Below are 1,134,309 nucleotides of genomic sequence, written 5' to 3' on the forward strand. Positions count from 1 at the left end.
AAGAAATGAGGGCTAACGCGTATGAATTCACCGCTAGGGGCGCTAGTGTAGATGGTGGTCTTTTCCATAGTTCGAAATGTCAAATGTCACTTGTCACTTCAATGACTGACAGCTGTTCTTTAGTCTTTTGCTTAGAATAATTAGATTTTAATAAACCGGATGGAGTACACGGGCCAAAAAGTGTGTCCACATGAGAAGTCAAAGTGGGCGGTTGCATCTCTTTCTAATTAGGGTGACCATAAGTCATATGTATGTGGGATATTAGGATAAGTTGGAATGTATAGTTTGGCCAAGATCTTTTTTCATTCATGCATAGGAAGTCAGAGAGAATGGATATAGTTTTTTTCTCCTCTGTAAAACGCTTCTCAAAACCTTACTTAATTTAGTCGTTATAAAAGCTGTTACTGATGACAGACAGACTGACAGACGGACAGCGGAGTCTTAGTGAAAGGGTCCCGTTTTTACCCTTTGGGTATGGAACCCTAAAAATGGTCACTTTTTTCATTTGTAGTCTGCCTCTTTCGCACTCATGGTATATTCATATACGTAATGACTTCTCTTTTGCATACTTCAGCTATTCTTTAAGCGTCATCGTAGTTAATTGCACCATTTTTTTTTATTTGCCGCCTTCGTGTACTGACGGAAATGTGTGCTCAACTTATATAGAATATTATGTATACATGTGTCTGTAATATTTAAGGATTTTGGATTTAAATTTTGGCAATTATATAGCTCTCATTACGTGCACAAATAAATCATTTATTTATCTATCTATCAACCAAATAATTAAACATGCCGAAATAAAGATATACTTATTTAGGTAAACTTATTTTTACATTAAGTAAGTACGTAGGTAATAAGAACTCTGTAAGGCTGATTCACATCGTGCCGACATCATAGTCACCCTAATGAGTTTGACAATGTTTTCTTGTATTTTTATCGTAAACTTTAATAGTTGAGGCTTACCTGTGAAAAGATATACCACAATCAACAAAACTTTCACTTCTGCAACCTTTCACACAATATATTTTACCCATTTTATACTTTATTTCGCAAATAAATCTTGAGCGCCGCCATTCATGTATTTTGAAAATTTCTTTATCAAGTTGGGGATACCAATTAATATTCAAAGTTACTACAATGTCTACCATATTAAAATTAATGTATTTTTTGTTGTGCACATGCTTGGTTAAATCAGTTAATAATATTGACATGATAACTATTTACAAATTACGTAAAAGATATCAGAACCGCACTCTGAATATAGCACTTAAATATTTTTTTTTTTTTTTTACTAGCCTAATTTAGTGTCCCACTGCTGGGCAAAGGCCTCCCCTCGTTTCCTCCACTCGACCCTGTCGTTTGTAGTGTCCCGCCAATTTGGATAAAATGCGTCTAAGTCGTCCCGCCATCTCCTTTTCGGCCTGCCTGCACCCCGGCCAGCACCATCTATGGTGTTCCGTGGGTCCCACTCGGTAACCATTTTGGCCCACCTTTCAGGGTGCATGCGGCAGACATGCCCAGCCCAGTCCCACTTAAGCTTAGCGGTCTGGACACCTACATCTACAACTCGAGTTCTGGAGCGCAGTTCCGTGTTTCTGATTCTATCAGTTCTGCGAACACCTAGTATACTGCGCTCCATCGCTCGCTGGCAAACCTTGAGTTTGGACTTTAACGCCTCAGTTAATGACCATGTTTGAGCACCGTAGGTTAGGATAGGCAGGATACACATGTCGATGAGTTTGCGCTTGAGACACAGGGGAAGGTCGCCCTTCAATAGCGCCTTCATGGACCAGAAGCTCTTCCAGGCGTTGTCAATACGTCTATTGACCTCTATGGTTTGCCTGTTTTCGAAGGAGGCTATCTGGCCCAAATAAATGTACTCATCAACATACTGTATATCCTGCCCATCTACCGTGACCCTGTGTTTTGCTCCATTGGTCATCAACTGAGTTTTCGCTCTGTTTATTGTGAGTCCAACCTCAAGGCTCGCTGTGCTGAGATCTTGTAGCATGTGTTGTAGTTGAGATGCCGTGTGGGAGAAAAGGACGATGTCGTCGGCAAAACGCAGGTTAGTTAACCGTTTATTACCGACGACAATGCCCAATCCTTCCCACGAGACCGCCAGCTTTTTGAATATCTCCTCTAGGCAACTGGTGAACAGTTTAGGAGACAGCGGGTCGCCCTGTTTAACGCCTTTCTCTATTTTAAATATAGGACCAGGTGCGTGTAATTTAATGTTGGCTGTGCTGTTATTACATAGACCTAGCATTACATAGACCAGCTATACGCGTGCGCCCGTAAGGGATAGACATAGATGACGTCATAAACGTGGGGATACCATATTGGTAAAAATTACCCCAATATTTGATATCACGTTGAGGCGATTACCCTGGAGGTAAAGTTAGCTTGTTTGACGGTATTAAAAAATTGTTAAATAAAATGTCAATGGGCCGTTCTTTTTAGGCGTATAAACAATGAAATACCTCCTATAATTCGCGCAGGTGGTACAAAACTAAACATGTTTAGTAAATAAAACGTAAAATAAAATGTATTATGGGTTTTAATTTAAAGAAATCACAAATCGCAATCACACCAATTAATGTACACCACATTTAATCTTCACAACATTTGTTTATTTATTTTTTGGAATTAGAAGTACGAAAAAACTTCGAGGTCAAAATTACCCATAAAATTATGATATTTTCATCTGGTATCCCTAACATGATTGTTATGCAGCTAAATTAAGAAGAAGTTTAAAAATGGCTGACCTCAGACTCCTACCTACCTACGTAATTTGGGCGGATAATTTTACAAATAATGTTTTGTTAATTTGCGTAAATAATTGTGATATTTTTATTGAAATCGTTTGATTCTACATTGCTTTGAGTGTAACGTAATTTTACGATGTTATTCTCACATATTGCGTTAAGAGGAAGGTGTAAAATACCGTACTTACGTGTGAAAGGTTATGATCTCATATTTTTGCTCAGAGCGGCTATTACAGCCGATTACAGAACAATTCACCAGTATTTTATCAAAGTTCAAGCATTCAAAACGCTAACCATCACTATATTTCATAAGAGAAAGCACAATTTCATACAAAACAACGATAATTAAACAAGCAACAAACAAACATGACATGTCACGTACTTATTTGTTTGCCACAACCTCGTTTGTGGCAGCGGTGGAAAAGTGAAACTATGACAAGGACAAACAATAACAGCGCTTTCTCTGCTACTCCTACTGAAAGATACATAAGACTATCCCGTTCGGTCATTTTCCCCCACCCCTCATGACCGATCCAGTTATACTAGATTCATGTGTTATTATAAATTGTTCCAACGAGTCCAACGTATGTCGGGTCTACACCCTGATTCTGCATGGCGGAAAATATAGCGGAGTGTTTGACGCTGTCGAATGCTTTGCTATAATCTACAAAACCAGGGTATAGAGGCACGCTGAACTCGTTGGACTTTTCTATTAATTGATTTAAAGTATGGAGGTGGTCGGTTGTGGAGAAACTAGGCCGGAAACCGGCTTGCTCGGGTGGCTGATGTTTATCTAGCAGTGGGGCAATTCTATTTTCTATGACCTTTATAAACAGTTTGTAGATATGGGAGGTAAGACTAATGGGCCTATAATTGTTTATATCAGACTTATCGCCTTTCTTGTGCAGAAGTACTATATTTGAGTGGCATAATTTAGGAGGTATTTTACCGCTATACAAAATTGAGTTGAAAAAATTTGTTAAATATGGTAACAAGGTCGTTTTTCCTGTTTTAAGTGCTTCGGTTGTGACACCGTCGTCCCCAGGGCTCTTCTGGTACTTCATGCTCTTGAGAGCAGCATTGACTTCACCACCGGTTATAGGGGGTATATTATCTGGACAGGAATTACTATTATTGGATGGTGATAATAAAGGGTCAGAGGAATAAAGATTTTTATAATATTTAGTGCATATGTCTGTAATTTGGTCCCTACTGCTGCATTTTTTCCCGTTTTCATCTCGAAGGCTGGTTATCCAGGGTTTAACTTTATTTATACCTTGCTTGGCTGTTCTAAGAGATGAATGTGTGGTTAATGCTACTTCAACGAGTTTCGTGTTGAAATTCCGTATATCGCGCCTGATACTTCTTTTTACCTGTCTATCTATGGTATTATATTGTTCCCTGTTATGTTTGTAGTGTTCTCGGTCCTCTATCAACTGCAACGTGTCCTTTGTTAGTTTATTGTTATTTTTCCGGATTGGTTTTATTTTGTTGCTAGCTGATTTAATACTGTTTATAATGGTATCATATTGTATTTGTACATCGGGTTGAGTATTTGTGTTATTATTAAATGCATCGAAACTGTTTCGTAACTCTATGTTGAATATATCGTGATTAGAAATGAGCGTGTCTTTGTTTAATCGTCTTATCTTTTTCAGATATAGCTGTTTGCGATGAATTTTGATATTGAATTTCAATTGTGCTCTTACTGGTCTATGGTCAGAACTAAATTTGAATTTGTTGATAGTGGATACGTTTGTTATTAAAGTCCTATCGGATGAAAGAATATAATCAATTTCGTTTTTGACGTTTCCATGTGGTGCGATCCAGGTCCAGCGACGTTGAGGTTTTTTGGGAAAGAAGGTATTACTAATGCTCATGCTTTGTCCAAAGGCGGATTGAATAAGCCTAGCGCCACGATCATTTCTGCTACCAAGGCCGTGTGGTCCAAGTATGTCAGTGTTATCCAATTCAGTCCTTACTCCGACTTTGGCGTTGAAATCACCGAGGACCATAGTCCATGTTCCTCGGTTTTCATCGCAAGCTTTGTTCAGGTCGTAATACTCTTCTATCTCGTCATCGCTATGCGAACATGTCGGTGCGTAGGCCTGGATTAGAGTGAGAGTGTGATTTTGGGATATACTTAATTTCAACACAGCCACCCTTTCGGAATAGCCTAAAAATTCTACAATGTTGTTCTTCCACTTTTTCTTAACGAGAAAGCCAACCCCGTACAGTCCGCCGGCTGTTCCAAAGTGGTAGAATACATTGTCTTCGCGCTCTATTGTTTGTTCGCCGTTTCGTCGAACTTCTGACAAACCTACAACGTCCCACTTAACTTCTTTCAAAGCATGTTCTAATTCAATGAGACGCTCTTCCTTTAACAAGGTACGAACATTGTAGGTTAAAACATTAAGCGTATCGGAATCCGTTTTTCTTGCCAGGGTCGTTGTATTAATTTTGTGGGAAATCTCCGCCCGGGGATTCTTAGCACCCCTTTTGCCGGGCACTCGGGGCCGTAACGGGGAGTCGTACTTCATGAGGGGGATATGGACCGTAAGCCCACCACGCTGGTCCGGTGCGGGTTGGTGGGTCGCCAGAGCCTCGTTCGTTATTTAGCAGGGTGACCACGAGCAGGGGAGGTTGGCTTGGGATCCGTGAGATGGAATTTGGACCCCTTACACCCCACTTAAATAATATAAGAAGGTATTTAATTTTAGTAGTTATTGATATAAATACTACCAAAATGGTATTTTTTTAACATTGGCAACATGTGCGAGTGGGACACCGAGACCCACTTTTGCTATCTCATGTGGACCGTTTTCTCTAGTCTGGTACGAACACCTTTCTGGCTCGGTGATAAGGTTCAATTTAGTATGGCAAAAAAAGTGACAGCTCGCTCCTGCCTTCTACATATATCTTTATGTTTATATATGTAAGTACAACATATACTATAGGTAGACAGGCTGACAGGTATAGAATAGAAGCATTGAAATATGGCCGACAGAGATACAGCAGACTGAGTTTTAGTCAGTTTTAGTACTTGCGAGTTTTATAATTTTGATATTTAATTAGAATTCCATGTCTTTACTTTTGTTACAATTGTATTAGCGTTTAATCCAAGTTTTGTGTCACCGCGAGTAGTAGTTATCTCCAGGAAACGATGGACAATGTGCCCTAGTAACTCATTGCTCTCGCCCATTTCCTTTGTGAACTAAATTGCTCCGTTTTATGTGTCCGCGAAGTTCTTCTGAACCATGACTTACAACTAAAGTGTTAATGTTATTTAAGTGATCTTACTAGTTCTAACAATGTTTGTAAAGTGCATTTGATGACCGTTTGGTTAGGTTCAGGCGGAAGTAGTGCTAGTATTAGTAGCCGGAATCTGGTTAGATATCGAGCTTGTTGAGTGCTGTTTAGTAGTTTGAGTAATTCGGTGCTTATAATGATATAATGGTTGAAATAGGCGCCCCTCCGCAGCCACCCGAAGAATGTCTCGAAAACTGTGAATGGTACTGGGGTGACATCACAAGGTAAGCTTCCTATAAAAATCATATTAGTATGTTTTTTACTGTCATTAACTTTATGTATATTTTTAGTATACAAATTCATCTTATTAAACACAATAATCCTGTCTGACATATTCTTTGATATGATTTTTATTTAAAACCTACTGTGAAGTATTATTTCCCTTTGAATATAATTGAGAATAATTTAATATGTTTGAGTCTCACGGGAGTTTTATAGTTAAAATCATTGAGAATGTTAGTAAGTTTCTGTATAACACATTTTACTCAGCCCAGCAGTCAATAACATAAAGTTTTAACTATGAAACTAGAAGTTGTTATTACAAATAACATAGTTAAAACTTTCCATTTATCTTTGTTTTGTTATCCTTAAATTCAGTCATATGTGTGTACCATATACAGTGAGATATGCAAGATAACAACAGTACAAAAAGGCAAATTATATAAACTGAAACATAAATGCACTACTTTACCTATATTCCAATGCCATTATCAATAAATACATTTTGTTTCTTAAGATATTGGTAATTGATAATTATTTATACCTTTGAAGATAAATTGTGACCTTTTCAACCAAAAGGTACCACATTGTCGCTTGTTCATAAGGTTGATTTCTAATTGAAGCTATATGGAAATAGCGCCTCACTGACAAGCGACAATAAGTACCCTTTTGGTCGAAAATGGCACAATTAGGTTTCATGTCGTCTATCTGGAATACTAGTAGAGTCAGACCAAGCTAAGTTGGCAGCGATTTTGATAGCACATACTGTGGATTTGTGGAAGTGTTATTTTAAATACAAACTTCTATTAAATTAATACCCACTTGATATTACATTTTTGTGTCAGTGCAGATAATTTGACAAATGTTATTTTTCTAGCTTAAATAAATTTAAAATTAAATATTAATTTGTTCTGTAGGAAACTAGATCTCAACTATTGCATGGCAACAGCCAGTTGTGACCTGCTGATTAGCTAGGGTTAATTTGAAATTGCACAAGATTTCTAGCCTCATAAGTCCCATGTCAATTTATGCGCTTTTGAATTTAGAACTTTCTTTTATTTCTATATGTTCAAAACTCGAATTTAATTTGTACTTGTACATGTACACGGGGACTTACGAGGCTAGAGTTAATAATTCTATAAGAGCAGGTGATTATTTGTTAAGAATTAATTAGAATATATTTACTATGTATTTAACTAACTCAAAATATGACTTATTTATGTTATTTGGTGTTGAATAGACTATAAGGGCAATGTATTATCAATATATTCTTTATTGCATCATTTTATTATTACCCAATTTTGGGAAGGGTTGCATATTTTGAAGTCAATCTACCTTTTTTATGTTTGTGTGTATAACTTTCTGTCTTTTTCCATAGTGTCAATACTCATGAGCCAATTTTTTTTTATGCTGGTAACTTAGGCTACATTTGAATGAATTGAAAAAAGAAATATAGAAAAGAAAGTTTTTAGGGTTCCGTACCCAAAGGGACTCTATTACTAAGACTCCGCTGTCTGTCTGGCCATCTGTCCGTCTGTCTGTCACCAGGCTGTATCTCATGAACCGTGATAGCTAGACAGTTGAAATTTTCACAGATGATGTATTTCTGTTGCGGCTATAACAACAAATACTAAAAATACGGAACCCTCGGTGCGCGAGTCCGACTCGCACTTGGCCGGTTTTTATTGTATTTATTTCTTCTTCGAGTTTTACTTTTGTATGATACATAATTCAATAATGAACTTATATTATTAATTACAGAGATGAGGCAAATGAAAAACTTAGAGATACCCCTGATGGTACTTTCCTAGTTCGAAATGCATCAAATAAAGGCAGTGGATATACATTGACTGTCCGCAAAGGAGGAACCAACAAATTAATAAAGATATACTATCAAGATGGTCGCTATGGATTCTGTGAGCCATTCCAGTTTGCTTCTGTTGTGGAATTGGTCAGGTTCTACACACAGTGCTCCCTCGCACACTGCAACCGCAACCTGGACATCACTCTTATGTACCCTTTGTTACGATCCCAAGAAAATGATGGAGGTGAAAATGACAGTGAAGAAACACTCGAAGCAGAATATAAAAACATACATAAACAATACGTCCTTAAAACAAGGAACTTTGATGAATGTTCTGACAAATACATGAGATTGAGGGAGGAAGTTAAAGCTAAGAAACAAGCTCTAGATGCATTCAATGAGACTGTTAAAGTTTGTGAGGAACATCTCCGATATCAAGATGAAATGCAGTCTAAAGCACAACCACATGAGAAAACGGATCTTATACAAAATAACAAGCAGTTAATATCAAGAGTGAATAGCTTGAAACAAGCGAGTTATGATCTACACAATTTACTACGGGTTACTGTAAAAGAAAACTTGAAGCTTGAGAGAGAGATAACTCAACTGAAACCACAAATAGTAGACCTCTTCAAGAAAAAAGATCTGCACAAAATGTAAGTTGACTAGAATTTTATTTTTTCCCTAACCTTATTTTCTGTATTTGTCTAATATCCTTGATGCATCCTTCTCTTTTCCTCTTGTGTTTTTGTATATAGATTTAATTTACATAGACACAGCTGGGTTACGCCTAAATATACAAATTTTGATATTATATCTTCTTTGTAGAAATGAAGGACCTCTCTTAAAACATCCGCACATGCAGCTGCGGGTATCTACTCGCGTCCCCTCTCCCCCACCCCCAGACGAAAGACTAGTGTAATGTAATCTAATTATATTTGTTTGTCAATATACAAGTTTCTCATTAAGACATTGTTGATTTCAGATGGCTCCAAAGGCGTGGTAAAACTGATGAGTATTTAACAAATTTAGAGGAGGATAACATACATAAGTTAGAGGAGTTATATGCACATCGTGAAATGAAAAGTTGGATGGTAGAAAATTGCACTCGCGCCCATGCAGAGAAAATTCTAGATGGAAAACCTACTGGCACATTTTTAATACGCCCAAACTCTGGAGGGCAACTTGCACTATCTATATGTTGCAATAACATTGTCTACCATTGCATTATATTCAAGACTGAAAGAGGTTATGGTTTTGCAGAACCATACAATGTTTACAAGTAAGTTTATTATAGCACTAGTTAATATGTTGTCTTTATCATCATTTAACTAAAATAAAAATTGCTGCAATATAGATTAATTAGTTCAGTTGTGAAATGTAATAGTGAAAACTTATTATTTTGGTCCAAATTTCCTTTTCCTAGTCATTACATTTTATTATTTAAAAAAATACTTTATTATGAATAGTATTTTATACAATCGTGATATAATAGAGAGCTTTTCAGTCGAGCCACTGTAGCCTGTGGACACTTAACAAGCAACGCTAAGCGGTTTTCGTAGTCTATGGATGTTGCTATATGAAGGGTGTCACGTGCGCGTTTCTGACTTATGAAGCAATTGTTTCTACTATACAATATAAAATAAATAATTAATTTGAGCTATCGTTTTGTTTCGTCCTATTGACCGCGGCGACCTGTGATTGGCCAACCAATCACGAAGCAGAGGCGACGCAGCAGCGTGTTTAAGTAGACGGAAATATGACAGATGCCACGACGAAATTACGTTCCGAAACGCCATCGTTGGCTAATTTGCATTGAATCGAGTCTCCTTAAACAAGAAATATTATTTTATCGAAATGTACATATGAAGTTCTAGTTTCAAAATGTTTATAATTGACTAAACCGTATCGAAAAAATCTTATGCTTAATTTTAACTAAAAATGACAAAAACTGTCAAACTGTCAATTTTGACAGTTTTGACAGATGTGTCAAACTACATTTTCCATCCCATGACTAATGTTGAAGGTCCTATCAAAATCGGACAAACCGTTTCGATTTGGGATCCAAAAATGTCAAAATGTCACAAAATGTCAATTTTGACAGATTGTATAAATCTACACTTAACAATGTCACTTGGTGCTAAATTATATCCCAAAAAGATAATTTTCACTGAAAATGACAAAAACTGTCAATCTGTCAAATTTGACTGATATGTCAACCAAACCTTAGTTCCACTAGGTACTGCCAGGGTTCAGCATCAGCTCTATCATGGGTACTGCTCTCCTAAGTGCTCATCAAGACGAGTCGGATGACTAAAACAGCGTGTGCCTATGTTGCGCCAAACCTTAGATCCACTAGGTACTGCCAGGGTTTAGCATCAGCTCTATCATGGGTACTGCTCTCCTAAGTGCTCATCAAGACGAGTCGGATGATTAAAACAGCGTGTGCCTATGTTGCACCAAACCTAAGTTCCACTAGGTACTGCCAGGGTTCAGCATCAGCTCTATCATGGGTACTGCTCTCCTAAGTGCTCATCAAGACGAGTCGGATGACTAAAGCGTGTGCCTATGTTGCACCAAACCTTAGATCCACTAGGTACTGCCAGGGTTCAGCATCAGCTCTATCAAAGGGTACTGCTCTCCTAAGTGCTCATCAAAACCAGTCGGATGACCAAAACAGCGCGTGCCTATGCTGCACCAAACCTAAGTTCCACTAGGTACTGCCAGGGTTCATAAGGAGGATGAGTAATACATACTTAAAACTTTTACAAGTTCAGTCTTGCAGACCTTTGATCCCTTGGACGCCTTTATAAAATTATGATATTTCTTCTTGTTAATTGTTAATTATCAATCACATTTTTTATTAAAAATTGATTTAATTGTTAATGGTTTGTGAAGCCATTAACCATTAGTTCGTTTTAATTGTCAATGGTTTGAAATAAATTAATATTAATGGCCATTGATGTTAATGGCAGGGACCGGCCCGCTATCCCTTATCGGGGTTTTATAAGGGTATTGCATAAGGCTTAACTCACCATACCCTTTGCCAGACGAAACCCTTTGTTTTGCTTTTAAAAACCCTTATATAAAGCTACCACATTTGAGTAATCGGTAGCCCAAATACCCTTACAAAACCCTTATCATCCGCTCACCAACACCTTGCATATTGCTTATAAGGGTTAGCCTTATAAAGGGCTTCCCTTTTAGCATATAAGCGTGCTAATTTAAGTCGTCTACCTTGTTCATAAAACACACATTACTTCAAATCCGAGCGATCGTCGGCGGCGACGGCGGCGTTCTTTGACTAGGCACGTATTTTCTTTCCTTTTCATACACTACCGTAGATATATACTAATCCTTTCTCTTTCACGCAAAGGGAAACCTTTATAAAATGCGCTTAAAGATAAGGGTAACCCTTATTAAGAGCTATCCTTATTTTTGGTTAGCTTTTCGGTAAGGGTTAGTCAAAGGTAAGGGTATGAATGGGCTTGCAGTTCAAAAGGGAAAGTCTTTCAATGTGTTAGCCGTGTTTAAGTGTCGGTTAATGGCCATTAACCTTTTCAATGGTTAATTTTTAATGGTCAATGGCATTAACGTTCGGCCAACACTGCCTTTTAGTGTCACTTCGACCAATCAGTGATCTATTGTGGCGGCCCTTTAAATTTCATTACTAATGCCCGTTGAGTCCAGAAAATTCCAGATTCTTTAACCCGTAATGTTCTGTACTTCTTAGGGTTGCAGTACGTGCCGCCCTAAGTGGGTACTTCTTTTTGACATTACGACATTAGTTGTCCACAGGAACAGAGAATGTGCATTGCAGTCTCCTCTGACTCCTGGCAGAACCTGCATGTCTTGTTTTTTCCCAATTTGAAACATGTGTTTGTTCAACTTACAGTGCCCAGTCAGTATTCTAGTCACTGCGCAGGTTTTGTAATAATACTCGGATATAATAATACACCTAATAATTCTTATACATATATTAATTAAGATTTTTGTTTTATTTCAGGACATTAAATGAGCTTGTTCTACATTACGCCATTAACTCGCTAGATGAACACAACGACCAACTCCGAACCACACTCAAGTATCCCATCAATGCTCATCTAGTTAGCAAGCCAGAGAAGAAACAGTCACATGAAAGTGAACATATGGAAGCCCAGCAAAATCAATCAAATCATCAAATGGAGTGCCAGGCTTCACACCAGCAGAGACCTAGACAGTAGTAGTACCAAATGATACTTTATGTGAGTCTTGCTGAATCTAGTCTTCTATTTATAGATAGATGACTGGTGTGATCTTTCACTTATGTGATAAAGGTATCATCATGAGGTTCAAGTCATTCCTGTATGTATAAACAGACATACTGATCTCATGTTCCCAGAAAGATTTTGTGTTATTAGCCTGGTCGTTTTGTCTTTGAAATGATCAACAACCTGGCTATACTCTTCTATCGGATCTGAATAATGTCTGAAATGTGATGATAAGTATGTGATGGTAATAATAATTATGCATATTATCATGTCATATTTTCCATTGCTACTTCTATTAGAAGAGGTATGTAAAAATTTGAATGGCCCAATTAACAACGAAAGTATAAATTTGTATTGCGTCCAGTTTTTGATGAATTTGATTGGGAAGTCTAAGGGCGCGTGAGGGAACAGACAAAGTATTGTATGAAGTATAATATTTTAGTTGCATGCTTTCTGTAAGTAACTTTAGGGAATGTCTGTCGGCCAAATGTACAAACGCGAGTACCAAAAATGTGTCATGTAAATGTTGACGCGTGTTGCGTGAAAATCAGTGAACTCTGGAAGTTGAATGTTATTTAATACTTGATTTGTTATTTGTGTTTGCTAATGTGATATTAATTTGTTAAAAGTCATTTTTAGGGTTGGGATTTATAAAGGACATACCTACATCTGCAGGTACTATTTATACATTTATTGAATTTTTTAATTTATTCCTCAGAAATATATACAATGCTACATCCTACCGCGACACTCACCCTGCCAGGACTTAATTAAAATTTTAGAAGATATTTAAAAAGGACCTTAAATTTGATGAGTATCAGGAAAGCTAAACTAATAATTGTTCATGTATGTGTTTCGACTATTATAAAAACTCATTTGCGGTCTGATTACCGCAACTCCATAAAAAGTGGTGCAAATTAGACTCGAGTCGCAGCAACATACAATAATACATACTTTAAATGTTTTATTCTTCAATTAATCAAATCAATTAAAGCTGAAGTATGTTTTTCAATTTTGAACATTGATTTTATTGTGTAAATAAATTGATGCGTGATTAATGAACAGGGAAAAAATATTTACACCTGGATTTGTCCAAATAAATAACTGTTCATTAAGTTTTCTTGCAAAAACTGCAGTGTTGTTTCCATTTTGAGGTAGGATTACGTTTTGAAATCGTGTCCTATACTCGACTTTGAGTCTGCAGCCATAGTGCTCGTATCGATAACCTCCCATTTATGACTCATGTGATAGTAATTAATAACATTTCCTCATATAATGCATATATTTAAAACCGATTTTTAGAGGGTATCTGTATGTATAAAAGAGAATTATCATTTTATATCTGGATTGCGATCAACATTTTGTAATTTGAACAAAGGAAGAATATTGTTTTTTTTTTCTTCATATAATTAAGCTTGTTGCTATATTATATTTATAAAATTTTGCAATTTTTCAACTGTACATGCATTAACAAAAGTTTGTTTTAAGGGAAAGTGATGAAATGAATCGTACTTCTTTCTTAGTGTGACGAATTTGGTGATAATGTTGGCTCATTAATGCTCAGCATTGTGACATTTATCAATGTGTGCAACATGTCTTTCAAAGATATATAAGAATATAAGGATTTTATTACTTTTTATGTCTGGCCAATACGACTAAAGCAATGGTTAATAGGGTGAGAATAGAGAAGAGAATAGAGAAACAGCTATGAGAATAGGGTGAACTCTGGAGGTTCTGTAGCAACGCCTTGCTTAGGCACATAATTGTTTCTGATATGTGTAAACTATTCTTGTCAATTAAACATACATTGGTTATTTGGAAACTTACACCGAATTCACCATTATGGTAATTCTAAGGTTGTAATCATAAAGTAGGTTTAGTGTAGGTAGGTTTAACAAATTAATTGATGAAAGTTACGAATTGAAGTATTCTTTGAAGTTATATTAGTTACTTGGAGTTTCCAAGAGTCATCAAACTTTATATGAGGAGTATTATAAAATGAAGAGTAAATTTTGTATTGCAGTTCTGTAACAATATTGTTTATTATACCTACTATTTGAACCAGTAAATACATGGTACGGTCATCTATCAATCGATCGATTGTTCGAAATGTGTTTAGATTGTTCTATCTATGCAGTTGGGCTTATTAATGTGATAATTAAACACTATAAACATCCATATCTGGCTATGAGTGTGTTAAATATATTTGCATATACCATTACATTTTGATACAAGAAAGCAGTCGAGACATTGTTCTTCTTATAGAATGGTCACGTGTCGGGTACAGGTCGCCATCAGATTTATCTCGGAGTGAATGAGGTTTGGGCCAAGTGCGCCCACGGATTACGTCCAATGGCGTGATACTAGGAGTAAGAGCCCTTCCACCGTGACCACACTTTACCTTTGTTTTGCTTCCTGGTAAAAGTGCGGACACGGTGGAGAGGCTCTAACTCTAACCTTTACGCCTATACTTGTAACCCTTGACTAGGCGCCGTTGTCCCACGGCCGCACTTGGCCGACTGACTTTGTATATAGCACTCATAGTCTAGGCGTTATAGCGCGCTGATATATTATATCCATACTATTTAAACGATAATGGTCCAAACATTTTTAGATCGACTAAACATTTGGTTGGATATTTATGAACTTACCTCTTTTCTATTATTTCTGTCATTGCACAAGATATACACGATAATTAGTGAAAATTATGAATAAATGTAAAACATACTAAGGCCATTAAGTAAAGTTCTTAATGCTATATATTTACAGTATTTATCCAACATTTATTCTGATAATAACCTGTGTAGTTTTTTACGGACGGATTTTACCTACTTATATAAAAACACAAAATGCCTATCTACCATGTAAAAAAAACTATGTTCACAGTAATAGGTGCAATATTTTTTTTATTATACTTTATGCAATTTATCAACTTTGTGTATATATCGGGATTACTTTATTATTTATAGTTATTCTTTGTAATGGGGCGCCATCATAGCTTGCCCCTTTTTATATGAGATTTGGCTTAAAGGGCTGGCATCCAGGGCATTAAAAAAACAAAAATTTGACACAATAAGGGCTATCGTTTTTTTGCTCACCAGTTGGCGCCTCTGTTGATGGTGGTCCATAACTGTCCAAAAGACTAAAGAGGCCCACTGACTATCAGTCCGCCGGACGATATCGGCCTGTCAGTTGTTCGGAACTGTCAAATTTTTGTTCTAACTGACACACGGTGGGCTGGATGGCTCGAAAAGAGGACATTCGCACTTATTTCAGAAAATCATTTTTTGAAAAATGCTATCCAATAGAGAATTATATGAGGAACAATAAATGTGGTATACATTTTTGCGAAATAAGGCATATTGACAGCAGAAAAAAATAAAGTCTGTTTTTTTTGTATGGGACCCAAAAATAGGTATCTTGTTTCTCAGAAACTATTAGAGGTCCCGTCTTCTACCTTTCAAGACTTTGTTTTTCTACTTTTATAGAGTAAGAAACGATAAGCAGATTTTCTATTCAGGTGCTGTTTTTTTTTTTTAGTCCAGTAAAAGTTAACACATTTTCGATTTTTTCGTTTATGTCTTTTTTGGGTTTTTACATTATATTTCGATAGTTAAAAGTAAAAATGATAATAACACATAGTATATGTAACGTTTATTAAGTTATAAAAAAATCCTAAGTACATTTTTTACATTTTTCATACAACTAAAAAGAAATAATCTAATGTTTTACAATAGACACATGTCATTTAAAATAAACAATAAACAACAAAAAGTAATATGGTTATGGTATAATAATTACGATACATAAATAACATTTCTTAAAAAAATACATATACCTAAATACAAAAATTACTACACTTAGTGAAAGTTATTCATTGGTATTTTCTAACATTTCAAAAAGATTATATTCACGGTCGTCGCTCGTATTATTTTCTATAATTAGTAATTCTAAAGCTTCGGGTGAGAGTTTTTTAGCTTTCTTAGTTAGTCGTGGCCTTAGAAGAGTTATTTGTGGATCAAAAGATATAAGAAAGTTGTGCAAAATATCTTCATTCGTCATGGTTCTGCTACATTTTCTAGCATGGTGTTCTCTCACATTGCGAAAATCTTTGTTCCTCGCTTCTGATGCTTCTTCTGATAATTTTCCAATTGGTAACATGCCGAAATGCTTAATTATGTCAGCCCCATGTATTAAAAGCTTGTGTACGCTAGATGGCATATAATACCACGCGTATAACTCTTCACTTGTACACAAAACTGCAGTTTCACGACAATAGTCAGAAAATTTTGTTATATTTACATGTTCTCCAGAAGCAATCACTTGCAAAATTACATGAAATTAAATATTGTAAAATATAATTAACATTATATGATTCATTTTGTTTTTGCGAATAATAATTGTTTCAAGATAAAAGAATACTCACTATTTCGTCTTCCATAAAATGATTGAGTTGTAAATAACTAACAACAAATTTGAACCAAAATCAACTGTTTCCCAAAAAAAAAAAGTAAAAATCGTCGCATCTGTAACTTGTTATTAATATTATAGAATTAAACTATCAAAAAATATTGTGGCATCCCAAAAAAGACATAAACGAAAAAATCGAAAATGTGTTAACTTTTACTGGACTAAAAAAAAAAAACAGCACCTGAATAGAAAATCTGCTTATCGTTTCTTACTCTATAAAAGTAGAAAAACAAAGTCTTGAAAGGTAGAAGACGGGACCTCTAATAGTTTCTGAGAAACAAGATACCTATTTTTGGGTCCCATACAAAAAAAACAGACTTTATTTTTTTCTGCTGTCAATATGCCTTATTTCGCAAAAATGTATACCACATTTATTGTTCCTCATATAATTCTCTATTGGATAGCATTTTTCAAAAAATGATTTTCTGAAAAAAGTGCGAATGTCCTCTTTTCGAGCCATCCAGCCCACTGTGTGACAGGCCGATATCGTCCGGCGCATGGAGACTGTATAAAGGAGCCAAATCTCTATGTATGAAAAGTGTCCATCAAAAAACAGTAATTAGGCGGCGCCACCATACACCGAAATACTACCAAAAACAACCTACGTAATATGGTCGGGTTATTTGTTGCCTAATATGGTTCATGTTATACTCATGTCCCAGAGCCTAACTAGCGCCACCCGGAGAGATTAGGAACTATTATTTAAAGCTTAACGCGGTCACTTTTACAACAATTCTGCCATAAGAGATTGCGATCCTTTCTATACCATCCATAGTCCGGCGGACTGATAGTCAGTGGGCCCCTTAAAGAACAGCTGTCAGTCATTGAAGTGACAAGTGACATCTGGCATTTCGAACTATGGAAAAGACCACCATCTACACTAGCGCCCCTAGCGGCGAATTCATACGCGTTAGCCCTCATTCTAGGGATTGACAGGGCAAGCTATGCTGGCGCCATCTGCTAAACACTTCGACCTGCCAACCCCATTACTTATAAGGGCCTATTCTGAGTTAACTGGAAGAGCGTCAGGGCTTATTGAAGATCTGTAAAACTGCTTACAATTCACTAATATATACATGAAAATTTACAATATTGACGTATGTTTGCTATGCCGGCCATAAACCGTTATATTATTTCTCTTGACAATGTCATGATGGGGTCAGTCTGTCTCCTAGTTATTTTGAAAGCGCCCGCGTTGGACTAGTGAGTAAACTGACCATAATTAACGCATTTACTGCCAGTGCGCGCTACGAGCTTATTCGATTACGTGGTTTATCCGCTTTGTAGCGTAAAGCGGTTACGAACAGAGAACCCGCCTACTACTCGGTCTCTGGCAGTGAATGTGTTAATCATGTGATCAAATGTAGGTACAATCAGCAGCAGAAATATTGGTACCTAGTAAAATGAGAGCTTGTTCAAATAATTTTGAGAGCTTTATCAATATAGTCCTTATTTAATTTCTAGGCATCCTTTGTACCTTATCGCAATTTCATTAATTTAACACCAATAATTAATATAAAATTTTTATAATTTATAAATAAAATACAAAATTTGAGAAAATCTTAAAAAATAATAATATAGTTGTACATGTAAAAAATCCGCAACGCAGGCTTCGTCAGGTGGCTACAAATGCAAATCAGCAACATGCTTCGTCCCAAAAATACCAATGATGATATCCGCAACAGGCTTCTACATTTTTTAAATAATAATATTAATCAATTACTGAGCTAGGTATGTACTGATTTGCAAGAATATTGAGAGTATTCCTCTGCATGTTTATAGTCACTGTGACTGTGACAATGTACAAAGTGATCCAGAATACAAATAGGTGGACGTCACTTGTGTAGTATGAATTATCTGAAATGATTGTTTGGCCTCAAACCCTAAGCTGTTAAACAAAAGGCATTGTTTCTTTTGTGCAACGCGGTGGCTACCCTAATTTCTCATTAGTGAGAAGGATCAAGCCCGTTTAAAAGGCAATTTTCGCGTTCTACACATGGCTCTAATTTGTGTAACGGTTTTTTATTACCTCCGAATATTACTCTTAACTGTCGTACTACATTACTCAAACGTGTTATCTCTGAATGCTGTTACATGAATTCGAACCTACGCTTAAGTGGCTACGCTAAAACGGGCTTGATCCTTCTCACTAATGAAAGTTTAGGAAGCCTGCGCGGTGAACAAAATAAACAATGCCTTTTGTTTAATAGCAAAGGTTTGAGGCCAAAAAATCATCTCAGTTCATAATATATCTGCTTCTGACTTGTACATTATACTTGTACATGCTAGTAACGACGACCGGTTCTAAACTAATTCAGAAAAAGCGGCGTTATACGTTGTTGCACATTGAATTGTGTAATATAAATTTATTTATCATTGTAAGTTATAAAGTTAATATAATGAGATTTATTCGAGTTATTTTTGTATACCTACATGTCTAATAATTATGCATGAAGAGTCCAAAAGTAGTTTCAGGATGGATGTAATTTCTGTGAAGTACCTATTTTATGTAGATGTTTTTGATCTCAAAGGCGAATTTTAAATTTTAAGATAAGGTACCATTAAAGTTAGGGGCAGCCAAATCGGTTGCATTCAAACATAGCTATTCCTTTCAGTCGCCATTTTATGTAAAATTATAATTGTAGTATGTTTTAATAAGTGTTAATAAACAAACAAATCAACCGTGGTAGTTTCATTCGAAATTAGGTAATAATATTGACGTATTCTTTATTTATTTCGAAACTAGCTTCTGCCCGCAATTTCTTCTGCATGGAATGATGATGATGATGATGATGATGATGATGATGATGATTAATCAAAACTCATGTTTTTCCCAGGCCTTATTATCAACTACCATCTCCATACCAAATACTAGTAACCTCTACTATTAACAATCTCTATATCGAATTTCATCTAAATCGGTTCAGCGGTTAAAGCGTGAAAAATTATCAGACCGAGTTACTTTCGCTTTTATTGACAGAGCGTTAGCGAGTCTCCGTTCAAAAGATTCTCGTGAAGGGGCCCACTGATTATCAGTCCGCCGGACCGGACGATATAAGCCTGTCAGAACAAAAATTTGACAGTTCCGAACTGCGAACAATTGACAAGCTGATATCGTCCGGCGGACTGGTAATCAGTGGGCCCCTTAATAGCTCTTATATAAACCCTTCTACAGACGTTTCAACAAATGGCATGCGACTTAAAGCTCCCTCCACACTCGCGTTCGAGGCTTCGCGCCGCGTAGTCTGGAGAGGGCTTTAGATAATTGCTGGCTACATGAACCTATAGTTTGTCATAGGACTGTGTCTCATTTCAAACATAGACAGAGAGAATCATACTATCTTTGTCTTACATTAGTACTAGCACCTAAGAAAAAAGGATGAGTATAGTTTTTTCTGTTCTTATTTACTGACAATTTGGTTTGACCAACTATCTTCTTCTTCCTCTCCTGATCCCATTATTTAGGGTCGGGTCTCCTCAGCCTCACTGTCCTGCGCCAAGTCCTTACGATCTTGGGTTGTCTGTTGGGGCACCTGGGCTTTCTTGAGGTCTCTTTCTATACTTGTCCACCAGGTATATGGAGGGCGGCCGCGGCCTCTTGCGGTCTCCGGTAGATCGAGGGCTACTTGTACTACGTGATCGTTTTCCCGTCGTTTGACGTGGCCATACCAACGAAGGCGGTTTTCGGTAAGTTTGTCTGCGATTGGTGCAATTAGTGAGTATTATATTCTTTGGCAGAAAGGAAAATTAAGACTATCACCAGGACCAACAATAATAGCGCTTTCTCTGCTATTCCTACTGAAAAATCCATAAGAGCATCTCGTTCGGTCAAATGGGGGAGGGGCCATTTCCTTATATAATATTGTATCTCTATGGTTGTCAGCAGCCTGGCGCAACCAAGGCGCAACTAGGAACAAAAATACAAAATGTATGGAAAAAGGTATAATACTAATGGCGGTGTAATGGCGGATATTGCCGTCTCATTCTCTCAGTGTATCCATCATGGAGACTTTATAAAGGAGCCAAATCTCTATGTATGAAAAGTGTCCATCAAAAAACAGTAATTTGGCGGCGCCACCATAAACCGAAATACTACCAAAAGCAACCTACGTAATTTGGTCGCGTTATTTGTTGCCTTATATGGTTCATGTTATACTCATGTCCCAGAGCCTAACTAGCGCCACCGGCGAGATTAGGAACTATTATTTAAAGCTGAAAGCGGTCACTTTTGCAACAATTCTGCCATAAGAGTTTGGCATCCTTTCTCTACCATCCATAGTATCCATCTTACTTCATCTGACAGTCGCCATTTTTATCTGCTCTGTACTCTGTATCCAACGTAGTGGTTATATACTCTTTGGTTTCATCTGTCAGTCAAATGTCAATCAAACCGATATGATGAACGAAAGGAACGAGACGACATACCAGCAGCAAGAGCAAGATTTTTCAGATTTGAGATTTTTGCCACCCATGGGAGGAGAGGAGAGAAATTAAACATTTGTGTTTTATTATTTAGGAGAAAAAATTATTGAAACGTGGCATTCATGTAATCTAATATGTCAAATGTAGTTTAAAGAAATGTACGTGGAGAATATGAAATAATGAAACATAGACAGTGATCTGGTTATTATAAGAATGGTGTAAAGTGGAACCGTAAGTGAAAAAAGTGTTCAATATGTACATGAAATATGTATTTGTTTTGTCCCTCTACCTCATGCTCGACAATGCGTCGTCTTTGCACATAAAGGGTGAATTTTCTACAGATGAGTTCTTCAAATTCGTAGTCAAATTTGGCTTTCAGAAAACTGACATCCATTATCAAAAAGAAACATATGGATTCATATTCGGCAATATCACATCAAAAGAGCGTTTTATGTATCCTATCACATTTGCTGTGTTGAATAGGCATCATTTTATTCATTATTATAAAAGTCGGGATATAGAGAACAAGGAGCTGGCATGTCAAGTCATGTTCCAGAACTTGAATACATCTGCCTACCACCCTAAGTGTAATGCCGGAGGACAGGATTTTTTTCGGCGCATCCCTTGCCCAAAAAACGAAGTTTGCGTTGATGAAGACTCCCTCTGGAATGTTGTAAAGAAAAGTCAATTTACTTACGATATTGAGAACCCAGGCCAACCAAGGTATGTATAACATATAAATGTATAACATTCAATGAAAACCCTTAAAATTCCAATTACTGCCCCTTTTATTTGTCATCAGCCAACCCTTGGTGGGTTATGCTGAAAGTATGCAAGTGTCTAATAAAGCAGTTTCTGAAATTGTAAAAAAGTCTTATGGCAAGAGAAACAGTATGAGGATTCCTTACAACTGTTTCTCTTACCTCGTCTAACCTTCATGAAGTTTTCATTTCTAGGGTTCCGTACCCAAAAGGTAGAAACGGGACCCTATTACTAAGACTCCGCTGTCCAGCCGTCTGACTGTCTGTCACCAGGCTGTATCTCATGAACCGTGATAGCTAGACAACTGAAATTTTCACAGGTGCAACATTATTATATTCGAACATATATTTCTGTTGCCGCTATACCAACAAATACTAACAACAGAATAAAATCAATATTTGAATGGGGCTCCCATACAACAAACGTGATTTTTTGCCGTTTTTTGCATAATGGTACAGAACCCTTCTTGCGCAACTCCGACTTGCACTTGGCCGGTTTTATATTATATTACACTATTTTCTGCCCACCTTCATCTGCATAGAATAATGATGATGGCTTATAAAAACTAACTGCCTATCCAATGTCTTTCCCAGCTTACCCTGAGCCTCAAACTCTCCATACTAAATTTCATTTAAATTTGTTCTGCGGTTTAAGTGTCAAGAGACAGACAGACAGTTACTTTCGCATTTATAATATTAGAAGGGGTTTGTTTTTATTGTGCAGTCACCTGCAATAATTTATTGCACTATCTCTTTCTTGTTTTATGTAGTTATATTATTTATCTTATTTAATTTTATTATTGTTTATCTAAACATGGGATAGAACTGTAACCTGTATGGGCAAGTCTTTGAACATTGTTGCAAATTCTATCTGCCAAACTGGGGCTAACTATTTTTTCGATCAAGCTATATGTGTAATAATTAACTGAAAATACTTTTTCATATGTCATACCTTGTATTTATTGATATTAGCAAAGTACATTATAGTAATACTGTTTAATTTATTAACCCACAGGTTCTGGTATGTGTCCATGGTATCCTGCTATCTCAATGAGACAACATGCACATGGCATCATTACAAAGGAGCACCATCAAAGGATAATAAAACCATGACAAATATCCCACAAAAAGTCCAATATGACTTTTGGCTGGTTAATGGGAATCCTAATCAAAGTCTATACAATAGCCTGATGTACCAATTTTCGTTTGATCATCAAAACACCCTGGAATTGTATTTGGTGTTTCTGCTTTGCTATATTGTCCTTGTGCCAGTGCAGATCTATGCTGTCAGGTAAATGATGAATCCTTATCTATTTTATTGTATGATCTGTTTTAATGATCTTAAATGTAAGTATTTTAATAGTATTTGAATGTTTATATTGTTTAATTCTATAGATTTGTTATTTTATTTTTAAATTTGTAACTTAGTATGTAAGCGACTTGGACATGATCTGTAATGCTTATGTATTTTTAATCAATAAATCAAATCAAATAATCCTCATATGGACTAGATTATTTCAATGAGGGCTATCGTTTTTTTGCTCACCAGTTGGCGCCTCTGTTGATGGTAGTCCAAAAGACTAAAGAACAGCTGTCAGTCATTGAAGTGACAATTGACATTTCGTACTTTGCAAAGACCACCATCCACACCAGCGCCCCTAGCGGCGAATTCATACGCGTTAGCCCTCATTACATGTAAACATGAAGCATAGCAACTGTACTCTATTTTCCTTAAATTTAATGAGACATACATTTTAAGAAACACATATTAACCTTTCGTATGCTTAGGAGCAGATCTGCTCCATATATATTCAACTTAAACATGAAGTGTGATATTTTATTTTGTTTGACATTTAATTATAATTCTAAATAAATATTTATTTATTTGAGAAAATCTTAAAAAAATAATATAGTTACATCCAAAAAAATTCGCAACGCAGGCTTCGTCAGGTGGCTACAAATGCATGCAACATGAAGTTGTCACAATTGCTATTTATATGGCAATTTTTTGACATGCGCATAGGAAAGCTAAAAACATTGTATTGTATTCATCATTTATGTACTTATATTTTTATTGGTAAAACGGTAATCAATTTTGTAAATTTTAACAAGATTTTTGGACTATGTTATTAGGGTTGGCAATCCGGATCAGAAATATATGAAATTATCCGGATCTGGATCCCCAGATCTTGTTATATATATCTTTTTCAGGATACAAAAACATCCAGTTACAAAGTTATTCACCTGCAGTCTTATACTGGAGTTTGGTGCCATTTGCTTCAATTTCCTGCATACAGTGAAGTTTGCTGCAGATGGTGTAGGATTTACTGGACTTGATGTTGCTGGGGACATACTGGATATTATGAGCCGGGTAAGTGCAACATGTGTAAATAAAAATAAACTATGTATGAACAAAATAAAATAAATGTATATTGTTAATCAATCAGTATTACAGTGTGATTTTGAGAGTTGTACTTTATACATCTATATATGTTATCGGTTAATTATTTCCGCTAAATATTTTGTTCCCCTGTAATTTCCTGTTCCTGGCTTGGTGGCTTCCCTAATTTACGCACCCTCTTAAACACATGTTACAATTGAAATACTCTTAGTAGTATTCTGTGTTGTTATATTTTAAATCTGATAAATCTGCGAGAGTTGGTATTAGTTTCATATTAAATCATGTACACAATGTTGAAGCATATTAATGTTAAATTTCAGACCCTCTTTATGCTGTTACTACTGTTATTGGCAAAAGGTTGGGCAGTGACCAGATTGGAGCTTACATACAAGCCGTTGGTTTTTGGCGTGTGGCTGGCATATGGCATCGTACATATACTGCTGTATGTGTGGAATACAGTAAGTCCGCATTTTTTTACATTTACCTTAAAATACTTTAGGACCATATGTACAGTAAGCTGCAAACAAGTTTCTAAACAAGTGACACCTAGCCTCTGCTAAAATGTCTCGGCGGCTACGGACAACTTTGTTCATTTTCCCAATCGACATGCCGGCGGCAGATCGTAAAATCGGGCATATCGAGATATTCCTAGGCATATCATGAAACGCCGCCCTTTCACGATCTGACTAAGAATAACCCAGGCATATCACAATCTGCCTAATAAAAGAGGCGGCATATCGATCATACCAATTGCATTCGTTGATATTCCTAGCTTCATACCGGGCACATCGTAAAATAACATGAAACGCCGGCATTTCGTGATCTGACTAGCGACAACTAGCCATATCGTGCAATCTTCAAGGGTTTCAAGTGGAAAGATAAATATCAATTATAAATTAGAATTATATTGTATTAAGCGACTATATTTTACGGTTTTACAACAAAACAAAATGGAAAAACAGCTAAATCACATATGATGCCGTAGATGAACTAACAGTTAAACTCGATCAGCTGATGCTTTTCCGCCATTTTGCCGCAAACCAAATTGCGAAATTGCCGTGAAGGGGTGATATTCCTAGGCATGTCATGAAACGCCGCCATTTCATGATCTGACTAAGATTAACCCAGGCATATCACGATATGCCTTACTAAAGATGCGGCAGATCGATAGGAGCAATGTATTCGTCGAAATTCCTAGCTTCATACCGGGCGCATCGTAAAATAATTGCATTTTTTACCACTGGTGGCGCTGCATTCAATGTGGCGCTGCGTCCGCAGTGTTGCCAGATTGTACCCATTAGTGCAAAGCAAATTTAAAAAATGTAGGTGCGATGGAATATCGTAGTTCGTAGGTACGTATATTTTGTGAAAATTGTGTATTGGTAAAGCGCCCTCCAGACTATGTGCGTAAATCGCGGCGCGACTTCGCGGAGATGACGTACTATGACTCCACACTCACACAACTTCACGGCGATTTCAATGCGACGATCTTCTTAGGAATATCACACCTTGAAGTTTGCACGCGATATGGCTGGTGGTCGCTAGGCAGATCATGAAATGCCGGCGTTTCATGATCTGCCTAGGAATATCACCCCGTGAGGTTTGCACGATATGGCTGGTGATCGCTAGGCAGATCATGAAACGCCGGCGTTTCATGATCTGACTAGGAATATCACCCTGTGAGGTTTGCACGATATGGCTGGTGATCGCTAGGCAGATCACGAAATGCCGGCGTTTCATGATCTGCCTAGGAATATCCCAACTTGAAGTTTGCACGATATGGCTAGTGGTCGCTAGGCAGATCATGAAATGCCGGCGTTTCATGATCTGCCTAGGAATATCACCCCTTCGCGGCGATTTCGCAGTTTGGTTTGCGGCAAAATGGCAGAAAAGCATCAGCTGATCGAGTTTAACTGTTAGTTTATCTACGGCCTCATATGTGTTTCCATTTTGTTTTGTTGTAAAACCGTAAAATATAGTCTCTTAATACAATATAATTCTTATTTATAATTGATATTTATATTTCCACTTGAAACCCTTGAAGTTTGCACGATATGGCTAGTGGTCGCTAGGCAAATCATGAAATGCCGGCATTTCATGATCTGCCTAGGAATATCACACCCTACTTATTTGATATGCCTAAACGTCGCCGGGCAAATCGTCAAACGTTGAGGTTTGAACGATATGGCCGGTAGTCGCTAGTCAGATCGTGAAATGGCGGCGTTTCATGATATGCCTAGGAATATCTCGATATGCCCGATTGTACGATATGCCGCCGACAGACATACCACATTCCAAATTCCTTGTTTGTCTATTACCCCAAATGACCATTGTAGGAATTTCTGGTTCCTTGTTTATTATTCAGCCATTTCCCAGAATGGTAACTAGCTCAATCCCGTTAAAATCTACCTACAAAACAAACATGTCTAAGACCAAGTCTAGCTCTGACTTACGAAATTAATATTAAATATGATCATCTTACTTGTTACCTTTTGTTAGATAGAATATGATAGCAAAAAGGTGGCATATTTACGTATTACCGTATTGAGCTTTTCTCTTAGCACCATTTTTAAGTATTACTATTGGCCCTATGGTTGACTGGTAGAGAATGCCGTAGGGCTTTAAGTTAACCATTTGTACATTGTTGTATGTTGTGCGATAAATTCGAGTAAATAAATACCTATACATTATATATGTAGGTATATCGTCATCTAGTACCCATAACATAACACAAGCCTTATTGAGCTTACTGTGGGACTAGGTATTGACCTAGTCCCACAGTAAGCTCAATAAGACTATTCAATACCTACTTATTTATTTAATAGTGTCTAATGCAAATGAATAAAACTTTAATTTCAGACTGAAGTAGATATTATAGAGGAGATAGACGAATACCAAACGTGGCCGGGTTGGCTGATCCTCACCCTGCGCGTGGCCATCATGTCGTGGTTCGTGCTGGAGCTTCGCAACACGATGATGTACGAGCACAACATGGCCAAGCTGAACTTCCTCCTGCACTTCGGCGCCTCAAGCCTAGTGTGGTTCGTGTATCTGCCGGTCATCGCTTTGATAGCACTGCAGATTAGCCCCTTGTGGAGGTTTAAGTTTTTACTCGGTAAGTGCTTTTTATGTTCTATTATATTTTTTTATCTACACGGAAATGTAGGTGGGTGGACCAACAATTTCTTGTTTTATTACCTACTGTCCCATCAGCCAGGGAACAATAGTATCAGTTTGTTAAAAAAATAGGTTATACTATGAAATAAAACTATGAAAACGGATTATATCGCGTATATTGAATTTATAATACATCCCGACGTTTCGAACTCTTTACAGCGTTCGTGGTCAACGGGTGACACCCGTGAGTCACCCGTTGACCACGAACGCTGTAAAGAGTTCGAAACGTCGGGATGTATTATAAATTCAATATACGCGATATAATCCGTTTTCATAGTTTTATTTCATGAGTAACTATCGCGGTAACCGAAGACAATATTAGGTTATACTATGTTTTGCTTAGTAAATGGTCTATTATGGAAAGGGTATAGACCCTAACCTACCAGAAAACCTGGGTCACCCCAGGAGAACGTAAGCCATGGCAATGCGTGAAATGAAAAGGTGATTCATCTAGGTATTGATAAAACATGGATAAGCTGAATTTATGAATTACCTCTCTGAGCAAAAGTGGCCAAACAGCCGTTTGATAAATGAAACTTAGCCTCAAGAGAGTATATAAAAGATGTGTTGGTTTCAATTGAGAAATACAAATAACCAATTTAACTTCAATGGAATTACTGCATTGAGTTATCTGCTTCATCTTTGGGTTTAACGTTTAACAGATAATGCTGGATAATTAGTATAGTAGTATTTGCTTATTAGGTTAAATAAAGACCTTTGAGAATAAAATAAAAAATTGAAGAAACTGATATAATTTCAGGTATAACATATTCGGCGGACTGCCTGGCGTTCTGCGTGATGACACATTTGCTGTGGCCCACTCGATCGGAACAGTACTTGCTGCTGGCTCCCTCTGATTACACAGGTAAGTTCCGAAAGGTGACAAACCGAATCCTATTACTAGGCATCCACTGTCGCTTTGTCTGTGGGCTGTATCTCAAGAACCATTATAGGTAAACAGATCGAATTTTCAGTGTGAGTTTCAGAGCAAAAAATGGAAATCAAATGCAATCAATTCAGGAAAGTTGGAAAGCAGCTATGTGTCAGTTATCTAAGACTTATTTTTATCAGTAAGAGTGATGTAATAAGCTTATGTGCAAACTCCACACTCCATTTTGCGGGCACGTCAATTAGTAAGGTTTATTCGAACATTGTATATTTACGTCGTCAAGGGAGGAGCCCAAGCGATATCTTACCGTACAAATAATTCTGCCAAATTAAATCTGTAATAAAATGATACACGTCAAAGACAAATCTTGCACACCTCGATCTCTTTTTGTGTACGGACGAGTCACGACACGCACCGCCATAGGCACAGTTGTGCCTATGCTTCGGCAGAGGGGAAATAGTACGAATCCCGTCCCTTCCATGTTGCTCGAAGTCGTCATCAGTTTATCACATTACGTTTTAATTTTCAGCGGGCATCGAGGAACTAGACGAGTTCAACGAGTCGCCGCACGTGGTGCACGGCGATACGGTGGCGCTCACGGCCGACAGCGTCAACGTCGACGACGAGGACGTCATATTCACCCGCTCGCACAAGAACACCGTCTACTCATAGCGGGACTAGACACACCCAGGAGATACTTCGAGAAACATTTGTCCATGAGGCAGTCGGTTAGAACGAGCCAAGTGATCTTTGAGATTGCTGACCCGCTCTGCGTTTCAGACATTTTTAGTCTTTTTAGACGAAGGCTGATAATAGTCATTTTGAGCGGACAATGGGATATATGTATATCATGAGGTTTATTAATTCCCAAAAGTGGGATGACGCACCGCTGTCAAGTTTTCAATACCTATGAGTAAATGACGACCCGAGTGTATATTAGTCATTAAGCGTTATCTGTGAATAGACACGAGTATACAACGCGTATTATGATAAAGTACATCTATAGTAAAGCGCCCTCCACACTCGTGCGCAAATCGCGGCGCGAAGCCGCGAACGCGAGTGTGGAGCGGGCTTAATACCTACAGCGTATACAAACTACTGCACAGTACCAATAAAGAAAAATATGCTATAAACTTATGGTTCCTCGAGCATTGTTCTAAAGTTATTAGGTATAGTGTCTTTTAATGTGCAGTGTCAAATCGAAATCTTAGTCACGTAGTTATAAGTAATGAGACGATATCTGATTTCTCGCTGAGTAACATTTTTAACAAAGTATACTTTAATTCAAGACAAGGAAATGAAATATTCAAAAGAAAACCTTGAAACCTGTGGGCATAAGATCCATTATTCTAATTTAACTCGCCTATGTTTGAGACTACGTAACACTGGCGCATGTTCTAATAATTGAATACCTTACAATTTTGTAATGTATAGGTAGGGAGCGCTAGAACGGCTACATTTGAAAAATAGTTCCTCAAAATTTGGTAGAACCTCCTGACGACCAGAGTCCTACGCGTAGTATATATAAGGGATGTTGCGGATGCCGATATTTTGACATCCGCGGATGTCGAGATTAGGCACATAAAAAACGTCAAATATTACACTTTAGTAATTTTTATTTAAAAAAAAACGAAACTTAGTATTTGAACAAGAATATAGGTGCCCCACAATCGCATTACTATACTAAAGTCCAAATAAAACAAACTTTTCACTTCTTGTCGCTGTCCGTCATTTGCTCGATCCGCGAATCACAAAAACGAAACGAGATTCCTATTGGCTAATGACGAAATTACCTAGACCTTACGTCGTCGCTAAGACGTTCCTGTACCTACCTGTTCCACATCCGCATCCGCATTAAGCTCCGCATCAATTTTATGCGGATGCGGATGTTGAAAATAATGCGGAAGTTCCGCGGTTGCGGATGCGAATATTCGCAACATCCCTGGTACATATACATATGCTCCAATCAAGTTTCGACTTTGTTAACTTGACATGACAGTTTAATTTAAATTAGCAAATTTTGATACCCAGTTGTCAGGGGGTAAAAAGCCCGATAAACAGGTCAGACAATTTGTGAAACAATCTTTCATACCTATCAAAGGAAGACTTTCTCTAAAGCGCCCTCTGGACAGATTTACTTCATTGAAAAAAAATACCATCTCAAGGTTCTTGTCGTGTTAATAGATGTTGCATGTTTAATTTATACTAGTTTCAGGTAAGATGTATTAGATGACTAGTAGTGCCTATTTACGTAATAATGAATGTTCTAATGAGTGTAATTTAAATGTGCCAACCTTTAAGTCAAAAGTTGCATAACACACTAATCACTTTTGAGACTTTTTATTGAAGTATAGCAGGTACAAAATTAACAGTTTATAAACCTGTGAGTCGAAATTATCTTATTGCACAAAGCCTTAATAGTTCGTAACTTTAAAATAAAATAAAAACATCTTTATATTGAAGTTGTTATATCGAATAGCGACTTAAAAGTAGTTAAAAAATGTATCTCTAAAATAACTGCTTTGCGTACACTTTCATTCTTAGCTGAAGAAAAAAAACCAGTGTTTATAATACACTTCAAAGTATAAGATGTTAAGTTTTATTAGGAAACGAAACATTCCACAAAAAGCGTAGACAATTTAAGTGATTAAAACGACAGAAGTCAATTAGCCGTAGCAAAAAAAGTAATACACCAATATCAGCTCCTCAGATTTATCGAATTATTACAACAAACTGAAATGGAATTGTAGTTTAAATGAAACATGAATTAATACATTAATTATTCTGCTCGTCAACAGATAGCTGCGTTGCTCTCGCTCACGATAAGGTGAGTGCAATGTTATGTCTGTAGAGCGCATTGCAAATCAGTAATAATCACTCAACTAGGCATAATTATTTATAAAAATATAAATTGAATTTACTAATATTTAAGATGTTATAATAAAATATTCACTGTTTTATAAAAAGGTTATAATGTTGTATTGCTGACTGAGAAAAAGAAATTAATAAAATAACTTGCATAAATATCGTTTAGTAAGCATATAAAATTGAAAATTGAATTACGTACTTTACGTTTTTACATCATAAAAAAAACTAATCGAGTTTTGCTCGTACGTACTGCCGTTGTACGTGCCGTTGGAAACTTTCCAAAATTGCGAAATTTCCGCATGGTAAAATTTCGAAAATTCTCATATTTATGGTATGGGAATGGAAGTTTACCATTTCCAAAATGAAAGTTTCCCTTGTTTCGTGAGAAATATTGCTAAAATTTCCGCAAACTTTTCTAACTTTTGGAAACTTTACACAACTTACACGTCTGTAGTTACTCATACGACCTGCTTTTGACAACACAGCGCCGTTTATTATTCAGACTTTCCCAACAACTGAAAACAAATTACACACATTATTGTTTTACCGACAGTTTACCAATAGAAATTTCTAGATTCTGAAATGTTTCACTGTGGATACGAATACGATACATTACCTTAAGGTCGTTTGTACTGTACACATTCTTATGAAGTAAATTAGTAATACCTAGGTACATACTATAAATGTAAAAGGTAGGTATATAAAGTTTAATATTATTTTTAAGAAATATTATATATTACGAAATGCTTAAAGTACAAGTAGATCTCATAATAGAAGGTTACTATATTGTGTTACATATGATTTCCTTAATACAATGTATTATCGATTTATATTTATAAATAAATGCAGATGCAATTAAAATTGGTTCATGTTGCTTTCCATGCAGGTACTTGTTAACTTGTTATGATTGCTCATAAGGTGCGTCCAAATTAGCAAATAAATGTTTGCAAGCTCACATAAGCACGCAATCTACAGCAGACATTGCTCGCGGCGCATTGGTTTGATCTGGACACACCTTTAACTATACATATAAATAGATGGTAGTACGAGAGGAATACAATTATTTGTAGAGCAAGTAGGTGCACGATTTTTACCGTTTGCTTAAAAGTGGATATATTGTTTACGTGCCAAATTCATCATTTTTTTACAAGCATTTATTTAACTTCCAGTGTATATAATAAATGTTCGTGTCAAATCTTGCAAGCTAAATAAGACCCATTTCCCATTACATAATCGTATAATGTACCTAATACCTACTTGCTTGTCTACGGCAGAAACACGGGAAGAGGAACAACAGTTAATACTGAATTTTGTAAACGAGTTTGGCAATGTAGGTAATACTTAAACAAATACATTTATTATGTATAATCCTTTTATTTACTGAGGATGGTGTAGCCACTTTGAACGCGAATAACATAATTAAGGGGGGGGCACCAACAATTGTGCATGCCATCTTAACGATCACTGAACTGAAGATAACCAAAGCGTTAACGATAAAGCATGTGGGTTAATATATGGTAAAATGTTATTGTAATGCAGCTAAACAAAACCGGTCCTTGTTTTGAACATTGTCCTTAATTATTTGTGGAAGTATTATTTTTGATTTGATATAGCCACTCAGAAATCAAGATGTTGTAATTGTAGTAGATTTTTTTCTTCAGTATTGGATGAATCTAATTTAAACCTGAAACCGACGCGCGGATCGGACGCAGTGTGCGATGCCCCATATATATACCTATTGCGAATTTATTTATTTCATTCGAACAATATTTATGAACCTACCTTAAGTACCTAATTAGTCATGTAAATTATATTAAGCTTTCGATTTAAATATGAACCTTTGTATATAAAGTAGGTATAACTTTTTTTCTATCAAAATGATAATTGGGTCTTTGTGTACCTATTATGTACGAGGGTTGATCCGTATGCACCACCCCTAACCCTCTTACAATGAAACTACATTCAAGATTTATTTTTTATTATTCTACATAGTCTCTCTCAACACTAATACACTTATTCCATCGGTGCTCCAGCATTTCAATAGCCTCCTGAAAAAAAAAATGTCCGACCTCTGAAAACCACTCCTCCACAACAGAATCACCTCTTGATTGTCCAAAAAAAATTTTTCCACGTAAAAATTCCTTTAATTTTGGGAATAGCCTGTAGTCGCTGGGGGCCAAGTCAGGCGAATACGGTGGGTGCTCCACCAATTCGAAGCCTGCTTGGTGTATGGCAGCCTTAGCGACACAGGACGTATGGACGGTAGCATTGTCTTGGTGGAAGAGTACGCCACTTGTCAACTTGCCCCGGCGTTTCTCTTTAATAGCCTCTCGCAATTTTAGAATTAAGTTTGCATAATAGGCCCCTGTAATAGTCTCTCCCTTTTTCAAATAGTCAGCCAGGATTATTCCTTGAGCATCCCAGAATACAGACAGCATAACCTTTCCTGCAGACGATGCCACTTTAAATTTACGTGGTGGCGGAGAACCACTGTGTTTCCACTGCTTACTTTGAATTTTAGTTTCGGGATCATAGTGATGTACCCAAGACTCGTCCATGATTACGTATCTATGGAGAAAATTATCTTTATTAGCTTGGTACATATCCAACAGACGCTGGCAAATCAATACTCTATGTCTTTTCTGATCAATGGTCAACATTCGTGGCACCCATCTTGCACTGATCTTGTTCATACCCAATTCTTTAGGAAGTATCTGTTGCACTACATGATATGACAAGCCAGTCTCTTCAACAATTTGCCTGATACGTATTCGCCGGTTTTGTAACACCATATCGTGAACTTTATTAATGTTTTCGTCTGGAGTGACCGTTACAGGTGGTCCACCGCCATGTTGGTTTTCACAACTTGATCTTCCGCACTTAAACTCTCGACACCAACGTTTCACTATGTAATAGGATACTGCACACTCCCCTACAGTTGCCACAATATCTTGATGGATTTGACTTGGTGTAAAGTATTTTTTTGTAGATATTTTATTACCGCCCTCTGCTCAACAAAATCCATTTTCATACAAAAAAACCACGACTCAACAATTACAGTAAGCTGTAGCTCAATAATAGTTCGACATTTAAAAATGTTTATTTTTTATAACCTCTAAATGTCTATAATCCTACAGCAAAAAGGTTTTAATAACCAAGTGACAGCAAAGAGGTCAGGGGTGGTGCATACGGATCAACCCTCGTACGTAGATTTTTTTGGCAAATTTTCGTAACCCTCCCTGAGGCATAAATTTTTTACTCTTTCAACCTCGCTCTGATTAACCAGTTTAGTAGCGAAATAAGCCGATATTACCATTAAGAGGCCGGTGTCGATTTTAGTCGCAAAAATGTAAAATTGATAGATTTAGTCGGTGAAATTGTACACCTTTTGTTACCTAATTGAAATAACAAGTACTGGTTTCTATTAGCACGTCTTCTTATCTTGCCTTTTATCAGTTTTTTTTTAAACAGACTCACTAAATTAGTAATGATTTTTCTTCTGATGGACGTTTTGGTAAACGCGCGTAAAGCGCTGATTTTGTCGCTCTTATTTGTAAATTTCATAAGGTTTGGACTGCTAAAAATGGTAAATTTGTATTACACATATTCTGTACTTGACCTTTATCAGATTACACTTTTGTTATATGACTTAAGAGTTCGAGGAAATGAAAGTTAAACGAATTAAATTTTCTCCAGAAATTACTTCAAAACAAGTGACGATTTCTCTGAAAATCGACTTAATTTCAACGTAATTTTAATACTTAAACAATCTACAACATTTGCTAAAACTATTCTTATACATCAATTTGTATAATTTACCACCATAATTTTTTGCAATTTTTAAAAACTGCCCCTTCTCTTCATATATTACCGGTGACGCACGCTTGCGACCTCATTATTAAAAGGCAAGATGAGAAGACGTGCTAATAGAAACCAATACTTGTTATTTAGATATTACGTAACAAAACGTTTCAACGACTAAATCTATCAATTTTACATTTTTGCTCCAAAATCGACACCGGCCTCTTAACGCATAACGCATTGGCATGGCGAAAACGGCAATGACAGCTATAGAAAATTTGGCGAGATCGGAATATCACACGCAAAACCAAGGTGCAGCCCACAAGGTGCGCACGCTCGTATTCTCCATTTTTCTGTATACCTCTTGAGACCTGGACAATTTTTTTAATCGGCTGATAGGAAGCGCATCGATGCCATTGAAATGTGGTGCTGGCGGAAAATGCTAGGCATATCTTGGACCGAACACCGGACCAACGCCTCAATACGCTGGCTTAAATTAGAATGTATAATTAGAAATAGTGAAAAGTTTGTTGTATATATTTAATGAATAAAAATATGAAATACTCAAGGAGCTAAGAGTAACCACCAGGCTTTCAACCACATGCCTCCGGAGAGTACTGGAATTCTTCGGATACATAGCCAGAAAGACTGGAGACAACTGGAAAAGCTTATGGTCACGGTTCGGTGGAAGGAAAGAGAAGGGGCCGCAGTCCAACGCGATGGTCCGACCAGGTTAGCAAATCGCTATCCATCAAGGTGCATGATGCCTTAGAAGTCGCAAGGGATCGGAAAGCCTGGAAATCTGCCATCCGGAATCATATACATATATATGTGCTCCACGTAGGAAGTCACGACCCTCAGCACTAAGGAGAACGAAGCAAGGAGGAGGACCATTAAACTAATTTTGCTTATTATTCTACATTTTCGTTGGCAGACTGTACATACACGGCTTGTTCTCAATACATTTAATTAAGCATACACGATTTCTTAGCCCTTAAATCCACCATTATTAAATTTGTACCTAATTTAAAAATTTAGTTTGCAGGGAACTGCGCAATACGAGTACTCAACGTTTATTACATTATATCATCATAAATATAATACAGATAGAATGAGAATCTGGCTCACTGCCCAATTCCCTGGACAGGCGCTGAGTCTCAATTTGATCGATGTGTAAGTAAATGTACTTTTTACCCTTATGTTTATGTAAGATTTTGAAACTGTAAATAAATATTTCATATTATTTTGGAAGTATGTTTTAATTTAATCCTGGATAGTAATTCAGAGGGCCTGCCGCGAACCACGTTCGACGTGTTGCCTCTCTGTCGCACTTGTAAATTCGTACGTAAGTGTGACAGGGAGACAACAAGTCGAACGTGGTTCGCGGTAGGCCCTCAGGTAATACTTCACTGATATTCGCTCACGCACTTACCCGCAGTAGGTATTTGTGTCAATTTTCTTTTGTTGTATTTAAATAAAACAAGAGTTGCCAACAACAATAATTTATTTACCCACACATTTATGCACACAAAGATTTAAAAGCTAGCACAGCACTTATTTGAATTAATAAATTAACACCGATCACCGAATTACTACAACATTTGCGAAACTACGTAGGTACATAGGTATTAGACTAGTAAAAATATGACCATAGATGACTTACACCGGAAAAATAAATAGGTACAATAATTAACCCTTAAATGCATGATTTTTTGTATAACTTTTTAATAAATTGAAATAGATGTGTCATGCTGTATAAAAGTAATAAATGTGATTTTGGATAGCTGCATATTGAGCCACGGACCATCAAATATACGATGCATATATACATCATTATGCATTTAAGGGTTAACACTACACATGAATCACCTGACGAAAGAGATCAGCGGGCGTATGATGGACGGAGTGACGTGACGTGACGTGATAAAGCAAACATCACCTTTTTATACTGCGCGGTTGAAAGAGGCAAACACTAATTATCACGCTGTCACTTAGACAAATGCGACCATCATATCCGTACAGCGCCCTGTAACCGGCCTATAGTTGGTCAAACCAAATTGTCAGTAAATAAGAACAAAAAAAATACTCGTCCTTTTCTTTTGGGTGATAGTACTAGTGTAAGACAAAGATAGTATGATTCTTTCTGTCTAGGTTGAAATGAGACAGTCCTTTGACAAACTATACATTCGACGTAACTTGGTCTCTTTACCAGTAACTAAATAGACGAATGCTTTTCGGCGGGCCAACGTGAATCATGTTTAGAGTCTGTGCGGAAAAAGAAGAATCGTGGAATATTATAAGGGAACCCATACATTCAGAGTCATACTCTTCTTTTTCCGCACAGACTATACCTAAGACTTTAGAATAATTAATTTCGGTACATGATCGCATTTATGTTTACAGGAACTTGTCCCTTTCGGACTTACTACACTTGCCAGTTATAGGCGTAAATAAGTTGCTACTTAAGAGCCCGTTATCGATTTTAGTCGCAAAAATGTAAAATTGATAGATTTAGTCGATGAAATTGTACACCTTTTGTTACCTAATTGAAATAACAAGTACTGGTTTCTATTAGCACGTCTTCTGATCTTGCCTTTTATCAGTTTTTTTTTTTAAAACAGACTAAATTAGTAATGATTTTTTTTCTGATGGACGTTTAGGTAAACGCGCGTAAAGCACTGATTTTGTCGCTCTTATTTGTAAATTTCGTAAAGTTTGGACTGCTAAAAATGGTAAAGTATTACACATATTCTGTACTTGACCTTTATTAGATTACATTTTTGTTATATGACTTAGAGTTCGAGGAAATGAAAGTTAAATTCAATTTTCTCCAGAAATGACCTCAAAACAAGTGACAATAACTCTAAAAATCTGCTTATTTTCAACGTCATTTAGATACTTAAACAATCTACAACGTTTGCTGAAACTGTTCTTATACATCAATTTGTATAATTTACCACCATAATTTTTTGATGAATTTTTAAAAACTGCGCCTTCTCTTCATATATTACTGGTGCCGCACGCTCGCGACCTCATTTTTATAAGGCAAGATAAGAAGACGTGCTAATAGAAACAAATACTTGTTATTTAGATATTACGTAACAAAAGGTGTATAATTTCAACGACTAAATCGACGAATTTTAAATTTTTGCTCCAAAATCGTTACCGGGCTCTACTGATGAACCGGTGGAAACTTTTCAAAAATGGGACCTTAAAATTTTGAAATCCAGGATAATCGAAAATCCTCTTTCCAAAATGGAAACTTCCTTTATTTCTTGTAAAATTATCCAGAAATCCTGATCACTCCAATTTTTTTGAAACTCCACAACTTGCTCATCTGTACAATAAAACCGATCACTAGCCTCTTTGTTCAGAAGCCATTATTTATTAGGTACTAAAAGGATCGCTTTCGATGGAATCGTCGTGTGAAAATAACTAATAGCACAATCGTATTAAGTCTAACCTCGAAATCCTTCCAAAGATATGAAATTTGGTAGGTATGTTATGTTAATTAAAGGTCTCTTTTTCATTGCCACGCTATTTGACATTTGGGGACCTCGAGGAATCGCAGCTATCTTGGAAAATGTGTACCATCCTGGAGAAATTTGCGTTTTACTCTAAATATACGGTCTCTATGAAAATATGGTGTAAGGCAACATTAAAGCTTATTAAATTCTACACAAAAAAGTCCTAGATATCTTTGCGGAAAAAATACATCTTATTATAGAAAATAATAGCTGAATCCAGATTTAGCGCTTATAAATACCCTTTTAGGGGATATTCTCTTAATAGGAAACTTGTAGGAATATGAATTCCACTTTTGTCTATACATTTGTACACGTTATACCCCAATGTCAACATTTTACTCGACTGCGACTTAAACAGAAAGTAGGGTTATGGGTTTAAATGCTGATAATCAGTACACTCTGTAGCTCAGGATACTGGACGGATTTTTTAAATGAGGTATCGGTAGATTCCTCTTGCCCTTCACAACCTGTTTACACTTGTTTTATTGAAGAAAAAACAGTACAGCCGCCTTGAGAGGATGCCAAATATTAAATCATATTTTTACTACTAGCGCCTAAACTATTGAGTGGATTTCAATGAAATAGACATCAGTAGATCCATAATTTGTACACGAGTGCTATGCAATACAAATTTACTAAAATAAATGCAGGAAAAATATTAAGGACTTAAAAATGTGACTGCAAAAACAGATTTTAAATCTTAAATGGGTTTAAACAATAGTGACAATAATGAAATTTGACACCTACAATTTCAGGGATCCCTGTTCGCGTGTCATAAAATTGGAGCTTCGGGGACCAAGGGGATCAAACGCCATCTTGAAAAACAGAAAGGTGTAAGTCGCAGTCGAGTAAAATGTTGATATTGGGGTATAACGTGTACAAATGTATAGACAAAAGTGGAATTCATATTCCTACAAGTTTCCTATTAAGAGAATATCCCCTGAAAGGGTATAAGCGCTAAATCTGGATTCAGCTATTATTGTCTATAATAACATGTATTTTTTCCGCAAAGATATCTAGGACTTTTTTGTGTAGAATTTAATAAGCTTTAATGTTGCCTTACACCATATTTTCATAGAGAACGCAAATTTCTCCAGGATGGTACACATATTCCAAGATGGCTGCGATTCCTCGAGGTCCCCTAATTTCAAATAGTGTGGACATGAAAATAAGACCTTTAATTAACATACATACCAAATTTCATATCTTTGGAAGGATTTCGAGGTTAGACTTAATCCGATTGTGCTATAAAGAAACAATTACGAAACGGCAAACTCAATCCAGATGTTACGTCACAAAACGGGAAATGAAGAATCCCGGATAGTTTATCACTTTATCAGGTTTAAGCGAAACTAAAGAGCGTTAGACATTTAAACGGAGATCGAGAGGCGTGCAACATATCGTCATCCACACGGTTAATTGGCAATTGGTTTCGTAAACCTTATTGCAAAGGCACAAAAGCCTACCAATAATTAGTTAAAGATGTAACACTGTTGGTTAGGTGTAGATACATATGATACGATACGGTGAATGACTTAGGCAGGTACCTATATACTCATGTTAATAATATGAGACAAGTGAATGTCATAGAATAGATAGATCAAGGTTGGCCGTATTTGGTAGGTAGTAAGTAGGTATACCTACGTTTTTCTACGACGCAAACGGTTTATTCGAGTTTCAAGGATAATTTCATGAATAAAATTGAGGACGGCTTTTAGACTGATTGCATTGTTTGTTTACACATTATTCGGCAGGATTTACGTTTTCTGTGGATTTCTCGTGGTGAAATAGGTAGGCAGTTAGCTGCAGACATTGCTATTATATTAATAATAATAAAAACTACACGCTCTTACTCTAAAACGAGTAGTTAACAATAGTCGTGTATTAGGTACCTGTTTTTGAACTTTCCGTCCGCCTACCTTTCGTTTTACTATCGGAGGTAAATCTTTACAAAAGGGTGTAGTACCATGCCTATACTTTTCGAAATGGGATTAGGACTTTAGCATATAGGTTCTAGGAAAAACGAATAGGTATAGGTAACCAAAAAGAGAGATAAATAAAATATAAACAAAAGCCAGTTATCGGCAGGTACTTGGATAATTTTGGAGTTATGTTTACTTTATGGATTATAAACACTAAATACATCATACGATCGAGCGCCGTAGATTTAATCGCTAAATTTAGAAGGAACGGGCCGCGGCATGAAGCCATACCAATAAATTAGCGAGGTGCTTACACAGGAAGATCCACACAATCCAATTCAGTTATACCTGGCCTACAGCCCGCTGTTTATACATGATGTATACTTGTATAGTATAATAGTGCTTGATATATATACATACATATATTTTTTAGTTAACAACCCTTTATGACCCTATTGAATTCGGACATCGCAAGAAACAAAACAAACACTGCCTTTTCTTCGACACAAATCTGAATCTACAACTGGACATGTTCTCATCGTATACGGGCAAGATTTTGAACACTGGGATCAAAAATGCATTATATTACCTCCAGAAACAGATTTAAGACTATACAAGAGAGCGATAGTAATCCAGAAATGAAAATAATTATAATCATAATCATTGCTTTACAATATTGCATCAAAATATCGCCGGAGCCATAAATAAGTCAGAACTTTTAAAATATGTACTATAGCTAGCAAATCATAAAACAAAAAGTAGACGTTATTTGCCTAACTGAAAGCTTTATCGAACAAGGCTCAGAATGCCTATTAAAAATAGACAATAATTATCAAATAGCTGCGTCATTTTCACGAAAAAAAGATGAGGGGGTTCATGCCAGGGACCGGCCCGCTATCCCTTATCGGGGTTTTATAAGGGTATTTCATAAGGCTTAACTCACCATACCCTTTGCCAGACGAAACCCTTTGTTTTGGTTTTAAAAACCCGTATATAAAGCTACCACATTTGAGTAATCGGTAGCCCAAATACCCTTGCAAAACCCTTATCATCCGCTCACCAACACCTTGCATATTGCTTATAAGGGTTAGCCTTATAAAGGGCTTCCCTTTTAGCATATAAGCGTGCTAATTTAAGTCGTCTACCTTGTTCATAAAGCACACATTACTTCGAATCCGAGCGATCGTCGGCGGCGACGGCGGCGTTCTTTGACTAGGCACGTATTTTCTTTCCTTTTCATACACTACCGTAGATATATACTAATCCTGTCTCTTTCACGCAAAGGGAAACCTTTATAAAAAGCGCTTAAAAATAAGGGTAACCCTTATTAAGAGCTAGCCTTACTTTTGGTTAGCTTTTCGGCTAACCAAATAAACCAAACCAATAGGCTTGCAGTTCAAAAGGGAAAGTCTTTCAATGTGTTAGCCGTGTTTAAGTGTCACCTATTGAAAGGGTTTTATCGCGGAAAGGGTTGTCCGGTCCCTGGTTCATGCATATTAGTGAAGAATGACTTAAGGCCGTACCACACCATCGCACCGCACCAAGGTCATTGTACGACGCACCCATAAGTAAGAGCGAGAAAGAGTTGATGGTTCATTATTTTTAGTATGTGGGTATTTTTGCACTTTGTAGTTTTTCCTCAGTCATCCGTTGACACGAACGCTGTAAAGGGTTCGAAACGTCGGGATGTATTAAATTCAATATACGCGATATAATCCGTTTTCATAGTTTTATTTCATGAGTAACTATCGCGGTAACCGAAGACAATATTACTTATTAACTATTAAATTGCTTAAACTTTTTTGGAAGAAGTTTTATTTTGAGTTTGAGTTCTGGAATATAGGCTATAACGTCACGTTCGAAACGTCAGGCCATAAATAAACGTAAGTTTGTACGCAATTAAGTCCCGTGTTAGTTTTAAAATTATGAGGCTATAACTTGTTGTCTTATCTTTTCAGCGACTTACGGTGCTATGGAAACTCTGACCCTTCATCATGATACAATGCAATGTTTATTGTTAACCAACCAGCCAATTGAAAATAAACGCACGTTATATGAATCATAATGCCGATATGCGAATCATATTGCGAAGGTATGTGCTTTTGAATTTTATTGATATAGGTACATTTGCACGCCTGCATGCAGGCTAGATACACTGTTCCTTTTATAATTTATACCCACTACTGTAACAACCTTTACAAATCACAAACTGTAACATAAATGCAAGTGAAACTTCTGATTAGGAGTAGGTAATGAGTTGCTTGCCAAGTACTACATTAACATTACTAACATAAATAATATTTTCTTATCACATTACATGTCATTAAAAATGTGAGGGTAACTAACATGGCCAAGTGATTAAGTGCCAAATTACAGGCTTAATAGTAGTTTATGCAACTGATACATAACGAGAGGCCTCAAACCACAAGAGTGGTTTTATGAAACGAGCGTTAGCGAGTTTCATAATAGAATCACACGAATGTTTTAAGGCCTAATTATGTACAGTTGCATACACTACTTAATCTACATACATATCATAAGTACTCTAAGATGGGTTCAGATGCCGTAGGGAAATGACCTGCATTGCTATAAGAGCTACCTGTAAAATATCTATAGACTAGATATTAAAATAATGCAATAAAAAATAAATTTGAACAAAAACAGAAACAAACTACTCATATTTTCAACTGAAATGTAAATTACAAACAACTTTTCACAATTCTACTTTCGTAACAGCAAAAAACCAACAAATATTTGACAACAGTAATGGCGGCAATTCGATCTTCCGTCCAGCAAGACGAAAACGAATGTTTTTTTTAAATTCCCAAACCCCGTTCCGTTCCGTTTGGTGACAAACGAAAGAAGTCCCTATTCTCACGTCACTCGAGATCAAATGTCGTGCGGTTTATATTAAAAAATAACCGGCCAAGTGCGAGTCGGACTCGCGTTCCAAGGGTTCCGTACTTTACACAATTTAAACAATGTATTTTTTATGTAAAATGTCTTTAAAAAACCCGTAGGGGTCGGATTAAAGACTAAGTAATTAAGTCCGACTCACGCTTGACTCCACATTTTAAATAGGTTTTTCTGTAATCTATAGGTAAAGATCTATTTTGTATATTTTTCAAATTTTTTGACCCAGTAGTTTTGGAGATAAAGGAGGGGCGGAATGGTCATTTTTTGCCTATTTTCTTGAATAACTTCTAAACTGTTTGTCTTAAAATTATAAAAAATATATATTTGAGATTCTCACAATGAGCCCTTTCATTTGATATGTAACACCATACAGGGTGGAAATAGATTTTGGGTCAGTGAGGGCAGCTACCAGATCCCGTGTTGCTAGGCGAAAATGGTCTTAGGAGACCTTCCTTCGATTTCAAATTAATGAAGATTGGCGTTTACAGATTTTGGAAAAAACATACAGGGTGCGAGGAAATGGCCATTTTTGACAAACTTTTTTCTTGATGCCAATCGATCATATTCCTGTCCGTGTCCAGGATCAAAAGCTTGTATGGGACCAAAAAGAAATTTCCGGCTAGAAAACCCATAAATCGAGAAAAACTTTCCCCATACAATTTGTATGAAAATGAAAAAGGTTTTTTTACATGTATTTTTTATGTCAATCGATTTCATTTCTATCCAGTATCAATAGTTCCCTTGGGGTCAACTTTCGGTAATGTACAAAAAAGCCGGAAATTAAAGAAAACTGTTGTCATACATTTACTATGGAAACGTCTTTGGGTCACAAACTTACATATGTATACCAAATTTCAACTTAATCGGTCCAGTAGTTTTGGAGAAAATAGGCTGTCACAGACGGACAGACAGACAGACAGACGCACGAGTGATCCTATAAGGGTTCCGATTTTTCCTTTTAACGTACGGAACCCTAAAAAATATACTGAATTGACGTTTCGTATCCATAGCTGTTTTAATATCTATTGATGAACGCATTTTAGAGCACTAACGATATGTGCGTAGATAAAGAATAATACAATTTGGCATTTCATTTATATTCCTCTGGAGTTATAAATACAGTATAACTATAGTATAAAAAATAAAAACCTGCACCTATAACAAAACCAGGTTTTTGTGTATTACCTACACATTTCATTTATTAGTATTAAACTTGAAGACCCGTCGCCATATTTATTTAATTCGGAAAGTAGCGTAGCGATGCAATCACTAATTAATGTTTTACCACGAGTCCAGGCATAATAATTAATAAAGACTAGTCTTTAAGGACTAATTTTTCAAAACTTTAAGAATCTCTTTGACTTGGTTTAGTCTTATATAATATATCTGATTTCGGGATATATACATTTGTGGTAATTTATGCTAAGTATTTCATAAGTCAAGCAATAACCATGTAAATTATTTATCTGTGTAAATATATTTCAGAAAATCTTAACATTTATGTCAGGATCTAAATATTAGTCCTTATTTGTATCACGAACGAAAATACTTTAAACATATTGCTTCTTTACAATCTTGTTGTTATACAATATTAGAATATTATATTGATTACCACAAGTGGATGGTTATAAAATAAAATGGGTTGATTTCACAACAAATTACCTATAATTTTCTAACTTTATTACTGTAATCTGAACCGCCAATCTTTCAGTCATCACTTTTCAATATAAATAAAAAAATAATGTGACGGAATACCTCTAAGCTCTAAGCATAAGTGCCAATTGCATCAACCACAATTAGCGGACTGATCAACGTCACTGCGCTGCAAACTATGAAACTTTACATACAATAAAAGTTTGCGAACACTTTAACGGTGACAATGGGTTTGGTGCAGCTGACCCTAACTCAGCGGAATGAAGAGAAATGTACAGAAATATATGTAGGTACATATTTGTCATCTATCATTTCTTTACTAATATTGTAATGATATTGGCAGGCCAAACTACATCAGCTGGCACTTTGGAAACAATATAAACAAATTGCTTAGCATTTTTTCGCCAGTATTGCCAGTTCTAACTCGTAAATGTACAATTATTTGGCAAAATCCTCATTGTCAGATTATTTGCCTGACATATTATACGTACGTACGTAGTGCTGGCGTCCACTAGGCTCGCCGAGTCGAATCGCAATAATTCGCCTTCTATACATTTACTATGAAACTGCGTCTATTGACGAAGAGCCGCGGCGCGTCGAATCGAATTTACCATTCATAGTAAATGTATAGAAGGCGAATTATTGCGATTCGATTCGATTTGCCTCGGCGAGTCTAGTGGACGCCAGCCTACAGTGCTGTTATTCAAGTTGAAAATATAAACTAAACAACATTAATTGATACCAAAACGTCTCATAACAGTATAATTATATCAGAATCAGGAATATATTCAACTACTTAAGTTTTATGTTACAATTATAATTACTTAAAATTACTATGTAACTTAATGTTGTCTACAAAAATAAATTTGTTAGGTAATAGGTAGGTTTATTATAATATCAACAATAGAAATTGTAAATTCCAATATATTACAAATTGAGAATAATAAAAGGTTATTACAAATATACATATTTTACGACTTAGAATTTAGTATTTAAATATATGCCAAAATGTTGAGAAAATTGAATCTATCTTAAATTTTCAAATTCTAAACACAATTTTTGATAGGCAATTTGTAAAAGACTGTTCAATAAAAGTATTAAATGTCTACTAATAATAATATGTAATGGTTGCTCGGTTAATGAATAATTGGATCATTTAAAAAAAACATTATAATTATTAAATATTATATTTTAAATTTATAATATTAGATTAGATTATACCAATATCTACCGAAAGTTATATTCATAAACGTCACCCAATATAAATTATATAAATAATGTATAACAAAATACATTTAAAAAAATTAACTTTAAAGCACTTTGGTATGTGGTTACATAATTATGTCAATGTATCTATGCTCTTTTCTTTATATATTTTTTTGCGGACAATAGTAAGTATGTAATATTTTGGCACGCTTTGTTTGAAGTCCGCAACGCAAGGGTGATGGTGTCAAAATCAAAACATATAGAAATTGTTTTAGTTCACAGAATGTTTAACAAGTCTTTAATTTCGGACAAAGGAGAGTTTTATATATTAAATATCAACACGAATGAGGATTCGAGGAAATTATTCTTAGTTTAAATATGCATGATCTGTACACCACACATCCCTACTGTACTTACTCCACATCCCTAGCGCATAAGTTTATATAGTACCAAGAGCTGCAAAATACGTGTCATTTGTAATTTGTACAATAGAACATGTTGGAATTTGTAAAGTAGGTTCTCATTACAGTTAATATTGCAATACTATTTAAAGATTAGATATATAGTATAGGTATTTAATTTATTTAAACAAAATCGAACTACGAAAGCCACTAAATAATAATAGTTTGTGTCATCACTCGGCACTACTCGTCAGGGATTGTCCGGTCAGGTCTCAGGTCAGCGCTCAGCGTATCATAAAACGAGGGCACCGAGGCACTGTATATCTAGACACGTACACAAAACCTACAGGAACGATCTACGTTACGTAAATGCTCAAATGTCGAAACATAAATACTACACGTTACGTTACATACACTTATTGCAAATGTAACTTACATCAATTTTTTAACTTGCAGATACGTCTGCGAGCGATACTCCAAATTTTATATTAAAGGAAAAAATGGAAAAAGTTACACTTCCAGCAGGACTTTTTCCATTTTGTTTCCTTTAATATAAAATTTGATGTAACTTACATATAAAAACACGAACGAGAAAAACGCGTAGGTACGACTAGAACATCGACTTGTCGGTCTCAATTCTCAATGTTCGGACTTCGGAGATTCCCAACAATTATACTATTTGTAAGTACAATATATGATCTAAATAATAAAATATCTAATCAAATAGGCTTTCACCAATTTAAATCACGAGAAGTAGGTAACAAGAATTCTTACGTCTATTATATCATTAAATAGTAGTATAGGATGCGGCATCCACGATAGGTCACAAAATACTACATTGACTACATTCCCTAAACTACACTAATACCATTTGCTTATTCAATGAATACCTCTGTAAAGAATCTTTTAAATATTATAAAAAACACCTATCGTAGATAACGCATTACATACCGTTATATTATTTAAAATAGTAAGGTACATAGTGACGATAGATTGTCTAGCCTTTTCTTCACAGCACAATACACGATTGCTTCAGTTGCAACAGCTTTTCTTAAGGCCGTTCCATCGGGTTGCCGCTGTCTCTGTCACATTTCGCAAGAAAGAACGGGAAAGATCATGCGCGCCAAGTGTCAATTTTGATCGAATTTTGTCGATTTTTATTTATTTTAAAAACGTTACACTACAATATCGAAATTCGAAAGCTATGAAATTACTATTTAAGTTAAGATTGTTTTTTCTTCTTTTTTTGTTTATAGTATCACATAATAAATAACCGAGTAAAGTTGGATTAAAAGTCCGAGTTAGAGGTTACTTTGGGAATTAATTGTATCGAGCGAAGTGTCATAATTCGTGTATCGGAAGCTATGATATTAAAGATAATATAGTCAAGAACTACATATATTTTTTCCACGTCTACAAATATCAACACCTCTTAGAAAAACAGGATCATATAAGGAGATTTTTCGCCTTCTAGCTCAGGGAACCGCCTTAAGAAATACGCTAGTATATACAGGGTGGAAAGACACGACGATCCTTCTCGCAAAGGGGGGTTAGTTTAAGTGATGGAGAATCGATTCGAAATGTTTAGATTTTTGTTACGAACAATCAGTAAAAATATTAAAATTAACTAATCTTCTTCTTAGTGACAACCCTACTAATACTACGTACTATCTACCAGCGTTGGCCGAACGTTAATTGCAATTAACCATTAAACAGTACAAATTGAACCGTAAACCGTAACGGATGGTTACAGTTTGCAGTTCAATTTGTACTGGTTAATGGTTAATTGCATTAACGTTTCGGCCAACACTGCTATCTACCTACATGTAAGTGTAATGTGACACTTATGTTCACAAAAATATTTGACATAAAATTGACATACGGCTAGTTGGGTGTGGTGGAGGATATCTTTGTCTGTAGCGTAGTAACGTCTCGGCGGCATTATAATTACACTCCCCGTATAACATAAGCAAATTTAGGTAATCGCGGGCTAAAATTTAGGTAAAAGGGTATTTTGAAAATAGGTTTTTTCGCGTAATTTGCAATTTATTTGCGTCACGATTTTATCACGGGTAAAGGTGACATTCCATTTCCAACCGCAGCTGCATTACTGCTCCGACACTACTGCAGCGGCCTGAACGCTTCGGTGTTATTGTCAATTTCCATAGTAAAATGAATGACTATATCGACTGCACGTATGGTGATTTTAACGTTTTCCCGACCGCAGCTGCACTACTGCTCCGACACGTCGGTGTTATTGTCAATTTCCATAGTAAAATTAATGACAAGGCCGACTGCACGTAGCATGGCCATTTTTGCGTATTTAGTGTATTATTGCAACTGCGGCTGCAGACCGCACGTCAAATCTGTCACCTGCACTGAAATGTCTTTGGGTCACAGATATTAGTAGTTCTAAGCAAAGAGGATATAACCATATATGTTACTGAACCTAATGAGGGTTGTCACTTGCAGTATTTTGCATTAACAGTTAACTGCCTATAACTTCAAAACGGTTATGAATATGAGCCTAGTTTCATTAGAGGAAATACAGTACTAAATCCAAACAATCCCCCTTTTGCGGAAAGGATCGTCGTGCCTTTCCACCCTGTATATGATGCACAAGCATGAAAAATCTAGTAAGACTAGTACATGTTACTCAATAATACATTTTTAAAACATAATATTGAGAAGGATGATAGTTGGTAACAGCCATTAGCAGTGTAACAGCATTAAAGACGCATCAATATTTCAAATTTCAAATATCATTTTATATTGCTTACCATCTACGGAGTTACTCATTCCATCATCTAATTTACATGCAAGACCAGTGCCAAGAATGATACAGATTAGGTTTGAGTTAACGGCGGCCGCGAGTCGACACGCTAGCCACTGGAGCCAGCAATCGGCGCGGCACGAGTAAGCGCGCATTTCCTCTCGCAGGTCGAACAGCACCAGGCGACTTTAAATCGGCCAAATGAGAAGCGTAACCATCACTCAAAGTCGTAGCCATATGGTTATACTTTTTACTGATGCGTCCAATTGCATATATCTGCTTAGCGGACAGTCCACAGTTGTTATATACGCTAATATCTTTTCCAGATCCATAAGCGGCATCGAGAATAATGCCGTGCTCGCTTATGAGGCTTTTTAAATGTGCCGCTTTGTGCCCTAGGGGGTCTGTTGAGAACCCATCAGAGAAAAACACTAGTCCGTGAGGAAAGTTATGCTCTGCTAACCATGACACGACCCTCCGCTGTTGCATATCAGGTCTCCCGGTGATATATAATATAAGGTAACCCAAGTCTTGCCAGAAGCGTACTACGTCCACTGCACCTGCCCTAACCTTTGGGTCTCGGCCAGTCACAGACACACTCGCAGTAAAGGAGCCGTCAATACTGAAAACCACGCATTCTGTTTCAGGAGGAACAACAGCTAGATGGAAACTACAGCTCGTATGATCTCCTCTGACCACAAGTCTTAGCGGATATATACCACAAGCCACGCTTTGTTTTTCAGTTAATGAATAGGAGATTCTACCAGTTTTATCCGTGACGGCTGTAGACAACAGCGTCCATTCTCCTGCTGGTGGGTCTTTCATCATATGAATATCGACTTTCTCGCCCGTTAATGTAATCATGTCCAGTGGACCATACATAAATCTGGCTGTAAACATTTGCGGACACCCTTCCTTGACTATCACGTCATTAGCTCTATGATTGGCAGCAACATTCTTTAGTTTAACTGATGTCCTCTTTTTTATCCATTTTTCCCTCTCTTGACCGGGCTTGAACGACTGGTTATCCTTATCTTCTGAGTGACCGTATAGAGCCAAATCAAAATGTCCAACTTGGCGTAGAATAAACGCAATAACATCAGAACTCTCCCAGTAACTAGCGTGAAACAAATGAGGCAGGGCATTCATCGGGAAATTGCTTAATCCTTCTGGACAATACAAAGCATAGTCTAATCGTTTGGATCCCCACCACTTTTGTTGCAATGCATTAATAGTAATTAGTGGAATATTATCGACTAACCCACTGACTGTACTTTGCATCGATACTTCGGAAAGCCTTCTCAATACCGGAGTTGGCGGCATTTGCAAGTGATCTCCAAACAATTGTGGGTGACTCTGGATTAATTCCATTAAGTGGTATGGTTGACCGTTACCTAATGGATATTTAGCATATCTCGCAATGTTAATAGGTGGCAAATTTGTAAACCTAGCTGATAGTAAAGGCTCCACTCTAGCAGCCACTGGATCAGTCGGATGAAATAAGTTAAACACTTGTTGAACTGGTGGTTTGACAATGTCACGATATTTATCATCGGCTATTTTTCTCGATGCAACGATAACCGATAAAGGACTACCGAATGTAAAGAAATCACTGACTTCAAATTCCAGTTTGACCTGGTTATCGCTCGTCGAAGACGACCTTCTTCGCGGGGTGGGAGCTTGGAGATGAGATTTATTTATATAATTTTCTGTTGGATCATTAGGAATGGTTATTTCGGTATCTAAAATGCTGTTTTCACTGTCATGCCGCGACTGGTACTGCAAAGTACGACAAAGTGAGTCGTAGGCGAGAACAGCGCCCATGCTGTCACCTACTATGCAGACTTGACCACTGAATCCTTTGCCATCACTTGATTTTATAAATTCATTATAAACCGCATTGGCAGAGTTAATAGTCTTCGTTACAGACTCGGGATAATCTGGCGAATTAGTAGCAATTAAAGGAATCGCACCAATAGGAATTAAGTCGTTAGTAAGAGATGGTGTTTCAATCGTAGATGGTGAACAATCAAAACTATAAGGACTCAGTGTAGATAATATCCCTAAACTTTCCGTGCAAATAGATGGACATGGAACTAGCTTTATTACTATATGCCCTACAAGAGTCGGATAGTGTTGGCGCATGACAGATTCAAATGCACCCTTAAAAGTTGTTACATCTGATTTCTTGGCAGTCATATCAATATTAGCATCTAAAACGCTACCACCATGAAATACTAATATTAATACTGTTGTTTGACACGAGCCGTGAACTGGAGTATCAGGGCCGCCGTCAATACTCTGGTGACTTTGTAATGTGCCGATTCGGCGAGAGCCTCTCTCGGATGTAACTCTTTTGAGGAATGAGGGATTAAATATACTGTCTTCTTGGTTTTGGTCTATTTGTGTCGGTGATATATCGATGTCCCCTTCATCAAGCGAGCACATTGATGACCATTTGTTGAACGAAGATTCACAGTCGTAGAATTCATCCTCAGAACCAGTTTCCGTCTCGGATTCTCTAACGAGAGTTTCCATGCGCCAGTTAGCTGCTTGCGCTTGCAAACTTTTTATAGACCCGGAAGACGATGATCTAAGATTAGATTTAGAACTTCTGTGTTCCGATGGCGGAGTTCCCTCGGGGCTCAAATGCTTTTGCATTTTCTTTTCTAAATTATTTTTCTTTGTCACTAACGGAGTTGGCACGTCTTCATTCTTTTCCAGGCTACTCATTGTGGCAGCTAGAGATTTAGAATTATCCTCCGAGATATCCTGCTCGTCACTGGTGTCTCCAGCCATCTTTTTCTGGAGTGCTAACTGAGTCTGTCGTTCTATTTCTCGTATATCTTCCATCGTTAAGCCGTGCCACTCGTCCTGCCAGGCCCACGCCTGGCGATGAGCGCGTAACATTGTTTTCCGCAAAGCAACATCATGAATAAATTTCTCTAGTTTGGTTTGCATGCCCCAGTATCGGAATTCTACCCTACACAGTTTGTAAGCACACATTAGTGATTTTCCATTTGGCAAAGGTTGTGTTTTTCCCTTAACGTCTCTCCAATAATCCTCTAGCCAAGACTCGGTTAGGGGGCCTCTGTTACATTTCTGAGACACAAATAGTGTCGGGTCTTCTTCTTTAACATAATCAGCGCCATAAAGTTGATCTTTCACAACATCAATAACATCTACTACTCTATTTTTTAAGTCACTGCCACATAATTTGAAGACATTTTCTTGGTGACCATTATCAGCAAAGTAATAAGTTTCTATTTCTAACGAGAATTTTTCAACAAATGGACATGTATATCTTGTTTTTGTGTATGGATAAGCATTCCAAGCTTCTTCTGAAACTGTTAAAGCTGATTTTGGCAGTAGACTTTTAAACCACCCTGGCAAATGACTACCAACATGGTATATTTTTTGTGTGTACTGACCTTTACCTCCAGGCCCATCTTCATATGGCTCATTGACCAGGATCTCAACACCACTGCCTTCACCAGTGCTTTCTTCTTTACTTTTTTTTGCAATCATGTACAGCTGCGCAATCCTATATTCCTCTACTGTGAGAGGTAAAGGAATTCTATACTCTTTGATCAGCATCTTGACTGAGTTTGTATTTACTAGAGTCAAAAAATATCTGAAACAAAGATAAAAAAATGTTATTTGTATTGATAATGATGGGTATAAACATTTTATACTTCAAAATCTGGCATCTAGTTAGACCAGACTATTCCATAAAGAACTAAGATTATGATTATGAGTAAAATATTTCCCATATGTCCCAATAATGGCATATAAATTTAATAAACAATTGTCTTCGGAGAGAAAACATGATTGTAAAAATTACTAAAGTTTAAGAAGAAAAATTAATGTTGGGCCCAATAATGACAAATAATACTATGGCATATGACATGGCAAGCTGGCATATTATTTTCTCTGTTGCTAAAGGTTGCCTTTGGTAACACGCAGCAGGGAATTCACCTACATACAAGAGCCGATGGAAAGCTGTTTAATGTTAATCTCGACGCAACCGCAAGGACTTATTTCTTGACAGCATGCTCTTTGCTGACGACGCAGCTTTCGTAGCCGAAACTCCCCACGAGCTCCAAGTTCTGCTGGACAAATTTGCCTATGCTTGTGCCCTATTTTCTATGTCCATAAATACGAAGAAGACAGTAATTCTAGCGCAAGGCTACACTGTCCAGCCCTCCATCTCGCTGGAAGGTGTGCTTAGAGGTAGTCGATAAGTTCTTTTAGAATCATATTTACATATTATTATACGTAAATATGAATCTTTGTTGCTGTCATCATGCCAATTGGGCACATAAAAATGACTAAGTAAGTACAGCCAAGGGCATAAATATATATATATTCCCAGTTTCAAAAATATGTGTACACTCTTACACCTTAGACAATAATGTGTTCACATATTATTGAGCCATTTGTCTGGATCGATATTTTTGCCTTCAACTGTACTTAGGTATTTACCTAATATTCAATCTATTAAATAAAGATACTGAGTAAATCAAGTAATAAAAAAAATACAATATGTTTTTATTGGAAAAGTCCCCAACAACCCCAACTTCTGAGCTTGGTAAAAAGAGTATGTTAGGGTAAAATGCTTTCAGTTTGTTCGTAGTTTAATGACAAAAACCAATACTTAAGTTCTATCTTACACTCATGTGTAGATCAGGGACCGGCCCGCTATCCCTTATCCGGGTTTTATAAGGGTATTGCATAAGGCTTAATTCACCATACCCTTTGCCAGACGAAACGCTTTCATTTTGCTTTTAAAATATAAAGGCTAACAATATATATAATCGGTAGCCCAAATACCCTTACAAAACCCTTATCATCCGCTCACCAACACCTTGCATATTGCTTATAAGGGTTAGCCTTATAAAGGGCTTCCTTTTAGCATATAAGCGTGCTAATTTAGGTTGTCTACCTTGTTCATAAAGCACACATTACTTCGAATCCCAGCGATTGTCTGCGGCGACATATACTAATCCTGTCTCTTTCACGCAAAGGGAAACCTTTATAAAAAGCGCTTAAAGATAAGGGTAACCCTTATTAAGGGCTAGCCTTATTTTTGGTTAGCTTTTCGATAAGGGTTAGTCAAAGGTAGGGGTATGAATGGGCTTGCAGATCAAAAAGGAAAGTCTTTCAATGTGTTAGCCATGTTTAAGGGACGCTCATTGAAAGGGTTTTATAGCGGAAAGGGTTGTCCGGTCCCTGGTGTAGATAAGGCGATAAATATTTGGAGTTTAGTTAATCTTATTATATAAACAGATGCCCATAAACCTTTGTTGCCTTTTGGCAGTAGCCAGTCTGCATTTACATGGCGCAAATACATTTGTCAATGCGCACTTGTTTATTATTTTATTTAGAGCATAAGGGGAATGTGCATGCTGCTTTACTATTAACACTTAACAGTCATACATTTATATAATAGACTTAATAGTGTCATGTTAAAACATACACATGTATGTACCGTTTAATACTTGAACTAGGTCCTTTATTAATCTTATTTTAATATGTAGGTATACCATTGTATGGCCCATTAAAATTAATGGCTGTTAAGGTTTGCCTAATATCAGTCTAATTCCTTCCAGTACCCGCTGAGTAGCTGTCGACACAGGCACAAGTTCTGAATTACCTAATTAATATGTATTTCACATTAACCTTTGCACAGAGGTGAGGTCATGGTCATAAAATTGGTGCAAATACTTGTATGCATCAGTCACTCTTATGATTCTAAGAAGATCCTGCCGTTATTTTATTGAAGGGCAAAGAAAATAGATATTTAATTCTTTTAACACAAAGGTCAAATGTTATGGACGTTATGGGTGATAACATTGAATGTGATAAAAGTGATACTGTATCATAGTTTCATTCTATATCGCCTAAATACTTAAATATTATTTCTGCTTTTTGAAAATACGTTGTACAATTTACCGTTACATCTTCTATCGCTAAAAACGTATAAGCGAAGATTAATTAAAATACACAGTTATAACTAACCTGATTTCACATCCTAATTAAAGGTTTTAAAAATATCACATCACAACAATGACACATTATCACACAAACATTATTTTATTTCTTTATCACACCAAACAAACGCTCCAATGGAGAACTACCAGTGAACTTTGACATTTTCAAAGCGCAAACTCCGACTGTCAAAACGCCTTAAAACACGTTCCTACTACAGCTATGTACGTTCTTCATTGTGTAACATTACAGTACATTGTAATGATCCCTTTTGTGAATACAATGATTTAATGATACCAGCTGAAATATTTTCGTTAGAAATTACTTAAATCCTTTAGTTTCTATTTTACACTACTGTATTACTATAAAAATACATTTTCATTTAGGACGCTATACGTATAACGGAGCGTTGAATTATTACTGATTCTGCCATCCCTGCGTAGACATGGTGCGTATTCATAGTCACGTCCATATCAATGGAACAGTTCGACCGAGAGAGCGCGAAGCGTCTCCGTTTTAAATTGAGCAACAATGCTTTGGTGTGTCTGTTCAGCTGTTCTTCACTGTAGGTCGTATTTCTCAACCGATTTTCTGAGCAGAAATGATGAAGTTTCTGAGGCTGAAATTTTGTGAGCAGAAGGCCTACTGCAAGTACCTACCGCGAACCCTTCGTTCATTTATCTATTTTGCGCTCTATCGTTTGAATATGCAAAAGCGATAGAGGCAGATAACGAGATTTCGATCATTTCGATGATTATTTTCAAAATGGCCGGCTGCATGGTGTTTTTGGGTTCTTTCAACTCAGAATCACAACTAGCATATTCAATCCTGATGATAAAAAAATGTCCCAAAAATTTGTATGACAATTATATATACGTTCCACTACGTCACACACATGAAAAATTGTTTAAATAAGGTTTTCAATATTTATTTTAGAACACACCCAAGTACGGCAGGTACTAGTACATATAAACATAGATCTATTTCTAATACATCAATGTTATGTTTATACTAATTAATTAGATGCTTCCTAATAAAGTTGCAACGAAACGAAGCAACTATGAATAGCACTGGGCTAGTCCTAGATGATGGGGACACAGGACAGGGCGTAATCGATAACAGTAAGCGCCGCCGCGAGGTGCGAACTCGCCATAGAGCTGTTTAGGTTTAGTTGGTACATACTTAGCATTCATTACTTACACATACAAACCGTGTAGCCAAATCATTGTAGGTACCTATACATTGTAGGTATAAACATAAAGTACCTTTTACCCGTCCGTGCTCAATAAATATTACTCCTCTGCTTTTATACGGTGGAGTGGACAAAGGTCGGTGAAGGTTGAGTTCACTTTAGGCCATATCGGAGCGCTTAAAAATTATGTAGGTACCTAACACTGTAATATTGATCAAAGCACAAATAGTTAAATATACAAGGTGACTAGAAAATGTGAATAGAAAAAAATTAAGTTTTCCATGTATCGTCAGGTGATAGGTAAACAAAAATCACTGATAACAAAAAAAAAATTACCTAAACAAAATCAACCTTGTGTTGGTACTACTATGGTTCTGAATTTGTCATAGTAAGTAACTAGCTTTTGCCCGCGACTTCGTCTGCGCATACTTAGTAACAGCAGCTAAAGTATAGCGCCTGGAAAAATTCTCATAATAATCTAAATTTGAGCATATTATGCACACAAATTAGCAGGCACTTCGTTAATTATCTCAATTCCACCCCGCTTTTTACTTTCTTAAGGGATGATTTTCGGGATAAAAACTATCCTGTCCTTCTCAGGGACTCAACCTATCTCTATGCCAAATTTCATCTAAATCGATTCAGCGGTTTAAGCGTGAGATGGGAACACACAGACAGAAAGACAGACTCGCATTTATAATATTACTAGCTTTTGCCCGCGACTTCGTCTGCGTCTACTTAGTAACCCCAGCTAGAGTTAGAATAGCGCCTGGAGAAAGTCTTATAGCAATCATTCAATTTGAGCATAATATGCACACAAATATTAGGCAACTCATTTATTATCTCAATTCCACCCCGCTTTTCACCCTTTTTAGGGATGATTTTCGGGATAAAAACTATCCTATGTCCTTCCCCGGGACTCAAACTACGCCAAATTTCAACTAAATCGGTTCAGCGGTTTAAGCGTGAAGAGGTAACACACAGACAGACTTTCGCATTTATAATATTAGTATGGATATATAGTATACTAGCTTTTGCCCGCGACTTCGTCTGCGTGGACTTAGTAACAGCAGCTAAAGTAAGTATAGCGCCTGGAAAAATTCTTATAGCAATCTAAATTTGAGCATATTGTGCACACTAATTAGCAGGCACTTCGTTAATTATCTCAATTCCACCCCGCTTTTTACTTTCTTAAGGGATGATTTTCGGGATAAAAACTATCCTATGTCCTTCTCAGGGACTCAACCTATCTCTATGCCAAATTTCATCTAAATCGATTCAGCGGTTTAAGCGTGAAGTGGGAACACACAGACAGATAGACAGACAGACTTTCGCACTTATAATATTAGTATGGAAGTATGTATGGATGGTATAGAAAGGATGCCAATCTCTTATGGCAGAATTGTTGCAAAAGTGACCGCTTTCAGCTTTAAATAATAGTTCCTAATCTCTCCGGTGGCGCTAGTTAGGCTCTGGGACATGAGTATATAATGAACCATATAAGGCAACAAATAACCCCACCAAATTACGTAGGTTGTTTTTGGTAGTATTTCGGTGTATGGTGGCGCCGCCTAATTACTGTTTTTTGATGGACACTTTTCATACATAGAGATTTGGCTCCTTTATATAGTCTCCATGGAAGTATGGATGGATTAGTGAGTTTTGGTTGTCTTTGGTGGTGTGGTGGACTGTCTCATTTCAAACATAGACAAAGAGAATCATACTATCTTTGACATCTTTGTCTTACACTAGTACTAGCACCCAAAAGATAAGGATGAGTATAGTTTTATTTGTTCTTATTTACTGACAATTTGGTTTGACCAACGATATAAAAGTTACGTAATACCATAGTTCATTATATTTAATCCAATCAACTTAATAGAAACGTATTGACTTTCATATGCCTTTTAAATGTATTATTAATTTTATAATTACTACAAATAAAATATATTCTATTCTATTCTAAACCCGTACTCTCTACTTACAGCAACACTCTTATCATGACGTAAAGGCTGCATTTTCAGCTTAAGGGGGTTAAATTTGTGGTTTTAGTCTACTGCAGTGTTTTGAGATATTGAAACAATGGCAAATGAAATATATTTTTATTTATCAGAACCTAATATCAATATATACAAAGTACAAAACACCTTTATGCTGCGTCTTACGTACATAAGCGAACAACTCGCGAACGCGAAGCGGAGCGGCGCGGCGGGCCCACGGCGTTCGCGTTCGCAACGAGATCGCCAGGTATCGAGGCTATCGAAGGATCGATTCACCCCGCGCCGCATCGCGTTCGCGTGTCGTGCGCCTACGTAGTACGCTGCGTTAGACTGAACGCTGCGCCTAACTCCTATCGTGCGCGGCGCGTGATCGTGAACCTTCCCGGAGTGCACGAAGGTTGATATTGAGCTGCGGCGCGCGCGTCACTTGACGTCTTTGGAGGACAAAGGGTTGAATATTAAGGGACTATTCATGAACCTCACGAATATTAAAACGAAATAAGGTCAGTTAAATGTAAATACAAAATGCTTTTTCAAATATAATGCTTACTTATAAATAGTTAAAAAAATATTTATAATATATTGTTTTACTTATGTTAACAAAATGTGTAGATAAATAAATAGTAATCTTTATAAATTATCATATTCTTATACTATATGCATTATAAGGCACTGAGGTTGGCTGAACTGAACAGATTCGACTATAAAATATAGATTGTCCGGATTATCCCATGACAGGAACCATCAATCATAATCTTATATTTTAGATTCAAAATGTTCTAATACTAGTGGCTCTGTGAGCTGTAGACCTCGCGAGCATAAGATGGATGTGTAGGACTGTATAGATTAATTACCCAAAATTTTTGTTCCCCAATAGTTTTTGTTCCATTCGCGTTTTTCCCCATTCTGCTTTTTAACCAGGCGTTAATTTTTTCAGTAGTTAATTTAATCACACGCGTATGTCCCAAAGCTAGCTACGCGGGGCTCCTATTTCTGGGCGGTTTGCCCTTCGGGCATCTGAAGCTACCTAACGAACCTAACCTACCTATCTATCGACGTAATGTGACTATCGTGAAAACATTATTCTTTAGGGAAAAAAGCGACTGGGACATACGCGTGTGATTAAATTAACTACTGAAAAAATTAACGCCTGGTTAAAAAGCAGAATGGAGAAAAACGCGAATGGAACAAAAGCTATTGGGGAACAAAAATTTTGGGTAGCTAATCTAAACAGTCTTGGGCTTTACCTAACCTACAGTGAAAAAGTTGTAGGTAAGGGAAAAAGGCGCCGCAGGCGCCCTGTACGTAATCTTTACAGTGTAAAAGACGCCGCATGTGCCCTTTACGTAAGGCGCGCTTTTGATTGTCGGGCTTCGCTCGACCCTACAGTGTAAAGCCTGTGTGTAAAAGGGCGCTTCGCGCGCTTGAATGTGGGACTTCGTCCCACCCTACAGTGTGAAGCCTGTGTGAAAGAGCGCGCTTCGCACGCTTGAATGTCGGGTTATCCCGACCTTACAGTGTAAAGGGCGCCACAGGCGCCCTGTATGTAATCTTTACAATATAAAAGGCGCCCCAGGAGCCATGTATAAAAAGCGCGCTTCACGAGCATGAATATCAGGCTTTTCCCGACCCTATATTGTAAAGCCTGTAGGTAAGAGCGCATTTGAGCTTTTTATGCCTTAATTTTCGCACACGGTGGCCTCAAACAAACGCAGTCGTGATATTCCTGTAAAAATGCCACATTTTAACTCTTTTCCAGCTTTTTATAATACCGCGTATTTTATTTTTATAATATTTCAAAAATATCTATCAAATGAACTCAATTGTATCGAAATCGGTTAACGGACTGATGAGTAATTATTAAATAAACACTGCAAATAGGGGTCATTTTAATTTTTAGCTCAGAATGCGTCGTTTCTAGCGCAGAATCAGCGCCATATATGTCAGCAGCACATGCAGTTCCGAGTAATGGCTACTTTCGTTGATACACTGATATCAAAACCATTCATAATATACCGCCACCGCGCCATTACACTTTTTCGTTAATATCGGTTTTCGATCCGAGCCCCTCTACGGGTTTTTAAAGACGTGCACCTTACGTTTCACGTCAAAAAAAGTTTGTCAAAAATGACCTTTTTCTCGCATCCTGTAGGTACCTATGTTTTTTTTCAAAATCTGTAAACCCCAAAATGCATTAATTTGAGAGGGAAGGTTTTCTAATACCATTTTCGCGTGGCAGCACGGGATCTGGTAGCTGCCCTCACTGACCCAGTCCCAAACCAACCTGTATACCTGGCTGATTTTTGAATTTCTAAAAGTATTGAAATGCTTAGTAGTGGAGATATGTCGAAGGGAGCCACACGAAATCAAGCGCACGAAACTCTAAAAACCGCACAAGTGCGGGTCGGACTCACCTACCGAGGGTTCCGTACGACAGAAATACATCATTTGTGAAAATTTCGGTTTAAGATACAGCCTGGTGACAGACAGACGGACAGAGGAGTCTTAGTAATAGGGTCTCGTTTTTACCCTTGGGTACGGAACCCTAAAAATCGGCCCGTTTCGACCTGACGATGTCACCACCTGTCGAACAAATTAGGTACTACTTAGTTAGGTCACCTGTGTTAAAGTGACTTTGTTAGTTATTATTAAACAACTTGTTTGACATGTATAGTGTAAAGGTCACTTACACAAACAAGCGCCGAGTAATATTTTCTCAATTTTTTATTAAATTTTTCAATAATATTATTGAATAATTGGCTCCATACACCCGCTCAGACAAACGAATCTATACTACATAAACCTCAAAGTTTATGGTGCAAGAAATCTACGTATTTTAAAAGAAAAACTGTGATTAAAATTGTATGAAATTCGGAAAAAGGAGAGGACCACTTAAAGCTAACTAAATGTATGCCTCCGCCGTTCAAAACACTTTAGAAAATTAAAATAACAAAAATAAAACATATTTTTTAGGGCTAGTTAAATAAAAGCTTGTAAAAATGAAACGAATACGCTAAGCCCGCGCTTGATCAATTAATATCAAAATAGAAAAATAAAAAACAAATAAAAAAACAATAACACAAAATACAAAAAGTTATGTAGCAGCGTAGCAGCATACAATTACTGGGGATCGAACCAGGGACCACCCGGTGCAAACGAAAAAAGCGAATGTTTGCAAAACACGCCATGATAGTGCTTACCTAAGCTGACGAAATTCAGCTACTTATTCTCGAGTAAAAACTAAATATCTAAATACCGCCAAAGCCAGCAATACAAACTTTGTGCATTTTTCGACATTTAATCTGTAAACATATCTTAAAAAGAAAATACTGTTATGATATCGATACGACTATTTGTTTAGGCGCGAGCTATCACGACTCCGCCATTTTAAAAAAATGCCAAAAACCGGATCGACAAAAAAATTCTATTTAGTCATAGAATTTGGTCACAAAATTTCACGAGAATCGGTTGAGAATTGCGACCTGTAGAGGAGAACATCCGGACATACAAAAGCAAAATGCGCGAGTCAAACCGTAGACCTTCGCTACGCTTCGGTCAATTAAATGCATGTTTACGCGGTTATCACACTGATGCCGGACTCCGTTTCGGTGTGCGAGCGAGACAGCGATATCTCACTCTACGTTCTGCATCATGCGGATCTGCATCAAATGTGAATACTACCTTACTTGATTTTGACGGCCGATAGACGACCCAGTGTAAGCGCACTCTAAGTCCATACAATCTTAAAATATAAGGTTAGTACTTAGTACAGATACAAAATGAATCGAGTTATAACGCATCCTGTGCGGGTGGCATACACGCGTTAAAAGGGACAAAAGGATGCGTGCTTCGAGCCTATCAACGTGCTCACTAACGCCACTGCTAAATAATTGTGATTGATATTTAAAAAAAAAGTGGCCAAGTGCGAGTCGGACTCGAGCACCGAGGGTTCCTTACTTTTTATTTTTTATATTCGAGTTGATTGAATGAAAGGTAAATTGCGGTTTACGATTTACGATTTATGACGTATTAAAAAAAACTACTTACTAGATCTCGTTCAAACCAATTTTCGGTGGAAATTTGCATGGTACTGTACATCATATATATTTTTTTAGTTTTATCATTCTCTTATTTTAGAAGTTACAGGACACACACACATTTTACCACTTTGAAAGTGTATCTCCCGCAAACCATTCAGTTTAGAAAAAAATGATATTAGAAACCTCAATATCATTTTTGAAGACCTATCCATATACCCCACACGTATGGGTTTGATGATAAATTTTTTTTTTAGTTTTAGTTCTATAAGTATGGGGAACCCCCAAAATTTATTGTTTTTTTTTTTCTATTTTTGTGTGAAAATCTTAATGCGGTTCACAGAATACATCTACTTACCAAGTTTCAACAGTATAGTCTTATAGTTTCGGAAAAAAGCGGCTGTGACATACGGACGGACAGACAGACAGACAGACATGACGAATCCATAAGGGTTCCGTTTTCTGCCATTTGGCTACGGAACCCTAAAAAGGGGGCCGCTACGTACTTTATTTTGTATTTAAGTACCTTTTCAATACATCAAACTAGTTTTTACGTTGCTGGATTCGTCGATCGATGAACTGAAAACAAAAATGGCCGTTTTAATTTCGGACGCATAGATTGAAGAATCCAGTAACATAAAAACTATTATAATGTATTCAAAAGGTACTTAAATACAAAATACAGAACGCAGCGGCCCCCTTTTTTAAATATCTATCGTTAAATTTAAATAATCACAATTATTTAGCAGTGGCGCTAGTGAACACGTTGATGGGCTCTTAACATGTTAAAAACAGGCAAGTTATCACTAGTCATTTTGGATCTAGGGCCATAGAGTTCACAAATCACGTGAGGTCACCCCCCCCCCCCCCCTCCCACATAACCTCACGTGTTTTTTTAAATTCAGAATCAGAACGTTTATTGGTAAAAGCAATATTATTTTACATGTCAGGAATTGTCATTGACCTAATTTTAAGATAAATAGTATTGTATATAGTAAATCTTGTTTATTTTCTATTTTCGTTAAAGTATATATAGGTACTCATGTGGTAAATATTTTTTCTTAGTTTCGTTCACTGTAGAAAAATACACGTGAGGTCTCCTTACACCCCCCTCCCCACAACACAGCTCCCCGCTTAGCGCAGCTCTAGTCGGCATTTTTTATTGGTTCTTAACAAACACATCCCCTACGCAAAGCGTAATCATGTAGATATAATTTTAGTGATATCTTCAAAGGACTGGTGCAAGGCCTGCACGAACTCGGTGCTGTTGTTGTGAGATCTGTAGCCGGTGACCGCTGCCCCTAACTTGTCGGGGAAGGCTGAATACCTGAAGGAAGATTAAGAAAACAAATTAAAGTTTTTTGTCAAAAATTTCATTTTAGTTACAAGCTTTTATCGCTGATTGTACTTTTCTTTGCACAGGCAACTAATAACTAATCGGGACAATTCTAACAAACCCAAACACAATTAGGTTGCGTTGTTTTATCACAGAGTTCCTATGGCCACCTCCCGTCTCCATCATCAGATCAGCTCGATGGTACCATAATATTGCATTTGTCATCAAGTGAAGTTTCAGCTCAATAAAATAATGGGAAGTGGATATAATTTCGAACATACATACTTACATTGCAAGTTCAATAAAAGCTTGTAATGGTAGATTGTTAACCAAGGGATGAAAGAAACTCATTGCTGCCGTTCGAGCGCCAATAGTCCGAGGCTAAAATGATGCCTTTCACCCGAGTTAAACACTACTTTTAATTTCGAATACGAGGAAAGTAAAATGCATGTTTTTTTATAAACATGACTAAATATACATTTTTAAAGTATTTCTTGAGGGTACTTTCAATTAACAATTCAGGCAAAAGTATCGTTATTTCTTAAATATCAGAAAGGAAATTTTATAACAAATTCATTTAAACCCAAATTTCAATTGATTATTGTAAAAAAACCGTACTTGGAACGTAAAATGCTCTAGTGCAGAGACATATCATTTTCTGCACACCTTTTAGAGCAACAATGACCCACTTTCAGAGAATGAGAAATGAAAAACACTTTTTCACTTTCATGCTAAACAAGTTGTATCTTTAGATGTGAATGGACGCTGCAGAAAATGGATCCTGTTTTTGCAATAAAGCTTATAATTATCACAACACTACTAGGTAGCTGTGAGAGAATAATTTGCCCTTCTTCCTCATTCCTAAATGAGCTCAGGGAGTCGCTTCAAAAATTTATTGAATGGCGCGAGCACTGGTTTTCACCAAATCGACAGCTATCTGATCTGAGCTCCCAGTTCAGAGGGGGGAAAATACAATTTACAGGGAGTTCAGTTTCCTCACGATATTCGCCGAAAAGCGATTGGTAAATATTAAATAATATTTCGTTAGTAAATTCCATGAAACTCATTGGTACGTGCCAGCTGCCAGCCTGCCAGGGCCACTACTAATAATTCGATTAACTTACCCAATACCAAATCCTTCTGCAGCCACCGGTCCAAACCCTCCTCCCATAACTGAGGGCGACGAAAGTGTACTCGTACTTATTATGGACTTGTTCAGGAAGTTATATTCATAAGAATCAAAGAGCTCAGGCCGTGATAGGTTAAATTCTTCAGCAATCTTCATGAGCGCGAACAAATGACGGTCGAATCCTTGGCCCATCGCTGCGTCTTTCACTAGCTCGGAGTGGTATTTGGAACATTCTTGCATCATTGCGCTGAGCTCTCCTTGTGAGGTCTTGTTCAAGTGAAGGGCTTCGCAGAACGCCTGGGAGAATGATAGGAACTATTAAAATGTGTCTTAGGGTGCTATACCACCTGGGCAATATCTTTATCCAATGTGCATTGCGTCTCACTCTATCATTAAGCAAAATGTGACACGCAAATACACATTCGACAAAGATACTGGACAGATGGATTAAGTATTATTATCGTAATTTTAATACCTTTTGTAGGTTTTCTTTTGGTTAAAGCAAATAGCTATTGATATCAGTAGTTAAGATATAAGTAATACTGTGCTATGTTTTGTGATCACTGGATTGACAAACATGAGCTTTGATGATAATCAATGTTACCGCACGGAGCCGTCAAATTTGAAGCACGAATTTGTATTATAACCCAGTCAAATTAATGACTACACCTGCGTTGAAAAACGAGTTACTTTCGAGTTCATTCCACAGATTATTAACTAGTGTTCATTCTAAAGGCAAGTATACAGTCATCTCCCCCCTTGTCTTCTCTTTTTTATACTTTCTCAATTTTTAGGTAATACTTTACATCTTCATTGAGTATAGATACATAATATTTGATCTAGTATAAATTAATATTATGTTAAACTTATCAGCACAATGAGTAGAGGTTAAATTGTCAGCGTCGTGAAACAGGCGCCTGGCCGCTATGGGACATGGCTATATGCCTAATGCCTACCTTGGTTTTTTCAGTGCAAGGCCTCATCGTTTCCGTCCTGCCGTGCTTAAACGCAGAAGTGCTACATGATTCATAGGTGCCGACGAATTTACCACGGAGCAGGTGATATGCAGCCTGGAACCAAATGAAAAATATTTGTAGAGCTATTTGAGTACTCTAATGTATAAGTATTAAAAACCATCGCACCAAGGAATATCTGGTAAATTCTGGTATAGTCTGCTGGGCAACGAATTGAGATAATAAAAATGATCGCTTCCTAAATCTGTTATTTGCCACTTTGCCAGGTGTAAAAGTTATAATTTATAGAAAGAAAAGTTCTTCAAGGCCAATATCATGATTAATTACTTGACTTACTTTTATTTCTATAAGAATTTAAAACTAATTAAATTTGTACAGTCGAGTTCATAAATATGTATACATTTCTTCACTCTAATCCATTGCAATAAGGGGAAAAAATGTATACGTATTTATGAACTCGACTGTACTTGTATAAGTCCATGGGGACTTACGAGGTTATAAACTGAAAGAGAGTTCTCAAAAAACAAGGTAAATTAGCTCACAATGCAGCGCCACTACATACCTGGAAGCTGAGCTGCATTACACAATCAGGACTGACTTTATACTTTTTGCAAGCACCTTTTGTTAGCCCTTCGTACAAAATGTAGTCGATGCTTAATGATTCATACCACTCTTTGTATTCCTTCTTAGCTTTGTCAACAAACTGTTTTGATTTATCATCCAACTTGAAATCTGAAAAGTAAAAAAATATTTTTATTGACAAAAGCAAGTACAAAATAGGTTTTGAAGTCCCTGACTTCTGTGCTAGGTAAAAACCTGTGTTACAGAAGTCAGTGTCCTCTCCCAGACAATGAAAACTGTATAGAAAACAGGAAATGATATATTATAGCTTATTAACTACGTTTACATTTCAATTTCAATTTTTACTTTTTAAATTTAAAGTAAATAATTTTATTATAAGGATTGTTTCTATGCTAAAAGTGAAGAGGGAACTTATTAAAGCTGCATAAACCAAAAAAATATTACATTTAAATATCGACCACTGGCTAGGCAGGAGGGCTTAAATTGACTCATATCATGGACGAGTAAAACCAAAAGACTGACAGTGTCTATACAAAGTCGCGTTCCTCCAATATTCGGCGCCATGTAATTGCCCGAAAGCAGAGGTCTATGCGCCGAACAAAATGAATGGAACTGAGACGAGTGAGACGGTACGTGCTGCCGTCACGCCATCTGGCAATAAGCTTAATATTGGAGGAATGCGATTTTGTATAGACTAGAGATGGGCCGAATAAGAAGTTTGCCGAATACGAATATTCGACCGAATTATCAGTTCAAGTCTTCCCAACCGACTATTCGGCCCAATTATTCGGTTCATCTATAAAATTATAAGTAACCATACGGAAACATTTCAAACACCTAAATTAGCAGCTAAGGATAAACTGCTTCCCAGGTAATCCCCTAGTAACAAACAGGTCAAAAGGCCAAAAAAAAGCAAAATTGCAAGCAGGGCAAAATTGGTTTGCTGACAAAATTTTGAAACATGCCATATAATCAAAACATCTTATGGATGTAACATGTCCCATCGTGTATTTAAAATAAATGATAACGGCGGGAAAACGTAACCTAGAAGAGAAGAGAATAGGTATTTGAAAAGTTCTGGAGGAGAGTACATTTTACAGTGTTGCAACAAAATAAACAATAAAAAATATATATTTGCCGAATATGCCAAATATTGAAATATTACCGAATATTCGGCCCATCTCTAGTATAGACATACATTCTGTTCTTGTTTTGTTCTTCCAAGCTCATACCGAAGAGGATATAATAGGATAGAGCGGTACTATCATAGTAAATAGGGTATTTGACAACATTAAAAATATATAACGAATTGCTGTCATCCTGAAAGATAATAAACTAATAAAGTATATTTCACTATATTTGAATGTAAATTATGTTTAGTTTTTGGAAAATAAACGAAAGAAAATTTAATATTTTTTGAAATTTCATCAGGGACGTGAACGCTCTGTGATTGGTCAACGCTCGGATGACGTCACACGCGGGTAAACATTCTATATTGCCTTGAGTGTTTTAACTGTTTTATTTGTATTTAGTTAATTTTAGTTATTGTTCCACAGTTTTCTGATATATTCCGATTTATCCGTATATATATTTAGCACAATATTCATAAGAATCTCAAAATGGAGCCGATATATCTGAAAGCTGATAGCGGCAACCTACCAGACATAGACGCATTAATGGTTGCACTTTTCTTTAAAGATAATCCGGATTACTATGCTGCGGAACTTAGAAATGTAAAAACAGCTGTGTGAGTATACGAAGAAATTGTTTATTTACGAACATTTCGATTTCGATAATACGAATACGACGACGATATATATATATAGAATACGATGACGAGAATAGTTTCTCCATACTGCACTTTAGTTTGAAAGAAAAAGTATGCTACTAACTACCTACTAATGCTGAAAGAGCTATGTTATGGTTATGTAGTAATACATTAAATACCTAGATCTTGTTTCAGAGAAAAGTGGCTGTGACATACGGACGGACAGACAGACGAGCAAGACGAATCTATAAGGGTTCCGTTTTTTGCCATTTGGCTACGGAACCCTAAAAATGTAATCTGATAAAGGTCAAGTACAGAATATGTGTAATACAAATTTACCATTTTTAGCAGTCCAAACTTTACGAAATTTACAAATAAGAGCGACAAAATCAGTGCTTTGCGCGCGTTTACCTAAACGTCCATCAGAAAAAAAATCATTACTAATTTAGTAGGTCTGTTTTAAAAAAATTGATGTGATATAAGGCAAGATAAGAAGACGTGCTAATAGAAACAGTACTTGTTATTTCAATTAGGTAACAAAAGGTGTACAATTTCACCGACTAAATCTATCAATTTTACATTTTTGCGACTAAAATCGACACTGGCCTCTTAATTATTTTCATATTATTTTGACCCATGTTCTTTCACTGATATGCGGTAAATTTGTTAAATAACAAACGAAACCGTGAATGCCATCTATTCGAGAATAGGCCAAAGGTAGTAGCGCCATCTGATCGAGAATCAAATTTTCTTGATTTTCGAGGCACGTTTTTTCCTGAGACTGTATCCATCTATTACGGAGTTATATCTATCTTTGCTCATACCTAATTTGGTAACACTAATGTTGCTACTAGCTGGTTTCGTGTCCGGATGAACGAAAGGCTTCTTTGTGGTCTCAGCATAGATGTCTTCAAAAAATCTGAGTACTGCAACACCGTCGCCCCAGGAATGCTCGAAGTTTATGCCGGACACGCCATCGCCGGTGATGATAAGGCTGAAGGACTTGTCAAACCACCTGAATGGAAATGTTGATAATAATATTATTTTTCGTTCATTCAGGAGCACTGGCTAAAGCCCCTGCCCCAGGCTCATACCAATGAGGTTCTCGGAACATATTATGTGAGATTAATTCTATCATTTGTTTTACCAATTGCTTAGGTTATGATAGACAAAAAGCTCTTAAATTAGCACACTATAAAAACAGATTACGAGAAAATCATAAAATTCATTTCAATACTTCTTTACTCCATCTTCTTTTTTATATGTACATCTAGAGTCCAAGGCAGAATTTGGAACATTAGCAGTCTTGAAACTGAAAGTAATTTTACAGTGCATATGGTGCTAATTTACCGCCCTTGCAGTAACTATTTAGCACTATACGTGCATATGTGGAATAGAAGATTATTAACCACGGGATGAAAGGCACTCATTCCTGCTGAGGTATTTTGACGCTCGAACGCAGTGAGAGCGTCAATAGTTCGAGGCAGAAATGATGCCTTTCACCCGGGTTTAACACTACTTTTCATTTCGAATACGAGGAAAGAAAAATAAGGTGTTTTTTGAAAAAAGTGACTAAGTATACATTTTTATAGTATTTCTTGAGGGTATTTTCATTTCAATTAGCAATTTAGGCAAAAGTTTCGTTATTTATGGAACGGAGAGTCAAAAATCAGAATAGAAATTGTATAACAAATCCATTTAAACTCAAATTTCAATTGCTTATCGTAAAAAAATTAACAAAATCGTACTTCGAACGTAAAATGCTCTAGTGCAGATACATATCATTTTCTGCACATCTTTTAGAACAACAATGACCCTCTTTCAGAGCGTGAGACATGAAATTTTTTAATGCCACTTGTTGCGAATTTTCACCTTTTCGCACTTGTATTGTAATGTACTTATTTACCTATTTAGTCCATCTCCATGTAAATAACTCTTCAACAGAGCATGTTTTGAATCACCAATAATTTCATCATCCAGCACCAAGTTGAAAATGGCCGAATCAATTTTATTTAGGACTTCTTTGTTTCCAGTTTGCTCCAAGTGCGCCCTTTGTCTGGCCCACTCATCTCTGTTTTGGCAAGTAAGGACTCCTAGAGGGTGCTCTGCTGCAGGAGTACTGTCATTGATTATTTTATGCAGGTTGGCTAGTATTTCTGTTGGTGTAAGGATGTTACCTGTAATAGAAAAAAATACAGTTTGAAATTTCAATGCTTAACAATGTAATTTGGAAAACGGAGGTGGCGGGACGACCTCGATACATTCTGTGTGGAGTGGCGGGAATGTGCATTGGATAGAGCCAAGTGGCGGGAAAGAGGGGAGACATTTGCCCAGCAGTAGGACATACAGGACACACTAACAAACTAGTAAAAAATAAATAACAAAAACAATGTAATTTGTGATCTAGTTGCATTTTCATCATCATAGCATCATGCATGTACATATTAGTAGAGGTGATAGGGTGTTTTACATGCAGCAGTAGCAGCTGTCATCTACCTTTCCAATGTCTGTTTCATGGCATTTAAGGAATAGGAAAAGGAAAGGAATTGATATTTTTGATTTGACAATGCTCTTGTAGTAAAAACATAGGTATTTGATATAATAATATATCTTCAATGCCATTAGGCTTTGACCACTACTTTGCTAGTCAGAATAATTACGACTATTGAGTGCCATTCAAGGAGGATTGCTTCCACTGTCTTTCATTGAGTGCCAGAGGTTTGTTTGCATATTCCCTTATTTGTATCTAATTAAGGGGATCCCATACCCCAATGACCTTCAATCTGAATCCCTTAGTTTTCTAATGTTTTTTGTAGCTTATATTAACAGCAACGGCTTTAAGCAATATAGTATCCCATATTTCCTTCAAAGTTCATTGTTTTCGAGAAATTTGGCATCAAAGTTGAACAATTTTAGGCCCAAAAACTGGTTTTCTGGCCATAACTTTTGTGTTAATTAGTTTAAAATTAAAACCAAAAGTCAAAGACGAACCCAAATATGTAGATTTAGTATACGTAAGATCTTTCACAGCAATTGAGATACGAAAAAAGTGTTTTTTTAAACAATGTTTAAAAAAATCATTATTGAATAAGCATTAATTTTTTTGAAAATCCGGTAGACAAAAATGGAGATAAAAGATTGAAGAACCGCTACCCGTTTGTCTTGTGGTTCTATATGTAGTGCAAAAGTAGCAGATACAATTCAAAACTTAAGTTTTATATTCAAAAGAAATGTACTAATAAAACAGTTTTCCTCACCATCAGCATCCAACACATCAAAAGCATAAAAGTTTCCTCTCCGCTGCACCAGCACATGCCGGCTGTCCGTTGCCCTGAATATCTTGTCCTTAGTCTCCAAAGGGATGCGGGTCGCCCCAAACAGACCCGGAAACTGACTCATGTCAAGAGGAAACGCTTTGAAAAGGTAGGCCCCATACCTAGTAGAAAAAAAATATTAATAAAGAGAATTTAAGCAAAGTATTTCAAGAACCATATTAGTAAGCATTAGTACTGACCACAACCAGACTTCCAGATTTCAGACAACAAGTAGCTGTTAAATAGAATGCAGTTATTACAAACCATGACACCGCCTCAGGCAATAAGCCTGTAACAGTTCTAAAAAGTGGTGTATTACTTTTCTTTGGATTCATATGAAACACTTCTGGTTCCAATATCTGTGCCTTCAGAGACTCCATAAATCTCACAGCACTTATCAACAAATTTGTAGACCGGATTAACTGATTGTTGTATTCTGGTCTCGTGTCATTTTGGAATACGATTAGAGGATTGTAGTTGATTGGTAGAGGTTTGCGATCCCGAAGATAGATATCAAACCAATACTCTGAAATGTAGCTTGTGTGCTTGTTTGCCTTATCTTTCGCTACGAGTTTCTCTTGCAACGCTTTGCCCTCATTATTAATGAAGTTATTAGTTCGGCTGGTCGCAGCACTAAATTGGTCGTCCGTTAAAAGCGGTCGCAATGCCTTAAGATACCGCTCGGTGCTTTTGTTCAACTCAGGTATGGGCAGTCTCGGTAATGATTTCTGGAAGTGCATTGTAGGCACCTTACTTCTTTGTAAATAATGATAATTAACATCACGGATTGTTTTCGATTTGCTGGCGTAACTTCTTTGGGCTATGCTTTTTAAACACAGGTTTTTATGAGGACATTTGTTTAAAGCGTACATATTTAAGGCACACTTATTCTTATTTAAACACTAAAATAATTAAGTTTTAGTAGAAATATAAGTTTAATTAAATTATTAAGCGTAAAAACTATAACCCAAATCCGGTCGAAAATAATGAACTTTGACTTGACTAAATGACTTGTTGACAGTGCTGTGTTGCCATAGGAATCATAGGATGAAAACCAAAATATCTTTGTCAATGTCATTGGTGAATTAGAAGATTAGAATATCATGGAGACTATATAAAGGAGCCAAATCTCTATGTATGAAAAGTGTCCATCAAAAACATGAATCTAGTATAACTGGATCGGTCATGAGGAGTGGGGGAAAATGACCGAACGGGATAGTCTTATGTATCTTTAAGTAGGAGTAGCAGAGAAAGCGCTGTTATTGTTTGTCCTTGTCATAGTTTCACTTTTCCACCGCTGCCACAACCGAGGTTGTGGCAAACAAATAAGTACGTGACATGTCATGTTTGTTCGTTGCTTGTTTAATTATCGTTGTTTTGTATGAAATTGTGCTTTCTCTTATGAAATATAATGATGGTTAGCGTTTTGAATGCTTGAACTTTGATAAAATACTGGTGAATTGTTCTGTAATCGGCTGTAGTAGCCGCTCTGAGCAAAAATATGAGATCATAACCTTTCACACGTAAGTACGGTATTTTACACCTTCCTCTTAACGCAATATGTGAGAATAACATCGTAAAATTACGTTACACTCAAAGCAATGTAGAATCAAACTATTTCAATAAAAATATCACAATTATTTACGCAAATTAACAAAACATTATTTGTAAAATTATCCGCCCAAATTACGTAGGTAGGTAGGAGTCTGAGGTCAGCCATTTTTAAACTTCTTCTTAATTTAGCTGCATAACAATCATGTTAGGGATACCAGATGAAAATATCATAATTTTATGGGTAATTTTGACATCGAAGAAAAATAAATAAACAAATGTTGTGAAGATTAAATGTGGTGTACATTAATTGGTGTGATTGCGATTTGTGATTTCTTTAAATTAAAACCCATAATACATTTTATTTTACGTTTTATTTACTAAACATGTTTAGTTTTGTACCACCTGCGCGAATTATAGGAGGTATTTCATTGTTTATACGCCTAAAAAGAACGGCCCATTGACATTTTATTTAACATTTTTTTAATACCGTCAAACAAGCTAACTTTGCCTCCAGGGTAATCGCCCCAACGTGATATCAAATATTGGGGTAATATGGTATCCCCACGTTTTAAACGTCATCTATGTCTATCCCTTACGGGCGCACGCGTATAGCTGGTCTATGTAATGCTAGGTCTATGATCAAAAAACAGTAATTAGGCGGCGCCACCATACACCGAAATACTACCAAAAACAACCTACGTAATTTGGTCGGGTTATTTGTTGCCTTATATGGTTCATGTTATACTCATGTCCCAGAGCCTAACTAGCGCCACCGGAGAGATTAGGAACTATTATTTACAGCTGAAAGCTGGTCACTTTTGCAATAGTTCTACCATAAGAGATTGTCGTCCTTTCCATACCGTCCATAAAGAATATGTACAAAACTTAGAGGATATAACCAAACGGAGACGCCTTGTCTGTAATTTTCTGTACAAAAAAGCACAGAATAAGTAATAGAAAAAGAGTCCGATTTTTCGGGGGAGGGGAACGTCAAATGTATACATAACGTGTCGTAAATAGCCATGTCAGATAAACGTCAGTCCATAAGCCAGCTCCAGGACTTCCGGTTCGAGCGCCATCTTGATAGTTAGCATCGTGATTAATTACTTTGTTTTTTGCTCATTAATATTGTTTAAAGTGTAATATTGATAGCTTATTATACAGTAAACTAATGTGGTAGTGTGCAGTGAATGGAGAATTAATTTTGAAGCGCGTTTAACCACCATCTTGGAGTCAACGGCCGGTAGTCCACGTGCTTCTTGTAAAGTCTAGCTATCGATTACTAGCTAACAAATCACCGTACACTGTCTTGTACAACCGTACAATTTTTGTCGTTTTTAAACCTCTTAATACCTTGATACTGGCGAAATAGTCCCACTGGGCTGAAGCCATAATTTTAAAAGAAGAAAGAAAAGAAAGAAGCCAGCTCCAGACTACGCGGCGCGAAGCCGCGAACGCGAGTGTGAAGACGATTTCTCTGATTAGCGAACTAGACTCCACACTCGCGTTCACGGCTTCGCGCCGCGATTCGCGCATGAGTGTGGAGGGGCTTAAAAGTGGCTTGCTCGTACAGGCATTGAATGACATCAGACACAAAACTACACATGTACACATCATACTCTCACACACACCACACATGACACACATTTGACACACATCATGATTTTCTGGTCCGCACTTGAAATTGTAAATACAATATAATAAAATAATTTGTTAGTTAGTAAGTAATGTTAGTATTAGTTTTGCATGTATCTCATTTCACCTCATTCAATGTAAGAATTGTAAGATAAGAGACTTTAGTTTAACCCCTAAATTTGTATGTAGTAATTCTGTAAAGCGGTCACCACGATACAGGCCTAGCCTTATATGTGGGACTACTGAGCCTGTTGTGTAATTTTAATTTCTTTCTTTTAATAAACAACTTTTTATTTATTTATTATTTGTTTACCATGATATGATTAATCAAAGATTGTGGTAAATTATGAATAAGGAGTGAAAATTCCTGATAAAAAAGCTTGAAGCCGCCCAAATTTCTATGCATTTGCCATTTTGAAAGAACTCCATCTACACTAGCGCCCCTAGCGGCGAAATTAAACGCGGTAGCCCTCATTATATGTAACATGTATGAAAAGTGTCCATAAAAAAACAGTAATTAGGCGGCGCCACCATACACCGAAATAATACCAAAAACAACCTACGTAATTTGGTCGGGTTATTTGTTGCCTTCTATGGTACATGTCATACTCATGTCCCAGAGCCTACCTAGCGCCACCAATTTACAGCTGAAAGCTGGTCAGTTTTGCACATCTTTTCGTCCTTTCTATACCGTCCATAATATGTAACGCATCCATAAGTAAGAGCGAGAAAGCGATATCTCTTTCTCGCTCTTACTTATAGGTGCATCGCACAATGACCTTGGTGCGGTGCGATGATGTGTTACGCCCATAAGATGAGAAGTCTAAGAAAAAAACGTGCCTCGGAAAATCAAGAAAAATTATTTATGCTCGAATAGATGGCGCCCAGGCCTACCTTTGGCCTATAGTCTAAAGGAAAAAACGTGGCTCAAAAACACGAAAATTTGATTCTCGATCAGATGGCGCCACTACCTTTGGCCTACTCTCCTATAGAGGGCGTTGACGGTTTCGTTTGTTATTTAACAATTTTAACGCATATCAGTGAAAAAACATGGGTCAAAATCATATAAAAATAATTAATGCAAATAAAAAAAAATCATTTATCCATATTTAAATACATTTTATCATAGACATATATAGTAGTTTTAAAGTGTGTCGATAGATGGCAGTGAATTTACTGTGGTTACAAAATTTACTATGACAGTACAGAACACAAATTAATAAACTGTACAGAAAATTCACTCCTTCACAAAAGCCAGATTTAGGTATAAAATTATACCTATACTCGCCGCCTGCAAGCAAAATTGAAACTTATAACCGCGCACGAACCTTGAATCTTCTTTGCGCGCCGCAGTTTTATGACCGAGCTGCGAGTGTCGGCACGGGGTTGTCACTTGACAAGTTTTTGTTTCTATACCTACTGATTTATTATTTTTAAGATAAATATGTAGGAATTACAAACGTTGATTCTGTAAACATAAAATTTTTTGCCGGAGATAGTATGTCTGATTCTCACGGAAGTAGGTATGCCACAGAAGTACTTATTCCTTTGAAAATATGTCGGTCAATATAGTCCGGAATTTAAAAAAAATGTTTTTTCTGCTTCCTTGTTCTTCCGTTTATTCAGACATCCGTAAACAGAACATTATCTTTTATACAGATTAGATCGCGATTTAGGTTTCGAAGCCCTTGCGTATTTACAATTTTGCGCGAGCGCAACGTGACACGACTATCGTGCGAGCCGAGCGGCAGCCCACTTCCATACACCTTCCCGGGCGGTGCGCCGGCCAAATATACCTAAACTGCGCAGTGACACCCCCTGGTACTAGCACCCAAAAGAAAAGGATGAGTATAGTTTCTTTGTTCTTATTTACTGCCAATTTGGTTTGACCAACTATACAACCGAACCGAATGTTAAAAATATAGTAGGTGACCGGATCACCGGACCTTTTATTTATACTACCACGACAATGGCATACACTAAGGCGGCGTTCGCAATGGGCGCCTGCAACTCTAGTGGAGTTACACGCGCGTTGCGGAGCCGATTTAAATATTGGTCCCAGAGCCAATACATCCATACGAGCACTGGTGGTGGCCCTTGCTGACATCTTTGCTTTGGTTTAAAAATAATACAACAATTATTTTTTAAATCATTTATTTACTACACTCGCACTCCAATCTTCTGTAGCAAGTGCTAGTTTTGCTCGTTTATTACCTACTAGTGCATTTCCTTGTTTTTCTGCTTCATGTATTGCGGAAAATATTGAACCTGCGTGAACTTTCTTAAGGATTTTCTTGTCGTGGAAAGGATGAATATGTGCAGCAATCCTGTAAGAGAGAAATAAAGAATTCGCACGTCGCTCCGGTGTATGAGGATGACAGCGCTATGCGCGTATAATAGCCATATTCCGCTCGCACACCGAATGTGAAACCTATTGTGGTATCGCACCTAACATTTATGTGTAAGATTTAAACACTTTACACACTTATTTAATTCAGTTACTGACGACAGGGACGCAGCAATAGCAATACCTACGTAGAATGAGGGCTAACGCGTATGAATTCGCCGCTAGGGGCGCTAGTGTAGATGGTGGTTTTTTCCATAGTTCGAAATGTCAAATGTCACTTCAATGACTGACAGCTGTTCTTTAGTCTTTTAGACCACCATCAACAGAGGCGCCAACTGGTGAGCAAAAAAACGATAGCCCTCATTGAGATGCAGATATATCTACTTTGTCTAACGTATTGCTGCGTCCCTGTCGTCAGTTACTGAATTAAGTAAGGTGTCTGAAGCGCTTTATACCTACTGGCTCATCATGATGATCGTCACAAGAATACCTAAGTCAATGTACAAGTATTTTTAAATATAGGTAAGTTATCTACTACTACTGTAGGTATCTTAGATGTCTAGAAAATGACAGTTTTTTCACAAAAATAATGTTATGTAGGTTTTTCGTTGATTTGTCGCTTTTTTAGTGCCCATGTTGGTTTCTAAAAAACTTTGGATTCGTGATAGAAACAGGATTGATAGTGACGTTTTTATGGCTGACTATACATTTTTTTAGGGTTCCGTACCCAAAGGGTAAAAACGGGACCCTATTACTAAGGGCCCATACCGCACTAGCGGTTAACCGGGGGAGCGGCTTGCCGCTTTTCCAGTTTAATATGCAACCGCTTGTGATCGTACGCACTTAACCGCCACAAAATTTCAACCGCGGCGGTTGTATGAAGAGCTGCGGCCCGCTTCGCGGCGGCTGGCCGTCATCTTGTTTATACGCACTGGCGATTCAGTGTGTGGCGAGCCGCCAATGAGTTTGTAGCCGACGTGTCCGTCCACTACAATATTATGTTGATATAGAATAATTTATTAATAATTAAAAATAAGACGTGTAAATTAATTTTAATAGTAAAGCAAAATTTTTGTTAAGCCGTTCGGCGTCTTGGGTACCTCGCGAGCGGTCAGCCGCTATGACAACCGCGTCAGGCGGCTGGCCGTTCAAATGAATCTCCTAAGCGGCTAACCGCTAGTGCGTACGGGGCCTAAGACTCCACTGTCCGTCTGTCTGTCTGTCTGTCACCAGGCTGTATCTCGTGAACCGTGATAGCTAGACAGTTGAAATTTTCACAGATGATGTATTTCTGTTGCCGCTATAACAACAAATACTAAAAGGTACGGAATCCTCGGCGGGCGAGACCGACTCGCACTTGTCCGGTTTTCCTATACCATTTTTACCTTTGAACAACAACGTCGTCTTTAGTAACCACGTGCGCCGGACACTTCATAGACGTGACGTAGTCAACACACCGCCACTGCCTACTGTTGTTACGGTTCGTATGCTTCAGGTAGTAAACGTATCTGTTCAGAATCATCTGTAAGCTGCCCTGGTTTGACACTGTATACTGCATAACGCCGGTATCTGGAATAATATGCATTTTTGGTAACGCAGCGTACTACGTAGTCAAACAACACGCGAACGCGAAGCGAAGCGATGCGGCGCGGGGTGAATCAATCCTTTGATACCTAAAGAAGTGTCCTACGTGGCGTGGGCAACCTCGTTGCGAATGCGAACGCCGTGGGCCCGCCGCGCCGCGCCGCTTCGCATTCGCGAGTTGTTCGCTCACGTAAGACGCAGCGTAAGTGTAGTGCACAATAACACAATAGTACATTACGATACAAGTGCGAAAAATGGGAAATTCGTAACGAGTGGCGATAAATTGTAACACGACCAAAGGGAGTGTTTTAAATCGACACGAGTTGCGAATTACCTATTCGCACATGTATCGTAGAACGTTTTACTATATATGGCCCTTTAAATGTTCGACATAGTGACGTAATGTGCTAATTATCGCACTAGTGCGGTAATGTAGCACCATATGTACTGTAAAGTCATTTATAAACCCCTTTATTCATAAAACTATACGGGCCTGATGATTTTGTTAAATTACGTTTTATCCCTTTCTTACAAATAAGTACACAGTTCAAAATGCCAGATAAAGACAAACGAATTATAGCTAATTCAGGACAGTAACGCATTTATGAATAACGCCATAGCGTTATTCATAAATCCTTAATCCTTATTGGACAATTCAAGAATTTACTATTAAAGAAAGGACGCTTACCACGAGGAATTTCTAACACTAACCCGCCTGTACCTATCTCTTATGACACGTGTGCGAGCGGTACAGCAATATAATTACGCGCGTGCGATAGAGATAGGTACAGGCGAGTCAATGTACTAAATTCCTCGTGGTGGTGGTGTGGGTTTCTTTAGCGGGCTTGAGGCATTCCCTACCAGTCAACCAATTTTTTATTGCTTAACCCTTCAACATCAACAGACGCGCATAGTGTAATATCAAACTTCGTGCATTCTTATAAGGTTCACGATGGCGCGTTGTATAGGTACATATACCAAACAGGCGTGGCGTTCAAAGGGTTGAACACTGTGGTTGGTTGATGGTCCAGCGACTGTGGGGGACATGTTTTTCGGGGTGGGTTCATATAAAATAAAACAAAACACCATCCTACTGTACATTTTGCTCACAATGGGGTTGGCCGGTCGAAATATTTAGCAGATGGCGCCAGCATACGTTGCCCTGTCAATCCCTGGAATTGTGTCAAATTTTTGTTTTTTTAAAGGAATTTTCTGCACTGGATGACAGCCCTTTACGCCAAATCTCATAGAAAAAGGGGCAATCTATGATGGATAATGGCGCCATCTATGCAAACCTTTGACAGTTGCCATGGTGCCAGGAGCCTGGTGGCATGGTTCACTTACTTTTACTACCAACTGTGTCGATTTTGTGATCCGTATCTGTCATTGCCACAACATTGCTTTCCATGTCTTCTTGCAACTCCATGAAGGACTCGTCTACTGACTTCACATTATCTATTGTGCCCAAAATACATTCTTTTTCCTCATAATTCCTGTAAAGAATATCAAATTGCTACTTACACCTTAAAACCATACTTACACAAGTTACAAAACTACATTACAGAATATTCATATGAAAACTGTTTTTATTTTTGTGAAAGTTTGACAAACCACAATAATGCACAAACAATACTAGACTCGTACGGTGTTAATATTAGCAAATTAGTAATTTCAAAAAAACTGATTGTAGAGTACACCTTGAAGAACACAAATTTAAGGTACTCATCCACATAAATCATGCTCAGGACAAGCAAAAAAGATAATTTGGCTAGAAAGGTGTAGGGCAGGTTCTAAAACTATAGAAGATAGATATAACTAAGCAAAATGGTTCAGAATTTGCTCAATTAAAAACCCCGTGGCTCTAGTACCTAACACAGATTGTTGACATATAAATATAAGGTTCCAAATAAGTTTTTAGCTTATAATATTTTCTAACTAATTAGATACAACTGTTACACAAATCAACATTGCCAGGAACAAAATAAGATTTTATTACATACATTTCTAAGGAAGAAGCATAACTGCAAAATGGCAGGGAGTAAAAGCCAGAGTAAAAAAAACCAGCATAACTTGTGGTCATTATAAAATATATATTAAAAATTATGATTAGACTTGTACTTACATATTTTTAGTATATATCTGGTACTTAGAATCTTTTTCTGGTATATCACTAATCTCAAAGAAACAAACATCTTCATCTTCATTTTGTGATTGTGCATTAGATTCATAGTGAACGGAGGTCCGATTACTGGAGGCAGACTGGCTCATTTTCTGAAAATATTTATCACAAAAATTAAGAGTATGAAGCAGACAAACATTAATATAAATTAAAGACAAATCACTAACTGATATTCACACTCCGGAGTTTAGGGTGCGGGAATAAATTTACACTAGCCAAAAAATTAGTAAAAAAATTGGTAAAATCAGAAACTATTTTAATTATTCTAAGCACATTTGTAGCTAACTGCCTGTTTTTAATTCATAGTTAAGTAACTTTTTTACAATATACAAAGTTGTAAATACATGAAATAATTCTCGCACCCAAACCTTCGAGGTATGCGAATATGTAAAAAAAAATGTAAATTGAAAAGTTCATAGATTTACCATGTCTTCCAATCCCTTTATATGTAATTCATTGCCAGCTTCTATGAGTTGATTCAAGTCCTCACTGTTCACCAGCACTTCCCCCGTGTATATGTACTCAAGTATTAAGCATAATGTTGAGTAAGATATTCTCTGTAACATTTAAAGGTAAGGAACTTACTAGAAACTCGGGCACTTCAAAGGTGGGGTGCACCCAGTAATGGTGCACTAAATTAGGGATGCAAGGGATAATTCTATTTCCAAGTTTTCTATTTATTTATCACTGTCTTATCTTTATATATGGCTAAAACAATACTAATGGTCGAATTTTCATTGAATTTATTATTTTAGATCAATTATGTGCAGATTTGCTATAACTTGCAGTAATTCAAATTTTCCACTCAGGCTCTATTGTGTCAACATTAGTGACGGATTAGCAAGATTGTACTGAAACTTTTATTGACCAATAGCACTTTTTTTTAATAGTGAGAAATTGTATATAGGGTAAATTTGAAGTCAGTATGAACACCTAAAAATAGTATGCTGCTGACTGTACAACTAATGTCATCCTTAACTACTTACTAGTCTTACTACAAACAAAAAACATGCATACATTTAAGAATATGACAGGATGAGGGCACTGTGCTGATGCTATAAGATCCTTGATGTAGGGGCTAGCCAGTGCCATGACAATCTGGTGCACTTTCACCATGTGACCATCTGCAGCTAAAGTCATGTCTACAAATTCACCATTCTGTAAATCAACAAGTAATTTGTATTACACCTTGGTTACCTCTAGGTTGTGGTTGAAAAACAATGTTTTACTTTTTGTTACCTAATAAATTTCTCACAGATATTGTGTCTTTTATTTAAATAAAATTAACATTTTGTATAGATATTTTTATGAATTCAAACTTGTTGAGCAAATTAACTTTTGACCTTTAATCTACTCTACAAATATTCTGTGTAAGTACTATGAATATAATATTTGGTTAGTGGGGACCATTGTTGTTTAATAAATATCTATATATACCTCGCAAAAAAACCTGCCATCGTTACCGCGGAAGATTACCTGTGAGTATAAACGAATATAAAAGCTGTATGGCAAGTTACCTAGTAATAAATTGTGTACTGTACCTGTTGCAGTGAACTTAAACCATTGCATACATTCTTTTTGTGAGCTTCCCATGATAACGCAAACTGTGTATTCACCATAATTTAATGTATATTTTTATTTCAATTCAAGCACTTATTTATTGATTTCTATTTACATGTATTCCGCTAAAATAAATTAATTTCGGGAAGACAAGACATAATTAAAAATGACATTTGGCTTTGGTGTTACCAGTAAACGGTAAAGGGCCCTCCACACTCGTGCGCGAAGCCGCGAGTGTGGAGTCTAGTTCGCTAATGAGCGAGCGTGTAGTCTGGAGCGCCATAAAATACCAGTATTAAGGGTTTGTTCGAAAACACATTATATATATCTATTCTATTGATTTAAAGCGCCCTCCACACTCGTGCGCGAATCGCGGCACGAAGCCGCGAGTGTGTAGTGGATTTCGCAGATCTGCTTCGCGCACGAGTGTGGAGGGGACTTTACCTGGCCACAATGTTGCCAGTACTATGTAGTAAAACGTAAAATTTGTGTTTTTAGGGCCCGTAAATAAAATATGAAAATTCGTTGATATTCAGTTTTATTCTAAGACAAGATTGACAAGGCGCGCAGACTTTTTTAAAACCGCGCAGACAATCCTGCGCGGAGATGTGCGCAGCAGCTACATGTTTATTTTGTGCTACTTAACGCGGGCGATAGCGAATTCAGAGGGTCTACCCCAGGGGGGGGGGACACTAGAAATATAGTTTAAGTTAGTAAAGATGGTAGCGATTTCTGTTAATTCATTCTAGACAACCTACTATAGGGTATTTGACAACATTAAAAATATATAACGAATTGCTGTCATCCTGAAAGATAATAAACTAATAAAGTATATTTCACTATATTTGAATGTAAATTATGTTTAGTTTTTGGAAAATAAACGAAAGAAAATTTAATATTTTTTGAAATTTCATCAGGGACGTGAACGCTCTGTGATTGGTCAACGATGATACGAATACGACGACGAGAATAGTATCTCTATACTGCACTTTAGTTTGAAAGAACAAGTATGCTACTAACTACTAATGCTGAAAGAGCTATGTTATGAGGTTATGTAGTAATACATTAAATACCTATCTATCTTGTTTCGTTAAATACAACAAAATCCGCTGCTTTAATTACCATATTTATTTACAGTTAAATATTACTTACATCGAAGTGGTCTTCACACATAAAAACATTTGTATGCGCTAAAATGCTCTTTGGGTCTCTTCGCGCTAGTTTTAACCACATTTTTTGGGATTCGCTGGAATGGAAACAAACGATTTGTCTGGATTTTTTATAGTCGTACTTGAACATTGCGGCACTATATAGGTACACCATTTTACAGTTAAATAATGAACTCAATGCACACAAACCATAAGATTAACTAAGGTCATTGACTAAGTTTACTTGTGAGTGACGTCACACGTGTCACGTGATTAGCCCCTTTACAAAAACAGCGTTTAAGGCGCGTTCAAAATAAATAAACTTTAACATTGTTTTTTTTTTATATATTTAATACAGGAAATTTCACGGAAATATCAATGTAGTGTAATTATTAAGTCATGAACATTAAATTAAAACCATTTTCAAAAATTAGTCAAATAGCCTATATCTTCAATTCAAGCTCTTAATGTCACAGGACTTGAGAACCTGGCAAGTCAGTTATGCGAACGCAAATGAGTTCTAGGTCAGACTGAGATACAAGTCACAGAAGACGAGGCTGATGCAGTTTTGTTTCAAAGAAAATCAGATACTGCAAGCACTTATATACACCAGCTTTACTATCTTGCATACCAAATTGAAAGCAATAAACATATTTATTTTATTGTTAGGTTTTTTTTTTTTTTTAAACCTTTTCTACATAATATTAGGTCAACTTGGAAGGTTTACAAGTATTTTTTTGTTTGATATCTTGTAACCAATAAGATTTTTGTTACAAGAAACCAATAATTTACTTGTAAACCGACCAAGTAGTCCTAATATTATGTAGAACGAAAGTACACGTATGGATGGATGCATATGTAGTTGTGCACGCACACATACAAACTTAGTTTCAGGATGAAGTCAGAGATGGCGCTTTCAAATGAGTTTCCATAAAATGCTTCAAGAGGGCTCTCTTTACCTATATACTTACTTTACTCTTTGGTCTACCCCGAAAATAGAAATTTCGTTATTGCCTCTATAATATAATATTAAGGGCCCTCCACACTCGTGCGTGAATCGCGGCGCGAAGCCGTGAACGTGAGTGTGAAGTCTAGTTCGCTAATCAGCGAAATCGACTCGTCCATACTCGCGTTCGCGGCTTCGCGCCGCGTAGTTTGGACCGGCCTTTAGAATATGCAAGTGATGGAGCAGATAACAAAATTACAATTTTCGATTTTCGCGTTAGGCCCTCAGCCCTCTTTAAACACCGCCCCAAAATGTGTAATGTGGCAACAAATTAAAACACTTTTATTATCATTTATATTTATTTATTATATTATAGATACACCTTTTTGGGTTAAAGTGTTATCCTCATAAGTTTCTAAAACATCTGCCAAATGATCATTGTCCCTTGGTTTTTTGAATTGCCTTTTCTTTTGTGATGCCTTTTTACGTTTTGGAGCAAGCGGTTTCTTTAGCCCATGATCTTGCATTGACTTTATTCCTTGTTTCTCCAGATATTCTTCGATTTTGGCATCATCCATGGCATCAACAGCAGTAGCGCGCCAAAGTTTCACAAATTCTTCATCAACCTGAAATTTTTGGATTTATCAGTATTAACAAGCCTTGAACAGACAATTAAGAAATGCAGGAAGAGATACAATTTCGGTGATAAAATCAAGCATTAGATATTTGAATATAATAATTAAGTTATACACTGATTTAATCTTTCACGATTTTTACTCATTATTACTCATAACGACGGGACTTAATCGCGTAAGAAGAGAGACCACGGGGACAACGCCGTCCTCGAAACGTCGGAGGTAAATTTATAACTTATTTTACGCGATTAAGTCCCGTCGTTGTGAATAATAGTAGTAGTTTAAATTCAATAATAATTAAGTTATAATTAAAGATCTAAAGATCTTACATCTAGTGTTGCAGTCTTATCATTATAAAATAGAATCTTTTTCTTGTCAGTAGGTCTCGTAATGTACAAGATTTCCTGAGCCAGGTTTTTGAGTGCTCTATCACAATGTGGCAGAGATTCTTGAACATCTTCCAGCAAAATTCCCCCCAAACCTTTTAGATCTTGTTGTTTTAGTAATCTGAAAAATAAGTCAATTAATATTAAGCATTTGGTTAAAACTTTACTTTTTTTAGGGTTTCGTAGTCACCTAGAAACCCTGGTTATAATTTTGCTATGTCTGTCTGTCTGTCCGAGGCTTTGCTCTGTGATCGTTTATGCTAGAAAGCTGCAATTTAGCATGGTTAAATAAATCATGCATTGCGACAGAACGGTATGGTATGTATAGTTAGTATGCTGCAAAGGTACTCCCTTATATAGCCCCCGTTTGACAGAACCAGGCCTATTTTGACAGAATAATAACTACGAAACCCTACACTGAGCATGGCCCGACATGCTCTTGGCTGTTTTTTTTTACTTTAACTTAATCTCTCTCTCTCTCTCTTTAGCCTTTTTCTACCCTTTGGGTGTAGGCCTCCTTCATTTTGCGCCATTCGTCGCGGTTCTGTGCGACTTGGAGCCACTGTTTCCCCACAGTCTTCTTAATGTCGTCGTCCCAGCGCATCTGGGGTCTACTTTGAGGACGCTCTTCCCCCCATGGTCGCCACTCGAGTAGTCGTTTGCTCCACGAATCGGTCTTCCGTGCTATATGACCAGCCCATTCCCACTTCAAATTGGCTACGCGTTTTATAACATCATTGACTTTGCTCTGTTGTCTCAGCCATTCATTTGTTTTACGGTCTCTCAATGTGATCCCCACCAATTTTCTCTCCAACGCCCGCTGGGCAACGCTCAATTTACGTAGTATGTCTTTGGTGAAAACCCAGGTTTCAGCTCCATAAGTGAGAACAGGCAGGATACATTGGTCAAATATGCGTGCTTTTTGTTCGGCCTTAAGGTTCATTTTGAAGGCAAACTCGAGATTGGAATAGGCTGCCCAGGCTAGTCGTACGCGTCTGTTGATCTCATTGGTTTGGTTCTTTTTTCCAGTCACTATCTCTTGTCCCAAATACACGTATTTGTCGACAGTTTCGATGGCGGTATGGTTAACTGTGATATTCGCCTTGACATCTGTGTTGGTCAAAGTTATGAACTTAATCTAAAACATGCTAAACATACCTGAGTAGGGATTTCTTATCCTTTATCTTGTATACTGGTTTGAAATTGTATTTACCATCTAGAGTGCATTCTATTTTTGGATTATTTTGAAGTGCCTCTGTTTGTAACCACTAAAAATAATTTAATTTGTTACCTAATACATAAAATACTGTATTTTTTACATTAAGAACCAGAGTTTACTAGAAATATATGAAAATGTTAAACAACTTACTTGTTTAACTTTATTACCAACATCCAACTGGTTAGTCTCATCAAGTACTTCATCTAATGTCAGGGGATGGTCGTCACCCTCCTGGTGTCTAGCTCTCATGTGTCGCACAATCCGGGCCAGCACACCAAATCGGTATGATGAGCTGCCAGACATAGTTTTATAGCTGAAAATTAATGAAACACAAGTTAATTAATGATTTAATATTATTGGGAAGCCTGCAAGAATGGCTTTGTACAATGTAATTAAATAGAGCCCTGTTTAAAAAAAAATACATACTTGGAGGCATCAAGCTTCGGCGCAGAGCTGCCCGAGCTTGATGATGGTTTTGATTTCTTCTTGCTATCATCTTTGGAGTGTGATGAATCATCTCTTCTCTTCTTCTCAACACTAAAAGAATAACAATAATAGTTATAAACTTTAAAGTTTCATGATTTATATTCCAATTCTACTAAGAAACTAAATAAAGAACACAAAACTAATCTGCATTACATGTTTAAGTGCTAACCAAAATAAATTTACTTAATTTGTTAATTTCCTATTTCAGAACAATTTATCATATAATCATAACTATATATCACTACTTATTTATAAGTATGTGGTATCATCATAACTATAAAATCTATTAGCATGAAATAAACGAACTCATATTAGTAATTTCGTTACTGTTTCTGCCGAAAATTGGCCCTGAGATCTCATCAATATAAGCGAAGAGGGCCTGTGCGTGCGAGGGAGAGAACGTAAGCGACTAGCCGGCTGGCGGGCTGCCCAGTCAAGTCAGTTCCCAAGTATGTCGCGTCCGCGTACCTGGGTGTCGCAAGTGCCTTTTTCTTGAAAGCCTCCCGTTCTCGAAGCAGAGCTGGGTCCATATTTTTGAAGATTTACTACGAAACTCTATAATAAGTAAGCATCTAATCACTAAAAATTATTTTAGTTACACAATATTAAATCTTTATGTTCATGTAACTTTTATATTGTATTGACCTCTTGACAAGTTTACAATACAAATTTTGGTTATGTACTAATGACGTTAGTTTGACATTATGTGCTGTGTTGCAAGTTTAAATAATTAATTACACAACCGTGTTTTGCGTACAGCACATCCATACAGCCGCAGAGGCGGGAAAATCGCATTTAGTTCGATCCGCGCTGCTGAGCGGACGCGCACTTTTGTTTTAGTACTTGTTTGATTTTTCAAGTACAGTTTTGCAAACATAGCGGATTTCCAAGGTAAAATAAGATATGCTATCTACATTTTAAGAGCTCATAAATGTTCACAGATATTATAAAATAATATAGAATTTTAGAACATTATTGCTTTTGTTTGTGACATTTTGTGTGCTGTGTTAAAAACTGAATGATATTACTATAATATTTTCTTATTAGTAGATAGATTGTACTTTTACATCATGCTTCCAGGATATCAACCTATTTAATATCAATTGAAACCTAAGAACTAGTTGGTCAAACCAAATTGTCAGTAAATAAGAACAAAAAACTACACATCCTTACCTTTTGGGTGCTAGTACTAGTGTAAGTAGTGTAAGACAAAGATAGTATGATTATCTCTGTCTATGTTTGAATGAGACAGTCCTTTGAAAAACTATAGAAGCGAATATAGAAATATTTATCATGTTAGGTATTGTTAATTTTTTTATTGTATTAATGCAAGTACAATTAAGTCTTGTTATTTCGTTTTGAAAATAGGAACTACCTATAAATCCATATCCCAATTCAGGTAGCTAGTAGCTACATAATTATATGTAGCTATAATAAAATTATCGTTACCATAAAAACACTGACTTGAAAAAAATACAAAAGGAGGACGTTAGAGTTAGACCAAGCTAAGTTAGCATCGATTTTGATAGCTCAGGCTGTGTAAGTGTTATTTTAAACGTCAAACTTTTAGGAAATTATGACGTGTAAATACCTAACACGTGCACAGTCTAGGCTATCAAAACCGCTGCCAAATTAGCTTGGTCTGACTATTTATTTTCTTTCCATTTTGGTGATTTAATTTCTAGTAGAAGTTAGCTGAGTTTTGGGACTAAGTAAAACTAGTTTATGTTTTCCATTTTTACTTACTTAACACAATACAAACCAGCTTCATACAGCCAAGCTTTCAATCCAGATTCCAGCCCGTAGCTAACCATAGTGACATTAGTGACCTTACTAACTACTAACTTCTACGGACCGCCTCAGTTAAATTATATACCATGACCTTAATCGTTGGTTGATCTCACGTCACATTTAGATCCTATAGGAGAACAAAAGGTGTCCAATCCAACTCAAAATGTAGGTATTAAAGTGTTAAAGTCGGACTACGCTATAACCTCTGTTAGCAGGGGAGGCGACGAGGCTAAATGTGTAGTAACTCGAGCGTCGTAGATACCTATTGGAATCGAAAGATGATAGGAAGAAAAAATGTTATATAATATTTGCTTTTTTAGCGAGCAGGAAAGGGTCTACAGATATTTTAAAATGTAAAAAAAAAAACACCATGTGGAGTTAATCGAGCGCGTCAGATATTGGTAGTGTCAGTCGCGCAACATGTCTCTGATAACAGGGGTATGTTAATCTGCCGGTTTACATAGGCAGGGTGGTCATATGGAAGGGCAGAAAAACTAGAAAAAAATAATTTACTCGAGCGCGTCCGATATTCAAAGGGGTTGTTAAATGGACCCTACAAAAGTGTCTATTTTAATAATCTGACGATTTCAGCGAGCCGTAAGCAAATGGCAGAGTCACAACGTTGCAAAAAAAAAAACCGCCATCTTGAAATACTCGAGCGTGTCAGATTATTATACAGACAGGTTCAGATTTATGTCCCAGTTATGTAAAACCTTAATCTGACGGTAATGTGGAGCAGTATCCTTATTCTGACGATTTAAAAATATATTTTTTCCTTTTTAAGATATTTTTAAAAATGCCTGTTGTATTTATTTTATTTATAAACTTTTTTGTGGCTATAAAACTGAGCAGAATGCCGCTAAGTAGGCGAGTGGCAAGACTCGGGACGAGTGAAGAATGACATTTCCGCACGTGTATCGAACGACGTTTTTTAATACAGTTGCGAAAAAATAAGAAAAGCAAAGTAAGGAACGGAATTCGAAACTTTTATATTATTAATTCTGTATGACATCATTGACATTGACATTATGAAGAAGTGTTTTTTAGCTTTTATTCGACTAGAATAGATTTACAGATTATAGATTAATACGACAGGCATTTTTAAAAATATCTTGAAAAAGAAAAAAAATATATTTTTAAATCGTCAGAATAAGGATACTGCTCCACATTACCGTCAGATTAAGGTTTTACATAACTGGGACATAAATCTGAACCTGTCTTTATAATAATCTGACACGCTCGAGTATTTCAAGATGGCGGTTTTTTTTGCAACGTTGTGACTCTGCCATTTGCTTACGGCTCGCTGAAATCGTCAGATTATTAAAATAGACACTTTTGTAGGGTCCTCGTATATATCGTCCTGTATATCTCGGTACTCGTGAAGTAATGACATACTTTTCGAGTTTCCGCACTAGCATCGAAATGTACTATTTTCTCTGTCTTCTTACAAAGGAATGCTTTGACAGTTTAAATTCCTCAAAGGAGGCCAGAGGTTAATACCAAACTCAAAATAGCACCTTTAAAAAACCTTAGGGGTCACTGACCTTTTCCAGTAAATTGAGGTAGTGTGCGTAAACTGTGTTTGAGTGTGTAATGGGGTAATTTGACAGAATCTGAAAATTTACCCTCCTCTCCTAGTCTAGGGGGTAGACCTCTTAAGAACTACAAAGGCTGTGATGGCCTCGTTTGCAATAAAATAGGTACTTATAAGTAATATATCTATAGATAAGTAGGTTTTAGATAGAACGTCCGTTAGTTCCGTTACTGATAGCTTCTACATATGTTTGTATGTTGCTATGTTGACGATGAAGACCTAATTAATGCACGATAGGGTATAAATTATTGTCCCGCTTAAGCTTTTGTCCCTTAGGTACTTTTGATATAAAATTTTGCCATCCTAGTAGAATGGGAAGTATTTTGCTATGCTAGTTAGAATAAACTTAAGAGCCTCACGAACGCGAATCCTCTAATTTTAAAATGACCAGCTGAAATGACATGAAACTTGAGAATATTTAGACTTGTGAGCTGTTCGAAATTTTGTAGGTATTAATATAGGTATAGGTACTATGTAAAATGTTTACTCGCTCTATTTTCTTTTAGACCTGTACCGCTGGCTATATTTTGACCCCTAGGTTATAAAAATATTAAAGTCAATTCTGTTTTCGCTTATGAATACTTTGTTAAGATGTAAATCTTACATTTTGTTTTGTGTCATATATATAATTTGCTTTTCTAGTAATTTGTTATTTTGTGGTAATTATTTTTTATTTTGAATTATCTTGGAGAAAAAAATATTCGAGAGAAAACATGTAACTGTGTTGCATTTAGGATAGTGTTTTTAGTGTGAAAACATAGTTTGTGTCAATTACGTCCACTGCAATCTGATACTATGTCATAATATTCTAAAAGACACAAAAAAAAATTAGAGTTAAAAAAAATTACTTAGGTCGAATTTAATCGTTTAAATAGGTCCATTAAATGATTTTGTGTCTTATTAAGGCATAGCTTCATAAGATATTTGATGATTTTGTTGTAACAGGCTGTCACCGTTACAAAAGAATATTAAAGATATTAGAGTTTACATCTTATTAATTTGAAATGCGGGATAAATAAGATGTATGAATTTGTGTCACTTGCATCCACTGCATAAACAAATATTACAAAAATATTATTTGCGTTCAAACGAAGCTAGCGGGCGGTCTGAATGGGCAACGGAGGCCGTGCAGGGTGGGGCCGCGGCGTGACCTTGCCGTACGCAACGCATGTTTACTTCGCCTGTGCGCCAAATTAACGCAACTTATTCAAAGAAGTTACGCAAACAACACAACAACAAGCAACAAGCAAGCAAAGAATGCGTCGAATTATCTTTTACCTATTTAAAACTCATAGATATTGTACAATGTCACCATTATGCAAAAGAACTGTAAGTACATGTTTGATTTGCGAGCGAGCTGGCAACATTGCGAGGGGAAATCTTAAAAATATCGCGTTTACGTGAACGCCACATACATTTGTGACAGTGATAGGGAAAAGGTACCACTAAAGTAAAATTTGGTTATTAATACCGTGACTTTCTTTCATTCTTTGATAAAAAAATTGCTATTTATGCAACAAGTGCGGAAATCATCTTTACGCACGTGTATCATACAATGTTTTACTATGCATTGTGCGAGTAAATAAAAAAACATGTCATGGCAAATAAGTTTAATTATTAAAAGGAGTGTTTTAAATCGACACGAGTTGCGAATTACCTATTCGCACGTGTATCGTACGTTTTACAGTACATATGGCCCTTTAAACTTTCGACATATGCACGGTAAGTGCTCTTTTCCGCACTAGTGCGAGAAAGTAGCACCATATGTACTGTAAAAAAAAATTGAAAACAAAAAGCACTAGTGCAGAAAAGCAGTACTTTCCGCACGATATGGCTCCGTAGGAAACGCACTTTTCGAGCACATCCATTGTAAAAAAATATATAGGACTGTATCTCCTAAACCATGCGTCGTAGCGCAAAAATAATAAAATTTTCGTTCCCCTTTATGTAACCCAAAAGTAATACATGAAAAATACAATGAAAAAAAAAAGATACAAAATCTTTATAGGGCTGTATTAGCTGTATCTCCTATATCGTGCATCGTAGCGCAAAAATAATCAAATTTCGCTCCGCTTCAAGAAGCCCCTAATTAAGATTTAAAAACGCAAAAAAGAAAAAAAAAGAGGAAAAAATCTTTATAGGGCTGCATCTCCTAAACCGTGCATCGTAGCACAAAAATAATCAAATTTTCGTTCCCCTTAAGAAATCCTTAATTAAAACTTTTAAAAAAACCAGGAAAAAAACTTTATAGAGCTATTATAGCTATATATATAGATATAATATCTCCTAAACCGTGCGTGGTGGCGCAAAAATAATAAAAATTTCGTTCCCCTTTATGAAGCCCCAAAGTAATATACTAAAAACACAATGAAAAAAAAGAAAAAAATAACAAAAAAACTTTATAGGGCTGTATCTCCTACACCGTGCATCGTAGCGCAAAAATAATTAAAAAAAATCCCTTTAAGAAACCCCTAATTAAGATTGAAAAACGCAAAAAAGAAAAAGTGGAAAAAAAATCATTTTAGGGCTGTATCTCCTAAACCGTGCGTCGTAGCGCAAAAATAATAAAATTTTCGTTCCCCTTTACGGAACCCCAAAATAATATACAAAAAACACAATGAAAAAAAAAAACAACAAAAAAAATCTTTATAGGGCTGCATCTCCTAAACCGTGCATCGTAGCACAAAAATAATCAAATTTTCGTTCCCCTTTAAGAAACCCTTAATTAAAACTTTAAAAAAAACCAGGAAAAAAACTTTATAGAGCTATTATAGCTATATATTAGAGATCCACGCCGCAGCCAAAAAACCCGGCGGCGGCGCGCTGGGTTTTGAACCCGGCGCGGCGCGGCGTCGCCGGCGTGAGGACATTTTTTAGGAGGAATAATTTAAAAAAAACATAACTATGCTAGGAATAAACATTTATTTCTTATCTCCATCAATCACTGACTAAAAATTGTTTACAGTACAGCTACAGTGGTTGTAATTATCGTGAATAAAAAATATTTTGTTCACCTTTGCCGGATTTAAGCGCGATCGCTTAGCAGTCAAAACCATCCCAGCTACAGAAAACACCCTTTCACTGGGTGTACTTGTAGCTGGAATGCTTAAAAGTGACCGCGCCAACCCTGCAAGCTAAGGAAACATTTTTTTTTGTTCCCAATACAATATCGCCTACCCTGTTCGTTCTGCATATCAATGATATGTTATTTACTAACAATATTCATTGCTATGCGGATGACAGCACTGGTGATAGCTGTTATACAGGTCGTGCAAACGCCCCCCCCCCCCCCCCCCCCTGAGCAGGTGTCGGAGTGCAGGATGCGACTTGTGTCTGAGATCGAGACGTCCCTTGAATAGGTCTCCGAATGGGGTAGACGTAACCTCGTCCAGTTCAACCCTAGTAAGACACAAGTCTGCGCGTTTTCCGCCAAAAAAAAAACCCATTTGTCACGGCGCCAAAGTTTCAGGGCATTCCCCTTACCACCGCTAAAAGTATCGCGATACTTGGTGTCGACATTACGAACGAAGTCCAGTTTCGTAGTCATCTGGAACAAAAAGCCAAACTGGCCTCCAAAAAACAGAGCCAAACAGTACTTCACACCGGGTCACCGACTTTTGTTATATAAAGTGCAGGTTCGACCTCATATGGAGTACTGTTCTCATCTCATCACTGGTCTGGCGCTCCACAATACCAGCTCCTTCCCCTTGACTCCATCCAACGGCGGGCAGTTCGTATTGTCGGCGATCCCGAACTTACTGTACAATGGGGAATGTTCCGAAGAACTTTTTGATCTGGTGTCATCGTCTCGTTTCTATCACCGCACGCACCTCCCGCCAAAGGAGCAAAACTCATCCTCACTTCTTAGACACATGGCACACCAAGAATAAGCGGGCATCTCGCTCGTTTCTTCCCAGAACGTGCAAAATGTGGAATGAGTTGCCTCCTGAGGTATTTCCTTTGCGCTTCGACATGGGATTCTTCAAGAAGCGGGTATTTAGGGTTCTCAAGGGTCGGCAATGCTTAATGGCTCCTGTGTTGTTGCTTATGTCCATGGGCGACGATGACTGCTTCCCATCAGCCGGCTCGTCTGCTCGTTTGCTGACTATCACATAAAAAAACTAGTCAAGCCAAGCACTGCAATGAAGTGAGTGAGCCAGCGTTCGTTCTTTCACTTCACTCACGCGGCGTGATGGATAGATGATGCGGTGGGGATGGGGGTCAGTGGAGCGGGCGGGAGTGATGCATGCAGCGACCAGTCGCTAGCGCACGGAATGGCGACAGCGCATTGTTTGTTTTGGTCGGTTTGTTCATCATATTTATTCGAATTTCGAGGTCGGCGCGAAATTTTGAACGAATATAATATCTCCTAAACCGTACGTGGTGGCGCAAAAATAATAAAATTTTCGTTCCCCTTTATGCAACCCATAATTTATATTTAAAATAAAACGCAAAATTTAAAAAAAAAATCATTATAGGGCTGTATCTCTTAAACCATGCGTCGTAGCGCAAAAATAATTTAAAAAAACCCCTTTAAGAAACCCGTAATTAATACTTAAAAAAAAAAACAAAAAAAACCAGGAAAAAAAACTTTATAGAGCTGTATCTCCTAAACCGTGTGTGGTACCGCAAAAACAATAAAATTTTCGTTCCCCTTTATGCAACCCATAATTTATATTTAAAAAAAACGCAAAATTTAAAAAAAAAATCTTTATAGGGCTGTATCTCCTAAACCATGCGTCGTAGCGCAAAAATAATAAAATTTTCTTTCCCCTTTATGCAACCCATAATTTATATTTAAAAAAAAACGCAAAATTAAAAAAAAAAACATTATAGGGCTGTATCTCTTAAACCATGCGTCGTAGCGCAAAAATAATTTAAAAAACCCCTTTAAGAAACCCGTAATTAATACTTTAAAAAAAAAACAAAAAAAAACCAGGAAAAAAAACTTTATAGAGCTGTATCTCCTAAACCGTGCGTGGTACCGCAAAAATAATAAAATTTTCGTTCCCCTTTATGAAACTCGAAAGTAATATACAAAAAACACAATGTAAAAAAGAAAAAAAGAAAAAAAAACAATAAAAAAATGTTTATAGGGCTGTATCTCTTAAACCATGCGTCGTAGCGCAAAAATAATTTAAAAAACCTCTTTAAGAAACCCGTAATTAATACTTTAAAAAAAAAACAAAAAAAAAACCAGGAAAAAAACTTTATAGAGCTGTATCTCCTAAACCGTGCGTGGTACCGCAAAAATAATAAAATTTTCGTTCCCCTTTATGAAACCCCAAAGTAATATACAAAAAACACAATGTAAAAAAGAAAAAAAGAAAAAAAAAACAATAAAAAAATCTTTATAGGGCTGTATCTCTTAAACCATGCGTCGTAGCGCAAAAATAATTTAAAAAACCCCTTTCAGAAACCCGTAATTAATACTTAAAAAAAAAAAACAAAAAAAAACCAGGAAAAAAAACTTTATAGAGCTGTATCTCCTAAACCGTGCGTGGTACCGCAAAAACAATAAAATTTTCGTTCCCCTTTATGCAACCCATAATTTATATTTAAAAAAAACGCAAAATTTAAAAAAAAATCTTTATAGGGCTGTATCTCCTAAACCATGCGTTGTAGCGCAAAAATAATAAAATTTTCGTTCCCCTTTATGAAGCCCCTAAATAATATACAAAAACACAAGAAAAAGAAAGAAAAAAATAATAACAAAAAAACTTTATAGGGCTGTATCTCCTAAACCGTGCATCGTAGCGCAAAAATAATCAATATCCGTTCCCCTTTAAGAAGCCCCTAATTAAGATTTAAAAACGCAAAAAAGAAAGAGAAAAAAATCATTTTAGGGCTGTATCTCCTAAACCGTGCGTCGTAGCGCAAAAATAATAAAATTTTCGTTCCCTTTTATGAAACCCCAAAGTAATAACAAAAAACGCAATGACAAAAAAAAGAAAAAAAAACAACAAAAAAACTTTAGGGATGTATCTCCTAAACCGTGCATGGTAGCGAAAAATAATCAAATTTTCGTTCCCCTTAAGAAGCCCTTAATTAAGATTTAGAAACGTAAAAAAGAAAAAGAAAAAAATCTATATAGGGCTGTATCTCCTAAACCGTGCGTCGTAGCGCAAAAATAAAACCTCAAAGTAATATCCAAAAAACACAATGTAAAAAAGAAAAAAAGAAAAAAACAATAAAAAAAACTTTATAGGGCTGTATCTCCTAAACCGTGCGTCGTAGCGCAAAAATAATCAAATTTTCTTTCCTCTTTATTCAACCCTTAATTTATATTTAAAAAAAAACGCTTTTACTAAACTGCTGTAACTCGGAAACTTAGAATCCACAAAGGGGACTTTACTAAATTATGACACATATTAAAGCCTGACCAGTAATATATGATCATTGTCAAGAGGGCGCTGTTCATTCTCATGTATAGGGTGACAGTTCAGTATAGTATGAAAAAATATTGTATTTAATGAACATCATCATCAATGTAATTAATGTTGCTTGCCACGCTTAAACATAACAAAAATCACAATAAATTGCGTCTTAAAATAAACTTAAAAAGTCTACTAAAAATCGAAACAAAAGTAATTTTTAAGTCGCTGTTGTGACATTCTCAATCAAAAGGTAGGTACCACTTTGTCGTTTACCATAAAGACGAAATTGGATTATATCTTTATACAAATAACCTGTCAGAGAAAGTGGTACCTTTTGATTAGGAACGTCACAAATGTTGGTCAGTATGAGGAGTGCAGCCTATAGTTTATTTTTAATTATATTTATATACCTACTACGGTAAGATTGATAAGACAATGTAATTATGCCTCCGAATGAAATAAATACACTGTATCGCAAAACTAAGTGGCGAGACAGCTCATAATGCCATCTCTTGGTTGGTCTTAACAAGGGTAAAGGAGATAGTATTAAGATCTCAGTCGCCAGCTGATATTGCGGCAAGTATAATAAGCACCCCACCCGCGTAGGTACCCTTCCCCGCGCACGCCCTTCTTGCTCAATTGAGTTTTATTTTGCCAGATAGTAAAAAAACCGTGGATCAAAATGACCCAAATTATGAATGATGTCTCAATGTGGTATTATAATATTGTAGACGTAAACTTAATAACATGAATTTTTTTTTGTGGCAGATACAGGGTGTTAATAAGAAAAAAATTTTTTTTTAATAAAAGCGGTGGATGAATTTGACACAGATTTGTTTGAATAACATATAACAATGTTCTGTAAAGTACAACACTTCACTTACCGACTCTAATATTTTTTTAGGCGTTTTAGGATCAATATTAGGTATTTATTAAATGCCATTATACCCGTGGATGAAAATGACACAAAATGCGTGTGTACGTCGGAAGCCACTTTGCCTTTACAGGGAAACAAAGAATTTCGTCTCGAATATTTTTTTTACAGAATGCTGATTGAAAAAAGAAATACCTAAATTTCTACCTAAGCAAATACCTAGGATGACACAAAATATTATTTTTAGGTTTAGTATATGGTCTGGAAACTATATATAAAAAATAAGCAACATTAATATTCTTATAACCTCAGAAGTTATTGGTACAGGTCTATTTGTACTTATTACAATTCTTAGCAACGAACGGACATTCGTACTTGTTTGCGAAAAACGTAATAAAAAAAATACTATTAGATAGAAAATGATACTAAGAATAATAAATAAAAAAACATTTTATTACAAGAACTTTGCAAAACCATGTGTAATATGTGTATGTGTTAAAATCAGTAGAATTTTTTAATAAATAATTATATTTTATATATTTTTAGGGTTCCGTACCTCAAAAGGAAAAAACGGAACCCTTATAGGATCACTCGTGCGTCTTTCTGTCTGTCTGTCTGTCTGTCTGTATGTCTGTCTGTCAGTCTGTCTGTCCGTCTGTCTGTCTGTCCGTCTGTCACAGCCTATTTTCTCCGAAACTACTGGACCAATTAAGTTGAAATTTGGTACACATATGTAAGTTTGTGACCCAAAGATGGACATGTAACGTAAACACATTAATTTTAAACACGGGGGCCACTTTTGGGGGGTAAATAAGAAAATAAAAAAATAAAGTTTGTCAAACTATATCGTGTTACATATCAAATGAAAGGGCTCATTGTGAGAATCTCAAATATATTTATTTATAATTTTAAGGTAGATAGTTTAGAAGTTATTCAAGAAAATAGGCAAAAAATGACCATTCCCCCCTTTATCTCCGAAACTACTGGGTTAAAAAATTTGAAAAAAATACACAAAATAGATCTTACCTATAGATCACCGGAAAACCTATTAGAAATGTGCAGTCAAGCGTGAGTCGGACTTAATTACTTACTTAGTTTTTGATCCGACCCCTACGGGTTTTTTAAAGACATTTCACATAAAAAATACATTGTTTAAATTGTGTAATGTACGGAACCCTTGGAACGCGAGTCCGACTCGCTCTTGGCCGGTTTTTTATATATATTGACAGACAGCGGAAAATTTAAAAGCATGAAATGTAGCGGTTTTGTGGCAAACAAAATGACAAACGTGACTAAATCAATTCATCACCATAAGTATCAGCAGCGAACTAAATTTCAGATGTAAACTGTGCTGTGTCATCCTAAATATCCGTGCCAGAATTATAAATCAAATAGAATTTAAGGTATAGGATTACGATATCAAACTTCAAACACTCTTTATCGTAGTAGACCTAGTAACAAGCTCTTTCGAATTATCGTTTACATTATATCAAATTGTCTTAAGCCAATTATCAGAGCAATTTATTGCTGTACTTATTCTTATTATGTTACCTATATTATCTTAACAGCAAGTCATCTTAAGATACCTTAAGATTTATAGCTCGATATATTACGATAATTCGACGCTGGAAAGGAGAAATGGGATAAGCGATACGTGGCAAAATTTTCAAGAGAGCCAAAAAACTGCAATATTTTCTGAACTAAATTCATTAAAATTCGTAATGAAGTCGAATATCTTAAATGAGTAATTTTTAGAGGGCGGAGTACCGGTGGCAAATTTCACACTAAATGTATGGAGTCGCCTAAGTATTCTTATGATTAAATAAATAACGAATAAATGATTAATTTTGCATAATAATTTTTAGGAACTTATAGAAATTATCTGAAATTATCCGCAGAATTGTTGCTTCACATGGCTTATTCATCTTGATATTTTTCGGTTTTAAATATTTAGCCGACGCAATAACAATTCAGATAATATAGATGTAAAGCAGCTGTCTAAATTGACAATGTCAAATAATTAGTTTCTAAATGTCTCATAAATTTGTAAATTAGTAACTTTTTGAAAAGAAAGGTTGCATATGGTAAAAAATATTATATTGATGAATGGTGACTTGGTCTTGAAAATAATATATCGTTTGGCAGGTATAACTTCTTAGTCTAGTATTTAGTACCTAATGATAATGTTTTGATAAGAAAACATATTATTATGTATTATAGATATTAACAACATATTACATTATATTTGTATGCTCGTAAGATAATTTCTATAAGTTCCTAAAAATTATTATGCAAAATTAATCATTTATTCGTTATTTATTTAATCATAAGAATACTTAGGCGACTCCATACATTTAGTGTAAAATTTGGCACCGGTACTCCGCCCTCTAGTAATTTTATATGGTTATTGATGTGTTCTATATTATCCTAGATCATTATTTTATTAAAAGGGTTATTTTAGAATTTAGCGTCGCTTAAGCAAAATGACCGTAAAATGAATTTAGGTAAAGTTTACTTACCTACATGTTTCACAAGAAATTATTCAGGTAAAAGAGTCCAAGCTCCAAGCTAAATTTGGCATAATAATTAATCGAGTAAACATTATCTTATTGCAAAATATGCTTCTTCTAGTCAAGTAAAAATATACATAATATGTAAAAATCGACATGTATAAAGATTAACCATATTACATTAGATTAATACATATTACACACCGGCCACACCTGTTTCGTGCTAAAGCCTGACCAGTTATATGATCATTGTCATTGAGGGCCCTGTTATTCTCATGTATAGGATGACAGACTGACAGTTCAGTATAGTATGAAAAAATTAGTTCCAGTGAAATTCCGCAACATGGCGCGTGATCATATATTCCTGGTCAGGCTTTACATACGCAGGAAATGTTGAATAATGTTTGATTTATTTAAAAATAATATTGACATAAAGCTACATTGTATTTACAGAAACTGTTAAAGCATTTTAAGTTTAAACATAATTTTTAATCGAATTGTCGTTTAGTAGAAATACGCAAAAATACTTAGTAGCTAAACGGCATGTCGTAGTGTTTTTTACGGAAAATCTACGAGTATGTAGGTACCAGAAATAAAATAGTTCCAGATATTGTATTATGAAACCGTATTGGTTTGCACTACTCGCCTGCACTAAGACGTATGTAACAGCTGAACCCGATGACGGCTGTAGAACGAAAGAATAACAATATATATATTATTCGTGTAATTTTGACTGAAAAGGTCTCTTCCGCACTATGTGAAATATTGTTGAATCATTGTCAAATTAGTTTGTGGAAGCCGGCATTTTTGATCTTATAGGGTTGCGCCACGCGACTTTATCGACATTATCGACAGATCGGATTCCTTTAGGATGTAATCGGAAAAGCGCCGAGATGAGTAGGAACTTTACCAGAGTAAAGCGTGGGTAAATGGGTTAAAGCAACTGCCGTAGTGGGTTTGTGCGAGTAGCGACCTGGATTAGCATTAGCATGGGACTATTGATTTTCTACGAATGTAGCGTGCTCACCTTAGATTTACTGTGCCTAAAATGTTGCTTACTGTAGTATATGTAGGTAGCTAGTATACTTGCCAATTTATCGTAAAACCAGCTATTAAATTGGCAATAATCTTTGAAAATAGTAGAGAATACGCGTGTTAAAGTACCTACATACATGTACGTTCACCGTCGTATTCCATAAATTTATATTAATTTTACGTTGAGAATCACACGAACTTGCCGCCAAAAATCCGCTCCCATAATTACAATCCAAGTTACGCTCTTATCAAACTTGCCACGAACATTTAAGTAATACGTATATATCTAGGTCTGGAGTCCGTCCGTAGAGTCAGTGTAACCTAACTTTGCACCGAGTTGGACAGAACAAAGTGTAAGAGTATCATTATACATATATTAAAACGCCACATTTTCACAGAAATTTGCCTGTAATGATGACATTGTCACACTTTGTAATTGCAAATGCCACGCAGAGTTAGCTTGGCCCGACTCTACTAGTTTTCATTGCTAAAAATTGTTATACAAAGAAAATAGAGCGAGTGGAAGTTTTGCATGTAACACTTCTACCTACTCGCACTAATTTCTATGTTAACACAAAGAACCAATATTATAACAACGAAAACGTGGAATGTGGCAGTCTTCATTATGTAAATAGTTAAATGTGATATATATTTTTATTTGTAATTTAATGTGTGTTTACTAACATTAGCATATTAAGATTAATTTAATTGTATTACTAACAAATTATATGGGCATTTGCCTGAAATAAATAATTGAATTGAATTGAAAACTACTACAGACATTGTTACGATTTGATTACGATATATGTTATTTGAATGTTCATGTCAAAATGTTATTCGGAATGAGAGCGTTTAACTTTGTATGGCGTCGGTGGCTAGGTTCGGTCACTTCGGGCGACTCCTAAGATAGTATAAAATTGACAGCTTGTCTTTCGGCAAAGGCCTCTAAAGATTGCCATTTCTCCCTATCTCTTGCAAGTCTAATCCATCCAGAGATAGTTAACCCCCTTGTGAACAAATTTCTATGCAGGGGGGCCAGTTATCTCTGCAGCAATGTCGAGAGAATATTAATTTATGAAAATGTCTACATGTTTTTGCCCTTGACTATACAAATAAACCATTTAAACAGATGTTCTTATTATATAATGGTGGCCTTAATGATGAATAAATACAATTAGATTCTATGTAATATTTAACACGTATTTACGTAATGACGTAATGTTAATATATCAATGTTAATATATAATATATATCAATGTCCTAAGCGATGCCCAAGTAAGTAGGCGCATCCTAAATTGCTAAAACTAACGTTGTTTTTCTTTGTTTCAGATATGATGTGGCTAGATAGGTTATTAATAGTTTGCGCTATTCAAATAGCGCTTGTTATAATTTGGTAAGTTTCTAAATACATGTAACTTGTAACATAAATAACTACTAATACATAATCTTATAACTTTAAACGAGCAGTTCTTTTATATATGGATTATATGTATATATATTTATATATTTCGGGGATCTCGGAAACGGCTCTAACGATTTCGATGAAATTTGCTATATGGGGGTTTTCGGGGGCGAAAAATCGATCTAGCTAGGTCTTATCACTGGGAAAACGCGCATTTTTGAGTTTGCGAGTGTTTATTTTGAGTCCCAAGAAAGCGAAAGATTCTATAATTGAATCACGAGCGAAGCGAGTGATTCTAAGTTTAAATCATGAGCGTAGCGAGGGACCAAAATAAACAGATGAGAAACGAGATGTAAAATAACTTTTCCCCTCACTAGCTCGGAAAGTTGTCGTTTATCCTTCAATACAAGCGGGGAAAAACGCGTTTTATCCACTAGTGGGGAAAGTAATTTGACCTTGGATGGAGCGTGTTTATGTAGCTTGACAGATAACAAAACGTAAAACGCTCATGATAATGGTTCGTTCGATATTAATTATCATTAAATAAATGGTTTGAGAATCTAATAAAAAATACCAAATTTAGCTTTATTTAATGATTTTAAGTCATAAACCTTAAAATTCCATAAGAAACTTTTTTTTTTTATAATGATAATAAATATAATTCTGAACGCACAAGTTGAGTCGAAGCAATTTCAAAACGCATCGTTGACATTTCATACATCAGAAATGTCATTCATACATCAGAAATGTCAACATTGTCAACAATTTTTTTACTTAAAACCTTTTCTCACCGACTCGCGTAAAAATACACAACTTCCAGAGTTTTCTGTTATAATATCGTAAAGAAATGAGTGATTCCAGTGATGAAGATGATCTAACGCCTGTGGATGTTGCACTTTCCTCGCTATAGTGAGGTGAAAAGTTTTGTGTTACACACGGGCGCAAATGTATTTTACTTCTCGTGTGTTGAAACACTCGCTACGCTCAGGATTCTATTTTAGAACCACTCGCTTCGCTCGTGGTTCACCTATAGAATCCTTACGCTTGCTCGTGTTTCAATTCTACACTCGCGGGTAAAATACAACTTTGCACCCTTGTATAACAAATAACTATTGTTCTCGTGTTGCACACATAATTTTTCACCTCAGTAGTGAGAACATATTAAAGGGTAAAATGCATTTCGAATTACATAGAATAATACAGAAAAAAAAGTAATAAAAGTATGAAGTGGCAGTTCATGGCCTTCACTAAATTAAAAAGCTACTTTGTTTCACTCCCTGGAGTGAGGAAAGTCGCACTTTCCTCACTCCAGGGAGTGACGAAAATAGGCTTGTTCGAGCTGCCGAGGTGAGAAAAAATGATATTAGAAACCTCAATATCATTTTTGAAGACCTATCCATGGATACCTCATACGTGTGGGTTTGATAAAAAAAAATTTTTTTGACTGTCAGTTCTAAGTATGGGGATCCCCAAAATTTATTGTTTTTTTTTCTATTATTGTGTGAAAATCTTAATGCAGTTCACAGAATACATCTACTTACCAAGTTTCAACAGTATAGTTCTTATAGTTTCGGAAAAAAGTGGCTGTGACATACGGACGGACAGACAGACAGACATGACGAATCCATAAGGGTTCCGTTTTTCGCCATTCGGCTACGGAACCCTAAAAAAGTTAACCTTACTCAATATAGCCCCTGCTTGCGTCATGTCGTTAAACTGCCTCCTGACCCCACCCCTAAGTACTCCTACTCCTATTTATACTAACTTTCAACCCCCATTTTATAGAAGATTAGGATGAAAAGTATCTTATATCGATATAAATTATCTGTGTGCCAATTTTTTTTACTTTTTGCTACGGTTTTTATCATGTTTTTGCGTCTTAACACACATTCGTAATAATTAGAAGGTAAATTCGGGGGAGTAAGAAGTAACAACTTAATGAGAGCAGTGGAAAGGGAAAGTCAAAGGAAGGAGAAAGAGAGGAAAGCCAAGAAGGCATACATGGATCAAGTGAAGATGAAGTGAATGTCGTGTCATGCCTGGGGATTGCTCCACCGACAAAAGCGCAGCTCTTAAATTTATGATGATGATGAAACAGCTCCGTTGTTGTTAAGGTTGACCTAAGGCATAATCAGCACCAATTTGTCTTCATAATTAGCCTCTTAATTCCAAACGGATGATCAGATAATGCCTAATTGATCGAACGATCTTCCGATGACGTCTTGGCCGAATGATGTTGACTTGATGACTATGGACATAAATCGACGCGATTAGTTCAGTTTCATTAACTGGTTAAACACAATATAGGATGATAAACAACACTGCACCGCTATTAATGAATGACTAAAGGCTACAAAGGGTACATCATATGTTCCGCGTTCTGGGTTCCGTACCCAAAGGGTATTAAAAACGGGACCCTATTACTAAGACTCCGCTGTCCGTCTGTCTGTCTGTCTGTCACCAGGCTGTATCTCATGAGCCGTGATAGCTAGACAGTTGAAATTTTCACAGATGATGTATCTCTGTTGCCGCTATAACAACAAATACTAAAAACAGAATAATATAAATATTTAAATGGGGCTCCCATACAACAAACGTGATTTTTTTGCTGTTTTTTTCCGTAATGGTACGGAACCCTTCGTGCGCGAGTCCGACTCGCACTTGGCCGGTTTTTTTCAGTTTTATCATTCTCTTATTTTAGAAGTTACAGGGGGGGGGGTCTGTCTGTCTATCTGTCCGTTCGTATGTCACAGCCACTTTTTTCCGAAACTATAAGAACTTATACTGTTGTAACTTGGTAAGTAGATGTATTCTGTGAACCGCATTAAGATTTTCAAAAATAGAAAAAAAATTATAAATTTTGGGGGTTCTTCATACTTGGAACTGAAACTCAAAAATATTTTTTTCATCAAACCCATACGTGTGGGGTATCTATGGAGGTCTTCCGAAATGATATAGAGGTTTCTAATATCATTTTTTTCTAAACTGAATAGTTTGCGCGAGAGACACTTCCAAAGTGGTAAAATGTGTCCCCCCCACCCCTGTAACTTCTAAAATAAGAGAATGATAAAACTGAAAAAAATATATGATGTACATTACCATGCAAACTTCCACCGAAAATTGGTTTGAACGAGATCTAGTAAGTAGTTTTTTTTAATACGTCATAAATCGTAAACCGCAATTTACCTTTCACTCACGTCACGTTTCACATAAAAAATACATTGTTAAAATAATGTAATGTACGGAACCCTCGGTGAGCGAGTTCGACTCGCACTTGGCCGGTTTTTTAGGTTTCCGTAGTCAACTAGGAACCCTTATAGTTTCGCCATGTCCGTCTGTCCGGTCATCCACGGCTTTGCTCCGTGATCGTTAATAGTGGTAGAAAGCTGTAATTTGGCATGGATACATAAATCATGCATAGCAAAAGAACGGTGAAATAAACAGTAGAAAAATTTTTTTTTTTTATGGTACCTCCCATACAATGTGTTTTTTTTTTCGCTTTAACCCAATGGTGCGGGGCAACATTGGATAGGTCTTTCAAAATGACTAAGGATCTTCAACAACCACTTTTTGATAAAAGTGAGTATTTTCGGAAATAATCTTTGAGAAGATTTCTTTAAATTTAAAATATACTTTTTGTATTTCACTTAAAAAGACAAAATTGAATGCGAGTTTCGTATGGGCGGCGGTATATTTTTTCAGCATGTCGTGGCGGAATATCTAAAACTGCCACGAAATGCAGCTGTGTTGTGCCGGGGACAGATGAGTATGTCCCATAGAGAAATAAGTAAGCATAGAGTGCTCACTCCATATATCAGTTTTGTTACCAAAACGCTTATTATTTTCGTAGTCTATATCTAGCGTCAAGTAGCGGATTTAGCAGTACTGCTACATGACACTAGATGTCACGTGTGTCGCGACTGACGAAAAGTGTATTGCTCAACAATTTACAACAGTCTTCTTTTCTTAGTAAAAATACGTACAAAGCGCTGCGAAAGTACTTTCTTTTCCTTGTAATGTACTTACATGATACTTACTAATAACCCCCGTTTAGCCTATTCTGACATCAGAATGGTAACTGAGCATGACCCGACATGCTATTGGCCAATTGTTTAAAGAAAGGTATCTCCTACCGGCCCAGCATTGGCACGCTATGCAATAAAAAGTTATATGTCCTCGTGGACATATAACTCGTTATCGTTATCTTCACCACATCCATCAATTCAAGGATGACTCACGTTAGACCGGGCCGTGTCCGGGCCGGAGCTTCCGGCGCATACTTTTCTATGACATGACAGGTGATCACGTGACGCTTTCCATAGAAAACGAAGCGCCGGAAGCTCCGGCCCGGACACGGCCCGGTCTAACGTGAGTCATCCTTTATTATTTAGTATTATAATCATAATCATATTGATAATATCATATCTATAATATTGTCTTGATAAATAGCAACAAACTGAATTAAAATTTATTTATGAAATAAAACTATGAAAACGGATTATATCGCGTATATTGAATTTATAATACATCCCGACGTTTCGAACCCTTTACAGCGTTCGTGGTCAACGGGTGACTGAGGAAAAATTACAAAATGCAAAAATACCCACATACTAAAATAATGAACAATCATAGACTATAAACTTTAAGGCTGGTTGTACATGCAAAATCGGTTCATAAGGCTAGTTATACACTACAATTATTTTCAAGTAAAGATATATATATATATATACGCGATAAAAACTACGCCGGCTCCAACCCTACACCATGGACCCGAGAAGATTTAATTCCCTCCTAAATTTTAGGAGGGTATCCCAATATGGGACCGGCAACAAAAAAACGAAAAGAAAAAGAAAAGAATTTTGAAAAGATGTGTCCCGCCGAGTTTGTTGCCGGTCCCATATTGGGATACCCTCCTACAATTTAGGAGGGAATACGGGTCCGTGGTAGGGTTGGAGCCGGCGTAGTTTTTATCGCGTATATATATATATATCTTTACTTGAAAATAATTGTAGTGTGTAACTAGCCTTATGAACCGATTTTGCATGTACAATCAGCCTTAAAGTTTATAGTCTATGATTGTTCATTATTTTAGTATGTGGGTATTTTTGCACTTTGTAATTTTTCCTCAGTCACCCGTTGACCACGAACGCTGTAAAGGGTTCGAAACGTCGGGATGTATTATAAATTCAATATACGCGATATAATCCGTTTTCATAGTTTTATTTCATGAGTAACTATCGCGGTAACCGAAGACAATATTAAAATTTATTTGTTATTAAATATTAGGACCGTAATAATATCACATCCGCATCCGCTCTACCATAAAATAACCAGTCTAATAGATACGAAACAAAGCGTGATGCGATAGATCATCATCATCTTCCTCGCGTTGTCCCGGCATTTTGCCACGGCTCCATGGGAGCCTGGGGTCCGCTTGGCAACTAATCCCAAGAATTGGCGTAGGCACTAGTTTTGACGAAAGCGATGCGATGCGATAGATATTATTCATATTATACTAAAAATAATATAAGATACGATGCTAAATTAGGGGTGAGGCCGGTAAAGAGTTTTACAAATTTTAGGGTGTGATTGACTTACTCTATGGGATCAGCTACAATCTTCAATCTTAATTTAATTTTATATTTTGTATTTTTATTAATTATTGGAAATTTGAAATGTGTTGATTATTTTTATATTGTATTATTTTACTTTAATTTAATTAATGATTATTTGAATGAATTGAATATATTATGTAAATCCAATTATGACGTGTAATATGAAATATTATTATAAATAAATGAGTATGAGTATGAGTATGATCTAGAATGTACGAGTATAAAAGCGTTTTCACATTGTCGGATCCGATATCGGATGTAGGAAGGAAGTAAAATGAAAAAAATATACGCTCTAAGGGTATACGTCATGCGTCTAAGATCTGTGAGATCTACATCGAAATTGTAAAAAATATGGCTGCCCTATTTATAGAAAACTACGATACTATTTTTGCGCTTTCGTCGGGGTTGTTCTCACTTTAAAAGTCGTCGTTCGTTAAATAAAAATGGATGTTTACGGGCTTAGTGCCGAAACCGGGACCCATAACTATTGATACTATTTTGAGATATTATCTGCGCTATTTTGCACCTTTGACATTAGCGTGTTCGCAGCGACGCGGCCGACGAGTACAAATGGGTGTGCGACAGCGGCAAGTGTCTCAAGACACGCTATGACCCCAAGAACAAGGAACCCGCCCTGAGCTTGGAGGCCTGCAAAATGTTCTGCAACGAATATGGTAACCTATCCTTTTAATTCCATTACCTACTGGCAATGGCGGAATATGTAGGTCTGAAATATATCATATTAGCTTTTATCTTGCAGCTCGCGAAATCCGTCATAATACGAGTATTACTAATTACTACAGTGTGCTACAGTGTAACGGCATTCGATATATGTATATGATTTCCAATAAACTTCTTAATTTAGCCAAGTTAGGTCTGTAGACTAAACCACAAATATAGAGTCTATAATAGCACTATTTTCAGGTCTCCTCTGGCCAAGGCCCACCGGCGACACGGATCTCGGTAACTTCCTCTCCAAGATCAACCTGAACAGCATCGAGATGAAGATCGAACGGCATGGTGAGACAGACAAACTGATGCAGGCAGCTTTTCAGGTACCTACTTACCGATCATAGTTATCTGAGATTGATGAAACAAGGTGGAAAAAAATCTAATAATTACTAGTTATTATAGACAAACAAATGAAATCACCAGCGCTCCTGCCACATAATTATGTGGGCCTGCCGCGGACACCAAAAATCAGGATTATATCTACACCTCTCTATCGCTCGAATATGCAAGGGCGATAAGGAAATTTCGATTTTTAATCCGGTATGGAGACGCAAGCAATGGCAAGGGAGACATTGGTTGTTTTTATTTTTTTAAGTACGTAGGTGTCGACGACGGTACAAGTACGAGTAGGTATAATGAATGACATCTTCAGGTTCATAATTGGACCTAAGTATTACTTAATGATAAACTGATGATTGTTAATAGTGTGAATATTATCAGGTCAATGATGTATTTACCAAATGCTGTTGCTGTTGAAAACTACTAAGTACATACCTATACTACTGTCGTGTCTCTCTACACTGTCTAGAGTGCAAAAAAGGCTTGTGGGTAGATACTTAAATAACCATTCTAGTTTTCAAATGGTTTATTTTATTTGTTATTAACACAAACACTTAAAAATTAAAAAACTTATAAATAAAAAATTTGGCTTAAGTCGAATTCGCTCGGTAGGGTGCCCAGAAGGCTGGCCGCATTGCCCCGCTGGATAGCAATGCTAATCCGGCTGGGCAAAATACTTAAATGAATTAATATAAAATATGTTTTTACAGAGATTTCTCAGTATTGTGGCCCTAGCCATTCCCAAAGATGCGACACCGAAAACCAAAGGCAAGATGTTGGATGTGCATCTTATCAACCAGGATCCCAATAACGGGGGTTCGTATAGTTTACATTATCTGTATTATGAAATTTGTATTGTAAATGTTTGTTGTGAAATAAAGAAAATATAACAGTTTACTGACCCGATAAATATTCTGATTACTCGTTCGCGTATATTTACCTAAGTAGTTGCTACAAGTTACGAAGAATTCGGTTCGGTATGAGAAACTATTTCAAAGATAGGATTGCCAGTTAGAGATGTGGTTAAAAACCATTTAAAAACCCTCAGATTATGCTTCTGGTCTTACTAACATCGACTTTAATAAGCCGGTGGTCCGAAATTATCGCTATTAAGTCGTGTTCTTAATATGTATGTAGGAAATGTGTGAAAAACCGGACTAATACCAAAGAGGTCTGGTTGGCGCTATAGGTAGAAAATGTCAAATAGCAGTCGCTTTCAGTCTATTCTTAGGATAAAGTACTTAGGTTTTTTGGGATTGGGATCTAACCGGGAAAGCGTTAAATTAAGATGAGATGATGGATGGTAGGATATACGATGAAGCCATCGCATTGGGCCGTAGCCTGTAACAGCTGATAACTGACATAGTTGACTTACTGTTTATCATAAACGACTATCGAACTACAATTGCTTCCATGAAGGAAACTTGTATTTCATTTAAGGATTAATTATCTCTTGTTCAAATGAATCGGATTAGAATACCTAATAGCTATCAGATCACTTAGCGATGTTAAAATGTATACGGTCGACCGGTTCTCAAATCGCCATTGGGGATGTTGAACTCAAATAAGCAAAGCCAACGACATGAGCTGTTCAACGCGTTGTTTTGAACTTTGCATATGCAATTTTAATGCTGGGTCTTTTTATAAAGTTCATAAATTTGACGACATATTAATATAATCGATATCGGTCTTACGTTTTTTAAGGAATGACTGGAATGAGAGAAAGGACATTTTGGATGAATGTGTACCTATATATTTTCGTTTCTTTCGCCTTATACATTGAATACCCATACGCTGCAATTATGATTGTATTTCCTTATGTCGTATCTCGCTGAAATTTTATGCTTATCACATTAAATTCAAGCGTAATCGACACGGTTAAACAAAGATTAACATTAGTTATGTAAGATAAACATTAGGTCTGTATTTTAAAATGTTACAGTTAGTTTACTTATTCATTGTTTAACGACTTATTTATAGATTTTTCCTTGGACATGCGTGAAAACTACACACTAAAAATATCCGGGAACAACGATAAAGTGGAAGCCTTTATAACTGGAGGGTCGTTCTTCGGAGTGCGCCATGGCCTAGAAACACTTTCTCAGCTCATTCTTTACGATGATATCAGAGATCATCTCTTGGTAAGTTATCTTTTAGGTCCTCGTAACTGATAATATTTAGTGGGTATCTATAGGCATAAATCTATATGAAACACATTTTTTTTATCGGCAGATAGGTACGTACATGTACCTACATGATACTTATCTCATATCTGGTATAGTAATATAAGTGCAAGTGTATTTGGTTTTATCCATGAACATTCCCCCCATTTATCTCCGAAACTAACTGGTTCAAAAATTTTGAAAAAATACACAAAATAGATCTTTACCTATAGATTACAAGAAAACTTATTAGAAATCGCAGTCAAGCGTGAGTCGGACTTAATTACTTAGCTTTTGATCCGACCCCTACGGATTTTTAAATACATCTCACGGGTCACTAATACGGGTTTTATAAAGACATTTCACTCACATTTCACATAAAAATTACATTGTTTAAATTGTGTAATGTACGGAACCCTTGGAACGCGAGTCCGACTCGCACTTGGCCGGGTTTTTTAAATATTAATTAGGGGTTCCTAACGAGGAACGAAAATTTGATTATTTTTGCGCTCGACGCACGGTTTAGGAGATACAGTCTATAATAGTACATTTCGATGCTAGTGCGGAAAGTATGCCATTACATTGGACATTTCCGCACGTGCATCGAACGACGTTTTTTAATACAGTTGCGAAAAAATAAGAAAAACAATATCGAATGTTGCCTTTGGAAACTTAAAACATGCCTGCAGTAAGAAAAAAAAACCGGCCAAGTGCGAGTCGGACTCGCGCACGAAGGGTTCCGTACCATTACGAAAAAAACAGCAAAAAATCACGTTTGTTGTATGGGAGCCCCATTTAAATATTTATATTATTCTGTTTTTAGTATTTGTTGTTATAGCGGCAACAGAAATACATCATCTGTGAAAATTTCAACTATCTAGCTATCACGGTTCATGAGATACAGCCTGGTGACAGACAGACAGACAGACAGACGGACAGACGGACGGACAGACGGACAGCGGAGTCTTAGTAATAGGGTCCCGTTTTTGCCCTTTGGGTACGGAACCCTAAAAACGCCTCTTCGTTGACAGGCGTTTGGGCAGCTATTCCTACCTCTACCTTCCATAGCTATTCCATTCCATTCCATTCAGACAACTTATTAAGAACGGTTGTTCAATATTCAATATAAAAAAATAAACGTGTTATAATGATGAAGAGGTAAGTAATACAATACGAAATATGTACCTATATTTTTCGTATTTTTACATTAACAGTAGGTTTTTATGTTGATTACGACGTTTAATGGAAACTAATATTAACACTCATCAATAAGTAGTCATGAATTGGAACAAGTATAAATTTAAAAAAATTGGAAAAGTAAAAAGCACTAGTTCGCGAAAACCAACTTTCCGCACGCTAAACAGCCACGAAAAGTAGCACTTTTTGAGCATTAAAAAGATTTTTTTGTATTGTTTTTAAATATTAATTAGGGGTTTTCTAAAGGGGAACGAAAATTTGATTATTTTTGCGCTGCGACGCACGGTTTAGGAGATACAGCCCTATAGAGATAAAAATATATATATATATAAATACTTACAGTCCGCGGACCAGGAACAGATTTCCATGACCAATCGTTTCTCGGGCGAAAACTCGTATAGTGGTTAACGGCTATGTATAGTATGTATGATGAACCCTCGGTAACCTCAGCTGCCGCTCCGTTGGTGGGTTGAGGAATGGCAGCAAATAAAGTCTATAAAAACCGACCAAGTGCGAGTCGGACTCACGCACCGACGGTTCCGTACATTACACAATTTAAACATTGTATTTATTTTTATGTGAAACGTGAGTGAAAGGTAAATTGTGGTTTACGATTTATGACGTATCAAAAAAAAACTACTTACTAGATCTCGTTCAAACCAATTTTCGGTGGAAGTTTGCATGGTAATGTACATCATATATTTTTTTTGTTTTATTATTCTCTTATTTTAAAAGTAAGAGAGGGGGGGGGGGGCACACATTTTACCACTTTGGAAGTGTCTCTCGCGCAAACTATTCAGTTTAGAAAAAAAATATATTAGAAATCTCAATATCATTTTTGAAGAACCTATATCCATAGATACCCACACGTATGGGTTTGATAAAAAATTTTTTTGAGTTTCAGTTCTAAGTATGGGGAGCCCCCAAAATTTATTGTTTTTTTCTAATTTTGTGTGAAAATCTTAATGAGGTCCACAGAATACATCTACTAACCAAGTTTCAACAGTATAGTTTCGAAAAAAGTGGCTGTGACATACGGACGGACAGACAGACAGACATAACGAATCCATAAGGGTTCCGTTTTTTGCCATTTGGCTACGAAACCCTAAAAACATTTATATAGTCATCGCCTCCCGCTTGATACTTTGTCAGATGATAGTTTAGATGCTATTGTGAATAAACAAAATCGTCAGCCGATTGTATTGCTGTGGAAAAACCGTCAGCTGGTCACATGAACATGTAAAAAAGAAAATTATTTTCAGTCATCGGCGTCATCGCCTCCCGTTTTATACGAGTTTTCACCCGGGAGGCGATGACTGACGAAATCTGCGCCTGGCTCACGGTCCAATACTGTAATAAATAATAATAATCCCCTACTGCCCAGCCTCTATAGTATTTTTCAAACTGGAAGGGTACGATGATAGATTTCATCTCCATACAATTTATAACCTAATAATGCCAAATGTTGCAAAATTATATTGAATTGAGATCTATCATCGTACCCTTGCAGTTTGAAATAGTTATTTACGATACAAGTGCGGAAAAGAGAAAATTCGAAAAGAGTGGCGACAGATTAAAACACGACCGCAGAGAGTGTTTTAAATCGACACGAGTGGCGAATTACCTATTCGCACGTGTATCGTACAACGTTTTACAGTACATATGGCCCTTTAAACTTTCGACATATGCATGAAAAGTGCTCTTTACGCACTAGGGCGAGAAAGTTGCACCATATGTACTGTAAAATACTTTTTAGTACATATGGTGCTACATATACGTTACCGCCCTAGTGCGATAATTAGTACAATACGTGCATATGTCGAAAATGTAAAGGGCCATAATTATGTACTGTAAAACGTTGTACAATACACGTGCGGAAAGGTAATTCGCAATTCGTGTCGATTAAAACACTTCCTTCGGTCGTGTTTCAATTTATCGCCACTCGTTGCCAATTTCCTACTTTTCGCACTTGTATCGTAATGTACTAATAATAAAGTAGTAATTGTAAAATAAAATTAAAACTTTTTTTATATATTTTTTTTTGGATTCAAGTAGGTACAGTGAGTAACATGGCCTTCTAATTATAACTATTATAGAAAACGGGATATTTATCATGTTTATTTATATTATTTATTTCTCGATATTTTGGCCGGTCTTGCAAGACCAGTCGTTGTGGAGATCCCTGGGGAGGCCTATGTCCAGCAGTGGATGTCTTGTTGGTGTAGATGGATTCACACAACAAATGAAATAACATTTTTTCATATTTGTTATCCGTAGTTGTCCCTGTACCTGAAAGAAAAATAATATCATGATAGCACAAAATCTCTAATGTTATAGGAAGAAAGATGATGCAACAATATGGATTCTAATAAAGTTATCATTTACTTACCTAGTAATAATTGTGTTTTTCATTCATAGACAAAATTCCATAATTTTCATCCCCAGGAAATGTTTTACTTTACTTTATTGCAGTATGTCCTGATTTTTTCTGGCTAATGAAGGAAAACATTTTATTTCCAAGAATGCCTCTTCATTTTGCACAATACCTAAAAAAACCTAGAGTTAGTGACACATTGACTATTCGGCAACCAAAACAGTAATAATTACATTATATAGGTATTTTTCACTGCTTATATCTACCATTACGGAAGAAGTGAGAATTATTTTCTAAAAAGATCGGCACGAGAAAATTACAATGTACAATGAAGGAATGAAACTGTACCTACCTGACGAAACTTCACCATCATGAATTCCGCTTCAATTGAGTCTGAATTTTTCTGGATTTTCGCGGACCAGAACACCGATGATTTTTGTAACTTGATTTAGACGTTGCTATCATTTTCACTTTATACAAACAAATTGATGTCATAATAAACATGACCCTATGTGTCAGTGTCAACACTGTCAAATAAAAATGCACTAAACATGACGGCACTGCAAATCCTGCCAGGTCGGCCAGGCAACGTCGCCAACGTCATAGAGTGGCAACGCCGCACGCAACGTATTTGTACACGACATTTGTGACACACACATACGTAAAATTGATGAAAAAATTACGTTGATTTATGTATGATTTCTGTATGAAACAAAGTTTTTCTATTAATTTAGCGCAAACGAATATTCGAAAGTAGATAAATGAGCAAATATTTCTGTAGTAATAGTGTGTAGTGTCTTAATTAAAGCAGATTGAATTTTGTATGAAAATCGAACCACCTTAAAGTCCAGATTTTACCTACTACCACAGACAAGAAAGTTCTCATAGTAAAATTGGTTGAGAATTACTAGCATTATTACTATTAATAATGCTGGTCATTTCCTACGGTTTCTGAAAACGCGTTTTAGAGCACTAATTATATGTGCGTAGATAAACTTATTTTACGCGATGAAGTCCCGTCGATGTGAATAATAATTTGGTTTCTATGGCAATGAGAGCCGAATTTCAGCCACCAGTGCGACACCTGTACAAACAGGCAAGCGACCACTTATTGTTTCAGTTGTACTATTATACTTTTAAATATTCATAAATTGAGTTTTAGGAGTAAAGCTGGCCTGTTATTGTGTAAAATAGTGTAGGATATTACTCAGATGTACTCGAATTGTAGCAATTTAAGCAATCGTAGCAAGTTACAGATAAAATTGCATAAATAGTGGTCTTTGTAAACGCTTCATACATTCATAATGCAGTGTCTAGCCGTGTAAAGGATGACTCACGTTAGACCGGGCTGTGTCCGGGCCGGAGCTTCCGGCGCTTACTTTTCTATGACATGACAGGTGATCACGTGATGCTTTCCATAGAAAACGAAGCGCCGGAAGCTCCGGCACGGACACGGTCCGGTCTAACTTGAGTCGTCCTTTACTGATAAACTGCACTGGCATTATTAGTCTAATAGTCTACTACCGATATTTTTGCGTAACGTTATCTTTCATACCGATATTTTTTACGAGTAATAATATAAAATACCGGTATTTTAACCGGTATTTTTAACCGGTAAATTAAGGAAAAAATAAGGGTATTTAGCGGTATTTTGTCAAACGATATAATAACGTTATAAACCGAAATCTGCCACTATTGCGGCATGCGCTGCGTTGCCGCTCCGCTCGTGGTTCGTGGTTCTATATTCACTCGAAACTGCTCGAAAATCTCTATACTTAAAACGTTGAAAATTGAAATGCTAATTTTGAAATACGATCTATACAACGATAAATTACTGTATACTCGGCAACGTCCAAAATATTGGACGTCTTTTCATTACGCGGCGTATCTTTTTATTTACGCCGAACCTGGCAACGTCCAACATACTTTTGACATGTTTTTTTTTTCGAAACTATTATAAATGGATTTTTTTTTCATGATTTATCTACAATAAACAGCCACATAATAATCCAAAAAAACGATCCAACACAGTTTTTTTGAGATTTTTTTTTTCCTTTGTCGATTTAAGGGTTAAAATGCATCGTCTTTGTATCGCGCTCACTTTACCTATTGCACCAATCATGTATCATAACCGCAAGCGAGATACCTACACTGAGAGTAATAATATCATATCAACAATCAATCACATAGTTTTAAAATATGAATTTAGTTTGTTTATTAATAATCACGCTCGTTTTTCCAATAATAACTCTGTGTTCACCCTGTTGCAAAAGTGTACGACCACTTTATGAATGTATTTTGTATTATAAATAAATTTAAAGTTGATGAGGAATTAGAAGAATCAATGGCTCTAGGTGTCTATCAATGTCTGTAGCATTGAATAACGCGCATCTCCCGCAGGTTAAGATTTTTTTTATTATTATTGTAAGTAGGTTTTCTGTAAGTAAATGATTTAATTTCAGATTGTTCGAGATGTTAGCATTGTGGATAATCCGGTCTACCCATACCGAGGACTGCTTCTCGATACAGCAAGGAACTATTATACCGTGGACTCTATTAAGAAAACTATAGGTGAAATACCTCATATTTACATTCAGATATTTCATATCGTATCTAATAGAATACCTACCTACAAAAAAGCAAGTCGCGTACAAAGTACGCGTTGGGGGTCTTAGATTCGTTGCAAACGTGAGGCATGATGATGTCGGCTCTTGCATAAAGAGTATAATATTGATAGTGGAATACCATGTAATATATATAATACAATCTTTATACCCATGATTTGATTACCAGAAGTATATTTTACCAATAGATGCTATGGCCGCCGTGAAGTTGAACACGTTCCACTGGCACATTACGGACAGCCAGAGCTTTCCCTTCGTGTCTGAGAGGAGACCGGAGCTCTCGAAATATGGCGCTTATTCTTCTTCTAAGGTACAACATTTTATAATACTTTAGGTACATATTAGGTATTCCAATCTTAGGAGGGTAAAATACTCTTTTATAAGAATTGTTACCCAAATATCGTTGAAGGAAAAATAAAATACAAATCGAATTACAAAATATTAATAGAAAAGTTCTAATAAGAGTTAGGAGCATTTAAATCTGTTTCCGCTCCTAATTTTTACAAAAAAAAGTCAAAATTTGTTGAAATCTGTTCCGCTCCTAATTTTTACAATAAAAAAGTCAAACCGTTCGCGTTATGTACTTGTAGGTGTACACTCCAGCCGCGATGCGCGAGGTTGTGGAGTACGGGCGCGTGCGCGGCGTGCGCGTGCTGCCCGAGTTCGACGCGCCCGCGCACGTTGGCGAGGGCTGGCAGGACACGAACCTCACCGTCTGCTTCAAGGTAGGTAACTACGACCGAAGAACTACGATTTAGAATGAAAGTGGAGGACCCGTACGAAATCGCCTTTTCATAAAAACGTAGTCCTCATTTTCCTCTCTGAATATTAACATTACCTATTGAAAATATTTTGACTTTTGATACAATTTGTTGTATATCAACCACAGCTATGCCCCTACATTTTTAATTATTTTAAGAGTTAGGAGCATTTAAAAATTTGTTGAAATCTGTTTCCGCTCCTAATTTTTACAATAAAAAAGTCAACCACAGCTATGCCCCTAATAGCTATGGTTAATATGTTACATCGAATTATGTAAAAATATTCTTTATAATGTAGAGAGGAAAATGGGAACTACGTTTGTAAGAACTATTATATAATCTGTGGTTTGTATGAAGAAGCGGCCGTCCCCTAGCTTTCCTATTAAGTTACGGTTTAATTTCGTATCCGCATGTTTTTGATACTTTTGTTTACTGAGTATAAAAATAACGGTTTTTAATGAGACGAAAGGGCTGCAGTTTTTATAGATTTCTTTAAAAATCCTTTGTTGGTCTGCTTCACTGATGATGAACAGCTGCCAGACCCCCGGATAAAGTAATAGTCATATAATACAAAACTAATTAGAGGGTTTCGTTGGTCTTAAAACTGCACACCGTTTCCCAGTGCTAGTTCTTAGTCTATAGAACCGTCTTGATAAGTTTAAGACACGTTTTAGACGACTGTCTTGATAAAAGTAGGTACCTTAGGAACCTACAGTGCGCGATAAAAGTTACAAGACAATTTAGAAAAATACTTGTTTTATTTAAGATACTTACTTAAATAAAACAAGTATTTTTCTTTATTTAAGTAGGTATGGCTTAAGATTTCACACTTGACTAGAAGTCTGCTCAAAAAGCTTATGTAGAACATGGTTTTGTTGACAGGCGGAACCCTGGGCCTCATTTTGCGTTGAGCCCCCGTGTGGGCAGCTGAACCCCACGAGGAATGAGTTGTACGATGTGCTAGAAGACATTTACGCGGATATGGCAGGTAAACTATTTTCTAATTGCCCCATCGCGATAATATTATACAATATTGTACACTAAAGGAAAGTGGTTGATGAGCCCGAGAATATACCTAAGATATTAAGTAATCCAATGACATGACAAGTGGCTAGATTGAAGTACAAGTAAAATATCTTATTTTTTTCGATCTAAGCATCCATAGACGGGTGTAATTCTAATTAACGTTCACATGCTGTATAAATGAATACTACTAAGCGCCAGTTGGACCAACGACAATTAACAGACTAATTAACGTCAAGCAGCAGAGAACTATGAAACTTTCCATACAATAAAATTTAGCGAACGGTAAAGGATGACTCACGTTAGACCGGGCCGCGTCCGGGCCGGAGCTTCCGGCGCTTCGTTTTCTATGGAAAGCACTACGTGATCACCTGTCATGTCATAGAAAAGTAAGCGCCGGAAGCTCCGGCCCGGACACGGCCCGGTCTAACGGGAGTCATCCTTAAAACGGTGACAGACGGTTTGGTGCAACCGACCCTAACAATGTGACATTTTGCTGTCGCGTAAAACAACAGGGAAGTGATAAAAAAACGCATAAGCTTGAAAAGTCAACTGTGGTTGAGCAGTTCAGTTGCATAATTTTCATTACTAATTTCATAGATGGCTGCATTGTAATTCTGCATTCGTTCAACTTTAACATATACATTCTCAATTAACCCGTTTCAGTAACGGTCCGCTCATAAATAGCCTGATTTAATTAAGACTATAATAGTTAAAAGGCATTATCGTGAATTTTGTTTGACAATAATTATAATCGTAATATTTACAATTTCTGATTAGTTTGCTTTGGTTTCAAACAATTATAAAATTGATTACATCATGAAGTTGATAATTTAAGAGGGAAGAATAGCTTTGCGATCCTAACGAAATAACGATACTTTTTAGGGTTCCGTACCCAAAGGGTAAAAACGGGACCCTATTACTAAGACTCCGCTGTCCGTCTGTCTGTCTATCTCCAGGCTGTATCTCATGAACTGTGATAGCTAGACAGTTGAAATTTTCACAGATGGTGTATTTCTGTTGCCGCTATAACAACAAATACTAAATAAAAAGTACGGAACCCTCGGTGCGCGAGTCCGACTCGCACTTAGCCGGTTTTTTATTATATGAAAGTTCATTTCGGGAAAAAAGGGTTTTCTCTAACTAAATCTTTAAAAAAAACAAACATTTTTTTATTGCAAATTTTGAAAAAAAAAAAAAAAAAAAAACTTATAAACCTAGTTTTTCATTGTGTCAATAATGTATTAATGTACTAAAAGTCATGCGGAATGAAAAATATTTAGACGTGGGAAAACATTTCCTCTTTTTGTATGGACGAGTACGTAGCATAGAAAGTCTGATAGATGTATTCCTTGCCAACGTGTAAGTACAATTATACATATAATTGATCTCTAATTGTATATTGATTGTAAATAAATTAACTTGAACTTGACAAACAAACATTTCATCTCCAGAGATATTCCAGCCGGACATCTTCCACATGGGCGGAGACGAGGTCAGCGACCGCTGCTGGAATGCGTCCGAAGAAATCCAACAGTTCATGATCCAGCACCGCTGGAACCTGGACAAGGCCGGGTTTCTCGAGCTGTGGGACTACTTCCAGAAGAAAGCACAAGAGAAGGCGTACACGGTACCCTATTTATATTTATTCTGGAATATTCTATCGCTAAAAGTGTAGGGATCTAGCAATTCATAACCCAGTTCTGGAACCTGGACAAGGCCTGTGTCTTATAATATTTATTCTCGAATATACTATCGCTTAATCTAAAATATACTATCCTCGCACAACGTATCAGCATTGCGATACAACGAGGGTATGCCGCCAGCATCCTTGGTACAATGCCTCAAGGGCCTATTTTAGATCTAAGCTAGTTTTTAATTTAGTTTAGTTTACCTCTGTATATATGTGTCTAATATGTAAATAAAGAGTTAAACTATCGCTAAATGTGTAAGTAACCCAGCACACCGCTGGATCCGCTTCATAAGGCCGGCTTCCTCAAGCTACTTACATTTATTCGGGACTATTATGTAGACTAGCTTTTGCCCGCGATTTCGTCTGCGTGGAGTTAGTAATTTGGGTAGCTTATTTTTTATCCAATCTGCTTTTTATCGCTTTCCCATACAAACTAAGTGGGTGAAAAGGGGGGTGTAAGTTTGTATGGGAAAGCTATAAAAAGCAGATTGGACCTTTAAGTGGGTGAAAAGGGGGTGTAAAAGGTTGATTTCTGGGATCTCGCCAAGTCGAGCAAAACAAAGAGGCACGGCCGTACCATGCTTTTCTCGAAGCCATTCAGGCCATTTTCAACGTCCTGTAATATTGTGCTGGCTAAAGCTAGAGCCCTGAATTTTCAGTGACATATAGGGCATGATATGGCTTACATATATTCCCAAGAACATTCAATTTGAACTTGTAGTTTAAGAATTATTGCATGTCAAAGTTCCTTAGTTTTGTCACTGACACACTCACACACGATCATCATAATTCTAAGGTTCTTCTAACAGACCCACGAGCTCCAAATTTGAAACGTAATTAGTTTTTAGCGTATTAAGCCAATAAAAACTTAAAAATACTGCAATATCAGTCACGTTTTAAAGGTTTAATAACTGCACAAGTAAGTTTGTAATCCTATATAAACATATGCGATAACAAAGTTACGTTTGCAGTTCCTTAAATAAGTATGTTAAGTATGTACTACGTTGTACGATGTGAGTATGAATGAAGATGTGTATAATTATGATATGTGTATACATAGTATGAGTATGGTATGAGTATGTACACGAAAAGAAGGACTGCCTGAACAAACAAAAAGAGATGAGATCCCACCAAAAACCGGCCAAGTGCCAGTTGGACTCGCGTTCCAAGGGTTCCGTACATTACACAATTTAAACAATGTATTTTTTATGTGAACCGTGAGTGAAATGTCTTTAAAAAACCCGTAGAGGTCGGATCAAAAACTAAGTAATTAAGTCCGACTCACGCTTGACTGCACATTTCTAATAGGTTTTCCTGTAATCTATAGATAAAGATCTATTTTGTGTATTTTGTTCAAAATTTTAGATTCAGTAGTTTCGGAGATAAAGGGGAGGGAATGGTCATTTTTTGCCTATTTTCTTGAATAACTTCTAAATTGTTTATCCTAAAATTATAAAAAAAATATATTTTGGATTCTTACAATGAGCTCTTTTATTTGATATGTAACACGATGTAGTTTGAAAAACTTCATTTTTTAATTTTCTCATGTACCCCCCAAAAGTGGGCCCCCTTGTTTAAAATTCATTTGTTTACGTTACATGACCGTCTTTGGGTCACAAACTTACATATGTATACCAAATTTTAACTTAATTGGTCCAGTAGTTTCGGAGAAAATAGGCTGTGACAGACGGACAGACAGACAGACAGACAGACGCACGAGTGATCCTATAAGGGTTCCGTTTTTTTCCTTTTGAGGTACGGAACCCTAAAAACATTACATGTAAAAAGATGCCAGTCTCGCAACGCAATACTTCTACTACAAAAAAGTTTAGAGATGTAATGTGATCCCAAGTCGGTTATTTTAGTCAGCGCCAGGGGGTGTTATAACCGCATCAATATTAGATATCTTTAATTTTTAATACGTATAATGACTTGGCCATCGCACGGCTGCATAATGACATAAGGATCATCGTCAACTATTAAAAATAATTCTAATTGAAAATAACGCTAGCGTTAATCACATGCAGCTTGAGCATTACACATATTATTTATGAGTACGGTACGAGTAAAGCATTATGTGCAATTGCCAAGTCATTATATGTATTAAAAATCAAAGATATCTATAGGTAATATTGATGCGGTTTTAACACCCCCTGGCACTGACTAAAATAACCGACTTGGTATCACATTACATCTCTAAACTTTTTTGTAGTAGAAGTATTGCGTTGCGAGACTGGCATCTTTTTACATGTAATATTTTTGATGGGTAAAAACTACCCTATGTCCTTCCCCGGGACTTAAACTATTTCTATACCCAATTTCAACTAAATCGGTTCAGCGGTTTAAACGTGAAGAGGTAACAGTCAGACAGACAGACACACTTTCGCATTTATAGTACTAGTATGGATATGGCTGAAAGTGTTGCTTATAGGTACTTGTTATGTGCCGGTTCGCATAGGTAAGGCTTTCTTATGAAAATAAACAGAAATTTGCGATTTAATCGCTGTTTCTGGTTGCTAAAAATTCGTTATAATGTTCCCTTTTTTCAGGCATTCGGCAAGAAGCTGCCTCTGATCCTATGGACCAGCACGCTGACGGACTACAGCTCTGTTGACAAATATCTTAACAAGGATGATTACATCATTCAAGTGAGTCACGTGTATTCAAATTAGGCTAAGAATAAGAAGGACGTCTAAACACACCGCTATAACAATGTTCGATTGTTCGCGTGAGGAAAAAATACGGTGATTTAAATTACCGAATCATAACTGAATCATTATTAGGCCATTGAACGTTGGCTTATGTTGCATCAAAGGCATTATGTTAGTTCGTTATCGCGACATCTTAACACTATGGGTCGGTTGCACCAAACCGTCTGTCACCGTTAAAGCCTTCGCTTAAATTTTATTGTATGGAAAGTTTCATAGATCTCTGCTGCGTGAAGTTAATCAGTTAGACAACGAGACTAGCACAATCAATGCAACTGTAATGTCACAAATTCCTTCTTTCTCACTTTTATGTATTCATAATTTATATTAATAATCTTCTTCTTCTTCTTCTTTTAAAATTATGGCTTCAGCCCAGTGGGACTATTTCGCCAGTATCAAGGTATTGAGAGGTTTACAAACGACAAAAATTGTACGGTTGTACAAGACAGTGTACGGTGATTTGTTAGCTCTTGTAAATCGATAGCTAGTCTTTACAAGAAGCACGTGGACTACCGGCCGTTGACTCCAAGATGGTGGTTAAACGCGCTTCAAAATTAATTCTCCATTCACTGCACACTACCACATTAGTTTACTGTATAATAAGCTATCGATATTACACTTTAAACAATATTAATAAGCAAAAAACAAAGTAATTAATCACGATGCTAACTATCAAGATGGCGCTCGAACCGGAAGTCCTATTAATAATAACATATGTAAATGTTTACGTTATTTTATTGAATGACATTGACACGAGTGACAAGACAATTAACTCTTTCTTCAGTGGCCGTAGGTCTCATATATAACACAAAATAGGTATAACACCTCCGTCGCAAATCTCTAAGATCGGTCTTCTGCATCTTGAATTGGTATTACGGTGCACAACATCTGGTCTATGTGTCTCTTAAAAGTATCTCCAGAATCCATCCTTATCTCGTACTGGAGCCGACCTAGAGTTTTAGTTACAGTTCCAAATTGCCATTTATTACGTCCGTTAGTATAATCTCTAGCTTGAACCCTCTGGCCAACGGTAAATGAGCGCACGATGCGGTTTTCTTCAGATCTTTCGGGCCTTGCCCCCACATCTTCCCCCCTGGTCTTGAACTGCACGTGCAACATGTTTCTTATTGTTCTGCTAAACATAAGTTCATATGGGCTCTTGCCGGTTGTAGTACTCGGGGTTCTTAATAAGCGTTCCTTTACTGCTAGAATTTTGTCATGCAGATTACCTGGTTCAGCGTTCATGCAATTTAGAGTCTTTTTTATGGTCTGAACATATTTCTCGGCTTGCCCATTCGTAGCTGGATGGTACGGTGCGGATGTTTTATGTACTACTCCTTTTTCTTTAAGGTAGTTTTCGAACTCTGTTGAAATGAACTGACGTCCATTGTCAGAAACAAGTGTTAAGGGGAACCCAAACGTAAGAAAAATCTCATGTAATTTTCTGATACACCAAGAGCTGGTTGTCGTTTTGGTTGGGAAGATTTCAACCCATTTGGTGTAAGCATCGACAACTATAAGCAATGACTGTCCCTTCAGAGGTCCCGCGAAATCAATATGGAGTCGCTGCCACGGGCCTGTCGGAGGCTCCCAGTGGTGTAGTGTAACCGGTGGAGGCTCGTTTTGGTGTAGCCGACACTCACGACAGCTTCTAACCATCTCTTCTAAGTCCTTGTCCATATTTTTCCAGTAGACGTAGCCTCGTGCTAGTAATTTCATCCTCACCATACCGAGGTGTCCCGAGTGTAACTCATCTAATACCCGTTTTCTCAGCGCTACAGGTATCATGACTCGCACTCCCTTTAAGAGACATCCATCTTGAATAGTAAGTTCATTATCATTGTAGCCATATCTGCGAACAGTCGTACCCGCCATCAACGCTTGTAACAGGCTGCTGTATTCGGTATCTTTTAAGGTTTCTTCAGCAATTTTCCCCCGGTCAACCGTGATTGTATTTATTTGATTTAGTTGAAATGCAGTATGTACATCAATTATATTGGGAGCTATTGTATCTACTGGGAATCTTGACAAATAGTCAGCATTGCTGTTATCGTTCGAAGTCCGGTACTCGATTGTGTAATTGAAGCCGGATAGAAAATGCGCGTAGTGGAAAAGCCTCATTGTGCTCATTGCTGGCAAAGTCTTGTGTGGATGAAAAATAGTAGTTAGTGGCTTGTGATCAGTCACAAGTATGAATTTTCGTCCGTAGCAATAGTGGAAGAACTTTTTAAGGCCCCAGAACAGCGATGTAGCTTCCTTGTCTATTTGGCTGTACTTTTTCTCGCTACTTGTTAATGAGCGGGATGCGAATGCTATAGGTCTATCAGAACCATCGGGTAAGCGGTGCGATAGAACAGCTCCAAGTCCCGTAGGTGATGCATCTGTAGCTAAAACCAGTGGATGTTCTGGATTGAAGTGGGTCAAAACCCTATCGCTGAGTATTTCTTTTTTGATCCTATTGAAACTTTCGTTACATTGGCGAGTCCACACGAAGTGTGCGTTTTTCTTAAGCAGGTTATTCAAAGGCGTAGATATTGAAGCTAAGTTCGGTATGAATTTGTTATAATAATTAGCCATGCCTAAAAAAATCCTTAATTCATTTACGTTACTGGGTGGTTTAGTATCTGTAATAGCCTTTACTTTGTTTTTATTTTTGTGTAAACCATTTTTATCTATAATATGTCCTAAATATTCGATGCTCGCCTTCATAAAATGGCATTTTTCTTTGTTAAGTTTCAAGTTGTTTTCGTTTAGTTTTTGTAATACTTGTCGTAGTCTAGCCAGCAGTTGTTTTTCTGTAGCTCCTTGGATGATGATGTCATCGAAAAAGCATTTAACGCCAGTGATTCCTTGTAGGAGTCGATCCATGAACTTTTGCCATAAATTTGGGGCTACTTTGACCCCAAACATGAGTCTGTTTACTTTAAAAGTTCCCTTGTGTGTGCTGAGGGTCTGCATCATGGCACTTTCTTCGTCCATCATCATGTGTAAATAGGCTTGGCTAAGGTCTAATGTACAGAACAACTCTCCGCCATTCATCTCTACAAGGATGTCTTCTATGATAGGGATGGGGTACTGTTCATCTTTAATGACTTTATTTAGGGTAACTTTATAATCTGCGCATAAGCGTATGCTACCGTTAGGTTTGACAATCGGTACAACAGGTGTTCCCCATTCTGAGTTGTCAATCTTTGTAATGACTCCTTGTTTACATAATCGTTCTATTTCGTCATCTACCTTATCCTTTAGCGCATATGGAATGCGTCTAGGTTTGACAAAGATTGGCGTTGAATTTTCATTCAAGGTGAGACGACCTTTGTAGTTAGGTATACAACCTAGGGTACCATCAAATACATTGGAATATTCAGACATAAGTTTTTCGACTTCTGGATGTGTTTCTAAGTTGACTTGATTGATATTGTCCATGTCAAATAGGTTTATTACGCGTATCCATGTTCGACCAAAGACAGCGTCCAAGTCTTGCTTCATAATGTAAAGTTTTCCGTCAAAAATTTTATCCTTGTATTTGCATGTAACATAAGCTACGCCAAATGGTACGAAGACTTCCTTCGTATATGTTCTCATTGTAATTTTAGTTTTGTATATTTTACACCCTGTATTTAATTTCTTAAAATCCTTGTAAGACATGGACGACAGGGCCGCACCTGTATCTACTTCCATGACGGTGTCCCTGTTGTTGAGAGACACGTTTATCATGAACTTGTCTGTCCTACACGATTGTATCAAGTTCATATCCCAGGGTGTGTTGTCATCGACTGTTTCAGACGAGCTATCCACGTCGTGTTCTTCCGTAAGTTCATGTTCTATTTGTTTGCTGGCTTGCATAGATCGTAAACAAACTCGAGCAAGATGGCCTTTTCGTTTGCACTTGGTACATATGTCATTTATGCTTCGACACGTATTCGCTTGATGTTCTTGACTTCCGCAACGGAAACATTTCCCCTTTAAATCTTTAATCGAAAGAGGTTTGTTATCCATTTTACGTTTAAAATTATTGAATCCAGTTTTAATGAAGTGTTGATCTTTCGGTTCTTGCGTAGAGCAGTGTGCAGGCGACATGTAACTACTGTCCGATTTTGCCAGTTCGAGTGTAGTTGCATTTTTTACTACGTCTGTGAAACTTGATACTTTTACTTCCTGTAAGAGTTTTGTTCTTATATCGTTGTCGCGTAAACCTCTTATAAATTGTAGAGTAAGAAATTGATCGCAGATTGATTTCTTGCAGTGAATACACGAAAACTCGCAATCTTGACACAAACGTTTCAATTCAGAGGTATAAAGCATGACTGATTCATGTGTATCTTGTACTCGCGTAATAAATTTATGCTGGCAGGCCCAAACGCTAGGCTTTGGATCTACATAATCTTTCAACATTTTGGCAATATGATTGAAATCCATTTCACATGGATCGTCGGGTGCACATAAGTCGTAGGCTTTTTGGTGTAAGTCTGGTGGTATAGAGCTTAAAAGCATTAGCGTCCGGGTTCTTGAATCTTCACAGATATTTAATTTCATGTATGTTTCCAACCTTCGTATGAAATTTGTGAAGTCTTCGCGATCATTGTATGGTTGAAATGTGATCTTGGGTCGGTGTACAGCCACGGACGTATTATCGCGCGTGCTTTCAAGACTCCGAGCGTGCTGCGATACCGACACGTAAGTTGAGGATGCATCGACAGCGGGGGTAGGGCGTAAGCCGTGTAACTTCAATTTTAATTGCAAAATACTTTCCTCTGTTGTGTGGCGTTGCTCGATTTCGGTTTCTATACTATCTGTTCGTGACTCTATTTCATTCTGGATGTTGTCAAACTTTTTCTCGTAATTTTCAAGGCTTGTAAGCCGTTGACATATTTCAAAGTCTGATGTTATGTGTAATTGTTGTAGTTGTTGGTCTAATTTTGTAAGTTGACCACGTACCGATGCCCGCAGGCGCGTAAAGCGTTCTAATTCCTCCATCCTCGTCGCCAGTTTTATGTATTCATAATTTATATTAATAATAACATATGTAAATGTTTACGTTATTTTATTGAATGACATTGACACGAGTGACAAGACAATTAACTCTTTCTTCAGTGGCCGTAGGTCTCATATATAACACAAAATAGGTATAACACTCACACGGTATGAACTTTCTTTTATATTTTAGGTGTGGACAACAGGGGTAGACCCTCAAATCCAAGGGTTACTTTCGAAGGGGTATCGCCTCATTATGTCCAACTACGATGCGTTGTACTTAGACTGCGGCTTTGGTGCCTGGGTTGGCGCAGGTTGGTATTAAAACTTAACAGCAACATTTTTAACAGACCGATGTTAGACTTTATGTCGTTGCAATAAGGTTCACTAATGAAATGGATCTATGACCTGGCAATAAAAGATTTAAAGTTTAAAGTTAACAGTGTCTATGATACGGCATGCGATAACGACAAGATTGTGCAGTAAATAAAAAGAGATCACTGATTTAAACTTTCACGATTTTTACTCATACCATACGGGGTACTCGCACTAGCTTCCCTTAATTACCTCTTCTGGAGTCACCTACTAAGTCTTTATATTGTCAGGGAACAACTGGTGCTCTCCCTACATCGGCTGGCAGAAAGTTTACGATAACAACATAGCAGTCATGGCCTCAGAGAACAAGGATCTACTTCTAGGTAAGGGCACCTACACTGATACTGCTCTTCGCTTTATCTAAAAGGCTTATAACAAACTTGTGATTTTCAAAAACCGTTTGATATTTGTTGTATAATAGGTAATATTTTATGACATTTGTAATAACTGGTTATGAGCCTTGCAGCTTGAAATAAATGAATTTTACTTAACTAACTTAGCGGTTTCACTTAGTATAACACACACGCGCTAACATGTCACGCGGGTGACTAATGAAAATACGTGAGTGAAACCGCTAAGTTAGTTAAGTTAATATGTCTCACGATAGTTTAAATTCGATTAAATGAATTTTATTTTATTTTTTTATTTTATTTTTTATAATGAAAAGGAATCAATACCTAAAATGTTCTAGAGATACCTCATTTGATAATTTGTAATAAGGATTACCTACTTTATCTAAAAGACTTTAAAAACTTGTGATTTTCAAAAACCGTTTGATAATAAAAAAGAATCAACACCTAAAATGTTCTAGAAATACCTCATTTGATAATTTGTAATAAGACTAATATTAAGAATTACCTACGTTATCTTAAAGGCTTTAAAAAACTTGTGATTTTCAAAAACCGTTTGATAATGAAAAATAACCAATATCTAAAATATTCTAGAGATACCTCATTTGATAATTTGTAACAAGGATTCCTATTCCGTATCCTAAGGACCTATGGTCAGTTATCAGCGACAGGCATACCTAGGGTCTTTCGGACCTACTAAACAAACAAGTGTAATTTTCTGCGGATTAAGCGCCATTACAACGAAAGGGTTTTTCAGTCTCGTTACTTGTCTATTTCTGACACTGGGTATGATATACACATTATACACATTACACAGGAGGTGAGGCGGCCCTGTGGTCCGAGCAGTCGGACACGGCCACGGTGGACCAGCGCCTGTGGCCGCGCGCCGCCGCGTTCGCCGAGCGGCTCTGGACGGAGCCCCCCACCACCTGGCTGGACGCCGAGCACCGTATGCTGCACACGAGGTGAGCTCTCAAACACTGGGCATGATTACACAGGAGGTGAGGCGGCCCTGTGGTCCGAGCAGTCGGACACGGCCACGGTGGACCAGCGCCTGTGGCCGCGCGCCGCCGCGTTCGCCGAGCGGCTCTGGACGGAGCCCCCCACCACCTGGCTGGACGCCGAGCACCGTATGCTGCACACGAGGTGAGCTCTCAAACACTGGGCATGATTACACAGGAGGTGAGGCGGCCCTGTGGTTCGAGCAGTCGGACACGGCCACGGTGGACCAGCGCCTGTGGCCGCGCGCCGCCGCGTTCGCCGAGCGGCTCTGGACGGAGCCCCCCACCACCTGGCTGGACGCCGAGCACCGTATGCTGCACACGAGGTGAGCTCTCAAACACTGGGCATGATTACACAGGAGGTGAGGCGGCCCTGTGGTCCGAGCAGTCGGACACGGCCACGGTGGACCAGCGCCTGTGGCCGCGCGCCGCCGCGTTCGCCGAGCGGCTCTGGACGGAGCCCCCCACCACCTGGCTGGACGCCGAGCACCGTATGCTGCACACGAGGTGAGCTCTCAAACACTGGGCATGATTACACAGGAGGTGAGGCGGCCCTGTGGTCCGAGCAGTCGGACACGGCCACGGTGGACCAGCGCCTGTGGCCGCGCGCCGCCGCGTTCGCCGAGCGGCTCTGGACGGAGCCCCCCACCACCTGGCTGGACGCCGAGCACCGTATGCTGCACACGAGGTGAGCTCTCAAACACTGGGCATGATTACACAGGAGGTGAGGCGGCCCTGTGGTCCGAGCAGTCGGACACGGCCACGGTGGACCAGCGCCTGTGGCCGCGCGCCGCCGCGTTCGCCGAGCGGCTCTGGACGGAGCCCCCCACCACCTGGCTGGACGCCGAGCACCGTATGCTGCACACGAGGTGAGCTCTCAAACACTGGGCATGATTACACAGGAGGTGAGGCGGCCCTGTGGTCCGAGCAGTCGGACACGGCCACGGTGGACCAGCGCCTGTGGCCGCGCGCCGCCGCGTTCGCCGAGCGGCTCTGGACGGAGCCCCCCACCACCTGGCTGGACGCCGAGCACCGTATGCTGCACACGAGGTGAGCTCTCAAACACTGGGCATGATTACACAGGAGGTGAGGCGGCCCTGTGGTCCGAGCAGTCGGACACGGCCACGGTGGACCAGCGCCTGTGGCCGCGCGCCGCCGCGTTCGCCGAGCGGCTCTGGACGGAGCCCCCCACCACCTGGCTGGACGCCGAGCACCGTATGCTGCACACGAGGTGAGCTCTCAAACACTGGGCATGATTACACAGGAGGTGAGGCGGCCCTGTGGTCCGAGCAGTCGGACACGGCCACGGTGGACCAGCGCCTGTGGCCGCGCGCCGCCGCGTTCGCCGAGCGGCTCTGGACGGAGCCCCCCACCACCTGGCTGGACGCCGAGCACCGTATGCTGCACACGAGGTGAGCTCTCAAACACTGGGCATGATTACACAGGAGGTGAGGCGGCCCTGTGGTCCGAGCAGTCGGACACGGCCACGGTGGACCAGCGCCTGTGGCCGCGCGCCGCCGCGTTCGCCGAGCGGCTCTGGACGGAGCCCCCCACCACCTGGCTGGACGCCGAGCACCGTATGCTGCACACGAGGTGAGCTCTCAAATACTGGGCAGTGGGCATGATTAGTTATTACACAGGCCCTGTGGTTGTACCACAGGGCGGACACGCCATACATCAAAAATCACTTACGTTTTTATGTGTGAACGTCACGTCTGTACATGCGGCATGCGTCATAGTGTAAGTTAATTGCTTAAAAATAGTACTGAGCCCGTGAGCCCCAATCTGCTGTCGCGGGGCGAGGTAATTCGAGTCGCGGCGGTGCGTGACCGTTCTGTATGATAATACTATTTACTTATTCTGTGGTCGTACACTCGAAGAGAGCTCTTATAAACTACCAATATTATTTTATCAGAAAGTGTAAACAACTTCTTTTATTCAACAGAGAACGCCTCGTCCGCATGGGAATCCAAGCAGAGTCCATCCAGCCAGAATGGTGCTATCAGAACGAAGGCTATTGCTACAAATAAACAACAACCGTCCAAACAATACCTTACACCAGTATTTCTAATTTTGTGAAATATTTATGCTGATTATTATGAGTCGAGATTAAACAATTCAATCACACATATAACTTGTATATATAAGGTTTTTTTTTAAGAATTCTGTAAATGTACCATATCCCAGAAACTGTGAATTTGATTGAGCCATGTAAACATCTAGGTAATCTAACTTATAAGGTTGGTGCTATTCTAATTGAAAAATCCAATTGTTTATAAAATTCTGTAAGAAATACGCAAGCATGAAGCCACAATCCGCCTCTTTTATGAGTTTTTGCTATTTTAAATTTGTTAACATAAGATAGCTCGGTTTTCTTAGGTTTTCTCAGTATATCTGATTTAAGTAATGATTGTTTCACAGCAAACATTTTTTCGACATTCCATATCTTAGCTGCCTAAGTGTTTAGTTATCTTATCTCTGTCCAGTCTATCCACTTACTTGCTTTTAGAAGCTGAACTAAGGTGGTGGGCTTGTTAGATCGTAAGTAACACTTATTGAATATTGAGTCACATTAAATGGAAAAGGGCAAATTCACAGATATTGTGGTGTTTAGAATACAAATGCACGCTGTGCTAACTGTTAGTGATTCTATAGCCTTGGCACGTTTACTGGGATATAATAAAATAGAACAAATCTAATTCTTATTATTATATTATTGCACATATGGTTTTTTGTAACTATTGAACTTATTTCAATATAACTATTTATTATATATATAAAAAGTTTGTTTTATTTATTTTATTATAATCCTATACGGTGTCCCACTGCTGGGCAAAGGCCTCCCCCCTCGATTTCCATTCGTCTCGGCTCTGAGAGTCTGAGCAATCCATTCGTCTCGGCTCTGAGCAATCTTCGGCCAGTCGTTGAGATATATGCCGTCCAGGTCGTCATTGTCAAGGTATCTCCGTTTGTTTTACTTTAGTTTAATTACCTAATATTAGATCCTACCTACCTAATATATAGTTTGGCAAACCAAATTGTCAGTAAATAAGAACGAAAAACTATACTCCTCCCTTTCTTTTGGGTGCTAGTTCTAGCGTAAGATACTGCCTGTCTACTGTATTGACTGTATTGTATGGTTCTCTCTGTCTATGTTTGAAATTTTAAGACTGTTCCTGGCCAAACTATATCTCTGTTAGTTTAAAAATCAACAAAGATGCATGCAAGTTTCTACTTGGAAAGTTCCGGTTCAGTTCAAATTAGGAATTATTACCTACTCAATGTGTTGTCGACTGTTTTATTTATTATTTACGTCACAAATTAGCTTCTATTTCGTATCATACGTCATAGAGATCGAAACTAACTGTAAAGAAGGTTTGGCAATAAACGTGCAGAAAAAAGTGTGTGCGTGTAATCTTTACGCGCGATTGAAGTAAAACTTCTTTGACGTTTATCGCTATGTTGGCACTTTGCCGTGTCCTATTGTGCGTGTGTCACTACTGAGCGTTACTTCCGTCAGAAAAAATCTGAGTTTTACTTCAAAAATACCGATAACATTTCATGGAAACTTTGTATATTTTAAAAATTCTCTATGACACAGTTCTGGAGACCATGTACTGCACTATTAAGTAATTTCAAGTTTTACTGATGTTTTGGCATAACCTGGGTGAGAATCAAATTAGGAAATGTTTATTTCAGCAATATTAACAGGTCTAAAGGGGCCCACTGACTATCAGTCCGCCGGACGATATCGGCCTGTCAGTTGTTCGGAACTGTCAAATTTTTGTTCTAACTGACATAGGCCGATATCGTCCGGCGTACTAATAGATATATTATACTACTCTTTGACTAATAGTCAGCCCCTTTCATGGAGACCATATAAAGGAGCCAAATCTCTATGTATGAAAAGTGTCCATCAAAAAACAGTAATTAGGCGGCGCCACCATACACCGAAATACTACCAAAAACAACCTACGTAATTTGGTCGGGTTATTTGTTGCCTTATATGGTTCATGTTATACTCATGTCCCAGAGCCCAACTAGCGCCACCGGAGAGATTAGGAACTATTTATAGATTGGCATCCTTTCTATACCATCCATAGCCCCTTTATACAAATTTGGGTGCCTATCATAAAAATTAAGTAGGTATTGAAATACTTACCTAAAACCTACCTAACATAATTTGTTTCGATATGAGTCTTAATTTATTGTTATCAGCATCGTTACGTTATTAAAGTAAATAGACTTGTAATTGCTATTGCAACATGCATTGTATTTTATATTAAAGGAAAAAATGGAAAAAGTTACACTTCCGGCAGGATTTGAACCCGCAACCACAGAATAACTAATCCGCAACCTCCGCAATCCGTTGCAAATCTTTCCATTCCTTCCCTTATGTATACACGCCTTTGGGGTGGCGTAAAGCGAGAGAAGCGAGGAGGTTGCGGGTTCAAATCCTGCCGGAAGTGTAACTTTTTCCATTTTTTCCTTTAATATAAAATTTGGAGTATCGCTCGCAGACGTATCTGCATGTAAAAAAATTGATGCATTGTATTGCTCAGAACGATTTAATACTTATAACAGTAAAGCCGGGTACTCACTAGCGAGCTGTAACCGTAACATGTGTGATACAGTAACGAGGTTCTAGTGTGTACGCGTGTTACAGTTACGGCTCACGACGTCGCCGGAACGCTTTCACCGAGCGTACTCATTTTGCGTCTTGCGAGCTGTAACTGTAACCAAACAGATACAGTAACGAGGTTCTAGTGTGTACGGGGAGACCTGCCGGATCTATCCTCAGTTTTGGTTTGTAACTCCACGATGTCGGACGAAGTGTCTCTCGCCTGTGCAGGTAGGATAGGTATAGGTATAGATGCCAATAAATATAATAATAATCATTTTTTGTTTGCATGCTTCCCCACTTTCATTCATTATACCTCCGATTTTAGCCCAGGCATCTTCTTTCAAATGTCTTTTGTAATAATCTTTGGCCTTCCTTCTTTGGGGTTCCATAGTACAGTATTTTCCCTGTAGGCGTAACGAAGAAATAACTGGAAAATACAGCTGGTTCGCAGCGGCTAGCAACAACATCTCCTCTTGACGTCCACGAGCGCACTGCGAGCGCCCTTTGATTCGCGGCAAAAACCGACAATCGTCGGCTCGCTGCGAGTCGCTCGTGTAGCGTTCGTCGCACGCTCGGGAACCACGTACGTACGAGCGAGCACACTATGTTTTTGGTAACAGTAACGGTTATAGTTACGTGCAACGTTACAGGTTCAGAAATGAGTACGTTGTAAACATCGGCTCGCTGCCGTACCGCTCGCAGCAGGTTTGCGAACCACGTACACACTATGTTTTTTGGTTACAGGACATGCAACGGTTACAGTTACGGCTCGCTAGTGAGTACCCGGCTTTATAACAAACCAACCACCGATTTTATTGTAGGTATATGTTTTGTTATTGTTTGGTTCCGTATGGTATGGCGACTCAATAACCGGCATGGAGGACGATTTCCACATCGAACCCTGTTTTTAGTTTCACTCAAGCTCGGGGCTTCCAGTTTTGTTACCAAAGACCGCCGCTGTGTGCATCGGGACATTTGGATCCATTTGGAAAACTTCACATTTTTGCCACGTCGAGCGTTCGCCCGATCCTACGCCCGTACAATGCGACAACTCTTTTAAAACGCAGAGAGGCCTCAATATTCATATTTCCAAAAAACACCGTCTTTGTATCAGCCAAAATGATGCCGTTTTAAATTTAGACCAACCCTTTTTGACCACCCCCCTTTCTGACCAACCAAATTCCATCCCTTTCCATTCATACCTTAGCGAACTTAAAAATAATGTGCCCGTTGTTAAAAGAGTTCCGCGCGGCGCCAGGATCACAGTCGCTAATCACCTTTCAGGCCTAATTATAAAATGTGTGGAAAATAATCAAATTGATGATTGGCATAATCTTTTCCTTTTTTCATTCAAAACCCTTCATGCCAAAAAGGATAAGACAATTTCTTTAACACAAAAAATCAAAAACAATTGCGTTTCGAATACAATTCCACACATTTCTCGACCTTCTGGATGCGCCTCATCCACTTTCAATAGAACTAAATTAATTGAAAGTAAAATTAGCGACGGCGATCTTAAAGGTGCCGCTCGTCTTCTTTTCACAAATGACGTGCTATCGCCAGATACTCCTGATACCCTCTCGGCTTTACGTTCTAAACATCCCCCAGCTCCTTCAGTACCACACTTGTTTGCCCCACCTACATCTGACCGGGCCTGCCTCCAAATCGAAGACAAAGACGTTATTGACGCCATATTTTCTTTCAAAAACGGTTCGGCGGCCGGCCTGGATGGGATCTCGCCCCAACATTTGAAGGATCTAATTTCTCATTCCGTGGGCGACGCAGGTGTGCAGCTTATCAGTTCCCTTACTAAATTAGTAAATTTTATGTTTTCAGGCAAAATTAACACTGAAATCCTCCCTATTCTATACGGTGCAAACCTGATCGCCCTAACCAAAAAGGACGGAGGGGTGAGACCCATTGCTGTGGGGTCTACTTTACGACGTCTGGCATCAAAAATTGCGGTTAGACACGTTAGATCAAAATTGCAGTCCCTTTTTGAACCAATACAGCTAGGTTTCGGCACGAAAGGTGGGTGCGAGGCAGCCGTCCATGCCCTAAGGACCTACCTTTCACTCAATGATTGCGAAATTGTAGTCAAAATTGACGTTAAAAATGCTTTTAATTCGGTTAGTAGGGACACTTTGCTGACAGAAGTAAAGGACAAAATTCCAGAGCTATACAATTACCTTTTCTTTTGCTATTCAAACTCATCTAAATTAATGTACAAGTCACATGAATTATCTTCTGAGGTTGGCTGTCAGCAGGGTGACCCTCTCGGGCCAGCAATTTTTAGTTTGGCTATAAATCCAATTATTAAAAATTTAAAATCAAAATTCAATGTCTGGTATTTAGATGACGGAACTCTAGGAGGCGACGTGAATACTGTGCTCTCTGATTTGTCTTTTATTAAGAGTAGTTTCGAAAATATTGGTTTAGAACTGAATTTCAGCAAATGTGAACTCTTTATTCAAAAACCTTCTTGTTCTTTGGCAGACTTACAACCCAAATTTGACGATCTGGCTCCTGATATCAAATCAGTAGACAAGTATTCTCTTTGCCTCCTGGGATCTCCTATATTCGAAGAATCTTTTCCCGGTTATATTTCTAACTCTATAACTAAATTCAAAAGTCACACGAATCGCTTACTCGAAATTAGCCCTCATTATGCTCTTGTGATTCTTAAATTTTGTCTTTTTGTCCCTAAATTTACATATGTGCTCCGCTGCTGTCCTTTTTGGAAACATCAAAATTTATTGTCGCCTTTAGATGATTTGATCAAAATTAGTTTAGAGACTATTCTAAACATTCAGCTAAGTGAGCCTTCCTGGTCTCAAGCGTCCCTCCCTATTCGGTTTGGAGGTTTAGGAATTCGCAAAATTTCCAGTGTGGCTTCCCCAGCCTTTTTGGCGTCCACTCATAGCACGTCTGGTCTCATAGGAAATATTTTAAGGGCTTTGCCCACAAACTGTGAGATTGCGGGCTTTGAGGACGCCAAAAATGCTTTTAAAATTGCTTGCCCGGGAAAACAATTTCCAGACAACCCAAATTCACAAAGGAGTTGGGATAATGTTTACTGTGATTTAACTTACAATATTCTCCTAAACAACTGTACAGGTCCAGACCGCGCGAGGCTTTTGGCGGTCGGAGCCCGGGAAGCGGGTTACTGGCTACATGCCCATCCTTCGCCTAATACTGGTACTTTCTTGGATCCGGCCTCCCTTAGACTGGCGACTGGTTTGCGACTCGGGGTTTCGGTGTGTACGCCACACATATGCTCTTGTGGCACGGACGTGGACCGACTGGGACACCATGGATTATCTTGTCAAAAAAGTGCCGGCCGTTTTTCAAGACATGCGTCGCTTAATGACATAATCCGTCGGTCTCTTGCCACCATCAATGTACCCGCTCTTCTTGAGCCGACTGGCATTATCAGAGATGATGGCAAGAGGCCCGATGGGATGTCCTTGGTTCCTTGGAGCTTGGGACGGATGTTGGTGTGGGATGCTACCTGCGTAGACACACTGGCACCGTCCCACCTCCAACGGACTAATGTAAAAGCGGGCGGAGCGGCGGAAAGCGCCGAAATTTTAAAACGTAATAAATATAAGAGCCTCGGTAGAGAGTATCATTTCGTTCCATTTGGAGTTGAAACTCTAGGTCCATGGGGTCCCAGCGCGCATAAGTTGTTTGCAGAAATCGCGAAGCGTCTGGTTGACGTAACTGGTGACCGAAGAGCTGGCGGCTTTCTCGCACAACGTATCAGCATTGCGATACAGCGGGGAAATGCCGCCAGCATCCTTGGTACAATGCCTCAAGGGCCTATTTTAGATTTAAGCTAGTTATTAATTTCGTTTACGTAGTACCACTGTATATATCTTGTATGTAAATAAATGTATTTTTTAATTCAAAAATTAATAATATTGTTTTGCATGGGAACAATCTGCCTAGCCTAAATCTAAAATTTCCTTGTTGTATCGCGATACGTTGTGCGATTTATTATTTATTAACCTTACCTTTCGAAGCGAAATAAGATCTTGAGTATTTAGACTATTTAGCCTATGAAATTGATTAGATTAGATTAGATATATTTATTTCTTAAAGAAAAAGGCACAGTATTTTACAAAAAGGGATAAAACAAAGGCTTTCACTAAAAGATCGTCAACTTAAGATTAGAACAGAAATCAAATAATAGAATATAAAATTAATAAATAAAAAAATGTCACAAAAAAAAGAGATGTCAATGTATACATAGCTAGGGTCAACCTAGGTATTGTAGAATGTCAAGAACAAGAAAAAAATAAAAAATAAAAATAAAAATTGACGCGGAGGGAATGCGACCAGGGAAGGTTAATATACAATCAGTAGTTGATTTTCAATGAACGTTTATGGTGTTCGAACTGGAGCTAAAATGTTCCACGTGGACGCAAATAAATTTATCATTGATGAGTAAAGCTGAGTGAGTGAAACTGAGAACAATAATCAATATAAAGCAGTGATAAGAGATGAGGACTGGTTACTTACTCTGCAGCTAGGAGCTAGTGAGTTACACAAGATTCGAGATATTCTATGGGCTTGATGAGAAGGGACTCGAATACATCACAGATAACTAATATATAATCAAAGACAATAGGTTGTGCCGAAGAGCGCGAGGTGGCAGTTGTGTATTATGTTATGTCTTATTAAACTATTGTATACAGCTATGTACTTAGAGGTTTCTCTGTTGTTTCAGGTCAAGGGCGAGAACAGAATGGTTTGCACCTTGACGATGAAAATGCGAGAATTGATTGGTTTGCTAAAATTGATATGGCCATTAGGTAAACCTTGAGAATTGATTGGTTCGAGGAATACCTGATGGTAATACCGCGAGAATTGATTGGTTCGAGGTTTAGTTTAAGTCCCTCGAGAATTGATTGGTTCGAGGTTTAGTTTAAGTCCCTCGAGAAGTGATTGGTTCGAGGTTTACTTTAAGTCCCTCGAGAATTGATTGGTTCGAGGTTAAGTTTAAGTCCCTCGAGAATTGATTGGTTCGAGGTTAAGATCAAGTCCCTCGAGAATTAATTGGTTCGAGGTTTAGTTTAAGTCCCTCGAGAAGTGATTGGTTCGAGGTTTAGTTTAAGTCCCTCGAGAATTGATTGGTTCGAGGTTAAGATTAAGTCCCTCGAGAATTGAGTGATTCGAGGTTTAGTTTAAGTCCCTCGAGAAGTGATTGGTTCGAAGATAACGTTTAAAATAGTTTGATTCGAGGTTTTAGTTCAAGTTTCCTGAAAACAGATTAGGTCGAGGTTTAATAAATAATGTAAAAGTTAAATATATACGATTAGTTTGAAGTAAGTTCATACTAGCATAAACATTTAAACTCAAATTCAAATGTAAGAGGAGAAATTATTATTATTAATTTTGTGAACGGAACCCAAGAGTAGATTTAGTATATCATACTGTCAATATATCTGATAATAAGATGATTTTGTTATGCTGAACTAACTGACCGAATGTAAGGTTCCACCAGGCGCGTGTATGGGGACCATACACGACGTCAGGATGGTCGAATGTAAGGTTCGATTAATTTCAACCTAACTTTTATTACAATTTTTATATTTATTTAATATTTTTACAATTGGTAATACTGACAATATTTTTATTGAAGGTAGTTTGGGGGTTTGAAATAAAAAAAGAATACAGAAAGCGGGTAGTTATCGGGCAGTTAGTTCGGAGTCGGGAAGTGTGTGGTAATGGTAAAGAGGACGGAGAAGAAAGAAAATAAATGTTAATTATTGATTACCAGTGCAACTGTCTTTTATTGAGTAAGTGTCTAACACAATACTGGTTCTTTTGTTCTTATCAAACTATACCAGGGTTGGCATTCGGTTTGACGGCAACTTAACGCTTTTAAGATTTAGCTTAGCACCGACTTCAAACGTATCAGTTTGCTAGCGCATATAAAGAGAATGAGAATGAGAATGAGAAATTTATTGATAAAATTATGAATAATTTTACACGTCACACAGCATACACATCATTATCACAATAATACATAATAGAGTAGATTTTAGATATTATAAATATATCAAATTTATTTACATACAAGATATATACAGTGGTACTACGTAAATATTAAATTATTCAGTTATTTTACATTGTTTTAATTTATTTTTGAAATTACATCAGTTTGGGACATCAGCAGTTCTGAATATAAATTCGTTTATTGTGTAACAAGCTAAACAAATTAGCATTTTCTTAAGTTTGCTTACAAATAATTTGCTATAAAACGAGATAATATTTTATTTTTCCCGTTTGAAGTCGGTTTTACTTTTTTTTAAGATTAATTTTATTCTTTCGTATTAATACCTATTTAGGTACATATTTCAGTTTATTTCCTTATTTGGACGTATTAGCCTGCATTTGCATTTGGAATACAATAAACCTTATGTATTGTGTGTCTTATCAAGTTCCAATATGTCACGTCCAACTTTATGTTATTGCATCTGACTCTGTCATGAAACGCTTCCAAGTACGATTACGTACCTATCTTCACATAACATGCGTCAATATCTATGCAAGGCATTGTTGAGCAATAATTTATAATAAAAAGACCTATAATATTTTGAACGTGTTAGTTCTACGCAACTTTTAAGCATTCTTCTTTTCATGTGTATCAAGTCATCATGATGCACGCTAAGGGAATTATTCTGCTTTGTGCGCATTTGCTTTTAGTGCAGGTAAGTAAATAAATATCGATTACTATTAAATGTCGATATAATAGTAATCGATAAATACTTAAAACTTCGCGTTTTGAACACATATTTAATTATACGAACGGGTCTACCGCCACACAACAACTGGTGCAACTCAGCTGAAACGTCGGAATTTAAGGTAAAAACAATGAAATTAAATCGCGGTAGACCCGTTCGTATAATTAAATATATTAAATGTCGATTTATTTTATATTTAAATACCTAGGATATTTTTATGAGGAAGCAATATTGCATTAATGTGAAGTACCTAGCTTGCAATCATCTCGGCGAATCATAATTATGTTAAGTAGTAAATGATTACTAATAAATAAATAAATAATAAAATAAAAAAACATTTATTTCAGACTAAATCAAAGGTAATGATAATGACTATAAATACAAATATACATACTATTTAAAAATCATCAACTTTTCCAAATTTTCCGCCATTTTGCTTTAAAACAAATGTATTTTTTTTAACTAAATTATTGCGCTTTGAATAAAACATCGGAAAGTTTATTAATTTACGATCAAAATAATTATACAAGATCAAATCGATTTTATCTAATTATGATATGTTTTTTGTGCATTTAAAGGTTAAGGTATATAGGTTCAGAAAACGGTAAAAAGTCGTAGCGCTATTTGGATCACAATAGATACGGTACTACGGCTGCCATTAATTTATTTCGATTCGAATCCTGAGTTTTTGACTTAGGTCAATCTGAGGAAAATCACGAACAAAGGTCTAAACACTATATTATGTTTGATCGTATCGATTACTTTTTTATTTTATACAAATGTACAAAAAACAACTAAATTAAAATAAAACCATGAAAACGGATTATATCGAGTATATTGAATTTATAATACATCCCGACGTTACGAACCCTTTACAGCGTTCGTGGTCAACGGGTGACTAAGTAAAAACCACAGTGGATAAATACCCACATAAAAAAAGTACCATAATAGACCGCTCGCCAGGCGCAAATTTTTGTCAGTCATCGCCTCCCGAGCGAAAACTCGTATAGCGGTTAACGGCTATGTATGATGATCCCTCGTGAACGTTAGCTGCCGCTCCGTTGGTGGGTTGAGGAATGGCAGCCACCGAAACTCGTAACACGGTCTTTCCATCGCGATACAACCGGGTGACGATTTGTTTTATTAACTTGACTGAAAAGAATTTTCTTTTTTACATGTTGAAGATTTCATCGGCTGAAGATTTTGTTTGTTCACAATAGCATCTAAACTATCATCTGACAAAGTATCAAGCGGGAGGCGATGACTAAACTTTTTTTATAGACTTTATTTGCTGCCATTCCTCAACCCACCAACGGAGCGGCAGCTGACGTTCACGAGGGTTCATCATACATAGCCGTTAACCACTATACGAGTTTTAGCCCGGGAGGCGATTGGTCATGGAAATCTGTTCCTGGCCCGCGGTCTATAAACTATAAACTTTAACTTTACTTTCATTTTTAACGTTTTCATAGTTTTATTTTATGAGTAACTATCGCGGTAACCGAAGACAATATTAACTAAATTAATTTAAAATAAATAAAAAACCATGATATCTGCGCTCAGTGAGAGTGAGAGAAGAACACTAACTTACTGGGCCCAACAGATTGATAATGCCACTTACGGTTGTTATTGATGTGCAGGATGGAGGCGCAGGGCTCTGCGTTGAAGTGCAGCGAAGGATTGTGGAGATTGTCGACGGAAATAAAATCGTATTTGTGCTTAACAAATATGTAGTTTTAATTTGCTATAAATCACACTACATTTCGTTCTTGTCAACGATTGATTAAAATAGATTAGAAATTGTCACATATTATAATAAGTACTTTTAAAATTGGGAAAGGCTTATGCAGAGCTACATATCGAAAGAAGGGCAACGAAAGACAAACCGGATACGGTCGTAGAGCGGTAGCATAGAGAGACAAGTAGGTGTTGCCTGTATATATATATCAATAGACAATACATGTAAAGGGTATACTACACGATTTCCAACACTCCTCCTTACACTTTACATGCCAAATAAAAGCTCTATAAGTATGGCTCTACATAAGGCATTCTTATAATTAATTACATGCTGCAAGCTTAGTCTAGTAAAGAAAACACATAGACATAAATATAGTGATAAGGCATGCAGCTATAATTATGTAAGACAGGAATGAATATCACATTTAAAAAATATCACAAGTAGAGAAGTAAAGCTATTAACATTTCAAAGGCTTAACATTAAGTCCCTGAATAAATTTACAATGTTTTTCAGCACATAAGGGTTTTGTTAATACATCTGCTACCATTTTGTCAGTCTGCAAGTACTTTACATTTAAGTGTCCTTTTTGAATCAGATCTTTAATAAAGTGATACCTTAGGTCTATATGCTTGGTTCTTTTGTGGGAGTGCTCTTTAACTAACAGTAATTTTTGAGCACTTTGGCTATCATTATAAATGACAGTGTCAAAAGTTTTATCGATAATTTCTGACAAGAAATTTCGTACAAAACATATGTCTTTACAACAATCTCCAAGAGCTACGTATTCCGATTCGCAACTTGAAAGAGAAGTACATTGTTGCTTTCTTGCCTCCCAGTTAATTACATTAGATCCTAACTTAATCACAAAGCCAGTATAGGACTTGCGGTCTGAAAGGTCATTGGCCCAATCTGCGTCAGCGTATGCAGTAAGATTAAAAGTATTGCTCTTTGTGAAGCAAAGGCCATAATTTATAGTACCTTTTAGGTAACGGAGCACACGCTTCGCCATGCGCCAATGATTTTCATCAAAACATGTGTTAAACATACTAAGTTGGCTACATGCAAAAGATATGTCCGGTCTAGTACAGACTGATAAGTACATTAAACTTCCTAATAGCTGTCTGTACTGATAGACTTCATCATCTAGACATGTCTTATTTGATTTCTGTAATTTACAATTAACTGGTAAAGGTGTTGAAACAGATTTACAATCTGACATATTATATTTGAATAATAAACGCTTTATGTACTCAGTTTGATCTAAAGTTGTGATGCCTTTTTCTCTACATACATTCATTCCAAGACAATTATTTAATTTGCCCAAATGTCGGACTTCAAAATTATTTTGTAAGAGTTGTAAAATATTATTAATACAATTATTGTGAAATATATAAAAATCATCAACATACAATGCAATAATAATATATTCAGTCTTTGTCTTCTTTGTATAAATACATGGCTCACATTTGCTCTGAGTAAAATTATTTTGTGCTAAGAAATCATGTATTTTTATATTCCACATTCGGCTTGCTTGCTTAAGGCCGTATAAGCTCTTTTTAAGCAAACAAACCTTATCACAGTTTTTAAAGCCTGAAGGCTGCTCCATGTAAATCTTTTCATTTAATTCGCCATTTAAAAATGCAGTTGTTACATCAATATGGTCTATTTCTAAATTTAGTTCAGTAGCAATGGAAAACAAAATTCTCAGTGTGCTATGCCTCACTACAGGTGCAAAGGTGTCCGTATAGTCAATGCCCTCAACTTGACTAAACCCACGGGCAACCAGCCTAGCTTTAAATTTGGCAGGCTTACCTGACGTGTCGAGTTTCTTCTTGTAAACCCATTTACACTTAACGATGTTTTCATCCGCAGGTCTGTCTACCAAGATCCATACCTTGTTTTTAATTAAAGAATCATACTCACTCTGCATTGCCCTCTGCCATTCATCTTTTTCGGAAGATTTCATGGCTTCGCGGTATGATATAGGCTCATCTGGCGAATAGCCTTCTGCCATCATGGATAAATCATAGTCTGTAAGATGCTGTGGCACATTACCTCGTGTTTTACGTATGGGACGTGAACGAGACGTGTCGGAAACAGCCGGCAGCGTCGGCTCACTTGGTGCTGACTCCGGCAGAGAAGTCATGGCACCCCTTGGAGTACCAACCTCATCACCGTCGTCATTATTATCAAATGATGACTCCGGCAGAGAAGACCTGGCACCCTTTGGGGAGCAATCTTCATCACCGGGACTGTCACTTGCACCTTCATCGCCCGTACAGTAGTGTTCAGAGAGTGGCGACCACGCCGGTGACGTTGGCGTCTCTGCATCTGAAAATTGATGTAAAGAGGTTGAGCACTCAGCTGATTTATATTTTTCATTATTTTGAATGACATCATTAACATTAAAATCTTTGTTAAAATTAGAGTCATTATTAAAATTATTCAATGCATTATTTTCATTAGTGGGCATTGGAATAATAACATTGTCTTTCTCGATATAATAATTATAAAAATTGGCTCCACAAGTCTTTTTACAACTGTCATTTTTTGCAAAAAATTTATCCTCATTAAAAATAACCGATCTGGACTGTATGACTCTGTGAGGCTTAGTGGGATGAACTAAACGGTATCCTTTAAAGGTTTCACCATAACCAACGAAAATTAAAGCTTTTGCTCTTGCATCAAGTTTTTGACGCTTTTGACTAGGAACATGTGCATAAGCAGTACACCCGAAGACACGTAAATGACTGATGTCTATAGGAGACCCAGTCCATAAGCTCTCGGGAATTCCGCCTGAAAGCGCTCTGGTAGGAGACCTATTTTTCAGGTAAATGGCTGTCATAACTGCCTCTCCCCAGTAACGGTTACACAGGCCGGATTCCTGCAGCATAGCCCTAGTTTTATCAAAAATAGTTTTAAAAGCCCGTTCCGCTGTTCCATTTTGAGCAGCATTGTAAGGGACAGTGGTTTGGTGTATAATACCATGGTCTTTAAGATAATTGGCCAGTTTATTATTTGTAAACTCAAGGCCATTGTCACTGCGCAAAATCTTTATTGATAAACCAGATTGTTTCTCTATCATAGTCTTAAAATTTATAAAATGTGAACTCACCTCTGATTTGTGCTTCATAAGGTAGCCCCACGTCTTGCGGGTATGGTCGTCTGTGAAGGTCAAAAGGTAACGAGCTCCACCCCAAGTTTCGACTTGCATAGGTCCAGCCACATCTGAATGGATGAGTTCAAGAGGTTGGGTAGTGCGCTTTGTGCTGACAGCAGGATACGGTGCTCGCACCATCTTGCCTGTCAAGCACGGCTCGCAACTACCATTGATGGTGTCTTCTTTCTGAAAGAGTAAGTTCATGCATTTCTTCCCATCACCTAGAATCCTCATACCTGGTTCAGACAGATGAGCTAGACGTCTATGGATTAGGTCCATTGGCACAGTCGAAACAGCATGAGCATTCGCTGTCTCTTGCCTGGTCTGCAAGAGCTTGGAAGACTCCTCCTCAAGGATGTGTCGCACTTGAGCCTTATATTTATACAGACCATTTTCCTTAAAGGCAACTAAGACTTGATTGCCAGTGACTTTAACATCATCAAAGACTTTACAATGATCCCTATTAAAAATGACAGTATAACCCTTGTCAGTAATTTGACTAACGGACAGTAAATTGCTGGAGAGGTCAGGCACATGGAGAACGTTTGATAGGCTAATATTGGAGCACAAAGAGACCCTACCAGTACAATTGCTATGTAACTTATTACCATTAGCTATATAAATAGTAGAATTTTTACCTCTAGGTTCTTCCAGTAACTCCTTATCAGCAATCATATGCTGAGACGCACCCGAGTCTACCACAAAGTCATGGCTGCTGCTGCCGCTGCATACCATGGCTGATGCAAACATAGTGTGGTTCTCTTCATTGTTCTTCAGCTCCTTCTTGCGTTTAAAGCAACGCTTGATAGTGTGTCCGCTCCTTTTGCAGAACTGGCAAAACATAGGCGATGACTTCTTCTTTTTGTTTCCTAGGTAGGCCTTCACTCCTTCCTGATCACTCGCATTTCTCCGGTGTTCTTCTTGCAGCAATCTGGTACGCACGAGCTCCACCGTTAGTGTGCTTGCAAGACAGGCAGTTTCCAGGCCCGACACCAGGTTGTCAAATTCCTGTGGTAGTCCACTCAACAGGATTTCCGCTACCACATCATCGTCTATCTTCTTGCCTATATCGGCGAGCTGTTGAACGAGCCGCATAACCGCCTCGACATACTCCGACATGCTGCTGTACTGGCTGTATTCAATTTTATGCAGTTGACGTAACAAGAGCACTTTCCTGTATAGCCCTTTGGACTCGAAGGCATCGGCAAGCTTCGTCCAGGCATCTTTTGCCGACGTGGCATTTCGCACGTACTGGTACAACGCGGGCTTAATCGTTAAGCATATCTTTGCTAAGGCGCGGCTTTCGTGGGTCGCATCGGTATCCGTACCTTCCACACAGCCCCATAGACCATCCAGCGTAAGTAGCATTTTCATAGCAAATTTCCAATTTGAATAGTTTCCCAAACCATCCAGTTTCTCGACGGGAATGTGCCCGTTGTGTTCATTATGTGACGACATTCTTGACGACGTTATTGTGATGTTAGTTAAGCAAACGAATACTAGGTTATAATCACGAGGGCAGTGAATAAATAACCTCAAAGTGTTAATGTTTCCGACATACCTTTCTTAGGTTTTCAGTTTCCACTTCTAGTTTCCTCGCGGCACTTACATCTGGGCGCATAATCTGATGTGCAGGATGGAGGCGCAGGGCTCTGCGTTGAAGTGCAGCGAAGGATTGTGGAGATTGTCGACGGAAATAAAATCGTATTTGTGCTTAACAAATATGTAGTTTTAATTTGCTATAAATCACACTACATTTCGTTCTTGTCAACGATTGATTAAAATAGATTAGAAATTGTCACATATTATAATAAGTACTTTTAAAATTGGGAAAGGCTTATGCAGAGCTACATATCGAAAGAAGGGCAACGAAAGACAAAGCGGATACGGTCGTAGAGCGGTAGCATAGAGAGACAAGTAGGTGTTGCCTGTATATATATATCAATAGACAATACATGTAAAGGGTATACTACACGATTTCCAACAGTTATGTTACCACAGAATAAGTAATAGTATTATATATTACGTATATTTCTTCGCCTGCTATGTATGAAGTTTAAGCAAATAGCTTGTACCCTTCTGCCTTTATCAATGGTGGCGTATTTTGTGTTTAAAAAAACCTTTAAAATTAGCTAACTTCCTCCTATACAAATGTACTTTTACGATTGTTACAGCAAGTGTTCTGCCAAGCCAAGCAGCCAATTACGCTGCAGTCACTCAGCCAGGGCTGCAGCTCGTTCGTGGTCAACAGTTTAACTGACATCACGCCGAGCGGAATCTCCGTCAGTTCTGACAAGGTGACCTTGACCACTCCCGTCGATGCTCCCATCCAGAAGCTTCCTGCCCGCCTAGGCGGCTAAAATATTACATTATGAAAATGGCGTTTAATATTACGTGTTTTTGTTTTCTAATAAAATTAAAATAATTCAAAATTGGCGATGTTTGTGTATTTTTAACCGACTTAACGACGAAAAAGAAAAGCTTAAATGTTCGAATGTGTGTATTTATATTTACTTCGAGTTGCTGTTTCTGCCCCTGCCCTGATAGCCCTGTTTCTGATACGAGTATATATATTTTTTAAAGTTGAATTAGAATTACAAGAAGTTGGTAAACAATAGTTATTTGTTATACAAGGGTGCAAAGTTGTATTTTACCCGCGAGTGTGGAATTGAAACACGAGCAAGCGAAAGGATTCTATAGTTGAACCACGAGCGAAGCGAGTGGTTCTAAAATAGAATCCTGAGCGTAGCAAGTGTTTCAACACACGAGAAGTAAAATACATTTGCACCCGTGTGTAACACAAAACTTTTCCTCTCACTATAGCGAGGAAAGTGCAACATCCACAGGCGTTAGATCATCTTCATCACTGGAATCACTTATTTTGTACGATATTATAACAGAAACCACTGGAAATTCTGATTTTTACGTGTGTCGGTGAGAACTGTTTTTAAGTAAAAAATTTGTTGACAATGTTGACATTTCTGTTCTGACCTGACGTATGAAATGTCAACGATGCGTTTTGAAATTGCATCGACTCAACTTGTGCGTTCAGAATTATATTTAACATCATTATAAAAAATCTAACGTTTCTTATGGAATTTTAAGGTTTATGACTTAAAATTATTAAATAAAGCTAAATTTGGTATTTTTTATTAGATTCTCAAACCATTTATTTAATGATAATTAATATCGAACGAACCATTATTATGAGCGTTTTACGTTTTGTTATCTGTCAAAAACACGCTCCATTCAAGCTCAAATTACTTTCCCCACTAGTGGATAAAATGCGTTTTTCCCCGCTTGTTTTAAAGGATAAAAGACGGCTTTCCGAGCTAGTGAGGGGAAAAAAGTTATTCAACCCACCTTGAACTTTGGGACCAAAGCAAATTATTTTATTAAATATCGCCGTTAGTTGGTCAAAGACGCCTAATCTTTCTATGATTGCATATGCTCGTACTCGATAATATTCGAGAAATTGGGGCGAGTACCGCCGGGTAGCCTAGAGGTCCAAGGCTTTAGCCAATAGCCGCGGTAAGCTGAAGACGCGTTCGAATCCGGCCTCCACCACTTGAGGGCTTTGTCAGTTTTTCTTTAGTATGACATCTATTTCAGTTTATATATAAGGTAGCTGAATAAGAATTTGGTCCTGACCTGATGAGATCCTCCTCCTGATCAAGTCACGATAGTCATGATGAAGACCATATCTTGCACCACCTTGGATTAAATCACAAAGAATTGAGTACCTACCTTGCAGAAAGAATCGACAGTATGTAACTAGTATGTACTTAGGTTACCATGCAGGCTTTCTCCTCAAAATCTCTGTTTTCCATTCATTTCAATCTTGTCTGATTATCCGAGAATATAACCACTACGTGCAGTGATCAGTGATGCCAGAGCACTGAAAACTAAAATACGACCCCGATCTAAATAATTTTTAAGAAAAAAAAACCGTATATATATACATACAATCAAAAAATGAATTTTAAAAATCGGTCCAGAAATGACGGAGTTATGGAGTAACAAACATTAAAAAAAAAACAAAAAAAAAAACAACCGAATTGAGAACCTCCTCCTTTGAAATCTTGAAGTCGGTTAAAAAGTGGGTTAGGTGCGTGGGTGGGTTTTGAACTTCGATTCTCACAGAACAGAACTGCTATCAGAAAAGTAGGTTAGGTTAGGTTAGAGCTGGGACCCTTACAGAAACGAAAAGCTATAAGAAAAGTAGGTTAGGTTAGGTTAGAACTGCGACCCTTACAGAAACGAAATGCTACTAGAAAAGTGGGTGGTTTTACCTCCTTTTCAACATAATTAGGCAAAAGATGCTGCCTTTTTCATTTCATTGTCTGAAACCTAAGAGTGCACCATCAACAATAAGTGAACTTTCAGCGGCATCCCCCATTGAAGTCGGTTTTTTTTTCTTAAAAATTATCTAGTAGCATTTCCGAGTCCGGGTCTGGGCCCGGATCCGAGTCCGGGTCCGTTTCCGGCTGTCCGGGTCCAAGTTTGGGTCAGAGTTCGGTCCGGGTCCGGGTCCGAGTTAAGATCCATGTTCAGACCCGGGTCCGGGTCCGAGTCCAGGTCCAAGTTTAGGTCTGGGTCCATAAGGAAGAAAACAAATCGCCAAACGTGAACTATGTGTCATTTAAGAGTTCCATTCTGATCATCATCAGCAGTTCCACTTCATCAAATGTCACTTTTTTAAATGTGAATGCTGGATTTGTTGATGAAAATAGAATAATCACTATATGTATGCCTTTCACATTTGAGGAGTTCCCTCGGTTCCTCGTGGGTCTCATCATCAGAACTCGAGCTTGACAAAAATATGTCTTTAAAACTTAAGTTGCTTAAGAAACATAAAGAAGAGAACAAATCGACAAACGTAAACTATGCGTCATTAAAGAGTTCCATTCTGATCATCATCAGCAGTTCCACTTCATCAAATGTCACTTTTTAAAATGGAAATGCTGGATTTGTTGATAAAAATACAAAAATCACTATATGTATGCCTTTCACATTTGAGGAGTTCCCTCGATTCCTCATGGATCCCATCATCATAACTCGAACTTGACAAAAATGTTTCTTGAAAACCTAACTTGCTTAACAAACATAACGAAGAGGACAAATCGCCAGACGTGAACTATGCGTCATTGAAGAGTTCCGTTCTGATCATCATCAGCAGTTCCACTTCATCAAATGTCACTTTTTTAAATGTAAGTGCTTGAATTGTTGATGAAAATACTAAAATCACTATATGTATTTTATGTTATTTTGATTTGATAGGTACAATAATATAATGCAGGCAAACAACATTGTAAAATATTTCTTACATAAGCAACTTACACATTACTTACATTACGATTACAATTGTACACAACATTATGCCTTTAATATTTGAGGAGTTCCCTCGATTCCTCATGGATCCCATCATCAGAACTGCTTTTTGACAAAAACGGGACCAATCTGTATGTATATACATACAATCGAAAAATGAATTTTCAAAATCGGTCCAGAAATGACGGAGTTATGGAGTAACAAACATTAAAAAAAAAACAAAAAAAAACATACAACCGAATTGAGAACCTCCTCCTTTGAAATCTTGAAGTCGGTTAAAAAGGTACGATTTTACAAAAAAAAGTACAATTGCATTTTTTGTTCCAAAAAACAATATAAACAGCAATAGCGTTTTAGAAACGGGTGATTTTTTAAACGGATAATCCACGAAAACTACGTTAGTGCGAAAAATAGTAGGTAAGGTACAAAAATACCAAAACAAAAGTCACAAATTTTTACGCAAATTACTTTTTTGGTCTGTTACTATTATTTCTACGCCATTTTGGCCTATTTTTGAACCGTTCATACGAAAAGTACGTAAAATTGTACTAAAATGTACGGTTTAGCCAAAAAGTACGATTTTAGTACGGTTTTGGGCGGGGTACGATTTAAGTACGCATGCTGTTCAAAAAGTACGTAAAATTGTACTAAAAGGCAAGGTAGGGTACTAATCGATCTGGCAACACTGACTACGTGTGTTTATCTATAGCTACTCTAGTACTCCTTAAGTACGCCTAACACACCGTCGCACCGCACCAAGGTCATTGTGCGACGCATCCATAAGTAAGAGCGAGAAAGCGATATCTCTTTCTCGCTCTTACTTATGGGTTCGTCGCACAATGACCTTGATGCGGTGCGATGTTGTGTTACCATTAAGCTCGCTCCACACTCATGCGGGAATCGAGCGGGCGTCGCAGATCTGCAAAATTGACTCCACACTCGCGTTCGCGGCTTCGCGCCGTGATTCGCGCATGAGTGTGGAGCGCCCTCTAGATTCATGAAAAACCCGGGCAATTGCGAGTCGGACACGCCCACCGAGGGTTCCGTACTTTTTAGTATTTGTTTTTATAGCGACAACAGAAATACATAATCTGTGAATATTTCAACTGTCTAGCTATGCGGTTCATGAATCAGAGATAGAGCCTGGTGACAGACAGACAGACGGACAGACAGACAGACGGACATTGGAGTCTTAGTAATAGGATCCCGTTATTACCCTTTGGGTACGAAACCCTAAAATAGTCGTTTGATTTTTGAACCTGGCAATTTTTTAACAAACGTCACTTGCCTTGCCAGTTGCCAATGAAAAAATGCCAATTTGCCAATCAGACCAAGTTCAGGAAGAAGTTTAGATGTCATAATTTATTTACTAATTCCTGTTGCCATTATATTTCCAAATTAAAAGGACGAAAACAACAAATAATCATGAACTGCTTCGAGAACGTGACTGTGCCGAATTGCGTGTGGTTTGAAGGAGGAGAAAGGCGTAATATTTTTGCGTCGATTGTTGCAGGTTTTCTGGTAATTGTTTGCGATTTACTCGATGAATCATTGTTCCACTTAACTAAGTTAGATTACTAAGGTTTGTTTGTGATATAATATGATCAATTTACTTAATAACTGTTATTATTATCCTAACCATATTAAACTGCAGGTCATCAATGTGCTAAAAGAATCATAAGGATATTTTTTTGTCACTTTACTCAATTCTTCTTTATAATATTGTAGCAGTAGTCAGACCTATACGGTTACTATCAAGAAAACGCTATAAGTTTATAGAGAACAGCCCGCGCTCCCTGCGGCAAGTACATTTGGTGTGATAACCAAATAAATACTAATTAAAGTAGCCAAATATTATACTTACCTTATTATGCTCGTACTAACCCCTTTTGCACACCCTCAAGGGATAAACTTAGGGATAAATGTCCTTTACTAGGTAACTACCTGCCATATTTGCATAAAGGAGGAACAAACATCCAAACATCTTTCACATTTATTTCTTAACATTGAAGTGCTTATTTCAGTTTGATAATAAATGACCATGCATTTTAAACAAACAAAAAGGTATGCAGCTAATATTGTTTTGTTTAGTTCTTTACAGGATGGTGGTTTATAATTGACTCGGCATCTAAGTACCCCAGTGATCTACCGAATGCAGCACATGTCTGCGGAGTGATGGCTACCATATCTTTGGTTATGATTAACTCTGTTTCAAATGCACAAGTAAGTTGTACATGAAAAATATTATTTTCACCTGTAATCCATGCAGTATTTGTATATAAGTACACCATTCTAATGTTATTGATAATCAGAAGAACTATGGCTTAAGATACCTATGTCATTTTATAACATTGTAATTTGGTATAAAATGACCCTATCCCCCCCAAAGCTTGGGAAGGTTGGGGCCCGTTGGGGGTAACATAAGCCGCAGGAGTACTAAATAGGCCTTATCAACTTTAGTTATCTTTTAACTATCTATCTGTTCTACATCCCTAATTTATCTATATTATTAGTATTTTTGCGTGAAAATGTGGTGCTTGCAAATATGTGATTTTGATTATAATAATAGGTCTGTTTCTTTTTTCTTTCTAATATGTAACTTAAAATTATCCAGATTATTATTAAAATTAATCAATTATATTTGACTTGAATTTATGTTAATGGCAATAGAATTTTGAAATTTTTAACTACTCATTTGCGAGGCAGCATCGAGTATTTTATTAACTGAAATAAATGTCATATACTAAGAAAAAATGACCAAGGCCTCCAGTGCCCCAGGCTAGAATGGGGGGCGCCTTAGCCTTCAGTAACAAGTGCATATACTTGGAAAATTTCGACCTATGCCGCTGTGGCCCAGTGGCCGAATGGCACAGGCAACTGCCGCGATAGCAGAGGACGCTGGTTCGTTTCCAGCCTGGGGCACTGGAGGCCTTGGTCATTTTTTCTTAGTATATGACATTTATTTCAGTTTATAATTTATATAATAGTGTTTCTACTTAAAATAAAAACAAATTAAAGTATTTTCTGTAAATAATTTAATTTGTTCTAATACTTCTAAGAGTATTTTATTATTATTTAATTATTTTTAAATACATGCTAGGTTTACAGTGGAGAATAACGCCAGAACATGGGACTTATCATAATTTGCCACTTACGCAATACACTTGGACGTGCAAAATTTTAAACCATTTACAGGTGCGAGGAGAGACATACACCGGGGGCTGTATGGGCCCGCGCGGTGCGAGGCTCTGGCTCTTCATGGGCTTCGTCGTGGGCTTCGCGTCTCTCATTGCCGCCTGCTGGATACTGTTTGCCAATTATGTTAACACTGGTAAACCAGTCTCAGGTGTTACTTTTGCACTGTTTGCTTATTAACTGCATGCATACAATGCTCATAATCATGGGCATGATTTCAGAACTTTCTTTCAGTACAATAAACCCAATATGGTATGTGCACCCTTCTTTCAGCGTCCATGCTTATTATCACGGCGATTTGCTCGAAATGGCAGCTATCACGAATATCCACTTCATTTTATTCTGACATGGTACTTCATACCATGATTCATGATTCATGGTGGTTTGGTGTTATAACTTCATGTTCATGCATCAGTAGTCAATCATATCAGTTTTGCCTAAACATGAAACACTAACATAAAACATGTTTTATTTTTATCATACACAGTAACAATCATCATTCATAACATTATCCAATTTTTAATAAGGTTATTTAAGTGAGCTTTGTGTATGTGCTTTGTGTTTGTGTCAAAGATAGATATAACTCCGTAATAGATGGATACAGTCTAAGGAAAAAACGTGCCTCGAAAATCACGAAAATTTGATTCTCGATCAGATGTCGCTACTACCTTTGGCCTACTCTCGTATAGAGGGCGTTGACGGTTTCGTTTGTTATTAACCAATTTTAACGCATATCAGTGAAAGAACATGGGTCTAAATAATAAAAATAAATCATTTATCCATATTTAAATACAATATCGTATGCTTATAAATCTTCATTTTTTGTTTTAAAGTGTGTCGATAGATGGCAGTGAATTTACTGTGGTTACAAAATTTACTATGGCTGTACCACTCTATAATATTATATCCTCTTTGGCTATGTTAAACTTGTGGTAAAAAAAAACTGCTAGAATTAAATTGTGTTTTGTGCTAACGTTTAATAGTAGTTTATGCGACTGATACATAATGAGAGGCCTTAAAACACAAGTGTGGTTTTATGAAACGAGCGTCAGGAGCAGGGAGTTTTATAATAGAATCGCACGAGTGTTTTAAGGCTTAATTATGTACAGTTGCATACACTACTTTATCTACACACATATCATAAGTACTCTAAGATGGGTTCAGAAGCCGTAGGAAAATGACCTGCATTGCTACTAGTGCTAGTGCTACCTGTAAAATATGTATAGACTATAGATATTAAAATAAATTACTTACGAACAACTTTTCACAATTCTACTTTCGTAGCAGCAAAAAACCAACAAACCCATCAACAACAACAACAACTCCATCAAGACGAATGTTTATTTTATTTTATTATAGACAAACGAATGAAGTCCCTATTCTCATGTCACTCGAGATCAAATGTCGTGCGGTTTATATTAAAAAACATACTGAATAGGGAATATTACGCGAAACACTGCGTAGGGGGCGCCAGGGCGCCACTACCACAATCTGAGGGTCTATCGTGTGAAACAAGAAAATTTATTTATCTAAAATCTCTGTCACTCTTGCATATTTGAGCGATAAAGAGGCAGATAGCGAATTTTCGGATTCGCGTTTCCCGGTAGGTCCTCTGTAAGCAAACCGCCTTAATGCATCAATGTCATATTTTATTATCTCTGATAACTTGTCAAAAACCTGTTAAAGGTACAGTATGTATAAGTTACTCTATGTCTATGGTTTACTAAAAAGGCTAGTCCTGTACTCTGGTGGCAGAACATTGCAGTTTCGTATCGATAACTGTTTTAATATCTATGGATACTAGAATAGAGACCCACTTGTTTCGTAAGCTGTTCCAAATTTAAACTCATAACCTTACAAAAATCTATAATGTAATAACATTAAAGTACAGATTTTACCTACTACCACAGATAAGAAAGTTCTCATAGTAAAATTGGTTGTAATAATGCTGGTCATTTCCTACGGTTTCTGAGCGCATTTTAGAGCACTAACGATATGTGCGTAGATAAATTAATAGATCTATTAGTAAACACGAATTTAATTACAAAATTACAAATAGGGAAGAAGGGATATGGGACTTCTTTCATTTGTCATGGCTTGATGTCATGAAAATGAAATATTCTGAACGCAGAGTTGACATAACTTATCTTATTTTCTGTAATGCCAAAAGCCGATAAAACAACTATATTACAGAGAGAAATATGACTGTTGACTTGCTTTGCCGATTTTAGCTGTTCGACAGTATCGTGTTGTATATCTACTTTACAGGATAGATATGTTTTCAAAGTATAATTTTATTATATTTGTTCCCTGCAGATGCGACCAAAAACACCTGGGCCGGGGTGAGCCTGTTCCTCCAGAACGCGTTCATCTTCGCTGGCTCGCTGGTCTTCAAGTTCGGCCGCGCCGAGGACCTGTGGGGCTAAACCTAGCAAGTAACCTTGATATCTCATTTAAGTCCGCTAATAAGTATGTGTAGAATATGAATAAGTACCGTAAAATGGGGTGACCCGCAATGACTTAGAACAGTTTTCAAAGATATGTAAATAGTACATTATTGTCGAGGCTCGGAAGTAGCTACTTGCTGGCTGAGGATTCGTTTTAAACGGACGACCTTGGGAGTCCGTTTAATTGAATCCGAAGCCAGCAAGTAGCCTTCCAGCCGAGTCATATATAGTGCTTTTCTCAAAAATGGCGCAATAAATACAAATATAATAGAAATATTTTACAGAAGCAACGTTCTTATGTATATATTTTTACAGAAAAAAGTGAAATGATTTGCTTTGCCGCCCTTTTATTTTTTTAATTAAAAATAGAAGTGTATTTTTCTGCTAAAAATAATGAAATAGGTTGCTATTTGAGACACCTAAATAGTCGCGGTACCAACATTATAATAATAAGTACTGATCATCTGTTTGGCTGTTTCATGGACCTATGACTTCATTTGATATGGCCACTTCAACTTTTAAAAAGTTTGGAACTCGACAAATAATGGAATTTGTATGCAACATTGCAGTCCCGAAATCGAGACTGCAATGTTTTCAACTTTTTAATTTTTTGACTGACCATAAACTACGCACTTCGCGACCTATTTTTGAACCGGCAACGTCGACTTTGCCGTCCATTTTTGAGAAAAATACCTTTATATTATCGACTATTTTGTATCCCAAATTAATATTTGTAGCAATTTATATATAAAAAAAAACATCTAAACATCATCTATCTATCTATTCTTTAGCATCATCATCATCATCATCATCATAACTTAAGAGCCTGGCTCTTGTCGGTGGAGTAACCGCCACTCCGTTCTTCTTTCTGCCGCTGTTTTGAGCTCCTGATACGTCACTAAGTTGATTTTCTTTTTGGCTTGGTCCAAAAACGCACATTCATTGCATTCTTTAGCAATAGGGGATATTACTGCAATGTTGCAACCTTAACGCGAATCCGAAAATTCGCTATCTGCCTCTCTTTATCCCTCGAATATGCAAGAATAACAGAGATGTTAGATTAAGAAATTTTCTTGGTATAGACCCCTCAGATTGTGGTAGTGGCGCCCTGGCGCCCCTACGCAGAGTTTCGCGTAATATTATCTATTACCGGCGACACGCTCGTATCACCTCTGGCTGGAGTGGCATGCGTCTAATAGGCTAGTGTCGTATGCCATGCTTTTCACTACTGTCGTTACAAAAACATGAAAGGATCAAGCTAAGGGACTAAATGTATTTACAACTTTTTTAAACTCTGTCAGGTCACCCTATTCTATGCTACAAAGTTACGGTCATGTTGGCTTTATATTGGCATTTACTAATAGCGAATTGCCTGAAGGCATAGAAATGTGCAAGTCTTGACTTTTAGAAAATTTAATCTATTTGTGTTTTAATATTCAGTCTGGTTTGAAAGACCCTATAGTAATCTCTTGCATTTACTGCTAACTTAACAAAAAAGGTCACAAATCACAAACTATGTACATATTGCAATCAAATTATTATTCGTGTTTTTAATAATAATAAAAAATATACAACTTTTCAAAATCCGATATAGTTGTGTTTAACTATTAATTGGTTACAAATGAATGTTAAAATTCCCAAACAAGTTTCTAGTCGAATCAAATACAAGTGAGTAGGTAAATAAGATTCAAGATACTTTCATAATGGATTAAACCGAATTTAATAATTATTCGGTTTTAACATGTCTAAATAACTTTTGTGATTAGTTAATAATCACCACATAGTATAAAATAAAGTCGCTTCCTGCTGTCTGTCTGTCCCTATACTCCCTATGTATGCTTAGATCTTTAAAACTACGCAACGGATTTTGATGCGGTTTTTATAGATAGAGTGATTCAAGAGGAAGGTTTATATGTATAATACCGCATTGCACCCGTGCGAAGCCGGGGCGGGTCGCTAGTGTAATATAATATGTAAAGCCGTGGCCTGATATGATGATCATGATACGATACATGATATGATGAATACGGTACCTTCAAGATTTTTTTCACATTCTGCCTACTAGGTACTACTAAGTATGTTTTAAATGGGAAAAACATTTTGTTCCTCATTATCAAGCCAAGGCTGTACGTAAGGCAGTTATAGTGAATTTTTTATACGTTCCTACGTAACGTACGTACCTACTTACGTTGCTTCCTAGCAAGTAGTTATTGATGGATGACTTCTACCGTAGAATATATGTAAACACTAAGAAAAAACCGAGCTTTCGAGTTTGACACTTGAAGTAGATTACGCTGTACGGAGTCATAATGATATCAAGGTAGTATCACTTCTCTCTCCTAGCTCTTGTTAAAATGCCATTTGTCAAAAAAGGACAACCATACTGTTGACATGATGAACTTCGAATCAAGTCGTCGCCGTTTTGGTGGTTACAAGGCTGTGTATGTGTGCGTTTTTAGGGATGTGAGAAATCGATTTTAATCATGTTCTATATCGATAAGCATAAGCCCTATACAGCGGAACGGAATAGCGATTAATGAAGCTTCGATATCTTCGCTAAAAATAAACATAATTGAAATGCTAATGGATAATGAATATATTATAATATAATAAAATAATTCAATTATTCCGGAATACATATTTTAGTAGGTATTTATGTATTGTAATTAAAAAACTGAACTTTCCCTTCGTTCCCTGCTGTGTCGTGAGTCGTGACTATGAAAGCGTGACCTGATAACCACAATAAAGAATAAAAGCGTTTTTGTTCATTTTAGGTATAGTTGAACCTTTCTAGTAAATGAAATAAAACTATGAAAACGGATTATATCGCGTATATTGAATTTATAATACATCCCGACGTTTCGAACTCTTTACAGCGTTCGTGGTCAACGGGTGACTGAGGAAAAATTACAAAATGCAAAAATACCCACATACTAAAATAATGAACAATCATAGACTACAAACTTTAAGGCTGGTTGTACATGCAAAATCGGTTCATAAGGCTAGTTATACACTATAATTATTTTTCAAGTAAAGATATATATATATACGCGATAAAAAACTATGCCGGCTCCAACCCTACACCACTTTCTAGTAAAATTCAGTTGCAAGATATGTCGATAGTTTATCGATATGACTTTATCGACATGGCCACAACAAGGTGGTTACACATTATTAAACGTACATAAAAACAAAGTGGCGACGGTGACAGTTTGCTTAGACTCCATCTTTAGGAATATTATATGCATTATATCTATGAGTCATATAATATGATTTGTGGTGACTGAGTTGTCAAACATCAGCTTTCAAATTCGAAGCACGATTTGTTTTTAGACATCAATATTCTACAATCAATAACTCTTTGATAGGAAGAAACTTTTTCTTTGTCAACATGATTTAATGACTAACAAACATACGTTCTTAATCTTTCAGTTTATATAATTAAAGACTTAACTGTCTACAGATAATCTTACCTATTTTGTTTTAAGAATCCCAGGCAAGCTCGGCCGAATTTCACCATCCCATACAAACAGAGTTTCGTTCTCATTTTAAAACTACGTGTTGGATTGCAATTGTAACTTTACACATACAATAACATGAGGTATATCTAGGTCAGTGGGCCGAGCATATGATTGACGCGACAGTATCTCGCCACGAGATAGACTATATACCCGTCTTTTACTAACTGTATGAATTAAAGGGGGACGGGTAGTCTGTCGCGCCGAGATACTCTCGTGCCAATCAATCATATGCTAGACCGGCTGTAATTAGTTTATATAGCTCCAGTTTATAAAACAAACGAAATAACTACGGTATCTGAAGCTACATAAACTAATTACAGACATATATATACCTTATCCTATTGTAAGTACAAAGTTTCAGAGCAAACTAGCTACTAGTTTTAAAATGAGAGTGTAACTACGTTTGTATGGAGAACCGAGCTTGCCGGGGACCCTTAAGTCAAACTCCTGGAGAGTCTAAAATTAGTTTTACGTTACGATATGACCAAATGTGGATATGAAACGTTTGCTAAGCATGCTGCCGTACTAAGCTTAAGATCAGTAACTCATTTTGAAATGTCATTCATTTGTATACCTTGTACGATATGTTCTACAATAATTCAAAGAGATTTCAAAATGAGTTATTATGCTTAGTGCGGCAGCAAGTAACTTCGCTGTTTCCCTAATTGTATAGTATAGACCAAGAAGATTAAAGACATACTTACTGCATAACAAAAATGGAGTCGGAAGTTGCACGCCAATGATTGATGTTTTCTCTGCAGAGTGATTCTATTGAAATTAAATTTAATTAGGCAATAAGGTATATTGCCTTGAATGGAAGTAGCTGTCAAGTAACTTTCAAGAGACTCGTCCTAAAATGGGGACAGGTAATGCGGACGTGATGTCAGGTCATATTTTATGCCTCAACACTTTTTAACTGATTTCCTTTTATGTATTTGGAATACACGGACCTAAAAAGTCCATGGACCAAAAAATATTGTGGTCTGGTTTCTGTCCTAGTTACCATCTTATGTTATGTCTATCTCTTTGTACCTAATTAATATTCAGTATGAAATAAACACATTAATCAGAAAAAAAATACCCCGTCAGTCTTTTGGAACAGAAAACATGTCAAAGAAAATAATGTTGAACCTGATAGAGCAACAGATGTTTATTTTCAGTTAAAAAAAGTATACCTACTTACCGAACTTGTAGCCGTTAAACGTGATTATTGTGTCGGGTTTTGTTTAAATTGATTTATTTTATGTTAAATTATATGCTTAAGTAGATATAAGAACTCACCTATGAGTGAATCTATTTTATTATTTCATTAATAAAAGTCTCTCATTAACTAAAATGGCTTGTTTATAATTTAAATATATTATTATCATAAGTACATAATCAATGCAGAATAAAAACTTTCTGCTCACTAACTTTGTTTTCTAATAGCAGTTGGTTTCTGTGAAGGTCGCAGTTCTAACCTAACCCACTTTTCTAGTACCAGTTTGTTTTTGTGAAGGTCGCAGTTCTAACCTAACCTAACCCACTTTTCTGTAGGTTTCTGTAAAGGTCGCAGTTCTAACCTAACCTCACCCATTTTTCTAGTAGCAGTTTGTTTTTGTGAAGGTCGCAGTTCTAACTTTTTTTTTAGGAGGGAAAAATGCATTTCGCATACCACCCGGGTTGAGGGGGGTGACCCGAGTGGTTATGTGGGACTCCCGTGTAGGCTGTGACGGTGTACCCACTAAAAATCCCCCCATATGCCGCCTCGCCGTCCTATTGGTGGGGTTACAGGAACGCTTGCGTACTCATCCGCGATCCCACGTGCGGCTCTTTCGCGAATGCCCGAAGGCCCTTCACGCTAGGCGCGCCAGGTGGTACGACGCGCCTTCCTCCTCGGCTTCCGTTCTGCAACGTAGCGGAACCCCCCCCCCCCCCCCCCCCGTGCCCGCCACAAGGAAGCCAAGGGTGCCAGAAATTTCCCCGACGCCCGGCGACAGATCAGGTCTATGGTTCTGTCGCAATAATCAGCCGTTTTGGAAACTGATTCGCGTCTATAACTACTTGTATATACTATGTCTATGTGACCTAATAATAATTTTGCAGCTCAACTATTTTAGAACAGGAAATGAATGCCCAAAAAAAGTTATAGAGGGAAATGCTTGGAACATAATTTTTGACATCGTAGCTTTGTTTGAACTAGTTAGGAGGTGAACATATCAAAAGTCCCCGGTCGTAACCCTGGTGCTAGGGGGGATAGGGGGGTTTGAAGGTTCCATTTTTCGGTTTTTCGATTATATCTCGGAAACTATGCGTCTACGTCTGAGCGACTTGGCCACTTGTAACAAATTACAAGTTTTATTAAGTCAAGTTTTTCGATATCTTGAAAGATGATTTTGGTTATAAAAACTATCCTATGTCCAGGGACTCAAACCATCTCTATACCAAATTTCAACGAAAGCGGTTCAGCGGTTTAAGCGTAAAGAGGAGTTTAAAAAAAACTTTTTTTTTAATTTTGTTTTTACTTAGGAATGTCAATTTTTATACCATAAATGAATTCAGCACCCCCGACTCATACGAAAACGATACCAAACCTGGCCTAGCAAGTAGCAGCTTCACTTATGTAGATAATCAAGATAAAAATGAGAGCCCTAAATAAACCTTCAAGAGCGGATATCTCAAAAACTGTACAAGATATCGAAAAACTTGACTTAATAAAACTTGTAACAAATTAAATCACTTTTCATTTTGTTTTTTATCATCATCATCATCATCATGTCAGCCGATAGACGTCCACTGCTGGACATAGGCCTCCCCCAAGGCTCGGCACTCCGACCGATCCTGTGCCGCTCGCAACCACCGAATTCCCGCGACCTTCACCAGGTCGTCGCTCCATCTCGTTGGAGGCCTACCGGCAGTTCGTCTTCCGGTACGCGGACGCCACTCCAGAACCTTCCGGCCCCACCGGCCATCAGTTCTGCGAGCAATGTGCCCCGCCCACTGCCACTTAAGGTTTGCAATTCTGCGAGCTATGTCAGTGACCCTAGTTCTACTGCGGATAGTTGTTTTTTATGTATTTAATAAATCTTACAGCTATCCTTACAGTTTCCCAATGCGATATGTATAAGTGGCCATGTCGCTCAGACGCATAGTTTCCGAGATATAATCGAAAAACCGAAAAATTGAACCTTCAAACCCCCCTCTCCCCCCAGCACCAGGGTTACGGTCGGGGACTTTTGATATGTTCATCTCCTAACTAGTCCAAACAAAGCTGCGAAGTCAAAAATTTCCCTCTATCTCTATACCTTCTTATTGCTTGGCCTATTTATTAAGCAGATCGATATTGGTTATAATGTTGACAGTTTGTGAATTAATATTTATTTACCATTCGTAATTCATAATTGACTAGCCTTTATATTCCTAAATAAATACAACAACAACAAGAAATTATCATGAACTGCTTCGAGAACGTGACTATGCCGAATTTCGTATGGTTCCGAGAAAGGCGCAATATTTTTGCTTCCATGGCTGCAGGTTTTCTGGTAAGTGTTTTGTGACTTTCACTATGAATAAATAAAATTGTTACTAGATCTGTTTATCATACCATATTACTAGCATCCGCCTAGGAGTTGATATTCAAAATATCCTTTCATAGAGGAGCTCTATAACATCGAAAGCAATATTTCAAATTCATGGTCCTACTTTCAACGATTTAGGCTGTGCGCTGTCTCTATCTAACAAACTTCTAGAACGGTTTTATACACGGTGTAACGTGAGGAAACCGAATAATTTTAACGGCGTATTCCTGTTCATATTTAAAGACTAAAATGTCCTATAAACTTTTCTGTAATTCGCCTAGTTTCTGAATTATATTTGTGCTTAGTCCGAGGTAGTTATTACATGTAGTATCCCGATTCCAGCGTCTAACGTCGCGATTTCAGAGCCTAAAAAAAAAAATAACCCTACCTGGCAACACTATGGTCACCGTACTTCATTCCTGTTTTAGCGCGAAAAACTAACGTTCGCATCCCGTGAAAATAAATAGTTTTATACATTGTTATATGTAAAGAATTACATACTTTGTGAGAAAAAAGATGCTTAAAAGATTTAGTGAAGGTGAGGATGGTGATGCACGAAAGTTACGGAAGATACGTAAGATGGAAAGGAAAATACAAAGATACAAAGAAGCCATGACAGGTAAGTTTTCATCAAACAATGAATTTTGATTTGCATTACCAGTTTTTTCCACACATAGCAGGTTATTTTGAATAGTTTTTGCCTAGACATAGTAAAATCTCGTTGAGATACTATGAATATGGATGTAAAATTATCCATAACCTAAAACGGGTTGCTCGAGTTTCGAAACCCGTTTCTCTCATTGAGAGAATTTATCTGGTTCTAGTTTTCTGGTTTTACTTTACCCTCATTTTCCGGTGGAAAAGGGGAAGATCTCGTTGAGATATTATAGATACTTTAGAAGATGTCAATCGTTTACATGACCTTCATACCGGGATCTTTCGAGTTTCGAAGTCCTGATGTCCCCGTTGGGTGAAATTAACTTAGATGATAACATCTAATCATACCCCCAGATTCCGTTGGATCAAGGGGAGGATCTCGTTGAGATATTATGTGGATTTTAGAGAAAATACCATGGTTATTGGTTCTTGCTCGGTTCACTAGACAAGTTTGCTCTGAAATTTGGGTATCATAGTGTGGACTTAGGTATAAACCTAAATTACTTACCATAAGCATGTGATTGAAATCTAACACATCATGGAAAAAATTTCAGCTGCGGATCCAGAAACATTATCAATTTTGGAGCAAAATAGTGTGGATGAAAATTATAATAAGTTGGAAGAAGAAGATAATGCTCATACTGACAAACCAGAAGAAAACCAAGAACACCATCAAGAACAGGAGGAAGAGGAAGGTGATATCGAGATAGAGGAAGACCTGCCCCAAGACATCCTGGCTGCTCTCGGAGAAGGGGGACAGGATGATGATGCTAACTATGGTGCTGAAATAAAACCGGAGATTGTAAAGATAATCGATACTATACTAACAGATGGAATTAATAAAGAGATGCTTGAATCCTTATCAAAGACTAAGATCCCGAGAAACATCAAACTGTTAGATGCTCCAAAACTAAATACAGAATTTGCAGGGTTCCTCAACAACTCCATGACTAATAGAGACAACTTACTGAAAGATAGACAGCAAGACCTGGGTAGAGCAATTGCTTTAGTTACTCAAACAATTAATAATCTAACCAAGAAAGATTTTGATAAATTACAGGCAATAAAGTCCCTGAGTGACAGCATAAGACTACTCAGTAACCTGCATTTCAATTACACCCAAATTCGCAGAAAGTTGATTGCACCATTTATGGATAAGTCATTGACACAGAACTTAAGTGCAAACAAGCGATCTGAGTTTTTATACTCTAAACTAGAGGAATCGGTAAAGACATCCTCTGCAATGAAACGCACAATCAGCATTCTTAAACCCAAGAACACACCAAAAAACTATCAGAATCCCAGGCGCCAAACCGCCCCAAGTCACTACACGACAAGAGCAAACAACACGAATTACAAACCAAGACCATATCAAAGCAACCAGGCCCCAACCTACAAGCCACACCGCAGCCATCAACATCTACCACAACAAGCGAGGTCAACCCGCCGACCAACAACATCCCATCATCGAGGAGGTCGTGCGAAGTACCCATAAAGGTAAATTTTGCTGCCCGTCTTAAACATTTTTATAATTGTTGGGCGTTTTTGACAGATGATGAAACAATCCTAAAATGGATAAATGGATATTCCATTCCTTTTGATAGTGAACCATGTCAACATAATGTACCTCTTAATAATACATTTAATGCCTCTGAGCGACAGATTATTACAATGGAAATACATAAACTTATTGTAATGGGGGCTATTACCCAATGTCAACCAAGTAAAGGGCAATTTCTGTCTAGTATCTTTACTATCCCTAAAAAAGATGGGTCTCACAGATTTATTCTCAATTTAAAGTGTTTAAACAGATTTATTATAACAAAATATTTCAAGCTGGAAGACATTAGGACATTATGTAAACTAGTTACAGCAGATGATTACATGTGCACTATTGACTTAAAACATGCATATTATTTGGTGCCTATAAATGAATCACATAAGAAATATTTAAGATTTACATTCAATAAGAAATTATATGAATTTAACTGTATGCCATTTGGTTTGTCTACAGCTCCTCTAGTTTTTACTAAACTTTTAAAACCGGCTATTGAAACACTGAGAGAACAGGGTTTTAGGATTATTATCTACCTTGATGACATTATTTGTCTTGGGAGTACTCACAAGGAATGTCTAAATAACACCCAAACAACATGTAATTTATTACAATGTTTAGGTTTCATAATTAATGATGAAAAGAGCTCTATAACACCATCCCAAGTGAAAGAGTATTTAGGCTTTACTATTAATTCAAAAACCATGACTTTAAGCCCTACAGTAAAGAAACGTAATAATTTATACTCTTTAATTAAAGACTTCCTTAAAATTAAATCATGCAGTATTCGAGAATTTGCAAAATTATTAGGAAACTTAGTATCAGTCTGCATAGCAATTCCTTATGGTTTTGTATACACAAAAAACTTAGAAAGGGAAAAGTTCTTAGCTCTAGAATGCCATAATGATAATTTTGAAGGAATTATGAACATCAATAAACCAATCAAAACAGACTTAATGTGGTGGAAAGAGAACATTTTAGTAAAGAGTAATAACATTAAACAATATAACTTCTCCTTAGAAATATTCTCAGATGCTTCACTTATGGGATGGGGTGCATTTTGTAATGGCCAAAGTACACAAGGCAATTGGTCTGAGTGGGAGCGCAATCAACACATTAACTATTTAGAACTTTTAGCAGCTTTCTTTGCTCTAAGATGCTTCACAGACAAATATAACGACTGTGAAGTACTTCTCAGGATAGACAACACAACGGCCATAGCATATATTAACCGTATGGGTGGGGTGCAATACCCGTTATTAAATAACATTACTAGACAGATATGGAGGTGGTGTGAAGCGAGAAATCTATGGATCTTCGCATCTTACATTAAATCAAAAGAAAACATTGAGGCTGATTTTCAGTCTCGCAATTTTAATGTAGATACTGAGTGGGAACTTGCGCAGGATATTTTTAATATGATTGTTAATAGATTCGGCTTCCCCGAATTAGACCTGTTTGCGTCACGAATTAATCACAAATGTGACAAATATATATCATGGCACAGGGATCCTTTCGCCTGGAACATTGACGCTTTCACAGTCAAATGGAACTCTACCTTTTTCTACGCTTTCCCACCTTTTGGTATTCTACTAAAGGTTCTTCATAAAATTAAATCAGAAAAGGCCACAGGCATTTTAGTATTTCCTCTATGGCCATCTCAAGTTTGGTATCCACTTTTAAAATCTATGGTAATATCAGATATGCTAACATTCGGACCATCTGAAGATCTCCTCGTGTCTCCTTTCAGAACTGCCCACCCACTCCAGACTCAACTTATCCTGGCGGCGTGCAAATTATCAGGGAAGCGTTTAAAAGAAGATTAATTGCAGAACGTTCAATTGACATTATGATTGCTTCATTATCTAAGAACTCCATTAAACAATATAATAGTTGTTTACGCCAGTGGTGGCTTTATAGTAAACGTAATAGTATAGATACATTCAGTGCATCAGTGCCTATCATAATATCATACTTAACAAATTGCTTTGAGAATGGCCTGTCTTATCAATCACTCAATTGCTATCGCTCAGCGTTATCCCTTATAATTGGCAGTCACATAGGCACGGATGAGAGAATTAAGCGCCTATTCAAAGGGTTTTATAAGTTGCGCCCTATGAAACCCAAGTATAACGATACTTGGAATCCGGACACAGTATTAACATTCTTAGGAAATCTATATCCCTTAGAATCTTTGCAACTAGAATTACTTACAAAGAAACTAGCAATGCTACTGATTTTGGCAACAGGCCAAAGAGTACAGACTCTTTTTTATATTAAAATTAATAATATTAAGACCTCTACAGATGGTTTCACAATACAAATTACAAACCTTTTGAAGACCTCTGGGCCCAGACGTTCTCCAACAGTACTTAGCATACCATATTTAACTAACAAACCTGAGATATGTCCCGCTAAAACTTTAACTAAATATTTAGAAATTACTCAGAGTATACGACAAGAAAATAGTTCTCTAAAGAACCTTTTTCTTACTTTTAAAAGTCCTATCAGGGAAGCCTCCACTCAGACCATTAGTAGATGGCTGAAGCAAATTATGAATGATAGTGGGGTGGATATATCTAGATTTTCAGCTCATTCCACTAGACATGCGTCTTCTTCTAGAGCGCACAGAGAAGGTCTTACTATAGACAGCATAATGAAGGCTGTAGGTTGGTCATCAAGGTCGCACACATTTGCCCGACATTATAATAGACCACTAACTAATATGGTTAATGACCAAGTTCGATTTGCCCGAGCAGTGCTCGGAGATTAAAATGTTTTGTGTTTAGTATAGTTTTTATTGTAAGGGTCAAGTCCTGAGTTACGTTTTATTAAAAATTTTTAGTTGAAACTTGTACTAAGACAGTACAAACAAATAGTTATTGTTGATTAACTGTTAAGAAATTAGTTAAGGAGCTTATAAAAGTAATATAAGACTGTTACTCACTGATTAATTTTATTTATATAGATTTAATCTGTATGGTTGTTCTAATTTGATCTCATTATAACTGTTAAGAATACAGTAAGTATACCTAAGGTATAAAATGTAAGATACTTGAGATAGTAAGTCTCTTTTTTCCATTAAAACAAAAGTAAATAAATAATGTTTATTAATTTTCTCTGAACATCTACATGTAATAACTACCTCGGACTAAGCACAAATATAATTACAGGATTAAACGAACTTACCTGAAGTGAAGTTCTATCCTGATTATATGTAGTGCTTAGTCCGAGGTAGGAAGTTCCCTTCCCTCCCAAGATTAAGGTCTTAATCTCTTACCCTCTTAATTAGCTCTGAACTTAATGAAGTACGGTGACCATAGTGTTGCCAGGTAGGGTTATTTTTTTTTTTAGGCTCTGAAATCGCGACGTTAGACGCTGGAATCGGGATACTACATGTAATAACTACCTCGGACTAAGCACTACATATAATCAGGATAGAACTTCACTTCAGGTAAGTTCGTTTAATCCTGTAATTAATACCAATAAAAAAAACAAGTTTTTATTGTTTCATAGTGCAAAACACATTTTTGATAGCGATGTAGTCTAAGTCCATCCATAGTCTAAGTATCCTTATTGATAGATGTCAAAAAGTGACAAGTAACACTTTGTAAAAACTAGGTTTTACGGAAAAAAAAGTAAAAGTCCGTTATAAGATAAGTTTACCAATAATATTTACTTTTTATGTACAAATACATTTAAAAAATCTAAAAAAATAAAACAAAAAAAATTTTTTTTTTGCGAATTTGACCTAAACTCATCAAACATTTTTTCCTTCTTTTGGCCTTAGAAAAGCGTGGTTAAAATCTTTCGGTTTCCTCGTGAACACCTTGTATACTTAATTTTCTCTTCTTTTCTACGTAACTGGCATTAAATTAACTATAACTACATTAAATTGCAAATTACAAAAATGTACTTTAAAAAATAAAATTGAATTTTAAATGATTATGTTACTTTTGTCATTTCGCTTGATGACTCGCTTTATCTTGAATGCTAATTAGGCCTGCCAAATGTAGAGTTAATTCTAAAAAAAATCCATTCAATATTTAATATTGAAACTTAGATTAAGTCTATTTATTATCTATCTACAAGTACATTTTTGAGTAAAATTATGTTTGAAAGATTAATATCTGTTATTGTTTTGTTTAGTACTTTACAGGATGGTGGTTTATAATTGACTCAGCATCGAAGTACCCTAATGAACAACCAAGTGCAGCTTATGCCTGCGGAGTGATGGCTACCATTTCCCTGATTATGGTCAACTCTGTTTCAAATGGACAGGTCAGTTGTAGGTACAGGCATTATTAGTTATTTAAGTCTAATTAGGTCTTTTTATTGGTAACTTGTTTTTATGTAGTGATCTCTTGTTTATTAAACCATTCTCCATAACAAAGGTTTTCGCTACCACTATACTTTTCAAGTCAGTTCAATAAGTTCAGAAATGATTCTGTGAGCAAGTAATCTATCCAATTAGCGTATATTGTAATTTACAAACTAACAGAGATGTTAACAGTGTTCAGACTATTCTTTTGAATAGAACTATAGATTATTTTATGACACCACCCTATACTTTTCTATGATCTTCTATATATATAAACGTAAAAGCCCTGACTGACTGACTGACTCACTTAAATCAACGCCCAGCCCAAACCGTTGGACCTATTGAGCTGAATTTTTCACAATAGGTAGTTTTTATAACGTTAGTATCCACTAAGAAGCGGTTTTTCAAAATTCATCCCCTAAGGGGGTTAAAAACGGGATGAAAGTTTGTATTGGGTTAAAGTTTCATTTTAAGCTAGCAATTTGAAACTTGGTAAAAAGATATAATTATAATACAAGAAAATCAATTTCAGCGTTTTTGAAAATTCATCCCATAAGGTGGTGAAAAAAGGGTTGAAAGTTTGTATGGAGACCAAAAATGTTATCAAGTGCAGGACATGAAGCTTTGTATATGGGCCCTAAGGGGGTTAAAAAGGGGATGTAATTTTATATGTGGTACGAGTTTTCTTTTAAGCTAAGGAACTTGAAACTTGGTAAAAGGGCATTATATTAAAATAGACGAAACCTGATTCCACCGTTTTTGAAAAATTTGTATTAATAGTTTGCATCGGGAGCGAACCTTTTTTTAAATAAGTAGTGGACTTGAAAATCTTCTAAGAGGGTTGAGAGGGATTATATCGAGAACATTTTTTTCGAGACAAATTTCATGCGTTGTATAATTATTAACAAATGATTAACCGTCCCTACTGATATCTTTTGCTGCATAATGTTCTATGCTCATGTAAAATATATAACCACCAACATACAAATCCACGCGTACGAAGTCGCGGGCAACAGCTAGTATTATATATAAATGTTTCACAAACTTATTGCAGGTGCGAGGAGAGACATACACGGGGGGCTGTATGGGGCCTCGCAGTGCGAAGCTCTTTCTCTTCATCGGCTTCGTTGTAGGTTTTGCGTTGCTCATCGCAGCTTGCTTGACACTGCTTGCCAAATATGTAAAAACTGGTAAAATTTGTTCAGGTGTTTACTTTTGTACTTTTTGTTAGATAATTGCATGTATGGTCATGATCAACAGCAGACAATTTTCTAGTTATTTATTTTAGTGCGATAGTACTTTTCTTAGTATTTATGAAGTATATAGTGATTGGTAATTCTACCTATTTCTTGAAATGGCTAAGAGTTTAGGCAAAAATCATGACAAATTAGTTGAGAAATTACTTGCCTTTCTTTATTGTCTGTAATTTCCACTGGATTGTGAGGGGTAGACGCAATTGACGAAAGCCCATGAAGCCGAATCGTACTCTTTACCACAGAATAAATAATAGTACTACCATATAAAAAGAAAACTTCCTTCCGAAGTTTGACAGCGGTTCAGGGACGAATCATGCTGTCCCTTTCTAATATATGGCACTATCCCTTTCGGCTATTTAGGGTTGTCAAAATTCAAGTCATTGTCTTATCTGTGGTCGTGCACGCAAAGGTACGTCAAGTTGTGTCAACCCTAATAATTGCTCGGAACAATGCTGAGCCAAACGGAGCAGAGAATACCCGAAAGGAGGAGTTTATCTGTCTTTATCTATGTGTAGAGTGCTTAGAGATGATTGCGTTGGACAATTCTAACATAGACAGAAATATAACTTTTTCGCAGATTTTAGCTCATACCTATATATGTTCTCAATACAAAATGTTGCCTTATTTGCCTGTTCATTCCTTGCAGATGTGACCAAACACACCTGGGTGGGCGTGAACGCGTTCTGCTACTGCAGAACGCGTTCATCTTCGCCGGCTCGCTGGCCTTGAAGTTTGGCCGCGCCGAGGACCTGTGGGGCTAATCTAACAAGTAAACTTCTTATATATACCTATCTAGTAAGTCCGCAAATAAGTATTTGTGCCTTTAGGAAACGAACACCTTAAGTACCTAACGGTCCGTAAAATATGGAATGAAAATGAAATGTAGGGTGACTTTGATAATTCTAAGTGAAAATGAAAATTCCTTTATAATACCTATAGACTATGTTGTAGCTAGAATTTTTCATTCATAAAAGGTCGGCAACACGCTCTTGACAGTTCAGGAGGTGCGTGCATTTATAGGGTACAGTGACCACTTTCCATCAGGTGGATTGTTAGTTTTGCCTCCATTTTGAAATAATCAAGTCACCCCATTCGATGGCACAAGTTATGCTCAGTAAAGTTGGCTTCAAATTGTTATTTAGTAAGACTAAAGGCACATAAATCTACAAATTAAACCTTGAATTAGTAATAAGTAGTTCAAGTTTTATTATTCTGCTTCATTTGTAAGGTTCTTCAATAATAGGTATTACACAACAGAAAACGGTCACGATTATATTTTACAATCGAATTATCATTGAATTCGTATTTAAAATACTTAGACAAATTATACCAACAACCTTTGAAATTGTGTGATAATCATGTATATAAGTGTCGAATGAAGTTTGTCACCAATGGATGTTAAAATCATGTTTCTCGTCGAAACAAACTCAAGTAAGTACATAAGTATCAACATACTTTGATAATGGCTACATTTGTAGATATTTGATCAAACATACCTCAATTGATTTTGTAACAAGTTAATTATTTAATATTATCAAATATTTATCTTTGATATTATATATTATATGTAGGCATAGGTGTAGGAATAAAAACAAGGCTTCGATATTACTTTTAAGTATATTAAAACAAATAAAGTTTACAGAGGTTAACTTGAGTGTATGACGTATGTAACGACAGGGGTAGGCCAACAAGTAAACGTCAGCAATCAGGTGCGGGCGACTATTTGCCTGCACGCAAACATCAGGCGTCCAAATTCCCAACATCCTCTCCTGGACGCAGACGCTTTGGAGCCAAGCCCAGGGCCGCAGAAAAATATTCATGCTTCGCTCGTTGGAGACCCTTTGTTAGAATATCGGCAACCATGTCTCCAGTACTTTTATATTTAACGGCCACTTGTCTGCTAGCTATCTTCTCACGTACGAAGTGGTAACGGACATCAATATGTTTACTGCGAGCGTGATAGACAGCATTTCCTGAAAGACTAATCGCACTCTGATTATCACAATAAAGGGTAATAGGTATACCTTTATGTTCAGGCTGAAATTCTTCTTCTAGCTGTTTTAACCAAAGAGCTTCTTGGATTGCTGAAGCCAAAGACATATATTCAGCCTCGGTCGTGGACAATGCTATAGTTTGTTGCTTCTTTGAATTCCAGCTGATTGGACCACCCTGAAATAAAAAAATATAACCGGTGCAAGATCTACGATCTTCAACATCGTTTGCCCAATCTGAATCACAGTATCCGGAAATCATCTCACTCATATTCCTCTTGTAGGTAAGTTTCATATTAATTGTACCTTTGAGGTACCTCATGACACGTTTTAGCGCCATCCAATGTTCTGTGGTAGGTTGACTGTTGTATCGACTCAGTGAATTCACTATATAGGTTATGTCTGGTCGAGTTCCTTGTGATAGATATAACAAACAGCCAATAATCTCTTGGTATGGAACATCTGTCAATATTTCCTCTTGAGTCTCAGCTTTCTTTAACTTGACATTTGCATCCGTTGGTGTCCATACCGGCTTACAGTTATTCATCCCGAAGCGAGTGAGTATCATTTTTATATAGAGAGACTGATCTATAGAAATTTCATTTTCAACATCTTGAGATATTTTAAATCCTATACATTGTTTTGCAATTCCTAAGTCCTTCATGCAAAACTTTTCTTTTAGTTTTTCTTTCACCATATGTGAAGTCTTCTCATTATTAAAGAAACATAGCAGGTCATCTACATACACTGCTATAAAAAGCATATCATTTTTATTTATGATACGGTAGTAAACACATGGATCTATATTTGAGCGAGTCATTCCAATGTCTATTAAGGCAGTATTCAATTTTTTATTCCATTGCCTACTAGCTTGTTTTAATCCGTATATGGATTTGTTCAATCTACAAACTTTATTTTGGTCTTGATAGCCAGGAGGTAAAGACATATAAATCTCTTCTTCTATTTCTCCCTGTAAAAAAGCTGTGACTGCATCCATCTGATGTATTGCAAGTCCATATTTTGCAGCTAAACCCATTAAATATCTTATTGAACCATATCGGACCACTGGAGCATAAACTTCATGGTAATCAATGCCCTTTACTTGTTTGTAGCCTTTGATTACAAGCCTCGCTTTGTAGCGTGATACCATTCCATTGGCATCTAATTTTGTCTTATATACCCATTTGCTGGGAATCGCTGATTTTCCTTCTGGTAAGTTTACAAGTGTCCATGTATTATTTTGTAACAAAGACTGGTATTCTTCGTTCATAGCTTTCTTCCACTCATTAACTTTGTCACTGCGAAGAGCTTCTTCTAAGCTCAACGGATCACTATTTAAAAAACTCATCGGAGACTCTCCACTCATACATATGAGAGAGGTAGGTACATGGTCAGTTTTATTATCTCCTCTCCTCTCCAGTCGATGTGGAATCGGTCTTAAGTTTATCCTAGGTTGTGGTGAAGTATGAAGTGTTTCATCAGGCAAGAATGTTTCATCATGACCATCTTCAAACTGATCGGATTCATCTGAAATAGAAAATCTTTGCGAATCATCCTGTACTTCTCTTGCCTCATCTTCAGTGTTTCCGCTTGCAGATTCCAGCCCATCGTCAAATAATGGTAAGTTTATAGTCTTATTTTCTCTCTCTTTATTACAGTCTTCATTTTTCTTAGTTACAGTTTCCTTTTTACTAACATCTTCCTTTTTTTCAGGTAGATCATCAACTTTGTTTCTCTCAACAGAAGCCTCCAGGAATACAACATCTCTACTAATTATTACTTTTTTGCTTACAGGGTCAATGAAGCGGTAACCCTTTGTACAGTCGCTATATCCAACAAAAATTAACTTACGTGACTTTGGTTCAAGCTTTGTTCTTTTTTCTTTGGGTATATGCACCATCGCTTGACATCCAAAAATCCTCAAATGACTTAAATTGGGTTTCTTTCCAGTCCATATTTCATGCGGGGTCTTGTAAGATAGAACACGGGACGGTGAGCGGTTCACAATATATGCTGAGGTGCCAACCGCTTCAGCCCAGTACGTATCCTGCAATTTTGCATTTAAAATTATACATTTTGCGCGTTCTGTCAGAGTCCTGTTCATCCTTTCACTGAGACCATTATTTTCTGGTGTATATGGATTAGAAGTTTGGTGCAAAATACCATGTTTCTTCAAAAAAGTTTCAAAAATTTTGTTTTTGTATTCGGTCCCGCAGTCGCTTCTTAAGATTTTTATTTTTGTGTTCAATTCATTTTCTGCTCTATTCTTAAATTCCACAAACTTTTCAAATACTTCGCTTTTATTTTTAATAAAATATACATGTACTCTCCGAGAAAAATCATCAATAAAAGTGACATAGTACCTTGCTCCTCCCAAAGAAACATGCTTCATCGGCCCGCAGACATCACTATGCACAAGCTCTAGCAAACTGGTTGCCCGGGAGCCCTCATTAGGAAACGGTCGCCGTGTCTGTTTGCCTTCAAGACATGTTATGCAAGTTGTATCGCTGTTACTCGGTGTCAACTTTACGCCTTCAGTACAGTCCGGTATTTTATTAACGCTTGAAAAATTCAAATGGCACATTCTTTGATGCCACAAATAAGGATCATCATCAGTTATTGTCTTTGCCATCATTACTCGCAATTCCTTATTTTCACATGTAATTAACTGATATGTTTTATTTACTAACTTTGCCTTTGCAACTAATTGCTTACTCTGGTTATAAATCTCACAGCCTTGTTTATTAAAATCTATTGTGCAATCGTTTTCAACAATTTCACTGACAGAGAGCAAGTTTGTTTTCAGCTCAGGAGCATAATGAACATTTTTCACCTTTATAGTCTCAATAGTGCCATTCACCTTTACTTGGATATATACAATACCGCTGCATTCAACTTTTAATCTGTGATGGTCGGCTATTTTAATACTTGTTACAGATGGAGGAGTTATATTTGTGAGCCACTCCTTGCGCATTGTAAGGTGAATCGAAGCTCCACTGTCTACATACCAGTGTTCAGAGTCATCGGTCATGGCGGCTGAAAAAGCTGAAAATGCTGCTACATACCCGGTGCTCTTCTCTCCATTTGGCTTTTTATTCCGACAATTTCTGCTGAGATGTCCATAACGATTGCAAGAAAAACATCTTGGCCCCTTTCTAAACTTCTGTGGGTCATTTCTAGGTTGACTTTTAATGTTTGTATAAAGTGCGGTAGTGTCTGACGTTTTAACTTCCTGTAATAACTTATTTTTCACTAAGTCAGCACTAATCTTCATACCTGAACTTTCTAAACCCATAATCATAGGCTGATACTTATCGGGCAGACCTGCCAGCATCAAGGTGCCTAGCCATTCTTCGTCAACTTCAAATTTTATGTTTCTTAATTTGTGTGCCGCTGTCATTATTTTGTTTACATAGTCTTCTACGGAGGAACTATTCTCTAAATTGGTATTAATAAGTTCCTTTAACAAACCCACCTTCCGAGTTAATCCACTGTCCTCAAATGCCTTGGCTAAATTTTCCCAAACCTGTTTTGCGTTTTTAGCATCTTGAATATGTATATAAAGTATCGGGTCTACCAGTAATATTAATTTTGACTTTGCCTTGACATCTTGCTTGACTGACTTGGTATCGGTGGGCTCCGGTGTAGTTTCTATGTACTGGTACAAGTCTTCATGCTGCAAGTAAGCTTTTACAGCAAAACTCCAACTAGCCCAATTATCTCTGCCAGTAAGCTTCTCAATCGACATCAATGAATTACTGTTCGACATGTTTTTTGTACAAATTCACCCTGAAATATCTGAAAAGTAGAAATCGGTCGCGAGCGCGGTAACTAATTTGAGGTTATGCACGCGATATTTCTATTTTCACTTTTTTACAACTTTTTACTAATCGGAACGCGAAACTAACATTTAACGGCAGGAATGGGACGGCCCATAACCTGTAGGAATAAAAACAAGGCTTCGATATTACTTTTAAGTATATTAAAACAAATAAAGTTTACAGAGGTTAACTTGAGTGTATGACGTATGTAACGACAGGGGTAGGCCAACAAGTAAACGTCAGCAATCAGGTGCGGGCGACTATTTGCCTGCACGCAAACATCAGGCGTCCAAATTCCCAACAATAGGCATGGACCAAAGATAGATATAACTCCGTACTAGATGGATACAGTCTAAGGAAAAAACGTGCCTCGAAAATCACGAAAATTTGATTCTCGATCAGATGGCGCCACTAGTTTTGGCCTACTCTCGTATAGAGAGCGTTGACGGTTTTGTTTGCTATTTATAATTTAACGCATATCAGTAAAAGAACATGGGTCAACCTCATATAAAAATAATTAATGCAAATAAAAAAAGGCATGTATTTAACAGATCACTAGATTTAGTAAAATTTAACACCAAAAAATTCGTTTTTACCACCAAAAATAATGAATGATCACCAAAATAAGAACTCCTATTTAATGAGAAATGATTCCCAAATTTGTACCATATTTTTATCCTTTTAAAACAAATAACACCAAAATAATCATTTTTAACCCAAAAGTTGTAAACGATCACCAAACTTAGAACTCCATTTTAATGTGAAATTATAACTAATTTTTTTTATCTTGTTATCCTATTAAAGCAAATTACTCCAAACTAATCATTGTAAACCCAAAAATAGTAAATGATTACCAAAATTAGACCTCCATTTTAATGTGAAATTATAACCTAATTTTTTAATTTTGCTATCCTATTAAAGCAAATTGCGAACTGTCGTGTTGGAGGCCAAGACACACTTTGGGTCGCTGCGCCAGAGGAGTAAGTAAGTTATTTATCATCTTGTTATTCCATTAAATTAATTAATCCACTTCCGTCATTTTTTTCTAGTAGCATTTCGTTTCTGTAAGGCAGGGTTTCTTAAACTTTTTGCAGTCACGGACCATTTTCACAATTTAAACAATTCCACGGTTCCCGGTTAAAATATATTTTACAAAAATAATAAAAACCCTTATTTATATTTTAAATTTACTTTTATTATAAGTTTCATCATCACTTAGGTCTCGTTAGGTTTACTACAAAATTTCCTAATAAGTATGTTTACAGTAGGTATTTGACTTACTGCGGACCTCTGATAAACATGCTACGAACCCCTAAGGGGTCCGTGGACCCCACTTTAAGAAACCCTGCTGTAAGGGTCGCAGTTCTAACCTAACCTAACCTACTTTCATAAAAGCATTTCGTTTCTGTAAGGGTCGCAGTTCTAACCTAACCCTCTTTTCTTGTAGCATTTCGTTTCTGTTAGGGTCGCAGTTCTAACCTAACCCACTTTTCTTGTAGCACTTCGTTTCTGTAAGGGTCGCAGTTCTAACCTAACCCACTTTTTTGTAGCATCTCGTTTCTGTAAGGGAAGCAGTTCTAACCTAACATAACCCAATTATATAGTAGCATTTCGTTTCTGTAAGGGTCGCAGTTCTAACCTAACCTAACCCAGTTTTCTTGTAGCACTTCGTTTCTGTAAGGGTCGCAGTTCTAACCTAACCTAACCCACTTTTATAGTAGCATTTCGTTTCTGTAAGGGTCGCAGTTCTAACCTAACCTAACCCACTTATCTGGTAGCATTTCGTTTCTGTGACGATCGCAGTTTTTAATTTTTTTTTTTAATTTTAAACTGTTTATTTAAAAAAAAAGAAATTACAAAATCTACTCTCAGACAGCCTAATCTATTGTAAGTTCCAACCAAACCTTATCCACTTCTCTAGTAGCATTTCTTTTATGTAAGCGTGGCGCGTGACTGAATTGAGGATTGGGTCAGGCGAGCGCGGCGCGTGCGGTCGCAGTTCTAACCTAACCCACTTATCTGATAGCAGTTCGGTTCTGTGAGGATCGCAGTTCTAACCTTACCTAACCCACTTTTCTTGTAGGACTTCATTACTGTAAGGGTCGCAGTTCTAACCTAACCTTACCCACTTCTCTAGTAGCATTTCTTTTCTGTAAGGGTGGCGCGTAACTGAATTGAGGATTGGGTCAGGCGAGCGCGGCGCGTGCGGTGCGGTGTACGGGGGATTGAGCGGTAGGGGCTAGTAATTTTGGCATCATTTTACTTTATTTGGTAATATGTATACATTTTTTGGTAATCATAGTGGTTTATTTAAGTGAACTTTTGACTTATTGTCCTATGTCCCCTAGTTGGGGCAGAGGGCGTCCACAGTGCGCCGCCATCTGGATCGGTCTTGAGCTTCGTGCTTGACTTCGCTCCAAGTCCTCCCAATAGCCTTCGCCTCTGCAATGATAGTCCGGCGCCAGGTCTGCTTTGGACGGCAACGTTTCCTCTTTCCTTGGGGATTCCAGTCTAGGGCTTGCCTCGGTATGTGCTCAGGATCCCTTCGGAGTGTATGCCCAATCCAACTCCATTTCCGGCGCTTGATCTGCTGGTCGATCGGAGTCTCATTGCAGCATCTCCACAGGTTGATATTGGAAATTTTCTCGGGCCAGTATATACCGAGAATGCGGCGGAGGCAGCGGTTAATACAGACTTGTAGCTGGCGCGAGATGTCTTTTGTGACCTTCCACGTCTCGCACCCATACAGCAATACGGTTTTTACGTCTATTTAAGTGAAAATATCGCATTAATTTGCTCTTCAAGGTTTGGTGATCATTAATTATATTTGGTGATCATTCATGATTTTTGGTGTTTGAATACAATTTGAAGTGCAGTCGTGATTTAAAGAGGTGGTTGTTTTGTAATTTTAGACCTTATTTTTTTGGTGTTAAGTATTTTATTTTGGTGAAAGCGATTTCTTTATTTAGGGTACCAGAGTATTTTTTGGTGGTCATTATATTTGGTGCCATAAAAAATCATTTATTCATGTTTAAATACATTTTGTCGTATTTTTATAAATCTTCAATTTTAGTTTTAAAGTATGTCGATAGATGGCAGTGAATTTACAGTGGTTTCAAAATTTACTATGACAGTACCGCTCTATCTTATTATATCCTCTTTGCATGGACTAATCATAATTATTTATGACGTAGGTACCTATGGTAGTTTTAGTTAAATTCACTGGAGATCTTGTTTTTAGTTAAAATCAAGACATTTCAAAATAAATTTACTCAGATTTTACATCAAAATTGAATATGTAAAACGTACTTCCTTAATGATACAGAAAAAAGTTGCCGCCTATTAATATAAATATATATAATACTTATATATTTTTAAATTAATTTATGTAACGAATTTACGAATCACATTATACAAGGTACGAGCTCACACTCGAGGTACAAAACGTTCTGTGGATATTGGATATGTAGCAGATTTTCAGACTGATGTTTGAATATTTTAAGTATATAATATACTTAGATAATTATAAGAACTCATTTGCGAGTGAATCTGTTTTATTAATAAAAGTAATTTAGTATCTAACATGGCTTGTTAATTTAATTTGAATCGGTCACATCATCACCCCCCCATAATTTAGGTACAATTTAGAAGTCTGTGGTTGACCAGTATGACCACGTTGTTTATCTTCAGCCGAAACAGTTTTTTTTGACTCGGACCTTTCGCAGGATCGCTACTAAGTACATACCTCATCAGAATATGCCTTTCTTTTCGTTCCTCGGCAATGTTAAATTTGTATATAGTTTGTCAAAGGACTGTCTCATTTCAAACATAGACAGAAAGAATCATACTACCTTTGTCTTACACTAACACTAACACCCAAAAGAAAACTATGAGTATAGTTTTTTTTGTTCTTATTTACTGACAATTTGGTTTCACCAACTATATAGTCGTTCTAAGGGGTTGAAAAAAGAACTGAAAATTTCCACACTTTTTATTTACTTAGTGCCTGCCTATCCATTGGGCGCTATTATACTTTAAAGTAGTCGTCCATACAATCTCGCACAATTATAGGGCCCCTGTTTTATCATGGCAATAGATCTTGTTGTTGCCGCAGACGACCACGGCAAAGTATAAAAGCGCCCATTTAAGAACATGGTTTTTACAAATGTACCTACCTACCTATTATGAGTTTTATTGCTTTGTGGAAGCTATTTAATTATGACACAGTAAAATGGGGTTGGCCCGTTGAAGTATTTTACAGATGGCGTCAGCATAGGTTTTTCCTGACAGTCCTATATATAGCCTTTTTTTTTATTGTATGGCCCGGATGCTGTAGCCCTTTAAGCCAAATCTCATAGAACAGAACTAGAGACAGGTTTAACCTATGCTGGCGCCATCTATCAAAACCTTTAACAGTTGCCAACCCCATTGTAATAGTATCGGAAACATAATGTACGTGCCTACGCAATTCTATTAAAATATAAAAGTAGGTCTTGTCTTGTACCACCCACCCTACCCTAAACAACAAGCCAGAATTAGATTAGGTAACCTATAATATTAACAAAACTTACATTGTGTATTGTTTATAACCTATAATAAATATGGCTTTAAGAGTCCCCGGCAAGCTCCGCCGAATTTCACCTTCCCATACAAACGGAGTTTCGTTCTTATTTTAAAACTACGTGTTGGATTGTAATGAAATTGCACATACAATGACATGAGGTATATCTAGGTCTGAAATTATATAGCTCCAATTTATAAAACAAATGAAATAGAGCAAAAACAAGTTTTGTATGAAAAACTTAAATTCGCTGTATTTTTTTTACTATGGTATCTGAAGCTACATAAACTAATTACAGACATAGATATACCTTAGCCTATTGTAAGTACAATGTTTCAGAGCAAACTAGCTACTCATTTTAAAATGAGAGCGTAACTACGTTTGTATGGAGAACCGAGCTTGCCGGGGACCCTTAAGTACCCACCTACAATAGTACGTTACATTTACTGTATATAAAAAATAGTAGTGTGATAGGTATATTACAATAGTACTTACCTTTTTATAAAAATAAGAAATGCTGAGGTGTACGAATATTCATATAAGAGAAATCGTCGATTGTTATGTCCGACAAGAAATTGTAGAAAATTATTGAATCACATTTTTGACGTAAAATGCTTAAACATGGCAACAATTTAGTATGGAATTTTTTTAGGTCCATTTTATTTAATTTCTATTATTTTATATCCAACCAATTACCAAAAGATATATGATTTATGGAAGACAATTTTTCTTATTATCGTTCAAAGCCGGTGCCCATTTGTGGCGGAAATGTAAAATGAAACCAATGATGAATTGATCATGCATGCCCACGGCAGTAGGCCTTTTACTTCTTGATGCTACTTTCTTAGAAGGTCTTAGCGGCTTGTTATGGTTGCGTTTTTATCACATATGACACAAGCGGTATAAAAACGAGGGCCATCACAGGAGTGTGATCCGTCCAAAGACACTGCCGTAGCGTCATAGCGGGCTTCCTCAGTGTCTTACCAGCATTCACAAAGAGCAATGAACTAGCTTAACATCTAATATCCGTAAATCTGTTCTCCTGCCACGCACGTCCTCCCGCCGCGGCCGTCCGGCAGGCACAGCTGGTCAGCCTCGCAGTTGCCGTTGCGCAGCGCACACACGTTGGTGGCGCCGGGACATTCATTGGGCGCAACCGCAACGCCGTACAGCTTGTTGGCCGCTGTGGCGATTGATAGCTGACCCTTCTTCTGGGTCAGTGTGTCGATGTTTTCGATTTTAAGCCTGGAAATAAATTTAGGTATTTTTTAAGTGGATTATTTGTACGTTTGTTAAGTTTTACTTTTTTTACGACATTTTAAAGCACTTCCTACCTGTGTATGATAGCTGTTCGTCTGACCTCGTAAGAGTCGTAAGTACCATAGATAACCAAGAGGAGCCTGGTAGAAATTTGACTAATGTGCAAGTTAGTTTGAAAATATATAGGCACCTTCATACATGCTTACTGACTGACAAGTTCAACGAAAAAAAAACCTAATTTTTCTTTGCGTACCTACTTAGTGCGAGTGTAAAAAAAATCATCAAGTTTGGTTTGTGCCTCCTGCTTTTTGAGATGTAACCAAAACCCCAGCTTTCGTTACATCTTAGGCCGGTAACTGAATAGGCTCTAGGCTTTACTTGCCGAAATATCCGAACTTATCCTTTAGTATGGAAATAAACAATAGGTATAGAAATCCAGAACGACCATTGAGTTTAATTATTGGCTTTAGGGAAGCAGAAGACTTACGTTTTCCAATCTGTCCAATAGAAAGTTTCCTGATTTATTGCTAGTCCAAAAGGATGCAAGCAGTTCGTGACTATGGTTTCAGTCTCCATGGTGTCTAGGTTGACACATTTGATTAGAAACAGTCCCGCGTCGGTGTAGCACAAACGGTCTCTCAGCCAGTCAATTGCTAGAGAGTTCGGAAGTTTCACGTCTGAGTTGTCAACAAAAACTCCTCGCTGAGATCCGTCCATGTTAGCCCACTCAATTTTAGGGTTTGATCGATTCCAATCCGTCCAGAAGACTTTGCTGTAATAATACGAATAATTAAGATTTTATACTTTGAACATTACACTTCTTTCGATTTTGCATGTCTAATTGTCTATTAAATAGTTTAGTAGGTACCTATATTATTATGTGTATACATACATGTAAAACCTATTATGTTTATTTAGGCTTACCCTCTTCGTGGATGTACGGCAATGCCTCTGGGATTTCTGATGTCTGCAGAAAACAAAACTTTTCTCACTTTAGTATCAACATTAGCTACTTCAATGGTCAACTTCTTTGAATCAGTCCAGAAAATATTGCGAGATGCCCAGTCAATGGCCACTCCTTCTGGAGACTTGATTCCTGCGAAATAATGAAAAGTGTAAGTAATAGTGTGCTTGCATTTAAGTTGTATTATAGAGTGAACAATTTGTGCATTCTTCTCTGCATACCAGCTTGTTCGTTTTTGACTAACCTCTGGTATAAAATCTAAAGTAACCACTAGCTTTTTATGAATAAAATTCTTACCACTTGTGAAAAATAATTCAAATGCAGATCCATCGTAACTGGCACGCTTTATAGAGTTACTGACCACGTCACCCCAGTAAACTTTGCCTGCCTGGCAGTCTGTGTCTATGCCGACAGCGATCTGGTCGATCGCGCTGTTGATAGGTGTCGCATATTCCCAAGCGGTGGTCTTGAAGGGCACTCTGTATACAAAAACGCCATCACTAGCCACCAGGAAATTGCCAGCTTGTCTAGGGTTCAGTTCGCACCGACTTTCATTGCCGTAAGCTACTTCTGAATAACCTGAATTACACTCGCAAACGTATTCTTGGTTGCGCTTGAGACATGAAGCATGTACATCGCACATGTAAGGATCGTTCCGACAGCTCGGTTCCGGCCTGCAATCATAACCATCTCCTGTATATCCCTCTCTACATACACAGTGATATGATAAGTCTGCAGTTTGTGTGCATTGCGCGTTTTCGTTGCAATCTTGCATGACATCGCACGTTGTGATTGTGTTTTCATATGGACGTTCTTGGCCATTAACCCTAGGTATACACTCGTAGATTCCATCGCCTTCATATCCTGCATCACATGCACAGTAGCCGATCTCAAGAGTCTTATCATAGAGACAAGAAGCGTGTTCGGCACACACGCCTCCGTTACAAAGTTGGCGGTCAGGTATGCACGCTTCGTTTTCGTCCTTGATGTATCCTTCTATGCATTGGCAGAAATACTCGTTGCTAGCGCCGTCAGGCCGGCATTCGGCGTGTGATTCACACTCAGAGCTGTTTGTGCAGACGAGTTTTGGTCGACAGATGTATCCGTCCCCGTGGTATCTTACGTCGCAAACACAAGTTGGCCCATTTGCAGTCTGGTAGCAGTGAGCGTTGGGCCCACAAGCGCATACTTCGCTACGTTGTTCAACACACTCGTAGGAGTTCCCTACAAAGCCCTCGGGACAAACGCAGCGTGATACGTATTGGCCATCAATATCCAACGTAAATTTACATTCTGCATTTGGTGGACAGTTTGAATCGGTTGTACATGCAACTGAAAAAATAGAATTAAGAATAATTTTAATAAAGGATTATTAGAATTCCAAACAAAGTAAGAGCTGGATGAATCAACTTTTTAGTGACTCATTGCCATGGTTAGGTACTTTCCTTTGGACAACTTTTGAAACCCGTATTTTATGTTATTTAAATTTACCAAAAATGAATTTTTTTGGTACCTAGTTACAAAAGCCATTTCCAGAATCGGTCATCTACTAAGCACGTTGGTAGAACGTGATAAGGCCTGTGCCGAAAAAAAAAAACTGTAAATTTCAAACGGCTGTAATTTTATTTCCAAGCAAGATGACGACAGCTTTCTAACCGCAGTTAAAAGTCCTATTGTTAAATTATATATTCCAATATAAATAATTCTGGTTTTACGCCATGCGACGTTACACCGGTGAATAAAAGAGATCACTGAAATTTTATCTTTTCCAAAAGGCAAGAAAATATTCAACATTGCTTGCTTTCGCTACAATTAAAATTACCTCGAATTTCGTCTGAACGTTGAACAGAGGTCTCGAAGCGGCAGACCTCTAGGAACAAGTGACCCTAGGGCCATCAGAAAAGATTGTTAGGTAATAGAATTTGCGCCCACCCCCGCATGCCCGTCATATTTATCGTGAAAAATTGGGGTACATATGCGGCTTAAGTGAAACGAACTATAAAGAAACATAGTATATAGATTCGTACAAAAGTGCAGGCAAATATGAAAAACAACTCCGTAAAAAGCTGCCACTGAATGCGCTAGGAAAAAGCTTCTTAGCACTCCTGCAGAAAATTTAATAATAAAAAAAACTGATAATTATTTAAATTAAAAGCAGCTTCATATTCTAGTAATCCTAAATTCCAAAAATCCTTATCAATTGCATCAGTTTTTTTCGTTTGAAGTTTACAGTTTTTTTTCGGTACACCCCTACATTTCTTCTAACTAACTACCCTTTTATTCCCTTGGACTACTGGACAGAATAACAACACGAAAAGTTGATCCACCCAACTACCAACTCACTGATAGATAATATTAGCAATGTCACAAAGGTAGCTTTTTTAAATAGGTAAGTAGGTGCGTAGGTACAGTACCGGCCAATAATATATCACCTTTGAGTGTTTTGTATGAGCTTGTATAAAGTATAGATAATAATATAGGTTAGCTTGTAGATTGCATACTTTACTAGTTATTTTATAAAAATATATGATGAATATTGCAATGAAATACTGTGAATTACAATAGGATATTCAGCATATTACTAACAAAACCTCTAGTAAAAAAATGAAGTTAACAATACATTAAAAAAAAACCTATGAAAAAACCATTACACGAGACCAATTTTTCTCATCGCCCGTACTAAAGTAATACTACTAGACTACCTAAAGCAGTGAGGAGGAAGTCACTCACAAATATATAAAAAAAGTTATACCGTAAAAACATGGAGGTGATATATAATTGGCCGGTACTGTAGGTACTTAATATATACAGGTTGGGCCAATGAAAAAAGCATTTAATTTTTTTAAATTAAATAATAAATTTTTATGTTTTTAAATAAGAATTATAATTAGAATTAGGGATAAAGAAATAAAGTTTACGTTTTAAAAATTAAATCATCAAGATGTCGTCCGTAGCTGTTGCGGCACTCTTCTAGTCTTGCTTGTAAGTTTTGAAAGACTTTCGTTAGAATTTGCGGAGATATTGATTGGATTTCTTGACGAATATTCTCCTTTAATTCTGCTGTGGTTGTCGGATTATTGGAATACACTTTACTCTTCAAGTAACCCCACAAAAAGAAGTCTGCCGGAGTTAGGTCAGGGCTCCTGGGAGGCCAAGCAATATCACCTCGCCTCGATATCAATTTTTGAGGAAACATTTCACGCAATTCTTCCAGGGTCACGTTACATGTATGGCAGGTGGCCCCGTCTTGCTGAAACCATGTGTTGTTGTTGTTGTAACCATACGATTCGTGAAGTTTCGGAGCCAGGAAATCTCTTAACACGGAAGTCTTTCAAAATTTACAAGCAAAACTGGAAGAGTGCCGCAACCGCTACGGACGACATCTTGATGATTTAATTTTTAAAACGTAAAATTTATTTATTTATCCCAAATTCTAATTATAATTTTTATTTAAAAACATAAACATTGATTATTTATTAAAAAAAATTTAATGCATTTTTCATTGGGCCATCCTGTATAAAAAAAACTTAAAACTAAAAAAGGTCTTACTTGAAGTATCGTTATTTTTTTGCAATAGATGTGGATCAGCATATCCGTCTAAGCGACACAATTCGTTATTTTTCTCGTCTAAAAAGCTGGAGTACCCCTCAGGACATGTGCAGCCCAGGCCGAAGAAGCCGCAGTTTGGCAAAACGAATTGTTGCACATTTTCGGATTCGTTGTTACCCGTTTCCTGGTTGTTGCCATATTCGTTGTTGCCCGGTCCTTGATTACTGCCATATTCGTTGTTGCTCGTTTCTTGGTTATTACCATATTCATTGTTGCCCGTTTCTTGATTATTGTTATTGTTATATTCGTTGTTGTCCGTGTCTTGGTTATTGTTATGGTTGTATTTATGGGTTAAATATTCGTTATCGGGGTAGTTGGTGCTTGGTTGAGGAGTTGTAGTGATCGGTGGTAGGGTTCCGGGATGTGTTTGAGTATCTACGGAACAATAATAGCCATCACCAACGTAACCGTGATTACACTGGCAGATATGGCTGTTGCTCACTTGTGAAAAGATGCAGGATGCGTAAGGGGAGCAGTTGTGTAGAACGTCGCAAGTGTAAGCGCTGATCAACCAACATCTTTGGCCATCCCCGGTATATCCAGGATTACACACGCACGTGGGTTCTCCTCCATAGCCTTCTATGCACGAAGCAAATTGGTTGCAAGACTGCTCTCTACATTGCGATATGCGGCTGCAAGTCACTCCGTTGCCTTCAAAGCCATCACGACATCGGCACTGGAATCCTCCATCGTGATTATAACAGTCAGCGTTCGTGTCACAGTTGTGCGTGCTTACAGCACATTCGTCTATATCTTTACATACCAAAGCATCGTCTTGTATAACGTCTGAGAAGCCAGATTGGCATATACACGCAAATGAGCTGCCTTGCACTACACAAGAGCTGTGAGGCCCGCAGGTGCTTCTACCAAAAATACAAGGATCTTCTTGGCCTAATGGAACGATTTTATTGCTCATTCCGTATCTTACTATGTTATTTTTAGGTTCGTAACCTAAATAATTTTTAGAAACTTTCAAAGTCGATGATACCGTGCCTTCTGGTGGTGCATTGTGGCAAGTGTTATATTTGATTGTTTGTTGAATTCTTTGCTCATAACTCACACCTGTTAATTTGTCAATAATGTTTCGAGTGGATTCCGATCGTATTAGTCCGGCTTCTATCACCGTGTACTGTTCCTCGTATTCTGTGACTTGAAGTTTAGCGCCGACACCTACGTTCGGCAGAGATCCTCTAATGTCACAATCTAGAGTAATTTGATCAAAAACGTCGTGACCTATAAATTCCTGAGTGATTGTTACGCGATTGTTTGTAGCCGGAAAGAATATGTCTACTGTGTGGTTAAATACGCCTCCCGTAAGTTGGTAACCGTTGCTGGCGTCTCCCAGAGGCTTGGCAAACAGCCACCCTATGACTCCGCCAAGAACGTGAACCAGTTGGAGGTTGTTTCCGATTGCGGCCGGGGTTTGTGATAGAGCGGTATAGGACCTGCCATCTGCCACCACCACGTACGCTTGAATATCTACGTCATTTAATGACACATCGTTGACAACGCCATTCAGTTTGCCGTGTACTCGTAGTGGGACATCTTCTTTAACACAAGATTTCCCGTTTCCATAGTATCCTTCATTGCACTGGCAGCAAATACCAGCTTGGTAGTCGACGCATCTTGCTTTGATGTGGCATACACTCGGCCCACTTTGGGCACACGTTCTAGATTCTTCTTCAGATTCCTCTTCACTCTGATTGTATAAATCTGGTACTACGACGTTTCCATCTTGCATTACGTTTCCTACGCGATATACGTACTTCCCAGGTTCTTGTGTGTTTGACCAACTGAAATAAGATAATTAATGTTACTAGGACTTGTAAATGGTCGTTTTAATATTTGAAGCGCTTATCTGGGCCTCTAGGCCTCTTGGCCCATGCCCTTAAAAAATAATGTTTGAGTGGCATCTCACTATGCAGGTGAGCACATCTGTGATTTGAAAGTTAAGTCATTTTGCCAAGTTTTCGTTTGCAAGGCTTTTGGGCTATTTAGATATTTCAAACAGTCAAGTTGCTTGAGCCAGGTGTCAAAATAGAAGCCATAAAAGATAAGAAGTAAATTATGGATTATTACTTACGAAATTATATTCCTTATCTGATGGCTGCCAGAGCCCCTAAGTAGCAGCATCTGCCCGTCTTCAGAGACGAAGCCTGCCTGTGCCTTTGCGTCTGGCAAGTTGTCCGGCGAAGTCTCTCTTTGAATCCACTGGATGTCACCATCGGGATACAACAGCTCCACGAAGCTCTCGTTGCCGTTGCTAATAATGGCAGCTTGATAAGTATTCTTTTGGTTGCCTTGTGCACCAGTATAAGATACGTCTGCCCATGTGACAATAAATACAGAAGTGGGTTGGAAGTCATAATATTCGTGAAAATTATTTTGGACACTCTCTGTAGCTTTTGCGAGAACACGATTTTCGTTACTTTCTCTGTAATAGACCGCCCCTGATATGGAGGTGTCTACGTTCGAATAAAACGCTGCTATTGATGGATATGGGAGCGGGAACTCTGCATTCATGAACGATGATATGTCTGCTCTGAAGGAAAGTATTCCGTGGTTGTTAACCTGAGGACAATGGTAATAATATAAAGTACCTGAATAGAAAAGTTTACATATTTTTTACTTTAACATCCATCATCCTTTAAGATCACATTTGGTTGATGGAACTTTCAGGGGCAACTAGCTATTTTCTGCAGCAATTCTACGCTTTATATGACCTATTTTTCGAAGCGCTACTAGATTATGTTATTAAAACTGTAAAAGTGCTTTTTTTCCAAAGTATGTAGGTAGTAGGTATTTTGATTAATTTTATGTTGACTGTCTTTCTTCTACTACCTAAAAGCTAGCCTGGCGCACATTTTTTGCCGACATGTTCAGTGGTCGGGGATATAGAGTAGCTATATTTCTTATGCGAAGCATTTTTTTTAATAACCCTTGCAAAACAGGTGTAGGTACTTCATGCTAAGTAAACAAAGAAAATTACTAAAAAAAATAGTTTAGGTTTTCGAGATTAAAAAAGAGCAGTGACCGGCGGTCCGATAGCCACGCATTTCCGTCCTCTGCCCGCTTGTCCCCGAATGTATCTCTTATCGTGTTGCAAAAAAACATTCCAGTGCAGTCTAGAAGTTGGATAACTTTTTGTATCTGTCACATTTTGTAGCAAGTGTGTTTCAGAGAGATTTTAAGAATACACATCACCTTCATCGAAATTATATAGGTACCGTAAATGTACAGCGAGCTGCAAAATTCCATGAACCCATTATGTACGAATTCATTCATAAAGTGGCCATGCAATTTTGCCACTGGGTGTACGAATGACGGAAAATGTTCGTAGAATTCGTAGATTCGTTTCTTAGTTCGTTATTAGAACTTAAACTATCGTGAGACATATTTCAAAATGTTTAGATCCAAACATGTCGCCAAAAGCGACTAAAAATAATAGTTCGTTATTTACTGTCTTCCGTTACTTACTTTGATTATCATCATCTATTACAAAATATACAAAATTTACAGTGACGACTTTTAACTCTGAAAGACTAGATAAGACTTGACTGTGAAACCCACCCAGCTAAGCTAATTTATTAGGTTTTGTATTTGTAGTGTAAGCCAGGAAGAAAATCTTCAATGGCGAACACAATTTCGACTTAAAATCCTTTTTAATGCGTCAGGGGACTGATTTAGTTTTTTGTTATTATCGTTGTTATTCATAGAAACCGGTAGGTACTATATAGACTACCTATTCCCAGTAATAATATACTTAAGGTAGGTTTGTACCTAACTTATTGTTTTTCCCTAATACAATTGAAAACCAAATGAATTAACAAGTCAAATTCGCCGAAACTGATAGGTAATCAACTAATACTTTTATTTATTCACGCGGAAGTAATTATGCAGTTCATTTGGAAGCAAATATTTAATTGGATTTTTCTATTGTATTCCATGTTTATGAATATTTACTACACTGTCATTATGGAAAGTGCTACAACATTGTTTGTCCATTTGGCATGGTATTCTAATTGATTTGAAGTGTTTTTACGATGACCCCGCCGGTGATTAAATAGCCTTATAAATTATAAGTTTAGTTATGTAAGTACATGATTGGTATCCCGTGTCTACATGACTGATGAGTTATTGGGTACTGATTAGCTGGGGATGCGAAAAACTGGCCATGATAAAAAAGATTTATATGGTGTGAAGTACGTACCCATTAATAAGAACAAATTGCACGGAAAGGCCCGACTTTTTCAGAAGAAAATCTTATATATAAAAAGAGATAAACCATTTAAAGTGTGCGCTCCTTTACATTTTAGAAATAGTTTAAGGTCAATGTGGAGAAGACCGGCATATAACATTTTTGGTTGGGAAGACCGTCAAAGGGAAGAACTCTCGTATTTGAATATGGTAGGTATAATTTGCTCAGACACAGTTCACAGTGTTCACACAGTCTGCTCTACCGACCCTCTGTAGCTGAAGTGCGTGTGCGGACGCTAGAGTTAGAGGCGACAATAGAGCTTGTGTAATCGGTCTTACCTGAATGACGGTCTTCTATCTTATTCCTACTTATCGACTAATGGTGCTATTTATAAAAGCGTTACTGGCCTGAATTAGCTATAAATCGTTTGTCTTTATCTGTCATTATTGACTTATGTATTTGTAAGAAAGGGATAAAACATAATTTAACTAAATCAGGACCGTAAAGTTTTATGAATAAGGGGGTTAGTTTTTAACTACACTTTTGGATTGTTGTATATGATTGCTATAAATATTGCAAATACGAGTAAATATATGTAGAATTTCTCAGACAGACAGACAGACAGACCGACAGACTGACAGACAGCGGAGTCTTAGTAATAGGGTCCCGTTTTTACCCTTTGGGTACTACGGAACTCTAATATGTAGCGTTGCATCGTGGCATAAGAAAATTCGTTAACGAACGAAAGAGGACATGACTGTTGACAGAAGATAGCTTAGGGTGATCTATCTGGATTGGCCCAGTTGTGTAGTAGAGACGGGCCTATTGCATAATATAATACAAGCTAATACTATTAGTGATTTTGTATGTAAAATCACTAATAGTATTACCTTGTATTTTATTTGGGAATAGGCCCCTGTTTGTTCACTCCACAACTAGTTATATTCCAGTCACGAATTTTAACAGTCGAATAAAAAAACAACCAAAATGTATAAGGTACAAGCGATAAGAATGATCGGGTTAGAACACACACATCGGGTTTCTGAATAACTAATGATTTTAAGATTTTCCAAAAATAATTTTAATTACAAAACTGCCGTGATGTTCCGACGTATTATATTAGGTATGTTTTTTTTTCAAAACGAGATGCCACACGCGTTGGTGTACCGACGCGGACTCCTGTTGAAGCTCCTCGTTATGGAGCGAAACGTGTCGAGTAATTTTCAATCCAATAAATCAAAAACATAAATGTGAAATGAGAGCCAAGTTTAATATTAAGAATATGTGTCGTTGTTAACTTCGCCGGAAAAAGAATTGAGATCTATATGGGTGCTAAGTTCTAGTTCGCTTGGGATGTAATTAAAGTTCAGGTTCAGGATTTGACTTGGCTAGTTTTTATTTTACGTACACGCTATATTATATTTGTCTGAGATGTTACTTTTCTAAAATTTTATTTGTTGGTATAAAAACTAGCCAAGATATCTCTCTACTTATTACTCGTATTTTACAAAATCAATTTTTGTGTTCGATTCATGACATTGTTTAAATAAATTTAAAAGTGGATAAATTATTGCCTTGGGTGAGACTTGAACTCATGGCCTCTGGATCTGGTCTTTGGATTTCATTCTAAGCTTAATAGAGTTGTTAAATTTATGAAAATAATATTTAAAGGGGGCTATGGGCTCTCCATTCCATAGTCATATAACTTCTATACATGCCTCTTTTAATTTGCACTCATTAATGTGTGACACATATGCGAATATCCTATCATATCATAGGTAATACTCAGATTGTTTGTGTTTTTTTGTGTACACCCTCATAACTTAACTGGGGACTGTGGTCCAAAGAATATGCATATGATAAAACTGAATACCTATTACCACCGACGATTATTTGGATCATGATCTGTTGAGCCGTTTTTGGATATTTGTCAAAAAACTTTCCTTCGGCGCTTATGCTCTTAGGGTATTTTTTGTTGCTTTTTCGTTTCGTGTCATACTTAAACTATATAGCGACTTGCAAAGTACACCATAGCTACTCACTATTGCTTACTTATCCTATCTCTGTTTCAAGTATTTCGTTAACATTTATAAACGTTATTACCTATGTAAAAGCTATGAAAATATTTAAGAATAAAAACATTACTCCATTCCGACCCCCACCCTTGCGGTATTGCTGGACGCTCCCTGCGCTGGACGACAAGCGATAGACTTGGTAGAAGCCTGAATGGGAATTATATCTACTAATTATAATCTTACCACTGTCTCGTAAACCTTTATCAGTATTTAAATATATTAAAACCACATCTAGACAAGCGAAGCCAAGTTCAAAAGAATAGAACTGGCGAGGCAGCGGCGATGTGTTAAGTATATTACCCGAACCATTTGGAGCCACTTTTGTTTGACCCCTACGTAACTCAAAATCTATTAAACGTAAACATAAGGAATTTGGTTCATTGATTAAGACCCTTAAGGTTAACCCCAAATTTCATGATTCGACTTCAGCTCAACCGGTTATTAATTAAGATACAAACATCTAAAAATCGAGATTTTTCTCACTGACTAGGGACTGACGTACTCACCTAACATCAAAACCTTACCCACTTCCAGATAACCTAGCAAGTTGAAATTTGGCATCCAGCTAGGCAATTGTGTGATTACGAAACTAAGATAAAGAAACAGTGATTTTTTTACGATTTGTAATTTTTTCCAAAAAGCGCCTATCGAATTTAAGTTTCGAAATCACCTATGATGAATACTTATAATTTCTGTGCAAAACGTAATGATGTCCCATCAAAAACATAAATGTGAAATGATAGCCAAGTTCAATATTAAGAATATGCGTCGTTGTTGACTTCGCCGGAAAAAGAATTGAGATCTATATGAATATCTGTTGCACCTACCTAAAAAAAATATTACACAATCAAAATAACCAAAAAGTAGGTAGGTATATTTAATATTTATTTAAAATGTATTCTTGGAAAGTTTTTAAATACGAAGACCCTTTTTTGAGCATTTGTTGATTACAAAATATTTAATTTTTATCATGAGTCTGATTTAATTGACTAGCTACCTACATTCATTAATTAATTCTATTCAACAAAATATATATCTTAGCAAACGTTGTGCTTTTTTGGCGAACAGTTTTCATAATAATTGTAACTCAAAATGTCATTTTTTTTAGTCATTTATTCAATATTGCATTGTCATGTACATAATAAGGTGTTACATTTTATATAGCCAGTTCATGACACCCTGTAAGGGCACACAATAGTACAGTTTTTCTATTCTATTAATTCTAATTTACACATTGCAATTAAGGTAACATAATGTAACATACCACATGTCATAACACATGTCATGCCGAATATTCGGCGCTTCGGCCGAGAGAGGGGCCGAATATTCGGTATTCGGCCAAAACCACTATTCTGGGCATCTCTAGTAATAAGTACTTTATTGTTCAACTCGTATAATAATATAAATCTACGACTGTTTTGAGGAGATAAATATTTTTCTTCTGATTTTGCTAGTGAGTGTGACTAAATTGGATGGTACATTAATACGGTAAAAAATGGAAATACATAGGTACATAGAATTTCTCCCTATTGAGAAATTGATTTTATAATCAACATCACATGTGATACTGCTTATAATGATTATGTGAACTTAAAATTACCATGTTTAAGCAAACAAATAATTATCTTATCTTATCAAATAGGCAGTGACTACGAAAGTGGCCATATATTTAGAAATCAACAACCCATCTTAGTTACTGTATTGTATATTAGCAATAAATATTATGTGTTGTTAAAATGTGATACATTTTGTCACGTTGGAAATCACTTTTACACAAAACCTTAACAAATTATACACCTGAACTTTCCTCAAGAATCACTCTATACTCTATTGATAAGTAAAAACCGCGTGTAAATCCGTTCAGTAGTTTTTGAGTTTATCGCGAACACACAGACAAACAGACACGCGGCGGGGGACTTTGTTTTATAAAGTGTAGTGATTTCGTGCTTTTGACGTGTAAATTGGACATATACATTCATAAATAAAAAAAGAAATAGTCGAAACTCCTTTAAAAAAAAGTCCTGTCATCTTTGATGAATTGTTTTTTAACTGTTATAAGGTAAAGTGACCTGGCAATGAAATCTGTTGACCGTTCCATATAAAATTAAATGAAAGGTGATATCAAAATTCTCGTCTCGAATACAGACAGCGGGAAGATCTAAAGGGACTGGGTGGAAATTAAGAAAAAAAAACTTACGAATATTGAATCGTACGTCTCTCCGTAAAACACAACGGGTACTCTCAGGCGCACTTCCGGGCTCTCGACCACCGCACCTCTTTGCAGCTGCAGATCCAGCCCCGACCCGTTCGGGTAGAGCTGGTCCCGCGTGATGGCGCGCGCGCACGCGGCCAGCAGCACCACTCCCAACACGCACGTCCGCATTTCGTCGCGTTGTATGCGTTACTAATAGGGAATGACCCATTAAAGTTCCGAACAAAGTGAGGAGCGAGTAGCGATTTTTGGCTCGTTAAGGAGCTTCCACAGTACGCGATTTTCAGCGTTCCTTATCGATTAACCTAAAACGCCGCGCTAAAAAGATGCAAACTTATGGCGTTATTCATAAACGCTTGTCAAGTCTAACAAACCCTTGATAATCGTTTGTCCTTATTTTTTCATTTTGACATTTGTGTTTGATATCATCATCATCATATACTTAAGAGTAAGTCTATTGTCGGTGGTGCAATTTCCATGTTTCGCGGTCCTCTGCCTTCTCTTTGACAGCCTGATACGACACGACGTTGAGTTTTTCCTTTATTTGATGCATGCACGCTCTCCTTGGTATTCCCTCCTTCCTCTTTGCTTCAACTTTCCCTTCTATGATGTTTTTGATAAATTCGTCGTGTCGTATCAGGTGCCCAAGCATGTTTCCTCTTCTATTATCTATAATTCTCAACAAAGTCCTCTTTTCTCCTACTATACGTAAAACCTCTTCATTGGTTTTTTTCAGTCCAACTGATCTTTACCATTCGACGCCAACACCACATCTCAAAAGCCTCCAGCCTCTTCCTATCACGTTGCCTCATTGTCCACATTTCGCTTCCGTACAGTGCAATGCTCCAGATGTACACTTTTATGAGCCTTTTGCGTATATTGTCTGATATCCGGGCTTTAAATAGGCACTTCTTTGTGTTAAAAGCTTTTTTAGCCATCGCTATTCTAGTAGTAATATCTTGTGTACATCTGGAATCACTAGTAATTATGCTGCCTAAATATTTAAACGATTTTACCTGTTTTATTGGACTATTATTTAAGTTTATTGGTTTTTGTCTTTGCAGGTTATTGGAGGTATGTTTTGAAGCTACAAGTATTTTAGTTTTTTTAATGTTGATTTTTAGTTCGAATTCGTCAAAAACTGTATTCATTTCAGATAGTAATTCTTCTAGCTGCCCAGGCGTATTTGCCAGTGCAGCGATGTCGTCAGCAAATCGGATAAACTGTATGTTCTTTCCATTAAATGTAACTCCTCCTTTTACAGACTCTACAAGTTTCCTGATGGCACACTCTATAAAAATGTTGAAAATAAGTGGCGAAAGTGGACAGCCTTGCCTCACCCCTTGTTGGATTTTTGCTTTTCTTGTCTCTTCTCCTATTTCTATAGTAGCTTCTTGATTTTTATAAAGTTCAAAAATTACTCTACGGTCTTTATAATCTAGTCCAGTTTCTTTTAAAATTCTGAACATTATTTTCCAATTTACTTTATCAAACGCCTTTTCTAAATCTATAAATGCTATATATCTGTTTGATATAAAGGGACAAAATTTTGCAAAGGTTTGCTAAGTTTTATGAATAAGGGGTATAATAAGAGGGATAGACTGCACTTGCAAAAGTAAATATTATACGAATGCAAGTAAGACGCGTTTTCACATTTTCCGCAAGACCGTTGTGTTTTCAGTCAGAAAAAATATGCGGCATGTAACTATTTGTAGGTATAGAAGAAACTTACTCTTTAGCAATATTTACGAGTTTTGATTAAAGTAGGTAGGTAGATAGGCATCTAGATTAAAAGGCTTTATTTTATCTAACTTAATGGCATATAAAACACAATAGGTACATAGTTTGCAATTAAAGCGTTACAGTGTTTTTCGCTCCTAATTTTTACAATAATCAAAAAATCTAAAAAAGCCTAGTAGGGGCATAGCTATGGTTAATATACATCAAATTATGTACAAATATTTTCCATAATGTCAATATCTGGATATTAGAGGAAAATGGGACTACGTTTGTATGGAAAAACGGCCCTTTCCTCTTAAATCGCTTCTGCTACGCTACTTTAGCAAGCTTTCGTAGGACATCGCAGCAGGCAATAAAAGCTAACTAAAATAAACAGATGAATGTGGAAAGCGTACGCGCAGGAAAGTTGCTGCAACGCCCTGGAATGTTAACTCCGACTGTTTTATGGGTTTTAATTTAACGGCTTCGACTTCTTATCTTAAATAGCTTTGTTTATATTAAATATTTAGCAGTGTCATAATTTAATTGGGTGAGTGAAACTGGTGGTTAGTCGTGGTGTCAATGGTAAACATTTTAATTAACTGTATTTTTATATACCGTCAACCTGGGTGATGAATAGAGACAATTTTGAGCTGGAACCAAAACCACTAAACAAACAATAATTGATTGTAAAACTATTTTTTGGCAGTCATGTCCCTTTACAGTTTACACCCTTTAGCGTCACTATTTGCTATTACCAAAGGCGTCCCATTGGAGCCCTCAAGTCATCCCTATTGACCCCTTCTGCGTCCCTATAAACCTCGATTTGTTCCACATTTCCATGGCTATCTACATGTTTTACTCCTTTTACTATCGACACAAAGATAATTTTTGACTTAACATATGATTAACGGGTTTTCAATTAAATACCAACTGACTTTACCGCTATCACAAGTGCCACCAACGAGTAAAACCCTAATTTTTTTATGACGGGTTGGAGCACATAGGTATGTATAAACAATTCGTAAAGAGATCTTATTTTGAACTGTTAGCATTCTACTTTATTTTCACTCGCAGGATACAACTTGTCATAAATATTTTTTAAGAAACTGTCAGATACGTATCATTCCCACTTTTGTCCCTATTCACTTCGCCATCCCTATTTACCCCGGGTACATTTTTTTATTCATCTGTTTTTTGAGGTGCAATGCAAGTAGTCCTTAGTAACTAGTATGTATTAAGCTTAATGTAAATTCAGTTATCTAACAACTTAGCTCACAGACTCCATTGTTTGGGCAATCTTGAGAGAATGGATGAAGATCGGAACGTGAAAAGAGCATACCTGGGCCGCCCAGCAGGAAGACGTCCTATCGGACGCCTCAGGTATCGCTGGTGCGACATGGTGGAGGCGAATCTGCGCGAACTTCGAGTCACCAATTGGCGAGAGGTCACACAGGACCGAGAAAAGTGGCGCTGTCTTGTGTCGGAGGCCAAGTCCCATTTTGGGTCGCTGACCCAACGAAGTAAGTACCTAAGTAACAACTTTATACTATTAAACAGGTAACATTTGCTCATTTATATTTTTATAAATAGGTTCTTGAAATCAGTTTACAAACAGGCGAAGCAATTTACAATAGGGCGGGAACCCTCAGATATAACTCAGGATCACACTTGTAATGCTGTTACATGTATATAACTGAGTCAGATTTAACAAACATTATTAGCAGCTTAATAACGTAAATGTCCTAATAGGTTAGCTGGAACAGCTACGCGAACGATGACATGTTATCTCTCACTTTCCTATGCGTACACAAGGTCCTAACAGCCTAAATTTTAGCACTAAATAAGTACCTTCTTAATATGAGCAAGTTAGAGCTACGCTTATTTGTTTGCCCCCATTAATGACAACGTGGCTCTTGTCTGTCCATTCATTCCTTATCGCTACCGGCTGATCTTTAGAAAGCGACTTATTATTAGTTTAATATTTATAGTTTACACCTTTTGCTAACTATATATTTAGGGGAGTTAAATATTAGAATGGAAATGGTATCAAAAATCCATTTAAAACCAAATTTCAATTGCTTATCATAAAAAAATGTAAAAATTACCTACTCTCAGAGTAAAATCCTCTTCTTTTTAGAACAACAATGACCCTCTTTCAGAGCACGAGAAATGAAAAATAAGATAAGGACTTATAGTGAATCATGCAGTTACTGCAGGTAACGGTACGTTCTATTTATTTTTGATGTCATTAGGTATATATTATTGAAAATGAAAATGCTACGCAAACAACAAATACCTACTCGGCACATAACCTTAAGCGTACTTCCACCGCACGGCTACGGTACGGTATCGCTGTACAGTCGTCATCGGTATATCGGGGCGGCCAAGGTGCTCAAAAATGGTTGGACATGCTCTTAAGGTCTAGATAATAGGGGCTTTGTTCAAATATTTATGAGCGCCTTGGCCGCTCCAATATATCTCACGGCGACTGTACCATCATTGAACAGTCGACTCACATAAGCCTTATTACAAGTAAGGCCTATTAGTATACCAAAACAACTACCAAAATAAATTATAATCCGTAAAGTGTGTTTGCTGCAATTGTTAACATTTGGATATAAAAATGTACATAATTGGCGACACATGGCTTTATAACATTTAATAAAGGAAAAGAAAGTGAGTGTTTTCACTGGTCATTCCCCCTATCTAATAAAAATACAATTTCCACGAAGTGTGCTCCGCAACTATTTCGGATATAATTGCAGATTGTTGACCCGCTTGCCAGCGAAATGCATGAAAACGTCATCACAATAAAACTAATATTATCAGTATCTTGATTGTTTCTTACGTTCTATACACATGCCAATTGTCCAAATCGTTTCACACTGATAATAGCGTACTCATACTAGTTTTAAAATCAATGTCTCAATGTTTGTCACAGTTTTGCAAAATTAATTTAAAAAATAGTATAAGGGTTCACTGCCATAAATAGTCCTGTTAAATAGTTGTTTAAATATTAAAAGCCCTCTTAACGTGAAAGGTGTGTTGATATACTGATTCTCATCTACATGTTGTGTCGTCGCTTGGCAGCTTGCCCTGAAGTGAAGATAACAACATTAAACCTAACTCTTTATTATAATGTCTCAGTAGTTCTTATAGCAGTGGAAACCCCACATTTGTTAACAATTTGCCAACTTTGTTACAGAAAACTTTTAGGAGAGCTCGAGAGAAAATTAGGTCACAACCGAAATACGTATACTTATAATAAATAACGCGTAGTATGTGAATAAAGCACGGCGATACTTTACTCCGGGGCAAAGACTGCTGCTATATAAATCGCAAGTCAGACCCCATATGGAGTACTGCTGTCACCTTTGGGCAGGAGCACCTGGATGCCAGCTTGGACCCTTCGACTCAGTCCAAAGGCGCGCTGTACGAATCGTCGACGATCCCAAACTCACAAGCGGTATCGAACCTTTAAGTCTAAGGAGAGACTTCGCCTCCTTGTGTGTGTTCTACCGCTTGTACAATGGGCTGTGCTCTGAAGAATTGTTTGACATGATGCCAACGGCCGCTTTCTATCACCGCACCGCTCGCCATCGGCAGGGTGTTCATCCTCACACCCTAGCACCTAAATGGTCGCGTACTGTGCGGTTTAAGAGGAATTTCCTCCCGCGTACGCTTCGGCTGTGGAATGAGCTCCCTGCCGAGGTTTTCCCGAGGGGCTACAGTATGGGGTTCTTCAAAAAAGGAGTGTACAGGTTTTTAAAGGGTCGGCAACGCGCGTGCAATATCTCTGGTGTTGCAGGCGTTCATAGGCTACGGTAACTGCTTACCATCAGGCGGGCCGTATGCTTGATTGCCACCGACGTGGTATAAAAAAAAAAAAAAAAATATGTTCATATTCACAAGCTAAATATAAAATGATCTTGTCGTATTGTAAAGTAGTCGCATATTTTGTTATAGACATAGTTGTCACATTTATATCACATTTTAGCAGTACACCACATTTTTAAACTCTAAAACACTCTTAATTGACTTGGCTACCGCATCACAAATTTAGCCATGATTACACTTAGCGCTACTTGCACCATCCCACTAACCCGGGGTTAACCGGTTAAACCGTTAACTCAGTGTCAAATTGTACTGGTAACCATGGTAACTCCAGGTTTAACCGTTTAACCCCGGGTTAGTGAAATGGTGCAATTCAATTCAATTCAATTCAATCTTTATTTGCAACCAAGTAGATACAGTTTACACAAATACACATGCAACTTAACTACTAGGTACGGGCTTTGCAAAGTAGGTTAGTAGGGTTTTAAAATATTCCTTATCTAGATTTCTTTGGCTTTCATTCATTCTTTCTTCCAATTGGTACATAATTCATTAGTATTTTAGGTACTTTATTTAATTTTTCGTTAAAAACAAAATAACAATAAAAAAAAATTAAAAATTGAAAGCTATGTCACAAATTTAACTACTATTATGATAATAATGGTAAAACATTGTCAAGATAAGTTATTAAAGCATTTGTAAAATTGTCAAAGTAATATAATAAGAACAATATGGTTTTTATATTTGGATAGGAGGTGAACATAATATTGTCATGCTTATAGCGACTGTGTATATTTTAATGTCAGGATGAGTTTAAGTATTCATTAACGGTATAAAAAGCATTTTCGATTAAGTAATTTTTTAAACTTTTATAAATTTGTTATAATTTTCTTTACATTTCATTTCTTCGGGTAAATTATTGTAAATTCGTATTGACGTAGAGTATGGTCCATTCCTATGAAGTTGTAACTTTGATGACGTTTGGAGCAAGTTGTTTTTATAACGTGATTCGTATCGACGTGGCACATCACCAAAAGTGGAGTATAACTGGATGTTTTTTCACGAATTTACACGTTTCAAATATGTAGATACATGGCAAAGTTAGAATTCTTAAACTTTGAAAGTGAGGTTTACAGCTATCTAACTGCTTAATATTTACAATGATCCTAACGCATTTCTTCTGTAGAATGAATAGTTTTTGGACATCTGTACTATTTCCCCACAAATTTACTCCGTAAGAAAGCCATGCGTGTGCATACGAATAATATGCCACCATAGCAGTCTGGATGTTTGTTGACTTTTTAAGTATCCTTAATGCATAAATAAATTGGCTTATTTTTGTTTTTATTTTCTGGATGTGGGCTTTCCAGTCCATATTACAATCTATTGTTATGCCAAGAAGAGAAAATGTCGAAACGCAATCAATTTTGGTGTTATCAAAAATAAAATCTACATCTAAATCTGGTTTCTGATGAGACCTAAATTGCATTAATTTTGTTTTAGAAAAATTGATCTGCAAGTAGCGCTTAGTGTTAAAATATTAATAATGTAATTGCAATTTCTTTGTTTCGTATTTAATTGCTGATTTCTCAACTTTTAAAAAAGTGCCTAAACGATGTCTTGTGCCGTCATTGATATTAAAAATAGTAGTGCGATTTCTTTGGCCCTTTTGCAATCGACATTTAAAAAAATGGTTATATTAATGCACTCTCATATCGGTTAAATTGGTCTCTATTTTAATTAACTCGTAGCTCACAACTGAAAGTACTAATAAACTATTACGAGGAATATATCGTTCGCGACGCAGACGTTGAAAAAACTAACCCGCTTATTGCTGAGTAATGATGAAAAATGTGCAACCCCCGCACACTGCCCCTACCAACGTGTCTATCTCAATAGCGGTTTACTAGGTTAGTCTTAGAATATCTTAACCTATTATCGACTTATCAAAAATGGCAAATATAATTATTTAATTATGTGCATTGTTGTTGAATTCCGATACTTTGGTATATTTTTTGTTTACAGAAACGAATAAAGATTATTCAAAGTTTAAAAAGGACGTCTTGTTGGTTTATCATTATCAATTATTTCATAGCGATTCAAAATATGTATTATTATACTCTAAAAAAATGTCATAAACACTTACGTCATTGCATACTCGTATCACTACTTAAATCTGTTACTTATTTATCACCTTATATGTCAGCGATTTAGTTTTGTACTGCTAAGCTGAGAAATAATAATAATAATATAATAATAATAATATTGTTTATTTCAAGTTTTAAACTCATACAGTAAAATAAAATAAGGTAACATAAAATTTACTTAATACAATACAATACCTATACAAATACAATACCTATATAAATGTTGATTTAATAAATAAATAAATCTGGTTCAATATATTTTTCAAATGTTTCGTCGGCTATAGTCTTACACAAGTAATTTACTGTCGAATAAATACTGTACAGTCTAAAACTACTTTACTTATATACGTAACGTCGAAATCTTTCGAACGAGATAAATTTTATTATAAGGAGAACTACTATTTATAAATATTTTCATCACCACGTCAACAAGACTAATGGATACACGACACCCTTACACGGTGAGATGTCATCTATTCTTATTCTTATTAAGAGCATCGTCCTAATATTAGCAGGATAGGAATGCATCCGAACACTGACTTTCGTGCTTTCAGCCGTGGTATTTAAATTCTTACCGAGTGCTGGGGCCCTATTCGAGATGCACAACTGTCAGTTTCGGCTTCAACATCAGTTCAACAGTGGAATGAATCATTTGTTCATCAACTGTGGAAAGTATCATTAGGTTGTACACCAAAACTCATTCATTGAAAAAATTATGCAACAAAAATCAACTTTGTTTTCTTACTACTATACGGTTTAAAATGGCTCTGAACTCTGCGTGGTTCGGTTTGGTTTCGTTGTCACCTAACTGTGGATTGCTAATGTCAAATTTACCTATTTGACAACACACCATTTCTTCCATTCAACTGAAGTTCAACACGAAACGTCACTTAACGCATGTCGAATACCGCTCCTGGTGAGTTCATCCCTCAGACTTACGAGTATGAGTGCTCCATTACATAGACGACGAAAAACAGTACAATAGTGAAATTAATAATACAATTAAATCTGTAATAGAATGGCTTGAATTCAATAACTTATCCGTTAACCTTAATAAAACTCAATACATTCAGTTTCATAATACAGGAGGTAAAGGTAAAAAGTAAAACGTTAAATATAATGATACACAAATTACAGAATTACAGCTAAATTTTTAGGTATTACTGTTGATAAAAACTGTAATTGGAAAAACCAAGTGAATACTGTGTGCGACAAACTTTTAAAATTTGCATTTGTTTTGAAAAGACTGCGTAGCATCTCTACTTGGAACACAGTCCTTATGGCGTATCATGGGTATATTGCATCAAATTTAAGGTATGGCCTCCTTTTATGGGGTAATTGTAGTGATATAAACACGGCATTTATAGCACAAAAAAATGTATAAGGGCAATGTGTGGGATTGGTCCGCGGGATTCATGTAAACCTTTATTCGAAAAACATGAAATTTTGACACTACCATGCATGTACATTTCCGAGGCAGCAGTTTTTGTAAATAAATACCCAGATCTTTTTAAAAAGGCCATAGATGTTTACCATAGAAATACAAGATATCCTAACAAACTTAGACTTAGACTTAGTTCCGAACAGTTCACTTTTTATGAAAAATAGCTATTATTTATGTATGAAAATATTTAATGCCCTTCCTAAAAATATCAAACCCCTGCCTCTAAATCCATTCAAAGCCCAAAAAACAGGTGTTCTACTCTTTAAATGAGTTCCTCCAAATATAGTAATATTAAATAGAAATTATAGTTTTAAGTAAACAATGTAATAGATTAAGACGTATAGCTTTAAGATAACATTTGCATGCTTAACCAGCAAAATATGTCACTGTACGGGAAAACCTTTCCAATATCACCTTGTTGTACCATATTTTATGCAAATAAAAGAATTTTATTTTTATTTTTAGATAGGGTATAGCAGGGTCCTACTTGTGACGGATCTCTAAGTCGTTGTGCCCAGTGCTTGCGCAAGCAATGAGAATACTCGTAAATACCCTAGACCCGTTTATTGAAAGGTTTACTTGTTATTGTGATACAAGCAAAAGTCTCATTTTAACCTCTTTTATTGGAAAGAGACATTCGGTTATATTGCATTACATATATATATATATATATATATTTTTTTTTTTAATGTGATATTCAGCAAACGAGCAGACGAGCCGCCTGATGGGAAGCAGTCATCGTCGCCCATGGACGTAAGCAACATCACAGGAGCCACTTAAGCATTGCCGACCCTTGAGAACCCTAAATACCCGCTTCTTGAAGAATCCCATGTCGTAGCACAAAGGAAATACCTCAGGAGGCAACTTATTCCACATTCTGCACGTTCTGGGAAGAAACGAGCGGGATGCCCGCTTATTCATGGTGTGCCATGTGTCTAAGAAGTGAGGATGAGCTTTGCTCCTTTGGCGGGAGGTGCGGTGATAGAAACGAGACGATGGCACCAGATCAAAAAGTTCTTCGGAACATTCCCCATTGTACAGACGGTAGAACATGCAAAGAGAGCCAACGTCTCTCCGAAGACTAAGAGGTTCTAAGCCGTCAGTAAGTTCGGAATTGCCGACAATACGAACTGCCCGACGTTGGATGGAGTCAAGGGGAAGGAGCTGGTATTGTGGAGCGCCAGACCAGAGATGAGAACAGTACTCCATATGGGGCCGAACCTGCGCTTTATATAACAAAAGTCGGTGACCCGGTGTGAAGTACTGTTTGGCTCTGTTAAGCACCCCAAGCTTTTTGGAGGCCAGTTTGGCTTTTTGTTCCAGATGACTACGAAACTGGACTTCGTTCGTAATGTCGACACCAAGTATCCCGATACTTTTAGCGGTGGTAAGGGGAATGCCCTGAAACTTTGGCGCCGTGACAAATGGGTTTTTTTTGGCGGAGAACGCGCAGACTTGTGTCTTACTGGGGTTGAACTGGACGAGGTTACGTCTACCCCATTCGGAGACCTGTTCAAGGGACGTCTCGATCTCAGACACAAGTCGCATCCTGCACTCCGACACCTGCTCAGGGGGGGCGTTTGCACGACCCGTATAACAGCTATCGCCAGTGCTGTCGTCTGCATAGCAATGAATATTGTTAGTTAATAACATATCATTGATATGCAGAAGGAACAGGGTACGCGATAGTACAGATCCTTGGGGTACTCCATCGTTTATAGGCTTATAATCCGAGCATATTCCGTCAGTGACGACTGAAATGCTACGCCCAGATAGAAAGCTGGAGACCCATGTGCACAACCCCTTAGGAAGCCCGTACGAGGGAAGTTTGGAAAGAAGTGCCTTATGCCAAACCCTATCGAAGGCCTTTGCGATATCCAGGCTAACAGCCAGTGCCTCTCCCTTGCTCTCTATGGCGGTGGCCCATCGGTGAGTGAGGTAAACAAGAAGGTCTCCCGCGCCGCGACCACGGCGAAACCCGTATTGCCGGTCGCTAATTAGCTGGTGGTCTTCGAGGTACTTAAGGAGCTGGTTGTTTACCACACGCTCCATTACTTTAGAGAGCAGGGAGGTGATCGCAATAGGCCGATAGTTGGAAGGGTCGGTACGGTCACCCTTTTTTGGTATAGGGTGAACCCAGGCAATCTTCCAGGAAGACGGGAATTTCCCTGAGCGGTATGAGAGCGAGAATAGTCGCGTCAGAACCGGAGTCAACTCTGGAGCGCACGTTTTTAGCACAACAGCAGGAATACCGTCTGACCCACTGGACTTCTTGACGTCGAGGGAAAAGAGTGCACGCCTTACTGCGCTTTGCGTAAAGCGCACCTCGGGCATGGAGTACTCGCATTGCGGAATAGTGGGAGGTGAATTGCCCCCGTCGTCCAGTGTTGAATTCGACGCAAATAGAGAGCATAGAAGGTCTGCTTTCTCTTTTGCGGAATGAGCCAGTGAGTCATCGGGTTTGTGCAAAGATGGCAAGGAAACTCTGCAGAAGTTCCCCTGAACAGCTTTGGCGAGAGACCAGAAAGTTCGGGACCCAGAGGGTTGACTGACTAGTCTCTCACCAATTCTGCGGGTGTGTTCATACTTGGCTGCAGCAATTCGCTTCTTACAAGACCTAGTAGCAGCATTAAGTCGCTTCTTCAATTCGGAACAGTTACGATCGTTGACCTGACGCGCAGCAGCCCAAGCTTGGTAAGCTTCTTCCTTTGATTTACGGGCTTCAGCGCACGCTCTACCAAACCAGGGCTGAGAACGATTGCCAACACGAACTAATGTGCTAGGAACGAAGCATTCCATACCTTGCAGGATCGTGTCAGCAACGAATTTCGCACAGTTGTCAAGATCATCCAAAGAGAAGCAGAGCTGCCCCCAAGGGTAGGACGCATAAAACTCCCGCAGTCCATCCCAATCCGCCGATCCATAGTGCCAGACACGGCGCAACCCAGGAGGTCGAGATTGCCCTGTCCGCTCCGTGGTGGCAACAGAACGCACCAAGCAATGGTCTGACGAACCCAAGGGTGCGAGACGGTATACCTGGTGGCGTTCTGGATGCGAGGTCAGCAGTAGGTCCAAGAGAGCAGAGGTATGACCTTCAATGTCCGGAATTCTAGTGGGACCATCGACTAGTTGTGAGAGATCATACGCTGCAGCAAAACTGTGAACAGCTCTCCCGGCGTAGTCAGTGCGCACTGACCCTAACCACTCGCTGTGGTGCGCGTTGAAGTCGCCGAGGATTACTAACTCCGCCGAGGGAAGCCGCTCGAGAACTTCGCTAAGTCCCACTTGGATACGCTCCAGCAGACGATCGGTTTCCGAGTCTCCGCTGTGAGATCTGTATAAGCACACATAGATACGGACGTGGCCACCGTAATCTACGCGCGCCCAAATAAGTGACATCTCTATCTTCAAGACTGCCCAAACGACGACAGCAGATATCGTCCCGGACAAATATGCACACCCCAGCCCGTGACACGAACTTGTGTTCGAGGCTGTATCCAGGGTACATAAGGTAAGAGATGTCGGCCGGGGTAGATATCTGTGTCTCCGTCAAGAAAAGCAAGGCTGGCTTGTCTGTCTCAAGGTGGTGATGGACGGAATTGAGGTTGGAGTGGAGTCCTCTGACGTTACAAAAATCCGCAGTGAGTGTGGAAAACGAAGCCGCTGTATTACGGTTTTTCTTGTTTCGTCTTTTTTTCATATTTGGAATGAGCGGGTAATAAAGGGAGAAAAGAGGATCAACCAAAATACCCACAGTCACAAGGTCACAGGCAGGGCCAATCCTCACCTGGGCGCAACAGGTAGAGTGATTCCCTGGCACGGGGGACGGAAGGGCCCCCGGTCCGACCCGTGGTCAAGCGCTACGTTCCACTCCGGTTTCCCATTCCGGCGCAGCGACCAACACAGGCTTTTTTCACTGGCGGCAGGACAGCCTCCCCAGCAGGGACGGCCGGGGTTCGGGTCCTCTACGAACCAGCGGGCGGCCAGCGGACAACCGTTTCACCGGGTCTCCCTGGCCCCCGCGCCAAGGAAGCACGCCTGAAGCAGCAGTGCAAGGTAACAGGCCTCAACAGACCAAGGGGTGCCGGAACTTTAGTTGATCGGGTACGAGGGGGCTGGATTTCGCGCACTCAACCGGAACACATCAGCAGGGAAGGATGCTTTGCGGCCAACTACAACGCGAAGGTGGTTGCTATCCAGACGAACCCTTTGGACTGTAATGATCGTCCTCTTTAGGACTCTACCACCAGCTTATGTACAGTGATTTGAAATTACGTGGGGCCACTGACAAACCCCACTACCCGAAGGAATTGTGTTGACCATTTAGCACTACCCGGGGGCCACGTGTAGGGTATCTAGAGTCAAGAAGCACATGTGCTTCGCCTACGGACGCAGTCAACAATAACCCCCATTTTCCATGAGCTTTCACAAAGCTGTGTTCGCATCGCTTGCCCAGTTAAATTCAGTACTTATTTTAAATCCGTTATTGCTTTCTAGTTTCTACCTTGTTTCTTATAAATACATTCCTTAGCTTAATAAATCCCCATTCATATGTATGCTAGGTTAAGTAGTAGTAAAAGCGAACATGTTGGGACACCTGTTACGACACTATGAATTAATCAAGACCACCATAGAAGGGAAAGTCGAAGGAAATGGAAAGAGAGGGAAGCCAAGAAGGGCATACACATGGATCAAGTGAAGGAGAAAGTGAACGTCGTGTCGTATCAGGCTGTCAAGAAAAGGCAAAGGAGAGAAATAGTTGGAGATTGCTTCACCGACAAGAGCGTAGCTCTTATTACGTTTCTGATGATGATGTTACAGTAGTAGAGAAGGTCTAGATAGTTTTCAGGATTTCAGATGTTCAGTAGTAGAGTTTTAGGCTAGGTAAGACATATACAATGTCGACGAACGTGTGACTCAGATAATGAAGTATAATGATGACCATTAGATGACGTCCTCTACTTAGCGTAAAGCGTAATTATAAAAATCGCATGGAAATAAGGCCCACCATTGAATATAAATGCAAAATACTTAACAAGCTATATGTGGATGTATAAACTTCTCTGTTCAACACCAGACATGCTAGCATGAGTTGCGGTACTTGTAGTCGCGCTAGATGTATGGAGTCGCGCGCGAGAACGCAACTCATGCTAGATCGCCAGATTGAATTCAAGTACCAGAAGTAGTGGTCATTACATTAAAGATTTTAATGCCACCGTGACGCAAGCAACGTCCGGACGAGATCTAATGGCTGTCGGCGAGCGCTCTTCCGGAGAAGGTTCTGGCCGCGAGCTTTAACGCGACTAGGTTAAGATTTAATTTATCATTTATTTACTAATTTTCATTAGGCGTATGACATTATATTTTTTACCACACTAGCTCCTTACGGAGGCTATCTTTATTCTTTCAAAAACTGATCATAAAGTTGCATTTTACACAGAATGGCAAAGTAATTTAATGATAAGTCCAATTCGATAAGTCGACAAATGTTTCCGTGAGCAACCTCAAGGCAGTTTACACTTATAATTTTTTCAACTACCGTAACTAGGAAAAAATTAAGATAAGCGACTTACGAGGGTGTTTTACATTTGCAAATTCACCATAATAAGTTACTCTTAAAGTGATGATTTTGAATGATAAATATTGAATAGAGTTCATTTGGATTTCATTAAATTTTTACAGTTAGTATTTTCCTCGCTTTGGTGTCGAGAATAAAATGTGTTTCACTCGGTAGCAAAGTTTATTTAACCCTCGTGCCTTGAAACCCTCGCAACGCTCAAGATTCCACTTTCCGAACCACTCGCTACGCTCGTAGTTCAATTGTAAAGTCTTTCGCTTGCTTGGGTATCAATATGTATTAGCACGAGGGTTTAAACAACAACTTTGCCCCCTTGTAAAACAAATAACAATTTTCAACATTATGTTATAATAATGTGTTGAATGTTGACATAATGTTGACATAATTATGTATATGACGCTTACGCTCACGTTATTACTTACGCAGGTACTTAAATATCCATGTGTAAGTCTGAGTTTTATTGTAAGTAAAAATATGAATAATACATGAAACAGAAACGAACGTGAAAATAAGAATAAGTAATTAAACTTACTTTAAAAAACCATTAATGAATATTTGAGTACGAAAGTGAACTTGTAACTATGACCTTGTTTGTTAAATAATGAAATGTAAAACCTTCTTGGAAAATAATGAAATGTAGGAATGTATATATAGTTATCTACCTAAAGGGAAGAGTGGGCAAATTGCGGACACATACACAGATAAGGGAAAAACCGCTAATAAAATCCAACTGTAAGCAGTAAGTCTCATTTTTAGAGTTGCGTAGTCAACTAGGAACCCTTACAGTTTCGCCATGTCCGTCCGTCTGTCTGTCTGTCCGAGGCTATGCTCCCTGACAGCATTTATACGTCATTATGACGTCGCTGACGTCACTTTGCTACCTGCGTGATCGTTAGTGCTAGAAAGCTGAAATTTGTCATGAATATATAAATCAATAAATCCGACAGTCGTACAATAAAATCTAAAAAAAAAAATTTTTAGGTACCTCCCCTACACGTTAAGTGGGGGTGTAATTTTTTTTCGCTTCAACTACAGTGTGGGGTATTACCTCCCCTACACGTTAAGTGGGGGTGTAACTTTTTTTGCTTCAACTCTACAGTGTGGGGTATTGTTGGAAAGGTCTTCTAAAATAAATAGCGGTCTTCAACAATTTTTTTTTGACAAAGTGAATATCTTTAATAAGTATAATGTAACAGTGTCATTCTAGATCTGTGCTTAAGTATGAAAAAACTTGATTTAATAATAAAATAAACTAATACATTTTGTCTTCGGTTACCGCGATAGTTACTCATGAAATAAAACTATGAAAACGGATTATATCGCGTATATTGAATTTATAATACATCCCGACGTTTCGAACTCTTTACAGCGTTCGTGGTCAACGGGTGACTGAGGAAAAATTACAAAATGCAAAAATACCCACATACTAAAATAATGAACAATCATAGACTACAAACTTTAAGGCTGGTTGTACATGCAAAATCGGTTCATAAGGCTAGTTATACACTATAATTATTTTTCAAGTAAAGATATATATATATACGCGATAAAAATAAACTATGCCGGCTCCAACCCTACACCACGGACCCGAGAAGATTTAATTCCCTCCTAAATTGTAGGAGGGTATCCCAATATGGGACCGGCAACAAACTCGGCGGGACACATCTTTTCAAAACATCAGAATGTCCAGCATCATCCAACACTACGGTCTCACAGTCTATGTCTCGCTTGCTCCTTTATCAGGTGGACTACAGGATCCCAAGCTGGTGGTAGAGAAAAGCCATCTTCCCTATTAAAGTTTGGATATTTCTTAATCTCAATGGCCTCGCGCAGCATTCTGGGTATGTAACGCTTCTCCTTGGCAAGAACCAGAGGCTTATCAAACTTGATTGAGTGATTGGCTTTATCCATGACATGCTCACAGACAGCAGACCTAGGTCGACGGTGCTTGACATCAGCTATGTGTTCCTTCACCCGAGTGGAAATGCTCCGTTTCGTCTGCCCGACATATGATAGGCCACACTCACAGTCCAGCCTGTACACTCCTGCAGTCTGTAGAGGGGTATTGCATTTTACAGGCCTCAGGAATTGTGACATCTTCTTCATTGGCTTGAAATATGTTTTTATAGAAGCACGCTTCAAGATGTGGCTGATCCTGTCCGTGACCCCCCTGACAAAAGGCAGAATGGCAGGCCTGCGCTCGACTGTGGGGATCTTAATGTGGGACCTCTGGTTGACCCGCGGTATCCTGAGCTCGTTTGCCTGGAGCGCGCGCCTGGCATGCTGGAGCTCCGCGGCCAGATGCTGGTCATCACATATCCTCTGGGCTCTCTGAAACAAAGATTTGCCTACTGTAACAAGTTGACTGGGATGGTGATGCGATTTGCCATTTAAGTACCTATCAGTATGAGTAGGTTTCCTATACACAGTGCGACCTAGGGTGTTATCAGGATTTCTTTTTACCAATACATCTAAGAAGGGGAGAGAACAGTCTTTTTCCAACTCCATAGTAAATTTTATTTTGCTATGGATGGAATTTAGGTGATCCAAGAAAGTTGAAACACTACTTTTTGGAAGTATAGTAAAAGTGTCATCTACGTATCTTTTAAATATCTTCGGTCGCACAGGAGCCAGTGAGAGTGCCCTCTCCTCGAAGTCCTCCATAAAGATGTCAGCGACTACTGGAGACACCGGAGACCCCATGGCCACGCCGTCGACTTGAAGATAGAATTCACCATTCCTAACATTGACTGATGATGAGAAGACCTAACATTGACTGATGATGAGATCATGGTCAGTTTTGACGTCCAGTCGCTATTTACAAGCCTACCGGTACAAGACTGCATTGAAATTGTCAAGAAGAGGTTATGTGAGCAGAACATGTCAGAGGAATATGCTAAGCTGTTGGAACATTGCCTTACATCTGGCTACTTGCTATGGAATGGTGAATTCTATCTTCAAGTCGACGGCGTGGCCATGGGGTCTCCGGTGTCTCCAGTAGTCGCTGACATCTTTATGGAGGACTTCGAGGAGAGGGCACTCTCACTGGCTCCTGTGCGACCGAAGATATTTAAAAGATACGTAGATGACACTTTTACTATACTTCCAAAAAGTAGTGTTTCAACTTTCTTGGATCACCTAAATTCCATCCATAGCAAAATAAAATTTACTATGGAGTTGGAAAAAGACTGTTCTCTCCCCTTCTTAGATGTATTGGTAAAAAGAAATCCTGATAACACCCTAGGTCGCACTGTGTATAGGAAACCTACTCATACTGATAGGTACTTAAATGGCAAATCGCATCACCATCCCAGTCAACTTGTTACAGTAGGCAAATCTTTGTTTCAGAGAGCCCAGAGGATATGTGATGACCAGCATCTGGCCGCGGAGCTCCAGCATGCCAGGCGCGCGCTCCAGGCAAACGAGCTCAGGATACCGCGGGTCAACCAGAGGTCCCACATTAAGATCCCCACAGTCGAGCGCAGGCCTGCCATTCTGCCTTTTGTCAGGGGGGTCACGGACAGGATCAGCCACATCTTGAAGCGTGCTTCTATAAAAACATATTTCAAGCCAATGAAGAAGATGTCACAATTCCTGAGGCCTGTAAAATGCAATACCCCTCTACAGACTGCAGGAGTGTACAGGCTGGACTGTGAGTGTGGCCTATCATATGTCGGGCAGACGAAACGGAGCATTTCCACTCGGGTGAAGGAACACATAGCTGATGTCAAGCACCGTCGACCTAGGTCTGCTGTCTGTGAGCATGTCATGGATAAAGCCAATCACTCAATCAAGTTTGATAAGCCTCTGGTTCTTGCCAAGGAGAAGCGTTACATACCCAGAATGCTGCGCGAGGCCATTGAGATTAAGAAATATCCAAACTTTAATAGGGAAGATGGCTTTTCTCTACCACCAGCTTGGGATCCTGTAGTCCACCTGATAAAGGAGCAAGCGAGACATAGACTGTGAGACCGTAGTGTTGGATGATGCTGGACATTCTGATGTTTTGAAAAGATGTGTCCCGCCGAGTTTGTTGCCGGTCCCATATTGGGATACCCTCCTACAATTTAGGAGGGAATTAAATCTTCTCGGGTCCGTGGTGTAGGGTTGGAGCCGGCATAGTTTATTTTTATCGCGTATATATATATATCTTTACTTGAAAAATAATTATAGTGTATAACTAGCCTTATGAACCGATTTTGCATGTACAACCAGCCTTAAAGTTTGTAGTCTATGATTGTTCATTATTTTAGTATGTGGGTATTTTTGCATTTTGTAATTTTTCCTCAGTCACCCGTTGACCACGAACGCTGTAAAGAGTTCGAAACGTCGGGATGTATTATAAATTCAATATACGCGATATAATCCGTTTTCATAGTTTTATTTCATAATACATTTTGCTTACGAATAATTTTTTGTAAGTACACTTTGTTATTTTAACTCCTATGATAGGTGATGCAAAGAGAACTTGTTTCATATATAAGAAATTAAATAAAACGATCAATAGTCTTATTCGTTGGCGACGAGAAACGTAGGCTAGAAAACTTGACTTAGCAGGCTTGGCTAGAAAACTTTAAAAGTCCGGGGCGAAGCTTAATGCATTTTAAACTAGCATTACGAGTTTAAAATAGCCACCTAATTAGTTTTGCTACAGTTCTAAGCGCAGTCTAAAGTTAGAACTGGAATTCACTAAGCAACACAATAACAGACACATTCAGTTCGACGCTGCTGCCTTGTAGTCAGTCCAAGTATTGTTAGTTAGGTAATTGTAATAGTTTGTTTTAGTCGCCTTATTAGATTTGTATTGGTTGGATAATAAATAGATTTTTTAAATGGGGAAAAAATAGGTCATACATACAATGGAAATCAAAGCTTAAGGGCAAATCAGCCAAAGGCCATGCCAGGATAAGCTAAGTAAATCTGGCCCCAGCGAGTTTTGGCTTGTAATTTTTTTGATGACGTGGCTTTATGCAAAATTTCAGCCCCCCAAACTTTATAGTTTTTTGTAAAAAAAAACGAAATATGATCTTTCTTCAATATTTTTAGGGTTCCGTACCCTAAAGGTAAAAAACGGGACCCTATTAATAAGACTCCACTGTTCGTCTGTCCGTCTGTCTGTCACCAGGCTGTGTCTCTTGAACCGTGATAGCTAGACAGTTGAAATTTTTACAGATGATGTATTTCCGTTGCCGCTAAAAACAGAATAAAATAAATATTTAAATGGGGCTCCCATACAACAAAGGTAATTTTTTTGCCGTTTTTTGCGTAATACTACGGAACCCTTCGTGCGCGAGTCCGACTCGTGGTGAAAAACTTGGAGGTGTCGCTGACGTGAAAGTACTTTTAAAAAAAATGTTTATTTTTTTGTACAGCAATATATCCTAAGCTATAATTTATGTCATATAATTGTCTTTACTATATGCACAATATACGTGACGCACGTCAAAATCGGCTGGCAAGAAAAAATAAATATTGAAGAAAAATCACATTTCGTTTCTTTTTACAAAAAACTATATGGTTTGGGGAGCTGAAATTTTGCATACTTGTTACTAATAGAAAGCCACATCATCAAAAAAAAAACTACAAGCCTAAACTTGCTGGGGGCAGATTCATTTAGCTTATCCTGGCATGGCCTTTCTGTTTATTAATTAACAACATAAATCGCGGCCGACGTTTTTGCTTGTACCTTTTGGTTTTGGCCTTTTGTCAAAAGCTTCAATCCTCGCTAATTCTTAAATGTTAAGATATACTTGGATACTTTAATTATTTTAGGTAGGTATAGTTTTTAATTACTTTTATAGGTTAACTGGGAGAGATCCCTCATAGGGATAAGTTCGCCTTCGTACTACACCATTCTATTATCCGGTGTAACCAATACTTTTTCGTACAATAAAGTGTTTATTAGTTTTATTACTTACTTAGGCACACATTTTGTTTTAAAAACACAGGGTTTGTTCAACTTATCCGATTTGGTTAATTTTCCAATAAAGTCCTGTTAAAACTTAAGACTAACTGCTGTTTCTCAAAACACAACAAGTAAGTAGGTACCTAAACAAAAGTTATTTTAAGTATTTCCTGTTACACTTTACACCTTTTGGGACAATGTTACCCTCTGAAAAAAATACATGTCATTTCTGTAAAATGTATCGGTACTATCTCGTTGCAGTTTTCACAGCAGATTTAGAACGACTTAGGTGCTTTGAAGTTTCCGCTGCACATACGGCATTTTCTGTCAGCAGGGGAGCGTTAACGAAGCTCGAGGCAATTTTAGAATAATGACGAATAAAATAAATGCATGATTTTAATCTCGGCCGCTGGAGGCGAGTCGTAAAACGTTTACGAGCGCGCGACCACTTACGACGAAGTCTTGGGGATGGGAGACAGCGGAAGTGGGGATGAAATCTGAAAGGCTAATGAATAATGATAATTTTAACACTTCGTATGCGAAGCTTTTTGTATAAAGTAGGTACCTACATATAAAAAAACCGCATTGGCGAAGTTTGTGTTGGCATTTATTTATCATTCCAAGTTACTATGTCTATTCTGGAATTGAAGTAACTAACTACGAATAACGTATGTTCGTCCTGCTTCCAGCCCACACTCACAATTAAGTAAAACTTTGTTTATGATACTGTAAAGCAAATAAAACTTTTCTTTCCAGGAAAATATGCTTAAGTCACACACGCATCTCGTATCCTTTATCTAATATACTGTAAACCCTTGCGTCTTATACATATGTTATGGGTCTACAGCGAATTTATTTACTGCCCTTTATAATTTACACCAGTAGGGCTAAGATGGTTAGTTTTTTATCATCTGTCATCATGCCTGTCACGTTCTAACAAGTATGTAAGTCCGAAAGTGACGCATGACATGACAAATGACAAAAATGCGACCATGATACCGCCGCAGGTTTCACTGGCGGTGTTTTTTTATGTTAAATGTCAACAGAACTCAAGTCATCACCTACTAAACTTCCACAGGAAATCAAAAAGTGTTTCTCCCAAATCTTCGTCTTACACTTGTTGTTTGCATACCTTGAGTGTTGCAAGATTCTCGCAACACCGCTTTCCTTCCATACTTTGGACTACATCCGTGACAATGCTACTGCTCGCATCAACCTTAGTTGCCCAACCCTTTGCTAATGCGATTTGTGTTTTATGAGTTACGTAATGTGGCGGCCCAAGTGTCAGGGAATGTAGTTGGTTGATTACAAGTCCTACGTAGCACACAGATTACAAATACCCTGGAAATACATATACTTACTGCCATAGGCTTACTCCTACTTTACCCTCATAGCATAGTCTACTTCAGTTACATTTGAAATAAGCAGTTTTTAGGGTTCCGTACCCAAAGGGTAAAAACGGGACCTTATTACTATGACTCCGCTGTCCGTTTGTCCGTCTGTCTGTCACCAGGCTGTATCTCATGAACCGTGATAGCTAGACAGTTGAAATTTTCACAGATGATGTATTTATGTTGCCGCTATAACAACAAATACTAAAAAGTACGGAACCCTCGGTGCGCGAGTCCGACTTGCACTTGGCCGGTTTTTTCTTATACATTTTAGCGATATTTATTCCTTGTGACCCACGTTACTCTATCGCTAAGTTAAGTTGTGAAATCAAGGTAAAATAATGCAATTTAATCGCGTTAGACCCGGTAATGACATTAATTATGTGAGTTACAAAACGCGAGAGTTTAAAGTGTTATAGTGAAATCAATACAAATAAAATAAGTATTAACTGGGTCAATTTTCAAATGAGCATTTTTTGTTGTCCCAAGGCTATAAGAGAATTTAGAATGGTGGCGTATTGTCAGAGTAAATTTTGTAGTCACAGTAAATTTATTGCCATCTTTCGACACAGGATTATAACTTTTAGAACGCCATTTGACTTTATACTTGTTCTTTCACAGATATGTGTTAAATTTGTTAAATATCAAAAGGTCTCGCCATCTACACGAGTATAGGCCAAAGGTATGGCGCCATATCTTTGGCCTATACCATGCCACAATGCCAAATGCCACAAAAATAATAAATAGTGCCATAACAATTTTGATACTGCCATAGAATGTCGAAAAAATGCCATTTACATGTCAAAAAGCGCCTTAAGGGGCCCACTGACTATCAGTTCGCCGGACGATATCGGCCTGTCAGTTTGACTTTGACAGTTCCGAACAACTGACAGGCCGATATCGTCCGGCGGACTGATAGTCTGTGGACCCCTTTACTAATGGCTGAATAGTGCCATAGAGTAACTTATACTAGAGCGGTACTGTCATAGTAAATTTTGTAACTCCAGTAAATTCACTGCCATCTGTCGACACACTTTAAAACTAAAAATGAAGATTTATAAAATTACGATAAAATGTATTTAAATATGGATAAATGATTTTTTTATTTGCATTAATTATTTTTATGATTTTGACCCATGTTCTTTGACTGATATGCGTTTAAATTGTTAAATAACAAACGAAACCGTCAACGCTATCTATACGACAGTAAGCCAAAGCTAGTAGCGCCCTCTGAACGAGAATCAAATTTTCTTGATTTTCGAGGCACGTTTTTTCCTTAGACTGTATCCATCTATTACGGAGTTATATCTATCTTTGATAGTGCTAACTATGAAAAGAAGACTTTTGCCTCGTACTGTATATATTTTGTTGTTAATAACCCCTAAAACGGTGATTATAAAACTGAATTTTCAAAAATAAAAAATTGCCATACAAATGTCGAAAAAACACCCTCTTTAAAAATTTATCCAAATACTAATAATACTTATTGACGTGCAGTTGCTTGTAGGTGTAAGAAGTCTGAAAGCAGAGACACACCCCATTCGTTAAAGTGAAAAACCACTTCATTTCCCACTTTTCAACTTGTCGGTTGACATGTCAGTTGTAACTCATGTAAGCCTTTCCGTTACTGCTTACTGTAATCATAGAGTAACTTATACTAGAGCGGTACTATCATAGTAAATTTTGTAACCCCAGTAAATTCACTGCCATCTGTCGACATACTTTAAAACTAAAAATGAAGATTTATAAAAATACGATAAAATGTATTTAAATATGGATAAATGATTTTTTTTATTGTCATTAATTATTTTTATGATTTTGACCCATGTTCTTTCAGTGAATATGCGTTAAAATTGTTAAATAACAAACGAAACCGTCAACGCCATCTATACGACAGTAGGCCAAAGCTAGTAGCGCCCTCTGATCGAGAATCAAATTTTCTTGATTTTCGAGGCACGTTTTTTCCTTAGACTGTATCCATCTATTACGGAGTTATATCTATCTTTGCTGTAATCCTGCCAACACATCATACAACCCTACAAGACGCACGCCGCGCCGTATAGGACTGACTTTCTGTTTTCAGTAGGAACACTGCGATAGCTACAGAATAGGTTGACATGCTCTCAGGGAACCATTTTTATTGACAGTTGGTTTACGACTTTAGGTCACGTTTCACTTGCCAGATGCATTTCAGTAGCCACACGCTTATTTATTGTGAATATATATATGTATGTATTAATATGTATAATATAGGTGGAAATATGAATGCAAATATGGGAAAACGCAAAGATAAGGCGGAGTTCATGTTTCAAACAAACCGGAGCAGAATTTGCACAATCAAAATAGAAAGCGGAGGTACCGATAGCATGTCTTAGGAAATAATGCTCAAATATGTATGTATATCTTATCATATTCTTATAGTGTTGTCCACTACGCCGCTTAGAAACAGGTACAATACATTTTGTGCCTGAAAGTCACGTTTTTTAGTGTACCGTAGAAATGACAGAGTACCTATGGAGTCTAGCCAAGATCGTATATCGACAAACGTCAATCGAAAAGTAAAACTTTATCAGGATGACAGATGCGACGAACTATTCACTTATACTATTAAAACCATAGACATAGTATATACAAGTAGTTATAGACGCGCCACCGAGCGACCGGGGGTACGAGAAAGAATATTCATATAAAATTTGGGCAGCATGGGATTTTTTTTTTCTTTCACTCTTATAAATTTCGGTATTTCGCCATCGCCTCCTACCTATGATGCCACCCGGTCGGTGATAAGGACAAAGAATGGCACTATTTTCTCTTTCCTCTTATAGGAATCGCAATAAGACTCTTTCTCTATCAAAGAGTGTCAGGCCCTTGATTACATGACAACGACGCCGTTTTTGATAGTAGTTATAAATTTAAGTATACAGTTTTAACTCAACTTTGGGAACAAATCAAATTATTTTATTAAATATTTAAATTGTTTTTAGGGTTCCGTACCTCAAAAGGAAAAAACGGAACCCTTATAGGATCACTCGTGCGTCTGTCTGTCTGTCTGTCTGTCTGTCCGTCTGTCACAGCCTATTTTCTCCGAAACTACTGGACCAATTAAGTTGAAATTTGGTACACATATGTAAGTTTGTGACCCAAAGATGGACATGTAACGTAAACAAATTAATTTTACCCACGGGGGCCACTTTTGGGGGGTAAATGAGAAAATTAAAAAATAAAGTTTGTCAAACTATATCGTGTTACATATCAAATGAAAGAGCTCATTGTGAGAATCTGATTTTTTTTTAATAATTTTAAGATAAATAGCTTGGAAGTTATTCAAGAAAATAGGCAAAAAATTACCAATCCCCCCCTTTATCTCCGAAACTACTGGGTCAAAAAATTTGAAAAAATACACAAAATAGATCTTTACCTATAGATCACCGGAAAACCTATTAGAAATGTGCAGTCAAGCGTGAGTCGGACTTAATTACTTAGTTTTTGATCCGACCCCTACGGGTTTTTTAAAGACATTTCACATAAAAAATACATTGTTTAAATTGTGTAATGTACGGAACCCTTGGAACGCGAGTCCGATTCGCACTTGGCCGGCTTTTATAACTAGTCACACTACTATATATAAATTATAAACTGTAATATATGACATCTATTACTGTTTATACAGTTTTAAATTTGACTAAACAACTAGGAATAATAACATACATATATCTCATCACTTGTTCAAAACTCAACTTTAAATTCAAAAGTGCTCTTTCACAAGTCAATACCTACAACATTTTTTTTCTATTTTTTATTTAGGGACTTAAACCAGTTACATGATTATGCCAGCCCCATTGTACCTTATACTAGTATTCTTCTCTGAAAAGCACCTATATCTAATCTATTTACCTTGAGGGTAGTTAGTAACGTTGTCTATCGCTTTCATTCCGTGCACATTCTAAATTAGGAGATGTGAAAACTTTTTACTAAAATGATGCCCCTATGTCAGAGAAATTACGAATGTTACTAAGATTCGGTGGTGTAAAGTAAAGGCTCTCCAATTATCAAAATGAAATCTGTTTCAATCAAGTGTAAATTAAGCGTTGCCTTTTGTATCTTTAATCAATCTTAAATTGTAATCACAATTTGTATCTTTGTGATTAAAATTTTAAACTAACGAAGTAAGTTTTTGTGCACACGTCGCCCCGGTTCCTTTATTAAAACATATCAATTTCTGATTAATAAATACGGCGGAGCATCTACGTGACACGGGTATCTAGTAACATATTTATACCCGTACGTAGCAGAGGTGCTGTTACACTCATGCGAGTCAAACACACAGGCCGACCAGAGCGACCTTCGCATATCAAAGCTAGAGCCATTCCAATTTACTGAAGACAGTACTTACGTGTGTTATAGATACATATATAATTTTTTTATTATATTCGCAGATTTAACTGAGATAGAATTTTCTTATTTAATAATTTTGAATGGATTTATAGAAAACACAGCCTTGATGATAAATTTTTTGGACGGAGTTGTTTTCTTTCACAGACACCCCTCAGACTAGACTTATTAAGTTATTATACACACATCCTTTTTTTTTATTTGGTACCTTTAGCTTTAGGCCTCTAGGACACTCTAGGTCTTAAAGAATGTAGTAGAGGAAAAGTAGAGCCTATGGATCTCAACATCACATATAGGTAAACTATCTCGCCTGAGCGTTCGACTCGATAACGATAACTGACGATGACGGGAACTGGCGCAGTGCGAGCATTTTGCGGGTTTATATTAATTAGGTGCGATGCGAGGCGAGGTCACGTACGGCACAAACTAGATTATCTGTGTTCGCCGGGGAACCGTTCATTGTTGCTCCAAATACTTATTTACTTTGCCATTTTGTAGCGACTTTTATGAAGTGTACTAGTCTACGCGCGCGCCTTTGTCCACGTAGAAGTCTGTATTAAACTGGACTCTCCTCTGCCTTTAGTACTTAGTACTCCATAATAAGATAAGATAAAAATAAGAGGTAAGTTAAGATATCCTTTTTCCTTTATTTATTTATTTAATTAATCTGCAAAAGTTGCACAAAAGAAAAACTTAATGTACAAAAGGCGAACTTAATGCCATGAGGCATTCTCCACCAGTCAACCATAGGGCAAAGCAGAAAAAATTGAATATATACACACATTAATAAACTCGTGAGACAGATACTTAATTGATTTTTAGCGCAGGATAATAATCAGAATCCTTTATCTTAAGGTCCGGTAGGTTCGTGTTCTTCTCTCACTCTCACTAAGCGTAAGCGTGAGCAAGATAGATGTGCGTGCTCGGGACAGCGAATATAATGTTTTTGAACTTTAATGTGTTTATATAATAAAAAAAGTTATCGCTGAGTTCCAAGGGCCTGACACTCTTTGATAGAGAAAGGTAGTCTTATTGCGATTCCTATAAGAAGAAAGAGAAAATAGTGCCATGCTTTGTCCTTATCACCGACCTGGTGGCACCATATGTAGGAGGCGATGGCGAAATACCGAAATGTATAAGAGTGAAAGAGAAAAAAAATCCTATGCTGCCCAAATTTTATATGAATATTCTTTCTCTTATCCCCGGTCGCTCGGTGGCGCGTCTATAACTACTTGTATATACTATGTCTATGTAGAGTTCCCATCAAGCATAATAATGCTCATTTTTAGAAATAATTTAGCATAATTTTAGTTTTTGTGCAAAATATATTATAATTTTTTAAAGTGCGTTTTAGACCTATTTTCGTAATTTTTTTCTATCGAGCGAAAGTCAAACTCAGGATTCGAATCGCTGAATGAAGTCCCTAGAGAAAGGCCTCAAGATTGCTAATTAAAATGTTGGCAACCGTATTGTGATCTAAAACGCGCTACGACTTTTCAAAAACTCCCCAGCCTAAAAGCTATTTGCGAGATAAAATATTGGTCAATTTCAGCCGTTTTTGCGAGATAGAGTTAAAAAAAACATTAAGACATATTATAGTATCAGTATAGTTAGTATTAATAGGTAGCTAGGTATGTGTTCAGAAATCTAGTTAAGTATATTAACTAAACGTATTTAACGGTCATTGGATGAATTAATAGTACAACACTCGTTAAACATTTCACAATTCTTAACGAATAAATAGAGTGAGTTGTAAAGTTAAAAAAAGATTACTTTACCAAATTGTCACTTACAAAACAGAAAGAAATTTTTAAAAGTTTTGTAGGCATTGATCGTTTTCTCCAGACGTAATAAATAAGGGTCGGTGTACAAAGGTACATCACAAAGCGTATCGTTAAACGTTAGTCCGTAGAAAACAGGAAGCGGCAAATCATTCGCGGGCCAGACCGGAAGAGCCCGGAGACGCTGCGTGCCGCCGAAAAACTACCCGCGATTCAATTCATTACAACACAATGTTTCAAAAAACCGGACAAGTGCGAGTCGGACTCGGCCACCGAGGGTTCCATACAAATTGAATTTTTAGTATTTGTTGTTATAGCGGCAATAGAAATACATCATCTGTGAAAATTTCAACTGTCTAGCTAGCGGTTCATGAGATAAAGCATGGTGACAGACAGACAGACAGTGGAGCCTTAGTAATAGGGTCCCGTTTTTACCCTTTGGGTGCGGAACCCTAAAAACGCCCAAGCGCGAGTTACGTAGAGTTCCGCAGCTTTTCGTAAATGAAGACATTTATGTCGTATACTAAATCAAATTATAGATATACAAGGTGTAACAAAAAAGTGGTATATATTTTTTTCTTTTATCTTTACTTTTTCCTAATCAGAACACGATACCGAATATGCCCTTAAACGGGATCCGATCACTATTTTTGTTACACCTTGTATATTACACTTACAGTAGGTTCAACTTCTACATTTGGATATGCTCAGAAAATGCTTTTTACATAATATGACAATATTGATAATATTTTCGATTTATAATTTGCCAAATATTCCATTTAAATGGCAACTTTTCACCATGAACGCCATTTGGTACATTTTCCTTTATAGTACTATGCCTTATGGAAAACGGTCGAAGAGATAGTTCAGATTCGGAAACCGCTCCCAAATTTTAGTATGTTGTTGGGCATGGTACTGGGTCTCCAAAACTGCCAGGAGACAGCGGCGCCGACCATCTACTTCAGCGGAATGACGTCATCAAAATGACTCCCGCCTCGTTGCGAATATTGCATTTTGCACCCAAACTATGCATTGCACATACACGTGTGGGGTATTAAACGAAAGCTAATAAAATATTATATATTTTACTAATACACTGTGTACCAAAATATACAATACTTTAAGAGAAATTTAAAAATAAATAAAAATTTCGATTATTTGGGTTTTACAACCAAACCAAAAGTCGGACGTTAAAGCAATGTACTACAAAATTAAAGCTGATGTCTGAAACCATACAATGATATCAAAATAATCAAAATCAGACCAAAAATGTGAAAATTATGCATCAAAATGTAGGTATTTGCTCCTTTTTATAATTATAATTCCACTCCAAAATCCAAAATATCGTTTTCATGTGTTTTATGTAATGTTCTTTCATTTAATACCCGTTAATTAGGACTATTCTTTGCATAATATGAACGTATTAAGGTAGAATTGTTGGCGCGCTTTAGTTTTGTTTTGTACAACTTCCACAGTTTTTATCAGAAATTAAAAATTTAAGCTGTGATGTATAGTTGAATAACTGGTTTCTTTTATATTAGACGCAACATTGTTATAACGTTTTTAGTTGAGCTATAAAATATATATACACGAACTTTTCTCAAAAAAAGTGGTTTTTCTTTGTTTGTAGCTCCTAAAATATACATTGTTTTTATAAATAATGTATTTAATAACCTTTTGTTTGATATAGCACACGTGTATGTATGACTCATGGTATGGTTATAATTTAGATTTTGCAAATTTCGGCAGCGGTCACATGTATGACGCCATTATTTGTTACTCAGGCAGTATAGAGATTGTCTCCCAGCAGTTTTATGATCCTTTTTATATTGCTAATAACATACTAGAAGCTTATGCGGATTATCCTGAAAATGACCAATTTCGATTTTTTTAACTTTAATGCATTGTTCTAGCAAATACCTACATTTTGATGCATAATATTCACATTTTTGGTCTGATTTTGATTATTTCGATATCATTGTATGGCTTGAGGTATTTAACGTCCGACTTTTGGTTTGGTTGAAAAACCCAAATAATCAAATTTTTTTTCATTTTTTTTTTTAATTTCTCTTAAACTATTGTATATTTTGGTACACAGTGTATTAGTGAAATATATAATATTTTATTGGCTTTCGTTTAATACCCCACACGTGTATGTGCAATGCATAGTTTGGGTGCAAAATGCAATATTCGCAACGAGGCGGGAGTCATTTTTATGACGTCATTCCGCTGAAGTAGATGGCCGGCGCCGCTGTCTTCCGGCCGTTTTTTAGACCCAATACCATGGAGAAGAGGTGGGAATATGCCCAGGGTTTGCATATCCTCTTTGTGGACTTCAAGAAGGCCTACGATAGCATTGATCGCGAGTCGCTATACAACATCCTCAGAATATTTGGAGTACCCGACAAACTGGTGAGGATGATAAGAGTCGCAACCAGCACGAGCAAAATGACTGTCAACACGGGAGTCGGACTTACGGACCAGTTTGACGTCATCACAGGGCTTAAGCAAGGAGATGCACTGTCCCCGATGCTGTTTAACTTAGGGCTCGAGTATGTCATTAGGAAGTCTACAATCCCCGATGGCGGAGTGGAGTTGAATGGCAGACACTGGTGTGTTGGGTATGCCAATGACCTGGCCCTTCTAGGAGAAAGTGAAGAGGATGTCCGCAGAGCTGTCCAGAATTTAGAGGGGGAAGCTGTGAAGGTTGGCCTACGAGTGAATCACGACAAAACTGAGTACCTTCACATGAAGAGATACAAAGACACAAGGATTCGTAGGAAAGGCCTCACAGTGGGAGATACCTCATACAATGGCGTGGAGAGGTTCAAGTATCTTAGATGCATCGTCACAGATACCAACCAGAGAGAGGGCGAGATACAAGTCCGGATCCAGAATGCTCTACGCTGTGCTGCTGCCCTGCACAAAGTGTTAGTGTCCAAGCTAATGACCAGGAACACGAAGCTTCGAATATACAAAACGGTCATACGGCCAATTCTTATGTACGGATGCGAAGCCTGGACACTAACACAAAAAGAGGAGCGCGCGCTGCTGGTAGCCGAGCGGAAGATCTACCGCAAGACATTGGGACCCACACGTCGAGAGGATGGAACCTGGAGACTCCGCAAGAACCAGGAGATTGAAGATCTGGTGTCCGAGCCGAACATCATCGGAGAAACGAAAGCCGCCAGGCTCCGATGGCTCGGGCACGTAGTCCGGATGGGGGAAGATCGCGCAGTCTAGAGGGCGTACTCTGGAGTACCAAGTGGCCGAAGTCCGTCTGGACGCCCTAGGTACCGTTGGAGAGACGAAGTGCAGAAAGACCTCAGCGAACTCGGCGCCGTCGACTGGACAGAAACGGCTTTGGACAGAGTAGCATGGCGGTCTTTGGTGTCGGAGGCCAAGATCCACTTCGGGTCGTCGCGCCACAGCAGTAAGTAAGTAAGTAAGTAAGTACCATGTCCAACAACATACTTAAATTTGGTAGCGGTTTCCGGATCTGAACTACATTCCCATAAGGCAGTGCACTATTAATATTTGAAATTCGTTCGATGACATAGCTAATGATAATTATTTCAATAATTGTCATTGCGAATTTGCCTCCGAAATATTGTAATATAAACCTGGATCCCTAAAGCCTCGATGGAATGAATCCTTTCAGCTCAGATTCGGAGATTGAAGATTTTTTCCATTGAATATTTTGGGAATAATGAGACGACGTCGCTTTGTCTTAATTAATTCAATAGAACTTGAAACTTTTTGAAATTTAATAGTTTAAAGAATTTCGAGCTTATTTGTTAATGGAATAAGGTTTAGTAATAAATTACCTCTTTCTTACTCAAATAGGTAATTTCATCAAACAAAAATAAACTTTTTTCTATAAGAAAACAGTCAAATCCGTCTTACGGGCAATTCCGTCAACAAGCGTTTTTTAGGGTTCCGTACCCAAAGGGTAAAAACGGGACCCTATTACTAAGACTCCACTGTCCGTCTGTCCGTCTGTCTGTCTGTCACCAGGCTGTATCTCATGAACCGTGATAGTTAGACAGTTGAAATTTTCACAGATGATGTATTACGTGTGTATTTCTGTTGCCGCTACAACAACAAATACTAAAAAGTACGGAACCCTCGGTGGGCGAGTCCGACTCGCACTTGTTCGGTTTTTTCTAAAATAGTATCTACACAATTGGTAATTTCCTCGACAAAGCAGCGATTGCTTTTAGTTTCAGTAATGCAAATTTCCCGTATGACGGAATTGGCCGCATTGACCTTACCTTATAAATTACTACGTAAGTAGGTAATACAAATTGTTGTCAAAACAAATGCTATCCTGTCCTGTAATCAACAAATTGTACTAGTGGTGGCGACGAAGTACCTAAACGTGGTATGGTTGACAAAAACAAACAAAAACATTGAATGAAATCACTGACATACAACAAATCGCATTTACTCACTTAATCTTGTTATTTACCATGTAATGTAACATGGTATTGTGGGTCAGGTAAACTTTGTCGGTGTACCTATATATACCTAAGTAGGTAAATAATGTAATGTGGGTCTGTTGTTTCGAGTTTTTCCTCACAAAGGCTCGCACTGTTTGCTTAGGACGGAACTTCATCAATTTTATCAGTTCACTCTTTAGGGTAGATTTTGGGTACAGGCGAGGCAGCTTAGAAATTAATTGTACAAATTATTACACTTATATCATCAATCATAAAAAACTACATACCCTGTTAGTACCTACTTCTATGATGAAATGCTACATATATTACAATATCATGTTAGGCCTTAAAGATTGAGGATAAAAATATCAAGTTTATATTTTTATGGAAAAAACCATCGCAATAAAACTTTAATTAAGCTTTAGCACTCTAATAATATAGACCCTGGCATTAACTTTGACATTTTTTATATTTATAATATTACCTAATGCCACTTTTTATTTAGACGAATTATATAAATGTAATAGCTGTCTTAAAATAATATATATATATAGGGCTAAATCCGGCTGACTGTATCATGAAAAACAAATGAGTTCGTTTTATTCGTTCAGTTCATTAGAGCCGGTTTAAAGGTCCAATCCGTTTGTGTCTTTTGCCTTATGTTTACTTGCAAAGCCGCGGCTTTGCAAGTAACATAATTATGGGAACCATCGTTTTATCAAAGATAACTTACTCTATGGTTTTATTTAGGCCAGTAAATTTTCAACTTTTTGTAACAACAACTAAATGAGGAAATTAATTTATTCAAAAGCCTTGAGTGTCGTGTGAATTTAAGTTGGCACATTTCATTTCAAAATTTAGAAAACAAGAGTAATGTATTGGCAAAAAAAATTGTCATTACCTATACATAGTCCTCGTCCACATAAAGACTGTAGACGATGAATCCCGGCCACGCATGATGTAAATCTTGTAAAGGAATGTACATTTTCAAGCAGCATGGTTATCGAACTACATAATAAAATTAGAAACATAATATAAAATAAACATTTATTTACATACAAGATATATACCGTGGTACTACGTAAACGAAATTAATAACTAGCTTAAATCTAAAATTAGGTTGTCTGTGACTTTGAGCGTTACATATTCCACAGTAAAGACTGTACATAACAGGACAAAATCCGGGCATGCATGATCTGGTATACCTATCTTTTTACCGGATGCACATATTTAAGCGGGTCTTTTATTTTAATAATTTCTAATTATAGTACTATCTACTGAAAATATCGCTCGCTTCCTGCTACAATGCCACAGATTTATTTATATTTTTATAAGTTGTTTTATGCTCATTAGAATGTCATTATACCAAAAACATAGTTTTTAAACCTCTTTTCTACTTAAGGTAGCCAGGAAGACTTTCGACTCCAAGCACTGAAAGACATTTTTATAAGGGAGGCATTTTATTGTCAAAGTCAAATTCACTAAAGTTAAAACACCGCAGGACTATCTCAATCTGAATACAATTAGAATTTTTTTAACTATTATGAAATAGTTATTTGTTATACAAGGGTGCAAAGTTGTATTTTACCCGCGAGTGTGGAATTGAAACACGAGAAGTAAAATACATTTGCACCCGTGTGTAACACAAAACTTTTCCTCTCACTATAGCGAGGAAAGTGCAACATCCACAGGCGTTAGATCATCTTCATCAACTGGAATCACTCATTTTTGTACGATATTATAACAAAAAACTCTGGAAATTCTGTACTTTTACGTGAGAAGTTTTTAAGTAAAATTTTTGTTGACAATGTTGACATTTCTGACGTATGAAATGTCAATGATGCGTTTTGAAATTGCATCGACTTAACTTGTGCGTTCAGAATTATATTTAACATAATTATTAAAAAACAAACGTTTATTATGGAATTTTAAGGTTTATGACTTCAAAACATTAAATAAAGCTAAATCTGATATTTTTATTAGATTCTCAAACCATTTATTTAATGATAATTAATATCGAACGAACCATTATTATGAGCGTTTTACGTTTTGTTATCTGTCAAGCTACTTAAACACGCTCCATCCAAGGTCAATTTACTTTCCCCACTAGTGGATAAAATGCGTTTTTCCCCGCTTGTTTTAAAGGATAAAAGACGGCTTTCCGAGCTAGTGAAGAGAAAAGATAATGTAATGCGGTTTAATTTGGCTTGTATTAAAAATTCTAATGTTTTTATTAGGAGAATTTGGTAAAGACTGTCAGAAGACCGTGTACAAAAAACTTATGCTGCTTATGAAAATATAAATACAACTGTGGCATTGTAGGTAGTATGATTTTCATTGATATGTATAAATTCAATTATCATTAAAATCTATATGTTCAATTTTCAATATTTAACTATGGCAATTTTGTATTTAAAACTTTGACAGTTAGAGCTTTCAAAAACTTACCATTCATCTCGATTCCTAACGACAATTCACTTTGCCACTTTTTGTATTTGTTCGTAATTTAGAAAGTAAACCAGCATTTAGTACTACAGTCCACTCTTATTTCACCACCTAAACAACACCTGAGACCAGCGAAGATTTTACATGATGATTTTTTATGAAGAGAGTGAAGATTATCAGAAAACGTTGGACAAAATATTTAAGGTACGATTGAATGTATTTGGCAAAAACTCACAGAAGCCCATTTTTATTATAAATTACAATAATTACAGATTATTAAAATAAAAGTACTGCTTGAATGCATTCGGTAATATGTGCATTCGGTAAAAAGTTATACCACTTATACAAGATCATGCATGGCCGGGTTTCATCGTGTACAGTCTTTAACGTATCATCATTGACGTTTGTTTCGTTTAATTAAATATTTAGCGTATAGGTACAGTTTATTACTTGTTTAACAAAATTGTATGTTTACATTAAGTCGAAGTAAGTTTCAAAATATTTAATATCTTACCTATTTCTAGATCAGGGGCCTATTGTTGATCAGATTTAACATACAAAATTACTAATAGTATTAGCTCGTATTTTATTATTATGCAAAAGGCCCCATGACGCTTGTTGCTTATTCTGATTGTAATAAAAGGTTATGAATTTGCTTTAAATACATATAACTAAAATAGTGTCAATCAGATCTTTTGATTGCTGACTGATAATATCAAAAACAAATCCAGATCAAATTCATAACCTGCGATTACAATCAGAATAAGCCTCGAGGACACCGTTTGACAAATTTAATTAACAGCATTTACAGCGGATATTTACAGGTATCTAGTGTAAGGTTTTTGGTATTTAACATAGTTTAACTGAATTTGTTTTAAAGTTAAGGGTAGTTTTGAAATGGAAAAGACGGTTATTGGTTGTAGACGGAGAGTAGTTGGAGTAGGTCCTTGAGGCAAGCTGAAAATTTGCCTGATGCTTCTCCTATCTTACCCTACCTCAGCACTACAAGTCTGGCTGCAGGGTAGCGGGTCTAAACCAACCTATAATTTTTTTAAGATTTTTTTTTGTTGCCCAAAAAAGGTTCTTGAGGCAATCTGTAATTTCTACAAGTGAAAATTGAATATCTAAATAGTCATAAAAAATTATGCCAGACGATTTGGCCGGGCCAGCCAGCCAGGAGCGGGGGACCTTGCCAGACGAGTGAAAAATATTTTTTCAAAAAATTCAAAAAAGGTTCTTGAGGCAATCTGTAATTTTTACAGGTTAAAGTTAAGTATCTAAATAGTCATAAAAAAATAAGCCAGACGATTAGGTCGGGGCCTTCTACCTGCCAGACGATCTAGAAAGTTACGTATGGCACTTACTCGCACGCAAAATTAAGTTTGTTATCCTGTATAAATGTATGCTAATACAAAGTTATTTTTGTAGTGCAGAAAATTAAAGATAGGTACAAATTTGGATGTACGATGTGATTGTGAGTATGAAGATGTGTATATTTATGATAATTATGTGTATAAAATTATGGGTAAAATAATCAGATTTCTTTCCCCCGTAAGCAATCCTTAACTTATATTTAAAAAAAAATCGCAAAAAAAAACAACAAAATATTTATAGGACTGTATCTCCTAAACCATGCGTCGTAGCGCAAAAATAATAAAATTTTCGTTCCCCTTTATAAAAGCTCAAAGTAATATACAAAGAACACAATGAAAATCAAAAGAAAAAAAAAACAAAATCTTTATAGGGCTGTATCTCCTAAACCATGCATCGTAGCGCAAAAATAATAAAATTTTCGTTCCCTTCTAGGTAACCCTTAATTTATATTTAAAAAAAGAAAAAAGAAGAAAAAAAATCTTTATAGGGCTGCATCTCCTAAACCATGCGTCGTAGCGCAAAAATAATAAAATTTTTGTTCCCCTCTAGGTATCCCTTAATTCATATTTAAAAAAAAACCCAAAAAAAACAAAAAAAATCTTTATAGGGCTGTATTTCCTAAACCGTGCGTCGTAGCGCAAAAATAATCAAATTTTCGTTCCCCTATAAGGAACCCATAAGTGATAAATAAAAAACAATAAAAAAATAAATAAATAAAACAACAAAAAAACCTTATAGGGCTGTATCTGTTAAACCGCGCATCATAGCGCAAAAATAATCAAAATTTTGCTCCCCTTTTGGAATCAATATAAAAAATTAACAAAAAAGAAAAAAATTAAACTTTATAGGGCTGTATCTCCAAAACCGTGCATCGTAGTGCAAAAATAATAAAATTTTTGTTCCTTGTCAAGAAACCCATAAGTGATATATAAAAAACACAATGAAAAAAATAAAATAAAAAATAAACAAAAAACGTTATAGGGCTGTATCTCCTAAACCGTGCGTCGTAGCGCAAAAGTTATCAAATTTTTGCTCCTCACCAGGAAACCCCTAATTACTATTTAAAAAATTCACAAATATGAAAAAAAGCTTTATAGGGCTTTTTCATCCCTTAAACTGTGCGTATTAGCGTAAAAATAACCAAATTTTTAAAAACAATGAAAAAAAAAATAGCTGTACCTTTTAAACCGTGCGTTGTAGCGCAAAAATAATAAAATTCGCCCCCTTTTAACACCCTACGTACTGAATAACCTATCACATCAGGACATGAAACAATCATCATCATATTTGTATTATTAATTCATTATTATTTGTATTATTCAATCATTTATTAATAAAATAACAAATTCACACATTATAATAATTACAACACATTACTATTCTGTATTTAAATTGTATTATTTTACATATACATGTATTTTTTTAAATTACAATACATTATTATAAATTCGGTCATATTACGTTAACCATATCCCTACTAATACTTATACTGTAGATAATTGCTAATGGTTGCTGTGACAAGGCGGATATGCACTGTGACCCACTAAATAAATTTATAACATCTGTCCGAAAATATTTCTTAAAACACAAATAATTAGAAAATAAGTTTAAATTTAGGTATTTCTATAGTTGTTTACTTATATTTGTTATGCATGCGGTGTTTACCTGTAAGTAATTGTGACACCACTCCTTACATGTAGTAGTAGTAGTAAAACTATTTATTGTACAAAAATAAACTTAAAACACGAGAAAAACGCATCATTTGTACAAAGGCGAACTTATTCCTTAAGGGATCTACATGTATTAGCTTAGTACGTTTTTAATATATTGATGTCAACAATTGTTGGTAAACCTTAAATAAATAAAATAAAAATAAAATAAAAAATAAATATACACATATTCATAATCATAATCACATCGTACGTCCTAATTTGTACCTTTTACCTTTAATTTACTGCACTACAAAAATATCTTTGTATTAGCATACATTTATACAGGATAACAAACTTAATTTTGCGTGCGAGTAAGTGCCATACGTAACTTTCTAGATCGTCTGGCAGGTAGAAAGCCCCGACCAAATCGTCTGGCTTATTTTTTTATGACTATTTAGATACTTAACTTTAACCTGTAAAAATTACAGATTGCCTCAAGAACCTTTTTTTATTTTATTTTTTAAATATTTTGCACGCGTCTGGCAAGGTTAAAGACCCGGCCAAATCGTCTGGCATAATTTTTTTATGACTGTTTAGATATTCAATTTTCACTTGTAGAAATTACAGATTGCCTCAAGAACCTTATTTGGGCACCAAAAAAAAAACTTTTAAAATATATAGGTTGGTTTAGATCCGCTACCCTGCAGCCAGACTTGTAGTGCTGAGGTAGGGTAAGATAGGAGAAGCATCAGGCAAATGTTCAGCCTGCCTCAAGGACCTACTCCAAATTTCTACCAGTTCTCGGACCATTGGGTACAGTAAGAAACGACACTCGACCGACGCCCTCAGTTGATTACGCCCTCAGGTAACAAACGGTTGTACTAAGTCGAGATTATTGTGATTGTGAACACTATTATAAGTTCGAATGAAGACAAGAAAATAAATTAATAAGTATCTGCAAGAGCGATTGTTATTTACACTAGTAAATTAGTAAGTAAGTATGTATTTATAAGCAATCAAGAGGAAGGTATTTGTTCAGCAATTATACATATATGCTATGCACTGCAAAGTGCCTATATTTCAGACATTTCAGTATGTACATACCTATATCAAACCCTCCTTTTCTATATGAAACCGTACCGGCTACTGTACCGTACCTTTTGCCGTAGTGGCAGAGTTAGTTGATGCGTCCTAATGCAACCCAACGCTAAGATGTAAGTTAATTGAAAACTCACCAAGGTGACATTAAGTTTCATGGCGGTCAGGCCGTGCCCCTGCGCCGACTGAGGGCTGAGGTGGCCTAATGGTAATGCCAATGACCTCCTCGTTATGGCAAAGTTTATTTTCACTATTAATTATCGCCAAAGGGCTTGCAAGGGTGTATGTGGTTTGATATACCTGTTTTGTTAGTGATTGGATGGATAGCGAAGATGCTTAAGAGCTACAGAGTATGATCTACCTCCATACATAATATACATATATTATAGGTATTACTATACTCAGAAACTGATAGGTATCTATTTACTTAAAACATCAAATTGGTAGGTAGATATCATATTTCACATGAACGCGAGCGCGAGGCACTGATATTGAATTGGTATATTTACGTTTCGGAAATTAACACAGACTGAAAGAATTTTTTCCCCTTTGTAAGAAAAATGCCTACGAACTGAGAACCCGCCCAGCAGCTTGCTGACAGTGAATGTGTTAAGGCTGTTTTCAATAGAATATTTGGATATATGAAGTTCATTATGTGGAATATACTAGTACCTATCCAGGTTTCTACTTCATTAATTACAATGTAATTCTCGTAGCGTTTTTTCTCTTTACGGAACCCTTGAGCACCAAAACGTGAAGGGTAAAAAGCCGGTAAATCTGAATGGGATTCATAAAACTAAGCGTACATGATACCTCTCGGGTAACTTTTATGATAAGATTGATGGCCCTCAAAGTGTATTACACACTTGTGTAAAAAACGCCCCTTGCTCTCGTAAACCTCTAGTAATCAAAGTCAAGCGGAATCCAATTTATTTATCACGGTTTTCATCCCTTCAATGATTTTATCTTCTCTTTTATTAGTGTTACTTGAAAGATGCCTGCGCCCTTTGATGTGATATTGCAGTGGGCTAAACTGATACCTATTCTATTTACATATCGTCAGGTGACAACCAAAACTCACTAATTACCACCACAAGTTTATAGCCATAGTGAACCGTATTAGTACCATGATAAGGTTAATTTTTATTTAGATATTTTTTAGTAAATAGTGAGTTTTGGTTGTTACCTGACGATATAGACCTACCTATACAATTATAACTCAGAGCAACAATACTAAGTATAGAGATGGCAAGGGGAAGCGCGAGCGGGAGATGACCGAACGAGACGGTCTCATGGAACTTTCAGTAGGAGTAGCAGTAAAAGCGCTATTATTTTTTCTCCTTGTTACAGTCTCACTTTTCATTTGTGCCTACTTCTGAAAAGTCCTAAGTCAAAACGGTTGACTTAGTGTATTTCCCCACCAAAGCTTGGCGGCAACAATGAACCCGACTAAATTACGTAGGCTGTGTTTGGTATATTATCAGGTATTTGAAAACGTGTTTTTAATTTCGTCGCATTTACAATAATAATAATGTCGTATTTCACTCACGGGTGCATATTGGGAAATCTATAGTATACTCGCTTAGTGTACATATACTTAGTGTTTTCACATCGTCCGATTCGAAATAAGAATGTCGGGTGACCGGTGGCGTAGGAGACGAAGCAGTGTGGCCCCCAGACCTCCAACTAAATCCAAATTTGCTCAGAGACAATTCGCTGCCCAATCAGCCTATTTATACAACAAAATTAATAAAATCATCGATATATATCCGCTACAACTATTTGACTGCAAATCTGCAACCATAGACTGGCTAAAAACACAAACCTATGAAAATACTGAGGCGTTACTTACCTATATTACATAGTTGTCCACAACTAAATAATAATTATGACAACCTATTTAATTACAAATTGCATTTAGACTTTTACTTACACACACATACCTTCAGACACACACACACACACACACACACACACACACACACACACGCTAGTACTACTTTTTAGTATAAAAGAAGTATTTAATTTTAGATTTAAGTGTTAAATACTAGAATTAAACACACAAACATAATTGTTTATACCCTAGCAATTTCGGAAGAGCGGGGTTTTCTGCCACAAGCATATCTAATGCTTAAAAGAAGATCCCATCCCATGCTGTAAACTACTTGTAAGGAACCAATAAACATTTTTTCATTTTCATTTTTCATTTTCATTTTCACCTTTGGAGAAAAACTTAGTTCTTATTAAAAGTATCAAAAAAATAATTAAAAGGCACTTTTTACTTTTTGATTCTTTGTAGTCGTATCCGAGATCTGATATCGGATCTGACAATGTGAAAACGCTCCTAGACTTATTGTGTACGCAGGTTTGTTAATGATCGTGTGGCGATACTATAAACTCTTAATGTTCTTCTAGTACCATCCGATTTCTAGGTTTTGAAGGTTCTCAATTTGTCGGGATTAAAAAAAAATTGTATCCGATTTCTCGAACTAGGCTAGAAATGATTTTTTGGTCTCATTGTCATCAAGTGAGGATTTGATGACGGGATCCGGAAGAAACCGAAAACACTCTTTAGACACTGTAGGTACGGTCGCCATCAGATATATCGGAGCGGCCGAGGTGCTCAAAAATATCTGAACACGCACCTAGCGCCTTGACAATAGAGGCGTGTTCAGATATTTGTGCGCACCTTGGCCGCTCCGATATATCTGATGGCGACTGTACATCTATGTTTTATAGTAGGTATCTAATTTGTGCATTTGCTCTCAGAAAACAACATTCAGCAGACCAATAAATGGTGCCATCTTGTATTGTTTTATGGAGTCGGTGCTTTTTTTAACCCTTAAATGCATAGTGATGTAGTATGTACACAACAAAAAACATATAATTTTATGCATAGTTAGATAAAATATATTTGGTCCTGTATAATTATATTGATCGTAAATCTTTATTCGGGGTTTAACTTATAAACTTTGAATCATAATGTTGTAGGAAAATAATCAAATATACAATTATACATCACAATAACAAATTACTCTTACTATCGTAAATTAATCGTAAATTAATACACTTTGTTTTATTCAAATTGGCGCAGTATTTAACTTTAATTTAAGACGAAATCGCGGAAAATTTGGAAAAGTTGGTGATTTTTAGTATGTAATTTAGGCGGTTTTGTCGGGGTTAGCAATTTATTTATTTTGATTTAGCCTATGTAAATTCTAAAACTGATTTAGCAGTGAAAAGCGATGTTTGAATTTTTTCCCAGAATCAGTAAACAATCATGTAACATATATTAATGTCAGGCAAAAAGAAAAAAATCATGCATTGCATGCATGCATGCGGGTTAAGTTTTGATACGTGTCTGTAGCTATTCTATTACTACTAATAGTGCGTCGTTATATAGGGACACTCGCTATAGCGCCACCTCAGCTCACAGGAGCTTCAATGTCTGATGATCAAATGTCAAAGTAAGTTTACATGCACCGAATTCACACTGAGTAGTAAATTAGGTATACAACTAAGTAATTAATATGAATGATACGTTTTGTGAGGTCTGCGATTTAGTCTGTCTATTTAGCCATAAAACATTAAGTACCTACCCGTTCGTGATTGTTTCTAAAGTGTATTTTTATTCTGAACGAAATATATAATTTTATTATTTAAATGGTGCATCTAGATTGAATAGATTTTATTTATTTTATATGTTATTGTATTTTATTCTATAATTTATTGTACCTATGTGTGTGTTTTGTAAATTGTAATTGTATGTCACTAACCTTAATTAATTTTAAGTTTTGTTGTACTTACTAACACTATATGGATCAAAATGATTCGAAATAAATAATTGAATTGAATTATCAATTTATCATACGGTCAGACTAAAATATTTAAGTATGACGCACAGTCGGTAAGTCATGAAGTTTTGCGATAGAAAGCATCGAGCAGGATAGTTATAAATATTAGATGATATACGCGATCACAATCACATTTGATATTAATATTACCCACTGTATACATTAACAGGTAAATACCTTATATAATTATAAAAAATCAATAATTTCAACAGGTGACATAAATGACCGATGCAGGAATTTATTTTTCCGGCATCGCAACTCTTATTGACTTAGCAATAAAGTCCAAAACCTCATCAAACACAAAGTAAACGTTTTCAATACATTACATATATTTTAAAGCAATTATTTTGTTTACCTATACATCCATACAGAAAAACATTTCATTGAATGAAGTTTGAGTAAACTGAGCAAAATATCGGTATTCGTAACAAACAGATCAACTGGTGAAGCGCTGCAGTCATTGAGAGCCTGGAGTGTCCTTCTGTTAGGGATATTTTGATGTCAAAGTAAACTCAGTGTCGCTTCATGTGACTGTGTGAGGGTGCATGTTCTTGCAACAGCACTGAAGCTGGCGATCAAATACATTTCAAAACGCGTTTGTTTGCAAGCCTTCATTTAGGTATCTTGTAGCTGGAAATTTTTGAGTAAGTACCTATCGATTTTACGTTGACGTTCATCGATAATATTCTATAATATGGCGACAGCACTTACATACATATTATTATGTAATCATGTCATCATGACATGTAATGTTGTGTAAAAATATTTTTATTAGCAATTAATACTATTCAAACATATATAATAGATAAGTAGGTACCTCAGAAGTATATTTCCTTTTGATTCGTGATCAATAAATTAGAATGAATAGCGATCGAATGTAATTGACTGATAAAAATGTCCGTAAAAATACATGAATCTAAAATATTAAAATACTTGCACTTACCTTTCCAATTTCCCAATGAATGGTGTAGGCGGCACTCGCCTCAGGCGGATAGAAATTAAGCCAGCCTCATGAGATGACGCGAAACCTAACTGGTCTCCTCACCCTGTCTCTCGTAGACGATTGAGCATTCGGCAAAAAGAGACGGTGATAATAAAATCTTCAGCTAGGGTAAAATGAAAGGATTGTGGAGTAATTGGAAAATACCTTTGCATTGAGTGGCGCCGAGGTTTCGTTTTCAAATGGAGATCGTCGCGGTATTTCACTATGTAATGGAATCTAAGGTAACTAATTTAACCATCTTCCAAGGATCGTAGCGTCATGAAAATTGGCAGCTGTATGTAGTTCTGATGACAATACAATAATAAATTTATTAACAGATAATTCAGTGATGATATATAATTCAGCAATTTAATAGATAATTCAGCAAACTATCACCACATTTGTATAATAGAATAAATAAAAAAATAAACATATATGCTTTTTACAACAATATAAGTGCAACAAAGTAGTATCTGAATGGATAAGAACCTAACCTAAATTACAATGACGTAGAAGGACGCCTTTATTCAATATAACTCCACACACACACGCACGCACGAACGCACGCACGCACGCACGCACGCACGCATACACGCACACACACACCAATAAGTATGTACTTACACAAAATCATGCAATTTCCACTTTTGTTATTTTTAAGCTTCTAATCTTAAGTACTTTTTGTTCACTTATTTTTATTATCTAGGTAACTACTCGTAACATAACGGATGAGCAGGATCTCCTGCCACAGGTATTGTATACCTACTAGGAGATCTTTACCATTGTAAAATAACCTGTATGTTTTAACAGAAATAAACATTTTTTAGTTTTTTTCATATTTGGAAGTTTATTATAAAATCTAGAGTACTAACTTTATTATAAAATGTAGAGAATACCGCAAAAAAGTTAGAGTTTGTCGTGTCACCTCGTTTTGAGAGCACTCCCCTGACTGCCGCAGCCAGCATCGGAATCCTCGGCGTCGACATTTCGAGTGAAGTCCAGTTCCGCGGCCATTTAGAGGGTAAGGCCAGTTTATTATAAAATCTAGAGTACTAAGTTTATTATAAAATCTAGAGAATACCGCAAAAAAGTTAGAGTTTATCGTGTCACCTCGTTTTGAGAGCAATCCCCTGACTGCCGCAGCCAGCATCGGAATCCTCGGCGTCGACATTTCGAGTGAAGTCCAGTTCCGCAGCCATTTAGAGGGTAAGGCCAAATTAGCCTCAAAAAAGCTCGGTGTGCTCAACAGATCGAGACAGTATTTCACGCCGGCCCACCGCCTACAGCTGTATAAAGCGCAGGTTCGCCCACACATGGAATACTGCTCTCATCTATGGGCAGGGGCACCCCAATACCAGTTTCTCCCTCTGGACCGCATCCAACGAAGAGCGACTCGAATAATCGACTGCCAGCGTATTTCGGAACGGCTTGACTTCTTGGCGCTGCGTAGAGATGTGGCCTCGCTCTGCATTTTCTATCGCGTGTATAACGGGGAGTGCTCCGAGGAATTGTTCGAATTAATCCCTGCCGCTTCTTTTCGCCATCGCCCTACGCGACAATATTACCATCCTCACCACTTAGATGGTTGGCAGTCCTCAACTGTGCGTTTCTCTAGAAACTTCCTGCCTCGCACAGCTAAACTGTGGAATGAACTGTCGCCTGCGGTATTTCCGGACCGATATGACCTTCAAACCTTCAAGAAAAGAGCGTACTCCCATCTTAAAGGCCGCCAACGCACTTACAACCCCTCTGGTGTTGCGGGTGTTCATGGGCGGCGGTAATCGCTTCGCATCGGGTGATCCGTCTGCTCGTTTGCTTCCTATTTCATAAAATAAAAAACTTACACAATTACCAATGATTTTTTAATTTTATGGAGCCGAGTGAAGGGCACTGCGAGCTTATGCTTATTTCTAGTATTAATCTTATGTATGTCACAGTTTTTCTTAAAACTGGCAATGCTTTTATGTAGATACAGAATATTCTCATAAATATATTGACAGTGCACTGTCATTATGTCAATTTCCTTAAATTTATCCCTAAGTTAGTCTCTATGGTTCATTTTATATATTGCTCGAATAGCCCTCTTCTTCAGAGCAAAAATGGCATTTATTTCTGAAGCACCACCCCACACTAAAATACCATATGACATAACGCTATGGAAGTAACTAAAATATACTAATCCAGCTGTTTTCACATCAGTTAACTGACGGATTTTGCTTGCTGCAAAAGCTGCAGAACAGTCTATTCGAAAGAGTATCAATATATAATATGGGGACCCCACTGGAGTTTAGAATCTAAAGTTATACCAAGAAAAACTGTACTATCAACCAATTCCAATTCCTCGTCCTTCACAATGACACTTGTTTGCACATGCCTTACGTTACTACTAGTGACAACTTTAATACATTTAGTCTTTTTCTCATTTAACAATAAGTTATTAACATTGAACCAATTTACTACTTCTGAAATAGCATCGTTTACATCATTGTAAGCTTGTTGCTGTCTGCAAACAATACTATATCATGGTGGGTCTTTACAAGGTATGGCAGGTCATTAATGTAGATAAGGAACAGGAACGGCCCCAATATTGATCCCTGCGTGTACCCATAGAGAATTAACTTATTTAACCATCTTCCCGGTTTCAAATGAAGCTGAAAATTTGCATACGCATGTACGTCGGGTGACAATGCAATATTATGGTACCATCGAGCTGATCTGATGATGAAGACAGGAGGTGGTCATAGGAACTCTGTGATAAAACAACGCAACCTAATTGTGTTTGGGGTTTTTAGAATTGTCTCGATGATTATTAGTTGCCTGTGGAAAAAAAGTACAGTCAGCGATAAAAGCTTGTACGAAAAATTTAATTTTTGCCAAAAACATTATTATTATTGAAGATTTTAGGTGTTATTAAATTTGCAGCACAACAACTTTTGCTTAACTGTAACTATAAAGACGGTTGCGTTATAGCCTGTTATAGATATTCTCTCACCCAGGGAGATCTTACTTTATCCTTAAACTCTTGAGAGAGATATATATAGGTATATTCAAACAGAACATCTCAATACACCCTTTTATTGCTAACTATCAATTGTGAGGCCTTTGGTCTGAATTATTTAGCAAGTTCGTCCCTCCGGTTCCCTTGGGCAGGCCGAGCCACGCGGAATGCTAACCGCTGCGGTCAACGGTTCGGTACTTTTCTCACAGCTAAGCGTTATCTACAGACGGGTTTATTGATTTCTGTATGCCCTTTTTGATTTAGGTATTTTTTTGTGGTAGTGTCCAAAAAGCTACCGGGTAACTTCAATTTAATCAAAGAAACTAGATAAAATTATTAAAATCGGGCTTGTCCTTGTTCAATTAATACTTCATTACAACTAGATTACAACGCTTAACGCAAATATATCATTGTATATGTTCCTACTACTAGACACTAACAAACGTTCAGATCGACAATATTGCTCTACCATATAACTTAGGCACTGATATATTAGTTGTCTCCACTACCAGAGGATCACACTAGCAGCTCATCATCAACATTTAACGAAATGCCAAAATTACTAAGTAGTAGGTAATATAAATACAGTTTTATATTGTTATCATTTATCAATCTTCATTTTAATTTTAATACTATATGGACATGTTTCTGGAATAAAGTAATTTAAATTCCTTTCAATTGCAATAATCTATTCTAAATTTAAAAATTCGATTTAATTAATTATTCATTGAGATAAGAGATATGAAGATACAAACAACATATCCACAAACACAATAAATTCCCGTGAAATGATCCCTCAATCCTAAAGCGACCCGCATTTGGTTCTACACAACCCAGATCCACAGCAAATTAAAATCGTTACAAAGCTCATAAGGGTCCGGCAAAGTTCGCGGATGCAAATAGAAAGGTTTGGGTAAGTGCCAAGGTGGGCTTACGGTTATGCCCTTAGGGTCCATTGATAATTATTACACGGCGCGTCTTGGCTGAGGGCCCCTTGGGGACCGAGGATTTTGCCCCGTATTAATTAGTGCTACGAGTTTCTTTGACGTGACTTACATTTATTTTATTTCGGTACAGCTATTTTTGCAATTCTAATATTTTGTGTACCTTCCTAATGATACCTACTTATAATTAATTGCAATACCTTCATTAAATTAACCATTATAAAAATAAAAACAGCCAAATATGTATTTACACTTATTAATTAATTGATACTCGGAGCGGTGTTAAACGTGGAAGCTGTTGGAAAATAAAAGAAAAATTGAAGGAGTAAATGACATTTGTTGGCGAGGAATATAATTATAAGAAAATTGTTGTGTTGTACTTTGTGATAAATAAAAAAAAAACATTTGGTCACAAGTGATGATTTCGTTCAGAAACAACCTATCGTTATCGTCATATAAGGTTACAATAAAAATAATAAGTATCTATCTTACTTGTGTTTTGTTATTGAAACTAGAAGTAACTGGCCCAACGGTATGTATAGTCTGTCAAACAACTTTGTCAGTAGAAAAAGGCGCGAAATTCAATTTTTCTATCCTTTCGCGCCTACATTTTTTAAATTTGCCGCTTTTTTCTACTGACGGAAATGGCTTAACCGACTATAGATACTTAGAACTCCAAGAAAGTAGAATCCAATCTCCTCAATTGTTAATTTAGTTCATTACGTTTTATTATAGGAAACAATGTGTTGGGTATACCTACTTAAAAATAAATAAATAATGGGGGACATCTTACACAGATCAACCTAGCCCCAAACTAAGCAAAGCTTGTACTATAGGTGCTACGCGATACGCGACGATATACATACTTATACATATAGATAAATACATACTTATATACATAGAAAACATCCATGACTCAGGAACAAATATCTGTTTTCATCACACAAATAAATGCTTAAAGATTCAAACTTAAATCAATTCTATCTTATTTAATGAAATTAAACCCCAATTAGCTACGATATTCAAGTTCAAGTATTCATTCAATTCCTTTGTCCCAACAAAAACTTAGAAACTGCGTAAGTGAGCAAGAAATTAATTTCCTTTTACATTGGTCAGATCGGTTTCCGAACGAAATGAAAACGCCCTCTTCGAAGCCCTCGAGGCTTTTCGTATTCATAAAAGATGAAATTTCATTAGGTACTCATTTTTCAGGATCGCTTAACTAGGTTGACCCGAATTTTATCTGTTAGAATCCCGCAGTTTTCTTCTTATATTGAGATGAGCTCTTTAAAACACTGGCAATAACGATACTCACTACAAATTTACGTTTACGTCACTATAAATTTACGTTTTTTTAGGGTTCCGTACCTCAAAAGGAAAAAACGGAACCCTTATAGGATCACTCGTGCGTCTGTATGTCTGTCCGTCTGTCACAGCCCATTTTCTCCAAAACTACTAGACCAATTAAGTTGAAATTTGGTACACATATGTAAGTTTGTAACCCAAAGACGGACATGTAACTTAAACAAATGAACTTTCAACATGGGGGCCAGTTTTGGGGGGTAAATGGGAAAATTAAAAAATAAAGTTTTTCAAACTATATCGTGTTACATATCAAATAAAAGAGCTTATTTTGAGAATCTCAAATATTTTTTTGTGTAATTTTAAAATAAATAGTTTAGAAGTTTTTAAGAAAATAGCTAAAAAATGACCATTTTTCTCCGAAACTACTGGGTCTAAAATTTGGAAAAAAATACACAAAATAGTTCTTTACCTATAGATGACAGGAAAACTTATTAGAAATGTGCAGTCAAGCGTGAGTCGGACTTAATTACTTAGTTTTTGATCCGACCCTACGGGTTTTAAAAAACTCACGTTTCACCTAAAAAAATACATTGTTAAAAATTGTGTAATGTACGGAACCCTTGGAACGCGAGTCCGACTCGCACTTGGCCGGTTTTTTATTCATAATCCATCCATACAAAGTTTTTTCTTCGATTTCTAAGAAAGGCAAGTTAAAGGGTTAAGGTAAGGCAAGGCTCCGAGAAGTATTGGTTGTTGTATTTATAATTGTTGCTATGTATTTTTCATGTCACTAGTACATATATGATGTCACTGTAATGTTGTATTGACTTCTAAAAGAGCCACTGAGGCCTACTTGCAGAACTTTTTTTTTAATGTTACATATTGTGTAGGAACATTACCGCGCAGCTTCCCAAAGACGTGTAATAGTAGTGTGCAAAGTAGTAGTATCTACTATCTAGAAAGTAGACTATTCAAAATTGATTTTTTGGACATACGCGCTTTTGATGAGGACGGCAGTTAAGTACTACTCTGTGAGTTAGGGGTCCCGCTTACCATCACTTCCTTACACCAGTACTCAAGAACATGTCATTAACTTAGTGAGCCGGGACCTAACTGCGGTATCAAACTGTTTTATTGCCCAGCATGATTTAATGAAATATTTAATACGAGATAAGGTTCCGCGTCGCTTTCATAAATTGCCTGCAGCAATATTCTCGTCTTAATGTTTGAAATAATACGACCCTCGACTTTCCTTCGTCTTATATGAATGCTTTGTTATAAATTGTTGCCTGTTTGTGTGGGTTTCGTTTCGGTTATGAAGGCCAATGCAAACAAGATACATTTAACGAGTAATGGAGTTGTTTGATAATATTGTTGAATTATCTGTACGAGTATCTGTACATATTATTCTGTCTAAAAAACTAGTCGATCAAAAGTCAGTCAAAACGAAATCACTGAAACTAGGTATCCATATTATTTTGTTGTTGTACAACCGTTTATTGCAAAATCGATTAGTCGCACTAGAGTTATGTTGTTCAAGCGCGATTCCGATCTTACGAACAAACGTTAATCGCAAATCCCACGTTTGTAATTCGTAGTTCAACAACGCTCTCCCGCTACCTAATGGTTGCCTGAAACAGATCGCTATTTAGCGATGAGACCGCCTATTGTCTGTCTCTAATTTTTCGTTTTATATTATTATGCTGTATAACGAATAGTGTATATTTGTAATAGTAATCTGGTATGATTTTCGCCAAGTAATTTCACCGATTTCTATAAATTAATGTATTTGCCCATTAGGACAGAGCCACCGCTTCTTACACATTCATCATCCACCCCACCAACACGGATCAGATCGTGCCCGAAATCCCTTGGCATCAATAGCTACTAATTATGAATCAAGTCGAGTTACATTTATGACGGATCGCAATCGTAGTTCCGTCGACGGTCGTAAAGTGCGTGAACTGGAGACCGGCTTTGGGAATCTCCGTACCGGAGTTTACTGGGGTAAGGCACAGGCTACCGACGTATTAGGTAACGTCCGTATTTCGATCTTAAAATTCGATCATAAAGTACCTATTTTACGAGAGAGGCGGCTGTGAACTGCCCAACCGCCACGCCAGTAAGCTGATTGTGAAGCGACCCGAAGAACCTAAACGGACGGAGTCTGCCCTTGCAAACATAGTCTAGTTTCCGTGCGATTTTTTTCATAGCCTTTGCCCTTGATAAAAACGTCAAAGTTCAATATAAAAACTACAATTTTACGTTAGCCACCTCTTAAATAATACTGATGCGTTTCCTTCAAAATGAAAGTTGGAGTTGGTTACGATAAAACTAAATTAGGTATTTGACAACTTTTTATGATTGGAATCAGTCGATTAGGTTGGTTTTGAGGATCAAATGTCTATACTGGTGCCATTGCCTTAAAGCAATACCAAAGTCACAAATCATAATCAGTCTGACAATTGCGCAAATCGCACTACACTGACGAAACGGTCCTAACATAATTTTTGAGAAAAAAAAAACCGACTTCAATGGGGGATGCCGTTGAAAGGTTACTTATTGTTGATGGTGTACTCCAGACAATAAAATGAAAAAGACAGCATCTTTTGCCTAACTAAAAGGAGGTAAAACCACCCACTTTTCTAGTAGCATTTCGTTTCTATAAGGGTCACAGTTCTAACCTAACCTAACCCAATGTTCTGATAGCATTTCGTTTCTGTAAGGGTCACAGTTCTAACCTAACCTAACCCACTTTTTTGATAGCAGTTCGGTACTGTGAGGATCGCAGTTCAAAAAAAGGTCCAGGCCCAAGTTTGGGTCTGGGTCCATAACGAAGAGAATAAATCGCCAAACGTGAACTATGTGTCGTTGAAGAGTTCCATTCTGATCATCATCAGCAGCTCCACTTCATCAAATGTCACTTTTTTAAATGGAAATGCTGAATTGTTGATGAAAACAAAAATCACTATATGTATGCCTTTCACATTTGAGGAGTTCCCTCGATTCCTCATGGATCCCATCATCAGAACTCAAGCTTGACAAAAATGTGTCTTGAAAACCTAACTTGCTTAACAAACATAACGAAGAGGACAAATCTCCAAACGTGAACTATGCGTCATTGAAGAGTTCCGTTCTGATCATCATCAGCAGTTCCAATTCATCAAACGTCACTTTTTCAAATGTAAATGGTGATTTGTTGATGAAAATACTAAAAATCACTACATGTATGCCTTTAACATTTAAAGAGTTCCCTCGATTCCTCATGGATCCTATCATCAGAATTGCGTTTTTACAATCAAAAAAAGAATTTTCTAAATCGGTCTAGGAATGACGGAGTTATGGAGTAACAAACATAAAAAAAAAACATACAACCGAATTGAGAACCTCCTCCTTTTGAAATCTTGAAGTCGGTTAAAAATGGCAATACATCGTGACATTAGCATGTAACAGGAGCCGTTTCGATGTATGGAAAACAAGGAAATTGCTATTTTGTCGGTGAAATATTGCGTTCATGTATAACATATAGTTGCCATACAATATTTTTATAAATAATAAGTTTTTGGCAAATTTCATTTTTGGTACAAGCTTTTATCGCTGACTGTACTTTTCTTTTCACAGGCAACTAATACTCATTGAGACAATTCTAAAAACCTCAAACACAATTAGATTGCGTTGTTTCAGAGTTCCTATGGCCACGACCTCCTGTCTCCATCATCAGATCAGCTCGATGGTACCATAATATAGAATTGTCACCCGACTTACATATGTGTGGAAATTTTCGGCTTCATCGGAAACCGGAAAGTTGGGTCAAATCTAGCTTGCAAAATTTGACCCGTACAAACATAGTTACTTACATAACTACATACATATTTACTTACATAAGTACATTGCAAGTTAAATAAAGGCTTGTAAAATGTAAGGAATCGAATGGTACCATTATTTTTTTCCTTTTTGGATGTTTAAAAAAAACGTACATTTTGAAACTTCGAGGTACTGTATTTCTTTATTATTCCAATGTATTTATTAAGTTTATAATTTATTGTGATAAATTGCTAATTTTCTATCTATATAACTAGGTTTAGGTTTAAAATTAAACATGTGTCAACAACCCTATTACGAACAGATAACTGAGGGCCTACCGCGAACACCGAAGGTCGCAAATTGCGGGTATCTTTCTCTTTTACTCCAGTAAAGGCGTAATTAGAGTGACAGATAAAGATGCCCGCAATTTGCGAACATCGGTGTTCGCGGTCCGAGGCCCTCTGACAGATAAAACATAATGAAAGCTAGCAACAGCAAGCCTGAGCGATCACTTAAGTAACGTATGGATATGGTAGCCACATTACCTTCTGTTACTCGAGTCAAATTAAGCTCCTGTAAACTCAATTATTTTTATGCTCAGTTGTAAAATGGCGAGTCCCTTCTTCCGGTCATCACTTGCGCCGCTCCAGTACATTTGCATAGCGTACATACTGCAAACCCACCCTTCCTCGGGTTGAACCTCAGCCAAATGTCGTCGTACCTGGATTCAAAACATAGCACCACATTAGCTAGATCTACGCAACCCCAGTGAAACTACGCATTAAATCGACCCTTGAACGCCATTACGTGGGTTCAAGTGTCAAGTTATATTGGTGGTGTTATAGCAAATAATAATCTTGGGATTTGAGATGGCAGAGGCTGGCCGTTTCCGTGTCAGCGTTTACAAAATGGAAACGTTTTAATAATTGACTTAAAAACTGATGCTTAATAAATAGAAAATGATACAATGTTTTGCTAAAATGTTTTGGAAAATGTACCTATTATTGCAGTTTTTCTTATCTCCAAAACTTTCCATGTTGTTCCTAAGAACATAATTTAGCTACTATAGTATACCAAATTATACTACAGTTGCTCTTCGTATAACGGCTAAGTAGAATCAGTCGAGTTGGCTGCAGCACGTGCGTGGCAGCACTGCGCTACATCGATCCGACTATTCTCGCTGCAATCTATTTTTATCAGTCAGCGGAACTTAAATCCTCGCAAATTTGCCATTTCACCAGACATGTCCTCGTAATTTCAACCAGAGTTTCAATTCAAAAATAGAGGACTGAATTTAAAACTATTTGTGGCTTTCCACAGAGAAGGGTCCTTAATTATGGTTCCTGTGCAATAAGGACCATTGTATTAGAATAGGGTCGTTGACACAATATGTTGAATTTTGTAACTAAATCTAGTTAAATACATAGATAATGAGCAATTTATAACAATAAATTGGAAACTTAAATAATAAATGGGTATAAATAAAATACAACCTGTTCAAAAAAAAAACTTCCAAACAGAAAAAAAATATGGTTCTATTCGATTGTTGTAGAGCAACAATATACATAAACGCAATATTTCAGACAAAATCGCTATTTCCTTGTTTTTCATACATCGACTATTAAGGCTCGGCCAAACACAAGGCGCGACGCAGCGCCGCGTCCGCGCCGCGTTCGCGCCGCGTGATGCCTGTTCAAACAGGTCGCGCGCGGATCGCGCTGGCCTCGCGCTCTCAACACGCCCTCATCGCGCGCGCGATGCGGGCGTGACTTGCGTCGCGCCCGATACAGCACCATGCGCGCGCGGAAGGTTTCTCATTCACGTCCGACTGATGTGACCAAGCGTGCCGCTGCGTTCGCGTCGCGTGGACGCGCGCGACGGGGCGCGACAGAAGCGGGGCGCGATGCCGGCGGGACGCAGTCTGTTTGACGTCGCTAACCTGTTAGCATGGGCGGTTGTGTTTGGCCGACCCTTTATACGGCTATACTTACTGCTTAAGCAATAGCGACGTTACCTGGTGACGTCACGATGTATTGGCACTTTGTTAAAAGCGTTTCGTCAGTAAAGTGCAGGTGCCAGACTTACCATCATTTGTGACTTTTGTATTACTTTAAGACAATAGGTCCCATACAGACATTTGATCCTCAAATAGGTTTGTTTTGATCGACTGATACCATTAATAAAAATTTGTCAAATACCCTATTTCTGTTGGAATTTCAGATAAAAAGATCCTTATTACACTTGAAGCATAAGAACCCTTCTATTATGGAAAGTCACATTTGTGTCAGTAATGCCTAGATCTTGAACATTATTGAACTAATCCAAACGTGTCTACTATTAAGTCTCTTCCTTTTTAGGGTATTTGGGTGACTTTAAATATACCTAAATCGCATGCAAACCAATAAAAAGCACGGATAGTTGGCAACGATTGTTAGCACATTAATAGTTGATACAGTTTGTAGACTTACCCTGCATTGTCGCGAACTCACTAAATAATTCCACTGAATAAGGGAATTGTTACCAATGCAACGGGGAATGGATTTAGAGAGTGCATTATATATGAGCGCCCAATACGCCTGGAATATGGGTTAGCTGTGCGAGACTGACTGTTAGAAACTTGAATGGATATTATATCTCGTATATTGAATTTATAATACATTCCGGCGTTTCGAACCCTTTACGGCGTTCGTGGTTAACGGGTGACTGAGGAAAAACTACAAAGTGCAAAAATACCCACATAAAAAAATAATGAACCATCATAGACTAAACTTTAAGGCTGGTTGTACATGCAAAATAGGTTCATAAGGCTAGTTATACAATACAACTATTTTCAATTAAATATATACATATACGCGATGAAGCTATGCTATTTATGGGATGTATATAAATTCAATATACGCGATATAATCCGTTTTCATAGTTTTATTACAAAAACATCATTAGGTGTTGCTCATTGTATGACATCTGTCATGTGTATTATCAAAGATAGATATAACTCCGTAATAGATGGATACAGTCTAAGGAAAAAACGTGCCTCGAAAATCAAGAAAATTTGATTCTCGATCAGAGGGCGCTACTAGCTTTGGCCTACTGTCGTATAGATGGCGTTGACGGTTTCGTTTGTTATTTAACAATTTTAACGCATATTAGTGAAACAACATGGGTCAAAAACATAAAAATAATTAATGCAAATAAAAAAAAATATTTATCCATATTTATATACATTTTATCGTATTTTTATAAATCTTCATTTTTAGTTTTAAAGTGTGTCGACAGATGGCAGTGAATTTACTGGGGTTACAAAATTTACTATGACAGTACCGCTCTAGTATAAGTTACTCTATGGTATTATTAACACATCTGAATCTGAACCCAGAGTTGACTACGATGTCTACGATACGACAATAAGACGAATAAATAAGCTTTTACACTACTACATACATTTCAAGTTATATTATGCGCTCCGGTAGGCAACCATTCTCGTGCTGTTTGAATACAGATTGCCCTCCTCTTCAAACACCTATTTCATAAGTAGGTACATTTTCATAAATGTTCGTCATGCCGCCGAACACCAGTAGATCAAAAATCACGTGCAACCGAAATCTTTCTCAAGTCCTCCGTCATTTTATCCAAACCGTATGTGTTTGTGACGCAAAAAACTCCTCATGCAAGCACGAATGGGGCTTCAAATACTCTCTATCAAAAAGTTGGACGTAACGATGGACGTCCAAATTAGATTTGTTAGTGGGGAGCACCACGTATGGAAATGTCTGAGTTATTTCAAACGTGGTAAAAAGAAATATCAAGTAATAGTCGGAATGTGTTTTCTGCGATGTGCATGTATTGTTATACAATTAAAAATGCAATAGGGGTTGCGTTGGGTGGTTCTCTTGATCTATAATCACTCGACACATATAAGGATTTTTATAACCAGCTTAACCTAATAATGGTTAAGGTTATTCGATCTGCAAGACTTCACTACTCAGTAGGTCAATGTGGTGACAATAGCCCTAATGAAGGAGGCATGTTCCCAGCAGTTAATTATTGATCTCAGCTACTACATGCTTAGATTTGCCTACTTAGTAAATAAATATATCAATCGCAATGTTTATCGTCTCGTTAGGAATTGTACTTATGTACTAATTGGTTAGAGCAAAGATATATATAACTCCGCAATAGATGGATACAGTCGGAGGAAAAAACGTGCCTAGAAAATCAAGAAAATTTGATGCTCGATCAGATGGCGCCACTACCTTTGGCCTACTCTCGTATAAATGGCGTTGACGGTTTCGTTTGTTATTTAACAATTTTAACGCATAATATCAGTGAAAGAACATGGGTCAAAATAATATAAAAATAATTAATGCAAATATTGCAAATAAAAAAAAAACATTTATCCATATATAAATACATTTACTGATAATTTTATTTTTTGTTTTAATCGTGTGTCGATAGATGGCAGTGAATTTACTGAGGCTACAAAATTTACTATGACAGTACCGCTCTATCCTATTATATCCTCTTCGGTGAGAGTCAGGTGTGCTGCGAATGGAACCAAAATTATATCAAATACTTATCAACCTATGAATTGCCATAGGCCATCTTGTCCCTAACATTATAGAGACCGTATGACTATAGTTTATTACTAAAACCCTTTTATCGATGTAAATAGATTAAAGTGAGTTTATATATATTCTAGTCAAGTTTTTGCAATTGTATCAGCCATCGTAGCGATGTCGTCAATAGGCCAAATATATTTGATATCAGTGTCTTGCAACTATGTAGGCACATCGTTAAATCAATACTGATAAGCATGCACAAGACCGATAACAATAGAATGTATTAGACAGGAAACTGACGTGACACCGCCATTACGAACTAGTTCGAACCGGATATTGCCATGCATTTGCAATTCTGTTGATGGCGTTAACTTGCTAATGTACCGTATATTGAAAATATTACTTATATGACTATTGCAATATACCTATACTTACGCAGATACTACATACAACAAACATACATACACGTACTACATACATATTTGTATAGTTTAAATTTAAAATAATAAACAATTGTGCTACGAGTGCTACGCCGTAGCCGATGGTATGACTTTCATTGCGTATAATTATGGTTGCTTGAGTATACTCGTATGCAATTTTTTAAAATCTGTTACTTGTTAATTTGCTATTGATATTTTAAACTAGCAGCCCATACTAGCTGTTGCCCGCGACTTCGTACGCGTGGATTTGTAACATTATGCAGCAAAAAATATCAGTAGGGACGGTTAATCATTTGTTAATAATTATACAACGCATGAAATTTGTCTTTCACAAAGTTCGAAGTTTCAAGCCCCTAACTGAAAAAAATTGTTCTCGATATAATCCTTCTCAACACTTAGATTTCCAAGTCCACTATTAAAATAAAATGTTCGCTCCCGATGCAAACTTTATTAATACAAACTTTTCAAACACGGTGCAATCAGTTTTCGTCTATTTTAATATAATGCCCAAGTTTCATGTTCCTAGCTTAAACGAAAACTTGTACTACATATAAACTTACATCCCCTTTTTAACCCCCTTCGGGGTTGAATTATTAAGAACGTTGAAATAACTTTTTTTGTAATATTATACAATGCCCTTCTAAGAAGTTTCAAAGCATTTGTAATGGATTCAAACTTTTAACCCCTTTTTAACCCTTTTAGGGGATGAATTTTGAAAAAAGCTTAAATTACTTTTATGTATTCTAATAATATGCCTTTATACAAAGACTGAAATCCTGTACTCAAAAAAAGGTTTGATCTCCATACAAACTTCCAACCTCTTTTTTACCACCTTGGGGGATGAATTTTCAAAAATGCTAAAATAAGTTTTCTTCCCTTTTAATTAAATATCTTTCTACGAAGTTTCAAGTACCTAGCTTAAAATACAATTAGGACCCCTACAAATTTTCAACCCCTTTTTAACCACTTTACGGGATGAATTTTTAAAAACGCTGAAATTACTTTTCTTGTACTCTAATACAACCTATATATATATATATATATATATATATATATGCCTTTAAACAAAGATTCAAGTCCCGCACTCAAAGAAATGTTTGATCTCCATACAAACTTTCAACCCCTTTTTCACCACCTTGGAGGATGAATTTTCATAAACGCTAAAATCGCATTCCTACTTTTTTTTACGAAATTTCTAATTTCTAGCTTAAACTAAAATTTGAACCCTATGTAAACTTTCAACCCCTTTAAGGGGTGATTTTTTAAAATCGCTGAAATTACTTTTCTTCTATGCTAATATTCACCTTTATACAAATATTCAAGTCCCGTACTAAATAAAATGTTTGATCTCCATACAAACTTTCAACCCTCTTTTCAGCACCTTGGGAGATGAATTTTTAGAAACGCTGAAATTAGTTTTTTTGTTTTTATAATATGAACCTTTGTGAAAAGTTTCAAGTTCCTAGCTCATAATAAAATTTGAACCCCAAGACACTTTTATCCCCTGTTGTAGGGGTTAAATTTCCAAAAACGTCGAAATCTTTCTTTTGTAAGCGGCTATTATGCCTTTCTAAGAAGTTTCTAAGCATTTGTAATGGTTTCAAATTTTCAACTTCTTTTTAACCCTTTTAGGGGATGAATTATTAAAAACGCTGAAATTACTTTTCCTGTATTCTTTTAATATGCCTGCTGTATACAAAGTTTTGTGTCCCGCATTTGATAAAATTTTTGATCTCCATACAAACTTTCAACCCCTTTTTCACCACCTTAGGGGATGAATTTTTAAAAACGCTGAAAGTAGTTTTCTTGTTTTTTAATAATATATCTTTTACCCAAGGTTCGAATTCAAAGCTTAAAATAAAACTTGAACCCCATACAAACTTTGGACCCTCATTTCACCACCTTAGGGGATGAATTTTGAAAAACCCCTTCTTAGTGGATACATTCAGCTCTCTAGGTCCAACGGTTTGGGCTGGGCGTTGATTTAAGTGAGTCAGGACTTTTACGTTTATATATAAGCACACACGATGTCAAAGTGACATAAATTTACATCATTTTGTCAGTTCGGATAGAATTGTCTGCTTGGTGCAACATATTAATATTTATTGAAATACTTTTGATATAATAGTTTAACGATTCTAAATAGGTACGCCGTACGCCCCATATATGTAGCGCTTTGACGCGAGATTTACGTCTTGCGCAGTGTAAGGATTATGCTGATTGCAAAATATACCAGTCACATGAAATGATGTAAAAAGCTGATTTTATGCGCGCTAGCAACTCTATAGATATCCCATAAATACGTGCTGCCCTCTGACATTTATTCAGCGAGTGGAAACAATCATCTTTACTCGTACCTAGTAATTTTTAATAAAATCAAAATGTGGGGAGACATAATACAATACCTATCGTCAAATGTTGAATGCAGCCTGCAGTTAGTTCTAAAAAAAAAATACTGAATGCACAGTTTGTATGTCGCGCCGCGGTAATTAGTGAGGGTAATTAGGCGCCGCGCCAGCAGCGGTGCGTTTTTCACCAATCAATAAACTAATAAAGCCTGTGCTATTTATTGATGCCTGGTCACAGGGCTAGCGGTTGTTATACAGTGTATAGTTTGTATATAGGCACAGTCAGAAATTATAGTAGCGGATGCCTCCAAAAGTACCTAACTGCCATTCACTAATAGCTTTAATAAAACCGTCAGCGCAACAGCGACATGTGCAGACACTTTTGAGCTACCTCAAAATTGTAGTTTTTATATTGAAGTTTTACACGATTTAATCAAGGACAAATGCCATGGAAAAAATCACACGGAAAATAGACTTTATTTTCAAGGGCTCTGCCCAAACCCTTAGAATGTTAGTTGGCTTGACAGGAAAAAATCACGAAAACATGTCTAGCACAATTTTATACGGATGGAGACTTATACTTTTAAATTATTGAGGTAAAACGTTAAAACCCGCACGATTGCCAAATTTTCCGTCGCAAGTTGCACGGCGCGCCGTATCTTCTGTTCCTTTCTAATTTCTTGACTTTAGCCCTTTCATTAATTATTAGAGGATCGCAGATACTTTTATTGGCGCGTTGTGCTATCCACTACTATTGATGTTGAGCGTACCATATATCTGGCAACGGGACGCGCTGCGTACCTACTTTACATGATACCTTATTATTTTATTAAAATCTATTTTGGCCACACTCATCGTGTTGTTTCATATTAAACTTAAAAAAAATGTTGTTTTTTTTAACAATTTAAAGTACCTAATAATTATCCGGACCCACAAGATAGCTTTAATTAAATGAAGTTAAAAATCTATAAAACATTTTATGAATGTGGTTTTTGAAAACATTTTTCATTACACCACACCGCACTAAAGCTCTCGCAGATAATATTTCAGTTTTTAATCAAGCATCACTACGTAGGAAAGTTTAATATGCTCGCGGGTAAGCGCTGTCTTTAGCTGCACCTAGATGGCTGACTCTCATTAAATATCTAAGGGCTTAAGTTATGTGCACATCGGGTAAAAATAAGAACACCTTTTTATATACCTTTGCAGTAAATGAAAACTAGGTATTTACCTACAACTTGCAACGACCATGCTTGCCGATAAATTTACGTATATGTTTTTGCGTGTGTTTTGTTTGGTGAAGTAATGCCGAGCTCAGTATACGTTTTTTACGCCACTGCAATTTTCTTTATATTAAAGAATTTTCACGTTCTTTTTAATAATTATATATGGCTTTATACATTTTCAATGCCTTCCTAGCTTAATCGGTAATGACCATACTTACGAAACAGGAGGTCCCGGGTTCGAATCTCGGTAAAGGTTAAAATTTATGTGTTTATCACGAATATTTGCTCCTGGGTTATGGATATTAAATAAAAATAAAATAAAATAATAAATAAAAAGTTGTTTATTAAAAGAAAGATTTTAAAATTACAACAGGCTCAGTGGTCCCACACTAGGCTAGGCCTGTATCGTGGTGACCGCTCTACAGATTTACTACATAACAAGTTTAGGGGTATCCTCTAAAAGTCTAAACTAAACTAAAGTAAGTCTCTTATCTTACAGTTCTTACATTGAATGAAATGAAATGAGATACATGCAAAACTAATACTAACATTACTTACTTACTTATCTAACTACCTATGTATTTTATCTATATAAGATTGTATATCGTCGCCTAGTACCCATAGTCGATCTGTGTAAGATTGTCCCCAAATATTTATTTATGATTTGCGTGAAAATTAGGGAAAACGAATTAATAACTAGATATAATAGACACGGATTATAATATATAAACAAGCCCAAATAATTATTTGCGGCCCGTAATGCTTTGTTTTGTCTGTTATTTAAGGTCGGAAACATACATATTCCATAAAGTGAATATATTATTATGTATTTGTCTATCAGTGTCTAGTGTCTACCTTTGCCACTACATACTCGTATGTAGGTAATATGCATTTAAAAGTATATAAGGTATAAAATGGAGTCATCGCACGTACGAGAGTAAAGTAGCTTGGACTGACTTCGTATTCACCTTACGAGTGAGAGTCATGGAAAATCGCCTTTAGAAGTGATCTCGTTTTACGGGCAAACTTGCTTAGGATTAATAGTTAGTCGATGAACTCAGGTGGCTCGGGTTTCAAAGGAAAACTTCCATAAAATGCTAATCTGTGTCCAACTTGCTCTTCTTTTCGTGCGGTTTAATTTCATCTTAAAGTTGCTCAACTCGATTTTGTACAGTAGTTTTGAATTTATTTCTTGGTTAAATTTCGGATCTTAAAATAAAATATAAATAAACGTAGGAAAAGATGTTTAAATTTGAATATTTTGAATAGATGACACCATAGATATATAGTCGTAGATGTAGTGAACAATTATATCGTGTGATACTTTTTTTATTATTTAGAATTGGTAACACACAGATCGAAATTGATACTTGTAGTTTGTAATTTGTATGTAAGTACTTAGTTATAACATTTTGTTTTAAATCTGACCTCTCACTGTAAATACTTAGGTAAGGGCAATAGGAAGGGTAACGTATTGAAGCGATGCATTTTTCTCCAACAGTTTGAGTGACGTTTTAATGTAGTCGAACGGATTTATTCACAGGCTTCCGTGCGCTGCTGACAGATAACGGATGCGGAACGGCAGAGGAGTTGACTGGCCTACGCGGAATTTTATAATTATTTGTAAAAAAGTAAAAAAACATTTTATTTATGACATTTTTAAATTGAATTAATTAGTTACCAGCGTAGGCACTAGTTCCAAAGGGAATGGCCTTACGCTGTACGAGCTCTGCTAGGCTTATTAAATATATTAAACCGGGTCACTCACGTTTATAAAGTCGATGATTGCTCGACATGTTTCGCTTCATAACGAGGACATTTTCACAGAGCGCACGCGTTGGTAGTCCGGTCGGGGAGAAGAGAAACTACCCTCGTTTTCGGCATTATTGTCAATTATTGGGTTGCACGTGGGTTGCACACAACACTCACTCACTAGTAGTGAGTCACTACGTCATTAGCTAAAGGTTCGCTGCTAGGCTATTTCAATTGTGATCATCTAGATTCTAGAACATACAGTCTGGCAAAAAAAAGTAGACGTCGTCCCGTTTTTCTAAGATTGATTTGAAAGGGACGACACTACAGTGTTGCCACTTTTTAATTTCTACTCTTTTTTGCCAGACTATACACGCACACATTTACCGGCACTACCGCCAGAGGCACCAAGATCGGCAAGTCATATGATATGGACTAATATGATGTATTTAGTTCTTGATTGCTTATAATGAAAATTCAAACCACTACATGAAGCGTTTTTAGTGAGGGCTCTTGAAAGACACTAATGGTCGGTGGATGAGGCGTGTCTGAATGATTCACAACCGATTTTGGTCCATTTCCCGGCTCCGGAACCTCAGTGACCGGTATAGATATTTTAGAAAATACGACAATGTGAGTATATCGGATTGTAGTTAGAAACTTGGGTATAGTGACCCTCAGTACCTACTTGTAAAGCTGGTTTCTAGTATGCAGATAGGTAATTATGTACTCGTATTCATTACGTACGTAGTAAAATAAAATATCATAGGTTAGGTACGTCCTATTTTGCATTCTTGTATTCTACGTTATTGCCTTATTGGTGTTTTTTTTTAACCTTTAATTTCTTATGTCAATTCTTAAGTGTCTTTCATAAATTTACTTACTAGTATATTTAAACTTGTAGTCTCCAAGCATGACTATGTCATAAAAAGACATAAGTTTCCGCAAGAGTGCGCCGATAAAACCGGACCCACACTTGAGTAGGGTCAGCGCATCAAAGGGATAGACAAGTCACTCGCTTTGATAACTCAAGCCATTGTTATTAAAATATGAGGTTAACTTGTAGTTTAGGAACACTGATATGTGCAGAATGATGAGAGAATAAGCATTAAAGTAGGGTTTGCACTTCTGTCAGGGGAGTGTGTATTACCAACTTCTGTGTTCAGTGTACAAACAAATACAAAATACAAATACAAATATATTTATTTTCCAAATTGACATGACATGAAACCTTAGTAATTAAATTGAAATTAACTATAGAATATGTAAATACAACAGCTTCTAAGAGCAAACAGTAGCAAACAATGTTTAGGTTTTAGTTAAAATATAGTAATAAGGGGAATATCAAAAGCAAATGCTTATTGCTTAACTGCAAAGTACTTACTAGCTTATGTAATGTTTATAAATGGTCAGTCATTGTTTTAAGTTAACGTGTTTTTCGTATTCCGAATTGTTTTCTTATTTAAGTACCCTTAGTTTCTACGGATTAGATTCACTACTTAAGCTCGCCTGGAAGAGATCGCTATTAAGCGATAAGGCCGCCTGTGTTTACCTCTGTCTTTATGTATTATGTGTGTTTCTTTGTAAATTCATTTTGAGGTTGTGCAATAAAGAGGATTTGTATTTTATTGCATCAGGCAAAAATAATACACTTTCAGTAACTTTCACAAATATTTGTCAAATAAAACGATCGAAGGATTTATGCGATCCTGCAGACTTATAAAAGACTTATTAAATACCTATAAAGTGCTTGTAAAGAGAACAATATCCAGTTGTAATCTAACATTTCTCTAAACCGGCCGGTACGTGGAAGTCTGCTCAACTTGTTTTATTTCCGGCCAGTACTTTAAAATGCAAAGGTTCAATCGCAGATTCAATTCCACACATTGGCTCGAGCGTGCTGACTCTCAACCGAGGCACAGAGGGCTGAGGGCATGTCTGCAGCTCGGGAGCTGGCGCCGGGAGTAAGCGGAGCGACTTGCATTCCTTCATTCAAGGGTACGCCTTTATAATGAAAAGGTTTGATCGCCTCTATACCACATTTTGGCTCAAGCACACAAGTCAGCACACTTACCCGAGGCACAGATACCTATCTGAGGGCATGTCTGCAGATCAGGAGCTGGTTCCGTGAGTGAGCGGAGCGAGCTTCATTCCGTCATTGGCTTAAGCGCACTGACTCTTAACAGTCTTAACTGAGGCAGATACGGCTGAGGAGAAGCTAATTCCATGATTCAAAGATTAAGAAGAGCGTGTTCCACTTCATCATTCAGGGCTAAATTTTTAACCCTTTATAATAAAAGTGTTGCATCGACTTTTAAACTTTTCGCTTGTCGATTAAGTATTTAACGCAATCTTACGACAGAATCGCTTCAACCAAGACGTGCCATTACTCGGTCGTTATCTAAATCAAGAGTTCGCCGTCGCTCCTAGTTTTTAAAGGATTTGCGCTAAATGGAAAGAAGGGTCAAGTTATTGGGTCCCCCATTTTAATGTAGGCTTATGGCGACTTTAGTCAGTTGAAGGCACTTACATTTTTCGTTTACTGCTCCAAATGTGGTTATGAAAAATGTTAAGAATATGGGCCCGGTTTGCATAAGAAATTTGCATATTATTGAGTACTTAAAATGGAAATTCTTATTTGGGATATTTGGGATTATATTGAGTAAATGAGTCACTTGTTGTACAGGTATTAGTCATGTCAATACAGTTGTGTGATAATTAAAACCGTGTTTCCAATGAGCACATTGTACCTACTGTAATATATCGGACTACGCGATCTACTCTGGTTCTGCAGTTTGGCGTTGGAAAGTTGAGTAAGTACTCGCAATTTTTAGTAATAAATAATACAATACAAATATTTTTTATTCACATAACTTAAACTATGGCACTTAAATAATTATAATACGCAGGGCAGCTATAGGCGAGCTGTTGGGGAGTAGCGACCCCACGTACCCGAGTGCTCCTGGGGAGTTCTGTCACCCAAAGTTGGGTAGGCGGGACAGGATTCTCTGCCTCTGGCTTGCCTTGGCCGGCCGTCCAGAGTGGAGTTGCGAGAGCTGCGTTCTTTATTTTTTTATATAATATAAACATACATTCTATACGTTTAAAGACACCTTCCTGCCCGCCGCGACGGAGTTGCCCTTGGGCCATATTAGATGTCGCTTTTTGTGGGGGCCCATCTTGTGGGGGCGAGTCTCCGTTTGCCGGAAATAAAATTGTATACCATTTTATTAGGATGGCGTCCGGGTTTTTAAACCTGGCCTAGTTCATTTTTAAATTGCATCAACTCCCAATAGTCCTTACATCCTGGTGGGTCCTGCCTCCGCGTGCGTCCCATGACATGGGCAAGGGCAGCATCCGCTCGGTGCACCCCTTACATTATCCTCATTAAAGTGTCAAAAGGGGCTCTACGTGTTGGCTTCGGCTCTGCGCACGCCTCCCAAATATCCGGAACACCATTGTTCCGTATTGGGAAATACATATAATACATACCAATCAATACATCCATGTTCTTACTTGCGAATGATCATGTTCGATTTAAAGAAGATTTTGTTACGAACTATGAACGTAACCATTCATTCATCGTATCGTAAATGGAATAAATACATAACATTTTTTTCCGTTAACTATCGATAATAATAATAAAATACTTTATTGTGCACTACAAAGAAAAATACATGTTACAAACAAAGACAGGACATAAGTGAGTAGGTAACAATAGGCGGACTTATCGCTAAAAAGCGATCTCGCGATGATGGTAAAAGCAAAATAAAACTTATATGTATGTACAGTAAGCATCAAAATGAACGAATCTTATGGATCAGACTACGCATCAAACGTAGATACTTTACAGAAAGATATTTATGTATAATATATTTAGAACAATTAGAGCGCTGGTGGCCTAGCGGTAAGAGCTTGCAATCCTTAGATCGCGGGTAAACCCCGGCTCGTACCATTACCAATGAGTTTTTCGGAACTTACTTTCTTTTCATTTGATATTTAACAGTCGCTTTTCGGTGAAGGAAAACATCGTGAGGAAACCGGACTAATCTGAACAAGGCCTAGTTTCCCTTCTGGGTTGAAAGGTAAGATGGCAGTCGCTTTCGTAAAAACTAGTGCCTACGCCAATTCTTGGGATTAGTTGCCAAGCGGACCCCAGGCTGAGCCAGAGCCGTGGCAATAATGCCGGCATAACGCAAGGAAGATGATGATGATATTTAGAACAATTCGAATGTGAAAGATAGATACTTTTGAACATGAACTGTAGGGACATACTAGTATCTCTGGCAGATACTTTTGTTATTTCATCCGCTATCATTGATGCTGATTGTACTACCCACTACTGTATTGTGTAGGAACCTATGAAATCGATGTAAACCCTTACCCTTTATACCTACAGCAAATGTCTAGATGTGGTAACTTACGAAATCATTAAGTAGGTATTAGGCTAAATTCCGCCTATAAACTGTTTGATTTGTCGCATTCAGTACGTAATTACACCAAATAGATTCACTGTGTGTGCGTTTTAGTATGTGTGTGTGTGTAGACAACCGCTTGGCGGGAGATTTCCACGACCACATAATGCACTCGTCCGGGATAACCGCCGTAATGTGAATGGAGACTTATTGCAGTACACATTCAAACAGTAGTTGAAGCCTTTTGTAACTACGAGTAGGTATACCTATATTGATTTGAAATAATAATTTGTTATTTGACTGAGTTTGTTAGAGACAATTAAATCACTATATAATATAGCTAGTTAGTAGTAAGATAGTTTAGTTTAGTTTAGTTTATTTCTTTCATAATGATAAATTACAATATAAATTATTCTAACACTAATCTATATGAATTTATATTATGATCGTCAATTATTCGGCATGCAAACATATAATTATAAAATGTCAACAATGATAAATCAATAACAATACAACTTATGAAAAACTAACAATTATAAGTTAAAAGGTATTGGAAAATTACCGTCAAATTAAAACTAAATAAATAATGGACTACATGTCAAACAAAAAAGGTATCTCGTAATAATCGTCATACTAAAACTAAGAGCAGTAATAATAGGTAACAGTTAAGAACTAATGTCAAATGAAATCCAATTTACAAAAACTATAATGTCAAACAGTTATTTAAATTTTAACTCCATGTATTCATCTACTGAATATAATAAGTTATTCAATAAAATAGTCCATATAAAATATTATAGGTATGATATTAGATATTACTATTATTAAATACATAAAAAACACGCACAGCATAGTAAAACTGAGACAAATAAATAAAAAAATCTAAATAATAAAATAAAATCTAAATCTAAATTCGTAGAAATTAGGTAGGTACATAGTCTACTTTTGTAACCATAGTTTTAGGTATCACCCTAAATCTAAGTGATTAGTATAAATGTGTACTGATGCTATATTGCTTTCTTGCACACAAATGCATCTCCAGACTATTTTTAAATTGGCTTCGGCCTAAAAATAATAAATGGAACTGGTGTTGTGTTGGTGTAAGACTGTATTTGTTTATTATTTTGTTTCAATTAAAAAACACTACATAAACACCACAAAAAAGCAAAATGTCTGTATCAGTCTCGATTAAAAACAACCAGTTTTATAAAATAATTACCGCTACTGCATCACATTGTTTTATGTGTTTATCGCACATCGTTCACCCGATACATCGCACTTGTGTCACGTGTGCAATCGCCCTAACTTCGAGCTTTCAGCGGACGTTACGTGCTCTAAGAACCTAGTTTAGAGATACTTCTTACTTTTTGTTTTATTTAGAGAGGGTGCCAAACCGCTTTGTGGCTTAAATAAATTCGAACCGCTTGGGATTCTCAGGGGACGCAGTAGGTGTCTACGGCATTTTTCAGGTTTCAATAAGTTCCAAGAGACATTAAAAATAGTGGAAGAAAATGAAATACACTAACGCATATGATTTGCAATGTATTACCTGAGCCATGCTAATTACATGACTCACTTAATGCACAGAATATATAATAGTACTAGGTACAGAAGATTCACTCCCTAACAAAACGCGTCTACTACGCGCAAGGAAGCGCAAGCGCGTGCAGGCGTCCGTTCTATAGCGGTGTGGTGTGCGGCAATTACTATGGCAAAACCTCAAAATTGAGGCAGCCGCAGGTACTTGTAGCGACGCGACGAAATCGCGGAGTGAGACACGCCTGCTTAAGGCCACTTGCACCATCCCACTAACCGAGGTTAAGCGGTTCTGCAAATTCATTTGCCGAGTCTGCAAATTCATTCGCTTTTATTTGATGTAAATAGAGTCCACTTCAGATTTGAGCTTTTTAAAATAGGTACCAATAAATTAAAATAAAAACTAAAATAATATAAAAAAGGGTCAGTCAAAAATCAAAGTAATATTTTGTACCTATGCATAAATAAAGTTGTGACGTAGGCTGTGACGAAAAAGAAATATTTAGGACCGATTATATGAAACAATTCCTTCTGAATTTAAAAATAAGCTTAAAAAATGGTGACACAGGTCCCACTCGCACACGCAGCCAATAAAACAGAAAAAGGAAAAGGTTAATGTAGATAAAATATAAGGCAAGGGGTCGAGCACAGCCGCCACCTCGCAAGACGGGCATTTAAATTGTTCCCGCAACACAAGAAAACTACAAACATAATATATTTACTTATGTAAATATCCAAATATGTCGTTTAGTTGCACGGATCATAATGGAGCAAAAATATACGTTTTAGTATATCTAAAGTTTCATAATAATCATAATGTCTTCATCTCGGCGCTTTAATCGATACGTTTCAGCACAGTTGAAAAATGATGTATTAAAGTATAATGGACAAAATTACGAGTAAGTAGTAAGAAAATAAACAACACGGTCTACTCGTACCTACCTACTACCTACCTACGCACAGATAGATACTAAGTTTGGTGTTACGTTACACTCACACTAATATACGAGTCGAGTGTAATTAAATATATACTATATTATGCATTAATATCATATCAACAACTGATTAAAATAAAAATTTCAAGTCCGGATTGGCTATCAGGAAAAATGCGTATCAATCAGTGGGTAAACTCAAGGAGGTAGCTGTAGGATACGCTACGACGCAGAGTCGTAGCAACATAGCGGACATTGAGAGGCTTTTTACTCGGGCTACTTGTCGCTACAAGTCGAATACAAATTAGGGCGCCATGAGAGCTCCGCAGCGTGTGACATCGAGGGAGATAGGACGAGATCGCGGATAGGACGGCTGCTGGCATTGCTGGCAAGAAGGGTGTCCATCACTCTCGTTAATCGTCGAAAATCACGATTGTTTCTAGCTTAGGAATTAACGTTAGGCACCTTTAGTGCTTTTGATTGTCTACCTTTTGACACCAACGTACAGTCAGTTCTCAAACGTAAGTAGAGTCTCTTCGGAAAGAGACGAGTCGTGGAATGTATTGGGCTCAATACATTCCACGACTCTTCTCTTTCCGCACAGACTCTATCGGTTTTTATTTAGAGCCTAAGTTGGGGTACTTACTGTACCAGCGAATTACCTTTGTATATCGCGTCACTATTTGCAAAACAAAATAGGTAGTACTTTATGTGACTGGTAAATAATGCCTAATTATTAGAGTCCGTTCTAAGTTTTGGTTTCGGCAGGTTTCTGCATAAAAATAATGTTTCGGCCGAAGGTTCGGTTTTGGCCAAAAACTGCAGAACCTTTCAGCGGCGCTCACTTAATTTTGATCTTAGTTCACTTAATTTTCTTAAAACATGCTACGGTTGCGCGGAAAAGTCTCTACTTAAGGTACTGATGGTCACACTAGTTTCGAGGTAGCCGCTTTTCTTCCCATTTGACGAGGGGCACCTCCGAACCTTTTTTAAAGATATAAACCCACTCAAGGGCTCTTTCATTTTGTTACATTGATATTTATCAACTTCACTGCACAATACGACACTATACTCCTACATTCACTATTTTGCTCAACTGCTCTTTCAAACTGACCTAGAATCATTAAAATTAATTAGGTATGTATAATAATAAATAATAAAATACCTAATAGTGAACGTCCTATGTCTTCATTTTCAAATTACTACGTCTTCGCTTTAGTGGGCTGTAGGTAAATACATACTACTGAAATTAATTACGGATTAAAATGAAATGTTTTGCTATAAATGTCAGAAGTCTACAAGTGATTGCCTGCAAGTGAGCACTTGCTTGGTGATCACCTGATCAACATATCCCCCGTGCTCTATAATAGAGTTCACCAGATGATTTGTCGGATCGATCCCTATTTTAGGAAATTGGATTTGTAGATCGCAGGCGATAAGGCGGGGTGGGATAGAGGGGGGAACGGAAATAAACGGTAAAAAGTTTCCTGAGACCCGCCTGTTATCACTGATTTGCGTATATCGATTTTGTGTACTCGAGACGGGGATTTATTTCTTCTTTTAATGGGATAAGAGAGGATCTCGGGTGTGTCAAGTGAACGTTTTAGTATATCTGTAGGTTTTAAATAGTATTTAATTTCACTTTATTATTTACATTTAAAAAAATTAGCAAATAAAGCTTGTCCCTGAAAAAAATGACGCATTTTAAATTTCACAAAATCTTACGCAACAGTTAAAAACCAACTGTTTTATGTTAAATTCTTGTTACAAATTTAATGAACAACATGTATGTATGCATGTTTTGAGTTTATAAATCCAGATTTTTCGTAATTTTTACCTTAAAAGGAAAAAACGGAACCCTTATAGGATCACTCGTGCATCTGTCTGTCTGTCCGTCTGTCACAGCCTATTTTCTCCGAAACTACTGGACCAATTAAGTTGAAATTTGGTATACATATGTAAGTTTGTGACCCAAAGATGGACATGTAACGTAAACAAATAAAATTTAAACATGGGGACCACTTTTGGGGGGTAAATGAGAAAATTAAAAAATAAAGTTTTTCAAACTATAACGCATTACATATCAAATGAAAGAGCTCATTTTGAGAAACTCAAATATATTTTTTTTATAATTTTAGGACAAACAGTTTAGAAGTTATTCAAGAAAATATACAAAAAATGACCATTCCCTCCCCTTTATCTCCGAAACTACTGGGTCTAAAATTTTTAAAAAAATACACAAAATAATAGTAATTAGTAGTAGTAACCTATTAGAAATGTTTAGTCAAGCGTGAGTCGGACTTAATTACTAAGTTTTTGATACCGGGTTTTTTAAAGACACTTACATTTCACATAAAAATACATTGTTTAAATTGTATTGTGTAATGTACGGAACCCTTGAATCGCGAGTCCGACTCGCGCTTGGCCGGTTTTTTTCAATGGATAGTAAGGTGTTTTTCCACAAATTCGATATTGTTGACTTAGTACCACTTTATCGCTTTCTTGGATAATGGTAGATGTGGTTTCCACTTGTTTACTATTTTGCATTTTTGTTATGTACTTTAGTTTATTTGTAGGTCTTTATAGAGCTGTTCATTTGTACTTACGTTTTGCAGTTTTGGCTGAATATAGTATACAGACAGGGTAATAGTTTTTTGCAACGCAGCTATGATGTTCTTTCCTGTATTTATTAGAAAACCCGGGCTTATGACCATTTCCAGTCCGCCATCGTCTACCATTAGTTTCTTAGAGTTGTTTTAACACCCTTTGAACAGGTCTTACTAACTACATATATTAACTTCACTGCTAGTTTTTCGCGGAAATAAATGCCTAGATTTTGGAAGTGTTTGTAGAAAATTTTTTCATGTAGTCTTTCTTTTCTTTGATGGCGATATCTTCAAAAATGTAAACGAAAGAGATTTATTTTTATAAAGAATAAGAAAGCAGGTATTTTTTACATAATAATATCACAGTCTCCTTAAGCCTTTTGGTCAAAAGTCTGATGTGCAACCAGTGCGAATACAAACGACATTTTTTCTGGGACAAGCTTTAGTTTCAGTTTTTTTTTGATGCCTAAAACTTTTTGCAATTTACACAATACACAACACAAGATACAATATTCTCTGTAAAGAAACTATAACACGAAGAGAGTAGATAGGTTATAAAATTAGGCTGATAATAACACACAACGTACCTATAAGGTACCGATTTATCTATGCCCCATGGAATAAATAAAATTGGAATAAATTTGACAACTTCAACGATTGGTAAGTAGTAATATTTACTTAACAGTGTTCCCACACGTCAGTTATTATGTGTAGTACGGCTACCATCAGTTTGGCAGTGACATAAACGCCATCGAGAACGTAATTTACTTTCTATGCATCTCGCTCGCACCAATATGCGAGTACGAGCGAGATGCATAGAAAGTAAATTACGTTCTCGATGGCGTTTATGTCACTGCCAAACTGATGGTAGTCGTGCTTGTATAACGTGCATGCAGTGTAATAACACAAATAACCCAAATCATTAGTTTGGCGCTATTAAGAAAAAATCTCAGTATTGAATGTTAATATGAATAACAAAACCTTTTTTTTAGTATTCAGTTTACAAACAAATTAATTGTTAACACTGATACTCTAGCATTTTATTTTCATTATTGTTATTATTATTTTTGTTCTTGTTTACACAAATAGCTCTGTTTTACTCTGTAGAAACTTTATTAAACATGATGTTTAAATATTTTCATAAAGGAAACTGTAAGTCTAGCTTTAAGAAAATTTCCAGTGTTATGTATCACTATAAAATACTGTTTGTTTCTTAAATAAAAATAATAAAATTAATGTTATATGAAAAGGTGTAACAATTATGAAATCAAAATAAATAATGGTTTAACCTTTAAAACTATGGCCCAAAAGAAAAATAGAGAAAGGTTTAGAGTTCGCATCTCCTTGGCGCTCAAAATAAGAAGGTATTTTGTTCGTTGCCAGATTAAATAATCTGTGAGTATTTATTCGAGGATGGTGACCCTTTCGATTACGGAAATACATCGGTGGGTCTTAGCAATTGATTAAAAACATCGGAAAATAAACCGTTATCGTTTTTTCCCATTGCAAAATTATCGGAAGAATACGAAATTGTAAATAAACTGTACATGCGTAAACTTACAATTATTATCGAGTGATTTGGCAGATGCCCGAAAGGGGAGTATTCACATTATCTAAATCTAAAGTGCTCGACATTAACCATTATGGTGCGACATAAGGAATCGCGCACGCCTTCGGCAATCGATTTGTATTCATGTGTTTACTAATTTTGTAACGCAGTTTCGATTAGTGTGTACACTTACGTCGATATCTACCATTTAAGTGGATTTGGAACTATTACAAAGTGGGTGAGATATGATCTTGTCAGAATTACTATATTTTAGCTGTAGTACCTACTTTAAATGTGACAGATTATTAAATATAGCTGTAAAGACTAAGTAAAGATATAAATAGGCTAGTAAGATAATTATAATAGGTACTAAGATTTATAATAAAAGTCCAAAACCAATAGTTGTGTAGTAGTTTTTAAATTGTTAATTTATTACATCCAGTAAACGGCCTTCTGGCCTGGTCGGTAGTGACCCTGCCTACCAAGCAGGAGGTCCCGGGTGCAAATCTTGTTAGAGGCATTAAGGTTACTGTGGGACTAGGTCGATTTGTGTAAGATTGTCCCATAATATTTACTAGTGGCTCTGTGAGCTGTAGACCTCGCAATAAGCTTAACATGTAAAATATACTGACTTTGTTGAATCTCTATCACGCGTACCTACTCACAATAGTATTAAGTGGTATAGACCCTTTTGGCGCTTACGTTCTTCGGCTCAATTTCCTCCATTTTGAACATTTTTCAAGAAACAAAACGACAATCTAAATACCGAACCTGCTAACAAAATTTCACGAGAATCGGTTAAGAAATGCGACCTGCAGAGGAGCTTCGCTAACGCCCAGTTAGTTATTTACCAAGGTAATTAGGAACATTTTTACATTCCCTCACAGGGTGGAAATAAAAGCGTCAACACACTGTTGAACCGAATACCGACCCTGGTGTGGTTCGATAAAAAAGAGAGTGACTAATTCGCATGGCACCGACCAACTGACTCTTTATCATCCTACCGACTGCGCCATGTTAACGTAAAGGGATGCGACAATAAAAGTACGTGGTCGGATCAAGACTGACTCATTGCTCTTACCTACATGCATATCAAGAATACCTAATAACAATCGACCCACAGACTTCAACATGTCAGTTGCTAGCGCATATAAAAAGTATAATATTTTGTTTAATCCTTTTTGAAGTCGGTTTTTCCTTCTTTTAAAAGGTTTTATTTTTCCATTTTTAGTTTTAAGTTTTTGTTATGAGTTCTGTAGCACCCGTTCACTTAAAAGATTCACACTTTACTTACGTTTCAAGTTTCAAGGTCTTTCTGATCTGAATCCATTAAAATTGGGACTTCCACAAAATTGTTTATAATAACCTAGTTCATTTAGATTCCATCAACTCTCAATAGTTCATACTCGTACACCCGAGCGGGTGCTGCCTCTGCGTGCGTTCATGACACGGGCACGGGCAGCATCCCCTTACATCTCATTAAAGTGTCAAAAGGGACTCTACGTGTTGGCTTCGGATGCGCGCACTCCTCTCAAATGTCCGGAACACCAGCATTGTTCTGTGATAGGTAACGACTTATTAATATCATTCATCTAACCACAGGTTCAATCGTGCTCGACTGGCGATTGGAATGGAAACACAGTATCGGCCCGCAATGTAACAGGCCATTAGTTATTCATTCCTACAAGCGTATGCGGTGCTGCCGGGCTAGCACATGATTGGCGCGAGAGTATCTCGCCGCGACATAGACTACCCGTCCCCCTTTAATTTATACAGTAAGTAAAAGACGGGTAGTCTATCTCGCGGCGAGATATTGTCGCGTCAATCATGTGCTCGGCCTACTGAGCGCTGTGCCGTAAGAATGACTGCTGAGTAAGTCAGTCAGTCTTTGATTTTTAGGGTTCCGTACCCAAAGCGTAAAAACGGGACCCATTATTAAGACTCCGCCCGTCTGTCTGTCACCAGGCTGTATCTCATGAACCGTGATAGCTAGACAGTTGAAAATTTCATAGATGATGTATTTCTGTTGCCTATAACAACAAATACAAAAAAACAGAATAAAATAAATATTTTAGGGCTCCCATACATCAAACGTGATTTTTTTGTCCGTTTTTTTGCGTAATGGTACGGAACTTGCACTTGGCCGGTTTTTTGATTGCTTACTTTTTATCTGTATGTTCGGTGTTACTAAATATTTCAGAAAGTTTAGCACAAAATGAAGCGTATTAAATTAAATCTATGAATGAGCTAATAAGGCAATATAGGCAATATTTCGATGTAATGAAGAGTTCTACGAAAAATATGTACCATTTCAACGTGATGATACAAGGAGCGCTGGTATATTATGTCATGTGACAAAATACCCGCGCGCTGTTCTAATATCATTGGATACCCAATATTTTGATGACCACCGTACGCTAACAGTTGTACTCCCTGAACAGCTCCAATAGTTTATCAATGACTTAACTAGTCTTAAGGTGAGCGGCATTGTATTGTGTCTGCGCCGGCAAATCGTCGTCGAGCGCACTAACGGCCCGCAATAGGCCATTACCCGCCGAGCAGTGCCAATGCCGCGGTTAACCCTGCCCTGCCGCTGACTGATGATGCGTATCGACGGGTGTTTTCGGTGCGTTTGAAGCAGTTCATACAAGGACTTTAATAATGATTTATAAGTTTTATAGGAAATGCGATATCAAAGCGTACAAAGTGTGTAAAACCCCATCCGAGTAAGGCCATCTATATTATTGTTGGTAATTATCGCAAGTAGGAAATTTCTTATTGTTTCTTTGGTAAATGGTAAGGGGGGAAGGAAGACTGTGTTTTTTTCATTTTCCTTCATAAATCAATTGTTTTTCGCTGTAAAAATGTTTTGGAATGCACAACTCGAGCTTTTTCAAATGATACCCCCCACTTGACTTAAGTAGTAAGTAGACTTCTAAATTCCCCCCGCGTATTGGGAATTTTCCAGTGTTTTTTTTTTACTTTCAATGTGTCTGTGTTTGCTTTATTCATAACTGTTCGAAATTTACAATCTATAGCGTAATTAGTTCCCGAGCTATTAAGCGATGTGACAGACCGACAGACGGTCAGGGTCGGACCAAAATGATTCATTTTACCTTTTGGTACGGAACCTTAAAAAGGGAGATCGTGACATGTAACATATTTTTAAGAGCTATATTTTCTTTAAATACGTTTGTTTTCCTTATCGTACTATATCGGACAAGTTTCTCTGTCAAAACGTATTGCGTCCCAATCCAATATTTCCAAAACATTGCAGTTCAAGAAAAACCATTAAGCTATAACTGACGGTTGGGTTTCTAGTCACGTCCGTAAGTAATTTTAAAGGATATAGGGGGCCAACCACGGATTTCAAGTCTATTACAATATAATTCGGTTCAGCAGCAGATGCTATCATTTACCTACCGAGATTTTACGTGCAATTGAAGCGTTTTGATTTTGCTTGAAGTGTTTGTAAAGGGTGGTCCAATGACTAAAGTCATTACACTGTGTCCAAAGCTTTATAATTGTACTTACAAGAGCATTTTGTGATTTCAAACAATAGTTTTTATATATTTCCAAATAGTGCTACACAAAAATATTTTTATTTCTCATGCTCTGAAAGTGGGTCGTGTTCTAAAAAGTGTGCAGAAAATGATACGTTTCTGCTCTAGAGCACTGTACTTTCTAAGTACATTTTTTTGCTTTTTTTTATGTTCAGCAATTAAAATTTTGGTTTTAAATGGATTTGATGATGATAATTAACTTCCCATTCCATAAATAACGATATTTTAACCTAAATTGTTAATTGAAAGTACCCTCAAGTAATACTACTGAATTTATACGGCTAAGTATGTTTTTTTTTAAAGCACATGTATTTTACTTTCCTCGTGTTCGAAGTGAAAAGTAGAGGACCTCGACAGTAATGGGTGCCTTGCCTTTCATCCCTTGGTTAATGATCTACTATTTTTGTATGCTAATAAAGTCAGCACCAATACTACCGAATGAAACAACGCGCAAAAAGTACCTGCCACCCTTAATACTTTATCAAATACAGATATATCTCTGCAGTTCGCGTTCATAATCATAAGTATCTGTCATAATCTAATTGTTCTTCATATATAGAGACATATGTCTTTTTGATAAACTGAGAATTAAGAGAATGGTAGACTTTTGACGCGAAGTCTGATCCACTACTTTCACAAAACAAAAGCTTCTGGGATTCAGGATGGTATACAGCTGTGACATACATTTCAAAACTGTGTCTAACAACAAAGCTACATTTAATTTTAAAAAGAGCATAGTCAACTCCTTAGGGCCACGTAAAGTTGACTTTTGTTTCGTATTAATTGCACCCTGGCGGAGGGGAAAGTTAAAAAGTTAATTAGCTTTAATTTTAACTGCTGGGGGCGAAATGTTTGAATCTAGATGGACCATAACGGCTTGACGTTTTACTTTTTTTGGGTAAAATGCTGAGCCATTTTGGGTTGCCCTGTTGGGAAGAAGTTGGAAACTCGAGCGGGCATCAAAATGTTTATGAGGTGTTTATCAACGAAATACCAAGTGCATGATGTTTTCACATAGTAGATTAACTAAGTCTAACCCATTAGCCAGTTTAGCTACAATCCTACATAAATTGCTCTTGCCTGTAAGAACTAAGATGTTTTTCAATTTCAACATATTATATTTTAACACATGCATTGCATTACGCAAGTCATTGCATATTTTACCCATTTGCGTTATTGCTTTTAACATTGGGCAGAGTTTTTGCATAAAAATGCCTTGTATTTTCATTCCTTTTTTAATATTTTTTCGCGCAGTTTTTAATTAATATGCAAAAGTGTATTCGAATGTTGTCTTATCTTCGCAGTGCGCAGCAGGAGTCGTCTGTTCATTTGAATTTGACTCTTGCGCAAAAAAAATCGTTTTAATTATTAATAAAATTTACAGTGGTGGTGGTTGGTGAAATACATCTGCGATACTAAAGATGATATAAAATAGTTTGAAGCACTTAAGTTTCTGTGAGGAAGGAATTCAAGAACTTTTGCTGTTGCTTCGGCACTGTTTTCACAGGTACAGCTTTATCCAAATTAACTGCCTCATAACAGCTCATATTAGCTTCTTGACAGAATGACAGAACTACTTGCAGTTTATATACCTATTTAAGCATTATACCTATATGTATCTGCTTAGGTATGTAGTTTATAAGTTTTGTTATTGTTTTTTATTTATTTAGGTATATTACCGGACAAGTGCGAGTTGGACTCGCCCACCGAGGGTTCCATAATTTTTAGTATTTGTTGTTATAACGGCAACAGAAATACATCATCTGTGAAAATTTCAACTGCCTAGCTATAACGGTTCATGAGATACATCCTGATGACAGACAGGCGGACAGACGGACAGTGGAGTCTTAGTAATAGGGTCCCGTGTTTACCCTTTGGGTACGGATCCCTAAATATGTTGTTGATAAATATCCAAAAACATGTGTAACTTAAAATTAGGTTTTTATTATTTTCCTCTCCCATGGGTTATGAGTGCGTTGAGTGTAGAATAGTGATACTCCCACAAAAAAGTCCCTTTCTGCGCCCCCTAGAATGGTAGGTAATTCTTTGCGTAGATAAGTAAACTTCCATGTACACAATGAAATTGTGAAGGTTTTATTCTTCTGAATATTGAGTAGGTACCCAGAAACAGCTTGCGCTCCTCTTTCCAATGGCAAATTAAGATGCAAGCTGTAGCGAGCGACAAAAACAGTTTACTGACCGGTGAACCGCATCATTCGCTACACCTCTACCTATACATTGCGCGACGTACTACAAATGCTGTAGTACTACTTAGCTTGAGTCTATTTATCGATAGGCGTTAATATTTTAGTTGTCTATTTAGGCATCAACAAGAAACCTTACACTGTGAAACATCACCGAATAAACGCTGTTAATTATGATACATCTAAATAATTGGTAAGACCATATAAAATGATTATTGTTTTTCTTTAATGTGAGCTTTGAACGAAGGTCATTGTCCGGTTATTATTATTTTGTACCTCAATTTCTGTAAATTTTATGTGAACTTGTGAATACTACTACTACTAGCATTAAAAGTAGCGGATCAGACTGCGTGAAAAGTATCTAACTACTTACCATTAACAAAGAGATATATGTACATATATGTCACCTATCATTTCTGTTAGTTTTATAACAATTGAAATGTTCAAGAAAGCCGTTGTAGTCAAGTTTTGGGATAGAAAGTATCTAGTTGAAGAACATGAAGAAGAAATACTATAAGTAGGTAGGCACTTGATTGTTTCCTTGCCGGATTGCTTATTTTCGAAATCGCGATCGCTTGTGCTTTAAGTCGTAGTTGCAGAGGGTGGCACCAGATGTCGCGCGAGTGACGATAAATTTTATCGCTGTTCAGTGCGTATTCTCAACTACAACCTTGCTCCGATCTCTAAGCGTATATTTTATTTAAATTGTCCTTATTTACGATACTATTATATAGGTTTCCGTTTCCCATTTCAGATTCGACTACGTTGTAGCGTTTCAGCGATAAATAAGTGACTTTTGTAATGCATATTTACGTGAGTATTAAGGTGTGTGAGAAACTTGTAAGTAAATACGTAAAGGAAGATAATTTATTTTACATAATTTTATCTTTCATGATTTAAATTTGAGTTCCTGTTGACTGGTAGAAAATGGGTTAAGGTAAGGCATGAATGACCTTCTTTAAATGTGAACTGATTTTTAATTGCTGGCCTAGTATGTGTAACTGCTTAGCGCCACTTGCACCATCCCACTGACCCGGGGTTAACCGGAAAACCGTTAACCCAGTGTCAAATTGTACTGGTAACCATGGTAACTGCAGGTTTAACCGGTTAACCAAGTCAAATTGTACTGGTAACCATGGTAACTCCAGGTTTAACCGGTTAACCCCGGGTTAGTGGTATGGGGCAAGTGGCGCTAAGACTATTCACTAAAAGTATTTAGCAATCTGCTTTGTTTTTAACTTCCTCATAAATATTTATTAACATATCTTCGAACTGATTACAGTGTTGTATTACGGTAATAATTTTTACAGCAAAAATGCCTACAATAAACTTTATAGGCTATCTTCTAGACTTTTTATTGGGGACAATAAGGGAGGGTAATAAAAGTGGAATGATGAGCTTTGCCGAAATAACGAGGTCTATCCGAATACCACCCGTAAATTTTATGCACGCCCAAGTCGACTGTTTTAACCAGTCTCTGTAATTTACTTGAATTGAACCCTGGTTTAAATAAGAATAAACCTTTTATGTGAATAGCATAGCATAGATTTAGCTATAAACAAATTATCTAATAGCATTGATTTGATTGTTATTGTATCCTTGTTTCACAGGATGTGTCCATTACCGTGCTCACCGCTTAGCATAAGGCACCGTCTGCCATAGTGCCGCCATTGTCGTAGGGTTTTAGAAAATGATTATACTACCCTAATTGTAGATTTAAAAAAACGATTACATGCGTAAACATATCATTTACGTGATTTCTTGGCTCTTTGATGATATGCCTGTATCTAATAGGAAAAATCTTAAATATCTACTTATCATAATTTATTATACATATTTGTTTGCTTTACATTTCATTATATGTACCTTTGATGTACCTTAATAATATAATAAGTAACTAGGCAATCATTAACTACATACAAGACGGAGATTGCATACGTAAATGCGTGTGATGTGTGATATATGTCTACTTGTCACTATGGATATAAATAATAGGCTTTAGATATATCCATAGCACGCGTTCCGAGCCTACATTTATTTTGAGCAATCGATAGAGTAGTGACCAGTGGAGCCGCAGTCTCTCGACAAACGTCACTGCACTGATATAATGGCTGCAATACATTAGTCTACCAGTTTACATGCGAAAACATTTTACTTTTTTAATAAATCAAATAAATTTTTGGATCAATTTTACACAAATCGACCGAGCCCTATAGATATAGAATGCTGAAATTGCCGATCCTTAAAAATCCCTGCTCTGTTTTTTTGAAGAATCTCACACTGTAGTCAGCTTCTCGTAAAACCTCGGTTAGATTTTACATAATGTCATAGTGGTGGCTTTATTCTTTTAAATACAACACAGACAAACCATGGCATTTCGCAATCTCGAATGCATCATACTTACTTACTAATAAGTAGTTATTATTTGAACGCGATGTAGTTTGCTATAAACATAAAATAAATAATCATCGCGATATATACTTAATACCTAAAACATTTATAATATTCAATACCTCCAATCATTATAAGGCTTACACAGTAATCTTATCTTATGAGCTATTAGCTGGTATTATCGCCAATAGTAAGTAATAGAGAATATATGCCGATTATAATAATAAAATACTAGATATCCTAATAAAGTAAGGATAACAATAAAAGTGTTGCTAATACTAACAAAGAGCGGCTTCTGCGTGCGTAACCACGGTTACGTATGGAAATAAACCTTTGATTCTGTAATCTGTTTGTTGTTAAGAGGTCTAATTACTACCATTTCATCTTCATAGTATCCTATCGTGTCTATGTAATCGTCTGGTGCCTGATGGTAGTGGTGTGGATTGAAACTCGAGTCATCGTCATCACTTACGCCATCTACGGACTACTTATCGTACGGACTAGCGAGATAAAATGTTTAATGGATGTTGTGAGTATTGCGTGTCGGACTATTGAAAATAATTAACATTTATGTGTAGTGGGTGGTTTGAAAATGTGTTGTCTACCCCAAACTTTATCATACACTTTTCGTCGGGTAGTCCATAAATCTCTGTTTTGACATTTTGCTGGGACGTCGGTTAGCCGCGACAACGACCAGTGAAACCTGTCGAACAAAATAAATTCGCGATAGACCCAATTGTAAATGTGATTTAATATAAAATGTTTAATCGAAATTGTTATGTGATATGTCGTATAATTTCAAGCAATGAAGTAGTTATGATGCAGTACGGACTCCAAAACCAGCTTATTCGATTTTTTTCTCGTAGTGTTCTAGTAAAAAAAACTTGGAATCAAGATATTTTTTATCTGGTTAGGCCAAATATTCGCTCTGGCTAGAATCAAAGAGGATATAATAAGATAGAGCGGTACTGTCATAGTAAATTTTGTAACCACTGTAAATTCACTGCCATCTATCGACATACTTTAAAAATAAAAATGAAGATTTATAAAAATACGTTAAAATGTATTTAAATGTGGATAAATGTTTTTTTTATTTGCATTAATTATTTTTATATGATTTTGACCCATGTTCTTTCACTGATATGCGTTAAAATTATAAATAACAAACGAAACCATCAACGCCCTCTATACGAGAGTAGGCTAAAACTAGTGGCGCCATCTGATCGAGAATCAAATTTTCGTGATTTTCGAGGCACGTTTTTTCTTAGACTGTATCCATCTATTACGGAGTTATATCTATCTTTGCTAGAATAAACGAACGTAGAGAATGAGTGAGCTTAAAGGTGACATCTGAAAGCAAGTAGCGTTCTTGCGAGCGTGCGTAGTACCGCAGCAGGTTAATTCTTATCAACGACGCGCGTGCGGCATTACGCGCGCGTCGCTGATCCGTACAGATTGCCCGTCGCCTACACTCGTGCTCATCGGAAAATACTTACATTTTGCACGCCCCCGTTGAAGTTAGTGCGAAGAAAATATTATCTTGTAGGATTACGCGACGCAAGGTCGAGATGGGATGGGATGAATGAGTCTAGCTATGTGTTCTGATGTGTCTGTACTGTTTCATACAATTATTAGCAATAAATAACATCTTCTATGTAGACTAATAAAACTAAGTTAAGACGCGCTACTACTAATAAAACTAACTTAATATGGAAATAATTATACCTCACACTTAATAATTTATTATAACGATTTAGAACCTCTGGACGTAGAATTTATACCAACAGACATTTTAATAAAATGTAGGTACCTATTGTTATTTGTTGCTGGCAATTTACAAATTTGTAAAATTAGGACTAGATAATTTATGTAACAGCAACCCATAAATTCTGCTATTTGTCAGCATCTTGTTTCCGGAAAACTTGTAACCTCTATAGAAATCGAGCGAACCCTCCAAGCCTCAGGCCAAGTGCGTCCGCTTACAGTTTGAGTGCGCGCTAAATCCTGAGAAATCGCGGCTCCTGTCGCCTTTCGACACTTGCTGAGTGGTGCAAGTTACGAGTGTCCACTGTATCTACACCTAAAAATACCTACAAAATCAACTAACTTCATTTATTGGTACTGTTATAAAATACAAAATAAAACAGTGTATGTAACTGTACATAGGCATTAAAACACACTTCGTTCGTTTCTTAAACCCACACTCGTATTTTAATGCCTTTCATTGTGTAGCAGTCACATAAACTACTATAATGTTATTGATGTCTAGGGATGAAAATTCCGGAAAAAATCAAATGTTATTTTCGGGAATTTTACAAAATTTCGTTTTTTTCGTTTTTTTCCAGTTCTATTCAGAAAAATTAAATACGTCACACACAATGCCACTGATGAGTGATGACAGTGCAATGCCATAAACAAACACATTAGACATGTAACCTTAACCTATCTGTTTAAATTCCTAATTAAGTGTATTGAAAAATACATTGTTTTTTTCGAAAGAAACTTGAAAGAAAACGGGCCGTTTTGAAATTTTCCCATAATTTTCCCGGTTTTTTTCCACGCTATTGATGTCAGATACAAAAATCATATTAATTTCTTCAGCTCCATCAGATATATCGGTCACAAATATCTGAACAGGCCTATAATGTCAAGGCGTTAGAGTGCGAGTTCAGATATTTTTAAGCACCTCGGCCGCTACTAAATAAAATAAAAACACTTAAATTAAACGCTTGTGAACAAATCGCCGCTTTCCTATAACTTGGTCCATTTGTTGAACGGATAATGCAGATTGATTCGGCTCAGGCCTAAGAAATTCGATTTGCGGCCGACGCCGACGAGCACGGATTTGACGAAATATGTCACACCTCGTCGCTCCACCCTGCTTCCAAAACGACAACCAGCAGCCGTATTCCGGTACGAAAACTCAATAACAGTAAGTAATTTTAATGCAAATATACTGATCACCGCCATGCGTTCGAACATACTTTTGCGTTATAAAGCGAATGCATGACCGCATTTTAGCATTGTACCTATACGTTTTTCGTTAGTAGTCGAGCTACTAGCTAAAAACAGGTACTATGCATTTGTAAAAAATGTCCTGTTTACATACTTGGATCTGAGCCGCTGTTCTAGATACGACTACTATAAAAATTAAACATATTTCTGTAAATGAACCTTTCTAAAAAAAATCACTTCAAAAAGGATAAAATTACATAAATAAATAAGCACTAGCAACTGATATGTTTGAAGTCGGTGCCAAGCCAAGTCTACTAAGCGTCAACATACTGTCCATAAAAAAGACAGAAAGCTGTCCATTCGTTCTTTGGGGGCATATTATTGACCGGTGACCGGTATTGCAACTCTTTGGCTTGGCATCGACTTCAAACATATCAGATGCATATAAAAGGGATAATATTTTACTTTATCCATTTTGAAGTCTGTTTTCTTTTTTTCGATTTTTAGTTTTGAGTTTTTGTTCAGTATTCTGCAGGACGCGGTCCTGTATAGCTAAACAGTCACGTCACTAAAAAGTTTCGCGCTTCGGGTACGTTTAAAAATTTAATCTGAATCCTGAATTTGAGGAGTTTTATCCATTTTTAAAATGTTCCTTACAAAGCATACTTCCTTAACAAACTTACCTAAAATAAGACATACCTACCTATCGCCAAACGTGAAATATGCGTCGTTGAAGAGTTCCGTTCTCGTCTTCATCAGCAGTTCCACTTCATCAAATGGTATTTTTGAATGCAAATGCTTGGTTTGTTGCTGAAAATATTAATAATATTTGAGAAGTTACTTTAATTCCTCATGGGCACCATAATTTAAATTGGATTTTGACGAAAATGAGACCAACTTGGAATTATATTCTATTCAAAAAAAAATCGTAACGTACATACAGAAACATTAAGATAGAGCAGCTTCGCATCTCAGTTGGCAGTAGCGATGGGACCGGTATTCCAATGGTCACAAGTTCGAGTCTTGCCGGTTTTCCCTTTTTCCCTTTAATATAAAAATATACATACAAAACAAAAATACGGTCGATTTGATAACCTCTTCCCTTTATGAATTGGGTTAAAAATAGAAATGAACTCCAATTTGACACCTAATACTAGTTCTAAATTTCCGGAGGCCAATTCAAACTTACATTGTGACATTAAAATGATGTCAGACGTACGCAAAGACGTGGCGCAAGCGAGAATGCGTCTCGCTTGCGCCAATACATGTACGGACAAGTACGAGCGAAATGCACACGCGACTGGCATTATTTATATTTTATTTTTATTTTTTTATATATCAATTTGATGTCACAATGTAAATTTGAATTAGCCTCCAGTCCATAAAGCCTAACCAGCCAATTTATACGGACAGCAGGGCGCGTATCGGTTACATTACAACAGGAACTAGAGAGGCGCAATAAAATGAAACCAAACAGGGCCTGTTGGGAGTTGTCAGTGGAGAGAAAAGTATTACTTGTCGGGCCGCTGCAATATTAGGTTAGGCATAGATAGGTACCTGGCACATTCTTAGCTATTTATTTGTCCTTCCCCTACTACATACAACCGAATACTTAACTCCGAAAGTTAACGAGGTAACTGCATCGTAAGTACCTACTTCGGTGCCTAGCCAAGGTAACAGTCGTTTGCGCTACGATAACGAAACGCTTTATGTTTCTCTATTACTCTTCCATATTAAGGCGATAGTGACAGTTGCGTTTCGTTCGCTATGCAGCGTAAACGATTGGCATATTGTCTACGCACCCAGCAGTAAACTAATTTCGTTTGGAACTAATTGGAACTATGTAGTTTTTACTTTTTATATGATATTATAAGAGGCAAACGAGCATACAAATGGCCTGATGGTAAGCAATTATGCCCATGGACACCCGCAACGCCAGAGCTGTGCGAGGCAGGAAATTTCTGGAGAAACGCACAGTTGAGGACTGCCAACCATATGTGGTGAAGATGGAAATGTAGAGCGATGGCGGAAAGAAGCGGCAGGGATTAATCCGAACAATTCTTTGGAGCACTCCCCGTTATAATGTTAAACCAAGACAATCTGCAACGATTTTTAGCAGTGCGTTATTTAGACGTAATTTCATAGAAGTTTGACATTTAAAATAACACTTGCACTGCGTGTGCTATCAAAACCGTTGCAGAATTATCTTGGTCTAATTTTTCTTACTTTTTAATTAAAAATTAAATGCAAATCTCTCACACGCAGCCAAACAATGAGTAATATTTCTACAACCGTCGAAGTTAAGCATAAAGTCCTCATGTGAATCATCTTATAGGACCATATAGAAACCAGATAAAGGAAAGCCAGTAGTGCAACACTATCGCGACAACCCTTGAGTATACATGCCACGTGCGACGTCGCCTTAATGTTTCCCGGATGGCCTTTTTAAACAACAAAACTTGAACAATACAACTTAGCCCACTCCGTTACACCGCCTTATGTGTTTTCTATTTCAAGGTTAGTTTATTTTATTGCTTGACAATGTTTTCTTTTGGAAGAAAGTGCACCGTTCGCAGTACACAAAATATGCAAAAACATGGAACTTACCTTACAATGTACTAACCTGCCGGCCTAGCCAAAGTGACAATCGCTATCGCTACGATAACGAAACGCTTTGTGTCTCTGTATCACGACACGACTGTATCAAATGTGCGACATTAACAGTTGCGTTTCGATCGGTACGAAGCGTAAGCGATTGGCATGTTGACTACGCGGCCTGGTTATAAATATAACATTTTTTTTTAATACAAGCATACGGGCCGCCTGATGGTAAGCAGCCACCGCAGCTTATGGACGCCTGCAACTCCAGAGGTGTTACATGCGCGTTGCCGACCGTAACACACCGCACCCTCGTTGAGCTCTGGCAGCCTTACTCACCGGCAGGAACACAACACTATGAGTAGGGTCTAGTGGTATTTAGCTGCGGTTTTCTGTAAGGTACTTCCCTATAGTTGGGATCTGCTCTATATAGATCTGGAATGACATTCGTTGTGCTGTGTCCTACCTCACAAAGGGAGACATAACGGTTTGGAAAATGCCTCGGCTAATTTCGGCTTCGTAGAGCGTTGTCACATGGTTGTCACACAACACCTATGTGATGTTTGTTGTCATTATTTAAAGTTTAGGAACATGTCATCGATTTGACGTAAACTAATTAAGTCCATAAAGTGCAATATTTATTTCATTATTTTCATTCTCATTCATTCAAACGACACTTAGGGCATATCTCACCGGGACACTACCACGCACCGCAACGCAATCAGTCGCCGCCTCGCCGGCCACCAAAAAAAGGTGTGCGCTTGGTTGTATGGAAAACACAATGTAAAAGTTTGTATGTAAATCGTCGTATACGCCAATTGTTTCTTTCCAAAAACCGATGTGCAATATTTATAACCGGGTACTGTTATTGCTGTGTCAGAGGCTTCAAAGATAAATTTATGTGTCTCTATATTAATAATTAGGTAATAGGGTAGGGTGTGTTAGATTTCGTCCAATTATAGTTGTCAACATTGATATGCGAAAAAAAATTCTTAAAGTACATTTATATACTTAATTGTATTTGTTTGGATTGCTTATTTTAGGTTAATATTACATGATCATCACATGACCAAAATGTATTTTGGACATATATTTAAATAAAATCACCATACTAAATATTCGCCTAGCTATTTGGGTTTCCATCCGTTCGTGGACGAAAACTAAATATTACATAAAATTTTATTGGTTTGTTCGCTTTCGTCGACTAAATTTATCTAAGATTTCTTTACAACGTTCATTAAACCGATATGTTTTGGTTTAATATACTTCTAAGTATACATACGTGCTAAAAACTTATCTTATACCTTTAAACGAGCAATCCTTGTATAAGAGTGTGTAAGAGTGGTATATATATTTCGGGGATTTCGGAAACGGCTTTAACGATTTCGATGAAATTTGCTATATGGGGATTTTCGTGGGCGTCTTATCTCTGGGAAAACGCGCATCTTTGAGTTTTTATGTTTTCCGAGCAAAGCTCGGTCTCTCAGATATTATACTTAAAATAGCTAGAATAGTTAAAATAGCTAGAATAGTAATTAAACTTTCGATGAACATTTCCAGTCTGTACTTATTTTTTATTTTTTTATGACCTCTGAAAGGTACGGATGCGAAGCTGCAGCTAATATATTTTATTTTTAATTCGCTACTTGCGAAATATTATTTTTATGTTAGACATTAAGGATTGCAATAAGTAAGTCCAAAATTGTGCGGTATGGTAGGTTTATACTCAATTTATACGCAATTCTTTGTAGCAAATCCGTCAAGTGGACGGAAACTAGAGCTCGTCGGTAACTAGCTCACTAACCCTACATTTGTATGAAAATTTGTTCAAACGACACAGGCACAGGGGGCTTTCGTGTGGCTCCCTTCAATACTATATTCACTAGTAGAATCTAATACAATTGAAAACGAGTGGTCAATACCACTAAATGCCCAATTTGCTCGTATTTCAAAAATAGCATTCCTCGGTTTTCCACAGATTTTCGAGTGGCGAAATCGAGCGTTCGAAATTCAAAAATCGGGCCCCAGGGCAACTCAAATAAGATAATAAATCCAAGGTGTCACTCGTTAATCCTTCATTTTCGCCTAGCCATAATACATAAAGCCATGAAATATTACATAGTTATTATTTCTTTGTACTTTTCTGTGTTCTGCGCGTGCTATTGTTTCAGTCTGCAGTTACTCTTTTCCGTACATTTTAAAATAAACTCTAGTCGATCTGACTATACGTTTCATTCTCGCTTACCGTTCACTATTTTCCACAATTGTTACAAATTATTAAGCAAAATGCTTTATTGCGTTGTGATAAGGTTGGTTTTGGAACGCTGTTAGTCAGTATCGGTATTCGATATGTCGCGTCTGGTGGCTTGGCGTGCTCGTCACGTAGTGCGTTGGGTCCCGGTGGTGCTCGGTTTGTTGGTGGTATTATTTCTCCGCCTGTTTGATGGGTGTAACGTTGCGGCTAGCGATAAGTCGATGAAGTTTATATTTAAAATTAAGTAAGACGAAAGTGGAGGACCCGCGCGAAAACGTCTTTTCATACAAACGTAGTCCTCATTTTCCTCCCTGGATATTAACATTATTAAAAATATTTTGACACAATTTGTTGTATATTGTATATCACCCACAGCTATGCCCCCTACGTTATATTTTTTTCTATTTTTATTTTATTTTATTAGTATAATTATGTTTTAGTTTTATTTTATTTAATATTAAGTATATTAGTTCAGTTTTTAAGTTATTTTAATGCTAGTATAGTTTTGGTTTAGTTTATAGATAGTTTTAATGTTTTTTGTATTAGTTTTTAGCGTTAATATATTGTTAAATTTTGAATAGGTCCCTGTTAATTATTGTGCTAAGCTAATAGTTTTGCTGACCATACGTTCGAATTGGCCTGACAGTCGTAGAATGGCCACTGAGGGCCACTTGCACTATCCCGCTAACCCTGGGTTAAGCGGTTAACCTGTTAACCCAGTGTCAAATTGTACTGCCCTAGAGAGCATTGGCAAATTCGAGGAAGGCGCGCTTTCATTTCCATACTAACATTATTTACATTTAGATTGACGTATTCATAAATAGTCCCCTTGTATTTTTCCTTTATCGCACTTATCCCTGAAATCCAAAAGCCTGTACGAAACGTTGAGGTCGAAGTAGCGGTTATTAACTCTTAATAATAATAATAATTTATGTAGACATTTTTTTCTGTTTTTGTTTGGGACAGCTTACACAGATCAACCTAGCCCCAAACTAAGAAAAGCTTGTATTATGGTTGCTAAGGCGACGATATACATAGTTATATAGATAAATACATACTTATATACATAGAAAACACCCATGACTCAGGAACAAATGTTTGTGTTCGTAACAAAAATAAATGCCCTTACCGGGATTCCAATCACGGACCATCGGCTTTACAGGCAGGGTCACTACCCACTAGGCCAGACCTGTCGTCGATACATAGGTAGATATGGTATGAAAAGTGGGTTTATTTATCACAACACAATAATAGTCTATTAGAAACTGCCATTTATCTAAATAAACAAAAAGATTAATAGTAAATAACCTCTGTAATTTCTGTCCTCTTGGCTTGTGATCTCTCTGTCTGACCTTCATATATCATGCACTCCCCTCGCGGTGAGCCTGCGGCTTCACCTACATCTGCGTGAACAGCTCTTGATACTGCACGTTAACGAACATTAATAGTAAAACGTTGCAAAATAAACCTTAAACACGAAGCGCAAGGTTGCGTTATCATAAAACAGTGAAGAAGGACCTAATAGCAAAATAGTCCGTCTGTGGACTGGCTCGTAATTAACTGAATCTTTATTGCTTTATCATGCCTTAAAATTGAGCAGGTTATTTTTCAATTCTACTAAGGGCCACTTGCACCATTCCACTAACCCGGGGTTAAGCGGTTGAGTGTCAAATTGTACTGGTAACCATGGTAACTCCAGGTTTAACCGGTTAACCCCGGGCTAGTGGAATCGTGCAAGTGGCCCTAAGAATTTTGGATAGGCACTTTATTATGGAAAAACATTTTTACTTAGTATGAATATTATGTGCATCGCACCCGAAACGGAACTTATAACCAATAGGTTTTCAATCTAGTCTTAATATGCGTGTTATCTTGTTCTCGAATGAGGACCCAGGATCCAAACGTTGAATACTCTGAAGTGGCGAGGTGCTATAACATAAAGTGATCAAGAGTTTCTGTATTTATATGCCGGATAGGCCTATGGTGTAGAATAAGCGCTCAGAAAGCGTTTGTAAGTAGAGTTAATGTTTTAATTCCATATACAAACATACATACAAGAATAATATTCTCACTCAGAATTTACATAAATTATCGTAGCCCACAAATTGCCTTTCTGGGTAATATTTCTCTTCCCTTTCCAATTTCCTAAAGATTACCTTCTAAAACATAAAAAGGGAAATCTTTTTTAGCATCCGATAAGCGTTATGGGCTAAGCAGCTGCCACTTTAACAAATTATTGGGAGATTTATAAAAAAAAGTTGTCACCCCTAAAAGAGGGTAAACGTCTTATTTGATAGCATGATTTTGTCGGGGCGCACAGAGAATGTTAAATTACTGGCGAAATGAAAGATAATAGCGGCCCCTTACGGCGGGGGAAACTTGTTCCACTTTCGAGGAAAAAGTTTTTGCCCCAAAAGATTTTGAAATTCAACCCCTGGGGTGGTGGGAAGTTTTGAGTTTCATGTTATTTATTCATAGGTTCGCTATAAGTACTTATTGCATTAAGAGATTTTGGGAGACCTTCTGTTAGCCTATTATCTATTTAGCTGCTTGACAAAAAGGGAAATCTTACTTAGCTTAACCGTTTTGATTGTTTAATATTAAGGGATTTAAAATAAAGCTCAAACATCAGTTGAAATTGAACAATTTATTGTGAACTAATACGAACGCATAGTAAAATTTTTAGGATAAATATTTGTAATATTAATCGTATCATAACAAAACATTGACGATATAAGGGATAACTAAGTTCACCAACAATTGATAAAGCCACAGTAATTAGAATTAAGTGTAATCAAGTCTTATTTACACACGGACATGCCGACAGTGAACGTTAATAATTACATTATCAAAAAATATTAAAGCTATACAAAACATGGCAAATGACAACAGTCTTAGTACTAGAACATTTCATTTCTGTGCATACGTTGTGCCTTGTAATCCTGATTTACACAAAAGTTTAATAAACAGTTTTCAATGACCGGTTTTGAATAAGAACCGAACAAATCATAAGTAAGCATTTATTTAATGAGGTTAGTGCACATGAAGGAAGAGAGAACAAGACTCACGATATGATTGTCTAGGAGGAAGACGGAGGAAGACTTTTGATCTTGCTTCAATTTTACAATCGAGTTAGTACAAAAGCTACATTTAACATTTCTCAGATAAAGTTACACAATAAGTGATTCCAGTTCTGACAGTATAAAAGTACAAAAATCAGCTGAAGTATAACAATGTTATCAAGAGTCATTCAAAGTAGAATTAATTTCAATATGTCTGTATTTACAGTGATACAACGTTAATTTAATAAGTAACTGAGCACATAAGAAGCAACGGTTAGAAAAATACAACGGTAACCTCATTGGTTTAGTTAGTGCAAAAGCCTTAACTATATAAGAACGAGTATATCTAGAGTACAAAAACAGTCTCCAGATTAAATTCGGTTAAGGGTAAGTAAATGCTATTTAGTAATTTTACTCTATTCGTTGGATCGACCCATTCAATCATCACGTTAAAAATCACTAATTTCAGGGTCTGTATCAGCATATTTGCATGCAAAGGGATTTCGGAGCCACGAACAAAAAGAACGGTCACTATGTTGTTTGTATTTGGCCGTTGTGTGTTTCTTGGCGTGCGCTCGGGCCACAGCCGCTCTCCGCGTCGGATATGAGTCTAAAGATGATGCATCTGAATCTCTCGGGACAGAGTCGTAGCCAGACTCGGCTCGTCTCGAGGTAGCTGCGGGGCTATGTTTTCCTGTTCTCGGTGTAGATTCGTGGCCGCTATCGTAACCATCCGGTTTAGAACTGCCAACAATTCTTGCTACACTTTTATCTCCCTTTTCATTCTTCTCCGAACGGGGTTCCTTTGTCACTACTGGAGGTGTAACTTCTAGGTGAAGATTTGACTTCAACTCTCGAAAATTATTTGACGGCGCACCATTACCTGGTATTCGTTTCTCTTCACGTAAATTTGGATCAGATGCTCCATCTGGATGCCTCAATGATGCTATTCTAGCGTCTGTTATGTCGTTTCCTATGTATCTTTCGAAAGGGCCATAGCTGTTCTGTGCACATTCTATATCTTGAAAAGCACCGCACTCTCCAACTGCACTACCCGGTCGAGACATACTTCTCTTGCAACTATCACATATTTTATCACTGGGTCGATACGCGGGTTCACTGTAAACTGAACCGTCACCGTGAAATTCTTCTGTATCTCTGACATTGCAAAGAGACAGTGACTGAAACTGGGGAGCGATCCTTGTGTTGGGTAAATCATTATTGTCCAACATTTTTCTAGAACCGTACAGTTCAGCAAGCCCTAGCATGTCGTCTATTCTCGAACGAGACGAAGGTAAACTTTCGTGAGGATTCACATCACCGCCTAAGGCATATTCGTAACAAAAATTTTCTGTATAAAACCCGAGAGTTTGTCTAAGATATGCTTCGTTTCTAATTTGTCGTTCGACTTCACTATATAATGATAATGTATCTGTAAATGTTGATGCTACGGTTAAGTTTTCTTGACTAAGAATCCTCAGCGGGTGATCTTCTGCGTCTTCCTGGTCCGCATCTAGGAAATGATTATCCGTGTAACCCATACAAAGTGCGATGTCTTCTTCGGTTACTTGTAAGCAACAATCTTGCATAGGTACCGGTTCTAACGGTTCCTCTATTTCTATAATTTCTAAGATTTCGTCATCATCTTCTGCTAGCCTACTTAAACCATGAGCGTCAATATCTCTGCTATGGTTAGACATTAATTCATCATCCATTCTCATTCGTTCTTTATATTTATTATCTAAGCTCTCCATAGATACTTCTCTACTACTTAGACTACTTGGCTGTATTATAGGCAGAGCGGGTGGAATTTCTGCTAGTTCCTCACTATCGTCATCGTCATCTATGTCATTCTTTGCAATAATTTTACTATTAGACTTCTTAGGTGTTTGAGTGTCACTAACTGGTGGACCTATGCTCTCTTCTTCTATTGCGTTGCCCTTTGAAGCAGCTTTTAGGCCAGTTCTTACTGTAGACTCTTCAACGTGAATGCGCTTTGCTGAGTCTTTCAATGGTTCCATTTTGTGTGTTGCCTCTGGATCCTCTGAAACCTTTTGTGTTAGAGTTTTGTGACTTGGCTGGCTTTTATGACTGGGAGAATTGTGTCGAGATTTATGGATTTGTGAAGTTTGATTTTCAACCCACTTCCTAATCATATTCTTTTTATGATTATCCATGTAACCGTATCCAATATTTTCGCTACCATGCGAACCAAGTATGCCAATTTGCAAGGGTAATTGGTTGGATTGAATCGGAACTGATTCAAATTGTAATGGCAATTTCGTTTCTTGCATTGGTCCATCGATCCAAGTTTCACGTTGTTTTTCTTGAGTTTCTTTTATGATATGCCTAACTTCTACTAATTTTGATTTAGATATTCGAGGACCATCTATCCATTGTTCATCGCTAGTACTTTTAACATCTTCTGTATGTTTTGAACATACTTTTTTAACGGGAGTTAGTTTGGAAGTAGCGGAATGAACTGGTGAAGACTTTGGAGTGTGATTTGACGATTGTAGGGCAGTCTTCATGGGAGAAGCTTTAGGAGAAGAGTGTAATTTATGAACAGGGCTTTTTTCTTCAATAACTTTACATAAAGATGATTTATGTTTATGTTCTAACGCTGACCCTCTCAGTGCTTTACTTATTACACCTCTATTGTCGCCAGAGTTCATGTGTGGAATATACACTGGTGGATGTTCTCCATCAGTTGCATCATCTAATGGTCCGACGTATATAACAGTGTCTGCGGACAGGTCACTGCTGGAAGGATCTGGTTCACTGCTACTAGGTTTTGATGCATCTTCTCCTGAACTGCCTCCAGATCCCGCGTTATTATTAGAAGAATATTTAATTTTTCTTCTTCTGAGCCTGTGTATCCTCGATGCTAATTGTAAAGTAGTCAAAGTATCAGAGTAATTTTGTACGGTAGGCGACACATGGACTATCATGGCAGTATGACAAGTGAGCGACCCGAGGCATTCCTTAAGTACATGTGTGAGATTATGATCTCTGTACGGTAGATGCCTTTGCCCGTTAAATATTGCCAGTAAAATATTTCCTAGACCAGAAAGCGGGATTCCTCCGCTAGCTTTACCTCGTTCAGAGTTTCCTAAGTCAATTAAATGCAGGCGACTCCGACCTCCGGCGACTGTGAACAAAAAACTTCATTAGTTTACTCATTTAATCAGTCTGAACTTTGATCTGTACATACAGATTTTTTGTGAAACCAAGTTTTATTTTTCCTAGTTAAATTAATCGATGAGACTAAATAAAAACTAAAATTATGCCAATTTTATTTTTCATTTTCATAAAGCAGTTAATGAGTATATGACGTCGTTGCGCAATTATGTAAATAAAAAATTCAATCTTGTTAATTACATTTTAAGTTAAGTAAAAAACCCTTGAGCAATGGTAGAGAAAGCGATTTCGTAATATTTTTTGAAATACGATATTGATTTGGACAACTTACCTGCCCCTTTTCCACCAACACTGTACTGGTACACATGCAGAGTGTACAGAAGATGGCTGTCCTTGCCCTCCTCCCTCGCTCCCCGCGTGGCTAGGGCGGCATCTAGGTAGAAGGCTGCTTTCTCCGCGCTGTGTACGCGCAATTCTGACTGGTTCTGGAGGTGCGTCCCGAAGAGAGGGTCGTCTCGAAGGTAGACGCCGGGTGATTGTTCTGTATCTGTTGATAAGAATTTTTGGAGGTTTAGGTTGATTGTTAGAAGCTTTTATTAACTTGAATTTATAGGTTAGGTACGAATTGCTGGTGGCTCCGCGTCAAAACATTGTGTTCCGCAGTTAACCCAGAGCCTCTTGCTTAAAAAATAAAAATAAATATATCTACAGTCTTCAAATAAAAATCTATATTTGTTTCATTACAATGATGCTACACTGGTAGTGCCAACTGATACACAACTGATGCGAAATGGAAGCATTGTTTTTCTCTCACAAACACTGTTTTACTTTGTTGCACTTACCATTTTGATAGGGCGTCAGCAAATCTCTGATTTGGTTGGTGTTGGTGCAGAGCTCAACGGCAGACACTCGTACGGAGAACCTTGTTCCGCACTTGTGGCGCTGCTCAGCGATGCCCCGGAACAGCCAGGCGATGGCGCACGGGATGGCGCCCAGCGACGCCGCCGACTCCGGTCGCCCCAACATTGTGTACGACTTACCTGGAGAGTTTAAGTGGATTATCAGATAATGAAAAAAGGTGTTTGGGTACTTCCTCCGATAAACTTGCCTGTCTGGAATATGATTGGACGAATCATATTGTTAGAAAGACTAACATTAAATTTAAAATAGGTAAAACTGTTCTGCCCAAGCAGAAAATTAACTAGAAACATTTTGACACCATTACTTCAGTTGGACATCATTCCATTAAATAAATTGTTAGATTTCCATTTCGGAAAAACTTTTAGTATTCAAAGCTGGTGACGACAAAGCAGACCGCAAGTTATTTCGCTATTTATCAAGTGAACTATAAAGTGCGGCGCGAAGTTCCGCCCGCCTCGCCTCGTCGCCTCCGAATTTGCATCGAAATGGGAAAGAGTCTGAGTCTTAATTGAAAGTTTGATAAACGCAAAAGGTGAGAAAGCGGCTTTCTCCTAAATAGCCATAACTTATATTACTTGAACTTGAAGGTAAGTCAGAGACTAAAATAAAATGAGACCCTATACAACATACGAGTACAATTTATATATATGTATATATCAATATCAAAATATCAATAAATATCAATCCCTATTTCACTTGGTCACGTCATCACGCGTGAACGGGTGGACCAATTTTACTAGTTCTTTTTTGTTGTGTTTCTTTCATAAGAAGGTTCTTATGAAAGAAAAAAATAAGACTGCAAAAAAAAAGATATAGGTGAAACGAAGTTCGCGCGGGTCATCTTGTGTAAGATATTTAAATATTTGGGGACAATATTACATAGTTAGATCGACCTAGCCCCAAACTAAGCATATACAGTCACCTGCCATAATATGTTACTCTTCGAAGGCTCTTGAAATTAGATCGTGTCAGATATTTATGCGGCCTTCGTTGTGTAACATATTATTGCAGGTGACTACTACTACGTGCATGTCACTATCGGGCATTCTTGACGCCAAATTAAAGAATCTCATTGGTTCCTTACTAAACTAGTGACTCTGTGAGTTGTACCGACCTTGTGCACCCCATTCAAATCAATGATATTGTATCTCACAGCAAATTTATCAATTTCATCATTATCATCTGAAAATATTTTTTTATAAAAGAGAGCATATTATTAATTTAAACAGATATTCTACTTTTACTCCGTTTAATTTTTTACCGATTTTATAAAGATAAATAGTGTTCCATTATAACAGACAGTCGTCGATGTACATAAAAAAAGGCGAGCACCATTGTACATTCTATAGGTATATGGAAATAGTCTACCAATTGAAATAGCGTCAGGGTTTTTAAAAATATCCTTCAGTAATAATATGCGGTATATAATCACTTAATAGAAAATGTGCATCGTCAAGAGATTTCATCGAGATAATTAGGTCATGATTTGAATGGTCTGCAAATCGTTTTTGCAAGTTATTCCGAGTAATCCCGCTCAGGATAATAATCCGTAAGAACAATAAGGAGGCTTATATTTTCATTACGGCGATAATTCAGAACGAGGTAAAGTAACAAGCCTCTTCTTACCCCTACCTCGAGGATTATGGTTTTAAATGCAAATTGAATGAAAGCTCGCCAAATGAAACTTCACCGGGAGCCAGATCCCACTAAAACCGAGCTTAGAGAACATGCCGCTTATTTTGGGGATTCTCAAACTGAGTGAATAATTTCCTATCTTGTTTTAATTACCGCCACGTATATGAGTGCGCAGGCACTGATCAAGTTTGTCTCGGATTAGCTTTAAATATAAGTTATGTGGGGTTCATTTCCTTTTATGACTTGCAACGATAAGATCGAATGAGTGGAATTCACTTCCTGCAAATATATTCCCAGTCCACTATAACTTGGATCTTTTTAAATCAAGAGTGAATAGACATCTTTTAGGTAAGCATGATCCATCCTAGACTGCATCGGCACTTACCATCAGGTGAGATTGCGGTCAAGTGCTTGCCTTTTTTTAATAAAAAAAAAAAAAAAGATCGGAATCAAGAAATAGGTAGAGTTAGAACAAGCTACCTCTGCATGGCATTTGCATGGACAAAGTGTGCCAATGTCGTCATTAATGTCAAACTTTGTTCTATTCAAGTCGGTTCAAAGTTAGTTTAGGCAGACCCTAGGAACCAATTTAACATACATTTTGGATACTTATTTATTTAAGAAAAATACCTAGGTAACAAAAGACAGGCATTCCCCTGTTTATTTAAAAACAGTGAATAAAAGAGAGTACAGTTAGCAAGATAACTTAATCAAGTTCGACTCATAAATTAATTGGGATTTCCTATTTTTTTAACGTTTGAACGTTTTTTATTTCGATGAAGTCGTTAGTCGCAGCCAGAGGCTATTTACCTAACTACGGTACGAAGAAAGTATTGCGTATAGTTTCAGCACTCCTATTAATCGCAAACGGTAGAATGCGAGTTTTACCGATTGGTCAAAACAACAGAATTGACATTGATGAATGGATTGCCAATCAACTCGTTATGGGCCGTAAGCCCTGGCGTCATACGAGTAGGTTGCATTATTATCCGATTTAAAAAGAAGTGAATTTATTTTTTAGAGACTCATTTTGTAGTTTTGCTCTATATTCATTTAGCTCCTGAAAGTAGTTATCACAAACGCAGTACATGTACGTACAATACATACATATGTATTTAGTATAAGTAATGTATTTACCTAGTCCTGCGTGACCAAAACAGAAGAGGCAACCGTCCGTCCCGTTGATCACCGCGTGGATAACGTCCGTGAGAGCGCTCGAACATATCTCAGTCTGTAACAAAAATTATCACGTCTGAATGTTTTCTATAAAATTAAACGATTTTTTAATACCTGAATATTAGATACTTAATAACATTACTTAAATCGTAATCGTATTGTTCTTATTCTATTGGGAGATATTAAACTAAACTCATATTTTTGAAATATAGAATACACATACATACTTACACAAACCTGTAAAGTCAAATCTACTCGTATGACATACTGCGTGGGGGGATGAAATAATACATTGCTTATAAAAAAAATGTATATATTTTTTTAGAAATACTTGTAAAACTACCCAATTAAAACGGGTTGAAACCATTAAAAACTAAACTTAATTAAACGTTTTGTTTGTGTTGACCTTGTTTCATAAGGGATTTAGAAGGGAAAACTTCGCTACGCCAGCGTTAGAAGTAATGCATTGAATAATTTAAGCAAATCTGCCATTTACATCATGTTTACGTTGCAAAGCCGGACTGAGCCGCGGCACACCTCGGGATCTGTCGGCAGACCTCGGTAGCCTTCGGCGGATCCCGGGCACGTGTTTTTTTTATCATACACAGATAATTAAAAGGGCTTAAGGTTTGCCCCCAGATTATGTTAGAATGCTGTTTACTCGTATTTGTTTTTTTATGTGATATTAATGTTTTACCATGTTTCCTCAGATAGTTTGTATGTTGACGAAGTTAAAAATAGGTTAAGTACCACTGTTTACATTTTTGGACGATGCGATGCGAAAATGCTAAAGCCGTTACAAAAGCCGCAAGTTGATATGAGGTTTTAAATATATCTACTGGCTTTTTGTTCAAAGTACATTTTAATCAGTCAGGTCAGGTGTAAATGCCGTTACATAACTGTTTATGAGGGATAGATATATCGGCCCTTTGTGACTGTAGCTAACTGGCAATAGGCAGCCAATTCTCCATTCAAACGTAATGCACTTTTTTCTCCCTGAACAATTCACTAGGAATTATATTAACGTGTATAATCACCAGAGTCCGTTTAAGATAACTCTAGAACCCTACATCGACGACTCTATTAACACATTCACTGCTGAGCGACAATCGTAGCTTCGTTGAGGCAAAACGACAACGTGTCGTGATTAGCGCTAAATGGCTACCTATGTTAATTCAACACATCTACTTATGCCTTTTTGTGCTATTATTTTAATATATTAATAAGTACAAGGGCATCCCGACACTGCGAGAATTGATTTCTGTAGGTACCTACATATTCTAATATTTTTTTACATAATTATGTGCTACGGATAGGAAAATACCATAGCATATCGATATATATTTTTTTCACATTATATCAAAATCGCTCTAAGTAATAATAAGGCGCGAGGGTACAGTAAATACATGTAAATAACATCTTTAGTACATGTGTATATGTATATATGTACGTTTCTGTATTGGTATCTAATCTACCTTTACTCACTTAAATACCTACTTACTTCGTATCGTACCTATATACACAAATTTACAGAAAAGGTATTTTGTGTTTATATCACATAGTTATATACCATAGGAAAAAGTAGTAATCGTTTCCAACTATTACTTACACAGTAAGTATGTTGTTGTTTGATACTATATGTAGAACATATGTACCATGTGTGTATGTTGTACGATGGTCCCGGGTTCGAAACCCGGTAAGGGCATTTATTTGTGTGATGAGCACAGATATTTGTTCCTGAGTCTTGGGTGTTTTCTATGTATTTTATGTATTTGTATATTATATATATCGTTGTCTGAGTACCCGCAACACAAGCCTTCTTGAGCTTACTGTGGGACTTACTCAATCTGTGTAAAAATGTCCTATAATATTTATTATTATTTATTTATTTATTTATATGTGCAGGAAAATATGCAATTTAAAATTAATAACGATCATAAATACACACTTACTTAACCTAAAAATGTAGTAATTAATTTTTAAATTCCGTCTTAGCAACCCCACTCGAACAAATTCATTTGGCGGGAATATTGAAATTGTTGTGAATGAAAATTTTAATGGCCCCTCGTCGCTAATTGAAAGCGTTTAGATCCGGAGCAAGGGGGCAGTTAATTATTAAAAAAACATCGCAATTTGTTATGAGAGGTGTTTTATCCAGTTAACGAATTGAGAGAATTTTAAGGTTTATTTGTTAAATGATTGTGCGTAAGAATTTTGAAATAATTTTTGTTTGGTTTATTAAAGGTTCATTAATAATCCATGATTAGATGATTACAAATTACAAGATCAAACCCCGGTTTTCACAATGTAACCGTCATTTTAAGAATTAAGAAAAGTCAGATTCATTATTAAGAAAATGCGTACAAATAATTGTCAGATTAAGCACAATTATAGTATTAACTTGGACCAAAATGACCAAATCCCCAATCTACTCAACGATTTTTTTAACCAATATAGACGTTAAAAGTGGTTAAGGTCGATCTCCACGGAGAGCAATATATCACTCATAACTTAATCAGACACGCCCGAGTAACTACGAAAAATCCCCTCTTGGGCTCCCTTACTAAGTACTATTAACAAATTTTACCTGGGGCCCATTTCTCGAACGGTATTAGACTAATAGTATTAGTCCACGAACTGTCAAATCTTTTGGGTTACCATGGCAACACACTAATAATATTAGACTAATATCGTTCGAGAAATGGGCCCCTGGGCGGAGTCACGTTCAGAGGCTAGTTTGGGGTACCTATGCAATGATGCATGTAATAATTAGGTAGGTGTCTGTACCTAAATGATACCTACTATGTAAATCCATTATAACACGAAGTGACCGTCCGCTAAGCTGGGCGGAGGTTCGTAAGCCGCTGTCAGCCCACTGTCAGGCTGTCAGCTGAATTATTGCACGCCACTGTACATGTACAGTCCAAGCGACAACTCAAACTACAATCATGTCGTGAAATTTAATTAAGTTATAACTTCTATAGGCAGGTACCTATATAGTAGGTATTCAATTACGCTACTTTTCGATTTAAAAGGTACCTTGGCGACAATAGATCAGGGTGCGTAGCCAGCATGCCAATCGTTTACACTCTGTAGCGAATGAAACGCAACGCAACTGTCACCGTCGCACTAATATGGAAGATTGATAGAGATACAAAGGCGTTTCGTTATTATAGCGCAAACGATTGTCACCTTGGCTAGGCACCCAGGGGGCCCAGCAAAGATGACAATCATTGATAGAAAAAGCCAATATGGAAATAATAGTCATCCCGATATATTTTCTTTTCGTTTAGCGTTTGTCGATGTACGATTGTCAGGCTAGGCCTCCAGCAAAGATGTGATAGAATATCCAGAGGCTTACGAGAATTGGCATAAAACGCCTTAAGCCTAAAACCTAGAAAACGGTTTTTTAATCGTTACCACATCTAGAGTAGTATAAAAATGTTCCCAGTTATTTGTCTGATATTTTATAATTGGTAATTAGGTATATGCTATAGAATAGATAGTAGCTTAAACTACCTACGTAGGTACTTATATCATAGACAAAACAAACATTATAGAAATGGCGTCGCACCACATAACTAAATGACTTACGCACAGTGCCATAATAATTTCATTAATGTTCGGTTAATACCCAATCGTTAACTGCCGTATTTTCGTGTAAATGTACTATTAGGAAACACGTACGAATGTAATTCCGATGCGCATTTAAGCCAGTGCCTAACGCGCTAGATAAAGGGGATTACACACTATTAATGACTGCGGAATGCAGAGTTACGGCGAAATTTATGAGGATATTGTGGAATAGTCTGATTAGGCTCAGGTAGGCTGTCATTTCATAGTGTTTTAAAACCAATCTTACCTGTTCCCTGTTCGTATGATTACGATAGTAATTTATTTCGCAAGTTAATCGAGAAATTTTTTTATAACTTAGGTAACTATTAAATAGTAAAACTAAAGTTAAGCATGTAAGTTGTGCGATAAAATAGCTGCAGTAAAATTGAGGAATATTATAGAAAATGCCTGACATTTTTATACAATGATGGAATTTTGTAAGAACGCAAAACTTGCTAATATCCGAACGATGTACGCTTTACAATGCAGGCATTTCGTTTTCCACGGAGCGATGCGAAATATTGTAGCCAGTTTTTTTTTAAATTACTAATTCTAATAAGATATTTATAGATATTATATGCAGGCATCCTACAAATATTCTACCCGGAAGCAGGTACGAGTGAATAGAAAAAAAAAACTCCATTTTTATTTTAAACAATTACTACAATTATTATATCTACAAGCATAACGATATGTTTGCCTAAAATCAGTTATAAATGAATACATGCAAAGAAAATATATCATGTAAAGCTAATCAAATATCAATTCGAAAGTGTAGCGCTAGTACAGGATGGCCCAAAAATACGTTGACAAAGTTTGTTCTAATTGTTGTATTAAGTATTTACGTAACTAGTAAAAAATAAGTTAAAAATTAAAACTACAGTCTTTTTTATGCCACAAATATTAATTGTCTTCAAAATAGCCCCTTTCGCTTTGATACACAAACGCAAACGTTTGGTAAAATTTTCAACTGTATGCCGCAGCTCCTCCAAGGATATTCTTTCCCATTCTTCGGTAAGTGTTGCTTTTACTCTTTACTCTTCTTCTTTACTATTTTGTGTTTAGTAGCACAGGCCCTTGTTTCTACGATCACAAACTATAATCCATTTGATTTAGATCAGGCGAGTAGGGTGGCCACTCTTTTCAACTTATGAATCCGGGAAAATTATCTTTGCACCACTGCTGCACACTACTGCAAATACCTACCACCCCAAACCATAACTGAATCCGGCTTTTGGCGATGAGGATTGACTGCGGCTTCTCCAAGGCGACTAGAAGAGTAAATTCTGTCATTTTGGTGATTATGGGTCTGTTCAATACAATATCATATCATCATATCAATATAATCAGTAAAAAGTACATTTTCCCACTTTTCAGTTGCTTAATCAACCGACATCTCTCCAAGCGAACTTCTTTATCTTTATCCTCAAGAAGTTATGCTTTACGTAGCTTGTTTGCTTTCAAAAATACTAGTTTTAATTATTAACTTATTTTGTACTAGTTACGTAAGTACTTAATAAAATAATTAGAAAAAGCTTTGTCAACGTATTTTTGGGTCACTGTATTTAAGAAAGTCGAAATAAAATTAATAAAAATTGTAAAGCCAATATATCTACAAATGCACGGCGCGTGTGATACATGTCTTAATTTGCTAGAAATATTTTGTTTAGATGCTTATTAAACGATCTAGAAAATGTATTTTCATAAGAATTCTACAGATAAGACATTTTTAATACATACTTGTACCGGAAAGCGTATAAAATATTTTGTTGGATTCTAGTTTGTATAACCGGTAAAAGTTGCTGAACAAATGTTGGTCAGTTTGAGGCGTACAGCCTCCAGTTTAATTTATTGCTCCTGTTACAGGAAACACCGTGTATATTTAATACTAGATAAGAATTATGATATATCCGTTAAACTATAAACATCAGCTATTATAAATTATTTCCAATTCGCTATATATTTACTTCCGGTCCGTAAAATGACTTGAGTAGGTACTACATATGTAACACTATACCTTATCTATATAACTATACACTATAGTAGTGTAACATGTTAATGTGTTAGTTTTCTGCTGCCAACATTCCGAATAAGATAACAAAAATGCAGGAGCTAGTATAAGAAGTTGCATAAATACTTCATGACATTTTCTTCATCCTCGAGCAACGGAATACCTAATTTCATTTTATCTCCAAATAGCTGAACAGACACTTACCTCATAACGTAGACGCCGGGCGCGAAACGTTGAGAGATAAAATTTTAAAAAGGTCGTGAAACTAAATGTCGACACTTGCAGTTAAATTTAGTTTGCGGAAAGTAAACTAGCGCCATCGCACGGGATCAATTGCCAATTCTCGGTTAAATTGGGGATTGAGGGGGAAATGTGCTGGATATATACGTAATCATAGACATTTTAATAATTTAGTTTTAGAAGGCCACTTCAAACGCTGCATGGCAGATGCGACCACGCCGATCTTCCTCTCCTCGGGAGCGGCGGTGGCGCCGGTGGTGTTCTCGCAGAGACGTACTTATTTCTTGGTCTTGTCCACCAAGGTTAGATTTTACCTGAGAGTCATCCTGGGAGAAGATTGCGTCAAACGCAAACATCTTCGGCGCGGCCACGCCGACCTTCCTGTCCTCGGGGGCGGCGGCGGCGCCGGTGGTGTTCTCGCAGAGGCTCACTTGTTTCTTGCGTTTGTCCAAGGAGAACGTTTGGGTGCCACTTGTGAAGGGACCTTCACCCGAGGCGCCGACGCGAAGCATCACTTTCACCTGAAACAATGTAAATATAAATAAATAATAATATTTACATTTAACTATGTAGGTACCTATTTAGTCTTTTTTGTATATTAATATTATAACTATCGACTTATTATTAACTTAAAGACGGACGATGGACAGACGGACAGACAGACAGACAGCGGAGTCTTAGTAATAGGGTCCTGTTTTTACCCTTTGGGTACTGAACCCTAATAAGCATAAATAATACTACACTGTTACATACTTAGCTGTAAACCATCAAATTATTTTCTGCTACATAGCAAGCTCAAAAGTAGTATGGAGACATTACTTTTAATAAATTTAAGAGGCATTTATTTTTCTTTTATTGCCTTTTTACGCGGACTAAAAGTATTTTATCTAGTATTGTAAACTAATAAATGGAGTCTCGTGACCCACATAGGGCTGACAAGCGTGCGTGAGCCCTACGGAACCAATATTTGAACGCGTTGGCAAATATTTCCCTAAGGTCTGCGTGCCTTTGCACCCTCCGTCTTATAACAAAGAATAATCATTCCTTTTACACACTGAGTTATACCCGCTGGTGTAGCGGTGGGTGCTACTGGGTATTGTATGTATGATTGCGCCGAATGATGCTGTAGATGCAGAGAGGACCTATGACCTAAACATTTGTGCAAGTCCTTTATGTTTGCGATTGATCGGCTTAACTTAACGAGTTTCAGTAATACCTGAAACGTTTACCTGTCTCAAATAGTGTTTATATCATAATAAGTAAATAATGTGCGAGTCGGAACGCAGCTTCTCTTCAAAGCAATCTTATTTGAATACGGTTCGTTTAACGCCATCAAAATGCTTTGAATTGCTGTGGAAAGATAAATATAAAACTGCAACATAAAAATAAAATAGTTTAAGCTAACTTATAAAGATTTGTTTCTATTCACCTGTTTGACGACTTGAGCACCCACGTTACATTGTACAACTTTACTGTTGTTTGAAAGCGGTGAATCAAAAAACTGTTATTTTCAATAAATACATCATCACTCATTTATTGACCGTAGCGTTAGCGAAGGTCTCCGTTTTGACTGGCGTTTTGCATTCGTATGTCCGGATGTTCCCCTCTACAGGTTGCAATTCTTAACAGATTCTCGTGAAATTTTGTGACCAGATTCTAAAATTAAAACGTTTTTCTATCAATCTCGTTTTTGGAATTTTTTCAAAATGCGGACTTCGGCATCAATGATTTAAGGGCCAATAGCGTCTATGGCGCTTAAGGCCATTGTGAGTTCACTGTGATAACGACTCAACGAATGCATTTTATAAGCTTAACGCGAGGTCTACAGCTCACGGAGCCACTAGTCAATTTCAAAGTTACATAATCTATGCCTCATATTATATAAAAAAAAAAAAATTGGTGCAGCGTAGGTTTTTTTTATGGACAACTTGTAAGTGGCAAAGCGACGGGCTGGGGCCATTGAAGTGAAAGTTTTATAAACAAAAAATATCACTACAACATTTTTCCATCTTTGACGGTATTCAAGTGTTGACTTTGGCTTTTTTTACCAAGCAAGTATGGTCACGCGCAACGAGGTAAGCTAACTAAACCGACAATGAATTTACGAGCCTTGGTTAAGGGTTATTTATATGTATCTGGATATACTACGCCAACATGTAATCGAAGGCGCCACTAATCCACTAAGTCACTTAGCGATTCAAGTCAAAATCGTGTCGTAATTAATTTGATAGTAATTACTCAACGCGTGATTCGCGGGTCGCGTCGCTACTGTGCTAACTGGCAACTAACTAATAAGTTGAGTTGAATTACTTGAACAAGTTGGCAGCATTGTGCGAGTGTAAACTTATCTTTTATCAAGGTAGGTAGGTACATACCTGTTTTAATTGCATTTCACATACAATTTGGATTTAAGTAATTCATGATTTGATCGAACCTAATATGCTTTCAAATAAGTGTGAACATTTTTTTTTCTGTACAGTACTCTTATAACTTCTTATATAAATAAATAAATATTGCAATTAGCACAACGTATCAGCATTGCGATACAGCGAGGAAATGCCGCCAGCATCCTTGGTACAATGCCTCAAGGGCTGGCCTATTTAAGATTTAAGCTAGTTATTAATTTCGTTTACGTAGTACAACTGTATATATCTTGTATGTAAATAAATATTTCCGAATATTACAGTATCATTTTTGATTCTTAACACAATGGCTAAATAAATTACAAACCAAAACGGCAATTGTTTATAGTGGTCTTAATTGTTAGTTTGGTAAGAGATTACTCAGATTACCGACAGATTGAACAGATCAATGTATATTGACTGTAGATATGGATGCCGATTGCCAGTGTGATCTCAAATAATGGCACGAGCTGTCAATGTAAAGCTGCAACCACACGGGCGGCGTCAGTGGCTTAGAGGCGTCCCACATACATAGATTTGAGCAATCTAGGCGGCCAAAAGTCGAATTATCAAAAATCAACATGCTGATAAGCCCTTAATTACATTATCTAGTAGATCTAGTATCTAGTATCCCCCACCCCTTTAACCTCATTTGATAACGTTAGTGCCGATCAACAGGTAATTGAAATTCGGTCTTCACTCAGCGTACGAATCAATTCTCGGCGCCTTCAATTTTGCTTATGCTTAAAACAGGTTAAAAAAAACTTCGTATTTTAGTGTAGTAAAAGTGATGGATTATGATAATTCAGGTATGAATCTTTTAACCTAGAAACCTAGTATATATTGAAAATAATTTACCTTAGTTTATTATATTTAATTAGAGCTCAAACGTAACACCTTTTTTGAAGCAATTTTTTGTAGATTTTAGAATTCAAAAGCTATTTTGAAATATTTCTAAGTCCGTCCAAGCCTTTATTTTAATTTTAATCATTTAATTTCATGTTTAGCATTCTATAACTTATAACGGTTTTTGCCAAGATCTGCCTAATGCCAAAAAAGGTCGATCGAAATTTATACAGTTTCAGTGAATAAAGTATACAAAATGTTCATTATTTTCTACTTGGGTAATAATTAGTTTTATTTTACAGAATCGTCCAGTGCCTCTAATGTACATATAAACAGGTACTCGGTTACTACAGAATCGTCCAGTGCCTCTAATGTACATATAAACAGGTACTCGGTTACTACAGAATCGTCCAGTGCCTCTAATGTACATATAAACAGGTACTCGGTTACAGTGATTTTAAATAAAAGCTTTAAAAAAAGCTATATGTCGCGAAACAGTGGAATTATTGCTGCCTGGCGGTAGCTAAAAAAAACAGACAGTATCTCTAATTTTCAAAAACATCATTTTTATGTTTTTATTCATTAATTTTGTTTTTATAGTTAAATACACGATTTTAAAGAAGATAGACGCAAAAATGTTATTGGCCGACTAGATGGCTCAAATCTACGTATGTGCGTCCGCTCCCTACCCGGCCGACGGCGAATCAAACGCTCTATTGAATTTAAATCCTCTTGCTAATTGAAAGCGATTTTTTGACGGCTCAGTTTTTTATTGCAATAAGACCCTTTATTTTTATTTATCATACAGTTGTTTTTAAGTTGCTATTGTAATTTTTGTTTTAGGTATAGTTGCTTAAATAAATGTAACGACATCCTGCAACAACGTTACTGCTGCAGCGTTGACGCAGGCGATATTACTGTCAATCTCTTTGCTGTATCGATAAGGACGTTCAATCTGTCACTCATTCTGCCAAGGAGATTGACAATGACAACGCCTGCGGCAATGCTGCAGCAGTAACGCTAAAACAAAAAATAAGCTACAATTATAACACCACGACGAAAACAATAGACTGAAACAAATTAAATTTTTCTCGTTACCACATTAACTTCCCTGTTCCACCGTCTGCCTATGTATCAGCCGTTGATGAGTAAATCCATAAATCCTGACTGACGCACGGACCGCACGGTCGTCTGCCTGATATCGCTTGGTCGCACGCGCCCCGCTGCTCGTGTTTAACTTTATACCGACAGGCGAACTTGTATTCTAACACCATTAAATACAAACTAAATCTTGCTAGCAAAGCACAATAGGATAGTAACTATCCAGTAGGATCTAGGGTACACTTCAGCTCAAACAAAGTCTGGCGCTTAGTCCGAGAAAGATATTTGACAAAGTGCCTTTCAGTACTAACCGCCACTTACACCATCCCACTAACTCGGGGTTAACCGGTTAAACCTGGAGTTACCAGTACAATTTGACACTCGGTTAACAGTTTAACCGCTTAACCCCGGGTTAGTGGGATGGATGGTGCAAGTGGCGCTAAGTGACTAGCTTTAATTTAACAACTTCAATTCATTTTATCGTCGGTATTTTGAAGGTGTGAAGAGATTGGATTTTCGACAGTTAGTAACTATTAATGTGTCGTTTTCAAGCAAAAGGTACCACTTTGTCGCTTGCCATAAGGACGCTCGTACAGGTTATTCGTATAAAGATACTAGCAAATTTCGTCCTTATGGTAAGCGATAATGTGGTACCTTTTACTTAAAATCGTCACATTTGATGTAATACCATTTCAGGATACCTGTTTGAAAGCCTGTTTCTTTAAAACAAGGTGACCTACTGCACTTTTTTACTGTATCATATTTACCTGACTCAGTTTGGTCATATTATACAATAAAGCAAACTAAGAAAAGCTCTTCAGTAAATAGGTTTGGGGGTTATACTTATACTTACTTACACTTGCTACCTAAATTTTTGCTGACTCTTTTGGAGCTTACCAAATGGGCTATTATTAAAAGGTCTTGAAATTCTAATAAACTTTAATATTCCTTCTCCTTTGTCCTTCTCTATTCTAAGAAAACCCTCAACTTAAAAATTGAATACATGTATATTTCATTACATGCTATGTAGATATTAAATTATTCCATAAAAAATGACAAACTGCCAAGGGAGTTGAGGAAAACACAAAAATAAAAACACATCTCGTGGCCAACAAGCTAAATGGCGCGTCAAGCAGCCATGTTCCTTTTTTTAACAATAAGATTTGTAATGACGTATCTATCTTTGGCTTTTGACTACGAATTTTGGACGTACAATAAATGTATTGATACTGCCTGTTCACTGATAATACTATAGTGATTTTAGTTTTATCAAAGCTGTAAAGTATAGAGTCTGTGCAGAAAGAGAAGAGTCGTAGAAAGTATAGGATCCCATATATTTCACGACTATTCTCTTTCTGCATACTATCGTTTGCTACATGCGTTTTTAAAGCCTTAATTAACAAGTTTATTGAATAAGTACGGCTTTTTTGCTATCTACAGGCTGTAACAAAAAATAGTGGGGATCCATTTAAGGGCATATTCGGTATCTTTTTTTATGGGGCAAGTCGTCCAAGTCGGCCAACCCTCCGTACGAGTCAAAAAAATTTTAGTCAAAAAAAAATCCTTCTTTTTCCTAATCTGCACCGGTATCATGGTCGCGTTTTTGTCACTTGTAATATCATGCGCCACTTTCGCACTTACGTACTTGTTAGAGCGTGACAGCTATGGTGACAAATGATAGACAGCCGTCCATCTTAGCCCCGCTGAACACGATACCGAATATATATGCCCTTAAACGGATCCCCACTATTTTTGTTACACCTTGTAGGTGTAACAAAAACCATATTGACCTATACTCTTGACTCAATCACTTTATCTCTTCGAATACCTAACGCAAACAAGTGGTTTGGCTGCATCGGTATCCTTACACTCTCTACATTCCCATTTGTTTCTTCACCCCTATAATAATTCCGGTTACCACAGAAGATCTTTTACAGCATATCTACGATTTGAAATTACAATAACCAGACTCCCAAACGTAAGGGGAACTCGCGCCCTTGTTCAGTTATGCTCGAATCCGCCGAAGCGGAGTGGAGGCAAAATTTAAATTTCCGGAAAATTGGGCCAAAGCCGAAGGTGCAGCGGAGATGCGCGGGCGACGAAGTGGAAAATTAAACAAGATAATGAACCGTTCGGCGCCTCAAATGTGCTAAACTGAGAAATTTATATAGGTAACAAACTTGGAGAGTCAATGATACAGATTATGACGCGGTTGTTTTCATTACCATCATTCAATTTAAGAGCTGGGCTCTTGTCGGTGCAGCGTGATGAAGTTGTCTCCACGTTGGTCGTTAAAATACTATATTTTTGATGCGTAAAGTCATACCTATTTACTAGTATAAGTATAACGGTTTAACTCAACAAAACATTTCATACAACAAAATATCTTTAGCCGTGTATTTATCATTTGTAATTGTATTACTTACTCCTCAAATCAGCATTTAATAGTATTTAACATTAAGAAGCTGTAATATCATACTGTGAAGATATAAATAGGTAATAATCTATTAAACCGGACGAACGATTTCCATAAAATTCGAAAAATATAATTTTGAAAGCAAAATCTTATAAATGCTGATTAATTTTACAGTAAGGAAAGTATGAAACCAGATGATCCCTGATATAAATCCTGGGTTTGTTTGTCAGGTTATCCTTCAAAATATCGAAAACGTGCCCTAGCTTCTTGAGTTCCCATAAATATTCCTTTTTTATGATAGATTCGAGACGAGTTTGTTGACGAAATGAGTTTTTCGGCGTGAAGTTTATCGGCCAGGCGCAGTTTGCGTCGCTTTACCGACAGCCCCGACATATTTACCTATAAGTAAACCTTACGGTCTTCGTTTTGTGAAAAGGCTTTCAAGGCCTGTTTATGCGTTGTTTTACGGCTTGTACTTTTTGCGTCGTAAAATCAGTCGTTGAGAGTCCATTTAAGTATTGTATTCTTTAGCACGCCGGCATAAAATGGTCTGCTGATGGGACAACTTACTAAGATATAGGTACATCAACGTTAGAAATCTACTTAGTTAAAATAACGTCTAGTGATGGACGCATCTGTACCATAATTTTTTTCGTTTATGTTCATTATTGTCACCTACCCCGAACATTTCGCAAGCCGAATTGAATATATTTGCAGTATATTACATATCAAATTAAATCTATCTACGACATAAGGATTTAAATCACAAAAGTAAATTCTAGGACAATGTTATGAAATCTCAGCATTACGCAGTTTAGGAGTATACGAGCAATAAAGGAGTGTCACCTGCGGACACAGGGGTAGGCGGAATGAGCTGCGAAATATCACTTGCGCCGCCTATATAGCACCATTTATGAGTTTTGCCAAATTTATGACGTACATACACAGCACGCGAGTTGGTTTTATTATTTCTTAACTGTTTTGATTTTTACTTCAGGTTTCTAGTAAAACACAGGTTGTTTTAACTGTTATGAACATAACAAAAATAAGTACATAATAATCGAAATAATAAACTGGCATACTCGTTAGTTACGTAGGTCATTTGCTAGAACGTGTAAAAAAATGTGTTAGTATAAAAGTTTGTTAATAATACAACAAGAAAGGTACAATAATATGTAATAAATAGAAATATAAACATTAATTGAAATCTAATTTAAACAGAATATAGAACTAGAGTTGTAAAGGGGTCCACTGATTATCAATCAGTCCGCCAGACGATATCGACCTGTAAGTTGGAACAAAAATTTGACAGTCCCGAACAACTGACAAGCCGATATCGTCCGACGGACTGGTAATCAGTGGGCCCCTTAAGATTAGAATTACAAATGTACTATGTATCACCTTCTATTTGAAACGGTAGATTTTATGGTTCTCAAAATGAACCACCGCTTCATACAAACGAGTGACTTACGTTCTTCCGTCCCACGAGAGGGGACGAGATTATCCTGGTATGAATAATGTATGCTCTGTCACTGCGTCATTGTTATGTGTGACGCCACTGGAAGATATTGCAAGGCATTAGATACTTTTTGCAAGTTGTCTTACGTTATTTTTGTAAAATAATTCGGTGGTTTGGTTGGTCTTCATTTGAACGGCTCAAAATGAGTATGTATAGGTTTCTATCAACCTTGCGTACAAATGAAAAAAACAATTTTTTTTAATAATTTGCTTTAATTATTAACGTATAGATGATATACATATATATGTTTGCTTTACATAAAGCTGTTATAATGAGCAATTGAGCAGTTAATATAGTTATGTAAAAAGTTAAACTGTTAATTGTTCGTATGATTCTTTGCTATTTACTTACGTGCAATACAAGCTCAAATTGTTCATTAAATTAACGTAATTAATGTAAATGTATTCGTATATGAAGGTTTTGTTGGTTGCCTACATTTTACCATTACTATGAATTAAGTTTATAACCATGAAATATCTCCGGAAACGCCTTTTAAGTCTCACTGGCTGAACAAACATTTGCCTATTACTACGCCGTAGCTTGTAGCATGTATTTTCTGCCACGTAGCGAAGGTTTCTATTCAACAAAACAAGCGTGGCAAAATTTACGTGGTGAATATTTTTGTCAATCGACCTTGTTTTTTGTAATGGTCAGGTGTCGTATGGGACCAACCATTAAACACATCCAAAGTTACAATTTATATCTAGTGTACATATTTTACATACATATTTCCTTTTCATACAATTCCTACTTTGTCGTAAAATAAGGCTATTATAAAATTATATAAATTAATTTCATGATAGAAATTCGTATATTTGTTTCGTCGATGCAACCTTTACTTAATTATGTAATTGTCTTTCATGAAATAAATAATCTTATTTTATCTTGTAAATAAGTGTAAAATTAATCATATATAATCCTTAATTTTGTCAGTAGCGCTGAATGACGCCTTTGAACATTAACATTAACATTAACTGATTCAAAAAACCGTGTTCCGTCATCATAATTAATAGCTATCACGTGATAGCCATATTCATTTCATAATACCATTGCATACAATATTTAATTATCAAAATTAAACGCGCTCTGCGAGAAAGCTTCCGTTCTTAGACGACCAATTGAGGTTAGATATTAAATCAGAGCATACGTTTAATAGAGGGCAGGATGAAATATGTAAATCGCCGTAAGCGGTTAACATCGTAATATTGTAAACGACACTTCTCCCCTATAGGTATAGGGGCGCACGATGTTCAGATACTGGAAGGAGTAGCGAATGATCTCTATTTATTATCTAATAATATATACAGTACCGGCCTGTCACTTTTGAGTATATATCACCTTTGAGTGTTTTTGTATGAGCTTGAATAGAGTAAACAATATAGGTTAATTTGTAGATTGCATATTTTACTAGTCATTTTATACAAATATATGATGAATATTGCAATGAAATACTGTGAATTACAATAGGATACTCAGCATATTATTAAAAAACCTCTATTAAAAAAAATGAAGGTAAACAATACAAGAAAAAACCACAATGAAAAAACCATTATATGAGACCAATTTTTCTCATCACCCGTACAAAGGAATACTACTAGACTACCTAAAGCAGTGAGGTTGAAGTCACTCACAAACATATAAAAAAAAGTTATACCGTAAAAACATGGAGGTGATATATTATTGGCCGGTACTGTAAACTGAATGGAGGCTACTTGAGTTGCACTGAACTGAATATAAAGAAAAAAACTTAAAAAATCACAATTATCAACATCATCAATCAATTAAAATAAGTTCTGGCAAAAAATTAAATTCGGTACAAGCTTTGATCGCTGACTGTACTTTTTTTCCACAGGCAACTAATACTCATCGAGACAATCATTATCTCTATTATCTTAAGAATTATTCTAAAAACCCCAAACACAATTAGGTTTCGTTGTTTTATCACAGAGTTCCTATAGCCACCTCCATCAGATCAGCTCGATGGTAGTATCATAATATTGCATTGTCACCCGACTTACATATGTATGGAAATTTTCTGCTTCGGTCGGGAAGTGGGTCAAATTTAACTTGTAAGATTTGACCCGTACATACATACATACATAGCAAGGTAATAAAAAAGCTTGTAAAAAGTGATCTCCATACAAAAATGTTGCCTATTATTAATTTCATTTAAAAATTTAAATCAGGCCCATATTACAAATTTAATACCTTACAGACTAACATATATATTATATATGCATTTAATAAACTTAAAAACTAAACACTAGTTAGGCGATAAAATGGCGTGGCTCCTTTGAATCGTCTGGTCTATAGTATTATAGTATAATTATTATATTTAACTTTTTTGGAACCACGATTGTAAAGGTTATTTAATATACTCGTAAATGTGTGCATCAAAAATGGATATATGAAGTCTTCGTAACACGGAATAAATTACGAACATAACTATTAACTATTTATGCCGTTCTATTTCAACGATGTCTTATGATTATGATAATATTCAAACATAAATATTTGGCGCTTCTAGCAGCATATAGGTCCTTTAAATCAAACCCCGAATTCTTCCGGCAGAGATGCTATCTCAGCCGGTATAAATTCGTGAGGGGGCAGGTGAAAATTATCAAAGGGGAGGCAGACTCAAACCAAACACAAGTCTCGGCGCGGGCGTTTATCTCCGCTAATGCGAACTCGAAATAAAACATGGATATCCTGAGAGGAAGTTGCGTATTTTAAATTTGACAACCAGTTTTGCTGCCTTGCCTACGCAGCCGATGGTCCCAGGTTCGATTTCTGGTATGTGAGTAGGTATCATAATCATAGCTGAGTTTTGGGACATTTTTAGGGTTCCGTACCTCAAAAGGAAAAAACGGAACCCTTATAGGATCACTCGTGCGTCTGTCAGTCTGTCCGTCTGTCACAGCCTATTTTCTCCAAAACTACTGGACCAATTAAGTTGAAATTTGGTACACATGTGTAAGTTTGTGACCAAAAAACGGACATGTAACGTAAACAAATTAATTTTAAACATAGGGGCCACTTTTGGGGGGTAAATGAGAAAATTAAAAAAAATAGTTTTTCAAACTATATCGTGTTACATATCAAATGAAAAAGGTCATTATGTGGATCTCAAATATATTTTTTAAATAATTTTAGGATAAACAGCTTAGAAGTTATTCAAGAAAATAGGCAAAAAATGACCATTCCCCCCTTTATGTCCGAAACTACTGGGTCTACAATTTTGAAAAAAATACACAAAATAGTTCTTTACCTATATATCATAGGAAAACCTATTAGAAATGTGCAGTCAAGCGTGAACCGGACTTAATTACTTAGTTTTTCATGAAACCCCTACGGGATATTTCACTCACGTTTCACATTAATAATACATTGTTTAAATTGTGTAATGTACGGAACCCTTGGAACGCGAGTCCGACTCGCACTTGGCCGATTTTTTTAGTTACATTACATTATTGCTTACTTAAAAAAATACTAATAAGATTCTTACAGCCGCGAGCCCTCGACCAGTCTGTAGCTCCGTCCGCTAAAAAAAGTAGACCTACAGTACTCATTTTATGAGTCTTATTGATCTTACTGTCGGACTTAATAAAGGTATACTTATTATACTCGACCAGTCTGTAGCTCCGTCCGCTAAAAAAAGTAGACCTACAGTACTCATTTTATGAGTCTTATTGAGCTTACTGTCGGACTTAATAAAGGTATACTTATTATACTCGACCAGTCTGTAGCTCCGTCCGCTAAAAAAGTAGACCTACAGTACTCATTTTATGAGTCTTATTGAGCTTACTGTCGGACTTAATAAAGGTATACTTATTATACTCGACCAGTCTGTAGCTCCGTCCGCTAAAAAAGTAGACCTACAGTACTCATTTTATGAGTCTTATTGAGCTTACTGTCGGACTTAATAAAGGTATACTTATTATACTCGACCAGTCTGTAGCTCCGTCCGCTAAAAAAGTAGACCTACAGTACTCATTTTATGAGTCTTATTGATCTTACTGTCGGACTTAATTTAATAAAGGTATACTTATATAAATTCTCGTAGGTATTTACAGTGAAATAAGTAATGTCCCATTTTTCTCGATTTAGGATCAGTGTGACGGGACGGGCTAATTGACGTCGTCGGTTATAAAGACGATTCCAAAATTGTTGTTAAAGCATACGAGTATTACCCTACGATATACACTTTGCATCTCGAGTTCAAACACGCGAAACGTGAGCCCGATTACACAACGAATAAGCTTAAGTCGACACTGCGACCATGGTAACAGCCGGTGAGATTCGTGTTGCTACAGATACAATTAAAACAAACTTGTAGAACTTGGCATAACAGCAACGTACTCATATTATAATTCAGTAAGTAAGGTACACATTGTTGTAGCGCAAGGATGTTATAAATTATGAAATATTTCTGTTCAATTAAGGGTCAAGTTTCTTAATAATTATTGTACCTATATTTTAACGTCTTGTTAGTTAACACTGGTTCGGTTTATAGTTAATTGTTTTAACAAAAAAAAAAACTCGGTAACAAAAGTTCTTAACTGCAGAAAAATGCGGATGATACAAACTTAATTATGTCTCAGAAGGGGTAAAATTCAATTAAAATTTTATTCAGCCGCCGACTCGAACTCTAAAGCAATTGTAGAAAATTAAGTCCAATAGGACATTGCGAAATGTCGGCTGTTTAGCCGTGCAGTGGAATTGATAGTGGCGGTAAATCCAGGGAGGAATCGCCGCAAACGATCTCATAAACTGCGAAATAAAAACGACTCGACTGAATTGTTGCTGATGGGTGAGACGCATCGTTGCCGTGCGAGCCACGTTCAAGTATTGCAGGTACGAAGGCAACTAAGAAGGCAATGGCTTTCAGCTGCAAAAAGTTTAACAAACTTTATACACACGAACATTGTAACAATTTTATATGGACGTAACAAGTTATTGAATTTGAAGGAGTAATCAAGCGTAAAAGATATTGTGGCCCACCATATGTAGTGTGTGACCAACGATTGACGGTGTGTTTTATTAAACACCTAGTACCAACTTAGGTTAGTACCTAAAGTATATATATGTATATATATATATATATTTATTCCACTAGGTTCATATATATATATTTAAATACACTTATACACACACACAGTTACAGTGGCTCATATACACTTGTATATGATAGACCGCATGCCGACATTTAAAAAAGGGTTCGTGTTAATTTATTTAGACATAAAATATGAATAAACGAACTCGAATATGTAGTTACGTTTTAAAAGCAACTTAGGTACGGGTTCGTCCACATTACAAATAAAATGCCACGATTCGAGATAAATTTAAAAGTGAAAAAGGCAAAACATTTGAGCGGGCAGGGGAGTAAAGTGCCTCATTATGGCTCGATGGTGCTCGAAGGGCGTTCGGCAAAAAGTTAGCAAAGCCAGCTAGACAACGGCGGATCATTAAGCGAACGACTAAACTGACGGAAACATTGATCCTGGAATGGAAACAATTTTTTGGCAACACTTTTTAATTACAAGTAAAGTGTATAAATAATGAAAAGAAAAACTAATTAAAATATCAACGTCTGCATTATATGTTTTGCGTCACAAACACAAAATATTGAATAGGGACCTGTATCATTATCATTATCATTCATTCATTCATATAGTACGAGTACTTAGGTAACAGTCAATCTAGTTCCTTTTATGATTATATTGTCAAATATTCATAAGAAGTATAAGAACATCTCGATCGGAAAGGGTCCATAAAAATTCGTTTAAACACAGCACACTGAAGACGCATTGTAACATTGGAGAAACATTTGTAAAAGTGTAGTATCATGCAGCAGGTTAGAGGGCCCCTAACTGTCACACAATAAGTTTGAGAGCGATTACGTGACTAAGCGGGGCTTCTTCAACGCCACAAATTAAACAAGTTTTGAATTTCAACTCACTGTCGAGTTGCAAAAGTTAATTATTAGTTAAACGTTGTTTTGTCTAACGTTTGGTGTGTTTTTGTTAAAGTCTGTGTTGGTTGCAACTTTTAAACATTGAATAACCAATGAGAAAAACGCAAACATGACGAGAAAGCATTGATCTCCAAAGATATTAAGGCGTTGATATGTACATTAATAGTAATATAATTTTATTACATTTAATGGTTATGATTCTTGCAAACAATTTGCGTTTTGAAGTAAGTAAAACGATTTTTACTAGAGGACACAAATTAAATTAATTTTAATCAAATACTTTAACTTGTGTGATTTTAAGTAGAAACACTACTTAATTAAAAACTGAAATAAATGTCATATATGAAAGAAAAGGTGACCAAGTTTTCTTGCATATATGACATTTATTTCGGTTATTAAAACAATTTTTATTTATTTTCATATCACAATTTCAGGGAATCCTTTCACCGCTTTTCAATCGTTACATACGTTACGTACTATGTTTACATGTATTAATTACTTCCAATTACTCTAATCAGCCTCCCATTAACACTAAACATTTATCATCGCTTTTACTAAGTATAGTAACATAAATCACAATTTTAAGTTTAGAAAATTCGAATACACCTGACGACCATAAATATTTAAAAGCAAAATCTTCTTTAAAGTTGGCTCGATCACTAAAATCGCAAGTGTAGGAGATATGGAGTAAGTTGTAAATTTAAATCACTAAGTCTAGCGAGTTGGGGAAGTTCGGGAACTTACTGCAAATTGGATTACTGTGGCGGGCTAGTTTGACAAGGCGCAAACTGCGCGCAGCTGCACGCGAGCTTAGATTCTGAAGTGTACGCAAACAAACTGGATATTTTCTTTTCAGCTCGTTTGCGAGAGCACCGAGTCTCTCCCAATACTATAAAGTGGAAAACGTCTTAACTAGGCTAACTTTAATTCTGACCCAGTTATAAACTGAATTTAGCTTCTCAATCATTCAAAGCCAGGAAGTTTTTCTTATGGTTTAGTGGCAATAATTAGTAGAATATACCTTAGTATTAAGTGTTCAAAACTGATATTCGTGCATTTATTAATTTTATATTTACTGCAAATAAAAACATGGAGGTTTCTCCTAGTTTGGCCGTCAAAGTACTTGGGAATAAGCTTTCCTCGGGAATAATTCGAAAAGATTCTGAGACTGGAGCCCTCTAATACGAGATCGTGAACTCGGGTTATAACAAAGGCTAGCAAAAAGTTAGCTATTTTCTAGAACTTGGGAGAATAGCATGTATTTGGTACAAGGATTGTGGCTCTGAACTTTTGGCAATCCACAGAATTTCTTTACGTACAAGCTTATGCTGGCAAATGCCACAGGATTTAAAAATATGACTGAAATAAACAATTTCAAAAATTGTATATTTTGAGAAACTTATCTATTTGTAGAGAAATTTCCCAAAACATACAATTACTTTTTGAGAAAGTAAAATTGCAGTTTTTTTACAAGAATATGGTTTCATTCTCCAACTTCTCACACTCTGCGTGCGAAAATCCATCCATTCATAGCGAACTTCAAAAAATTGTGTAATTTCAGAGAAAAATAACATTAAGTTTTTGGTCTACTTTAGTAGAATAACATATAATTCTAATTAGAATCAGTTGCAAAATCAGCGCTTAGAATAAATATAATTACGTTGGTTTCGTGGTAAACTTCAGTTGGGAGCTCAAGGAGATTCGTAAGACAAATTAGTTCCGCGAACTAGCGTATCGCTTGCATACCTGATGCAACTGAACTAAGCTCCCAAATCCGAAAGCTTGAAGAAACTTCACCATTAGGTGTTACGTAGAAAGGAAGTGTAAATCCACTCTAGTTTATGCCGTTACAATTTTTTTAAACGATTTTAAAATAGATTTGTAAGAAGACGATTTAGTTTGATCACGCAATAAACTTTTTTGCTTTAAAAGTGAACTTCTTTATGGAAGCAAATTTAGTATTTTTTTCTCAATTATGATTAACTACGACATCTAGTTAGAACACAAATGAACAAAGAAATACAATATCTGACACAAAGTGAACATGTCGCCAAGTTTTTCTTCTGCAAAAATTATTTCACCCTTACTTGCTACTTTGACAACTTCGCTGCACACGTTGAGAAAAATACGTGACGCGAGTCGGGAAGGACCTAAACTTCGGCAAAGGGCCTAATTGGGTGAGATGTACCAATGGTGGAAAAGAAAGTTATTGTTGGCAAATTCGTCACGTCAAAGGGAGGATACAAAGTAAGTCGACTTTTGTTTTATATCATAACTAAGTTGCGTGTTTTATGTAGATATCTAGACGCTCGCATTCATAGGTTCTTAAGAATAATTTTAAACCTGAGCGAGTAATATGTGTAAGGACTTGCTGATTAAAACAACGACATATTGGAAGTGTTCTTTATTCTCTAAAGCGCTATCCTACTCTAACATTATTGTTTTTACATATATCTATCCTTATCACTCTTACGGGGTTATCACATATCGATTGTGTGGTTCGACCTGAATATCGACTTTGCCCTTACATGCCCTTTGAAATTTAATTTGAAAAGAATATTTATATTATTTTAATTTTAAATTTCACATCTCTATTACCCTTACATATGCAATGCTATAGGTAGTATGAGTACAACCAAACACACATACATCCAAATTTAGGATTCTACAAAATATGATCTCTAAATTGTTTGAACAATATTGCAATTGCTTTTGCATAGTAATTTGCGCAGAGCCCTTATACGTTTCTATTATTAGCAACAGTCGTTCTAATATGTCGTTGTTGTTGTTTATCAGTCAACATTTTTACGGGCTTTTGCAGAAGGGTGACATATGTCAATTACTACTGTGCATCCCTAAATACTGCCTGTGGTCTGAGCGGAGACAAACACCCGGCTAGTACATAAAACATTCACGTTTGGTAATTCTGTACAGACGCGCACAACAACGTTCAGCTCTTAAATCAATTACGTTTTTTTCTCATAGGTACCTTATTACTCGATACGATACTGGCGATATAAAGTATATGACAAACACCAAAAAACAATGTTTATTTCAGTTTAGAAAAGACGTCACGAATGTCGCACGGATGGTAAACTTGCTCAACATCAACAAGCCAAGCATTTGCCTAGCAGAGAAACATTAATTCTCTAACAAATTCATGTCTATACTACTAATGGGAGAAAGGTATTTTTAGGATAGTTTACGGTACAGATATTGTTATGAAAAGCAATTGAGTGTTACAGAGTGAGTACAATTTTACGCCCTACCTACATACAGGTCAATATAAGGTCTTGGTCTCCCGGTAAAACTTTAGAAGGCCACGTTGTACAAAAATTAAGGAAAAATGTAAGTAGGCCAAGATCGCTGTACGCAGAACACGAGCCTTAACCACTTTTGTCTACAAGTATACAAGCAACCTCGTTACGCGACAGGCGCGTCAACGCATCACGCGACGATATACGGCCCAACTTAATAACGGGCCAAGTTTTTAGCGTAAATCTTCCGCACGTGTGTGCTGCGTCGTGTGCGAACCGCTTAATGATTGTTCTAGTTTTCGATTGCTTTTATTTGTAAATAGGCCGTGTGTGGTAAGGGCAGCATGGAATTAGTTTGACTATTACAGCAATAGTTTAAGATGTAGTTAAGAAGTGTTCTGTATAGTTAAGTTGAGCACCTGTAAGAAACTATGTGAACCGTGGTTGTATTAAGTACATGTTAAAACCTTTAATGTTGTTATTAGTAATGTTTCCTCTTATATGTAATAACTAGAACCTCCTTAATACTATTCTAAATAACATAATTTTTCATATACATACATTAAATACGCCAGAAGAGGGGCGCGGACCCGGCAGGCCCAGACGGAGATGGCGGGACGACCTAGACACCTTTCTCAACAACTGGCCGGAGGAGGCACTATATCGGGAGTCGTGGAAAACAAGGGGAGAGGCCTTTGCCCAGCAGTGGGACACCATAACGGGCTAGTAAAAAAAAAATACATTAAATTATTATAAATACAAATATTACAATGCATTCAATGACTATTCATTTACTAATTTTTTTAAATATATATTTATACCTCTTATTATTCTTATTTATATTTATATGTCACTCCCTAAGGCCTTGGCAGAATAACAGCGTTGGAATTTGCCTCGTTTGAAAATTGCAACAATATGCTGAGACAGGGCCTCTTCCCTACTGCACACATTGCTGGACCCGTGTAATTTTTGTTTTTAATGTGTTAATAATTTTATTTTTGTTTTTGTTTTTGCTATTATTTTTATATTCCCTTTTTTAAGCATCTTATTTCTTTCATCGTATTGTCCTGTGTATGTGTGCTTTATGGAATAAAGGTCTTTCTTCTTCTTCTTCTTAAGACAGATCTGCCTAACTCATCCCCCGCTAGCACTCTGTTACTAACTAGCCCTCTTTCCACGATTATTTTCGTAATAAAAATCTTATATTTTCATATCTACAAACATCCAAACTTATATACTTATACAGACATAGTAATACCTTTTGCATTGATAATACCTATATAATGAGTAGGATAATCTGTAGGTGTTTATTAAATATTATTTTTGTTTACATATATGTAATTTTCATACCAGGTCAAATAGACATAAAACTATAATAAATAATTACGAAATCATAATAAGGCTACCCCATACAATTTCAAAAGGTAACGTTTCCCGATACGCATTCATATTTTAAGTCTCCTGGGCATACTTGGCCGCCACCAAGTAATTACCTTATACTTCAAATCGCAAGCTCATTTCAAATTGCGACTGATATTTTTCAGCTTCATGAAGATAGGATTTTCTGCATTCTGATTTAATTTCTTTCATGGAATAGACTTTGAATTTATTAATAAAGGAACCGATGAGGTAGTAGAGTAATTTAACATTTAAAATAGCGTTTTTTTTTAAATAGTACGTCGGTGGCAAACAAGCATACGGCCCGCCTGATGTTAAGCCGTCTCCGTAGTCTATGTACGCCTGCAACTCCAGAGGAGTTACATGCGCGTTGCCGACCCTAACACTCCTCTCCCTCGAGCTCTGGCAACCTTACTCACCGGCAGGAACACAACACTATTAGTAGGGTCTAGTGTTATTTGAATAAATAAAAAAAAGCTTTTAAACCTGACTGTGGTACAAAAAGCTCTAAATTAATTATTCAAAATTAGGTACTTGCTTAATTCATCGACTACACTTGGCAATGACACTCATGAATATAAAAAAAAACCATGAATATAAACGCATGCAAGATGAAGGATATATAAACTTAGAACAGTTAAAAATAAATCACATGTTATCAAAGAATGTATTTCTAACTGATATAAAATGATTGTAATACAAAGCAAATTGCAAATGTGTGTGTATCACACATTTGCACCATTTGCCATGAAAATAGTAAACAATAAGAGAAACACGCCTGCCGTTACGAGTCGAGCATTATTAGTTTCGCTCGTGAACTCCGCCACAAAGTTCACAGGCCCTGGAGAGCGGCTATATTAAAGTGCAGAACAATAAATTTAAATAAAGCATAGTTATGGCGTTTTCGTGTCCGCCACTGTTTTAATGTAACTAATAGCGAGCGTGTAATTCGGTGCTTGAGAGTCGGTTTGGTGTCTCACCTGCAGTCAGGGTTTTAGTTTATTTCAAAGTAAATGAAAGGTAGATTTACCAGCTACTATTTGAAACAGGCGAATAGTTGTTAATGAATTACATTGAGTCCAAGGCCCTATCACAAAAAACGTTACAAGTGTACAAGTCGACAATATTGTTACGTTGTAGATAATGTGTTACATGAACAATTATTACATATACAATTACAAAAGCGGAAAATAATATCATATTTTTTCAGATGCATTTTTATTTAGGTAATATCCCAAAAATGGGTCTAACGATTTCGATGAAATTTACAGTATAGGGGCGTATGAAAAGGGCAATTCGATCAAACTAGGGTACATTTTAAAAATAATTAGTTTGCCCGAGTTTTCGCGGTAGCCCAGTGGTTTGTAAAGTAATGATTCGATTTAATTTTCAAACCAGAGGCTAACGAGGGTGAAAAAGCGATCCAGCAAGGTTTTATTGTTAGTAAGATTCGCTTTCGAGTGTTTTCAAATGAGAAAATTTAATATTTATAACATACATTATTTGGTGTGTGTGAAGTCCCCAATTCGCATTGTGCTAACGTGGCTGCCTAAGTTGCCACGTGGAGTGGGATGTAAGTATATACTATATATATACGTTCGGGATGATAATAAAATCATTGTTCATATGATGTAGTCTAATTTCACGGATTTTCGAATGAATGCCCGCATGAAAATAGGAATATGACAGATCGCTACTGTATCAGATCTACAAGTATAATATTTACAAAATAATCACACAACTTGTAACACAAAACATGGTGCGTATGTCAAATGTAGATTTATTCCTACAATTTCCATATTTGTAAAAATAAATAATACAATTTTGTTGCTTATTATGTTTTCTGGTAAACAAACTTGTTAAATCTACAATCTTGTAACTTGTCACTTGTAAATTGTAATTGTAAGTTTTTTGATATAGGGCCCTGATGTCTAACGTTCAAGTTAAATAATGTTCAAGCGATGCAATTTGCGCATAAATACTAGCATGTGGCCTAACAGACTATCTCTCTCACATTCTAATTCGATCTGTTCGTGTGATTAGTTGATGAGATCTGATTGAAAGCTTGGTCACTTTTTATTTAGTATATCAATTTCAGATTTTAATTTAATAAAATATTTTAAGCTTTATTGAACATCTGCAGATGCGTTTAATCATTAGTAGTAGGTACCTACACGCGAAGTCAATAGAAAAACCTGTTTTGTTTTTTCCATCAACAACCCGTTATTCCCATTGTAAATTAAAACAACAATGTTAGTGAATCAAACCTAAGGCCTCCACAATAGGACTTTGCTCCACTTCCACAGCCTCCAAGAGAATTGGTCTGTCTCAAAAAGAGGGCAGCTTTTGACAAACAGTTTCCTCCCATTGTGTTGGAAAACTGCGAATTTGCTTACATTTCAATGTATATTTGGGTCAAGTTATACAAATAATATAAGAGTGATAGCAAATTGTGCACAATGCAACCAGATAAACACAGTAGCCATTACCATAATTTAGAAATTAGAGGTCCTAGGTCTGAAGTTAGAAAATTATGCGTATTATATTCATATGCTCAAAGATCTAGCCTCAAAGGTCTGAGGCCCAGTTCGATAGTTATAGGTACTATAGATAGAATAATAAATAAATCTAACTAAGTAGATTATGATTTTAACTTACTCACTTACTTGGCTGGCGCGATGACCCAAAATGAGTCTTGGCCTCCAACACAAGAGTACGCCACTTTGCCCGGTCCAGACTCCAGAGCGATATCACGCCAGCTTTCGCCGACGCCGAGCTTACGGAGATCCGCCTCCACTACATCAGCCCAACGATATCTAGGACGACCAACAGGACGGCGTCCAGGGTTTAATATTTTAGAATGTTATTTATTTTATTGATTATCACTAAGATTGTTACTAAATCTTAGGTGTTAAAATCGACGTTTTATTAATGTTTACATACTCAAATCAACATCACGTTCAATTTCAGAATAAAGCTCACAAATTGTCCAGAAATCCCGTTTAATCGACTGTGAACCACTAACGGCGGTTTCGCGTTCAGAAATATTGTATATCAGCTACTATACGGTTATTGTAATGCTTATTAGGTACTCGCGGTGACTGAAGGTATTTATAGCATTAATTGGACAAACGTCGCGTAGTCACGGCATCACCGCACCCGCACCAATGGGTTATAAATATGTTTCTTAATGGGTCACGGGGTACGCTTTTGTCTTTCTTTGGTTAGTGTAATTACGGAATCGGCAAAATATTATTCGGGATAACTGGTTTATTTACTTAGTTATCTAACATTTTACTCATTTTTATTTTACTTATAGGTGAAAAAAAAATGCTTATTTATTGTTTGAAAAAACGTTTTTAATCGTTAAATTTTAAAAATTTACAATGGTCGGATTCAGAAAGATTTTTCATAGCTAGGGACGATATACTACCACGCGACAATAATTGTGTATACCTATTGACTATATTTGTGTATGTGTATTTTTATATTATTTATACCTATTAAAAACCACTTAATATACATTCAAAATACCCAAGACTCAAGAAGCAATATTCTGGCTATACATGCCATACTACCTTACGTGGTTTCAAACCCGGACTTCCATCCATCGCTAGGTTCGCTACCATACAGTTAGTACCAAACAAACTAACTGTATCCACTTTTCTGTACAATTAGTATGGCAACTTGGTTACTTAAGTTGGGGCACCGATCGTACCTATCTATCAGCGACGTCATATATTTTTATTTTATTGTATGCAGGTACGTTTACTTGCGCTATTACGAGTTAAACTGTAACTTTAATCTTTTATGCATAAGAAACCAGAAAAAAAGCTTGAGTATGGTATACATGGTTGCCATGTCATACTGCCGTTATATACAATTTACGATTATGACTATCATGAGCTTGCATGAAACGCCTATTATTAAAATGTATATTACGTAACAATATACGACCTTGCAATTATTATTTAAGAACTGAGTGCTAGAAGATAATACCTAAAGTTTTAACTCCAAAATAACTGCCATACTGTAGCTTATCCAGTACTTACTTATACAACTTTAATTCCAAGTAAAGCTTCATCTACATTAGCATTAGCACCCGTCGTGAAAAGATACTACTATCAGTGTAGTAAATAAAGATGTGGCCACACTACTACGCCATTAGCGAGAGCTTATCTTCTTCTTTATTATGTGCATATGTGAATGTCGTTGGAATTGTTCCTAAACTGATTTTGTACTGAGCTTAGAACAAGCTGAATACATTATCTAACAGAAGTAATGGACAGATTTAACGGTTGGTGACCCGACTACCGTGTTAGACGTGCATAATTGGAGGTCTTTGGCATACCTGGAACTCGGATCGGATTTCGGAGGCATATATAAAAAAAGATAGTAGTTAGACCAAAAAAAGTCTTCAACGATTTTAATAGCATAGTTACGCAGTGCAAGTGTTATTATTTATACGTCATAATTTCATAGAAGTGTGACGTTTATTTAAAATAACACTTGCACTGCGTGTGCTATCAAAATTGTTGCAGACTTATCATGGTCTAACTCTACTTACCTATTTAATTTAAAATTTTAACGTCTATTCTCATAAATGCCGGAACTCGTGTTTATTTAAGTAAATATATCAAATGTTAAATACTTTAACTTGAGACTGCGAATCCCACAATCAAACCGTTTATAGTAAATATATAGTAAATAAATAAATATATAATAATAAAACTTGGCACTCGAGATTTCCGCCATGTGGGATGTTAAATCGACGATCATTATTCCGATAGTTGTGTCAGCGAATGGTCTCATAGCGAAGTCTCGACCAACACCTAGAGAGACTCGCTGGGTGGTTGTATCAAGGGTCAGATGCAGAAGGCGGTAATTTTGGACACTGCGCGTATAGTACGTCGGTTCCTCATTCTGCGGCTCTGACCACCCTGCTGGCGGCACCCTCGGACTCAGGGCTGTATAGAGGCCCCACTATCCACTAAACCCCATGGTGTCCTCTCGCCGCTTTGGTTGCTGGGTTACGGGGAAGCTCGCGCAATGCGTCCGCGACCCCGCAGCGGCTCATCCTGACTAGGATCCATACACTTTTCTTTTTTTTTTGTCCCTGACCTACCCAGTGGAAGCGCTTCCGGGACACTAAGTCGCGCTTACCATCTCGGGAGCCAGCGTCATGGGCGGGGACGCCTCCGTGTCCGCCGCCCGCGGGCTCTCGTTAGGGCGGCAGGTTCCGCTCATGAGCGGCCCTTCAGCGGCCTATGCGGCGGCGGCGCATTGGGTCAGCCTAGGCCTAGACTTCCTGTATTATAAATAACCTAATCTAAGATGGAAAATAAATAAAAAGAAAAATAGTATATAATTATTTCTTTTTGTTTCATTATTCATATTGTTTTTTTTTAAATGAAAATACGTACAAAAATTATAAGAAAAATTACTTGGTACCTGCCGCTTAACTTTCCTTCAGACTGGTGGAACTCTAGCCAACCTTCAAGGTAGGTAGTCCCCATGCAATATGCAGCAAATTGGCCATTCCCCCTCAAAATTGGTTTCCGTGTGGCCGCCGATAACCCCTAAACAAAGCACCTTTTTATCAACAACACATTGATTTAAAAGCCAAATAACTGCGGCTCACAAATTTTACCTGTAGCCATTATGACTTCATATCTAAGTTGTGGTGCAAATAGAAAACGTTAGCGGTATATTTTTTTAATACGTTTACATTAAAGTAAGCAAGCGTAGTTTGTATTGGTTATTTATACAGAATGTATGTTGCATTTTTATTATTCTTTATTGCACCATTCCACTAACCCGGGGTTAACCGATTAAACCTGGAGTTACTATGGTTACCGGTACAATTTGACACTAGGTTAACGGTTTAACCGCTTAACCCCGGTTTAATGGGACGATGCAAGTGGTGCTTAAGTCTCTGTATAGCACAATTTCTTAGCGACCAACGGTTGCTTTGAACGGTCGGTTTATCCATACGCCTAAATAATAGATATAGCTAGTTTAAAAGTACGTACATGATAGGATCAGGGAGAAGTGTGTCACTTCTCGAAAACAGTTCTTCATGTTTCGACGAAATTTATTACGATTATTACAAATACGATAAATGGATGAATGTAGTCGTAGGTGAGACATACCTTTAAATGTACCTATCAAATAACAATATCCCTCGTCTCTCACCGCCACCACGGGCGGACGGCGGAAAATAGACCATTTGATGGGACTAATTAATTTCGTGGACGTTTGCGGCAGTAATAAGCTTATCAAATGGGCATTGGAACAACACCGCGGTTTGTAGAACCTGTTTCCAACTCGAATGTCATCATGCTAAGCAAAACTGACTTATTGCATTGCGCGTTTCATAATGACGTACGCCTTTTTTACTTAGAACGGCAGTACATTGTTTTCGCATTGCATTTCAAATTTTGCACCTGATTATCGTTATGCAAAATGTACTTTAATCTCTAAATCGATTGTAATAGCATGATCTAGGATAGCCGATTGATTGTTGGAAATAATATTTAAGCTGGTCAATAATTCGTAACTGAACTTACTAACTGGATAACCTAAATACAAAGAAAAAGAAAATATAGAATATACATTGCGACATTGCCTTGTCAGAAGCATGTGCGGATAAAATCCTTTTATATTAAACTAGGAATAGTTGTATCTAAATCACCAATCACATATTATGATTGTATTGGCCTTGTGTGCAAGTTTTTTTTTTACTTCAATAACAAAACAAGTAGAACACAATTTGTATCTCCTTAATTATTCATTCAAAGCATCTAAGAAACATCAAACGTATTAAAGATTATTTTTCTACTCGTCGAGTATAATCTGTGTATTACAACTTCACATGCAACACTACAACCTTACTCTCTTCAACGTTGGATAGTCTATGGCACTTTCGACTCAAGCATAAGAATTTTATCGATACGGTTTAGTCAATTATAAAAATTTTGAAAATGGAACTTCAGCAAGCTTCGTTGCTTAAACACGGTACTCGACTGAAAAGCTGTCTATTATATCACGATTGTATAAAATACTATTGATAAATCATCTGATCAAAGGCATTTGATTATGTAATTGGATTTGAATTATTCAACTACTTACTCTACTTTGGTGTGAACGTTATGGTTTTTTAGTGGATTAAATATATTCGTATCGCATTTCAATAAAATATTTTATGTTTATTGTTAAGGTGCAGTAGGCTCAGAGAACGGAGTTTTAGAAAAGTCGTAGCAATTTTTTAGATCACAATTCGGTTGACAAAAAAATAATTACCAATCTTGAGGCCTTTCTGTAGGGACTGCAGCGATTCGAATCCTGAGTTATTGATATCGATCGATAGAAAAAAAACACGAACATAGGTCTAAAATGAACTTTAAAATTATAATAAATTTTTCACAAAAACTAAAAATATAAAAATTATTTCTTATAGTAAAACAGTGTGTTATTGAATTTATAGAATAATAACAAAAAGCGGGAAAAGCCGACTCGGCAAAGTGGCGGTGACAATCAGGAATGGAAAAGCGGAATCAATCAAGCTGAAACCGGAATAAAAATAAAAGCGTTTTGTGTTTGAGGACCGTGATTTGGAAAAGTGGGGGCATGAAACAGGCGAGTTATTTTATGTGTGTATTCGCTGGGCATGTTGTTAAATAGTAATGGTTTGCGATCGTAAGAGTTGACGTGTTATTACGAATCGACAGTAACGTGAATTTAGATTCTGACAATTAAGTAAATATGTGTAAGAATAAAAAAATGACATTTAACACTCCCTAAAAATAAACGTACTTATCGCTATCAAATAAATAAGTGCGTGACGGAGAATTCATTAATATTTATTTAAATGAAAGGTCTAAATTCGCAGAAATCGTAAAACTTGCATCGATAAAAGATGCTAAAAAATACACACAAGGTTCATTATAAACTATACTGTTAGAGATTTAGTGGTGGCCATATGTGACGATTTTAATCAAAAGGTACCATTGTCGGTTGTCGATAAGGTTGATTTCAAATTAAAACTGTATGGAAATAGCGTCTTATTGTTAACCGACAATAAGTACCCTTTTGGATGAAAATGGCACGTATTGGAACAGTCTTGCCACACTGTTAAGTAGGCGAAGTGAAATTGAGTAAGGATTTGTAAATAATGCGATTTTCAGCTAATTTAATGGCCCAATCTTGGAAGGGAAGTGGGCGTTAATTCGCGTGAAAACAACCGGGTAATTGATTAACGAGCGACGCGGCCATCGTCGCGCACTCGTCCGCGACCGATCTACTCACTCACTCGAGCTCGAGCCCTGCTACGAGTATGACAATGTATGCTGAATAGGTATATGAGAGATTTTGGATAGAAATGAGTAATGACAATAACTTTTTATGAATAGGAATAAGAAATTACAGTAATTAAGGTGCAGTAGTTTCAAAAAATGGAGTTTTTTTTTAAATTGTAGCGCTTATTTGGATCATAATACGGTTGCCAAAAATTTAATTAGCAAACTTGAGGCCTATCTCGAGGGACTTCATCGATTCGAATCCCGAGTTTTTGACTTTCGCTCGATATAAAAAAATCACGAACATACATAGGTCTAAAATGCACTTTAAAAAATTCTAACAATTTTTGCACACAGGCGAACATTATGAAAATTGCTTTTTAAAAATTGGCAATACCATGTTTAAGGGAATTTATGTATAGCAAATCTTGTCAGAAGAAAAAGGCGCGAAAATCATATTTTCTATGGGACAATAATTCTTCGCGCCTACATTTTTTAAATTTGCCGCTCTTTTCTACTGACAAGATTTACTTGACCAAATATATTACTTTTTTATTATTTAAACGTACAAAAAAATTAAACTCAATATCAGCATACCGCGGTCCCGAGCACGCACATCCATCTCGCTCACGCTTACGCTCAGTGAGCCCAACTGGGGAAGTACCTCCACCTTACTGAAAACCGCAGCCAAATAACACTAGACCCTACTCATAGTGTTGTGTTCCTGCCGGTGAGTAAGGTTAATGCCAGAGCTCAACGAGGGAGAGGAGTGTTAGGGTCGGCAACGCGCATGTAACTCCTCTGGAGTTGCAGGCGTACATAGGCTACGGAGACTGTTTAACATCAGGCGGGCTTGTTTGCCACCGACGTAGTATAAAAAAAAAATACAATGAATCTGTATTACATCATAAAACAGGTAAAACCACTGCTTAATTCAACAGCTATCTGCAAAGAAAAAAAAAACAAAATAATATGCATTTGATGGTTCTTCAAAATGGAAACAAAGTACATGATTCTCCGAAGAACAATTTTCCAGGCTGAAATAATTGATGCTAGTTTTTATTTTGTTTTGTAACTATATGAAAACATGTTGCGGTTTTGTTTGCATTGTTCGAGTATATTCAATGCGTAGTGTTCTCTAAAAGAGGTTAAATTGATATAAATAATGTAGATCAGGTATATTTTAAAGGTTTTGATACTACATTGAGATTATTTATTGTTTGTGTAAATTATTTGGTTCTTCGATTTCGCACAGGATCTGCAATATCTCTCAATATTACTCGTAGTCAACCAGCTCGTAATCCTATCAAAGAGCGTATTGGTTATGAGTTACCGCTTACTGTCAATGAATATACACTTGTGGTCAAAGTCACAGTGATATAAATTATAATGAATGTTGTAATAGCGAGCGTACGTTTATACGATTTTATGCTTTTATGAAGAAGCTTTATTCGATAATTTAGTAAACGTATCATTGGGTTGATAGTTGATAGCCAAAATTGATATTAAACATTTTTAACCAAAACGAAAAGGAGTCCTGTTTTACTGGCAGAAGAAAACTTCAGTACCTATCAATATACTATTATATCAAAATTCTTATTGGAATATGGCTAATTAATTGTATTAATCCTTCCAACTTATTAAATTAAATCATGTGCGCTCTTCGCGTGTGAACTTATGGTAGGAGGGGTTCTATTTCATGTGTATAAATTGATACATTTGTTTGCATAATATCGAGTTCACGTGTCTTTTGATCCCGCATCCGCTTATCAAAATTACTTATTTACACACGAACTGCTCACCTATTGCCGAATAAAAAATGTGAACGTTAGATGGTCTTGTATTATGAAAACAACTCCAAAGTCATAGCAGCTTGTAAGCTGGTTCTATTGCATCGTGCCGCAGCCATTGTTTACATTTAACGGTAGCTAAAACCGAGTGAAACAAGCGGTGTAATAGCTTACATTAGTTCGCTGTGAACTAGACTGTACTGTCGCGGACGCAACTGTTTTACGGTTTAATTAAACTCTAACAAGACATTATTATTATTGTAGGAGGATACATGTTTAAGTGAGTGGTGCTACGAAACAGTGTACCACTGAGGTAAAATTTGCACATTATACAAAATATGGTTTAGGGATGATCAGATACACTTAACAATTATATGTATAATATATATATTATATGATTAAATGTATATCTACGTAGACCTTGAATAAGGTACAATATTAACCTGCATATTCAATAGCAAATTATTTACATACATACATACATTTACATTTATAAAGATGGTAACCTAAAAGAGTCACATTGGTAACAATCATATTTAATACCTGTATGTATCTCTTACTTTCACCTAGTGCGACTAGTTTTCGTGTGCGACTGTCCAGCTGGACGACCGCCAAGCGCGAATAATTTGATAAAACGCCCGCCGGCCGCTTATTGCCGGATTTTATGCACTTCATTAGGTTTTTTTTGTGGACACAGAGTCTGTAATGTCTGATGCGTGGATGAAAGTTATGCTTTGTTGTGATCATTGTGTAAGTAACGTTTTACGTCTTCAAAGCTCATAACAATACTTTACACTGAATGCCTGGGTACTGGGTGCATAATGCTACGAATCAACTAGCTGGTAAGAAATAACTCCAGCAGACTAGGGTGATGAGATGATGCTTATAATGGGGCCCACTGACTATCAGTCCGCCGGACGACATCGGCCTGTCAGTTATTCGGAACTGTCAAATTTTTGTTCTAACTGACAGGCCGATATCGTCCGGCGGACTGATAGTCAGTGGGCCCCTTAACAATGAGCGTTCACGAACATAATACAGTATAGTATGTTTGTGTTTCTTCTATTGATAAAATGATTTACAGAAAATATTAGGCGTTTACGTTTGGTTGAATCTTTAGGTAAACCAGAGGAAGTTTTATTACAGAAGTACCTCAAAATTACTAAAACTTTTCTAGATCTTTTCGATATTAGGTCTTAAGGGGCCCACTGACTATCAGTCCGTCGGACGATTTCGGCCTGTCAGTTAGAACAAAAATTTGACAGTTCCGAACAACAGACAGGCCGATATCGTCCGGCGGACTGATAGTCAGTGGGCCTCTTTATAGTAAAACTAGTTCAGTATACATGCATTGAAAAATCACCCAATTGATAATGAAAAATTGCATCATGTTTTATAATGTTAATATTTGCCCAGTACCGCAACGTTAATAGAATGCCGTGTGAATTTGCGCTTCGCGGTTCCCAACTTGATGTTGGCGAATAACTGAATTTTGTTAACAAGTCAACTACATACATATTAGTTTGCAAAAATATAACAGAAAATGAGTTGCAATTTGGAAGTGTGCATTTTTGTTATCTAAATTAAAACCAAATTATTGACTATGATTGCTTAGCAGACGAATAATCAATTTTTAAACTAAAAATTGAGATTTCCGTTTCACAGCTATGATACCGGTTTCACAATTATAGTACACATCACGCTATTATAGGCCACACATCTGGTTACATTACTTTACATTGAAAATATGTATAACTAGTCGTCTCGTTTCTGTTAGGAACAATAATTAGGTTATATGATGGAAGCCCCTTTGGACTCTATTGATGTGTTTCCTCCCATCAAGAGGACATCAAAGGAAGTAGGTCTGTAGTATCAATATCGCGTATTGTATAAATCATCTATACGCGAATTGCGGGATGTGTGGTTGCTTGTCACAAGCGGTAAGATGGCACAAGCGGTAGCGGCGAGTTCAGAGAATATTAATATTCGGATGAAGATACTTATGGGTTACAAATTACTGACTATGTCATATAATTCAAGAGGATTATTTATTAGGTCCGAAAAAAAGACTTCTTCAACAATTTTATAGATTTAATCTAACAGTAAGAAAGTTGAGACTTCTCTGAAAAAAACTCAAATCTTTACGAAAGACTCCCGAGTTAAAAATAACGCGAGTTTAGACATAATTATCTCTGAAAGTCTGAAAAACTGAGTCGAGCCTTAAAGTAGAAGACTCAGAAAACTCGAGTCTTACCTAACATTAGGTACTATCCCTACCTCACGTGACACCATAGTAGTTTAAAAATTTAACCGGTCTTGTGCACAATAATATACATACATTACAGTTGCAGAAGTTATGAAAAAATGTATTCACTTAGTTGTCAATGTCATACTAATTAGAGTGCTTGCTACATACCTATACATCTAGTTAACAATCTATGGTCTATGACGCTTGAAGTCAGTCACTTACGGCTCGTACAATAAAAAAGGGTCCAATAATCAATAAGGAGTTTAATCCCGCGGGTGGCAGCCGGCCTTTTCATTGGACGTTACAAATTGACGGAGGAATAGTGGGGAAGATTACACTGACTATTACTATTATCGGTTACTCTTACAGGTTTTTTAAGTATAGTATAATGATGTGTTTTAGAAACATGCTTAGAGCTGCCAATGCTACTTAAGCTTAGTGCTCATCTGACACTTAAATGTATTATTTATTATATTTCTTAGAAAATTAACAATTTTTTAAGAAAATTGGTTTTTTCTTTACTTAATTTTCATCATAAAGTGTAAGCAATTAATTTTCTACAAAAATTATTTTCAGTTTGCTGTTACTTTGGTATTCTTTACGGTGAAATAATACAATCTATTCTATTTGAAGCCCACTACACTCTTGTGAGCTCCCTCGAGACGCTACCAATAGTATTAGATCCTAATAACATAGGAGATTGTTTTGACACACACAAGTGGCCAAAGCGTTTATTTTTCTCAAAGTGGTTGTTGTGTGTTTTTCAAGGGTTTTCCTGTTGATCAACTTTTCGGAAATGTCTTATTTCATTTTGTTTTGGCGTTCATGGCTTGTTTTTAGATGATGACCTGTCGAATGGATCTATTTGAAGTTACAAAGCAACGGAAAGATAAATAAATACATGTATAGGGAAATGCACTCTACTTCCCGTACAATATGTTTTTAGTATGACTACTGTATGTACTACGAATACAGATAAAATATTGTTATATCCAAACTTAAGCTTAAGCTTACGTATAAGAGTGTACCTATTAGTACGATTTTATATTTACGGGTATATTGTGTTTTGTATCTCTGTGGCAGTCCCTCGCAGTAGTTTTTTAAAGGAATATGTATAAAACTGAACGGGTGCAAGGTTTCGTTAGCGTCGCCAAAAGTTTTTGTCACAAGTGCTCTGTACTATCTAGCCTCTTGAATTGCAAATGCCTTGCTTCGAGGAGTTAATTTTTTATTCTGGATGTTGTATAATGGCTGTGTAGGGAAAACGACTTTGTGGAAAAATGCTAAAACAATGTGCTTTATACAGAGGTATGTACATTGTACCTGTACTTTTATAAGACATTAGGTAACAAGTAGTCCTAATATAAATAGACAATACCAGCAATTAATATATATTTTGTAGCTACTAATTTTATTCCGCAAAAAAAAAAAAATTTCTTCAGGTCAGACATGGAGCCTACAAGTTTAACGACACATAAAATAGATGTCCTTACTTTATATGGTATATTAAAATATAACATAATATTATTGGCCGCTAATATATGAACTTTGCTTGACATATGAAACTTAGTTTTTTAGAAGAAAGCATAAAACTGACTCTTGTAAGTACGTTTTAACTAAATGATCTCATTGCAAATGTGAACAGGAATACTTGTGACTGTACCTATATTTATCATAATTCGTAACTTTTGACACAGGATTAAAACTGCACACTTTTAAAGTAATAGAAATTGCGTACTTTAACGGGATACCTCAACCCTCTCGTTGCCTCGCTTAATCAAATTAGGGGGATAGAATTTTATCCCCCAAGCGTGAAAATCTTTTTAAATCTCTACTTGTAAAAAATCTTAGCCACGTTGCACCTGGAGCTTGTTAGCGCGTCACTTATCACATTAACCCTGCCACTGCCACTGGCGTAATTGCTCGTGTAACCGAGCAAGGGAGAACTATTAACGGGTTACTATTTTCGTGCTGTGAAATAGGTATGCCATTTTTTCCAATATGTAACTGTATCTCTATTTTTTTATTCCTGTAAAAATGAAATTTAAAATAAAATTAGTATGTAATATTTAGTAATTGTACTAGTATAAGTGTATGTTATAAATGTAAGTCAATAAAGTAATACAAGTGAGGGCTCAGTTAATTGCATGTACAGATTGGTAACTGTCGTCTACATCCGCAAATGAATCAATTACATTCGACTCACGCAAGCGTACAAGTTAAAAACAATAAAAAATATGAAAGTCACAGAATCGACTAAATCCTCCTAAAATAACGAAACGAATTTCATATCTCGTAGTCTAGATTAATTGTAAAAACGATCAGATCCAATGACAAATAGAGTAGAATTATCGAATGTATGTATCAATTACGGTCTTGTGATAATAATTTGTTTTATAAAGCCAGTAAAATAGAGAAGAAAACTCTTTGATACGGTCATATCTTTTGAGCGGGGCTTGGCAAGACTTAAGATCGCTTAAAGAAGCTTATTGTCTGACCTCTGTCCAGCAATAAGTAAAAGAAATACAGACAGGCAGACGTATTTCCGTCGTAGCTGTGCGCCTAGATAAAGCAAGGGCATTGCGATGGAAAATAATCAGACCGTTGGATAAGTTTCAGAAATAATACTCATTTCTAAAATTTTCGTTATTATTGTTGGTTCTATTAGATAGACGTTTTAACAGTGACACTTAGGGCCACTTGCACCATCCCACTAACTCAAGGTTAAGCGGTTAAACCGTTAACCCAGTTTCAAATTGTACTTATAACTCCAGGTTTAACCGGTTAACCCCGGGTTAGGGAATGGTGCAAGTGGCCCTTAGAGGAAAAAGCGTTAGACAATACATCGTAGATATTTCGAACCCACAGCTAGGAGTAAACTTAGGTCGATAATTCCCAAGAGCTATTGATCATAATCACGCTGATTTGACTGTAATATACATATTCATACACGATGAATGTAATTGCAACTAATTACTTTACCTTGTCGTCTTACGCGGTGTCGTTACATCACGTCCTTGGAAGCAAATAAATGCCGGTTACCAATAGTAAGGTTTCGACATAAGAATATATTCGGGAGTGAAGCAAGTGGCCCGGCACGACAAGATCGCAGATGGATATCAATCGTTATGTACGATCGAAATAAAATGAGTTGTAATGTAAAACTAGAGGTATATCTAGTACCTATTACCTACCTAGGTTTTCTCTACCGAGCTAAGTTCATTCAATTGTGTAACGGATATCCCGAGGTGTCCTTAAGACTAGCGTAATTAAATAACGTAAAGCATTTAACAGTTCCGATTCGTGAACGTTTTAACGTACGTTTTAAATAAAGTTATCAATGTTTTTCAGACCTATTAAATTTGAGTTATATCGAATTCAGTTCACGTCTCGTCATTGGCAGCTTAGTCCAGACTTGGTATAGCTCTAATCTAGTTACCTAACTGGCCGGAGCACTGGGAACTGGCAAACTCCTGCCAATACCCGCTTGAAGCGAGTAATGGCCTGCAATAATTGGACAACTGTATAATAAATAATGGCTGTGAGAAGCTTTGGTTTATGCACGTTACTTTGGCAGTGACATTGATTATTAAATAATCTCTAGGTAGATATTAAAAAACCGGCCAAGTGCGAGTCAGACTCGCGCACGAAGTACATTACGCAAAAAACGGCAAAAAAAACATGTTTGTTGTATGGGAGCCCCACTTAATTATTCTATTTTTAGTATTTATTGTTATAGCGGCAACAGAAATCTGTGAAAATTCACACTGTCTAGCTACCACGGATATACAGACAGACGGACGGACAGCGGAGTCCCGCTTCTACCCTTTGGGTACGGAACCCTAAAAATGATAAGCGTTTACACTAATTCAAGCAGTCTTTAGGTACGTTTCGCTCATAACTACAAACTTAGGTAGGGTAGACTGGGGACTATTTTATTTTTACAGTTACAAAGGGTATGCGCCTATATTACTAAATCTTTTATTTCTTAAGTTCTTAAATAAAAATTGTTTGAAAGCCCTACCTAAAATCTAACTACCAAATATATTAAGCCTACATAACTTGGTTGTTCCACAAAATTTACTTTATTCGGAATAACATTTTAATTGAATAAACGATTCCACTTACGTTTCACCTAAAAAAAAAACATTGTTAAAATTTCTGTGATGTACGGAACCCTTGAAACATAACTCCGACTCGCACTTGGCCGGTTTTTATTGTTACGTGATCAACAAAATGGCGATTGTGCCGTAAAAGATTCAAGCACTTTCATCTGACTATAAAGCTGTATAATAGCCGTCAAACAACGTTTTCTCAACTTCAATATTCAAGTCGGAAGAAAATCTTGCAGACAACTGTTATATGACTATTTTTAGAAGCAATTGTGCTGTAATAACTGAATGTCGAAAGATGGTGCTATAAAAGCTAATTTGACGACAAATTAGCAATTTGGTTACTTTTATACAACCTTTAATAGGACATACGGTCGTAAGAAGGCGATTGAGAGATACCTTTAGATATTATCGAGTAAAAGCGATATGAGTTTGTCAAGAGCACGTTTACTAGACAAGTTTATGCGGCAAAAAAGCGTTCAATGCTAAACAGTAGAGCTGCTTTCATACGCCTTTTTGATAACGATAAATCTTTTACACGACTGTTTTTCGACTTGCAGTCGTAAGAGTAAAGCTTATACGATTTAATTGATTGCAGCAGTTTAATTGGTAGCGCCATCTCTCTCGCTAGCTTGGAATCACATGGATGATTCAGTTAGAAGGTCGAACCATACTGCCGCCATAAGCCTTCAATAAAGTGCATATATTTGGAAAAATTTTACCTATGCCGCCGTGGCCTGGCGGCCGAATGGCACGGCACCTGCCGCGATAGCAGAGGACGCTGGTTCGATTCCAGCCTGGGGCACTGAAGGCCTTGGTTACTTTTTCTTAGTACATATATGACATTTATTTCAGTTTATAATTTATATAGTAGTGTTTCTACTTGAAATAAAAACAAAATAAAATATTTTCTAAAAATAATTTTATTTGTTCTAATACTTCTAATAGTTATACGATTTAGTTTGCTAGTTGTGCAGGTACTTCACTTTATACTGCAAAAGTTTTGAACGGCTTCTCAACACTGCCGCGTCGCTTGCGCGCTTGAACATTTTTTGCCCAGGATTCAAAAATGGCTGACCGCGAGGCCCGAGTATTGCGTCATATGCATAGTTATTGTTTGTTTCAATCATGACGTGTTTCAATAGTCCCCAGTCTACCCTATGTCAAAACCAAAACCGAAGCTGGGGGGCCGCCCATCGCTGTCAGCTAGGGTAATCTATAATTCACTAATTACACTAATCTAGATTTATAATAACCAAAATCTGAGCAATACTTATCCGCTTTAACATTTTTGTACTTACATTACGTATTACTTTAGGTAGGTAACATGTAAGAATAATAGCAACATCTTCCCTCACCCAGCCATTTTGTTCAATCTTCCTGAAGTTGTTTTCTTTGTATTCCTTATACTGCGAAATGGCACAGGTTTCAATAACGGACGCGAGTCACGCTTCCCAATGATTTAAGGGGCCGCCTTCCGGCCACACTAATTGGTTCCCTCTAATGAGACAACTGATGATCTTGCGCTAATGAACTCGCCCTTAACTCCAGAGATATCAATCGGGTTATTAGCGATTTCTGGGGTTAATTGCTGCGGTTTTAAATGAGTTTCCTTTTAAAATGTGGCTCGGACAGATCAGAATGATTGAGTGTCTTTTGAGTTAGGTACACCACCTTTGATACTTTACGGTACATTACGGAACAATAAAGTAATTTATTTTTTAACACACTTGCTCGTAACATGCAAGTTGATGGAATGCTTTTAGGCTCATAGTCCTAGATATTAAACACGCGTGCTTTTTCATTACATTATATAGCTTGTTAGGTAATTAATGATAATCCGACTGACTTAAGAAGGTAATTGATTGCTAATAAGATGTATGGAAACAGAGCCTTCTTAAATTTGTCGAGTAGATTTTACAACACGGACTGGCGGGCGCCGGCGCCCCGCCGACCGCGTGCCGGGGCCCGGCCGGCCCGCTAGCGGCAGGCGAGAGGCGCGGCAGTCAGTATGACAGATTTTAGACTTTTACTAACTGTTTTAATTTGGTCATTACACACATCGGCTTTCTTATTCGCACAAAATCGCCTCGTGTGTAATGACCAAGGTAGAACACTTGTATCACAACAGAAAAATTTAAGGGGTAAATAGGTACTGCTGAGACAAAACATATGTTTTTGAATGAGTATAATTATAATGTGCGTAAATACTATAAATGTTTAATGTTTAAGTTGCAATTGCCATAGTTAGTAATATTATAGGAACATGTATTTCGATGTAGTGTGGTTGAATTGCATGTTGATTACCCGGCTTTTGATTTACATGTTTACCGCATTGTTCTGTTGTATTTAAAGCATCGCTGCGGTTTCAGCCCGTTATTCACCATCTCATTTACTTTGCACTGTTCCATGGACTAAAATAATTCGCCGAAGCTTGCTTTGGTTTCATGTATTATATTAGTAATTTTTATTGATAGATTTACTGTCAGCTATAGTGTAAAATATCTCCACCAAAATATACACACCGCGCTTTTTTACATTATAATATCAAGACCAGATTTAAGCAAACATACTGTGTGACATCGCAAAAGTATGTACTTATATATAGTATGAGAATGGTAAGGCAATAGTGCAACTAATGTGAAATGACTCAGATAAACGAATCGACTAAATATGGTGGCTAAACGCATAAAATGAAGAGCATACAGTGCTTGGTAACATTATACTTAGTTTGCTTCAGGCAATTACCTATTCTAAAGTCTGGTGATACTTGAGTATCTGTTATATTTACGCAAAATTAATGTCCATGTCTTTCAGGCGTGGTGCATTGCATGGTGTGTAATATCTTATTACTTATTTGTCTCCAGTTACAAAAATCGCTACATTGTCTCCTTGCGCCGTTGAAGCGAAGAGCCCCTGTAGTTTGTCTATGTACTTACACCACAGTTGCATATTCGTGCGACTGACGAGATGCATGACCAGACGAATAGCGAGCGTACTGTTAATTATGCGTAAATACGTTGTTGTACGCTATATAAACCTTAGCACTCGAGCGCACAATAAGCGAAAGCGCATAATAAATGTCGACCAGAATGGAATTACCTCGCCGCGCGACGACAGATTCTGTTTGATTAGCAACGCGATGACGGAAAGTTCAAAATGCCAGTGTACTGTGCCAGGAATGGGTGCTTGTCAATTTGTGTAAAAACTTTTTCTTGTACCGCGTTGCCGTGGTTACGCCAAAAAAATTCAACTGACTGCCCTAAAGAACTTACAGACACATTGACACAGAAATGTCGTGCGAATTGGAAGTAAGTAGAGTTAGACCAACAAAAGTCTGCAACGATTTTGTTACCATACGCAGTGCAAGTGGTATTTAAACGTCAATCGTGTATGAAATTATGACACTTGCACTGAGTGTGCTATCAAAATCGTTGCAGACTTGGATTAACTCTATGTATGTATCTACCTATATATACTATAACGATTTCCGTACTGAACTCGAGTTAGATAGAAGTAGTGTAATGTTACCTTCCCGACGCCAGTGGGCTCCTTGACGCCGAGCCGGCGCAGCAGAGCCGGCGGCGGCGCGGGCGGCGTCTTGTGCAGCGCCGCACTGAACCCGGCGGGGCTCGCGTCCTCCTCTCGCCGCCGCTGTCGGTGTGGCGAGCTGCTGCATTTTGCTGTCGATGTCCTGCTGTAACAAACACGGATTTTTAGAATATAGTAAAAAAATAGAAATCGTCTTTTGGTCTAACTAAGCCACTCTTTTTAAACGATGTAGTGCATAATTATTTTCGTTTGTATTTTCACGGAAACGTACGAACGTGTCTAGCTATTTCAGTGAGTCTTGGTACAAAAAGTACTGAGGTTGATTGAAGTAGCATGACAAATTACTAACGTTTCCGAGAAAATACGAAGGAAAACAATAGGGTATTTGACTGTATTTAAAATAAATTATTTAACTCCAATTACACCATGCATGAAATAAAGCATCAGATAATTATTAGAAAAACATAGATAGCATTTATTTTTAAGCACAAGTTCTATTTATAAATCGTATAGAAATATAAAAAGTAGTTGAGTTGACCGTGACGTCATTGTGTAATGTTTCATATAAATTCCATATTAGCAAATCGTTTTGACAGTTCTAAAAAAGAAACTGATTTGACTAGTAGGAGAATACCCTATTATGCACTACATCTGTAAAGTGCTTTTGATTAAATAAGTATATAAAGTAACATTGTGTTTTGACATACAATAAATCAATCCAAAAATAATTTCTGTGCAATAAAGATGATTGAAAATGAAACCATTCACATTTTTCTTTAAGTGTTTTTTAACAGTCCGATAAGTAAAGAGGGTTCTGTGTTAAAAATATAAGCAGATTTACTGCAAGTACAGAAATACCTAAGAATTGTATTTCAATTATACAACAAGCATTTATTTTCACGTCACAATAAATAAAACAGTAAATAACATCCATGCATAGATCGTGATCGGTAACGCAGGCTTCGTCAAGTGGACACAAAAGCAAATCAGCAACAGGCTTCGTCATCGACTTACAAATGATGTAATCCGCAACAGGCTTTGTCTAGCTTAACCACTAAATTAAACTATTTAGGCTATGGTGCCACCCCGGACCGTAGCCGGCCCAAACGTCCCCATGACACTGGCAGCGTTGCCCCGTTGAATTGCCAAGGAGATCTGTTGGACCAGGTACGATCCGGAGCGAGGATCGCAACCCCTATCTCTCAGTCGCCGACCCAATTCCCACACAAACTCCTTAGCCTCCGCACCCCAAGGTCCTGCAGTCTCCACCGCAACTGGTATAAAATCATACATTGGTTCCATGGCAGAGTACTTCGTATGCTTCTGTTTAGCCGCATACTCCGCAGCTGAACCAGCAGCACCGATGGTGTGACTCAGATGGGACGGGGCAAAGGTGCTAACACACGTTGCGTCCCATAAGAGGCACCGACCCTTCTGCCAAGGAACCAATGTAAGACCATCTGGCCTTTTGCCATCAGCCCGGCACAATCCAAAGCCCTGCGAACTATCTCATTTATCGCATGGTGACGCGAAAAACGCCCAGCGCACCTCTGACAACTAAGGCCATGGTGACCGTCCTCCTGAACCATGGCTCCACATATACACCTATGTACCTCACAAACCTTCGAACCCAATCGTAAGGCAACCGCAATCCTCAAAGAATCGTTATCTAGTAACGTGCCTAACTGAGGGGAAGGCAACGCATGAAGCCATGCTCCTGATTCGCACCTAGATGCGGCCTTGGGCTTTTCAATAATTAATGTGTTGTGAAATGTAAAAAGCTTTAATAAGATTAGGTACATATTTTACCTTTAAATTTGGAATTATACATATGATCAAATATAAATATGGAAGTGTATACAATTTCAATAAGTAACAAAGATATTACCTATACTGAAAATAGATAATATTGCCTAGTAAAAGTCCGAGTTGTCCAAGGTTTTAAATGAGTTTCCTACGATACCCTAAAATAGCCACTACCTAACACAATAAATGAGCGAAACGTGCCGTCTAGCAGTGACCTTTTTACATTTTTCAAAAATTCGTTTCGCGTCGATACCCCGCATAAAGGGGCTTGCACACTTGATGGATGGCGTTTACGTGATGTCAGCCAGTCGGGTTTTATTTTAATAGCACAGCGCCTCAAGAGACACTCAAAATTGAAAATTCTTAACGTACGGAACGCGGTACATGAGCTGTTTATGAATTAACTGAAATGATAGATTATTGTTTTTATGTCAAAGCCAAGAAGGTATACGTACAAGAAAATTGGGAAGGATATTACTTAACCTTCATGTTTAAACAGACTAATAAAAAAAAGTAAATTGTAAAAGTATGGCATTCTGGTATCGACATAATCTTATCTTATACACTCGTGCTCACATAGCGTGGCTACCATCAGTAAGAAGGCTATTAAATAGTAGTAGGTATATAGTAGCCAAGTTACCAAATTGTCACTCATTTTCACATCGGGCAAACTGTTAATTTACTTTTGGGCAATGAAAATTTGAAGATGTTTATTACATACGCTTTTAGCGAATAAATGTAATCTTACGTTTCCAAACTACTTAACCCGATTTGAAATTTCACCTTAGCGGCCGTCGCGTGCAAAGCTGACATGAGGTGCCCCATACTTCCCCATACTTCATACTGATTACAACTATTAACATTCCTCAGCGGGAATTCTCAGATAACTTCAGTACATTGGCTTTTGGCCCGGGCTTCTGTTGGGTGAAACTTTTAGTTGATGCTTCAACTTGTAGAGACTTCGTGGAGCACCCTACCGCTCGGGGCTATTTGACAAGGTCGTTTGATAGATCATGCACATAGTAATAAAACGGAAAATTGGATGTGTGAGCAACGTACAATTTTAACGAAACTATTTATCTCAACCCTTTTTGTGAGTAACTAAATAAATTCTTGCAAGAGTACCTAGTTTTATGTCGGATACGGTGACATACATATTTACGTATAAACACAACGTATATAAATAAGTATTTGAAATAAATCCACCTCTCATATAAACAAAAGTATATTTTTGAAACTAATATACCTACAATAATATATAGGTACCAATACTATATGGTCACGATTCAAAATAAAATCACATGATTTTATTCACAAGTCGTACTTATTGTTTAATTATTTTATCATGAAGTTATTTCTCAAACTTAAGTTTATTAGTTTCAGGCCCTTATACCTTATCAGGCCAATATACTTAAATTTATAATAGTCACACCGATTTTTCGCGGTTTAGTAGTAGGTAAATCAAAATGCCGCTTTGGAACTGTTTCCCCGTAGAAGAGAATCACTCGAAGGAACGGTTATCTACTAGTTATTCTCTGCAATAAATAGTGGACGAAAAAATGCATATTTGTAAAACTAACTGCATGAAACGATTACAATACATATACATAATAATAAGTCTTGATTACAATAAGATTATATTACAATAAGTCTTGATTTCCACAAAAATAAAGGTTTTTAGTAATGTTAACATACCTATATTCGCATCCCTAATGCTTCTCGGAGGCCGTTGATTTCACGGACCGCTGGACGCGATGAAAACAATCCGGAAAGGTCTCCACTTGACATTTGATAGAATACGCCTTCGGGCATGAGAGCCGCTTGTATCGAGGATCAGATTTATTTTATTAAAATATCCGCTCGCTTTTATAAAGATATTGATTTTGTTTGCGCAAGGTAGATTACACGATCATATATTTTTAGACGGCTGAGAGTTTAAGTACTTACGTTGGATAGGTAAGGTTTGTAAACCTTCAGTGCTGAAATCTTTTAAATACCAAAGATGAATAATACCCTGCAAGTATTAGCTTCAATATAGGGCGCTGATACAGCACTGCACCATACATTTGTAGTGTTACGGTAGATATCACTTCGCACGTACGTGTTGATTATATACCTATAGGTTAGATCAGAATATAGGTACATAATATGTAAGTACAATATCTATTGTTCTATTAATCCTTGTTAAAATAATAATAAACGATTAATCCTTTCCTTTATCATCATCGTACAAAGCGATGAAGTGAAACACACCTATCGACTTAAAGTAAAACTTCCCTCATTACTATTAACCCATGCGTGCGTGAACTCATTGTGTCCCAATTACACGTAACAATTAATACTCGTAAAACATTAACTCACTCATTTACTCGTTCATACGGAATGAACTTTTTTAATTCATTACCCTTTTTACGGCTTTAAATGGCAGTATAAACGGTTTATTAATTTGTGATTTGAATTTTATTACAGTCAGTAGGCGAAGCTCACGACGCATTTTATAGCGTAGGTATTGTAAACTTTATTAAGGTTTAAGGCGGTTCCCTGAGCCTGAAGGTGAAAAATCTCCTAATATGATCATATTTTTCGAAGAGACGTTGATATTAGTAGAAGTGGAAAAATATATGTAGTTCTTAATTATATTATCTTTAATTTATAAGCTTCCGACACACGAATTATGACACTTCGATCGATACAATTAATTCCCAAAATAACCTCTAACCTTTCCTTTTGGACTTTTAATCCAACTTTACTCGGTTATTTATTATGTGACACTAGTATAAACAGAAAAAAGAACAAAAAACAATCTAAACTTAAATAGTAATTTATCCGCTTTGGAATTTTGATATTGTAAGGCAACGTTTTCAAAATAAATAAAAATCGACAAAATTCGATCAAAATGGACACTTGGCGCGCATGGTCTTTCCCGTTCTTTCTTGCGAAATGTGACAGTGATAGCGGCAACCCGATGGAACGGCCTTAAGCAAAAAGGGCGCATGCAATTTTTTCCGTGTAAGAGTAAGTTATGTACATATAGTCTGACAAAAAAAAGTAGAAATTAAAAAGTGGCAATACTGTAGTGTCGTCTCGTTTTTCATAAGGTCCCTCCACACTCGTGCGCGAATCGCGGCGCGAAGCCGCGAACGCAAGTGTGGAGTCTAGTTCGCTAATCGGCGACATCGACTCCACACTCGCGTTCGCAGCTTCGCGCCGCGTAGTCTGGAGCGGGCTAAAGATCTAAAGATTGATTTGAAAGGGACGACACTACAGTGTTGCCACTTTTTAATTTCTACTCTTTTTTGCCAGACTGTAGTTGAGTATTATGTTAATATTTAAGCAGAATCGATTCTTAGTTAGCTTTAGCCGAAACAAAGTGACCTCCAGTGACAGACTGTCTGTCATGTGTTGTATTTTGTAAACCGTAAGACAGTTGAAATTTTCACAGTGTGTATTTCTTCTGCCGATGAAACGATAAATAAATCTAGCTCTTGAAGTGGCAGGAACTGGCTCCCGGACAATTTACGTCATTTAAATTTGGAATTTGATTAATTAAAATAAAATCGATACGATATTCCTTCAACTCAAAAATGACGTATGCCACTTGAAAGGTTAAGTAAAATGTTATATTGTATTTACTTAGTTTCAAAACGCGCAGGCGTTATTTTATTTTGTTGCCTTTATAGTTATTCTGTTACGTGCTTTTAGTAAAATTATAATCAAAATAATACTGGAGGCCACGAACCGTCGTTGTTTACTCGTAGATCTTTGCACGTGAATCGATCTTTACATGGCTCGGTTTCATGTGACCAAACTGATGTACGTATGTTATAGATAGATAGATAGATTTTAGTATTTGTGTGAGTATGTGCGACTGTGCGTATAGCTATGTAATCCCTTTTTGGGGTTGTCCCCGTGACAAGTAAATATAAAACTGTGAGAGTTTAGGCGGTAACGTTACATATTTCAGGCGCGATAACGCCACGATTTAAGGGGATGCGTGACTGTGAGCTACTTTTTTCGAAACTTTTGTTAAGTAAGGCACCTATTGTAACGATGTATTTAGTTTTAAGAAACTTTCAAATGGTTCTTGGTTCTTAACTGAAAGTCGCAAATAACTTTAGACAACAACCAAAACTAAACTATGATACCCCAAACAAAACGGTAAACAGAGAAAGACGCAAAATAAAACAGAAATCATGAAATGTTCCAAGGACAATCGAACGAAAGACATTTTATAGTCGACAGCACTCGAATCCAAATATAAACAAGCCATTGTTCTTACCATTTCTTCGCCATGTTCACGATTCGTTCACATTTACTGTTTCATGTCATAAAACGACATTCCAATGAAAGTTAGGACACGCCAGCCAAGTTCTAAATTCAAAATAGCGTAGGTAACACCTTTTATTTTTCGTAGACGAATTTTCTAGCTCTATGGCGACCGTCCAGTAGTACATAACGGGCATAACTTTTGCTACTTTCTGTCATGGTTTACAGTTTGCCAATTTAAACTACATTGACGTAGAAAACTTGTTTGTTGCAGTTATTTATGTTAGTGGTCGATGAAAATCCAAATTTATAAAAATTTTAACTCGATAAATTATGGTGTTTTAGGTCCAGGGTTAACGGACATATAAATATGAAGAAGTGATTCTATTGTAAACTGTTAATAGTATTTTATACAATTGTGATATAATGGAGAGCTTTTCAGTCGAGTACCTTGTTAAGGCCACGAAGCTTGCTGAGTGGCCTTGTTGGGTACGAGAATGAAAAGCTTGATTATATCACTATTGTATACAATACTTTTTCTACGAACCAACACAAATAATACTTTAAACTATTAGAATCATATAGGTAAACAAACCAAAAGTAAACAGCTAAGACACGCGAGCAGCACTAATATCACAGGGCGGACACGCTATACATCAAAAATCACTTGCGTTTTGTTGAAGCAACAATGCATTAAACTAAACTGAAATAGTAAAAGTGAATTGAGACTACAATTTAAAAATTACTTTTGGCTAGTCGCCTAGCGCTCGACTTCTTATGATACGAGTAGGCATAAAATTACACTTGGCGCGAATAAATATTTTCTTGATATAGTCCGTTATGGAGTAGGGGGGAAATTGGCATTAAGGAAAGAATTTATCAAACATAGCTATAGTTCGTTTTTTTTAGCTCTAGAATAAAGGTAAACAATGTTGACGTGTCTTTTCATTGAAAAAATATTGCAAAACGCTTTAAAAAAATAGTTTATATTACTAATGAAAGCAAAAGTATGTGAAAGATCGTATATGATTTATAATTGTAACATATTTGCTGTGACTTATTTTTCAATATTGATTTTTAATAAAAAGACACGTCAAGATCGCTTAACTTCTTTCTAATTAAAAAAACAAACTATAGTATCATCGTATCCGCTTGTATAATTTTATTTTTAAAACAGTAATATTGGTTTAGTCACTTATAAATATTATTTTTCAGCGTAACCCTTTCCTACCTAAAACGCGAATGTGAAAGCTGCTTTTATCAGTTAAATATACATGTACACATATATGCTTATTTTGTTCATGCGCTTACAGCATCCGTTGTATGAATATTTGATGTGAAAAACTGCTATCCTGTGAGAACTGCAGAGCACGTCATATTTTGAGACTACTGTGTGTTTTAGTAAATATGTTTTACATGAAAAGTAGCTATGTTGGTTCGCGTGAAAAATGTATTTAAGGTATCATTCTTGTTTGATTATTATCTGTACTTTAGACACATGTACACGTATTATTTAAATTTGATTTAGGTGCTACTTTGTACGTTTACAATTGATGTGTCTGTACTATATGTATCTTGCTATGTTCACTCATTTTAAGAGGACAGTGGACGATCGCTTCTAATGTAGTCCCCGTTACCCTCTGTGGATATTTACATCATGGAAAACATTCACCATAGCTGTGCAGCCCCCTAGTAGCCAGTGGAGCTAGTAGTTTGTATTAAAAAATCTTCCCTATTATGTTTATATCCAGAGAAGAAAATGGGGACTACGTCGTTGTTGCGGACCGCTTTACTCTTAAGGCACGTTATATTTATAATGTCATGACAATGTCACCCAGCCTATGCAAACTAAAATATATTTTCACGGGTATAACTTATATGATACGATGTTTAGAAAGTAAGTAAATATGAAACCGTGACATTAAAAGCAAAAGTTCCACACGCCATTAATAAAGAGTTGTCCGGCCCTCTGTGTACAAAACTCTTCATTAGACATCATGGGGTAGTTGCGCTGAAGTTGTGGCTTTATGCGGGGGACCAATGGGAAGGAAGTCGCGAAAACATTAGTCATTTTTAATATCATACTTGTTCTCCTTAGTTGTATCACCAAGCAACCAATTAATTCAAGCAGCATCATTTTACCATTTTTTATTATTTTTCATTTTAGCAGCAAGTAATTGTGTGTGTTTGCAGCAAACAAATAAATGTCTTAAATATCTATCTATCTATCAACCTGCCTAGATTTTGTTAAGAGACTCCAGTGTTGGATCTTCAAAAAGGAGTGTGCAAGGTTTCGAAGGATCAGCAATACCCTTGTGACACCCATGTGACGAACTGCATGCGTGTAGAGTTGTCAATGCGTTTTTTATAACATTTAGTAGGTAAACAAGCATAGAGCTTGCCTGATGCTAAGCGACTACTGTTGCCTATGGACTTTTGCAACTCCAGGGGCGCCACTTGTGCGTTGTCGACCTTCTTTTTTCGGTAAATTAATTTATTTTATGGCTCACGGCAAAGAATAGCTTCTAATGAAGAAACATGACCTAAATTCACCAGGTTACCATTTTTAAGAAAATATATTTATGAAATAAAACTATGAAAACGGATTATATCGCGTATATTGAAATTATAATACATCCCGACGTATCGAAACGAAACGGGGGTTGGGTAAGGGTTTGAAACGTCGGGATGTATTATAAATTCAATATATGCGATATAATCCGTTTTCATAGTTTTATTTCATGAGTAACCATTGCGGTAACCGAAGACAATATTAAAATATATTTATAATAAAATTGTTGACCGAAATGTTTGAAGTGATAATTACATGATATACCTATATATTACTAGGATAATTAGTGTAGACTGTAGGTGTATACTAAATCCTGTATCGCATGTTATGAGGCAGTTGTCGGATCTTCCTTCCGTTCGTAACTTACTCCGAGGACGGCGGAGCTTCCCCCCAAACGTGTGGCATTGTTACCCGATGGCGAACTTCGGTAAAGGCTGCATTGTGCGGGCCTATTAGTCCACACAAAACAATGGCAAGATGATCGCCCCTTGTCTTTTTGTGTAATTGTTGCGTTATTGTTTTTAGGGGGCTGCATTTAAACATCGTGTTTAAATGGAAATCGAGCGACTTCTGCCTTTAGTTTAACAAAGTATTATACCGGTATTTGAATTTAGAACTAAGACATCATTGACTAATGATTATTTAGAGGGCAGATGATTTTTAATTTGTCGATAGTACACTGACTTATACACTCAAATGGATAAAATTAAAATTAAATTGAATAAAACAAAAGAAGTGAAATATAGGTACTGTAATAAAAAGGAAAACGCAAGCTGCTGAAACTTCTAAATTCGATAACGCTATAAATCTCCAATACGAGCTCAGCTTTAAAATGTGCCTTTAGCTCCCCTTACCGAAAAGGGGTGATAACTACCCCGCAATCTTTTCTCTCAAGTTTAGAGCTTTGACATATAAAATACGAATAGTAATCTGCGTTCTACCCCATATGGTCGGAAAATAAAGTAGAGTTAAGTTGGGATTGGGAAGTACGTCGATTTATAGGTTTTTCTTTAGGATCATTCAATTTTGGTTGGATACTTTAATTTCATTTCAATCAAACCTTTGACTATCCGCAGTTAAATAACCTAGTTCATAAGATTAACAGACGTTGTTTACGTGTACTAGCAATATGTAGTATATGTCTGTTAAATGTGTTAATTTATATAAATCATAACAGGTTTTTAAGACTAAAAACTATATTTTAAATAAGGTGTGTTAAACGTTGAAATATGTAATTAATACGAGTACAAGTGGTAGAGAACATGGTGGTTCTTGAGCCGTAGGCTTACAGGTGAGCGGTAAGTGAGCCTATTTTTTATGCGCACCGAGTACAATAAAGCAGAAATCCTCGTGTTGCCGGCTTAGCCTAGAGTTACGGTGTTTTTTCCGCGCCTTTTTATGTAGGACAGATTTAGTAGTCGACACGTGTTGCCAGATTTACACACGCGTTTTAGGAAAATACGTGCGTCAGGTATGGCGGCGCTAACCGTTTACCGTTTAAACTCTTGCTATACTAAAAACTACTGAAATAAATTGACGACAAAACTACGACTAGAGTTATAGTTTGTTGCATTACGCAGAAGGTAATACTGAAAACGTGTACTTAGTAAGTGAACGAAACTAATATATTACCAGCATCGTAAGTTACTATTAACTATATGTCAAGCATGGGTGATTCGAGGACAAATTCAGATTAAACTTTCGGTTCTAAAGTGATTACGAATGGCCACCAAATATAATAAATATAGCGCAAAAATGCATTTACCCAAGAATTGTTGTTTTCTTTATTTAAAAAAATGCAATTTTTATTTAACTAGTAGAGATAATGGTCTAAAATAAATTATTCCTCATAATACGTTGACAAAGGCTCGGAAACACGGCACAACCCTGACGTATACGTCGGATAGAATCGTCGCGAAAAAAATATGGCGTTACAGGAAACGAATACAAATAGGAATAAAAATAAATGTACAAGCATTCCGGTGGAGGAAATGAGAAAAACCATATTCGAGTACCCGTGCGTGGCGATAGGGTTGACACTTGCAGGATTTCGGGCGTCCCCTATACAGCTAATATGTGTGAGTCAAGCGAAAAAGGATGAGCCTGAGCTGAGTGCGAATGAAAGTTTGACACAATTTTAATTGAGGTTCTGCATGTGGATGAAATGCGAAACGTAAACTAAAATTTGATTGTGGTAATTAGGATTTAAAATGTAATGTATACTCTGGCTTATCCCATATTTAAGTACAGTTGCGCTCTCTCGAGTCGACAAAGAGCAAATGGATCTATTTAACATAAAAGTATTAAAATAATCATGTATTAGTAAATGTTTAAAATACTAAAATGTATTGCTATTACGTTAGTGGTTGTGTACTTATCAATAATGAAAATATACCCCTGTTTTGTAATTGCATTAAGTATTTATATAACAAAACACAAATAAAACTTTTGAAAATGGACTGCTCCATTCTACCGCCTGTTAAATATAATCTACAAGCTAAACTAATGGTGGCAGGCGTATGTTTTTCACAAATCCGGCGCTCCCCGACCTGTGGTTCTGGTCTTTGTCAGTTGCGGTTGACTGTACCCGGATTAACTCAAGCTGTGACGGTAATACGTTTGTAGACAATCGACACAGACATGGAAAATAGGATTACAAACACCTTTGAGAAAACTTGTTTTCGAATATTAAATGAAAGGTCTCTAAATTGGCAACGACATTTTATTGTTGATGCTTGTATTTAGTGCTGATAGGCTGAAGTCTAAGTCTAAGTTTGTATTTAGTGGCCTTTCAATTCATTATCATTTCGCACATTGCTCTCATTTTTAAAATGTATCTAATTAAATTCCTTCTTTCGCCTGACTTTCTCGCATGCGCATGACTTCACTGGTTCTTAACTGGTCAAGTTTTTTTACAAATCGTGTAGGTACCTATATTTTTATTACAGAATAAATCACGGTATGTTTTGAATGTCATTGTTATGCTGGAATCTTAGATGTCATTATTTAAACTAAATAATATTGATCCGTTCCCATCACCTGATATGTATATTTCACGAAAATCAAGCATCATTTTCTCACAACAGTATAAATTATTTATTCAATGTGTTCAAGAAGTGCTAGTTCTCGTAGACATTCATTGTAGCGATTCACACAATAGTATTTGTGTTTATTACGTGTTCCGGAACCAAAGCCGTCTTCCCGTCATATTTGAGCTGAGCTAACAGGATAGCGGAGATTCTAGAATGTCGGGGATTATTTTAGAGCGTTTCGAGAATTTCAGATTTTTCGAGCCGTGACTGAGTAAGAATGGCAATGAAATATATCATGAGCACTTTTATATTTTACACGGCAGTTGGATATATTATTTTTAAATTGACGTTAACAAATATTTTTTTTTGTATTTGGACTAGGAAAATAAGTGAAAAATGGAACATGAATTACAATGCATACTTTTACAAATTTGCATCTTTAACTTAGTTTTAATTATTTATTTTTATTAAATTTAATTGCGCCAACCCTGAAACGTTCCCAAATTATCGTACGCTTTGAAAAATGGCTACCGGTTGCAACGCAGCGGAGGTGTTTTATTTCTATGTAAGCTTGCATAATTATATTTTTGTTACGCAACTTGTGGCAGATACACGAAGATCTCGCGAGAAATACTACTGCTGAGCTAGCCACCACTCAAATATGGTAAAAGGGCAGGGTCAACTATTGTCAACTAAATGAAACCCTAGAATATCATGAAATTATATCAAAAGAAGAAAAGTAAGAAAGTTATTTTCCTTGTGTTAAATCTTAATTGCTTGCCATGAAACCACATTTTTTGAGTGTACAGTCAGCTGCAGAGATATGTGACCTCCCCCTTGCATAGAAGCTTATTTTAAATATTGTTTAGTTTTTAAGTTTATAAAATGCACATACAGGGTGGCTAAAAAATTAGTGCATTCCCGTTACCAGGGAGGTTTTGGGATTATATTGAGCAACTTTTACTACGGGACCAACCACGAAATCGCGAAAAAAAAATTACCCTCCCATAGAAAATGGACCAGCCAAAATGTATGAAACAGCCAAATTTTTTTTCGCGAGTTTGGGGTTGGTCCCATAGTAAAAGTTGCTCAGTATAATTCCAAAATCTCCATGGCAACGGGAATGGACTTATTTTTGAGCCACGGTGTATATGTTAACAGTCTGTAAGGTATTTGTAATATGGCCCATATTGTTGCCTGTTTTTTTTTTTATTTTTACAGCCACTTTAAAGAAACACACAGCCCCGTTTTGACGAGTGACATCTATGAACCAACATCAAAATAAAATATCGTCACATTAAATGTTGTCCATATACACGTAAGATGCAGGTCCTAGTCTGTAAATGAAGGAAGGGATGCAGCTACTTGTTAGAATAAGACGGTTGCACTAAACCGTCTGGCACTGTTAATTAAAACGTTCGCAAAATTTTATTGTACTGGAAGTTTCATAGTTCGCTGATGATTGATCAGTCCATCCATTTTTGTTGGTGCAACCCGCCATAACAGATGTTAATTATGTAAATAAACACATACCTACAGGTTCCATCCGAAAAGTCGTCAAAAGTAATTTTAAGGTAAATTGCACATTTTAAATAACTCGCATTATTTTTTCTGATTTAATATAAAGATGTTCCGTCACGCTTCCTGATATTTTTCACGCCATAACCCGTACTTGTCGACGTAAAGCGTAAATCACATCTGGTGCATTCCCCTATCGTGAGTTATCGCCGACAACGCTGCTTTATGTCGATGCGTTATCTACCTATTGTTCACAGCCCGGTGTGTTGTCAGAGATTCGACTATATAAATATATGAAATTTTTAAACCTGTGATTCCTAGAAAATTAGAGTAAACTAGGTTTGGTCATGCTAAACTATTCGCAATACTTAGGAGCATGGACAGAAAAGAGCGGCTTGAATGTCTTTATTCACATTACAGGCTGACATTGCAAACTGGATCATAAACAAAAAAAAACCTAAATCGAACCTGCTCGAACAATGGATGGATTAATATCGCTGTTTGATTTGACGTTTCATTGGAAATAAAGCTGTAATTGAAAACAGAACCAAGCAATTAACGAGCCGGAGAACAATACAAGCATAAATTATAGTAACAAAATGAAAATAAAATTTCCAACTTTCATATATCCATCCGAGCGACAAAACGGTCAGACGACCGGAATGCCACCCCGTATTTACGGAACTACACACGCCGTCACATGGCATAAAGCAATATGTTTGAAACCAACTGTGAAAACAGTTTTTTTACGCGGCAATGATTAAAAAGAGAAAAGAGAAACCGGAGTGTGATGACGCGCAAATACACACGAGGACGGATAATGGTTTAGCACAACATTCCGAAAATTGTACATCAACACGACTTGCTCTATGTCCCGCAATAATGATGTAGGCAGGTAGCTTGTGTAATTTATATCTGGATACATTATTATTTAACTTGCAAATAGAGACAATATTAAAGAAAATAATTTATTCCGTGTACCTATAACTGTGTGAAATAGGCTAAAATTTCAAACAATACCTGCAATCGTGGAAGTTTGCATCCGTAGGGAATGACGCGGGTAAAGTAACGATAATGGTCGTTTTACCATAAAATCGCGGTCGGGAATGGTTTTCTGATACAACTAAAATTTTCTCGTCTTGAATTTTCTTGTGTATATTGTCTAAGCTGAATTATCCGTGAAAAGCATTTTTAATTATGAACCTTTGCATACCTATTCTAAATGGAAAGATTTTGGTTCAGTATTGAAATATTTACGTGGGCAATACTGAAAGTTCGTATAATCTCAAAAACTGTAGTAGATATGAAACATTTTATTTTATAATTCCATTTCTTAATTCTTTCTGCACACTGCATACAAACTTTTTTACGATAGGGTCATCCTAAAAAGTACACAGCCTATTTTTCCTTAGGCACTTTTTGTATGAAAATTGGGGCCTTCAGTGATTTTGTAACTTATAGTATTTACGAGTATCTACTTTATTGACTGATAAACCCCTTAAATATATAAATCACTTTTTGGTAATGTTTTGTACTAAGTCTGTCAACTACTACTAAGTAAAGGACATCCTAAATTAGTAAATAAGAACAATCCATAGGTAATCATAATCAATATTAAAAGTAAAAGTTGTGGTTTTTCAATATAGCAGTGGAGTAAACAAACAAAATACCTAATAACATTGATTATGTTACATTTCAATTCAAGCTTCGTTTCGTGTCAATTCAATGGAAAAGGAGTTCGAATGGTGCATTACAATATTATTAGGTTTATTTAGCTTCATTCTACATAAAAGTCTCTTCTTTTTTCCCAGATGTACACTCTTATCAGAGTGTACCACATAAAAGTACTGAGACAGGAAGAGCACAAACATAAGGCAGTTACAGTCATCCCAGCGCATTAATACATTTAGCTACGGTTTAGAACGCGCGTTCATCTTGATTAACTCTAGAGATAATCTCAACAAAGCGGGCCACTCTGTTTGTTTGTATCTTGCTTTGTTAAATTGGAGAAATGCTATGTAGCTTCATACGTTATATATTAATACCAAAGTTAAACCTAACCTAAGTCCGCCACGGCAGACGATGTGGTGGAATATGTTCGCAAAAAGACCCGTTACGAGCTGAGTGTTCCAGCTGCGATCGCGTCATGACGAACACTTCAGGTAGTTTGTGGTGCGCGTACCGCGGCCGCTGCTAGAAACCGTTGCGAGCGCGGACTTCTGGCAGAAGGGTGTGGTATTTCTGCGGTTCCGTGAGAATCTGCCGAATCGTACACCGGAATAGGTGACGCAACAGAAAACTGTATCGCCAAAATTATTTTTAGCTATTAAGATTATTATTATTGTACGTATGTTGGTTTGTAAGGTATGTATCTATGGTCCTTAGTTGCCTGGAAGCAAATGATAAATAAAAATATTTAATTTAATTTACTCGTAAATATTGAGTTCAAAACACAAAACAATACAAGTTTTTACTTAACTCAAATCCTCATACATAAGTAAATTTTGACCACGGCCATTCGATTCATGGGTTCATGACATAAAGTCAACCGATATTATTCAGGGTAGATTGTTTACATGCAGAAACAAAGGTGTCAGTTAAAATATTGCTATAGTAGTGGAGTCAACGTTTGCTGGTATAAAATAAAACGTTACGCTGTATTTTGCAATCCCACGGGATATCTGTAGCGGAGCGTGACTAAAAATATTAACTGTTACTAAATAAAATAGCTTTATTTTTGTTCTATGTAAAATACTCGTACGTAACACGAAACATTATAATTATGTACATATTTAGATAATATAAATTGCCAATAAACTGTTTACCTAATTTCTGTATGAATTATGAAGTTTTGATTTGTACAATATAATTTTTTAATGTTTTCTCTTTCCGCTTCCTATAAACCATAATCTATTCCGTATGTCTAAAACGTATAAAACATAAGCAAAACTATCTCATACTAAACACTACAGCCCCACAAAACAATGGCAACTATTCCTACTATCTGCTATCTAAATAGTTGGCAAGCTGCGTGAACGCACAGACAAATGCATTTGCATCCCATTAGTGTGTTTGCTACACCACAGTAAATAAATGTGTGCCTACTATGTATGCGTACAAATACGTTTATACAATATGCTTAGCTATATTATCACATTTGGATATGGAATACAATATGTTTAAGCTTTGTTTCCTACTGGAATATTATTAAAGTAAAGAGATGGTAAATACCGAAAGATATAATATGTCAAAATGTAATAAATGAAAAGTAGGGTTATCAATTGTAGTGCTGTATTTACTAGCTTTTGCCCGCGACTTCATCTGCGTGGAATCAGTAACAGCAGCTAGAATAAGTTTAGCACCTGGATACAGTGTAATAGCAATTCAATTTGAGCATAAGCTTAATTGCTTGACATCCATTATCAGGCAATTCATTAAATCTTTCAATTTCACCCCCCTTTTCACTCTCTTTAGGAATGATTTCCGATATAAAAACTATCCTATGCCCTTCCCCGAAACTCGAATTATCTCTTTGCTTTAACTAAATCGGTTCAGCGGTTTAAGCGTGAAGAGGTAACACACAGACAGACAGACGGACATACAGACTTTTGCATTTATAATATTGGTATGGTGTATGGATTTTAATGTTTACAATCCTATGTACAGTCAGCAGAATTATTAGCTTAGCATCTCTGCATACAAATATGTATGCAGGGGTGCTAAGCTAATTGTTTTGTACTACATCATACCAATTTCAGTGCCATATTTCTCCCTCTAAGAAGAAGTCTCCCAATAAAAATGTATGTATGAATGAATCTTTTCTAAAGCTCAACTATTTGCATAGTAAATTATTAGATAAATGTTTCACGTATTTCTGTGTGAAAATATTGGGAGAATTGCTGTAACAGTAGTAAGTAGGTGACATTCAAACAGTTCTAACAGTCAGTAGGTCAAACATGACAGTCAGTTTTAAATAACAAAAAATGTACATTATTGAATAATAATTTATTTGAAGTATTTACATTACAAAAATTTAAAATTTATCAGTTTAAGCATGTCATCGAAATGATTCAAATAAGCACTTTGAAAATATATAAAATAAAAAATAAAATTTAAAATATATTACTCATATAATTGTGTTACAGTAGTTTGCAAGTGATTGAAATTTCTATATTTGTGTAGATTTTCCACTCCACTCTACTCGGTAAATAGTCTTGTAACAGTCTGTATATAGTTTAGGAAAGCCAATATGGTTTACTAAATTACAATCGACTAATCCCAATTCAGCACTTAACAGTTAGCAGCAACTAAAGCTGTAACCGCACTATCGAACAACAGCAAGTAAACCCGTAACCGCACTATCGACATCAACAGCCGCCATAAGCAGCATTTGCATTCCCATTAGGCCCGTTGTTCACGGTAATGTTATGTTTAAGGGCTGGTTGAAAATTTGCTTCTGTTTAATAATAATTTTATTCGGCACCATTAGAATTGCAACTATTTTCGTAACACTTACCAAGTCAAGTCAATAAATTTATTTCAAACCTAGACGTTAACTCAGTTGAAATAATTAAAATTTTGTAAAATAAAATAATTTTTATATACTTCCATATCACCAATAAATCATGTTAGTTTGAATTAAAAAAAATCATCGTTTTGCATTAGTCATTAAACTTTACAATGTAGTTATTTAGTGGGTTAAGTTTTAAAGATTTGTCGACTAGAGCAGGGTCTAGGGATCTAGGAGCAAGTTCCTAATATAAATAGTAGACCAGTAAACATTAATGGCGTTATTCATAAACGCGATACTAACCTGAATTAGGTATGAATAGTTTGTCTTTATCTGTCATTTTGGCTTATGTATTTGTAAGAAAGGGATACAACATAATTTAACTAAATCAGGCCCGTAGTTTTATGAATAAGGGGGTAAGCCTTTGACTGTCGCGCGGTACACAGATGACCGATTTTTGTATATTGTAACGGCGCGGCGTTCAAAGTGTTAACGAACTAATGGTTCATAATTTGCACACTTTTTATTACATTTAAATAAAAGTTAAAATAAAAGCAAATAAAAAGCTAAATAAAATAAACTGTCCTCTCCGAATGTCATTTTCAGTTTTTTGCATGAGAACGCATTAGTGACGGTGGATTGGACGTAATTGGGTGAGGCGTGTGTTTGACGCGTATTATTGTGTGAGTGTACCGGCATCGGCAGGCGGCACCGTGGGCGGCAATATGAATAATAATTATTTTGAAAAACAATTACAAGGGTTTCCCGTAGGTACTCTCCTACAGTCTGTTTCATATGGCTGTTTGACTTGTCCACGTGAGGTGTGACCCGTACGTGATCGTAGGTTGTTTCCAGATTTCATAAAGTTCTAAGCAGTTTTACACAAAATACGGTTGCTCCACCTGCTCCATTGTGACGATATGTACATTAGTATGCAGATGTACCATAATTATTCCTTTTCTTTTATCTTTTGCAAAGAGGATCAAAGTACTACGCCGAATTTTCCACTACGAGACATATTTATGCGTGCTACGCTCTATGGCAAGCTACGGCGTAGCACTACTGCTGAGTGCTCGGTCAGGCCAATTGTTGTTTTAAATTAGATCTGTTTCCCATATTATACTGATCTGTCAGTGTGAAAACTGACGTTTTTGGTAGAAGAAATGTCACTTGATACTGACAGATTAGTATCAAATCAGTATCATATTGGAAACAGATTTAATAACTAAAACTCGAATTGGTCTGTGTGTTTCTCTCTTATACTTTTTGTTAAAAATTGGAAGTAAGAATACTGCCATAGGTATAAATTACAAACATGTACTTAAGTTAATTACTGAGGGCGTTTTCAAGCAGTATAAAGTTTCTAGGATAACTAAAATTCGTTGTAGAATAATCCAAAAAGTGGACTTGATTGAGAAATATGTAATTGGGTGAATCAACTTTTTCTTGTCACTCATTGCCATGCTTACGTTCCCCTGGGTCACTCTTAAATCTCAGGTTTTATGGTATTTAAATTAACGAAACATGTTTTTTTGTGTTATACATAAAGCCTTTCCATAATGGGCCATCTGCTAAGCTTGTTAGTAGAACCTGGTACAACAGTTCTTCTAACAAACTGTGCTAATGTTGTCCCCTGGCTGATGGGACAATAAATACATTCACTGCCAACGTTTTCGTAGCGCTACGCTCGTAGCCGAACCAAGCGGGTTCGCGGCACTCAATCTGTTCAATATTAGTTTAATTCTCAAATCGAATGTCATATTAATCTAAGAAATAATTTTGACAATCAAGCAGATAGCTGCTAGCTTAGAAACTTTTCAAAATTAAGATTCAAGTTCCCATATTTCGCTGGGGCCGCAAACTTGCTAGGGGTATCTAGCGAGATTGGGTTAGCGGACGCCCGCGGCTGCGTCTGGAAGGGGAGCTCATTTAGAAATCTTGCCAGACGGGACTTTTCATGTATATTTGTGCACATCTTAATGCATATCAGTGAAAGATTACTAGGATTATACATAAAACGCTTTCCAAGCTTTGATTTGATCGATAAAAACTTGCCCATTCTATCTAGATCATACCTAAAGCTGCTGACCCGTGGTCAATAAAAACAGTACTGAGATCAATATATTGTTTTATCGCTCACTTTGTAATGATTTCGTTTTAAGTTATGTAAGTTTCTCATATGTGAACTGTAAAAATTCTTTTTTGAAATAAATGTCTTTGAACTGATATATCTTAGACCAAATAAGAAATTTTATTATATTTTTTAGTTGAGCAGCACAATTAGGGAAGCGAAATCCTTCACAGAAAGCTGTATCAAAAATAATATGTACCTACTTACTTTACCTCCATTATGTATATTTTAAATATCTGCCGATTCTAGAATTGCCCCCTAGAAGCGTGATAGATTAATACCTGGAATAAAGGAAAATAAATATCAGTTTTTAAAAGTGGTACATTTCTTCTGACAAACTGTGTTACTATCTTGTCTCCTGAAATAGTTGATCTATCCAGGAAACGAATTGATATAGGTCAAATATTTTTAATATAAGGCTATATATTAATTATCGAATGAGCAAAGAAACTAAAATCTCAAATTGAATTTTTGACCATACATAGGACATTAGAGTTAAATTCAAGCTTTATAATAACATAGATTGGTTAACATTTATTTTGAAGCTTTCCGTTTTGTTTAATGCGGGGTGGACACGTGTCCTAATAACAGCATGCACGCTACATTAGCAGCACATGAGAGCCACGGACGTCGAGCAGCATTTCACCCGCCGTGTCTCACTGGACGGATTTTTGGACTGTCAAGGGAAATAAATCTTAGTAATCGGAAAGCAGGTTTTTTTTAGTTTTTATACCACGTCGGTGGCAATCAAGCATACGGCTCGCCTGATGGGCCCGCCCGCCAGGTTAAACATATTTCACAAAATATCACTTTGCTTTATTATTTTACCCTGTATTTACAATACCATTTGTATTACTCACTTTGGACAGTGAGTAATACAAATATTATATATTTACTCACTTTGTATTACTTAACTACCTATGCTTTCAACAACTTTTACTGTCTGTATTATAATATAAGTTTGGAATTACTGCGGCTATTATACCTATGTTAAGATTATATCATACATATATGAAAAATGTTAACAAACTTAATGGCTAAAATTCAACTCACCATGCTCGAGGACTTCAGGCATAGACTAATATTCTCAAGTTAATCATCCTTATGCAGATTATAACCAATGGAGTCAAAGCAGACACGCAGCATACGAATATATAGCTCCAGAATTCGTTAGTTCCACACCTGAGCCCCTCGCCACATGTCTTATCAAGCCTAATCGCCTTCATCCGATTACGGCAACTTGCCCCAATTTCCTAATCCTCCCCCTATTTTCGTAATATCGTGTTATGGGGTAATTAATTTGGAGCCAGACAATATTTTAATTCAATACGACGTTTGTGGGATTCAAGTTTGCTTGGAAAGTCAGTACTTACTTCGGAGAATTTATTTCGTCGGTGCTCGTGTCTTGCGGTGACTTATAACGTCGGGTTCAGAAGTGGTTTAGTAAATTAAACAAAGCACATTCTAAAATGCTTGACTACAAACCTGTACATTAAAAGCGAACATTTTTAATATTTTTTCTATACACCTTGTTGAATATTATCACTAAGCTTATCTTACAACATTTTTTAAGTACTAGGCTTAGCTGCAACAACCTCGTACAACAATTGTTTCATTACATTAGAAATACACTTATAAATGATACTTACATTGAAACTTGAAAATAGGTGATATGAAATAAAAATTATTTAATCTTTAATGTTTATGTATGTTTTCTTCTTGCAATGTTTTCTTTCTAAGCGCCACTTGCACCGTCCCACTAACCCGGGGTTAACCGGTTAAACTGTTGACCCAGTGTCAAATTATACCGGCAACCATGGTAACTCCAGGTTTAACCGGTTAACCCCGGGTTAGTGAATGGGGCAAATGGCCCTAAGAGTTAGGCACAAAACTGAGGTATTTAATTACTAGCTAAACATAACACGGTTAACTCACGGAATTCATTTACATTAAGTGTTTTGCCATTGACAACTATCGAATCGTAGGTACCTAGGGGTGCGACTATTTAAAATCGACGCTGTTGAATCAACTGTTGAAACTGTTCAACAAATAATAATTTATCGTTCATTGGCTGAAGTCTACACGCTAAATTTCCGCTCGCCTGGGGCCAATATTCGGTTATAAATGGTAGGTATATTAGTAGTTTCTAATTAGCATTATTAGAACATGCAATATTATGTTAACTCGTGCTAATAAATAACTTGGATCTAGTTAGCGTAGCGTGCGGTACGTGCAAATATACTCGTAACTACAATTGTGGATTTTGAATTTAAAATTACACGTTGAATGTAGATAACTAGGAACACAATAATTATACTGATGTAACATATATTGTAGTTTTCTTTTTTAAATATTATTGTACGTTCTGTAAGTTTGTCTATCTATCTAATTTGAATTTTCCACTCATTTACTCTAAGGTTAGCTGGAAGAAATCCCTTATAGGGATAAGCTCGCCTTTGTACCTAAATTTATATGAATTTCATGTTAACAATTTTTGTTTTGTACAATAAAGTGATTTACTACTACTACTACTACTACTACTACATTATTGTTATTAAACAGCGAGGATTTAGGAACCAATTTTTTTACTAATTTAATGTCATATTACAATATATTTATATAGGTAAGGATCATATTATGAATTTAAAAAAAAAATATATTTAAAAGACATTTTATTAGCAGAAAGTTAATAAGCACAATTGTTACAATTCAAACCACTACATAAACATTAAAAAGCTCGTTATTTTTAAAGGCTGGAATAGCCTAATTTTTTTCATTAAAAACTTCATCACGCAAAAAGCCGTAAACATTTGAATAAAACTGAAAAAAAATGGCGTCCATTGGAGTTTTAAAAATTAATAACAAGAGGGCGCTACGATGGAGACATTAAAACCTTTCTACTGAAGTACCTACGCCTGAAGACAAAATGAGTAAGACTTTGGTAGGGCCAGGAGAATGCTGTAAAAGCAAAGACTGAAGATAATTTAGAATTTTCCCTGCCACTGTCAGTAAAAATAAAAGAACATCATAATAGAAATGTAATTATACCTACCGTGACTTGACGTATAAGCACATAGGTATAAGACGAAACTACATAAAAACAAACTAACAGCTAAAATGACCAAGTATTTAATAAAGCTCCTTTTATATTAAACACTTAGTGAGGCCTTAAGCAGTATTTAAATCCTTCATTAAGTCACAAATGTAAAGGAATAATTAACCGCGGACTGGGCTCGCAGCTGAGAAAGATGCGTAGCGTCCAATTGAACTCGCCCATTCGCCGGCTTCCTAGCCACGCGACCAAACGGCAGTAATTTAAAAATGTTCGGAATTCTTCAAAAGGCAAGAAGGGGCACCTGGATAACTTTCTTTCATCCCATGAATACAAAAAGGCTGTGCGGTGCGCTCGCGAGTTACAACCTTCTTTATTACGGCTCGGTTTTCGTACGGTTTGGATGAAAATTGACTGGGCTTACAATTGTAATGGTTTCGGTCGACATTGATGAATAGAAAACAACAGTCGGAGGCAAAACATTTAATGTATTGCATGTTTTGCTTATTCGTAGTAAAATATTTGTTTTCCGTAACTATTTACTGACCGTTTTTGCAAAACAGGAAATGCATTTTTTTAATCTGGTGCCACTATAATGATCCAAGAAGAACTTAAAAATATCTAGATAAGACTGAACTACTACACTAGTAGACTGAATTTTATTTAGATTTGACACTAAAGCATCAATACAAATCTATATTGATCTATATTATCTAAATAATATATCTTTTTTTTTTAATAGTCATCATAAACTATCGCCATGCATGCTCGCTTTTCGGATAGTATCTAAGTTTAAGTTTAGTTTAAGTTTAGTTTTTTAAGTGCATAAATGCTTAAAATGTAAAAATGAGCGCTATCTCGCCAACAAACTGCAATCGCAGTTTGGCGAGGAATATAATTGTAAGAAAATTGTTGTGATGTACATTGAGATAAATAAATTAAAAAAAAAAAAAAATATTATTATCTTAGGCCAGGAAATGAATGCTCAAAAAAAGTTATAGAGGGAAATGCTTGGAACACAATTTTTGACTTCGTAGCTTTGTTTGGACTAGTTAGGAGGTGAACATATCAAAAGTCCCCGGACGTAACCCTGGTGCCGGGGAAAGGGGAGTAGGAGGGTGGTTTGAAGGTCCCATTTTTCGGTTTTTAGGGTTCCGTACCTCAAAAGGAAAAAACGGAACCCTTATAGGATCACTCGTGCGTTTGTCTGTCTGTCTGTCTGTCCGTCTGTCTGTCTGTCCGTCTGTCACAGCCTATTTTCTCCAAAACTACTGGACCAATTAAGTTGAAATTTGGTACACATATGTAAGTTTGTGACCCAACAGTTTAGAAGTTATTCAAGGAAATAGGCAAAATATGACCATTTATCTCCGAAACTACTGGGCCAAAAATTTAGAAAAAAATACACAAAATCTTTACCTATAGATCACCGGAAAACCTATTAGAAATGTACAGTCAAGCGTGAGTCGGACTTAATTACTTAGTTTTTGATCCGACCCTACGGGTTTTTTTAAAGCCATTTCGCATAAAAAATACATTGTTTGAATTGTGTAATGTACGGAACCCTTGGAACGCGAGTCCGACTCGCACTTTGCCGGTTTTTTATTATAGGTATCTCGGAAACTATGCGTCTGACATGGCTACTTATACAAAATGAAAAGTGATTTAATTTGTTACAAGTTTTATTATGACAAGTATTTCGATATCTTATTGTATAGTTTTTGAGATATCTGCTCTTGAAGGTTTATTAAAGGCTCTCATTTTTATCTTGATTATCTATATCAGTGAAGCTGCTAGGCCGGCTTTGGTATCGTTTTCGTATAAATCGGGGGTGCTGAATTCATTTATACCATTCCTAAGTAAAAACAAAATTTATAAAAATGTTTTTTTTTTAGGGTTCCGTACCCAAAGGGTAAAAACGGGACCCTATTACTAAGACTTCGCTGTCTGTATGTCTGTCTGTCCGTCTGTCACCAGGCTGTATCTAATGAACCGTGATAGCTAGACAGTTAATTTTTTTTACAATTAATATTCAAGTGGAGCCCCACTTGAATATTAATTGTAAAAAACGTGATTTTTTTGCCGTTTTTTGCGTAATGGTACGGCATCCTTTGTGTGCGAGTCCGACTCGCATTTGGCCGGTTTTTTTTAAACTCCTCTTTACGCTTAAACCGCTGAACCGATTGGAATTTTGAAATTTGGTATAGAGATGGTTTGAGTCCCGGGACAGTACATAGAATAGTTTTTATAACCAAAAAGATGATTCTTTTGAGGGTATGAAAAGTGGGGTGGAAGTTTGTATGAGGATTTGGGGAATCAATAACCGCTGAACCGATTTAAATAATATTTGTGATGATCTACATGTTTGATTTAGTTGAAAATGATACCCCATATGACTTTAAACCTAAACTTAAATAGTATTAACCTCAGGAATTCAACTTCGGCGAAGAAGCTGAATGAGGGGATCACACCAAATTTCACACCAAAGTATGATTTTTGAGACATAAACTACGTATGTCTCGGGACTTAAAACTTCTCTACGCCAAATTTCAACTAAATCGGTTCAGGCGGTTTATGCGTCATGAGTTAAAAAAAAGGTATTTGTTTAAAGTTTATATGTTTTTACTTCGGAATGATGTCAATGTGATACCATAAATGAATTTGGCACACCCGATTTATACGTAAACGATACCAAATATGGCCTAGTAGCTTTATTTATTGACGTAGAAATCAAGATAAAAGTGAGAGCACCAAATAAACTTTCAATAGATAATATGTGAAAAACCGAAAAATGGGACTTCAAACCCCCCCTCACCCCTCCCCCGGCACCAGGGTTACGGCCGTGGACTTTTGATATGTTCACCTCCTAACTAGTCCAACCAACGTTACGGAGTCAAAATTGTGTTCCTAGCATTTCCCCCTTATACCTTCTTATTGCTTGGCCTACCTAGCTTTTATAAATAATGAGTGCCACACCATAAAGTATAGTACTATGTGGAATGCCACATAGTACTTTATTTTAGGGTAATGGCCCTAAAATAATGTCTTATGAGGGTACGGCCGTACTGCGCAATATCTTCACTTCATGCGCATCTGCCTCCATGCAGTTAATATCGAAATATGACAGTGTGGAAATATCCTCACATAGTATACGTACTCGACTTTATTGTATTTTACATGAAAAAACGTGATGGTGAGATACTTGGAATATAGTATAGTATACATTTTTCTCTACAGACAATACGTATTATATTATCATTGTTGCAATTTAAATAATGATTGTTAAAACGAAATGTATTTTGAAATTTAGGAAACGAGAACAAAAGAGGAGAAATGTTCAGTATCAAAGAGAAAACCAATATAAAGAGTAATCCGACGAAAAAATCCGGAAACAAAAGAACGTTAAATTTTCTCAGCCATTTGCCAATAATAAGCCATAAGTCAGTCAAAAGAATCGTATTTCGGTCGCCGGAGTTTTTAACGAAATTAAAATGCCATGATTTTCCTGTGTAACAAGTTCGAGAGAATCATCAGCTCTCGTGCCTGATTACATTATGTAAATTACTATCTCACCCTTGTCATTTATACGGGTGCACGGATGTAGAGAATCTAGATATTGTGAATTAATTTAAATAAATAGGTTTTTGTTATTTGATGTTTAATGAAAAACTACTTTTTTCAAGATGTTTTCATGCGGCAATTGAAAAGCGTTTTATGTAATGTAGGTATGTGAAAAGTTTTCTTTTTTACTATTTTATTTCGGAAAATTTTATGCTCTTCCTATTCGGAACATCAAGCTTTTTTAATTGTTATAGGAGAAAAACTAATACCCATATTAGAATACGAAAAAATAATAGAAAAATTTGAAATCAAAAGTACGAATCCTTGTAATCCTGAATATGAAATTACTACTTTTTAGGGTTCCGTACCCAAAGGGTAAAAACGGGACCCTATTACTAAGACTCCGCTGTCCGTCTGTCCGTCTGTCTGTCCGTCTGTCCGTCTGTCCCTCTGTCACCAGGCTGTATCTCATGAACCGTGATAGCTAGACAGTTGAAATTTTCACAGATGGTGTATTTCTATTGCCGCTATAACAACAAATACTAAAAACAGAATAAAATGAATATTTAAGGGGGGCTCCCATACAACAAACGTGATTTTTTTGCCGTTTTTTGCGTAATGGTACGGAACCCTTCGTGCGCGAGTCCGACTCGCACTTGGCCGGTTTTTTAAATCTAAAATAAGAAGGGCTCCCAAACTTATTAAGTAATGATAGTGTACCTACACTATCATTACTTAATAATCTACTTGCATAGCCAATTTATGAATGAATTAATTTATAATGTGTCCTTGCAATATTGCATAGCTCGCTGTACCTTTTACTACTTCTTATGTTAGGCGTCTATATACCTACTTTAATATCATAACTAAAGATACATCTGCTTGGTATTTTACATTTCAATGATTATACTTGTAAATTAACAATGCTTAGTGCTACATTGTACAATAAAATAAAACTGCCCCTTCTAGCACTTATGATCTCGATCAAACTTCGTCAAGCTCTGCGCAAGACATCCCATCAAGTATTGGGGACAGCAGGATTACCGTAAAACATGTTTCTATTTAAAATCTTTTCCCGCAAGGATTCCGGTCGCATCTGGTTGTGACATTTTATAAGAGCTCGTTCGATGAATGAGAACCGATCGATTTCCATTCATTGAACTAGTTATTTGAGATTAAATGATAGATTTCGTGTCTGTGCTCCATGTTTCGTTTTTTGCAGACGATTGTCATCTTAGCTAGGCCCCTTGATAATGGTGTATAGTTGTGTAAGACATTTTATCATCCATTATTATTTTTAGGGTTCCGTACCTCAAAAGGAAACAAAAACGGAACCCTTATAGGATCACTTTGCTGTCCGTCCGTCTGTTTATTAATACCCTTTATCTCGGGAACGCGTGGAGGTGTCGAGTTGTAATTTAAACCATATACTCAGGTCTACGGTCCCTTGAAGCTGTGAAAAAATCAAACTTCTAAGTTAAGACGATTCTCGCTGATTTGGCCTTGAGCGTCTCAGCGTCTCTGTACCCGCACCCCGCTCACTGCGATCGTACGTGAATTTCGTCTCGGTGCGGCGACTGCGGCGGAACGAGGTTCAAAGAATAACCTACAGCCCAGAGGCGCGCGGCAATTGGCGCTATACCTCGTATTTGTGTATATTTTGCAGATATTTTGTTGTTTGAGTATAGTAGATCATGCGTGTAGTGGAGGTCGTAAATTATAATAAAAATATATCCTCTTATGCATTATACTTTACAAGCCTCAATTATTGTCTTCGGTTACCGCGATAGTTACTCATGAAATAAAACTATGAAAACGGATTTAATCCGTTTTCATAGTTTTATTTCATAAGCCTCAATTAGTTAATTTGTGTTTTATCTGTTTCTTACAAATAAATACCTAAGTCAAATCGACGGATTAAGTCAAGCGTGAGTCGGACTTAATTATTTAGTTTTTGATCCAACCCCTACGGGTTCAGACATTTCACGCACGTTTCACATAAAAAATAAATTGTTTAATTTGAGTAATATACGGAACACCCTTGTAACGCGACTCCGACTCGCACTTGGCCGGTTTTTATTACAAGCGCGCCACAACCAAATCAGCGCTTTGCAGTCATTTATTTTTTTAGTGGTTAACGGCTATGTATGATGAACCCCTGTGGACGTCAGCTGCCGCTCCGTTGATGGGTTGAGAAATGGCAGCCACCGAAACACGCAAAAAAAATTGTTATCGCCTCCCGCTTGATACTGTGTCAGATGATAGTTTAGATGCTATTGTGAATTAAAAAAATGGTCAGCCGGTTTTATCTCGGCTTAACTTTGTCAGATGGTAGTTTAGATGATATTGTTAATAAAACAAATCGTCGGCCGGTTGTATCGCGGTGGAAATACCGTCAGCTATTAAAACATTATTGTTAGTTTAAAAATAATTTTAATTGATTTAGCCGTTTAGTAAAAATAACCAAAGTTAGCCGCAAAATGGCCTGTTTTATTATTTTTATTACGGTAAAACTATAAATATCAGGAAATAAGTTTAATTTTATAATTGTTGAACAATAAATGAAGATTCATATATATTTTTTTCATAATTTTTTGTTTACCCATTTAGAAGACATAATACACCAAGTTGACCCAATGAAATAATTACTGAAATGCAGAAGGAGATACAAATAATAATAAAATAATAAAACGTTTATTAACAGGCAAGGATCAACCATGGAAAATTTACAGACATAACTACAATTAAACTATTTAACACTAATTACTACTTAACTAAACCTACAATAAACTTAATAGTAAGTTTTTCCGTAAATGAAAATACGATAGGCCGTTTTGCTAGTTCTTAATCGATTAAAATTATTTTTAAACTACAAAAACAATGTTTTTTAACATACATACATACAACGTAATAGGTAATAGGTAGCTTATGTTAAATCAATTATTTATTGTTTCGAGATGGAATGGAACATTATTCAAAACGTAAAACTTGAATGACATTATAATATGTCGGTTAGAAAACATTTATTTATTTATTTCAAATGAAGTTTTCTCAAACATACGTATATTATAGTATAATATATACGGATATTATCATTACATTCATTGTAATAGACCGCAAAATACCGTGTTGCGCTCGCTAATGCGCGTCGCAACCAAATCAGCGCTCTGCAGTTATTTATTCTTTGGCCACAATAACTCCGATATTATAGCACTTTGCTTGTGCATAAGCGAACATAGTGCAAGGAAGGCACGGAGCGACGAGCGACACAGCCTCCTCGTCTCAAAGCTGGCACACGACTGCCGGCCACGCCATGTTCAGGCTGCATACGCATGAAATGTGGAAAAACGTTCGATTTCTTAAGAAAATATTTTTTGATTAAGAAAAGCTATGTTGCATTTGTAGAACCTGTTAAAACATGTTTGTTAGTTTAAAAATAATTTTAATCGATTAGGCCGTTTAGAAGTTATAATCAAAGTTAGCCGCAAAACGGCCTGTCGTGTTATTTTTTTTTCGGTGAAACTACAAATTTTAGGAAAAAAGTCAAATGTTGCGATTGTTGTCCATAGAGTGAAGATGCATATATATTTTTTTCATAATTTTTGGTTGACTCATTTAGAAGTTATAAGCTCTAAAAAGTAACAGTTTTTGGCCAAAACTTGCGCGAAGCGCCTTAATGTAAAAAAAAGATAGCCGTTTATGCCGCAAAACACGTATATTTCGACACTCTCAAGGGAATCAAAATTTATAGGGTACTTCCCGTTGACCTAGAACTATGAAATTTGGCAAGTAATATTGACTTACACTACAAATGCTTACAATGTATAACAATTAAATTCGTTATGTGTTTTTTTTATATCTATGTATTTAATGTATGTTGTGATTATTTGGAATGTTTAATTTCAATTCTGTACAACAGTACTTTTTTGTCATTCATAGGTGCATTATGTTAATGGCTAAATTGAACAATAAAAAAATTTAATACAGGGAAAAAATCTGAAAACTATAAATTTGTAAAAAATCTTAAAAATATAAGAAATAAGTTAAATTTTTAAACCTTTGGTGGGCGAGTCCGACTCGCACTTGTCCGGTTTTTTACTCAAGGAACCGCTGATCATGATGAGTGACTTCTTTTTTTATAGAATTTTGACGCAATTTAATTTCATTTATTATTAATTTTATATGAGGGGTAAACAATAACTGAACCATTAAATAGTACAAATATGACACAGCTTATCTACTTTACACACACGTCGTATAAGTATTGAAATTTTTTTTAAGTCCAGTACTACATATAATATGAAAGAAGGAAGGTTGTCTGGAAGAGATCGCTGTTTAGCGATAAGTCCGCCTGCTGTTACCTACCAATTTATATCTTTTCTCAATGTCTGTATCTTTTTTCATGTAGTGTGCACAATAAAGCATTTTATTATTATTATTATTAATATGTAGTAGTTTTATTCACTGGATGAAGCTACTATGAATATATTTTCAGCAGTCGTAGTTGCAGTAAAACCTCACTTTTCTTGTGCCGACTCCGCCGAATCGGCAAATAGGCAGAGCCTATGCTTGGGGCGCATTTTAACGATTTCGCTCCTGTACAGTCACTCGCATTACATTTACACTTTAAAATTTATTTTTCATGCGATTTGTTATTTTATATTATTGACAGGTTAATTACTTGATAAGCCGGGGCTGCCGGGGAGCGCCATGGTAGAGTGTACTCGATTCCATGGCGCCCTCATAAACGGCAAAGAGGATACGAAACGCCGGAGTGGGTTTAGTGGGTAGGGCCAGGTTCTCCCTCCCCTCTCGCCAGTTAAGAGGGGACAGGAGCGGCGAGTCCCACACCCCCCCCCATCAATGGCCTTCTCGCGGCCGGGTGGACGGTGCGTAACAGCATTCGCCCACTCCGTTAACAAAAAAAAAAGGTTAATTACTTGATTGGCTCAAATTGATATTTATGACAAAACATATTTAAAGTATATATTTTCCAACAAATTAGTTTTTATAATTATTTACCGCATAAAAGGATTTTTTTTACACTAAGCCGTTTAAAGCAGAATATTAGTTATTAACCAAAAGTATGAGACCACTTGTATATTCTGTGTTAAACTCCGCGAGTTTTCAGTGCAAAATTCATAAACTATAGAATGTGCTAGTAAAACGGATTTATTTCTACATTGCGGATAGAACGCGTACGTGCAATGTTAGCAATGTGGCTGCGTGCGTATCTGTTACTCTGGTAATACTTGGCTGACTGTAGGTACAGTAGTCGCTGATGTTGGTAGCCATGAATGTTAATGTTCGCCGGGAAACTTGCGGGCTTCAACACAAGATTTCACACTCGTATTTTTTTTTTCAAAGTTCCTAACACTGTTATTGGTGAAAGGCTTAGTATTAAAATAAAAAAAACATGTCGATATTTGGAACTGATAGTTATATCATAATATAATTTTTATTATTTTCTATCTTAACTTTTTTTTATACATTATTTAGGACTCGTAAGATTTGTAATTGATTTATTAATAAACTAGCGGCCCGCCCCGGCTCCAACGGGTTACACAAAACCGTAACATCTTAGACACCTAAACCTTCCTTAATAAGAACCACTCTATTGATAGGTGATAAGGTGATAACCGCATAAAAACCTGTTCAGTAGATTTGAGTTTATCGCGAACACACAGACAGACGCGGAGGGGCTTTGTTTTATAAGATGTACATATAGATAAATATAGGGTATTATTCAAATTGACTAAATCTTACAGTAACCTCAAGAAGGCTTGTGTTATGGGTACTCATACAAAGATATACATTGGACTTATAAATACTTAAATACATAGAAAACATCCATGACTCAGTAACAAATATCTGTGCTCATCTCACAAATAAATGCCTTTACCAGGATTCGCACCCACAGGCAGTGTCACTATCAGGCTAGGCCAGACCGGTCATTAAAAAACATTTAAATATACATTTTAATTAAGAACATTTTATTTTTATTATAAGTTTGCAACCAGCTTAATATTTCATTTAAGCTGGTCATAAACTTTGGGAGATACCTTATCTTATGCTCGTATACCTACAATTTTAGCCCATATAGATAAAATATTTCTAAAACATCAACATAAATGCATCACTCGAAACAGATCCATTACAATTACCTTTGCCAGACAACGTGGAGCCCTCAAAGTACCTGGAAAGCCCCGCCCTAGTCAAGATGCATAAATCATTTCACTCGGAAAAGAGACTGTCAAAACAGAGACGAAAAAAAATTGTATCCGAAACAGACGTAAAAAATTGCATCTGTCCAGAGCCAACGTCGTATCAATCATAGGAGAGATTGGATCACGTCTGATCCCAGGACGTAATCCCTTTCGAAACTGAAGATTATAAGGGTATGTGCGATTACTGTTCTTTTTAATGGATTGTTTGTTTATTTTAGAATCGAAATGGTTAGGTTTCGTACGTGGTTCAACTGACAAGATACTTACTGCTCTTTTGATAGTAACGTCCATGATAATTATTTCTGATTGAATTTTTAAGAGACAATTTATAGGAGTGTCTATTTTTAATTTTGTATTTACTTTCCAAGACAAAACCCATGTTGATCAAATGAAACCTTAAAAAAAGCCTAATTGAAATGTCAACCAAATACGGAAAAAATAGTCCTTGCTCGAAGAAACATCAATTAACCTTCAGTTGACAATGCTCCAACCGTTTCCATCTTCAATTTTTAGCAGTAGAGCTGATAAGCGGGCTATCAAACTAAAGGGTATGATCCTGTAAAATATTAGGAATTTACGTTTAATTTTTTAATTATGATGGACTTAGTTTATAGCACTAAAAAGAAAAATAACTTGAAACAAGGTGGTCTAATACTAAAAAATCTGGTAGTTAAAACGAAGAAAACGATATACTTACCAAAAAAATCAATACAGAAAACAAAAACAAAGCTAACCCCAAAAAAGCCGAACTAATGGCGCTACCTAAACGAAGGTGTTCTGCCTCGGCGATACGTTGGAACGAATGGTGGGACGTGACCGGAATCGAACCCAAGGCGTGGAGTCATAGATATAGGAGTAAACACGCGTGCGTTTACTATTTCTAAAACTTCCCAATGAGGGCTACCATTTTTGTGCTCACCAGTTAGCGCCACTGTAGATGTAGGTCCAGAAAAACAAATCTCAAAATTCTTCTATGCTAATTTTTATAAAATCAATACGTTCTAATATCCACAAAGGTATTTTAACATCTAAATGTGCCATTTTTTCAACCTGTTTAATTTTGTATATATTTTAGTTGGCACTTTTTTTAAACCACTTACATTTATAGAGCTATATCTAGTGTTTACCATGATTAATCAAAACTGGACAAAGATTTACCACAATTATGAATAAGGAGTGAAAATTTCACGATAAAAAAGCTTGAAACCCCCCGGAACTTGTATGCATTTGACATTTTGAAAGACGTCCATCTACACTAGCGCCCCTAGCGGCGAAATTAAACGCGGTAGCCCTCATTACTTAGGCGACCTTAAGCCTCCCAGGGGCTTTAAGATCAAAGCCGATAGTTATGTAAATTTGTGTATACCTAAGTTATAATTTATTGGAAGATATCCTGATCATACTTGTAAGAAAAAGATATGATAGAAACGTTACAGTAGACAATATGATTTTTAGACATTTTTGGCAATGTTAATGACTGATGGGAGCAAATAACCTTATAATAATTTGAACTTTGATATTAATTAAAGGTCATTTATTTACCCCTCTCTAGCCGCCAACTATTACAGACACAAGAAAAATTACAAAACCAAAATACGAGTATAATGTTCGGAACTACAGCGATTATTATTTGTATCTCCTTCTGGATTTCACGGGCCTATAAATCCCGGTCTTTTGATAGGCTTGCGTGGGGATATAGATCCAACACGTAGAGGCCCCTTGGAGAGCTTTAATGACATGTAGAATGCCTGCTGGAACCCGTTCATAGGTGCAACAATAGACACCCATGAACCGGTCGCAGCAGGCATTGGGACTATTGTAGAAAAAGTGAACAGTATACCGGTTTATGGATTGAAGTTTGGCTGGTCAAAAGATTGGGCTATTGCTGAGAGGTCCGGACACCTGCCATAACAATGTCTGTACACGTTATCGAGGCAGGCGGTGACTCGCCGCTGACTAGATGGGCCCCTGAAACTGCCGTCGTAAAGACGACCAGGAGCAACACCGGTGTGAGCGGCTCAGGGGTGTCGAGAGGTGTGCGCCGCTTTCTACCCAGTGGCTGTTACCAGCCACTGTGCCAACTCGCGTCTTATGCATCTTTCACTTCACCCCTGGAGCCTATAGCTCTTACGACTCCCCTCTGGACGGCCAATGAAGGCAAGCCAGAGCTGAGAGTCCAGCGGGTCCCCTTGGGGTCCACTCCGACCGACGAAGACTCGCCAGAGACGGAGACCCTGACCGACTCTCTGGAGCACTCGAGTCCGTGGGGTCGTCACTCCCCAACAGCTCGCCACAAGCTGCCCTGCGATTATTATTATTATTAGATTTCTTGAGTGATACAGTGATTATTCTTTTGGCTGAGCACTTTTTAGTGGGAGATCTGTTTTATATGATCGTCATACGTTATTTGATTCAAACAATGAATAGGAACTTGTATTTCTCCCACTTGGTACCCGATTCATTTAGGAAACCCATGCGCAATATCGTTATGTACCTCTGTGTACTTTATCTAGCGTAGTCTATATTAAAATACTAGCAACCCGCCCTATGGCTTAGCACGGATAGTTCAACAAATTTACACAAAACCTTTACAAATTATACATACGAGTATAAACGTTCCTCTTGAATCACTATCTATTAAAAAAAACCGCAACAAAATGCGTTGCGTAGTTTTAAAGATCTAAGCATACATAAGGATAGACGGACAGACAGCGGAAAGCGACTTTGTTTTGTAGTGAAGATAACAGCTGGTAAAAATAAATTACCGTATCTTTTAATTGTTGTCCGTTTCTGCTTTATACGTACTGGAATAGTACACTGATTTAAAAAATCTGTTATTGATTTTATATTAGTACATATACCACTATATAAGTATTTATTTGTATGCATCGCTTTCGCACTGGTTAATAAGCGCGAGCATGATGCACTGCGAGTACTGTCGTTACATATATAAATATAAAAAAATTGGAGCCTTTACACAGAAAAAATTCAATATGAAATAAGAGAGAACAGTCCTTTGTGAACCGCGAGTGGCTCAGAAACCAAGCTTTTGTTTTTAATTAATCATCGTTTAGTTTTCACAGTACGCTTGATAGACAGGTAGAAATACGGGTATATTTATACGGGTAACACAAATGTTTTATAAAATTCTCCAAGATTTATATGTATAACACCACCACATAGGTATTCGTTTAAATAAAATATGGATTATTTACCAAACTAACCTTATTTTGATGTACCATCGTATCCAAAAACCAAAAATCACATATTTAATTTCGCTATCAACGCAATATGCGTAGCCTTGGTTACACACTTGGCCGTTGTATTTAGAAAATAAAGCAAATACAGATGTGCATAATTATTTTCACGGAAATGTACGAACGTGTCTTGATATTTCATTTATATACAGTTTTACTATCTAAGCAATTTATTTGTGTCATTGCAAATATCCGTATTAATAATTGTATCTTAAGGAAGTTTGTTGGTGCGGAAAAGCGGGCTGTTCGAATGCGGTTGCGGATACTGCGGGCCCGGTCCAGTGAGCCAGACGCGCCGGCTGAACGAAACCCTAACGCGGCCATCAGACGGTGTAACAATCATTTGATAATCGACCTCGTTTAGGACGGATTTTCTTCTTAAAGTTAATAAGAAACTTTTAAAAATACAGCCATTTCGTAGAAATTTGAAATATATGTATTTACAGTACATATGGTGCTACTTTACCGCACATTACGTAACTATGTCAAAAATATAAAGGGTACATATACAGTACATAAGATAAGATAAGATAAGATAAGATAAGATAAGATATTTCTTTATTGTACAACCGTGTTACAGAGGTGAGGTGAGGTGAGGTGATATGGACTGTAAAACGTTGTACGATACATGTGCAAATAGGTAATTCGCAACTCGTGTCAATTTAAATTTATCGCCACTCGTTACGAATTTCCTATTTTTCGCACTTGTATCGTAATGTACTAATTATCACATTGCTCGTAAAGGCTTTCTGCTTCATATTCATTACATTATTTTTAGAACTATGAATAGGTATATATTCTATTGCTCTACATCCATATACAAAGAGTATTGGTTTATTAATTATTATTATTTATTTATTCATATTAGGTACAATTGTGTCTGAATATTGACTATATCTATATTGGTTGATTACTTATGATTGATTGATTCATCATCATCTTCCTCACGTTATCCCGGCATTTTGCCACGGCTCATGGGAACCTGGGGTCCGCTAGACAACTAATCCCAAGAATTGACGTAGGCACTAGTTTTTACAAAAGCGACTGCCATCTGACCTTCCAACCTGACTTCTTTCCAGAGGGGAAAATTGGCCTTGTTAGGATTAGTCCGGTTTCATCACGATGATTTCCTTCACCAAAGAGCGAGTGGTAAATATCAAATGATATTTCGTACATAAGTTCCGAAAAACTCATTGCTACGAGCCGGGGTTTGAACCCGCGACCTCCGGATTGTAAGTCGCACGCTCTTACCGCTAGGCCCGCTTTTTCATGATTGATTGATTATTGATTAATAATTATTCCTTTTTAAAAATTGTAATGCGAACTACTGCTATTTAACACGTAAGTTGCATAAACTTTAGACATAATATGCACTTATTAAATATTTTTTAGAAAGTAATATTTATAGTTGACAAGTACCTACGCACCTATTTCAGTTCAGAGGGGACTAAACAACTAATTACTTTAACCGTAAACTTAAAAATAGATCTTTGATTTATATTTTGACATACACGTTATTTTCGTCACATTTTACGCATAAGCGACAACACATAACATCACATTAACCACATGTGTAGAGTTAATTAATAAACTATGCTGTTTGGTGTAGCGACAAATTTAAATAATTTAAACAAGCGACGTAATTGAGAATGAGGACAAATTGTCGGTCCGCGGTAAACCTATGGTTTACAATTAAATTTACCGGTAAAAAGGATCAATAGGGAATCATTGGGATGCGCTGGGTGTTCGGTGGCGTGGCGGTCCATTATGGTTTAATAATTGAACGTTATCAATTATCATTTATAGAAATCCTGGTTGACGGTTGAATATATTGTTTAATATTCACAATTATATAATTAAATTTTTATTCACACGCATCCAGATCATTTTTGACAGAACACATAGATACGTAGCGTTTTCGTGTGGATATTAAGAGAAATACTTATTTGTTTAGGGTACTCTTAATATAATTGGCATCAAGTAATGTAATAGTTATTTGTTATACAAGGGTGCAAAGTTGTATTTTACCCGCGAGTGTTTTAACACACGAGAAGTAAAATACATTTGTACCCGTGTGTAACACAAAACTTTTCCCCTCACTATAGCGAGGAAAGTGCAACATCCACATGCGTTATACATCATCTTCATCACTGGAATCACTCATTTTTTTACGATAATATGATATTATAACAGAAAACTCTGGAAGTTGTGTATTTTTACGTGTGAGAAAATTTTTGTTGACAATGTTGACATTTCTGACGATGCGTTTTGAAATTGCGTCCACTCAACTTGTGCGTTTAGAATTACATTCAACATCAATAAAAAAAAACATGTTTTTTATGGAATTTAAGGTTTATGACTTAAAATCATTAAATAAAGCTTAATTTGGTATTTTTTTATTAAGTTTTCAAACCATTTATTTAATGATAATTACCTATAATATCGAACGAACCATTATTATGAGCGTTTTACGTTTTGTTATCTGTCAAAAGCTACTTAAACACGCCCCATCCAAGGTCAAATTACTTTCCCCACTAGTGGATAAAATGCGTTTTTCCCCGCTTGTTTTAAAGGATAAAAGACAGCTTTCCGAGCTAGTGAGGGGAAAAATAATGTTTACTTTTACCTTTTTTTCGCGACTTCAATTGTTACAATTTAGGTGAAATATTTTTTCAAATAAGTACACGTACGAAGTACCTATAAGTCAAACAAAATTCACGAGTATAACTCACGATTACAAGATTTTCCATGCTATAAATTTATTTAAAAATCGCAGGGGCATTATCCTACTTTTAATATTTGCCGAGGTGCATTTCAGCCATAAGTTATGGGGCGATTATCGGCGGGGGTGAAATATGAGGTGTAAGCTTTAAGAGGGTAAAGTAAAGGTCTAAGAGGAAGGTTTATTGTGTTTGACGCGAAGTTAGTATCGTAGAAGTCAAGAAGCTTAATGCGGGCGTCTCGCTTGCACTAATATATGAACGGACAAAGTCAGAGCGATTTGAACGCGCAAATGACAGCTAACTGATATCATTCAAATACCGGTTTGATGTCAGGTGCACGTTCGAATTGAACTCATGGTTTTTGGTATTTTTACCATTATTTGATTACATTAAATCGTAGCATTTTATCGCAATACAGGCCTTTGTTAAGTTGACGCGTTATTATTAAAATTTAAACAAATGAAATTCATTCTTCACAACAATGTTAATATTCCACAACGCGTCTCAATGTAACCCAAAAATGTGACGCTAATCTAAACAGACCGACAAAGGCTCCACACCTATGCAAATGTCTCTTTCCCGGGAAAAACCTTTAAAATTGTATATTTCAGCCCCGGAAGACAGGCTGCGGAGGGAATCGCAATGAGTTTCCGCAATTTGGATCGGGTTCCGGGATCAACTGCGCGTCTATTAACACCCGCCCTTTTACGGCACATATTATTGACTCCGTTACGTTACATGATTGTTAAGGCCTACCCAGATATTTGTGAGGATATCAGATAGGAATGTGTACATAATAATTTTAATGTAGAAAATAATATCTACACAAGGCACAAATTGTTATTTAAATGTTACATGTATTTGTAATATGAGTTCTACTAATAATAATAAAAGTTAAAAGTTGGAGCTAGAACTAGAATGAGACATATGACTCATTTAAGGAAACTATTGACATTGTCGATATGAGTTCATGATATATTAAGATAGTTGCATCGTTTTAAATCTTGAAAATCTCTAGAGATATTTCTAAACTTTAGTTACAAAGTGTCCTAAGTGTTATTCAAGTCGCGAGCTCAACTTGAAAGCTCAAGAAAACCAGTGCACTAACTTATAGGGATAAATTCGCCTTTGTACTTTCATTACTATAATAAAGTGATTATTACTACTACTACAGTACTACTAACCGAGTCCTCCAATTACACTTGAGGTAACAGTCACACACTGGTTTTCCAAAGCGTTCGACTCACGTCTGCTTCTGGTAAACAATAGGAACATACGCCCTAGACAGCGCACTGACACGCTTAAACTAAGCAGCGAGAATACGTTGCGAGACGTTCCTCTGGGACTTGATACATGTAATAAGGTTACAGTTTGCCGTGACAGCCTTGCTATGCGCTTTTAAAACACAAACTAGGAGTTATACTACGGCAAAATTTAAAAGAAAAATGCCCTGTTTTCGATCCGGGGAATAGCGGTCAAACATTACAACAAGTATCTTGTTTTAATTGTTGGAAAGAAAAATGCAGCTACACGTACCTACAAATCAGTAATAAACATATTACTTATATATGAAACCATCAACTTAATTATATGTTACGCTTAACTTTTAAAATAACTGGCGTTTCATAATAAAAAGAGATAAAATTAGATTGCACGCGTAACAGAAAAGCCGTAATGCGAGGAATTTCTTAATTTCGCCTAACATTAGCCGCCCGGGAATGCTAATATTGAGCCATTTCGTAATTAATGATTTCATTGAAATATTTATACATTACCAAAAGATTTTCATTTATATATCATTACGGAAGTGAGCACTATATTTATATAAGTATAAATTAACTTTCATTAACATTAATCATATTTTCCAGGTTAAACATTACATTGTTTTTATCAATTTCAAGTAATGTTTTGTATTACATTGTACATTATTATAATATGAAATGACAGCTCATGAAAATTATGTAAATATATTGTTATCATTATCATTGACATAATGACACCAACTGGCCCATGTCTATGTCTAATATGTTTACGTGTTAAACAAATACCAGATGTATACTGTATAGTGATAATGATAATACTATCGCTTTATTAAACGAAAAGTGACACTTGATTGACAGTCGTATATTTTTAAATATACGTATATTATCTCGTTATCTATCAATCCAGTCTTTTATAGCGTTCCGTGCATTAAGACGAAAGTGGAGGACCCGCGCGCAGTCGCCTTTTCATACAACCGTAGTCCTCATTTCCCTCTCTGGATATTAACATTAAGGAAAATATTTTAACACAATTCGTTGTATATCAACCACAGCTATGATACAGTTTGACTTTTTTCGATTTTTTTTAATTGTTATAAGAGTTTCGGAATTTGTAGGAAATCTGGTTTTCGCTCCTAATTTCTAGAATAATGTCAATATCCAGAGAGGAAAATGGAGACTACGTTTGTATGGAAAAGCGGCGGTCCCCTTTCCTCTTCATTGTTAGACCAAGATAAGTCTGCAAAAATTATGTTAGCGCACGCAGTGCGAGTGTTATTTATACGTCATAATTTCATAGAAGGTCGACGTTTAAAATAACACTTGCACTGCGTGTGCTATCAAAATCGTTGCAGACTTATCTTGGTCTAACTCTACTTACTTCCAATCTAGCAAAGTAACAATGATATTTATGTGTACCTAATCAATGCTAAAGTCCTAGGGAGAAATATATCCGGTACAGGAATAACTACCTTAATTATAAGCCTTTGTATCTTAAACTTAACCCTTCTTCTAGATATTTCATTTCTGTTTAATCGATTTTTATTTCCTCCCACTTCATAGTTTTTTTTTTTATAAGTTCTTTATTTAACAATATATTACAAGGTAATTACTTAATCTAGTGTACATTTGGCATCCTAGACAGTAATAACAATAATTTAATACGGTTTAGTGAGCTGTAGGCGCTCATTATAAACTTTTTAACAACTCAGTGTTTATTACATTGGCATGGGTAATATCATAATACCACTAATGCTTATTACAAGTAAGCAACAGCATAACTATTAGTACGTTCGCACAGATAGCTTACGTTTTTTGCATACACAATAATCACCTACAATTAAAACATTAACCCAAACTAAAGTTGAATATATGTTACAATTATAAAGTAAACAATAAGGCACAACGAATAAGTTGTGGGTAATCGTAACTAACGATAAGCATGCTGAGTGCATAACAAGCGACCGGCTGGCGGTACGCGGTCGGCCGGCCGTCAGGACCGGTCCCGCGACGTCACGTCTGACTATAGTAAAAACTATGAAATCATAAATTATTGTACTTTTTAGGGTTCCGTACCTAAAGGGTAAAAACGGGACCCTATTACTAAGACTACGCTGTCCGTCTGTCCGTCTGTCCGTCTGTCTGTCCGTCTGTCACCAGGCTGTATCTTATGAACCGTGATAGCTAGATAGTTGAAATTTTCACAGATGATGTATTTCTGTTGCCGCTATAACAACAAATACTAAAAACAGAATAATATAAATATTTAAATGTGGCTCCCATACAACAAACGTGATTTTTCTGCTGTTTTTTTCCGTAATGGTACGGAACCCTTCGTGCGCGAGTCCGACTCGCACTTGGCCGGTTTTTTTGTACTCTTTTGTCAACACACACTATAGGAATCATCTCCGCTTCAATGAAACCAAAAGGCTTTATCCGACTTAATTGGAAATCCCGATGATTTTTAAACCGGCCGCTCACAATAGCGGCAAGTTGTTGAACGCGGAAAGCGTTTACGGCAACTGAAACAAAACCTCTTTTATCGACGTCGGTGTATGAAGCAATTGGGCGCGTATCGGACATTGAATGTTTGGACAATTTGAATATCTTACTACGAGGTTTATTTCAAATCAATGGCCATGGATGACGTCGATAACTGTGAAAAAATAATTTGCGTGTAATACACATTTTAGGAGCTAAGCGAATAAAATATGCTATATTTTGTAATATCGTCCGAAATAAATTATTTTTAATTTTGTTTATTTTTTGCACTGAAATGTATTATTCAAATACGAGCAAAATAGGCCATGCTCAGTGTAGAATTTTGTAGGCGCGATTACGGAGATATCACTATTCAAATTAAATTTCTAAATCCATGCATAGGTATTGACAACCAAAAACAATATCCTCCTATCATACAGGCTTGTAACTGACTAACGCAGCGTACATCGTATTACGTAGGCGAACAACACTCGAACGCGAAGCGGTGCGGCGCGGCGCGGCGCGGAGTGAATCAATTCTTTGATACCTATAGAAGTGGGCGTGGGCGACTCGTTGCGAACGCGAACGCCTTGGGCCCGCCGCGCCGCGCCGCGCCGCGCCGCTTCGCTTCGCGTTCGCGATTGTTCCCCTACGTAAGACGCAGCGTAATGGAAATAAATGGATAAGTCGTCTATGATACATAAACATATAAAACGACCAAAATTACAGGTTGACATTTTTTGATACCTATCCCGTTAGAAGTGCTTTCGAGTTCGTCTAAGCTGCGAGCGGTGGTAGGGGCGATCCATTTTGGTCCGTAGGCGGATGTAAAATCAATACGATGACTGTGAAGAGATCGTACGCGTTTGTTTTTGCCCGTTACGTTTTAAAATGTTTATTTACGTAGCAACTCGTTTACTTATCACGCTGCTCTGTTTGTTGTTTGACGAGAAGTTATTATATCCTTTGTAGTCGACTTCGTTGTTATTTCTTTCTATTTTATAGATTGATACTTTTCATTTCATGAGAAGTTCTTTCAATGTATACAATAAACTTTACTGCGTCATATCAATCTAATGAAACTTCTTTCTAAACATAGGTAATTACTTACCCCCTTATTCATAAAACTTTACGGGCCTGATTAAATTAAATTATATGTTATCCCTTTCTTTCAAATACATAAGTCAAAATGACAGATAAAGACAAACGATTCGTAGCTAATTCAGGCCAGTAAAGCGTTTATGAATAACGCCATTAGTATTTAATCATTACCATTTTTAATCTTTTTTTTTTTAAGTAATAAAAATTCTCACTGCAGTCCGAGCTTCATTATCTTCATCACAGAATTTGATATTCCCCGGCTCGTTTGTGAATAAATCACTATTTATGTATGAAAATTAACACTTAAATAGTGCAGTAATGTACTTAGTACAGTCAACAACATTTATACAATTTAAAACCATTACAAGGTTTAAGTAACAAAGTCCAAAAATATTTAAACATATTTACGTAGAAATTAAAGAAGGCTTACCTTGGTAATTCCTTGGCCGGGCTGGACTGTGTTTCTTGATGACTAAATGACGCCATTTTTGTTTCACATGAAAGTTTTAACACTCATTGTATTTCAAAAGTTAAATTAACTTGTCACGTCCACTAGAGTTAGTGAAATTTACTATTGGCTGGAATATTACAAGACAATAACCAATTTAATATACATTTGAGATACAAATTTAACGTGACAAAATCGTTAAATAAAATAAAAAAATTGGTCTTATGATGGTTCTGGATGATTTTTCTGCCGAAAGTTTCGAGTGAGGTACTTCAGTTTCCTTGCAGCGATTTTAAGAAAATATTATATAATAAATTAAAAATACAGTGGAACATCGTTTACTATAACCTCAGTAAGGCGCAATCCTCTTTATCCCGAAATAAAAATCTATTCAAGGGAATTTTATTTCGTGTTTCGTGTGAAGGAAGGGCCCTTCAGTCCAAAACCTCTGTAACTCGAAATATTTAACCTTATTAAGATCAAGTACTTAACCAACGATTCCCTTCATGGCTATCCTGTACAAATTTTTACCTCCATAAGTTGAAAAATTAAATTTGACCTCTATAACTCAAGTAAAATTGACATACTATTTCATCACGGATATCTTTTTAAACCTCTGTAACTCCAACAAAACAATAAGGCTGTACTTTATCCGTTTGTGTAAAATAACCTGTCTAATAGGTACGAATTTTTCATACGTTTTACCTCCGTACTCGAAACCTCTTTAAGACGAACAAAACCCTATAAAAACCTCTGACCTCTCTAAGTCGCTACAGATGTAGTGCATAATTGTTTTCCATCGTATTTTCACGGAAACGTACGAACGTGTCGTGCTATTTCAGTCAGTGTCAGTACAAAAAGTACTGAGGTTGACTGAAGTAGCATGACAAATACGAACGTTTCCGAGAAAATACGATGGTATACAGTTATGCACTACATCTGTACCCTCCTTAAGACCAAAACTCGGTAAATAGAACTTTTTGGCATTTCCCTTCAGATTCGTGCTATCGACGTTCCACTGCAATGTAAATAATATATTAATGTTTAATTCATACAAATCCGTTGGCCCTTACGGTGATTATATTTCCCAGATTTATGCCCATAGCACGTGGCGTAAAGCCTCTCGCATTTTACGACATACGTATTCTGCTATTGTTAACTAAGTAATTGCCAACTTTAATTGGATATCGTTAAGTCGAGTAGTAAAACAATAGAAGGTACATAAATCCCTTTGAAATTTACTCTAATTAATAAATGTTAGTGTCGATACGTTACTTGCTTTATGCTTTTAAAATTACTATTGTAAACTACCAGTATTATTCTCACCGTATTGCATTTGTATTGCATTGATATTTAAAGTCATATTTATAACATTTTAAGATTGAACCAAATTTACTTAAAGCCAAGAAATGATTTTGTCGAAAATATCCAATTTTCATCAATTTTATATAACTATTTAATGGGGTTAATATAATTATATATGTATAGTAAAAACTGGTTACGGACCAAACACAAGTAGTTTTAAGTAGGTACGTACTTTATACTTAACCATTACTATTTCTAGTGTAGGTAATGATTGAAATCAGAAATGAAATTCAATTTAATATAATATAGTTTTAACTGTTTAGCGTCTGGCTCGTTAGGTTCTCATTAAATAACTTGAGATAACATTTTAAACTCGCTTTTTGTACAGATATGACATAATTAATGTCATTAACGGGTCTAACGCGATTAAATTTAATTATTTTAACTTTTTTTCCGTTGTTTTAGCCAGGTTGCACTGGCTGTGGTCAAGGAAGACTACCGTTACGGAAGACTACCGTGACCACAGCCGTGCAACAACGGTAATTTTTCATATCGTCCAAAAACTTTCCTTTTACACATTTCGTCGCTCTAGTGTTTCATAATAATATAGTCGCAAAAGGACTAAATAAAACTCCCGTTTTGCGAAGACGTTAAAAATTTATGACCTGCCTTTTATTGTTGCCGTAATTAAACATGTTCGCTAAGCAGTGAATAAATTTAAAACTTTTACAGTTAAAAATATGGTTACAATTGTTTGTTTATTCATGTTCTTGTTTCTTACTCTTGTTTGTTTGACGTATCACGAGTATAAATTATATTTATTTAATAAACACTAACAAAACTTATAAACTATTATTGTCTTCGGTTACCGCGATAGTTACTCATGAAATAAAACTATGCGCGATATAATCCGTTTTCATAGTTTTATTTTATAAACTATTATTAAACTTATAACTACCTACTAATATATTATTTATTTCAAAAAGCTGACTGAGTTTCATAGTAAATATTAAATATAGAATTATGTCCATTATTGATTATTGGATACATTATGTACATTCGTTTGTGAGTACGGTCACTATTTATATCAATGTATCTTGTAATTTAGTGTTAAAAATCTCGTTAGCTGAGTATCTACATACTTAAATGAGTATACCATTTAAGTAATATTATTAATGTGTTCCAAACTAAGCCAAAAGGAACTATACGCCCGTGAGTCATCTTCCTCGCGTTGTCCCGGCATTTTGCCACGACTCCATGGGAGCCTGGGGTCCGCTTGGCAACTAATCCCAAGAATTGGCGTAGGCACTAGTTTTTACGAAAGCGACTGCCATCTGACCGTCCAACCCAGAGGGGAAACTAGCCTTGTCGGGATTAGTCCGGTTTCCTCACGATGTTTTCCTTCACCGAAAAGCGACTGGTAAATATCAAATGATATTTCGTACATAAGTTCTGAAAAACTCATCGGTACGAGCCGGGGTTTGAACCCGCGACCTCCGGATTGCAAGTCGCACGCTCTTACCGCTAGGCCACCAGCGCTCTATACGCCCGTGAGTAATATTGATTAAGAACGGGCACTCTAAAATTTCCTGAACCCCTTCGCCGAGTTTACGCAGATTATCATCTGAGTTACGTAGACAAATCTGGAGTGACCCACTCGTTAGCCCAAGCGAGTGATAGAAAAGTAATTTAAAACAGTACGAACAGAAGAAGAAGAATTTAATTAAAGTTATTGTTAAAATAGTTAAACGAATATGATCTTCCAATCCATGACTAGATTGGGATGTATGTCAAGTAGATCTGTCTGGCAGTAGTCTAGCGGTAAATTATGCCAAGTACCTAACACATGCACGTGTCTGCTTAAGAATTATCTGCAAATCTGACGGACACATGTGTACGCCCATAACTAATGACATGGATTGAATTCTCATACAGTGGAACCTTGATAATAAGCTGAATAGGCTGTTTACCAAACCAGTGAGCTTCATCTTATAAAATTCCGGGTGATTAAACAGAACCTCTGTGTCTGTGATTTCAAGAAGTCCAATTAAAATTTGGAAGTTATAGACGTAAAAAGAGAATAAATAATTGTTAATTACTATGTTTCTTTTCTTCAAGTTTTTGGTTTTTAGGCTGTGAATCAAGGGAATCTTTGTTTGTTGTGGCAATTATAAAAATAATGATTATTTCGCCTTATTTGAGGACAGGGTTGAGTTATCGAGGTATTACCATATTTAAAAGATTTGAAATTTTCGGGAATCAAGGGCAATGTCGAGAAATACTCTATAAAGCACATTTTTATATCAACTATTTATAACAGAAAGCTGTAATAACTAATATTTGCTTAACTTTATATCCTTTCAAATAAATCAACTTTTACAAACACAAATATAGCGGCCCCAAAATTTATTTTGTAATTAGGTACCTTACTCCTTTTTCTTCACTTTTTCACTCTGCTGGTGGACCTGTCTATTTTTGTGTAACATTTACTTTAATAACCACCATGAACCTAGCTTTAAGTGTTTAGTGATTAAGTTCCTTTTTGTAACTGAAGTGGCGCCGTTTGTAGAAGGTTTTTACAATAAATGTCTTTTCTTTCTTTTAAATATCTAAGAATTAGGGAAATCTAAATCTAAGAAGAAGGAAAAGTATTTTATCGTTTGCTTATCGTACTGTTTTTACCCTGTGCCCTATGTAGCGGGTCAGACGAGTCAATGGGGTGAATCCTAATGAACCCTGCTTATCATTCGCAATGACAACCAACTTTGTCTCCAGAAGCCCGGCCAACTTTAATTAATTTATGAATTAACGTAAGTCGCCTATCATCATTTTAGTCTAACCAATTTGTAAGAAAAGCTTCTTTATCAAGTTCAGTTTTGGAACTACATTGAATTAATTTTCGGAATTAATTCTGTGATATTAATTTGATAGAAATCGTATAAGCGAATTTATAACACATATAGAACTTTGTACCTATTTTTAGGATAAGTAAATACTGCTATAGATGTCTTTTGTCACATGATGCATATCACATATTGCGCGCTCGATCCACATAGATAATTTATAAATTAATTTAAGAAAGTCAAATTTACAAAATTTTCATTTCAGTTGGCTATCGTTTAAAAAAAGTTACAAGTTCCATTTAATAACATGAAACACCTGAACATTTACAAGCTCCAAAAACGTATCTTTATGGCAGACCAATTCACGGAATGAAAAGCATCTGTAGCAGGGGGACAGACTCGTGCGGTTTTATGATTATTGCACTTTATAAAACAACCACGAGGGTTTACGGGGTATAAATTTAATTAGCGTATGTTGCCATGATTGTTTCGCTATTGTTATACAGACGTGTAGTATGTGAAAATTGTGATGAATTTAATAGAACTTTTATCTACAGTTTTAAAATTTTCCATCCACCATAATATGGTGTGTATGTATATATTTGCCGTCACCGTGGGATTACGAGTAGAAATCTTAGTATGGACATGAATGGAAATGACTTAAATGCCGCAATCTTGTTCGAAAAAGTAATTATATTTAGTGTTTTTTTTTTAATAAGAATTCTACTTTAATTCACCGACCGTGTCGATCACTGCTAATTTATGATAGCGAGTTTGTTGATGTCCATGTTAAAAAATGTTGATTTTTAAAAAGAACCAATAGATAAAACTGTTAGGTTACCACCGGGTTGATGATGAAAACTAATACTTGTACCAATATTTTAACTTCATTCGTTCGCTACCAACATAATAACAACCCATTTACAATAAATATTCCAAGACGTCTACACTGTAACTCGTCTGTCCACGAACTGCCCCTTGTCACAGTGTACCCGTCTTTTAATAACAATTCAAGATGGCGGGAACCAGTGACAAGTAAGGGTCAACTGATACTCTTTTTTAAGCTAATGGTAAAAGTAAGAATGATAAAAATATAAGCTATTAATAAATAACGATCCTCACAAACAGTGTTGCTAACAAAACAAAGTTATGTGCTGCTATTGAAATTTGATCAGACGGTTAGAGTACAGTCGAAGTAGTACCCAGTGTGGGTGCACTGGGTACTATTTCGACTGTTATTTCGACGCTAAACCTAAAGATGACACAGCCAAGCGCATAATGTTACCGGAAAAGTGCTAAAATGAGCACTTATGCTAAAGTAACTTATTAAAATCGATACCATCTAGCGTTTATCTAAAAAATGTAAACACTGAACGCTCCGATAGCATAGTTCAGCAAGAATTTACTAAATAAGTAACTGAAAATATGCTCGCTTGAACGCGCCAGTCGAAAAGGGAAAAAATATTATAGCAGCGAACGCTAGTTTAATTTTCCATGCAACAAAAACGAAGAAACGTGCACATAAAAATTTCAGCAAATGTTGAAGGATTATTCTCAGGTTCAGGCTTGAAATGTCTATTGTCTTATGATAACTTATGTCTTGAAATGTCTTTGTCAATCATCACGATATTGTAAGAATAGGCATGCTGATGTTTTATATGTATAGGTACAGGCCAAAAAGAACGATATCTGAATGATGTCATTTAGTTATCGGGCATTTCACTCGTACTTATCTGTACTTGTATTGGTGCGAGTGAGACTCACGATAACTTTTAACTGACATTATTCAGATATCATCCTGATGTCAGTGAACGTTAGAATTAACCTCATAGAAATGGGTCCTTTTGTGGAATTGTTAGTTCCAGCCCGAACCCTGTTAAAACAAACATCCAGTATGATAACAACATTAGAAGACTTTTATTCTAGTAATAGTTATGAAGCAAAAGATATTTAGCACAAAGCTGAAATCAAAGATGTTTTTCTAATAAATGGTAACAGGTAGTACTTTATTTTCTTTAAACTCTTCCACCAATGAATAAAAACTAACAAGAAAAAGAAAACAGGCCATTTAGCATTTATTTTCCTTCAGTACTAAGGTTTACTGGAATACAACGGTATTTCGAGAAACTTCTGCACTTAACGTAATTGTGGTACGAAAAGTGGGAAAAATACTTATTACGGTTAAAATTGGCTCATAAAATCGAACAACAGTTGGGTAGGGTTGTATTTAAAGATAAATTTAGTTGCTTTGCTTGTATTGCATTGAAAACTAGACAGTTCAAACATTGTACCAATGATGACAGCACGATGTTTTGACATGTATTCGTATTTTATGGTATTGAACATTTTTAATTTGGTTTGTTTAAAAGTACTAACTATAACACCGATTGTAGTATGTACATTTAGGTACACAACTGACTCAATAGTAGTACGTGAGTGATATGCAGGTAAATCGATCATAGTTAAGGATGCTCTAACTAGCCAAAGTCAATCAAATTAATTGATTAGTTAGTTTAAGTTATTACAAGAGGTATGGTACAAAACTCAGTCAATTAAAGGATGTAGGTACAGGTAATAGAATTCATTTATAACGTGGCCATGCACTTTTGCAGCTGGGTGTACGTAGAGCGGACGAATGATACAGTTTTACATCTTCTGTGTATTACAGTTACAGTAATAACCTAATACCATCAAAGGATATGAATATCATATTTGATAGTTTAATATATTTATTTATACAAATAATTACAATACACGCCACTGAAACAAATCGTTTTTAGGGTTCCGTACCCAAAGGGTAAAAACGGGACCCTATTACTAAGATTCCACTGTCCGTCTGTCTGTATGTCCGTCTGTCTGTCACTAGGCTGTATCTCATGAACCGTGATAGACAGTTGAAATTTTCACAGATGATGTATTTCTGTTGCCGCTATAACAACAAATAATGAAAAGTACGGAACCCTCGGTGGGCGAGTCCGACTCGCACTTGGCCGGTTTTTTTTAATTAATACAAATATTCTCTTATTGTCAAATTTGAATATTCTACTCTAAAAACATGCAGTGCTAGAATATCCGTGGAAAATATCTATTTGCAGTTAAAATAAAATTCCTAACTTACAAAATAGTAAAAAAAATACTCAGTTATGTACCTACTAAGTAAGTGTAACTAATTGTCGTTGAAATATGTTTTAACAGGTACGGAAAATAATGTGACGTTACAATGCCATTCAAAGTATATTATTTGCATTTAGCTTTATTAAGTTTAAATCTCACTAATATAACTAAACAAGTGAACATATTAAACAGAGAAAATCTTTCATCGTAGGTGGCTCAAGCTTACATTTTCTCCATCAGAAGTTTTTGGGCAGCTCTATTTAAAGTTAAATATACAGAACCTCTACACTTATTTTTTAAATTAATATTTTTGTTATTTCTACTCAGAATGACGAGCTCGTTTGATCCTAATTGGAGACAAAAGTGTTTCAAAGTCTTCATTTCCATACCGTTACACTTTTTCATACACAAGGCCCGGTAACGGAACGGAAGGATCGAAAAATGTATGAAACATTTGGGGCACCTCTTTTCTCCTATTGGGATCGAAAGAGCTCGCTCTTCTGAGTAGAAATAGCAAAGTTCACAAATTTGAGAAAAGAAGTCTTGTAAAACGTAAAATAAAATGACCCATTTCTAAATCAAATAAAACAACGTAATTTTCCTTTAATGTTTAAACGAATATTTAAAGTACGGAGTATTTCTGTAATAAATATGTATCAATATCAACACGTGCTTTACCCCCGAGCCAACAAAAAAAAACAGAACCTAAAGCCTCACCGATCTCCGACAAATCATTCACAATAATATACCAGCCACTACAATACACGCTATAGGATGCTCACGCAACGCGGCGCGGAACCCGCGTGCTTTCCCGTCCGCGGTCGACGTGCCACTGAATTCTGAACTTCAGTTTATCTGGCGCATCCCCCATGCCGATGCCGGTACACAGCTTCCATCGCGCTAGGGGAAGCCATTCTACATTTGAAAAAGCGATCTTATGTATTCTTGTGTTAGATTGCATTTTTAACCGACCGATTTTTAAGATTTCAAAAGGAGGAGGATCTCAATTCGGTTGTACGTTTTTTTTTTAATGTTTGTTACTCCATAACTCCGTCATCGGACCCAGATCGATCTGGGACCCAAACTTGGACCCGGACAGCTGGACATGGAACCGGACTCGGATCTGGACATGGTTTTGAACCTGAACCTGAACCTGGACCCAGACTAAGACCCGGACCCGGATCCGAACCCAGACCCGGACCCGGAAATGCTACTAGAAAAGTGGGTTAGGTGGGTGGGTGGCTTTAAACTGCGATCCTCACAGAACCGAACTGGTATCAGAAAAGTGGGTTAGGTTAGGTTATAACTGTGACCCTTACAGAAACAAAATGCTATCAGAACTTGGGTTAGGTTAGGTTTGAACTGCGACCCTTACAGAATCGAAATGCTAATAGAAAAGTGGGTGGTTTTACCTCCTTTTCTACATAGTTAGGCAAAAGATGCTGTCTTTTTCATTTCATTGTCTGGAATCTAAGTGCACCATCAACAATAAGTAACCTTTCAACGGCATCCCGCATTGAAGTAGGTTTTTTTTTTATTATTTATACCTGATTCTGATTTATCCCTATGAGTTACTCGCGAGAATGTCTGAAGTCTGTCATTTAATACATTTCTTTTATTATATTGTAGTGCATTAAATTTTAATTTATTTTTTAAAGCTTCTAATGAATTCATGCTCATAAAAATATAACCGAACAACTGCGCTGTATGCCAACCAGTATACGATTGCGCTAAATACTACCTATTTACAGATACATCACAAAATCTCAAATTGATATGTCATATCTAGTGAAATAAAGCTTTTCTCTGAAATACTGTTCAGGATTTTGATGCGGAAAAAATAAGAATAAAGAACTGAAATATTTACAAGATTATTTGTTTCCGTATAACTAGCACAACGAGGAAAAGAAAAAAGGGAGATTTATGAATAGTCTCGCGAAGTATATAATGTAATGATCTGGATTATGTTCACTGTGCTTGTAGGATCATGATCATTAAGATAATTCTCGGTGTCATTCCGGATGTCGTTACGTTAGAATGTAACGTACGTATTACTCTGTTATTATAGATCATTAAACCATTAGAATCATAGTCTCTATTTTCCCACTATTTTATAGATGAGAAAATAACTGTCTGTTTGTTACCTCTTACCGATTTAGACGAAATATGGTATGGAGAGTTTGAGGTCCGACTAGAGGACTAATTAAAAGGAAAATGTTTCGCTGTGCACCATAATTTAATTTAAAGGTACGAAGATTTTATTTTTATTTTTATATTCTTATATACCATAAAACTTATTGCAGATTGGTGCAGCTGAGGTGCAGTAATTTCACAAACTACAAATAAAAAAATTGGTTTTATACGACTTATAATAATGTTACTAAATTGAGTTAAAACCAAAATATAAGCAAAAGCATTGATCTGAATGTTGTAATGATATATGATCTTTCTACTAAGGATACTATTAATACATAGGATAGGCAACACTGGAAGTTCTTAGAAAGAGTTAAAGCACGCATTAAAAAAAAGAGGAACGCCCTGTCGACCTAATTACTACAGGTTTCTCTATTATAAAAAAAATCAGTTTGCCCCTCGTATATAAGGATCACTCACTCACTCACTCACGTACTCATTGGTGTATTTCATTAAATTTTAATTATTATAATCTGCATTATCACCTGTCAAGCAAAATGTCTATTGACATCAATTTAATAACGTTAGAATAAATACTAATATAATAATATACCATGATTTCTATGCATGGCAAGCTGTAGCAAACCAACGCACTTTAGTGATAAAAAAATGTTCAATTTAACAAATGAGATAACTTTAGTGTTTTGTATTACCTACGTCTTACGTTTTCAATCCGTTGTCTCGTCTCCCTTTGTTAACATTTTCTAAAAAGGTTTATTATAAGAATCACATAATATTTATAAACCCGCCAAAATAATGATTTTTGATGGGTATTCTGTAATAGGTTGATATTCTGTAATTTTTAATCGAGACTTCGTTGTCTCAGGTGAAATAATTATCTCACTTGTAAAAATGAAAGTAAAGATTAGAGAGAGAATGCAATTAATGTGTTTCTGTTCCATTAAAGCTCCGATAACAAAGAATCCAAGCAAAGCTCCTTTTTAAAATACGGTGCTAATTAGGTAAGACAACACAAGATAAATTCGAGACAATTCTTTGTCCGAAGTTTAGAAAGAGATCACACCTGATAAATAATTATAGGACATTCTTTCACAAAAATGACTAAGCTACACAGTAAGCTCACGAAGGCTTGTACAAGTAACATTGACAAATACAATATATCCTGTACGTAAAAACTAGCCAAGTCAAATCCTGAACTTTAATTATATCTTAAGTGAACTAGAACTTGGCACCCGGCAAAGTCAACAATGACGCATTTTCTTAATATTGAACTATTGAAATTATTTTACGCCTGCATTTTTCTGTTGTCATGTTTACGTACCTGTACAATTAACAATATTTAAATGACGGATATTTAAAAGATATCGAGAAAAGATAAGTATAATATAGTATTGTTTGTATGAATTTAATAATATAGCTCCGATCTCTGATCATAGGAAATAATAGATTTTTGACGGACACGATATTTTGGTATTATAAACTGATATAAAACGTGATTTTAAATTCTTACAAACAGGTCCCGTCTAGTTTTTGGAGTCAACATTTTTATTATTTTAAAGTTTTATGTTAGTATGTACAGCTAATATGAGTAGGAACCTAATGCTGAGGTAAATAATTCATGGATATTTGACTGCTATAAATTTGAATCCAAGTATAGTTCCATCATAATATTGTCTTCGGTTACCGCGATAGTTACTCATGAAATAAAACTATGAAAACGGATTATATCGCGTATATTGAATTTATAATACATCCCGACGTTTCGAACTCTTTACAGCGTTCGTGGTCAACGGGTGACTGATATAGTTCCATCAGTTTTATAGGCCTTTGCTTTAGACTTGACTACTCTGTCAATGGATCGAATTCCACAAATTGTATTAATTAGGACGACAAATCAATCGCGACGATACGTTTCCAGGACGATCCCTAAATAAAGCTATTACCCACCCCTCATTTTAGTTTTTATCGCTCGAATAAACAACTTCATTATGGTTTGTTATCATCTTTCGGGCTTTATTTTATGGATCACTTTATTACTTCCTACAATTTATAAAATTATTCGTATAAGATATTCTAAAAAAGCATTTAATAAGGTAAAAGTAAGGGAAAAAAATTAAGAGAGTAAAATGATAAATTAACTAGATCTTTTTTACAAAAGAGAGTTTTTGCGCAAAAGAAAAACAGAAATCCATCAAAACATACCTCCACCATCATAAAATTTTGCGTTTCTGATATAAAATGACAATCCGACTAAATTATATAAATATATAAAATAAGTTTACCAAAAAATAATTATTTTAATGGAAAACCATAGCTAATTAAATCAGAGCACGTCCAAATTTAATCTCAAAACGAATTCCCCTGCTACCCCCCGGGAAAAATATAAATATCAGTGGTGCATTAAAGTGAGTTAAACTTGTTTGCGTTTCAATATTTACCTGCCCACTGACCCGTTTAATTCTAGCCCACGTTGCCTTTTTCACGTAAAATGGCATATCTAAGAAGAAAAATGGTGTCAGATACGTCTTTTCGCCCACGGCAGGCGGTATAGCCCAGAGGGGGCTCGTGACCCCCCTAATGCAAACGTCATTCCAAACACTCTTGTAACAGATTTTTATACCTACCAACTTTGGATTTACCATACAATAATGCACCCCTCTGAATACATAGAGGTAAGGTTTAAATTTGGCTATAAATGTGAACGGAAAATTTGGTTTGATGGGAGAGGGTGACCAAGACTAGAATGCGTCCGTTTTAGTAATTTGATACAGCTCAAGTCGTGGGAATATGAATGTAAGTATTTATTATCCATTTTAAAGTTTAAAGTAACATAGCAGAGGAAAAATATGGTCAAAAAATAGTTGAGTTAGGTACTTGTCACTAATTTCTACTATAATGTAAGTTTTACTTAATCAGGGAAGTATACATTAGATGGTATAATTAGAGAGTAGGTATAATTGGATAAATATCTAAATCAAGATTTTTTTAATAGTATGCTCATCGTACAGGGCAGTAATGAGTACAGGACCCAAAAACGTTATGTACTTCTAAGTAAACTCACACACTTAATAAATCTCTCAATCTAATTATGAACTATCACACTTCATTATTCTCATAAAACTAAATAACTGAAAAGGATTTATAATATTATTTATTACTGCGTAAATAAGGGTAATTTTTGCTTGGTAAACCTTTAAGCAAGTTGGCTATGTCCGCTGTCAAGTTCCATCATATCGAGTCGTCCCTTGTTACTTCGGAATACCCAATACCCAACTGGTACGATACAGGTAATACGTTTTAGTATGAACCAATGGCTTCATACGGAGCCACTGGCATTTAATGGTTTAATTGACTACTCCGTTTAAGGGATCGTATGAGATTACTGTGACATTGTAGGTATGTAGTGGTGGGAAACTTTTTGGAAATATCGAGTGTAGTGCTGTCTAGTTATTATTCTATTACTTACCAATTAAGAATAAAAGAGATTAACTCACCTGTAACAAAAAGTTTAATTAAAAAATATGAATTACGTTTACCTATTCATCGATATAATAAGTAAGTTTCAGTAACAGCAATAGTAGTAGTAATACACTTTATTGCAAAAATCCTACATAAAAAAAAAAAACAAAAATAATGTGTTGTACAAAATTAAAATTTTCCGGCAAAGTTTTAAGCAGCTGAGAGAAAGTAAGTAAAGAGATAAATGAATACAAATAGAAAATACACTGACTTAATCTCTTCTTCACGAAAAAGAAAATGTTTTAGTTTCAGAAACATGAAGACGAATTTCTTTTCCTTCGTCATTTTTGTTGGGCGTTCTTGATTTTTTAACATTACCTAAAGTTAGAACAAAATACCTCATTAATTTACTTTAAGACTTAATACAATATCAATATTGAACTATTTAGTGATATAAATGCATATAAATACCTATAGAATTACAAAAAAATATTTTGTTGCTCTATTGATGCTCAGTTCAATTTTTAAACTATCCAAATGTATTTATGTAGCAATACCAAAATCATTAGATATTAGCATTCATATTGTTTACCTACTCTAATAGGGCCCACTGCCACTGCTATAAATTCTTAACATAAATTACGGATGACTGCATGTTCACAAAATCTTGCAGTTTTCTTAACATTTGCTTCATAAATCAGGATAACGCAATAATTATTTTAACTAACGTTCGGGACGGCAATAAAAACGTCGAAGCAAAGTAAATACTCTCGTAGCACAGTGAAACAAGCCGCAGTAAAGAAATATCAAAAACGTTCTCTTTTAACGAATTCACTGACAGGGGGCGTGGCCTAGGAACAAACTTGTATGACGGTGAACGCACATGTGCGTTGGGGGCAGTGAATGTGTTAAATTGTAAGAAATTGATGAAAATAAATATACTTATACCACAGGGATGGATTCATTCGCGATGAGTGTTTGTGGGCTACGGCGGATATTTAGTAGAGGTAAGTATCTAAGTATGAACCTATTCACACTACGAATTAATTCAGAGGTATAGTTAGTAGTGATACAGTAATCTATAGTTGCTGGTGGTATCGCGATGCAATCATGCGGCAGTTAAACGCGTGTTTGTATCGCTAAAAAAGTCGCAGTGTGTAAAATACCCTATTTGCTTAAAATAAAACATTATTATTGATAAGTTGGAGACGTTTGATTCGTAAATGCGTAAAATTAAGTATGACGTAATTTTCTTGGTAGTTTGCTGAGCAATCCAATAGATAAATTACAATTACAATCCATTACAGTATTGAGCTCCTACGTTAGAAAGTATAACGGACCCTGAAAATATAAATACCCTTACTTTGTCAGCCTTGCTGAATACTTCCACTGTGGCTGAAAGCAGAACAAGTGGAGGGTTGGACCAAGTGAACCATGCGTAATTTGAAATTACCCCGCAATATGGCAAATGTTCGCGGTATTTTTGGCACTCACTTTAATACGAAATTGCCTTTGTGAACACGCAAAAGGAATTGTTAAGACAATGTAGGTAACTTGAGGTGCGGCCTCGTTTGGTAAGAAAATATAATTTAATTTAACTTTTTGACAGTTTCATGAGGGTTGATAATAGTTATTTGTTATACAAGGGTGCAAAGTTGTATTTTACCCGCGAGTGTGGAATTGAAACACGAGCAAGCGAAAGGATTCCATAGTTGAACCACGAGCGAAGCGAGTGGTTCTAAAATATAATCCTGAGCGTAGCAAGTGTTTCAACACACGAGAAGCAAAATACATTTGCACCCGTGTGTAACACAAAACTTTTCCCCTCACTATAGCGAGGAAAGTGCAAGATCCACAGGCGTTAGATCATCTTCATCATTGGAATCACTCATTTCTTTTACGATAATACGATATTATAACAGAAAACTCTGGAAGTTGTATATTTTTACGTGTCGGAGTCGGTGAGAAATTTTTTGTTGACAGTGTTGACCTTTCTGACGATGTGTTTCGAAATTGCATCGATTCAACTTGTGCGTTCAGAATTACATTCAACATCATTTAAAAAAACAAATGTTTCTTATGGAATTTAAGGTTTATGACTTAAAATCATTAAATAAAGCTAAATTTGGTATTTTTTATTAAATTCTTAAACCATTTATGTGTGATAATTAATATCGAACGAACCATTATTATGAGCGTTTTACGTTTTGTTATATGTCAAAAGCTACTTAAACACGCTCCATCCAAGGTCAAATTACTTTCCCCACTAGTGGATAAAACGCGTTTTTTCCCGCTTGTCTTAAAGGATAAAAGACGGCTTTCCGAGCTAGTGAGGGGAAAATAGGAAGGAAAGGAAGTAGAAACTGCCTTCAAAAAAGTACGTGTGTGCCATGGATTTCGGTAGATGACAGTAAGTAAATTATAATCATAACGTTTGAACATCCTGCTACAATCCGGTGTGGTCCTTGTAAAATTTAAGTAGGTAATTGTTGTTGAATCATACTGATAATGCCTGCTAAGAGCAAAGCTTATAAATGCTCATGTTGAATGATAATACAGCATCAACTCTTGGCATCTTAATTCCAAACATGTATTTAACATTTTCAATAACCAATAACCAAATTCTGATCTAAAATCTTCCTTTTAATTTTCCATCGCTCTTACAGCGCGAAATAAGCTTCGTTGAAGTGGCGGACATTTTGAAATTAAAACGCTAGGCTATTTGCACTCGAGAAGAGGACAAAAGACAGCCTAGTGCGTGGCCCCCGGCCTTTACACCTCGAGCTATTCAGAGAAACATACTGGATATCGGCAGTCAGACAAACGCAACTTGAAAAGGGTGGTTTATCAACTAAATACGCTAGAGAAACACATAGTTCAGTCTATGGGAGGCAACTCTGACATAAAATATTGTGAACTGTTCGCCTATAAACTATGTTATTGACTGTTCAAGGAATTTGATCTACGTACTATTTCGTAACTTTTAGCAGGTCAGATATCAAAGCCGCTAGGGCCACAACGCAAGGGCAACAACAAGGTACGAAATGGTACAGAAATCAAATTCCTTGACCGTATGAATACCTCCCTCGATTTTGCTTAGGATTTCATAAAAAATACTCTTCCTTCCATAATATCCATATGCCTTGACGACTGCTGTACTTTGTAGTAACGTAGCTTACGTAGTAGCACTAGTGACCGACAGGGAACAAGTAATCCGACAGTTACTGGACAGTGCTGAGTGAAGAAATCGGCTTCCTACCCTTACTTATTAATCTTATTATACTGGATAAAAATTGAATTGTCGGATTACTGGTTTCCTGTCGGGCACTGGTGTCACTACGTTACTGTAAACTTTAAAGTAACCTTTATTTAAGTACATCATTCAAAAAATCATGGTCCTGGGTTCGAATCTCGGTAAGGGCATTTATTTGTGTGATGAACACACAAATTTGTTCCTGAGTCATGGGTGTTTTCTATGTATATAAGTATGTATTTATCTGCCTATATAAGTATGTATATCGTCGCCTAGTACAAGCTTTGCTTAGTTTGGGGCTAGGTCTATCTGTGTAAGATGTCCCTTAATATTTACTTATTTATTGATATTTATTATCAAAACTTCGAGAGATCAAGAAACAAGAGTTTCCTCCGTTTTGAAGTCAGGTAAAAACAAAAAAATTGAAATATCGTTGTGTGCACCTGCGGCAGCGAAATGATGCTCTTTCACGATGGTGCTTATGTAGGCAGACGTATAAACACTAGTGATTTAGAAAATAGGAATTGCTCCGTTTAAATGAAATGACATTGACGTCTCTTGCAATTGTCTAGGCATCATGCACTTGAATTATGAATAAGCACAAGACCTTAAATAAAATTTTTGATACTGGTTTAAAAAAATCTTAGTTTACCCTGCACTAAGTTTGTTTTGAAAATTATGCAAGCTTTAATAGCTTTATGCACTAATTTTGTGAGGCTCGAGTGGAATTTCTTTTGATGATTCTGTTTTACGTCCTTTCCAGACGTTGGTTTGAAATTTTCAGCAACAATAAAGTTAGTATCTACAAATAGGTAAGTAAATCTGTAATGATAATTCGCTTTTGTCTTTTGCTTTGTGATTATGATTCAGAGAATTTCCACTTTGTAATAACCACAGCTGGACAACTAAATAGGTTTATTAAACGCCAAACCTTTGTTCCACAAGTAGGCTAAGTAGTTTAACTGTTAGCACAGAAACTAGTTTCGTTCGTAATTCAATTGATCCCATCGAACCTTATTAGGTTAGTATGGATTCCAGTTGCAATGTTTTGTAGACGCTGCCTGCCGCTTTCACCGCTTCAAAGGTGAACAATTTAAAATGTATTTATACAAAATGATGCCGTTTGGAATTGGAATGATACAGCTATTGACTTCACACCAGCCTTGTGACATTGTGCTAAGTATTCTTATCGAGCAGGTAATGACGTTGTGTGCCCTCATTATGTCCAGGATCTGAATTTGAATGTGGCTGATTCGTGACCACAAATATATCACTAAAGCATGATATTTAAAAAGTTCTATTCAGTGTATGTGATAAATTCAATAGATTGAAACGTTATAAATATTATGTGGTCTGAGATATTTCTGTTGCCGCTAAGTGATACACATTTAACTGAACCTGTCTGTTAGCGAATTTTTGTTAGAAATACATAGTTTAAATACATAGTATGTGATGTTCCTAGTAAAATGCTTAAAGAAATATGAGAATTTGTTACGGCTGTCTAATATTTTGTATGCATACATAATGGCAGCAGCATTGAAATTGTTCAATGCACTCACACTCTCAAATATTTACTTCACACATTGGCGACAATTTCCCTAAAGTACCAATTAATTGGGCAGGCAAAAACTTCATCCCAGCATTCATGAATCATTCCCGGAATTTATGCCTCGAGTGTTGCCGGAGCACTGCCCGTTTTAACTATCCAAGGCTCCTCTATCCCGTTCAAGTATTTAAGGCATAAGCAACTTTGCGACGTAGGTAATATAGTTTTAATTTCAGAATACAAAGACGTGCTAATAGGAGGTTGAGAAAGATAATAATGTTATAGGCTCCAGTTTTTGCCCAGGGCGCCCCGATAATCCCGGGGTCGGTTACAAATGTCCCGGGATTTGCGACACAACGGGGGACGAGATAAACTGAGATCTGACTTGCATGATCAGTTCCACGTTCAATTTGACGTCAAATATATGTTTTGAATAGCCCTCGGACGTTATCAGGCCTCGCACTACTAAGCACGAAAAACGAAATTCGATGCCTGAAAATTTCCACCTTATTTGTCACAGCTACAACAACAACAAGGTAAAGTAATGATTTGTCCATTTTGTGTTACATAAAACACTAAATATAACATATTGTTATTTTGGGATTTATTATCCAATAGACACATTCCTGTTTAGATATTTATCATTTTGGCGATTCACTATTTTAGCGCGGTGGCAGTTCTACACAAAAAAAACGCAGCGGGAACGCTACAGGGACGCAAAGAAGAATAAGTGAAACCACTGCCATATGAGTAACGACTAAATTACAAACCCAAAGAGGTCACAAAGCGAAGAACTACTAATAGAAATAAATCTCGGTACAGCTGAAAAGGTCACAAAATTTATATCCCGATTAACGCTGGCAATAATCAGAATAAGAGTACAAAAAGCAATCCTGTTAATCGAAGAGGCCGTTTGTTACCGTGCTACGGTCGGCAAATGGACAAATCAGATTATTTCACCCACTATGAGTCTGTAGATAACAGGGTGTATGAGCGTAAACGATAAGATGCAGCGGGTTGCAGGCTATACTTATAAAATTATACAAGATATCTTTAGAAATATATACAAGTGAAATCACTGATTAATGAGTAAGTATTTATTACATATTTATTTTCAACGATATTTTTACTTAAAAATACTACATAATAAATGCATGTATAAATACATAAAAAAAACTGGCCAAGTGCGAGTCGGACTCGCGCACGAAGGGTTCCGTATCATTATCTATTGCTTTTAGGGTTCCGTACCCAAAGGGCGCTACTGCGCTTGTTAAAGTGACCGACGACATTCGCCTTAATATAGAAAATAAAAAAATCACAGTTTTGGTTCTCTTAGACTTTAGCAGCGCATTCAACACAGTTGATTTCGACATTCTCTTAGCCTTTTTAAATCATTTTAATGTGTCACCCACTTCATTGTCCTGGTTTCGCGGCTATCTCTTTGGGAGGCGTCAGAGGGTTCGAGTTGACGATAATCTTTCTGATTGGTGTAAACTTTCTTCTGGCGTCCCCCAGGGGGGTATTCTCTCTCCATTGCTTTTCTCCATTTTTATAAATAACATTACTAAGTCTTTAAAATCTTGCTACCACCTTTACGCAGATGATCTGCAAATTTATTCAGCTGCCAACCTTGACGATTTCGATTCCCTCGTAAGCCAAATTAACGCCGACTTAGAATCCATCTGTTTGTGGGCTTCATCTTTCGGGTTAAAAGTCAACGCCATGAAGTCCCAAGCGATCGTTTTTGTTCTTATTACATCTCCAAATTGTCTGAGCAGGTGGCTCCTAAAATTTTCTTTGATGGTATACCAATTCCTTTCTAAAAAGCTGTTTGGATCTCTCCATTCTTTAAGGCGCCTGCAGAACTTTCTTCCACTTGACACCAAAGCCATGCTCGCTCGCTCTCTGTTACTGCCTTTACTCGACTACGGCGGCGCTGTGAATCTTGACATGACAGAAGAACTCCTGGACAAGTAAGAGCGCTTACAGAATGTCTGTACAAGATTCATTTTCGGCCTACGGAAGTACGATCATGTATCTTACTACCGTCAAAAAATCAATTGGCTTCCAATCCGCCGCCGTAGAGATCTTCACACTCTTTCTCTTCTCTTCAATGTTCTTTTTACACCTTCTTCTCCTGTATACCTCTCTCAAAAATTTCAATTTCTGGATGAAGACAGTGGCCACCGTCTGCGTTCTAGCGCGAATTTATCACTTGCCATCCCCTCTCACAAATCTCGTGGATACAACAAGTCCTTCTCAGTGCGTTCAGTGAAGCTGTGGAATGAGCTGCCAGTTTCGCTCAGACAGGCGCAATCGGTTGGGTCGTTCAAAGAGAGGTTAAAGAAGCTATGGTTATCTGATTGATTAATGTGCCTGTATTTGTATTGTATGTTGCTTTATATTTTTCTACTTCTTTCCAATTTTTAGTGTATTTTCCCCATTCCTTTTTGTGTAATATATTATATGTTTATCCTATTAATTTTGTATGTATCTATATCCTTTGTCTTTCTGGTACCTTGTGGTACATTTTGCTACATTTGTAACCCTCTTTTCACTTTCTCCTCTTATATACTCAAAAGTTAACTGGAAGAGATCCCTCAAAGGGATAAGTTCGCCTTTGTACATCTTATTATTTGTACCATGTAATTTTTAATATGTATATTTGTACAATACAGAGTTTACTACTACTACTACTACAAACGGTAAAAACGGGACCCTATCACTAAGACTCCGCTGTCCGTCTGTCCGTCTGTCACCAGGCTATATCTCATGAACCGTGATAGTAGTAGATAGTATTTCTGTTGCCGCTACAACAACAAATACTAAAAAGTACGGAACCCTCGGTGCGCGAGTCCGACTCGCACTTGGCCGGTTTTTAGTATTTGTTGTTATAGCGGCAACAAAAACTGTTCATGAGATACAGCCTAATGACCGACAGACAGACGGACAGTGGAGTCTTAGCAATAGGGTCCCGTTTTTACCCTTTGGGTACGGAACCCTAAAAATTTACCATAAATAAGGTAGGTAATGTTAGGTGGGTTAAGAGGGGCTATGTTTCTTGTACTCCCGGCAAGAAGAAAATACAACACAAAAATCCATTTTTTTTAAAGCCCTTGCAAAGGTTCCACTTATGCTCTTGCAACCGCACTTAACCGCAATTTATAGATCAGTAGGTATTGTAAAGTTCTCGTTCTTTCATTCCTTGCGCCGCAGCTTAGTGCAAGGCTATAAATTAAGAGATTCCTGCTAAGTCCCCATCAGTTGACGCGTCCCGCGGCGTTACTCACTGCCCTTAAGCGAAGACATCGCCTACTTACTTCAGGAAATTATTAGAGAGAAGTTTCGTGAACTTCCATTCCGCTTTCAGGACTTGATGTACAGTACAATTAACTCGTTTCTACAGTAGAACTCTGATGAGAACTCTCCTTAAATATTTGCTGAAAATGTACCTCATAAAAATGCTGCCTGGCGAAAGTATCATCCAAAACGCTTGGTGTGCTCAATAAAAAAATGCGTTTATTTTCAGACAACATAGGTCCATTGCATTGCTAGTACTTAAACAAAAAATAGAGCGAAGCTACGAGTAAGATAGTTCACCGCATTACATAATTATATACTCGTATTACGAGTATAAGTTTTACGCTAGCCCACGCTAGACTCCATGAATGTTGTCATATGAAGGCAAACCACCAAATTTTTTTCATCAGGGTCATTTGACTCGGTCCAAAAACGCGCTGTATGAATCGTCGACGATAAGCTCATAAGCGATATATGAACTATTAAGTCTAAGGAAAGACTTTGCTTTCTTAATGTGTGTTCTACGGTTTTTGGGTTGTGCTTCGAATAATTGTTTGACCAGGATGCCCATGGCTTAATTTCCACCACCGCACCATTTGCCACATTTGGAAGTTCAAGGAGTCGGCCACGCGAATGTGATACATCTCGAGTTGCAATCGTCCATGGGCTACGATGACTGCTTCTTATTAAACGTATAACTTACACGTATACAGTTGTGAGGCCTGGCACCAGCCAGGCACCAGCACCAGCACCAGCACCAGCTCGTGTGGCAATCGTGCACAAATCAGGGTACCTACCGCAAACCGTGCAAAGTCAAAATGCTGAATCAGGGCTGCAAAGCAGTAGCTGTGAGGATGGAACCGCGATTTACATTAAGATGAGAGATAGGCAAAGTACATATACAACTTCTAAACTAATGCGTATGTGTTATGTTACTTATATCAAAAGTATTTAGATAACTACCATACCAAAATTAACTGCAACATCAAGCAATCCAAGTTAAACAACCTGCCACGATTGAGTGCGAATTTCTAAACGGTTTAGCGCCTTTCACCGAAGCGAAGGTATTTTCCTTTAGCCGTGGGCATGTACAAAAATACACCTACAACACGGCACAAAACCTATTTAGACCATTACAATAGGGATATCTTCATTGTCTGAAGGCTCTCGGGGCTGTACGCGTCGCCAACGGTGACGCGCGGCCCAAGTCACGAACTAGCAAGGCTTCTACCTAAATATTGAAGATTACAAAATAATATAAAAATCTTGATCAAATGTTTAGAGTTAGACCAAGAAAAGTCTGCAACTATTTTGATAGCATACGCAATGCAAGTGTTATTTTAAACGTCAAACTTCTATGAAATTATGACGTATAAATAACACTTGCACTGCGTGTGCTATCAAAATCGTTGCAGACTTTTATTGGTCTCACTCTAGTTACTTATAGGCGACCATAGCTTAAAAAATATTCAAGGTAGCACATGCACCTACATGCTGGCCGCTAACAATCTTAATTATTAATTTATTACAGATGCCTGTCACCGATTTGAATTTTAGGTATATCATTTTGTTTAAACTTTTTTTTTGTTGTAGTCTGTGTTGCGTGCAAAATTAGAAATTGTATCATACTTATACCACGGCAGTGGCAAACAAGCATATGGTGGTTCTTTAAACACTTTTTGTATGTTTAGTGATATTATTACCGAGAAAACCATAACATTAAGATTTTGCAATAGATCTCTATCTCATTAAAATAGATCGTCTTTATGTTTTCGTCGCCGACCTCTACTCGCTTGAACTAAAACGTTAGGCGTTATCGAGGTTTAAATTGCAAATTTAATACAGCCATTTGCATCTGAAAGACGCTATGCAGAGTCGTCGTTTTTGTCAGCAGTGATTTGTACAGTTTATCTAAAACTCTTATCTAAATTAGATGTGTGCTGCAACTCTATTTTACTTAAATTTCGCAATACGAGTACTCTTTTATCGTGTGACATATTGATGTGACTGGTCAACGTTTGGCGCTCAGCCGTGCCGTATGTAATCGAATTTTTATAGTATTTTCATTGAAATCCATCTAGTATCTAGTTCTAAAAAGTTGAAAAATGTAGGGTTTAATTATTTGTTTATAAATAATTGTCAGACGAGTCTTAAATCCAATCGTTCCGTTCAAATATTTATAATTTTGAATCAATTACTATAATAATGATCATTATACATATTGATATAACTATTTAATCTTCAGCTAACACAGCTGATCACATTGTCGCCGTAACACATGGTCAGTGATGTGGCACACAAATTAATAAGTACACTTCCTCCCGGACGGCATGGCGTCAGACAAAGCATTAAAATAATCAACTGTTCACAGCTGATTACACAGGTTCATTTATACTGTGACAATACGAAACAAAAGGCCCTTGACGTACCCGAGGGTTATGTCACAGTGCATCGTTTTGGTATTGTAATAATGGCTAAAACGGCTACCATGATTAGGAATTTTCAATACTGCATTCATCGTAAATCAGTCACGCATCACTGGAATACAGTGTCAAACCAATTTACCCTTATTTTAAACAAGGGAAGGTGCATAGTTGCATGACTATTGCAGTATCAATGACATTTTTAGGGTTCCGTACCTCAAAAGGAAAAAACGGAACCCTTATAGGATCACTCGTGCGTCTGTCTGTCTGTCTGTCCGTCTGTCACAGCCTATTTTCTCCGAAACTACTGGACCAATTAAGTTGAAATTTGGTACATATATGTAAGTTTGTGATCCAAAGATGGACATGTAACGTAAACAAATTAATTTTAAACACGGGGGCCACTTTTGGGGGGTAAATGAAAAAATTACAAAATAAAGTTTGTCAAACTATCGTGTTACGTATCAAATGAAAGAGCTCATTGTGAGAATCTCAAATATATTTTTTATATAATTTTAGGATAAACAGTTTAGAAGTTATTTTAAGAAAATAGGCAAAAAATTACCATTCCCCCCCTTTATCTCCGAAACTACTGGGTCAATATTTTTTTTTTAAATACACTAAGTAGATCTTTACCTATAGATCACCGGAAAACCTATTAGAAATGTGCAGTCAAGCGTGAGTCGGACTTAATTACTTAGTTTTAGATCCGACCCCTACGGGTTTTTTAAAGACATTTTGCATAAAAAAAAACATTGTTTAGATTGTGTAATGTACGGAACCCTTGGAACGCGAGTCCGACTCGCACTTAGCCGGTTTTGTCATGTCACGTGTGCATTCATATTTTGTTGTTTTGGAAAATGTGACTGAATTACTGAACACTGAAAGTTTTCAGATGCTAATTGGAAAAACCGGCCAAGTGGAGGTTTCTTACCTTCATACAATAGAAAAAAAACATACAAGCAAAAGGGTGTATCTTCGCGGCGTCAGTCGTTTGTCACTTCGCGTCGCGTGGCCGTCGAGAACTTGGTGCCTATGTCCAACTCCTTTTTATCTCAGACTATCTTTTACTTCCAATAAACCCTAATAAGCTACAAAATATCGGAATTAGTCGTCGTCGTCCCATGGCGCCTAAGGGCAATGCGCCGTGACTGTCTCGGTGTGTGCCCACACGCCCCTCCTCGAACTTTAATATCATCAATGAACTTTTACGTATTATATGTACGTGTATCTTGTAAGAATACAGGGTAACATTAAGAACAATGAACGCATAGGTATAAGTTTTTTTTATATTCTTATTTATATTAAAATTCAGTAGAAAACTTGATATGCATAGTCGTCTTTCCCATATTTAGGCACGCGACAGTTACTTGATGACAGATTTTGTTTCATATGTAATCCGTATTTTTACATGATTATGTATTTTTTTATTTGGTTTGGTGCTTTATTTTAAAAACTATTGTAATACCTGCTCATATAAAAAGAAACCCACTTAAAAGTAATTGACAGTTACAACTTAAAACATCTTACATTATCTTCTCAGCTTTACAGGAAATACATTTTAAACTTTGATTGATGAACGAAGCAATACTTATAACACTTCAATAATGCAACTTTCACGCAAAAATAATCTTGCACTTCAAAGCCAGCGTGTTAAAACGTTAAAACAAACACACTTTTATCTCAGACCAAAGGAGCCAAACGTGTGACAAGGATAAACAAACCTCTTTACGTTTCCCTTTTTTGTGCGTCGATATAATGGATGTGTAAACTTGTTATAGCAGTGCTGTCTATGGTAAAGTGATCCTGGTAGGGGTGCATTTAGTGGATGAGTAAGACCAAACATTAATAAGGTATACATCTAAAGTGCATCGCAATGGCTTAATGTAACTTAATTTTAAGTTTTTTTTGCAATATACAATAAAATAATCTATATATATAAACGTAAAAGTCGTGACTGACCGACTGACTGACTCACTTAAATCAACGCCCAGCCCAAACCGTTGGACCTAGAGAACTGAATTTTTCACAACAGGTAGTTTTTATAACGTTAGTATCCACTAAGAAGGGGGTTTTTCAAAATTCATCCCCTAAGGGGATGAAATGAGGGTCTAAAGTTTGTACGGGGTTCAAGTTTTATTTTAAGCTATGAATTCGAACCTAGGGTAAAAGATATATTATTAAAAAACAAGAAAACTAATTTCAGCGTTTTTGAAAATTCATCCCCTAAGATGATAAAAAAGGGGTTGAAAATTTGTATGATGATCAAAAATTTTATCAAATGCGGGACTTAAAACTTTGTATTTAGGCATATTATTAGAATACAGGAAAAGTAATTTCAGCGTTTTTAAAAATTCATCCCCTAAAAGGTTAAAAAGGGGTTGAAAATTTTAAACTATTACAAATGCTTTGAAACTTCTTAGAAAGGCATAGTAGCCGCTTACAAAAAAAAATATTTCGACGTTTTTGGAAATGTAAACCTACGGGGGTTAAAAAGGGGATGAAAGTTTGTCTTGGGGTTCAAATTTTATTATAAACTAGGAACTTCAAACTTTGCACAAAGGAATATATTAAAAAGCAAGAAAACTAATTTCGGCGTTTTTAAAAATTCATCCCCCAAGGTGGTAAAAAGGGGGTTGAAAGTTTGTATGGAGATCAAACATTTTAACGAGTGCGGGACTTGAATCTTTGTATAAAGGTATATTATTAGCATAGAAAAAAAGTAATTTCAGCAATTTTAAAAATTCATCCCGTAAAGTGGTTAAAAAGGGGTAGAAAATTTGTAGCGGTCCTAATTTTATTTTATGCTAGGTACTTACTTGAAACTTCTTAGAAAGGTATTTAATTAAAAGGGAAGAAAACTTGTTTGAGCATTTTTGATAATTCATCCCCCAATCAAACCTTTTTTTGAGTACAGACTTCTGTCTTTGTGTAAAGGCATATTATTAGAATACAAGAAAAGTAATTTAAGCGTTTTTAAATATTCATCCCCTAAAAGGGTTAAAAAGGGGTTGAAAGTTTGAATCCATTACAAATGCTTATTGAAACTTCTTAGAAAGGCATTGTATATTAATGTAATATTAAAAATAAAGTTATTTCAACGTTCTTAATACTTCAACCCCTAAGGGGGTTTAAAAGGGGACGTAAGTTTATATGTAGTACAATTTTTCGTTTAAGCTAGGAACATGAAACTTGGTAAAAGGGCATTATATTAAAATAGACGAAAACTGATTGCACCGTCGGGAGTATTCGGGAGCGAACATTTTTTTTTAAATAGTGGACTTGAAAATCTAAGTGTTGAGAGGGATTATATCGAGAACAATTTTTTTCAGTTAGGGGCTTGAAACTTCGTACTTTGTAAAGGACATTTATTAACAAATAATTAACCGTCCCTACTAATATCTTTTGCTGCATAATGTTCTAAATATGCTCATGTAAAATATATAACCACCAATATACAAATCCACGCGTACAAAGTCGCGGGCAACAGCTAGTACTTTATATATTCGCGACGACGCGTAGCGAAACAATTTGTGCGTGACATAGGCCGTCGACTTAGGCAAAAGGGAGAGGACCCCCGCTCCGAATCGTTTCTGGTGCAGAGGCTGTCCATAGCCATTCAGCGGGGTAATGCCGTGAGCATTATGGGCACTTTTGCACCGAAAGCGATAACGAACGGGTTTGACTAAATTACCTCGTGTAATTATATAATTATTTGTAAGAAAGATTTAGATATTCAATTTTCACTTGTACTTAATCAAATTAAATATTCTTTGTATATTATAGTTAGGTTTTAAACAAGTAAGTATATTTATAGGTATATTTAATTTTAGATTTTTTCTTTCACACCTACTCTCAGTCATGAAATATCATAAAGTAAATAAACAGGTCATGAAACTTTCCATAAATACTTCTCAAAACGTCATAATATATTACTTTATCTCCTCATTAAACCAACCGTTTTTTGAACCATAAATCTGTTGATAGGTTGGCAAACATTTGCTTACGTATCTCTTCACATTAAGTTGTAAAGGTTGAATTTATGGTTTTCATAAACGGCAACATTACCTGCCGGTGGTCGTTTGACTTCGGGGTAATTTACTTTAGAAAGAGATAAATTTTTTAAGGTTACGAACATATTAAATCAGCCTTAAAGGTTCCGAGATAAAAAAGTGATAATAATGTAAGTAATTTTCTTAGGCCGGAAAAAATGATTAAAACTACTTAATTTTTTAAAACACGATATAATACAAAAGTTAGTTAAACTGTTTCATGTTTCATACCGTGCTCTGAAAATAATTTGACACTTCTAAATTCAACCTCAATATTTTACCAGCTAATATAAAATTAAACTTGAATACAAATTATATTCCTCGCAAATTACGTTAAAGCTTTTGTTTGAAATGTAACTTTTTTCACTGGTTTTAACCAGATGAAGCGATTATCGCCTCACAATCAGTAGCTGTCCTTATAGTTTCCTAAATTAATTCTGTGGCACCCGTGAACAACCTTAATTGTGCCATAGCGTGTGTATAAAACACCCAATTCAGTTGTTTTTTTTTTTAAATCGCCATTTAAAAGTCACGTTAGATAGGCACTTGTTCGGTGATTAGCATAATAAGTTCGGTTGTTTGAACAGATTGTGGTTTGAGGGTGTACGTACAATTCATGTTCATGTTTCATGTTGGGATGAATTACTTAATGTATTTCGGATGTATCTTTTTATTCATTGTGCAAATGGATTGGAAACTTTTTTATTAATTATTTTAGTAAAAGTATTACTGATCCACCACACATGACAACAGTAACCTACATCAATCTGGGTGTCATAAATTACACTTTTGGGTTAGATTTAATAGTAAAAAAAGTTTATAGTTTGTTAGCGCAGCACTCAGGTCCTCAAAAGTAATGAATAAGAGTCACTTTTATGGAGCTTTTCACACAAGTGACTTGGGTGTAGTTATCTCTAATATATTTTTAAATGCGATTTACTGATGTGTAGTTTTATTTCATCATTATTCATAATTTATTTATACTTAATGTGTAAGTTTGAGAACAAGGATCACTATTACATGCATGTTCTAATCTCATATTCCTTCTAGGGCTACAAATAATATGAAAAACTCGTTTATCAGATAGTTTATATAGACTACGCTTGTCAATCAGTAAGGATATAAAAAATAGCCGTCCTTATAGAAACAAATGCGTGTGTCGATAGCAACAGGCGACGGATCGCCCGCATTCGGCCGCCCGATTGATAGGACTAAATTACTTAGGCTGCGTTCCCACTATGTCGTAACGACAGTAATCGTACCGTCCTATATGTGAACATCTCCATTTAAATATACAGGCCACGACGCACGGTTATCTGGCGTTTCGATATAGTGGGAACGCGGCCTTACATGTGGGGCATACAGAAGAGTTACATTTTAAGTAAGTAAACTAAGAAAATGGTTCCTAAAATGCCTCCATGTCAGGAAACACAAAAATCGACAGAATCCCAGCAATTAGCAATAGTTATTTTTGCCTGTTTTAAAAAAATCTGCAGGTAAACTAATAGTCTTAAATGCGGTCAACCTATTTTCCAACCTACATCTATATCTATACATATAATAAAGCGGAAGAGGGTCGAAAGTCTGTACATGGAAGATATTCGAAAAAAAATTGGCTGGGGATACTTAGAATCGATAACAGAACACATTCCAACAGTTTTTAGAATTTTTGTCTGTTTATCTGTTTGTCTGTTTATTTGACCGCGCAACTAATGAAAACGGCTGAACAGATTTTGATGCAAACTTTACTAATCTGTCGAAAAAATCCACGGCCAGGCTAAAGGCTATAAAAATTTGAGAAATTTTACCCCTAAGGGGGTTAAAAAGGGGATGAAAGTTTGTATGGGGTTCAAGATTTATTTTAAGCTAGCAATTTGAAACTTCGTAAGAAGATATATTATTGAAATACAAGAAAACTAATTTCAGCGTTTTTGAAAATTCATCCCCTAAGGAGGTGAAATAGAGGTTGAAAGTTTGTATGGAGATCATTTTTTTTTTTGAGTGCGTTATTATTTTGAAACTTTGTATAATGGGCATATTATTATAATACAGGAAAAGTAATTTTAGCGTTTTCAAGAATTCGTCCCCTAACAGGGTTAAAAGGGGGTTGAAAGTTTGCATCCATTACAAATGCTTTGAAACTTCTTAGATAGATATGATAGACGATTACAAAAAAACTAATTTTGACGTTTTTGGAAATATAACCCCTCAGGGGGTTGAAAAGGGGATGAGAGTTTGTCTTGGGGTGCTAATTTTATTTTAAGCTAGGAACTTAAAACTTTGCAAAACGTTATTATATTAAAAAGCAAGAAAATTACTTTCAGCGTTTTTAAAAATTCATCCCCCATGGTGGTGAAAAAGGGGATAAAAACTTTATCTTGATAACTATATCATTTTAGCTACTAGCCCAAGTTAGGTATCGTTTTTGTATAAATCGGGTATGCCGAATTCATTTATGATATCAAAATGACACTATTCCCGAGTGAAAACACAAAAAATATGAAAAAAACTTTTTTTAATTTCTCTTTACGCTTAAACCGCTAAACCGATTTAGATAAAATTTGGTATAGAGATAGTTTGAGTCCCGTGGAAGAACATAGGGTAGTTTTTAACCAAAAAAATGGAGACTGCGTTTGCATGGAGAAGCGGCCGTGCCCTTTCCTCTTAATAATGGTCACGAAGGTGGGTACTTTAAAAAAACATTTTTCAGTAAATGTCAAACGATTTGGGACTTAAACGCGTTACCATGCCTTCCCGAAAAAAATCGAATCTTTCGCGAAAGTCTCGCAATGCATTGCGGCCACAAGGGGCACGGTCTCAGGAGTCTGAGAAAAACCACGGTGAGAGACTCAGTGGCGCTCTAGCCAGGCAGGTCTCTTCGCTTTCGGCTGAAACGGCAAGCCAGCGCGAGTTCGATTGTAATCCCAAATACATCGTACGTAAGACATATGTAGGTGCAGATCCTGACGGAGTGTGGCGCTGGGAAGCCGTGTTCATCCCGCGTATCCCCCTCATTCCGAGCAACTTCCCGTTCCGCTTCAAGCGCCTAAAGGTCCCCGTGAGCGTCTGCTTCGCTATGACCATCAACAAGTCGTAGGGGCAGATGCATTTCCCACTCCGAAAACAAAAAAAAAGGGGCACAGGCTGCCCGCCGCCGGCGTCATGCTTAGACTGATTTGACTGGAGGACCGATTTGGATGACATGATTTTGATGGGAACACCCAAATATTCCGAAATACGTTTTTCCGATTTTTATAACCACGACTTTCATAATCCCAATTATTTATAAGTCCGAAATATCCAAATTACGATTTTTAAAAACACGATGGAATCAAATCACGAATGTGCTATTTCCGAAAACTTAAAATCCGATTGTCACTTGACAGAAAGCTTAAAGTTCCGATATAACACTTTTCCGAAAATATTTTTTTTTCCGAATTCCTAAATTCCGAAAAATCATTGTCCGATCGGAAATAAAATAATTCGGTATTCAGAAATTCGGTTTTTTACAAGATCGGAAAAATGAAATCAGTGATATTCAAATGAAGACTCACGTTTTAGTAATTATTACGGGTACCTGTCGTGCCGCATCATGTTAAATTCGGCATAAAATATTTTTGGCATAAAAATTCGGCATAAATAAAATAGACAGAACTGCGAACCTGCGAACCCGAACTGTTGCTAGAAGTGGGTTAGGTTAGGTTAGAACTGCGACCCCCAAGAAAACGAACTGTTGCCAGAAGTGGGTTAGGTAGGCTAGAATTGCGACCCCCTAGAAAACGAACTGTTGCCAGAAAAGTGGGTTAGGTTAGGTTAGAACTGCGACCCCCAAGAAAACGAACTGTTAGCCAGAAAAGTGGAAATTTAAAAATTGGGATATTTAAAATAGGAATTACGTTAATTCGGAATAAGGGCAATTCCGAATTCGTGATTTTGAAAATCGTAAATGTTAAATTCGGTGTTTGCCACCATCGGAATTGTTATAGTCGGAATTATGTAGTTCGGAATTTACAATATTCGGCTTTTATATAAATCTTCGTGATTTTCATTATTCGTAATTATGACAGTCGGAATTTTGATGGGTCGAGCATTTAAAAATCGGAATGATAAAATTCGACATTCTAAAATTCGGAATAAAAATTTTCGGAATTATGTAGTGTACCCGATTTGCATAGGTACAGTCAAGGACGTAAAAATACAAAAATGGTACTGTATCGTTCGATATACACCTACTACTCTATGCCGTTTAAATCACGTCAAAAATTTGAATAAGGGCAAAAAAAATATTCACTTTGGAGTGTAATTTTATTTAGTGGTAGCAAAGAGGATATAATATTATAGAGCGGTACTGTCATAGTAAATTTTGTAACCACAGTAAATTCACTGCCATCTATCGACACACTAAAACTAAAAATGAAGATTTATTAAAATACGATAAAATGTATTTAAATATGGATAAATGATCTTTTTTATTTGCATTAATTATTTTTATTATTTTGACCCATGTTCTTTCACTGATATGCGTTAAAATTGTTAAATAATAACAAACGAAACCGTCAACGCCCTCTATACGAGAGTAGGCAAAAGGTAGTAGCGACATCTGATCGAGAATCAAATTTTCGTGATTTTCGAGGCACGTTTTTTCCTTAGACTGTATCCAACTTTTACGGAGTTATATCTATGTATCTTTGGTGGTAGGTACCTAATTGTAAAATATTTTATCTGGACTACAGTCCTCTAGCGTATCCATCTGTCAACTTTACTTTAAGTTCTGTCTCCAGGGGACAGGGAGATAAATTAGGGGTGAATTAGCCGCTTACTGACACAGACCGAATTCCACGCAGGCGAAGCCGCGGGCACAGCTAGTTGTTAATAAAGTCCTAAATCTCAATTTCTATTTTTTTACTTTTGTCGATACTAAACTCAATATTTTACAAATTAATGATACATGTAATAAGAAAGGTGGATTACAGCAAATAGTGTTATTGTCTTAAAGTCTAAAGTATTTAGTGTTGGAATTATTTAGCATGAAATCTTTTTTTTTATCATTGCAATATAGAAAGCAGATGCGTTATACAGATTCAGTTAACCTTTGTTGTATTGTATTAACTCCATAAGTATGTTTCTCCTGTTCCTTTTTTATGTACAATAAAGCATATTATATATACATTATAGGTAATAAACCGTCAAAAGTCATTGAAAGATTGAAGGGATCATAGGCAACTTTAAAATATTTAGAGCACCACCAAAAACATATTTTTGAAAATTCAACCTCTAATGGGATGAAAAGAAGGTTGAACGTTTTTAAAGACTTCTCTCACTCGGACACAGTCGCGGGCGGTTTCTAGTAATTAATAAAACAAAAACACAAATTAATAAATAAGTAGTTTAAAATAAAAGTATTTAGTATCAAGCCTAGCTGTAGGTATGCTTCTTAAATAATGCTGGCAACGAATGACAAAGAAAATAATTAGGACAATTCAATTCATTCAATGGCTTCTTCGTAGCGAATAGCGATAACCTATTTTGGATGCCTTTGTTACAAACGGTTTGCTGGTGACGATATTTAATACCTTGACTGTATTACGCAATTTATTAGTAGGTGTTATTTATTTTTCTGTAATTTTGATATTATTAAGATATGTAACTAATATGATATTCATAAAGAAAATGCTACGTTGCATGATTATTAAAACTAGTAACATTTTCAGCCTGGAAATGGAATAACTCCAGCGGGCTGTGTAGCAGAGCTGTCTAACTTCTGCAATAATTGAATATGGAAAGATTTTTAATACTTACCGCATCGAAGTATAATATTGAGTCATGTAGGTACGCTTCGCTACATCATACAAAAAATAACTATTATTTTATGACAATTATTTTATAAAACTAATTGTTGCTATCGTTATATGTTAACTGGTCCGTAAAATTCGTAAAAACATACAAATCATTAATTTGACCCATCAAGACAAACACAAGGGAGAACTCAATGTTATCTGTAATGTTATTATCGCTAGTTTTATTTCTAAAAGTACTTAAATTATGTAAGAAGTCACAGGTTCCATTAAGTAATAAAATATTACTCAACTTTCCGAGAAAATGTAGCTGGAATGCTTCAGTATGTTTCTTTGTTTGACAGACACCCGTAACCGAACTTTTAGTTTCAGAAGAGAATAAATTATTAGCTGCTTTTGGCTTTTATTTAATGTCTGTCGAGATTGTTAGGTACTTACTTTTATTTTGTTTTCAATAGTTATTTATCAGTAGAAAGATTTTTTTGCCAGCAGGATTTGTCCGAAATACGATACAATTTCGTGCTTACTAATGTACTGCTTTGTAATACCCCTACTAAACTTCAGAAAACGAAGGGGCTGCGTTATGAAGTACCCAGTAATGCTTAATTGACAGCTGAATTGTGGTATATAAATATGTCGCAGTCAAATTGTAAAAAGTCCAGGCAATTTGTAAAATGCCTTATGAGTTATGACATTAACAACGCCGTTTGTAATTTGCCGCGCCATTTTGGTCGAATTAGCTCTTAAATTTACCACGCGTGGCGCTGCACATCAAAACTATGAAAAACGCTGGGGTGTCCATCAAATCTGTAGGGGCGTAGGGGGCGGAGGAGGCTTATGGATCTGGGCGGCTCCGGCGCTGCGGAAGAGCCGCCATTTCGCCCTCGCGTGACGGTGCACGGTCACTACACTCGGTTCCGCAGCTTCGGCTTGCTGGTCGCCGAAACCTCAGCCGCTCGCCTCGCTCGTTCCCGCGCTCCATCACAGCAGGTGAGGGCTGCACTCCCTCCACGCCTCCGATTTTGCAATTGCTCTCTAGGGGTAGGACAGATAAGACCACGTGGAAAGTGGGGTACTCTGATTCGCTTTTGGTTCTCTGGTTAGGGTGACCTTGAGATTTTTGGTGTCCGTGAGAATGGTGGTGTGGTATAAAAATTAATATCAATTTATAAAACAGCAAACCATGGTCACCCTCCGACAACCATCACGTTCTAACAATTTGCCTTCGGCAATTTGCAAACGTGAAAACGTTTGTTGACGACGCCTTTTGTAAACGGCGTATTCTTATAATTTGTCTGCGACAGATACACACATGTACCTAAACATGTACAACACTAATAGGTATGAATACTTTAAAAGGTGATAACCATAGTTATAGTTAAAGATACTCAGTAGTGCTCTCATGTACCTACTACTACTACATTTGTCTGTTTTTTTTTAATAATATAAATTGAATTTAACGCATTAAGGACTGTTCACCAATCCAAATTCACACATTCTCCCCTGAGCCATTGTGTAAAATGTCGGTAGCACAAAGCTGAAATCTCATTTATCTAAACAGCCACTATAGAAAACTCGCCGCGTTCTTGAAAACGGCCCAAATCTTTGCAACCCTAATGCAAACCCTTAAAAATCAACTGTTTCGTAAGGGGGCGCGAACGTTTTGAATGTGAAAAATAGACATTTAATAGGCGGGCGGCTATTTCGCAAATGGAGAAGTGCCGAGAAGGGCGATGATTTAAAATGCAGAATTCTGAGCAGGCCAAGCGCTGCTGAGGGCACTGCAAGGGTTGCGCTGCATTTCTATAAGATCCGATTGAAATGCTTCGTACTTTATTTACGTCAGGGTTTTTGTAGAAAATGATATTTATATTTAATTGAGCTGTAATGAAATGTATTTAAGTTACTAAATTGGAATAGTGGTTTGTATAACTTTATAGATATAATGCGTATTTTTTTTTTATATTTACAATTCCATAAAGTTTATTTGTTGATCCAGTATTTTGTACACTGTTTGAATGGTACAATAGGGATTTACTTTCATCACCGTGCTAAGCAACGAACGGACAGACACACAGATATGGCTAAACTAAGGTTTCCTGTTTTACTACAGAACATGGAACCCTAAAACGCGTGGTTCTATTTAAAACCAAGCCAGTTCACAAACCCCAAATTCCTCAACGCCGTATATTTTTCAGAATCGGTAACAGTTCTTATACGGTGGAAGTCACATGCCGAACAACAGGCTGTGACGTCTCCAGGAAGTAGAACGCAGGAAGTCAAGGGAAACAGTCAACTGCTGCTGGCTGGGGCGAGTCATGGCAGGAAGCGAGCGGCGGCAGTAATACAAAAATCAGTTAACAAACCTTCAATATCTAAATAATCTAAAACATCTATATGTCGTCAATTGTCATTCATCAGTGATCAAAGTAAACCCTTATAAGCGATCAATGACACCCCATGCCACAAAAACCGAAAAAATACAAATGGCCGCCATGATTATGATTTGCAACAAAAATCGATGTTATAGGCCGATTAAATGAATCACATAAAATTTATTATGTATTTACTGTATAGAACATTATACATTAAAAGTTATACAGGCTGAAATAAAACTATGAAAACGGATTATATCGCGTATATTGAATTTATAATACATCCCGACGTTTCGAACTCTTTACAGCGTTCGTGGTCAACGGGTGACTTTTTTTTTTTCTCTACCACCAGCTTGGGATCCTGTAGTCCATCTGATAAAGGAGCAAGCGAGACATAGACTGTGAGACCTTGGTGTTGGATGATGCTGGACATTCTGATGTTTTGAAAAGATGTGTCCCGCCGAGTTTGTTGCCGGTCCCATATTGGGATACCCTCCTACAATTTAGGAGGGAATTAAATCTTCTCGGGTCCGTGGTGTAGGGTTGGAGCCGGCGTAGTTTTTTTTTTTATCGCGTATATATATATATATATATATATATATCTTTACTTGAAAATAATTGTAGTGTATAACTAGCCTTATGAACCGATTTTGCATGTACAACCAGCCTTAAAGTTTGTAGTCTATGATTGTTCATTATTTTAGTATGTGGGTATTTTTGCACTTTGTAATTTTTCCTCAGTCACCCGTTGGCCACGAACGCTGTAAAGAGTTCGAAACGTCGGGATGTATTATAAATTCAATATACGCGATATAATCCGTTTTCATTGTTTTATTTCATGAGTAACTATCGCGGTAACCGAAGACAATAGTTATACAGGCTATTAAAAGTACACAAATCTAATACATACATATTTAAAAAAAAATCCCATCGATCGACGTGCTTGATCCCACGGACACAAATCACAAACTAAACTGACAGTGACGTTCAATCTTGCCAACCGTAAAAAAATACAAAGGGAGTGTTGAAAGCGTTATATTCGAGTTTGAATATGAAGTAAAGTTTTTATCAAAGTAAACCCAGGATTCAAATAACCTCATTCCACGGTACTCTTCTTCGTGTATGCATATTTGGTGTATTTATTTTTTGACTCCTCCTAAAACCGCTTAATGCTAAAATCGCATGAGGGATTTAACTTGCGAGGTATATGTAATTAGGTTTGTCTCTAAAGGTCTGTTTTCAAATTTTAGAAGATAAATCAATCTTATCAATAATATAAGTGATATAAGTGTAGGTATAGCGAAAAATTAGTAATATTGCCTGTAGTAGAGCTGAACAAACAAATTGGGAGATACGAACGAACTTAGTTGCAAAAAAGTACGTAACGAATATAGGAAATAAATTAACTAATTTGTCGATAAATGACGTTAAAGGTTAATTCGATTCTTCAATTATTATTTTTGTATTGCCAATACTGAGCAGCGGCTATAAAAAAAACTTTTATTTAAATACTCTATGAATTTTCTCGCTTTCATCGCTTTGCCGATGTAAAAGCATCTAACGCCAACCTCTGTATTGTGTGATCTTACACCACTCCAGCGCTGAAGTATTACGTACGACGCCATTTTGATTTACCCAGTGTACGGCGGAGTTAATTTATTGCTCACGAAAGTGTTTGAATTGTTAATGTGCTGTACTTAGCGACGGTGGAAGCAGTTCCTGATTATTTTTATTGTTGCCTTTGAATTTCGGAGAATACCGCTTTTTGGAGACCAGGTGCTTTTCTTTATTCTTTTGATAGTTAATTAACGTTAATTAACTGCTGCTTGAATGAACACAATATCGAGTGAGAAAGCCATTTATTTTCGAACATATGACACAATATTACAGTAAGACACTAAGGCACTGTGGAATGCATACCATATTATTATAAGTGAGTAAGTATAAGTAAGTCAAGGTATTAAATATCGACACTGATAAAGTGCCAAAAATATGAATACACGACCTTATTGGTTAGACAATTAGGTAGTGAGTACATATTTTTGGCACTTCATCCGTGTCGATATTTAATAGCTTGACCGTTCCCTAAACCAAGCAGCTAATACTTACAATACAATAAAATTCACTGGAATCAGATGAGACTAGGGTCAGCTAGGTACTTGATTTATAAACTCGTAAGTTTATTAGTATATTAAGCAATAATAACATATGGTTAATAATAATACATATGGTTATAGGTACATATGTTATTATTGCTTAATATACTAATAAACTTATGAGTTTAATATTTACCAGTCGCTTTTCGGTGAAGGAAAATATCGTGAGGAAACCGTACTATTTAATGCTAACAAGGCCTAGTTTCCCCTCTGGGTTGGAAGGTCAGATGGCAGTCGCTTCCGTAAAAACTAGTGTCTACGTCAATTCTTAGGATTAGTTGTCAAGCGAACCCCAGGCTCCCATGAGCCGTGGCAAAATGCCGGGATAACGCGAGGAAGATGAAACTTACGAGTTAATAAGTCAAGTACCTAGATAAATAACTGACCCTTAGGCCTTATCTGATTCCAGTGGTTTTCATTGTATGTAGCTATATTTCTTTAATAACAAAACTCGCGTTTTTCGACTGAAAATACGTGAGTGACCCGTTATAAATATGTTCAATATAGCTATATTTCTTATTTTGAAGAAATATAGCTATTGTTTGAAGGTTTTAGCAAAAAAAATTAAACAAGTAACAAAAGATAAGTTTCTACTTTAAATAACTAAATTCAAGTTATCTTTGACAAAACATGTGAATAGGAAAAGTATTATACTTATTTGTTTTAAATAAACAGTGTCATTTGTTAAAGTATTGTTCACTGTTATCGGCTCGGTCCCAATGATAACCCTAATCCAGTAGGCCATCCCCCTCTGCGTGACGTACGCAACTTGACAACGTTAATTATTAACGAGGATGGATGATCCCCTAGGCGCACTGCCTTGAGTGAAGACATACGACCTACTGCCGTGTGCACGCCTGCACGGTACCTCTTTAATTTTAATTTAGATTTCACAGATGGAAGCAGGTTATGTGCCTTCTGTATATGTGTACATTATGACATCTCTTTAATTTTAATTTACAATTTACAGATGGAGTTAGTCTGGTGAAGTTTCGGGTGATATGTTAGTCACATTATAAGTTTTATAGGTGTTTATTTGTTTCATCTGGTTAATGTTAACGCATCAGTGAGACATAAGGGATTAAGTGTTATTATGATTGTAAAGGATTTGCGAAGTGTTATTGTGAAAATGACAAGTACAAATATTATTATTTTCATGATTGTATATGAGGTACAAGACTTGGAAGAAGGAACTTGTGGCTATTTAAAATTAAATGGGAAAATAATTATTGAGGTCTGTTTAATCCTCTGTTATCACTGTTATCAGTATGTGTATAATAAAGGTGAAATATAATTTAATTATCTTTGGTGTTAGGCACAATATTCAAAATGACAAAATTATGTGCAAAATCGGTTACTTTATTCTGTTATGCATTATTTTAAATTATTTTAATTTAATGTCTAAAAGTTAAACAAGCAATTATTTCACTTACCAGCTAGGCGAAATGGCCATTAGCAATACAATATAAACGTTACAAGACAGTGTAGTCGTAGGCCGCATACAATGAAAGTATCTAAGTGATTTCTGCTCGTAAAATAAAAATAAACAGCGGTTTCGTTATTAAACTGACACGCGACACAGTGAATTGCTTACAATGATTAAAGAAAACAAAGTCGCCCTCCGAAAGAGATATCTTTTTTTGTGAAATACTTAGTAAAGGACGAATTCCGGGAACGATAAGAGCACGTCGCGTCTGACGTCGACGTTTGGCCTGAGTGATGGGAAACTACCGCGGTTATCTATTTACGATTTTTTACCATAATTTGCATCATGTTACCGTTTTCCATCATTTATCTTGTTATAAAAATAATTATACGACATGTGTAATAGTTATCTATCTAACTACATAACTTTAATATTAAATTATGACAATATCTTGCTTAGATTTCGGATAAACCGATATAATATCTTTAGTGTTTATGCGAAGTGCGTGGAAGGGAAAGTAAAAGCGACACACGCAGAATATCATACTTTCATAAACTAAATTTTTATATAATTTAATATCGCACCCTACAGTCGAGCATTAGGTATTTTAAGTTGGCTTGTATATCATATTCAATTTAGTTAAGTTACGAGTCGAAGTCTTCATTAATACCAAAGATAGATATAACTCCGTAATAGATGGATACAGTCTAAGGAAAAAACGTGCCTCGAAAATCAAGAAAATTTGATTCTCGTTCAGAGGGCGCTACTAGCTTTGGCTTACTGTCATATAGATGGCGTTGACGGTTTCGTTTGTTATTTAACAATTTTAACGCATATCAGTGAAAGAATAATAATATCATGGGTCAAAATCATAAAAATAATTAATGCAAATAAAAAAAATCATTTATCCATATTTAAATACATTTTATCGTATTTTTATAAATATTTATTTTTAGTTTTAAAGTGTGTTGACAGATGGCAGTGAATTTACTGGGGTTACAAAATTTACTATGACAGTACCGCTCTAGTATAAGTTACTCTATGTTAATACCTACGTATGTGTCATGAGAAAGTTTACCAACAATCTTTTCAGATGCAATATTTTCTGAAAAACTTGACGTCAAAGCTAACGCTAAACCTCAAAATCTGTTATTGAATTTTTCTTTAGTGGTGCAATAAAGTGTATTTACTTACTTATTAAACCGTAAATTATTGCATTGTTTAGTCAAGGAAGTTTTTGTGGCTATTTCTCGCAGGTCGTCATATGTCGTTAAGAGGAAAGGGGGCGATCGCTTCTCCATACAAACGTAGTCCCCATTTCCCTCTCTGGATATTGGCACTATGGCAAATATTTTTTTTAGCTATGATTAATAGCTATGCCACTTTTTTCAATTATTTGATATTGTCGCAATATTTGTGATTTCTCATACGGTTATGAACTTATGAAAAGTGTGGATTCTTATCTTATCTTCGGTCCGCATTCGAAATAATGCATCCGCAAGTCACAAAAAAACGTTTCCAATTTATGCCCTCCGCACTCTCGCCCCCTACGCCGCATCCGACTCGCGCGTCACCTGGCGGCGGCGTAGAATAATTTATTACATTTCTTAAAAGCCATTACGGAGTGACACCGTCAATGGACCGTCACTCCCTGCCGCAATTAGCATGAATTTTGTAACGACTACCACGACGACTGCCGAAAGAGCGTCGCGGTTGCGAGGGTTACGCAGCGTACTACGTAGGCGAACAACACGCGAACGCGAAGCGAATCGATGCGGCGAGAAGTGTCCTACTTGGGCGATCTCGTTGTAAACGCGAACGCTGTGGGCCCGCCGCACCGCGCCGCGCCGCTTCGCTTCGCGTTCGCGAGTTGTTCGTTGTTCGCTTAAGTAAGACGCAGCGTTAGCATTGTTAAGAGGATACGTTAGTGGTCATTTTCCTATAAAAATTTGCTCGACATTTTCCTCTCTGGATTTTGGCCCTAGATGATTTTTTTAAGAGTTTAATGTTTGTTGTAAATTATGATAATTATTATTTTATTGTAATGGGTTAATACCTAAATAAATAACATTTTTATTTTTTATTTTATTACCAGTATCTGTGTGTATGTTTTGCTTTTTTGATATTCATGTTTTTTTAAGAACTAGGTTACTTCAAATAGCGCTAAATAAGGTCAAATAAATGCGCTGTAAACAGACGCCTAGCATACAAAACTAGCAACAATATAATTTCTTTCTGATTCCGTTCCCAAAATTTCGTTTCGTTTGGTTAAGTTTTGGAGGAGGAAAATGTCGAGAACGAAACCTCGATTTGTGACATTTTTACGCAGGATTTTTCACCTAAGCTGCAGTTGTCCTTATCGCACTAATTTTAGGAGCCGTCCCCGTCAGCGCGACGGAGATATTTACTTAAAATTCTCAAATCTGAGAAGGGGCTCTTAAGCTCGTGTATGATGTATGGATGTTGAGAGCGTATTAATTGGGCGTTCATGTGAGCTGAGAATAATAAATCAAAATTTACTTATTACTATATCTAGAATCATCGCGGCAACGTTTCTTTATAATAGGTACAAAGTAACTAAGACAAAAACCAGATCAGTTAGGTCAAAACCTACACGTATTGTGGCTATATAGATGTACATTTTTAGGTCATTTCTGTCAGGCCTGCAAATTTTTAAAAAGTTCAATTGCCATTCCTGAAGCGACTTTGGAACTTTGAAAACGTGCGAATGATATCAAAATTATATCAAGGTAATGGACTTCAATTGTAAGTTAGAATCTGCCCCCTGAAGGATTAAATAATGTTAAGTAAACTTTTCGACAAAGACTGAAAAAGTCTTTCACAGAACCTAATTTTCTTTTAAATAGAAGTGGCTCTAAATCTAAATCTATCGTCATATAAATCCCTCCCTCATCCTAACATATCAAGGAAATGCACTGCGTCACACTTAACTTGGTTACACACCACTCTGACACAGCGTAAAACAGCTAACTCAATGTATAATGTTTAGTATTAGATCTAAGCGTCAAGCGCCTAATAACATCTACATACGAACAAGTTTGGGAACAAATCAAATTATTTTATTAAATATTTTGATTTGTGTTTTTTTAAGTAGTCACACTACTATATATAAATTAAAAACTGTAATAGATGTCATATATTAAAGAAAAAGTGACGAAGCCCTCCAGTGGTGAAGGCCGGATTCGAACCGGCGTCTTTAGCTATCGCGGCTAACGCCATGAACCCCTAGGCCACCCCGCGGCGGGGTTCGAATCCGGCCTTCACCACTGGCCACTGGAGGGCTTCGTCACTTTTTCTTTAATATATGACATCTATTACAGTTTTTAACATCTACATAAATAGAATAACAACAAATTGTAAAACACACTTTTATGCTTTTTAATATTATATAATGTTGATGGTACGATTTAAACAACTCGTGGGGTAAATCGTATCGTAATATTGACGTTCAAGTATCAACTGGTACGATATAGCCAACTCTTCCCTGCACATTTCGAGTATCCCTATCGCATCTGAAAATACCAGCATTTTGTTAAAAACCAACGAACACGCTTAACCATATTGAAAATTAGTGCAAGTGATGTGGCTGTTAACGTGTTTAACGGCATTTTGTAAAGTGATCGTAAATAAAATAGCGTCGCTTAAAACGTTTTTTTTTGCTGTTAAAGAATTGCCCAGTACGCGTCGTAAATTTCCATAAAAGGTTATGTATTTATGGAAAAGAAGCTAAGATTATTTTGTTACGTCCCCTAGGTATTGGGGTCAAAGATACCTTTGCTCTTTAATTAGACGGCCATAAAAATGTATAGTCTATTAGGGAAGGAGATTGCAGGATGAAAAGGAGGTGAGAGATGTTAGTCTCTACTAATAGTATAAATGCGAAAGTAACTGTCTGTCTGTATGTTATTCACGCTTAAATCGCTGAACCAATTTAGATGAAATTCGGTTTAAAGATAGTTTGAGGCCCGGAAAAGGACATGTTTTTTATCAGTCATCATTATCATTTCACACAGACAAAGTTGCGGACAGAAGCTAGTATAAATAAAGCGATAAGCTCCACGAAAACTAAATACGTAGATACAAACCCAATACCTGCTGCTAAATATACGAACACTACAGTACAGTCATGTCAAATAAACGTCTGTCTGTCACTCAATTAGCTTAGGATAAATGCGCAGAGCCCGAAAATTGCTTATCAAATTTCAACTATTTACACACACAACCAGTATATTTTGAGACCTGTCAAGCAGGAGCTAGAGTGGCGCTTAGAGATCTTAGTTAATAGTTGGTTCGGTGTTTCTGAAGACTGAAAACTGACCAACATTTGTGACGTTTTTAAGTAAAAGGTACCACATTGTCGCTTACCATAAGGACGAAATTTGCTAGTATCTTTATACGAATAACCTGTCAGAGCGTCCTTATGGTAAGCGACAAAGTGGTACCTTTTGCTTGAAAACCACACATTTCATGATCCCTGGGTACAAAGAAGCCCTTAGGGCAGTTTGTTTAAACTATTGTAGATAGTGTTCATTCTAATATTAATTTGATTACGATGACAACATTGAGTAAGACATTTATTTATATCTAATTAAAATGTAGGTATTATGTAAAAAAAAAAAAAATTGAAAGGATTCCTTTCTTGTGTGGATTTTAAGATTTGGATGAAATGTTAATTGGAAAATAATATAATATTTTGAAAAACCAAAATGGAATGACGGGCTGATTCGAACATTTTAAAGTAAGTAATTTTTTTTTTTTCAATCAGATTTTCTGTCAAGAAAACTTTGTCATTACATAATTCCGCTTTGGTCCATTTTACCTGAACAAATCCGTAAACCAAGAGTATATTAGGCCGCATACATTTATGATTTTTGAATGAAGTTGCCCATCCATTAGGCCAGCGCAGTTAATTGGGAAAGTATATTTGTTTTTTTTTTTCAAATTAAGTATTTAGAAATTAGCAAATCTGGAAAGAACATTGACATTCTTTTTTGGAGATAATATAATATAGGTACATCAAAATTTGTACAAAGATTTAAGAATACAAAGTCAACGTTTGTAATTAGCTAATTAGTAGGTGGTTTTTTTTAACGTTCTAGCCGGATCATTTTCAACTATGCGTTTGGTTTTATCCTGTTCGCCTATTTAGGTACATTATATCTCAAGATATTCCATCCGATTGGTTTTAATCAACTTAATCGCCCAATCAACGTTATCGAGTCATTAAACACTGACAGCAACCAGTTCTCTTAATTGATCCACAATCTTCATTCCCATCTCGCGATCGACAAATTACTCGATATTCCCAGTAACGACTAAATTAACATGTTTTCTATCTCTATCAAATTCATCATTATCTCGCCCTTATCCTAGTTATCAGCAAGTTTAGAAAGGTGACATTCACGCTTGAATAGGTACCTACTTGCACTACATCTACATTGTCTAGACCACAGATCTACAATATGAAAGATTGCCTGTCAAATATCAAAAGTCTGACCAAATCGGAATGATATCAAGTATCATTGGAAGTATTCAATTCAGAATAGTAGATTGTTAACCAAGGGTTGAAAGGCACCCATTTCTGTCGAGGTAGTTTAGCCAATAGTCCGAGATGAAAATTACACTACTTTTCATATCGAATGCGAGGAAACGAAACAAGACAAGGCAATTTTGCAAAATCAGTAAAAGTACCTAATAGACCTACGGTTATAATATTTTATCCTTAGGAATTACTTGCAATCGGAGACTACATGTGTGAAAATAAAATAACCTCTAGCGAAAAACATTTTGATTGCATTATTTACGAAAACACATATTTTAACAAATTGCAGTAATTTCAAAATGCTTTGTTCATTATAGTATCAAAATCAGCGGGATTGCTTTTAATTTTTTTACTTTTTGGTTCTAAAACCCCCAATAGTCAATGGCATCCCAGTTATTCAGCCAAAATAATATAAGTATTTGAAAGAATTTAAATATTCAATAACAATTTAATGAATAAAATAAGCAATTTTAATCTTATATTTTGTTATTTTCATGAATATAGTGCTAAATAACTTCAAAAACCCATATAATATCGTACAAACGTTTAAATGTGGCTGTATAAGATTCTGCCTTTGCTCATTTACGCAAGTGTAAGGTTTAAAAAAATATTTTTGGTGTATTCCTTTTGGTAACCGCATTATGAAATTGAGTAAATACGAGTACAGTTCAACAAAAGAAAACAAGAATAATTTATTTTAACAATTTACTTACATCATTCTTGATCAAAAAGATTCAATGCGGGATTAGTAAAAGTAGAACAATTACCAATTTTATAGTTCCAGGCGGGGAACTAAAGACACTATATTCCATTTTGTTTCCAACCAGTTGCTCGTGGGACGGGGACGCAGAGGAGTACACCACTTTTATGCACTAGAGCAGAAACGTATCACTTTCTGCGCACCTTTTCGAACAACAACGATCCACTTTCAGAGTATGAGATATGAAAATAATATTTGATTGCAGCATCGTTGTCAAAGCATGAAGTAAACATTTTGCTGGTTGTGATAGCATTAGAAATAAACTTAATTAGTCACTTTATTATGTCTGCAATGGCTTGGAACTTAACACAAATCTAATCTCACGCAGGTAATCCGTGAGTATAGTTATCAGGCAGACTGTGAGTTTGTTTTGTATATCTTTAAAAGAAAAGTATGAGGTTATTCGCGGATCGCCATGCTTTTCCGAAAGAAATATGTGCTTTGAAAACTACTTTAAACGCGTTAAAACACTTGCACAGGATGTTTTTTACTCTGGGTTACTTAAACATTTTAAAACTTTGATACTTCTCTAGCAATTGCATTATTTACTTCTTTTTATTTTTAAAAAGAAGTTTGAATTTGTATAAAAAATATTCTTATACTTGCTCGTGGGTTTGAAACTTTAGATTCGTCTAATTAAAGTTGCAGTTTTTTGACAATTCTAAAATAATATGTACACATAACCGGCACTGGCATGTTGGAGTTCTTGGATGTTTTCACCGGAGGTGATCGAGCTTAACAATGCATGTATAAATTTCCTAAAAGCAAAGTATATGTTATAAGCAAAGTTCATATAAATAATTATATTAGAGTATAGCATATGAACGTCACAGAATGCTGAACTCACAACCGACCCTTTGGCGTAGCCTTAAACAATGCCATTCACGACCGGATTAAACTTCACAATGCTCATAAAGGAATCGCCCGGAGTTCTGAGCGAGTGACGTATGTATGACGATGCGGGAACCAACTCAAACTTTCACCAGATATATCTAAATTCAAGCAATTATGGTTCTTCTGACACATTATTAAGTTAAGCGGCACGGTTAAGAGATGGAAAAGTAAATATTGCTCAGGTGCATACAGCTTAATTGTTTTTTTCTTCTTAATGAGGCACAAGTGGTCTACAATGGCAGTCATTGTGCATTAAAAAACATAAAATATTTCTTCCCGTTAATTTGTTTCGGGCTCTTGACGGAAAACGATGGAAAAGTGAATCACGAAACTGTCTAGGCATATCAGTATTCCAGGCACGTTTGTTTTTGTGACATGTAAGCTGCGCAATTTCACATTGTTTTGAATAGCCTGTGACATTGCTGAAAATCTTGTAACAAAACTTTATTTTCTATATAAGTAGATTAAGTACATATATTTCTATAGTCACATATCACGTCACAACCTGTTTAACAACAGCAACCTATAATATATACTAGATTGTTAACTAAGGGATGAAAGGCACCTATTCCTGTCGAGGTAATTTGGCGCTCGAACGCTGTGAGAGCGCCAATTGTACGAGACTGAAATGGTACCTTTTACCCGAGTTAAACACTCAGGAAAGTAAAATAGATGTGCATTTAAAAAAACACGGCTAAGTATAAACTTCAGAAGTATTTGTTGGGGGTAATTTCAATTAACAATTTAGGTAAAAATATCGTTAGTTACGGAATAGGGAGTTAATAATCAGAATGTAAATTGTACAACAAATCCATTTAATACCAAAATTTTTATTAACCGTACCGTACCGTAACCGTTTATTAACCGTACTTAGATAGTACAATGCTCCAGAGCAGAAACGTATAATTTTCTGCACACTTTTAAGAACAACAATGACCCACTTTCAGAGCATGAGAAATAAAAAATATTATTATACTTTATTTCTAAATTTATGCAGATGCTTCATGTAATTATCAAATAATAATTGATTGTATTGTACGTATTTAAGTAGGTGTAAGTATTTAAATAACGTATGTGGGAGACGTTTGTGTTCTACCGTAGTGTAAAAACTACTGAAACGATTTTAATGAATATGAAGCTTCATTCGATTTGATTTTGTGACGCGTGTGACTTCAGCTACGTTTTAACTGACTTTACTCATAAAAGAGGAAAGAAAATGTTATTTTTACACGAAACATAGTCTGGTTAAAGTTTAAACATAGGTACTTCTACGACCACGACACCTACGTGTTTAATAAAAAAAGAACACAAAATTAATGCCAGTCCAAGGATGCGGATGAAAACTTTAATTTCACATTAAATGTGACTACAATTTTCATAGACAGCACTTTCACAATTCAGACTGAGCGCATGACCTTTTTCCACAAAACAACTTTGTATTAACCGCATAAAGTCTTAATTTGCTTGAAACGTGCTTCATGCGCAGTGAGTCCAAACGTTAGAAGCGTCTAACTGTAGCTCGTTAGGTAATCAAATTTGTTTGCTGTGGACTAACGAGCTTGTGACCAGGCTTCGCAGCCAGTCTGCGCCGTGACTTGGGTTACAAGGGGGCGTATTGATAGTCATAGCGATGGTAACATGTCATAACTTTCTGTTTGAGACTAGCTAAGATCATTAGGGAGTAGCCTAGGCTTTAGTTGTATACTAATTAGACAGATATAAAATTACTTTCTTTTACATGACATCTTTTTTTTTATCAGGCAACTAATGGCCTAAAATAGGTGTGCTATTATCCATTTGGCTTTCAAATGAACCTATATACCTGTTTTGGCAAACATAGTATATGATCCAACGTATTTAAATTATGACATGATCAACCACTGCTTACCTTTCTTCACTTCATCTAAATGTAATAAAATGTTTACTTAAAGTATCACTTAATATTTACGACTGAATAAATATGCCCAGGTATCACTTGCAATAAAATTATGAAAAATTACACATGTTATTCTTGTTATTAAATTATTTCATTATCTCCCTAATTATCTAAAAGGAATAGCAGACAGATAGGCAGTAATCAAAAATTGTTGGTATCTACTAGATTTAAAACAAAACAAAATATAATTACTACCAAAAATATTTTGAAAAACCCAAAAAGGGTTCAATTCAAGGGTACTAAAAATTAACCGACATTGCTTGCAATAAATCTCTGTTTGTCTGTCTGGCCGGTGTCTGGCGTTAAAAAAGGGACTTCAGCACTCATTACGCCGACGTGCCTATACTGCTGTTATTTATACTTACGCATTTTATTTTTTCTTTATTTAAGTAAGTATACAATTTACCGATCGCTTTAAAGTTTTACGCCAGCGCAAGTACCAATCAAGCGCCTTCAATCTTTATGTCACGTTAAATACCACGGCTAAGTTGTAATGTCGTGGAGTTTAATTTCTCAAATCCTCACTAAACTATTTATTAATATATTATATACACCACCCGAAAAAGAAATGCATTCATTGAAATCTCCAAGGTAGTTCCATCCAAAATGAAGCCTTTTGAAAAAATTAATATCATTCTGATGAACGTAAGACGCACTAATAAGGAAAAATAAATTAGTTTACTTACTATAAAAATAGTATGCAGGATGCGAGTACTTACAACGAAGTGTTTCCGCTACAACAACTCTTAGAAAAAACATGTTTAAAATGCGGGCAATCTAAACGGCTAAAAAACATTGCGTTGTCCAAAATAGAAACAAATTCAAAAACTTTCAGAAAAGTACTAACTGATACGGCCGCTGGCTACGGTGTTGCCGTACGAGGCGACCGGACGGCCGCGTTCGGCGAAGGGGTGGGAAAACACGAAAACTCGATAAATTTTAAAGTGCTGTATGCCCTCATGCCTGGAGCCCAATCCGTCCGTTTACAGCTGCCAAAATGTACGCCGTTTTGAAAAGTTTATTAATATTATGCGGGAATCATTACCTATTGTTTCTCCTTTTAGCATGGTTTGGTGAGGAATATATATTTTTATAAGCATAAACTTTACTATATTAAAATAGTTTAACACGTTTATAGACACGATTGCATACATTGTATTTTAAGAAATTTATTACAACAATCAGAGCAATGAAACTTTGTTTTCGCAATTTGTTACTGACCCTAAACTACGCTGAAACTGAAAAACTCCTTGAAATTGTTAGGTGATTGGCTAGAATAATTGCATTATTTAATAATATATCATGGTATAGTTCATCGTACAAGCACGCACGCATACACACACACACACACACACACTTTTAAGTAATTATCTTAGCAGTATAATAAATAGTTGTAATAGACAAATAGTAAACATATATAATACAGATGAATATACTATAGTTGATAATGTCATATCATATCATCCTTGCTAAACTTTAAAATTGTATAAGTAACAGCGATCTGACCATCTGTATCTGTTTTTAACTTGTGTTCACAACCAACCGTTGCTGCATTGCTAGAACTGGCGGTGGTTTATTCCCTGATCCCTATAAGACAGGTTTACCTAGTTTAGGGCTCAGGACACTATTCCTAGGCTGTCTAACAATAGAATAGAATACTCCTAAAAATGTAATTCTACTTTGTAATAAGCTGCATTTTTGATACACAAATAAATCATTTTTCATTTTCATTTTTTCATTTCATTCAATATTTCCATAAATTTTAGTCTTTTTTTAGAGAATGTGAGACATCTAAATATACATACAAAATATTATATCTATAAAAAAATTACGCAATTTGTAATACAAAATTGTCTAAGTTTTTTGCCAAGTTTTTTTATTGTTCTTAATTTATGACACTCGTCAAACCCTAGTCGTAAAAATTATTTCAAAGTATTACAATTATAATTGGATCGGGGCTCCTGCCGCCGTTTATTGCTTTTTTCCTTATGTTTCAAATTAAAAAGCAATAACTCTGACTGAGAACAAAGGTGCCCCTCGGGTTTAAATTTCTTCTAAGATTTATGTAATTTTTCTGGTTTGTTAAGTTATAACAACCAGTTCTAAGATAGTTTAACGAGGGCATACACGAGTAATTAATTTACGCAGTATGAATGCATGGAGTCAAATCGATAGGGCTTAAGCTCCTCTGTCGCTGGCGTTCATTTCACACCGTGCATGCGACAACAACTCGTTTAAAAAAAAAAGCTATTTTTAATGTCTAACAAATACCGTATGTTCTGTTTTGTCTTATATATATTTTTTTTTTCTCATAATTTGAAATTACATTACAAATTATGCTAGATTAATCTACATGAATTTATATTATGATTGTCATTGACTAGGTATTTACATAACATTATTTAATAAATTAATAGATACAAATAGAAAAAATGTCTTACAAATTTTAAATTAAATTAAAAATTAAATTTTATGCATTCATGTCAAAAACAAAATACGGGATTATTAACTAAGTATGAGTATCTCCTATTGATCGTCATGTTCTAAATAATAACTAGTTATATACACATTTCGTTAAGTAAGCATTTAATATTGTGAAAATGTTTCTCGTATGGGATACTCTAATCATTATACAACAATGGAGGTACTTGCTGGTACTCTGGTCTGACTGATCCTTCACGATGCTTCTTAACTCCCTTGATCCAAGTGAACGAGCATCACGAGCCTGCCCAGCTTGGTCCGTGTCCTCACTACATATACCCCTACCGTGTTGCCAGTTATTTTCTCAACTACCCCTGTATTAATCGGGGTAACGCAATAATGTTGTCACATTAAAATTATTATTCAACTGGCATTGAATAAATCATGGCAATATCAAGACTATCAAGAGAGCCACCTTTGTTTGACCGACGAGAAGATATGATATTGACACTGATAAATGTATTTCGGACTTTTAATGATATTTCAGACTTAAAGCCATGTTACTGATCGGTAATTTGTGTCATGAAGCCGTGATAAGTCCTGTTGCAAAATACCGGGTTGAGGAGTCGCGCTCGCGCCGCTGCCGTGTAATGAAGAAGCGGCCCGGGGCGACACTCGCCTTTAATTAAAACTCGAGATTCGTTCGCGCTGCGTTAATTTCATTGCGACCTATTACACTACTGTTAAACCACTATGGGAATCTAAATCTTTGGCTCGTCTTGGTAGTTTAAGAAGCACAATAAAAGCGACGTAGTTAATTTTGCTTGGGTTTATAAGATTGTAAATTTTAACACAGTTGTTAAATGAGATTTGTTAATGCCGTTTGATCATAAATTATAATATGTAGGTACATTACACTTAGCCAAATATAAACAAACGATATAGATGATATCTAGCATCGGTAACTATCCCTAAATCCATCTAATTTTTATATCGATGTTTGACTTTTTACATAGTTTGATTTTTATAATATGCAGGTGGTTACACACATTATAGATACATCACATTAGTTTCAAGAAGTTAATGGGTATACGTTTTTGACCACTCTCTTTGTCTCACTCTATTTAAGTATTTCAGTTGAAAAAAAAAACCTCATATATTACAGACAGCCCAGACTAGCTTTGCGATCCTAACGAAATAACGGTATTTTTTCTATGAAATTTCCATAAAACGGTTTTCACTAACTAAATCTTAACTAATCACTTTGATTTTGATGTCGATCGCTTCAGCATAATAATATATTCAAGCTGTATAGATTTCGATTACATTTTTTTAATTTGTAATTTTGAAAAAAGGAAAACTTATAAACCTAGTTTTTCATTGTGTCAATAACGTACTAAAAACATGGAGAATGGAAAATATTTAGAAGTGGAAAAACATTTTTTCTTTTTGTATGGCCGAGTACATAGTATACTTCCCTCTTAAGAAAATCAAAATCTCTACAAACAAAGGCCCCCGCCGCGTCTGTCTGTGTGTATGTATGTTCGCGGTAAACTCAAAAACTACTAAACGGAAGTTTAGGTGTATAGTTTGTTAAGGTTTTGTGTAACCCGTGCGAAGCCGGGGCGGGTCGCTAGTTTAAGATATGTTCCAAAGGTCTACATATTTTACACTTATCCGGTTGGAGAATTGATGAGGATCTGAACGTGAAAAGAGCATACCTGGGCCGCCCAGCAGGAAGACGTCCTATCGGACGCCCCAGGTATCGCTGGTGCGACATGGTGGAGGCGGATCTGCGCGGACTTTGAGTCACCAATTGGCGAGAGATCGCACAGGACCGAGAAAAGTGGCGCTGTCTTGTGTCGGAGGCCAAGTCTCATTTTGGGTCGCTGAGCCAACGGAGTAAGTAAGTAATTAAGTATCTTAGCCGGTTGGTAAAGAAGTTGCGTAATAATTGGTAAAGAAATTGTGTAAATCAACTTGACGTGTATTAAGAATTTGAGTTGAACTTTCTTTACTGTTCGTTCACAACACTGCGCAGCCATTTTCTTTACCAGATGACGGGTGCCGGCCCTTTACAAAGTAAACTTTACAATTAAATCTATCTGCAGAGAAAGAAGCGAGATATGGTTACAGGGTTTATCTTTTCTGATTAATATTTGTTAAAGTTTACGATTTGCGAGATTAGAAATACAAGTTATGATAACAATAATAGCAAATCTGTACTACCTAAACTAGAAGAAAATTTCGTAGATATTAGAATAGTATTGATCTACATTTATAACATAAATCATGCCATATTTTCAGTTAAATATGTTGCCATATTTTAACTTAACGGATCGGTTCATTTACGGATCAATTATGACAATTTCCATGTTGCTTTGGATTAAACTTTATAAAAAAAATGTCTCTACACATATCATAAGCTCTCTATGATGACTTCAAAAACCGCAAATTACGACCAAACATAAACGTAAATTGTTTTGACAGAACAAGTTGCTATTCTGTAAAAAATTTATAACTGAAAAATTATAACATCAATGTTGGTATAATAGTTACATTCAAATTTCGAACAAGTCCAAAAAATAAACAATTTGATTTGACCGCTATTCTAATATCAGTCGAGATGATGTTTTATTCGAAATGAATGCAAATATCAATTCCAATAATTGGCCGACTCTATCCGATATCTGCGACAGAGCAACAATGCCGCAATGCTGGTCGTAACATGCGGTTCCTGAAAAACTGAACACACAAAGAGCTTATGATATGTGTGTAGATAAAACAGTGTATGTAACTGTACATAATTAGCCATGAAAATACTCGTGTGATTCTATCATTTACACACACTCGTATTTTATTGTCTTTCATTATGTAGCAGTATGCAGGTTCTGCCAGGAGTCAGAGGAGACTGCAATGTACATTCTCTGTTTCTGTGGACCACTAATCTCAAAAAGAAGCACCTACTTAGGGCACTTGCAACCCTATGAGGTACAGAACATTACGGTCCAAAGAATCTGGAATTTTCTGGATTCAACGGGCATTAGTAATGAACTTTAAAGGGCCGTCACAATAGATCACTGATTGGTCGACGTGACACTCGAAGGCCCACAACACCCCAAAAATAATGTAGCGTGTGTAGCAGTCACATAAACTAATATCATTATAGAGGAGGAGTAGTTAAATACTTTGATTACATAAAACTTTTTATACAACATAATAATATAGCTCCTTTAAACAAAATGTTACAGATAGTTATCACCGACTGGAGGAAGGTAGGAATGAGCGGAAGCAAAAATTGCGAGCATTTGTCAAAGTCCTCCCCGCGGAAATGGTGCATAAATAAAGGTCCAGTTAAAAAAATGTGCGCAGCCGCTACTATAGGTACGCTGGAACAATGTTAACACAATATTATGACTAGGTGTTGTGAATCGAAGGAAAATATTGACTTAAGTAAATATACATATAACAGTAATTACGAAATAGAACGAAAATCGCGAACTTTTGATAAAATAGAAATGGTGGACCAATTAAAAGGGATAAGTAATAGGTAAGTGCTCCTTGTGTAGACAAAAAGTCTATTTCGTCTATTCATAATTAAAAAAAAATATTTATTTGATTTTTATCCATCACTCGTTTTGTACCTACATCATATGTTTTACGTTTTTGAATATGCCCCCTATAATTGTCCACGGTCTAAAAACAACTTAAGGGGGCCACTGACTATCAGTCCGCCGGACGATATCGGCCTGTCAGTTAGAACAAAAATTTGACAGTTCCGAACAACTGACAGGCCGATATCGTCCGGCGGACTGATAGTCTGTAGGCCCCTTTAGAAGTAGATATTTATATTGAAGTAGTAGTATTATGTATTTAACATTTCAAGGTATGAAAGCGTACTTAGGTGCCCTAGCATTTGTAGGTTACTATGACAGTTTCTAATGAATGACTATACCATTGTTATCTTGACATTGGTTTAAAACTTGGATACCAGCTTTCAATTTGACAATCGAACATTATAACATAAACAATTGAAGACTGTCAAAGAGCCCTGTCATGCTGTCACGGCATTTGAGTTGCGTGCTGTGTGCTCCCGCGGGACTTTATACTGTGGTAGAGGCAATGATCTATTGCACATTTTACGAAATAACCCATAAATTGGATGAGAAAGTTATCCTTTCGTAGTTTAAGTAATAAATTGATCTTTTTACCTACGTACTTATAAGGATTAGTTTATGTGGCTATCGAATTTTTCTGTTGATGGGCGCGGAAGTTATTTTTAGTAGATAAAATCAAAAATAACAGCCGGAAACGCTAAAAGTAAATTTACATAACTATTTGAAATTTTGTACGAGTATACTCATAAGACCTATATCATAGGTAGGTAGATATAACCGATATTTCCGTTTTTTTTTTATAACCGATATTCTAACTCCTAAAAAAGTTTAGATTCTTAACCAGCAATTATGTTAATTACATCTCATTCTGGCATCATTCACCAGTAATACCTAAATTGGTAAACCAAATACGTTGAGAGTAATTGTGATATAGCTTTTATCGCATTTGCAGTCTACCACTCAGAACCGTCTAACTATACCTCTCGTTTTTAGGGTTCCGTACCTCAAAAGGAAAAAACGGAACCCTTATAGGATCGCTCGTGCTTCTGTCTATCTGTCTGTCTGTCCGTCTGTCACAGCCTATTTTCTCCGAAACTACTGGACCAATTAAGTTGAAATTTGGTACACATATGTAAGTTTGTGACCCAAAGATGGACATGTAACGTAAAAAAAATAATTTTATACACTAATGAGAAAATTAAAAAATAAACTTTGTCAAACTATATCGTGTTACATATCAAATGAAAGAGCTCATTTTGAGAATCTCAAAGATATTTTTTTATAATTTTAAGATAAATAGTTTAGAAGTTATTCAAGAAAATAGGCAAAAAATTACCATTCCCCCCCCTTTATCTCCGAAACTGCTGGGTCAAAAATTTTGAAAAAAATACACACAATAGATCTTTACCTATAAATCACCGGAAAACCTATTAGAAATGTGCAGTCAAGCGTGAGTCGGACTTAATTACTTAGTTTTTGATCCGACCCCTACGGGTTTTTTAAAGACATTTCACATAAAAAATACATTGTTTAAATCGTGTAATGTACGGAACCCTTGGAACGCGAGTCCGACTCGCACTTGGCCGGTTTTTTATCATTAGAAAGAAGGCGAGCGATCTTAACGTGTCGTTTTGTCGAAAAACACTTTTGAAAATAAGTCACAAAAAAATATAATATACTGTCACGCGAGTTATCCTGCCCGGCTGGGCTTTAACCTGAGGAAAATTCCGGACTATTGTCCGGAACTATTGTTATGGAGTTAACACACTATCGAAATTTAAACTCAAAACAAAATAAATTAACTTCACTTCCATCAACATTTCAGGGCAAAAGAATGGGATAGTAACAACAAGTTAGTATTTGCGGCACATAATTTTATTACTGCTTAAGAACAATGAAAGTAACCTGCTAGCAAATCATTCAGTTGAGCATTTCACACCTTATCCTACAAAATTGTCAGTCGGTAGAGTCTGGGTCGTGCTACAAATGGTTCCACAATGATTTACAAGCAGCCCTATCTAAGTTTGTTAATTATATACCTAGTTTACCAATTGCCACCACATACGTCTAGTACATGTGAAATTTACCAATTTAAATTTAACTCTTTTAACCCTATCCTTTTAGGATGAAAAGAAATATGTCCACCAACCTCCTATACCAACACTATAATTTTCTGTTATGCTATACCAAAATTAATACATACATTATACCAGAAAATTATACTGTTATTCAACTTCATATACTTCACTTATTTTTGGATATATCTGTTTAATTATTTTTAGATATAATATAGAGGATATTCACAGTCATTGTATATAAATTTTGGACTAATCCATTCAGCCATTTTCAATTTAGAGCAGTTCAAAATCAACTCAGGATTGTGAAATTTTTGACCGTTTTCTAATAATTTGTTAGACCAAGTAGTGAAAATGTTAGACTATGTTATATATTTGTAATCTACTCACAATGCCCTTTCATTTGGTACCCCACATCGTGTGTTTAAAAGAAAAAGTTAAAAACTTTGTACTGCCGATTTTGTGACGTCACAGTTATCCCCCCCACACTCTTAGAAAGTGACAAGTTGTTATTTCGTACTCAGTAGACTCTACCGAACACAACGATACCACTTATCGGTAGTATACTGTCCAGTCACATCGAATGGTGTTTTAGGCCATCTGGCCGCTGTACTAGATAGGTAAAACAACAATATTAATAAAAGGAACATTCATCAATGATAATTAATGTTTTTTTTATTAGGGTTCCGTACCCAAAGGGTAAAAACGGGACCCCATTACTAAGACTTCGCTGTCCGTCTGTCTGTCATCACAGGCTGTATTTCATGAACCGTGATGATGTATTTCTGTTGCCGCTATAACAATAAGTACTAAAAAGTACGGAACCCTTGGTGCGCGCGTCCGACCCGCACTTGACTGGTTTTTAGTATTATACTATAGTCTGGCAAACACAATCTGTCAGTAAGTAAGAACAAAGAAAACTATAAGTACAGTCGAAGGCAAAAATATCGATCCAAACAAATGGCTCAAAAATATGTGAACACGACTTTATTGCCTCTCATAGACAAAAAGTACCTAATAGCGTGTTGTGAATACGATATCTTTTACCAAGCTCTTATTTTTGCCCGGCTTCTATGCTTTAGTTATTATTCTGAGGTTATTACATTATAGATTTTTGTTATTACATTATAGACTCGGAACTCAAGTGGGTCTCTATTCTAGTAATACGAAACGTCAATTAAGTATGTTTTTTTAATATAAACCGCACGACATTTGATCTCGAGTGACACGAGAATAGGGACTTCATTGTATTGTCCATAATTTAAAAAAAAAACCATTCGTGTTGACGGAGGATCGAATTGCCGCCATTATTGATGTCATTTGTTTGTAGGTTTTTTGCTGTTACGAAAGTAGAATTGTGAAAAGTTGTTTGTAATTTACATTTTAGTTGAAAATATGAGTTTGTTTCTGTATTTGTTCAAATTTATTTTTTATTGCATTATTTTAATATCTATAGTCTAAAGATATTTTACAGGTAGCACTAGTAGCAATCCAGGTCATGTCCCTACTGCTTCTGAACCCATCTGTGTAGATAAAGTAGTGTATGCAACTTTACTGTACATAATTAGGCCTTAAAACACTCGTGTGATTCTATTATGAAACTCGCTAACGCTCAGTTCATAAAACCACACTTGTATCAGTTGCATAAACTACTAATTTCATAATATATTATGCAGTTTACAAAATTGTAGTTAAATCTGTCAATCTTTTAAAATTATTCGGTAACTATAAGCCATTGTTTATATAAGGAGTCACATTTTTAATATGCCATAATTTGCACTTATACTGAATTATTTTCAAACAACACCATCTAACGCATGCAAAAGCATTCCTGCACGAACGGAAGTAAAATATGGTGTATATACACTTATAATTAATTTTTGAATGTGTAAGTACGGAGAAGGCATAATTTGCTTAGTTGCTAAAATTGATTCGTTATTCAACGCTTGTTTACGTTGAGCACTACTTTACATTTACACCACATGATGGCATAAAAGAAACAACTTACACTGGTATCTAGAATTCAATGGAGTAAACTGTTAGACTTTACTCATTTCAATTATAATTCTAAATAAATAAATAAAAAGTAATTTATTGTCGCAGTAAAAAAAACAGTAGTAGGTACAATAAGCTTAAATTACAGCACAGCAGTATACAAGTACATATTAGGAACTAACTATATAGCCACATTTAGAATTATAGTTAACATATAAATATGTAAATAAATAAACAAATGAATATAAATGTATGTAATGTATTTTCTGATTTATTGTAATGTATTAACTGTTTGGACGCCCTAGGTGCCACTGGACTGGAGAGACGAAGTGCATAAAGACATTATATTAGCGAACTCGGCGCCGTCGACTGGACAGAAACGGCTTAGGATAGGAGAGAGAAGCATGGCGTTATTTGGTGTAGCAGGCCAAGATCCACTTCAGGTCGCTGCGCCATAGTACAGCAGTAAGTAAGTAAGTATTCTTTGGTTTTATAAAAAGATCACAGAACACACACAACTTGAGAGCGCATTATTCGTACATTCTGCTCTCTGTTTGTCGAAAAAAAATTGTAAACCTAACATTTAAGCTTTCTATTAAAAAAAATATTCCACTGTATCTCTAGGTAAGGGAGGGGCCTAGATGGGGTAGGTAGCTAAATGTTGCTTACTACTGGATTTTTTGTAAAGGGAACCATTGAGTGGGTTACGTAACTTCTTGTCCCATTATGAACGGTTAAAGTTACGCGCCTACTATATTATGCAGGAGCACTGAAATGTTAACTTAACATATGATATAGCGGAAAATATGCCTAAGTTAGAACGCAGTGTAACTTTACTGTACACAATTGGGCACACGAATATATAGAGGTAAAGCTAATTCAACAAATACATTTACTTTCCATAATATGTACACAATTAGGCACACGAATAAGTATATAGGTAAAGCTAATTTAACAAATACATTTACTTTCCATAATATAAGAACATACACCCAAACAAACTGAACACTTGTGCCTTTGTCAAAAATTTGATACTGAATTAATAACCTTGAAATTGTAAATTACAGTCCAAATTGTGTGGTACGTCTACGGGACAAGGCACAGGAAAGGTTAAACATTTTTTAAACATTCTGCATGCTATGCTATTTACCACATACCCACACAAACACAACTACCTAGTTCACTTTATTAATTCGTCGGCATCGCGAAACAAATGGACCCGATCCGGTGTCCTTCTGATTGATATACGGCACGAGCCGTGTCGTGTCGGACACGTCGTGTCGGGAACGTCGGCACGCACGAGTCCATTTAATTAATTTCGTTGGTTTCAATGGCTGGCAATAGGTTAGATCGTAGGTAAAATTATTTTACTTACAGGTAATCAAAATACGAAGGAAAGAAGACATCGTCAATATATTTTTCTTTAAAATAAGTAATAATAATATGTGTTTCGAATGGAAAATATGATCCAAATTTAATTAAATATCAATCTCAGTGCAACACAGTGGTTTTCCCGAGGGGCTACAGTATGGGGTTCTTCAAAAAAGGAGTGTACAGGTTTTTAAAGGGTCGGCAACGCGCGTGTAATATCTCTGGTGTTGCAGGCGTTCATAGGCTACGGTAACTGCTTACCATCAGGCGGGCCGTATGCTTGATTGCCACCGACGTGGTATAAAAAAAAAAACACAAATGTACATTTGCACAAAAACTCACATCTAATAGCGAATTAAATTTGTAATTTATCGTTTCGTTAGTTGGTAATCAGTTCGGTCGGTTACACGTCATTAATGGTTTAGTTTTAAGCTCGTTTCCAATTAATCATTTGCGTTCCGAAACCATTAATCCATTCGGAAAGTTAAACCAAACTTTAATATTTTTTTGAGCGCACTAATGTACAGAACTAGGTATAAAGAATACAAAAATATTCAGACCAATGTGTTCGATTGCTAAAATAAAGTTTCAAATAGGATCGCAACCAATAACAACTGTCTCGCCTCTCTAAGAACGTGTTATCACCAAATTATCGAACGAAACAAAGTAAAACAGCATAATGGCTGCTAATAAAACGGGAACATCTTGTATCCATGTCCGAGTTATACTAGAAGCGTTATTGCGCTCATAACGACAGCCAGTTAGCATAACTGTTACGGTTATGGAACCCTTATTTGAGATATCGTTATCGTAACAGTTTATACTGTATTAGGAATAATCCTAAATCTCATAATTTAAGCACCCATGTCCAAATGTATTTTGTCTGGGCGGCTTATGGTACTGTACTAAATGTAGTAATATCGCACTTTGCTGATTACTTTTATCAACATCATGTGAACATCATCCTAGGGATACACCGTACGTGGCTAAAACTAATAGTTTTGTAAACAATAGTTTGTTACAATGACAGCGTACAAGTGCCATTACATGTGTGAATCAGTTCATTTGTGCAAATCGATCTATGCAATAAGTTTCGATTTGGAAGGAAAACTTCTGACATTTGTCATTGACATTTTTATTACCATATAAAAAATAAGCAGGAGCTAAAACCGTCCACCTTAATGATGACTTAAGGCGGTTCCCTGAGCCAGAATGCGAAAAATCTCCTTATATGATCATGTTTTTCTAAGAGGCGTTTATATTCGTAGACGTGGAAAAAATATATGTAGTTCTTGACTATATTATCTTTAATAACATAGCTTCCGATACACGAATTATGGCACTTCGCTCGATACAATTAATTCCCAAAGTAACCTCTAACTCGAACTTTTAATCAAACTTTACTCGGTTATTCATTATGTGATACTATAAACAAAATAAGAAGAAAAATCAATCTTAACCTCAATAGTAATTTTATAGCTTTCGAATTTCGATATTGTACGTATTAAATATATTAGCAGAAACAATTTTTCAATTTTACTCATGGTTTAGGTGCTTCTCGCAGTTAACATTTATAAATATAACGACTACATCATTTCCGGACTTTAATTAGGAGTTAGCTACATTTATAATTATATATTCTGATTCCCTCTGCATACAAATTTATACGCACGATGTTGGCTGTCATCGTCATCATTAGGTACTTTAGGTATATCATTTGTCATGTTGTTGCTACAAAACTCTCCAACTACCATTATACCGAAATTGTTTGTAAACTTACATACCTAGTATTAGAAAAAAATACCAGTCAGAACTATTCTAATGACAGTTTCGTAATCTAAAATCTTAAAATACTTTCTACAAACGAATTTAAACAAACTGTATTCATTGCAGAGATAGTGAGACACAGTTAAAATATATAACCCAATATATTAAGTGACAGATATAGCTACAATAACACTAGTACTAGACGTAGTAAAAAATGCAGGGCACCACAAAATACATATTAAAGGAAACGAACCGAGAATTTCACTGCATTAACGCCCATACCGTTCAAATGTTTAGCTGTGTGAGATTTCACGGGTTAATACAGCCCAGTCATGATGCTGTTTACGATACTTCCTCTGTACTGGAAGCTTATCGGAAAAGTCGGAGAGCTCCTTGAGACGATCCTATTACTAATGTTCGCCCATTGTTTCCACACCAACGATCTTTGGCGCCAACTTAAAAATTGAAAACGGAACTTGCACAATTAAATGGAAAAACTATTGTTCTCCTTGATTAGGAGTGCCTCTCTAGTTAATAAAGAACGTGATTAGAGAAATATATATCTAGTATACCTACGCCGTCGAACTGCAAAAAGCAACACCTGAAATTTTGTAAAATGTTTCTTAAATATAGTTGATGTAAACTTATTTAAGTCCGTTGCAATTGTTACTACCAGCAAATTTTAGCTGCCTTCTCGAAATGCTTTTAACTGAATATTTGCTGTATTAATACTTATTATTATTGTTGTTGTAATAATATAATTCTTAAGGATATCAATTATACTAAAATAATATAAAACCACAACAATCTTAAGTGGAACTTCAACTTTATTGATCCTTTAACAAGTGTTCTTGCATTAAAGTACTTTTTATTACGAAGCACTCATAATGTCCATTAACATTCTTTAATGTTATGACAATGCATTTTTTTCGCATTTCAACCGCTCGTTTTTAATATGTCGTAAAATATAAAAGCGTCGTTAATATTTCGCTTACAATAAAAACTATCACTACTTATTTCCTTAACAATATGGTTCACAATGTAACAACATTAATTTCAATACAGGTAATGGTGTTTTGGTAGGTGCAAGTACTGGACAACATTAACTGCGCGTATATACAGCATTGTTCGATACTTGCAGTTTTGTGACCTTTGACACAGGGTTCAGATTAGAATAGTTTGTTTTCAAAGCGGTAACTATAACTTGGTATTTTTGAAGACAAGTTCTGAGTGCGACTGTCTTAGTAGCAGGCTTTATGTCTCCGCGAAGCTGCTTAACGCGTCCCAGTAAAATGCTTTCCTGGTAGATTTCTGGTTACTTTTTGAGAAGGAAAATGACATTGTTTATAAGTTTATAGAAACATTACCAAATAACGTAAAGGTGAGAGGTCCTTTAAATTTACTGGGTTAGATAAATATATCTAGGTACATTTTCGATGTGATTATGTAGGACATACTGAACAACTTTAAGTTTAAGTATACCTAATAATATTGAATTCAGTAGGTATGAATTAAATGGTCTCCGTTATAATGAGTTATTATATTAACAATTTGTAATTTCTTATAAGTTTATTAGGTTACATATAAATAGTTAAATTTATCGTATTTTACTACCTATTTGCTCTCCATACATCTTGGCATTACTGCTCAAGAAAATAAATCAGGAGCATACCTGCAAAAACAAAACACAATGTTACATTTACGACAAATTAAAAATAATAATAAGCTGAGTTAAAATGTCATTTTAGTCTTGTAGGGAAGCTGCGAGCAAAAGTCTGCATAGGTATTTCAGCGCGACATTATTGCCCTGTTGCACATGTCAAAATTAATGTCGCTGCCAGGATTTTTGACATTTGCGGCAGTAATGCAGTAGGAGGTAATATTGCATTTGGCAGTAGTATTTACGCGCGACATTACTGCTTTAGTGTTGCAAATTTCAAAATTGATGTCGCTGCCAGGATTTTGACATTTAGTAGGTATATTAGGCAACCGAGGGGTCCGATCACGTTTTCACTTAATTGGCCGTCTAAAAATGCGTTCGTTAATTGGGTCAGCGAGCCGCGAGCTTCATTTAATTACCGAAAAGATTAAATTTTCCGTGTCACAGAGTTGCGGTTTACATATGCAAATGATCAGCGCCGAGTCACACGGCGGCGCAGTGTTGCTAACTTTGACAAGAAAGACAAGAAAAAATAGACTTGTATATCGATATGGATAGTTGCGTAAAATGTTAAGATGTGGAGATAAGATGTTGTTGAGGCCGGCTTGTGTGGTTGTTTCTAAGAACCTTGGTGAAAGAAAGCGTCGATAGGTATCCTTATAGGTACGAGGACTAGTTCTCCCCTGTATTAGAAGGTTAGTGGCTGTAGCCAAGATGATAATCGCTTATCGACAAAAGCGAATGAAAAGTAAAATGATCATTTAGATTTACATTTTCTATAAGCGATCGAGTAGCAGTTGGCAGCATCTAACATAAAAATTGTTTTTTTTTTAACAATATTATAGCAAGCTTCCTGATTTTTTTCAATAAGTATACGTAGACCGTGAATTTAAAATTTGATTTATTTTCTGCAATTTTGTTTGTCATATCAATTAAAATATAAGCATTACACCGCCACGGCTGCTGAAGTGGTGGAGTAGGTACCTATGTACGCCAGAAGACCGGTTACACGCTGAGGGTGTTCCAGCTACTGGTCGAAAGAAAATGAAATGTAAAATGATTTATTGGTTACACAATAGGTTTTAACAAAGAGGGTATATTAAGATAGAGCGGTACTGACACTGACATAGTAAATTTTGTAACCGCTGTAAATTCACTGCCATCTATCGACATACTTTAAAACTAAAAATGAAGATTTATAAAAATACGTTAAAATGTATTTAAATATGGATAAATGATTTTTTTATTTGCATTAATTATTTCTATATGATTTTGATCCATGTTCTTAAACGGATATGCGTTAAAATTATAAATAACAAACGAAACCGTCAACGCCCTCTATACGAGAGTAGGCCAAAGCTAGTGGCGCCATCTGATCGAGAATCAAAATTTCGTGATTTTTGAGGCACGTTTTTTCCTTAGACTGTATCCATCTATTACGGAGTTATCTATCTTTGGTTTTAACTAGAATCAAAACAAGAACCTTCTTTTAAGTAAACAGGTACTTGTGCCAGAAGGCTCCGCCTGTTCCATTAATTACAGAGTTGACCATAATTATCTTAAATCTTAAGCTTATACTTAATATAAGGTAAGATGGTGGCCGAAGGTCTTTCGTAAGGTCCGGGGTCCGGGACAAACTGCCGAATCCGGTTCAAGAGCAGACGATTCAATGAAGCCACGTCGTTCTCCTGTTTAAAGTTTGTGAAATGTATATCCATACCTCATAAGTATACTGAGGCAAGTGACAATTTCACTTTTTCAATTACTGACTGAATGTCGTGGTGTTTGTTGAATATTTGAGCCATGTGTCGCCTTGAAACGCAATATTTGTTTAGTCGCCATATCAATCCGCGCGACGCGGCTTATTCTGCATGCCAAATAATAAAACAAATCCACCCACCACCGTATATAAATGGGTAATTATTCCCTTTGACTTACTTTGAGAGATTATTCGAGAGTTGTTTTATATTTATGTAATAACATTTTTTGTTACAATGTAAATCAATTTAATTATTATCAATGTAGAAATAAATACTTACTATGGTATTTAGAAAACAAATTAGCAATGCCATTTTTCAATTAAATTAATTAACAATTAAGACTTTCAATAGAGCAATTCATAATAATTTCATATAGGTAAACAACATTAACTAAAACAATATTAAGATAAGAAATAATAAGAACCTCATTCCATTTGGAACTCGGTTTAAAACAAGTTACTCTTAAAACCGAAGTTTTAGCTCTCAAAGCCTTGTTAACTAGAGGCAAACTCCGTTGTAACCCATTTACGGATGTTCAAAAACAATCACGCGCTCAAGTGTCTGAGGTTAGTGCAGTGTCCTGTCCGGAGAGGACAGTAAACATGGCTGTACGTCGCTACTAGTGGTATCGTTTGGTTATGAAATCATTCTTGTTTCACACTAAGTTCCAATAAGTAAATTAAGGTACTTATGTATCAAGAGACATTATTATTATTAGAGGTACATAAGGTACATTCACTCTGATACTGATATGGCAGTCATGCTATAGTAAATTTGGCCGTTTGAATAGGTTCGTACCTAATGTAATAAAATAAATGTAATACGTGCTGTATGAGCTGTAACTACATAATATTGAAATGAATTCTTCGATAAAATTATATACAATAGGTATTAAAAAAAATGCTTTCGTATGTCCGGATGTTCTCCTCTGCAGGTCGCAATTTTCAACAGGTTCTCGTGAAATTTTTTGAGCAGGTTTGATATTCAGCTAGATTTTTCTATAGTTACCTTTTTTAGAAAATGTTCAAAATGGCATAAAAGACTTAAACGCCAGTAGAGTCTATGGCGCTTAAGACCATTGTGAGTTCGTTGAGTCAACAAAGTAAGTATTTCTTATTTTCTACTTTTTTTAAGCTTATCGCAAGGTCTACAGCTCAGAGCCACTAGACATTAATTATTTGACACCAACGCAATCTGTTTAATTTGTTTATTTATCAATTAAACAATACCGTCGCGTATGTATTTACTTATACGATTTTTTACAATGTATCTAAACACATAATAATTTATTTTGTGAATGATGAAATTTAAATAACATTTTCACCTCACTCGAAACTGCCTCGACGAAAAATCGAGAACCACCATTAGAAGTGTCAACGTTTCGAGGCAAAGTGCACTTCCAGCGCGGAATGAAAGTTTCTCCCGCGTTTCATTTGTTTTCCCGAGCCGTTGCGGCGTATATTTGATTTATTATTGTTGATAGCGCGCGGAGTTTATGCGATTCGCTATTTCGATGCGATTTCCAATGATATCGAACACATTTCGGTCTGCACTCGCTTTTAGTTTTGCGACTGCTGGTTTGTGCTGATAAGGGATGTTTAATCGAATTAGAACTTGTAGAAATGTCTGACTTTAGTTTTTATTTTTACATTTGTATCGATATCTGGTCAATAAACAGAATAATTAATTACAGGCGAATTGAAAACAGACATTAAAACTCATTTTCATAATTACATGAAGTACATCCTTAATTATATTTCAAAAGCTCCCGTTAATAATGATGCACAGACAGATCCAATAAATATAAAATTATGCCAAGCTGAAATTAATGTAATTACCGACGGTTTATCTTAATTAACATCGACGAACGTCATTGTCTTGCAATGGCCAATAAATTTGCATATTGATGCGAGAATTTAGGGGATTAGGTTATGACAGCGTTATTAGCACTTTATTGTGTATACACATATATCACAAGTATATTGTTGAACTGTTTGGACTGGAGATTAATGATTATTGATATAAATTGCCAGGGTTACAATAATTGCCAGAATTACTGCAATGAAAATTTGCTGAATTAGACTATCAACTATCGTCTGAATTTTATTCTCACGGAATAATGTAAACAACTAACTTTTGCAGCATTCAACTTTCCATATTTTCCATATTTATTAGAAATCTTTTTATATTCTACTCCAGAAATATTGACTTTGTTAAAAGGAAACTAAATATTAACATAAAACCTTTTGGTATATTAATGGAAAAGAAAAAGCTACTTTTGTCGGGTAGTTTATTTATTGCACTGGTATCACTATGGAGATTTGCTGAATTAGACTATCAACTATCGTCTGAATTTTATTCTCACGGAATAATGTAAACAACTAACTTTTGCAGCATTCAACTTTCCATATTTTCCATATTTATTAGAAATCTTTTTATATTCTACTCCAGAAATATTGACTTTGTTAAAAGGAAACTAAATATTAACATAAAACCTTTTGGTATATTAATGGAAAAGAAAAAGCTACTTTTGTCGGGTAGTTTATTTATTGCACTGGTATCACTATGGAGATTCACCTAGCGACCAAGATGCGGGCCGCTAAACATATTATTTTTTCGAGATTGAGTGCTCCCGTAATCGCTTTTATTTAAACCGCCTTTAAAAAAAGGTAGAGATTATCAATTTAATCGTTTTTTTTGTAAGTATGTAGGTATACTAACGCAAAACTTTTTTTCTCACTATCTTCATTTAGTTTTAAGTTTTTCTGCGAGCCCTAACTTTGAGAACCCCTGACATGCCTGCAAGTGTCACTTTGACAATGACAGTTGTTGACGAAGAAAATAAGTCTACAACGCTCGAATAAGCAAGAGCGATAGAGAGGCAGGTACCTAACCATTTTCGATTTTTGCCTTCAGGTTTCATCTAAAAAAACCGGCCAGGTGCTAGTCGGACTCGCCCACCGAGGGTTCCGTACAAATGTGACTATATTTTTTAACAAATTTACAGTTTTCAGACTTTTTCCTGTATTTATATTGTAAGATAATATTACTCGCCTTTCATAGTTATAGGTCAACGGGAATAACCCTATCAATTTTGATTCCCTTGAGAGTTTCAAAATTTACGTTTTTTGAGGCGTAAACAGCCGTATATATTTTTTACGTTAACTTAGAAATTTGATTTTTTCACAGCTTCTATTAGGGACTGTAAACCTGAGATATGGTTTTAATTTCAACTTGATACCTCCACACGTTCCCGAGATAACGGGTCTTGACGGACGGACGGACAACAAAGTGATCCTATAGGGTAAAACCCGGATAGATGCCCCACTGGGATAGGTGCCCCAATTCCTAAAAACTTTACTTCCCAATATCGCAGCACTGAAATAGTAGGTTATATAGAATGCGCCAGCGCCACCCACCTCAGTCCCCCGCAAGCAGCCGCGCGGAATGAACGCGTCTTGCGTGTGTACACTGTGCACCGATATCTCCGCGAGACTTGAAAAAAAGTTGGCAAAGTTTGGAACGTAAGTATTTGTTGAAGCATATCTTTTGAACTAGTTATAATATTAATTCTGTTTTTATTATATCAACACACTAAGTACATATCTAACTGCCTATACTCGCTCCATTGTGTTTATTTTAGTCAAAAAATGAAAAGGCATCTATCCATATCGAAAAGGATAGTCGCGCCCTTTGGAGCATCTATCCCGTCACCCATCGAAAAATATAGGTATTAAAATTTTATTATTGTTTTAGTTGTTTGTGTCAATTTCAAGCAAAAGGTTTCTTACTGTCCGTTTTCAATAAGTATCACACCTTTTTGGTATGGATTGATACCATAAGGATACAATTGGAAATCACCCTTATCGACAACCCGCCTCGATACCTCTTGCCTGAAAGTGCACATTTATACTTTTCACCCTGTATAAACGTATGTTGTGTTTAATTTTTTTTAAATAAATGATAAAAAAATGCTAGTGAAAACCCATTTTAAAATTGATGTTGATTTGTTTAAAAAAGTATTATTACGAGACCAAATAAACATTTTATTATAAATTTTAACTTATTTTATTCCATAGGGCATCTATCCTTCTTTGCATTTTGATTCTGAGGCATCTATCTATACCTGCGAGGCGACTATCCTCAAAAACATGCTCTCGAAAAACTTAAATACTGCAAAAACTGTAATTATTAGGACAACAGCAACAAGTTACAGGGAAAGAAAAAAGATTAGACTAGCTTAATTCATTAAAATTATTCACTAATAGTTAAAATTTTCGGAATTATGATGCAATTTCAAAATGTGGGGCATCTATCCGGGTTTTACCCTAAGGGATCCGCCTTTTCCTTTTGACGTACGGTACGGAACCCTAAAAACATTACGTAGTGTGGTGAGGACCTTTTAACAATCTGATCAAAAAAGTAATTTTTTATTCAAAAACCAGAAATAAGTAAGAACCTATTTCTATCATTCCGGTTTTGTGTTTCCATTATGTATGTTTTTATGACCCGGTTCTTTGATCATACATACTGTACATTTATAAGGAAAGTTTCCAAAGGCAAAAACAATATTTTAATGGTATTTCGTGGAAATAAATACCTAGTTCGTACTCATCATGACAAAGTATAAATTTATTAGAATAACAAATCTTATAAATAAAGTCCGCGTACTAATTTTTTCACGTGTGTAGGAAGTAGGTAAGCATGTAACTGATATTTCAATCTGAGGTTTGTCGTATAAAGTTTCCGGTAAATAGCACAACTAAGTAGTTAGCTTTTATTAGCACTGCCACGCACTTAACAAAATATAAACTTTGCATAATGAGAAGTATCATTCACAGAACGACATCGTCTGTCGCCCTGTCATGTTTGTCATAACTTGCCTCGCGCGGCACTCTGCCACCGGCGGCGGTGTGAGCATAATAAAAAATTAATTATTTATAGAGCAATCTTTTGTACATTATAGTATGACGCAGACAATTGCAAAAAAATATTGACACTTGAAACTTTTGAAAGTAACATAATAAACAAATTTATTTGTTTATTATGTTACTTTCGCATTCTCAAAAATAAAGGAAACGAAATGTGTATATGCTAAGTACTAAAATAACGGTAAATAATCCCTTAGGGAACTTTTCCGCTAATATATCACTTATGGATTGTACATGGCATTTTGCTTCCGATAATCCATAAATAACAGACATATTTTTACCACTTAAAAATATGTTAGCGCTTATCCACATCCTTTGAAGCCGACATCATAACAGAACGAGCCCAAACGAGTGTAAAACAACCAACCGACGTGAGCCCTCAACATGCCGCTAATTCCCGTTAAGAGATAGAAAACTAAATAGAAAAGAGGAACAGGGTAGTTCTATGCAAACTGGAAATGCATGTTGCCATAAATACTCTGCGAGATGCATTGACAAATTTATGTTTACGTCCCGAGAACTTGAAAGTAGATCTTTATAGAGTCTGTCGTTAGGTAGAAGTTTGAATGATTACTATTTGTCGATGGTAATGAAGCTTGATGTTTTTCGGTAGCTTTTAAATAGACGTTGAAAGAAGTCGACAGGCAGCTATCAAGATGTCCTAATAGGCGTGTACGCCAGAAATAATTTACAAATTGCGTCGTTGTCGGGAACCTTTCGTTTCGATCTGTGTTCGTTGCTTTTTTGGGCTATTTTAGTATCTTCATTATTTAATCTACCGAGCTGTAATCGATTTTCTAAAAGAGCAACTTAAGTATGTACTGGTATTTACTATGGTTTAGCTTAAATTTTTTTATTATTTTGCATTTGTTGTAGATATATAATTTACATTCTTTGTGCAGTTTAAAAAAAACAACATTTTAACATAATTGCGAGTAATTCAGGTAAGCACATAAGGCACAAAAACACGATACTTGTGCCGCACAAGTATGTGATTAAACTTTGTAAAATGCTAAAATTTATAATTAAATAAGTTCGTCTAAGCTCCCCATTATCCAAAGATCACTGCATTATTTTTAATAAACTCTCATGTTTCGATTACTTTCATTATACAGTGCAACAAGCACAAGTGAACAGGAATCCACCGCCGCAGCCTTCCAAAGTGGTTCACTATCCTTGGATAAATTTACACGACTCTTGTGGGGACCTACTTGACAATCCTTTGTACTGCAAAGCACTTTTGCGGTGGTACAAACAACGAAAGATCAGATTTACAGACAGGGGACATATTTGTGTCGTCAGTAGGTATTACTATGGCGGAATAGTAAGACCGGTCACTTGGACGAGGAAAATAAATTCCCTTATGCTGCTCTTTACTATATATTATCCATCAAGTAATCCGGCAAAAAAAACCGGCCAAGTGCGAGACGGACTCGCGCACGAAGAGTTCCGTACCATTACGCAAAAACGGCAAAAAAATCACGTTTATTGTATGGGAAATATTTATTTTATTCTGTTTTTAGTATTTGTTGTTACAGCGGCAACAGAAATACATCATCTGTGAAAATTTCAACTGTCTAGCTATCACGGTTAACTAGATACAGCCTGGTGACAGATAGACAGACAGACAGACGGATGGACAGCGGAGTCTTAGTAATAGGGCCCCGTTTTTATCCTTTGGGTACGGAACCCTAAAAAGGTAATCTTCGCCACAAGACCTGGCACGAGCGAACTGTCCAATTTAATATCATATAAAAAGTGAATTACATCTATCTTTAAACTTTTAAACCATTGCTGGTGTAACACAAATCTTTTATAGAAAATCGAACTCCATCTGTTTGGGAGCTACGAGCTACGATGCTACTGACAGCCAAAAAAACATGTAAAACTAATCGTTTTTAAATAGTAAGAGTAAAAGGAAAATATAGCAATGCTTAAGTGGCTCCTGTGATGTTGTTTACGTCCATGAGCGACGATGACTGCTTCCCATCAGGTGGCTCGTCTGCTCGTTAGCTGACATAAAAAAAAAAAACTCGCTCGCTCACATACCTTAGTTAAAATCGAAAGCAGTGTCGCGTTTTATAAAGGCACAACAGAACTGTTTACAAACATATTTTTTTTGAGAAGTCATACAAGGTATTTTATAAAATGCGACTCAGGTAGCTTGCTCAGTCACATTACTGAATATGTCAATTATATTGTAATTTCCACTACCTCACGGATTCTTACAAAGTTTGGGAAAGTTGAGAAGTTCTTAGGTTAAAATTATTGTTCGGCAATTAGGGATTATCTATCATCCTTTGAGCCGCAGAGTAAGTTTCTGGAGCTATTTGTCATTTCCACCGGATGGAGTCTGTGCTAAGTTATAAGAATTTCTGTTTCACTTATGAATATCCTGACGGCATTTATACAGGTTGGCTAAAAAATAATTGTAGTATAACCCCAAAATCTCCCTGGCAACGGGAATGCATCTATTTTTTAGCCATCCTGTATATTACTGGATAATCTTACTCGACCCAATTAATGTACTTAGACATAAATACGAACGAGATATCGAGAACCGTTGTCGGTTTGGACATTTTAGAGAACTCATTAACATGAAGATTTATATAAATACAAGAATCGAGTGTATAAAGTGCAGTAAATTCAAGAATTTATAACTTAGAGTACTATTTTCGAGTTATTTGTTCATAGTTGTCTAAACAGTTCCCAAAACCGTGATAAGCTTAAAACAGACAGGCGCCGCCCCGTCACGATACTAATTTCATCCCGATTTAATAATAAACACGGTGTCAAATTGTCTGTCTGTCTGTCAGAGTGACGCGGAATTGCTTTCTCGTGAACAATGCGATGGGGCGTCTCGCGCGTCATAATCTGCGAAATGTTATCTACTCACGGATTTGGAGAATGTGTATAAGATATACCATAATTGCATATCTACACAGTTATAGTAGTAGTAGTAGTAGTAAACTCTTTATTGTACAAATATACACATAAAAAATTACATGGTACAAATAATAAGATGTACAAAGGCGAACTTATCCCTATGAGGGATCTCTTCCAGTTAACCTTTGAGTAGATGAGAGGAGAAAGTGAAAAGAGGGTGACAAATGTAGCAAAATGTACAACAAGGTACCAGAAAGATAAAGGATATAAATACATACAAAATTAATAGGATAAACATATAATATATTACACAAAAAGGAATGGGGAAAATACACTAAAAATTGGAAAGAAGTAGAAAAATATAAAGCAACATACAATACAAATATAGGCACATTAGTCAATCAGATAACCACAGCCTCTCCTTGAACGACGCAAGCGATTGCGCCTGTCTGAGCGAAACTGGCAGCTCATTCCACAGCTTCACTGAACGCACTGCGAAGGACTTGTTGTATCCACGAGATTTGTGAGAGGGGATGGCAAGTGATAAATTCGCGCTAGAACGGAGACGGTGGCCACTGCCTTCAGCCAGAAATTGAAATTTTTGAGAGAGGTATACAGGTGAAGAAGGTGTAAAAAGAACATTGAAGAGAAGAGAAAGAGTGTGAAGATCTCTGCGGCGGCGGATTGGAAGCCAATTGAGTTTATGACGGTAGTAAGATACATGATCGTAATTCCGTAGGCCGAAAATGAATCTTATACAGACATTCTGTAAGCGCTCTAACTTGTCCAAGAGCTCTTCTGTCATGTCAAGATTCACAGCGTCGCCGCAGTTATGATGACAGTCCTATCTATATACTAGCGACTAGCGACCTGCCCCGGCTTCGCACGGGTTCCCTTTAACAAATTATACACCTAAACCCTACTCAATAATCAGCGCTATTGATAGGTGAAAGCCGCATGAGAAATCCGTTCAGTAGTTTTTGAGTTTATCGCGAACATACAGACAGACGCGCCGGGGACTTTGTTTTATACCTAAGATGTATAGATAGGGTAAACTCGCATTATTTAGTGACACGCCTAATTCGATGATACCTACAAGTTTTGAAGCATGACTCCCAGGAAAGCTAGCGAATTAGGGCCTTTTAAATGAGACCTCACGGCTTCACGGCTTCGGCGGCTTTGCCGTGAGGCCCATTTAAAAGGCCCTAATTCACTAGCTTTCCTCGGTGTCATGCTTCAAAACTTGTATCACCGAATTAGGCGTGTCAGTGTCACCAAATAATGCGAGTTTACCTACTTATGTATAATGTAGGTAACAATTTCATGATAGGTAAGATTTCAGCAAAAATAATGGTTCCAAAAACGGAATGAAACCCTCCTTAGCTGGCTTTATCACATACATATTTGTATGTAGTAACAAAACGGAATCATAACAAGTGTATAGAAAATGTAGACACTTATATCAATAATCAGTTTAGGCACTTTTTTGTGTCAATCTCTCAATGGTAATTATTATAATTTTCTAAAGCAAATTGTACCACATACATACTCCGTCGTCAGTAAAACCTGATGCTGACGTAATGATGCAATTAAAGTTAATCCACAAATATTGTGTGAGCTTAACTGAACGGCATTACCATGTGTATCACACGTGTGGTTTTCAACAGAATAAAATTTGCACACATCTACATAGTTAAAGGCATTTTCTAAAGTCTCAACGTCGGAGTATGAAGGCCACATCTATCCTTTTGCATTGCGAAAAATTACTTACGGCCGAAATGTAGTCTGTTTATTGTTTATTTACAAGCGAATGAGGGTGAAAAAGAACGCTTTTAACCCAAATATTTTTGTAGTATCCTATTATATATTTATTTAATCATTATTGCACTAAAGAAAAACTTATCGTACAAAAGGCGGACTTAATGCCAAAAGCATTCTCTACCAGTCAACCTTAAGGCAAAGCAGAGAGATTGTGGGCGGTTCTACTGCTACTACTAGTAACAAAATATATTTCATAAAATATATATATTAAATACAATTGTGTTCATTTTAATAAACTTAAAATATTTTATGTTTCCCAGTTTTAACCCTTAAATGCATGATTTTTTCCTTTTGCCCGATATTAATATACATATGTGTCACGTAATTGTTTGGTGATTATGGGAAAAATTGTAAAAAAAATATAACATCGATTTTCACTGAAAAATCAGTGTTAGAAGTTGCACAGGCTAAATCATATTTATGTAAATATATAATTTTCAGCAAGAGATATATGAAAAATCTTACTGAAATCAGAAAGGTACACTATTTGTTATACACCTATGATAAAGTTTTTAAATATAAAATAATTACAAACCCCGAAAAAAGAGTCCAAAATCACATACTAAAAATCATCAAATTCAGGTTTTTTTTTCAAATTTTCCGACATTTTGTCTTAAAATTAATGTAATTTTTATAAATAAAAATATTGCGTAGATTAAATATCCCTTAAATGCATGATTAAATTAATTAATGCAATATAATTAATTAATTAAGCGTATTATAATTAATTAATGCACTATAATTAATTAATTAATTAATTAAGCGTATTATACACTAATTATTAGCGTATTATATACTTTAATTATGCATCATTATTGCTTTATATACATTTAGCAAAAATATGCATTTAAGGGTTAAAATGATTTGTAGATAGGTATTTAGTCATTTATTAGGTCGTCATTTCTAAAACCCGGACAAGTGCGAGTCAGACTCGCCCATCGAGGGTTCCGTACTTTTTACACGACTGCCCAAAAAAGGAGTGTATTGTTTTTAGTATTTGTTGTTATAGCGGCAACAGAAATACATCCTCTGTGAAAATTTCAACTGTCTAGCTATCACGGTTCATGAGATACAGCCTGGTGACAGAGAGACGGTCAGACAGACGGACCGACAGACGGACAGCGGAGTCTTAGTAATAGGGTCCCGTTTTTATCCTTTGGATACGGAACCCTAAAATAGTACCGTTGTATCGTAGTTTGAAAAATAAAGTTCTGCACACAGCCGTTTATCTGAAAATAAATATTTATTAAGAACCAAATTCATCGCATATTTTTCTAATTGGACAGGAAGAATGCTTAATCTTGAATAAACCCGAGTAGTACATGTGACTTAACTATTCTTAAAATATTGTAGCTAATTAATGAGTGCATTTTGTAAATTAGTGTATACCATATGTTCCCATCATTTCTATATGTTTCGGATTGTCTATTCTAGTATAACATGATTCAGTCCTCAAACAGTTTATATGGCGCCATCTATCCCCTTATGCAGGAATCAATTCCTGCTCGGCGTTTCCTGTTTCTCCTGGAACTTGCGGGTTTGTAAACTTCTCGCAAGACGGCGCCACCGGCATTGTGTATTATTTATATAAATTGTTAAAATAGATAAACTTACAGATTGGATTTACTCTAGTAATAAAATTAACTATGATATTCCGGGTGGTATCCAACTAATTTTTATTGCTTATTTCCGTTAAAATAACCCACACTAATATAAACGTGTCAACGACTTAGTATCCCTTATTCTGAACTAGCCGTTTTAAGGTCTAAGACCGCGGCCTGGACGCACGCGACCGGCGGGGCGATTAGCGGCAAATCAAGGCCATTCATACCAAAGATAGATATAACTCCGTAATAGATAGATACAGTCTAAGGAAAAAACGTGCCTCAAAAATTATGAAAATTTGATTCTCGTTCAGAGGGCGCTACTAGTTTTGGCCTAAAGTCGTATAGATGGCGTTGACGGTTTCATTTGTTATTTAACAATTTTAACGCATATCAGTGAAAGAACATGGGTCAAAATCATCAAAATAATTAATGCAAATAAAAAAAATCATTTATCTATATTTAAATACATTTTATCGTATTTTTACAAATCTTCAATTTTAGTTTTAAAGTGTGTCGACAGATGGCAGTGAATTTACTGGGGTTACAAAATTTACTATGACAGTACCGCTCTAGTATAAGTTACTCTATGATTCATACATAGCTCTCGACTAAATGAGAATACGTTTGTGCCATACGCTACTTACATTGGTGTGCAAAAGCCAAAAGGATAAAAAAAATTTTTTGAAGTAATATTTAGGAAATATTGAACTTACTTATTTTTCATTTAAACACATGGGTTTACTATTTATAGTACCATACAAATATTTTGAATATAGTGGTAATCATGAAATAAAAGCATTTTTATTATTGCTATCTATAGCCGTTTTGATGAGTAAATGTTAAACGTACAATATATGTACGACATGACACAAAAGTTTTGGATATGTCACACTTTTGTGATAATTTTCTGTTAACAGAGTATAATATTATCCTATACTTAGTAAAATGCGGATACGGCACAACTTTTTTGAAAAATAAGTTTTTTCAGAAACCGGTTAATTTTTTTTTATACCACGTCGGTGGCAATCAAGCATACGGCCCTCCTGATGGTAAGCAGTTACCGTAGCCTATGGACGCCTGCAACACCGGAGATATTACACGCGCGTTGCCGACCCTTTAAAAACCTGTACACTCCTTTTTTGAAGAACCCCATACTGTAGCCCCTCAGGAAAACCTCGGCAGGGAGCTCATTGCACAGCCGAAGCGTACGCGGTTAATGTCAATTATGTAGCATATTTTTATTTATTTTAGGAATAATTAAAAAACGATTTTGCTCAAAAATGGATATGGCACAAACGTATTTAATTCTTAGCCGACGAAATGTAATGAACAAGTACAAGTATTTATTACACTTACATTTTTCACTGCTGAGATATAATTTGAGAAGACAAAAAATATTAAGGCTTCAATTTCACATCGAAAAGTGAGTAAAGTGACTGAAAGGAATCAGTTCAAAGCAATAAATAAATACTCTTCAACATTTCAATTTATGTGCACCAGCGGCAAATCAAGGCCATTCATACATAGCTCTCGACTAAATGAGAATACGTTTGTGCCATACGCTACTTACATTGGTTTGCAAAAGCCAAAAGAATAAAAAAAATACACTTATACTATGTAGGTAACTAAATAGGGCAATTATACAAAATTGAAACGCACTCTCTTAGTTTCATTATAATTGAATCCATGTATATCGTCGGCCTAAGTCGCATACCTCGTAACTCCATTTTTTTTTTGAAAATCGTGTTTTGACACTTTTAGATAGTACTATTCTGAACGCGACGCATCTAACGGCAAAACTCTTAAATACCAAAAATAAACCGTTTACGTTTAAAAAGCAAAATAGAAAAACTCGCAACTCCCGACCGCCATTTTTGTAAAAGAAATACCTCGTATCTCCCCCCGCCGCCACTCCCATCAGTACAGCTTGCGATGTCGTTGTGACTGCTCGTCAGTTTTGCGTAAATATTTAAGAAGAAAACGGGTGCTGAATAACAGGTATGTGTATAAGGTTCTACGATTTTACTGATTGTTTATTCTTGATAGATATTTATCATATTTAAACACATTAGACTATTGAAAATGTCCTTTGGTTGCGTGCCATGGACATACGAGGTTTGCTTCGCCTGGATCTTTCCTTATGAAGATTACTTACGTGGTTTTCTGCTAGTAACTAGTTTCAAGAGCTTGCCTCCGGAGGCACCTTGTGGACACAAAAAAATCGCTTTTCAAGCCACGAAATCGGCTCATCGTGATGAGAACCGCTCATCATAAACCAGAAGCTTTGCCGCATAAAATGTGTGTGGATCAATGTGGCTCTAGAATCCTCATTTCGGGATCTGACTGAGATGCGTGCGAAGCGTAGGCTATAGAAGGATTTGATTTCAGAGAGAATCCCCGACCGGGAGGATACAACAGCCCCATCAGTTGTGGTCAGCTTCGTCAGGTGGCTTCTTCCAAGGGACTGGACAAAAACTTTTGACCCCCGATTGCTTGCTCAATGAAGCGTGTATTGGAGCACCGGATGTCACGTCGTACTAGTTGCCGATCTTCTTGTTTAGAGCCCGTCGCTGTGAAGACTTCCACCTTCCCTCCCTTCCTTCTTCTTCTGCAACTTGGCAGGTGGGTCTTTCCCATCGTTCCATTATGAGCCTGAGGGTTTCCTCTGAAAGCTTCGACCTCCCGGCTTTACGCTGTACTTCGCAAGATCTCATACCTTCTTTCCTGAGGATTCCAACCACATTTTTGAGGGTCTGGTTTATGTCAACGGCATTTGTGCTTTCCACGGCAGCGAATCGGTTCTCCAGGTTCGACTGAAATGCTTTAGATCCTACCATGGTTTGGAGTAGCCTAGGTCGGAAGTCGGAGCCTGGACTTATCAAACGGACACGTTCGAGCTTATGGTTGTATTCAGAGAGCCTCTAACAAGTCGGTGATCACTACCGGTGTTGAACCTGTTGATCACTGAGACGTCTCTGAATATATATGCTTTTTGTGATCTCATTTTTTGTCATAGTATCTGGGCTCCATCACGTCCACTTCCATGTTCCTTTGGGGCTATTTCTTGAATAAATAAAAAAATATTATAGGACAATCTTACACAGATTGACAAAGTCCCACGGTAAGCCCAAGGAGGCTTGTGTTATGGGTACTCAGACAACGATATATATAATATATAAATACTTAAATACAAAGAAAACACCCATGACTCAGGAACAAATTTACTATCTATTCTGTGCTCATCACACAAATAAATGCCCTAGAATGGTTGAAGAACGAATTCATCAAGAAAAGCCCCTCACTCGAGGAAGTTGACAAGCATTTGCCCCCTATGATTCTGGCTACCCAAACCATGGGATCCTACTACCGACTCGCTGCAATTCTGTACTCCCACTTTAACGTGGGAAGCCAGAGGAGGCTTTTCTGTTTTTAAGTTTAATAAATATTTTTAATTTGCAAGTTATTTTTTTTAAATCCACAATTACCTTGTTGAGATCAAAAGATTATCCTCTATTTTTACGGATTTTTATAGCAAAACTCTTAACTCCCGATTAGCTTTCTAAAAACTTTGAAGAAAAACTAGTAACTCCAAATTTTCCAGGTTCAGGTGATTTAAAAAAAAATAGGTTTTAACAATCTGATGGCTAAATTTAATTTAACATTATCTAAAAAAAATACTAAGTAAATCTTCATGCAAAATTTTTGGTAATGAAGTTTTTTGTGCCTCCTGTAAAATTTTGTCAAATTGAGTTACGAGGTTTGCGATTTAGGCCGACGATATCATTCTATAAAGCCTCACCTTCCATCCCGACTTAATTCGATTACCAAAATTAAACTTACGCACGTCGTTTCAAACTTTTAAAAATCCTTTTGAAATAAGTTTCAAAAGCGTTCGCCGCGATTTTGAGCTGGAACATGGTCACGCGCGTCTCTTCATTAGAATTCTCGTCTGCGTCGTGACAGTGACAACTGTGTCACAACGCGCTACGGCTCGCGCCACGGCGGAATCATGTCCAAGTTACAAGCGTGACGCTTTTTTGCCTAGACAATGAACAATTTTTTTAAATTTCATTAATGAAATTAATAAACAGTATACCTCTTTCATCCTTATATAATTGACATTTTGAGTTAGAAAGGCAACACGGTCACGTAAAGTAATTCTTTACGACCGGCCAAACGCGATTATTCCAAATAAAAATGAAGCTTTGAGTGGCCTCTGTTTAAATAAAATTGACAGTAACATATCTAAACCACCTGCCCATCATTTTAAAGTTGTCTAAGTGGCGTATCATAATGATTGTAATAACATGATATAAATTTCTTCTTCTTCTTCTTTTAAAATTATGGCTTCAGCCCAGTGGGACTATTTCGCCAGTATCAAGGTATTGAGAGGTTTACAAACGACAAAAATTGTACGGTTGTACAAGACAGTGTACGGTGATTTGTTAGCTCTTGTAAATCGATAGCTAGACTTTACAAGAAGCACGTGGACTACCGGCCGTTGACTCCAAGATGGTGGTTAAACGCGCTTCAAAATTAATTCTCCATTCACTGCACACTACCACATTAGTTTACTGTATAATAAGCTATCGATATTACACTTTAAACAATATTAATAAGCAAAAAACAAAGTAATTAATCACGATGCTAACTATCAAGATGGCGCTCGAACCGGAAGTCCTGATATAAATTTCATATGAACTTGTTACGGATATGATCTGTCAGTGTCCAAAGTGACGCTTCTGGTTGAAGAAATGTCACTTTTAACAGTAACAGAACATATCCATAACAAATCCAGACCAAATTCATAACCTGTTTTGGCATTCGACATGTTTAGAATGTGTACGTCAATGTCTGTCTGAAAGCACATTCTGCTAAGTAACGGTAGCGATACATTTCATAAGCATATTCTCTTATGTGCCCGCTCCCGCTAGAACTAGCAGTGCGTCCCCTACGCAAAGTCCCCCAGTGATAGGAATACGAACAATCCGTCGGTGGTCGTCTGGATTCGTGAGCTCTTTTCCACGTGGTAGCATTCTTCAAAGTTCCGACTAATCTCTAGGTGGCCTCGCATAGATCACCGACAAAGAATAATATCGTGAATAAATTATAATGTATTTGATAATTACCGGAATACCTACCAGGATGGAAATATACGGATATATTACTAGTAGTCAGCCATCAATCATTTGTTAACTTAACTATTATCATTTAATAATAAACTATAAGTATATATAAACTATTATAGTTTGGAAACTTACTAAAATAATTTATAAATACAGACACACACATACATTTTTACCCTTTCAGAGGGTGAAAACCGAATGTGTATGTGTCTGTGTTTTAAATTTATTCTAAAAGGTTAGGTACTTAGACTAGTATTTTTTTTAAATATGTTTGACAATCTTATTGTGAAGTCATGAGTACGTAGTTTTATATACCCTTTTAGAGGGTAAAAACCCAATGTGTATGTATGTGTCTGTGTTTTAAATTTATTCCAAAAGCTTACTAGACTAGTCTTTATTTAGTTTTTTTTTCACTAGACTTATATTGACCGGGATATAGACCGTGATTACCTTTTGTATTATTTGTGAGCTCCCGATATTTCCCGATATTTCGAAGTCTAGTGAAACTAACAGTGAATCATTCAAAACTCTAGTTTTTTTTATTGTAAAATCATATTATAAAATTTGACACCAGTTCTATATTTTTGAAATATAATAATTTGGAATGATCTCCTTCTCAACAACAGACAGGCTCAAACCAAGCTCTCGTTTAAGCGCATGTTACGCAAGCATTTTTCGACAAGCTCACTGGTTAATTGTCCATCGTAGGCATAGTATTCTTTGCACTGGGTACATAAAGTAATATACATATATGTAAGTTTATTTAATTATAGTATGTATGTATATGTAAGTTTTTTATTTATTTAATGCCTACCTAAATACTATTGTTTCTGTTTAGCCTGATGGTTGACTGGTAGAGAATGCCTTTAGGCATTAAGTCCGCCATTGGTTTTTTATTTGTTATATTGTGTAATAAAGTTTAAAATAATAAATAAATAATTGCATCAATAAATTATTTGGTATTTTGAAAGTGCTGGTCGCTAGTCTTTCTTGAATATAGTTTTTTTCGAGTTTGCGGTTATTGGTAAAATATATCATATCTTCAAATGAAGTATAAATATATCATAAACGACACACGATCATAAAGAGCAAATAACAATGGGTCCCAGCATGCACTGGGGTTATTTTAATGTGATTGAAGCGAGCCGCACCCCCACTCGTCTCGGGTACTGTCGCGTCACTGCATTAATAATGCAACCCCAATGAAAACAGGGTGGGCTAGGAGTACAAGTAAAACAGAGTTGCCAGCTTTGAACACTATTGGCAGTATTGCCTATTTTGTAGTTGTTAAATTAGTTTCACGGTCATTTTTAAATTGTGTATAGTCTGAAGTAAAAATTAGTAAAAACAATGCGTTGTTGTTATTACAGAAAAGAGTAAAAATAATTTGAATATATACAATAATCAGATTAATTAATAATTTTTGTAGCCCTTCCTCATATTTTTCTGAATATTTTTGACTGACAAAAAATAAAGTGCATTAATTTTCTTAGATTCATTATCCCAGTAATACACTTCTATGTCTACTAAATTATTTTTTTGCCTTACCGCATACTACCCACTGTTAACCTATTTTCTTGACTGTAAAATTTACGTTACAATATTTATCTGTATTTTAAGTCCTTTTTTAATAGATGCCGAACCATGAACCAATTCGCGTAAGTCATAGGTGACCGGGCGGTAGGTAGTTAGTATAGTTGTTAAAGAAAACGTATATTGAAATTAATGAAGCCTTAAAGGTCTGCTCGCAGGCCGGGCCGACAATATGTCACGATACTAACTCGCTCGCTTCGCAACTAATTATTTTGCTGCATTTAGGTATTCCCTTTGCTTCATCAAAGTCCATGAAAATATTGTAATATCCGCCTCTGTCATGGTAAGCTTTATTGACATAATGCTACGTTTTAAGCCGAAAGCTACTTCAATCTTTTGCGCAGTAAGTATTAGCTATATATTAACTAGTGTTTCAAAATTTGCGTTTAATAATTGATTGTAGCTAACTACACACCACACATTGTAAAGAAATATGTCTACATTTTTTGGGGTTCCGTGCCTTAAAAAGACAAAAAAGGATCGCTCACGGGACTTCTTACTCAGTCTGAGTGTTTATTACATACCCTCGGCGCCGCACAAGCACTAATCCTATGCAGCATGTACAATCCCAATGCATCCCTTGGAACCTTTGTCTACTCGGTATAAAACAATGGAAATAATTATTAGTCCGATGTACCGGGAATTCCTCTTGGATGGCTCGCTTTCACACAGACGCACATTGTGGAATCTTATTGAATAGAGAGCAGAGGTTAGGGGACAATGATAATTACGCTGTCTTTGAAATAATTAATTTTTTTTTGGAGGAGAAAAATTGCGAGTCAAGTTTAAGTTTATGAAATACATCGACAAATCGACTGGCAGCAGACCAGTAATAGGGTGCCTTTGGTACCTTTCGGGTAATGCTACCTTTGCAGCAATACGAAAATAAATAAATTGTAAGGATGTTAATACCTAATTATTATTTAATGTTGGAATATTAAACTTTACTCGTTTGCGTTAATCAAAACATATATAAAGTATAACAAAAGGTTTTGATTAAGTGTCTCACGAATACACAGTACACTACACTCATATACTTATTATTTATACACGTCAGGAGCCGAAGTTTTCAATGGGGTTGGCAACTGTCAAAGGTTTGCATAGATGGCGCTATCATAGCTTGCCCCTCTTTCTATGAAATTTGGCTTAAAGGGCATAAAATTATATTAACAAAAACAAAATATTGACACAATTTTAGGGATTGACAGGGCAAGCTATGCTGGCTCCATCTGCTAAATACTTTGACCAGCCAACCCCATTAAACAGCTTGTGTGAGTATTTATATAACGCGAAACCGTTCAAGTTTGCCCTTAAGAGTAAATGTCACCACCAATACAAAGTCTATTAAGAGCTGAATGAGACATCGTTAACAAAATGGAAATCAAACCTAGAAATAATATCGTGGAGCTGTCCTATTTGTCTGTTATTTAGGTATAAGTATTTCGACCTTGAGTATTTAATTGACAGATTTACTCGTCAGGGCAATATCGATAGTAAAATGTATAATTTATTTTATAATAAAAACTGGCACGTGATTAATATCTAATACAACTTTTACTGACTAGGTACATAAATATAACTACTACTACCAAGGAATCATTGGAAGTTTTAAAGTCCATGGTCTCACGTAAGCTTGTTATTTGCAGTTTGACGCATCAATGTTTGTTTTAGAATGTAAATTCCGGAAGAAACACAGACAAATCCGCTTGCCGCGGGACGAATTGTTTCCAAGCACAATATTGTCGAGTCAGACAGGCTGACCCTTGAATTATTCGCATTTTGCCAATACTTCATCAGGGGAAAACTTACCGGGCATAAATATACCTTTAAGACGAAAGGGGACGACCGCTTCTGCGTACAAATCTGTATACAAAGTAAATATCCAGGGAGGAAAATGGGGACTACGTTTGTATGGAGAAGCGGTCCTATGGGGACTACGTTTGTATGGAGAAGCGGTCCTCCACTAACAAGATTAAGCAGTCGGATTGAGCCTGGGTTCCCTTAGGATGCAGGTGAAAAGCTTAAGTAGTAATAGCAGTAGGATAATAGCAGTATAAAAATAATATAATAATATTGCCAGCAATTCACTCCTGCCTGCCTGGTTTATTCTTTCTGTTACCTACATATTACTACTAAGCTCTCCGTTTAGTCTGCGACGTTTTTAATATTTGAACTATATGGACTTGTTGATAATTATAAGAAAAGCTAGATACAAAATAACGTTATATAGCCTTTAGAACTGAAGGTTATAAATTTATTAGATTTGACTATACTTTACATTATGAAATCATGACTTTCTTAATTATAATTATGATTCATGAATGTCAAATTAGTGGTAGGTATCTGCCTAAGCTTGCTTTTTGCGAATCACGAAGTGACGAAGATTATGTTTGGTTAGGGTACAGCAAACGGAATCTGGAGCCGTCCTACTGGTACCTTCACCTTAAAATAAAATAAAATAAATAAATTGTATAAAAATTACCTACGCTATTGTGACAACGCTAGAGATAAAGACGTCTAAAGACTACGGCGTACGGCGGTATTAAAAAAAGAAACAAAATGAGCAAGACTAATCTAAAATAAGGCTATTGTATGTTCACAAAGATATGGAAAATATGGGACTAAATAAAATTATAGGAAGACGAAGAAGATACACTTATTCGATATATTTTGATGTGTATTGTGTTATGTGCATTTTAAATTTGAATCTATCTTTAGTACCTACGTGAAACTGTAGGAATAAAAACAAGGCTTCGATATTACTTTTAAGTATATTAAAACAAATAAAGTTTACAGAGGTTAACTTGAGTGTATGACGTATGTAACGACAGGGGTAGGCCAACAAGTAAACGTCAGCAATCAGGTGCGGGCGACTATTTGCCTGCACGCAAACATCAGGCGTCCAAATTCCCAACATCCTCTCCTGGACGCAGACGCTTTGGAGCCAAGCCCAGGGCCGCAGAAAAATATTCATGCTTCGCTCGTTGGAGACCCTTTGTTAGAATATCGGCAACCATGTCTCCAGTACTTTTATATTTAACGGCCACTTGTCTGCTAGCTATCTTCTCACGTACGAAGTGGTAACGGACATCAATATGTTTACTGCGAGCGTGATAGACAGCATTTCCTGAAAGACTAATCGCACTCTGATTATCACAATAAAGGGTAATAGGTATACCTTTATGTTCAGGCTGAAATTCTTCTTCTAGCTGTTTTAACCAAAGAGCTTCTTGGATTGCTGAAGCCAAAGACATATATTCAGCCTCGGTCGTGGACAATGCTATAGTTTGTTGCTTCTTTGAATTCCAGCTGATTGGACCACCCTGAAATAAAAAAATATAACCGGTGCAAGATCTACGATCTTCAACATCGTTTGCCCAATCTGAATCACAGTATCCGGAAATCATCTCACTCATATTCCTCTTGTAGGTAAGTTTCATATTAATTGTACCTTTGAGGTACCTCATGACACGTTTTAGCGCCATCCAATGTTCTGTGGTAGGTTGACTGTTGTATCGACTCAGTGAATTCACTATATAGGTTATGTCTGGTCGAGTTCCTTGTGATAGATATAACAAACAGCCAATAATCTCTTGGTATGGAACATCTGTCAATATTTCCTCTTGAGTCTCAGCTTTCTTTAACTTGACATTTGCATCCGTTGGTGTCCATACCGGCTTACAGTTATTCATCCCGAAGCGAGTGAGTATCATTTTTATATAGAGAGACTGATCTATAGAAATTTCATTTTCAACATCTTGAGATATTTTAAATCCTATACATTGTTTTGCAATTCCTAAGTCCTTCATGCAAAACTTTTCTTTTAGTTTTTCTTTCACCATATGTGAAGTCTTCTCATTATTAAAGAAACATAGCAGGTCATCTACATACACTGCTATAAAAAGCATGTCATTTTTATTTATGATACGGTAGTAAACACATGGATCTATATTTGAGCGAGTCATTCCAATGTCTATTAAGGCAGTATTCAATTTTTTATTCCATTGCCTACTAGCTTGTTTTAATCCGTATATGGATTTGTTCAATCTACAAACTTTATTTTGGTCTTGATAGCCAGGAGGTAAAGACATATAAATCTCTTCTTCTATTTCTCCCTGTAAAAAAGCTGTGACTGCATCCATCTGATGTATTGCAAGTCCATATTTTGCAGCTAAACCCATTAAATATCTTATTGAACCATATCGGACCACTGGAGCATAAACTTCATGGTAATCAATGCCCTTAACTTGTTTGTAGCCTTTGATTACAAGCCTCGCTTTGTAGCGTGATACCATTCCATTGGCATCTAACTTTGTCTTATATACCCATTTGCTGGGAATCGCTGATTTTCCTTCTGGTAAGTTTACAAGTGTCCATGTATTATTTTGTAACAAAGACTGGTATTCTTCGTTCATAGCTTTCTTCCACTCATTAACTTTGTCACTGCGAAGAGCTTCTTCTAAGCTCAACGGATCACTATTTAAAAAACTCATCGGAGACTCTCCACTCATACATATGAGAGAGGTAGGTACATGGTCAGTTTTATTATCTCCTCTCCTCTCCAGTCGATGTGGAATCGGTCTTAAGTTTATCCTAGGTTGTGGTGAAGTATGAAGTGTTTCATCAGGCAAGAATGTTTCATCGTGACCATCTTCAAACTGATCGGATTCATCTGAAATAGAAAATCTTTGCGAATCATCCTGTACTTCTCTTGCCTCATCTTCAGTGTTTCCGCTTGCAGATTCCAGCCCATCTTCAAATAATGGTAAGTTTATAGTCTTATTTTCTCTCTCTTTATTACAGTCTTCATTTTTCTTAGTTACAGTTTCCTTTTTACTAACATCTTCCTTTTTTTCAGGTACATCATCAACTTTGTTTCTCTCAACAGAAGCCTCCAGGAATACAACATCTCTACTAATTATTACTTTTTTGCTTACAGGGTCAATGAAGCGGTAACCCTTTGTACAGTCGCTATATCCAACAAAAATTAACTTACGTGACTTTGGTTCAAGCTTTGTTCTTTTTTCTTTGGGTATATGCACCATCGCTTGACATCCGAAAATCCTCAAATGACTTAAATTGGGTTTCTTTCCAGTCCATATTTCATGCGGGGTCTTGTAAGATAGAACACGGGACGGTGAGCGGTTCACAATATATGCTGAGGTGCCAACCGCTTCAGCCCAGTACGTATCCTGCAATTTTGCATTTAAAATTATACATTTTGCGCGTTCTGTCAGAGTCCTGTTCATCCTTTCACTGAGACCATTATTTTCAGGTGTATATGGATTAGAAGTTTGGTGCAAAATACCATGTTTCTTCAAAAAAGTTTCAAAAATTTTGTTTTTGTATTCGGTCCCGCAGTCGCTTCTTAAGATTTTTATTTTTGTGTTCAATTCATTTTCTGCTCTATTCTTAAATTCCACAAACTTTTCAAATACTTCGCTTTTATTTTTAATAAAATATACATGTACTCTCCGAGAAAAATCATCAATAAAAGTGACATAGTACCTTGCTCCTCCCAAAGAAACATGCTTCATCGGCCCGCAGACATCACTATGCACAAGCTCTAGCAAACTGGTTGCCCGGGAGCCCTCATTAGGAAACGGTCGCCGTGTCTGTTTGCCTTCAAGACATGTTATGCAAGTTGTATCGCTGTTACTCGGTGTCAACTTTACGCCTTCAGTACAGTCCGGTATTTTATTAACGCTTGAAAAATTCAAATGGCACATTCTTTGATGCCACAAATAAGGATCATCATCAGTTATTGTCTTTGCCATCATTACTCGCAATTCCTTATTTTCACATGTAATTAACTGATATGTTTTATTTACTAACTTTGCCTTTGCAACTAATTGCTTACTCTGGTTATAAATCTCACAGCCTTGTTTATTAAAATCTATTGTGCAATCGTTTTCAACAATTTCACTGACAGAGAGCAAGTTTGTTTTCAGCTCAGGAGCATAATGAACATTTTTCACCTTTATAGTCTCAATAGTGCCATTCACCTTTACTTGGATATATACAATACCGCTGCATTCAACTTTTAATCTGTGATGGTCGGCTATTTTAATACTTGTTACAGATGGAGGAGTTATATTTGTGAGCCACTCCTTGCGCATTGTAAGGTGAATCGAAGCTCCACTGTCTACATACCAGTGTTCAGAGTCATCGGTCATGGCGGCTGAAAAAGCTGAAAATGCTGCTACATACCCGGTGCTCTTCTCTCCATTTGGCTTTTTATTCCGACAATTTCTGCTGAGATGTCCATAACGATTGCAAGAAAAACATCTTGGCCCCTTTCTAAACTTCTGTGGGTCATTTCTAGGTTGACTTTTAATGTTTGTATAAAGTGCGGTAGTGTCTGACGTTTTAACTTCCTGTAATAACTTATTTTTCACTAAGTCAGCACTAATCTTCATACCTGAACTTTCTAAACCCATAATCATAGGCTGATACTTATCGGGCAGACCTGCCAGCATCAAGGTGCCTAGCCATTCTTCGTCAACTTCAAATTTTATGTTTCTTAATTTGTGTGCCGCTGTCATTATTTTGTTTACATAGTCTTCTACGGAGGAACTATTCTCTAAATTGGTATTAATAAGTTCCTTTAACAAACCCACCTTCCGAGTTAATCCACTGTCCTCAAATGCCTTGGCTAAATTTTCCCAAACCTGTTTTGCGTTTTTAGCATCTTGAATATGTATATAAAGTATCGGGTCTACCAGTAATATTAATTTTGACTTTGCCTTGACATCTTGCTTGACTGACTTGGTATCGGTGGGCTCCGGTGTAGTTTCTATGTACTGGTACAAGTCTTCATGCTGTAAGTAAGCTTTTACAGCAAAACTCCAACTAGCCCAATTATCTCTGCCAGTAAGCTTCTCAATCGACATCAATGAATTACTGTTCGACATGTTTTTTGTACAAATTCACCCTGAAATAGATTTAACGGCAGGAATGGGACGGCCCATAACCTGTAGGAATAAAAACAAGGCTTCGATATTACTTTTAAGTATATTAAAACAAATAAAGTTTACAGAGGTTAACTTGAGTGTATGACGTATGTAACGACAGGGGTAGGCCAACAAGTAAACGTCAGCAATCAGGTGCGGGCGACTATTTGCCTGCACGCAAACATCAGGCGTCCAAATTCCCAACAGAAACATCCACAAAGCACTATTTATTCGCAAGGCTAGACTAAATATAGTTGGCTCAGGTCAACTTTGAAATTAACTCCGTTCTATTTTAAATCTAAGTGATCTGAATACTTAAATACAGCGATTACTTAAAGGACTATTTCAAAACAAAGCCATTAAGATATACAATGATAGCCTCAAAAAATCACGCGATCCAAATATATAATTCTGTGAATGGAAAGCATTTATAGTGACTGATTTATTTTAAATTAGGGACAGCAACTCATTTTAATTCTGGGAATTTTTACTTGCCTCGGAGAAAAAAAAAATATCATAATATGAGACATCAGCATCTCATGATACTTAATTTACCTATATTAACAACGAATTCATATCATATTAATTCATATTCAGGTTCAAAGTGGCCTCATTTAACACATGTTACCTACCTACAAGAAACTTAAAATCCTCCCTTTAATTAGGTATGCAACCAGTCACCTAAATGATAAAGGGATTTGCGACACCAGGTGCATAAAAAATAATACACAGCGTGTATTTTTAATATAACCGCATATAAATTTAAGAGAGACATAGACATATAATGCTATGAAACGATTAATAAGTTTTTTTTAATTAAACGGGTTAAAAAAAAAACGTAATAAATTTTAGAATTTTATTCGCGCGACATTGTACTGCGTAGTTAATCATCACTCATCACTTGTGACAGTTGTGACGTTGCTATAGTAAGGGCGAAGTTTTGAATAAAAAAAAAACAGAATAGTGATGAATTAATTTATAAGGGAAAATAAAAACGGAAAATTGTATACTAACTATCCGCGTAGTCCGATTAAATGTGGTGGTATCAAAAATACTTGCTATATAGAATAAAATGGGAAATTAGGGTTACATATAAATAATAAAGCCAAAGTAGAACGGCATTACTGATAAAATTCGATATATGTACAGTACGGAAAAAAATCTAAAGCGAGGTTTAGACTAGCAAGAACTTGCATGCAATTTAAGTTACATTGCCGACTACTAAAGTAAACTGTATTCAAAAAGTTGATCAGATACCGCAATGTAACGAAAATTGCATGCAAGTTCTTGCTAGTCTAAACCTCGCTTATCATACTATGTAGGTGGTGCGCTGACGTGCCCAAAATGCGTTCGAGTTTTTAGCAAGAAGTTAGGGTACGTGAGCCACCTAAGGGCGCACCAGAGAGCGGACCAGCTACACGCTAATAACGCGAATTAAATATTGCTTACTCCAGAGCACACAGTCGCTGTGGCCGAAATCGGTCAGGAGAACATCATCATCATCATACTGCTATTTTTTTGCAGGCATTCATTCGAAAATTCGTGAAACTAACTTTATATTATGTAAACAATGATTGTATTATTATCACGACCATATATACTTACGCCCCATTCACTGCACATGGCAATATAGGCAGCCACGTTAGCACAATGCGGATTGGGGACTTCACACAGACCAATTAATGCATTTTATAATTATTGAATTTATCATTTGAAAACACTCAAAAGCGAATCTTACCAACAATAAAACCTAGATGGATCGAGTTTTCGCTCTCGTTAGCTTCTGGTTTGAAAATTAAATCGAATCAGTACTTTACATAATATTGTCTTCGGTTACCGCGATAGTTACTCATGAAATAAAACTATGAAAACGGATTATATCGCGTATATTGAATTTATAATTCAATATACGTATAATTATAGTGTATAACTAGCCTTATGAACCGATTTTGCATGTACAACCAGCCTTAAAGTTTGTAGTCTATGATTGTTCATTATTTTAGTATGTGGGTATTTTTGCATTTTGTAATTTTTCCTCAGTCACCCGTTGACCACGAACGCTGTAAAGAGTTCGAAACGTCGGGATGAATTATAAATTCAATATACGCGATATAATCCGTTTTCATAGTTTTATTTCATCAGTACTTTACAATTTAATACCCACCGATGCACGGTGCATCGCTAAAACTCGGACACACTAATTAATTTTAAAATGTACCCCAGTTTGATAGAATTGTCGATTTCATATGCCCCTATATTGTAAATTTCATCGAAATCGCTAGAGCCGTTTCTGAGAAATAACCAAAAATATTATGCAAATGTACCTGAAAAATATGATAGATTATTTCCCGCTACTGTATTTTACTGACCTAATTTTATTAAGCTAGTGGCTTTGTAAGCTGTAGACCTCGCAAGCATAAAAACTGAATAGATGTATGGCTCCGCTATAAAAAAAACTAAATAGAATAAAAACTGAACATACAAAAAACTTTATTTAATCATTGAACTTGCTGACAAAATTTCACGAGATTTCGTGGTTGATAATTGCGACCTGTGGAGGAAAACATCCGAACATAAGAAATCATTTGTGAACAAGCTGAAACGGAGACCTTCGCTAACACATAAAACATTCTTAGGTGCTTACTCGCGTATAATCTATAGGTACTAGTGACATAGTATTTTCATCCAATTGCAGGTAATCTAATTGCATAATTAGGATGTGTTTAATACTAATTAACCATTTGGAGATAGTGTGCCTAAATTAATGTTCTCTATAATGATATTGATTTGATCAAGTAATAATGTATAAAATAAATTTTGTAAAATCGCACAGTCGCTCTAGAAAGCGTACAAATGCAGCGGAAAGTAGGTAGTTAATTAGTCCAGAAAGCAATGGCACCAGTACGTATATTCAAATAAACAAAAACCATATGGATTTACATAACTTTCTTTATTCGTTACAATTATTCCCCTATCTTCTCATATCAGTTAATTTTTATGAAGGCACAGGTATCCTAGCTGGAAACATTTTGTAAATTTAAGTGAACTACATTATAGAATCAATATTATAAATAAAATAAAATAAAATAAAACTAAGCTGCGTGTTAGATATTTCATTATGATCAAATAAGCCATTGTAATATTACATTTGTCTTTTTTACACAGAACGTACAGGTCAAACAGAAGTTACACACAAACACAGTGTCATGTTGTGGATTTTTTCGTTCTAATTGCACCATTTATGAAATACTTAACGATAAAAAAAGTTTAGTTAGTTATTTCGTTTATTCCGTTAAAAAAAGTTTGTACATCGATTTGGCTATTCTTGAGATAATTAATGATTAACTAATTATCACTGAACAAGTTTGGGAACAAATCAAATTATTTTATTAAATATTTTGATTTGTGTTTTTTAAGTAGTCACACTAATATATAAATCACCACCAGGGCTTCGTCACTTTTTCTTTAATATATGACATAAATTACAGTTTTTAATTATTACTGATTATTACATTTATTACAATTGCTGGATACCTAAGCACAGTTTTGGTAATCTGATATCTTCATATTTTGTAGTTTCATTAAAAATAACTAATAGCTGTTACGCTTTTAAGTAGTAACTATAACTAAGAGATAAAAAAAAAGAAAACGATGAAAATTAAGTATGAGTGCTTGCTTTAATGCTTATAGCAATAAAGCTCTCTGACAAAATTAACTCTTTTAATAGTTTCTTACTGTTAGCGAATGAATAGTTACCATAACAACTTCCAGATATTAAAATATGTTCGCTTGTCTATTAGATATCCTATGTAATAACGTTATTTGTAATAAGTATGGCGACCATTATAAATATTATAATTGTCTGAGGTTGATTGTCAATATAATTTTGAACGAACTTTGTCAAATTGTTTAAATAGGATCCAATAGTATATTAACTCCGGTCGCGTATAGACAATGTCGTGCTCCTAATACTGACATGCGAGTAATAAATCTGCGCCACTACGAGTATGCTGTGGCCGTTGTAAACCACACATACCACATTAACCATAACGCTCCTCATTAACAATATGGCTTATCGTCCTAATACACATTTTAATGATACTTTAAAAGGGGCGGTACTATAACGTTCTATGGCATTTTATCGAATCCCATGTTTCATGGCGGGACTTAATGTGTGTCAGCACGCACGAGGTGGTGATTAAAATTAATAAAATTAGTTTATTTCGTGGTCAAGCGGGGTTTTGAGTAAATAGGCCACCGTAGTCGTTTAGGCTTGTTAAATAATTTTGGCTTTTTATTGCATTTAAGTTGACTCTTTGAATTAAGTGTTTATCGGTGCGCAAGAACAGTAATGATTTTGATTTTTTTTTTAAGAAATAGGAAGCAAACTACTGTCATAAAATTAGTGTCAGAACTCCTAGTGGGAATGGGGTTAGCCGGTCGAAATATTTAGCAGGTGGCGCAAGCATAGCTTGCCCTGTCAATCCCTAGAATTGAGTCAAATTTTTGTTTTTTTAATGCCCTGGATTGCACTTTAAGCCAAATCTCACAGAAAAAGGGGCAAGCTTATGATGGCGCCATCTCTGCAAACCATTGACAATTGCCAACCCCATTGTCTTAAGACCCCATTGTGTAAGTATCTGTTTTTTCTCCAATAAAGAAAAGAAAATAAAATGAATTTGGCGGATTTCGAACGCTGAATAATGGGTATAGAACCGAATCGATAACATATTACATAACATAGAGGTTGTTATTAAAACTGGCTCGACCTTTAATATGGGCAGCGCGTCCCAAAGTCAAGATATCCTGAATATTTTATACAGAAAGGTATAGTGGCCGCATTCAGTAAAACCTTGTGCCACGAGTTAATGTTACTCAAAATTTTGCCTTGTATAATATAGCATACAGCTCATTTTTCCTGGACCAATATGGCTGAATTTGGCTTTGATCGCTGCGGAGTCTGTAAAGAGGCCAACAAAGAAATGTGAGAGAGATCGCGGCCTAAATAAACAGCGCTACAATTGGATAGAGTAAAAAAACAGTATTTAGAAAGGACAATATCTTTGTCCCACGATAATAAAATAAACGTTAATGCTGCAATGAGTACCACATTCGAATAAACTACATAAACGTAACTAATATAATAAAGAATCAACAAATTTTGGTACCCACGAAATGCAAAAGTGAAAAAATCAATTAAATTATGCATTATAAAATAAAAACATTCAAAATAGCCTGACTTTAATTAGTTTCACAAGTGATTTAAGTTTGGGGAAAAGTAACTTAATTTCCCAAACAGGATTCATTAATGTACCAGAAAACCTAATAACATATTAGTCAGTTTTTACTATACTTAACTGGCTTATGATTCTAGTCCCTGAAATAATCGATACGACTATACTGTAACCTTTTTCAAAGCCATTGATTTATTTGACCCTCCTTATCCTTCATCATCATCATCATCATCATGTCAGCCGATAGACGTCCACTGCTGGACATAGGCCTCCCCCAAGGCTCGCCACTCCGACCGATCCTGTGCCGCTCGCAACCACCGAATTCCCGCGACCTTCACCAGGTCGTCGCTCCATCTCGTTGGAGGCCTACCGGCCTTCCTTATCCTTATAATTTATAAAATAAATATACAATAAACTCGTAAAAAAAATCTATATGTTAAACCAAGTTTTCGAAATACGTACCTACACACATAGTACCTAAGCCCAAAGGTAACACCGGGCTTACCCGCGCAAGCCGGCCCAAGCATTATTTATTTAATACACTCAAAGGCTACAGTCAGATAATTGCTCTGAACTCCTCCCGAGTACAGTAATCCCTTTGCTACGTGTCGGTCGGTAGCCTAAAAACGAAAAACCCTTTCAAAGTACTTAACACCTGCATTAAGTGTTACTTTCCAAAAGTTTCATCATTCTGATATATTTATGTATTTTAACTAGATCAATCCTTAGCATTTTTATTACCAACCTTAAACGAGGTCTCCGTTTACCTTTCATAATTTCGATTTTTCCGAATAAATTTTCATCAAAAACCCACGAATTTTTAGAAGGGTCAAAACTAATAGCTTTTACACGATGTGTTTTTCAGAATGGTGCTCCCACATTGGCTGTTAAAATATGTTATATGACATCGTATAACAAGGACAGCATGATAGTATTGATAGTGTTTTATTATGTTGACCCAGTCACACGATGTTATATGTATAACATTTTATAACAGCCAATGTAGGAACACCAGATGATTAGATACTTAAACAATTATGCTTTCAAAATACATTCGCACAATTTAAATTTCGGTCAGAGACCTAGGTATGTATGGCGGAGAAAAACATTTCGGAACATCGATAGATTACTGTTGTATGGTGGAAGTATTTTTAAATTATGGAAAAAATTATAAAATTACTTATTGCATCTGACTCACCCGATGATTAATGATTTTATTTCCGACTATACTATAAATTTACTCGTACATACATACACTTGTCCGAACGAGACGGTGGCCTTGTCCGCATAAGTAATAAGTCGTATAGTCGGATAAAAAGTGTCCCATCACAGCATGTATCATCATCGTTCGTCACATTTGTTTCTTGTTTATTTCTTATTGCATATTCTTTATATATTCGTCACCCATATGATACCTCACAGGCGAGCCGCGCTGACATAAACGCAATCAAAGCGTTTAGACGAATATGACCATGTCCTACTAAAGTAATAGTCAAATTAATCCGTGGCAGTGCATAACTCAAGTACCTAATACCGACCATTATAAGTTTAATGCGTTTCCCTTGTTCGTCCGAGTGATGCTAACGGCTTAATCGTGTGGACAGTCGGTTAGTCTCATTTAAAAACCTCATTAAAATGACCCTTATTATTACGTATGTGTACATTTTCCATTAGGCATATAATAGTCTAAACGACCTGTCTGGCCTAGCCGTATTGACCCTGCCTATGAATCCGATTGCCTTGGGTTCAAATCCCGGTATTAGTATGATGAGCACGGATATTCTTTAAAATATTAATAAGGGGTCACTCATGTACATGTCTGTGTCTCACCTCACGGAAGTTTTGTTCTTAAAACGAATATTATTTCCTGAGTCATGGGCGTTTTCTGTGTATTTAAGCTTTTATCAATAATTCTAAACGAATCTCAAGGAAAACGCCAAAAAGTTCGTCATAACGAGGTTTCGTCTAAGGGGCCCAATGATTATCAGTCCGCCGGACGATATCAGCCTGTCAGTTAGATAGAACAAAAATTTGACAGTTCCGAACAACTGACAGGCCGATATCGTCCGGCGGACTGGTAATCAGTGGGCCCCTTTATAGAGGGCATAGACTGGGAGGTTTGTATAGGTTTTTGTTCGTCTTAAAGAGGCTTCGAGTTACAGAGGTAAAATGCATGAAAAATTCGAATTAGAGAGGTACCTAAATTATAGGTAAATTCTTATAAACGTACCACACAAATAAAGTGCATTCATATTGTTTTTTTCGAGTTACAGAGGTTTAGTAAATAGAAACTTCGAGATACAGAGGTGATAAAACAATTTGTCTATTATTTCGAGTCATAGAGGTCAAATTTTATTTTTCGAGTTATAGAGGTTAAAATTGTACTGGATAACCGTGAAGGAAATCGTTGATTACTAAGTCTTAATGAGGTTATACATTTCGAGTTATGGAGGTTTTGGGCTTTGAAGGGAAGGGAATCGCATTTTAGTTCGTGTTAACGAGGATTTCGCCTTAACGAGGTTCGAGTTATCGAGGTCCCACTGTATATCGTTGTCTAAGTACCCACAACACAAGCCTTATTGAGCTCACTGTGAGGCTTAGTCAATTTGTGTAATAATGTACATATATTTATTTTATTAACATTGGCATTGGCATTTTATTCTCAGGAGGCCGGATGGCATGACATTGGTTCCTTGGCAGCAGGGTAAGTGCTTGCTTCGGGACGCTACATGCGTCAGCACTTTTGCTGCTTCGCACATAAGTCGCACAGTAGGTTTAGCGGGGGCTGCTGCTGAGATAGAAAACGGGTAAAGTATGCGTGCTTGGGTAATTATTTGTTTGTTCCACTCGCGGTGGAGACCACTGGGTGTTGGTGCTCGGAGGCACGGGCCTTCTTTAGGGAGCTCGGGAGTCGCTTGCGCGAGAGAGGTCTGGATCGCCGCTCCGGGTCGTTCCTGGTGCAAAGGTTATCTATTGCGGTTCAACGCGGAAACGCAGCGAGCGTGTTGGGAACTTTTGCGCGTGGAATGACCCGGGGTGGGTTATTTGATTAGTTGTTATTGTGTTTTTATGTTGACTGTTTTTTTTTGTTTTGTAATTTATTAATTAACAAATAAAACAATCTGGCGGTTCATTGTATAGAGATCTCCGCTCTAAATCCTCAGTCTATGAAACTTAATGCACACCGATGTATGTAACTTCCATTTTTTTAAATATCTGTCACATATTCGTTGAGACCATTTCAATGATCCCCAACACAGTATTTTTTCTAAAAGTCACCATTTACACATATCACAGTGTTTTATCGTCTCTATAATATATTAAATAAAATAAATTCGCACACAAAAAAGTTAACGGTCTCAAGCGGACATTCACGAGACATCCAGAAAAAGTCTATTTCCCAGTGAAAAGTGTTGAAAATAAAACTTTGCGTAGTCTGAGAGTCACTTATGAATGTTAATAAGGGAACTCCTTGGAATTATTCAATTAAAAGAAGCTACATCATTTGAAAAGTCCATGTGCTCTTCATTATACCCACGCTTGAATAGGCTTATAAAGAATGAAGGTTTTTTTCTAATTAGTTGTTTGTATTTAGTGCACGTGTGTCCGTCTTATTAAATAAAATACCATAGCAAGACTTCCATAGTTTTCAGAGTTATATTTGGCTTTCAAGGAAAGTTGTTGTACGTACGAGGTAAATAACTTCACGTTTTAAAAACATTACCTATCATCATTTTGACTTTTTTTGTATGAACAGAACCATATGTTTTATCTATTATTTCTCATATGACAAAATGTTTACATATGATTAAGTACTGTTGAATTCACACACTTAATAAATGAACACGATGTCAATGTATCCCGTAGCGTACGTATCTACTCAGCCCTAATGATTGCGGTCTATGAATGCATCCTTTTAATCAAAGCCACTCGATACTATCATTACACTTACACAGAACTCTTTTCCGAGATTCAAACCTTGCTCTTTGTAACTGAATTCAAATTAGATTGAACAGAATTTTGTTAAATGCCTGGGGTCACAAGCACCCGGTTAGTTTAGTTAAATTCTAGTCATATTATAAATAAGCAACTGCTACCGTCTCTGGAAGTATTTTAATGAACATACATTATATAATTTGTTCTTTAATATTATTTTCTTTATGATTTCTGATTGAAGTAATCCTTCAAATTCGAAATGCCGTAAACCTATTAAAATGACAGAAAGGCCAATATTAATTAAGCAGAATAGTACATTTGAAATATATATATACCAAATTGATGCTGAAGAACCAAAATAATTCAATACTTGTATAATACAATATAAGAAATATACCTATGATGCAGACTTCAATGTATTAGCTATTACTGCCGCAGTAAAGTTTATTCCAGTAATTCGGTTCATCGAACAATACTTCGACAGATTTCCACCTAAGCGGCATGGCACACTGCGTCCGATTCGCACGTCGCTCCGACGTGCGAGCGGGACGTCGCTATAATACGTGCATAGCGTTATCTCGCTCTTGCTTCGGAGCGACGTGCGAATCGGACGCAGTATGCCATTCCCCTAAGCCTGCAGAGATTGAATGGTTGTGCTTTTATAGAGTATTTATCATGTCATGCATCATTGCCAGACTTACCAGATCGTGATTTCCATGTTGGTAGACGATAAATGCTCGCAGATATACATAAGATGCTTGGGGGCTGTCTCAAAATAAGTAGTTTAATTTCGAAAAAGTCTACGGCACCAACATTTTTGCGGATCGTAAATAACCCTTTAAACGTCTGAAAAGGTCTGACGGAAACGTCATCTGACCTATTTATTGCACCAATGTGAGCATAAAACAATTAGGCGATGTTTAGAAATAACAAAAGGCGTTTTATACCGTCATTAGCTAGTCGTAACTGTAACATAATTGTCGAGTTACGTGTGCTGTTATATGCCTACGACACGACAGCTGTACGGGTACATAACGACTAATATAATTTAAATTATTAGTGCACCAAATTAACCTTTTAAAAACGCCCATACAGTGCTGTGTGCAATATAATAGTAGTCAATAGGAAAATGAAAATTAGGGGAACACTATAACTTTAAATCAATTATATTGTTTCTTCTTTATAATTCTTCTGCATTACTTACTTGACATTGTTTCAAAATTAACTATAACCTTAACTTAAATAATATCGGAAGTATAAAAAAAAACATGAAAATCGGCTTTTTACTACCTCCTTGAAAAAATAATACTATTTTTAAAATAATACGTAATGTAACGTTACGTTACGTAAGTAAATACGATATACACTATGGACTCTTCGAACGCTTTACACATATCACAAACAACAAAATATGAATAACACAAAAACAAATATAAATGTCGATCAAATGCTAATATATTTTCTCGCAAACCACTTTCAGGTGCTTGTACATAAATAAATAAAAAACAGGCCAAGTGCGAGTCGGACTCGCGCACGAAGAGTTCCGTACAATTACGCAAAAAAGGGCAAAAAAAATCACGCCTCACTTAAATATTTATTTTATTCTGTATTTAGTATTTGTTGTCATAGCGGCAACAAAAATACCGCATCTTTGAAAATTTCAACTGTCTTTAGCTGTCACGGTTCATGAGATACAGCCTGGTGACAGACGGACAGACGGACGGACGGACGGACAGCGGAGTCTTAGTAATATTAGGGTCTGGTTTTTACCCTTTGGGTACGGAACCCTAAAAAATGATAAAATTCAAGATGACAGCGTCCTCAGGGCCCACAGAAGAATTAAAAAATCCGCATCTCACCCGTCACATCTAAATGCGCATAAATGCAGATTCATTCCGTTTTACGTCGTATTTAACGCCGAGCTCACATTAAACCTTTAAATGTTTCGAGTTGTAAACCGAGTCTATGATGAAGGGAATGACTTAAGTAAACGGCCTATGACATGTTGATACTGTTAACTTTTGGCTATTAAAAGACAGTAATTTACTTTCGTAGACGCCGAAATAATCATTTTACGCATATCGATTTACTGAGAGTAACAGTCGTAATAAAGTGTAGGTAATTTACAGATTTAAAAAAAACTGTTGTTAAAGAGTGAATATTTTTTGGATATATGTATATCAATCGAAAATATTGTTTTTATAAAAATCTAATCTGATGTGCTAACACATACTGATTCACTGGTGGATCATCCATATAGCCGTAGCAAAGTTAGAACAATCCACACCCACACGACAGGGGTATAAAATCAGTGGTAAAAGAGTGATCATAACTAGTGGATATTAATAAACATAAGTAACGTTGAACCACTTAACTATATAATAGTCCAGTACTACAATTAAGCTGCGTTTCCACCAGAGATGTGCGAGGATGCGTAGCGAGGAATGTGTTTGTTAAGAACGAATAGAATCACTATACTTTGAGCGAGGAAAACAAATGAAGTTCTTATTGGTTCTTAACAAACACATCCCTCGCACATCTCCGGTTACGCAGCCTTATGGTCCACAAGTTCTATAAGTAATTAAGTATCAATACCAATGTTCTTTTTGGTTTTAGCTGAGTTTTTTCTTCCATTTATACATATATTTGCCTTAGATCAACGATATTGAAATAATAGTCACGCTTGAACGAAGATATTCGAGTTCATTTTGGTCCATAGTTGGGAGAAGCTTTTAGACTTTAGTTGGATGGTATTACGGTATGAGTAGAATATAATAAATACAACACGAGAACAGGATACTTTACGCGATGCAAACCATTGTTTAGTACCCGTTTATTTTACTTATGCAATTTCAATATATTATATTCGATTCAATAAATATATTTGTTGTTATAATTCAAATACGCATACATACCTACATTACATCCTACATTTTAGTTGGTACATAATCTTGTAGAATCAGTGCAAAACTTTACTTGGATTAACAGAGACATGCTGCATAAATTATCTGATGCATGCACCGCGTAAACAAGCAGCGTCTCAGAGTTACTCAGTATAGTTCAGCTTGCATCCCAATTAATAGCAAAATTAAATAACATGGGTTCTAGTTCAATCAATAAGTTTTTTACAGTGCTAAATAATAGAATTAATCTATATTTTTACAAGTGCTCTAGTATCGTATAGGGAAGTAAATAATATGAATAGTTAAGGGTCTCCGGCAAGCTCGGTTCTCCATACAAACGTAGTTCCGCTATCATTTTAAAACGACTAGCTAAATTGCTCTGAAACTTTGTACTTACAAAAGGATAAGATATATTTATGTCTGTAATTAATTTATGTAACTTCAGATACCATAGTTAAAAAAATACAGCGAATTTAAGTTTTTCATACAAAATTTGTTTTTGCTTTATTTCGTTTGTTTTATAAACTGGAGCTATATAAACTAATTTCAGACCTAGATATACCTCATGTCATTGTATGTGCAAAGTTTCATTACAATCAAACACATAGTTTTAAAATGAGAGCGGAACGTTTGTATGCGAAGGTGCAATTCGGCCGAGGTTACCGGGGACTCTTTTAAGATAAGGAAAAACAATTTCGAATATTGTGGGCCCCCTAAATTCTATTATATTCTATCTTCATACGTTGTACTGTATGCACAGAAACTATTGTAAATATGAACCTACATATTTTAATTACTTTTTAACGAGCCTATATAACAACAACTCTAATGTCCTTCGTGGTTCTATTTGCCTTTATGGACAGAATGCGCCTTCCTATTATTTTCTTTATGTTTTACAAAGTCACTGCTGTATTTGAATTCAGGGTGTAAAATATTAAATAGTAATATTACTAACTAGAAATTAATTAATAGTACCTGTAGGTAGATAGATTGTGCAAATTTACTAGGTCGTCCTGAAAACTAATCTCAAGACGCATGTCCCGAGTCTAGTGAGGAGCTGCAGTTAACATGCTATTTGAGATGTGCTCGCTAGCGCAGGTAATTTATTCAAATACTCCTCTCTGTGACAACTTTGCCTACCTTTACGATAATATTTGCCCTACCATATACTCTATACGATATGGGAAAACATTAACAGGTATGACATATTCGAAGTTTTTACTGCCTATGAATTAAGTAATAAATAGTTACAAGGAAAATCTATTTAATATTTTAAGTACCCTGTCTACTTGTCATAGAAGGGAAATCATATCCTACTTTCACATTGTATGTGGTACTAAAGAAATGAAAGTTATTGATTTGGCATTAAGTCCGCCATTTGTACCTTCATGTATTGTGATTACTACCAGTAATTAAATGTATATTTTTTTAATATAGGTATTACAAATAATGTAAGCACTAAAATCTAAAGTAAGTAAGCATTTTTCGAACTCAAAATTCTTGGTTTAAAAAAATCGCTTCAACAAGCAGATTTTATTTCAAGTATTAATGTGGTATTTAAATAAAATTAAAAAAGCACCAGATAAAGACGAATATCCCTGTTTGTCTTAAACAATTTTCAGCTAGAGCCACTGTAAACAGTAAGCGCCACTTGCACCCTTCCAGTAACCCGGGGTTAACCGGTTAAAACTAGAGTTACCATGGTTACCAGTACAATTTGACACTGGGTTAACGGTTTTATCGGGTAACCCCGGGCGCTAAGAAAATAAAACAAGATGGCAGACTATTTTAATCTTTAAACAAAAGGAGTCACCACTAAACAAGAGCCGAGACGTAAAACGTATCGTAAAGACGTCCTCAGGTTCGAGCTATTTCCTCACTTGAGTGGAAAATAAATTGATGAAAGACTTTGTTTTTGCCGAATGCTATTTACGACAATTACGACGACGTATCGCTTGGATAATGAGGTGAGTAATTTTAAGCAAATTAAATAAGTTACAAATATGAAAATATATTATAATATGGAGGACGGTTTTTACTAAGCTTAAATTATGAGCAAGTAACGTAAAGTATACCCTGGGAAAGTCTACTCTAAACTAGGAATTACACAAAATTTATATAAATGGATATGGATTTTCCTACGTGTTCAGTTTGTCGTTAGAGTAGAGACAAATGAAAACTTATTTTTCAAGATAGCTCAACATATTACATTTAGCAGTGACGGATCTAGAATTCTTTTAGTATTTACCTTGGAGTTTCCCATTCGCCGAAAGCCCTCATGGAGTGCTGTACTCCATTCAGTAAACCACTAGATATTAATATCTAAACAGAGCCACAGCGCTAGAAAAAAAGATCAGTCACATTTGCTAATAAACGCTTTTAAGACGGATTTAATATTAAAGGACGTAGGTGTTTAGATCGAAGTTTATCTATGTAAGATTCTTGTGTTGTTTTAAATAAACATACTTTTATGAAAATAAAATTAAACAATTCTGTGTAAGAATGTCCCGTAATATTTATTTATTTATTTATTTAATTCATAGAAATCGTTTAGTGCAGACGTAGGTCTATTGACGCAAGCTCTAAAAGATGAAAATGAATTTAGTTACCAACATTAAATTAAATGAAACTTAAGAGTAATATAGTGTACGACCGCTTCTCCATACAAACGTAGTCCCCGTTCTCCTCCCTAGATATTGATTTAATGGAAAAAATACGCAATTTATTGTATATCAACCATGCTGCGCCCTTTCGTTGGACTGTTTTCGATTTTCTTTTATTATTATGAGAATTAGAAGCTAAAACAAATACCATACAAAATTTTAAAAGCTTCTTACTCTTATAATAATCTAAAAAAAAATAAAAAATAAGTCATATGAAGGTTTTCAATCAAGCTGCGGTTAATACACATCAAATTGCGTAACAATATTTTATATGATGTTAATATCCAATCCCCTTTCATCAGCAATCATTTAAGTTGCACTACAGTATCGAGGCATTACAGCATTTACATAATTATTTTGTAACTATTTGCATATAAGAAACGCTATATTTCTAACAAAAGTAACGTGTTTCTTTTTTACCAATTCCCTATAAGTATTTTACGTACTATGAAGCATTTGCGCGGTTCACGCGCTGTGACACGGCGTAGAGCGAGCGGGCCCCGAGGCTGGGCTGGAATTAGCTGCAGCGGGAAGCAATTGGGTCCGTGAAATGTTAAAGGACCGACGCAACGTCAAGACTCGACGCGTGATTCGATCTCACCTAACGAAATAATGTAGAACTATATTTATAACACTTTAAACTCTCGCGTAGAACTATATTCATTTAATGTAACTAAATATGTATCTAAAGATTATGTCCAGGTAGGCACTCATGGGTTTTTACTTTTTAATGATTGGAAGAATCTTAAAAATAAGTCGATTTATTTCACTTGACATTTATGAATGCAAATACATTTCAGAATCCCTATTGAAAGGAAGGCAATAAGAACGTTACGCTAGTGGGCCAGGGAAATTAATTCAAAAAAGGGGTCAAACTCGGAATAAGAGATGATAAGCTGGATATACTTATATTCACCTTCATTATGGCCTACTAAAGGTTCTCTTATAAGTCATCGGAAAGCTGGTGCGAGCGTTGGAAGTTAGCGGTTTGCGCCATAGAACAGGACAATCTAGTCGGTGAGTCGTTACTGCAGTACATATTAATTTACCTCAGGAATTTAGTTTTTTTTTTCAAATAATAGTTATACATTTAAGTAAAGTACGCCGTTAAGTAACGACATAATTTTATTAATATGATGGGAAGCATAAAAAAAACCTGAAATAAAGTAGAAAAAACTTTACGCGTCCTTTGCATAAGTGTGTTTTTCGTATAGAGCTTTAGTTAGGTAGAAACGGTGAGAACCCGTGTTGTTCTCAAACCAATCCGCTCACTTATTTATTATGTAGTGTAATTTCACAACCTGCAAGCCACAGTCGGTCGGAGAATCCTGATACTCGGGGCTAAAACTCGGAGCATATAATGCAAGACCAAAAAGACAGGTCAAATTTGGTCTTTATTTTGTGTAAGTATATCAATGTTACCCGAAACATTAACTTGTTCTGACATTTACCTTTTTTTAATTGCCGAATATAGGTTTTTTTTTTTGTAAAATGTATTTCTTAGATGTTTACACCATTCTAAGAATCTAATGACAATTAAGTCATTATTGTCGTTGTCACGTTATTTTATTACAGCAACCTTTTATTCTAAATCGTTTTCTATGAAATATCTCTATCTACAAGCTACTAAACCCACGCCTTACTGCCAGGAACTTACAGGTCAAGTGCGGCGCAGTTCAATAGAGGCAATATATTACAACGGACGCATAGCATATATTATCCTATGCACGTAATTTGTCTGGAACAATGAGAGATTTTTAGCTTGCAGCTAGAGACATAGGCAAATACCAGTAAGTCAAACCCTGCGTATGCGTATGGCGCAAATTACAAAAGCCTATTACGTAGCTAGAAAATTATACAAAATGGACTATTTTCATTGTGGAAACGAAATTTCGACACAAATAATGTGGGGTGTACAAAAGATAATAAATAATGCAGTAGTCCGTTATTTGTGTGAATTCAAAGCTATATTCATCTGAAGTCAGATTTGACGTTAGTGATTTGAAGAGTTTACTCAACTACCGTTTTTAATTATCAGCTCACATTGTGTAATACAATACTCTGGTAGAGTTACAGTATATTTTAAAATGTGTAACATTATCAATAAATAATAATTAATGGCTTAATAAAATTCCCACCCTTTTCAAACCACCTCTGGCATTGCGCCGTCCCGCTAGCAGAGAGCCTACACGGCCTCTGCCGATAGCATCGGCTATCGCTCCCTAATCGTCCATTGTCTGCCGATAACGATCAGGATTCGCAGACCTGTCCTACAGATCACTGGCCACAGATTACCCGCAGACCTGACCAGACCTATCGCAAGTCTGACCCGGTTCCTGTGTGACTGCTTAAGTGCTATTGACAAGCCAAAGGCGCTTTGGGACCCCCGAATGTAATCGTAGATTATGCCCGTTTACTAGCTAGACAGTTTGATACCTGTGAGTTAGAGCTTTAGTTGCATTAACAAAGAGCTATTTTGAAAAGATATTGCTTATTAATATGGCTGTTTGGTCTGTTCCTGACAATTCTGTGACATTTATCAGATATATAATAGGATAATTTTATTATTCTGCAGCTTTCTAATGACGCTTCAAATAAAGCAACCATAATGATATTATCTCTTCTTATAAATGACCTTCAAGAAGATGATCTACTGTACTTCCAGCAATAACGCAAGCGAATACTTACTTAGTGAAAACTAGCGTTAATACCTACTCACTAACAATGTTTAAAAAATCCTGCTTTTATTCATATGTGGGGTATTGAAAAAAGAAACTAAACTATTTTAACACATTCTAGCATGCGACTTGTTTCAAGGCCTCTTAGGCAAAATTGCATTTTTGAGAAAAATTTAAATGCGCAAAGAATAATTTCTTACAACTTTTTTGGAAGCGAATTGGTTTTAAGTCTATACTTTAACGGGCACTGGAATTGTCTCGACAAAGAAACGGCGTGATTTCCGGGGACCCGTGATTACCAGTCGGGGAACGTCGAAATATGTTCAATAAAATATTTTTAATATTGTATTGTATGCTTTTCATAGATAATATTTTGAAATCAAATAATACGACATTCTTATTGTTATTAACTGGTGTCGTTGTATAGAAATAGATTTACGCATGTTGATACTAAACTATCCATTATAATAATAATATAATTTCTTTCTTTTTTTTTCTTCATTATTTCACGCGAAATTAGCTAACATGGGAAACATATAACCAGGAAAATTATACTCATCCCTTTCTTTTGGATGCTAGTACTAGTATAAGACAAAGATATTATGATTCTCTCTGTCTATGTTTGAAATGAGACAGTTCTTTGACAAATTATATTTAACCTATTCGTATATTACATTACATTATGGCGTAGGACGAATTAATAACTGATCAAATGGTATAACATTTAAAACTTTCGCGTTTTGAACACATATTAAATCACAAATCTTCAAATCTTCGGATGTTGCGTGTTGCGTGTCGGACTATTGACAATAATTAATTAACATTTATGCCATGAAAATGTGATGTCTACCCCAAACTTTAAATATACTTTTCGTCGGGTAGTCACACAAATCTCTGTTTTGACATTTTGCTGGGACGTCAGTTAGCCGCGACCACGATCAGTGAAACCTGTGTCGAAACGTCGATAAATAAAGGTAACAAAATAAATTCGCGATAGACCCAATTGTAAATGATATTTAATATGTGATCAAATGGTGGATATGCCTTACAATTTGCTATACTAATTTGTTTACTTTTATTATTTTGTTTTTAATGGCTTTATAGGTATAAGGTTACTAAGGTTACTAAGGTAAGGATATAGGATTGCAAATTCAAGAGCGCGCAAGCCGAGCACGCAAAGCGGTCGTTTGAGCCGTATTTTTTTATTACGATCTCTTAATTCTTAGGGTTCGGTACCCAGAGTAAAAACGGGACCCTATTACTAAGACTCCGCTGTCCGTCTGTCCGTCCATCTGTCCGTCCGTCTGTCTGTCTGTCACCAGGCTGTATCTCATGAACCGTGATAGTTAGACAGTTTAAATTTTCACAGATGATGTATTTCTGTTGCCGCTATAACAACAAATACTAAAAACAGAATAATGTTTTTTTTTTTTGTAATGGTACGGAACCCTTCGTGCGCGAGTCCGACTCGCACTTGGCCGGTTTTTTTTAAATACTGGTTACAGATTATGAATGAATGAATGAAATAATGAAAATCTTTATTTCAGTCAACTAGTGGCCTATAAACAAATACCTTAAAACTAGCATACACATTTTAAAAATATATTTTCAAACTAAATGCTTCAATTAGTTAATTTATGTTTTATCGCTTTCTTTATACTTACGTCAAAATGAGAGATCAGATGAAAATCGATTGATCGCTAATTGAGGGTTGAAATAAAATGAAATGTATTAAGCTGATAGCGCGTTTATGAATAATGCTGTAGGTGTGTGGCTGTGTATCATAATTTCGCAACAATACGGTTTAAAATGTGTTTCAGCCCCTTAAACATCATTTATTATTTCAAAAGCATTACTTGGCGACGAGATTCGTGAATGTCTGGCCACAAGTAGATGTTATTTATTCAAGTGGAGACAAACGAATTGACGACGCCCGAGGGAAATCACAGTTTGATTACAAAAACTAAAAATTAACTAAACAGCTTGTGCAATATGTATTTACTCGTGGTGTATTACATTTTATTGCATTATAAATTTGAATTTAACAGTGCCACTGTCCAGGAAGGATTCAAATGGTTACCTAATATTTATGACATGGGATTAATTCTTCGTAACTCGTGCGTAACTTCTCTCCTGTGAGCAAGGGCCAGTTGCACCAACCACACTTGACAGACTGATTGACATCACTCAGCAGTGAACTATGAAAATTCTCACACAATAAAAATTTGCGAACTCTTTAACGGTGACAGACGGTTTGGTTCAACCGAGTCTTAGAAGTGCTTAGTTAATTAAATGAAAAGTAAAACAGTGTTTGTATAATAGCATGGTGTGCTTGTTTTATTTGACAACAGTGCCAATATGTATAAGTTTGAGACACAAATTTGTATTGTGTTTTTATAATGAATAAACAAAAAAAAGTTGAACAAGTTTGGGAACAAATCAAATTACTTCATTAAATATTTTGATTTGTGTTTTTTAAGTAGTCACACGGATCCGGCCTTCACCACTGGAGGGCTTCGTCACTTTTTTATATATGACATTTATTACAGTTTAAAAAAAAAAGTTGTTTTTCGGAATTTTAAGGTAACAGTAATATTACATAATAATTTGTCCGAAAAAACTCGTTCCGGTTAAAAATTATTTAAAACCTTCATTTATAAACTGTCAAAAACAGAAGTTTTAAATACGAATTGCTCGGGTAAAACTACAAGTTGAACAGACGAATTTAATCAAAGGGTCATAAACGAAACGTGCGTTGTAAAATATCGCTTAATTTGGCAAAAAATAATAGGACCCGAGGGCAGTTCATTGATTTATTGTTGGAAAAACTTGAAAACATTTGTTGGACGGTAAAACTAGATGACATTGTTAATTGATCCACGATTGTAACAAATGAGAAGAATTGCTCGTTTGTTTTTTCAGACAGTTACAAATTTCTAAATTCAAAATTAATGCTAAAATAATGGCAATTATACAAAATAACCATTGTAATACTTACAATAAATCTTTATTCAGGTAAAAGACATACGATAATAATAACAAAATAACAAAAAGAAGTCTGACACTACTGACGCGCCAGAGACTGAGCTGTGTGTAGGTAAATTTATCATGGATGCATTTTCTTGATAATATAATGTCTATTAAATTGACAAAATGAGCGTTAGAGATGATATACATATAACTTCCTAAGAGTAGTTTCACATGAAATATCTATATGTATAATTACTGGATACTATCACTATTGTTTGCTTTTCATCTCGCTGACTGTATAACTACACGCTCAATTAAGTCGACTTGAGCAAAAAAAAAACGGATATCCGTAAATCGAGTCTGGAAATAAAACTTGCAAACAGAATAAAGGCCAGTCCATAACGACAGCGTAATTTGGTATCTCAATTCTTACGCAGCGTATCTACGTAAGGGGCATGAGGCATGACAGCTGCGACCGGTCTGGCTTAGTGGGTAGTGACCCTGCCTGCGAAGCTGATGGTCCTGGATTCGAATCCCGGTAAGGGTATTTATTTGTGTGATGAACACAAATATTTGTTCCTGAGTCATGTTTTCTATGTATATATTAAGTATGTGTTTATCTATTTAAGTATGTATATCGTCGCCTAATAGTGCCCATAGTACAAGCTTTGCTTATTTGGGGCTAGGTTGCTCTGTGTAAGATGTTCCCTAATATTTATTTTATTTATTTTAATTAGGATAGGTAAATATATTAAGTACCTATTTAAATTAAATTAGTGTCAGTTACTTTACTAGGTACCTAAAATAGTAGGTACGTTACGCTAGAAATAGACCAACTAGTTTTTTTAAATTAAAAAAGTACTTTTCAGTTGCAATTTACTGCGTTGTAACGCAGTGTGTGTACCCAGCCGATCTTGCAGGCCTCATCGTAAATCAGAAAAAGGTAGAATATGCCTCACTCGGGGGTCGGTGACATTTACAATTTATTTCTCTGTTTTTGAACGCATAATATTGTGCTACTAAGTGAATCCAATTTAGGCACCCTTATTTATTTGGTATTTTTTATGTGTATCTGATAAAAATCACATGTGTTAGTGAATCTAGAAAGAGCAGTAAGGCCAGAAAGTATTAACATTTCATGACAATTTTGGTTGTGTTAATTTAATCACGAAGATACGTAAGTAAAATAAATAAATTAATAAGTAATTTAAAGTTATAATAAGATAATCATGAAAATAATAATGTAAACCGAAAAATTAAAAAAAATCCGGGCATTGGTCTCTTGTTTCGATTTCATACTAGATAGGTAAAATCATCACAGTAAAAACGTACAAATTTAATTATCTAAGCGTAGGCATTAAAATTTCCGTATGAAAACACAATGTTTCATCTGTGGGAATATTTTAATTTGCCGGTGGCACGAGTGCCTTCGTTACGTCAGGCTTTGAAGTCTCTGTGCTGATTTGCGCACGAACATGTATTATGCGATACATATATTTCCAGTACAATTTACGTACAAGCGTCATTACTTTGTGATATTAATGTTTGAGCCGGTTTAAGCCCGCTGCGCAATGCATCTAAAGGTGACTGTCCATTTGTGACTGCCGCTGCACTGCAGTTGCGACGTTACGCGGTCCAGCACTACTGTAGCAGCACGACTGCTGCTGTTGCGGCGTGCAGTCGCGACAGCGTTCGTTGATGGCTTGTCAATGTCAAGTCATATAATGTCAGACGTACAAATAAAATACTTATTTTAGTTTTGTATTTTTAACGAGAAGAAGCGAGTGACGATAATGCTACATGTTACATGAAAAAGAAGACCAGTTTGCCTTTCTACAATAGTACAATAGTCAGAGTCCGACGAAGGCAGCTACGCAATATTAATATAAAATCTGATATTTAATGGTGATCGTTTATTCAGGGAATATTGCCGATTAAATGAAAAGCAATTCAACATTGAATGAGACTTAATCATTGACGAAATACAACCAAATTCCTCAAATGAAATTAATGCAGAAGAAAAATATTATTCTTAACATTAAGGTAAGATCACATTGTGAAATTTTCTTCCCCATCCTCTTGCCTGAATGCGTGACCACCGCACACAGCAAGCCGACGCAAACGGGACTCATGTAGTTCGTGATATATACTACTTAATCCACCTGCATCAAGTATAGGTACCTACTCGGCCGTCAGAAACGTGCGGCTGGATTTAGAAGTCTGTGATAAACGTCCCCTCAAAACCATGCCAGGTAGGCTCTTTATCAGGTCTTTCATTGATTTCTGCAGTGATTCGTGGGTTCCGGAGATGGCGATGCGACACGTAACAATAAATTATCCAATGGTGGGCAGACAGTCGTTCCGTATTAGCAAAGTATTACAGATTTATCTTTCTAAGTATTCATATTAAGCCAATTTTACTTTCTTTAGGTACCTAACAATGAAGTATGATGAATAAAATAATTTGTAAGAGCTATAAGTAATTGCGCAATTTACACTTCATATTGTCCAGTTTCGTATTTCAAACTGAAACACAAATTTAAATCTTATAATTCCTCTCGTGTTGCAGGTGTCCCACTCTTCATGATATGACCGCACCATCCATATAAAACTTGACGGGCGAGACAAGAAATCCTTAAGCGATAGAAAGAACTTTTAATAAATTAATTTGAATAATAAATGGTTTCCTCGTGTTGGTGTAATGAAAAATTACGTGTTGCACTGTAACAAAGTTTGTTTAACCCTCATGCCTTGAGATCCCCGCAACTGTCAATATTCTAAATTTTAAAGCATTCGCTTCTCTCGTAGTTCAATTTTGTATCCTTTCGTACGTTTGGGTATCAATACCATGAGATATTAAACAATATCTTTGCCCCTTGTAATAAAAATTAATGATTGCTTCTTTTATTTAGCTCAGGAATGGCTTTGCAATGACAAAATGAGAAAGTGTCACCATAAACGACATTATATAATTATAGTTTGTCAAAGGACTGTCTCATTTCAAACATTAGATGACCAACTATACTATGATATTACGACTAGAGTTGCCAGGAATATTCGCAACTATTCGGTATTTGGCCTATTCGACCACTTTGCCGAATATTCGGTATTCTATTTGCCTCTCTATCGCTCGTGCCCTGTCGAGCTTATAGGCCTTATGGCTATCTTCGCAAAACTACGAAAAAATATAAGAACAGTTTATATAATAAATTTATCATGAAATGTTAAAAAAATCACATAGGAAAATATAGGGACTGTCTCAATTGAAACAGACAGAGAGAATCATATACTATCTTTGTCTTGGGCTAGTATACTATAGCACCCAAAGGAAATGGATGAGTAGATTTTTGGTTGTTCTTATTTACTGACAGATTTGGTTTGCCCTTCGAGCAACACGGAAGGGAGTCGGCATTCGCACTATTTCCCCTCTGTCGAGGTACAAGATCAATTGTGCATGCATACAACTAGCGCGGTACGTACAACACACACCTCGTGTTGCACACAATAATTGTGTAATGCGCTCTTTATTATAAAGAGATCGAGGTGTGCAAGACTTGTCTTTGACGTGTGTCATTTTCTATGTATTTGTGTCATCATTAGAGATTGGATTTTGTAAGTAGTGAGTGAGAAGTGCGACTGTGTGCACGTTTTCCTCCGTAAAAAATGGCAGAACGATTTGTACGGTAAGATATCGCTTGGGCTCCTCCCTTCCGACGTGTCGGAAGCCGGTGTTGCTCGAAGTGTTTGCCAGACTATAGTTAACTTCCGAATTTGACGCTCTCTTTTCGGACCTATCATTATAGTTTCCTGACTGGCTCTGTGACATGGCTCAATTTAGGAGGATATTATCAAACGGAGCCGCCACGTCTGTAATTTGCGGTACAAAAACGTCTGCCAATTTTTGCGGGGGAGGGGAACGTCAAATGTATACGTAACGTCAAAATAGCCATATCAGATAAACGTCAGTCCATACATTGTGTATGACCATTGGCCGACGATTTTCGACAGAGGGGAATGCCAATGGCTACTCCGTTTTGTTATATCCTCCTAGGGCTCAATATAGATTAGCAAAAAAGTTTACAGTAGGTACAGTCGCCATCGGATATATCGGAGCGACCGAGGTGCTAAAAATATCTGAACATGCACTCTAGCGCCTTGACAATAAAGGCGTGTTTAGATATGTGTGACCTCCTTGGCCGCCCCGATATATCTGCGATATATGGCGACTGTACCATCGGGATTCTTTGTCCGTGGGTGTAATAAGCTCCTTAGAACGTAGTGGTTATATCCTCTTTGCGTAGAACTACTAATATCTGTGACCAAAGACATTTCAGTGCAGGTGACAGATTTGACGTGCGGTCTGCAGCCGCAGTTGCAATAATACACCAAATACGCAAAAATGGCCATGCTACGTGCGGTCGGTCTTGTCATTCATTTTACTATGGAAATTGACAATAACACCGACGTGTCGGAGCAGTAGTGCAGCTGCGGTCGGGAAAACGTTAAAATCACCATATTACGTGCAGTCGATATCGTCATTCATTTTACTATGGAAATTGACAATAACACCGACGCGTGCAGGCCGCTGCAGTAGTGTCGGTGCAGTCGCGCAGCTGCGGTCAGAAATGGACTGTCACCTTTAGGCGTACGCAAACCACAAAATTCAAGTTAATGCCTACTCCGAATTCTCTATTAAGAATCAATAAGGTAAAGTTTGACATTGCCATTTCTGCCTGTCTGCCTGCCTGCCTCAATTTGATCAATTGCTTTTTTTTCGGTAATGTTTTATGTTATTGAGGGTGGAAAAAAGAATACTCTATTTATCTATTTATATTACGAGTTTATATTCATAAACGTAAGTGTGTGTGCGCTGCAAATGCTGTTTTACACCGTTTCGTCCAACGCCGCGAGTAACTATTATATATGTATATATATACCTGTATGAGTTCCGTCACAGAGTATTAGACTTTTCTTCTAATCTTTGCGACGTTGCAAATTATTGGCATTATTGCTATATGAAAAACATGTTCCTGCAGGCTTATCAGCAGTAAAATCAAACAGGACAGAAAAAGGCGGGCCGTATGCTTGATTGCCACCAACGTGGTATAAAAAAAAGGAAATCCTGCACAGTTACAGCAAAAAGTCCATCTTGAAACTATTAAATTCAATCAAAGAACCGTGGACTTTTTTCGAATACACTCGCAAATTTCCCCTTGATTTATGGTACCGACGAAGGGGAGGGGAGGAGTCGTTAGGAATTTCACTCGTGGACGGAACTTAGACCATTTGAGGAAATACCTCGTAAGAAATTTTAATTGAGTTTCTGGAGCTTTTTTCTCACTTGGTGTAAACTCAGTATCGGTCCAAAAAAATATACTAAGTACATATTTCAACACAAAACATATTTTTATGGCCTTTAAAATATTTTAAAACTTTTACTTGATATAAAAATATTGATGCATTGATAAAAGTTCAATTATTAGGTATGGTCACAGTGAGTGAAAGCCCGGTACAATAACTAAACTGCAAAATATAGTACACTGGATACATTGGTTATGGAACTACCTAGGTATACGTAAACGTCTGTCAAGTACGAGTTTAACAAGCCGTTGATAATCGTTTGTCCCTATTGACATTCTGTTATATATTTACCGAATCAGTGTCGGTACAAGCCCGAAGTAAACTAATATTATTAAACATTTCGGGCTTTAACGATCGGCATGGGTTTTTACCCATGCATACCTATAGATTTTACCGGTAAATTTTAGGTTTTACCGTACTTCTGGCTTTAAAAGTATCATACCTATATATACTCTTAAAACATAAAGATTAGCAATGAACTCTATGCGTTCTGAAATTATGATAATTTACGCATTATGACTCCAGAAATAATTTTATATCTGCTCGCCTGTCTAAAATATGTTAATGTCACACTTCTCGTCTACATTTTACACGAGCTCGAATATCAAGCTTTCTCATTCTTTTTCATCCTTTTTAGAAAATTTCATTCCCTCTAACGCATTATGTTAAGAGCTACATTAAAAATGTATGCTCGTCTTTTGTATGTCACGAGTCCGACCTTTGCAAGTTCGAGTCGACATAGCTAGCGAAGAGGGTTTGTTAAGTTTCTCGTTCCAATAAAACTTACTTCGGGTAATCTGAAACACGACTCGAATATATATTCCGAATCTGAGTAATGAACTGGGAAGGAATTAAATTTGTCCAAGTTTATGAATGTGTACGTTGAAACAGATCGATATAAAACTGTAAGATTGTGTTACTCGTCTGGATTAGATCATAGATCTAGGCACCCATCATAGTTTATTAACTTTTCTGAAATACATAACAATTATATATGTAAATATCCTTCTCCTGTTTGTAAATATAGTTAAAAATAGTTTATTACTGGTTATAAAAGCTTCGCAAATGTTCAATACTCTAAGTTTCAAAATTCTCATTTGGCACTAATTAATATACTACCTATACTAAAATCCAGAATAAAATTATGATTTTAGTAAAAAAATATATATTTCTCAACGTCCTAACAAGAATGGTGAAAAATACTATCCCCGCACGGTATGGCCAAGCCTGGCCATGTTGCGGCGACACGCGCCACGCCTCCGTCAGCCATCTAGTAGCTTTAGAAAGAAAGAAAAGAAAGAAAATACATTTATTTAACGCCACAACAGATTACATATATGAAAAAAAGGAAACATACAGACAAAAAACATTAGACGCTAAAATAGGACCCCACTCAGCATAATGCCGCGGTAATCCGAGGCGCTGGTTTTCAGTGGGGACCTGACTTAAAACTATGAGTTGGTGGCGACACATACGCCAACGACACTAACAAAAAACACAGACAAAAAAAGTAAGTAACTACCACAAACAAAAAAAATAAAAAACTATACATACTAAACAACAAAAGAGAAAAAATAAAAACAATAATGAAATATAAAATGCACAATGAATTAAGTATATATAAAAAAAAAACATGGAAAAAAAGCTTACAATTTTTTCATATATCTATGATCCCCGCTCATTCATTGAACCCTCATTCTTCGTATTTTTGAAACATTTTGCTCAACTATACCTGGCATTAAAGTAATTTATGTTTTATAATATTTATATAACTTTAATGGAAAATTGAGGAAATCGTCCTACTAATGTATACACAAATATTTCTGTAATGTAATCTGTCTTATGTACGGCTAACATCACACGTAGGTACCTATGTAATCACATGTAAAGGAAGTACATGGCGTCAATCAATGACCGACACGGACAGGTGAATGGAAACCTAATTAATTAACTAGCGATCTTGTATTGATGGAACCGATGCCATTGGCTAATAACATTTCTATGGAGTAATATGATGATAGTCTAGGAATGAAAGATGTGTGACTTAAATCATGCTTTGAAATCATTATTGGTGTACACAAAATTTAATTTTATTAATTTCTAAATAACAGTTAATGCAATATGTGTTTCATCTATAGCATTGACAGTTTATGATACAGAGCGGAGTAGAAGCAGAAGCAAAGCATGGTTAACAAAACCAGGGACTTAGATGATGGACTTAAACATTCCGAAGAGGTTCCCCATCTGGTGCCAAAGTGTTTGTGGAGGAGACTATTTCTTGTTGCAATCTTCTACGATGCTCTTTGTAGATTATGAACCTGTCTAGTAACTCCAACGAGATACTACTGTGTATTATGTACGGCGATAAGACTTATAGGAGTCGTTAGTAATTCACCATAATAAGTAGTACAGTATTGCAGAGGCCGGGAAATGGCAATTCATCGAAGCGATTACATTTTTGAAGAAGAGTCCGACAAAGAAGACAAATCCACGAATTGCTAGTCGGACCAAGATAGCTGCATAGCATCAAAGATAGATATAACGCCGTTATAGATGGATACAGTCTAAGGAAAAAACGTGCCTCGAAAATCAAGAAAATTTGATTCTCGTTCAGAGGGCGCTACTAGTCTTGGCCTATAGTCGTATAGATGGCGTTGACGGTTTCGTTTGTTATTTAACAATTTTAACGCATATCAGTGAAAGAACATGGGTCAAAATCATAAAAATAATTAATGCAAATAAAAAAAATCATATATCTATATTTAAATACAATCTATCGTATTTTTATAAATCTTCATTTTTAGTTTTAAAGTGTGTCGACAGATGGCAGTGAATTTACTGGGGTTACAAAATTTACTATGACAGTACCGCTCTAGTATAAGTTACTCTATGATAGCATTTAGAATGACAAAGTGTAAAATTGTCAATTCATCATCAAAGTAAGATGTTTTTTACTTCGAGAGATATACATATACCTACCTAATTAAATATATTAAAAGGGAGTTTTAGTCAGAATAAGGGTTTTATATATTTATAATAAATAAGGAGATTTCTTAACAGTCCTAGTAAGTACCTAATTGAAGATGACTTTGCTCTATTGTTGATAAATACCGAGATACTCGTATGTACAAAATTAAGCGAAACTTGCCGGACCTCTTTCAATTTAACTTTTTAATTACTTTATAAGCTCTGGGGATTATCTACTATATCGTCAAAAGGTGCCTAAATTCTTAACATTAATTAATAACTTTGTTTCTGGAAAGTCTTTTCAAAGTTGCTAATAAGCGTCTTACTAAAAATGTGATATCTCTTTTGATACATTTGTTAATTTAACACCATGTGAATATTAAAAAAATTAAAGGCACCCGAGTTTTGACTGAAACCCACATTAAATTATTAGGAACTTAAAGCGAATACAATATTTTTAATAAATGGGCCACTTTAGTGTATCTTATCTATATTGTAGTGTTTTTCAAACTGGAAAGGTACGATGATAGATGTCAATTCAATACAATGTTGCGACATTTGGCATTTTTAGGTTATAAATTGTATGGAAATGACATCTATCATCGTACCCTTCTAGTTTGAAAAATACTATAGGCACATGTCTGCAGCAGCACCAGTGATATCGTGGGACAACAACAAACTTTTTCTGCCGAGAGGATCTGAGTGTTGTGCCAACCAATAATTCGTTTTTGCCTCTATAGAGATAGTAGTAGCAATGATGAAAAGCGAATTCGAAAGAGGAAAGATCGCTATGGCGGTAGAACACAATTAAACTCGCCGCACGTCAGTTACCCCGTGAAGGTATCAATTAAAATAGTTCTAAAATAGAGTCCGTGCGGAGATAGAAGAGTCGTGGAATGTAAAAGAATCAATACATTTTATGACTCTTCTCTTTCCGCACAGACTCTACTTGAAACTCAAAAAGACAAAATAGTTATGCATGGACTGCATGGTAAATACAAATGTATTTTGTGTTTTTAAGTTCCAGGTGGTGGGTTAAAAAAACATAAATGTGAATTTTAGAAAAGCAATTTTTATTTTCCCTTTTGCTTGTTATGTTCATAATATTTAAAAAAACCTCCTTTAAAATAATAGGTATATTTCAAAGGAGGTTTTTTAAATATGCCTATAGATACGAGTATTACCTATGGTGACGGACGGGCAACTACAGAACCATACACAGTATAACCCGACATGCCCTTGGCAGGTTTAACAATAGTTATAATGTAAATGATCGTAAAAGCTTGAAATCGCACTCTAAATAAATTATGGTACAACGTCCTAAACCCAAAAACAAATTTCATAAATAGTTTACTCCCGATGACAAGAATTTCTGAGCTATGATAATTATTTCATACAATAATCGTAAGCCGTAAGGATATTAAATAAATTTACCGACGACGTCTCATAACATTTCGTATAACATTATAAATATTAAAGTCAATAATAACCTTCACCTTATCATAGAGTAACTTATACTAGAGCGGTACTGTCATAGTAAATTTTGTAACCCCAGTAAATTCACTGCCATCTGTCGACACACTTTAAAACTAAAAATGAAGATTTATAAAAATACGATAGAATGTATTTAAATATAGATAAATGATTTTTTTTATTTGCATTAATTATTTTTATACTTTTGACCCATGTTCTTTCACTGATATGCGTTAAAATTGTTAAATAACAAACGAAACCGTCAACGCCATCTATACGACTGTAGGCCAAAACTAGTAGCGCCCTCTGAACGAGAATCAAATTTTCTTGATTTTCGAGGCACGTTTTTTCCTTAGACTGTATCCATCTATTACGGAGTTATATCTATCTTTGACCTTATTAAGCGGCTATATTAAAGATGCCATACTTTTAATAGCTTCCGAGCTTTATTGACCTATGAGGAACAGAAGATGACTCTCGTATAATTTAAAGTTTTTGAAAAAATATCTTTCTTTCCTAGATATATGACATTTTGTAAAAATTATCTATTAAGGTTTAAATAATACATTTTAATTATAGGCTATGTACTGTTGATTTGAGCAGTGACCCAGATCAGTAGGCCGAGCACATGATTGACGGGACAGTATCTCGCGCGCGAGATAGACTACCCGTCTTTTACTAACTGTGTGCATTAAAGGGGGACGGGTAGTCTATGTCGCGGCGAGATACTGTCGCGCCAATCATGTGCTAGCCCGGCTGCATAAATGTATGAAAGATCCAATCGGAATTAGGTTAGGTTAGTATAAGAATAATAATAAATTACGCAAACTCTTTGACTTTAGAAACATTCTCAAGTATGAAAACTATTGAAAACACTTCCACATATAATAAAATCAAGAAGGGCAAAAATAACTCGGCACATTATTAAGAGAAATTTACAACGAATCAGGGGCAAATTATCACCTTGATGCCTTAAATTATGTAAAGTGACCTCTCGCGGTGACTTCATAAATCGATTCCTCAGATTGCAAACAATTTACGACATAGGAGAAAACTTTTTCGCGGTAAATTAGCTGTCAAAGTGGTTATGATACTTAATTTACTGACGGAAATGTAACCGTTTAATGACACATAATTACGCACGAATTTGAGTTGATGCATTACATTCTACTTATAATCAAAATTGGCTTACATAAACGTTGGTAAAAAGTTGTATGTGTGGAAAACATAAATCACTGGGTGGAGTGGGTAGTTATAGGAAACCCTTCAAATTTAAGGAAAATCATTGAAAAGAAAGCGATGTAAAGGAAAGGAAAATGAAAAGGCTACATGCGCGCTAACTACTCTCTATGAAACAAAATAATGTGGGCTTATTTATAGATACAGTTAGCAAAGATAGATATAACTCCGTAATAGATGGATACAGTCTAAGGAAAAAACGTGCCTCGAAAATCACGAAAATTTGATTCTCGATCAGATGGCGCCACTAGTTTTGGCCTACACTCGTATAGAGGGCGTTGACTGTTTCGTTTGTTATTTATAGTTTTAACGCATACCAGTGAAAGAACATGGGTCAAAATCATATAAAAATAATTAATGCAAATAAAAAAATCATTTATCCATATTTAAATACATTTTATCGTATTTTTATAAATATTAATTTTTAGTTTTAAAGTGTGTCGACAGATGGCAGTGAATTTACTGGGGTTACAAAATTTACTATGACAGTAACGCTCTAGTATAAGTTACTCTATGCAGTTAGTGATCTTCCTAATTCAGGATATTAGTTTCCTACTATTCATTCAAGGATCTGGGGGTACGGTAGTGCCCCCGCCAAAACGAGCAAAGCGAAGCGCAAGGGCACTACCTACCTTTTCTCAAAGCGCTTCGTCGTTTTTTTGAACCCTCATAACTTGGGTTTGGATTACACCAGATAAACAAAATTCTCGGGATATGATGCCAATAGTGGACTTATTAAGCATAAAATTTTTCGATTGCATAGCTCTTATACCTTAGATTTTATTCATATCTAAAAAAAAAAGATTTCGTCACTCACTCACTCACTCACCCATCTAAACCTAGGAAGCTGAAATTTGGTAGGTATGTAAGATAGTCTCACTACACAAACAACAAAAAAATTCAAAAAATTGGAATTTTTAGCCCCTAAGGGGGTGAAAAGGGGGGGTGGAATTTTGTATGGAAAATCAATAACCGCTGTACCGATTTTTGGACCGAAACATGTCGAGCTATTCGACTTAATAATACGTGAGTGACCCAGTTTAAAATAATCTAATATGTACAGATTTAGTTAAAATTTGGTATGTAGATAGTTTTTTTTTATGGGGAATGATATAAAATAGTTTTCAACCCCTAAATCACCCTGTAAGGGTGAAAAGAGGGTGGAAAAGGGCGTAATCAGTAAAAAGCAGATTGTATAAAAGATGCCCACCAGATACGAAATTTCAGGATTTTTAATAGTAAATTACCCCCAAGCCTTCAAATTAGGGGATAGAAGATTGTCATAAGCAACTTACAAAAAGAAGTGAAATCCCACCAAAAACATTTCATATAGAATGTTGCCAAGACCAAACCATAAGGCTCACACTGTCAAAAAGTTATCAGATTTTTTGTAGATTGTAGCTTCTAACTTCACAAACTCTACACCTTAGTTAAAATATGTGGCTTGGCCGTTTTGTTACATACAAAATAATTTACAGTGAATACATTTTTCACCTTACGCCCATGTGACAGTAGCGAAACGGCCAAGCCACATATATTTCGACTAAGATGTAGAGTTTGTGAAGTTAGGGCCTGTAGAGTTAGAAGCTTGGCTCTACAAAAGATCTGATAACTTTTTGACAGTGCGAACCTTATGGTTTCGTCTTGGCAACATTTTACATGAAACGTTTTTGGTGGGATTCAACTTACTAGTTGACAATTGACTTGAGTACAATAGGTTCCGTTATCTGGTTTTGCTTTTGATACATTAATAGTTAGACCAAGAAAAGTCTGCAACGATTTTGATAACACATGCAGTGCAAGTGTTATTTAAACGTCATAATTTCATAGAAGTTTGACGTATAAAATAACACTTGCATCGTTTCACCGCGTGTGTTATCAAAATCGTTGCAGACTTTTCTTGGTCTAACTATTAATGTATCAAAGGCAAAACCAGATAACGGAACCTATTGTACTAGTTGAATTCTTGAATAGTAGGAATCTAATATCCTGAATTATTTAGGAAGATCAATGGTATTTTTTTAAACATTTTGCTGTATAAATTAAAATGTATTTAATAGACAAAACCCGACTTCACAAAACAGTTTAAAATTCATTAAAATTATTTGCAACCATAGGTCTTCTCATAATCGGTTGAGAAATGACGGAGTTCTGAGGTAATAAACACAACATACAGCCGAATTGCAGAATTTCACTCGTTTTGAAATTTTGACGTCGCTTAAAAAGTTAGCGGATCGCCGTTTAAAACCATCAGGAAAAGGTCAGTTATGTACAGTCAACAAAGCATGACATGTTTGTATGCATGAGTGTACATATACTTTCCTCCAAAACGTGACGTTTTATCGTCACGTGATATATTTTTATAACTTTGTTGGAATTACCAACACAATATATATGCAAATGGCATTATCCCTGATCAATACCTACACCCCACTTTTGAAAAACTCCGCACAAACTTGTATTGTCTACGAAATCTTTTGACGACGAGAGACTTTTTGGTTGTATGACTGAACAAAATAATTATATGTGTTACCGCAAATTGATTCCAATGTCTTCATGCGAATAATTAGTAACAGTATGTTAGGTCAGATGTCAGATATAGTAGCTATCATTTAATTATTTAAACACATCTATTTATTTATGAGCTATAAGAACGTAATTGTTACGTAGATTATTTTATTTATTAGGTACGTGTTTTTCAATTTTCTTTTATTTTCTTTCTATATTAATATATTCCATACATTTTACACTTATTAATTAATCGAACAATATTTGTAGCGACTAGCAAAAATATGTACAAATGTGTGTCTAGATATGAACAAAGTTTCATTCAAGGAAATTTACAGTGTACACACTCTACTAAGTGCATTCCTTGAATCATGCATTGCATTGAAAACTAATTTTCGAAATTTTAATCTTTATTATCCACAATATTCAGTTAGAAATGTTATGAAATAAATTACGTATAAAACGATATATGAAAAAAATTGGTACCTATTAATTATTTAACGCCTTGGAACGATCAATTCTTGTATATATACCTATACATATATATATTTACATATATATTTCGGGGATCTCTGAAACGGCTCTAACGATTTCGATGAAATTTGCTATATGGGGGTTTTCGGGGGCGAAAAATCGATCTAGCTAAATCATCTCTAGGAAAACGCGCATTTGTGAGTTTTATTATGTCTACCAGATATTTAGTATTAAATAACGAACACCGGAGTTTGAGGAGTACAAAGTATTTTAGCTAGGTATCTATTTATCTCTTTGCTCTTACTTTTTTTAATCAAGCATATCAACACACGAATACAATTACATACATACTTTTACTACGCTAAAATGAATTGGATATTAATGGGATTATTTTAAGTCAGTCAAGTAAAGAGACACATCATTCACAAAGAGCCTTTCATCTGCATCTCAGATCAAAACTACAGTGGTCACTAAGTATACATTATTAGTAGCCCTCTCTTTATGGTAAAGAGGATTATAATAAACCACTCTATGTATGGAATCTGATCCCATGTCATACGAGATTGCAATTACGACCAGAGGTCGTGTCATTCCGACTGCCATCGAGAATAGCCGAGTCCAAGGCTCAGGCAAATTAGTATAGGTGCTCATTGTGGATGCTCTGCGCGTCCAGTATAACAACGGATTCAGGTTACTGTTGGGGCTACCACGCTTTTATAGCGCATCAGGTATGTTCGCTGAGGCACGCGTGGACAGCTTTATATATATCAATAATACGCAAGAGAACCGCTTCCCTGATGCGCCGCGTGCAGGAGAGTACCAAGAGTCTCCTGAATCTGGTGTCACAGTGCCCGGCTAGTGCAGTCTGGAGGCACTGGAATTCTATTCACATGGAGTCAAGAGGTACTGTATAACGTATTTTAAGTAGTCTGTATGTTGCTAACGTAGAAAATAAGTTTTGTTTGTTACTAACATTTCTATGGACTGTCTGATACATATGTATATGTCTGATACAAATAAATTGAATTGAATTGAATTTTGATTAAACATAGTTGTTAGGGAGGTGACGTTACACTGGATCGCCCGAGAACTCGACTATCCTGCGCTCGCGCAGCTAATCGTAATGCACTGCCAGCTATTGGTGAATAATTGAAGGTCCGGTCTTATCTGATTGAAGGTTGGCCATAAAAGGCTTTCTCAGGGAAATTATTCACTATTAGTGCATGGCAATGTACAATGCGACAGTTATGAAAGGTTATTAGTTGCAATGATTCGACGAATATAAGTTATTGAAATGTTTAACTTGTTTTATTTTATTAGACTAACGATAAAATAGTTGCCGAAGCAGTGACGTTAGTGATACAATTTATCAGATGGGAATACTAAGCCACAGACAAATTCAATACTTTAATTGACGACTCTGTATGACAACCTACACTTTTGTGAAACTGACAAAGTTTGCTGTTCAAAATGTTAAGATTGCTCACTGTCAAAAACTAGAAACTTTACATAGGTAACCAAATTTTTTTAAAAGTTTTGTTATTCGCTCTTAGAATCTAAAAATTGAGTTGAAAATGAGTTGTATTCGGGTTATTCCAAATTTACTTACTAAATTACTTCAGAACCTGGGGTATGGGGTATGGCACACTGCGTCCGATTCGCATGTCGCTCCGACGTGCGAGCGGGATGTCGCTATAATGCGCGCATAGCGTTGTCTCGCTCAAACTTCGGAGCGACGGGCGAATCGAACGCAGTGTACCATGCCCCTTAGAGTCCATATTCGGAATTATCCTACAATTTCAAGTATTCGGAATTACCCGATAAAACTATTTAACAAAAAAATAAAGATTTCTAAAAAAAGTTTGACTATCAATAACAATTCGTTAAGTACCTACAATAATTAACAATAAAATGTACGTCCATTATAATAACAACCCAGTTTAATAAACTGGAAGTCAATTGGGAAATTGAATGCATACAATTAATTTCATCATTTCCACCAGTTAGGTTCTGTCGGTGGCATTTGAATTTATCAATATTCATTGTCTGAAATCATGAATGTTTACCTAAATACTTACCTATATTATTTCATTTGGTATTCCTAAAATTAACCGATTCACGAATTACCATGAACAAACGATTTTGATTGGTATTGCAGTAGGTATTTGCAATTGCAATTGAAACTACTTCGTTTAATTTATTCTGATTGATATGACTGGTTAAAATTAAGAACTAAACAAAAAAAGTTATATTTTATTACATTTGAGCATAATAAAATTATTGTGTTAAACGATGGCGTTTCATTATTTCGGCGTACCTATTGTCATTTGAAGCAATCTGATGGTTAATAAAAACAACTTACCTCAAAACACCCTGTGGCTGTCCAGCAATCCTTTGATCCTTTTTCCGTCTCCGGCACTCACTGTCCACTCTCTTATCACCACTGTCACGTATGGTATGATATCGCGGCTGATAACTCTCGAGTTGCGTGAACAGGCGCGCGCGTGGCGCGGGCGACGGGCCTCGCTGCGTCATAGGGTCCTCGCGTGTGTACTCCGTGGCGGTTGGAGCCACACTGGCCCGAGGCCCGCACTCGATCCTCTCTGCCACCCCTGGCCGACGCTTGTCGACGAAGGCCACTCGAGGAGGCTTTGGCTGCATCAAACTTATTTTCTTTTTTTTCGCGGTAGACGCAACGTAGAAGAAATAACCGTTGCGGTCCATTTTCGGAGCCGTCGCTTTGACCTGTAAGAGAAAAACGGCTTAGTGAGAGCTTAGCTGAAGCTGTAATTGAAAGGTAGGTATTAAGTGCAAAGCTTTCACTAAAATATAAAAGGATTGCTGAGGGCTTACAGCGAAATATGTCACATTTTTATCCCTATCGTAAAACGTAATTTCCTGTGGTCTAGTATTTTTGAGTAATGTTCTAATGTCATATCTTGTTGTAATAATTACGTAACCGTAAAGTTTTCCGTATCGCCTCAGTGAAAACGCTAACAAAAGCGTCAACAAAGTTAAAACTAGTTTTCCGCAAGGCCGCGGTTTCGTTACTACAAGAACTATAATTGTATAAAAGAAAAGTAATAAACAATAAATAATTTTTTCACCTAACGCCTATGTGATGCTAGCGAAACGGCCAATAAGCCACATATTTTGACTAAGGTGTAGTTTGTGAAGTTAGGGTTTGTCGAGTTAGGGCGTATAGAAAGCTTGGCTCTACGTACATGAGATCTTAATAGCTTTTTGACATTGCAAGTCATATGAAAAAGTTTTTAGTGGGATTTCACTTGTTTTTTTAAGTTGGTTATTACAATTCTTATGTAATTTTTTTCTTATTTTAGGGTGTAGGTATTTCTTGCACATCAGAGGAGCCTTTCTTCATAGCCCACTCTCTGTCTTTGCATCTTATATATTATTTTTTGTGGCATGATATTAAGTTTGTATTGGAATATCCATTCAAACTTCCATCCCTTAATTTAAAGGGTGGGTGGTGATTTACTAAAAATCCTGAAATATTTATTTATATTAATCAAAAAACATAACCCGTTTTGAGTGATAACGCGTTTTCCCTAGTTAAAACTAGTTTTCTGTATCGCCCCAGTGAAAACGCGTTTTAACTAAAGTTAAAACTAGTTTTCCGTAAGGCCTTGGTGAGTTTTTACTGGGATTTTTCAGGCAAATCTAGTTTTCGCAGTCTCTTGGTGAGAGAAGGTGACCCAGGGGGACTGGGTCACTCTTAAATGGTCTAAGTGACAAGAAAAAATTGATTCACCCAATTACTATGTCCCACAAACTATATAATTATTTGAAACTAAATCCATAAACATATGCGAGAGTAGCTATAAAATTATTTGAATATAAAATAACTTTATGGACTCTCAACACGATTTCACAACGAACAACTTACTGTCGCATAGTTCGATGGAAAATTCTTTCGATAGCAGCCGCCGACGAGACAATAACCATTTTATCTCTTACATTTTCAAAGGTAACAAAAACTTCGTAGAACAATGTTGCTGAAACGCTGAATAAAATATAGGGACCTGTCCTGCTCGCTCTATTCATCCATGAGCAGATGACTTTTACCCCAATCAGAAAGATTTGTTTTTGGATGTAAATTCAAGAATGAGCCCATATTGCACTCAAAATATGACTAGCCGGCCTAAGATGGTCGCGCTTTTACCGTCTGTCATCGTCTTACCCTGGTTTTTGGGGGCAAAAACGTACGAGTGCTAGTGATGAATTAAATTAAATTAAATATCGACTCAGCTGCTATCGATATCGATACCAAGCAATTTATAAATCATATTAACAGATGTGACTCACCTTTGAATAAATATTATTCATTAAGAGCGTTAGCTCTTCCATTACCAAGTAATTTGCAAACCTCTTTTATTTATTCTTATCGCTACTGTAAATATGCGACATCTGAGATTGACTAGAGTCATTCTGACAAACACTAAATTTACTTTGAATAATATTCCAGTTCATAATATTGTAAAAACGAATATGATATTTAAATATTATATAACGGTGACGTGACCTACTTACATAATTATTTATATACGAGTGATTAACCGTATACTTTAGTCCTTTTTGATTTGGATATATCATGATCATGATATATCACGGAGAGGCAAAAGGCGATCGTTCTCACGTTTGCGAAGACAACAAGTTTAGTATCACAGTTCAAATACAAAGATAGATTTAAGTGTCTGCAATACTACTACGGAACACACAAAACAAACACAATACAATATAGGTAGGTACATCTGCCCAAGAATAATAGGCTTAGAACTTTTAGTAGGTACTTGAAAATAGAGACTTAAGGTTTCAGAAACATATACGTGAGTTAAAGTATAAAATTCATTTAAAATTAGTTTTTTTAATCTGTTCTATAATGACAACTTCATTATCGTTGTAGAAGTAAGCAGGAAGATATTTTTCAGGCGCATTATGCGGTCTACCAACCTGCTGAAATAATTCCAACTAGCACGATGTAAAATTAAAAAATTGACGCAACAATATTAGTTATATAATATTCTTATCCGCAAAAAGTGAATACTTGTAAACTGTTAAAGGTTCTTGTTTATTTGTATGAAGTATTCAAATTCCCTATATATTTTTTAAGCTTCACGTTCCGCTCCTTAACATTTCCCTTACTATCTTAGATTAAAAATGCCATAATTTCATACACTAGTTCCGCGCCCTGTCTTCAGCTCGACGTCGCAGGTGACTGCCGATGTAAGAGTGGCAGCTGAATAGTTATGACCGGACACACGGACGGACGGACCGGCTAGCGTGGACAGAAGGGGGTCACATAGAAATCTATGGTTTGAATGACGTGGCAGCATTCTTTTGCCTTATCAGTGACTTAGAAGAACATTGTCACCAAGTGGCACCTAGGCAGAAACTATTGTTATAGAGTAGTAGATAAGCAATTAAAAGATTCCGACAAATTGAGAATTTTTAGAAGTCGGTTAGAAACTGCAAATTTAAAATATAAAAAAAGTTCTGCTCGGGCACTTTGAGTGTCTGAAAAAATATAGATTATATATAAGAGCGTATATATAACTTTGATCTTGAGATCCGCACATCTGTCACAGATCTCGAAACCACACAATACATGCTCTGGCGGTCACTCGCCTGCACTCGGAAAGCTACAACAGTCCTGAATTTGACGCCAGACAGTCATGTGCCTAAATGCCAGTTGCTCCGCACACCAGCAGCCGCTAGCGAGCAAGGCAGCGGCGCACTCACCGACGATTTTATCGCGCCTTCGCCCGCGGCGTCTTTCTGAATGCTAACTGGGCGCTCAATGCTCGCAAAGGCTCTATCTACAACATCTCGTGAACCCCACTTTGATACCCAGCTCCGCCCCGAGATATTTTTCTCTGCGATTTAGATTGCCGACTGTCCGTGTTTAGCATTTAACAAAGAGGTTCTGAGTTATTTCGAGAGTTCAGGGGTAGTTTTGCAAACAGTTACAGGTAGTGGTTATGTCTGATGTTGGACTTTGCGCTGATCAAGCTGAGTGGGACTGAATTATTAAACAAGTTTCGTGAAAAGGAAGATATTTTAATGAATCTCGATGAGAGATATAATTATGGGACGTGGGATTTGATTACCGTGTCTTTATTGGAGTACCCTATACACTTACGAGTAGTACGTATTATGTACGTGTGTGGAAGTTTATCCTTTTTAGGGTTTCGCAGTCAACTAGGAACCCTTATAATTTCGCCATGTTCGTATTTTTGGCCGTACGCGGCTTTGCTCCGTGATCGTAAAGGGCGTGATGGTTTCGGCTGACTATCAGTCTGCCGGACGATATCGGCCTGTCAGTTGTTCGAAACTGTAAATTTTTTGTTCTAACTGACAGGCCGATATCGTCCGACGGACTGATAGTTAATGGGCCCCTCTAGTCTTCCCTTCTTAGTTAAAAGATGTAAAAAGCGCTGCAAAGGTGGTAGGTAGGCTAGTAGGTACTCCATTTTGCTTGTAATGTACATCATAATTACTAATATTATAGCCCCCGTTTAAGGCAGCCTATTGTGACAGAAGAGTAACTACGGTTCATTTTATTTTATTTGAGGTTATGACACTAGTTCTACATCACACGATGCTACGTATTGTTTCATATAAATTGCTTCATTGCGCGGGTTTATAAAGGGAAGAAAAAATTAATGGGCCCTGGAGGGAAAGTGCTTGAAAACCTTAAGTTAACTCATTTTAAGGAAACATTCTTTTATTTTTAAAAAGAAACAAAACTGCATTCAAAGAGTGTTTTTTCCCATGTCTAAAAATATGCTAGTACTAAATATTCGATTTTATGGATATTTTTTTACGACAGACGAGTATAAGACAGACAGACAGTATGTTTCTTGGAGAAATGTTATCATTAACATTAACTGTATCGACTAGTAAAATAAAATAGCAATTGTATATTTTTTGGAGTTTTTAGTCGGTTCGATTCCCGGGCGAGACAAGCGAATTTAAAAAAATCTGAATGCAATTTTGTTTTTTTGTTTTTTTTTTTTTTATAAAGGATGTTTCCTTTAAGTAAAATGAGCTAACTTAGGGTTTTAAGGGCCCATATTTTTTTTCCACACTGTATAATAATTGTGTGTGTATTTTCTTTTTTCATCTAAATTTAACAACTCTTTAAAATGTATTTTTTTTTTGTCTTTTAACATTTATGTTATTTTCTTTACTTTTATCCAATTGTTCTATAAATAATCGCTAATCTCAAATCCCGTGTCGATTACTGTAGCAACAATTCAGTCGCTGTGAATGTATCTTTTAAAATCCACCTTTTACATTCGGTGAACTTCGTATATTTCTGCTCCGGTAAGACTATAACCTTTAAGCTGTGGAGTATCAGCAAAGCCCATGACAATAGTGTGGTCACTATTACACACACAAAGACACGTAAACAAGATTTAATTGAAACTAGACCAAGGCACAGCAAATACAGTCTAAAATCTGAGCACAACAGTAAATATCAAACTGGGGGGCATTCCATATCGCACCTCCGGCATCGGAAGACATCTATTTCGGCAAAAATGTAAGACAGTTATAAAGAAAAACTTCGGCGCGATTCGGAAAATAAATGAGAGAATCAAAAAATCAAAAAAAGTAAAGATGACGTTCCACGTCAAAATGTACCTTATGACGGCTGGCGCTTACGTCGCATGACGACGCAAGTTATTGCGGCGCTATGCGACGTAAGCGCCATCCAATATTAATTGGAGCGGCATTCATAATAGCGTAAGCGCCAACCGCCATAAGTAGTACCTTTACCCGTGGGACGTCACATATCTTAACTATTTTATATCTAGTGAATCTCTAATTCATTTCCGAATCGCGCCGTTAGTTTACCTTTCATAATACAAGTTTTGTAATGTAAAACATTAAATTAGATACTTAAAAAACATTCATATTTTCAGAAAAAGCCCAAAAAGCTAATGAATAAAATAATGAAAAAAATTATAAATCTAATAAATAGTTACTTTGGTTTGGTCTTTCGCCAAACGTGAACAACGCGTCGTTGAGGTGTTCCGTTCTATTCATCATCAGCAGTCCCACCTCATCAAATATCTCTTTTGAATGTAAATGATTTGTAAAAAATACAAAAATAAATGTATGTATGCCTATCACTACATAGTATAAAACAAAATCGCTTTCCGCTCTGTCCGTCAGTCCATATGGTTGCTTAGATCTTTAAAACTACGCAACGGATACTGATGCGGTTTGTTTTAAATAAATAGAGTGATTCAAGAGAAAGGTTTATATGTATAATTTGGAAAGGTTTTGTGTAAATTTGTTCAACTACCCGTGCGAAACCGGGGCGGGTCGCTAGTAATATTTAAACAGTTCCCTCAATTCCTCATGGATCCCATCATCAGAACTAGATTTAGACAAAAATGGGACCAACCTGTAAGTAAGTGCCTATATACTTACCTACTTACAATAAAAACATATATTTTCAAATCAGTTGAGAAATGGCGGAGTTCTATTTAATAAACATTAACGAAAAAAACATACAACCCAATTGAGAACCTCTTGGTTTGGAATTTTGAAGTCGGTTAAACGAACTCATCGGTCAAGTCGACGAATATGATATCGAATCGAACAGTTCCGAAGCAATAATTCCCACGAGTGACCGCCACACTCGAGAACATAAAAGGAGGTATGTCTTATATCGGGCATGTACGAGATCATAAAATGTCTAATACCAGTTACAAGTTCCAAACCAATTTCAAGTTTATTTGTGAGCTCTGAAAATGTTGTTCGTTCGGTAAATAATGTAGGATGCTGTATGTAGCCACAACTGTGCTCTAATGGGACTTGTAAAAACAAGAAAATTAGTATCTGGTGTGGGATTGTGTTGTAACAGCAAAGGTTGTTAAGCGATAAATTGTTCAAAATGAGCTGAACACGCTTTGTAACGTTAATAGACATCAGATCATGAAGAGAGAATATTTTGCTTCATGTAGAACTAGAAATCTCGCTTGTCGCATGACAAGCGACCCTTATTATTGTCCAACTATAATGGCTAGTACCCATATCAATGGCCTGAAAGTTTTTTCAAGGTAACTTATCATATATGACCTTGATATAACCTAGTAAGTTCCATTTCTCGAAGTCGGCCCATTCGCATGTAAGCAATTTCTCAGAAAGTATAATAGGCTACTTGCTGAGGCTTCAAGACGGAATATCCCAAAACCTTTTATGTTTTTTTATTTATTTATTTAAAATTTTAAGCCCCCTTATTACGTATACCTTATAGACTAACATACATATACATAAACTTACTCGACTCGCGCACGAAGGGTTCCGTACCATTACGGAAAAAAAACAGCAAAAAAATCACGTTTGTTGTATGGGAGCCCCATTTAAATATTTATATTATTCTATTTTTAGTATTTGTTGTTATAGCGGCAACAGAAATACATCATCTGTTAAAATTTCAACTGTCTAGCTATCACGGTTCATGAGATACAGCCTGGTGACAGACGGACAGCGGAGTCTTAGTAATAGGGTCCCGTTTTTACCCTTTGGGTACGGAACCCTAAAAACTAAACACTATTTGGCGAAAGAACGGCGTGACCGTTGAATCATCATCTGCTCTTGTGTCGGATTCGGCCCCGGAACCTCCAAAACACGACACCTTTCGGCCAGAAGGCAGCGCACTCGACGACTCGTCGGTTTTGATGGTTATAGAACTTTAAAACGAACCACTAACTCCAAATTCATAATAAAACAATGTCAAATTATAGCATAACCATTAACACTTAATATAATAATATTCACTATAAACTGCAACTATTACTTAAGGGGTCCACCCATTACCAGTCCGCCGGATGATATCGGCCTGTCAGCTGTTTAGAACTGTCAAATTTTTGTTCTGACAGGCTGATATCGTCCGGCGGACTGGTAATGGGTGGGCCCCTTAACAGACTGTCATCTACAATCACTGTAAAATCACTCGCTAAAATTAGTACAAAATCTGCTGCTAGGTACATGATAAAATCATACCCCACTTGAGTTCCACTGGACAGTCGACTGAAAAATTAAAAAAAAATTTTTTTTTTTGGTCATAATATTACCCGTTACTGCGAGAAAGTACTAAAATATACAGTGCAGTAACCTTGACAGCCTACTATACTGTGTCGTTGCATAAAAATACGTATACGGATAGGAATACAGATTTTTATTATAGTTATTATTTGTATTCCTTGAGATACCCATCAATCACAGACGAGATAATACCGTGTACACACGTGTAAATGCAGAACGACATATGTAGTTGGTATTTCCACTACAAGAACAGCACGTTCAAAGAGCTCTTGTCTCAATATCAGACAATTTACACATTGCATCTCGAGGGTTCCGTGTGTCAATATTTAGAACTTACTAGGAACAAAGAACACAGAATATAGATGACAAGAAGGTTTGTTTTATACACGTATGTAAGATAAAATAAAAATTTGTAGACTTAGTATCGGTTAGCAGACCTGCAGCTGTTTTATGCTAACGCATTAAATGTTGTGTCATGTGTGGCGTCACTGCGAATTTTTGACACCAATTTAAGACAAAAAATAAACACGTATTTACGTGCTTAAAAAATTGTGAATACAGCATTTGCAATAAGTGTGTTTTCGATGTACATTTGATCCAAAAATTATGTACCTACCTACATACTGATTCATATAAAGGGGTAACATGGGCAATCGTAATGGTTCCAGATTTTATTTACACGTATTTTTATTGCCAAAAGTAATAAGTAAATAGTTACAAATCTAACAAATACGATGACCTTTCAAACTTAATAAATAGCCTATAGAGAAAAAGATATATTGAGTAAAAATAAATTTAGTAAGACGACACATTTAAACTTTTTTCACTGTATCAAAAAATAGAACTTTCTTATTCTAAACAATATGTATCATTAAGTGTACAAACAACTCAAAGACAAAGCTTGATGAGCGAGTAGATAACTGGCAAGCAGGTGTATTTGATACAAGGTTGTACCATACTCTACTCTACTACTATATGTAGGAAACTAATTAGGTAACTCATTTTAACTGGTTTATTTAGGAGTCTGACGGTACAGACACGGTGAAATAGATAGAAATAAGGCAATTTTATGCTGATTGTACCAGTAACAATTAAAAAACGATATCTCGGAGACAATAAAATCAACCCGTGTAAAAATCAAACCTTGGAGTTTTCCAGAAATAAAAATGCCATAATAATATTTCTTTTTCACGAATTCGATGTATGTATAGTATTTTTCTTAGGATATTTTAACATCAAAAATGTCAGTAAATAACATACATGTATACTACATACTTGAGAATATAAGTAATTTGTCTAATTCGTATTATTATTTGTATCTCCTTGGATTTAGATTACATATTATTATTATTTTATTTATTTAGGTAAATACACATAATATACAACTTAATTACAAAAGTACCGTTAAACCAGTAAGGTTTGTCTCGTACATCATCCGCAGTAGATTTTGTACAATAATAAAATATCTTATAACAACAACATAAGAATGAATGGGTACATTGGAATTGTATAAGGTATAATTTGTAGTGTTAAGGGATCTCCTCGCAAAGGTGGTCTTTCCTTTTTCGTCAAATCGTTAATAGTATATTTAATCACCAGACTACTTGCGAAAACGCACGATTTAAACGACGAACGTAAACTCCTGAATGTTTGAAGAATGCCTATTTTCAATGTGTCTATAATGCATGTTGTGAAAGTCTGCTTGAGAGCAAAAGACATCGCCGATCAAAACTGTTAAATACCTAGGAAAATAGGTTTTATCTAAAAAGAACAGAGCAATGTCAAAGCAACATACACGAATACCAAACTACTCTACATTTATCATCGGTCTCGTAAAAATGTTTGTAGCAAGTCAGACTCATTTTAATCTTCCGAACTTCGCTTAAATAATGAATTGATTTACATTAACGTCGATCATACCACCCAGCGCTAATTACCGTACACCAGCTAGCCTCCTCGGGGTCACGCGAAAAATGCATTAACAATAACATGTTACGTGCGAAAAAGTGCATTTGCCTTAAGAAAGATTAATCGCGTCGAGAAACACCTGTGTTAATTCATTGTGTTAGGTTAGGATGCGTGGGTAAAGTAATTGTTATAGTGATCAGTTATATATAAAATGTTTCGGAGAAAAATCATACAAGCATACCCAGGCACAATGAACCTATCCTAAACATCATTGTGTCAAGTAGTAACGTTGGCTAACTGTCAAATTAACCTAATTTGACTACTTTCATGATATCGACATTATGTTATAACTAAGTTTGCTATCTCACAAACTGTCAAAAAGTCAAATATATTTTTTGTTATTATACATTTCAACATTTCGTAATGAATAATGTAGTTACACCAAGGTACGTACTTATAAAATAATACAAAGATTTTACTTTACTACAAAGAAAAATTACTGTTAACATAAAACCGAAGACCTTCAAAATGAAGAAGTTCTTGCTCAGACGTCTCGTAACTGCAAAGGACTCCTATCTCTTTCAATATCTTTGTATTCCCTACAAAAACTCTGTCGGGATTAGAGAACTGCCTGTTATTACGAAATTACTACCTTTGATGTTTATTAAAAAATTTCGACTTACCGCATTTTTGTTGAGTTCAAAGAGAAATATAATTTGTACAACCAGATTTATTTACTTTACCTGTGTAATGTCTGCACCGTTGCGCAAAATGGAATGAAATAAGCGAATATTTCATAAAGGATTACATTTGCTGAGTTAACCAAAAAAACTATCTTAAGTGATACTGAATACTGATAGGTTTTATTGGAACCTAAAAATATATAACACTAAAAAAAATCAACTTCTTATTAATGATCTAAAAAAGCAAGCTTAACCAAAATTAATAACTATTGAATTGATTTAATTTCCAAATCGATACGGTAATGAGACCATGCATTACATTTTAAAATGTATTGTGAAGACAATCAGCTTACAAATACACACATAGGAGAGCGTCGAAATTGATTGATATGAAATTTGGGCATCGAATTGCAAAATTTTATTATACCTGATGGGAAGTTATCGATGAGGTTCAGTGGCTTTTTCATTTTTGTATACCTGTGGAAATGAATCATACTAATTACACATTATAAACGTAAAAGCTTCTATGTTTCGATATTTGGTTGATTGGGTGTATGATCCTATTTACTTCATGCAAGCTGTTTGCAGAACGTTACTGGTGAACGAAAAGCTGGCGGCTTTCTCGCACAACGTATCAGCATTGCGATACAACGAGGAAATGCCGCCAGCATCCTTGGTATACAACGACTATAGAGCCTGTTTTAGATTTAAGCTAGTTATTAATTTAGTTTAAAGTAAGTTCTAAGGAAAAAGTCATGGCTATACGTCTATTACTTTAATTTTAATTACTGATTATGCAAATTTGATTGTCTTTTTGGTTTCCTCGTATTCGATATGAAAATTAGATTTATTAACTCGGGTGACTTCATCAAGCATCATTTTATCCCTTTATTAGCAATATTCTATCGATAAGTACTAATAGCTCCAGTTTAACCTATTATGACGGAAGGGTAACTACGGAACCCTATACTGAGCATGGCCCGACATGCTATTGGCCGGTTTTTTTTTAAATATCAATTGTAATTAATACAATCCAATGAACGGTTGTGTCACCAGTATACATGTAGTTTAATTTTATTTCTGATTCTTTTTACAAAATAATACTATACAATTGAATTTTTGGAAATTATAACTTGATTTAAATAAGTACATGTATTTGCTATCGTAATAAAATGTCTTTAGTTTTCACCAAAGATAGATATAACTCCGTAATAGATGGATACAGTCTAAGGAAAAAACGTGCCTCGAAAATCAAGAAAATTTGATTCTCGTTCAGAGGGCGCTACTAGCTTTGGCCTACTGTCGTATAGATGGCGTTGACGGTTTCGTTTGTTATTTAATAATTTTAACGCATATCAGTGAAAGAACATGGGTCAAAATCATAAAAATAATTAATGCAAATAAAAAAAATCATTTATCCATATTTAAATACATTTTATCGTATATTTATAAATCTTCATTTTTAGTTTTAAAGTGTGTCGACAGATGGCAGTGAATTTACTGCATTACTGGGGTCACAAAATTTACTATGAGAGTACCGCTCTAGTATAGGTTACTCTATGGTTTTCACTAATTAAAACTAGTTTTCACGATATTCTTGCAGAGTCAAAAGATAGGTATGACGACGAGCGAAGTGAGGAAGAGTGTCTCAGATTAAACGTGACTAACAGCGCCAGAACCGACTTTTTTGTATTTTATAATGTTAACTTTTTATAGTCAAAAGTCAATAATAGTAGTGTTCACCAAGACGTCTCAAACGTTTTAACTGAGGATAACACGTTTTTACGGTAAAACATTCATTGCTGGTGCCGAATATTAGATTTTGGAGACAGTAAACATGGTTTCCTAACGCCTTTTTTGATCAGAAAATTGTTTATTCTACCCTCATGTAAATATACGAAATTCCACACAGCGTATAATAGGTAAGTAGCATATAATAAAGACTAAGCGCTACCTAATCAAAGTTTCACCGCAGGTACATTAAGTGACGTAGATGTCGCTAATTACACAGAGTGTCTATCACTCGGAGAGCTCACTAAGTGGATGGATGGTTAATAATTCAACGCAACGGTTAATGGAGTGCAATGTCGACTTTGTGACATCTTACATTTTTGAGAATCTAAAGATTTTATTGACCTCTATTCCCTAAATAGATACATGATCACAAGTTATTGTATACTTAAATGCAAATTTAACTTCATTCTTTGTTTTATACGTTTTAATGATAAAATATGCAAGTCATAAATCTTGAAACAGGATGGACGAACTTTATTAAATAATCAGCTTTAGTAAACGTACCCACTAAGGTTGTAATAGAGGCAACCATTTTTCTTAATCTGCTACGGATTCTGTACTTACTCGAAAAATTACTTACTCGCAATCCCAAGCAATAATGCTTCAAGAATCATCTAATGCCTTTCAAGAGCAATTTTTGAGCGTCCCCCAAGTTATTTGTTGGCAAACACAAAAGAAGTAAAGTATTAATCTTCCATAGGCCGACAACCTGGATTGAACGCCCCCTGGAGTTTGCATCCAGATTTTTATTCACTGCTTACCCTGTTGTTTCCACCCTCGTGCCATACGACACACGGCAACCATGAATATCATTAATGCTTATATAACTGTTCCCATTTATACATCTAAGCGGGTTTAATTATGAATTGATCTTTCCATTTGTTTTAAAGAGTAAGGTAAATTATTGCAGTGTTTGGGAAAAGTGACTGTCTCAATAGTTGCAACCTTCCGTCTTAATTCCAAGCAATACTTAGAGGCGACATCGCATAAAAGGACTAAGTACGCTAGATACTGTTCAATGTTGTGCTAATACTAATCTAGATACTTAATTATAAGAGATTGTATGGGAAATAAAGTTGCACTCCATCTCTTTTTTTGTTACCCCAGAACAGTATGTCACGACCCATAAGAAATCACCCTCCGTTGTCCCGTACTGCATTTTATAAGTGATTTCTTTTATTACCGAGCACGGACATGAAAAAACCGAATATGAAGAATCCATATCTAGTGGAAAGTGCTGTTTTACGATCTGGTTTTACGGCGTAATGAAAGCGATGATTGAATTAATGCTCCCGCTGGTCAGCCACTGGAATAAACTGGCCAGACGTGACAGAGTTACTGAAAAGGTATCTCCAATTCTTAGAAGATTTTACAGTTTTACGACAACCTTACTTGGATTGCGATGATAAGTGCCAATATTTGATTCCAAATAAATTAATTGCATTGGAAACTATGAAGACTTTATGGGACGTCCCAGCATCCTTGCTGAGTTATTGGTATATCTCGCCAAAAAATGAAATCCACAGTATATACACAACATTTTTCATGGAAGTGATCTCGTATTGTCGTTAAAATGTAAGAAGTGGTAGTGATTCGCTCATTAGTAGTAGTAGTAAATCACTTTATTGTACAAAACAAAAATTGTTAACATGAAATTCATATAAATTTAGGTACAAAGGCGAGCTTATCCCTATAAGGGATTTCTTCCAGCTAACCTTAGAGTAAATCATATCATCATTCATTTCGTAATCATGTTATCATTTATTTCGTAAAATAAAACAACCGCATGAAATCTACACAGTATACAACATTTTTCATGGAAGTGAACTTGTATTGTCGGTAAAAGGTAAGAAGTACTGATTCGCTTTTATCATTTATCTCGTAAAATAAAACAACCGCCACTTTCGGACAAATTGTGAAAGGGACCTAAAAATTGTATGAGTTTATTTGATAAAAAGCATTTAGCAATATGAACAATCATGTCTTCAATGAATCAATAATACTTGTTCAGCATTGTCACATCTGTTTGTCGAGCATTTATATTCTATTTATTGAGGGCCATCGAGTGCAGTTTTATGATGGCTATGACAATCCCTCCGTGGGGGCTGTCTGTATACTGAGCGAGCATTTTAAGGGTTTTGGTGGAATGCGCCATAAGGTTTGGGTATGCTTTTGTTGATTAATTTTCTCACTTTTATTGTGTTTTAAAACTTGCATCGATATTTCATTCAGCTAGAAGTAATTAATTTTGATAGCAGACTCTGTGAAAATTAATTTAATATAATATAATATCCTAATCTTTCTTTTAATGGCCTAGCTTTTGTTTTAAATTTATATTCAACCATAATTGCTAGATTACAGAAATAGGATTATTTATACAAGGAATCTTGCTGAAAGAAATCACGTTAAACAAGACAAAACAAGCTCATCAATAGCCTTCTCTGTCTCGGATAGATGCTATAGATTTCGCGCCATAGATAGCTCTGAATAGCAATTGATCGAACATTAGCTCCCAAGTCCTTTGATTCGCGATAACGCATGCACGGCATTGTAGCGTCATTGCTAAGGCTTTGTTTACACGCTGTACTCTACACTTATTAATCAAAATAGATTTCCATACATAAATTAATTTATTTACGTCGCGACGCTTCGAAGTTGACCTTACACCCATGCATTGTCCGAGGCTCTAGCTGAAGCTTACAATACAGGAATTTCTGCAAGCGGAAATTGATCTAGGTATTATTCAGTCCTCGAAAAACTGGTTTTTTCGGTGATTTCACTTACAGAGGAAAACTCTCGTACTCAAACAAGCAATATTTTTATACGACCCGTCCCGGCTTGGCCGGAAATACGGATAAGTATTCCTTGGATAAATTTATTAATTTACGGTAAATATACATGGATGTCGAAGCGGTAGCTTATGATGTCCTCTATTATTGGCATTCGGTTGATCTGTACTGATTAAGACACCTTCTATCTATTAAAAACTTTATTACTGTCAAAAAAAGTTTGGGACACTTTTATTACTGACCGTACTTCTTCTCCTTCGCATGTCTATCAAGAACTTCTCGAGACGTTTCTAATGAACCCAAACTCGATGTGTTTGTGTTTTTTCCATTGAAGAGTTCCGTTTGTTACTTCCGACTGCATCATCATATCAACTCCATGTTAGCATAATTATTGCATGGTCATCGGAATTACGGACAGATTCCAAATTTCAACTGAAATGAAAACAGACACCGGCAAGTGGTTCAAATTTAAGTTACATTTGAAGCACACATATAAGTATAAGTAAACATAGTTTGGATATATGGGGCCAAGCTAAATAAAAGTGTGTAAAAAGGACTTGAACTAGGTATGTGGACGTTGGACTTTCTCGCTCGTTGTGTAATGTTAATATAAGAAGATATATATTACTAACTCACTATTAAGCGTCCTTGCTGCAGCTGCTCTGCTGTTATAGGATTATTAAATAAATCTTTTACCTTTATTTGATCATTGGCTAATTATAAGTTAGTGACTGTCCTGTTTGATTGCGAGACATAGACCCGCCTAATCTCTTTACTCACTGAATTTAAATAATGTAAGATTAAATATATATTTTTATATTGTGGACACGTCTTTACGTTCTTAGCTTCTCCGTCCTTTTGAACAAGGATACTATAATTAAGTGAGATTATTTACTAGGTACTTATTTGCTGAAATTATTTATTGCGCAGAGATTTATACCCAAACATAATATACTAATTACTTATGTATCTAGAAGATATTTGGTCATCATGATACATTATAAAACAGTGTTTATGACCAAATAGGTACGGCAAAACCTCATCAAAATGTTTTGAAAACTCATTTATTTAATCTATTTATTCAATGACACAATCAAATTTATCGTGTTACTCTCTCTTGTGGAATGGCACGTTGCACTCATTGCCAGTTATTCTCCATATATTGTTAGGCTATAATTTTTTTAATAACATTAAGATATGTGTGATGTCTAAGACAAACTAGTTTAATTTTAATGAACCCACCACGAATAAGCATAATAAACAAGCAAAAAACCCCCACTCACTCTCCTCTCATTCTCATCTACTCAAAGGTTAACTGAAAGAGATCCCTTAATGGGATAAGTTCGCCTTTGTACATCTTATTATTTGTACCATGTAATTTTTAGGGTTCCGTACCTCAAAAGGAAAAAACGGAATTAGGGTTCCGTACCTCAAAAGGAAAAAACGGAACCCTTATAGGATCACTCGTGCGTCTGTCTGTCTGTCTGTCCGTCTGTTACAGCCACTTTTCTCCGAAACTACTGGACCGATTAAGTTGAAATTTGGTTTACATATGTATGTTTGTGACCCAAAAACGAGCATGTAACGTAAACAAATTAATTTTAAACATGGGGGCCACTTTTGGGGGGTAAATGTGAAAATTAAAAAATAAAGTTTTTTAAACTATATCGTGTTACATATCAAATGAAAGAGCTCATTGTGAGAATCTGAAATATATTTTTTTATAATTTTAGGATAAACAATTTAGAAGTTATTAAAAAAAATAGACAAAAAATGACCATGGGTCTAAAATTTTGAAAGAAAAATACACAAAATAGATCTTTACCTATAGATTACAGGAAAACCTATTAGAAATGTGCAGTCAAGCGTGAATCGGGCTTAATTACTTAGTTTTTGATCCGACCCCTACGGGTTTTTTAAAGATATTTCACTCACGTTTCACATAAAAAATACATAGTTTAAATTGTGTAATGTACGGAACCCTTGGAACACGAGTCCGACTCGCACTTGGCCGGTTTTTTTTATATGTATTTTTTGTACAATAAAGAGTTTACTACTACTACAACTACTAAAACCTAGCCAACTTTCAATAATGTAACATGTGTTATTAAACTTATTAAGGTAATAAATATCAGCACCAACCTTGTGGTCACTGAAACACTTCAAGTATATCGTCGACTGGAGTTTCATAAAGAGAGGCTTTCCGTCTGAGAAGTGGTCGCCGTAAGCCGGATTAACTACGTAATGACTAATATTAATATAATTTATATATTAATCAATATTAATGTGTATTCGGCGTTTACCCGAACACATCTAGGTCTACCCAACACTGGCTGGGTAATCTTAGGCCAACGTGGGACTCGAACCCACCTCCTAAAAAAGGAAAAATATATTTACATTTAGGTTAAGTAAACTTAAGTTTACCTCATAATGTTAGAAGGTTAGGTTAGGTTTACCCTGGTATAACTAGTATTACCCGATCCTTTTGGGTAAAGCCCGAAAATTTGACATCATACAACTGCCATATCATACATACATACAATCGCGATATCATACAAGTTCCGCTGCATACAACTGCCAACTAATCTTGCGCTCGTCAATCAATTACGGAACAGTTTTTCCTCCCCTCGCCTCCAGCTAACTAGCGACAAAGAGTAACGCGTAGATACTCAAGAATTTGTTAAGTTTGGCTATATGGCTACAAGTTAGCCTTACCACGAACTGGTCCTCAACATGAATGACATATTCGCTACCGTGTGTGTGAAAGCGCCACTTGCACCATCCCACTAAACCGGGGTTAACAGGTTAAACCGTTAACCCAGTGTCAAATTGTACTGGTCATCATGGTAACTACAGGTTTAACCGGTTAACCCCGGGTTAGTGGGGTGGTGCAAGTGACCCTAAGTGTCCGGTCAGTGTCACGCTCGTGGTAGCCGTAAAGATTCAGAATCACAAGACATGGCTTAAAGTGAAAAGTTCAAAATCAAGAGATTACTTAGAGCAAAACTCGCACATTAATCGAGCTGAATGAAGTTGTGTTAGTTGCCTTTATGCATTAATTAAATAGAATCACAAAACTTTTCCCATGAAAATGAAAACTTCGCTCTTATCGGTAAACTCATGTCATTTAAATAACCATCGCATTGTTTGGAAAGAAATACAAGGAAGTTCCTGTGAACGATGTTTTGTTCCCTAAGTACAAAATCTAAATTGTCATTAAATTATTTTTAGCTACCGTAACTGTGGGCCACATTAGCCCTGGAGTTAACAATGTCCCAAATAAATAAAATATTTTTTAACATACTGTACGTAGTGTTCTTACTGTCTTACACGTACCGCCTCTGGGTCAATTGAAAAAAAAAACGTACTAAATATATCCTTAAGTTATTATCAAGAATATGCCCTAATATATCAAATATTTAAAAATTACAGACAAATTTGCAAAAAGTCTGATTATTTTAGTAAGTAGCCCAAAGTTACGGTATAGTGTCTCTCACAGCAAGTACGTACAACATCCGCTAGTACAACAGCGCAGCTTCGATTTCATGGCGCTTAAACAAGAGAATAAATATTATGTATTAAATTAAATATATCGTGTCTACAATAACAAATACGATTAGTCTTTGCGATAAGTTATAAGAAGTTCACAAGAAGTTTGCGCTGCGGGCTTTGCCCCTGGTATATTTGCTTTTTCCTAATTCTCTGCCAATGGGAAAAATATTGAGGTTTACTTCTGCGAGACAGAAAACAAAGAACTTAGAAACAATACGTCACGCGCTTCTTCATAAAAAATAACATCATCATGCAATTTCTAATTACCATGGATTATATGATTGCGAACAAGAAAATAAATAATATGTTGTTCATACATGATGGTTCCGGACACCATATCTAGTTTAGTTTTATTTGTTTTTTTTTGAGACATGTTATTCTATATATCGTAAAATGGAACACATTGATTAGCGACAGTAGGTAGGGTAGTTTTTCGAATATTTTTGACGTTTATGAAAAGCCAGTTGAAGGTAGATCGATAAACCCAAAATGTGTTAAAACTGTCGATCTGTGTGCTCAAAATCTTCGCCGTAGCCACTACAGCATCAGCTCGCCTTTGGAGAGTGTCGTACCGACCAGCTGTTCGACATGCAGACACGGGGTGAGTTGGCTTTTGATTGATTCGCTTTCACTGGCAGTAGATCGTTAAATTTCTCTCGAAATACAATTGTCCTACTCGAGGGTGATTGTACAATACATATAAATTAACAATATGAATAAAATAAGGCATGTTAAGTTCAAAACGTTAACGTATCGCTACTTGCTAAATAAGTATGTACCGAGTACTGCTTCATACTCATACTTGACACATTTCGTATCCTTCAACTAATGTCGCGTGTGTTTGACTGTGGAACAAAAAGTAACGGTTTGAAAATTAATTCCTACCATTTGTCACGTAATAAGGGATTAATTTACACCCTATTTAACGTAACAACTGAGCCAAGTCGCCTCTGAAGAATCTCAGACCCTAAGCCGTCATCTCACAAATCAACGTCAGACACATGCTAACTTATAATTGGTAGGCAGCAATCAACAAGACAAACTCTGATGAATTAAACTGTTGCAAATTAAACATAGGGAATTAAAGCTAGGGGACGGGATAAAGACGGTAAATATATTAGTTGAGTGATTAATTTCACGACATTTTTATAGTGAACTTTCACTTATTTCATACAAAATGTTGGAGATAATTTATTTTTATAGTCCTGAATCAATATTATCTCCATATTGATTCAGGACTATAAAAAAACACACTTATTTTCCTAAATATTACAAAATTTTTATTAAGTTTTAACACCTATATCACAGATAATATAATAGCCTACATAAGTATATGTTTAAACAGGGTTGGGGTGACCCGTGATGTGTGATGATGTGAATGTTTTACTTTCAGATTTTAATTTCTTGTTTTATTTGAACTCATATTCCGTAAGTCTTATTTAAATTCAATTTTATATTTGAACTAGGTACTAGGGTTAGTGTTATATGGAAATGTAGTTTTCTGGAATAAATTGATATCATTTCATTTTCACTAGTAAGTTTCTAACATGAGTTGTATTTTAGTACCTACCTACTCTTCCATTATCTCGATCAATTATATATCAAACTAATTTACCACACATACCACATACGCGAACAAAAGAAACTTCTATTTGTGGACAAACAATCCATTAAATAAGAACTTCTCAGTCCCACGCTTTAATTCGGTATAAAAATTTCGTTGACAATTTTATCAGTTCTGTTTTGTCAGCTTGCTTTTTCTCCTAATTAACTGTCGGCACTCAATTGGGGACAGTTTTAACGTGAGAACAATACAAACTGTGAGGGAATTTATGCTCAGCCAAAAAAATACTTTTAATTTAAATAGTATGTGGAACTCTTAGCTTATAAAAAAGGACAGCGGACATTGTTATAAAAAAACCAGCCAAGTGCGAGTCGGACTCGCGCACGAAGGGTTCCGTACCATTATCTATAAAAACGGCAAAAAATCACGTTTGTTAGATGCCCCCCTTAGCTATTTATTTTATTCTGCTTTTTTAGTATTTGTTGTTATAGCGCAACAGAAATACATCATCTGTGAAAATTTCAACTGTCTGACTATCACGGTTCGTGAGATACAGCCTGGTGACAGACAGACGGACGGACGGACAGCGGAGTCTTAGTAATAGGGTCCCGTTTTACCCGTAGGGTACGGAACCCTAATAATGATAATCAAAGTAATTTGATTATCTACAAGAACATATTATGGATAGTTCACGTATTTATAAAAGCAAATTATTTGTGTAACTTAACAAGAGTAATTTCATTAAACGATTATGACTAATTAAAATGACTGTGAGATCTGTGAGACAGATGAGGTGCTTCACAAGGTAAATTCAATACCATAAAGCAAAATTCAAAGACTCAATCAATTCAAATAACTTGACTACCCTAAGACTCGCAAACCTCGGCTCACCATCAATATACTGATCAAACTAAACCAATCAATCAGAAACTTTCACCCTAGGCCGTCGACACATAATTTTTCAATTTGCCCAGTTAAAACGCGTTTAGGAGATTGATTAATAAATCTACCACCCATAGGTTAGGGGAGTTATCGAGTTAACGTTCCGCCCCTCGTTCTAAGAAGTGGGTGATCTCAGACGGACGATGTGCATACGCTGATAGTTTCGTGTTTTAAGTAATATGTATTTGCCTAAGGCTGTCTAAGGTCAGATGACATTTTAAGAGAAGGCCCTGTCCCTTTAATAACAGCATGGAGAACGTTTATGTGAAAACTAGGTACGAGTATTAGTGACTTATTATTGTACGTAAATCCTATTTGGCGATGGAGGATTTGGCGTCGAATTGAAAACACAAATGCCTCAAAGGAATTCGGAGGATTGAATGATGTATAATCATCAGGTGTGATTGTGATGATGACCAAGTGGATCGATGACGTATTAATTGCTTTTAAAGAACGAATGGATCAACCAGATTGGATTGCGAAGTGCGAGCACTCGTTTTCTGGTCTGGTTTGGCACGTAACTGAAAATTTGAGAGACTGAGTTACAGTAAGATGGATCTACGTTAAAGGTTTAAACATCCCAGCAACCTAGCTGTGTGTAGTGTTTTTTACGGTATGTGCCCGCTGACAACCTTTGAATTGCTTTTAGAGAACCGTTTAATCTTCTTCTTTCTCTTTGCCCTATTCCCATTATTTGGGGTCGGCTCTCCTCGTTCTCATGCGCCAGGACCGTCTGTCCTGAGTTGTCCTTGGGGTAAGTTGGGCTCGTTCCAAGTTGCGGGTCACAGTAGACCACCACGTGGCTTTAGGTCTTCCTTGTCTGTTTGCTTCCCTGTTCGGCAATGCCAAGGCTTGCCGAACTACGTGGTCTTCGGGGCGTCTCATCATGTGGCCATACCAGCGATGCCTACTTTCCGTGACTTTATCTGTGATGGGCGCAACTTTGTAACTACCTCTGATGTATTAATTTTTCACTTTATCGAGTCTTGTTACTCCAGCCGCCCACCTCAGCATCTTCATCTCTGCCACATGTAATTTTTGTTCGTGCGCCTTTTTGATTGCCCAGCATTCAGCACCGTACATCATTGCCGGTTAGAGAACCGTTTAATACTTCCTGAAATATGTATTTAACGATAGGTCTAGGGGAAAAGTGGCATGAAGAAGCCAGGTTTTGAAAGTGTCACTTGCATTATTTCGGTAGTTTCGGAGCTAATTTTGTATGAACCAAATGTATGTAGTTAGTATGTGACGGAAATTAAGTGATCTCATTTAAAAAAAAAGCTCGTGGAAAATTCGAAACTACCCTAAAGATAAGTGCACTTTGAATATTTTTAGACTAACGTGAGTGTTCAGCAGTTGGTTGGTATGACCTTAATATTATAATTTTAAGACGAAAAGAAGAAAGGTATTAGGGGTTGACCAAGTATTATTTACTTTTAGTTGACAACATACTCGTAAATGTTTTAAGTATTTTTTTTTAATTTTACATTCATAATTGCAACGCTATGACAAAATAGACGACCACCCGTTACCAAATATTGGCAGCCATTTCGGTTTAATTGATATTTATGTGTGCGCAGGTTTTGTTGAGGACAAAAAAGGCCTAATTTCCCTTTCAGCCAAATGACGGGTTCGACCAATTATTTCGACTAATTGGTCCCGTTGACGCGGCCATTTTGACGGATTTGCGCGCTTTTCATACACGCGACTCGATGTAATAGTAAACCCTTTTAAAACAGAAGAACTGGATCCAATTTTTAAATTGGCTATTTATTTATTGATATTGACGGCCTCCTCGCCTAGTCAGTAGTAACCCTGCCTACGAAGAAGATAATATGTATGAATATAAGAATTTTTATATAACTATACAGGCTGACAAAATAATAATTATTTTTGTAAGCTTTTGCTTACTGGGCTTACTATGGGACTATAGGTCGATCTGTGTAAAATTGTCCCATAATATTTATTATTTATTTATAAAACCCAAAAAAATATTGTTTGTAACATAGATTTAAGAGCATGTAAGGCAATTATTTTAACTGAAATAAATGTCATATACGAAGGAAAAAATGACCAAATCCTCCAGTGTCCAGAGCTGGAATCGAACCAGCGTCCCCCGTTTACCGGACAGGTGCCTGAACCGCTCGGCTATCCGATCATGGTGGCATGGGTCGAAATTTCCAAGTATATGACAATTTCCCGAAGGCTTGTGGAGCCCCCTGGCCATCTATAAATATACAAGAAGGTATAAGATTACGCTTGGATGGACATCATTATTGTCAGTTGTCACAGCGTGGGTTAGATTTATTTGTCGTCATTCATTTTGTCGATATTAACACTAGTAATTAGAGAATAACGTTTTACTTTCTGCGAGTGCGTATACTTGCGTGAAACCTTCCAAAGCAACCCGGAAAATCCTACAAACTAAACTAGATTTATCTCCCCGTTTTGTAACCACTAAGCGCGATCAATAAATAATAGGTATATTAGGATAATCCATTGCTCAGCTATTGAAATTTAAAATCCTTATTAACTTTTTAGTCCACTCAGGATTTGCTATGCACAATGAATCTAATATTGAAGTAAGTCTGCTTGATTAACAAGCTCAAATTTCAATGCCTACGCGAAAATGATTATATTTGCAGGTTATATCTTGGTAAAAGCAATATATCCTTTATTTTATAGTAAGCTTCTACCTATTTAAATACATACTCTAGTTATATAATTATATTCTATATTTTAATATCCCTTTGAAATATATAAAAAAAATCGCTTACTTACTGTTCCTGAACTATGTATGTGATCGCTGGGCTTTCACAGCGCGTTCGTCGCGTATAAAGCCCCGCGTGTAAACGAAACGACCCGTAATGAACACATTTTTTAAGGGTTGCCCGCCAATGCAACCATAACGAGGATTGAGGAGGACATTCCCCTTTGTGTACCAGCGCCAGTATCTACCATCTTTTCCAGATTTTTAGACCGGAAACGCACATTGCGATCAATTTACAACGCTAACATACAGTGGCCTATTAAAACACAATTTTTAGTTTTAAAAGTCAGTAGCGAAATCAAAACTTTTTGTAACTAATTATCGCTCAAAAAGAAAAAGCCACAACATAGATATTCAGAATATTTACGCCGCGTCAATCGTCTATTCATTCAAAATCAATTTTAAAACACGCTTTTCCGTGTCAAAATAGAGATTTCAGTGTTAAGGATGACTCACGCTAGACCGGGCCGGGCCCGAGCCGAGGCGTCGACATGTCATTTTCTATGACACGTCGACGTGATCACGTGGTGCTTTGCATAGAAAACGAAGCGCCGGAAGCTCCGGCCCGGCCCCGGCTCGGTCTAGCGTGAGTCATCCTTTAAGGTTTTAGAATTTAGATTTTCATACTACATATTATCGAAAGAACGTAAATTTGAGTTTGTATTGTCAATGTTTTTAGAGAGTTTGTAATCAAACTACTAATAAATATTACAAAAAAATAATAATTTTACGAGTCTTACCCCTAATATTCTCGCGTGCCAGCATGTTTACTCACGAAGTCACGACATTGCCGGCTGTCATAGCTGCGACTACTACGTCACTGTCCGGCGGCACACGTGAAAACAATACATTCGTTAACGGTGTAAGCACTTGATTATCGTTTTTTGTTCGGGGTGACCGGTGCGTGAGGTGACAAAAATATACAGACTAGCTTTATTAATCGCTACTTTGATGATTATATAATAATTAAGCGGATGTTACATAATCCATACTACTCATACTAGTCCATACTTTCATACTAATATTATAAATGTAAAAGTGTATGTCTGTCTGTTTGTCTGTTACCTCTTCACGCTTAAACCGCTAAACCAATGCAGTTGAAATTTGGCATAGAGGTAGTTTAAGTCCCGGGGAAGGACATAGGATAAATTTTTATGTCGGAAATCATCCCTAAAGAGAGTGAAAGGGAGGGGGTGGGGTTTGCTGCCTAGCAATTAAGCTTATGCTCAAATTGAATGATTGCTATTACAATTTATCCAGGCGCTAAACTTACTCTAGCTGCTGTTACTGATTTTACGCAGATGAAGTCGCGGGCAAAAACTAGTTTTTTTATAATGGGGGCGTTTTGCACTTCCGGATATCTCACGAGTTCTTAACACGACAGAGATTTTCTTTGTCCGGGAAACTTAATAAGGGATATTTTTGCACATGATACATAAAAAAAATTATGCCAACTAAGTAGTAGTAAAATTCTTCTATAATTATTACTAAAACTATAATCTGAGACTTAATGTTTTCCTGTCAATATTATTTTGAAATATCTAATAATATCTAACAGTTAAAACGGAACTACTTTTAAACGTCATTCATACTCGTAAGGTATTCCACAACTAGACTGGACCGCCACTGCGTGACGCCCACAAAGTGACGGGCAAATCAACATGAGTCGAACAAGCATGCTTTGAAAACTCACCTAACAAAGGGTTAACTCGTACCACCTCAAAGTGCAGGTTGAACCGCTGGAGACACGTTTTCAATTACCGCATTAATCCTTCTGAGCCTTTTGATGGCACCCCTAGGTTCCTAAATGAAAATCGTCAACCCTGTAGGTAAGTATAGGTATAGTGTTTTTCATGCAACTCCACGTTTTGTAACCTGCGCGTACATGGGTATAAATATCAATTGTAAGCACAGAATCCTGTGTTTTTTTATATTTTACCTTTTACCAAAAGAGCTAATCTTTCAAACCGTAAATTATTAATTTAGCGCTAGCTAGTTCTCAAAATTTTGACTTTATGAATACCTAACAAATTCATAAACAAAAAAATACATAAAAGGATTTTGTTTTGTTTCCAACCATTTTTATTAGTGTACGTACAATAACTTGTATATCGATTTACTTTTAATATCTAATTTAAATTTACTTCCAAAACTTAATCACAAAAGTTAATGAAGGATTGAACATACAACCATAGTCTGATGACTTTCATTTATCAAGATTAAATCGTAATTTTAAAAACCAAGGTGCATAAATTTTAGTTATTATTAGTTATTATCTATGCATGGTTGCAATAATAAACCAGTTGGTATACTTAAATAAAATACACCGTCTAGCCTCTTCCATTTCAGCGACGCCGTTTAAAAATCATGAAATCGTTCTGAAACATTTGAATACCAAATTCGTAACAGCCAACTTTGACAATAGGAAAAATTGTGAATGAAAATTTGACAAAAAGTTATTGTGAGCTACCCTTACTTTATCTCCCCGGAATCATGGTATTTTAATCCGTGCATGCATTAGTTTAAGGGGGCTGCACGCTGTTTGTTGGTGATAAAAAGATAATAGTAGTAGTGTCACAATAAGTACTTGATACAAAATCAGATTGACTCAGATTTTTTAAATATTTAAAAACGTGAAATAAATATTAAAATTAAAGTTAATTGCTTTAAAAGCAATTAACTTTAATTTTAATTTGTATTTTTTTATATGTGTAGGTATGTTTTATGGTGGAAACGTAAAGTGAAAATCAACAACATAAATCGATGTACGTAAAAAGCAAATGCATAAACATTATTTATAAAGACAAGCGACTAGATAGCTCGAATTTTGCACCAGGTATCTAACTGTTAGAATTCTTATTAATTCTTAACGAGCATTAACTGTTATTAAAATCAAGATTCACTAAGTTAAACGAAAATTAAATTTTCGACAGTGTCAAAGCACCATTAAGCTGGCGATACACATGCGTGCAATTCACGCGCGCACCTGAACCCCAATTAACAGCGCGCGCGCTGACAGATGAGTTTACATTGTGTACGATTCAATGGACATGGAATACACCTGGTGATTTAGAGCATTAATTACTAAGACCAGGTCTTCGTGAAATTAATTAAACATTTATATAGCCCCCAACGCAATGGAAACCGATTTTGATAAAATATAACACTCAATTAATCAATTCTAAGAAACTCGTATTCGTTTACAGGTATCACGATATACTGGCCACTAAGTATCAGGCGCGGCTCACTCTCTCACTCACTCGCCGCTGCAAGGAGGTACCTATCTATATCTTCTGGCCAGGCCATATAGCCCCGGCTGTAAGTGATAAGACGCCAAGCTAGGCGTACTCTTTTAGTTAGTAGACAAATTTTTGTGACATCAAAATCATCTTCTCGACACTTTTAGAAAGCGACAATCTCGTCGTTTCGTACACGGCAGACATCACTGAACACGACGATTTTGTTTCTTTTTCCTCGCGTTATCCCGGCATTTTGCCACGGCTCATGGGAGCTTGGGGTCCGCTTGACAACTAATCCCAATAATTCACGTTAGCACTAGTTTTTACGAAAGCGACTGCCATCTGACCTTCCAACCCGGAGGGAAACTAGGCCTTATTGGGATTAAAAGTCCGGTTTCCACACGACGTTTTCCTTCATCGAAAAGCAACTGGTAAATATCAAATGATATTTCGTACATAAGTTCCGGAAAACTCGACATTGGTACAAGCCGGGGTTTGAACCCGCGACCTCCAGATTGACAGTCGCACGCTCTTACCGCTAGGCCACCAGCGCTTATTTGTCACACAACGATTTTGTTTGTCAGTAGTATACTGTGTGTTTTTAGTGTTCATATATTCAATTAGCATTTCCGATCTTCCAATCGGTCGTTTTCTCATGTACCAGATCATATCCAGAAGCAAAAAAATAGGCAAATCCACAGCAAGCCAGCAAGCATACTATCTCGTCATTTCGCCTCAACAAGCCGCTTCTGGCACACGACGGTAAATTGGATGCGAAATCAAATAAAAAACATTCGCACCATCTCCAGCAGGGGAGAATTCCGACGGCTTAATAGGAGTGTGGAGGTATCTATGGTAACTTATGGAATACGACATATATACATCATATCTAGTGGAACAAATTGAAAATATTACGTGCAATAAATCTTTTAGATTATCGCTAGCGAGTAGATGATTCCCTAAATGAGGTAGGTAGGTATATTTCTTTGAAAATGCTAGTTAAAATTTTATTTATCAACCTTTACAATTGTATTTTTAACAATAACTATGAAAATAGTTATGTTTTTAAGGGGATTTTCTATTTTTACATAGCTATAACTAGCTAACATAGGAACCTACTTACACAGTAAAGTTTATACATAAATCAAAACATCTATTTTACAAAAAAAAAATAGTTTCTACTAACTCCAGTCAAATCATTTAAAATTGTACGAGCATGCTAAATCATACTACTAAAAACAAAATCATTTTTAATGTGACATTTTATTCATAGACAGGATTAACCTGTACGTTCAGATCTACCTAGAACTAGGTTCAAAAATTAATCTTCCATCCAGACGAGGTTCAAATTGAAACCAACATCGATGCCCCCTCTGGCGGGTGTTGTGGAAACCAAAACATGTCGTTGAGATCAAAGCGACAATGCGGGAGGGTGAATTTGTCTAGGTGACTCTTTGGTGCAGGATGTACGGAAACTGGATGTGATACAAATATCTGACTGTAGGTATATAATATACACAGTCACTGGAAAAAATATGTTATTGGTACGACAAGGCAATAATATATATATCACATTAACAACTAATTAAGGAATATAACCGTAGCATTCGCAAACGTAGGTATATTAAATGTCAAAAAACAAAATATTTATTGTTGGTTATGACATACAAAGATGTTATTCTAATTTAGAACAGGAGGCGTTACTCAAAAAGGTGTATAATTTGGAAACTTAAAACTAAATGACATGACTTATGTATATTAAATTGTTATAAATATTTATTTGTTTACATTATTTTATTTTTATTCCGTTAAAAAATCTGAAATGCTGTAAAAACATTCAGCCAATAAATAGTACATTGTGATACAAGTGTGCTAAGTTGGTCATCACACACGAGGCGAATATTGTGCGCGCAAGCTGTAAGCGAGCGCGCAATAAGAAAGCCGATGTGTGTAATGACCAATGCACACGCAACACACTTGCAGGGAAAAAAAAGCAACTTTCATATTAATCAAATTTTAATTGTTAAAACAGTAAAAGTCCGCATCTGTCATACTGCCGGCCGCCCCTCGCCCCGGCCGCGGGCGGGAGGGGGGCGCCGGTGCCCGCCAGTCCGCGTGGTAAAATTTACTCGACCAATAATTAAAGAAGGTTCCGTTTCCATGCATATTATTAGCAATCAGTTACCTTCTTAATTCAGTCGGATAATATAATGAAAAAGCACGAGTGTTACAATATACTGAAAAAGCACGCGTGTTTAATATCTAGGATTATGACTTATGACCCTGACAAAGGCCGGGATAACGCTAGGTAGAAGATTATGACTTATGAGCCAAAAATCGGTGCAATAAAAACGTCGTCGCTCGTAACATGCAAGTTTTTAGGCTCATAATTATTGATATTAAACACGCGTGCTTTTTCATTATATTATAGAACTTGTTAGGTAATTAGAAGGTGTTAGGACTTAAGAAGGCAATAATATGTATGGAAACGGAGCCTTCTTAAATTTGTCGAGTAGATTTTACAACAGGACTGGCGGGCGCCAAAAATACCATTGATATCCATCGTCATAACCACATTTAGAACGAATGCTGTGAAATAAGTACAATGTGTCTTTCTATGATCAGTCTCTTACCTCTACCAACGTAGAACCTAATATACTATTAAATGTTAGGCAGTGCCTTATTCGCTTTGCAAAGAAAGTATACTCAGATACCTAATTAAACTAAAAGGGTCGCCCAAAAATATTAAAAAACAAGACTGCAAAAAAAATATAGTTTTTTTTTTTAAAAAGGCCGCTTCAAGATTACAATGTAATGTTATATTTTTGCTGCTCTTTTTTGGTATCCCAAGAATTATATTTCGGACTAATTCTCTTAAACATTTTTTTTATACCACGACGGTGGCAAACAAGCATACGGCCCGCCTGATGGTAAGCAGTCACCGTAGCCTATAGACGCCTGCAACACCAGAGATATTACATGCGCGTTGCCGACCCTTTAAAAACCTGTACACTTTTTTAAAGAACCCCATACTGTAGCCCCATATCAGTAGAAAGTAATATTATTGAGTAATCAATTTTTAGAACAATAGTAAGACTAGTGCTTTAAGCCACATCTAGTGACTATGCAACAGCACAATCCACTAATAAGTGCGGTGGGCGACGATACCGCGTCATTACCGACTTGGGGCTCGGCGTGATTGATCCAAATGGTCTTATGTACTACTGTATGTTTATTGATAGACATAGAAATCGAAACATAACGTAGGAATATGTTAAAAGTCCCTGCTATCGCAGAACGCTCATAATAATTAAAATGGGAAATCAAAATATTTCGATAAGCAACTCTTAAAAATCAAGGTACGCTACATAATGTGTTGAAGCATCCGAGTGTTCATCCGAACCAAAGTAGGTATCGATAGAACTATATGGGGGAAAATCACATTTTACTGCAAAGAAACGTGAATAATAAGCAAGCATATTTTAAGTTTTGAATGATTCACGGTTAGTTTTACTGGACTTATATTGACTTATATGGACCGTAAGATGCCTTTAACTGCGTCGAAATATCGGGAGCTCAAAAACAATACAAAAGGTAATCACGGTCCATATCCCGGTCAATATAAGTCTAGTGAAGCATGTTTTAGACCTTGTATAAAAATAACATTTATGATTTATGAATAAAGATTAAAATAAATGCTAAAGGACCTTGTTGAGAGAGCCGTATTTATACAGTCCATGTAAGTAAACATCAAGCGACAACAGATCGGAATAATCTAGAATAATCTAGATGCTTCACATATGCAAATTTTGCATAGTTGCCGAGATGGCATTAAAACAAACTACGAAGTTACGTGACGTTTGATTCCCAAACACGTTTGGGTTAGTGCGAGCAAAACAGAAATAGTCTGATAATAACACAAGTATTTAAATACTACTACATATATACATCTTCTTCTTCTTCTTCATTTCCTGTTACCCCCTGCTGGGGTGTAGGGCTCGAATCTTGTTCTTCCATTGATTTTGGTCTTGGGCAGCTTGGGTAACCTCCTCCCACCCCACTACTATATACATGATAAAGATTTTTGATTAAGGTTTAATTTTTATATTATTTCAGCTTTCCTTAGATTACCTATACCAATTGTCTTAAACTACTATTAATATTCTATTTTAGCAATTACAAGTAGCGAGTAATATACGAGTACTTTAAGTTATTACGTGAAATCCAAGAACAATACAAGTCATGTATATTATTTAAAAATATTTAGGCAAGGAAATTATAAACACCACTTAGTTTTTTTTAATACACTAGGTATTCGGTTGTCATATTGTGTTTATCTAATGGCATCATAATTGTACTTTTTTCATTATAAGACTAATTTCATATTGTTAGATATTTTAAAATTTAATTTGCAAAATCCCGTGCAGAAATCATTCAAGTCTCGGCTTCTCCCCAAGACCAACCAGTCATAGTTACAAATTGTTCTCTGACAGCTAATAGCCGGAGCAACGTAATATTGTTTTGGCCAGTACCTACTTGATAACTAAGGGAGCAAACATCAGTCACTCTGTTTGTAGCAACGACACAGCTGTGACATCGAGTAATATTTTGGTTTAAGAATATGACTGAGTTTTATTTTAAAATCGACAGAAAAAAAATATCGACCATAATTTTTGTTTGATTGCAACTAGTACCTCCATATGACGTATAATGACTTACCTACTTGAAACAATACATATAAGTAAACAGTAATTTTCGTTAGGACAAATCGCAAAAATTATCTGTGCTCGGTACACAAATAATTAAAATGACCCAACCAGTATTTGAACCCAATACAAAAGCAGGATTACCGTTATAGTCACCCACAAAGATCACTAGGCCCAACTGTACAACAACCGTATCAATGCTCTTGCCGCTATCGTCTACCATGCAAGCTGACAACTGATGAACTACCATTCTATTTCTGCCACTAACCCCTGCACAATACCGAAACTTCGATAACAAATGATCGTTCCGCACCAATTTGTCTACAAGTCGTTAAAATCGCGTTTCCTCTTATTAATTTTTGCTCCCCTCTAACGCCGCGGCACGCACTGTCTACTTCCGCTGTCAGAAAACCGGAAATACGTTGTTATAGACAAATTTTACGATATTGACAAATGTTCCGATAGGGGATAAAAAAATTGCGTGCCGTACAATTTGTCAATTGTACAACAAACGATTTAAGCCCTTTGCATTTGTTAATAAGGTTTAAAGTATAAAAGAATTTATTTTGTGGTTGGTCGTCAGTATGATTAAAAATGGCATTACATTTATATTCAAAGGAAAAGTTATCGTGGGAAAATAACGTTGCACCAAGCAGATAAGGCTGTTGATTGGAAGATAACAGCACACAATTTTTCATTTTATTTTCATCATCATCATCATCATAACTTAAGAGCTTTGCTCTTGTCGGTAGAGTAATTGCCAATCCTTTCTTTCCTGGGCCAGTCTCTTGATTTGCTCATACGATGGAGTCTCTTTCACTTGGCTAAGATACGTGATTCTAGGCTTTCCACTGCCTCCCGTCTCTCTTTTCAATTCTGCCTTCCAGAATGTTTAGGAAAAAGTTGTCGTTTCGTATCAGGTGTCCTAACATCTGGCCTCTCCTATTCCTTATTGTATTTAATAAGCTTCGCCTTTCTCCTACCATACCCAAAACCTCTTCATTCGTCTTTCTTTCAGTCCAACTAATCTTCAGGCCTTTCCATCCTCCGCCAATAACACATGTCAAAAGCTTCCAACCTTTTTCTGTCTTTTTGTCTCAGTATCCACGTCTTATAATTTTTTTATTTAAGACGATTCTCGCTGATTTGGCCTTGAGCGTCTCAGCGTCTCTGTACCCGCACCTCGCTCACTGCGATCGTACGTGAGTTTCGTCTCGGTGCGGCGACTGCGGCGGAACGAGGTTCAAAGAATAACCTACAGCCCAGAGGCGCGCGGCATTTGGCGCTTATACCTCGTATTTGTGTATCTTTTGCAGATATTTTGTTGTTTGAGTATGAGTAGATCATGCGTGTAGTGGAGGTCGTAAATTATAATAAAAATATATTCCCTTATGTATTATACTTTACAAGCCTCAGTTAGTTAATTTGTGTTTTATCTGTTTCTTACAAATAAATACCTAAGTCAAATCGACGGATTAAGATTTATAGCTAAAGCTTGGTATGTACTAAATTGAGGCGTACAGTGCGTTTTTTTTATACAGTTTTTTTTATCCGTAATAAATAAATATAAATAATGCCATTAATAGTTAACTTATAAAATTAAAGTACCTACTAGCTTCATATACTACTACAAATTTGTTATTTTTCGAAGTTCGAAGTTTTCTCAATCATTACGTGGGAATATCATCATTATTAGGGTTCCGTACCTCAAAAGGAAAAAACGGAACCCTTATAGGATCACTCGTGCGTCTGTCTGTCCGTCTGTCACAGCCTATTTTCTCGGAAACGACTGAACCAATTAAGTTGAAATTTGGTGTATATATGTAAGTTTGTGACCCAAAGACGGACATGTAACGTAAACAAATTAATTTTAAACACGGGGGCCACTTTTGGGGGGTAAAAGAGAAAATTGAAAAAAAAAGTTTTTCAAACTATATCGTGTTACATATCAAATGAAAGAGCTCATTGTGAGAATGTCAAATGTATATTTTTTATAATTTTAGGATAAACAGTCAATTCAATTCAATTAAATATATAATTCTTTATTCAAATAGGCCTAGCAACAAGCACTTTTAAATTGTTTAGAAGTTATTCACGAAAATAGGCAAAAAATGAGCATTTCCCCCCTTTATCTCCGAAACTACTGGGTATAAAATTTTGAAAAAAATACACATAATAGATCTTTACCTATAGATCACAGGAAAACTTATTAGAAATGAGCAGTCAAGCGTGAGTCGGACTTAATAATTTAGTTTTTGATCCAACCCCTACGGGTTTATTAAAGACATTTCACGCACGTTTCACATAAAAAATAAATTGTTTAATTTGAGTTATGTACGGAACCCTTGGAACGCGACTCCGACTCGCATTTGGCCGGTTTTTATTACAAGCGCGCCACAACCAAATCAGCGCTTTGCAGTCATCTATTTTTTTAGTGGTTAAACATTTATTTATTTATTTCAAATGAAGTTTTCTCAAACATACGTATATTATAGTATAATATATACGGATATTATCATTACATTCATTGTAATAGACCGCAAAATACCGTGTTGCGCTCGCTAATGCGCGTCGCAACCAAATCAGCGCTCTGCAGTTATTTATTCTTTGGCCACAATAACTCCGATATTATAGCACTTTGCTTGTGCATAAGCGAACATAGTGCAAGGAAGGCACGGAGCGACGAGCGACACAGCCTCCTCGTCTCAAAGCTGGCACACGACTGCCGGCCACGCCATTTTCAGGCTGCATACGCATGAAATGTGGAAAAACGTTCGATTTCTTAAGAAAATATTTTTTGATTAAGAAAAGCTATGTTGCATTTGTAGAACCTGTTAAAACATTTTTGTTAGTTTAAAAATAATTTTAATCGATTAAGCCGTTTAGAAGTTATAAGCAAAGTTAGCCGCAAAACGGCCTGTCGTGTTATTTTTTTTTCGGTGAAACTACAAATTTCAGGAAAAAAGTCAAATGTTGAGATTGTTGTCCATAGAGTGAAGATGCATATATATTTTTTTCATAATTTTTGGTTGACTCATTTAGAAGTTATAAGCTCTAAAAAGTAACAGTTTTTGGCCAAAAACTGCGCGAAGCGCCTTAAATAAAAACGACCTAAAAATTGTTGTTAACAATTATTTATCTCACTTAATAACAAGAGATTAGTCAAACGAAGGGGCATAGCTAAGGTTTATATGCATCAAATTGTGTAAAGGTATATTTTCGATAATGTCAATATCCACATTATCCACATATCGAAAGAGAAAAATATTTGTATGGAGAAGCCGTCCTCCTCTATCCTCTTAAGCGTAAGGGCTACTCTGCTTTTGATTTATTTCGGACAGTAGAAGCCAGTGTATGAAGTGTGAGAAACATTACCCACTCTTCAATATAGGGAAGATATTAATAAAAATAATGACACCGTAGATACCTCATTTGATACAGATATACAATAGTACATTTCGATGCTAGTGCGGAAAGTATGTCATTACTTCACGAGTACCGAGATATCTTACCACGAGCCGCAGGCGAGTGGCAAGACTCGGGACGAGTGAAGAATGACATTTCCGCGCGTGTATCGAACGACGTTTTTTTAATACAGTTGCAAAAAAATAAGAAAACCAACAAGTAAGGAATTCGAAACTTTTATATTATTAATTCTGTGACATCATTGACATTGACATTATGAAGAGGTGTTTTTTTAGCTGGGTGTTATTATTATTGAACCCACTTCAATGAAAGTTTTTTTTTAAATGCATGTTCTATAAGACAGAAACAATTGTAAATATAAAATATTGTACTATTATTACCCAAATATCGTTAATTACGATTATTTGTACATTTATAAAAACAATATCGAATGTTGCCTTTGGAAACTTAAAGCAGAAAGAAAAAACGCCTCTTCTTTGACAGGCGTTCCGTTCCATTCAGACAACTTATTAAGAACGATTTTTCAATATTCAATATTTAAAAAAATAGACGTGTTATAATGATGAAGAGGTAAGTAATAAAATATGAAATATGTATATTTTTCGTATACTTACATTAACAGTAGGTTTTTATGTTGATTACGACGTTTAAAGGAAACTAATATTAACACTCATCAATAGGCTATTTGACTAATTTTTGAAAATGGTTAATTTTTGAAACTAATTGTTTATGACTTAATAATTACACTACATTGATATTTCCGTGAAATTTCCTGTATTAAATATAAAAAAACAATGTTAAAGTTTATTTATTTTGAACGCGCCTTAAACGCTGTTTTTGCAAAGGGGCTAATCACGTGACACGTGTGACGTCACACGCGAGTAAACTCAGTCAATGACCTTAGTAAATCTTATGGTTTATGTGCATTGAATTGATTATTTCACTGTAAAATGGTATATAAATGGTGTTTAGTGCCGCAATGTTCAAGTACGACTATAAAAAATCCAGATAAATTGTTTGTTTCCGTTCCAACGAATCCCAAAAAAAAGAAAAATGTGGTTAAAACTAGCGCGAAGAGACCCAAAGAGCATTTTAGCGCATACAAATGTTTTTATGTGTGAAGACCACTTCGATGTAAGTAATATTTAACTGTAAATAAATATGGTAGTTAAAGCAGCGGATTTTGTTGTATTTAGGTATTTAATGTATTACTACATAACCTCATAACATAACATAGCTCTTTCAGCATTAGTAGGTAGTTAGTAGCATACTTTTTCTTTCAAACTAAAGTGCAGTATGGAGATACTATTCTCGTCATAGTATTCTATATATATATCGTCGTCGTATTCGTATCATCGAAAACGAAATGTTCGTAAATAAACAATTTCTACGTATACTCACACAACTGTTTTTACATTTATAAGTTCCGCAGCATAGTAATCCGGATTATCTTTAAAGAAAAGTGCAACCATTAATGCGTCTATGTCTGGTAGGTTGCCGCTATCAGCTTTCACATATTTCGGCTCCATTTTGAGATTCTTATGAATATACGGATACATCGGAATATATCAGAAAACTGTGAAACAATAACTAAAATTAACTAAATACAAATAAAACTGTTAAAACACTCAAGGCAATCAAGAATGTTTACCCGCCTGTGACGTCATCCGAGCGTTGACCAATCACAGAGCGTTCACGTCCCTGATGAAATTTCAAAAAATATTAAATTTTCTTTCGTTTATTTTCCAAAAACTAAACATAATTTACATTCAAATATAGTGAAATATACTTTATTAGTTTATTATCTTTCAGGATGACAGCAATTCGTTATATATTTTTAATGTTGTCAAATACCCTATAAGTAGTCATGAATTGGAACAAGAATAAATTTAAAAAAAAATGGAAAAGTAAAAAGCACTAGTTCGCGAAAACCAACTTTCCTCACGCTAAACAGCTACGTAAAGTAGCACTTTTTGAGCAACTGTATTAAAAAAGACATTTTTGTCGTGAGTAAAAACACATTTCAATTTGAAAAATGCTTGACTTTCGTGCACTGCAATAAGTATTACTTAATGTTAATTTCTCAGTTACTATATCTTAAATCTTTGGGTGAAAACAACGAATTGATGCTATAAAATTACACAAAAACTACTGGGTTTGAGTACCTACGAAAAATGTTTAAATCTCATTTTCCTTAAAATCTTCTCAACATGAACTTGTATCATACAAGATATCGTTTCAGTTTATATTTGCGTCGCGTTTTCTCGAACATGCGCTTCCCTATCATGCAATATTTCTTTGCAGGCGTAGGTATCTACAGTTTCAATTCCGACAATTTGAAAGCGGTCCTAAACTGAATTGCAAAAAGCCATCATCCCAGCATATTTGAATTTTAAAACTACAAAATGTTGGATGTTATTTTCTAATACAGATCTTAAACGATCTTGCGTTTTATGTATATTGCCATTTAAAAACCAAATTAATGTATACTTTTTAAAATATCCATTTTAAAACACTATAAAGGAGAAAATATAATGTTTAACTGGCGAACGAAATATGGCTCTAAATGGACACTAAATTCAACGCTTAGAGAAAATAAAACTGTTATTTACGCTATTACTTGTCAAGCTTCCAGCTTTTAGATGAAACCCTATGGACTTGCCAACTCAAACTGTAATAAGATATACTAAATTAGACGGGCACCAGTAAACATGGAACCAAGTAAATACATAAGTAGTTACTTAATGTTAGTTCTGTATAAAAATTAGGCAATAAGACGAGTTTTATATGCAAAACTACATCCACATAAAATATCCATCCATCCATCTACATCTACATAAAATGTATATATAATCCATCCTACTAATTTTAATAACTTTGCCAGCGAGGAACCCTTACTTTTTTATGATATTAAAAGAGGCAGACTGAAAAAAGCTTCAATAGTGTGTTTTATTAATCACATTGGGAAAATGGGACATACATGGAGATTTGGATAAGCAGTTTTTTTTTATCTGGTTACTTTTTAATTATATTAGATATTACTTTTTACAATTATATGGTAAATTTCAATGTATAAATTTGGGCCTTTAGAAATTAAGAGAGGCATAACACTTTAAAATATGCACCAAAACAAGTGCATCATAACAGTCCAGTAGCGGATAAGGATTTATTCCCCCAACGTAAACTTCCGACACCATTTGAAATTCATTCTTCAACGTGTGATGTAATAAAAATAGCAGCAGATATAGCAGCACTGTGATAAATTATGCACCCCTCGATTTGGAGATTGCTCAGGCGATGCATTAACGGAGCCTTTGATATTTTTCCACGTAAAGGTAATGGAAGTCAAACGCGTATTGTGGCGGAATTGTGATGTCGAAATTGTCATGTAAAATTTTCTTGTATGATTTATTTATTATTTATTTTATTTATGATTTTGAAGATTTATGAAAAAAATATTTTATTGGCTCGATCGAAATGTTCCCACGTATTATCGTTACTCATTTATAAATCAAAAGTATTCAGAAGAAGTATAAATAAAATTATTATTATAATAGATGGTAGCATGATGGTGGCATGTGCGGTTAAACCATATCCAATTTATTCAACCGACTTCAAATTTTCATTAATGAACCAAGCATTTACATTACAAAAAGTGAAATTTGATGCTGATGAAGCCCAGAACAGAACATCTTAACGACACATATTTCACGTTTTGCGATAGGTCTTCTTCGTTAAGTTTGTTTAGCAAGTTAGGTTTTTAAACAACATTTTTACGTCAAGGTCGAGTTCTGATAGTGGATGCCATGAGGGATTGAGGAAACTCGTCAAATCTTACATACATAGCGATTTTTTTTCTTCATCTAAACCCAAGCACTTGCATTTAAACAGCGATCCTAGGTAAAAAAACCGGCCAAGTGCGAGTCGGACTCGCGCACCGACGGTTCCGTACATTACACAATTTAAGCAATGTATTTTTTATGTGAAACGTGAGTGAAAGGTAAATTGCGGTTCACGATTTATGACGTATTAAAAAAAAACTACTTACTAAATCTCGTTCAAACCAATTTTCGGTGGAAGTTTGCATGGTAATGTACATCATATATTTTTTTTAGTTTTATCATTCTCTTATTTTAGAAGTTACAGGGGGGGCACACATTTTACCACTTTGGAAGTGTCTTTCTCGCAAACTATTCAGTTTAGAAAAAATGACATTAGAAACCTCAATATCATTTTTGAAGACCTATCCATAGATATCCCACACGTATGGGTTTGATGAAAAATTTTTTTTTGAGTTTTAGTTCTAAATATGGGGAACCCCAAAAACATTATTTTTTTTTGTATGGAAAAAAAAAATTCCAAAACCTATCGAGTGTGGTATCATACGAAAGGGCTTTTGAGGCGATTCTAAAAATATATCACATCATTACATTTCGGGCATTTTTTTTTAAATTAAAACAAAAAGAATTTTCGAAACATACCAAGTTTGGGCTCCTCCAGACACAATATGGCAGTTTTTTTTTTGTACAATATACCACAAATGATACGTGATATCCTCATGTCTAACCCCAAGAAAGCAATTTTGCAAATAATATCATTAGCAATTTTTTTTTTTTTTTCAATTTTACAAAGTGACACAGTTCTACTTCAATACCTATTTCACGAGACTTATGCAACTAAACTGCAGATACGGTACATATTAATCATAAAATGATACATAATATCCATATATCCAACGGGAAATAACTCTTTAACCCTTTAACTGCACCTTTTCATCGGTTGGTATAGTTTGTTTTGTTTTTGACACAAAATATCAAGATTGTATCCTTCAGATACGATATACCCTATCGATTTTTCTTTGTACAATATACCACAAATAACCCGTTATTACAATCAGAATACACCCCCTGAAGTGCGAGGTTTTTTGACAGAAAGTTTCAGTTTTTAGTTAACATTAAAACATCGAAGTATTAAGTTGATATATGTATGTATAATTTTAAACTAACACGAGACTTAATCGCGTAAAAACTTACGTTTATTTATGGCCTGACGTTTCGAACGTGACGTTACGTTCGTGGTAACAGACAGACTAGCGAGAAATTGTATTAACATCTTGCTGCGCGGGTTTTGCGAACTACCCGCACTTGATCTATGACGATATCTTGATGACTATATGTACTTAAGAAGGCTAACACATACTTCGAGTAAATGTCAAACATAACTACTATCGTCATATTATTATTACCAACATAAGTTTAGAATTTAAGTACCTACCAAATTATATTTCTAGCAATGCAGACATTTCCGACCTGCCCAACACCCGTAAAACTCATGGCAATCCAATTGTAAAAAGGCAGTCGATGGATTGGTCGCTTTACAACCGCTTTACACCCGCCGTAAAGGCTGAGTAATTAGTCCACGACATTATTCGACTCCTGACGCCTGCCACCGCCAGGAAAACTGCCCATTTCATTTCAATTAATTTAATGGTTATTGAATTTCTTTCTGTTAATGTGCTCATTTTATAGTAACAGTAGTAACTAAATGTGTAATTATTAATTAATAATTAGTGTAGGTTGCGTTTAATCTCATGGTCGCTTTTAGTGGCAAAAGGAAAAACAGAAATCCCAAACTAGCAAACCTCGAACCTTGTCCGTTTTTATATCAATGGCCAAACTCATTTATACATTATGTACCTACTCCCAAATACAATAACCTATTAACGATCACATTCAAGCTATTTACGTTCAAATGTACGATAGTTATAGTCTGACCATTTTCGTTATTAGAAAAAATCACAAAATAGGCGCGAAATTCAAAAAGAATAGGTGCATTCATAATTCTCACACAAACGGAAATTATTGTAACACGTTGCTTAGTAAAGTTGAATGTAATTTTTGGATGAACAATTAAACAGTTTACTCAGATTTGATACTAATTTAATAAAGACACTAGTCTGTGCTATGATCATGAGATCGTGACAACCCCTAAATGGAGTCACCCGAACTCAGATAAATAAGTTCACACCCTATTAAGCTGCGGTGATTCAGCAAATGGCCGCGGGGGTAGTGTGGCGCCGGCTTAAGGTGGGGGATAATGAAAACGATAACTTATCTAAAATGAGATATTCTAGAAGCACTTTGCTAAAATGATGTACCTATGATGCTGAAGTTCAGTGTTGAAACTTGAAAATAAAAATGGAAATAGTTATTTACGATCGGAAAGTATCGTAAATTAAAACATGACAGAAGGGAGCGTTTTAAATCGACACTAGTTGCAAATTACCTATTCGCACGTGTATGTACAATGTTTTGCAGTTCATGCCTATATGGCCCTTAAAATTTTCGACATATGCACGGAAAGTGCTTATTCCCGCACTAGTGTTCCGCACTGTATTGGTAACAAGTGGTGATAAATTAAAACATGACCGAAGGGAGCGTTTTAAATCGACACTAGTTGCAAATTACCTATTCGCACGTGTATTGTATGTACAACGTTTTGCAGTACATACCTATATGGCCCTTAAAATTTTCGACATATGCACGGAAAGTGCTTATTCCCGCACTAGGGTTCCGCACTGTATTTTTTTTAATGTTTATATATTTTATAATATTATGAATCGTATTGTGAATACTTTTGATGACGCTTTAATCTTTCTGAGGATCGTGGACATCAGTGGATACTCGTAATGTACTCTTGGAGTGGACGAATGTTTTCTATCGCGATACTACAACAATATGCTTAGATATAATATATGAAAAAAAGTCATGAACTTACGTTCGTTACGTGCGTTATGAGCATGTTAGTATCAATTAAGTGCCCATAATATATGCCCATAATATAATAATAATAACCCGGAACATATTCCCCTGTCTCGCAAGACAGTAGCAAAACTTGCAAATGTTCCTAAAGCGGCCAAAATTTTGACGACAAACCGTCCAGGGTTGTAATTCCAAACACTTACGAATCAGAGCGAGTCGAGGGCGAGGGCTCAGCGGAAATATACCTATATTACAGCCTGTGCACAGTTAGCTTAGACGTATGCCTAAGAGAGGTAGAGAGCAGTGGCATACCTAGAGTATTCTAGGTATGCCACCGCTGCCTACCTCTCTTTCTTAGTATCTTTATTATATTTCAGGCTGTGCACAGTTAGCTTAGATAGACTCTAGGTACCTATGCTCGTATAATAAGCGCACTCTCAAAAAACCTAAAGTTGATACAGATGTCCAGGTCACGTCATCTCATACTAGTTTGGCCGAGAACTTGAACGGCCCGCACTTGCGTAGCCAATAGGAATACTAGTCCAGTACAAGTTTACCTTTCCCCTCCATTATCTCATTAGACCCCATTGAGAGCTAATGTAGCGAAAATGGGGCATTTGACAGATATTCACAATTTGCTAGTGACAGAATGTGATTAGAACCCTCGCTCATTTAGAAATTTATTGTAGTATCTAACTAGTAACTTTAGCTTTACAGACAAAGCCTGAACAGTCAAGGCCTAATCTATAAATGTTAAATGCAGTTTAGTTAACTATGTTAGTTCAGTAATAAAAAAGAAATTTGATAAGAGCTTGCTAACGTAACCGCAACCAATAGAAAATTCCTTTCCTTAAAATGAATCCATATAGTTTTACCTACTCTCAAATAAATTGTTTTTTTTAGGACAGTTAATTTGATTCTTATTGTAGATTGACATACAACTGACTAGGTGGACTAGACAAATATTGACAATTTGGTAGCATTTTGGTTTTAACTATTTGAGCCCCAATTAGTTAGTAGTAACAGCAATGCGTAATACGTACTTACTGTTAAATAGTTTTAAAATAAGCTAACCTGTTATGATTATAAGGTCAACACAGAGAAGGTGACAAGTCTCGTCCATTGTTTTTCTTATATCTAACTAGGTTTATACAGATTGTTTTCTTAAGACCATAATTACAATTGTAAGTTAATATTGTTCTACATTTACGGCATTAACTTCTATTGTTATACAATTAAAGGAAGTGCCTCAGGGCAGTGTACTCGGACTCGGGCCTGTCCCTTTTGCTCCCGGTATTGTCCTTAATAAAGGTTAGTCCCTAATAAAGGTATGCCCTAAACGGAAATGGTCTGAATTAAATTATGTTAATATTTATAAGACATTTAAGACATTTTAAACGTTTATTTTGATTTATTATAAGTGTAAGTACTTGTCTATTATTATAAGCCTTAGCTGCACTCTTTATTAGTCTAGAATCTAGGTCGAACTGTGTAAGTTCGTTTTCAAATATTCTGTTATTTCAAGGGAAAACATTCAGTTTAGTCTTGGTTTCTTATAAACGTTTTTTTTAATTATCTTCGTATATGTATCTTATTATTTGTATAATTAATGGGCTTTAACTATGTTAAATAAGATTTTGAATGTTATATGTACCTATATATATTTAAGATAGTGCACTGATTGTTAAATAACATTTGGGAAAAAACGTTACAATCGATAACAACCCCTGCAACGTGAATTGGCACTTCTATCTCTGCTGTAAGCTAGCTGCCAGTATTTGCATTTTATTCTAAATATCTTTTCTTGTACAAAAGATACAAATCAACAGAAGGCAAAACATTTGATTTCTATAGGTCTGTAAAGTTAGCTAAATACTACCATAATACGTAGTACATTACGATACGAGTGCGAAAAACAGGAAATTTGTAACGAGTGGCGATAAATTAAAACAAAACCAAAAGGAGTGTTTTAAATCGACACAAGTTGCGAATTACCTATTCGCACATGCATCGTACGTTTTACAGTACATAATATGGCAATTTAAATTTTCGAAATATTTCGTAATGTGTTAATTATCGCACTAGTGCCGTAAAGTAGCGCCATATGTACTGTAAAAATATTAACCTAATTAAATAAATAAAAGTTACATTTTCTAAGGTAATTCCTACAAACATTTGCTGTATAATGCGTAGACACATACTTGGTGGTGGTCTTAACACATTCACTGCAGCGCGAGCTACGCGCTACGCGTGTAGCCGATGTCGTGCTTTTTCCCCTTTGTACCGAAAAGCGCCTACAAATAGAGAACCCCTCTAGCGGGTCGTTGGCAGTGAATGTGTTACAATCTGGCACTAAGTCGTTATGCACTAGTGCCATGTTACCGGTCTGCCTTAACTGATATTTGACTTACCAGGTATACTCGTAATATCAGAATATTATCTTAACTTTAGAAATGACTTCGTTAACCAGTAGAATTTCTTTTGTTGTACAGTCAAGGTATTAAATATCACCGCGGACTAAATTCCAAAAAAAATTGTATGCATGATATTGTCTTCGGTTACCGCGATAGTTACTCATGAAATAAAACTATGAAAACGGATTATATCGCGTATATTGAATTTATAATACATCCCGACGTTTCGAACTCTTTACAGCGTTCGTGGTCAACGGGTGACGGGACGGGAGTCACCCGTTGACCACGAACGCTGTAAAGAGTTCGAAACGTCGGGATGTATTATAAATTCAATATACGCGATATAATCCGTTTTCATAGTTTTATTTGTATGCATGATCTTATTGCCTGTACATTAAGGTAGTCTACACGTTTTTGGCACTTTATTCGTGTCTGCATAATACCTTGGCTGTACCTACTATAAATTAAACTCAAGCAATCTCTAGCTCTATATAAGTAGATGAATTTCATAAAATTGGTTGCTTACATCAGCATTGCAGAGTGTAGATAGCTAAGTATAAGTCCTCGAAATAATGCCAACATTGCCAACATAATGTAGGGGACACAACATCCTGAAGTGTCCATCCAAATCAAGAGCGATGGGACGTGGGCGACTATTTTTACAAGTTTATCTACTAAGTACGAGTTACTTTGAAACTTACACCCACATGTACCCAACTACCTATTGACAATTATGAAGGCGCAAATTAATACCAAATGTGCATGTTATTTGACAGAAAATTAGACGCTATTAGCTTTGATAAAGGGTATATAGAAGCGCAACGATATTGTATTAGAGAACGAGGTTATTTGTTCAACGAATTACCATTGAAACTAGGTATTTAAAAGAATTGAACTGTACTTGGTTGCTCATTACATGGTAGTGCTAGTGGGTAGCGGGTGTATGGGTCTGCTGTTGTTTTATGTTTGATATAACAAGCACCTTCGCCATCGCCGCGGGAGACTGAGCTAGATTATGGTAATGTCTCTAATCGGACGACCTCAGTTGAATGGGTGCCTCGCAATATACCCATTATCATAATGGCTTCATATAAACATGTTAGCGGGTTTAGCACTAAAATATTGGAATTATATGTACAGTTTATAATGCAGTAGGTACCTACCTATATACCCCTGTCGTTTTAAGGGTTCCGTGCCCAAAGAGTAAAAACGGGACCTTATTACTAAAACTCCACTGTCCGTATGTCTGTCTGTCCTTCTGCCTGTCTGTCTGTCACCACATTTTCACAGATGATATATTTCTGTTACCGCTATAACAATAAATACTAAAAACAGAATAAAATAAATATGTAAGTGATTTTTTGCCGTTTTTTGCGTAATAGTACGAAACTCTTTGTGCGCGAGTCCGACTCATTTTCTAAATATGTACTATGCAGTAGCAAAACATTAATGTTTTGAAGACTCATTAAAACATTAAAGTTTTTAAGTGAAGGGTACGAGTATCATTTCGCGACGGCATACAGGGAGTTATAACTGATTTCACTCCCAAGTTGGGTAAAAAGAATTTGAGACTCAGACATTTTTTTTATTAAAGTGTTGAGGAACCAAATCAAATGAATTACCTTATTCCATTTATCAGAACAAAGCTCAAAAACGTATAAAACTTCGAAGACATAAACAGACTAGGTACTAACATATCCTCCTCATGGGGTTTATGTACCTCAGCTCATAAATTTAGGTCCCCCTAAATTTAAATCTAACTACTTATATTTTTACACCTACTCTGTTGTATCTAATTTAAATCTATGTAAATGCCTAACGTGTGACATAATAAATACGGTGGTTAGAATAAGTAATGTAGGTCCAAAAAGGGATAGTGCTTAGGTCGCCCTTTTCATTATTTTAATTTGGTTTTGATGTCAACAAGTCTGTCTATGTCAGTATGTAGTTACCTACCTTCTGCTATGAACTGTTTTCCTGTTCATTTGTTTTCCTCGCTCATCGTGTAGTGATTCTATTGGTTCTTAACAAACACATCTCTCAATACGCATCCTCGCTTATCTCTGGTGGAAACGCAGCCTTAAAATGCAAACGCTTAATGCAGCATGACTCGTGTTTATATAAATGTTCAAACACTATGTTAAATACATATTTATTTTACAAGTTTATAATTTTTTTCATGTTTTTAGGGTTCCGTACCTCAAAAGGAAAAAACGGAACCCTTATAATCCTATTGTGCGTCTGTCTGTCTGTCCGTCTGTCACAGCCTATTCTCTCTGAAACTACTGGACCAATAAAGTTGAAATTTGGTACACATACGTAAGTTTGTGACCCAAAAACGGACGTGAATTATAGAGTTGTTTTAGTACTAAAATTGTATTGCAATCTATGCGATGCTGACTGTACTAATGTAATAATAATGTATTAATTCGTATCGTTTGTTAATTCGAAGCTTGCTAGTGAAATTTTCATTTGCCGTGAAAACCTTTATACAGTAACTACCTATAGCTGGATGTACTTACAGCGTTAATTGCCTCGATTTCATAGTAACTCAGCCTATACGACGCGTCTGAGCCTACCAATTTCGGTGTAGATCTGAAACAAAAAGATAAATTACTACTACTGCTACTACTGTGAGGTACATATAGTCGGACCCAGTTAACTGCATGGCATTTGCAATGACGGTGTGGAAATGTCATCATTAATATCAATTTTTTATGAAAATATGACGTATACATTGACACTGCTTCACTTTGTTTTTTATAAGTCAGTACAAAGTTAGCTCAGACGGCCTCTGCCGTCGTCTTCAGAGTTTTAAAAGGTATTATAATATGGCGCCAATTAATTATTCCTAATACAGTACAATACAATATTTTTATTTGAGAGTACCAGGACTCCATACATGAATATGTGCACACAATCAATAAACAAGTGCGAGTCGGACTGGCCCACTGAGGGTTCCGTACTTTTTAGTATTTGTTGTTGTTATAGCGGCAACAGAAATACGTCATCTGTGAAAATTTCAACTGTCTAGCTATCATGGTTCATGAGATACAGCCTGGTGACAGACAGACAGACAGACGGACAGACGGACATACGGACAGACGGCCAGACGGACAGACGGACAGCGGAGTCTTAGTAATACGGTCCCGTTTTTACCCTTTGGGTACGGAACCCTAAAAATATCCCTTTTTTCGATATTTTCACAATAGATATTTGTGTCTTAAATGCGTATGGTTTTGCGTATTATTTACCTGTGTATGGTTATACGGTTTGTTTTCATGAGTTTAGCTGCAGGCTGCAGGTTTTATTCAAGACGTATTTTTTGATGTGTAATTTTTTTTTATCACGCCCAAATACAAGGCGAGTTTTTGAAAAAAAAGATGTTTAATACAAATACTACATAGGTATCATATATCCAAACGGACCGTAGGTATCAAAAAGCCACCTGCTAAATGGGTTAAGGCAATAAAATTTGTACCAGATTTTATACTGATGGACTATTTTGTTTGGCCACGCATCCGTAAGCTGAAGAGGTTATGTATTTAAGCTAATGTATGTATGTATGTATATTCTTTATTGTACATAGAAAAACAAATACGAGAAACACAGTTACAAAGAGATTTAAATACAACAAAGGCGAACTTATCCTTATATTGGATCTCTTCCAGTCAACCTTTGAGGATGAGTAGAAAATAAGTATTAAGTAACGGTATACGAGAAAAATTAACGGCGTGTGAACCTAGCCTAAAAGTAATGAAATATAAATTTTGAATACAAATTAAGCTAAATTACTATTTACTTACTCAACTTTCATGAACTCAAAGGAACTTTGTTATATTCGTGTTGCACCTCTATGAGGTTAAAATAAATTAAGTTTATATTTATATTTTTTTGCGTTCCTCTAAATTTGTCCATGATGATGATGTAATCCTGTTATCCCTCATTAGGGACATAGTAAGTAAAGTAATGAAATATAAATTTTGAATACAAATTAAGCTAAATTACTATTTACTTACTCAACTTTCATGAACTCAAAGGAACTTTGTTATATTTGTGTTGCACCTCTATGAGGTTAAAATAAATTAAGTTTATTTAGTGGAGTGCTAAAGTTCTTTGTACCGCACTGAGCCAGTGGAACAGTGCGGTTTAAAAGTTATCCAGGTGCCTTAGCCGACGTTTAATTATTAACATTCATAACCGTTGGTAAGTGAATTTATGAATGTATAGCTCTTGGCTAAATTGTTTAGCCTCAGTTCGAGCGAGATTACAATTACAATTTTCGGTTCAGCTTAGTGTTCGTAGTTTTGTGTGATTGATATCAAGTATTTTTGTTTGCTGTAGGTACTTACCATCTATTAATTACTTGTCATATTTTAGTAATCGCTTATCGTATTGTTATATAAAGGTACCTCTATACAACCGGAGTGTTTAATAAAAAGTAATTTAAGGGGCTACCTGAGGTTTTCATCGATTTTTGACAAGTTTTGAATCGTATCTCCTACTTTTGCACTACATAGAGAATTATAAGACAAGCGGCTATCGGTTCTTCAATCTTTTATCTCCATTTTTGTCTACCGGTATGTGAAAAAAAATGAATACTTATTTATTTATGATTGTTTTAAACATTGTCTAAAAAACACTTTTTACGTATCACGATTGCTGTGAAAGATCTTACTTATACGAAATCTACATATTTGGGTTCGTCTTAGACGTCTCTAAAAATTTGTCTCAGGTTTTAATTTTAAACTAATTAACACAAAAGTTATGGCCAGAAAACCAGTTTTTTGGCCTAAAATTGTTCAACTTTGATGCCAAATATTTCGAAAACAATGAACTTTGAAGTAAATATGGGACACTATATTGCTAAAATCCGTTGCTGTTAATATGATAAGCTACAAAAAGCATTAGAAAACTAAGGGATTCAAATCGAAGGTCATTGGGGCATGGGATCCCCTTAATAAGTATATCTCAAAGAATTTTTGGTTCTTGAATATTTTCCATATATAAAAAGAAAAGGTTTTATTACTGGATTACCTAAAGTAATCTTAAAACTAGTGATTATACTTTTTTTGCGTTCCTCTAAATTTGTCCATGATGATGATGTAATCCTGTTATTCCTCATTAGGGACATAGGGCTCTCAGAAGAATTTTCCATTTGTCGCGATCTTAAGCGGCGACTTCCAGCTCTTCCCAGCTAAGTCCAGTTGAGCCCGCCTCCTTCTCAACTGATCGCCTACATGAGTGTATATTTACATTATATTTTCGCTTTGGTCAACGTTTTAAATAAAACATATGTTTAATATAATAATATATAAAAAAATATATAATAATTATAGTATTCATTTAACTGAATATGACTTTTATTTAATAAACGGAATATAAGCCAACCTGTTAAGGGGCCCACTGAATATCAGTCCGCCGGACGATATCGGCCTGTCAGTTAGAACAAAAATTTGACAGTTCGAACAACTGACAGGCCGATATCTTCCGGCGGACTGATAGTCAGTGGGCCCCTTTAAACGAAAAGTAATAATGTATCGGAATGCCAGCTGCTACGAAAAGTAACGTCACTAATTCCACACATTATTTAAGTTTCGATTGGATTTTTTTTATCAACGATTGCCATTTTAGCTAGGAGCTAGGCCACCAGACCCAGGACACCTAATTTTTCGGATTTTGGTTGCATGGTAAATTACATGAATCGTAGCAAATTCACAGCTATGATTTTTTTACAAAGTGTGTATTGCTATTTCCTCCATAATTACTGTTTTTCCTCAACAGTGGCACCGCACCCTTCGCAGGTAAGACAAATACGCTCATTTCCCGCGGAGAGCGCCCGAACGTCCGCGTCCGGACAAATTGTAAGTACCCGAAGTTCTTATTCCGGATTCTGAGCTCTAATTAAATCGCGCAGCGATTGTGAAACTACTTTGAGACGAATTTTAACTTACATTTTGGTATCAAAATGATGTTGTTGATGTCATTTTATGTATTATGTATTCGCGCAATCGAGGAGACGCACGAGTAAATGTTAAGAAAATGCCATCATTTTGATCGTAAACGAGATTAATCAAACACATCTCTGGAAACAATAACGGATCAATTGGAAACAAATTTCGACATCCGAACTACAAAAAATTATCGCACAAAAGTACTCATTTGTACCGAAAACAAAGGGTGGACTTAAAAACTTTTGATCGGTACTGTATCACCAACCTTCATTTAATCATACAATGTTAAAATTTATTACTCTTCTACGCATACTACGCATATTACACATATTACGCATTAGGTACCTACTTAATGCACATGCAATAGTTTTTCTATCAGGGAACACTTGTGAATATTTTATAAGTAGTGCTAACGATGCTCAATGTACTTATATAAATTATAACGGCTAATGATATCTGTAAAGCTATATTAGTGTAGATGAATAGAGTCCTATTATATTACAAGAAGTAGATCCGTTTAGCAGCTTTACCAGAATGATATTTTTAGACGTTAAGATCCCAGAATAAGGCCGCCGCATGCTCACGAGAAGGCGAAAAGTTTTGCCGCCTCCGTTTTATTTATGGCGGCCCGCGGTGCAAAATCGCTATTTTTTTATTCCACGTTGACTGATTGCCACGAAAACTGATTTAACCTTCAAGAAAAGAGTTATGGCTTTTAATAATTTGGGACTTTCACAAAAGTACCTAACTTGAAACATAATTTACATCATGCATTTGATAAGAATAGAATTATGTTAGTTTGATTAATGGCGTAGGTACTTATGTGTTAGAATGGATTAAATTACGGAAATAATTTTTTTAAGGTACTTTATTTAGGGTTCCGTAGCCAAAGGGTAAAAACGGGACCCTATTACTAAGACTCCGCTGTCCGTCTGTCCGTCTGTCACCAGGCTGTATCTCATGAACCGTGATAGCTAGACAGTTGAAATTTTCACAGATGATGTATTTCTGTTGCCGCTATAACAACAAATTTAATTTTTTTTTTTTGCATGCCTGTTTCTGGTGGAATGTGTGTGACCACGATATATTTTTTATAACATCTCTTGTACCACATTTTTAAGCAAAATAAAGACATTCTATTCTATTCTAAATACTAAAAACAGAATAATATAAACATTTAAATGGGGCTCCCATACAACAAACGTGATTTTTTTGCTGTTTTTTACATAAAGTGTACCTATTTAAGTAGCTACCATAACTTATTAAATTAAGTAAATACGATAGATAGATTTCGTATACTTTCCAAAAGGATCGACTATAACTAGATATGCACACATCATGCACACATGCACAATTGCACAGTCTTGAATAATAAAAATACTGTTTGTCGAAAGTAGGAGTGCGTTCGGAAATCCGATAAAAAGTGTGAATTCTCGTTGATTTTTATTTTTATTTGTACTCTCTCTCTCTCTCTCTCTCTCTCTCCAAAAGTCATGATCAAAGGCACGCTGATAGCGCCTACTACAAGTTATTATACATCATTTCGAAGTTAGTGCAGCTAATATAATTAGAATCGAACTTCACTTACAGGTAAGTTCGTTTAATTCCTAAATATGCACACATCATGCACACATGCACAATTGCACAGTCTTGAATAATAAAAATACTGTTTTTCGAAATAAATTTCAAAATCAATATCCGACAACCACTTTTATTGCCTTTTGATCTGTCTGAGAAGTTACAAACATGAATTGAAATCTAAAACTTGTGCAGTCAATAGTCAATGTTATGCAAAGCGACGATTCGATCCTACAAATATTTCACTTACCTACAGACTTCATATTCACATTTTGTTTTTATAGTAACATAATAATGTGTATAAAGAAAGACAATTTTTCTTTAAGTATGTTCCAATGAAAGAAAGACTTATTTTCGTTTATTAGCAAATCAGAAAAAACCTTTTAGTACGGTACATAACGGAGCGTCTGTGTAACAGACGCCGCCGCCGTAATCTTCCTCGTGTTATCCCGGCATTTTGCCACGGCTCAATTAACGTAGGCACCAGTTTTTACGAAAGCGACTGCCATCTACCTTCCAACCCAGAGGGGGAACTAGGTCTTATTAGGATTAGTCCAGTTTCCTCACGATATTTTCCTTCACCGAAAAGCGACTGGTAAATATCAAATGATATTTCGTACATAAGTTCCGAAAAACTCATTGGTACGAGCCGGGGCTCTTACCGCCAGGCCACCCAGCACTACGACCACCAGCACCAGCACTTCAAAAACATTATAAATATTATAGCTAAGTATTGCTGTTTAAATTTTAGGGCATGGTACTTACGCAACAGGGAACCTAAAAATGTCTCTAGGTACAAGTTTGCAGTCATCTACTAAAAACATGTCTTGAAAACACTACCAGTGTAACTGCCACCTCAAAAGATCAGTACCTATAATAATTGCCCTGAAATAAAGTTTAACCTGTGTAGCTGCTAAAAACGCATGAATCGATTTGAATGCGGTTAGTATTTAGTTTACGTCAATTCCTATACATTTTTTTGTAGCCGCCATAATAAGTTTTTCCATAGGTACACAATAACATGAGTAAATATAACACAATAGTATACCCGCGAAAACAATGTAAGCATGCTCTTCTCAGCTTTACGCCATGGGGATATGAAGCGAGGGAGCTTGGCTTATTAGAAGTAGTTTCTTGAGCTGTAGTATTAGGGTTCATAATAATAATGTAGAAGATTTAACGACTGAAAAACATAGTAATTTTGTTGTCGAAGGTAAACATTGAACACCTGTTAAGTAGGGTGGCAAGCAAGTGTTCCACTAAGTATGTTACAGACCTAAAAATAATAATATCGGATTTTACTTTCCTTTAGTTCTAAGTACATATATAGATGTAGTTAAATATGTATATGTGTTAAACATTCAAGAATTCATTTACGTAGCTGCGGTCTTACCTAGAAATAATTAATTTTGTCAAAAAATCATTTACTGTATTTCTTATTGTCAGCTGTATCTGGAGAAATACAACCACTCTAGCTCAGTGTTTTTTTATCAGTGTTTAACAATACTATCTACAGATTCGTTTTTAACCTTACACATAATATCGCAATGCATGAATGCAACAAGAAAATTCAAAATCTCTTCATACTCAAATTAAATTCGAGCACCTTTAAATTCTAAATCTAAACCAGGAGCTCGACCAAGCCCATCTGTCATTTTGATGTATAGTTTGCGAGGTGTTCTAATATGCCGAGCGTCGTTTCTCTCGCTGCAGAGGCTTGGAGGCCGAGATGAATAGGCTTTGGTAACGCGCCTCTGAATTGTCTGGAAGGTTAAATAAAATAAATGAAATCCTTTTATTACATACTGTGAGGGAGACGTAGATAAGATCTTTAATTGAGTCAGTAAATATGTTATAATATATTCCTCTCCCTTAGAGGTATATATAACATATTGCCTTAATAAGTACGAGTATAAAGCTACGGATAAATTATCGGGAAAACCATTAGCTCCGTCGAGTAATAACATTTTGTGGATAATATTATAAAACAGGCTGTATTAATTTGGTACTTACCTCATTAACCAAAATTTAAAACCTTGTCACCCTACACATCTAGCTGTCACCATCACGATTCTCACAATCCAGTTACTTTACTGACGAGTTGTCACGTTCGTCACGCGTCACATTGTCTCGTGAAATGTTTACCGATTGACCTTTAGCTCTGTAACTGTTTCGATACTTTTCTTTTGTTTATTAGGTTTATTTATTTATTGAATGTTAGGTTAGGTTTTTTATTTGTTAAATTCCTTTTTAGTTATTGAATGCGACAATATAATTGCAATATAAATATAAATGCGACAGTATAAATCCTGAACAAGTTTGAGAACAAATCAAATTATTTTATTTAAAAAAAAAAATTAATAAAATAATTTGATTTGTTCTCAAACTTGTTCATAGATGGCAGCACCAGTCTCTCTAGCTACAACGTAAATCCGTAAGGAGTTCGTTTAGGAGGTGCAAGCGCGCACTGCTTGCCCTTAGAGCTGGTCAAAGACGCCTAGTCTTACTAAGATGGCATATAGTCGAGAAATTCGGACGGGCACCGCCGTGGCGGGGTGGCCTAGGGGTTCATGGCGTTAGCCGCGATAGCTAAAGACGCCGGTTCGAATCCGGCCTTCACCACTGGAGGGCTTCGTCACTTTTTCTTTAATATATGACATCTATTACAGTTTTTAGTATAAATCCTAACAATAAGCTTATAACGGCAGCTCTAGCATATATGCACTATTGCAAATCTACATACACATTGCATATGTAGATTTATACAGCTTAGATTCCTACACCATTAGGTACAAATCTCTTGCCGTCATCGTTAACAAAGTGCAACCTCAAAAGCTTTAGTGACATAAGAAACAAACATATTGTCCATGAAAGGGTCGATGCAAATTCACGGTTTGGACATACACAGACATACTAATTACGAATCCATTTCCAGAATGGGCCGCATATAGAAAAACAAATAACAATATATCATCCCCTAACCGCATTATGCAATGCATCCCCTGTTTACATTTCAGAACCCAAAGTTTGTTAGTATTTACTAATTGACACACAGACACCCCCTGCTAAGAAAATAACCGTAAAATTTACACCCCCGCACCCTTAGACAGAAATAACAGTTTTGCCAAACATCTGTCCGGACCCATATTGGATATATTAGTACAATTGTATACGGTAAACAGAAGTGTGAAGAGATGGGCATTAACGTTAAGTAGTTTTTTTACAAGCTTCTGTTGTCACTTAGCTTTTGTGTATTAATAAAATTGGTGCGATGAACAGAAAGGGCTTGCGTTCAACGATGTTTTTTTATTAGTCCGTGACATTGTAAATCTAATTAGATTTCCCTTATGTTTATTTTAATTTTTATATAATTTAATATTGCAAAGGAAAACATCTACTCCATCACAAAATTGCTAAGTAATATATGGTAGAATTGGTACGTAAGTTTGCAGTTTTCTAAAATAATAAAATTTCGCTTTGTGAAATAAAGTAATAATCTTAAAATCGGGCGTTTTTGCACGGGTACAGTCGCAATCAGTTGTCACATTTAAATGACCATCCGCATTTTATTAGTATAACTACTATTTACTACAATAGGTGCTATTAAGTTTTACGATAAATTTTAGTTTAGCGTTTTGGAAAAATAGACGTCAATAAAGGTCTCGTTTTTTAAATTTTGCCCTTAAAAATCCCATATTCACTCCTAAGTTAGCTAAACTAGTTATTCGTTGAAGTTTCATGTAATAGCAAATTATTTTAAATCATATTATTTAGTTCCACTAGACATCAGGGTCTGTAAGCGTGGGTGTCTTCAATTACCCGTGAACAAGATGCATGTAACTGCGTCGAAATATCGGAAGCTCGAAAACAATACAAAAGGTAATCAACTAATCACGGTCCGTATCCCGGTCGGTATAAGTAAATTTAGAATTAGTTTAACTCCTGCTTTGTAAAAGGAAAAATACCGCATTTAGTCGATGACGTTAAGTAAACCGTTAAGTAATGGGAGTGTCGAAGTCATTTATGGACCAAAATAAATGTTAAAATCTATTGTGAATATGTCGGACGGTGTCAAACACATGGCTCTCCCGTCCCTCCAGCTATCGCTTTCAGGACGACCTTGTAAGGCATCCGTTTATCTTTATATCGCTACCCCGATAGTTCACATTTCACGTCCCAGTAGGGCAATATGATATTTTTGTCTACGCGACTAGTTGGTAACTACTTGAAGTTAAACCAATTCCCTTGTGCCACAAGTATCTTTTCGTAAATTCCCAATACATTTTAGTCAACCTTATATAAAAAAACTGCCTGTGACAAATACCGAAATGATCTTTGCCCCAATAAAAAAGTTTGATACCGAACACTAAAATAACAATTAACCTATGTAAATGTGCAAAAGTCTAAATGAATAGGGTAAATAGTCAATATAACAGTCCCCTTCCTCATAATGGCATACAGATGTCGCTTTCTAATTTTGTTTGCCGATGCCGTTATTATGATAACGATTCGTGCCTTTTTACTTAGTAACATATATATCTATATATGTTTTTATACCACACGGTGGCATACAAGCATACGGCCCGCCTGATAGTAAGAGAGGTGACAGCTGTACTCCATATGGGGCCTGACTTACGATTTATATAGCAGCAGTCTTTGCCCCGGAGTATTTAGTAAATGATTTGTTTTGCTTCGTACAAGTTACTGCGAAATAGCCCGATATTACCCAAACACCACATAATTGACCATTCATAACGACTGAAGACCACGAACTTCTTAATATATTTTTTACAACGTGCACATTATTTCCGAGCTTGTCTTACAACTGTGGGAATGGGAATTTGTTCAAAACAGAGTAAGTACAGAAGTGTAAGTATCATCCTAGCTTCTGATAATATTATTTGATACGGTCCGCAGAAATACCACTGTTATTATCATCGCCAAATATTACGAGAACCGTTCGCTTTTATAGAACGGTTCTACAGTATTATGTTATTCCCTGACTGATAGAAATATCTCTTCACTGCGGATTTCGAGATTCGTTCCCGAATGACATTTTATTTTGTGTGTGATTTCACGGCAAGCATTTTTATTAAATTATTAAATGCAGCAGAAAATATACAACGTTTTCTGTTTTTAACTATTATTATTAAATTAATCTAATGCAAATTAAAAAGGCATAACCGCGGTGTCTATCAAATCTGTGAATTACCAGGCAGCAATGTGTATAAAATGTCCAAGCGAGTGCTGATGCTGAGACTGGCCGTAAGCACCTCATATCACATATAGTGCAATGGCCTCAAAACATTAAAATTGAACACGCAACCTGTATGCTACCATACAACATACAATGTAATGCACTTCATGCAAGTCTTTAGAAAGTTAAAATAAATACCATCATTATCACAAATGTCGTATTTGGTTGCGAACTTGCGAAGATAAGACATTACACTACAACAAAACACCAACCGACCATTTCATGTGTTGGGTTCTCATTGCAAAGAAAATTGGAAAGTTGTTAACAATAGTAACAGACACTTAGCTGTACTTACTCATACTTCTATTTTAATTGTCGCTATGTTTACTTAAATCTAGCTTTCTTAAGTTCGTTTTCAGTGAAATCATGAGAACAAATATGTAAGTAATTAGGTAACTATACAAATGTAATGGCAAATAAAATAGGTGTCAGCTGTTGCTGTTTTTTACAAAATTCTAGCTACTATTTCCTTTTACTGAACATACCTAAGCACACTTGCACCATCCCACTAACCCGGGGTTAACCGGTTAAACCGTTAACCCAGTGTCATTTTGTACTGGTAACCATGGTAACTCCAGGTTCAATTGGTTAACCCCGGGCTAGTGGATGGCCTGGATGGTGCAAGTGGCCCTAAGTAAAGATAATACAAGTATGTGCCAAGGCAGCAGCGGGCCGGTTTTCTTTATGAAAATAATTCAATAGACGTTTAATATTAAATTATGGATCCCTAAAGCCCAGAAGATGTATGTATTCACTTAATTATCGGACGATGATGGAAATTAGTGATAATATCGCAAGCCGCCGCCGCGAGATAAGAGTCTGTTACTGGCACACTTACCCAATCTGAGATACGATACGCCAATACTTAAGCCGCGCTGCGATGAAACGTCATAGATATACTAGACTTTAAAGGCACTTACGCTCTTCTTTCTATATTAGCAATTTAACAGGCGAGTTCATTAATTACCTGCATTCTTTATTGGCTGAGGTTTGATTATCTTACATTAATTTGATTTCTTGGAAACGAATAATATTCGACTCTTTATTATAAACAGACCGCGAATTTACGTTCATCCATCTCCATTCCACAAAGTTTCAGAATAATGCAAGCCATGGAAAGAAGAGTATGTTTCATAATATTATAGATACTATGATAATAATAACTATATGGTGTAACATTTAAAACGTTTTGAACACATATTAATCACATTTTAATTCGCGATAGACCCGATTTTAAATGTGATTAATAACTATGGTGTATATTCATTTACAATACTTCTTTAGCTTAGCAAGTTATTTACTAAAATGGTATTAGGTGAAAGCTAGATAAAACTGAAGAGAGCCAGATAGAATAAATACGGAGATCTTGCTCTAAGACACCAAAACTTTCAAACCTTATAATATGCATTGCAAACACATGCCAGTTATTATACAATACTATGACATGTTTATATATCGATTTTGCCAATAACGAGCATTCACACATTATAATATGTCTTGTCTAAAGAACGTATTGGACATTGGTGTTAAATTATCCTCCCTTATGTGAAATCCAACTTACCGTTACCACTATAATACAAAATTGATTTTCTAAAATCAACCCAATAACTAGTAGGTTAAAGACACATGGTTATATTTGTGGCTGAAAATGTATCGTGGTGAAAAGTGAACAGTTCTGTGGTTGAAACGGTTCTCAATAATTTATTGCTTGGATTTAATACTGGCTATTGTGAGAATGTGGCGAGCTATGGATGTGTGTTTCCACTGTTTTGAAATTATCCGGACATAATCCTACCCATTAATTTAACAATGAACCCAAAGTTAACACATTACTTTTCTATCAATAATTCAATATACAAAATTGATTCTGTATAAATATGAGCCAATCTTAAAGGGGCCCACTGACTATCAGTCCGCCGGACGACATCGGCCTGTCAGTTGTTCGGAACTGTCAAATTTTTGTTCTAACTGACAGGCCGATATCGTCCGGCGGACTGATAGTCAGTGGGCCCCTTTAAGATTGGCCCCATTATATATTTGATTACACTTAAACGGGAGCGAAAGTATCGTGAGGAATTAGGTATGTAGGTGCACTTTTGTGAAATTTTTGCATAATATTGAAGACCGCTCTCTATTTTATTTAAGTATAAATAAATAAACATTATGGGACATCTTACACAGATTAACTTAGCCCCAAACTAAGCAAAGCTATTTAATAGATAAATTAAATATTTATATAGATAAATACATACTTATATACATACTAAACACCCCATGACAAATATTTGTGTTCATCACACAAATAAATGCCCTTACCGGGATTCGAACCCAGGACCATCGGCTTCACAGGCAGGGTCACTACCCACTAGGCCAGAGCCAGACCGGTCGTCAATTTTGGTATTTTTTTTCTGCTGCGCAAGTCAGGGCGCACGATTTGATTTTTTTCTCCACCTTCCAGTCTTTAGTTCTATCCACTTCAGTGTAAAACGTAGTATTTACTCGATACGTGATGAGATGGCATAGCCAGAAATGAAACCTTACCGGTTTACAAAGCTGCTATGCTTGCTCTTAGATTACACAAAAAGTCATCTCACTGCTTCACCTCGCTCACTCATTATGATTCTCCAGCATGGTAGACCGTAGAATTAAATGAGTTGGGGTCCCTTTGTTTGACATAATTATTGAGTCATAATGTGATGATTAATGATTGTCATAATTCTGAAACCGTTAACTTTCAGGATTTTCCTAAGGTTATCCTATAGATAGGTTAGGTTCGGTTTATATTGTGGCAATCCTGAAAAGTTACGCGTTTCTGAGAAAAACCAAATTATGACTAACGAAAATGTGGACCAAATGTTGACTAACATACATTATGACTTAAAACTTTATGGGAAACAATAGACACCCAAATGAGTTATTTTTCTTCTTGGTAATCATTTTTAGGGTCCCGTACCTCAAAAGGAAAAAAACGGAACCCTTATAGGATTACTCGTGCGTCTGTCTGTCTGTCCGTCTGTCACAGCCTATTTTCTCCGAAAGTACTGGACCAATTAAGTTGAAATTTGGTATACATTTGTGACCCAAAGACGGTCATGTAACGTAAACAAATGAACTTTAAACACGGGAGCCACTTCAATAAGAAAATTCAAAAATAAAGTTTTTCAAACAATATCGTGTTACATATCATATCAAAGAGCTCATTATGAGAATCTCAAATATATATTTTTTCTAATTTTAAGATAAACAGTTTAGAAGTTATTCAAGAAAATAGGCAAAAAATGACCGCCCCCCCCCCCCCCCCCCCCCCCTTTTATCTCCGAAACTGTTAAGTTAACAAATTTGAAAAAAATATACTAAATAGATCTTTACCTATAAATCACAGGAAAACCTATTAGAAATGTGCAGTCAAGCGTGAGTCGGACTGAATTACTTAGTTTTTGATCTGACCCCTACGGGTTTTTTACAGACATTTCACATAAAAAATACATTGTTTAAATTGTGTAATGTACGGAACCCTTGGAACGCGAGTCCGACTCGCACTTGGCTGGTTTTTTTTCTTCTGTATTACTGCGAACATTCCGAATCTATAGAGAGGGATAGCCACCTACTACAGTTCTCGGTCAAATCTCGCGGCTTCGAACATATTATAAACCTTTTAATTTCGAGAAAATTTAACGCCTCCTGGCGTAATTAAATGTTATTAGTCTACGCAAAACTTGAAAACCGACATGACAAAGTAGTAAAATGCGAACGCGTCCAGCCTCCGTCGCAGATGCGATCCGCAATCAGTCGTAAGACGTATGATCGATGAAGCCACGAGTCACAGTGAGTGCATCAGTGCCTCCAGTAACAAGCAAACCTTAAATATATACCGAATCCTTATGAATCGGTTGAGATCAAAATGAATAAGGAATAAATATTAAACCAATTAATGTTCTAATTCAATTAATTGATAGATTAAATAAGTTAGTTGCTGGGTCAAAAATTCTGAAAACTTTAGGTCAATCAAATTTTAAATGGGCAAAAAAATATCAATCAACAACTCAAAGAAACGAAAAGAAAGTCGTGTTCCAGATCATTGTTTTAGATTGCGTTACATTAGCGAGGTTTGGGTTCAATTGTGTTTATTAAGGCCCCTGCCTTAAAGGGCCCACTGACTATCAGTTCGCCGGACGATATCAGCCTGTCAGTTAGAACAAAAAGTTGACAGTTCCGAACAACTGACAGGCTGATATCGTCCGGCGGACTGGTAATTAGTGGGCCCCTTTAGGCCGGAATTCCCTATATTTACTCTCTCTCTCTCTCTCTGGTGCTCACTAAACGACATGTTATTAAGTATAATTTTAATACAAGGTATTTAAATAGTGCTAAGTGGCGCCATTTATAACCATTTATTGTAACATTTTTTTGTGGATTGACAGTCTTTATACTTTACTGGTCTCCCAAGTCACGTACATAAATATACCTATCTATCTATCTACTTTGAATCGAGCGGGTGTTCGGCACTCGATTTGTTAACCATTCTAATAACTTATGGTTATTAAAACTGTAATTGTCGCGAATATACGTTGTTTTGTTATTGAAATTTAATTTTTCAAATCATATAGGCACTTTTCTCTACATTTGCCGATCCGGGATGACTCGGAAGTCCGGCTCGCTCTTGACCGTTTTTCAACCAAGCTTACAATACAATACAATGCTCTTTATTGCACACCTCACATAGTTTACAGTAAATGTACCTACAGTAATATAAACAAAGACAATTGGATAGAGTTAACAACAGGCGGTCTTATCGCTTAAGTGCGATCTCTTCCAGACAACCTTTGACCTTTGCCCTTAGTCCAACGCTGTATTATATCAGGAACTCAAAACAGTGGCAAAGAAGAACGGGGTGGCGGTTACTGCACCGACAAGAGCCAGGCTTTTAAGAGTTATGATGATGATAATGTTTTTAATAAATAAACCTATTAATAAATAAGAGGGTTTTATTTTAATTTCGTATTCTTAAAAGTATTTGAAAGTTTTAAATATTATAGCTTTATAGTTCGCGCCATCTATCGACGTACGTAAGAATGAAAATGCCAGCGACCACGGACTGTCGCTAGGAGGCTCCAAGTGCGCAAGTTGCATCAGAGTTTGCAGAGCTTTACGGTAGACGGCGCTAGTAGCCAGTGTTTAAACAATGCGAATTAAGCATCATTTTTAGTGTTCCGTACAAAACTTTGATATCGGGACACTTATGGGATCAATTCGGTCTTGCAAAACCTCTTCTCTCTCTTCATAATCGTCTTGCAAAAGCTCTTTTTTTTTCCGTTAGATGGCGCTACTTATATATTATGTCGTTTCTCAACATACCTAATATTAGTACAGCCAATGTAACGGAAATATTTTTTTGTTTTACCTTTATTTTATTTTATTCCCTATCATATTAAAATTGACATTCCATTTCTAGGATCACTTTTCCTAAGTTTACCTTCTAAAACTAGGTAGGTGTAGGGTTGGAGCCGGCATAGTTTTTATCGCGTATATATATATATATATATATATATATATATATATATATATCTATACTTGAAAAATAATTATAGTGTATAACTAGCCTTATGAACCGATTTTGCATGTACAACCAGCGTTAAAGTTTGTAGTCTATGATTGTTCATTATTTTAGTATGTGGGTATTTTTGCACTTTGTAATTTTTCCTCAGTCACCCGTTGACCACGAACGCTGTAAAGAGTTCGAAACGTCGGGATGTATTATAAATTCAATATACGCGATATAATCCGTTTTCATAGTTTTATTTTATGAGTAACTATCGCGGTAACCGAAGACAATATTCTAAAACTTAGTTAAATTTGTTAAAGGACGGAGAGAGGAGGAGAAAGATAGAGAGAGAGGAGAGCATTTCGCCCAACTGACTTGTGTTTTTGCTTTTTTCAGTAAACCGAAACGGTCAAACAGTCTGTTTCCATCGGATTTATTACGTAACCGCGAAGGAATGCGTTTTCCCCACATCACTGAAAGTAGTTGCAGTGTTTCCCTTTTCACCCCAACACGAGATGTAAAGCCATCAGTTGGGTTCATATCATTAAGGCCAAACTCCGTTTGGTGTGTTCTGCTCATAGAAAATACCTATATTTATGGTTTTTATTGTATTTTATGTATCTATCGAGCTGATTTATTTAAACTTTATTGCACAAATATGTACAATAATGCCAAAAGTCATTCTCTACCAGTCAACAAGAGGGCCAAACACAATTTGGCTTGACACCGACTTCAAACATATCAGTTACTAGCGCATACAAAAGGGAAAATATTTTATTATGTCCTTATTTTAATAGGTTTTCTCATTCTCTTTTATATTTTAAGGAATATTGAAGACGGTTAACACGAGAGAGAGATTTCAAAAAACCAGCCAAGTGCGAGTCGGACTCGCGCACGAAGAGTTCCGTACCATTACGCAAAAAACGGCAAAAACGTCACGTTTGTTGTATGGGAACCCCACTTAAATATTTATTTTATTCTGTTTTTAGTATTTGTTGTTATAGCGGCAACATCATCTGTGAAAATGATCACGGTTCATGAGATACATCCTGGTGATAGACGGAGATACAGACAGACTGACAGCGGAGTCTTAGTAATAGGGTCCCGTTTTTACCCTTTGGGTACGGAACCCTAAAAAGTAGGGATTAAAATGAAATGAAACTTTCATTTTTCTTTTTTTTTTCTTTTGTTAATAATGATATGGACGTCACACACACACAAATCAAACTACTGATGTTTGTTGTGTTTGTGTGCGTTGTATCTCTAACATCTAGGTAAATGTGAGCGAAGTTAGTGTTTGTGTCAAATAGACTATAGACGTAACGGAGGGTGCCTGCGCTTGCATAGGTGCAGGCCTAGCAATGTCCCCGGGCAATTAAACATTACGTTGGCACCCGACGAGGGCTCTTAGCGGCACCCTATGCGCCAGGCGCTTCTGCGCGGAATTATCACTGAGCATGCCAAACACCAGTCAAAGGTGCATGGACATGGAATGTTTATAGTCTACTCTACACTGATACTGTCTCTAGCGACATTTTTATAACGCAGGTAGCGTTATGCCTACTGAAACCGGCTTTGAAGTAATAATCTTAAACTTTAGAGTAATGTTCACCTAACTTGTAGGATCCACTACACCAGAAAAGTTAAAGGCAATTGCTCAGAGAAGTTGCCTTCATAATGCACCTTATCTGTCGCTCTTAATTTATTTATTTACTAAGAAAGTCTGTTAGTTCTCATGTTTCGTGAAAGTTTTATGCTAAACATGGAACAGTTGTTTTTGCTTGAGGGCACTCGTTTCAAAAGTTTTCATGAAATACCTTTAGATTCAACTACGTAAAAAATATTTATGACTACACTTTTTCGTCTGCTAGTTTTTTTCTATCTTGGCAAATGTTTTGTAACTAACAAATTTTACTTACGGGTAAGCTTTCATTTGCTTTGGACTCAAAATCAGCAGTCGCAGGAATTATTACTTTGCTCTCTTGTTGCACAAATAACCATCTATGATTTCATTTATTAGTAGTAGCATTCATTCAGTTTTGTACCAATTTTAGCTATTAATGCCAAATACCGACTGCCGCTTAAGAAATAAACATGTACTTAAAATACCCAACCCAACAAATTTTACTACACTTTTTTTTACTGTTGTGTGTTTTTTACTATCCAAATAAAATAAAATTAACAACATGACTCGTACTAATGCTCTTAATTTTTTCCAAAGGGATGACGTCATTTGTACACTAGGATCTACCTAGCTGAAGCCGCATTTACTTATAGTAGTGTTAGTAGCATATACTTAGCGTTTGGAATAGCACCACTAGGTGGTTAATTGCCGCAGGACGAATACGACACGCGTGATGCACTTTGCAGTGCTCTACTACTGTGTGCCCCGCGGTGTAATGCATCTTGCTTATCTAGTGCCACGTGGAAATAAAAGAGTGTGATTCTTTTGCAGTTAAATAATGGAATTTGCCATCGTCATCTGTTGCATAGCAGGTTATTAATGAATTAATAGATTTCTGTGAAAACAAACCAACCACAATTTGTTATCAAATCAGTAAATTAAATACCCACTGATAATCAATAATATAATGATAAGTTAAACCGATGACGGGTAGACATACTTGTAAGATGGGAACAAATGGATTATTTTAATTAAGTACGAGTAAGTAACATTTTTATGCAATGGCATTGACAGTAAAAACTGAATTAGCCTGCACTCAAGTCTTTATAAGAACCTAATAGTTATCTACCTAGATAAGCAGTAAGACCAGTTCCTTCGTCTTCATCCAATTGCGGCAAGGGAATTTAACTGCGAATTAAACAATAATACCTACTAGAAAACCAACCACCTCACCAATAATCTAAGTTAAGGGGATTGAGCCTCCAAACCTCCAAATACAAACATTTTAACTATGTTCGAATGTTGTAGCAAAAAGAGGTCGTTATTAAAACGATTAAACTAGTATTCATTCATGGAAACAGCTTGAATCAAGTTGTGCAGTCTCCATAACACAGACACAATTGATCTGACATCCATTTCCCGAGTGACCTGAATCGCCTGGCACCTATCATTGGTCTATACCATTACCGACACCTATTGTCTTAAAGTAGTTATAATATTTGGCTTAACATGTCTATTGTTAAAGTTCGCAGTAAATTTTACCAACCAAGACTGGAGTTGGTCCTCATCTCATGATCTTAAATTTGATTTTATAATATTTGAGTTGCAAATATAAAGTACAGTTACATTTTACTTAAAAGTCGTATTGAACATATTTTTTTTACAAGTATACATACTTATAATGTTTAATTTGACGAAACAAGAACGGATCATGGAAATAGGCGTAAGTTTGGTTATAGTTTCTAAACCAGGGAACAGTACCAGGGAACAGTCCAACAAACAGTATCCAGTCTGTTGGATAAAGCCCGCTCTTTCTAGCACTACTTGCCTTGATAAGGAGTTCTCGAGAAGAGCGAACACCGTAATGGACGATATTTAATTTATTTCAAAATAATTTTGACGGCCATTTTTGCTAAAAGCTTTTGGTCCTGGGATCGATTAATTAATTAATCGAGTAAGGGCATTAATTGTTAATGTGTATTGTGTGTAAGCCCGGACGGGACGTTGCGGGGTTAGCTTGAGTTTCGTAACTGAAATTATTAAATTATTACTAAAGGGGCCTACTGACTATCAGTCCGCCGGACGATATCGGCCGGTGGACTGATAGTCAGTGAGCCCCTTGAAACTGAATCATCTATCTTTCTTACATAATTTATCGTGTTTTTTTTTAGATTTTATCAAAACATTTAGTTTTTTTAAATATTAACTTAAAAAAGGAATAAAGCTGATGGTAAATAAACAAGTAAGTTCTGAGTTTACTACTCTACCTACTTCTAGTTCTAGTTTTGTTTTAGTTTATAGGTAAATGAAGGATTGTAAAAGTTTGGTTTTACTAGCGTACTCAAAAACTTTGGTAGATCTAGGTATAGTTTTCAAAAGGTATTTCAAAGCGAAACGACGAAACTGCGTTTTTCGCGCTGAATGTTAAGAGGATAGGCCAAGGCCGCTTCTCCATACAAACGTAGTCCCCATTTTCCTCTCTGGATATTGACAGTATGGAAAATGTTTTAACATATTTTTATGTATATAATTAACCATAGCAATGTCCCTTTTTTAGATTTTTTTATTTTTGTAAAAATTAGGAGCGAAAAACAGATTTCATACAATTTTTTAAATGCTCCTAACTTTTATGATAATTGAGATTCGAAAAAATCAAACATAGGGCATAGCTATGGTTGACAAACAGTGTCAAAATATTTTTAATAATGTTAATATCTGGATATTAACTTTATTAAAAATATATCTCTCTGGAGAGGAAAATGAGGACTACGTTTGTATGTAGAAGCGGAAGATAATATTTTCAATGATTACTGCTGAATATTTAAACACTCAACTTTAATAATAACAGGACAATATGCACATACACTTCGGCGAAAATTTATAATCCAATTCACACTTATTTTCAGGGTAAATTGAGCGCGTTTAATATACTGTTACGATTATCTCTAGCAATAAAAACTGTGTTTTACGATCTGTTTGTTTTAACAACATTACAACTAGCGCAGCATAACAATATTAATACATCTAGTGCAGTAAATAACCTAGTATTAAGTATTCATAATTAATATGATTTCTATTTCTAATTAATTCCTTAAATCGGTTAGGTTTTCTTGTTTGTTATTGTTACACCTGTTTTATGAAAATCGACACATGGTAACTTGTAGTTAGCTTAAGAAAAATTATTTTACATAGGGCATTTCAGAAACTGCTAAAGGTGAAGCATTCAGAGCTTTAGTTGTCACTACTTTAGTTCATAAATGTCTATTAGGTGTACCTTAACGTTGAAGGCTATGAAGACGACTACATAATTGATATAATAACACCAGTGTACGAGAATAAGCTATGTACTTATTTTCTGATAAGCTTTTTAAAAACTTAAAACGAGTAAAATTGCGTTCACTGAAAATAAGTCTGCAACGAGTAAACGAGCAACTTTAAACTTTATGACATAAGTGTTAAGATTTAAATTAGAATGTAAATACTATTTCAGTTAACGCATTCTGTGTCTTGATCGTATTGTGTGTTAGAAATGCCAATAAATGCAATACTGCATTTGCACGTGCGTGTACGCATCGGAAAGCGTTAACTGAGCACATGGTAGATCAAAGGAGCGGCCGGACGGGGGAACTGTTTGTGAATGAATTTACTGTTTTGTTAAAATTATGTACGGATGCACGTTTATGAGCTCCGATTTAGGATTCCAGATTTATTTTAAACTTCCCAAGGAAGAGAATACGAGAATTTTAATAAAGAACCAAATATATTATTGTATTAATATATTATCATGAATAGTCGAATATAATACAAATGATATTTATGTATGATGGTATTGTATTTAATTTAACCATTGAATTTTTATTAATTATTACTAACGTATCTAGAACCGGCACAGAGAACCAGTATTTTATGCGCCTAAACGCCGGAGCGTGAAGCTCGCGACCTAAACGCGTAAGCGCCATGAATTTTACAGCGTTTACGACGTTTTGGGCGCGTGGTTCTAGTTGCCATTGCAACAATTTCATTGTTTAGTATGGCTTCTCTATAGTAATAATAAGTCAATGAATTTAACGCATCTAAAATGTATTATATTTATATATTTGTACAAACAATAATAAATTCAAATCACAACGGAACTTAAACAGTATTATATTTATGATAGTATGTAATTATGTAGTGCTGACAAGGCGTGCAAGTGGGTAAGTATTACCTACAATGAATTTATACTAAGAGGATACTTAAGGATCGATGAAAGGAAACGAGTACAAGGAACTTTTGAAAACAACATGTTTTACTAACCTGATTCATATTCCTGCACATTCGCGACATGTTGTTCATATGCGATGACCGAAGCAATTAAATGAATTTTAATTTTCTCTTTACAATACACAAATAACACGAGTATGCAATATTTCAGTGATATCATGATCAAAGAGCATATAATCACTACGTTCTAATCATGATACGTCAATCTTAACATATTACATACGTCAAGAAAAAAAAAAGAAAAAAAATCTATTATACAAATAATCAAAACTTGATCAAAACCTCAACAAAACAAAATGAATAGTTAGTAGAAAAACTTTTTATTTGATTGACAAAAACCAAAAATAAAAGGCCTCAACACAAGTAAATATTGTTGTTGTTATTCTAGTATTGTTCCTCTAAGTAAAAAGCTCAAAAAAGGCCCTTGTTTCAATACGAGTTCGTAGTGTATATACCTATCCTCTTTGGGTAAACTGTAAGTAAACTGACGTCAAATGTCGCAACACGATATTAAAAAAATATAGGTGTAAATGTCAGAAATATGGAGTTAAATAAATTCGATATATAACAGATATAATAATCACTTTGACTAAGTTCGTGCTCGATAACTTTATGAAAATCCCATTGGATTAATGTAGAGACAGCACGCGATGAATGGACAGTGTGGTTTGCTGGGATATTTTTCGTACAAAAAGCAAACAAAAAGTCCAGGAAAGGTCCAGGAGAGGGAAACGAACTTAGATATTTCACTTTACTTGGTTAAACTAAGGTGAGCTCTGAACTTACTTGTATCCTAAGATATCTATCTCTCTTTATACTTACCTATATACTTTATATGAAAGCCCTACGTATGTCTAACGCCGTAATTGTAGTCTGTCTAAGCTAACTAGGCACAGTAGGCACCGACTTTGACAGAACAAAGTACCTCCACACTCTGTCACTGCAAAGTTGTTTTTCAAATTTTCCAAGTGACCAAATCGCATGTTTTATTACCTCATTACTTACTTTATTTTCTGATCCAGTTGATTGTATTATAGGTTTACAATGAATTCCCCAACTTGTTCCAGCACCAAAGCCCGTTAGCATTAAAGGGCTACCGAGGGGGATGATTAGTTAGTAGAAAAACTTGATTATATTGACGATGTAGGAATGAACTTCTCTAAGCTGATAATGATTATCATTCTAGATTCACAAAAGCATATGAAGTGATATGAAGTATATAAAATGGTATGATATGAAGTGGCCTGGCCGCCGGCCGGGTGGTCTAGTGGTCAGGACGAACCGCGTAAGCTGAAGACGCGGGTTATATATTTCAGTTCATATCAACATACTTAACAGGTGAGTTATTTGCAACTTGCGTTAATAACAGACAAGACCACTTACTGACTGATTTATAAATGACGCACCGGATATAAATCGACAAGTACCATAGTTATATTCTTATATTGAAAGATGCGTCCGGATTTAGCGAATATGCCACGAATGCGAAGAAACAAAGCGTAATTTAGTAGTGTTGTACCTAGTGTACCTACGGTTTGATTCTTGTTTCGGCCACATAAATTAAACCTAATTGCCGACTTAATTAATTTAAAAAAAAATTAAAATGTTAACATAGGTACAATTTATGTTTTATAATACAAAGAGATCACAGTCCAGTCAAGTGTGGTTAAAGTCACATGGATAGTGCACCATACTCATTTAATTATGTAATTTTTTAGGGCTTTGGCCTTTGGTATATTTAATCAAGCTTATAGAACGTTTATTGTAATTTCGGCTCCTGTGTCACAGTCAGGATGGCCGAGCGGTCTAAGGCGCTGCGTTCAGGTCGCAGTCCACTTCTGTGGGCGTGGGTTCGAATCCCACTTCTGACAGATTTTTTGTATTTTTTTAAATAACCATAGACTAGTATTTCATAGCCTATGATAACGCAGACAAAAATGTTAAGAAGTTAATGTTTGTAAACAAAGCTATAGATTGACGAAAACAAGGAATCTTTAATTTCTAAGCGATGAAAATAGCTTCCGATAACGAATACAGATGGATTAGTATACTCGTTATCATGTCTGTACCGTCTGTTGGTTCTTATCAATGCCGCCGGGATGATTCGTTTACTTTGAGTTGAGCAAGTAGTATCATTAGTAACTTAATTCACTTACATTCCAATAATTAATTATAATTATCAACCAATAAACTTTACGTAAGTATACGATAAGTTTAGAAAGAAGGATGGAAGGAAAATAATTTCATATTCTAAATTTAGAACCGACTTCCTAAGAAAAGACCCATACCACCTTCACTGTGACAGTCTTCCAACTAGTTTTAATTCGTAAAAAAAGTTTATTTTATTTTATTTGATACGTGCTCTTACACTTAACCTCTCTTATACTTGTACCTAGGTATTATTTTTATGGCGCCTCTAAAGCCGGTACTTATATCTTTAGAAGGGAGTCGCTTTAAAGGTAAGTGCAGACGGCATTTATATTAAGAATGGCCTATTATGGCGCCAATCGATTTCAAATCAACTCAGTCTTAAGCTATTTTCGTGATACAAATTTCACTTTGAAGTTTTACCATTCTTCTCATTTTACCAGTCTTTTCATTATTATCTTTCTTTAAAAAAAGTTTTCATATTTTTCATTTTACTTAATATCCACACTGCACAGGTAACAATATGACAGGTTATTGTTAAATACATAATTATAGGTACTGATTTAATAAATAAAATACAGCGGTGGTGGATTCAATGGCGTATTTTTAGTACCTATTAATGAAACACTTTTTTCGAAGAAAATAATAAACACTGAATCTTTTCAAAAACAAACTTATCTTTTAAAAATCTCCCCGGCAACTAAAAAACCTCTGAGCGAGTAGGTAAGTCAACTAATTGAGTGGTTGGAATACAAGTTCCACGGACAGCTTTAAGATTTCACTTTTACCGTCGATCCATTCGTAAATACATTTTTAAAACTTTTCCATGAAACCCCAACGTGACCTCAAGTGGTTCTTAGAGATAGATAAAACTTTCATAAGACTGGAGTGGCCAGCTTAATGGCTCGCCATAAATGTCCTGAGTCGAGCTAGACAAAAGCCATGGGCAGGCCATCCCCATTCATGTGGCCATTACGAACCACGCACAATAAGTCTATTCAGGAGTATAACGATTGAGATGAATAAGACGTTATTGTGATGCTGTAGAAATATTAAGCGATCATAAAGTGTGAAATATAAAGTTGCTGAAATGTTGATATTGTTATTAGTTAGTTTTCTGAAAATCGAAAAATATAGTCAAACTACCCCATTCTCAGTGTCACCACAATTAGCAAAAAGCCGTTAAAGCGGGAAACTTAATCCGCGTATGATCGACACGATACGCCGATATTTTTCTGACAAAATTTGTCTACGAAATATAAGTTTGGTATGGATGTTTTATGAAGAATTCTAAATTCAATTTTAATTTGTCCTTTTAATAGGACATCGGGACTCAGGAGGATAGAGATAAAATCGATTGATCATGATATGATATCCACCGCCGTGTCACGCATGTTTCCCGTAACATATAAACAAGTGCATGCATCCAAACGTGCAACGTCGTCGCACCCAATAATGACACTCGAATTGGAGCGGGCCTTATTACGTATCGTGTCGATATTACCTCTCATATGTTTTAGACTTACATATTCCTACTGTTTTAGACTTACATATTCCTACTCCTAAGTCTTTTTAAATCTCAGTTTTCAAATAGGTAAGCTTTATTTTGAAATGCGAATGGCAAAGATGATGAGATTGATGAGCTAAATGAAATGACTCCTGTAGAAACATAAAAAAGGTTGACTATAGGTATATTCATTTATTGAAAGCGCTTTTGATACGAGTAGATACTAACTTTAAACTACTAAGTCAATTGCATGATCATCAATGAAAATATAAGAACATTTAATAAATCTTATTCACATGCCTCCGTGTCGTGCCTTCAATTGACAATTTCTAGATAGTAGACAAACATTTTCCTTTTTTGCCCCTCATATGTCAAGTAAAGGCAATAGCGATCGCATAATAGTCTGCATATTACATGCCAGTGCATGCCTAGAGCCGTGGAAACTCGGAAATGCGCACTTGACTCCGAAGTGTACAGACGCCGGGGTTAATTTGCACTTTTCTCTTTCGCACTGGGAAACGTAACTATGACGATATACTAAACATACGCAATTACGTGCACGTTGTCGCATTGGCATAGGAAAATTCTGATTCTATCATTTTTTTTTTTTTTTAAGCCTACTAAGTGTCCCACTGCTGGGCAAAGGCCTCTCCCCTTGATTTCCACGACTCCCGATTTAGTGTTTCCTCCGGCCAGTTGTTCAGGAAGCTGTCCAGGTCATCCCGCCATCTCCGTTTGGGCCTGCCCCGTCCACGCCCCTCTACCGGCATCCACTTGGTTGCTAAGCTAGCCCACCTCTCCGGATGCATGCGGTGGACGTGACCGGCCCAGTCCCATTTGAGCCTAGCGGTTTTCTCGCCTACGTCAGCGATGCCGGTTTTTGAGCGCAGCGTGGTGTTTCTTATGCGATCAGCTAGTTTAACACCTAGAATGGTGCGCTCCATAGCGCGTTGGCAAACCTTCAGTTTGGACTTCTGGATCTCTGTGAGTGACCAAGTTTGGGCGCCGTAGGTTAGAACAGGCAGAACACACATGTCAACGAGTTTGCGCTTCAGTGACAATGGAAGGTTACCCTTCATTAGCTCTTTCATAGACCAGTAGCTCTTCCAGGCATTTTGAACACGGCGCTCAACTTCCTTGTCTTGCCTGTTACTGAAAGATACTAGCTGGCCCAAGTAGATGTACTCGTCAACATAATGTATGATCTGCCCGTCTACCTCGACACTATCTCGTGTCTTACTATTGGTCATCACCTTTGTCTTTGCGCGGTTCATTTGAAGTCCGACCTGAAGGCTTGCGTTGCTCAGATCTTGGAGCATTTTCTGTAGTTCTGCTGCAGAAGGGGCAAAGAGAACAATGTCGTCGCCGAATCGAAGATTAGATAGCCTCCTATCACCGACGACTATTCCCTCAGCCCCCCAGGAAACCGCCAGGCTCTTAAAAACTTCTTCGAGGGTGCTTGTGAATAGTTTAGGAGACAGCGGATCACCCTGTTTAACACCTCGTTGCATAGGGAACGACGGACCGGAGTACTGAAGTTTTATATCGGCGGTGCTATTACTGTATATATTTTTGATTAGGTTTATATAGGTAGGATTAATGTTTTGATTTATGAGTGCGGTTACTATGGCAGAATGGGTTAAGCTATCAAATGCTTTCCTGTAATCAACAAATGCTAAATACAGGGGGATCTTAAATTCATTATACTTTTCAATGATTTGGTTGAGTGTGTGGAGGTGGTCGGTGGTGGAAAATCCGGGACGAAAGCCTGCCTGTTCGGGGGGTTGATGTCGGTCGAGCTGCCCAGCAATACGACATTCGATAACTTTAATAAATATTTTGTAAATATGAGAAACCAGACTGATGGGGCGATAGTTGCCTATGTCGAACTTATCGCCTTTCTTATACAAGAGTATCATATGAGAATGAAGCAGCTTTTGGGGTAATTTTCTATCATGTCATACAATAATAAATATTAGATAAATAAGTATTATGCTACTTCAATCAATTAAACTTAATTGATAATGAGCACTTTGGTTTTTCCGACCATTTTATACAAGGCTTGGAGTTGTCAATCAGCGTAAATTTTGGCTGCGCGTAAAATTGTTTGGGATATTATTCTGTGTGCCCACTGCCCTGATATAATGCGTCAATATTGGAACATTATACTAAAGATATAATATAACTAATAACTAAGTAAATACTAATAAATAATAATACTAATACAGCTTTATTTGTCTATGCAATAACAATAATACAATAATGAATAATAATACAATAATTAATTACAATATGAAGTAGATAATTTTATGTAACATTCAATGTAACTTATTCATATCATTTTGTTTCTTTTAACATTTATAATTGTTGATTGTATACACTTAAATAGTTAATTTACCATTAATTAAATTAATTTAACAGAATTATTAGTTATAATTAGAATTAAAAATGTATATAATTTTTTTATTATTATGATTTATTTTTTAAAGCCTCCTCCAAGGTATACAACTTTTTCCTGTCTTTGGCTGTGTTTAGCCAACCTCGGCCCGCTGTTACCGCTATTTCATCTGCCCATCTTGCGTACGGGTGGCCTCTCGATCTTTTTCCTGGCGGCCCGGACCAGTCTACCGCTCTCCGAGTCCATCGGTTATCCTCGTACCTAGCGACGTGGCCTGCCCACTTCCATTTGTTTTTTAGCGCGAAAGTTAGGGCGCCGGTAACTTTGGTTTTCTTGCGGATGTCAGCATTTCGCACCTTATAAAAGATAAAGAACTAAGTAAATATGTCAGTTTTATTCCCGTAGGTATCACCTAATAATTTTTTTTTATTAGCCTACTTTGGTGTCCCACTGCTGGACCAAGGCCTCTCCTCGTTTTCTCCACTCGACCCTGTCATTGGCATTTTCCCACCATTTGGAGTAGAATGCGTCCAAGTCGTCCCGCCATCTCCTATTCGGTCTGCCTGAACCCCGCCCTGCAACGTCCATGGTGTTCCGTGGGTCCCACTCGGTAACCATTTTGGCCCACCTTTCCAGGTGCATGCGAAAGACATGTCCAGCCCAGTCCCACTTAAGCTTAGCGGTCTTAACGCCTACATCTGCAGCTCCTGGAGGGTAGTTCCGTATTTCTGATTCGATCAGTTCTACGAACACCTAATATACTACGCTCCATCGCTCGCTGGCAAACCTTAAGTTTCGATTTTAGAGCCTCAGTTAATGATCAAGTTTGTGCACCGTAGGTTAGGATGGGCAGGATGCACATGACAAGGCGTTTGCGCTTAAGACACAAGGGAAGGCACCCTTGATTAGCGCTTTCATGGACCAGAAGCTCTTCCAGGCGTTCTCGATACGTCTATCGATTTCGATAGACCGCCTGTTCTCGAAGGATGCTCTCTAGCCCGAGTAAACATGCTCGTCGACATATTGTAGGTATATCCTGCCCATCTACTACTACGCTATGTTTAGCTTGATTGGTCATCAACTGAGTTTTCGCTCTATTCATTGTAATATTATTATTAAAATATTTTAGAACAAATTCCATGTCCGTATCCTTTTATGCCTTGGGGAAAATTCCGAATTAGTCCCTCATTTTAAATGAGAAGTAGCCATAATTAAACGCTTTCAAAGGCTGTCTGCAGTCGGGGAATGTCAAAATATGACGGTTTATTTATAGCATCTTTTCATGCCGTTTATGCGGGGCAGGGACACCGTCGGCGATAGACATTTAATGTTGAGGTGGAAGCCAAAGGCTGAAGCGATTAATTCATAAAGTTGACTATGTGGTACAAATTGGTGATGTTTTTTTGCTATAATACCAAAACTTATAACGAGTGAGAATATGGCAGATATGTACCTATGTAATGAAAAAATATTGACAGAAGATCTTATAAGATATCATTCCAGTTAAAAGTTTAAAAACAGACGAACTGAAAATTATAAAGAAAATTCAAAGTTTTTAAATGTAGTTTAGTTTTTTTATTCTTTGATTGTTTTCGTAAATAATATGTAGGGGAGATAGGGGAGCATTAGGCAGTCGGGAGGTTCGGGCACCACCTTGTAAATCGGGACGTGTAGAAGATACTTAAAATTGTATAAGTACTGTGGTATTCAAGACTAGTTACTGGCATGAAAGCTTAGGCTAATCTCATTCATGATATTGTTTAGTGGTCAGTGTCACATGGTGTCGACGGTTTCGTGAGTGCAAAATGAAGAATTTTATTGTGATTTCGAAGGAAATAACGACATGATCTGTAAAAAACGTATGTTTCTGTTTTTATATCTAGTTAAGTGTTTCTAAAAGTCTATGTTAACGTAGAAATTAACGTAATTCATTTGACTGCAAAAAACATATCTACCTACTTGAATTTATTAGTGAAGTGAGCGTGTGGAAAGTATTGAGCACTAATTATAGAGAGAGGTTTGGGCATGCCGAATGCTCTCACTCCTTGTGTTTGTTTTGGTAATAGGTAAAAATCGTCAATCGTCCACTTTCTTGGCCAAATTGAAGAAGTTCTCGGCACTATTTAACATAACTACCTACTATTAAATTCATGCGTATGAGTAAGGTGCGCAATAAATTTATGTTTCCAGAGCTTAAAGATATATCAAGGTATCCCATTGACAGACATTTAAACCAAAATGTCAAACCCAAAGATATGGAGCAAACGGGGAAGACCTTAGTATACTTTAGATAAGCCTATATGGGTAACATCGTTTCGTAGATCCATTTTATTACTTTAAAAAAATTACTAAGTATTGAGTAAGTACTAATCTTTAGTACCTGTTTTTTTTTCGTACTTATAGTTTAAAACAGTTAATTGCTGGTCGATTTCATTGCAAGTATTATAGTTATAAATTACTTATTATTCAAGTAATTTAATAAAAAAACACCCATTTAACACAGTGCCCAAACCTGCCATTGGGGTGCCCAAACCACCCAACTACAGGACGGTTTGGGCATTTTTGACATGGTTTAAAAAATCTCTTGTAAATTTAGGACTGCTTATAGATACGTATAATTATTCTTAGTACTAATTGAAGCCAAACAGATGTGCTATTATGTTAAAATGATACATTTTTATAACGACTTAAGTAAAAAAGTGCCCTATGCTCCCCTACCTCCCCTAAACTACCTAGTAGGCCTAGGGCATAAATAAAAGGCCTAATTATAGAACTAATATATAAATATATAATAAATACAAAAATAAATACTAACTGGTATTCATCTGAATTTATTCAGATAGATCTGACGGAATTCGGCACGGCTAAGCAAATCATAGGTATGTAAATATGAAATTTAGAATTTATATGGAATATGTTTTCGATATTTATTCCATTGAACCTATCGTTACAGACGGACGTATCGTTATCGTTCTTGGTAACTCACCGCAAAAATGCAATAATGAATCACACGATGTACATTTATTTATTTACTTAATTAGTTTAATTACAATACGCAAGACGGGCGAGGATCTGGTAGGCCTAGACGGAGATGGCGGGACGACCTGGACGCATATCTATGACCGGAGATTGCTCAAAACCGAGACGAATGGAAATCGAGGGGGGAGGCCTTTGTCCAGCAGTGGGACACCGTATAGGCTTATAATAATAATATAATTAGTTTAATTACCTAAGTAAGTCTGTACGTGGAAATGTCCGCTCTTCGCTCATAGCTTGTGCCAAATTATATCGCGCATCACACGTGTATAATAACATTAATAAATGTTTGTTGTGGGCTGTCATCACAAACTTACAGACTACCTCGACTCGAGTTTACCTAACCTTTTATATGCATTAACGTTGAAATATTTATAATCCCTTCGTTGAAAAATTAAAGCATGACCTCACTGGTACTTACAAGCGCGGCAGCAACAGAACTATTAGTATCGTAGAATACTTGTTTTCGAAGCACAAAGACTCTTAAACCAGGTAAGTAACCGACTAAAATAGTAATGTTAAAAATGTAGATCAAAAAGAGAACCCTCGGGGCACGATTCCGATTCACACTTGGCTGATTTCTATTAATATTACTACATATCTAATAAGTTATTTGTCAAAATTTTAATTTTGGTTACAAGCGTTTATCGCTGATTGTACTTTCAACATGCAACTAATACTCATCGAGACAATTCTAACAACCCCAAACACAATTAGGTTGCGTTGTTTTATCACAGAGCTCCTATGACCTCCTGTGTCCATCATCAGATCAGCTCGATGGTACTATAATATTGCATTGTCACCCAACTTACATATGTACGTGAAGTTTCAGCTCAATCGAATAATGGAAAGTGGGTCTAATATTTGACTTGAACATACATACACACATACAAACATTGCAAATTAAATAAAAGCTTGTAAAAATAAGTAACTGCATATAGGTACCAATAAAAGACGCCAATTACATTATAATACTTATTTATAATATTATCAACTTACTTAAGTATATAATATCTCTTAAACAAAAAGTGAAATAAATCGTTTTTAAATGTGATTATAAAGCAACTTTGCCGCGTTGATTAAAATATAATTATAAAGGACGATGAAAGCATTATCGATTTATCGCAGTAAAATTGGATTGAAATTGTGTCGTGTTTTTTACTCAGAATTACCTTTTATAATGTGAAAGCAGGGTTCTGGAGTAATCGTGCTTTATTATTTGCTAGGATTGAACACTCTTTAGAGATAGAAAACGAAATCACTCGAGAGAAAACGTAATCTCGCTAAAAGCACATTTACTTAAATTAAATACCGCAAATATTAGTACCGTAAATATTAGTTGTACCTAAAGATAATTAATTACATACACTAATGTAATGATAATAATTATGCATGCCTAAACAACTTTTCCGGTCATACTCTAATATTGTACTATTATTTTGATGCACATCTGGTCAACAAATACAGTTTATCTAAAATTTTATATGGACTATACGTTTGACAGGCAACAATGGATGGCTAAGTAAATAAAAATAAACCCCATTTTATCGGACGCATGACTCCGACAATACCTATTCCTGCCTGCCACCTGTTTTATTCGAATGACATTCTGCTCTGAGGCGGTATTTAATTACTTACATGTAGACGCACATTTACGCCACATCATAGTAAAGAGTGTTACGCGCAATAATATATGACACGTGAAAGAGCGCAAAAAATATGACGCGAACTCTTATGTTTCCGGAAAACGGTCGTGACACTCGTGACAAATATATTATTAATTGCATGCTTTTGCGCAAACATACATTGTACCGCAACAGTATACGTGGAAAACACTGAAAGCTGTTAGCCAGAAAAAAATAGGCAGTCAATCTCTTTTTTAAATGCATGTCTAAGCTCTTTCTGGCGGCGATCATATATTCTCTGTCTGTAAGATACAATCGCCCTGAAAAGCACACGGCTCGTTTCCTCAAGTCCATCTTTGTATGGTCATTTTTCGTTCTCAGTGTTTCGTATGGAGATCGTTGTGCATACGTTGAGATACATTTTTTTCTGACGCACTAGGTACCTGACCAGGTAGGGCCAAAACTTAAATTTCTGTAGGCCTGTTTAAATGTTTTCAGTTCATTCAATAAGTATCTGATTAACGTCTACTTAACTTTTGCTTTATTTCGGGAACAAAACGCTGTGCACTTATACGAATGCATTTAATAAATCTACGCGGGTTCCATGAATGGGGTTCAATGTAGTAATTAATAAAAATAGCCTTTATTCTTTATGCAATAAGGTATTCGTTTACAAAGGTATGAAATCGGATACCGCTGAGACGCTCGGGTGGTATTGGTTACAGAAACATTAGTCTAAGCCAAAAGTAATTTACTTGTGTTTCTTTACTGTAACAAGTACTGAAATAAGCCGAGCTGGTTTTATTATGTTGCTGAGTGCTATTCTAGTGGTTCAAATGTATATCAAAAATTGGCTTTCAAAAAGACCTTGAAGGCACGGATTAGTGACTGATAAAAGGCCAATTTAACCAGATTATCAGACTGCTGAACCGGCAGGCATTTAAAAATTCAATTTGATATTTCTACTCGTGGTACAACAAGTTTTCACAAATATGTACATAAGAACGAGCGAGATGCACATCAGGGATAATATAAAAAACCGGACAAGTGCGAGTCGGACTCGCCCACCGAGGGTTCCGTACAGTTTTAACCTTTTTTTTACAGATTTATACTTTTAAGATTTTTTCCTGTATTTGTAGTGTAAGAAGATATTATTTGGCAAATTTCATAGTTCTAAGTCAACGGGAAGAACCCTATAAATTTTGATTCTCTTGAGAGTATCGAAATATTATACGTTTTTTGCGGCATAAACGGCGCTGTCTTTTTTTACGTTAACTTAGGAGTTTGATTTTAACACAACTTCAAGGGATCGTAGACTTGATCATATTATTATAATAATATGATTTTAATTTCAACTCGATAGCGATACCTCTACGTGTTCCCGAGTCAAAGGGTCTTGACAGACAGCCGTACGGATGGACTGACGGACGGACAACAAAGTGATCCTATAAGGGTTCCGTTTTTTCCCATTGAGGTACGGAACCTTGAAATTAAATTAAATCAATTAAAATTCACGACTAGCTCGGTATTTACTATTGAAGGAGGGAGGTTGGAGGAACATGAAACCTCACAGCGCTCATGATTTTATTCCAACACACCTACCTAGACATATTACTTCATTCATTGTCATACAATCCACTTTCTGCTACTCACTGCTATAAAATACTATCTACGTGGTCTTACCACCATTTTCCCGTTTATTTCTGTAGTACACAGAAATAAACGGGAAAATGGTGGTAAGACCACGTAGATAGTAATTTAATTTCAAGGTTCCGTACCTCAATGGGAAAAAACGGAACCCTTATAGGATCACTTTGTTGTCCGTCCGTCAGTCCATCCGTACGGCTGTCTGTCAAGACCCTTTGACTCGGGAACACGTAGAGGTATCGCTATCGAGTTGAAATTAAAATCATATTATTAATGCTTAGTGTGTTGTCTTACCTATTGCTGTGATACACGTCCTTGGGGGGCGGCATGGGGGTGGGGATCCTCCTCCCCCCCTTAGTCACACTCATTGTGCTGGCTTGGATTGTCCTCGAGACCTGAAAAGAAACGTCCCAGATTATTCTACCAACACTCTAAATAATTCACTATGGGAATCATTTTTACCCCTAAGGTGTTATTAAAATGCAACTTATAATCAGAAAGAGGTTTGTCCAGGTAATGATATAGAATAATAAATAGCATATACTTATTAAATAAATTGTATTATAAATTATTTTGTTTTCAAAAGTGATCGCTTTCATATTTACTAAACAACGGTATCAAAATAAACGACATATTGGCACTGTTATTATTATGTAATCTCTCGATGTTTTTTTTGTTACTTGTATCATCTATATTTGTTTCTTGCAAGTAGTAGTCTGTAGTAGTGAACTCTTTATTGTCATAAAAAATATCTTATCCCCTTTGAGGGATCTCTTCCAGTTAACCTTTGAATAGATGAGAGGAAAGAGTGAAAAGAGACTTAGATTGACGTTTTAATACCCTATTACTTATTCGATAGCATATTTAACAATTTCATAATAAGAGCGGAGAAAAGTGGAAAATATCTAGTTTTTGCTATCTCAGGAACAATGTACGGCTCAGAGTAGCTTTGAGCACCATCACAATGGTCTCGCATTCGCTGTCTTTGCTTTGACGAATCCTGCCACAAGACAAACATATATCCAACTCCTTTATTCCAAAGTCTACCTTCATCCGCACTTATAAGAATTCATACAACCGCATTGCTAGATGTAGAAGACAAAGTTACTTTTAACTTTTGACTTTGGAAATTGAACTGTATTACCTTAGTTTAGGGCACATAAGATGCGCGTAAGGGTTACTTGGTATTCATCTCGCTCTCTCTGATTATTAGTCCCGTTGATAGTGGCAAGGATGAGATAACCGAGGCCGGAGTGTTATGACGAGTTATGTGCTACGAATTACATTGTAGTGGATTTTAGGTAATATTGTGAGATTATTTAAATGTAAGACAAGTTTGGCCTAGAGATGAAAATTAGGTACCTAACTAAGTAAATCGCAGGAATGTATGCCTTGGCCCACATAGTTACATACAAACTTTTACGTAGAGAGAAGAGATGAATATCCACACTACTGAGACTAAGGTAGTCTAAAACACTAATGGTTTTGTATAAAAACACTACTCATGTAATTTGCGAAGTTAACTTGCCTATTTTTTTCAGATTCGTAACAGTAGGTACAGCCTAGGAAACATAAACAATATTGGATAGCATGACGGTTTCTTTAGCACACACATTTAAAGCTCTTAAAAGACACTAACAGACTATAACACTTAGCGCCACTTGCACCATCCCACTAACCCGGGGTTAACCGATTAAACCGTTAACCCAGTGTCAAGTTGTACTGGTAACCATGGTAACTCCAGGTTTAACCCCGGGTTAGTAAATGGACCAAGGGGCCCTTAAAAATTACAGATTACGACGCCTAAAATAATGCATGGTTTTTATTTGTTAAAAATATTATAAAATGTAAATTTGATTATTTCGTAAATGAATTCATCGTCCCTAATTTATACGAAAATGGAACTTGACCTGAGTGCCACAAATAGGTAGAAACATAGCGCAAACGGAACCGTCGGAGCTGCCTGTTCCCATCTCTTTAATAGGGGCTGCCAGGGCATTAAATCAGCTTAATATGATCCAAGGAACAATCGCACTAAACATCCTATCTGAGATTAAAAAGTGCGTACTCACTGCACTTTCTTCTGCTATTACCTATTTAACATTAAAGTCGTCGTCAATAGAACTTGCAAACAATGTAAACAAAATGACAGATTTTGTTAGCGTTTGACACATAACGTAACATGTTAACGAAGGTTATTTTCGCTGAAATATTAATAATTAACATTTAATTTATCTAAAAATTTATACGAATAAAATATTTAAGTATATAGACTGTTGATAAGGTCATGGTTGTCCTTTTAAAGAGCGAGATTACGAAGTAATGAAGGTAAAACGGTTTGTTTACATTGTTTCGCAAGTTCTATTGACGACGACTTTAGGTACACGAGAGCACGCTTGTATGGGAAACTCAGAATTAATCAATTGAAATCAGCAGCTAGGTTCCAAGGCAACTGCCCCTAATTCGAAAAAATTTACCTGGCCAATCAGCAAACCTAGTAAATATTATGCTACTAAGCGCTGCGGTCTTGCGGTGACCTCTCGTCCGCTTAGAAGTGGTATAAGACATGCTTAGTGGATCTCTACAACATTAAATGTGGATGTGCGTTGTCTGTCAGCATCATAATAACAAACACATATACTTATTGTTTTTACTTATAAGTACCTAACAACATGGATAGTTATGAATTGTTGTCCCTTAAAAAAAACAAAAAATCTTAAAAATCAACGCGGGCTAGAAAAACATTGGATGATACGTGATAGGTAATACTGAAAAGCAGGTATCTACATGTATAGCAAAAACTGTTTCATTTTATTTTTGCTTAAAGCTGTGTCAGTCAAGACCAAAAAATACCTAAAGGGGCCCACTGACTATCAGTCCGCCGGACGATATCGGCCTGTCAGTTGTTCGGAACTGTCAAAATTTTTGTTCTAACTGACAGGCCGATATCGTCCGGCGGACTGATAGTCAGTGGGCACCTTAATGGTTAACTAATGACGACGAAAATAATTTATCAACCATTTTGCACATAGTAGGTACCTACTTATTTACATTTGCTTTGTCCAATGCCAAAGATATGTTATAAAGTTAGTGCTTTTTATTGTGGTTTTTTTTTCTTCCACAAGTTTAGTTTTGTTAATTATAGACTTCAACTCCGACGTCCAAAAAGGCGAGCTTCTCAGTGCGATTATTTTTTATTATTTTTATTGAAAAAACTCATCTTAAGTAACGAAATATGTTTCCAAAACTTGAGAAAATTCTTGAAAAACATATGTCGGGGCCTTAAAAAAAGGCCGGGAATGACACTTCTGAGGTTGCAAGCGGTCATAAGTTACGGTGTGTTCTTATCATGAGACTGGCCGTGGGCTTGTTTGCCACCGTCGTAGTATAAAAATAATGGTAAAATAGCCGCCGCGAAGCAACCGCTCAGCATTCAGCTGAATATGGAAAGATGGTAATCTCATCCCATCGAGATATGACCCAGCTGCCAGTCTGACCGACTTACGCCTTCTTTATTTACATCTGTTTCAGGTCACAGAAAAAATAATACTACTTTCGTACAGAGAGTCCACAGTATTTAGCAAAAGTGATTTCACAAAATATGCCGTTTCCGCCTGATACATTTTCTTTTGGCTATACTAAGGGTACCTATTGTAGGGTAGGGTTGTTTAATTTGCTCCGCAATACTGGGTCTACCGTCACCCAGAACGAATGAAAAGCTGAGTATCTACTTAAATTCGGTTGTTCTGTTAGTGTGAACTTCTACGAAAAGAATGAAAAAAAAAAGTTACACGATTAACAAAGACAGAAAATCTACCTACATAAGTTTATTTATTAAGGCGGTTCCCTGAGCCAGAAGGCGAAAAATCTCCTTATATGATCATGTTTTTCTAAGAGGCGTTCATATTCGTAGACGTGGAAAAAATATATGTAGTTCTTGACTATATTATCTTTAACAACATAGCTTCCGATACACGAATTATGACACTTCGCACGATACAATTAATTCCCAAAGTAACCTCTAACTCGGACTTTTAATCCTACTTTACTCGGTTATTTATTATGTGATACTATAAACAAAAAAAGAAGACAACAATCTTAACATAAATAGTAATTTCATAGCTTTAGAATTTCGATATTGTAAGGTAACGTTTTTAAAATAAATAAAAACCGACTAAATTCGATCAAAATTGTCACTTGGCGCGTATGTTCTTTCCCGTTCTTTCTTGCGAAATGTGACAAAGACAGCGGCAAACCGATGGAACGGCCTTAATAATTTAGTAGGTATAGGTACCTATTAAATATATAAGATATTTCAATAAAATAAGTACCTGTTATTGTGTTTTCTATGAAAAGGGACCTTATTGTCGATGGCGCTTACGCCGCACAGCTTACCCGGCATTGTATTCATATCGGAGCATCGTTTATAATGCCGTAAGCGCCATCGACAATAAGGTCCCTTTTTAGGGTTTCGTAGCCAAATGGCAAAAAACGGAACCTTTGTCATGTCTGTCTGTCTGTCCGTCCGTATGTCACAGCTACTTTTCTCTGAAACTAAAACAACTATACTGTTGAAACTTGGTAAGTAGATGTATTCTGTGAACCGCATTACGATTTTCACACAAAAATAAAAAATAAAAACAATAAATTTTGGGGGTTCCCCATACTTGGAACTGAAACTCAATTTTTTTTTTCATCAAACCCATACCCATTAAATCTATGGATAGGTCTTCAAAAATGATATTGAGGTTTCTAATATAATTTTTTTCTAAACTGAATAGTTTGCGCGAGAGACACTTTCAAAGTGGTAAAATGTGTGTCGTCGTCCCCCCCCCCCCCCCCCACTGTAACTTCTAAAATAAGAGAATGATAAAACTGAAAAAAATATATGATGTACATTACCATGCAAACTTCCACCGAAAATTGGTTTGAACGAGATATGGTTAGTAGTTTTTTTTAATACGTCATAAATCGTAAACCGCAATTTAGCTTTCACTCACGTTTCACATAAAAAATACATTGTTAAAATTATGTAATGTACGGAACCCTCGGTGCGCCGCTTGGCCGGTTAATTTTTATAGAAAATACCACAATTATTATATTATACTAAACACTACTAAACAGTTGTTGTAGATGCTGTATAAGTAGACCTATACCTATTATTATGCATAAGTAAGTAAATAGTTCCGGTCAAATCTCGATGAGCGGAGATCGCACGATCGGGGAATTATATGAGAAGCATCTTAGTGTAAGGCCTGAGTGGACGCTCTAAGCGGAGCGTTCGGCGGGGCGTGCAGCGTGGCGTCGGGCTCACAAGTGATTTGAGCAGCGTGCACTAAGACCGCTCCTATACGGTTGCATTTGTTTACCATACACGCCGCACGCCCCGCTCCGCTGCACGCCCAACTCGAGCGTCCACTCACGCCTTACACTTAAAGAAGTGTTGCAAAATTAGTCAGGTAAATGTAAAATTATTGCATCTAGATTTGCAACTTACGTATACACTCTAATTATAATCAAGGATTAGACCACGATTAGACAAGTAGACAGTGCCATAATGTTTATAAGACTGTAGAGGATCATAGCTGGCACTGAGTGATCCTCTATTATGCATCGGTTAATGTGAAGAGGGCTCGTGCGCTCATGGCAGCCCTTGGCACGCGTGCGGTTGCATAAACGACAACTTTTTCATTAATTTTAAAGGTTTTAATTAACATTTAATTCCTAATTGGATTTCTAGTTGAGTTTATCTACAGAAACGATGATAAAGAATTTAAGTACGAGAACTCTGAGAATTACATTTTACTATTACAATTATGTAAATTATTATCGAATTGCATAATCTTTATGGCAGCGAAAAAGTGTACATTTTTAGGGTTCCGCAAAAACTTTGTTCACGGAACACTTATGGGATCACTTCGGTCTTGCAAATCGGTTATTTTTTTTAAATTGTATGTAGATACGAAAAACTAAAAAAAGGACCTTTCACACCCAGTAGTATGTTGTTTAAAACACGAGTTATGCCAAAATTCGCATATACTCGGTGAATTATTTCCCATATTTGACAGTTTTTGGTTTTCGTTTGGTGACACTACCAGTTTGACATTGACATTAACGCTAGCTATCCGTAACTTACTTTCTATGCATCTCGCTTCTACTCGCATATTAGTGCGAGCGAGATCGAATATATCAGTTTGACACTGCTAAAGAAAAGGCTACTTATAGTGCACTTTATGGACTTTATTAGTAGTGATCGTAACAACGTTTTAATTTCATGGCAGCGTTAAAGGCATCTGTAAAGCAAAATTCAGCTGAAATTTTTAATTAAGGTTAATAACCTTTAAATGAACCTTAATTGACCGTCTGAACCGTCTCCTTCAAAACTGTTACTTTCCTTTACTTTAACCCGACCACGCTGCCATGAAATTAAAACGTTGTTACCGATCAGTATTTATTAGTTTACATCAAATCGATGACATGTAAACTTTTACCCCCTTATTCATAAAACTTTACGGGCCTGATTTAGTTAAATTATGTTATGTGTTATCCCTTTCGTATAAATACACAAGTTTTACAAAATGACAGATAAAGACAAATGATTCATAGCTAATTCAGGCCAGTAGGTAAAGCGTTTATGAATAACGCCATTAATTTCTTATCACATTACGTCACATTAAGTAGTGTGTGTCAAAGCTCTACGACGCCGAAATTGCCGTCTATTTCCAACGAACTATGTGCAATGTTTATCACCGGGTACCTACTGTATGCGAATTTAAACGATTTCTACCATTACTATGCACATACACGATGCATAATATTATGAACGCTGATACACATAAAATATCCCGAGTTTGAAATTTGTTAACATTCCGCTCGCTATTCAGAACTTTTATAGTAGAAAATTAACAGGATATCCAATTAATACTCCAATATCCCAACAATCCCGTTGAAATGAAAAAGAAAACAGCCAATTTTACAATAAAGCTTTTTAAACGCATTCCAAGATCGCGCTTAAATGCAATCCGAAGTCTCAATTGTATTCAATGCAATTGCATCTAATTCCTTCGATATTTATCCCAGCGGGGAGAAGCACAATAAATTGTCGATGCTTCACGGTAATGAAGGCAAGGAGTCGGAAAGTAGAATGGATATTGGCATAAAATATAAAAGTAATCTATTTTTTTAACGATTTATGGGGCATCGGGGTTTGGATGACCTTTGACCATGCGGACTATTTGTCAGTAAAATAAAACTACATATATCCAGTTTTAATGTATAATATGTATATCCATTTCTTGTTGAAATCTTTTACATGGGTACCTGGAAATTTTTCATATTAAGTATAACATCAGGTATGGTGAGTAGTAAGACCTAGTAAAGCCCTTTTTTAAACAAATTATTTACGATCATTAATATGGTTCTTTATTTTGTGTTGAACTTACGTACTCTCATTCTTTCGGATACCAGTCGTTCTAATATTAACGTGTATTACAGAATTATTCAATTCGCTATTAAGTATGATTTTAATAAATTCCAGTTACCTACTTGCAAAATATACATACGAGTATTTAACGCTTACGAGAGCAAACCTTCTACATTTAATTAAACAAAGCTACGCGTAATGCAGCTCTTGCAAATAATCCCCCTCTATTTATTTAGAGACTTCAATACGCATCCGCTATTGATGTTTGCTTTAAAATCAACATAGAATTCCCGACAAATGCGATCGATGTAAATATGACATACATGGCTCTCCGACATCAACTTATGTTTAGGTATCTATTCGATAGTCACACCCATTCTTGATAAAAAAAAGTCTGAAATATTCTAACTTTGAGCTATGTTTGGGTAATTTACTAGTTAGTTTTTGAGCAATCTATATTGTATACCAATAAAATGCACGTTAGGTATGACATAATATATGTAAAATTACCTACGTACTGCATATTTTAATGCAAAGCATTCTTACCTAAGCTCTTAACTATTTATTTATAATTTGTTTGGTCTTTGAAGTACAAAATACGGCTAAAAAAATTGCGAAAAATAACCTGGGGATTATAAACATATCTATAAGAAATATTTATATTTACTTTCTTCATTAACTTTAAAATGTGTTCAAAGTAAAGCTTCACTGACTTAGTAAATACAGCTAAGTCCGTCGACACAACGCTTTTATAAAACGAACCCACGCAAACTCAGGACATAATATAAATACATTTTAAATAAACATTTTTACCCTGTTTATTTCAGCGGCTTTTCAAAGTAACCTGCGGTTCGTTGACTCGCCTGTTATTCTTGCACCTCGGTAGTCGGTCAGAGGTGTAAACGCTGAGGGCGCTGGCTGCTTGTTTATGGGATGCGCTTGCGTCTAGCGCCGACTCGCCGAGTAATTACGGGGAATTAACTAACTTTGTTGTTAAGACTGTTAATAGTAAAGTCGATAACCCACAGCGGAGTACACTATGCACGAATGCGTGCCCTGAGACCATCAGATCCACAAAAGAATAAAAACATAGTAGCATATAATTATGCCCTTGTAGAATCGAGGGGTAGACATTTTGTGTCCTTATAACAAGGCAATGAATTACTTGTACCTATATAGATTTTGTATACATTTCCTTTGTGTAGTTTAACAAAAGGATTACAGAAATAATTATTTTATTTCCGGTCAATTGGCAGGTAAGCAATTAGCGTACCCACTTCAATCTTCACATATGTAAATTTTCATACATCCATTCACAATTTTAGTAAAATATACTTCTGATAATATTAAAGGTACTCTAGTTAGAAAAAAAACCTCAGTCCTACGAGATTGGTCATTAAAATTTCATGCATGCAACAGACGAAAAGCGGCGCACACTGAATTTTCACGTTCCGTCAAAAGGGAATAAAAAATAATCCTGTAAAACCCGCTGCCCGACATTTGTGGCACGACTGGCTGAATGTCTATAGTGAAATAAAAATATTATATTAGATATTGTATCAGATTTTGTGTGCCTTTTGGTTTCTTTGTAGTCAGTGGATACGATTACATGCTTAAAATATAATAAACGCTTTAAAAGCTCTGCAAATAAGAACGTTTCAGGTTTATTTCTAGGATCCCATCATCAGATGCTGACTTTATGGCAATGGGACCAACTGTGAAACAAAAAAATAATATTTTAATCGCAATTTAATCTCCGGGTCGTTCCTGGCGCAGAGGTTGTCAATTGCGGTTCAACGCGGAAACGCAGCGAGCGTGATGGGCACCTTTGCGTCGGGAACGATGCGGGGTGGGTTATTTGAATAGTTCTTATAGGTTACTTTAGTTTTATTTATAGTTAAGCGTTTTTTTTATAGATTATTTTTAGTTCTTAGGTATATTTTAAGTATTGTGTAAGATTTAATTTATATTTTAATTCGTTCAGCCTTCTTCGAGAAATTGCGGAAATTACATAAAAATAAAAATTTACCCGATTCCGACGAATTTAAGACCTCCATTTTTCTGAAATCTGATAATAACACTAACACTTATATGTAGTTAAAGAAAACCCTTTTGTTTTACTTGAGGGACGATGTCTTATACGGATGAAGTATTTCGTTTCGCTACAAAACATATCACTTCTTATGACATTGATGTAACGTTTTTGGGTAAACTTTTATAAACGTAGATCATTCAAAGACTGAAATAAACAATGTAAATATTTCCTTTGAATAGTCACATTGTTGAAATAAATACGAGTAGATATAAAAAGCTTATCCATCGCATACTTGCGTCAAAGAATTATCATTAATTTAAAATTCTATATGTTATTTCTTTTGATACATACATACCAATAATAAATACCCACTAGTTGTTAAGCTCAAGTAAAAAATCAATCAGCCTTAAACCCCCAACAATAGATACACCCCAACTCATTAGGAGGGTGATAAAAAATTCAATATTCGATTCAACGGCAAGTAGTCCAATCTAAAGTTTCTTTGTTTACCGAGTGGGGTGTGCGATTTTTTCCCTAAAGTTCAACTCTTCACATCCCTTGTGATTGACGTGTTAACACGCCGTGCGTTGGGGGCGGCTTACATGATACTGGCTCAGCTTTATGACAGATAGAGCAATTCGTATGATTTTCACCCATTTAATTTCTGAAAACAGCTGTCAATTTGCAACTTGAAGTACCTAATTGAGCTGTGGTATTGACGGGCAGCCGGACGAAGGGATGGACGGATGGACGGATAGACGAATGGACATGATGATACTATAAGGCTTACGTTTTTGCCAGTTTGATTACAGAACCCTTAAAATAAGAAAATTTTGTCACAAGGTTTTTAGCTTAGCTTAAAAACATATCTTAAAAAGGTATGGTACCACAGTCGTTTCATTAATTTAAGCTTCTTAGACGTTCTTGGCGTTCTGCTTTAAAAATGGTCCTTAATACTGTCTCAAGGGTTCACTCGCCATGTAAACGTTCTCTAAAGCATTGTTTCCACTTTTCAATGCACCTATTGTGACCGCCGAGAAGACGAGATGTTGTGGGGTACGAACTAATGGTGCATGGTGGATAGTAGGGCTTTCGTACGTTCATACGAATAGGTACAAGCTGTACCTACGTGATCTAGATACTTCCAAAGGTACAGTTCGCATAGGAGGTCTCTGAAGCCATTTTTGTGGCAGTAACAGGTAATAGTAACAGGTCACAGGGGACAGGTTAGGTGCAGGTAATTGTTCACCAACGTATGAAAGTCACCCATTTCTGACAAGATATTTTGACGCTCGAACGAAGTGAGAGCGTAAATAGTTTGAGTCAAAATGGATGCATTTCACCCTAGTTAAACACTACTTACACTTTTCATTTCAAATACGAGGAATAGAAAATACCTGTGTATTTTACAAAACATGATTAAGTTTATACTTTTACAATATTTTTAAGGGTACTTTCAATTAACAATTTAGGTAAGAGGATCGTTATTTTTGAATCAGGTACTCCTGATATCAGAATGGAAATTATACAACAAATCCATTTAGAAACGATTTTTTATTGCTAATCCTTACAAAAATTCAAAAAAATCCATAGAGGCCAAAGGTTTTCCAACCCGCTTCATAGATAAACAATGAGCCACTTTCAGAGCATGAGAAATAAAAAAGTTTTAACGTGACAATTCAAAGAATTGGAATATGTTAAATAACAGTGCTCTAGTACTTTGATTTTTTGTCCCGATTGTTAACTGGTGGCTTATTTTCATATTTTTTTTTGTATATAATTATGTTACACAACTATATACAAGCATATTTTAACAAAACATTTCATAATATTTACCAAAATCACGTTTATTTAGTCAATAATTAAAACAAAATTTATTAAGAAAGCAGGCTAGGGCAAAATTCTCTAGTTAGATCTACGTGGATGTGCTCCGTTAATAACTTTTGTAATACATTTAACTATTGTTAATTGGACGCGGTGCATGGCCCGCGTGACCCTTCATTATGCTCGTAAATGTTCGTGTAAAATGGAATTAAGTTCGTGAAAATGTTCAAACAGTCCAAAACTACTCGAGTGGGTATAGATAAAATTTCAAGGTTCAAAATACAAGTATGAAATGAAATAGATTGGTTTCACAAATCATTTCAAAGTGGTAGGATCGTTATGAAATATTGCAAAAAAAAATTGTACCTCTTCGTTAAACCTTGCTTAGTGTAAAAATACTAACTTAAATATTTAGGTATTTGTACTTTCCATTAGTTTGATTGTACGTAACTCTTTATTTTGACACGATGTTGAACTCCGAACCCTGTATAACAAACATTAACATGGTTTCCACATTTTATTGTTACCGCAAAATTTGATGCCGGGTAAATTAAAAAAGTTAAGCTCATTTTTGTAACAGCTTCATTCTTTGCGAAATATTTGCGTAATATTTTTTTAAGTTCTCGACAATTTGTGAGACTTATTCCGAAATCTATGTACCACATTCCTAGGATTTAGAAAGGAAAACATACGGTTAAAGATCTCTAGATTTGTTTTAACCAGAGTCTTGTAAATAAATAAGACTGACAACCCGCCTACAACGCCGCAAGCCGCAAGGAACGTCTATGTCACTATGTTGTAGAACTTGTAGAAGACATTAAATATTATTTTGATTTTGCTCAATAGTTATTTGCGTATGAAAACTGCCACCCTACTTTCTGCTATTTATAATTTCAAAACGTAGAATTTTATTGGACTTGACTGACCGCAGTTTATTGTCACAAAAGTAGATTTAAAACATAATTAAGCATTGTGAGCCATTAGAAAAGTATTAAAAATGTTAAAACTGTTAAAACTAGGTGGTGCTAATTGCTATTAAGTAAGAATATTCCCAAATGCTTTTATTATACCTATGCTTTAATTGTATTTTTTGCATATGACAGCGGCCAGGATAGTCGGATTTTACATTTAGAAGTCCTAAATACGAGTAGCAGTGAGTGACAGACTTTATATTTACGTATAAAGCTAAAATGGAACAATGACAAAAAGGCACGCTAGGAACGCGGTGTTGTATGGAAGTTTTCCGTCTTGAATATTTACTAGTCTTAGGTTTTAACAGACCGTTTACATCCTTTAGGTATCCTTTCCGATAATTTTATCTGAAAATCCACTCTATTAAGAGCGCGTGCAACAACAACATGCAACTGCGTTTCACTGCCGGTCTCGAATGCCTCAAGTAATGTATGTCCATAACATCATCACCTACCTATTTAATTTCAATTTGATATTTTATACATTAGATTACATTGAATCGTAATCAATATCGTGATATCTGTTGGCTTTAAATTATATACCTATATTTGCGTTGCTACTTACTAGTGTACATATAAATGGAAAAATGATATAATTCGGTGTTTTACGCAAACTGTACCATAAGTAAAACCTGCAGCAGTTAAAGCTAAAATAAGATATTTAGTATTTACCTATTTAATTTCAATTTGATATTTTATACATTAGATTACATTGAATCGTAATCAATATCGTGATATCTGTTGGCTTTAAATTATATACCTATATATGCGTTGCTACTTACTAGTGTACATATACATGGAAAAATGATTATACTTAGGTGTTTTACGCAAACTGTACCGTAAATAAAACCTGCAGCAGTTAAAGCTAAAATAAAGTCCAAAACTCAAGCTTCCCGTTCCAAACAACTATTTGCCACCTGAAATCCTAAGTTTAACACATGCACTCTTAAGAGTAAAGTGAACGACCGCTACGCCATACAAACGTAGTCCCCATTTTCCTTATTGAATAATTATTTTATGTCAAACATTTTGATGTACATTTACCATAGTTTTATACCCCTTCGTTAGATTTTTTCGACTTTTGAATTTTTATAAGAGTTGGAAGCGAAAAAGGAAAATGGGGAGTATGTTTGTATAGAGAAGCGGTCTGATCTACCCTATCCTCTTAAGCCACAACTCGCCAAGACATAAAACCGGAGAATAACTTGTCGTTGCGCGCCATAAAAGTAATTCGTTTCAGTTCCAAAGCATATTTATAAAATACACTCTGACGACTTCAGGACTATTTGGGTGCTGCTGGTTTACACTTAATAAAAACAAATGGATTTTCATGTATAACAAAATAATAGGTTACACAATAAACGCTGCAAAAATTCGTGAAATATGTGATCTTGTTTGTAGCGCCATAACAGCGTATTACATACTTTTGCGGCCTTTGTTGTAGTAACATACCTATTATTGCAGTTGACGGTATCTAATCTTCTGGGCACCTTAAAATATGTTAATATTTTAAGGTAAAAACCCCTATCTGTCCTAAATAAAGCGTAATCGACGTGATACGTAACTTTGGTTTAATCATAATAAATGAAATTAAGTCGAAGGCAAAACTATCAATCCAGACAAATGGCTCAAAAATATGTGAACACGACTTTATTGTCTAAGGTGTAAGAGTGTACACATATTTTTGAAACTTTGGGAATGTATATATATTTATGCCCTTGACTGTACATCAAGTCATCAAAATAACATATTTTTCATAATCATTAGAAATAACAATTAGATATTTTAAAATGAAGAACATAAACATTGCCCCGTGGTTACGCATGTAACTCCAGTTTTATAACTTTCATTACAGAAGCAGTGAATTTCCCTTTCAAGAGTTACTGCCAACCTACAAACAGCGAATTTCCAAGAAGTTCGTTAGCGACCTTTATTACCGTTTCCATCGTCTATGTCACGTTTAGTTTCATCTACACTTCACTACTCCATGCTTTATACCTAATATTACAAATGCGAAAGTAACTTGTCCATCTGTTTACCTCTTCACGCTTTAGATGACATTGCTAAACCGATTTAGATGACATTTCGTATGAAGATATTATGACTTCCGGGGAAGGTCGTAGAATAATTTTTATCCCAGATACCATCCCAAAGGACGTGAAAAGGAGGATAGAGGTAGAATTTATTATGGAAGAAGTATAGGTATGGATATATTATTTCTACGCAGACGATGTCGCGGGCAGAAGCTAGTATTTTTTATATATTTATAAATATCAATGTCTGAAAACCCATAAAAGAAGTAAGTTTTTGTCAATCATTTCATTTTTGATACAATATTTTATCGTTGACTGTACTTTTCTATCAACAGTCAACTACATAATACTTGATAATACTCATTGTGACAATTCTAACAAAGCTTAAATATAATAACGGTTAGGTACTCTTTATAGGAATTTCGTTATTTTGGTTAAAAAGTAACCCGTTCAATGGATCCAGTTGCTTTATTAAAGCCACTTATAATAATATTTTTTAAGTTATAAATGTGACGGTCCTTGCAATGTTAATCTTGCAAACAAATTGGGGATCCAAACTGGCAATTCAAGTGCTTAATAATTGATTAATTACTGTGTCTGCCGTTGGCGTGACAAATGTCATTGTATATTGGCTCATCCAGACAACTGACACATGCGTACGTAGTAAATAACGCGGAGTAGTAATTCTTGGATGTGTGGTACTTATAGATTTCTTCCAGAAATTTTGGGCAACTCTTAAATGTTTATATCCTATATTCCTCAAACGCCTTAAAAACATTACAGCAAAACTCCAAACAAAAATAATCTCCGGCAAACGCACGGTTTACGTAATCGAATACACTCCGTTAACTCTGAAACTTGTTATTCTTATAACTTCTTCTTTGGAACTTACAGTTGCCGGGCCCAAGCAAAATACATAACAGTTATTTCGCTCTTTGTTCTTAGAAAACTGTTAAAAGACTTCTCGCAGCGAACATGAAATATTTTTAAATATTGTTCTTGTATCAGGTATAATATTAACTTGTACTTATTCGGTTAGACTTTAGTTCTAATTTTGGATGCATGCTTTTTAAATGATTTTATTTTGATTTAGGGATTTATTTTTGTGTTTTTTTGGGTTGAATATGTTTCTTTATATGAAGAGTACACGGAAATAACATTTCTAGTCACTTTTTTCCGAAAATGAGATTTTAATTTCAAAATGTTAATGAACTTTTAGTTATATCTTTTGCTACCACTGTATAATATATGTAACACAACTTTTTTTTTTTGTTAACCCTTAAATGCATGATTTTTTGTATAACTTTTTAATAAATTGAAATAGATGTGTCATGCTGTATAAAAGTAATAAATGTGATTTTGGATAGCTGCATATTGAGCCACGGACCATCAAATATACGATGCATATATACATCATTATGCATTTAAGGGTTAAAAAAGACCTGGTCACGGAATTACCATACATTTTGACATGGTTCCAAATTTAAAACCGCGATTACTCAAAATGTTACTAAAGTGACTAGACATGTTCTGTCCGTGTACCCTTCATATGTGACTTCCAACACTATTGCCATCGAGTGTTTTTTACAAGCTTCAAACTGGGGTAAGACCATCTGTCAGATTATGCGCTTTTGGTATTAAGAAAAGGTAATAGGGTAGATATTTGCTGAGAGGGTCGAATGGATTTACCCGAGTTTGAAGTTAAGCGACACATAATTACGTATGTTAGTTAGTGTGGGTCAAATCTTGGAAGTTGGAAGCTAAATTTGACCTACTTCCTGAAATTTTACATACATATGTAAATCGGATGACAATGCAATATTGTGATGACATGGAGCTGATCTGATGATGGAGACAGGAGGTGGCCATGGGAGCTCTGTGATAAATCAACGCAAACGAATTGTGTAAGTAAGTTGGGTGACAATGTGATATTATTGTACCGTCGAGCTGATCTAATGATGGAGACCGGAAGTGGTAATAGAAACTCCGTGATAAAACAACGCAACATCATTCTATTTGGATTTGTTAACAGCAGTAAGTAAATAAAATTTCAGTGCTTTTCATATTTCATATCTTGTATCGTTACCATTATTAGCGTTAGTACTATGAGGACGCTACCTGAAAATTGATAAGGCATAATTTGGTTCCTGCATTTTGTATTAGACTCGCCCGGCCTCTAACGAGTAGATTGAGACGACCACAGTATACGCAATTTGTTCCGTTAGCAGATTGGAGACTAAAAAGGATGTATTGCCTATTAAGGTGTAGGTAATTCCCTGGGAATTTATTTTTGTGTCTTTTTACGCTACTTTGTACACGGATTACTGTGAATGAGAAATCGTGCCAATTTATGAAGCGCGTGAAATGTACAGTGTATTTAGTCTGAACAAGACGCTTTTCGACCCTGGGCTAGTGGCGCTGGAAATAGTTTAAATATGGATATAACGTAAATAAATAACGTATATAAATATATCTATGCATTATAGATAACAACATTCTCACAATACATTTTTAACATTGCCAAACACGTACACACATACAGACACACATTTAATACAAGCAAGCTCACCCGTACCTTTCGGAAGCAAAGAACGCTTGCTCCCCGCCAGTTATCGACTGACTAAGTCCTCCAAGGCCATGCAGGTACTGGGCCCCAAAGTTTTTAACAAATTGCCAAATAAAACGATACTACGATAGAATCATCCAACTTATTCAAGCGGGAATTAAAAAAATGGCTCTTTTCCCACGCTTTTTATAGCCTGAATGAATTCTACAATATATTATTATGATTTAATTGACATTCAACAAAACAAAGAATTTAATGTATCAAATTTAATTGATATTATATAATGCCCAGTGTTGTAAAATTTACTGAAATACTCGTATGTAATTATTGATAGTACCCGAAACTGTAATCATAATAATGTAATCTGTAACTGTATACTGTAATAATAACTGTAATAATCAATCTAATGTAAATCAAATTGTGACGTGTAATATGTAATATATTATAAATATATGAGTATGTCAAATGAGTTTTTTTTTTATAAGGTAATGTGGGGAAAATTTCTATTAAATTTATTGCTGGGAAGACCGTCATAGGGCAAGAACTCACGTCACTCGAGCCGCCTGATGGGAAGCGATCATCGTCGCCCATGGACATAAAAAACATCACAGGAACCACTTAAGCGTTACCGACCCTTGAAAACCATAAATACCCGCTTCTTGAAGAATCCCATGTCGTAGCGCAAAGGAAATACCTAAGGAGGCAACTCATTCCACATTCTGCACGTTCTGGGAAGAAAAGAGCGAGATGCCCGCTTATTCTTGGTGTGCCATGTATCTAAGAAGTCGGGATGAGCTTTGCTCCTTTGGCGGGAGGTGCGGTGATAAGAACAAGACGATGGCTCCAATTCAAAAAGTTCTTCGGGGCATCGCCATTGTAAGACGGGTAGAACATGCAGAGAGCCAACGTCTCTCCGAAGGCTAAGACTGCTTAGAGGTTCTAAGCCGTCTTAGCCGTGAACATTACATATAAATTTGATCTACTCGTATGACTTGAACGAAACTATGTTGTAATTAAGGATACCAGAAACCGGGACGCGTTAATACTTAATTGGCTGATCAAATTACGAAACGAATAGGACACCAGATAATCGTATCAGTATAGCGGTGTTCGGAGAGAGGTGAGCAAAATTAGTTACTCGTAAATGCACTGTATTTGGTCACATATATATCTAGCTAAAAATATAACCTAAGTCTGCGAAGAGGTAACATACCAACTACATACATAGTATATTCAGTAAAAAAATTTCAGCGACATCCATGGTAGAAATATTAAACTGTTAAGCAATTGTCAACATTAAAATTACTTAATGATTGTACAAATTTCTTTTTTTCGGGAGTTATCATTATCATGATGTTGCATATATATAACTTCAAAATTAAAAGGTAGTACGCAAGCTTATTTCACATGTCAATAAAATATTATATGTTTAATACATTACATACTTTCCCAATAACATAACTAATATTAAACCCAACGAGTTTTTCGGGTGAAATTTCATCCGGAAGAGTACAGTCGGTTTTATTCCTTTAGCACAGCTTCAGGTTGGTCTGTGCTAATCCGGGTGTAAAAATTCACGAGTATATTTACATTTCCGCCAACTCGTATTACCGGCCAAACACTTCTTCGTGACTTTATACCGGGTGTGGCCTGTAACAGAAGCAAAAAATTAAACTAACCAACATTTGTTTAACAACTTTTAAGAATAACTTTTGTTTTGATTTTTAGTACAGTTTAAAGTTTATTCTAAGACGCAATGTATGGCGTTATATTACCTATTACATGATATAAAGTAAATATTTATATGTTATTATATAATGAATAGAATCAGGCGTTACTTTGCAGAAAGTATTACTTTGCTAATCCGCGAAAAGATAACGTGCTAGTCAATTAGTGCTAACCCGTTATACTTACTTGCGTATTTTTTACATGCAATTAATGGTACACCGGGTGTTTTCTGTAACAGGACCATTAAATTAAGCCGTAGGATGTACTCCTCAAACTGACCAACATTTGTTCAGCAACTTTAAAAAAATAACTTGTGTTTTGATTTTCATTACATTTTAAAGTTTATTCTAAGACGCAATGTATTGCAAAATTTGTTATATTTAAAGGGTGACAAGCAACGTCAAACACGTAGATGGCAGCGTACATTGAAAATAATATTGAATTAGTATGAAAAAGGTATAATCAATAATTTCATAATTTAAAAAAGTTGCTGAACAAATGTTGGTCAGTTTCAGGCGTACAGCCTCCAGTTTAATTTATTGCTCCTGTTACAGGAAACACCGTGTATAACACCCGGTATAAAGCAATGAAAACAGGTACCTACACTTTTCATAGGATTTCTGTACAAATTGTACCCATTTTTGTCTCAGCGGTATAAAGATATATATGCCTAGTACGAGTAGATAAAAACAACCGAGGTATTTATTTATATTTTTGGAAGATTGTTTATTTAATATTTATCGAGCCGCTCATATGTCAGTACGGTCACGCTCTTATTATCTGAACAATAACGGTATGCAGTTTTGGATACCTTGCCCTCTTAGATTATCTTCGGCTGACTCAGAGCTCAATTTAAAACGATTTTGCAGGTGATTCTTTACAAATATCATTTTCTGACTTGTTATAGCCTCACTTTTTCTTTGGGGCGTCAAGAAACGCACTTTTATATTCACATTCACAAGTATATCTGGAGGCCTAGCCAAGGTGACAATCGTACATCGACAAACACCGATCAAAAAGAAAAAAATTACGATGACAGATGCAACGAAATGTCACGTGATCATAAACATTGTAGGTACAGTCAAGTGTAAACATAACTTACTTAAAAATAAGTCCCATAGTTAACAAGTCGCTGACATAAGAGCTATGGGACATATTTTTGAGTATGATGATTGCACCCATATTTTTACACTTGACTGTACATTATTTCAGTTTCAATTAGCGTTTTCTATCCACGATCGTCAAGTGATAGGCTCTCTGAAGTAAAAAACAATACTTACACTCCTTTTTTGGGCAGTCGTGTAATAAAGACTAACCCGTCAATTCGAACAACTTGATAATTAACTTAACTAGATACGAGAACAATACGAGATCTAACAGATATGTTATAGTTTAGTTCTCAACTAGTTATCTTTTGCAGTTCGATTCGAGAAACCAAATTGTCATTTCACGCTACAATTATTGTGACGTTTTGGGATATCCATTAGATATCCATTGGATGTCTAAGTAATACCTTAAACAAATCTTAAAGAGATCGTTCAAGAGGAAATTTGGAATCGCGGAAATGTCAAATTTGACATGACTTTCTTAAATATATATATCGTTATTTTTCTGTTTCATACCTAGTGGATATCTAGTTGATATCTAGATCATTGTTCGAAGTGGCCTGTATAGCCGACATAGCGCTATCAAAATTATCCCCCACCTCATATAAAACTAATTCCCATATGTGCACACAATGCAAAAGCTCTTTTTTGAACAGTCAGCAGCACAGCCGTACCCCAGCTTGTATAGCATTAAGGTCCATAATAAGTGTTTATATTGTCGCTAATTGTAAGAGGGATGCACATGACGGCGAGGGTAGCGTTATTGCGGACCTCGTTGGTTAAAACAAGTGGCTGTTTGATTTGGGGGTCTGGTGGACTTGTATTTTCAAAGGATCGGCCCATGTCAATAATGAGTACAACGCGAAGCTAATCGATGCATGGTTTGCAAATACTTTGGCAGTAATTAAAATACACCGGAAATGTTGAGGTAGGTTAAGTCTTGCGGAGGTTTTATTTTTCAACTACCTACATATTTAGACATTTTTATTTTCATACCCACCCATAACATGTCATTTTTAACTATTTAATACCTGCGTAGAGTCTGAGCGGAAAAACGACTCTTCTATTTCCGCACAAACTAACTACTAAGCACGGTGTTGATTACTCAACCAGTTTGCTAATAAGTAATAAGTAAAAATATATATATGGATAAATTATGAGCTGGCTACAAAATAAAAATTTGTGATTCAATTGACAACAAAATGAATAGGTAGTAAGGTGCTTAAGTATGTTGGTATTGCGTAATTCTTGTGCTAGATGTGAAAGCAAATATTTGGCTTGCATATTTTTGTTAGGAAACAACCTGAACAATTTTGTTTAACCCATGTTAGTGGTACGTACGAGTATGTAATGTTGCGAGACTACAAAGGGTAGGAATGTATATTGTATGTGGGTAGCTGGATCACTGGCATAACGAGAACTTTTTAAATAGTCTATCGGGAAATTGTATTATTTGTAGGTATTCGATACAAAACCAAGGGTTATTAATATAAACCATTGTGCAGGCATTTATTTGAAAATTCTTGAAATTAGACTTTATATCGTATAAACAATGACTGCATCATCGTAACGACACGACCATATACATGTATACTTACGTCCCACAGCACGTGGCAACAGGCAGCCACGTTAGCACAATGCGGATTGGGGACTTCACGCACACCAATTAATGTTTGTTATAAATATTGATTTTGTTATTTGAAAACACTCAAAAGCGAATCTTACCAACAATAAAACCTAGATGAATCGATTTTTTGCCCTCGTTAGCCTCTGGTTTAAAAATTAAATCAAATCATTACTTTACATTTTAATACCCACCGCGGGCTACCGCGATCTCAGGCAAACTAATTATTTGCATCACGTGCAAAAGGAGGCCAAGCAGTGCGTCTACAGAATATGCACGCTAAACAGGCCAAAATGGCGCTCTCAAGCATTAACCAAACTAAAGGCCTGGGTTTTTGCAAATAGAACCCTTAGCATGCCCACTGATGACACGCACACCGAATGTCATTTTACCAAACTGTACACAGTAGAAATCCCTCCTAGAGACAAATGGACCAACGACCAAATGTACTTCGAAGAGGGAAGCCATATTTGGTACACGGATGGTTCCAAGAAAGGCAATGATGTAGGATGTGGGATCTATGGTGAGAGACCTAAGCTCAGAGCTAGCGTCAGCATGGGCACACAGGCATCAATCTTCCAGGCAGAAGTCTTCGCCATCAACAAATGTGCGGAGCTTAACCTGGATAGAAACCTAAGACACCATCATATCTACATCAACTCAGACAGCCAAGCTGCTCTGCTGGCACTAGATTCCCTCGAGTCAAACTCAAAACTAGTCCAGAACTGTAAAACAAACCTAAATGCACTGGCTGACTCCAACAAAGTCATACTTAGATGGGTACCAGGGCACTCCGACATTAACGGAAACGAAGAAGCGGACCAACTTGCTAGAAAGGGCGCAGACACACCCCTGGTCGGCCCAGAACCGTTCTGTGGAATCACAAAACGGGATGCATACTCTCTGCTCAGCAACATAGAAAAAACGAGAGCAATCGATCGGTGGAAGTTCGTCAAAGGACAAGAACACTCGAAAGCTCTAATCAAAGGGTTCAACGGCAAAACTGCTAAGGAGCTTCTAAGGCTCAAAAGATATAAAACCTGCGCAGTGACTAGAATATTGACTGGACACTGTAAGTTGAACAAACACATGTTCCGAATTGGGAAGAAACAGGATGCGACATGCAGGTTCTGCCAGGAATCAGAGGAGACTGCAATGCACATTCTCTGTTCCTGTGGACCACTAATGTCAAAAAGAAGTATCCACTTAGGGCGGCACATACTGCAACCCTATGAGGTACAGAACATTACGGCCCAAAGAATCTGGAATTTTCTGGACTCAACGGGCATTAGTAACGAACTTTAAAGGGCCGTCACAATAGATCACTGCTTGGTCGACGTGACACTCACAGGCCCACAAAACCCCAACAATAATAATAATAATAATTATTATTTTACAAATATTGCCTAGTTTGTTCAAATTGTCGTTTTCATATTGTACATTTCATCGAAATCGCTTAAGCCATTTTTGAGATATTACAAAAAAAATAATGCAAATATATCGAAAAAATATAATGGATTATTTGCCGCTACTGTATGTATGTATATTCTTACAAGATTTTAAGTATGTTGCTACTTCTCGTAATAATGTAAAATATTACAGCTTGGTCTTCGCTTGAGTTGTTTATTAAATGTTTATTTTTAAATTAGGAAATGGCAGGCTAGCTATAGTACGTATGTTAATATAATAATGATAACCTACCTTAACCAAATCAAATCAGCAAAACAAATTCACCACAAAATAAAATAGTGCCAACTTAACCACTCCACAAAAACGGTTCTAAAAACATCCTTGACTTAAAACACACACACCAATAAATCCAAACTTATAATTTATAATTCAGAAGTTCATAAGTTCGTAATAAAGTTCGTTCGTGAGTGAATGATGCGGGACGAGTGTACTCTGCGGACCGCGCGCGGACTCTGCGGGCGGGAAACCGGGGATGAACGAACGAAAGGGTGAATGACTATTGTTTCATTCAAATATTTATTTTATTCCTTTTAAAGACAGTGCACAAATTGGACCATGACGTCCATGACAACTCCGGGCTAACTACGCTATACAATTTGCCATTCGCTTTGCTGTATATTCAAAATGCCCATATGGAAACCAAGTTCTATTTGACAAAAAACCTTTAAAGTTATCTGTATTATTTTAGTTATAATTAGTTGAAACGTAATAAATATAAGAGCCTCAGTAGAGAGTACAATTTTGAAACATTTGGCGTTGTAACTTTTTTTGCAGAAATCGCGAAGCGTCTGGTTGACGTATGTACCTTATTATTATTAAAATAAAGAACTACGTGGTGTGTATACTACAAAATGGTTGTAAAACGATAAATAAAATGATTAGGTATGAATGTCTTTCAAAAGTGTGGATTATATATTATATATGTTATGGACGAACCCTTATTTACTTCTCTTTTTCTAAGAAAAGTCGCGTTATATTATCTGGTATCTACACGACGAGGTATTGATGATACATAACAAAATTGTTAGACGTTCCTAACTAAATACCTAATTATAATATAACTATTATAAGATGTGTTTAAGTTTTTCTTCTCCTGACTGGTCACAAATCGATATTAAAATATAAGCTGCAAAATAGCTTACCTAATTAACTTTTCTGTTCCGAGTAGTGAAGTGCTTTGGAAATAAGCTTCTGAGTACCGACCCGTACTAATAAACATTTGTTTGTTTTACCAATCTACGTACTATAAACAAAACATTTGCATTTTGAAGCGAATACCCATGCACTGCAGCGAATGTTACATTTGAAAGGACGGACAAGCCATTATTGAACGAAAAAGTGCGTTCAGTGTAGTATGTCTGTAGTTACATTAGCATAGACTGATGCTGTGGAAGGGTAGATGTTGTTTTTTTTTAATAGCCTTTGGCTACGATTTTGTTTAGCCGTTAGAATCTCCCTTCCACTCCGTTCCCACACTAATTTATCCTACATTTTGATTCAGCGGATAATTTTCGAAATAAAAAGTATATAGTCTACATTCTAATCCAGGATTAGGTTAATCCAGGGTATAATATTAATTAGGCTTATAATCTCGGTTATAAGCTAAGCTATCCGTATATATGCCAAATTTCAGATAATATTTTGTGTGATTGAGGAACAAACATAAAATCCAAACATACGAAATTTCAAATATTAATATTAATATGTGTTAGTAGGATGTAGGATGAAGCTAAATATACTAATAAATAAACTGGCCAAGAGCATGTTGGGTCGGATATGGCGAAACTAGTTGACTACGGAACCCTAAAAAGCATACTCCTTTCTGTGCGTTGCTAAGCTAAACGTTGAAATAAAATGATGAGTTACGTACGGTACAGTCGCCATCAGCTTTTTCAGAGCGTCCAAGGTGCTCACAAACATCTGAACACGCCTCTATTGTCAAGGCGTTAGAGTACGTGTTTAGATATTTTTGAGCACCTCGGCCGCTGCGATATATCTGATGGCGACTGTACATAAACTGCAAGTCATAAAGTAAATAAAAGCGCCACCTGTGTCAATTACATCGAACTTGTAAGCCCCTGGTACTGGTTAGATAGTAGTCACCCCACCATTGTGTTTTGGGAAACGCTACTAGATGGCGCGATTTATCAATTCTATACTTGTAGATATATATAAATAGTCGTAGATAGGTACCTTCTTAAGGTACCTACATAATGTAATATTTATAGGTAGGATACTAATAACGTGAAGGTGTTCCACTATCTGATATTAAACCAGTATTGAAAAAGTCAATTCAATTCATATAATACAGGATGGGCCAATGAAAAATGCATTTTTAAAAATATTATAAAATAATCAATTTTTATGTTTTTAAATAAAAATTATAATTAGAATTTGGGATAAAGAAATATATTTTACGTTTTAAAAATTAAATCATCAAGATGTCGTCCGTAGCGGTTGCGGCACTCTTCCAGTCTTGCTTGTAAATTTTGAAAGAAGTCTGCCGAAGTTAAGGCAGGGCTCCTGGGAGGCCAAGCAATGTCACCTCGCCTCGATATCAATTTTTGAGGAAACATTTCACGCAAAACTTCCAGGGTCTCGTTACTGTTATGGCAGGTCTTGCTGAAACCATGTGTTGTTGTTGTGACCATACGATTCGTGAAGTTTCGGAGCCAGGAAATCTCTTAACACGAAAGTTTTGTTAAGTCTTTCAAAATTTACAAGCAAGACTGGAAGAGTGCCGCAACCGCTACGGACGACATCTTGATGATTTAATTTTTAAAACGTAAAATTTATTTCTTTATCCCAAATTCTAATTATAATTTTTATTTAAAAACATAAAAATTGATTATTTATTTAAAAAAATTAAATGCATTTGTCACTGGCCCACCCTGTATAACGTTTACTCCGAGACAAGCGTGCGTTCAAGGGAAAACTCCACTAGAGAGTAACTACCTATGACTTGAAGTAAAAATGTTGTAGTCGATTGAGTGTTGTTGGTGGAATTTAACATTTATTTAACGCTTTTTTGAATGATTCACGGTTAGTTTCACTAGACTTACATGAGTACTTGTTACCCTTGAACAAGATGCATATAACTGCGTCGAAATATCGGGAAGTCAAAAACAATACAAAAGGTAATCACGGTCCATATCCCGGTCAATATACGTAAGTCTAGTGGATCTATTTAATGCATTCACTGCCGTTTTCGTAGCGCTACGCTCGTAGCCGATTCCAGCGTTTTCCCGCTTTGTAGAGGAAAGCGACTACGAACAGAGTACCCGCCTAGCGGGTTCCCGGCACTCAATGTGTTAAAAAGAAGCTTTTGTTAAATTTTATTATAATAACCTTATCTTTATCTATAATCGGCCGGCCCTTCTTAAAATCCGTAGCATCGTAGCACCTCACGCGTAGTTTATTTGATTTTAATAAAACGAAGGTTTATTTTTTTCGCATTCGGTTAGCTAGCTAGCAATTTTTATATGCTTTGGAATACAATATGCGATGATAGTATGGGGATAATAGCGAAACTCAACTTTTTGTCCCCTTTTTGCTATCGTCAGAACGGAGGCGGTCTGTAAATTCAGGATGTATTATGATCGTTGGTATTTGAAGAGATCCCTCCTTGACCTGTTGACGACGAGACCCACTGTTAAGTACATATTCTAATATATTATTAAGTACAGTCAGCATGAGAAGTAGCCAAGCGCATGATGAAAAAAAAAAACTAAATGTAAATATTTTCAAAATTGCTGTCTTGGGGTTCGATATGAGGGTATTAGGTATAACTTGAGATACTTATATTTTACCTGTATGTGTATCTGGAGAAGCCCAAACTTGGAATGTTTTGAAAATTATTTTTATGCTAAAAAAAAAAAACGACTGAAATGTGATATATTTTTATTAGAATCGGCTCAAAAAGCCCTTTCATTTAACGAAATGAAATAACAATTTTTTTATTATTTTTTTGGTTTTACGGGTCAATCTGATTAAAATGGCATATAGAGCAATCGTACCGATTTTCATGCGTTTTTTGGCGTACTGCTAGCACTGTAATGCCTTAAAATAAGGTTAAAGCTGGTTGAACAACTGCTGGGGTTCCGACCATTAGAGTAGTTTATAATTTGTAATAGTAAAAATTATTTTGAGCTGTATTCTGTTCGTAGCTACTTCTTTTGACTGTACATATTTATATCAGTCTTCACAACGGTTTCGACCAGCTTTGTTTCAAACTTTCCTTAAGACAAAAAGCTTTCTAGTTAATCTAGTTATTGTATTGATCCGCTAATTTCAGATTTTATGCACAGCTGAAAGTGAAACGAAAGCTAACTGTAGTAACATCTTATTGGCCATGTAAAAACAAACCCCAAGTGAAACTATGAAAGCATCTACACTTTTAAACTATTCGGGTATTTTTAAAGTCACACTTGTTTTGTTTAGATACATTTTTACAGAGGTACCTATGTTGGATAAAGTAAGCTGTACTGGAAACCTGTCTTTCCAAAAGCGCAAGACTTCGATCTCCTAAAATCCTATTACAACCCAGTTTTAAAAAAAGCATCTCTAATAGCCAGTGCGGCAAGGGAAGCAACAAAAACATTGCATCGTTCTTGTTCGCGTAAGGTCTATTTTAGACCACGGTGTCGAGGACCGATACGCGCATGCCCGTCATTATCTCGTGTACTAGCTCAGTTTGCACGCCGCAGCTCAGAGCGCGGCCGCGCGCCGCCGACCGATGCTCAACCGTCAAATCAGTGCTCTATCGAAAACTAAACGAGCGTTCTATAGTGAGTGCGTTGCATTTTCAAATCAAGATGAGGCGCAACGTGAAAATTATGTTCCTCGTAGGAACTGCTTGGATGTTTTTCCTTTTTTACTACATGCAGTCTGATGCTCCACAGTCTAAGGTAAGGTTTTTGACCACGAGCATCGCGATATCTAGCGTGATCTATAATGCATCACTGGGATATATATTGAGAATTTATGTGTTGTTTATAAAGGATCAGCTGTGAGGTTAGAACGTTTTGACCCCCGGCCGCGGTGCAGTGCGCATGACGACCCTTCCCACGCGAATGCGACGAGATAACTGCAACAGTACCGTAACGCAAAAATAGATCACAATTAAAAATTAAGTTTGAAATAGACTATACCAGGGGCCAAATATTGCTTAAAAGTTGGTAATTTCCGTCTTTTTTTTAAATAATGAAGTCCTAATAAAAAACTACCCTGAACCAAATTGTGAAATAAGTCATTGTTAGGGTTCTGTACCCAAAGGGTAAAAACGGGACCCTATTACTAAGACTCCACTGTCCTTCTGTCTGTCACCACTGTCACCAGGCTGTATCTCATGAACCGTGATAGCTAGACAGTTTAAATTTTCACAGATGGTGTATTTCTGTTGCCGCTATAACAAAACATACTAAAAATTCAATTTGTACGGAACCCTTGGTGGGCGAGTCGGACTCGCACTTGTCCAATTTTTTTTTCATTTTTCTTACGACATGGACATTTGTTTTGCCTTTTCTGGTCCCGAAAGTAAATGTTGGTTGAAGCAAAAGCCACATCTTGGGGGTAAATTTGGCAGATACAGATCTAACTAAACTATAGAAATAGGTAGGGTAGGCAGTACGAAATCGAATATCTTTAAGCATAATTGAGAGTACCTAAACAAATATTAGTAATTTTGTATATGTTTAAGTAAAGTTATGGCTTAAAAGCATAAATATGTTAAGTTATGTCTCTGGCTGAATTACAGTTTGACAGCATGCAGCTTTTTGAGTATGGTAGAGTAGGTTATAGGCTCCTCCAGTCTAACTATAACTACGTATTTTAACCTATAAGTGAACCTGTCTCCTTGGGTAATATGAGGACATCTCGCCATTCATTATGTTTTACCCATTGTTTACAAGGATTACTTAACTAGTAAGTAAAATAAGTCAGCGTGTTACGTGAGTTAGGTACCTATTTTACCTGTAAATTATGTACAACTTTCATAACCTGAAATCTTCGTATACACCTGATAATAAGAAAATGACACTGCTAAATAGTTTTCACACAGTTTCCATAAAAAAGAGTTGGACTACACCAAAAAACCATAAATATAATACTTTTTCTATTATGAGGAAGTAAGTCCGTATAGTGAGCTGCGAAATTGCATGGAGAAATTATAAATGAATTCACTGATAAAGCCGCCCTGCACTTTTGCAGCTGATGGTACATACATGCCAAGCCTGTTATACTAATTCACTGTTAAACTAGTATAAACCGATTAGAAAAAATATACATATTATGTAAGTAGAAAGGTTAAGTAATTGACTAAGGATCATCAGTTTATCCTTCCATGGAAGGTAGGAGAAAAGATATAAGCATATAAGTTATCCATCTGACGAAAGCAATTTGACTTGTCTATCAAAATAGCGACACCAACCCAACCAACCAACAACGGCAACGCGAGCTCCTGATGATATTCCTCGGTACGGAGTGAAACATGTCGAGCGATTTTCGACTTAAGAGTCCCCGGCAAGCTCGGCCGAATTTCACCTTCCCATACAAACGGAGTTTCGTTCTCATTTTACAACTACATGTTGGATTGTAACGAAACATGAGGTATATGGTATATATATCTAGGTCTGTAAATAATTTATATAGTTCCAGTTTGTAAAACAAACGACATAGAGCAAAAACAAGTTTTGTATAAAAAAACTTAAATTCGCTTTTTTTTACTATGGTATCTGAAGCTACATAAACTAATTACAGACCTAGATATACCTTATCCCATTGTAAGTACAAAGTTTCAGAGCAATCTAACAAGTTTTAAAATGAGAGCGTACGTCGTTTGTATGGAGACCCGAGCTTGCCGAGGACTTAAATTACAAGTGACCCGTTCTAATATACATATTTAATATGTCTGTGTCTCACGGAAGTTTTGTTATTAAACTAGCGACAGACAGGTATGTCAAAATGACCAGTTCAATGGCAAAATAAGAGGAATCAAGAGTTAACTATATAGGTACCTACTGCTTGTACAAGTCAGTTCCGCCACTTTGAACAAGCTACCTACTTCTTGTCTTTATTTAGATGCAAACTGCGTTACTTAACACTTTTTCTTTCTTCTAGACACCTAAGTGTAATTAGTTTGCAAAATTTTGGTTGCTTCATCTCTACAATTAAGTAATAAGCGTTCGCTCTACATTTCATATTTTGGTTTTCTCAGCATGCGTTACTTACTTCAATTCAAATCACCGATTTCATAAACTAGTAATAAAATCTGAGAAGTATACTTCTGTTTCAGAATGTATACTTCTAAGTACATTTTCACAAAGTGCTACATCGGATTGGCCTAGATTCAAGAATACATACAAAATACTGTCCTCATGTATGGCTAGGTACTATATTAACCTTTCGTATGCTTAGGAGCTGATCTGCTCCATATGGAGCAGAATATATATATATTCAACTTAAACATGAAGTTGTCACGATTGCTATTTATATGGCAATTTTTTGACATGCGCATACGAAAGGTTAAATAACTGGCGACCGGTCTGGCCTAGTGGGTAGACCCTGCCTGTGAAGCCGATGGTCCTGGGTTCGAATCCCGGTAAGGGAATTTATTTGTGTGATGAGCACTGATATTTGTTCCTGAATCATGGGTGCTTTCTATGTATTGTATAAGTATGTATTTATCTATATAGTTATGTATATCGCCGCCTAGTAGCCATAGTACAAGCTTTGCTTAGTTTGGGGCTAGGTTGATCTGTGTAAGATGTCCCCTAATATACTCGTATTTATTTAACTGGTCACGTCACGCTACGACAGAGCCTCTATGAGGCAGGGTTATATATGGATAAATTACTTGCATTTTAAATCACGACATTATAAATTGGGGCATCAATATTATTACGTTGCAATCTTCAAATTATTTTAAATCAAATTAGTACCGGACATTTTATTAACTTTTATTTCATTTTTGTTTTGGTCTTATTAGTGATGTATGTTTTTTATGTCATAATGACAATGCTTTAAATTAATTAGCTATTATTAATAGTGTAATGTAATGATTAATTGTTAATTATTGTATTGTATGGATGTACGAGAAACAGAGATAGTAATAAATTGCTGGTACCTAGGTTTACGAATTACTTTGGCCAAAGATGTAGAAAATATTTAATCCCTATGATCTGTAACGAGTTGCCGTCGGATTTAAAGACCACAAGGATGACAAAACAAACATTTAAAAAGAAATTAAGTTACTTTTTATTAAATAAAATAAAGGGTCAAATACATTACAATACATAACCCTTATAATACATTACATTTGTAAACTGTACGCTCAGATTGGAAAGTTAACCCCTTACTTCATGTCAAAAATAAAATAAGTATTTGGTTAAAAGTAAACTTTAATAGCTAAAAACATAACAACCATATAAGGCTGCGCGTGCAGTAAAGGGTTAAGTAGGTAAGTTTAGGTTTAAGATAAAGTTAAGTTGCATATCAACAGCACAAACGCAAAGGAGCCTCGTCTGCCAACAAACCACTGTGTGGTTTGGCAGAAGAAAATAGGTATTTAGTTGTAAGTAAGATCTTTGAATAAACGTTTATTTATTTATTTATTTATTTTTTTGTTATCCGAATTAAATATATTAAATAAAATAAAAATATAGGAAAATTATTTTTAAAACTCTTACTTTGACTTACTGGGTTAGTTTTATTTTATATATTTTAAAAATTAGATTAGCATAGAACAATAAGGCTCATATTACATATACCTTATAGACTAACATGCATATAAATTTCATTAACTTAAAAACTAAACACTATTTTTGCGACAGAACAGACAGACAAATCGTCTGCTCTTGTGTTGGATTCGGCAGTTTGCCGGAACCTCTGAAATACGACACCCTTCCTTTTTATTTAACTACAAGCATTTAAATTGTCACCATTTTTGTTACGAAACTTGAAAATACACGTACTGTAACAAAACTGTGTTAGTGGCCTGTTTATTTTAGGATGTCGATTTTGTTTTGTAGGTCAAAGATCTTTGACCTATTTTAGGGTAATTACTATCTAGTTTTATGGCTCTGGCATGGCATTACCTAAATTAAAATAATCTTTCTTGATATAGATCACATGAATGGTTTTCTTTATTTTAAATCAATTTGTTAGGAAACTAGTAAACCCTCCCTGTAGGTAGAGAATATGTCAGATTTATAGGAACAGGTTTATCTATATAAGTAAGTCAGATATTGATCTCATTACAGTGATAATTATTTCAAAGTACTAATGGATGAGCGTTTAAAACATACAAATGCATTAAATACTTACTAACGATCTCAACTGGAAACATGCTGACAGTCTGTTTAAAAATTCGGGACCCCTAGTGTCATTCAATAGCGTGACGTGTGTTCGCGTTTGCGTTATGTCTATTTTTGTATGGGATTTTGAACAGCGCGCCAAGTGGGACGTTTTGGAAACTCATAATCCGAAACATACTTAACGAAAACGCGTACGTCACGTCACGCTATCGATTGAAATTTACAACTAGGGGTACAGGATGTATGTTACATAGTTTCAAACGTATTTGTAACTGTAATTTAGGCTAACAAAAGTATTGAAGTAACTAAATATCCATTGACTAAACGTTGCGAATATGATAAAGTTTGTAGTATCTACTCTGTGTAAGTCATTAGTAAATTTAAATAACTTTTTTTATAACAAACAAATATAAATTAATTCTGAACCAACCCATAAAAAAGAACAATCCGAAAAATGGTTCGGCCTATTTCAATTTATTTAGAGGTGGCGTTATTCCAAAAAATAAAAATGAACTAGTCCAGTGTAATCCGACCGCAGGTATTGTGCTGGCCGCAAAATTACGCGTGCCGGTTATCGGTACATAACCACCTTCACTTTCGGACCATCTTTATTTTTACACTCCTGTCGAATGTCGACAACTTCGTTATTTCACGTTTTTAGAGTCCTGCATGTCTCTTCTTTATTAATTCATTTTGTTGTTGTTATTATAGAACAGTGATTAATTTACAGTATTCAAAATTGTTTTTCTGACTAAGCGGGATTATTGTTTCCTATGTTACCTAATATATCAATTTTCTCATTAAAGAGCCAATTTCAATATGGCTTAGTCAGCTCGTTTAAAAAAATAACTACAGATGGTCAGAGATAATAATTTCATCCCTGTATAAAAGGCCAAAATGCAATTTATTGCTACTCCTGCAAATTAGACGAACCTAAAGGCAACGCATTCATTAGATATTTTCGTCAAACTATTTGGGCCTCCGCAGGGCAATTAATTACATATACACTCAATACATCTTCCTTCTTCCAAAAAGTTGTATAATGAACCGTGAAAATATTATTGCAAAAGCATACAGAACCCGTATCACCAAAAAATATCGTGTATCCCACTCTCGTATGTAAATTTATAAAGTGTTTCTCAGAGTTATTTTTACATTACGTTCGCATGTTATTTTATTATGCACATTAATGTTACAAACAGAAAAACGAGTTTTAATTTGGGATTATTTTGACGGTTTCACAATGCTTCAAAATACAATCGCACTTGTCTTTATATATAGGTAGTATGTCAATAGGTAGAAAAAAGGTAAAAAGGGAGTTTATTCAATTTACCTACAGTAAAATACCTACGGATGCAAGGGTGATATAATTATGATAGGGTTAATGAGAGAAACATAGCTTTAATTAAATGTATTTAACAGTACTTTCGAACCTCGGCTCGTACCAAAGAGTTTTTCGGAATCCATGTTACCTAGATGATAATATAGTATCATTAGATATTTACCAGTCACTTTTCTGTGAAAGGAAACATCATTAAGAAACCGGACTAATCCCAATAAGGCATAGTTTCTCCTCTAGGTTGTAATATCAGATGGCATTTGCTTTCTTATTAAGTAGTGCCTACATCAATTCTTGGGATTAGTTGCTAAACGGACACCAGGCTCCCATGAGCCGTGGCAAAAAACCGGGACAACGCGAGGAAGATAATAATGAGATGATGTAAAGTCTTAAATAATCCATTTTACTTGGGTATTCGTTTAACTTAAATATTAATTAGTCCATAATTTTCATTTAAACAGCATTATTTACCTACCTATCTTTTTTTCTTCAAATTTAAAAGCCGCCATGCTATAGCATTTCGAACGACTACAACTGGTGTATCTGACAAGAGGCATAAGGTGGTGTAATGTACCGCCTGCTGTGGTTAGCTTCGTGGTTTTTTGCAGCTTAATGTTCAAAAAGACTTTCATTTTCTATTGCCTAATGCCAGGTTTTAAATGCCACCTAATACCATGCTACAATTATCCGTGAAATGGCACTAAGCCGTGCAAAAAATAACGTTTGCGGGGAACTATCTTGGTTAATGATTATTCTTCTTTTGTAGATTAATAGTTCTAATCATAATTATGTTAACGATCCAAAAAAAGTAAGTAGGGTGCGTTGGGATAAGATTGAACGGGTTTTTCATGCGGGGTAAGAAGAAAAGTCACCCGTACTGCTTCGACATCCGGACGATTTTGTGTCTTATTAGCCCTCATGAAAAACCGGTTCAATCTTACCCAACGCACCCCACACCCCGCGCGTCAAATGATGGTCCCCATGACAGTTCCTTTAAGTATTTTTTTGTTTGGGCTAAATTAAAAAAAATTGAAGGAATATGTTATTTACCGTATTTTTAATACGTATTTAAATGTTACATTTCAAAATAAATTACTTAATGTGCTAAACTTCCATAAAAAGTTTACAAACATTTTACGTGACTGTTACTCCATACAAAAATGAACTATCATAGGTAGGGTAAACTCGCATTATTTGGTGAGACGCCTAATTCGGTGATACCATTGAAGCATGACACCGAGGAAAGCTAGTGAATTAGGGCCTTTTAAATGGGCCTCACGGCAAAGCCGCCGAAGCCATGAAGCCGTGAGGTCCCATTTAAAAGGCCATAATTCACTAGCTTTCCCGGATGTCATGCTTCAAAACTTATCATCATCAAATAATGCGAGTTTACCCTACCATCATTCGACGCGCGAGGTATAGTAAATCTAGAAGTGCTTTAAGTAACATACGACTGTGTTAGAAAAATTGAATACACGCCAAATAAAAGGATAATATAATAAAACAAATGTTTACCATAAATTATATTTTATTACTTTGAAGTGGTTGACCTTCTTTAAGATACAAAAAAAACCTTATACTAGCATCTACCCGCGACTAAGACCCCGTAGAATTCGTCATAAACTTTCAGCCTACTTTTCTTTAAAGTTGAATTTCAAGGAATCCCTACTTGGTGGAGTACAGTAACTGCAGCATTAGAATAAATATGTAACAAATACAAACATATTTCAAATCAAGGTCCTATCTTCAGCGATTTAAGTTATGCGCTTTTTTCTTGATAGGACGATGTAGCTGTACTTACGTCCTTCTATACGGTATTGTATTGTTTCATATAATTAAAAAGGTAGTAAATTAAGAAGAAATTAATCGAACGCAAAGTAGGTACTCTACTGTATTCTACGCTTCCCATACTTAAAGGCAGTACCGAAAATGTCATTGTCTTGTTATTCTTAAATAATTTTTGGATATTTTTATTTCTGCCATAACCATTCATTACCGCAGAGAAATTGTCAAAGCTGCTAAACAATGGTACTAACAGAACGCAACTATATTTAGCACCTCCGCTGCCATCTCCGCCACGGATACGTATCGCGAAGGGAAGGGGACAGTTGTATGCCAAAGGAATGTGTACATTACAGATTATTATATTTCACTGACATGATGTAAGCATGCTAGTTTTAGCGTATATACACGATGATGAAAAACATGGTCAAAATATATTTGAAAATATCGTCTTTCAAGAAGTGTAAACAGAAACATACCTGTTTAGACTACCTAGAAAACATAAATCATGTAAATGAATCTCTAGGAACTTATTTTGGCAAGTTACTTCGAGGTCATTAAATATTATGTTACCGATTCTTGACAATGGCCTTCTACGAACTCCTCCAGGAGTAGCTTAGACCATTCAAATTCGGTCCATTTTAGCAAGAAATAGCGAGTCATATCTTGTGTTCCCATAGTATTAAAGAATTAAATGAAAGACTAAGCAGGATGAGACGCTCGCCGATCCTCAGGGCTATCCTACAGCCTCGCACCTAACAGGCTGTAATAGACCTACGAGCTTTTCGTATTCTTTTCTAAATTTTCTGCCTTCCGTTTTTTTTGGTACACAATTTAAAAAAAAAATGGTATTCGACCGCCGCTTTCTCGTGCGTGACCGGAATTATTAGGTCAATAATCAAGTGGCATCGTTATGGACTGCCCAACACTCGTCCTGTGGCCGAATTACTCGAATGGTTGACCTGTTCGAGTATAACCGAATGATTATTCGTAATTGTAACACAATTGTTAGATTACAATAGATTTCTATAAATCTTTATTGCACATCTCAAATACCAAATCATTGATACAGATGTAAATAATTTTATAGTTAGATTTCAAATTTTCATATTAAGTTTTAGTTTAGCTTGTCATTTGTGGCCAAACATGACGTAATGCTGTTTTTTATTGTAATGTAATGTACGATTGTAAACCATGTTTATTGCAATAAATAATTTATTCATTCATTCAGACAACATACAAGATTACACGTGAGTATCGTGAAAGAACAATCTCTTCCTGATAACCTTTAAGGGATGAAGACAAGATAAAACAACTAGGTTAGTTAGTTAGTTAGTTTTGCTGGGCATTTTCCGCAAATCGACATCCAATGTGCCTATTTTGCGTGAAACGAGGTAGCGCTACTCTAACCACCCCAGCTCCTCCACGAAGCCTAGCAAAGTCTTCAGGTTGCTAGTTGCCTCCTTTAGTGTACATGGATTCCCTGGGTATTTGCTCCTATATACATCTACCTGTTTACAGTCTAGGAGAATATGTTTTACAGCAGCAGTACGCAATACACGGTCGTCGTGAACGCTGCTCGCACTATTAGTGCTTGAGAAAGGAGACCTAGGCTCTCCGAAACATGTCGCGCGAGTGACTAAAACAAGTGAGTCTAAACCGTAAAATGATTTAATGTTAGTATGTCTCACAACAGTTTAAATTAGAATATGTTTTGTTGTTTCTTCTTCTTTAATGCACGCTCTGCACATGGGGCTGTCAGTTTTACCCATATTATGTAGGTGTTTGTTTAGTGTGTTATGTCCTGTTATTAATCGTACTATTTTACGTAGTTGGCTTCTTGGTGTTTTCAGTATATTTTGGTGAGCTTGTGGTTCAGTTCCGGTAGAATTTCTTTGGTTTGCCTGCATGTCTTCATTTCATTCCAGTACTTGTTGTGCGGTTGTCTGTGATGTTGTGACCAGCTAGGGTTGTGTATGTAGGATATTGGTAGGGGCATGATTGGCTCGGGTCCATATGCCGGTGTTTCTGAACCTTTCCTGGCCGGTTCATCCGCTGCATCGTTTCCTCTTGATCCACTATGCCCCTTTATCCATTGTACTGTTACTTTGTTGCCTTCTTTGCTCACTTCAGTGAGGCTCCGATGACATTCAAGTATAAGCTCTGAAGTAAGTTTGTCGCTGGGTAGCGCTTGTAGTACCGATTTACTGTCTGATAGTATTAGTATGGTTTCTTGTCCAGCACACATTCAGCTTGGAATACCGAAACAACTAGGTATTATTCGGGTGATGCATAAGCTGATATATTTTCTGCTTGTTCGTTTTAGAAGTCGGTTAAAAATATAATTAAATCGACCCGCATAGCTGGTCCTTATATGTCAATAAAAAATTTAAAACATCCTCACTGACCTATTTTTTAACCGCCTTCAAAAACAGGAGTTTACCAATTCAACCGTATATTTGTGTATATACCTATATGTTATCCCAGAACTCCATCACTTCTGAATCGATTTTGAAAAATGTTTTTGGAACGTTTTGCGGATTTTTGCGGGGGCTAGGCGAAAAAAAGTGTAAGATTTTGCCGTCACAGACCATACACCTGCGATAGATGCAAATGTTTGATATTGGCGTCACGTACCATACTAGTGCGATAGATGCAAATGTTAAATATTGGCGTCACAAAGAGAAAAAAACAAAACAAAACGAAACGAAACTTAACTAAGCGAAACTAAACGAAACTAAACGAAACTAAACGAAACTAAACGAAACGAAACGAAACGTAACGAAACAAAACGAAACGAAACGAAACAGCACAGCACAGCAGAGCACGAGCACGAGCACAAGCATTAGCATAAACATGAACACGTCACCAGCCTTTCTTAACTTAGTTCCAACCGAGTGTTCCACGACACACCACTTTTTTGTTTGAAAGTATATAGGTAGGTCCAAGATCCATTTTCAGTTGCTAGCGCATATAAAAGCATTATAGCGCATATTTTATTTTATCCTTTTTGATGTCGGTTTTTCTTAATGAATTGGTATTTAAAATGTGCATATATCTAGACGTGGTAGAAATTAGATGTAGTTATGTAAATGGAATGCGTCTGCTCAGGGCATTTATGCAAATGCAAGCGGAGGTAATAAATACCTGTCAGTGTCATCGACACTAAGTACATCAGAATTCAGATAATGTTACCCGCTTTGACTCTAATTTTGACACCTGTAAGTTCGATACATGTTGTGTTATAAAGTAACGTTTTTAAAACATGATGAATTTAAATGACAGATGTCAAAATTCTCACAACAATAACTAGCTGTTATTGACAGCTAATTTCGCGAACATTGCAACCGTAAAATACCGTTGACATTCAAGGAAAGCAAAATGTACTTATCTAATGCCAGCACCACACTGCGCTGTATTTGGCAAATATTCGTGTTGCATCCCTTTTGTTTTGTATGTCAAAGGAAAGAGATGCAACACGAATATTTGCCACATAAGGCGAAGTGTGGTGCCAGCATAAGGACAGTTACATTCCCAGACGCTGTCTTTGTTAGGTTCTCAATCTTTTCTCGGCCAAGAATCAGCTCGGATACTTGGTCGGTAGCAGGACCATAAAGTATCTTATAAATTTTAGTACCGTTTAAATTTAATGGTCATGATTATGTATGAGCTATGATGTCTATGACGGCTAACTAATTTTAGAGTGCAACTTAGAAAATGTATGTCGTAGGTTAGAATCCTGAAACGGCATTTAGGTTGCGTTATATTATTGATATGGTTTTCTCGCAACGAGATGCACTAATACAAATATCATATTAATTCGAAAATATTTATATATTTTTCGCAACTTATGATTTGATATTTTTCACTAGGTCTTAGGTGAAGGAAAACTGTGTTAGATAATAGCAGACATATTTGTAAATAAATAACGCCAATTCTTAGAAAAATCCTATAAAAAGGACCCCGAGCTCATTTAAGCAAACGAAAAAGCACCAGGATGAGAAGTGGTCGTAGTTATTAACCTTTTGAACGCTTTATGTCATAAACAAAAACGTTACTGTCACGCCAAGATAACGGGCGCAAGCGAGCGAATATAAACTTTACTTGAAAGTGTCAAGGTTACTTTGACAGCGTACGCCATAACCCATATAGTGGTCCTTGGCGCTGTGGGCACGACTAGTAACGACCACTTTAGAGGTTCTTGGCGTTCAAAGGGTTAATATGTCACGATTCGGTAACGACCGCCAAAGGCCACTCACAGACCAGTATTTGAGAACCACTATTGAAGTGCAATAGACACAAAATAGCGTGTCGGGTAGATTGCGTGAAGAAATTAAAAGCAAAGATTGCGTCTTAATTAATTAATGATTGTTTACCTCTTCCGGATTGCGGGTTGCCAATTGCCCGCCACTATGGCAGTGGGGCATTGGGCAAGTAGACGGTCAATTATAAATGATAGCTGAAAATTATTGAACGCACTGGCCCACTTTTTTACACGAGGGGTAAATGGTGTGTTTACTAATGACACAATAAATATTATGAACTCTTTGCATACACTAACACATAGCTATAACGATGGTACTAACAATATTGTATGGAATTTTGAACGTTCCGTCATAAAAATATTTTATTTTTATTTATTTACTAGGTTACCAACATACAATTTTTATACATTACTTTTAGTAGTCATTTCCACGACAGTTAAAGAAACAAAGGCTCTATTGGAACATATTTGTTTTTTTAATTTAAAATTTGATTTCATGTAGTGACTGTCTTGACATAGAATATGTATTTATTTATTTTGAAGCACAGACATACGGACATAAAATGTAAAATAAAATTGCACTTTGACAAAAGTACATAATAGCCTCGGACAATATGATTAGATAGATAATCTGAGTATTTACAATATTTACATATTGTTAGTATTTGGACACATCGTTATCTAAACATAGCTACAAATACCAGAGACGTATTAGTTTTAATCCATTATTTATATACTAGCCTGTGTCGTCTGCGTGAAATGACTATAATGATTGGTAAAAACTATCCTTTGTCCTTCCTCGGGCCTCAAACTATATCCATACCTAATTTTATCTAAATCGGTTTTGCGGTTTAAGCGTGAAGAGGTAACAGACAGGCACTAAACAGTTACTTTCGCATTCATGATATTAGTATGGACAATGGAGTAGTATGGATTAACTATAACTGCTGCAACTGTAAATAAGTGGAATGCACGGCAAATTTAGTAGCAGCCTAATCCTTACGCTAAGTGCGAGTCGTAATCAAGAGGAATCAGAATTTGTTTGCATAGTGACGACATACTTACCGCCATCATCATACAGCTAAGTTACTATCTTAGGTTACAACTAGTTATATCCATGATACGGTTAACTATTACACAAGATAACGATAAGACAGGTCAACCTCTCTTTTCAAAAACCGTTACTTGATTAAACCCTTTAACGGACAAGACTGAAAAAAATCCTCAATTCAAGCTTCATCGCCAATCTATAGTCCTAAAAATTACGTTCGTTTCTAATTCGTTTTTACCTATAAAAATGGAGTCAATCGTTTAACATTACGTTTGGACGATTTTGTAAATTGTAAACTAAACAGTACCTAAACATTCCTGCTATCAATGTTTTTGTCCTACACCAAAATCCTTCTATAGGTAAGGAAATATGTTGATAAGTATAAAAATGTTGTGGACAAACATTAAGCACCCCTCAATAACCCCGATAATATTATATTGATCGTAACACCCCTCGGCTTTCATTCAAGCCGTACGCTGCGCGCTGTTTTACTATTGTTCTCATTCTTCCCTATAGTGCCATCTCTGCCGCACTATTTTCGCAATTAGGTTGGAAAAGTGTTAACAATACGTAAATGAATGGCCACGTGGATAAGTTCATTGACCGAAGTCTTAAAAATGAAAATAAAATAAAAATCGTTTGTTCAGTTTAAGAATTACTTACGAGTAGGTAGACAGTTGTAAGTGTTGGCGCCTCGTTTTAAGCAACAAATACCTGTGTTACGAGTAAAGAGTAAAGTTACGATGGTTACGAGTAAGAGGCATCGCTCTTCCTTAATTGATAATAGGGATTATTACGCGAAACTCTGCGTAGGTGGCGCTACTACCACAATCTGAGGGTCTATCGCGAAACAAGAAAATCGAAATTTCGTTATCTAACATCTCTGTCACTCTTGCATGTTCGACCGAAAGAGGCAGATAGCGAAATTTCGGATTCGCGTTTCCCGGTAGGTCCTCTGTAAACAAACCGCCTTGATGCATCAATGTCATATTTTATTATCTCTGAAAACCTGTTAAAGGTACAGTATGTATAAGTCACTCTACCTATGGTTTACTAAAAAAGCTAGTACTGGACTCTGGTGGCAGAACATTGCAGTAATATCCCCTATTAAACAACAATATTTTAAAATTAGAATTGTATTCTATTAGAATTGTATTGTAGTCTGATATCACATTTGACATTTTTGTTTAGCGCTCTTTGTTTTATGGGTTGTATAACAAACCCAACTATGACAATAAGATGCACTTTGAATAGTTATTAATAGCGGATCTCATTACTCCAAATGAACGTTTAGTTTATAGGTACTTCGACATTTTATAAAATATCACAAACTTGGATTCTCCAATAAGATGGTGTAAACGCTTTCTTCTCAAGTCACGGCACGTTTTCGATAATGACGGTGACAAACTATTTCATTGTAGCCTTTTTTTGTTAATAAGCAGCCAATACGTTTAAAATACAGAAGTCATCGACCCATTACTGTACAGTACCTAGGTACAATCTATCTCTTTGATAAAATGCCGCGTTTTTGTTTAACAAAACATTGGACTACAAAGGTTATTCAAGAACTCAAGATCTACGCCGCCGATTCACATACGTATCATAGTTAGTTAGTTAGTTAGTTATGCTGGGCATTTTCCTTAAATCGACATCCAATGTGCCTATTTTGCGTGAAACGAGGTAGCGCTACTCTAACCACCCCAGCTCCTCCACGAAGCCTAGCAAAGTCTTCAGGTTGACATACATACGTATCATATTCAGGCATGTATAATAATTGATTCAGGCATTTCATTAATATCAACGAAGCACTGACAGCTGTGTTATGGCGATTTCTTAAATTATCTTTTAGCGCGAAAATGGCCCCATGCTCAACCGTTGGCAGGGGCTGCATGCACTCGCCGTCTAGTTTTAGGGTTCCGTACCTCAAAAGGAAAAAACGGAACACTTATAGGATCACTCGTGCGTCTGTCTGTCTGTCTGTCTGTCCGTCTGTCACAGCCTATTTTCTCCGAAACTACTGGACTAATTAAGTTGAAATTTGGTATACATATGTAAGTTTATGACCCAAAGACGAACATGTAACGCAAACAAATGAATTTTAAACATGGGGGCCACTTTTGGGGGGTAAATGAGAAAATTAAAAATAAAGTTTTTCAAACTATATCGCGTTATATATCAAATGAAAGAGCTCATTGTGAGAATCTCAAATATATATATTTTTTTATTTTAGGATAAACAATTTAGAATTTATTCAAGAAAATAGGCAAAAAATTACCATTCCCCCCCTTTATCTCCGAAACTACTGGGTCTAAAATTTTGAAAAAAATAAACAAAATAGATCTTTTAATAGGTTTTCCTGTAATCTATAGGTTACAAGAACCTATTAGAAATTGCAGTCAAGCGTGAGTCGGACTTAAATACTAAGTTTTTGATCCGACCCCTACGGGTTTTTTAAAGACATTTCACTCACGTTTCGCATAAAAAATACATTGTTTAAATTGTATAATTGACCAAAGCGTAGCGAAGGTCTACGGTTTGACTCGGTCATTTTGCTTTTGTATTTCCTGATGTTCTCCTCTACAGGTCGCAATTCTCAATCGATTCTCGTGAAATTTTGTGACCAAATTCTATAATTAAATAGAATTTTTTTGTCGATCCGGTTTTTGAAAATTTTTCAAAATGGCGGAGTTGTGATAGCTCGCGCCTACACAAATAGTCGTATCGATATTATAACAGTATTTTCTTTTTGAGATGTGTTTACATATTAAATATCGAAAGATGTAGAAACTTTGTATTGCTGGTTTTGGCGGTATTTAGATATTTAGTTTTTACTCGAGGATGAGTAGCTAAATTTCGTCAGCTTAGGTAAGCACTATCATAGCGTGTTTTGCAAACATTCGCTTTTTTTGTTTGAGCCGGGTGGTCCCTGGTTCGATCCCCAGTAATTGTATGCTGCTACATAACTGTATTTTATTTTTACACTTAAAATTCGTAGTTTTTTATTGTTTTTTTATTTTTCTATTTTGAAATTGATTGATCAAGTGCGGGCTAAGCGTATTCGTTTCATTTTTACAAGCTTTTATTTAACTAGCCCTAAAAAATATGTTTTTTTTTTTGTTATTTTAATTTTCTAAAGTGTTCTGAACGGCGGAGCCATACGTTTAGTTAGCTTAAGTGGTTCTCCTTATTCCGAATTTCATACAGTTGGATTTACAGTTTTTCTTTTAAAATACGTAGATTTCTTGCACCATAAACTTTGAGGTTTAAGTATAGTATATAGATTCGTTTGTCTAAGCGGGTTTATGGAGCCAATTATTCAATAATATTATTGAAAAATTCAATAAAAAATTAGAAAATTTTACTTAACGCCTGTTTGTGTGAGTGATAAAGACATCTCACTATCCATGTCAAACAAGATGGTAAAGTTGTTCAATAATAACTAACAAAGATGTCACTTTAACACAGGTCTGGTGACCTAAGTAGTGCCTAATTTACTCGACAAGTGGTAACATCGTGAGGTGAAAACGGGCCGATTTTTAGGGATCCGTACCCAAAGGGTAAAAACGGGACCCTGTTATAATATATATACTAAGACTCCTCTGTCCGTCTGACCGTCTGTCTGTCACCAGGCTGTATCTAATTAATAAACTGTGATAGCTAATAGACAGTTGAAATTTTTAGAAATGATGTATTTCTGTTGCCGTTATAATAACAAATACTAATTGGTATGTGTATGTGAATGCAAGATATTGCTATATTTTGCAGTCTTTACACAAGTTTGATGAAGTGTGACAGTCTCTACTGTTGAGTGTTAATATATTTCGATTTAGACGTCATATTTTTGTTGCATGCGTGAATATCAACACGTCTTAGAAAATGTTTGAGTTTTGGAAACGATGGTGATAATTCGCAAATTGTGCACAATCACGCCATCTTTTGGTGGTTAGTCGGCAGGACTGCCCTAGACACATTCATCTTAAGCTATGCTCGCGAGGTCTACAGCTCACAGAGCCACTAGTATACGGTACCCTTGGAACGCGAGTCCGACTCGCACTTGGCCGGTTGTTTAGTTTTAGTTTTAGTTTTTATGCGGTACTATCACTAGTAATAAGATTGTAATGTTTGCTAACCATGTATGGACCTTTTAGTCTGAAATAAATGTTTTTTTTTTATTTTTATAAAGATATTACACCAGTCAGTGTGGCATGATAACCAAAATAACTAGTTTTTGAGTTCTGGCCATGTTACATCTATAATTATGTAGAGTCAAATATCCCCTTTGTTGATTCCGCAACGCAGAAGTCATTGCCAAAGAAAAATAAGTAAGCTTAGAGAGCTCACTCTACTTACTTACCTACCTAATTGAATTTCCTTTTTCAATAATAATATAACGTATTTTTTTATAGGTTTAAAGCTTAATACTTATTACAATTAAATATTATTACAAATAAGTTTACGCAAAGCTAATAAATAGGTTTTTATTTATGTATGAAGTAAACACTAAGATTATATATTTATCTTTCTTTCTTTATTTATAGTGTAACTAAACATAGTGATAAAATTAAGTTTATTTTATTTTAAGTCTCTTCGTGAAGGTACTAGGTATTTTCGTCAGTTTATTTTTTATAAAAAATATGCTATCTTCGCGTAACAAGGACCCGAATAACAACTAAATTATCAATCTCACCTAGATATACGGCTACCACCAGTTTATTACTGACATATTCGCTATCGTGTGCGTAACTTACTTTCTATGCATCTTGCTCGTAGTGCTCATACTCGCATATTATTTAGTTAGTGCGTCTCGCTCGCTGTATAGAAAGTAAGTTACGCAGACGTTAGCGAAAATCTACCCGATTCCAACAGATTCAGATTCAGATATTTATTAATAAAATTTTGTATTTTACATGTCATTTTCAGTATAATAAATAATTATATTAAATTATTACTAATTAATTTACATTTTTAGTATACATTTTACAAATATAGGTACTTAACTTACGTATCTATTTTTATGTGGTTGGGTTGGGGTGAACACTGCTTAAAAGAAGTTACAGCAGTACGATACCGATCCGTTAGTGTCAAAAGTGACAAAAGTGTCAAAAGTTACTACTACTAATAATGTAACAGTGTGATAAGCATTGTTCGAATCGGGCCGTATGTTAGTTTGGCATTGCTAAGGCACTCATGGTATGGCTACTTTTGAGTAATTGCTTTTAGGTGCTAATGTTGAATGTGATTTCAAAATAAAACATAATTGATTCACGTTTTGTTTAGATCGTGTTTACACGTGCCAGTATGCTGCCCGGACACTTTGTATACGGAGATATCTTTTCCAGGCCCTGAGCCGCTTGGAACTGCCTAGAACCTATAATTTACTAACCACGGGTGTAGAGAAAACCACTTTCTCTAACTAGGAACTCACCCACAAACCGTAATTATTTGCATATATAGTAGATAGATTCCGTAGGCACCATCAGGCGTAAAAGTGCATGGCGAATTTATCAATCAATTCATTCATAATTTCTCCATGAAACTCCGCAGCTCACTGTACCAGCTTTATGTTTTTATACAATATTCAAATACAATACGACGATTGACCTAACTTAATGAGCGTTCAGTGTAAAAATAAATAATTATTATAAACTAGCATTTAATACTGCGTTGTTAGAACTCAATAACGATCCATTTCATTTTACGTGAGGCTGGAGATTTACAATCCTCTGGTATTACACACATTCATATATCAATACACCGCATAATAAATTCATTCATACGGCAGCAGAGCAGACAATGTAACAGATACCACGGAGTTTACCAGAGCATGACGAACAAAAAGAAACCATCTTACGTAACGAACAAGGTTTGAATCTATTAATCCGTTCCGTTAGCATCTCAAAAACGACACTGTGACAAACACTTCCGAATTGGGTAAATCGTTGTGTAAATTATTTGTTTGTTTTATTGAATTGAATCAACAACTATAAATTCACACCACACCGTTGGTGTTAGGTCTGTAAAGCATAATCGCTGCTAATCTTTATATTAAGTTATTATTATTTATATCTGGTAGTTATTATTTCATTGTTGTTTCAGGTACAGAAACGCCAGAGCTTATTCAGTTACAACCAAACAGGTAAATAAAATAAAATTCATCCCAACAAATATACATGCAAACCCACCTCCTTTTCCAAACTAGCCGCAGTTACGGTTGTTTAGTGATATGTGTGTGTTTGCCGACCGCGAACGACAAATTCATTACTGGAATTGTAAACAAGACTATCCGATAAAAGCCATCTAACAAATTGACTTACAAAAAAAAATTTAATAATTCAATGCCACAGAACATGTTCAGAATATTCTACAAAGCATTTCATTACAATCGAATGGAATACCAGTACCAATGCAACTGGAGTACCAGTTTCCCATCAACCAGTTTTAACGAATGGTTTTCGTAGGTTTATATACTGTACTATAGCTCCGAAATCCCTTTTTATAAACGCTATAACGCAATTAAACAAATATCATTACGCACCAAGTGAATCGAATCACTTTCTGCCCGATTATTGCTATCAATTAGACAGTCGGTCTCGAAAGCGACGTGGAAAGTGTGGAAAATTACGTCGCGGGTCGATGGTATCCATGTTCCAACCCTGCGAACTTTGATTTCACACTGGTTACACGCGACTAATTACTTACGCGACAACTTACTTAACATCGCAACTCCTGATCCGTAAATAAATTAACCGTGCGTCCCATTACCGCTGATTAAGTTTTTCGACACATTTCACACATTGCCGTAAAAGTATTTTTTCCTCTTTACGTCCTATCACTGTTTATTCTACAAATGTATATTTAATTGCAGTCTACCTTGACATCGGTTGCTACTCGTAATAGAATATGATTTAAACTAGGTTTCTTTTTTTTTGCAAAAAGCCAGCTTGTTTAGATGCTATCTAAATAAGAAATAAGAATAAATTTATTGTTTACCGTGTCAAACATGATGTTAAAATGATACATAGTACATAGTACCAACGGCTACCCTTTTCGGGTATACAATATTTTACATAATTACAATATTATATACATCATCACTTATATTTATAATAAGTACATCTATAATTATACAGTTTTAAATGAAAAATACTCATTCAAATCATAAAAAACATGATCTATTAGCCACTGCTTTAGCTGTCGTTTAAATGACTGTCCGCTTAACATCTTAAGACTATTGGGTAAATGGTTGAAAATTTTGATGGCCGAGATAAATGTACTATTGCAATATGTTGTGTTATTAACCCTCGGGAGCAATATATTGTACTGATGTTGAGGGCGTAAATTATCACGCCGTAAATCTAATCGACAATAGTTATTTGTCATACAAGGGTGCAAAGTTGTATTTTACCCGCGAGTTTGGAATTAAAATACATTTGCACCCGTGTGTTACACAAAACTTTTCCCCTCACTATAGCGAGGAAAGTGCAACATACACAGGCGTTAGATCATCTTCATCAGTGGAATCACTAATTTTTTTACGATAATACGATATTAACAGAAAACTCTGGAAGTTGTGTATTTTTACGTGTCGGAGTCGGTGAGAAAAATTTTGTTAACAATGTTATGTTGACATTTCTGAGGAAGCGTTTTGAAGTTGCATCGACTCAACTTGTGCGTTCAAAATTACATTCAACATCATTTAAAAAAACAAATGTTTTTTATGGAATTTAAGGTTTATGACTTAAAATCATTAAATAAAGCTAAATTCGGTATTTTTTATTAAATTCTCAAACCATTTATTTATGATAATTAATATCGAACAAAGCATTATTATGAGCATTTTACGTTTTGTTATCTGTCAAAAGCTACTTAAACACGCTCCATCCAAGGTCAAATTACTTTCCCCACTAGTGGATAAAATGCGTTTTTCCCAGCTTGTTTTAAAGGATAAAAGACGGTTTTCCGAGCTAGTGAGGGGAAAATAAATTTACACACAAAGTATGAATTGTAAGCTTCATAATTTTCATTCCAAGAGTCCTCATAGACAAACTTCTTCTGGTTGCCTATATCATACATCGCCAAAATTTTAAGACGACTGACTTTTATACAATTATTAAAAAAAACATTTATTTCAGAAAACATAGGTTTCATAAAATAATTATAACCATTTAACCCTTTTCCACGTCGCACCAATCTACAAGGTTTTCCAAAAAAATCCGAATATATTCCAATTAATCCAACTTAGATGATTCATTTGAAGACATTTCCAGAAAGTGCAATTTAATTTAAACCTTAAATCGGAATGCTAATGCTGAAATTATATGTGGTCAATAAATCGTACTATGCCTTGAAAAGGGTGAAAAGTACTTCTCACATACGTATAAATATGGAATAAAGCCGGTCTTCACTATCCTATAGAGAACGAAGAACACCTAGATTCTTGCATGTCTTTTTAATTTTATAGTCTTATATCTATTGGATTAATGTGCCATACCCTGCTATAATGAGATTGTATCGTGTTGACTGATTGGCTACCCGTGGCAAAAATTTATGTTGTTGATATTGTTGTGCAATCTCACTAAACCAATTCCTTCGCTCTACTCTCAAATTATATCCTCTGGCTCGATCTATCCTACCTAACTACCTCTAATAAGAACCTGATTTGATCTAATCGACTACAAGATCAAGCGCCAAGTGGAATTTTTCCGTGCTTCAGAGGGGTCCTAACAGTAAACAGTAAAATATATACACCTTTATACCTATATAACTTCATTCTTATATATTATCCTTTCGCCTTTTAGTGTTTGTTCCTCTCTCATTTGCTCAAAGGTTAGCTGGAAGAGATCTCTATTAGGGATAAGTTCGCCTTTGTACATATCATTATATCTTTTACTTTGTTCGAAAGCTATGTCTATTTTGTGTAAATTTGTTTCAAAATGTGGAATAAAGCGACATCATACATACTCGTACATACTTTACTGCCTGGCGCCTGTTAAATGGAGATCTCTAGAGGACCTAGAATATTCAGGCAGAACATAAATATTTAAATTCGCAGACTACGTGTATGTACAGTCAGCTGCCAAGATAGATGATCCTTACATCAAACCAACTTCTATGCAGAGGGGTCAAATACCTCTGTAGCTGACTGTTCAGGATCACGACTTATTTTTTTGTGTTATTTAGACCTCTGTGAATACTTGGGTAATATACGAAGTGGTCGTGACTTTAATCTCTGAGATGATCGCTTACTTTCTTTTGCTGACATAATCTATTCCTAAATATTAACAGAACAGTGAGAAAATTATCTACCTTTTCCTTACTTTTCTTAGAAATACCAGTGCGCTTACATTTTTTTAGCCAGATAGATAAGTAGCCAAAAGATAAAACACAAAATTTATCTTAATTATGGGTCACCTCGGAAGTTTTCAGAGCAGGTAATGGTAAATAAGTGGTAGAGTGCAGTATCGCTATTGTTTCGTTATATATGATAGTTCTAATAAAATTAAATCAAGCCTAGAGCTAAGGCAGTCCAATGAAACGTGAAAGGCGACGACAATGAATACAATGTCGTTAGTGAAAATATCGCAAATCCATGGGAAAGGGGCCACACCAGAGACAACAAAAACCACTTTAGCATTGTTCTATTGCAGAATGGCATTCAGCCGTGTGACATTGATGTTGGAATTTAGTTTTTGTGAAGTCGTTCATAAACTGATTTTAAAATGATATTCAAATGCAATAATTTCTTACGTAACTTTTTTATTTTCTTGTTTGAAACAAGAAAAGAAAGTTTGATTGTTGACAGTGGTATTTAATTGTTATAAGTGTTGTAGTTAGAAGTTTGAAATTTTATAGAAGACAACTAAATAACTTGATTACTATAATGTTTTACCGCCATTAACGAATTCAAGACTCCGACAAATACGAATTTATTTTTGTATACATTTCTCGGTAATATGCAAATATGCTTTCGAAAACCAAATAAATCAATTCGATTTTGTCTTGAAACTTCATGTCTAATCCAAAACCGGTTAAGAAATAAAACCAAATGTGTCTAACACCCGATGAACACTAAGTTCAGCTTACTAACTCGTAATTGCTTTAACCTAACACACCAGCAAGTCTAAAACGTTTAGCAATTCATCTGAAATCTATTTATTTTCTCCTATGGATTTGCCCATAATCAAAATAATCACCTGCCCTTATTTTATTTGTGTCTGTTGCCTTTCGTCTCTAATTTTGTCAAACTTTAAAATAGAGTCGACTTACTAACCAACAGTTTTGTTCATACATAGTTAATGAATAATGAGTAAATAGGTATTACTTACATTTTGCAAATACTTTCTATGCTCGGTATATTTTCCTATTTTCTTACACTTAAGATTTATATTATTCAATTTATCGACTATACTCGGATACTATTTTAAAAACGAGTTGATGGAAACTTGATTATTGAATTTTATTTAATAGAGGGCCTTCACGTATATAACATAAATTTACATCCTTTTACCGCTAGGTGCTAGGCGTTGAGATTGATTAAGTCCAAAATTCAGCAGTCTCTTAGGGCCACTTGCACCATTCACTAACCCGGGGTTAACCGGTTAAACCTAGAGTTACCGTTAGCGAAAGAACTATATATATTTATGATTCTATAAATAATAAATAAATATTATAGGACATTAAATATTACACAAATTGACTTAGTCCAATGGTAAGCTCAATAAAGCTTATGTTGTGGGTACTGTGTACCTACCCAACTTCAAGGTTGTATTATTCTATGATTTTCCATTTTCCTCTTCTCACCATCCTATCCCCTCATAATATAATAATTTGATATAAAAAAATATATACATTGTCTTTATGGAACTAACTTGTCTTTAAACTTTCCATTTTTCTCTTCTAGTGAGACAATAATAGGGTACCAGACCTCCTAGGGACAAGGTGTTTAATATAACTTTTAATTGTAGGTCTTCCAAGTAGTGTCTAACTTTCGCCAAAAAGTAGGTAATTATAAAACACTTTATATTTCATTTTGCTGATGTTATCGTTACTTTTAATGCTCTTCGCTAATGTAGGTTAATTTAAGGAGTAATATCAAACATTTAATGAGTAATATAAAACAATTTATAGTAAGTACTAAAGTTATTTTAATAATCTTAAACATATTTTAGCAAATGTCGAACCAGACGATTTGTACGTAAGACTATTACGGAGACGGATTAACTTAAAGTAACATTTTTAACATCAGCGTTGGGCTAGTCGCATGCAGATGCGGCAACCTATAGGTATATCTACCTAATTGCAGAATTCCCACAATAAAACAACTACACACACTTATGGAATCTTATTCAGCGTATCACCTGTCCTTACATTGTTCAAATACTTAATAGCCATATTTATTTGGCGCATACATCATCTTGCGAGGACAGACGATTGTCTGTAGATTACTTCACTAGACTAAGTAGATTTACTTTTTGAAAATGCAGTAGGAGTAGATATTATACGTTTGTTGCGTCTAGTTGGCCTTAATTATTCACAAATTCACATCGTTCAGCATTGTGTTCGTGAGACGATTAACCTCATCTAGCCGACATCAGCGTCAAACAGATCCTTAACCTTTTAACTGCCGTAAGCTGTAGTCTGGTATATAAGACGTACAATATCCAGCTCATTTCGCCGCAGTCTGATAAATAAGACAAAACTTTGTGTAACTTCGTACCGGCGGTAATACGTGCACGCTCGATGAAAAATTCGACGGCGGTTAAAAGGTTAATATTTATTAAGTTTTAACTACCTCCAAATTGCGAATAAAATGCAATTAAATAAATTGACCTTCTCGTGAAATCTTTATTTTACAACCAATTATCATAATAAATAGGTATTTTACATCTTCATTCACAGAGAATTAAGCACTATTTGTTAGGAAGAACATGAATTACTTTAAACAAAAAGTTGTAAAATCACCAGCAAAATAAAATAAACCAGCTAAAATTACCATACAGCCCCAATTTTACAAGCGTTTTATTAACTTGCAATGTACCTATGTAAGTAAGTATGTATGTAATATGTTTGTATGGGTCAAATTTTGCAAGTTAAATTTGACCCACTTCCCGGTTTCCGATGAAGCTGATAATTTGCATACCTACATGTACGTCGGGCGACAATTTAATACTACGGTACCATCGAGCTGATCTGATTATGGAGACAGGAGGTGGCCATAGGAACTCTGTGATAAAACAACGCAACCTAATTTTGTTTGGGGTTTTTATAATTGTCTCGATGAATTTTTGATGCCTGTGGAAAAAAAAGTACAGTCAGCGATAAAAGCCATGAAAACCAGCGATAAAAGTCAGTGATGAATAATTAAAAAAAAAACCCTTGTTGTGGCAATAAATAATTTATCTATCTATCTATCTATGAAATTTTTGCCAAACACTTATTATGTTTTAAAATTATCTAATATGGTGAAAATATCATTAAATACGATTTACTTACAAGTATGTAATTGATCTGAGCAGCTCATTTGTGAATAAAATCTTAGTTGCTCATATAGGATAAAAAGTAAGAAAAGCAGCTTATTCATTTTGTGTATTCACTCACGGAAGCAAGTTTATTTTATGTGTTCAATATTAACATGGTTTGTTATGACTCCACTGAAGTAAAACGACACGAGTATGTAGGTACTTAAAGTAGTAACTTTACACTACTTTACTTACAAAACGATACTTGTTTGTTTGTACATAAATACTAATTTGCTACATAATAATAAACATAAATATTCAGAATACAACTAATCCCACTTCTGCCGTTCGAGAGACAGAAACATTGACATGGACGTTCGATCCAGCCAATCGTAAAAAAAACTTGAAAGAAAAGTTTCAAAATTTCACCCCGCGATTTCTATTGAACCCGTTTTACGGTACCATGACGTATGTATAAAGCTCTTATATTTATATTTTTGACCCGATTAGGTACAGGAAGTGTTATCTATGACTTAAGCAGTTTATATAGTACACCAGAAATTAAGTGTCAAATAGCTCGCCGTTAATGAAAATATTCAATTTAGTTAACTTTGGATACCGAAACAAGCGATAACAAGAATAATAATTCCAATAATTGTTATTACACAGATCCTTACCTAAATAATTAATTAAAAAGTTATAAATTTGCCCTATCACGCGGTACAGAACTTAGGACCATTATAAGATTATATACTCATGATAACTTTCGCTCAAACGGGTTAAAATATCATTCGGAACATGGTAATGTTACAAGCCGTGTAATTCTAGGCAATCTCTTAGCACGTAGATATAAAACCACTGGAAATTTCCTCTGTTATAATTACTCTACCATTAATTTGTATTTCCAACATCAACCTATAGCGAGTATAGCTCAAAAGAAGGGGAATGTTGCATGTTTGAGAAAAAAACCGGCCAAGTGCGAGTCGGACTCGCGCACGAAGGGTTCCGTACCATTACGCAAAAAACGGCAAAAAAATCACGTTTGTTGTATGGGAGCCCCACTCAAATATTTATTTTATTCTATTTTTAGTATTTGTTGTTATAGCGGCAACAGAAATACATCATCTGTGAAAATTTCAACTGTCTAGTTCATGAGATATAGCCTGGTGATAGTGGTGATAGACAGACAGACAGACAGACAGCGGAGTCTTAGTAATAGGGTTCCCTTTTTACACTTTGGGTACGGAACGTTATTTTTATGTTCCTAATAATAGGCTCGAAGTAGAGTTAGACCGAGGTAAGTCTGCAACGATTTTGATAGCACACGCAGTGCAAGTGTTACTTTATACGTCATAGTTTCATAGAAGTTACGTTTAAATAACACTCTCGGTCTGACAGTAGCCCGTTTCGGGCGCAGTAACTCGAGAGGACTGTCATGGGATTTTCCTACAAAATTGAAGGTTTGGAAAGGAAGACCTGCAAGATAACCGTCTTTTGTTTCAATACACAACGTCATTAATTTTGTTTTTTTTTTTCTTATTTCGAAATGGTTTATAGACTAAAATATCCGTGGTAAGGGTCATTATAGACGAGCTGAAATTAAGAGTCTGAAGCTCTATTACTGTTGTCCTATATAGTCTGTCAAGCCATTTCCGTCAGTAGAAAAATGTAGGCGCGAAGGGTTATCGTCCCATAGAAAATTCGAATTTCGCGCATTTTTCTACTGACAAATTTGTTTGACAGACTTTTGATTTCACTGCATGATTGAGAAAAGCACTGTATCTATATGCTTCGGTTCATATCCCTTTCCAGCTTTGCTACGCTCAGGCGTCTATTTACCTATTCGTCCCGCAGCGCAAGCCCTTATTTCCCGACCTCTGCAGTAATGTAGGTACTAGGTATTTAATTGAAATTAGTCACCATTCTTCACCAGTGTGTAAATTAGGTACAGGCGAATAAGCATAAGCCAGGTAGATGTTATCGATGTTTCCTTTTAACAAAAAACCGGACAAGTGCGAGTCAAACTCGCCCACCGTACTTTTTAGTATTTGTTGTTATAGCGGCAACAGAAATTCATCATATGTGAAAATTTTAACTGTCTAGCTATCACGGTTCATGAGATACAACCTGGTGAGAGACAGACAGATGGACAGATGGACAGACGGACAGAACAGACGGACTGACGGACAGACGGACGGACGGACAGACGGACAGTGGAGTCTTAGTAATTTTACCCTTTGGGTACGGAACCCTAAAATCGAAATAGATAATCGATAACAAATCGGTTAAGACGAACTACCACACCACATCTAGTACTTCCGTGACTTTACGAAGGAGAATGTTAAAAACGGCATGATTGCAATGTTCTCCTTGCGTAATCTCTAAATCGTTTCAACTTGCGTTCATATTTGCGAAGCTCTCACATAATTACGCCTCAACTTCACGATATCCGCGATAGACTACGAGTATTAGTCACATTTTTATTTCGTAATTTCTGTTTCGACTTACGGTTAGAACGTTAAAGTTAGCCATGCATATAGAGAACATGTTAATATTTTAGTGATTTAAGTAATGTAGTAATATTTCAAATAAATAAATTGCGTTTTATCGTTGAATTGAACATGCAAAGAAAAACAGAAAATGTCGGTAGTTTGATCATTACTTAGAGTAAAACTAATCTTAAAATGAAAACGACTAAGATATGGTTTGCGATCCGGATATAATACAAAGTAAAAAGTATGCGTTGGGTTCAGACCCCGAGGTTAGTAGCCTTACCACGAGTTTGACACTGACATATTCGCTAACGTCTGCGTAACTTACTTTCTATACATCTCGGCGCTCGCACTAATATGCCAGTGTAAAAAGTATACGTGGACCGGTGCCGTTGACGTGTACCGAGCTACTAACAATGGTGAATGTATGCAGCTCGGGTGCGCGCGGTACACCCCTCGCCCCTCGCACCACGATTGCCCTTCGTGGAATGACTGTATTGTTTTATAGACTGTGGTACGAGCGAGATGCATATGATAGGAAGTAGGTAAGTTAGGCACACGCTATTGTCAATGTCAGGTTAGTGTCAAACTCTTGGTAAGGCTATAGGTACAATCGGAGACATTTCCGGTGAACCACTTCAGATTTTTTTTACCTCGATCCTTACGAGTGAGCTAAACTCCGCCTCCCATAGAGATAACCAATTACGATGCATGTAGGATTCTATATCTTAATAATGAAAAGGGTAAAAACAGGTAATGAGACAAACAATAGGTAGTAAGGACAGTTTATTAGTTGTTGTTGTTTAGGCTAAGCTTCGCCTCCCCATAAAAATAACCAATTAGGATGCATTTTGGATTTTTGCCCTTAAGGTAGTTCACCGGGAATTTCCGCGATTGTACCTATAGCCTTACCAAGAGTTTGACACTAACCTGACATTGACAATAGCGTGTGCCTAACTTACTAGTAGGACTCGGATTGCAAGCCCTGAGTTTGTAATTAAAATAGGTAATGCCAAAAGCTAAAAAAACGTAGATTGATAACATCGGATCGGATGGCCACTGTTGAATATTTATAAGGAAACTAAATATTATTGAGACAACGTAGGTATACCTACTTAGCTACTTATTACCCGTAAACAATCTATAAATACCCAAGTCATTTTATGATTCAGCTTGAGTTATCGTACAAGGTTACCTACTTCACTGATTTCTTTTATAAAAAAATTTTTACTCGTGTATTTTAAAGATTTTCCATAGGCCGCTTGTAGACGTCCTGTGTTTTCACCAGACAACGGACCGTGTTACGCGACTAGGTCCAACTGGACACACCCAAGAAAGCAGACATCGTCGCCGAACACGGACAATTGTCCAGTGAAAACACCGGACGTCTACAAGCGGCCTTAGCCATCGTAGTCGGCAAAAGTCATACGAACACTAATCTCCTCGACCACGCAACGTAAGCCAACAATGCCTCAATAAAACACTACACCAGCAGGAAGCTTGCCATACACTACACATAACATAGTACTTAGGTACGGTATTGCCCTGTATGATACGTTTGGGCCTAGCATGATATTTATGTAAATTCCCACGGCCTTGTCGACACATATGTGTATGATATAGGTACTCGTATAAACAGAGCCAGCTGTAATATTATTATTATGAAAAATATCAATGAGTCACTTTTTGAAATGGACTTTGTAGATATTATCACTGCAAATAAATGACAAATATGAAAATATAAATGAAAACACAAAATAGATAATAGTTCTTCGGCAACGCGCATGTAATATCTCTAGTGTTGCAGACGTCCATAGGCTACGGTACCTGCTTACCATCAGGCGGGCCGTATACTTGATTGCCACCGACGTGTTATAAAAACAAGAAAAAGACACTGTTTTAACATTTTTTGTGACCTTAACGTACTATCGGGACATTGGCGGTGAACCAGTTCAGGAAATTTTTACTTCAATCCTTACGAGCGAGCTTAACTCCGCGAGAGATAACCAATTACGATGAATTTAGGATTCTTTATCTTAATATTAAAAGGGTAAAAGCAGGTAATGAGACAAACAATAGGTTGTAAGGACAGTGTATATAGCAACTAGGTGTTTAGGCTAAGCTTCGCCTCCCCATAAAGATAACCAATGAGGATGCTTTATATGTATTCCTTATCTTTTGCAAATGCCAGCCGTCACAAAGACAATGCACGTCGCTAAACTTTACCTGAGCTAACCTTTTTTTTCTTCAACACCTATATTTTTAAGTGCCATAATTATATGCTATTGGTCATTACTTCTATGCTATCGCCTGACCGCCTGTCAGTCAGTCTGTTTAAACGATTTTTGCCCTTAAGGTGGTTCACCGTGAATGTCCCCGATTGTACAACGTTGTCTAATTTGGACCGTCAGAAGCGTAGGTTCTATGCTAGTCATACTACGGCACAGTAAATTGTGCGTTCGGTGGGGCAACCGCGAGGGGCGGACAATGGCGGTTTCACCACTAATCTAACAATCTAGTTTCACATCACTAGCGGTTTCTAGCTTCTTAGCGGTGCGGTCTCGTAGCTCGGCACTTATCTAGAATTGTAAGATATATTGTAAAAGTAAGGCCTACGGCATATCTTGTTGCATTTAAACTTGCAGTTGCCATATTCAAATCTTTAATTTAAATAGGTAATTGAATCCAGCGTATAAATCCCTAGTACTTGAAACAGTATTACAAACATAAAGATTAATCAAACGAATTTAGGTTTCTACTTACATATATTAAGCACGTCGAAAACATAAAATTAAACCAAATTAACGTTATTTCAAGCTCTTGGCTCATAAAATGTTAGTTAGGTACAATAAATGTTAGTTAGTTATAGGATTAAGAAAGAATAATTATGGCATGGCATACGTTACGAATTTGTTTTTTGATGGCGAGTTAATTTTGACCTCGGTTTCGGGTTCGAGAGGTCGCTAGTCGCTACGTGGTATGCGCCTCAAGCTTTCGGGTGAGAAGTAAAAGTATAACTGGTTAAAGCCATTACAAATAGACCGTAATTATTTAACACTTATGGTGTTCGCACTCCATTACTAAACCTGCTAAAGTAATATTTAATTCTAACCATTACATATGTAGGGAAGAAGTGCCCTCCGTTCGAGTGTCCCTTAAGACGGTTATTAGGGATTCATTAACATTTTGAGACGTTATGTACAGTAGCGGCCAATAATCTATCATATTTTTTCAGATACATTTGCATATATTTTTTTTATAATTTCTCAAAAACGGCTCCAGCGATGAAAACAGCAATTCGATTAAGCTAGGGTTCATTTTGAAAATAATTAGTTTGCCCGAGTTATCGCGGTAGCCCGCTGGGTACTAAAAACCGGCTAAGTGCGAGTCGGACTCGCGCATCGAGGGTTCCTACATCATCTGTGAAAATTTCAACTGTCTAGCTATCACGGTTCATGAGATACAGCCTGGTGACAGACGGACAGACGGACAGCGGAGTCTTAGTAATAGGGTCCCTTTTTTACCCTTTGGGTACGGAACCCTATTAGTAGTAATGTTGCGATTTAATTTTTAAACCAAAGGCTAACGTTTTATTGTTGGTATGATTCGATTTTAAGTGTTTCTTAAATAAGAAATACAATATTTATAAGTTTTATGACATACATTATGAAGTCCCCAATATATGGTTGCCCACGTTGCAACGTGCAGTAGGACGTAAGTACATATAAGTATATAGTCGTGATGATGATACAATCATTGTTTACATGATATATATATAAAGTCAAATTTCATGAATTTTCGAGTGAATGCCTGCAAAAAATAGCAGTCAGTATGATAGATTTTTTGCCGCTACTGTATCTACAATCAACATCAAATGCTGGATTGGCTTAAACTAGTGAGAATTTTTAGTTTCGAAAACACAAAAATAAAGACAGTAGCTATTGGTGTCTGGATTTTATAATGACAATCTAGAGCATATACCTATTATTTGATATTACAAGAAAACATATCACTACATAGTATAAAACAAAGTCGCTTCCTGCTGTCTGCCTGTCCCTATGTATGCTTAGATCTTTAAAACTACGCAACGGATTTTGATGCGTTTGTTAGTCGTATACCTCGAAATCAAAAAATCCTTGTAGCTTTTCACCTATTCGCGTTTCGCCGCGATCTCAGAATTTCTGAACAGATTTTTTTCTTGTAGTATGATTTTTGGTCGGCAATTACAATGGTATATAAAATTCATAGTATATTTATTTTACTTTCCTGCCTTTCTTCACTGTAGTCGCTTTTCACCTCAACAGATATTTGTTTGTAATGCATTATTAGATATCGCGATATTTCCTTTAAGCAGTATACCTCTATAGTTATGTTTTGTAAATGCATTTCGCACTTGTAGTTTTTCTCCTGGTTATGAGTGTGAGAATTGAAGTAATCCGGTATGTCCTACTAGTATGTCTAGATATGTCTCGATCGTATACATTCATGGTCTAATTTTCCCATTTTCCTTTCGATAACTTCTTACCCAAATAATCGTGTTCGCATTAGAGGTAGATTTTCTAAACAACATATTCTCCAAAGCTAGTTAATGAATGGCTGTAACAATGAGGTCAATAAGCGACTGTATTTTTATTATATCCCAGTGATATAGCCATTTTTTTACCATTAATACAATATACTATAACAATATGCAACCCAGGTAAAATGTGACCTAAAATATTTGCGGCTAACTAAATAGGCTATTAGTGGTACATGCTTGTAAACATCTATAGAAAATATATGTGGTACTAAATAGGCTAATTTGTCTCATAGGAAATATTTTAAGGGCTTTGCCCACAAACTGTGAGATTGCGGGCTTTGAGGACGCCAAAAATGCTTTTAAAATTGCTTGCCCGGGAAAACAATTTCCAGACAACCCAAATTCACAAAGGAGTTGGGATAATGTTTCCTGTGATTTAACTTACAATATTCTCCTAAACAACTGTACAGGTCCAGACCGCGCGAGGCTTTTGGCGGTCGGAGCCCGGGAAGCGGGTTACTGGCTACATGCCCATCCTTCGCCTAATACTGGTACTTTCTTGGATCCGGCCTCCCTTAGACTGGCGACTGGTTTGCGACTCGGGGTTTCGGTGTGTACGCCACACATATGCTCTTGTGGCACGGACGTGGACCGATTGGGACACCATGGATTATCTTGTCAAAAAAGTGCCGGCCGTTTTTCAAGACATGCGTCGCTTAATGACATAATCCGTCGGTCTCTTGCCACCATCAATGTACCCGCTCTTCTTGAGCCGACTGGCATTATCAGAGATGATGGCAAGAGGCCCGATGGGATGTCCTTGGTTCCTTGGAGCTTGGGACGGATGTTGGTGTGGGATGCTACCTGCGTAGACACACTGGCACCGTCCCACCTCCAACGGACTAATGTAAAAGCGGGCGGAGCGTCGGAAAGCGCCGAAATTTTAAAACGTAATAAATATAAGAGCCTCGGTAGAGAGTATCATTTCGTTCCATTTGGAGTTGAAACTCTACGTCCATGGGGTCCCAGCGCGCATAAGTTGTTTGCAGAAATCGCGAAGCGTCTGGTTGACGTAACTGGTGACCGAAGAGCTGGCGGCTTTCTCGCACAACGTATCAGCATTGCGATACAGCGGGGAAATGCCGCCAGCATCCTTGGTACAATGCCTCAAGGGCCTATTTTAGATTTAAGCTAGTTTTAATTATTTCGTTTACGTAGTACCACTGTATATATCTTGTATGTAAATAAATGTCTTTAAAAATAGGCTATTGAAACAGACAGCGGATCGGGCTCTGGAACCTTCTCAGAAGACCTGAACATGTCAATTACCACTCCGCTAGGAGCCCATAACTCGGTATTCCAGGCTGAGTGCATGGGCATCATAAACGCGGCGGCTGCCATCACTGCAAGGAAGGTAGTAGGATCCTCCATCCGCATACTCTCCGACAGTAGAGCAGTCTTGATGGCTCTAAAAAGCCATATAGTCACATCCAAACTTATACACGAATGCCACGAACGACTAATGGAGGTATGTCATAACAATAAGATCACCCTACAATGGATCAAAGGACACAGCGGATCCCGGGGTAACGATGCTGCGGACGAGCTTGCCAGGCAAGGATCGAGTGCGGGAGCGATTGGCCCAGAACCGATCCTCCCGATACCGTTTAGCAAGGTACGCTCAATGCTGCTGGCACGTACAGGGAAACTACACACAGAACATTGGCTAAACCAGACTGGATGCAGACAGGCCAAACAAGCCATGCCTGGCATCAGCGGAAAGCTCACAAGGGTGCTCCTTCAATTAGGAAAGACCCGACTGAGCATGGTGACCAGTGTCATAACAGGTCATGGACTATTTAACAAACATCTTTTTATAACAGGTGTCACAGACAGTCCCCTATGCAGAGGATGCATGGAGACAGAAGAAACAGCCTCTCACGTGGTGCTGGAGTGCAGCGGAGTGGCCCCATACAGGGCAAAACATCTCGGATCCCCGAGAGACCTCCCCGAGGTCCTACTCAACATCAAAGGTTTGATAGGTTTCCTCGAGGAGCTGGGCTGGCAGGACTAGCCCACCCCCATGTCACGCAAAATAGGCGCCAGTCGTCGAGTTGCGGAAAATCGCCCGAACTACAATACAATACAATACAATAGGCTATTGATAATACATGCTACAACAAAATTTGCTACTGTTGTAAAAATCTATTACAAATATATGCGAGCAACAAAATATGGCATCGATATTACACGCTACAACAAAATACGCTATCGCGGCGAAACGCGAATAGGTGAAAAGCTACAAGGATTTTTTGGATTTCGAGGTATACGACTAACAAACGTTTTGATGCGGTTTTTTTAATAGATAGAGTGATGAGTGATTCCAGAGGAAGGTTTATATTATATGTATAATACATCAGCATTGCACCCGTGCGAAGCCGGGACGAGCTTCGATTTCTCGTAACTGTTTTCTAACCGTCTGCATCATGCTTTGGACGACATTAAGTAAATTTTCATTAGTGTTTTTTACCATTAATTTTAATTATTTCGAAGTATTAGTTTCTTATCCATAAAATGCGATCGTTCACAATGCTGATTAAAAATTGCCCAAAAATCTGCAATTTATCGAGCTTTAGAGACGAGATGTTTTTGTATAAATTTATGCAATGGCGTTTTGCAGTCATTTTAGGTACTCGTGAGTCGTGGCAGAGTTCCACTAAAAGATGCCAACCCTCTAATACCTACCTAGTAAACTATCTCTAAGGCTCGATCAATCGAAGGTGTGTGGCTTATGTTATATACATTGGTATGTATATTACGATGGGTGGGAAAAATATGAAAATCCAAAAGAAATTAAAGAGAGTAGGTAGACTTGAAAGTTGTCCAAAGTGCAATGCAAATGATCAGAAGCATGTAGCAAAAAGTTAATAAAGGGAGCCTTCTAATTAATTATAGCGTTTGCTTTCAAAGTTATATTAAGTAGTTTTTCATTATCAGGCATCACCAACCGCGAGCGAAATCCATTGAAATTACGTACTTTGACTTGACTTGACTAAGTAACAACCCTAGTACTTCAATGGATTTCGCTCGCAGTTTACGATGCCTGTTCATTATAAAATCCAGAAAACATTAGCTATTTTATGTTTTCGAAAATAACAATTCTCATTACTTACCAACCCGTTATCAAACAATAGTCGTCTCGATAACGTAATACATTCAGGCAAACGTCTTGTCGACGATAAAACTGGACTAATTCATCAATGGGTCGTGATAAAAGATCAACAGCGTAATGGAAACCTCGTTGTAGCATAAGTTATTCAATACACGTTGATGCAATTAAATAGTCGAGTGCCTCCACAACTAGAGTGAAAGTATTGATCGATGATCAAAATCAATCCGTTTAAATGCGTGGAGCTTAAAGAACAACACTGGATTAACAACTTTTATGTATTGTATAATACCTAGCATCTATTAGCGCCACTTAAATTAAATTAAATTATCGTGCAGTTGTTTTTTTACGTGTAGGTACTTAATATAATAATATAGATTATTCTGAACCGATTCTTTAGTTTTTGTTAAATTGTTAATAAACAATAGAGGCCTTAAAATCGAAAATAATTGGAAGAATAAAAAATCATGCAAGTACTATTGCCACCGGGTATAACTAAAACTTATCTTTTCATAATTAATATGAAGTTTATTTTGACCATCTTGCAGTCAAAAAAAATGATCAAATTGATTAAACCAGGACATAATCGTTCTGTTTTTTTTTTTTAAATCCTTTGAATACTTTTCAACTTGGTACTTACCTATAATGAGTTCAAACGTTCAAACAAATGAATCGTGATGTAAGCCGTCAATATAACAGGTAGCTTGAGGCGTCAACTATGCGTACGCAGATGATAAATGCATGTTTATCTTTTATTCATGCGCATACGCATAGTCATCTGCTTACGGTCGGTATTGTAGTGATGTGTTGACACAAGTACTCGTATTAGGGCTAGTTAAACGAATGACTTGCGTTTGTTTTAACAGAATGATCGGTTGTACACTACTACATATATATTTAGTATTATAAATATTAACACCAGGACTTTGTATAACGTACGAGTATGTATTTCATTGGACCAGTGAATTCCTAGTCACCACTTTTCGCTCTAATTGTAATTTTGTTGTGTATGGCTTTACCGCTGTATAAAAAAAACACGTGATATCTCCTCAGTTAATTGCGAGTCGGACTTGCTTACCAAGATTTTCATAAAACCGCACTATTTATTTTGTTACGGTTAATACCTTGTTATGTTAAGGTATGTATATCTCTCGCATCGAATGTAGCTCCCTATGACAGTTAATTTTTATATGGAGCTAGGTGATTTTACATAAAATGTTGCCAGCTTTTGAAAGCATTCAATCGCATAGGTATCTATGTTAGTCAAAATTAGATAACAGACAGCGATCGCTCCCGTTCCGTCCGTCCGCGAGCTTTTACTTTTGTTTCGTACCGTTACATTACGTCACACGCTTGTTGCATGAAATAATTACACCTGGTTCAAAGTTTAACCAAATCGGATTACATAAATACTAACTGTTTCATTAGACTTATATTGACCGGGATATAGACCGTGATTACCTTTTGTATTATTTGTGAGTTCCCGATATAAGTAAATATAAGTCTAGTGAAACTAACCGTGAATCATTCAAAACTTTAACTGTTTCATATTCTGAGGTAGAATCATTTTGAAGCAGTTTTTTTTTTTCGAAATTATCGCACGCCATAATTGTGGTTGAGGATAGTGATGGAACAGAATAAAGGTTTAAGTAATTTTAAAACTAGAGAATTTAATACAAGTTAGATGAATTAGTTTAGTTTAATAAAGAACACAAACATTGCACTAAGTAGATGCTAAATTCACTACTTTTATTACTACTTCATCTGTTTCGCTGTTTTTAAGTGTATTTTTGTAATTATTTGTGTTAAATATCTCATTGTTGTTAAAAGAATAATGTATTATTTTATTTACATACCTATCTTTAATTGTGCCCCCCTTATTGGATAGTTACTTCGGATATTTATCAGTCTTTTGTGAAATGTTATTCTGAATTTATTTTTGAATGTTTGCATGATACTTGTATCTTTTGAAAGCAAATAAAGAAACTGAAACTAAAACTAAAACTTAATCATTACCTAACAGATTAAGTAGGTACATACGTAGTTAAAACTACTACATACAAGAGTAGTTCAGTTCCCCAGGTTTTCTGGCGCAAACATCTTAGTATTCAAGGGGCATTACACTCCTATCTTAACCCTTTATTCGTCTCAGCTTTAGGAATCGAATAGCTCACAATTAACGACACTAAAGCAAACCTAATTACGAAGCACTTAGGTTTAGTTTGGAGTGCTCGCGATTAGGTTAGATCGTGACTGGAATATGCCCGGCAACTTTCCAAACCCGTTTATAAAATCTATATACTATTCCTAGAGAAACTAGTGCCTATATAAGTACTATAAATAATTGCACTTAGAGATGGACTAAGAATCAATGGTTTTAATGTTATATATTGAAGTTATTTAATAATAGGTACAGTAGATAGTTAATTAAATACACTATGCAAAGAATAACTAAAGTGTACTTTAGAAATATTAATAATTATCTTTCGTTGATTATTTTGGTCCCTTGAGAAAATAACATTAAATGTAACATTTTCCTAAAGTAGGTCTTGGCGTGGTTACTATTAATAAGATCACTTATAAGGACACTCTGATCTGCTTGAATATTTTAATGTTTGAAATATCAAACTGTCTGTACTAACGCTGGCGGCTTGAAGGCTACTCTGTTATCATCGCAATCGCAGGCTGCGCCGTCTAAATATAAACCTTCCCCTGGGAGCCCACATCTATCCTCCTGGCAGCAGGCGTTGGAGTCAGGCCTGTATTCTTATTACCCGCGACCGCTCGTCTCAGGCCAACCAGTAGAAGCTTAGTAGTAGGTACCTATATAGGGGTAGTAATAGTAATTTAATGGTACACAAAATATAAAAATTTATACAACATCATCATAAGAAATGTAGGTACAGAGGCGAAATTATCCCTATAAAGGATCTCTTCCAGCTAACCTTAGAGTAACTGAGTCGAGAATTGCAAAAGTTAGAAAATACAAGTATGATCTCTGATCATACAGCTGTTACGGTGGTGGTGTGTGTCAAGCGGAATTAGAGGTAGCGCCGTCTAAATATAAACATTCCCACGAGAGAGCATGCATTTATTCTTATAACTAAAATGTATTTTCCCTGGAAACAAGGTTAAAATAAAGCATCAATTTATTTTCTTGCAGTAGTCGTGAAAAACGCTATGTAATGATACGGTCGAACAACAGCGCAATAGATGGATTCGTATCTTAAATCGATCTATCTGAAGCTAACTCGTCCATCTATCTATTAATTCCTTTGTAACCTCTTAAATAATTCTATAAAATCTATGCATTTTATGTCCAAATTCCGTTTCGTGGTACAATCGGGGACATTCGCGGTGAACCACCTTAAGGGCTAAAATCGTTTTAACGTCTTGCAGGCGGTCAGGCGATAACATAAAAGTGATGATCAATAATAGCATAATGGCACTTCAAAATGTTGGTGTTGAAAAAAAACCGGCCAAGTGCGAGTCGGACTCAGCCTGGTGACAGACAGACGGACAGACGGTCCGTCTTAGTATTAGGGTCCCGTTTTTACCCTTTGGTTACGAAACCCTAAAAAATTACCGTGCATTGTCTTTGTGACGGCCGGCATTTGCAAACAGGAATCCAAACTTTATGGGAAGGCGAAGCAGCCTAAACCAGTGGTGGGCAAACTTTCTACATGGGGGGCCAGAAAGTTTAAGTAATTTCAGAGGAGGGCCAGAATTGCAGCAAAAATGCATTTTTATTATTCCACGGGATCACGAACCATAATAAAATCAGATCGCGGGCCGGAGTTAGCCCACGGGCCGTACTTTGCCCACCACTGGCCTAAACAGCAACTAATAAACTGTCCTTACTACCTATTGTTTGTCTCATTATGCGTTTTTTACCCTTTTAATATTAAGATAAAGAATCCTAAATGCATTGTAATTGGTTATCTCTATAGGAGACGGAGTTTAGCTCGCTCGTAAGGATTGAGGTAAAAAAAATCTGAACTGGTTCACCAGCAATGTCCCCGATAGTACCTAAGAAAATATTTAGCCATTCTTTCTGATTTTTCCTAACTGCCCCATTTAGAATCTAAATTTTAGATTTACCAACAACCTGTATACCGACATCACCGCTGTTTCTGCTCGTGTTGTTTATATCTCACAAGTATATGGTGTCCATTTAGTCTTCTATGTTTGGCACGGTACCAGTACATTTGCACCGCATTTCTGCCTCCGTAACTTGCTGTCTTGCCCAGAATATTTATACCGTTTTAGTATTCCCTGTAGACGGCGAATGCAAGCGTCACAAATACGTGGGAAGCGACTTGTAGGCTTAAGAGGTAGACTCGTAATATAATCTGCTTACTTTGACGCGGTGCTAATGTAATATTTGTCTGGGGTAAATATTTATAATACGAGTTATTTTAGCAAATATTTTAGTAATAAACTAATAATATATTAAATTAATGACAGCACTGTCTTATTTAAACCAAAATAAGTAGTTCCCAAGATATTTAGTGATGTGAGAGACAGACAGACAAAGTCGCATCATCATAAGATTTCCTTTTTACCTTTTTGGTACAGAACCCTAAAAAGGTAATTTTTATCTAGGTATCTTAGTTTTCTTTCTACATGTCTTAAGCCAATAAGATGTCTAAATAACAAAATTATATATATTATCATAGAGAACAATTTTCAAGGGCTTTTAATTATTTTAATTAAACCTTAACCTATAAGTGAAATCTAGGTCAAAAGCAGCAACCTTGACAATGAAACACGATAATGAGTTTTCAATCAATCAATCAATCAATCAATATGTTTATTTCAGGCAAAAACTCATAGATAAAAATTACAAATTAAACTTAATTTTTTTTTTTTTTTTTAATAACCTGTAGTATCCCACTGCTGGGCAAAGGCCTCTCCCTTAGATTTCCATGACTCCCGTTGTTGAGCTGTTTCCGGCCAGTTATTAGTAAAGGTGTCTAAGTCGTCCCGCCATCTCCGCCTGGGCCTGCCACGTCCGCGCTTCTTTTGCTGCATCCACTTGGTGGCTATACTAGCCCACCTATCCGGATGCATGCGGCAGACGTGACCTGCCCAGTCCCACTTCAGCCTAGCGGTCTTCTACCGTAGGTCAGCTATGCCTGTTCTGGAGCGCAGTGTAGTACATAATATAAAATACATTAAATAAATTGAATTGTTTTAAGGTTCCTTCCTTTTTCTAACAATTGAGCAGAGACCTGCATCATATCATATTTTTAAACACTTAAACTTTTGAAATCGATTTACGATTAGAATAATATAACAAACAATGAGAACAAACTTGGGTTGTAAAGTTACATTCTGCGAAATGTACAGAAATTAAATTGAAAAATAATAGGTTGTATGACTGTATGTCAAGTCGTCACTATAACAGCATTTAACGCATTTACTTATTCAACTGCCCGATGAATTATTACACAGAATATACTATTTAACCTATCGTTACATCTAGAATACACGATATGATATAAATACCAAATATCCATCCGAAAATTTTGTTATTGCTCTTTTTCGAACATTTCCGATATTCTTTCATTCCAATTGGAAAATATTCTGCTACTTAGTTGTACATTGGTATTTACAAGTAACATATAAAGTAACCGTGGGTATTAGGTCACCATGCGACCAGCAAGGCCGCCGTGGTGTGCCACGGATTGATTGTTACACATATGCGACATTCGCCATCGCCACAGTGGATTTTGATACAATCTGAGATCTTTAAAATGCCTGTCATTTATTTGCTGTCTATTTATAGTATCCATCAATGAAACATTGTAAACAGTAATATTAATATTTTAAAGGTTTATGTCTACTTATTTTTGTTACGAAATAAATTGCATTCATAGCGACTCGACTGTAGCCATAGAGGTGCCATAGAGTTTTACATAGTAACGAATAACGATGTTGCGGCAGTCAAGTTTCCTGTTCGAAATGCATTAATATGCATTAATAAAGTTTAAAACTAGTATATTTTCATTGTTAAAAAAGTTAAAATGTTATGTATACGGACATCATAATTATGTAGGAATATCAATCAATTTATACATATTTATGTTTATACGTACCTATCGTAATATAGGTACTGCAAAACAAAACGCATAGCCCTTCCTTTGGTCCTTGGCACAGTTGGCTTTAAAGCTAAATACGCCTACCTATGTAATATGATACCTAACAAAAAGAAAGACTTGTTTAACAAATGTATTTTTTTTTTCAAAAATATTTTCTTTAACAAATGTCGACTTGGTACCCTTGATAGGTATAGTTTTAATGAACGGTGTAGCACCATCTGAGGTGCAGGAAGCCAGACATATCGGTTCGCGTCAAATTAAACACCCACGGTTCCACTTATTATTAAATAACATTGGATACATTGCTCTCTCATTCAAACCATTATCTATCTCAGTCGTGACATCATTAGTACATATAAGAACACCGGTAGCCGAAAGTTTACAAGTACCTAAAGTTTACAACTTCCAAAAGAAGGTCGTCGAGTTTCTTATAAATATATCATTGGACAACTCCCAGTAAAGTGGTAGAATAATTATTTCATATATAGAATATATAAGTTCTTGAGAAAACCCCGGCTCCTCTAGCAAGCCGCGTGAGAATTCCGGGCCAATGTAAGGTAGACAAAAAAGTCTCATTGATGCAAAATTTACAACGACATCTCTAAGATCATCCACCAAGTATGTACATATTCGATCGAAATGTACCTATAGTTATGTTTTTCCATACGCCGGCTTAACTAGATGATTCACAAGTTAAACAATATTTAAAACAAACTGCATTTAAAATCAGACCATGAAAAGTAAACATTTTACAATTGTCATTAGGTGTTGAATTGAAACAATAGCAATCTACATAAATCAAAACCTCTGTCCGAACAATACACGTGACATAATAAAGGAATGACAACAAGTCTTAGCAACTAATATACATCGACATAATTGTAAAATATGTTTACAATTTTGTACCTTTTTCCATTGTTATAAGGCAAGAAATATATAACTGATGTCGACCATACCTAGTCCGAATCCAACCTAAACTACATTCGATTCAGATCCGGATCTCTTGTCAAGGACGTGTTCTGGCCGGCATCGGCACTTTCACTGCCACGCACTTGCGTCATACATAGATTAGGCCTTTATCCAACACATAACAATGCTGCACGTATTTGAGAATGATTCCTTTGGTAGATTAAATTTTGGATTAAAGTAATGATAGTTTTCGTCAGTAATCAGTATTAAACAAACCAAAACAACCGAAAACCAATAAATTGTATGCGTTCTAAAGATATTCGTTATAGACACTATCAAAAAGCCCAAATAAATATACTTACGAGTATAGCTGGTGCTGTCAACCGGCAACCTACTCTTAGTGGTTACTATGATACCATAGTAGTTCGCGAGACAATAATGTTTATACTTAGTTTAATAGCTTATACTTAATATACAGCAAACATCTCTTATTCCGATTCGGTGGTTAGTGGTTTACCTTTAATGTAAATGCATGCAATCCACAAATAGCCCAACAATTACATTAGAATGCAACAGTATCGGACTGACGGATGCACAGTAGTTTATCGTAATGATAGTGGTGTCGGGCAGGAAGTATGGCGTCGAAAGTGCAAGTGTACGGTGGGAAGCAGTGCAATGTCTGAGCCAGAAGCGTAACCGCCTCGCTATTTAGCTAGAAGACAATTCATGTTCTTTTATTCTTAAAAGTTGGCATTTGGGACACAGTATAAAAGTCGGCTATTGACAATGACAACAGTTGAATTTATTTATAGATTAAAAATAAACTGTTATATGCTGAATCACGTAAATGTATTGATGTCAAAACGATTTACCATTTACATTATAATAAGGGTGTTGGACTGATTAGTCAAATATACTTATTTTTCGAACTGTCAAAACAGTAGTTCAATATGGACAGACATGTAACGCCATGGTCTAGTTATAGTTCTTTTATTAGTTCTTTTAGATTTATTCAATAGAAAATGAGTCAAAAATCTCTACGGCCTACGTTTTTCAGTGTTAATATACATCATTTACATTATTGTCTAAATTATAGAATTTATTACAAGCTCTTGTCCAAAATTAGATGTTGGCCAGGCCGTTAGTAAACCTTACATATATGGAATGTGCACGGTCGCGTATAGAGCTTAGAACTCTATGAGAGAGGCGGTACACTATTACGAGTGTTGTCCTTGCTGTTATTTAATGGAAGGCTCTTGTATACGGCATGAGTTTATTTTATATATGGTAGGATTACCCAGGATATCCCATTCATAATACATTATGATTCGCTCATATTAATGAAAACTGTTAAAGTTTAGAAACTATCTCCAATTGCAAGTAACTGTTTTAGATCCAGATTGATGAATAAAATGGCTTAATCTCGTAGCTGGTGAAAAAGTTAGTCGAAATAATTGGATTAATTGGAACTTATTTAACAACGAAACAACGTGTTACGCAATTAGCCCTCAAGGCAGTAGTTTAAACGAAACTCACTGAGAGACATCCTTATATATTCGCTAACGCATTTTACTGTTACTGTTACGTGTTACTTACTGTGCTTATAGCAAATAAATATTTGATTGATTGATTGATAACATACTAAACGAACGGAAGTAATGCATTAAAACGAGATCGAACGGTTTGTCTTTAATAGCATTTGCTTTCTCTCCAATACTGGTATTAGTCACATTGTAGGAAGACAGAGTGTACCTACTTCTAGAAAGCTCGCTTAACTAGCTACAAGTTTGTTACTTACTTGTAATTAGAAACATGTAGGACAGGTAGATGATTTTCACACAGGACGAAGTTGGCACATAAAGTATCCACCTAAAGTATGGCACATGAATGTATAATATAAACTCCGATTAAATCGTGTGGTGCAAACCAATAAGATAAATGTTATGTTGTCAATATACCCCACGATAATGGACATAGGTATCTTCCGTGCCCGGGGCATGCTTAATAAATCCAACAGCCCAATTAAAACAGGCAGCGATTACTTTTGCATTTTAATTACACTTTCGCACTTCAAGATGATGATTATAGGAATTTCAGTAGATGGTTATGGTCTGAATATTAAAAAAGTGTCTTTAAAGATTACCACGTTAAAATGTACTAAGTACATTTTGAACAGGTGAAAATAGTTAACTAGGACGGTACTCGGAGCTTGTTTGTTTATGCCGCAGTACAAGTACACACCGTTAAATAACTTTACCGACATGATCTAGTTAAACAACAGTTCAACACTCCTTACACACCCAAACATATAATTATGTAAAAACAACGTCAAAAAGATTTTGTATGAAATAATTATAATGCATTATGCTTTTTTATTTTTTCTAGTCCGTGGTTTTTTTTTCTCAGACATATACGAAATTACGAACCATTTACGAACTAAATACATTGTCAAGGGCCTATTTTAGATTTAAGCTAGTTATTAATTTCGTTTACGTAGTACCACTGTAATCTTGTATGTAAATAAAGAGTTAAAAAAATACATTGTTAGAAATTATTGCTTCAGTCCGTTAAATACCTACTTGTACCTACGTTTTCTTCAAGAACTGAAATGATTGTAAACGGCACTCTGAACTCGGTCCTTTTCTGAACTGAATTATTTCAGGTTTCAGATTTGTAATTTTTTTTCGTCATTTCGGTTATCAACATAGACATAATTTGTGACAGATGTATATATTATCCATCTAGTTAATACCCTTGCTATTTTCGTAGCCGATTAGACAATTTGTCATGTCAATAAACTTTTTATAATGCTTGTATTGTGCTTAAGTGCATCATATTATAAATTTGAGACAACCATAGCAGAACCGGTAGCGCGGCGCAGTAGCCCTAAACGGCGCAAATTGGACACATTTTCACGGTCGGTGAAATAACCCAGAAAATTTCCTAGCGTTTGAAGAAAGCAAACACCATTATAAGAATTAACAACAGCATACAATACAATATGATTTTCTCAGTAACTGATATAAGGTTAAGGGACGCCTTTTAAAATAAACAAACAAGCGCTTAAATTTTTCATTACGTAAATAATAATTTAGGAGAATAAAAAGAGGGTGGAATTTTCTATAGAAGTGGAAATACTAAGAAGCTAGTATCAAATAAATACATAACATTATCATCAAATAGTTAAATAATCGACCGTACAGGATAACCAATTCGCTTTCGGATCCATCATTTGTTTATACTTTTAGCCAACTGGGTCTCCCCGAATATCACAAAAAATCGTTTTACCTTAATTTCCATCTTGCACAATGTGTTAACGATATTATGACACAGTTCTATCTGGCGATTTATACCATTTCATTGCCATATGGAATAGTTTAAGTATATTACAATATGTCAAGGTCACATAGTCACATCGGATAAACAAATTGCAGATGATCATAGGCAATTCAAGTTCAAAGAAGACATTAAAATGGTTATTATAATTTATTCAAGCCATAAAAAGACGTAGAACATTTAATTTTGTATACAAAGAAGAGACCTTTAAAACAGCTTAATTTTTATACTTATTATTGATACAAAACGAAAACATAAGTATAATGAAATAAAACTATGAAAACGGATTATATCGCGTATATTGAATTTATAATACATCCCGACGTTTCGAACTCTTTACAGCGTTCGTGGTCAACGGGTGACTGAGGAAAAATTACAAAATGCAAAAATACCCACATACTAAAATAATGAACAATCATAGACTACAAACTTTAAGGCTGGTTGTACATGCAAAATCGGTTCATAAGGCTAGTTATACACTATAATTATTTTTCAAGTAAAGATATATATATATATACGCGATAAAAATAAACTATGCCGGCTCCAACCCTACACCACGGACCCGAGAAGATTTAATTCCCTCCTAAATTGTAGGAGGGTATCCCAATATGGGACCGGCAACAAACTCGGCGGGACACATCTTTTCAAAACATCAGAATGTCCAGCATCATCCAACACTACGGTCTCACAGTCTATGTCTCGCTTGCTCCTTTATCAGGTGGACTACAGGATCCCAAGCTGGTGGTAGAGAAAAGCCATTTTCCCTATTAAAGTTTGGATATTTCTTAATCTCAATGGCCTCGCGCAGCATTCTGGGTATGTAACGCTTCTCCTTGGCAAGAACCAGAGGCTTATCAAACTTGATTGAGTGATTGGCTTTATCCATGACATGCTCACAGACAGCAGACCTAGGTCGACGGTGCTTGACATCAGCTATGTGTTCCTTCACCCGAGTGGAAATGCTCCGTTTCGTCTGCCCGACATATGATAGGCCACACTCACAGTCCAGCCTATCCAGCCAGCCAGCCTATCCAGCTAGCCAGTGTGGCCTATCATATGTCGGGCAGACGAAACGGAGCATTTCCACTCGGGTGAAGGAACACATAGCTGATGTCAAGCACCGTCGACCTAGGTCTGCTGTCTGTGAGCATGTCATGGATAAAGCCAATCACTCAATCAAGTTTGATAAGCCTCTGGTTCTTGCCAAGGAGAAGCGTTACATACCCAGAATGCTGCGCGAGGCCATTGAGATTAAGAAATATCCAAACTTTAATAGGGAAAATGGTATTTCTCTACCACCAGCTTGGGATCCTGTAGTCCACCTGATAAAGGAGCAAGCGAGACATAGACTGTGAGACCGTAGTGTTGGATGATGCTGGACATTCTGATGTTTTGAAAAGATGTGTCCCGCCGAGTTTGTTGCCGGTCCCATATTGGGATACCCTCCTACAATTTAGGAGGGAATTAAATCTTCTCGGGTCCGTGGTGTAGGGTTGGAGCCGGCATAGTTTATTTTTATCGCGTATATATATATATATCTTTACTTGAAAAATAATTATAGTGTATAACTAGCCTTATGAACCGATTTTGCATGTACAACCAGCCTTAAAGTTTGTAGTCTATGATTGTTCATTATTTTAGTATGTGGGTATTTTTGCATTTTGTAATTTTTCCTCAGTCACCCGTTGACCACGAACGCTGTAAAGAGTTCGAAACGTCGGGATGTATTATAAATTCAATATACGCGATATAATCCGTTTTCATAGTTTTATTTCATGAGTAACTATCGCGGTAACCGAAGACAATATTACATAAGTATAAGCCAAGTTCAAGACACAATTTAATAGGCATAATTTTTAAGAAAAAAACACCGACTTCAATGGGGGATGCCGTTGAAAGGTTACTTATTGTTGATGGTGCACTCCAGACAATGAAATGAAAAAGACAGCATCTTTTGCCTAACTAAAATGAGGTAAAACCACCCACGTTTCTAGTAGCATTTCGTTTCTATAAGGGTCATAGTTCTAACCCAACCTAACCCAATGTTCTGATAGCATTTCGTTTCTGTAAGGGTCACAGTTCTAACCTAACCTAACCCACTTTTCTGATAGCAGTTCGGTTCTGTGAGGATCGCAGTTCAAAAAAAAGTCCAGGTCCAAGTTTGGGGTTGGGTCCATAGCGAAGAGAATAAATCGCCAAACGTGAACTATGTGTCGTTGAAGAGTTCCATTCTGATCATCATCAGCAGTTCCACTTCATCAAATGTCACTTTTTTATGTAAAAGCTGGATTTGTTGATGAAAATACAAATATCACTTTATGTATGCCTTTCTCATTTGAGGAGTTCCCTCGATTCCTCATGGATCCCATCATCAGAACTCGAGCTTGACAAAAATGTGTCTTGAAAACCTAACTTGCTTACCAATCATAACGAAGAGGACAAATCGCCAAACGTGAACTATGCGTCGTTAAAGAGTTCCATTCTGATATTTCTGATCATCATCAGCAGCTGCACTTCATCAAATGTCACTTTTTTAAATGGAAATGCTGGATTTGTTGATGAAAATACAAAAATCACTATATGTATGCCTTTCACATTTGAGGAGTTCCCTCGATTCCTCATGGATCCCATCATCAGAACTCGAGCTTGACAAAAATGTGTCTTGAAAACCTAACTTGCTTACCAATCATAACGAAGAGGACAAATCGCCAAACGTGAACTATGCGTCATTGAAGAGTTCCGTTCTGATCATCATCAGCAGTTCCACTTCATCAAATGTCACTTTTTTTATATGTAAATGCTTGATTTGTTGATGAAAATACTAAAATCACTATATGTATGCCTTTAACATTTGAGGAGTTCCCTCGATTCCTCGTGGATCCCATCATCAGAACTGCGTTTTGACCAAAACGGGACCAATCTGTATGTATATACTTACAATCAAAAAAAGAATTTTCAAAATCGGTCAAGAAATGACGGAGTTATGGAGTAACAAACATTAATAATAAAAAAAAACAATAAAAAAAAAAACATACAACCGAATTGATAACCTCCTCCTTTTGAAATCTTGAAGTCGGTTAATAAAAGAAAGGAAGCTAAATTTGGTACCTAGGTGTCTACTAGGTATCCTATTATCGCACGGTTTTAAGCCTCAACATAGCAGCAGTTCCTTTAAAACACCCAATATAAAAAAACTAACGGCGTCAAATCATGGCTTAAAATTTTTTCGTATGGAGATAGTTTGAGGCCCGAGAAAGGACGTAGGATAGATTTTATCAATCATCACCATCATTATCATCCTACGCGGACGACGTCGCGAACAGAAGCTAGTATTTGATAAGATGATAACTTTAAAGATATTATACTTGATTAGGTACTATGCTTATGTTCATTAATTCAATAAATCTTAGACATAAAATTTAGTATTTTTAAATGAAATCTAATTATATCTTTTTTAGATATACTATTATAGCATTCCTTTTAAAACTTCGCTTAAATACTTACGTGTAGTTATCTACGTAAATAACCCCGATTCACCGTACGTAATGGTTGTAAATAGTTATTGAATAATATTCGTGATTATTATACTCGTACACGCATATAGACGCACATTGCAGGTTAATTAAGCTTTTAAATAACGATAAAATAGTTGAAGCAAACGGATATCCGCCACCTGGGAGCATGAATCCTGGACTTGCATTTGAACTTAAAAAACCTTATATTGATTTGATATTGGCTGCAGTGATTCTCGCTAGCGCCAATATAGGAAGGAGTAGGTATAACTATGATATATGATAGAGTTATTACTGTGAGTATTGTGAAATCAAGAACAGATTTTTACAAGTTGTGGCTTCCTGTAAATCAAGACGTCTGGCGATATAGTTCTCGTTATGGCTCCTTAGCCGCGGTAATCGAGCGAGACTGTGTTTGGACTTGCAATGGAAAGGGTAACTAACCTTGACACTTACATGTAATTGGGCCCATAAACCACTCTTGCGAAAGTTTTCTTTTGATGCAATTATACACGTCTAACATATTTTGTGTAATTTTTAAAGCAGGCGTTATAACAATAATATTGATTTGTCAATCCGTGCACCATGTCCGTGAGCAAACATTACCCATACCTAAAGGAGTTGTTCAGAACTGTCAAATTTTTGTTCTAACTGACTGGCTGATATCGTCCGGCGGACTTATAGTCAGTGGGGTCCCTTAAGTATTATATGTAGGTACGTTCCAATTCCAACTCAATTAATAGGTAATTCCATTTTTTTTGTTACTTGCACCAATTGCCAAATCACATACTAAAAAAAGCAGTGCATGACCATAAACTTACGAGCTACTTAAAAAAAGAGTTATTGATGTGGTCTTGACGTCGCTCGTACCTATTAAACAATATAACTTTGTACACAAGAAAGAACTAAAACACGGATTTTGTCCTTTATACATAGGTTATGATTTCCGTAATATCTGTTGCGTGCGTTATTATATCTACAGACCTAAATATCTCTGTTGCGTGAGTAATTCTCTCTACGTCACATTTTTTTTCTCTTGCAAGTAACGTAAGTTATATGTTCCTCGTCCTTAAAATTTAGGCGCATACTGTATATTTTTATCAAATTACTATTAAGAAATGAATCTCTTAGAAATGTACCCTCATAAAACGATTGCATTTACCGGTTGTTTCCGATATCTCGCGACCAAATGCTGGAATGATATCCCTCCACCTGTAAGACGGCTCAAAAATAAGCAAACTTTTAAACACCAGTTTAAAAAGATACTGCTTGAAAAACAAAAAACAGGGATACCATACGGCTTTTTGGTTGCTGATTTCAGGATCTAATCGGTATTGCTAAGAGCTTTTGTTGTTGCTGCAATGCACACAGCGTACAGCTAACCACTAAAAACTAATTTTTCGTGTTTAAGTAAAAAAAAATTTGTTATTTAATTTAGTACATAAGTTTTGTTCTGACTGCAATGTACCTACTTATACTTTACACTAAAATTGTGTGTTTTGCAGCATCCAAATAAACGTTTTATCTACTATCTATCTATCTATCAAAAGGTCTCTAAGAAGGCTCTTATCAACTAACAGCTTTGTTTACAAGAATCCATTTATAGACAGAACCACGCTCTACTACGTTGATACGTTTAAAGAATTTAACATCGTCCATAGCATAAAGCTACTTAATTATGTAGAAGAACGGAGTGGTTTATAAATTCAGGGAAGGTAAGGTACCTTCTGCTGAGCTCACGCATTTCTACGTTCAACGTGAAATGAATAAGTTAGTAACCGCTAAATTTTTGATTTTGGGACGTCGGTTTTGTCTTCAACTCGCTTAGATTTAAAGGACATTATGAAATAGTAGACGTGCGGTATTCAGAATTACTTGGCTCGAATATGCAGATTAGAGTATCAGACAGGCGTATACATATGTAACAAATTACCGTTATATAGGACCGGATTTAGGGGAAGGCAACCGGTGCAAGAGGGGCCCCCACAATAGAGACTTAGGAAAGGATTGGAAAAATAATTTGGGGCCAGGAGGCCTCCACTCCTTTGTTGCCCCGGGGCCTCCACACCTCTAAATCTGGCGTTATAGGGCTGATTGGGTGCAATTACTCGTAGTTACCGTAAACTAGGGTTATTTGATACGCGCGCGATTAGGTAATCATTATTTTTTGAGGAATGGTTGATTTTGAACGCGAGCTAGAGAATATTATAATGTGTTCGACAACCTTAACAATAACGAGATAAAAGCGAATCCGAGGAAAAGGTGGATGGACTGTGTGAGAGTCTGAGAGATGATATGAAACGAACGCAAGTGAATGATGAGATGACGGGTGACAGAGAGGTATGGAAGAAAAAGACATGCTGCGCCGAACCCAAGTGAATGGGACAAGGGCAAGCGAAAGATGATGATGATGTTACCGCATGAATCGAAGTAACCCTAGTTTACCGGTACTTTATATCTCATGGTTTTTACGGTCGGTTAATATATCTATGTAAGTTTCATAATGGCCTAGTTTCAAACAATTTTTTTCGACAAAAGGTTTTTTTGCAAAAGAACAAGAAGAAGTTTTATTAGATAACGATATACGAGAAATAGATCATCGTTGATATATAATTTACTAACGAACATTATAAGTCTAAGTACTTACCTAACATACTATACCTATCGGCTTTAAAACCTAATATGATTTTACCGAAGTCCATTGCGCTACCACCAGAGCCATACGTTTCCCGTTAAATCCAACAAACTCATTCTACTTCAGATCAAGGCTTCAGATCATTCCATCATCACTAATCACACGTTGACTTTCTTAACGGTACTTCTGAAACATATATCCCAATCGCGTGCCTAATCTCAATTTCGTTGTTACAGGAAGAAAACATAGCCCTACGACTAATAAAACAAACGAACATCGAAGAAACAGAGAGCAGTCCATCAGCTGACGAGCCGTACACCAGCACAGGGCGGTACTTCGACGAGGGGGGGTATGTGGCGGGGGGCACCAAGGACTCCGACCCGTACGTGCGGAACCGTTTCAACCAGGCCGCCTCCGATGCCCTCCCCAGCAACAGAGCCGTGCCTGATACGCGAAATGCTATGTAAGTACGAGTTTGGTAAGCTAACCGTTAGTGTCCGACCGAAGTTTCGGTTTCGGCAGTTTTCGGCATAAAAATCATTTTATGTCCGAAAGGTCGGTTTTGGCCAAAAAACTGCCGAACCTTTTGGCCACGCCAAAACTCACAACATTGTACTTTCGGGTCGCGTTCAGCTAAATCTAAGAATCCTAATTAGTCGTTCTTAATTTAGTATAGGCGTCGTCCGACACGCACTTACCCGGTTTTCATAGCACTTGCACGATTGCTATTTATTTATGCACATATTCACATTTATTTATCAAATAGGTATACAGTTATACCCAAAGCAGGGGGCCGAATTTTGAATTTCGAGCGCTCGATTTCGTCACTCGAAAATCTGTGGAAAACGGCGAAATGCTATTTTTGAAATACGAGCGATAGAAATTGGGAATCTTGTGGTATTGACCACTCGTTTTCAATTCTATTAGTAGAATTTAAATGGCTAGTAGTGGAGATATATTGAAAGGAGCCATACGAAATCGAGCGCTAGAAGTTCATAAATCGCCGGGCGCTTTCATGCGTCGCGAAAGGAATCATTGAGGTTGAAAGCACACTAGCACGTAGTAGCTATAGCTTTATATCTTTTAGTTTCCAGACTGGTAGCTTAGTTAGTAGTTAGTCTACTTACTGGTAACAAACCATATGTAATTACCTGAAATAGGTAATATATTGCACGAGAAAGTGCGAAAAATTATATGTCACGTTTTATATGGCTCTGTCAGGTCATGTGAGATATTTTGGCACGCGTCGTCGTGTAAAATATTATTGCAAATGACTGGGCCTTTTTTGTATATATACCTACGTACTCGTGTTACGTATAGTCACTACCCATATGGAAAGCTTTGGCTAAGAATCAAGTTTTGCACAGTGGTTTCACACAGCGACTGCAAAACAGTGGCAAAACATAAGAACGCTGTCTTGGCTCAATTTCCGTTCATGGCAAAATGCCATACAATTTTAAGTTATTTCTTTGTTTGTTGATATTTTCAGCTAGAAAATTATAAATCTTTGAATGCAAATGTAAATAGAATAATTGGGTCACAAAACCCAAAAGATTTTTGAGAACCATGTAAAACCTTTCTCCTCTTCCTTAAATTTGTGATGTTGGATTGTGAACTTATTATCTACATAAGTATGATTCAAGAAAATGTCCGTCATTTTCTTGAAGGCGTCATCATAACTGGTGTCTTTAGCGCGCAACACAAAAGTAGCTTCAGTAAACAAGAGCTTAACTTTTAAATAATGATGCTGTTTTTTACTATCGGGACTAAGAATGCAGATAATATAATTACTTTCTAATTTAATTAATTAAATGTACTTACTTAGTTATTTTCAAATTTCGTCATTTTACTAGCACACTATCAAAATTCATGGCTATTCGTCACAACCACAGCAAAAGCTAGAATATAAATTATATCGATAGGCCGACCTCAAGCTTCCCGGTTCAAGATGTCTCATAGCACGCCCTTAAGATTGCGGGCTTGGCTGCGACCGCAGATTGCAAGGCCTTTTTCTCAGTGCTCGCCAACTTCTTCGCCACAAACGGACCAACAAGCCTGATCTCTAATTGCGTATCGTTGCTGAGAATTTAAAGGCCAAGTTACGCCAGGGATAAGCAGAGACAGGTTAGTGGATATTTAGTAGTAATAGGTATGCGACCTCTAACCGCTTCGGGCGCCCCGCCGTTTCTATTATCTACGCATTTATGTTCATTACCTGCGGTTAAACTGTTGTATGATACTGAAATGCGATATTAGTAGGTACTTCTTAAGTATTTGAAATTAAGAATTCAATGATTTTAAACAAAGTTGGTTGATTGGCTTGGCTTATTATGAGTTGAGACAAATATCGGACAAGTGCATAAGTTACTATTATTGTTACTTGTGTAATTCCAGTTCACATGAGAATTCTAGGAGCTAATTTGCTTAATTTATTTACATAACCGAACAACTCGCGACCGCGAAGCGAAGCGGCGCGTCGAGGCGCGGCGGGCCCACGGCGTTCGCGTTCGGAACGAGATCGCCCACGTAGGACACTTCTATAGATATCAAAGGATTGATTCACCCCGCGCCGCATCGCTTCGCTTCGCGTTTGCGTGTTGTTCGCCTACGTAGTACACTGCGTAAGACGAGTTTAAAGACGCTGACAAGCGTACGAAATAACTAGATAAAATACCTTACCAGAAATGGCTGCCATTCAACCGTTGGCTAAGAATTTACTAAAACTAAATCTATGTTTGGATACAACTTTCTTATCTGTACAGGGCTTTACAACTTTCTTTCCTACATTAGGCGTGTGACTTAATGTCGTGCGGTTAGATTACATACATATATGACCTATCTTTATCCTGTCCATAAATAAGTAACATATTATGTCATACTTTTTTTACGGAAATTGTTCCAAATATCCCCAAGTGACGTACTTCAGTATGTGTTTATTTTTGAGACCTACTAAATATTCTATTTAAAACTAAATGCGTGAAACTCTCACCATGTCACGTATTGTAAACAAAGTCTGGATCTTCCTACGCGCGTAATACGTCAAAGCAAAGATATCGATTGTCAGGAATGTAATAATGTCGGATGGGATAGAAACCGGGACCTTCTGGACAATAGCTATATAATGTAGTACCGTAAAATGGGGTGAGTTGGAAGAACACTGACATTCAAACCTCGATAACATTTTATTTCTACATATGCAAAATGAATGGTATATTATAAGTGTTCCGGACGTAGTATTTTAGTTTTTATTTTATGTTGGGTAGTACCATTTCATAACTTTGACGATAAACAGGAAACCCCACCTCACCCCGTAGTCCCTCGTAATTGGGGTGAGACCGGTTTTCATACAAAGGTGATTTTGGAAGATTGTTGGATCGATTTTTTTTAAATTATGAGTATTACTATAGCTCCATTTTAAATTGGAATACATTTTTTTTGTAGCAGTAACCTTAAAATTCCATCTCACCTCCTTTTCATACTTTCTCTCCCCATTCATAACCCAACTCTCCCTGCGAACCCTACTCACCCCATTTTACGGTACATGATTAACATAATGTACAATTAATTTTGCAATAATATGTAGTTTGAAACGAGGTAACATAATACTTAATGTATAGTTATGAATCAAACCCTTTTTTTTACTGATTATTTATATACATACCTACATTAATACATTATACACACCTACACAAACCATATTAATTTATTAATTGTTTGTGTAATTAATAGAAACGGCCTCCTAGCCTAGTCGGTAGTGACCCTGCTTACGAAGCAGGAGATCCCGGGTTGAAATCCTGGTACGGGTGTGTTCGTGTGTTCAATGTTCATCACGAATATTTGTCCCTAAGTTACGGATGTTGTCTATATATGTATTTATAATAAAATATAAGTATGTATATCGTCGCCTAGTGCCCATAGTACAAGCTTTGCTTAGTTTGGGGCTAGGTCGATCTGTGTGTGTCCCCAAAATATTAAATATATTAATATAACTAGGTATTAACAAAAAAATGTTGCCTGTAATGTAATGTTGTTGTTTTCAAAGTTTAACACAATTTCTTTATAACAACAATAAAAATATATGCTATAACATGATTCAGCAAATCGCAATTTTCATCTAATTTAAGCACATAAACAGACAACACAGAAAACAGGTTTACGTAAAACAGACAAAACACAACATTCGTAGAAAGTTTTAATTACCCTGAGGTGTATTTATTTCTTTAATATGAACTAGGTACATATCGCTTAAAATCAATTTACAAAATGTTACACGGATAAATGCTGCTACAAGAAAGACTTATTATAGTTCTGCATACTACTTAAGCAAACCAATTGTCGGGTTTTAGAAGTTCGCCCAAGTCTTGCCTTTTCACACAAAACTCGCAGCCGTGAACTGTACGTTGTACGTAAACTTAACGGACTTACTTTGTTAAAGACAAAAGAGTTTCTGACAAAGTTTAGTACTAGCAGTTCACTTGTTGTGAAACATCTAAATATGTATTTGGTTTCTTGCCTTACAGCTGCTTGACTGCAGTTTACCAATACGGTTCTTAATTAACGTTCTTCGGAGTTGTCTTCGGTTACCGCGATAGTAATAAGTAACACTAATGAAATAAAACTATGAAAACAGATTATATCGCGTATATTGATATAATCCATTTTCATAGTTTTATTTGTTTCTTCGGAGGTTTCGAGGGTTCGGAGTTTACTCGTACCTATTTTCGGTTTACCTGCTAATATTTTATATATTTCGTCAAAATTACCTACTATATTTACATTTATATACAATTTCTGATCTCTTAATTCTTTAAGCATTAATTTAACGTTTTTAATGGTTACTGAAAGTTACATACTTATTTCTTTAGCTTCTTCATTTCGTACTTCATAAGCATAAGATAAAAGAATACAAGGTTCTGTGTCAAAGGTCAGAAGCGTAATGACCCGAAAATGGTAATGAGGAACCTATAAATGTAGCAATATGTTTAAAATGTTTCGTTATGTTGCAATTATCCAATAACGATTTACATAGTTACTATAATTAAATTGAAGATTGTGTTCGTATTTTATTGGCACAACTTTATGGGAGAGGGCATTGTAATTAAAGAGTCATGAAAGGTCACGTATGTATGTAGAGAATTGTCAACTGTTTCATAGCCATCGGAATTACTTAAGTGTATTTAGGCTTATTTAAGAATTATTTCGCTTAAAATTTTGTTTTTTCTTCACAAGTATGATGAAAAACATTGTGTGTAACTCCGGGGGTAAGAATATTGCAAGCTGCATATCTAAAGACCTCGTGTGCAATTGCAATATTACACTTACCCCCCTCGTTGCACAATGTACTATTAATTCATCAGCCCATCATGTTCTGGAATAAAATAATGAAACATGAAGACTCATATTCATTATTTTATTCCAGAACATATAGACCAGACGGTTGACAATTTTTTTATTTTTACTATACATACACATTTTTTACAGGTGCCGGCTAAAGAAATACGATGAAGATCTCCCTCATACCAGCGTCATCATCACCTTCCACAACGAAGCTCGCTCGACGCTTCTGCGTACCATCGTCAGGTACTTGAAAATTAGCATTATTTCTTTCTACGTTATATCATATTAATAATGATGCCAAAGTCGTCGAATTAGCTCAGAGTTGACAGACCTACGTGGTTAGCGACGATCTTTGCTCGTAAATTAAGCACGATGAATGGGGTTGGCAACTGGCAAAGGTTTGCATAGATGGCGCCATCATAGCTTGCCCCTTTTTCTATGAGATTCGGCTTAAAGGGCTGGCTTCCGCTGCATAAAATTCCTTTAAAAAAAAAAAGACAATTCAATTCACCCGCATTCACATACATTGACCCGCATTTCCTATCTCTATCGCACGCACTCGTTCCTATCCCGTCTATGATGCTGCAGTCAAATTGGGCAATGCCACTGTGCGTGCGGGATAGCAATATAATTATGCGCGTAAAATAGAGATAGGAAATGGCGGGTCAATGTATGAAATTGTTCGTACTTAGCGTCCTTTCTTTAGAACTGATAGCCGCTGAGATGTCTTCTTAATTTTATTATCTGATAGCATTTAAGAAAAACCGTAATTCTTTTTTTTTCTCGCAGTGTCCTAAATAGAAGTCCGGAACATCTGATCAAAGAAATAATTCTAGTCGATGACTTCAGTGATAATCGTAAGTATTCTAAGCATCTTCCTGTAACAAATAAAGTCGATTTCAACCAAGCCCATGTTAAATCGTTAATTGCTAGGGCGACCGGTCCATTAAGTCCATGTTAAACTATCGTGTTGCAACTGCAATAACTTTAAATCGCAATTACCTACTAATGCACGAAACTACTTTCGATACCATAGTGTAAAACGTTTTTTCATTAATACGCCCACGCGTTCATTTTCTTAAATCGAGGCGATCATTGCTTCTACTGTTTAAATAGGTTAGCTAGAGGGTCTTACTCTTCTTCTTCACGGCCGCTTTCTATCACCGCACCGCTCGCCATCGGCAGGGTGTTCATCCTCACACCCTAGCACCTAAATAGTCGCGTACTGTGCGGTTTAAGAGGAATTTCCTCCCGCGTACGCTTCGGCTGTGGAATGAGCTCCCTGCCGAGGTTTTCCCGAGGGGCTATAGTATGGGGTTCTTCAAAAAAGGAGTGTACAGGTTTTTAAAGGGTCGCAACGCGTATTATCTCCGCTGTTGCAGGCGTCCATAGGCTACGGTAACTGCTTACCATCAGGCGGGCCGTATGCTTGATTGCCACCGACGTGGTATAAAAAATAAATTACCCAGAATAAGCAAGTCGAGTTCAGGCAAACCAGAACAATAGCGCTCTCCGTTTACACGTAAGTATTACGTCACGAGGTCACGCTAAACTGGTTTTCCTAAAACTCGACTCGTTCACGTCCACACAACCAACAAAATACATGCATGACAATCCGTGGCGATTGCCCACAACCCCGCACTATCTATGATCTCGAGACATTCCTCGACCTATTTCTACCATTCATTATATTGAGCGATGCAAAATATGCCATTGTTAGGTAGGTGTGAAGTTTTTTGCGGTAGTAATTTATGTGATCGAGTGGTGTTATTGTTTTATACCTCACAGCCTCACAATGGGAAATCCACTGGAATCAGGAATGCTTTATTATTGGAAAATTAATTCTGTTATTAATATCCATTTTTGCAACTAACTATTATGAAGAATATTATAGATAGATAGATAGATAGATAGATAATAAAATAAAACTATGAAAACGGATTATATCGCGTATATTGAATTTATAATACATCCCGACGTTTCGAACTCTTTACAGCGTTCGTGGTCAACGGGTGACACGGGCGTCACCCGTTGACCACGATTACACAAAAAAAATATATATATAGGTATATATACAAACAAGAGACAAATACAAAAATTGTTTAGAGATGTAAAAGTCTCTAGGTGTCAGAGATGAAATATGTATAATAAAAAAAAACGATCATCAAATTATCCTTAGAGATGTATAGGGTCTGTTAATGTTTAATCACATTACTGTCACATTCCTACATTAGCTAAATTGGCTAACACCTGCAGTTAACTTAACACCAATGTTTTAATACCTACCTATATTGAAATGATTACCTACATCAGTGAGTAATATTTATATATCTACTACATGTATTATTAATTCGTCATTGCCATAGCTCTTTTGATAATTTGTTTATAATCTTTTTGTGTTATTACAATAAATTAACTTACATACCTACATTTATTTTGAAGCACCTACCTATTATGCTCTTAGTTTGTATAATTAGCAAAAAATGACAGCATGAATTTCCGTATTTCCTCTCCATGTTTTTTGTAAAACCTAACTACTAACCTTCTCGGTACGTTGAAACTATTCAATTCGTTCTACACGTATTTAGAGTAGGTACACGTTACTACATACTTTAAACAAACTAAAGCTCATGTTTTGCTGCCACAGTCGCACAGTGTACTTACTGACTAAAAACATGACCGAATATGTTCCTTACCCCAAGAACATACCTCTAATAGCTAATAACTCTAAAGCTTCATTTGCTGTGTTAGGTCATGTCGCTTCATGACGGTCTTGCATTATTATTTTACATTGTAACATTAAAAATGGCCGTCTACAATTTTGAAGCATATCTTATAGAGTCGAGGCTCGACAGCACTTCAACTTAAATACCAGTACCTACTTAACATGGAGTTTCGTTTCTTGACTTTAAAGAGCTGTCGCGCGCCACAACAAAATTGGTTGATGTTAATATTCCTTTGCATTCTGATTTCTAAGAATGATTTATTTTATATAGCGGAAGACGGTGCAGCGCTGCGTGCTATCCGCAAGGTGCGCGTGATTCGCAACAGCAAGCGCCAGGGGCTGATGCGGTCGCGCGTGCGCGGCGCTGACGCGGCCACCGCGCCCGTGCTTACCTTCCTCGATTCGCACGTCGAGTGCAACGCGCACTGGCTCGAGCCGCTGCTGCAGAGGATCAAGGAGGTACTTACTACACTTTTTATTTAAGGCCGTTCCATCGGTTTGCCGCTATCACTGTCACATTTCGCAAGAAAGGGCGGGAAAGACCATGCGCGCCAAGTGTCAATTTTGATCGAATTTTGGGAATTAAGTGTATCGAGCGAAGTGTCATAATTCGTGTATCGTGTAGCTGTGTTATAAAAAATAATATAATCTAGAACTACATATATTTTTTCCACGTCAACGAATATCAATGTCTCTTAGAAAAATATGATCATATAAGGAGATTTTTCGCCTTCTGACTCAGGGAACGGCCTTAAATCGCCGTACTGGCAAACGACAAATGAAAAACCAAATTTGTTGGGAGATTTGGCTAAATAACATTTAACTATGCAGTCAGAATAAGCGATAATACGAGTAACATACTTAGCGCCCATCAGGACACTACTTTCAAACAAACATAAGTATAGTGCTTAACCATTGAAGTTGTACATAACTTGTGTACAGTGAAAAGGTAAGCCAAGCAGCTGATAATATTCTAGATTTCTCTAAACATCGACATAATACAGTTGTTTACTTTAACGATATTTCTTACGTTCTATTTTCACTTTTCACTATTGTGATGAGATATAAGTTCATGAGCTGAGAAACGTTTAAGTGTTTATTAATGAATAGTGTAGAATAATGGAGATGTTGTTAACTACAACAATACGTGCGTCAAATATTGCGTGTGTTGGAATACCTATGTTGAAAATCAAAGTGAAATTTAGTTCAATCATAGTGAAATTTAGGGACTCAACATAAATTATGTAGTACTTACCTAATTCAAGATAAGTTTAACTGGGATTAAATAGTTATTTTCAACTGCGACAAGAGTGCGGCAGGCGGACGCCGGAAAATTTCAGCAATCATCTACTAAATTTCTTCTTTAGTTATCTATCTACACTTCATGGCATATTCTCTCATCTAAGTCATCTTCTTCACTCCGTCTTCTTTAACACTCATTCAACATACCAAAATAATTTAAACTGTTTTAACTTCGTTTAAACACTCGTTATTCATCACATCATCTTCAATTAGCAATATACCTTTCGCAGTCTCAAAAAAAAACCTAAGATCGTACATCAAAATTAAAATATATTTTTAAATACTAGCCTCAGTTTCTTCGAAACTGACCTATCTTAACCTATTGATGAAATGTTGATACATAACAGTCGCGCTCGTGTCAAATAGCTTAGTCATCAATCTTTCTGTCAATGAGCGGTCCATTAGCTGGTAACAAGATACGCAAACAAACCACAACTTATTAAATATGCCGTCGTGATGCAATAGGGATTTATAACCATGCATTAATGACTTCTAGCGAAATTAACTTTGCTGCTATAGAAGTGCCCTAGTGTGTATAGTGTGTCGTTCGAAATTGATAAAGGGAATAGTGTGTGTCTGTTATTGGTATCACCGGTGCTGACGGATAATGAATATGTCGATAGATTAATTCAATTCTGCGCTGTTACCTAGATAATTATCAATTTGTAACAAACAAGTAGGTAGGTACATATTTGTGTCGTTTTCAATCAAAAGGTACCACATTGTCGCTTGCCATAAGGACGCTCTGACAGGCTATTCGTATAAAGATACAATCTAATTTCGTCCTTATGGTAAGTGACAATGTGGTACCTTTTGATTGAAAACGTCACATTTTATACGTATGGTTTAAGTAAGTAAAGAGGTCAATCCGAAGATGTACTGAGCCATAGTTGTAAGCATATAAATATAATTTAACATACAATTCCGTCTCTGAATAAATAAAAACACCCCTTTACCTATGCTTTTACATCACAGTTAAATCGGTATTATTTGAATTGTACTTGATAAAAGGGGATACTGACTTATGTTATGGGTATATTTAAGGCAACGTTCCAACAATCAATATAAGCAACACGACAACAGTAAATCTTTATTTAAAATAAACATAGAAACGGAAAAAATGTTGACACAAAAAATTATCCTGGCAAACTTGGAGTGCTTCGAAAGGAATCCAGTCTGTCGAGTACTCGCTAAATGCTTTGTTGTCACTCAAACTTGTCGAGCGGCCTGCCTCTGCCTAGTTGTCGCACAAACAAGATACCTGCGACAGATACCATGGTTGGGTTCGGTATATTTACCCAGTATGTTATAAGTATGTGATCAAAAGGAGCATTATATACCTATTTTATGTATATCAACTATATCAATAATTGAATAAGGTACTTTTTCATCACAGCATGTGATTGAGGTTATACTTAGTTAATAGTAGGTACGTCTACGAATATGTTCCTAGAAGCCTTAAATTTCAAGTACAAATCCGCTGTTATGCGAAGTCGAGCAGAAAGTATTATTATTTTTATTGAAAAATGTTCATTTGGCATAGTTTATTTACTGAAATGTAAATAGTTTATAGATATTTTGAGCAAAAATATAGATGCAAGGTTTAAGTGTAAACATTATTCGTTCTTTAAAAGTGTGTATTCGATTATAGGTAGAGTAACAAATGTAAATTGGTCTGATGATCCTTTTTCGAATTCCTATTTATTGGATATACATTAAATTTGCAGTCCATAAGAATAGCGCCATAATATTGAGATAATACGTAGTTAAAATATTTTTTTTTATTTGTGACAAAACGATAATTAGAGATTAAGCAATCCATTGTTTCGAAGTATAGTGTTACTAATTGACATTGTATTGTGTCTATATTCGGTTCATTCACCACAATATGATTTGTAGGTCAGCGTGTCGAGACCATTAAATTATGCCTACTACAGGTTTTAATTCAATGTATTATGTTAGTACCTTCGTAAGTTTTGTTATATAATATTTATAATAGTAACTCCTATCCTATGCGCTTCCTTAGCCTCAAGGTTGTCTAAGAGATCAGAACATTATCTACTGTTACTCAACCTCCCAACTGTCAGAAATCCAGATAAAAAATATTCCGACAGGGTAGTACTCGTATCTGATTGAATATCAGAAAGGTCAACTTATAACACCGTAGATATTTCGACTCAGTTAAAAACGTGGTATTTACAAACGATATGTTTACAAGTACAGTCATGTTTATAAAACACTTCTACAAGCATGTGTTTTATTAAATATATACCATACCTGCATTCTTGGCGTGCAACTGCTGGTAAAAGTAGTTGCGAAAACTTCTAATAGGTAATATTGTAAATTTGATCTTTTCTCTATTTAAGTCCGACTGATCAATTATAAATAAATTTTATGACATCATAAAGTCCGCATACATAGGGAATACAAATTTGCTGACATGAAATAATATAGGTTGTAGGTAGTAGATCTAACCTATATTTTATTTAGTAACTACAAGACAGACGTAAATAGCAAACAGCAGTTTGGATATTAAAATTGTATTTATAAATACTTCTGGACAAGGTTGTAAGTATCTCGCGGAACCCGAAACGGTCGAGCACTAGATCACGTCCCAGCATGCTAATGTCAAGGCTCGTGACTCGGCGACTCGCTCCGACGTCCGCCGCGAAACCACTTGCAGTTTTATTTTTACCCTTATTTACCTCCTTATATATTTGCCGCATGTCACCAACACTAGTTTACGTGAAGCGATTTGCTTTTCGATTGTTTATAAGCAAGATCGTCTGTGAATTTCACTTGAAATAGATTTTGGAGAGTTTGGAGAAACTTTGAGCTCGTCATGAGTTTATGGGTGTTTTATATTCCATTGAGGTACAAAATGCGTTTGCGAGGACGTGCAAATATTATGTAAGACCTGCTTTATCCTTTATACTAGGCTATAATTATTGGCTGTAGCGACAACCGTTTAATTGATTAATACCCAGCTAGAGTTTACCGTGTATTGCACATGAATTCCACAGGAATTTCGTAGACGTGGTATTGACTAATAGATAAGTACTGCAAGTAGCTATAAACTGCACCCGTTAAACTACTAGTGGCGGGTGGGCAGATCATCTTTATTAACGGGTATCATCGGAGGTCGAGTGCACTTAACGAGAGGTCGTGAGGCTGCCTTAATTACCTGTCGCTGTCGGTCTCCGGCTCGAATCCAAGTGGTTCGTCAATTCCGTCTAGGTGGAACTTGATTATATTGAAGCTATTTGAATTGTGTAATGTGCATTTTAGTCTAAAAAAACATACCCCAATGCCATACATTTAAGAAAAGTTATATTAAATGAATGTATTACAGAATCTTTCGCTTGAACGAAACGCAAAATATTAAGCACTCGAAGAAATATCAAACTTTGCTCTATTATCATTATCAATAACTATTGTCAACTAAAGAGATACCTACTAGGAGCTCCAAAATGCATGTTGATGCATGGCGAAGGGCAAGATTTAGATTATAGAGATTGAGTTTATAAAAATATATGCTGAATCTAATTAACTTAATGTTAAGAAGAGGATTTCTACAGCCTTAACCACGCAACCTAAATCACTCGCAGCAATGATACCGATTTTGTTTATTTTTTATTGCAAAGTCATGTAAGCATTCATCATGTCATGTAACGTGTCGACACATACAACAGTTATTTTATCTATTAATGACAAAATGATCTTTATAACGTTTCATCTGGGTTATCCCACAACCGCCACAACCAAACGATAGCAATTACCTCTGTTGCAACGCGAACTAATGTCGACGCGGCGGAGCGAGCACAGACGCATTACGTACGAGATAGCCAAAACCTCGCGTAATCCCAACCAGACACCACTACACTAGAATAGGGACTGTCAATCTGCATCATAAGAATTTGTGTTTCTCATCTTTTTTCTAGAAGTAAGGCACTTTGACCCTCTGCTTGTCAGCTCAATTTGTGTCTGAGACTTAACACAATGCGCATGGCGCATGGTGGCGCCATTTAGGTACATATATTAACAATAATGACGAACGCGACTTTATACGAATATTATGGCGAAAGAGTATGTTTCAGTCAGTTTCTATTATTGAGTGTGACAATGACCGAATTGTGGCTGTTAAAATCGTGTGTGATGGTAGAGAGATCATAGTTTGTAATGTGTACATGCCTACGGATGCTCCAGAGAACATTCCAGTGTTTACCGACTGTTTAAGTGCAATATCGTCAATAATGATGGAGGATAGTAATGTGCAAGCAATGTTTGTGTTAGGCGATTTTAACTCCCATCCAAATGAACCATTCTATCGCGAATTGTCGAATTTTTGTACAGATCAGTTATGGTTATGTGCGGATGTAGAAAAGATGGGAATAAACTCGGATACTTATACATATATTAGCGACGCTCACGGGTGTAGGAGGTGGTTGGACCACTGTATTGTGACCCAAAGTGCTTATTCGCTGATTCGAAATATAGCTGTCATGTATGACGTATTCTGGTCCGACCACTTTCCTATGGTCCTTGAGTGCAACCTAGGCATGTTGAAACCCGTTGCTAAAGTAATGGAGGTGGATGTTGAGAACAGAGTGTTGTGGGGGGTAAGGGCTAATGATCAGATCGATGAGTATCGTGATTTGTGCAACGAACGTCTGAAATCAATTGATTTTCCGGTAGCACTTAGGGACTGCTGCGACGGAGCTTGCACAAATCACGATCATCATACTCTGTTGGACAATATGTATAATGATATCGTATCCGCTCTTACTGATGCAGCAATAAGTACATATAGAAGCAAGCGCAAAAGGAAGGGCGGATATATCGCTGGTTGGAATAAGTTCGTTGCAGGTCCTCACAGGGAAGCCAGACTCCACTTCATGCTTTGGAAGAATGCAGGGAAACCGCGTCAAGGTCACTTATATGAGCAAATGAACAACAGCAGAAAAAAGTTCAAGGCTAAATTGAAGTGGTGCCAAGACCGGCAGGATCAGTTGGCCATGGACAAGCTCGCTCTTGCTCATAGCGGCGGTAAATTTAGTGACTTCTGGAAGCTAACCAAACGTATGAATGTGACGTCTGGGCTGCCTGTGAGTGTTGGCGATAAGAGTGAACATGGAGACATCGCGGAACTATTCCGGCAGCATTTTACGGTAAAGTCCGTGCTGAGGGATACATCGTCATTTGCGACTGACGTGGGTGATGCTGGGGCCATTGACAGGCCCAGGAAGACATTTTTCACATCTAAAATGGTTGCAGACGTGATTAAAAGAATGCAAAGAGGAAAGTCGCCTGGGCATGGTGGCCTTAGTATTGAACACTTTAAGTATGCGGGCAGTCATCTGCCGAGGGTGCTCTCTATGTTCCTCAATTTATGCATAGGCCATTCATACTTACCTGCAGCTCTTATGAAGACAACTGTGGTCCCCATCGTTAAAAACAAGACTGGTGACCTGTCGGACACGGGGAACTACCGGCCAATCTCCCTTGCCACCACTGCCGCGAAGGTGCTCGACAGTATGCTGAACTCGACATTCGATAAGTACCTAAGCATCCATGACACCCAGTTTGGGTTCAGAACTGGGTTATCTACGGAAAGTGCCATTATGTGCCTCAAGCATACTGTCGGGTACTACACGGACAGGAAAACACCAATTTATGCATGCTTCCTCGACCTCTCCAAGGCATTTGACAGGGTTGATTATAACATGCTTTGGAAGAAAATGGAGGAGGCAGGTATTCCGGACGACTGTACAGACTTGCTAAAGTTTTGGTACCAAAATCAAACAAACCAGGTCAGGTGGGCCAAGTCACTGTCCGTTGAGTATAGGCTTGAATGTGGTGTCAGGCAGGGGGGGCTCACGTCTCCGAAACTGTTCAACTTGTATATGAACGACCTGATAGACGAACTTAGCAGCATGCATGCAGGATGCTATATTGAAAACACTTGTGTTAACAATATAAGCTACGCAGATGACATGGTGCTGCTAAGTCCGTCTATCGGGGCTCTTAGACAGTTAGTGGCCCTGTGCGAGAAGTACGCCGCCGCACATGGACTCGTATACAACGCCGCCAAGAGTGAAGTGATGGTTTTTAAGGCGGGTAAAATAAAGCCATATTTTATCCCTCCAGTATCGCTTGGCGGAGTTGTACTTAGAGTGGTGGAACGTTTCAAATACTTGGGCCACATTATAACAAATGATCTGTGTGATGATAGTGATATCGAGAGGGAGCGAAGGGCGTTGTCGGTGAGGAGTAATATGCTGGCTCGAAGATTCGCTAGATGTTCCGTGGAAGTTAAAATAACACTATTCAAAGCATATAGCCAGTCTTTTTACTCTAGCGGTCTTTGGGTTCGGTACACGAAACGAGCCTACAACGCCCTTCGCATTCAATACAACAACGCTTTCAGAATGCTGCTGAGACTTCCAAAGTGGTGCAGTGCATCTGGAATGTTCGCCCAAGCGCACACGGACGATTTTCACGCAATTATGCGTAAAAAAATCACGTCGCTAATGGGTCGCGTAAGGGAAAGTCGAAACAGCATTCTGAAGGTGATTGCTAACAGATTTAGCTGCCCCATAATGTGGCACTGGATGGAGCAGGTTAGGTCTACTTTGACCTATATCAAGTGACCTAGGTGTATATAAAAAAAAATGTAATTAAAAATAATTAGTGTAGGTAACTAACATAGCTTTTAAGTTAATGTAACTAACCATATATGGACTTGTGGGTCTGAAATAAAGATATATTTAATTTAATTTAATTTAATTTATACGGAGGCTGGCAATCTTTAATATTAACTTATCTATGCCAAACAAATATCGATATTGCACTTGCAGTCATCAACCAATTCGGAACCTAAATCAACAGCATTAGACCTCAATATCCCCTATCGTTTTAAAGGCGTAATCCGAACGTGCTCGACGAAAATCAATTGTGTCATTTCACAATGGAGAACAGTTTATTTAATTCGTTGTAATGGCACTCGATAAAAGCGTAGGTAAGACATTAATACGGCATCAATTACTCAACATAGCTAGCGATTTCTAAACATAGCTAGTAAATTTTATTTCTTGATTTGAAAATAAAAACTGTAAGTAGGTATTGAAGAATTATGTTTTTTGGTTACCTCTATACTTAGATATAAGGGTAGAGTATTTCTCTGGCATGATATTCAGACAACATAGTAAAAAATATAATAACGTTAAATTCGTCAGAATAATAGAAGTGTCACAGGCTGGGTTTAAAAACTAAGTATTTATACCGGCATATCTTTCTTTAACGTGGTCGTAACTCTCTGCCAGTATGAAAACTGCTGGGAAGTAAACGAGAAACAAGCAATAGCTCTCGAGGGAAATTACGCTGTCACTATACGGCAAATAAGAAATGAATACCAAGGGCAGCAAGTCAAGGCCAGGGCACATAGGTATAATACATATTCGTCTTGGTTATTTTCAATAAAGAACTGAAAAAGAAGACAGGAAGATACGCTGAACAAGAAGATAAATTAGAATTAAATAGTTCTTTCAAAAATAAAATAAAAAACAAATATTGCTACCAAAACACCAGTCTAAGGCTTTAGCTAACTTTATTGGACAACTCATATTCATGTTAAAGAGTTTCTTTATACTCGTGCATTGATCGTTTCCTGCGCGCGGTACCTCGCAGTCATCAATCACGGGTTTTTGCTGCCATTTGCCGGCACCACGAGTCGACATGTCTGTGTTCAAGGAGAATGGAAGGAAACGAAGATGTTATCCATGTTACAAATTACATTAAATAATAAATGTTAGTTATGTGCAGCTTAATTTGACATAACATAATCCAGAATAGAGTTTCTTAACTGCAATAATTGGTTCCGTCTGTTGGCCTTTTGTAAACCTTGTAAACGGTGGCTAAAAAATAAAATTAAATGCATTCCTGTTGCCAGGGAGGTTTTGGGATTATATTGAGCAACTTTACTATGGGAACAACCCCGAAATAGTGAATAAATATTTGGCTGTGTCATACATACATTTTGGCTGGTCCATTTTCTATGGGAGGGTAAATTTTTTTTCGCGATTTCGTGGTTGGTCCCTTTGTCCCATAGTAAAAGTTGCTCAGTATTTTCCCAAAAACTCCCTGGCAACGGGAATGCACTTATTTTTTAGCCACCGTATATATCCGCTATTTTAGTCTAAAACCACCATCAAAACTATGGCTTTGGTTTCTCCAAATTTTTGGTTTAGCCTGACATCAAAACTATGGTTTTGATAGCTGTAAGATGTTCTTTTGACTATTAAAATCACTTTGATTCCGCCATCTTGACGATCTTTGAATTAAGTAATGCTATCAGTCTGCACAGTGGGTAGTTAAATGTTGTTTGGAATTAATTAATTCAAACAGTCTCCGAGTTCATATCTGATTGAATCAAATATCAAAAACTGAATATTGATAGATATTATGCAGGTTTATAAGGGACCCCGCGCTATTGTTCTTTACAACTACAAAAAATGAGACAAAACTAACTAATCGTTAAGACGAAAGAGGAGGACCCCCGCGAAATCGCCTTTTCATACAAACGTAGTCCTCATTTTCCTCTCTGGATATTAACATGATTGAAAATATTTTGACACAATTTGTTGTATATCAGCCACAGCTATACTTACCTCTTTTTTAATTTTTATTATTATAAGAGTTAGGAGCATTTACAAATTTGTATGAAATCTGCTTTTTGCTCCTAATTTTTACAATAATCAGAAAATCTAATAAAGTCACAATCATGATTAATATACATCAAATTGTGTAAAAATATTTTTCACAATGTCAATATCCAAAGAGGAAAATTGGGACTACGTTTGTATGGAGAAGTGACCGTCCCCTTTCCTCTTAACATCGAATGACGTGTCGAATCGCTCCGTTTTTCGTTACACTGCGTCATAATGAGACGAACAGCATCCGAAGTAGTTTCACAAGCGATTTCGTTTGAAAGTTGGTTGCCTCATGTACACAGTATATCTTACGGATAACTCACTGCATTCTAATACCTATTTCTTGTCCTAAACTGAGAGCGACACGCGTTTTGGCCTATCAATGTATTGCGCATTCTTTTTTTTAAGTGACCTAATAAGTGTTTTTTTGTTGAGTACCTTTTTATTTAAATATTTTAAATTAAACCTTGTTTTCTTATTTACATACGAGCACTACTAATACTCTTACTAAACTACCCACTACTACTTCCTAGGCCTACTAATATGAACTGGGCGGTAAAAAAGGATTAGGTAAGAAATATTACTTTTACGTTACCTAATTTCCATCAATTGGTAAATAAAGTCATGTCCAAAAGAAAAATTAAATATCATTTTATTAGTCGTTGCAGTGATGGCTTCGCTTTCATAAGCGTCCCAATAATAACATGCTATGTTTATTATCCTTTACATAAACAATTAAAAAAACCTACCAAGTGCAAGTCGCTCGCGCACGAAGGGTTCCGTACTATTACGCAAAAAACAGCAAAACATCACGTCCCACTTAAATATTTATTTTATTCTGGTTTTAGTATTTGTTGTTATAGCGGCAACAGAAATACATCATCTGTGAACACTTCAACTGTCTAGCTATCATGAGATACAGCCTGGTGACAGACAGATGGACAGACAGACAGACAGCGGAGTCTTAGTAATAGGGTCCCGTTTTTACCCTTTGGGTACGGAACCCTTAAAATCGTTTGGTATTAACAAGTTTATTAGCTTCCTCTCGCGGCGCCTCATGTCGCTCGAATTGCTCAAGCGGTGAGCGGAAGATGTGGAGTTGTGTAAGGTTCAATGCTGATCCCTTCACCGAAGCGCTAAATCCACCTATTTAGTAACACTACATTGATATCGCATAGACTAAATGCGACTATGTAACCAATTCCATTGGGAATAAAAACAAATTTTAGTGAAATTCTTAAATACTCATTTTAGAAATAGTGCGCTTCGTTCAACAATCATTCTAACTTCCTGAATAATAACATGAGTTTCATTATCCAACGAGGACAATCGCTTTATGCTCGGATTAATGATTTCTACGCGTGGGTGCTCGACTTTAATTATAGTAGGTCCCTTATGTGACAGATTGGTGTAGGCCTTTACAGACCAGTGAACTATTATATAGAAGCGGCACAGAGAACCAGTATTTTGCGCCATGCACATTTGCTGCCGTTTTGGCATCAAACCACAGAAGCGGAGCGTGAATGCCGCGACCTAAACGCGTAAGCGCCATGAATTTTACGACGCTTACGACGTTTCGGTCGCATGATGGTTGTGATTGCGACAATTTCATTGTTTGGTATCTCGTCTCTATAGTAATAATAACTCAATGTTACAGACACGCTCAATATTAAAGCAACCATGCCACACTTAAATGCTGCATTCCGTAGTGTTTATTACACTAAATAATCTTAATTGAAGGAAACGATTTGGCGTCTTAAGTTGGCAATTTTATTGCTGTTTTTCTGATTACACCGATTAAACGTCGATGGGTTTTTTTCGACGACGTTATATTTTTACTTATATATCTCCAAAACTACGATGTTGTTTATCGACAGTGACTGAGGTTTTACTTTTCAACCTTTAAAATGTAGGTAGGTAAGGTAAAGGTAATGTAAGGTAGGTAATCCATAAACTTACTTGTAAGAATGTAGGGTCAAATCTCAATTACTTATTTTTATAAGTCATTATAAGTTAGTTTGTTTTATAAGTTATTTTTATGGAGCATTAATATTGAGTTCTTCACTGTTATAATTTCAAATTTTGTCTATAGTTTATATTTGTGTACGTTTTCTTTTACTAAACTAGGATCTTTCTAAATAATACTATGGTAAACACCCCTATAATGGACAATGTACATGGCACCAATAATTCAGTTAGATATCCACAAATGCTGTAAAGTAAGTATTTAACATCAGTTTTTAAACACTGGCAACATTTTACCAAACAAGCATTTTACCATATAAACAAGAGTCACAAGTGTGACGTTCGATTAATTTCGGTCTGTATAAGAAATGGCGCCATACTTCCCATGATGGTAGAAAAAAACATAATTTTAAGTAATTTGTTAATTATTGTTTTAAGTATCTTTCATTAAACACGTCAAAACACATAAAAGACGAATAGGAGATTAACGCGTAAAGAGGTAGAAATTTTATAGGTATCAGTGAAATATCAAAAATACTACAATTTTTTTTTTTACGTTTGATATTTGGTGCCGTTAATAGACATATTACAATGTCTATGTTTCTATTCACTGTGACATTTACCTTAATAGCAATAGTAGTCTTTGTTATTAAAACGAATAAGTATTGAATTGATCAAACGCAGTAATTTCTGGGCACATGCAAACTGTGCAGATGCAATATTATAATATTGAAAACCTTATCGACTGATATCCGCTTACCTGTGAATGGATCAACCTATGAGTTCTTTAAAAACCAAGTTGTGCGTCATCCTCTTGCGTTAACAGGGTTTGGTTGATTAGCAATTTAGATTTTTATGGAAACTTGTTTAGCAAGTATTAGGTACCTACCAATTTTCATGTGACTAGCTTTTAAACTGAATTGATCAATGAAAATAATGAAAATGCAGTTAAATTAAAATCGGTATTTTTTTTTTTTTTTTTTTTAATTTTTTTTCAAAAAAGTATAACACATTTTAAACTTATACAAGTTTCGCCAAACTTGCGTTTAACTTGCTATATGCACTGTATGTACCTAAACTAATAAAATAAAACCGGCCAAGTGCGAGTCGGACTCGCGCACGAAGGGTTCCGTACCATTACGGAAAAAAACAGCAAAAAATCACGTTTATTGTATGGGAGCCCAATTTAAATATTTATATTATTCTGTTTTTAGTATTTGTTGTTATAGCGGCAACATAAATACATCAGCTGTGAAAATTTCAACTGTCTAGCTATCACGGTTCATAAGATACAGCCTGGTGACAGACAGACGGACAGACGGACGGACAGACGGACAGCGGAGTCTTAGTAATAGGGTCCCGTTTTTACCCTTTGGGTACGGAACCCTAAAAACTAAATCATCCAATATACTAATCTACTTACTAAACTCTAAGGATAACTCACGTTAGACCGGGCAGGGTCCGGGCCGTAGCTTCCTACGCTTCGTTTTTTATGGAAAGCATCACGTGATCACCGGTCATCTGTCATAGAAAAGTAGGTAAGCGCCGGATGTTCCGGCCCGGATACGGCCCGGTCTAACGTGAGTCATCCTTAAACTGGTTATAGATCCCTAATTATTAAAAGCTAGGTACTTATACCTACTTCTAAGTAGATACAGTTAAGATAGGTATTAAACATCGACTCGGACAAAGTGCCAAAAATAAGTATTAACCACCTTAATATATGGGCAATAAGGTCACGTATACTTATTTTTGACACTTTTTCAGTGTACCTTGCCTGTACCAACATAAAAACAGAGCGTACATACACATATTGACATATTGTTGTGTTCCGTGTTTTGCATTTGGCACTATGTAATCAAAAGTAACGTCATCTTCTGCCTCGAGTAGCATCGTGGTCCAATGTCAGCACATTCCGGTTTGGGCCATGACATTCGCATACTCTTCTGAATGCTGCGGCCTTGAGTGGTTCACATTCGAGCGCCGACACGATTGATTGCATGTACGGCATTAAAGATCTGAGGGTAAACTTGTTTAAATTATAAACTATAAACTGTGTCGGTTAACTTCAAACTCGGGTAAATCCATTCGACCCTCTCAGCAAATATCTACCCTATTACCTTTTCTTAATACCAAAATCGCAAAATCTGACAGATGGATTTACCCGAGTTTGAAGTTAAGCGACTCAACTACGGATGGTTTTGCGATTGTGAAACAATTGTTCTGATAGAATAGAATCATTGTTAAAGTCATTCATTAGACGTAAGTGTTTCTACATTGCATTGTTAAAACACGTTACACAAGACCTAAGTCTCAGCTCGGGATCTAATCCGATAACATATTCATAGTTATAAAGGACATGAATAGAAATTATTTATATAACACACACAAATAATTAAACAAATTCATTTAAGTAACATCGTAACAAACGATACGTAAATTATACATAATTTTATGTATAAGTATTGCTTTAGATAAAGAAAGCAGGAGTTAACGAAGACATACATGAAGTTGCTTGCAGTTTTCACAATTATTACCATAAACTTAGTCAGATGACTTATGAACATCCTTTTTCAAATGCGGAAAGTTGTGCCCTTTCGACTCTCTCTAACCTTTTCTTCGGTCGGAAAATGTTTATTGCGTGACCTTTCCATGACCAATCGCCTCCCGGGCGATAACTCGTATAGTGGTTAACGGCTATGTATGATGAACCCGTATAACAAAATCATAAAACTTGGCATTCCATCAGGCGTTTCAATAAATGCCTTTATGGAATACGCGTACTTTGCGGACATAAATAGTAAGGCGCGTATTTTTCACATGTTCATGCGACCAGCTGACTGTCTTTTTCCACCGCGATACAACTGGCTGACGGTTTTTAAAATTTAAAATAGCATCTAAACTATCATCTGACACAGTATCATTCGGGAGGCGATGACTGAAAAAGTACATGTTCATGTGATCAACTGACGGTCTTTCCACCACGATACAACCGGCTGACTATTTTTTTTAATTCTCGATAGCATCTAAACTCATCTGACAGAGTATCAACCGGGGGGCGATGACTGACGATTTATGCTCCTGGCCCGCGGTCTATAAGCGGAATGTAGGTTAAGTAATTGATATAGGATCTGAACTGAAATAGATCTAGATAGATTTTCGTCAGTGTATGATATGTATTTCAGATTATAATTTAAATATAGTAGTGACTACTTAAAAAATAGTACATTTCGATGCTAGTGCGGAAAGTATGTCATTACTTCACGAGTACCGAGATATCTTGCCACGAGCCGTAGGCGAGTGGCAAGACGCGGGACGAGTGAAGAATGACATTTCCGCACGTGTATCGAACGACGTTTTTTAATACAGTTGCGAAAAAATAAGAAAAGCAACAAGTAAGAAACGGAATTTGAAACTTTTATATTATGAATTCTGTGACACTGACATCATTGACATTGACATTATGAAGAAGTGTTTTTCTAGCTTTTATTCGACTAGAATAGATTTCGTTATTATTATTGAACTCACTTCAATGAAAGTTTTTTTTTTCAAATGCATGTTCTATAAGACAGAAACAATTGTTAATATTAAAACATTGTACTATTTTTACCTAAATATCGTTATTTATGATTATTTGTGTATCGTATATTTATAAAAACAATATCGAATGTTGCCTTTGGAAACATAAAACATTCTTGCAGTAAGAAAATACGCCTCTTCTTTGACAGGCGTTCCGTTCCATTCAGACAACTTATTAAGATCGGTTTTTCAACATTAAAAAATAAACGTGTTATAATACTTATAATGAAGAAGAGGTAAGTAATAAAATATGAAATATGCATATTAATATTGTCTTCGGTTACCGCGATAGTTACTCATGAAATAAAACTATGAAAACGGATTATATCGCGTATATTGAATTTATAATACATCCCGACGTTCGAACTCTTTACAGCGTTCGTGGTCAACGGGTGACTGAGGAAAAATTACAAAGTGCAAAAATACCCACATACTAAAATAATGAACAATCATAGACTACAAACTTTAAGGCTGGTTGTACATGCAAAATCGGTTCATAAGGCTAGTTATACACTACAATTATTTTCAAGTAAAGATATATATACGCGATAAAAACTACGCCGGCTCCAACCCTACACCACGGACCCGAGAAGATTTAATTCCCTCCTAAATTACCTAGGTCTGCTGTCTGTGAGCATGTCATGGATAAAGCCAATCACTCAATCAAGTTTGATAAGCCTCTGGTTCTTGCCAAGGAGAAGCGTTACATACCCAGAATGCTGCGCGAGGCCATTGAGATTAAGAAATATCCAAACTTTAATAGGGAAGATGGCTTTTCTCTACCACCAGCTTGGGATCCTGTAGTCCATCTGATAAAGGAGCAAGCGAGACATAGACTGTGAGACCTTAGTGTTGGATGATGCTGGACATTCTGATGTTTTGAAAAGATGTGTCCCGCCGAGTTTGTTGCCGGTCCCATATTGGGATACCCTCCTACAATTTAGGAGGGAATTAAATCTTCTCGGGTCCGTGGTGTAGGGTTGGAGCCGGCGTAGTTTTTATCGCGTATATATATCTTTACTTGAAAATAATTGTAGTGTATAACTAGCCTTATGAACCGATTTTGCATGTACAACCAGCCTTAAAGTTTGTAGTCTATGATTGTTCATTATTTTAGTATGTGGGTATTTTTGCACTTTGTAATTTTTTCTCAGTCACCCGTTGACCACGAACGCTGTAAAGAGTTCGAAACGTCGGGATGTATTATAAATTCAATATACGCGATATAATCCGTTTTCATAGTTTTATTTCACAAATATGCATATTTTTCGTATTCTTACATTAACAGTAAGTTTTTATGTTGATTACGACGTTTAAATGAAACTAATATTAACAGTCATCAATACGTAGTCATGAATTGGAACAAGTAAAAATTTAAAAAAATTGGAAAAGTAAAAAGCACTAGTTCACGAAAACCAACTTTCCGCACGCTAAACAGCCACGAAAAGTAGCACTTTTTGAGCAACTGTATTAAAAAACATATTACTAGTTTGATTTGTGCCCTAGTTGAATATGTGTGTGTTGTTTGACTAGGTTGTGGCTTTGTTTAGTTTTAATTTAGTTTATAGATAATTTTAATGTAATTTATTTTAATGTACCTTTTGATCGATTGTATTTTAATGTAAATTTAATTCTAAATTGGTAATTGTAATTGTTGTTAAATAATTGATTTTATTTACTAGTATGTTGTGTAATATAATTGAGTTGAATATAGGATCTGATAAGAGTATATTATTAATAATTTAGTTATGTACAGTTTTAAACCAGGTGTCATAAAGTTAATCAGGAACGTAAAAAAAGCAAAACCATAATCAGTGTGCACCCGAAGGTTATCAAAGAACAAATTGGTTACAACTTAAAAATTATCTTATTTGAATAACCTTAGACTTTCTAATACAGTGGAACCTCGATAGCACGATTCGAAGGGATACGCCAAACACTTCGTGTTAACGAGGTTTCGCCTTATAGAGGTTAGCGACTTAGGTAGGTTCTTTTAGCTTTTTCTTCGCCTTAAAGAGGTTTCGAGTTATAGAGGTAAACCGCATGAAAAATTCGTATTAGAGGGGTAATTATACAAACGCGTAAGGTACTGTCTTATTGCTATTCTTCGCCTTACAGAGGTTTGTTTAGTAAAAATGACTTCGAGATATAGAGGTGATAAAACAATGCGTCTATTTTTTCGAGTTATAGACGTAAAATTTGTACTGTATAGTCGTGAAGGGAATCGTTGGTTACTTCGCCTTAATGAGGTTAAGATTTCGAGTTATGGAGGTTTCAGCTTTGAAGGGAAGGGAATGGCATTTTATTTAGTGTTAACGAGGATTTCGCCTTATCGAGGTTCGAGTTATCGAGGTGCCACTGTATATCAATCATTAGAGTCTATAACGATTAGACTGTAATACCGACATCGACAGGTCAGGGCCTATCACGTTCGGTTCGTGGGTCCGATCATGGTAATTCACTGTACTTCGCCTTATTAGCCCAAACATTCGTGTTAGGTACATTTCTTGGTGTATAAAAACAAAACAGATGCCTTATTTACGCAAACATGGCTATTTGAATTGCCATTACCCAACCTTGCGCCATCCCACTAACCTCGGGTTAACCGGTTAAACCTTGAGTTACCACGGTCACCAGTACAATTTGGCACTGGTTTAACGGGTTAACCCCGGGTTAGTGGGATTAGGATGGTGCAAGTGCCGCTAATTTTAAAATCCTTGAAATCTTTTCAAATACGATATTTCTTAATGAAGATCGCTTCAGTTACATTCAAATATCATTTAAATGTATCTAAGGTAAATATTGCACCGCGAATTTCTAAGCTCAATTTGACTAAATGGTAAAAAAAGTTTTTTTTTATTGTTTTGAGGCAACTAACACATGATAGGGAAATCATCCATTAATTACGTCACACGAATTTCGAGGTTTTTTGACCCCTCCTTGTCACACTTGGTCACATTTGGCAAACCCCTCCCCCCCCCGGTGTGACGTCACATTTTTTCAATAAAATCGGCAAATCGAATTAATTATTATTAATATTTTATCAAAATATTTTTACAAAAGAAATCCTATTAGTAATTTTATAACCCAAAACTGACAAGGTAAGAAAATTAAACAATTAAAAACGATTATCGTTCCAAAAACTTGTTATTTAACTGTACAGCGAATAAAATAATTTAAAGTTATAGTGACGTCACAAAGTTTGTGACCCCCCCCCCTTGTCACAACATGTCACATTTTCTTAACCCCCTCTCCCCTCCTTGTCATACTTGGTCACATTTGGCAAACCCCTCCCCCCTGGTGTGACGTCACATTTTTTCAATGAAATCGGCAAATCGAATTAAATATTATTAATATTTTATCAAAATATTTTTGACAAAAGAAATCATATTAGTAATTTTATAACCCAAAACTGACAAGGTAAGAAAATTAAACAATTAAAAACGATTATCATTCCAAAAACTTGTTATTTAACTGTACAGCGAATAAAATGATTTAAATAAGTTATAGTGACGTCACAAAATTTGTGACGACCCCCCCCCCCCCCTTGTCACAACATGTCACATTTTCTTGACCCCCCCCCTTAACGTGTGATGTAATTAATGGATGGCAACATGTTGCCTGTACCAAAATGCTTACAAAATTGTATAACGGTTTTTATTTCTACACCAGACTAAGTACCCTGTATTGTATCTACAATAAATAGTTTCGAATTTCCTCACAGCGTCCCAGTTAAGAAATATATTTCATTTATTATCTCTTAATATACTTCTAGCCGTATCGCTCAAAACCTTATTTCCTAAAGTATCATTAAATCTAGCATTAACTGTCTTTGCTTCCATGACTCATTTTAGTTTTTAATGCGCTAATGAGTTTAATTGAAGATTATGAATAGAGTTATGCAGCTACTTGTAATAGGCTTATAGCTAACCTAATCGTACAGACATACATCTCAGCTTGACCTCGGGTCAACCAGTCGTTAAAAACATCCTGGTTGTAAATAAAATACTACAATCAGTATTTTAACTACGAATAACGGTCAAAATTACTTAAAAACTCGTTCTGTTTGTTAAGTCTATGCACTAATGCTCGATTAAATTACAAACCGCATCATCATTTTAAATTTGTTTAAAAGTGTGTGTTATGTATATTATTTGGTAAGCGCTGAATGATGGATTTCCGTCATTTTTCTAATGATATTTCCAATGTGCATAGATTTTATGGCCGTCGGCGATTACTTACTCGTAATTACGAGTACATAATCAGACTTAATAATCCTGTGTAGTTCCGATTACTTAAATTAATTATAACTCTTCTAAGACGGAGAATCATTCCTTGACTATTTATTTTGTAAAATGGAGATGCTATAACCTAATATTTGTATACCTACTCAATTTATCAAAACTTAATTCAATTTAAAACCAATTAATTAAGATCAACAACATTATGATGCAATACCAACCTATTATAATATAAACCGCTTTGCTAATAACTGCGTGTCGTGTTTCCAGGACCCGACTCGCGTGGTGTGTCCCGTGATCGACGTGATAAGCATGGACAGCTTCCAGTACATCGGCGCCTCAGCCGACCTGCGCGGCGGGTTCGACTGGAATCTGGTCTTCAAGGTAACCCAGATTGCTTCGTGACCAGGACCCAACTCGCGTGTGTCTCGTGATCAACGTGATCAGCATGCATGGACAGCTTCCAGTACATCGGCGTCTCGGCCGACCTGCGCGACGGGTTCGACTGGAATCTGGTCTTCAAGGTAACCCAGATTGCTTCGTGACCAGGACCCGACTCGCGTGTGTCTCGTGATCAACGTGATCAGCATGCATGGACAGCTTCCAGTACATCGGCGCCTCGGCCGACCTGCGCGGCGGGTTCGACTGGAATCTGGTCTTCAAGGTAACCCAGATTGCTTCGTGACCAGGACCCGTCTCGCGTGTGTCTCGTGATCAACGTGATCAGCATGCATGGACAGCTTCCAGTACATCAGCGTCTCGGCCGACCTGCGCGACGGGTTTAACTGGAACGTAGTCTTCAGGGTAACCCAGACTACCTTGTTACCAAGACCCGACTCGCGTGTGTCTCGTGATCAGCATATCAGCATGGCTTCCAGTACATCGGCGCCTCGGTCGACCTGCGCGAGGGGTTCGACTGAAACCTGGTCTTCAAGGTAACCCAGACTGCTTCGTGACCAGGGCCCGACTCGCGTGGTGTATCCGGTGGTTGACGTGCTCAAGATATCATCCTTTTGGTACATCGGCGCCTCGGTCGGTCTGCGCATTCTTTATTTTGAATAATAGCTTTCCTATATCGGATAAAAACCAGTAGTGTGTCTACTTTTCAAGCAATACGACTAATTAGTTAACAAACAGATGCCGAGAGGCATGTATCATATAGTAATAATGCTTTCATGAATACGACTTGTTTTTTTAGCGGCACACAGATCCATTCCACAATCATTTATTGAAGAAGTTTGGACAAAGGGTTGTAACTCTCGTCAATCATTTATCGCGTCTTACCATACATCAAATAAATACTAGCTTCTGAAACGACGTCAATACAGTTTTATTTACTTTTACTGTACTCACAAAAGTCACAAATATAAAAAAGGCCGACTAGAAATTAGAAATAACAAAAGTTATTACAAAAACGCAATACGGAGTATACTGGCTCGTAGGAGTGGTAATACCAGTGTGGTTGCAAAATTAAAAATCTTCAATTACTTTCCAGTGGGAGTACCTATCTCATTCCGAGCGTAGCGCGCGTTTGAGCGACCCTACGCAGGTGATCCGCACGCCTATGATCGCTGGCGGTCTCTTCAGCATGGACCGCAAGTACTTCAACAAGTTGGGCAAGTACGACATGAAGATGGACGTGTGGGGCGGCGAGAATTTGGAGATATCGTTCAGGTAACTGATTAAAAGCCGAGATCGTTAATCATCCTTAACTATTAACTTGCAATTAAAGCGCTTACTGTACGAACTTTACAATTGGCACTTAGCACTGACAAACACCGCTCGTTTCTATGTCGATATGTTGTTAATGCAACGCAATTTGTCACTAGGTAATGATGAAACTAATTTAATTGTTTCGATTAATCAAATTGGTGTAAAAAGGGTGATTGTAAGATCCTATTCATGAATCAGAGCCAAATAAGGACTACAAAATGATTAACTTTAATCAAAGGGGGATTCTACTCCTACAGTCGCACATCAGATATATCGTAACGGCCAACATGCTCAAAAATATTTAAACAGGCACTCCAACCCCTTGACAATAGAGGCGTGTTCAGATATTTATGAGCACCTTGACCGCTCACTATATCTGATGGCGACTGTACAAAACATTTATAAGCGTCGCACAATCTAGTTATACATAATATATTACATTGTACTGGAACTTTGACTTTTTTGACTCGATTTGATATCAAAGTTTGCAGTTTGTTCACACAGTCCATAGAATGATGGCTTCCCTACTTCCAGAGTGTGGCAATGCGGTGGTTCCCTGGAGATAGTTCCCTGCTCCCGCGTCGGCCACGTATTCCGTAAAAGGCACCCGTATACCTTCCCCGGTGGCTCCGGGGCCGTGTTTGCGAGGAACACCCGCCGCGCCGCCGAGGTGTGGATGGACAACTACAAGGAACTGTACTACAGGTCGCAGCCGCTGGCCAAGCAAGTTGACTATGGAGAGTAAGTTTACTTTATGAAAGATATGCCTTTCTAGTTTATTTTAAGATATGCTTTATGTTTTTGATATTTATTATTATTTATTATTAAACAGACAAAATAGTGCAAGTTTACTCAAAATCTTTACAATTGAAATCGAATTGTAACATTAATAAGCTAGATAACAAGTTTTTTATATGATATCACGGGTACCAAGGATCAAATGTCTATATGGGACCCATTGCATTAAAGCAATACAAAATTCAGGAACGACAGTAAAAGTTTGACATTCATACACAACGCACGGAACGCCCCTTACTAAGGTACAATTACAATTTATTATTTTTTTACTACCAGGTACATGCTACACAATTTATTTTCCAACAAAATGTAAAGAATCGAATGGTACCTTTTTTTCATTTTGATAATTGTGTCATCATCCTAATTATATGCATGACGATTGCGCGAAGTTATTGCCTAAAGTGTTTTCAGGTTCTTGTAACAAATAACTTACTTACTTAGAGACAATGTATGTAGAGACAAGGTCACATATACGACTCGAGTATTTTTATTATATTGATGTAAAAGGATAGATATGATTTTAAAATAAAGATTTCTAATTGCCTGAGCTCTGCATAGTGCAATAGTGCAGGTCCTCTGTAAGTTCAGAACTTTGCCGAGAAAACAAACCCGACACAGATATACAGGTTTTTTTTTACAATTTTCGTATTTTAATGAATACATTATGTCATTAATCTACTTTTCAACCCTCGGTGCATATCACTAATCACCATCTGACCGCAGCATCTCGGAGCGCGTGGCGCTGCGCACGCGGCTGCACTGCAAGCCGTTCCGCTGGTACCTGGAGCACGTGTACCCCGAGCTGCAGGTGCCCGCGCTCGCCGACGCGCCGCGCGCCGTGCGCCAGGGCGCGCGCTGCCTCGACACCATGGGCCATCTCATCGACGGCACTTTAGGTACTGTACCTTGAGCGCTACAGTGACGTAGCACTGCAAGCATTAGTAAATTTGCCACAACCGACACCGGATTCCTGACAAGGACGTCACGTTAAGACACCACTAATCAGTATCAGTATCAGGATTAGTACTGTGAATACAGAATTTCAATAATTTCCAGGAATGTATCCTTGTCACAATACGGGCGGCAACCAGGAGTGGCGCTTCGAGAACGGCCTCCTGCGGCACCACAGCCTGTGCGTGTCGCTGTCCCGCGCCGACCGCGTCACGGCCGTGCTGGCCGCCTGCGACCCCTCCGACTTCGCGCAGCTGTGGAGGAGGAAGGGCGCGCTCATCACGCACGCCAAGCTCGACGCCTGCTTGGACACTGACCGACCGGCACTTTATTTAGAAAAGTGCAACGAGGACAAACCCAGTCAACTGTTTACGTTTTAAATGAAAGACTAGTTCGATATCACTGTTAGACCGAAGCGAAATATGTTTAATACTTAATTAATATTTTTTAGTCAAACCTAATGCTTCAAAATAAAAAAGATCAAATATCAGTGTTCCATAGCGTAGTACGGCGTTTTTGAGAAAAAATATTAAAAACCTGATTCTCACAAATCCTGGTGTTTTTGGGCTCATTCTACTCAGTCAACAGCAGTGCTCCATCCCACCATTAGAAAAACATGCCCCAAAATGTCAGTTCAGTGTCTACGTCACGTTTTTAGTACGAAGATTTTTTTCACTTGTATGCGCGTGACGTCGTGGAAACTACAATATCCATACAAATTTTTGGGACATGGTTTTTTATAATCAATATTGAATCTGCTAGTGATTCTAAGCTCAGCGAACCCAAAAACATCAGGATCTGTGAGAATCAAGTTTTCAATATTTTTTCCCAAAAACGCCCAGTAAAGAGAACTGGGCAAAAATAACTTCTTCGACTTAATTTCTGTACCTACTTGGTGGATTGTCAGATCCACCGGTATACCTCGTTCAAAAATACTTGATAATCATACTTAAAATCTGAAGGTGGAGGAAATTGTTATCTCATGGTGAATCCTCATTATTTTACATTACACCTACCAGGCTGTTAACAGTGCTAAATCCGCGATCCAATATCTTATGTAGGCTTTACATGGCTAATTATTGTTAAGTAGGTAAATAAGAAGCTTGATATAACTAAAAGACAGTTTTGCTTTAAAGCCTTTATTATTAGTTATTCCTTCAAGATATGGATGCCCCTTTTTGGCGTTTAGTTTTAAGAAAGTTGCTGTGATTAATTAAGAATCTACATGTAAAAAGACTATGAATCTTCTTATAAGAAGCCCTATACTGTACGATGTCATCAAATTGATAATCATATTAATCATCACATACCTATAACTATATTATCACATCACGGCAACTTATACAAAGTATTTAAATAGATTAATGTAAGATACCTGATTTGAATTTTTGAAATTCTCAATTCGAAATGAAGGGAAGGGATTATACACATTTAATTTATCACAATTTCGAGAAACATGGCGGTTTACTTTTACATTTCCAGAACACTTACTTTAATTTATACTTACTTGGCTGTCATTTTGACATGAGTCTTGTTAAATTTAAACAAGAAAACATTAACAGTCAATAATGAAAGTGAAACTGAATATGATTTTAGAACAATTTGTTTTTAATGTTATAGTAAATTACCTACGTACGACTCTACAACGTGTAACAGTTAAGACTCACTTAATAATCTTATGAAGTGATTGAATGAATGATTTGCGACTAAGTAAGTACATTAATAATAGTAGTTACCATAAATTTGTAAATATGTGATTATTATAAGTGCCGGGAAAGTGGAATGTGGATATTATGTAATGAAGGATTTTGTAAACAGTTGCATTATATTAGATGTAAAACTGTAACTCCTAGGATATTTTAGTTGAAGCAATACAGTTAGGTTTATTATTATTTGAGAAAATGATTAAAGTATGGCCTACATTTATTTAGACTTAACAAGAGCAAACTAGTAATTGTTACGTATTTCAATTCTATTTCAATACTCGTTCGTTTTAAGACAAAAATGTGTAGGTATGTATATTTATGATAGAAGAAATAATTTATTGTTTTTTTTATTGCTTTTAAGTATTTAAGCATTGTAATTGTATTTGTTTAGGAAATTATGACTCTTTCTTCCCTTGCATGTTTATTAGTATATGTACACCTTTTCAAATATATATTACTTTAATCGTTTATTTTTTGCGATTACTTCTTATACATATTTATGTATGTATAGTACCTAAACATTATTGATCATATTTATAGTGTGTCAAGATTCAGAAGACTTTTATGGCAAATCCAGCTTGGAATTTAGGTACTTTCATAGCCAGAACAATTTACTTAATATGTATTTGTGTCGTGTTCAAGTGTACTACATTGTCGCTTGCCATAAAGACGCTCTGACAGGTTTTTCGTATAAAGATACAAGCAATTTTCGTCCTTATGGTAAGCGACAATGTGGTACCTTTTGATTGAAAACGTCACATTTATTTCCTTAATATTTGGAGCAAATCTTGTTTAATGGGTACCGTCAGGTCCTGAAGCGAACAAAAGATTATTGTCAAGGTAAAAAAGCGAACAGATAACGTGGAACATGTTTGTTATGATTCGTAGTTGCTTTTACTGCTGACATTCAGTCACAAAAATCGGTTTTCTAATAAATGGCGTACCATTGAAACGAATATGAATAATTTTATCACACTTTCACTGCCAGTAAGTAGAATCTTTAGTAATACACTAACTGTAGGCATTTTGCCTCTTATATGTGCCTAGAAGATTATATGTATGTCACAAAATATAATATTTCGTACTGTAAATTGATTAAAGACTCCGTCTAAGCTAACTCTACACTGACTGACAGAACAGTGTGTGTGAAGTGCAAAGAGTATAGTAAGTGTATGTGGTGTTAGTGTCATTCTAAACGTAATTTTTCATAAAAAATTGACATTTATGATAACATTTTCACACTAAGTTACTGTAAATGCCATGCGGAGTTAGATTAGACTGTAATAGTTTAAAATGTAAGATATTGTGATATAGGATGAAGATAACATTAATGACGGAGCGAAATGGCGTCATCAGTAAAACCCTGCTGTTTAGAACCCTACCAGGACACGGTCATCTTGATAACAACTACACGTAATATTCCCGCTTGTCATTACATTTGAAGGTTTTAAAATAATCTTTTGTGTTGTTCTCATTAGCGATATTAGTTAGGGCGGGCTAAGTGGTCATTATCGGCAACCGCTATCTAAGTCACCTCAGATTCGCAGATGACATAGTCCTCTTCGCAGAAAGCAGCAAAAATCTGGAAAAAATGATAAATCAACTAAGTGACCAAATCAAAAAAGTAGGTCTTTCGATGAACAAAGACAAAACAAAGCTAATGACCAACAGCTCCGCATATATAACAAAACTCGAAGGAGAGACACTAGAATACGTAAATAAATACATATATTTAGGAAAAGAAATATCCTTCGATAAAGATAACGAAAAACAAGAGGTAGACTGCCGAATAAATACTGGTCCCTGAAAGAAATAACAAAAGGTGACTATCCGCTCCACCTAAAAAAAACAGTAATGGATACATGTATTCTACCGACCCGGTCAAACGTTGACCTACAACAACAGAATAAAAACAAAACTAGTGAACTGCCAGAAAGCGATGGAGAGAAGCCTTTTAAAAATAAGGAAAATTCACAAAATAAGAAGCGAATCCATACGGAAGAAGACAAAATTAATTGACGCCCTACACTACTGTCTACGTTTAAAATGGCGATGGGCTGGCCATGTAGCACGCTACAACGATAAGCGATGGACAGCAGAAATAACTAGATGGAAAGGTCCCAGTGGAAAAAGACGACAAGCACGACTAAGCGATGGAGCGATGACATCATAGCTACAGCTGGAAAAGAGTGGATAAACCAAGCAAAAGACAGAGAAAACTGGATAAAACTGGAGGAGGCCTATACCCAGACAGGGGTTCCTATCCAAGAAAATGATGATGAAACAAATAAATATTAAAGCAAATAACCTGAGATGGGAAATGAAACTGCTTAATAATAATAATAATAAGTGGCCCTTGCGGTAGGGACATCTCGGACGTCTATGTAACAAAAAGCGATCACTTTCACGCAAGTTATTTCCAATATTCTTAGTAAGCCGTTGGTAACCGATTTAACTTATTACTTGTTGATTATCGTTTTATTAACAAACATCTTGCGAGACAGGATTTTTTCATTTTATTTTGTTTAAGTATCTTTCTTCGTTGTTATTTACAAACATTCCATTATTCTTTCCGTCCTAAGTCCTTATTATTTCAATGAGTAAATTGACTACGACGCCTAAGCTAGCTACTTTAAATGGCTATATTTTGTTGGAAATAGCCCTAATGTAGGCATTTTTAATATTATAGTTTTAGTGACACGAATGTTTATAAATGCTTATTTAGGTATCGTTTTAGATAAAAATATAATTATGATTAAACAGTACTGAACCAGTGCTGGTATCTCTTCCAAAATGATTTACTTGTTATACTCATCCTACTCGTAAAAATCATGACTTTGGTAAACAGTTGTTTGTATTTTATCATGAGGGGTTTTGTGAATCTTTAAATAAAATGTATGTATGATAACTACATACTCTACCTACTAAGTAAGTAGTGATAGTTGCGTAAGAAAATTCACGATGTTCACTATAAAGGCACCTAGAGCACAAAGTAGAGATTATCGAAACAAAGTTAGAAAAATCTTTTATACATGCGATTGTTTTTTTTTTACGAATTGTTAAATAGCGGCAATAATGCCCTAGTCAAACATTGTTAAAATTATTTTAATTATTTGCGAGATTTATGTTCAAGAAATGTGTGATTTTATTTTTAGTGAGAGATTATTGCATATATAAATTAAAAAAACGTATGATATAGTAATTGGTTTTATTTCCTTTCAATATAAAGTATCCAAACGAAAACCATACAAATAAGAAACAATCTTTTAACATTTTCGTTCACAACTGGGTACAATTTACACACACACACACACACACACAAAATACGAAGCATCATAAAATGTATACTCTATTAGGTTAACTATAATAAACACTTTTCTGAAAACCGCATCAAAATCGATTCAGCCAAACGCGAAATAATCGCAGACAAACATACATACATATGAATCAAACAGAGAACCTCCTTTTTTTAAGGCAGTTAAAAATGTGTCTATTGTATGAGATTTAAGATTTAGATTGTTAATTTTGGTTATTCAATCAGTATCATATCGGAAACAGATCAAAAAAAATCTTTGTTTTACTTTTTCCTCCACAGAACACCATAACGAATATGCCCTTAAAGGGATCCCCACTATTTTAGTTACAACCTGTATACATATACAAAAATACGTGGTGAAACTGGTAAAGCTATAATAACTTTTTGGCAAAAATGACATTTTTGGTACAAGCTCTTATCGCTGATTGTATTTTTCTTTCCACAGGCAACTAATACTCATCGAAACAATTCGAACTACCCCAAACACAATTAGTTCACGTTGTTCAATCACAGAGTTCCTTGGCAACCTCCTGTCTTCATCATCAGATCAGCTCCATGTCATCATAGTATTGCATTGTCATCGGATTTACATATATGTACGCAAAATTTTAGCTCAATCGGAAATCGGGAAGTGGGACTATTTTAGCTTATTAGATTAGACAATTAGACCCACACTAACAAACTAACAGGGTAAGATAAATAAAAGCTTGTAAAAAACGATGTCAACTTGTGTCAAATACCTATTAGTCGATCCATATCCTCCCTCAACTCGAACGTTATTTTTTTTACCTATTTACCCGACTAGGTATCTACGGGATGTGATTAGAAAGGGTAAATATCACACATAAAAAAGAGGTACATACACATAGTGTAGGTGCTTAATATACAAACATGAATACGTCCATTAGGTTGCCAGTGTGCAAGTACGCTTATGTATTGTGTAAGAGCTTTTTTGTATTCACAGTGTTATTCCAATACACGATTACAAAAATATTAGTAACTAAGATATATACATTCAATTATTAATTTACATTATAAATAACATATTTAACTGATATAAAAATAAATGTAGAATCTAACAAAGTATATTTTTTGTGTTCCCGTATTTGGCACTTATGAGTTATGTATTCATACCTAATTAAGATAACGACCGTCATATTTAAAAATAAATTATCACAAAAATGTTTACAATAAGGGAAGTGTGATGTAGGTAGACTACAATAGTAGATTGTTAACCAAGGGATGAAAGGCACCCATTTCTGTCGAGGTTGTAACATTAGGTCCGAGACTGAAATGGTGCCTTTCACCCGAAACAAGCACTACTTTTCATTTCGAATACGAGGAAAATAAAATACATGTGCATTTAAAAAACCGGACAAGTGCAAGTCGGACTCGCCCACCGACGGTTCCATACTTTTTAGTATTTATTGTTATAGCGGCAACAGAAATACATCATCTGTGAAACTTATAATAACGATCCACTTTCAGAGCATGAGAAATGAAAATATTGTGTTGTTTGTTCTGCAATACATTGCCTCTTGCAAGTAGGGACATAATAACATTTATAACCACGTAAATTTCAGTGGCTTAAAGCGGAAAGCGCGCAAAGCGGACTTTTGGAAGTAAAAACCTAAAACGCTATTCACACTGATATTATTTACTTATGCCAAATGCAATTTACAGAAACATGATTACTGATGCAAGTTTTCCTTATATAAAATTCTGGTAGATACCTACCTAACCTTTTCTTTTTCCTCAACATCTTCTACCTAGTGTAATGTTGTCCCGGACCTTTGAGTGATCCTCGGGTTCGCTGGGTAACCTTTTCATCAGAATTGCGCCAGGCATTATATTTAACGACAGCGACGTCGGCGACTACTATGTGATCTTTCAATCCATATAGGAATCCAGGCCTTATTGAGATGGGGTTAGTCCGATTTCCTCATGACACCAACTCTCAAACCCACCACCAAGATATTTACAGTTATTCAGCTGTCGACGCCTTCTTTCTTGACGAATTTGTCCTTGCCAATACGAACTATTCACACCATATTTACACACTATCGCGAGCTTAAAAATATAGGCTTGTTTACTTATTTACCTAGTTATATATCGATTTTTTCAGTTCATTCAGTCTCACCCAATCTTAAAGTTACGTATTCTGTGAAGATAATACGTAGATTCGTATTTCTAGTCCATTAAAATTACGCTTAAAGCTGCAGGTAACAATCGGCAAGTCAAGTTCTTCCCACTATATACTCATCATTATCAGAAAACATAAATATGTACCTAAAGACGTCCACTGTTGAGGGAATACCCAATAATCAGACACCAATTGTTTCCTTTTTCCGCCGTTTTGCACGCACTTCTCTTGCTTAACTATTACTCCAACCTTCTGGCAGAACAACCCACGCTGCGTTTTCTTTTTTTCTCTACTATTACTTAAGAGGGTGAAATGCTCATCTTCGTCTTAATAAACCTTCCAATGATCTTGATGGCCCGGAAGGCGTAGTTGGGCGACAACCGCTGCCGCAGCAGGTAGTAGCCGGCCATGTTCATGGCGCATAGCATCAGCAACAGCACGCCTAAGTCCGTCCAGAAAGAGACCCCTGACATGCCCATCAGCTTAACGAAGTACCTAGAACATAAATTTAGTCATAAATAACAGTCTTGTAAACTTATACTGCTTTCTAACTCATTGATACTGACACCATACTTTCTACGTGAGATTTATTATTACAAGGATTGAGTTAACATCAGCAACAAGACAACAACAACAGGATTGAGATATGTAGTTAACACCTTGTAGAAAAATAACATGATGTAATGAATATACTAAATACTGAGTTGCTATTTTATTTTTCTCCCGAATATCTCTATAACTTTTAACTAATAGTTTTCATCAGCCCTAATCTAATGGCTCATAAAAGATCAACCTATGAAATTCAACTACACGGCAACAATGTCTATTGGTAACATAGATAAATTACTTCTCTGTTTTGATCTACATATCTCTACATAGGTCCTAGGAGTAGAACACGAGAGGAGAGGAGAGGAAATAGCACCTCATGCGACATTTTTATTCGCACCAACCAACAGATGGCAAGGCTTACAAACATAAAAGCAAGACACTCACTTGGCATTCTTGTACTCGCAGTAGTCTACGTGGTTGGGGCAAATGAGGTCATCCCGCGGCGGGCCGTAGATGGCTACCACCAGCCCCTCTATCCCGTAGCGCATGAAGGAACACGCGCGCGCCAGCCGCCAGAACAGCGGCGCCGGCGTGTCGCCGTATCCGATGCCGTACACCGCCAGCAACATCAGAGGCACGCTCAATGCTGGGCCCAGGAACACCGAGTTCTATAATAAAATCAAATGCACCAAATATAGTATTAAAATTACTTTAGCCAGAAAAGTCTCTTTTGACTGACAGATGTATAGTCCATAACAAATTCAGATCAAATAGTTAAATTATGAATTATTTACTACGCCTCTAGGTAGTCTAGGAAGGTATCTGCTTAGAGGTCCTCATAGATTGGTACACTTGACTTAAGAGGGAAGTATAGCTCGTACTCGTCCATACAAAAAGAGAAAACGTTTTTCCACTTTTAAACATTTTCCATTTTCCATGATTTTCTAGTATGTTATTGGCACAATGAAAAACTAGGTTTTTGGAAAATTTGCAATACTAAAAAAATATTAAAATTTTCAGATCTTTCGTGCAATTGCCTATCGCCCCATAATTAGTAAAATGGGAGTCAAAGCGCTTTGACTTCCCTTGACTCAAACAATTATTGTTCGTTCGTCCCAACTTGGCACTGTCATTATAAAAAAATATATAAATTTATAACATATATTTATTTATACACAGATCAAAGAATGATTTGAATTTGAAAAATTGAAGTCGTAAGAAAATTGTACTTACAACTACATTTAACGTTGACGATATGACCGTCCCCATAGACTCGGAGATGAGCGCCACCACGACACAAATAGACGTGAACATGAGGATCCGGTCGAGTTCCATGGGCTGCGAGGTGAGCGGGTACGTGATACAGAGGTAGAGCAGGCTGAAGGCCACGGTGGCCGGCGTGCGCGACACCACCAGTGCCGCGTAGTACGGCTTCAGCCCGTACCAGCGGTTGAAGTACTCCCGTTTCATCAATTGGACTTCTGTTGGGACTAAAAACATTTCGTTGTAGTACATTTAGTTGAAGTAAAACTTCTTTAGGCGCGACTAGAGGGTAACTCAGATTTTTATTCCGACGGAAGTAACGCTCAGTAGTGTACACACGCACCTTTATGCGGTTTACGGTGTCGTTCTGGTGGTACGCATCCTAAATGTCAATCTTTATAAGGTACCTACGTGTTATCTTATTAAAACCAGATAAAACGAGGGCTGCAGGACTAAAACGGAAATAACATGCTTTAAAGCATATTTATACTAAAATAAATAAATTTAATAGGGACTTCAAACAGCTAAACTAAAACCTTTCCAAAGTTTCAAAACTTACAAGCTAAAAGCACGGGCATCATAGGAATGTAGAACATGGCGATAATGCAGGCGTAGCAGAAACCGAAGTTGAATATGGTCTTGGAGGCGTCGTAGCCCATCCTACTGAACAGCGAACCGATGATGAAGCCCAGGAACAGGTGCAGGCCCACGCGGAGCTGCAGGTAGCCCTGAGGAACGCAGAGAAATAGTATCAACTTCCATGCTTTCGTACAATAAATAACAATTGCGAGAACATCTGGGGGAAAGAGAAAACTTCCGGGACAACTTGCCGAATTCCTCCATCAGATCAGACGACGACGAAACTATAAAATGTATAAAAGATTTAACAAAAATAGTAGGCACTCGTTTAAGGGAATATTCAGTATCGTGTTCTGATTAGGAAAAAGTAGAAGAAAATCTATGGGGCAGGTCGTCCAAATCGGCCAACAATTTTTCGCGTCAATAAAATTTTTCTTTTACTTTTTCCCAATCAGAACACGATCCCGAATATGCCATTAAACGGATCCCCAATATTTTTGGCATATTAGGTATGTATTTACAAAAAAAAAAATATATATATATATATATATATACGAACGTCGCGTTTTGTAGCTATTTAGGTACGTGAATAAATATCAAAATCCGCCCCTGATCCGAAAGTATTTCTTGACATATCGCCGCGCCGTATGTTATTCATACATACCTATCGTAGATAATTTGCAGTAAATAAGTACGTGACGTGTGACATGTGGAAAATAGTGCCGAAAGTGTAGCTCAACATTATTATCCACTTGACTATGAAATAGTACCACTTTTTAAGTGTTGAATTATTTTTTACTATGTTTGCGTTGACAAATGTTTGTATAAGTTATTACTTATTTGTATTAACCAATGCACTTCAGTAAACATTGCATATCGATACCATGTAGCCAACGTGTGTTTACTTTGGACCCTGTCCTGTCCTATGTGTACTTAGCCTGTTAACCTTTGGCTAGACACATTTAGGTTCACGTTCGTAATTTCGTAAAACACATGTCGCGGACGCGGGACGTTTTGATGTCGGTCAGCTTGAGAAGCGTTGTCAATACAGCCTCAGACTTTAATTATTGGTTCATTTAAGGTTCAAGCTTCAAGTTAATTTATCTACTCATTACTTATATTATAAAACGTCTTTATGGCTCAAATTTTTAAATCAATACGTCTGTCCACGACGGGCTCATGGAACTCCATTTTTCAAAATTTGGGTATCTGCAATTCCTGTCTTTGTCTAGATCTAGATCTTAGCAAGTGCAAAAGAGGTGAAAGTAAACAAACTTAGAAAAATATACTTATTCACAGTTATATTTTAATATTAGGTAGGTGAATAATGGCAGTGAATAATCTCGAGAGTACAGTACTACACGAGTAGTAAAGGCGAGTTAATTAATATTAATTCAAGTTGAGGCTTACAGTAGTTACAGTGTGTAATACCTAAAGTTCCTATACGCGTCGGTTGTCATTTTCCGACTTTTGTCTAGGCATTTTTAGCTCACACTAAGAGATAATTAGACTCGACAGGACATTGTCAAGAACATTTACCTAGATAATAGGAAAAACAATTACCTCGATTTTTTCCTCATTGTGGTTGAGCTAAACAAGCTTTAGTGTGCAAGACAAAGATATTATTCGCGTCTTATTTGAACATGGCGCGAACTGGAATTCTTTGTTTAATATTTACTTTTATATCTAATAACATAACAGTGTCAGTGTCTGATGTTAATAGAATTAAAACTAGTAACCTTAATCCTCGTGCTAATATTGATATAATATAATGTATATAATACCCGAGCAAGCGAAAAATTCTAAAATTCAACCAACAACAACAGCCAACAACTCAAAATTCTTTGCCACTTATTGATCAAATGCCACTTTCTCAACAGTTTTCAAGAATAAAGAGAGCCTTTACGAGCTGGTGTGGTAACAAATTAATATTGTTAAAATTATATACAGGGTGGAATTTTTAAATGGGTCAGTGAGGGCAACTACCAGATCCCGTGCTGCTACACGAAAAAGGGTACTTAGAAGACCTTCCCTCGATTTCAAATGAATGAAGATTGGCGTTTACAGATTCTGGAAAAAACATACAGGATGCGAGAAAAAAGGTAATTTTTGACAATCTTTTTTTTGATGCCAATCGATCCCATTCCTATCCAGGATCAAAAGCTTGTATGGGACCAAAATAAAACGGCTATAAAAGCCACAAATCGAGAAAAACTTTTCCCATACAATTTGTATGAAAACAAACTTTTATTTTTCACATTCTATTTTTTTATGCAAATCGATTCCATTCCTCTCCAGTTCAATAGTTTCCTAGGGGTCATCTTAAGGTAATGTACTAAAAAGCCAGAAATAAAAAAAAAACTTTTTCCATATATTTACTATGGAGAAAACGTGAAATTTTATTCACAGTTGTCTATCTCGCCAATCAGCCTTGTTACGTGTAAGGACCATAATACTGTATGAATACATTACTGTAGGACTGATGGGCGAGGTAGAAAACTGTTCATTTGATTGGTTATGAAAATTCAACGGCATCCCAATTTTATCAAATTAGTAGTTTGCCCGAATTGAGAACTCTCGATTCGCCAAAATCTACCTAGAGAGAGCTAGTTAAGTGGATAATTCAATTATAACTAAGCGCCTGAAGAATTTGGGGCTGGAAGTGCATAAGTACCTACACTTCAGTAGTATCGAGCGGGAACTGATGTCGCGAGTTGGAGCCGTAATTGTAGCTACATATGTTCCTCGGCGTGAATTAGCGCCGGCTTGCGATATAAGATAAAGATAAAAGATAAAAAATGTTTTTATTGCACAGAACGAATACAATTGTAGTACATAGTAAGTACATATCACTAGTTACTGAAAAGAGTTGGTGCATAACTGACTTGACATTCGGAGGTTCCAGGAGTCCCCGCACTAGGCTAGGCCTGTATCGCGGGAGACCAGATGTACATTTTTATGTCATGCGAGTTAACTAGAATGATATTTTTACAATTGAGGACAAAAATGAGATTCAGGTTTATATACTTGGATTAAGATAAATGCAATTTTTGGTATTACAACTATAAAGATAACTATATGTGTATCTATTATTAGTTTTTACATTATTGCTATTAAATTTGTTTCTAGGAGTTTCAATTAAATTCCTATGATACTTAGTCTAATTTAGTTAGTTTTATATCTATTACAGTTACGTGTTAAACAATTTTATAAAGTTACAGTATTTTAGTCTAATTTAGTTTAGATATGTTTGAAACACCGGTACTTACCCGATTTCTGAATGTCTGCAGCAGCATCCGCCTCAGTAGTATACAGAACTGCTGTGTTGAGGTGCTGCCGTACGTGTAGTTGTGCTCCTCGACGCCACCGGCGTTGAGCTGCTCGATGTCGTCACGGTCCGAGGCCGCGACGGCGTAGTCGCGCCAGCTCTGGCTGCGCCCGTTCTCCACCGCAGCCACCATGCGGTCCACGTGCGTCCCGTATTCGCCGCTTGACACTTCTATCACTAGAAACGAAGTTAAGTATGAATACCTACCCCAACTACAAGGTTAGAATAAGGTTAACTATTGCAAGTACAATGTTTCAGAGCAAAGTAGCTACTCGTTACTAAAATGAGAGCGTAACTACGTTTGTATGGAGAACCCCCTTATGGTTTGTATGAAGACCCTTAATGGAAAAGCAAAAGAATGCTTTATGTAAATACATGTAGGTATGTATATTTATACTGCAAAGTAACGGCTGATTAAATTAATTAGGTACCTAGTTGATTTACGTAGGATCCAAAACGTTATTTTTGCATCGTCAAGCAAACACTATAATTAGGTATAATCAATATTACCAAGCCATAATTAAACCCCACTTGAAGTCAACTTTTCTTTTTAAGACCCCGTCTGTATGATTCAGTTGAGTTATATCTAAAAGAAACAAGTAGACTCCGACCAGCAGTTACAAATGCAATAATGCCATACTTGATGTAGAACTTGGCATGAGGTGGTCGGACTCTAGGGAGCTACTTCATCGTCTTCGACGTACCAAAGTCAGCTGGGTTATAGGTCGTCGGGCATATTAGGTTGAGTTCGTTGAGGAAGGGCACGACGCCAGCCGAGGTGCCCTGGTATGCGCAGCGGCCGCCCGCCACCACGTACACGTGGTCGAACTCTGCGAACAGCCGCGCGGAGGGCGTGTGCAGTGAGCACACCACGGTGCGCCCGCCGCGCGCCACTCGCTTCAGCAGCGACACGCACGTTGAGGAAGCCACGTCATCTAGCCCACTGAAATGTGAATTTTCTTTTATACGCAGCAATATAGCGGAGATTAATCATTTGTCTAATATTGTTAAGTGCCCAACCACGCAACACACATAACAACCATAACAGCCGTTGGAAAATTCATTCGATTGTTCGCCATAAATGTCGCGCAATAAATTCCAAATTAAAACTGGTTATTCAATGGTTGTTACTACTATTATGAAGACGTTTAACAACTTGGGTTAAAAATTGCAAACCAACAGATATTTAATGGCACGATACACTATGCTCGCACGATAATAAGGATTGTCCCGTTGTCTTTTTACAAGGACTGATGCTGACTGGTAGGTATTTCTGGTTTATTTACTTTAATATTTTAATATATCATATCGTATACTCTTAAGACTTTATTTACAACATTTATCAATTATTTTATTTTGTAATGTGAGCGGGAGCGATATTTTTCCTGCAAGATCTATATAAATTTTTGCGAGCACTATGTTCAGATATATTTGCACTGTTCGGATTATTTTTATTTGCCTAGTTAATTGTTCTGTAAATTCAAGAGTGTCACTAAATTTCGCTTTTAATAATGCTAGACACAAACCCCTTTGTAAAAGTGTGGCAAAATTATATGGGTACGGGTTGAATACTTTTATACTATTTGCTTGTTATGACTTTGTGATATGTTTATTCTAATTTTCCTGCGAATACAAAATATTAGTGGCAAATCGATCGAGTGTCGCAAGAAACATTTTCTTCATTTTTGCATTAGGGTGCGTATGTGTAATATGTGTGTGGATGTGTGCATTAAAATGGTTTATTTTGGTATGAATCACTAGTCAAGGGCTATATAAATAATTCGTGTAAATAATATATGTATAATATAGTTAGGTGTTAGGTAAAGATAAAAACCGGCCAAGTGCGAGTCGGACTCGCGTTCCAAGGGTTCCGTACATAACACAATTTAAACAATGTAATTTTTATTTGAAATGTCTTTAAAAAATCCGTAGGGGTCGGATCAAAAACTAAGTAATTAAGTCCGACTCACGCTTGACTGCACGTTTCTAATAGGTTTTCCGGTGATCTATAGGTAAAGATCTATTTTGTATATTTTTGTTTCGGAGATAAAGGGGGGAATGGTCATTTTTTGCATGTTTTCTTGAATAACTTATAAACTATTTATCTAACAATTATAAAAAAATATATTTGAGATTCTCACATTTGATATGTAACACGATATAGTTTGACAAACTTTAATTTTCAAAAGTGGCCCCCGTGGGTAAAATTAATTTGTTTACGTTACATGTCCATCTTTGGGTCACAAACTTACATATGTGTACCAAATTTCAACTTAATTGGTCGAGTAGTTTCGGAGAAAATAGGCTATGACAGACGGACAGACAGACAGACAGACAGACGCACGAGTGATCCTATAAGGGTTCCGTTTTTTTCCTTTTGAGGTACGGAACCCTAAAAATAAGCTCATCTGAAAGTTTTGTATCTTAATGTGTTCATGTAAAAAAACTTTACGGGACAAGCCTTAAATTCGCCTATCTACAAGATACGTCCAATTACTTGTACAAAAGGTCCTGGTGCTAAGTACTTAATCATAGGCAAGTTTATCAACACAAGAAATGCTCATAATTATAATTTTTAAACATGCAAGATTGATGAGCTCGTAGTACATAAAACAAGAAAACAGTGCAGTACGTGGTAGGTTCATCGAGGAACACGACGGGCGGGTTGTTGAGCAGCTCCAGCGCTACGGCGAGCCGCTTGCGCTCCCCGCCCGACAGCCGTTCGGTCACCGTGTCGCGCGCCTTACTTAGCCGCAGCAACTGCACGATTTCTTCTACCTAAACAACACAGATTACAGTTGTACACAGATTATCAACGACTACGTTTAGATAGAGTCTACATGACGTATACTTACAATAACCCCTTTCTTTTTCCTGCTGACTTCAGACCCCAGCTTGAGGTCCGCCGCGATGGCCATGGCCTCCTTCACGGTGATGAGGGGCTGCAGCAGGTCCTCTTGCATGATGTATCGAGACAGTTTGCGGAACTGCCGCAAGTTTCGGGGCTCGCCGTTCGTGCATATCTGCCCGCTAGCGCCTATTACTCTGTCAAATTCATTAAGAAATACAAATTTTTATTCTCAAAAACCAAAAAGGGAAACTATGTAGTCAATACGAAGTAAAATTTTATGAAAAAAAAGGCGTAAGTATTCATGTTAAAAACCAGGTTTAGAGATAGATACTTACTCTTTATTTCACACCTCAAAAAAAGTCACAGTTACAAAAAAAGACAAGACACAAGTAAAGATAGATGCAGACAAAACAGCCGGTCTTTATGTATCATCATTAGGGTGGTTCACGTTTGTATGGGAAAACTTTAAACTCTAGCTAGAAGAAGCGGCCCCTTTATTTTATTACACTTATTATGTTGATAAAATACGCCATACGCGTTAATAATAATAGTTTTGTAACCTTATTTAAACTACAAGGGGGTGCTCAACCACTTTGAAATTTATTAACGTTGTATGAAATCCAAAAAATAAAATATATTTTTTTAGATTTTTATTTAAGTATCTGAATTCTAAAGTAAAGTTATAAACCACATATTCAACGGCTTTGCTGGAGCCTTCCGGCGTCCTCAGGGACGATGGTAAGAGGCCGGACGGAATGTCATTGATTCCGTGGGAGATGGGGCGGGTGTTGGTGTGGGACGCTACTTGCGTGGATACACTAGCCCCGTCCCATCTTCATGGCACTTCCGTCTCACCAGGTGCGGCTGCGGATGCGGCTGAGCGGAGAAAAAGGGCCAAGTACAGCTGTGTCGGCCAAGAATATCTTTTTACCCCTTTTGGTGTGGAAACACTCGGCCCGTGGGGTCCCGGTGCCTGAGATTTTTCGGAGCCTTATCAAAGAGGCTGGTGGAAGTGACTGGGGATCGTAGGGCTGGCAGCTTCCTCGCACAGCGCATTAGTATTGCAATTCAGCGGGGTAATGCTGCCAGCATCTACGGCACCTTGCCGAGGGGTGAGTTTTTATTTTAGTTAAGGTTTAGGATAGGTAGTATATTTTAGTTACGTTTAGTTTATAAGTTTTGTTACTATAATATTTTTATTTAATTTGTTCCAATAAAATGTATTATATTACTACATAATATAGACATATTGCTATATAAGTTAATGTTTGGTTGATTATGGTGTATTAATATTAATAGGCCTATTCAAATAGTGTGAAAACAGATACTTACTTAAATAACACTAAAAAATATGTGATTTCTTTTTATTTTTGGATTTCATACAACAAAAAATTTCAATGTGGTTATAAAGTTACAAAACTTGGGCATAATAAGTGTAACAACATAAGAGAGTTAGATACCCGTCGGAAAATAAAAAAAAGTTTTTTGAACCACCCTAATCATCATCAATATCATCATGTATATTTTTTACCATAAGTAGGTATGATTTACTGAAAACTAAGATGATGTTAGGTATTGTTTTTTTATATCTACAAATTAGCATAAACAAAACATGACGCAAATAATTTCCTTGTCACACACTTCAGGTATAACTTCCTGATCAAGTACGACAAGCACGTATATTAGACGTAGGCATCGTAACATGACGTCATTTTGTAATTTGCTAAATAAAGCTTAGTTGCGTTATACAAGTTGCCGAAATGAAGATGCTGAGGTAGATGTGCGGCGTTACCAGGCTCGACAAAATCCGCAACGAGTACGTGCGAGGCAGCCTGGCCGTGCGTGACATCGCCGACAAAATGCAGGAGAGTAGGCTGCGATGGTATGGCCACGTAAGGAGACGACCACCAGACTACGTTGGAAATTTAGCACTATCTACTATTTTCCATCCCCGGTAATAGAGGCAGAGGTAAACCGAAAACAAGATGGAAGGAGTTATGGAGTAGGATGCTAAAAAGATATGATTGAGTGAAAAGTATCTGAAAACGATGACGAAGTGGAAGCGAAAGATACGGAAAGCTGACCCCATCACCATGTGGGATATATAGCTTGGAAGAGAGAGAGAGAGAGGGCTTAGTTGCATCAAAAAATAGAAAAGTAGAAAAATCTGTGAAGCCATTGAAATCAAGAAACATAGAAATTTCAATCGAGACGAAGGTTTTAAGATCTCATCCACATGGAACCCAGTCATTAGTAAGTGTAAGCGAAACCAAATATCGAAAGTTGAAAAATCGAATATTGTGAGTGTTGTGTGTCGGCCCGGTAACATCCCTAGTGCGCAAAACGTTCAAGTTAATAAACAAGACCAAGTGCGGGTAGTTCGAAAAACTCGCGCGCCTAGATGTTGATGTCAACTTTAGCCAGTCTTCTCCGAGACCACGGGGACAACGCCGTCCTCGAAACGTCGGAGGTAAATTTAAAACTTATTTTACGCGATTAAGTCCCGTCGTTGTAAATAATAATTTCAAAAGAAATTTTAATTTAGCCTTAACTAATAGTTCAGCGGCCAGATGGCCTAAAACACCATTCGATGTGACTGGACAGTATACTACCGACAAGTGGTATCGTCGTGTTCGGTAGACTACTGAGTACGAAATAACAACTTGTCACTTTCTAAGAGTGTGGGGAGGATAACTGTGACGTCACAAAACCGGCAGTACAAAGCTTTTGCTATACCACTTGTCGGTAGTATACTGTCCAGTCACATCGAATGATGTTTTAGGCCATCTGGTCGCTGTACTATAACAGATAAACAAAGTAATGATACATTGCGTGCTGAATTATTTTATAAGTAAACATAAATGTATTTTTTCTTAGTAAAACCAATGGAAGTTAATTAAATTGGGCCTATACTAACTACCCATACAATACATATTCTATGGGTAGAAAATAGGTTTTTGATCCGACCACATGGTCGTATCAAAAACACACGCTGTAGGTATATTATACGGTGTGTAAATTCAATACGGGCAATAAATGTTTATTTTATTGCCCGTGTTGGACTTACAATCTAGTTTCGTTATAAAATTTATCCGTGTAATCATGAATTAAGTTTTTTTTTTTAAGTTACACTTAATTATGACCCCGTAATTTTTTTTTTTAATTTACCGAGCAACAATGTACTGCAAACATTACGAGACATAACATGACATAATCGAAATTAAACTACGAGTATAACCGCCGCGGGCACTCGAGCCTGAGTAAAGGACTCCCGACGAGTCCGAAACATGTCGCCAATAGCGACTAAAAATACTAGTGATTGTAACCGTAGTCATCTAAATATATGACATAACATTACGAGATACGTGATTTTTATAGTAAGAAGCGTTGACAGTAAGCTGTGTGTTGCTTTACATTGCGGGCCGAAATATTTTGTATGCTTTATATTTTTATTGTATTTCCGAAAAAAACATATCTCAATATAGGTGCTTCTTAGGTCCTATGCTAACCACCGTTTAAATATTAGCCCATATTGGATTTACACACTGTATTTATCAGATATGATTATAGCTTTTTTTTACTTCGAATAAATGTGCTTAATCTATACCTGTATCCAGCTAGTATGTTAAGCAGCGTGCTCTTGCCGGCTCCCGAGGGTCCGAGGATGGCCGTCAGCTGCCCCGAGCGGAACTCGCCGGTGATCCCGCGAAGGATAAGCTTAGAACCTGCCGGCAAATAAGGTTAACATTTAAATAAAGTGTTTTTATTTTTTCTTCTAGGGTTACCAAAATGGTAAAAAGGAACCGGCTCGTCCATCTGTCTATCATATCGCTTTTTTAATAATATATAAACACGAATACGCTAAAGTCATAAAACAGCTTTAAGAATAAATAGTTACGTGTATTTATTGGTATCGACTAGCAATTATCATGGGTTGGCAAACAAAATTTACAATGTAACAAATATACATTATATGTAAAACAACTTTTTTTTTTTTTTTTATGTGATGTTCAGCAAACGAGCAGACGAGCCGCCTGATGGGAAGCAGTCATCGTCGCCCATGGACGTAAGCAACATCACAGGAGCCACTTAAGCATTGCCGACCCTTGAGAACCCTAAATACCCGCTTCTTGAAGAATCCCATGTCGTAGCACAAAGGAAATACCTCAGGAGGCAACTCATTCCACATTCTGCACGTTCTGGGAAGAAACGAGCGGGATGCCCGCTTATTCATGGTGTGCCATGTGTCTAAGAAGTGAGGATGAGCTTTGCTCCTTTGGCGGGAGGTGCGGTGATAGAAACGAGACGACATTAACAACATTTCGATATGTCAGGTAATTATCCGAGAGTTTTGTTCACGTTATTATTTTGATCACATGGATTAATTTCCTTTAGCAGTTTTAGATATTTTATAAAAATCCCCTCGGAATCTTATGTTTTTTTGTATGTTGTTTATTTATTAGTAGTATTCTATCAAGCGTTGTGGCGGGAAATTTCGAGTAATGACCGAGGTACAGTCAGCATCCATTAGATACAACCTTATTTCTATGGTAACAAAGGTGTTTTACGATACATATAGGTATAATTTGTGGTTTACCACCCAATGGTATTGTATTCTCTTGAGAATCTTTGAGTAAACAAGCTCAATTCATAAAATTAACACTAAAGCACTAAAAGTTCTTAGGCTGACTGGACCACTTCGTGATCACTATCTAATCTATCTATTATCATCATCATCATCATATCAGCCCTTTATCGCCCACTGCTGAGCATAGGCCTCTCTTCCAGTACGCCACTTGTCCCGGTCCTGAGCTAATCTCATCCAGAAGTGACCCGCAAGCTTCCGGATGTCGTCCACCCAACGAGCCGATGGACGCCAGGGGCTTCTTTCATTCAAAAGCGGTCACCATTCCGTTAACATTTTAGTCCACCTGCCATCACTCTGCCTAGCAACATGTCCCGCCCAACTCCATTTTAGTTTGGTAATGGCGAAACCAACGTCTTGCACCTTGGTGCGTCGACGGATCTCGACATTCCTTACTCGATCTTGAAGCTTGATACCGAGCATGGCGCGCTCCATGGCATCATAGAAGTGAATATCTATTTGGTGCTGAGTCTACTGAATATTGGTTTAAATACCTAAAACTAACACATGATTGTAATTTGTATCTAACAAATCACTTCTCTTCTTAGGTCGATTTAACCTCCACGTGAGGCGAAAACCAAGAGATTTGCACGATATTATAAATTTTAGGCACTGCAAGGTCCCGTTGCTAGCACGCGATAAAATCAGCTCTCAACCGTCAAGGTTATGCTATAATGTACTTATAACATCGAAAGGCACGAGAAAGCAGCCGCTGTTTTCTTTGTACACTTTCAGCACTAATAATATTTTTAAATATTATTCTAAAAATCTCATTCATTTCATTGTGAATAAAACCAAACAAAGGACGTCAAGGCAATTATTTCGGTAGTCATGCACTATTTTCAAAAGCACTGAGTTCTGCAACTGGTCACGATGAATGTCAAATATAATTCGCAGATTGCTGTAAATTGTCCATATTTACCTCAAGAACTCAAGTAAACCGGAGTCAAGGCTCGGCGGATACTTTTTACCGCGAGTTCGCGACAGTCATCCTATTATCTGCATTGTACATGTATGCCTTACGTATTTAGGTACCATGAAAACAACAACAATTATCGCAAGAAACCGGAATGATCATGTTGTCATCGACCAAAAAATGTTTTAAGGCCCTGTCTGTACCTATAGATTCTGCCTTTCTTTTTTTTTCTTTCTTTTTTAAGTATTTCAAAATCCTATTGTGTACAATATTGAGTATAATTTGCAAATAAATCAAAACAACTGTAATTACCCATACTTTGACAAGAAACGAAATTAGAAAATATAGTCATTTTCTAATTTCATTTCTTGTCAAAGTATGGGTAATTACAGTCAGTAACTTAAAAAAAACCGGCCAAGTGCGAGTCGGACTCGCGCACGAAGGGTTCCGTACCATTACGCAATAAACGACAAAAAAATCACGTTTGTTGTATGGGAGCCCCACTAAAATATTTATTTTATTCTGTTTTTAGTATTTATTGTTATAGCGGCAACAGAAATACATCATCTGTGAAATTTTCAACTGTCTAGCTATCACGGTTCATGAGATACACAGCCTAGTGACAGACAGACGGACAGACAAACAGACGGACAGACGGACAGAGGAGTCTTAGTAATAGCTTTACCCTTTGGGTACGGAACCCTAAAAAAACAAGTGTTGTGCACGGTTTGATTACATTTTGATTACACTTTATTATAGCACTACCTATTATACAAATCTTGTTAAAATAGGCTAGTAAACTTTGGACTATTATGTATTCATTATCTCGTAGGTCATTGTTAAACCTGAAAAACTTCTGACTGACTGAATTACAGATTAGTGATCATTCGCGGTAACAGTCAGCAGCAGAAGTAGCGGAGTTTTTTAAAAATCGTACTGCTTTTCTAAAACACAATACAGATTAGCAATCTTGTAGATTTTCTCTAGGGAATTCATCGATTCGAATCCAGATTTTTTCACTTTCGCTCGATAGAAAAATATCACGAACATATGTAGGTCTAAAACGCACTTTAAAACATGGTAACAATTTATGCACAAAAGCTAAAAATATGAAAATTGCTTCTTAAAATGCGCAATTTTATTCAAAAGGAAACTCATCGTTGTTTTTAAATCATTCAAGACCCGGACCCCTATTAAACCGCGGGCCAGGAACAGATTTCCATGACCAATCGCCTCCCGGGCGAAAACTCTTATAGTGGCTAAGGCCGTTCCATCGGTTTGCCGCTGTCACTGTCACATTTCGCAAGAAAGAACGGGAAAGATCATGCGCGCCAAGTGTCCATTTTGATCGAATTTTGACGATTTTTATTTATTTTAAAAACGTTACTATCGAAATTCGAAAGAGAATTAAGATTGTTTTTACTTCTTTTTTTGTTTATAGTAACACATAATAAATAACCGAAGTTTGATTAAAAGTCCGAGTTAGAGGTTACTTTGGGAATTAATTGTATCGAGCGAAGTGTCATAATTCGTGTATCGGAAGCTATGTTATTAAAGATAATATAGTCAAGAACTACATATATTTTTCCACGTCTACGAATATCAACGCCTCTTAGAAAAACATAATCATATAAGGAGATTTTTCACCTTCTGGCTCAGGGAACCGCCTTAACGGCTATGTATGATGAACCCTCGTGAACGTCAGCTGCCGCTCCGTTGGTGGGTTGAGGAATAGCAGCAAATAAAGTCTATAAAAAAATTTTGTTATCGCCTCCCGCTTGATACTTTGACAGATGATAGTTTAGATGCTATTGTTAATAAAACAAATCGTCAGCCGGTTGTATCGCGGTGGAAAGACCGTGTTACGCGTTTCGGTGGCTGCCATTCCTCAACCCACCAACGGAGCGGCAGCTGAAGTTCACGAGGGTTCATCATACATAGCCGTTAACCGCTATACGAGTTTTCGCCCGGGAGGCGATGACTGACTAAATTTGCACCTGGCACGCGGTCTATATTGGTTTTGAAAGACCTATCCAATGGGAGGTACCCTAAAAAAATATTTTTTGTAGTTTTTTATTTTACCGTTCTGTCGCCATGCATGATTTGTGTATCCATGCCAAATTGCAGCTTTCTAGCACTAACGATCACGGAGCAAAGCCGCGGACGGACAGATGGACATGGTGAAACTATAAGGATTTCTATTCTAGGTGACTACGAAACTGTTAAAAGTGGCAGGCATTGTCAAAGACAATAAAAGCGCGATCATGTTAGAGCCACAGAATTAGAGTTAGACCAAGATAAGTCTGCAACGATTTTGATAGCAGCGTTATTTTAAACGACAAACTTCTATGAAATTATGACGTATGTATAAATAACACTTACACTGTGTGCTATCAAAATCGTTGCACTTATCTTGGTCTAAATTTACCTACTATTAAAATCTTCTGTCAATAGAAATTTTGATATTTGAAGGCGCGATTAGCGTGACCGATTTTAATTTTGGATTTTAATAACAACAAAGCTCCATCAAAAATACACGTTTCTGATACAACATGATGATAACCTACCTAGTTGCATAACTTGACTGCTTCAAACACATTCAAATCACGTTGGATATCCAAAAATAAAACAATTTTCCTATACTTAAGGTGGAGCACGCAGTATTATGTATGTAAAGCCATGGAAAACAGAGGTAATATTATGGTGTGTAAGGAGGCCAAGGACGAGAGTAGTGAACTCGCTGAGACTGATGTGTCACCGTGATAAGTAGAACGAAATATCACAGAAGCAACATCTAAGGTATGGTTTGCAGATATAGGTGTATGTCGGGCATTTAAACACAAGTTTCGCTGTTTTACTGCGAGTAAAAGTATAAACAAAAATAATGCATGACGTTAAACCCCACGCTAAAACGTATTAAGTAACTATAAAATACTATTTTTTGTGTTAATAAAGGGGGTGACAGCCGGGCCAAGTTGTACTCATACTGCCGTCGGGTAGGTGAAAACAATATTATACCTACTCTGATCAATAATATAGTTACTATCAACTTTTCATACTAGTATTTATACATGAACAATCGAAATTAAACCGTTGTGAGACATAGTAACATTAAATAACTACGCAGCCGCAGTACGCGATACACGGCCGTCGTGAACGCTGCTCGCACTGTTAGTGCTTGAGAAAAGAGACTTAGGCTCTCCGAAACATGTCGCGCGAGTGACTAAAAACAAGTGAGTCTAAACCGTGAAATTATTTAATACCTATTTATACATGTTCATACTTAGGATAGGATATTTTGACGCTTGAACTATAGCTAGCGAATTACCTCGGTTAAATCCTCGGAACACTGTTTAGTTTATTAAGCTGATACACGGTTTTCAGTTTTTCACCCTTCGATGGTTACACATAACAAATTATGATGTTTTCAAATTATTCCTAACATTGTTAGGGTTCCGTACCCAAAGGGTAAAAACGGGACCCTATTACTAAGGCTCCGCTGTCTGTCTGTCTGTCTGTCCGTCTGTCACCAGGCTGTATCTCATTATGAACCGCGATAACTAGATAGTTTAAATTTTCACAGGTGATGTATTTCTGTTGCCGCTATAACAACAAATACTAAAAACAGAATAAAATAAATATTTAAGTGGGTCTCGTCCCATACATCAAACGTGATTTTTTGCCCTTTTTTGCGCAATGGTACGGAACCCTTCGTGCGCGAGTCCGACTCGCACTTGGCCGGTTTTTGGTTATCGTGCCACTAAACAGGGCGATAAATTTTTGCCTATAGCCGACATCAATCTATTAACATAAACACAATTGTACCAGAGGTTAACCAGATTCAAAGAACGTAAACGAGGAAATTTTTGCAAACAGTATTTATAATTTATAAACTCAATGTATTCGAATTTACCCGTGGTTTTATGTGCATTACAATAGTGTTGTTTTCATTACGATATTTTCCAAAATAAGGTTTAGTACAGGTAACCTGCAAACTTCTTTTCTTGGGCAAATGACGTGTGATTGCCGGTGAGTAAGGTTGCCAGACCTCAATGAGGGTGCGGGGTGCTAGGGGCAGCAACGCGCATGTAACACCTCTGGAGGTTGCAGGCGTCCATAGGCTACGGTGACCGCTTACTATCAGGCAGGCCGTATGCTTGTTTACCACCGACGTAGTATAAAACATACCTTGACAGCGCAAACAGGAAAACAATATGCTAACTTCACTCCATAATGCTCAATAAAATCTTCATAAGGCTAGTAGCTATGGGCTGAAACACCAAAAAACCGGACAAGTACGAGTCGGACTCGCCCACCGAGAGTTCCTTACTATTTAGGATTTGTTGTTATAGCGGCAACAGAAATATAATTATAATCTGTGAAAATTTCAACTGTCTAGCTATCACGGTTCATTAGATACAGCCTGGTGACAGACAGACAGACAGACGGACAGCGGAGTCTTAGTAATAGGTCCCGTTTTTACTATTTGGGTACGGAACCCTAAAAAGAGGATATTCAAAGTTTTTTGCGAAAAACCTATAAAAAAATGCCATTTGATAGGAAATGGTTCGACAAACAATAATTGTGGTATAATATTTTTCAAAATAATGCATATTTAAAGCAGAAAAAAAAAGTCTGTTTTTTATGCTGTATGGAACCTAAAAATAGGTACCTTTTGTTGAAGCAACTTTTAGTTGTTCCGGCTTTCTAACCTTCAGGACTTCATTTTCATACTTGTATAGAGTACAAAATGATCAGCAGCCTACTTCTGTAGAACAGAAAACTTTTTTATATTAATTAAGTAAGTAATTCAGCCCCGCTTTCACATACTTTTTCAATTCACCATAACTTATGAAATCTTTAAAGCACTAAGTATTCTTATTTACTATGTATATTCAGTTATAAATGTTATAATACTATATACTGCCTATGTTAATTGCTTAACCACAACATGATGAACGAATTTAACTTGGATATAAATATGTATTTATCCTTCGCATTTTCCTGATTACATAATTAACTGTAATAATTTCATCAGTTGACAAGGAACGCCATCATGTTAACGAGGCAGATATGATCTGCGGGCGCATTCTGATTGTAATAACAGGTTATTAATTTGATCTGGATTTGTTAAAAATACGATCTGTAAATACCAAAAGTGACGTTTCTGGTTGAAAAAATGTTACTTATGTCAAAATCATAACACTTTTTTTGCGTTGCCGTAGTCGGGTAAAAACACAATAATAAAGGGAGCCCCTTACTATCACCTACACCATGTATTAAATATTATAAATGTTATTATTATATTTTACCTGACAATAACTCTATAGTTACCTACTTACAACCTAATGATGTGTAGGGTCCTGGAAATTCCTATATTTAGAAAATGGGAGTCCTGCAATCCGCCGACATCGGATATTGATATATTATATCAGTGACAAAAAGGAAATTCAATCGATCCAGTGATGTGTTTGATGTATCCATCATACCTCCGTCCGTGGCCACTCGGAGACTATCACTGTAAGTACATTTTACTGCTCTGAACGTGGAAACTATAATATGCTTTTTAGAATTTATATCAACGATTAAAAAGAAACAAAATTCGATAATACCTAATTGGCTAAATTTGAACCGATAATCGTGCAATTCTATTTTTAGTTGGAATGGACAGTCAAGAAATGCCAAAGGATGTCCTTTATGGGGAATATAAGACGTGCAAAACTTTATATTAACTTTTATACCACACCACCATCCTCACTCGCGTTTTAACCGCGGTCCCACTGCTTTGACTCACAGTGGGTCCACGGGTATTTTTTTTACCCGTTGTCCCACCGTTCTAAACAGTGTTCGCCAGTGGGTCTACGGGTAATTAATTTTTACCATGGTACCACCGCACTGTTTCTTTTCCAAAAACATTTCCTTCACTACTTAACTAGACGCGGGGCTCCTGTTTCTGAGTGGTTTGCCCTTCGGGCATCTGAAGCTACCTAACGAACCTAACCTACTTACCTACTTACGGTTTTTTCCCCAAAGTGTAATGTTTTACGGACGTCACACTAAATCAAGATAGGTAGGTTTGGTTCGTTAGGTAGCTTCAGATGCCCGAGGGGCAAACCGCCCAGAAATAGGAGCCCCGCGAAGCTCCGAAGGCTCCGTCTAGTCAAGTTATGAAGGAAATGTTTTTTGAAAAGAAACAGTCCGACGAACTCCAGATTTGATGGACACCCCAGCGTTTTCCATAGTTTTGATAAGCAGCGCGACGTGTGGTAAATTAAAGAACCAATTCGACCAAAATGCCGCAGCAAATTACAAACGGCGCTATTAATGTCATAAAGTATTTTACAAAATGCGGACTTTATAATTTGCCTTCGGCATTTTACAAACGGCGGATTCTTACATAATGCCTGCGACATATACACGACCTTATTGCCCATATATAATAAAAATAACCGCTCAGAAATAGGAGCCCCGCGAAGCGGGGCTTAGTTAAGTTATGAAGCAAATGTTTTTGGAAAAGAAACAGTGCAGTTGGACCATGGTAAAAATAAATAAATTAAGGTATTGTATATGTTACGGGCAACTTGATAACTGGTCACTATGAATAATGACTGGTCTTTATGCATAATGCCCGCATCAAGAGGGCAATGTAATTAAAACTGCATGAATTATCACCGGTCAGTAAGAATAATGACCACCCTACCTTGGGCAATGTAATAAAATAGATGAGCTGTAGTGTAGGTTTAGTTCAGATTAAGATAAAAATAAAGGGTTAGGGTTAGGTTAGAATTGCAACCCCCCACAGAAATAAACTGCTTCCACCACGACGAATTTATCACATTGCTCGGCTAGAAGTAGGGAAGTATTCATACTGCCCGGTCCAAGTGATAAATTCAAGCTATTTCAAACCTTGATTTATTAAGTGGACAACGAGCCGTCGGGCACTATTAATATGGACCGGCCAAAGTAATAAATTTATCAGTTTGCCCGACGCTCCTCGGCATTGTTCATAATGACCATTTTAATCAAGTTGCCCGTAACATATACATATTTTTCGCCTTTGTCCGTATCGATATTTTTAGACGTGCCTGTATACTCGTAATAGAAGTAATAAGTATATTCAAGCATGACCGCTTGCGTAGTTCATTCATCCGCTTCGCATTCGGTTCAAGTCATGTTAGTTTATTCGTCTGATGGCCTCACTTTGCCGTATTGTGTAAATACGGTTCTGCACCTCTTTTTTCCTACACTAAGGAAAATTATGCAACAGGGAAATACGTTGAAGTATATAGGCGACGTCATAAGTATACAGAATTTTTATTCCAATTTAATGTAGCTTACCTGCAAGAGCCATCAAAATTTGGTGAATTTTAACAGACTAAGGAAGACATGGCAAAGGTTTTTTGGACACGTTGGTTGCCATTAGTGAAAACTGTTGTACCTAATAATTTTATAAAACAAGGAAATTTTGAACTTCATGTTAGATTTACTGTTAGGTATAATTTCAAAATAATATTTTAGTACTGTGACTGCATAGGTTGCCATTCAGCTAAACCACATCCATCTTAAGTTGCGCTAACTTTAAACGGTGGTTCTGCATAGATCGCATTTCCGAGCTAAGTCACGTGCAGTAAGTTCGTCGACCCCTCTCAGAAGCCCTAATCAGTGTCTTAGCGTCCTTGGCGGGCAGACTCGAGTCTGGCAACAGAAAGCTAGTTCCTTGCGCCACAGCCGGTGAGTGCAACGCGCCGGTGCACTCTACATATGACTACGGTATTCGTCTCCTTACAGAAATATATCCCTATAAACCTTTAAATTTACTTAACACCTAATTAGTATTCTTTTTTTTAATAATTTGGTCTTCCATAATCAGTTGTGTTTTGCTCTCAACACAAAAACAAAGTTTTGAGGCAACGAAAACTACCTACTAGTATTTAAATCGATATTTTGGCTTTATAAGCCTCTGCTTATAGATATACATAATGTCAACCCGACAGATTTTAAAGGTGTATTCTTGACCGCATTTAGAGACTAAAGTGTCGTACAAAGTTTTCTGAAATCGGTCTTGTTTTAGAGTTGTTGTAAAAATATGTTTCTCCTTTTTTAGCTGCAACGCTGCCACTACCCGACTTGGTTTAGACATATACCTACTGACAAACATTAGAGTTTTAAAGGAAACTTGCAATTTGTAGATATCTGTAATAAATAAAAACTTTACTTATTCGTTGTAATGTCTTTTTTTCGCCATGATATATAAATAAACAACGTGTCATAAAAGAAACCCCAAATTATTATTTTTATTTTCTCAAATATTTTATTTTTTGCAGAATTTGACCAAAACTCATAAAATTTTTTGCTCCTTATGACCTCGGAAATGCGTGGTTCAAATCTGACGGGTTTTATTAGCCCACGGTGTATAGGTATGTATAATTATTTATTAAGCAGGTGAGCAAGTATACATCTACTCTTAAAGGATGGACGGAATATTAAAATAACGGAAGTTAAGTTACACATTAGACTTTTATCTAACAGGCTGTGGTGTTGTAGCTCCTAAATGATATTTTTTTAATGAAAAAATAGAAGTTAACATTTTATAGGTACTATGATTCAAATGATTGTTTACTTCCTTCCTATGATGACTAAATGTCGCTAGTTTTTGTTTAGTACGCTTCACGTCATGCTGGGAAGCAAAAATATGACCAGAATTTTGGGGAAAAAATGTGTTAAAGTACGTAAAATCCTTGTTGATTATTTCGACTAGTGCAAGTATTTTTAGATGGTATATATTTTACATGGTGGTGATGCTAGTGTCTAATTCTAATGGTATTTTTTGCTTTTGGTGCAAAGAATACGGTTGTAGTTTTGTTATAACCTAAATAAGGATGAAGCTCGAGTCTCAACTTGTTTTAATTTTAGGCGTGGTCTTCTCTCCTGGATGGAAAGGACAGATGGCAAGTTCAAGTCGGGGTGGCCCTATGGCCGTGAAGGTAGATAGTGATGAAGATGTATCTATCACGGATAGGGTATACCGAAGGTTATCAGATAGCAGTGACAATGTCCCCCTATGCATAATAACGATAAAAAAAAGAAAGTAGAGTTAATTGAGAAAGATAAATACTGCGGGTATGGGAAAAAATATAACGAGATTTACGAGCCTCTTTTCACCCAAGATTATTATGAGTGCGCTGTTTGCTGGCCTAAACGGGGTCTTGAGAAAAAAAGGCACATGGGAAATTAAAATTAAAACTAAACATATACTAAAGTAAAGAGTTAATTTATGGCCATTTCTCCTGTAATGTTGTGGTCATCACTCCCGGATACCCCGGGAGAGATGGCCAATTGTAAATAGGTTATGAATGGGGAGAGAAGGTATGAAAGGGGGGTGAGATGGGTTTTTAGGGCTACTGCTACAAAAATAATGTATTCCAATTTAAAATGCAGCTATAGTAATACTCATAATAAAAAAAAAAACGATCCAACAATATTCCAAAATCACCTTTGTATGAAAATCCATCTCACATCTCACCCTAATTACGAGGGACTACGGGGTGAGGTGGTTTTTCCTGTTTATCGTCAAAGATCTGAAAAAAGACCCAAAATAAAATAAAAACTAAAATACAAACGTCCGGAATACTTATTATATACACCATTCAGTTTGCATATGTAAAAATAAAATGTTATCGAGTTTTGCTCCTACTCACCCCATTTTACGGTACCCTGAACTTACCCTAGATAATTACTACAATCTCAGGAGAAAACCAAAGCATACTTTCTATGAAAACACGTCATCAAGTAATTAATGTCCGTTATTGGTGTTCCCGTTCCACTGACTGGAGAAGAAAATGTTCTGGCGCTTTCTATTACGATAAGGACTATCTTAGGACAGTATGGAGCAAAGCAAATGTAATGGGAATAGCACGGTGCTCTCACGTGCGCGTCTTTCGCCGTATCCAGGCCGCGCGGCCCGTGCTAGAGGCGATTTAGTGAGGCGAGCGAGTCGCACTATCACTATGCAATGCATGGTCGTTTTCGCGATAGCTACAAATTTCCACGATAGTCATTTACACGGTAATAATTTCAAGTTATATGAATAATAATTCATTTATGCATGTTTTTTTTTACATTTTAAACAATGTTTGCTGTAAAATTACTTAACTGTTTGGTACAATTTATTCTCAACTTTTCAATGAATCCTCGCCAAATAATTGCACATTTTTACACATATACAATTATAATTTTTTTTTACTCGTAGATACTAGGTACTATTTACAATTATTATCTTGCGGGCTCGCTTGCCTTCGGGCATATGTATCCTACTATAGATGCTTTAATAATGCTAATCATACTTAGAGCGATTCAGTTCACTTCCAAGGCTTCTAACATTGACATAGATTGAACAATTATGAAGCATTTATTAATAACTACAATCTATTTAAATGCTAAGGCTTTGCTTGTATGGCGGCTTTGTGACGTGCTTAAGATTGATTGATCGTGTTAGCTTGTCATTTTCCTCTGACCTGACTTTTTTCCATTAACTATGGGTAATTTTAACTAGTCTCTTCACTCGTCCTCGTATTAAGATAATCACCGACACACACAGACACACACACACATACACACACACACACACACACACACACCTTTTGTGACGCAGGTAACAAAAGGTTGTGACATGACAAAATTCAGTATAACAAAGATAATTTTGTCAGAGTGGTATGGTTTTTTATTAAACTTTGTACGGTATTTTTATTACATTGATTACATTATCGATATCAGGGTCAGAGCCAACATCGTGGTAAGTCAAGCCAGTCAAATAAATATTTAAATATATACCTGCTTTACCTTTACTGATTTGATATCCGATATTAAAGTCGACATATTTCATTATTTCTCTCGTTAGCTCCGAAACCGATATGGTTTCACTTCATTTCATTTATTTACTGCAATTCGTGGTACATATAGGTGTTATAATCATTTTAATTAGCTCCATGCATGAATTTATTTTTATTTTTGGATTCATAATTTATATCGTTGGAACACCGGAAATGATAAAAATACTTTTGTAAACCTTAACATTATTTTATAATTTTTTTTATTAATATGTTGAAAATTTTTGAGCGGTTGAAACGCTCATAATTTTTGGCGCGAATTCGACAGAGCGTGATGACGTCACACGTTGGGCGGCCCAACTGACGTTTGCTACTAATGACACTAATCTGTCGAACGCGTGACGTCACGTGGCGTTTCGAGCGTTTCGCTCACTAGCTTTTCGCGGGCAAATTTTTGTACTTTTTATTTATAATTTTAAGTAATTAAATGGTAATTTAAAAACGGAAATGCATTTGTAACATGATATAACGGTAACAAACATCCGAATAAAACATATTTCGTTCAAATATAAACATCATGCATGAGGCTAATTGTAACAGCATGGACCCTGAATAGGGTAAGTATAGCAAGTTAATCTTAATAACTAAATGCTTAAAATTATCTTACAAAACATAACATAACATAACATAGTTTTGATTAATTTCTAAATTAAATAATCCAAATATACTTCCGATGACATTTACAATACATTATCAATTAAAATAATAATTATTCAATATAAATAGCAATTATTAAAATTACAATAACATTTACAATACGATATTTCAAAGAATGCAGTGATGTCAAAAAGGGATGTATATTGTCAGTTCATTCAATTATTCCATTATATTGTCAACGAATTGGTATTAAATTAATAAATTATGAAATAACATTATTGTGGGTAATGGGTATCATAATATATGGTTTAAAATTCTTGGTAGGAATAAAATGTCTTTTACAGTACTAAGTAGCCACGATTTAAGGTTATTAATTTCGAAATATATTAAAGGTTTCGGTTCGGCTTGTTTGATGGAATCGGGGATTTTATTATATATTTTTATCTACGCACATATCGTTAGTGCTCTAAAATGCGTTCAGAAACCGTAGGAAATGCCCAGCATTATTACAACGAATTTTACTATGAGAACTTTCTTATCTGTGGTAGAATAATGTTATTACATTATAGATTTTTGTAAGGTTATGAGCATGGAGACTATATAAATGAGCCAAATCTTTAGTGTCCATCAAAAAACAGTAATTAGGCGGCGCCACCATACACCGAAATACTACCAAAAACAACCTACGTAAATTGGTCGGGTTATTTGTTGCCTTATATGGTTCATGTTATACTCATGTCCCAGAGCCTAACTAGCGCCACCGGAGAGATTAGGAACTATTATTTACAGCTGAAAGCTGGTCACTTGCAATAGTTCTTCCATAAGAGATTGTCGTCCTTTCTATACCGTCCATAGTTATGAGTTTAAATTTGGAACAGCTGTCGGAACTGGGTCTCTATTCTACTATTCCATAGATATTAAAACAGTTATCGTACGAAACGTCAATTCAGTATGTTTTTTTTATATAAACCGCACGACATTTGATCTCGAGTGACATGAGAATAGGGACTTCATTCGTTTGTCTATAATTTTAAAAAAACAATCGTCTTGACGGACGATCGAATTGCCGGCATTACTGTTGTCATTTGTTTGTTAGTTTTTTGTTGTAACGAAAGTAGAATTGTGAAAAGTTGTTTGTAATTTACATTTTAGTTGAAAATATGAGTAGTTTGTTTCTGTATATTTTTTATTGCATTATTTTAATATCTATAGTATACACTGTGTTTCCTGTAACAGGAGCAATAAATTGAACTGGAGGCTGTACGCCTCAAACCGACCAACATTTGTTAAGCAACTTTTTAAAATTATGAAATTTTTTGATTATACTTTTTTCATACTAATTAAATATTATTTTGAATGTACGCTGCCATCTGTGTGTTTGACGTTGCTTGTCACCCTTTAAACATAACAAATTTTGCAATACATTGCGTCTTAGAGTAAACTTTAAAGTGTAATAAAAATCACTATACGTTATTTTTAAAAGTTGCTGAACTAATGTTGGTCAGTTTGAGGAGTACAGCCTACAGCTTAATTTATTGCTCCTGTTACATGAAACACCCGGTATAGATATTTTACAGGTAGCACTAGTAGCAATGCAGATCATTTCCCTACGGCTTCTGCACCCATCTTACAGTACTTATGATTTGTGTGTAGATAAAGTAGTGTATGCAACTGTACATAATTAGGCCTTAAAACACTCGTGTGATTCTATTATGAAACTCGCTAACGCTCGTTTCATAAAACCACACATTTTAAGGCCTCTCATTATGTATCAGTTGCATAAACTACTATTATTGATTGGTAATAGGGCCCGTTTATATATAACGTTAATTAAGGCTCTGGAAGAGCTAGCTGATTATTTCGACGCGCGCTTGTAACATGATGCTATCGAATAGCAGCGTAAGACGACCCTTATTAAAATGATATTGATACATGTATCGATGTACAGCCCATCCCTGCCTGCAATGCTTTCTTGCTGTTGACTAACCGACGTTTACACTCCCGCAGTAGACCCAATGTCGACAGCGGACAGCCAAATGCCACGTTAGTTATGGTAAGCTCTGACTCTACGTACATACCGCTGCTGTCGTAAACGGACGTCCTACATACAATATTGCTTACATGTAATAATACTCGTTCGTCGACACAAGGTGTTTTTTCAACCCTTAGCCATATTTTGCGAGGTGAATATACAGGGCATAATGAGCATAGGACCCACTCCATAATTGCGATAAAAATTGTCTCTTTCGTACATTTTGGCTGATCTAATGTCGATTTTTTCTATGGAAATGGTATTTAACCTACCTGTAGTCAGGAGAGTGTGCATTGCCTTCGTTTTAATATTTGTTAAACGTATACACCGTGGTTAGATAATTAAGCATATCACAATAACTATAACAATATTCTTTAGATTCTGACTCGGATGACTCCTGATTAAGGTACCTGCATTTTTTAATGTTTAGCTCTTACAGCACCAATCTTATTTATGGTACCTATGGTCTAAGCTAGAGTTTGACAAGATATATTTTCTCAGTCAGACGGCGCCCCGCCGACCGCCTGCCGGGTCCCGGCCAGCCAGCCAGCGGCAGCGTCGAGGGGCGGCAGGCAGTATGACAGATGCTGATGCAAGACTTTTACTTGATATGAAAGTATTTTTTCCTCGCAAGTGTATTGAAAAACGTCGTATGAAACGCGTGTTCATTGGTCATTCGTAGCACACTAAACTTTTATCTCAATGTACCAGAGTGATTCTCAAAAGAGTGGCATCTTAACCTGTCATCGAGTTTTTGAATGGAATGTATGCTTATTTTCGGTTTTTCATATGTAAAAAAAATACTTATACATAAAAAAAAACAATGCTTATCGAGGCCAAGTCATTATTTGTATTTAAATTTAATACTTATATTTTAAAAAAAAAGTATCACTTTTTACTGTAACCTGTGTTGTCCAAATGCATCGCTCTTCCAGTTTTTGTTCTTTAGATTTTATAAGCACCAATTGATGTTACTAAAGTATCATGCTATATGATAACATAAACAATACCTTTTAAGATGTACGTTGCCCGGGCCTTATATATATATATATATTCTACAACAATATTCATGCATGAAGTTTGTCTATTTTCACTGTAACCTGTACATCCGACGAACGAGTCATCCACGAACTGACGGAGGAGTTCCCTGTAATAACAGGACTTAAACAAGGTGATGCCCTGTCACCTATGCTTTTCAATTTAGTCTTGGAATATGCTGTTCGAAAGGTGCTTGCACTAGATATCGGGCTAGAACTGAATGGGAAGCATGCGGTCATAGGGTATGCAGACGACCTAGCCTTACTTGGAGAAACCAAACAAGATATCGCCGAGTCCGTTGCTGTCCTGGAAACCGAAGCCAAAAAGGTGGGCCTAAGTATCAGCCATGAAAAGTCAGAGTATCTTCACATGAAACGCTATAAAAACACGCGCTTCAAAAGAGAAGATCTTCATGTTGGAGATACTACATATAAAGGGGTGGCCAAATTTAGATACTTAGGCTGCACTGTCACCGACACCAACACTCGGGAGGAGGAAATTGACATCCGGATTCAGAACGCCTTACGATGTAGTGCCGCCCTTCATAAAGTGTTAGTGTCCAAGCTCCTGAGTAAAAACACAAAACTGCGTATATATAAGACGGTCATACGGCCGATACTCATGTATGGATGCGAGACTTGGACGCTAACACTTAAAGAAGAAAACAAGCTCCTGGTGGCAGAAAGGAGAATACTCAGAAAAATCCTTGGTCCTGTGAGAAGGGAAGATGGCAGTTTTACTCCGAAAAAACGTCGAGATTGATGTTCTTGTGGCTGCACCCAACATTATAGGCGAGACAAAAGCTCACCGTCTCCGCTGGTTCGGCCACGTTTTGAGAATGGAGGAGGATCGCGGCGTTAAAAGGGCGTACTTGGGACGCCAGGTGGGGCGGAGGCCGGTCGGAAGTCCCAGGTATCGCTGGGGCGATGCTGTTGGAGTAGATTTGAACGCTCTCCATGCCGATAACTGGCGGGAGATGGCACAGGATCGAGACGACTGGCGTATACTCGTGTCGGAGGCCAAGACTCATTTTGGGTCGTTGCGCCATTAAGTAAGTAAGTAAGTAAGTAACCTGTACATCCGCGGTATGTATTGCATCTAACTCACACATAGAAAATTATATCTAGATAAAAATTGTGGCAAAATATTAAGCAAGTATCAAACTAACCATCGTATGGAACCATCATGACCCAAGTGTCGTAGTTTCAGAGAGACAAGTAATTAAAGGCAGAAATCTGGAGTTTGTAACAGGAATGATAACTTTAACTTGTCGATTATTTTACGAAATTGGTATGGGGCATAATGTAATAATATCATTTTAATATTGCATGAAGGTATATCTATCTATGCTTAAAGTGAGACATTCGTATTATTATTCGTTTAAAAGATAAATTCTATAAAATGCATTTTTCACTGTAACCTGCTTAACTTTAATCTGTGATCAATGTACAGGTTAAAGTAAGTCTTGGCAGGTTATTGTGACTTCTGACTAGATCCATATATTTACAATACCTTTCAGTCTATATAGGTATGACCGCTTTCACTAGCATAATATTTATTGTGAGCTTGTGCAAGCCGTCTGGATGTTCCGAGACATAAAATGCAGGACGTGTTTTTAGACTTTTATATTTTATATTTCTCCATAAACTTATTGTAGCCAAAACCGAAATTCATAGTCACTAGACTAGTTAGTAAGTTAGTTTTGCTGTGCATTTTTGGCAAATAGACAACCATTATTTTGCGTGTACCAGTCTAGTGCGGAGCCCGTTTTAAGGGCTCTTTCCCACTGAACATGCCGTTTTTTGGCAGATACGGTAATCTGCAGGATCCTGTTTTAGTAGTATACGTGCGTATCCCACAAACAGAATGCTCGTGTGAATGTTATTATATTAGCATGTATACTACTAAAATGGGATCCTGCAGAAAACCGTACCCGCATAAAACGGCCGGGATGTTCCAGACCCAGAATACAGACCCTTAACCCCTCAAGACTGTACGTACACCTTCACACACCTTCACGGTGGGGAACATGACTCTTTCCTTTGAATATGATTAATAACACCAATGGAGACTTGGTTATGAACGGTACTAATAGAGAGGAGTATGCGGTGGAATAGGATTGTTCAAATGCCCACACTATTTACAAGGCCTCAGCTTCCAGCTTTCGAAGGCTCCATAAGCCCCAAGAGCTTTCCCCGTTTCTGCCATTTGTAACATATGTGGTGAAGAGCTGAGTGGACTTCCACAGGCATTATGCACATTAGTATCTGTTTTTGACATAAGTAGGGTGGCTCGTGAAAGTACTTATGCCCGCCATTTCTCCTTCACCGCGAGATTACAGGGTATTTAATGCAGTCGCACTTGTGAATATCCCGTGGCGTTTTTCACTCTCCCGCCGCCATCCAATGTCCCCTCGGTATTTCGGCTTCTGTAATCTTAATGTATCGAGATCGGCTGCCCTTCCAACGAGCCTCCTGCAAGAACTCCACGATCAGTCGGTCACCCTCACCCTGAACTATCTTGCGAGTCCGGTGAGTGTGCCGAAGATTTAGGTAGCAAGCGATAATTTGATGTGATTCGTCTTTTTAGCCGTCTCCATATCTGACACAGTAGCAGTAGCGCGCTTGACACAGGACTCAGGCGGTGGCGCCCTATCCCTTAGGAACCTCTTTCTGCGGCTATGCATTTTTGAATGACAGAAGTTTGCTGTTACTGAAGCGGCCATTAAATAAGCCTATGCCAACGTTCAACGATGACGGTAGGGCTTTATATACACCCAAACTGGAATTATGCAATTCAAGATAACTACGTCTTTAAAGAAATATTTAATTTTAACTTCCTTAAATATTTAATTTTTACTTCCTATCCTACCGAGTTCGGGCTGAGACTGACTCGTACTTTACTTAATTAGGTACATGCGTATCACAAATATCAGATCTACCCACAATATCCTATTTTAATAAGTTTGATCTTATGTAATTTAAATTAAAACTCACTTTTTCTGCTACATTTCCCTCCTAACCTGTGTAGTTCAACTTTAACCTGTATCTCAAAACTTCGACTTGCCATAACTTCTTCATTTTTATTAACATTTCGTGGCCTCTTCGAAATTTGGGGTACTACTTGGGATATTAGAAAATATTTTTCATTCTTAAAACTGAAAAAAGTACAAAAAAATATTTTTGGTTTAACTTTAACCTGCCGATGCCACTTTTTTGAGAATCACACTCACCTACTATTATGTACACGTGTATGAGATAATAAGAAATAAATCACAATACTTTCATTGCACTAACTACTGCGATATTAATGAAAATATTTAACCTAGTTTTTACCCGATATGTTGCATCAAGACGGAGAAACACGACAACCTTTCGACCTTACTTTGATAAAACCAAATAAAGTCTGCCGGATAAGGTTTTTTACACCTACCAAGTATGTACTGTCTATACTCTATAGTATTTGTATTTTGTATTAAGGAATATAAACTACATAATAACAAGTAATCGTAACCAGGGTCATTAAGAAATTCTAAAGTTATAAAGTTGTGCGTTTGCGTTATTAACTGCATGCCAATGATATATTATTATAAATTATAGATGTTATACTCAAACATAACGAGCACAAAACATACTTCCACATTTATTTCTATAAGTACCTACGAATAAATCTGTTATTTTTGATAAATTTTCGCATTCCATTCATCTTTGTCATACTCGTTGTTAAACATGAGCTTGTCTCTTTCTCTTTCGGTGAGCGGGAGCTGGTTAGCACGTGCACATTTCTCACTTGCCCAGGTGCAACTAAAGGCAACTTGTACAATTAGTCACAAGGTAAGCGCTTCAATTTTGGAACGCCTGTAACATATCTTGAGTTACTTATAATAAATCTTACTACCGCCGCTAAAAACTGTAGTGTACAGTAATCCGCTGCGTTAACTGACCCCCGTTACATAAAAAATTGTTTGCAGAGGGGGTCAATTATCTCTGCAGCTTACTGTACTCGTAAAACTTACTTCGTCCATTTTGCACGGTGTAGGTGAGGTCCTGGAAGCTCAAGTCGACGGGCGGCCGCTGCGGCAGGTGCGACAAGTGCGCGCGGCCCAGCTGCCGGTTCACACCGACCTCCATGCCACTCGACATTGTCACTTGTAGCCCATGTAATTAAGTCCACATTCCTTTAAAAGATGAGCAGCAAGGTGAGACAACTGAAAAGGAAAATAAAAATTTTCAAATAATTAGTTTACCCTTGTTTGACCTCCAAAACGCGTAATAAATGTCAAGTTGCATCAACTGAGTTATTATAGTTCAATGGTTACATCTATTGTTTATTTTCATTTTCATTTTTTCCGCAAGACATAGCCGACATAGGTAAATAGAGAATAAAATTAAGTATTCTTGCAAATAAATGATATTGATTGATTGAATAATTTTGAAACAAATAACAAGGAGACAAAATAATTCTGTAACAGGGTAGATATACTAGATATTATTTTCTATAAATATGGACTAGGCCTTATTAAAAACTCAATGGCTTATAATAATATTACGTTACATACATGGACGGAAAAACTGTACACGATATCCAGACTGTATCCAGTATCCGGCCATGCATGATCTGGTATATATGTATTTTTACCGAATGGACATATTCAAGCAGTTATTTTATTTGAATAATCTGCATAATATATATATAGTACTATATAATAAAAATACAATCATATTACAATGTATGGGTGTGCGTGAGTTTTCGCCGAATATATTGCATCATATCTTAAATTTTTTGTCCAGGGTTTTTTGATAATCTTTACTCGCTTCCTGCTACACAGCCACATTTGTGTTTGTATTTTTAACCGACTTCAAGATTTCAAAGAAGGAGGTTCTCAATTCGGTTGTATTTTTTTTTTTTTTAATGTCTGTTACTCCATAACTCCGTCATTTCTGGACCGATTTTGAATAATTTTTTTTATTATAAGTATATACATACAGATTGGTCCCGTTTTTGTCAAAAAGCAGTTCTGATGATGGGATCCATGAGGAATTGAGAGAACTCCTCAAATATTAAAGGCATACATATAGTGATTTTAGTATTTTTATCAACAAATCAAGCACTTACATTTAAAAAGTGACATTTGATGAAGTGGAACTGCTGATGATGATCAGAACGGAACTCTTCAATGACGCATAGTAGTTGACGTTTGGCGATTTGTCCTCTTCGTTATGTTTGTTAAGCAAGTTAGGTTTTCAAGAAACATTTTTGTCAAGTTCGAGTTCTGATGATGGGATCCATGAGGAATCGAGGGAACTCCTCAAATGTGAAAGGTATACATATAGTGATTTTTGTATTTTTATCAACAAATCCAGCATTTCCATTTTAAAAAGTGACATTTGATGAAGTGGAACTGCTGATGATGATTGAAATGGAACTCTTTAATGACGCATAGTTTACGTTTGGCGATTTGTCCTCTTCTTTATGTTTGTTAAGCAACTTAAGTTTTTAAGACATATTTTTGTCAAGTTCGAGTTCTGATTATGAGACCCACGAGGAACCGAGGGAACTCCTCAAATGTGAAAGGCATACATATAGTGATTTTTGTATTTTCATCAACAAATCCAGCATTTACATTTAAAAAAGTGACATTTGATGAAGTGGAACTGCTGGTGATGATCAGAATGGAACTCTTCAATGACACATAATAGTTCACGTTTGGCGATTTATTCTCTTCGTTATGGACCCAGACCCAAACTTGGACCTGGATTTTTTTTGAACTGCGATCCTCACAGAACCGAACTGCTATCAGAAAAGTGGGTTAGGTTAGGTTAGAACTGTGACCCTTACAGAAACGTAATGCTATCAGAACATTAGGTTAGGTTAGGTTAGAACTATGACCCTTACAGAAACGAAATGCTACTAGAAACGTGGGTGGTTTTACCTCCTTTTAGTTAGGCAAAAGATGCTGTCTTTTTCATATCATTGTCTGGAGTGCACTATCAACAATAAGTAACCTTTCAACGGCATCCCCCATTGAAGTCGGTTTTTTTTTTCTTCAAAATTATGACAAGTTGTTTTATGCACATTAGGATGTCATTTTACCAAAAAAATACTTTTTGTAAATCTTTTCTGCTTGAAATAGTCAGGAAGCCTTTCTACTCCCAGGCACTGAAAGTCGTTTTTGTATGGGAGGCAGTTTTTTGTCAAAAAGTTGAGGCAAAAAGTTGAATTCACCAAAGTTAAAACACCTCAATCTTAATACAATTAGAAAAATATTAGCTATTGTGAAAAGACAATTTAATAAGGTATAATTTGGCTTATATCTAGTTAAAAATAATAAAGTGTTTTTAGCTGGAGAATTTGGTAAAGACTGTCAGAAGACCGTAGACAAAAAAATTTGGTATTGTGGAAGTCAAGTCACAGACAACCTAATGTTAATATTATGTTTAACTTGTAATTTTATTATGTAGTTTGATAACCACAAAATATTAGAAAAGTGCTGCTTGAAAATGCATATTCATTTAAAAGATTTACCACATCATGCGTGGCCGATTTCGATTATCGTGTACAGTCTTTAAGTATTACATAGTTTAGTGATAACTATTTTTTACCTACACAATTTTTGTTAATAAATAACACTTTTTTTAACTGTAGATTTGATTTTATGCATATAATCTATATATAAGGTGGCCTAAATATAGGGAACTTATTTACTCTTGATATGGCACAAATTGTCAGTAATTGGTACACGTTTTAAAATAAATCTAAATTATATTTTTAATACGCTGAGTAAGGCGATATTTAAGTGACGACATAAAAACGCACAAGTACCTACGCACCTGATAATATGTTTATACACACCACTTGTCTTTTTATTAATTATGATGCTTACTCGTACAATATAATGTAATTAAAAGGCTTCCGGGCGCAGTCATTAAATCTATTTGCAGATGACAAGTGCACGCAGGTTTTACCGACGGTGTAGAAAATAACGCCATTAGCTTGCAGATACATATGTATTGTGACAGACTACATAGGAGTTTTATGTGGAAAATACAAAGGAATCTTACTGAATTCATTAATTACATTTTGTTAAACTTATAATTTTGTAAAAAGAATGCTAAATATCCTATACTAGCTTTTGCCCGCAACTTCGTCTGCGTGGAATTAGTAATTTGGGTAGCTTATTTTATCCTCCTACAATCTGTTTTTTAGGGTTCCGTACCGAAAGGGTAAAAACGGGACCCTATTACTAAGACTCCGCTGTCCGTCTGTCCGTCTGTCTGTCACCAGGCTGTATCTCATGAACCGTGATAGCTAGAAATTTTCACAGATGATGTATTTCTGTTGCCGCTATAAGAACAAATACTAAAAACAGAATAATATAAATATTTAAGTGGGGCTCCCATACAGCAAACGTGATTTTTTTGCTGTTTTTTTCCGTAATGGTACGGAACCGGCACTTGGCCGGTTTTTTTATCGATTCCCCTTACAAACTTCCACCTCCTTTTCACCCTCTAAAGGGATGGCTAACTGGGCAAAAATATTGTTTTTATACATATTTCTCACTAAAACTTCAATAAAAAAAGTCATATAGGTAGTGCCTTTTTAAGAAATTATTTATTTCCTTTACAATTTTCTACCTTCAAAAAACCAACCCACTGAAGATCACAAAAAAAAGTAATGAAATTAAGTTATTTCGTTTTTTTTTTATTTAAGTTTTTTGTTTTAGTTTGTTATTATTTTTTATTATACTTAAGATTAGATAATACAAGGATCTGAATTTAAAAACAAACATATTATAATTATGGATGGCGCCAACTATAATCTCCAAATTACATAATGATGACTATTATACATTCAAAATTTGTAATCTAAACCGAACAGTCCTTGACTAAGGTTCTTGACAATGTACAGAACGAGACTGGCAAGATTTTTTTTATTACCGTCATAAAGAAATTAAATTCAATGCCTACCTTGAGCGTGGTGTCCCATACGCCCATAAAAAATATTTTTAAAGATATTTTATTATAAATCAACAAAAAAAAACATCATCAAGGAGTTCGCTCCTTCTCCTCACTAATTCTCCAATAGAAAACTCATGGATCAATATCCATCCAGATACTTACTTATGTAATAATAATAATCCACAGTTTCCTTGAGCTGATGTCTGATTAATGATTATAATTTTATCCTCCGGCTAAGTTGGCCGGTTCAATAACAGGAAGAAATAATAATACCTATTACGCCACCAAATAACAATAATTATGTAGGCCCATACATTTACACAAAATAAGTAATAAACCATAGAATCGTAATAGTAGTTTATATGACAGCTACATAATGAAAGGCATTAAACGCGAGTGTGGGTTTAAGAAACGAACGAAGTGAGTTTCTTAAAAGGATCACACGAGTGTTTTAATGCCTATTTATGTACAGTTACATACACTACTTTATCTACACACATATTATAAACTTTCTATGACATATTCACCCACCTCATATTACAGCCGGTATTGGGGCATCGTTGCTCTCTGGCGGAACTCGCGGATATGAGTCCAAAATATCTTTTTCGTTCATTTTACACGCAATTTTTGCTATAGTTTAGTTTAAAACCAACAAAAAAAGTTAATCTTTTACTTACAAACTTATTAATAGATAAACTGTACGTCAAATGGAGGCAAATGAAAACTTTTCACGCATGTCACGCATCCGTAGTTTTATTTATTTATTCAGACACAAATTAGAGTAGGGGTCGATTGCCATATCGTTCGATAACAAGTATACCAACTAACATGCGAGATTTGTCAAAATTGTATGCATTTGACATTTCATTACGAACCAAACCTCATCTCGACTCATTTTAGAAAAGGGGAATGAGATCAAATTACTTTTTCCCCTCACTAGCTCGGAAAGCCTTCTTTTATCCTTTAAAACAAGCGGGGAAAAACGCATTTATCCACTAGTGGGGAAAGTAATTTGATCTTGGATGGGGTGTGTTTAAGTAGCTTTTGACAGATAACAAAACGTAAACCGCTCATAATAATGGTGCGTTCGATATTAATTATCATTAAATAAATGGTTTGAGAATTTAATAAAAAATACCAAAATTGGCTTTATTTAATGATTTTAAGTCAGAAACCTTAAATTCCATAAAAAACATTGGTTTTTTTAAATGATGTTGAATGTAATTCTGAACGCACAAATTGAGTCGATGAAATTTCAAAACGCATCGTCAGAAATGTCAACATTGTCAACAAAATTTTTCTCACCGGCTCCGACACGTAAAAATGCACAACTTCCAGTTTTCGGTTATAATATCGTATTATCATAAAAAAATGAGTGATTCCAGTGATGAAGATGATCTAACGCCTGTGGATGTTGCACTTTCCTCGCTATAGTGAGTTTTGTGTTACACACGGGTGCAAATGTATTTTACTTCTCGTGTGTTGAAACACTCGCTACGCTCAGGATTCTATTTTAGAACCACTCGCTACGCTCGTGGTTCAACTATGGAATCCTTTCGCTTGCTCGTGTATCAATTCCACACTCGCGGGTAAAATACAACTTTGCACCCTTGTATAACAAATAACTATTTTTTCAGAGATGTTCGAAATTTGAATGTACCAAATCGATTAGGTGCAAACACTGTATTTTTTAGAAAATTTATTTTGAACATGAACAGTTCAGCCTTTTAGTAAAAGCCGATAAAATATTCTCATTAAAAAAGGACATAATGGCAGTTAAGTATATAGTGGCAGAACATCCGGACATACGAAAGCATTTTTGCCTCGCTAACGCTCGGTCAACAATAGAAGCGAAGCGAAAACAACAAACAATAGAAGACGACATCTAGATCTCGACAAGCAAGGATTTTGAAAACCTGTCAAACGTGAACTTTAATACGGTTTGTTGAAGATTTTTAGTGCAGTTCGTTTTTTATAAATACATTTTTCTCAAAAACACAATTCAAGCTTTTATATATATGTACTGATAAAGATCATCATTCTCATCAAGCGAATTATTTATTTAAAAAGCTCTTACCTATACATTGCCATTATTACGAGTACAACTATTCAAAAAAAAATACAATTGCTTTCTTTTACACTGAGACTCCTTAGCAAAAATTAATGACGCGATATAGCATTGTACACTGTAAGCTCTAGGGTCCGCTGTTGCTTATCATGCTTACGCAAGTGCCAATTATTTCAAAACAGTACAGACTGATGGCCTGGTTTATGTTTGCTACATAGGCTCAAAACTGGTTGCCTGACATTGATTCAAAACAAGAGAAGAAGGTCAAGTTCGCACACATAGACCAGTTACGGCTGATAAAGAATTTAACATACATTTTTCTTCACATGATAAACGTACTATACCTATTCGATTATCGTCCTTGTTGTGTCTATGACCGCATTGGTAGAAAGCGAATACATAAATATACGTATCTGAACCTAAGTAAACAAGATGATCCGCGGGTATTGTTAATTATAGCCATAAACATATTTGTCAATTAACATTTGTTTTTATTTAGCACGGTCGTTCTCAGTCATCAATAGCATGTTCATCTTCAGTACTTAATTTTAAGCAGAATAAAAGCGATTACCTAATATATTAATTCAATATTTTTTCACCACACTAGCTCAGAAAGGCTCTCTTTACTTATTATTCAAAAACAGATTTTAAGAAAGTTGCATTTTCTAATTTGATTTGATGCAAGTTTTGATTTGTTTCCTAAGATTGGCTGGTAGGATGGACATTGAATTGTTGATTTTGAGTAATAAATATTCAATAACATTCATTCGTGTTTGAGAAAGGGGCAAGTAGGTACACAATTTTGGAAAATATTTGTCAGATCGTCAAGACAGCACCACTAACCATTCCGGGAGTTGGGATCCGCACTCAGGACTCGGCCAGGGCACAATTCTTCCAGGTAGGTATCCGAATTCACGAGGTTCACGGGGAGAACCACACCGGCGATCATATGCATGTCTATTTTTCGTCTGTCATAGGTGTCAACACTGTCAGCTAATTAGAGGGCCGCGCGGGCGTGGGGGGGGGGGGTGGCGGGGGAGACAAATCTGCATATACTGCATAGATACTTGCACATGTCGTAGATAGTATTTTGAACAATTCGGATCCGATTTATAATATATTGTAAACAGCTAGTATTTTTCTCGCGTTGGTGTGGTGAAAAAAAAAAACATTATCGCTCGTAAGCAAAGTTCGTCTAGTGCCTTGAAACTGTAAGACCGTTTTACATTGCCCGATCCGATATCGGATGTCGGATGGAAGTACAATGTTAGTCAGACCTATAGAGAAATATAACATATAATGTATTTTTGTATATTTATTTATTCGTTTAATAAACCATTATTACAAAAAAAAAATTGGCACAAATAGGGCACTTTACTGCAGCTTTTTTTTCTCGTAGACGCCTTCCGTCATCCGATATCGGAAAGGTGCTTCTGATAATCAGCCATGTTGGAGCCCCCCGTCAGCTGTCGGACCGATAATATTTATTTTGTAAAGAAGGCGCCCCCGCGGCCTGACTACGCGGATGTAGGATCAGTAGGATGTACCGAACGATATCAGATCAGACAATGTGAAAACGCTCTAACGCTCATCATTTTAGAACCACGAGCGTAGAAAGCAACTTCGCTCCCTTGTAAAATAAATAACTATAATAAGAGTACCTACTGTTTTTTTTAAACTCCGTTATCTTCGGGGTATGGCTAAGTACAGAAAATGTAATAAAAACCAGTAGCAATTAAAATCATTGTATTATGTGTATTAAAGTTATAGGTGACACAGCTCAGGTAAGAAAGCACATCAATAGTAGATTGCTAACCAAGCCAATAGTCCGAGGCAAAAGTGATGCCTTTCACACAAAAACTACTTTTCATTTCGAATACGAGGAAAGTAACATGCATGTGTTTTTTTTAAAACATGACTAAGTATACATTTTTATAGTATTTCTATGCTCAGCAGTGGGCGACTAAAGGCTAGAATGGTGATGATGATGACTTTCAATTAACAATTCAGGCAAAAGTTTAAGTTATTTATGGAATGGGGAGTCAAATATCAGAATGAAAATTGTATAACAAATCAATTTAAACTCAAATTTCAATTGCTTATCGTAAAAAAATTAAAAAATCATGCATCGAACGTAAAATGCTCTAGTGCAGACACATATCATTTTATTTATTATTATTTTTCTTTTTTAAGAATTGGATATATTTTCTGAAAGAGTATTTGTATGATTTGATGTACATATATATTTTTAGATAAAAAATAAAGAAAAGTACCTACTGTATATATAATTGAATGAATTCTATAGTAATTTAAATTGTATTTTTTCTTATTTACTCGTAATGCATGTTCATTATAAGATGTAATGTTTTGAAAAAGTCTGTCCCGCCGAGTTTGTTACCGGTCCCATATTGGTATACCCTACTCCAATTGAGGGGGGATTTAAATCTTCTCGAGGCAGAGGTCTAGGGTTAGAGCCGGCGTAGCTTTATTTGACGTTCATAAGCACATTGTAATAATATGATTTATTGTAGTATGTAAGTGCTTTGGTTTAAACTGTAAACTTGCATATTTGGAAATAAATAAATAAACTGTATTGTAATATGCCTACTTGAATAAACTAAGTCATTATACTTACTACAAATTACAGATATATCATATTGATGCGGTTTTAACACCCTCTGGCACTGACTAAAATAACCGAATTGGTATCACATTACATCTCAAAACTTTTTTGTAGTAGAAGTATTGTGTTGCGAGACTTGCATCTTTTTACATGTAATGCTTTTGATAGGATCATTGATTATCTCCAAAACGGAGTTAATTAGAATACCGGTTTCTTTGAGAAAGTTACTTAACTTAAGGCGGTTCCCTGGGTCAGAAGGCGAAAAATCTCCTTATATGATCATGTTTTTCTAAGAGGCGTTGGTATTCGTAGACGTGGAAAAAATATATGTAGTTCTTGACTATATTATCTTTAATAACATAGCTTCCGATACACGAATTATAACACTTAGCTCGATACAATTAATTCCCAAAGTAACCTCTAACTCGGACTTTTAATCAAACTTTACTCGGTTATTTATTATGTGATACTATAAACAAAAAAAAAACCGGCCAAGTGCGAGTCGGACTCGCGCACGAAGGGTTCTGTACCATTACGGAAAAAAACAGCGCAAAAATCACGTTTGTTGTATGGGAGCCCCATTTAAATATTTATATTATTCTGTTTTTAGTATTTGTTGTTATAGCGGCAACAGAAATACATCATCTGTGAAAATTTCAACTGTCTAGCTATAACGGTTCATAAGATACAGCCTGGTGACAGACAGACAGACGGACAGATGGACAGACGGACAGACGGACGGACAGACGGACAGCGGAGTCTTAGTAATTTAGAACCCTAAAAAGAAGAAAAAACAATCTTAATTAGTAATAGTAATTTCATAGCTTTCGAATTTCGATATTGTAAGGTAACGTTTTTAAAATAAATAAAAATCGTCAAAATTCGATCAAAATTGACACTTGGCGTGCATGATCTTTCCCGTTCTTTCTTGCGAAATGTGACAGTGACAGCAGCAAACCGATGGAACGGCCTTAAACTCAGGAATGCACCCTTGAAATTAATGGACTTTAAAAAAACACCGTGTACTTATGAATACCTAAGCATATAAGAACGTATTGATCTAGTGAGTGTCAGCTGACACAAATCAAAGCGCCGCCCGCCGCTAACGCATTGCACTGCGCATCTTATACGAGTAGAACCGAAATTGATGATCTATTTGGGGAAATGTTATTTTTTTATCAAATAGATGTCACGTTCTACAAATTTCTGTAGAGAGATACATACATAAATGAATATATTTTAACTGTCCTACATATTTTTTTATAAATGAAAATGTACCTATTGAGTCTATCGGCGTAGTTACCTATAGATTACGTGCATTAGGCATGCGTGTACGCCGAGCGAATTGCGAGGAAGCAATCATTATCATCTACCGAATCTGATTAACGCTGTTCTCGATTCTAATTCACTAACCCTGGCATATTATGCGCTTGTTTACGGATCCTTCACAACATTAGACAACGCGGACACGTTTTTTTAATCTTAGCGCTTTCCCAGATTAATCTAAAAGAGTTCGGGATCCATTGGGGTTGTGAAAAATGGTGTGGATAATGTTTAATTACTAAAGTGACTGCTATTTGACCTTTCAACTTAAAATAGGTAGATAACTATGCTAAGGCCTGAGGGCTTATATTATGTATTACGTTTCGGGATCATTCTTGTAAAGGGATTGGGTAACTCAACAACAACTAATGTTGGCAACAACAACAACTTTGCAGAAAATGAAACGTAACGCTGTTGTCTCTCGTCACTCCATATTAGGCCCCTAGGCCCCCTGATGATCTTCGATCGGGTTATCTTCTCTGGCCACCCAAACACGGTCAAGCAACAGTCTGTGTGACAACGACGACGAGTATTTAGTATTTCAGTTAGTTTAGTAAGTAAACACTTAAAGCTAACTCATATGTGGAAGTCCACGAGCCCACAAGTGCTTCAGACAAACACATCTTAAAACTTTATCTAATAAACAATGTTCTATTCACAAATAAACCACTAATTAAAAATGACTGCAACCTCGCCAGATTTTATCTAAAGCAGTATGTGTGTCAACTTTGATAATGGTCTTGAAATTATATTATAAATATTGTAATATTGATGTCACCCAACAGGAACTGTAATTTATTTATAAATAGGTTACAATAAATAAGCACCTTTATGATAATATCATAATATTAATATCACAGGTAATGGACATAATTAGCTAGTAATCCTAGTATAAGAATGAGATATACTATATATAGGTATGGGACCACGTATGACGGAGATTTCCATACCTTCATACGATACGAAAAAAGCGACATACAAAAGACCAAACAATGAAAGGTCAAAAGAAACATCTTCGCAAGTATCTTCGCGGTACTTGCGTCCTTTTCTTGACAAGGGAAGTTTTTGTGAGAAAAATCGAAAACGGATCAACAGATTGTGAACAAAATAATTCTCGTTTAAAGTATAGGTATTTTTTTTTACTCGCGGTTCGTATTGTTGACACGTTGAATTTTATAACTAAATCTAGTTAAATAGATAGAAATTGAGCAATTTATTTATAACAATAATTTGCAAACTTAAAAAATATATGCGAATAATAGTAACATACAAGACCTCAGTTTCTAATTTTTGTTGCTTTTTTTAACTTCCAAATAGGAAAAAAATTGTGGTACTTGCCATTCGATTCCTTACATTTTTCCCTGATAAAATCGCAATTTCTTTGTTTTCCATACATCGACTTGGCTTCTAAGCAATAGCGACGATACATGGTGACGTCACGATGTATTGCCATTTTGTTAGAAGCGTTTCGTCAGTAAAGTGCGGGTGCCAGAATTTGACCATCATTTTTGACTTTTGTATTGCTTTAAGACAATGGATTCAATCAATACAAATATGCCATCCCTATTATGCAATTAAAATTCTATATAGGCGATGATTAAATTGTTCTGTATTTTTACTGAATTTATTCAACTATAAAAATTAATATTTACATAAGTAGGCAGGTATCTATTTTCTTTTAAATATGTATAGTTTGCTGAATAACGCAGCCATTTATCATGATACTTACTTAACTCTGATTCTGATGAACTTTATAATAAAAGGTAATTAATGTATTGTAAAATGTAATATCAAGCATAAAGCAGTGTTTATAGGACTTTATAATAGGCTATTAACCCATGAACCATTCCATCACTCATTAAATATAAATGAATGTTACTTGGATACCAATAGGTATGTAGGTACCTACTTTATGTTACTCAGTGAACGCAAAAAATAATGTTTCTATATTTACAAACTTAGCCGCTGTGTTAGAATTTAAATCTTTTGCGGTGGATTTAGGTTAGGTTAGGTTACCTATAGAGTGGTAACTGGAAAAAACGAATTTTTCTAGGTAAAGTTATCTAAATCAATTTCACATGTTTGTATATTGTGTGTGTACTTAAAATGTTATCGATACCTACAGGCTACACAGGTATACTACAAGTTTCCTAGAACTGATTGACAAAATGCTACTTATACGACTGTGCAATGTAGGTACAAATTTAATAAGGGTTATATATTTAACTACATTTCTGTGCCCTAACAGGGTCCATATTTGTTATATTTATGCGCGTAATAAATGTTATTGAGTGAGTTCCATTTATTTACTTAATAAAAAAATATACTTATCACAAAAATAGATCGATATTTTAATGAAGAGACAGGGTCGAGGATATACTTAGATATATAGGTAAAAGCGTCATTTGCATGATGTGTTCCTTTGATAAACCAGCGCTGTTCTTAGCGCTTAGCATTGTAAATCAAATGTTAAGGGCTATTCAGTCAGTAATGAATACATATTATTTGGCCAACATCATCCGGCGATTACCTGTGTACCTATGAACTGACCGTTTGCGTACCATTCACTCGGATATTCGACTAGGTACGAGTAGAGTAAATAGATACGGTGAGTCTTAGTAATATTAATTGTTATTTACCATACGACTCGAGGCTTTGTATATGAAAAAGAGTTATTTTTTAAGTTACTTATTTTAAAGAAATAAATACCCGTGGTCATATTGCAATCACTTTATTAAAATAAGTTCGTTTTTTTACGTTTTTACCTAAATGTATGTGACGACATCTAGTGTAGTCTAAAACTAACAATACAGGAAATAAAGAACCTTATTTATTTGCAAGGTGCTCGATATAGGTAAGCACAATACAACCAAATTTTGTATTACAAAAAATATGCATTCTAAAATGCGTGACCTCATGGTACGTAGCATGGCCTCAAAAAGTAAAGGAATTTTTCGCAAATTGCAACTCCAATTAAAGTATAGGTACTAAAACATGTTCTTAAGTAGGTACTTACATATTTTACTTAAAATTACCTCTGCCGTCTGCCCAAGCCTTGTTCTCAAATTAAAGAAACTGGGAAAGAGGCTTATTCTGTCACTACCTCACTACCTATTCGTAAAAAACTAAAATCATATTTTCATAGAAATTTACACACTTTATTATTGCAAATGCCATGGAAAGTTAGCTTGGTCCCACTCTACCTACCCCTCATAGTGGGAGATCTTAGGTCCACCACCTTGCATTTTTGAGACAAAGCAAACCGTTTGGAACAGTTGTTTCTGGGGGTGATCTGAGCTGATTTAGCCCGGTTGCCACGAGGTCCCCCCAGCAGGTGGGCAGGGGGGGGGGGGGGAAGTGGCTCCGGCGCGCCTCAATCTAAGCTTTATATCTGCATGCATCTAGCAAATATATCAAGTTTGGTATCTTTTTCGTATAATTCGAGGATAAAGAATTCATTTCTGTGACTAAATTTTCACTCACCCATACAAAAAATACGAGAAATTCTAAATTCTAAAATTTTCTTTACACTTTTTTTTTCCAAAATCCTTTACAAAATTAAAACTATGGCGATTTGCTCTAGAAAAAAAATACCTGTGAATAGCCCAGTTATCCTTCTATATAAAATAGTAAACTTGTCAAACATTTTTCTTTTATAACTCTGTTAAAAAAAATGTTTTTGTCGCGCGGCGTACCCGCGTTGTAAGAGCGGTATGCAGCTTTTAGGATTTTTAAGTATGTTTAGATGATTTTTGATGAGTTGTTATTCTTCTGTTCGTAGATTACATTAATAAATTACTTCTGGACGCGATATATATACAAATATATAAATAAAGACTGGGAAAACTTTACTATTAACTAGCTTTTGCCCGCGACTTCGTGTGCGTGGAGTTAGTAATTTGGGTAGCTTATTTTTTATCTAATATGCTTTTTATCGATTTCCCATACAAACTTCCACCTCCCTTTTCACCCCCTTAAAGGATAATTTCTGATATAAAAACCACCTTGTGTCCTTCCCCGGGACTCAAACTATCTCTATATCAAATTTCAACTAAATCGGTCCAGCGGTTTAAGCCTGAAGAGGTAACAGATAGACAGACAGACACACTTTCGCATATATAATACTAGCTTTTGCCCGCGACTTTTATTCAATCTCCTTTTTATTGATTCCCCATATAAACTTCCACCCCCTTTTCACCTTCTTAAGGGGTGAGTTCTGAGATAAAAACTATCCTATGTCCTTCCCCGAGACTCAAACTATCTCTACACTGAATTTCAAGTAAATCGGTTCAGCGGTTTAAGCGTGAAGAGGTAACAGACAGACAGAAAGACACACTTTCGCATTTAAAATATTAGTATGGATTAGTATGGATGTGATAAAATTAACATAGTTAGATGTTTGACAAAAAATGCGGGTTGAAATAAGATGTATATTGTTCGCAATTGCCACTACATGCACATAAATATGTCAGTGCATTATAGTTTTTTTTAACGCAGTTGCACCTCCCTGCGCATTTTGTTTTGCAGCGGCAACGAATAATCTCTAAACAAGCAGCAGCCGCCGCAGGTAGGCTTGTCCATATGGGCTCCCAATAACCTGTTGCTGAGCGGCTATAATATGTCCCCAAACATAGCCTCCTTGGTAAACTGCACAGAGAATAATGTTTACGTAGCGCATCTTCCGTTGGAGGCAGATTCTCTAACTGGAGATTTCTTCGGCACTCATTTACACTCGTACTTGTACCTGATCTGAAATCAGTAACAAAATGCATAGTGTTAAAATAAGTCTAGGGTTGACACCTCGTAATTCAAATCTGTTCAGACTTAATATTGTAAGACTTACTTGTCATATAAGACAATAACAATTTTTTCCAATATTGTCAACGCCTGCTCAATATTGCCTTGTTTGCCAAATTTAAATCCCTTCGTTACAGCAGGATATGCGCTCCAAGCTTGAAATACGCTTTTGTCCCCTTTCCACACAAAAAAGAAATAGTGTCGCAACCTGAAAAGGCGTGGAAGAATGGCAAGACTTCTGTCCTTTCTGGTCCTGTAAAATAAATTATACATCTATGCGTTACAAATAAAATCATATATTTAAAGGAAGTTTGCAGCACGTGACCAGTTGCCCTCGTACAGGAAGCAGACACGCGCATGATGGTCCATTATGTAGCTGATGCTGTAGCCCCAGGTCACACAAAAATTATGCTACGCACAGTGGATACTGATGTTGTTGTTCTCGCAGTTGCATGTATATCACAAATGCAGGAGCTCCAGAAGTTATGGGTACATATTGGCACAGGAAAGAATGACCAGTTCCTCTCGTGCCATGCTATTGCATCTTCATTAGGTAACTTTTGTAGTTCCTCCATTAATTGTAAATAAAATAAATATGTCACCGCAGTACGAGACAGATCGCCAAATTTGCCAATATTAGAAAAATTTGTTATGGTCTTGTATCACAAGTAAGAGTCTTACATTTTTAAGTCTGGACAGATTTGAATTACGAGGTGTGAATTGATCCCTAGACAGTATTTTAACATTATGCATTTTGTTACTGATTTCAGGTCAGGTACAAGTACGAGGTACGAGTGTAAATGAGTGCCGAAGAGTACTTTATACAATAAGAAATCTCCAGTTAGAGCAGGGTTTCTTAAAGTGGGGTCCACGGACCCCTTAGGGGTTCGTAGCATGTTTATCAAGGGTCCGCAGTAAGTCAAATACCTACTGTAAACATACTTATTAGGAAATGTTGTAATAAACTTGACGAAACCTAAGTGTAATGAAACTTATAATAAAAGTAAAATTTAAAATATAAATAAGGGTTTTTATTATTTTTCTAAAATATATTTTAACCGGGGTCCGTGGAATTGTTTAAATTGTGAAAATGGTCCGTGATAGCAAAAAGTTTAAGAAACCCTGAGTTAGAGAATCTGCCTCCAACAGAAGATGCCCTACGTAAACATATTCTCCGTGCAGTTTACCAAGGAGGAGTTTGGGGAGGAGGTTTGGGGACAGATTATACCCTCTCAGCAACAGCTACCATGCCCTGCTGACTGGGGCTGGTCCAAACAAAATGGTTATTGGGAGTCCATATGGACAAGCCGACCTGCGGCGGCTGCTGCTTGTTTGGAGATTATTCGTTGCCGCTGCAAAACAAATGAGCAGGGAGGTGCAACTGCGTTAAAGAAACTAAAATGTACGGACCTATGTGCATGTAGTGGCAATTGCGAGCAATAGATATCTAATTTTAACCCGCATTTTTGTCAAACATCTAACTATGCTAATTTTATCACATTTATAATAACTACTGGCAAATTTATAAAATGTAGGCGCGAAGGGATATCGTCCCATATAAAATTTGAATTTCGCGCCTTTTTCTGCTGACATGATTTGCTTGACCAACTATATATCACATCCAGAAGTAATTTATTAATGTAATCTACAACCAGAAGAATAACAACTTGTCAGAAATCATCTAAACATACTTAAAAATCCTAAAAGCTGCATACCGCTCTTACAACGCGGGTACGCCGCGCGACATAAAACATTTTTTTAACAGAGTTATAAAAGAAAAATGTTTGACAAGTTTACTATTTTATATAGAAGGATAACTGGGCTATTCACAGGTATTTTTTTTCTAGAGCAAATCGCCATAGTTTTAATTTTGTAGAGGATTTTGGAAAAAAAAAGTGTAAAGAAAATTATTGAATTTTGAATTTCTCGTATTTTTTGTATGGGTGAGTGAAAATTTAGTCACGGAAATGAATTCTTCATCCTCGAATTATACGAAAAAGACACCAAACTTGATATATTTACTAGATGTATGCAGATATAAAGCTTAGAGTGGGGCGCGCCGGAGGCACTTTCCCCCCCCTCCCCTGCCCACCTGCTGGGGGGAACCTTGTGGCAACCGGGCTAAATCAGCTCAGATCACCCCCAGGAACACCTGTTCCAAGCGGTTTGCTTTGTCTCAAAAATGCAAGGTCCCCTTAGAAAACGGGATCTAAGATCTCTAGCTATCATACCCTCTCATAGTTTAGATTCATAAATAAAAATGATGCAAACTATTTTTAATAAAAATAAATATATATTCATGCTGTCCATGACTTCAACACTTGCTTATGGTAAAATGTTGCCAGTGTTTAAAAACATGTTAAATGCCTACTTATAAAGGCTGGCGTCCACTAGACTCGCCGAGGCGAATCGAATCGAATCGCAATAATTCGCTTCCTATATTTTCTAATGCAACTACGTCCATTGACGGGCGCGCCGCGGCTCTTCGTCAATGGACGCAGTTGCATTAGAAATTGTAGAGATTTGTATCATAAGGTCATTGCCCTCTTTCTGGTTTTAACCTTGACCATAAGGAAGAGCCACTTACCATATATACACCGTACAATGGTTACAGTGTCTAGTCTTAGCAATACAAAAATATTTACAACTTAGTTTTTTAGGGTTCCGCACCCAAAGGGTAAAAAAACCGGCCAAGTGCGAGTCGGACTCGCGTTCCAAGGGTTCCGTACATTATACAATTTAAACAACGTATTTTTTTATGTGAAATGTCTTTAAAAAACCCGTAGGGGTCGGATCAAAAACTAAGTAATTAAGTCCGACTCACGCTTGACTGCACATTTCTAATAGGTTTTCCTGTGATCTATAGGTAAAGATCTATTTTATGTATTTTTTTTCAAAATTTTTGACCCAGTAGAATAACTTCTAAACTGTTTATCTTAAAATTATAAAAAAAAATATTTAAGATTCTCACAATGAGCTCTTTCATTTGATATGTAACACGGTATAGTTTGAAAAACTCTATTTTTTAATTCTCTCATTTACCCCCCAAAAGTGGCCCCCATGGTTAAAATTCATTTGTTTACGTTACATGTCCGTCTTTGGGTCACAGATTTACATATTTTCTACCAAATTTCAACTTAATTGGTCCAGTAGTTTCGGAGAAAATAGGCTGTGACAGACAGACGGACAGACAGACAGACAGACGCACGAGTGATCCTATAAGGGTTCCGTTTTTTCCTTTTGAGGTACGGAACCCTAAAAACGGGACCCTATTACTAAGACTCCACTGTCTGTCTGTCTGCAATTAAAAGTCACTAAAATATTATATTTATTTAATGAAACTTTAGACGTAGAATACGAAAAACGCATTTTTTTATATTTGTCGAGATTGGTATTATAAATGTTTTGTTAAAAATTACAAAATAAAATTACAAAATACGCAAGTCCGTCATCATTCGGTGAACTGGGTGAACACCAAGCCCGAGCGAAGCCAGAGTGAATGACGTCACGTTCATGTAAACAAATATCCAGAGTACTGAAAGTACTGGTTTTTCTACTAATTTATTTACGATTCTAAGGAACGTCTAGAGCGTACGTTTTGTTTATATGACCTTGACGTCACTTGGGACGCCATGACACTTACAAGCGTTTTGGAGCAAATTTAAAATCTAAGAACTAAAATGAAGTATATATATATTCCTACTAAACCTTTATTGAATGCAGAAATATGTTATTCATAGTAAATAATTTATGTTTCTTACCATTATAGGACAGTTTTTTAAAATCTGTCTGTCATCATGCCTATTGCATAGACTAATAACAAATTCAACCCCGTATTCAAGAAGCTATAATAATTATTTGTTTTACAAAGGGCCAAAGTTATTGTTTAACCTCTCGTGCTAATATTGATACCCGAGCAAGCGAAAGATTCCAAAATTGAACCGCGAGCGTAGCGTAGTAGCAAAATTTGAATCACTAGTAGTCAAATACCCTATCGATATCGAAACTCCTCTCATTAAATTTTGTCCCCTAAATTCCGATGTCTGATGATGTCAATGATGTCGCTTAACGAATATTATATACATGATAATCCAGTAATCTATATATATAAACGTAAAAGTCCTGACTAACTGACTGACTGACTCACTTAAATCAACGCCCAGCCCACATCGTTGGACCTAGAGAGCTGAATTTTTCACAATATATAGCTTTTATGACGTTAGCATCCACTAAGATGGGGTTTTTCGGGTTTTCTGCCCGACATATGATAGGCCACACACACAGTCCAGCCTGTACACTCCTGCAATCTGTAGAGGGGTATTGCATTTTACAGGCCATTGAGATTAAGAAATATCCAAACTTTAATAGGGAAGATGGCTTTTCTCTACTAGATTGCAGGAGTGTACAGGCTGGACTGTGAGTGTGGCCTATCATATGTCGGGCAGACGAAACGGAGCTTTTCCACTCGGGTGAAGGAACACATAGCTGATGTCAAGCACCGTCGACCTAGGTCTGCAGTCTGTGAGCATGTCATGGATAGGCAGGAGAAGATGGAGTATTTCCGGCGCTTTTACAGCAAGGACAGGAACTCCTCCTCCCGCATCTGGCCAGAATATTCCGAGCAAGTTTTGCATGGGGAATTATACCAGATGAATGGACTAGGGTCAAGGTACGCTTCATACCAAAAGCAGGGAAAAAGGACTATTCACAACCTAAATCCTTCAGACCTATTAGTCTAACATCGTTCCTACTCAAAACGATGGAAAGAATCATTGATCAACACATTAGAGCGAAATACCTGGTGGATAGACCACTAAGTGTAAACCAACATGCTTACCAAAAGGGGAAATCTACGGAGACTGCCCTACTCGACCTGGTTGACAAGGTGCAGAAAACCCTAGAGGAAAAGCAAACCGCTCTATGTGCGTTCCTTGATGTCGAGGGTGCTTTCGACAATACGCCCACAGAGACCATACTCAATGGTATGAATTCAAAGGGAGTAGACGAAACCACCACCAGATGGGTACATAGCATGCTCTCGAACAGAGTAGCCACTCTGACCCTCAATACCATAGAGCATGAATTTTATACCACAAAAGGGTGTCCACAAGGAGGCGTTCTATCCCCACTATTATGGACCCTAGCAGTGGACCAACTTCTTGCAATTATGTCAGGCCATGACTATGACACACAGGGATATGCCGACGACCTGGTAGTCATTGTCAAAGGCCCTTGCCTCCACACGATTTCCAACCTAATGCAAGGAGCTCTAAACACTATATTCAAATGGTGTAGAGAAAATGACTTGTCCATTAATCCGAGCAAGACTGTAATAGTACCATTCACAAGGAAACGAAAGCTGGAAAAGCTTACACAACCAAGACTTAATGGACAAATAATACCGTTCTCAGAAGAGGTCAAGTATCTAGGGGTCACTTTCGACCAAAAGTTAACTTGGAACCCTCACTTGAGAAATATTATACAAAAAGCAAAAATGGCCATGTGGTCATGCTGTCGAATGGCAGGAGCAAGATGGGGCATAAGACCCCAAATTGCTATGTGGTTGTACACAGCGGTAGTGAGGCCCATTATCACCTATGCCTCCGCAGTCTGGTGTAACAAAACCAGCCAAAAGACGGCGATAGATACTGTAAACAGCCTGCAACGCACGGCTTGGCCTTCTCCTCGACACCGGGAGCGGCCCTAGACGCACTGCTGGACATTACACCACTCCACCTGCACGTGCAAAAGGAGGCCAAGCAGTGCGTCTACAGAATATGCACGCTAAACAGGCCAAAATGGCGCTCTCAAGCACTAACCAAACTAAAGGCCTGGGTTTTTGCAAATAGAACCCTTAGCATGCCCACTGATGACACGCACACCGAATGTCATTTTACCAAACTGTACACAGTAGAAATCCCTCCTAGAGACAAATGGACCAACGACCAAATGTACGTCGAAGAGGGAAGCCATATTTGGTACACGGATGGTTCCAAGAAAGGCAATGATGTAGGATGTGGGATCTATGGTGAGAGACCTAAGCTCAGAGCTAGCGTCAGCATGGGCACACAGGCATCAATCTTCCAGGCAGAAGTGTTCGCCATCAACAAATGTGCGGAGCTTAACCTGGATAGAAACCTAAGACACCATCATATCTACATCAACTCAGACAGCCAGGCTGCTCTGCTGGCACTAGATTCCCTCGAGTCAAACTCAAAACTAGTCCAGAACTGTAAAACAAACCTAAATGCACTGGCTAACTCCAACAAAGTCATACTTAGATGGGTACCAGGGCACTCCGACATTAACGGAAACGAAGAAGCGGACGAACTTGCTAGAAAGGGCGCAGACACACCCCTGGTCGGCCCAGAACCGTTCTGTGGAATCACAAAACGGGATGCATACTCTCTGCTCAGCAACATAGAAAAAACGAGAGCAATCGATTGGTGGAAGTTCGTCAAAGGACAAGAACACTCGAAAGCTCTAATCAAAGGGTTCAACGGCAAAACTGCTAACGAGCTTCTAAGGCTCAAAAGATATAAAACCTGCGCAGTGACTAGAATATTGACTGGACACTGTAAGTTGAACAAACACATGTTCCGAATTGGGAAGAAACAGGATGCGACATGCAGGTTCTGCCAGGAATCAGAGGAGACTGCAATGCACATTCTCTGTTCCTGTGGACCACTAATGTCAAAAAGAAGTATCCACTTAGGGCGGCACATACTGCAACCCTATGAGGTACAGAACATTACGGCCCAAAGAATCTGGAATTTTCTGGACTCAACGGGCATTAGTAACGAACTTTAAAGGGCCGTCACAATAGATCACTGCTTGGTCGACGTGACACTCACAGGCCCACAACACCCCAACAATAAATAATAATAATGTCATGGATAAAGCCAATCACTCAATCAAGTTTGATAAGCCTCTGGTTCTTGCCAAGGAGAAGCGTTACATACCCAGAATGCCGCGCGAGGCCATTGAGATTAAGAAATATCCAAACTTTAATAGGGAAGATGGCTTTTCTCTACCACCAGCTTGGGATCCTGTAGTCCATCTGATAAAGGAGCAAGCGAGACATAGACTGTGAGACCTTAGTGTTGGATGATGTTGGACATTCTGAGCATAATATGTTTTGAAAGGATGTGTCCCGCCGAGTTTGTTGCCGGTCCCATATTGGGATACCCTCCTACAATTTAGGAGGGAATTAAATCTTCTCGGGTCCGTGGTGTAGGGTTGGAGCCGGCGTAGTTTTTATCGCGTATATATATATATCTTTACTTGAAAATAATTGTAGTGTATAACTAGCCTTATGAACCGATTTTGCATGTACAACTAGCCTTAAAGTTTATAGTCTATGATTGTTCATTATTTTAGTATGTGGGTATTTTTGCACTTTGTAATTTTTCCTCAGTCACCCGTTGACCACGAACGCTGTAAAGGGTTCGAAACGTCGGGATGTATTATAAATTCAATATACACGATATAATCCGTTTTCATAGTTTTATTTTAATATAAATGTTTATTAATTATAATTAAAATAACGAGAAAACTCATTTCAGCGTTGTTAAAAATTAATCCCCCAAGGTGGTGAAACAGGGGTTAAAAGTTTGTATGGAGATCAAATATTTTTGTGAGTGTGGGATCTTTGTATCTTTATATCTTTGTATAAAGGCATATTATTAGAATACAACAATAGTTATTTGTGCAAAAACACGAGATGTAAAATAACTTTGCTCTCGTGTTGCACACATAATTTTTCACCTCAGTAGTGAGAACATATTAAAGGTTAAAATGTATTTCGAATTACACAGAATAAACAGAAAAAAAAAGTATTATAATATGTACGATACGATAACATACGATACGATACGAGACGAGACGAGACCGGACCGGACCGGACCGGACCATACCGTACCGTACCATACCATAAAAAAAATGTAATAAAAGTATGAAGTTCATGGCCTTCACTAAATTAAAAAGCTACATTGTTTCACTCCCTGGAGTGAGGAAAGTCACACTTTCCTCACTCCAGGGAGTGACGAAAGTAGACTTGTTCGAGCTGCTGAGGTGAAAAAGTAATTTCAACGTTTTTAAAAATTCATTCCTTCAAAGGGTTAAAAGGGGGTTGAAAATTTGTATAGGGTCCAAATTATATTGTAAGCTAAGAGTTTGAAACTTCGTAAAAAGGTATTTCATTAAAAGAGAAAAAAGCTTATTTCAGCGTTTTTGAAAATTCATCCCTTAAGGTGGTGAAAAAGGGGTAGAAAGTTTGTATGGAGGTCAAACATTTTTTTAAGTGCGCGACTGGAATCTTTGCATAAAGGCATGTTATTAGAATACAAGAAACGTGGTTTCAGCGTTTTTAAAAATGTATCCCCTAAAGTGGTTAAAAAGGGGTTGAAAGTTTGTCGTGGTTCTAATTTTATTTTAAGCTAGGTACTTGAAACTTCATAGAAAGATATATAATTAAAAGAGAAAAAAGCTTATTTCAGCATTATTGAAAATTCATCCCCCAAGGTGGTAAAAATGGGGTTGAAAGTTTGTATGAAGATCAAATATTATTTGGTGCGGGACTTGAATCTTTGTATAAAGGCATATTATTAGAATACAAGAAAAGTAATTTAAGCGTTTTTAAATATTCATCCCCTAAAAAGGTTAAAAAGGGGTTGAAAGTGAATCTATTACAAATGCTTTGAAACTTCTTAGAAAGGCATTGTATAGGATTCCAAAAAAGTTATTTCAACGTTCTTAAAAATTCAACCCCTAAAGGGGTTAAAAAGAGGATGTAAGTTTATATGTGGTACAAATTTTCTTTTAAGCTAGGAACTTGACACAGTTGTTGAAAAGTTTGTATGAATACTTTCGGGAGCGAATTTTTTTTTTAAATAGTGAACTTGTAAATCTTCTAAGAGGGTCGAGAGGGATTATATCGGCAACAATTTTTTTCAGTTAGGGTCTTGAAACTTCGTAGTTTGTGAAAGACAAATTTCATGTGTTGTATAATTATTAACAAATGATTAACCGTCCCTACTAATATCTTTTGCTGCATAATGTTCTATATTATGCTCATGTAGAATATATAACCACCAACATACAAATCCACGCGTACGAAGTCGCGGGCAACAGCTAGTAAGGTATAATTAGCAAATAAATGATCGTATTAAAACAAATAGGCCAGGCAATTAATGCTCAAAAAAAGTTATAGAGGGAAATGCTTGACAATTTTTGACTCCGCAACTTAGTTTGGACTAGTTAGGTGAACATATCAAAAGTCCCCGGCCGTAGCCCTTGAGCCGGGGGGAGTGGGGGCTTTTAAGGACCTATTTTTCGGTTTTTCGATTATATCTCGGAAACTGTGCGTCTTAGCGTCATCCTCTAGCCTCTTATACAAAATAAAAGTTAGTTAAATTTGTTACAAGTTTTATTTAGTCAAGTTTTTCGATATCTTGTATAGTTTTTGAGGTATCCGCTCTTGAAAGTTTATTTAGGGCTCTTAATTTTATCTTGATAGGCATCTACATCAGTGAAGCTGCTAGGCCGTGTTTGGTATCGTTTTCGTATATATCGGGGGTGCTGAATGCATTTTTGGTACCACATTGACACCACCATTCTGAAGTTAAAACCGGCCAAGTGCGAGTCGGACTCGCGTTCCAAGGGTTCCGTACATTACACAATTTAAACAATGTATTTTTTATGTGGAAATGTCTTTAAAAAACCCGTAGGGGTCGGATCAAAAACTAAGTAATTAAGTCCGACTCACGCTTGACTTCACATTTCTAATAGGTTTTCCGGTGATCTATAGGTAAAGATCTATTTTGTGTATTTTTTTTCAAAATTTTTGACCCAGTAGTTTCGGAGATAAAGGGGGGGTCATTTTTTGCCTATTTTCTTGAATAACTTCTGCACTGTTTTTTTTTTTAATGTGATATTCAGCAAACGAGCAGACGAGCCGCCTGATGGGAAGCAGTCATCGTCGCCCATGGACGTAAGCAACATCACAGGAGCCACTTAAGCATTGCCGACCCTTGAGAACCCTAAATACCCGCTTCTTGAAGAATCCCATGTCGTAGCACAAAGGAAATACCTCAGGAGGCAACTCATTCCACATTCTGCACGTTCTGGGAAGAAACGAGCGGGATGCCCGCTTATTCATGGTGTGCCATGTGTCTAAGAAGTGAGGATGAGCTTTGCTCCTTTGGCGGGAGGTGCGGTGATAGAAACGAGACGATGGCACCAGATCAAAAAGTTCTTCGGAACATTCCCCATTGTACAGACGGTAGAACATGCAAAGAAAGCCAACGTCTCTCCGAAGACTAAGAGGTTCTAAGCCGTCAGTAAGTTCGGAATTGCCGACAATACGAACTGCCCGACGTTGGATGGAGTCAAGGGGAAGGAGCTGGTATTGTGGAGCGCCAGACCAGAGATGAGAACAGTACTCCATATGGGGTCGAACCTGCGCTTTATATAACAAAAGTCGGTGACCCGGTGTGAAGTACTGTTTATCTGTTTATCTTAAAATTATAAAAAAATATATGTGAGATTTCCACAATGAGCTCTTTCATTTGATATGTAACACGATATAGTTTGACAAAATTTATTTTTAAATTTTCTCATTTACCCCCCGTTACATGTCCATCTTTGGGTCACAAACTTACATATGTGTATCAAATTTCAACTTAATTGGTCCAGTAGTTTTGGAGAAAATAGGCTGTGACAGACGGACAGACAGACAGACAGACGCACGAGTGACCCTATAAGGGTTCCGTTTTTTCCTTTTGAGGTACGGAACCCTAAAAACAAAATTTAAATTTGATGGAGATAGTTTGAGTCCTGCGACAGGACATAGGATAGTTATTATAACCAAAATCATCTTTTGAGTGTGTGAAAAGTGGAGTGGAAGTTTGTATCAATATATATAACCGCGGAATAATATCAAAAACCATTGAACCGATTTGGATGAAATTTGGGATGGTCTACATCTTCGTTTTAGTTGAAAATGATATCTCAAAAACTATGACTGAAAACTTGACTAAATTAAACTTGTAGCAAATTTAATCAGCTCTCGTTTTGTGAAGTAGTCATGTTGTCGTTAAGACGCAGTTTCCAAGATATGTAAAACCCCGAAAAATGGGACCTTCAAACCCCCTCTCCCCCCGACTCAAGAGCTACGGCCGGGGACTTTTGATATGTTCACCTCGTCCAAACAAGAACAAGAACTTGGCTTGAAAGTATTTCAATTGTTATCGTATTGTTCTATCTGGGTATTTTTTTTACTAAAGGCTAGAGGATAACTTACTTCGGTAAATACAAAGGACGCGGTGTAGGTAATAGTTACTTCAGAAGTAGGTTAAAGACCAAAAATAAAGTATTTTGTATATTTTAATCACTAATTGCAAGCACATCTCTGAGATTACATGTGCTCTGCATTGTTTACAGTCTAGTCATGAGATAACCGGCTAGGTTGATGTAATGTTTATTTTATAGATATGCACCAACATCCAACAGCATTTTTGATCATTTACAAACAGAAGTTACTGTACAATCCTTTGGGTAAGTGTAACGTAAACTTTCATTTACATCGCACAGAAGTTATTTTTTAACAATCTCGAATGTTTTCAAAAAGACCCTGTGACCCCCGGCAAAACTTACCTGTTTATACAGATTACTTGTATACAGCATAGAAGTTCACAAGGCACCACTGTTTGTATTTTCATAAACAGGGTAACACCGGTAAACACAGGCCGAGCGTGGCGCGCTTGCAAGGGCCGCGGACCAACTAGCGTGCGCCGGCCGGAGCACTGCCCGTTGAGTGCCCGTACCGCCACGCCGTGACGCCGTCGCCGTAGCACCCACGAGTGCGGCTGTCATTATTGCCGCGCGAGAGGTTGGCATCCTGCCAATGCAGAATTTATACATACATACTTGCATATCAATAGGGATTGCAAATATTCGAAACTTTCAAGTATTCGAATATTCGTTTTTTTCTGACTAAATATTCGAATATTACTTATAAAAAAAATAAGAAAAGTAACGATAAATCTGTTTATTATCGTTTTATTGAATTTTGACATATTGCAAAAACTAATGCGTGATATACAACAAATTGTGTCAAAATATTTTCAATAATATTAATAGCCAGAGGAAAATGTTTGATGTTTCTGCTCAAACTTCTGTGCTGTCAAAATCGCTGCAGAATTAGTTTGGTCTGAATAGTATTTTCGTCGCGTTAGTGTGGTTTGTTAATTTTGTGTTTCACTCGGTGGCAATCGTTATTTATGATACAAGTGCGGAAAAATTCGAAACGAGTGGCGATAAATTAAAACACGACCGCAGGGAGTGTTTTAAATCGACACGAGTTGCGAATTACCTATTCGCACGTGTATCGTACAACGTTTTACAGTACATATGGCCCTTTAAACTTTCGACATATGCACGAAAAAAGCTCTTTTACGCACTAGTGCGAGAAAGTAGCACCATATGTACTGTAAAATCTGTTTAACCCTCGTGCCTTTCGCCTTTCATTCTGCTGCTTCTATGCCAGGTATAATTATGATAGTGTCTATAGGTTTAGGTTTAAAGACATTTATTCTCATAAAGATAATAAGTACATCACTGACATGAGAACATATTTAGAAAATACAATATTTACATCTATTTTCGTTGTCGCAACATAACAAAAATAATATGCATATTTTACTAGTTATAACTGAATTATATGAGTACCTACATACATAACTACACGTTCAACTCGCTATTCATGATATTTAAAGTGATTTAATCTTTGTGTGTCCTTATAATGTTATGGTCCTTCAGCGCAATAGGACTGATTGGCGTAAGAAAAGAGCATGAGTTCAGAATAAATTTAAAAGTGAAAAAAATACTGCCTTGGGTGAGACTTGAACTCACGGCCTCTGGATATCCAGAGGCCGTGAGTTTCCAGTAAGAGGCAATAATTTTTCCACTTTTAAATTTGTTCTGAACTCATCTGCATATCCAGGGGCCGTGAGTTCAAGTCTCATCCAAAGCAGTAATTTTTCCACTTTTAAATTTATAGGTATTCTGAGCTTAATAGCATCGTTCGCAGACGTTTCGAGATAGATATTTGGAATCTTTAGCTTGTTCAATATTAGCACGAGCGGTTAAACAACAACTTTGCCCCCTTTGAAGTAGGTACTTCAAGTAAAAACAAACTCGAATATTGTTACAGGCTGTCAATAAAGCCTCGAATGGAGCTTCCAACCACGGACAAGCCGAATATCAGATCGCCGGCGACTATCGATGTAGCTTGTTGCTGTATAACAATTATTAGGTACATTGTGCGCGTGGGCTCGGCCGCTAGCCACAATTGGGCCACTGGGTGACACTTCTTAACAAAGGACTAAATTATAACTATGTACAATATAACAACTTGTAAGGTCAACTTAAAAACATAACACTGCAGGTATGGACATCATACATACACAATGGAAAATAGATCCAGCAAAGTTTCCTTTTGTTTTTTTTTTATTTTGTTTATTAACAAGACAGAAAAAAGCACTAGGAAAAAAGTTTTGATAAAATTGACAACAATAGTAGATTGTTAACCATTTCTGTCGAGGTAGTCCGAGAGCCTTCCCCCTGATGGTGCCTTTCACCCGAGTTAAACACTCTACTTTTCATTTCCAATACGAGGAAAGTAAAATACATGTTATTATTATTTGCATTTCCTTGGATTGGCCTATAAATCCCGGTCTTTTGATAGGCGAACCCGTTCACAGGCGCAACAATAGGGACCCATGAACCGGTCGCAGCAGGCATTATTTTAATTGCGATAGTTTTAATAAAAAAAATCTTACTATTCTCCTTGCACCCTTTTTACATGTCTATATTTTGTCGTTTGCTCCAGTCAAACATGCGTCATCTTCATATCTGCCACAGCCGAGCGGTGTTTGAGCATATTGTTACTTGAAATAGCAATGTTTAAAGAAAAAATCAACAAGCATAAATAGGAAGTTCTTCTCTCGAATTTGAAGAAACGGTTCCGGTTTTCAGTACTCAGTTGATGATACACAATGTATTTTAGAGCGTTGACCGCGATGTTCGCGGTTTTCCACAGAAAACTTCTATATATATAATTCTGTCACTTGAGGGCTCTCACTGCGAGAAATCCAGGCATTATATCTAGCACTAGCCAACTGTGGCCAGTTTTATTGGCTATTGCGTAGCATTGCTTAACAATGTTTTTAGTAATGCATACCTATGTGTGTTAATGATACGATATTAATTTTATTGTTATCAACAGATCAAATTGCAAAGCACATGTCGAAAGGCTAATCAAAAATTACTTGCCCAATACAATAGAGTTTGTCGTATGGAGATAGATACGTAAAAAACCAAGCGAATAGTGTACAAAAAAATGAATTAATTGAACTTTTTGTCACTGCAATAAGAACTTTATTGGACATTTTATGATCGTTGTTGAGCTGTTTCCTAACGGCGGCGCTTGCGCAAGTTCTGCCCGCGCAGTCAGATTCAATGATTAGCCAGTATCGGGCGGTATTGCACTTGTAATTACTTAATGCGTGTTCTCTGGAGCGGCCAAAATACTCATGTAACATGTAAGCAGTATGATGCACGGACTGAACTAATAGAGGAAGACTTATTACGTGTTAAGTCGCGTGCAGCTATTTGATACCATTTAGCGGCAAAAAAATTGATTATATAATTTTTTATGACGTTTCAAAATTTATTGGTTATATACATAAGTAGTATTAAGACTTACTTTACTTTTATTTTACTTAGGTACTTATTTAAAGCCATGCGTAATGATTCAAGGTATTTTTAAATTTATTCAAGCAGTAAACCTAGTTGAAGGCTTACTAGAATATTATTATTTTTTGCTATTTTACTAGATAATAACAGTTCCCAGCATCACAAACCAGGAAACGACATAAATAAACGCACTTTACAAAAAAAAACCCTTATAATCAATAAATTTTTCCCCTCACTAGCTCGGAAAGCCGTCTATTATCCTTTAAAACAAGCGGGGAAAAACGCATTTTATCCACTAGTGGGGAAAGTAATTTGACCTTGGATGGAGCGTGTTTAAGTAGCTTGACAGATAACAAAATGTAAAACGCTCATGATAATGGTTCGTTCAATATTAATTATCATTAAATAAATGGTTTGAGAATCTAATAAAAAATACCAAATTTAGCTTTATTTAATAATTTTAAGTCATAAACCTTAAAATTCCATAAGAAACGTTAGATTTTTTGTAATGATGTTAAATATAATTCTGAACGCACAAGTTGAGTCGATGCAATTTCAAAACGCATCGTTGACATTTCATACGTCAACGCCTGTGGATGTTGCACTTTCCTCGCTATAGTGAGGGGAAAAGTTTTGTGTTACACACGGGTGCAAATGTATTTTACTTCTCGTGTGTTGAAACACTCGCGGGTAAAATACAACTTTGCACCCTTGTATAACAAATAACTATTGTTATACAAGGGTGCAGTTGTATTTTACCCGCGAGTGTGGAATTGAAACATGAGCGTAGGGAGTGTTACAATACACGAGAAGTAAAATACATTTGCACCCGTGTGTAACACAAAACTTTTCCCCTCCCGAGCGAGGAAAGTGCAACATCCACAGGCGTTAGATAATCTTCATCACTGGAATCACTAATTTTTTTTACGATAATACGATATTATAACAGAAAACTCTGGAAGTTGTGTATTTTTACTTGACACTTGACAATGTTGACATTTCTGACGATGCGTTTTGAAATTGCATCGACTCAACTTGTGCGTTCAGAATTACATTCAACATCATTTAAAAAAACAAATGTTTCTTATGGAATTTAAGGTTCATGACTTAAAATCATTAAATAAAGCTAAATTTGGTATTTTTTATTAAATTCTCAAACCATTTATTTAATGATAATTGGGTGAATCAACTTTTAAATATCCACATGATGAATTTATGGACTTATTTTTTTTTTTCTTATATTCCATATTTCATTATTTTGTTTAAAAGATAATTTTCTATAATTTATAATTATGTATAGAGCAGAGCACTTTTTTTGCGAATTTAGTGAATTTTACTAAAAAAAGTTCACCAGCCTAAATCTGCTGTCCCCTGGACAACTATTTAAAATTATTTTTTTAACAAACCAGACATCAATTATTGTGAAAACAGTTATTTTACATACATTGATTAAACAATATAGTTTCATGTTTTATCTATAAATATGCCAATATCGCCCTGAATTTCACAATATTTCCCCTTTTCATGTCCCCAGGACAACTGTGACTTCACAGGATCGGAACTTTTTAATTAAAACGCTATATAGTAATAGTAATGTAACAAAATTCCTCCTGCTACTTGGTTTTGTATTGTGCTATTGTATTTTTAAAACAATATGAATAATTCTGGATGTTAAAACGAAAAAAATAACAATAAGTGATTTTCAATTCAGGGACAACGTAGTTGTCCCAAGGACATATCTGGTTGTCCAAAGGACATTTTAGAGCCTACAATCTTCAGGAAGGTACTAAATAAAACAAATTTATTAAAGTATTAGGAAGCAGTTTTAATATTTCAGCACACCTAACAACATTAAGAATTGTGATAATACAATTCTTAATAATCAACAACTTTAAATCAACTAGTTAACATTTTTTATACTTAGTGCAGTCTTTGACAGTCTCTTTCTTATAATAAAAGATCACAATACGAGTCATATTCAGAGAATAATCTTTAAAAAATCTTAGACTAATTGGAGACCAACAGTTGTTGTTATACCCCTAAAATAAAAATCTTCTGAAAAACATTGGTATCCAATGAAAAACTTAAAATAATATTGACGCCTCTTTTCTAATTAACGTATCTATCGAAAAATTAGTTTTTCTTAACCTAATGGAGATCAACAGTTCCCTACAATAAATTACTTTTCAAAAACATTGGTGTCTATTGGAAACTTAAAATAATTGACACCTCTTTTCAATTGAATTTCCGGATTAGGAAGTTTTTGAACGATGTCTTCATAAGCAACATAGGAGACATCTTTTTCATTGAGGACAAATAGTTTCCCACCTTTAACACATTTCATAAATGTGACTTTAATTTCTCCATCGTCGTCGATATTGCTTTGAGCAATGCATGCGTAAATATGGTATGATTTGCCTTTGGTGCCATAAACTTTGACGAGTAGATAATCACCCATTCCAGGTAATAACTGGTTTTGCCCTGATACTGATGGCTGTATAGTATTTTTTTCATCATTAGACTCATCAGAAGAACCATACACACAGTTGTAAATACTTTTGTTTGGAGCCTTATGTAGATCAGTAAATAAGATGTCATCCTGTTTTAAAGAAACCAGGGCACTCAAAGGCAAATCATCATCAGTATCATCACTGGATATAATATCATCACGTATGTTGTCTACATCATCAAGTATGTTGTCCTCACACATGTCCACAGGGGATGGAATTATTCTTAAAGTTGGGGTAGGTGAGTAAAACTTTGGATGCAAACAGTCGCACAATCCTCTTGAGCAAAAACAACTCAAATTTCTATACTTTAGTTGGCCACGAATCCTTGAAAAGATTTGGTGCACATCTTTGGTTCCAGGCAGAGGGACAAGATCCTTTGGAATACAATTTTGAACATCGTCAATTTTTTCTTTGATTATATAAAACAATTTGATTTTGCTAGATTCCTTGAGGGCTTGGTAAAATCCAAATGCATCGGTTATGTCTTTTCCAGTTGCTACCTTGTTATCCGCCTCTCTTTTAAGGAATCCCCCAATTCCATCAGCCGCTCCCTTGCCATGACCTGCTTCGAAGAATGACCAGCTAAATGCTTGAAACCCGTAGTCAAATGTTTTTGTACAAGCCAAGAAGAAGTTACCTTTCTGGCGATACTGAGAGAAAGGTCCATCAGAAAAGTAATGGATAGTGTCAATTTCAGGGTAATCTTCAATAATGCTTGTTAGAATCGGATGTAAGTGCGCCCATATTGCAGCAGGTTGATGGATATTGCATGGCGATACAGAGCAAAAAGAAGATACCTTGTAATTTTTGTCTTTGTCGTGCAGGTATACGACAACAGTGTGGAGTGTTATTTGGTTGCGGGATCCACCAAAATGGTGTGCTTGAATTTCTTCATGGCATTTTGCACTATAATTTTCGCTGAAATCAACTAAAATTACGGCTTCGTTTGGTTTAATGTTATCAACACTTTGCCGGAAATTCCTGTACTGGGTTTTCATATTGAAAATATGTTTTTTTAATATTTTCAGATCCTCTTTAAATTTATCTATCATGTTTTGTACCAAATCTTCATTCAATCTTTTAACATTCTTAATAGATTTCATCCTTTTGCCTCCTTTTCCATAAATTTCCTCTTCTCTCACCCATTCAAACCATTGCATTTTACCCTTAACATTATCTTCGTTTATTTTTATTTCTCTATCTTGACATTGTACACAAGTACCAAACATACAATCCATTTTATTACTGTCACACACTGTTTCTAGAATCAGTGTACTTGTATCCACCGCATTAATAACTCTTTTCTGCTTTAGAGCCTTTATTTTAGCTGCTGCATTTGCATGTGTTTTACAAAGGCACATATCCCTGCCATCTACTGTTGGTCTGAGTACGTAGAAGGGTCGATGTTTCGTAAAATAGAAATAGGAACATTTTGTCCCTGGATTCTCCAACTTAAACGCTTTGAATAAATTTTTCATTGACTCTAAAAGGAACCGTTTTTGAACTTTTTCTTTTCCTTTAGTGACGGTTTCTTTCTTGCCGGCGGTGTTTCTTGACACATCATCTCTTTGGAAAAAACATTTTACTTTCTTTATTAGTTCCGTTTCACCCTTACATGTTGTCTTTGCTTTAGCGCTTCCTTTTACACCTAACTGTCCTGTATGATTTGTTTCTTGCGTGATTCATCTACGTTTTCAAATATCTTTCTCAACATCCTTTTCCCTTCTCGTGCCTTTGTTGTCATGTAGTTTTTCTTTATAGCACGAGTTAAAGTTTTGTATTTTTTGTATAATTCATTTTCTGCCACGGTTCTTTTTTCTTTAATTTTATTTAATTCGTTTGCTTTACGATGAGCCCTCTTCTTAAATTTTTCAAATTTTTTTTCCACATATTGGCTTGGCTTCGTAATTTTAAATTTTCTTTGTACATCTTAGATCTATCTCTACGGATTATTTTCCTTCCCCTTTTTTTGTTCTGTTCAGATTCCAGAGGTGCAAAGGGAGAAGCCGGCGGAGTGGGTACATATTGATCTTGTGGTATATTGATTTCCTGCAAAGTAGACGGAGAACTTGGTGGTGTTTCTTGCAGTATGTTTCGAAGTGCTTTTGATCTCTTTCTTTGTTCTTGTTTACGCAATTTCCATATGGTTCTGCAGTTTTTTTTGTCCTCAGGCTGCATAGCTGATATCGATATTTTGTTTTTATGATAACTTTCTCTTTTTTTTCGCTTCCTTTCAGCCAATTTTTCTGGGTCTGCTTTAAGTCTCTCTCTATAGCGCCTAGATTTTTCCTTCTCCGTCAACCCCATTGCCTAAAATGAAATACGTATTTAATATTGTCTTCGGTTTCCGCGATATCGACTCATGTAAATAAAAACCGGTCAAGTGCGAGTCAGACTCGTGCGCCGAGGGTTCCGTACCAACGGTATTTTTTTTTACAATTTCAATCCATAAATTAAAAAAAAACAGTTTCATACAGACAGTTTTATTTACATGAAATACGTGTAAGCAAGTTATAATTACGGTAAAGATCCCCGTGATTGAAAAAAAAATGTAATTGTTGATATCTTAAAATTAACCTTATGTCAAAGCGAAAGGTCAAAGACTGGGTATTTACCCTATTTAACATCTTATCACATGTATTTACCCTATTAAAAATCTTATCACATCATTTTTGTCTAACGGACAACCAAAATGTCCCAAGGACAACCAAATCAGTTGTCCGAGTGACTAGTTGTCCGAGGGACTTTTCTAAAACTTTGAACCGTACAATAAAAATTAATGATTTGTTGTGTTTTATTTCACCCTTACCGTAACATATACATATAACAGAATCTAGTACGACATAATTTATTCAAATATATTAAGTACTTACGAATTTGTGCCGGTGGTCCGATGGACAGACAATAAAACCACCCCGCACTCACCAACAGTACCCGACCGACTGATGCCGCGAGTGTCGTTTATTCAAAATGGCGGCTAGACCTATCAGATTACCAGGAAATTAAACTTGTTGTCAAGTGCCTTACTGCGCCATCTACATTTAGATTCCGTAACTAATTTATGGTTGTCCGATGGACCTGCATGACGCGGATAATTTCAAGGGACAAAATTAAAACGCAAGAAATTTATAAACGGTTTAGTACAAATATAAGAAATCGGTGTTTTATTGATGATACTTATCCATAAAAATGATTATGTGTATATGTATATCAATCCCACAATAGTATTTTTTTTCATGATTCAAATTTGTATGGTGCACCGTCGCAAAGGGACAATTTGACGTACTTGAAAACCATCTTTTGGTCTTTCGGACAACCATTAAAAACCGGATAAATTGTAAAAAACAATTCAATGTTTCGTGATGAAATGTTACGTAATATTACTGGGAACAGAATGGAATGCAAATAAAGCTCATTACCTTTATATAAATTTGTAATATCGATCAGGGACTCTGTACGTTTGATGTTGAACATTAAAAGTTGATTCACCCAATTAATATTGAACGAACCATTATCATGAGCGTTTTACATTTTGTTATCTGTCAAGCTACTTAAACACGCTCCATCCAAGGTCAAATTACTTTCCCCACTAGTGGATAAAATGCGTTTTTCCCCGCTTGTTTTAAAGCATAAAAGACGGCTTTCCGAGCTAGTGAGGGGAAAATAACTATTCTTATTATTATCTGTGAAGGATTTTTAGAAAATTATTGCACTTTATAGTTATAGCGCTAATATTATAAAGCCGTGTAGAGGGCAAAATCCACCCATTCATTTTAATAAATAAACTAATAATTAATATACTGTTTTATGAACATATGTTCATAATTGAAACCCGACAAAAACCGCCACCGGTTTTAATTTTTTTAAAATAAAGTTTTGACATTTTGTCTTGAAGGTGTTAAGTTTTAAGCGTTCGAACAGGTGGCGGCAGGTTGTTCCAACATTTGGTAGCGGCATATCTAAAACTGCCGCGAAATACGGCTGTTTGGTGGGCAGGACAGACAAGCAGAAGAGCTTTGGAGGACCTGACCTCTGCGTACCTGGAGCTTTGCATCCAGGTTAACTTTTCATGTGACTTTTCATAAAGGTACGAGGGCATTTAGTCTATTAACAACTGTTCGTGTCGCAACAGACATGGCGAAACTATATAAGGGTTTTTAGGTGACTACAAAACCCTAAAAACGGTTTTTTTTATTATATCAATACTACTGGTATTCTAATCCGTAAAACTTTGAATATTTTTTCACTTGCTAAGGTCATGGCAACACTGTAGAGTTGTATTTAATTTTCCTTCTAGTTTGAGATGACGTATTTGCCTTGAGTTATAAATTAAAATATTTACCTATTTTTATGTGTTTTTATTACTATACTCTCATCATCATCAGCCTACTCTCGTCCACTGCTGGACATAGGCCTCTCCTATTGCACGCCATTGAGCACGATTTGCGTCCTCCTGTTGTACAAGCCTGCAGGTCTGCTCGAGGTCGGTGCCAGCTCGCAACGTGCTCAGGTCGTCCGCGAACATATGCGCGGAGCAGTGGCGCAGCACGAAGCACAGGTTATTCACGTGAATCATGTGCATCAGATAGCAAAGAGCAGAGGCCTGCGGTATTCCGCAGCGGAAGGCCTGTTCGTCGCTGAGCGCCGACCCGACCTTCACGCGGAAGGACCACGCGGTGAGGTATATAGCACTTATAAATCACTCTACCCTAACTCCGCAGGATAGAGTCAATTATATTGCCAATACAATGTAACAATGAGCCGTCAAAATCGTAGTGGCAATTTTAAGTTTGACGAAGGGTATTATTAGATCAGCCATTCAGGGGAAAGGTGGATATGTGTGTCTTCAAACCTCATTGCGTAGCACGGCGGGTACCTTACCTATATGGTTGTCCCTGTACGAATATATGATCCAGGATATGAGCTGTAAACATGACCTCTAGTATGAAACAGAAAACATATTAATATATCGTCTTTCTTCGTTATGACGCTAAGCCAAATTTGTGAGAACGTATCATACTGACAAAGGTTAGTGTAAATATTTCCGTTAGCTCTCGCGCCATTTAGCACGAGACGAAAACAAATGGGTGAAATGGGACTTCCTGCCCTTTTCTCCCGGGCGGGATGAAAAGGTATAATTTGATTTCCACTAAGTCCCCGCCACCAAATGGAAACCAAACCCGGGAAAAAATGGAATATCACATACTTACCAATTTGTTCAGGAACAAGGAGGATAGGTCCGTTTCCAGGTTTGTTTGCAGTTTTTCTCAAAAGATCAATAATGTTTTTTATTTTTTTATTTGAATTTTTTCGTTCATTAAGCTAGTTCAAATAGGACTACCTACACCTAAAAGGTTTTTTAAACCATTTCACTCTTGAACTATAGGTAGGTACTACTACTATCGCTCGAAAGAAGTAATAAATTATTTCTCCTAAGATGAGTGCCAATCACCCCTTGGTTAACCATCGACTATTAGTGTTCCAACACAATTTTACTCAACTAAATATTTGGTTCTTTAAAGTCAATCACAATAAAAAATTATATAAAAGCTATGAGAAAGCGACCATTTCTCCATCTACGAGTACCTTCCTAAACATTTTACCTAAGGTAACTGCGTTCCGCGTTACCTATAGGTATTTGAAATCAAAGTTTTATTAAGCATTCACATAAATAAGTAGAAAATAAACTAAAATTCTAATCATACAATTTCTTGGTAGAATGTGGATTCTGCAAAGCAATTGTATGATTAATGATTCTTAGTGGTAGCACATAACATAAATAATATAGGCACCAATTATTCTAGAACAAAGTCCACGTGCATGGTGCTCAAATTGTCCTTATTGATTGAATGCAAATTGTTCACATAATGTCAGCAAGTAATTAACCCTAGATATGCGTTAAGTCGTATGATAATTAACTCAATTGTCGACTGAAGGCAATCATTAATAGGGTAGGGGAGGGTCATGTTGAGCAAGCGGGTAAGTTGGACAATCAAAATATCTCCAAAACTAAACATGCGATGCGGGAACACAATAATATATGTCGAAATCGGAGGTCCGCGGCAGGGGAATACAATCCGCCATTACCAGTTGCCATGCGGCACAGGAGTTAGAAGCATGCTTCGTTTGTTTCTTTTCGGACTCAAAAGTAAAAAAAAAGTTAAGTGTAGTAATTTTCTTCTAAAATTGCAAAAACAGATGTCTCAGGCATCAGGTACATTTTAAGTACTTAGTAAATTTGTCAACATAAGTATGTAGGTAGGTATTACTCATTTTTTATAACCTCTACCATTTACTAAAAAAACGTGGCAGGGCTTCCATGTTTTTTCCTTGCTCAATTTACCGGGTTGTATGACCTAAATATTCACCCCGTGACTATAAAAAAAAAACAACCTATATTTTATACTGTGTTTATTAGCTTTGAACTCTAAATGTTGGTGATATCTACTGGGGAAAAAAAATCCCACCTTTTAACAGTGGATGCCCCGCTCTACCCTACCTATTACCAGTATTACCTACCTACTACCTAGCAACAGTTTTACAACCACTAGCTAAGGATACTACTACTTATCTTCTACTAATAAGAAACTATTCCTGATTGAAGGTACCTTTTTTTTCAGATTTTTGCTCATATCTCGATCTTCGAACATATATTTATCTGGACACCACAAGGTATAACTATACCAATTTTCAAAATTACACGAATTATTTCCGCAATTTTTTTAAATTTTCTTAGGTTAATAGGTCTTTGCTCTAACTAAGGATATTACGTCACGGCACTCACGAAAGTAAAATCTTAATAAAAAATCTTCTATTTTGGACAATTAGCCTCATGCAATAAGTTTATATTTGAACGAAATATTTTTTATTCAGATGTTTGTTACCGTTATATCATGTTACAAATGCATTTCCGTTACTAAATTATCATTTAATTGCTTAAAATAATAAATAAAAACAGGCCAATTGCGAGTCAGACTCGCGCACGAAGGGTTCCGTACTATTACGCTCAAAAACCAGCCAAGTGTGAGTCGGACTCGCGCACGAAGGGTTCCGTACCATTGCGCAAAAAACGGCAAAAAATCTCGTTTGTTGTATGGGACGAGACCCACTTACATATTTATTTTATTCTGTATTTAGTATTTGTTGTTATAGCGGCCATAGAAATACATCATCTGTGAAAATTTCAACTGTCTAGCCGTCACGGTTCATGAGATACAGCCTGGTGACAGACGGACAGACAGACAGACAGCGGAGTCTTAGTAATAGGGTCCCGTTTTTACCCTTTGGGTACCTACGGAACCCTAAAAAGTACAAAAATTTGCCCGCGAAAAGCTAGTGAGCGAAACGTCACGTGACGTCACGCGTTCAACAGACTAGTTCACGTAAGTGTCTGTCACCCACCCCAAATATTACTATTAAAATCTACTCTTATGATAAACACCTCTTAAGAATCTACCCCTAAAATTGGCCATGTGATCGTCTAGATAGTAGTTAGAACCCCTCGAAGTGTACCGCGGAACCCTAGATTCTTTAATGAGTATCAACTAAATTTTGGACTCCGGTATCATTCTATTATTACCTATATTTTAAAGAATTTTTATATTTATGGTACTGTAGATATATTTTATTATGATACTAAGGAATATTTTAATAGTTACAGTAGATTGTGTCACTAGGAAGGAAATTGACATATTTACGGTGAGGCCGCACATCGAATCCAGAACGAAGCAAATGATTCCATAATTGAAAGCTGAGCGTAGCGAAGCATTCTAAAATAGTATTCCGAGCGTAGTGATGAAATTAATAATACAATTTTGTTAAATCTATTCATGTAATGTAAATGCTGTTAAAGGCTTACTATATATGACGTTATCTAGGTAATTGTAGCATATATGGTTAGTATGAGGTTAAAATTGTTGTTAGTAAAATGAGTTTAAAAATGTTTTTGGTGAAGTCCCGCTACGCCTATTAAGCCTTCGGGATAACATACGAAGCAGCACTCCCAGGATAAGCCCATTTACACCCTAGCTTTTTAGGAAAAGTTATAATTATACTATCACCTTCTAAACGATGTGTGAGTTCACACGTACTGCTTCGCATGCTCGATGCGGGTCAGAAGGCCTTATCCCGTTTTTAAAACATCATTCGGGTCACCTATCCTAACATTGTAGCCAGACGGGCTATGACCAACGCTTCGCAACCTAAGCATTCCTAGATGATCTGATGAAAGAAGCGCCAAGTATCATCAGTCAATCAAAATTACTTCTTTTTTATGTTCAAAAGCTAGGGATACTAATCCCTTTTCCCAATTCCCAGAACTAAAAGTATAGACTAAATTTCTAGTCTTTTAGATGTATAAACGAAGCACTAATGTCATTTGCTATATTTTATGAGACTGAAAAATCAAGTTGAGCATTATTCCACTCAAATTCCCATTGGACTGCTCTTGCCTGCCAAGGGGTCCCTAAAACAAACCATTCTTCTATCCCAGAACGATCTGTATGCCTAAACCCATCTTGATATTTTAAGAATTTATTTTGCAAATACCTTAGAAACCTGATTGCAAAACTCAGTACCTCGTCTTTACTCCAAAAACCAGAAATTTAATAGATAAAAAAATAAAGATTTCATAGGAATTTAATTTATTTTCCCCAGATAAATTAAAAGTTTGAAAGATTTAGGCAAAAGAATCCTTTACCTTTTAAATACTCATATTTTAGGTTAATGAAGCCATATTTTTAAGTCTTTAAAAGAAGAATTTATATCAACCATATCAGAGTCTTAGACCAAGCATAAAAGAGACCCTACACACAAATACCTACAGACAAATAGTGTATGACTCTACCCTATTTATAATCCTACCCTCTGGCCCTACTCTAGGTACACCCAAAGCACAGATCGCACTTACCATTGACCTAGTGCCTTGGAATATACACAAGTGTATCCCTACTAGAAGCTGGAAAGTTCGGTAGACCAAACCGAGATTAGCAAAACTAATGGTCCGTATATTTGACTCCCCCTCCTATGCTCGCAAGCCAAAGAATTAGGAGGTAAGTCGCCCTATTCCGTGTCTATCAGTGGATCGGAACCCTTTGCACACACCAGCACCAACCACATGAGAAGTCCTGCCGCAACTAAGACTAAGTATATAATAATAATCACGACAGAATCCTTCCCCGCAATCAGCACTAGCATGCGCCAGAGCACCGAAATATATAAATATATTTAATAGGGGACCAGATCCCAATTACTGCCGACTTTAGTGAGCTCAGATTACTCCGAATGGCACGCACGTGATGCCCTCACTTCCATCTAACAGCTGGGCTTTGAGACCTGGGAGATAGTTCATCTCTTATGTTGGTAAAGAAGAGATGCCAGGCCCTCTCAAGCCTGGAACTAAAAGACTCCTAACCACCCATCACCTTTAACACCGCCAGGCGTGATGAATGTTTAGTTGGACAAACTGTCAGTCCAAGCAATGATCTGGCTTCAAAAATAGCAAAAGACCCCATAGAAAAAACACTAAAATAACTAAGAGTAATTTTACTAGTATAAATTTCTCACAAAACAAACAAACTAAATAAAGAAGTGAAATTCCCTTAGGCACCATTATCCAAGCTTAACATTACGAAAATTACTTCTCGCAAAATTAAACCTAGACACAATTTCAAGTACCTGCTATGCAACGATATTGTCCCTGCATAACGTGGCGGCACTTAGAACAATACAGTGTAGAAAATTTCACTTCACGGCACTCAACACTACACACAACACATCAGTAAAGAATCTCCACTATGGTCCTAGTTTAGCGTTACGACGATATTGTCCCCGTAAAACCAAACACAGACCAATTCCAAGTCCTTGCTATGCAACGATATTGTCCCTGCATAACGTGGCGGCACTCGGAATAATTCAGTATCGAAAACTTTACAATAAAATAAAACCCATACATAGCAGCAAAGAATCTCCACAATAGTCTAGGTTCAGCGTTACGACGATATTGTCCCCGTAAAACCAAACGCAGACACAAATTCTAAGTTTTAATTTACCAAGATAATTCCAAGTAAAAACAAACACAGAAAAAGTAGCAGAGAAACTTCGCTTACCAGTACGAAAATTACGCCCAAAAGCCAGAGTCACGACTAGTCCGATGGTTGAAGAATGAATGAATTCCCTCGTGCCCGCTCCGGCCTTTTATACCTTTTAGTAGCGACAGGCGACTTGCGACAGGCGACAGGCGACAAGCGACAGGCGACCGGCGACCGACGACAAGCGACCGACGACTGGCGACATAACAATAGGATATTGACGACAAGCGACCAGCGACAGGCGACCGGCGACCAGCGACAGGCGACCGGCGACAAGAGACAGGCGACCAGCGACAGGCGACAAGCGACAGGCGACCAGCGACAGGCGACAAGCGACAGGCGACCAGCGACAGGCGACCGGCGACCAGCGACAGGCGACAAGCTACAAGCGACAAGCGACAGGCGACAAGAGACAGGCGACCAGCGACAGGCGACAAGAGACAAGCGACAGGCGACAAGAGACAAGCGACAGGCGACCGGCGACCAGCGACAGGCGACTTATTAAGACAAACATTATCCAAAAAGTACCAGGATACCAGAATTGAGAAGGAGGTCGTTCGCCCCATGGCACATAACGGCGCTCGACTCAAGAAGAAGGTCATATGTCCAATTGTGATTACTAATCCTTACGGCCTATATCTTAACGTTTACAATCACTAAATGTCGATTTCCCCGATATCTATCCCTTTCACGCACGCGATGTTTTAGAAGGACAGAGACATTTACAACGACATCCACATTTCACGCACACATAGATAGCAGTTCAGTTTGAGGAGCCCAAACAAATTATAAAAGAAGGTGCGTTCTGAAATCCATTACGTATGAATCTGATATGATATTTTTAGTTTATTTCCGAATTCTTCACTCACTTCAACGTGTTTTACGTTTATTAATAACAAATATGTTTAAAACAACTTCCGGAAATTAAGATTTAACTATCTTTTACACGTAAATTTTACGATCAGAATGTAGTATCAAAAACGTTATTGCATGTCATATTGTACCAGGAGCATCTAAACGTCAGTTCGACATCCTGTCAAGCTGTCAGTCTCCGTGTCATTGTCAGAGCGCTGCAATTTGTTATTGAACCTTTTTTGTTTATTTCTAAGTTAAAAACAAGGGTTAATTTAACGAGAACACTAGTGTTAAATAGTAAAGCATGGAATTAAGTGCTTCAAGTTTCATCTGTCAGAATATTTAGTGGAATTATGAACGAAATATGCGTCTGAAGAGGATTTCAGTTTTACAAAGGTATATTTTCCCATCTTCTATGTTTTTGTAATGAAAAATGAGCTTAATACTAGGCTATAGGGATACGACTAGTCACATGTCATTAGTAGCAAACGTCAGTTGGACCGTCCAATGTGACGTCATCAGGTCATCACGCTCTGTCGAATTCGCCCCATAAATTATAATAAGCGTTTCAACCAACAGCTCACAAATTTTCAACATTTTAAATACCTATTTTTTAATAAAATAATGTGAAGGTTTACAATAGTATTTTTATTTTTTCCGGTGTTCAAACCGTTTAAATTGAAAAAAAATCTCATTTGCTACTTTTTCTCAGAATTTGGGGAATTGCGGGATGCTGCGGATAATACTAAACTAGGTACCTATACAAAGAACAGTTTCCAAAAAAAAATAACCTAAAGCCAACATTTTTCTGATTTCAATGCAGATGCTTCCGCTCGGTAATTATCTCCTACGACAGTAAGTAAGTATGTCACAAGATTACAGAGTGCGGTGGTAATTCCGCCAAACCACTCACGAGTTCTTTGTAATAACTAAGTGCACTGACTTATAAACACTGCTTAGACATAATCCGTGCTTCTAAATTATTACTTATAGGGTAGTCTTTATAGCTAGTGTGAATGAATAATTACCTATTTGTCTGAATGTTACTACTAGTTAAATTAGGTCAAATTGTGTGTACTTACCTCAATTGAATAATTACCTATTTGTCTGAATGTTACTACTAGTTAAATTAGGTCAAATTGTGTGTACTTACCTTAATTGAATGGACCCAAAAATTTACAATTAGGATACAAGTAGATTCGTCTATAAATATTATAGTCCATCCACGACGAAGTTTGCATGCAAACTTAGCATGGTCGGAGTCTAAGAAACGTGTTACGTTACATGCACCATGTGAATCATCTATCATTTGGTTCATTTGCTTTGATATTTGGAATAAGTCATTTGTTTTACAAGTTGCAAGGTTGCATATGTGTAGTTTTAACCCCTCGTGTGCTAATTAATATTGATGCCTGAGCAAAAGAAAGATACTAAAATCGAATAACTGAAATCTTGACCGTTGAGAGCCACACTTGACTTCTTGCACACAACAAGGTACATATTTATTTACACTTACGATCCATTTAAAGAAAAAAATGCTTCGAATAAATCATATCACAACATAATATTTGACCCATACACAGGCCGTTTTCTTACAAAAAAACGTAAGTGATCTACGGAACTGAAACTCTTACTTGGTCTATGTTCATCATTTAGCAACAGCCACGAAACGGTCCCTAAGTCTCAAGAGTTGTTCACTGTAATGCCGTAAGGATGGTGCTAAAATCTAATAATTTAGATACCTACTTACTACACCCGTTTCACAAACAAAGGCAGGCAAGATTATTTACGCGAGTTTCTTGTAACTACAAAGGTTTTCCCTGAACAAAAAGTTTCATTGGCTAACGACGCACGTAAACGCTGCCGGCCTCACCAGCAACTATATCAAAGCAAAGCGTAAAAAACAAACAAACAATGAGTGAAGGTAAATTAGGTACCTATACATAGTTGTGTTTTTAGTTTGAGCTTCTTTAAATCTATTCTATGCTCTTTTAATAATCCCAAAAAAAAAGAGATTATTTTCCCAAAATAATCACAAAGCCGAATAACAAATACTAGTAGGTGGCTAAAAAAAAATCGACTTACGTCCTACTTAATTCTTGCGTTTTATTGGGATGCAATTATTATTTTCTAACTGTGTTTTGTCCATGGCCAGAATTATTTTAGTTGAAGCGCTCAGTGTAGGTACCGACTATTGTGTTAAAAACAGATAAAGGTGGATATAGGTTCATGGTGATAAGCAATGCTTACCTACCTAATGTTAAAAATAACAATTACTTCATAAACCATTTATTAAAAATATACAAAACATTTTATACTTAACTATAATTAAAACTAACCGAATAACATAACCGTCGATTTTTTCTACCTAGAGTATAATAATAATAATAATAATAAGAACTATGCTAAGTACAATATTGACCGTGATCCCTGCGTAAAAAGCTGTAAAGTATTTATTAATATTTTTTGAGTAATATGTTTTCGAGAGTCAAACACCATTGCTATAATTAGAATACTCCTAGGTGGCGTCTTATGAATAACATTATACTTATATCATTTTAGCTTTACAAAGATAGGAAAAGGCAAGCCATACCAGGGCAAGACACTTGGTTCTAATTTTTAAAAGTGGCAATAACCAATGGAGACTTATGGCGTTATCCATAAACGCGTTACTGGGCTGAAGTAGCTATGAATTGTTTTATCTGGCATTTTGAATTATGTATTTGAAAGAAAGGCACAAAACATAATTTAACTAAATCAGGCCTGTAACGTTTTATGAATAAGGGGGTAGAATACATCTCAAAGTTGTTATTATGAGAACTATATCTTTGAGATGTATTATAACTATATAAAATCATTAACTTTTAACAAAAATCCAAGTTGTTGCTTTGCGCAATAACTGCAATATCATTTCAGATCTCGAATAAATAATGATTTTAAATATTAACAATTTGGTATAACTATTATTAAAATGCTTTACGAATAATCTGTGCATATGGAATGTCTTGTACAGCTCACAAAACAGTTCAGTTCATAAGTATACTATTTGCAAGTATGTCAGTTGGTAAATTGTCTAATTTTGGCAATACAATATAAATAACATTAGATATCACAATTTAAATAACTTGATTGTAACAAGGCACTTAGTTTCATTCGGATGTCAAACAGGAAATCTTAAATACAATTTGTCATGTTATATATTATGAAGTTTTAAAACGAACAGTATTAAATCGATTTGAGCAAGTTATATAAGTTCGTGACAGAGAGAGTCACAACTTCCTCTAAACTACGAATTTATTCTTATTTAATGCGACATCTTTGTCATACGATTTTTTTCGTCAAATTATGTCGACTAGGCGAAACATCCTAATAATTTAACTTTTTTAGTCGATTTTTGGGAGAATATTCCACTACTTAAAAATTCAAATTTGAATTTCATTCATTTCAGTACACATTTCACGATCATTAACACATACGTTTGAAAATTGGTAACATGCCTTTTCACTCTTACTTCTATAATTATTTCTTTCTTTAGTTTCATTCATTATCTCAATTTATAAATCACGACCTCTTTAAAAGATTCTTTAAAACCTCGTATGGGACGCTAAATGAACACAGCTACTCATTGGAGATGTTCATTTTTATAAAAATCAGTAACGAACGCTAATTTTACTATATATGACGTTCTCAAACAAAAGGTACCATTTTAACGGCCGTCGTAATAGATATCTGTGAAAGTATAACTGCCAGTTACAATCGATAGCATTTGCCTGAGAACGGCACATGAATGTATACATACGAGCTACCTCGAGTCTTACAATAATCTACCATAATATGTAAACACACGGAGTAGCTTATCTGGTGGACTTGAGCTTCCAGCGCAGGAAGAGGAAGGCGGAGATGCGCAGCACGAGGAAGATGGCGCACAGCGCCGCCACGTCCAGCCAGATGTCCGCGTCCAGCATGTCCAGCTCCTCCAGCGTCGTGCGCGGGTTCTTGAAGTGACAGTACGACTGCGGAAACAATACAAGTTTTAGTTATTGCATATTTCGCCTTGCTATGGTTTTATGAGTTGATGAACTAACCTAGACAGATGTAATGTGATCACATGCAGACAAGAATATAGAATTCCAACATATCTATTGAGATTGGTCAGAACTTAGAATAGGTTAATGCATTGTCTTGGCTTTGACGTGCTAAAAAGCGCCATCATAGGTCATAAGGCAGATAAGACAAAAAGTCACCCAATCAGTCGATATACCAGTAAACATTTGTACAACTATGAATAACACGATAGGCAGCGTAATAGACAGACATCTCATTCAAATTCGCAGTAAATCCGCGTTCAACAGAAACAATACACTACATGCTAGAATAAACCGAAAAGGAGATATTCTCAACCGAGGCCTTAGTTATTACTTATTTACCTTACGACCCGATGGTTGTTAGTAAAAATGCGAGTACTCGAAACTAATCGGCTAAAATTTATTTTTATGAGCCACTTTTTCAAGCGTTATTACCCGAATATTATCCTTCTGAAATTCCACGCACAAGCGTTTGTACATATATATTCCAAAATCGAATGATTTGCTATTGACAAGGCTCCAATTCAAAAACAAAACAACCGCTTCTATAGGAACAGTAATGAGTACTCAGTACCCACCTGAGTGCACTTTAATTTGTCCCTGTTGAAGGAGTAGGTGGCGAGCGCCGTGCCCTCGAACCCGTAGCGGATGTAGGACAGGTACGTGATCCAGCGCAGGTACACGGGGATGGCGTTGAACGACACGAAGAACCCGCTGAACAGCAGGAACGGCACCGACATCACCGGCGCCAGGAACACGCCGTTCTGAAATATACGAACATATTTTAGCGATCTCTAGCTACAGTTTATAGTCAAACATCTAGCAGAGATCGCTTAAAAAACATCTCATGATCACTACACATGGGCGCTCACATATTGAGGCAGCTATAGATACCGTTTAGGTAAAAAGTTGCATACGTTAAAGTTTAGTATTAAAAACTGCCGGCGAGTACCTGCTTTTTTAAAGAAAAGCACTGTGTTGCGAAAAAAAAACTCGCTCACCGCTAGTCGCTTTTTGCTGATTGCCGCCAGTTGGGATACCGCCGTTTAGCGAAAATATTTTTCGCCAAATTTCACTTCCCAACAAACTTATGGCATCAGTTTCATTTCCCAAATGAAATGTTAGCAAGTTTTTTACTTCGCAACCATTTCATTTCCCAACCCCATACTTGCGAAATGAAAATGACGTACTGGGTTGGGTTAGGTTAGGTTGGATTATGAAAATTTGCGAAATGAAATTTTGCCAAATGATAATTTGCGTAAAATAGTTTGGGAAGTAATACTTTGGGAAACGATTTTTGGCAATACATTAGTAAACCCCGCCAGTTGGATACCCGTCCCGGTTAACTTTTGAGTTCTATAGGTGATTATAGGCTGTTCTAATTGAAAACAATGTATGCTGTATCTGAATGGCGCGGCTTGCGACGTAGTGTTATATATGTAAGAGTGTCTATGTGTTTGTGTGGTCGCAACTGTTCGGCAATGCTTGACAATAATTATACATAGTATGATGTTGAGAGGGGGGTGTGGACGGTGTGGTGTACAGTCGAAAGCAAAAATATCGATCCAGACAAATGGCTCAAAAATATGTGAACACGACTTTATGGTCTAAGGTGTAAGAGCGTACACATATTTTTGAAACTTGGGAATGTATATATATATTTATGCCGTTGACTGTTTGTAGAGCAAATAATAACGGGCAGTGTACCTGCACGTTCATGGCGGCGCCCACCACGAGCCCCACGCTCTGCGCCACGAAGGAGATGAGCAGGCACGACGTCAGGAACATGGAGAAGCGGAACCACTCCAGCGGCTGCGACGTCAGCAGGTACACGATCACCACGTAGATCACGCAGAATATTGCCTGACAGTGACAACCATGTTACACCTTATTATTTACTGCTATATAAGTTAATATTTATTACTAGCCTAGTTGGTAGTGGCCCTGCATACGAAGCAGAAGGTCCCGGGTTCGAATCCTGGTAAGGGTATTTATTTGAGTTATGGATGTGTCGTCGGCTAGTACCCACAACACAAGACTAGGTCGATCTGTGTAAACTTGTCCTATAATAATCATTTATTTATTATATTAAACTTATCAAATGTATCAATGTGTTGACCTCGCGCACAAGTGAAGGATGAGTGGATTACACACGCTGTTAGAGCTGGCATGTAAACCCTACAACCGTACCGGAAGGTTTCAACATAGGTGGATCATAGGTGAATAAGGTATGAGCAAAAATAGATATAACTCCGTAATAGATGGATACAGTCTAAGGAAAAAACGTGCCTCGAAAATAAAAAAAATTTGATTCTCGTTCAGAGGGCGCTACTAGTTTTGGCCTACAGTCGTATAGATGGCGTTGACGGTTTCGTTTGTTATTTAACAATTTTAACGCATATCAGTGAAAGAACATGGGTCAAAATCATCAAAATAATTAATGCAAATAAAAAAAATCATTTATCTATATTTAAATACATTTCATCGTATTTTTACAAATCTTCAATTTTAGTTTTAAAGTGTGTCGACAGATGGCAGTGAATTTATTGGGGTTACAAAATTTACTATGACAGTACCGCTCTAGTATAAGTTCCTCTATGGTATGAGTTAAGATTTTTAATATGCGTCATTCTTCTGTAAAATAAACCGACTTTAAAACCAAATTTTCTTACATATTCCTTATAGACATGTTAAAACCTTCTACTTCTTAAGTTATATGATGAAAGTCTTAGATTAAACTAGTTAACTTTAATTAGTTAATAAATTACCTGGAATGGTATATCGGAGACAGTGATGGCCAGGTAATAGGAGCGCAGTGAGTACCAGCGATTAAAATGCTCTTTTACTAGCACGGGCATCTCCAGAGGGACTGCAAACAAACAACAATCAACATTCAAAACCGATTATACGTATTTTGCCTCATTGTGTATATGTGTACCTACAAACCAGTATAGTGGAAGCCGCTCGACCTCAATTTCAAAAAAATATCGCAAATCGATGTACAGGTTAGCCGTTTGGCACACGCATACTAGAGGTCAAAACAAAATTTTTGACCCGCAGTTCTTAAAAAAGTTTCCCTTAGGAGGGGTGCTGAAACATTTTTTTTGTATGCCGTTCGCATCTACTTTTGGTAGCTCTGGTTATCACCCTTATTGGCTTGACAAAAGAGTGACTGAAAAATACCAAGCGATCGGTGTTTGGTAGTTTATATGACACGTTATAGTACTCACAGCTGAGGATCGTGATGGTCATGGAGGTGTACATGAGGAACAGCATGTTGAAGAAGAGGAAGCCGAGGTTGGACAGCACCTTGGCGCCGTCGTTGCCGATGTTGTAGTACAGCGCGCCGATCAGCAGCCCCACCAGCACGTGCGCGAACAGACGTAGGTACATCAGCGTCTGTCAAATTCATTTTTATGAAATAAAACTATGAAAACGGATTATATCGTTTCATAGTTTTATTTCATGAGTAACTATCGCGGTAACCGAAGACAATATTTCATTTTTATGGTTAGCAAAAAGCAAAACGTTTGAATAACTTTAAACTGCCAACTATGTTATTCGTATTTTTTTGTACGCTTTGGCACGCGTGGTTTAGACGCTACGGTGGAACACATGTACAAAAACTGCTAAAATCATAATCCATCATGAAGGCGGGCAAAAAATTAGGCCTCGTATTCTGTTGTGTATGATCTAACATATTCGTTAAATAGTTCTGAGCCACTAATATGCCACAAGCACATTGTGATCTTTATGCCTTTGACATCCGTGGCTGTTTATTTATTATTGAATTCCTTAATCGGTATACTGCAAGTGGAGGATCGGCTTGACTCTACCACAACCCAGAACAGCGTTAGTGCTATATGGACGAAAGCTAACTCTAAAGTAGATAAGTCTAAGATTGTTTACACTATATTTTTTTATGAAGTAGTAGGTAGGGTTCAGTTAGAAATTGAACCTAATTAGAATACATATAAGAGCTACAGCGACTGACCCAATCTCGCCGACTGAAGAGCAAGGTGCGCTTGAGCACGACCCAGAACTGCGAGAGCTCGGAGGTGGCGTAGCGCCGCGGCGACGCCTCGCCGCCCAGCAGCGCCGCCTCCGTGTTGTCCGGCTTCTCCAGCTCCATCTGCACCTGCACCTGCACCTGCACCGCCAGGGGCGAGCCTGCAAATATTACACGATCAATAAATGCACGACAGTAACCTCAACCAAAGAGAAATATATCAAATTAAGAAAAAACTTAGGTAGAGCGCTATTCCATTTTGAAGGATCGACTACACCAGTCCGTCGGTGATCGTAATTACATTCACTATATATAATACGGCCAACAACGTTGTACAAAAATCCACTGCCGGTGTGTCTCGGTTGAACGACGCCCAACATAATGTTTCAGAATCTATTAATGCATCATCACTACAATATTTCCACGTATGTTTGAGAAAAATACTGCATTAATTAGTTACCTATAAGGTTGTTATCAGAATTCGATGAGCTCCATTACATTCAACGGCTTCAGGCTTTCAATCAGATCGCCGGTCCTCCTTGTTGGGGATCTAGTTATCTTATATCCTCGACTAAAACTGCTATTTTGATAAGGTTTTTTTCGTTGAAAGTAGCAATTCATTATAAACTTCCTTCGAGATAAAAGTCAACACAATGATTACGCAGTAAATTGGCTTGATCAAATTAACTATCGCCCGTCTCTGATGTCATTACAAGGGCAGTTTACATACACGTCAGACTAAATGATTAAAATTGAATATTACTGTTACGCAAAAATAATATAAGAGCTGATGTTGTCTTCGGTTACCGCGATAGTTACTCATGAAATAAAACTATGAAAACGGATTATATCGCGTATATTGAATTTATAATACATCCCGACGTCATAATCCGACGATATAATCCGTTTTCATAGTTTTATTTCATAAGAGCTGATGATTAATCCGTAGTTCTATTACGGAGTGAAACGAGGAAAAACAACTTCATACAAACAGGAAGTAGCTTCGTTCAACCTTCACCCTTAGATATCACCGTGTCAATTATGCTTGTTTGTATTGAAATCAGTTCATCAATGTAATATAAATATCGTTAATTCAAACTTCTACATTTATTCAGCAAATAAATGTTGAAGTTTGAAGTTAGGGTACTTTTACACGTCATTCATGCCTATCTTCCTCTAGACATCTTTTAAAATAAATAGTATATCTGCACAATCAAGATAATACATATAGTCGCACAATCATGTACAGTCAAGAATTTTGATTTCCGTAGCGTCTTAAATTCAAATTGACAACGCCAAAGATTCCTTTTTTTTTAAACACAAAACTTAAATAGTTTATTATTCATGAAATATAGTTCAACGTGAAATATAAACTGCGTCTATATTGAGTCTTTCACCGATCGAACTATCAATATATGGCAGGATTTACAAACCTTTTCCCTTGGCGATCTCATTGGCCGCAAACTGCAGAATTCCGTTCTGCAAGTTTCCAGCGCCGGTGCCGTTCGAACCGTTAGACTTGTCTTCTTTGAATTTGTCTTGCACTTGCGACAGGTCGTTCTTGTTCCACTCCGCGTTCAGAGAGTTCTGCATGTCTTCTTTGTTGTTCAGATTAGGCAGTTTCGCCTCAGGGAAAGGTTGGCCGTTTCTGAAAATGTATACAAAGATTATTTTAACGATTTTGACGACCGATCTGGCCTAGTCGGTAGTGACCCTGCCTATGAAGCCGATGGTCCTGGATTCGAATCCCGGTAAGGGCATTTATTTGTGTGATGAGCACAGATATTTGTTCCTGCGTCGTGGGTGTTTTCTATGTATTTATATGTTATATATGTCGTTGCCTGAATACCCACAACACAAGCCTTCTTCAGCTTACTGTGGAGCTTAGTCAATTTGTGTAAGAATGTCCTATAATATTTATTTATTTTAAAAGAGAGAAGAATTTTAATTAAGTTCTATCTTTTAGAAGTTGTACAGTCTGCATTCATTTCGAAAGGTCTGATAACATTTGAAATCCATATAATATAAGACTTTTATTACATCTCATAATTGCATAGCTTCGTCTACACTTGAAATGAAAACATGAAAAAAGTAATTAACGGCGTACACAATGACAATTGGATGTCATATACTTGGCTAGCATCTACAACTGTCGCGGTTGACGCCAACAGCGAATGCTGATGATTGCGTTAACTGCGAAAGCTGTAGACGCACAAATCCAGCCACGAGACGCCCTTCTTAATTTTTTTAGTGTACAGTCGCTCCGATATATCTGATGGCGAATGTATGACATCTATCATCAATTTAGTTACCTAATGTCGTGTTTTCCGTTGTCAATAGCGCGCACGAGCTTGCCGGTGTGGTCCCCGTACTCGCCGCACGACACCTCGATGATGAAGGACGCCGGGTTGTGGTACGACGGGCACTGCAGGTCCAAACTGCCCAGCCATGAGACTGCAATAACAATCCAGATTATTTTTACTCTTTATTGATAAATATGTTAAAGGTTACATGCCAATTTAACTCAGACGTCACGTATGGCAGATTTATTTAACTGATTATTTAAAGGCAATGGAAAAAACCAAACTCGGTAACAAATCCGTCAGTTTGAAAACCACTTATAACCCATCCGTTCATCTTAGTATCAGTCTTGCGTCCTTTATTTTTATCAGAATACGGCGAAGCAAAAGGAAGGTTATACATAAACAAGCTTTCGTTAGCTTGTTAGTACAATTATAACATTAGTTGTACTAACAAGACATTATACATATACCAGTTAAGGTTCGTGTGTGTGCGTGTGTTCCCTATTGATTAAAAAAGGAGCTTCTGTGGCAAATATTTACGTACCTAATTTCCCCGTGCTACCCTGGTACACGCATTGTCCATCGGCCAAAGTGTACAGGTGATCAAACATTTCGAACAATCTAGCAGACGGCTGATGGATCGTGCATATTATAGTTCTTCCTCCACTCGCTAGCGTCTTCAGCAGAGATATGCACTGGAAACACGAGGAGCTGTCGAGGCCTGAGGTCGGTTCGTCGAAGAACATGATGGGCGGGTTGTTGACCAGCTCGAGGGCTATGGAGAGACGCTTCTTCTGTCCTCCGGAGAGATTCGATGTCATGGTCTTGTGGTGCTCCGCCAGACCGAGCGTCTCGAGGATCTCTTGGATCTGGAATTAATAACACAACGATGAATATGCGTCCTTCACAGGTGAACAGAAGCTTCTACCTATGGTATAAGAATGAGAGTGAAAGGCTAAATGTAGATATATTTGTCAATCTCCTCTTCACCCGTAGTTTCACAAACATCAAGTTTGCAAATCAATGCAAATTGTTTCACCTTATTCGTTAAAAAGCACTGGTAGCAAAGTACCTACCCGGCTAAGGTGGAGTACTTTTAAACAAGTACCAGACTCGAACCAGATTTATTTGTAATTTAGATGTTGATATCATGTGTGATGTGTGTGTGTGTGTGATGTTGATACTTTCCTGCCGCTAGTTTTAGTGACGGGAAAACATCGTATCGTAAGGAATCCTAACAAATGAGTCAATCTTAAAATGCGTAAGACAATGTACAATATTCTCGGTGCGTACGCCTGTCTTATTATGCATGGTTGGCACGAAACCAGTTTTAACAACAAAATACTCAATTACTTTCGGCGTAGGCTAATACACTCAAAAGAAGGAAGTTACTTTAAAGTTTTAGGTATTGTTGTTATAAGGATATTACAGACGACTAGAACGTATCTGATTTTTATAGGGAACATTTTATAACATATCTTTATAATGCAAATTATTGCAAATGCGAAATTTGCATTTTTCATTGTGTTGGCTGTGTTACACCGGAGAAATTGGTCGTTCAGCTGTTCTTTTCTTATTTGCCTTGCTAGTTGCTATGCGTGGATTATAACCAGGTATACATTTGCATAATAAGCATATTTTTTTATACGGACATAGTTATATGGTCATCATTACTCCTAAACTTTTGTGCAAATTAATAAACGTAGGTACAATAACATAATAACAATTTTAATAAACTATGTCAAGGATGGTTTCTAACTTACACAAAAACAAACAGGATAACAAAAACAATTATTGACTCAACAATTGTTTTCTGTTTCGTTACAACGCTTCAATTAATCGAGGTATCTACTAATTATTGATGCGGTTTCCGGATGCGGCGCCAGTGTGATGACCATTTAATGATGCTGCTTGTAGAACCTCACTAGACTGGGGAAACTACTTATCGATTCGCGTTTGTCAGCCTTAGAGGTTGTAGAGGGCAGTTTGAGGTCGGTGGCAACCGCAATAGCCTGTTTGACAGTCAGGTTGCCGTGCAGCTGGTTGTCCTATATGATATAGCACGAGAGCTTGCGAAACATACCATTCACTGTTATGCTTCTTACCGGACTTCACAAAAGCCGGGGTAGGCACTTACCACTTCGCGTTTGTCAGCCTTAGAGGTTGTAGAGGGCAGTTTGAGCGCGGTGGCAACCGCCATAGCCTCCTCGACCGTCAAGTTGCCGTGCAGCTGGTTGTCTTGCATGATGTAGCACGAGAGCTTGCGGAAGCTCGACAGGTTCCGCTCCATGCCGTTCACTGTGATGCTGCCTTCCATTCCTGACGTCCTGGGGATAAAAAATTACATTGAGAACATACGATTACTATGACTGTATAATGGTGAAGTGAACGTTTAATTTGTGTTTCAGTATCGTTCAAAAGGCTGGCATTAAAAGGATCTTTTGAAATAAATAAATTATTTTTTTGCAAATTGTTCTGCTTGTGAAAATATTTATGATTTATATTGTTGACTAGTTTATATTGTTATTCTACGAGTGCTTTTCAAACTTTCTTACAACGTAACCCCGTGCTCTTCCGCTATTTGTAAATCGTGTTCAGTTTTTTTTTTGCCTATGTATGGCCCCCCAGAAGGTCGCAACCACAAGTTTATATCAAGAAACACTAGCTCTTAATTATACAAACATTTATAGAATTCTGTGAGTAGGTACCTAATTTGTATTGAGTTAGCAACAAAACCTGAGATAAGCTGAGCTACAATCGATCTAGGTAAGAATCGATATTTTTAATTGCTATCGATTGACGTTGATGCTTGTCTGCCAAGGGCAAAGATTATTTGTAGCGTTTTGTTTCACTTGCGCGCAGCAATGCTATCGGTAAAAGTGTATTGTTCTATTAACAGTAAATTGAAACATATTTTTATCATGAAATAAAGAAATCTCATCTAATCTGTATAATGGTAAAACTTTAAATTGAGTAGGATACGTAGCTTAGCCGGACAGCTAAGGAATAAACCTTCTCTCGTCTTGATGACTAAGTACCTATCAGATTGTAATACCTAGTATAGATACGAATACGATATTTTAGAGCATTCCCGTGGCTGACAAAAGAAACGCGCTAGAAGCTACAAAAGTAGTTTATATTCATGCATTCCTTTATGTCAGTCGTGTTTACATAATATTTGAATTATCTGCAATGCGTACAATGTCCTGGCATTGAGAAGTACACCACAACAATTGCTACTTCTGCGAAAGAATTTCATTTATTATGATGGCCCATCCACACTATGTCATTCCAAAGTCTGTGAAGAGTTAGCTCGGTCTGACTCTTGTATAATTTTGTATAAACAGTGAACAAGTAACACTGATTACAAGCTTTTATTTAATTTTATAAATAGTAAACGGTGCCGCTATTTAACGGTAATGAAGCAAAGCCTTATAGGTACTCGTACATTTTATGACTGTCGCATTCAAGTAACGGATAGATAATGCTATTTTTGTAATAGTGATTAAAAATGAGTTTCCACACATATTGCGGTTGTGTGGTTTCAGCAGATTTCAAGAGAAAAACGGCGTCTAAACAAAAGTATGACAGAAAAGAAAAATAGCTTATAAGTAAGTAAATCTATATATATAAACGTAAAAGTCCTGACTGACTGACTGACTCACTTAAATCAACGTCCAGCCCAAACCGTTGAACCTAGAGAGCTCAATTTTTCACAATAGGTAGCTTTTATGACGTTAGTATCCACTAAGAAGGGGTTTTTCAAAATTCATCCCCTAAGGTGGTGAAAAAGGGGTTGAAAGTTTATATAGAGATCATACATTTTTTTGAGTGCGGGACTTGAAACTTCGTTAAAGGCATATTATTAAAATACAAGAAGTGATTTCAGCGTTTTTAAAAATTCATCGCCTAAATGGGTTAAAAAAGGGTTGAAAGTTTGAATTAATCCATTACAAATACTTTGAAACTTCCTACAAAGGGATAATAGCCGATTACAAAAAAAAAATATTGACGTTTTTGGAAATTCAACCCCTAAGGGGGTTAAAAAGGGAATGAAAGTTTGTCTTGGGGGTCAAATTTTATAATATAAATGTTTATTAATTATAATAAAAAAAAGGGAAAACTCATTTCAGCGTTTTTAAAAATTCATCCCCCAAGATGGTGAAAAGGGGTTGAAAGTTTGTATGGAGATCAAATATTTTTGTGAGTGTGGGACTTGAATCTTTGTATAAAGGCATATTATAAGAATACAAGTAAAGTAATTTCAGCGTTTTTAAAAATTCATTCCTTAAAAGGGTTAAAAAGGGGTTGAAAGTTTGTATAGGATCCAAATTATATTTTAAGCTAAGAGTTTGAAACTTCGTTAAAAGGTATATCATTAAAAGAGAAGAAAGCTAATTTCAGCGTTTTTGATAATTCATCCCTTAAGGTGGTGAAAAAGGGGTAGAAAGTTTGTATGGAGGTCAAACATTTTTTAACTGCGCGACTTGAATCTATACATAAAGGCATGTTATTAGAATACAAGAAAAGTGATATCAACGTTTTTAAAAATTCATCCCCTAAAGTGGTTAAAAAGGGGTTGAAAGTTTGTCGTGGTCCTAATTTTATTTTAAGCTAGGTACTTGAAACTTCATAGAAAGATATATACTTAAAAGAGAAAAAAACTTATTTCAGCATTATTTAAAATTCATCCCCCAAGGTGGTAAAAATGAGGTTGAAAGTTTGTATGGAGATCAAATATTGTTTTGAGTGCGGGACTTGAATCTTTGTATAAAGGCATATTATTAGAATACAAGAAAAGTAATTTAAGCGTTTTTAAATATTCATCCCCTAAAAGGGTTAAAAAGGGGCTGAAAGTAAATCTATTACAAAGGCTTGAAACTTCTTAGAAAGGCATTGTATAAGATTCCAAAAAAGTTATTTCAATGTAAGTTTATATGTGGTACAAGCTAGGAACTTGAAACTTGGTAAAAAGGGCATTATATTAAAATAGACGAAAACTGATTACTTACACCGTTTTTGAAAAGTTTGTATTAATAGTTTCGGGAGCGAATATTTTTTTTAAATAGTGGACTTGTAAATCTTCTAAGAGGGTCGAGAGGGATTATATCGGGAACATTTTTTTTCAATTAGGGTCTTGAAACTTCGTAGTTAGTGAAAGACAAATTTCATGCGTTGTATAATTATTAACAAATGATTAACCGTCCCTACTGATATCTTTTGCTGCATAATGTTCTATATTGTGCTCATGTAGAATATATAACCACCAACATACAAATCCACGTGTACGAAGTCGCGGGCAACAGCTAGTAATATATATTTATTACTAGCTTTTGTAGTTTCGACTCTGCGTTGATGAGTCAGTCAATCAATCGGTCAGGACACGTGCATTTATATATATATATATATATATATATATATATATATATATATATATATATATATATATATATATATATATATATAGATTTACGTATTCCTTAACAGAATAGTTCGACTTTTGTTAGTGATTCTTCTAGTTACAAATTCAACTTTGTTTGCTGTCTGCTTTGCCTTACTTCGACCGATACCTACAGTGTCTGGCGCATCAGTGTAAGGCATTTGGCTTTGATTGTGAGATTAGTGAGTTCCAACTTTGTCGTTGTTGTTTTGTCCGCATGTTCATACGGTTTGTTTTGCCCGCGTACATAGTGCTCAGAGCTCGGACACAGCAGTGGCGCCCGCGCCCGGTTTTCCGATGAGTTGCAACTGACCGCGTGACCTGGATCGCTCCAGCCACTTGATAACGATAGATCCGGTTTGCAGAACCACTGTCCGCGGTGCTAAATCACATATGTCATATGTCACATCAATACTAACTACCAAGCTAAAATCTTCGTTCAAACTTTATCAAAATGTCTTTATTTACAAGTTGGTTGCAAGAAGTGATTCATAAAAGTGAAATTGCCATAGAAACGACGTTTAAAATGTTTAAATCAGACCATCAGACCGCGCTCTGCCAAGAGTATTAGATTAAAGAATATTTGAAATTTTATTCAATAAGATCGTACACAACGTACTCGTACTCATAGTTACGAACTTAAAAAAACCGGTCAAGTTCGAGTCCGACTCGCGTTTCAAGGGTTCAGTACAAAGAATATAATACTCACACAAGTTTTACCAATATTTTATTTTTGAACGTGAAACGTGAGTGAAACTTCTTGAAAAACCCGAATGGGTCGAATCAAAAACCAGATGTAAGTGATGTAACGGAAAGTATTTTGGTGCGGTGGCTTATATCTCTGTAACTACAATAGCTATATATATGCATAGTTTTTATATCGATGCTTAGGAAATAAGCCTTTACTTGGAATTGAATGTACCGGTGACAGATATGGCGCTCATTTTGCGATAGAAACGGCGCATTCGGAGCTAAAATAACCCTCATTTGCGTTATTTACTTAGTGATCTCGTCAGTCGATGGGGACGTCTTTTGAAAAGAGCAATGTCATTTGATAGATCTTAGTTAATTAACACAAAAATATAATACGTAGGATTATAACAAGTTAAATCACATTTAGAAACGGGTCTATCGCGAATTTATTTTGTTACCTTTATTTACCGACGTTTCGACACAGGTTTCACTGGTCGTGGTCGCGGCTAACTGACGTCCCAGCAAAATGTCAAAACAGAGATTTGTGTGACTACCCCACGAAAAGTGCATTTAACAAGTTGTAAAAAAAATGTGGGAGTTTCCCCGATATTTTACGATTGATCTTGTTTATATACAAAACCGATGCAAAGCTCGGATTGCAAGATCAAAATGATCAAATACCCCAAAGCCCAAATGCGAAGGCCGAAGGCCGAGCTCCACGTAAGGCCGAAAGCTCGGAGCGTCCGAAACGTGCAGGCTTCCCGCAACTTTCTCAAGTATTTTAATAGCGAAGGCCCAAGAGAGAGAGTTGCAGGAATGTAGTATAGGTACTCAAATACGGAACAAACCGAACAATAGTACAAGTACCATTGCGGCTGTGTGCCATATACAGCCTAGTTGCATATTTTTCCTTCAGTCCGACTCACACTCGAACCTAAAGGCGCGCCTCTCTCGGGCGCTCCGGGCCTTTAGCTCTACACGGGGTTCGGCCATCAGTCATCGAATTCACACTTGAACTAAGTTCTTTGTCTGAGCACTAACCTCCCCTCGCATCGCAGCTCGACCATCGGCGTCGGCCACGGGTAGGCACGCCTCTTCGGGACCTTTCGGGCATTCGTCTTTACGCGAATCTGGGCCTTTGGCCTTCGCAATTATTGCAATTATCTTTACCTATATAAAGATGACAGAAAAACCTATTAGAAATCTACAGTCAAGCGTGAGTCGGATGTAAGAACAAAAATGCGGTTAGGCAGGCTTTTTTGTTACCGTGGTAACGTGGTAACGTTGGTAATTAGTAATTCAACCTACAACTCCGTTAAGCCGGACATTGCATGGCAACTTGAACTCTGATCGTCTAGCAAACAACAAGTATGTAATCAATAGAAACGTCATCGTTTCAATAATATGTACCACATATCATGAAGTTACTCTACCTACCTACTTGCTACATATACAGTTATACTATCCATATAAGTATGTGCCTAAAATTCAATACCATAACATACCTATGCCAGATGTGCAAGTTGCGGAAATATTCAATAAAGTTGAAAAAGTTCTCGTAAATTATAGGATTGTTTCATAGAAAATTAAGGAAAGTATATTTTGGAACAGATAATTTCGATCCTAAAACAAAAATATAAGAAATTTCCGAAATTTTTCAATGTGGAAATTTTGCAATTTTGAAATCTTTCTGATGGCACATCAGTTAACACTATACCATAGGTAGTTTTAAATTACGATAATAGGCTGATTAGTAAAATTTTAACTCATAATTTTGAATCAATCTTGTAGTAGGAAATATATGTATAATATGAAGAAACGGTACTTTTTGTATGATTATACAAACATAACGGCCGTTCACCTATGCATTCCCCAGTGTACTTTATTCATATACAGAATTATCATTTCTCATGCTCTGAAAGAGGGTCATTGTTGTCCTAAAAGGTGTGCAGAAAATGATACGTGTCTGCACTAGAGCATTTTACGCTCGAAGTACGATTTTTTGAATTTTTTTACGAAAAGCTATTAATTTTTTTTTTATGAAATAGGAGGCAAACGAGCAGACGGATTGTTTAAATGGATTTGTTATACAATTTCCATTCTGATATTTGACTCTCCATTCCATAAATAGAGACAATTTTGCCTAAATTGTTAACTGAAGGTCCCCTTAAAAAATTATACTTGGTCATGTCTTAAAAAAACACATGCATTTTACTTTCCTCGTATTCGAAATGAAAAGAAGAGTGTTTAACTCGGGCGAAAGGCATCTTTTCAGCCTCGGACTATTGGCGCTCTCACTGCGTTCGAGCGCCAAAATACCTCGGCAGAGATGAGTACCTTTCATCCCTTGGTTAACAATCAACTATTGTATACTTTACGTTACAGGCCTTGTTAAACATATAACTAACAAATATTTGGTGACAATGCCACATTGATCAACCTATTTTGGCCAGTATGTAACGGTAACGGTACCTATACATTTTCATACAGAAAATTAAAATACATCAATTACATGTTAAATCCGCATAACGTTTCACCATGTGAATAATACTGCACGTGTCAGTGTAAGCATATACAATTGCATAACTTTTAGTTTTAGTTTGTAATTGCCTTGTTTATTTACATACGTGCATGTTGTTTCTCTCAGAGCAATAATTAAACCTATAAGTGGAAACTGTTCTGGCTGTTGTATTAACTTAATTTGTTAAACTGTATGTGCAAATTATATGCTGTTTGTTTCCCTTTGCAATAGGTAAAGAAAAAAAGGGGAAGTAGTTTTAAACACACATGTGAGATTGAATTGAGTAATTGTAAGCATGTATAAAACAAGAGGGACTAAGTAATTTATCACATGTATTACCTATATATGTATAATTCATCCTTCCATATGACACGGCCATTGAATCACGTCTTTAGCTAGTTCAGTAAACAGCGTTACGTAAATGTATGCAGTAATAAAGTCGGCTATGATGGTTGGGATAATTCCTATTTCGCGCATGTCCGTGTTGTACAAACGCTGCGACTTACGAGTGAATGATTGAAACGTGTAATATGGCAGCAACCGACTATGCTGTGGTGTACGCTAAAGGCTGGGGCGGATAGATAAAGACGATCAGAGGTTAAAGGACAAAGTCGTGCACAAAGTGAACTGTGAAGATTACCACAACAGAGTCTGATTTTCGTTCAAATGTAGTTAGTACATATTTGAACAAAACCAGAATCTGTTGAGCTACACACACAATTTGTCCAAACACTTCATCGAGCATTATGTTGAACATATTCTGTAGACGCCCTAGCTCTCTTGACAAGTATGTGATCATGCTACTTCTACCTATTGCTTATTGCGAATGTGTGCGCGTGTGGACTGAATATGGATACCAGCTCCAGCCGCGTCTGAGTTTATACTTCTACACATCATAGGATTCATAGGTATATCAACTTCAATTTGTAAGAAGTCAGTAAACAACACATTGGGTTTCTCATCGCTCTTGCCTTAAACCACATACTGTGCAGTGGTTGACGCAAGTCGGCAAACTAGTACGTCGGCAGCACCGCCCAACAACTCTTCAGTAATGTCGAGACACTCGAGAGTCTCGACACCTATGAATATTGAGGCTTCACGCAGTCTTGCCGAAAATATACAACTTATGTCCGACGATATCAAAATAAATATGACGCACTACACGTATTCATTTCATTGCGCTGATTTCATTGGAATATCTTTATAAGTAGAAGATAGTGATTAATTGAGTATTCAACTCCCATCTAACACAGCAAAGTGCATCACGAAATTGACCCACCAACTCATCATAAAGTGCGACATATCCGTTGATTAAGTATTCACTTTATTCATGTTATGGCAATCTACATTTGATTATAATGTATTCTACAAATGAATAAGGATAATCTAAACAGGGCTACTAACTAACTGCTTCAGTAGATCATTATATAATGACTCTACAGTGTCTATTAAGATTCAAAGAACATACAATTTTTTGAGACTAGGTATTTTGTATATAAATGTAAAACGTTTTTTCGATGGGTTAAGTTTCTTTATTTAGGAACACAACACACAAAAGGAGATATGCGTGTCTGTAACCTCAATAAAATATGCTCCAATGTCAAAACGTACTTCAACTTTTATCTTTATCCTTCACTTTTGAAATGAAATAATAATTTGATATGATGAAGCCATAATTTAGGCATAATTTAAGCGCTCATTTTTAGCGTTCTGTACCAATCTTGGTTCACGAAACACTTGTTTTGGTTGTAATTTTCATACCTATGCCTAATTAGGGCAAGAGATACTAGGTACTACTGTACTGCCTCAGTCTGATACCCTCATACGTAACGTATGTATATGGAACAGTCGCGTCTCATTTAATTATGTATAATATTTTAAACATGGTGTTATGTCAGTGATGATGATGATAAGCTTACTTGTATCCTGTGAGTATGTTGAGCAGCGTGGACTTGCCGGCGCCCGAGGGCCCCATGATGGCCGTGAGCTCGCCCGACCGCAGCCGCCCAGACACCGACTTCAGAATTGTCTTCACATCTGCACAACACAAACAAGTAATATTAAATACACCAAAAATACACATGATATAAAAAATAAACATGCTCCTACGCTAAAACGATTTTTATTTTGGGTAACTATATCACAAAGTATTAGTAGTACTAATTTAGTACCGAGTGTCGCGCCTACTTTTAACCGATTCCATGTCTGTCAAAATACGAGGTTAGATAAGTTGACCTAGACGGAGAAAGCATTGTGTTCTACTAACTAGTATTCAATATTCATTTTGTAAATAATACCGAATGAGAAGGAACCAGGACTAATAGGGTACAGTACATACGTTTCGAAATCGCATAAAGTGTGTCCGTGACCAAAAACAACTGACCTTATGCGCACTATTACCCATATTAACTGCAGCCCAAAGTTAACGTTAAATTATGTAAAATAAAAAAACCGGCCAAGTGCGCGTTTCGGACTCGCGCACGAAGGGTCCCATATCATTACGCAGAAAACGGCAAAAAAATCACGTTTGTTGTATGGGAGCCCCACTTAAATATGTATTTTATTCTGGTTTTAGTATTTGTTGTTATAGCGGCAACAGAAATACGTCATCTGTGAAAATTTCAACTGCCTAGCTATCACGTTTCATGAGATACAGCCTGGTGACAGACATACGGACAGCGGAGTCTTAGTAATAGTATGGGTCCAGTCTGTACCCTTTGGTACGGAACGGGTACGGAACCCTAAAAAGACGTTAAAAAGGTACATCAGCATATGTGTACTATGTAAATACTTACAACTTACAAGACCTAGACAAAAAATCTATAGGTTAGGTTTATAAGTATCCACTTCACTATTGTAATCACCGACTAATCAGATAAAGAACAATGTTTTCTTCTCGTCGCGGATGGGTCTCTTAAACAAAACTGGTTCAACTAGGTAAGAAACGTACACATAATCATTATCTAATCCCACCTAGTTCTACTCCGTACCAGTAAGGTACACAACTGGTATTTGTAGTTCTATACAGAAAGTATTACCTATATACGTAGTAGGTACTCTCAGAAAGTCAAAACGAACCGTACGAGTGCATATAGTGCATACGTAACTATGCGTGATGTCCCAAAAAGTATAGCTAAAGATCAAATCGGTTATGAATCTCACACATACACACACATTCACATTCACGGTTACATTCTGGATATTTATGAACTGATTTGTTATTAACAACATATACAGTCGGTAGCAAAGCGGGTTATGTTCATAATGATCAGAACACAACGCTTATAATTATGTACAAGAATTTGTACTTTTCCGTACGACAGTATCATCATCGATTTCTCCATTTCATTATATTAAAAAAAAACAAGCCTGTTCCGAAACACAAAGAACTAAAAACGATTCTCAAACCCGGTTGAACGATAACTGTACTCCATCATGTTGTAGGTTGGTATCGAAGTCATTCGATAACTATAGTTGAATAAACCATATAACTAGTACAGGGATTCAAAATAATTTATTTTATTGTCGGTTATCATCAAGAATGATTTAACGTTAAGGACAAAATGTTTTGTTTCAAAGTTCCTTTGTCAGCCGGTGGTTGTATGAGTTATTACTGATATTAGTCACGGTACAAACTCCACCCCACTCCGTATCAACACACATTCAGTTCAATGATAAAAACATCGGCAGCAAGCACATCATAGATTAGGCATCGAACGCGTTTATAAGCGCATGAATTTGTATCTTTCCCTGAATATAAATGTATCCTTAAGTAAATAAATAAGTCAAGTATTAATGTATCCCTGAGATACTGGCATTTTGGTCCAAAGTTTTAAACGTCACAATATACCTACCATTTGTCGTCGATAGAACAGCCGCCAACCTATACTATCGACGTTTCAATGATTTCGTACATTCTACTATGTAGGTACGTAACTACCTAGGATTGATGTCACCATAAGTATGCAGTAAAACTGGGTCTCTATTTTTTTCTCACAAAGTTTTAAGTCATAATATGTTGTTTGTCCGAATTTTCGTTAGTCATAATTTGGTTTTTCTCAGAAACGCTTTTTTTCAGGATTGCCATAAAAGGAACTTAACCTAACCTATCTACAGGATACCGAAAATCCTTAAATGTTAACGGTTTCAGAATTATGACTAATGATAATCATTATATTATGACTTTCAATAATTATGTCAAACAACGGGATCCCAGCAAAACTCTAGTGTTGAACGTTATGTTGTTGTTATAAGCAAGTACTAATAGCAAATTTTATGAGAACTGCCCTGCAGAAAAGGAACCAAATAATCCTAATCCCAGGTTTTTGTTCTACATTCAACCTTTAGCCTGTCTTAATTTCCTTGAGTAAAATATTCACACCACCAAACATCTACCTATATCACTCCTATATAGCAAAAGCGATAGAGACGGAGATATACGAACTTTGATTCTCAACTTCGCGGTTCCATACACATCACTTCCACCTGCAAGAGTTTCCAGATTTCCTTCACAACTTTTAGAGCTACAACTTGTCAAATACGAATGACACTGCCCCGCTGCCCGTATCGGCAATCGCAACAACCTTGTGCTAGAAACGGTATATTTCGAAGGTAATTATGACATGGCTTGCAGCGTCCAATTGTACATAAACGCAGACAACAGCACAAATAGGTAGATACTTCTAATTCTTACAAGCTTGGATGCGAATTACAATTGTGAATTATACCGATTTAACTCACTTCGGGTGTAGATTTTGTTCGTACATGCCACTTGCCCTTAAAGGGGCCACCCGGATTACCGGTCCGCCGGACGATATCGGCCTGTCAGTTGTTCGGAACTGTCAAATTATTGTCCAACTGACAGGCTGATATCGTCCGGCGGACTGATAATCGTTAATCGCCCACTTATTAGACCCGCCCCCGCCCACCCTTAAGACAAAAGGGGACTCAGTCACGTGACCTAGTCTCCATATAAACGTGGTCCCCATTTTCCTCTCAGGATATTAACATTATGTATAGAAAAATTTGAAAATGTTTTTAAGCTATTTGATGCATTAACCATAGCTACGCACATTTTTTTTATTTATTTATGAGGCGCTTTTAAAACCTTCCTATGGTAGGTAACGAAACCCATGGAATTCGTTTTTCGCTCATATTCAAGAAATCTAAAAAAAGTCGCAATAAATATACAATACATAAATATTTTCCATAATCTCAATATCCATGTAAGAAAATGGGAACTATGTTTGTATGGAGAATCGGTCGTTCACTCCACTATCCTCTTAGCATTCGTGATCAGAATAGAAGAATTAGCACTTAATCTGTATTCGTTTAAAAAAAATTACCAATTGTGTCTAATGCAAGTAATGCAGCTGTAAAACACCTTAAATACCTTATTCATAAAACTGTACGGGCCTGATTTAGTTAAATTATGTTTTATCCCTTTCTTACATACCTAGTCGGCTCATAAGTTCTGTCACTGGCCTTTAAAATTTAAATTTGGAACTCCTAAAACAAAAACCGTTCTGCATTTGAATTTCGAATCTTTATTAAATATTTGAGTAGTATAATTTTGCAATTTTCTGTTTTCTTCAACATGGAGTGGACGCTTAAAGATAGCCGTACCGCAATAATTGCACTATATCGTTGTGGTCACTCGCCGACTAAAATTTTTAAGCTACTTGAAAATTTAAAATTCTCTAAGATTTGTGTATCGTACCATAGAAAGATACAGTGAGGTCTCTAGTTTAAATGACAAGAAAAGAAGCGGTCGTCCGCGTACAGCTAGGACTCCAGCGGTTGTACAAGCAATTAGGGCACGCATTGCCAGAAATCCCGCTAGGAAACAAAAAGTTATGGCCCTCCAGATGGGTTTGAGCAAAAACACGGTGAAAAGAGTGCTTAATCAAGACCTGAGACTTCGTGCTTATAAACGAAAAACTGGCCATCTTCTCAATGGTCGGCTTAAAGCTTTAAGGCTTAAAAGATCTAGATTGAAGAAGTACGCTAAAAATAAGCACCGTTGTATACTGTTTTCGGACGAGAAAATTTTTGACATAGAAGAAAACTGTAATAAACAAAATGATAGAGTGTACGCTCGCAATAGTAAAGAAGCGTCTAATAGCATTGCCCGTATTCAAAGAGGTCATCACCCTTCATCTGTGATGGTTTGGCTGGGAGTTTCTTATGCGGGCGTCACTAGTATGCATTTTTGTGAGAAAGGAGTAAAAACTAGTGCCAAAGTGTACCAAGACACGGTGTTGACTAATATTGTGAAACCACTATCCCATACGATGTTTCTAAACCAGCATTGGGTTTTCCAGCAGGACTCTGCTCCAGCCCATAAGGCAAAGTCTACACAAGCCTGGCTCGCCTCCAATTAAATCGACTTTATACGGCATGAAGATTGGCCCTCCTCTAGCCCAGATCTTAATCCTTTAGACTATAGAATATGGCAGTATTTAGAGGAAAAGGTGTGCTCAAAACCTCATGCAAATCTAGACTCGCTGAAAAAATCTCTTGCTACGGCAGTGGCCAATATCGACATGAAAGTGGTGCGTGAATCCATTGACGACTGGCCACGAAGACTTCAAGCCTGTGTAGATAATTATGGCGGTCATTTTGAATAAATGTTATACATTTAGATTCTCTAGTTTATAAGCTTTCAAACGCTGTACAAATTATACGGAATAAACTTAAACTTTTGATTTTATTTGATACTATGTATATGACAGAACTTATGAGCCGACTAGGTACACATAAGTCAAAATTACAGATAAAGGCAAATGATTCATAGCTAATTCAGGCCAGTAGCGAGTTTATGAATAACGCCCATATAACGCCATATAACCATACCGTCTCCTTACGTCCTCAGTCCTCACACATCAGCTTTCACCTCGGTCATGACAACGATGACAACACGAAAGAGAAAGGCTTCAAATAAAGCAAATAAAGTCGTCGTCAATAGAACTTGCTAATAATGTAAACAAACCATTTTACCTTCATTACTTCGTAATTTCGCTCTTTAAGAGGGCAGCCATGACCTTAACAAGAGTCTATACACTTTTATTTATATATATTTTTAGTTAAACTAAATGTTAATTATCTGGGGGCACGGTAGTGCCCCCGCCAAGACGAGCAAAGCGAAGCGCAAGGGCGCTACCTCCCTTTTCTCGAAGCGCTTCGTCGTTTTTTTTAACTCTCATATCATAACATGGGTTTGGATTATACCAGATAAACAAAATTCTTGGGATATGATGTCATTAGTGGACTTATTAAGACTAAAAATTTCAATAACATAGCTCTTATACCTTAGATTTTATTCATATCTAAAAAAAAACCGATTTCGTCCCGATTCCGATTCACTCACTCACTGATGATCATCAAAACCTTTAGGGTACTTCCTGAAATCCTAGGAAGCTGAAATTTGGTATGTAAGATATTAAACAACAGAAAAATTCAAAAACTTGAAATTATTAGCCCCTAAGGGGGTGAAAAGGGGGGTGGAATTTTGTATGGGGAATTAATAACCGCTGAACCGATTTAGTTGAAATTTGGTATGTAGATAGTTTTTGGTATGGGGAAGGATATAAAATAGTTTTCAACCCCAAAATCACTCAGTAAGGGGGTGGCAAAGCGCGTTAGGGGTGAAAAGGGGGTTGAAGTTTGTATTGGGAATCAGTAAAAAGCAGATTGTGTAAAAGATGCTTCCAGATACGTATTTCAGGATTTTTAATAGTAAATCTCCCCCAACCCTTTAAATTAGGGGATAGAAGATAGTTATAAGCAACTTACAAAAAGAAGTGAAATCCCACCAAAAACCTTTCATGTAAAATGTTGCCACGATGAAACCATAAGACTCGCACTGTCAATAAGTTATTAGAACTCTTGTAGAGCCAAGCTTCTAACTTTATACAAGCCCTAACTTCACAAACTCTACACCTTAGTAAAATGTATGTAATGTAATGTAATATTATTTATAAAAAGCTCAGTTCTGCAATAAAAATACATTAGGTACGCATACACCTATGATGTACTTGTAATTATTTATTCACATCAAAGTTATTATATTATTATTAGATACAATATAAAAATTTCAACAGAGCCTTTGGTAATTAGGATATCGATATTGATTATTAATTATCTGCAGATATGAACAGGTAGCGCTTATCGATATCATAATGCACGTGTAGTCGTATCCTTTTACTATTATAATACGTTTTCGCTAGTCAATCAAATTTCTTTAAATGATGACTGCATAATACTCATAAGTCGCGACATAGAGAAATAAGTAGGTAAGCTTAGAGTGCTCACTCTATATAGGTATAGTCTATACCTCAGTTTCATAACTTAATAATAATAAGTTGTTTGGAGGTATGCTATAACTAAACCTTGTTTTTTTATTCCGTAGACTAAAATGACGTTTCATGTGTAAGACATGACATTTCTTAGTACCACATGAAATGTCATTTTAGTCTACGGAATAAAAAAAAACAGAATATAGGGCTGCCCGTTTTTTTTTTTAATAATATAAATATAAGATTTGGCGGTTCAATGGATCAAAAAATAAAGTACACACAGTAAAAATCGGTTCAGCCAAACGCGAGATAATCGCGAACAAACATACATACATACATACGGGTCAAACTAAGAACCTCCTTTTTTTTGAAGGCGGTTAAAAATTAAGTATTTTTATTACACAATATTAAATATTTTGATTTGTTTTTTAAGTAGCCACACTACTATACAGGGTGTCCCAGAAGTACCACGTCACAGTGACACCGGAAGTAGGTCAACTCAAGAGGAACCTAACCAGCCTAACATGACCCCAGTAAAAGTTGCACGGTTTTCGAGTTATTACCGGAAAAAAAATTGAGAATTTTCCCCTTTGTTTTAACATTATTAGTACCTACCAGCATCGATAACACGAAAACCATGCAACTTTTACTGGGGTCATGTTCGGCTGGGCGGAATGCCTAACTGCATTACTCCACGTAAAAAAAAACCGCTGGTTAGGTTCCTCTTCAGTTGACCTACCTCCGGTGTCACAGTGACGTTTTTGTTTAGGGACAACCTGTATAAAAATTATAAACTGAATTAGATGTCATTTAGCCGATCCGGATCCGGCCTTCACCACTGGAGGGCTTCGTCACTTTTTCTTTAATATATGACATCTATTTCAGTTTATGAAGCAATTGTTTCTACTATACAACCTAAAACAAATAATTAAATTGAGCTATCGTTTTGTTTTGTCCTCTTGACCGTGGCGAGCTGTGATTAGTCAATTTCATTATAGTTGACTAAACCGTTTCGAAATGAATATTATAGTTGAGTTGGAAGCCCATACATGAAAAGTACCCAATTACAGTTTGGTATACGAAATCTTAAATCAACCAGCATTACAGTCGACGGGTAGAAGAAGTATTTTAGGGTACTTTATGTGTTTCGTATTTCATAAAGTACACAGAGGCCAAATATAGTACAATACTATATATTATAGTACGTCTGGCAACCCCAGCTATAACGTATTAATAATTAACACGTTTAAAACTCACTTATAACTTATGAGTGTTTGTCTATGTACAGATGTACTAGAATAATCTTCTTTTAAGGTGTCATGCTATTTCAGTCAGTCTCAGTACAAAAGTACTGAGGTTGACTAAAGTGAAGTAGCATGACAAATACGAACGTTTCCGAGAAAATACGAAGGTACACCAATAAAATTGTCTTCATTATTTGCAAACCGGATTGACCGATATGGTACCTTAGCAAGAAACAATGAGTTTGCTCCACATCCGACCTTCAAACATACTGGACATGTTCTTCAAGAAGACTGCGGTTGTAGATAACACCATATTACGAGCGTCATGACCCTGCTGATTATATAAATGCAGATGCATCTCTATAACTATGTCTGACAATGCTGACATTTATATATAATGACATATTTAAAACGTAACCTATTATTATCTCAAATAGGCAAGGATTAATTCATTTATGAGTCGATTCATATTTACCAAACTGACTGATGGATCATCCACGTAATTTGCAAGGCTGTTAGAAATTGCAATACATCGAATTATTTAGCGCCGTCAAATGCCCATTAGCCATTACGAAGTCCTAAATACACGCACCAAGCACCAAGCAGTCTATAGCTGCCACTCACATAATACCCTTATTTATTTATCGTATGGCTTCGTTACATGTCACTGGATACAAAACTTTAGAGAATACCTATATTATACTAACAACTTAAAATTAAATTTTCGCCCTACTCAGGTAAGCAACCGCTTCTTCAGCCAAGATATTGTAGTCATTCACATAGCCCATATATTTTGTGAGGGGACATTATTACAGCACTATAACATAATACCCTCAAAAACAATAATTCAATACATCATACGAACGACAACGGTGGCACTGGCAGCAGATATACGCGTGTTGCTAATAGTTACTCTAAGTCCTTATAAAAAGGATTGTCAAATATTTAAGAAATCGCCGAGCACTATCTCTGGCTACTCAACTACTCGCCGGAAAGCCGGTTGCGTGGGCGCACCTAGCGTTTCCTCAGCTATTAAAACAATTGGTACATATAGAGGCAACCCGCATGACCGCTCGTTTTAGCTGCCAGCCGACGTTGTTAAGGCGTGAACATCAACCATACCATGAACAATATATATTTAAACGTTACGTTCATATAATAATAAGTTTTTTTTTTTAATCTTTTCGTTGCATTTGATTTTTTGTATTCGTGGGCCCAAGCTCCTAATACATTAGTAACATTAGGTATAGAAAAATATCTATTATGTTCCGTTTGGTCAGGTCTAGAAATGGATCCTATGTTCCTCTAATAGTCATTGACTCATTGTATCTTCACTCTTTTATCGTTTCGACATAATTTCAAAGAATATTATGTATATATGAGTATACATTATATGCCAGTACAACCAGCAATCAGCACGAGTTTTTAATTTAATAGTCTCTTAGAAAGTAGAAAGATAGAAGAACTAATATATAATTATTTAACGCCACAACATATTACATGTGGAAGAAATAAAAAACATTGGACGCTAAAATAGGACCCACAAACATAAATAAAACCGGCCAAGTGCGAGTCGGACTCGCGCACGAAGGGTTCCGTACCATTACGGAAAAAAACAGCAAAAAAATCACGTTTGTTGTATGGGAGCCCCATTTAAATATTTATATTATTCTGTTTTTAGTGTTTGTTGCTATAGCGGCAACAGAAATACATCATCTGTGAAAATTTCGACTGTCTAGCTATCACGGTTCATGAGATACAGCCTGGTGACAGACAGACAGACAGACGGACAGCGGAGTCTTAGTAATAGGGTCCCGTTTTTACCCTAAAAAGTAAGACAAAAATCTATACATACTCAACAACAACAAAAGAAAAAAAATTACTAATGACATAAAATACACAAGGATTTATAAAAAAATACATAAAATGAAAATTTACAAAAAATTGTAACCTAAAAACTTAAAACTTTAGGAAAGAGATTCAGACATAAATAAAAGAATACTTTGTAAGAGGGAAAAATATCGGTAAGGCTAAATGCATAATTTTCAGTAAATTTTTTTAGGTATTCCTTTTCTAATGAATACCTAAAATGGAATAAAGCCGACAGATAAAATATGGTAATTATCTCAATGGTAAGATAAAGTACAGATCCCGGTTTATGCTCTTTGCCTACACGCCCAATAGATCCCAACGAGTATACAAAAACCGGACAAGTGCGAGTCGGACTCGCCCACCGAGGGTTCCGTACTTTTTAGTATTTGTTGCTGTAGCGGCAACAAAAATACATCATCTGTGAGAATTTCAACTGTCTAGCTATCACGGTTCATGAGATACAGCCTGGTGACAGACAGACGGACAGCGGAGTCTTAGTAATAGGGTCCCGTTTTTACCCTTTGGGTACGGAACCCTAAAAAGCTCGCACATCGGTCCTAAATCGTTAGGATTCATATTAACCCTTAAATGGTGTTGGATGTTCAATAAACTGCCATTGGAAATAACTAACCTGCCAATAAATAGCTTTAAAACTAAAATATCTAATTATTTCAGAAGCATGCCTTCTACTCTGTGACCGAATATTTAAACTGTAATATTGACATGAATAACTTTGCATAATGTTAAATAGGCCATTGAAGGGAAATTTTAGAATTATTTTTATTGACAACAATTACTTTTAATTCATTTCTATATATTGTAATGTAATGTACTTATTTTAAGTATCTAATAACGCTTGTAACGACATACCATGTAATGCACATATTACTTTATGGTGAATAAAGAAAATGAAAAAAAAAATGGATGCAGCCTACACAACAAAAACATCTAATTTTATACATAATTAGATAAAATCTATTTGTTCCTATATATTAATTCAATAAATAATAAATCAAATCCGTTTTCCGATTTTTTACTTCAATTTACGCAGTATTTGAATTTTTTTTTTTCAATACATTCGTTTTAAGACGAAATGTCGGAAAACTTGGAAAAATCCAGAAGTTGATGATTTTTAGTATGTTATTTTGGACGTTTTTTTTTTGGGGTTTGTAATTATTTTATATTTAAAAACTTTACTATGAAGGTATATAACAAATTTTCATATATCTCTTACTGAAAATTATATATTTACATAATATATATATATATATATATATTTTATATGATTTAGCCTATGCAACTTCTAACACTGATTTCGCAGTGAAAATTGATGTTATATTTTTTTAGCATTTTTCCCATAATCAGCAAACAATTACGTAACACATATTAATTTCGGGCAAAAAGAAAAAAATCATGCATTTAAGGGTTAAAACTGAAATCAATTCAAATCCAAAAGGCCCGTGTATGAATTCTTGAATGACTAGCTCGACGATTCACATTTTTATTTATTTAATGACATTCTTATAATTTAATGTATTCATGTCTGACATTCATCTTGAATACCTGTGGACCTAATTATAACCCTGACAATGTATGATTAATAGGTACAAATAAATGAATATGAATATGCTTATTAATTTTGTACAGTCGCCATCAGGTGCTCACAAACATCTGAACACGCCTCTATTGTCAAGTCAAGGCGTTAGAGTGCGTGTTCAGGTATTTTGAGCAGCTCGGCCGCTCCGATATATCTGATGGCGATTAAGAAAACTAAACAACGAATATTTTTTTAAATATGTATCGGATTAAAGAATAAATACTCAAGATGAGTTCAAAATAAATAAAAACTGTTGGGGTGTCTCAGGTTTTCAGTGGCTCAAGTAACACCGTGTATATCTTATCCCTGACTTAGATATTAGAAAGAACCATGCGCCTCGTGAGCAGTTTAAGGCGTACTCCATACAATGGCTTACAAAGGCAATGGGCGAAGTTTATTTTGATGTGACGAAAGACGAAGACAGGATGGAGACGTCATTACTATGCCCGCACTTTAAGTGCTAACCTAATACACCTCAAGAAAAAGTAAAACAAATTAGCTAGATCTTTCTCAATTACAAGTTTGTTGCTACACCGCTGCTACTGCTGCTCATGAATAATTGAAATACATACGCCAAACAAAATTATGACATAGATGAAGGTGTTTTCATTTCTGATCACATCTCTAGAGCATATCTCTAGATCTGTGAAACCACGCCTCAGTGGATGAGCACCTTTTGACACTCAATCACATTTAGCTCACATATCTCTGGCACTAATTTGCTCGTGCATAAATGCACGTGTACAATACAATTATGAATATGCACGTGCGTATTATATATGTCCTTTGACCAATTAGGGGTAATTGCCAAGAACGGACACCATGCTTACACATGAAACTTCTATTACGGAGGAACAGGAAAACTATTGTAGCGTTAATTGGCGAGTTGCGTTATATCCAAGACTGCTAACGGCGAACCTTGGACGACCGCAGAATGAGGATATCTCCGAGAATGCAATACTGATGGTGACAAAACAAGTATTAAAGGCCTATGCCCAGTAAAGTTGCAATATTATTAAATACCGTACAATATTTATTACGAGTAATTCGTTTGTCTTTTAAGTTTATAGAAATACAGGGCAAACTTAATTTTTACATGCCTATGTTCCACTGTGTAACGAAACGGAAAATAAACATACTAGGTACATTTACATTAAAATACTTAGGTTATATAGATATAATAGTTTGAATAAATTAGAGTAACGATGACTGAATCATAGCCATGCTTCTAATAAAATAATAATAAGCTTACAGGAAACACAACATAATATTTATTTGTACCTAAAAAAACGAGAGAAAGCCAGTAAATAATCAAAAAGAAATTACGTAAGTTTATAAGTACGAGTAAAGTTTTAATTAAATGAATAGTCTCCTAATAACATACCTACATAAAGCGGCATCAAAAATGTGGAAGGTGAACAGACTCGCACACGGAAATTACAAAAACAAAAATAAACAGTTTTTACACGATTACCTTGAATTATAAGATGATTTTGACCAGATAAATACATATGCCAATTATTATAAGCTTTGTCGTCCAAATATATTGTTTGTTGTACGCCAAACAAACCAGTATCAGTATTTGCGTAAATAAATGTAATGTAATCCAATAGTCATACATAAAATAAATTATTTTAAGTTCAAACTGCAATATTAGTATAATTAACATGGCCAGGAAAGAAATCATTAAGTAAAACAGTTGCCAGGTTTTTGAACTTTACTATTAAGTTCAAGGTCTAAAGATGGTGACCCTGCTTATCAGGTTTTATTATATTTTGATGTTTTTGATTCAGAATTGTCAATGTGACGAAGGTTTAACAAAATATTGAACATGAAATGTAAAGAAACAAATCTTTTGTTATCTAACACAATTAAATAACCTAAACTAACCAAAATTTACAACCATTTTAATCCTGTATTCCAATTTCTACTTACAAAATTCACCCTTGGCCGGCTATCGATTTAGTTATTCGGAAGCGGAACATCGTTATCAAATTAATCAGTTAACGAGAAAACGTTTGGAAACTCGAAAGCGGTATTTTTTTTTAATTTCTATGAAATAACACTTCCACACTCTGTGCCCACACTCTACACTCTCACACACTATGCTATCAAAGCTTAGACGTACTCTAGGAGCCAATTTTATACAATAATAGTTATTCATTTTACTTTGTTCAGTAGTTATTAATTTAAACTTATTTTTTTTTTTTACTATTTATTTATTTTATTTATTTTAATCAGGTAAATACACATAATATACAACTTACCTTACTTGGCTATGAGTGCCAATTTTCAAGCTAGACCAAATGAAAGATTATTTTTAATACAGTTGCTCAAAAAGTGCTACTTTTCGTGGCTGTTTAGCGTGCGGAAAGTTGGTTTTCGCGAACTAGTGCTTTTTACGTTTCCAATTTTTTAAAAATTTTACTTGTTCCAATTCATGACTACTTATTGATGAGTGTTAATATTAGTTTCCTTAAAACGTCGTAATCAACATAAAAACCTACTGTAAATGTAAGAATACGAAAAATATGCATATTTCATATTTTATTACTTACCTCTTCATCATTATAAGTATTACACGTTTATATTTTAATGTTGAAAAACCGTTCTTAATAAGTTGTCTGAATGGAACGGAACGCCTGTCAAAGAAGAGGCGTATTTTCTTACTGCAAGAATGTTTTAAGTTTTCAAAGGCAACATTCGATATTGTTTTTATAAATATACGCCACACAAATAATCGTAAATAACGATATTTAGGTAATAATAGTACAATGTTTTAATATTTACAATTGTTTCTGTCTTATAGAACATGCATTTGAAAAAAAAACTTTCATTGAAGTGGGTTCAATAATAATAACAAAATCTATTCTAGTCGAATAAAAGCTAGAAAAACACCTCTTCATAATGTCAATGTCAATGATGTCAGTGTCACAGAATTAATAATATAAAAGTTTTGAATTCCATTCCTTACTTGTTGCTTTTCTTATTTTTTCGCAACTGTATTAAAAAACGTCGTTCAATACACGTGCGGATATGTCATTCCTAGCATCGAAATGTACTATTTTAATACAGTTGCTCAAAAAGTGCTACTTTGCGTAGTTGTTTAGCGTGCGGAAAGTTGGTTTTCGCGAACTAGTGTTTTTTACTTTCCAATTTTTTTTAATTTATTGTTGTTCCAATTCATGACTACTTATTGATGAAGTGTTAATATTAGTTTCCTTTAAACGTCGTAATCAACATAAAAACCTATTATTAATGTAAGAATACGAAAAATATACATATTTTATATTTTATTACTTACCTCTTCATCATTATAACACGTCTATTTTTTTTAATATCGAATATTGAAAAACCGTTCTTAATAAGTTGTCTGAATGGAACGGAACGCCTGTCAAAGAAGAGGCGTTTTTTCTTTCTGCTTTAAGTTTCCAAAGGCAACATTCGATATTGTTTTTATAAATGTACGATACACAAATAATCGTAATTAACGATATTTGGGTAATAATAGTACAATGTTTTATATTTACAATAGGCTATTTGACTAATTTTTGAAAATGGTTTTAATTGATTGTTTATGACTTAATAATTACACTACATTGATATTTCCGTGAAATTTCCAGTATTAAATATAAAAAATCTATGTTAAAGTTTATTTATTTTGAACGCGCCTTAAACGCTGTTTTTGCAAAGGGGCTAATCACGTGACACGTGTGACGTCACACGCGAGTAAACTCAGTCAATGACCTTAGTAAATCTTATGGTTTATGTGCATTGAATTATTTATTTCACTGTAAAATGGTATATAAATGGTGTATAGTGCCGCAATGTTCAAGTACGACTATAAAAAATCCAGATAAATTGTTTGTTTCCGTTACAACGAATCCCAAAAATAGAAAAATGTGGTTAAAACTAGCGCTAAGAGACCCAAAGAGCATTTTAGCGCATACAAATGTTTTTATGTGTGAAGACCACTTCGATGTAAGTAATATTTAACTGTAAATAAATATGGTAGTTAAAGCAGCGGATTTTGTTGTATTTAACGAAACAAGATCTAGGTATTTAATGTATTACTACATAACCTCATAACATAGCTCTTTCAGCATTAGTAGGTAGTTAGTAGCATACTTTTTCTTTCAAACTAAAGTGCAGTATGGAGATACTATTCTCGTCATCGTATTCTATATATATATCGTCGTCGTATTCGTATCATCGAAATCGAAATGTTCGTAAATAAACAATTTATATCATCATAATAGTAATCCGGATTATCTTTAAAGAAAAGTGCAACCATTGATGCGTCTATGTCTGGTAGGTTGCCGCTATCAGCTTTCACATATTTCGCCTCCATTTTGAGATTCTTATGAATATTGTGCTATATACGGATAAATCGGAATATATCAGAAAACTGTGGAACAATAACTAAAATTAACTAAATACAAATAAAACAGTTAAAACACTCAAGGCAATCAAGAATGTTTACGCGCGTGTGACGTCATCCGAGCGTTGACCAATCACAGAGCGTTCACGTCCCTGATGAAATTTCAAAAAATATTAAATTTTCTTTCGTTTATATTCCAAAAACTAAACATAATTTACATTCAAATATAGTGAAATATACTTTATTAGTTTATTATCTTTCAGGATGACAGCAATTCGTTATATATTTTTAATGTTGTCAAATACCCTATTGTTTCTGTCTTATAGAACATGCATTTAAAAAAGAACTTTCAATAATAATAACACCCAGCTAAAAAAACACCTCTTCATAATGTCAATGTCAATGATGTCACAGAATTAATAATATAAGTTTCGAATTCCTTACTTGTTATTTTTCTTATTTTTTCGCAACTGTATTAAAAAACGTCGTTCGATACACGTGCGGAAATGTCATTCTTCACTCGTCCCGAGTCTCGGTACTCGTAAAGTAATGACATACTTTCCGCACTAGCATCGAAATGTACTATTACATCGCTTATTAGCATTAAAGAAAAAGGGTAAACAATCTTGACGTGTCTTTTTATTGAAAAACGCTTTAAAAAACATATTGCTTATGAAACCAAAACCATGTAATGTAAATGATTAATCATTGATGATATATGCTATATAATTGTTACATATTAGCTGTACCTTCGTTTCATAAGTTTTTTTTAAATAAAGAGACGTCTTTTTTCTAATGCTAAAAAAACGAAGTATGTATAAAATAATCACGATAATTCCATCAACTCTCAATAGTTGGGTATTGCACCCTGGTGGGTGGCTGGGTGCTGCCACTACGTGCGTCCCATGACACGAGCAAGTGCAGCATCCGCTTGGTGTACCCCTTACATATCATTAGTGTCAAAAGGGCCTGTACGTGTTGGCTTCGGCTACGCGCATGCCTCCTAAATGTCCGTGATACCATTGTTCCGTGATGGGTAAAGACGATAATAAAATCGTTTTGACGAGATTAGGGCATTCGCCACTTAGATAATTATTCGCCATGTTTAATTGCTAAGAAAACAACGAAAACCGATAATGATTCCAAAAAATAAGATGATCCGAACATGTCTACTTTACTTAGCCATTGGCCAGGTAGATTTAATTTAGTTTGCAGCGTTTTTCCTCTAACCTGATTTCCATATCCATCGCATAGTTCTAGTCAAATTTTATTTCTATGAGCGATAAATAGGTACCCGTTCTGCAAAACTTTAAGTATATTTCATATTTATATTTGACTATTAAAAAGCATATAAATTTGTTTAAAAATACAAGCCTCTAAACCGGGACGAGTGGAAGAACCCTCTCTTCTGACACAATAGGCACACAATAATAATTATTCATACTAAAACATAATTTTATCAGGACTATCGCGAATTTCTTTTGCTATCTACCTTTGTTTCCGACGAAATAAGAATTCAGTTGATATGTACAGTGATTACATGCTGCGAAATTGCATGGAGAAATTATGAATTAATCACTATAGTCACTGCACCTTATAAAACAAAGTCCCCTACCGCGTCTGTCTGTTTGTGTGTGCACGGTATGTATTATGTTCGCGATAAACTCAAACACTAATGAACGGATTTTCATGCAGTTTTAACCTATCAATATAGTGATTCTTGAGGAAGGTTCAATGGTTCAGGTGTATAATTTGTTAAGGGTTTTGTGTAACCCGTGCGAAGCCGGCGCGGGTCCCCAGTTCATTGATAAAGTCGCCATGCACTTTTACGGCCGATATAACTTTGTAAAATAGCTGAAGTTTTAGACTAATTTAAAATTTACAAATCATATACTAAATCACTACATAGTATAAAACAAAGTCGCTTCCTGCTGTCTGTCTGTCCCTATGTATGCTTAGATCTTTAAAACTACGCAACGGACTTTGATGCGGTTTTTTTAAATAGATAGAGTGATACAAGAGGAAGGTTATATGCATAATCATCACTGTACCCGTGCGAAGCCGGGGCGGGTCGCTAGTATGCTATAAATGCAAAGGGGACAACCCATCATGACACAAGCATCGCATCGGTTGTTATCGCGTTCTGAAATACAAAACGACTTAAGAAGGACAGACTAATAATTAAACTAATGATATCGGTGTCGCCGTCGTTACGGTACCCATTATCGGGTGTTCTAATAATGGGACCAATTTAGGTTTACGCGTCCAAGTACCTAAGGGCTACATAGTTGCACGTAGCATTTCTCATTAGTGACGTTGTAACGGCATTTTGCCATATGCTAATGTATTTAGTCGGTTGTTTTTGAAGAAAGCGTGGGCTTGATATGGGCACTATTTTAATGTTGTGAAGGTTCAATAATGACAAGCTTTTATGGTTTCTACGATTGTATTTAAATAGCATGATCGTGATATGAATGAAAGTACTAATTTAGGCTTCTTCGAAATGTACATTTTATTTGGACGGAATCTTTAGATAAAATTAGAAACACGTGTTATGTTATATGTCCAATATAACATAATGCGTGTACATACATACTTACAAAGTAGGTATCTACTTATCGACTTTGCAAAGATGCTGTAATGGTGGCTGTACTATTAGATACATTTGTAAAATTTTGAAAATTAACAATGATGATTTAAAAGTATTTAAAAGCTCTTCTTCTGAACATATAAATAAATAAAATAAAAAGCCTTTTATTTCCTACTATATGTTACATGGATTTATGTTAGGTTAGTTAGATATTAGTTTTAGTTTTTAATTGATTTGGTTCTTTGTTAGGATTTTTTTTTAAATTTTAGTCTAATAAGCAGGAACCCCTTAGGTTGGCCTTAGGCCTTAGGTACAAATAAATTACATTTTAACTGTTAGACCGTAAGTAACATGTGATTTAAAGAGCGATTTAGGTAGGTGTTATTTAAAAACTTTTTCCCCTCACTAGCTCGGAAAGCCATCTTTTATCTTTTAAAACAAGCGGGGAAAAACGCATTTTATCCACTAGTGGGGAAAGTAATTTGACCTTGGATGGAGCGTGTTTAAGTAGCTTTTGACAGATAACAAAACGTAAAACGCTCATAATAATGGTTCGTTCGATATTAATTATCATTAAATAAATGGTTTGAGAATTTAATAAATAATACCAAATTTAGCTTTATTTAATGATTTTAAGTCATAAACCTTAAATTCCATAAGAAACATTTGTTTTTTTAAATGATGTTGAATGTAATTCTGAACGCACAAGTTGAGTCGATGCAATTTTAAAACGCATCGTCAGAAATGTCAACATTGTCAACAAAAATTTTCTCACCGACTCCGACACGTAAAAATACACAACTTCCAGAGTTTTCTGTTATAATATCGTATTATCGTAAAAAAGTTGGTGATTCCAGTGATGAAGATGATCTAATGCCTGTGCATGTTGCACTTTCCTCGCTATAGTGAGGGGAAAAGTTTTGTGTTACACACGGGTGCAAATGTATTTTACTTCTCGTGTGTTAAAAGATTCGTTTCGCTCGTCGTTCAACTATAGAATCCTTTCGCTTGCTCGTGTTTCAATTCCACACTCGCGGGTAAAATACAACTTTGCACCCTTGTATAACAAACAACTATTTCGTACTCGATGCTCGCATCCGTAAAGGTGTAGATGAATTAACGCCACAAAGGCCAACGGTAAAATGTCAGTATGGGCAGGCAAAAAATGTGCAACGAGTGCGTTGAACCAGCTGGAAATCGGCCGTAAGCTCCTTCTGAATGTCATTGGGGGTCCGAGGCTATAAGGTCATACCGATCTACAAAATATGAAGTATCCATATAACGATTGGTCTCATTTGAATTAGTTGACGTCAAACCTCAAAATGTACTTACTGAATAAAACAAAACACGTTTCGTTTAATTGCCCTTTGCTACTACTACTACGAGTAGTTGACCGTGAGCACGATAACTACTGAACGAGGAAAATCTTTATAATCATAGTTATTTTAACTTGTTGCTCTACTTTTTCTTAGACAAACACGCAAAGTAAGGTGTAAGTTTAAGCGTTAAATTAATGTAAGTAGAGTTAATATTAATGATATAATGATAGGGTATTTAATATGATTGTAAACTTTATTACCTACTGCATTGTTATCGACTTCGTGCACTGTTAACGGGAAGAAAGGATTAAGGGAGGCTTTGTTTTACTTTAGATAAAAAAGTAGGTAGAGATAAATAAAAGTGAAATTGGAGAAAATATAAGCTAAGCGAGCGTTGAACCCGTAAGGTTTTTTCCAGAGACATATCGGTATCGGTACACATTAATATTAAATATTAGTTATCTATGACATCAGTTCAAATTTATTTTCTTTCATTGTGACTCGACTCTATTAATTAAATTTAAATGCGAATAAGTTTGTGTTTCCGCTCTACAATAAAATAGAGAGAAGTTGATAGTAAAGCTACTTACTGCTCTTTCTTCCCTCCTGGACCCTGTAAGTGAGGTCCTCAAAGGCCAAGTCCACTGGCGGTCGCTTCGGCAAGTGTGTGAGGGTCTTGTGCTGCAGCGGCGTGATGGCCACCTTCAGGCTGCCCTTCCTGTTGGAGATAATAGGTACAGTCTCCGGCCCCGCCACGCATAGCTCTTTGTCCACTTTCATCTTGACTCTTCACTAAACAACTGTCAACTTTAACGCATGCCTACGTGACAAAGACAAGTAGATTGTTCCGTGGGGCGTACGGCCTCCACCGCGGGCGAGCACTGACTGAATGCATGTCAGACGGACAAAGCAACGCTGTGACGTAGAAGTGATTATACGAGTTTTGAACTTTGCGCTCTGCGGTTGGAAATAAATAAATAAACATGTCAAAAACAATAAGTACTTATTAAAAGTATTAAAACAATATTATTGCTATTGACAAGACGTTATATAGAGTCTGTGCGGAAAGAGAAGATGAGATGTATGGGATCCAATACATTCTACGACTCTTCTCTTTCCGCACAGACTCTAGTATTCAATTAAACCAGTTATTACCGTCCCGTCTAATATTAAGTCTGCCTATCCCAGTTCGAACTGAAATAGTTACGTTGGCATGTTTTTACCCATTGAAAATCGAGGGATATTTAAGACAGTCCGAAAAGACATCGCGGGGGTAGCGTTACGATCATAGAGGACCTACCGCGAACACCGAAGTTCGCAATTGCGGGCATCTTTCTCTTTTACTCCAATTAAAGCGTAAGTGACAGAGAAAGATGCCCGCAATTTGCGAACTTCGGTGTTCGCGGCTTACCGCGGGCTACCCTCGGGATCAAAAGTAGGCCAATTATAATCACATGATTTCTGGACGAGCCCTTATAGCCGTGTAGACCTCGCGAATCTCCCCCCCCCCCCCCCCTATGGCTCCGCCATTGTGGACAATGTCCCAAAACTAAATCGACAAAAAGAACTATTTAATTTTTAGACATGCTCACAATATTTCACGAGAAGTGCGACCTGTGGAGAAGAACGTCCGGACACACGAAAACATTTTAGTCCAAGCTAAAACGGAGACCTTCGCTCACGCTCGGTCGAAAATATCGTACTAAAAGCAACAAAGAACACTGTTCATCACTAAAAATACCAAGCTTTTTCGTTACAGAACCCTTACAGGCGGGTGCCCCGACACGCAGTTTGGGCAGGCGTCCATTAATTACGTGAGACGTTATTGAGGATATTTTTGACCCGCCCACCCCTCTTGGCGAAATGTCTTTCAAAATATGTATTTTGAGTATAAATGCGTTGGACTTTACACACAATTTAATTATACAAGAATTGTAACACTTTAAACTCCCGCGTTTTGTAGACATATTTAGTGATATGAAGGAGTCTACCGCTATATTACATATTATACTAGCGACCTGCCCCGGCTTCACATGGGTAGTTCAACTAATTTACAAACAAATTATACAAGTAAACCTTCCTTCGTTGCATAGTTTTAAAGATCTAAGCATACATAGGGACAGACGGACAGACAGCGGAAAGCAACTTTGTTTTATATTATGTAGTGATAGTGACGCAGTAGACCCGTTCATATCATTAAATATAGAATAATTTTGTCAGATTTCAGCATATTTTAAATAAACTGATTTTCTCACATTTTCACACTATTCTTAGCCCAAATAAAATTACGTGATATTTGCTGAAATCTCCTTTGTAAGTTTTAAGATTTAGTAAGATTCAGCTAGACCCCCTCCCCTCCTCCCTCCATTCCACGTAATTAATGGACACCTTTTTGCCGGTTTTATCGAGCACCACCCGTCAAAACACTCGCACACAAGAGCCATATGTTTTCTCTTATCTCTGTAACCATTAAACATACAAACCCAAACTCGGTGTGATAAAAACCAAAAATTCTGCTTAACAACAATTATTAAAAACCGACCAAGAGTGAGACTGTATAAAGAAAATATCTTCTATAGGGGATCTTCCACAATTTTGATAGAAAGGCCATAACTACCAAAAACCCGATCTGATGAGGCTGTCGGAACTATCTGAAGATGGTCAATGGGATACCAGTCTAGGACAAAGAAACTAAAACATTCAGTTTGGGCTAGCAAGAAAGGTCTTAAAAAAAAATTTTAGGTAATAACTTATTTAGAAAAGCTTGACCAACTTACAAGATTGACTAGTACAGCAGGGGTAGAAAAACTTTTGGAAATAAGAGCCAGTAGAAATCTAAGTTATGCCTCCAAGTAACTCAAAAAAAACCGGCCAAGTGCGAGTCAGACTCGCGCACCGAGGGTTCCGTACTTTTTAGTATTTGATGTTATAGCGGCAACAGAAATACATCATCTGTGAAAATTTCAACTGTCTAGCTATCACGGTTCATGAGATACAGCGTGGTGACAGACAGACGGACAGACGGACAGCGGAGTCTTAGTAATAGGGTCCCGTTTTTACCCTTAGGGTACGGAACCCTATAAATTAGTGATGTTGACAATTGTCACACCTGTCACCGTGGTGAAATAGGGGCCTGATGTAATAATTTTTGTTATCTACCCTACATTTGAGAGGCCTATCCTACGACAAAATAACTAGAGATCATGCCACATATACAACTACGACGTATAATATAGACGTTGACGCGACTCTTATTTCGCAAAACAGCAGAAACGCAAATTCTTTATCTAAACATTATACATATAAAAGAGGTCAAACGAAACTGTTATGTGATGCGAATTATTTACATATCTATTTATACAACACACTTACCCCAAATTGTTGAGAATAAATACGTTATCCATTTTCAAATCTTCATGGATATGTGTATTATAATTCGCGTATGTGTACGATTAAATTATTATAACTTTTCAAACGCGAAAGTTGTACATCATGCAAAACAAAAACTTATGTTGACATCTCTTTGACAGTTTAAGTTAGTTAGGGTAGTGCTAATTTAGTTATTTTTACACGCTATTACATTTGCTTTATACTTTACCTTCATTATACTACTCTTTGCCTTCACAGCACTGTTTCTCCTCTATTAAAGATCCATTGGACTACAATTAAAAATTATTTGTCAGATTTGAATTTTTTATATTATCAATGCATTAGAAAATTGATCGAATACAGATTAAAACGATTTAAACTGAAAGTGAAAGAGTGAACCTACTCTTTGGAGTGAACTAACGAAATCAACTACTGCCGGAATGTGTTAGGGTTACCAAAAGAAAAAAATGATGGTGATATATAGCAGTTTTTAACCAACAGCACTATAATGCAGTTAGTGGGGCGACACTCCTCCTTTCGGGCATTCTCGGCTCCGTTCGGTCAGCATTGCTCCGAATGGGGCTTATAGTTTGTCAAAGGACTGTCTCATTTCAAACATAGACAGAGATAATCATACTATCTTCGTCTTACACTAGTACTAGCACCCAAAAAAAAGGATGAGTATAGTTTTTTTGGTTCTTATTTACTGCCAATAAAACTATGTCGATTCTGGTCGATTCATGATAAATTATTTTATTCATTCTGTATAAAGGGGCCCACTGACTATCAGTTCGCCGGACGATATTGGCCTGTCAGTTGTTCGAAACTGTCAAATTTTTGTTTTAACTGACAGGCCGATATCGTCCGGTGAACTTTAGCAGAAATAATAATGTATTAGAAGGCATAGGAGTATCTCTTATTAGTCTGTGGGCATAGGCAACATTTTCACGGTAATGTCAAAGTCGAACGCAAAATACAAAAGTTACGTCAAACAAAATCCAATGATGTGAGAACACAAGAAACAGAAGTTCATTATCATTTATAGAACAATGAAGTAATAGATAATTTCTTAAAGAAAAATACCTACAATATGGAAAGCGTTAAGGTGTGATGTACAATTATATAAATACTGTAAACTGTTTAAAATTACTCGCTGGTTTGTGTTAAAGATGTTGAATGTGTATTTTATTGTTTCAGAATTTCTCGGTGTCTCTAATTAAAGGTTTTATAGATAGCCTGAGAGGGGTGACAGTCTTGTTATACTTGGATAAGGAGATCAACGAGAAGGCCTTGAGTCGGTCGCCCCACAAAGATGCAGAGGGTAAACAAAAACAGAAAGCGCCCAAAGTTCAGCAGTAAGTACCTAGTCATTGTTATTTTACAACAACGGGCGTTGAATTCAAACCTCTTTTTTTATGACTTCTAATATTAACAATAAAATATGACCCTTAAGCACACATAGTAAATGTTAATGCCAACTGGTAGAACTGTATCTAGCACATGTTAATAGTAGAAATATTCACAGTCTTGTATTTTTACAGTCACATTTTTAATACATAATAGCTTTTTTATATAGAAATTTGTACCTGAAGGTACCTTGAAATTTATACATAATCAAAGTTACTTGTACTTACTTATATCATTATTCTTTATCAGAACACCTTTGACATATTTTCAGATTGTTTGCATTTATCATACTGCTGATAATTATCCATTATTGAACTATGAGCTCTACTATTTAAGTCGGACAGTTGGTAAAGTAGTTGTGTGGTGGATTTCTAGTAGGAGATAGCTTGGTTTTGGGACTAATTCTCGTTTAAGTATTAATTTTTTTATCCAACCTTAGTAGAACATAAAACCGGCCAAGTGCGAGTCGGACTCGTGCACGAAGGGTTCCGTACCATTACGCATAAAACGGCAAAAACATCACATTTGTTGTATGGAAGGGAACCCCACTTAAATATTTATTGTATTCTGTTTTTAGTGTTTGTTGTTATAGCGGCAACTAAAATACATCATCTGTGAAAATTTCAACAGTCTAGCGGTTCATGATATACAGACTGGTGACAGATGGACAGACAGACGGATGGACTGACAGCGGAGTCTTAGTAATAATAAAAACTACCTATTCCTATTATTTTATTTAAACTTTATTGCACATAAAATTATAAGTACAAATGGCGGACTTAATGCCATAAGGCATTCTCTACCAGTCAACCACTGGGCTGAAAAGAGATGGTTGTTAGGTGCAGGATTAATACTCGAAAAATTAAAAAGATAATTGCTACCTACTATTTACAAAATATGTATTTACAAAGTAAATACCAATTAATATACTATGAATTCATAAACATATACATATACTTTATATGATATACTTACATAAATATCTACATATATACATACATTATACATGTACCAACTCTGAAACATTATTTATATTTCGCAGATAAATGCTTATGCAGCATGCGCTTAAAGGTAAATTTACTCTGGGCTTTCCGGATGGTTAGGGGAAGTTCGTTCCATAGGCATATCGCCTGAACAGTGAAAGAGTTGGTCAGGAAACCGGAACGATGAGGGGGAATAGAAAGATTAAGGCTACGGGCGGTACGGAGAACACGACCAGGGCGAGCAGTAACAAATTTAAATTTGGATCTGAGATATTCAGGTGTAGTAGGGTCAAAAAGGAGAGAATAAAGAGTACTTAACAGTCTCAAAGATCTACGCTCACAAATGGGAAGCCAATCAAGTTGCTTACGATAAGCTGATATGTGATCGTACTTCTATTAGTCCATAGTTATACTTCTTCTTAGCTTCTTCCATCTTAGCAACAGCCTCATTAAGTGATCTACTTATAAATGTTCAAAAACATTTAACTTGTACATAAAGTTCATATGTAAGTAAGTATGTAAGATGCTTTCAAAATGTGCAAACCATTTTTCATCCACTTGTTGGTATCTGATTGATCTGAAACTTTCAATATACAGGAATAACCGATGGCAATGTAATATTATGATGTTATCCAGCTGATCTGATGATGGAGGCCAGATATGGTCAAGCTGCATAGGAACTCTGTGATGAAACAATGCAATATCATTGAGTTTAGGTTTGTTATTATTATCTTGATGAGGAGTAGATAACTCTTGAAGAATAAGTACAATCAGCATTAAAAGCTTGTCAAAAAAAAATCCACAACCAACTCGGAAATACATAAATACCTACAAATCAATACTGTGAAAGAAATTTTTAATGCAACTAAAGCATATCACCATAGATGACCTGGCAGCAAAACTAAAACACGTAAATCGTAGTCTGTAAGTTTAGGTTTATAGTATCTTGTACATAGTTAATTTAGTTAGTATATAAACAATATTTGTACGCCAGTCATGGCAAAACAAGGATCGTCCAAAAACAAAAATGAAACACCTGTATATACGCTTGTTTGATACAAATAAACATTCATTCATTCATTCATTCTAACAGACAAGGGATATGAAAAAGGGCTAAAAGAAAAGACATATTCCCATGACAAAGCTAAATGAGTAGAAGTCCTCGCTGGAGGACTCACTCTTCATGATATAAAGCATTCAACCAATCTGCTTTATAGTCTGACTGATTGCAGGTATAACTAGAGAAAAAAAATCTATCATACTTCATGAGAAAAGTTAATACAATAGATCATTGGAATTGCATTAATATTTGGTAAAAATTTTTAGCTGGCTAGCAATAATCTTCGAGTGGTTTGCTAGTAGAGGTGTTACGGAGGTGAAGAAGTGTGTATCAGAACCGGATTCAGAACCAGATTCAGAACCGGAATTAGATTTGATTTATGTGAATTGGAAACAGAGGTAAACAAAAGATGTACCTACTTACCTCCTTACAAATAATTAACATGTAGTCATAATAATATATTCATACATTATGCCATTTAGCACATGTCACTACTGACACTACTATTGCTATGCCATTCAAATTAAATATATCAGGTACTTAGGCATCTGACACACAGTAACAGCTAAACCAACGACAAAGCAAATTTAACAATATCACTTCTTACTCAAAAAGTGAGAGGTTATGAGACAAATTTTATGAAAAAAAAAACTGTAATTAAAATAAAACTGAAAACTCCGTAACATCTCTATTATCTATGTTCTATTTTAGATAGTTTTTGAATTATAGGTTATTTTAAGTAGAAAAGTGACCTTTATTGCATTTTCTGTCTGTTTCAGGGAATCAAAAGTACTTACTAGGGTATTGCAGTCATGCATATTAAACGGCTTTATATTCTTACTCAGTATATTAGTATTTGAATATGTGTTGCTACCTTCAATGAAGTACTTAGTAACGGTTGTGTTTGGTCACAATCCTGGTGTGGCGCACAATGTGTGGGGCTGGATGCAGCCGTTCCTGTCCATGACTTTCCGGATGATATGGGTGCTGCCATTGTTCCTATTGAGCAAGCTGGTTAATAGCTTGTGGTTCCAGGTAAGTTATATATTATGTTTCCATTTGAATATCATAAAACTATGTTCTGAAATAATTTTTTAAAGTTTTAAACTGTTTTACTGTATAATCAGATGCAACAACTTTTGAATGATAGTATAAATGTGTTCAATTCTTATTTTCTGCGGTGGGTCAATTTTCTCGCATCTTAATTAGTTGGAGGAGGCTATAATGAATTAAGTACATTACTTATTTTCATGATTTTTTTATATCAGAGACTATTCGTATTCATTTTATTGATTCATCTAGAAAATGCTTTATAATTTTTTGCCATTTTGATGGGCAATTATTGAACAAGCCCAAAGAGCAGTTGTTGTGTTAAAAAAACCTATGTCTTGCTATTCCCAATGTTTTTATTATGTTATAGTCCTTATGACATGGAAGGTTGTAATTATTATATATTTTATTTTACAGGATATAGCTGACTCGGCCTACAGACACCGGCGCGGGCGGCCGCAGTTTATGTCGAGTGTCAGCAAGATCATTGCCGACTCCTTGTTCAGCATATTGGTGCAAGCTTTATTTCTAGTTCAGGTATGTTACCTACGACACTAAACTATGCCCTAGCTATAGATAACAGCCAACAGCTTTATTACTCTGACGTCACTTGCCATCAGATGACGCTAGGCTTATCACTTTTTTATTTCAGACAGACGTCTGAAATAAAAAATGCATAGCGTCAGCAATATCGATTTATAATTTTTATTCTTAGTTTACTAGTGGTTGTTTAATTTTTAAGTCATATAAATAATAAATCAATAAATATTAGGGGACATATCAACCTAGCCCCAAACTAAGCAAAGCTTGTACTTATATGTACATACTCATATAGATAAGTACATTCTTATATACATATAAACACACCCATTACTCAGGAAAAAATATTTGTGTTCATCACACAAATAAATGCCCTTACCGGGAATCGAACCCAGTACCATCGGCTTCACAGGCAGGGTCACTACCCACTAGGCCAGATCGGTCGTCAATAATTTACGACACTTGTTCATATCAGTAGTCCTGTGGCTGTGAATTAATAGTTATTTGTGCAACAAGAGAGGAAAGTTGGTTTTTCTTGCGAGTGTTTATTTTGAGACCCGAGAAAGCAAGATTCTATAATTGAATCACGAGCGAAGCGAGTGATTCTAAGTTAGAATCTTGAGCGTAGCTAGGGACTCAAAAACACGATGTAAAATAATTTTGCTCTCGTGTTGCACACATAATTTTTCACCTCAGTAGTGACAACATATTAAAGGTTAAAATGTATTTCGAATTACACAGAATAATACAGAGACCAAAAAAATGTAATAATAGTATGAAGTGGCAGTTCATGGCCTTCACTAAATTAAAAAGCTACTTTGTTTCACTCCCTGGAATGAGGAAAGTCGCACTTTCTTCACTCCCTGGAGTGACGAAAGTATGCTTGTTCGAGCTGCTGAGGTGAAATAGTTATTTGTGCAACAAGAGAGGAAAGTTGGTTTTTCTTGCGAGTGTTTATTTTGAGTCCCGAGAAAGCGAAAGATTCTATAATTGAATCACGAGCGAAGCGAGTGATTCTAAGGTGGAATCTTGAGCGTAGCGAGGGACTCAAAAACACGAGATGTAAAATAACTTTGCTCTCGTGTTGCACACATAATTTTCACCTCAGTAGTGAGAACATATTAAAGGTTAAAATGTATTTCGAATTACACAGAATAAACAAAAAAAAAAGTATTATAATATGTACGATACGATACGATAAGATACGATACGATACGATACGAGACCGGACCGGACCGGACCGGACCGGACCGGACCGGACCGGACCGGACCGGACCGTACCGTACCGTACCGTACCGTACCGTACCGTACCGTACCTTACCTTACCGTACCGTACCGTACCATAAAAAAATGTAATAAAAGTATGAAGTTCATGGCCTTCACTAAATTAAAAAGCTACATTGTTTCACTCCCTGGAGTGAGGAAAGTCGCACTTTCCTCACTCCAGGGAGTGACGAAAGTAGGCTTGTATGAGCTGCTGAGGTGAAAAATATATATTTTTACAGAGTATGCTAGTCAGTATGTTACCTATCACATACATCGGGGAGCTCTTATGCCTCGTTCACATGTGCCTGCTGTACTCGCTGTACTCGTTTGAGTACAAGTGGTTCAACATGGGCTGGGAGCTGCACAAGCGGCTCACGTTCATCGAGACCAACTGGCCGTACTTCCTCGGGTTCGGGCTGCCGCTGGCGGTGCTCACGCAGATACCTCACTCTTATATCATAAGGTGATCATCATGTTTTTTATTTCACTACATAGTGTAAAACAAAGTCTCTTTCCACTGTCTGTCCGTCTGTCCTTATGTATGCTTAGATCTTTAAAATTACGCAACGAACTTTGATGTGGATTTTTTTAATAGATAGTGATTCAATTGGAAATGTATAATTTACCCCAAACTAAGCAAAGCTTGTACTATGGGTACTAGGTGACGATATATATGTACCTACCTATATAGAAAAATACATACTTATATACATAGAAAACACCCATGACTCTCCATGTATCTGTGTTCAACACACGAATAAATGTCCTTACCGGGATTCGGACCCGGGACCATCGTCTCCATGCAGGGTCACTACCTACTAGGCCCGACCGGTTGTTAAGCACGAGCACGATGTTAAACGTAAAACTATTCGTACTTCCTAGTACCTACTAGGAAGTACGGAAGTTCGGACCGGTCTGGCCTAGTCAAAAAAAGTAATGATTGGTACTAGGTACCAAACATTCGTTTTTAGAGTATCCATACCCAAAGGGTAAAAATGGGACCCTATTACTAAGTGGATGGAGGACGGGATAGTGGACATCCACCAGGCCGCTGGGTAGACACTGTAAAGAAGGCCTGCCAGGGATCTACACAGGCACCTATTATCAGGAAGGCGGAAAATCGTGCAGAATGGAGAGCCTTGGTGCACAAAATAACGACCTCATGTGGTTGTGACCCTCAGCCATGAGGAACCGAGGAACTGTCCACTGTCCGTCTGTCTGTCACCAGGCTGTATCTCATGAACCGTGATAGCTAGACGATTGAAATTTTCACATATGATTTATATCTGTTGCCGCTATAACAACAAATACCAAAAACAGAATAAAATAAATATTTAAGTGGGGCTCCCACACAATAAACTTTATTTTTTTGCGTAATGGTACGGAGGAACCCTTCGTGCGGGAGTCCGACTCCGTCCGGTTCTTTGTAACTCTTACTTAATAACATGGCCCCCAAACGCCTTTTTGTAATAATGTACCTATAGTATAGTAAGCTTAATGAGAATCTAATCTATTCCGCGATTTCCGGCTATACCAAATACGGTACAAAGGTTGCGGTATCTATATTAGTCTGTGTTCAATCGTCCTTCATCCCTAAAGGATGCGAATTTAAATTTTAAATTATGTTGAATTTACTTTTCCTTTATTTATTACTTTATAATTAGGTATTCCGTTAATCCGTTATGTAGGTAACATGTAAAGATTCAAAAATCGATCCGCCGATCTGCCGATTCAATTGAGCTGCCAAAGTCTGTTCGAACCCAGCAAATATTTCCCTTTTTAGGGTTCCGTACCCAAAGGGTAAAAACGGGACCCTATTACTAAGACTTCGCTGTCGGTCTGTCTGTCCGTCTGTCTGTCACCAGGCTGAACCGTGATAGCTAGACAGTTGAAATGTTCACAGATGTTGTATTTCTGTTACCGCTATAACAATAATACCTACTAAAAAGTACGGAACCCTCGGTGGGCGAGTTCGACTCGCACTTGTCAAAGCTGTAGGGTGACTGCTCTAGGTAGTAATAAATAAATAAATAAGAATGGTAATTATTATGTAGTGGCCAATAAGTATAAATAGCAGTCACCCTATGACGGCCCCGCTTATTACAGAATTAATGACTATCCGATTCGAATTATCTATATCACTTATTAATTCTTGAACAAAAATTTTGCTTATCTAAGTCGGATCCAACATTATCTATTTTATATCCGGTAAAGCATTTTTTTTGTCAATTACCCGCAGTAGGTAGAAACCCAAAATACAATATCATCAGTAGTGACACAAGCATAATACCTACATTATTATGAAACCAGCTGAGTGCAAGCGGTGCAACTCATCTTAGGATGGCATTCCATCTGTCCAATATCTTGGTCCAATGTGTATTTGCGTCTCACATTTAGCTTAGTGAGAGAGTGAGACGCAATGCACATTGGACAAAGAAACTGGACAGAGACACTTTTTGAGATTAAGTTGATATGCTCTTGTAAAACAATCGTAAGCCTGAATACCATAAAGCCGATAAAGCGGCTAAAAGCACCTATTTACTCGATGCTTTATAATAACATTTTTTGTTGTTATTTTCAGTGGATGTGTGTTCTCTATTTTCTTCCCGGTGTTCATATTGAGCGGCAATGAAGCGACACCTGTTATTGGAAGGTAAGCCAACTATTAATTTATTATAATTGTTCAAAATCAAATCATAGGGATACTTAAGATTATCAATTTAATATGGTTACTTATTGGCCTAAGGATTTTGTAGTTGGATTTATTAAATAGAAATTGTGTCAAAAAATTACTACTGTATTTTAATATTTTTTAGTTCATGGTGTGAAATAATTTATTTAACATTTTATAATACAGTCAACGTCCCTATTAAATTTTATAGGAGTTTTCATTGTAGAAATCAAATTAGATTTTTTCGAAGAATTATTTTCCAGCAAGTTGGAAATCGTTTTAATACCTTCATTTGGTCCTAAATGCGTGTAGTCCGAGTTTGCTCCATCCCAGGAGGTGCAATTTTTTTTGCCCTTTTTCAGTTTTTTACTGGTAGATTGACAACAGTAGATACGTCCGACGGAAAATTTGTTCTCATCATGATGAAAATTGATATCTGTGGATCCGAAAGGTTAACATGAAATCGTAGTCAGTTTGTAAAAAATGGCCGCCTCTTTGAATTTGTTTTTTTTTTTGGATATAATCATGTTAAAAACCCGAAAACGCCTTTTTACCAGTGTTCGATCCACCAAACCTTGCTGGTAATGCCATTGTAATTGATAGTGGTTTCCTTTTACATTGTGTGGTTTGGCAATCCAAGGAAAATAATATCTCCTAAGGCTCCCAAATTGTATGCACACCTGCAATGTGGAGCAAACTCGCATTACGCACGCATTTAGGACCAAATGAAAGTACTATGTATTAAAACGAATTCTAGCTTGCTTTGAATTAATTCCTCAGAACGCTATTTTTGGATCTAATTTTATTGGTTTATATGGTGTTTTTATTTTATTACAGTGAGTACCCCCTACGTCTGTTTTCTCCAGTGGTGGCGATCTCCAACGGGATGTTCCGTTTCGTGCGGCAAGGGGCCGAGGCCGTCACACAGCGGAATAGGTGATCTTTAACCATTTAGGGTTAACCTTTTGACCGATGTCGTTTGTAAGCAGTGTTGGGAAGGGTAAAGCATAGCAAAGATTCATTGGATGTGTAAAATCTGAGACGAGAATTCCTGCTTCGAAGTTGACAGCTAAATGTAGCGCTCCGTACATTATGCGATAACGGGTCTCCCTCGCAATCCCTAATAACTTTTGTCCTAAAATCACTTGCCCAAACCGTTTTGTCCCAACGGGTACTAAGCTCTAGTCTGAGGTTTAAAAAAAAATATTACTCATAAGAATTAATTTACAACACTCATTTGCCACAATGTAATGATTTTTCTAAACGTTTTTGCTAATCCTAATCCTAAGTTTATTAGCCATAATATCAGGTTTTATAAAAAAAAAACGTGTGACCTATAATTCCTTGGCATAGACATTTCGTCCTAATTCTGCGGCTTCCATGAACACGAACTGTTGCCAGAAAAGTCGGTTAATTAGGTTAGGTTCGAACTCCGACCTCCGCGAAAATGAACTGTTACCAGAAAAGTGGATTAGGTTAGAACTGCGACATCCACGAAAACAAACTGTTGCCAGAAAAGTGGGTTAAGTTAGATTAGAATTACGTTGCCCACGAAACCTGTTGTCTGAAAATTAAATTACATTTTCTCAAGATAACCTTTTTTGTATATTAGGACAAATGATCTTTATGACAAATTGCTGTTACGGAATAAGGACATGAAGATATTGTAAATAATATTAGGGAATGCAAATATAGGAGAATTTTTTTAGCAATCCCGATCGATCTACTACTATAGGATCTATCCTGCGGTAACTTTGATTGTCAAAAGTTGACGATTGGCAGTTCAGTTACTACAAAACATATAGCGCTGTACAGCGCCATCTTCTTTAGCTGTCAAACTCGGAGCACAATTTTTTCTTAGACTATTTACGTATATTACAATCATTGAATCTTTGACCATAGTTAGCAACAGGAGTAAGTAATTAAAAAAAGGCATAGACAGACTGCCGAGATAACGCGACAGTGTCTGACTGCGCCACAAGTGTTCCGCTTTTACCAAATTTAGTACGTAACACTAAAAAAACGTTATTATTAAATAGATAAATAAAAAGTAGGTTCACTCAGTTTGATCTACTTTTGAGTTGAGCAGGTGTCTGACCGGCAGCGATCAGCGAGTAGTGATATATGCTAGTTTTTTTTTTCTACGGGGTGAATGTTTTATCTTTGAAATAATTAATATGTGCATCTTTTTTATTTCCACGGCATCTAAACTTTCATGTACGTTTTATGCACAAAAAAATAGTCGATCGCTACTCGCCTTCTCGCTGCCATTCGGACAGCTAGCCAAGTCGTTATTGTACCTATATTCAAAAAGGCTTGCTTGGATTCAGCACTGGTTCTGAGCGGCATTGCTTGTAGTATACACGCAGGTTCAATAGTTTACATAAGGCTCGCTATTCACTATTTTGCTTGGCGTTCGAAACGTTAATGCTAATAAACTAAGGCTAATGGCAACCTTTGTGTAACTTTTTGACATCGTAGCACGTAGTGTTAGTAACTATCATAATTCATGAGATAATACTTAGATTGGTGCTAGATAATTCTTTAGTAGTTTTGGTTTACGCAAAGTAGAACATTGAATAATTAAAGTTACGAAGTCCAGAGGGACTTTTGGTAAGGTAAAGAATTACCTTACCAAAAACTTGAAAATAAAAGTTGTAGATGTACATCCGATGTATGAAAAAATAGATGCATATATGTAACGTTGACCGACTGTTCACACTGCCAGTTAGAACTTTTTCTAAAAGAGAACATATACTTGCGAAAAAAATACTCACCCGTACTCGCTTTTGTCTAACTATCGGCGGCGGGACGGTTGCTTTAAAACACCTTACGGCTTACATGTTAAAATGTGCCATTTTCAACCAAAAGGCTACTTATTGTCGCTTGTCAGTAAGGCGCTATTTCCATATAGCATCAATTAGAAATCAACCTTATCGACAAGCGACAATGTGGTACCTTTTGGTTGAAAACGTCACAAATATGTAATTTGGCCGCAGGGCACGCCAATTCCATTAACATATACTCCCTTTTTCGATAGCCGGGTAATTATCATAAAGACTTTGATATTAGTTTGATCCTAACAATATTTCGCTTAATATAACGTGGTTATGTCCTATTCTCAAATGCTCGTGGTTAAAAGGTTAAACAAAATGTGCCGTAATGACAAGGGAAAGGATGCCAACAGTTGGCCAAAAACATTTTGCGTGATTTACTATGTACATACGTATGTATTATGTTTAGTGATGTATCGGCGTTACAGGGTTATGCTTGTACAGTGCTTTGTGTCATATTATATAGGTAACGGAATAAGTACACTTAAGATTGCTGGCTAAGTCATGGTACAGTATAAAAGTACTATATCTGACCAACTGTAGCCAGTAGATTGAAAAAAAAAACAACAATATCACAAGTCACCCAATTTCATATACTTAACCTTTTGACCGCCAAAGACGGTAAATCACGTCGTCGACATTTTGTGCCACTCACGCCGCCGACGTCATTTGCCGTCCAAACTTAATTTATCAAAGACTCTTTAATAAATAACTATATTTCTTTGTTTGTATTTGCATTATTTTATTTTGCCCTTCTACTTTATTGTATAACTTTATTACAATTCAACTATGAATAGAAGGTTAAAAAAAACAACATTATGTTATAATACGACTTACCCAGTAAATAGCATAGCTAGCCACGCCAAAAACGGCACTTGACGTCGCCTAGTGATGTGACCGAGTCATGGAGGAATAATATTATTATATGAAAGTAACAATCTCCTAATAGAAATCGTTTCGCGCAGTTCCGACAAACACGCTAGCGCCATCAATAATAGATATGGCTTAATCCCATACATTTTGTAATAGGAGTCGTTTTTGCTAAAATAACTGCTGTTTGTGCTGTTACGGTACTTGTTTTCGTGCTTAATTTAAACAACTTGGTTTGAAAGACGGTACTGACCTTTTGTGATAATGTAACCCCTTATGCATTTATTTTATTGTAACGATACTGCAGTTTGCTAATTAGTAGGTAATAATAATCGACAACGGGTTTGCACATCTCTGAGTAACGCGCGCTTATCAGTGTTCCGTGCGCCCATGACGGCACTTCACGTCCGATGCCTGACGTCACCACCAAGTAGTGATGTGGCATTATTGAGAGATTTGAGTGGAAGTTACAAGTACATTTTGATATTTAAATACGTTATTTAAAGGTTTTTAGTAGAGCTAAAAGCCAGAATTATCTAATATTATATTGTAAAACACCTGTGTAGTGGTTCTTCTAATCTAAGTATGTCAAAAACGAAATCAGTGAAAATATCGATATCCTGTTTTGTAATCACTATTGTTCTCTAAGGTTTTATTTTGCTTCATTGCGGTGTCACGTCGAGTTACGTCAATGCTTGGCGTTCAAAAGGTTAATTCGTATTACATATTGTAACATAACTAAACCCTATTGTGAAGGCTGTTGGTTTTAGTTATAAATCACTGTGTAACCCTGTAATTAATAAATAGTTCATAAAATTGTGATACCTAGTGTTGTACATGTGATTATAATTTGTGTTCATGTCTTTAGTAAGACGTTGGTGACCATGTCTCGGATAGTTTATATACATTTCTTAAAACTTTAGGAATGTTTTTTTAACTGGTTATATATAAGTATGTTTTATTGTTCTAATGTTTTTTTGACCATGAACTACAATTTTGTATATCCTATTTAGGGATATAAAGCAAATGTTAAAAATGTAAACTGCAAACACGTGAAATACCAATTAGATCCATGGATATGGATTATGGGTTATTTCCATTTGTTCCACTGAGCTGAAAATTCCTAAAGAATTATGTTTTATTTAAACAAAATATGTTAGTTCTGTGGAACTCTGCCGAGGTACCCGAGGTGGATTTAAAGGTTATTTACAAAACTTGGCCTGCGCGCCCGTTTGCAAACAGTGTCCAAATCAATTTGAAGCATGGTCCTTCTTAGATTTTTTGTAATTAATGGTGCCAGGATATTATATTTCATGTTTTTATTGTTATGAATCGCGTACATTAAGATTTATTCATAGTTTTTATATGTATATTCTAATCATTCTCATTTATATATATGCTTAAAATTTAATGTTAACTTTTACATGACATAACTTATTAAAATGGGACTGACTAGTGATTGCTTTTATTGAATTTAAATCCTGAAAAAAATTGCATTTTTATATCACCATGGCCCGCACACATATCTCACGTAGATGTCATGGATACAGGATTAAAAAACAAAAGCGGTATTTATCACATAAACAGTGTAATTATAATTTCAATTGAAACAATTAAATCACAGTTTAATATATAGAAAAATAAACTTCAAGAATAATCTATTACAATAGTTAATAACATTAAACATAAAGGCGATCATGGTATAGTTAACGCAATAAAAGCTAAAAGCGAAAAAACATTGAAAAGTCATTTAGGTACCTATTTACTTAACATTGATAAATTATTATGTCATCTCATTACATAAATGTATGAATTTAACCTCGATAAGACAAAACACGCAATATAATGCCATTCCCTTCCCTTCAAGCCTCAAATCTCAGCAAATACGTGTTTTTGTAGTTTCCCTAAAGATTCGTGTTATCGAGGTTCCACTGTACAGATCAGATACATAACAAGTAGAAACATCTAACCTTGCAGCACCTATTTAGATAATGAGTGATTAGTTATTATAGGTACATATATTTAAAAGATATAATACCTAACATCAGGTACAAACACAATTCAATAATTAAACAATATGAATGTCCAAAAACATCTATTATCATAATTACGCCTGTGCAGTCTATTACTATTAAATTATCTACATTTTTACAAATTACACAAAGTCGTAGTTAAAATTGAATACCTATTCTATATGAGATCTATTACACCTTTATCTGAGCTTAAAATAATTTTAATTGATAAAAAGCTTTTCATTGGTTAAAACAAGAAATAGGTACCATCACTTTGGTACAAACAAATATTTAAAGTGAATAAAATTAGAACATTGCAGGAATGTTTAAATTGAGCATCAAATAAGTAATAACGGCAGTGAAATCATACGAAAGGAATGCGGATTAACTTTTGTTATACGTACAAGATATTCTATAAGCAGCACGACTAGCACATCTTGCCGAGAATCGCGCGACTTTATATATCAATCAGTCGCGCCGATCCTTTCTTATCGCGCGAGCCACGGCAATATGTGCTAGCCGTGTAGGTAACAATCAAATATTTAAAAATCTATAATGTCAATTAGTAAAATATATTGAAAACTACGCTTAAAATAAATATGTAAAAGTCAATTGAGACATTAAAAAGTCACAAATTTTAAATTGAATTTTCTAAATAAGTAATTAAGTATGTATAGCTCTAAGTACATACTATTCTACTGATGTATAATACCAGATACAAATTAACAGCAAATAACACGTAAATATGCTGACATTCAAATTAACAATACAAAATGCGAGTATTTTAATTTGGTAACAATTTATATTTGGACAATGCTAAAGTACATTTTAAGCATACGATTAAAGGCAAGCATATTCAGGTCGACTTTGTCAGTTTATTTCCATCGTGGGATCTATTCATGAGTAATTTTTGTAACTGTCTGGCCAAATATTATCTTATTCATACGTCGCTCATAATTCCTTGGTAAACTAAACTCCAGCTACATGCAATTTGGCTGTCTTATATCAGTAAACCATAATGCTATGCGCTTACTTCCACATTTTTTTTTTGTTTTTTAACTTCCAGCTTTACAACTACTGGATTATCGCAAGACAGCTGATGTGTTATCTATTGGTGTTTCCTAAATACAAGGAGCATATTTTTGCTAAAATGTTCCTTCGGCGATCGAGCAGTTTCTACTTTTTTTAACCCCTCCACAATATTTACTAAGTTGCTTTTGCCCCATTAATTTTAATAAATCTTTTCCCTTAAGGTTTGATTGAGAGGCCGTGCAAAGGCCTTGAGGTACCTCAGGCATCCGCATTGTGAGGCGCGTGGTGATATAATATTATATCGGTGTTTATAATAAGTGAACCAATAGCATTCCGACGGCAGCTCCCACCGTCAGCCCGATGCTCAGCATCGTGGCTATCACTGACGTCGCCTTCTCTCGCTCGTGCAGCTCTACCACTCTGGAAACAAACGTTATGATGTTATTTTCGCTGAACATACATGGGGGTAAAATCGGTAGATTCTCTTCATCATTGTCGTTTGATCGGTACTGAACGCGACACCCTGTATATGCCTATATACATACTAAGATCATCGTTGACAAAACAAAAGAGAAATATTTTCTTTATTGTCAATGTGACCTATAATGTATCAAGTTATCTAGACACTAACTGTTACGATAATTACTAATTCGTCAAGAGCCAATTTATAAAAACATGTTAAAAACGATAAGTCGAAATTACGAAAAGGTCGTTATTGATCGTTACATGACCGGTCACTTTTTTTCCCATTTAAATTGGTCTATTCTCTTGTCTTCTCTAACAAAGACAGGCTAATTTGGAAATAAGATACTCGTTTTTATTTAACTAAATATATATCTAATGATAACAAAATATGCCTACTTTAGCTTATCTTAATATAAGTAAGGTAAATCTACAAGGTGACACACAACAACGGCATTGTGCTCATATTGGACTGAATAGTTTATCTTCAAGTATATGGAAACTAAGAATAAAGCAAAACAGCTCGCATAGATGATACGGCTCTGTTGACTTAACAAGGATGTGCAGTGCACTGGGTTATCAGCACTGCATTACAAATGCGAGAACATGCAAATAATTATCCATAGTTTTCGCGATTAGATATCTGAACACGTGCAGACTTTCGGTGAAAACCAGCATGAACACATATTTCTCATACAATAAAATGGTGCAACCGATCCTTCTATAAGTCACGCCGTTATAATCATCTGATGATGATGATGATGTCCTCCCAGAAGTATCCGTCGACGGCGACATCCTGACAAATTAAATAAAAAGGGTCTTAACTATTACGTGCGTGGGCGCGAGCGTGGCTTGCAAATCCAAATTTAGTTTTGAAAATGCGACAACACAAAACACAGTAGAGCTGCCCAGATGCGTTGTATGTGTAATGGTAGGAGGGCTTGGGCCGAGTTTTTCGGAGCTGGCGTTTGGCGTCAAGATCTTCAAGTCGGGTGTGTTCAAAGTAATCAAGACCCGTATTGACAGCAGTTCGCCAGTCCGATCTCCGAGATGCAAGCTCCTGCCACGACTCGCATGATATGCCGGTGGCCAAAAGGTGGCGCTTCAAGACATCCCTGTAGCGTAGATACTGCCCACCACCCTTGCGTTTACCTGAGGCTAGCTCAGAGTAAAATACTGCTTTAGGCAGTCTCGATGGAGCCATACGTACAAGGTGCCCACACCAGCGCAATTGACCTTTCATGAGTAGACATTCCACGGCCCGGCATGCCCGTTCGACGAAGAACCTCCGAGTTTGGAACACGATCCTGCCACTTTAACCGCAGTATTGCTCGGAGACATCGCAGATGGAATGTGTCTAGACGTTTAATGTCTCCTTTGTATAAACACCATGTCTCCGAAGCATAGAGCAACAGAGGTAGAATAATTGCTCTATAGACGGCAAGCTTTGTGTGGAGGCTAAGATCGTACGATTTCCAAACTCGTTGGTTCACACCGCCAAAGGCTGCAGCAGCTTTGGCAATCCTAGACGAGATTTCAGACTCGAGACGATTGTCACTCCGCAATAGACTACCTAGATACCTAAACGTACCCACTTCGTCCAGTGCTTTGCCCCTTAAATAAGCAGTAGCATCGTTCGCAGATTTCCCTCTTGCAGGTTGTTTGACAATCTGAGTTTTCGATGCACTAATTACTAGGCCAAACTTGCGGCATGATTCGTCTAAGTTTTCCAGATAACTCTGTAGGACTTACATGCTATCAGCCATAAGACAGACATCGTCAGCGTATAGAATTTCTGTGACCGAGACACACTGTAATTTGCTCTTAGCCCTGAGACGTGAAAGGTCAAAAATACTTTTATCCGTGCGAAAGTTCACCGATATCTGGTTGTTACACTTTTGAAGTGCATCATTCATTACTGCAGAGAAATAGATGGCAAATAGGGACGGAGCCATGACACAACCCTGTTTAACGCCGCTTGTGACTGGAAATTGATCTGTGACCTGTCAGTTTAAAACATAAATACCTACTTGCGATCAATAACCATGGCCGGCGGGAGCTTAGCTCAGAGGATGCATTAACACCAGTTAATCACACTTACATCACAAAGGCTGTGACTTCGGGCAAACTATGCGTTCCTAGAATTAATAACTACTACGGGGATAGAACCCTTAGGAAAAGAATACCATATTTGCTTAAGAGCCCGGTTACGATTTTAGTCGCAAAAATGTAAAGTTGATAGATTTCTTCTGTGAAATTGTACACCCTTTGTTACCTAATTGAAATAACAAGTACTGGTTTCTATTAGCACGACTTCTTATCTCTAGGTTTATCAGATCATTTTTTTGAAAAAAGGCTTACTAAATTAGTAATGAATTTTTTTCTGATGGACGTTTAGGTAAACGCGTGTAAAGCACTGACTTTGATGCTCTTATTTGTAAATGCTAAAAATGGTAAATTTGTATTACACATATTCTGTACTCTAGGTTTATCAGATTACATTGTTGTTATATGACTTAGAGTTCGAGGAAATGAATGTTAAACGAATTCAATTTTCTCCAGAAATTACCTCAAAACAAGTGACAATTTCTCTGAAAATCTACTTATTTTCGACGTAGATTGCATACTCAAATAATCTGCAATGTTTACTTAAACTGTTGCTGTATTTCATTTTTGTTTAAATTGCAACTTTTATTTTCTGACGATTTTTTAAAAACTTCCCCTTTTACTGGTATAACATCGGTGACACGCGCCCGCGGCCTCAGTCCCGCGCGGGAGCTGGTAGAGGCAGGACGTTTGTTGATCGGCTCCGCACGTTGCATCGACGACGACGAAGTTATTTATCATTGTGTGGGTCGCTCGCCGTGTAAAAAGTTATATTTGTTTGCGTGTTTGGCTGTACTGTGTGCGTGTAAACTGCGACCAGAAACTTTAATCCTTGGGTTGTAAGTACTTGTTTATTAACCGCCTTCAAAAAAAAGGAGGTTCTCAGTTTGACCCGTATGTTTGTATGTATGTATGTTTGTTCGCGATTATCTCGCATTTGGCTGAACCGATTTTAATGCGGTTTTTAGAAAAGTGTTTGTTACATTCTGGAGAAGGTTTTAGTATACATAGAGCTGGGCTGATGCTGAACCCTGGCTGTACCTAGTGGAACGCAGGTTTAGTGCAACATAGGCACACGCTGTTTTGGTCTGTCTTGATGAGCAATTAGGAGAGCAGTACCCAAGATGGAGCTGATGCTGAACCCTGGCTGTACCTAGTGGAAATCAGGTTTGGTGTAACATAGGCACACGCTGTTTTGGTCTTCCGACACGTCTTGATGAGCAATTAGGAGAGCAGTACCCAAGATGGAGCTGATGCTGAACCCTGGCTGTACCTAGTGGAACGCAGGTTTGGTGCAACATAGGCACACGCTGTTTTGGTCTTCCGACACGTCTTGATGAGCAATTAGGAGAGCAGTACCCAAGATGTAGCTGATGCTGAACCCTGGCTGTACCTAGTGGAACTCAGGTTTCGTGCAACATAGGCACACGCTGTTTTGGTCTTCCGACACGTCTTGATGAGCAATTAGGAGAGCAGTACCCAAGATGGAGCTGATGCTGAACCCTGGCTGTACCTAGTGGAACTCAGGTTTCGTGCAACATAGGCACACGCTGTTTTGGTCCTCCGACACGTCTTGATGAACACTTGGGAGAGCAGTACCCAAGATAGAGCTGATGCTGAACCCTGGCTGTACCTAGTGGAACTCAGGTTTGGTGCAATATAGGCACACGCTGTTTTGGTCTTCTGACACGTCCTGATTAGCAAATGGGAGAGCAGTACCCAAGATAGAGCTGATGATGAACCCTGGCTGTACTTAGTGGAACTCAGGTTCATTTATTGTTATCAGAACTTCCACCCCCTTTTAACCCCCAGTACCTAATGCATGTTAAACGTGTGGTAGCTCTGGTCAGGTGCCTGCTTCATCTGGCAGCCCTCCAGGTGTTCCAGGTCTTGAAGAACTTAACCTGCCTACAGCATACTCTACCAACTTCAGATTAAAAGAGTTTTACCCCTGATCCGATGCGTCCAGCAGCACTCCAGGTGTTCCAGGTTTTGAGCTGTCTCCGTCATACACTACCCACAACACGTTGAGCGAGTGTTACCCACCCTTTGCCCTTGACCCTTTGCACTCAGCAGCACTCCAGGTGTTTCAGATCTGGAGCTTTCCCCATCATACACTACCAGCGGCACGTTGAGCGAGTGTTACCCGTTACCCCTGACCCTTTGTACCCAGCAGCACTCCAGGTGTTCCAGGTCTGGAGCTTTCCCTATCATACACTACCAGCAGCACGTTGAGCGAGTGTTACCCCTGACTCTTTGCACCCAGAAGCATTCCAGGTGTTCCAGGTCTTGAGCTGTATCCATCGTACACTACACACTACCAGCGGCATGTTGAGCGAGTGTTACCCCTGACCCTTTGCACCCAGAAGCACTCCAGGTGTTCCAGGTCTTGAGCAGTATTCATCGTACAACCAACAACACGTTGAGCGAGTGTTAGAAGAGAGAAGAGTGGAGAAGAGAAGAGGATGACTTTGGAAATAAAAATTATTATACACCCTTCCCAACGATTAAGACTATCTCCATAATATCAAATTCCATCCAAATCGGTTTTATTGGATCCCATACAAATTTCCATTACCCCCCCCCCCCCCCTCCGTTTCTGGGGTAAAACCTATCCTATGTCCTTCCCCAGGACTCAAACTATGTCCATACCTCATTTCATCTTAATATCGGTTCAGCGTTTATTGATTCCCCATACAAATTTCCACCACCTTAAAGGGTGAGTTCTTGAATAAAAAGTATTCTATGTCCTTCCCCGGGATTCAAACTATCTGTATACCAAATTTCAACAAAAGGCTAGTTTCCCCTCTGGGTTGGAACGTTGGAAAGTCAGATGGCAGTCGCTTTCGTAAAAACTAGTGCCTACGCCAATTCTTGGGATTAGTTGCCAAGCGGACCCCAGCAGACTTCCATGAGCCGTGGCAAAAAGGCTAGGATAACGCGAGTAAGATGATTATATATATAATCTCTTATATCTTATATATATATATAAGATATTGCCTTAGTGCAAATCATTATCATCATGCTATATAATTTGTATGTATAATATGAATACATAGGTAAATTGTTAAGAGTAATAAACGATTATATCAAATTTACCGAAAGTTTTATTTTAACCTAATTAAAGTTATAAAGTGACGCATAATGTTGCGAAAGTATCAATATTGTTTAGGCGGTCGCGTTATTTCAAGCAGCGGCCGGCGTTCGGTTACTGTGTAAAAGTCGTATCTTCGCGCGTTTTCAAATCGACTACGGGCTCTTAATAGTTTGCCCGAAGCCATAAGATGTGAAAATAAGAAGTCTAAATTTAAATCTATGTTAAAAATACACTACCTCAATATTTTGTAGTAAAAAATTGCACTACTATAAAATTAAGTTAAGTACATATGTAATTAGAGACTGATGACCCCACAGTCAAACTCATTATTGAGTTTTGAGTTATTGTATGAATACTCTGTATTTTATTAAATAAATAATAAATAATAATAAAGGCGCTTTCGTGACGTACGCGAGCAGTCATACCCTCGTGAAATTGGCGCACCAAGTTGACAAACTTCGCAGAACAACCACATTTTTCTAATACTGTCCACAAAGCCGCTCTAGGCACACGGTCAAAGGCCTTCTCGAGATCCACAAAACATAAATAGAGGTCACGATGCTGCTCAAGACTTTTTTCCTGCATCTGTTTGACGACGAAGATAGCGTCGACCGTACCTCTATTTGCTCGGAAACCACACTGGGATTCAGGAAGGAAACTTTCGGCAAGTGTGTTAAGCCGCTTATTAATAATATGGGCAAGTATTTTGCCTGCCACAGAAAGCAAGGCAATACCTCTGAATGAGCCACAATCCGAGAGGTTCCCTTTTCCCTTATAGAGCTTGGTGATAGTAGCATCCTTCCAATCCTGTGGTATTACCTCGACATCCCAAATGTAATTAATGAGGTCAAATAGCCTTGACTTGATACTCATTTCTCCATACTTGAAGTCATCTACATAGCTACTCAAGATGAGATTGAAAACTATTAATTAAGTCTTTATCAAGATTGCATCTAATAAACAACACCCACCAAGGCAACCTACTTTAGACGATAACCTTTGATCTGTAGTACCTACTCTCTGTAGAGGGCTCACCGCGAACATCGAAAATCGGAATTTCGTCATCTGCCACTCTATCGCTCTTGAATATTCGAGGGATACAGAGATGTCGTCGCTTCTAAGAGAGCTAAATCTATATCTAGTTTCCCCTCCATACATTTCACACATAAAGGAGAAGGATGGTCGCGGTTGCGCCTTACATCAGAAACGCTAACGCGAAGATCGCCACATCCAAGAATTTATATCTCAATTACTATGGCTCTTGCATAGCTCAGCCAGCAAAATAATTACCTAATACGTTATCTTACCTGGTAGAATTGATCATTACTATGTTTGCCTGATAGCAGTTTCTTAAGGCGAACACGATCATGTACTCGCAATCCCATTCGAAGATGACCGGGACATAATGCGAGCTCGGCTACGCGTTGCATAACATCATCATTCGATCTCAGACTCCAACATGGCTTCTATCAGTGACTAGAGCAGTTGAAATAATTGACAATCTCACCTGGTAGAATTGATCATAACAATGTTTGTGAGATAGCCGTTGCTGAAAGCGAACACGATCATGATCATGATGTACTCGTAGTCCCACTCGAAGATGACCGGCAGATGGTGCGGTCGCGGCTGCGCGTTGCATAGCATCAGCATTGGGACTCCGATAATACGCAATAGACTAGCGGCTCCTATTATCCATTGGTTCAGAGGCTGGAATATTTCGGTTATTGTTAAGTATCGTAAAACATCATTAAAAAAAAATTTGGTGACGAGAATAGGTACTTAGTAAAATGAATTTTCCGATTTTTCGAGTAGGTACCTAAGTCATTTTCATAAAAATGTTGGAGCACTTTGGAGCTGTATTAGGTATTTAAGTATTCTATACCTACCTATAATAATATAAATGCTGTTTGTTTAGTAGGGCAAATATGACAGTAGAATGTCTCACATACGCGGTGCAATTTATTTTATGGTTTTGTGTGTCAATTAGTCATGTACCTAATTAGGAAATAGCGCTACGTACGTAAATAAACTGATTAGTGATTATCATCAGATACAAGAATTAACATCTTGTACTCGATTGACTTGACAAAACAACATTAATTAGTTTACCATATAGTTTACAATATAATTAAAATAAATGGTCTACAAATGATGATGATGAAATGTACATAAAAGATAAAATAATTATTTTTATGATAGGTACCTATGTATAATATTTGGACTTTTTAAAGTGTCGGAATTGCAGTTACCTAAGAGCTCTTCTTAATTTTAACATCTTAAACAATTATAACTACACAATACACCTAATACAAAAAAATAGTTAGGCACTTACTTGAAGTAGAAATCCAGCTACCAAACGCCCGGAATAATCTCCACAATTAAATATTAGATAATTTACTACGGGCACGAAGTATATCTCTGAAAAACACAACTCATATTAATAAATATCCTTTTTTTGTCAAAAGATTATTTATATCATTATCATGTTAAATAATTATCAAGACAACTACTTAACTGTCTAATTGATTTGAAATTATGTTTACCAAATAATGATTAGGATTAAAATGAACAGTTAATATAAATAACTCACTGTTCCAATCAGTTCCTTGAGTCGTAGGATGTGACTCAACCAACACAGTGACAGCAGGATACACGGCCATGCTGATCGCGAAAATCGCAAAAATGCTAAACGCGTAAACCCAGATTTTCTTCATGACAGCTACCATGGACACTTCTCTGTGCCTGTTAGCAACCATACCAGAGCCCCTCAAAATGTGGTGTGTAAAGAAGTCAATCTTGTACAACATTATGTAGGAGATTAAAGATGCAACCAGCATTATGTCAGCTATGATGAAGTATATGAGGGCACTGTGCAAGGGGGATATTTTGAACGCGAGGGATATGATTTGGGCGATAGCAGCAATGATCCCGCCGAGGGACTGGCCGCTTACCACGGCTGCCATGTACTCTTTTGAGAAGCGGCTCGCGATGCCCACAAGTCCGCCGATGAATATGGCACTGGCAGCTGGAACATAAGAACAGTTTAGCTTTCGGAAACATAAAAAGTAGACGATTTATTGGAACGAAGTTCCTTATCGGTCGGTGGGCTGATGGGGGCTAGGCGAAAAAAGGTGGCAAAACATGACACTTGTTTGCTTGTGACAAGCCATATTATTGCGAAATATGTGTCAGATTTTGCCGTCACAGACCAAACTATTGCGAAATATGTAATGAGAATGAAAATCAGGATGAAGATGACGGACACGGACACGGAGAACAACATAACATGAGCATGAACACGGTCACCAGCCTTTCTTAACTTTGTTCCAGCCGAGTGTTCCACGATATAATATAACCTAGTATGTTTTTCGTTGTGACTGACAAAACATATTGTTATTAATTATTTTAACATTAACTTACCGCTCATGATAACTACAGTCACCATAGTGACAATAAAGAATGTGTTCTGCCATTCATCAGTGTCAATCTGAACAAAAGCGGTGGTCACCAGGAATGACAGCGTGATCATTAAGAGTGATCCTTGTAGTCTGCTCTTGACAGATACTCTGCAATAATCCATTCAAATTATATATAGTATTTTAGCAACTTTTCTTGACATTGACTTTATATTGAGGACCTGTCTACTTTATTAATAGATAATGGCGTGTTATGGGTTCCTAAATTCAATAATTATTGCCGCATTAAGAAAAGAAGACTCCATAGAAAACCAAAACAATAAATAAAAAAATATGGTAAGAGTACCATGGATAAAATGGCTTCAATTAGTTTCATCCTTAAACAGTTTTAAGCATAGACCTAACATTACATAGATCAGCTATACGCGTGCGCCAGTGAGGGACAAAACATACGCAATGCGACGATTTGATTGGTCGAGTAGATTTGTAGCCCACCATAAACCATACTAAATTTACGGTGGGGAATAAAAAAAAATGTGACTGTGACAAGGACAAACAATAACGGCGCTTTCTCTGCTACTCCTACTGATAGATACATTCGGTATATCCCGTTCGGTCATTTCCCCCACCCGTCATGAGTCATGACCGATCCAGTTATACTAGATTCATGGTTTTAAGGCTAGATCCAGGTGCCATTATATGTATATATTGGAGCACGTATGATGCACACAGATATTTGAACTCAAAATATTTAAAAAAATGGCAAACTGTGAGCTTAAATTACTTTATAATTAACTACATATATTCGTATTATTAATTATATAAATTACTTACAAATGCCCATAAAGTGAGTTTAATATAAGGAATATTAAATTTGGTACAGAAGCTGCCACATTGAGGTAGGAAGTAAATTCAGCTTGAAACTGAGTTTTCCGCACTGGTGGTAATTCCAACTGGGTGGAATTAACTGGAGACACATCTCGGAATTTATACATCCAATACTGAAAATAGGAAAACAATATATAACATTTATTTTTTATAATGTAACGTTGAAACAATGAGAAAGACTTCCTACATGTGTCGATGCGGAATCGGCAAAAGCCGATAGAAAAAAACCTTTATGTCTGCGCAATAAGAGCGAAAGAGGCGTTCGGCAGGTGTCGGCCGATGCGAGCCGAGCCGAATGACGACTTTTTTGCTTTTATTGCACAGACATAATAGTTATTTGATATGCACGGCTGCAAAGTGGTTATTTGGCGTGAGTGTTGAAATTGAAAGCTGAGCGAGCGAAGGAATCCAAGATTGAACCATGAGTGAAGCGAATGATTCAAAGATAGATTCCTGAGAGTAGCGAGGCTTTCAAGACACGAGACGCCAAATAATTTTGCAGCCGTGCTGAACACACAACTTTTCACCTCACTACAGCGAGGAAAATGCGAGATGCAAGAAAAAAAACAATAAAAATAATCATATTTAATTTTGCCCTCTATTTAACATATCAAAATTAAGACATAAGGACATAACACACTCAAATCCAAACAAAATAAACAAGAGAAAAGCACACATATTCATCGTGTTCGAAATTCAAATGACTTTTGCACGCTAGCAGATAACATTCATACGAAGCAATTTATTGGTCCGAGCGGCAGCGAGGACCAATATAGCCGAGGATAAAAATAGGCGTTTGTGCCTGAGTTATACACACTGCTTTTCACTTCGATTGTGAGTAAAATAAAACAATGGCAAACAAATAAAATACATTTTTTTCTTTAATTTTTAACACGTCATATTTACCTTAAGCCCACTGCACACTCGTGCGCGAATCGAACTAACGCGAGTGTGGTGTCGATTTCGCTGATTAGCAACTGTCCACACTCGCGTTCACGGCTTCGCGCCGCAATTCGTGTGGTGCTTTAAGTCTTTATTCATACTGCCAAATTATAACTACATCTTGTAGTTTATTTCTATATTAACTATGCTGTATTGTAAGATTTTAATGATTTAGTAATATATAAAACACGGATTATTAAAAAAACGGGCCAAATTAAGTGGAATATCAATATTATCCGATTATGTTTTATTGTGTACTATGGCAGTAATTTGATTGTCTTAGTCTTTAAAAAAAAATTACTTTGTGCACTAGAGCATAAAAGTAGCATTTTGTGCAGCCTACATCTAGCACAAAGGAGAACTTTACGAGAATGAGAAGTGAAAAGGTTCTTTTCTATCGGCTTTTGCCGATTCCGCGTCGTCATATGTAGGGAGACCCTTACTGTCAAAATATTTTTTGTGACACAAACTTATATTCCTGACTGTACTTCTCTTATGCATATCTACCATACAAAGTACTTCTCGAGACCTTTCTAATGAGCCTAAACTCAATGTGTTTGTGTTCTTCCATCAAGGAGTTTCTTTGGCTACCTTCCAACTGCATCATCAGATCAGCTCCATGTTAGGAAATTATTACATTGGAATTACGGAAGTACTCCAAAATACAACTGGATCAGATATCAGGAAGTGGTTCAAATTTAAGCAGTGAAGCCAAATAAATGTGTGTAAAAAATAGGCTATGCACCTGCATATAAAAACAGTTGCCACCAGCAAAGACCTATATAACTCCGTATAAGATGAATACAGTCTAAGGTAAAAATGTGCCTCGGAAATCAAGAAAAATTGATTCTCGGACAGATGGCGCCTACACCTTTGGCCTATTCTCGGCTAGATGGCATTGCCGGTTTCGTTTGTTATTTAACAGTTTTAACACAATATCAGTGAAAGAACATGGGTCAAAATCATATAAAAATAATAAATACAAATAAAAAAATCATTTATCCATGTGTGTGTGTGTGTGTGTTTACATTTTATGATATTTTTATACATTTTAATTTTTAGTTTTAATTGTTTGTTGATAGATGGCAGTAAATTTACTGTGACTACAAAATTTACTATGGTAGTACCCCTCTATCCTATATATTCTCTTTGCCACCAGTTTTATTTAAAGCCTGACTAGGAATATATGATCATGCGCCATGTTGCGGAATTTCACTGGAACTAATTTTTTCATACTATACTGAACTGTCACTCTATACATGAGAATAACAGCGCCCTCTTGACAATGATCCTATATTTCTGGTCAGGCTTTAGCAAGGTCTTGATTTTTAGATAACAATACAATTTACACAATAATCTTTGTTTTGGCCAGGCCACAAGGACACTTTTACATGCAATGAGACATCAACAGTTTAGAATACAGGCTGAGAAACAACATAATCAGTCTTTTTCTCAGTAGAATTATACTAGCCTAAGTTTTGAATGATTCACGTTTAGTTTCACTAGACTTATATTGACATAATAAGTATTAAAGGTAATGACCTAGGAGGATATAACCAAACGGAGTAGCCATTAACAGGCATTCCCCCTCTGTCGAAAATAGTCTGCAAATGGTCATACACTAATGTATGGACTGGAGTGACGTTTATCTGACATGGCTATTTTGACGTTACTCTGACTCCTAGGTAATCACGGTCCATATCCTGGTCAATATAAGTAGTATACTAGCCTAATTCTATTAATTCCCCTAAATAATGAACAAAAAAAACCATTAACAGTTTTATTTCTGTTTCTAGATTCAAAACTAAAGACATAATTTTTAAAACATGAGGCTAGATTCTCTTAAGACATGCGTAATTAAAAAAAAGAAACAATACTCACGTCATTTGCAGTAATCAGAAAATTCCATGACACAAGAGATGTAATGCCAAATAAATAAAAAAGTAAATAAACAACCCAATAGTTGTCGCGAGGCTGCTCCGAGGTGTCCAGCACCTTTGTCGAGCAAGAGTCTGTCACCAGCTCGCGCTCCTCTGAGTCATCAATAATTTCTTCTTCATTTTCGTTCTCAATCGCGTCTACGGGATCATTGTTAATCGATCCGGTCTCTTCCACGTCCATGCTTGTAGCACTTATTAACACTCATGAATATTTGACCACAATAAAGAAAGCTATTTTATTTCACTTCTATTGTTAACGATCATTCTAATGTCCTTTTTTGTTACAAAAGCACCGTTCTAATGACGCGATGTAATGACTCAAAAATAAACAAAACATAAAATGCCTTTACCTGAATATGCAAAACATAATTTTGTTTATCATTTTTTTGTATTAAACGCAGCTGAGATCGAAATTTATCAAACATCAGCTACGCGCAACAGTACGAGCTCCTCTCACTCGAGCGAGTAGAGAGCAGAGCAAGGTGAGCAATCAGCAAGTGTCAGTACTCGTACTGTCAGTAGTGTCACACACCACGCAACACCACCAGTGTTCTGTCAGTGTCAGGTGTCAGGGATCTGTCAGCTTGATCAGCTAGGCGCTTGGACTTCCGGTTCGAGCGCCATCTTGATAGTTAGCATCGTGATTAATTACTTTGTTTTTTGCTTATTAATATTGTTTAAAGTGTAATATCGATAGCTTATTATACAGTAAACTAATGTGGTAGTGTGCAGTGAATGGAGACTTAATTTTGAAGCGCGTTTAACCACCATCTTGGAGTCAACGGCCGGTAGTCCACGTGCTTCTTGTAAAGTCTAGCTATCGATTTACAAGAGCTAACAAATCACCGTACACTGTCTTGTACAACCGTACAATTTTTGTCGTTTGTAAACCTCTCAATACCTTGATACTGGCGAAATAGTCCCACTGGGCTGAAGCCATAATTTTAAAAGAAGAAGAAGAAGAAGCTAGGCGCTAGGCCACGCTAGGCTTAGGCTACAATCCTTAAGGCTTGTTTACACTGATAATCCCGTGTTCAAGCAACTGGGCTATAACCGCGAAAATCGAAGTTCGCAACTTGCGGGCATTTTTTTCTGTAACTCTAATTACGCTTACATTGGAGTAAAAGAGAAAGATCCCCGCAATATGCGAATTTCGGTTTTCGCGGTAGCCCCGCTGAGCTGTGAATTTTTTTTTTACATTACGATGTTCTGATATTTCGTGTAACGGAAAACGACCCTTAGGGTATGCGCGCACGAGCAACGTAGTCGCCAGGCGATTTATTTGTCTCTTTTCGACAAATAAATCGTCTGGCGACTAAGTTGCTCGTGATGCGCGCACGAGAGCGACTTTTGTGTCCACAACTATTTTATCTCTGACATCAAGCCTATGGGTAAGTATGAAAGTGCGCGCATGTAGCGACGCGACAAGCGGGAGACTTATGAGGGCCTACGTTCGACGTGTTGCCTTCCTGTCACACTTCCATACGAATTTACAAGTGCGACAGAGAGGCAACACGTCGAACGTGGTTCGCGGTAGGCCCTCATGCCGACCGCGACTTATAGGGAAGGAGACAGTTGCGTCGCGGGCTTAGACTTGATGTGAGAGACAAAATAGTCGCGGCGACAAAAGTTGCTCATGCGCGCATACCCTTACAAAAGTCATCGGATCTCATAGAAGGTAGGATCCTATAGAAGTGGTTTACCGCGTGCGCCCGTGAGGGACAGAACATACGCAATGCGACAATAATTATAATTGGTCGAGTAGATTTGTAGCCCACCATAAACCATACAAATTTACGGTGTGGAATAAAAAAAAGTGAGACTGTAACAAGGACAAACAATAATAACGCTTTCTCTGCTACTCCTACTAAAAGATACATAAGACTATCGCGTTCTGACAGCCCCCTCCCCCCCCCCACTCATGCTTAATCCAGTTTTATACTAGATTAATGTCGAATCTAATGGCCATAACACACCATCGCACCGCACCAAGGTCATTGTGCGACGCACCCATAAGTAAGAGCGAGAAAGCGATATTTTTTCTCGCTCGTCAGTCTGTGGTGTGTTTGAGTAAAGGGCCCTAAATAATCTTATAAATGAAAATCGTCAAATAAAATATAAAATTTAATTTCTTCATGTAACACTATGTTTTTATTTTTTTGTTTCTCTTATACCGATAAGTTTGTTGTATATATAATTTTGTACAATTTACAATTTTATTAAAGCATATATTTGTTAATATGATTCCGATCTAATAATTAATATAATTATACAGAGAATAGAGCACATAAAAATAAACTTATTAGTTTGTTGAGAGGACATGTAAGTAGTACTTATCTTAATAGTATACCTAGAAAAGTAAACTAAATTAATGAACAGTTTGAGATGCAGTAAATCAAGAATGGTCAGCAAAAAAGAAAAAGATTATCTAAAGTTAGGGAAGGACTATATGACTATTTTATTAATGGAATTTGTATTGTCAGTCATGTTATAACAATATTATATTATACCTACTTATTACGTAGGGACGGACAAACCTTAAGCTTAAGATATAGCATACAAATAAAAAAATGTAATTAATTACCAACTTACATTAAAACACCTATATTTACGTCTTGTGGATCATTGCACATTGCCTATTACAGTGTAGATTTATAGGTAGGTATAAATTCTTTTTTTTCAATATTAATAAAATTAATAAGGCATCATGTTAGGCAACATACGAATATTTTTTATCACAAATTCTTGAATTTAAACAAATGATATAATATTTCGTTACATAAACGAAGGAGTTCATTGAGATCGTGCACGTCTGGTAAATTTATAAAATTAGATATAATGTCTAATACTTAATATAAAATTAGAAATAAAATTCATAATACAATAACACATTTCGTAACGTAAGGCACTCCTGCTGCATATACATTATAGGTACATACATACATATTTATATATACATGTATATGTATTTTTTTAATTTTCGATCTGTACTGAAAGTTTATTAACTATCAACTCATGAAAGTCATGAATTAATGTTAAAAATGCAAGAAAACATCCAAAACATTCCATTCAGTCTTTTTTCATTCATTGCCTTACTCATAATACCTAATTACCTACTTTATCATCAATGATGTTTTGCCTGCGATATGACTGTCTTCGCTTCTGACCGAGGAATCATAGATAATATAAGATGTGTAGTCTAATTCGTACTAGTTTTCAAAATTTGCCGTCTGAGAATTCAGTTGCCCCAAAAATATGGCGCCGTACAGCGCCATCTACTGCATCTGTCAAACTCAGGCGTACGATTTATCGTAGACTTTATTCACATCTCTTCTACAATCTATAACTCATTGCTTCTAACGTTATTTCATTTTCTATTAAAGTAATAAACTTAATGGTCTTAAATGGCAGTGGTATTCTTCGCGCCTAATTTATTATTTATGAAACACAATCACGTAATTTGTAATACATACTTTACATAGCAGTCTCTAAAGGTTGACTATACGTTCTGCTCGCTTCAGTTAAAGGTAAACAACTAGACTCTGTGTTATCGTCGAAATCAAAATTAGTTTCTAGTAATGCTTCAGATTTAGACCTTCCGACTAAGCCTGGCGTTGGCGAGGCATCGAATTCTCGCGATAAATCTTGAGGACTTGAATCGTAGCTGGGAATATGGTCAGAGAAGTCCGGAGTGTACACTGGCGGATGCGGTGGGCTTGGTAAATTGTCTTCGTAATACTGCTGTTGATCTGCAATTGTAATTAGAAAACGTGAATGAGGTTTTTTCTTTAAGAATGCAGACAGTTCCCGGACAATAAAATCGGGCAAATCTTTCACTAAGTACTCGTATTTATTGCAATGTAACTATGTACTTTTGTATATAAGGGTCAAATATTGTAAGTTAAATTTGACCCACTTCCCATCTTCCAATGAAGCTGAAAATTTGCATACATATGTAAGTCGGGTGACAATGCAATATTGTGGTACTATCGAGCTGATGAGGTAGCCATAGGAACTCTGTGATAAAACAACGCAACCTAATTGTGTTTGGGTTTTGTAGAATTGTCTCGATTAGTATAAGTTGCCTGTGGAAAGAAAAGTACAGTCAGCGAAAAAAGCTTGTACCTACCAAAAAATACATTTTTGCCACACTTATTTTAATTATCGTTTTCTATACAAGTATTTTGTTTTCATATGTGTGTAATAATAGTACGTATAAAAGAATGTGTAACTTACCAGTAATAGGCTTTCTTTGTCCAAATGTAGTAGTTGGCATGGCGCCCGGTTGCGGCTGCTCGGGCATTTTCGATCTCAGCTCCATAAGGAAAGATAACTTCGGTTGTGTGCCAAAGTTTGGAGCACCATATGGACTATACTTTGCTTCTCTCTCTAACCCATTCTTCAGATCTAAGGTATCTGTCCTCCCTCGCAAAGGCAATGTGTCCGATGTGAAGTATTGCGAATCACTTGTGGGAGATAATGTGTCATCATCTTGAGGAGATTGCAGACCACCGGGATGATGTATTATGGGAATTTCTTCAGTGGTTACCGTATTCATTGAGGGAGCACCACTGGTCGCGTTCGAATTGTCTCTATAGCCTTCGTTTTTGTATGCCAGATTGTATGGGCGGTTATTATTTTGTGGGACCGAATATTCTGGTGATGCGGGTTTTTTTACAAATGTGCTGTGCTTCAGTTGCATAATGTTCGGGTTAGGGTTGTGAGCTTCATAGATATCATAACTTTGGGTGTCTTCCATTGAAGAATTAAACTGACTTTTCTCCATAGACTCCATGGAGGTCGTGGACGCCAGCATCTTTCGATAATCGGAGCCTTTGGTTAAAGTCTCTGTTGACCTAGTACTCTGAAAGAGAACATATTCTTTGTTAGTTTTATTTTAATTTTCCAGTGAAGTGATTATGTTTTCTGTACCAGATCATTAGCTCGTACCATTTGAGTTAATTTTCTCCTATACGTATTATCTGGAAAACCTCCGTTGATGCTGCCAATGGACCTGACCGAATGGAGTGACTGTCTAATTGAATTGCGACGTTCTAGCCTCTGGATATGTCTGGAATTTGAAATTAACCACACAAGTCGTGAAATTACCTGATTCAATAAAACGCATAACTATTGACTAATCAGTTAAATGCGACAATAAAATTCTTACCTGTGTTTAGACTTTGAATACCAGCAGACCAAGGCTGCACCAACCAACACCACAACTAATGCCAAAATACCAATAAAAGCCACCGCCAACATGTCTCCTTGCCAGGCCATAGGGTCAATTGTGATCTTTGGATCTGTAAAACCAAATGCGAGTAGAATAGAATAAAATAAAATTTATTTACGACAAAAAAAAAAAATTACCTAAGACATGTCACAGAAACGTGACAAAAACACTTCATAACGTCAATGAAAAGGTTTCCACTCAGTTTGGTGTCAAGGTACCTTTTGGATATACCTTGACGCTGGTTCTCGGTGGAAACCCTTTCAAAAAATGCGACATAGCTATAAAAATAAAATATAAAGCTCTTGTATCTTACTAAACTACCTTTAAGATATAGTAAAATTTAATATTTGAAATGAACCACCGAATGTGAATACATAAGTAAAATAATCTAGAATTTGAGAACACGTGCCGAAAAACCCTGTTTAATTTTTGATTCTTAACTAAAAAGAGAACTTACCAATCTCACAAATAAAGGCATGTTTTTGGTTACATTCAGTGACTTCAACACTGGAGATAGCGAACGAAGTGCATTGCGTGAGATAGTCAATGTGTTGCACCCACACGCGGTCGCCATATTGGAAGAATTGGTTTTGGGCTTGGATGAAGTTGTACAGTGCTTCGTAGTTGCCAGTCACGTATGGTAGGGATGCGTTGTCAGACTGAAATGATAGGACATTCATTTCAGTTATTTTGCCCCAGTTTTTTTTGGAAAAAATATGATTCGTTCATACTACTTGTAAGTACTTAACTAACGAATCATTCAAAAAAAGAAGTGTGTAGAAAAAATATTTTAACGTCCTTTAGCGAATATAGGACTAACTTCACATACAGCAGTTCTACCTCACCAAATGTCGGTTTTCGAGATCAAATGCACGAGTTCAAATTTCCTTCCATTCTTTCTAACTGTGCTACTATATTTTTCCCCGTCTGAAGGGACAAAGTAACAAGAACAAATAGTTGATTTACCGAAAATGACTCACCAAACAAAAGTTGCTAGCGTCAGCAAACGTCATTGGTGCCCCAATGTACATGAAACACGTTCCGGCAACAGCGTCCCAACCGGGTGGGCACTTGCCTCCTCCAAGCACTGTTAAATTGTTCATATAGTACGGCCTGTAGTCCACTTCCAGAAAAAGTGGATTATCGGATTGATCTCTAATTCGGCCAGCTACGGCTGAGGTCTCGTTATAACTCCAATAGTTATGTTTGGCGTCAATGCGAGTACGCCAGAGCTCCAGAGCGCTGTAAAATAAACATAATATTCATTGGTGTTCAACATTTATAAACGTGTAGAGAGAACACACAACCTCCACAAACAAATATATGAACCTTGACAGTCAATTAATACCTAACCTTAAATGAAATCCGGTTAGAAGGACCACATGACAGGAAATGTAGTTCATGAGGAATAGTGAGATGACATTAGCTTATACAGCGCAGGGTGTTTTCTCGGAAAAAAAATCGATGGAATAAATACGTATCGATAGTCGAATCGATACTTTATTTAAACAATAAACGGTGATTTTGTTATCATTGACCAATGATTATAGTATATTATTATGGAATAGCATACTCTGAGAGGTGAATATGTTTGCCATATTGAACAAGTTTTTAAAAAGGGATAAAACAGGATTTAGCGAAAAAAAAAATGCTGTTCCATATGAAACATCAATATATGATTAAAATGAGGTGCTAGATGATGAATGACGTGGTAAGTAATTATTTATATTTCTTTTTTAACGAAACTTACCTCATCGCATTTGGATTATAGTCAACAAAGCTATGGTCCGGCGCAGCCATGCAACAGAAACATGCAAATCAGAAATTTATAATATAGGTAGGCCAAAGGGGATGTTCAAATTTTTGAATAATATCATGCATTAAAATTTACAGAACAGTAATTTTATTGTCATGTTGTGGTTTGTTCAACTGTCTTTCGGAAAGACTTTTTGCTCTGAAATGTAGACTTGCGAATTAAAAGTACCAGATTACCTACATACTTACATAGATCTATTAACAGTAATCATCTCATAATCGTTGTCGGGATTGAAGAAAATATTATCCACATAATGTTGCCCTGCGGTACCCGCTACCACCGTTGCTCGCCCTTCGCGATCTAATGCGTAATTTCTGAAACCATGTGCAAAATATGAAACATACGGTATACGAAACATTTATATTATTATCCTGTAAGTACCTGCACATGTGTAGTGTACTTAACCCGAGTTTGATTAACTAATCAAGCTAAAGATAGGTCCAGTTAGTAACACATTTGCATTATTTCTTATGTTTTAACACGTTACTTACTTATAAAATCCGTTGTGAGACGTAGTTTGGTAAATAGGCAGTCTAACTTTATCAAAACCAGCCACCTCTAGGATTCTCTGGCCAGTATTTTGATGAACGTAGTTGTGAGTGAAATTGGAGACAACTTGACGCAGTACAATAACATCCTTGAATTGTACATTATTGCGAGTGAAATAATTTCTGTATATTGTGACTTCTTGGTAAGGTGATGATTGGCGTCCTAAAAACACAAAAATTGTTTTACTCATAACAGTTGTACTTGTAAGTACAAGTTGAAAGATATTAACCCTTTATCAGGCTAAGGGAGATATATTTCCCACATACGGCACTTTAAACATGTGTTGTATTTTCAACGAGTGAGACTGACATTCGAGTGTCTTTTTTTAACGGTCAGCCTGATAAAGGGAAGGAAGTAAATATGTACCTTCTACTTTAAGACTTGGTAAGTCGTGATTTAAGAAAAAGAGATTATTGTGTATCCATCCTCGTAACGAAGTAGCAGAACTTCTGGAGTCGGCTCTTAAAGCCAAGCCACCAACATTGCCGCGTACCAGGTTGTGCTAAAAATGTAGTTGTTAAGATTACGATTTTTGGCATTTATTTTGTAAGGGAAACGCAATAGTTTAGGTGCATACACTATACACTTACTCGGAATACAAAGGTCTGGGTATTTTGGACGTCGAGTCTCACTGCGGCTTGGCAGGACGTAAAGTTGCCATAAAGTTTGAGACAGTTATCTACAAGTTCATTTCTAGTAATAGCAACAAGAGGGTTTACTTCACCCACTGAAGTATAACTTATAGCGCCATCCCTGTTCTTTGTAAATACACTGCTAGATATATTATGGTGCACGTCACGACCTAAAAGAAAAAAAACAATGATAAATGCTAAATGTTCTTATAAGATTTGAGATTCAGCAAATAGTGGCACATTAAATTGGGAAATAAACCTAATACACTTACTGAATCCAATAGAAGATATAGGCAGGGTGACTATTTCAGCAATGAATCCATGAACCGAGGATGCGCCATTAGCGAACAATTTTATACTTAAACTGGCCCCAACAGTCTTAAAAAGTTTCTTTTCATCTGGAGATCCGTTTTCTAAATATCCAATTTGAGGAGCAGTTATATTATAAATATCTCCGTCGTATAAAGTCAATGAATCTCGTTTTCCGTAGTTCATTGTATGATTGAACAAGTTGAATTGCAGAAGTCTGAATCCAAATGGTTTTACTCTATACATGCTTTTGAATATTTTGACACAATTTACAGGATTATTGTCATACTTGTAATAAATAATGACTCTCTCCTCAACTGTTATAACTTTGCTACTGTCGCAGATATCAACGAGAGAAAACATGTGATATGGAAGATTCAGATCCTTTAATGGTGTAAAGCTGGACTCTTCAGACTCTCTACCTTCTCCGGTCATCGATATTGCGCTGAGCCCCTCACCTAATACATCATTTACAGTATTGAACATCATGTCGATCGAATCAGTGGGAGACACAATGTTTATCCCGTGATAGGCACATTGACTTATGTTTACGTTTCTTATTCGTGGATTTTTAACAATACTTTGAATAGCAGGTGAGCGTTCATTGTGAAGAACACCAGCGCCAGTTATATGAACATGTTCTAAAGCACTCTCGACTTTCCTCATGGTTTCGTGAGTATGATGATCATGAATTCTATGTTCATAAAGAGAATATTCAAATTCGGGGTTAGCAAATCTTATGCCTCCCCAATATTGTAAAGACTCGTCTAAATTTCTCTTGCCACAATGTATGAATACGTATTCAGAGTCCCATTTACATTCATGTCGATGACCGTATAGCTGACCATTTAGTCTTATAGGGCAGTCTTCATAACGATCCTCAGTACCAACACATTGTAAAGGCTCAGGCCAGGACCATATGCGGGATAAGGAGTTGCTGTGATATTCTACTCGTCTGTCGTGTGCAAAGAATACGTTTATTGGATCAAAGCCTAATTCTCTACAAACCACTTGAGCATTTCTTTCAGTAAAGCGATTGTCACACATAGGTACCCATTGTAATGTGGTTCGATTATAGTATTCTAAGAAACCCTCGTGGTTTTTCTCCAAAAGGTTATCATTTATGGAACAGTTACGCCCCGTGCAAAGTTTAATAGACTCTTGCACCATGAGAGTCTCTAATTGCCTTTTTTGTTTGTGGTTGTAGGAAGAAAAATAGCTGATATCCCTCTTTTCAATTCTGCTACTTTCAGCATTGTTTGATATTCTTAGTGGTCTCATTAATATAGGCAACTGAGCATGGCCAATTGCTTGGAGTGTTCCCATGACCAAAATTCCAACATCTGGAGGAAATTCTAGTATTACGCCTGGGGTAATAGTGAGTGTTACATCGGGCATAACTGTTATGTCCGACTTTACTATATATGGAGCAATGCGAGCTTCAATGGTAAGATCTTGCGTGAGTCTGCCGCCAAGGTTATTGACATCTATGGGGGTTTGAGGGTTAAAGGAAACTGATAAACTAGAATCAAAATTATCTTCTAGTAAATATGGCAAATAAGTAGCAATAGCATGATTGTTCCAATCATCAAAATCGAATATTTGTTGTTTGATTTCTTGTTCATCCGAACTTCCCCACCAATTTTCGGTAACGTCTAATAAATTATTTGTCTTGGCTGTTTTGATACCAGCCAGAAGAGTATATTGTAGATCGTTCTTGCCAAACAAGTTTCTGCTGACTTTAACTTTCTGAATTCCTTTAAAACCGAGTGCATACGTGGGATCAGTACTTTTGACTAATGCACCTCGAGTTAATTGATACACAGGTCTGTTATTTTTTACTTGATTATAAATAAACACTGCGTACACGAGTCCCATGATTTCGCTTTGGCTGTCCATGAAGAATTGAACCATGAATTGACCATTGTTCCGTTCAATCAGATTTCCGTCTACTTTCATTTTCTTTTCCATACCGCGAACAGCGATGCATCCAGTTTTACAATTGTTATTAGTAAATACATTTTTTGTTACGTTAACTTCTGCAAAATGACCGTCAATAGAGAAGCCAAAATTTTGATTGGCGCGCCAAGTGTTATTGTTCATATACACGGAATGTGTGAAATTTTCATTATATTGCCATACATAAGGCAGACTTATTTCAAAACCTCCTAGTTTATTCCTTTCTACGGTATTGTCTTGAAGGATATAGTGATACAAGTTATTAGAACTCCTCAAATCGCGCGCGAACTGATAAATTCCTTTTCCGTTGTCTGTTATCAAAGTACTATTAATCATAATCGTTATCTCGGTTATGTTGCTTTCGTGAATATCCCAAAATGGCGTATTGATATACACAGCTTCTTCTTTATTGTGTGCTATTTCACAATTGATAATTTTAATAGTTTCGTTAGCTTTTCGTAAAAAGTGATCGCCAAGTTCGTTTAAGTACCTATTGTAATAAAGGGATCTGATACCTTTCGTGTTACCTTTTATTTTGGTATTAGCAACTTGAAGTGTTGGCACCGGTCCTTTGACAATTCTATTTCGTAGATTTTGTACAGGTGCAATAATAGTGCTGACAACGAGTACAACACCTCCCAGGGCAGTCTTTCCACTTTCATATGTAAGCACGACACCGAAACTGTTGCTTGTTGTAGGAAATGTGGATAGATCACGATCAAGGCACCACTTTGTACTAGCTTCGTTTATATTTTGTGAATCATATATGCATATAATTTCTGTAGAAAAATTGTGGATTGGGTTTAAAAGTTGAAGTCCAAGGACATACCCTGGGTTACATTTGATGTTGTATGTTTTTACGATATTTTCATCGTAATGCTTAGTAAACACAATATGCCGAGTTTCTCCGTTTGCTAAACTTATATCGGTTTCAAATTCGGGTAACATGATCGGATGGTAATTTGATTCGTCCATATTGAAGCCTGGATCTAAATTAAACCAGCCAGCAATTTCTCTTTGTTGCAAGCCAGGTATGTGAGGGTTGTGAGATATACCAGCAATGTTATTGTTTTCTATGACTGAACTATACACCTTCAAGCCAAGTTGTTTGAAGCTTATACCACTGCCTCTATTGTTACTGAATTCTGAATTACGAACGATATTTATAGCGTCAGCCCCGTACAAATCGGAATATATAATACCTAACCCATCATGATAATTGTTAGCAATTTTTACACTTTCTAATCCATGTCTGGCAAAATCCAATTGCAGTGCAGGTTTGAAAGTATTAGACGAATAATCCAGAAGTCCCGCTTTTTCAATATTGACATACTGTAAATCTGATCTTTCTGAGATAACACTGAACCTTACTCCAGCCCAACTGGTCTCATAGCAGCGAATTCCTACATCATTTTCATGAGAACACGAATTTTCAAAGTTTTCCATAGTTTCTGCTTTACACTTCGTTATATCATCATCGAATTCTGTACATTCGACGTTAGATAAAATAACATCTTCAGTCATTCCAGCAGAAGGTATTTCACTTGGTTCGAGGAACCAATCATTAGGATTTAACGCTAATCCAAGCTGGTGACAGACAAGAGCAGCATTGATAACATTCCATTTATAATTACAAATGGTACCCCACCTGTCATTAATTCTTACTTGCAGTCTTCCTTCATGCTGCGTCCTGCCACCCAAGAGTCGAATAGGCACTATTGGTTCTGAATATCCTGGTGTGGTTGGTTCAACTTCTGGATCTGTTTCGTAAACACTGTCGTTTGTCATAATGATTTCTTCTTTAAGAGTAAATGTAATATCACTGGGTCGCTTCCCTCTTGCATCTAATTTTCCCGCTATCATCATACCTATAGCTGGAGGGAACTTTAATGTAACCCCAGATTGTATTACCAATTTGCCGCCAGGACGTACATTAATATCTTTGTCTACATCGTATTCTCCGGGTCGTAGTATTTCTATCCCTTCCACTTCTCCACCAACGGTAAAAGTACCAGGAATATTAAATTGTGGGACATAAAGTTGATTATAATTAATTTGTGTTGCACCAGGATTGCTACTATGTAGTAAATAAGGCATGTAACTAATCTTTGCTAAATTGTATCGGTCTTTTCTGTGAAATAACCTATTATAAACTTTTTCTTCTTCGCCCGAACCGAGCCAGTTGTATGTGCAATTTAAAATTTTGCTTTGATCTTCAACATGAGAACCAATCTCATACTGTGCCTCAGGATTGTTAATAATATTCCTGTACACGTCAATATTGCTAGAAGCTAGTACAATTGTGGCAGCTACTCGACTTCTCGGTGTTAAACGGGATGATACTCCTTCCAGAGGTTCAAATGGTTCCCTCACTTTATTATCTCTTAGATAGTTTCTGGAGAACAATATGTACTGAAGATCGCTGTATGGCGATAGTCCCAAATTCACCACAAAGGGTCCTTTATTACCAAAGAAATAATTGTGCTGTATGTTAAACTGAGCAGGCAGTATTTCGAACTCCTCTATGTGTTTTCCCTCCATCCTATTTAAGATGACAAGAGCACCGTATTCACCATGTTCGAAATAATTATATTCTATTCGTCCAATAATATTTAGAGCTGGTTGTATCTTTATAGGCACCTTCTGACTTTGGTAAAAACGATTATGACCAATTTGTAAATTTAATGGTTTCTTTGGCATGATCAATCTCCAACACGTAGATATATCGATTGTACTTTCCATGCTCATATTAAACCAATTTCCCGTAATGTTGATCCAACTGTCTCTACAGAAATTACCATGTAATATACCCACATCTAGATTCTTAAATATCTCAGAATATTCAATAACCGTCGTTTGGTTTGTTGGGAGGTATTCAGTTTCTTGAGTATTATTAATCCATACAGCGATACCGTAGCCTTGGTTAGAACTCAATATGCTTCGTGATATGTTTCTGTTACCACCCGTAACTGTTATATTTATACCATCGCCTTGGTTAAAAGAAATTCTACTTTCAGTTACATTCACATCTCCAGCTCCATTTACAACTTGCAATCCTGCTACGTGATTGTTATTTGATATCGATGTTCGGTGTATATGGATTTGCGATCTTAAATTTTCTATAACGACTCCTCTGCCATTATTATCGGAAATAATTGTATCAGTCACATTTAAATCATACACTTTGTTCACACCCGAAGTCAGCCTTAGAAAACCCGTTATATCGGTTCTTGTATTAGCTTTAAATCGTACATACATTCGGTTTCTTGTCGACGTCACACTCTGCGGTCTTGAGTAATTTCTCAAGCTAAATGAAACTAGAAGTTTATCATTCAGAGTTAAACCGTCGTAAACAAATATTTCTCCAGTGTCGTTGCGACTCGTTATAATTTTAAGAAAGCTTAAAGTTAAAACATGATCAGCTCTCGTATAAAATTTCTGTTCACAATCTCGTTCCATATTCGAATATCTCGATTGTTCTACAGTCATCTGTATAGGGAACGTCTGACTAGGTGTAGAAGCCATTGTACAGAGGTCAAATATTTCGCTTCGATCAAACTTCTCGTCTATGTTCATTTCATGTACAACATATTTCACTCCATCCCCACCGTTATCGTGAATCAAACAATTCTCAATCTTGGTCATGCCGTACGTAGAATTCACATAGACACCGTAACCTCTATTGTTTTGTATGGTGCAGTTGTTAATTACTATGGGCGCGTTTGGTGACGTCACGTTGATTGCGTTAAAAGCAGAGTTGGATATTTCAATGTCTCTCATAACTGGTGGTACCCCTATTACATCTAAAGCACTAGTAGCATTATTATCCCTTCCTAGACCAGCGTTTCTTATAATGATATGCTCGAGTCTTGACATGGATGTAGGTACGTATAAAGTGTTAGCAGCGGTAAGAATTCTTTCATATACAGCATTTTCAAAACGTAATCCTCTCCAATGTCTGCCAGAATTGCCGAGTTCATTATCATCGTGATGGGGCGAACATTGAATAGCAAGGTCGGGATGGTAGTCGCAGACACCAGAACCTAATTCACGCGAGTTCCAGTCGCACTGGAACAGGTCATACTCCGTTCCTCTACACTTGGGTTCCTCAAATAATAGACGAGCGCGTCGACCCGGTTGCCGATCCATCCAATTGTAAAATGACCCGCCCATAAAGCCTAGTTGTCTGCATGCTGTTTCCATGTCATTAATAGTCCAACTGAAAAACAAAGACATCATGAACTACTTAATTTGTTGTAAATAACAATTGTTATTAATAAAGGAGGGGTAGGCTAATTGGCCCTTTCGACTAATAAGGGCAAGCGATGGTTTACTGTTATTAGGTAAAAATGGAAAATCATCCACTTGAAATTACCATTCTGAAGTTGGAGTAAAAGTAATAATATCGAATTGAGTGAATCTAGTCAAAATGTAATTGTGCTAAAAACATTTTTTAACCAAATTTGTAATCGTCGTAATGGAATTTTGTCCATTATAAATTATATTATATTTTTTCTGGGTGTTGCCATGCCCTTACGGGTGCATGTTGTAACCTAAGATATAAATAAGACCTGTAAACACATGTATTCGACGACCGGTCTGGTCTGGTGGGTAGTGACCCTGCCTGTGAAGCCGATGGTCCTGGTTCGAATCCCGGTAAGGGCATTTATTTTGTGTGATGAGCACAGATATTTGTTCCTGAGTCATGGGTGTTTTCTATGTATTTAAGTATTTATATATTATATATATCGTTGTCTGAGTACCCATAACACAAGCCTCCTTGGGCTTACCGTGGGACTCAGTCAATCTGTGTAAGAATGTCCTATAAAATGTATTTATTATTTTTTATTATTATTATTTATGTATGCAATAAATTACATGAATATGAGTGTACGTAAACAAAAATGGACATAATTCTTTTTCGACATTCTGCTGGATAGACAATTTTCCTAGTTGATGCATTTTAAATTGTCATTTTTCTACTTTGACGTATAATTTCGAGTGGACAATTTTTCATTATTTTGTACCTAATGATAGTAAACCCAAGCGATATGTCACCGGATAGGTTATTCTATGTTGTAAAACTTTTCCCAAATCTTTGTGTGAAAAACGTTATCACCGCAAAAAGTATTGTGTTTATAGTTTTTTTTTCGATACTAAGTTCCTGTGTCGCAGTTCATTAAAGTTTTGTTATTTTCGACTCTACTTCGTTGATTTTAGATGATTTTGTGTCATGATATTTTAGTTTTCTTATGATTTCTTGTGTGTATGTTCGAGCGCTGGTGGTCTAGCGCTAAGAGCGTGCAACTTTCAATCCGAAGGTCGCGGGTTCAAACACCGGCTCGTGCCAATGACTTTTTCGGTACTTGTACGAAATATCATTCGATATTTACCATTGGCTTTTCAGTGAAGGAAAACATGGTGAGGAAACCGGACTAATCCCGATGCGGCCTAGTTTTCTTCGGTTGGAAGGTCAGATGGCGTCGCTTCCGTAAAAACTAGTGCTTTAGCCAATTCTTAGGATTAGTTGTCAAGCAGACCTCAGGCCTCATGAGCCGTGGCAAAAATGGCGTGATAACGCGAGGAAGAAGATTCGTTTTCTCATGTTTTTTTGTCATATTTTTTTAACAGATATTTGACATGTCTCGCCATACAAAAAAACCGGCCAAGTGCGAGTCGGACTCGCGTGCCAAGGGTTCCGTACATTACACAATTTTTAACAATGTACCTATTATTTGTGTGAAACGTGGGATGTCTTTAAAAAAATCCGTAGGGCTCGGATCAAAAACTAAGTAATTAAGTCCGACTCACGCTTGACTGCACATTTCTAATAGGTTTTCCTGTGATCTAGAGGTAAAGAGCTATTTTGTATATTTTTTCAAAATTTTAGACCCAGTAGTTTTGTTGGAAAGTCAATGGCACACTTTAGTTGTGACATGCTCATACATGGGCGTCTTAAGTTAATTTTGACTCTGGCAACTTATCGCTTGTCATTCTCCCCTTCTTCGATATCAGACCGTTCGATGTACAACGTAACTAGAGTTACTCTCTTAATATTATAACATTATAAGTTATTGTATCTGTTGACGACCTTTAACATTTTGTGGATTATGATAGAATACATCAGTGTTTAAAGGACGACGTGGTTTTTGTTCACCATCGCACCATTTCCTTCTGCTGTGTGCACCCCGAGACCGGGCTCTGCATAACAGGTTATAGGAAGCCCAGCATACCACGAAAGAAGAAAAATCGTGATCCATCAAGTAAGTGGCTGTCGATCAAGTGGCAAAATCAACAAAATATAACCTTTTACGTCGTCCTACAACGTCAAGTATAGATATTTCTATCATAAATTGCCACGATGGCTGTGAATGCAACCACTAATGTCGTCATGGGTACTCCCGCTATCGAAAAGCTCGACGGGAATAACTACGTCACTTGGAAGTTCGCTTTAAAGATGATCCTGATCACAGAAGGATTGTGGGATACTATAGACAGGACTTCGGACGAGGCTTTGACGGGCGCAGATGCCGTGCGCGACCAGCGTGCCTTGGCACGTGTCTGTCTTAATATAAAGCCGGCATTATATCAATACGTTCGAACAGCAACAACAGCAAAAGAAGCATGGAAAAACTTGTCAGACATATTTGAAGATAAAGGGCTGTATCGGCGTGTGCTACTCTTAAGGCAGCTACACAGGGTAGACTTCACCGAGCATGCAGACATGGCTGCATACATTGAACATGTTATGTCTCTGGTTCATCAACTCGCCGACATCGACAGGGTGGTCGATGATAAGGAGGTGGCTGAAATTTTATTGAGTGGCCTTCCAGCGGACTATGACACTTTGGTATCAAACTTAGAAACATACTGTATATCTTCAGAAGAGCTCAAAAGTGACCTGGTGCGTACTCGTCTCCTTCAAGAGGCGCAAAGGAAGACTTCAAATAATGGGAGCGCTACAACAGCGTATGTTACAAGCAAGATAAAGTGTACATACTGTCAACGTGTTGGACACATCAAGCCGAAGTGCTTTAAGTACAAGAAGGACAAGAAGCAGAAGGAGTCTACCACCACAGCTTTCTTTGCCCAGAACCGGACGGATGTATTCCTGGATTCGGGCGCGTCTTCTCACCTTTCTAATGATGCAAACTTGCTCAGTAATATAAAGGATATGAAGAAGCAAGGTATTAGTTTGGCAAATAGTGAGACCATGTCAAGTTCCAAAATTGGAGACTTAAATGTTGTTATGAATGGACAGGTGAGAACCTTTAAAAATGTCTTGTTAGTTCCCAACTTATCAGCAAATTTACTTTCTGTGTCTAAATTATGTAAAGATGGTCATTCTATTTTATTTAATAATGATGGGTGTTTTGTTTATGATAGGGGTCATAGTCTCAATAAAGCACCTAGCGACTATATAGCTGTAGCTAATTGTGTTAACGGAATTTATAAACTCTCTGGGGATGTGTCTGCGGCTGAGAGGTATAATCCTAACAGGATGCACTCTTTGGACCTGCAACCTAGGCAGGTCGCACCGAGCGCTGCAGTTGCTGTCTCTACACCGTCTGTGATGGACTTATGGCATTTTAGACTTGGTCACCTGCACTCAGCTGGAATGTGTAAGTTAGGGGATGCATGTGGTGTGTTGTTTCAGGATTCAAAAGAACTGAAGAACTGTGAAGCGTGCATTAAGGGGAAGCTTTCGGCCGAGCCTTTTCCTAAGGCTAGCAGCAGTAAAACAACAAGACCACTGGAGCTAGTGCACAGTGATGTCTGTGGACCAATGCCAGAGACAAGCCATGGAGGAGGAAAATACCTACTCACCTTCACGGACGACTTCAGCCGGAAGAGTTTTGCCTATATAATGAAGAACAAATCACAGGTATTTGATTGTTTTAAACATTTTAAAGCTATGGTAGAAAAAGAAAAGAGTTTGCCTATCCTTTGCCTACGTAGTGATAATGGTGGAGAGTTTACTAGTTCTAAATTTACTCAATATTTAATAGAACATGGTATTATCCACCAGACCACTATTCCCTACTGTTCTGCCCAAAATGGAGTAGCAGAGAGGACTTTTCGCACTTTATTTGATAAGGTACGCTGCATGTTACAGCATTCAGGTCTCGGCAAACGATTTTCGGGAGAAGCAGCAATGACTGCTGTATATTTAAAGAATAGGTCTCCCACATCGGCTTTGGCCGGACGTATACCTGAGGAGGTCTGGTCTGGCAAAAAGGTCAACCTTGGACACCTTAGGGTTTTTGGCTGTACTGCTTTTTCATTGATACCTGAACATAAGCGAAATAAATTGGATGCTAAGGCAAAGGAATACATTTTTGTGGGATATTGTGATACATCTAAAGGCTATCGCTTAGCTGATCCTTTAGATCTCACAAAGGTTATTAAATCTCGAAATGTCGCTTTTATTGAGAATAGATTTTACAACCCCTGTACAAATCCCTTGCAAGAACTTACAAGTGATAACATTATAACTTATAATGGTATGTCGAATGAGATCTGTGATATTGGTAATATTTCTAGTCAGAATAGTCAAGTAAATTCAAATAATTATAATGAAATGGAAAATAATGAAATTATTAATAATGAAATTTTAAATAATGATATTTTAAACAATGATAATAATAATGATAATAATTTGGATTCATCTGACAGAAATTCATCGTCATTTTCAGGTGGAGAGTCCGATGAGTATTGCACTGGAAGCAGCGACTCAAGCACAGCTGATTCGCCAGGTGCCGGCGGCTCACATCCAGTGAGCCTTCCCCCTGTAGCAGCTGCAAGTGATGAAGCGACTCGCCCTGTGGCCGTCGCTACACCACAACGTTCGTCTCGCTCTACGCGTAATGTACTCCCTGCGAGGTATTTAGACTATGATTTATCCTTACTCGCTCATGGTCCTCCATCGACTGATGAACCCATTACCTACGAAGAAGCTGTAAGTGGCTCTAATAGCCAACAATGGCTAGATGCCATGAAATGTGAGTATGATGCTCTAGTTACTAACAATGTCTGGGAATTGGTAGATAGACCCGTTGGTAAAAATGCAATAAAATGTAAATGGGTGTTTAAAACTAAATACGATGCTTCTGGTAATTTTGATCGTTTTAAAGCAAGATTAGTCGCCAGGGGCTTTACCCAACGGCAAGGCATTGATTATAACGAAACGTTCGCTCCTGTTGTCCGTCACTCGACAATGCGAATTTTATTTTGTATAGCTAATCAGTTAGACTTGAACATTGACCATCTAGATGTGGCAACAGCTTTTCTCAATGCTGACCTCAATGAGACTGTATATATGGAACAGCCTATTGGTTTCAGTGATAATAATAAAAATAAAGTTTGTTTGTTAAAGAAAAGCATTTATGGCCTCAAACAGGCAAGTAGAATGTGGAACTGTAAAATACATAGTCTACTTAGTGAGCATAACTTCACTCAATCTAAATGTGAACCTTGTGTATATGTAAAAAGTAACAAAGATGATGTAGTGATTTTAGCTTTATATGTTGATGACTTTTATGTATTTTACAGCGAAAACAGTTCAATTAAGCAAAATTTGTTAAACATTTTAGAAAGTAAATTTAATGTTAAAAATTTAGGTCCGCTTAAGAGCTGTTTAGGTATAAATGTTTCTAGAGATAAAGTTAAGGGAACTTTGACTCTGGATCAGAGTGAATATATCAGAAAACTACTTGTACGTTTTGGCATGGAAAATTGTAAGGCCGTAGCCACACCTATGGAAATTAACTGTAAACTTGTAAAATCTGAAAATAATGACTGTTTACAGGATGATGTTTTTAACTATCGACAACTTCTAGGTTGCTTGATGTATCTGTCTGTATGTACACGGCCAGATATATCATATGCATGTAGCCAACTTAGCCAATTTAACAACTGTTTCGATAGGTCACATTGGTTAGCAGCTAAGCGTATTTTGCGTTATTTAGCAGGTACAATTCATCATTCTTTATGTTTTCATAAGAATGAGAATTGGTCTATGTATGCTTATACTGACGCAGACTGGGCCAATGATATTACTGACAGAAAATCCTATACTGGCTATGTCATTAAATTGGGAAATTGTACAGTTAATTGGGAGTCTCGCAAACAAAGGTGTGTCTCTTTGTCATCATGTGAATCAGAATACTTAGCAATATCTGATGTATGTAAAGATGTATCATTCATTAAGAGTCTTTTGTCTGAGATTTTGCCTAAGCAAATTAATTGTACTGTATATAATGACAATCAAAGTGCTCAAAAACTTTTACAAGCTAAGGAATACTGTCATAAGCGAACGAAACACATCGACATAAGGTATCATTATGTTAAAGATTTAATATCTAAAAATGTAATTAAAGTAGAGTATTTGCCTACAGACAAAATGATTGCCGATGTGTTGACTAAACCATTAGGTAGAGTTAAGCATAATGAGTTTATCAAAGCTATGAACGTTTGTTAAGACTTAATTCGAAAACTAGAGCACATAAACCAAATTATGATTGTACTTTAAATTTATATTATTACTAGTATATGGTAGAGTCAATATAAATTTGTTTGAAATGTACATTCAATGTTTATTTGTGACATTTAATATGGTAGAGCCAAATTTTAAATTGTTTTATATTAATTTTCTTTTTGAAAAATTTGACTCTACTATGGTTATTATTAAGATAACAGTGTGCCCTTGAGGGGAAGTGTTGGAAAGTCAATGGCACACTTTAGTTGTGACATGCTCATACATGGGCGTCTTAAGTTAATTTTGACTCTGGCAACTTATCGCTTGTCATTCTCCCCTTCTTCGATATCAGACCGTTCGATGTACAACGTAACTAGAGTTACTCTCTTAATATTATAACATTATAAGTTATTGTATCTGTTGACGACCTTTAACATTTTGTGGATTATGATAGAATACATCAGTGTTTAAAGGACGACGTGGTTTTTGTTCACCATCGCACCATTTCCTTCTGCTGTGTGCACCCCGAGACCGGGCTCTGCATAACAAGTTTCGGAGATAAAGGGCGGGGGTAATGGTCTTTTTTTTGCTATTTTCTTAAATAACTTTTAAACTATTTATTTTAAAATTACAAAAAATATATATTTGAGATTCTTATAATGTGCTCTTTCATTTAATATGTAACACGATATAGTTTTAAAAACTTTATTTTGTAATTTTCTCATTTACCCCCCCCCCCCCCCCAAATGGCCTCCATGTTTAAAATTTAGTTGTTTACGATACATGTCCGTCTTTGGGTCACAAATTTACGTATATGTACCAAATTTCAACTTAATTAGTCCAGTTGTTTCGGAGAAAATAGGCTGTGGCAGGCGGACAGACAGACAGACGCACGGGTGATCCTATAAGGGTTCCGTTTTTTCCTTTTGAGGTACGGAACCCCAAAAATAATGGTTATACAAAAACCTTTCCGATGGTATGTCGCTTATTCTTATTGATTCCAGGGCCACTGTCCATACAAATCTGCCCATCCTCCTTTCCAACCAAAATATTCCCTAATTAACTTTAAGGGGTAAAAAACTACAACAGCTACCAAAGCTGTTACTTACTTTCTAGAATTGGTACAGATAGATCTCCATTGACCTCGATGTAACAATTGCACCCTTCCTGCTAATATTGAAGGTCCGTCAACCAGCCGAATATCAGGAATGGGTTTGCTTGACTTAGGGGGCTCTTCGGTGCTTGTAAAGGTAATACCATTTTGATGTGCACCCTGGAATGAAACAAAACATACAATTACCCACCGCTCGAGCAAAGCTGTAAAGAAGTGGTTAGAGGTATAGTGGTAATCAAGCTAACGGGCCGGCTGATAAGTAGTTAAGTTGCCGTAAGTAAGGCCATACTTAAGGTCCAATTAGAAATTTATTGCACCTACCTACTGTAGAATCGTATCTTGACCCAAAATTACGAACATACTGCACTCAAACCCTTAGTTTTTGAAATAGTTTATATTGTTATATTCAGTTTCTCAATAATTCCATTCATAGGATTAACTCAAGCGATACCGAAGACTGACCATTGACTAGAAGAATAGACGGAAGTACAATTCGGACACCGTTTTTTTGCAATCTCCTCAAACGACCTACTAACCTAGTAAGTTTTTGTAATGTCCGCTATTGCAGATTCGTAATGTATTATTTCCGTTGACACTTTTATCACAACAATTAGAACCAGATAAGAGAAGAGAGAGAGGAGGGATGGTGTATTTTGAGACAGTAGACGCTATTGATATTGATGATTTGTAGTGTATTTAGCGTAATTAATTGAAATCTAAATAAAAAAAAAGAAAAAAAAAACGTTTTTATAAGATTCTATCAGGCAATATTCTAAATTGAACGAGACTGCTGTTTGTATAAAATACATCAGAGTGTAATGACATACTGCCTACTTTATAACCCAAAACAGAAGTCGATTACGGAGGTTGTTAGCAGCGTGACATCATACACACCGGCGTGATGGCCGGCCGGCATCGGCATCGGCATCCAGATCCGGCAACCCACGTACTGGCTTACTGGCTATATCGACGTATACCTTCTACTAATTTACAAAACATTTGAACTGTACTGAGGTAATCCCTAGTATGATTTGAACCAGAATTCTGTAAAAATAGTGCGTATTTGAAGATATCACTTATAATAATAATAATAATAATAATATTATTTATTGTGCACCACATAATGAAAAAAGAATACAGCTAAAGAACACACATTACATAAGGTAACAACAGGCGGTCTTATCGCTCAGAAGCGATCTCTTCCAGACAACCTTTGGGAAGCGGGAAATCAATAACTTACAACAATTTACGGGTAATGCTGATACGAGATTACGTAGAATACTAATAGAACAGCATCACATAATTAAGCATGAATATAAAAGAGAGATACAATAAATATATAAAATACATACATACATATCTGTACATATATATATATATATATACACATATATACATATATAAATAAAGGCAAGTTAAGGCAGTGAGAGGTAATGAATTTTTAAAAGATTTTTAAATACGGGAAGGGATTTGGCGCATTTTATATCCAACGGCAAAGCATTCCACAATCGAACAGCCCGAAAAGTGAACGAGTTAAAATAACATTTAGAAGAAGAAGGAGGAGGAGCAAGGAGATGCTTCTCCGCAAACTGCGTAGAAGTGAGATAACTAAAACGTTTTTTTAAGGCAAGGGGGGGTAGTGGGGTTGAAGAGAATATTATAGAGAAGGGTGAGAATGTGCGAGTTGCGACGAAGACGAATTGGCAATCACTTGAACTGGGTTCTAAATTCCGAGACATGGTCAAATTTGCGCAGGCCATATATGAATCTTATACAAACATTTTGCAGTCGTTCAAGTTTGTTTAGCTGGTCTGGGCTGGTAGCTTATACTGGTCTGGCTATGGCCATGTACTCCGTAAGTGATAGGATATAGCCCATAGCCCTGCGCACGCGTCGTTGCGCCCTTGCACTTCACGCTAGATATGGCTTCCTGCCTTTTCATGCATCCCTATTCATTCCGTCACGAACTGCTGGCTACCAACTGTTACAAATGTTACAATGCGAAATTGTACAGGAATGCGGCCTTATGATGACATTCCCGGGATGTCGACAAAATTCTGCTCAGATGTAAAGGATAGAATTAGAATTATAATCAACATTTTTTTTGTTGTCTTTAGCATGTCTCTACGAATATTGTCTTCGGTTACCGCGATAGTTACTCATGAAATAAAACTATGAAAACGGATTATATCGCGTATATTGAATTTATAATACATCCCGACGTTTCGAACCCTTTACAGCGTTCGTGGTCAACGGGTGACTGAGGAAAAATTACAAAGTGCAAAAATACCCACATACTAAAATAATGAACAATCATAGACTACAAACTTTAAGGCCGGTTGTACATGCAAAAACGGTTTATAAGGCTAGTTATACACTACAATTATTTTCAAGTAAAGCTATATATTTATACGCGATAAAAAACTACGCCGGCTCCAACCCTACACCACGGACCCGAGAAGATTTAATTCCCTCCTAAATTGTAGGAGGGTATCCCAATATGGGACCGGCAACAAACTCGGCGGGACACATCTTTTCAAAACATATTATACTCAGAATGTCCAGCATCATCCAACACTAAGGTCTCACAGTCTATGTCTCGCTTTCTCCTTTATCAGATGGACTACAGGATCCCAAGCTGGTGGCTGGTGGTGGTGGCAAGAGATTTTTTTTTTTTTTTATCGCGTATAAATATATATCTTTACTTGAAAATAATTGTAGTGTATAACTAGCCTTATAAACCGTTTTTGCACGTACAACCGGCCTTAAAGTTTGTAGTCTATGATTGTTCATTATTTTAGTATGTGGGTATTTTTGCACTTTGTAATTTTTCCTCAGTCACCCGTTGACCACGAACGCTGTAAAGGGTTCGAAACGTCGGGATGTATTATAAATTCAATATACGCGATATAATCCGTTTTCATAGTTTTATTTCATGATGTCTCTCTCTACGACTTATTTAGACATGTATTTTAATTCGAACGTAAATTGCTATAAAATACACATTTTAATATCCTTAATCCTAATTTCCCTGTAGTTATTTAAATAAATATGAGATTTGGGTTTTATTAAAATAATTTGTAGGTATTTAAAATAAGGATCAGTTCGCGTAATTTGAATTTTAAGGCAGGTCGTCAGACGCCCGTTAAATAGTTCCGCGTGGTTAGCCACCAACGGCAAAATACATAAAAAAATCTCACACCGACACAGCCCGCACGGCGGGTTGAAAGGACGGCACAAGGACGCCTTAAAAGTCATCAAGACATAATGACTCACAAAAATGTTGGGTCCGTGTTGGGTAATATAAAAACCAGCCTTTAGACTTTCACCTATACTTTCTAGTAAAAAGAGTTAATTCGAGCTAATAAGATACTTTTTATGAAAATCAATACTTGCACATTTATTTATATGTTTTAATTGTAACTTATAGCATCGATTGCTACGCACCTATAGATTCGTACTAGAGATTAGTATTTGGTCTATTCGGCCACTTTGCCGAATATTTCATTAATTCTGTTCAACAAAAAATATATAGTAGCAAACGTCGTGCTTTGTTGGCGAACAGTTTTTAGGGTTCCGTACCCAAAGGGTAAAAACGGGACCCTATTACTAAGACTCCGCTGTCCGTCCGTCCGTCTGTCACCACCACCAGACTGTATCTCATGAACCGTGATCGCTAGACAAAACCACTATACTGGACATACATCATATACACCTAACACCAGAAATCATTAAATTATCTTATCTGGTCTAATCTAACAAGCTATATAATATATGATAAACCGTTTACTACGAGTAAGAAACCACATAAAAATGTAAATTTTGTGCTCATGGTCTCTGCCTAATAACGTAGGTAATAGTTGAGCGACATCTTTGGGATATCGGATTACAAGTTGATGACCGCATGAGATGGAACTCCATGCACAAATAATTATGATTATGATATTTGTTTGATCGGTACTTATGCTAATATTATTTAACAAAACATCCGATTTAACAAAACTTTTAAGAGCATCTCACGAAAAAGCGCAATTACGGCAAAGCGGAATTCTACTTGTGAAGTTGTGAATGTGTAGTCTTCGTGATTGGTTTCACTATACGGCATGCAAAGTTGACGAAGTGACGCTTGTGACATTATTGAGTGAACATCAACGGTCGAAAGATTCCTGAGTTTACGCATTAAGACTTCCGGTGTACAAAGAATTGGTGGTAACACATAGTGCGTGGAATTTTAAGTAAGTATAGAATAGCGTGGCCAACATGGGACGGCCGTGGACAATAAGGTAAAGTATTATATTATAAAGCTATAGAGGTATTTTACTGTGCGGCCAGGACTAAGATTTTTCTGTAAAAAGACAGGCATAGAAAAACGATAGCGTTGCGTTCTAGTTTATGTTTTGCTTCTCCCTATTTTTTTAAATAAACAGAACAAATAGATTAGATTTATTTTACTTATTAATATATTGAATAATTATAATAATATTTGATAAATTAAATTAAGACATTTAAATTTCAAACCCAGAAGCAAAATAGCTGTCCTCACAAAATAGCCCCAGTAATGAATTCGTCACATAGATTGGACTTAAATGCTCTAAGTACACTTTATATATTCTAAAGGACAATGAGAGCGTTCTTCGATACTAGTCGATAGGTAATATTGTTCTCTGTGCTACGTAATTTATTTCAGTTTGGAAGAACACGAAGCGTTGGTCAGGCATGCAAAGCCCTAATAAATTATGCGCGATAATGTAAATGCATCTACAGAGATACAGTGGCAACAGGAGTGGTCCTTTCTCCATGCAAACCAAATACAAACGTACTCGCCTGTTTCCTTCTGTCGTTTTTGAAGCTAGAGCAATGATTTTTTTCTCCTCACTAGATCGGAAAACCGTCTTTTATCCTTTAAAACAAGCGGGTAAAAACGGTTTAAAACAAGTGGGGAAAGTAATTTGACCTTGGATGGAGCATGTTTAAGTAGCTTTTGACAGATAACTAAACGTAAAACGCTCATAGTAATAGTAGTAGTGGTTCGTTCGATATTAATTGTCATAAATAAATGGTTTGAGAATTTAATAAAAAATACCAAATTTAGCTTTATTTAATGATTTTAAGTCATAAACCTATAAATTCCATAAGAAACATTTGGTTATTTTAATAATGATGTTGAATATAATTCTGAACGCACAAGTTGAGTCGATGCAATTCCAAAACAAAACGCATCGTCAGAAATGTCAACAGTGTCAACATTGTCAACAACAAATATTTTACTTTAAACATTTTCTCACCGACTCCGACTCACATAAAAATACACAACTTCCAGAGTTTTTTGTTAAAATATCGTAAACAAATGAGTGATTCCAGTGATGAAGATGATCTAACGCCTGTAGATGGTGCACTTTCTTCGCTATAGTGAGGTGAAAAGTTTTGTGTCACACACGGGTGCAAATGTATATTACTTCTTGTGTGTTGAAACACTCGCTGCGCTCGTGGTTCAACTATAGAATCCTTTCGCTTGCTTGTGTTTCAATTCCACACTCGCGGGTAAAATACAACTTTGCACCCTTGTATAACAAATAACTATTTCAACACAGATTATTATTATTAACATCTGTGCCGGACTGTTTTGCTTTTTTGATTTGTTTTTTAAGGCGCTAGAGCATTTCAAATATGTATTCGCAAAAACGGCCTAATGGTATGTAAAACTGACATCAATTAGCCTAAAAAGGAAACAGTCTAGTACACAGAACTATATCAAGATAGAAGAAAAGAGCTCGGCAATTTGTAGGGAGACCGGGCGTGTAACATTTTGCGTAGGTACTTTGACGTCACGAGCGTAATTTAGTTATGAGAAACATAAGCCGCGCGAAACGATTCAAAAGCATCGATTCACAGATCGATTAGAACACGTTACGGCATTGATTCTAAAATATCGATAAGAACCGACAGAGGAAATGATAATTATTTTCGACAGAGGAAATGATAATTCACGTTGACGATTCAACGGAGCCACGCCGTTCTATTGCCAAAATAGTGTTTAGTTTTGAAGTTTATGAAATTTATATGTATGTTAGTCTATAAGGTATATGTAATATGGGCCTTGTTGCCCGAATTAAATTTTAAAATAAAAATCACAGAACTATATCAAGATAGAAGGAAAGAGTTCAGCAATTTGTAGAGACCGAGCGTGTAACATTTTGCGTAGGAAACCATTTTACGACCAGTTGCTTCAATCCATTTATTTTTAATATTAGGATCATTTCCCTCCGTCCACTAAAATCCGTTTGGTACCATTACGGATCTAAGTAGACGTTTTGTGCATTCAGAATCTGAATGCACAAAACTGAATTTCAGATATCAATGGATTTGAACGGATTTATTTGACACTAGAATCCACAACGTGCTGAAGTGGACTTTTTGTAAATTTGGATCCATCAGTGGATTTTGAGAAACTTCGCACTATGACTATACTTTTTATTATTTTACTTTTTGTTATCTGGTTAGGTTATTTCCTTCCTTCTTACCCTGAGTCGACGGAGCCCCTCTGGGCGCTTTGCCCTTCGGGCATCTGAAGCTACCTAACGAACCTAACCTACCTACCTACCTACGCTTTTTTCCCCAAAGTGTAATGTTTTCACGGACGTCACACTAAATCAATAGGTATATAGGTTAGGTTCGTTAGGTAGCTTCAGATGCCCGAATGGCAAACCGCCCAGAAATAGAACTTTGGGTAAGGAGGAAATAACCTAACCAGATAACCTACAAGTAATGAGAATTTCCAATTTAAATTTTTAAATTTACACATGTATTTATTAAAAGTTCACATGAATCCATTGATGGATTTTAGGAAACTTTTTGGTTCAACATAATATATTTGGATCCTAGTCCTCAATAAAGTCTACTCAAATCCATTGATAGATCTGAATGCACAATACACAACTTGGATCCGTAATGGATCCTACCAAACGGATTTTAGTGGACGGAGGGGATCATTCGGAAAACTAAAACCAAATTGCAATATAGAAGTAACCATAACCTGTTTGTTAATAATATTTGCTTTGCACTACGTACATTATATAGCTGCATAATAATATAAGAACGTAATTATCATTTCGTCTGTTTTCAAAATCGATTTTAATAATCGAGTAAGAAAATCGCAGTGTACAGCACTATTCTTACTTTTGACAGAAAAAATGAGAAATCGGCCTTGAGCGTGACAACAGTTTGAATAGCTTATTTTTACATCGCTGGTTTTGAACGCACGCCAAGTCTGGCTCGTCAAATTAAAGCCGCAATGGAAAGCTAGCGTTGGCACACAATCGCCCGCTACTGTTTTGATGAAAATAATGAATTAAATAGTTTTTTTAATTAATAACAGATATTTAAGGACAAATTGTACTTACCTATGAAAGGAAATATCTCCATTAACAGCTGCAACTTTATTGGTAGTGTTTGAACAGTTAATTATTGCGCAACAAACCATTTGTTTCTAAAACCTGACGTCGCAAGCAGACATCGATCGGGAGCGGACTGAAGTTCGCGGCGAGCAATTGAGCCACCCGGTCGTCGTTTCGCCACGCGAGGTACATACACTCTTTCCTTCTATCTTGATATAGTTCTGTTTCTGTGGTCGAGTACGAAACCTCGTTTTTTGAGATTTTTACGCAGTATTTTTCGCCTAACCTGCCTGGCGTTGTCCTTATCGCATTAGTTTCAGGAGCCGCTTCCGTTAGCGAGACGGATATATTCACCTAAAATATTTAAATCACAGCTCCCGTATCCTCTTAAAGCCCGTCACAGACGGAGCGATAATATACCAAAAGATATCTTATAGCAAGGCATCTTACGATATATTTTACGTAATATTTGACAGAGTTCACACACGAAGCTATAATATATAATATTTTGGTATATTACGATATCTTATAGCAAGGCATCTTATAAGATACCTTATGATTATGTTATAGATCGGTATATTACGATAAAATATATCATACCATCACCATATATTTTGGTATATTTCGTCTCTCTCACAATATAAGTCGAGTGCGAGTCGGGCTCGCCCACCGAGGCGTAAAAAACCGGCTAAGTGCGAGTCGGACTCGCGCACTAAGGGTTCCGTACCATTACGCAAAAAAGGCAAAAAATCACGTCTGTTGTATAGGAGCCCCACTTTTATATTTGACTTGATTGAATGAAAAGTAAATTGCGGTTTACAATTTATGACGTATTAAAAAAAACTACTCAGGTACTAGATCTCGTTTAAACCAATTTTCGGTGGAAGTTTGCATGGTAATGTACATCATATATTTTTTTTAGTTTTATCATTCTCTTATTTTAGAAGTTAAAGGGGGGGGCACATTTTACCACTTTGGAAGTGTCTCTTGCGCAAACTATTCAGTTTAGAAAAAAATGATATTAGAAACCTTAATATCATTTTTGAAGAACCTATATCCATAGATAACCCCACACGGATGGGTTTGATGAAAAAAAAATTTGAGTTTCAGTTCTAAGTATGGGGAACCCCCAAAATTTATTGTTTTCTTTTTTCGATTTTTATGTGAAAATCTTAATGCGGTTCACAGAATACATCTACTTACCAAGTTTCAATAGTACTTATAGTTCTTATAGTTTCGGAAAAAAGTGGCTGTGACATATTGACGGACAGACAGACATGACGAATCCATAAGGGTTCTGTTTTTTGCCATTTGGCTACGGAACCCTAAAAAGTCGTATGCTTATTTTAAAGACTCTTAAGTACTAGAAATAAAGTAGAATTTTACTAATGTTGTAATGCATCACATAGAATAAAAGTTTCACTTAAAAAAAATGATTCTAATTAAATAGTTAAGTCGAATGAGGAATAGGCAGAGGTACAGTTTAATATCAACCCGAGAATTAAATATATTAATAACGGGTCACACGTATTTTAAATCGAAAACGCTCGACATGTTTCACTCCGTACCGAGCAGCGTCATCAGGAGATTGCGTCGACGGTGACGGACCGGCGCAGACTGCGGGCCGTAGCCCTCCGCGCCCGATGACTCGGCGCGGGCGCCGGTGGCGGCAGTGGGGCGAGAGACTACCCTCGTTTACGGCATTATTGTCAAATGATGGGTTGCACACAACACTCACTACGTCATTCGCTTATGGTTCGTCCACACTGTCCACCGACGCAGTACCCAAAACAGTTTTCCAGCTCGGAGGCACTGACCAACCACAATCACGGTTAAAATTCGGATGACGACTAATTTCGATAGCCTCCCGTACTTTTCGCTGAATCACAAACTTTTCTTTCGCCAGCACGGTTACCTTATCGAAACGTATATAGTGAGTCGAATCCGAATCCAATACGTGTTCCGTCACCGCAGAACCCTGGCTATCCCTGTTCTTCATAATACGTATGTGCACGGACAATCTGGTGGAAATGTTTCGGCCCGTCTCTCCTATGTAGTTTTTCCCACAGGAGCAAGGATATCATGTATTACACCGGGACTGTTCAAAGGCTCCCTATCCTTTGGCGAACGCAGCACCTGTCCTAACTTCATATGAGGACGGAAAATCGTCTTAATGCAGTATCTCCGGCGTAATAAGTGCCCGATTTTATCCGTCACGCCCTTAATGTAAGGTAGGTATAGGGGCAATCTCTCTGCCGTAGTTAAACGGGGACGCGCTGATGCGTTCGCAACACGATAACTCTGCCTCCAGTTATAGCCATTGCATTCCAATACCCGAGAATTCGTTATAGCCAATATTTAGTGACAGCGAGGTCTGAACATACGTAGTTAGTAGTTAGGCAACCTAATGGTTCATTGTTCTGATCTAACATTCTAAATAATATGGCGCGCTAGTGTTAATGGAATGCGCAGCGAACGTAAAATTGGGCGTTGATTTGAGTTTCAGCTTATTTTTTGGATAAAATAATGGGGTTGGCCGGTCGAAATAATTAGCAGATGGCGCCAGCATAGCTTGCCCTGTCAGTCCCTAGAATTGTGTCAAATTTTTGTTTTTTTAATGCCCTGGATGCCAGCCCTTTAAGCCAAATCTCATAGAAAAAAGGGCAAGCTATGATGGCGCCATCTCTGCAAATCTTTGACAGTTGCCAACCCCAAAGTTGTTGTAACTTCCAGCCGGGCTAGCATATGATTGGCGCGAGAGTATCCGCGACATAGACTACCCGTCCCCCTTTAATTCATACAGTTAGTAAAGGACGGGTAGTCTATCTCGCGGCGAGATACTGTCGCGTCAATCATGTGCTCGGCCTACAGGAAACAAATTGCATTGTTTCGAAAATAATAGTAGATACCTACACTATACAATATAATATGATTTTTGTTCTAATTGTAAGGACACACATAAAATTGATACAAACTAAAAAAACTGGACAAGTGCGACTCGGACTCACCCACCGAGGGTTCCGTACAAATTTAACTTATTTATTATTTTATTTATATTTTATTTTACAAATTTATACTTTGAGATTTTTTCCTGTACTTTTATTTGGGTAAGACGATAGTACATGCTAAATTTCATAGTTCTATGGCAACGGGAAGTACCCTTTAAATTGTTATTACCTCGAGTGTCGAAATAAGTATGCGTTATTTGCGGCATAAACGGCCGAATCTTTTTCTTTACGTTAACTTAGAAGTTTTTTCACACCTTCAAGGGACCGTAGATTGACTATAAATATGGTCTAAATTTCAACTCGATACCTTCACGCTATCCCGAGATAAAGGGTCTTGATCTTGACAGACAGACGGACAACAAAGTGATCATATAAGGGTTCCGTTTTTTCCTTTTGAGGTACGGAACCCTAAAAAATATTCACATGCACGTTGGGTTGGGAGGTATATAATCACAATCACAATATGAAGAAGGCCATTTTTGTATTATTTACAACAATATGCAATTTATCTGTCATTACGGTTACCATAATCTTATAAAACTTATAAAATTCGATTTAGCAATTTTGCTAGTTATGTATTCCAACCGTTAAAGACTCCTTTGTGTAGGTACAAGCCAAAGATAGATATAACTCCGTAATAGATGGATACAGTCTAAGGAAAAAACGTGCCTCGAAAATCAAGAAAATTTGATTCTCGTTCAGAGGGCGCTACTAGCTTTGGCCTACTGTCGTATAGATGGCGTTGACGGTTTCGTTTGTTATTTAACAATTTTAACGCATATCAGTGAAAGAACATGGGTCAAAATCATAAAAATAATTAATGCAAATAAAAAAAAATCATTTATCCATATTTAAATACATTTTATCGTATTTTTATAAATATTTATTTTTAGTTTTAAAGTGTGTCGACAGATGGCACTGAATTTACTGGGGTTACAAAATTAACTATGACAGTACCGCTCTAGTATAAGTTACTCTATGGTACAAGCTCACGAATCTCACGATCCTTCCTGCTCGTCCGGCGCGGCATCACGGCAATGTCGTGCCACCGTACAATGTGCCCAGGTTGTTAACCCAGGAGTTATAGCCTGCACTGCTAGTACCACGTTTTATATTTTATCTACAATACGCAAATAAATTAATCAATAGTCAATGTGGCAGCTCTGGTAGACACTTCACTATGTTCATAAACATTTTAATGTTATGTTACCTGTTTTACATTTGTGCTCTCTAACCTCTAACTCTAACCAAAATAGTAAAATCAGAAATCTTATATTTTTATCGTATCACTGTCTAATTTCTACTTTACTAAAATATTTTATCATGATCAGTTTCAATCAAAAAGTTATGTTCAATGTTGAAGTTACATTCATAAAACTGCCCTTCTAAATAAAATTACATAAGTGGCTTGAATATCGTCAAGCCTATGAATTATGACAGGTACGGTACGGAACCCTTTATTGCACATCAAACAAGCACTTGGGCAGTTTATGTACAATTTTTTCAAACTCGACAAGCTATTGGCCTTCAATCCTGAATTTTACGGTGAAGTTTTTGCGAAATAACTCTGAAATGAATTACTGAATTAGATCTAGTTAACCCATGAAACACGAACTGTGCAAGTGTACATTTGGTACGGGAACAGATAGTATCGTCGCGCTCTGTTTCAGCTCGTGAAAAGCGTGACAAAACGAGCTACTTCATCCGATGAGCGAAAAAAGTAAACCATAAACTGTGACAATAAGTTGAATCGATGGAGGCGTTTTCTATTGCATTGTCTCCGCTTCGGGTTATACGTGCGTTCGCGTTGAAAGCAACAGTTTAGTTTCCAAGAATATATTAGAAATGGCTGGATAACTTCAATTTCCTTTAGGAAATTCAAACAAGAAATTCAAGTGTTTCGTGGTTTTATTTCGCCGTAGTCAGTAAGTCAGTATCTTCTACAGTTAACTATAATTGTGGTGTAGTTACTAGTTAATTAGTTAAGTATGTAATACTTGTTTAGTTAACATTTAAACTTACTTTGTTTTGTGAAATAATGAGGTAAATACGTTCTATAGATCAACTTTATTGTAGCAAAACCCTATTTAGCAGAGATACAAGCCGTTCAAAGGTAATGATAATTATTGTTATAATGATACGTCTCAGGACGGCCAATGATCGTAACAACAGGTGGAGAAATCGTCAACACAATGGCATTGTCCTGAATGTTTATCCCCAGAGCGTTAGACATGCATTTGCATACCTCGGCCGAGGAACATTTACCTTCGTATGATTGTATAGCTTACGAAAAAATTATAAAGTAACTTTGTTTTTTATTTAAATATTATTTTAACATTGGTTGTTATTTACAAACATTGTTGTTGTTAAGGACTCTCTAAGAGTCCTTAGGCCTTCAAGCTTTACTTACATATTTAGTCTGAATCTGAACCTAAAGTAAATGGGAATTTAAACATTAAGGGTTCTTGCAATACAACTGAATGTTTTCATTCACCAACTTACTACTACTTGTCCAAGCCTACGAAATATGATGATGAACTTGAGATCTATGTATGTACAAGTAATTGAAAACTTCTTACTAAATCTCCCCTGGCGTCGTCGGGAAGGAGGGCACGACTGCGCGAACTCTTGCGCAACCAACCTCGTCTGCATACTGCACTTGGTAACTGTACATTTGTCTTATTCATTGCACTCCCTGAACTTTCAAAACCGGAGCTAAAATAGATTGGATGAAGAAGATATTCAACATTCTGACTGCAGATGTTACAAAAGAGATTCAATATTTTAATACGTTGATCTATATTTGACACTGGGTTGCAACAAATCAATAATAGCGAAAATGTATTAGGTACTTATTTTATTACAATCTGTTAAAGGTTTTAGGACTGCGGGGTACATACAATCTGTACAAAGTATATCGTGTTATCGTGTAGATAATTCCTTTCATTCACTTTATCTATTGTCAAGTTTCGCAGCATCTTTTAAATTTATATTTACTGAGTTTTTGAAATTTAGACCAAAGCAGCACTAGTTACAAGTGTTATGTAACTTACAACGGTAGACGCATCAGATTGTTCCATATATCCATCATATGTGGCTTGCCAAGTTAAAACCGACATCGTTCATCCATCATTGTTTCTTCGAGTAAAGTTTTTAAAGCAATTTTTTGTTTGTCGCTTAATAATCGCTTTCTTCTATTCACTGCCCTCACGGTCTAGGGGACGGCCACGGTGTCGGTACTGTCGGTAGGCACCAAGCGAGACGAACGAAGTACCTTACCTACCAAATAGCAGCCCGCGTGACGAGATCGCAGTGATATCTCGAGACATTGAACTCGAATAACACCGGCTGCAGTTTTCCGGCAGTTTACCAGCAAAAAACATTGACTGCATCCTTTATTTTAAAATAAGTTTCAGTTGAAAAAATACTGTAGTATTTTTTTTTATTGCTTACTAATCTATACTTCTCTTACACAGGCCTTGCCATAAGCAAATTATGAACGAGAAAAACGTATTGGCCCAATTTGCAAAAAAAAAGATTATCTGTCTTTAAAAATGAGTCTATATACTCTATATCGATAGTCCGGTCAATTGAACATTTTAGTCAATTTACTAAATTCTCAGGGAATTGATTCGCAAGGTTACACCACAATTTAATGACAACCGAGTCATTCGAGAAGGCAAAACGTGTTTAGTTCAGATTCAGACTATATTGAGGTGGGGTAGGGAGGGGGAGGAGATTGAACGGATGTATAGATAGGTGTAACTGAAAAAGCATTACGTAGTTTAGACTTTTACTTTAGCGCCTGCCTGTACCTAATGCCACATGCTAAAGATAAGACGTGACTGGCTGGAATTATGCAAGACTTGTGTAGTAAGGAAGGCCTTATTCAAGCTGTAACTGTAGCTGCGGTATTACATAAATATATATGTAGTAGGTATATTTGCTAGCCAATCGCAAGCAAATAACAGAAGCAAAGAGGATATAATAGGATAGAGCGGTACTGTCATAGTAAATTTTGTAATCACAGTAAATTCACTACCATCTATCGACACACTTTAAAACTAAAAATGAAGATTTATAAAAATACGATAAAATGTATTTAAATATGGATAAATGATTTTTTTTATTTGCATTAATATTTTTATGTTTTTGACCCATGTTCTTTCACTGATATGCGTTAAAATTGTTAAATAACAAACGAAACCGTCAACGCCCTCTATACAAGAGTAGGCCAAAACTAGTGGCGCCATCAGATCGAGAATCAAATTTAAGGGATTATCGAGGCTCGTTTTTTCCTTAGACTGTATCCATCTATTACGAAGTTATATCTATCTTTGACAGAAGGGATACGAGTAAATGAACTAGGTAGATGAATTTGAATTCGCACAATAAGATAAATGTGGTATTTAATTATTCCTCCCTATATCTACAAGATAAAGTAAGATAATAAGAAATATTGTCTAATAATCAGTTATCTTTATTAATTTGTCTATTGTTTGTCTTATTTCAGACTCGGTGTCTCATCTTTCAGGGAATTTCGTAGGCATGAACAGTAGCTGATAAGAATATGAACAATAACGGAAGTAATACTACGCCATGAATGAATCAGATATCACTTAGTGTCAACACATTGTGACTCATGTAAGGAGATTGTTAAGACATAATGAAAGTACATACGCTCACCGGGCCAGGCCAGGGTAATACGCGGTTGCATGTACCCTGAATACTTCTGAAGGCTAGGTTTTAACATATACGTAATGTATACTGGTAATGCGTAAGTAGGCCAGGAAGCCATTTTAATAATTATGTTATTACGGCGATCGAATATATGTGACGTTTTCAACCAAAAGGTACCACATTGTCGCTTGTCGATAAGGTTGATTCCAAATTGAAGCTATATGGAAATAGCGCCTTATTGACAACCGACAATAAGTACCCTTTTGGATGAAAATGGCACATATGTGACATGTGACGAGCGAGAATTTTATCCTCATAGAGAATTAAGAGAATACACTGCGTAAATACATATTATTGATACAGTCGCCATCAGATATATCGGAGCGGCCGAGGTGTGTTCACAATATCTGAACACGCACTCTAACTCCCTGACAATAGAGGCGTGTTCAGATATTTGTGAGCGCCTTGGCCGCTCCGATATATCTGATGGCGACTGTACACTATAAACAAATATGTTTTGTCCTCCTAGCTGTCATATTATACAATGTATCCCTTTATGAAACATCCATTGTGGTTTTACAGGTGACCCTTGAAAACAAGACTTGCGTCAACGTTCATAATATGCACCATGCACCTATACGTATACAATTAACTACTAATGACGAGACACTGATTAAAAAAATTAGTTCAGTGCACTGTTGGAATAAGAAGCCTTTAAATGCAGCGATAGTCGATGATTCAGAGCCGGCGCCTAAGTAGGTATTTGCATCCGAGGCTACTACGATTCCAAGGCGTAGGACTGTGAGATCAGTCTCCGCTACCGTTAACCGTTAACTGTTTTTGCCAGGCGTAGCACCTAATTTACCGATAACGAGAAAGCAATGTTCTTTAATTTTGACAAAATTTGTTTCTTCAGCTCTGACACACTTCTTAATGCGAAAAAACAGGTTCATGTCTTATTCTTTTATTTGGAATGCTTTCGAAGTGGTATTATCGTATTTTTTGCCGGTGAATACAATGTCTGTCGCTTATCTGTTTACAGATCTTGGCACAATTTTGATAGGAGCGGTCCTAATTATACAAGCTTGGTTTTTTCGTTCGCTGTGATAAAGCGGTTCCCTGTCTACTTAGTAACTTAGATAATGTTGCAAGATGTAGGTACTTCGTTCGATATAATATAACTAATAAAAAACAAATCTAGATCTATACTAGTTAATTTTCAGCTACTTGACATAGCTGAAAATTAATAACTTAGACATTAGGACATTTAGGATTTTTGGTAATAATGAATATAATTAATGATAATCAAACTAAACTAAGCAATATTATCCTAGAAAAACATTATGGGCCTCGGTCAAAACAGTGAAAGTTATGCGGTTTAACTGTCATTATGGATGTGCCATTTTCTTTAGAAATGGCTCCGACCATTACGATTTAAAGAAAATCCTTTCGGTTCGATTTAATCGCAATGGCATGACATCTCAAATCTCAGCGGTAACTTATACATATAACGGTCCCATTTTATGATCCATTGTATCTTCTAACCTCTGGTTTCATGCTTCTTAGTTCAGCATGAGAACTAGAAATAAAGAGGTGTGTCTATGTTGTTAAAGATACTACGAGTAGGTATATTCTACGATTAGTTCGTAATGTTCACATTATAGGTGCTCTCGCGAATATATGTATAATCAAGTTAGTCCATAAAAATAATATATTTTCTCATCACTAACTTCTTATAAATGTTGCTTTTGTCTTACACCAAACTCAACTTTTCATCTTTGCTTATCTTTTCTTTGTCAACTTTTGTTTATCCACATAAGGGTACTTAATTTCACTAGAAACTGACGGCGAAATCAAGATTCCACGTTGAAATGTAATCCGACATGGATAATTCAGTCAGTCCATTCTGTTTCATGTTCATTTTCTATAAAGACACGAGAAGTGACTCGCAGATGCACCTAGATAGGTGAGAGGTGAAATTGCAAGGAAGTTAGAATCGGAGTCATCTAATTAGACACAACACCGTTTCTTAGAAGAATCGATGAGATGACTAATCATCGTCTCATAATAGGGAATTACTTACGGCTTGCGCAAGTTTTAATTGCATTTAATTTGATTCATATGAGTCATAAACCTTTCATTCGATTGACTGCACTTCTTCATCCGACGTTCACAGAAATTAAAACTGGATCATCAGTAAATCTTTAAGAATGTGCGAATAAGAATACCAAGTTGTCGAAAATATAACAGAACATGATATAACATTGGACTTGGAAATCTCTCAGGAAGTTTGCTATCGCTAAATGACTGGGTTCTAGTGGAGAGATTTGTCTGATTGAATTAACGGGAGGATGTCGCATGGGCCCGGCCCGGGTCAGCCTCGGTCAGCTGCGGCGCTTTTTGACGCATCAGCTGCCTTCATTAACACGTGGTGCTTGTTTAATTATCAGTGATTCACTTCAGTCTTGACCTAATATAAGATTTGAGGGACTATTTCTCCATGTTCACCACTTCGCACTCACCGGTGAATTATGTGCCTATGGCACAATGCCAATGGAATACGAAACTAACACGTCCCATAAGCCAAGCATTTTGATTGACTGACCTTTTACAGGTAAATATTTATTGCATATTTGTCAGGAGACCTTCGGTACTAAAATCACAATATGCAAAATCTATTGTGAAATTGGCTAATGGGTCTGAAAACGTAGGCAGTGATTAGTTTATTTGGGTCAGAGCTGCGCTGCCATGCCGGTTGATTGGCAGTAGCCACGCACGTGATCATGGGGCTTTGTTTTCCCCCTTGACGGATATTCTCTATACTCGCCAGGTGAGACGGAATAGAATAGAATAATTGTTTATTGTATAACTGTGTACATACAAAGGTGGTAATTAAAAATAATAAGTATCAACAGTTGCCTGCTAGGGCGTACAATTATGGTAGGTAGTCGGACGGACACATGAGGGTCGCAAGTTGCGACTCGCAACTCGCACACCAGGTAGACTATACATACGTACCCAATATGTTAAAAAGTGTTGTGTATTGTGTAATGCGTGCGTTGAATTTTAAGTCTACGGAGACTTACGGCTTCATGTGATATTATCCAAAATGCTTAAATCTAAACATCAGAATGATTACAAGATTTACAAGTTACCAACTTTGGACTATTACAAAACGTGTTTTAGCTATATTTGTATTAAAATCATCTGTTTTATACAGGAGGTAATATTATTGCCAGTTCAGTGTTAGGCATAAAAAAGATATTTAGCGAAAGCAGACCTAAGTCGCGTCACATAATTGCAAGTAAACCAGTCTTGAATACAGTTAAAATATTTGCATTAAATATTTGCACTTGGCACACAAACAGGTGAAAAACTCAATAGCACAGGTGAATGAGTGTCACAAACGTTCTTATCAGTACCGCAGGTACGTGCCGTAATCAGGACATAGTGGAATTTATCAAGTGCTTATTGTTATCGAGCTCGCTTCGATCAATATGAGTGGACAAGTTTTTGTGGTGAATCGTGTATTTTGTAATCACTGTAGCTGTAATGCAACTTAGGCTTGATTACTTTGTTTTATTCATGTTCCTGTATGAAGTAGCCAACTTTAAAAGAAGTAACATGTCATAACGTCAAATACACGGTTTGAATATAAACATAGGTAATCCAAGTACCAGGTTTAAATATGCTATAATTAATGACATTTTTAGATTTAAAAATAGGCATTTGTTAATGGGAAGCACGAGATGCTTGGTCTTAGTATTGTAAAGTACTTATTTCTTGATAACACATACAAAATTACTGTAGGTACTACAAGTAGGTACCCATTAACATGCCAGTAGGGAAAACAGATAGAAAAAGACTATTTTGTTTATTTACACATTGCAAATATAAAACAGTTATTTCGATCCAATCAGAATCTGATCAGATTTTTTTTCTTGCTGAAATTGCTAATTAGACTAAATTTTTTTTAAACATGAAAAGCAACTACATAGAAAAATAGGTACAGTCAGCAGCAGAAGTTGCTAAGCGGGCGAGGTGTTCAAAATTACCTTAACACGCTCTTATTCTCTTAACAATAAAGTCGCGTCAAGATCATTTTGAACACCTCGCCCGCTTAGCAACTTCTGCTGCTGACTGTACCTAACTACTAACAAACTAATGACTAGTCCTTCGTCTATGATAAAAGAAAAGCAGTAAGGGGATGATAACTACGTAGTGACAACTAATTTACTTTTGTAGGTACTCAGTGTACTCACGTTAATAATATTATGATACTTACTACTGAAGCGCGGATTGCGGTAACTAGGTAAATTTATACTTTGTTGGAGCGTAAATTACAGGACAATATAGCAACATACTACACAGCGTTTAGCTCACAGCTATTATATATGTAGTTAAGCGATGCAAGCAATATAAAGGAGGTCATAGAAAAAAAATAACTTCATAGTATTCACGAGCAACTTACCACAGCTATCAATCTTCCGCGCACGGTGATGCCAATCATGGGTGCAAACCGCACTTCGACGCCCGGCTCCACGACCAGCTCCGCTTCTCTTTCCACCAGCAAGTCATCCCGGAGGAGGTACGGACTACCATCGCTTTTCCATACAGTTCGTCCGCCGGCCACAATCCCGCCCGCCAATTCCGTCAATCCCAACGACTTGTTCAACAAATAAGGATCCGTTTCACTGTATCCCAACTCTTGTCCACTTACGCACACCCAACACAACACCACCATCAACACTGCGGTCCTCCACTTGTACTTTGTGTCACTGAACTGACTATGTCTCTTCTGAACTCCCGTATCCTTACAGCACTCCATTTTGCTAACTTAACATAATATTAATTTCACTTTTATTGTCGCTCCTCACCTGCCCGCAACCTATTTTAACACCTATCTAAACATTGAACAGGTAAAAATTACACGTAATAACTTAGATCATCTTCAGTATTTAGTTATGTAAATATTTTTTATCGTATCAATTGTAAAAACTGAATCAAAACAATTCATACCGAAACAAAGGTGGGGTGGGATTACAAGCACGTCAAAGAAAAACCTAACGAAAACGCGCGCCACCGTGCGACCGTTGAACAAGTCGTTTGGCCGGTTTTGAGTAGTTTAGTTTCCTCCCGCTCCCGCTGCCCTCCCTTCTCCCCTCTCGATTCAAAGCCTCCTCCCTACCACTCCGCGCTCTGCGGCTCGACCAGTCACAAATCGCATCGCACTGAGGCACCGCAGCACGCACACATATAAAAACTTGTGTAGGGAAATTCTTTACATTGAACATTCATTCATTCGTTCATAAATCGCAATCTACACTGGTGAACTAAGGGTCTCTACACATCTCCCCATAATTTCACGATACAACAATCCGCACAAAATCCGCACGGCTTTAGATAATTGCCAGCTCATTGCAGTCAAGTCATTTCCGTCAGTAGAAAAAATCGGCAAATTTAAAAAAAAAATTACGTGAAAGGTTATCGTCCTATAGAAAATTTGAGTTTCGCTCCTTTTCTACTGACAAACTTGTTTGACAGACTATAAATTTCTTCACACACTTTTAAGAGCTTATTACATCCATTCTTGCGGACGGATCCGACGTCGGGTCCGATCAAGGATGGTTTTCTGTTTCACGAAATATAATAAGAATAAGAACATCGTTAACAATATTTGAGGTGTAAAAAATGCTCTGTCGCGAATTGCTAAAAATGTTCAATGTTTGATATTTTTGCGCATGAACTATATTTTTTTACATTTTAAATATTGTAAACGATGATGTTATTCTTAAGCTCGCTCCAGACTACGCGGCGCAAAGCCGCGAACGCGAGTGTGGAGTCGATTTCGCTGATTAGCACTGATTAGCGAACTAGGCTCCACACTCGCGTTCGCGGCTTCGCGCCGTGATTCGCGCATGAGTGTGGAGGGTCCTTTAAGGTGCTATCACACTGGCGATTTGCGAGCGAGTTCGCCGCGAGCGCGCAACGATATCGTCGCGAGCACGCGTATGTCATACTGGAATGGGAGCGAAATCGTTGCGTGCTCGCGGCCATTAGACAATAGATAAGACATGGGGCCATTTAGACCAACACTTGCGACCGGGCCCGACCAAGAGTCGATGTCGAGCCCGATCGCAACTGTGTGTCTAAATAGTCCTATATTTGCTAAAGGCGGGCACCGAGTGATTGTCATTTACGATTCAGAATTATATTTTTATTACATCTTATCTATAGTTGGTCAAGCAAATCTTGTCAGTAAATAGGAACAAAAAAAACTATACTCATCCTTTTCTTTTGAATGCTGGTACTAGTGTAAGACAAAGATAGTATGATTCTCTCTGTCTGAAATTATGTTTGAAATGAGACAGTCCCTTGACAAACTATATTGTATTTATTCACGTTGTGTTGATTAATCGTATCAATATGTAGAGCCCTTAATATTCCCTTAAAAGGTCCTAGCCCGCTCCAGACTACGCGGCGCGAAGGTGCGAACGCGAGTGTGGAGTCGATTTCGCTGATTAGCAAACTAGACTCCACACTCGCGTTCACAGCTTCGCGTCGCGATTGGCACACGTGTGGAGGACCCTTCTGAATTTGCGCTGGATGCATGAGCGGTGGGACCGAACGGGATAGTCTTATGTATCTTTCAGTAGGAGTAGCAGAGAAAGCTCTATTATTGTTTGTGCTTGTCACAGTCTCACATATTTTTTTATTCCCTACCGTAAATTTTAGTATGGTTTATGTTGGTAACAAATAACCCGACCAAATTACGTAGGTTGTTTGTGGGTTGTTTTTGGTATGTTGTCAGAAATGTTAAAACGTGTTGTTAATTTTGTCGCATTGCGTATGGCTATCCCAATCGGGCGCACGCGTATAGCTCATCTATAGGATCATACCATCTATGGTGAATTGCGTCTTTCCTGCGACCGAGAAACACAACAAATGCCATTCATTTCGTTCACTCGTTCACTCGGTCGACATCAATCAATTTCATTGATCCATTTTTGTCTCTCATCACAGTTAAATATTAAAAAACAAATTAAATACGCAGTGTTTATAGTGTAGTTTATGCTACCTTCACTCTTCTAAATCAGATAAATGTAAGTACATTAAATTAATTGTCCGTGAGTGCGTAAAATTTGCAAAAAAACTAAATACTCGTTGGCGTGGCATTAACGGACTGACGACATTTTGTTTTATCCAATGCATTGTATTTATGTATTTAGTGCTCGCACGTCTGATCTGAATCGGATTATTTAACGGGCAGTACATTGCTGCATTACTAAATGTATTTATATTTGCCTTTTTAGATAACCAAAAATAATGAGTTCCGGTGGCACTAGGGTGTATGTCGGCGGCCTTATAGAAGGCATAAAGAAGGAGGACTTAGAGCGCGAGTTCGACAAATATGGCAAATTGAACTCCGTTTGGGTAGCACTTAACCCCCCAGGTTTTGCTTTCATAGAATTTGAAAACTTGCAAGAGGCTGAAGATGCGTGTAGTGCGATGAACGGCATCGAGATGTTAGGCACGACTTTGAAAGTGGAACTGTCGAGGAAGCGGGACGGACCCCGAAGAAACGGCGGTGGAGGAGGCGGTGGGTTCAGGGGAGGACGTGGAGGCGGTGGCTTCCGAGGCGGGCGATCCTTTGGAGGATCCCCTGGTGGCAACAGACCTTTCAACCCTTATGGTGGAGGTGGCGGAGGCGGCAGGTCATTTAGCCGCAATGGAGGCAGCCAAGGGAGTGGCGGTTATGGGTCAGGCGGCGGTGGTGGAAATTTCAGATCTAGATCACCCCTTTCTCGGTTTTAATTTAGCTTTAGAGTTTATTTAGGTGTTAGTGTTATCATAATCTGAAGCCTTCCAAGTTTTTAAATTCAATGTCTGGTAAATCTGGGGGTTGGATACTAGGAAGAGTTCTGCTGGTGTTAAATCTCAAGGAATTAGAGGTGAGTTTGCATGTATTTTCAGCCATTTATTCTCACAACTAGATTGAGGCATGGTTAGTTCAATATCTTGGGTGTTCCATTTTCCTTACAGCTTCACAGCGAGTCACACACACCTCACGGCCAAGATGCCGTGCTCAAACATCTAAGTTATTCACTTACCTATTTTAAAATGACATGCTTAAATTGCATAAAACTTGACATGTACATTTACGTAACATATATGTACCTATCTTATGTATGGTACTAGTTTTCAATTTATTATACAAAGAAAATAGAGTAGAAGTCTTGTATGTAAAACTTCTAGTTTGCTCTAATTTCTTTGTATTACAATTTCTAGCAACAAAAACTAGTATCAGACATATGTATCGAATGTTCCTGTCAAATTACTGTTATTTCAGAAAGTTGTTTTAGAATGAGAGCATAACCTCAATTGTATGGTGGCGGCTAGGTTCGTGTGACTCTTAAAAGCAGTATGTTTCCATTATTATGCTGACCAACAAGAATATCTACTTTCAAAAACCTTTAACAGCATATTTGTTTACTACACATAATTAATTTCCTGTCCTATAGTGTTTTATATTAGTAATACAAATGAAGTATGGGTGGGATGACTGGACCGCTTGGTGTTCATACTTTGGTGCAATGGTGATACTCCATGCAGATTTATGTTATCCTCAATGAAAAAAAAAACTGCGGACAAAAAACCCTACCTACTTATTATAAACGCAAAAGAACTCAGCCTGTCTGTGAGGATACATCTGCTTAACCTTTCGTATGCGCATGTCAAAAAATTGCCATATAAATAGGAATCTAGACAACTTCATGTTTGTTGAATATTCAACTGGACATATGGAGCAGATCTGCTCCTAAGTCCTAAGCATACGAAAGGTTAAACTGCTGAATCAGTTCATATGATATTTGGTATGACATTAGTTGGATTCTAACAACAAACCGCTTTCTAAATTGTGCCATTTTCAACCAAAAGGGTACTTATTGTCGCTTGTCAGTAAGCCGCTATTTCTATATAGCTTAAATTAGATATCAACCCACAAGCGACAATGTGGTACCTTTTGGTTAAAAACATTACAATTGTTGTTTATACAACAGTTTAGACAAGCGGTCACCAAACTGTAGCCAGGTGCCAAACTCCATTCCATATTTGGCAGGGGAAAGAGAGCAGAAGCCCAGCTACGGCCCTAGGATTGAATAGTTTGGTGACCCGTGGTTTAGGATAATTTTTATTATTGTTAATTGACAGTCGCAGCTCTTATTGACGTCATAGCATAACTTCATTAATTCTATCACATAAAAACATATATGTGTGTATGTTTAGATACGAAATCATCTTTTTGTTGCAGTTCCTTGGAATATTTGATCTCCAATCTACTAATTCATCGAGAAATTAATACAAGAACAATCTTCAGTGAATATTTAACATACTACCTAAGCGATCTACTGTTAAGTCCCCTTATAAATAAATGAAAAATATGATTACTTTGCTTAATAAGTTTTATTATACCGTTTTATCTTATATTTTCCTTTAATCATAAATTATAGTTATGAAGGGCTGCTGAGACATGCCATGAGAAGCTCCATTTTGTTCAAGAAGTTTTTGCCTTCCATTTTGTCCAGTTTGATTTCCTTGAAAGCTCCACCCAGATTTTCCCATTTCTTGTCTTGCACAAGTTCACTGGAGAAGAAGTCTTTCCTTGGAGATTGAGCAATGAAGACTTGCATGCCTACTGAAGGCTCGCATCTTATTGCTATCATCCTGTCACCTGAAGAGATGAAAAGATATGGTAATATGACTAGTAACATAATCACTTAAAATTTTAATAAGTTATTAATTTCTGTCAATGTAAACATATTATTCAGTTCAAGATAAATAGTAGAAAAACAATTTTGCAACAACAAACAATAATAAAGTATACCATTGGGAGAAGCTAGTAGGCAGGATGAAGCATTCCCCAATGGTTCTACGGGTCCCGAACCAAGATGTGAGCTGCTTGCAAGCAGCTGCCAACCCATACAGCGACCGACGGCTTGGACTGCAGTCATTTGGTGCTGGTATATCTAAGGAAGAGAAAAGTGTACATGGTACTACTAGTACAATCGGATTAGGTCTCACCTCGAAATCCTTCCAAACTTATGAAATTTGGTATGTATGTTAATTAAAGGTCTCTTTCATGTCCACACTTTTTCACATTTGGGGACCTCGAGGAATCGCAGCCATCTTTGAAAATGTGTATCATCCTGGAGAAATTTGCGTTTTACTCTATATCTTCGTTCTCTATGAAAATATGGGTAAGACAACATTAAAGCGAAAAAATACAACTTGTTATAGAAAATAATAGCTGAATCCAGATTTAACGCTTTCAGGGGATATTCTCTTAATATGAAACTTGGAGGAATATGAATTCCACTTTTGTCTACATTTGTACACGTTCTACCCCAATATCAACATTTTACTCAACTGCGACTTAAACAGAAAGTATGTTATCTTAGTAGGGTTATGGGTTTAAATACTAAAAATCAGTACACCCTCGGATTTTTTAAAATGACATATCGGTAGATTCCTCTTGATCTTCACAACCTGTTTACACTTGTTTTATTATAGAAAAATCAATACAGCCGCCTTGAGAGGGCGCCGAATAGTAAATCATATTTTTACTTCTAGCGCCTGAACTATTGAGTGGATTTCAATAAATTAGACATCATTATATTCATAATTGGTACACGAGTGCTATGCAATACAAATTTACTAAAATAAATGGAGGAAAAATGATTAGGACTTAAAAATGTGACTGCAAAAACAGATTTTTAGGTCTTAAATGGGGTTAAACAATAGTGACAGTAATGAAATTTGACACCTACAATTTCAGGGATCCCTGTTTGCGTGTCATAAAATTGGAGCTTCGGGGACCACGGGGATCAAACGCAATCTTGAAATGTATGTCTTTTTTGGTTTTTCTCGTTATATGTGGGTTTAATGTGAATACTGTGTAATGGCCGATGGCGAAACAAAAGCTTATTAAGTTCTACACAAAAAAGGTATAAAACACCATGTCGCTAAAACGGAGCTTCTTCTAGAAATATGGTTTAGAAGTCACAAGGTTATACTTAATCATCTCCTACTAAAATTTTATTTTAAGACGGGTCAGAAAAAATACTTGTATACTTTTTTACCAATTTTTGGAACACAAAAACATTATCTACCCAACCACGAAAAATTGTAAGCTTCCCTTGTAACTTGTAAGCCCTATTTCTAGAAAAAGGCTTCGTTTTTGGGACATGGTGTTATATAACTTTTTAGTGTGGAATTTAATAAGCTTTCGTTTCGCTATACACAGTATTCACATTAAACCCAGATATTTCGAGAAAACCAGAAAAACCAAAAGACTTCTACTTTTCAAGATGGCGTTTGATCCCCGTGGTCCCCGATGCACCAATTTTATGACACGCAAACAGGGATCCCTGAAATTGTAGGTGTCAAACTTCATTACTGTTACCATAGAGTAACTTATACTAGAGCGGTACTGTCATAGTAAATTTTGTAACCCCAGTAAATTCACTGCCATCTGTCGACACACTTTAAAACTAAAAATGAAGATTTATAGAAATACGATAAAATGTATTTAAATATGGATAAATGTTTTTTTTTTATTTGCATTAATTATTTTTATGATTTTGACCCATGTTCTTTCAGTGATATGCGTTAAAATTGATAAATAACAAACGAAACCGTCAACGCCATCTATACGACAGTTGGCCAAAACTAGTAGCACCCTCTGAACGAGAATCAAATTTTCTTGATTTTTCGAGGCACGTTTTTTCCTTAGACTGTATCCATCTATTACGGTTATATCTATCTTTGCTGTTACTATTGTTTAAACCCCATTTAAGACCTAAAATTTGTTTTTGCAGTTACATTTTTAAGTCCTAATCATTTTTCCTCCATTTATTTTAGTAAATTTGTATTGCATAGCACTCTTGTACCAATTATGGATCTAATGATGTCTATTTTATTGAAATCCACTCAATAGTTTACGCGCTAGAAGTAAAAATATGATTTAATATTCGGCGTCCTCTCAAGGCGGCTGTATTGTTTTTTTTTTTATAAAACAGGTGAAGGCCAAGAGGAATCTACTGATATGTCATTTTTAAAAATCCGTCCAGTATCCTGAGCTACAGGGTGTACTGATTTTCAGTATTTAAACCCATAACCCTACTTTCTGTTTAAGTCGCAGTTGAGTAAAATGTTCTACACACACCTCGGGTAGAACGTGTACATGTATAGACAAAAGTGGAATTCATATTCCTCCAAGTTTCATATTAAGAGAATATCCCCTGAAAGGGTATAAGCGCTAAATCTGGATTTAGCTATTATTTTCTATAACAAGATGTATTTTTTCCGCAAAGATATCTAGGACTGTTTTGTGTAGAATGTAATAAGCTTTAATGTTGCCTTACACCATATTTTCACAGAGAACGTATTTAGAGTAAAACGCAAATTTCTCCAGGATGGTACACATTTTCCATGATGGCTGCGATTCCTCGAGGTCCCCAAATGTAAAATAGTGTGGACATGAAAAAGAGACCTTTAATTAACATACATACCAAATTTCATAACTTTGAAAGGATTTCGAGGTTAGACCTAATCCGATTGTACTATACAGGTAATTGAAAATCAGATGGCTAACCTGTACAATAATAAAATAAATAAAAATAGCCTTTATTTCTGAAGTTTTGTAACAATCTACTTAAAAACCTGTACAATAAATCCTTTTAAAAAATTGAATCATATAAAACGGCTTTTGTTCTTGAAAGATTTGAAATTTATTTACTTTCATTCAATTGAAAGTGCTCCATTCCATACTAATTAACGGTTCTACTACTTAATATAATGAATATTTATTGGTTTTCTACATGTGATGCATTAAAGATTAGTTTTTAGTCACATAAAAAGTGAACTATATCTTTCGCGTAATTGCACCAAATGATATTAAATTTTAACTAGATACCCTATTACAACTAGAACTAGATAATAGTTTTTTCACCACACCAGCTGGTAAAGGCTCTCTTGATTGTTCAAAAACTGATAAGAAAGTTGCATTTTATTCACATGAGGCAAAGTAATCAAATGTAAATATTGAATTGTTTTCTTATGTTTCCCTTGAAACCCTCGCAACGCTCAAAATTCCATTTTTCGAGCCATTCGCTACGCTTGTGGTTCAATTTGGGATTCTCGCTTACTCTGGTATCAATATTGGCACGAGAGGTTAAACAACAACTTTGCCCCCTTGTAAAACAACTAGAACTAGATAATAGTTTTTTCACCACACCAGCTGGTAAAGGCTCTCTTGATTGTTCAAAAACTGATAAGAAAGTTGCATTTTATTCACATGAGGCAAAGTAATCAAATGTAAATATTGAACTGTTTTCTTATGTTTCCCTTGAAACCCTCGCAACGCTCAAAATTCCATTTTTCGAGCCATTCGCTACGCTTGTGGTTCAATTTTGGATTCTCGCTTACTCGGGTATCAATATTGGCACGAGAGGTTAAACAACAACTTTGCCCCCTTGTAAAACAATAGTACATTTCGATGCTAGTGCGGAAAGTATGCCAATACTGAAGAATGACATTTTGGCACGTGTATCGAACGACGTTTTTTAATACAGTTGCGAAAAAATAAGAAAAACAACAAGTAAGGAATTCGAAACTTTTATATTGTTAATTCTGTGACATCATTGACATTATGAAGAGGTGTTTTTTTTAGCTGGGTGTTATTATTATTGAACCCACTTCAATGAAAGTTTTTTTCCCCTCACTAGCTCGGAGCGGGGAAAAACGCATTTTATCCACTAGTGGGGAAAGTAATTTGACCTTGGATGGAGCGTGTTTAAGTAGCTTTTGACAGATAACAAAACGTAAAACGCTTATAATAATGGTTCGTTCGATATTAATTATAATTAAATAAATAGTTTGAGAATTTAATAAAAAAATACCAAATTTGGCTTAATTTAATGATTTGAAGTCATAAACCTTAACCCTTAAATGCATGATTTTTTCTTTTTGCCTGGAATTAATATATGTCTTACATAATTGTTTACTGATTCTAGGAAAAATAAAAATTAAAACATCGATTTTCACTGCTTAACCAGTATTAGAAGTTACATAGGGTAAATAATAATTTATGTAAATTTATACAATTATTGGTAAAAGATATATCAAAAATCTTACTACCATTAGAAATTTATACTATTTGTAATATACCTATAATAAAGATTTTAAATATAAATAATTACAAACCCCGAAAAAACCGCCTAAATTACATATTAAAAATCATTAAATTTTCCCAATTTTCCGCCATTTCGTGTTAAAAGAAATGTAATTTTTTTAAACTTAAATACTGCGCAAATTTGAATAAAACAACGGAAAGCGTATTAATTTACAATCAAAATAATTATACAGGACCAAATAGATTTTACCTATTTATGCATAAAATTATATGTTTTTTGTTGTGTACATACATACATCACTATGCATTCAAGGGTTAAATTCCATTAGAAACATTTGTTTTTTTAAATGATGTTGAATGTATTTCTGAACGCACAAGTTGAGTCGATGCAAACTCAAAACGCATCGTCAGAAATGTCAACATTGTCAACAAAAAATTTCTTACCGACTCCGGCACGTAAAACTAAAATACACAACTTCCCGAGTTTTCTTTTTAACCGACTTCAAGATTTCAAAGGAGGAGGTTCTCAATTCGGTTGTTTTTTTTTTAATGTTTGTTACTCCATAACTCCGTCATTTCTGGACCGATTTTGAAAATTATTTTTTTGATTGTAAGTATATACATACAGATTGGTCCCGTTTTTGTCAAAAAGCAGTTCTGATGATGGGATCCATGAGGAATCGAGAGAACTCCTCAAATGTTAAAGGCATACATATAGTGATTTTTGTATTTTTATAAACAAATCCAGCACTTCCATTTTAAAAAGTGACATTTGATGAAGTGGAACTGCTGATGATGATCAGAACGGAACTCTTCAATGACGCATAGTTCACGTTCGGCCAGTTGTACTCTTCGTTATGTTTGTTAAGCAAGTTAGGTTTTCAAGAAACATTTTTGTCAAGCTCGAGTTCTGATGATGGGATCCATGAGGAATCGAGGGAACTCCTCAAATGTGAAAGGCATACATATAGTGATTTTTGTATTTTTATCAACAAATCCAGCACTTCCATTTTAAAAAGTGACATTTGATGAAGTGGAACTGCTGATGATGATCAGAATGGAACTCTTTAATGACGCATAGTTTACGTTTGGCGATTTGTCCTCTTCTTTAATGTTTGTTAAGCAACTTAAGTTTTTAAGACATATTTTTGTCAAGCTCGAGTTCTGATGATGAGACCCACGAGGAACCGAGGGAACTCCTCAAATGTGAAAGGCATACATATAGTGATTTTTGTATTTTCATCAACAAATCCAGCATTTACATTTAAAAAAGTGACATATGATGAAGTGGAAACTGCTGATAAAGATCAGAATGGAACTCTTCAATGACACATAGTTCGGACCCGGACAGCCGGACACGGACCCGCACTCTGATCCGGACCAAGACCCGGACCCGGAAATGCTACTAGAAAAGTGGGTTAGGTTAGAGCTGTGACCCTTACAGAAACGAAATGCTATTAGAAAAGTAGGTTAGGTTAGAACCGCGACCCTTACAAAAACGAAATGCTACTAGAAAAGTGGGTGGTTTTACCTCCTTTTCTACATAATTAGGCAAAAGATGCTGTCTTTTTCATTTCATTGTCTGAAATCTAAGAGTGCACCATCAACAATAAGTAAACTTTTAGCGGCCCCCATTGAAGTCTGTCTTTTTTTTCTTAAAAATTATATAATATCATATTACTTATCGTAAAACAATGAGTGACTCCAGTGATGAAGATGATCTAACGCCTGTGGATGTTGCACTTTCCTCGCTATAGTGAGGGGAAAAGTTTTGTGTTACACACGGGTGCAAATGTATTTTACTTCTCGTGTGTTGAAACACTCGCTACGCTCAGGATTCTATTTTAGAACCACTCGCTTCGCTCGTGGTTCAACTATAGAATCCTTTCGCTTGCTCGTGTATCAATTCCACACTCGCGGGTAAGATACAACTTTGCACCCTTGTATAACAAATAACTATTTTTTAATGCATGTTCTATAAGACAGAAACAATTGTAAATATAAAACATTGTACTATTAATTACCCAAATGTCGTTAAAAACGATTATTTGTGTATCGTACATTTATAAAAACAATATCGAATGTTGCCTTTGGAAACTTGAAGCAGAAAGAAAAAACGCCTCTTCTTTGACAGGCGTTCCGTTCCATTCAGACAACTTATTAAGAACGGTTTTTCAATATTTAAAAAAAATAGACGTGTTTAATATTTTTCGTATTCTTACATTAATAGTAGGTTTTTATGTTTATTGCGACGTTTAAAGGAAACTAATATTAACACTCATCAATAAGTAGTCATGAATTGGAACAAGAATAAATTTAAAAAAATTGGAAAAGTAAAAAGCACTAGTTCGCGAAAACCAACTTTCCGCACGCTAAACAGCTACGTAAAGTAGCACTTTTTGAGCAACTATATTAAAAATAACTTTTTTTAGGTTGGATTTTTTTTAAAGTTACCTGACAGTAAATTAGGTCTCTTAGTTCCTGTAGCTCGTAGGACAGATGCCGTACTTTGCCGTCGCGGCAAATGCACTTGAGGGTCTTTTCGCCGACGTGCACGACCAACGATGTGCGGCACACAGCATCGTACCTGTTAAAACAATATTTTATTGCAGGTAAGACCGTTATGGGGCAAGACCTCTCGTATTTGCATACGTTCGTCGCCCAGACACATAAAGGACACTACCGACCTTCTTTAAGTGGGCACTACTACAAACGCAGGAGTTAATAGCGACGAAAGAGCTTGTAGACGCTCTTCTCCACATTGACCTTAACTTTTATTTATTTAATCAATCTTACAGCTATATAAATAAAAATAGCCTAATACAGGTTAAACCAAAGAAACTGTTAAGAACTGGAAAATAACATTTTCAAATTTTATGGCAAAATTACATACCCTGACGCCATAATGTTGATCTTCACGCAGGACTGCGTGGGGCTGTTTAAGGCGTTCCAATGTGACACAATTAGAGGATCCTTGACCTGTCAAAAAAAATTACGATATAAGTATTGCTAAAGCAGTGGTTAGATACATCACTTACGGCACTTACCTAACAGACAATATTTAGGGCCAGTTGCACCATCCACACTTGATGGGCTGATCGTCATCACACAGCAGTGAAGTATGTAACTATTTACATTACATATACAAAAACATTTAGCGGAAGCTTTAACGGTGGCAGACAGTTAGCATGTTGTAGTTTTATCCCCTTATTCATAAACGTTTACTAAAGTTGACAAGCCGCTAATAATCGTTTGTCCCTTTCCATCATACCAGTACGTCGAAAAGGGACAAACTATTATTAGCGGCTTGTCAACTTTAGTAGACGTTTATGAATAAGGGGGTTAAACTTTATTTTTATTTTTATCTCCTTGGATATCACGGGCCTATAAATCCCGGTCTTTTGATAGGCTTGCGTGGGGATATAGATCCAACACGTAGAGGCCCCTTGGAGAGCTTTAATGTCATGTGGAACGCCTGCTGGAACCCGTTCACAGGCGCAACAATAGACACCCATGAACCGGTCGCAGCAGGCATTGGGACTATTGCAGAAAAAGTGAACAGTATACCGGTCTATGGATTGAAGTTTGGGTGGGCAATGAGACTGGGCTATTGTAAAGAACTCCGGACACCTGCCATAACAATGTTTTATTTTTATTAATTATTGTTATTGCAGACTGAGCAGAGATTCACCCGTCTCCAGCTCCACTAAAGGAAAGTGAGGCACCAGCCGACACGTTGGTTGGTGGGCCGACAAATCATCCGAAAGCCGGCTCTTAAAAAAAAAACTGGACGACGAGGTAATAAAATAAATGACAGTGTATAATACTACTGTCAAAGAGTAAACTGTATCGAAATTAACACATGTCCCTAAATTACGTTACCTCTTTAGCAATAGTATCCAGGACATATTCGCTGCGACGACGCATAAAGAAATGCTGCGCTTGTTGTATAATTTGTTCAAGCAAAGACTGCTCTTTGCTCATATCCAACAGCTCGTACCGATCCGCGGCCATAGGACCTGGAGACAAGCAACGGTCATCGAATGTGTTCATCAATAAATACATGGTAATAGAGAATTTTTTACTAATGGTATCAGTCGATAAGGTTTGTTAAATATCTGTATGGGACCTTATAGCAATACAAACAAAAGTCACAAATGATAGTCAGTCTAGCAATCGCACTGACGTAACGCTCCTAACAAAATGGCAATACATCGTGACGTCACTATTGCTTATAGAAGCTGTTACGATGTATGGAAAACAAGAAAATTGCGATTTTCTCGGTGAATTCGGTTTTTTTTATGTTACTGATGATGGGATCCTTGAGGAATCGAGGGAACTCCTCAAATCTTAAAGGCATACGTATAGTGATTTTTGTATTTTCATCAACAAATCCAGCAATTTACCTTTAAAAAACCGGCCAAGTACGAGTCGGACTGGCGCACCAATGGTTCCGTACCATTACGCTCAAAAACGGCAAAACAAATTACGTTTGTTCCATGGGAGCCCCACTTAAATATTCATTTTATTCTGTTTTTAGTATTTGTGGTTATAGCGGCAACATAAATACATCATCTGTGAACTTTCAGCTGTCTAATAGCTATTACGGTTCATGAGATACAGCCTGGTGACAGACAGACAGACAACGGAGTCTTAGTAATAGGGTCCCGTTTTTAACCTTTGGGTACGGAACCCTAAAAAGTGACATTTGATGAAGTGGAACTGCAGATGATCAGAACGGAACTCTTCAACGACGCATAGTTCACGTTAGGCGATTTGTCCTCTTCGTTATGTTACTGAGAAGTGGGTTAGGTTAGAACTGGAACCCTTACAGAAGCGAAATGCTACTAGAATTTCCAATTTATTGTGTTAAATAACTCATTTTCTGTCTATTTATCTAGATTTAGTTATAAAATTCAACATGTGTCAACAACCCTATTATATAGGCTAGTGTTAAGGCTGAATATAGTGAATATTTTTACTTTTTTACATGCATAGCTACAGTCGAAGGCAAAAATATCGATCCAAACAAATGGCTCCAAAATATGTGAACACGCCTTTATTGTCTAAGGTGTAAGAGCATACACATATTTTTGAAACTTTGGGAATGTATATATATTTATGCCCTTGACTGTATATAGCAGTTGCAATAAACTATATCGTTATTAAAACTCTTGATGATCTCCTTGTTCTAGTTATAATGAAGGGCAAACGTAATAAAGTAAAAAGCACGGAAAAAAATACCAGGGAAACGACTTAAGCCTGGGTTACTACGAGAACCTGTCGCGAGAATGTGTCTCCAGAACTTGGGCCATACAATCTTATTTCAAAAGAGATTATGAGCCTTCGCCCGTCACGATAATTAGAACTTTATAAAAAAAGAAACATTGTCGAAATTGCACTACGCACATTTTTTTTAAATAGTGCCATTGGCATCAAATATCCGAGCGATGTGTACACACACACAGAAGTTACTTAACTCCTCCACTCCACTAAAAACATAGATGGTAGGATCCTATAGATGTGCTATACGCGTGCCTCCGTGAGGGACAGAACATAAATACGAAATGCGACAATATGATTGGTCGAGTTTATTTGTTGCCCACCGTAAACCTGATAAACCATACTAAATTTAAAAACGGGAAGGGGTGGTGCTCTACTGTACGTACCGGCCAGGCAGCGCCGCTTGGAGGGCCCGAGCGGGTCGTGGCGGGCTGCTGGAAGGGGTGGTGCTCTACTGTACGTACCGGCCAGGCAGCGCCGCTTGGAGGGCCCGAGCGGGCCGTGGCGGGGTGCTGGAAGGGGTGGTGCTCTACTGTACGTACCGGCCAGGCAGCGCCGCTTGGAGGCGGGCCGGTGGCGGGGTGCGGGAAGGGGTGGTGCTCTACTGTACGTACCGGCCAGGCAGCGCCGCTTGGAGGCGGGCCGGTGGCGGGGTGCGGGAAGGGGTGGTGCTCTACTGTACGTACCGGCCAGGCAGCGCCGCTTGGAGGGCCCGAGCGGGCCGTGGCGGGGTGCTGGAAGGGGTGGTGCTCTACTGTACGTACCGGCCAGGCAGCGCCGCTTGGAGGCGGGCCGGTGGCGGGGTGCGGGAAGGGGTGGTGCTCTACTGTACGTACCGGCCAGGCAGCGTCGCTTGGAGGGCCCGAGCGGGCCGTGGCGGGGTGCTGGAAGGGGTGGTGCTCTACTGTACGTACCGGCCAGGCAGCGCCGCTTGGAGGGCCCGAGCGGGTCGTGGCGGGGTGCTGGAAGGGGTGGTGCTCTACTGTACGTACCGGCCAGGCAGCGCCGCTTGGAGGGCCCGAGCGGGCCGTGGCGGGGTGCTGGAAGGGGTGGTGCTCTACTGTACGTACCGGCCAGGCAGCGCCGCTTGGAGGGCCCGAGCGGGCCGTGGCGGGGTGCTGGAAGGGGTGGTGCTCTACTGTACGTACCGGCCAGGCAGCGCCGCTTGGAGGCGGGCCGGTGGCGGGGTACGGGAAGGGGTGGTGCTCTACTGTACGTACCGGCCAGGCAGCGCCGCTTGGAGGGCCCGAGCGGGCCGGTGGCGGGGTGCGGGAAGGGGTGGTGCTCTACTGTACGTACCGGCCAGGCAGCGCCGCTTGGAGGGCCCGAGCGGGCCGGTGGCGGGGTGCGGGAAGGGGTGGTGCGTGTTGGCGTGGTGCACGGCGCGCAGCAGCTGGTGCAGCGAGTGCTCCAGCACATGGTCGTGCTCCGACTTGCCGGCGCCACCTTCGCCCTGAACAAACATTCAAACATCAAAAAATCCTCCTTTTAAGTTAGTAATTTGTATTAAACAAAAGACACTTACCACATGTATGTATGAAATATTTTCGTAGATTGACCCGCCTGCTATCTCTATTGCACGCGCATAATTATATTGCAGTCCTGCTTGCACAGTGACATTGACAGTAGGGTGGATCGGTCTAGTATGAAAAATTTTTTTTTTCTGTGTATTGAAATGGGCATATAATCAAAAGTTGCCCACATGCATAAAACTTCAGAATATGAAATATTTTATAAATTGGTCCATGGCAAGTACTGGCCCGACTTAATTAAAGTCTTGAATTTTTTTAACTTAAATTGCATATCAGGAATAAATTGATTCCTAATAAATAATGTTAAAATTATTAAAAATAAATAAATAAACAAGCAATTTAATAATGTATTTTGGTCTGGTATCATTGCTATTCCCTTAATGGTCAATATGAGGGTAGTTTTAACTGTAGTTATACCTTAGAGTACTCTACAATTGACAGCCGGCATCATGGGCGGGACACTAATATACATGTAATGAGGGCTACCGCGTTTAATTTCGCCGCTAGGGGCGCTAATGTAGATGGAGGTCTTTCAAAATGTCAAAAGCATAGAAGTTTGGGGGGTTTTAAGCTTTTTTATCGGGAATTTTCACTCCTTATTCATATTTGAGGTAAATCTTTGTCCATGTGTGATTAATCATGGTAAACAATAGACATAGCTCAATAAATGTTAGTGGTTTAAAAAAAGAGCCAACTAAAATACCCATATGCAAAATTAATAAACAGGTCGAAAAAATTACACATTTAGACGTTAAAATACCTTTGTGTATATTAGAACCTATTGATTTTATAAAAATAAGCATAGATAAGAAGAATTTTGACATCTGTTTTTCTGGACCTACATCTACAGTTTCGTCAACTGGTGAGCACAAAAACGGTGGCCCTCATTATGCGCGTTCAATAGATATAGTTGGTCAAACCAAATTGTCAGTAAATAAGAACAAAAAAGAACTATACTCATCCTTTTCTTTTGGGTGCTAGTACTGTACTAGTGTAAGACAAAGATAGTATGATTGAAATGAGACAGTCCTTTGACAAACTATATGTAGATAGCAACAGGCGGGCTTTCCCGCCCTTTCTTTAGGAGGAATTCGCTCTTCTCAACATAGCACTGCATAAGGCAGGAACTCCAAAATTGCCAGTGACTGACAACTGACAAGCATGATTTATGAGTTTTATGACCTCCAGTATGTATTGTTTATGTATAGGTATCTATGATGTTGGTGTCATACACAGGCGACGTGACCACCACGATAATCCTAATCGAATTAAACTCGCAGATTGATATCGAGTATAATGCTTAGGTCGTTTTCACATTGTCCGATCCGATATCGGATGTCGGAAGGAAGTAAAATGTAAGATATATGTGTTTCTCTGTATTTATTTATGCATTTAATAAATTCATTATAACTAAAAAACGATAACTAACGCCAAAAAAGACGGACTTAATGCCAATAATGGCACTCTCCTGCATGCAGGTGTTTTTGTCATTTTGTCATAGGCGCCTTTCGACATCCAAAATCGGAAAGGCGCTTCCGATAAATTCAGCCATGTCGGGGCCCCCCGTCAGCTGTCGGACCGATAAATTTTGTGTGCGTATGTGTAGGCATAATGCTTGTAGTAGTGTGCGTGACCGCTAAAGACGGCGCCCGGGCGCGCCCCCGCGGCCTGACTACGCGGATGTCGGATCCTACATCCGATATCGGATCGGACAATGTGAAAACGCTCTAATGCGATTAGTGAATGGGATGTCACAAACATACAAATGATGATAGCAAAATACCAGCGATCCTCTATCATTAAATTTGACTCTTTTATGATCAGATGCATCACGAGGACATTCCTAACGATGGTGACTTGACTCCTCTGCGCATTGCGCGTTGTTTGATATACGTTCGAAAGTTTAATTGTCACACGTAAAGGCGCGAGATCTTCCGCACTTGTAATAGAAAGTGAAAAGGTTCGAATACATACCTTGACTGCATCAGGGTTGCTGTTATTAGTATTTTGACCGTTATTGTGGCATAGTCCAATGAGCAACTGGATTCCAGGGAGGACCTTGAATAAACACGTTTTAAGTTAATAATAATCGCTTAAACCGAGCATCAGCAAAAACAATAATAATGAAGACTATTATAAATTTATTAGCTAAAAGATCGAAAGGTGCTGCAAGCAATTCTACTGCAGGTGAGCAACTTGTAATCATCATTTATTTAATATACAGGGTGATCAATCCAAATGGGTCAGTGTGGAGAAGTCAGAAACTATGAGAGATAGGGAAATCTGTTAGGAACCATGGCGTCGATTTTAGATTTAATAATAATGACATTCAAACTTTTTTTAAACTCTCATACATAACCGGGAATCGAACCTGGTCAATATTCTTTATGTAATCGTAAAAAAAGCGTGTAGTATTTGTTTGTATAATTGATCCTAAAATTTGAATAAAAAATTTAATGCCATCATCATTTTCCTCGCGTTGTCCCGGCATTTTGCCTCGGCTCATGGGAGCCTGGGGTCCGCTTGGCAACCAATCCCAAGAATTGACGTGGGCACTAGTTTTTACGAAAGCGACTGCCATCTGACCTTCCAACCCAGAGGGGAAACTAGGCCTGAGGCCCGGGTCCGAGTTACAAGCCCCTTTAACCGTTCTAATTAACCAATCTTTTGATGAAAGGCAATTCCCAGACAGATTAAAAACTGCGAAAATTAAACCCATTCTCAAACCTGGAGGAAAGTCGCAAGACCCCAGCCAATATAGACCCATAGCGATTTTACCGGCAATATCTAAAGTATATGAGAAAGTAATGTCAAATCGCTTATATAGTTTCTTTGAAAAATATAATATCTTGGATCCCAGTCAGCACGGCTTTAGAAAAAATCATTCAACCACACTAGCAGTTTACAAATTTATACAGGAAATTCTAGACTTTATAAATCAAAAGAAATACGGGGTAAGCCTACAACTAGACAAATACCTCGTTTTCTGTGATATTCGAAGGAACGCCGAACAAGATAATTTTGGGTCTCCGTTTGGTAGTTACTTTCAATTTTAATCCTGATTTTTAAAGCTGCTGGGATGCTTTTAACTTTTCTAGGTCATCCTTTCGGTCGGTATTTATAATAACGCCTTGTTCTTCGTCTTTCTCATTCCGCAAACATGTAGTTTGAAACCACAACCATGTGCGGTATAGAAACATCGAGCTGCACCGCCTCGGCAGCGAGCCGCGTGAACAGCTCCTTGCAGAATAACACGTTCTGCGCGGCTTCCAACTGCTGCCAGTGCAGCTTTGCACCTTTACCGGTTAGTTTAGGACAGATGAGAGAGTGGCAGTGACTTGTTGAACCTACCGCAGCCATAATCTGGTTGCCCACAACCATGTGCGGTATAGAAGCATCGAGCTGCACCGCCTCGGCAGCGAGCCGCGCGAACAGCTCCTTGCAGAATAACACGTTCTGCGCGGCTTCCAACTGCTGCCAGTGCAGCTTTGCACCTTTACCGGTTAGTTTAGGATAGATGAGAGTGTGGCAGTGACTTGTTGAACCTACCGTAGCCATAATCTGGTTGCCCACAACCATGTGCGGTATAGAAGCATCGAGCTGCACCGCCTCGGCAGCGAGCCGCGCGAACAGCTCCTTGCAGAACAGCACGTTCTGCGCGGCTTCCAGCTTCTGCTGCCAGTGCAGCTCCGCGCCCTCGCCCGGCAGCGTGCCCGGGCAGTTTAGGGCAGACGAGGAGAGAGTCGCGGTCACTACGTCTTCTTGTTCTGAAAACATAATAATAATAAGATAGCGAAACGGCGAACATAGTTAAGTGTACGTGTAAAGGAGAGGGGACAGCACGCCACGCCAGCCAACGTGCTGCACCAAGGTGAACGAGAGTTATCAACTTTAACACGTTGCCGACATACATAATAGGTCTTTTGGGGCAAAAACGTCAAAAAAATAAGAAAATCTAGTATAAAAAATATTCGGGAGCCAGTTAATGCAGTTATTATTATGAGGAAAAGTAAAAGATCTTAAGAGGGGGCTAAGGCAAAACTTTAGTTTTTATATTGAATTGTTACACATTTTTACACAGGTAAATCCCATAAAAAAATCACACGGAAACTAGATTATGTTTGCAGACTCCAACCAAAAACTCACTAGTTTAAAATTGGCTCTATAGAAAAAAAATATCACGAAAACGGGTCTATGTTTCATTTAATTTCAATTGAATATCGTTACCCTGCCATACCGCAGCAGTATAATAGTATACAATAACTAGTGATAGAGCCGATTGATGTGACGAGTAAAATTAATATACAGAAATATATCTTTAGAATTTTTGAGGTAAAACGTTAAAACCTACTACTTGACGCTAGATGTCGACTACGAAATAACTCGCGTTTTGGTAAGAAAACTGATGTATGGAGTTGCCACTCTTTCCTTTTATATTTCTCTATGGGTATTATATTACCTGCTATATACAGTATGTATATTAACTGTAACCATTTACTCAAACCCGTTAATGTGTAGGTAGGAAATATGAGATTGGTACTTACTTTATTTAAATTCGGACACTTTTTACGGCAGGTCTTATAAATATATTTTTTCTATTATTTTAACACCCCTTTTATTGTTTGTTTACATCAAAGAGTAAAGTAAGTATGTTTACATTGCCACTGATGACAGCGTCATAAACGCACCGTAAAGACAGGCGTCAAACTACATGTTGAAGATTCAATTTCCGCCTGGTTACAAATAAACAATACACAAAACGCATGTGTTACCTAGGTTACTTAGTAGGTAACAGTTCACAAAGCGCATGAGCGTTGTCAATAACAACGTAAATGTTGATCAGTTGCCCTTAGTTACATATTACCAGTGCACAGAACGAATGCAGTCATAAATCAAAAACGTAAACAATGTTTTACAGGGTGTTACAAAGACCTATAACCGACTGCAAAAAGAAACTACTTGAGAAATTTATTAAACTATTTAATGCCAACAAATCATGCTCAGAAGCTACTAAAAAGGATGTCATTACAATGAACTCCAGTTTTTAACAAATGATTTTCGTTGGTATATAATATATAGTGTCAGAGATGGGCAAAATGTAATCGACTAACGATTAACGATTAAGATTACAAGAATTAATTGCGACTGACGATTGAAAACGACGATTGATCAATCTTGGTTGTATAGAGTGCAACTAATTTAGTTGCAACTAAATTAGTTGCCGATTGATTTCGGACAACTAAATTTTGTAATCGACTAATTAGTTAGACTATTTTCTCGCGACTAATGTTAGAAGCAAATTGAATAGAATACCTCGGTATGGCTATGTTGACCGACTGATTAGGACATCTTAACGGATGTTTAAAAATAAAATAGTCATGTATTACTTACGATATTTTGACCGTTTCTAAGGAGTGAGATCTGTTCTCACTATTATTTTGCTACTAAAGTAGTGCATCTCTCTGAAATTTGATTAAATTTCTCTTATCTAAGGGTAAATAAGAACTGGGTACTTTGTGCATTAGTAAAATAACACTTAAAAAAACACAATTATATAAATCAAACTTTGTATATTAAATATAAAAGCAACCATGATATGTATTTAGTTAAACTATATGAGGTTGTTTTGTCACCGCGTGACACTAAAAAGAGTTTTACTATTTTCAGAGACAGCAAAATATTGATAGTTTCTATGTCTAAGATTTACTCAGTATCGTATAATTCATAGTATTAATAATGCACCAACCTACTTTATTGTTTGCGATTTGTAAACAATGCAGTTTTTCGCTATTTGTCGTTATTACCAATATATCGTTATAATAATATTATGGCATTATTTGCATTGTCATTCAAGCATTTCAAATTAAACGTGTATACATAATTTTAGCTCAATCGGATCAAGATATCTGCTTCAAAATAAGTCGCAAAATTTTACCCAAACTAACATAGTTACAACATACGAGTACCTCCGTATGTTACATACATACGTACTTGTAGTTACATATTACAAGATAAAAAATGCAAAAACGGGCGACTACGTAGTTTTAATATAGATTTAATCGTGAAATTTAGTCGATTGAAACTAAAACTACTTTAGTTGTTAGTCGAACATTCTCACAACTAATTTAATCGCGATTAAAAAAATGACGATTGATATTTTTAATCGATTGATTAGTTAACTAAAAGATTAATCGATTAATGCCCATCTCTGTATAGTGTATTGGCTCGTCTGCTCGTTTGCTGAATATCACATAAAAAAAAAAAAAGCGAGTATAAGCATAGGGCAAACCTTTTTGACAGAGTACGGATATGAAGGCAACACCCTGTAATTCCGGGGGTACTGTGACTCGCAGCGCTGAAGGCGCCGGCCCGGTTGCGTTCAGGCTCATGGCGGCTGCTATCTGCTCCTCTGGAGCTTTGGTTACCTGTGGTCATATTATGAGTAAATTGATTATATCAACTTCACAGTGGTATAGTTTGTACTGTTTACCCATAAATCAAAATATGGTCTTAATTATATTTGTTTATTAATCAGAATTTCTATTTCTGTCTTATAAAACACTAAGCGCCACTTGTACCATCCCACTAACCCAGGATTAACCGGTTAAACCTGTAGTTACCATGGTTACCAGTACAATTTGACACTGGGTTAACAGTTTCACCGCTTAACCCCAGGTTAGTGGGATGGTGCAAGTGGCGCATGGTGTATCTTATATTTATAAACGCATGTCTGACACAAATATTACCTCAAACACTCCAGTCTGACTGAACTTTGACCCCGCAGTCCTATAGCTCAAATCCCCGACAATAGTGTTAGAAACTTTCTTGAGCCGCCAGTTCTGTCTCAGCCTCAGCAGGTCAATGTGGAAGTCTGGCATGTTACGGTTCATTCTCATGGTCTCACTGGCTCGGAGACGTTCCACACCTGCCAGTAGCACAGCAGCTGCCGCTCCGAGTGCTTTCTTGCGACCATACACTTGGAGCATGGGGCGTGTGTCTTGCTGATCTGCTTGAATTGGGTCTAGAATCTGTAAGCAGTATAGTTCTATACTTAATCTGTAAGTTTAATAATACAAAACATTCTTTAACTTTATCCTACAAAAACACTGCTACTACTCAAATCTGAGAACTCGGTTTATGAATCTGGATACAGGCATTATCACTTATTTAAACTGCCTGCCTGCATTACAAATAATAATAATAACAAAAACCTTTTTATTTATCTTTAAATACTCAAATAGTTACATTTTAACATTGTTTTATCAACCATGGGATTCTCATACCCCCCCCCCCCCCCTCAGTAATCCCCCCCTGCAAACAAATTGTAGCAAAAATTGTACACAAGAGTTAGAGAAACCCAATACCAATTTACAAGAATACTCCTAGAATGCTTTTTTCACACTTGAAAGGAAATAGATATCACAATGTAGATATATTCCTTAGGCCAAAGATACTGGCCTCACAAAAAACCAGACAAGTGCAAGCGGACTCCGCCCACTGAGGGTTCCATACTTTTTAGTATTTGTTGTTATAGCGGGATATCATATGTGAAAATTTCAGCTGTTCACAGTTCATGAGATACAGACAGACAGAGGAGTCTTAGTAATAGGGTCCTGTTTTTACCCTTTGGGTATGGAACCCTAAAAAATTAATGCTGATGCATTATTTTGCTAGTTAACTATACCTCAAGAGAAAAATAGACCTCACTAGCAAAGAAATAAATACAAGAATTACCAATGGATGGAAAAAATATTGGTCTATGAAGGAAGTCATGAAGTCCACTAATCTCAGCATTACCATAAAAAGAAAAGTATTTAACACATGTATCTTACCCTGCATTACATACGGATGTGAGACATGGGCACTCAACAAAGAGCACCAAGACAGGCTTAAGTACTGCCAGAGATCAATGGAAAGAAGTATGACGGGAACACGCAGACTAGACAAAGTGAGAAATGAAGACCTGAGACAAAAAACAAAAGTGACCGACATACTCACTAAAATAGATCAGCAGAAGTGGAGATGGACTGGCCACATGTTGAGAGACAGGCGGGAAAAATGGAGCAAAATGGTAACAGATTGGTATCCAAGAGGTTGTACACAGGGCCAGAGGAGACCCCGAACAAGATGGGAGGATGAACTCAAACTCACAGCGGGCCCGAACTGGAGAAGAGTGGCCCACGACAGACCTCAGTGGAAAGAGCTAGAGGAGGCCTTTGCCAAGCGGCACACTGAGCTACGGGACATACTCTAGCTCAGAATAAAAGGGCTAGATAGATAGATAGATAGACTATACCTCAAGAGAAAAATCTTCAATCATTCTCAAAAGCATATCTGCAATCAAATTGCCACAACTATGTGTATAATGTACCATGTACCTGTGTGAGCAGTGATGGCTGGAGCCCAACATTTCTCGCTAGACAATTGGATCATGCCATGAAAAATTATCCAAGTCACAATTTTGTTGGTTATTTTTTTTGTTTATGAAGCATATTTAAGTGTCAATATATCTAGAGATAACATGCAATAAAATGGTGACTTGTGTTACTCTTATACCCAAAGCTCAGCAGCATCACCGCTGCTTACTAAAAATTCTGTGATAACCAAACCAATCTAGTTTTATAGTATCTACTAACCATGTATCTCTTCTCCTTGGCAATGCTGAGTACATCGGCAAGGACACACACTTGTGTTAGCGCATCTCTCAGCTTGTTCCTCACAGAGTCCCATGGCCATTGGCTGGACTGGTACCCGGGTTCTTTGCTGTCCTCCTCAGATTTCGCCTCTACTTCAGGCTCTTTCTTAATGTTGCAGAATTCATCATCTGATTTCGCGAAATCAATTTTCTGTGCTAAACGCGCAAGGTTCTCTGACATAGACAACGGCCTGAAATATAAAAAAAATATTGTATAAACCAAGCAATTCAATTTATTTAATGCAATAACTTCTCATTTAAACTTATGTTCATGATTAAAAAAATTTACTTACGCTTGGTATATTTCTTGGCCATCGTAGGTTATTTCTTGTATCTGATTTTCTATGGGCGCTTCAATTGATATATTTACCGAGTTCGCCATTTTAGTGCAAAATTATATAATATAAAAATGAACAGTTTATATTATATTCATTTAATATTAACTCGGCAAACATTTATATCTCATCATCACAATTTACAAAACAAATGTCAGTTGTCACATTGTCAGATTACTCAGATTGGCATTAGTTTTTTTTTTTTTTTATTATTTATTTCATGACCATGGATACAAGTCCTTCAGTCGATTGGCGTTAGATGATTGCTAGTATTGCTACAAAACATAATCTATAACCCCCATGTAGCGCAATTATTTATTTTTAAGCGTAGTTTTTGCACAAAATAAGATGAAGGTAGAATTTTCTATATCGTTTAACATCAACATTAAATACGTATTCAGTAATGAACTACAAGGGAAACTTTTAAGAGAGAAATAAAAGTTCTGACATGAAATTCGTCATGATAATTTGATTCACTTTATAGGGAAATTTCATCGTGTGGTAACCCTAAACCATAGACCATATACATTTTTTTCTTAAACAGTGATTTTGTATCTGACCAGTGACCAATGGGGCTTTATAGACCTTGCAATAAATTTTGCACTTGATATTTGACTGTCCTCAGGGTTGCAAAGGGCCCTCCACACTCATGCGCGAATCACGGCGCGAAGCCGCGAACGCGAATGTGGAGCCTAGTTCGCTAATCAGCGACAAAAATCGTATCGTATGTGTACGTGCGTGTGAAATTGTTTGTATATGGAAAAAAAATACAAAATATATTATTGTTTATGCTTAAACCCCAACCAATGGTTGTCATGTCCACTGGCTATCGACTTTTTGTAGAAGTTTATTATACTCGAATTCAATTTCAATAGTCGTTTAAGTTTCGAAATGTGAAATAAAACTTGGTGGGAACATTGTGTCGAATAAAATTACTGCTGTGGTACTTTTTTGGCAGCTTCTAATATTATTTTCCGTCATGTCGGATCGTTCTATAGCCGTGAGTATCATCACTCTTATATTGCGAGAAGTCAAATTATTTTCAAGCGAGAATTGAAAGTTTCAAACAATATTTTCTACTAATTATACTTACCTACTTTACATGGAACTTTAAATAATCAAAAATCTGCAGTTTTCGCAATTTGAACAAGTAACTGTACACCGGTTATGTTTATTTTATATTGTTTTTTTTGGTGATCCCACATCTATGTTATTTTTTTATAGTCCCGACCTAGTCTGGAGCAGGTGGTGGCAATTGTAGACTTCATGGAAAAACACCAAACTCTGGGTCTTGGGTTATTGCGAGGACTGGAAGGGCGGGAGGAGAGCAAGAAGTTATGGTTCCAGCTTACTAGGATAGTTAATGGCATAACTGGACCTACAAGACCTATGAAATCATGGATTAAAGTAAGTCAATACATGGATACAAGTCAAAGTATGAAGGTAAAGAAAAAATACTAAAAGTAAACTACTTCATATTTTCCCATATTAATCCTATTTAGAAGACACTGATAGATAGATAGATAGATAAAAGATTTATTTGTACTGAAAATCAAATATACTAACTAAGAAAATATACATACTTGTGTAAAATAGTAAGAATATAGACTTAAAAACTAGTCTATATTCTTACTATTTTAGGGTAAAAACGGGACCCTATTACTAAGACTCCGCTGTCCGTCTGTCTGTCTGTCTGTCACCAGGCTGTATCTCATGAAGTGTTCATAGCACAGTTGAAATTTTCACAGATGATGTATTTCTGTTGCCGCTATAACTATAACAACAAAAACTAAAAAGTACGGAACCCTTGGTGCGCGAGTCCGACTTGCACTTGGCCGGTTTTTTCACTTGTTTCTGATCATTAGTATGTAATATTTATAATGTTTCAGTATTGGGCCGACAAGAAATCCACTGTAAGGAATAAAGTTATCTCAGGCGGAGGTGATCCTAACAGCTTGTGTTCCAATATTGAGAAGAAGATATGGGACTTGTTTCTAGCAAGTGATGTAGGTAAATCTACTAGTAAGTAAATTTATAATTTTTTCTTTCTATAAGGAAGTATTATTAATTTTCAGTGTAACAATTTGTTACAAAAATTGTTAAAATTCCATTTACCGATTATCATATTTACCTTGACAGTGTGTTTTTTTAAATATTACATTGAATTTAAATAATAATATTATATTTATATTTATATAGTATTTTACATGGCATGATGACAGCATAATTATTTGCCATATAAGGGTGGATTGACTATTTCTTGTTGTTATTCTGTCTCATCAGCCAGGCGAAAATATTAGCACAGTTTATTAGAAGGACTGTTGTGTAACGATCTACTAACGTGTTCAAGCACAGTTTTATTAGAAGGACTGTTGTGTAATGATCTACTAACGTGTTCAAGCACAGCTTGTTATAAGGACTGTTGTGTAACGATCTACTAACGTGTTCAAGCACAGCTTGTTAGAAGGACTGTTGTGTAACGATCTACTAACGTGTTCAATAGATGGCACATTAAACGAAATAAATGTCATATACAAAGGAAAACAAAATCCAGCCCCGGGCACTGGAGGCCTTGTTAATTTTTTCCTTTGTATATGATATTTATTTTGTTTATAGTTTGAATAGTAGTGTGACTACTTGTAAAAACACAAATTAAAATACTTTCATAAGAAAGTAATTTTAATTTGTCTTTAGAGATGGCACATTGTGAAAAGGAGTTACATATATTTACCATACAAAATGCATGTTTGGTTCATTTAAATACCATAAACCCGTGGTTTTAACTTTTAAGAGTGACCCAAGAGGACCTAACCATGAAAATGAGAGACGAAAAAAAGTTTAGTCACCCATAAAATACTCACCTACAACCCGGTCACAATATCTGTGCACCTGACCTCGTGACGTCATATCGGCGGTCTGGGTACGGTGTGAAAAAAAGTTTTTTCGAGAAATGTGGAGGTGTAGCGGCAACGAAGATGCTAACCGTACTGTCGCACCGGGGAGTGCGCGGAGAGGTGAGAGGGGAAGCGGGAGAGGCGCCACATTCCAGCGAGGTGCACAGATATTGTGACCGGGTTGTAGATACAAATAACACATGGCACTCATTCATTATGTTGCATTAGTTTTGATGTTAAAAGTGTTAAATCACACTTAAGGGGATCCCATGCCCCAATGACCTTCGATCTGAATCCCTTAGTTTTCTAATTGTTGCTTATCATATTAACAGCAACGGCTTTAAGTAATATAGTATCGCATATTTACTTCAAAGTTCATTGTTTTCGTGATATCTGGCATCAAAGTTGAACAATTTTAGGTCAAAAAACTGGTTTTCTGGCCATAACTTTTGTGAGACGTCAAAGATGAACTCAAATATGTAGATTTTGTATGTGTAACATCTTTCACAGCAATTGAGATACGAAAAAAGGTTTTTTTTTAGGAAATGTTTAAAAAAATCATAAATAAATAAGTATTCATTTCTTTCAAAATCCGGTATACAAATATGGAGATAATAGATTGAAGAACTGATAGCCGTTTGTTTTATAATTCTGTATACTGTAGTGCAAAAGTAAGAGATACAATTCAAAACTTGTCAAAAATCGATGAAGACCTCGGGTAGCCCTTAAGGCAATGCATGGAAGTTAAGCATAATATTTATGCTTTAGTATGTTTCTGTTCCTTGACCTAACTGAAACCAAAGAGGATATAATAGGATAGAGCGGTACTGTCATAGTAAATTTTGTATAACCACAGTAAATACACTGCCATCTATCGAAACACTTTAAAACCGAAAATGAAGATTTTAAAAATACGATAAAATGTATTTAAATATGGATAAATGATTTTTTTTATTTGCATTAATTATTTTTATATGATTTTGACCCATGTTCTTTCACTGATATGCGTTAAAATTGTGAAATAACAAACGAAACCGTCAACGCCTTCTATACGAGAGTAGGCCAAAGGTAGTGGCGCCATCTGATCGAGAATCAAATTTTCGTGATTTTCGAGGCACGTTTTTTCCTTAGACTGTATCCATCTATTACGGAGCTATATTTATCTTTGCTGAAACCCCAAAATCCTTACTTACAGAGTCCCGCAGTTCAGTAAAGCAGGAGTCCCATTTTGTAGATGACAACTTTTTCAATGAGGACAGTATGGAGCCAAACCATATTGAGTCTGAACCAGTACTAGCCTTTGAGGAGCCTATGATGGATAACGAGGAGCGCCAAGTAGCTGTCATGGAGAAATTAGTAAGTGTAAAAAAAAAATCTATAAGCACACCAACGGTTGGTGTGCTGAAGATTATGGTTGGTGACCAACCATACCGGGCAGCGTTATGGGAGGAGGGGCGCCGAAATTAAACCAAAATGCGACCATGTACTGGTGCTATTGTACTTTTTTACATACTGACTGCCAAAGTCCTTCACGCATTCCAAGGTTTTATGAACGCCACGCTTATCGTTTGCGGCGCGTCATTGTGAACCTTGTCAGAACGCACGAAGGTTGATATTGATATCGGGCTGTATCGCCACGCTCGACAGTTGATGTCTTTGGCTGTCAAATGGTTAACATTAATTATGTTCTGTTTAAGACAATAATTACATTATTATTCACAACGACGGGATTTAATCTCGTAAAATAAGTTTTAAATTTACCTTACGACGTTTCGAGGACGGAGTTCGCGCGCCTATAAGATGTTGATGTCAACTTTAACCAGCTTCTCCGAGACCACGGGGACAACGCCGTCCTCGAAACGCCGGAGGTAAATTTAAAACTTATTTTACGAGATTAAGTCCCGTCATTGTGAATAATAATGAATAATAATTTCATACTTATTATAAATTGTTTCCAGGTAAAAGTGATGAGCGACCAAGCTGCGGCGATGTCGCAAATGGCGCACGCCACCCTAGTCAACTCGCAGGCCATGGAGCGGTTAGCGGAGTCCTCTCATATACAGGTACTGATCATGCTTCTTTGTATTGATTGAGTGTATTTTGAGTAGTTGAGCCTAGTAAATGTCTATAATAACAGTAAGGCCATCAAGAAGCTTGATCAAATCCTAAGAATTGAAAATATTGTAGTCACAAACCAGTGCATATGTTTGAGCTTAGTGCTTTGGATTTAGTTCAAAACTGAAATATAAGTTGATTTTCTATTAACCCTGTTCCAGGCATAGTACAATTTATTGACCACATACGAGCCAATGGAATTTCAACTTTAGCATTCCCATTTAAGGTTCAAATTAAATTGGACTTTCGGGAAATGTGACTTGTCTTCAAATTAATCATCAAAGCTGGATTGATTGGAAATTTCAAATATATTTGAGTTTTTTAGGAAAACCTTGTAAATTGGGAAAGGTTAAAATAAAAGAGTGTTTTAGATAAAGTACCTACTTAATCTAACCTAATGTGATTTCACTCAATTCACTCACTCTACATAATTAATTAATCCGTATTCGAATATTTGAATATTTCATTTACTCTAGCCAGAATGTGTTTCCCACAGGCGCGAGCACTGGAGCGGCTAGCGTCCACGTTCGGGAACATAGCGGGCGCGACGCACGACATCAGAGGCTCCATCGTCGACATCGACTCCACCATGAAGAGGTTCTACTCCACGTCGCCGACGTAGCACAGGTATTTGTGAGATAGTGCGCCGAGGACTATCATTTACTACTCTAGTCATAACTTAATTAGTCCATGTCCACTGACATATTACTATATGCGTGGGTGTAGTATTTATAGGTGTATTGGAACGGCGCTATTAGTTGTTTAGTAACTGCATTGTTTAACTTTAAGGTCATGTTACTAGAATCTTAAAATAAGATTCTGAATAACTCTATGGGCTCTGATTATTACCTATGGTCGCTTCTCTCTCTCTCGGGTTATCGGCCCTCCTAACATGTTTCCATTCGACTCTCTCAAAAGAATCCTTATTCCTCAGTCAGAGTGTTTGCAGATTTCTCCACATTTTGGGTGACCTTTGGGTTGTTTTCATGTCTATATGTCTATATCATTAGATAGGTATAATATTATTGTCTATAGTCACTTAAATATTTCTTTCATCATAGACAATTCAATCTCAAACCATAGACGTTAAGCAGAGTTCATAGACATTCGGATTCTTACACAATATGCTATTATCAGTATTATCACAAATCGTGTACAAATGACAAAACTCGTTGGGCTTGCTTGTTAAAGTAAGTTTAGTTTAGGTACCTAAACTAAATGTGGTATTTTCTATAAAAAGTTACCTTATTGTCGATGGCGCTTACGCCATTATAAACGATGCTCCGATATAAATACAATGCCGCGCGACGCTGTGCGGCGTAAGCGCCATCGACAATAAGGTCCCTTTTCATAGAAAATGCCCCAAATAATACCTACTGAATATCACTGAGTTATTATTACTATAGAGACGACATACCAAACAATGAAATTGTCGCAATCACACCTGTACCACGCGACAGAAACCTCGTAAGCGCCGTAAAATTCATGGCGCACGCGTGATGGTCGCGAGATTCACGCTCCGCTTCTATGGTTTGATGCCAAAACGGCAGCAACTAATGGCGCAATATACTGTGGTTCTCGGTGCCGGTTCTATACGCTAGTAATAATAGTTCTATGCTGAATATATACTGTGATAGGCCAGTTGTTTAGGTAAGCATTTTAAGTATATTTATTTTCTCTTTGAAGTAAGGATAATTATGTTTTGCATTGTGGCTAAGTAAAATAGTCAGTCGTCGAGTAAATACTCAAGATATGGTGTATCACAATTGAAGTGGCTTCGAAACTATTTTAAATTCCTAAGTAGGTATATATTGTTAAAAATTGAATGCATTATTATTTAGCAACACATTGATTTAAAATTGAGTGGTACTTTTTACATGCGTACAAACAGCAACCTTATGCCTTTTGTAATAAGGTCTACCGGTAGACAGTTAACAGCAGCGGTTCAATTTGTACTGGTTAATGGTTAATTGCAATTAACGTTCGGCCAACACTGGTTAAAAGTGTGGACACTGGTACTACCAAAGAGAATATATAGGATAGAGGGGGTACCTTAATAGTAAATTTTGTAGTAACAGTAAATTTACTGCCATCTATCGACACACGATTAAAACTAAAAATAAACATATCAAGAAATGTGACCCATGTTCTTTCACTGATATGTGTTAAAATTGTTAAATAACAAACGAAACCGTCAGCGCCATCTAAACGAGAAAAGACCAAAGGTTGGTATTGATGGTAGCGCCATCTGTGCGAGAATCAAATTTTCTTGATCTCCGAGGCACGTTTTTTCCTTAGACTTTATTCATCTTATACGGTGTTATATAGGTCTTTGGTACTACATAAAAAAAAAAATTGGCCGATATACCTGATTGTTCGTTTTTGGCTAAAGCAGAATTTCTTGTTAAAATAGTTGTTGTTGTATTTATTTATGCATTTTAGCCCAAATGTACACTCATTCTGTAGGTAGCTATACAATATACATATAGTTATTTTCTGTTCATATGTTACCTTAAAATCTCGTTTCGAGTTAAACTAAACTAGTTTTATCAATGCCTTGGTTATAGTTACTTTGACCTGTCAAAAATAGATTTAGCAAAATGCTTTAGTGAAACCTAAAATGGACTATTTTTTTAAACCAACTTTAGTTAAAAATAGTGTTGATTAGTCAGCACAATAACACATTAAATTAAACTGATTTATTTAATATAGGTAATATAATAAAATACAAAAAGTCTGTTTTGGTTCGCTGTTTGTTTAATCTAAAACGCTCATCCTCGCTTCGGTGATCGCCGCACCCTTTCTTTAGACTCTGGTAGCACACCACGGAAAGTGAATTGCCTAGTTAGAACTACTTTTATGTGAAAGTCGCTGCGCGGGAACTCGTGCGTTCTGGTCTCTTGCCAAAGCTATCCAGGGAAATTTCTGCACGCCATCTTTTCCGCCTCTGCACATGGGAAATGATTCATTGGCCCACGACGCAAAAGGCAAAGCCGATCTTCTGGGTAAACTCTTTGCGTCCAACTCGACTTTGGATGATGGGGGATACGCGCCGCCGACCATACCGCGGTGCGAGAGCTGTATGCCGAATGTCCGGTTCAACCAAAGCTCAGTGAGTAAAGCACTTTTTTCCCTCGACACTCATAATTCGAAGTGGGCCCGATGGAATCCCTGCGATTGTGCTGAAGATGTGTGCAGTTGGCACCGGTCTTAACGCGTCTCTTTCGGGTCTCTTACTCTTCTGGCGTAGTCCCGACCTCGTGGAAGTCCGCTTTGGCGCACCCGTTCCCTAAAAAAGGCGACCGCTCAAATCCGTCCAACTACAGGCCAATAGCTATAACCTTCCCTTTTCTCAAGATAATGGACTCCATTATCAACTGCCAGCTCCTTCGGTGCCCAGAGGACCACCATTTGCTTAGTAAAAAAATAAAATAAAAATAAAATAAAATTCATTTATTTCGGACGATATTACAATCCATATTTTGTTAGTTACAAATATACTTAAATTACTATGTTAGTGCCTAAACTAATATGTTGGGAGGTCCAGTGCCTAATTAGGGCACTGTCCGATCTCCCTGCCACGACGGCCAGGAGACTGTGGCGGCTGTCGCGCACCCTACGGAGCGTCGCGGCGTAGCGCTTGCGCAGCGTCGCGTGGAAACCATCCACATGCGCGTCGGCGAACATGCCCGACGCGCTGCAGAATCGCGGCAGCCGCAACAGTACCCTGAACTCGTCCTTGTACTGTACACGCATGGCATTCATAGAACACTGCGTGTACCTCGTCCACAATACCGACCGACAATACGGTTTCTGTAGAGGCCGCTCGGCTGATGATCTTCTAGTCTACCTAACACATCGTTGGGCACAGGCGATCGAGACAAAGGGTGAAGCATTGGCTGTTAGTTTGGATATAGCAAAGGCCTTCGATCGCGTTTGGCACAAACCACTTCTTTCGAAGCTACCATCCTATGGGCTTCCCGAAAGATTATGTGTATGGGTCAGTAGCTTTCTAGCAGACAGAAGCATAAAGGTCGTAGTTGACGGTGAATGCCCAGACTCCATGTCTGTGAATGCTGGTGTCCCCTAAGGCTCTGTGCTATCACCCACTCTATTCTTTCTGCATATCAATGACATGCTGCATATCAGCGGAATTCATTGTTATGCTGATGATAGTACTCTCGGGAAAATGTCATCGAGAGCCGGAACAAACTTGTGTCTGAAAGTGAGACTTCCCTAAAAAAAGTCTCTGGATGGGGTCGACTTAACTTAGACCGTTTTAACCCTACCAAGACACAGGCTTGCGCGTTTACCGCAAGAAAGTTAAGAGTTTGTCGTGGCACCTCGTTTTGAGAGCACTCCCCTAATTGCCGCAGCCAGTATCGGAATCCTTGGCGTCAACATTTCGAGTAAAGTCTAGTTCCGCCGCCATTTAGAGGGTAAGGCCAATTAAAAAACGGTAAAAAACCGACCAAGTGCGAGTCGGACTCGCGCACAAAGGGTTCGGTACCATTACGCAAAAAACGGCAAAAAAATTACGTTTGTTGTATGGGAGCCCCACTTAAATATTTATTTTGAACAGAAATACATCATCTGTGAAAATTTCAACTGTCTAGCTGTCACGGTTCATGAGATACAGCCTGGTGACAGACGGACAGACAGACAGACGGACGGACAGTGGAGTCTTAGTAATAGGGTTCCGTTTTTACCCTTTGGATACGGAACCCTAAAAAAGCTCGGTGTGCTCAACAACAGATCGACACAGTATTTCACACCGGCCCACCGCCTACAGCTTGATAAGGCGCAGGTTCGCCCGCACATGGAATACCTACTGTTCTCATATATGATCACCCCAACTTCTTCCTATGGACCGCATCCAACGAAGAGCGACTCGAATTGTCCTTGGCGCTGCGGCCTACGGCGTTTGTTGCAGGCCCGGGCCTTAGGGATGTGGCCTCGCTCTGCATTTTCTATCGCATGTATAACGGGGAGTGCTCCGAGGAATTGTTCGGATTAATCCCTGCCGCTTCTTTTCGCCATCGCCCAACGTGACAACATTTCCATCTTCACCACTTAGATGGTTGGCAGTCTTCAACTGTGCGTTTCTCCAGAAACTCCCTGCCTCGCACAGCTAAACTGTGGAATGAACTGTCGCCTGCGGTATTTCCGGACCGATACGACCTTCAAACCTTCAAGAAAAGAGCGTACTCCCATCTTAAAGGCCGGCAACGCACTTACAACCCCTCTGGTGTTGCGGGTGTCCATGGGCGGCGATAATCGCTTACCATCAGGTGATCCGTCTGCTCCACGTCTGCTCGTTTGCCTCCTATATCATCATAAAAAAAAAAATATGAGCAGTGGTTAATTCTAGTTTTCGTGTTTCGAGGGAAAACGTGTTCAACTCAAACGGGTATTTACGGTAACATATTAATATGTTATGTTATGTCATAGTTGTAATGTAATAGAAACTTCGATTTGTAATGTAATTTATTTAGTGTAACTTTCATTTGGATAATCATATTATGTTGCCAAAATTTAAAAATATTTAGCCTTAATTAGCTGTAAGGTATATTGTACGATATTGTAAATAGTAAAGATTTATTAAATGAAAACAATTTTTTACGTATTACTTTGTATTTATTGATATTCTTAGATTTGATACAGTAACTTTTAACATTAAAAATATGTATAACAACTTACATAGTTTATTGTCAGAAATAAGCTAACATCTTACATATTTTTTTCCCCATCAACATCATGATTAGGTATCACATCATGAATTCATAAACAAACCAAGCCATCCTCGTCCATTGGTAAATTAAAACCATTCTTTTAGCTTCGCTTTTCGATACTTTAGTAAATATTTACGTTACATCCCATGTCTTCTGTCGTAATAAACTATCGGAATGCAATATAAGTGAATATTGAGATGTCAAGAATTTGCACCCTATTTAAAACAGCAGTTTGAATTGGCAAAAACGAAGCCCATTTATTATTAAGGTGCATGTAAGAGAGTAGGTATATGCCACCTACTGGCCTAAATCGGAATTATTTACTTGACATCAGCACTGTAAGCTTTTAACACCTATGATGGCTATGATGATACCCCTACGAACAGTTCACATACACTCTATTATCAATACTTTATTATCAGCCAGTCTGTGCGACCTCAATACTCTTGATGAATTCGCTAATATAATCCGATTCCGGATCCGGATCTGTGTAGACCTGTGTTTTTGCACATAGGTTTACGAATTGTCCGTTCACTGTGGGGACGCCGGTACATCACTAGCACTAGACAACGGACTCACTATCACTTATAAAGTAATCTAGTAATATAATAATAGGCAGTCCTTCGAGTTGTGTGCACTGTGTTGGCGACGTATCACCTGAGGTACTTGAGCAAGCGGGTGAGGGTCGAGCTCCGTCGTCTCCTCGTCTGGTTGTCGTCGGGAATGAGGCCCCGAGGCCCCATGCTGTAGGGCGACGTCGGCCGTGTGGTTAGGAAATAGTCGCCCGAGGCACTGGAAAGTTGGAAACAAAGGAAGTTTGTCAAAAGAATTCTTATTAAAGGCGACGCGTTAAGTACAAATCAAACTTAGACCATAGAGGAACTTAAAAGCAATCGCTTTGACCTTTATTATGCTCCGTGAAAATCAATGGTTTCGCAGAAATAATCAAAAATTTGGCTCCATAAGTACATTGATAACTATCAGAACAAACTTAAGTCAAAACTGTTTATTAGTATAGTAGTTTTTGGTCATTTGACCATTATTTTGTAAATGTGTTGTGGTTAATTTTGTGTTGTGTTTTGTTATTGTGTATTTTGTTATTGTGTTTGTTGTTGTGTTTGTTGTTTTGTTAGGGGGGTTAGGGTGTTATACCGTAACAAAATAATCCAGTATGCAAGGTGCAGCAAGCATGGTTCAGAAGAACCAAAAACACGAAATTGATAATTTCTCCAAAATTATTAATTTTTGCTGGTCCTTTATTATTGGCCTTCGTTTGATCGGTGTATTTCCATCTGTCCCCGCCGGGCACAAATGGGAAGGATCCATTCGACAATACGAGGGGCGTTCAATAAATTCTCGGTATGTGAATGAAAACAAACAAATACGATAAGTTTAATATTTTTATTTTTCAATATACTCCCCCCCTATGTTGATACACTTAAAAGATCGATCTATTATTTTTTTTAATCCCTCATAAAAATAATTTTTATCTTTGGTATCAAAATGCTCCTCCACTGCCGCCTTCAACGCTTCATCGTCAGAAAATCGATTTCCACGCAGATCCTTTTTAAGATTGGGGAACAAAAAGAAGTCACTGGGGGCTAAGTCCGGACTATACGGTGGGTGAGTAATAGTTTCAAACCCAGATTCAAGAATAGCCGCCTTGGCAATATGAGCAGTATGCACAGGGGCGTTGTCATGCAGAAGCAGAACACCTTTGGTTAATTTTCCTCGCCTCTTGTCTTTGATTGCACCCCTTAATTGACGTAGAATATTAGCGTAGTACTGTCCTGTGATATTTACACTCTTTTGTTTGTAATCGATCAGTAATATTCCTTCACAATCCCAAAATATTGTGGCCATGACCTTGCCAGCTGAAGGGATGACCTTGAACTTCTTGGGATGAGCTGTACCCTTAACGTGCCACTGCATGGACTCCTGTTTACTTTCTGGGTCATAATAATGAACCCAGGTTTCATCTCCAGTAACTATCTTTTGCAGCACCTCATCAGGATTTTCACCGCACAGGTCAATAAAATCGGAACAACAAGCTACTCGCATATCTTTTTGAACCGGTGTCAGCATTCGCGGAACCCATCTCGCACTTACTTTTGACATATTAAGATGGTAATGGATAATATCATGTATGGTACCAACAGAAAGACCGGTTATTTGAGCTATTGATTTTACCTTCACTCGGCCGTCTTCCAATATAAGTTTTTCCACTTTGATAATATTTTCTTGTGAAGTAGCTACTACAGGCCGGCCTGGTCTAGGATCATCTTCAATACTCTCTCTCCCACGTTTAAATTCACTTGACCACTTTTGAATGGTAGATAAAGAAGGAGCAGACTCACGGTAAACACAATCCATTTCTTCTTTTATAGTTTTTTGATTTTTACCCTGATTGGTCAAGAACTTTATTACGGCTCGATGCTCTAATTTAATTAACATTGTTAAATCGCTCATGGTGCTCACGTTTGTTCGGCAATTGTAGAAAAACAAGAACATATCGGTTTGAATTTTACTTTTTTTTTAAAAGTCTATGAATGACTCTTAGTGGCCAGTAACAAAAGAAATACTCAAAAAGGTTGTAAGATATCAATATCGAGAATTTATTGAACGCCCCTCGTACCTAGGTTGGCCCTAGCTGTTTGTTTGACATGATGCCAACGGCCGCTTTCTATCACCGCACTGCTCGCCATCGGCAGGGTGTTCATCCTCACACCCTAGCACCTAAATGGTCGCGTACTGTGCGGTTTAAGAGGAATTTCCTCCCGCGTACGCTTCGGCTGTGGAATGAGCTCCCTGCCGAGGTTTTCCCGAGGGGCTACAGTATGGGGTTCTTCAAAAAAGGAGTGTACAGGTTTTTAAAGGGTCGGCAACGCGCGTTTAATATATCCGGTGTTGCAGGCGTCCATAGGCTACGGTAACTGCTTACCATCAGGCGGGCCGTATGCTTGATTGCCACCGACGTGGTATAAAAAAAAGCTATGTATACATTGACATATTTTTTTGTGGCATTTGTTTTTATGTATTAATTTTATATTTTATTTTATTTCTGTTCTAAAGCGAGGTTTAGACTAGCAAGAACTTGCATGCAATTTACGTTACATTGCTGACTACTAAGGTAAACTGCATTCAAAATGTTTATCAGATACCGCAATGTAATGAAAATTGAATGCAAGTTCTTGCTAGTCTAAACCTCACTTTGTGTTAAGTTGACGATCTTTTAGTGAAAGCCTTTGTTTTATCCCTTTTTGTAAAATACTGTGCCTTTTTCTTTAAGAAATAAATATATGTAATCTAATCTAATCATTCCCATCTGTTCCCACCGGGGACAGATGGGAATACACCGTTTGATTCTTACTGAAAGCAACACTGCGTACAAAATTGGTGGTCCATCTATAAAAAAAATTGCAAGTTAGTATGCTGAAGCTGCCCATGGAAAAAAACACGGGTCGTGTCTATACTAGGTATCATACGAATTCCTGTGTGTACGGTTTATACCCACTAATATGGCTAAGGTAAAGTTAAGGTTATCCTCTCACCGCGTGTTGACCAAGTCTCCCATATAAATGGAGTGAGCGGAGCGAGCGGGGTGCCTCGCCCAGGTGTCGTAATCCGGCGCGAACGCGCTCGGGAAGGCCGTGGGCGATTGTATCGACTCCACGAACAGCCGCCAGGAGCGGTCGTGACTGCACAGGTCTGGAATGTGTCGTTATCACTTATTAATCAATATTTATATCTTTATAGTAAAAATCATAAACCTAAAATATCTAGTGGTATCTGATACCTGCTGAGGTTGATTTTTTTGAGGAAAATCTTTCTGATTGGGCATACCTTGTTAATTAGGGACTGTTTCATTTGGCCCTCGACGATTAACTCGAGGTACCTATTAGTTTGCTCCACATGCCTACTTGTTTTGTGCTTCAACTAATGTTTTCGACTAATTATAGCTCCCTAACATGGCTACCATTCAGCTAATAGGTCACGTGGCTAGGTCGAGATGTTTAGTTGCTTATTTGTAATAAAATCTACAATACCGGGTGTCAAATGTTTTTAATTTTCGCATCTTGTTTACCTACGTAAGTTACAGAAGATTTTTATGAGCCAAGCGTAGTGCTGTCTGGCTTAAGGCCTCATACGCACGAGCACTTTTTCAACGCGCGTTAAAAAAGCGCTTGAACGCTACCGTCCGGACGCTTAATTCAATTTAACGACCAACGCTTAAAGTCGAAAATCTAACAACGCTTGATAAAAAGCGCCACCGCCAGCGTGTGAATAAATACACAATTACACATGTATCCATTTGTGTCATTCAAACGCTTTTTTAACGCGCGTTGTAAAAGCGCTCGTGTGTATGTGGCCTAAGTGCCCATATTCTGCAAAGCATAGGACTATCCTTGTACATTTCAACAATATGTATCTGGGTGAATCAACTTTTTCTTGTCACTTGCTGCCATGGTTACAATCAGCTGGGTATCTCAAAACCCCTGTTGGTATTTAAAATAACCAAACATCATTTTTGTGTCATTAATAAGCCCTTTCCATAATGGATGATCTGCTGATCTGCATATTAGGGTCATTATTTGAGAATACATGTCTGCGATTGCGTCTAATTGCCACGACTCTTTTAAAACTTTTTGTATGAAATATATGGGTCGCGGCAATTAGACCGCAGGCATATTTTTTGAGAATGACCCATTAGTAGAACGAAGTAGGGGAGAGTGGGGCACAATTGATCTTTTTTTTTCAGTTAAATATGGCAAAAGATCCACTGTTACTCTCCCCTATAACATTTCTTTTCTTCTAACAACTATGCTACTATTGTCGCCTGGCGAACGGGACAGAATAAAAAAAAGAAAGTTGTTCCACCCATCTACGGATTAACTTTAGGTCTTTCTATTGTTAAAGTATCAGCAGCTACCGACGACACAATTCAATTATATACAATTTAACCGGAATTATTTAGCATCCATCACCTTCTTAGTAGCATTCCTTCCAGTTAATAACACTGGGTCGTTCACCGGGTCGGGCGCCGAATGCGAAATATAAGCGCCCGAATTTTATAGTTGTGGTTTCTGCTGAAATTTTATAGACGAATGAATTGGCATTTGCCCAATTACACTTGTAAATTCCCACAAATAGCAAATCTGCATTGCAACATATTTAAGCTCGCCGCCGCAAATTTGTGTCAGCATTTCTATAAGCGAAGCTTAGGCGCGTTTGTGGTATAGTGAACTTACTACGCTGAGATATAGTTCGCATCTTTTGCTCCCGTGTCATGTTCTGAATTTGCTCGGAGGTCAGATAATATTCGGCGAACTCAGAGTTATTATCGTCAAGAAACTCTGAAAACGTAATTGTATGTAGTGTCAGGATATCTGCTCGAGTGTAAAAGTAGATGTCGTAGCTAGCCAGGAAGTAGTCATTTAATCGATGAATTCATTTATTATACGTTATACGAGGGAACAAAATACCCAATTATATAAATTATAGGTACACAGGTTTTTTTTATCACAGGCTTAAAGTTGGCGTATTTACACAGGGCGGACACGCTATACATCAAAAATCAACTTGCGTTTCTATGTGTGAACGGCACGTCTGTATACGCGGCATGCGTCATCGAGGGAGTAAGTTGCTTAAAAACAGTACTGAGCGGACGGCAAAAGGTCGTCAATCTGGTGTCGCGGGGCGAGGTAATTTGAATCGGTGCGGGGCGCTGCGTGGCCGTTCTGTATGATAATACTATTACTTATTCTGTGTTATTTATACAAGACCAAGTTATTACAGATATAAATGATTTCTAAGATAACACGATTGTGTAATTTGCGTGGCAATTACATAGATAGGACTCTTCTGCGAGTACATCGTAAAGAGACTTGCATAAATGCATATGTGAAGGTACCGAGTACAGTTTATTGTTAATCAGGATTTCGAACGAGGGCTGAAAAAATGTACCTACCAATTTTCTAATATTTTATGGCACGGTCCACCAAATAGGAAGAAAAACAGTGTTTTGGCACGGAAACGGGTGTCATACACTTGCTTGATACTTGATTATTTTCTCAGTACCTGTTGCATAAGTCGGGTATTCTTAAGCAAAAGTTTTGAATTCATTAAATTGCTAGTAATTAATGGACCCTTGTATTATACTACTGAATGTAACTCGAGTGTGTACTTTATATTATAGGTATTACTTCGTGACTAATATCAAAGTATTAGAGTTTTGAATGATTCACCGTTAGTTTCACTAGACTTATATTGACCGGGATATAGACCGTGATTACCTTTAGTATTATTTATGAGCTCCCGATATTACAAAATAATACAAAGGGTAATCACGGTCTATATCCCGGTCAATATAAGTCTAATATCAAAGTATATTTATAAGTATGTTTGCTTTATTACAAAGGAGTAAGATGCAAACATGACATATGCAACATATCTTTGACGTCAACTGTACAATCGAAGGCAAAAATATCGATCCGACAAATGGCTCAAAAATATGTGAACACGACTTTATTGTGTAAGGTGTAAGAGCGTACACATATTTTTGAAACTGGGATTGTACATATATTTTCCCCTCACTAGCTCGGAAAGTTGTCGTTTATCCTGCAATACAAGCGGGGAAAAACGCGTTTTATCCACTAGTGGGGAAAGTAATTTGACCTTCGATGGAGCGTGTTTAAGTAGCTTGACAGATAACAAAACGTAAAACGCTCATGATGATGGTTCGTTCGATATTAATTTTCATTTATATCCCGGTCAATATAAGTCTAATATCAAAGTATATTTATAAGTATGTTTGCTTTATTACAAAGGAGTAAGATGCAAACATGACATATGCAACATATCTTTGACGTCAACTGTACAATCGAAGGCAAAAATATCGATCCGACAAATGGCTCAAAAATATGTGAACACGACTTTATTGTGTAAGGTGTAAGAGCGTACACATATTTTTGAAACTGGGATTGTACATATATTTTCCCCTCACTAGCTCGGAAAGTTGTCGTTTATCCTTCAATACAAGCGGGGAAAAACGCGTTTTATCCACTAGTGGGGAAAGTAATTTGACCTTCGATGGAGCGTGTTTAAGTAGCTTGACAGATAACAAAACGTAAAACGCTCATGATGATGGTTCGTTCGATATTAATTATCATTAAATAAATGATTTGAGAATCTAATAAAAAATACCAAATTTAGCTTTATTTAATGATTTTAAGTCATAAACCTTAAAATTCCATAAGAAACGTTTGTTTTTTTATAATGATGTTAAATATAATTCTGAACGCACAAGTTGAGTCGATGCAATGTCAAAACGCATCGTTGACATTTCATACATCAGAAATGTCAACATTGTCAACAATTTTTTTACTTAAAACCTTTTCTCACCGACTCGCGTAAAAATACACAACTTCCAGAGTTTTCTGTTATAATATCGTAAAGAAATGAGTGATTCCAGTGATGAAGATGATCTAACGCCTGTGGATGTTGCACTTTCCTCGCTATAGTGAGGTGAAAAGTTTTGTGTTACACACGGGCGCAAATGTATTTTACTTCTCGTGTGTTGAAACACTCGCTACGCTCAGGATTCTATTCTCGCTTCGCTCGTGGTTCACCTATAGAATCCTTTCACTTGCTCGTGTTTCAATTCTACACTCGCCGGTAAAATACAACTTTGCACCCTTGTATAACAAATAACTATTATGCCCTTGACTGTACTATGTGTGATTTACTTTTAGATATCTACTGGAGTAAATTTGTTATTGCAGTTTCCTCTTGTGCGATTTTAGTGGACGGCGTACGAGCCCAATTCCAAAGAAAAACCGCAAATCGATGTACTGTTTAGCCATTTGGCATACGCATACTAGAGGTCAAAACAAATGTTTTGACACGCAGTTCTTAAAAAAATCCCTTTTTATGATTAATATGTACCGTATCTGCAGTACAGTTCCATAAGTCTCGTAAAATAGGTTCTGAAGTAGAACTGTGTCACTTTGTAATATTGAAAAATTTAAAAAAATACTAAATGAAATTATTGTCAAAATTGCTTTCCTGGAGTTAGATATAAGGATATCACGTATCGTTTGTGGCATATTGTACAATCAGCAGCAGAGAAAAGGCACAAGTTCTGTAAATTGGTATGGACGTGGGGTACCTTATCTCTGCAGCTGACTGTACAAAAAAAATCTGCCATATCGTATCTGGAGGAGCCCAAACTTGGTATGTTTAGAAAATAATTTTTGTTCTAATTAAAAAAAATGGCTGAAATGTAATGTTGTCGTATACTTTTAAAATCGCCTTAGAAATCCCTTTCATAGGATACCACATGCGATAAGTTTCTGAAAAAAAAGCCTATACAAAAAAATATGAGCACCCCTCCTAAGAGAATTTTTTTTAAGAACTGCTGGTTAAAATAGTACATTTCGATGCTAGTGCGGAAAGTATGTCATCACTTCACGAGTACCGAGATATTTTGCCACGAGCCGCGCTTGTATCGAACGACGTTTTTAAATACAGTTGCGAAAAAATAAGAAAAAAAAATAACAAGTAAGGAATTCGAAACTTTTATATTATTAATTCTGTGACATTATTGACATTGACATTATGAAGAGGTGTTTTTTAGTTGGGTGTTATTATTATTGAACCCACTTCAATTAAAAGTTTTTTTTTAAATGCATGTTCTATAAGACGGAAACAAATGTAAATATAAAACATTGTACTATTATTACCCAAATATCGTTAATTACGATTATTTGTGTATCGTACATTTATAAAAACTATCGAATGTTGCCTTTGGAAACTTAAAGCAGAAAGAAAAAAACGCCTCTTCTTTGACAGGCGTTCCGTTCCATTCAGACAACTTATTAAGAACGGTTTTTCAATATACAATATATATAAAAAATACACGTGTTATACTGATGAAGAGGTAAGTAATAAAATATAAAATATGTATATTTTTCGTACTCTTACATTAATAGTAGGTTTTTATGTTGATTACGACGTTTAAAGGAAACTAATATTAACACTCATTAATAAGTAGTCATGAATTGGAACAAGAAAATATTTAAAAAAATTGGAAAAGTAAAAAGCACTAGTTCGCGAAAACCAACTTTCCGCACGCTAAACAGCTACGTAAAGTAGCACTTTTTGAGCCACTGTATTAAAAAATTTGTTTTGCCTCTAATATGCGTGTGCCAAACGGCTAAAGTGTACATCTATAAGGGTTTTTTTTTGCCTACACCTTCCGCTGTTTGAAATAATCGTTTGGTCACGATTATGATAAAGATTACAATTACCCTTTTAGTGGCTGGACGTTCTTCATGGAACATTGATTTCGACCGCAAATCTATCAATTTTGATGCGTATCCATTTTACAAATAATGGCAATTATGTTGACGTTGCCCATTTAATAAAGGATTAAGTTACTACAAGTGCTTGGTTTCACCATTTCAATGTGTTGCAATGAAATTGGCCCTCGCCTCTGTGTATCTTCATATTGCATTTCTTACATTTGGACATGGTTTTTTAATAATATTGAATTTTAGATTGATTTTACCTACTGGTTAGTTCATGTCGCAGAGGATTATTTCTAGGATAGGTGACCCATACATTCCTCATTTTCTCGTTTCTTCTTCTTTAATGTAAAACTTTTTCCGTGTTACTTTAAAATATTTTACCGGCACATCTACACACTTTCATCTCAATCGATTCTTATGAATCCTTAGAAATACTATGAAGGATAGAGTCGTGAATACCTTCCGGGCTGAACATGTCAAAGTCCCCATTGGGGCAGCCGGGCTGCGTGCCGCCGCTACCCGCGTAGTTGGGCCAGAAGTCCACGGTGCCGGCGGAGGTGGTGGTGCCGTAGCCACCAGGGTCGCTGTGGATGATGTCCACGAAGCGCGCGCACTTGCGGTCCAGCCCGGCGCGCACGCCCAGCGAGCCCTCGAACAGAGCCCGTGCTGGATCTAAACCTGTGATTCTGGATGCGCCCTTTGTATTACAGTAGATAATTATTAGCCCAATTAAGTCATAACAGAAGACCTGGATGAGGCACTTGAAGCAAACAATTCGTAACTTTAAACTGTAGTTACACATTGACATCGGTATACATATTTTTTACGTGGCAGCCACAGCAACTTGAATGCTTCCAAATGGCTAGTTATCAAAACACGTTTAACTAAGGAATGATAAGAAATAAGTAGGTAAGCAATAGGCAGTTATTTATTCCGGAAAAAACATCTCGTTTAACATACGTTATTTGTTATTTGTAACCTTAAAAGAGCAAGGACAATGACTGCAACTCAAGATTCGTTATGCGTGACAAGAAACAGTCTTAAAATAAAATAATCATTAGCAGTTGATAGGCAAACATGTGAAGAAAACTGTTTTGTTCAGTCTTGAAATAAACCGCCGCTCTGAATAACAATTAGTTGTGTTCGTGAGAATCGTAATGAGTCAAGTGAATTATGTCATACGGTTACCACTTACCTTGCAACAACATGGCCGTTTTCTCTGGCCCGCTTGCCAGCGTACCCCATCACGTGGGCACCCAAGGAATGTCCTAAGAGATGTAGTCGTGTCGTATTCATCCCAGCTCGGGCCAACATTGTAAGAGCTTCTCCCAAATCGTCACCAACCTGGTCGAAAATAATTTAATTGCAGAACTTACTTACACCGCTTACACGTTACCTACATTACATGTAACTTATCTATTGCACATGCAACATGCACATTATTAATAGCGACCCTGAAGGTTCATAAAGCGATATGGATAGCTCACACAATACTTTTTTTTCCCAACCCTAACGAAATGGAGACGCTAATCAATGAAAAGAGATGGACGATTTATTCTGTCGATAACCGCGAGCTTCATTCGCCCGGATAACATGATGATTATAATTAAACGGTTTTCTGTGTTCAAGATGTAGGTCGTTCACTTACAATTTTTGCATTCGGAACTGCCGAAAGTACGTAAGTCATTGGCAGACCGAGAATTCCGACGTCAGCTTCCTTCTCCCAATCAAGGAGAATCACGTTCCTCTTTTTAGTGGCTAAGTAGGCAGAGAGGACGGCGGTAGTGGCCGGTCCCCCCACTTTGCCTCTGTAGCCGAACGTGAACACGATGGTCGGGTGGCCATGGTTGATACATGTTGAATTAACCAGGAGTTGGGGTTTCGTCAATGGAACCACTTCGAAGTTATCAAGCGTTCTGAAAAATGAAATGTACTTGGTCAATCTTAGGTAAAAATATGTCTAGACTATAAAGGGGCCTACTAATTACCAGTCCGCCGGACGACATCGGCCTGTCAGTTGTTCGGAACCGTAATTTTTTTGTTCTAACTGACAGGCTAATATCGTCCGGCGGACTGATAATCAAAGGGCCCCTTGAAGGAAGCATTGACCTCATGCAAGCATTGATCTTAAGGGGCCCACTGATTATCATTCCGCCGGACGATATCAGCCTGTCAGTTAGAACAAAAAACTGACAGTTCCGAACAACTGACAGGCCGATATCGTCCGGCGGACTAGTAATCAGTGGGCCCCTTTAGGCAATTCTATTTTTAACAGTTAAAATAAGGTTAAAATGCGTAAAAAAATTCTAAGCAAACAAAATGTAGGTAGGAATTTTAATTAACAGAGTTATAGGAGCTACAGGTGTAATTTGATTTTGCATATTTTGCCTACGGATTTCTATTTTTACGTGGCATTAGTAATTTTTTACGGGTAATGTAAAATCAATATTGTTTTATTTGTTACGAAAAAATACAAACTCGTACTCAATTATTTACAAACTTCCGTAAAAATGAAAGTGGCTCTTTCAAAATCGGGGTGATTCAAGTCACTATTCCCCATACCTCGAGGTCAAGCCGGTATGGCCACATTAGTCGGTTCGCTCAAGATGTATTCCTCTGCGCTCGCGCACCCAACGGGAATACACGGCCACGTACAGTAGGTACCTACACGTAATGCATTGCATTGTTAGCTACTTATATTCTAGGTTATCACCTACATACAGGTCAGACGGGTTCTTTAACACACATTCCTGATAAGTAGACATTATGTCTTAACTAGTCTTTACGAGTTTGTGGTTTTACTTGTATCATCGTACGCGAGGTATGATATGACACAGTTGCACTTGACTTCTCTTCGTAGCACATTATGCATAAAAAATCTTTAAATGCTTTTAATAATTTGCCTGAGTTTAGATAAAAATCGAAAACTATTCACTTTACAAACGAACAAGAGTTCCTTTATTTTTTTTATTCCGGTGTGTGAAATTTTTCAAGATACATGAAATACCTAGCAAAAAATCGAAACTGTATTAAATAACTATAATCCATTCGGAAAGGACAGGATACTTTTTATCCCGCAACTCAAGGGGGTGAAAATTTGTATGGGGAATCAATAACCGCTGAACCGATTTAGATGAAACTTGGTATGGGGATATTTTGAGCTGTGGGGAAGGATATAGAATATTTTTTATCCCCGAAATCATCCCTTAAGGGTGTAAAAAATAGGGTGGAAATTTATAGTGGACTAATTCCCCGCAGACGAAGTCGTGGGCAAAAGCTAGTGTGCCTATAATTTGTGTAATAGCTACAAGTGTGATTCGATTATGAAGACAATTAATGATGACAATATATTTATGAATCGAGGTTATTAGGCTGGCGCGGTGTGACGTGTGACGGTCAGGGCTGTCACAACGCTTACTGACCACTTTTCAACGGACGCATCAGCCTAGTCTGACCTCCAATGAGTCCAATGAGGTGTAGTTGTTGTTGTTACGAACCACTAGATCAAGTTACACGTTATGCTCATAGTCGAGACAAAACATTATGTCAATTAGATAGCTTAATGTCGTAAGCCTGGTCTACTTACAAACAAATATGTAATGACTGTAACGTAAGTGCAGCAATTATCCTCAAAATTTGTTATTGTAAAGTTTAATTAACTATAATTTTTGAAATCAAATGTCTATATGAGTCGCTTAACTTCAAACTGGGGTAAGTCCATCTTTCAGATTATGCGATTTTGGTATTAAGAAAAGGTAATAGGGTAGATATTTGCTGAGAGGGTCGAATGGATTTACCCGAGTTTGAAGTTAAGCGACACATATGGAGATAATATGTATAGATGGAGAGTGTGTTTGTAATATGATTACCTAGTTATTTGTATTGTAACTTTAAAACGCAAATATTAATCGCGGCACGATAATATGTACGTACATGATAAATTATTTAAGTACAACACATGATTTCACATAAATATTAACCAATAAGTCAAAGTTTACTTGCAGGCATCCGATAGCCTACAACCCGTTCTACCTGTTTGCATACCGTTTCTTACTTTGGATTCATTGATTTCGATTAGGGAGTATATCTAACTTATGAAGTGCGTATACTTACTGTCGCTGCACCGTGCCTTTTGCAAGGGTCCTTCGTTGGTAATCAAAATATCCTCTCGTTTGGTTTGTCAGTTAGTTGGCGCGTTTGACATAAGTACATTTATGATTTTCAACTCTTTCGGACAGCGGATAAAGCTGCCTAACCTTTCTAATTAATGTTATGCGACAGTATGACTGGCAATTAGCATCGATTGGCAATTGTGCTAACTCTGATGCTAATTTTTGGACCCACACCTGTCTATGTCCTTTTGACCAGTTTTAATTAAAGTTCTTCCCTGGGGTCATACTGATAATGAACCCTTAAGTTGCCGAGATTAATCTAGTTATAACTAACTTTTAGCATATTAATATTGTATAGGTAGCTTTCAACGTTTGATTATAATTTATATCACATGAGAAACATATGGGAGTGATGTATCTATCCCCCGTGGGTTCACGCTAAAACACCAATAGAGCGAATAATGACTAGAAAATGCGTTTCATAAGATCGTGATTAAAACAAATAGCCTTGGACAGTTGCAGTGGACCTGTGTGTATTGGCAATTGCCTCTTCCGCTCTAGACATTCAGAAATAATTAAAACGTTGGTTAGGTCAGGATACGCAGGTAAACGACAGAATTACCAAATCCTGATTCTTATAGTTTCATTATTGTACTCTGCGACTTGTGCGTGGTAAGGGTGGGACAAATAAATGCCTAGACGGAAATATATGTTAAGATTGTTGTCGTCGTGGGCCCAAGTTAGAAACTCTCAGGCAAGTTAGGAACGTAACACAGAACCATTTAAATCACTAATCTCTTACAGAAAACAGCAGCTAAATCGGTTAATCCGTTTAGGATCCGAGTAGGAGGTGGCGTGGAGGTGGCTAATGGTTATAGTTTTATTTTTCGTACCAATGGTGTAGCCCCGACGGGATAGCTGGTTTATCTCTTTTGGTTCGGCGCCTACGTTAAAAGTTAAAACGTTAAGGTGTTCCCCATCACCAGGTTAAGTTCACCCTATGGTTGCAGTGACATTAGTGTACCTGAATAAATAAATAAAATTAATTTGTCAAATTATAAATCGACCAGACCTGTGGAAGTTGCTGAAATTCTTTCAACAAGTCCTTTAAAAAGCTGATTATAGTTGCCAAGACTACTCTTAAAGTCACGTCAGATAAAAATGTAGACCAAAATAGAACTTTTCTACATCGTTAACTTGTTGTTGAAATCACTCGCTCACTAATTTATCATATGTAATAATGTATTATAATGTACTATGTAACTGTGAATCATTTAAAGGAGAATAAAAACTTTCTAGTTACCAACTTCATTACTTTTTGCCTGATACCTACTTTACTTACTTAAGTAGATTAATATCTGGGCTACCTAATAACATTTTACCAATGAGACGAATGTATTCATCCTGACCGGCTTGATTAATCCTGCATAGAACCTGATATTAGGCACACTTACAGGTAGATTCCCAGTGAGAGATCATACCATCATCTTCCTCGCATTATCCCGGCATTTTCACCACGGCTCCTGGGAGCCTGGGGGGGTCCGCTTGACAACTAATCCCAAATGAGAGATATACCTAATTTATATCTTTAAACTGCGCACTTCTCCCCAGAGTACCTACGCCGACATCTAAAATAATCTAAGAATGGTTTATCTGTATAATATTAGTAAAATAAAAATATTCATATAAAACAATACCTACCTACTGCTAATATTTAGAAGTTTCGGTTTCGGCATAAAAAATATGTTTCAGGCGCGCCGGCGCTAAACTTACAACATTGTACTCGTACTTTCGGGTCGCGTTTGGCTAGTTTCCTATAATGATAAGTGAATTATACCTACCTAATTATTGTCTTTCGAGACTGGCTGATTGTGACCTGTTCTGATTAAAAAACGGAACTTATTTTATATATCTTGATCCTAAATTAGCGATACTGCTTTCACCTATGGGCTTTTGGGTAGGAGCACCTGGACACCAGTTGGGAGTTGGGACCGTTCGACTCAGTCTGGGTGCTGTACGCATTGGAAACGGTTTTTCAGTTTTCCTTTAATTTAATTTTTTTACTATAGTTTGCAGACATATCTGCTTCATAAAAATTTGAATTGTAATTTGTAGACGATCCTAAACTAGGAGGTTCAGTGTTCACCCTCACACACGGCACACCCTGGAACCTAAATGGTTGTGCACTGCGGTTTCTGAGGAAATTCCTCCCGCGGGCACTCCGTCCGAGGAAAGACTTCCCTGCCGATGTTATCCGAGGAACTACAGTATAATACAAATTTATAATACCTATTTATTGGTAAAATAAAATAAATTAATATTTAGAGACAATCTTACATAGATCGACCAAGCCTCAAACTGAGAAAGCTTGTAGGTACTATGGGTACTTGGCAACGATATACATACTTACATAGATACTTAGACACATAGATGACATCCATAACTGAGGAACGAATATTCTTGATAAACACACAAATAAATTACCTTACCAGGATTCGAACCCTTCCCGGGCGTCTCCTGCTTCGTAGGCAGCGTCACTACCGACTGGGCTAGGAGGCCGTAATTATTATTTTAACATTTTACTTTGGGCGAAATTGGGCACCAATGGTGAAGTCAGAGATGGGCATTAATCGATTAATCTTTTAGTTAACTAATCAATCGATTAAAAATATCAATCGTCATTTTTTAATCGCGATTAATTTAGTTGCGATTAAATTAGTTGTGAGAATGTTCGACTAACAACTAAATTAGTTTTAGTTTCCATCGACTAAATTTCACGATTAAATCTATATTCAAACTACGTAGTCGCCCGTTTTTGCATTTTTTATCTTGCAATATGTAACTACAAGTACGTATGTATGTAACATACGGAGGTACTCGTATGTTGTAACTATGTTAGTTTGGGTAGAATTTTGCGACTTATTTGAAGCAGATGTCTTCATCCGATTGACCTAAAATTATGTATACACGTTTAATTTGAAATGCTTGAATGACAATGCAAATAATGCCATAATATTATTATAACGATATATTGGTAATAACGACAAATGGCGAAAAACTGCATTGTTTACAAATCGCACACAATAAAGTAGGTTGGTGCATTATTAATACTTTGAATTATACGATACTGAGTAAATCTTAGACATAGAAACTATCAATATTTTGCTGTCTCTGACAATAGTAAAACTCTTTTTAGTGTCACGCGGTGACAAAACAATGGGATAATCCTACTTACCTGGAACTGGAAGTTGTTTGTTGCATTTTGGTGCAAGTGCCGACGCATCTTCTAAAAATAACACGTTCTATTGAATGACACATCTGCATGTTGTTTATTAGCTACGCGGTCTATTTTGTTTTCAACGTGTGGTCATTAAACTTACTTACTTTAGTAGCAAAATAATAGTGAGAACAGATCTCACTCCTTAGAAACGTTCAAAATATCGTAAGTAATACATGACTAATATTGTCTTTGGTTACCGCGATAGTTACTCATGAAATAAAACTATGAAAACGGATTATATCGCGTATATTGAATTTATAATACATCCCGACGTTTCGAACCCTTTACAGCGTTCGTGGTCAACGGGTGACTGAGGAAAAATTACAAAGTGCAAAAATACCCACATACTAAAATAATGAACAATCATAGACTATAAACTTTAAGGCTGGTTTTGCATGTACAACCAGCCTTAAAGTTTATAGTCTATGATTGTTTATTATTTTAGTATGTGGGTACCACGAACGCTGTAAAGGGTTCGAAACGTCGGGATGTATTATAAATTCAATATACGCGATATAATCCGTTTTCATAGTTTTATTTCATAATACATGACTATTTTATTTTTAAACATCCGTTAAGATGTCCTAATCAGTCTGTCAACATAGTCATACCGAGGTATTCTATTCAATTTGCTTCTAACATTAGTCGCGAGAAAATAGTCTAACTAATTAGTCGATTACAAAATTTAGTTGTCCGAAATCAATCGGCAACTAATTTAGTTGCAACTAAATTAGTTGCACTCTATGCAACTAAGATTGATCAATCGTCGTTTTCAATCGTCAGTCGCAATTAATTCTTGTAATCTTAATCGTTAATCGTTAGTCGATTACATTTTGCCTATCTCTGGGTGAAGTTAGGGTTCTCTACGGTAGATACTTTTGCCAACCCTGATTTTCAATGAATTGCAAAATGAATTTCAATGAATTGGGTTTGATTATCTTAATAGAAATAATAACGGTGTACCATTTATATTTCATTAAATTGTCAAAAGGGACTCCGTTACACCTGTTTTCGGGAAAAGAGATTACACACATCACACACGTGTAGGTTAGTTTGTTTAATTTGAAATACTTACCTACAGGTAAGATAACAAATAGCCCGGTCGTGATGTGCGTGTGCAGGCTAGGGATGCTAAACGGACTATACTATAATATTAATCAGAGCGTAATGTAGGTTTTAGGCTATTCAGGAATGGTTAGATGCACTAGATACACGAGACTAGGTATAATGCGAGGCGTAACGCTGTGTTATTATTGCGACTGCTCGCCGGACAGCGTTCAGTCCCCGAGTGCCCTTCTTGGCTCTTCAATCTCACTGATTAATCTACAAAAACCATCAGCTAAATTATTTATTTAAAAGAAGTGGCAGCCCTAGCACTAGCGCCGCATGTTTATCAACAAACCTGCAAAGAAAGCGGGGCCACCCGTTACGACTTACGATCCTCGGCCGCGTGCGTTGTATAACTCAAGGTGCTCTAATGATTAGTAATGATCCACTTTGGTAACCTAAACCCGAACTTGCCATAACAGCTTACTTATTGCAAATTTTTCTAAATTTCGTTACGTAACGTTACCTATTCTAAAATCTTTAGGCCTTGAAGAATTTAAATGTAGCAGGATATTTCTAAAAAAATAAGGGGCTATCGCAAAAGTGTAGTTTTTATATTGAATATTTACACGTTTTTACCAAGGGCAAATGACATGAAAAAAATTACACGGAAACTGGACTATAGACCGGGTTCTCAGTGAAGTTTCGTTTGCAAAAATTGCGGACCGTATTTTGACTTCTGATCCTTGTAGTGGGGTTCTTACGCTCCTAGAAACCCGACGTTGCAGGGCTAAAAAGTGGTGCCGTCACCCCCACTAGCCCTTACAATTCTCATACATTCGCTATCGAAAAAATCTCTCGTTTTGCACAAATTTGACTAATTTAAGTCTAGCTCTTAGCATAATTAACCTTACCACCCTTGCAGATTTCTTAAGTTAGAATGTGCTTTAGCAAACATGCATAACCTAGGCCCTTCAAACTTGTATTTGCAACTTTTTTTAAAAGTCTAAACCTCATATAAATAATACTTTTTGGAAACAAAACATATGTCAATGTAAAGGTAAATAAACGTTCTCTAAATTGATACTAATATTAATTACGTAGTTCAATTAGGCTAAGAGCTAGACTCAAATTAGTCCGATTTGTGCAAAAGGTGGGATTTTTTCGATAACGAATGTATGAGAATTGTAAGGGAGATATTCAAAAGGCTAGTGGGGGTAACGGCACCACTTTTCAGCCCGGCAACATCGGGTTTCTAGAACCGTAGGAACCCCACTACAAGGATCAGAAGTCAAACTGCGGTCGTAAATTTTTGCAAACGAACATCTCATTGGAGCCTGCTCTACTGTATTTGCGAGGGCAGGCTTTTGTTCCTTTCTAATTCTCTGGCTTTACGCCCCCTTTTAAAACCAACCCTCACATTTTTTTAAAGCAGATTTGATAGCAATCAGCAAAATACGAATTTAGATTCTTATTTGATGATGACGAACGATTTGGTCAAAGGCTTCGTAAGATGAAAACATGACTAGACAAAAAATAAACAAGTAGCTATAGCTTGTTTACTCCTTATACCTTTACTACTACGGTACGTAGGTAAATTTAATACGAGCTTAGCAATTTGATTGACGGGATTGACATTGATTGATTGATTATAAATATACATACAATGGCACGGTAAATCAAAGTATAATAAGTTTTGTACATACATATATTCGAGATTAGCTGTGCCCGCGGCTCCGCCCGCGTAGATTTCGGTCTGTGTCAGTAAGCGGCTAATTCACCCCTAATTTCCCTCCCTCTCCCCTCGAGGCGGAACTTTTAGTAGTTGACAGATGGATACGCTAGAGGATTAGTCCATATAAAATATTTTACAATTAGGTAGGTACTAAATAAAACTATACTCCAAAATCAATAGTTATGTTCGCCCTTATTCAAATTTTTGACGTGATTTAAAGACTTAAGAAGAAGAAAGAGAAGCGGCAAAAATACAAGCGCAACAGTCTCTACCTTGCCACCAGCCCTTCTGCCACCCCCCACCCCAGCGTCTTAAGTCTCGCCACCCAGCATGCGTTACAGCCCAAAAATTTAGTGGTTTTGACGTCAACCAGAGCTGGAAGAACGAGTGGAGCAAAGCTACTGCTGGAACTACCCCACAAGCCATAGATCCCACAGCGAAACCAGACGGCTTTGGCCTGCCTCGAAAACTCTGGTGTCGTGTAAATAGACTGAGGACAGGTCACAGACGCTGTAACTATTTTCGTCATAAATGGGGCTGGCGGGACTGCTCTCTGCGACTGTGGTGAAGAGGTTCAAACCGTTGAGCACATTATACAGCGCTGCCCTCTGCACTCATTTGCAGGCCCCCCGGAAGATCTGTTTAAATTAACACCTGACGTAATCTCGTGGCTCGGGACCCTGAATGTGGATTTATAATTATTTTATTTTTACTATTATCCAATTTTATATAGAATATTTATGTATATACGCCATACAATTAAATAAAAAATCTGACTTTCGACCCTCTTCAGCTTTATTATATGTATAGGTGATCAAGAGCTTGTCATTCTTTTTTTAACAAGATATAAGCTGGCGTAGAAGTAATACATTTAATTATTTTTTGATATAAGTAGTGCAAAATGTATGATGTTTTTAGTGTTTTTGACGCTGTGAATTAAACACAACTAGCAACTGGTGGTCACAAGTAGTTATTATGTGATGTTTAACATAAGCAAATATAAAATACAATGTACCTATTCTAAAAATCAATAGTACCTATAAAAAAAGCTCGGTTCTCCTTACAAACGTAGTTACGAGCGCGGATATCATGTTTTTTAATTTTAATTTTTCGTATATTTAATTAAAAATAAAAGTTACCAATACGTTTTAGCCAACAGGATATAGCCGATTTTTAGAAGCAATTTTCATATTTTTAGCTGTTGTGCATAATTAAAGCGCATTTTAGACCTATGTTTGTGATTTTTTCTACCGAGCTAAAGTCAAAAACTCAGGATTCGAATCGATACAGTCCCTCGACAAAGGCCCCAAGATTGCTAGTTAAATTTATGGCAGCCGTATGGTGATCCAAAAAAGCGCTACGACTTTTAAAAAACTCCGTTTTATGAACCTACTGCACCTTAAACGTTTATAGCCGGGTCCGGGTCTACACAGAGCGAGCATATGCGCGAGGCAATTTCCTCGCGCATATGCTCGCTCTGCATGTGCGGAGTGAACCCGGCTTATAGCTAACATTAATTGATTTGTGTGTATGTGGGGTCAAAATGGTTACAATGCAATTAAATACACCACAATATTGCGGTTCTTGAAAAGCGATTATTCTGCGCAATGATTAGGTATAAAACTATCACCCGGGTAAGACTATCACTTGTACGGAATCCTCATACTGTTTGTCTTGCCCCGAGCAAAATAAAATATGATAGTCTTATCCCACCTTACCTTATGTATTTTTTTTAATAATCATTATATTTTTATTACAAAAAAACACGTCAAAATACGCCCCCTAAATAATATCTATGTAATACAATGGTATTTGGTATTCAGCCAGAGTTGACTTTTACACAATATTTAAGCATTAACTAACTGCTGAATGATGTAGTTTGATTGAATCGACGGAAATAATGTAATTCGTGATAAATACTAGTGTATTGTTTCGATATTGCGCCGCGTGAACAAACAATTGCATTGCAATGTATTGTCAACTAACTTTATTTGCTTACTAAATTTCAAGTCAATTCATCTAATGAAACTGGATGATATTTCAAGAATTCATAGTCATTTGATATGGTATATACTATATTAATTTATTATATATTACGTAGAATAGGTACCTAGGTCGTTACAGATTATTTATATATATCTAACCAACAGGATCATAAAATTGCCCCATCTCGCGTAAAAAAGTACGCTTAGATACGGCATTGAGCTATGAATAGAAACAGGACTTGTAATATGCGTGTTATATTAAGCATGACCACTTTAATTATAGCTTGCTCAAAGTTAGGCTTGCTTGGTTAGCTTACCAAAAGTGCATAAGCATGTGTAGGGGAGGGAGACCGGGACTAGAGTTAACAGGGAAAAGCAAAGAAAAGTTTTTTTCAAGTTATACTCGCTGTATGAATACTACCGACAGTTCTGCTCAAATCGCCATAGGAAGCTAGCTTTGAGATGTGGGTCTAATATTTTTTCTTAGAAATGAGCGGTTTATCTTAGTTTTTTTTTGTAATCATTTGTTAAACGTAATATACAGCTTTTTCTTATTTAAAAGTTCTAGGGGCTAAAATACAAATAATACCATGGCAAGTAGAAAGTTCTTCGATAAAATATAATGTGTTAGTAATAGTATGATAGTTATTTTATTACCCAGCTGAGTTGTGTTGTTATATAAGAGCTCTTTCCCACTGACGTCCAGTTTTCTGCCGGTACGGTTTTCTGCGGGATTCCGTTATTAGTAGTATGCGTGCAGTATCCAGCAAACAGAACGCTCATGTGAACGTTACTATATTAGCACGTATACTACTAAAACGGGATCCTGCAGAAAACCGTACCCGCAAAAAACTGGACGTCAGTGGGAAAAAACTCTAAAAAAGGTTATGAATCTTTAGCACAAAATAACTAATAGTACTACCGTCTTTAAATGAGTTATGTTATGTATCTATTTCTGCAACTTGATTGTATAACGAACTGTAATTAGAAATAAATCTCATGTTTTTATAACAAAATAGTATTCAATTCAGCCAATTTGAATAAAATACAAAAACTGAATCGACAACATTTTTTTTTATTTAATCATCAAATTTGCTCACAAAATTTCACGGTAATTGGTTGAGAATTGCGACCTGTAGAGCAGAACATTCGGACATACGAAAGCATTTTTGCCCAGGCTGAAAAGGAGACCTTCGCTAACGCTCGGTCAATAATATGAGTGTAGTAATTTGAATATGAGATTGAATGTTATAACATAAGAAATAAAATTATTATCAACATATTATTTTATATATTTCTCATGTTTACTGGGAGAAGGGCAGGAAGAAGAAGAGAAGAGACCAGTCAAGCGTGAGTCAAAAAGCATTTATAAAAATTGTGTGCTGGTATGGAACCTTGCGCCAGTCGCTTATGGCCAATTATTAATTAAAATATTAATGTAAGACGATGTACAATTGACGTATGAAAATAAAAGTAACTTTAATTAAATATAAAAATATTAACTAGATTTATATAGTTCCTTGTTGTTCGGATTCATTCAGAATGACTTTAGTTCTGCGGATTCTCATTATTTGACGAAACAATGTCCGGATTGATAATTCTTGATATTTATACCACGTCGATGGCAAACAAGCATACGGCCCGGCTGATGGTAAGCAGTCACCGTAGGCTATGGACCCCTGCAACTACGGAGGTGCGCAATATACCTATTGGTGAAACCAGCATATTTAAACGACGACTGTACTCGTAGGTATATAATATACTTACCCCTTGTAACAGCGTAACCAAGCCGCTTGCGTGCTGTGAAAAATACCTGCAAGGTGGAGTGAATTATAAAATTTATGACTTACAGCTAGCTAATTGGGTACCTATATTAAAACTACAGCGGAGTAAATGCCTTTCCCTAGAAAAAAGTTTATTACTTCATGGCTATTAGTTATTACATAAAAAGTTATGCGTTAGATCCAAATCGTTTTTTGCATAATCACGAAAATATATGAAGTCCAATTATGTTTAACTTTATAAAATGTGGCTTACGTATTGTTTAAATGTTTAGATCAGCGGTCGGCAACCTTTTAGCAGCCAAGGGCCACATTATAGTTAGCGAAGTTGAAGCGAGCCGCACTTCGGGCAGCACTTTGTTAATAGCAGCATTTTACCTTACAATAAAACGCTTATTAAGCGAAATACCTTATTTATTTTGTGACTTTATCAGACATTGTCGTTTGGCAATATTACATACAAAATAGCCAGGGAGGCTCGCGGGCCGCAAGTGAGAGACCGCTGGTTTAGATATTTCGATTTGTAATGTATTTAAGTACGCGCTAAATGGATACCCTTAACAAAAAAATAATTTACTGGGAAGAATAAAAGCACGCGCGATTATATTCAACTGCCTGTTTTTTGTCAATATATAAATTTTTGTCGGCATTTTTTTTAAATCAACCCTAATTTTATACATCGCATGACGTGCCACAGTTCAATAAATTATATTTCAGTAGGAGGGGTAAGACTAACATAGTTTATTTTACTCGGGTCAAGACTAACAGTATAAGGATTCCATACAAGTGATAGTCTTACAGTTTTGAATTATTCACGGTTAGTTTCACTAGACTAAATATTCACGTCGAAATATTGGGAGCTCGAAAACAAAACAAAGGGTAATCAAGGTTCATATCCCGGTCGATATAGTCAAGTGATAGTCTTATCCCGGTGATAGTCTTACCCTACCTTAACTTAATCGTTTATCACTTTCGTTAATTTAAACAGTTTATTGGTACCTATTTCGACACGTTATTAGAGTTTTGCATAGCCCAGTTTTTATTAGGATTCTGTATCATTTTTTTTCTGCATTTTGCGATGAACGAACGAGTTATGAATGTTTTAATTAACAATAAAACTGTTGATAAACATATTCTTACTTTAATTATTTTTCCCAAACTTAGTTTTAACAGTGACAATTTTTGGTATGTATTATGTTTAGGTGCAAAATAAATGCATCAAAGTATCAATTGCCGGCACAACTAAGTTGCGCGTTTATTTTTTCATGAATTATTATCGATTATATCATCACTAACACCATAGCCTGAAAATCAACCCCACGTGACACAAAATAAATAAAAATGTACCTATAAAAAGTAATACTATTTTCCAGTGGCACTTTACACTAAACATTTTGTTTTCTTGACACTGTACGGGGGTCGTGTGGCGCGGCCGTGCGCACGTTTAGCAGCGTCTGCGCACCCTACTGATATGAAACGACGCAGCGAGCTGACGAATCTATTTTCATTTGCATTTTTACATTCTTCATTGTTGCTTAATTTTTTTTATAAAGTGTGTTAACGTTATTATAAATATGGATGTGCGTGCACGATTTTTTTTTAAATAATTACACTTACCTATATACATCAATAATAATCAAAACAAAATCGCAGAATTGCAAACCTTAAGTGGCAGTGGGCGGGGCACATTGCTCGCAGAACTGATGGCCGGTGGGGCCGGAAGGTTCTGGAGTGGCGTCCGCGTACCGGAAGACGAACTGCCGGTAGGCCTCCAACGAGATGGAGCGACGACCTGGTGAAGGTCGCGGGAATTCGGTGGTTGCGAGCGGCACAGGATCGGTCGGAGTGGCGAGCCTTGGGGGAGGCCTATGTCCAGCAATGGACGTCTATCGGCTGACATGATGATGATGATGATGATGATATATATGTACATAGCTCATGTAGCACTTATTCCGTAGATATAAGTAAATAAAATACATTATTGTTGAAATTAACGAATGTGTATGTATTTGCGTTTATAACTATTCAAAAGTGCTGCTTTAAAATAAGTGGTTCTGGACGTTCACATTTAATAGTGGGCACCCTGTAGTGGTTGGTGGTTTTGACCTATTATGGGCACGTAATTTTGAACAACTATGTAAATTAGATATTTTTTTTTTGGTTTCACGCAACGTTAATAGTTTCAGACGTGAATGTTTTTTTGTATTACCTGCCCATCTATAGCTCCATAGAAATATTCTAAGTCAGATTATAGAAGAGACCTTAACGCATCGTTAGGTGCCACTCTTCAAAGGCCGATGGTGTTCAGAAAAAGTAAAGGTTATGTTGAGGATAATTCTGTTTGTAGGTATAATTTTATTACTTAAAACACTTAGTCCATTTCTGTAACACTACTTCCGGTAGTATCCCGTCCCGTCCAATATTGACATTGGGAGTGAATAGAAAATATCCTCGTCAAACAGGTAGGTATTATTTGGTATTATGTTTTTTTCAACTACTGAATATTTTTTGTCAAAAAATTCATGTTCAATAAAATCTTTTTAATTTCTTATGCTCTGAAAGTGGGTCATTGTTGTTCTAAAGAGTGTGCAGAAAATGATACGAGTACGTTTCTGCTCTAGAGCACTGTACTTTCTAAAGTACGTTTTATTTCTTTTTTTTACGTTAAGCAAGTAAAATTTTGGTTTTAAATGCATAGTTGTACAATTTACACTTTGATAATTAACTCCCCATTCCATAAAAAACTATATTTTTGCCTAAATTGTTAATTGAAAGTACCCTCAAGAAATACTACTGAAATTTATACTTAGCCGTTTTTTTAAATGCACATGTATTTTACTTTCCTCGTATTCGAAATGAAAAGTAGAGTGTTTAACTCGGTGAAAGGCACCATTTCAGTCTCGAACTATTTAACTACCTCGACAGATATGGGTGCCTTTCATACCTTGGTTAACAATCTGATATTATTGCTCACTGTAAGTACTTTTCTTTAAACAGTCAACTACTAGGTACTCATTGAGATGATTTTAACAAACTCAAGCTCAATATGGTTTCGTTGTCTTATCATTTACTTTATATGGCCAATTTCGGTCTCTACTATTAGATCAGCTCGATGTCATAATAATATTGCATCGTCACCGGCCGGGCCGTCATATACATATATAACAAATTTGAATGCTAATATTGTTCTAGTATATCTTCCATGATTTGACCCACAACTACTAAATAACACGAGGAGTAAAAGCTTTTAAAACGGACGGTAATAATAGATGTAGAATTATTTCTCTCATTACTATTAAAGGAAGCAAGGTTGTCAAAATAATCAAGTGTTTTCTAAGTTCGTGGCAGTTAATTCGTTAGACCGTGCGCGTGCACAGCCATGTCTAGGTACTCGCAGACGGATTCCGATTCGGACCGATAATAAACCTCAATAACATAGGAAATTTTAAGTTTGGCAATTTTAAGTTAGTAAATTAGATCTTTCAACTCTAAAAGATGTAACCATGTCAATGAACTATAAAAATACCTCGTTGTAAACCTGTTTAAATATACTCTTCCGTTATTGATTCCTCATGATAAAACTAATGCGCTGCTTCAGATATAGAAAAACTCACATAAAATAAAATATGAATCGTGATTCATCTAATTGCTAATTTAATTGGGAAATAGATGTACATAACAAAATATAACTAAGTATATGTAGAAAACAAATATACACAAGAAACAATACAAATACACAAATGCACAACACTTTTATTTACAAAAATGATTAGGTTTCTAAAAGAACAAAATAAATAGGACAAGTTTAATTGGTTTAATAATCTATTTCTACTTTATTACAGTACAATACCTACTTACTTACTTAATTAGATGGAAAAATATTATTTTCACTATCACAAACACTCGGTCCGTATTAAAAGTACTATCTTATTATATAATTTTAAACAAAATTAACTATAAATGTTAAAGGTAAAATTCTAATTTATTTATTGCTTTAAATCTCGACCTTATTATTATTCAGAAATCGCAAAGTTAAAAAATGTATAGTACAAAATGGTAAAACCGAAGATAATTTTTACATCTACCATGCATTTTATATTTACAATAACGTAGATAGCCTAGTGCTTGACACTGCACCAATAGTTGCCACCTTCATCTTCAACCTTAATTCTTAACTAATTAGATGTGGTAAACATGTTCTTAACTACTGGAATTAGGCAGCTGTCCGACTGCTAAAGAAAGCGACTTGCACGAAAAACGGACATGTCCCGTGTGAGTAAAAGATTTGCTTTTTGTTTTAATCGTTAGACTTTTTACACTTCCTATACAACTAAAATATTTATGAGCAGAAAATACTTAATCATTTCAGTCCTTTTATTTCTCACTAATCGTTGGCATCGGGGCGCTTGACTGTCAAACACTAGGAGGTTTATCTTATATTTTTCATGTTGTTAAATTTGCTGCCACCGCAGAAAGAAATTTGCGGTTTTGATTTACACTGGTGAAAACATAAGTATCTAGGATGCGGTATCTTCAATTTTCGATCATGTTTAAGTATTAGATTTAACGACGGGTATTAGTAGGCAGATATCTATATTTTTCATTAGGAGATTACATTATTATTAGTTTCTATTTCCATGTAATACCTAAGATGAAGTCAAGTACAGTCAAGGGCATAAATATATATACATTCCCAAAATTTCAAAAATATGTGTACGCTCTTACACCGTAGGAGACAATAAAGTCGTGTTCACATATTTTTGAGCCATTTGGCTGGATCGATATTTTTGCCTTCGACTGTACCTACAAAAATTAAGGAATTATTAACTACAATATATTTAACCGATATCGCTGTAATATATATACATATTTTAATTTAAGATTGGTCCGCATACTGCACGGTGCTGGATCTTTTCTGGAATAGACCATTACACCGATTTATAATACCCGAGATCGGAAAATGTACCAATCTTTATACAAGTTCAAGTGCCTGTCATACTAAATGCGCAAAAAATGTTGCAATAACATATTGCGAAAAATTCGGTCCGCATTCACACTTGAGTGGGGCGGCGCCCTTGACATTGGTCGCGGTGATTGTGAATTTGCCGAGGTTGACGATGCACAATAATAGGTAGTTAATGAAAACAAAGAATGATACACATTACGACGCGTCGTTTTAGGCTAAAATGTAACAAGTAGAAGTAGATTGCAGTTATAAAAAATCGGTACAAGCAAGTACAAGTATTACCTAATTCTCATAAGTTTCATACAGGCTGTTTTTGTTATGTCTGTCCATACTTTGTGAACAACTTTTACTATGGGGCCAACCCCGAAATCGCGAAAAATAATCTGCTGTTTCATAGAAAACACATGATTAGCAGAAATGTATATAACGGAAGATATTTCTTTCGCGATTTCGGGGTTGGCCTCATACTAAAAGTTGTTCAGTATGTTGTAAAACACCCTGTATGTACAGTTAGTATATATGATACTTATGATTTGTTCATATTATTTACAGTACAGGACATGGATTGTATAAAAGAGTTACTTTTAAATACCTATATTCAAAATTAATGTCCATGAGTCTAGAAGTCAAGCGATCTTACCGCCATTATAAAACGTGACCCAGACGCCGTTCAATCAATTCGAAATTTCTAAAAATTAAGAATTTGAAAAAAATTAAGAGTAGTGTTCACGTTATAAAGTGTCCCAAACTCCTGGTCAGATACTGACACTTCGTCAACGATTGCTTGAAAGGTAGGCACATGACGTGATAAATTTATTATGTTTATAAACGCATCCCTCACTATCTTTCTATGGGTTCAAGGCGGAGCCCCTACATTGTTGGGGACTATTTCTGACGTGTTGTCGGCCTCTTCCAAGTCGGTATCCTTAAGTACCGGCTCCTCGGGCTCGTCGCGCATGAGCGCGCGGTACTTCTTCGCTATGATCTCCCAATCCACGACGTTTTCTATTCTCGTCATGTTGTTGAAGCTCATCTGGGAACCCAGTGGGCTCAAGTGCACCACTGAGAGACGTGTAGACTCTAGAAGGGTAAATTTCAATATGTTTTTTTTCTCATAGGTGGAAGATAGGTAGGAGGTATATTAGAAAATTATAATTATAAGTATGTTTTTGAGCGTTCTTCTGAGAAATCTTGTAAAACGATAATAGGGTTTTGGTATCTCGATATTTTTTCTCGAGGCACGAGAATTCTCGACCAGCATTTCTCGAGTTTCTCCAATATCTCGAGAAATTTGGAAATGATAAAAATAAGGAACGATGGTTTTTTTTTGCTGTATATGTAATATTACAAATTAGACTGATAGTTGAAATTAATTAAGTCAAATCTTATTCAGTAAACAATGCATGTTTAAAGTCTGTCAAACAACTTTGTCAGTAGAATAAGGCGCGAAATTAAAATGTTCTATGGGACGATTACCCTTCGCTCCTACATTTTTTAAATTTGCCCCTTTTTCTACTGACGGAAATGGCTTGACACTCTATAGTTAACAAATCAACAACAAATCATAAATATAACAAATAATTTGTTGGCTTGCTGACTCGGCTGGTCTATATGTATAAAAAGTAAAGAGTAAAATGGTACCTAATAACATTTATAATTATTAGGTTCCTACCAGTCCAGTAGGTACTAGTTACATGTACACTGCACTACACTAATTTACAGAATTTTGTATGCAGGGGGGGTGCCTTTTCTTTGCAGCTGACTGTACAACAGTCTTTAATTAAACAAAAAATTACTAGTTTGTATTTAATTATTATATGTATTTAATTTTCAATCTTTCAATACTATACGGTCATTTCGTCGATGTTGGTTTATGAGATGAGTGTGACAGCTTTGTAAATTTTGGATGTAGTTTTTCCTTTTTGGGGTTCCGTCAAGCGTCAGTCAACTAGGAACCCGTTTAGTTTCGCCTGTTTCTCTGTTTCTCTGTCTATGTCTGTACGTCCGCGACTTAGCTCAGTGATTGTTTGTACAAGGAATCTGTTATTTGGCATGGGTATTCTCGTATATATCGATTACGCGGCCAAGTTGACTAAAATAAAAACCAGAAAAAGATTTTTTTAGGGTACAGGCAGCACCAAAAAGAGAGGATCGAGAATTCTCGAGCAGAAACCCTAGACAATGCGAGTATACTCGTAATAACCTTACATTCATTTTAAAAGTCCACCAATTTGAATTTTGAGCGACTTTGTACCTTGGTATAGTGTCAATGACTTGTCCTGTCGGCTTTCATATTAATTATTATTGCGACAAGATACAAAGTGGCCCAGAAATCAAATTGATTGACTGGTTCATGACTTCATGTACATATATAATTACGATCTTTTCCTAGAAGGATGGGCAGAGATCACAGATTTCCATTTGATACGCTCCTGATACATCGTTCACATCATACATTTTCAAACTTCTTGCATTATCGTCGGGTTGGAATACAGTTGACCTGACCTTTCCCTATAATTATTTCGGTTTGATGGAAAAATAATCCCGCTAACAATAAACAGCGGTTATAGAATACTTTGAATTAGAAAGGTACTAGAAGTTAGGTAGAGTAAAACCTATACAAAACCTAACTTTAGATTCTTGAACTTTGACACTTAGAGAACAATTTTTTATTTGCTTGCTTGATTTACCTTTGGGTACAACTTGTCCCCTCTTCACCTTGGACAGCCACTTGGCACCGGCCTTGGTCCTCGCGCTCATCTGGTCCTGCCTCTGCAATCCAATCATATGCACCAGGCTTGGACGCTTCTTCTTTGTTATGCGACCCTGTGCAATGATATTAATGGAGCGTCACTAGGTGGCGTGCGAGTGCATATAATTGTTCATCAAAATGTAGGTATAAAGTAACGATGGTTAATGATCAAAAATAATAAATTGATCATCGAACGGACGACTGATTTGTGCTAGTGGCATCTGACTATAAATAGGCAATGTGTGGGTACCATAAACGTCCCGTTAGTGACGATTGTTTTCAAACAAAGGATTCTGCCTATTGAATTATTCATCTGTTCATTAAAAATAAAATCTCGTGTTCACATTCATAAGAACAAAAGAGCCAATGTGTTGTGGAAAAATTCTGTAGTCAACATGGGGACTTCATGGTTCGTGTATGTAAGTACAGCAGTGATGATGTACCTATAATTGTAGTGTATAGTGATTCTAAATACGAGTTGGCTTTCAGCTAAGTAACTGATTTGATTGATTTGCATTTAGATCATAATGCTGGACTTGGATTGGACTGCTTGTAACTTTAGGTGAATCCTCTAAATTGCCTTTCCCGTTATTAAGACTGCTGAATGTGGACGTCCTGGTTTGATTATATTGTTCTGTTGTTAGCGTGATAATTAAATATTCGTTTTTAATAAGTTTAAATAAAATTAAGAATTCTCCCGAAGCGCTGGTGGCCTTGCGGTAGGAGCGTGCGACTTGCAATCGCAGGTCGCGGGTTCAAACCCCGGCTCGTACTAATGAGTTTTTCGAAACTTATGTACGAAATATCATAAATTTGATATTTACCAGTCGCTTTTCGGTGAAGGAAAACATCGTGAGGAAACCGGACTAATTCCAATAAGGCCTAGTTTACCCTCTGGGTTGGAAGGTTAGATGGCAGTCGCTTTCGTAAAAACTAGTGCCCACGCCAATTCCTGGGATTAGTAGCCAAGCGGACCCCAGGCTACCATGAGCCGTGACAAAATGACGGGACAACGCGAGGAAATGATGATGATGAAGAATTTTCCCGACATACAGCTTCGGTCTACTTTTCTTTGAACTATGATGCATGATGTAATGTAACAAAGTAATACTTTTATACTTAATTTGCATCGGGAGTTAAATAAAGAATAGACATTGTTGAAACCAATGTGCAATGACTGTTTTTATTTAAATCTCTTTGTGGGCCATTTGCTCAATGGTGGCAACGCCTTTTTAGCCAAAGTTGTCTGCGCTTCAAAAAATGACATAATATGTTATGACGCGTCCTACCTCTATATTCTTTCATATCCTTACATCGCCTCAATAAAGTGTACATTATTGAAGAATAATAGGAACCTTGCACTTTTGGATGAGCCACATGAGCCAGGTGGTGACGAGGTTAAGCGGCGACGGGGCTGTGGTTGTGCGGTGCATGTTGCGGATCAGCTTCGACAGCCCGTACTTCCACTCGATGTCTGATTGAGCCTGTAACCCACTCACTAGTTATCAATTCTTATCATTAGTAACATTATTGACAATGTGCGGCAAACTGTACTTAGCCGATTCTAGTCGGTTTTTGGTTTGGGACTCGATCTTTTGTCATACGAAGTCGAGGCCTTGGTTACATTAAAAGATACCTACATTCGGTGTCTCGAAAACATTTAATCTGAGATTAGGCAAAACTTTCGAAAAAAACCTCAGTAATTTTCATGCTATACCATTTCGTGTTTAGTTAAGTTTTCATTAAATTTTAATCATAAAAATTGAAACTACTTATTTAATATATTTATAACGGTGAATCATTAAAACCATGTGCAATAAAAAATCCAGAAAGGTTTATTTTATTAGGTATAATGTAAGTATTAATCAACATTAAATTTCGTTACCAATTTGCAGACTGGTATCAAATTATAAAAGGTATTAATTTATTAGACTGAGTTCAATAAATAGCTTAGAATATGTTACTATAGTTGGTCAAACCAAATTGGCAGTAAATCAAAACAAAAAAAACTATACTCATCCTTTTCTTTTGGGTGCTAGTACTAGACAAAGATAGTATGAGATTCTATGTTTGAAATGAGACAGTCCTTTCACAAACTATATAATAATAATACAGTGGGTACCCGGCGATAAAATATTGCACATCGGTCTTTGGGAAGAGTCTCGGTTAATTTCGGCTTCGTAGAGCGTTGTAACACTTGCGACACACTACCTATGTGACGTTTGTCATACATAAGATGACATGTTATCGATTTGACATAAACGTGCGTAAACTAATAAAGTCCATAAAGTGCAGTATAGTATTGTATAAATGAAACATATTAAGTTTTATAACAATATTATACTTAGTTATTAGAGAAGCTCGAGAGCCATGTGGTTAATACATAGCGGGCTAAATACTCATGAGACTTAATACATAACAGGCTATTGAGCATAGCCCTTATTGCATATGTATTTAAAATTTGTAAACGTATGTTTGATTTGTCCTGTCCTGTTGGAATTAATAAATTATTATACAATTTTCATTATGTATTCTGTACCTACATAATATACACGGTGTTTTTTTTCAACTCCGTTAACTTCGGGGCATTTAAGGAAACGGGGCTATAACCGCGAAAATCGAGGTTCGCAAATTGCGGGCATTTTTCTCTGTCACTCTAATTACGCCTGTATTGGAGTAAAAGAGAAAGATCCCCGCAATTTGCGAATTTCAGTTTTCGCGGTAGCCCCTCTGAAGGACATACAATACAAGTTAATTTTTTATTTTTCGTATTGTTGTAACACCGACATTATATTTAAATCCACCAAACAATTGAAAACTATAACATGTCAATGACATTTCGAATATCGATCGTCCGTAATACCCAGTACGTGCGTTTAGTAGCAAATTTATAAACTCATATTATTAAAGACTAATCAATACGTAACCAGGCCCTAAGGCAAGGTCTTCACGCTCGTTGGGACCTTATCAGGTAAAAATAACTCATTGATTATCTTCAAAATGGAGTTAATTAGAATGCCGGTTTCTTTGAGAAAGTTATCCGGAATGCACCCTTGAAATAAACGGACTTTATAAAAAACACCGTGTATGTACATAATGCAAGAGAAGCTTTACTCAAGTTTTTGACCTATACTAGATTCTCATTGGATGCATAAGATTTATTTATTTTTTCTTTAAAAAAATATATTAGAAAGATTATTTCTCTCCAAATAGTTTGTTTAACTTATTTAATCTAAATTTTATAACAATGCTGTATGTATGTAATACAGCTACATCGAAAGTTATTATTATTATACCGGGTGTTTCCTGTAACAGGAGCATTAAATTAAGCTGTAGGCTGTACTCCTCAAACTGACTAACATTTGTTCAGCAACTTTTAAAAATAAGTTTGTTTTGATTTTCATTACACTTTAAAGTTTATAAGACGTAATGTATTGCCAAATTTGTTATGTTTAAAGGGTGACAAGCAACGTCAAACACACAGATGGCAGCGTACATTGAAAATAATATTTAATTAGTATGAAAAAGGTATAATCTAAAAATTTCATAATTTTAAAAAGTTGCTGAACAAATGTTGGTCAGTTTGAGGCGTACAGCCTCCAGTTTAATTTATTGCTCCTGTTACAGGAAACACCGTGTATATATTCTTTTATAGGACATTCTTATACAGATTGACTAAGTCCCACAGTAAGCTCAAGAACGCTTGTGTTGTGGGTACGTACGATATATACATATAATATACAAATACATAAATATATAGAAAACACCCAAGACTCAGGAACAAATATCTGTGCTCATCACACAAATAAATGCCCTTACCGGGATTCGAACCCAGGACCATCAGCTTCACAGGCAAGGTCACTACCCACTAGGCCAGACCGGTCGTCAACGTATTATTATTAGCTATCAATGATATCCATCATTAATAATATCCATGTGTAAGTTTAGTATTAAAAAAAATAGAATGTAGATTAGAGGTAATATGTTCGGTCAGATAAGTGCGTAAACACGTGTAGACCTGTGTGTGTGTGTGTGTGTGTGTGTGTGTGTTTGTGTGACCTACGAGTATATACGTATGTGTATGGCACAGGTAAATTATTATAACAGTTTAATTTACTTAGCTACATGTTTAGTTAGATTCATTGTTAAGAGTCCCGGCAAGCTCGGCCGAATTTCACCTTCCCATATAAACGGAGTTTAGTTCTCATTTTAAAACTGCGGGTTGGATTGTAATGAAATTTTGCACATACAATGACATGAGGTATATATAGGTATGTAATTAGTTTTAATAGCTCCAGTTTATAAAACAAACGAAATAGAGCTAAAACAGGTTTTGTATCAAAAACTTAAATTCGCTGTATTTTTTGGGGGTTCCGTACCCAAAGGGTAAAAACGGGATCCTATTATTAAGACTCCGCTGTCTGTCTGTTTGTCCGTCTGTCACCAGGCTGTATCTTATGAACCGTTATAGCTAGGCAGCTGTAATTTTCACAGATCAAGAATCAAGAATCAAATGTTTTATTCGTGATAAACTTAAAACTAGAATTACATACAGAAGTATAACTAAAACTATAAGAATTTATAGAATAGGTAGGAGTTAAAGTTTACCACGAAAATGGTCTCGCCTCAGCATAATGCTGACCCGAAAGTCAGCGCTGATCTTCCGGCGGGATCATTTTGGGCCACAATCGCAGCCGTACGACACGGCCCAACCATAAGCTGAACGCAGCCTTTGCAGCAGCGACCAGCGCCATTTGTAGATGTATGTATGTAGATGTATTTCTGTTGCCGCTATAACAACAACAATACTAAAAACAAAATAAAATAAATATTTAAATAGGGCTCCCATATAACAAACGCGTTTTTTTTTGTCGTTTTTGAGCGTAATGGTACGGAACCCTTCGTGCGCGAGTACGACTCGCACTTGGCCGGTTTTTTACTATGGTATCTGAAGCTACATAAACTAATTACAGACATAGATATACCTTATCCTATTGTAAGTACAAAGTTTCAGAGCAAACTAGCTACTCATTTTAAAATGAGAGTGTAACTACGTTTGTATGGAGAACCGAGCTTGTAAGGGTCCCCTTAAGTTATGGCATGTCAATTCGTAATGCATAAAGTGTACGTGATTTGTATCCCACGGAGGTTACCTGAATACGCTGGTACGTATCTGACATCATAGCGATGAGCAGATTGATCAGCACGACCACGGACACCAGCATGTAGATCCCGAACACTATTTTGAAGAGATAATTGGTCCAGAGCGGCTGCACGTTGCTGTCGTTGCGGTGCACGCGCGTCTGCTCCGTCGTAGTCTGGCCGAACACCGCGAAGAACAGCAGCTCGAACGAGAATATTGGATTCATGGTCACTGCGAACAAATGTACACGCGAGGTGACACACGCAGTTACCTGGATGCGCTGATAAGTGTCCGACATCATCGCAATGAGGAGCGTGACCAACACCACTACCGACATCAGCAAGTATCCTCCAAACACGAACTTGAACAGGTTCTGGCTCCACAGGGGCCGCAGGGCTGAGACGTAGTTCAGGTCCGACAAGGTGAGCTGGCCGAAAAGGGCGAAGAACAATTTCTCGAACGCCTCGATCGCCGACAATGACGCTAGAAGACAATACTCAAATGGGCCACGTTTTTTCGGTTCTATTCAAACATCAAGACACGGATAGGTTAGGTTGATGCAACGCTCGATGATATTGCTCTAGAGCTGTTCCTTGTGAAACAGAAAATAAAATAAAACATCACTTAATCAAATAGAAAAAAAAAACACATTCGGCAACTTTGTTTGGAGTTAACACATAGGGCTGTGAGAGATTTTGGATAAAATCTTTAAATGATCGTGTAGGAGAAAGGATAAGGAAGACTGATACTTTGGTTTTAAATAATGAAAGAAAATCAATAAATTTGGAATGTTTCACTTGTGCGATGAATGATATGATCGGAATATAAACTTTTTTTAGGTTAGTCATTACGAGATCATAGTGTCAATTAGTATTAATTTTGAGCTATTGCATCAATCTACCCCGTCCCTCTACTTCAGCTAGGTGTCACAGACATGGACAGCGTGCGCGCCCGGCGCCACATTGAGGACAATCAGCCAAACATATCCGAAACATAAAGGTGCCTCAAGAGCCAAGACACCGGTGTAAAGTAAACGCAGGACATAAGTCAGCCACGGCATGCGCAAAAAAACTTGCTCCATCAAATGCGTGAGGTCGGCCACTCATTCCACTAAATCTAGAGTTGTGACGCGCAATGCATGTTCTGTGTCGACATTAATAAGGTAGGTAGGTACTAAACGTTTTCATAAAGCGCGCGCATGGCTCAAGTGAAGCAGAATATGCATTGTTTACGGGGTCTTAACAATTAGGTACAAGACAATCTAAACCACTTCGCTGCTATAACTCATATCGCATTTGTAAGTTCACGACGATATAAATTATAGAAAACGATATTTTTATATTACAATTCCTAACACATTCCACATGAGGTGTTTGTATAGCAGCACAATAATCTAACAAAACAAAAATATTTAACATTTATTTCATTCAACGATGATAACATTCTCGATGTGATATAACATTCAAGCTTTTAAGCGGATGCATGGGTCATTAGAAAATAAAGAAAATAAGCACATCGAGATAATATGCGATCATCGTATGAAAGTGAAACATGTAGACTGACTCTGGTCTCTAACTCGGACTTACGTCCCGTCGGCTGCCCCTGTTTCCTTCGGTATGATTCCCCGGGCAGTAGGTTTGTCCATTGTTCATCATTTGTTTGTCGTTTGGTTCGAAGATTAGCATCTATCATGTAATTTGGATTAATAACACTTTCGGACATTCCAACCTAACTACAGTAAAACTAAAAAAAAAAAACATAAATATCTAAAAATGATTATGAGTTTATTAAATGATGTAATAGATTCACACTCACCGTCGGAAAACAGTTTCCTCCGAGCCGTTCTGGCAATTTTTGCGTCCTCTGGTTTGACAATATTCCTGAATGGCTGGTTTAACGCGACGATATGCATCGAAAAACCAAATACAAATATCGCTAACACTGCGAGAAACCTTCCCAAGTCTTTCATGAGGTCACCGATGATAATGGCCCATGGCCCGAACAAATGATGGAATGACAAGAAATCCAGGATTTGAACACAAGCTAGTAAAAATGATAAGGCGAAACACTGATTTCTACAGTACATTAGAGTTGGCCAGTATTTTTTTTCGACAAATATCCAGCCCACGACATGCGCGGCTACCCCTATCATACCCAATATTAATACTGCTATCTTAATCCACCCTAAGCCTGATTTGTCACTGGGGTTAGTTAGCTCGAACAAAAGAAGACCGCTCAACCAGATGAGCAGCATCCACTCGTACCATCTCGGTACTAAACTTTCCCTAAATATAGAGTTATAAATGGGCGTAATTGCCACTAAAGCTAACAATATCATGAGGTAAATGTGAGAAGTCAAATATGACATGAACTTAATAATTGGAACCTTATTGTATTTTAAAATGGGAAGAGAAAACACCATCCAAACAGGTGGACAGATTATAAATGCGAAAAAAAGGAACATAATTTTGATGCCAGTCCATTTGAGGCTCCCTCTCCAGAGTTCCTGAAACAATACAGATGTTGTATGTTTCTCTAACATGTGAGTAAGAGGGGGACACCAATAGTTGCCGGCCACATATTGCAGTGAAAATATGGCCCGTTTAGAAGCCCCTTTATAAAAAGTTACCTATATTTTACCTGAAGATATCTTTGAACAACTGTGTGAGCAATGACTTCTTTTTGTTCATTCTCAATGAGAACATCGAGGAATTCGATGTTTCGGTTGTCGGTGGCGGTGAGAATGTGCCCGGCGGAGTCCGCGCCCGCCGCGAGCGCCAGCAGCTCTGTAGCCATCGCCTCGCATTGTTTTCCCGCGGCGATGAGGTCTTTGGCACGTTCCTTTTCCTGTTACGGACACACAATGCATGTTAAATACTTGATGCTATCTGCACGACTCCACATATCTAACTACACTATGCCAAGGTCGCCAGGTACAAACAATGATATTACCTTAGTAGATAAATTAATGTAGATGTTGGATAACTTAGCGGCGGTATCAACGGGCGCCGGTGAAACTAGCACGAACTCCTCTATTGGTATATTGTTGTGATTTTTTGAGCACACCATGAGGTTGTAAACGAATCGTTTGTCGTCCATTAAAGATTGTGTGTCATGCTCTTTGTGTAACAAGTACTCAAGGACATCGTTGTGATTTTCAGATGCGGCGAACCATATAGGTGCACAATTTAGATTCGTTTCACTTTTAGGTGATCCTCCAGATTCGCATAGAAGTTTGACAACGTTGAGGTGCCCGGCTTTTGCTGCACAGTGTAATGGCGTCCAACCGTTTTTATCTGTGGCATTGATTTCTGCGCCCTGACCCAGTAACACCTCAACCATCTGGTAATGTCCATGGGTAGAAGCTATATGCAACCCAGTTTTTCCATGCCGATCTGTGCTTTGTAGTAACTCCGCCGATCTACTGAGTAAAAGACCGACGATCGACATATGCCCACCGAAGCACGCAAGATGGAGTGGATTATAGCCCTGAAAAGATTTTCGACATGTGTTTTAACTACTTATAATATTATATTAATCAACAATAAAACGATAAACATCGACACTGACATTTTCTGTGCTAGCGGCGTCGACTTGCACTCCCGCCGAGTTAAGTAGTAATCGCACAACGTTTTCGTTGCCGTTGTAGGCCGCCAGGTGAAGTGGAGTCAGGCCGGACTCGGATCCTAGTACGGGAACTAGGGATACACCGGTTGGGGCTTCCGACTTTACAGTTCCCGGGACATAGGACAGCAGCTCGCGGACGGTTTCTGTGAAATACAATAATTGATATCATATAACTCAAGCTGGTTGTGGTACATTTTGCAATATTTTATAAAACAAAACTAAGTACCAGCTTGTCCGTAATACGCTGCTATGTGTAAAGGAGTAAGGCCTAGCTTTTTACTCGATATCCTCAAAGTGTTTGTTGACCTCATGACATCTAATACATTAGTATGTCCATTTTCAGCAGCTAAATGTACAGCGGTGAGACCTGCTCTGTTCTCATCGGTACAAGATGCACCCGCTCTTACGAGGACTCGGACCACGTCTGCATGGCCTCCCTCTGCTGCCAACTGCAGCGGAGTAGAGTCGTTCAATTTATTACGGGCAGAAATAACACCAGTCCGATCGAACTTCATAAGTTCTTCAATCACTTTCACTGAACCTTGAATAGCAGCTATATGTGCGCATGTATTGCCGTCTTTTGTAGTGGCCATTACAAGGTTTGGATGTTGCTGTAAAAATAACTGCACAACCTCTGAATAATTGTTTTGTGCAGCGGCATGTATAGGTTTCTGACCTAATTCATCAGTAGCATCGATATTTGCCCCGAGCTCCAACAAAAGCTTACAAACTTCTATTTGTCCGCTAGCCGCCGCTAGATGTAACGGCGTTTGCTTTTTCAGTGTAAGTACATCTATCATGGCGTTATGGTCGCGTATTAAAAATTTCACTAAGTGCGCGTACCCATTCATTGCTGCCAAGTGCAGTGCCGTTCTTCCGTTTCTGGCTTTGGAATTGATAAAGGCTTTATTGGTTAAAAGTGCATCACAGACTTGTAGATAACCGTGTTCAGCTGCTAAATGCAAAGCAGATCGCCCTTCAACGTCGAATACATCTACCCTGGCATGGTTGGATAATAGCGTACTGACCAGTTCCATATGTCCTCTATGGCATGCTATGAGAAGCGGCGTCCAACCAACAGAGTTTTGTTTGTTAAGAGCTCTACCAACGTCAGCAGCTGACATATGTGTTATCATTTCTGTCATCACATCATTATTTCCCGCAATTGCACAAAAGTGAAATGCCGTTTCATGATTATGCTTTGTTATAAGAGTTACATCAGCTCCATTTTCTATGAGGCATTTGACAACTTCTCTGTCAGCTGCGGGAATTTTTACTTCTTCTTTTTTGATTTTGCAAGCGTAGTGAAGAGCGCTTGCTCCATCATCATCTACGGCGTCTAAATATGAAGTCGCGACGCTTTCGCCTTTATGTTCCTTCACGAACTCTATAAGGTGGCGTACGACGTACGGTTGACAACTTCTGCAGGCCATGTGTAGAGGCGTTTCTCCAGTCTGAAAGTAATTTTTAATTTTATCATTTCTTATTCAATCTTTTGATGACAGCATAATAAATGTAGCAACATTAATAAGTCTTGCCTTGGTCTTCTTTAACGGGTCTCCTCCATCTTCTAATAAAAGTACCAAAGTTGCCAAATTTCCATATCTAGCTGCCACGTGAACCGGTGTCATTCCATCCTCGGTTGCTTTGTTCGGCCCAGCTCCAGACTTTAAAAGCATTAATGCGCACTTATCACCTGAAAATTTGTATTAAAAAGTAATATGTATTATGTCTCAACCATTTAATTATATCTTACTATATCGATTACAAGAACCACAATATACCTTCAGGTATTCTCGCAGCAATGTGTAACGGCGTTTCTCGCTGCTTGCCTCCTCTAATGTGAACGTCGGCTCCATAACCGAGTAAGGTTTCCACCACAGCAGGTTTGCAGGATTCCACCGCTATGTGGAGAGCCGTGTAGTTATCCTGCACAATGGAAATGGTAAGCATATAATATTTCTATTTCATAAAATATTTTGATACCCATTGTAAAAGTATGTATCTTACATTAGTAGTCACGTCCACGCTTTCTCCTTTTTGCAGGAGGGTGTTGATAATCCCAACATGTCCATAGCGTGCCGCTGTGTGTATGCTGCGGGCTCCATCCTGTAAAATCCAAATAAGGATATTCGGTTAGCGTAATTGTTCATCAAAACGTCGTTTTGCATGACTTCTTTGCCTAATTCATCTTATAGGCAGTTTGGCCGATCTTTATCATATTTTTGGTTATTGTATACTAATTTGATGCTATTGTGCTTCTGCCCGCGACTTATTTGCGTGGAATTATGATGATTATTGACTCGTAAAAACTATCCTATGTCCTTCTTCGGGCCTCAAACTATCTCCATACCAAAGGGCCTGGCTGGAATGCCATAGTAAAATCGCCCCTGGCTGAATATGAAATATTTTTATGCACGTTTATTTGTCTGTCTTTCCCATCACGGAACAATGTCGTTCCGGACATTTGGGAGGCGTGCGCGGAGCTGAAGCCAACACGTAGAGAGCCTTTTAACTTAAATGAAATCGTACACCGAGCGGATGCTGCCCTTGCCTATATCATAGGACGCACGCAGGGTGTAATGTAAGGACTATTCATGAGGAAGGAAGGAGAGTTGATGGAATCTAAATGAACAAGGCTATTGGGTGAAAGCGATGGACTAAATACTGGGTTATGGCATAAAAAACAGAGCGCCTGCCTAATAAAACGGTATGCAATTTTATTTCCGGCGGACGGTGACTCGCCCTCACAAGATGGGCCTCCGCCCCCACAAAAAGCGGCATCTAGAATGGCTTAAGGGCAACATTGGTGTGAGGGCTCGCCACTTACGTTTCCAGATCTACCTTCGAGAATGCAGCTCTCGCGACTCCACTCTGGATGGCCGGCTATGGCAAGCAGAGGCAGGAGGCAGAGGCAAAGTTTACTAATGAATGGGCCAAAAACTTTTCCCAAAGTATCACACCCCAAACTATTTTACCCAAATAATCATTTCCCAAAAAAATATTTGGCAAAATAACTTATCGCAACTTTACAGTTAGCGAAACTCTTTTTTGGCAAGTTATTTTTTAACAAATAATTAATTACTTAGTCAAGCTTCAATTTACCAAGTATTATTTAGTCAAATGTATCGTTAGGCATGACTAATATTTCCCAAAATATTGCATGACATACGATTTTCATCCCAATAGAGAGACTGCAGTATTTTTATTTGACTGGTATTTAACTGATAACTATAGGTAGATATAGTTAAAAAATGTAACGTCAAAAAAACCATTTTTACTGCCAAAATTAGTAAATGATCACCAAAATTAAATCTCGTTATCCTATTAAATTAATTAGTCCACTTGGTGAGGTGACCTTTTTCTAGTAGCATTTCGTTTCTGTAAGGGTCGCAGTTCTAAACTAACCAAACCCACTTTTCTAGTAGCATTTCGTTTCTGTAAGGGTCACAGTTCTAACCTAACCTAACCCACTTTTCTGATAGCGGTGAGGTTTTGTGAGGATCGCAGTTCAAACCTAACCTAACCTGTTGACACTTTTAGTGACTCATGGTACGGGTACTGGTGGTAACCGTATAGTTTCAATTTCAATTTTGAAACGTATTTATGTGTGGGTTGTTTCACGTTTGCAGAACTACGCCAATTGATGTAAATAAAAATAAATAAATGGTTTGGACATTTTGATGATTAAAAAACATAGTATATTTTTGGTACTGCATTGTACTATGACTTCATTTATGAAAATTACTTTTAAGAACTAACTTGCATTTAAGAATTGTGAATTTTTCTTATTATTTCCAGCCAGAATCACGAGCTCTTTCGTTCGACCCTAATTCGAGAAAAACAGTGTCCCCAAAATTTCATACAAGTTTTGTTTGTCCGATATGTTATGTTCATAGAAGCTGAAACATATTTAAATGGACCAAACAATTGCGGACATTTTTTCTCAGTAAAAACCGGCCAAGTGCGAGTCGGACTCGCGTTCCAAGGGTTCGTTTCCGTACATTACACAATTTAAACAAAAGTATTTTTTATGTGAAACTTGAGTGAAATGTCTTTAAAAAACCCGTAGGGGTCGGATCAAAAACTAAGTAATTAAGTCCGACTCACGCTTGACTGCATATTTCTGATAGGTTTTCCTGTGATCTGTAGGTAAAGATCTATTTTGTGTATTTTTTTCAAAATTTTATACCTAGTAGTTTCGGAGATAAAGCGGGGGAATGGACATTTTTTGCCTATTTTCTTAAATAACTTCTAAACTGTTTATCCTAAAATTCTAAAAAATATATATTTGTGATTCTCATAATGAGCTCTTTCATTTGATATATAACACGATATAGTTTGAAAAACTTTATTTTTTATTTTCTCATTTAGCCCCCAAAAGTGGCCCCCGTGTTTAATAGTAGATTGTGTCACAAGGGAGCAAAATGACATATTTACGGCGAGGGCGTACAATTGAATCCTAAACGAAGCGAAGGATTCTATAATAGAATCCTGAGCGTAGCGAGGGATTCTAACATAGAATCCTGAGCGTAGTGAGGGATTCAAGTGTTAACGCCCAAGGTGAAAATAATTTTGCTACCATGTGACACATACTGCTTTTCACATCACCTATGAGGAAATTACATACTAACATTAGGTTTCAAAACATTATTATTTTAAGCAAAGATCGATACGGACAAAGTGCCAAAAATATGTGTACACGACCTTAGTATAGGTACATACTTCTGGCACTTTGTCCGTATCGATATTTTCAGACGTGACTGTAGTGACAAATTAAAAGTACCTACAGCTCATAATTATGTACCTAATATCTTTTTAAAAACAGCAGCAAACAACTAAAATGATACAATGAAAATCAAGTACATTATTTTTGTAGATTTTTCTGATAACAAATTAGCTCTTACCCCTTTGAACCAAATCTTCGGAAGAACACTATGAAGACTGATATCACTTATATTTATTATTATTAGTGTCGTTACCGGGATGCTGCTTAAAACATCTGACACAGATGAAAAGGCCTATTATTATTGATTTAAACTAAGTATTTACAAATTTATACAGAATACAGAACCGCATAATGCTTTGTGAAATATTTGTACAATTTTTTTTAAATATAAACTTTTTAAATTGCATAGACAAGTATGGCTGCGTTTAAGGAGACCTAAAATGTCAAAATGAAAATTAAATTATTAAACTAAAGTTTTTTTACGTTTCTTTGTAAATATTACGCTAATTAATTAATTTACTTAATTTAAATATGATATTAATTAATATAAAATACGTTAATTACATAATTACATTTTTTGTTTACAATTACAACAAAATATTATTTAAGTTAGAAAAATTGTATGCACGTAATCGATTAAGTATAAAGAAATTGTAATCGATTATCTGCATACTAATTTCATATGTCTTTGTGTCAATATTTCATACTGGCAACAAAATGTCCTTGAACAGAAAAGTGCCACTTTGATCCCTCCTAGCAGGGAAGAAAAGTTCCCTTTTCGAATAGGTGATGTGAAAAATTTATTTGTTTACGTTGCATGTCCGTCTTTGGGTCACAAACTTACGTATGTATACTAAAATTCAACTTATTTGGTCCAGTAGTTTCGGAGAAAATAGACTGTGACAGACGGACAGACAGACAGACGCACGAGTGATCCTATAAGGGTTCCGTTTTTTTCCTTTTGAGGTACGGAACCCTAAAAATGGAAAAAGCTCCTGATTAGGGTGGTTCCCGTTTGTATGGAAAAAGTTCAAACTAGCTATTTAGAAGAAGCGGCACCTCCTTATTTTAATACACTTATTCTTATTATGTTGATAAAATACGTCAAGTTTTGTAACCTTATCTCAACTACAAGGGGGTGCTCAACCACTGAATTTTTTCAAATCCAAAAAAATAAAATATTTATTTTATTTCTATTTTCACATGTGATTTAAGTTTTGAAGTAGAAAATCTGATTTTTTTGCCGTTTTTTTGCGTAATTGTACGGAACTCTTCGTGCGCGAGTCCGACTCACACTTGGCCAGTTTTTTTGGCACGTATTTAACGGGGCAGCTTTACAATGTGTAGGTACAAATAAACTTATTTTTTATGAGCTGTTTTTTTGCATGTTGTTCTTTCCTCGCTATAGTGAGGTGAAAAGTTTTGTGTTACACACGGGTGCAAATGTATTTTACTTCTTGTGTGTTGAAACACTCGCTACGCTCAGGATTCTATTTTAGAACTACTCGCTTCGCTCGTGGTTCAACTATAGAATCCTTTCGCTTGCTCGTGTTTCAATTCCACATGCACTCGCGGGTAAAACTATATTTAAATATATATTCAAAACGATTCGATACTTCGATCCGTAATCACGAAACGCAAGTTTTAAAAATTCAAATCGAACACGAAAAAAAATCACCCCCACATAAATATTTATTTTATTCTGTTTTTAGTATTTGTTGTTTTAGCGGCAACAGAAATACATCATCTGTGAAAGTTTCAACTGTCTAGCTGTCTGTCTGTGTGTCGGTTCATGAGATACAGCCTGGTGACAGACAGACAGACAGCCAGACGGACGGACACGGAACCCTAAATATTTAAGTAAGATACCGCCAGCCGTGTTCGATACGAATTTAAAAACATGCGTTTCGTTTAAAAAAAAGGTTGGGACTTTGTTTTATTTTATTTAATGTATCTTAAATACATATGTACCTATATAAATTATCCTAATAGGATGTCAATCGATTACGTAGTTTGGCAAAAAATAAATAAAAACTGGTTTTTTTTGCGAACAGTAAGCATTTAGGGCATAATATTCAGTAAAATTATATCTAATATAATAATACAAATAAAAGTGCATAAGAATATTTCATTTTCAACCAGGGGCGATTTTACTATGGCATTTCGGCGAGGGGGCCTAGCCAAGATGACAAAAATTTGCAGAAAACGAAACGCTAAGCTAAACTTAAATAATGTTTAGTTTCGTTTTCTGCAAACGATTGTCAACTTGGCTATGCCCCCAGGCCCTCCAATCTAAGTAGGTAATAGATAGGCAGGCAGGCAGACAGACATGACAGACCATACGGAGTTACTTTCGCATAAATAATATTAGTATTTAATACTTACATGTAATTGCGGGCCAAAATAGCATATATTATAAACCATCAAACCTTATTAGGCATATGGAGATAGACTCCTTTCTTGAAGAGCATCATAGCGCAGTCGGCGTGGCCGTTTAGGGAGGCGATGTGCATGAGCGTACTGCCGTCCTTCGTGCGCTCGAAGATAGACGCCTTGAACTTGTCCGCCAGCAGCTCGATGATTGCCGCGTGCCCGTTCTCCGCCGCCAAATGCATTGGAGTCCGGTCTGCAATTGATAGCATTGCATTGTTTTAGTTTAAGCTTTTTAATTATCAAAAAACTTTTTCTTAATTTGTAATTTAAGCCCATTTGCGGGTGCTTGCTATAAGTACTTGAAATGTCTATAAGATTACACTAAAAATACCTTCTTTTAAATAAAACAAAAATTGTTGAAATCGGTTTACATGATAAAGAATTAAGTATCCTTGAAAAACCAGGTCGCGCAAATTAGTTAGCAAATTTTCCGATAGATGGCGCTGTACACAATTACGCTTAATATACTTCTGGTCAAGTCTTTCGTAATTGAAAGTTTGTTCCAAAGAGGATAGAGCGGTGCTGTCATAGTAAATTTTGTAACCATAGTAAATTCACTGCCATCTAACGGAAAAACTAAAAATGTAGATTTATAAAAGTACGATAAAATGTATTTAACTATGGATAAATGATTTTTTTATTTGCATTAATTATTTTTGTATGATTTTGACGCATGTTCTTTCATTGATACGCGTTAAAATTGTTAAATAATAAACGAAACCGTCAACGCCCTCTATACGAGAGTAGGCTAAAGGTAGTGGCGCCATCTGATCTTAAATAATGTTTAAGACAGTTTAAATTTAATAAAATTTACCTTCATTATCAGCAATGGCTGCATTAGCCCTGACTCCGTAGAAGTACTTGACGAGTGGCTCGTCGCCCTCGGCGGCGGAGATGTGCAGCGCCGTCATGCCGGCCTCGTTGGTGGCGTCGATGGCGGCGCCGTAGTCGACGAGGATGCGCGCCATGTCGACGTCGCGTCGGCGCGCTGCCAGGTGCAACGCCGTGTCGCCGGCCGGCGTCGATGCCTGACAATATAAGATGCATTAGCGTCTTCTATTTTATTTATTTTATTTTATTTTGATAGGTACAATAACATAATGCAGGCAAACAACATTGTAAAATATTTCTTACATAAGCAACTTACACATTACTTACATTACGATTACAATTGTACACAACATTATCGTGGAATAATTATTAAGCTAAATACTAATTTTGACTATAAAATCTTCTGTTATTAAAGTTCATAGTAAAAACAAAATAAATTGTTAGCACGGTAAGATAATAAGTATTTACTTACAAATTTTGAGACAGCAAAACATTTTTGAACTTAGGTAAAGAAAAACTCAAAATATCAAAATCAATATCTAAGTTATTATATAAACGACACATTCTAAAGACGGGCGCATTATTGGATACATTGTTATTAGGAACCGTAGGCAAGGCAAACAATTCGAGGTTCCGTGTTCTCTTACTGTTGGCTCTGATAGAAACATAATCCATGAGGTTACTGTCGAGACCACCATGCACAATTTTATGAAGTGTAACGATCGACAGTATCGCGTTCTATGGTATATTTATTTCTGTGGTTCCGTTCCTTCGATGTCTAACCCGTCAAAATATGACAATATGGCGGACGAATTTCTGAAATTTAGTTTTGTCTTTGCAAGTGCGATGAGAAACTTTGTGTGTGCCTGCGGCTGTCGTGAATCTATAGACCACGTTTCCAAAATCTTACTTACCCCCTCGTTGCACAATGTACTATAAAAAAAACTATGCAAACCAACAGCCTTTGCAGTGATTCGTGACACGAACATTTGTACGGGCTCAAAAGTGTTGGTACTTAAAGTGCAAGAATATCGATTGTGACCAAGCTATGAAGGCGCTAATGCAAAGCGTAGGCGAAGAACAAGTACCTTCCTAGAACAAACATTTACAACAAGTACCGACTGTAATAATATTTTTATTGACATTATATGCAGATGTGGAATTTTATCCTAGTATGTTTCTCTTTGATGTGTTGTTATTGGTCTTTCATACTGGCACAACACAAAATATACACTTTGAATAAGGCAATAACAACTACAAAAGCAATACGAAGTATAATTAAATTGGACTTTAGCACACTCAAACGAACTTAATAATACATTCTATAAGATAACTAAATATGAAATTTACTTAGAAAGAAATATAACATTTAAAATTTTAATCCCGTCGCTTAGTAACATTTGTGACGTTTTCAACCAAAAGGTACCACATTGTCGCTAGTCGATAAGGTTGATTTCAAATTGAAGCTATATGGAAATAACGCCTTATTGACAATAAGTACCCTTTTGGTTGAGAAAGGCACATTTGAAGATCAATTAAGTGGTATTTATTATTTATTTATTTATACGTGATTTGATGTTAGTTTTGTGACTAGTTCAGATTTGTTTACATTATTTACAACGCATGTGCTCGAAAAGTGCGTTTCCTACGGAGCCATATCATGCGGAAAGTACAACTTTTCCGCAGTAGTGCTTTTTGTTTTCAATTTTTTTTTACAGTACATATGGTGCTACTTTCTCGCACTAGTGCGGAAAAGAGCACTTTTCGTGCATATGTCGAAAGTTTAAAGGGCCATATGTACTGTAAAACGTTGTACGATACACGTGCGAATAGGTAATTCGCAACTCGTGTCGATTTAAAACACTCCTTTTAATAATTAAACTTATTTGCCATGATATGTTTTTTTATTTACTCGCACAATGCATAGTAAAACATTGTATGATACACGTGCGTAAAGATGATTTCCGCACTTGTTGCATAAATAGCTATTTCAATTTCTATTGACACCTTTCAAATATTATAGACAGCCATTTTTAGGACGTACGAGTAGGTAAAGCAGCGCCTCAAAAGCACAAATGTGCGTGTAACATTGCCGTGTGCAAATAATATTGCCCCATGAGATTTGTCAGGCGTCAATCGAGAGAGCTTACCTTGAGCTGTTCCGCGGTCTGTGCGCTGAGAAGCTCGCGCACCATGCTCTGGTTGCCCGCCTCCACCGCCAGAAGGAGCGGGATCTTGCCCCTCTGCAACACCACGTCGCGAATTAACTTTTTCCATTCCTTCTGTCTAGCTCTTTCCTTATTCAACTCTATGAAACTGAGTTCAAGCTTCTGCAAATCTTTCGGCTGCAGAGCCAAAGTGGCGGGCGGGCTGCGGGCGCCGCCGCCGCGCAACAGATTCGCACTCCGCGGGGGCTCCGGCCTGCCATCAGACATTATCGGCACCGGGCTCGCGCCAAACCCGCACTGAAGTGAATGCAGTTTCCATACAGTGCAGCTTACTCACGGCTGCGGCGAGGCGCGGCACGAACCGGCCGCTAACTGTCACACCACAGACAATACTTCCAAAGTTATGTGCAATCTTCGTATACGGGGAAAGCCAAATCGATCGCCTATCGTGCTTCACATTCAATTTGGATGCATGCAAAATTGGAAACATAGTGACGGATCACCGACGGGGGTATACGTACGTGTTCCTCCATCGAGCCAGTCTACTAGTGCCCGGGCACGAGTCGGGGCATAGCAGAGGTCTCGTCCAGCTCGCGCCCAGGGACTGACTGAGACTTGTTGTATTATAATAAGTAATTTTGAAATCCAGTTCTGACGTTGTAACTAATATTCCGCGCCTAATTTGCATTGTAAATTCGTGTTGTGACGTTTGCCCGTAGGCTAAAGCTCGCGGATCTTAATTAGCTAGTTTCTATTCGCAAGGGAGGCACGTTTTACTACGGGGGCTTGTCCTTGTGGCCTTGTGTATTTCGTTGTTTCGATTTCATATATTATTAAAATAGGAACAAGTAATTAATTTTCGTCAGACTGGTGCGTGTAGGTGAAAACTCTGCTGATGCAAAAGTTTTATTAGTTTTTAAGTTTTTATTCATTTACGACGTTTAGGGTCCCGCGCTGGAAGGGGCTTTGTTTACAGTGGAGGGCGTTTTTGGAGGTAAGTAGTTCCTAAACGCGGCGTATGGCGGTGCCAGGCGACGCCGCTGCACGCGATGCCGCAACTAACGATGCACCGCCGCCCAATCTGTCTGCGAATATTCTCGATTAAACAACTCTATTTTAATTACGTAGAATGCAATATCCTTTTACCTTTAGTAAAAATTTAAGTGCTCATGTAGCGTTTCGTTCATTTCGTTCAATTTGGAATCTGTACATATCGGTTTATCATTTTAGGTTTATTTGCTAGACGCATGATAAATGACTATACTTATGTAAAGAAGTTTTAAATGCCCCTTAACAAATTCTTGGATTCTACACAAACTGCATAGGTATACGAGTACACTAAGCAGTTGGTTTTGGTTGGTAGAACACGAAAAAAGTTTTTGCAATGAGATAGTCAGGGCAATGAACCGTGCCTTATATACATAGGTACAATGCCGACATAAAAATACCAAAACTTTATATTGATATCTTTAGAAACAGTAATAAACGAAATATTACTGGTAAATTAGGTTGGTTTAGAAACGGAGAGGTTGTTAACGATCATAAATTTTGTACGGGACCATATTTAAACGCCTTTTTATTACCTTCCGAGTTATAGGTATTAGGTAATAGAATAGCCTAGTAATATAAAAATCCAATACGGGCAATATTTAAATGGCGGTTAGCATAGGACCTAAGAGGTATATTGAGATAAATGCTTAAAATACAATTAAAATAAAACCATACAAATTAATCCGGCAATGTAAAGCAACACACAAGTTACGAAATACGAGCTTTTTAAACTAACTTGTTGGCAGTTACTAGTTATAAAAAGCTCTATCTTCTAATGTCATGTTGTCTCGTAATGTTTGCAGTACATTGCTGCTCAGTAAATATTCCTATTTAATTAAAGGGTCATAATTAAGTGTAACTTAAAATAACTTCTTAATTAATTATTACACGGATAAATTCTATATCTGGTTCAATTTATTGTCCGTATTGGATTTACACACTGTATACTGTTCGCCCATCTAAGCACCTAAATAAATGATATTGATGTTGATTTCAAAACTTTGTCACCATGCGTTTCGTATGAAATCGATATAATATAACAAATATACTTTTCCCCTTGCTCGACTCAATGTTTGGCAATGTGCAGGGCGGTCGGTCTATTTGACATACTCTCGGCTAACTCCTTTTGTTTTCTATCTTTTTCTTTCTTTACCTTTTTAAATAGTGCTACACTTACTCCGTCCGCTCGCAGCCGTATGTCCTTCCCCGCCGCTGTGAGCAGCGCCCGAAGAATGCTGGTGGCCGTGCCGGTCTGTCTGCTGGCCACGAGGTGGACCGCCGTCTGTTGTCGGCTCTATTACAAACAAAACTATTAGTGTTCTGCCAGTAACTAATACTATAGTGGCTCTGGGAGTTGTAGACCTCCTGAGCATAGCTTAAAACTCAATAAATGTATAGCTCCGGCCATTTAAGAAAATTTCCAAAAATGAAATCACAAAAAAATATTTAATCATCGAACCTGCTCACAAAATTTCACGAGAATCGGTTGAGCATTGCGACCTGCAAGAGTTTCCATGAGGTAAAATTACTGTATATTTTAGAAAGTGGGTACCTTTAAGAAAGAGCTTTAAAAGACAATGGACAAAACCCTTCAGACAAAAAACGAATGGTTTCACTTTTAATTTTTGTTAGTAGTGAAGAGCTTACCCCTCCGGTGGCAAAAGGATCAACTCCTCGCTTGGAGAGTAGCAGCTTAACGATGTCCTCACGGGAATACATCGCAGAGATGTGCAACACATTGTAGTTATCCTGCCACAAACAAAATTAGAAAAATTAAATCTACAATTTGGACACAAATTATTACGTGACGTCTTCGTGTTGTGTTAAGATGTCCGAATTTTACTTAAGAATTGTTCATAACATTCGGACTTCTTAACAAAATGTCACTATAGTAACGGCACCATTAATGATATATTTAAGATAAAAATTTTGATTAATTTGATACTTTACTGATACCTTTAAATTTAATGTCCTCTTCGTATTTTATGTTTTCGACGTGTAAAAAATGAATTATTCTGAAACTTATGTTGAAACCAATTGGTTTCATTCATTTTATTTTATTTTATTTTATTATCAATCTCAAATTATGGATAATAAGGCGACAAGATCGCTGGCGGCCTAGCGGTAAGAGTGCGACTTTCAATCCGGAGGTCGCGCGTTCAAACCCTGGCTCGTACCAATGACTTTTTCGGAACTTATGTACGAAATGTCATTTGATATTTACCTGTCGCTTTTCGGTGAAGGAAAACATCGTGAAGAAACCGGACTAATCCCAACAAGGCCTAGTTTCCCCTCTGGGTTGGAAGGTCACATGGTAGTCGCTTTCGTAAAAACTAGTTCTTACGCCAATTCTCGGGATTAGTTGCCAAAGCCGGGATAAAGCGAGGAAGATGATGATGGACAACAAGGCGCCATTTCTTCTAGAACAGACCGAAATTAATTTAACATCGAACTAAAGGAGCTCTATGAATTGTTTATGGTAAAATATTGTCAGTGTTTAAAACTGATGTTAAAATTAAGGTCACTTCTTTGGAAAATACATTAATAAAAGTTAACGACTCAGCCGCAGCTCAGCCGGCCAGCCAAGGCGACAATCGCTATCGTTACGACAACGAAACTTTACGAAACGAAACGACAGTGACAGTTGCGTTTCGATCGCTACGAAGCGTAAGCAATTTTTATGTTGGCTATGCGGCCTGCTACATAATCGTTTTTCTTATTTTAGTCTCAAGTACTGAAAAAATGTATCCCGCTTGAAAGGGTGTAGCATAAAAATTTGCTTTAAATTCCCTTAACCTTGCGATCACAACAGGAAAGATGCGAACGAGGTAAGCATACTATAAAATGTGTATGACCCTTATTTTATTTTTATTTTATTTATTGGAGAAACAACAGAGGTATGCGACAGGATAATAGGTTACATTGTTAAGTACATATATGATTGAGATGACACTTACTTCCTTAAACGCTCTCACTAAAACATACTTAAAATAACCGGACTTAACTAAAAGGTATGTTTACATATAGGTACAAGTTTACCAAGTGTTCCAGACCATGCGTATTATTATTCTATTTGTCAGAATATATTGGAGATATATATACCTATAATTGCACAGAGTTGGTACAAATAACAGAATCATATGCAATGACCTTAACAACATTAATTTGTCTTACCCTCTAACCCTGGCTTTAACTATAATGTAGGCATAATTTTGCGGTTGCGTGCGTCTCCTCGACCACCTTCGGGTTTTACAAGTGATGTCATTAGTGAAGTTAAATTCATGAGTCAGTCGTGAGTAAGGATGTGGCATTTGACGCTGGTCAGCGCATGGAAAAGCTAAGGCAAGCGATAAGAAATCAGCAATTTGATGTCTGAGAACTTAGTGGCGTGTAGTGGGCATTATAGGTCAGAGTACCTCATTGTAGTCGGCATAAAAATGTTTGATATATGTTCAATCTTTTAATGTATTTATTATGACTTGTTCGGTTGTAATATTTATATAATTATACAGAATAATATCCTTGCAAATAATAAGTACACTTATGTTTATACAACGTGTGTGCATGAAAAGTTCAGAAACAGCCTGTGGTAACTGGTAAGCACTGTCGGCTCCGACCCCTCTAGCCGTCTTCTTACACCCAAGTAAGGTTGTTTAAACAATAAATATTAGTTGTGGCCTTTTTATTTGTATTAATTAGTCAATTACCAGATTACAGAGCCTTTACCATCCCAACATTACAAAGCCTTTAGGGTCAGGTTGGGTAAATATAAAACACGGGTAAAAATAAGACTAAGTTTTTAACACTCAAAAACCTATTCTATTTCATTCCTATTCCATTTAAAAAGAAGTCTACACACAAGGATTCTTTTTACGTGGAATAGGAATGAAATAAAATAAGTTTTTGAGTGTACAATACTTAGTATTATTTTTACCCGTATATTATATTGACCCCACCCGACCCTACCTGCAAATGCTTGTTAGGCAGTCAGGTACTGAGGTCTACGCCGTAGACTTCTACGATTTGATTGGTGTTCGTAGACTTCGTAGCGTCCGTCATCTCGTCTCTGTTCAATTTCACTTAGCTAAAAATTTAATGGAGCTAGATTACAAAATGTGAAATGGCTTTGTTTGTTTTTACTATATGAAAACGTGATTATAAGTATAATCGGCATATACAAGTCAGGTATCTCTGCAACTGTACATACAACACTAGTTATTAAAAAACCGGAAGTGCGAGTCGGACTCGCCCACCGAGGGTTCCGTACAAATTAAATTTTTAGTATTTATTATTATAGCGGCAACAGAAATACATACATCATCTGTGAAAATTTCAACTGTCTAGCTATCGCGTTTCATGAGATCAAAGATAGATATAACACCGTAATAGATGGATACAATCTAAGGAAAAAACGTGCCTCGAAATCAAGAAAATTTGATTATCGTTCAGAGGGCGCTACTAGCTTTAGCCTACTGTCGTATAGATGGCGTTGACGGCTTCGTTTGTTATTTAACAATTTTAACGCATATCAGTGAAAGAACATGGGTCAAAATCATAAAAATAATTAATGCAAATAAAAAAAATCATTTATCCATATTTAAATACATTTTATCGTATTTTTATAAATCTTCATTTTTAGTTTTAAAGTGTGTCGACAGATGGCAGTGAATTTACTGGGGTTACAAAATTTACTATGACAGTACCGCTCTAGTATAAGTTACTCTATGATGAGATACAGCCAAGTGTAGAGTAGTACATAGGTATAAAAAACCATTAATAAAAGCTAGAAAGTTTCTTGACGAACCTTTGTAGTCTCGCGTCATTGTTGTCATTCATTCTCACCGGACTGCATTGTTTTATTTAAAAAAAATTAAAGTCTCTTTATTTCGTAAAAAAATATTGTGAGCCTAGGAGGATATAACCAAACGGAGTCGCCACGTCTGTAATTTTTTGTAAAAAATAGTCTGCCGATTTTTGCGGGGGAGGGGAACGTCAAATGTATACGTAACGTAAAAATAGCCATGTCAGATAAACGTCAGTCCATACATTGTGTATGACCATTGGCCGACTTTTTTCGACAGCGGGGAACGCCTGTTAATGGGCTACTCCATCTGGTTATATCCTCCTAGTTGTGAGTATTTTATTGGCCTTAATCATATCATCATTTACCTATAATATCCATGGCTGCTTGAAATTTCAAAGGGTGATAATTTGAACGGCGGCTGGTTTTTTCTTTTTAAGTAATCCTCGAAATTTTAGATGACCTAAAGCGTATTCCACTCATTTCTCCGTCATGCATTCGTATTCTATAGTTATTATGTTTCTAAAATTGTACACATAACAAGTTATAACAAGGTTCCTTTCAACTTTCTTTCGCACAGTTCATGGCACGTTTATCGAGTAGATTAAAAATATTTTACCTACTTCTATGGTGTATTTTCAAAGTGCGATTTTTAGATGTCACATGCGTGTTATTACTAAACCGGTAACAAATACTGCACACTATTTTTATATTCATGTAACACATATAAATACAGCGAGGCATAGTAAAATTAACACTGTAATTATTAAAAAATGCTAGAAAAAACTCGCGGTTTTCTCCAAAACAAGTAGCGTAACTCCTTATCTGTATGTCTTACATAACTTACATTAAAGTTCTATACATCATTGGAAAGACAATTTTAATTTCACATACAATTATACATTATTTAGTGCAAATTGTGCTTTATTTAAACGCTGGTTGACCATCGTGTCTTTTTGTCACACGTATAGTCTGAAAACTGTCTTCTCTCAAATACCGGTCAATGCATTTATTTACAAATATTACATTAGATTAAATCTGAAAACTATTTTATAAAAGCGTCATTTTCCTACCATAGGCGTCATATTCCTGGCCCAAATTATTATTACAAACTCGCATTGATAATAAATTATTAAATTTTAGCGGATGCCTTTCATACCATTCAACTTCTTTAAAAAAAAACATAACTCGTGGTTATTTTATCCAAACAACTAAAAACAGCAATGACAACTTTATTTTCCTGCTAAGACCGTCACTTTCCTAGGGCGTCATGTTCCTGGATCAATTTATTTTAATGTACTTAACTGTAACTTATGTATAATTCAGATTCTACTTCGAAGGTGTTTCTTATGTCATAGTTATTTTCCTCAAAATCTAAAGAAAAAAAAGACCAGAAAAATGACGATGAAATTTTTAATTTCATATTAAATCACAATTATAATCGGGTCTTTTGCGAATTTATTTTGTTACCTTTCACTGGTTGTAAATGTGATTTAATATGTGTTCAAAACGCGATAGTTCTAAATGTTATAAAAAATCAATTCTTAAAAATACACCCATTTCTTAAAGTATAGGTAGATATGGTTATATAGGTATACCTATGCCTTTACGTTATGTTGGAGATGTGTTCAATATATGCCAATATTATACAAATTCAATATATGTATATCCAATCCGCACTTATCCAATACGTTCTCGATATCATTCTGATGCCTGAAGTGCACATTTGTAAATAAGTCCCCTATGGCAAGCAAGCGGCAAATGCCAAATTGCCTCTTTATTCCACTTCGCCAAGACGTTGGTTGTAGGTAATTACCGGTGTGTACCAAATAGCCAGTACCCTGGGGCAGCCAATCGATATCACACCTACTTTTTCATAACATGCAAAATTATGGCCACCACAATCGAGTAACCCAATTGCAGTTTATTTATGGATACTCCGGTATTAGGTACGCGTGCCATAGGTAGTAGGTAGGTATATTGTTTAGTTTTCGTGCGTCACACAATTAATGACGATTTTGCTGTAATATAAATTTAAGGCGCCATGAGAATAATTATGTTCCTCTGCTTAAGTATACGATTTCTAAATTGACAAAAGAAAAGTGATTTTAGATGGTAGCGGAGTTACTTTGATGATTAGAATAGTCATTGCTTTATAAGTAGGTACTGTATATTTGTTTAGATAAATTATTAGTGCTCTGGTGATGCTATTGTACCTATATGTATTCTATAAGTTGGGTAGAATATTCTATTCAGATTATAATGGACGGTGTCGTTGTTTATAGATATTCGGTAACGACGTGAATTAAAAGTTGCGACATTATGTAACTGATAATTTGTTTCTCTAGCGTGCATAAAAATGCCTTAACAAAAGGCAGCCTAGACTATAGTACATTGTGCAACATGGGGCGTAAGTTAAATATTGCAAACGAGAGTATAGTTAAATCGCGACGGCTTGCGGGAGCGATTTATAGACTCGAGTTTGCAATACTATTACGCCCCGAGTTACACACAATGTTTTTTATCACACTTGCGATACAAAAATAAAGTAAAAAACTTAATTATAAAACTAGAAACTTCATAACTCCCTATGGAAAACGCTTTTTCTATAGTTCCCGCTAAGCCTGCGTGCAATTCCATATTTACTGAGCGAGTGTGATGAAAAAGTTATAGATATAAAAGTTATAAAAGAATTTAAATCAATCGTCTGATTACAACTATTAACCTTTGTCACTCTCCCAACTCTAATAAATGTAACGACACTTCACACGTGGAGATCCGTCTAGTTGCAATTGTGGCTGCGGCATGTATGAAATAGACAAACAATCAAGCCCACTATCAACTGCCCTCATTTGACATAATTTGTCCATGCATTCCCCGAACTTATTTATAGTATATTAGCGCGAGCGAGATGTGTTGCGAACTGTTGCGAGTAATAACATATTAATAATAGATTTTAAAATTTGACTGTCGCCATTGAGCGCTCATGGTGTTATGGTACGAATACCATTTTCTAGTGTTGTACGAATACTTACATTGTTTCTCGCGCCGACGTCCGAGCCCAGCTCGATCAGCCGCTCGACGAACGATGTGCGGTTGTCCTTCACGGCGTACATGAGCGGTGTCATGCCCGTGGTCTGCGGAATGGAAACAAACCTCTTAATTTAGTCACTATTACAGTAAATCCATTATAATTATAAGAGAAACCTAAAACTAGGTACCTTACTTTCTTTAATGCATTGTTAATGACTTTCATAGATCATGGGGCCGATTTTTAGGGTTCCGTACCCAAAGGGTATAAACCGGATCCTATTACTAAGACTCCGCTGTCCGTCTGTCCTTCTGTCTGTCTGTCACCAGGCTGTATCTTATGAACCGTGATAGCTAGACAGTTAACATTTTCACAGATGATGTATTTCTGTTGCCGCTATAACAACAAATACTAAAAACAATAATATAAAAATTTAAATGGGGCTCCAATACAACAAAAATGATTTTTTTGCTGTTTTTTTTCGTAATGGTACGGAACCCTTCGTGCGCGAGTCCGACTCGCACTTGGCCGGTTTTTTTAATTTCGAGCACTCGATTTTGTGTGGTTCCCTTCAATATATCTACATTACTAGGCATTTAAATTCTACTAGTAGAATTGAAAACGAGTGGTCAATACGACTAGATTCCCAATTTCTATTGCTCGTATTTCAAAAATATAAATTCGCCGCTTTCCACAGATTTTCGAGTGACGAAAGCGAGCGCTCTAAATAAACAAAATCGAATCCTATCTAATCCGATTATGGCACATTTGGAAAACGTATACCTACGAATTACTAGTAGATACTTATCATTTGTATTATGTACCTACAGGCAAAACCTGACTACAGTTTTTTCGTATAAAAATATCCTCTTCCTAAATCGAAATGTTGCCTAAATATTATCCGCGTTATAAAACAAAATAAACTATTGACCCCTCGCCAAAATCGGCTCAGTAGATACAGTGCAACACACTCGATTCCAGCATACCCGATTATGATTTAAACAAACACCCACACATATACGCACTGCAAGTGTTATGATTTTAACAGTGTATATTGGATGTACGTACTGTATGGACCATTTGATATGTGCTATGGGAGATCAGATCACATTTCAAAAAAATTAAGTAAACATTATGACCAAGTATAACATTCATAAATTATTCTGGCATACCTATTAATAATAGTTGTTTGTACATCGAGTTACTTCCATCTTGTGACGGGAGAGACTATAAAAAAGGATCCGGAACGTGAGAGGTTAATTAATACGAATAATAAATTACATTAGGTCACCGTAATGATACGGCATCGGCCTTCACTGACCTTAACATTATTTCTGTTCAAGACGTAAACAACTTGTGGTCGAATAATCACGGGTTAATATCGCGTTTAATTGCGGTTGGCTCAGTAACGGAATACATCAAATACATGTAAACATTTATAAATATTCAATGTTACGATGCTGACTGTCTGATGGAGCTTCTTTTCAGAGTTTTCGTGTGGACAAGACCAGTGTCTCTCAATTCTAGTCAGCTTCATTGCCTTTCTTATATTAGATTTTCAAGAACGTCTGTATTTTGCTGTATCTGAAATTTGTATCCTAAATTATCATTATTTGTCAGTTAATTGTTTCCTGACTCATAATAATCTGAAAGCAGGTTTATATATGAAGGGTACAGTCGCCATCAGATATATCTGAGCGGACAACGTGTTCACAATATCTGAACAGGTACTCTAACGCCCTGACAATAGAGGCGTGTTCAGATATTGTGAGCGCCTCGGCCGCTCCGATATATCTGATGGCGACTGTACACGGAAAGAACATGTCTAGTCACTTTTTTTGGAAAATTAGATTTTCATTTCAAAATGTAGAGCTCTTAATGAACTATTGGTTATATCTTTTGCTACCACTGTATAATATATGTAACACAACTTTTTTTTTAGTTAAAAATACCTGGTCACGGAATTACCATACACTTTGACATGGATCCAAATTTTAAAACCGCGATTACTCAAAATGTTACTAAAGTGACTAGACATGTTCTTTCCGTGTACCCTTCATATTATATATGTATGTATTTGTAAGTATTTTATCTATGTAAGTAAGTATATTATATCAATATGTACCTATGTTTATAATTAGACCATTAGTATTATGTTATTTGGCATAAATATTTGTATTTAGTATTCAATTTCTCTTATACCTATTGTAAAGATTTCCCGCACCTATTACTATTTGATCTCTGTTTGGCCCAAAGGTTAACTGGTAGAGAATGCCTTCTGGCATTAAGTTCGCCTTTTGTACAACTTTTACTGTGCAATAAAGTTTAAATAAATTGTTTTATGATTACTTTGGGCTAAACCGTAGAAATAAAACTATATTAACTTAGTAAGGGAAAATTAAATAAATCATAGCACAATCGGATTGTTTCACCTCGAAATCCTTCCAAAGATATGAAATTTGGTACGTATGTTAATTAAAGGTCTCTTTTTCATGTCCACACTATTTGACATTTGGGGACCTCGAGGAATCGCAGCCATCTTGGAAAATGTGTACCATCCTGCAGAAATTTGCGTTTTACTCTAAATATATGTTCTCTATGAAAATATGGTGTAAGGCAACATTAAAGCTTATTAAATTCTACACGAAAAAGTCCTAGACATCTTTGCGGAAAAAATACATCTTGTTATAGAAAATAATAGCTGAATCCAGATTTAGCGCTTATACCCTTTCAGGGGATATTCTCTTAATATGAAACTTGGAGGAATATGAATTTCACTTTTGTCTATACATTTGTACACGTTCTACCCCAATATCAACATTTTACTCGACTGCGACTTAAACAAAAAGTAGGGTTATGGGTTTAAATACTGAAAATCAGCACACTCTGTAGCTCAGGATACTGGACGGATTTTTAAAAATGACATATCGGTAGATTCCTTTTGCCCTTCACAACCTTTTTTACACCTGTTTTATTAAAGAAAAATTAATACAGCCGCATTGAGAGGACGCCGAATAGTAAATCATATTTTTACTTCTGCGCCTTAACTATTGAGTGAATTTCAATAAAATAGACATCAGCAGATCCATAATTGGTACACGAGTGCTATGCAATACAAATTTACTAAAATAAATGGAGGAAAAATGTGTAAAACTTAAAAATGTGACTACAAAAACAGATTTTAGGTCTTAAATGGGGGTTTAAACAATAGTGACAGTAATGAAATTTGACACCTACAATTTCAGGGATCCCTGTTTTCGTGTCATAAAATTGGAGCTTCGGGGACCACGGGGATCAAAGGTCATCTTGAAAAGTATAAGTATTTTTTGGTTTTTCTGTTTTTCTCGGAATATCTGGGTTTAATGTGAATACTGTGTATAGCGCTTTACTTTAACGCTATTTTCTTTTACGGTTGGAAAATTACGTTTTAGATTGCCTAGTTTTATTAATGTGGCTCATTAAGACAAGTCCTTGAGGCTGTCACGACGAGCTTCACGGAATAATCGCTGTTAATGTTTTCAGTTTAGAGTAGCAGAGCGACTCGAGCTTACGTGCCGATAACAAGCGGCCGAGCTGTCGTCCGCCGCGAGTAATACGCTCAAGCGGGTTTCTTTTTAGGGGGCGGTGGATAGAAAATTACTATCCCTCCTATTCATAAAACTTTACAAGCCTCAATTAGTTTGTTAGTTAGAACTTCTGTTGTTTGTATATTTTTTATTAGCTTTTTTTGTGTAATTTGACATTTATATTTATGTAATTGTTTTTTTTTGTAATTTTGGGTTAATTCTATTGTTTGTAAAAATTGACATGTAAAAATGCCCCTGTGGCCTATTTGCTGAATAAATGTTTGATGTTTGAACAAGTTTGGGAACAAGTCAAGTTATTTTATTAAATATTTTGATTTGTGTTTTTTAAGTAGTCACACTACTATACCTATATATAAACTCACACTAATTATAAACTATATATAAAGGCTTTGTCAATTTGTTTTCAATATATGACATCTATTACAGTTTAAAGTTAGTTTATGTTTTATAATTATAATAAATACATTTAAACACCACAAGACTTTGCATTTTTTAAACAGGACTGTTTCTTTCTGCTTAAATTGGATTTTATGTATTATTCTAACAATAGAAGATTTCGGTTAATACATAAGAAATCTTAAAAAATTATAAAAATATACATTTTCGAACATTTTGACCGGGAAATAACGAGAATTGAAAATTTGTAGGTAAAAAAATATTTTCTCCCAGATGACCACATATTTTCTTAATGTATGTTTTGATGATTCCATTTTTGTAGGTCCTTAAAATATAGCAAAACAAGTGTCAAATTTAAAAGTAATATGTATAATAAAATACACGGGGAGATGAGCCTCGTTAGCATTGTGCTGCAACCCGTCTAGGAGAAGGAAAACTCCAAAATATAATCCGGGGAGATGGGCTTCGTTAGCTTAAGTTTTTCAACTTTAAGTATAGCGATAAGTATCTCACAGCGCGTTCGGGATGAAAGGCAGATATTTTGGGATGAACTAAGAGAGGTTTTGAAAGTATGTAAGAGTAATGAAAGACTAGTTTTGTTAGGTGACTTCAATGGCTGGGTAGGAATAAAAAGGGACGGATTTGAAAAGATTCTTGGAATGTACGGTGACGAGAGAGTGAATGATAATGGGAAAAGCGTGTTAGAAATTTGCCAAGAGTGGAACCTTTGTGTAACAAACACGATGTTTGACCACAAAAGGATACACTTATACACTCGAGAGGCGGAGAATGTAAGGAAAAGTATGATTGACTTTGTGATAGTGGATGAAAGAATTAGGAAGAATGTTATCGACTCCAGGGTGTATCGAGGGTCGGGTATCCATTCTGACCACTTCCTGGTAATGTGCCGATTAAGTGGCTTATTTAAAGGATGGAGACAACGACCCCGTACAGTTACCGCCGATTTGAAAAGAATAAAAGTGGAGAATTTGCAAGAAGAAGGAGTAAATGATGAGTATAGGAGTAGATTAAAAACCGAATTCAATGGTATGGATGAAATTAGTGAGACTGAACAATTGTGGAATAGTTTTAAAAATAAAGTAGTAAGTATGGCAAGTGAAGTATGTGGAGTAAGGAAGAGGCACAAAGGAAAAAATGAGAAGAATGTTTGGTGGGATAAAGAAGTGCAAGAAGCAGTGTGTAAGAAGAAAAAGTTGTGGTTGGATTGGTTAGCCACAAGAGCTAACCAAAGAAATCACACGGCTTCATTTGACGAAGTCAGTGAAGCGAAAAAGGATTATAGAAGAATGAAAGTATTAGTAAAGGAATTAGTAGACAGAAAGAAAGACGAACAGAAAGATAAAATGGAAGAAAGGCTCTCTCAAGATTTCCAAACAAATATAAAGTTTTTCTGGAAGTCCGTTCGTTTAGCCAGGGGTAACACCCAGAATTCTGAGCTGAAGTCAATAAAAGACAAGAATGGAAGATTAGTGAATGAGGAAGAATGCATCTTAGAAAGACAGAAAGAGTATTTTGAAAGTTTGTTTGATAAAGAGGAGGCAAGCACGTCAATTTCGGAGTTGAATGAAAGCATTGGAAACGTGTCGGAGAACGAAAATAGTATTAGCATGGATGAAATTGTGAAAGCGTTGAAAGGAATGAAATCAGGGAAGGCTGCAGGGTATGATAGAGTTTCTGTCGAGATGCTGAAAGCTGGACAAGGCATTGTAGCAAGTCAGTTGTACCGCCTTTTCAATATGTGCTTCAGAACCGGTCAAGTGCCCTGGTGGGGACTGGTGCAAGGCCGTCATTGTACCTCTTTACAAAGGAAAGGGATTACAACTGGATTGCAAAAACTACAGAGGCATTAGCTTACTCAGCGTCGTCGGCAAATTGTATGCAAAGATATTGATTGAAAGAGTAGTGAAAGAAACCGATGAGAAAGTATGGGATGCACAAGCGGGATTCAGAAAGGGTATGGGATGTACGGATCAAGTCTTTTCCTTGCGATGCATAGCCGAAAAGTATCTGGCCAAAGGTCAGAAGGTCTATTGCGCGTTCGTGGATTTGGAAAAGGCTTATGACAGAGTGGTGAGGAATGAACTTTGGTCGGTACTGTCGGTGTATGGATTGAGCGGCCGTCTCATTCAGGCACTGAAATCGCTCTATGAGGATTCCAGTGCTTGTGTGAGAGTAAACTAAACTGAGTGGTGTAGCATCGAAAAGAGTGTTAGGCAGGGATGTGTAGCGTCACCGTGGCTGTTTAATCTGTTCATGGACAGTAGTTTGCATGATTTGAGAAATGATGAATGTGGGCTGAGAATAAGTGGGTTACCCGTCAAATGTCTTCTTTACGCTGATGACAGTGATGACCTGGTATTGCTAGCGTCATTGGGTGAAGAGTTGCAGGAGATGGTAACTAGAATGCTTGGATCTTTTAAAAGGAAAAAGGAAAGGAAATAAATGTAAGTAAGACGAAAGTTATGGTATTTGAAAAGGAAGAATATATGACAAGAAAGAGTAGAACAAGTGAAAGAGTTTGTGTATCTGGGAACATTATTCACTAGGGACGGTAAGCATGATAAAGATATTGAAAGGAGAGTGAGTGCTGAAAATCGCGTGAATGGGGCACTTAACGCTTTTGTGAGCAGCCAGAAGGTGTCGCAAAAGGCACGGTTGGCTGTGCATAGAGGGGTGCTGGTGCCTACACTTATGTATGGTAGCGAAACTTGGGTATGGCAGAAGAGGCATCAGAGCCAAGTGAATGCAGTGGAAATGAGAGCGTTGAGAAGTGTGTGTGGTGTGAGATTACAAGATAGAATTAGGAACAGTGTGATAAGGGAAAAGTGTGGACTGAGCGAAGATGTAGTGACAAAAATTGAGAAAGGTATGTTGAGATGGTTTGGACACGTGGAAAGAATGAGTGAAAGTAGGCTAACAAAGAGAGTGTATAAGGGAGAGGTAGAAACGGGAGTTGGAAGGGGCAGACCTCGGCAGACTTTCTCTGATCAGATCGGGGAAATCCTGAAGAAAGGCCAGGTCAAGAGCACCCTAAACCGGCGAGCGTGTATGAGGAATGTTATGAAAGTGAAGGAAGCGAAAGAGGTATGTCAGGATCATAGCAAGTGGAAATCCGTGGTCTCTGCCTACCCCTCCTACGTAAATAAACGGTCTATAATCACATGCATCGGATATTTCAGTTAAGTTTCGAATAATTGATACGTAATACTGGCATGAACTTAAAATTGTGTCAAACTTGCCACTTTTTATTAGTTACGGTTAGTTGTTATACAATATAATTATGTAAATTAACAATATAAAACTTAATGTTGTGACAAAATTACCTATAACAAAACAACAATTTGTTTGTAAACAAACTAGCGTAAACCTATTTGTTACGTGCTATCTGTACTTGTTCCGAATCTCTCAATGTCATAGCACTCATAGCCGCTAAATTAGCTTGTGTACGGTTCCCGCTCTCGCTTGCAACTCGTTGACTACCTTTGGAATTAGCAGCCCTCTTCCCGTGATTGGCTGAGAGTGCGCGTGGCCTCGCTTTAACAATTACTCTAATGATCTCTCACACAAACAATTATTAACTACATTTTGATTTACACTTCAAACTGAAAGGAAAATGTTTTCAAGCCTTTACAACTAGCTACAACTGTTACGACGGCTTCGGACACCTTTTCTTATCTACCCGCGGTGTATTTACGAAACTGGAAGCTACTGGGGATAGGCCCCCAGTAGCTTCCAGTTTCCAGTGGCTAGGGCCAAGACGACAATCGTACATCGACAAACGCCAAACAAAAGGAAAAAAATGTACCGGGATGACAATGCTACGAAGTCACGTGACTATTTTCATACATTATTGATGTTTCTATTGGCGTTTTCTATCAACAATGTTATCTTATTTTTAAGCCCCCTGTTATATTACTGGCATATGAAGTACGGTACATGCAAGCATAGATATTATTATATTCATTCTCAATTTAGCGTTAATGGTTAAGATTACACCGACTGTTATAGTAATATATCATATCAACCGATACACGCACATCGATACCGTTTTAAACAGATATACCTATACTTGCGTAATGCAGACAAACACAAACTCATTGATTGTACTACCAATATCATGTCACAACCGTAATGTTTGATATTCGACGAACTAAATAACATTTGCATATAATATAATATAGGTAATATAATCATATTTTATTATGTAATTAGTTTTAATATTATATGGAAATATTTTCTGGAATAAATTAATTTCATACATTCATTCATTCATATCTCGGTGTTATAAGGGTTTTTCATAAAGTTATAATTTGGCTTGGAAATTAAATAGGTAGTAATGTAATCCGCTCATTTAGTAAAAAAAACCGGACAAGTGCGAGTCGTACTCGCCCACTTTTTAGTATTTGTTGTTATAGCGGCAACAGACATACATTATCCGTGAAAATTTCAGCTGTCTGCTGTCTAGTTATCATGGTTCATGAGATACAGCCTGGTGACAGACAGACGGATAGACAGACAGCTGGACAGACGGACAGTGGAGTCTTAGTAATAGGGTCCCGTTTTTACCCTTTGGGTACGGAACCGTAAAAATGTATTCATGGGCTAGGTCACATTTTAATTCCCATATACTAGACGGGATAGGTCTAGGCACACCTAACTCTTGCATTAGTGCTAGCAATAAAGGAGTGGAATCACCGGTAATGTTGCCGTAATTTAGGCATAGGTACATACATAGCTCATGTCGAGGACGGCCTTGTAAGAATATTCTGTAAAATGTTAAGTAAATTACTGCGCAAGGTAAACTTGTTTGATACCTGTGCTAAAATAAAATAATGTAAATATTTATGTCAATTAATTCCTTGATAAACTCGACTTAAATGAGTTAAATTATATCATATAAAAATTTCTTCCCATCTGTGGTACAAGTAATAAATGACATTGCATTCAGTCTAAATTAAATAAAATACACTTAAAGTAATAAACTTATGTAAAAAAAACCGGCCAAGTGCGAGTCGGACTTGCGTTCCAAGGGTTCCGTACATTACAATATATTTTTTTATGTGAAACGTGAGTGAAATGTATTTAAATATAAAAACCGGCCAAGAGCATGACGGGCCATGCTCATTGTGGGGTTCCGTAGTTACCCTTCCGTCACAATAGGCTAAACTGGAGCCATTAGTATAGAAGATTGTTAACAAAGGGATGAAATGATGCTTAGTGCCTTTCACCCGAGTTAAACAATGTACTTTTTCACATCACCTATTCGAAAAAGGGCTTATTCTTCCCCGCTAGGAGGGATCAAAGTGGCACTTTTCTGTTCTAGGACACGATATTTTTCTTATTTGCATACTATTTTTTAAGGTAATTAATATCTTGGAACATAATAATTTCCTCATAGGTGATGTGAAATACAGTATGTGTCACATGGTAGCAAAATTATTTCCACCTAGGGCGTTATCACTTGAATCCCTCACTACGCTCAAGATTATATTTTAGAATCCTGAGCGTAGCGAGGGCACCAAAGTGGCACTTTTCTTCCCTTCTAGGAGGGATCAAAGTAACACTTTTCTGTTCTAGGACACTATTTAAAAATTTTGTTGCACCTTTTTTTTATAGCTTAGATAATATTTTTAGACATCATAATTACCTCATAGGTGATGTGAAAAGCAGTATGTGTCACATGGTAGCAAAATTATTTCCATCTTGGGCGTAACACACTTGAATCCCTCACTACGCTCAGGATTTTACTTTAGAATCCCTCGTTACTCTCGGGATTCTATTATAGAATCCTTCGCTTCGTTCAGGATTCAATGTACGCCCTCGCCGTAAATATGTCATTTTGCTCCCTTGTGACACAATCTACTATCATATCGAATACGAGAAAAGCAAAGAAGTAATAGACGTATGGCCATGATTTTTTCCTTAGAACTTACTTTCAATCGGAGACTGCATGTCTGGTTATATAATAAATACTACCTATACTTACTACCACAGATAAGAAAGTTCTCTTAGTAAAATTGCTTGTAATAATGCTGGTCATTTCCTACGGTTTTTGAACGCATTTTAGAGCATTTTGCGATATGTGCGTAGATAAAAATGATTTGTTAATTAAAATATGAAAATCAGCGGGATTGCCTCTTACTTTTTACTTCTTTTAAAACTGCCAGTAGTCAACGGCATTACTCATTCAGCCAATGAAACTGTTTTAGAGAAATTAAATATAATATATAGTTGAACAAGCAAATCTTGTCAGTAGAAAAAGGCGGCAAATTTAAAAAAAATGTAGGCGCGAAGGGATATCGTCCCATATAAAATTTGAATTTCGCGCCTTTTTCTACTGACAAGATTTGCTTGACCAACTATAAAAAACAATTGAATGAGTAAAATAAGTAATTATTATAGCATAAGTTTTAAATAAATAAATATTATCTTATCTTATCTTTTCTATATTTTATATTTTACTTTATTTACCTACTTGTAATAACGTTTATCTGTGGCTGTAGTCTTTTTACTATGAAGGGGAGACTTTTTGCGATATCTCAAAAACGGCTAAACTGATCATGTTCGCTATTGTTTTCATTTAATGTTTTTCTTAAGCTCTATTTCTATGAGTTTTTCATATTTTTTGGACCCATGGTTCTAAAGTTAGAGGGGGGAGGGGGAGACACAATTACATCTTTGGGTCACAAACTTACATATGTGTACCAAATTTCAACTTAATTGGTCTAGTAGTTTCGGAGAAAATAGGCTGTGACAGACAGCTGTGTCAAACAAAAAATCTATTAAATTTTTTGCATTTATATGCTTATGCAAAATACTTATAATCCCACAGCGAGGTTAGTTGATTATTGTAAACATAGCTATTGTATGTTTTTGTAGATAGGTACAAAAAACTAATCATCGCTAATCGATCCCCTACAAGCTAATTTCCGTACGTGTCCTGATTTCGCGAATAACGTCGTGGCGGGGCGCTTCCTGAGCATTGCAATATCCGCTATGTAAACCCTTTTAGTAAATTGCCAGAACCGATTCAAGTGTTGAACCCTTGGCCCGATTATGAAAGCTGTAATGCTTTCGCTTTGGCTTTACGTGGCAATGTCATGGCAATGACAAATAGAGCTGGACCGGATAATTTAGAAGACCGGAAATTAGGCTATTCCATATTCGTAAATACTCGTAATGTTGTAAATATTGATGAATATATATATATACTTTTCAGAAAAACAAAATAAATACCGGGGGTTCTGTGTTTTTCAGCATTTTATTTTAACCCTAACGATAACACACGCTACGCTTGTCACTTCGATTATCTTCGGTTATCTTCTTAGATTTTGGGATGCCTAGTCCTTATTTCTAGTAATTCTTCCCTCTCGCCTCGATCATCGTCGCATTTAATGGTGACTCTAGAATATTATCTTTATTGGTCAGTAGAGACATTTTGGCGGACATTCTCAGTTCTCACTTATAAACAAAAGCGATGTTTTAAGAAATTAGTTTTTGTTGATGTTTATAACTATTTTCAAGCTCGTATAATACTATAGTAGACCTACATTAGCTATGATGTAATTTCGATGAAAATACAAAAATCATGAAGACTGTACAAGATATCAAAAAACTTGACTTAATAAAACTTGTAACAAATTAAATCACTTCATTTTGTATAAGTGGTCATGTCGCTTAGACGCATAGTTTCCGAGATATAATCGAAAAACCGAAAAATTGAACCTTCATACCCTCCTCCCCCCCAGCACCAGGGTTACGGTCGGGGACTTTTGATATGTTCATCTCCTAACTAGTCCAAACAAAGCTACGAAGTCAAAAATTGTGTTCCTAACATTTCCCTCTATACCTTCTTATTGCATGGCCTATTTATGGAAAATATTTTTACGTCAACGTTTTTCGAGCACCGATGTTCGCCAACCTTTAAGTTTATATAAAGTACCAGTGTGACGACATAGGCGGTCATAATTATAATAGGTCAATAGATATACTATTTCCTCTTTATACAATTTTTTATAAGTACATATAATTTATTGAACGGCCAAACCCTTATAAGAAAATACCTATTTATTTATTTTGTGTGTTTTTATTGCTTCTTTTATTGGTTTGTTAATAGGTTTTTTTCATTATATTGTCTTAGAAAGACACACATATATTTTTTTTCGTTTTAATTTGGATTTTTTAACCATTTATATCTACATTTTATGCTGATAATGACATAACTTAGTACTCCAAAAAGCCCCTTCTACAGTCGCCATCAGATCTATCGGAGCAGCCGAGGTGCCCAAAAATATCTGAACACGCACTAACGCCCTAACAATAGAGGCCAGGCCTCGTAGACAACATGCCAATCGCTAACGCTACGTAGCGAACGAAACGCAACTGTCACTGTCACACTAATATGGAAGAGTGAGGGAGACACAAAGCGATTTGATGGCGAAGCGCAAGCGATCGTCACCTTGGCTAGGCCGCCTGTTCAGATATATATGAGTACCTTGGGCGCTCCGTTATATCTGATGGCGACTGTACAATGCACGCGTAGATGAAGGTTGTTAACGAACTTTTTGACTGTACTTTGGTCAGTTATGTCATGCATCATTGCATATTAATGAAGAATTTCGAAAACGGACTAACGTAAAAAGTTATGCGAATTCCTCAAGACTAAACCAAATTTTTACCAAGTTTGTATATACTTGCTTTGTGCTAAATATTTATAAATTATTCATAAGGTTACGGCAGGTAGTTCTTGTCATTATATTACAAATTCGCACCGAGTGTAAAATGAAAGGAAATTGCGGTAAAGCGTTGTTTACCTATCAGGCAATTAACTGGTTATTTTATTGGAGTTTTTAGTTTGCCAGTGTACAAGTACCTACCTATTGTCATAATTTATTAGGAGTTTATATGTTGAGCGGTGTCGGCACCGGCAGGTCGGCACTGTACAGTATACGACATCAACGCGACACGACACGACACCTGAACTGCTCAGAAAGACAACACGGTGAGCTATTCGTTCGGCTCTTCCTCGTGTTGTCTACGTTGTAGTTATAATCTCATATCTAATAATTCATCACATAAGAATTTTTATACCTCACTTTATATTCTTGCACTTTAGGTGTATATTTTTTTAAGAATTTTAATAGTGGGATCGTGTGACGTAAACTATACTTAAATAAAGATAACTTTGAAGATCATTATTTAAAAACTGTTAGCCAAAAAATGTACTTAAATTAGCAAAAATAATATGTAATATACGAGTATCAGATAAATGACATGAATAATTATGATCCGATTTTCATTTAGAGACCTCGACTTTACCTTAACATTACCTAAAGTATAAAAAACAATGTTTACAAAAAACAGATAGGTCAACGCCAAGGTCATTAATCCTATCGATTAAGCAGGCGCAAGCCACACGCAAAACTCCTTGCCTTGACACACAAATGGTCAGCACCACTTCCACCAATTTACATCTGAAACTATGTAGGCCAAACGGTTTGCTGCCGGAAACGTGGCAATCGACGGGCTAAAGTATCAACGGATAAATTGAAATCTTGGGGTTTATTTCAATTACTGAAAGGGATTACAGAAATTTGCTTATAGTTTTTACTTATAAATTCGTGTTTATTGTATGAGGAGTAAGGACAGCCACATTTACGTATAAGAAATAAAGCGTTGACAGTTTAGAATATATTACAAGTGCATCTCCGTTATTACTATATGTATATTACCTATCTATATCTACCGATACGTAATAAATAGGAACGTAGGTAGGCATTTATATATATATATTTACAGGATGGCTAAAAAATAAGTGCATTCCCGTTGCCAGGAAGGTTTTGGGATTATACTGAGCAACTTTTACTATAGGACCAACCACGAAATTGCGAAACAAAAAATTTACCCTTCCATAGAAAATGGACTAGCCAACATGTATGAAATAGCCAAATTTTTGTTTGCGATTTTGGTCCCATAGTAAAAGTTACTCAGTATAATCCCAAAACCTCCCTGGCAACGGGAATGCACTTATTTTTTAGCCACCATGTATATTATATATATATATATGTATATATATATTGTTCCAAATTGGTTAGATATTCGTTCGACTAATATTTGGTAGTACTGCCATACACTACCAAAGAGCGAAATGAGCTGAGTAGGTATAGGTAGGCGAGTGAGCAGAGGTATCTCTAGTAGTAGTTGAGTGCTCTTCGCTTATTATAGATGACTAAATCTGAAGACAAAACAAATGTACCTATTGATTTTAACGTGAATTAAATAAAAAATCTTATTTGTTTCGTAGAATCGGCGCGGGCTAGGCTATCCATATGTATATATATATATATATATATATATATTACGCGGTTTTATTTCTATTGCTTACTTAACATATTTCTTAAAACCCGTATAATCGTGATATTAGATTACATGCAGTGTTAACGAATCGTCAGGTCACGCTTATACCAGTTATCCGAGCGAGTTCAGTAAGCGCTGGGAGCTGCAGTCCTGGCATGGCTCCTTCGCGAGTTAGGTATACGTAGTAAGCAGTCCTCGTTACGCCCGCCGTCTGACACACTTTGCTCACGCTATATAATACGCTACGGGAGCTGCCCAGTAAAGATTTACTTTTTAATTGAGCCACTGGCACGCTTGCCGCTATCGTAAACGACTATTGTACGGACAGAAATAGACGACATGTAACTAAATTTCGTTTTTAGGGTTCCGTACCCAAAGGGTAAAAACCCTAGGGACCCTATTACTAAGACTCCGCTGTCCGTCTGTCCATCTATCACCAGGCTGTATCTCATGAACCGTGATAGCTAGACAGTTGAAATTTTCACAGATGATGTATTTCTGTTGCCGCTAAAAACAACAAATACTAAAAACAGAATAATATAAATATTTAAATGGGGCTCCCATACAACAAACGTGATTTTTTTGCTGTTTTTTCCGTAATGGTACGGAACCCTTCGTGCGCGAGTCCGACTCGCACTTGGCCGGTTTTTTTTAGTCATAATTATTTGAATGAGTGTTTTGAATCAGTGGAAGCTTTCACCATTGACAACTGTTGCGCAGGTTCTCTCAGTTTTGTTTTATGAATCGAAATAAGTAGTTTTTTTCCTATTTTGTTTTTATTTGCAATGTTAATTAGTCTCTTTATGTAAAATCATGTAAGCAATAGTTTTCAAATCCCAACTGATCTAATGACAGAGCTGGAAGATGGATATAGGAATATTATAAAATAACTATATGAGTCCTCGCTAAAATCAACTCCATGATCAAATCAATGAAACATGTGAAGCTTCACTTAGGTATAAGTACATAATGTATGGCAATGATGATTTATCATAAATAAAACGGTAAAATGCGGACATTTGAATTATTTCACTGCCATTCCTCATACACAATATATATATATATATATATATATATATATATATATATATATATATATATCACCCAAGCTTTAAACTGTAGACAGTAAAATAAAACTATGAAAACGGATTATATCGCATATATTGAATTTATAATACATCCCTACACAGTAGACAGTAGTCATCTCTACTTTTTCAGATCGAGGTAATTGAATTAAGTATTTGTCAGAATTCCCTGCTCGTTTGATCGTAATATATTCTAATATAAGGTAAATAAAGAGTAGTGGTAGGTTAAATTGACAAAGAAACGTTAAAACGCGGTTCGTCCTCCCTTCATGTTTGTGTGATATCTTGGCAACGGTCGCGTGCAGCGCACAGTCATCTTTACTCGTTTTTACTGCCGGGAGTCAGTTTACTGCGAGATCGATCAACCATCCCTGTATAATTTGCTTGGGTTTTTCGTGATACGCAAAACGAAATACGTAGATTGTACGCACTCAAATGCGTTTTTTTGAAGATACTAAATTTGATCCACAATCAATATTGCAAATGGTTCATGATGTTATGGTAAGTATATTAGAGTAACTTATCTAGCATCTCCGCAACTCTTGTAAATAGGACTTAATTCATGCTGTTATAATACGCAATAGCTACGTGGCAATATGGAAGTAAGTTCGTCTCACGTCCTTAAAATAAGAAATGAAAACAGTATTCCTTTTAGTTACGCTAGCACTTGACATGTTTGTAGTCGGTGCCAAGCCTATATACAAAAAGTATTTTCAAACAAGAAAATCATTTTCCAAATAGGTTCAGAAATGACTGAGTTCTAAGGTACCTAACACAAATACAAGAATAACGGTCGAATTGATAACTTCCTTTTCTTTAAGCCGGTTAAAAAACACTACTGTGTATAAATGTCTTATTTTTACAAAGTAAAACCAGTAACTATGTCAATGATAAAGTGATAATATTCCACGGTTAAGTATGTTTTGAATTTCGTTTATCAGCTTTTAGTGTTATCTAAAAGACACTAATGGTGTGTTGTGTTTTGATAGCTATTACCAAATTTTATGGTGTTTGTACAAAAGCACACGTAAATGATGCCTGATACTTTGACTATAGATTTAAATTATCCAATTTTATTTTCTCAAGACACTATGTACTTAAAGCACATATCCAACCAAAAACATTACCTACATGTAAAAATGCAAGTCTTGCAATGCACTCTTTCTGAAACACTTATGCACTATATGCAAGGACGTATCAGAGGCAAACAAATGACAAATTACCAGTGACATGTATATTTCTTGACATGAGCAAAGCTTTTGACTGTGTAAATCACTCGAAACTCCTTTCCAAGCTTGAATGGCCTTGGTATCAGAGGTAATCTTCTAGATTGGATGAAAAGTTAGCTGAGCAACCGAACACACGGAACACACGGAAATTGCGAGAATGGTCACAGAAGGGAACAATCTTTTAAAGAGAAAGTTTAGATCTCAGTGTCGCGTCAATGAGACAGGGGTGCCACAAGGGAGTAATTTAGGCCCTTTGTTATTCTTATTATATATAAATGACCTTCTACAATCAGCATCGCAAAGGTGTATAATTTTTGCAGATGATACTACCTTAATAGTAAAGGGAACTGACGTGAATACTTATGAATCGGACATAAATAAAGCATTAGCAGATGTTAATATATGGATAGAATGTAATGACCTAAATATTAATGTTAATAAAACTCTGTTTACACAATTTCATCATCATAATTCGAATTTGACTGTGAATCTTACTATTAATCTTAATAATACTTCAATTACAGAATCTCATAGTGCCAAATTCTTAGGATTAATTATTGATGAATATTTAAACTGGAAACCTCATATCGATGCAGTGTGTTCTAAACTAGCGCGATTTGCTTTTGCTCTAAGAAATCTTAAAAGTACAATTTCCACTCAGGCCGTGTTAGCAGCTTACCACGGATATGTGTCATCTACCCTTAATTACGGCCTGCTACTGTGGGGTTATTCTGTTGACGTCCAGAGGGCATTTATGATCCAGAAATATTGTATACGAGCATTGGGTGGCGTTAAATTTGATGACACGTGCAGAGCTCTTTTCCAAAAGTTTCACATTCTCCCCCTAGCCTGTATGTACATTTTAAAAGTATGTATTTTTATAATAAACCACCCGGAGTACTTTATAAAGCGCGAGGAAATGATCGCAAGACAACTCCGGGCTCAGTACCAACATCTACTATACTAGCCAGCCAAGCATGTACTTCTGATATATATAGGAAAAATGCTTTTAATATGTGTGTTGTAATATTCAATAACCTCCCTATAGAGCTGAGAATGTTGAATGGGAACGTATTTAAAATAAAATTGACCGAATGGCTTCATGAACATTGCTTTTATAGTGTTAAGGATTATTTAAAATTTAAAACGTAATATTTAAAATGACAATCGCCGATTTGTTTTTGATGTATGTAATTTGTTTTATTTTATTTTTGACTAATCTACCATAATACTCTCTTATTTTTCAATTTTAATTTCATTGACATTGTTTTATTATGATATTGTTTTAATGATTGCATGTTAGTAATTAGTAAATGTACCTTAATGTACCATTTTGTAAATATTTTGCATGTTGATGTTGTGTCGACTGAATACTGTGTCTAACTATTTTATAAGATCTGATTGTTACGTATTCAAGCAAATAAATATTTTCTATTCTATTCTATTCACTTCTTCACCGCTAAAAAGTTTTAAAATGTACATAATTTAAAACCAAGTCGGTTAACTTATTTAGTATGTTTCTATCTACCGTTCCATAGAACACAACTCTCATTAATTGTTACTTAATAATGATTATTGATTAGTTAACAAATTACCTGTTAGATACCGTTAACAAATTACTGTGACCGCATCAATAATAGACATTTTTTTATATATAATGAATTGGCGACACGGTTTCAGTGCCTAAGAATCAAATATATAAATAGATAAATTGCTGTTATTCATAAACTTGCTTCAAGCGACAATTAGCTATTAATAGTTTGTCTTAAGTTGTCATTTTTATTTATGTATCTATTTGAGGGCCAATTACATCCACACTCGCTATCGGGCCCGAGCAAGAGCAGTTATCCGTTTCACGGAATATCGGTGCGGTACATATTCTGATTTTACAATTTGTTATAGTTTTGATAGTGAATATGTATAATATCTTATAGGTCAATCTTATAAATATATTCTAAGTATAATATTTATAGATTGTCCGATAAACAACTACCTACACATTAACCTAACTAACGACCTTGAATAAGTTCTAGCGAGATGTTTTATGACACCACTTGCACCATGCGCGAACAATGTTAGCTAGCCTATCAATGTCAGATCAATACCTAATAAATTTTAAAATCTGAATACCACTATTGATAAAAAAATCCTACTTTTAATAAAGGCAAGCCTAAGTAGCATGTGTGCTACGACGTAGCACTTAGCTACGCCTTTGGTACAATGGCGCACCACTTTATGCAACCAACACCGGAAACTGGACGGGGACGGGGATCCTCATTATATCGTACCTGATTTTAGAATTATATTTCTAAATTATTTCCATATTTGTTCTTCTAGTCCGGATTAGATTCCAATTAGTCTGATTAACGGATCACTCAGACATACTCCGATATAAGTAATACCCTGAAATTAGGCTGCAGTGTCTTTAACTTTCGGGACTTTCCAGAGATCCAATTCAGACTCATTTATCTTTAATATTTTGCAACAGGAGGAAGTATCAAGTTACATTTGTGTTTCTATCTGAATGACTAACAGTTTAATGTGAAGTGTGAACATTTTTATTTCGTGTTTGTGGAAGCAGAATGTTGCACAAAACCAATTCGATTCCAATTCATATTTAGGTAAAACCCACCAGATATTTTTAATAGTGGTTAATTCATTGTGGTACCCTACAGTCAGCATCAAAAACAGTGTAGCAAAACTGGCCTTACATATCGCAACACTATTGATGTGAATTTTTAGTAAATATCAATTTTATCTTTTGTTTTCCCTGATAGGTACATTGTTTACACGCAACTCAAGTGATATTCTGATTGATAACAATGACGTTGTGTCACAAGAAGAGAGTTTATTACAAAGATTTCTCGTATGCGAACATGCGGGTGTTATGCGATTTATGCGGACTATTGTTTACCTCGCTACAATGTCACAATATGGACAGTTTGACAGTATCTATAGCATGATAATTATGTGCAACTTAACCCGCACTTATGGGTTCCTAGATATCAAATAAGTAGGTAGATACTTGGCTTTCAACGATGCAAGGATGCGTGTTGAGCAGGTCTATTTATTTCTCGACTCTAATACTTCAATATTTTGTATGGATATATGAAACTTAGCAAAGGCAACAGTACTGTATGCACTTAATACAAATGTCGACCTCGCGTTCTAACCAAAAATATTAAAACAATGGTTGACAATTTTCAATGATATTCAAATTAAATATTTTTAGATATAGGTAGGTAGGCACTATATAGGTATGTCTTGAGCAAATAAAAACCCCTATACGTAATGAATTGCATAAATGATTGAATGAATACAGACGAATAGAACTTGATTAACAGAATTCATAATTACGAGTACTTATTGTATTTCTTGGCGTAGATGTATTCGCTAATTGTAATTCCTGTAAGTGATTTGATTTCATGTCTAAAGCTACATTTGGAAGTTTTCTACCCCGATAAAACAAAAAGTTTCTAGGTTAAACTTAACTTCTACGTAGATTTTTATCAACATTAAATTGCACCTAGCCAAAGTTTGAGTTTGATTATACATGCTAGAGCGCAGACGTTTTTTTTTGCAGTGAAAATAATAAAAAACTAATTTAAACCGGCATTTCGCTGAAGGCATGACTACTGAGTACGAATGAGATGTATTTTTTATAATATACGGGTATTGAAAGACGTAGGTGGATAGGTGATTACAAACTACACCTTAAATTACTAAATTTTTGGAAAAGTCATTCATAATAGATATAAAATACATTACGCTTTTATTTGCAAAAACAATAAACGAACGCAGTTATTTTATTATTAAAATAATAAAATAGGTAAAAGCTATATAGCTTTTACCTATTTTGCAAATGAACGTTGGCTTTATGGTGTAATAAACTGTAATGCAGTTCAATATCTCAGACAAGAAAATATTCACAGTAATTATAACTAGTAATTATAGGTATAATTTTCTAGAACAACGACGAAATAACGCTTTTCATTTGTTATGTTTCTCGAGTTTTGTGTAAGTCATTTTCTCTACTGGAGAATTCATACTGTAATTTATTTGGTAGTTGTTTTTATATAGCAGGTCACAAGAATGAGGGTTAATTGCTAACCGGATCGTGTATGCCCGCCATGGGCACGGTGACGGCGTCATCTCCACCGGCCGCCACCAGCTTCTCCAGCACTTTGAGAGTGTTCTCCACCGCCGACCATTCTGTCTTCTGGGCCAGCACCAGCACCTTCGCTGCCGCCTCCCGCATGTTAACCCCCGCGCTGGGAGGCTTTGGAACGTCTCCATTGCTCTCCTTAATCTCTTTCTTATCACCGTTGACGGAGGACGTCTCATCCTTATCATCCGTGACCTTCGCCGCTGCTGATTTATCATCTTCGGTGTTTTTCTTAGGCGGACCCTTTCCGCCTTTTTTGCCGGCTGGCGCTTGAGACATCCTCACTTCATAACCGGGCCAGGTTCACGATCACTTCACTACACTGTGGTGTCGCGTATCACCGTGCTCGGTCTGGGCTATGTTGAGCGCAGGGCGGGCGGGCCATGACTGCGGCACGGCTGCGTAGCTCAGCCGATTTCTTGCATGATTCGAGTATATAAAGGCGAAGGCAGGTGCGCGAACCGGATTTACAAACAAACTCGAATCGGCGATGTCTCAAAACGTCACATGCATTGGCCCGATTTTTACTTTTATGTTATCGGGGGATCGCTGCCAGACTTGTAGCTACTGTCTACCTGAAATGATGCCATGCATTTAGAATACTGAAAGTAAACCAGTGGGTATAGATAAATATTTCCCATAACATAAGTAGTGGAAATAAAAACAGACTTGTGTTTATCTAAAGAATTCGCTTTTAATAAACATCCCTACGAGTTTAGGCGGGTGGTAAATATAATTGCTTTTTCTAATTTAGGAATGCAAGTACACTACGTACACACGTTGTCAATAGATTACATTTTGCTGATTACATTATACGAGTAGTAAATTGGTAAAACGTGTCGAGTCACGTACTCGTAGAGCCGGTTTGAAGGTAGGTATCAAGACGAAGTGGTCGAGAATATCGATATCGTAATTTCAATATGCTGAAAGATTATTCCATTAAAGAGGTTTGTCATATTTTGGGCCTCAAAAAAGCCGCATCCAGCTCACGAGCCGTAGTTTGCCAATCCTTGGTTTATTTATGCTATACTGTCAGACATTATACCAGAACTTACAATCATTACAGGCCCCGAAAATAATATCAGACGCAGCGTGAGTATTGAGTGTACAGTCGCCATCATATATATCGGAGCGGCCAATGTGTTCACATATATCTGAACACGAACTCTATCGTGTTCAGATATTTGTGAGCGCCTTGGCCGCTCCGATATCTGATGGCGACCGTAGACACATTGTTAGCCGGTCTAAAACTCTGAGATTGACGAACTAGGGAAATTTGGTTATAAAGAATGCTGCAGAACGTTAATTGCCCTAACAGCAAATAGGTATTGTTTAAGATAAACTTAAAAACTGAATGAATTTTGACTATTTATTTATTTGTGTAAAATATTAATAACAGTTTAGGTAAAGGTAATTTTTGGATTTATAAAAAATAGGTACCTAACTACTTAACCTATTTATTTAACTGTACACAACAAGTGAGCTACATAAGTATGCAATAAATAAACAGGTATTTTACTTATTTTGTGTGTTAGACCAGCTTACTGGCAGTTTTGTGTTAGATTGTAAATAGATATTTACAATAGTGGACTGAACTATAATATAATTAATATGAATTGACTCCTTATCAGCTGCTTAATTTATTCCCCAGTTGGATGGCCTCGTCCATCCTCGACCTTGTTTGGGAAAATTGGGGGAAAAATACGCACGCGTTTTCAGCTACTTCGATTTGTATCGTGGCCTTAAGAGGTCGAGGGAAATTTGCATGTTTCGTCACAGGTGGGGGTGCGCGGCGCGCGGGGCCGTCGCGTGCGCTCCACGCGCCACTTCCGGTGCCACGAGGCACAGGGGCAGGGGGCGGGCTCCGCCACGGCCTCGATTCTGCCACGGCGATGATCAGATACGAAGGAACACAAGGGCTTGACCAGCGGTCTGGTTTAACATTTTTATACAATAACTAGGCAAGTAAGACTACTCGTAAATAGTACGTTCGAGTATAAAGAATTGGATTGTAAAGGAAAACGAGACAATGTTGTTACGGAAAGCGTGTGTGTATATAATACTTGTAGGTAGTATAGGTGTGCTATTTATGTCAAAGGCATCTGATTTTGTTATATCGACTACATACATCAACCTACATCTGAGTTCGTAAATATTACAAGTAGTTAGATTTTGTTTCTTATTTTCATTTTGTGAAAATGTTATAAATATGATATAACATTTTCACGAAGCACAGCAGCCCAACGCTCTGGGCCGTGGTAGGGGTGGCACCTTTTGGCCCTGGGGTAAATACGCTCATGTAGGGGGAAGTCTCCCAGTGGCGGACACCTAAGTTTGAATAAATGTATCTTTATTTATGAATTGCTTTAGTTAACAAACTTTAGAATCAAAATAAAATAACACAAATGCAACTTCTACATAAACTTATTCAAAAACAAAAAGTAAACTTAACAAAAAAAACTAGTAAAAAAAAACTCATTCTTTGCAAGAGGCACCCAGTTCCGGACGGAATACATTTCGGACCCCTAGCACCGGACGGTTTAAAAACATTTGACACCGATCACAAATATAATTTTCTGAATATTCTGAAATGTCAAGCATAGGCTTCCTGCGCTTACCCTTGGCAACTGGAGCACTGTATCCAGTCTTCGTTATAGTAGTCATGAATTGGAACAAGTATAAATTAAAAAAAAATGGAAAAGTTAAAAACACTAGCTCGCGAAAACCAACTTTCCGCACGCTAAACAGCTACGTAAAGTAACACTTTTTGAGCAACTGTATTAAAAATTATGTTATGACCTCTAGGACCCTAGCCAGACGCGGTTAGAGGTAGATAATAAAAAGTGCACTCGTAGAGCATGATGTTGTTCGGTAGTTGCTTTAATAGACCGCGAGCCAGGCGCAAATTTCGTCAGTCATCGCCTCCCGGGCGAAAACTCGTATAGCGGTTAACGGCTATGTATGATGAACCCTCGTGAACGTCAGCTACCGCTCCGTTGGTGGGTTGAGGAATGGCAGCCATCGAAACGCGAAACACGGTCTTTCCACCGCGATACAACCGGCTGACGATTTGTTTTATTAACAATAGCATCTAAACTATCATCTGATAAAGTATCAAACGGGAGTCGATGACAAAAAAAAATTATACACTTTATTTGCTGCCATTCCTCAACCACCAACTGAGCGGCAGCTGACGTTCACGAGGGTTCATCATACATAGCCGTTAACCACTATACAAGTTTTCGATTGGTCGTGGAAATCTGTTCCTGGCCCGCGGTCTATAAGTAAAGGGGCAGTTAGAACAGAACAAAAATTTGACTCACGGGCCGATATCGTCCGGCGGACTGGTAAAAAGTGATAGCTGGTCTTTACAAATAGCCAAGATGGATTGCCGGGTGTTGACATAAGAAATGGTTAAACGTGTTTCAGATTAATTCTCCATTAACATTATTAGCAGCATACTTAAACGTTAGTTCACTGCATAATAAGCTGTCACGATTTAAACAACATTAATGAGCAAAAAAAAATCGAGACTTCGTCATTTTGTAGTTCAATGTAGTGTAAATGTAAATTTCATTCGATAGCGAGACGTGACGTACGCGTTTGCGTTAAGTGTTATTTTGTATGGGATTTTGAGTTTCAAAAACGTCTCGCTTGGCGCGCTGTTCAAAATCCCATACAAAAATATACATAATGTAAACGCGACCGCTCGTCACACTATCTAATGAAATTTACACTAGGGGTTCGGAAATCCAAATATTTAATCATCAAGATACGCATTTTACACTTTTATCAGATAAGTAGATAAGTGATGTAATGGCGATTTAATATCTATCTTAATTAAAACTGTATGGAGTTGAACGTGTTTAGTGTTTAAAGTAACTAAACTCAATATAGTGCTTCAGTTTGTTCGATAAACTTGTTTTTGGAGAACAATGAGAGGAAGACAAATATCAATTCGCGCCTACCTATGTACCTAACTATATTTGTGTATACTTATAATTGTCTCAGTAAATATTATTAATATACAACCTCCCTACTGCTTACCAATTATAATATTTTTCACATACATAGCTTCTGCGACGGTGGCAGCTTTCAATTCAATATATATTTTGCGTTTTAAGGTGATGATATGAATTGTATGGAGATGTCTCCTATCACCGTACCCAAGCTATATGAAAAAATACCTACTATAAGTGCTTACTTATTCACTAATAGGGTCTTAGCGTTTTTACAATCCATCGTTTTTAATATCCTTACTTATACCGTCGATACAATTTTATTAAATTTTTATTTGAATGTACTTGTTTCTATGAAATTAAAATTATTTAATTTCAGTTACCATTAATCTGATAAACTACAATCATTAAGATATTTTTCTATTTAATTAATAATTGAGAATCCTACTCTAAACCAATATTACGGTAAGAATTGCTTGTTATCAATGTTATCATAATAACAACGGGCATTCTCTTTAATAATATACAATTCAAATTATTTATCATAAATACATACAAAACAAGCTGTCATTGAACCAACCAGTGCCCGACATAGACTGGCGGCGATAACAGTGTTTTGAGCGCCAGATAAGTGAATACCAATAAATAAACTAATTTAAACATGTTGATTAAACGTCTTACTTATGAGGCATGCAATATCATCTTTGGAAAAAGTATTGGGTAAGTTTGTTTTACATATTATTTTATCGTGTAAAGAAAATTATGTTTATTTATTTTTGAAACATATCACCAGGATTAGGCAAGATTAAATCTTTATTCATTCATTAATAATCTTCCTGTGAATCGCAGTATTAACCTTACGTTTCTGATTAATAGTTATATTATAGACAATATTACATATTATTATTCAATTAAAAGTAAAACTAAAACTAAATAAGAATAACAACTTATAAATAATAAAAATTAAAAAACAAAACTACTCTTAATTAAAAAAAAAAACATCTAAAGGCCCCCGCGGCATTGTGCCAAAGATGCTGGCAGCATTCCCTCGCTGAATGGCAATACTTATGCGCTGCGAGAGAAAGCCGCCAGCTCTCTGGTCACCGGTTGCGTGGTTGGTTGGTTCACCTTACGTTAATATTGTATAATCCTTTTTCTACCTAATACCCATGGCCAGAATTAGAATTCGCCTAACATTCGGAGTGGCGAGCCTTGGGGGAGGCCTATGTCCAGCAGTGGACGTCTATCGGCTGACATGATGATGATGATGATGATATTATTATTTTTTTGCTTACAGCCGGCCGGAATAAAGAAATTATTCGGTATTATCAACGAAAATATGAGTCAGTTAGCCGTGATATTTTTTTATATTAAAAGTCATATATATATATATATATATATATATATAGCTATCTGCATATCATGTTTGCTGTATAAAGGTATCTACTATACAGCAAACAACTTTTTGCAGGGATTGTTATGAAGTCACATAATAATATTTAGTATATTGATTTGAGGTTTATCGATAATTTCAGGCAAGCCAGTCGCACACTTTCCAATGCCAGTTATCTGCACAACCCCGGCTCCGAGTCCCTGTCTTACGCGACCATAGGCCAGGCAGTCGAGGCCAGCGCGCAACGCTACCCTGGCCGAGTAGCCGTGCGCTCTGTGTACGAAGACCGCACCCTCACCTATGAGCAGCTACTGGTAGAAGTAAGCTAAACACCAACATGGGCCGACTCTGTTCAAACACAGTTGCCCCACAAGTCCCACAACCATTTTGCATTTAGTGACTTTTGACTGTCACCTGACGATACCTAAGAATGTGTTTTATAATATACCTACGCGTAAGTTTAATGCGTGACTAATTGTAAAGGCTCGGCCAAACACAAGGCACGACGCAGCGCCGCGTCCGCGCCGCGTTCGCGCCGCGTGATGCCTGTTCAAACAGGTCGCGCGCGGATCGCGCCGGCCTCGCGCTCTCAACACGCCCTCATACGCCCGATACAGCACCATGCGCGCGCGGAAGGTTTCTCATTCACGTCCGACTGATGTGACCCAGCGTGCCGCCGCGGGCCGCCGCGTCTGCGCCGCGTGGACGCGCGCGACGGGGCGCGACAGAAGCGGGGCGCGATGCCGGCGGGACGCAGTCTGTTTACTCTGTTTGACGTTGCTAACCTGCTAGCATGGGCGGCGGTCGCGCCGCGCGACCGCGGCGCTGCGTCGCGCCTTGTGTTTGGCCGAGCCTTACTACCTATATAGTGACTTTCTCTAGTACGTAGCTTTTTCGTCAACGACGGCCAGACGGCCTTAAAAGTCTGTAGCAAGCTCGGTTCTCCATATAAACGTAGTTACGCTCTGATTTTAAAACGACTAGTTAGATTGCTCCGAAACTTTGTACTTACAATAGTATAAAGTATATGTATGTCTGTTATTTTTTTTATGTAGCTTCAGATCCCATACTTAAAAACACCGGACAAGTGCGAGTCGGACTCGCCCACCGAGGGTTCTGTACTTTTAGTATTTGTTGTTATAGCGGCAACAGAAATACATCATCTGTGAAAATTTCAACTGTCTAGCTATCACAGTTCACGAGATACAGCCTGGCGTTAGACAGACGGACAGACGGACAGTGGAGTTTTAGTAATAGGGTCCCGTTTTTACCCTTTGAGTACGAAACCCTAAAAAATACAGCGAATTTAAGTTTTTCATACAAAACTTGTTTTTCTCTATTTCGTATGTTTTATAAGCTGGAGCTATATAAACTAATTATAGGCATAGATAGGTATACCTCATGTCATTGCATGTGCAAAGTGTCATTACAATCCAACACGTAGTTTTAAATTGAGAACGAAACTCCGTTTGTATGGAAAGGTGAAATTCGGCCAAGCTTATTGCTGCGGATCCTTAACGACAGTGATTTTAATATTGTCTTCGGTTACCGCGATAGTTACTCATGAAATAAAACTATGAAAACGGATTATATCGCGTATATTGAATTTATAATACATCCCGACGTTTCGAACCCTTTACAGCGTTCGTGGTCAACGGGTGACCACGAACGCTGTAAAGGGTTCGAAACGTCGGGATGTATTATAAATTCAATATACGCGATATAATCCGTTTTGACAGTGATTTTGTTAATTTGTTCAATGAAATAGGTATTTACTGTATAGGCAGATGCTTTGGGCTGTGCCCTAAGATCTCGAGGGCTGGAGAAGGGTGACCGGGTGGGCATCTGGTCGCACAACAACGCTGCTTGGATCGTCGCGCTGGTTGCGGCAGCGAGGGTCGGCCTTATCTCCGTAAGTCCTACGGTTGACGTTTTTTGGGTTCCGTACCCAAAGGGTAAAAACGGGACCCTATTACTAAGACTCCGCTGTCCGTCTGTCCGTCTGTCACCAGGCTGTATCTCATGAACCGTGATAGCTAGACAGTTGAAATTTTCACAGATGATGTATTTTTATTGCCGCTATAACAACAAATACTAAAAACAGAATAATATTAATATTTAAATGGGGCTCCCATACAACAAACGTGATTTTTTTTGCTGTTTTTTTCCGTACTGGTACGGAACCCTTCGTGCGCGAGTCCGACTCGCACTTGGCCAATTTTTCTTCTTTATTTGGTTACTTTACCCCATAGATTCTGATGCACACTGAGTCAAAAAAGTTACGTAACAAATAACGAAAAACAGTTTACGTGATACAGGGTGTAAGAAAAATGGATGGATCCGTTTAAGGCCATATTCGGTATCATGTTGTGATTAGGAAAAAGTGGAAGAATAATTTTTTTGACACAAAAAAAAATGTTTTTTGTATGGAGGGTTGGCCGATTTGGACGACCTGCCTGCCCCATAGAAAAAAATCTACTTTTTCCTAATCAGATTACAATACCGAATATGCCCTTAAACGGATCCCCATTAATATTTTTGTTACACTTTAATACCTAATAATTTTCCTAAATTAACGAGTCATGCGTCAATCTCATCCTTTCAAATTAATCAACTTTCATACAGCGTTCTTTATCAGATATTAATTGTTATTACCATAGGGCGGGCGACCTATGGTGTTCTTTACAATATAAGTTAAACCAAATTTATTTATTTTATTCCAGGGAATAATACACTATCAGTTATTTAATATTTATAATATTTGTTGTTCAGACAGCATCAAAAGTAGCGTATCAGATTATGTATCAAAAGTATCTACGATTCTCTAATAACTAATATCTCTAATAACTAGCTTGACCAAAAGGGATGTCTCTATGTATATGTAGAACAATTCGATTGTGGCAGATACCTTTCAATTCGAACTATAGAGAATCTCTATATATCTATTTGGAAATGTACTCGAGGGTGGCAGATACTTTTGATCTTTGTACTTACTGAATTTAAGAACATCTAAAAAATCTTCACTAAGTACACTTAATAATAGTCCTAATGATCCTAATAGAGAACGTTTTTTATTTTCAGGTAGCTTTAAACCCCGTGTACGAGAAACCTGAATTGACATACTGTATTAAAAAAACAGAGTTGAAAGCCATCATTATAGGTGATACGTTAAAGAAGGCTAACTATTATAAGACAATAGAACAGTTGATACCGGAAGTACATCGACAAGAAGCAGGATTCATAAACTCCACAACATTCCCTAGTTTGAAAACCATCATCACGTGTGACAAAAACGCATTACCGTAAGTTACTAATTCGGTCAAGCTAGGATACCTAACTTTATTAGCTTTGAAAAAAATATCACATTAACATTGAATACAACTAGACCTAAAGGAGTTTCTTGTTTTTTGCGTAAAGGCACGGAACTTGATTTTTTTAAAACCGTTCCAAACAAAGTAACGAAATTAGAATTACCTCGGTTAGAGTCATGACATGTAGGACATCAATATCCAGTAACAAAATCTCGTACAATAATGTAAATTCCCACCGATCGGCTGGAGTTGGGCCGCGCCGCCCGCGCCATCCGACAAGCAAATCGTTAGATTACATTTAGAGGTATCCTGCTTTCTACCTACCTACTTTAAACGCCGCGTTACTTGCGTTACAGAGGAACATTTACATATGACTCTCTGGCGGCAAACAGGCATGATGCATCACGGTACGGCGCTCAAGTAGACCCAGACGACGGCGCCATCATCCACTTTACATCTGGAACTACTGGTAACTTCATCAAGTATTTGTATTTTGTTTTCCTTTTCACTCTTATTTTAACATTAGTGATGAATAATCTATAGTGCGGAAACCTAAAATTGTCTGACTAACAAGCACAGATGCAAATAGTAGTGTTAACCAAGGGATAAAATGGTGCCTTTCACCCGAGTTAAACACTACTTTTCATTTCGAATACGAGGAAAGTAAAATACATGCGCATTAAAAAACACGGCTAAGTATTAAACTTCAGTAGTATTTCTTGAGGGTGATTTGAATTAACAAATTATTTCCATTTTGGTCGTAACACACTTGAATCCCTCACTACGCTCAGGATTCTATATGTACGCCCTCGTCGTAAATATTTATTTGTTTTATTTTTAATTACAGGTGATCCAAAAGCAGCGTTGGACTCGCATTTCGGAGTAGTGAATAATTCTTACTTTATGGGCAAAAGGCAAAACCTACATGAAGGTCATGAAATCACGTGTGTTCAGGTACACTTGTAACTAATAGTACCTATAGTAAAACATAAGATATGTAGATAAGGAAATCTTGAATATGAAATGACAGTACAGATTATGGACATAGCTTACAGCTAAATAGTTCATGCTCCTAACAGTGAGGTGAGGTGAGGTGAGTTGAGGTGAGGTGAGTTGAGGTAATGATTTTCAGTAATGACTGTCAACAGTTCTATATGCGATAACAGCTGACAGCTGTGTTACTCGTATGTTAAGACCCGCGTCCGTCAGTCAGTCTGCCAGTTGCAGTTGGTAAAGCCCTTCTTTTTATTTCAATCTGTTTCAGTCTCCGTTATTCCACGCACTGGGTTCGGTCATCACGGTGGCCTCTGCGCTCCGGCACGGCACGTCGCTGGTGCTGGCGGCACCTACGTACAACTTCGAGGCAAATATGAAAGCACTGCTATCTGAGAAGTAGGTATTTTTATTATATTTACGTAAATAAATATAATAAAAATATTGTATTTATGTAGGACTAGACTAGACAAGTCAAGACAGCAGCATGAGCATGAGCGTCACCAGCGTTTTTAGGGTTCCGTACCTCAAAAGGAAGAAACGGAACCCTTATAGGATCACTCGTGCGTCTGTCTGTCTGTCCGTCTGTCACAGCCTATTTTCTCCGAAACTACTAGACCAATTAAGTTGAAATTTGGCATACATATGTAAGTTTGTGACCCAAAGACGGACATGTAACGTAAACAAATGAATTTTAAACATGGGGGCCACTTTTGGGGGGTAAATGAGAAAATTAAAAAATAAAGTTTTTCAAACCATATCGTGTTACATATGAAATGAAAGAGCTCATTGTGAGAATTTAAAATATATTTTTTTAATAATTTTTGGATAAACAATTTAGAAGTTATTCAAGAAAATAGGCAAAAAATTACCATTCCCCCCTTTATCTCCGAAACTACTGGGTCTAAAATTTTGAAAAAAATACACAAAATAGATCTTTACCTATAGATTACAGGAAAACCTATTAGAAATTGCAGTCAAGCGTGAGTCGGACTTAATTACTTAGTTTTTAATCCGACCCTTACGGGTTTTTTAAAGACATTTCACTCACGTTTCACATAAAAAATACATTGTCTAAATTGTGTAATGTACGGAACCCTTGGAACGCGAGTCCGACTCGCACTTGGCCGGTTTTTTAACTTCGTTCCAACCGAGTGTTCCACGACACTCACCACTTTTTTTATTTTTAGAACGCCATATGAGTTTGACCCATGTTATTTCGCTGATAGGTATGTGTTAAAATTGTTAAATATCAAACGGTGTCACAAGCATAAGCCAAGGCCATCCATCCATCTATTCGAGCATAATTTTTTCTTGATTTCGATTCCGAGGCACATTTTTTTCTTAAGACTACTTACACGGAGTTACATATCTTTGGTATGGGTAATACCCATGAATAACAACTTTCTTAGGGTGTAGGACTGTAGGTAGTTTAACCTAAAGCGCTGATGTGAAACACGGATATATTGATGTACCAGCACTCTAACATTTGGGGAGTTGCGGGCGCTTTGTCTTATTATTTCTCCGATATGCTCTGTTGATGTTGTAGCTGTAGAGGTATATTTGTTATTGATAGTAGGTATCTTGTTGTAGATGTACCGTGCTAAATGGCACGCCGACAATGTTCGTGGACCTTGTGTCCCTGGCGAGGAAGATGGGAGTGAGCACCAACCTGCGCGTGGCGCTGACCGGCGGCGCGCCGTGCAGCCCGCAGCTCATACGAGACATCAAGCAACACCTCAACGCCCGCACTGTCTCGGTATAGTGTGCTACTCGTATATGTTCCGTGGATCAAGTGTTCCAGTTAAGAGGATACACTGCGGCCGCTTCTCCATACAAACGTAGTCCACATTTTCCTCTCTGGATATTGACATCATGGAAAATGTTTTAATAGCTATATCCAAAAAAGTCAAACATAGTGACTTTTTCGATTTTTTTGTTTGTGTAAAAATTAGGAGCGAAAAACTGATTTCATACAATTTTTTTAATGCTCCTAATTCTTAACTTATAATAATTAAAGATTCGTAAAAACAAACATAGGGGCATAGCTGTGGTTGATAACAACAAACTGTCAAAATATTTTTAATAATGTTTATATCCTCCAGAGAGGAAAATGAGGACTACATTTGTATGAAAAGACGTTTTCGCGCGACCGCGGTGTATCCTCTTAAAATAGTAGCCAGCAGAAATCTGCGCTAACAACAAACTGTAGGTAGTCTCTGACTTTGGCAGATGTCAGAAATTCAAAGAACTTTTTTCGTTACAGAGTTTATACGGAATGACAGAGACTACAGCAGCTGTGTTTCAGTCGCTGCCCGATGACATCACTGATTTGGTTGCCGGGACAGTCGGCTACATACAAGACCATGTTGAAACTAAGGTAATGTACCGACCTACCATACCATAGGTATCAAACTTTACAAGATTTTAATATATTTTAGTTTAATACTACTAACAAACATGCCTTAACCTGACTTGTCGATTATTTTTCCTTTAATTTTAGTTGTATTGTACTTGACTGAGATTTGCAAGAAAGAGGTAAATTCGAGTAACTGCATACTACTTAGTTATTTAGTTAATTGGGTTACCCGCTTTTAATTTAGCGTTGATATATGGATTATTCGTGTAGGTACCTACTCGTATTATTTCCACAAAAAACAAAGTATAAAAATCTCGCAAAATAATTCGAATTGGTTTTATCAGGTTACAGCAAGTATTAAGCTTCTTTGAAAATAACAAAGTTCTTTTTGCTGAAGGTAGTCGACGAACAAGGGAAAGTGGTCCCATTCGGCAATTCCGGGGAGCTGATGGTGAGGGGGTACAACACCATGATGGGCTACTGGGGGGAGCCGGAGAAGACCAGGCAAGCTTTAGGAGAAGATGGATGGCTGCACACAGGGTAACAGCATTGCAAGCTTTTAAAACGATTACATTAGCAGACCTCGTCGGTATAGGATTGAATTGGTCAGATGACTCAGATGTTTTTTAAGGCACAGTTAGTTCAGGTCCTTCTCCGAACGCAGCTCGCTGAGCACTGAGCGGACTGCTGTGCGTGCCCGGGATTTTTTTATATTTCAGATATCATAGTAATCTATTAATTCGATCAGATCAGTTTTAGACCTTTGTTCGTGATTTTTTTCTATCAAGTGAAAGTGGTTTAATTTAGTTTCGAATCAATTAAGTTACTAGAGAAAGGTCTTAAGATTGCAATTCATATTTTTTGGCAACCGTATTGTGATCTAAGAAAGCGCTACAATTTTTCAAAAACTCTGCTGGCTGAACCCACTGCACCTTAAAACCGCGATGAATGGAAAATAATTGTTTCTCACGTATGTTAGGCAAAGTTGGTCACCTATGGTAAAACCAGATGGGAGGGTTAGGACCAACAACATTTTTCTAAAATGTAACTACTAAAATATTAATTTGTGTAATACAGAGACAAGTTTACTCTGAGCGAAGACGGCTACGGGCGGATAGTGGGTCGGCTGAAAGACATCATAGTGCGCGGTGGGGAGAACATCGCGCCCAAGGAGATCGAGGACCTGCTCAACACGCATCCTTACATCGTTGAAAGCCAAGTATCTACCTACTTATTTGATATCTAGGAACCCATAAGTGCGGGTTAAGTTGCACATAATTATCATGCTATAGATACTGTCAAACTGTCCATATTGTGACATTGTTGCGAGGTAAACAATAGTCCGCATAAATCGCATAACACCCGCATGTTCGCATACGAGAAATCTTTGTAATAAACTCTCTTCTTGTCGACGACGTCATTGTTATCAATCAGAATATCACTTGAGTTGCGTGTAAACATATATTTATCATTTTATCAATCTTATCAACAGGTGGTGGGAGTTTCAGATGAGAGGCTTGGAGAAGAGTTGTGTGCGGTATTGCGTCTGAGAGATGGTTCCTCTATTACTTCGGAGGAGGTGACCCGGTACTGCTCGGGGAAACTGGCTAAATTCAAGATCCCTAGGATGTTGAAAGTCACAGAAGAATTTCCAAAAACGGCGTCGGGCAAGATTCAAAAGTACAAGCTTCGAGATATGATCGAATCCGGGGCACTTTGACAATACCTTCAATTACTTCAATTGAAATACCTACCAATGATAATGCAAACCCATTACCTATGAAAATAAAAGCATATTTAAAGTATAAATACTTTATTAGTTTAATCAGCAATTTAATCAATACCTACTACCGTCAAACGGGGGAATTATAGATAGGTTTCAAGTTCACAGGCAAAAAAAAATTTTCAATTATAGCAATAACAATCTGATTGCTGTTCGTGGACTTCAGTCCCTAGTTATATTTTGCTTTTTACGTATAATATAAACATATATATATAAATATAATATTGTCTTCGGTTACCGCGATAGTTACTCATGAAATGAAACTATGAAAACGGATTATATCGCGTATATTAAATTTATAATACATCCCAACGTTTCGAACCCTTTACAGCGTTCGTGGTAAACGGGTGACTGAGGAAAAACTACAAAGTGCAAAAATACCCACATACTAAAAATTCATTCTGAGTATAATATGTTTTAAAAAGATGTGTCCCGCCGAGTTTGTTGCCGGTCCCATATTGGGATACCCTCCTACAATTTAGGAGGGAATTAAATCTTCTCGGGTCCGAGGTGTAGGATTGGAGCCGGCGTAGTTTTTATCGCGTATATATGTATCTTTACTTGAAAATAGTTGTATTGTATAAAACTAGCCTTATGAACCGATTTTGCATGTACAACTAGCCTTAAAGTTCATTAGGTCTATGATGGTTCATTATTTTTGGTTCATTATTTAAATGCACATGTATTTTACTTTCATCGTATTCGAATTGTTTTCAATCTACTCTACTTTTGTAGAGTGTTTAACTCGGGTGAAAGGCACCATTTCAGTCTCAGCCTATTGCTATTAAGCCACTAATGGAACAATTTAAAATAAAGACAACCGCAGAATAAGCCACCAAAGTGTAAATTTATAGGTTTAAATCTTAATCTAAATAAATAACAAAAAAACTTACTGATAAAACATCAAATAAGCACTTTATATGTTGCTCCAACTCCAAACATACACTGTTCTTACCGGGATCTAATTTATCCATATACAATTTCAAAAATAGTAACACGTAAACTTTGTTTATTTTGAATATTTGCAGATTTTCACGTCACAATAAATAAGACAGTAAATAGAAAGTCCATGCATAGATCGTGATCGGCAACGCAGGCTTCGTCAAGTGGACACAAAAGCAAATCAGCAACAGGCTTCGTCATCTACTTACAAATGATGTAATCCGCAACAGGCTTTGTCAATCTTAACCACTAAATTAAACTATTTAGGCTATGGTGCCACACGTAAACTTCAAACCCTCTATATTGGAATTACTCGAAAATAAATTTACCACGTGTTGCTATTGCTATTGCATAGAAAACAGAGTTTACTAATAATAATAGCTATATTTCTTATTTTGGGTAAAAAACCTGATTTTGTTAATTCACTGGGTGGGATTCATTCACTATTTTGGCTCAGTGATCCAAAGAGAATCTTGGCCCCCGAAACGAGAGCGTGCCACCTGTCCCGATCCTGCGCAACTTCCCCCCTAATACCCCTATAGAACCCCCTACCCCTAATATCCCATAGAATGGTAATTGTAATTTTTACAAAACCAAAATTGTACATAAGTAGTTCCCATTTTCTTTGATTTTTTTAGCCTATTATATCGTCTTAATACCTAATGTAAGAGAAATATATTAATACTTTTTAAGTGACGATATTAATATTAAAATTATCATATTACTATTTCGTCGATATTATAGTGAGTCTTAATTAATTAAGGTTCATGTTTGTGTATCAACTCGCACTGTGACCCAGACGTCATGGACAATTTATTGTATTATAATTGTAATCGATACGAGTAAGTATGTAGAAATTATTTAGGTACATGTATAACGAACGAATACGCCAGTCGTTGTCAAGTTTTGCATCCGGGCAGATTCGCGATGTTACTGTGTCTACCGTTATTAATTTTAGTGTTACTTATTGGGTTGCATTTGCACTTTAGATATTGTCATGCAGGCCGACTTATCGCCAAAATTCCTGGACCAAGAGGGTGGCCTCTGATAGGAAACATCTTTCAGGTTTTATTACCGCTAGGTAGATGTTATTCTTATTCACTATTACTTAAACGAGTATTAAGAAGATAGTGGACCACCTACATTTTTGAAATTCGCCATGGCTAAAGGCTAAGATAAAATAAAGGATATGAAAATAAATAAATATGGGCGTGGCATTCCGGGGGTTCTGTGGGAATTTGCCGAATCTTGAGACAAAACAAGAACAGAACAAAACCGCTGTGCCGCTAGTGATTTAAGGATTTTAAGATTAATATTATTGTATAAAAAGATTTTCCATAATGTTAATAGCTAGGGAGGATAATGGGGACTACGTTTGTACGGAGAAGCGGTTCTCCACTATCTCCTTAAGTCCGTCTACAAAGTATTGTTATTGAACTTGGGTACACCGGTACATGTATGTATATGAACATTATGGTTTCAGATGAACTATTTTTATATGCAAGAAAACTGCGAGCTGAGAGTAAAGGACCAATAATAAAAATAACTTCTTTCAATATTCGCGTTATTAACATTTATGACCCAGTGGATATCGAGGTAAAATAGTTATATTCTTATGATTTGCAGATTAGTAATATTACTTCAGCCAATCAATCAGGCTAAGTATTTATTAGAGGTCTGTAGTCAACATAAAACCTATATAATACTTTATTAGTTAGTATAAATTTTTCAATTTGTTTCAATTCAATTATTTATTTCGAATCATTTCGATCCATATAGTGTTAGTAAGTACAACAAGACTTAAAATTAATTAAGGTTAGTGACATACAATTACAATTTACAAAACACACACATAAATAATAAAATAACAAATAAAATAAATAAAATCTAGGCAATCTAGATGCACCATTTCTCAACATCTGTTGCTGCCTCATGTAGACTGTTCCAGTGTTTGAGTAATGGTGCATCTATCTTACCTGCCAACGTTTTCAGAATACTGTTGTTACTGCCGCACAGTCTCCGCATAAGTGGCTGCCGATCTGTTGCGTATAATCGCAAAAAAAGTCGTTCGTGTGCGCCTCCGCAAACATTCCGGACGCACTACAGTGACGTGGCAGTCCCATCAGCATCCTGAAAACGTTGTTGTACTGTATTCGTAGAGCATTGTACGCTCGCTGCGTATAGCTGGCCCACAGGCTGCAGGTATAAAAAGATTGGCAGAATGCCTTAAACAGTGTCTTTTTCACGTCTTTATTACACCTAATAGCCTAGCAAACCTGCGCGCCAGCATATTTCCGCGCACGGCCAATGCTCTACGCTCCCTCTCTATGTCGAGGTCATCCTTGAGGTCCTCGGTAACCCAGTGACCAAGGTATTTGAACCTTTTAGTGACCTTGAGTTTCTAGTATTTAAGGGAATTATCATATTCGAAACTGCTTTTCAGACAATACTATCTACAACCCGTTTTAACGAAAAACGCTTACCGTACACTTTCCTAGCACCCTGGCTCGGCCAAGGATTACTAGTGAGCAACGGCAAGTATGACGTTCCCTGATATGGTCATATAATAACCATAAATACCTTTTAGATTTTATGGGAATCTTGATGGATTTATGATTATATGATATATTTACCATTTACATATTGTTAGCCATTAAAATGTAATATCTTGCACTAATAGGAAATAAATGGCACCAAAGGCGAAAGCTGCTAACTTCGGCGTTTCACTTCAACATTCTGAAGCAGTTCAGCCACACGATCATCGAGCAGACGGAGGAGCTGCTGGGCTGTGTGCAGCTGCAGGCCGAACTCGGCAGCCCCAGGGTCGATTTGGTGCCCATTATAACTAAGGCAACTCTTCGCATTATGTGCGGTATGTTTTTAATATTATACATACGTATAATATAGCAGTTTGATATAGTGGGATAGTAGTAGTAATCATGGACATTTGGTGCATTACTTTTCAGAGACTTCCATGGGTACGTCATTACGTGAAGGTACAGAATCAAAAAAATACTTTTCAGCGCTCCATACGATTGGTTATTGTATAGTCAACCGAATGATCCGACCTTGGCTGTATCCCGATGGAATATTTTACCTCTCTGCATTTTGGAGAATGGAAAAGTCTGCCTTGAAATATTTACATAACTTTACAAACCAAGTTATCCTAGATAGGAAAAATTCCAAAGCTACTCATGAGATAGTTAACGATGGTTCGGAAATGCATGGTCAAAAAAAGAAACAAGCTTTTTTGGACTTGCTTCTTGTCAACGAAAGGGATAACAAAATAGACGAGAATGGAATAAGGGAGGAAGTGGACACGTTTATGTTTGAGGTGAAAGATTTACTTTACTTATTAAACATACATTTTCATGAAGAAATCTTATAACAAAAACAACAGAAAAATTTGCGCATTTTTATATTTTTATAAATAGACCAGGTATTAGAACCTTTCACCAATTTAAAATCAGATTATGATTGCAGGGTCACGATACAACTGCTATGGCGCTTTGTTTTATGATTATGAGGATCGCCAACGAACCAATTGTCCAGGCACGTACTTTGTTTAGTTGTTGTTCCCACAAAGTTCTCCGGAGTTGAAGTTGTTTTGTAAATATGTAATGTTTTCAGAATTGTATTTACGAGGAGCTGCAACGTATATTTGCCAACGACAGTCATCGACAAGTGACGTTTGAAGACCTGGGCGAGATGAAGTATCTGGAGTGCTGCATCAAGGAGTCCCTGCGTCTTTACCCCAGTGTGCCATTTATCGCTCGCCACATTACTGAAGACGTTACGTTAAGTGGGTAAAATATACCATACGAATATTCGGATCCCAATAGCCAAAGTTGAATTGGGCATTCGGCCTATTCGGCCACTTTGCCTAATATTCGGTGTTCAGCCAAATATTGCGCACTATTCAGTCGAATACCGAATACCTATTACATCTACTTATGAAGAAAAATTGCTTAGTTAAATTGCATCGCAAACCATTAGGTATAAAAAACGTATTCTTGGATAGTTGTTATAAATGAAGATTATTTTATTGCAAATGATTTTATCTATATTATAGGCTATATAATTATATTGATTGACTCTTAACTATATCCTCCCTCCTCCTCCTTGCATCGGTTTCCTCATCACTGTTTGTTTCTTGTTCTCATCATTGTTTCTTTCTCTTTTTGTATTTTCTGTGTAAGTTAGCAGTGGTTTGGTATTTTTACTGTCATACTGTTTAATTTGTTTGATAAATAAATAAATAAAATAAATAAATCACTGAGGGTCGTGGTCACTTCTAGGGAGCAGCTTCTCTTGGACAATTTGCCGCCGCCTCTTTCTGTCTGTCGCCGAGTGTAGGGCACCGTAGGTCCGTGGAGCGTTACATCAAGGGCTGAGCGAATTCGGTCTGTCCACCGCATTGCGTCTCCTGTGTCTCGGCTTATCGCCTTCGATTTTACCAGTGATTACCAGCTTTTCCAGGTTATCACTGTCTTTCCTGGCAATGTGGCCAAAATACACAAGCACTTTGCGTGCGTTGCTTTGAGTAGACAGCCTGGTTGTGATGTTCAGTTCATCAAGGATCGATGCATTAGTGCGGCGCGCTGTCTCTTGTGTATGTTCAGCATCCTCCTCCAACACCACATCTCAAAGGCATCAATTCGGTTACGGTCAGCTTTCCTAAGGGTCTATGTCTTAACTACATACACTACTAATAAGCAACAACACTTAAATTTAAGCAAACATTGTTCTTTGTAGGCGACCAGTGTACATAATAAATGTGACTGAAATTAGTACACAGGTTTTACCGAATATTCAGCGCTTCGACCGAAAGTGTGGCCGAATATTCGCTATTCGGCCAAAACCACTATTCGTGGCATCTCTAAAACTACTATAATCAGCACCTCAACACAAGTGACGGTGCTCAGCCTGCAATTGCTTACAATGAACTATGCAGTACCTATAATTATGTACATTTTTAGTGCTCTGTATAAAACTTTGGTCACGGAGCACTATATGGGATCACTGCGGTGTTGTAAATTGGTTAATACACGTGTGTTTCATGTATTTTCAGGCGGATATAGAGTACCAGCCGGTACTATTTGCCAGATCAACGTGTTCGATATTCACCGAGATGAAGCTGTTTACCCTGACCCTGAACGATTTATACCGGAAAGGTTTTTTAATGGAAAACGACGTCCGTATGCTTATATACCATTTAGCGCTGGACCAAGGAATTGTATAGGCAAGTAATTTACTACAGTTATAACTAGTCGTCTGTGAGCTGTACATGGCGCGAAGTTCCATGACTCCGCATTTTGAAAATTTCTTATAAACTGAATCGAGAAAAACATCCATATAATTATCGAGTCTGCTCATTGTTGTGAGCAGACTCGATAAAATGTTTTCGTGAAATGTTTTTCAAGAAAATCAGACGAGAATTGTGATTTGTAGATGAGTATAGCCAGACATAATTACGAAAGCAGCGCGATACTTATGGTATAGCCAAGTAAACCCCAGGCTTCAAACCGGCATGTAAATAATAAGCAGTTGTGGTTAAACGGTAAGATCAGCAGGATAGGACATTACGCATTTTATCTATTATTTGTTATATGAATTAAATTGTCCTTACGGATAGGAACTTGTGTCAAATAAAAGTATCTTGATGTGAAGTAGACTGCGATCAATATTCAATAGGTATGTATATTTTTAAATTCGATTTTGTACTGATCCGTATCTATATACGAAACGTAATAATCAAATACGTAACAATAATTAGGAATTAAACGAACTTACCCTGTAAGTGAAGTTCGATTCTAATTATATCGGAGCATCGTTAATAATGGCGTAAGCGCCATCGACAATAAGGTCCCTTTTTTTAGAAAATACCACAAATATTATTGATTTATTCTACTGGTTTGATCAAACTATTTTTCAAAGCGTTCTATTGTTGAGTATGAATTTTGTATACCTACTTAGACAACGTGCTTAGCACAAAGTTGAATGACCAGGCGTAACATAAGGACCACGGACGCTATAAATAACGGGCCGAGGGTCCTCTGATAAGGAGGCCAGCAATTCCTTTGTCCTACACATTATTCAAATGCAGGAATTTATGCAAATGTCATGTTACAGACAAGTAGGTACGATTATTAGGTACATGTTATAAATTGTACAGTTCCGATGTATTATAGTAGCTGTTATTTTTATTATTCAAACCAACTGTAGCGTAATGGATACATTTATTTATTTATCTTTTAATACCATTGCATTGTTATTTTGTTAATAGCAATTAGGGATTGCACATATTCGAAACTTTCCGGTATTCGAATATTCTTCGATTTTTTCTGACGAGACTATATTATTTAAAAAAAATAAGAAAAGGAACGAGAAATCGGTTTATTATCGTTTTATTCAAAAACTATTTTCACATATTGCAAAAACTAATGATATTTTGCAGGAATCCACTTACTTGACAATATTATATTATCCTTCTATGAGATGCCCACATTTATAAAAACGAGACGGAACGCAAAAATTACACATACCTGCTCAATATTTCCAGAGTTAGACCAAGAAAAGTCTGCAACGATATTGATAGCTTTCGCAGTGCATGTGTTATTTTAAACGTCAAACTTCTGTGAAATTATTACGTATAAATAACACTTGCAGACTTGCACTGCGTATGCTATCAAAATCGTTGCAGATTTTCCTTGGTCTCTCTAACTCTAGATTTTTTTATTATTGTTAATGCATCGTTGCATGAATTAATATAACTTTAACCATCCAAACACGTAAGAAAAAAAACCGGCCAAGTGCGAGTCGGACTCGCGTTCCAAGGGTTCCGTACATTACACAATTTAAACAATGTATCTTTTATGTGAAATGTCTTTAAAAAACCCGTAGGGGTCGGATCAAAAACTAAGTAATTAAGTCCGACTCACGCTTGACTGCACGTTTCTAATAGGTTTTCCGGTGATCTATAGGTAAAGATCTATTTTGTGTATTTTTTTCAAAATTTCTGACCTAGTAGTTTTAGAGATAAAGGGGGGGGGGGGGACAACCTTTACTTTTTTAATTTTCTCATTTACCCCCCAAAAGTGGCCCCCGTGTTTAAAATTAATATACGTTACATGCCCATCTTTGGGTCACAAACTTACATATGTGTACCAAATTTCAACTTAATTGGTCCGTAGTTTCGGAAAAAATAGGCTGTGACAGACGGACAGACAGACAGTCTGACAGACAGACAGACAGATGGACAGACAGACAGACAGACTCACGAGTGATCCTATAAGGGTTCCGTTTTTTCCTTTTGAGGTACGGAACCCTAAAAAGTATTTGTTTTCCGATTTCAATTTAATATTAACTTCTATTCTAGTCGCTCAGATGCCTATAATAGTACATTTCGATGCTAGTACGGAAAGTATGTCATTTCCGCACGTGTATCGAACGACGTTTTTTAATACAGTAAAAAAAAAAGAAAAACAACAAGCAAGGAATTCAAAACTTTTATATTATTAATTCTGTGACATCATTGACATTGACATTATGAAGAGGTGTTTTTAGCTTGTATTCGACTAGAATGGATTTTGTTATTATTATTGAACCCACTTCAATGAAAGTCTTTTTTTTCAAATGCATGTTCTATAAGACAGAAACAATTGTAAATATAAAACATTGTACTATTATTACCTAAATATCGTTATTTACGATTATTTGTGTATATTTATAAAAACAATATCGAATGTTGCCTCTGGAAACTCAAAACATTCTTGCAGTAAGAAAAAACGCCTCTTCTTTGACAGGCTTTCCGTTCCATTCAGACAACTTATTAAGAATGGTTTTTCAACATTAAAAAATAAACGTGTTATAATACTTATAATGATGAAGAGGTAAGTAATAAAATATGAAATATGCATATTTTTCGTATTCTTACATTAACTTAACACTAGGTTTTTATGTTGATTACGACGTTTAAAGGAAACTAATATTAACACCTATCAATAAGTAGTCATGAATTGGCCCAAGTATAAATTTTAAAAAATTGGAAAAGTAAAAAGCACTAGTTCACGAAAACCAACTTTCCGCACGCTAAACAGCCACGAAAAGTAGAACTTTTTGAGCAACTGTATTAAAAAAAACCTTTCTATCCATTGTATTTTGAATATTAATTAACTTTATTTGTCTTGGCAAGTTTTGATTCCTGATGGTCCGCTATTATAATATTGAAGGGAAAAAGTTGGCTGACTACTGATGGGTGGATTATTCGACAGCTAAAGGTGCATTAGTGGGTTAGATTAGTTGGGCAGGTTCGGTATGATCAAATTTGCGAATTGCGATAAGGGGCAAGTTTTAGACTTCGAATATTCGTTTAAGGTACGCTTGTAATGAATAAACAGAATGACCCTTTAACGTAAAACTTACGTAACGTTGCTTGTACAGTCAGCAGCAGAAGTTGCTAAGCGGGCGAGGTGTTCAAAACGATCTTGACGCGACTTTACTGTTAGGAGAATAAGAGCGTGTCAAGATAATTTTGAACAACTCGCCCGCTTAGCAACTTCTGATGCTGACTGTACCTCAAGTCCTACAAAAAGCATTAGCCGCACCCTAAAAATAAAAATTAACATACCTTTTGATTTCGTTTTCTTTGAAATTGAGTTAGCTTTAGCTGTAATTTCACGAAGCCTATCGAGAGGATTACAGTAAAAATATTATTTCCTTCGTATTTGGGTACCTACCTTTCCTCATTCACTGTAAAAACCCGGTTAAACACACAGAAACTGTAACTATAAGTAGTGGATCAAATAGATTTTTTTTTCGTGTAATAAAAAATATTAGAATATTCGAAATTTGAGCGGCCGAATATTAGAATATCAAATCAGGTCGAATATTCGATATATTCGAATTGCACGCCCTAATAGCAATAAAGTTGTGTGTCGTACCTTTTTTTTTCGTTGGAAAAGTGTAAGTCGTACCTATGTTAACTTAGCTTAAATTGATGAAATGATAACAAACAGACGCCAAGTCACCGGGAATAAATATAACACTTTTAATGGCTCGACGGGCAGTATTTCTAATACGTGTAGGTACTACATCTTTTAATGAAATGTTTTCCAGGTATGAAGTTCGCTATGATGGAGTTGAAAGTGGTGATGTGCGGGCTACTGCGGCGGTTCCGGCTGGAGCCGGTAACGCGGCCTGCGGATGTACGGTTCACCGGCGACCTGGTGCTGCGGGCCGCGCACCCGCTATACGTCCGCTTCGTCAGTCGGGATTCCAGCGACTGCTGATGTGCGAGGTAGGTACTGCGGGGGTTCCTACTGGAGCCGGTAGCGCGGCCCACGGATGTGCGGTGGTGCTGCGGGCTGCGCTGTAGGTCCGTGCGCTTCGTTAGTTGGGACTGCAGCGACTGCTGATGCGCGAGGTACTGCGGGGGGGGGGGGGGGGGTTCCTACTGGAGAAGGTGATAAGGCCCGCGGAGTGCGGTCTAACGCTGACTTACGAGACGACCGTCCTCTATCATGCCAATTGAAAGCACGTTGTCATTTCCATTGATTATTTCTTTTTCGATTGCCATTACCGATAGCCGGCGTCATGGATGATTGTCACCTTAGCTACAGCTCCAGTTTTTGGTAGCCACGCATCTACATGTATTTTGTCACAAGGGACCGGGAATTAATGACTGGTGAGCTTTAAGTGATTTTCTTTAATACGGCATAATGTCAACCACTAAGAATTACAACATACTGAAGATTCATAAGGCACCTGGCCATACAATAAAAAATAGCCTATTTATCATTCTAAGTGCCTCTATAATAGGTACATATTTAATATTTTAAGAATTTCCTCGGTTTCTCCAGAATCTCACAAAAAAAATTTTTATACGCGGCTCTCACAGTCTTCGAAAAATAGTCAAATATAAAAACACAGAGACCCCGTGAATTGAAAACCTCCTCCCTTTTAAGACGGTTATTAATGTTATTACACTGACGCCCCATCCGATTGGGGCGAACGGATTTTAACCTAGTCGTGGTTCCAGTAGGAAATATGTACTTATACCCAGCCTATTATTAATTACTGTGACAGCAGGTAGACTTATTTAGTTATTTTATTAGACATAATACTTTTAATATAGGCGTAATAAATATTATGTATGTAGGTACGATATAACTATAGTTTGTCAAAGGACTGTCGCATTTCAAACATAGACACGAGAGAATCATAATATCTTAGTCTTAAGGTCCCTCCACACTAGTAGGTACTAGCACCCAAAAGAAAAGGATAAGTATAGTTTTTTTCTCTTATTTACTGACAATTTGGTTTGACCAACTATACATATGCCATGTTCATAACCGGATTTATTGTTATCTATTAATTAGCTCATTAACTATACACCTAATGAGTTATAATTTGTAATAATCCTAAGTATTTCATAATTAATATAATTATAACTTACATTTTATTCGTATAGGTACAAGGATTGAAAAGTGTATTATTTATGAAATAGGCAATTTCAATTTAAACTGTTTAACTGTACCATATTATTATGCATTTCCTATAATTGATAGCATAGCAAAATAATGCGTTTGCCCGTATTTACCATTGCATACAAGCATAATAATATGGGTAGCTCGGAAAGTTGTCTTTTATCCTTCAAAACAAGCGGGGAAAAACGCGTTTTATCCACTAGTGGGGAAAGTAATTTGACATTGGACGGAGCGTGTTTAAGTAGCTTGTCAGAAAACAAATCGCTTCGCTCGTGGTTCAACTATAGAATCCTTTCGCGTGCTCGTGTTTCAATTCCACACTCGCGGGTAAAATACAACTTTGCACCCTTGTATAACAAATAACTATTTTGTAGCTGACGTTTGATCTCACCAAAGCGATTTCTATGAGCTCAAATGAATGAGGATAGGTAAGTACGTTGTAATGCTCATGTATAACCTAAGAGGAAAATTATGTAATAGGTACATAGTGATGAAATAAAAAATCAACTAAAATTATTATTTATTTATTTACAAATAATCGCTTTACACCATTTAACTCCTAGAAACGCGATCTACCATTTTATTAGGAGGGCCACGCGTTCTTCTAGCCATCCACAAATCAAAAGCAGCCAACACAATTGTGATTTGGATTTGTTAAAATAAAAAACCTAAATAAAATAAAATGAAAGACTTTAAAGTAAATAGGCCACCGAGCAGCTACAGGAAGGTAGGTGTTTTATATGTTAATGTTATTAATTACAGTCTAGGTTGTATTTGTTTCATTAATTACGGCCTACCTAAAAAAAATACTGAGGTTGACTGAAGTAACATGACTAATACCAACGTTTCCGAGAAAATACGACAGCAAAGGATTGTTCACGATATTCATGTCAATGGTTGTCTTAGTAGGTATATTTCTCTTGGAACCTTCAAACGTAGCCAGAGTCACTGGCAAAATTGGGAGCCGGTCGGCGGGTACACGTAAATACCCATGTCGTCCAACTTCTGTTGCATCTCGCGTTCCTCTTGGACCAGAGCCTGAAATGATCGAAAATTGGGATTAGTTTCATATTTGCAATAGGTACGATAAAATTTAAAAACTAATATTATTTAGATAAGAGTAAACTAATAATGTTTAGATACGAGCATTGGAAAAACTGGGGGGGGACCTTTGCCCAGCGGTGGGACACTGGGCTCCTAAATAAATAAAAAATGACAAACACTTTTTAGTAGTTGTTGTTATAGCGGCAACAGAAATACATCTTCTGTGAAAATTTCAACTGTCTAGCTATCATGGTTCATGAGATACAGCCTGGTGACAGACAGACGGACAGACAGATGGACAGAGGAGTCTCAGTAATAGGGTCCCGTTTTTACCCCTTGGGCACGGAACCCTAAAAAGAGCAAATTACCTACTGGTGTCAATGAAATCATAAATTCGTGAAACACTATTTAAACTTCATATTTCAGTATTTTTCAAACAGAATGTTCTGCTAATACATACGTTTTTGTTATAAGTAGTATTGCTTTGCTCCCCGGTGGGTAACTATGCTCCAATTCAAAAAAAGGACAACGTCTAATATATATACAAAAATAAATTAAACTACGAACTAAACAAACTAAACTAAAACTACCTAAAAAGTCCTATAAATAAAAAATTGGCCCCAGGTCTGTGCCGTCCGGTAGGGTGCCCAGAAGGCTGGCGGCGTTGCCGCGCTGAACGGCAACGCCGATGCGTTGGGCGAGGTATGCTCCAGCCTTCCGGTCACCCGGAATGGTTGGTTTCAGAACTCACATAGATAGGATCGCCGGCTCTGAGAGTGGCGTGGTTTCGGAACTCACATAGATAGGATCGCCGGGTCTGAGAGTGGCGTGGTTTCGGAACTCACATAGATAGGATCGCCGGCTCTGAGAGTGGATTGGTTTCGGAACTCACATAGATAGGATCGCCGGCTCTGAGAGTGGCGTGGTTTCGGAACTCACATAGATAGGATCGCCGGCTCTGAGAGTGGCGTGGTTTCGGAACTCACATAGATAGGATCGGCTCTGAGAGTGGCGTGGTTTCGTTCGCGAAGCTCCTGCAGTGACGTGAGCAGGTGCACGGTGTCCACGTTAGCATTTGTTAATTGGGTCTGAAATTAGATAAGCTGTCAAACACGGTAAAAAAAATTACACGTCACTTGACATCAAAATTTAAAAAAAATCTCTTCTTCCTCGGTCTCTCATTGCTGAGGATCGCGACCATGTATGCTCCGTCTCCATAGTGTGCGGTCATAAGCCATATGGGTCACGCACTGCATGTTGCCGCCAACCACCCTCTTCAAACCATCAGACCATCTCGTGGGTGCTTTTCCTCGCCTACGCATGCCATCCATTTGACCCAAGATAATAAGATAAAAAAATACTTCGTCAAAATAGATGACAATTATAGTAGGCAAAGAGGATATAATAAGATAGAGCGGTACTGTCATAGTAAATTTTGTAACCACTGTAAATTCACTGCCATCTATCGACATACTTTAAAACTATAAATGAAGATTTATAAAAATACGTTCAAATGTATTTAAATATGGATAAATGATTTTTTTTAAATATTTATCAGTACGGTTTTTACTCACTATTATTTTTAGTCGCTTTTAGCGACATGTTTCGGATTCTTTGGGAATCCATCCTCAGGCACGAGCGACTAAAAATAATAGTGAGTAAAAATCGTACTGATAAATATTTTGAAATATGTCTCACGATAGTTTAAGTGCGATGATTTTTTTATTTGCATTAATTATTTTTATATGATTTTGACCCATGTTCTTCAACGGATATGCGTTAAAATTATAAATAACAAACGAAACCGTCAACGCCCTTTATACGAGAGTAGGCCAAAACTAGTGGCGCCGAAACGTGCACTCACCTGCAACTCCAGCATCACCTGCAGCTGATCGCGGGAGGCCTGCTGCGCCTCGTTCAGCAACTCGCTGTACCTGCTCTCGGATCGAAGCTCGTTTTCAAGCTCTAGGGCTAGCACGTCTCTCTCCCCGACTATCCCGTCGTCTGGAATTAGGGAGTGAGTGTTATACAATACTTTTATCTGATTTGTTTTGAAATACAGGTGTCATTTTTGTCCATGTATGTGTAACATCAATATCTATTCGCATCAGTTATTTATTTTCTCTATAAGTAAGTAAATTCCTGGAGGTCGATATTACTCCATTAAGATACAGTGCTGTTTTATCAATTGGTTTTTATTTCTTATGATAGGCCACATAGTGAGTCAGCCAAAAGACAAGATATATTCTAAGATATGAATGAAAGTGATTGAACACGGCCTAAATCTTCACAGTGGAACTTAGAACAAGATACATACAACGTGAAACTACATAATTGTCATAGTCAAAAATCAGTAGTGTTTTATTTAGTAGAGTAGATCGACAAATATACTTAAGTATGATAATTATACACATGATAAAAGCAGGTACCTACCTACCTTCTTCTATAGCTAAGCGTATGATGTCGTTCACGCGGCGCCTCAGCGCCTCCAGTGCTACTCTTTCTGCCTCTCTGCGCTAAATATAATAATAAAAATTAAGTGGTTTACATAATCATCTACATAAATTTGACAGACATAAAGGATGACTCATGCTAGACCGGGACGTGCCCGTGCCGAGGCGTCCGACATGTCATTTTCTATGACGGCTGATCGGTGATCACGTGGTGCTTTCCATAGAATACGAAGCGCCGGAAGCACCGGCCGGCCCCGGCCCGGTCTAGCGTAAGTCATCCTTAAATGTAAATAGCTAAGTTACTTCTTACGTTTGCGAGTGTGTATTTTTTCAGATTTACAGGGTTGTAGTATAAATCTTATTTTTGTATGTATCAATGTTACTTTCATTTAAGTACACAGTATAGTTTCATGCCTTTAACATTTGAATTTTCCATAAATATACTTATTTAAGTCAAATAATACATTTTCAAACTTCTGTCATTCCTGGATATAAGTATAGATTTTTATTGCATTGTACGCCAATGAGATTAGAAAATATGCATACCGACTTAAAAAAGATAATTACAAATTGGAAATTACTCATATTCCAGTTACATCATACATGTGCTTATATTTTAGTATTTTTACGCCACGTGCAATAAATAAAGTTACTAAAGGGGTAGATGATACAACAAAAACTCACCGTTTCTTCTATCTCATGGCAACTCGAGATCTCAGCGTCACTTATATTTTGATTCATCTCAAAATATTACACTATTATTAAATAATTACTTATTTAATCTTAGCAAAACTGGTAATGATAACTACTGCATGTGCATTTGCACGGGGCCCCGGATTCTTTTAAAATTGAGCTATACTCACAATTCAGCGGGTATTTATGGTATAGAATAGATAACGATTAGGTACCTGGACAATGTGTGAGGTGGAGGGGCTCGCTGCGCAGGAGACATTGTTAAATAAAATAACACGTTGTGATAATTAAGTGCAGTCCCTAATAATGATGACAAACTTAAATTCCTAACTGCTGAGTAACACGTAGGTTACAGGCAACTTAAAAACATTTTTCTAGTGTACCTGTACCTACTCCAGTACTACCATGACCAAGTGAGTAATGAGTATATTCAAATCTTATGGTAGTGGCTCGGGTATATCAAGGTATGGGAAAGGCTATGGTTATTACGAGTATAGCAGCATGCTTAGGTATAGGCCCCGTGTTTGATTACAGGCATCAATCTAATCTTCGAAGCCAGTAGTGCAGCAGGTAGCCAGCCACAAGGGAGATGTTGGGGATTAGCATGAGATCTTCGGTCTGTAAATAAGATTTAAAAGGAATGTCCATTTTTTGCAAAATGACCACTGAACGGAAAAGAGCTTTTTCTACTCGTTGACTGTAATGGCTGAATTAAGATTTCGTAAAACAAACTGTAATTGGGTACTTTTCATGTATGGGCTCCCAACTCAACTATAATATTCATTTCGAAACGGTTTAGTCAACTATAATGAATTTGACCAATCACGTGGCACCGCGGTCCAGTGAAAAAGACACCAACGCGCGACTATTTCATGAGTCATACGGGACGGATCATACCTATTCAGATATTATGCACGCGTTGGTGTCTTTTGTACTACTGATACTTACGTAATTTTCCTTAATTAGGTTTTATAGTAGAAAAAGTATTGTATACAATAGTGATATAATCAAGCTTTTCAAGGTCTCCATTATATCACGATTGTATAAAATACTATTATGAAGATTTCGATTTCGTAAAGATGGTAGCTTGTTAGCTAAAACTTTTAACAAAACGCCAATTATTCGTAAGGAGTTGTATTTTAATTATAAGGTAGGTTAGGGTAACAACAAAGCAAATCAAATTTTGATTGACACATTGACATTTCCGACAAAAATAATATCTGCTATTTGTTTCATCTTAATGAGGGCTACCGATTTTGTGCTCAGCAGTTGGCGCCACTGTAGATGTAGGTCAGAAAAACAGATCTCAAAATTCTTCTATGCTTATTTTTATAAACTCAATACAGCCCTCATTAGATGTCACCTTGTATGTGTCTGTCATAGTAGCCATTGTTGTTATTTGAATAGCATAGCATGCCTTCTGCTGCAGACTACATTTCAGTGTACTCACAAGTGTCCCTAATGGCAAAGAGGATATAATAAGATAGAGCGGTACTGTCATAGTAAATTTTGTAACCACAGTAAATTCACTGCCATCTATCGACACACTTTACACAAAGCTAAAAATTAAGATTTATAAAAATACAATAAAATGTATTTAAATATGGACAAATGTTTTTTTATTTGCATTAATTATTTTTATATGATTTTGACCCATGTTCTTTCACTGATATGCGTTAAAATTGGTAAATAACAAACGAAACCGTCAAAGCCCTCTATACGAGAGTAGGCCAAAGGTAGTGGTGCCATCTGATCGAGAATCAAATTTTCGTGATTTTCGAGGCACGTTGTTTCCTTAGACTGTATCCATCTATAACGGAGTTATATCTATCTTTGCCAATGGTAATCAAAACATTATAACATTGTGGTGATTACGAAATGATCATCGTTACCCAGGACATTGGCTTTGAAATATTTTCAAACGGCACATAATATAAACTAGGCTAATCACCTGTATGCTAAAATAATGAGTTATAGCTAACTGTAATTTGTACAGTTTATTGAGTCTTACTAGGAATTTCTACACATTAATCCATTGCGTTACGAAAATTAAGCATATACATTCTATTTCATCTATTCCATGCATGAGTAAGTTTACGGCTTAAGCTGACCATGCACACTAGGCCAGGGTATAGATATCCTATCCCGACACTAGGGTATAAAAGGAGCGTATGTGGCATTGGACTGTCGACTGTGCAGTTTCCTAACCGGCTTTACCTGTACAACTGCAGTTCAACAGCTGCTGTACAGGCAAAACTGCGCAGTGTAATACCCTAGTGTGTATGGCCAGCTTACGCCAACACAATTACATGCATGTAACTTAAATTAAAACTCCTTAATTTACGTAATACAATGGAATCATTAATACTAATTACAGTTCTTAAGTAGGTATATACATTTTTTTTTGCAATTCACCCTTATCACTCTTACAACAGATTTTAAAAATCAAAAAGTGAAAAAAGCTGACACGATACTCAGCTACTTAATATGTGTCGTTTTTCAAGCAAAAGGTAAAACATTGTCGCTTGCCATAAAGGCGCTCTGACAGGTTTTTCGTATGAAGACACAAGCAATTTTCGTCCTTACCTTATTTACGTCCTTACTTTCGTTTACCAAAACGACAATGTGGTACCTTTTGATTGAAAACGTCACATATATCAATTAATTGATAGCGGATACTTCAATATTGTAGTTTGGTCGCTTGTCATCGTCTATCCTATCAGTATTCAAAATTTTGTCAATGATGTATTTCAATTTAAGGATATTACAAGCCATTATCTGCTCGACTATCGCACCTTTCTTGCACGACTATCATAATTAAGAATGATTATATCCTCGTACACGTATTATACCTGCGCTGGGATTTCAGGTGACGCTTGTTCCTAAGTTTCGTATTCCAAAACGACTGAAAAACATGATTTTAGTTAGGGTTAAATGAAATAGGCATATTTAAAATTGCAATGTACAAATATACACGGTGGTAAAAAAATAAGTGCATTCCCGTTGCTAAGAACCTAACTTTTACTATGGGACCAACCCCGAAATCGCGAAAAAAAATTTGGCTGTTTCATACATTTTGGCTGGTCCATCTTGTATAGGTTTGTTTCGTGATTCCGTGGTTGGTCCCATAGTAGAAGTGCTCAGTATAATCCCAAAACCTCCCTGGCAACGGTAATGCACTTATTTTTTAGCCACCCTGTATATACTCCGCGATATTTACCTACTCGTATAGTTTTTTTTTTGCACAAAAACTTGTTAATATAATGTTGACCGAAAATGATCATTACGACTTGCATTGCTTACCTTTAGAGCTTTTCTGAATTTAGTGGACATAAGGCTGAAGAGAATTGGATTTATTGCGATGCTAAACCAGCTGTTGATGTCTGCAACTCTATACCCGAGCCCCCACCACTGAAACCCAGGGAAACAAGAATTTTTAAAATACAAGTTTAATAGTGTCAGTGAATAACGACGACAATAATAAGTCATAAAGGACTATGATTTTTATTAATTACTAGTCTGTTTGACCCTACCTCAGCGGAAGCATTCAGCTGCTGGACGTCCAGGGTGGCGACCATGACTCGGATGGCGAAGAACGGCAGCCAGCAGATTAAGAATGACAGCGTCATAGCTACTGCAGACAAAACCACGACACTAGGTATAGGTATTACGTACCTAACCGCAAATAATGCCTTAACCATTGTTGTCATACATATGCCCAAGGTTTTATACTAATAGAATAACCATAGTATTAATTTGGAAGGTCGGAGTTAGGTATGTACTTAACAAACATTAAAAATAATACAAAAAATATATAACCAAATTGAGAAATTCCTCCTTTTGCAATTTTGAAGTCGTTAAAAAAAAATTACGGCACTATTTGAGTCAGTTTTTCTTAACTTAACAAATTGACGTGGTCACCCTAATATAAAGCCTCCCCGCGAGCTAGTTTTGTAAATTTTAAATGCGATTTATCAACCTGTAGTTAAACAACACTATGCCTGTACATGAACTTACCTAATAATTTGTTAACTTTGCTTCTGGGATTTCGATAGTTAAAAATCTGATTTCTTGAATAGCCTTTCGGTGTGACATTAACTTTTACAGCGATCATTGAATATATAAACGTCATTATAAGAAGTGGTATCAGAAACGTTATTATTGCTAGCACTCCATTTACAACCCTGGATAAAGCGGTCGGAATCGTGAAACATATGCTGGTTGATTGTTGAGTCGTAATTGCTGAAACTGTAAACATTTCTGGGACTGTCTCCAAAATCGCTATAAGCCACAGTACGACAATTATTTTGGTTACTCTCCGCCGCATTGGAGTTGATTTCAATAATAAAGGTCGCATAATGGCCATGTACCTCTCAATAGACAAGGCGGTTACGGTCAGGATACTGTTGTTCCACGAGCACACAACACACACGAAATATATTTGGCACGCTAACTGGCCGAAGATATCGGCGTCACTCAGTTTCTCCTGCACCGCCAGTAGAATGCAGAAGGTGACGATCAAGTCCGACACGGCTAAGTTGAATAGGTAATAATTAGTTGCAGTATGCATAGACTTGTCGTAGTAAATGACAACGCACGTAAGCAAATTTCCTATAAGGCTGACGGTAAATATGCAGAACATGGATATTGCGTATATCACCTTGGAGTAAGCATACTCTTTTGGCAATGCTTCTTCTAAAAATTCAGCCCACATTGTATAGTTAAACTCGCGGGATGCAGTTGATGTTTGGTAAAACATTGTATACGATTTCACTACGAACGATTCACTAGGGATAATATCAATCGCTATTTTAATTTTAGTGGCATTTTCCATGCACCATACGACGCGGTACAATTTCTAGTGAGCTCGATGTGCGCACGGAACGGAATTGTTTGCTCTAAGCGTTAAACATTAACTTTGTTTGTCCAATGAGGTAGCTTAGACTCTTAGATTAATTGGATTAGCAAGATAATCGTTTTTTTAACCGACTTCAATATTTCTAAATGAGGAGGAATTTGATTGTATTTTTATTCTTTTCAATTGCTGGCAGTTACTATTAAAAAGCTCGTATCTCGTAATGTCATGTCATCTTGTTTTTTAATGTTTGCAGTACATTGCTGCTCGGTAAATTAAAAAATAAAAATTACGGGGTCACTTCGTAATTAATGATTATACGAATAAATTCTATATCTGGTTTAATTTATCGCCCGTATTAGATTTACACACTGTATATATATACCACCAGATTAGTCCCACTTCTGTCAAAGTCAAGTTCCAATTTTCCGAAGGGGTCCATGAGGAATCGAGGGAAGTAGGTAATTTTTGTTTTTCATCTATAAATCAACGGCACGACGACAAGTCCAAATACGTGCTTAATTGTTATGAGATGCCCAGATGCACTATGGTTTTACATGATATTAATCGCATTATAAACTCTTTATTGAAATCTGTTGTTTTTTATGTTTAAAGTTACTTTTACTAAAATAAACAGTTTTCTTTATAACTATTTAGAAGAAAATTTGATTATAGTCAATACAATATGCACTTTTACTATATTTAATTAAAAAAACATATACGCGATATAATCCGTTTTCATAGTTTTATTTCATAAAAAAACATACTTAATTATTAACAAAATTAGAATAAACTGTACCTATTCTAAAATTAAAACGACCTACAAAGCTAAAACTAATACTTAAAAAACATGGGTGACCTAGCCTAGCCTAGCTATGGTATATTAGGCTAAATCAGATCACTCAGTGATGATGCTCTGTGATAAAAATATTAAATTTAACAATAATATAACAAATACACTTTTAGTTTGCTTAAGATAACATAAGTACCTACCTACACACATTCCTACCTAACATTGTATGGACTCGGTACGTAACACAATATTTAATAGGTACCTACTTTCATAACAAGCGTAGGAATTTGCCTTTGCAGATTGGGTTTACGCTCGAATTTTTTACCCACCCGCCCGGAAAGGCTCATCTAAAGGCTTGGCCAAACACAAGGCGCGACGCAGCGCCGCAGTAGCGGCGCGACCGCCGCCCATGCTAACAGGTTAGCGACGTCAAACGGACTGCGTCCCGCCGGCATCGCGCCCCGCGCCGCGCGGCCCCTTGCGTCCACGCCGCGCGGCCCCTTGCGTCCACGCGGCGCGGACGCGGCGGCCCGCGGCGGCACGCGGCGCCGCGCTGGGTCACATCAGTCGGACGTTAGGCAGAGCGCGGTGCGTGATGCGAGCGTAGCAATATATGTTATTTTGTGATTGTGATTATGGATTATCTATGGCGTCGGAAGGAATGGGAAACCCTCCGCGCGCGCATGCTGTATCGGGCGCGAGTCACGCCCGCATCGCGCCGCGATCGCGCGCGCGATTAGGTGGTTGTCACACTGCCCCCGCGTCTCGCAATGCGAGACGCGGAGCAACGGAATCGCATGCGGTGACAACGCACCAACGTCCGAGTTTTCTCCGCATCTCCGTCCGGAGCTGCGATGCGCGACGTCCCGCGCTTCCGTCTCGCGTTCATTTCACATTCGAACGTTAAGGTGAATACAGTTCCTATTTGTCGATAAAATGGAAACGGAACTTATTCGGAACGCTGCGGTGATATTTTCAGTTTGGTTTTTGTACAATCGAGTCATAAAACGCAGAAGACACAGGGTACATCCCTATTTACAAACCAGACCTATAAATGGGTCTTTTGCTAGAGATTACCAAGATTTATTATTTAAGGCAACACACAAGCAATTAACAAGAAAAAAATGTTAATTGCACCCGTATGTCAACCGCGTCATTTGATTATTTACTAAGCAAAATTTGGGTGATTATTACTGGCGCGGACACAAATTTTTTAGCTTAGCTTTTTATATTTAGATTATGATTAAAACCGATACTATAAAACTAAATAGATTTGGAATTAAATAAAAACAATATTTCGATTAAGTAACTTTGGACGACTTTCAATTTCAAAAATAAACTTATCGACGTCGATATCCATTGCGTCTACGTCCCTTGCACTAAAATCCGTACGGCACTGCGGAGCTCGGTGTGACATACCCTGCGGCACGCACCGCGTCTCCGTCCGAGCGCGCGAGTCGTCGTGCGTCTCGCTACTCCGCGCGTCGAGGCGGAGCCAGTGTGTCGTATGTACCATGCTATTTTTCTATATAAAATCAAGATTCTACATACAAAGTTAAAAAATGCATCAACGGACGCCGCTGCGAGATGCTGAGCAGTGTGACGACCGCCTTAGGGCGTGTTGAGAGCGCGAGGCCGGCGCGATCTGCGCGCGACCTGTTTGAACAGGCATCACGCGACGCGGACGCGGCGTTGCGTCACGCCGTAGCTACGTCAAATTAAGCCGAAAATGGGCGATCTGCGGAAATAATTCGTGTAGTTATGAAAATTGGTATAGTTGTACCTTGTGGTGTCCAGATGAACATACTAAAAGTCCTCGGGGGTGGGGGGTGAGCTAAGGGTGTAGGGGGGAGGGGTTTGAAGGTACCTTTTTTGTTCGAAGTAATTATAATGCTATTCATACAGATATTCGAGATACGAGCAAAAATCTAAAAAATATACCTTCAACACCCCCCCCACACCCTTAGCTCACCCCCCACCCCCGAGGACTTTTAGTATGTTATCTGGACACCACAAGGTACAACTATACCAATTTTCAAAACTACACGAATTATTTCCGCAGATTTCTTTAATTTTCTTGGGTTACCGTGTGTTTGGCCAAGCCTGAACTTCGAAATTATCGGTCAGACAATGTTGCAATTTATCCTTCTAATTAGAATTCATCCCCTAGGACTAGGATGCAATAGTTATTTGTTCAACCAGGGAGAAAAGTTGTCGTTTACCCCTTGTGCTAACAATGAGACCCGAGCAAAAGACATGTTCTCTTTGGAGTTGTAATGGTTGCTTTCACCCGAATTGAACTCTACAAACCATAACGTAGTATGGTAGTAGGTATTTCTTGAAATAGGTAACTTTCACTGAACAATTGAGGTAAAAGGATATTTATTTATGAAATTGGGAGTTAAATATAACAGTGGAAATTATACGAAATTTATCACTTTCAACCCGCTTCACAGTTAAAAAATTATTCACTCAGGGTATGAGAAATGTTTTTTTTATTACGTCACTCCCTTCTGTCTCGTACACTCGTACCTTCAGCAATTCGAATAAAAACCTATATATAATTGTTATTGACACAATAACGATGTCAGTTTACTCATGTTTAGTTGGTTCTTCATAACCCACTAATTTTTCCGAGTAATTCCACAGATCAGCGGTAAGTTTCTTATTTGTAGCCTTTCTAGTCATGTATCTCTCTTTACAATCTATGAAGTATTTTCCAGTGGTAGTGGCAACTTCCTTCGCTACCGCTAAGTATATAACTGTTTGCGCCCCTTCCACAACATTTCTCGAAGAAATCCAACAAAGAGAAGAAAACAAAAACCGTTCAAGTGCACACGATGTAGCACTGATGTTAGTCATAATTACCCCAGGGTGTACGGCGTTCACTGTTATACCGGATCCTCTCAGCTTTCGAGCTAGCTCAACAGTAAACAAAATTATGCACAACTTACTGTTGCTATATGTAGACATGTCCAAGTAATAGCCTTTCTTATTTATGTGTTCAAAATTTATTCTCCCAAAAAAGTGTAAAGTCGAACTAACATTTACTATCCGACTCGCCCCGGTTTTCTTCAGTAGAGGCAGAAGGAGAAGAGTTAAGAGAAATGCTCCAAAGTAATTGACTTGCATTTCTTCGACAATGCCGTCCTCCGTGAAACGATCCCCGCAGCCGTTGACTCCTGCGTTGTTGACAAGGACATCCAGTCGCTTCTCCGTGCTGTTGATGTCCTCAACGAATCGTCGCACCGACGCAAGGGACGACATGTCGAGATGCTTGTAGACGACTTCTGGGTTACCTGTCTCTCTGATGATTGAATCGCGGGCTGCGAGCGCGCGGTGCTCGTTCCGACAGGCCATGATGACACGACCTCCACGTTTTGCTAGATCTTTGGCCGTTTCGAACCCTAACCCGCTATTAGCTCCTGTCACTATGATAACTTTGCCTGTCATAGGAAGCTTTGATTCGCACGATGTTTTACTTATTAACACAGATAGTTTTGTAACAATAATAATAACTAAAACAAACGCCACAAGTAATTCTCCTCCCATCTTGACGACACTGAGCGCACACGGCACGTGTGGTTGAACGTTGTAATTTACAACTTGTAAATGACGGCCTGCGTTTTATTTCGTGCAGTGCCCTTTATACAGTCTTAGTATATCTACGTCTCACAGTAAACTGTCCACTGTGCATGTCATAACTATTATGCGCGGCACACTTCAACAACTTGTGACGTGAATATAGTTATCTTTTTAAGGTTCCGTGATGAACTTGAAACTGTTGACCTAGTACCTAAGTACTAGTCATTGTTAAGCGAATGATATCCTATTAATATGTTATTAACCTATATTAAACAAGATCTTATAAATAGAAAAGGTGGTTGTTTGGATATTGAGAAGATGAGATTTATGTTGGATTGGATTTGACATAATAATTTATAGGCTGTGCTTTTGATGATCGATAAAAATTAGTTCAACAGTATAGTAACGGACGTGGTGGGTGGAAGACAATATGGCGACTTTGGTAGTCGCTATTAACAGGCCAATTCGAGTTTAAGTTATTAGATCTGGTGCCAATATGACACTGATCTGTAAGTGTCGTGACGTTTTTGGTTGAGTGAAAGTTAGTATCATATTGGAAACAGATCTAATAACTAAAACTCGAATTACCCTGTAAGTCGGGGCATAGGCTAGTTTACGATAATATTATCTTATGAAGTTCATATCAGTAAAGGTCCAATGTTCAGACAGAATGAAACCATCACGCAATGCGGTCAAGGATATTTTAATACAAGGGAAGCTAATACTGTAAAAAATTCAATAAATAAAAACGTATGGTTGTCAGAAAAGGCAGTGCCTATAAATTACTTTCAGTATTTATGAAATAATGTGTCTGGCTTTTTTACTTATTTTTCCTGTAATGTGTACCTACACCTCATAAAGATTCTCAAATATTTTTCTTCAACAAATAAAAATATGTTCACGGTACAATTTCAATAAGTGGGGAATAATGGGATTTAAAAGAAATGTTATCAATTTCTAACATATAAATCGTTTAGTCAGTCTTGTGTTGCATCATAGCATCATACTAAATAAACAATAAGTATGTACTCAAAACGTATGTATGTGTACGTAGGTACAGTAGTAGTACTAAATACAAGGTAGCTCAGAAGTTAATTTTGTCCTTAAGGTCCGATACAGACGGACTGCAACCCGACTGCAATTTGTATGGGAACTGCATGGCGACTGCACGCCAACTGTTGCAGTCGGGTTGCAGTCCGTCTGTACCGGCCCTTAGTCACTATTAAGGTTAAAAATGCGTGTGATGGTACGGAATCATCATAGCGCGAGTTAAACCAGCGGTTGGTCGGTTAGGTATTTGTTTTTACGAACTGGTTTTGTAAAGATAATTAGATTTTCTGAACTAAAGGGATTTAACGTTGGTACCAATGTATAAAATCTAGCTATTGCTCGATCAGTATCATTAGTATTCATTAGTACCTACGTTTGCGACCACCGTTAGTGAGAAGTAATTAATTATGATTACCACAGGATTACCTAAAAAATATAATAACGCATTATAGGACAATAAAGTCAGCAATTTCATTAATCATTATCTTGACCAACGAACCTGAGTGCATTGGATGTACGCTTTTCGTAGGTATATTACCAGTATTATTCCGGTAACTAAATAGTAGGTTGTAAGTATATTTAGAATGCTGCGCGTCATTAACTGTCATAAGTAATGACTCGTTTACATAATGTGCACACAGATTTCAAATCTACTGCCTACTCTTCCTCTGTGTTCCTAACGTTGTCCCGGTATTTTGAAAAGTGTAACTAGTCTGTTTTGCACTAGAACAAATTAGATAATGATTGTGCACTTTGTCTCAAAGTTAAGAATTTTGTACTACTTATAGGTAGATTGTTTTTGATTGAAATTAATTACTATACTCAAACCAAAGAATGTAATAATACTCACTATGAGAAGAACGATAACTCCATACAAAAAAATGCCCCCTTCAAAAGTTGTGTACCAAAGGAACTAAAGTTTAAAACCGGTTTTAGACCGCGAGCCCGGTGCAAATTTCATCAGTCACCGCCTCCCGGGCGAAAACTCGTATAGCGGTTAACGGCTATGTATGATGAACCCTCGTGAACGTCAGCTGCCGCTCCGTTAGTGGGTTAGAGAATGGCAGCTAATAGTCTATAAATTTTTTTTGTCTACCCTCCGTAGACGTGTACCCTCCATACATTTATATGAACATAGACAAAGACAGATTGGAGCTAATTTTCATTATAAAATAGGACTTTGTCCCGTTTTATAGTAATTAATTAATAATGTTTAAAATTCGTGAAAATTTAAATCTGAGTTGGGAGCAATGTTACTGTAGCAAAATGTTTTTATTTTATTGCTGGCAGCTTTTTCTAGGAGGCCAGACATGCGCAATTATTGACATCTTTCCAAGGAAGTGAACAGGCCTTGACTCAAACACACCCAATTTGTCAGTTGATAAAGGCGCGAAATACAAATTTTCTATGGGAGATTCGCGCCTACATTTTTAGGGTTCCGTACCCAAAGGGTAAAACGGGACCCTATTACTAAGACTCCGCTGTCCGTCTGTCCGTCTGTCTGTCACCAGGCTGTATCTCATGAACCGTGATATTTCTGTTGCCGCTATAACAACAAATACTAAAAAGTACGGAACCCTCGGTGCACGAGTCTGACTCGCACTTGGCCGGTTTTTTTCAAATTTGCCGCCTATTTCTACTAACAAAGTGACTGTGCCAGAGTATAGCATTTTATTGCATGTTTACTATATTTAATATAACATTTGAAATCCATAAATAAGAAATAATAAGCTAGTTATAAATAAAATATTACATACAAAGTCCCTTATTTATTGTATATAGTTGTTCCTCAATAAAATTTGATAGAGAACGTTGCACATATTGTATATTGTAATCAGCCGGGTTAGCACAGGAGTCGCCCGCGAGATAGACTGCCCGTCCCTTTTTAATTGGTAGTCGCGGGCGAGATACTGTCGCGCCCCTCCTGTGCTAGCCCAGCTGAGGTTAATAAAGCGGCATGTAAATTACATGGTACTGAGGCCTTACTAAAGTGATGTTTATGCCGCTTACTACAATAATAACATGCTTTATTAATAAAGGTACCTATTTATTTTAATAATTTCGCCTCTTACAAATTTTGGAACTCCAAAAACCCTGAAAAGCAAAAAATAACAGTATTAACTTAATATATTAGTAATGTATTAGTTGGAGGCCTATACAACATTTATGGTGTTATTCATAAACGCTTGTCAAGTTTAGCAAGCCCTTGATATCATTTTGACATTTATTAGAAAGGGACGAATTTAACAAAGGCTTGTTAACACTTGTTAAGTTTTAAAAATAAGGGTAAGTGTAGATGCTGGCCGGCCATAATATTTTCGTATAAAAAATTCCAAATTCAGGCTGATTTTGCAATGGGCATTACGGCTGTTATACTTCGTGGGGTAGTGTATAGGTGATTGGTTAATTATAATTTTATTATTGTATTACCTTAAGTGCTCTTCTGAATTTAGTGGATACAAGACTGAAAATGATTGGGTTCAGTATGACACAGAACCAGCCGCTTATGGTGATCATTTTGAAAATTATTATCCACCACTGCAACAACAAAAAGTAAACAGTACATTACCTATTTGCACGTGTATCGTATAACGCAGGGGTTACCAAGCTGTGTGCCGCGGCCGCGGCGCCTTGCTGCGCCGTAGACATTAAAGAGGGACGCCGTAAGGCTATCCTCTTCACCATGTTACCTATCTATTTCGAATAGCCTAACTAGGTGAGGGCACTGAGAATACCTACATGTTAAACTTGCAAGTTGCAAGTGCGCCGCGGACTGAAAACGATTGGGAACCCCTGGTATAACGTTTTACTTTACATATGGCCCTTTAAATTTTCGACATAGGCACGTATAGTGCTAATTACCGCACTATTAGGGCGGTAAAATAGCCATATGTAGTGTTAGCATATTAAGATACAGGTGCGAAAATACGAAATTTGCAACGAGTGGCGATAAATTAAAACAGGACCGAAGGGAGTGTTTTATATTTTAAATCGACACGAGTTGCGAATTACCTATTCGCTCATGTATCGTGCAACGTTTTAGAGTACATAATATGGCCCTTTAAATTTTCAATATAGTTATATATATAATATGTGCTCATTAGCGCACCAGTGTGGTAAAGTAGCACCATATGTACTGTAATAGTACATTATGATACAAGTGTGCTAAGTTGGTCATTACACACGAGGCAATAAGAAATAAGAAATAAGAAAGCCGATGTGTGTAATGACCAATGCACGCGCGTTTCATACGACGTTTTTCAACACACTTGCGAGAAAAAAAAAGAAACTCATATTAATCAAATTTTAATAGTTAAAATAGTTAGTACTGTGTGTTTCATCTGTCATACTCGTACTGCCGGCCGGCCCTCGCTCGCCCCGGCCGCGTGCGGCGCGGCGGGCGGGCCGGCCGGGCAGCGCACTGCGCAGGCGGTCGGGCGCGCCCGAGCCCGCCAGTCCGACCAATTAAAGAAGGCTCCCTTTCCATGCATATTATTAGCAATCAGTTAGCTTCTTAACTCAGTCGGATAATATAATGAAAATGCACGAGTGGAATAATACACTGAAAGAGCACGCGTGTTTAATATCTAGGATTATGAGCCAAAAATCGGTGGAATAAAAACGTCGTTTTGAGCAAGTGTGTTGAAAAAATATTTATAGCAATATTTTCTGTTCTGCCACCAACTTTTGTATTAGTCACCAATTGCCCCTAATTTACCTTAGTTATGAATATTATAATATCTATTCCCAGCAAATATGTTTGTGATCGTACGAGTAGCCAAATTTTAGTAGGTATAAAAATTATAAAAAAACCGAGTCCGTACTCCCCAGTGCCCATGTGGTCTTGCTTGTCTTACCACTATAGTGTTATCTATATGGGCGAAGGGAGTGCTAGTTCGTATGAGAGCGCACGTGCTTTTAAGACAGCTACTGAAGTTGTTTTACTATTTGTGGAATTAGAAAATGCGTTTGGTTACCACTTACTTTTGTTTTGTTAATTAGCTCCATAGGGTCCATAACAGCAACAAGTACTCTTATAATAAAATGAGGCATCCAACACACAAGGAAGGCCACCGACATTGCAACTGAAAAATGTATCAAGTGCTTGATAAAATTATACAACAATCCTATACCAAATTATAATAATACCTACCATTATAAACTGATCTTTCCGAAGCGACTTGTTGGTTGTGTCACTTATGCTACACCTATTCAAGGTAATCATGATACATAATAATGAGTAATGAGTACCTACTCGTAATAACCAATGCCTTTTTTGTATTGCTAGGAATTGCAGTCTTTGGTCTCGTACACACACGTGTCGGTGTTTGGTAAGACAGATGGCATAATAAAAAAAACTTCTAGTTTTTACATGGTGCACAAAATAGTGTAATGTTGAATAGAGCTAAATGTAAGCACAAGCACATGCCAAATAACTAATGTGGTTTTTTTGGGTTCCGTAGTCAACTAGGAACCCACATAGTTTCGCCATGTCCGTCTGTCTGTCTGCGGCTTTGCTCGGTGGTCGAAGAGCCCGTAGTCGATTTGAAAACGCGCGAAGATACGACTTTTACACAGTAACCGAACGCCGGCCGCTGCTTGAAATAACGCGACCGCCTAAACAATATTGATACTTTCGCAACATTATGCGTCACTTTATAACTTTAATTAGGTTAAAATAAAACTTTCGGTATGATATAATCGTTTATTACTCTTAACAATTTACCTATGTATTCATATAATACATACATTGATGATAATGATTTGCACTAAGGCAATATCTTATATATATATATAATCATCTTACTCGCGTTATCCCAGCCTTTTTGCCACGGCTCATGGAAGTCTGCTGGGGTCCGCTTGGCAACTAATCCCAAGAATTGGAAATTTGTATGGGATCCAATAAAACCGATTTGGATGGAATTTGATATTATGGAGATAGTCTTAATCGTTGGGAAGGGTGTATAATAATTTTTATTTCCAAAGTCATCCTCTTCTCTTCTCCACTCTTCTAACACTCGCTCAACGTGTTGTTGGTTGTACGATGAATACTGCTCAAGACCTGGAACACCTGGAGTGCTTCTGGGTGCAAAGGGTCAGGGGTAACACTCGCTCAACGTGCCGCTGGTAGAGTATGATAGGGAAAACTCAAGACCTGGAACACCTGAAGTGCTGCTGGGTGCAAAGGGTCAGGGGTAACACTCGCTCAACATGGCGCTGGTAGTGTGTAGTGTACGATGGATACAGCTCAAGACCTGGAACACCTGGAATGCTTCTGGGTGCAAAGAGTCAGGGGTAACACTCGCTCAACGTGCTGCTGGTAGTGTATGATAGGGAAAGCTCCAGACCTGGAACACCTGGAGTGCTGCTGGGTACAAAGGGTCAGGGGTAACGGGTAACACTCGCTCAACTTGCCGCTGGTAGTGTATGATGGGGAAAGCTCCAGATCTGAAACACCTGGAGTGTTGCTGAGTGCAAAGGGTCAAGGGCAAAGGGTGGGTAACACTCGCTCAACGTGTTGTGGGTAGTGTATGACGGAGACAGCTCAAAACCTGGAACACCTGGAGTGCTGCTGGACGCATCGGATCAGGAGTAAAACTCTTTTAATCTGAAGTTGGTAGAGTATGCTGTAGGCAGGTTAAGTTTTTCAAGACCTGGAACACCTGGAGGGCTGCCAGATGAAGCAGACCAGCAGATGACCAGAGCTACCACACGTTTAACATGCAGTAGGTACTGGGGGTTAAAAGGGGGTGGAAGTTCTGATAACAATAAATGAACCTGAGTTCCACTAAGTACAGCCAGGGTTCATCATCAGCTCTATCTTGGGTACTGCTCTCCCATTTGCTCATCAGGACGTGTCAGAAGACCAAAACAGCGTGTGCCTATATTGCACCAAACCTGAGTTCCACTAGGTACAGCCAGGGTTCAGCATCAGCTCTATCTTGGGTACTGCTCTCCCAAGTGTTCATCAATACGTGTCGGAGGACCAAAACAGCGTGTGCCTATGTTGCACGAAACCTGAGTTCCACTAGGTACAGCCAGGGTTCAGCATCAGCTCCATCTTGGGTACTGCTCTCCTAATTGCTCATCAAGACGTGTCGGAAGACCAAAACAGCGTGTGCCTATGTTGCACGAAACCTGAGTTCCACTAGGTACAGCCAGGGTTCAGCATCAGCTCCATCTTGGGTACTGCTCTCCTAATTGCTCATCAAGACGTGTCGGAAGACCAAAACAGCGTGTGCCTATGTTGCACCAAACCTGCGTTCCACTAGGTACAGCCAGGGTTCAGCATCAGCTCCATCTTGGGTACTGCTCTCCTAATTGCTCATCAAGACGTGTCGAATAACCAAAACAGCGTGTGCCTATGTTGCACGAAACCTGATTTCCACTAGGTACAGCCAGGGTTCAGCATCAGCTCCATCTTGGGTACTGCTCTCCTAATTGCTCATCAAGACAGACCAAAACAGCTTGTGCCTATGTTGCACCAAACCTGCGTTCCACTAGGTACAGCCAGGGTTCAGCATCAGCTCCATCTTGGGTACTGCTCTCCTAATTGCTCATCAAGACGTGTCGAATAACCAAAACAGCGTGTGCATATGTTGCACGAAACCTGATTTCCACTAGGTACAGCCAGGGTTCAGCATCAGCTCCATCTTGGGTACTGCTCTCCTAATTGCTCATCAAGACGTGTCGGAAGACCAAAACAGGGTGTGCCTATGTTGCACCAAACCTGCGTTCCATTAGGTACAGCCAGGGTTCAGCATCAGCTCTATCTTGGGTACTGCTCTCCCAAGTGCTCATCAAGACGTGTCGGAAGACCAAAACAGCGTGTGCCTATGTTGCACGAAACCTGATTTCCACTAGGTACAGCCAGGGTTCAGCATCAGCTCCATCTTGGGTACTGCTCTCCTAATTGCTCATCAAGACGTGTCGGAAGACCAAAACAGCGTGTGCCTATGTTGCACCAAACCTGCGTTCCACTAGGTACAGCCAGGGTTCAGCATCAGCTCCATCTTGGGTACTGCTCTCCTAATTGCTCATCAAGACGTGTCGAATAACCAAAACAGCGTGTGCATATGTTGCACGAAACCTGATTTCCACTAGGTACAGCCAGGGTTCAGCATCAGCTCCATCTTGGGTACTGCTCTCCTAATTGCTCATCAAGACGTGTCGGAAGACCAAAACAGCGTGTGCCTATGTTGCACCAAACCTGCGTTCCATTAGGTACAGCCAGGGTTCAGCATCAGCTCTATCTTGGGTACTGCTCTCCCAAGTGCTCATCAAGACGTGTCGGAAGACCAAAACAGCGTGTGCCTATGTTGCACGAAACCTGATTTCCACTAGTTATAGCCAGGGTTCAGCATCAGCTCCATCTTGGGTACTGCTCTCCTAATTGCTCATCAAGACAGACCAAAACAGCGTGTGCCTATGTTGCACTAAACCTGCGTTCCACTAGGTACAGCCAGGGTTCAGCATCAGCCCAGCTCTATGTATACTAAAACCTTCTCCAGAATGTAACAAACACTTTTCTAAAAACCGCATTAAAATCGGTTCAGCCAAATGCGAGATAATCGCGAACAAACATACATACATACAAACATACGGGTCAAACTGAGAACCTCCTTTTTTTTGAAGGCGGTTAATAAACAAGTACTTACAACCCAAGGATTAAAGTTTCTGGTCGCAGTTTACACGCACACAGTACAGCCAAACACGCAAACAAATATAACTTTTTACACGGCGAGCGACCCACACAATGATAAATAACTTCGTCGTCGTCGATGCAACGTGCGGAGCCGATCAACAAACGTCCTGCCTCTACCAGCTCCCGCGCGGGACTGAGGCCGCGGGCGCGTGTCACCGATGTTATACCAGTAAAAGGGGAAGTTTTTAAAAAATCGTCAGAAAATAAAAGTTGCAATTTAAATAAAATTAAGTACAGCAACAGTTTAAGTAAATATTGCAGATTATTTGAGTATGCAATCTACGTCGAAAATAAGTAGATTTTCGGAGAAATTGTCACTTGTTTTGAGGTCATTTCTGGAGAAAATTGAATTCGTTTAACATTCATTTCCTCGAACTCTAAGTCATATAACAACAATGTAATCTGATAAACCTAGAGTACAGAATATGTGTAATACAAATTTACCATTTTAAGCAGTCCAAACTTTACGAAATTTACAAATAAGAGCATCATAGTCAGTGCTTTACACGCGTTTACCTAAACGTCCATCAGAAAAAAATTCATTACTAATTTAGTAAGCCTTTTTTCAAAAAAATGATCTGATAAACCTAGAGATAAGAAGTCGTGCTAATAGAAACCAGTACTTGTTATTTCAATTAGGTAACAAAAGGTGTACAATTTCACAGAAGAAATCTATCAACTTTACATTTTTGCGACTAAAATCGTAACCGGGCTCTTAAGCCGTTTTTGAGTAATCGGAAAAAGTCTCCTCTTCATAGTAAAAAGACGTACATACAGCCACAGTTAAACGTTATATGACATTAAATGGGTTTTTAAAGTTATTTGGCATTATTGATATAAATAAGGTATAAAGTAAAATATAAGATAAATTTGCTTATGTTACTCATCAAATTGTTATTTTATATTTAAATTTTCTAAAACAGTTTAATTGGCTGTATGAATAATGCCGTTGACTATTGGACAGTTTTATAACGAAAAAGTAAAAAAAATAAAAGTAAGAGGCAATGGTGCTGATATTCATACTTTAATGTACAAATTATTTTAAAATTTACTGCAGTTTGCTAAAATATGTGTTTTTCATAAATATTGGAATCTACATATTTTTCGCTATGGGTTATTTATCTACAGACATGCAGTCTCCGGTTGAAGTCCTAAGAAATAAAATCATGGCCATAGGTCTGTTATGCAGCATTGACTTATTTGGTTTTCTCGCTTTTGATATGAAAAGTAGAGTGTTTAACTCGGGTGAAACGCCTATTTCATCCCTTGGTTAATTAACAATCTACTAAAGACACTAGATTCAGATCAAGATAACTGCAGCGATATTTATAGGTATAGCACAGACTTGCAAGTGTAATTTTAAACGTCAAACTTCTCAACTTCGTCAAATTATCTCAGGAAATAATGACGTTTAAATAATAACACTTGCACGTATCTTGCACGTCTGTGCTATAAAAATCGCTACAGAGTTATTGTGGTCTGACTCTATGTATTATACTAATAGCTCCCGTTTAGCCTTTTGTGACATTTGTGACGGAAGGGTAACTACGAAACCCTACACTGAGCGTGGCTTTTATAGCTAACGAAACAGTAGGTAAGGTCAATATCAAAGGGCTCCAACTTTCTCTCCTTCTTTCAATCTTCCAATCTTTAACATGCAAAGCGATGGCTTTGGACCTAACAATGTTCAGTACCTAACATACAAAACAAAAAGTCCGTTATGGAGAAAGATTTGATCCAAATACTCACGTATTAACTTATTGACTCTTCCTCTGGGACTTATATGACTGGATGTTCCGTTTGATAAATCCTTTTGTCGCCTTAGATTCACTTTTACAATTATCATAAAATACGAGGTTGTTATTATAAGCAATGGTATAAAAAACGTTAATATAGCTAGCACTCCGTTTAGAACTCTGGCATACACCGATGGAACAGTGAAGCAGCTCAATGTTTGGGGCGGTTTCATACTAACCAATGCGACGCTAATCATTTCTGGCACCGTCTCTGCGGCGGCCACCAACCACATTAAACTGATCATTTTAATCACGCGCCGCAATTTTGTAGATGCCTTTATTCTCAAGGGATGACAAATCGCTATGCATCTCTCAATAGATAACGCGGTCATAGTTAAAATGCTATAATTCCATAGGCTTATCACTCCAAAATATTGGATTTTACATGTCATTTCACTCAGGTGTGTAGCATCAAAATATAGTTCATGGAGCGCAAATAACAGTACGAGAGTCAGCATTAAGTCAGATACCGCAAGACTGAACAAGTAGTAATTGGTAACAGTATGCATAGTTTTGTCGAAATAAATGACGAGACATATCATTAGATTCATGAAAAGGCCAATTATTATTATTAAGCACATAACGACAATATACATCACTTTAAAGTCTTGGAAAAATACTATAGATTCTTCCATAAATTCCGTCCAAAGCGTCATATTAACGTCACCAAAATTCTCAGTCGGAGTATACATGGGTATAGCCATTAGCATTAGCATTTATACCCACCCTCACAAGGAAACCAAAGCGAACTTATTTGTGAACAGCTTTTCTAAAAAAAATCTTATCGTCGATTTTAAGTCAGTTATTAGGAAGGCCGATGACACGTAATATTTCTATAGGTATACCGATCAGTTCGATAACTCACATGCGACTGATATATTTCGTTTGCATAGGCGCTATAGTGTTTGCTCAGTTAAGTGGAAATTGTAGATAATTGGATTAGGTAACTTAGTATAAAATTACTTACATGATGAGGAAAGTGTTGACATTTATGTATAGGCAATTAGGCAAGTTATATTTACTCGTACATGCGAGTAACACCACTGGCTGCTTCATAACCTTCGGTTCAAAATTGGTGTTCTTTTTTAGGGTCCCGTACCCAAAGGTTAAAAACGGGACCCTATTACTAAGACTCCGCTGTCCGTCTGTCCGTCTGTCTGTCACCAGGCTGTATCTCATGAAACGTGATAGCTAAACAGTTGAAATTTTCACAGATGACGTATTTCTGTTGCCGTTTTAACAACAAATACTAAAAAAGTACGGAACCCTCGGTGAGCGAGTCCGACTCGCACTTGGCCAATTTTTTTAGAGTTCGTAGTTATACTGGATGCACAGTTATACATATATTTTTTTAAATATAAATCGTTCAACAATCACACATGCTTAAAATAAAGATAAGCATCCTGTTTGAACCAACTTACAAATGAGCCAGTAGATTTTTCTCCTTGGATCTTTTTAGTTACAAATGATCGGTGTAGATTTATTCTTTCGCCTGGTATTTACTTTAAATACCATTGTTGAATACACGAAACTCATTATTATAAGTAGTAGGGAGACTGTCAGAATAACCAGCACACCGTTATCCTTGTCAGGTAAGAGGATATCGTGAAACACACTGTCGCTTTTCGGGTCATGATTACCAATGCACTCACGAGAACTTTCCAAAGTTGCGAAACTTTCCACGTGAAAATTTCTCGGTAACTTATCAGAATGATCATATCAACTATCAGCATTTCAGGCACCGTTTTCATTACTGCTACCGCTCACAGGATCGCAATTATTTTTGCCACTTCGCAACACTTAAGCTTGATTTCAACATCAGGGAATGCCAAATCGCAATGTGTCTTTTAACAGCCATGGGCAATATACTCTGTTATATAACACTTTAAACAACACTTTTGCTGCGTCAACACTTTTGCTGCTTCGCATATTGGCCGCACCGTGCGTTCGGCGGGGGCAGCGGCTGAGCTAGCGGCGGCTCGGAAGCGGGAAAAGTATGCGGTGTTGACGCACTACCTATTTGTCCCTCTTGCCGCGGAAACCACTGGCTGTTGGTGTGCTGAGGCCAAGACTTTTATTGGGGAAGTGGGCAGACGGTTGCGGGAGAGTGGTCATGACCCTCGCTCCGGGTCGTTCCTTTTGCAAAGGTTGTCCATCGCTGTTCAACGTGGCAACGCGGCGAGCGTGATGGGCTCCTTTGCATCTGGAGGGGCGCGGGGCGCATTTTGTGAATAGTTTTTGTGTTTGTTAGGTTTTAGTTTAGGTTAGGATCTTTGTAATGTTTTATTTTGTATGACATGTGTGTTATAACTTGTAATTACTAACTAATAAAGTACCTTTGATTTCTGTTGCCGCTGTAATAACAAATACTAAAAACTTTAAACAATATACTGATAATTAAATATACTGTTATTCCATAAACAGCTTACCGAAAACCACTGTATTAGACATATAACTTTACTATTTGGATAAATCGGCCGATCTTACATTTCTATCAACATTGCAAATGTGAGTCAATCACAAGCAATCAGCAGTGGCTAAATTGAATAAATAATAATAATTAGTAAATAGCCGTGTAGCCGATTGATTTGTCGATGTAGATAACGAACTTAACGAAGCAAGTTAACAGGTTTCCAAATCTTACTTTCACAATAGAACTCAGTTTGTAGAAATTACAGATGTAGAAGGTAACTGTGAGAATGTTATCAAATTCAAATCAAAGAGGATATAATAGGATAGAGCGGTACTCTCATAGTAAATTTTGTAACCACAGTAAATTCAATTCCATCTATCGACACACTTTGAAACTAAAAATGAAGATTTTAAAAATACGACAAAAGGACCTAGATTTAAGGAACTTAGCATGTATGCATAAATATTTATATTCAATAGTTATTTGTGCAACAAGAGAGGAGAGTTGGTTTTTCTTGCGAGTGTTTATTTTGAGTCCCGAGAAAGCGAAAGATTCTATAATTGAATCACGAGCGAAGCGAGTGATTCTAAGGTAGAATCTTGAGCGTAGCGAGGGACTCAAAAACACGAGATGTAAAATAACTTTGCTCTCGTGTTGCACACATAATTTTTCACCTCAGTAGTGACAACATATTAAAGCCGCCATAGCCGCCGGCATAGTTTTTTTTTTTTTTTTTTTTTTTTTTTTTATCGCGTATATATATATATCTTTGAAAAATAATTATAGTGTATAACTAGCCTTATGAACCGATTTTGCATGTACAACCAGCCTTAAAGTTTGTAGTCTATGATTGTTCATTATTTTAGTATGTGGGTATTTTTGCATTTTGTAATTTTTCCTCAGTCACCCGTTGACCACGAACGCTGTAAAGAGTTCGAAACGTCGGGATGTATTATAAATTCAATATACGCGATATAATCCGTTTTCATAGTTTTATAACATATTAAAGGTTAAAATGTATTTCGAATTACACAGAATAAACAGAAAAAAAAGTATTATAATATGTACGATACGAGACCGGACCGGACCGGACCGGACCGGACCGGACCGGACCTTACCGGACCGGACCGGACCGGACCGGACCTTACCGGACCGGACCGGACCGGACCGGACCGGACCGGACCGGACCGGACCGGACCGGACCGTACCGTACCGTACCGTACCGTAAAAAATGTAATAAAAGTATGAAGTTCATAGCCTTCACTAAATTAAAAAGCTACATTGTTTCACTCCCTGGAGTGAGGAAAGTCGCACTTTCCTCACTCCAGGGAGTGACGAAAGTAGGCTTGTTCGAGCTGCTGAGGTGAAAATACAATTGTCATATTGTTCATGAATAAATAAATATAACAGAGGCTGCTAAAGAATATACAAAACGTAACCATATAGTTAGACCAAGAAAAGTCTGCAACGATTTTGATAGCACGCATTTAAACGTCAAACTTATATGAAATTATGACGTATAAATGACACTTGCACTGCGTATGCTATTAAAATCGTTGCAGACTTCTCTTGGTCTAAACTCTAACCGTTTGTAACATGAGTTGTCTATTAGCATTACTTGCTCTAGGAAATCAGACCATATCTCGAGGTTATGATCACTATCACTTAAAACTTCGCTAATATTGGACATTTTGAATCCGAAGTATTTTTTTGTGTAGGTAAGGTTAATCTTGATATAACAGTATCGATATATTATTGAGATGTATCCAAACTGCTAGGCAGCGCGTGTGATTACGTAACCGCATCTCTTTCTTCTGAATGTAGGTAGGTATATCGCAAGCTCAGGCCCCGTAGACAACATGCCAATCGCTAACGCTCCGTAGCGAACGAAACGCAACTGTCACGTGTGTGTCAAGAGGGATAGAGAGACACAAAGCGATTCGATGGCGAAGCGATTGCGATTGTCACCTTGGCTAGACGGCCAGGGGGCCTAGCCGAGATGACAATCGTTTGCGCTGTAGCCAACGAAACGCTAATGTCCCGCTATCACTCTTTCATATTAGTGCAACATAGAGAGAGAGGCGTTTCGTTCGCTACGGCCACAGATATAGATACATTAGATAAAGCAAGTATCACGATTTGTATTGAAACCAAGCGTGCCGACTTTTTGCCATCTACTGTGACGTCACAGCCGAAATTTAGTGATGGGAAATCCAAGCCGATTCAAACTATTCAAAGACACCGATCTCCGCCCCGGTACGATTTAACTGTCTCGCTCATACTCATTGATTTTATATCGGTGGTCTGGCTCGCTCACTCCCCGCTCCCCCCGCGAACCACTCGATTTTGAGAACAGAGGAATGATAAAGACAGACAAACAAATTTATGTCCTAATTTTACACGACACCTTTAAGTAATTTAAACATATACGACTACATGTTTATACTGTAGGCCCTCTGGATACATTAGCCATGTTTATTTAACAATGTATACTTTTAGATTAATTGGATTAGCATTAAGTGTTTCGTTGTAAGTAATCTATTAATTGGCTTAATGTCACCATACCCATACACAGTTTATGCCCATTAGCATATATAGCAGTATATAGTCATCAAGTTGCAATGTATATTTGAATAGAACACAAAGAGATAGGAACGAAATCTGTACATTGAATTTGTGCATCAGGTTAAGAGATTCATATAAAAGCTACCCTACCTATACACCTACCTACCTATGTACCTATATACATTTTCTAGACCGTGCTAGTCATACTATCATTTGATGTCAACTGCTTCCTTTCCGCTTCGTTATTTATTGCCGTAATTATTATAGTTCTTATTTACTCTGATGATATCTGCTGATTTAAGATCAGTAACAATAGTGAAACAGGTGAAAAAAATACAATTATCATCATTTTACATAGTATGGTGTTCTCAGACCTCATGTTAAGCACATTTTCTGTACCTACTTATTTCAATACAGATCCTATGTTTTTTTTTTGTGTTTTTCTTTACACCTCCGTCATTACCTGGCTTTTGAAGAGGGTAATATTTTATCCTCTTCAATATTTAGTCATCTTTTAACATTTTTATCGAGAGCGATTTTTTTCTGCTAGAGCAGAAACAGTAGATACAGAGCAACCGAGGTTTGAACCCACGTTTTTGACTAATACCTAACCACAAACATGAAAGGTTAAAAAGTCTGAGGCAGTTGAACTTAACACTAAGAAATCTTAAGAAAACCCCTACACTGACATCAACAACTAGAGATGCCCCAAATAGTGGTTATGGCCGAATACCGAATATTCGGCCCCTCTCTCGGCCTAAGCGCCGAATATTCGGCATGACATGCGATCATTTTGAGTCACAATTATTATGAAAACTGTTCGTCAACAAAGCACAACGGCAACGTTTGCTAGGATATTTTTTTTGGTGAACAGAATTATTGAATGTAGTGAATCAAATCAGACCCATGATAAAAATAAAATATTTTGTAATCAACAAATGCTCAAAAAAAAGGGTCTTCGCATTTATCAACTTTCCATGAATACATTTTAAATATTAATTTTGGGTTATTTTTATTGTGTAATTTTTCTTTTTAGGTAGGTGCAACAAATATTCGGTATTCGGCCGAATAGTAGGCAACATTCGGCCAAATTCCAGATATTCGCCAAAATGACCGACTAGGCCGAATACCGAATACTTAGTTGCCGAATATTCGTGGCATCTCTATCAACAACAACGTTTGCGTCATGCGTCTAAGGATCTTTCCACCATCCGTTAAAACGCAATTGTATAGTACGGACGGAGACCGTCTGATCCACTACGTCATCTGATACAAGAATAAGCCTCATGGCACACGTTCATAAAAGTGATGATATTTTTTGAAAAAATGGTAAAAAAATAGAATTGGCCGAAAGCACAAAAAAGGGCCACTTCCGGTTACAAAAAAAAAGTGAAATTTACGTCATCTGATACAAAGATGAGACTGGTGGCAACAGATAGGAATTAATGGGTTCAGAAAATACTCGTCTGCCAGCTCCCAAATGGCTAAAAGTGCGTTTGCCGGGCACTAAAGGTCCAAAAAAAGGTGGAATTTACGTCATCTGATACAAAGATCACAAAGATGAGACTTTTGGCAGTGGTGGCAACAATTCTATTTTTTTTACAATTTTTTCCAAAATTAGCATCACTTTTATAAACGTGTTTCATGGGGCTTATTCTTGTATTAGTGGATCATACTGTCGCCGCCCGTACTACTAGGTTTTAGGTATTAGTTACTAAACACTAGTTCCGTGACTGCATGTAATTGACTTTTGTCACCTCACCGTGTGAGTAAAGGTGACTTGAGCATAAGTTATGCTCCCCAACACAATCCAAAGTGTCAATTGTCGCTTATTTATAATGATAATCTCTAAAGGCATGGTTGTTAGAATTGCGTCACTAAATATTATGGGTAAACCATTGAGTTATTCACAATAGTTCAATGGTTTAAACAGTTGTTTACAATGATTTGTTTTAATTTGGAGATGACAGGTTGTTGTCAATAATATTATTTGGGCCGATCAACTATTTTCTGTATAAACCTGTCCTTCATTTGGAAAATATTAACTGCTACTATATATTAATTAATTAATTTTATAAGACCGCAATTACAAATTTAGATAAATTTTCTTATGTTTGTTGCTTTAGCTTATAATGGTAAATTTATTAAGTTTTTTAAGAAAAATCATGGTGGCTCAGGTGACGAAATTTGTCTCCCATACAAAATACTAATACTACCGTCCTTAAGGCGTATAGAGATGGACTCACTACTAATGGTAATCCTGAAAATATCTTCCTACACTTTTTAGGGCTCCGTACCCAAAGGGTAAAAACGGGACCCTATTACTAAGACTCCGCTGTCCGTCTGTCCGTCTGTCTGTCAGTATCTCATGAACCGTGATAGCTAGACAGTAGAAATTTTCACAGATGATGTATTTCTGTTGTCGCTATAACAACAAATACTAAAAAGTACGGAACCCTCGGTGCACGATTTTTTTTTATAATTTTATAATAAATAGTTTAGAAGTTATTAAAGAAAATTGGCAAAAAATTACCATTCCCCTTTATATCCGAAACTACTGATCTAAAATTTTGTAAAAAAATACACAAAATAGTTCTTTACCTTATAGATGACAGGAAGACCTATTAGAAATCTACAGTCAAGCGTGAGTCGGATTTAAGAACAAAAATGCGGTTAGGCTGTTTTAGGGACACAGCCGCAATGGTTTACGTGAAACGTGGTGTGGAGTATCCCATAGTAACAGTTGGCAGTATGTATTACTTACTTACGGTAGGAAATTAAATCACAGGAAATGAATTCCCTAACTACATTTTATCCTGTAAATTTGAGCTCTCTGGTGTTACATGGGACGAAGCTATGAGGGTTTGAAAATAAGACGAAACTGTTCGAGGAAAGGTAGATAAGTACAGTCGAAGGCAAAACTATCGATCCAGACAAATGGCTCAAAAATATGTGAACACGACTTTATTGTCTAAGGTGTGAGAGCGTACACATATTTATGAAACTTTGGGAATGTATATATATTTATGCCCTTGACTGTACCTAGTGCCCCGCCTTTTTTTGCTCGCCTTGGCGCAGAATCCCCAGTAGATAACGTTATTAACGATTGTATTGTAAGGCACAGTAATAGAAGGGTTTTGGTTGCTGGAAATGGAATAAATATTAATAAAAACCACTAAACACAACATTGGCACTTATGCTTAATACTTACTAATAGGTACGTCTTGAAGTTGTGAACCATAGGAAAGTTGTAGTACTGGACTATAGTTGTAGCACTGGTCTATAGTTGCGTGGTTTTACCGTACTCTATTCCATGCCCACAGCTATCAATCTATAGCTTTTTTCAGGAGATGGGGGACAGGGAATACGTTTGTTTTCGTGAAGGCTGCTGAAAGAGCAGGATATCAACTAACTAATGGCATAAATACAATTGCTTTTCATATAGGTATTTAAATATATTTCAATCCAGACAAATAACCGTGCAAATACTTGTAGCAAAAATATTACATAGAATATGTAAATTTGCGTACATCAATTGTTCATTCACTTATGGCTAAATATGAACTAAATTCCTACCACACTAATTTACACCTATTAAAAATATGAAGAAGCTGTAAGCTGTAATGCTATTGATTAGTTCGTGTAGCATGTAGTAGCAATAAACACATTTTTTTCGTTGTATAGCTTGTTCATAAGCACTTATACAATTAGGAATTATTTCTTCAATCAACATTAAAATATGGTAAACTAAACACCCCATACTGTATCTGGCACCAATAATGAAACGTAAACCACAAATCCTGTTAAATAAGTATTTAATATCAGTTTTTAGGGTTCCGTACCCAAAGGGTAAAAACGGGACCCTATTACTAAGACTCCGCTGCCCGTCTGTCCGTCTGTCTGTCACCAGGCTGTAACACATGAACCGTGATAGCTAGACAGTTAAAATTTTTACAAATGATGTATTTCTGTTGCCGCTATAACAACAAATACTAAAAACAGAATAATATAAATATTTAAATGGGAGCCCCATACAACAAACGTGATTTTTTTGCTGTTTTTTTCCGTAATGGTACGGAACCCTTCGTGCGCGAGTCCGACTCGCTCTTGGCCGGTTTTTTATTAAACACTGGGAGCATTTTATCATAAAAAAGAGTCATATAATAGAACTGCTTTTTAAGTTTAACGTTTAATTAATTTCGGTATGTCTTAAAATAAATGGTGCCATTCCATAAAATATGTTAAGTCTGTACATTAGTATCTACCTATAGTATAATGTAAGAAAATTGTAAAACGGCTGCTGAAAAACAAAAAAAAACACGCATGTTTGGTGTCTTGGATTTTGAGCTTTAAAATGATTACGATTTAAAACTGTGGTGTGGTGGTGTGTGTGGTGTATAAAATCCACGTTAAAAAAAGTAAATATAAAGAATACAATATTATTAAACATATACTATATAGTCGGGATCCATTTCCCCATATGAATATTCATACGAACAATCATATATCATTGAAGTTGCATGCGCTAGTAGGTATTATTATTTTATCTTTGGTAATGCTAGGCAAAACTCAACTCCTAAGAACACACGACGGACTTCAGAATATCTATAGTCACGGAAACCATAGACTATTTAAAGTTCTAGTCATTTAAATAATAAATAAAGTATGGAATATAGAGTTGAATTTAAAAACAAACTACTTTTTCCCCTCACTAGCTCGAAAAGCCGTCTTTTATCCTTTAAAACAAGAGCGGGTAAAAACGCATTTTATCCACTAGTTTAATTTGACCTTGGAGCGTGTTTCTATTTAAGTTGATTGATGATTATAATATTTATAATTAACCTGATGATTATTATAATGTGTACAAATAAAGACTTATTTTTTTATGAGCTGTTTTTTGCATATTGCACTTTCCTATAGTGAGGTGAAAAGTTTTGTGTTACACACGGGTGCAATAGTACATTGTGCAACATGGGGCGTAAGTTAAAACTCGAGTCTATAAATCGCTCCGGCAAGCCGTCGCGATTTGACTATACTCTCGTTTGCAATATTATTACGCCCCGAGTTACACTTACACACAATGTTTTTCATCACATGCGATACAAAAATAAAGTATACAGACAAAAAACGGTTAATTATAATACTACAAACTTCATAACTCCCTAGGTAAAACGCTTTTTCTATAGTTCCCGCTAAGCCTGCGTGCAATTCCACATTTACTGAGCGAGTGTGATGAAAATATATTTTACTTCTCGTGTGTCAAAACACTCGCGGGTAAATACAACTTTGCACCCTTGTATAACAAATAAGTATTATAAGTGCCTTCATTAGAAGCCAATTCTCGTCAGTAATACAAATCTCATGTTCTATAAGTAATTGCAGTGCAATTGTAGTCCAGGAATTTCGTTTTAGAATTTCGAAACAGGCAGGTACGTTAGAGTTTTGTATAAGTCTCGGCAGGTACGTTATTATGTATGTTATTCACCTACATTATTTAGTACCTATTTTTTATTTATTTTACATTTTCCATTAAGTGCTTAAAATAACATATTGTTTGTGATTATACCAATTCCCCTTTTTTTTCAATTCTTTAACATGTCTGTTCATCTGATCATTTTTTTTTTATTTACTTTGTTTAGATACAACTGATAGGTACTTGTTTTAACAGTAGGTTTAACAATATGATTATACTCTAATCAATTTAAAAACAACATTAGCAGCGCCGTAGCTGCGCGTATCCGCATAAGCGCGGGTCCAGAGAGGATCAATAGATGCAATCGTCGCTTACAGCGATCAGCGCGCTTGCCGCGAACCTTTCAGCGTAGTCAGCAACACGACCTTTCGAAACGTCACTGCATTCAGCGCTGTTATTTAAGGGTCGGTTCGTTCGCTAAATAGTATTGTATCGGAGGTTACATTGTTCGCTGCTGAGTGGCGTTGATGGGTCCATCAGTTGTGATAGGTGCAACTGGCCCTAAACCCGCTCGGGCAGAAACCAGCCGTGCAGGCACTTGGGCGCAGGCGAAGGCGTGCAGAACGTGACGCGCGCAAGCTCATGCAAGGTTGCGGCCTCCAGCACCAACAGGGCCACGGCGCGCGAGTCGCCCGCACCGCGCACCACCGCGCTCAGCAACACGCCGTCGTCTTCCGCCTAGATAACATTATCATCATCATCAACAGCCTATTAAACGGTAAACTGCTAGGCACCGGCGTCATCATAAGAAGCTCATGAGGTACTCGTGTACATATGAAAGAGATTGGTTTTGGCTAATAGATAAGCCCTACATTACGTAGGTCCGATGCGGTGAATGTGTCCGGAGACCCGTGATCCCGTGAATGTTTTTTCCGTCAGTAAAATTTAACTGATCAATTTGGTATGGAAATTGTTTAAGTCAGTAACAAAATGATATTACTTATGCGTATAAATACCTTAGCGCCTGGCCGCGGTACGAAGATGGGCTCGCTGGGATAGCAGTCCACGTCGCACCACGTCCGGATCTCACTCGTCACCGTGTCCACTTTGATGATCTACAACCAACGTGAGTCCTTTCATAGATATGTAACACTTATATTAACTATAATATACTCTGAAAAGTAACTACAGTCATGTACAGTACTACAAGAAATTGTAGAATATATAAAGCTGGCCATACACACTAGGGTATGCCTGCGCAGTTTTGCCAACAGCGCAGTTTTCTAACCAGCTTTGCCTGTGCAATTGAACTGTACAGGTAAAACTGCGCCGGCGTACCCTAGTGTGTATGGCCAGCTTAATAGTGACAAGACCAGGGGGCCTAGCCAAGATGACAATTGTTGGTAGAAAAGGCCAATCGAAACTTAAATAGTGTATCTAAGTATAGAAATAGTCATCTGACTTTTCGTGGCATCTGTCATCTCGAATATGTTTTCTTCTCTTTGGCGATTGTCGATATACGATTGTCAGACTAGGCCACCTGTTGACTTGTCACAACTCACATTTTTGTAAACATTCCCTGAGCCAGAAGGCGAAAAATCTCCTTATATGATCCTGTTTTTCTAAGAGGCGTTAATATTCGTAGACGTGGAAAAAATATATGTAGTTCTTGACTATATTATCTTTAATAACATAGCTTCCGATACACGAATTATGACACTTCGCTCGATACAATTAATTCCCAAAGTAACGTCTAACTTGGACTTTTAATCCAACTTTACTCGGTTATTTATTATGTGATACTATAAATAAAAAAAGAAGAAAAAACAATCTTAACTTAAATAATAATTTCATAGCTTTCGAATTTCGATATTGTAGGGTAACGTTTTTAAAATAAATAAAAATCGACAAAATTCGATTAAAATTGACACTTGGCGCGCATGATCTTTCCCGTTCTTTCTTGCGAAATGTGACAGAGACAGCGGCAAACCGACGGAACGGCCTTAAAATACTTCTGTGTTTAATAAGTTTTTTGTTCGAAGAAAAGAAGGCCTCAAAATGAATAAAACAAAATGTAGATAAGCATGAAAGATTGCATAAGTGCATAACGATACCTCCTAAGTATAGTGAGGCAAGTGCAAAATCAGGATTTAAAGGTACAACGTATTGAGAACCTGATTCTCACATATCCTGGTGTTTTTGGGTTCTTTCAGCTCATAATCACTAGCATATTCAATCCTGATGATAAAAAAGTGTCCCAAAAATTTGTATGAAAATTGTACATTCCACCAGGCCTCCTTCACTCGCTCAAGGCCACGCGCTATATGCCTACCGCTCGGCATATCGTCGACGATACAACCGACAGAGGGCCGCCGAACGCCTGCCTGAGCGCTCGTACCGCTCGTTTCCCGCGCTTACGCTTCGAAATGCCGAAACCACGTAATTATTGTGCAGAGGATGGGTGTAAAAGTCAAAAAACAAAAGAAAACTTGTCGTTTTTTTCATTTCCGAGAGACGAAGAAAGGTGAGTAGTATTTTAAATCTATCTTTATGAATTTTGTCACCATTTATTTCTTTGAACATAAGTATTATTAGTACACAGGTATTATAAGTGTTGTTTTTAAATATTTGATTGACTAATAAAAAATATGGTTGATTCGCAACGTTCGTTTTATTACAATAATAACATAAGTATTTAACAGTACAACCCTAGCGCATTCTTACGATGACGTGTTGGCACGTGCCTCGCACGAAGAGCAAGGCAGTCTCGACTCTTTGTTCGCGTACTTATGGTACATTTCTTCTCGTCCTGAACAGCAGGTATTATTATTAAGATTTTGTAGGCTATTATAGCGTAGGTATTTTCGCTTTTGTATGGGAATGATGTATCTGTTACGTAGTAACTATTTATTAATCTGTGATTCCACTACGCCACGCACATACAAGTAAAAAAAAAACACTAAAACGTGGATGGAGAATGCTGTCGATTCTGAGTAGAATGAGCCCAAGAATATCTAGATTTGAAAGAATCAGGTTTTCAATATTTATTTTAGAAAACGCCAACTTCCTTATTTATTAATGTAGTTCCATTTTTGGATTTGTTCTAGCTCTAGAAAGGAATTCTAAAATTTATCGCAGTTTATGAATTTTATGATAAGTATATGAGTATAAGTTAGCAAGCTGATGAGGAGTGTAGCTGTCGTCCGCATTTCATTAAACTTGAGAGAGAGATATTTACATAATGATGCTTCCCATGCCGTTATTTCATGTTTAAACAATACAGAAGTAAACAGTAGTTATGAAATTTGTCAGGAGGTACCTATGCTCGGACTTCGGAAAAATTTATATCGTTTTTACAAACTTTTATTCAACTGCTTGCCCTGTTATTGTATGTTAGTTAGTGTGGGTCAAATCTTGGAAGCTGAATTTGAGCCACTTTCCGATTGAGTTAAAATTTTACATACGTATGCAAATCAGATTACAATGCAATCCATACTAATATTATCCATATCCACACTATCCATCCATACTCCATATTAATATTATAAATGCGAAAGTCTGTCTGTCTGTCTGTCTGTCTGTGTGTTCCCTCTTCACGCTTAAACCGCTGAATCGATTTAGATGAAATTTGGTAGAGATAGGTTGAGTCCATGAGAAGGACATAGGATAGTTTTTATCCCGAAAATCATCCCTTAAGAAAGTAAAAAGCGGGGTGGAATTGAGATAATTAACAAAGTGCCTGCTAATTTGTGTGCATAATATGCTCAAACTTAGATTGCTATGAGATTTTTTCCAGGCGCTATTCTTACTCTAGCTGGGGTTACTAAGTCCACGCAGACGAAGTCGCGGGCAAAAGCTAGTAATATTATAAATGCGAAAGTCTGTCTTTCTGTCTGTCTGTGTGTTACCTCTTTACGCTTAAACCGTTGAACCGATTTAGTTGCAATTTGGCATAGAGATAGTCCCGGGGAAGGACATGGGATAGTTTTTATGTCAGAATTTACTCAGAAATCATCTCTAAAGAGAGTGAAAAGGAGGGTAAAATTGAGAGATTTAATGAACTGCCTGATAATTGATGTCAAACAATTAAGCTTATGGTCAAATTGAATGATTGCTATTACACTTTATCCAGGCGCTAAACTTACTCTAGCTGCTGTTACCGCAGACGAAGTCGCGGGCAAAAGCTAGTATTATGATAACATGGACCTGATCTGATGATGAAGACAGATGGCCATGGGAACTCTGTGATAAACTCAAACTAATTGTGTATGGGGTTGTTGGAATGGTCACGATGAGTATTAGATGGATGTGGAAAGAAGAATACATTCAGCGATAAAAGCTTGTAAAAATGATTATGTACCAAAAACTTCCCTATTCCAATATTTTATACTGATAGGGTAATGGTCATTATAGGGGGCCCATTACTGGATCCACGCCCATTACCGGGGCACCATTACGTCCATTACTGGAGCTTTGGTATCCATGACTGGAGAAGAAAAACATAGTTTTAATTTGTTAAGTATGTGGAAACTAATTGCGCTATCTTTGATACAACACGCCTGAAACATGAAAGACGGATAGGACATTCATCTTTTCACACGCTATGCAGTAGAACTTTAACAAGTATCACGGAAATATCACAAATATTTACTCCAAATTTCCTCTTAAATGTCCCATGACTGGTGCCGTTACTATAGCACCCAAAAGAAAAGGAGTATAGTTTTTTTTGTTCTTATTTACTGACAATTTGGTTTGACCAACTATACTTACCAGTCCTGGATTTTCGACATCGACGTCCGAACTAATCGCGTAGAAGAAACGATAGGGCTTTCCTGTAAAAAAAAACGATTTTTTTCACGGATCCACCATATTGTCTTTAGTTACCGCGACAGTTACTCATGAAATAAAACTATATCGCGTATATTTTAACCCCATACATTCCACGACTTCTCTATCCGCACAAACTCTTAGAGTAAGGTAGATATCGGTCGTGCAATTTAAAAAAGAGAAAGGTGAATAAGTAAAACAAATGATGAGTAAATAAAAAAAATCTAATGCCGGCTACACACGTACCGATTAATCTGTGCAGTCGATTTGCGCAGATTTATCTACCGTGTGTATGACAAATCGTTGTCGATTATCGTTCATCGGTGGCAGTTGCAATTGTCGATTGCGTTTGCACAGTTTTATCGTTGCGTGTAGATGACGATCGCTCATTTCGGCAGTACTTTATGTAGCTTGCTTGTGAGCGCACGTTCATTCTTCAAATAAATTAATGAAAGTTGTAATGAAAATTATAAAAATCCCTGTTTACGTCACGGCATTACGCGTGAGCTGGACCAATTTCGCTAATTGTTTTGGTCTTGTGTTTGTTATTATCAGGAGATGGTTCTTATGACAGAAAAAAAATTGAGAAAGTTGCGCGGAACATTAGAAAATTTAAGAAAACTTAACGACCATATTAACTTTGACTACATGGATGACATGTTTCTTGCGTGAGCATCTGCGGAGAACTGACGATCGAAGACGATATTAGAGGCGTGTGGAGGCACTAAGTAACCTTCGATTTATCTGCACTGTCTGAAATCGCTACGACATATAGTTACGTGTGTAGCCGGCATAAGTAATAGTATTATCCATTCTGTAAATAATTTGGGCTTCCGTTGGCACGTACCATTGTGTAGATCGTAGTGTATCCTGGGCGTCTCGCAGCCTAGGCCCGCCAGCAGGCGGGGCGCGACACGCGTCATCCGCGGGGCGTCCAGCGGGATCTCCACCCGCTTGGGCCGTCCGCGAAACCACTCCGCGTAGTCTGCGTTGCTTTGCATCGACTGAAATCGCTTACTTTAAGTACGATGGTGGTGTGAATGCGCGTTGAATTTTATAGTTAAGTATATTAAATTTTTTTATGAAGCATTTCTTTGTTTATTTTATAGTTTATAGTGAAGAGAAGTAAAACGACCTTCGTAGCCCGGGACAAGTCAGTAATTAACGATCCCATTGAAAGCAGTATATAGATGTGGTTGCCAATGTAGTCTCTCAGGGCCAACTGGTAACTAAGTAAGTACTACTGCTGCTGAAGTACTGCTGGTACTGGTAACTGGCAATAAACTGGTGACTAATAAGTCCAAGTGACGGCTTGTAAGTCTGATGGTGAGTAAGTGGTTGTCCTAAGATCTAATCTTTCACGCGAGTTATTTTGACGTAGTGGCGTTTTTCACCAAAGCTATTCTTTTTTTGCCAAAGTTTCATCATCATATATTTAAGAGTTATACTCTTGTCGGTGGAGCGATTTCCATAAGTGTCGGTCCTCTGCCTTCTCCTTGACAGCCTGATACGACACGACGTTGAGTTTTTCCTTTACCAAAGTTTAATGTAAGCTATTTTGCCAACCACTTACGTTGAGTATTCTGCTGCACTTAACGCAAAAATAAATGCGTAGTGACATAAGATCGTATATTTACCTATTTGTAGGTACTAAGCTTTCGCGGGCTTGAAACCTTACGTTCAGATTTCGTTCTGCGAGTTAACGCAACACCCGTGCGCGTTATTATACTTACATTACTTACATAAACGAAAAATACCTAAATAAAAAGGGACTTACTTCAATGGCCTGGATGTACATAGCATCTATCACCTTAGCGTCGTTATACGCACAAATATCGACGTTTAGCCTGCCGTCCTGTTCATACGAGTTGATGATGTGGAGGTAAAACAAGGTGTCAGTCCGGTATCGCGTTACTTCTTTCCCAGTTTTTCGACTTAATAGGACTATGTGTGTCTGAAAATCATATTAGAAGCAAACAAATTAAAAGAGGCAAGTCCGATTTACTCCAAATACCTAACTGCGAAGTATTATGAAAATATTTATGAAAGAATCGTATTCGAGCAAGAAAGTATATATTAGTTCCATAGAACTGGGAAGTGTCCTCTTGCTAGTATTTCGTTGAGTTTTGCGTGTCAGGCATATAATCTCTTGTTAAAAATACTCATTCAATTTCTGTTTATTCACACATGTACAATGTAAGATTTTGTTTCCTTTTTAAGTGGTATCAGATGAGTGTTGATGCAGTTACCTCGTGTTGCGGGTACCACTGCAAGCTCCGGGCGAGCGGCTTGTTCGAGAGCTGGTTCCGCACCACGCCTACCAGGGACACCGATAGCGGCTGTTCTACTATCACGAAGTAGTTTTCCGTTATACCTGAAAATATTATCATATAAGTAAGGTTTTGAATAATTTAACAAAGTATTAGCTAACGGAAATATAATGATCCCCTTGCATATAGAGAAACCTGTGAGAGAAACTTATGAATGGAGCAAAAAATCTTGAAATTCAGAATGTTCTCCAATCCTCCATCCAATTGTCTTTATTTGTTTCTGTACATGTTTTGTAAACTGTGTGAGGTATGCATGTGCAATAAAGAGTTGTGTATTGTATTGTATTGCATTCTGAAGATTTCTTTGAAAATAAATACATATATTATAAGACATTATTACACAAATTGACTAAGTCCCACGGTAAGCTCAACATTAGATAACGATATATATAATATATAAATACTTAAATAAGTACATAGAAAACACCCATGACTAAGGAACAAATATACGGATATTTGTTCATCAGTGAATAAATGCCCTTGCCAGGATTTGAACCCAGGACCATCGGCTTCACAGGCAGGGTCACTACCCACTAGGCCAGACAGGTCGCCAAATAAATCATCATATTATTAATTATAGTTACCAAAAGTATGCATGTATGCGGGGTGTAAGGGCCAGCGTGGTTTCATGCTGCCTACGATGCGAGCCCGCTCGAACATATCCCCTGAAACGAACAATCAATAATACTGTTAATTATCCCTTAATAACAAGGACATGTTTACTCGTATCACCATGATAGACTTTATTTAAAAATGGAAGAGTTACATTTTGAGTAATTTCTTACATCCTTCTGCTCAATTAAGGGTTATTGAATAACATCAGTTACATATTCTCGGTTTTATTTTAAATAAGTATATATATAGACTTCGCTACGGTAGTATTTGATGTTTAAAAATGGCCATACCTTGTCTACATACTTTACTCATAAACTATTTACATTCGTGATAAAGTAACCCCAAACCCCAATCTGTCGACTGTAAGGAGTATAGACAAAGTACCCATAGTATTTATTTACTGACAATTCTAAACGTAAGGTCCACTGGTGATCAACTGATCAGTTAAGTGTTTCTGTCGGTGTGAACGAAAGCGTATATGACAACGAACCTTTTTCAGTGAATGGGAATTCGACCACGACATGCTGCAGGCGTCCTTTTACGAGGGACATGCCCACGTTGTACACGTCTCCTGAAATCAGAAAGCAAAACGCTGATTACATGCTTTACTACTGAAATAAGCAGGGATGTAGTAACATCAAATAAATCATTGGAATTACACTTTCATTCGATGGCCCGCGTCAAAACTTTGGGCTTGGGACTACCTATAATTTAGATACAAACCGAATTATTTTTCATCTAGAAGACAATAGTTATTTAATATTTAAAACAGTTCCATTAGGTATTTTTAGTCACTGACGGACAAACCACAGCCTAATCCGTTAAAACCGAAAACCATTCTTCAAATACATATTTAGAGCTCCATACTACCAAAAATAGATTTTTGAAATGGTTTGATAATGGAAATGGAAGTTTTTCACGGTTTCTACGAAGTTAAAATCGCGGGTGGTGGCTTGTACGAGTAAAATATAAAGGTTACCGACCGTTGGGCATAACGTGGGGATGCGAGGTGTGGTTCACTAGCGCCAGGCTCTTCGTCAGGTTTCTGCGCCCCAGCGTGTCAAGCGTTACCGGGTCCACCCTAAAACATTCGTATCCTTCAGACATAATACCTAAATGTATTTTATTCACATACCTATAAGATTATCGAAAATGTCATAGTTACCTACCTGTGAATGACTGGTCCCTCTGTGAAGGCATACATCTCGTCACCGAATGGGTACAGAGAAATCATGGCGTTGTCCGACATTGACTCTCCAGGATCAAAAAGTGCTGAAACTCTGAAATATAATAAATACAAACATATTTTTTGTAAAGCCATAACTTTTAAGGTTCCATACGCAAAGGGTGACAAACGGGACGGACAGAACGGAATTTTATACTACTTAGCTTCGATCTTGATAAAAATGTTACTTATATTATAACCTAGTTGTAATTATTGTACTTTTTAGGGTTCCGTATCCAAATAGCAAAAAACGGAACCCATATGGATTCGTCATGTCTGTCTGTCTGTCCGTCCGTATGTCACAGCCACTTTTTTCCGAAACTATAAGAACTATATACAGTTGAAACTTGGTAAAAAAATGTATATATACGATCTGTATGTGGTTTAAACATAACTGAATCATGTAAAGCTTTATTTACTGAATTAAGAATATTAACTCTTCCGTCGCTTTATATATATGAAACAACATTGTATGTAAAAAATAATACATAAAATTTAACAGTGTACGTAAAATTAACAATATAAAAAATAAACTGTATAAAACAGCTCTTCTCTCAAAAAGTATATTCGGTATGGAACCTCGAATTTATAATAATTTACCAGAAAGCATACGGAAACTACAGGACGTAACATATATTTAAAAAAGAACTTTTCAAATTCCTAGTAAATAAAGCATATTACTCCATAAAAGAATACCTAGATGACTACGACATATGACATAAACATTAATTATAACATTTATAACCATGACATGACTGATGATATATTTTAATTGTGTTCGAACTGTATATTAATAAAATTTTATTTTTATTTTAAATGTAATTTAATGCTTATTTTAATTGTAATTTATTTATTTTATAAGATAACATTTTGCGCATTTCAATATTAATTAGATTCTCGTTCTCTTTGACATTTGTATGCCAACCGGCAAAACATAGTGCTCAATGTATACCTACACCTAAGACCCATGTATACCTATGTTTTACAAATAAAGCATTCTGATTCTGATTCTATAAGTAGATGTTTTTTGTGAACCGCATTAAGATTTTCACCAAAAAATAGAAAAAAAAAACAATAAATTTTGGGGGTTCGCCATACTTAGAATTGAAACTCAAAAAATTTTTTTTCATCAAACCCATACGTGTGGGGTATCTATGGATAGGTCTTCAAAAATGATATTGAGGTTTCTAATATCATTAATTTAAATGGCATTTTAAACTGTATTGTGAAGTCGGTTTTTTACTATGAAAAATTATGAAATAGGTGGGTTAAAAGTGACCATACATGTGTACTATTGTATGTTGCGATGTCAAGGCCTAACTCTAAACTCTGTAGCCATATAATATTTCCCAAAATTGAGCCCCTAACGAATTTGTGCAGAAATAATTAGACCGGGATTAGCACGGGACACGGGCGCTAGTCGGACATGTTGTCACCTGTCAAAAATGGTGTGGCACGGGTCAGGGGCCGCGCTGGTGCCGAACTCTGTAACGACGATACGCTGCGCCGCCTGGTTACGCTTGTATGTGTTAGACTGCAGAAAACGGCACTGGTATGTAGCATTCCCATCGTGGATAGCAAACCTAAACATACATCAAAAATATCAGCATCATCAAAAGCATCAGCAACAGCTGGTATAAGGGTAACAAAGTAATGAGGCACCTTCAGGAACATCAGTTATTATAACAGTATGACGGCATGACCATCGTTTAGATTATGAGGCCGGAACAGCAAGGATCAGGATGTGATGACGGCAGATATAACAACGCACATGAACCTCATTACGAATTACGAATACGATGTATATATAATGAACTACGGCGACATTGTTTCTTCAATCCGTCATGTTATGCTACAGATTTACACGGATAACGTGAACTTGGGCACAATTAGATGATTTTGAAAACAATCCGATCAAATCGTTACTTACTATAAATATTATGTTTCGTAACCTTTCGTAACCAATTACCATTAGCATTATTAGTAAGATAGTTTTGAGCGCCCTTAGCTCTTCCATGTTTAACCTTACGTATGTGCATGTCAAAAAATTGCCATATAAATAGCAATCGTGACAATTTCATGTTTAAGTTGAATAGATATGGAGCAGATCTGCTCCTAAGCATACGAAAGGTTAATTATTGGGGATAGAGGGTAGTCAAAAGGCAGGGTGCAACGCGACGTCATATTGTATAGGCAGACATCGACACTTAAACCTGGAGCGGTATTCGACATGCGTTAAGTGACGTTTCGTGTTGAACTTCAGTTGAATGGAAGAAATCGTGTGTTGTCAAATAGGTAAATTTGACATTAGCAATCCACAGTTAGGTGACAACGAAACCAAACCGAACCACGCAGAGTTCAGAGCCATTTTAAACCGTATAGTAGTAAGAAAACAAAGTTGATTTTTGTTGCATAATTTTTTCAATGAATGAGTTTTGGTGTACAACCAAATGATACTTTCCACAGTTGATGAACAAATGATTCATTCCACTGTTGAACTGATGTTGAAGCCGAAACTGACAGTTGTGCATCTCGAATAGGGCCCCTGTTCAGTCAAACCGCAAAACTGTCAACCCGGTTCAAGGTTTTGAGCGACCCGACCCTGCCTGAAGCCAGGCTGCCGCATACCACGGCGGGATATGTAAGGCAGGGATCGGCACCCACGACTCTTTGGAGGTACATTTGCGGCTTTTCAAGTCACGGAAAAATTACGTCATGAAATGTTTTTTCAATGATCAATAAAAAAACATTTGCGGCTTTGAGTTTCTCAAAACTGTTGATTTCTCGTGCAGTTGGCTTGTTTGGCGACCCCTGTAGTAAGGCATCGACTACATACCTGTGCAGCAGGGCAGAGCTGTCAAACAGGTGATCGAACCTCTCTGAGCCAACTTGGAGTGAGCCAGGCCCGTTCCGCAGCAGGCTACCACGTACCCACGATGGAATTTCACCTAAAAAATCATGATCTAGGTACAGATCCACCCGGCATTGCCGTTTGATGTATGAATGATGATACCAAGACAAAAAACTGGCTAGAAATAAAATTATATATGCCATTTGGTGGAAATTAAATATACTTATTATATCGCCAAGTTTTTAGAATACGAATAGTTTTCTTGACAAAATATAAAATGTTACTACCACACTGTTATTATGGATGGGACTAAAGAAATGTTTTGATGTAGGTACATATTTTCTTTAGCTATTTTAGCTGTCACAAATAAAACGTTAAATTAAAACAATAATAACAAAAGTAAATATTCTTTAATTTATTCTTTATTAAATTATACAAAATATATTAAAATTTAACTATAAACAAAATAAATTAAAACTAATAAAATAAAACCTGTAATTTGTCCTTCCAAAGGTTCAGTGACCTCCTCCTCACAGGATCGGAGCCATACAGTCGGATCGCAGTTGGGATACAGTTTCGCTTTACATGCAGCCATTGCGGTTTACTGAAATACTACATAAAACACGTAGATACTTAATATCAGGCATGACGCCAGATGCACTGCACGCCGCACACACTACACAAGTTTAGAACACATCAAAGAGAATTTTGGCCTATATCATAGAGTAACTTATACTAGAGCGGTACTGTCATAGTAAATTTTGTAACCCCAGTAAATTCACTGCCATCTGTCGACAAACTTTAAAACTAAAAATGAAGATTTATAAAAATACGATAGAATGTATTTAAATATAGATAAATGATTTTTTTTATTTGCATTAATTATTTTTATGATTTTGACCCATGTTCTTTCACTGATATGCGTTAAAATTGTTAAATAACTAACGAAACCGTCAACGCCATCTATACGACTGTAGGCCAAAACTAGTAGCGCCCTCTGAACGAGAATCAAATTTTCTTGATTTTCGAGGCACGTTTTTTCCTTAGACTGTATCCATCTATTACGGAGTTATATCTATCTTTGCCTATATTCTTGTAGATAGCGACACCTTTTGATGTTTAACACATTTAACACATATCATTTAACACACATTCAAGAACAAGGATCAAAGTCAAATGGCGTTCTAAAAATTTTAATTCTGTGTCGAAAGATGGCAGTTAATTTACTGTGACTACAAAATTTACTTTGACAATACTGCTCTATTCTAAATTCTCTTTGGTGCACATGATGGTATTATGGTAAGAAACGCACGCCATCTTTAGGAAAAATTTGCAACAACCTTTTTATTAGGTCCAATTTTTTTACGTTAATATTATTATTTAATCATTTTCGCATTTAAATAAATTTGTAGTTTAATACTTAATTAATTGAACTGCCTAGAGTTCAGTGATAACATTAATATCATTATTAATACCAAAAAACGTGCCTCAAAAATCACGAAAATTTGATTCTCGATCAGATGGCGCCACTACCTTTGGCCTACTCTCGTATAGAGGGCGTTGACGGTTTCGTTTGTTATTTAACAATTTTAACGCATATCGTGAAAGAACATGGGTCAAAATCATATAAAAATAATTAATACAAATAAATAAAAAAACATTTATCCATATTTAAATACATTTTATCGTATTTTTATAAATTTTCATTTTTAGTTTTAAAGTGTGTCGATAGATGGCAGTGAATTTACTGTGGTTACAAAATTTACTATGACAGCACCGCTCTATCCTATTATATCCTCTTTGTTAATACGAATTAAAAATGTACGGATATACTTGCAACTATGTCTACGGTTTAATTTACAATGGCTGGTATTTAACTGATCACCAGATAAAGTAAAATTTAACATTAAAAAAATTATTTTTACGACCAAGAACAATAAATGATCACCAAAATTAAAAATCAATTTTATTGTGAAATGAAAACATTTAACATCTAGTTATCCTATTAAATTAATTAATCCACTTCATCACCATTTTCTAGTAGCATTTCGTTTCTGTAAGGGTCGCAGTTCAAACCTTACCTAACCCACTTTTATAGTAGTATTTATTTTCTGTAAGGGTCGCAGTTCTAACCTTTTTTTTTGTTAGGAGGGAAAAATGCATTCAGCATACCACCCGGGTGCGGGGGGTGTTAGCATTTAATTTCTGTGAGGATCGTAGTTCTAACGTAAGCTAACCCACTTTTTAAGTTTTTTAACCGACTTCAAGATTTCAAAGGAGGAGGTTCTCAATTCGGTTGTATGTTTTTTTTTATGTTTGTTACTCCATAACTCCGTCATTTCTGGACCGATTTAGAAAATTTTTTTTTGATTGTAAGTATATACATACAGATTGGACCCGTTTTTATCAAAAAGCAGTTCTGATGATGGGATCCATGAGGAATCGAGGGAACTCCTCAAATGTTAAAGGCATACATATAGTGATTTTAGTATTTTCATCAACAAATCAAGCACTTACATTTAAAAAAGTGACATTTGATGAAGTGGAACTGCTGATGATGATCAGAACGGAACTCTTCAATGACGCATAGTTCACGTTTGGCGATTTGACCTCTTCGTTCTGTTTGTTAAGCAAGTTAGGTTTCAAGAAACATTTTTGTCAAGCTCGAGTTCTGATGATGGGATCCATGAGGAATTGAGGGAACTCCTCAAATGAGAAAGGCATACATATAGTGATTTTTGTATTTTTATAAACAAATCCTTCCATATTAAAAAGTGACATTTGATACAGTGGAACTGATGATGATGATCAGAATGGAACTCTTTAATGACACATAGTTTACGTTTGGCGATTTGTCCTCTTCTTTATGTTTGTTAAGCAACTTAAGTTTTTAAGACAAATTTTTGTCAAGCTCGAGTTCTGATGATGAGACCCACGAGGAACCGAGGGAACTCCTGAAATGTGAAAGGCATACATATAGTGATTTTTGTATTTTCATCAACAAATCCAGCATTTACATTTAAAAAAGTGACATTTGATGAAGTGGAAACTGCTGATTATGATCAGAATGGAACTCTTCAATGACACATAGTTCACGTTTGGCGATTTGTTCTCTTCCTTATGGACCCAGACCTAAACTTGGACCCGGACTCGGACCCGGACCCGGGTCTGAACATGGACCCCAACTCGGACCCGGACCCGGACCGAACTCTGACCCAAACTTGGACCCGGACAGCCGGACACGGACCCGGACTCTGATCCGGACCTAGACCCGGACCCGGAAATGCTACTAGAAAAGTGGGTTAGGTGGGTAGATGGGTTTTGAACTGCGATTCTCACAAAACAGAACCGCTATTAGAAAAGTAGGTTAGGTTAGAGCTGTGACCCTTACAGAAACGAAATGCTATCAGAAAAGTAGGTTAGGTTAGGTTAGAACTGCGACCCTTACAGAAATGAAATGCTACTAGAAAAGTGGGTGGTTTTACCTCCTTTTCTACATTATTAGGCAAAAGATGCTGTCTTTTTCATTTCATTGTCTGGAGTCTAAGAGTGCACCATCAACAATAAGTGAACTTTCAGCGGCATCCCCCATTGAAGTCGGTTTTTTTTCTTAAAAATTATCTAGTAACATTTCTTTTCTGTATGTGTCGCGCGTGACTGAATTGAGGATTGGGTCGGACGAGCGCGACGCGTGCGGTGCGGTGTACGGGGGATTGAGCGGGAGGCGCTAGTAATTTTGTTATCATTTTACTTTATTTGGTAACATGTATAATTTTTTTTGTTATTATAGTGGTTTATTTATGTAGGTGAAAATATCGCATTAATTTGCTCTTCAAGATTTGGTGATCATTCATTATATTTGATGTTTTAATACAGTTTGAAGTGCAGTCGTGATTAAAACTTAGATTAAAAATTAACTTAAAAAGCGAGTACTTTTGTAATTTTAGACCTTATTTTTTTGTTTAGTAATTTTTTATTTGGTAGTCATTATATTTAGTGCCATTTACAATTGCGGGTTCAACAGCACTCGCGTGTAATGCGACCGAGTCGTTAGTGAATTCGGTCCTAGGCCAAGTCTCGCAACTAATTGTCTAAACATGGTCAGTTATTATCCATTCAAGACTCATTATCCTCTTAGAGATTCAGACTAATTAGGCAATGACGCATGATTCTAGTTAAAAATAAAAATAGGCTATTAGCTTATCAGCCAATGACTTAGTGTCTACTTATATGCTAACAGCATGGTGGAATTGGTGGAGGAATAATAAGCGATGATTGCGCTCGACGTGGCGGACAGATTATGTTTAGGAAAGCTTAGGTAGGTAACCTCTAACTAGGTAAGTACTTAATAAAAAATCTATAAGTATGAAGGAGATTCTCAGTAGTGTTGGCAAGTCCAACAGAACATAATATTATATACTAGCAGTGCCCGCGGCTCCGCCCGCGTGGAATTCGGTCTGTGTCAGTAAGCGGCTAATTCACCCCTAATTTCTCCCCCTCTCCCCTAGAGCCGGAACTTAGTTAAATTGACAGATGGATACGCTATAGGACTGTAGTCCAGATAAAATATTTTACCGCTAAGTAAAACTACAGTCCAAAATTAACAGTTTTTTTCGCCCTTGTTCAAAGTTTTCACGTGATTTAAACGACATAGAGAAGTAGGTGTATATCGGACGATACAGTACCACTTTTGTATTTTTACGTCCTTGACTGTATCTATCCAAATCAAGTCCATGCCAAATATCATCCAAATCGGTCCTCCATCAGTCAAATCAGTCTAAGCATGAAAAGGTAAGAAATATACACATAAATATCCATACTTCCTAACAAACTTTTGAATTTAGGTCTAATATTAGTTAGAAGTAAGATCTGAGGAAAGGATAATAGATATCAAAAACGTGAGGCCGAGTATTTTCTTTATACACCACATTGTGAGTCTCCCCGGCGGGCATCACCAGGAACAGCTCCGTCCACACGGCTTCTCCAGCGCCACACTCCGTCAGCCTCCGCCTCTGCGTCTATATATTTAATTATGTATTGCGCACGATGTCTGGGAATTTTGGGATCGCAATCGAGACTCGCGCTGGCTTGCCGTTTCAGCGAAGCAGTCTGCCTGGCTAGAGCGCCACTGAGTCTCTCACCGTGGTCTCTCTCACTCCTGAGACCGTGCCCCTTGTAGCCTCAATGCGTTGCGAGACTTTCGCAGAAGATTCGATTTTTTTCGAGAAGGCATGGTAACGCATATAAGATGAGAGTCCCAAATCGTTTGACCCACCAGAAAGTACCCACCTTCATGGCCATTATTAAGAGGAAAGAGGACGGCCGATTCCCCATACAAACGTAGTCCCCATGTTCCTCTATATCCATTATGGAAAATATTTGTACATAATTTGATGTATATTTACTATAGCTACGCTATGCCCCTACGTTTGACTTTTTTAGATTTTTTATTTAGGTTCAAAGTCAAGTTTTAGTATCATTTTCAACTAAATCAAAAGACGTATATTTCATGTAAATCGGTTCAGCGGTTATTGATTCCCCATACAACATTACACCTTCCTTTTCAGTTTTTACGGTTTTTTTGGAAGAAAAACTATCCCATGTCCGTCTACGGGACTCAAACTATCTCTACACCAAATTTTATCTAAATTGGTTCAGCGGTTATTGAATCCCCATATAAATTCTCACCTCCCTTTTCACACCCGTAAGGGATGAATTTTGAGACTAAAACTATCCTATGCTCTTCCCTGGGACTCAAACTATCTCTCTATCAAATTTAAATTAAATTGGTTTAGCGGTTTAAGCGTGAAGAGCAATTAAAAAAAAATATGTTTTTCATTTTTTTTTGTGTGTTTACTTCGGAATGGTATCATTTTGATATCATAAACGAATTCGGCGTCCCTGATTTATACGAAAACGATACTAAACTTGGCCTAATAACTTAAATGATATAGATATCCTCTACATATTTACATCACAAATCTTGGTGGCTCCACTTCTTAAATTAATCCTTGCCATCCTTGGGTCCTAAGGACCAATCCTGCCAAAGAAAATCTTGTTCACGCTTCGCTGTATTTTAGGACCTGCACTTCGACTATATCGAGTGTAGTGACTACCCCCCTTTTTAGGGGTTGAATTATTATAGCATATAACCTGGCCGGAGAAGCTAGTAAAGTTTGCATCAAAATCCGTTCAGCCGTTTCACGTGATGCGCAGTCAAATAAACAGACAAACAGACAAAAATTCTAAAACTGTTGGAACGTGTTCTGTTATTGATTCTAAGTATCCCCAGTCACTTTTTAGGGTTCCGTACTTCAAAAGGAAAAAACGGAACCCTTATAGGATCACTCGTGCGTCTGTCTGTCTGTCCGTCTGTCACAGCCTATTTTCTCCGAAACTACTAGACCAATTATGTTGAAATTTGGTACACATATGTAAGTTTGTGACCCAAAGACGGACATGTAACGTAAACAAATAAATTTTAAACAATGGGTCCACTTTTGGGCGGTAAATGAGAAAATTAAAAAATGAAGTTTTTCTAACTATATCGTGTTACATATCAAATAAAAGAGCTCATTGTGAGAATCTCAAATACATTCTTTTTATAATTTTAGGATAAACAGTTTAGAAGTTATTCAAGAAAATAGGCAAAAAATGACTATCCCCCCCTCCCCTTTATCTCCGAAACTACTGGGTCAAAATTTTTGTAAAAAATAGTCTTTTACCATATAGAAAACCTATTAGAAATGTGCAGTCAAGCGTGAGTCGGACTTAATTACTTAGTTTTTGATCCGTTTCTTTTTTTAAAGACGTTTCACATAAAAAATACATTGTTTAAATTGTGTAATGTACGGAACCCTTAGAACGCGAGTCCGACTCGCACTTGACCGGTTTTTTTCGAATATCTTCCATGTACAGACTTTCGACCCTCTTCCGCTTTATAATATGTAATAGATATCCCATCAAAAACATTACATGTAAAAAGATGCAAGTCTCGCAACGCAGTTCTACTACAAAAAAGTTTTGAAATGTAATGTGAAACCAAGTCGGTTATTCTAGTCAATGCCAGGGGGTGATAAAACCGTAACAATATTAGATACATTTATTTTTTTAATACATATAATGACTTGGCAATCGCACACAATGCTTTACTTGTATCTACACATATAATAAAGCGGAAGAGGGTCGAAAGTCTGTACATTGAAGATATTCGAAAAAAAAATTGGCTGGAGATACTTAGAATTAATAACAGAACACATTCCAACAGTTATTAGAATTTTTGTCTGTTTATCTGTTTATTTGACCGCGCATTAAATGAAAACGGCTGAACGGATTTTGATGCAAACTTTACTAATCTGTCGAAAAAATCCACGGCCAGGTTATAGGCTATAAAAATTTGAGAAATTTTACCCCTAAGGGGGTAAAAAAGGGGATGAAAGTTTGTATGGGGTTCAAGATTTATTTTAAGCTAGCAATTTGAAATTTCGTAAGAAGATATATTATTGAAATACAAGAAAACTAAATTCAGCGTTTTTGAAAATTCATCCCCTAAGGAGGTGAAATAGAGGTTGAAAGTTTGTATGGAGATCAATTTTTTTTCGAGTGCGTTACTTGAAACTTTGTATAATGGGCATATTATTATAAAACAGGAAAAGTGATTTCAGCGTTTTCAAGAATTCGTCCCCTAACGGGGTTAAAAGGGGGTTGAAAGTTTGAATCCATTACAAATGCTTTGAAACTTCTTAGAAAGGTATGATAGACGAATACAAAAAAAAAAGAATTTTGACGTTTTTGGAAATTTAACCCCTCAGGGGGTTGAAAAGAGGATGAAAGTTTGCCTTGGGGTGCAAATTTTTTTTTAAGCTAGGAACTTGAAACTTTGCAAAACGTTATTATATTAAAAAGCAAGAAAATTACTTTCAGCGATCTTAAAACTTCATCCCCCGTGCTAGTGAAAAAGGGGTTAAAAACATTATCTTGATAACTATATCATTTTAGCTACTAGGCCAAATTAGGTATCGTTTTTGTATAAATCGGGTATGCCGAATTCATTTATGATATCAAAATGACACCATTCCCGAGTGAAAATGCAAAAAATATGAAAAAAAACTTTTTTAAATTTCTCTTCACGCTTAAACCGCTAAACCGATTTAGATAAAATTTGGTATAGAGATAATGAGTCCCGTGGAAGAACATAGGGTAGTTTTTATCAAAAAAATGGAGACTGCGTTTGCATGGAGAAGCGGCCGTGCCCTTTCCTCTTAATAATGGTCACGAAGGTGGGTACTTTAAAAAAAATCATTTTTCAGTAAATGTCAAACGATTTGGGACTTATACGCGTTACCATGCCTTCCCGAAAAAAATCGAATCTTTCGCGAAAGTCTCGCAATGCATTGCGGCCACAAGGGGCACGGTCTCAGGAGTCTGTGAAAAACCACGGTGAGAGACTCAGTGGCGCTCTAGCCAGGCAGGTCGCTTCGCTTTCGGCTGAAACGGCAAGCCAGCGCGAGTCTCGATTGTGATCCCAAAGACATCGTACGCAATACATATGTAGGCGCAAATCCTGACGGAGTGTGGCGCCGGAGAAGCTGTGTTCATCCTGCGCATCCCCCTCATTCCGAGCAACTTCCCGTTCCGCTTCAAGCGCCTACAGGTCCCCGTGAGCGTCTGCTTCGCTATGACCATCAACAAGTCGTAGGGGCAGACGCTACGCAGATACATTTTCCACTCCGAAAACAAAAAAAAGGGGCAGACGCTGCACACCGCCGGCGTCATGCTTAGACTGATTTGACTGGAGGACCGATTTGTTTAGGAACACCCAAATATTCCGAAATACGTTTTTCCGATTTTTATAATCACGATTTTCATAATCCCGATTATTTATAAGTCCGAAATATCAAAATTACGATTTTTAAAAACACGATGGAATAAAATCACGAATGTGCTATTTCCGAAAACTTAAAATCCGATTGTCACTTGACAGAAAGCTTAAAGTTCCAAGTTTACACTTTTCTGAAAATATTTTTTTTCCGAATTCCTAAATTCCGAAAAATCATTGTCCGATCGGAAATAAAATAATTCGGTATTCAGAAATTCGATTTTTTACAAGATCGGAAAAATGAAATCCGTGATATTCAAATGAAGACTCACGTTTTAGTAATTATTACGGGTACCTGTCGTGCCGCGTCATGTTAAATTCGGCATAAAATATTTTTGGCATTAAAATGCGGCATTAATAAATTAGACAGAACTGCGAACCTGCGAACCCGAACTCTTGCTAAAAGTGGGTTAGGTTAGGTTAGAACTGCGACCCCCAAGAAAACGAACTGTTGCCAGAAGTGGGTTAGGTTAGGTTAGAATTGCGACCCCCAAGAAAAGGAACTGTTGCCAGAAAAGTGTGTTAGGTTAGGTTAGAACTGCGACCCCCAAGAAAACGAACTGTTGCCAAAAAAGTGGAAATTTAAAAATTGGGATATTTAAAATAGGAATCACGTTAATTCGGAATAAGGGCAATTCCGAATTCGTGATTTTGAAAATCGTAAATGTTAAATCCGGCGTTTGTCACTGTCGGAATTGTTATAATCGGAATTATGTGGTTCGTAATTAAAAATTTCGGAATAATGGCAATTCGGAATTCGTGATTTCAAAAATCGTAATTGTTGTGTTGTTGGTGTTTGCCACCATCGGAATTGTTATAGTCGGAATTTACAAAATTCGACTTTTTGGGTTTTCGGAAATATAAATCTTCGTGATTTTCATCATTCGTAATTATGACAGTAGGAATTTTGATGGGTCGAGCATTTAAAAATCGGAATGATAAAATTCGACATTCTAAAATTCGGAATAAAAATTTTCGGAATTATGTAGTGTACCCGATTTGGATAGGTACAGTCAAGGACGTAAAAATACAAAAATGGTACTGTATCGTTCCATATACACCTACTACTCTATGCCGTTTAAATCACGTCAAAAATTGGAATAAGGGCAAAAAAATTATTGATTTTGGAGTGTAGTTTTATTTATTGGTAGCAAGTGGTAGGTACGTAATTGTAAAATATTTTATCTGGACTACAGTCCTCTAGCGTATCCATCTGTCAACTTTACTTTAAGTTCCGCCTCCAGCCAGGGGACAGGGAGATAAATTAGGGGTGAATTAGCCGCTTACTGACACAGACCGAATTCCACGCAGGCGAAGCCGCGGGCACAGCTAGTATGTATAATATAGATTAACTCTCCACCCCAGAGGGGGGGGGTTGTTTTTTTTTCTTACTATAGCAATATGGGTACCAAATGAAAGCTAGTGAAAAGATCATTTCAAAAATATATGTAAATAGTCTGGTTTTTTGTTTGTTTCAAGAATAGTTGCAGTTCAATGTAACAGAATATTATACTTTTTTTCAACTTGATGTACTTTTCTAATTTTTGGTTATATCAGGTTTATTATTTTTTAACGTTATACTAGTACAATCGGATTAAGTCTAACCTCGAAATCCTTCCAAAGTTATGAAATTTGGTATGTATGTTAATTAAAGGTCTCTTTTTCATGTCCACACTATTTGACATTTGGAGACCTCTAGGAATCGCAGCCATCTTGGAAAATGTGTACCATCCTGGAGAAATTTGCTATTTACTCTAAATATACGTTCTCTATGAAAATATGGTGTAAGGCAACATTCTACACAATAAATTCCTAGATATATTTGCGGAAAAAATACATCTTGTTATAGAAAATAATAGCTGAATCCAGATTTAGCGCTATATAACCCTACTTTCTGTTTAAGTCGCAGTCGAGTAAAATGTTGATATTGGGGTAGAACGTGTACAAATGTATAGACAAAAGTGGAATTCATATTCCTCCAAGTTTCATATTAAGAGAATATCCCCTGAAAGCTTATAAGCGCTAAATCTGTATTCAGCTATTATTTTCTATAACAAGATGTATTTTTTCCGCAAAGATATCTAGGACTGTTTTGTGTAGAATTTAATAAGCTTTAATGTTGCCTTACACCATATTTTCATAGATAACGTATATTTAGAGTAAAACGCAAATTTCTCCAGGATGGTACACATTTTCCAAGATGGCTACGATTGCTCGAGGTCCCCAAATGTCAAATAGTGTGGACATGAAAAAGAGACCTTTAATTAACATTCATACCAAATTTCATAACATTGGAAGGATTTCGAGGTTAGACTTAATCCGATTGTGCTATATAGAGAATATTCACAGTCACTTGGTATGTATTTTGGAATGATCAGTCATTTTCAATTTAGAGCAGTTCAAAGTCAACTGTGGATTGTGAAATTTTTGAACGTTTTCTAATAATTTGTAAGACGAAGTAGTGAAAATATTACAGTATGTTATATATTTGTGATCTACTCACAAAGCCCTTTCATTTGATACCCCACGTGGTATGATTAAAAAACAAGTAAAAAACTTTGTACTGCCGACTTTTTGACGTCACAGCAACTACCCCCACCACTTTCGCGCTTGTCATCTCATATATTTGTGTTCAGGACATCACACTGAATTCACTGATACCAAATATGTCCATATTTGCGACGACATGAGCGAAAGTCGATTTCCAGAAGACTTCTAGACCAAAAACCACCGTACTAATAGTTCACATTTAAATCTATTATTTGGTTTAAATGTGAAAAACTGAGACCAAACCAGAAACAGCAGCTTTGAATTTATCTCTTGGAAACTTAACAAAGACGCTACAGTTCCCATTCCTTTGCGATGTGATATTACTTTATTTAATTAAGTTAAAATAAACTAACGATATAATCTAACAAAGTGATTCTTTTAAACGGAAGAGCTTACCTTTCTATAAACTAACAGCAACAAACTCACTTGACGCTTTTACTTGATGGCCACTTTTAAAAATCGTGCATGAATAATAAATATAATAATATATAAGGTAAATATATTTTCGAGTTGTAAGAGGTTCACTCGATGCGGTCTACGATCAACATGTGACTGTGAGAGGCTTGTGGCTCCGAGACTGCTGAAACACAGGGGGTGCGGCCCCCCTTTAACCTTCACCGCGCCTCACTCGTCACCACGTCTGCTGTACAAAGGGACTTAGGGCCACTTGCATCCACCCATCCCACTAACCCAGGGTTAACCGGTTAAACCGGGTACGAGCAGCCGACTCAACTTTACCACGCCGTTTTGTCGCATAAATAGTGTTTAGTTTTAAGTTTTATATAGTACTGGGGGTCCCGGAAGTAAAGAGACAAAATTATTTTCAAAATATGTAATTTAAGGTAAACATTAAAAGTAATGATTTTGGTTGAAAGTAGTCACAAAGTTAATTAAATTATTAGATTGATACCGAATTTGCTCCCACGACAACTTATTTTTTTTTATCTTAGATTGTTTGCGGCCAGTCACATTACGGCTGTTCAGGATTTTGCAGCCGTCTCGTTTGCCCATACAAAGTATTACGTAAAAAATTGGCTTTTGGTATAATTTTTTGGTCCTAACTTAGGACCGTCGAAATTAATGAATGGTTGTACGGAAATGTTTCCTTCATTTTTTTTTTTCATTCTGGCGACAGACGACTTTGATACTTTTAATTTATCCGCTACCACTCTGACGGACGTTAGAGGAGTCTTATCAAAAATAGATTAAAATCGGTTAATATTTCGATGTACCGTGATCGTCCTATTTCTAACCGGAATCTTCTTAAAACTGATCTCACCCGTTTCTTCATAAAGTCTTTTTATTATATATATATACTATTTTGTCTAGCTTTTACTTGAAGAGTGTTTTTGATATGAGACTCGTAAAATAAAGGCAATTCTGAATAATCCTATTAAGAAGTGCTTCATATTCTGATTATTCATTTTGAAAAACTAATATCAAAGAGGATATAATAGGATAGAGCGGTGCTGTCATAGTAAATTTTGTAACCACAGTAAATTCACTGCCATCTATCGACACACTTTAAAACTAAAAATGAAAATTTATAAAAATACGATAAAATGTATTTAAATATGGATAAATGGTTTTTTTATTTGTATTAATTATTTTTATATGATTTTGACCATGTTCTTTCACGATATGCGTTAAAATTGTTAAATAACAAACGAAACCGTCAACGCTCTCTATACGAGAGAAGGCCAAAGGTAGTGGCGCCATCTGATCGAGAATCAAATTTTCGTGATTTTTGAGGCACGTTTTTTCTTAGACTGTATCCATCTATTACGGAGTTATATCTATCTTTGCTAATATGCAATAACGAAATTGCCGCTTTAAATGACAGATAACGAAATCGTAGATGCAACGACACCAAAACTTTTCTTTTGTTTTAATAATACTTTCGGCCAGTAAGACTTGGAAAGTTGTCTCTTAACTTCCGGGCCAGCCTTACATATATCTATGTTAGTCTGTAAGGTATTTGTAATATAGGTCTTGTTGCCTGATTTAAATTTTAAATAAACATAATAAATAAATAAACCGTTAACCCAGTGTCAAGTTGTACTGGTAACCATGGTAACTCCAGGTTTAACCGGTTAATGGTGCAAGTGACCCTTAAAGACACAAATATCTACGAAACAATATTTTTTAATATTTTTTATCACACTTGCTCGAAAAAAAATCTTATTTCATGCCGGTGTACTAAAGAACAAAGGCCTATATCGTTCTCGCGGGAGTTATGGATTGCTATAAAAAAAGCTATAACTCGCTAGGGTTTATTTTATTTTATTATGTTACTAATTCATACGAACCAAGTATTGGTATAAATGAGTTTTAGTTTTAAAATACTGACGATTACAATTTAATATTTTTGTTTATGTTTAAAAATATATAATTTGTGTAATTTAATAGCCTTTTAAAATATTTTTACATAATTTTCAATGCCGGATGGGTCTGTGCTCTAACTGCCTTTGATGTCTAACCTGTCAAAGAATGACAATATAAATAATAATAAAAAGCCCATTTATTCCATAACCGAAAATTAAACTAACATATCAAGTTAAAAAAGGTAGGTAATTTAAAATCTATTATTAGAGTTTAATTTTGTACACTTAAACTATAGGTATTATTTATAACTATAGGGTCTATAGGTATATAATTTGGTTAGGACCCCTCACGGGTAAAGGCCATAATGATTAATGACAATATGGCGGACGAATTGGGTTTCCGTATGTTTCTTTTCTCTTACTCAGAAAAGAATAAAAATGTGTTCCCCTCTAACTTTTTAACCATGGGTCCAAAGTATATCAAAAACGTTTCAATGAAAACTAAAGCGAATATGATCGGTTACGCCGTTTTCGCAAAAAGTATTTCCTTCTAAAGTTCTCAGTTAAAAGATTACATCAATGATATTATAAAATATAACTAAAGATAGGTTATAGGTTATATTTACTCATACAAAAGGAGCACAAAAATGCTTCCTTATTTATTTCTATACCTACAAAGGCTACGAAGAAACCTATTATTTTTGATTTATTTTCACATTCCATTCATCTTTGTCATACTCATTGTTAAACGTAAGCTTGTCTCTTTCTCTTTCGGTGTTCGGGAGCCCGTTAGCACGTGCAGACTACAGATCTCTCGCTTGCCTAGGCGCGAGGCGCGACTAAAGGCAACTTGTACAATTTGTCAGAAGGTAGGCGCTTCAATTTTGGAACGATATTATAAGGTTATAACCTTATAATATCAACCAAAGTGCTGCGAAGATACTCTATTATGCTTGTTATGCAGGTACATAATATCTACTAACTCCGTTTAGTAGTTTTTGAGTTTATCGCGAACATACAGACAGACAGACAGACGAGGCGGCGGGGGATTTTGTTTTATAAGGTGTAGTAATAGCCCCCGTTCAAAGCTGGTTATTAATAAAATTGTGAGTATTGTGACGGACGGGTATAAGGGTATAACTACGGAAACTTACACTGTGCATGGCCCGACATGCTCTTGACCGGTTTTTTTAGATAATTTTACTTTTTCTTCATTCCATTCCATTACCTTGTATATCGGTAACGGTGTTTGTGACTTGAGACACACTCGCTGAAGGGGATGATCCCTGCGGGGGCGTCCTCGCTCGGGCAAGGTTGCGCAACAAGTTCAAGTTCCTCTGCGCATGACAGTCACTCCACAAAATATACAACAAAAGCACAACCAGTATATCAAATATATTAAATATATTATGTATTATGTACGAAAACGTTTGCGCCAAGATACTTAATTTATTTTTCACATCACCTATCCAGAAAGGGGCTTTTTCTTCCCTGCTAATAGGGATTAAAGTGGCACTTTTCTTCCCTGCTAGGAGAGATATTTTCTGTTCTAGGACATTTTTTTTTCTCTTATGCCACATGTGTAGACACCTTAGCGCCGTCCCATCTAGCCGCCACGTCACTGAAGGCTGGCGGAGCGGTGGCAGCGGCTGAAGTCCTAAAGCGCCGCAAATATGCTGGTCTCTCAAACAACCACATGTTTGCGGCGTTTGCGGTAGAGACCCTGGGGCCGTGGAGCTGCGACGCCCTTAACCTTTTCCAAGAATTAAAAAAAAACTGCTTGAGACCTCGGGTGACCCTAGGGCTGGCTTATTCCTAGGTCAAAGAATAGGCATAGCTATCCCGCGGGGTAATGTAGCTAGCCTCATGGGCACCCTTCCGCAGGGGACAGACTTGGGGGACCTTTCATAGGTGGGTATTTTTCTATATTATTTTAAATTTTAAGTAGTTTTAATTTGTTTAGTTTATATGTAGTTTTAATGTTTTTTTTAATATGTGTTAAGTTGTTTTAATCAGATAAATAACTAGTAAAGTAAAAAAAAATTGAGATGCTTAAATTTTATTTTCCCCTCACTAGCTCGGAAAGTTGTCGTTTATCCTTCAATACAAGCGGGGAAAAACGCGTTTTATCCACTAGTGGGGAAAGTAATTTGACCTTGGATGGAGCGTGTTTAAGTAGCTTGACAGATAACAAAACGTAAAACGCTCATGATAATAATTCGTTCGATATTAATTATCATTAAATAAATGGTTTGAGAATCTAATAAAAAATACCAAATTTAGCTTGTTTTAATGATTTTAAGTCATAAACCTTAAAATTCCATAAGAAACGTTTGTTTTTTTTATAATGATGTTAAATATAATTCTGAACGCACAAGTTGAGTCGATGCAATTTCAAAACGCATCGTTGACATTTCATACATCAGAAATGTCAACATTGTCAACAATTTTTTTACCTTTTCTTACCGACTCGAGTAAAAATACACAACTTCCAGAGTTTTCTGTTATAATATCGGAAAGAAATGAGTGATTCCAGTGATGAAGATGATCTAACGCCTGTGGATGTTGCACTTTCCTCGCTATAGTGGGGTGAAAAGTTTTGTGTTACACACGGGCGCAAATGTATTTTACTTCTCGTGTGTTGAAACACTCGCTACGCTCAGGATTCTATTTTAGAACCACTCGCTTCGCTCGTGGTTTACCTATAGAATCCTTTCGCTTGCTCGTGTTTCAATTCTACACTCGCGGGTAAAATACAACTTTGCACCCTTGTATAACAAATAACTATTTTCATTCATTTTTTTTAGTTTAAATTTAATGGCGCCATACTTCTTATGACTGGAGCAAAAACACATAGTTTTAATTTGCTAATAATATGTATTGAAACCAAATGCAGTATCTATAATTAGGAATTAAACGAACTTCCCTGTGAGTGAAGTTCGATTCTAATTATATTAGCTGCAGAAATTTCGAAATTTGTTCAGCGTAATAATAATTAAATACATAAAAAACATAAAGGACGAATAGGACATTCAACATTTAACGCATAAAGCGGTAGAAATTTTGCTGAAATATTAAAAATACTCCAAATTTTCTCTTAAATATTCCATGATTGGTGCCGCCGCTACTATATTACTTATTAGGTGATCACATTCAAAATGAGAGAATTGCAAAAAAAATTTACATAATTAAGCGTAGTTCATTAAGAAGCAGTGATTAGCCTTAAGTTAATTAACCATTACGAAAATTAACCATGTAAATTGTATTGTATTTATTGTACTTAATTCATACACATATAAGTCTAAAGCATACGCTAACACACTTTCATGCATATAACCTAAATATAAATGGCTAAATTGTCGTAACACAATGGAATTAATTAACTTTTGACTAATAACAGGTCCTTAACTATGTACAATTTTTTTGAAATTCACTCTCATCGCATCATACTGTTCTTAACATAACGGAATAGGTATCTTTACTAAAACTATTCCATCATCTTTAATCTAATTTGCAAACGTGCAGAATCGCGTGAGTGAATAATAGGTATACTTACTCGTATTCTGAGCTCAATGTTTCGCACGCGAGCGAGCCCGTGAAAACACTGCGGGCCTTACCGGACAGCTTGAAATAGGAATTTGTTATTATAAATGCACGAGTATTACAATAATAATAGTTATTTACGATACAAGTGCGGAAAAGAGGAAATTCGATACGAGTGGCGATAAATTAAAACACGACCGCAGGGAGTGTTTTAAATCGACACGAGTTGCGAATTACCTATTCGCACGTGTATCGTACAACGTTTTACAGTACATATGACCCTTTAAGATTCGACATATGCACGAAAAGTGCTCTTTTACGCACTAGTGCGAGAAAGTAGCACCATATGTACTGTAAAATTATTAGATATATTGGGGAAGGGGTGCGTTTAATGAATTGCTTTGCGTGGGACATTTGTATTGTGAGTTGTTAGTTTTTTCGTCTCATAGCCAAATAGGTAGTAAATAATAAGTAACAACCTGAAATAAAACTATGAAAACGGATTATATCACGTATATTGAATTTATAATACGTCCCGACGTTTCGAACCCTTTACAGCGTTCGTGGTCAACGGGTGAACGCTGTAAAGGGTTCGAAACATCGGGATGTATTATAAATTTAATATACGCGATATAATCCGTTTTCATAGTTTTATTTCATGAGTAACTATCGCGGTAACCGAAGACAATATTAAGTAACCACTGTAGCGTGACGCTACATCTGTCGTTTTGTTTTGGAAACTACTTGCTTGTCAGTCATGTCTAGTTTGCTTGTTTGTTTAGTCGTGTCGTATAGTGCGAATTGATTCACGCAATTACGGTTAGATGGCGGTTTAAAGAAACACATGGAACCTTTTTTGGACGATGATATTTTCGAGATGGCAGGTTACAATTGCGTTGAATTTTGAATTTCAATTCTGATTCGGAAAGAGAAATTTGTTTTCTTCGTGATACTTCAGATGGATTTTGGGATTGACGTGTAAAGATCTGTTTGTGATTTATTAGATTTTTTCCTGGTTTTTTTTGTCAGTTAACCTTTTAAGCTTGAAGAGGAACGTTTTCTTCTGAGGTTGCTAATAACAACTTCGAGTGCGCTTTACGTCCCGTCGTTCCGCGGCCTTGTTGGCCGCAGTTGCCTGCAACAGGACCTTTTTAAGGCCACCGTGGAGCAGTGCTCCGGTGGTGCGTGGTGGTCGTATCAACGACAGGGCGCAGCCGCCGACGTGCAGTCGGCAGTGGATGGTCGTCGACCCCATCAGTCAGCGGTCAGGTATCAGACCCACGGTGGAGACGAGCCCGCATACTGCGTGGTTCGATAGCGTTGGTTGGCCGAACGTTTGCTTTGGAAAGGAACTAGCAGACCCACGGAGGACACGAGCCCGCATACAGCGCGGTTCGATAGGTCACGGTACAGCTTCGGTTGGCCGAACAAATTGACATCGTCTACGGAGCTTGAATATTTTTTTCACCTCAGCAGCTCGAACAAGCCTACTTTCCTCACTCCAGGGAGTGAAACAATGTAGCTTTTTAATTTACTGAAGGCCATGAACTTCATACTTTTATTACATTTTTATTTATGGTACGGTACGGTACGGTACGATACGGAACGGTACGGTACGGTACGGTACTGTACGGTACGGTACGGTCCGGTACGGTCCGGTACGGTACGGTACGGTACTGTACGGTACGGTACGGTCCGGTACGGTCCGGTACGGTACGGTACGGTCCGGTCTCGTCTCGTCTCGTCTCGTCTCGTATCGTATCGTATCGTATCGTATCGTATCTTATCGTATCGTACATATTATAATACTTTTTTTTTCTGTTTATTCTGTGTAATTCGAAATACATTTTAACCTTTAATATGTTCTCACTACTGAGGTGAAAAATTATGTGTGCAAGTTATTTTACATCTCGTGTTTTTGAGTCCCTTGCTACGCTCAAGATTCTACCTTAGAATCACTCGCTTCGCTCGTGATTCAATTATAGAATCTTTCGCTTTCTCGGGACTCAAAATAAACACTCGCAAGAAAAACCAACTTTCCTCTCTTGTTGCACAAATAACTATTTAACGTATTGGAATCGGTTCCCGTTTAATTGTTATATTTTTCCCGGTTCATTGTTATTTTTTGTGCAATATTTCTTTTAATTCTGTAAAGCCGCTGTTATCCGTATTCCGCATTTATTTAAGGCATTATTTTTAAAATTCTAATTGCCCCTAATTGTCAGGCGAAACTAATATTCGGCAATAAATTTAGGTACCTATCACCCGTTGAAACAGCCACTATCGTCCATAATCTCCATCTCATTAATCCATTTCTTTCCTTCTACAGCTAAATTTATACGCCGTAATCTTTCGCACGTACACCAGTTCACGCCAGTGCGGAAAGCGGACCGTCAGAAAAATAATTTGTTTTGGTTACATTATTTTTTTAAATTCCATATGTAGATAATATTGTCTTCGGTTACCGCGATAGTTACTCATGAAATAAAACTATGAAAACGGATTATATCGCGTATATTGAATTTATAATACATCCCGACGTTTCGAACTCTTTACAGCGTTCGTGGTCAACGGGTGACTGAGGAAAAATTACAAAATGCAAAAATACCCACATACTAAAATAATGAACAATCATAGACTACAAACTTTAAGGCTGGTTGTACATGCAAAATCGGTTCATAAGGCTAGTTATACACTATAATTATTTTTCAAGTAAAGATATATATATATACGCGATAAAAATAAACTATGCCGGCTCCAACCCTACACCACGGACCCGAGAAGATTTAATTCCCTCCTAAATTGTAGGAGGGTATCCCAATATGGGACCGGCAACCGAGTTTGTTGCCGGTCCCATATTGGGATACCCTCCTACAATTTAGGAGGGAATTAAATCTTCTCGGGTCCGTGGTGTAGGGTTGGAGCCGGCATAGTTTATTTTTATCGCGTATATATATATATCTTTACTTGAAAAATAATTATAGTGTATAACTAGCCTTATGAACCGATTTTGCATGTACAACCAGCCTTAAAGTTTGTAGTCTATGATTGTTCATTATTTTAGTATGTGGGTATTTTTGCATTTTGTAATTTTTCCTCAGTCACCCGTTGACCACGAACGCTGTAAAGAGTTCGAAACGTCGGGATGTATTATAAATTCAATATACGCGATATAATCCGTTTTCATAGTTTTATTCCATATGTAGATTTTTTTTAGTGACTTTCGGAAGTGCTTATCAAATTATACGTGTTGTGCACAGTATTTGCACCACCTATTATCATGCTTTATGTCCAGTTCATCACCATCGGCCATGGTTATTGGTTATTTTTTTGCATTCTTAATTATGAAGTAAGTAAATCATAAATTAAAATTAGTTAATGAAATGACTAAGTAGCGCTTAATGCTACGGCTGTTGCTTTTCACATGAGGTTACGATACGAGGGTAATGAGAGGATTAGCACATTATATTATAATGATATATTTATATCAAAGAAATAACAAGGCAAGTATCTAATAGGCCTGTTTACAAATTATCCCATCGAAATGACCTTTATCGCTAATAACACGGGACTAGCAACAATTTTCTAATGATGTATAACGTGGATATGCTTCCAACTATCTTATTGTACCGAAGTGTATGGAGTTTTATCAGATGCATCCACATTAACCATAACGTTTGATACTAAATAAATAAATTATTCTCGTCATCGCTTTTTAATTACCACGACATTCTACTCTAGCCATGGCAAACATGAACACGTCTGAAAGGCGAGCGCCCTGTGCATCGTAAGGGAAAAATATGTATATTCCTTATCCGAAATATTGACAGTCGCCATCAGATATATCGGAGCGGCCAAGGTGTTCACAATATCTTAACACGCACTCTAGCGCCTTGACAATAGAGGCGTGTTCAGATATTTGTGAGCGCATTGACCGCTCCGATATATCTACAAGGACCTACTTTGGTGCATACCGCGATTTTTTTTACATTATTAATTAATAAATGCAGAATTTTTTACTATTTACGCGTCTAGTTACGTTAATATACTCACTACGTAGCATAGTTTAATGTATGTACCTATACTTTTTTGCAGACCCCTAGACGTTTTGTCCGTCGGTTACATAAAAATATTAAAAGCATTTCTTACGATATCAGCTTCCTGGCCATACCAAATAGCTGGCGGCAAGGTTCACAGCTTGTACAAGTACTATGGCCGTTGCATCATACCCTTCGGAGTTACAGCCATCAGTTTCGAAGTATGGTTCCTGATCGACAACTTCAATGTTTTATCTCTCTTTGAAGTGGGTCATATGTATTTGTCATTATTTTTAGCTACCTTGTCAATAGTAAGTATATGTACATTTACATTTTTATTTTGCATCATGGTTGTGTTAGTGGTGTTTTTGTATCAAATTATTTTCCTTTGTCTCTAAGGCTCGAACGTTTCTTCCACTTTTCTCTCGGTACGGAGAAATAGTAGAACGATTCCTGCTTTCTTTTCATCTCACACATTTCAAGCATAAGGGCAGCTACCACCTTAAGGTCAGTTTTTTAAATGGCGTAAATACATATTGCATCACATGATTATATGTTTCTTATAATAAATTAATATCATTTTAATTGAATTTATTTTCAATTTATTACCAGATGTATGAGAAGTTAGAATGGCTTTCCCACCGCGTTGTAATAATAACACTGGCATTTGGGATGCTCTGCGCCGTCGCATACAACATGATGCCCATCATCAACAACATCAGCAGCGGGGCATACAAGAATGACAATAAAACCGTCGAGTTGTCCGTCTACTTCTCTTACCCAGGCTTTGATCCTCAGGACCACTATAAGTTTGCCACAATCTTTAACTTCTACGTAGTTTTCGGATGCGCCATTTTAGTTAGTGGAATAGACCTCCTCATGACGTTGTTCGTTATCCAAATAATCGGTCACATTGAAGTGCTTAAAAATAGTCTGCTGACCTTTCCTGAGCCCAAGAAGTCCACGGATATAATAAAACCACACTTTGGAAGAATAAAGCAGTTTGCAGTTTTAACAGCACCAATGTTCACTGAGGAAGAAAATCTTGTAATTAAGGAAAAATTAAAAGATTGTGTTAAACATCATCTATTTATTGTCAGGTAAGATAATTATGGAATTGATACCCAGTAACACATTATTAGATTTTGACGTTTTATGCTTAAACCCACGACCACTGGATCACTAGTACAGTGCTCTACCATCTGAGCCACCAAGACCGTACCCAATGCAGCGAACACCCAACACGCCTAATGGCTACTATATGGTGGAAATATTCGCTGCATGGGGTACGGTCTTGGTGGCTCAGGTTTTATGCTTAGTTTTACAGATGACATGTCGGACTTTTTTGGACCGGTGTTAGCTATTTACTTTCTCTTTCATCAAGTATCGGGATGTATATTGCTTCTTGAGTTATCAGCAGGGGTAAGTTCTTTTACTTCTATTTTCAAGTATAACTAACTAGTTATGTTATTCAAAACATAATTATTTATTGTGTTCCAGGACCCAGATGCTCTAACCAAATATGGCCCCCTTACAGTAACAATCTTCGGACAGCTCATTATTATATCAACTATTTATGAAATAGTTAACACCAAGGTACGTCAACACGTTGAGAAATTACGATTGAGACATACACACATGCGTAGTTGGTAATATAAATAAAAAAATTATGTGTTGCCGTGAAAACTAGTTTTAGTTAACTGGGATTTTTCAGTCAAAAAATGTTTTCGCAAAATGCTCTAAGCACCATGTGTGTGATAAAGCTTTGAAGTTTTAAGTCGTTTTTAATAAGGTTCCGTTATAGTTTAGTACCTACTAGGAACCCTTATAATTTCGCCATGGCTGTCCGTCTGTCCGTCTTCCGCGGCTTTGCTCCGTGTTCGTTAGTGCTAGAAAGCTGCAATTTGGCATGGATACCTAAATCAAGCATTGCGACCGAAAGGTTAAAAAAATCATTTATTTCAAGCTATTTGGCTCATATATAACATTACAATTTAACCTTTTGGACGCCAATGACCGATATATACGCACCGTAGGTTCAGCGCCAAAGACCGATTAATCCGTCAAAGACCACAGAGCTAGTTAAAACTAATTTTATTAAAACCCATTTTCACGAGTAAAACTAGTTTTCCAAAACGCATTTTCACTAGTTGTAGCTCGGAGTTTTCAAAACTAGTTGTCGCAAAAGTACATTGGTGAAAACAAGGTATATTTCACTAATTATTTCAAATTGATTGCAGTTAAAAGTTTCTAGTTTTGACTTATCGAGAAAACGCATTTTCACTAGGTGAAACTAGTTTTCACTGTAGGTATTCTGCCAGAGTTAAAGGATAGGTGCGACGATGAGCAAAGCGAGATCCTTCTATGTATGTTAGGCTAACCGTGACCAAACAGCGCGAATTCGAGAGAAAGGCGAGAAATTAAATGTCCCAAATTTTAATAGGTACTGAAACGGGATTTAATAGAATGCACTTTTATCATTTTAGCCTGACGTTTTGAACTTCACATTACGTTCGCGGGTACAGGCAAACTCAAATCAATATACCTACCTAAATGTCTCAAGTTTTACCTCCTAGATAAAATGTATTTTTTCTTATTGCTACTTTCATATAAGTACCTCTTATTAAAAATTTCGGTAAACGAACCTAAGTGACAAAAACTGAGAAATTTTGAGTCGCGTCCAGTTTAAGTCTATAAGTTTCAAATACCTAAAACAATTGCGACTTTAAACCTACTTACTGTTTATTGTCAAATTTGACGTACAAGTATATTACATTGTTGTTATTTTGGTGATTGGTACTTTTCCCCCGCGGCAGGGAGGGGGCTGCCCTCCCTCCGCGCCTCCGGGCTTTTATATACACTCTAGGGGTAGAGATAGAGACCATAAAGACCACGTGGGGTCGGGGTTAACAAATTCGGTTCCATGACAAATCTTTAAAACAGAAAATATGCTCGGCTCAGGATACTGGAGTGCTCCGATTCGATTTTTGATATGTATGGTGTACAAAAGTAGCCACAAAATATTCAATAAAATCAAAAAAATAAAAACTTAAGGTCAACTCGGCGAAGACCGGCATACTTTATTTAAATAGAAAATACTTGACAAATTTTAGCTATCCTGTTACCTGAAAGTAAAATTTTCTGAAACTAGTTGATAAAATATTTCGTTGGTTTCTAATTAAACTTGCCAAATTCTCATATAAGGCATCGGATAGTGAAATAAACACTCATTTTTAAAACACATCGCAATGGACGAACTCAGCGCCAATGTCGGCTAAGATCGTCTAATGGCGAATTTACCTACACATAGGCAACCTACGTAATTATAGATTTTTGTACGAGTGCGAACTACAATAACAACTGAATGTAGACTCTAATAGCTCAAGAATAGGGTTTATTATGGCTAATTTCATGCAAAGTTTCGTTTGTCGGGTAAGACCGGCATACATCGCCATGCAGGGGTAGAAAACACGCAGGTAAGTATTAATAAAACAATGAGATCAAACATTGAGACCAATATATTCTTAAGTAAAATATTATACGAGTATTAATTTAAGTATATGCTAATGTTGGCGATTTAGACTTCCAATACACAGCGTTTCCGAATAACCTTACTACAAATCCTGTGGTTGATTTTCTATCTAAAACATCTCCGGCCCAATCGGCATCTACGTAACAATCCATAATATTTGCCTTCAAGTTTTGGCAATACGTGAGCTTAAGGCTCTTAGTCGCGTACAAATACTTTAAAACACGCAATGCACATTTAAAATGAGTCTCGTTATAACTGTTTTGAAACCTGCTCAGATAATTGACACAATAAGCTATATCTGCCCGCGCAGCATGATTTCCCCTATCACTAAAACCGTCACTTTCGCACTCACATACTTGTTAGAACGTGACAGGCATGGTGATAAGCGTACCGTGCTACGACTCCTGGTCGAGTACCAGAACTAATGTACAACAACGCTCCTATCAAATTTCTATATTTAACATCCTCATTCAGTTCACATCTGTCAAGTTTCATATTAATCTCCATCGGTGTTTTATAAAATTTCGAATTTTCAATCTGGCTCAAAGTCAAAATATTCGGTTTACTATAATCATACTCAACGTCAATTCCTATATAGTTTTTGACTTTTCCCATGTCCTTCATTCTAAAATAACTACTCAATTTATTTATTATCGTAGCAACCATTTGTTCATCTTTGCAAGCAATTAATAAATCATCTACATATACTAATATATACTGTTTGGTTACTATCAGTTTTCACATAGAGACAATAGTCATATTTACTTCGCCGAAACCCTAAGGTCAACACAAATTTATGAAAACATTCGTACCACGCACTTTCCTTTAATCCGTATAAGGACTTATATAATTTATACACTTTATCAGTACCATCTTCATACCCTAACGGTTGTTTGACATACACTTCGGATAACACTTTACCGTTTAAAAATGCAGTTTCTACATCCATTTGATGTACATGTAGGTTAAATTGACAACAGAATGATAAAAGTAGTTTCAAAGTTTGCATTCTAGCTACAGGTGAATAAGTATCTTCGACATTATCTGTCTGTTGAAAGCCTCGTACCACTAACCTTGCTTTATAGAGATCGTTGGTTTTCTTCGTATACACCCATTTAAAGTCAAGTACCTTTTTGTTCTCTGGAGCATTTACCAGCGTCCAAGTATTATTCTTCACAAGCCTGTTCATCTCTCTATCCATTGCCTCTTTCCATTGATCTGCCTCGTCACATTTGGTTGCCTCCTGAAAAGTATCTGGAATCATCGCATCACAATAATTAACAGTGATATCTACAGTAGTAGCCGAATTCTTCGTCGAAACGGACTGGTGCTTTAATTTGTCTCTTGGACTTTCTCGTCTCATCGTTTACTTTGTCGTCAGTATCATTATCATTCTCTTGTACTGTTTCTCCCGGTTCAATTTCATCTATGGTATCTTCCCACTTTTCTTCTTCTTTTTTATTTTCCTCTTTACCTTCTTCCTCATCGTCAAAAGCAATTAATTTCACATCTTTTTCAATTATATCTACGTGCCTTGCTATGATAATTCTGTCATTAATCAGTACTCTATAACCAACATCTGTATATCCGAGTAGAATTCCCATTTCTGATTTATGATCCCATTTTGACCTTCTCCTTTCTTCTGGCGTTCTAACATAAACTTTACTGCCATACATTTTTAAATATTTTGCAGATGGCTTCTTCTGGAAAAATAGTTCGTAAGGAGTCTTTCTTTCTGAAGTATTTGTCAATATTCGGTTCTTTAAGTAAGCTGCTGTTTTTACGGCATCTGGCCAAAATCGTCTGTCAACTTTTGCTTCTGCTAAAAGGCATCGTGCCATATCCATAATCGATCTATTGTATCTTTATGCTGTACCGTTCCACTCATGCACATATGCTGGGCTGGGCTTAATCATTATGCCCTTTTCTCTCGCAAAATTAAAAATTCTTGTATTAATATATTCTCTACCGTTGTCGCATCTCAACTCCTTTATAACTTTTCCTGTTAAATTTTGTAGCTCATTTACATATTCCACAAAACAATCATATACTTCTTCATATGACGATATTAGCCTCCAAACTTTTGACGGACTCCGCCACTACTACATTTTGAGGTTAGTTTATTTCCACCAGAAATATCTTCGTGAAATACCGAGTTTAACGTTATTGTAATATAATATTCATATAAATACATTAATAAAGAATAGACATACCTGGATCGATCTTAAAAACACTTAATGTCTTGTACTCCCAATACGAGTTGCGAACCTGACTAAACTTGAAAGGCCGGTTTTTCTCTTCATGCTAGAGGTAGTGCCATCTGTGTAAATTAGTATGAACTAGAACCGTTTTATCATTACGTAAATTGTGTTGCCATCCTCGTAGCTGTGCAGAATTTGCTGTAATTCTTGCTAGACGACCTTCGCCGTCAGACGGTCTTCGCCGAGTTGACCTTATTTCCGGCGGCTAAAATTGCTTTAAATCATTTCAAAACAACCCACTTTTCACCGAACCGGGTTCATGTCGTATTCGTTCACTGTGCAGGTGGCGCGCCTTTGGAACGGACTTCCTTTTAACATAAAAAATGCGCCAAATAAGTTCGCGTTCAAAAAATCCTTACGTGCTTTCTATGCTAGCGGAAAGAAAGTTTCTTAGTGTATTTTTATTAGTTTCATAATGAGTTTCGTCGTTATTTATATATATATTATATATGTATATTATATTTGTATATATATGTGATTATATGTTATTTTTATTTTATTTTTGCTGTTGTATTTGTAGCACCGCCCACAATTTCTCTGCTTAGCCTTAAGGTTGACTGGTAGAGAATGCCTTATGGCATTAAGTCCGCCTTTTGTACTGTAAGGTTTTCTTTTGTGCAATAAAGATTAAATAAATAAATAAATAAATAAATAACCCAAAAAAGCCCCCCACAGCGTCAATATTATCCTCAAACAAGGCGACTTATTTTAAGATCCAACCCAGATTTTAATTAGGTGTAGTGAAAAGTCAAAGAGCTGGCGCGGGATAGGGAAAGCTGGAAGATACTCCACCGACAAGAGAATAACTCTTAAGTTAATGATGATGAGTGATTATATTATGTTATTTTTATTTTATTTTTGCTGTTGTATTTGTAGCACCGCCCACAATTTCTCTGCTTAGCCTTAAGGTTGACTGGTAGAGAATGCCTTATGGCATTAAGTCCGCCTTTTGTACTGTAAGGTTTTCTTTTGTGCAATAAAGATTAAATAAATAAATAAATAAATAAATAACCCAAAAAAGCCCCCCACAGCGTCAATATTATCCTCAAACAAGGCGACTTATTTTAAGATCCAACCCAGATTTTAATTAGGTGTAGTGAAAAGTCAAAGAGCTGGCGCGGGATAGGGAAAGCTGGAAGATACTCCACCGACAAGAGAATAACTCTTAAGTTAATGATGATGAGTGATTATAGGAGTGAACGGCAGTGGGAAGTCATAATCATAGGTGATAGTATATAGATTACCTACGCACGGGACATTTGCTACCGCAGTTATGACTGCTCCTGCTATGAGGTACTCCGGGCCCTTATGCTTGATTACAAGCAATTTTTTTATTTGTTATGATTTGTTTAATAGTTTTTTTATTTTTTACATAATTATTTTACTGAACTATTGTCTTTTACATTTTGACAATCTATTTGTGAGTTCATGTTATTTAGAAACATTGTGACATTGTTAAATATCATGTAATTGCCAACAAGAAATAAATTGATCTATCTATCATCTATCTATCCTCCGCAGCGCTTGTACATTAGTACAGTCAGATGTAGAGAGAGGCGACTTCCCTGGATACAATCAGTCCATGCAGGGGGGGGGGGGGGGGTCACCTCTCTCTGCATCTGACTGTTATACATGATACTTACTAATAGCCCCCGTTTAGCCTATTCTGGCAGAATGGTAACTACTACTACTTAAATACTTGAAATGTCTATGAGACTACAATTAAAACACCTTCTTTTAATAAAATAAATATTGTTGAAATCGGTTGACATGATAAAGAATTATCCCTGAAAGACCAACATACTACCGGTCGCGCAAATTATTTAGCCGATTTGCCGTTAGATTGCACTGTATACAGTATACTTCTGGTCAAAAGTCTTTTATGTTTTTAGTTCTGCCCCGGTTTCGCACGGGTAAACCTTAACAAAATTTATACCTAAACCTTCCCCAATAATCACTCTATTGATAGGTAAAAACCGCATGAAATAAAATCCGTTCAGTAGTTTTTAAATTTATCGCGAACATAGGTAGGTACATACATACAGACAGACAGACGCGGCGGGGACTTTGTTTTATAAGATGTACCTATATAGAGTTTTGAATGATTCACGGTTAGTTTCACTAGACTCAAGGTTTCAAGGACTTGAGGTTTTGTATTATACAAAAGGTAATCACGGTCTATATCCCGGTCAATATAAGTCTAGTGTACCTATATAGATGAGATAATTGAAAGTTTGTACGGAACCCTCGGTGCACGAGCTTAACGAACTCACACTTGACCGGTTATTTATTTTTATGTGTAATACAGTTTAAATTATACATTTATAATAAATAATATATATAATGCATGTATGTAGCTATAAGTTATATTGGAATAAAGAGGCTTTATTATTATTACTATATATATATATATAAGCTGGGTTTAGATCTCATTAGAAATAAAACTGTTGCATGGTTAAAGAGCGAGCTCCTTGCAACGACAGCATACTCAATGCCGTGGGAGTGCATGAACGTGTCCAACCGGCGCTCCGTGTGCATACTGCTGCGCCGCCTGCAGCGGCCCATCGCCGTCCGCGCGCTCGGCGTCACCGCCGTCAACGTGCAGACTATGAGCACGGTACGTTGCTGTTTGAGCACCGACACAGCGCGCCGAGTGAGCGTATCCAACCGGCGCTCCGTGTGCATACTGTTGCGCCGCCTGCAGCGTCGTCGTCCGCGCGCTCGGCGTCACCGCCGTCAACGTGCAGACTATGAGCACGGTACGTTGTTGTTTGAGCACCGACACAGCGCGCCAAGTGAGCGTATCCAACCGGCGCTCCGTGTGCATACTGCTGCGCCGCCTGCAACGGCCCATCGCCGTCCGCACGCTCGGCGCCACCGCCGTCAATGTGCAGACTAAATATGAGCACGGTATACGTTGATGACGTTTTTGTTTATATAACCACGATTAGGATCAAAAAACGACATCCTACTACTTTTCTGTCTTTGTAGACTCATAACACTTTAGATAGGTGTACGTCCAACTATAAAGGAACGGCCACACCGTAATTAGACACAGTGTATACGCAATTATATATTACTGCGTAAACGGTGTGTTAACTTACCTCAAGCTATTCGTGGGCTGGCCTAAGTAGCTATGCAAGAGTGAAACGTAAGTTATTATGTTAATATCAACAAACTACATCAGCTTTATCATTTTTCAGATTTTAAAGACGTCCTTCAGTTATTTCACCTTCCTCAGGACCCTGAATGACTAAATGTCAACAGCCCTGGGCCTGAACCATGAACACCGAAGAATCAGAGCTACTTCTACTTGCACGTCTCTTGCACAGTATCTAAAACTTTCTAATCTTATTTACTTTGTCCCCGGCAAGCTCGGCCGAATTTCACCTTCCCATACAAACGGAGTTTCGTTCTCATTCTAAAACTACGGGTTGGATTGTAATGAAACTTTGCACATACAATGATATGAGGTATATCTAGGTCTGCAATTAGTTTATATAGCACCAGTTTATAAAACAAACGAAGTAGAGCAAAAAAAAGTTTTGTGTGAAAATCTAAAATTCCCTGTATTTTTTTAACTATGATCTCTGAAGCTACATAAACTAATTACAGACATAGATATACCTTATCCTATTGTAAGTACAAACTAGCGACTAGTTTTAAAATGAGAGCGTAACTACGTTTGTATGGAGAACCGAGCTTGCCGGGGCCCTTAACCTAGCATATAACACTATACTATAATACAATTTCAGTGTTTATATTACCTATAATGGCACGGGAACATTTACATAATAATAAAGAAGATATTACCAGAAGACTCTAGGAGTAAGAGTATTTTGAATATCCTAATGAATGTCAACCAACCAATCAATAAATTTATAAGGTACCTACATACAATCGGTGACATTCTCGGTGAACCACTTCAGAAATTTTTTACCTCGATCCTTACAAACGAGTTAAACTCCGCCTCCCATAGACTAACGAATTACGATGCATTCAGGGTTCTTAATGTTAATAATAAAAAGTGTAAAAACAGGTAATGAGACAAACAACAGTTTATTAGTTGTTTTTTGTTTAGGCTAAGCTTCGCCTCCCCATAAAGATAACCAATTAGGATGCATTTTGAATTCCTTATTTTAGTTTGCAAATGCCGACCGTCAGAAAGACAATAGACGGCAACAAACTTTAACTTAGCTAACCTTTTTTTTTAACACCAAAATTTTTAAGTCATCACTTTTATGATATCGCCTGACCGTCTGCAAGACGTTTAAATGATTTTTGCCCTTAAGGTGGTTCACCGGGAATGTCCCAGATTGTACCTAATACGATTGCCTTTCGACAAAATCGATTTCCTCGCTACCCGCTGCACGCGTCACTTGAGCCACACGCGGAAGCGCGGCTCATCCCACCCCCGCCCAAAAGGCCTCGTGCACGTTACAGGTTCAAGAACAGCAGAAATCCCGCATGTGTGCGTGTAGGTCACGTAATACTTACTTTTTTAATCAATAGGATTAACCAAGGATTATTAGAAGTTAACTACTGCCAATATTGAAGTTCATGGCTACCGATATCCATTAACCTAATCCGATCCAATACTAGTGCATTGAGGACTGAGGTTAGAGGTTGAGGTTAGAGTGAGGTTAGTTAGGATATGTTTAATGATGTTTTTCGATAAGTCTTTCAAAACTAACGCTGAACAAATTATAAATGGAATTCAGTCATAAAGTGGCCATGCACTTTTGCAGCTGGGTGTAAAATTCGAAACCACAACATGTTGGTTATAGAGTATAATAATAGAGTAAAAAGCCTATAATTTTTCTTCTAATTACCAGCATACCTACTTATACAATTAAAATTAACGGTAGCATTTTCAAAACGCCTCTGAATGATGTTACTCTCATACATATCTACACGCCAAACCTACAATCGATCCCTTTAGATAAGTATAAGACCGAAAGAAAGTAAAACTGAAGCCCCACGACACGTGACCAACAAACGAGCCGTTGCTAGCACGTGCATCCCTGCCGTACACTACACGTGCCGCTCCTAAACAAAAAAAACTTTGAAAAGCAGAGGTTAAAAATGAAAATAGGGAACTTTTAAGGGTTTATTTTACCACAAAGGAACTTTACCAAGTTTATGATTTACCAGAAAATTTCGGCTATATAATATACACTTTATTCGGTGGGTATATACGCTGAACCAGAATAAAGAGGTTTTTATATACTCGTATGAGTCAGTGACAGTACCAGTAAATTATCCAATAACAGACATATAACATGACTAACACACTAATATACGGATAGATCTTGTATGTACAAGATCTGGGCACGATTTTAATGAGCTGTCAAGAAATATTTTCAGTTACTTGGTGATTGCTCTTGTGTGTTGATATAATTATTTTAAATGAATCTGAATATTTACAATAACTTATCCGTGAACTGAAAAACAATTGTTAGACTCAAATTAACAAATTATTCTGGCACGATATGCGTTTTTAGCGTTTTAATACCAATCAACGTTCAAAAATAACTAAATAAGTCTCATTTTTAACTTCGTATACCTGGGACTAGGTAAGGTAAGGGTATGATTTGAAAACCAAAGTCAGATAAAAAGTCCCCCTTTAAGTCCCTCATTAATCGTCTAATTTAGATTTATTTTGAACTTTTGACTTGTGGACACGAAGGCCCATATGGGCACGGATCGACTTCGTAGTACCTGCAAGGGTGCAAAGTGTACTCTTCACCAGTAGCGTAGCAGCGCCCGAGGTTTAACATATCTTCTAAGTCACACCTGTAAAGAATTGTAGGTGTAGCATACAGCAAGGTAGACAAATAAGGAACTACTAAGCTCTCAACTGTACAAATAAAAAACTGGCCAAATTCGGACTAGCGCACTGAGGCCACTGAGGGTTCCGTACATTACACAATTTAAACAATATATTTTTATGTGAAACATGAGTGAAAGGTAAATTGCGGTTTACGATTTATGACGTATTAAAAAAAACTACTTACTGGATCTGGTTCAAATCAATTTTCGGTGGAAGTTTGCATGGTAATGTACATCATATATTTTTTTAGTTTTATCATTCTCTTATTTTAGAAGTTAGAGGGGGGGGGGACTTACATTTTACCACTTTGGAAGTGTCTCTCGCGCAAACTATTCAGTTTAGAAAAAAATGATATTAGCAACCTCAATATCATTTTTGAAGACCTATCCATAGATACCCCACATGTATGGGTTTGATGAAAAAAAAAATTTGATTTTCAGTTCTAAGTATGGGGAACCCCCAAATTTTTTTGTTTTTTTTTCTATTTTTGAGTGAAAATCTTAATGCGGTTCACTGAATAGATCTACTTACCAAGTTTCAACAGTATAGTTCTTATAGTTTCGAAAAAAAGTGGCTGTGACATACGGACGGACAGATAGACATGACGAATCCATAAGGGTTCCGTTTTTTGCCATTTGGCTACGGAACCCTATAGCGGCAACAGAAATATATCATCTGTGAAATTTTCAACTGTCTAGCTATCACGGTTCGTGAGATACAGCCTGGCGACAGACGGACGGACGGACAGCGGAGTCTTAATGATAGGGTCCCGTTTTTACCCTTTGGGTACGGGACCCTAAAAATAACACTTTCAATGTGTTGTTCATAACTATTCTTTTCAAATCGATAGCTCAAGTGACTCGCTTAACTTCAAACTGGGGTAAGTCCATCTGTCAGATTATGCGATTTTGGTATTAAGAAAAGGTAATAGGATAGATATTTGCTGAGAGGGTCGAATGGATTTACCCGAGTTTGAAGTTAAGCGGCACAAGTAGTTCTCAAGATATTTGGCAATGTGACAGACAGACGGACGGACAGAGTCGCACCATAAGGGTTCCTTTTGTACCTTTTTGGTACGGAACCCTAAAAACACATCAGTCTCGTTTCCGTACTTATCTAGCTATTAAATCTGGATAAACTGAGTTTTGAATGATTCACGGTTAGTTTCACTAGACTTATATTGACCGGGATATAGACCGTCATTACCTTTTGTATTAAATAAATAATACAAAAGGTAATCACGGTCTATATCCCGGTCAATATAAGTCTACTGGATAAACTGTTTTTTTCTTGAGGTTGGATTAAAGTATTATCATAATCATATTGATTGGTAATATCATATTACATCACAATACATTTTATACTTAAGTACAGTCTAGTGTAAAAATATGGGTGCATACAACTTACTCAAAAATATGTCTGACATGAGAGCTATGGGACATATTTTTGAGTATGATGAGTGCACCCATATTTTTACACTTGACTGTACATATGTACATAATGAAGATAGTTAGGTATTACCAATTTAACAAAAAAATACTGTACAAGAAGCTAGCAGTAGTAGTATAAGAAGCTTTTTCTTGTTCTTTATAAAGACGATGGAACACTCTTATTTTGAAGTACTTACTTTATATTGTAGTGCCTCTCTGGTAACACTCGGTATGGAGTTCATTCCACAGCCGAAGCGTTTGCGAAAGTAAATTCCTGCCCTGCCCTGGTTTGGTTTGGACGAAGATATTTAATTTACTAACTTAGCCTCTGAAAGCAGCTGCTGCTCATCTTCGCTTAGCTCGGGGATAGTGTACTGCTCGACGCCGAACCGACCCACCGTGACGGGGGTAGCACACACGCGCATTCCGTAGCACTTTTCCGGGTCACTCTGCTCAACCAGCGCACTGTCCAGAGTTGAGGGTGTCTCGAACATTCCTACCAAAGTATGAGAAAATGTATGGTAAACTAGCTGTTGCCCGCGACTTCGTACGCGGGGATTGGTTTCGTATGTTGGTGGTGTAGCCGCCGTGCAGGTCTCGACGACAAATAAAAAGACTTCGATTTGAAGTAAACTTAAAATCTTAAATAGGTGCTGGTTACGTTACAAGGTACAGTTGACGAAAACGGTTAAGGGATGTAGAATTGGTGGTTATAGTATGGAGGCTAGTAAAGGTAGTTTAAATTTAGGTGCCTCTAATTGGCCGCGATACAAGTTATGTGGAGCGCTCCTATTGGTGATTTTAAAAAAGCCTCCGCATAGTAACCGAGCCCGGCGGTTGCGTTTAGCTACTGCATTATACAAATAAAAGGTTGCGATCGCAACAGGTGGTTATATATATATTCAACATGAGCATAGAATATTATGCAGCAAAAGCAGTAGGGATGGTTAATCATTTATTTGTTAAAAATTATGCAACGCATGACGCATAAGATTTGTCTGTCACAACTAACGAAGTTTCAAGCCCCAAACTGTTTTTTTTTCTGGATACCCTCTTAACCCCCTTATACCTCACCAAACGAAAACCAAAAATTTACAATCGGGGGAAATAATTCGTGTATAAGCGTATTCTGGCATAGTTGTAGGGAATGGTGTATTAAACAACATACTAAAAGTACCGTCTACAGCTCACAGAGCCACTAGTTATGATACTTATAGATTAGATTTTCTCTGGTGACTGAAGTAAGAGATGAAAGCTGAGATTAAAAAATCATACTTAAAACCTTTCATAATGTTCAACACGAATCTTCCAGTAGAGAAGCCGATAGAAAGATGCCCCTGCTCGTTGTTGCTCTTCACCCTGCATATAATGTCGTCGGCTTCGCGTACTAGTCGGCTCAGACAGTTCAACGTTTTCTACATCAAAAACGATTTTGGCATGTTATTTTTTTACATTGCACGTTATTACGTAGGTATATCTCTAGTGTATGGTTAAGTCATATAAACCCCGAATTACCTTGGGCACATTGCAGTCGAAGGGGTTAGGCTTAGCGGCGGAAAAGACCGGCACGCGCGTGCAGCGGCCGCAGCCGCCGACCACCGCCACGTTGGTCTTTGAGGGGTCCTCGCCCATCATGGAGCCGTACAGCTGGTTGGCGCGCATGGCGTTTACAGAGTTCACGCCCAGTACTCGGCGACGATTGTACGTGCCAAGAACCTTCAATGTCTACAACAGAAGGACATAGGTTTCTGAAAAGTGCGGTACATTATCTACCTTGTCATTTTTTAAAGTTGGTGTTTATAGGAGTGTTGACCGTGCAACGAACGTTCTTCAAGAGAAAGAAAGAAGTACTTAAAGAGGTTAAATTTTAATTATCATACCTACTCCTTGCTACTGCGCACATCTCTGAACATATTGAGTATATTTTGTTATTGTTTCTTTCTTAAATATTTCCTGGCCTTACGCCCCCTCTTCAGAAGTGGTCGAGCTGTTATGGCAGTCGGGATTAAATAGGTAAGTCGCAAATAAACTAACATGCGCACACAGAGCGTAGTTGCAATCGACCGGCGGCGTCTGCACGGCGAGGATGGCGTACGGGCAGAACTGTGAGACGGCGATGGTGGTGGTGCGCACGAACCGCATGTTCTTGAAGAACAGCTCGCGGTCTGGCTCGTTGCAGCTAGGGGGCAGCTCGTAGCAGCCGCCGCAGATCACCACTACGTCCGCATCCTGAGACGATAGTTATTTTCATAACACCAGCGGATAAAGGCTATCTTATCTACATGTGGGGCAAAGCATTTGATGCAAATTTTGAGTTGTTTCCTATGTTGGCTAGTAGAATTGACTTTTATTTTAACTGATGATTTTGAATGATAAATTTATACTAATATTATAAATGCGAAAGTGTGTCTGTCTGTCTGTCTGTTACTTCTTCACGCTTAAACCGCTAGACCGATTTAGTTGAAATTTGGCATAGCGATAGTTTGAGTCCCTGAGGGGAAGGACATAGGATAGTTTTTATGTCGGAAATCATCCCTAAAGGGAATAGAATTGAAAGAATTAATAAATTGCCTGATAATTGATGTAAGCAATTAAGCTTATGCTCAAAAAACCTAAACTGGAAAAAAGAACTGCATGCAATAGAAAACTCTGTGAGTTCTGCTTGCTATGCCCTAAGGAGTCTTAGGGACGAAGCAAAACTATCTCAGCTAAAAATTGTCTACTACGCATTGATCAAATCCAGGTTACGATATAGCGTCAAGTTTTGGGGTAACAGTTATAAGTACAATATACAAACAGCATTTGTGGCTCAAAAAAGAGCAATAAGAACGATAGCTAGATTGCCTCAGACAGAGTCCTATAAGAGCTATTTCTTGGAATATGAAATTCTCACCGTTCCTAGTCTGTATATATTGGTGGTACTAACAGATTTAGTTAAGTTTATTTTTAATATAGAAACACCAGAAGACAGAGAACTCCGTCTAGCTACTAGGAGAAAAGACTTGCCACAAACAATCTCGGCTATAAGCACTCAGCAAGCTATCAGGCCATTATTCTCTTTAATAGATTATCGGTTGAACTGAAGATGATCTTCAATGTAAACAGGTTTAAAACCAAGCTCAAGACTTTTTTGCTAAGCAAGTGTTTTTACTCAGTGGAAGAATTTTGTCAGCCTACTAATTAAAATTATTTATTGAATTGACATTATGTACACTCAAATTAGAATTATTCATATATATATATATATATATATATATATATAGGTACAATATAAAATATAATAGAATTATTGCGTAATTGACATATTTTGATTTTTTTAATTTTTAACCGACTTCTATTTCATAGAAGGAGGAGGTTCTGTATTCGGTTGTGGCTATTTTTTTTTTTTTTTTTTTATGTATGTTCACCGATTATTCCGAGACCCGTGGTCCGATTTGAGTCATTATTTTTTTGTTCGAAAGGAGCTACTTCCAAGTTGGTCCCATATTAATCTGGTTCTGATCTGATGATGGGATCCCTGAGGAATTGAGGGAACTCCTCAATTTTTAAAGGCACATGTATGGTGATTTGGGTGTTTTCATAAGCAACTTGAGCATTTTCTCTCGAAAACGACCAATTTGATGAAGTGGACCTGATGATGATGATTGTTTTGAAGGTAGTGATGATGATTTTTTTAATGTAGGATGTTCAGCGATTACTCCGAGACCCGTTGTCCGACTTGAACAATTCTTTTTTTGTTTTAAAGGAACTACCTCCAAGGTGGTTCCACATTAATCTGGTGCTGTTCTGATGATGGGATCCATGAGGAATTGAGGGAACTCCTCAATTTTTAAAGGCACATGTATGGTGATTCGGTCGTTTTCTTAAGCAACTTGATCATTTTTTCTCGAAAACCACCAATTTGATGAAGTGGAGCTGATGATGATGATTGTTTTGATGATAATGATTTCAGCGATTACTCCGGCACCCATGATCCGATTTGAGTTATTCTTTTTCTGTTTGAAAGAAGTTACTCCAAGGTGTTTTCGTAATATTTTTGGTTTTGATCTGATGATGGAATCCGTGAGGAATTGAGGGAACTCCTTAATTTTTAAAGGCACGTGTATGGTAATTCGGTGTTTTCTAAAGTAACTCAAGCATTTCCTCACCAAAACCACCAATTTGATGTAGTGCAAATGTAGCCTAACCACGAGTTTGGCACTAAATATTCTTCGTAACTTACTTTGTACACTAATACGCCAGTACGAGCGAGATGCATAAACAGTAAGTTACGCACACGATAGCGAATATATCAATGTCAAACTCATGGTAAGGCTACTGATAACTTCCCTCGTATGTGTATTATGATTTTTGATGTAGGTAGTGTTGGAAACAACCAAAGAGACTGAGAAGTGAAGATAGAGGGTATTAGTGTTTGGGGGGTTTGAGGTTGGGGGTTGAGGGGAGGTGAGTTGATGGGTCGGAGACTGAGGGGTTGGGAGTGGGATTGGGGGTTAGGGTTAGGAGTTAAGGGGTCTGGGGTTAGGGGTCGGGGAATGGCGGTTGAAGGGTTGGTGGTTTAGGGTTGAGGGGTTCAGTGATCAGGGGTTGATGTGCTGTGAGGTTGAGTGATCGGGGGGTTTGAGGGATTGGGTCAGTGGCGGGGCGGAGAATGGATTTACTGACAGGAATGATTTCCCAGACGGACTCGAGGAAAATTCTGATAATTTAATAAAGTTTACGAATTTACAGATAAACATGATTATGTTTTTCATTCATGCGTCACGCTCTTAATAATGTCTTAAAACTAAAAATGGAAAAATAAAAACTTTTATAAAAAAAAAGATAAACCGACTTCAAAAAGGATGAAATAAAATATTATCCTTTTTAGGGTTCCGTGTTTAAGTATATGCGTTACCAACTGATATGTTTGAAGTCGGTGCCAAGCCAAGTACTCCAAGTAGTAACAATACCAGTCAAAAATAATCAGCTTTATGTCTATAAATCCCATTACAACTGTACAAATGTTATAAACGTGAAAGCAATTATGTCTGCCTCTTTGCTACCTTTTCATGGCTAAACAACTGAACCGCTTTAGCTGAAATTTTGCATGAAGATTCCTTGAATTGTTTTATATTTTGAAATGTAGTCCTCTGGATAAGCGACAGAAAATAACTCAGTCCCAATCCCACACTTGCGTGCTATGACTGTTTACGAATTAGTAAGAAATGCTCTTTAAAAAAATACGACGACAAAACGTATTAGATTTACACTAACGTGCCGACAAGCATGGTACGAACTGCGCCAAGAAGGTTCAACCGTGTGTTCTGTTCTGAGGTGTACAGGAAGTTGGTTTATTGTCGTCGTGTAACGCCGCGTCTTACATAGGCGAACACTCGCGAACGCGAAGCGAAGCGACGCGGCACGGCGCGGCCGGCCCAATGCGTTCGCGTTCGCAACAAGATCGCCCACGTAGGACACTTCTATATAGGTATCAAAGGATTAATTAAGGCACCGTGCCGCGCCGCTTCGCATTCGCGTGTTGTTCGCCTACGTAGTACGCTGCATTAGGTAATCCAACGTACATACTTATATAGCCGCATCTTTATCGAATTGCACCAAAATCCCTGATTTAAAATTTGGCTTGGCACCGACTTCAAACATATCAGTTGGTAACGCATATACTTAAACACGGAACCCTAAAAAGGATAATATTTTATTTCATCCTTTTTGAAGTCGGTTTATCTTTTTTTTTATAAAAGTTTTTATTTTAGTTGTAGTTGTAGGTACAAGTTAAGACTGACATTTTATAATTGTACTTGTTTTTTTTTTCATTAGTAAATCATTTTTGTTATATTTGAGCAAATTAACGTTTATTCCTTGTATGTTATTGTGTATTTTTTTTTGTGTTAGCCTAAGTATTTTAATGTATAATTTCCAATGCGATGTTTTATTGCTTGTGAATGAAATAAATGAAATGAAATGAAATTGAATTTTGAGATTGTGATTGAGATTTTTATTGATAAAATTATGAATAATTTTACATGTCAGACATTTGAATGCTTGCTATTACACTTTATCCAGGCGCTATACTTACTCTATCTGCTGTTACGCAGACGAAGTCGCGGGCAAAAGCTAGTATTTAATAAGTTCATTTGGATTTGATTTAGTTTGATTTTGTTTGATATTTTACAGTTAATAGTATTTTTCTCGCTTTGGTGTGCTGAAAATTATTCTATTTCACTCGGTGGCAAAAATATTTCGTGTCTTGAAATCCTCGCAACGCTCAAGATTCCACTTTTCTGGAATCTTCCGTGACATTATTTACCTGAGAAAATGTGAACGTTAACCATCTTACATGTAAAGCATTCTTAAGAAACTGCTTTCCCTGATACGCTTCAATCTCGGTGCTGGTGTCGATGTGCGCCAAGTCCGTGGCCACGCCCAGCACGCACCGGTCCGGCTCGTCATCGTACAGCGCCAACGTCTTGATCACTCGCTGCTGTTTGAGAAACAACGATACGATTCGACCGACGTCGGTGCCTGCCCCGACTATTGTTACCTAGAACATAGACACATCGAAATATACTAATACTAGACCAAAACACTAATTGTTCTGAAAAATACTGAGTTTACTTAATAATTGAGTCATTAAATGATTTCAGACAAACAAATTAATAAAGTTTTCAAATCTACGTGGCACCCTCCACCTGACGCTCGACCCCCCCCCCCCCCCCCTACCTTGAAATGTGTCCCCGTTGGTGGTTTTTTGACATTCTCACGAAAACTATAAAAGACGGTGACGGACCGGCGCAGACTGCGGGCCGCAGCCCTTCGCGCCCGATATGACTCGGCGCGGGCGCCGGCGCGGTGGCGGCAGGGGGGGGGGCGAGAAACTACCCTCGTTTACGGCATTATTGTCAAATGATGGGTTGCACACAACACTCGCTACGTCATTCGCTAATGGGAAATGAAATAGTACATTTCGATGCTAGTGCGGAAAGTATGTCATTCCGTCAGTGAAGAATGACATTTCCGCACGTGTACAGAACGACGTTTTTTAATACAGTTGCGAAAAAATAAGAAAAGGAATAAATAAGGAACGGAATTCGAATTATATTATTAATTCCGTGTCATCATTGACATTGACATTATGAAGAAGTGTTTTTCTAGCTTTTATTCGACTAGAATAGTTTTGTTATTATTATTGAACCCACTTCAATGAAAGTTTTTTTCAAATGCATGTTCTATAAGACAAAAACAATTGTAAATATTAAAACATTGTACTATTATTACCTAAATATCGTTATTTATGATTATTTGTGTATCGTATATTTATAAAAACAATATCAAATGTTGCCTTTGAAAACTTAAAACATTCTTGCAGTAAGAAAATACGCCTCTTCTTTGACAGGCGTTCCGTTCCATTCAGAAAACTTATTAAGAACGGTTTTTCAACATTAAAAAATAAACGTGTTATAATACTTATAATGATGAAGAGGTAAGTAATAAAATATGAAATATGCATATTTTTCGTATTCTTACATTAACAGTAGGTTTTAATGTTGATTACGACGTTTAAAGGAAACTAATATTATCACTCATCAATAAGTAGTCATGAATTGGAACAAGTAAAAATTTTAAAAAATTGGAAAAGTAAAAAGCACTACGCTAAACAGCCACGAAAAGTAGCACTTTTTGAGCAACTGTATTAAAATAGTACCTTACTACAGAGGCCGGGAAGGAAGGGGTTACCGGCGGATAGTTATGAGGCCGACAACCCGTTTTCACGCCGATGTATGTATAGTGCTTTTCTCAAACGTTTAATATAGGTATATAGTTTGTCAAAGGACTGTCTTATTTCAAACATAGACAGAGAGAATCATACTATCTTTGTCTTACACTAGTACTAACACCCAAAAGAAAAGGATGAGTATAGTTTTTTTTGTTCTTATTTACTAACAAGATTTGCTTGACCAACTATATATATCAATCAAATATCGTTTTTTTTTTAAACTAGGAGTATTCCAGCTTCCAGCGTAGCAAAACCGTCTCGTGTGATGCGGAAGGGTCCTGGATTTTCCTCAGGCTACCATCCCCCACACAGTCCTACCGCTCGAATGGCCATAGTGCCATAGAGCCCGTCAGGTTAAAAAAAAAATGGCTGAATGCCATGATGCTGTGCCACAATTATATGTGAAATAGAAATTAAAAAAAAGCCACTTCCCGGCCTAGGCCTGGAACTTTGTATGAAATTTCATTACAGACCTCTCGTCTAGCCGCGCCTGAAACGTGATACTTCCCAGCCTAATATAAAGAACGTAATATCAATATTACATAGCATGTTTGAGAAAAATAGATTACAATGTCAACTGCACATGCTGTTGTATTCTAGGTTCTGTTTTTATGTTCTGTGTTGTTTTGTTTGTTTTACCCATTGGTATTGGGTACACTGAAAATCAGCGTCGTAACACTACTCATGTGCTGCGACACATGATGATGCGTGTTATCCTTTTCTGGAACCACCCGCAGCACTATAACTTCTAATTTACCTAGATTTAAGCCTATTTTAGTGTTCTTGTGTGTGTGTGTGTGTGTTTCGAATAAAAGCATGAATCGTTCATTCATTCAGACCGCAGACTTATTTTTTGAGAATGACCGCACTGTGCCGGTGCGGTGCGAAGAAAGGCCTTACGGTGGAAAGGAATGTGTCGGCAACAAACAGTCGGGCTAGTACAATGACTGGCGCGACAGTATCTCGCCGCGAGATAGACTACCCGTCTTTTACTAACTGTATGAATTAAAGGGGGACGGGTAGTCTATCTCGCGGCGAGATACGGTCGCGCCCGACAGGGCGTGAGCGGAGCGCGAAAAAAAAACCCGCCTAGTGCTAGTCGGACTCGCGCACAAAGGGTTCCGTACCATTACGTATAAAACGGCAAAAAAATCACGTTTGTTGTATGGGAACCCCACTTAAATATTTATTTTATTCTGTTTTTAGTATTTGTTGTTATAGCGGCAACAGAAATACATCATCTGTGAAGATTTCAACTGTCTAGCTATCACGGTTCATGAATCTTGAGATACAGCCTGGTGACAGACGGACGGACCGACAGACAGCGGTCTTAGTAATACCTGCTGCAGTGTGACGAAACCTTAATAGCAAAACGGATACCTTAAGTCCATTCTGCTATTACGAGTACAGTAATCTGCAGACATAACTGCATAAAAACTTGTATGCAGGGCGGGGATTTATCTCTGCAGCTTACTGTGTACCTAGCTGAGGTCCAACAACTTTGAGCCACATCACAAGTCACCCATGTGACATAAGTTGTGGGGAGTGGGTGGGTGGGTAAGTTTTCATCGCGGCACGTCTAATATACCTGAATTTTTGTTATCCCAGATGGTGGTTTCTTCAAATTAGGCAAACCGATGGGAATCTAGTTCTAATGGTCGTCCCGCGACTGATTACCTACTTTTAAAAACTGCTCAAGGACTACGCAGATATTTGGTTTGGTTTAGGGTCCACCATGGGTCCACGTAACGATTTACGTGTTATCTACATGTGAGTAACGTTAACTAGTAGTTGCAATGGAACCACAATCACAAACCTTGCGAGGCGGTACTCTAGGGTTGTAACAGCACTTCTCGCATTCTGACTCCAACTGCGCTAAAGCGTCAGACATCACGAAATTTTGGAATGTAGCTCGTTGAGTGACATAAGGCGTAAGCCGACGTAGAAATTTTACTTGCTTCAACATTTTTACACACGAAATTTTTAACATTTTACAATTTTTATGTTTAAATGGTTAAGTATATGAAAAGCTGTTTGTTCATTGGTTGATTATGTCACTTAGACACTGACATTTAACCCTTAAATGCATAATGATGTATATATGCATCGTATATTTGATGGTCCGTGGCTCAATATGCAGCTATCCAAAATCACATTTATTACTTTTATACAGCATGACACATCTATTTCAATTTATTAAAAAGTTATACAAAAAATCATGCATTTAAGGGTTAAAAACATCTCTCCAAAGAATATAATACTCACGATACCTGCTTAAATGGGAAACCTGGTTAATTGACACAAACTTGCCGGTCCCCTGAGGTTTCACTTATCCAGGTTTCACTGTATTTAAATATCGGAAAAACTTACAAAATATTTGTATACTTTTATCATTATTTGACATATTCCCCTGAATTTGAACATATTGCAAACCAAAAATGACAGTAAATAAGAAACAAAAAGATCTATACTCATCCCTTTCGTTTGGGTGCTAAAACTAGCATAAGTCTTACGCCGTAGGACAGACAGTATGATTATCTCTATGTTTG

General features: G+C 36.7%; 32 protein-coding genes and 1 non-coding gene across 45 annotated transcripts; 14 read left to right on the forward strand and 19 right to left on the reverse strand.

Annotated features, from left to right (window-relative positions):
- The first annotated feature begins 5,757 nt into the window (after positions 1-5,757).
- Positions 5,758-19,505, forward strand: LOC134742689 (phosphatidylinositol 3-kinase regulatory subunit gamma). The gene is made up of 4 exons (XM_063675884.1): positions 5,758-6,304; positions 8,061-8,759; positions 9,089-9,385; positions 12,110-19,505. Exons 1-4 carry the CDS (start codon positions 6,225-6,227, stop codon positions 12,324-12,326), a joined length of 1,293 nt encoding a protein of 430 aa, XP_063531954.1. The 5' UTR covers positions 5,758-6,224; the 3' UTR covers positions 12,327-19,505.
- Positions 19,506-21,264: 1,759 nt separating this feature from the next.
- On the forward strand, positions 21,265-36,393 carry LOC134742624 (transmembrane protein 145). The gene is made up of 7 exons (XM_063675804.1): positions 21,265-21,968; positions 23,022-23,297; positions 24,218-24,377; positions 24,728-24,865; positions 27,267-27,522; positions 28,345-28,449; positions 29,003-36,393. Exons 1-7 carry the CDS (start codon positions 21,499-21,501, stop codon positions 29,143-29,145), a joined length of 1,548 nt encoding a protein of 515 aa, XP_063531874.1. The 5' UTR covers positions 21,265-21,498; the 3' UTR covers positions 29,146-36,393.
- Positions 36,394-48,687: 12,294 nt separating this feature from the next.
- On the reverse strand, positions 48,688-53,137 carry LOC134742193 (protein retinal degeneration B). Its single transcript, XM_063675191.1, has one exon. The coding sequence runs from the start codon at positions 53,135-53,137 to the stop codon at positions 49,625-49,627; it is 3,513 nt and encodes a 1,170-aa protein (XP_063531261.1). The 3' UTR covers positions 48,688-49,624.
- A 10,590-nt stretch (positions 53,138-63,727) lies between these two features.
- Positions 63,728-72,868, reverse strand: LOC134742199 (carnitine O-palmitoyltransferase 2, mitochondrial). Its single transcript, XM_063675203.1, has 8 exons — positions 72,128-72,868; positions 71,807-71,985; positions 70,456-70,726; positions 69,374-69,564; positions 66,762-66,931; positions 66,182-66,295; positions 65,221-65,522; positions 63,728-64,087 (listed from the first exon to the last, which is right to left on the reverse strand). The coding sequence occupies exons 1-8, from the start codon at positions 72,733-72,735 to the stop codon at positions 63,961-63,963; spliced, it is 1,962 nt and encodes a 653-aa protein (XP_063531273.1). The 5' UTR covers positions 72,736-72,868; the 3' UTR covers positions 63,728-63,960.
- A 4,333-nt stretch (positions 72,869-77,201) lies between these two features.
- LOC134755424 (transcription activator GAGA-like) lies at positions 77,202-547,297 on the reverse strand. The gene is made up of 8 exons (XM_063692007.1): positions 547,288-547,297; positions 82,704-82,785; positions 82,180-82,320; positions 81,588-81,719; positions 81,106-81,254; positions 80,328-80,476; positions 78,785-78,968; positions 77,202-77,379 (listed from the first exon to the last, which is right to left on the reverse strand). The coding sequence occupies exons 2-8, from the start codon at positions 82,779-82,781 to the stop codon at positions 77,202-77,204; spliced, it is 1,011 nt and encodes a 336-aa protein (XP_063548077.1). The 5' UTR covers positions 82,782-82,785; positions 547,288-547,297.
- On the reverse strand, positions 85,157-88,146 carry LOC134742780 (transcription initiation factor IIE subunit beta). Its single transcript, XM_063675969.1, has 6 exons — positions 88,011-88,146; positions 87,483-87,593; positions 87,207-87,369; positions 86,996-87,105; positions 85,781-85,958; positions 85,157-85,442 (listed from the first exon to the last, which is right to left on the reverse strand). The coding sequence occupies exons 1-6, from the start codon at positions 88,070-88,072 to the stop codon at positions 85,182-85,184; spliced, it is 885 nt and encodes a 294-aa protein (XP_063532039.1). The 5' UTR covers positions 88,073-88,146; the 3' UTR covers positions 85,157-85,181.
- On the forward strand, positions 87,985-131,050 carry LOC134742570 (chitooligosaccharidolytic beta-N-acetylglucosaminidase). Of its 3 annotated transcripts, none has more exons than XM_063675786.1 (15): positions 87,985-88,106; positions 103,053-103,116; positions 109,290-109,414; positions 109,665-109,795; positions 110,522-110,627; positions 111,792-111,952; positions 118,007-118,115; positions 118,357-118,478; positions 118,759-118,893; positions 119,812-119,917; positions 121,407-121,582; positions 124,195-124,293; positions 129,521-129,641; positions 129,933-130,025; positions 130,870-131,050. In XM_063675786.1, exons 2-15 carry the CDS (start codon positions 103,055-103,057, stop codon positions 131,019-131,021), a joined length of 1,698 nt encoding a protein of 565 aa, XP_063531856.1. In that variant the 5' UTR covers positions 87,985-88,106; positions 103,053-103,054; the 3' UTR covers positions 131,022-131,050. The 3 variants fall into 3 exon arrangements, with proteins under 3 accessions (XP_063531856.1, XP_063531864.1, XP_063531868.1); XM_063675794.1 differs by having other exon boundaries at positions 88,006-88,101; positions 103,052-103,116; XM_063675798.1 differs by lacking the exon at positions 87,985-88,106 and adding an exon at positions 88,358-88,433.
- On the reverse strand, positions 125,194-128,199 carry LOC134755522 (uncharacterized protein K02A2.6-like). Its single transcript, XM_063692066.1, has 2 exons — positions 128,019-128,199; positions 125,194-127,688 (listed from the first exon to the last, which is right to left on the reverse strand). The coding sequence occupies exons 1-2, from the start codon at positions 128,197-128,199 to the stop codon at positions 125,194-125,196; spliced, it is 2,676 nt and encodes an 891-aa protein (XP_063548136.1).
- Positions 154,016-162,622, forward strand: LOC134742844 (transmembrane protein 50A-like). Its single transcript, XM_063676031.1, has 4 exons — positions 154,016-154,182; positions 154,753-154,884; positions 155,857-155,992; positions 158,173-162,622. Exons 1-4 carry the CDS (start codon positions 154,087-154,089, stop codon positions 158,280-158,282), a joined length of 474 nt encoding a protein of 157 aa, XP_063532101.1. The 5' UTR covers positions 154,016-154,086; the 3' UTR covers positions 158,283-162,622.
- On the forward strand, positions 165,239-173,951 carry LOC134747414 (transmembrane protein 50A-like). 2 transcript variants are annotated; one of them, XM_063682048.1, is made up of 4 exons: positions 165,239-165,345; positions 171,743-171,874; positions 172,969-173,104; positions 173,817-173,951. In XM_063682048.1, exons 1-4 carry the CDS (start codon positions 165,256-165,258, stop codon positions 173,897-173,899), a joined length of 441 nt encoding a protein of 146 aa, XP_063538118.1. In that variant the 5' UTR covers positions 165,239-165,255; the 3' UTR covers positions 173,900-173,951. The 2 variants fall into 2 exon arrangements, with proteins under 2 accessions (XP_063538118.1, XP_063538111.1); XM_063682041.1 differs by having other exon boundaries at positions 172,969-173,119; positions 173,817-173,950.
- LOC134742225 (kinesin-like protein KIF21A) lies at positions 165,828-169,471 on the forward strand. The gene is made up of 3 exons (XM_063675245.1): positions 165,828-166,000; positions 166,593-167,535; positions 169,344-169,471. The coding sequence occupies exons 1-2, from the start codon at positions 165,898-165,900 to the stop codon at positions 167,531-167,533; spliced, it is 1,044 nt and encodes a 347-aa protein (XP_063531315.1). The 5' UTR covers positions 165,828-165,897; the 3' UTR covers positions 167,534-167,535; positions 169,344-169,471.
- Positions 183,280-198,040, reverse strand: LOC134742235 (nidogen). Its single transcript, XM_063675258.1, has 7 exons — positions 197,847-198,040; positions 191,460-191,947; positions 189,317-191,169; positions 186,065-187,099; positions 185,728-185,899; positions 185,291-185,575; positions 183,280-184,788 (listed from the first exon to the last, which is right to left on the reverse strand). The coding sequence occupies exons 1-7, from the start codon at positions 198,030-198,032 to the stop codon at positions 184,563-184,565; spliced, it is 4,245 nt and encodes a 1,414-aa protein (XP_063531328.1). The 5' UTR covers positions 198,033-198,040; the 3' UTR covers positions 183,280-184,562.
- On the reverse strand, positions 290,910-617,559 carry LOC134742282 (kinesin-like protein CG14535). 3 transcript variants are annotated; one of them, XM_063675350.1, is made up of 10 exons: positions 617,500-617,559; positions 594,783-594,883; positions 560,432-560,504; positions 513,644-514,026; positions 342,974-343,136; positions 304,397-304,603; positions 298,178-298,271; positions 295,327-295,524; positions 294,816-295,031; positions 290,910-294,494 (listed from the first exon to the last, which is right to left on the reverse strand). In XM_063675350.1, exons 2-10 carry the CDS (start codon positions 594,854-594,856, stop codon positions 291,793-291,795), a joined length of 4,110 nt encoding a protein of 1,369 aa, XP_063531420.1. In that variant the 5' UTR covers positions 594,857-594,883; positions 617,500-617,559; the 3' UTR covers positions 290,910-291,792. The 3 variants fall into 3 exon arrangements, with proteins under 3 accessions (XP_063531420.1, XP_063531406.1, XP_063531412.1); XM_063675336.1 differs by having other exon boundaries at positions 342,974-343,139; XM_063675342.1 differs by lacking the exon at positions 617,500-617,559 and having other exon boundaries at positions 342,974-343,139; positions 594,783-594,947.
- Positions 583,915-583,998, forward strand: Trnal-cag (transfer RNA leucine (anticodon CAG)). Its single transcript has one exon. It is a non-coding gene; the product is annotated as a tRNA-Leu (tRNA).
- Positions 617,560-621,914: 4,355 nt separating the features above from the next.
- LOC134742544 (polypeptide N-acetylgalactosaminyltransferase 2-like) lies at positions 621,915-710,369 on the forward strand. The gene is made up of 10 exons (XM_063675764.1): positions 621,915-622,175; positions 674,386-674,612; positions 679,631-679,729; positions 680,276-680,343; positions 682,483-682,670; positions 702,277-702,390; positions 703,502-703,680; positions 704,254-704,460; positions 705,241-705,413; positions 705,574-710,369. The coding sequence occupies exons 1-10, from the start codon at positions 621,930-621,932 to the stop codon at positions 705,846-705,848; spliced, it is 1,776 nt and encodes a 591-aa protein (XP_063531834.1). The 5' UTR covers positions 621,915-621,929; the 3' UTR covers positions 705,849-710,369.
- Positions 710,370-712,903: 2,534 nt separating this feature from the next.
- LOC134742482 (ATP-binding cassette sub-family G member 1-like) lies at positions 712,904-745,524 on the reverse strand. Its single transcript, XM_063675688.1, has 10 exons — positions 745,333-745,524; positions 724,811-724,928; positions 721,208-721,397; positions 720,985-721,130; positions 719,057-719,295; positions 718,294-718,529; positions 715,005-715,173; positions 714,416-714,672; positions 713,627-713,850; positions 712,904-713,128 (listed from the first exon to the last, which is right to left on the reverse strand). Exons 1-10 carry the CDS (start codon positions 745,457-745,459, stop codon positions 712,933-712,935), a joined length of 1,902 nt encoding a protein of 633 aa, XP_063531758.1. The 5' UTR covers positions 745,460-745,524; the 3' UTR covers positions 712,904-712,932.
- Positions 745,525-790,569: 45,045 nt separating this feature from the next.
- Positions 790,570-832,169, reverse strand: LOC134742434 (ATP-binding cassette subfamily G member 4). Of its 2 annotated transcripts, XM_063675585.1 has the most exons (13): positions 832,020-832,169; positions 829,238-829,365; positions 809,267-809,384; positions 800,831-801,020; positions 799,238-799,562; positions 798,703-798,844; positions 797,824-798,038; positions 796,376-796,551; positions 795,612-795,780; positions 795,150-795,250; positions 794,089-794,244; positions 792,960-793,145; positions 790,570-792,309 (listed from the first exon to the last, which is right to left on the reverse strand). In XM_063675585.1, exons 1-13 carry the CDS (start codon positions 832,049-832,051, stop codon positions 792,151-792,153), a joined length of 2,097 nt encoding a protein of 698 aa, XP_063531655.1. In that variant the 5' UTR covers positions 832,052-832,169; the 3' UTR covers positions 790,570-792,150. The 2 variants fall into 2 exon arrangements, with proteins under 2 accessions (XP_063531655.1, XP_063531645.1); XM_063675575.1 differs by lacking the exon at positions 832,020-832,169 and having other exon boundaries at positions 829,238-829,540.
- Positions 832,170-832,964: 795 nt separating this feature from the next.
- Positions 832,965-846,151, forward strand: LOC134742250 (etoposide-induced protein 2.4 homolog). 2 transcript variants are annotated; one of them, XM_063675282.1, is made up of 8 exons: positions 832,965-833,121; positions 833,214-833,371; positions 835,733-835,864; positions 836,246-836,501; positions 836,934-837,053; positions 838,562-838,785; positions 840,904-840,975; positions 841,831-846,151. In XM_063675282.1, exons 1-8 carry the CDS (start codon positions 833,107-833,109, stop codon positions 841,931-841,933), a joined length of 1,080 nt encoding a protein of 359 aa, XP_063531352.1. In that variant the 5' UTR covers positions 832,965-833,106; the 3' UTR covers positions 841,934-846,151. The 2 variants fall into 2 exon arrangements, with proteins under 2 accessions (XP_063531352.1, XP_063531360.1); XM_063675290.1 differs by lacking the exon at positions 835,733-835,864.
- A 204-nt stretch (positions 846,152-846,355) lies between these two features.
- LOC134742241 (equilibrative nucleoside transporter 3) lies at positions 846,356-861,053 on the reverse strand. Its single transcript, XM_063675271.1, has 7 exons — positions 860,534-861,053; positions 857,657-857,823; positions 856,827-856,972; positions 855,997-856,431; positions 855,739-855,824; positions 854,914-855,113; positions 846,356-848,161 (listed from the first exon to the last, which is right to left on the reverse strand). The coding sequence occupies exons 1-7, from the start codon at positions 860,771-860,773 to the stop codon at positions 848,050-848,052; spliced, it is 1,386 nt and encodes a 461-aa protein (XP_063531341.1). The 5' UTR covers positions 860,774-861,053; the 3' UTR covers positions 846,356-848,049.
- A 1,650-nt stretch (positions 861,054-862,703) lies between these two features.
- Positions 862,704-902,958, reverse strand: LOC134742270 (protein bark beetle). 2 transcript variants are annotated; one of them, XM_063675316.1, is made up of 14 exons: positions 902,235-902,958; positions 882,677-882,840; positions 869,095-875,309; positions 868,781-868,992; positions 868,557-868,692; positions 868,133-868,352; positions 867,830-867,955; positions 867,576-867,605; positions 866,806-867,067; positions 866,283-866,484; positions 865,763-865,895; positions 865,543-865,663; positions 864,829-865,456; positions 862,704-864,341 (listed from the first exon to the last, which is right to left on the reverse strand). In XM_063675316.1, the coding sequence occupies exons 1-14, from the start codon at positions 902,589-902,591 to the stop codon at positions 864,067-864,069; spliced, it is 9,081 nt and encodes a 3,026-aa protein (XP_063531386.1). In that variant the 5' UTR covers positions 902,592-902,958; the 3' UTR covers positions 862,704-864,066. The 2 variants fall into 2 exon arrangements, with proteins under 2 accessions (XP_063531386.1, XP_063531395.1); XM_063675325.1 differs by lacking the exon at positions 867,576-867,605.
- A 1,748-nt stretch (positions 902,959-904,706) lies between these two features.
- On the forward strand, positions 904,707-907,214 carry LOC134742896 (RNA-binding protein Rsf1). Its single transcript, XM_063676089.1, has 3 exons — positions 904,707-904,866; positions 905,077-905,715; positions 907,074-907,214. The coding sequence occupies exon 2, from the start codon at positions 905,090-905,092 to the stop codon at positions 905,576-905,578; it is 489 nt and encodes a 162-aa protein (XP_063532159.1). The 5' UTR covers positions 904,707-904,866; positions 905,077-905,089; the 3' UTR covers positions 905,579-905,715; positions 907,074-907,214.
- On the reverse strand, positions 907,207-927,946 carry LOC134742886 (mediator of RNA polymerase II transcription subunit 17). Its single transcript, XM_063676077.1, has 12 exons — positions 927,758-927,946; positions 927,406-927,655; positions 925,516-925,797; positions 925,059-925,194; positions 922,319-922,536; positions 920,744-920,827; positions 918,537-918,690; positions 915,837-915,973; positions 914,848-914,933; positions 914,409-914,541; positions 907,647-907,788; positions 907,207-907,493 (listed from the first exon to the last, which is right to left on the reverse strand). The coding sequence occupies exons 1-12, from the start codon at positions 927,844-927,846 to the stop codon at positions 907,273-907,275; spliced, it is 1,932 nt and encodes a 643-aa protein (XP_063532147.1). The 5' UTR covers positions 927,847-927,946; the 3' UTR covers positions 907,207-907,272.
- Positions 927,947-928,602: 656 nt separating this feature from the next.
- Positions 928,603-990,725, forward strand: LOC134744169 (uncharacterized). 3 transcript variants are annotated; one of them, XM_063677892.1, is made up of 7 exons: positions 928,607-928,799; positions 929,024-929,206; positions 929,689-929,821; positions 931,889-932,049; positions 932,652-932,756; positions 933,305-933,435; positions 990,653-990,725. In XM_063677892.1, the coding sequence occupies exons 1-6, from the start codon at positions 928,779-928,781 to the stop codon at positions 933,428-933,430; spliced, it is 729 nt and encodes a 242-aa protein (XP_063533962.1). In that variant the 5' UTR covers positions 928,607-928,778; the 3' UTR covers positions 933,431-933,435; positions 990,653-990,725. The 3 variants fall into 3 exon arrangements, with proteins under 3 accessions (XP_063533971.1, XP_063533962.1, XP_063533954.1); XM_063677901.1 differs by lacking the exon at positions 990,653-990,725 and having other exon boundaries at positions 928,603-928,799; positions 929,689-929,809; positions 933,305-938,431; XM_063677884.1 differs by lacking the exon at positions 990,653-990,725 and having other exon boundaries at positions 928,608-928,799; positions 933,305-938,431.
- On the reverse strand, positions 938,475-963,333 carry LOC134743971 (pancreatic triacylglycerol lipase-like). Of its 2 annotated transcripts, XM_063677604.1 has the most exons (8): positions 963,136-963,333; positions 961,775-961,820; positions 949,497-949,764; positions 949,044-949,192; positions 948,308-948,534; positions 943,790-943,894; positions 942,092-942,248; positions 938,475-939,332 (listed from the first exon to the last, which is right to left on the reverse strand). In XM_063677604.1, the coding sequence occupies exons 1-8, from the start codon at positions 963,179-963,181 to the stop codon at positions 939,194-939,196; spliced, it is 1,137 nt and encodes a 378-aa protein (XP_063533674.1). In that variant the 5' UTR covers positions 963,182-963,333; the 3' UTR covers positions 938,475-939,193. The 2 variants fall into 2 exon arrangements, with proteins under 2 accessions (XP_063533674.1, XP_063533681.1); XM_063677611.1 differs by lacking the exon at positions 943,790-943,894 and having other exon boundaries at positions 938,480-939,332; positions 963,136-963,297.
- LOC134744261 (serine/threonine-protein phosphatase 6 regulatory ankyrin repeat subunit B) lies at positions 967,569-1,018,733 on the reverse strand. The gene is made up of 19 exons (XM_063678013.1): positions 1,018,105-1,018,733; positions 997,324-997,425; positions 991,135-991,236; positions 990,665-990,781; positions 988,420-988,512; positions 986,253-986,466; positions 985,435-985,631; positions 980,287-980,385; positions 980,061-980,205; positions 979,815-979,972; positions 978,503-979,730; positions 978,220-978,419; positions 977,602-978,138; positions 977,290-977,496; positions 976,465-977,155; positions 974,660-974,880; positions 970,862-970,990; positions 969,445-969,580; positions 967,569-967,834 (listed from the first exon to the last, which is right to left on the reverse strand). Exons 1-19 carry the CDS (start codon positions 1,018,435-1,018,437, stop codon positions 967,611-967,613), a joined length of 5,133 nt encoding a protein of 1,710 aa, XP_063534083.1. The 5' UTR covers positions 1,018,438-1,018,733; the 3' UTR covers positions 967,569-967,610.
- A 3,976-nt stretch (positions 1,018,734-1,022,709) lies between these two features.
- LOC134742903 (medium-chain acyl-CoA ligase ACSF2, mitochondrial) lies at positions 1,022,710-1,031,925 on the forward strand. Its single transcript, XM_063676101.1, has 12 exons — positions 1,022,710-1,022,837; positions 1,023,653-1,023,830; positions 1,025,294-1,025,422; positions 1,026,592-1,026,812; positions 1,027,178-1,027,290; positions 1,027,669-1,027,775; positions 1,028,086-1,028,213; positions 1,029,408-1,029,573; positions 1,030,081-1,030,194; positions 1,030,571-1,030,713; positions 1,031,251-1,031,392; positions 1,031,666-1,031,925. Exons 1-12 carry the CDS (start codon positions 1,022,779-1,022,781, stop codon positions 1,031,891-1,031,893), a joined length of 1,728 nt encoding a protein of 575 aa, XP_063532171.1. The 5' UTR covers positions 1,022,710-1,022,778; the 3' UTR covers positions 1,031,894-1,031,925.
- Positions 1,031,926-1,033,753: 1,828 nt separating this feature from the next.
- LOC134742908 (cytochrome P450 4C1-like) lies at positions 1,033,754-1,042,282 on the forward strand. The gene is made up of 9 exons (XM_063676116.1): positions 1,033,754-1,033,979; positions 1,034,382-1,034,494; positions 1,035,342-1,035,432; positions 1,035,579-1,035,770; positions 1,035,865-1,036,232; positions 1,036,382-1,036,450; positions 1,036,529-1,036,700; positions 1,037,970-1,038,140; positions 1,042,016-1,042,282. Exons 1-9 carry the CDS (start codon positions 1,033,826-1,033,828, stop codon positions 1,042,186-1,042,188), a joined length of 1,503 nt encoding a protein of 500 aa, XP_063532186.1. The 5' UTR covers positions 1,033,754-1,033,825; the 3' UTR covers positions 1,042,189-1,042,282.
- Positions 1,042,283-1,043,893: 1,611 nt separating this feature from the next.
- On the reverse strand, positions 1,043,894-1,047,749 carry LOC134742928 (uncharacterized). Its single transcript, XM_063676138.1, has 5 exons — positions 1,047,567-1,047,749; positions 1,046,867-1,046,945; positions 1,046,294-1,046,433; positions 1,045,416-1,045,517; positions 1,043,894-1,044,423 (listed from the first exon to the last, which is right to left on the reverse strand). Exons 1-5 carry the CDS (start codon positions 1,047,621-1,047,623, stop codon positions 1,044,331-1,044,333), a joined length of 471 nt encoding a protein of 156 aa, XP_063532208.1. The 5' UTR covers positions 1,047,624-1,047,749; the 3' UTR covers positions 1,043,894-1,044,330.
- Positions 1,047,750-1,047,991: 242 nt separating this feature from the next.
- LOC134742915 (neuromedin-U receptor 1-like) lies at positions 1,047,992-1,052,742 on the reverse strand. The gene is made up of 4 exons (XM_063676127.1): positions 1,051,593-1,052,742; positions 1,051,109-1,051,209; positions 1,050,879-1,050,986; positions 1,047,992-1,050,480 (listed from the first exon to the last, which is right to left on the reverse strand). Exons 1-4 carry the CDS (start codon positions 1,052,407-1,052,409, stop codon positions 1,050,403-1,050,405), a joined length of 1,104 nt encoding a protein of 367 aa, XP_063532197.1. The 5' UTR covers positions 1,052,410-1,052,742; the 3' UTR covers positions 1,047,992-1,050,402.
- A 2,549-nt stretch (positions 1,052,743-1,055,291) lies between these two features.
- LOC134742933 (retinol dehydrogenase 14-like) lies at positions 1,055,292-1,056,866 on the reverse strand. The gene has a single exon (XM_063676151.1). It carries the CDS (start codon positions 1,056,773-1,056,775, stop codon positions 1,055,816-1,055,818), a length of 960 nt encoding a protein of 319 aa, XP_063532221.1. The 5' UTR covers positions 1,056,776-1,056,866; the 3' UTR covers positions 1,055,292-1,055,815.
- A 21,315-nt stretch (positions 1,056,867-1,078,181) lies between these two features.
- On the reverse strand, positions 1,078,182-1,090,212 carry LOC134743713 (carotenoid isomerooxygenase). The gene is made up of 13 exons (XM_063677320.1): positions 1,090,091-1,090,212; positions 1,089,584-1,089,695; positions 1,088,184-1,088,330; positions 1,086,692-1,086,802; positions 1,086,506-1,086,603; positions 1,086,013-1,086,093; positions 1,085,492-1,085,572; positions 1,084,827-1,084,951; positions 1,084,355-1,084,531; positions 1,083,425-1,083,581; positions 1,082,521-1,082,582; positions 1,078,767-1,078,865; positions 1,078,182-1,078,488 (listed from the first exon to the last, which is right to left on the reverse strand). Exons 1-13 carry the CDS (start codon positions 1,090,191-1,090,193, stop codon positions 1,078,312-1,078,314), a joined length of 1,530 nt encoding a protein of 509 aa, XP_063533390.1. The 5' UTR covers positions 1,090,194-1,090,212; the 3' UTR covers positions 1,078,182-1,078,311.
- Positions 1,090,213-1,110,869: 20,657 nt separating this feature from the next.
- On the forward strand, positions 1,110,870-1,120,075 carry LOC134743846 (odorant receptor 67a-like). 2 transcript variants are annotated; one of them, XM_063677472.1, is made up of 7 exons: positions 1,110,870-1,111,241; positions 1,111,330-1,111,437; positions 1,111,543-1,112,030; positions 1,112,250-1,112,352; positions 1,112,431-1,112,526; positions 1,119,185-1,119,340; positions 1,119,927-1,120,075. In XM_063677472.1, exons 1-7 carry the CDS (start codon positions 1,110,963-1,110,965, stop codon positions 1,119,978-1,119,980), a joined length of 1,284 nt encoding a protein of 427 aa, XP_063533542.1. In that variant the 5' UTR covers positions 1,110,870-1,110,962; the 3' UTR covers positions 1,119,981-1,120,075. The 2 variants fall into 2 exon arrangements, with proteins under 2 accessions (XP_063533542.1, XP_063533551.1); XM_063677481.1 differs by lacking the exon at positions 1,111,330-1,111,437.
- Positions 1,120,076-1,122,223: 2,148 nt separating this feature from the next.
- On the reverse strand, positions 1,122,224-1,133,771 carry LOC134743920 (malate dehydrogenase-like). The gene is made up of 7 exons (XM_063677555.1): positions 1,133,577-1,133,771; positions 1,130,324-1,130,527; positions 1,126,021-1,126,215; positions 1,125,502-1,125,711; positions 1,125,269-1,125,401; positions 1,124,308-1,124,482; positions 1,122,224-1,122,519 (listed from the first exon to the last, which is right to left on the reverse strand). Exons 1-7 carry the CDS (start codon positions 1,133,748-1,133,750, stop codon positions 1,122,381-1,122,383), a joined length of 1,230 nt encoding a protein of 409 aa, XP_063533625.1. The 5' UTR covers positions 1,133,751-1,133,771; the 3' UTR covers positions 1,122,224-1,122,380.
- Positions 1,133,772-1,134,309: the final 538 nt, after the last annotated feature.

Source organism: Cydia strobilella, chromosome 1 (genome assembly GCF_947568885.1).
Source record: "Cydia strobilella chromosome 1, ilCydStro3.1, whole genome shotgun sequence".
Classification (NCBI taxonomy): Eukaryota; Metazoa; Arthropoda; class Insecta; order Lepidoptera; family Tortricidae; genus Cydia; species Cydia strobilella.

What these genes read in the sequence shown, in the direction of transcription:
- LOC134744261 (XM_063678013.1), bottom strand. Translation starts at nt 1,018,437, where the DNA reads ATGTCTCAAGCGCCAGCCGGCAAAAAAGGCGGAAAGGGTCCGCCTAAG. An exon ending in TGCTGCGAGAATACCTGAAG is followed by an intron (nt 979,973 to 980,060) that starts GTATATTGTGGT and finishes ACAAATTTTCAG; the next exon opens with GTGATAAGTGCGCATTAATG. An exon ending in ACGCCGCTAGCACAGAAAAT is followed by an intron (nt 978,139 to 978,219) that starts GTCAGTGTCGAT and finishes AAATCTTTTCAG; the next exon opens with GGCTATAATCCACTCCATCT.
- LOC134742689 (XM_063675884.1), top strand. Translation starts at nt 6,225, where the DNA reads ATGGTTGAAATAGGCGCCCCTCCGCAGCCACCCGAAGAATGTCTCGAA. An exon ending in TACTGGGGTGACATCACAAG is followed by an intron (nt 6,305 to 8,060) that starts GTAAGCTTCCTA and finishes TATTAATTACAG; the next exon opens with AGATGAGGCAAATGAAAAAC. An exon ending in GAACCATACAATGTTTACAA is followed by an intron (nt 9,386 to 12,109) that starts GTAAGTTTATTA and finishes GTTTTATTTCAG; the next exon opens with GACATTAAATGAGCTTGTTC.
- LOC134743713 (XM_063677320.1), bottom strand. Translation starts at nt 1,090,193, where the DNA reads ATGGCTGCATGTAAAGCGAAACTGTATCCCAACTGCGATCCGACTGTA. An exon ending in AGTGGTACCCGCAACACGAG is followed by an intron (nt 1,084,532 to 1,084,826) that starts GTAACTGCATCA and finishes TATGATTTTCAG; the next exon opens with ACACACATAGTCCTATTAAG. An exon ending in TACCGCGGCCAGGCGCTAAG is followed by an intron (nt 1,078,489 to 1,078,766) that starts GTATTTATACGC and finishes AATGTTATCTAG; the next exon opens with GCGGAAGACGACGGCGTGTT.
- LOC134742193 (XM_063675191.1), bottom strand. Translation starts at nt 53,137, where the DNA reads ATGCTGATCAAAGAGTATAGAATTCCTTTACCTCTCACAGTAGAGGAA.
- LOC134755522 (XM_063692066.1), bottom strand. Translation starts at nt 128,199, where the DNA reads ATGCAAGCCAGCAAACAAATAGAACATGAACTTACGGAAGAACACGAC. An exon ending in CGTCATGGAAGTAGATACAG is followed by an intron (nt 127,689 to 128,018) that starts GTGCGGCCCTGT and finishes ATGGTACCCTAG; the next exon opens with GTTGTATACCTAACTACAAA.
- LOC134742624 (XM_063675804.1), top strand. Translation starts at nt 21,499, where the DNA reads ATGTACATGAAATATGTATTTGTTTTGTCCCTCTACCTCATGCTCGAC. An exon ending in TGCTGTATGTGTGGAATACA is followed by an intron (nt 24,866 to 27,266) that starts GTAAGTCCGCAT and finishes CTTTAATTTCAG; the next exon opens with ACTGAAGTAGATATTATAGA. An exon ending in GGCTCCCTCTGATTACACAG is followed by an intron (nt 28,450 to 29,002) that starts GTAAGTTCCGAA and finishes TTTAATTTTCAG; the next exon opens with CGGGCATCGAGGAACTAGAC.
- LOC134742250 (XM_063675282.1), top strand. An exon ending in AAAGCGCCCAAAGTTCAGCA is followed by an intron (nt 833,372 to 835,732) that starts GTAAGTACCTAG and finishes AAAAATTTTTAG; the next exon opens with CTGGCTAGCAATAATCTTCG. An exon ending in CCTCACTCTTATATCATAAG is followed by an intron (nt 838,786 to 840,903) that starts GTGATCATCATG and finishes TGTTATTTTCAG; the next exon opens with TGGATGTGTGTTCTCTATTT.
- LOC134742282 (XM_063675336.1), bottom strand. Translation starts at nt 594,856, where the DNA reads ATGAGTGTGACTAAGGGGGGGAGGAGGATCCCCACCCCCATGCCGCCC. An exon ending in AAATCGAGGCAATTAACGCT is followed by an intron (nt 514,027 to 560,431) that starts GTAAGTACATCC and finishes TTTCTCTTACAG; the next exon opens with GTCAAAGCGACGGCTCCGAA. An exon ending in TTTTGGTCACGCAGGACTAG is followed by an intron (nt 295,525 to 298,177) that starts GTAAATACATTA and finishes TAAACTCTCCAG; the next exon opens with GTAAGTCGTACACAATGTTG.
- LOC134742241 (XM_063675271.1), bottom strand. Translation starts at nt 860,773, where the DNA reads ATGGACGTGGAAGAGACCGGATCGATTAACAATGATCCCGTAGACGCG. An exon ending in TTCTGATTACTGCAAATGAC is followed by an intron (nt 857,824 to 860,533) that starts GTGAGTATTGTT and finishes TCCTATTTTCAG; the next exon opens with TATTGGATGTATAAATTCCG. An exon ending in TAGCTGGATTTCTACTTCAA is followed by an intron (nt 855,114 to 855,738) that starts GTAAGTGCCTAA and finishes GAAATATTCCAG; the next exon opens with CCTCTGAACCAATGGATAAT.
- LOC134742780 (XM_063675969.1), bottom strand. Translation starts at nt 88,072, where the DNA reads ATGGACCCAGCTCTGCTTCGAGAACGGGAGGCTTTCAAGAAAAAGGCA. An exon ending in AAGGCACTTGCGACACCCAG is followed by an intron (nt 87,594 to 88,010) that starts GTACGCGGACGC and finishes TTATTCTTTTAG; the next exon opens with TGTTGAGAAGAAGAGAAGAG. An exon ending in TTGGTAATAAAGTTAAACAA is followed by an intron (nt 87,106 to 87,206) that starts GTAAGTTGTTTA and finishes AATTATTTTTAG; the next exon opens with TGGTTACAAACAGAGGCACT.
- LOC134743971 (XM_063677604.1), bottom strand. Translation starts at nt 963,181, where the DNA reads ATGTTTAGTGTAAAGTGCCACTGGAAAATAGTATTACTTTTTATAG. An exon ending in AACGGCCATGTTGTTGCAAG is followed by an intron (nt 948,535 to 949,043) that starts GTAAGTGGTAAC and finishes GGGCGCATCCAG; the next exon opens with AATCACAGGTTTAGATCCAG. An exon ending in GGAGACTTGGTCAACACGCG is followed by an intron (nt 939,333 to 942,091) that starts GTGAGAGGATAA and finishes CCAACTTTCCAG; the next exon opens with TGCCTCGGGCGACTATTTCC.
- LOC134742434 (XM_063675575.1), bottom strand. Translation starts at nt 829,427, where the DNA reads ATGAAAGTGGACAAAGAGCTATGCGTGGCGGGGCCGGAGACTGTACCT. An exon ending in TCTCCGATATACCATTCCAG is followed by an intron (nt 794,245 to 795,149) that starts GTAATTTATTAA and finishes TGTCACTGTCAG; the next exon opens with GCAATATTCTGCGTGATCTA. An exon ending in GCGCCGCCATGAACGTGCAG is followed by an intron (nt 793,146 to 794,088) that starts GTACACTGCCCG and finishes CGTATATTTCAG; the next exon opens with AACGGCGTGTTCCTGGCGCC.
- LOC134742544 (XM_063675764.1), top strand. Translation starts at nt 621,930, where the DNA reads ATGCCCGTCATTATCTCGTGTACTAGCTCAGTTTGCACGCCGCAGCTC. An exon ending in ACTGGAATCTGGTCTTCAAG is followed by an intron (nt 702,391 to 703,501) that starts GTAACCCAGATT and finishes ATTACTTTCCAG; the next exon opens with TGGGAGTACCTATCTCATTC. An exon ending in AAGCAAGTTGACTATGGAGA is followed by an intron (nt 704,461 to 705,240) that starts GTAAGTTTACTT and finishes ATCTGACCGCAG; the next exon opens with CATCTCGGAGCGCGTGGCGC.
- LOC134742225 (XM_063675245.1), top strand. Translation starts at nt 165,898, where the DNA reads ATGCTTAAAAGATTTAGTGAAGGTGAGGATGGTGATGCACGAAAGTTA. An exon ending in ATACAAAGAAGCCATGACAG is followed by an intron (nt 166,001 to 166,592) that starts GTAAGTTTTCAT and finishes AAAAAATTTCAG; the next exon opens with CTGCGGATCCAGAAACATTA.
- LOC134742844 (XM_063676031.1), top strand. Translation starts at nt 154,087, where the DNA reads ATGAACTGCTTCGAGAACGTGACTGTGCCGAATTGCGTGTGGTTTGAA. An exon ending in CGATTGTTGCAGGTTTTCTG is followed by an intron (nt 154,183 to 154,752) that starts GTAATTGTTTGC and finishes TGTTTTGTTTAG; the next exon opens with TTCTTTACAGGATGGTGGTT. An exon ending in ACTCTGTTTCAAATGCACAA is followed by an intron (nt 154,885 to 155,856) that starts GTAAGTTGTACA and finishes AACCATTTACAG; the next exon opens with GTGCGAGGAGAGACATACAC.
- LOC134742886 (XM_063676077.1), bottom strand. Translation starts at nt 927,846, where the DNA reads ATGGCGAACTCGGTAAATATATCAATTGAAGCGCCCATAGAAAATCAG. An exon ending in GCAACCCTGATGCAGTCAAG is followed by an intron (nt 918,691 to 920,743) that starts GTATGTATTCGA and finishes ATGTTTGTTCAG; the next exon opens with GGCGAAGGTGGCGCCGGCAA. An exon ending in TGGATACTATTGCTAAAGAG is followed by an intron (nt 914,934 to 915,836) that starts GTAACGTAATTT and finishes TTTTTTTGACAG; the next exon opens with GTCAAGGATCCTCTAATTGT.
- LOC134743846 (XM_063677472.1), top strand. Translation starts at nt 1,110,963, where the DNA reads ATGTATGTACCTATACTTTTTTGCAGACCCCTAGACGTTTTGTCCGTC. An exon ending in TTTTAGCTACCTTGTCAATA is followed by an intron (nt 1,111,242 to 1,111,329) that starts GTAAGTATATGT and finishes TTTGTCTCTAAG; the next exon opens with GCTCGAACGTTTCTTCCACT. An exon ending in ATGAAATAGTTAACACCAAG is followed by an intron (nt 1,112,527 to 1,119,184) that starts GTACGTCAACAC and finishes GCATGGTTAAAG; the next exon opens with AGCGAGCTCCTTGCAACGAC.
- LOC134755424 (XM_063692007.1), bottom strand. Translation starts at nt 82,781, where the DNA reads ATGGTGAATACACAGTTTGCGTTATCATGGGAAGCTCACAAAAAGAAT. An exon ending in GTTTAAGTTCACTGCAACAG is followed by an intron (nt 82,321 to 82,703) that starts GTACAGTACACA and finishes GTTGATTTACAG; the next exon opens with AATGGTGAATTTGTAGACAT. An exon ending in CAGATATATACTAAAAATAT is followed by an intron (nt 80,477 to 81,105) that starts GTAAGTACAAGT and finishes TATTCTTTACAG; the next exon opens with GAATTATGAGGAAAAAGAAT.
- LOC134742199 (XM_063675203.1), bottom strand. Translation starts at nt 72,735, where the DNA reads ATGTACGCTTTAAACAAATGTCCTCATAAAAACCTGTGTTTAAAAAGC. An exon ending in CATTAGTGTTACCAAATTAG is followed by an intron (nt 66,932 to 69,373) that starts GTATGAGCAAAG and finishes TTTACTTTTCAG; the next exon opens with ATTTCAAGTTGGATGATAAA. An exon ending in TAATGCAGCTCAGCTTCCAG is followed by an intron (nt 66,296 to 66,761) that starts GTATGTAGTGGC and finishes ATTTGGTTCCAG; the next exon opens with GCTGCATATCACCTGCTCCG.
- LOC134742933 (XM_063676151.1), bottom strand. Translation starts at nt 1,056,775, where the DNA reads ATGGGAGGAGAATTACTTGTGGCGTTTGTTTTAGTTATTATTATTGTT.
- LOC134742896 (XM_063676089.1), top strand. Translation starts at nt 905,090, where the DNA reads ATGAGTTCCGGTGGCACTAGGGTGTATGTCGGCGGCCTTATAGAAGGC.
- LOC134742570 (XM_063675786.1), top strand. Translation starts at nt 103,055, where the DNA reads ATGATGTGGCTAGATAGGTTATTAATAGTTTGCGCTATTCAAATAGCG. An exon ending in ACCTCACCGTCTGCTTCAAG is followed by an intron (nt 118,894 to 119,811) that starts GTAGGTAACTAC and finishes TTTTGTTGACAG; the next exon opens with GCGGAACCCTGGGCCTCATT. An exon ending in AGGATGATTACATCATTCAA is followed by an intron (nt 124,294 to 129,520) that starts GTGAGTCACGTG and finishes TTTATATTTTAG; the next exon opens with GTGTGGACAACAGGGGTAGA.
- LOC134742903 (XM_063676101.1), top strand. Translation starts at nt 1,022,779, where the DNA reads ATGTTGATTAAACGTCTTACTTATGAGGCATGCAATATCATCTTTGGA. An exon ending in ATGAGCAGCTACTGGTAGAA is followed by an intron (nt 1,023,831 to 1,025,293) that starts GTAAGCTAAACA and finishes TTTACTGTATAG; the next exon opens with GCAGATGCTTTGGGCTGTGC. An exon ending in ATGAAATCACGTGTGTTCAG is followed by an intron (nt 1,027,776 to 1,028,085) that starts GTACACTTGTAA and finishes AATCTGTTTCAG; the next exon opens with TCTCCGTTATTCCACGCACT.
- LOC134742928 (XM_063676138.1), bottom strand. Translation starts at nt 1,047,623, where the DNA reads ATGAATCAAAATATAAGTGACGCTGAGATCTCGAGTTGCCATGAGATA. An exon ending in AGGTGATGCTGGAGTTGCAG is followed by an intron (nt 1,045,518 to 1,046,293) that starts GTGAGTGCACGT and finishes ATCTAATTTCAG; the next exon opens with ACCCAATTAACAAATGCTAA. An exon ending in TCAGAGCCGATCCTATCTAT is followed by an intron (nt 1,044,424 to 1,045,415) that starts GTGAGTTCCGAA and finishes CGATCATTTCAG; the next exon opens with GCTCTGGTCCAAGAGGAACG.
- LOC134742915 (XM_063676127.1), bottom strand. Translation starts at nt 1,052,409, where the DNA reads ATGGAAAATGCCACTAAAATTAAAATAGCGATTGATATTATCCCTAGT. An exon ending in AGCTGAATGCTTCCGCTGAG is followed by an intron (nt 1,050,987 to 1,051,108) that starts GTAGGGTCAAAC and finishes CCTGGGTTTCAG; the next exon opens with TGGTGGGGGCTCGGGTATAG. An exon ending in AATTCAGAAAAGCTCTAAAG is followed by an intron (nt 1,050,481 to 1,050,878) that starts GTAAGCAATGCA and finishes CATGTTTTTCAG; the next exon opens with TCGTTTTGGAATACGAAACT.
- LOC134742908 (XM_063676116.1), top strand. Translation starts at nt 1,033,826, where the DNA reads ATGTTACTGTGTCTACCGTTATTAATTTTAGTGTTACTTATTGGGTTG. An exon ending in ATGACCCAGTGGATATCGAG is followed by an intron (nt 1,034,495 to 1,035,341) that starts GTAAAATAGTTA and finishes ACTGCTTTTCAG; the next exon opens with ACAATACTATCTACAACCCG. An exon ending in AACTCTTCGCATTATGTGCG is followed by an intron (nt 1,035,771 to 1,035,864) that starts GTATGTTTTTAA and finishes ATTACTTTTCAG; the next exon opens with AGACTTCCATGGGTACGTCA.
- LOC134747414 (XM_063682041.1), top strand. Translation starts at nt 165,256, where the DNA reads ATGAACTGCTTCGAGAACGTGACTATGCCGAATTTCGTATGGTTCCGA. An exon ending in CCATGGCTGCAGGTTTTCTG is followed by an intron (nt 165,346 to 171,742) that starts GTAAGTGTTTTG and finishes TGTTTTGTTTAG; the next exon opens with TACTTTACAGGATGGTGGTT. An exon ending in AACTGGTAAAATTTGTTCAG is followed by an intron (nt 173,120 to 173,816) that starts GTGTTTACTTTT and finishes CATTCCTTGCAG; the next exon opens with ATGTGACCAAACACACCTGG.
- LOC134744169 (XM_063677892.1), top strand. Translation starts at nt 928,779, where the DNA reads ATGTCGGATCGTTCTATAGCC. An exon ending in TGTCGGATCGTTCTATAGCC is followed by an intron (nt 928,800 to 929,023) that starts GTGAGTATCATC and finishes ATTTTTTTATAG; the next exon opens with TCCCGACCTAGTCTGGAGCA. An exon ending in TGATGTAGGTAAATCTACTA is followed by an intron (nt 929,822 to 931,888) that starts GTAAGTAAATTT and finishes CCTTACTTACAG; the next exon opens with AGTCCCGCAGTTCAGTAAAG.
- LOC134742235 (XM_063675258.1), bottom strand. Translation starts at nt 198,032, where the DNA reads ATGCGGACGTGCGTGTTGGGAGTGGTGCTGCTGGCCGCGTGCGCGCGC. An exon ending in TGAATTATTTTTCACAAGTG is followed by an intron (nt 185,900 to 186,064) that starts GTAAGAATTTTA and finishes ATTATTTCGCAG; the next exon opens with GAATCAAGTCTCCAGAAGGA. An exon ending in TATTGGACAGATTGGAAAAC is followed by an intron (nt 184,789 to 185,290) that starts GTAAGTCTTCTG and finishes ATTTATTTCCAG; the next exon opens with GCTTAAAATCGAAAACATCG.
- LOC134742270 (XM_063675316.1), bottom strand. Translation starts at nt 902,591, where the DNA reads ATGGAGTGCTGTAAGGATACGGGAGTTCAGAAGAGACATAGTCAGTTC. An exon ending in TATATCTTCTATTGGATTCA is followed by an intron (nt 868,993 to 869,094) that starts GTAAGTGTATTA and finishes TTTTTCTTTTAG; the next exon opens with GTCGTGACGTGCACCATAAT. An exon ending in ACGCTAGCAACTTTTGTTTG is followed by an intron (nt 866,485 to 866,805) that starts GTGAGTCATTTT and finishes CTATCATTTCAG; the next exon opens with TCTGACAACGCATCCCTACC.
- LOC134742482 (XM_063675688.1), bottom strand. Translation starts at nt 745,459, where the DNA reads ATGTCGAGTGGCATGGAGGTCGGTGTGAACCGGCAGCTGGGCCGCGCG. An exon ending in CACCGTGCAAAATGGACGAA is followed by an intron (nt 724,929 to 745,332) that starts GTAAGTTTTACG and finishes ATTTGCCGGCAG; the next exon opens with GTTCTAAGCTTATCCTTCGC. An exon ending in CGTCAACGTTAAATGTAGTT is followed by an intron (nt 713,851 to 714,415) that starts GTAAGTACAATT and finishes ATTTTATTATAG; the next exon opens with AACTCGGTGTTCCTGGGCCC.
- LOC134743920 (XM_063677555.1), bottom strand. Translation starts at nt 1,133,750, where the DNA reads ATGTTAAAAATTTCGTGTGTAAAAATGTTGAAGCAAGTAAAATTTCTA. An exon ending in ACTACGCTCTGTGTGCGCAT is followed by an intron (nt 1,125,712 to 1,126,020) that starts GTTAGTTTATTT and finishes CTTCTGTTGTAG; the next exon opens with ACATTGAAGGTTCTTGGCAC. An exon ending in CAGCTGCTTTCAGAGGCTAA is followed by an intron (nt 1,122,520 to 1,124,307) that starts GTTAGTAAATTA and finishes AATTCTTTACAG; the next exon opens with GTGTGACTTAGAAGATATGT.